Source organism: Dromiciops gliroides, chromosome 3 (assembly GCF_019393635.1).
Source record: "Dromiciops gliroides isolate mDroGli1 chromosome 3, mDroGli1.pri, whole genome shotgun sequence".
Classification (NCBI taxonomy): domain Eukaryota; kingdom Metazoa; phylum Chordata; class Mammalia; order Microbiotheria; family Microbiotheriidae; genus Dromiciops; species Dromiciops gliroides.
In genome coordinates this window covers 179,990,053-181,021,327 of record NC_057863.1, presented here as the reverse complement: position 1 = coordinate 181,021,327, position 1,031,275 = coordinate 179,990,053, and the positions used below count along the sequence as shown (strand labels likewise).

At 39.2% G+C, this 1,031,275-nt stretch overlaps 3 protein-coding genes across 5 annotated transcripts; 2 read left to right on the top strand and 1 right to left on the bottom strand.

Annotated features, from left to right (window-relative positions):
• The first annotated feature begins 215,478 nt into the window (after positions 1-215,478).
• SH3RF3 (SH3 domain containing ring finger 3) lies at positions 215,479-786,097 on the top strand. Of its 3 annotated transcripts, XM_043997996.1 has the most exons (10): positions 215,479-216,211; positions 525,077-525,352; positions 550,090-550,185; positions 615,224-615,577; positions 653,526-653,626; positions 676,517-676,687; positions 687,774-688,027; positions 697,212-697,546; positions 769,109-769,449; positions 782,273-786,097. In XM_043997996.1, exons 1-10 carry the CDS (start codon positions 215,597-215,599, stop codon positions 782,439-782,441), a joined length of 2,712 nt encoding a protein of 903 aa, XP_043853931.1. In that variant the 5' UTR covers positions 215,479-215,596; the 3' UTR covers positions 782,442-786,097. The 3 variants fall into 3 exon arrangements, with proteins under 3 accessions (XP_043853931.1, XP_043853932.1, XP_043853933.1); XM_043997997.1 differs by lacking the exon at positions 525,077-525,352; XM_043997998.1 differs by lacking the exon at positions 615,224-615,577.
• Positions 786,098-886,318: 100,221 nt separating this feature from the next.
• Positions 886,319-963,128, bottom strand: SEPTIN10 (septin 10). The gene is made up of 11 exons (XM_043990494.1): positions 962,895-963,128; positions 927,136-927,204; positions 922,811-922,925; positions 921,791-921,986; positions 919,673-919,859; positions 917,771-917,932; positions 914,476-914,572; positions 912,634-912,802; positions 896,278-896,410; positions 889,234-889,421; positions 886,319-887,285 (listed from the first exon to the last, which is right to left on the bottom strand). Exons 1-11 carry the CDS (start codon positions 962,922-962,924, stop codon positions 887,270-887,272), a joined length of 1,362 nt encoding a protein of 453 aa, XP_043846429.1. The 5' UTR covers positions 962,925-963,128; the 3' UTR covers positions 886,319-887,269.
• A 750-nt stretch (positions 963,129-963,878) lies between these two features.
• On the top strand, positions 963,879-968,937 carry SOWAHC (sosondowah ankyrin repeat domain family member C). Its single transcript, XM_043997785.1, has one exon. It carries the CDS (start codon positions 964,147-964,149, stop codon positions 965,992-965,994), a length of 1,848 nt encoding a protein of 615 aa, XP_043853720.1. The 5' UTR covers positions 963,879-964,146; the 3' UTR covers positions 965,995-968,937.
• Positions 968,938-1,031,275: the final 62,338 nt, after the last annotated feature.

The following is a 1,031,275-nucleotide window of genomic DNA, read 5'->3' as shown; positions in this document are numbered from 1 at the left end:
TTCCTGGAAAAAATAGGGATGATGTCTTTTCCATATTTGGTGAGGAATCAGCACCATCATTTACTAGTTGGTGCTGAAACACATTTTGGAAGTAAAATCAATTTCTGCTAGCAAAATGAGGAGGAAGATGGGGGTAGAAACTGTTGCATATTAATTGCTGGGAATGTTTCCATGATTATGTCCTTTAATATTATAGAAATTTAACATTTTTGTTGTTGTTCAGTTGTTTTCAGGAGTGACTGACTCTTCTTGACCCCAGTTGGTGTTTTCTTGGCAGAGATACTGGAGTGCTTTGCCATTTCCTTTTCCAGCTCATTTTTCTTTTTATAGATGAAGAAACTGAGGCAAACAGAGTTGAGAGACTTTCCTAGGGTTACACAGCTAGTAAGCATCTGAGGCCAAATTGGAACTTAGGAAGATGAGTCTTCCTGACTCCAGGCCTGGCACTCTATCCACTGAGCCACTAGCAGCCCCCAGAAACTTAACACAGTGAAGTAAAAATGACACTTCAGTGAAGCTTTAACATATATACCAAATCAATCTAAACTAAAGCATAAAACAAGGGAAGGGGAGGGCGTTGTTTCTAGTTCATAGATAGGTATAGTAAATGCATGAGCATTATAGCTCTTCATTTCATTATCTCCTTCCCCTTCCCCATACTTTGCATTTATCTAAGTAGCAAAACTCTCTTTTACACGCACTTCAAGGAAATTTTGTCCCAGATGCCAAAATATTAAACAACAACAACAACTTATACTCCATGAAAATCAGACCCCTCAAAAGACAATGGACTAAGCTTGGGATGGCATAAAAATAATCTTCTGTGCCCAAATGAGGAACAATTCCGATAATGTTTGATTCAGCATTTATTTGGATACAGGGAACTATTTAAAAAAAATAACAATAAATAGGTTTGTTGACAAGTTTTTTCTCAATACTTGGCCTTTGTGGGGGGAAAAAAAACTTTGTTTATAATGGCCTGAAAATTGTTCCACTTTGTTCAAATATGTATTTGTAAAGGTTATTTTTAAGAGGAGAAAGCAAGGTCTGGCCAGTTTTAGGATTAAAAGCTTGCCTCTGTCAGAGTCTAGGTTATAAAACCTATAAAGAAACTTGCCTTGGAGTTCAGTAGTAGTACTAGCTAACATTTGTACAGCACTTTAAGGTTTGTGAAGCACTTTACATGTATCACCTCATTAGGTTTGATACAACAAGCCTGTGCTATTATTATCTCCATTTTGCAGATGAGGAAATCGAGGCTGAGTGTGGGTAGGAACTTGCACAGTATCACGGAACTAGTTAATGAATGAGGAAGTATAAAAAAAGTTCAATGCAAATTAGCCTTTATTCAAAATCATAATTGTTCCGGAAAGGCAGGAGGGTGAGAATCTGATTCTGTCAGTGAGTTCAAGGCATTCCCCTACTGCCTCCCACTCTTATTTCTAGTTTCTTATTCTTTATTGGATGAAATGTATTCATGTGGAAGAGGAAATGAAAAGTGTCATGGGGATCTGAAAGCAATTTTCCCTGGGGGTAAAAAAAAAGAGGCAAAGAAAAAAGAGAGAATAAATAGTCTGAGAGTTAATCGGGAGTATTCCTTTTCTATAAGAGGTAGGTAGTTAAAGACTCTGCCCAAGCTTCTGGAATCTTGTCGCTGTTGTTCAGTTGCATCTGACTCTTTGTGACTCCATGGACCAGAGTGTCCGTGGGGTTTTCTTGGCAAAGATGCTGGAGTGATTTGCCATTTGTTTCTCCAGTGGATTAAGGCAAACAGAGGCTAAATGAGAACTCAGGTCTTATTGACCAGCAGTCTATCCACTAAGCAATCTAGCTGCCTTCCCTGGAATCTTAAGAGTCCTGGAATAAGAGCAGAGGCTGTTGGCCTCTTCCACGGAGACAAGTCAGTGGAAGAAAGATGTCAAAGCAGAGTCTGGGAACAAAAGGAGGACACAAGATATGAGGCATAGTATCAATAGCTAGGTGGTGAAATGAATACAGCACCAGGCCCAGAGTCAGGAAGACCTGAGTTCAAATGTGATCTCAGACACTTACTAGCTGTGTGACCCTGGGCAAGTCATTTAACCCTGTTTGCCTCAGTTTCTTCCTCTGTAAAATGAGCTGGAGAAGGAAATGACAAACCACTCCAGGATATCTACCAAGAAAACCCCAGATTGGGTCATGAAGGTTGGACATGACTGGACAACAGTGAGGAAAGAGGAGATAGCAATGTGGTCCTCAGTAGAGAAGCGGAGGTAGCTGAGATCGAGAAAGAAGCAAGAATCTAGGGCCTAAAGTAGGCATTAGATCAAAGGAACAAGCTGAGCTCCAACAAGGAGCTTCCAGCAATTTGTCACACCCAGTGAACTGAGAGTACTGGCAAGCCTTTAAGCCCTCCCTAACCACCTAATGCATCTGATGGGCTGCCTCTGCAGGCCGCCACAGCTCATCTCCAAATCTTCCCAGATGTGAGGTAGCGGGGCAACGCATCAGTAACAATATGCATCACCAAACTATATAGCATAGGAACAAAAATCTTAAGTATAAATAGTATACTGCTTTTTCTAACAACTTAGAATAAATTCACTTTGATCTGCTTTAGCTCAAAACCCCTATTTACAGCTGTTTTTTAAAAAAAATTAGAATCAATGAAATTGATATCATTCTAAGCTAATATGGCTTGTGAGGGTTAAGTGACTTGCCCAGGGTCACACAGCTAGTAAACATCAAATGTCTGAGGTCGGATTTGAACTCAGTGTTCTCCTGAACATTGCCACCTAGTTGCCCCTGATAATATGACTTTTAAACTTTGTTGACTCAAAATGTTGGATTTGGCAACAGAACTCCTGGGTTTAATCTCATTTTGCTCTTAAGTACCAGTGACTTGGGCAAGTCACTTGATTCCTCTTAGCATCCTCATTTGTAAAATGAAAGTGAACTAGATGGCTCCCCAAATATACTTTACAACTCTAAATCTATGATCCACTCATGTGATGGCAGATACCTCGACTGCGGATATCTTTCTTAGAAGGAAATTACCTTTCCACATTGTGGGGATTAGGGTCCCTGCACCCCCATTATCTGGAAAATCCATGTAAAATTTTTTGGTCCTTCATACCAGAGAAGTCTGATTTTTTCTTTTCCTTTTATGGGGTATTTATAGTGTCTTATTGTAAAATATGGGGTAAGTATTTGGTCATAGGCTCTGTGTCACCTGTTGCCCTTCCTCCATGTGTCATCTTTGGCTTCCGCAAAACTCCCCCCAAATGCCCATTTAATTTCTTATGCCAAACCATGATTTTTCCAAACCTGTGTTAGTAAAAGTTGTGATGTGGAAGGAATAATTGAACTGGCTTCTGAAGGTCTGGATCTGCCTCCCCAAACCGGTAAAATGATGACAGGTATCCAGGTCTGCTGACCCATCCACCCACATGGGGAGGTTGGTAGACGGTTGATAGATTTCTCCTGTTCTCTTCATTGCAAATTCAACAGCATTTGAGTGCCTACTCTGTGCAAATCCTTCAGCTAGGTAATTATTTCTCTATCAGAGTTTAAGCCCCAGAATCCCAATTTTCCCCCTTACTGGCTACTCCATCAGTGTTTCTTTTTCTCTGCTATCTAATACATGTACAACCGGGGGGAAAAAGTACAATCAAATTATGCTACCATCTGACACTTGGAGAAAATACTATAAGGAGACACACATTCATCCAGTAATCCTTTCCCCTTCCCCTTCTCCCTTTTGGAGTCCAGAAACTTACGGCAAAGGGAAAGGAGGCTTTGCTTTTTCAGTCAAGGAGCCATTAGATTAGCCCTGATTAGAAACCTCATAAAAGCCCATGCTCCAGAAACAACTTCTAAATTATCTTTCTTCAATCCTTATCAAATAGCTGGTTCTTCATCCATGTCCTGCCCACTAACCACATGTGCATCCAAAGGCTCTATCATGATTTAGCTTTGCACTATATACCATTGTACTTGATATTCTCATCATTCTTCATGCTTCAATTATTCTCTCTGAGGATGATTTCCAGGTCTATAAGCAGCCCTAGTCTCTCTTTGGATATCTCAAACTGGGTACCTCCAACTCATCACATCCGAAATGGAACTCGCACCTTCTCCTCTTTCCAAAGTTGTTTTTTTTTTTTTTTAATTTTTATTACTGTTGAGTGTATCACCAGTCTCCCAGCTACCCAGGCTTACAACTTTAGTGTTATCAACACTTCACCCTCACTCATTTCAAATATTCAGTCCATTAACAAATCTTGTCATTTCTATTTTCACATTTCTTGTAAAAATTCAAATGAGACAGTATTTGTAAAGTACTCAACAGAGTACCTGACACATAGTAGGTACTATATTAAATGCTAGTAGCTATCACCACCACCACCATCATCATCGACACCTTAGTTCAGGTCTACATCTCCTTTGACCCTGATCACTGCAATAGTATTATAATTGGTCTTCCTGCCTTGAGTCTCTTTCCACTTCAATTCATCCTTCACTCAGCTGCCAATGTGATTTTCCTAAAGCCCAGGTTTGCCCATGTCATCTCATCCTCAATAATATCTATTGGCTCCCTATCATCACCATTATCAAACAAAGTCTTCTATTTGACATTTAAAAGTCTTCACCATATGGCCTTTCTTACTTTTTCTGTTACTCTTGTGTGTTTGGTTTTTTTTTTTTTTTTTGGTGAGGCAATTGGGGTTAAAGTCCAGAGTCACATAGCTAGTAAGTGTCAAGGGTCTGAGGCCGGATTTTAACTCAAGTCCTCCTGAATCCAGGGCTGGTGCTCTATCCACTGCGCTATCTAGCTGCCCCACTTTTTCTGTTACTCTTAAACCTTTTCCCCTTCTACACATTTCATGATCCAGCAGCTCAGGTTTCCTTGCTGTTGCTCATTTCCTGCCTCCAGCCTTTGCACTGGGTGTCCCCCAAGGCCAGAACATTCTTCATACCCACCTTTACCTCTTCATTTCCATGGTTCAAGGTTCAGGTCAAGTCCCATCTTCAGCAGGAGACTTTTCAGTCCCCTCACCTCCACCACAGGTTGTTGGTTCTTTTCCTTCATAGACTATTGTTCAATCATGTCTGACTCTTTGTGACCCCTTTTGGGGTTTTCTTAGCAACCATATTGGAATGGCTTGCCATTTCCTTCTCCAGCTCATTTAAAAAAATGATGAGGAAACTGAGGGAAACAGGGTTAAGTGACTTGCCCAAGGTTGCACAGCTAGTAAGTGTCTAAGGCCAGATATGAGCTCATGAAGATGTCTTCCTGACTCTGGGTCCAGTCCTCTATCCACTATGCCCAACCCCCCTGAGATTACCTTCCATGTAGGCTGTTTATACCTTGTATGTATAAATACAAGTTTTTAACAGGTCTCCCTAATTAAAATGTGAGTTCCTTGAAGGTTTTTACATTTCCTTATATCCACAGTGCTTAGTACTACCTGGCACATAGTACGGTATTAATAAATACTTATCCTGATGATATAAAGTATAATCATCATGCCAACACCTCTGCCTTTAAATCCACCCATCTCTTTCAACCATTCTTTCTTTCTCTATTGCCATTCTAACCCAGGTGTGCTGTTGTTCTTCAGTTATGTCTGATTTGTTGAGACCTCATTTGGGGTTTTCTTGGTGTGAGATTAAAATTGGATATTAGATCATAAATCTACCCTACTTAACCTTTCCCTTAATTTATCTCCCAGACTAGTAAATGGAAGAAGCTTCTGGTTTTCTAGATAGAGCTTTTATTGTATGGTAGTCACAAGGTGATGTTGATTAGAAGGATAGGAAAGTAGAAATACTATATACAAATCGTCTTAAGTCTAGGCTTAGTCTATATTCTGTATAAAACTCACCAAAACCCAAGGCCACCTTTGGGGAGAGAGACCGAATCAAGCGTGTGCTGTTAACCGAGAGCCGGGCTGAGTCAAACTCCAGTCCGCGTCTGTCTGTGCAGCGCAGCCAGGAGACCAGCGGAGCAGGAAAAAAGGCCCCACTTCCGTTCTCTCCTTGCCTTTTAAACTCATACTCCAGAAGTCGAGTGCTCAGCAGGCAATCTGGCGTGCATCGCAGGCGGACTGGTGTGCGTAGCTCATGCTGTTGGTCTCCTCCCCAAAAGGGTGGTCCTAAAAAAAACTGGCGTCTCTCCATTATCTAACCGACTGTTAAAACTTTTTACCACATTGGCAACCATACTGGAGTGGTTTTCCATTTTCTTCTCCAGCTCATTTTATAGATGAGGACACTGAAGCAAACAGGGTTAAGTGACTTACCCAGGGTCACACAGCTAGTAAGTGTATAAGGTCAGATTTGAACTCAGGTCTTTCTGACTCCAGATCTGATGGCTCTATCCACTGTGCCACCTAACTTTACACTTCATAAATGATCAAATGACAATTTATTATTTTGTTGATTGTCTAGACTTAAGAAAGTGAGGGTGAAAATTTTAATAATAAGAATAAACTTAGGGGGCAGCTAGGTGGCACAGTGGATAAAGCACTGGCCCTGGATTCAGGAGGACTTGAGTTCAAATCTGGCCTTAGACACTTGATACTTATTAGCTGGGACCTTGGGCAAGTCACTTAACCCTCATTTCCCTACCAAAAAAAAATACAAAAAAAAAGAATAAACTTAAAAATATGTCCCATGTAACAATCTCCCCGCCCCAGAGCTGGTTGTTCAACACTTACCAGGACACCACCCCTGGCTATAGCTGGTCTTGACCTCATTTCTGAGTCCCAGACCCACATATACGAATGCCTATAGATAATTCCTAATTGGAAGTTTTACTGTCACATTAAGCTGCTCTTCCTTCCAACTTCACTATTTCTAGTTGTTGCAAAACCAACTATCTTTCTCATTTTTGGAAGCTTGGTGGGTGCCTTTGACTCTTCTTCTTTATCACCTCATATCCACCTCCCATAAATTCCAGTGTTACAGGAGCTTCTTTCTCTCTCTTTCCACTGCACCACCTAGCTGCCCCTCTCCACTCCTTCTTTATCCTTTATTCTCTATTCCCCTTGCTACCATCTTTATGTCATTATTACATGCTGATACCAAGACCATTGAGAAAGTAATCACGTCTTCCCACCTCTAGTCTTGCCCTTTCCTGTGTCTCATACTCTCCTTATATCCATCCTTCATTCCATAATGATCTTTCTTATATATAGTTCTGGTCTTGTCACTTTTCCGTGGCTATTATCCCCTAAGTAAATGTTGGTCTCCAATGCCTTCTGTCATACTAATGCTTTTTCACATGGCTCTTTTCCACATATTCTCAGCCAAACTGCACAATTCTCTGCCCTGTTTCTCAGAATTCCTATTTAGGATATTCTCTCTCCTCATCTTTGCCTTTTGGACTCCTAACCATCCTTTAAGGTCCAACTCATTGAAACTATCACTCCCCTCTCAACCCATCAATACTAACCTTCCTCCAGCTCTCACCTACTATTTTCTTTTGCAAATTTCTAATACAATTATCATCTAAAGTTGTATATTATAGCCACCTCTCCTGGTGTTTTATTCATCCTTCTCCCCACTAGTCTGTAAGTCCTGGAGGACAGGGACTATATTCAAACTTCTCTAGTACAGGGTTCTGAATACAGTAGGTGCTTAATAAATGCTATAGATTGATGAAAGGATGAGGGGATTTGTGGATTCAAGGTAGACCTTGTTGAGGTAAATTACAGGTACAGTCTCATGATCCTCAGCTTGGCTCGGGATTAAAGCTTTAAACAATCCCTTCCAGGTGCTTCTTGTCAACACTCCCCTTGAGTTGGTGGACTCTTCCTTTAGGGTAGGGCCTTTTAACCTTGGGTTTATGGCTCTTCTTGCTAGTTCTTACTATGTTAGTTTAAGTTATGTCTTTTACACCTCCTCCCCACTTTTATGTCTTTGAAGAATTAGGTTTCTTTGCTCTTTGGGCCTTAGGCATACTCTTTCTGGCTCTAGTTTGAGTTACCAGGATTTCTTAAAGACCAAATGAATTCTGAAAACATTTATCTGGTGCCCCAGATACCATGCAAAGCTGGAAATGTCAGGACAAAAAAAAAAAAAGAACCAGTCTCCATCTTCAAGGACATCAGGTGGAGGTGTAGAGGGTGGGCAAGGTGATAGGATCATTGATCTAGCTCTAGCTGGATGGGATAAAAAGGGTTCTCAGAGAGAAACCTGTTTGTTTGCTATTATTTCCCTGGTAAAAGCTGAAATTAAATAAGAGTACATATATTTGATGCCCTTTTCAGTTAGTAGTGAGAGTGGCTCAGTGGAAAGAGGGCTAGATTTGGAGTTAAAAGACCTTGGTTCAAATGCTGCCTTTACTACCTATATGACCTTGGGCAAATTGCTTAATTTCTCTGGGCCTCAGTTTCCTCATTTTTAAAATTAGAGGGTTTCAAAGGTACTTTTTAAGTTTAAATTTATAATCAAGATTCAGGTGCCTTTCAGTAAATCAATCCATACAAAGTTCTTTCTTGTGAGTGAGGAAGCTGGGACCCAGATGAGGGAAGGTTCTAGATCACGTGCTGAATCCAAATGACACCTTGGAGACCCGCACTTCCAGGCCCCAGTTAGTCCATTTATTCATCCTGGCTGTGGCTGCCTCCCCAACCCCCAAACTATGTAAGTAGCAGAATTATAATTGAAATTGATCCTAGCTTAGAAAGGCTTCTGGAACTCGAATAGTTCAATGGTTCAAATACTAAATCTCCTTTATGACCTGTAATATTGTCATTTAGCTGAACGGTACAGATCACTACATTTTTCTAATAAAGGAAATCTCAGGAGTACATTAATAACCGTACCAGAGAAACAGACAGACAGACAGAGATAAATGACAGACAGACATACAGAGAGAAATGAGGGGGTGGGAGAGGGAAAGAAAGGGGGGAGGAAGAGAGAGCGTGAGAGAGAGAGAATGCATATATGGCATATTTATGTTCCCATTTAAATATCAACAGACTCATTCTTTCAGTAGGAAAGTTCATATTTGTTTAGAACATTAATAATTTCTACCCTGTGTGTCTTTGGGGTAATGGGGTTAGCATTTATTGCTATTCATCAGTCTGTTCTCAGTGGAGGTTCATTAACAGGGGCATATTAGCCTACAGTGTGGCTACAGATGGAAACATCTGTTCAGTAGGGTGCACTCCGTCAATATTGATTGATTGATTGAGTCTTTCTCATGTCCCAGGGTGTTTTGCAGTTAAGTTGTTAGGGTAAGAAAAAACTATGATTTCATAATTGCTGATGTGTCACAGTATAAGTGTTTAGTGCACTTAATGCATCTGGTGCTTCCAAACTCTTTATCAACCCCCAAATAGAAAGCCATTGGTCCAAGATCTAGAAGGAAATTAAGGTGGAGAAAAAAAAAATCAGAATGGACTAGAAATAATTTTTATGAACCTTTTAGTTTGTCAAGCGGGTAAATTATGATATAGCCAGTGGAGTTCAATACAACTATATAGATGAACTTAAAGAAAACCCCATGTCTGGAGGTTTGTACAGTGGAAAGATTTTGAGTAAAAAAATCTGAATTTAAATCCTTACTTTGTTACTTGCTAGCTGTGTGGCCTCAGGTAACCAATTTGACCTCCCTGTGCATCAGTTTCCTCATCTGTAAAATGAGGGGATTGGATTACCTCTGAGGTCCCTTCTGACTCTTAAAAAACAAGAAATTTGCATTCTTCTCCTCCTTCTCCTTCTCCTCCTCCTCCTCCTCCTCCTTCTCCTTCTCCTTCTCCTTCTCCTTCTCCTTCTCCTTCTCCTTCTCCTTCTCCTTCTCCTTCTCCTTCTCCTCCTCCTTCTCCTTCTCCTCCTCCTTCTCCTTCTCCTTCTCCTTCTCCTTCTCCTTCTCCTCCTCCTCCTCCTCCTCCTCCTCCTCCTCCTCCTCCTCCTCCTTCTCCTTCTTCTCCTTCTTCTCCTTCTTTTCCTTCTCCTCCTTCTCCTTCTCCTTCTCCTTCTCCTTCTCCTTCTCCTTCTCCTTCTCCTTCTCCTCCTTCTCCTTCTCCTTCTCCTTCTTCTCCTTCTCCTTCTCCTTCTTCTCCTTCTCCTTCTTCTCCTTCTCCTTCTCCTTCTTCTTCTTTTTCTTCTTCTCCTTCTTCTTCTTCTTCTTCTTCTTCTTCTTCTTCTTCTTCTTCTTCTTCTTCTTCTTCTTCTTCTTCTTCTTCTTCTCCTTCTCCTCCTCCTCCTCCTCCTCCTCCTTCTTCTTCTTCACTGTCACCTTCTCCTCCTTCTTCTCCTTTTTCTCCTTCTCCTATGCCTCCTCCTTCTTTTTCTTCATCCCAATGGTATTTGTAATACAAAAGTATCTTTTAGCCTTTTAAAAAAATCTCTTTTTAAAAATTCTTAAAAGGTTTCTTTAAATTTTGAGCATCTGAGAACATTGAAAATGCAGGGTCTGGGCACACGCACAACTCTGAGGATGCCTTCTTTAGGGGTGCAGCTTACACAGGTCCCAGGTACTTTGTGGGTCTCCAATTGGGGTGTGCAGGAGCCAACTTAGACAAGCTGCTGATTGTTAGTGAGCATTTACACCTTGGAAATTGGCAGATGCTACAAATGCAGGACCTGTGTGTTTTATATTGGAAAGAGTCAAAAAAGTCCCATCTATACACACTTTGCTTGAATTGAAGGTGTTTAGAGCCTACAATGAACTAAATGATAAGGATAGTGACTGGGCCTATGATTTCAATGGTATAGCCTACATCCAGATGAAGAAACTCCCTCTACCCATGCTGGGCAGCCTCTTCTCTATAATTTATTGTCCTACATATTTGCTCTCTCTCTCTCTCTCTCCACACACACGTATACATGTGTGTATATATGCATACATACACACATAATTACACATGTGTATAATACATATATATGTACACATATAATTAAATAAATTATAAGACTGTATAATTTCTTTAATTTCCTAAAGCAGAAGTTAACTGATTTACCCATGCTGGCACTGAGGCGGATTTACCCAGGGTCACATAGTCAGTATGTGTCAGATCTATGACATAAACTCAGGTCTTTCTGATTTTGAGGCTGGTTCTTTATCCACTGCACCATGCTGTTTTTTAGAGCTATATCCTAAATCTATGGAACCTGGTTCTTATATCCATCCTTTGCAGCCCCATGGTACCTTCAGGGTTTGGAGATGGGCCAGGTACAGAAAAATGTATGCGCCACAAATATGCATAGGATCAGTGGGAAGAGTGAACTCACAGAGGGAACAAATATGAAAAAGAATACACACAGGGAACATGTATGGACAGGAAGCATATGTGTGGGCTCACATGTAGGGGACATATATGGATAGGACAGATAGTAGAGAGGAAACTCATACCTTGCAGGGTTGTCGATATCATTTAGCAATGTTAATATGCTGCCCCAGCTGTTCTCTTGCTGGGCCCTGTTAGGCACAGTCCATGATTATGTGGTGGCAAAGCTTCTGTTTCCACCTTCTGACTCAATTGAAATCCTTAGCTCTTCCTTATGAGAAGAGTGGGGATGTCTGTGCTCTTCTAGTTCAAAGCTAGAAGCCAAAAAGTTTTTCCTGGTTTGATCTTTTCCAAATCTCAGATGTTTCACCTCTAACATGAGAGTCTTCTCCTGAGGCACCAAACTCTTTAGGGCCTTCAGGATTAGTCTTTTCTTTTTGGATTAAGCTTCCTTGTTACTTGACTTTAAGGTCACTGCGGGCAACTCCACTTCAGTGTGTTAGTTTGTTTAGTTGTTTAGTTAGTTCCTTCAGATTTTCATCTCTGAAGACTAGACTGTAAGTTTTGAAAGGGCTATTTATCCAATGTCTAACAAACATCTCTGGAGTGTGGGGCCTTAGTTTTCCAGTCTTAAGTTTCTTCTGTTCTACCATATAAGATGAGAGACTGAGGAAAAGGCAGAGACAAAGCTAAGTTTATGAGGGTAGATTGTTGTCTTTTCTACCTGCTGGGTCATATTTCTGGTCTTTCATATGTAGATTTAACCAGTTAAAGCTTGAAGGGTTTTGAGATCACCCTTATAAATGTTTTGATGTTCAAGATTTTGATTTACATTGAACTTTTTGAGGAACATACCTTCTGTGCTAGGCCTTGAGGGTGATGCAAAATGTAAATGAGACACAGTCTTTGGTCCTGAGAGTAGGAATTTGCTATACCATTAAAATCTTAGGGGGCAGCTAGGTGGCACAGTGGATAAAGCACGGGGGCGTGGATTCATTAGGACCTGAATTCAAATCTAACCTCAAACACTTGACACTTACTAGCTGTGTGACCCTGGGCAAGTCACTTAACCCTCATTGCCCTGCCCCCCCCCCCCCAAATCTTAGCTCCAGTTCCTATCCCTTTGATAGAGCTTAAGTGTCACTTGGTTCTTTACATCTCTGTTTCAAGTAGGGTTGTGGAGATGGGACCAGTATCTCCCAACTCCTTCTGGGGTAAGAGGAGCATAGGGGAGTTTTGAACATGTGACTTGGTGCTGCCCCAAGCACTAGGAAGCACCCATATGGGAGTAAGCTGTTATTTAGGGTGATAGTATCTTGGAAGGTATCCATTAATTATCTACTTGGCTTGCATTGTAGTGCTGCTAGGTATGATAAAAGCCAGTGTATGTATGCATGTGCATGCATGTGTATGTACATGTGTTTATATGTATGCACATATCTGTATACATACATATAAGGTTTTATTTATGTGTATATGTTTTTATTTATTTATTTTTTGCCATGGGAGATATTTTTTTCTTCTTTTGAAATTATTTGTGAGGAATCTCAAGGGCTAGACCTAGGCATCATTGTCTTTGGAGGTTTCTTTTTCTCTCTGGTTATCATTATCTCTGTTCTGGTTATCAAATGTTTTATTGCTATTCCTCTACTATCCAAGCCATTGATAGTAGCTCTTCATCCCAAGCCCCCTTATTCCAAGTGGTGTCCTACCTTTCCTTATGCCTCAGGCTATCAAAACTTGCCTGTCCTGTGTATTATTCCTTCTCTTGCCTAGATGCCAGATGTCTTATCTGATAAGCTAATTTATGCTAACATGATAATGGAGGCTAATGAATTAATGGGTTACCACTTCCTGATTTTTTCATTGTAAATAAAAGGCCTTGCAGAAAGAAAGCTTTAGCCCCCCAAAATAGAGTTAGGGTGTGAATTTCAGATGTTATATTGGAGAGATATTTTTGGCAAGAGGGTCTCTTAGAGACCCTAAAAAGACTTCTTGTAGGTATGTCCTCTCCACAAGTATTCAAAGGCATCCTCAGAAGTGAGCCCCTTGTTTGGGAATGTGTAGTATGTATCGACATGACTGTGAAGCCTTTGAATCTGAGGAATCTCCATCCTTCTGTAAAGAATTAATTATTATTTGAGGTTTTTATGCCTCGGCGAGCACTGGCCTGGGGTTCCGCAAACCGCACGGTGCTCCACCCACTGGTTGTAGCCATTGCCAGGGCTCTGGGACCTCACGTCATCACCACTCGCCGACGCCTACATGGGCCTGGCAATATTATAATGATTGGAAGCCTAGTGAGGGCAGTCATGTGACTGTCAGAGCGGCCATCTCATTGGCTGGGGCTGTGTGGGGTGTTTCTAGGTTTGGGGGAGGAGAGTTGGGCATTCTAGGGGGAAGCTGGAAAGTGACTGCGTATTTTCAGCTGATTCCTGGGCAGTGGTATTTTTTCAGGTATTATAATTTCCGTTTCCCCATTTTATTTCCTTTCCCTTGATCGTACTGATCCTGTTTGTGGTTTTTTTAAAGTTCGTTTTTGTTAAAATAAATCTTCTTCTGTTTTGAGGGAGGCTGCCGGTCTCCTTACTTGCCCCAATATTGCAGCGAGCCACTTAGCTAACACTCCACAATTAAAAATTGGTCCCCACAGTTTTCTTCCATCGCTAACTCTCACTTAAATTCAATTCATCCACAAGTCAAGACATCACCTCATGATGTCATTGATTCTTTTTGAAAACAATAACAACTAACAGTGCTTTAGTATACCCGGGATCCGATTACCCAACTTGGGCTGGGTATAGTTGGAGAAAACATAAAATCTTGTCATTTGGGATTCCAATCAGAAATGGAATTGGAATTGAATGGGATTTTAGAGATGACAATACAATCACCTATCCAATGCTGTAATTCCATCTACAATAACCCTAACAGATATCTAGCTTGAATACTTCCAGTGATAGGGAACTCACAACTTCATAATCTGTGATTAGACACCTGTAATTGTTAGAAAATTCTTCCTCATTTTGATACTAAATCCATCTGGTTCTGTCCTCTGAAGCTATGCCATATAAACCTAATCCCTCATGAAATCATAGCCTTTTATGAGTGGGGTGGGGGAAGGGAATGAGTATTTATTAAGCACCTTCCATGCGCTAAGTGCTTCACAAATGTTATCTCATTTTATCCTCATAACAACTCTTGGAATAGGTGCTATTATTACCCACATTTTACAGTTGAGGAGAGGCAGATAGAGGTTAAGTGTCTTGCCCAGGGTAACATAGCTAGTAAGTATCTGAGGCCAAATTTGAACTCAAGTCTTCTTGACTCCAGGTCCAGCATTCTAAACACTATGGGGAAAAGAAAGTGACCTTGTAGAAGTCTCTTTGCCTCTTGGTTTTTCCTTCAGAAAATGAGGGCACTTGAACTAATGTCCCTTGAGGCTTTAGAATTCTATTATTCTATGATTCTATTCCCCAAAGATACCCTGCCTTATGCCTGAGATATAAGGACAGTCTCTCATAGAACACATAATTCTTGGATGTTGGGTTTATCAAGAGCCATCTTCACAACAATTTGTTGAGACAGGTACTTTTTCTCCATTTTGCAGATGAAGATACTGAGATTCAAAAAGGTCAAGTAATTTCCTCCTTGTCACATAGCTGGCACTATCAATGTCAGTTGCCCTGGAAAACAGGGCATCAAAATACAAGTCTAATGTTCTTTTTAGTATACTGATAGATGCAGTTCTGCTGGACCCCTGACACTACCCAGTAGGTTACATGAGTTAGAGAAAAGGATGATTCCCAAGGCACAGTGATGATGGGAGAGGTGAGTATCAGGTAAGGGACGTGGGGAAGCTTGTTTCTCTCTTGGGTACAAAGGCAGGTGTCTAATCCAGAAGAAGAGAGTATATAACTATTGGCCTAGATCATGCATCAGCATTAGATTTCAGCATACCTTCCTTCCTGGTATCTTTAATTAGCAAATGTCATTAATTACAGTTTACAAACAGATAATGTGTGGAGATTACTAGAGAAATGGAAAAGATTTCACATTATCTCTTAGAAAACCACTTTTTTTTTACCTTAAAGAATCTTAATTTTAAAGTCTTCCCTTTCCATTTTCCCATATAATTAAAAAAAATTATTACCACATCTGATGCTACCAAGGTAGTTTATACATCAGTGTGTTTCTTTATATATAAATTACTATCAATCTAATTAAGAAAATAAAGGGTTCTCTTTGATAAATGACCAGTTGTATTTCCCCCAATATAATTTTATTTTTTAAAAAATTGGTAACTAAGGTTTCTTTTTTTTCCCTCCTGAATTCAACTACATGTTCTCCTAATCCTCTCAACCTCTTTCAAACTACATTTTTTTCATAAATACACCAATATTTTATTCCCATTTCCATGCCCAACCACTCTGTGTACCCAGTAAACTGGACAACTGGGAAACTGGCAATGTATATACTTCTCAGTACTAAAAGTGTCTGGTTAAGAAGCAGTGGATTTAAGTAGTCCATTTTTAGCTGGATTATCAGAGTAATTACTTTCCTTCTTAAAATTATAAATGTATTAACCATAAAATTCAAAACAATTTTTAAAAAATCAATTAAAATGCATGTAAGTATTCAAAATAAGCAACAAAATCATACATGAAATTAAAGTGATTCCTTCTCCACGAATCTTACTGAGCAAGGTGACCCTTCCCTGATCTTGGAATTAAGGATTTATTTTAGGTCTGACCCAGGCTAATGCATATTACTTTAATCATTCTGAACAAAGGTAGTGAGATAATATTTGTCAAGTGGTTTGCAAACTTTAAAGTGATATATAAATGCTATCTATTAGTAGTATTGGGGAAGATAATTGACATTTATGTAACACTTTAAGGATTATAGATAGAGGGTTGGAAGAGACCTAAGAAATCACTGAATATAATGATTAGATATGACAATATTTGAGGGAGAGAAAAAACAAGATGGAGTGTATTATCTGGACTTGATGGCTTTTAGGAAGTATTGGCAATAAATATATACTCTAGGAGAGCAGCTTGGTGGTGCAGGTGGATAGAGTGATGGGCCTGAAGTTTGGAGGACCTGAGTTCAAATATGGCCTCAGACACTGGGTGACTCTGGACAAGTCACTTAACCCTTTTTGCCTCAGTTTTCTCATCTGTAAAATGAGATGGAGAAGAAAATGGCAAACCACTCCAGTATCTTTGCCAAGAAAATCCTAGATGGGATCATGAAGAGTCAGACATGACAGAAATGACTAAACAATAACAACTATGCTCCAGGGAAGAATGGGGTCCATTTTGCCAGTTGAATCCCAGAACATTGTTCTGTGAGCATTTCTTTACCCTTTTACTGGCCTGTATGTGTTGGCAAACTTTAGCCCTTAGAGAGTAAAGAAATTTTCCCAGCAGGAGTCAACAAACATTTATTAAGTACCTACTATGTGCTAGGTACTGACTAAGTACAGAGGATACAAAGACAAAAATACAAATGGTCCCTGCATTCAAGGAGCTTACATTATAATGGGGGAAATAACATACACAAACACACATGTATAGGTCTGTATTATATGTGTGTATGTATGTATAAATAAACACACAAAACAAATGTAGCTTTTATAAGCTCTGAGAATGCTTATCATGGCTCCCATTTTCACTGAGTTGGGTCCTTAGACCAAAGCTGGCTCTCTACTTCAGAGTTCTAGGGATACTCCTGAGATACTCTGGGTCTTTTCTATAATGTCATCAACCTGAGATGGCATTCTAATGTATTTTAACAGCTCCATTTTATTTCTCTGAACTCCTCCTGATCATCGTTTCTTACAGCACAATAGTATTCCATTACATTCATATACCACAATTTGTTTAGCCATTCCCCTATTGATGGGCATTCCCTTGATTTCCAATTCTTTGCCACCACAAAGAGAGCTGCTATAAATATTTTTGTATACGTGGGTCCTTTTCCCTTTTCTATGGAAAGAGATACAGACCTAGCAGTGGTACCACTGGGTCAAAGGGCATAGTTCCAAATTGCTCTCCAGAATGTCAACCAATATTTATTAAGCTCCTATCTTGTGCACTGTGCTAAGTGTTTAACCATTTATTATCAATTAGTTTTTACAAAGAAATATTTACTGAGAAACAATAGTAAGAACAGAAGTGCAAATATTTTCTCCTAACATGGTATAGGGCATACTTTTCCTTCTATTATTTCAGTTCCTGAGGAGGGTAAGCCCACACTTAAAGCAGTTTCTTTTCCCCCACCAAGTTTGTTTTGCTCCCTTTGATCCACTTCTAAGCTGGTCTTTCAGGACCCCCTCCTCAGTAGGCTTGAATGAGGCCTGCATGGACTCTGGATACCTTTCTGTTGGCTCACTCTCCTGAGCTTTCAAAGTCTATGGGGTTGCAGACTAGAGAGGTCCTTCTTCTCTTAGGGGCAGGAAAAGCAAAGGCAGAGTGCTATATTCACAAGTTTTCTCCCTCTGCCCAGAGGCTTACAGCATGCCTTTCCTATTGCAGCCAGGGAGGAAATAGGGTCCCATGCAGTCAGTACTTTTTATAAGCATGATCCATTCCAAACGAGTAGCCAGCTGAAAAGCTTTTCTTCACTAGGTTAGCCAACTGGAAACAGTACCTGCTCATCTCCAAAGGCCTTGTGGGGCTTGGATCAGGCTGAGCAAGATAACCTTGGGCAGAGGGGGGCACTAGCGGGTGAAGGAGAACCAGAAAATGCCTCCTTCCTAGTTTTGACAGAAGCCAGGGATTGCAAGAGGTCCTGTAAAGAAGAAATACAGTACAGAAATGCAAAGGCCCTGGGGCAGGAGCTGGATGATGGAGATGTTCTCCCTCCTCACCTCTGCCTCCCAACTTCCTTGATTTCCTTCCAGGCTCAGTTCAAATTCCCCCTTCTTCTGGAGCTCTTCCTCTTCCCTTTCCCCAACTCTCAGTGTGTTGCCTTCTATTTTTGCACTGCATATATCCTTATTTCCATGATGTCACTTGTTGGAATGCAAACTCCTTGAATGGATGGACTTTTTGTCTCTCTCTCTTTTTTTTTTGTGAGGCAATTGGGGTTAAGTGACTTGCTAAGGGCCACACAGCTAGTAAGTGTTAAGTGTCTGAGGCCAGATTTGAACTCAGGTCCTTCTGACTCCAGGGAGGGTGCTCTATCCACTGCGCCACCTAGCGGCCCCTTTTCATCTCTTTAAAAATTTTTATCTTTCTTGTATCAGTGTCAGACACATAGCAAGCCCTTAATAAATGTTTGTTGACTGCATGACTGATGGGGAGACAGTAAAAAGGCAAATTTGTCTGAATAGTGGAGTGAATTGAGAGGAATAACATATAGTATGACTGGAAAAAGCAGTTGGGGTCAGGTCATGAAGACCCTTACGAACCAAGTAGAGAACTTTATGTTTTGGAAGCAGCTGGGTGGTACAATGGATAAAGCACTGGCCCTGGATTCAGGAAGACCTGAGTTCAAATCTGACCTCAGATACTTGACACTAGCTGTGTGACCCTGGGCAAGTCACTTAACCCTTATTGCTCTGTGCCCCCCCCCAAAGAACTCTATGTTTTATTCTAGAGATGGCAGGAAGCCTCTAGAGTTTACTGAGTAGGGGGATGACATGATCAGAGCTGTGCTTTAGGAAAATCACTTTGGCAGCTGAGTGTGTAGGATGGATTGGAAGGAGGACAGACATGAGTTGGGAAGATGAGTTAGGAGGCTATTATAATAGGAGAAAGGTGAAGGGGACCTAAACTTGGGTGGTTGCACTGTTTGAGTGGAGAGAAGGAGGAAGGGGAAAGAAAACGAAATTCAATAAATTTAGCAAAGAGATATTAAGCACCTACTATATACCCAGCCCTGAACCACATTTTTGGTTCTATATGTCATATGCCCCTCCTATATTTCAGACTCAACATGTCTAAAACACCTTATTTTTCCTTATGTTTCCTGTTTTTGTTTGTGGCACCCTCTTTTAGTTCATTTCAGTGATATTTTTAACTCTTCCTTCTTAGTCATCTCTTGGAACAGCTGTTCTGTACCAAGTCCTATCATGGACTCAACCTCTATGATATCTCATAGTACTGGCCTTTGTTACCATCCATATGGATGATTACAATAGTCTTCTCTCTCCCCCTATACCCTCCAAATCACATTTGATAATTTTGATGGAACTTGTGATCTCATTGATGTGGGTAAATGGGCTAACAATCCAGACTGTGATACATCTCTTGTTCTCCCAACATGAAATACCTATCTTCTTTTCAGATCATACATCTCTAATGATATCCCTTCCGCTGCTTATCCAGTACAATTCTTCACTGGTAACATGTTTCAAGGTACACGAGGGCAGGAAAAATGTCTCATATAAATGATGCATTTCCTTAGTATCTAGAACCACAATTCACATTGTATGCACTTAAGAAAGGTTTGCTGAATGCCTTGTCCTCCTACTCATAACATTGCCCTCTCTGACTCCTTTTTTGCCTTATAATCCATCAGGAAAGAGCTTATAAAGTGCGACAGAGGCTTACAAAACCTCTGATTTATAACAGGCCTGACAGGCTCACCAAAGGTCATGTTCCATTGTATCAGCTGCAAGGGGACTACTGGCTCCCAGTAACAAACCCTTCATTGTGGCTTCATTTATTTGATTCATTTTCAGCTTGAATTTGATCACTTGTTCATTATCAGGAAATGTCCTTCACAATTTCAGTTACAGATGAGTCATGAAGACACCCAGAAAGGACAAGAGTGACCTGGCAATAGAACCATCTGGGTAAAAATGCCCAGAGTAAGCTGAAATGCCACCAGAGGATTGCATTTGACTCTGTGGAGAGCCAGGGGGAATGGAACAGATTTGGGCTTTTCCTCAAGGAACTTACAATCTAACTCCCTCCTTCCTGGAGGCTCCATGATGAGGACTGAGGCTAAAAGAGGAGGGCTCCAGGTGGTTCACACCAGGTAGCATGGAGGAGAATTACAGGGTAAATCTCCCACCAAGGGGGAACCTTGGGAAGGGTAGTTTTGGCCTATCTTGTGGGTAGAAAGTTAAACACCTGAAATAGGTGTCTCCTCTTGGTGGGGAAAGTAAAAAGGAGAGGGGGCAGGGAGTAGCTGAATGGAAAGAGGGAGACTTCTCTTTGTCTGATGTAGTGGCGAAATTGGTGAATAGCCTCGTAGTTGCCACTGATTTGTGTTTTGTCTTATGCCACCCTTGCCGCACTGAGGTGCCATTGCATCTTGGAAAAGGCCTGGCCTAAGTAAGCACTTGGCTTTAGAACTTTTTGTTTGTTTGTTTGTTTGTTTTTTGGTGAGGCAATTGGGGTTAAGTGACTTGCCCAGGGTCACACAGCTAGTAAGTGTTAAGTGTCTGAGGCTGGCTTTGAACTCAGGTCCTCCTGAATCCAGGACCGGGGCTCCATCCACTGTGCCCCCTAGCTGCCCCTAGGACTTTTTTTTTAAAGGGAGGATTCCTCAAGTGAAGGAGCAGGATTTTGTAGGTACCTGCAAAGGAAGCTGCTAGCAGTGCCAGGAAAGCATTTGCCCTTCCAAGGATGGGGAAGTGCCAGGTTTCATTTTCTCTCACTATATGTCCTGGGGGGCAGGTAGATCATACACCCCTGTCTGGCACATTATATGCTCACAGGTGATGTGCATAAGAGTCCAAAACCTGCAAAGGCTGGGATTCTGCAGGAGAGCTTCCACATTGGCAGCAGATAAGAATCTGATTTACCAGGGTTGATAATAACAGCAGGCAGCATTTAGAGCATGCTTTAAGGTTTGCAAAGTACTTTACATGTATTATCTCATTTGAGTTCCACAATAAGCCTCTGGGGTAGGTGCTATTATTTATTTCAGTTGTGTAGATGAAGAAACTGAGTCCGAGAGAGGTTAAGTGACTTGCCTGGTGTCACACAGCTACTAAGTATCTGAGTTAGGTTTTGAACTCAGGTCTTCCTGGTTCCAAGTCCAACACAAGCTGCTGGGCCACCTTACCAGCCTTAATGAAGATGAAGATACAGGACTCCAATCATGAATTCTTCCTATTGCCAGTTTGTCCCTAATTTGATCTTAAATTTCAGATTTGGGGATATTTTCTTCTTCTTCTTTTTCTTCTTCTTCTTCTTCTTCTTCTTCTTCTTCTTCTTCTTCTTCCTCCTCCTCCTCCTCCTCCTCCTCTTCCTCTTCCTCCCCCTCTCCCTCCTCCTTTTTTTTTTTTTTTAGCAAGGAATGCTTTATCTATACTTGAGACCTTTTTTTTGGCCTTTTTTTTGTATTCCCAGTGCTTAGCACAGTGCCTGACACATAGCAATTATTTAATATCTGCTTATAGAGTGATTACTAATGACTTGGATTTTGGCTCTCCTGCTACCTGTGTGACTGCGCAAATTACTTAAATACTCTGGGACTCCATTAACTTTTTGTTAAAAATGAGAGGGTTGATTAAATGGGAATTTAAGGGCTCTTAATCACATGATAAGAAAAGGTGCTAATGGATGGCAGTTCACAATTTTTCCTTTTAATTGGGCACATAGGCCATGCATACGTGTTCCTTCAGTTCTAGAATCAAACACACAACAGTATATGGGCACAAAAATGTTCTAACAAAGGATATTGGGAGATAGGCCTCTAAGTGAGATGGCAGAGTTACATGAGGAAGGGGGAGAGGGCAGACAGAACTATTTATTTAGCTCTTTGTTGGCTGAGCTGGAATGAATTTTCATTACTGCCTTGCAGAACAAGGTTTCCCTGGTCCGTGGAGCTTAAAGCTAGACTCTTTGGAACCATTTTTGTCTTGGCTGGTTTATATGAAGATAGATTGTGGACATCCATAAACATCTGATGGAGCAGACTGAGGATAAATATCAAATAAAAGATAAACTTCCAATATATAAAAATTTTTTTCTAAACACAATTTTAGCATTTGCACATTTTTTTTGTTTACTAAAGAGAAAATGATTTTCTATTATAAGGTTGCCAGCCCAGGGAATTGATTCTTTTATTGAACTCTGTGGGCATCAACTTTGGAAGCCAAGTCTGCCAAGTCACATGTGAATATCTTTTTTTTGGTGGAAAATAAAAGGTGTCTTCTTTGAGGCTTCCCAGAAAAATCTCTGCTCAGGTGCAGGTGGATTGCAGGTTTGGTTAGCCTTCTGCTCTGATCTCTCTCAAACTGATCTTCCCCAAAACATTCATATTCTCCCATAGTTTTATTTAATTTAATTTTTTAAAAGTCTGAACTTAAATACCAACTGAAAGGAGGACTTCTATATGCACAACAAAAAGAGAGGATTATCATTAAACTGTCAATCTCTGCTATAAAAGCTTTTCTTTTTAAGTATATAATAAATGCAATATATAACTTTCAAAGCTGTCCTGCTTGTCTGTGATTCCTTTTGGCTTTCTTCCTGTTCTTTTATGTGCATTAGAGAAATGCACTGAAGATCCTTTTTCCTTCCTTCCTTCCTTCCTTCCTTCCTTCCTTCCTTCCTTCCTTCCTTCCTTCCTTCCTTCCTTCCTTCCTTCCTTCCTTCCTTCCTTCCTTCCTTCCTTCCTTCCTTCCTTCCTTCCTTCCTTCCTCTCCCTCCCTCCCTCTCTCTCTCTCTCTCTCTCTCTCTCTCTCTGTCTCCTTTGTCTTCTTTTTTCATCATCCCTATCCCAACCCCAACACCTCTCCCCCCTTACCTGGCACACAATGGGTGCTTATTAGATACTTGTTGATGGATTGATTGGTCTCACTGAAGCATACAACTTCAAAGGGTTATAAGACCCTTGTGTGATAATTTACAAATGAGATAATTTACAAAGTGTTTTGCAGAGTATTAGCTGCCATTATCATTATCATCATTGTTATTATTGACTATAATTGCTATATTTCTCTCCATGTTCCCATGATCATGACCAGTCCCAGGCCAGGATCTCAACCTCCAAACTGGCAAACACAAGCCCTGAGGCTATTTTCTACTCTTCTTAATAGACTGGGAGAATTGTAGACACCTGTTTCCCCACATAGCTTCTGGGAACAGTAGTTTCTCCCAACTCTGGAGGAGAGTAAGGCTGATGACTTCGAAGAGCTCTGCCTCACTTAAATCCAATGCACTTGCAAGTCAAGATATCACCCTCCTGATGTCATTGGTCCTTTTCAAGAACGAAGGATGAACAACAACAACAATAACAAACTTGGTCTTAAAGCTTCACAGTCTCTTGACACTTTGCTTCATACCTTTCCCTATCCAAGTTTGTGCACATCCCCTCTCTTTACCCAAAATTCCATTATGACAGCATTATTTCCCAAGGGGGAAATGTAAAAAAGAAAACTTCCCCTTTGTGAAAACCAAGGAAAACAAAACTTTTATTCTATTTTTGGGGGGTGGGGCTCTATCTATCTATCTATTATTTATCATCTATCTATCTAGAGACACTTGTGGAGAAATGACCCTGGGAAATGAGGGACTGCTTATGTAAACAGGTGGCATAGTGGATAGAGTGTTAGAACTGGAGTTAGGAAGAACTGAGTTCAAATTCTGCCCTATATAGTTGTTAGCTGTGTGACCACAGGCAAGTTATTTAACCTGAGAATAGGCTCTGGACTCCTCTCAGAAAGGAAAGCAAGAAGTTTAAGTTTAGAGACTCAAGCTTGGGTAAAGTGTAATTTCCCTGAGATGATGTCAATACATGGTGATATGAGACAATCTGAGAGGAGGAGGACTTAGAGGTAAGGAGGATATGCAAAACCAATGGATTGAGAAATACTCTAAAATGATTGGATATTAAGACATTGAATAATTATGTAAACAGGTTTTCTAATTGTGCCCTTTGGGGGCAGCTAGGTGGCGCAGTGGGTAGAGTACCAGCCCTGGATTCAGGAGGACCTGAGTTCAAATGTGGCCTCAGACACTTAACACTTCCTAGCTGTGTGACTCTGGGCAGGTCACTTAACCCCAATTGCCTCACCAAAAACAAACAAATAAATAAATGTGCCCTTTGATTAGCTAGATTTGTGTGTGTGTGTGTGGGGGGGGTGGTGTCAGATTGTAACTCTCTAGTAACTGACCAATAGCAAATGAGGGAGGGACTTAACATGCATTAGGGGAATAAGATAAAAAGAGCCTGTGTACTCTTGCTCTTGCTTTCTGCAACACTGAATCCCTGCTCGAGGTGGGTGTTCTCATGAGAAAGAAACAAAAGAGCCTTTAACACTCTGCTGCTGAGTTCTGGAAAATTATTGAGTAGGGGTTGTTTTCCTTTCACTTAACATTGCTCAGCCTCAGTTTCTTCATCTGTATAATGTGCATGATAATAGGACCCACTCCACAGGATTATTGTGAAGCATTGTGGTACAGAGGAATGAGTACAGTCTCTATTATTTGCTTCTTGCATAATCTTGAGCAAATCACTTAAACCTCTTGGACCTTGTAGTAGCAGCCTGATAGGCCTGGCTCCAGTTAGGGATGCTCTGGCCCTGAGGGGGACACTATGACCATGGAGAAATATGGCTGATCAGCTCGTTGGGGTCAGTTAGAGATGACTCTTTCCTTAGAGAAGCAAAGTATTTGATTAACCAGGTAGGGGGTGGTCAAACAGATCATAAAGCAGCCACCCAGAAATCTGGGCTCCCTGAATTTACAACATGAGCTTAGTTGGGAGCCATCGTGCTTGCTATGTGATTAGGACAATAGTGATAATGATAGTGACAATGATCTCAAGTTAGAAATGTGGAATTTTTATTATTCATATATCCAAATAGCTAACATCATCATTTTCAAACTGCTGTAACTTTTCAGTCTTAGGTCTCTCCCCCCACCCCCTTCTCGCCTCTATAAAATTGTCATCTCTTTTATTCAGGGAGTTGAAGTTAGACTTCTTCTCCCAAGCATACCTCTATGGCTGTCTGACTAAGGAGCATGCCATAAACCTGCTCCCTGGGAGTTGAAGTTAGACTTCTCCTGGCCATATCTCTGTGTGCCAAATAAAAACTTTTACTTAAATTTTGATTGGATTGTGTGGGTGAGTAATTCTTTGAAAGAGGAATGTTTTCAAAAACACATTTTGGGGTAATAGACCTCATCTGTAAAGTGAAACGATTGGACTAGGTGATCTCAATGGAGTCTCTTCCAGCTCTAGGGCAATGTTCTGATGATATCCTATGATATGAGTCAATATATGTAAATTAGCTATTATCATCATCATCAATAATTACTATTCTATAGCTGAATTCCTGAGTTGTTTACCAAAGTTTTTTCCCTTCTCTTTCAACTATATACAGCTTCCATAGGTTTGTTGTGCGTGATAGTACATGAATCATATCAATCCTAGAACATATCAGGGCTTCCTTAATGAAATTCATCATTATTTAAAAGACATCAGCCTACCAACCCACAATGAAAAACTAAATAGATGAAAAAAGCTTACTGACAGGTTATGAGAAACCATTTGGTAGTCAGTCTATTGACTAGGCTTCTCAGTGGAAATATCTGAGACAGATGCTACAGCTGGATGTTGGGCCCAGAATTAAAAAGGAGGAAGAGAGTAGCCCAGATTGCATTTGGGGAATTGTGAAGTGCTTTTAATGATTCAGGGTTACTTTCTGGTGTCAAAAACAAACAAACAAAAATGAACAAATAAAATATTTCCATGTTTTAAACACCAATGTAATCCCTATAATCATGGATCTCATTTAGGAGGCTCTGCAATATTCTGGGCTTGATGCAGTGAGTGCAATGACATCCACAAAGAAGAGCACCGGGGAGATTTCACCATCTCCAGCAAGTCTCTCCTTGACTTCTGTCTGTCTTCCTCCTTTGGCTGTGGGAAATACCCTCAGTGACCAACATACATCACCTTGTTTTATGCCTAGCTTGATATTAATGATCAGAGGGTTGTTGAACAAGGTTATGTCTGGTTTTATACCTTTTGAGGAATCTTGTATAATTTTTACCTGTGTACCTTGTTGGAGAAGAGCTTTTGAAGTGGCCATTTTGTTCTGCTAAATCGAATGCAATTTTGTGGTTGACAGAGTTAAGTATAGAGGAACCTTTTCTTGTCTTCATCTTTTAATTGTGTGATGGTTAAAAACGTGCTGCTCTGTGGAACATCATTTGAAGAAAACTATCCATTTCCTTTAAATATCTTCATCAAAGACGCCCTTGATGTATGTAGAAACAACATCTACCAGAGTTTCCCTTCACCTCAAATATGGGTTAAGAAGAGAAAAGGTGACAAAGCCAAGACTCAGTTGGTCTGGGGGTCCGGAAAGGCTCAAGCTGTACCTCCCTTGATTTAGCTTTCAAGAGGCCTTTAGCTGTGTTAATGTGGTTTCCTGGTCTTCTAGGGGCAGAAGAATTCCCACACATATAGGGTAGGGGCCCCTCTGACTTGGTGGCTGTCTGAAGACTTATGCTACCCTGCTGAACAGACTTTTTCCCCTGTGGAGATAAGAGGAGTCACATTTATAGAAGCTAAGTGCCACTGTACACTTGTTGTACATTCTTGCTCCGTAATTATCAAGTAAATTTTTTTTTGGTCACAACATTGAACTAATAGGGTACCTGTGTCAATTCTATACATAATATATGTGTTCTAGGGCCTCCAAATTGAGATTCATGATCATTCAAAAGAGTAAGGTCTATCAGTTCAGGGAAACCAAGTGGATGAAGAGAGCCTATTGTCTAGATTGTAATATATAGTTGAATGGGCAGCCCACTGAGCTTGTCAATCAATATGTCTTGGTCATACACTACAAATAGCACGTGAATTAGGCTGAGAATTGAAAAAAAGAGGAAGCGAGTAGAATGGATAACCTCTGAGATAACCTTCATTTAATGATCTTGAGGTTTTTCCCAAAACAAAGGCCCATCTTTTTAATACAAATATTCTTTTTTTAATACAAATATATTGTTGAATGGATGTTAGTCTTAGAACACTGAAATCTCTGAAGAATTGAAATGAAGGATCATCTGGAGAGGGACGTGTTATGAGTCTGCAACATATTGCAAATCAGGAATTATATAGGAAAAACAATGTAGGGGATTTTGTTTGTTTGTTTTGTTTTTGTTGAGGCAATTGGGGTTAAGTGACTTGCCCAGGGTCACACAGCTGGTACGTGTCAAGTGTCTGAGGTTGGATTTGAACTCAGGTCCTCCTGACTCCAGGGCCAGTGCTCTATCCACTGCGCCACCTAGCTGCCCGAATGTAGAGGATTTTATCAAAGAAAATCGTGATTGAAAAATAAGATGTGCTGGTCATTTGGTAAGACTAAGGGACAAACTGACAGCTTTAACATGTTCCATTGGTATCTATGTAATGTCAAGAGACATCACCCCCAGCATTTTAAGTGGAACTCTTATGGCATACTATGGGAAAATATAGACATGAATTGCATAGAGAGACATACGTATGCTGTATTCTCATCACTGAAGGTGTTTGCCACTGTCATGGGAGAGATACAGGCAGAATTCAAGTTATGGAGAGACTAGCTAGAGATGGTGAGGTTTCCCCAGGTGTTCCTCTTTGTGGATGTCATTGTGCTCACTGTATCAAGCCCAGAACATTGCAGAGCCTCCTAAATGAGATCCATAATTATAGGGTTTACATCGGTGTTAAAAAACATGGGGATACTTTGTTTGTTTGTTTTTGATAACAGCAAGTAACCCTGGATCATTAAAAGCATTTCACAATTTACCAAATGCAATCTGGGCTACTCTCTTTCTCCTTTTAAATTCTGGGCCCAATATCCAGTTGTAGCATCTGTTGTAGATATTTCTGTTGAGAAGCTAAGCCAGGAGATTCACTATCAAATGACATCTCATAATCTGGCAGTAAATATTTTTCATTGATTTAGTTTTTTGTTATGGGTTGTTGGGCTGCTGTCTTAAATAATGATGAATTTCATTAAGAAGGCCCTGATGTGTTCTAAGATTGATAAAATTCTTCTACTATCATGCACAAACCAGTAGAAGCTGCATATAGTTGAGGGAAAAGGGAGAAAACTTTTGGTAAAGAACTAGGGACTCAGATATAGAATAGTAACAAACAATAACAATAATAACAACAGCTAAAATTTATATAGGGGGCAGCTAGGTGGTACAGTGGATAGAGCACTGGACTTGGAATCAGAAAAACTCCATCTGTCAGGATGGCCCCCTACTCTCACTGATGAATTCTTTCCAGGGCCTCCTTTTTGGAGAGGGGCCCAGATTGACCAACTTTCATTCCTCTCTTAGATGTGCTTATGACATTCTGGACTTTAACACCACAAGTGGGAACTTTCCCCTTCCTCCTTCTCTTTTCAGTACCCTTTTTTTTTTCTTTGATTATTAAAATGTCTTCCATTATTAAAACTCCTTGAGAGGAGAGATTGTCTTTCTTTTTGCTTGTATTTGTATTTCCAGTTCTTATCACAGTTCCTGGTGCACAATAAGTGCTTGATAAATGTTTGTTATAAAACAGAAGTGATCCCTACTTCCTCAAAGCTCAAAGAATTTAACATACCTTTCTTAGGACTTTTATCACGTATTTCCTAGTGTTATAGTGTCTGATATATATTAGATTATATGCTTCATGAAGGCAGGTGCTATGGCTTACTCTTTCTCACCCTTGTCTCTCACAGTTCTAGGCAGATAGTAGATGCTCAGTAGTCAATGAATGAGTGATGATAATGAGATAGGGAGGAAGGAATGAAAAGAACTGGCTTCATCAATTTCCAATTTTACTTGCCAGATATAGCATTACATTTGATCTACGACCTAAATCAAAACAATGTAGTTGCTCATCCTCCAAACATGCTCCAAGGATAGCTAGATCTCTAGCAGAAGGAATGTGTTGAGATATTCCTGATCCCATCACCCTCCAACATTCCATCACAGAGACCCCTTCTATTCCCTTCTTCCCACTTCCCCCAAGGCTAAATCCAGTGCTGATTGATAGCTACAGTAGTCTTTTTTTTTTTAAGTGAGGCAATTGGGGTTAAGTGACTTGCCTAGGGTCACACAGCTAGTAAGCGTTAAGTGTCTGAGGCCGGATTTGAACTCAGGTACTCCTGACTCCAGGGCCGGTGCTCTATCCACTGCGCCACCTAGGTGCCCCCTACAGTAGTCTTTTGACAAATAAAAAATTATATATTAATATTCACAATTTTTACACATTGCAGTGCTAATTTTATGACCACTAGTAATATAGGCTCTGAGTCAAGTGAAAAGAATACTGTAGTAGGATGTAGGACACCTGGGTTCTAGTCTTCCCTCCTTCCTACCACTTAGTTGTCTGACTTAGGGGCAAACAACCTTAGTTGCTTCATCTATAAAATGGATAATAATGCCTTATATCACTCAATATAATAAGCTAATAATACCTTATATGGCTCCATAGAGACCAGAGATAATCTTTGGAAGTTCTTTCCACCTATGATTCATAATTCTTCTTATAATAAAATATTAGATTATTTTTTTACTACAAATTAAAGTTTGATTTATTTGCCCAATAAATCAGACCTTTTTAAAAGACTGATTTATTTTACTAAATGGTACTGGGATGAACCAATTTTTCTTAACCATCAATTCATGAATAAGAGTTAAATATAACATGCTTGCTATTCTAGTCTATAAAGATGCTATTGCTTGACCCATTGTCAGTTGGAATGTCTTTTTTTGTTGTTGTTGTTCGTTTGTTTGTTTGGTTTTTTTGTGTGTGGGGGGGCAATGGAGGTTAAGTGACTTGCCCAGGGTCACACAGCTAGTAAGTGTCAGGTGTCTGAGGCCGGATTTGAACTCAGGTACTCCTGAATCCAGGGCCGGTGCTTTATCCACTGCGGTAGTGTGAGTAAGATTTTTCCCTACCCCTTAGATTTAAATGATTTAACTAAGATAACAATCAGTATATTAATGAAAATTGTGATTTAATATATCTAGATATTTTATTTTATTAGTAGATTAAATCCATAATAAGATAGATGTCAGTAAAGCTACACACATACTACATTGAAGTAGTTTTGCAACCACATAACTATTAGCTAAATTTACACATAACTATCAGTCAAATCCACAGTTTTTAAGGTCAGCTATCAAGAACAGTAACTCCTGAGCTAGATAGACCAATCAGGAATGGTCATCCACTATGACCCACCTTCTTCAGTTTTTAAAAATATGCACTAATATGCATCACTTTGTGTATGTTTGTCTTGCCCAAATGCCCCATTTTGATTATATTGTATACTTAAAAATAGTATTGATTAAATACCCTTAAGCCTTGTTTGTATATAAAACCTCTTGAGACCTGTGGCTTGGAGCCTTTTTGGTCATAGACCTGAGGTTGGCTTTATTGTGAGACAGGTACCCTCTCTCAAGAAACCTCTTTCCCTATGGCTTGGAGACTTTGCTGTTTCTTTTATTCGTCAGACCGATAAATTTTCCCAACAGTAGTGGTAGGGACTGGACATGTAAAGTGAAGTATATTCACATCTCTCTTGTTTTAACCCAGCTTCACTCAGCCACAGACAAACCTTTGGATACTTGACAACAACCCTCCAATCTGTATCCTTTAAAAGACAGATTAGAATGGAAGGGGTAAGCCCCATTAAAAAAATTAACTTAACCACCAGAAATGCTTAAATCAGCCATGAACCTGATCTTGTACAACATAAGAAAAAAGATACCCGACAGTTCTCATACTCTTGTGGTTGTGTGTTCTGCCTCCAAACCAGAGGGAGCTCTGGGGAAATAACTAGCTCGGGTTCTCAAGACAGAAGGTAATCTTCTAACTCCTAACTCTTCCCCGCTTTAGGTTGCAGGTGTTCCTCTTGTTTAAGATTTAAAAAAATCATAATAGCCCATAAACCTCCATTTTGCAAGAAAAACTCTCTGAGCTTTAGTCAGGTACACAGGAAGTGATGGAGTAAGTTGTGTAAATAAGAAGTCATATTATGACATAGTGTTTATAATTAACAAATAGTATAAAACCAATATATAATAGAAAGACTGCAATGTTGTTACATTTATAGCTTGTCCCTTTATAGGTTCATAGCTTTAGGAGAGACATATGTCTGGGTTGGGGTGTTGGTTTTTTTGTACTGTTAGCACTGTCCTGCTCCTCCAATCCCAGAGTGATCAATTAGTAAACCTTAGTTCCCCAAGGCTGTTGCACTCACTTCTTCTAGCAGGGTAACAATTAAGTTAGGTGAGACCCATGAACTCTAGGCAACCTTGCTCCCCCTCATTGTAGGGTGACATGAACCTGGGAGAACATTGGCACAAAAAAGAAGCTTCTCCAGGTATTTTTTCTGCTTGCCAACTGCCCTACTTGGGCCATATCCTTAAGCTCTCCTGCCATACCACTTGCTTTAGGAACCTGTTCTTGTCCAAAGGCATCTTGTCTCAAAAGGGGAAACTGGCAGCAGATCTAAAATACACTTTTCCCCTGAAGGTCACCATCATATCTCCTCTCACCTTTCATTTCCTCTGCCTTTCTGTGTTCTAAAACCCCCCATAACACCTTCCTCTTGGGAAGTGTTAGCATTGTCTCTTTGTAGAGTCACCCTGGCTTTTAAAATCGGTGCTTTGGCAACATCGGCATGCCCACAGAGACTTTTCTGAGACTGGTCTTTCTTTCCTGCCCATATGGTCTTAGCAAAAGGAAGGGGTTGAATGAGAATGAGTACATTTGTTGTAAAGAAGCCAACGTCCTCTGACATATAATCCTGCATTTACCCTTCAGCTATTGTGTTCCCTATCCCATTCCCTGCAGGTCTTTGACCATCTATAAAAGGGATTTTCGAGATCATCTAGTCCAATGTCCAATGTCATTTTATAGATGAGGCACCTAAGGCAAAGAAGTGAAGTGCTTTGCCCAGTCACACAGCTAGTTAATAATAAAACAGGTTGAGAATCCATGTATTCCCAATCCCAATCCAGTAATCTGAAGGAGTCAGCTGCTATCTGATGGGCACAGTGGATGGAATATTAGAACTGGGGTTAGGAAGGCCTGAGTTCAGATCATGCCTTAGATAATGACTTAACTGTGTGACCTTAGACAAATAACTTAACCTCTTTTAGCCTTGACTTTTTCATGAGTAAAATGGGGGTAATAATCACACCTCCCTCACAGGGTTGTCGTGAGCATCAAATGAGTTACTATACATGAAACAAACCTCAAAGCACTATATAAATGCTAGCTATTATTATTAACTATTATTTGCACTGCACTATGCTTATGGGAGAGTTTTTGAGGGCAAGGAAAACATTTGGAAGTCTGTTCTTTTTTTTTCTTTTTTTCTTTTTTCTTTTTTTTTTTTGCTGAGGCAATTGGGGTTAAGTGACTTGCCCAGGGTCACACAGCTAGTAAGTGTCAAGTGTCTGAGGCTGGATTTGAACTCAGGTCCTCCTGAATCCAGGGCTGGTGCTCTATTCACTGTGTCACCTAGCTGCCCCTGGAAGTCTGTTCTTGATATTTTTAAGGTTCAATTGCTGACACCTTTCTGAGCTATATCATTTATCAACATTTGATCTGATTAGGTCCTGGCTCCTTTCTTGGACCAATAATTTAATGGTTAAACCATTTTCTAGCTCTACTTGACATCAGGATGAAGCAAGACCCTGCTGATAAGCTCTCCAGAGATAGCTTATCAATAATCAAGTTAATATGGTTTAGAAGGAGAGGCCAAATTCATAAATTTAAAAAATCATTTCTCTATTCTTATGGTCAACATCAGATGCAACTTTCTAACAAATAATTATTCATTTAAAAGCACACCTGGACCCTGTGAAAAGTTCACAGTACATAGCAGGGGACTTGGGTTACAATTTAATAATGCAGAAAATCCATCATTAGAAAAACAGGAGGGTGTATGCTCTCTGGGAACCTGGTGGTAAGTAATCCCTTGACATATATAGATGTCTATTTAAACATGTTTGTATTGCAAAGTGTAGAATAATCTCTTTCCAATCATTCTTAATAGCTTTTCCCCTTCTTCCCTCCTCCCCCCTTTCTTTTTCTGGCTTTGTCCTGCTTAAAGTTTGAAATTCAGCAAGTAAGTTACAGCCAATTTTTTTCTTTACTCTTTTGAATGATGGTGGACCCAGTCCAGCTCCCCCGGATGCATCTTACATATAGCGTCCTATCCCAAAGCAACAAATTAAATACAGTACAGCATTAGGAGGACAAAAAAACCCCAGAATGTATTATTTCCTGAAGCCAAGCCTTTTAGTTCTATAATAAGTTTCTATTTTTAAAAAATAATCTATCAGGCCAGTGGACAAAAAAGACTCCTCACACAATGTAAGGGAGACTGGGTATTTTTCCCCCTTTGGAGGGGAGATAAGATGGAACAATACCTGAAATTTCATTGATATTGGAAACTCCCATTGAAGCCTTCCCTCTATCAATGTGGATTAGGGCCTTCTTTGTAATTTATAGTTTTTTAACAGGGGTGCCTTCATCTGAGGTTTGTGAACTTGTTTCCTTAAGAAAAAAAATGCTAACTTCATTTCAGTGTAACTGGTTTCCTTTGTAATCCAATATAGTTTATTTTATACATTTAAACACATTATTTCTAGGGGCAGCTACGTAGCGTAGTGGATAAAGCACCAACCCTGGATTCAGGAGTAGCTGAGTTCAAATCCAGTCTCAGACGCTTGACACTTACTAGCTGTGTGACCCTGGGCACATCACTTAACCTTCATTGCTCCACCAAAAAAAAAAAAAAAACAAACCAAACCAAACCAAACCAAAACAAAAAACCATTATTTCTAGAAGGGGTCCATAGGCTATATCAGACTGCCAAAGGGTTCCATGACACAGAAAAGATGAAGAACTTGTCTTAGACAGTTGCCTAAGGGAACTAAAAGGTTAATTATTTTCCCAGGGTCACACAGGAGGCAGGACTAACTAAACCCTAGACTAGTAGGCCATCTCTCAATCCAAAATACCATATTGCCTCTTGGTTTTAACATTCTTTCTGAAATAACCTGATTCTTACAAAATGGTGATTAGGAGCTACAGAAATTTCCAATAAACACATGGCTATGCCTCTGTGTGTGTGTGTGTGTGTGTGTGTGTGTGTGTGTGTGAGAGAGAGAGAGAGAGAGAGAGAGACAGAGAGACAGAGAGACAGAGAGAGACAGAGACAGAGACAGAGAGACAGAGAGAAGATTCATGACAACCTATAGGATTATGGGTATATGAAAAGTAGTCCTCAGAATTGAACCCACATTCCCATGTTAATAATATTTATAATATATAGCTTTTCTACCTCCCCCCCCCAACTCAAAGCTCTTCTACTATAATCTTAATTCCTCTTAATAAGAAATGTAATTGTTGGGGGTGTCAGTTCATTCTGAGAGAATTTATTCATGACACCTGAAATCCTGAAGTACAGAGAAGTTGTAGCAGCTCAGTAGTTTGATTCCAAGTTCTGTTATTTCCACCTCACTATTCTATGTGCGATGGGGATTGACCACCAAAAAGCCATCATACCTGTCAGAGGAAGTAGGTAATGAGATCCCATGCCCAGCACCCACTGGAAGTGTGAAGGACAATTCAAAGATTCTTGATACCCTGACAAGCTTGACAGATAACTCTCTTTCCTTAAAGCCTCCTCACTGGGCAAGTCTTCTGCTAGGTGGCTGATCTTTGGCATGGCTAACCAACCTCCTCTCATCCCGTATCATAGGGACCAAGTGGCTGATCCTGTCTTTGTTCAGATATGCCCTTCAAGACACATGGGTCACCAGAAGTGTCCCAGTCATGAGGCCAGTGGAAATGGACTTTACTCCACAGCAAGTTCCCCAGCCAGAACACATGCCCAGCTCCATTAGAAGTGCCATCCAGATTATGTGGATCGGGGTTCTCTAATTACCTCCTTATACTTGGGTTCTGAACCTGGCCAGAGATTGGATGATAATAATAACAACAATAATAATCATCATTGAAAAAAGTCCAATCGTGCTCCTCCCTAGACCAGTTACAATCCTGTTTTCCTGCTGTTTTTTTCTTTTCTTGTTGTTCAGTTGTGCCCAACTCTTTGTGACTCCATTTGGGGTTTTCTTGGCAAAGATAATGGAGTGGTTTGCCATTTCCTGCTCCAGCTCATTGTACAGATGAGGAAACTGAGGTAAATAGGGTGAAGTGACTTGCCCAGGATCATATTAGTAAGTGTCTGAGGCCAGATTTGAACTCAGGGGATGAATTTTACTGACTCTAGGCCTGACATCTAGCCATCATATCACCTAGCTGCTTTTTCTTATCCTCAACTAAAAAGAGTTACCACACCCGGAACCCTTTAAGATCTCACTTGACTCATGACACACCTCCCCTGAGCTGCCATGGCCTCTACTACAAATGACAGATTTAAAAATGAAATCCTTTAAGCACTAGAACTCCCTGTTCATGCCCGGTATGTGTCACTATTTTCTCTAAAGTAGCCGAGGAGGCTTAGCAACTTAAACCCCTCCGTAGGAATCTTGAGACTCTGTGGGACCACAGGTTTAGCATTTTGGCAGTCTTGATCTCAGCCCTGGGCTTCTGAGGTAGGGAGAGAGAAAGAGAGAGAGAGAGAGAGAGAGAGAGAGAGAGAGAGAGAGAGAGAGAGAGAGAGAGAGAGAGAGAGAGAGAGCACAAGCCATGGAAGAAACCAGGGGAAAGAAACCTTCCTGGTCTCTTCCATTGCTTGTTGGCTGATTGGCACGGATCTTACTTTGGATACTCTTTAGCTAAAAAGCAATGTTGAAAAAATGAAGGAAAGCCTTGGAGATGTTATTGTACCTTTTTGCCTTTGCAGCATTTGTCGATGCTGTTTTCTGATTTTTCTCTTTGTTTAGAGTGCCAGTGTTGGTAGTTTATTTGCTTTAGTGAACATGGACGGCTTGTGAATTTGATGAATATTTTAGAGCGCTGTCATGTCAGCTGTAATGTATGGGTTGGGTATATTAACCTCCACAATGCATAATGCATTTGACCTGTCAGTGCGGTACAAGAACAAACCCAAATCCACATGAATAATTTCTTAGGAACATATACATACTTAAAGCTGGAAGGAGGGTAAGAAGCCCATCTAAATTCAGCTTCTTTTAAAGGAAAGAAATTGCAGCTCCTATTACTTTATTTTCAAACTACTCATCTTATCTACCAAATAAATTCAAAAGAATTTTACCCAGGGTGGCAAATGTAGCACAAATGGTCCATTAAATAAGCGTTTTTTGACGTTGAGCATGACCTATTAAAGATGGTGTGCTATGACCCATCTTCACTTATCTCCTTTGCACATGGCCATACCCTATTAGCTAAATTTTAGGATCATCTATTTAGAGCTAGAAAGATCATCAGAGGTCATATAGTAAGAAGGCCTCATTTTATAGGTGAGAAAACTGAGGCCCAGAGAGAAGCTTCCCTGAGGTCACACAAGCCCTTTGGTTTCAAATCCAATATTACTTCTACTGCCTTTCAAAATAATGATGGTTATCACTTAGGAAAAAAAAACAAAAACTAAAACCTTTATTAGTATCCATTTTTTCCAAAATCAAAGGGATACGTCAACAAAGGAACCAATTGACCAGTTACTGACATAGTTGATAAGAATATGAAATCAAACTTTACCAAAGAAAAGTCATAATGTGGAGTATTATAAGCCAAAATCTGCAGATAATAGGGAATTCACGCTATGTACAAAGTCATATTTATAAATTAGAAAGTGGCTTCTCCTGGCAAACTTCCTCATAATTTTAGATAGCCTTGGAGTAGGATGGAAGGAAACACACACATGATTGGCTTCAAAGTAGAATTCATAGAATCAGAGACCTGGAAATGATTTTAAAAACCATACGATTGCAATCTGGAGGGGACCTTGGTGAGCATTCTGACTTTACAGATAAAAAATCAAGGGACCAGAAAAGGACAGAGAGGCACAAACTCTTTTGTCTAATTAGAGATGGATATCTTTGGAGAGAAATGAGACATGGGAAGTTTTGAGCAATGGAGATGAGCAGATACTGGAATTGACATGATTGGGCATGAGTAGTAGCAGTAAAAGAGCAAGGTGACCAGGGGCCAGACGACTAGGAACAGGGAGCACACTGCTGATTATTTACCATCTTCCATAAGAGAATGAATTATCTTGCCTCTTCATGTGTCAGGGAGATGAGATTAAATTGGAGTTGGTGAACCTGTCCATGCCCCTTTCCTGTTTTATACAGGAGAAAAGTGGAAATGAATGGATTCACACACCTCTTGTGCCTGAAAGTCTGAAAGGAATGGTCATTAGAGTGCCAGATGCCTTTCTTAATTACTTGTTATTTACCTTGCATTCCATTTTAAGTCAATTTTTTTCACATGGTCATGGTGTCATGTGATTGACTCTGACTGATATTCAGAGGAAGATAGGGGCTTATGAGCAGGGCTTTTTTTTTTTGCAGGGTAATAAAGGTTAAGTGACTTGCCCAGGGTCACACAGCTAGTAAGTGTCAAGTGTCTGAGGCCGGAATTGAACTCAAGTCCTCCTGAATCCAGGGCCAATGCTTTATCCACTGCGCCACCTAGCTGCCCCCAGTGGATTTTGAATAGATGCTGGACCCAAACAAGTTCTAGGAAACTGAGTATGATTTGGGCTACTACAGTACCCCTATAATCAAGATTTTAATCCAGAGCCACCGGTTCCAAATCAAATGCCTTTTTTTTACAGCATGTTTTCTGTTACATAGTTCAGTCCCTTAAGGTCCAACAAGGCAAGTGACCAGCCCCAAGTTAGGCATCTTGTTGGAAGAAGAACTGAGAATAGAATCTAGGTTTCTTAACTCCCAAGTTGAAGACTTTTTCATGATAACCAGCCATCTTACTGATATACCTTGGATCTATCCAAGTTAAATCAGTCAAACCAATGGCATGTTGACATATAACTCAACTTTCCAACTCAGATCAAATGAAATCAACAAATACTGAACTTGTGTAACTTGGGGTACATTGAAGAGCCAAAAAAATCATAACCACAGGTGACTCAAAGGGCAACGAAGAAATGTATGATGGATATTAGTAGGTTCAAACGCATTAACAAAAGATATATTATTAAAGGCATTATCAATTATGTGCACGACCAGAAAAACAAATGGGCTAATCACATATTCAGTGTGAAGGTTAGTAAGCACATGGGCAGACTGGGTGTTGCACTGGCATTCATGAAATATTACCATCTTATTGAGTAGGTAGTCATTGGAAGACTGATGGAAGGACATGGGCACGACACATATAGGATGAGAAGCCATGAATAGGTTACCTTCTGTCCTCAAGGAGGGAAAGGACCAAGATGAGACCATAGCTCTGAGCTGCATGAAAATACTTCCTGTTTACGTGGACTATGTTCAATGAGTCTGGTGTAGTAGAAAGAATGCTGGATCTGGAATCAGAAGACCAGAGTTTGAATCCTGCATTTGATCCTTACAAATTGTGTGCTCTTACACAAGCACTATATCTCTCTGGGTCACAGTTTTCCTATCTATAAAAGAAAGGAATTAATAGTAATAATAATAGCGAGCATTTATAGAGTGCTTCAAAGTTGGAAAAGTTCATTTACAAATATAATTTCATTGATCTTCACAGCATCCCTGGGAGGACAGTATTATTATTATCCCAATTTAAGAGATGAGGAAACTGAGTTCTAGTCTTCTGGTGCCTGTGCCAAACCTTTGAAGTAAGTCAGGTGCTTATAAAAGTCATGTGTAACGTAAGGCCACTAAATATAAGGAAAGGCAGGGGCTATGTCTTTTCCATTCCTAGATAATCTCAAGTCTGGAACACTGTTCTGTACATGGGAGGTATTAGAATATTGGTAATGCATTATTAGCTATTAATACTATTGGTTAATGATTGACCTACAGTTGGCTACCTCAGTCTTTCAGGAACCCGAAAAAGGACGTTAGGTTCCAAAAAGTATGAATTGGAGAACCTCCCCCAAACAGACTGGTGAAGTCCCCAGTATGCCAAACACCTAGGCAGAGTTGCTAAGGCTTTGACTGCTATTCTTCTTTCCTTTCCCCAGGTGAGGGCAAAAAGTTCATGTTGCCCCACAAACACCCAATTGCTTTTTATTCTAGTAGGATTCCTGAAGATGCTCCATTTATAACCAGGAATTCAGGTCAAATCAAATACTATGTCAATTCAGGTTTGGATTGGAAATTAATTTGATCTGGTTTTGTTCAAGTTCATTTGGTCCTCTTCTGGTTCAAATAGATTTAATATAGAAAGGGATGAGAGAGGGTTTTTGTTTTTGTTTTTATTTTGGGAGGGTCTGGACCTGTGGTTTCATCACAGAGAGCTTCCTAATGAAGAAATTCCCTTGACCAATGTCTACCTGTAAGTTTCCTGTACCTCATAGTCTTAGAGTTGCCTGGGGGCACTGAATATATAAGTGACTTGTCTGGGGTCACATAGTCAGTATTTATCAGAGGCAGGACTTAAATCCAGGCCATTCTGACTCTTAGGCAAACTCTCTATTCACTAAACCATTTTGTCTCTCTGATAAAGATACTGCTATAGATAGAGATATAGCTGGACCGGTGATTTCTTCCTTCCTTCCTTCCTTCCTTCCTTCCTTCCTTCCTTCCTTCCTTCCTTCCTTCCTTCCTTCCTTCCTTCCTTCCTTCCTTCCTTCCTTCCTTCCTTCCTTCCTTCCTTCCTTCCTTCCTTCCTTCCTTCCTTCCTTCCTTCCTTCCTTCCTTCCTTCCTTCCTTCCTCTCCCACCCTTCTTTTCTCCCTTTTTATCACACCCAGACTGGAAGTGCAGTGGCTACTCACTAACCTGATCCCAATACTGATTGGCAGAGAAATTTTCTGACCTATCCTGGTTCATCCCTCCTTAGGCATCCTGGTGGTCCTCCTGCGGGCTTCTCACCATATTGGTACTGGATTTAGTGTCATTGAATGATCAGTTTTAGTCCTATTATGACTTAGAACTCCTGAACTCAAACAATCCACTAGCCTCACTTCCCAGCCCCAGAGTCTACTACAGGCATATACCACTACACCCAGGTTGGACCTGTGATTTTAAAAAATATAAGGAACTCTTGCCATGGAAACTCTCTTAACTGATGCAGATTTGAAATAAGAGAATCAGGCTTATTGTGGATATGTCTGCCATGTTTAATTAGCACTTACTTATTGAGAACTGGCTGCTCTACTGGAGTTCAGTGTGGTATTAGAAGCTGTGATGTTCTAGGGTACAGATTGCACTGGCTGGTGAAAAATCAAAGTATCATGGTTCAGTGTTTGTGGTAGTGGAATTCAATGGAAAGTTTTCATTGTGCATAAAACCTGTTGGGGATATTTGTAACTGTTTTCTGCTGATTTGTTAATTTTCTCTCCTGTTGCCTTTGCCTTTTAATGCTGAGCGATGAGTGGGGTCAGAGAGGAAACATGACATACAGTAAAGGTTTGAAAACAGAGAGAGCACTGTTTGCAAGAACAACAAAGAGAGTCGTGAGCAGTGAACACAGAGAAAGTAAACACATGCCGGTGCTGTTCAAAGGAATATTGCCACAAATAAAAGACAAGTGCCAACAAGAATCTCTGATAACCCTTCACCCAATTGGAGAGATTGAGGGATTTCAAATAAAGGAGAGCCAGGTTATAGTGACCCCTAGTAACCGCTTGAATTTTGTTTTGATAAAGGTAGTCAAACAGCTTTTATGTGGCTGTTTGTGGCAGATGAGAAGAAGAATTCTCAAAAGTCACGGATTCCAGTTTAAATGAGACATTTATTAGATGAACCCAGCTACAAATGGCAGATAACACCACACTTAACATTATCAGTCCCAGATGGAAACAACTAGAGGAATATTAGCAGTAAATCTAATAATGAGGAACAGTGGGTTTATAAATTACAACTCTCATAATATGAAAATGTTAGGAAGGCTGATAGAGCATAGAGCTTCATATGAGGTGCAGATTTCCTTTTGTTTAGTGATGATCACTGCTATTATTAATTAAATTACAATTATGAAGTTGTCATGGATTATTTTTTTTCTTGCAATTTTTTTCTATCCTGATAAGCTAAAAAACAAAAGAAAGCCTTGGGTAGAAGGTATGTATTTCAAAAGTGGGAAACTGAGGCACAAGAAGAGTTGTTGACTCTTGATTCTGCTATGATCCTTCCTCACCCTCCCCCACCCCATTTCTTACTTAAGAAGTCATATTTATTCATTCATTCAGTAATGTCAAACTCTTTGTGACCCCATGGACTTGTTCATGGGGTTTTCTTGGCAAAAATACTGGAGTGGGGGCAGCTAGGTGGCACAGTGGATAAAGCACTGGCCTTGGATTCAGGAGGATCTGAGTTCAAATTCGGCCTCAGACACTTGACACGTACTAGCTGTGTGACCCTGGGCAAATCACTTAACTCTCATTGCCCACAAAAACAAAACAAAACAAAACAAAAATACCGGAGTGGTTTACCATTTCTGTCTCCAGTTTGTCCCCATTTTTACAGATGAGCAACTGAGGCAAATGGGATTAAATACTTGCCCAGGATCACACAGATAGTGTCTGAGGGTAGATTTGAACTAAGTGTTCTATCTACTGTGCCATCTAACTGCCCAAGAAGTCACATCAGTCAACTGCAAATTTTTCTAGGGAGCATCACAGGTCCCTTTAAAAACATCAATAGAGCAGGCTTTTTTTTTTTTTTTTTGGTAGTAGTGAGCTCCCCATCAGTAACTATGTTCATGCAGAATCTGGATGGACTCATATCAGGGATATTATTGAAGGGATTTTGGCATTGGTTGGAAGTTGGACTATGTATGTATGTATGTATATATAAATACATATATGTACAAATACATAATATACACACATTAATATGTGTGTTTGTATATGTGTTGCAAAGCCTCTCATGTTTTGAGGACTGTCCCTCTACATGTATCATGGGAGTGTCATTGTATGACTCAAAGAGAGGCAGAATAGATATCTCTACCCTCATTGTTTCTACCCTTCTCTAGGAGTGGAAGCAGGAAGTTGGGACCAGAACCCACTCTATTCTCCTGAGAGAGATGAATTATTGGACTAGAATTACACACACACATATACACATATACATATGTCTGTCTCTATCTATCTATCTATCTATCTATCTATCTATCTATCTATCTATCTATCTATCTATCTATCTATCTACCTACCTACCTACCTACCTACCTATCTAGCTGTTCCCTTAATTATTGTTGTTCTATTGGATGAGGTTTTCAGGTTCAAGCTAACTTCTGATCACTGATTTTGTGTGTGTGTGCGTGTGTGCGTGTGTGCGTGTGTGTGTGCGTGTGTGTGTGCGTGTGTGTGTGTGTGTGTGTCCCAAGCTTAATATCCAAGACTTGACTCTTTTTTCCCCAAATCCCAATTATACAATGAACCACATAACATTTAGCCAAGGATATCCATTTATCCAAATTGTAGCAAAACAGAAAACAGAGAAGTTATACATAGAATAATATATATCAGACAGTACAGAGGTGAAGGAGCTCTCCCATTGGGAACCACATAACTCAGTTCAAACAACAGAGACAGCTGTGGATCTCACCCAAGGGGAAGTTCCCAAAACTTAGTCTCTGGTATAACAAGCTGGGAAAGGGGACATAATAGAGATTGCTGGCTTCTCTTGTTTCTTTCTAGAATATTTTCCTTGAGCAAACTGAGGTAGCGTTGGCCTCCTCTATCTTCCCTCTTGAAAGTGGAAGCCAGAGGAAGATTGAAGAAAACTGAAACTATCTCATGCTCTCACCCTCTCTGTCTGGCCTCTTCAGCAGAGCAGGCATTCATCTCCCCCAATGAGGAGAGAGTCCCATACCAATAGACTTTGGGACTGGCTTACCACACATACATATGTACACATATATACATGTGTATCCATAGATGTATACGACTATATAAGAATATATACATTACATTGACAGACAAATGGTTGCGTATATATACATACACACATATGCAGCTAGGCGTTGCATTCTACCTGGCCTGGAGTCAGGAAGAATTATCTTCCTGAGTTCAAATCCAGCCTCAGACACTAGCTTGTGACACTGGGCAAGTCACTTAATCCTGCTTGCCTCAGTTTCCTCATATGTAAAATGAGCAGGAAATGGCAAACCACTCCAGTATCTGTGACAAGAAAACCTCAAATGGGGTCATGAAAAGTTGGATATGACTGAACAACTCTCTCTCTTTCTCTCTCTCTCTCCACAAAATATACATATTCTTCCCTAAAATTATATAAGCTTCTTGAGGACAAGGCCTTTCATTTTCGCCTTTGAATCTCCAGTGCCAGCACCTAGTGGGCACTAAACAAATGCGTGTTGATTGGTCTCTAATAGAGGTCCCTTAGATTGCTACGGTCTTACAATTTTAACAATATCACTCCAGCAACCAAACTTGCAAGGGTGCAAACTGCCTTTCTTCTGTGAGCTGAAATCATTTCAAGCACATGTTTGGGCAACTTTTCAGCAAAGGAAAAAAAAGAAACTAGTGGAAACTTGTCTTGAAAGAGAGGTCAGAGCTGAGCTATTAGCAGCTGTGAACCCTGGTTTAGGTGACATAAATGGGTTCCAGATAGGTTGTTTATGTTTTTCACAATGCCAGCAACTCAGTAAGCACCCAATAAATGGCAAGCAATGCCAAGCCCGAATATTTCTTCCTAAGTGAACATTTGAATCTGAACATCTGGCAAAATATGAATCCATGTGCTGAATGACTCCTGGAAGAAGAAGTCTTGTAAAAAGGATGGAGGAATGAGAATGAACAGATTCAGATTTTCAGGTGACTTTGTTATAGAGAATGCATGATATAGAGGAAAGAGAATCATGGCCTTGGAATGAAAAGCCCTGAGTTCAAGTCCAGGCTTCATCATTAAGCAAATTGCTTTCTCTGAATCTGTTTCCTCATCTGCAAAATGGGGATAATAACATTTACACCAAAGTGCTCATAGGGTTGTGAGACTCAAATGAGCTTTAAAGTGGGATACGAACATTAGCCACTGCAATTATAACACAAAATTATAGCAAACTGAACTTCACGAAGCAGGAATATGATCCTAAAGTTTGTCAAGTTGGAAGAAGGGTCAGGGAGGTATAGTGGAAAGAACCTGAGTTCTGGATTCTAAAGACTTGGGTTCAAATGATATTGACTATGATGCTAATTATGTGACCTTGGGAAAATCACTTCATCTCCCTCAACCTCAGTTTCCACAGGGCAACAAAATGAGTGGGGGCTGATTAGCTAATGTCTAAGGTCCCTGCTAGCCTAAATCCTCTGATTTAGCACAGTATACCCACCTGAAAGAGGCATAGGTTGTATTACATTGGCTCAGCCATCAAGCATTGTAGAGCTAAGGCTACATAGCAGCCAACTCATTGATTAACAATTACACTGAGAAAAGAGCCTTTGGAAGCAGTCCAGGATGTGATAATGGAGGTGGGAAACCAACTCAGGGACAGAAGTGCAGTAGAGAATTTAAAGTAGGGGCCGTCTTACTTTCCTATTTGTATCTCAGGTGCTTAGTATAGTGCTTGACAATCTAAGTATTTAATGAATGATTTTTCATTCATTCACTCACTCACTCATTCATTCATTCAGTCACTCAATATAATCACAGAATGAATGTTAGAGCCTAAGGGATCTTAGAAAATGAATGAGTGAATGAAAAAGCATTTATTAAGTGCTTATGATGTGTAAAACACTGTGCTAAGTGCTGAGGGTACAAATAGAAAAGAGAATCCCTCTTCTCAAGGAGCTCACATTCTAATGGAGTTCACATATGGAAGGTCTCAACTGCAAGGCAGATAGAAAGGTCCCCTTTGTCCTCGGATGTGAAGGTCAGTCACTGCAAACCCGGATCATCATTAGTCGTCCTGATTTTTGTCTTGCCGTTGGACTTTTTTTTTTTTTTTAAGTGAGGCAATTGGGGTTAAGTGACTTGCTCAGGGTCACACAGCTAGTTAAGTATTAAGTGTCTGAGGCCGGATTTGAACTCAGGTCCTCCTGAATCCAGGGCTGGTGCTCTATCCACTTCACCACCTAGCTGCCCCAGCCGATGGACTTTGATGACAATTGAAGAGAGAGTGAAGCTCATAACTTTGCCTCCCTTAAGTCTAGTTCACTCATGACTAAAGGCATCACCTGTGATATCATCGATCCTCTTTGAAAATGAAGGATCACCATCATCACCAACAACAATAACAACAACCAAACAATGGTGCAGAAGCAAAACCTGTAGTAATACATACTGTTTAATGTCATTTCCACTGGAAAAAACTCATATCAGTTTCTGATGTTGAACCAAGGACTTTGGTGACAAAGACCTTTGTATTCTAGTTCTCCAGTAGCTGCGGGATCAGTTACCAAGCTTTTATCTCCATAGGAGTTCCTTCCCAGGATGATGACTGTGGGCCCTGGGATCTTTAAGTCCTATTCTTTCTTTTTGCAGTAGAGGAAACTGAGGCTTAGAGGTAAAATGCCTTGTTCAAAGAAATCCCAGATTTAGCCAGTTAAGGAGAACAAAAATGCCGGACTCTTTGGTCTCTAGTAATCTAAACAAACAGTGTAATCAATTGCTGCTCTTCCCAATGAAGAGAGGTGTAGCTGAATGGATAACATTATTTTTGGCTTTGTATCTTTAGTTAAAAAATGAGAATCAGGAAGATGAAGTGAGGCAAATGATCAGTCTTTTCAAATGATCAAGGCCTGTGGAATTTAGCAGAGTGCCCCTTTGACCTTGCAAAGGGGCCACAAACCCTGTTTGCCTTGGCCTGTTTGTAATGCCTGGCATGAATGAGGTGTCAAGTTGTAGCGCTGCCCAGGCTTTTATGTGAGTGCGTGCCCTGTATCTTCTGCTAATGCCAGGTTTGTGTCAGGAGCACATTTTTTGCAATGATACCCTCAAGTTTTATCTTTAGCCTCCAGATGACAGGAAAAAAATCTCCCACATAAAGATCCTTTTGCATAGTAACCTCCTTGGTGGAGACCCCCAGCCAAGGTCATTGGGATGACTGGGATGGTTCAAAACCATGAAGGTAGTGAACAAGAGCAGAGAAACTTGTGACTGGTTATGAAGAGGCAAAGATTATGACTAAATCACAGCAATAAATTTTTTGGGGGAAGTAAAAAATTGTGATTGAGCTTCTTGTTTCTTCCTTCTTGTTGTTTAGTCATTCCAGACTCTTTGTGACCCCATTTGGGGTTTTCCTGGCAAAGATACTGGAGTGATTTGCCATTTTGTTCTCCATCTTATTTTACAGAAGAGGAAACTGAGGCAAACAGGGTTAAATGACTTAGCTAGTAAGTGGCTAGGCCAGATTTGAACTCAGGGAGATGAGTCTTCCTGACTCCAGGAGTAGCAACTCTATCCACTGTGCCATCAAGCTGCCCATTAGGCACTAGAGACACAAAGAAAGGCAAAAACAGTCCTTGCCCTTGAGGATCTCATATTCTAATGGGATTTGCAACATGTTAGATATACAGATTAATTTGGAGGGAAAGTTACTCTCTTGGGTGCCAAAATGTGGGGTTTTTTGGATAGGTCCCATCCCCTTCCTTCCTAAAGCAGAGTATGGGAAATGAATAGGGACTGGGATCTGTTATTTCATTGGTGTGATGAACTACTGGATGAGGACGCTTATTCTACAGATGCAAGTCAGCACTTTCTCTGCAATTTATAGTCTTAGAAAGCTGCCTACTGTACTAAGAAGTTAAATTACTTGTCTTGGGTTGCACAGCCAGTATACAACAGGCTTAGAGGTCAGCTTTCTATGAAACAATATGTAGAATGTTTATAAATAAACTCTATCTATCTATCTATCTATCTATCTATCTATCTATCTATCTATCTATCTATCTATCTATCTATCTATCTATCTATCTATATCTATCTATCATTCACCCATCTATCCATCCATCCACCCACCTATCCATCTATCACCTGTCTGTGTTTCTGTGTTTCTGTCTGTCTGTCCATCTATCCACCTATCCACCTGCCCATCCACCCACCCATCTATCCACCCATCATTTATCTGTCTATAGATCTGGAAAAGTAAGTTCTTAGCACCAAAATAATTGGTACTGTCAAACAGTTCCGCGTCAGAAATTGATATGATTTAACAGTGGAAAAGACATTAAAGAAACATGGTCATTTGCTTGGCTGCTGCACCCTAAGGACCACAGGACTTTGACATCTCACTTGCAGCTGAAACCTCCTCCATGTGTTGCTTCTCCCATTAGAATATAAGCTGCCTGAGAGTAGAAACTGTCTTTGCTTTCTTATTTGTACATCCCAGTGCTTAACACAGTTTTGCATATAGTAGGCACCCAATACATATTTTTTTCATTCATTCATTCATTCATTCATTCATTCATTCATTCATTCATTCATTCAACATAATTTGACCTTTTCCTGATGGCTCAGGCTCATCATTGGAAACATCCACTATTGGACCGGGCTGTAATGCAATGAGGCTCCTGGGAGGTGTGGTGGTGAGGAGGGCTTTTTTGCCTCACTCTGGCTAAATGACCCCAGACTGAGTGTTACAGAGCTAACAAGCAGACAGAAGTCCCAGTCTGCCTTTTATGTTCCTCTGTCTCCTCCATGTACCATCATCTGTCACTTCTTATTGCTCTGTGTCTCCTGACACCAAGAACTGTTACCTTATTTTCTACACAAATTGTCTGTGCTTTTCCTGTGGTGGAAAACATGCAATGATTCAGTGCACAAAGGATGGGTTTTTTTGCTTATTTCAGGTCGAGCTGTGTTTTATTAGATGGCTAATGTTGCTAGAAATCTGACTTCTGGATAAATGGAATCTTACTTCCATTATATACATATGCACACATTATATATACATATCTGTCACATTTTAACAATTTACACATAGAAAGGTGTTTATATTTCTACATGTCAATCCCATGTAGCTATAAATTATTATATATTTTTGCATGTAAGTACCCAAAAGTACAATAATAATATGGTTTCTAAGAAATATATTACCAATAATAAAATGTTGAAATACAACTATTTATTAAAAACAAGCTTTCTAAGGGCCTACTATGTAGTGCTATGATTAGCCACTGGGGTAAATACAAAGATAAAGAAGAGACGATTCCTGTCCTTGAATCAATTCAATGTATAAACATCTGAATGAATGAATGGGAAAAAAGTATTTATGAAGCCTTTACTATGAAGCAGGCATTGTGCTAAACACTGGGGTTACAAATATAAGCATGCAAAACAGTCCTTGCTCTCAAGGGTGTTCCATTCTAATTGGTGAAGAGAACACCTGAAAGAGACCTTGAAAGGGAAGGTTGGGGAGAGGGTAGGTTCATTCCTGGGAAGACAGACCAAAACCTTATCTATCAGAATACTGAATCCTAGGGAGAAAAGACCACATTCTGGTGGAAACTGAATGAGTAGCATGACCAGAGTGCAGGCAGTATTCTTTGGAAAAGGCTGGGAATATTTCTTGAATGCCCATCATGCAAAAGGCATTAGGGATACAAATAAAACTGTCCTTTTTCTCAGGGAGCATACAACTCAATCAGAGAAGAGGGAAATAGGTGTGATTAAACAAATGTAGAGCACATACAGAATTATACAAACCAATTTCAAAAGGAAGAGAACAACTGAAAAACTCGGGAAAAGGCCTCTAGTAACAGGTTAGCACCTAGCTTTGAAGGAAGCCAGAGATTCCAAGGACAACTGGGTGGCACATTGGATGGAGCACCAGGCCTGGAGTGAGGAAGATCTGAGTTCAAATCTGACTTCAGACATTTACTATCTGTGTCTCTGGGCAAGTCACTTAAAACTGTTTGCCTCAGTTTCCTCATCTGTAAAATGAGCTGGAGAAGAAAATGGCAAACCACTTTAGTATCTTTGCCAAGAAAATCCCAAATGGAGTCTTGAGGGGCTGAACATTACTGAATGACCAGAGATTCCAAGAGATGGATCTGAGAAGAGAATACATTCCAGACCCTGCAAATGCTTGGAGGCAGGAGATAGAAGGTTGTGAATGGAGAATAGCTAACAGGTTGGTATGACTGGAACAGACTGACTTAAGAGGAAAATGATGAAATAAGAACCGAGAGGTAGATGGGAGCCAAATTGTGGACAGCTTTAAATGGCATGCTGAGGCTGTTATCCTTTATCCTAGAAACAACAGTAAACCAGAGATGATTTTTGAGATGAGACATGACACGGTCAGAGCTGAGTTTCTAAGCAATATCAAAAGGTGTGGGGATGATGGATCAGAGAGGGAAGAAACTGTAGGTAGAAAGACAACTCCTATAATAGGCCAAGTAAGAGGTGATGACAGCCTTACAGTTAAGTAGGGAAAATGACATGTATGACAATGACTATAATACATGACAGAATGTGACACAGACATGAGGATAAATAAAATGTGATGAGCATTCAGAGGAGGGAGAGAATACCTCTTGGCTTTATGTGACAGGCATTTTAGAACTGGCAGGATTTCAGTGATGAGAGATAGGGGAAAGTGCATTTGAAGCAGAAAAGCAAGGGGTTAGCCAATTGATCAGGGAGTTTGGCATTCATGGGGTTAGTCATGTGAGAAAAGTAACACAGGTCTGCTGGCCACCACAGCTTATCACTTCTCAGAGGAGTGAACCTTAGTCAGGAGGTTTCAGATCTCCGTACCTGCCTATCATTCTCATAATCCTTTACTCCTCCACTTCTGGTATGGATGATGTTTGGGCTCTGGAGCAGCATGAAGCTCAGCCCCAGATGAACAGAAACCCGGGAAGGTGCTCACTCACCATGATGATGTTATCAGGGGAGGCAGAAACAGTTCTATATTGAGCCTTCCTATACTTTCTTGTTCCACTCACTCATTGCATACTCTGATTACCACTGTGTATCAGTTAGTCTGATCCAAGACACAACAATCTCTTTCCCTACTAACTCCCCTAACTACTTTTACCTACTCTACTGACAGAAAGATAAATTGGAGCCAGATTGTGGATGACCTTGAATGTTAGACTGGTGTGTTTGGACTTTATTTGGAAGCTATAGAAAGTTGTTTTTTTGTTTGTTTGTTTGTTTTGCGGGGCCAATGAGGGTTAAGTGACTTGGTCACACAGCTAGTTAAGTGTCAAGTGTCTGAAGCTGGATTTGAACTCAGGTCCTCCTGAATCTATAGAAAGGTTTTGATCAGGAAAGTGACATGATTAAAACTATGTATCAAGACAATTAATCTGCTAATATTAGAATAGATGTAGAGGGGGCAGCTAGGTGGCACAGTGGATAAAGCACTGGTCCTGGATTCAGAAAGACCTGAGTTCAAAGCCAGCCTCAGGCACTTGACACTAGCTATGTGACCTTGGGCAAGTCACTTAATCCCCATTGCCCCGACAAAAAACAAAAAACAAAACAAAAAAACAAAACAAAACAAAAAAGAATAGATGTAGAACAAGAAGGGAGGAAGAATGAAGTCAGAGAAGCTAGCTAAGGAGGTCAGTTAGTCAACAATTATTTATTAAGTATTAAGCCCTGGAGATACAAAGAAAGGTGAAAACCCCAACAATATCCAAAACCAAAACACCCTTACCCCAAATGTCCCTCCTCTCAAGAAGCTCACAGTCTAATAGTCTAGGTGAGAGCTAAAGAAAAGCCTCTTAGAAGATGGTGGCAATGTGAGTAGAGTAGGACAGGACTAATGCTAGAGATTTTACAGAGATAGAATTCAAATCACCCAATATTTATTAAGTGCATAGTTGTCACAGTGGATAGAGTGCTGGCCCTGGAGTCAGGAGGACCTCAATTCAAATCTGGCCTCAGACACTTACTAGCTGTGTGGCCCTGGGACTGTCACTTAACCCTCTTTGCCTCAGTTTCCTCCTCTGTAAAATGAGCTGGAGAAGGAAATGGCAAACCCCTCCAGTATCTTTGCCAAGAAAACCCCAAATGGGGTCATGAAGTGTTGGACACGACTGAAACAACTGAACAAGTACAACTGCCCACAGAAGAAAAAAACAGAGAAGGTTTACATTCTTCTGGCAACAGCTCCTGATGATTGACCCAGGGGGAGGCTGAAAGTGAGGAACTAAAAATAGCTTCAGGATTCTGAATGAGTAATGAGATAGTGGTGCCATTACCCGAAGTGGATTATTTGAGAGTAGGAGCAGATGGTATGGAAAGATGATGAGCCGAATTTTTAGATGTATTGATTTGGAGGTTCTGGGTGGGAATCATTTAACTAGAGATGGAGAGATGGTTGGAGTTGTGTATTTGGAGTTAGGGGAAAAAAGTTGGGGCTGGGAAGTTTGCACTTTATTTGAACAGAGTTCACATAGTTTGACTATGGGAGAAGATGAAGTCACCAAAAGAAAGGAGTATAGAGAAGAAAGTGAGGCTAGAAACAACATTCATTCCTCATTTAAAAATATTCAACAAAATGATAGAAAGCCCATCAATAGTTTTCAATCAGTTTTATAGAGGCCATAGACTCAGATGATGGATTAAGATCATAGACCAACCTCTTCAAAAATAAAGATGAAGAGGGGCAGCTAGGTGGCGCAGTGGATAGAGCACTGGCCCTGGAGTCAGGAGTACCTGAGTTCAAATCCGGCCTCAGACACTTAACACTTACTAGCTGTGTGACCCTGGGCAAGTCACTTAACCCCAATTGCCTCACTAAAAAAAAATTAATAAAATAAAATAAAATAAAATAAAGATGAAGAAACTAAGACCCAGGGTCACCAAGCTAGGTAATGTCTGAAGTGAGATTCAAACCTACATCTTCCTGATTCCAAGTCCAGAGCTCGATCCACTAAACCTCACTATCAATAAAATATTCCAGGTAGAGTCTGTAATTGAAAGGTGTCAAGAAAACTTCTAGAGTTGACCCTAGGTCTAACCCACTCCAGCTCACAGAGATCTATAGATACTTTATCCTTCATCAGAGAGATAGGAGCCAGGAAAAATCTCATTTGTTTATTCAAGGTGGAGGTAGGGGTGGTAAATATATGCAAAAACACCCAGCAATAAACCAACCAACCAGATTAAAAGGAAGAAAATGTTACACAGACATAGATGAAAACGCAGACACAGACATGGACATGAAGGCAGAGCAAAGGCTTGTTAAAGGCCAACCTGAAGCACTCTACTGAATAAGAGCCAGTTTGGGAGTGAGGAAACCATCTCATTTTTTTCTCTTCTCTTCTTTTCTTTTCTTTCTTCCTTCCTTTCTTTCTTCCTTCCTTCCTTTTTCTTTCTTTCCCTTCCTTCCTTCCTTTCTTTTTTTTTCAGGGCAATGAAGGTTAAGTGACTTGCCCAGGGTCACACAGCTAGTATCAAATGTCTGAGGCTGGATTTGAATTCAGGTTCTTCTGAATCCACGGCCGGTACTTTATCCACTGTGCCACCAAATGCCCCCCCCCCCATCTCATTTCTAATTAAGTGGTAGAGCAGTTTATTTTGTTAAAGCACCATATCCAGGGTCACATGTTCAATCTTCAGAAAGTCCTATTGAGTTGCTGTAGAGAAAAGAAATTCTACAGGCATAGACTGTACCTTCTGGGCCTAGCCACTTGGTTTGTAAATGTAATCTATAGCTTCTGTTAACCCTAATCCACCCCTTCTCCCATGTTAAAAAAAAATTGAGGCAATTAGGTGGCATAGTGAATAGAGTGCTGGGCCTGGAGTCAGGAAGACCTGAGTTCAAATCATGTCTCAGTCACTCACTGGCTGTGTGATGCTGGGCAAGTCATATAACCTGTCTGCCTTACCTTCCTCAACTGTAAAATTGGGATAATAATAGGACCTACCTTCTAGGGTTGTTGTGAGGATCAAATGAGGTATTTGTAAAGCACTTAGCCTAGTGCCTGGCATATAGTAGGTGCTTAACAAATGTTTATTCCCTTCCCTTCTTATCTTATAGCCAGTCTTCTAGCAAAGCAATATTCCTTATATGGATCCTCTCTTCTTTATTCCCATTATGATTACCCTAATTCACGTTCCCATTACAAACCAGTTGGACTAGGCCTCCTTCCAGACCTTTCTATCTCTGTTCTCTTCCTGCTCCAAATCTCCTATCACGATGCTGTGAATCTTATTTTCCTTATATAGGTTTTTCCAAAGTCTTAGTGCAATTCTGAGCTTTGATAGCTTGGAACTGCACTAAGAATTTTGCAGCACCCTTTACATTCATCTGTTCAAAACACTTCAACTGTTTCCTGCTGCCTATGGAAGAAAGTTGAAATTTCTTAGTCTGGCATCCAAGAACAATCTGTTGTTGCTCAGTCTTTTCAGCTCTTTCATCTCATCCTGAATGTCTTGCCATATGCCTTGTCCACATTTTCCCTCCCACCCCCTACTTTTTCCTACCTGGACTGGACAGTTACCATGCCTGCTCCCTGGGGGAGGTAATCCACTCAGTTTTGGAATTCCAATGCAGCTCCAGCTGTACTGATTGGTGAGTGCAAACACTGAATCTAGCTGGTCCCAGACCGTGCTTGTCCATCTCTTGTGCTAGATAATAATCTCAAACCAATACTACCACTGCTTCTGGAAAGTGGGCCCGGTGTGCTGGCATACCCCATTCCCAATGGCTGGTATTACCCGTGGATCTTTCCTTTCTCCGTGGGGGAACCAGATGAGTGAGGATGATAAAAATGATATGAAACAGAGTATATTATTTTTCCTCTGAAACCTGCTTTTCCTTCTTTAATATTTTTGTCTGTGGCACTGAAAGGCAAAAAGTGTTTTAAAAGAGCTTACTATGTTCCAGGTACTATGCTAAACATAAGCAAAAAACTCCAACAAAATCCTACTTTTGGGACAGCTAGGTGGCGCAGTGGATAGAGTACTGGCCCTGGATTCAGGAAGACCTGAGTTCAAATCCAGTCTGACACTTGACACTTACTAGCTGTGTGACCCTGGGCAAGTCACTTAACCCCAATTGCCTCACCAAAAAAACCAAAACCAAAACAAACAAAACAAAACAAAAAAACCTTGCTTTCAAGTAGTTTATATTCTAATGGGAAAAAATAATCAATAAAAATTAAGTGCCTACTGATTACTACTATGTACAAGGCACTGTGCTAAGCACTGGGGATACAAAAAGAGTCAAAAGACCGTCTCTGCCACCACTTATTAATAGATGTTGTTACAATATTACAATATAATCTGATCATATCATCATGGTTTAGTATATAGGCTGCTGGACTTGTAATCAATCAGGAAGACTTGGGTTCAAATCCTACCTCAGACAATTAGTCACTTAACCTTTTTATACCTTTGTTTTCTCATCCATAAAATAAGGGGGTTGGACTTAATGCCTCTAAGCTTCATTTTAGCTCTAAATCTAATACCCTATTATTTGTTAAATTCATAATACTTCTTCATTCACCCATTAATTCTTGCATTCATACTGTTCCTCTTCATGTACTCTATGCTTCATAGTCTTACTCACATCCTTCATACACACCCCATGCCTTCCCACTTCTGTACTTTGGCTCATGATCTTCCCTGTGTCTGGAATACCCTTTCCTTTACCCCATCCTGCTAAAATTCTGCTTGTCTTTTAGAGTGCTGCTCACAAAGCGCTTCCCTCAAGAAGTCTTTTCTAAACATTCCAATCCAGAACAATCTCGAATATGGTGATCCGAGGATGGGTTGTAGATATTTCTCCCCTGGACTCCAGAGAATTAAGGTCTGTTTCTTATAGAAATGTTTTATCTCCCCCTTCCAGCACTTAGTATAGTGATTTGCATCTAGTAGGGGTGACTGTTGAATTGAATTTTATCATTATTACTGTGAAACACTTCAAAGGATACATCTTATCGAAAGGAAATAATTAGCATAACTTTCGTCTATGAATAATTTCAAATGGGAAGTTGTGCAGGGCTTGGAATGATTTCAAGCTGTCCTCTTTCATAAAAGCCATTTTTTAACATCAGTATTCTCCCCATGGTGCCGTATGAATCACTAACTCCACAATCACAGAAGAATTAAAACTGTGGATGGTCCAAAAGGTCACAGTGGACATTGTGTTAAGACCTATTGTAACCCCAGGCAATTATCTGCCAGTCCATTTCAAACTAGTAGGAAAAAAGACAACTGACTGATTTACCTTTGGTATGCTTTAGAGTAGAGGCTTATATATAATTCTATTCCAGTATAATTGGTTTCCTTTACAATCCTATGTGTTTTATCTTATATGTTTAAAAACATTATTCTGACAAGGGATCCGTGGGCTTCACAAGACTCCCTAAGCAGTCCATGGCACCAAAAAATAATAAAAAAAAAAGGTTAAGAATTCCTTTTCTAGAGGTGGGAGACTGGCTTAGGATAGTCCAAAATTAAATCATAAATTCAGACCCTGAAGGAACTTTGGCACCTTTATTTTTTGGTATGAGCTCATGACCAGCTGTGCTGGGGAGAGTTTCTCAGAAGTCCAGCCAAAGCCATGAAGACCAAGGCTCCTATCTCTATGAGAACAGGCCCGAAGTCAGCCATGGGATGAACCACAGACTCTCTCTCTCTCCCACTCTTTCCCTTTCTTCTTCCATAGATCTCTCAACCAATGACAATACTAAAAGAAATCACAAAACATAGATTTAGGACCAGATGTAAGCAACACATCAATAATGCCTTGCTTCCCCAATCAATCACCACTCTGGAACTTCTAAAAAGCAAAAGAGCATCCTGACACATGTCAAATACGGGAGTTTTCCTGTACAAAAGGGGAAAGTTAGGAAACTGTTTTGGGCGCGGAGCTGCCACACCACCACTTCCCTCTGAATACAGACTTGGAGTATTCCAGTCCCTCCCATCTTCAGGGTATTCTTTAATAACTCCCCCTCTGACATATAATCTTTGTGCATGGGTTTTCTCTTCTTCCCTTTCCTTATGTAGACATCGACAGTACCATTCATTTGATGAGGCCTTGCTGTAAAATGTAGGAAGTGAAACGGGTGAGAGTAACTCATCATGTCTTCTTTGAAAACTAAAGTTCACAGAATTAGCCCTCATTTAAAAGGCTGCAATGAATATAGCCCTAAATTAATTGGGCATAAAGTGGGGTTTTTTAGTTAGGGTAACTTAATTAGCCTAAGGACAGGGGTTCCTTAAGTGGGACTAATTCAGGCACGAGTATGCTGCTGTGAATGGACAGTAACGATGTGTGTAGGAAATATGGCATTAAAGATATTATCAAGGGCATGTATGAACAGAAAATGAGGTGGTTCAGTCAGGTAGTGAGAATGAAAACTACCAGTGGCTGGGCACCAGTACCCAAGAAATGGTAAAAGACCTAGATCAGAGTTCTTACCTTTTTTTGTGTCATGGATCCCTTTTGCAATCTGGTGAAGACTATGGATGCCATCTCATAACAGTATTTTTAAATGCATGAAACAAAATACATAGGGTTACAAAGGAAACCAATTATATTGAAATACATTTATCAAAATACATGAAAAGAACAAAATCACATGCCTTGGGTTAAGAACCCTTGACCTCCAATATATTGAGTAAATCTTTTTAAGTGGCATGGATTCCTTTGGCAGTCTGGTGAAGCTTATGGACCCCTTTCCAGATTTCAGTTAGGGCAGCTAAGTGGCACAGTGGATAGAGTGCTGGGCCTGGAGTCAGGAGGACCTGAGTTCAAATGTGACTTCAGATGCTTACTAGCTGTGTGACTCTGGGCAAGTCACTTAACCTTGTTTGCCTCAGTTTCCTCATATATAAAATGAACCGGAGAAAGAAATGGCAAACCACTGCAGTATCTTTGCCAAGAAAACCTCACATGGGATCATGAAGAGTCAGACACCACTGAAACAATTGAACAACAAAATTTCAGTTAAATATTAGTAAAAGTAAACAATGGACACCACCCACTCCCCTAGATCCCTTTGTGATCATCAGGTTAGGAAGCCATTGGGGTAGATTTTCTGTGAAGGATCTGATGGAAGGACATGGACAAGAGTTGCACAGCCTGTGAAGACATAGATAGATGGGCTATAGGCAAAAGAATTTCTACATCGAAGTCTAGAAATATGACTCATTACTCAAGTTTGCCTTCAATTTGTCAAAAATGTTTTCAGGATTATTTTGTTTGCTAAGGACCCACTTAATATCTTTCAGAGAGATAACTATAAGGTATAAGATCTTCAGGCTAGCATGTGGTTTAGTGGTGGGGAGCCCAGGTCCTGTGTCATACAAAGGAGTAAATAGTACTAAAGTTACTAATTCTCTGGTGCTGCAGAGAAAGGAAGGCTGGACTTGGAAGAAGAAAGAGATGTTTGTAGATTTTCTTTTTCATTGGGAAGAAGAAGAAGAAGGGCCCAGTTACCTACAGGATGGTGGTAAGTCAAGACTGATGATAGGGGGTGGGCCAGGGAGGGCAGAATGAAGTGAAGGAAGAGGAAGATTCTGCTCTCGACTCCCAGAGTGGGTGTCTCCCAGGCAATCTGGGGTGAAGCCCAGAGGAGGATCAGGCCTACACCAGAAACAAAGCCTGGATCTAGTAAGAGCATTTTTGAGAAGCACTGGCATGATGACTAGGAGTGTGATGGGAAGCCAATGCTAGGTACAGCCCTATGGGATGGGGAAGTCGCGCATTATTTCCATTTTACGGATAAGTAAACTGATGTGTAGGGAAGTTAAGTAACTTACCCAATCATGTAGCTACCATGTAATATTACAGCTGGGATAAAAATCCAGGTCTAGCATAGCACACTTACAAATATGGACAATTTGCTAAAAAGTCCCGCTACTTACTATATTCTTTTGGGCTCCCTCACTTATGACATTCTCCTCTTCCCAGCAATTCAATTCTTCTTGATTCAATTCACTATTTATTAAATGCCTATTATATGAAAGGAAGGCATCCCCCTTCCTCTAACGTACTCTTCTTCCTCTTTTGCTCTCACTGTCACTCATGTTCCCAACCTTCTCCACTGTCTAGTTCTCTCCTTCACCTCTATCTTTGCTGCACTTTTTCTGCCCATTTCTCTAACATTTTTCCACCTAAAATTCCATTTTAGATTCTCTTGGCTTATTTATTGTGCCTAAGTAGTAGCATTTTAGTGAAAACAATTCAAAATACACAGGGAAAAAAGGGAAAGGGGCATTGAGCTATAGTTTTTGCTATACCATATGCTTTGAGTAAGTGAAAGTTTTAAAAATTAAACCAAAGGTGAAGATTTAAAAAGAAATATTTTCTCCTCCCCTTAAACCCCGTGTGTTTTCTTTCGTGTCTTAGGTAGGGAGGTGGCTAGGCTAAGGGGAATGTGCCCAGGGTATGATAACCAGACTGAGAGTGACCAGGTAAGCATAAAACAAATTTCACTCTTTGGTTCTGGGCCAATTCTTCTAGCAAAGCCTCAGTTCCGCTCTTTACAATGATTGTTAACATCCCTCGCTTTTACTCAAATGAAACTGTAGCTATGGGCTGTGTTCTTGGCAGATCAAAGCTAGCTCTCCTGCTGATGAAAGGGGCAAAAACCCCCCACAAAACTCCTTAGCTCAGGGCTTTGCAGGTGACATTTTTTAATATTTATGGCTGAATTTTGATTTATAAAGTTGTGAGAGCTGCCTAGGACGCTTGGCTAACATAAAGCATGAAGCCACTGTTCATTGACAATCAAGAGCATGTCAGCTTGATGCTATTAAGTTAGGGACAGGCCTGTCTTTGCTTTGTGGCACTAAGTTAGGGTTCCCCCACCCCTCACTATTTGTCTCCCCTACCTCTCATTATCTGTTACCTTCTTTAAACTTAAAAACCAGTTTTGCAAGGACTTGTGTTCCTACCTCTGAGCAGGAGAAAGTAGTTGAGGGGTGAATTAGGGAATCTGTTTCATGGTTGTCTGATCAGTACTGGGGCATATATTAAATAGACTTAAGCTCATGACTGTAACAATGTAGTGCACTTGAGCCCAGAGTCAAGAAGACCTGAGTTCAAGTCTAATCTCAAATGCTTCCTGGATGCCCTGCCCAAGTCACTTAACATTGTCTGCCTCAGTTTCTTTGACTGTAAAGTGATGATAATAATAGCATCTATTTTCCAGGGTTGTTGTGAGGATCAAATGAATTCTTATCTGTAAAGCACTTAGCACAGTGCCAGGCATTCAAACGCTAGATGAATTAAGTTTGGAGAGGCCAACAATATAAGGCTGATTACTAGGTGATGGAGTTTGTCATATTGGACAACATGAACTCTTGGATTGCCTTCATAGCATGGTTCTGAAGATCAGATAATATACTCTATATAAAAGCACTTCGGTATTATTATTATTATCAATCAACATCATCATTCTTATTATTATTACAGTGGCTCTCATTCAAACACTAACCTGATTAAATGTAGAGAGGCCCATCAGTAGAAGACTGATTGCCAGGTGATGGAGTGACCCCAAATGGGGTCATGAAAAGTTGGACATGCCTGGAAGAACAACTGATCAACAAAAAAGACTCTTTTAGCCACAGCAACTCATGAAGACCATATGCCAAGATTCCAAAGGGAAACAATTTTTATCTAATGTATTTCATGACTAATGAAGCATGGAAGTAAGCAAAATTATTACCACTGGTATGTCAGCTGTACCCTCACACATCAATGTTGGATCTTCTGAAACATGCACATGCACACATGCACATGTACATCCCTGCACAATTACCTGTGTTTCATGTAAACTTGGTGGTCTTATATGTTATCCATTTGTTGTCCTCCAAACATTCCTGTTCCTCCACTTTCCCTCAACCTTCCTTCTGCCCCTCTCAGTATGGGAAATCAGAGAAATATTCAGTAAATAAACAATTTCCATATTATAAAATGGCAGAAATTGATCATTAGAGAGCAATAAAGATAAAAAAGAACCCCAATGTGATGCTGCTTCACTGTTTTTTTGTGTTTTGGTTTTGGTTTTTTGTGTGTATGTGTGTTTTGAAGGGCAATGAGGGTTAAGTGACTTGCCCAGGGTCACACAGCTAGCAAGTATCAAGTGTCTGAGGCCGGATCCAAACTCAGGTCCTCCTGAATCCAGGGCTGGTGCTTTATCCACTGTGCCACCTAGCTGCCCCTTCACTGTGGAATAGTGAAAAGCACGTTGGCTTTAGAGTCAGAAGATCTGGGTTCAGATCACAACTTTGATGCTTAACTACCTAGGTAAACTTGGGCAAGACAAGTCATCTTTCTGGGCCTTAATTTCCTCTCCTCTATAGTAAGGCAATTGGACTAGGTAGCATCAAAGGTCTCTTCAGCTCTAGATCTAGAGAGAGTATTATAAGGGAATAAGAGCTCCTGGGGTGTGTGTGTGGGGGAAGGGGTAAACAGCACATTCCCACTTGGGGTTGATTAAGCTCTTTTCCACTAAAGGCTATCAAAGTGAATCCTCCTAATATTCTCTTAAGGGAGATTCTGTAGCTTGTTATCTTCATTATCCTATTGGAAAAACCAGTTTCAAAATGAATGAAATGGCAACGCATGCACCCAGACTGTCTATCTATCTCAATAGTATCCTCTTCAAAAAACAAAGACAGGGCTGGTCCTGAGAAGAATATGGAGAAGCTTGGTTTCAGTGCCCCCAAAGGCCCCTTCTGTTCATTTTCCTTTCTCTGTGGAGCTTTTTTCCTTTATTATACTTCAAGTGCCCTGTGACCCCATGTTTCCTCTTCTTTCCTCCCCAATCTGAAAATCTACCCTCAGGAAAAGCATTCATATCAGTCATTTATACTTTTTTATTACATAAGTCAGTATTCATAAGTAAACTCCTCAAGGGAAAGGTTAATTTGATTTTAGTGTTTGTAGCACTGATGTCTCACACAGTACCTTAAAAAATAGTAGATACTTAATACTAATGGAATTGAATGTTTTACTCAGAGTATTTGCATTTTAAATTATCTCTCTTAACTGTTAAACATGTCTTTTTAAATTTAAAATTATATTGATATTTTTGTTTTTATAGCACATTAATTTCAAATATAATTTTCTCTTTCCTCCCCCTAGAGAACCATCCTTTATAACAAAGAATAAAAGAGGGGAAAAACAGTTAAGCAAAACTAACCAACAACAATCAAGTCAAAAATCATATAAAGTATTCCACACTCATAATTCCCCTATAAGGATGAGAGGGAGGTTGTTTTTTTTCCCTTCCCTTCCCTTCCCTTCCCTTCCCTTCCCTTCCCTTCCCTTCCCTTCCCTTCCCTTCCCTTCCCTTCCCTTCCCTTCCCTTCCCTTCCCTTCCCTTCCCTTCCCTTCCCTTCCCTTCCCTTCCCTTCCCTTCCCTTCCCTTCCCTTCCCTTCCCTTCCCTTCCCTTCCCTTCCCTTCCCTTCCCTTCCCTTCCCTTCCCTTCCCTTCCCTTCCCTTCCCTTCCCTTCCCTTCCCTTCCCTTCCCTTCCCTTCCCTTCCCTTCCCTTCCCTTCCCTTCCCTTCCCTTCCCTTCCCTTCCCTTCCCTTCCCTTCCCTTCCCTTCCCTTCCCTTCCCTTCCCTTCCCTTCCCTTCCCTTCCCTTCCCTTCCCTTCCCTTCCCTTCCCTTCCCTTCCCTTCCCTTCCCTTCCCTTCCCTTCCCTTCCCTTTTTTTTTAAGGCAATGGGGTTAAGTGACTTGCCCAGAGTCACACAGCTATTAAGTATCTGAGGTCAAATTTGAACTCAAGTCCTCCTGACTCCAGGGCCGGTGATATCCATTGTACCACCTATTGGCCCCTGAGAGGTTCATTGTTATAGATATTCTTTGGAGACAAGCTTGGCCAATATAATTTCATAGCATTTTGAATTTTTTCTTTCTATTTACATTGCTGTAGTCATTGTGTATATTTATTTTTGTTTCTGCTTCCTTCCTCTTTAGCAATTCCTATGAGTCCTCTGATGTTTTGCTGTAGCCTAAATATTTATTATTTCTTATAGTTAGGTAATATCCTATTGAATCTAAGTACCCCATATTTGGGGTTTCCAAAAACATGTCCTTCCTATGCAGCCACATCAATTTCTTTAGACAGCACTTCCATTTTAATGTATCCATAATGTTTATATGTATTCCATAATGCTCCTTCAACCTCCTTCTGCCATGCTTGCTATGTAAAATCAGTGAAATATTCAGCAAATAAAATAATTTACATAGTACAAAGTGGCAGAAGTTTCCCAGTTGACTAAGGAACCAGCCAACTGTGACAATTCCCTTCCCTGGAGACAATTGCTTGATTCTATAACTAGGTTACCCCTCTTTCAGGCAACCAAAGAACAGGTAGGAAAGATTTTTTTAGAAGTAGGGAGCCTGCCTTTCACCAAATAGATAGCTTCAAAGGAAGTACTACTCATGTTTTCTATAAGTTCAAGGATATCTATGAGGCCATAAACAAAATGAACTAGATATGTTAGCACAAGGAGAGTTATATTCAGCCTCTTAAGTACCACTGAAACTTGTGTGTGATTCATGAATAGACTGTTTATGGAAGGGCATACTTTATTCAAATGGCATGAATTACATAAAAAGGATAGAATTACATTGAAGGATAGTAACACATTTTTATGAAGAAGATATTCTTTGATGAAATCCACAAACTGGAAGGGGTAAAGGCCAATGGAGAGAGAAACAAAAATAATATTAGGATAGGGATTATGTTATGGATCACTTGGACAGAGGGAAGAAATGGATGAGTTCTAGAAGGGTAATAAAAGTGGCACAAAGTCATGGAACTGTGACGGGAACTCTTCAATTATCTGGACATCGGCTGGATTTTTTGCTCAGTTAAAAGCAGAGCAGGTGACAAATACTTGACTTCATTTTATGTAAAAAGTAAATTAATAGATGAGGAAAATTGCCACACGTGATTTGATTCTTATTACTAATAAGAAGGAATTGGTTGCCAAAGTAGAAATTATAGGAACCTTGAGAGAGGGAGTGGCCATGGCATTGGAAACCATGATAAAAAGAGGAAATCTGGTGGGCACATATGATGTATATCAAAGACATGCAAACTAAAGAAATCGATGTGGCTGCAATGGGAACTCAGTCAGATTTAGAAAGATATGGAAAGATGAGAAGGTAGAAAATTGAAAATGAGCACAAAAGTGTGGTGCGGAGGATCTCCAAATCCAAGAAAAAAAAAGAAAGAAAGAACTGTGGAGTATAGATGCTGATTGAACCATATTATTTCTTTTGTTTTGGGTGCTGTTGTGTTTTTTTTTCTATTTTGAAGTTTTGCATCACTGCTCTGATTCTTTCTCTTGTAACAGGATTAATGCAGAAATAGGATTAATGTTATTATGTATATATATATCTATCTATATGTATATGTATAGAGATATATAGATATAACCTATATCAGATTACCTGCTGTCTAAGGGAGAGGGGAGGGAGGGGAGGGAGGGAGAAAAATCTGAAATTGTAAAGCATGTATAAACAAAAGTTGAAAACTATCTTTACATGTAACGGAAAAAATAAAATACCTCATACATTAAAAAAATAAATAAAAAACAAACAAACAAACAAAAAAGTGTGGTGCGGTGCTTTAAGAATGTCAAGACTGCTAAAGATCAAAGTGAATGGAAAGTTATAAAGGCTGAGAACAACAAAATGAGGTTTTGAATCCATTTTTGGGAGGGGCAAAGGCAAAATAGAGGAAACAATAGGAATGGATGGGAGAATTATGTTGCAAAATGGAGAGAAGGGAAAATGACTTTATTTCTTTTTCTCTAGCAACGAGAATTTTAAACTGGGGGAAAAGAACATGGCTGGTTAACATAGAGTTTAAACCTGAGATAAATAAAAATGATATTGAGAAAGTACTTCCCTTCCCTTAATGATGAATTTAAGGCCCCAGATACAGAGAAAGAATTGATGGTGCTTCGCTCCAGGTCTCACCAGAGATGTGAGAATAAGCCCTGATTTTCAAAAGGTGAAGATAATGTATTCTCCACACTCTACACTGCCATGCTTGACTTGACTTCCTAGAAAAATTCTAGATGTGTTATTAAAAGGGATGGTTTGTGAGAAAGGGAAGCAGTAATCATTTGGGACCAGCATGGGTTCATCAAAAACAAGTCATGGCAGACATTTGTTTGCAGCATAAAACTATCCTTGGAAAAATACCTGGATTTCAGTAAGGCATTTGACAGTCTTCTTGCAATATAACTGTGGACTCTGGGGAACTGTGTGCTATATAGTACTATAGTGAAATGTATTTAGAATGAATTGAATGATTAGACCCAAATTCTGATCATTATGATTCAAAATCAACTTAGTCTCTGGTGGAGTATTGTAGGGCTGTTCTTTTGAGCCTTTTTTTGTCCACTATTTAGCATAGAATTGGATTAATACATAGATGTCATGCTTTTCAAATTTGTTCACTATTTTTAGCATCTTATTTTGGATGAATGTATAGATGGAATGCTTTTCAAATTGATAAATGACCTGAAGCTGGGAAGCAAGCTTGTACATTGGATGATGAAATCAGAATTCAAAAATATTTTTATAAGCTAGAACTAATCTAAAAACATGAATTTTAGTAGGGATAAATATAAAATGAACTTAGGTTCAGAAAATCAGTTAAAGAAATACTGGTTACTGGAGACATGCTAGATAATGATTAATGTGAAAAAGTCCTTGGGATTTTAAATGGTAAATTCAATGAGTTAATAATAATGAGTGCCTCCCAAAAAGCAAATGTGAACTTGGGAAGCCCTCATAGAAGCATAATATGCAGAATGAGGGAGTTTATGATCCCACTTGTCCCTCCTGCTCTGATCAAATCCCATCACCCAGTCTTGGGTTCAGTTCTGGATGTCACATTTTAGGAAGGACCACTGACAAACTGGATCTTATCCAGAGGCAGGGAATCAGGATGATGAAGAGACCCAAAACTTGCCATATAAGGTTCAATGGGAGGAAATGAGGATGGTTAGCCTGGAGAAAAGAAGACTTAAGGGGGACATGATAGCTGAATTAAAGTATTTGAAGGCCTGTCATGAGGAAGAGGGATTATACATGTTCTGTTTGTCCCAGAGGGTATAACAAGAAGAAGCAGTGGGTGGAAGTTGCCGAGACAGATATTGGTTGGATACGAGGAACAACTTGAACAAATTGAGCTTTTTGAAAATGCCTTGGGAAGGAAGTGGTTTCCCTCTTACTGGGGGTTGAATAATCACTTCTTGGGGATATTATAGAGTAGACTCTTGATCATATGTGAGTTGGAGTACATTGTAATGACCAATACAGAGCACTTTAACATTTGCAGTTTTTTTCATTTGAAACTCACAGCAACACCATGAGGTATGTACTTATTATAGGTATTATTACCCCCATTTTACACATGAGGAAACTGAGTCTCCAAAAGAGGTTAAATGATAGTCATGATCCCATAGCAAGTAAATGGCCAAGGTGAGTTTGGACACAGGTCTTTCTACCACACCACCTCTTTGGTGACCTTCAAGGTCCTTTCTAACTCTGGGATTTTATGATTCTTTGATATGAGCCCTATAACTTTGGGAGAGCCAATCTTCCAAGCTTTATTTGCTTTACACAGGGTTAGGGGCTTTAGGAGCTTAGGATGAGGTCCTTTTGTTATGCTTGTCTCTGGGTATATAAGATGTCATTGTGAAGCCCCTCTTTGGCTCTATGTGGTGTTAGGGCTTGGTGGTTCTTGGAGGGTGGTCTTATATTGGCAGAATTACCCGGAGATCAGTGAGTCTTAGCTCCCTGAGATCTGAAAATCTGAGATGCCTCAGATGGAAGCTGGAGAACCAGCCAATTATGATAATTCTCCTTTTTTGGCCTCTATTTCTAAATATTTTTAAAAATGAGAATACTGGACTGCCATAGCAGATAAAGTACTGGACTTAGCATCAAGAATACCTGGATTCAAATTCCACATCTATGAGACCTTGAGGGAGTAACAACTTCTCTGGGCCTCAGTTTCCTGTTCTGTAAAATTAAGGGATTGGTCTAGATGGCTTCTGAGGTTTCTTCCAGTTCTCAATCTGTGATTGAATGATCTCTAAGGCAGGTATTCTTAACTTTTTTTGTGTCATGGACCATACCAGCAGTCTAGTAAGCCGTATGGACTCTTTCTTGAGATATTTTTAAAAGCATCAAATAAAATACACATGATTACAACAGAAACCAATTATATTAAAATTGCAAAATATTAAAAAATTCATAGACCCCAGAGTAAGGAACCCTTCTCTAGAGTCTCTTCCAACTCTAATATTCCATGATTCTATGAGTAGTCTGAAAACTACATAAGGGTGGAGATTATTTCATATCTCTATTTCCCCTTTCAGTGCATAAGACAATGTCTTGCACAGAGTGAGTGGGCACCTATAAAGATTCTTTGCCTACATTTGGTTTAGAATACTACAAGCATCCAGCCACTCTTGGCAGCTGGGCTTCCATCACAGGTGTTCCTTGTTAGTCCCTCAGTGACTCTTGGGGAGTTGTATCATTCCAGCCTGCTCCACAGATGCCACTTGGCTTTTCTGCAATCTTCCCTTCCTGCTCACACCTAGCTCTGGGGAGCTCAGCACTTTGTCTTCAGAAACTTCTTCTAAAGAGTTCTTTTTCATCATTTCAATGTAACAATGGGTTTGTAGGCAACACTGATGAAATTAGGAAATGATACTCGTGGCAAGATCAAGTTTGCTCAGACTATTGCCCACACAACCATCCCAGACAAAAGGATCCTTTTCTCCTTTTTATATATATTTTCTCTAGATTCCAATTGCATTAAAAAATTCTTTACTTCTTTTTAACATAAAAGCTGCACCTCCCCCATCCTCAGTCTCCCTTCCTCTCTCCCTTCCCCCCTTTCTGTTCTTCTCTTTGACCTCTTGCCAAAAACTATATTTCTTAACATTCAGCCCCCACGCCATTTCATTTCCCTTCTATGTTTCAGGGACCGTCAGTTCTCCTTGTTCAAATCCCCTAAGGTTACATCAACAGCTCTTTGAATTCATCTTCTTTTCTTCTCTTTCTTCAGGGCTTTGTTTTCAGGTTCACTAAAGAACTTCCTCTGGGTGTAATTATGATCATTTCATTTGAGTGCTGCCCACCTACTCCTACTATCTCTCAGGTTTGTGTGTGTGTGTGTGTGTATGTGTGTGTGTGTGTGTGTGTGTGTAAGACTGTTTTTAATCCATGTTTTTTCTGTGGGTTCTTTCCCAGCTTAAAGTTGTATTGCCTGTCTGCTTATCAATCTTGTTGATTCTGACTATTTTAAAGTATTTTCCTGTATATTGTTTTTTTCTTATAGTAATCTTTCTTTCTTCTTTTTTGTCCTTTTCTGAACAAATCCCATCCACTTTTTCCTCTTGTGAAATATGGCCCAAAGAAGGAATATGACCTAAGACCATAATGTCTTCAAGCCAATAGCATGCCCCCTTCTCTTTCTCTTGCCTTGTAAAATGGTTATTTGTGGTGAAATCAATTGCATATATGTAGGTTTCCAGAGATGTCATAGCATTAGTTACACTATAAAAAAGACACTCATTTCTTTCTCCATTTCACTAATGGACTCTGCATTAATGACTTTCCCCTTCCCCCATGCTCCTTCACAGTTCCCCTAGTTGAGTGGAAGGCCATATTTTCCTAGAGCCTTGATAAATCAAATCTGGTCTCGTCACACTTAGACCTTCTCTACCCTCTGGCTCAAATAGGTAGTTTAAATGAAACTCACATTGAGACTCAGAGATAGTCTGATTAAAGCTAACATTGATTGGATTCTCAGGTCAGAGTGGAAAATTAATTTCCCTAGAGTTGTAGGTGTAGCTGTTAATGAGCAATCACCTGATCTCACAATAGAGTTTGCTGATTCTGAAGGCTTATATGGGAACTCCTCTTGGACCATTATGAGCCAACAGTTGTGCCATATGTTAGAGGAAGCTAATTTTCCCTCGATGTGTAGGAAGGTCTCAAGTTTGACCTGGACCCTGGAATGATCTGATGTAAATCCCCTCTAAGCTATTAAAAGTTGGAAGTTGTGACATCTGTCTTAGGAAATATAATTTCTTCAGATTTGAAATAAGGTTTCTGTTCTGACCTGTGACTTCAGCGCGGCAATAATGTGATGCGCTTGGACGGCCATCCCATCTCTGCTAGGCACCTCCCCAGGAGCCGGAAGGTTGGGGGATAACCCAGATGTTCCAGTAATTGTTTGGAATAATTGTACAAATGCAATTTGGTTTTTCCGCTTAGACTGTTTCTGATTACTTCAGCTCTGAGATTTGGAGTTTCCAGACTTTTTAATACCCTTGGAGCTGCTCTGAATCTCAATAGCAAAACTGACCAAGATTCAAGACAGTTGAGTTGATTTGTCCTATCCCCAAAGCATTCTTCCAACTTCATTCTTAATAGTCCATTCCAAGTCTTAGAGTCCCTCTGGGTCTCACTGATGCTGTTCTTTCTTTGGCTATATCCTTTTTCTTTATCCATTTCAGAAGTTGAGGAGACTTCCTTTGTCACAGAAAGAGTCTAATTTAAACCTATACTCTATATTTTAGTTCAACTCAACAAACATTTGTACTATGACTATGTAGAGGCAGCTAGGTAGTTTAGTGAAGTAGACCTGGAGTCAGAGGACTTGAGTTTAAATCCTACCCCAGATACTTGCTAGCTGTGTGAACTCGGGCAAGTCACTTAGCCTGTCTGCCTCAGTTTCCTCAGTTGTAAAATGGGGATAATAACAGCACCTTTGTCCCAAGGTTGTTATAAAGATCAACTAAGTTAATATTTTTAAAGTGCCATAGAAGTGCTTGCTATCTATTTTGAAATATACTTAAATATGTTCCTGTTGCCTCTTCTGCCTTGGTTTTAAGCTCCTGGAGGGCAAGAGGCTACTTCATTTTGTCTTTGTATCCTCGGTATCTAGCTTGGTGCTTGGCACACAAAAGGTGTTTAATAAATGCTATTGATTGATCAATATTCAATGCACTGTGGGGCATACACTCACACATCAGTTAAGCATAGCCTTTAACCTTGAAAAGCTTGTATTGAAATTGAAATCAATGGGGGTAAGAAAACACAAAAAGAAGCTGAAAAGGGGAGAGAGATACCCAAGAGGGGGTAGAGTTGAAAAGCAGTTGGAGTAATCATGGCTGTCATGAGTGCTCCCTTACGTGGAAGGTCTGGGGGATGAAATAAATCATCAATCAGAAAAGGAGCCTGGAGAGGTGGAGGCATTGTTAATTTTAGAGGGCTGCTGGTCCTTCGTGGAGAAGTGGAGAGGATTCTGTGGAGTCTTACGCTAAGCTGGGTTCAGTATGGGTGCTTTCTCAAATAGGTTTTTTGGGGACAAAGTCACCAATAAAAGGATTGAGTGCTCAATAAATATTGCCCTTAACAACAAGGTGCCCTGGGCCTATACCCCAATGAAATGTGCTATGTATGCCTATGTTTATGATAGAGGGGACAGTCACATTGTCCACAGCTGAGTCTGTGGTTAAAACTTAACCAGTTTGGGAAGGTCTAGAAGAACCTATTCTGTGCTGAAATAGCCCACACCAAGATTTGGCATTAGAATAGAATTTTTGTGTATATATGACATAGAAAGAAATGCTTTGGGGATTCAAAGCAGGGAGGTATCCCATGCATTTGGGGGGGGGGGTATAAGGAAAAGCTTCATGAAGGAGGTGGCATTTGATTAAATTTTTTTTTTATTTGTGGAAAACCTTTTCAATTTTATACAATAAAAATGATCTACTTTACATTGTGTAATGCTCTCTATATCTTGTTTAGTCCTAGATTCTTCCTTTATCCATAGATCTGACAGGTAAACTATGTCATGCTCTCCTGATTTGCTTATGGTATCACCAAATTTAAATACCAAATAAAATGGGCTTGTCTATCATCAGAGTAAAATAGAAAAAAGGATTGAGCATGAAAGTACAAATTTCTATTATGTATGTTATCACTTTTTAATTTAAAGGTATAATAAATTCAACATGTAACTTTCAAAGCTGTCCTGATTATCTATGGTTCTTTCTGTCCTACTTTTCTGTGTATTAAGGGAAGTGGCATTTGAGAGGGGGGCTTGAAGGACAGGTTTCAACCGGTTGACTATGGTGAGAGTTTTCCAAGCTGAGGAAGAACATGAACAGAAGCTCATAGAAAGGAAAGTCATCTCTGCTTAGGGCAGCAGGATGGAGTACTGTTTGGCTGAAGTATAGGGTATGAAGAAAAGAACCTAAAATAAGGTCAAGGGGTCTAGACCCAATTCACCAGGTAAGTAGGGAGCCATTGAAGACTCTTAAGCAGAGAAATGAACAACACTTCTCCCCTTGTCCCTCTCCACCCCCCAAGAAATTCTTATAAAAGAAATTTTAAGCAGATGCACACAGTATATAGCCTGGAGGTGAGAAGAGACTGGAAGTGGAAAGATTAGGAGGTTATTTTGATTGTTTTTGCAAGATATGAAGAGTAGGGGCAGCTAATTGGTGCAGTGGATAAAGCACCAGCTCTGGAATCAGGAGGACTGAGTTCAAATCTGGCCTCAGATACTTATTAGCTTTGTGACCCTGGGCAAGTCACAACCCTCTTTGCCTCAGTTTTCTCAACTGTAAAATGAACTGAACAAGGAAACGGCAAACCATTCCAGTATCTTTGCCAAGAAAACCTCAAATGAGGTCATGAAGAGTCTGAAATGACTAAATAACAACAAAAGCAGGAGAAAATGAGAAAGGGGCTTCCTGAGGATAAGCTAAGATCCTGAGGAGACTTACCTCCTATTTATTAACAGTTAGCACATTAAAATGTATAATCAAACATCAATAATTTGAAGTAGAGAAAAATTCATTATGAATTAGTGAAAAACCTATCCTAGTTAGAACGTGAAAGTTTTGTTACTTGAAAGAACACTATAACTTGAAGTAGGTGAGCAAAATACTGCTGAGTAGAGGATTTTGGGGGACCTGCTTTAATGAAAAGGTAATGATAATTTGTAATTAGTGTGTCATACATTTTTATGTAAATGGGTGCTTCCAAAGTACTTGAAAATAATTTGTTCTCAAGCAAATTAAGCACATCCCTTGAAATTTCATTTCCATTTTTAATTTTCTTAGCAAATCCCTCCTTAATAAGTAGTACAGAGGTAAGCTTCAGCATAGTCCATGTCTGACTTAAAGAAAAATCTCATTTTTAAAAACATAATTGTGTTTTAATAGAAAAACTGGTCTTAGGAGATTAAAATGATCAGTAAAGATTTTAATTATGCCTTGTGTGTAATTTTAAATTGAATTTTTGTGTGAACTGTAATTCATTAATGGGGGAAAGAAAGCATATTTTGCCTCCCATCATTATTCAATTAACATAGTGTTGGCTGAAATATAAACACAGAAATTTCTTTTATAAGAATTTCTTGGGGGAGAGGGGTGGAGAGGGACAAGGGGAGAAGTACTGTCCATGACTAAAACTGCATCAGCACCACCATAGGGTAGGAGTAAGACCATCAGGGAAGGCAGTTAGCTCACAATCCTATGGCTTTAAAGAAGATTACCATCACTCCACTAAGCAAGGCAACCGAGACTGTAGTTCATTATATGAGCTCTAACCTATTAGGAGATTCTTGCCATATTTTTCTATTTTGCCCTTTGGATCCTGTATTAACATGCATTTCTAGATTTAAAAAAACCTTTAAAATATATTTTTAATGATCAAACATTCATTTTTTCCTTCCTACCTTCTTCTACTTACTGAAAAGGAAGGAAGGAAGGAAAGAAGGGAGGAAGGAAAGAAAGGAAAGGAAAGAAGAAAGGAGAGAGGAAGAAAAGCAAGCAAGCAAAAACAAAACAAAACAAATGAACAACCACAAAAACAACAGACAGTTGTATAACACACAAAACATTCCACATTGGTCACATCCCAAAATGCATTTCTATTCAGCAATTATTCCATCATCTCTGTCATGAGGTGGGAATCATTCTTCTTTATCAGCTTTCTATAGTTGTTTGATCAGAGTTCTTAAGTCTTGCAAAAGTGTGCATTTTGATCATTCTGATATTATGGTATAAATTGTTCTTCCAGGTCTGCTTACTTCGCTCTGGATCAGTTCATACAAGTCTTTCCAAGTCTGTTTGAAATGCTCTTTTTCTTCCTTTCTTATAGCACTATTGTATTTCATTATCTTCATAACCTACTATTTGCTTACCTTCTGCCTCTCCTCCCAGTTTGCTTGCTTCCTTTATGCTAGCAACTGTAACTGAGTTTTTGGCTTGGGATAATCCACCTTTTGTAACAGATAAGGGTAATGTGCTAGAATTGCAGCAAGTACCATGGCAGAGGAACAGTACCATTAGGATTTTAAAAAATGAATTTATATGGTAAATAGCCAATTTCAATTACCCATAAAAACTGGTTTTCCATAATAACATTTCTTAAAAAAAAAAAAGGATTTCAAAGTATCTCCAAAACTGAAGAAATGAATGTAGTTTTGTGTTATACCATTTATCTCTAGTTTCATTGTGTGTGTGTGTGTGTGTGTGTGTGTGTATGTGTAGGGGAGGCATTGGGAGGAAAAGGAAAGGAGTGGCTTGACTCCATTAAACTTGGCTTATTTTTGGGAAACATTAGAACAATGAGAGCTGATTGTTCCTTTGAAAGATAGGGCTTTGTACTGGAATGAAATGCACCCCCACAATTTTTTTTCTATTGCAGAAAAAAATGGTTTCTATTATACAGATAATTATGCACTACTTAATGTCTTCAAAGTATAACATTTTATGCAGGTTATCTATAAATAATATATGGGTATTATTGTATTAGACATTTTTATTGGAGGCAACTTCCTCGGTCTTTTAACCAGCTTAACTTTCTGAGAGCTTAGTGAGGATGAGGTCAAGGGGTAAAGCTGGAGGAATATTTGAATGAAGCTGTGGAATCTAGTATACTACAAGCTCAGGAATATGTAGTGATGCTTTAAGAAAGAATGAGCTGGGGGCAGCTAGGTGGTGCAGTGGATAGAGCACCGGCCCTGGATTCAGGAGTACCTGAGCTCAAATCTGGCCTCAGACACTTAACACTTACTAGCTGTGTGACCCTGGGCAAGTCACTTAACCCCAACTGCCTAACTAAAAAAAAGAAAGAAAGAAAGAAAGAATGAGCTGGAGAATTGTATTGGGGTGTGATGGAATGACACTATCCAATTACCGGGAGTACAAGGGCAGGAGAAGTTGCTAGTGTTCCCAGGCATTTTTTTCATTAATGTGTAGTCTTTAGGATTCATGCCAAGGAGGAGGAACCAAGGCATGATTCAAAGGAAATGTCCAATGAACGATCATTTCAGTTTATTATTTCTAACAGTACCAACCCCCGCCCCCCCCCCCCCTCCGCCCAAATAAGCCAAGCTCCTTGAGCTGGAGAGGTTGCTTTTTTTTTTTTTTTTTTGCGGGGCAATGGGGGTTAAGTGACTTGCCCAGGGTCACACAGCTAGTAAGTGTCAAGTGTCTGAGGCCGGATTTGAACTCAGGTACTCCTGACTCCAGGGCCAGTGCTTTATCCACTGCGCCATCTAGCTGCCCCAAGGTTGCATTTTTAGGTGAGGACAGCAAGAGGTTTCTGGTTTCTAGTGGTTCTTGGATATTTCTGTCAGCTCAGTTCCCAAGTGGCAGGGAGCTTAGGAGTATATATTCAGAACCAGAGGGCAAATGAGAAGTTGTATGGTGAGGAGTATGGAGACCCAGTTTGAGAGGGGCCTGGAATGGTCATGAGACTAGCACTGGTTCATGTCACCTGCATGGCAAAGGCACAAGAAATAACTTGGCCATCAGGGTTCAAAGTGACCAAAAAGATTCACCTTGTGCTACTGATTTTAGGGAATCAGCCAGAAAATGGAAGAAGACACCGAAGGAGAGAAGGGGAGAGGAAGGGCAGAAGAGAGGGGGAGAGGAGAAGAGAAAAGAGGAGAGGAGAGGAGAAATACTCATTACTTTTGTTTTTTGTTGTTTTTTTGGTTTTTTGGCAGGGCAATGGGGATTAAGTGACTTGCCCAGGGTCACACAGCTAGTCAGTGTCAAGTGTCTGAGGCCGGATTTGAACTCAGGTACTCCTGAATCCAGGGCCGGTGCTTATCCACTGCACCATCTAGCCGCCCCCTCATTACTTTTGAAATCTCAATATCATGGGATCAATCATTCAGTCAATCAGCAACCATTTAATAAGTGCTTATTATGTCCCAAGAATAAATTTAGAGCTTAAAAATTCCAGGGATGAGGAAGATACTAAGGCCTGAAACCTGAGGGGTGTGAAAATATTTTAAATGACTAGGCCTAATTTTCGGGGGCTAAAGTTGACTGGAGGACTAATTTGGGGACCTTTGACTAGCTGACTATCTGACTGCTATTAACTTAGCATGGGCCATTTATAAAGTTCCACCACACTGCTCCACTCCCAAATTGATAAGCAAAATATTAAGAAGCCTCTTAACCAAATAATCAAAGCAGAGTTTATTTATGAGATACTATTGAAAATTAAGAATACAGGGAAATTAAATGTACAACCTGACTGCTTTCCTGCAGTCTCTTTCCACTGAGTCTCTTTCCTACCTGCTGAGCTTAGAACTTCTTGAATACAATAAGGGCCTTAGCCACCTCTGGCCTCAGGGCACGTTACACTTTCTCTGCTCAGTTACTTTCTTCTAACTCCTCTTAACCTTCACTTTCTCCAATCTGTACCCTGTGCTGACCGCTTCTGTGCTCTCTGCTGCCTCCTGTTTAGTCTGTCTTCTGCCGCCTTTGCTCCTAGTCCTGCGTTGCTGTTCATCTCGTCCCCCGTCTCTCCTTTCTAATCTCGTCAGCCGCCCTCTTGACCTCTTCTCAGCCCCCTGTCTCCTTGTCTGCACATCTTCTCAGCCTCTCTTGTCCGTCCTTCTCCGCCCGAACCCCCCTTGCTATCTAACTCCCAGGTCTATATATACCTTTTCTTCTCTCCACTCAAATCTCGGGGTTTCTTGCGCCCCCACAGACCAAGCTAATCCGCTAGCCAGTGCTGCGGCTGGTGTGTGTGTGGGGGGGGGGGGTGCACTCCCACTTCACGTGCTTCAGCACAGGCTACTCCAGAGCCCAGCATCTCTCAGATACCTCCACTCAGGTCGGAGGGAGCTGGGGGCTTTTTCCCCTCAGCTATCTGACCTGGCATCTTGTACAGCCCATGGGGCTTTTTGACTCAGCTGAAGCTGAGGAGGAGGGGAAGAGACCCTGAAGGCCTAAGGCTTTCTAATCTTAGCCTAAAGGTAGGGTCCCCAAATCAAAATAAATTTCCACAAGGGATATAGCTTTGGGCCTGTGATTGAAGCACCTTTGGAGTCTGGGGAGGAGGGAAAGGTCATTAGCCAGGCTGTAAAGTGTACCCAAGTGACCAAAGAAGTTGGTGGTATTTATAGGGGAACTTGCTTAAGGCTTCTAACTGAGAAAAAGAGAGGTAGATTGTTGTTGTTCAGTCATTTTAGTTGTGTCTGACTCTTTGTGATCCCATTTTGGGTTTTTCTTGGCAAAGATAATGGAGTAGTTTGCCATTTCCTTCCCCAGCTCATTTTATAGAAGAGGAAACTGAGGCAAACAGGGTTAAATGACTTGTCCAGGGTCACACGGCTAGTAAGCATCTGAGGCCAGATTTGAACTTAAGGAGATGAGTCTTCTTGACTCCTGGCCCGACAGTCTATCCACTGCACTACCTAGCTGCCTGAGAGGTAGATTACAGAGGAATAAAACAGTCACCTGGACAGCCAAATTCACAGTGTGGGTATTAAGTAAATATGAAGGCTAAGAACAGGGAGAAAGAAGTGAGGCATTTGAGAAATCAAGCGGGACAGGCTTAGACTCTGTGGTCAATGGTTAGGGCTGGGACTAAGTAATAAAAATCTTTAAAATTTTGGTCTTCATCCCCTCACCCTGTGAGTCCGAGCTAGAAGAGACTGCAGAGTACAGAGTCTAACTCCCACCTAACAAGAATCCCCGAGAATCGAATATTCTTGACAAACGGTCTTCTAGCCTTTGCATCTACCTCCCAGACGATTTCACTTTTGGGTAACTCTTATTGGATTGATGTGAGCTGTAAGTACACCTGTTGGCGGGTGTCCTAGGACACATTTCATGTATTGCAGCAGCCCATGCTGCTTTCTGGAAGCCTAGAGAAAAGCAGGCTGTCACTTTCCTTCCTAATTTATCAATTAACCAAAATTGGGGCATAATATGTACCCCATCTACCAAGTATTGCTCTGCTACAGCCACCAGCCAAGGTAGGTGAAGGAAGGGCGATCCTTAGACAAAGGTCTCTCCAGTGCTTATGTAAGACATCCCTTCTCTCCATCATGACCTGGTTGGATGGGTTTATTTATCCAACTAGTCCAATTCAGAATGAATTTTGAAGAAAAAGAAAATGGAATATTCTCTGAATTGTGAGAATTATGGAAATCTCTCTATGGTTCTGTCCCACTCTCTGTCTGGAAAATTCCTTTAACCTGGCTGATCCTTTCTATTTATATTACATAGGCAGCCTAGACTGCAGTCACACACATTTTATTGTATCAAGATAATGAATAAGATGCTCACTAAGAGGTAGTCTTTAGAGCAGTTAGTTCCAAATATTTCAATTTTCCTGTCTGCCCTCACTGATTCTAGGGGATTCTGGGAGACATTCCGAATTAACCTAGCATTTTAATGTTATGAAAGAATGAAAAAGAATGTTATGTTTCTGGGACCTGATTTCAGGGGGATACAACTGCCCTAAGGCAGCTAGGTGGCACAGTTAATAAAGTGCTGGGCTTGGAATCAGGAAGACCCGAATTCAAATCTGGCCTTAGACACTTAGAAGCTATGGGCAAGTCATTTAACTCTGTCTCCCTTAGTTTCTAATTTGTCAAATGAGCTAGAGAAGAACATGGCAAACCACTCCAGTATCTTTGCTAAGAAAACCCCAAATGGGGTCACAAAGAATAACTGACAACAACTTGTGTTTTAGGAAGATCACTTTAGCAACTGAATGGGTGTTGGACTGGAGTGGGGAGACTTGTGGCAGAGAGATCATCCAGTAGGCTATTGCAATAGACCAGGCATCAAGTAATAAAGGTCCAGCCCACAATGACAGTTGTGTGAGTGGAGAGAAACAGACTTAAGGGATGGATGTTGTGAAGGTAGAAATTACAATACTTGGCAATGGATTGCAGAGTCAAGGATGACACTGAGGTTGCAGTAATTGGGAAGATAGTGGTGTATCTGACAGTATTAAAGGAGTTTCAAAGAGGGTAGGGTTTTGAGGGAAAGATAATGAGTTTTGGAAATGTAGAGTTTGAGCTTTGTGTGGAACATTCAATTCAAAATGTTTAAAAGGCAGCTGGTAATTCTAGAGCAGGTGTTAAAAAAGAGGTTAGGTCCAGATCTAGAGAACTGAGATTCATCTGCATAGCAAAGATAATTGAAATCATGGGAGCTGATGAGATCATCAAGCAAGATGGTTCCATGGATGGATTTCACTAGGGTCTGTGAACGTGGATGGGGCAGGGGGATTACATATTTAATTTACTAACATCTAACTGAAATTTAGCATTTCCTTCAATGACTTAAAAACATTCTAAGAAGGGGGCCAGTGGTTTCACTAGACTGCCAAAGGGTTTCATGATACAAAAAGGGGTAAGAGTAGTTAACATTTATATATAGAAGCAGGGGTAGAGTAGTGGATGTCTAAAAACCAGGAGGACCTGGGTCCAGGTTTTACCTCTGACACACACTAGTTGCTTGAAACTGGATGAGTCAGTTAGCCTGTTAGTGTACACAGACTACAGTTGTAGTAGACAACTCTTAGTAAGAGTTTAAGTTACAGTGAAGGTACAACCTCCACTACCTCCATTGGTAGAAGGAATTGATTCAGCAAAGAAATATCTATACCTATGGAATCATAGTTTTTTCTAGTCCTGAACATTCATATACCACCTGAAGTTTTGCAAGCACTTCTAATGCATGGTGCGTAAAACCAATTTAATCTTATGTGTTCTTACTAGACTGATGGCACACTAATAAGACTTATACTCATTAATACATGCAATCAAACTTTATGGACTATTCAACAATATAAATATAAGTCCCTCCAGGAACAAACCAACAACTTGATTTCTAAGGTTCCCAGTAAATATACCTCATGGTCAAGACAGGGTTCCCTCTCTGCCTAGACAGAGGCTTTGTGTCTCCCTCTGAGGTGGCAATTCTCTGTCAATTAGAGCTGTTTTTGAGCAAACACCAGATGCTGAATTTTTCATGTATGGGAAATGTAGGGATCTATTCCGTTGCAGAAAGTAGCAGGCTGAAGGCTGGGGCTTCTTGTGGTTTTTTATGATTCTAGTAAGGGTGTTTGGGGGCAGCTAGGTGGCACACAGTAGATAGAGTACAGGGCCTGGAGTCAGGAAGACTCATCTTCCTGAGTTCAAATCTGGCCCTAGCCACTTACTAGCTGTGTGACCCTGGGCAATTCACTTAGCCCTTGCCTTGGTATCCTCGTCTGTAAAATGAGCTGGATAAGGAAATGGTAAACCACTCCACTATCTTTGCCAAGAAAACCCCAAATGGGATCACGAAGAGTCAGCCCTGACTGAAACAGCTCAACATCAAACTACTAGTCAGAAGTAGACATAAAATAGTACTTGCCTTTTGGGAGTGATATGAGGAGAGCATAGAGAAAACACTTTTTAGACGTTGGCTAAGGAAATACTGACCTTTCAATCCCATTTCTGACACAGATATGACTGAACCAACCAAACAACAACAACAAGGGTGTTTACAAATTACATCTAAGTTCTGATTGGTGATCAATTACCTAAGCTTATGATGGAAGGAAGCTATCAATCAAAGCTAACATCATTAGCAAATGTTTATCTGATGTTTAGCAAATTTAGAACACATCATTAGTAGGTTTTTTTCTTTAAATTTAAGAGACATGGGCAGCTAGGTGGCGCAGTGGATAGATCACCGGCCCTGAAGTCAGGAGTACCTGAGTTCAAATCCGGCCTCAGACACTTAACACTTACTAGCTGTGTGACCCTGGGCAAGTCACTTAACCCCAATTGCCTCACTAAAAAAAATAAATAAATTTAAGAGACATACTTTATTAGTAGTTCTTTACCAGAGTTGACAGACACACGTGTTGTTGACAAACTATATCACTTACATGCTTACCTTGTTACAGAAAAAATAGCTTACATAACACATAAAATAGAGGCTTAAAACAAACTGGAATTATTCACGTTAACATATTCCCACTGCATTTTACTCTCTGGATGCTTTGTGTAGCTAATGATCATCAAAACTATCCATATAGAAATTCCAAACTTGCAACACTTAATATTGTTTAGGATTAGAACAAAGATTACATACACAAATTAATATCACATTAAGCATGAAAACATCTTTAAATAAGTCCTTGATAAATCAAGGGAGTCTCCATTTTGAGTTTTTTCTATTGTCCTGTAGTTTCTTATGCCTCAGAAATAGGGAATCCCTTCTTTATGGAAATTAATACAATGTCTGTATCTATCTGTGAGATAGAATTCTGTTAAAGCAATGCCCATAGAAGAAATGAAATCTTATGCTTAGTCCAGGTTAATATTGTCAAGTAGTAATAGAAAATATTTAAAGAGACCCATCTTAATTGGTACCTCAGCAGCAGCTATAGCAGTAGACAATTTCAGATGTGGGAGGTGGTCCAAGAGGCATGGGTGACAAAGATAAGTATACTGGACTGGAGGTCAGAGGCTTCACGACTTTGATGAAGTCAAAACTGTTGGAACAAAATTTTAAAATGTCCTTTTTTAAGATGATAAGTATTTCCTACTTAAGAAATTAGGAGAAAAGAATAGACCTGATTTATAGGAAAAGGGGATTTCTCTTTACTGAAATAGAAAATAAGCTAAGAAATTGCAAAAACAATGAATAGATGCTTTGGATTTTAGTAAAAAGGCATTATGCCAAATAGCCTTTAGGAATAGGGAAACCAGAACAGAAACTGCAAGGCAAAGAAGGAATCCATTTGGTAGTAGAACAAGTCATCCACAGCAAGGGGCATATGAGGATATGGATGGATCCTGGTGGGTCTCACAGCCTTTACTAACCCATAAGATTTTTTTTTTTTGGTAGGGCAATGAGGGTTAATTGACTTGCCCAGGGCCACACAGCTAGCATCAAGTGTTTGAGGCTGAATTTGAACTCAGGTCCTCCTGAATCCAGGGCCACTGAGCCACCTAGCTGCCCCCAACCCATAATATTTTTAAGGAAAGAAAAGAAATAGTCACTAAATCAACAACTAGAGCTTACTGAAAAACTGAGTTAGATAAAATTTATAAAGACTTTGATCAAAGGCCAGAAGAAACAGATACCACCTGGCTATCAAACAGGTATTGAGCCCATAAGACTAGAATGCATTGAGGTTAATAGTTTAGGGATGTTAGGAAGGAGAAAAGGCTGGCTCAAACTATTAAAATAGAGCTGTTTATCCTACATCAATATACTTATTTCCACTATAGCATTTTAAAATATGTAATACATTGGATCCTCACAACAATCTTGTTGAACTAGGTCATGCAGAAATGATTACTTTCATTTTGCAGATGAAGAACCTGAGGTTGCAAGGGGATGAAGCCGTTCGTTCAGGAATACAAGGTTCATAAGCATCAGAAGTGGGATTCAAAGGTAGGTATTTCCTTATCCTGCATCTAGAAGTCTTTTGCCTATACTATCTATCCTCAGAACACTCCCAGTTGGCAAGTACTATTTTATGTCTACTTCTGCCCAAAAGTTTGTTGTTGTTCAGTTGTGCCCAATTCTTCATGACCCCACTTGGAGTTTTCTTGGCGAAGATACTGGAGTGGTTTGCCATTTTCTTCTCCAGCTCATTTTACAGATGAGGAAACTGAGACAAACAGCATTAAGTGACCTGCTCAGGGTCATATAGCTAGTAAGTGTCTGAGACCACTGTGCCACCTACCTCCCCCCTCCCATTAGGATAGGTCAAAAATACATATCTAAATATACCCACTTACTTCCCTAATTCATTAGATGACATCATTTTCACCTTCATCAATTAATTTCAACTGAGATTCATAGCACTTCATGTCAAGTGTAACTGAATATTTGATAACTCACACTGAAAAAAAGCTAAATTGATAAAAGGCTTACACATTTGGTGTAATCAAATTTTTCTAGGCATAGGGACCATTCATTTAGATCATCCATGTCCTAGCTACAGCTACATTTCTCTTACTCTTTCTTGCTTGGTATGATTTATTTATTTACTTTCTCAGGGACTAATCATATCACTGGTATTAAATATTGGGCTCAAGCTGTCTCCCCAAAGATACAACCTGTAATATCAGGGGATGCTAAACTTAATAATCTGTAGTAATTATAGGATGGTATCCTGGAAAATTAGCTTAGAGCGGCTACAAACACATGGAGTAATGAGACTTTATCTACATTATATTCATGATGAAATAATGTGGAGACCCTATAATACAGTTTATTGACCTTCTCTGGGGTATAATAACAATACATCCTATCCTAGATCTCCATCATTGTAATTGAATTCTGGGGGATTCACGTGAGGGCTCTAAAAATCTATCCCTCAGTGTCTTCCCTTTTGAGACCATTCAAATTATTTTTTCATTTCTCCTTTTAATTACTGTAAAAAGTGATATCAATCTTTGGGGAAAGCAAACCCTCATTTGCTGTTGTTCATTATTTCACAGTCATCCATAAAGCATCTCCCCCCACCTTTCCCTTTCCTTTTTGCCCCAAAGATAGCCTAGCATGGCTTCTCTGAGGGAAATAATTAAATATCTTTTAGAACTCAAAGTCTCATAGAATGTTAGAGCTAGAAGGCACTTTAGAAATCATTTAGTTTAGTGCATTCATTTTACAAATGAGGAAGCTGTCCAAGTGGCAAGTAGCTGAGTAAGGATGTTCAACTAAGGGTCTTCTGATTCAAAAAATCATAGAGTCCCAGAATTGAAGGAAAAAAATACCAGAGGCCAGCTAATCCAACTCAGAGCTGGACAGGAATGTCCTCTACAAACTATCCAATAAGGAACCATGATGTACTTCATTTACTTTCCCTTCCTATTCTCATTTTCTCCCTCTAAAAGATCCCAATAAATCCTTTGTATTTACTTAAAACAACAATAACCAAGTTTAATCATGGCCTTTATGAATGAAGAAAGGAAAAAGGGGTGGGTTCCTGACACCACCAATTTTTGATAAAAGAAGGTTGGACTACAGTTGCCATCCTATAAGACCAGTGAAAAAAGATTTCTTCTTACTGAGCTAATGATGGAATTGTTTTATAAGAGAGCAAAGGTGTCTCCATGGACCCCGCACTGGGTCATTAACTTAAGAAAAAACAATACAACATATTGTAGTCCGGAGTAAAGAGATGATTCCTTTCCTCTTTATGGCTAAAAACTTTCTCCCCACTTCTTCACTCTTTCCTTTCCTTCTTTCCTCCTTCCCTCTTTCCTTCCTTTTCTCTGTCTTACTGGAGAAGCATTCCAGAGGGAAAATTGTATTTTTCCATGTACTTTTTGTCGTTTAACTGCCAGTTGTCTCACTGGGTCACAGAACGTTTTAAAAAAACAAAACAAAACTTCCTTTCTGTACTCTTCATCTATAGTAAAATCTTTCAAGGAGAATTCTTCCCTTCCTCTTTCAGTTGGAAATCCCCCTAATGTGGAATTTCACAGTAGAATGAATGTTGACCAAGTTTAAATTAAACAAAAATTTCTCTTCATAACTGAGGACTCTGGGGAAACAGAAGGATTAGGTCCTTGATTATGATAAGCAGTATGTGATATGATTAGATTTCCTAACCCACCCGACCCCCCCCTCACTAGTTCCTTCTTATCTAGGCATGCAAATCAACTTCTTGCTGCCCAGTGGCATCTTCATAAATTGGAGAGATACCCCCATTATCTGTGAAACTTTGATGGAGCATTAGAATTTATGAAGATTTCAAAGGATATCCTTAGCTCACATTGCCTTTTAAAACACTGACAGAGGAGCGAGACTATTACTTTAACTTTTTCAATTCTCAAGTGGTTCTTAATGTAAGGGTAGGATCCCCAAAACTGCTCAGAAGATTGGGTCAACTATGAAAAAAAGGCCATAACTGTGCTTAGGTTGATAGAAGAGATATGACCTTGGCCCCAGGCTTAGCTTTTATCTGAGTCTTTCCCCCCATTTGCTCATCTTCATGGGAGAATAGAAATGGCTTAGAGTTTAAAAATTGGGGACACTTTGAACTTCATAGTAGTTATTGGGCAAAAAACCCATTACCTGATTCAGAGTCCAGTTTTCAGGGATGGAGAATTGGGAGATGAAGTTTCTGACATAGGGATGAAAGGCCTTGAATCAAGAAAATGAGTCTAGAGAAAGGATGAAGCTAGAGGGTATCAGCTAGTTGGTAGGACCCTGCTCTTTACTTTATTTGGTTTTTTGTGGGGGGCAATGAGGGCTAAGTGACTTGCCCAGGGTCACACGGCTAGTAAGTGTTAAGTGTCTGAGACTGGATTTGAACTCAGGTCCTCCTAAATCCAGGGCTGGTGCTTTATGCACTGCACCACCTAGCTGCCCTCTCCCTGCTCTTTATTTTAAAGAGGTTGGCGCCTGAAGCTGAAATGGGAGATGGGAGGGGTTTGTGGCCAAGGCTCTGCAGAAAAGGTGGTTTGTTGTTCTTCTTAGGGTGAGGCTTTCCAGTGCTTAGCATGGTGCCTGGCACATAATAGGGGCTAAATAGGTGCTTGATGATTTCTGCCTTTTCTAAAAGAGCTAGAAAAGCCTATGGCCTTGTTTAAGCTAGGAAAACATGTCAGCACCTGAACTTGCTTGAAGAAAGATGTCAGTTAAATTAGAAGCTTCAGGTATAGAAACTCCAGCTGAACCATATCTTATAGAGAGTACCTGACTAGCCAAGTGGCATCTGAAGGAGATTACTAGCAATGTACACTCAAGTAGTGTCCAGGACTCAGTGGCATAGTGTCTGTAGAAGACTAGGGGTAGGGGCAGCTGGGTGGCGCAGTGGATAAAGCACCAGCCTTGGATTCAGGAGGACCTGAGTTCAAATCCGGCCTCAGATACTTGACTTACTAGCTGTGTGACCTTGGGCAAGTTGCTTGACCCTCGTTGTTCTGCCAAAAAGAAAGAAGAAGAAGAAGAAGACGAAGACTAGGGGTGAGCAGAGTCAGTCAATAGTCAGTCAATAGTCAGTCAGTCAATAAACATTTATTAAGCACCTACTGTGTGCCAGTCACTGGGGAAACAAAGTAAGAAAAGGCAGTCCTTGCTCTCAAGAATCTCCCAATGTAGTGGGGGAGACAACATGTAAATAATCCTGTCCACTTACTGGCAGTGTGATCCTTTCTAAGTCTGCCTTCATTTCCTCAAATGTAAAATGGAGATAATAATTGCACCTACCTCCCAAGGTTGTTGTGAGGATCAAATGAGATTATAATTGTAAAGTGCTTAGCACAGTGCAAGGCACATAGTGAGTGCTATATAAATGTTAGCTATTAGTTTCTATCTCTCTCTAATCATCTATATCTGTAGATAGTTTATATATATAGCTAAATATGCATAGCTAGATATTTAACTATAGTTATATATAATACATAGTTATATATATTAGTTATATAAATAAATGTTTATGTAAATATAGCTGCCCCAGTATTTGTTGACTTCAATGCAAAGGTAGGTCTAGGAGAAAAAAGCAAAAAGAATATTGGAGGATAAGGCTCAAAATCAAGAAATTAGAGTACCAAGGTTTGTAAGTTATACATAAACTTCACACTTATGTTCTGAGTGGTTTTTCAGTCATTTTCAGTTGTGTCCAACTCTTTGTGACCCTATTTGGTTGGTTGGTTGTTGTTGTTTGTTGTTTTTTAGCAAAGACACTGGAGTGGTTTGCCATTTCCTTTTCCAGCTCATTTTACAGACGAGGAAACTGAGGAAAACAAGGTGAAGTGACGTGTCCAGGGGTCATACAGCTAGTGTCTGAGACCAGATTTGAACTCTGGAAGATGAGTCTTCCTGACTTCAGGTTGTGTCACCTAGGTCTGTATATTATGAGTATTTTTTTTTGGTGAGGGTCACATGTTTTTAATTTATATGTTATTATATAGTTAAATTTGTATATGCTATATATGTATATATGTGCACATATACTATATATATATATATTTTTTTGAGATATTTAACTCCCTTGGTATAGGAAACTCCCAATGAGAAATTTCCCTCTATCAATGCAAATTAAAAATCTTTCTGCAACTTACAGTCTTAGGGAGTTGTCTGGGACACTGAAAGGTTAAGTAACCTGTCCAGGGTCAAACACCCATTACATCAGAGGCTGTTCTTGAACTCAGGTTGTTCTTAGCCTGAGGCTGGCTTTCTAGTCCAAGAAGGCAACTGAGAAAACATCAATAACTCTGTCGGGGAAATTTCAAAGTCTGACAGAGGAACAGAAACAGCAGTCTCCAAGCCATAAACATAGGTTTATTGAGAGAGGGCCTATCTCACAACAAAGCCGGTCAGTCAGGGGTTGGGCCTGAAAGACCTTGAGTTACAGAATCAATGGGTTTTTATGCCCCTACAGAGCTTGAATGCTTTTATACCATATTAATTAAAAGTATTCAAAATTAAAGCATCTTCTTAAGAAATATTGAAACTGGGACGGCTAGGTGGCGCAGTGGATAAAGCACTGGCCCTGGATTCAGGAGTATCTGAGTTCAAATCCGGCCTCAGACACTTGACACTTACTAGCTGTGTGACCCTAGGCAAGTCACTTAACCCCCATTGCCCCACAAAAAAAAAAGAAAAAAAGAAAAAAAAAGAAATATTGAAACTGCCTACGTGACAAATATCAACATTTTCCAATACTCTTATCAGTCTTCTTGTGGCAACAGGGTCATAATTCTGCTGCATGACCCCTTCTAGTCAAGCATATCACTAGTGAGCTTGCATGACCCCCTTGAGTCAAACATAACACTCGTGGTTTCTAAAATATAGTATTGCTGACTATTGTATCTTCTGATATTAATTAATGCTTGATATTGGAAAGTATCATCTGACATTATGAAGTAGTAAGAAGAGAGACTTAATCTATTAATATAATTAAAATAAGATATCTAAATATAATAAATCACAATTTTAGTTAATATGCTGATTATTATAATAATTAAATCACTTATAACTATATTAAATTTCTTATAACTAAGGGGTGGGGGAAATCTCACTCACAACTCCCCACCCAGATGCTTAACTTCCTCATGTCTACAAGATCCAGGAAAATAACTTAACATGTATTAGTGTATCTTTGGCAAATTAATCAAATTAAATTATTAATCAAATTAAAATATTTTCACAAATTATAATTTATATCAGATCATATCTTGACAGTGACACAATTGTTTGAAACGTATATAAGATTCCACCATGTTTAATTCTTTATTTTTTATTATTTGGTTTGATAGAACAAAATGCCACCTTGAAAGTATTTCTCTAACAAAATGTCTTCTGTCAGTGTATAAATCACACTAAGATTTCTTGAGAGATGCAATAACAGAGATAACTTTGCTCAATGACCTTCTAATTATAAATATCAAGCAAGGTATAAAACAGGGAGATGTATGCAGTGTTTTAATGACCATACTTCTCACTGGAACAAAAGCCTATCTTTTTAATACCAATATTAATCCCAAGGTTCTATATGGTTTCAAAGAATGTAATACCATGGTCTCTGAAGAATTAAAACTGTGGGTCACCCAAAGGACAATGGAAGAATGCATGATGGATGTGAGTAGGCTGAAGCATATTACCAGTAAAGAATTGTGCAGGAGAGGTGGCATGAAAGAGATTGTCAGATAAATGCATGGAAGTGACATGAAAGCTGAAGGAAAAGAGAAATGGATGATTGGAAAAGGAGGGGGGCCAGTCGTGTATTGAGAGTGAGGGACAGCTGTGAAATGACAATGTCTAGGTTATTTCAGGAAATTCTCAATTCAAATTTAATTTTGGTTCACTTTAATTAGGAACCCCTCCCCCCAATAACTCAGTAATAAACAGCACTTGTAGAAGAGGCAGCTGTGGAATGAGTGAAAAGAACCCTACAGTTGGCATGGGAAGACCAGAATTTAAATCCTATTCTTGAACCCAGTCTTGCTTCTATCTAGCTTTGTGATCTTGAACAAAGCATTTTATTTCTCTGGGTCTCAATTTCTTTTTCTGTAAAGTGGTTCTGTCTCATAGGATTGTTGTGAAGATAAAAAAGATAATATTTGTAATGCACTTTGTAAAATGGAGAATGCTGGATGAAGATGCTGGTAGAGAGCCTTTTAAGCAACACCTGCAAATCAAATGCTTGTTTATATTCAACAAATAGTAAGCATAGTGTGATTTGTATTCTCCATATTTTTTAGCCAATTGTGTGATGGTAAAGATGTGGTTTAGTGTGGAATATTGCTTGTGAAGTCTGCCTATTCCCTAATGCCCTCATTGAAGATGTTTTCAATGTATGTATATTATTCTCATAAAATTTTTATATTGATGGAAGGAAGGAAACACCTACTGTGTGCCAGGCACTGTGATAAGCATTTTATAAATATTGCCTCATTTGAGCTTTACAACAGCCTTGTGAGATAGATGTTATTATCCCCATTTTATGGTTGAAGAAACTGAGGCAGACAGATGTTAAGTGACTTACCCTGGGGGTGGGGTGTCACACAGCTAGTGTCTGAGGCCATATTTGAACTGAGTTCTTCTTGTTGGCAAAGTAGGCAGATAAACCATAAGTTGTTGAAGTTCGACTTGGCACTTTTTGCTATTGTTATTAGGGAGGGGGAAGGAAGGAACATGCATTTATTAAGTACCTACTGTGTTGCCTGGCATTGTGCTAAACACTTTATAAATATTATCAAATTTGATACTCAAAACAGCCCTTAGAGGTAAGTGTTATTACCACCCCCATTTTATAGATGAGGAAATGGAGGCAGACAAAAAAATTGACTTGTTCAGGGTCATACTTCTAGTGTCTGAGTCCAGATTTGAACTCAGGTCTTGCTGACTCTAAGCCCTGTGCTCTATCCACTGTGCCACATAGCTGCCTTTTAGTAATATCTGAAATATTTTCCATTGCTTTGTCATGGAAAGAGATTTTGTGAATTGATCCCCCAGTGCCAGTTTTTCCTCTAGAAATACATCTGGGACTGTGGTATTAGAAACCAAGTACAGTTACTCCATTGTATTCAATGAAAAGAGTTTACTCTAAAACTCTTAATAATTTTCCCCATCTTCCTTTTCTTCTTGTATCTTTCTCCATGAAATTTTATCAATGAGATTATATTCTACATCAGTGTTGCTCTTGGCTGTGACACATTTCCATTTGGCAAGTAAGTCAAGGGGTTGCTGACTAAGGCATTTTTAGGCTCAGTGGAGCTCATTATGGCTTTTGATTGACACCAGCTTAACTTCTACATGAATTATTATAATCAGTCTCTATATCCTTTCTCACTTTTTTTTATCAATAACATTTTAAAAAATAGGTCAGGTTGGTGTTGTTTTAATTGTATGATAGCCATATCTTTCTAAGAGAGAGCTAGTGGCTCAGTCACTAGAATGCTAAGCCTGAATTCAATCTAAACTCAGACACTTACTAGCTACATGACCTAAGGCAAGTCACTTAACCTTTCTTTGCTTCAGTTTTCTTAACTGTAAAATGGAATAGAATGTACCTTGTAGGAAATAAGAAAATATTTGTAAATAGTGCTTAGGAAATGATGCCTGGGACAGAGGAAGTGTGCCTGTTCTCTTTGTCTCGTTTTATATTTTTTCTTCCACCTTTGTACAACTTTTAGGATTTACTCTAACAAGTTGGCCCAAGAGACGGCTGAATTGGGACTGATTTCCACATCCCTTTTTGTTAAAAGAGAATCACTTCATTATTTTTGGTGACAGTAGTCGGGACATGGGATATTTAGCACCTTCTGATTCTTGTTTGAAGAAAGTATGTATATGGGAATCAGGTTTCTGTGTAGTTTCCAAGTTTTTTGGCCTCTCATTCATTATTTCTGATCCACATCTTCCAATATATTTTTTCACCGTCCCCACCTCTTTTCTCTTTGCCTAGAACTTACCAAAGATGAAAGTATGTGCTGATTTCATTTGGAGTGTCTTACTGAATTATTATCAGAAATTTTCTACCTTTTCATCCTTTGCTACAGGTAGTGGTATATAAGCTATAATTATTTTCACGGTGGTCTTTTAGTAAATAATTATATGAGCATTGCAAGATGACCATGAAATGATTTTTTTAAAATTGCCTTTAGATGAATAATAAAACTGACAGCTTAATTTGACTTTCCAAGGAGAATCTGTGGGTTCTTTCTCCAATTGGCTTTACCTTCCTTCTGTTTTCTAATTTTGTTTTATTTGAGAATACATACAATCAATACAAGTTAGCTTATATCCACTTGCTGATCACTGGATAAGGATTGTACATTAAGAGAATATATAAAGAGAGAATATCTAGGGACAGCTAGGTGGCACAATGGATAAAGCACCAGCCTTGGATTCAGGAAGACCTGAGTTCAAATCCAGCCTCAGACACTTGACACTTATTAGCTGTGTCACTCTGGGCAAATCACTTAACCCTCATTGCCACATGAAAAAGAATATCAGCGGCTTAGTTAAAGATTATAAATGGTCTTAAAAACTGCGTGTTAAAATCCTCTGCTCCTGCACCCCTTTTGCCAATTTGCCACTGTCATTGCAGATATAGAAAGGGACTCCATGGAACTGAGGGCCATTTTCCTGGGCTGCCAGCATCAAAGAATTCACTACATCATGGCCACATTGTTCATAACAAGATTGTTTGTGCTTATGTAATAACAGTAACAGCTGCGCAGAAGGCCAGGGCACTATACCCACTCCATTTGCACTGAGGTACGATCTTCTCTTGGACCCGAGGGCATGGTTCCAACCAGGTTCAATCCTGAGAAGCCTGCCCATTTCTCACACCCTTTTAGCTTGTTACACTCTTACCTTGATGGCCAAATGAAGTATTTCTTTCTTTCTTTTTTTTTTGTGGGACAATGAGGGTTAAGTGACTTGCCCAAGGTCACACAGCTAGTAAGTGTCTAGTGTCTGAGGCTGGATTTGAACTCAGGTCCTCCTGAATCCAAGGCCAGTGCTTTATCCACTGCATGAAGAATTTCTTAAACGTTACATTTTGGCTCATGTCAGGGTCTCCTTTAAAGGAAAATACTCAGGTATGTGACAGGTATGCATTTCCCACACTCAAGATTAAAATGAACAAAGAGTTGGTGCAGCCCCTGAGGTGGAGATGCAACAAAGTATGGATCTATTCTCTGCTGTTTGTGCTAATTTGCGTCTAACAATTAACTCCAAGAAAACAGAGGTTCTCTAAGAGCCAGCACCATGCTATCCATATGGGAATATAGCAAATGGAGATATTTGGAATGCTGTGGATAAGTTCACTTACCTTGGCAGTGTACTTTCCAAGGATATGCACAATGGTGATGAGGTCGATGCATGATTTGCCAGAGCTAGCTTGGTATTTGGGAAGCTCCAAAGGAAAGTGTGGGAGAGAAGAGGGATTAGACTACCTACCAAACTAAAGGTCTACTGAGCTGTTGTGCTGATCTTATTGTTGTGTGCCTGTAAAACCTGGACAGTATACTAAGGCCATGCCAGGAAACGGAATCACTTCCATTTGGTTGGTCTTATATTGAAGTTCACCTGATAAGGTACTGGACACTGAGGCCCTTTCTAGAGCTAAACTGCCAAGCATTCACACTCTCCTGCAGAGAGCACGACTCTAATGGGCTGGTTACATTGTTGAAATGTCAAACATACATTTGTCTAAAAGACTGTTTTACAGAGAACTCACACAAGGCAAGTGCTCACGTGGTGGTCAGAAGAAGCGATATAAGGATACACTCAAGGTCCCTCTGAAGAACTTTGGAATTGATAGTGTGACATGGGAGCCACTGGCATAGGCATGCCTGTATCAAAGAAGATGCCATGCTTTATGACAAAGCAGAATTGCAGTAGCTCAAAAGAAACAGGATATGTGCAAATATAGAAACAGCTCCACTCCAAATGTTCATGTGGACTATTTGTGCCTGACCTGGGCTAGCACCTTCCAAGTTTGTATTGGTCTGATCAACCTCAGTCAGATACACTGTACCTTGACCCCCAAATAGTGATGCCATTTTGGTCCTCCTTGAGAACAAAGGATGACAACCAACCACTTCTTACACATTGAAGAAATGCTCAGTACAAAACCCTCATAAGTATGTATGGGAAAAAGGACTTAAAACAAGATTCAGTAACAATTTATAACTACAGACATGTTCTCTTGGAAAGTTGACCCTTAAAACATCCTCTGAACATAAAGCAGTCTGTGGGACTATTAAATAGGCATTCCATAGTTCACCTTGACCCTAGACTATTCCTTTGATAGCAGATGTTTATGTCAAGTCAGGTCAGGCATTGAGTTCATCTTTATGCACGCAGCCATCCTCTTCAACAAGTGTAAGAGCAGTCATTAAGTACTCCTTCCTCAGGTGCCAGTTGGATCCAACCAAAGGACTCAAGACATTCATATCTCCTGAACAATCTCTTGAACTTGCCAGGAAGCCTGGACATGTCCATCTCCATACCAACACTTATTTGCATAAGAACAAGTGAAAACAAACATGAAAGAGGCAGCCAAAAACCTGGGCTCAGGCTTGCCTAGGCAGGACATGGGCTTTATTTACCATGTGCTTATAGCTATATGGATGCCCAGGTAGATGATAGAGCAAGATGCCTTACCGACCACCATCCATTCCCAGGAAGTCTTGAGAGTAAGCACGACTTACCACACAAAGAATGGATGGAAGAGAAGCCTGGGACAAAATCATTTTTTTTTTTAAGGTCCACTGTGTCATAATTAGCTTTTCATGCTCAGTCCCCAGGAGGGGGCTTGTCTTATCTCACATGTGCTGAGTCGCCACATGGTCTTCTGGGAATCAGGAAGGGCAGGCTCTATTCAGCCCTTTGTTATACTTGGCTAGTCTTAGTTTTGGAAAGCAGGCTCTGCCTATTTCTGGGACTGTACTTGAAGCCTTTCCAAGTTAGTAGGATCTTCCAGATCATGTTCCACTCTTTTTGCCTCAGAGAAGTTAGGGTTACCTCCATATTCTGATGAAACAGCAGAATAGGACTTTATGGAGGAGCTTGACACAATCTCAACAGTTAGACTAAAATAAAACAAAAATGCCTTTGTGAAACAATAATTGTCTGTCTGGAATTGGCTTCAATTCTATATAGTATGTATTTCTGAAGTAAAAGCAATCAATTCTCATTTTTCAGTGTCATCAGAATTTCTAACCTCTGTGATTTCATCAGTGTGGGTACTTTCTGGATATAGAACAACAGATCCAGAGCTGGAAAGGACCACAGAAGATATGTAGGTCAATCTCCACCCTCTCCCACCATCCTCCTACCCCTGATTTTTATTTTTTAAATAGATGAGACCCAGGGTGGTTAAGTGGCTTATTCAAAGTCATCCAGGTAGTTAGTGGCAGAGTTAGGATGTGGATTTATGTCCTCTCACTCAAAAACCATCATGCACTCCCATGTACCTCACTACCTTCATAGATCAAACCATTGGTACACCTTCATCTTTATGAGTTGGTGTGCCTGAAAAAAACAATTCCCATCTTCTGGCCATTCTTCTGGGTAGGGGCCTCCCTGAAATACCCAGGTTGGTCCACGGATAGCAGCCACACAGTCCTTTATTGGAACCATTTTGGAAGCCTTTCCAACCTGGTAGAGGCAGCTAGATGGCACAGTGGATAAAGCGCTAGACCTAGAGTCAGTTCAAATTTGGCCTTACTAGCTATGTGATCCTGGGCAAATCATTTAACCCCTGTTTGTTGACCTCAGTTTCTTCAACTATAAAATGGGGATAAGAACAGCACCTATCTCACAGGGTTGTTGTGAGGATCAAAGAATTGATATTTGTATTTGTGCTTAGCACAGTTCTGGCTACATAGTAGGCACTATATAAATGCTTATTCACTCCCTCTTCAGAATTTGTATGGTACTGACTTATTATTTGTGAATGCTAGTGCATCACTTAAGGTTCATATCAATAGAAAAAATGTGCCACTAGTCACACTTAAAATAAATAAGGGGCAAGCTGTAAGGACAAGCTGGAGAAACTATAAGCTATGGATAATTGAGAAACTAGATGGCTTGTCCCTGAATAATGGAGAGATGCATCGTTCTGTCTTTAGATACACTAATGAACCCTTGGGACTCTTCACCTGCCAGCTAATGACCCTGCAAAAGTTTGCCTCTGGCCTCCAGGCTTTGGAGTGGCCAATGCCTCCTTTGTGAGTTGTTTCATTTCATGCCCCCTCTAAACACTGGAAGTCTAATTGATATTGGCTTGTTGGCATTTTCTCAGTCAGAGAAGGCTGTTAGTTAAGGCTCTGTTAACGTCTCCCCTGTAGCCTTTCATCTTCAGTGGAGCAGAAACCTCACCCCCTCTGACAGAGTCTAAAACTCACAGTGATCAGCTCCAGGGCAAATCAATATGTGTCTTGAAAGGCAGATGTGGCCTCTGTTGTCTTTTTCTAGTTGTATAGTGTCCCAAAAGGACCACAGGCAGAGCTCCAGCATCTTTACCCTCAGTATTGCTGTCAGTCGTTTGGACCAGAAGTGGTTGCTCTCAGACCATGATCTGTTAAAAGCTTGAAGGTAAGCTGCTTGATCCTTGTAAGCAGATCTGGGCAACTCCAGGGACTCAAATCTCCCCTGTAGCATGTTACCACAGCCATGACAGACCTTGATTCACCAGACAGCATTCATGACATGTACCATTTTCCCAATTTCCAGCAAACTCCTCTTTTCTTTCTCAGAATATCTGTGATTTTTATGATTCTATTTAGTGGAAAAAATCAAGCACAATTCTTGTCCTTTTTCCCCCTGCCCCCTCCCCATCATTTCTTCTGAAATATATCATACTTCACTTTCAATGCTCGTAGCATACTCTTAAATCTTGGGCATACAAATTACTGTAAAAACATCTCTTAGCATTGTCTCCAGGGGCTTATCCATTCTAGCCCTGATGTAGACTACAGTTATGAGCTGAGTAGGTTACTCAACTAGGTCCAGTCTGGCCCCTCTTCCATGCAACTTAACCAATGGAATGAACTTCCATTCACCAACTTAACCACCTCATTTCAGGGCAGTATGGAAACCAACCAGGATATGAGGTAGTTTGATACCAGATAGCACCATAGTACAGTGAGGTTGACCATTTGGCATAGTGGAATGAGTGCTCGATTTGGTGTCAAAAAGACAAGGGATTCAAAGACATCCACCAAAAGAGAAAAAGACCTATTTGTACAAAAATATTTATGGCAGCTCTTTTTGTGGTGGCTAAGAATTGGAAATCAAAGGAATTCCCATCAATTGGGGAATGGCTAAACAAGCTGTGGTTTATGATGGTAATTGAATATTATTGTGCTATAAGGAATGACAAGCAGGATGATTTCAGAAACACCTGCAAAGACTTGTATGAACTGATGTATCATGAAGTGCACAGAACCAAGAGAATATTGTGCACAGAGACAGCAATATTGTTTGATGAAGAATTGTGAATGACTTAACTATTCTCAACAATCCAATGATCCAAGACAATCCCAAAGGACTATTGATGAACCATACTATCCAGCTCCAAAGAAAGAAACAATATTGATTGAACACAGACTGAAGCATGCTATTTTACTTCTTTCATTTTTTCTTTTATTCAAGTTTTCTTGTACAAAATGACTAATATAGTAATGTTTTATGTAATTGCACATGTATAAACCATATCTGATTGTTTGCCACTTCAGGGAGGGGGGAGGGGAGGGAGAGAAGGAGGGATAAAAATTGGAACTCAAAACTATAAATACAAATATTTATTATTAAAAAAAGACAGGTTTAAAACCTGTCTCTGCTACTTTCTATTGCCTCTGAAACTTGGAGAAGTCCCAACACCTTCCTCTTTGGACTAGAAAATCCCCAATTCCCGCTAAATTCTATGGCCCCCTAAAGCAAATATTTCTTAGCAGCACAGAAATGGAGGCACCTAAGAAATCAGGGGCATTGTGGTATAGTGTATGAAAATGGGCCTTGGAATCAGGAAGACCTGGGTTCAGTTTTCACTTCCAGCTCATACTGATGTGTGATTTTGGGCAAGACAGTTAAGCTCTCAGTACCCCAGGTAACTCTCTAAAATTATAAATTGCAGAGTAGGTGGTAATCTGTCTTGGTATAGGGCACATCCTCAGTGGGAATACCCTATATGAATGGAATTATCATAAATCCCAGAGGGGGCGGGGGGGGGGGGGAGGGGGGGGGAAGAAGAGCAATTACAAGTGTCTTGTTCCAGGGGAAAAGTCAGGTTGATTTGGGGAATTGTATATAAGTAGTGATCTTGGACACATTATTGATCTTAGCCTTAGTTTCCTTATCTGGAAAAATACCTGCCCTACCTCCCTGAGCAAGTTGTTTTGAGTATGATCCAAGCAGACTGAGCCTAGGAAAGCACTTTGTAACTTGTAAAACTTGAAGCAAATGTCAAGTATTATCTTATCTTCTCAAACACCCCAACATAAGAAAGAATTAAGCCCAAGGTGAGTTAAAAGTGAATTGAACCTAGAGTTTTCAAGTCTCCAAGGTTGGTTCTCCATTCAGAGTTGGTAAAGCAAGTGTGACATCATACTCTAAGCATTCTGATTGGCTATATGCCACAGAAGTATATGCAATTATGTGTGTGTGAGAAAATAATTATTAATAATGGATTTCTTGGGGGGACCCAGAGACCCAATTTTAGCCTTTCTACCCCTCCACTTCTAGAAAGCCCAGTGCTTTAGAAAGTTCTAATCTCTTTTAGGCTTAATCCTTTTCAGGGTGGATTCAAGGAATGGAGATAGACTCTTTGAGTCTAGTTCAGTGAATTGAGGGGATTAAGCCACACCTATCTGAATGCTCTTTTGCCCTTCAAGGGGTCTCCCCTATTAGGCCCTGATGTCCTTAAGGCACAGCTTATTTTAATATGGACCACTCTCAAGTCCTGCCAACCAATGGAATTGAATGATACTAGCCAATTAGCTTTGATCAGTGTGTAATGACACACCTCTACCAAAATTGGATAAAAGGAAAGAACACATGAGGCTCCTGACCAATGCCATTTTGGAACACACTTGGTCTGGACCCACTGTCAGTTGGTGAGCTCTCCCCTCTTAGGACAGGGTAGGCTGTTAGGACATGTGCTCTCTCTCTTAAGAAATATGACATGGGTTTTTTTTGGCTTGTGTTAACTGCCACATTGTCAATACTCTTCTAACATTTAACATACTTTAATAATAAATACTTACTGCCTAAACTGGTGCAATAATCATTATTATATTACACATATTATAATATATACACATTATATAAATAGCAGTTAATATGTAAGTAGCAATATTTTAATATTGCCCCCAATAATTTAGCTAACATGATTAGCTGAACCACAAAAAACAGTTGGCAACCAATAATTTAAATAAAACATATATGTGAGTGTGTGTATCAATCAAATTTATAAGACCATATGTATAACACATATACAAAGATAACATGTGACTATATACACATGTGTATATGCATTTGTGTCTGTGTGCATATATCTCTTAGATTTAAAAGAACATATAAATATCATACACACACACACACACACACACATATATATATATATACACACAGAGAGACTTTTAAACCTCTGCTTTCTATTTCCTACTAGCTCTTTCGCATGTTCCCTAATTAGGAACACCTCATGTTATCCTCAAGGGTTTAAGGCTTGTTGCTGTTGTTATTTTAAATAAGACTCTAAAATGACTCCCTAGGACTGACATTTCTGGATTTTGCAGCAGACCTCTGGCACCATGGCAAGCACAGGCAATTTCTCTTCCAGCTCATACTCCCCCAACCTGGGGTTTCCTTTGGAAACATCAGAATGGAGCTCACACCCGGGTCTCCTCACCAAAGAGGAAACAGCCCTCATTTCCCAGGCAAACACTCGATTAACAATACTTCCAATAGAGAACAAGCTTTATTTCATCCATCAGAAAATGTAGAACACAAAGCACAGTTCTAGGTCCATGGTAAATGCTTAATACGTGTTCGTTGATTGATTGACTAGTTGATATAAAAGCGAACCACCCCTCCAGTGAGCTCTCTCTTATAAATGAAATAATTTTTATAAATTTGTGCTTAGCACAGTGTCTGGCACATGGTTGGCACTTAATGTGTGCCTGTTCCCTTTCCTTTCCCCTTCCCCAACAATTTATTCTGTTCCCTAGACCAGACTACCCTAGGATTAAGGCTCCTCTAAAACCCTGAGTTGCTCCTCCACTTTCCTGGACTTCTCAGTCTACTTGCCTTACGTCACCTGTGAAAGACAAGATCCACATTTTTTTCTTGCACATGTGCTTTGCTGCTCCCTAGTCCAGAAATTCCTACACTTGCTCCTGGGATTCCTGGGTCAGGTTTTGGCCGTGTACTCGTACTCCTGCCTTGATTTGCTATGGCTATCTCTGTGCTGCCCTTCCTGAGTGGTTCCTTCCTTCAGTCAGGAAATATAGGCTCCCCCTCTCCCAGGACCCTGTGTCTGTTCTTGAGATGTCGTCCTTCTCGCCCTTGCTTTTCTTTCCATAGCTCCCTCTTCTCTGTACTCTCCAGTTATCCTTCAAAAGACCAAGCACAAGTGTACAGTTCAGGGATTAATTTCGCAGCAGTGAGGTGTCCATTGGATAAGGAATACCAGTGAACTTCAGCACTGAGACAGGGTCTCAGTCAATCCAGTGATACCAAGAACAAGTGACTTTATCCCTTTGTATAACCTTTGTTAGAGACATCAGTTCCAGAAAAAAAAAGTCTTCATCAGTTGGCATCAAGAACTCTCCTACCTCCCATAAGGGATTTTCCACATGAACCCAAGGCGAGGTCTCCCAGGTGCCCACTCTCTACCTGTATATTGTGGTATAAAATTGAAAATGAGTTACCTTTATCATACATACACATGTACAAATCTAGTTTGGAAAATCCTACAGTGCAGGAAGTGTCTTTTCATTCTCTGTGCTTAATCAATTCTTTAACTTTTATTAGAAATCTGGAATTTCTGATCATAGGATCATAGATGTAGAGCTGGGAGAGACCTTAAAGGCTATCTAGTTTACCCCATTTCCTTTTTACAGATGGGGAAACTGAGGCCCTAAGTGACTTATTCAAAGTCACATAAGTCATAAGCGACAAAGGTGGGCATCACTCAAGACTTCTGAAAATTTCTGTCTTAAGTAACTCAGGTTTCAGGAGTTTTAGTCAAGATAATTTCAGGTCTTAATTTCTGTTCCAACAGGTCTTCATTTGTGAGGACTTCATTATGCATAATATGATCTAATTAGTCTTCTTAAATAAATCCTCAATGTCTCTCATAAATCCAGCAGCTTCAACATTCATTTTCAAGAAAGGAGTCAGCGTGTTTATTAATTTGATCTTTAGGATTGTATGAGCGATATGAAGAGAAACTCAATTTCCATATCCTCAGTTACTTAATTGATGATATGAGACCATCTCTGACTATTTTAAAGGGGTTCAGTGATAGGTGATAGCTCTGTCCTTGACTATGATTGACATTTACAGCAGGTTAATGGCTGAATAATAAATATTATGTACATGAGAGCCACCAGTGGATTGTTGAGCCGAAGGGTAAAGCAATCTTCATGTTCTTAGAGGGTTTATCCTTTTCATCTGAACTTTATTTGTTAAGGTCACTTTCAGTAGTGAAACTTAAAATTTTAATTTTTTTTTAGTCAATCAACCTGGAAAAAGAATTAAAGAGAAATCTAAGTTGGGTAAATTCAGTTTTATTTTCAAAGTGAAATGACTTTGGATGTTTGAAACAAGCCTGGTGTACTGGAAAGATCATTTATTCTAGAGTCAAAGGATCTTAATCCAAATTCTGCTTCTAATATTTATTACCTCTGTGACCTTGGACAAGTCACTTATTTTCCTCACTTGTAAAATGAGGTTGGACTAGATGGTCTCCCATGTCCCTTTCAGCTCTAGATCCTATGAGCCATGGCTCAAAGAGTCCCCAGTCCTGTATGATTTTGGACAAGTTATTCTGAGACTCACTTGTAAATTGAGGGGGTTGGACTAGATGGCTCTCCCCCATGTTCTTCTAACTTCCCCTCTTAGAATTCCTGGCTTCCTTGAAGACTTAGGTCAAGCCACATTTCCTGCGGGAGACCTTTCCCTGTCCATACAATTGCTAGTGCCATCCCTTCAAAGCTACTCTGTATATGTCGGGTGGTGTTATTGTTTGTCCTTCATTTTCAAAGAGGGCCAATGACATCACACAGTGATCTCTTGACTTGTGGGTGAATTGGATTTAAGTGAGGCAGAATTACCCAAAGCCATTGGCCTTACTCTCTCTTCCATAGTCATTAAGGTCCAGTGGCAAGCCAAGAGTCAGGATAACTGGTGATGATCCAGGATGCAGTGGATGACCTTGCTTCTTTAATGTAGCACTTGCGTGACTATTGGAAGAAATTGTTCTCATCTACCCATTCCACCTAGGGAGGCCTTCACATGCTTGGGATAGACACCCCTCTAATTCCCCAATGGTTTTGAGACCCATCAGTTATCCTCAACCTTCTTTAGCCCATCTGCCAAGACCTGTATGGCTGCTGTGTATGCTACAGCCTCTTGGAGCCACAGGTGAGAGTTGAGTGCCAGGTAAACACCAAAGGTGGATGAACAGCCCTGAAAAGGGCTCAGCAGCCCTCACACCAGATGTGCTAGTCCACTTTGAATACCCCATAGATCTGCTATTCACATATATTGCTGTTGTCCCTCCATATAAATGTAAACTCCTTGGGAGCAGACACTGGTTTTGTTTTTTCTTTGCATCCTCCTCTTAGCACAGTGTGTGACACATAATAAGTGAACACAATGATAATAATTATAATTAAACAAATATATATAAATATAAAATAGCTAGTACTTAAGAGCTGCAGAGCACTTTATATGTGTTATCTCAATTGAGCTTCACAACAACCCTCTGAGAGGTAGGTGCTACAAACGGCTGCATTTTACAGATGAAGACACTGAGGCTGAGAGGGCTTAAGTGGAATTCTTGAGAATGGATAGATTGATTGATAAACCCGTGATCCTCTGACTTCCCAGATGGTTCTTTGGTAATAAGAATAGCCCACCTCAAAACTCCACTGAGTCCAGTGAATAGTTGAAATTGATACTTGAAGATCTAGTTAGGTTTCAAGCCTTTGCATTCACTTCATCATGTGGACATCATTGACCAGCTTATCAGGCTCAGAACTGTCTTTCTCTAAGGGCAAGAACTCCTGTCTATGTAGCTCTTTGTAGAGCGCCTACTGTGGTTCCACATCTAAATGGGCACTTAATAAGTAGCTTTTTGAGGAGGATGATAATGATCGGCTTTAGTAGTTAGTCATTATGTTTATTAAATGTTTATATGGGAAGGAGGGGCCCATGCAGCTGTGGAAGGGGTTATGCTGTGCCAAGAAGAGCATCTTGCCTGTCCTGGCACAGAGTGTGGATGTCTCGGGGCTACACTAGTTAGGGGGCACCTGTGATGGTGTTGACAACCCCCTGCTACAGAATCATGGGGTGCCACACCAGGGACAGTGGGGAAAGTTCTCCCCCCCACCTCCTCAATTATCTACATCTTTACCTTTGGTGTCCCAAACAGAAAGGACAGAATTCCGGATGGAATGAGGTAACATGACTGCGGAGAGCCTTCATTATTATCATTTGAATGGTGGAGCATTTTTCAATGTCAGCCATTCTTGCTGCTGTCATTTTTCATGCCTTGACTCATTTATCATTAGACTCATTTCAGTTAGCAGTGGTCAGAGGAGGGTGGGAAGCTAATGAACAGCTGTAACTGAGTTGTTGGCACTGGCTATAAGCCAGGTTCAAAATATCCCTTGCTCTTGTTTATGGTTTGCAGTTTCTGCCAAAATATTCTGGTTTTGTTTTTGCTTTTAAGAAAAAAAAATGGATTTGATGCCTAGCCACCCTTTGTAGGTCAGTGAACCTCTTCCCATACTAAGTGGTGCATTATGGAACATTAGCATTTATTAACATACTGAAGTCCATGTAGACAGGACAGTCTGGAAAAGCTCTGCCCAATTGTCTCCCTCTCTTATGCCCAGGGATATTTATAGTCACTTTGAACCAGAGACAGTGGTAAGGCCAGCCTGAAGTATTTGCATAAATATAGAGCTCCCTTAATTATTTCATAACAAGCTGGTAATCTCTCCAGCACTCTCACCGAGGTCCCCCATTATTCTGCACTTATCTCACAATTTTTGTGATGTGGTTCATTAAGCAAGAACAATCCCAGCCCATGGTACATCACCAGATGTTGCTGCTGTAGCTGACCTGTCAGAACACAAGACTCTGTGACTATTTGGAAAAGATGATTTTTATAGACAGGGTAATTATGATAAATACTTTGGACTGCTGCAGAGGCAGAAGAGTGTAATTGATTGGTAGTGGGGGTGGAGAAGTAGTTGGAACTTGGAGAAGGAATATGAAATCTTTAACAAGCTGCTGTCCTCTCTGGCAGGGTGGAAGAGACTTAGGATGAATCAGAAGAAAATAGGAGATTTCATTGAGGCGAGGCCCCTCAGAGAACAGAAGATCTCATTCGGAGTTACCTCTCTCTCCATCATGGCTGTAGTGAGCCCCAGGGAACTGGAGAAATAAATGCAATGAGCTCAGAGTCTAGGATGTGAATGGGGAGTGGAGGGATGAGTCTAAGCAGAAAAAAAAATCACTAGAGGAGAAAGCATGGTATACAGAGGAAGGAGTACTGGATTCGGGTGCTGGTCCTGACTTTGCCAAGGTTGTGTCACCTTGGGTAAGTCAGAGTCTCTGAATATCTTAACTGTAAAGTAAGGGGAATTGAACTAGATAATAAGAATTTAAATCTGGAAGGGACTGTTGTTATTGTTCAGTCATTTCAGTTGCCTGACTCTTTGTGATACCATTTGGGGTTTTCTTGGCAGAGATCTTGGAGTGGTTTGCCATTTCCTCCTTCCGCTCATTTTACAGAAGAGGAAACTGAGGCAGATGGGGTTAAGTGACTAGCCCAGGGTCACACAGCTAAAGGTATCTGAGGTGGATTTGAATTCAGGAAGAGTAGTCTTCATAACTCTGGACCCAGAACTTTATGCACTGTGCTACTTAGGTGCCCTCATCTAGACCAACCCTCCTTAATTTACAGAATTACATGAGTTACAGAATTTACATGAAGCCCTCACATAAAATGAATTTATATAATCGATCAATTATTGTCAGAGCTAGGATTAAAACACAGGTCTATCAATTCCTAGTCTAGTTTCTCTTTCTATGCTCTTCCTCTAATGAGCTTTTTAAGATTTGATCTCTAATTTCCCCCATTCCTATCTTTCCTTTCTCCCTTTCCTGTGACTATTCTATTTACTGTAGCTGTGATGAAGGCATAAATGGTGCCTAGAGGGTGCCTTATTCTTTGAGGAGTCTTTACTCTCTCTAACTTGATCTTTTTTCCCCCCTCTCAGAATCAGGATTAGAACCTAAGCCTTCCAGTTCCCAAACCAGGGCTTTTCCCCCACTATATACATGACTGATCTCTAAAGTTTCTTCTATGATGATACCCCTATTCTGGTTAAATGAAGTGTGATTCAATTGAAAGTACATTGGTTGGGGGGCAGCTAGGTGGCACAGTGGATAAAGCACCGTCTCTGGATTTAGGAGGACCTGAGTTCAAATCCAACGTCAGACACTTGACACTAGTTGTGTGACCCTGGGCAAGTCACTTAGCCCTCATTGCCACGCAAAACAAAACAAAACAAAACAAAAACCAAAAAAGTACATTGGTCTTAGGGTTTAGAAGAACTGGGTTTGGGTCCTGCCTCCATTACTTAATGATGTAACCCTGAGCAGCCCTTATCAGTCCTCTGAATTTCAGTTTCTTTATCTGCAAAATGAAGATAATGATACTTAAATGGTCCATCTCAAAGGGTTACAGTGAAGAAAGTGGCTTATAAAATGCTACATATGTACATTTGTCAAGAGTTGTGATTTCTTTATTATACAGTAGGGAATTTCATTTAGCAACACGGATGAGTAACCGTTCTGAGACAAACTCCCCCATTAGAGGCTTAGTTTTGGAAGGCAGGGACTGTCTTTGGCCTTTCTTTGTAGCCCCACTGATTAGGACAGTGGCTGGAACATAGTAGGTGTTTAATAAATGCGTATTAAAGGACTGAGTCTTAGAGAGCCACCATGGCTGCTTAGATGTTCAGTGACTTGCCTAGGGTCACACAGTCACACATATCAGGAGCAATGCTTGAACCCAGAACTTCCTGACACCGAGGCCAACTCTTTCTGTCAGACTGCAGAGTCCCATACCTATGTTTTGTTCTGGGATCTGTGATTACAATGGTGTAGGGAGTTCCCTGGTAAAGAGGCTTCCTCTACCAATGAAGGTTGGCAACTGTTCTGAAACTTTTATTTCTAGAGAGTTTGCTTGGCATATGGCGAGTACTTAAAAATGTTTGTTGAATTAAATTCATATCAGGAATCTTAAAGGTGATAGAAAAGCTATCTTCAAGTAGTTCAAGGATTGTCTTGGGGAGGAGGGATTACATTTGTTTGGCTGGATGCCAGAGGATAGAACCAGCCCCTATGGGTAGAAGCCAATGAGATTCATGATCCTTCCTGCCACTTGAATTAGCTAACTAGCAAATTATCAGAGCAAAAAAAAAAAAAAAGAGCTCAGATACAATTTCACTCTACGTGATGCTCATCTTAACTTATAATTGGCTTCAGGAAAAGTTTTCTGTGTGCTGTTTGTGTCCAAAATCTTCAAAAGGCATATTCAAAGGAAACATGAAAAAAAGAAGGAAAAAAAAACCCAAACCCTAACAACCCCAGAATGCACACCCATCTTTAAACACAAGGCTATGTGAACCAATCATGGCTAATTGTCAGTGCTAAGTTCTCTCATAGATAAAAAGTCTTAACTGATCAAATGAGCAAGATATACTAGTCTAGCCTTGCAGACAATTTAGAAAACAAACGGACAAAGCCACATAGCTATTATGATGTCAATACTTCAAAAGCTCTATGATTTCATCAGCAGGGGATATTTTATCCACCAACACAGATCTCAGCCCCTTGACAACTGAGTAAGATGGTTTCATGAGTTGCTTTGGCCACAGTCTCCTGGTAGCCAGCTCTCTGATTATGAACATTTCACTAAAGCAAGGCAGGTCCACAATCCATTTCTGGGCCCATACTTGAAGCCTTTCCAGCATAGTGCAACCTATAAGCTTTGGCATATCCCTCAATTGATCTACAAGCACTTACATAGTATCTACTATGTGCCAGGCACTGAACTAGTACTTGGGATACAAAATCAAAAATAAAACTATTCCTGTCCTCAAGTAACTTACATTTTATTTTTTAAATTCTTTTTTCTTTTTTTAAAATAGTATTTAATTTTTCTCCCAATTACATGTAAAGATTGTTTTCAACATTGATTTTTGTAAGATTTTGAGTTCCAAAGTTTTCTTCCTTCCTCCCCATCCTAAGACAGCAAGCAATCTGATATTGGTTATTTAGTACAATCATGTTAAACATATTTCCACATGAGTCATGTTGTGAGAGAAGAATCAGAACAAAAGAGAAAAACACAAGAAAGAAGAAACAAACAAAAAACCAACAAAAAAGTAAATATAGTATGCCTCAATCTATATTCAGACTCCATATTTCTTTCTCTGAATGTGGATAGCATCTTCAGTCATGAGTCTTTTGGCATTGTCTTGGATCATTGTATTGCTGAGAAGAGCTAAGTCTATCACAGTTGATCATCACACAATGTTGCTGTTACTGTGTATAACGTTTTCTTGGTTCTGCTCATTTCACTCAGCATCAATCCACTTAAGTCTTTGCAGGTTTTTCTGAAGTCGGCCTGCTCATCATTTCTTTCTTTCTTTCTTTTTTTTTTAGTGACTTGTCCAGGGTCACACAGCTAGTAAGTGTCAAGTGTCTGAGGCCAGATTTGAACTCAGGTACTCCTGACTCCAGGGCTGGTGCTCTATCCACTGCCCCATCTAGCTGCCCCCTGCTCATCATTTCTTAAAGCACAATAATATTCCATTACATTCATATACCACAACTTGTTCAGCCATTCTCCAGTTGATGGACATCCCCTCAGTTTCTAATTCTTTTCCACCACAAAAAGAGTTGCCATAAATATTTTTGTACATGTGGGTCCTTTTCCCTTTTTTATGATCTTTTTGGGATATAGACCTAGTAGTGGTATTGCTGCGTTAAAGGGTATACGCAGTTTTGTAGCCCTTTGAGCACAGTTCCAAATTGCTCTCCAGAATGGTTGGATCAGTTCAAAACTCCACTAACAATGCATTAATGCTCCAATTTTCCCATATCTTTTCCAACATTTACCATTTTCCTTTTTTGATATGTTAGCCAATCTGATGGGTATGAGGTGGTACCTCATATGTTTTAATTTGCATTTCTCTAATCAATAGTGATATAGAACATTTTTTCATATAACTACAGGTAGCTTTAATTTCTTTATCTGAAAATTGCCTGTGCATAACCTTTGAGCATTTCTCAATTGGGAAATGACTTGCATTCTTATAAATTTGATTTAGTTCTCTATATATTTGTGAAATGAAGCCTTTATCAGAAACACTGGCTGTAAAAACTGTTTCCTAGATTTCTGCTTTCTTTCTAATCTTGGTTGCATTGGTTTTGTTTGTGCAACCTCTTTTTCATTTAGCAAATGCAAAATGACCCATTTTGTTTTTCCTAATGTTCTTCATATTTTCTTTGGTCATAAATTCTTTCCTTCTCCATAGATCTGACAGGTAAACTATTCCTTTCTCTCCTAATTTGCCTATGGTGTCACCTTTTATGTCTAAATCATGTACCCATTTTGATCTTATTTTGGTATAAGGTGTAAGATGTTGGTCTATGCCTGGTTTTTGCCATAGTATTCTCTAATTTTTCCAGCAGTTTTTGTCAAATAGTGAGTTCTTTTCCCAGAAGCTAGAGGCTTTGGGTTTATCAAACAGTACATTGCTATAGTAATTTACTACTGTGTCTTGTGTGCCTAACCTATTCCACTGATCCACTATTTCTTAGCAAGTACCAAATAGCTTTGATATTTCCTGCTTTATAATATAGTTTTAGATCTGGTACAGCTAGGCCACCTTCCTTTGAATTTTTATCCATTAATTCCCTTGATATTCTTGACCTTTTGTTCTTCTAGATGAATTTTATTATGATTTTTTTCTAGTTTTATAAATATTTTTTAGAAGTTCGATGGTATGGCACTGAATAAGTAAATTAATTTAGGTAGAATTGCCATTTTTATTATATTAGCTCTGCCTACACATGAGCAATTAATATTTTAGAACTTACATTTTAATGGCAAAAGACAAGTCTTAGAGAGCTGCCATGACCACTCTGATGTTCAGTGACTTGCCCAGGGTCATACAGTTAATGTGCATCAGAAACAAAACTTGAACCCAGAAGTTTCTGACACTGAGACCAGCTTTATCCATCAGACCACAATGGCTCACACCTTACATATGTTTTGGTCTGGACTTGTGATTGCACTGGTATAGGGAGCTTAAAAAAAGAGGGGAGGATTTAAAGTACTCAGAGCAGGGTGATGGTATTGGAGTCCATAAAGTTAGGAACAGGGCAAAGGATGGAATGAAGGCAGTCCAGCCTAGGACCCTCCACAAAATTGAGGCTCCAGGAGAAATTCAGCAATGGGAGAGAGTAGATAGACCTTGAGGAGTAATATTCCAGGGTGAGGAGGGGTATTGGCATGTTCCAACAGAAGGAGGCCCCAGATGACAAGGAAAGTTCTGGGATGAGACAGCAATAAGTGGTTCCGAAGTCTAGAAAGTCAGAAAGAGGACTGGGAGGGGATGGGAGATATGGAGAATCATGTTTGGTAAAAAGGCCAAACTGCTACATAAGGCTTTAGAGAAGTGAGGACTATTTTTCTCATTAATAGCAATACTCAGTAGGTTGAGGACACATTAAATGCTTGTCAAAACCAAAATAAAATCTTATCTACTAGGTCCCTAAGCAGGAATGGGAAACCATCAACATTACTGGGAGGCTAAATAATCATTTCAAGTATGCTACAGGAAAATGGATTCCTGTTTTCCTATTCCAGGGATATGATCACCCTGTCAACACTGAGACCCTATTATTCTTTGACATTTCATTAAGGGACATTATAGCTGGTCAACTAGGTGGCACAGTGGGTAGAGTGCAGAACCTGAAATCAGGAAGACTCATCTTCCTGAATTCAAATCTGGCCTCAGACACTTACTAGCTGTGTGACCCTGGGCAAGTCATTTAACCCTGTTTGCCTCAGTTTCCTCATCTGTCGAATGAGCTGGAGAAGGAAATAGCAAAGCACTTCAGTATCTTTGCCAAGAAAACCCTAAATGGGGTCACAGAGTTGGACATGACTGAAAAACGACTGAACAACTACAACAATAGACAAAAACTTCCTAAAGATTGGAGCTATTCCTGTGAAAAGGGTTGCCTTGGGAGATAATGTTACTAGAAGTTTTCAAGTGGAAGTTGGCTCACCAGTTGTTGGGAATGTTATAGAGGAGATTCCTGGTTTGGAAAGGAGGTGCCCTTCATGAACCTTGAGGTCTCTTTCAGAGATTGTTATTCTGATTGGCTCTAGAATCATGGAAGCTAATAAGCACCAGATTTCTACTGGTGAATAAAGCATTCTGATAACACACACTTGAGCATCACGCTGGACAAAGCCCTAGAATGTTTTGCAGTCACAGATGATTAAAAATGGAGAATGCAATAAGATTATTTATGAACAAAAAATGTAGCGGCTTAAAGAACTGAGTTGCTAGTAACTAAACACATATGTTTACCTAGGCCCTTTAAAATAAAATCACTCATCTCATTCAATATAGGACAATAAAAGATTACGGTTGATCTTTATTTATTAGATGGCTTACACTAGGCCAGGGCTGCATGATTTATTTATTTTCAACAGAACATAAATCATTAAAGTTACTATTACACGATTGACAAAGCTCAAATTTTACTTTTTGCCCTGTTTGCTTAACGCTGGCTTGAAAATCAATCCAACACAAGTATTTATTAAGCACCTACTACGGATAAGGCATTATGGGATAGAAAGACAGAAATAAAACACAGTATGTACCTTCAAGGAATTTATATTCTACTGGAGAATACAATATGTAAACCGAGAAGTAAATGCAAGGCAATTTGAGAAGCAAGAATCTACTAACCTCTACTGGGTGGGGGTGGCTGGATGAGGGCAGGCTTCCTGTAGGAGGTGGCATCTCAACTGATCCTGGACAGTAACTAGGAATTCTAAAAGGCAGAGGGGAGGGCATGCATGTATTCCAAGGGGGGAAAGGTGTTGTTTAAAGGTGGCCATGGTGGGAGATCGTCGTCATCGTCATCATATCATTTATATAGGACTTTTTTTTTTCTTTTTTGCAGGGCAATGAGGGTTAAGTGACTTGCCCAGGGTTACGCAGCTAGTAAGTGTAAAGTGTCTGAGGCCAGATTCAAACTCAGGTCTTCCTGAATCCAAGACTGGTGCTTTATCCACTGAGCCACCTAGCTGCCTCATTTATATAGCACTTTAAACTTTGTAAAACACTTGACAAATGTAATCTCTTTTGATTTTCAAAACAATCATAGGAGATAGGTGCCGTTTATCCCCATTTTACAGATGAGGAAACTGAGGTACATGGAGGTTAAGTGACTTGCTTGAGGTCACATAGCTAGCTACTAAGTGTCTGGAGCATGAGTTTCAGCTCAGGTCTCCCTAAATCCAGAACCAATGTTCCAGGGAAGTAGCATCAGGTGAACAGGAGAAGTGGGAAATCATTCTAGAAAGGTAGTCCAGAGCTAGTAGTGATTGATGCAAAATACAAAGGTCAGAATAAAACTTATTTTAAAAAAACAATAGTCACTTTATATGAACTCTCCAAAGTTTCCTTCTGACTTTTTTGACACCACTCCTAGGAGGGGGAAAAGAAATCTTCTCCTCACAACCTTTTGGTATAGTCTTCCCCTGGTAGCGTGGACGCTCCCTTTTCTTTTATGTATAGCCCCGGTGTAAGTGCTTAATGAGAACAGAAAAAAGAAAAAGGGAAGGCTCTTTGTACTCATAGTATCAGTAACTTCTTATTCTCTTTGTTGTTTGGAACCACACTCAAAGGACTGGAGGCTCTATTTTTCTTCCATAGAGTAGTATTCTCTACAAACATGTGCAGCTTGCCCAGGTGAGGAAGGAACTGATTGGGTTCCTCCCACACTAAAGTGATCCTTCTCAACTCACACCACCTTTTGTTTGTGCCATTTTAATGTATTTTTCTACTTTTCTTTGTATTGTCTTTGTCTATATCTTATTTCCCTTCCTTAAACCACATTCTCCTTGACAGAGACCTAGAAGGAGGGGAATTTTAAAAAATACAATATTTAGGGGACTCTTTGGATAGACTAAGTTAGGGCTTAAACTTTTCTCACTCTTGACCCCTTTTCACCTGAGAAATTTTTATGGGACCCTAGGCATATAGGTATAGAAAATAGGTATACATAACTTTTTACTGTTGTCAAATTTTGTAACCCTCACATTGTCACATGACCCCATATGGGGTCTTGACCCACCTTTTGAGAAACTAGGGACTAAGTGACTAGTTGTTATTCAGTCATTGACAGTCATGTGCAACACTTGGTGACTCCATTTGGGGTTTTCTTGGAGTGCTTTGCCATTTCCTTTTCTAGTTTCTTTTACAGATAAGGAAGCTGAGGCAAACAGGATTAAGTGACTTGCCCAGGGTCACACAGCTAATAAGTGTCTGAGGTCAGATTTGAGTTCAGAAAGATGAGTCTTCCTGACTCTAATCATCCACCAGACCACTTAGCTGTTTGAAAATATTAGTCAGCAATAAGCATCTATTGGATTTAATTAACTCATTAAGATGTTGTTTTTCTTCCCGTGTAAGTGGTACAATGTGAGGGACATGAGAAAATTGGTGGTGGTGAAGACTTTGAAGGACATCTGTGGTGCAGTGTGAACAGCATGAACCTTAGAATGCTGAGTTTACAATTGTGTACATGAATTCTAATTCTGACTCTGCTATTTACTAGCTTCATGACCTTGGGCTTCAGTTTTCTGATCACTAAAGTGAGGGGGATGAACTAGATGACTTCTAGGGTACCTCCTGAGGGAAGAGAATCTGTCTTAAATTCTTGTTTTATTCTCAAAAGTCACTAGACCCACAAAGATGTTCAACATCTTGAAAACTTGTCCATGTTTGCTCAGCCTGCCCAAGCCCTTTAATAAAATCAACAAATTACTTTTGCAATCAGACAGAAATCAAATAAGTAAAGGCAAATTGCAGTCAAATCTTAGTAGACTTATTACTTGATTTTCCTTCTTAGGGCTTCTTGAAATTGAATGATAAGTAAATGACTTATGGCTTATTGTCTTGGATGCTTTACTATACCAAACAATTCTTTAAAAATTAGTCCTTTATGTAAGTTTTCCCTATGTGTTTTTGATGGTCTTTTTGATTTCACAAATGATAACCTTTTGTGTGCTTTACATGTTGTTTATCTGCAGAATTTAAAATCACCCCGGTTACACCCATTCATCATTCCATACACCACCTTGGGATGTCTAATGTTTTCGTTTAGTCTTATTGAATTGTATGACTCTAGATGATTCTGTGTGTGATTTTTAGGCTGAATTCCTCCTCAGCATGACATTTCCAGGGAAGTCCAGGTGTATTTGTGAAAATCTGCTCAAAGTGAAAGCCAATTGTTTCATTAAATCAGTAAAGATTTACTTTACTTTTATGCCAACTGGAAAAGAGTCTCATTTATCACTTATGTCTTTTCCTCTAAAATTTTGTTTCTCATTCTTTTTAGATTCTGATTCAGGTAGTTGGAGGGTGAGTGTCTTGCCAGCTCTTCATCCTATGTAGTCTATAGCAGTGATATGAAACCCATATAGAAAAGAAGACCAATAAACCCTATATAAGGATCCTTAGGGCTGCATATAGACTTTAAAAAACTGCTTATTAACATCTATGCATTATTGTATTTTTATTTATTTTATGAAATATTTCCTAATTACATTTTATGCTTTTTTGGTTTTGGGGTTTTTTTTTGTCTTTTCGGTGAGGCAATTGGGGGTCAAGTGACTTGCCCAAGATCATACAGCTGGTAAGTGTCAAGTGTCTGAGGCCAAATTTGAACTCAGGTTCTCCAGACTCCAGGGCTGGTGCTCTATCCACTGTACCACCTAGCTGCCCCAATTGATTTTTGTTTTTGGTCTTTTGTTTGCCTAATTACATTTTAATCTGGTCCCTTAGTCAGAAGTATTGGTGACCCAACCACATGTTTGACTCCTCTGGTATACATCACTAAGCACCAAAGTGAATTCCAGTAAATTTTAATTATAATATGTTGAAAATTAAATATGGTTTTCACCTGTCTCCTGCAAAAAAATAATAAACAGATCAGAGAAATTAATTTTATAATATCTCCTACAAAAATGAAACCACCCCACCCCTGCCCAGATCAGAGAATATATCTCCTACAGGACAAAACCAGATCAAATCAGAGAAATTATTCTTCATAATTTCTCCTACAGGAAAAACCAGATCAAAGATAGACAGAAAAAACAATACCAATTTATTTGTCCCAAGAAGAAAGAAACATGATCATGTAGAGACCCCCCCCCCCCCTCCTAAGAAGGGAGCTCAAAGACTCCCTCTTCCTAAGGGTATTTAAGGTTTCTTTGCTCACTGGTTACAGGTTAACTTCATTAGCATGATACAAATCAACCCAAAGCAAATTCAGTTTAACAATTTCATTTTTAACAAATATGGAGGAAATACAGAAGCATCATGATAAGATTACAGGATTCCAAAAAAAGCATTTGGCAAGGATGAGGATGCCCAGATGTCTCCATAAGATAGGACTTATTATGCTGAGGAAAGAAGTCACCAGGTAGGGACTTTTATCTACCAGCTATCTGAGTTCAGTTTGGAGTTCAGTTGAAGGACATTTTGCTCCTATTAATCCAGGGCTTCATTAAAAAAATACTTTTGGATAAAAAGGCACCTCCATCAAATCCAGGTGATCCATACATTCATTTAACAAATAATATATTAATATTTTAAAATTATAATAATAAGAAGTCTGATAGCTTGGGTTTTTGTAGAGTTGGTTCCTTGACCTTCTAAGGTGAACGTGGATGAAACTTTATGTTATAATTGATATGATTGCACCTGGAGCATTCCTCTTTCACATTAGGGAATACCAGAATAACTTCTCCAGATTCAAGATATTTTCTGGGTCCACATCCATTAGAGACCACAATTCTTGAGTCCCTACTGATGTGTTAACTTCTTTTCTCTAGACTTAGAGGACACAGTTCAAAGTGAAGGTATTAAATGAAATGGCATAGTAAGAAAAAGTCACAATATAACATTTCCCCCTAACTCTGGGGTACATTATCTCACAAATGTACACACCATTAATGGGAAGAGTGTATACACATGGGATTATGCATGAGGGGTTCAAACATATAGGGAACACATGTAGCCAGGGCATACACATAGAAAATTAACTCAATTCTTTTATCCTTTGAATCCAGAGATGTTTTCTGATAACGTCATTGTTCTGCTCTCCAGTGACCCTGATCCCTTGGCTGTCCATGAACAAGACATTCCATCTCATGGCTCTGGACATTTTCTCTGGTTCTCCTCCATGTCTACAATGCTCTTCCTCTTCAACTCCACCTGATGAATTCTCCCAAATAAAATCCCGTCTTCTATAGGAAGCCTTTCCCAACCCTTCTTAATTCTAGTGCCTTCTCTCTGTTAATTATTTCCTATTTATCCTATATGTAGCTTAATTTGGATATATTTGTTTGCCTGTTGTCTCCCACCCATTAGGTTATAAACTCCTTGAGGGCAGGGACTGTCTTTTGTTTCTTTTTTGTATCTTCAGTGATTAGCACAATGCCAGGCACATTTTAGACACAAATATTTATTGATTGATAGTTAGACTTTCTCAGTGTCAAGAGAAAGGAGCTCTTTAGTCACAACCATCAAACCCACCTAACAAAAGCCTGGCAAGATTTGTCCCCAGGCTAAGATTAAGTCTTTTCTTTTCAGCTTCCTGCCTTGGGTGGAGATCATAAATCTCTATTCCTGATAACTATCTCACTGAGAGTTAGGTAGTCCTAGGATAGTTTCTGGTTTAGCAAGCAAAAGAAATTGAGCCAGGAAAAAAGTAAACTGTGAAGACAAGGTCCATGTTTTCCACCCATTTAGCCTGAATTCTGTCTGAAGTAAAATCCCGTTCCTCTGAGGCTTTTTGGGAGTCAGCAAAACCCTTTTCGTTTCCTTATGTTATTATACTAGAGTGTAAATTCCTTAGAGCTATTGGTTATATCTTACAGATCCCTGCATTCTATGTGTTAAATAAATGTTTGAATGAACAAATCGTTATGGGGGAAAATAGGGTAGGGGGGTGGTTAGGGGTTGGGGTTCTTAGGAATTTCTCTTTAAAGAATTACACCCTCTTGCACACGAAAGCAGTTAGAATAAGGTAGTAGTTTATTTCGGGGCAAGGGAAGGGAAGAGGGAGGGGAAGGGAAACCATGAAAGAAATCCTTGGACTTCTCATGGGGAGATAGGTATGGAACAAAGCGTGTGGCTCTGAGGTACCAATCTCTTCGAGCAATAGGCTGGTAGGTACTTTTATAGAGGACTGAAGGGGTGGGGAGTGACCATTTGGAAAGTTCCTTTAGTGAGGGAGGACTATCCCCCACTGGTGGTGGCTAGGGGAATTGGATGAGGGGTGGCTTGGGATCTCTCAAGCCATCTCTCTCTTCAGGACACAAAGGCCGAAGCCACACCCAAATTTATCTCCCCAGGAGTAAGGGAGATCAGAATGAAGGGTGGAGGTCCCGAAGCTAGCTTAGTCCTTATCTCTCTAGGTGTATCTGTCCTTTGGTTTAGTTTCTCAAGGACAAGATTCCTTGATGTGCCCCAGAGAACTTCTGGGGCACTTTGGGCCCACAACAAAATGAATTGAAACACCATTAGACAGTTAATCCTTTGGGTCAAGATCATATCTTCTGTTTATGCCCCCGGAGGGGTAGTGCATTGTTTTATTAATAGTGATTTATACTTTGGTTAGACTTCATGGTCCCACCAAACAGTCTTAAGAGTATAATTTTGCTATAATTCATTTTTGGGAAGCAATGTGGTACAGTGGAAATACCAATAGATTTGGAATGAAAGGATCCGGGTTCAAATGACACCTTTGACTCTACCTATGAAACCTTTGACAAGCCACTTAAGTTCTGTAAAACAGAGATGATCAATGGAGGAAAGTACTTTGTGAACCTTTAAGTACTGTAGAAGTGAGAGGGACCTTTCCCTCCCTCAGATCACACCCCTTTGTCGTTCTCTTTTCCACCTTTCTGTCCAATAACCTCTCTCCAACATAAGGGAGGGAGAGGGAGCTGCTTAGTCTCGAGCTTGATTTTCCATACACTGAAACCACACAGAGGCCTGCTCAGTATAACTAGGACCAGAACAAGGATTTCCCCTACTCTCTCTGGAATAAAATAACAATGATCCAATAGAAATAAGTGGAGCCCTGGAGGCAAGGAAAATGTGGAGGAGGAACTGGGCGCCCCTTTCATTCTTCTGCCGTAGGGCAGCCACCTGTGAACCTCTGTTCTTCTTGGGTCTTGCTGTAGCCTATGTGCAAAAAGATTCAGAGCTTTTAAGCTAGGACCAAAGTCTTAGGAGGAATCTGAGTATTCGTAGCATCTGAATGGAGCATTCTTGTTGGAGCCCAGATGGGGATTCATCCAAATTTCTAGGCCCTGGAGTCATGGAGATCTAGCCTGGTATCTCATGACAGGATGTGAGGCCCTCCGGGTCCCTTCACATGCCTCTGTGTCCCTCCATCTCCCCCATACACAGACCCATATTCCTGGAGACTTCTCTTTCCTCTTCTTCCTCTACAGAGCTGGGCAGCTCCAAACTCACCTTTGGATTATGCCTGCCTGGTCCCAGGCAGCCTCTGAGTTATATCTGGAGACTTTCCAGCATTGCTTGTATATCCCCAGGGTTAGGGAAGAGAGAGCCTGCCACTCGCTGGCCTATCTTTTGATCTTGCATCAAATTACTAGTTGAACCTTTTTTTTAAAATTTGGGAGTTTTCTTTATCTTGTTGGCTATCCCTTGGTTGAGGTTGGTTTTCTTCTCCAGACTAGCCCCTGGAGGCCCTAATGCTGGGCGGTTGCACTAGGAAAGGAAGGACCACAAGTTGCTGTCACCACTGACCTTGAGCCAGACCAGAAGCTGCATCTCTTCCTGGGAAATTTTTTTTCCCCAATGTTAATAAAGGCACAGAAAGAGCTGCCAGATATTGGATCTAAAACACCTGTTCCTTGCTTCCATTCATACAATCATCCACCCCAATAGTTACCTATAGAAAGTTGGCTATCGAACAAACATCTGCTTTCCTGCTGGTAATTATAGGTATGTACACACATAGACAGACATGCACACCCACCTCCAATGAGAAGACAGCAGAAGAGGCCCAATCGATCGGCTACCCAGCCACAAGTTTTCATTCTTCACTTAGACAGTGGGTTACCTGTACCACCCACCTAGTGTGGGCGTGGCTGACACTGGGTGGAACCTCAGAACTTCCTTGCATACATGTTACCTCATTGCTCTCTAGTGGCTAGATTCTTTTCCACAGAAGACAAAGATACTGATGGTTGTCCAGACAATCAAATAGAAATTCATCTTGACTGTAAGTAGTAGCCAATAAATTTGTGAGTAAGCAATTCCATTCTGACGAATACTAGAGTGCCATCATGAAATCCATGCAGAAATAGGAGGCACTGTTTGCAAAAAGGGTCCAAGGGAAATCTACATCAGAGGTGTCAGGCTAGTTGGGGGGGCTCAGCCAGAACCAGATGAAAATGTAATTGGGAGGGGCAGCTAGGTGGCGCAGTGGATAAAACACTGGCCCTGGATTCAGGAGGACCTGAGTTCAAATTCGACCTCAGACACTTAACAATTACTAGCTGTATGACCCTAGGCAAGTCACTTAACCCCAATTGCCTCACCCCCCCAAAAAAGAAAAGAAAATGTAATTGGGAAATATTTAATAAAATAAATAACACAATGGGACATAGATAATGTTAATTTGTGGTTTCCTAACACAATATACTTCATCAGAGATTGGTTTCTATTTGAATAGATCGCATGAAGGAATGCAGAATAAGGTGAACAGAACAAGGAGAATCATTTGTAAAAGGATAACAACATTGTAAAGAAAACCAACTTTGAAAGACTTAGGAACTCAAATCAATGCAGTGGCCAAACATGTCTCCAGGACACTTATAATGATGTGTTACCCACCCCCTAAAGGGAGAAGTGAGGGATTCAAGGGGTGCAATGAGAAAATCATTTGCTAATGCATGGTGTGGATTTATTTGATTATATTTATTTGTTACAGGTTCTGTTTTTCTCTTTCAGTTTTTAATTAGGGGTGGCGTAGAGGAAGGGAGGTTAGTAAAAGAGATGCCAGAAAACAATGGGCCATTGAAATATGTTTTGAGGGTAGCTAGATGGTGCAGTGGATAGAGCACTGGCCCTGGATTCAGGAGTACCTGAGTTCAAATCCGGCCTCAGACACTTAACACTTACTAGCTGTGTGACCCTGGACAAGTCACTTAACCCCAATTGCCTCGCCAAAAAAAAAAATTAATTAAAAAAAAAAGAAAGAAAGAAAGAAAGAAATATGTTTTGAAAATCACAAGAACATCCAGAAGGAAACACAGACAAGCAGAACAGTCTTGAAAGTAATGTGTGCATATACACACATGTGCACATACATGAATATATTATGTGTTATATACATACATATAGTTATACACACATGTGCATATATGTATATTAACACTATATATACATATCTACTACAGACATGTACATATATAGTATATAGACACATATAATGGTGGCTCCAAGAAGCTGTTGCATGCACAATAGCCACACTGCAGTAAAACCATCTTGACAGATGAGCCAAATCAGGCTGAGGATAACTGATGGGCTTCAAACCTATTAGTGAATTAGGGGATGTCTACCCCATGAAGACTTCCCCTGGAAGAATGGGTGGATGAGAAGAATTTGTTCCAACAGTCATGAAGGTGGCTGAAACAGGTACACTTAGAGCTTGGTCAAACATTGAAGATGCCAAGGAAATACACTGTATCCTGGACCATTGCCTGTTGTCTTGACTTTTGTCTTCCCACTGGACTTCAATGGCTCTGTTTTTGTTGTTGTTGTTGTTTTGTTTTTGGTGAGGCAATTGGGGTTAAGTGACTTGCCCAGGGTCACACAGCTAGTACGTGTCAAGTGTCTGAGCCCAAATTCGAACTCAGGTCCTCCTGAATCCAGGGCCGGTGCTTTATCCACTGTGCCACCTAGCTGCCCCCGACTTCAATGACTCTGGAAGAGAGAGTGAGGTCTTGACTTTTGTCTTCCCACTGGATTTTAATAACTCAGGAAGAGAGAGTGAGACTGATGACTTTTGAGCAACTCTGCCTCAAATCTAATTCACTCACAAGTCAGCACATCACCCCATGATGTCACTGGTCCTCTTTGAAAATGAAGAATGAACAACAATAGGATGAAGTAGAAATTTATGAAGGACAAAGTTACCTAGAGATCAGAGGCTCATAGATCTAGAGCTGATTTTCTTGGAGGTAATCTAACCTCAAACCCCTCATTTTACAGATGAAGAAACCAAGACCCAGAGAAGTGACTTGACTTGTTTGAGGACTCATAGTTACCAAATGCCAAAGGCAAAATTAAAACCCATGTTCTCTGATATGAAATATTACATTCTTTCCACTGCACTCTGATGCCTCCCCAAGAAAATGAGGCTTTGAGAGGTTAAAAGTATCATACCAGGGCAGCTAAGTGGCACAGTGGATAAAACACCAGCCCTGAATTCAGGACGACCTGAGTTCAAATCTGGCCTTAGACACTTGACACTTACTAGCCGTGTGACCTTGGGCAAGTCACTTAACCCTCATTGCCCCACAAAAAACAAACAAAAGTATCATACCCATGTTCTTGCAGCCCGTAAGAGAGGATTTGAACCCAGGTCTCCTAATTCCAAGTTCTGTGCTCTACTAGTCTACATTATAAATAAGATAATGCAGTCAGGCTCTGTAGTTACTGAAATACTAAACATAATGTGTCAATTAAAAATTTATGGGGTGCCCTATCTATGTCCCAAGTATTAGGGAACTTATCTGGGATTTCTGATATATTGCTACTTAGAAATTAGAGGCTAAAGCACCAGTTTGGGGCATTAAGCATGTATTAAAGATAGAGCACATGGCTCAGAAAGTTAGGAAGGCCTATCTAGGATAGAGAGCAAGTAAAAGCACCTCTGCTCCCTCCATTGTTCCAGGGCCAAGAGACTGGCCAGTGTAAGCTTGCTGAGGTCAGGAGGAGAGCTGGCCCTTCCAAACTGCTCAAAGCTAATTAGCTAGCATCCTTCAAATCTGTTGACTTACTGGACTTGAGGGTGGTCTGGCTCAGTACGTGATGATGTCAGAGTACGGAGGGCAGACCCTCTGAGGGAAAAAGGTTTTGAATAAGGTAACTTCCTGTAGGTAGTCAGCAAGGTCAATCTACATTTTCCTTGGAATTCTCCTGACTCTGGGCTGGCCTTAAGAAATGTCATGCAAGGCTCTCTGGCTTAGGCCCTCAAGCTGGGGCCTCTGGGAGTCTCCAAACCCCATTATTTTCTCACAACATCTTTTATAGACCATAGGTATAGGAACTGGACCTGAGATTTCTCTGGCATAAGGAATTCCTTGGGTAAAGAAGCCTACCTACCAGTGCCTATCACTCACTGGCATCTTTTCTGTAATTTATTGTCTTAGAGACAGTACTTAAAACACTGAGAGATTCAATAATTTGTCCAGAGTCTTGGACCCCAATCTTTCTTGTTCCGAGACTGACTTTGCCTACTGAGAAACTCTATCTCACTGACAGAGCATAATGTAATAAAAACCAATAATTAATATAGGGAGTACAAACAAAAGATACATACTTAAATGGTGACTTAATGACATCTTGAATAATGAGTCAAAGAACAAATCATATAAATAATTAATAACTATATGAAAGAGAATGATAGTGAGGAGACAACATAACAAAATGTCTGGGATGTAACTAAATCAATCTTCAAAGGATAAATTATGACTCTGATATAATATGTTAACAAAAGAGAAAAAGAGAAGATTAATGAACCAGATATGTAATAAAAAACGAGAAAATCAGCAACTAGCTCAAAACAAACATAAAAGAGGGAATCTTGATAATTAGAAAAGAAATAGATAATTGGAAAACAAAAAGCCTATTAGAATTAATAAATAAAACTAAAAGTGGGTTCTTTGGAAAGAGTAACAAAACTGAAAAGCCTGATTAGAAAGAAGAGAGAATTATCAAATTACCAGTTTTTAAAATAAAACAGGTGAAATTTCAACAGAGAAGAAATTTTCTTTAAAAAAATCACAATCTATGATATATAATCATGTGCCAGCAAAACTTAAAATTTGTAAGAGATGGAGAATTATCCATAAAAATATAAAATATGGGGCAGCTAGGTGGCGCAGTGGATAGAGCACCGGCCCTGGAGTCAGGAATACCTGAGTTCAAATCTGGCCTCAGACACTTAATACTTTCTAGTCGTGTGACTTAACCCCAATTGCCTCACCAAAAAAAAAAAAAAAATATATATATATATATATATATATATATATATATATATAATATGCAGATTAACAGAACACCAATCTCAAACAATCCAATTTCAGAAAAGGGAGCTAAACTAGATATAAAGGAACTACCAAAGTGGGGAAAAACCTCTAGGCCAGATGGATTCACAATTGTCTTTTTTTTTTGTTTGTTTGTTTTTGGTTTTTGCAGGGCAGTGGGGGTTAAGTGACTTGCCCAGGGTCACACAGCTAGTAAGTGTCAAATGTCTGAGGCCAGATTTGAACTCAGGTACTCCTGAATCCAGGGCCGGTGCTTTATCCACTGCTCCACCTAGCCGCCCCCTCACAATTGTCTTTTGTAGGAGACTTTAGTCATTAATCTCTCTTATAATCAACAATTTCTTCCTTTTGGCCAAAGCAATGCTTCTTAAAACATGGTACATGGACTAAAATCTTTCCAGTGGTTTTTTGAATGGTTCCAAGGACAAATTTATTTTAAAAAATAATCCAAAGAACACTTCTGTTTTTGTTTTTACAACACATATTTCCACTGCAGATATGAATCTACATTAAAAACTGCAAAGTGAATAGAAATTTCATAATAAGCATATTATGATTACTTTAAAATGCAGGCTTAATGATTGTTATTTTACCCCTATATAAAACCCCACAAGCTTGATTTTTTTTGGAGTGGCCAACAGGAGGCACTGTTCTAGATGGGATTTGGTTTGGTCAAAGCTATCCTGTTACTCAGCTCTACCCCCAGGTAGTCAACCATATTAGGACAATCCTCTTGATTTCAGGGAAGACTGCCGGGTTTGACTACTAGAACTGTTCTCAGTGGTAAGTTCAGATGCTTGGGGGAATCTTACACAATAAGATTTTATTCACCTTTCCCTATAGTTTGCACTGTGTTTTATTTCCCTTTATGATATGATAAATACTGAAAAACTTTTTAAGATGGTGGCATTTATTTTTTTTTAACTAATGAAGACACTACTAATCACTTTCTGAATCTGTTCTATGAAAAGGACCAGACTATCAAGGGTATGTTTACCCCAGGGATGTACCTTCTACCTAATATAAAAGGATGCTTTGGCATTGAGCTAAACTCTGTGGCTTGGAGAGAGGTGGCTATTTCTATCTTCTAGCTCCATCCTTTTAATGTCCTTCCCCACTGGAGGGAAATTGCCCTTTTCCTTTTTCTCTGAGTCTTTCACTAGATTCAGTTACACAAGCATGGCACAACAGTATACAGAGCTTTCCTTATGACTATAGAAAAATAGAAATAAAACCAAATATAATCAACCACCATGGGAAACCATGGCTCCTCTGAGCCCAATAAAATTGTTGTTTGTTTTCTTATCTACAGGTTTTTTTAAAAATGTAACAGATATTTTAGGATTGAAATACAAGAAGAAGCTAGAGATACTGCTCAATTTTTCCCATTCTCCTAGAGCATAACAAGGACTTGTCAAATGCAAAAGAAAAATTGGATTCAGAAAATATACAATTTTACTTCTATTCTTTGGTGGTGTTATGATCTTATCAACGTGGATGCTCACTCCATTAGTTCAGACCAGAAACCATTCATCCATACCTTCTCATACTGTGTAATTCTTGCCTACATCCTCCCATAAATACACCTTGCAGAGACTCAGCAAACGTGGTGAGATTTCCTTCTAGATATCATGTAGGTATCAATAACCAGCTGTTATCCTTCATTCTTGCAATATGACCACTATTGATCAGAGAAATGCAAATTAAACAACTCTGAGGTGTCACCTTACACCTATCAGAGTGGCAAATATAACAAAAAAAGGAAAATATTGGATGTTGGAAGAGATGTGGGAAAGCTGGGACGCTAATACACTGTTGGTGCAGTTGTGAAAAGATCCAACCATTCTGGAGAGCAATTTGGAACTATGCCCAAAAGGCAATAGAACTGTGCATACCCTTTGATCCAGCAATACCACAGCTAGGCTTATATCTCACAGACATCCCCCAAAAGAGAAAAATCCCTATTTGTACAAAAAATATTTATCACAGCTCTTTTTGTGGTGGCTAAGAATTAGAAATCAAAGGAATGTCCATCAATTAGGGAATGGCTAAACACTCTGTGGGATATGATGGTGATGGAATGTTATTGTGCTATAAGGAATGACAAGCAGGATGATTTCAGAAACACCTGCAAAGACTTGTATGAACTTATGTATAATGAAGTGAGCAGAACCAAGAGAACATTGTGCACAGAGATAGCAATATTGTTTGATGAATAACTGTGAATGACAACTATTTTCAATAATACAATGATCCAAGACAATCCCAAAGGACTAATGATGAAGCATTTATCCACCTCCTTTTATTTTGTTTCTTTTATTCAAGTTTTCTTGTACAAAATGACTAATATGGTAATGTTTTACATAAAACCCATATCTGATTGCTTGCTGCCTCAGGGAGGGGGGAGGAGGGGGGGAAGGAGGGATAAAAATTGGAACTCAAAACTATAAATAAAAATATTTATTACTTCAAAAATTAATTAATTTAAAAAATGACCAACTCATATCATTTTCCAGTCATATATCTTTTGTGATATCTTTTAGGCCACTTTAAACACATAATTCATCCGTGGTAATATGCTGAAATTTATGTCTCTGTTTATGCCACATATCTCTTCATTGAGTGTTGTATGATCCACATTCTTGATTTTTGCACAACTGAATTAATTATGGTATTAAGAATAGGGATTTTGTTTCATGAGAAATTTAGGGATTAATGAATGTGGTAAGTAATTTCCTAAGTGCAGTCTAGCCCAGCCACTTCTTCATTTTGGGGCCTAGCTAAATTTATATATCATATTTCTTCAAGATATATATCATATCAGAGCCTGGACAATAGGCACTCTTTATCCACTTGGTCTTTCCTATATGGATAGTTAGGTTGTACCCTTTGCAAGAGACCCTCCAATGCAAAGGTCTGGAGGTAATTAGCATAAGTCATCTGCAGAGAAGAGCATTTGAAGAATCTCACATTTATGGGGCATTCTTCTTCCATTTGAACTCTGTACTGGATTTCTAACAAATACTTTTGGTGAGCATGTTTCCATGTTTTATTCCTCACTTTCTATTACTAATGAAAAGATTGTTAAAGTTATCTGTGTTGGTATATCTATCAAGAAATTTTGATCATGACATGAATGGGAAAGGAAATGTCTTATTGGAGGAGAGGCTTTAAGGCCATATTTTACCCTACTGAATCAAATGCTTTTTTAAAAAGTCAGCAAACAATGAGCACAATGGAATCTTGCATTCTCAGTACTTTACAGTTAATAACGTGACCGTAAATCTGTGTTCTGCTATAAAATATTTGCCAAAGTTAGCCTGTTCCCTCCGTATACTTTCATTAAGGATGGCTTTGATGACTGTGTGTATTATTCCAATACTTTGTAGAGATGACAACATAGACATGAGAATTAGTAGTTATTGATATTCTCTTAATGGCTTCTTTATTTGTGTAGTAATAATGTCCTTGATTATTTCTAGCTGTGGGCTATTTTATCTTCTTTCACACATTTTGAGAATGGTTGCTCAACAGAGAGAGAGAGAGTGTTGTATAGTGAGTCAAGACCTGGCCTCCAAAGCAGGAAGATATAGATTGAAGTTCCATCTCTACCACATACTAGCTATGGGACTCTAGACAAATCTCTTAATTTCTTAATGATTTAGGAAGCTCTCTAAGACTTAATGTTGGCCTCTACCTCTGTGACCTGATTAATGGTGAGTGATGAATATCTTAAAGTGGTTCCATGTATTCAAATTCACACTATTTGAAGTTATAATTATGTAAAACAGGGTAATTGGTTCTAGCCCAATGGAAATATGCCTTATGAATTCTAATAATGCTACTACTTTAGGGGATTCATTATTTGTACTAATAAATACTTAGCTATTGGGAGTGGGAGTTTTCGCATTCAGGGATTTCCCTATGGTATCACTGGTCCAGTCCTTAGGCTCAATATCATTAAAATAGTGCAAAGGGTCAGTCCCAAAGGATGAGTCAAAAAGGAACAATGTGAAATATATTGATTTTAATGACCTATACCTTTCTTGGGGAGGGAAACAAAGGGGATTGGTGGGTTAATTATAAATTTGTTGGGGATTGTGCTTTTTCAATAGATTGATTTAAAATGACTCTATAAAGGATGTAAAAGCCTCCTTTTATATAATAATCTAAAGGTTTTTACTCTGAAAGAAAACCAAACTTTTTTTTTCTATTGACAATTTTGTCTTAACTTTATCTCCCCCATATTGAACAAAAGATATAAGAAAGCCTCACAACAAATATGTATAGTTGAGTGAAGAAAATTCCAACATTGGCCATATTCAAAAATGTAGGTGTCATTCTGCAACTTGAGTCCATTACCTCTCGATTAGGAGGTGGGTAGCATGTTTCATATTCAGACCTCTGGCATTGTGGTTATTGTGTTGATCAGAGCTCTCAAGTCTTTCAAAGTTGTTTTGCTTTATAATGCTATTGTTCTTGTATAATTTGTTTTGTCTCAGATTACTTCATTCTACCTTAGTTCATATATATCCTCCCAGTCTTCTCTGAAACCATCTATTTTGTCATTTCTTATGGTACAATGATATTCCATTATGTTGATATATCATTTTTTTTAGTCATTCCTCAATAGATGAGTGCCCTCTTTAATTTCCAGTTCTTTTTACTATTATCAAAAGACCTGCAATAAGTAGTTTTGTACATGAGACCTTCTCTTCTTTGTTTGATTTCTTTGGGGACATAACCCTATTAAACAGATCAAATAGTATTACCAGTTTAAATTGCTTTTGTGAAATTGAAAATTGGTACCCCACTTTATTTTGTATTATTTATTAATTGAGAATTCGTATTTAACCAGTGTATCAATACTTATGGATCAATTTGGACTTGATTGTATAGGCCTTAGTGGTAGAGTTTGTGAGAGTTTAACTTCCCTCTTTTTCGGGGTTACAGCCTTACTACAAAGCTTCAAAATCAGTAAGTTTTTGGAAGGGAGGAGGAGGAAAAGGAAAATGAATCAACCTGGACATAGGATGTTTGCCCACCATGAGACTTTTCAGGGGATGTGAGTCAACTCTGTGTTTTTTCCTTTTGTCCTGGGATTTGGAAAGCCACCCTCTGAGTCAAGCCAAGTCAAGCCCACCCTTTATTTGTTTGTGACCAATCATAGTCTTTGTTTAGTTTGCATCATTGGACCACTTCTGGTACCATATGTAATCAACTTTAAAAGAACTGATTTGTCAGATAAGTTCTTGGCTATTGAGGGGCCTTGGATCCACTTTATTGGAAATTACTAGCCCTGCTAATAAATTGACCATGGTCAAATCTTTGTGCCTCAGTTTCCTTATCTTAACCCTTTCAAGTTCCTAGATTATTTCAGAGCTCCAAAACAGTCCATTTATTTGCCTGCTTTCTTTCAGCTCCTCTAACAACTGTCATTTTGCTTTTTTTAATCATGCTTGCCAATTTGATGGGCATGATGAAGAAACTCAGATTGCTTTAATTTGCATTTCTCTAATTAATGATGGTTCAGAGAATTTTTATCATGTTTGTTGATAGCTTGGATTCCTTCCTTTGAAAACTGCCTTTGGCTATTTATGATCTGAAATTGAATAAAGAAATAAGTATATATAAACAAGGATTTGCTCATATATTTTAGAGAGTGTGCCCCATACACAGAATGTGTCTAATATACATTAAGGGAGAGTGGAGGGGGCTAAGTGCTAGGATAAATTATACAAGTTGGCTGTGGAATGTCATTTTCTGAAGAGAAGGTCCTTAAAAATAGATTCTTATTTTTTTGGTACAATTTATATTTGGCTTTCTCCTGAGATCAGGGAAATAGTTTTAGATAACCATGACCCTATAAGAAATGTGTCAGAAAGGGAAAAAAAAAACAACCAACCCTAAAGCCTAGAAAAAGCTGAGGTTTTAAAAAAACTGATAAGGATAATACAAAAGGCTTTTTAAAAGTATATTCAGAGCAAGAAGAAGGAGGGAGTTCTGCCACATGGGGCACATGCAAGGCGTGAGTACAGGGCACAGAGACACAGAAGGGGTGGTTAAATGCTTTCTGAATTGAAATGAACCAGAGAAGTTTTCTAGTTTGCCTCCAACCTTCTCTGCTAGTGAATATAGTTCTCCTACTGCTTAACTTAATATATTAACTGAGAAGAAACTAAAGACCAGGGTATTTGAAAAAAAATTCACAAAAAAGCACTTAGCTCTTTTACAGGAGCTTAAGTCTCCAAGTACAGACAAATTATAGCTGAGGGTCCTGGAGGAACTAGCAGATATGCTCATCTTTGAGGAACTGGACTAGTATGCAGGACTGGAGATAAGAAAATGTATTAACTTTTTTTTTGGTGTATTAACTTTCAAAAAGGGAAAAGGATGCATTCCAGAACCTTTTAGATGAGTGGACTCAGTGTTGATCACCAATAAATAAATAAGTAAATAAATCTGAATAAGGTATTAATCAAAGGGTCTATTTTGTTGATGTTCAGTCATTTTCAGTTGTGTCTGACTTTTTGTGACCCCATTTGGAGTTTCCTCGGCAAAGATACTGGAGTGGGTTGCCACTTCCATCTCCAGTTCATTTTACAGATGAGGAAACTGAGTCAAACAGGGTTAAGTGACTTGCTTAAGGTCACATGCCTGCTAAGTTTCTTAGACTGACTTTAAATTCAAGTCTTCCTGACTCCAGGACCAATACTCTCTCCACTGTGCCACTTATCTACCTTCAAAGGGACTATAAACACTTAGAAAAAGTGAGGAGAGAAAATTTGAGATAGTGAAAAGAGAATTGGCCTTGGAGCTAGAAAATTTTGTAACCAGTGCTGACAATTAGCTGAGTGTTCCTGGGCAAATCACAAAATCTCTCTGATCCTCAGTTTTCCCATCTATAAATTGGGATTAACACTTGCAGTAAGTACCCCAGAGGTTTATTGTGAGGAAAATGTTTTTGCAATCTTTAAGGCACTGGAAAACTCTATGTGGTAATTATTAATAAAGTGCTAATCACTAAGGGGCATGGATTCACTAGAACCAACTACACTAAATTAACTTACTTTCCTTTTTTGACAGTCACTAAGAAGGTGCGTAGGTTGGGGGAGTGTCATTGGTATAGTATGTATTGGATTCTGCAAGGCATTTAGCAAAGTTTCTCATTCCTTCTCTGAAGAAAGCATGGAGACAATTGTGCTGTATTATAATACAAGAATCATACCTGACCAACAATACCTATGGAATGTGGGTCGATTAATAAATTGGTTCTTGTATGTAAGATGAGCTCCAGAAGACTGGCAAAGGGCTCTTTCCTTGGCCCTCTCCTGTTCCGTATTTTTATCAAGCATTTAAATGAAGGGGGCAACTAGGTGGTGCAGTGGATAAAGTACCAGCCCTGGATTCAGGAGTACCTGAGTTCAAATTCGGCCTCAGATACTTGACACTTACTAGCTGTGTGACCCTGGGCAAGTCACTTAACCCCCTCATTGCTCTGCCAAAAAAAAAAAAAAGGAATTTAAATGAAGATGTACAAGTTGGGGCAGAAAGACTGCCCTCAAACAAGTCATTTTTTTCAAGGCCTCAGTTTCCTCATGACTCTGCAAAGATACTACCCTAAGCACTTCTGGTATAAATAGAAAAGTATGGCAGTCCCTGTTCTTGAGTTCACATTCTGATGGGGAGACAACATACACGGAAACTTCATCTATGAATCAAACAGAAAAGTCCCATGGTCTTTAGAGCATAGCAGCAAAGCAGATGACAATGAAGATGGCAAGGAGAGAAAATGTGGGCTAGTGAAAAGAGAACTGGTCTTGGAGCCAGAAAATTTCAATTTGCAACTATTGGTAAAATCATAGCACTTTCTGCTGTTGAATTATTTGAAAGTTCTGGGAACTTTGGTCTCCAAAGGATGTGACTGTCCTATCTGCAGGAGTAGGAGAAAACACCCAAGTCATGTCTTCACCAGGGTTGCTTCCCAGAATGATGTCTGAGGACACTGAGCTGGAAGCAGGATTATACCGAAGGCTCTTTGGGTTCAGGGACTCGGGCTGTCTCCATCAGGGTCTGACGGGAGATGGTGGTCAAGGTGATGGTAGTGCTTTGATTTGCCTGGTCTATGTTGCCTCCTCTCCCTCAGGGTACCTTGCTGCTTCAGCTAGGTTACTGTGCCTGACCCTAGGCATGATTTTATATCTATAAAAAGTAGCTGTGATTGGATGATCTCTAAGGTCCCTTGCAGTTTTAAACATCATGTGATATATTGTAGGGCAGCTAGGAGATGCAGTGGATGTAGTGCTGGACCTGAAGTCAGGAAGACTCATCATGAGTTCAAATCTGGTCTCAGACACTAACTGTGATTCTGGGCAAATCAGTTAAGCCTGGTTATCTCATTTTCCTCATGTGCCAAATGAGCTGGAGAAGGAAATGTCAAAGAACTCTGTAGCATCATGAAGAGTTGGACATGACTGAAATGACTGAACAATATATTTTATTTAAGTCAGAACCAAGATTCTCAAGAACAAGAGAACTGGATGGTAGTCTTGCCTTGCCCACCAAGCAGCTGTGGGATCACATTGCTTAACCTCTCTGGGTCTTGGGTTCCTCCTCTGTAAAATTAAGGGACTGGTCTAGATCAAATCTAGGTGACTGCTAGGTTTAACTTGATTACAAGCTCAGTATAAGGCAATACTGTGACGAGGTTGCCAAAAGGAAAAAAAAATAACAATAAAGCTTCTATAGCCTTAGGCTGCATTGATAGAAGCAGAGTATTGAGATCAAGGGCCAGTTATGTTTAACTCTGTGTTGGTCCATGTACACTTGGACTTGGGTTCTCAGCAGCCTACTTTAAGAAGGACACTGACAATTGTGTATCCAGAGGAGAGCCTCCAGAATGGTAACTAGTCTGGAGGCTATGTCATAGGAGAGGTGCTTGAAGGAAGTTGTAGATGGTTAGTGTAAAAGAAGAGGAGTTACAAGGGATATGGTTGCTGTTTGGACCATTCTATGGAAGAGAAAAGAAACTTACTCTGTGATGAATCCAAGAGACAGAACTAGGGTCAGGGGGAGAACCCCTAAGGGTAAAGAATTTGGTTCAATAGAAGGGAAAAATTTTTCAAAGACTAAAGATATGTAAAAAAATGGAACTGGATCATTTGTGAGGTCGCCAGTCACTGGAAGTGTTTAAGAAAAGGTGAGGTGATGATTCTATAATCATTTTATAGAGGGGAATTGCTTTATGGGTTGGAAAGTTGGGCACAACTTTCCAGCTACCTTTTTACATTAAGGTTCTAGGTTTCTACTACTCTGTTGTTTACTTTCTTTAATTGGGGTTACAGGTTGTCTTCATATCCCAACCCTGATCGCTTTGACATTAGCCCTGCCACCCCCTTGATGATCCTGGAAAAACACCTTCAGATCAGACCTCCAATAACCATGGAAGTTCATCCACTTAGCTTTCAAACTCAGACTAGATCATACTCCATGTCCCATTTAGCTATCTACCTCCCCTATTTTGGCTTTTGTTGGGCCACCTTTCACATACTGTCTGCCTTCTCCCCAACACACACACACATATATACATACACACACAGATACATACACACCCCACGCTTTTACCTCCTGCTTTGGGCATTGTAATCAAAATAATATCAATCAATAAACATTTATTAGGTACCTACTATGTGCCAGGCACTGTGCTAAGCATTGGAGATAACAAAAAGAGAAAAAAAATAGTACCTGTCCTCAATGAGCTTATAATTTAATTGAGGAGACAACATGCAAACAAATATCTAAGAAGCAAGCTATGTACAAACTAAATAGGAAATAATTAAGAGAGGGAAGGAACTAGAATTAAGAAGGGTTGGGGAAAGCTTCCAGTAAAAGATTTCAGGTAAGATTTAAAGGAAGCCAGGGGGTCAGTGGGTAGAGCAGAGGAACATTCCAGGCATAGGGGACAGTCATTGCTTCTGGAAAGAGTGTGTCAGTCTATTGCACTTTGTATCAATTTACCATCCCTGTGACTTCCCAGGCCTGAACTTCATTTCCCTGGCCAGCATTCCCTTGTCTACATTGTCCACCATCCCATCCAAGCTTCTTGAGGTCAGGGACTGTCTCATTTTTGTATTTGTATCCCTGGCACTTAGCACAGTTCTTGGCACATAGTAAGCACTTAATGCTTTTTCATTCATTCATTCATTTATTCATTTGTACTACTTTCAGAAGACCATTTTTTCATGTTATTTCATGTTAGAGTCTTGCTGGGCTGTATTAATTACTAGAGTATAAAGTTATGGCTATAAACAATGAGACTATTTTCCCCAAGACACAGGAAAATGGGTCTTGTTACTGGGAAGGACAACTGGCTCTTGCTGACAGATTTCAGGGAGGGGTGGGCTAGCATTTAAAGGGGAGGGTCTCAAGGGAGCTCTTGCAAAGAATAAGATGATGAACCTGGCATTTGGGGCCCTAAAAGCTTCTCAGAAGCACATACTATTGCAGGTCACCACGGGAGCTTTTCTTTTTCACAGATGTGGATCATCCTCATTTCCCCCCTAAAGTCACAAAACTCCTGAGAACATCTCAAATACATCAAACTCTTTTCTTAATTGGTAAAATCTGCCTGGGGTGCTTTGATAATTGCAGCATACAGCACGGAGTTGCTTTTATTATCATTCATTTATTTGCTTCATTTTTATTGCTCTTTTCCTGAGAAATGCTTAAGGTGTTCTATAGGAGATTCTTTGCAGTGAATATCCTTTGAACATTCCAACAGCCCAAAGCAACAGAGGGCAAGGACAATGTGTGTTATGTATGTAGAAAGGGGGCCCACAGAGATGAAAGGCAGTGAGGTAGCATGGTAGAGCCCTGGCCCTGGAGTCAGGAAGATCTAAATTCTAATCTAGCCTCAGATAGTGCCTAGCTGTGTGACCCTGGGCAAGTCACTAAAGCTCCGTCTACCTTAATTTCCTCAACTGTAAAATGGGAATAATTATAGCTCCTACCATCTTGGGTCAAATGTGCCTGACATATGGCAGGTGCTATAGAAATGCTAGCTATGATGATAATTAATATTGATTATTAATAATTATCATTATATGATATAATTATTTGTAAAACAGCACAGTTCCTGGCACATGCAAGTGCTATATAAATGCTAGCTTATCATGATCATTATCACCACCACTACCATCATCATAGATTTATATTTGTAAAGCATTTATCACAGTGCCTGCACATAATAGGTACTTAATAAGTGGTTGTGTCATTCATTCAGAAACATAAGATTCGGAAAAAAGGAACAAGAAATGATAAATTCAGTTGAAACCAGGCAGATTTCACTGGTAACAACAATTACGATACAAGATTTCCATGCCACAAGGATAGTATTCATTCACAAATTTATTTGTTTATGAAAAGTTCTAAAATAATAGTTGGAAAAAGCACTGGTTCTGGAATCAGGTTCTAGGTTCAAATCCTGCCTCTGACACATCATTTAGGACTCATCCCCTTGGGACTCAGTTTTCTCATCTGTAAAGTGAACCCCGAGGCCCCTTCTAATCTTAGTTTGATGATCCTATGAATGAAGGGACACAGCAGGGTGTGGCACAGTGGAATGAGCCAGCAGTTAAGATCCTTGGTTTGGGATTTGGGGCTCTGACACTAACCATCTGTGTGGCCATTGGAATATCATTTAACTTCTCTGAACCTCGGATTGCTTAGAAATAATACTTAGACTGCCTGTTGTGGGGAAAGTCTGTGTAAACCTTAAAGCCTTATAGAGGTTGAAGTTTTTTATTACTCAGTGAACAAACATTTATTGAAGGTCTATAGGAAGCACTGTTAGTCACAGTGGGGATTGAGGACATCCTGATTACACTAGTTCTTAGGAAAGCAGAATTATAATTAGAAAAAGTCATCCAATTTTTTCCTTATTCATAATCCCCTTTACCTTTAAGGGAGGGACTAAGTGTTTATTTAGTGCCTACTGTGTGCCAGGCTATGTGCTAAGTGCTTTAGAAATATTATCTCATTGATCCTCACAACAACCCTGGGAGGCAGATACTTTTATTATCCCCATTTTGCAACTGAGGAAACTGGGGCAAACAGAGGTTGAGTGACTTGTCCAGGGTCACACAGCTAGTCAGTGTCTGAGGCTGCATTTGAACTCAGATCTTCCTAACTCTAGGTCCAGCACTCAGTGCACTATGGTGCCATAAAGTTACTGTTCAACCTATGTGGCTTTAAGGATTTGGAGTTAATGTGGTAGAAAGAAAAGAATATTGAGTTTTAGTTATTGGACTTTGGGTTTAAATCTGCTCTGTCACTTAGTATGTCCTTGGACAAGTCACCTAGGAAAGTTTCCCTAGGTCTTAGCTTCTTCATCTGTAAAATCAGAGGACTGGACATAAGTATATCATGCTTCCTAACAGATTCCTTATTAATATAAAAAAATATCATAAACAGATCCCTCCATCCTATATGTTAGAAGCTAGACTTCATTGGCTGAGAAAATAAATGATGACAATCAGCTCCTGTGAATTCAAAAGTACCTTTAAATAAATTTGTGTTTTATTAAGCATGATGACATCTATATGCATTTGAAAAAATGATAAAACATACATGTAGGTGGCGCTGTGGATAGAGCACCCGCCCTAGATTTGGGAGGACCTGAGTTCAAATCTGGCCTCAAACACAACACTTACTAACTGTGTGACCCTGGGCAAGTCATTTAACCCTCATTGCCATGCCAAAAAAATCCACCAAAAACATACATGTAAGGCATTATTTATTCAGCCTATACAGCACGGGTTTGCTTATTTATTATACTGAGTAAGGCTTTATGTTTTGTTGGGGCTAAATAAAGATCAGAATAGCAATGCAGGGTATGCATATAGTTTAAAGGACCCTTTGCAATGACTTTGCAGTCCCCCTGAGGTCTTCAGCCCACATACCAGTGGGGATACCACGAAAGTAAACAATCTTGAAACACTGCTATAGCTCCAAATCTTATAATCCAATTATTTTTCTTAGAAGAAGGGCATCAAGGTGGCACAGTGGATAGAGCACTGGGCTTGGAATCAGAAAGATTCATTCTTCATAAGTTCAAATCCAGGCTCAGGCACTTATTAGCTGTGTGACCCTGGGAAAGTCACCTAACCCTGTTTGCTTCAGTTTCTCATCTGTAAAATGAGCTGGAGAAGAAAATAGTGAACTACTCCAGTATTTTTGCCAAGAAAACCCCAAATGGGGTGACAGCAAGTCAGTAGCAACTGAAAAGACTGAGTAACATTAGCAACAAAATATTCCACCACATATGCAATTTAGCTTTTCATATTTCTTCATTACTTTTCACATTGCTCTATATGGAGAGATGCTTAATTTTGTAATGTTCTTTCCAAATATTACCCTAATGGAAATTTATTTTTACATAGTAAATATAACTGATTTAGAAGTAGGGTTACCAAAGACATCCCCAAAAAGAGAAAAAAGCCTGTTTGTACAAAAATATTTATATCAACTCTTTGTGGTGGCTAAGAATTGGAAATCAAAGGAATGTCCATCAATTGGGGAATGGCTAAACAAGCTACGGTTATGATGGTGATGGAATATTATTGTGCTATAAGAAATGAAAAGCAGAATGATTTCAGAAAGACTTATATGAACTGATGTATAGTGAAATGAGCAGAACCAGGAGAACGTTGTGTACACTAGCAACAAAGTTGTTTGATGAAGAACTGTGAATGACAACTATTCTCAGCAATACAATGATTCAAGACAATCCCAAAGGACTAATGATAAATCTATTTCTAAAGAGAACTGATATTGATTGGACACAGACTGAAACATGTTATTTTTCACTTTCTTTCATTTTTTCTTTTAAGTTTTCTTATACAAAATGACCAATGTAGTAATGTTTTGCGTAATTGCATGTGTATGACCTCTATTTGATTTTTTACTACCTCAGGGAGGGGAGAGGGAAGGGAGAGAAGGAGGGATAGAATTTGGAACTCTGAACTTTAAATAAAAATGCTTATTATTAAAATCAATCAATAAACAGAAGTAGGATTACATAATGGATAGCATACATATTAGGTTTGAAGCAAAAAACAACATGGTTTTCAAATCCTGCCTTTGATGTTCAGTAGCCTGGGCAAGTTGCAAAACTTATATGTGCTTTAGGCAACTCCCTTGGACTTTTTCATTGTCATAGTATTATCGAGTTAGAGCTATGGGGACCACAGACTGTCTAATCCCATCTCCTCATTTTACACATTAATAAACCGAGACTCTGGAAGGTTAAGCAACTTGCCCAGGAACACATAGATACTAAGTAGCTGAACCAGGATTTGAACCCAGGTCCTTGGCCTCTGGAACCAATGCATGTCCCATCCTGAATTTGCATTGCTAGGTGAAGAGATTTCCCACACTGGGAGTTCACTATGCTGATGAAATTACAGATAATAAATGCTTTAGAAACAACTGTGTTCAATTGTCCTCTGACTTTTGATATCAAGGAAGACATAAAACAAGATGTCAAAAGTGTTCACATTTGTTTTATGACCTGTGAAGCCCTGCACACAGTTAAAAGAGAAGAGGGACTTCCTATAAATTGTGTGATCCTCTATGAGTTGATACATATGGCACTGAACTGATTTGATCAAATCTCGGAATACTACAGTTTGCCTCAATAACATTTGTAACCACTAGAAAGAGATTGGACTAAGAATTCATTTAAAAAAAATAAATGGATAACAAATAGTATTAACTAGACTAATATACTGCTGAATGGGCTCAGTTGGCCCAACAGTCCAGTTATGATGGGTAAGCACTGTAGATGGAAAAAGAGATAGGTTTAGAATTGGCTAAGAGGAAAAGAACTAGCTAGGCTGCATTTGGGAAATTTTAAAGTGCTTTTAACAGTTCCAACTGTTTCTCCAATATAAAAGCCCATCTTAAAAAAAATACCAATATTCTTGTTTATGCCATATCATTCTCAATCATGGAACACCACAACACCAGAAGAGTCAAGACGATCAGTGACCCGGAGGGAGCATGATGAGCATGAGTAAAACACAATTTGACTTGTATGACCCCAGCCCCTCATTTTGATACTCTTGCTGGAAGGGCACCATTATGATTAATTTTCTACTTCCCTATTCGTCATTCTTACTCTGTATTACAACCTTCTTATTTGGTAATTTAGAAAATTCTTTCATTTTAATGGTCCTATAGATAACAAGACAATCTCCCAGTAACTGTCTGAAATGAAACAGAAGGTTAAACCCAGACTGGCATGAATGTGATTACTAGCTTTTTTCTCTCCCCTGTGCTGCCCATGGTGGATCCTTTAAGATTGTTCCTGCTAGCAGCTGTTTTCCTCCTTTCCTTGTGAATAGCAACAAAGTTTGTTAAAACTGTCTCTATGTGAGACGATGCTTTCAATTGAACTCACCTATGCTCCGATAAGCATTTATTATCTGTGATGACTTGTACAGAAGAGCTAGGGCATAGGCACCAGGACTGTGATTTCATTGTTAAAATCACATCAGAACTCCCCAGTGAAGTTACTCCCTTTAATAACTCAGTCCAGAAACTTCTATGCAACTCAAAGCCTTAGAGATGTGGTCCTATCTCTCCAGATAAGATGACAGAGAGTTGCCTAGAGCTTTGAGTTGCATAGAAGGGGCAGCTAGGTGGCGCAGTGGATAGAGCACTGGCCCTGGAGTCAGGAGGACCTGAGTTCAAAGCCAACCTCAGACACTTAACACTTACTAGCTGTGTGACCTTGGGCAAATCACTTAACCCCAATTGCCTCAGCAAAAAAAAAAAAAAAAAAAAAAAGAGGGTATATGACCTAATTAGGGTCATACAGCTAGTATGTTTTAGGCAGAACTTGAACTGAGGCATCTGGGTAGTACAGTCGATAGGATACTAGATCTGTAGTGAGGACAACCTAAATTCTAATCCAGCCTCAGACACTTACTAGCCGTGTGACCCTGGGCAAGTCACTTAATTTTTATTTGCCTCAGTTCCCTCATCTGTAAAATGGGGGCAATAATAGCACTTACCTCACAGGGTTGCTGTAAGGATCAAATATTTGTAAAGTGTTTTGCAAACTTTAAAGCACTATATAAATGCTATCCACATCATCACCACCACCAGCACCACCATCATATTCTTTATTCTGATTCTAGTTTGTTATCCACCATGCCATGCCTCAAAATAAGATCAGTATAAGATATATCAACTGGGAAATGTATGATGAGAATAGAAGGTGGGTCAGTCACATAGGGAGAGCAAATGATGACATATGGGCATCCAGGGCTACAGTGGTACCCAATGAGTGTTCATAAACCTAGAGGCCTCTATTGCATTGGGGACATTCTTAATGGAAGGTTTATGGGAAAACATGGACAAGAATGAGGTGTAAGAGGGCTTTAATTGTTACCAGTGGAGTAGGATATAGCGATGAGATAAATCTACTGAAAAACTGAAGAATAAATCAATGTGTGGCCATTCCCATGGATTTATTTTAGGGAGTCAATGTCACATGTTCTGTTTATGATCATCTGTTTATGAGGCTTTTGCTTTTTACGATCTTTCCCCACTTTAAGCTGCATCCCAGTAGTTTAAAAACTACTCATTCTCTTTTTGATGTCTTATTCCAAAGTGCTAGATAATATTACTGAATGTCAGAACTTCCATAGGGACAACAGGGTTCCATCTAGTCCAGCCCCATCATTTTACAGATGAGGAAACTGACATCTAGAGAAGCTAAGTGACAAGTGTAAGGCAGCACAACTAGAAAGGGGCAGAGCCGGATCTTTCTTTCTTTCAAGGCAATGAGGGTTAAGTGACTTGCCCAGGGTCACACAGCTAGTAAGTGTCAAGTGTCTGAGGCTGGATTTGAACTCAGGTCCTCCTGAATGCAGGGCTGATGCTTTATCCACTGAGCCACCTAGCTGCCCCTAGAGCCAGATTTTGAAACCAGTTCTTCTAATACTTTCCATGACATGTAGTCTTCAATCCAGCCTGTTCCAGGAATAAAATGCTCTGGGCATTTTCTTTGGCTATCCCTTATGTCTGGAATGTTTTCCTTCCTTAACTCTGCTTACTAACTTCCCTGGCTTCCTTTAAATCCAGACTAAAATTCTATCTTTTATGAGATGGCTTTCCCAAATGCTTTTACTTTGAGTACCTTCCTTCTGTTCATTTTTCCTATTTATCTTATAATTAGCTCGCTTTGCATCATTTACCTGTTGTGTCTCCCATTTGATTATAAGCTCCTTGAGGGCAGGGATTGTCTTTTGACTTTTTTTTTTGTATCCCTAGCACTTAGCACAGTGCCTGGCACATAGGCACTTAATAAATGTTTAATGATTGATTGACACCACTCTATCTTCCTAAAGCTATCATGAGGCTCTTATAATTCTAGATCCATTTCTCATAGTTTGAGGGGAACCTTTTCATTCCTGCCAATACCAATACCCATACCAATACCCATACCAATACCCATACCAATACCAATACCAATACCAATACCAATACCAATACCAATACCATTACCAATATTGTGACAATTGGAGTGACACCCCCTGTTGGAGAGATACTGTAGGAAAGCTCTCTTTTCATTCCCTTTACTTAGTCATAAGCATTTGTAATGTTATTGCTTCATGGGAGGAAACCATGTTTCTTCACTTGAGGCACAGGGGGGATTGTGACAATTGGAGTGATGCCCCCTGTTGGAGAGATATTGTAGGAAAGCTCTGCCATGAGGAGAATGCATCTGAGGGCAAGCCATGTGGTTTGGAAGGTCAGTTCCTTGGCATCAGGAAGTGACATTTGCTCGTGGGTACTGTCTATCAAAGCTACCAGCCAACTAGCTTGGAGCTGTGTGTGTGTGTGTGTGTGTGTGTGTGTGTGTGTGTGTGTGTGTGTGTGGTGGGGGGATGGGCTGTTTCGGTTTTCGAGGAGAGGCTTCTGGGAAGAAGAAGGAAGTGTTGGGTCCTTTTTTGCTCTTGACCTTGCTATGGCAGGTCAGATGATGGGGTCTCTTAGAAATAGTTAGATTTTTACCTTTCTCTCTCATCATTAGATCCTAATGCTCTTTAATAAATACTTAAAAGTCTAAACTCTTGCTAAAGCTTCTAATTTATTGACAATCACTCATTAGATTTTTTAGACAGTATAGCTAGATAGCAACTTTTCAAAACCCTACCATTACCAATACCAATACCAATACCAGTTACAATACCAATACTAATACCATTACCAATACCATTACTAATACCAATACCAATACCAATACCAATGCCATTACCAATATCAATACAAATACCAATACCAATACCAATACCATTACCAATACCATTACCAATACCATTACCAATACCAATACCAATACCAATAATAATACCATTACCAATACCAATACCAATACCAATACCAATACCAATACCAATACCATTACCAATACCAATATCAATACCATTAACAATACCAATACCATTACCAATACCATTACTAATACCAATACCAATACCAATACCAATACCAATACCAATACCAATGGCATTACCAATATCAATACAAATACCAATACCAAAACCATTACCAATACCAATACCAATACCAATACCAATACCAATACCATTACCAATACTAATATCATTACCAATATCAATACCAATACCAATACCAATACCAATACCAAAACCATTACCAATACCAATACCAATACCAATACCATTACCAATACCAATACCATTACCAATACCAATATCATTACCAATATCAATACCAATACCAATACCATTACCAATACCAATACCAATACCATTACCAATACCATTACCAATACCAATACCAATACTCATACCAAACCTTAACAATTGTATAGTATTATACAGTTCATAAGAACTTTTACATCAGACACAGTCCCTGTTCTCAAAGCCCTTAGGGTCCCTCTAGGCTTTACTACATATTGCATCACTAGGTAGCACAGTGACAGGCCTGGAGTCAGGAAGAGGTCTTCCTGAGTTCAAATTCAGCCTCAGACACTTACTAGCTGTGTGACCCTGGGCAAGTCACTTAACCCCTTTTGCCTCAGTTTCCGAACTTGTAAAATGAACTTGTAAAATGAAGAAAATGGCAAACCACTACAGTGCCTTTGCCAAGAAAATCCCAAATCGGGTCACAAAGAGTTGGATAAAACTGAACAGCAACAAGGATCATAGAATTAGAGCTGGATAAGAAAACTGAGACCTATAGAAGTTAAAACACTTGCCAAAGATCACACAGGTACTAAGTGACAAAAGCCAGGTTTGAACCAAAGTCTTCTGACTCCAAAGCTAATGGTCTTTCCATTGTCCCACACTGCCTTTCTTTGACCAGATGTCTTGGAGAGGTTGGGAAAGGAGAATTACTTCTTCAAACATTACATGTCAGAAAACATACCGAAATTTGTACTGATAAATTTTACATCTGCAACAACACTTTTGAGAATGAGAATATTCTGAAAAAGTGATTAAGAAACTAATAAAGAAGAGAATGTAAATCATGACCCTTGAATCTTAGCCATTATCATAGGTCCCTCTGAGTGTAAGGCTACCAGATGTCTTGATTTGGACACAGAAATTCTTGCAACATGCCTCAGTTCTTCTTATGAATGAAACATCAAAGGCCACATGGCTGTGGAACACATCAGACTGTAACCCTGGCAAACACGTACCTCTTAGAGCAGAAATCGCCAACATAAATCTTCATTCATCATTCATGAAAACATTAGAAGCACCGCTGAAGGAAGTCTATTCTGCATGAGTGGTGAGGCATACACACTCCCTGTGGCAGACAAACCTAAAGGCATTTGCCTAATAATTCAGAACATCAAAGGGGTGAGTGGAACCGTCTGGCTAACCAACTGTAACCCTGGACCTCATTCCAAAAGGGCACAGTATAGCTTTATCCCTTGGATACTAGGAAAGCCAGGGACAGAAAATATTTTTTCTCAAGTTCAAAGAGAAATTTGCATGGAATAAAGACAAACAGGTTCATACGCTCACAGAATGTAGAGACAAGGGACCTTGGAGATGATACTGTGTATCTCCCTTATAAGGGCAGCTAGGTGGTATCGTGGATGGATTGAGTGCTGGGCCTGGAGTCAGGAAGACACATCTTCCTGAATTCAAATCTGACCTCAGACACTTATTAACAGCATGACCCTAAGCATATCACTTAACCCTGTTTACCTCAGGTCCTCATTTGTAAAGTGAGCTGGAGAAGGAAATGGCAAATCACTCCAGTATTTTTGCCAAGAAAACCCCAAATGGGTCATGAAGAGTTGGATACAACTGAACAACAACATCTCCCTTACTCCTCAGAGTTTTAGTGATTAATCCAAAGGTAAGTGGCAAAGTTAAGGTTCAAATTCAGGTCTTTTATTTCCAAATTCAATGCTCTATTCCCATAGCAATTTCCTTCTCAATTGCGTGTCTTGGAACAACAGACTGTTGCCTCTGTGTCACTCAACAAGTCTATCAACAATCATTTTTAAGCACTGATTACATGCCAGGCACTATACTAAACATTGGGAATATAGATACAAGCAAAAAGAAAAAGTCTGAAGGAGCATATGTTCTAACGGAGAAGCTGAAGGGGGTGAGATGGAGAATGATGGTACCTGAAGGAGCGTGATGGAGAAGTCCAATTTATAGCCTAGTGAGAAATGAAGAGAGGATGAGCCTGAACACTCTCCTTGAATGAAGTTTTTAGAAGGAGCCAATGAAAGGGAAAAGTCACAAGGCCTGAAGATACTTGGGAGGTATAAATTCCAGGGCTGAAGGGTTCAGTGTGAGCAAAAGGGGAAACTACTCCCCTTCTTCCACCTACAATGTTTTACTTTCATACCGTTTAGGTTAACTAGTGTCCTCTTTGATATGCAAATAATAAAACAAGATAATATATAAACATGTAATATATAAGAATAAAATTAGAATGGTGGCTAGTGTATCTCCATAAGAATTAAGGTGGTTATGAGATGAGGGATTCATTAACTATTTAATTTTTTAATTAAAAACTTTTTTTTTCAGGTCAATGAGGGTTAAGTGACTTGCCCAGGGTAACACAGCTAGGAAGTGTCAAGTGTCTGAGGCCAGATTTGAACTCAGGTCCTACTCAATCCAGGGTGGGTGCTTTATCCACTGTGCCACCTAGCTGCCCCCATTCATTAACTATTGAGTATGACTTAGTTTGGGCTCTTTTTTTAAACATTTAGCTTAGAACACAAGAATTTTATGGGCGAGGGAAGTGGTGACAGGAGAGAGAATTTTGGGACCCTGAAGAGAAGGCTAGCCTGGGTGGGATGTCATAATAGGGGGATTCAGGCAGCCAAAGTTCAGCATGAGATCACTGAATCCCCAGGGTAAGAGAAACAGAAAAGGAAATAGAAAAAGAAGTAAGAAGGGACCAATGATATTTTTGCTGCTTCTCATACTTTTCTCCTTACTATTCTGATAAGTAACTCTCAAAGACCAGAAATTGCATTGGTAGAGGGAGTTCAGACTGCAAATATACTTCTTTTTTCTTCTTTTTTTCCCCTGGGGCAATGAGGGTTAAGTGACTTACCCAGGGTCATACAGCTAGTGTCAAGTGTCTGAGGCAGGATTTGAATTCAGGTCTGCCTGAATCCAGGGTCAGTGCTTTATCCATTGTGCCACCTAGCTGCCCTTGCAAATACACTTCTTTTTTCTTTTTCTTTTTCTTTTTTTGCAGGTCAATGAGGGTTAAGTGACTTGCCCACGGTCACACAGCTAGGAAATGTCAAGTGTCTGAGGTCAAATTTGAACTCAGGTCCTCCTGAATCCAGGGCTGGTGCTTTATCCACTGCGCCACCTAGCTGTCCCCTGCAAAATACACTTCTGATGGTTTCTGTCCATATTACTGATACCTAGTGCCAGAATGGAGTAATTTTTGTGACATTTCAAACAAAGTAACAGAACTTTTTAATCTGTGTTAGAGTGCATCTTCTTGCATCCAACATTTGGGGAGGCACCATGAGTAGCCTTTAAAAATTCATGTTCCATCTTCCCACTGCAAAACACTCCAATTTTAAAGAGTTAGTCTTTCAGCAAGTAATGAGCATATGGAATGTATTTAAGTAATCTTATTCACACTTCAAGAAAATTGTTAAATTATATGGAGAGGCTGTTATTAGTGCTGGAAAGGGAAGGGCCAGGTTTCCATGGCAGAATGCCTTAGTTTGTCACCCTTCTGAGAGCAAATGAACCATGGAATCGTAAGATCTGAAAGGAGACCTTTGAGATCATCTAGTTTAGGTGTCTCTTGATATTTCGGTCTCTGGTAACTCGGTTTTTCATTAAGCCTTCCTCTACTGCCTTTTCAGTATGGAAAAAAATCCCAGAGTTTACCATGCATATACACATAAGAAATTAAATAGATTAATTTTTCTTCTCCAGGGGTATACCTCTAATTTTATAATACCATTGACTGGAAAGCAATTTGGAATTATCAGTAGGATAATATGGTCATTTGTCATATATTCCCTGTAACCCCTCGATAAGCTTTTCCTATCTATCCCTGGACATCCATATACTCTAGGTTAGGAACCTATGATCTAGTTCAAACCCCTCATTATTCAAGAGAGGAAACAGAGAACCACAGATACTGTGTCTTGTCCAAAAGTCATTGAACAAGTTAGGAACTAGCTGTTCAGTGCTCTTTTTTGATATGCCACACAGAAACCCATGTCCCATGTGTCCTCTAAATTCGTGGAAGATACAAAAGGAGACAGAGGCCACATGAGGTTTTTTTGTTTGTTTGTTTTTGGATGAGTCCTTGTATGAAGATTCGTGATTTTGTATGCAACTGCTTCTAAGGTGTCCTTAGAAACAAATGAGGTAGACCAGAGTTATTGGTCAAAACCTGGGTGATATTGTGGTCACTTCATGCTCCTACATGGGTCTAATTTTTTCCTGTATGCCTTTATGGGGCCCATCCTACATGAGGCATTCATCTTTTGGGTCTGAGCTATACAGCTGGGGAATGACTATCCAGGGCTATTACTACTACTGTGTGGAACATATGAGCCCACAGGCAGTGGGAAAAAATGATGCTGCAGCATTTCTACTGCATAAGATTTACAGCATTTACAACATTTACACCAGAGAAATGGGCAGTTCCTACAAATCAGGGTTTGATTTATTGTTTTGTTGATTTCTAGACTTAGGAAAATGTTAATAGTGCATTTAAGTAAATATACATACATATATGTCTGTCTATCTATCTATCTATCTATCTATCTATCTATCTATCTGTCTGTCTGTCTGTCTGTCTGTCTGTCTGTCTGTCTGTCTGTCTGTCTGTCTGTCTGTCTGTCTATCTTTCTATCTATCTATCTATCTATCTATCTATCTATCTATCTATCTGTCTGTCTGTCTGTCTGTCTGTCTGTCTATCTATCTATCTTTCTATCTGTCTGTCTGTCTGTCTATCTATCTATCTTTCTATCTATCTATCTGTCTGTCTGTCTACCTATCTATCTCCCAGACTGGTTGTTACATATTTATCTGCACACTACTGTATCACTCTATAAACATTGCTTGAGCTTAGCAGGAGTACAGTGGAAGGTTCAGGAAATGAAGTCATCGGAGGACTAGTTACTGGAAGATAATCAACAACAACAAGAATAACGATAGGGATATATACGGCACTCTAAGATTTGTAAAGTGCTTCATATCCATTATCTCTTTAAACCTCACAACACCTTGCTTCCAACTCTAAATATTATGACTTGAGGTGGCAGCTTTTAATGCTCTGTTGAAGCTCTATGATGCCATCATCCTACCTCTTCCTTGGCCCTTCTCAATCTTCACCCTTGCTGGTTACCAAGCCTAAGATACAGAAAAATCTAAACCAAACACCTTTTCCTCTAGAAATCTTAAACCTAAGTTGATGTCAGTCAAAATCATTTAGGGTATTGGGTTTTTTGAGAGAGAGGGGAAAGACCCACAATGGGGATAATGAGGGTTAAGGATTTTGGAAGTTTGAAGAACTAAAGAAATTTAATCTTCAGTGCTGGAGGCAGGGAGAAGAGGTCTTCTTTCATTTTGCTCCTCAGCCAGTTGCTACCAACTTCACACAGATTATATAGGATCATAAATTTAGAGTCAAAAGAGACCTTAAAAGTCATGAAATCTCTCATTTGACATATGAAGAAACTGAGGCTTAGAAAGGTTAGGTGACTTACCCAGGGTTATATAGTTAGTAAGTGTCCGAAGTAGGATGTCAGGATTTTACCCAGGTCTTTGTGATTCTAAGTCCAGCACTCTATCCAAAATAGTTCTTTGTAGCAGCCATGAAGTCAATGATTGTTCATATAAACAGGAGGTCAGAACTGTTGCTCATGTCAAAACAGTAGATTTCATACCACCTACTCTTCTACCCTCCCTCAGTGATACAGAAAGATGGTCATACCTTTGATCTTGTGATCACCCACAAGGCTCTACTTCCATGTTTTTGAATTTTAAAATTCCTTTATCTGATCATAATCAGTTGTAGTTTCATCTCTCTCTCTGCTTTGTAACTCCATTACCCACATCCTCCAATGTCTACACCATGACTTCCAATCCCTCAGCCCCTCCTATGAGGTTATCACCTCTACACTAACCACATTCTTCTTCCTTCCTCATGTGGACCTTTTAGTGAATAAGTTCAACTTTGCAGCTTTCTTCTCTTGGGTCCTTTGCCCCCTTATCATATTGCTGACCTTGCCCTGCCAAGCCTCAGCCTTGGATCACTCCCACAACCCTCTGCCTTTGCTTTTACACATGTGCTTCTGGATGAAGCTAGAGAAAATCATGAAACTGTGCTAAATCCACTATAAATACATATTATATAATCTCAATTGGGCCCTCATTGCTGCAAGGCAATCCTTTTACACTTCCCTAATTAACTCATTATCCCACAAGTTTTTCCAAATCCTTTGATCCCTCTTCAGATCTCCTATAGTTCCCCCTTTCCCCACCTCCCCAGCTGAGAATGCTGTCTCATATTTTATTGCAAAAAATGAGGCTATTCACCTAGAGCTCTCTTCTCCCTACCCCTTTATCTCACATCACCTAAGTGTCTTCTGCCACCATGTCCTTTGCCCCCTTAGATAATGAAGTGATCCTTCCTCTTGTCAGGGCAAATCTCTCTCCATATACAAGTGATTCCCATTCTATTCAATCTCCTCTCCTCCCCACTCTTACACTTATTTTCAATTTCTCCCTCTCTACTAATTGCTTTCCTACAGCCTACAAATACACCCATATCTCTTCCATCCCCCAAACCACTCACTTAATCCTTTCACCCCCTACTAACCTCCTTTTTGTGCCTAAAATCCTAGAAACCATCTAGCTATAATAGATGCCTCCACTTCCTTTTTCTCATTCTTTTCTTATACACTGACTGGCTTCTGAGTTCATCATTCAACCAAAATTACTCTCTCCAAAGTAATCCTTCCCCCCCACCTTTTATTTTATTTTTAAGTGGCATTGTATTTTTTCCAATTACATGTCTAATAATCTCTTAATTTCCAAACCTGATGGCCTTTTCTCAGTCCTCATCCTCCTTGCATTCTCTACTGCCTTTGACCCTAAACCTTGATACACTCTTCTCTCTAGGTTTTTGTGGCACTATTCTTTCCTGTTTTTCCTTTTACCTGACTGCTTCTCAGTCTCCTTTGCTAGATCTCCATCCAAGTAATACCAACAAACCACAACCCTCTCTCTTCTTTTCTCCCTCTCAACTATTTCACTTAGTCATCAGCTCCCAAAGATTCAATTATCATCTCTGTGCTGATGATTCTCAACTATATCTAACTCTTAGTTTCCAGTTTTTTATCTCCAGCTATCTATTGGACATTTCAGACTTGATGTACAATAGTCCCCTTAAACTCAGTATGTCTAAAATTGAACTCGGCTTTCTACACATACTATTCCCTCTTCCCAACTTCTCTATTACTGTTGTGGGTACAACCATCCTTCCAGTCACTTAGGTTTACAACTTGGGTCATTCTTGACCTTCCATGTCCAATCTGTCGCCAAAGCCTGTTGATTTTAACTTTGTAATGTTTTTTTACACACTCCTTCTCTCCTCTTACACAGCCACAACTTTGGTGCAGGCCCTTATCACCTCATACTTGGACTATTCCATCAATCTGCTGGTGGGACTATCTGCTATGTCTCTTTCTGTTCTAGTACATCTTCCACTCAATAGCCGAAGTGATTTTTCTAAAGCACAGGTCCAACCATGTTAATCCCCTGCTCAATAAATTGTAGTGGCTTCCTATCACCTGCAGGAACAAATACAAACTTCTCTGGTGTTCCATTCCCTTCTTCTAAATTTCTAGTCTTCTTATACCTTAGACTCTACCGTATATTTACTCTTTCATTCAATGACACTGGTATCCTTCTTGTTCCTTGAATAAGACACTCTATCTCCTGACCCCAGGCATTTTCACTGACTCTCCTCCATTCCTGGAATATTTTTCTTCCTTGTCTCTGCTTTCCCTAGTTTTTTAAAGCCCCAGCTAAAGGCCCACCTTCTACAGGTAGCCTTTTAAAAAAATAAACATTTTTATTTATAGTTTTGAGTTCCAATTTTTATTTCTCCTTCCGTCCCTCCCCTCCCCCTTTCCTGAGGCAGCAAGCAATCAGATATGGGTTATACATGTGCAATTATGTAAAACATTACCATATTAGTAATTTTATACAAGAAAACATGAATAAAAGAAAAAAATGAAAAAGTGAAAAATAGCATGCTTTAGTCTGTGTTCAATCAATATCAGTTCTTTCTTTGGAGGTGGACAGTATGTTTCATCAGTAGTCCTTTGGGATTGTCTTAGATCATTGTATTGCTGAGAATAGTTAAGTCATTCGTAGTTCTTCAACAAACGATATTGCTATCTTTATGCACAATGTTCTCTTGGTTCTGCTCACTTCACTATACATCAATTCACAGAAGTTTTTTTCAGGCCTTTCTGAAATCATACTGGCAGCCTTTTTTGATCCCCCTTGATTCTTTGGTTATTATTTTCAATCTATTGTGGGGGCCAAATTTAATATATGAAGAGTTAATTGGGTGGCTCACCTAAATATTAGGGTCCTGGAGATAATGAGGGTCTAGGTTTAAAGCTCCCTCCCCTCAGCAACTGCCTTTTTAGATATTTCTCCCAGGCCAATAAGAAAGGAGCCTTACAGCCTCTGTTCCACAGTTCTTTTATTAGGGAGAATAAAATAAACAGCAAAGGTGAAATTAATAAAATCAGAGACAAGGAAATAGGGAAAAGGAAATATGGTTAATCCTTCTAGCTCTAACCTAAGTCTATTCAAAAGAGCAGAGTACCTTACCACCTGGAGCTTGTAGCTTCAATGGAAAGCTCAACTTACAGCCAGGCTTGAGTGACTCAGCTACTGCTGCTCTTGCTCGCACCACTGCCAGGGAGGAAGAAAGAAGAAGAGAGCGAGCTCTGGAAGAGACTCAGTCTCCCCCTCTGCAAGCGTCCAATTTTCCTCCCCCAAAAGGGAGGTCCTTCAAAAACTGCCTATGGAGAGAGGCTTCTCCTTCTGACCTCATTAGCATACGTAACTTCAGGGCAGGCCAGGTGTGGCCCCTCCCAAATGACTCAGCCAAATTCTAATAATTTTACCACATTCCCCCCTTTGTTTCCTCAAGGAACACAGGGTGTTTCCTTGACGAACAAGTCAAAAATAACAGAATATAATACCCTATGCTAACAAACAATGTGTTAATAACAATATAGAAAAGGGAGAAAAGGAAAGTTTGTCCAGAAGGGCGGTTCCTCATGAAACGGCGCTTTGACACTGCCTGCAGAGGGAAGGCCTCTGCAGAGAATACATGTTACAAATGGTGTATATGATAACAGAAGGTAAAAAGAAAAACAACAAAATAAAACTGTTCATTTAAAGTCTTTGAGATCTTGTCTTCTTGGAGTGGTGAGATGTCACCAGGAGAACCGGACTCTGGTCTGGAGTCATCAAAAAAACTGGACTTTTGTCTGGACTCTGGTTGTCCCTGGACTCACTTCTTTAGCTGTTGAACTGTTGGATTTTCACTAATCCTTATCATATCATTGTCAATGATCAAATTAAACAGTGAGAGTTCTTCAAAATATAAATCATACTTAAACTTGAGATATATATATATATATATATATATATATATATATATATATATATATATATATATTACATTCCCCTACTTTATATAATACAGAGTTGAGGCAGTTATGCAATCTATAACACTTCTTACCACCATGTGTCTGGATTAAGGCCAACTTTAGTAATGTGTCCATGATGACACCTGAAAATGTTATGGAGTGAAAGAAAAAGAAAACAAGTTAAATTAAACTAGTTGCATGTGTTAGAGCTTCCATGACACTAGGCTATTTTAGGAAGGAGAGAGGAAGAAACTAGATCATGTCCAGCAATTGTGGTCTACAGAGTTGCCATCAGAAGCAAACCATAGACTCTTATGTGTACCGTGTCTCTCCTGTTGTACACATATTCTCTCTAGGGCCTGCATTAAGCTCATTGTAAGAGCAATTAGTCTCTGAAATGATAAGTTTCCATAATTCATAAATCTCATAATAATTTCACCAAAGACAACATGGTGGTAAAAATGCATGTTATGCTGCATAACTGAGGATATACTTGTAATATATACAATAATTCCAAACCATACTCAGAGTATACACAGTCACAATGACATATAAATGATAAATGCATGTAAATGGCTAATAATATTAAACATTATTACATAATCTTCTTTGAGCAAGTAAACCACATCACCTTGTACATGAATTCTCTTTGTAGTATGACAATAACAGATACTTAAAGTGATAATTTATCAAAAAGAAATAAAACTTCAATCTGCAAGACCCAATATTCAATATGTTCATTGATCAATTAAGCAATAGGTTTCAATAACTCTTTTTTAAAATACACTATTCTATATATACCTTGGCCATACCTGGCTGTTTACATGTTGTTTCCTATGATTAGTCTCTGAGCTCCTTTAGAGGAAGGATTATCTTTTGTTTTTCTCCAGTACTTAGCACATTGTGTCACACATAGTAGATGCTTAAAAGATGTTTATTGCCTTTTCATTGATTGACCTACTGCTTCACTCTAGCTCCTCTTTCCCCATGTTGTCTATTTTTTGGACTTTGCAACCCTAATCTAGAGAGTATTGAATGAACATTCAAGCTTAGAGATCAGAGGATTTGGACTTGAAAGAAGCTTATAGACCATACAATCCATTCCCCTCTTTTTGAATATGAAAATACTCACATAGGAAGTAAATAGCAGTACTGGGATTTGAACCTGACCCTTTGACTCCAAATCCTGGTCTGTGAAAAGATAGCAGTTAAGAATGATGGGTTGTTAAGCAAATACACTCATAGGCTGCTGCCATTCAAGATTTTGAGAGTTTCCTAGAATTTTAAGAAACAGTCGCATATGTTTAAGTTTCAGGGACAGAAATCTGGTTTTCCAAAGTCTTCTTTCTTATGCCATCCCTAACTGCATTTTCAGGATCTCAAAATTTCTGAGTTGGAAGGACCTCAGAGGATATGTAACCCAATCCAAACCTAAAAAGTGATCATCTAGCCTTTATCTGAAGACCTCAAATGACAAAGGACCCATTTTGTCTAAGACAATTTGTTCCACTTTTGGAGAGCTCTTATTGTTTGGAAGTTTCCCCTTTATATCAAGTGAAAATATGTATCCCTGCAACTTCTGCTTATTTATTGTTCCTTGTTCTTCCATCCATCCAGGACCAAGTTGAACAAGTCAGATTTCCTATACCACATGACGGACTTTCAAATACATTAACACATAATCCTGTCCACTCAACTCTGCTCCCACTATCAAATCTTCTTTCCTCCAGGCTAAACATCCAGTTTTCTCAACCAGTTCTCACATGGCATGAAATACAGGCATGTCACCATGTTGGTTGTTCTGTGAGATTCTACCTATTCTTTCTCTACATCAAATGAAATCTGATTGCTCTCCTCTGGATGCTTTCCAGATTATCATTGTCCTTCCTAAAATATGACACCCTAAAATGAATGCAATAACACAGCTGTGGTCAGACCAGCCCAGAAAATAGATGGAATTTTCATCCTCTCTCCCCCCAATCCTGTACATGACATTTCCCTTAATGCAGCCTAAGATTATAATAGCTTTCTTGTCTGTGACATCATACTGTTCACTCACATTGATCTTGCAGTCTCCTAAAACCCTCAGATACCTTTCAGATAAACTTGTGTCTTACCACATGCCCCCCATTAACTTGTGAAATTGATCTTTTTAATCCAACTTTAACCCTTTACATTTATTTGTACTAAATTTCAGATTACAAGTCTGTCCTGCCTTTAGGACAACTGGTTATTAAAAATTTACCAGTACACTGTTGGTTAGCTCCACTCATAGATAGATCTACATTTTGGGATCTTTGCTTATTGTTATTTGAGGAGAGAAGGAAGGAAAGAAAGAGGAGAGTGTCTGACTCACCTCCATGGTGAGTTTGCACTTTTCACTTTTTTCTCACTGAGTTTGTCCATCAATAACCTTTTATTAAATACCTACTGTGTTCCGGGAACTGTGCTAAGTACTAGGGATACAAAGGAAGGGAGAAACAACTCCTACTCTCAAGGAGTTCACATTCCAACAGAAACTTTCTCAAAGCTCAAGAGTTAATTTCTTCCCCAGGTGGTCATGCAGCAGGGCAAAGCAAAGGAAAAAGGAGCCAAAACTTATCTGTGGCTTGGATTTTTGACTTAACACAATTGTCCTGAGTGAATCTTTAGAATCTAAAGCATGCTACAGTCATAATAAGTAATTTAAACATTCACTCCAGCTCTTTTGTTCAGTATATTACATATTGGGGCGTCTGTCACCAATGACCTAGGACAACAGGCAGTTGCTGGGAAGCTCTAATGTATACAGCAAGGAGAGAATCTAGGGTGGAAGAACCATTTGTTTTTCTGGCTATATGGCCTGAGAATCAGAAGCTGTGAATCTAACATTTAGTCTATCACTCACCTTTTTTGCTACTGTTACTGCCAAACCTGAATGAAGAGACTTGTCTTTATTCCATTAACTCAGTACTGATGCCAGGGCCCTCAGCCCAAAGCTCTGAATTCTTTATCAGATAAAGGAAGAATTAGCATGTGCTTAGTTGAAAATAATTTCTTGAACTTTTTTTTAAACAACCTGCATTTTAGTCATCAAAACTATTTGGTGATGGCTAAGAAATAGAGTGGTGAATCAGTAAAATAAGTTAGGCACACAAGCCACAGTAGTAGATGACTATACTAATCTACTGCTTGATAAACCCAAAGACTCCAGAAGAAGACCTCATTAGTTGGCAAAAACTGCTTAGAAAACAGGAAAATAGTATGGAAGAAACTAGGCATAGATCAACATCCTACACCACATACCAAAATAAGGTCAAAATGGGTACATGATTTAAATATAAAGGGTGATACCATAGGCAAATTAGAAGAGGAAGAAATAGTTTATCTGTCAGATCTATGGAGAGGGGAAGAATTTATGACCAAACAAGAGATAGAGAATATTATGAAATGCAAAATGGATCATTTTGATTACATTAAATTTAAAAAGTTTTGTACAAACAAAACCAATTCAGTCAAGATTAGAATGAAAGCAGAAAACTTAGAAATAATTTTTACTGTCAGTGTTTCTGAAATTTCTCAAATATAAAGAGAACTGAATCAAATTTATAAGAATACAAGTCATTCCTCAATTGAAAAATGGTCAAAGGATATGAGCAGACAGTTTTCAGATAAAGAAATTAAAGCTACCTATAGCCATATGAAAAAAAGAGTTCTTATCATTATTGATTAGAAAAATACAAATTGAAAGTACTCTGAGGTATCACCTCACACTTATTAAATTGGCTAATATGACAAAAAAAGGAAAATGATAAATGTTGGAGAACATTTGGGAAAATTGGGACAGAAATGCATTGTTGGTGGAGTTGTGAACTAATCCAACCATTCTGGGGAACAATTTGGAACTATGCCCAAAGGTCTATAAAACTGTGCATACCCTTTAACCCAGCAATACCACTACTAGGTCTATATCCCACAGAGATCATAAAAAAGGGAAAAGGACTCACATGTAGAAAAATATTTATGGCAGCTCTTTTTGTGGTAGAAAAGAATTGGAAATTGAAGGGATGCCCATCAATTGGGGAATGACTGAGCAAGTTGTGGTATATGAATATAAGGGAATACTATTATGCTATAAGAAATGATGAGCAGACAGATTTCAGAAAAACCTGGAAAGACTTAAGTGGATTGATGCTGAATGAAATGAGCAGAACCAAGAGAACATTGTACACGGTAACAGCAACATCATGTGATGATCAATTGTGATAGACTTATTAGCTCTTCTCAGACATACAATGATCCATGACAATTCCCAAGGACTCATGAAGGAAAATGCTCTCCACATCCAGAAAAAGAGCTATGGAGTTTGAATGCAGATCAAAACATACTATTTTCACTTTTTAATTTTTTTTGTTTCTTCTCTCTGGTGATTTTCCCTTTTGTTCTGATTCTTCTTTCACAACATGACTAATGTGGAAATATGTTTAACATGATTGTACTGAATAACCTATATCAGATTGGTTGCTGTCTTGTGGAGAGGGGAAGAGGAAAAATTTGGAACTCAAAATCTTATAAAAATGCAGGTTGAAAACTATTTTTATATGTAATTGTAAAAAAAATGCTATTAAGATTAAAAAAATAAAATAACCTGCATTTTTAGGGAATAAGCTGGTATGACCCACTTCCAGAAGTTAGCATGTATATATACTGAAAGAATTTTGAATACCTTTTTTGGACTTCAATGAACTACTAATTTTCTTAACTCTGATGCTTGCAATAGGGACTTTGGCTACATTTATACTGTAGCCTACATAAGCTCTGAGGAGCTTAAGCCAACTCCCACTCTCACAAAGGAGTCTCAGTATGTGGAAAAAGATTACAGACATACTTAGTTTTATTGCTCTTCATTTTATTACACTTCACAGATATCACTTTTTTTTTTACTCAAATTGAAGGTTTGTGGCAAACCTGCATTGACCAAATCTATTGGTGCCATTTTTCCAGCAACACGTGCTCACTTTGCATATTTGTGTCACATTTTGGTAATTCTCACAATATTTCATACCTTGTCACTATTATTATATCTATTATGGTGATCTGTAATGTTATTATTGTAATTATTTTTAGGGCACCACGAACCACCTCCATATAAGATGCAATCTTAATTAATAAATGCTATGTGTTTTCTGACTGCTCTAATAACTATCAGTTCCCTGGTCTGTCTTATCTGTCTGTCTGTCTTCCCCCACCCTGGGGCTTCCTATTCCCTGAGACACAACAATACTGAAATTAGCCAATTAATAATCCTACAATGGCCTCTACGTGTTCAAGTGAAAGGAAGGCTGAAGATGGAGCAAACTAGATTGCTGTCTTATTTTAAGAAATTGCCACAAGCCACCCCAAACTTCAGAAACCACTACCCTGATCAGTCAGCAGCCATCAACATGGAGACAAGATCCTTCACCAGCAAAAAAGATGACAAGTGGCTGAAGGCTCAGGTGACAGTTAACATTTTTTTTTAGCAAGAAAATATATTTTAATTAAAGTATGTACATTTTTAGACATAATACTATTGCACACTTAATAGACTACAGAATAGTGTAAACATAACTTTTACATGTATTGGGAAGTCAAATTATTCATGTGATTCACTGTATTGTGATATTTGCTTTATTTAAGTGGTCTGGAACTGAACCTGAAATTTCTCTGAGGTATGCCTATACATCTCCTTGCTCAGGACTCTGAAGCATTGCAATAATTTTCTAATGCCATTGACCTAAGCCCCCACCAGGGTGCTTCCCCATTGATTATCAGTTGAGAATCACTTTAGTTATCCAGCCTTAAGTAGTTTTTAGAAAGTGACACTTACTAAGATGGTAGAGTATGAAAATTGTTATAAGCTATTCCCACAAAAGTCTGTGAAATATTCTCTTATAAGTATATCCAAGTGCCTAGGTTAAAGTGGGCTCAAGAGAGAGTACATGTAGCAAAGAAATAATTCACAATTCTTGGCTCCCATTTGTGGGGATCTGAAGAAATTCTCCTTAAGCATGATGTAGTTTTTTGTTGGGCTCCTTTGTGGAGCTGTGAATCTATTTCCAGTCTGTCCTTGGCTCTCAATGCAGACATGTCATCAACTTATCTAGGAATATGGCTAAGACATGGAAAGGAAGATGGGAGGTGCAGCATTCTCCTGACCATTCAAAGGTCTCAAGGTCTTCCTCCTGGCCAAAGAGTAGAGAGAAACTAGAGCTGAAGCTTCTCTTCCACTCAGAGCGGTTCTTTCCTAGGGGAGTTAGTTGGAACTAACAGCTGCTTTCTTGAATTTTTGGAATGACTTCCTTTTGAACTCACTTGGTGATTTATAGATGTCCCCTGTATTATGACAAAGTTTATAGGCCCAGTTCATCATTTATCTATACTCCTTATACAACCTATAACTGCATGCCATGATTTGGAAAAAATAATTTTAAAATTCATTTTCCTTTTCCGGCATGATAGTTAAAACAATCTTTCATATAACTATAGCTTTGTAGTATTCTTGGGTTCAATATAATTGGTTCATTATGATTTGCAAAAAAGAGCATTTGGAGAACTTCACTATCAATAAGAAATCCTTATTTTATTTGAACCTTACATCTTCCACGACAATGGCTCATCTTTGATTAACAACATCTCTGCTTAACTCCTTATTTTCTGTGACTTTCTATCGGATTGTATGAATAAAGGGATCTCTAGAATCACTGTCATGGGAGTCTTAAAGGATTTTTTAAAAAATAGGATAGCTATTTCCTCCACTACAAAGAAAAGTTTAAAACACAAAAGACTTATAAACGCACATTGAAACATACTTAAAATATGTAACAGTAACCCATTACTTATAATATACTTTCCCGGGAGGTTGATACTTAAAGTATGAAACACTTTGTGGGACTGCAGAATAAGTATTTCATTTGCATTTCAGAGCCCTGTTGTCTGAGCACTCATTTAAGGTCCATATATTCTGGTCAGCCAGCAATGAGTGGCCCATTCAATGAGTGGTCAGTGGTCAGCTATCTTCATTTCTGAGAAGGAATGTAGTTGTAGGAAGTACCCCCAGCTTCCAGAACATGTACTTGTTAATGACTTCCGAACACATGAGCTCATGATGAAGCCATAAAGGTTGGAAACATCCATCTCATGACAACTGTTTGGGAGCCTGTGCTCAGGAAACGAGGAGACAAAAAGCAGAAGAGACAACTGGGGATTTGAGATCAAGACAAAAGCAAGCTCATATAGTTACTGATACATGCATACAACTATCATATCAGCAATAGAGAGGGGTTAGAGGAGAGAACTCCCCTCTCTCTAATTGATGGAAGTCCAAGGGAGAGTGGGCAGTTCCAACATACTTGATAGAGGAAAAACATCTTATCAGATTTTGATGGATATACATGAAAGATACTTTGAGGAAAACCTTTATGACTCTATTTCTCCTTTGCCAGCTGGGGAAAAGAAGGATGAAATAAAACTGAAACAAGAGGAGAATGGGGTTAATTACTTGCTGAATACATTTCATTCAGAGACAGAGAAAGGTTATAGTTGGTTCAGGAAAAAGCCAAAGACATGCTCTAGATTTGGCTTAGGAAATCATCTGAATATAATGTTCCATCAGAGAAAGTGTTTAAGGCATGGAAAACAAGGGCACAGCAGTGACTGCTAGAAAAAGATTATTACTGTGTGCAACCTTTGGCATGAAAAGGGCCCAGAATGAAAGGGGGAAAAGAAGAACTGAGCCAGTAACATCTAGCCAAATGAATGCAGAAAGGTTCCCTGCCGCCATGAGAAAAAAAGAGAAGGCAGCAAGAGGGGGTTGCAGAAAGAGAAGAAAGAAGATAAAAAGGTGGATTTCAGATTTGTGGGGGTGGAGGGGGTGAAGAAGGAAATAGATAAAGTAATCAGTGATGGACAAGAGATATAGCCAGAAAAAAACACAACATTCTTACAGAGGGAATGAAACAAAGAACACATATGAGAAGAAATAGCTTTGTCTGAAATCTATAATGGGGGAAAGGGAGGAGGAAAGGGGTATGCATCTAGAGTCATTAATAGAGAAAAAGACAAAAGGAATTTCAATTTCACATTTATTAGGTGCTACTTATTTATAGTAATTGGGGGCAGCTAGGTGGTGAAGTGGATAGAGAGTGCCAGGCCTGGAGCCAAGAAGTTCAAATCAGGCCTCTGACACTAACTAGCCATGTGACTCTAGGCAAGTCACTTAACCCTGTTTGCCTCAGTTTCCTCATCTGTAAAATGAGCTGGAGAAGGAAATGGTAAACCATTCCAGGATATTTGCCAAGAAAACCTCAAAATGAAATCACAAAAAGTTGAAAGTGACTGAAATGACTGAACAATAATGTATATTAATTATATATAATGAAGGCAGCTAGGTGGTTCAGTGGATAGAGCCCTAGGCTTGGAGCCAGGAAGACCTGAGTTCAAATCCAGTCTCAGACACTCACTAACTGTATTTGCCTTAATCCACTGCAGAAGGAAATGGCAAACCTCTCCTGCATCTTCAAGAAAATCCTACAGGAGATTATGAAGAGCTGGACACAACTGAAAGACTTAACAAAATCATAATAATAATAATTATTTCACTCAACGGTTACAATCAATCAATCAACAAGCATTTATTTCTTAATCAGCTACCATTTTCCAGGCAATGTGTTAGGTGCTAAGAATACAAGGACTAAAGTGAAACTATTTGCCTTCAAGTAGCTTATAGTCTGTCTGGGAGAGATAACATGTACATATATGGGCATGTATAAAATAGATATAAGGTGGCTTGGGGAAGGGGAAGTACTAGCATCTGGGGGATAAGAAAAATCCTCATATAGAAAATGAGCCTTGAAGTGAATTAATGGTTTTGAGAGACAATAGTGAAAAGTGAGTGCATTTCAGGCATTGGGTACAGCTAGTGCAAAGGCTTGGAGATGGGATATGGATTATCCTGTGTACCAAATAGTAAGAAGGACAGTTTTGATGGATTATAGTGTGTGTAGAGGGAAGTTATAAGACAGGCAAGGTAGGTTGGAATCATGTTGTGAAAGGTTTTAAATGACAAATGGAAAAGCTTATATTTGATCCGAGTTAATAGGAAACCAATAGAGTTTACTCACCAGGAGAGAAATGTAGTGAGAAATTTAAGAAATGAGAGGAGTAAAGTTGAGGTAGAGAAATCAATTAGGAAGCTGTTATAACAATGTAGGTGAGAAGTGGGTGATAAGAGCCAAACTAGGATGCTGGATGGGTGAGTTTAGAGAAAAGGTCAGAGGGAGATCTGATAAAGAGAGGAAGAACAAGATGTGACAACTGATTGGATATGTGAGGTGAGAGGGAGGATTTGAGGATGATGACTTTGAGCTTGCCAGCTTCGAAGAGGCTGGAAGAGAGTGGTATTGTGGGAAACTGGACATTTCTGGAAACACTGAGCTTGAATTTGAGATATAATCAGGACAGCCAGTTCAAAATATTCAGTAGGCCAGTAGTAGTGTGTGAATGAAGTTCAGGAGAGAGAGTAGGGTTAGAGATCTGTGAGATCTGTGAGATCTGTGAGTGATGAAGATAGAGATAATAATTAAACCCATAGGAGATGCTAATATCACCAAGCTAAGAAGTATAATGAGAGAAGAGAAGCGGATCCAGGGCAGAGCCTTGGCATCCACAGATATAGATGATCAGCAAAGAATACCAAGTAGTCAAGTAAAAAGAGAACCAAGAAAGAGAAGGGTCACAAAAACCCAGAGAACAGAAGACACACAGGAGGAGAGAGTAGTCAATGGTGCAAAATACTTTGGAGGTCAAGAATGAAGAAGACTGAGAAAATACCATCACATCTGGCAATTATGGCAACCCTGGTAGGTTTGGAGAGAGTAGTTTCAGATGAGTTTGGAAACCACATTACAAATGGTTGATAAATGAAAGAAGAGACAGTAGAGACAAGGAGAATAAATGACTTCTTCTAGAAGTTAGGCTGGGAAAGGGAGTAGAGATGTAGAATAATAGTTTGAGGGGGTGGTAGGGTTGAGTGCTAGCTGTTTTGCTAGGCAGTAGGTGGTGTAGTAGATAGAGCACTGGGCCTGGAGTCAGGAAGACTCTTCTTCCTGAGTTCAAATCTGGCCTCAGATACTTATGAGCTGTGTGACCCTAGGTAAGTCACTTAACCCTGTTTGCCTTAGTTTCCTCTCCTCTAAAATTAGATGGAAAAGGAAACGGCTAATCATTTGGATATCTTTTATGAAAAAAAAAACCCAAATGGGATCATGAAGAGTTGGACGTGATGAAACAACAACTTTTGAGGATGTGAAAAACTCGGGTATTTTTTAGGCACCTGGGAAGAAGCCAGCAATTAGGGAGAGATAGAAGAGAAAGAAAGGGGAATGATTGTTTGCATAATAACTAGAATTTTTACACATATAAATCTCATTTGATCCTCATAACAACAGTGAGAGGTAGGGAGTACAAACATTATTCTTCTTTTTATCCCTGAGGACACTGAGACATTAAACATTAAAGAACTTACCTAAGGTCACACAGAGTCATAATTTGTATCCAAGTTTTTCTGATCTTAAGTCCAGAGCCTTTTAAAAAAATTACTATGTAACTTATCTTTTTTTTTTTTTTTTGCAGGGCAATGAGGGTTAAGTGACTTGCTCAGGGTCACACAGCTAGTAAGTGTCAAGTGTCTCATGGCAGATTTGAACTCAGGTTCTCCTGAATCCAGGGCCGGTGCTTTATCCACTATGCCACCTAGCTGCCCCGCTATGTTACTTATCATAAACATGCTTGTTACACATAGAACAAATAACTGCAAGAAGAAAGAATATATTTATTTGGGTTTAGAAGTAGTGGGGAGAGTAATATAGAACTTAAGGGAAGGGGAATATGTGTGACTCCTCCTGTTACGTACTTTTACATATAACACAAATATCATAGAAACACAGGAGGTCAGAGATGTTGTCTATGAGCCTCTGGTTGTATCTGAGAGAGAAGGAAGTCAGTATAATTTTAGAACAAGAAACAAAGCTGAATATTTTTATCAGAGATCTGCAATTTCATAATTATGATACTTTGGATATCATAAAAGTGGGGAAATGAAACCACTCAGTTTTGATATTTCCCAGGAGCTGCTGGGTCCAAGGGTGGAATAAGGCCATCCTCATCTTGGCCCCTCTATGTGTAGCCAACACCAGACTGTATTTTTTTGTTTTGTTTTGTTTTGGTTTGTTTTTTGGTGAGGCAATTGGGGTTAAGTGACTTGCCTAGGGTCACACAGCTAGTAAGTGTTAAGTGTCTGAGGTCGGATTTGAACTCAGGTCCTCCTGACTCCAGGGCCAGTGCTCTATCCACTGCTCCATCTAGCTGCCCCAGACTATGCTTTATCCTATCTGGCCATTCACCCCACCAGTGTCTTGTCATCATGGTGCATCTTGCTTTGCAGGCAGCTTTCTGTCTATAGTGAATTTGCTCTGGCTCATTGCCTAGAACCAAGGAGACTACATTCCTACCCACCCCCAGGGTCCTAGGGTGGTGCTACTGAGATGGGGGGGGATGTTTCTTTCCTAATCCTATCACCTCAAGTCCCCATTATTGTATTCTCCCACTGTCAGAGCTAGTGAGCAGTGCTCCAGCTCAATTTAACCAATGAACATCAAATAGCTGTTATGAAGAGATACCTGGAAGATATAGCAATAGCAAAAGTACAACATTCCCCAATACCACCATCTCTATCTCTAGAAACAGTTGACCCTATCCCACATTCGTTTCTTAGAAGAGTGGGTTCACTCTTATTATAGTTCCTACACAAATCAGTTCCTCCAAGTCCCTGTGCAGAAGTATCCTGACTACCAGATGAGTCCTTAAGGTCATTCTCAAAAGTCATTGATACTAAGCAGAGCTATAAAACATGGATGCCAGGGTACAGGGATGCAAAACCAAAAGTTAATGCAGGCAAAGAACCCAATCCTGTATATAGAGGGCCACATGGTGGCCTTATTGGGGAGGGCCTGACTTCTTCCCTCATAATACAGCCTTTTTTTTTTTTTTTTTTTGATGGGGCAGTGAGGGTTAAGTGACTTGCCCAGGGTCACACAGCTAGTAAGAATCAAGTGTCTGATGCTTGATTTGAACTCAAGTTCTCCTCAATCCAGGGCCGGTGCTTTATCCACTGTGCCACCTAGCTGTCCCCCATAGTATTGCCTTTCACCAGATGTTGTCAGGGAAGGAATCCAAAAAACCCACTAAGTGCACAGTCACTCCATTTTGATAGAACCTGTCACAGGTCACTGCTAAAAACATGGAGGGAATCTTATTACAAGTATAAGCAGTGATTTGGGGGACATTTCACAATGATCAATAAAGAAAGAACATGAGACTGGCACAAGATCTATGTTTATTTAATACAGAATGCAGATGTTTGAAAGCTATATGAACTCTGAGTAGGAAGATGATCATGGTTGTGAACTATGGATGAGAAAATATCAAATTTGCTAATGTAGAAGCTTGTGTCCAATGCCCCCTGCCCCCAAAAAAGGACTGTGGAAAGGAAAATTTGTTTAAGGCTATGGCTCCACCAAAGTCCTGATCACAACATGGAGAGAAGGTTACCATGGTTTCAAGTTCTAGCAAGATCAAAGGGTCTGAATTTGGCCCTTGTGGTGAACTAGTGCTGTCAATGCTTTCTCAATTTTGATGTCCTAGGGTAAAGCCCTGTGGTTGATCCACCTTTGTTGTGGTTATGGACTCAAAATTCCACACGTTACAGTTGTATAGATACTCCCATCCTTAATCAGTTTTTCTCCTATATTTACTCAAGTCTCACAACAGGTTCTTATTGATGTCATATATGGACAGCTTTGGTTCCAAATACATTAGTCCCCTTTCCTATTATTTAGCTCCCTTTAATGTCCTTTTAGAAGTGTTAAGGCCATTAATTGCCACTAACTTTTAGTTGTTGATAGGAACTTCAATATGACCTGAGCATCACGAGGATAAAGCACAATTAATTAAATCAACAAGCATTTCTTAACTACCTATTCTGCATTAGGCATTGTGCTAAGCATTAGATAAAAGTAAAACAGCTCCTGCTTCTAAGGAGCTTATGTTCTAAAAGAGAATATAAGTGCCTTGCAAGAAGACACTGCCTTCCCCGGGGGTGATCTTCCTCCTTTGTGCCCTGCCCGTGCTCTCTGTTATGTTCCTAAAGTAATGAATATAGCATGGGACAGTAAAATCAATCAGATATGCAAAAGAAATACAAGAGCATGTGAAATCTGAAGTACAAGACAGTTTTTTTTATATTAATCTGTAGTGATAGCCTACATTAATTTCTCAAAATCTGTTTGAGTTGGCAGAGGTTTCTGGAAGATGAGCAAGTTCCTTTTTAGAATAGGAAATTTAAAACACAATAAAAGGAATAATCAAGGATGTGAGTCAGCTTAGTGCAACAGAAATAACACTGGATTTGGGGTCAGAGAAAAACGTTCAAATCCCAGCTCTATCCCTTGCTACCTATGTGTCCTTGAGCAAATCAGTGACCTCAGTTTTCCCATTTGTTAAATTAGAGAGTTGGACTAAAAAGAGAAACTAAGGTCTCTTCCAGGTCTAAATTTATGATCCTATGATCACGTCTTTCAACATGGCAGATTGGTATTAGGTAAGGGTGTATTAGAACCAGCTCATACAGGCTGACAAGAGCCATTTATTAAATTTTCAGGATGAGCATTTATGCTTTAGAAATTGGCACATGCTACAAATAAAGGTTTCATTTTTTCATTGTTGATTATCTACACTTCGGAAAGTGATGGAGAAAGAGTTGATAATGTAGATTACACTTAAAAGTGTACTGTGAGAGTCAGTTGTTAAATATTTACCAATATGGCACTGGCTGCCATAATTCAGTATGTGAAGAGATTGTGATTTTGTCAGTGGATTAAGACAGACTTCTGTTCATCTAAGGCTTATTAGACAGTATTAGAAAGTTACATGATAATTTTATAGGTTAAGTGAGACCCATGATCACCAGCTAAAACATTTCAGAGGTAGATTTAGAACCCAAGTATTCCTCATTCTAAGTGCATCACTCTAGCTACTAGGTGATATTACTCCCTCTCCCTCATCTATTTTTTTTTTACTTTCCTGTATTTAAAAGCAACCCAAACCCCCCATGTCTCAATAGGAATGTAGGAAAAAGACTTAGAAGATGAAAATAGATATTTCAGAGAGTGGAAAAGCATTTAATGGAGCTCACACCTTAGATAACAAAGGCAAAGGTGAAGAGACTTAGAAAACAGTGAAAATCAAAGGAGAAATGAAGAGAAGTTTGTATAAACAGAGTGAAGATTACAAAAGGATCAAGAAAATGCCAAACAAAAATAAAGACTTTCCCTATAGACCCTTTAAATTATGCATAAAGAAGAGAAGAAAGGATAGTGGTGAGCTGAAGAGAGGATAAAGATTAAGAAGGCAGGAAGAGAGAAACTGTGGCTAATTGAGGATTTCACTGTGGAACTCCTTTAAGAGCAAAAAGAGGTATAAAGGGGGGAATGGTACGAACCAGATCTGGGTTGCTAGGGGCAACGAAAAGATAAAGAAACAAGTGATTTCCCAGTAGACAAATAGCTCAAGAAGTGGGCAGTGTAATCTACTTGCTGAAGAAGAGAAGGGCTTCTGGGCTTCCTGGCTTTCTTGTGGTCTACAAGCTTTTTGATGACCACTAGAGCAGACCTTTGGTTGTTTTCAGTGACATGAGGAAGAAAGGTGAAAGACCAGTATAATGAAACAAGGATTATTAACGATAGCTTGTAAACAGTGAGAGGGATGATATGAGAAACTGGAGGCCACAAAGGAGACCAAACACAGAATTTTCAATTCTGAATGCACCAATTCCACCTCAGCTACTCAGTGAACCATCTCTTTTAACAAATAATTTCTTTAAAAGAGGGAAACAGATCAATTCTGTGAAACTAAAACTAGCATGTTAACTGAGTCTGTATGTATATGCAAAGGAATATGTGAGCTATGAATATAACCAGAACCCTCAGTTGGAGAGAGAGAAACTGAACTGACAAACAGCAGGACTATTGCCCTAAATCTGTTAAGAATAGCTGAGATGCAGTGGTTTGTATTGGAAAGGAAGGAGTGGGAATTCACTCGATCTTTGATGAACATAAGAGAAATCATGGAAGATATCAAAGACAAATGTGGAAAGGATTTTTGTTATATTTAGATTAAGAAAAAATCTTTTGGTCAGATGAACAATAACTTTTTAGAGGCAAGGTTGCATGGTGGTATGATGGATAGAGTATGAGACTTGGCATCAGGAAGACTTAAGTTTGAATCTTCTCCCTGATATTTATTAAGTGTGTGACTGGGTAAGACATATAACCTCTCCAAGCCTCAGTTCTCTCTTGAATGAGTTAATGGGTAAATAAAGTAATCATTAAGCACCAACTATGTGCAAAGCAAGGCAGTTCCTACTCTCAAGGAGCTTATATTCTAATGGGGAAGACAACATACATGGGAGGTTTCAGTTGCAAGTCAGATTGAAAAGTCCCATGATCCTTAGGGATGTAGCTAGAAAGCAATATTTCTTTTTAAATGCCATTTCCACTAAAATCATGCCACTTTCTGATTTTGAACTATTTGATACTGCCAAAGATTTTGGGGGACAAAAAATTTCTTTATAGTTGCTGTAGCTATAGTACCAATAGGAGGGGTTGCTAGACTACATCTTCATGAGGGTTGCTTCCCAGGATGATGTTGGATGGCACTGGAGTAGAAGGAACACTGTTCTAAGGGCTCTTTGCTTCAGGGTTCTGGGCAGTCTCCATCAGGGTCTTGCATGGTGGTAATGGTTTGAATTGCTTGGTACATGATGCCTCCGGTCTCTCCCTTGGGGTCCTTAGTGCTTCAGCTAGACTAGCTTGCTTGTCTTGTGTATGGCAGTTGGTTGACAGCTGTTGGGGATTCTGGTTCCTTCCTCACCAGCTTTGTTTTCCTGGAGGATGGCCATGAGGACTAGGCTGGAAGAGAAGAACCGGTGGTTTCAGGGATGCTGATGGTCTGTTAGCAATTGTTGCTGGTGGTAGGGATGAGGAAGGTGGGACCCCTTCCCCCAATGATTTCTCCCCTTCATACGGCTAGGTCTCAATTAGTCCAAATACAGAATCCTCTATAGTGGTCATGTGTATTTGAATTTTTATGATTTGAAGTTATAATTATGTAAAATATGTATTTTAATTACAGTGATATAAATGTGTAGTTTTATGTAAAAATAGATGTAAAATATGTAAAACGTAATTGGTTCCAGTCCAATGGAAATATGCAATGCAAATTCAAGTAATATGGTCATTTCAGGGGATTTATATTCACACCGCAGTATTGTTGTTCAGTCATTTCAGTTGTGACAGCTCTTTGTGATTCCATTTGGGGTTTTCTTGGCAAAGATACTGGAGTGGTTAGCCATTTTCTTCTCCAGCTCATTTTACAGATGAAGAAACTGAGGCAAAGAAGCTTGCCCAGGGTAACACAACTAGTGTCTCAGGCCAGATTTGAACTCAGGAAGAGGAGTCTTCCTGATTCCAGGCAGGTCACTCTATCTACTACACCACTGAGCTGCCCCCACAATTCTGGGACTTATCCGTAATTGCCCTGGGGGCTGGGCTTTAAGCAGATTTGGTGGTTTGGGGGACATTGCTATCCCAAGACTATTGTGTTCTCTCTCCATCAGAGTCTGAAGTGAGATGGTATTCGAGGTGATGGTGCTGATGGTTTGACTTGCCTGATACATGCTGCCTCCTTTCTCTTGCTCAAGGTACCTTAATGCTTTTGCTAGGCTGACTTGCACAACCTATGTGTGGCAGTCAGTTTTTCACTTTTTAAAAGAGCCTCTTCTTTTAAAAAGGGATAATAGTAGCTTCTTCCTCACAAGGTTGTTCTCATAACAATGAGATAACATGTAAAGTTGCTTCATCAACCTTAAAGCACCATGTTAGTTATTATTATTTATCTTTAAATTTTAATTTTTATTGATATCTTTTACTTTTGTATCATCTTCAATTCTTAATGCACCAATTCCACCTCAGATACTCAGTGAACCATGTCTTCTTTTTTTTTATATATTTTGGTGAGGCAGTAGGGGTTAAGTGACTTACCCAGGGTCACACAGCTAGTAAGTGTTAAGTGTCTGTGGCTGAATTTGAACTCAGGTCCTCCTGACTCCAGGACTGGTGCTCTATCCACTGTGCCACCTAGCTGCCCCTAACCATCTCTTCTAACAAGTAATTTCTTTAAAAGAAGGAAACAGAACAATTCTGCAAAACTAAAACTGAGTCTGTATGTATATGCAAAGGAATATGTGAGCTATGAATATAACCAGAACCCTAAATTGGAGAGAGAGAAACTGAAATGACAAAGAAGTCAATGCTTTAAAGTTTCCAAAGCACTTTCTCGATCTTGATCCTTTGATGTAGGTAATACATCTTTTTTTTTTCTATCTCCATTGTGATCTGAGTATCAGGACAGTGAAGTGACTTAACCCAGGGCCAGAGAGCTGGCAGATAGCAGGTCCAGGATTCCAATCCAGGCCTCCTGGGTCATGACCAGTGCTTTTTCTGGTACACTGCAATGCCATGATGCTTCTCATCAAAAAGACTAATCAAAATGTAGGGAAGTGGAGTACAAAGATAAAACTGAGACAGTGATATAAAAGCCGAGTCCAGTTAAGTCTTATACCAATGACATCATTCTGGCAACAACAGAAGAGGAACAAGCATTTAAATGCAGTCATTATATCAGAGAAGCCAGGGCAAGAGTCAACAAAGAAAATGGGATGCTGTAAACATGGGAGATAAGAGAAATACCATACTATTGAAGATGTCAAGTGGGCAAGAAGCCTGTGGGAATTCTTGGTGTCTACTTTTGTAGGGGAAAAGGATGCAAAAATATACAGGGAGGTGAAAACAAAGGCAGTGGAAAAGAGAAAACATGGAAGAAAGTCAAAAGTTATTGGAGAATCAATTCAAATTTATTATGAGCCTGTTATATGCCAGGCACTGGGGACACAAAGAAAGGCAAAAACAAGTCTCTGTTTTCAAGGAGTTCACAGTCTAATAGGGAAGACAATGTCCAAACAGCTATGTGCAAATGAGATAGAGATGGGATAAATTGGGGGTAGTCAGAGAAGGACTGGGAAAGGTTACTTACTGAAAGTGTAACTTTGTCTGAGCCTTGAAGGAAGCCACAGAGATTAGGAGAGTGAGGTGAAGAAGTTGAAGGTTCCTGGCACAGGGGCTAGCTAGTGAAAATGCTCAAAGCTGGGAGGTGGAGTGTCTTCTTTGAGGAACAGTAAGGATGCTAGTATCACTGGGTCAAAGAGTACTTGGAGGAGAGTAAGGTGTAAGAAGACTGTAACGCTAGGTAAGGACCAGGTTATGAAGGGCTTTAAAAGCTGAACAGTTGATTTATGTTTGATGATAGGGGCAAGAGGAAATCAATGGAATTTATTGAATAAGGGGATAATTTATTGAATAGGCATTTAGGTGGAACAGTGGAGTGAGCACCAGGGCTTGAATGAGGAAGATCTAAGTTCATATCTGGTCTCACACACACTTACTAGCTGTGTGACCCCAGACAAGTTCCTTAACCCTGTTTTCTTCAGTTTCCTCATCTGTAAAATGATTTGGAGAAAGAAATGAAAACCATCTCAGTATCTTTGCCAAGAAAACCCCAGATGGGGTCATCAAGAGTTAGACATGACTGAAGTGATCAAACAACAACAACAAAACCCCCAGGTAAGTAATTTAAACACTATTCGCCTCAGTTTCCTCATTTGTAAAATGGGGATATATATGTCTACATATGCATATATATAGACATACATCCATATATACATATATATAGATATATAGCACCTACCTCCCAGTGTTGTGACATTCAAATAAGATAACAATCATAAAGTGCTTTGCAAAGTTCCTTGCACATAGTAAGGACTATATACATGTTGACTATTGTTGTTGTTTGTCCTTGGTTCTCAAAGAGGACCATGACATCAGGAGGTGATGTCATGACTTGCAGTGAATTGGATTTAAGTGAGGCAGGACTGTGCAAAGTCACCAACCTCACTCTCTCCTTGAGAGCCATCTGGGTTCAGTGGCAAGATATATTTGAAGACGACTGGAGATGGCTTTGGATGTTTAAGGCAAGTGGGGTTAAGTGACTTGCCCAGGATCACATAGCTAGTAAGTGTCTAAAGTGAGATTTGAACTCAGGTCCTCCCAATTTCAGGGCAAGTACTCCACTGCACCACTTAGCTGCCTCTATTATTGTTATAACATGATTGTTATGCCCATTAGGAAAATCGATTTGACAGATGAATGGAGGATGGATTAGAGTGGAAAGAGACTTGAGTCAGGGAGACAAACCTACTGGTTATTTGCAAAAAGTTAGGTGGGAGGGCATGTACTAGGGTGGTAGAGTGTTAGAAGAGAGAAGGGAGTGGATTTGACAGATGTTACAAGGTTAGAAATGACAAGACTTGACAACTGTTTGAATTGGGAATGGCAAGAGAGAGTAATAGATGACACCTAGGTTGTGATCCCAGGTGACTGGGAAGATGTTGGTATCCTCAATAGTAATAAGGAAGTTAGGCAGAGGGAAAGGTGTGGGATGATCAGCACTGTCAAAGGATGCAGAGATAAGGGTGAGTATTGAGGGGAAAAAAAGGCCATTAGATGTGGCCAGTGAGAAGATAGAACAAGGTCTTTGATCAGATTTTTTTTTTGTGCCAATTTTGTATGTTAGGTAGCTCTCCTCCAACTAGCTTTATAGTCCTAACAGTGGATGGAGATCTTCTTTATATGTATAAAATACTAAGGACAACTTCGCATCTGCCACTGGAGGAAGAAGAACTGGTTACAATCAGTGCAGATTTGTTTATAATCCATTGTATTGGAACATGATAGATTTAGAACTGGGGAAGAATTTAGATACAAGCCATTTTACAGGTGAGGAAACTAAGTCACAGAGAGGTGAAATGACTTGCCCAGGTCACACAGCTAATGTGGGAAATAGGTTTGCACCCAGATATTCCTGACTTCATTTCCTGAACTCTGATCATAGTGTCTCTAATATTTTTGGGTTCCAACTTTAAAAGAGAAAAAAGGCAAACTTTTCATTATATCTGCCCCATTCAAATATCAATGAGAAGGAACAGTCCATTGAAGAGAAAAACTATTATAATATCAATTCTTCCTTAAGTAGCTTTTGGGTGTAGAAAATTGTACAAGATACTGGAATGAAGCAAAAGCTTAGAGAAGGCCCCATTCCCTTACCTCAAGCCCTTTGTTGTTTTGTCCTTTGTTCTCACAGAGGACCAAGATGTCAGGAGTTGATGTCATTATTTGCAGATTTAAATGAGGAAGGGCTGTGCAAAGTCACCAACCTCACTCTCTCCTCCAGAGCCATCTGGGTCCAGTAGAAAGATATACATCAGGATGACTGGAGACAACCACAGATGTTCAAGGCAACTGGGGTTAAGTGACTTGCCTAAGATGATACAGCTAGTATCATCTTTAGTATCATTGTTAAGTGTCTGATGCAGATTTGAACTCAGTTCCTCCTGACTCCAGGACCAGTGCTCTATCCACTGTTCCACCTAGGTGCCCTAACCTCAGGAACTTTACAATCTAGTAGGATTAGACATCAACACAGATAGCTATAATACAGGTTACATAATATCTACATTAGGGAGTTATAAAATCAAGTGCTATATGAGGTCTGAGGGTGAAAATGATCACTGATGGAATAAAGGAAGTCCTCATGGAGATAGTGGCATTTGAGTTGGTCTTTAAAGGGAATAGAAATTTATCAGGCAAGGAAAGGAAGTAAAGACAGTACAGGTATAGGGAACTGTGTGAGCAAAGACACAGAGGTGGGAAGCATAGGACATTTTTCAGGTAGCAGAGCTTCATCCTATTTAGCTAAAGCAGGGAGTGTGTGGAAAAGAGTATATGAATTTATTGTAGTATGAAACATTTATTGAGTCCTACTATGTGTCAGATGCTATACGAGGCACTGGGGATACAAAGACAAAAAAATGAAATGATCTGGGGGAGATTACATTTAATTGGGGGTGATAATATGTATTCCCAGAGTATAGACCAGAAATTAATACAAGGTAGCTGAGGGAGGAAGGCACTGGTACCTGGGGGTACCCAGAAGTGCTTCATGTATAATGTGGTGTGAGAACTGATTCTTGAGGAATCTCTGAGAGAGGTGATCTGAAGTAGAGGTGAAGGAGTGAATTCCAGATATGGGGTCAACCAGTGGAAAAGTAAGGAGACTGGGGTCTAATGAGAGAAATAATATTAAAACAACTCCCCCATTAGACTGTAAGGTCAATAAGAGTGGGGACTCTCATTTGCCCTTCTTTGTACCCTTACATTTAAGCATATTACCTGACACATAGGTATTTAATAAATGCTTATTGACTAACTGAGAACTCTATTCACTCCACCAAGCTGGCTTTCATATATGTGCCTTAGGATTGCAGATTCAGAGCTGGATTCAGAGATCATCTGGTTTAACATCTTCACTTTACAGTTGTGGAAACTGAGGCCCAAAGAGGTTAAATCCCCTGTCTAAGATTATACAAGTAGGAAGTGACAAGGCCAGGCTTTGAATCCAACTCTCCTAACTCCAGAATACTTTCAATTATATGATGCTGTCTCCCATACTAGACATAGTAATCAGTAGCATGCTTAACAAATGTGGATTGGATTGGATTGTTAGAGTAGTGTGAATGCACTACTTGCCCCTTGAAGTAATAAGAAGGGATGAGTAGAATTAAGGAACAGGTGCAATAGGAAGTATATTGCTAAGACAAACTCCAGGGATAGGATTTAACCTATAGTGGATTTGCAGAGTCAGTCCTTTGTAGTGGGGAAATAGAATTAAAATATTTGCCGTTTTCTACAACAGAAAAGATCAATTGACCAAAAGGTTATGGTAAAGAAGATGGCAGCATGATGGTGTGTGTATGTGTGTGTGTGTGTGTGTATGTGTGTGTGTGTGTGTGTGTGTGAAAAGGAAGCTTAGGAAACTATTACACAAAAAATATCAAGGAAGATCTATAATTATTAAATAGAAATTGAGGATGGAGACATAAGAAAATAATTTCAAGAAGCTGTGGGAAATTGAATGAATATAAAGCAAGGATGTGGTATGGACCATCCTAAACAATAGTGATAGGACACATTCTATAGAAGCATGTGGAGAGGAAACAAGATACCAGAGCTTTGACTTTGAATGAGTCACAGGAAAAGGCCTTTGCGGTCATATAGGCAGGACTGTGAGGCAGAAAAGATAGATGGTGGATAGGTAGATAGATAGAACTTTTATTCAGCACTTACTACGTGCCAAGCACTGAACTAAGTGCTGGGGGTAAAAATACAAACAAGGCGGACAGTCCTGGCTTTCAAATAGCCTGCATAGGGGAAAGCAACGCAAGACATGAAGCTGAGAAAGGAGAGACAAAGTTATGAGGAAGGATGGGGTGTAATATGTATGAAGGCATGGTATAGAGATGGTAAAAACTACAATATTTGAGATAAAAGACTCTGTGGATTGGCAGAGATACTGAAGTATATAAAAAATGAACTACCTAGAAGGCATTGGGGAAAGGAGGAAAATTAATTAGATAAAGGAAAAACAATAAGAACTTGAGATTATTGAGTTTACAAGAAATTGACGTGTGGGAATACTGTTCTGGTTTGGTGTTTTTTTTTTTTGGTGACAGGGGAATTATAACTATTGAAAATCTATAAATACCTTTTGCACGTAACCTATAAGAACTGAATGAGATGAGATAGAATAGCACTTTGAAAATTACAAAGCTTTATATAAGAAAAATTGTATTAATGATGATGATTCTGTTATTAAAATGAATAAAGAGCCATCGTTTATTGCTGAACAGTTGAACTGTTGTCTGTTCTGTGAAACCTGGAAAGAATGCTGTCTTGTAAAAGATTAGATTTGGAGCTTAATGCTCCTTGGAGGACATCTGTCTCAGGATCAATAGCATTCTGCTTCACAAATATCAATGAGTGATTGTCCAACCTGGTAGATATCTCCATTACTTCCACAGCTACACCTAGAATTTTATATTAAACAGCATGCATCCTTGAGTGATATTGTCCTGGAAGTTATTTCTAGAAACTCTTGTGGAAATCATCATATCATTCCTGTAGTGATTAGAGCAGAGTCCTTAATTGTTGAGAAATTCGCGATCCATTTATTTGTTTGTTTGTTTATTTGTTTGTTTATTTAGGCAGGGCAATGAGGGTTAAGTAACTTGCCCAGGGTCACACAGCTAGTAAATGTCAAATGTCTGAGGTCAGATTTGAACTCAGGTCCTCCTGAATCCAAGGCCAGTGCTTTATCCACTGTGCCACCTAGCTGCCCCCTCATGATCCATTTATTAGCAAGACTAGCAATTACAAATAAATGAGGTCAATGAGATCTCAGTGTCCAAAGACACCAAAGTGAGGGCTGACAGAATCTTTTATAGTGATTAACAGAATGGCAGAGCAAATTTCCAGTAGCATAGACATGCCTTCTTCTGATTGGCTAGAAAGTAAAAAACCTCTGACATCAGCTCAACATTACATCATTTGACTTCCCCTTCTCAAAGTCCCTTAACCATAAACAAGACATATTATTTGGGGAATTTGGGTGTGGCTACAATAGCTTTGGGCAGCTAAGAGGTTAAATCAGGAAGATTCATCTTCCTGAGTTCAAATCTGGCCTCAGACACTAGTTGTTCCTGGGCAAGTCAGTTTACTCTGTTTGCCTCAGTTTCCTCATCTGTAAAATGGGCTGGAGAGGGAAGTGGCAAGCCACTCCAGTATCTCTGCCAAGTAAACCCCAAATAGGGTCATGAAGAGTCAGACATGGCTGAACAATAACACAAAAGCTTTGATTGAATGAACTTTACCTTTAGGTTAAAGTTTTTTACTGGAATCTGGGTGGCAGGTGAAGTTACAAAGGTGAAGGTACAAGTAACAAGACTGGGGGGAAAATTATGACCCAAATGACCTGAAGTTACATGAATCACAAGATTAGACTTGTGACCCCCAGTGACCTGAGATTACTTGAGTAGACTTGCAAGGGTAAGGAATAGCTAGGGGGAATATTAAATCTAGCTTTATTGGGGCAGCTAGGTGGCACAGTGGATAAAGCACCGGCCCTGGATTCAGGAGTACCTGCGTTCAAATCTGGCCTCAGACACTTAACACTTACTAGCTGTGTGACCCTGGGCAAGTCACTTAACCCCCATTGCCCTGCAAAAAAAAATCTAGCTTGATTAAGTCTTAGCAAAGTAGAATTAAAAATCAGTTTTAAACTCATAATTCTCCCTGTTGATTCTTGGGAAGCCATGCCTCCCATGAATTGCTTAAACTGATTAAAATTACAAATGAAAGTATAGTAAAAATAATTTATGTCTATTGCTTCATAATGTTTAGTAAAGCTGAAGTTATGATTTCAGAAGCAAAAATGCCACAAATAAGAAATCTGAATCATTGGGAACTATCATTAAATGTTTCTTAGGAATCATTTTATCAAAGCCAAAAGACAATTATGAAGCCTAGGGCTAGGAGAGCCCTATGACATGCCATAGGCCCTTGACAAACTTCAGTATAGTTTAGGCTTATAGCTATGCTTGTTCTAATGAAGTAACCCCAAAATATGGGAATAAGGACTAAAGAAACTTTATCCCAGATAGTCTACTTTAATGGAACTAATTTGAGAGGGCATGGTCCCCAAACTATCAGGCTTAATTTTATAACAATTAACCCCTTGGTCTTTGAGACCAAGTTGATAAACTCTGTCAAAGGTAAGTCCTCACTAAGTAGGCTTTACAAAGGCAGTGGTGCATGGGGAAGGAAGAAAAAATTAGGAAGGGTGAATATTAGGTCTCCTTCCTAATAACCCATTCCCAGTGTTCATTTCATCAGCATATGCTATCTTAGGGCTCAGAGGTCTCATGCTGTCACCTGGTTTCTGAAAATATCTCCTCTTAGGCATTCTGGAATAGGCCTGTCCTCAGAGCAGCTCTGAAGAGAGGAGCTTCTCCTAAAAGATCTGCTTCTTTGGTTCAGGTTACTTGCAGAGATTCTTAGATGTTTCTGCTACAATCTTTCATAAATACAGACCTCAATACAATTTAGTATACTCTCCTAAATTTGGTTTTCCAATAACCATCAGGAACTCGTGATTTACCCAAAGCTTCAGAGAATTGAAGGTTTTACATCTTACTTGCTGTAACCCAAACACTGGACACTCCAAGCTAAAAGAAGAATGCTAAAAAGAAATCCATCCATGAAGATCTGATTTGGAAGATGAGCCCTTCTGGGTAAAGATGAATATTTATCAAAGTAGACATGTAAGATGGGGTGCATAAAAGGAAAACCTTGATTTTCCTACTTATCACCACCCTGTGATATGTTAGCAAACTGTTATGGTGTTAGGAAATAAAAAGCTCAACATTTTAAAATATCACAGAAGACAGGGTTCTGAAACTCTTTAAGTTAAACTTTAAAGATAAATCTTCCATTCCACTCAGTTTTGAAAATGTTTACATCATATCTTTGTTATACATTCTTATCTAAATCTAATTCCCTCCTTAGGAGGATATTATCATAATATCAGCTTGAAAGAATGAGATATTTTAAAAACCTATTTTCATACAAGAACACATGATTCTTAAGACAAGCTAAAAAAAAACCACTCTTATTTAGTTGGTTAGGATATGGTATTTATATTACCTACTAGCATCTTAGTGTTTTTAATATGAGCCAGCAGTAACTCAGATGTCTTCATGTTTAATACTTAATAAAAGTTTATCCCAAATGACCAACTAATTTTAAGGGCAATGATTCCCCGCTTAGGAGGAAATTATTCTTATATTATCAAAAATAGTGGGATCAATTAGCGAAGTATAAGTTAAAGAGTGACCATTGGGGCGGCTAGGTGGCACAGTGGATAAAGCACCGGCCCTGGAGTCAGGAGTACCTGAGTTCAAATCCGGCCTCAGACACATAACACTTACTAGCTGTGTGACCCTGGGCAAGTCACTTAACCCCAATTGCCTCACTAAAAAAAAAAAAAAAGAGTGACCATCAAAGGCAACAATTTGGAAGGCATGTTAGTTAAATGCCCAATAGGTGTTACTTGGTGATAGAAATCCCTGGGAAGGGTTGGCTACCTGTAGAACTTCCCAGACCCCAGAGGCATTTTTTTCCAGAGGCATTTTAGACAAGAGAAAAAGAATCCTCAGAAATCTCCAGTGACAAAGAGGCATCAGGGAACCATGAAATAGTGGTAAAATAACAGGAGATTTTGGCATAAGGAGAAAAGAGTGCTTTACTGAGAGAGGGTCAACAGTGACCCTAATATAAGTATATGGCAAGCAGAAGAATTTATAATATTCAGATGTTTCCATTTTAATCAATATGTTAATACATTTAGTACTGGTACAAATGGGTGCTATTGGTCACTTGCCTTGAACATAGACATTTCCTATGAAAGGAAAAAGAAGGGACACAGTTATGACAATATCAACACTGTCCACTCAAGGGCATAGATTGACTTGATATAAGCCACCACAGAGAAAACTCCTTTAGTTCTGTTATATTTAACAGTCAATCATGTAGCAAAGTTACATGTTTATCCCCATGGTATCATAACCAAGCTCAGAATTAACGAGGTAGGAAATTTTTCTATTTAGAAAGGAAATAGTACAATGGGGAAACTGAGTTAAGAGGATCTTACCTTTGCCCATGTCAAGGTCATCTCCTTAACTTTCCCCAGGGACAAATATCTACCTGTAGCAGTTCACAGACAGCAGCACAGAGTATGTCCCTTGAATGGTGGCTTATTGGTTTAATAAAACTTCAGACAACCATACCTGAAATCAAAATCAGAATTATATCAAACTGTAGTCCCAAGAGATTTTACTTCAAATAACAAAATTTCACTAATGAGAGCTTAGGGCTAGGATATCATTGTACTAATGGTTAACAATGTGCATATATAAAGACATTTAATTTGTCCATATATAAATTAAGAAAAATCACATTCTGAACAATAATAGTAATAGTGATAGTTGACTCAAAACCCCAGAAAAATGTTCACTAGTGTAAATCTACAGACTGACAGATATCCATATTATCTATTAACTTCTAAGGCAAAATAAAATATCTGAATCTAAAGTCTATTTTTATTAAGTTGATTCAGAGATGTTACTTCAATACATGCTATTTTTATTAACATGTACAATTTCATAATTTTCATGACAAAATAATGTATCTGATAAAACGTATTCTTTATTATAAGAGAACCTAGTAGGTTTTCTCCCTCTGAAAGTGGTCCTAGCTTTTCAAATTCTATAATTAGTGAGCAGTGCTGATAACATCTTATGACCCAAACCAAGCAGAAAGCCCCAAGGAACCCAAAGATGAGGATAACTTAAATAGGACTTTGTCACTTTCTTCTTCCAACAGTAAGTTATTATTATCCACTTTAGAGCAAAATATATCCAATTAGATATTTAACAATTTTAAATATTTGACCACATTTTAAACAGCTCAATTTATAATCTAAAAACATCTAGATTAAAAAAGGTTACTTTACTAACAGAATTTCCAATGTAAATGTTTATCAAATTTTACAATGTAAAAAAAAGTTTAGAAACACAATAATAGTAATAGTAATATACATGATAGTATATATTTAAAACATGAAATGAAACTTACAATTGGTCAAAGGACATCAGTTCATTGGAATGCATTTCCAACTTATCTTACATAGAAACTCATTCATCTAATCGGTTTTGGTGTTTTGTACTAATCGCATATAAAATCAAGTATCAAGTAATTGCATTCAATTAAATAAATAAACAAAAATAATAACATTAATGACAGTAGTTAACATTTACATACCACATGCCAGGCACTGTGTTAAACACTATACAATTTCATGATCCTTACAACAACCCTGGGAGGTGGGTGCTTTTGTTATTCCCTTTATAGATTAGCAAACTGAAGTATGTAGAAGTGAAGTAACTTGCTTTAAGGTCATACAGCTAATAAATTTTTGAGACTGGATTTTAACTCAGGTTTTCTCATCCATATACTTTCCAGCTCAAGCCTTAATATCAAATAGAAAATAAGATTTGCATTAGGTTCTGGTTTACTACAATTACCCTAATAGGAGAACATATCTCACTGTGAGACCACAGTATGATTTAGTTTCAGAACAAATTTTGACCAAATCATATCTGGATTTATAACCACTAATGGTAACATTTAAAATCTCAATTTTCACAAGGGCCCACTGTTTTCAGTTAGCTCAGTTTCAAAATTTTTGTGTTGGCACTTTTTCCTTTTCTTTTTTCTTTAAAAACATTTGAAGAGCCAAATCTCTTCAAGCTAACCCCGTCCAGATACCTTAAGAAATTGGATAAAAGGCACATTTCCCTTTTCTGGGACACTTTTCCATTGTAACCTTGGGAAGGTCAAAGAGAAAAGAGGTTGGGAAAAGCTATTTTTAAAGAAAAAATATGCTTAATTTTTTTACAAAGACCTTTAGCATAACTAGTTATACTAAACCAAAGGAAACAATATCTTCTTTACCAGTCAGTTAATTAATTAGCATTTGTTAGGCTCTAAGTGTCTTTGGAAGCTTGGTGGTACAGTGGATAGATTCATCTTCTTGAGTTGAAATCTGGCATCAGACACTTACTAGCTGTGTGTTCCTGGTAAATCTTTTAATCCTGTTTGCCTCAGTTTTCTCATATGTAAATGAGTTGAAGAAGGAAATGATAAACTACTCCTGTATCTCTGCAAAGAAAACCCTAAAGAATTGAATACAACTGAAGTGTCATATTAACTACGATAAAGAGAAAAGGGTGAGTTCTGGGACCTATTCAAAGTCTCAGGAGTTTCCTTTTGTAATCTTAGACTGATGGTGGGGGGAAGGGAGGTACTGAAGAATATATTCAGTACTTGTCCAAGAGACATTTCTAAAAATTTAATCAAACTTTCTGAAACTTCTCTCCCAACTCCAAATCCTTCCCTTCACATTTACCCCAACTCACATGACTCTACCATTCTTGAGCATTCTACCTTTTCTCATCCCTACTTATTTAAACCTTTTTTTCCTCTTATAAAGTCCTTTGAAATTACTACTACTAGTATAATACATCCCTCATTTTCCAAGAAGGAGAGAAACTTGTTTGTTCTTAATCATTCAGTTATAATAAAGACCTTCACATATGCACCTTCCTTATTTCTTCCATACCCATCACTTCTCTGACCTTCCTCTACTTGATGAATTCCCTTAGCCCTGACTCCCTTCATTCTCACTATGTCAGACTACAGCCGTCTTACTTATAATGATCTTTTGACTTAGGCGGCCTTTATTTTACAGTTCTGTGGCCATGTAGGTATAGGCGAGTGATGTACAACTGCAATTCCAGTTTGATGTCATAAATATTTGCAGGAGAGTTCCAAGTTCATGAGAATTTTAAAACTCTCATATATTTTTCTTCCAGATTTATCCACAGAGGTCCCACTCTTTAAAACTCAGTTTTATAGAGTGATGCTTTGCTTAGATAACACTCTTTTCCTTGGGCTGAGAAAGCCACAGAGAAAAGTTAGCAAAAAGAAAAACAAATATGATAAACTAGATATGAACTTGCTGGCAAGGTTTTTCCCTTTTTTTAAGCGCACACAATTTTCTAAAAGCCTGAAGACAAAAGAGAAATGTTCTCTGAAAAAGTTATTTATTGTATCTGGACCACAGTAAAAAGAAGTTAGTTTAATTTACCAGGATACACTAAACACATAGGTGATGCTTGTTTGCCAGTAGACTTGCTGGCTGATTTTAAATTAGATGGACAAGACAGGTGAAGTGTTTTATGACAGTTCTCCAGTATGAGGGAATCCCTCCTGGGAAGACATAGGGTTCCCCTATTGACCCTTGCTTTCTATGACTAAGCTCACACCACCATATTCCTCCAGCATAGATGTGTCTGTCAATAGGTTAAATCCTTTATGTCTAAGGAAAAGCCTGTAGGCTAACCAGAGATGTCAGGAAAAATAACCCCATGATATTTTACAGACTTTGCACAGAAATAGTCTCTGAGATTGTTCTGTGGCTCAAAAAGCAGAACTAACTGCTCTTGCTGTCCTGCAGTTGGGCAAGCAGAACTCACTGTAAAAGTAGACTTAGACTTCTAATTTTACACTAAGGGTTTCTATCTTAGGGGTCATGTTGTTTGACTCCCCAGTCAACCTGGCCAAGCGGGGATGTCCTCAGTTGATGCATCTAAATGAAACCCAGGAAGATGTTAACAGGGAGTCCCTACTAGTGGTCCATGGTGTTCCAATGAAGAGCCCTTGTTATCAAGACTGCTGTCACAGTGCCATGCTCAATACAGTTTTAGGGTAGCTGCTGCTAATTGCAGTACCAAGACAGTTGGCCAATTTATGGACAAGGATGTTGGTACAAGGGCAGGATCAGAGACTGACAAACTGAAACTGAACACAAGGTAGATAGACAGATGAACACTAACTGATGAGACACAAAACACAGATGGCTATACAGAAGAATTTGTTGGCAAAGTCCTCCTCCTTAACCCCGAAACTATCAGATTGAGTCTGTCTCTTTTTAATTGATCCTATTTACAGTTAATTTTTTTGTCTTCTTACTGCCTAAGTCATGGTTCTTTGTCTCTGAACTTAGTTCAGACATTCAACTGGCCCATAATGAGGTAAGTTTAGAAATCCAGTTCTCTTGCTAATCACTGTTCTATTTTTGCCTCAAGGAAATCTGTTATCCTTGAGGGATGCAGATGGACACCAGGGATTCTGGACTAGTATCTTTACGCCACCAAGCTTTTCTTCAAGGATTTCTGGTTTGCTATCCAAAGAAGCCTGGTCCATTATCTCTGTCCTTGCAGATGCAACTAGGCTCAAACAATGAATATTTCTCAGTCACAGGAGGGAAGGAGGGGTTGTTCCTAGCTCTCATTCCCAAATTTCCATACAATCATATTCTCTTCTATCTATGATGTTGGCTCTTTTATTTTCTGTACTCCCCAAAAGTATAAAAGAGAGCCTTGACATGACCTTATTTGGGGTCTTAGCTCTGCTGAGAAAGCCAATATCCTATTTATTGGTAAATTCATTCTTTACTAATAAATTGAGCTTGCTCAGAATTTTGTGCTTCAATCTACCTTAATTTTAACTTTTATAACCCTCAGCAATGTAAGAGTTAAATTAGGAAGAGCTATTTGGCAAACTCACGCCTCCAGATGCACTCATGGAAACAATACTAAAGACTTTAATTTGGGATAATTGAGTCATTTTCTCAGGCCAAATTTGGAATCTTTTAGTAGTTATGCTCTCATTAAGTTAAGTTCTAGATTTGACTTTCACTTTGTGCATGATCTCTGGATCTTAAGATTCTCTTATAAACTGGTCTTTCCCTAGGTTCTACTGGCTCTCTTATTATGCAGGGGGAGGTCTACTTATTATTTAACCCTCATAGATACTTTCTGGGACTTATACTCAGGTCTAGCCAGCTTCCAGACAAAGAAATGAGAGAACCTACCTTGAAGTGAATTTCCCAGGCTCACCTGTTGGTGTCTTACTTTGTCTTGGAAGAATTTGGATCAGATTTGAGAGAAAGTCCAACTACCAAAGACGGTTCCCCAAAAGAGAAGATCCTTAGTGAAATCAACTGTAGCATGCTGTGGGGAATTCTTCTGAAGGACCATTTAGAGAGATTGGAGTCCCACACTTTAAATCCATTCATGGTTGCCAACTGTTGTGAGTGAAATTCTGGAAGACAAATTTCTGAGCATGATTCATTTATTAGCTAGGCTGGCAATTGCCAATAAATGGGGTCAATGGAATCTCAGTGACTAAAGACCCCAAGTGAGGGCTGACAGGATCTTTTATAGTGATTAACAGGATGATAGAGCAAATTTTCAAAGTAACCTAGTGTGCCTTCTTCTGATTAACTAGAAAATAAAAACCTCTGACATCAGCTTGACATTATATCATTTGGACCTCCCTTTCTGAAACTTCCTTAACTACAAATAAGACACATGATTGGGGAATTTGAGAGTGACTACAACAGTGTTAATTGAATAGCTTGATTTTTAAATTAAATAAGTATTCTCTAGAATGTAGGTGGTAGGGTAGTTACAAAAGTAGAAGTGCAAGTCTCAACATAAGCTTAGAGGTACAAGTTATAAGAGTAGAAACGTGACCCAAATAACCTGAAGTTACCTGAATCACAAAAATAGAATCATGACTCAAGTGACCTGAGACCTGAGTAGAATTGCAAGGGTAAGAAACAGTGAAGGCAAATATTAAATCTAGCATAAGCCTTAAGAAAATAAAATTGAAAATCAATATTGGATATTATATGACCTTTTGTGTATGTATCCTGGAGCCCTTTGGCAGATTGGATGAAGCCTGTGTATCACATCTTAGAACAGTGTTTCAAATAATTGAAGGGAATGCTAAATTTCAGTTAGAAGTTATTGAAAACAAGGATATAATTCATTTCCTATCCAAGTCCACAAACCACTTTAAATCTATCCATACACACCTTTTAGGTCCATAGACTTCAAGTTAAGAATCCCTAGATTGGAGAAAAACTGTGAGTTATCCTGGATCTGGTCTGACCTTGGAATATACCTACCATTTATGATACAGCATTGATTATGCAAGAGAATGCTTGGAGGTGGTGGCATGACAGCTCTCTTCAATTGTCTTCTGTTGTGACTTCTTATTTTCTTAATTTTGTGTGTCTCTTTGTATCACATCTGGAAAGGCACTTTTCTGAGACACAAACATATTATATAAATACTTTGCTAATCAGTCAGCAAAATTTATTAAGTGACCTATTTCCTAATTTTTAATAGGCCATGAGATCTTGGCTACAAGAAAACTTAGTAATAGTTTAATTCTACCAGTCCCCCTTCCCCTTTTTATTTTGTTTTACATATGAGGAAACCAAGGCACAGAGAGGTTTAGTAACACAGTAAGTGGGCTATCTGTATTTGAAACCAGGATCTCTTACTCTAAATACAGCACACATTCCATAATATCCATGTGGCCACAGTTATTTTCTATTCTTTCAGCATTTGAATATCCATCTGATTGTTCTTTTTATGTTGTGTGTCTTCTAGCACATATCAAGCAAGTATCACACAATCTTAATGGTGGATGGGACCTCAGACACCATTTAGTGCCTGTTTCTGAAAAAGATTCTTCTTGATAACATCCCCAGCAAGTGATCATCAAACTAATTTCGAAATTTTTTAAGGTAGTCTACTCCAGTTTTGGACAGCTCCAATTACTAAGAAGTTGTACTTTCTATTGGACTAAAACCTGACTCATTGCAGCTTCCAACCTGTGATTTCTAATTCTCAAGTAAAACAAGTCAAATCCTTCCCCCTTTTCTCTTCCCCTCCATAAGCTTTTTCTTGTTTCTTTTATGCGAGCTATTTTCCCCAGTCTACCTCTCCCTCTCCCTTTCTTCCAGTGCATTCCTCTTACCCCTTAACTTTATTTTGTTTTTTTTTGTTTGTTTGTTTTTGTGGGTTTTTTTGCAGAGCAATGAGGGTTAAGTGACTTTCCCAGGGTCACACAACTAGTAAGTGTCAAGTATCTGAGGTCAAATTTGAACTCAGGTCCTCCTGAATCCAGGGTCGGTGCTTTATCCACTGCACCACCTAGCTGCCCCCCTGCTTAATTTTATTTTAAAGATGTCATCATGGGTTAGCTAGGTGGCACAGTGGACAAAGCACCAGCCCTGGATCCAGGAGGCCCTGAGCCCAAATCCGGCCCCAGACATGACACCCCACCCTGTTTGCCCCACAAAAAACAAGGATAAACAAAAAATAAATGCTTTACAGATATCATCTCTTCATATTCAGTTCAGACTTGTTTCCTCTAAGTGTATTAATTTCAGCTGCCCTAATACTGAAAAAGTTCTTATGAGAATTATTATCTTCCCATGTAGGAATGCAAACAGTTTAATCTTTTAATATCCCTCATGATTTCTTTTTCCTGTTTACCTTTTTATGCTTCTCTAGGGTCTTGTATTTGAAAGTCGAATTTTCTATTTAGTTCAGGTCTTTTCATCACAAACACCTGAAAGTCCTCTTTTTCATTGAAATCCCATTTTTCCTCTGAAAGATTATATTCAGTTTTGCTGGGTAGGTGATTCTTGTCTGTGGTTCCAGTTCCTTTGCCATCCAGAATATCATATTCGATGTCCTCCAATCCTTTAATGTAGATTCTGCTAGATCTTGTTTTATCCTTATCATAGATCCACAGTATTTGAATTCCTTTTTTTCTAGCTGCTTGCAATATTTTCTCCTTGACCTCGGAGTTCTGGAATTTGGCTATCATATTCCTGGAGGTTTTCCTTTTGGGATCTCTTTCAGGAGATGATTAGTGGATTCTTTCAATTTCTATTTTGCCTTCTGCTTCTAGAATAACGGCAATTTTCCCTGACAATTTCTTGGAAGATGTTGTCTAAACTCTTATTTTGGTTATGGTTTTCAGGTAGTCCAATGATTTTCAAATTGTCTCTCCTGGATCTATTCTCCAGGTCAGCTGTTTTTCCAAGGAGATATTTCATATTGCCCTCTATTTTTTTATTCATTGCTTTATTGTGTCTTGGTTTCTCATAAAGTAACTAGCTTCCATTTGTTCAATCCTAATTCTTAGGCAATAATTTTCTTCAGAGAGCCTTTTTATCTCCTTTTCCATTTGGCTTTTCAAGCTGTTGACTGTTTTCTCATGACTCTCCTACATTACTCTCATTTCTCTTTCCATTCTTTCCTACACCTCTCTAAATCTTCCTTCTATTTCTCCTTTCTCTTCAAAGTACTTTCTGAGCACTTCCATGGCCTGAGACTAATTCATATTTTTCTTGGAAATTTTGGATGTAGAAGTCCTGAGGTTGCTATGCTTTTCTGACGGTGCTCCTCAATCTTCCTTGTCACTAAAAAACTTTTGATAGTTCTCAATTTTCTTTGCTTGCTCATCTTGCTGTCTTTTATTTGACTTTTAACTCCCTCTTACAGTGGGGCCCTACTTCCAAGCTACACTGTCCCAAGCTTCAGAGGGTCCTGGGTGTTTTGGTTTGAGGGAGGGCAGGTTTTTCTCCCACCTGGCCTGTTCTCTGGTTCGAAGATAACTTCAAGGCAACTTGCTAATTAACCATCCGGCAGAACTTTGCGTGCTGTGGTTCTTATCTTTAAAGAGCCTGTGCCCCTCCCCAACCTGGGTCTCCCACTGCTCAAGATTTCTTCCTGGTTCCCTGCTGGGGTGGGACAGCCAAATTCCTCCTTAGGTCCCGCAGACACCCCTGTATTTTCCCCCCTGGCCAGCCACTCAGCCCTCTCACCTGACCATATGCTTAGTTCTAGAAGATGCTGGTGCTGCAGCTGATTCAGAGGCTCAGGGGTAAGTTTCTCTGGTGCAGCCCGCCTGGGGACTGTGTTGGCATGATCGTGAGGTTAGACTCTTCTAGCAGCCCTGCATAGCCCCCTCTAAGCTGTCTTTGACTGGAAAATAATTTCAGTCCCTCTTTTAGTGGGTTTTGCTGCTCCAGGGGTTGTTTTATTGCTGTTTTGGGGATAGTTGTGTCAGGAGCTCTGTTTAATGTCTTTCCTCTGCCATCTTGGCTCTGCCCCCGGAAGAGCCCCAAGTTATCTTGATTATGTCTAGTGCCCTATAACAGACTGCAACCATGGTAATAAAGAATTTACATACCTATATCAAGTGTTATAGGTAAACAACATCTGGAAAATTCATTTAAAGTAACTGGTTGATCCTCATGTAGTCACAAAATTCCAACAATAATTTTTTTAATTACTCATATATTGCTTTAGAGAGGGCTTCACAAAGGTTGTTGACTCATTTGACCCTTACAACCAACCTAGAGGTAGGTGGTACAATTATTATTATTCCCTTTTTTAATGATAAGAAAACTACTGAAGTTTCCATCACAGATGGAAGGAATACTGGAACCCAAGGATCCTCTTCCTAATACAGTGTTATATTCCTTATCCTGTTTTCATTGCTTTAAGTCAGGGGTCCTTGACCCGGGGGTCCAGAATTTACTTTCTAAAAAGTATTTTGATAACTGTTTTTCAATATAATTTGTCTTCTTTGTAATCTTATGTATTGTATTTTATATATTTTAAAACATTATTCTATATACACAGAGCTAAAAATAAAGGGCCGGAGCAGAATCTAACAGCTTAAGTAAAAAAGGGAGGGGTAGCAATCATGATCTCAGATAAAGCAAAAGCAAAAATAGACCTAATTAAGAGAAATAATCAGGGGGACCACATTTTGCTAAAAAGTACCATAAACAATGAAGTAATATCCAAAAACTTTACAGCAAGTTTCTCTGATAAAGACCTCATTTCTCGAATATATAGTGAATTGAGTCCAACTTATAAAAATAAGAGCCATTCCCTAATTGATAAATGTTCAAAATATATGAACAGGAAGTTTTTAGAAGAAGAAATCAAAGCTACCAATAATTATATGAAAAAATGCTCTAAATTAGATAAAGGCAAAGTAAAACATCTTATACATATCAGAAATGACAAATGCTGAAGGCGGTGAGAGAAAATAGGTATACTAATAAATAAACTGTTGATGGAGTATTAAATTGGTCCAACCATTCTGGAGAACAATTTGGAACTATGGCTAAAGGGTTATAAAGCTGTATCAGCGGAGGGAGGGAAAACCGTCCATAGATCCATTAGAGTATCAATATGTTACATATAATATGTACACATATATGTTTATACTTTAATTACCTCATAACCTGAGATGAAAAAGGTTAAGGAAAATGGACTGGAGAGTAGAGCAAGAAGTGTCCTTCCTATCAAAGCTACATGTGGAATGGTCAATCCCACATTTGTAATAATACATTGATAGCTTCTGGGATCTTTTCCATTACCTGGCGGCTTCCCCAATATATGCTTATCTGAATCTTTTCATTCTCCTTTGCCCTCTCTTTCCCTCTTCCCTCTCCCACTCTCACTCCCTTTCCCTTCCACCTTTTTCCCCTCTCATCTTCTAAGTAATAGAAAATGTCACAGGTGATATGTTTATCAATGAAACAGGATTTGGAATTTACCTAAACTCTAACTGTTGAGACATTTCTGATGCATAAATTAAGAGAATACAAGGTTTCTTGGAAGTTGCAGTTAGGGATAACTTTAAAAATTACTCTATGGATCTCATTCAAGATTTATCCCCAAGTTTTCTTTCCAAGTTCATCTTCTGTTTCACACACAATATACTTCTGAGTGTTCCTGTCTCCATACTCTTATTTCCCTCCTCCTGGAATGGTAGCTCTATATCAGGGTTCAGCTCAAATATCTCTTCCACAAAACTGTCTATGTTCAAACCTAGCAGAAAAGTGATATCCTACCCTTAAAACTCCTATACTCTTTCATTGTATGTGTTACCTTTGTGAAGCATATTATGCATCTCCAAAGAAAGAACTGATATTGATTGAACACAAACTGAAAAATGCTATTTTTCACTCTTTTGTTCATTTTTTTTCTTTTATTTGAGTCTTCTTATACAAAATGACTAATATGGTAATGTTTTACACAATTGCACATGTTTAAACTATATCTGATTCCTTACCACCTTACAGAGGGGGAAGGAGGGAAAGATAGAATTTGGGATTCAAAACTTTAAATAAAAATGTCTATAAAGGGGGCAGCTAGGTGGCACAGTGGATAAAGCACTGGCCCTGGATTCAGGAGGACCTGAGTTCAAATCTGACCGCAGACACTTGACACTTACTAGCTGTGTGACCCTGGGCAAGTCACTTAACCCTCATTACCCCACAAATTTTTTTTTAATGTCTATAAAAAAGAATAAATAGTCCTGTTTGGAACAGATGTTCAACACTGTATGAACTCCTTTGCTGTTATAGAAAATAGTGGAAATGGTGGAAGGGGCAACTCTCCAGCTGAGGTGGTTTGGGGGCAGGCTAAATTACCCATAAGCTGCAAGTTGGAATCAAACCCATTTTCTGCTTCAATTCCTTGTCATTTTCCTATTGCCAATCCCCTTGAACCCAAACCGTGGACCTTGCTTCTCACTAGCCCCACATCAGATCTTGCTATGATTCCTGGTTTAAATCATCCTTCTACTTGAATCCACTTATTGCCTCTGGTCCTTCACTCTAAGTTGGCCTGATTTCTGACCTTGAAACTGGTGCTTACCTGGACAGAACCTCCTAAAATGCCCTCCCATCATCCTCCAGCTCTCCAGTTGAAGGATTCAGTGAATACTATGGACTGCTCCATCTCAGTCCTTGCTGGGGGAATAGTGCAGGCAGTTCTCACATTACATAAATTTACATTATGCAAATTCAGATTTATGTAAAAAATTCTACTGAGGGAGAGGTACAGGAAGGAGAGCCTACCTAAGGGTGGGAGATGGGGAAACAGCTCAGGGGTTTCCATTTCCTAAAGCCCAAGAGGATTTAAAGAGAAAGTTGCTTTAAAAAAAGATGTAGCAGATGTAACAGAAACATGTATGGAGAGAGTCTGAAAAAAATGTGCCTGCAGTTTGTTCCTGACAACGATGAAACATTTGAAGAAGTGAGTAACAAGATTGTAAAATTAGCACAAGAATTGGAGCTAGAAGTAGAGGAGAATGACGTAGAGGAGTTCATTGAATCTCATGGAGAAGAACTGTCGAATGAGGATCTAATTGAACTACTAGCTACAAAGATTGCAGAAGAAGAAAGGGAAAAGTTTTGAAACCCAAGGTCGAACCAAAAAGCTTCACAAGTGAAACAGTTGGCAGAAGCATTTCATCATCTGAGTGAATTTTTTTTCTTGTATTGTAAAGATGGATCCAAAAGCTTCAAGATTTTTAAAAGTTCAAAGACTAGTTAAGGATATGACTGTTTGCTATCGTTAGATATATGAGATTAAAAAAAAGAGAGAGAGCCAGTGTCCAAACATCTGATAGCTTCATAAAAAATGTTGTGCAGGGGCAGCTAGGTGGCACAGTGGATAGGGCACTGGCCCTGGATTCAGGAGGACCTGAGTTCAAATCCAGTCTCAGACACTTGGCACTTACTAGCTGTATGACCCTGGGCAAGTCACTTAACCCCAATTGCTTCACCAAAAAAAAAATGTTGTGCAGCCAACCAGCAGTGATAAAGGCTAGATGCAGTGGCTAAGGAAGGGGTAGCATATGCACACCTATGTGAACTTTATTGTATAGTATTGTGCATACTTTATCATTAACTTTACTTTTTATTCCATAATTCTGTTTATTATTATGGTACAGTATTTAATATGTCTGCATTTTAGTACATTGTATGACTTGAGGAAAGGTATCATTTTGTGTATGCCTTTGTTATATAGGCTAAATGAAAGGGGTGGGGAAGGGCAAATTCATGTTATGTAAAAATCACTTTATGTAGAGGCCTGTGAAAAGACCCACTTATGTAAAGCAAGAACTGTGTGTACTATAGCGATGCTATCTGAAATTTGTTATAGCCCTAGGTATAGTACTGTGTGCCAGAAGAAAGGGTTAAATAAATGTTTGAGGGTATTAAGACGCCTGAATTTATAGGATCATAGTATTTAAAGATGGAAAAAACCTGAGAAATAATTTAATCTAGTGACCTCATTTTAAAGACGAGGAACCTGTGGCCTGAGAGTTGGTGACTTACACAAGTGTACTTCAGTAGTAAATAGCAGGGCTAGGATTCAAACCCAGTTCTAATCAGGCCCATCTTCCATGGATGACTGCTTTCTCTCCAAGTCACATAAAGCTTCCTTAACAGGACTGCAAGACCTAAGTTTGAATCTTGCTTTTGATACTTACCAGCTGTGTGACCCTGAGCAATTCACTTGACCTTTTTGGGCCCCAATTTCTTTATCTTTAAAGTGGAGGTAACAATAGCATCTACCTCACTGGGTTGTTGTATCATGAGATTATATCTTTTTTCCATAGACAGCTATCTCTATTTCTATCTCTATAGAGGCAGATCTCTTATCTCTAGATTTAAAGATAGATATTATATAGGACCTACCTCACTAGGTATATCTACATAACTATATATCTCTATAGATAGATATAGATATAGCATTGCAAATCTCAAAGCACTTAATAAATGCTGCCTATTATTACTGACCTAATCAAAATTTGATAGTAAAGTCTTAGAGACTGTAACAAAAACCTAGGGCATAGTAGTCCAAATATGGTAACATAAAAGGTTGAAGAATAGCTCAATATGCATTTATATTAAAAAATGTAAATCAACAACAATGATTCCCTCGAAAAACTAAAAGAACCTGATAGAATGCAAGGATAGGAAAAGCTGTTCTGGGTCACTTTTTGTTTGTTGGTTTGTTTTGTTTTGCAGGGCAATGAGGGTTAAGTGACTTGCCCAGGGTCACACCGCTGTGTCACTCTTAACTCTCTTCCCTGGCCCCCCCCTCCCCACCCCCAACACACAGAATTTGATGAAAGGAGAACAGAACTGAAACAGTTTTTTCCTCCCCTGACATAGCTGTTTTGTAGCTAGAAAGTCTTATGAAACTGGAGCTATTTTCACAAACGTCCATTCCCTGTCAGGAGGCTTCTGGTGGGGTTGTGGGGAGAAGTTAACTTACAGAAAGAGGGGGTCTCTTCTTCTGTCAACTCAATAAATCCAAGGTGCTCTTCTCTTCCTTTCATGGTTCAAAGAATTGCACATTTCTGACAGCTTGCTAAATCACAAAGAATAATGTTATTTCCTAAGTACTTGCTGAGAGAACAATGGATTCCAGTAATTTTTTTTTAATGAATTAGATTATTTTGAGAAAAAAGATTTGGGGGAAGGGAAGGTTGGGTGGAAAAAAAAGAAGCTGCAAAGTATGTTACAATGGAAATAGAACTGGTTCTAGCATGAGGGGACTTGGGTTCAGTTTTCGTCTCTGGTATTCATTACCTGGGTGACCTCGGGGAAGTGTCTGGGCCTCAGATTCAACGTTTATAACCGAAATAGAAGGTGTTGCCCTGGAAGGCCTCTGAGGTCCCTTCTAACTCTAAACCTATGATCCTATGGACATTTTTTAGCAATGTGTACAGTTTTATTTGATGGGAAAAAGAAAATTTCATGATAAAGAGGTGGTAGGAAGTGAATGTGTTTCCTGTTTTCAATGGTTTTGATGGAGGATCCTAACTTATATTACATCAAAAAGGAAATAAAAACTTTGATGAACATAAACTTCTTGAGGGTAAATACTGTCAGAAAGCTCTCCACATATGTTTATGTCCAATGGCGTTCATTCACAAGTGCAGTTCAAAAGATGCAGTGGAATATGAAGTTAATCTGGAGTCAGAGGATGTGGGTTCAAGTCTCATCTCTCCTATTTATTTCCTGGCTAAATTTTTTAAAATAATATTTTATTTTTCCCAATTACATGTAAAACAATTTTTTCCTTTTTTTTTTAAACTTTGAGTTCTAAATTCTCTCCCTCCCTCTCCTCTTCCTCCCTAAGACAGTAAGCAATTTTATTTAGATTATACATGTGTAATTATGCAAAACATATTTCTATAGTAGTCATGTTTTGAAAGAAAACACAGATGCAACTCCCCCCCACACACACACACACAAAATAAAGAAAGTGAAAAATAGTATTCTTCAATCTGCATTCAGACTACATCAGTTCTTTCTCTGGAATTGGATAGCATTTTTCATTACGAGTCTTTTGGAAGCATCTTAGATCATTGTATTGCTGAGAATAGGTCATTCGCAGTTGATCATTGTACAATATCATTGTTACTGTGTACAATGTTCTCTTGGTTCTGCTCACTTAAATTTGTATTAGTTCATATAAGTCCTTCCCGGTTTTTCTGAGAGCATCCTGCTCATTTCTTATAGCACAATAGTATTCCCTTATAATCATATACCACAATTTGTTCAGCCATTCCCCAATGAATGGACTTCCCCTCAATTTCCAGTTCTTTGCTTCCTGGCCAAATATGCTTGTCACTTTACCTCCATGAACCTCAGTTTCTTTATCTGTAAAACAAGGGACTCAGATTACATCATCTCTAAGTCTTCCCAACTTTAAATCCTATAAAGTAAAGCCTAAAAAGAAATAAAACAAATAACTTAATTCCCCTTTCATATTTCTTTTCTGTATATATTCTGTTATTCCCAAAGGGGCTCAGAACACAACAGTTTCAAATTCAGCATGGCCAAGATTGTCAGGCCTGCAAGGATTACATTTGGCATAACAAAACACTTGTTGCCAGTGTCCCCATTTGCTAGGGTCTACCCTACAAAACAATATTCACCATCTTCCTAGTGTTCTCCCATACCAAAAGAGAACACAAGGATATGTTTATAGTAGGCACATTCCAACTTCCCCTACAGTTACAGATACCACCCCCCATACTCCCAATGAAAGAAGAGCTGAGATGTGGGCAGCTCTTTTATTTTGTTTTTGTTTTTTTCTTTCTTTTTCAGGGCAATGAGGGTTAAGTGACTTGCCCAGGGTCACACAGCTAGTAAGTGTCAAGTGTCTGAGGCTGAATTTGAACTCAGGTCCTCCTAAATCCAAGACCAGTGCTTTATCCACTGTGCCACCTAGCTGCCCCTGTGGGCAGCTCTTTTAATTCTATTACTCTCTTCAAACTAGAATTATCATAACCGTAAGGGCAGGGCAATTAAGTTCTAAGAGCAGGAGACAGCAGCTGTTGACTTTTTCATTAATGAGGATACAGGCCTTTCTCCCACCCTGACCCAGATTACCAAAATAATCCTGGTCTCTCAGTTGGTATTCCATAAACTATTTTTCTTATTGTCCTGGTAGAGCTGACTATATTGGCTGAACGTGCAGCAAGAGAGCCAAGATGCTAAGAAAGTACCATGAGATAGCTGGAGGATGGCAAAAAGAAGAAACAAGATGAGTTTTGCTTTTTTTTTTTGAGTGGAGGTTGACTTATTTGGTGTGGTGGGGCAGATTATAAATGAATGGACAAATAAATTCATTGAAACAACAAAAAGATATTGTAGAGCTTCTGGGGGGCAGCTAGGTGATGCAGTGTATAGAGCACCAGTTCTGGAGTTAGGAGCACCTGAGTTCAAATGCGGCCTCAGACACTTGATACTTACTAGCTGTGTGACCCTGGGCAAGTCACTTAACCCCAATTGCCTCACCAAAAAAAAAAAAGAAAAGAAAAGATATTATAGAGCTTCAAATTGGAGTATTTGCAATACTCTTTGTCATAACCATTCTCTTATCAGCTCTTGCATTATTAGTGGGGCTTGGAAAGAGACTCCACCTCTATTGAAGATCTGCTTACTTTGCAGTTAACAAAAGATAATTTTTTCCCATCCTGAAACTATTGTAGATAGTCACAGAGTTTAATTCATGCCACTGGTGACACTCTATCATGGCTAATGCAAAGCAAGCTCTGGCAGACTGAGAGGAGCTAGGCTGAAATGTAGACTTTAACTCCAAATTTCTTTGCTAATATGAATTTAATTCAGGGACTTAATGGCATTTTAAAATGGCTTTTGTATTTAATTATAGATAACATAGGTAAGTATAGGCAAGTGATTACTTAAAGCCAGGCAGACACAGGAAATGCAAGAACACTAATAGGTTTTTAATGACCAGTTATTTATTGTATTCCAAGTTTAATTAAATTGCCTCTTTCAAATGCAGCTCATTGCTGATTAATAAAAATATGTTCTCCATTTGTGTGATGTGAATAGTTATGAAATGATTGTACCTTTTAGGTTGGGAAGGCAATGAAATGTGAGTGAAAATTATTTTTAGCTTTTTTCAGTAGATTAGAAATGATTTTGTTGCAACTTAGTGGTTTTGAAAAGACATTGAGTCAGTTTTCCTTTTTTTTTCCTGAGACACCAATATTGGAATACAGCTTACATTTTTTAATGGCCTTTAGGTTCTTAGATTACATAAGATAACCTTTCTCAGTAAATTCTACTATTGAAAGATGAAGAGACATGTTTCTCTTTTACAGTAGAGAGGTGGGGAGTCTACAATTGCAGAATGTAGCATATACTATCAAAAACTATCAAAAGTGGTCACTGTCAGTTTTGTTTAATTTTTCTTATTGTTACAAGGAAAAACTCTTGGTGCTGGGTAAATATATGGAAATTAATGTCAAAATGAAGGACATGAATATAATTTATACAACTTAAAAATATAAAAAAAATTATACTATGGAAAAGAAACTACTGCAAAATAAGGCCCAAAGGCTATTTAGACTCCTTTGAATACATTTTCAGTTCTAGCTTAGCAGTCAATCAATAACCTTTTAAAACCTTTAAAAAAATTTTTTAAATTTTATTTTTCATATATTTTTTAGATTTATGAAATAAAGGTAGCTTGAGAGGGAGGACACTAACACTTGAGGGGAACAGAAAAGGCTTCCTGTGGAAGGGGGTGTTTGATTTGCATCTTGAAGAGAAAGGATTCTATGAGGTAGAAGTGGGGACAATGAGCATTCCAATCATGGGGGCCATCTATACAAGATATGGAGGCAGAAGAGAGCACAATGTTCAAAGAACAGAGAGAAAGCTGGTTTTGATGGATCTCAGAGTGTGGGAGGCCAGAAGTACAGACTGGGCATGTTCTCAAAAGGTTCTGAAAGTTAAACAGAGGAGTCTCGGCAGGTACTGCATATGGTATATATAGATGAACTCTTCTTTGCCAATTTTATTCACTCCCACAGATTTAAAAAAACATCATACCTGAAAATATACTCCATCCACCCTCTAGTTCAATCTTCTACCCATCTTTTATAGGCCAATTTTGTAAAGTATGTTAATAGAAAATGCATGATGGAGCTGATTGCATGGTGAAAGCAAGGGATGACCAATGGAAAAACCTATGTGATCAGTTGATAAAATTGAAATTCTTTTTTTTTTATAGTTCTATTTTATTTATTTATTTTTCAGTGCAACAAACATTTATTTTATTTTTTTCCAGTTATGTGTAAGGGTAGTTTTCAACATTCATTTTCATAAGATTTAGAGCTCCAAATTTTTCTCCCTCCCTCCCTTTCCTCTCCCCTCCACAAGACAGCAACCAATCTAATATAGGTTATATATATATATATATATATAGTATTGCTTAGAGTAGTTGTCATTCACAATTGCTCATCAAACAATACTGCTGTCACTATGTACAATGTCCTCCCAGTTCTGCTCACTTCATTATGCATCAGTTCATGAGTCTTTCCAGATTTTTCTAGTATCATCCTGTTTTGTCATTTCCTATAGCACAATACCATTCCACTACAAACATATACGACCACAGCTTCTTCAGTTATTCCTCAATTGATGAACATTCCCTTGATTCCCAATTCTTAACCACCACAAAGAGTTGCTATAAATATTTTTTTACAATCCCCCCCCCCTTTTCTCTTTTTCAGGATTACTATTGTTAACTGTTCCCCTCCATCCTATTCCCTTCCCCATGGTATTTACTCTGTTATCTATCTTCTTTCATCTGCCCTCTTCAAAAGGGATTTGCTTCTGTCTGTCCCCTCCCCCAATCTGCCCTCCCTTTATCTCTCTTTATCCCCTTCCCCTCCTAGTTTCCTGCAGGGTTAGAGAGATTACTCCACCCAATTGAGTGTGTATGTTATTCCCTCTTTGAGCCAATTCTGATGAGATTGAGGTCTTTGAGCCAAATCTGATGAATGTTAGGCTCATTTACTGCCCAGATTAAATAGATTACTCCACTCAATTGGGGGTGTGTGTTAATCCCTCTTTGAGGCAACTCTAATGAAGTTAAGGTCTTTGTGCCTATTCTGATGAGTGTAAAATTCATTTACCACCCTGCTCCTCTCCTATCTCTTCCCCCACTCCATATGCCCTTTCCTGTTTCTTTCATGTGGGATTTTACCCCATGCTACCTCTGTCCTTCCTCCTCTCCCAGTGTATTCTCCTCACCCCTCAATTTTACCCTAAAAATGTCATCATGGGGCAGCTAGGTGACACAGTGGACAAAGCATCCACCCTGGACTCAGGGGGATCCCAGCCAAAACCCAGCCTCAGATAAAAGACAGTCACCCACTGCATGACCCCAGGTATATCCCCCAACTCCAATTTTTTATGGTTCTCTATGGTCTTGTATTTGAAAGTCAAATTTGCCATTCAGTTCATAACTTTTCATCACAAATACCTGAAAGTCCTCTTTTTCATTAAAGTCCCATTTTTTCCTCTGAAAGATAATGATGAGTTTTGCTGGATATGTGATTCTTGGTTGTAATACCAATTCCTTTGCCCTCTGGAATATCATATTCCATGCCCTCCTGTCCTTTAATGTAGAAGCTGTTAGATCTTGTGCTATCCTGACTGGGGCTCCACAGTACTTGAATTATTTTTTTTGGCAGCTTGAAATATTTTCTCCTTGACCTGAGAGCTCTGGAATTTGGCTATAATATTCCTAGGAGTTTCCCTTTTCGTATCTCTTTCAGGAGGTGATTGGTGGATTCTCTCAATTTCTATTTTGCCTTCTGCTTCTAGAATATGAGGGCAATTTTCCCTGACAATTTCTTGAAAGATGATGTCTAAGCTCTTCCTTGATCATGGTTTTCAGGTAGACCAATAATTTTCAAATTATCTCTCCTGGACCTATTTTCCAGGTTGGCAGTTTTCCCCAGAAGATATTTCACATTGCCCTCTATTTTTTTTTATTCATTTGGATTTGCTTTATTGTGTCTTGGTTTCTCATAAAGTCACTAGCTTCCATTTGTTCAATCTTAATTCTTAGGAAATTATTTTCATCAGAGAGCTTTTGTACCTCCTTTTCCATTTGGCCAATTTGGCTTTTCAAGCTGTTGACTTTTTTCTCATCTTTCCTGCATCACCCTCATTTCTCTTTCCATTTCCCCCTCTACCTCTCTAACTTTATCTTCAAAGGCCTTTTTGAGCACCTCTATGGCCTGAGACTAATATTTTTCTTGGAAGCTTTAGATATAGGAGCCCTGATGTTGACATCTTCCTCTGAGGGTGTTCTTCAATCTTCCTTGTCACTAAAGAAACTTTCTATGGTCCTCACCTTCCTCTATCTCCCATATTGCCTTTCCTTTACTTGACTTTTAGCTCCTTAAAGTGGGGCACTGTTTCCAGGCTGCAGTATCCCAAGCTTCAGAAGGGCCCAGGTGGTATGATTTAAGGAAGATCAGGTTCTTCACTCACCTGGCCTGTACCCTTGTTCATAAATGATCCCAGACCAACTTGCTAATCAACCAGCTTTGTGTGTTGTGGTTGTCAGCTCTGATGAGCCTGTGCCCCTCCCCCACCTGGGCCACTGCTACTCAAGCCTATCTCCTGGTTCCCAGCAGGGGTGAAAAAGCCAAGTTATGCCTCAGCACCATCATAGACCCCTGTAGTCTCCCCCCTGCCAAGGGCTCAGCCCTCTCACCAGACTGTGAGCTTAGTTCCAAATGACACTGGTGCTGATTCAGAAACTCTTGGGGACTCTTTGTCTGGTGAGGCCTTCCTAGGACTGGATCTGTGTCAGGGTGACTGTGGAGTTGAGCTCCATTCCTGTCTCAGCATAGTAGCTCCCTCCTTCCGACCTTCCAAGCTGTTCTTGGTTGGAAGATTAATTCAGCACATTCTTCTGTGGATTTTGCTGCTCCATGAATTGTTCTATGGCGTTATTTGGATGTTTTTTGGAGTGATCGTGTCATGAGTTCGAGAGCTCACTGCCTTTCCTCTGCCCTTGTATTTGCTCTTTGGATAAAACTGAAATTCTAAGAAAAAGTATATAAAGCCCCCAGAATATTGGGTGGATCCCTTGTGGTGAACTTGTGGGACACTGACAAGAATTACAAAGAACATGCAAGCATGGATAGGGTGAAATCTGTAGAAAATGCAGTCATCAATGCAATCTCAGGTCCATTACATGTATTGGGAGTATATTAAATGTAATGGAATATATTGCACTATAGAAAATGACAAATACGAAGACTACAAAGAAATATGAAAAGAATGGGAAAACCCATTGACTATGACATAATACTACTAATAACAATCATTTTAAATTTTAAAATCAATTTTAAATTTTAAATTTTAAAAAATTTCAGTTTCAGATTCTTTTCCTCCTTTCTCCCCCGTCCATTGAAAAGGCAACCCCCCAAGCCCCAGAAAGGAGAAAGGAAAGGAAAGAAAAGAAGAGAAGAGGAGAGGAGAGGAGAAGAGAGGAGAAGAAAGGAAAGGAGAGAAAAGGAGAGCAGAGGAGAGAAAAGGAGAGGAGAGCAGAAGAGAGGAGAGGAAAGGAAAAATAGTTCAATCTATACTCTTGAGTCTATTACTTATCTATCTAAAGGTAGATAGCCTTAGTTTTTTGCAATTGTGGTTAGTCATCATGTTGTTCAGAGTTCCCAAGTATTTCAAAATTGATTATTTGTACATTATTGTTATAATTGACTAAATTGTTCTCCTAGTTTTGCTCACTTCACTTTGCATCAATCATAAAATCTTCTCAGGTTTCTTTTATTTTTTTTAAACTACCCCTTTCATAATTTCTTATAGCATAATTATATAGCATCACATTCATATACCATAACTTGGTCAGCTCTTTACCCAGTTGATGAGCATCTCTTCAGTTTCCAATATTTTGCTACCTCAAAAAGATCTGTTATAAATTTTTATAAATATGGGCCCTCTTCTTTATTTAATCTCTTTGGGGTATAGACCTAGAAGTGGTAACAAAGGCTATGCATATTTTAATGGCTTTAGCAAGCAACTTTTATAAGTACACAGAGAGAAAAGAGATGAGAAGGGGCAGAGCAAACAAATTATTTTTAGTTTCTTTTTTATTTTATCAAAATATAAATACATTGTATTTTCAAAGCTTTTGTTAGGATCTTATTGTTCATTTTGCTTATCTAGTTGTCGATATTCTATAATACGATTTATTTTAAAAATTCACTAGAATTCTATCATCTGGATCAAACTGTGGTCATTTTGGGGCATCACCTCTTAAAAGTGATTCAAGAATCATTTATTAAATACCTATTGTGTGCAAGGCACTGTTACTGATAAAGGGGGACATGCGTAGCTTAGAAAACATGTGACTCCTGCCTTCTTAGCACTTAACAATCTAAATCTAATACGTGAAAGTATATCTAAAAGGGAGTAACCAGGAAGGTGAGAAGTCTTGGGACCTCATATGTGGTAGAGAACACTTAGAATGTTTAGCTTAGAAAATGAAAGGCATAGGAAAGATGTGATAGCTGTCTGTAAGAATTTGAAAAATTAAGATTAGACTTGGCGGCAGCTAGGTGGCACAGTGGATAAAGCACCGGTCCTGGATTCAGGAGGACCTGAGTTCAAATCCGACCTCAGACACTTGACACTTACAGCTGTGTGACCCTGGGCAAGTCACTTAACCCTCATTGCCCTGCCCCCCCCCCCAAATTAGACTTATTCTGAGGTTACTTAGTAATCAAAATGAGGCTATGATAGTAACAGTCACAGAGAGGCACATAGACATTTTTATGAATCAAGATTATCATTGATTGAGAGGCTTTTAGTACAATCTGAGGTGAAGTGACTTTTCAGTTTAAGTAACAGAACTGGGATTTGAACCCAGGTCTTCTGATTTCAGATCTAGTGCTCTCTCCACTGCCTTCAAACCCATACAAAAATAGAATCGACTTCTTGGTTTGGATGTAGGTTCCCCTCCACTGTAAGTGTTCACAAAGAAGCTGGATGGCCACCTGTTAGGGATATTTTAGAAGATATATTCCTTTGTGTGGAATGTTGGATTAGAGGCACTTTCAGTTGTGTCTGAGATTATTTGATTGAATCAACGTTGCCATCTGTGTGAGGCTTTGGCCGTGTGTGGCAGGGTATTGTGTCTTCCAGGTAGATAAGATTCAGGTTTGCCTTTTCTGGAACTGACATTGGTAGCTTTGGAGTCACATAAGAAACATGCCCTCTGTAGAGAAACCCATAGGTCCGGTATGCATCGTCTCAGGAATATCTGAAGACAGAAAATAACTTTGTGAGCAATAACATGTATCATAAGAACAATATTATACATCAAGGTACAGGGTACAAGAGCTCTGGTCTGAGAATAAGATGACCTGTGATCCAGTATTGGCTCACTCACTAGTTATGTGACCTTGGGAAAATGACTTAATCACTCTTAACTTTTTTATTTATAAAATGGAAATAACACTACTTGTCCAACCTGCTTCACAATAATTTTGAGGAAAATGTTCTATTTTGAATCTCAGAAATCTACTTAATTATGAGTTATTTGTATTACATACACACCCCAAACATTATATGAACTAAAAAAGACTTACTGATTTGGAGAGAACTCGGAAAGAAAACAATTCTTGACATATATTCTCAGTTCTAGTTTTCACTCTGAAATAGACAAATATTCTATTATTCCTCAAAGAGCTTCATTACTCTAGCCTGAGATTGATTATTTTCCTTAAAACCTATATCCTGCATGATCCATTCCACATATTTCTAGGGATGCATCAATATTATTTATAATTGACTACTTTTCCTTGGATGATTTAGAATCTCTTTCTGCTAGAAGTTCAGATATTAAATATTAGTCAACTGAATATTATCATTTGATTATTCTAGTGGCTTTCTCATATTTAACTCATATTCATTCTGACTGTGTTGGACTTTTTTTCCCAAACAAAGGCTTTCTTCATTACATGAAATTTCATTAGCCATGTGGAGGCTTTAACTTTCATAAGAAACCAAATAAAAATCGCCTTAAGAGCTTAAAAATGAAACTAAATGAAAATAAATTTTGGTGTGTTTCCATAATGGAGGAAAGCACTTATTGTAATGCTGGAGTATTTTAAGAGACCCATGATCTTACTGACACAGTCTTTTCTTCAGAAGTCGCCTGTTGGGATTATTATGTATATCTCTCGAAGTCTGATTTTGGAAAGTATTTTGCTAAATTGAGTATCTGTTTAATGTTGAAACATGACACTGTTAGATCACTCAAATCAATCATAATAGGCACAAAATTGCTTTCAATGTGCATATGTGTACATATATACATGCATAAATTTTATGCATGTATATGTCCATAAATAGGTGTTACATGTATGTGAATGTTATATGTACATGTTTATATGTATATACATGCAGGTTATATGTATTAATGTGCATTATATACATGTACCTTTGTATTAGTGTGCATGTGCAAGTGCACAATGTGTACATTAATGTGAGTGTATTTTTGTGAAATTGTTATATAGATACTTTTAGTAAGTGGTAATTATCCTTTAGTTTCCTTCATGTCTACAGAAACTTGAAAAAAGTATCTATAAATACACAAACACATACACATATACATTATATATTTATATGTATTATGTATACATACACATATGCATGCATGTATAACACCAGGCCACATCAATGAAGTGACTTGTACTAAACCTCATTTAATTCAATTAAAATTCAATAAACATTTATTTAATGTACCCTGTGCAAGGTCAAGAGACAGTACAAGAAGGAGGGCTGGCTTCCAATCATGAAGGAAGACATGGATTCAAGTTCTTCCTCTGATACCTTCTGGATATGAAACCCTGGGAAAGTCACTCAATGTCCTCAGCAAACTCCTTTCCTGAATAGGAGTTCAAGTATACAGAGATAAAAACTGACACAGTCCCTGCCTTCAAGGTGCTTAATGATACAGAAATCCAGGGAATAAAAGCCATTCCCTTCTACACTCTACCTCCAAGCCTTTACAGAGGCTGTCTTTCATGCAGGGGCATGGGTAACTTTTATTTTTAAGGTTAACTTCTCTCTTGATATTCAAATGATTACTTATATACTTTTTCATTTGCATTTTGCATCTCCCTAGTGGAATGAAGCTTCTTCTTTTTTTTGTTTTGTTTTGTTTTGGTTTTTTGCAGGGCAATGAGGGTTAAGTGACTTGCCCAGGGTCACACAGCTAGTAAGTGTCAAATGTCTGAGGCTGGATTTGAACTCAGGTCCTCCTGAATCCAGGGCCGGTGCTTTATCCATTGTGCCATCTAGCTGCCCCAGGAATGAAGCTTCTTAAAGACAGAGCTGTTTTGTGGTTTATCTTTGTACCCCTGAATCAATCAGTATCTTGCATATATGGATTTACGTATATGTGTGTTGTGTGTATATACATATACATATGTTTATATACAACACACACATATATATATATACAGAGCTACATGTTTGTATGTACATGAACACATTAATATACACAATTCAAATATACATATATACATATGCACATCAATATTGATATACATTCAAATACAATCAATATATACATACATTTATATATAAACATATACACATGATATTTATACATATGTGTACAATAAAATTTATGCATACACACATAATAGTTATCCACATTTATACATAAATACACATATAGACATATACATATCTATCTGTATGTATCGCATACTTAATATTTTCAGACTAGAGACCCTAGGGGCCATCTTTGATATTTCCTTCTTTCTCTTCCCACAGCTCCAATTAATTACCAAGGCTACAAGCAATATTAATCTTAGTCTTAGTTGTCTGTCCCTTTCTTTAAATTCTCTGTTGCTCATTGTGCAAAGATCAACTATGATTGACGTAGCTCTTCTCAGCAATACAATGATCCAAGACAATTCCAAAAGACTCATGATGGAAAATGCTACCCACCTCCACAGAAAAAACTGATGGAGTCTGAATGCAGATCAAAGCATACTGTTTTCACTTTTTTTTTTCGTGGTTTTTCCCTTTTGGTCTGTTTCTTCTTTTACAGCATGACTAATATGGAAATATGTGTTATATGATTGTGCATATATATATATGTGTGTGTGTGTGTGTGTGTGTGTGTGTGTGTGTGTGTATAACCTATATCAGACTGCTTATTATCTTAGGGAGGAAGAAGGGAGGAAGGGAGAAAATTTGGAACTCAAAATTTTATAAAAACTGAGTCTTAAAAATTGTCTTCACATGAAATTGGAAAAAATAAAATACTATTTAAAAGAAAAAATACATTCCTTGTTGCTGTTACCCTTCATCACCTAAGATTAGATTATTGTAACCAGCCTCTAATTGATCTGTTAACCTCGTGCCTTCATTCGATTTTAATTCATTTTCCACGTTGCAAGAATCTTAGTCTTTGGAAAACAATTCTACATTAACAATAACATATTTCTATAGTGTGCTTTCCTCTTAACACTTTCCTATGAGTTAGTTAAGGCAAGTAATATGTCCATTTTATGGATGAGGAAAGTGGGGTTCAGAAAAACGAAGTAACTTGGCAAATGCCACATTGCTGGTCAATGGCAGAGCGAGAGCTAGAATTCAAGTCCAGTGTTCTTCCTTCCACACCACATTCCTTTTCTGTGAAGACTCACAACAGAACTTTCAATGGCTCCCCATTATCTGTAGTATCAAGTTCAAATGACTCAGCCAACTTTCCAGGCCTTTTGTTGTCTGCCTCTCTTTTGTCTGTCTGTCTGTCTCTCTGTTTCTCTCTGTCTGTCTCTCCAGTTTCTGTCCAAAATATATGGTTCTTGTGGACAAACTTTATAGGCTGATGTATAACTGATGTAATCTGAAAAAATAGGCATTTTAACTCACTTGGTTATTCATGTGTGGTTGGTTAGACTAAACTCTTTTGAACAGTCATGGATCTTATTCAGGAGGTTCAGTAATGTTCCAAGCTTTAATACGATTAGCAATGTGATACCCACAAACAGTAGCATCTGGATGACCTCACCATTTGTGAGGAATCCTTCTTTGTCAGATAAACATAAAACAAATGGAAACTTGATAGGTACATATGTGAAGTACTAAAGGCTATAGGATTTTTATTTGAGGGGGTAGATCAAGGAAGACTTCATAGAGAAGGTAGCATTTAATCTGGGGCCTTGAAGGATGGATTAAATGACAATTTGAAAAAAGAGAAGTCCATCTTGTCACAGAGAACAGCATGAGTAAGAGGCAAGGAGGTGGCAAAGATGTTATGAGAGCTGGTATATATTTGAAAGATGATGAGTATTTTTATCTGATTACAGTATAGAGTATGAAATGAATATTGATAAGATTAGAAAAGTAAGTTGGAGTTAGACTGCAGAAGGCCTTCAATGCTAGGTGAAGGAGTATAGTAGGCAGGGTAGTAAAGTCATTGTAGGTTTTTAAACAGTGGAATGACAGGATCATATTTGTGTACTAGGAAGATTCATTGACCACTGGGTGTAAGATGAATTGAAGGAAGAAAGACTAATGGGGCAGCTTGATGGCGCAGTGGTTAAAGCACTGGCCCTGGATTCAGGACTACCTGAGTTCAAATCTGGCCTCTCAGACACTTGACACTTACTAGCTGTGTGACCCTGGGCAAGTCACTTAACCCCCATTGCCTACAAAAAAACAAACAAAAACAAAAGAAAGACTAATGGCAGAGACACCCCAAAGATTCATATTTTCAAGTGTTACAGAGAATCTGAATGTCTCTTAGTTTACAACTTTATATTCTTCCAACAATTGTTCTCCCATAAATCATGTGGCATCTAGAAGATAAATTCATATTTTGCCTTTCAGGACATTGGTAGATTTCACTCCATTGCCATTCTTTTTTTTTTTTTCCCAAGGCAATGAGGCTTAAGTGACTTGCCCAAGGTCACACAGCTAGTAAGTGTCAAGTGTCTGAGGCCGGACTTGAACTCAGGTCCTCCTGAATCCAGGGCTAGTTCTCTATCCACTGCACCACCTAGCTGCCCTCTCCATGGCCATTCTTATGAATTTCTAGACTTCCTGGCTAAACTAATATTTTGTCCCACAGCTACCCCAACATTGGCTTCTGTACCACCATCTGATAAACCAGCAAAAGACTTCTCACCACATTTTTCTCCTATTACTGACTTTCTGACTCCCTCCCCTAAGGTGACCTACCTGCAAATCTGAGTTTAACAATACATGAGGGATGTGTGTGTGTGTGTTCAAACACATGCATTCATGTGAGTGCTATAGATATGTTGCATGTACTTTCAGATGATATTTTTATGCTATTAGTTTTACTTAACTGTTTTATTTTGTTACAAGAGATCACTCAGGAAGTGTGAGTAATATGTAAATGTGAGTAATGTAAAAATAAAACACCTCAATAAAATTTTTTTAAAATTGTAAATAAAGGAATCAGATGTCAGAGGTCTCTTCCACTGATAATAGCCTGTGATTTTTCATAACCAAAATACATGGCAGAATATAGCAGTACAATAATGAAAGAAGTACAAATTGAGAACTTTGGGAGTTTAGGAGAGAGAGGGGAGAGAGAGAATGAATGAAAAAGTTTCAACTTGAGATACAAGAGGAAGAATTAGGGTAGGCTTTGTGGAGAAGATAGAATTGAGCTTGGCCTTGAAAAAATTGGTAGTGCTTTGATAGTGTGAAGAAGTAGAAGAGAGAGAATATGTTATTACATACACATTCAACAATTTGGGTAAAGGTATGAATGTGGTAATGTGTGGGGTACATTCGGAAAATAATTAGTAGTCTAACACCATGGAACATAGGATGAAGAACAATAGGAGATAAAGCTGAAACAGTCGTTTGAACCAAACCATGGAAAACCCTGAATGTGAGGCAAAGGAGTTTAGACTTTAGTTTATAGACATTGAGGAATGATCCTCAGTTTTCTTTTTTGAATGTGTAAAATGAGGGGATTGATGATCTTTTAGGGTCCCTTCAAGTCTATGATCAGAGCTATATTTTAGGAACATGTCTGGCATTTTTTTGTGCAAGATGTAGTAGAAAGAGAAAGCCAGGAAGCATAGAATCCAGGAAAGAGGTAAAAAAAAATCTCCCAAATTAAGGTAGGGAGACAAGAGAATAGAATTAATGATGGTGCTGAAGTAAAATTGACAGTACCTTGGCAACCGATTGGATATGAAAGGCAAGGGCAAAGAATGGAAAAGGACACTGAGATTTTAAGCAGCTGAGTAGCAGGATAATGGTGCCATTAACATCAGGGAGTCAAGGGCAGGGGCAGTACCATTTTTTTTCCAGGAGCAGGGAGGAGGGCGATGAGTTGGGCTTTTTACATTTTAAGTTTGAGGTAGCTGGAAAATTGTTTGACATATAGTCATGAAGCTTGGGAGAGAGATCAAGGTTAGAAATACAGATTTGGGAATGATTCATAAAGAAATAGTAATTAAAGAAGTAGATGAGCTCACCATAAGAGAAAATATAGAGAAGGGAGGAAGGAAGGAAGGATCGAAGGAACATTTATTAGATGCCTACTATAAGCCAAGCATTCACTTTAAAATTATTATATCATTTGATGTTAATAACCACCTTGGGAGGTACTGCTATTATTATCCCTATCTTGCAAATGAGGAAACTGAGACAGAGGTTAAGTGACTTGTCTAGGGTTACACAGCCAGTAAGTGTCCAAGGGTGGAGTTAAACTCAGGTCTTCCTGACTCCAGGACCAGCATTCTATTCTACTGTGCTATATGGTTGCCCCTAAAAGAGTCTTGGAGAGCTGATGTAATGCTTTGTTTTTGCCTCTGTTGCCCTAGCCCAAGGTTTGTACATAGTATTTGCGGGATTGAATTGAATCCCAATATTTAGTGGGAAGGAAAAGAAAGAAGAGTCAGCAAAAGATATGGGACAAATAGAAAGAGGAAAAGTACAGTGATAAGGAAACCAAGGAAGATGAGAACATCAAGGTGTAAGTGGTAGTCAATAACACCAATGATCTTTGTGGGGGGAGGTGTCACATAGTGAGAAGATGTTGAGGAGGTGAAAGCTTTATCCTTTGGCCTTGATGAAGAAAAATGTTGGTGCATTCGCTGCCTTTGATCACAGGTCTTTCTCCTTTACTTTCAAATTTCACTGATCTTTAACCATTAGCTCAAGGCACCAAGCTCCCTTGACCTTCCTGGTCCTTGATTCAGCTTGGTTTGCAAGTTCTTTTGTACCTGGTCTTTTTTACACCTCCCATATTCCTGCTGATGTTTATTTTAGCATCCTTTCTCTCCCTCTTATCACACCTGAGTCAGCCTGGGTTTAAGCAAATATATTTATTAAGAAAGGAAAAGTGACTATTAATCCAAAAATAATGCACCAGGGTAAAGTATTTAGAAGCAAGTGTACAAGATTCCATCCAGCACAGACTAAAAGTTATTTAAGTTTCCAAGGTATTCATCTAGCTATTGTGCTTAGGGCCTAGCTTGGCATTCATAATCACCTCTAAGACTGGAGCCCACCCTATGATGTTCCACTTCCTCATTGTCTGCCAAGAGAATGACTTCTTCCTCCTTGCTCCTGATGATTTAGGGTTTGCATGCCTGGGCTATGGACTGAACTCTTTCACCTGTTCCACAGATTTAGTCAGTCAAGAACTTTTCCGATGGTCAGTGAGCTTTGGTAATTTACCGGCTTATCTCCTAAGCACATTTTCTTCCCTTCCTCTGCCTCAAGGGGGTAGGGAAGTGGACAAAAAGCACTATGACATACTTAAATTTTTTTTCTCCCATCTTTCAAATATAAAAACAACTAAAATCCATGCCTATTCACAATATTTCTAGAGGAAGTCATATAGCAGTACTAACTGAATCCACTATGCGTGCTTTATCTCCTCTCAGCCAGGCCCTCACTGCAGCAAGGCATCTTTTCACTCTTAAATGACTCTCTAGAAAACTCACAGAAGCTCTTCCAAATCTTCTTCTCTCCTCATGCCCCCCACACTATCCTCTCAGCTGAGGATCTTCCTTATATTTCACCGAGAAATGAGAGATCATTCAAAGTGAACTCCCTCTTCTCCTTTATTCAACATCTCCTCAACATCTTTCCCTGTTCTCTTCCTTTACCTAAGATTTTGGTGAAGATAGGATTCTTTTCATAACCAAGACCGACTCCTTTACTTGTACCTCTCATCCTATGCCTGCCCTTATGTTTTTTCTTCTGGCAGATTATCACAAGATTCCTCCCACCCCCTGCAATCTTGAATTTCTTTCTATCTATTAGCTCATCCCTTTCTGCCTCTACACTCATCTAGGTTTCTCCCAAGTGTAAAAACAAAACAAAAATAAGAGACAAAACCCTTCTTTGATCCCCCTCAAAGTTTTGTGATGTATGTATATATGCATGTGTATATGTAGTATGTATACATGTATGTAGTGTGTATACACATATGTGTGTCCTCCCTTTTATAGCCAGATTCTTAGGGTGAAAATAAAACCTTCATGTGGTATCTCCATTTCCTTTCTTCTCATTTGCTTCTAAGCCCTGTGTAGTCTAGCTTCCAACTCCATCATTCAGCTGAAATTGCTCTCATCAGAGCTACCTGTAATCTCTTAATTGCCAAATCCAATAGCCTTTCCTTCATCCTCATTCTTTATCTTACAGCATTTGGTACCATTGATTACCCTATCTTCTTGGACATCATTTCGTCTCTGGGTTATTTTTGTGTGACATATCTCTCCTGACTGACCACTTCTCAGTCTCATTTATTGGATCATCGTCCATTATGCTAGTGTGCCATAAGACTATGTCCTAAACCTTCTGCTCTCTCAGTAATCTGGTCAGCTTCTATAGGTTCAATTATTTCCATGGAGATGACTGCTAGGTCAACATTTCTACTCTCTTTGCTTCTTCTAGTTCCATATCACCCACTACCTAATGGACACTTTGAACTGGATTTCCCACAGGCAGGTCAAATGCAACATTTATAAAACAAAACTCATTATGTTCTTTCACCCCAACCACACCTATTCTGAAATTCCCTACATGTTTCAAGGGCATCACCAATCTTCTAATTATCCAGATTCTGGGGCAGCTGGGGGCACAGTAGAGGACCTGAGTTCAAAACCAACCTCAGACACTTGACACTTACTAGCTGTGTGACCCTGGGCAAGTCACTTAACCCCAATTGCCTCACCAAAAAAAAAGTAAATCACAGGCCAATATCTCTAATGAAAATTGACACAAAAACCCAGATTCACAACCTCAGTTATTGTCAACTCCTCATGTTCCCTTACCCCACATATTTAAGATATTGCCAAGTTTTATTGATTTTACCCCCTTACCTTGGTCTACTAGCTCAGGGCCTTATCATCTCTTGCCTAATTATTGCAATAGCTTCCTAATTGGTCTCCCTGCCTCAAATCACTTTCATTTTCAATGTAACCCAACTCACTCTCAAGTCAAGACACCACCTTCATGATGTCATTGGTCATCCTCAAGAATGAAGGAGGAAAAACAACAACAATCCCTCACATACCTGCTAAGTGATTGTCTTAAAGATCAGAGGGAGAAATGACAGCATCACTTCCATGCTCGTGAGGGCCAAGTGGCTTAGAACCAAAAATAAACTCCTCCATTTGTCACTTAAAAAGGTCCATGATGGGACTACAATCTACCTTTTCCAAGCTTCTGCATATTTCCCTTTCGCAGATTCTTCCATCCAGAAAAGCTGATCTTCTTTCCAGTCTTCATAAATGAGTCATGAAGTGAATGAATTATTAAGCCCTTATAATGTGCTACACCCTGGGGACATAAAGGTACTAGTTCCTGCTCTCAAAGAGCTCACATTCTAATTCATGCCAGTTCACCTCCTGTCTCAGTGTCTTTCAGAAAGGTGAAGAAAAGGAGGGAATTTAGGGAATAGTTTCTGAGAATGCACAAAGCTAGAGATGGAGTATTAAATTCATAAAAGTTAGTGGCAATATGGTAATGTTTTTTGTACATGTATAACCTATATCTGATTGCTTACCACCTCAGGGAGGTGGGGAGGAGGAAGGGAGAGAGGGAAGGAGAGATAGAATTTAGAACTCAAAATTTTAAACAAAAATGTTTATTATTAAAATTTTTTTAAATAAAAAGAAGAGTTAGTGGCCCAGTGTGGCTGGAAAAGAGAGTTTGTGAAGGGTATTCATTAAAGATGGAAAGGGAGGAGCCAGTTTGTGGAGGGCCCCAAAGGTTATGCTGAGTTAGGGTTTTATCCTAGAGAAATGGGGAGCCACCAAACTTTTTTTTGAGCAGGGGATTAGCATGGTGAGAGGACAAGGAGGGTCAGAGTTTATCAAGAAGTCATAAATAATTTGCCACACTCAGTGTCTTGTGGGCTCATGAGTATTTTTGTGCATGGAACTAACCCTCCTCCTCCTGTTGTAGATTCTCCTACATGAACTTTGACAGCTTTCTAACATGGTAGCTTTAGTCTTTGGGGAATCAGCTAGTTTTAAGGATGGTGGAATGAAGGAAAGGTAAGAAAGGATAACTGAAAACTTTGAGCTGGAGAGGAGAGAAATTGAGGAAGCTTACTAGATTGTCAGAGGCAGCCAGGTGGGTCAGTGGATAGAACACTGAGACTGGCATCAGAAAGACCCGAGTTCAAATGTGGCCTCAGATCCTTACTAGCTTTGTGACCCTGGGCAAGTTACTTCACTCTTTTTGAAATGGCAACTCTAGTATCTTTGCCAACACCCTCCCTCCCCCCAGACAGCATTGGTGTGCTATGGTGGTGTGAATTGATGTGCTATGAAGAGTGGGAAAGGACTGAACAACAATAAACACTAGATTTTCTCAGTCTTTTCAGGAAAATGCTGGAATTAATCTGTCAAAAGTGTAAAAGGTTGGGATTAGAGGCTTGAGGAAAATAAAAGAAGTTTGTATTAGTCATTTGGGGAATGTGTTCGGGAATTAGAATTTTTTTTTTTTTGCAGGGCAGTGGGGGTTAAGTGACTTGCCCAAGGTCACACAGCTAGTAAGTGTCAAGTGTCTGAGGCCGGATTTGAACTCAAGAACTCCTGAATCCAGGGCCGGTGCTTTATCCATTGTGCCACCTAGCCGCCCCCAGAAATTTTTTAAATTACAAGTAGATGGCCAAGATAGTATGAATTTGTAATAAAACTAATATACTTAATATTCTTACTTTTGGGGGAAAAGTTGAACAGATTGGGAGCTGGAATAGAGAAGGCAGATGGTGAGATTTATCAGGGAGTGGTAATAGAGGTGTTACAAAAGGGTTGAGGGTGAGGAGAATGGGAATTTTAGATCAGTCAAGAGAAAGTCCTTCACTAAAGTAGACGGGAATATGGTATAGTGGAAAGAGTTATGGACTTGGTTGGAGTCAGGAGAGACTGGTTCAAACCCTGCTTTCTTTGTCTTTCAGCAGTGTGACCACTGAGTCTTCTGTAAACCTTAGAGGGTCATATAAAGTTCAGGTATTATTAATGTCCTAGTCTGGTGCCATATTTATGTCACGGGAGTGACCCTGGATCTGCAAAGCCCATGCCTACATGTTGGATGGTTCTACTGAGCCATAAACACTTAGAATGTAGGGCCAGAGAAGGACTTTGTCTTCCAAAGATCAGTCCATTATAATACTTCAGTGAAAAAGGGATATTTAATGAAATAGAGGACTTTCAAGTATTCCTGATGAAATAGCACTAAATAGAAAAGTCGACATTCAAACACAAGACTCAAGAGAAGCATAAAAAGGAAACATGAGGGGCAGCTAGGTGGTGCAGTAGATAGAGCACCAGCCCTGGAGTCATGAGGACCTGAGTTAAAATCCGGCCTCAGACACTTAGCACTTACTAGCTGTGTGACCCTGGGCAAGTCACTTAACCCCAATTGCCTCACAAAAAAGAAAGAAAGAAAGAAACATGAAAGTAATCATAAGGGACTCAACAAAGTTAAGTTGTTTACATTTCTACATTGGAAGATGATAGATGTAACACCTAAGAACTTTATCATTATTAGGGTAGTTAGGAGTCTACACAGACAGAAGACATGAATATGAGTTGATTATGTTTGGATAATTAAAAAAATGGAGTAAGAGGAATGCATTGGGAGAAAGGGGAAAGGAGAGGTAGAATGGGGAAAATTTTCTCACATAAAAAAGGTACACAAGGAAGAGCTTTTTCAGAGGAAGGGAAAATGGGGGCTCATGGCAGGCAATGCTTGAACTCTAATCTCATCAGAATTGGTTCAAAGAGGGAAAAATACATATATGTTCATGTACATATACACACACTAAGTTGTATATAGAAATGTAACTTACCCAATGGGGAAATAGGAGGGGAAGGGGTGATAAAAATTTATTGAGAATTAAGAGAGGCAGTGATCAGAAACAAAATGGACTTTTGAGGAGGGCCAAGATGAAAAGAGGATAAACAGAAGAAAATAGCATAGAGGGGAATAGATAGTAATCACAACTGTGAATGTGATGAGCTCACCCATAAAACAGAAGCAGACAGTAGAATGTATTAGAAACCAGAATCCAAAAATATGTTTTTTTATGAGAGACACACTTAAAACAAAAAGACACATACAAAGGATAAAGGGCAGGAGCAGAATATATTAAACTTCAGCTGAAGTAAAAAAAAAAAGGTAGGGATAACAATCATGATCTGAAAGAAAAAGAAAAATGCACCTAATTAAAAGAGACAAAAAGAGAAATCTGGGAAAGCACATTTTGCTAAAAGATACCACAGACAAAAAAAAATAAAAGATACCAGAGACGATGAAATAATATAAAAACTTTTTTTCCTATTTTTCTTTTATTTTCTTTTTTAAATTTTCTTTTAAAAATTTGTTCCAGTTACATGTATAGTTTTCAACATTTGTTTTTACAAGATTTCTAGCTTCAAATTTTTCTCCCTCCCTCCCTCCTCTCTCCCCAATATAATAAAAACTTTTATAGCAAGTTTCTCTAATAAAGGCCTCAATTCTTAAGCAGATAGGGAACCAAATCAAATTTATAAAAATAAGAGCCATTCTCCAATTGATAAATGGTCAAAGGATATGAACAGGCAGTTTTCCGATGAAGTACTCAAAGCTATCTATAGTGATATGAAAAAAATTTTCTAAATCAGTATCGATTAAGGAAATATAAATCAAAACAACTAACCTCACACCTAATAAACTGTTGGTAGAGTTTTTACCTGGTCCAATCTTTCTGGAGAACAGTTTGGCACTATGCCCAAAAGTCAATAAAACTGTACATATCCTTTGACCCCAGCAATATCACTATTAGGTCTATACCCCGCAGTGAGCAAAGAAAAAGTAAAATGTTAAAAAAATGTTTACAGCAGTTTTTATGGTGGCAAACAATTGGAAATTTAGGGGATGCTCATCAATCAGGGAAGAACTGAACAAGTCGTGACATATGATTATGATGCAGTACTATTGTGCTATAAGAAATGAGGGAGGATGGGTTCAGAAAAATACATGGCAAGACCTATATGAACTGATGAAAATGAAGTGAGAACTGGGAGATCATTGTGCACAGTAATAGCAATGATTATCAACCATGAAAGCCTTGGCTTCTCTGATCAATACAAATGATCCAAGACAATTCCAGAGGATTTATGATGAAAAACATACTACCCACTTCCAGAGAGAAAACTGATGAATTCTGAATGCAGATTGAAGTATAATCTTCTCACATTTTTGGGAGCGATGTGGCTAATATGGAAATATGGTTGCATGATTTCACATGTATATTTGATATTTTGCTTGCCTTCTCAGTAGATGGGGAAGGGTGAGAGGAAGGAAGAGAATTTTGAATTCAACATCTAAAAAGAAAAGAATGCTAAAAATAAATAATAATTAAAAAAAAAAGAACAGGGAAGGACATCATTGAAATGAGGAAAGTGGGAAAAGATTGGGAGATGAATAGAGCATAATGAAGCATGTTCAGTGGGAGTGAGAGACTGTAAAAGTAAAGAAGGCTGTGAATGGAGGTGAATTTGACTTTGGAATGGATCAAACAAGATAAGGGCACCATGAAAGTTGGTATATGTAGGGGACTGCAACAAGGAACAGGAGTTGCTATGAATGAATGAAGGGAAAATAAATATCATTAAACTTGTATTAGGTGCCAGGTTGGGAATCCCACACAATCATCAAGATAAGCCAGTCCCTTCATTCAAAGAGCTTATTCTGTTTTGTTTTGTTTTTTGCAGGCAATGAGGGTTAAGTGACTTGCCCAGGGTCACACAGCTAGTAAGTGTCAAGTGTCTGAGGCCGAATTTGAACTCAGGTACTCCTGAATTCAGGGCCGGTGCTTTAGCCACTGCGCCATCTAGCTGCCCCTCAAAGAGCTTATTCTAATGGAGGCAGACAATTTATACATGAGTGCTGGCCAGGGAAGAGAGCACCTTGGGAATTACAGGGATGCTGAGTTGATGTTTACAGAAGTCAATTGACAGATTCTTTCCAGGAAAGATGATAATATAATAGTATCGATTTGATTATTGATGACAGAGAAAGAGGTGGAAAGCTAAGGAGGCGGGGTTAAGTAGACAGCTGAAGATGGCTGGGGTGCATTTGAAGTATCTTTGGGTTAATCGTATAATGGGTTAAGTTGTTTGTCCACTTTAGGTTAGCTGGTAGCATAAGGTGATGATATGGGCTTCAAAATAGGAGAGATTGTGTAGTGATGGTCAGAATGATTTGTATACTTTTAGTATCAAAATGGGAATTATAAAATCTTTGTGTGACCTTAGATTAATTTTCACAATCTCCCTAAGCCTCAGGTCCACCCCCCATCTGTAAAATGAGAGAGCAGGGATGTAATCTCCAAGGTCCTTTTCTAGTTTGAATGTCTTTTGTTCTATACGAAAATCCCTCTTATACACAAAGAGAGGGTGACCTTCATGATCCAGGGTCATAATTTCCAGGGTGTGGTAGGTCCTGGATTGCCCCTCCCCCTTCTTGAAAAGTCCTGGGAATGAAGGTCCCTGAGATAATCTGACCTTGTGAAGATGCTTGACCACTGAATAAGAGGTAGATGTTCATCCTGCAAGCCAAGAAGCCAACGAACCACTCAGTGAAGACAAATTCTAACAAAATCTGAATTTGGGACAGGAAACCACCACGAGGGGGCAGCGCGCTGCAGGGAATAGCTTCACTCCAGTTGGCAAGCAAACCTACCAAACTCCCCTGGCTTCTCCAGTTCCTCCCGTACGTATTTCCGTTGCTCTGACGCTCTCCCGAGCCAGGGGGTCGGGCAGGAGAAATCGAATTGTTCCCTCCCCCTATCCATCCCTCTTCTCTTACCCAAAGGGAAATTCGAGTAGGAGTGAAGAAGTGTTGCAGCAGGAGACAGAAAGCTCTCAAGACATCTCAATCACTAGCATTGCGTTCTCTTGGACAGGGGAGAGTGCAGCGAGTTTCTCTGGTGATCGTTTTGGGCCAGAGGAGGGGCAGTGTGTCCCCGCTGGGCGCTAAGAGGGCAGCAAGAGGGCACAGAGCCTTGAAAGATCTGCAGTTCTGCCGGAGGCCTTGCTCCAGCAGCTGCTGAGAAAGGTCAGGAGCCCCGAGGTCAAGTGCGTAAACTGTCCTGGAGATCAGAGGCGAATTGAATTGCGCAGCCAGTTCGAACTTTAGGAACCTCTCCCTTTCAGAGTTTAGCACCAAGCTTAGCGGGAGCAGCTGTGGGACGGCTGCAGCAGCATCCCGGGGCGTCGATGTAGCTGTCATTCCTCCCGAGGAGCAGAGGGGGAAAGGCTTATGAAGCTGGAGGGAGTTAGCGGTCTGGAATGATGCATCCTGTGCTCAACCCGAGTCTCTCCTAAAAAACCAACCAACCAATCAATCAATCACCCCCCCCCCCATCCCAACCGACACCAGCGATGAAGATGAGGATTCTGACAACACAGACCAAACTTTAGGACCTCTTCCGTTTCAGATCGGATTGACTGAACCTCTGAGTTCTGCGGTAAATCTCTTTCTCCTTGGGGTGAGAAGATGGTGATAATCGATGGGAGAAAGAGAGTCTATCAGTGATGAGCAAAGAGACTTGGAGGCTTCTCCCCCCACTTCTTTTTTCACCACTCCGGGAGGATTATATAAGGCTGCCACCAGCCAGCTAGAGGGAGAAACGAATCACTGTATTGAGAGGTGGATTTTTGCCCTTTCCCTTAACCTCCAGCCGCCTCGTGTCCCCAGCATCCCGCAGTGAAGGTGACTGACTCCCTGCCAGTTTGTTTCAGTCCTAGCTTGCAGCACACTTTTTTTCCCCGGAGGAAGAGGAAAGGTTCAGTTAACGGCAGGAGCTCCCGGGAGGGAGGCGACGGGGACCTGCGATCAGGTGGTGGGGAGCCCCATGGAGAAGCCGCGGAGGCGGTGCAGTTTGGCAGGGCTGCGGCGGGGAAGCTCTGACAAAGCTCCCGAGACTCATTTGGTCCTGCTGGTCCAGCTGCTGCTGCGTGGACTTTTTCACTTTCCTCGCTCTGAAGGCTACATCTCTGGCGCCCTGGGCCACCACTGAACCTTTGGAGCCCACTAAGTCACGTCCTGCCCCGCTTGACTGATTTTATCCTCTGCGCCCCACCCACCCGTGGACACGCGTGGGAGAGACAGGTGTAGCTCATCCTATCCTGATGCCTGCCTGCCCCCTGCGGGGCGGACAGCTGATTTGCTTGGGAGGCCCTAGGACTCGGCGTGGGGGGCGGTCTGGAGATCTAGCCGCAAGGCAGGGTGAGGTTTTGGCTCGGAGCTGGGTAGGAGTTGGTTCCCGGGAGAGCGCGTAACTCCCGAAGCCCGTCCGAAGGGCCGTTTCTGCGCCACTTTTTCATTGCTGCTCCCGTAGCCTTCGGGACCCAACGCATTTAGGAAGAGGGGAGGTGGTGACATCACGTCCAGAGATCGAGGGAGGGAGCTGGAAAACTCCCCCTTCCCCATCGCTCTTCCTTCCTAGCGTTCCCTGGCTACACCCGCTGTTCATCTGTGGATGAAGTTGGCTCGGCCCCTTCTTCCGCGTCTCCCCTGGAGGGTGGCTGCCCCGATGCCTCCTGCCAGCGGCAGGCCCACAGTACCCGGGACTTAGGGCTGCTGCGTTCCCTGCAGCCGCCACCACCGGACTCCATGCTCCTAGGAGCGTCTTGGTTGTGCGCTTCCAAAGCCGCTGCAGCCCAGAGCGAAGGAGAAGAGGAAAGGCAAGGCGAGAGGCGGCGGCGGCGAGCAGCGGCAGCAGCAGCAGCAGCGGCGGCGGGAGGAGGAGGAGAAGAGATGGACGAGTCCTCCTTGCTGGATTTGCTGGAGTGCTCGGTGTGCTTGGAACGTCTGGACACTACTGCCAAGGTGCTCCCGTGCCAACACACCTTCTGCCGCCGCTGTTTGGAGAGTATTGTCTGCTCTCGCCACGAGCTGCGCTGCCCCGAGTGTCGCATCCTGGTGGGCTGTGGGGTGGACGAACTGCCCGCCAACATCCTGCTCGTCAGGCTTCTGGACGGCATACGCCAGAGACCCCGGGGCAGCGGCGGGGGAGGTGGGAGCAGCAGCTGCAGCAGCAACGGGAATAGCCCCACAGCCCGGGGGCATGGTGCTACCCCAGCTGGAGGGGGTGGAAGCAATGCCCTGGGGTCCCCATCCTATCACCCAGCCGCTGCCGCCGCGGCCGCCACCATCTCCGGGGGCACCAGCGCCGCCGCCAGTCTGCGGGAGCTGGCTGCAGCGAGCAGGAGCGCCCTCCTGGGAAAGGTGGGTACCTACCGCCACCGAACAACGTAGTGCCTCGGGTTGGGAGGAGTAAAGAAGGACTCAAGAAACGCTAACCGCGTCTAGCGTGGGCCCTTTCACGTGTTCTCACACTACTCCTTCCCCGCCTCCCGCCACTTTACTCTCTGTAGTTTGCTTTTCCTGGGAGTTTTCTAAACATTTCTCTCTTCTACCCCCACGTCTTAACTCCTGGACCATGTCATTTATTAGCTTCTGAAATTTTTGCACCTGCGTTTTTTGCCCTCCCTCAGCCCCCCCAGGCCGGTTCTGCTGCCCTTCCACCCGCAACCACCTGTGCTTAGAAGTATCTCTGCAGGGACACAGACTGACAACCCACCTCTTCCCTGTGGCTCTTCTTTCACCTGTCCTCGATACTCCAGCATCCCACTTTCCCCGGTTTCTAGTTCTCTGTCCAGCTACATTCCCATTAATCTTGTGCACTCCCTTCCCCCCTCCCCCTTTCATGGGTTCTGTCAACACCTCAGCCCTTTGGGAATCACCCCCTCACTTCATATGCTCACTACTGTAACCTTCAGTAGGCAGATTAAACAAGTGCATTGTTCTTTTATATGGTGGGTGAATCAAGTTTTTCAGTACGTTTTTCGCCCCCCCCCCGGGGGGGGGGCTTTGCTTCAGCTGTTTGTCTTTAGTAGATGGAGAGAAAGTCACTGTCTGTGACAGTTGGTTTGGTTGAAACAAAGTAAATCAAAATCCTCTTTGGAAGGAAGGGAAAGAGTTAACCGTCAAGTGACCAAAGGAGCCCTTTTGGCTGAGTCCTTGACTGGTCTTGGCAGCATCTGTCAGGAAGCGATTGTCTTTTTCATAGCTCTTAGCAGGGCAAGGTTTGCATTCCCACATGGGTCGTTAGTCTGGGCTTGTGCGCTTTCAGTGCCTCTAGTTTTTAGCCAATGGGGCCATCTCTTTCAAGGCTTCTGTGATTTGGTTTCAAAATCTTTTAGATCCAGTGGTTGTTTAGCCTCATCCTTTTTAACACTGGCACCCCTTTGGGGGTCCTTCTGTGAAGGGCAAGATTGAGTCAAGCTGATTAAGTGAGAGAAACCTGTACAAGATATTTTAAATGGGGAGAATAACTCTATAATCCATTTTTAAGATAAAAAAGGCTCAACACCAAGAGGTTGGAGACATGGTATCATTTTACATATATAAACTAATTCTTCCCCTCTCCTCGGGAATTGATATGTAAAGAAGATTTTGATTTAAATAACTCGTAAACATGTTGTAACATTGTTGATGTGTTATGAAATCATAAAATACAATGAAATTACTGAAATAAGAAACCTTTACCCTTTCATTCCAATTGAATTGATGTATGGTGTTCAAAACAGCTGGCCACATTTTAGAGCATGTTTAGAAACGCCATTCTCTTCATACTGCCAATTATAGCTCTTTCTAGTAGACCTAGTTAAGAAATAGTTGCTTGGGACTATTGTCTGAAGCAGAATCAAGACAATGTTCAGTTTTGTACAAAATGATAAATTCAGCTCCAAACTCACTCCACATGGGCATAGAGCCATAGTGTATTAAGTTTAAGACTTTCCTCTTCCTTACTATTGTTTGACCTAATACTTAAATTACAATACTTAAAGGACTATTCTTGGAGAAAATAGGCATGCAGCTTGCTTCTCTAAGGAAGCACTTATCATTAAGCAGCATCTCCAAAATGACAAAACTTCTGGAAACACATTTTATTCCATTTTCAAGCCTTTTGGGACACTGAATCTGGAGCAGTTTTTTGTTGTTGTTGGGTTTTTTTAAGGAAAAAGATGCATCTTTTCCACTGTGATACTTTGGTAAATATTTACAGTGACTTTCCATGAATTCTCTTCTCATGGACAAAACTTTTCCTATATGGCCTCTGAACTATGGAAGGCCACTGCCATGGAGGTTCACATTGTGATTTTATGGTTTTGTATCCTTTAAGTTTCATTCTGGGTAACTTTCGAAGTTGTCAGTAGAGTCAGGATGATTGGAATGGGATTTTTATTAACTGGACTTGTAAGCTTTTTTATAAGGGCACACATAATTTAAATCTTGCATAGAACTTTTTGTAGTTCATAAAGTTATTTCCCATCTGTTCTCTCTTTAAGATTTTCAGAGCAAAATTATGAGATAGCCATGGCAGACATCATTCCCCTTTTACAGGGAAAATCAAGGCCTGGAAGTCAAATGACTTACTTAAGGTCAAGTAGTTAGTTAATAGAAGAGCTGGGATTACAGCCAGGTCTTCTGATCCTTTAGCTGAGTGCTGCTCTCTAATACATGGTTTTTACTTGTTAAATATGCTGACGTATTAAACAACAATAAAAAATACTCCATCACTCACCAGTTCTTTCTCCTCAGGCCCACTTCAGGTACCATAGCCGAATTCTATTGAAAGCTTGACTTTAGGATTAATTGCTCAGGAATTTATGTGGTATTTTCCCCATATCTAGATGTTAACAGACAAAAGGGGTAGGAATGGGGATGGGGGCAAGAGTTGATATTTTGTCCCTATTTGTCCAGAAGAATGATCTTCACAGTGAAAAGGATGAAACATACCTTTTAAACTTGGGGATGACATAAACTTGGGAGGATTGGCTCATTTGTTGACAGTTCCAGGATCTTCACAGTTTTCAAAGACCCATCCTGATAGCCTAATGTAACATGAATTTATTCTAAGTAAAGGCCAGTACCCAAAGTGGAAAAAGGCAAAGATAAGCAAGAAATAAGTGACTAAATAGCAATTCATATGAAAAAGAGGGAATTTGTTTTGACTATAAATTTGAATATAAAGAATGACCCCCCCCCCCTCCCAGGGGCAGCTAGATAGTGCCGTGGAGAAAGCAGCAGCCCTGGGTTCAGGAGGAACTGAGTTTAAATTTGCCCTCAGACACTTGACACTAGCTGTGTGACCATGGGCAAATCACTTAACCCTCACTGCCCTGCAAAAAAGAAAAATGAGTCCCCTCCGAAAAGTTACTATAATTTTAGACTATGTTAATAAAATACACCATTAAGATCAAGGTTATGACTTTCACTAGTCCTAGTCTGTATGGGTTAGATTACATCTGGTTAGCGAACCATATTTTAAGAGGGATATCAACCAATTGGAAGATAAGCAGTATGATAAGGGATATGGAAAAGATGCTGAATAAGAAACCAAAATGCAGGAACCATGTAAAAGATGGCTTGGATGGATCATGATAGCTATCTTCACATTCTTCAAGGGTTATTATGGGCAAGTGAGATTAGAATTTTTTGCATAATGCCAGAGGACAAAGCCTGGACTAATGGATGGAAATTATAAGGAGGTAGATTTTAGCTCAATACCAGGAAGAATTTTGCAATAATTAAAGCTGTGTAGCAGTGGAATTGGCTGTTGAGTGAGGTACTGAGTTCACAATCCTTGGAGATGTTTAAGTGGTAGCTAAATGGTCACTCACTGGGACACTGAATATAAAATTCATGTTTTGGTTAATGAGTTGGAAGGGACCATAAAGGTCACCTATTCTAACTCCAAGATTCTATGACTAACCTGTTTTACTAGTCAGAGTTTTATCCAAAATTTTAAAAATGTAAATAAACCTGTTTATTCAAAGCTTGAGTTTGGGTACTCAGCAATAACCTGTGGAATTATAGAAACACATTATCTTTGTTAGCTATGTCAATTTGTGTGCTGTGGGAAATCTGCAAACATAAAGGGTTATTATTTATTAAGCAGTCCTGTAAATTTGGCAGGTAAAGGGACTTGAGCTGGAAGTCACTTTTGCATTCGAATCAACAAATATTTGAGTACTTCCTATGTGTAAGGCCCTTTAAGCAGGCCTCCTTGTACTTTATTGTACATAAAATCACATGGAATCCTTGTGGCAAAACTAAATGGAGCCTCATGTTGTTGAACAGGCCCGTCATTGTGAGATTGAAAGCCATCCTAATAATTTGTTCCTTGATAATCTTCATATTGGTCTCAAAAGGATACTGTGGGTGGGGCAGCTAGGTGGAGTCAGAAGGACCTGAGTTAAAATCTGGCCTCTGACACTTAACACTTACTAGCTATGTGACCTTGGGCAAGTCACTTAACCCTCATTGCCCAACAAAAACAAACAAAAAAAGGATACTGTGGGTCCTAGATTAAGTGTCAATTCCAAACCATGGCTGGTTTTCTAATCAAAAGAGTCATCAGAGTGGGGAAATATTCACAGTTGAAATAGTATAATAAGCATAAACACTACTTTTTATGATGTCAAGCTGACTTTGCTCTAGTTATTTTATATATATATATGTGTGTATATATATATACACACACATGTGTATAATTATACAGATCTCACTGTAGATAAGAAATGTTATATTTCAAGTATGAGAGTTCTATTTAAATGGATCCATTTGAAAAAGCTAGATTCCTTCTCTGAACCTGGAAGGGAATCATCTCATTGTTTTGTCATCATGAACTAAAGCACAAATAGCTTAATTAAGATCTGAGTTGAGGGGGAGGATAATGGCTAGGAAGGCCCAACACAAATTTGCCATAGGAAGTCGGAATCCCTAATCTCAGAGGATTTCCAAGGCAAGTGATTCCATAGTCTTTGAAAATCCAATATTAGTTGCTTTGACCACCATGGGCAACAACATACTCAGTGTTAGCCCTGGGCATATTCCTTAACTTTTCTGGGCTCTTATTTCCTCCTACATAGCTAGGAGTAAGATTCTAGACCTAGGCAGAAATTAGTTTGGAATTTCCACAATCTCTTCAAGTTCAAAAGTTCTAGTATTTCACAACATAGATTTTTAGAAGGTATTGCTTGAAACCAGATTCCCCCCCTTTTTTGAGGCAATTGGGGTGAAGTGACTTGCCCAGGGTCACACAGCTAGTAAGCGTCAAGTGTCTGAGGCAAGATTTGAACTCAGGTCCCCCCGAATCCAGGGCTGGTGCTTTATCCACTGTGCCACCTAGCTGCCCCTGTAGAGTAATTTTTTTTAATATACAAAGCACCCCCTTTATACATCATGTTGGAAGCTTTTAGGTGAGCTCCAAAGCTTTGTAATATCTTATCTTGCTTTTGGATTCAAAGTCTGGCCATGATTAGTAATTTTGGATTAGTTTAGACTAAAGAGAATCCATATAGAGTACTTCCCTGGACCTGTTGCTTTCCCCTTTTTCTTATCTTTGAAATTGGCCCAAGGTTCTAGATCCCTATAAGGTTCATTAAAGTGAAAGAAGTCTAAACTAATTTGCTTAAGAAAAAAGCTAGAGAGAAAATAGTCCTGCCCAGGGTTGCTGATACAGTTGGTTGGCAAGCCCCCAGGACGAAACAAAATACTGCACCTTTAATCTGTATGAGACAATAAGTAGTCCACAAGGGCATAGAATTAGATTTTTTTCATGGTGTGATTGTGCAGAGTAGAATTATATGCTAATTGTTCTTACATTCTAGCTATTCACAGTAACCCTGCTGGCTTTGTGGAACATGATAAAATTGCGTCTAAATTATGCACTTACTTCAAAAGCATGTTATATCAATTCAATCTGTACTTTATCTTTTTCTGATAATATCATGATGGGGTGGGGGTGGAATGCAGTATTTGAAATAAAACATCAGTAAGATTTTGGTTGTGGGGGGAATTTTTTTTTTTCTGTAGTTTCTGTTGCCAACTAGAGGTCAGTTTTATCAGATTTTCTGTTGCTTGGAAGAACATCAGTTACTGAATTAGAAATGCTTGCTTGATGTTTATCCTATTGGAATTTTAATTAACCTTAAAAGAAAAGGCTAACAGGGAAGGTGTTGGTAGCAGAGTAGGCTTTAAAAATATATACATTCTCATGCCATGTTTGTGGAGCTTCCTTAACTGATCGAGTTTAGTCACAGTTGGAAAGAAAATTGTTGGCACAGTTTGAATTTTATACAGAAATGGTTGCTTTATCCTTTTGAGCAAAAATCTTATACCCTAATGTTTTCTGAATATTTAATAGTAGAATAGCCCTCTTAAGTAAGCTAAAACTAGTCCAAAAGAGAATTGTTTCAGTTAGTTCTTTCACTTAGCAGCTGATGCGGTGGTCATCTGTTTGAATAGGACATTTTAGTTTTGTCTAATGGATGTGTGTGTGTGTGTGTGTGTGTGTGTGTGTGAGCTCATATAAACACTTAGATGAAGTATAGCTAGATGTAAGAAAGTGGGGAAGAGGGATTATAGGAGAATAGAAATATTTGAAAAAAACGTGAAAGAGACTTAAATGACTTTTTTTTAACCAAAAGAGCATTAGAAGTAGGAAATGAACACTGTGTACATATCAGAATTCAAGTTCAAAATGCATTTTCAAAGTAACTCATACTTGCTCTCTTGCACCTCCTTTATGTAATAGAATAAGGAGAAGATTGGGTCCTTCTATATCACTAAAGATAAAAAGAATTATTAGAAAGGTGTTTATTCTTTGAAATTTTCTGGCCACACCCACTATATTGATATATGTGTATATCTCTGTTTTAAGAATTGTTATATTTACCTTTTAGGAATTTTGTGTCTCTGGTGAAAACTCATATTGGATTGGTTTAGCCCTGTGTATGAACAAGCAGCAATAGTGGGTTTTTATTATCTTTTTAAAAAATGTTGTTGTTTCTTCAGTATTTAAAAGACATTCACGATTTTTTTAAACCTAGATCATTTTATATTACATAAAGCTTGATAGGAGTTGTGTTGGAAATGAAGTATAAATTGTCTTTTTTGATATTTGAGTACTTTCAAAGAACCTGATGTTGATTCCATTACTTAGTGCTTGTGAGGCATGGAAGGAATGATATCAAACTCCCTTGTAGGTGTTCACAGCTTCTTTTGTGTGTGTGTGTGTGTATTCTTTTGTATATTATACATATTTGTATATTAATCTGATTTCACTTAAGGGTTTTCCCAAGGTATAGCCCCCCACATGCCATTTTTTAAGGAAACACAAGAATTTTAAGCAGCATGCACACAGAAACAATTAAATTCAAATATACGGAGAATCTCTTCTTCAGTATTCTAAGATCTGAGGAATGTCAACAACAATTCTTAGGATTTGTCATTTGGTATCTGTCTGAGTTGCAGGGAAGAAGCTTTATTGCTGTTCTCAAAAAAAAGGCAGGGTTCTGATAGAAAGCAAGCATGTTGATGTGGATGGAGGTGAAATGTTATGATCACAGACTGGATTAGCTATTGACAATTATTGCTTTTTCCTACTGAGACTAATGATCATTCTTGTGTGGCCACTCTTTCAAATATTCCTTTTTATTCAAAGAGTAGAATAATCATTGAACCAGATTATGGGAAGGTTGATGTTTTACACTTCTTATCTTGCTGGCACTTCAATTTGTGTTCAGTACTTATAGTGTCTTGAATTTATGTAGCACCTACCTTAAGTACAAAGTACATTCATATATGTTATTATATATGTTTTTAGTAGCTAGGAGCAGGTTGTTGCATTCACATTTTGTACATGGAGACATTAGAGTTTAAATCACTTGCATCAAGTCACTATTGTCATTGGGAGACCCAGGGTTAGAATTCAGGCTTTTGGGTTCTTAGTTTATTTTTTCATCCACTGCATAATATTGCTTGGAAAAAAACTTTTAGCTTCTCAATGTTGATTTAGGAATTAAAATTATTTCATATTAATCTTTACTTTGAGATCCTCAGAGAGATTACCGAATGATGACTGGTTATTAAATCTTTGGAAAGAAGAACTTTGGTTCACACAAAAAATTCATGTGCTCCTCAGGTTCCATTGGCTGTGCATGTCCAGATGCATAAGCACTGGAACACTTCAGCACAATGGACAGTAGCAGTAATTTGTAGAATGAAAGATGGCCCAAGGAGTATTGGACATGTGTCATGATATCTCTATACCTAACTTCTTTGTATAGTTCTCATACACATCCCATGTTTACAATGGTTTTAAAGTTAGTTTTGACTTTGGCTAAAGTTGGCACATATTATTTTTACAACTTACCTAGATATTTGATTTTGGTACAGTGGAAAGAACACTGAAGTTGAAATCAGAGGATATTAATTCAAATCTTGATTCCACTACTTACTGTGTGACTTCAAGAAAGCCACTTCATTTTTCTGGGTGACAGTTTCCTCCATCTGTACATTAAGCAGATTTGAATAGATGACTTAGAAGGTTCCTCCCTGCTCTAAAAATGCTGTGATCCTACTCTTTTGTATTCTTAGAGATCACACTCCAAGATCTTTCTAAATCTCTAATGTTTAAAACAAACAGTCACACACTGTGAATGTACACTGAAATATGAAAGCAAACTGTCAAGCTAAAATTTCAGTTCAGCTGCTTTCTCATATGATTCTTGGTCTCTGTGGCTCATATATTAGTAATGCCAACTTTAATGGTTGGTTTGGACACTGAGCTTAATTTGCCTTTCCACTTGAATGTGTTTTCAATTCCAATAATACTTAATAATATATGACTTAAGTAGGCATATGATTATCTATTCTGGAACTTACTGGATGAGTGACCTTTTACAAGTCACTTAATCTCTTTAAGCCTGAGTTTCCTCATCTGTAAAAAGTGGACATTGATTGTAATATTTGCCCTGTAGGGTTGTTGTGATGATCCAATAAAATAATATAAAGTGATTTATAAACCTATAAGCCTTACATAAATACCTTTTGGAACGTGTAGTAATGTTTTCTTTGTAGCTTATTTTATGTTGCTATTCTTTATGTAGCCAAGAACACAAATAGGAAAATTACATAAGCATTTTTGGTGTTCTCTTAGAGCTCAGTTAATTACTTCTTTTCAAACTCCATGATATCATTAAAAGAAGCTATAATATATTCTTGGATTCAATTAAATTTGGGATTCCATTATTGATGCTGTAAGATATAGATGCCAAACATAAATTTACAAGAACATAAGTTTGTTCCATATTGCTTTAAATCTACTAACCAAGCAAGTATTTTGTGGGGAATGTTTATACTACCTAAAATATTGTTTTGGTGGTCTTGGATAGACATAAACCAGAATCTCTGAAAACATAGTAAGGAAACCTAATAAATTACATCAGAAGTGTAATATACTACTTTGGCATTTATATGGTGCCATTTTCCTCAGAGACCAAACTGTCACTCTTAAAACTTCTGTTACAAAATTTCCCTTCTTTCCTCAAGCCTCCCATTGAATTCCTCCCTCCTCTCTCTCTTTCTCAATTGCAGGTCTTACTTAATAATTTATTAATAAAACTGCAACCATTTGTTGGGGGCTTCCTTTTCTTCTCATCTTGCAATTCTTTGACACATCATCCTACACTATTATATCCTTTAGGTGTGAAGACATGGCCTTTTTCCTGATTGAAGCCACTCCTCCAGATTTGGTCATCACACCCCTTATTCCTTTTTTCTCCAGTAGATTGCCCTACTATCATCTCCTTTTTCTAATTTTCATTCTCTCCCTATCCATTGGTTCCTTTCTTGCTGCCTACAAACATACCAGTGTCCCTTGTCTATAAAAAACACCACTAGATCCTACCATACTTAGCTACCCTTTATTAGCCAAACTTTTTGAGAAAGTCATTTACTTTATATACTATCATCTCCTCTCTTCTCACAATCTCCTAAATCCTCTGCAGTCTGGATTATGATATCCTCACTCAAGTAAAACTATTCCCTCTAAAGATATCAATGATCCATTAATTGTCAAACTGGGGATGGCCTTTGCTCAGTCATCATCCTTCTTGACCTCTCTGCCATATTTGACAATGTTGACCAGTTTTTCCTCCAGGATATTTTCTACTCTCTGGGTTCCTCATGACTTTCTTCTGATTCTCTTACTTGTCTGACTATTCCTTCTCAGTCATCTTGGTTGGAATGTCCTCCATGTTATGACCACTCCCTAGAGTCATGACCCCAAGATTCTTTTAATTAGTGTCATCAATTCTCATGGATACAGTTATAATCTCCATGCAGATGACTCCCAGATCTATATATCTAGCCCTATACTGTCTCTTAAGTTGTAGCTTTGCATCATTATTTGAGTAGTAGACCTTTCAGATTGGGTGTCTTGTAAGCATCTCAACTCAACATATCCAAAACAGAACTCCTATCTTACTTTTTTCTGCTAAGCTACCCCTATTCTGTACTTCCTAATTACTACCAAAGGCAACACCTTCCTTTTGGTAACAGTAATTCCCAACTTTTGTGTCATTCTTGGTTCCTCCTTCCCACTCACCTCACATATCCAAACCAATACCAAATCTTGCTGATATCTCTCACATCTTTCCCTTTCTATTCATATGCCATCACCCTAGTTGAGACATTCATTGTTTCTCACTTAGACTATTGCAACAGCCTCCTCGTTGATCTCCCTGCCACAAGTCTCTCCCCACTCCAATCCATCCTCTACACAACTGCCAAAGTGATTTTCCTAGACTTACATGAACTAATTCTGAGTAAATTGAGCAGAACCAGAACATTGTACACAGTAAGAGCAACATTGTGTGATGGTCAACTGTGATATACTTAGCTCTTCTCAGCAATACAATGATCCAAGACAATGCCAAAACACTCATGATGGAAAATGCTCTCCACATCCAGAAAAAGAATTATGGAGTCTGAATGCAGATTGATGCACACCTTTTTTGTTTTTTCTTCTTCCTTGTGGTTTTTCCCATTTGTTCTGATTCTTCTCTCACAACACAATTAATGTGGAAATATGTTTAACATGATTGTAATGTATAACCTATATCAGATTGCTTGCTGGCATGGGCGGGGAGGAAGAGGGAGGGGAAAAATTTGGAACTCAAAATCTTACAAAAATGAATGTTGAAAACTTTCTTCACATGTAATTGGAAAAAATTAAATTACCATTGAAAATAACAACAACAACAAAGGTGCTTTTCCTAAAACACAGTTGTAATCATGTCACACTAGTTCCTCCCAGCTTCTCCTTTCCCCCAGAACTCAATAAATTACATTGGCTCCCTATTACATGAGAATCAAATACAAATATGAACTCCTTCTTAAGGTATTTACAACCTATCCTTTTCCTACTTTTCACATTAATCCCATTCACATACTTTATGGTCCAGCTATGGTCCAGGGAACTTGCTGTTCTCTATACATGATGCCTCATCTCTTATTTCTGTTCCTGTGCAGGGCATTGACTGCCCTCCATGACTGGAATCAGTTTCATTTTCACCTCCTTGTCTTAAATTCATTGGTTTCCCTTGAAATTCAGCTCAAGCTCTCCCTTCTACATTAGCCTGGCTTAATTTTCTCTTTAGTTTCTAGGGACCATCTTCCCTAGAGTACCTTGTATTCATTTTGTATATATTCTAGGTATACTTATTTATGTGCATGTTAGAATATAAGCTCCTTGAGGGCAAGGACTGTTTTGTTTTTGTCTTTGTATCCTTGGCAGTTAGCACATTCTCTGGCACATAGTCGATGATTAATAAGTGCCTCAAGGTAAACTACTCTGAGATTGCTGTCGGTAAAAATTTTTACCAGAATACTGACTAGTAGATCAAAAGGGTGTTTCACAAGTTTACATTTGCATTCCCAGGTTGGTCGAAACTAAGAATTGTTCTGTGACTAAAAATCCATGCAGTTTATTGACCATAGATGGTTTCTCATAAAATATTAAAACTGTTGATGCCTTTCCCAAATAATAAGGCCCAGGTGGTAAGACCTTAGTCAATAGGATATTTTCTCTTTAAACCCAAGACTACTTGTTGTTTTTTTTTTCATTTCCCAGTTCAATTAAATATCAAATTAAAAAACAAAAACAAAAAAACAAAACTTGTGAGTTGATATAAGCAGTAGTACTTCTATCACTGATATCAGTGGGTGTTCAGACATTCACTCCATATTTCAATGTCCTTTGTGCTTAGATTTTTGCTTAGACAGCCTTTATGTAGTCACGTTCTTTTCCCAATCTTCAGCAATTTCTTACCTTTTGATTTAGGAGTTGTCTGAATTTTCTTTTCTTCTTTCCAAGGAATTGTACATGATCCTTACATGGTCACTGTGAAGGCTGTTAATATTAATTGCAACTCATTACCTTTATATCCCCAACTAGGCATTGCGTCATTTCTTTTTGATATTTTCTATTGGTCTTAAGCTGTGTAGTATCTAGAGAAGTTCTATTACTTACTTAGCAGATCCCAGGACTTATGACAACTTTCTCACTGTAATTAAGGTGTTAAAGGGAAAGAAGAAGTCCTTTGTGCATAAAGGAAGAAGAGGAGACTACATGTACAATGGACAGAGCAAGGATCTTAAAGTGCTCCCCCCCCCCCTCAGGGTCACACAGCTAGTAAGTGTCAAGTGTCTGAATCTGGATTTGAACTCGGGTCCTTTTGAATCCAGGGCTGGTGCTTTATCCCCTGTGCCACTTAGCTGCCCCCTTAAAGTCTAAAGAGGACCTGAATTCAAATTTTGTCTCAGACACTTGTTAGCTGTGTGATCACCTGGACAGGTCATTTAACCTCCATCTGCTTCAGTTTTCTCATTTATAAAATAGAACTTACCATTTAGGGATGTTATGAGGATAAAAGGAGACAGTACTTGTAGAGCACTTTGCAAACCTTAAAGCATTATATAAATATTTATGATAATTATGATAATGATAATAATTGTAATATTATCTAATAATACTGTGATGATAATAATGATCAGTATCACCCTACTTTTTTTCATTATTCTCTAGTCTAATCAGATATAGATCCCAGTGGAATGAAAAATACCTTGGTCACCACTGATTAAGTATGCTTTGCCTGTAGAGCAGCTAGAAGAAAAGGGGTTTTATAAATACATAATAAATTTACTTAAGAACTCCTCCTTAGTGAATGATAGAACAGGGCAGCTTTCCAAATAAGTGATGGGGAGGTAGAGCTATCCACACTGAAGTATAGACTTCCTGTAGAAAAGGAATTCTTAATGCCTAGCTGTGTGACTGTGGGCAAGTGATTTAACATCTCCCACCCTCAGTGTCCTCATCTGCAAAATATGGATGATGATATGTATGGTGCTTATCTTTCCTCTCAGATGAGATGATGGTAACATCGGAGTGCTGTGTACATGATGAGGATGATCTTCATGATTTACAGCATTAGCAGTAGACCAGGGATCAATGTTTATCTCCTTGGTACCAGCTCACCAATGAAAATTCATCCTTCACAACAAAAGCAACCTCACAACCCATCCAAACTGGCATCTTTCAGCTCCTTCAGTTGCCTCTGTTCTGCTCCGTGTCTGTATCCGTTTTTGTTTCTCCAAGCTGTTCCCAGTGCTCTTTCTTCAGTATTCCCTTCTGTGGGCTGTGTGTTTTCTTGACAATTGCTGGTTTGTTGGCCCTTCGAGGTTTTGATCAGCTGGCTTTGTGTTTCACAACAGCCACAGTTAGTCATCATCTCTGTCCTACTTCCCAGTGGTCTTAGTTTAGGGATGGAAGGCGTTCGAATTTATTATGCATATACATGCTTAATAAAACAACAACATCAGTCCTGGGGTTGGGGGTGGCGGGAACCTCTATTGAAAAAACTCTGGATATCATTTACCTTTAGAAATAGTTTCTAGGTGGTCTACAGATAGTCAGGTTGCTGGCTACCTTTTTGGTAGATCTCTTTATGTAGCCTATAGATTTGAGGGGCAAGCTCATTGGTTTTCAAATGAAGTCAGGAATTTAGGTAAGTACTTTAATTCAGAGTCCCATGCTTTATAGATTCACCCCCTTTAAAAGTTCCCACTGTGTCTCTCAAACCTGAATAGTTTTGATGGAAAAAATAATTGATGCCCCTGATTCTTGCTTTATCTCCCAGTCCCTTCTCCATCACTTAGGACCCAGCATCTAGTGAGTGACTCTTCTCTTTCTGTTCTAAGGACTCTAGCATCTGGCAATGCCTTCCTGATTCTAGCACTGGGAGCTGACACATATGAGCCCTCTCTCTTTAAGGTAAATTTAGCAACTGAAAGGAGGCTTTTAAATGAGATGCTCATTAGTGGATTAGGCCCATCATCAAGACATTTTGGGTTTAGAACTGCAGATTTGGTTACATCTGAATGGTGTTTTAATTTAGCATTGATCCAAAAGCCTGGTTAGTGAACACCTGACTTGTCTCCCTGAAGTTTTCCTGTCTGAGTTTTGCTTGGTTTGCCTAGTAAATAATTGAGGCTTGTGCTCTGAATATTCACTTGTGTGTATATGTGGATCAGTTCAATAAATCAGAAAAGGTTGCTTATCAAGGCATACTGGAGTTGAAGGATCTTCTAGGTAGTTGATCAGCAAAATGGAAGCTGTAATATTGACAGAGAAAAAATTTTTGGTAATATTAGATACCAAAAATTTCTGGCTGGGTGTGTGAACTTTCTGCTCATAGCACAGGTAATAAATATCTTCCCACTCCCTCAGGTTCTCAATGTAGGTGTTCTGTCTGTGCCATCCCCTCCCCACCCCCATTTGTTGCCAAGGCTTGTCAATTTCCCTGTTATATCTCTGGAATACTGCCCCACCCCACCCCCACTTCTGATGTTGCCCCTGCTCTGGTGCAAACCCTCATCATCCTTTATCTGGAATATTACAATAGACTCCTGGTAGTTTTGCCTAGCGTCTCTCCCCACTCCAAACCATCTTCCATTTAGCTAACAAGGGGATTTTCCTAAAGTGAAAATTCAACCAAGTCGCCCTCCATTTAATAAGTTCTAGAGGTTCCCTACTGTCTCCAGGATCAAATGCCAAATTGTGTTCAAAGCCCTTCATAACCCCCTCCTACTTTTCCGTTCTTCTTTACACCTTACTCCCCACTCTGTACTCTTCCATGGCCTCCTGCTTGGTCCACAAACAAGACACTCCATCTCTTAGCTCTGGACATTTTTCCTGGCTGTTCCCCATCCCTGGAATGTTCTCCTCCCTCATCTCTACCTACTGGGTTCCTTTAAGTCCTAACTAAAATCCCATCCACCTGTGGCTTTTCCCAACCCTTCTTGGATTGTTTGTACATATTTATTTGAGGTCTCCCCCATTAGATTGTAAACTCCTTGAGGGCAGGGACTATCTTTTGCCATTTTTTTTTTGTTTCCCTAGTGCTTAGCACAGTGACTGGTACATGTTTGGTCATTTCAGTCGTGTCAGACCCTTTGTGACCTCATTTTGGGGTTTTCTTGGCAAAGATACTGAGTTGTTTGCCTTTTCCTTCTCTAGCTCATTTTTACAGATGAGGAATTGAAGTAAACAGGGTTAAGTGACATGTCCAGGGTTGTACAGCAAAAGTATCTAAGGTCGGATTGGAACTCGAAGATGAGTCTTCCTGATTTCAAGTCCAGTGCTCTATCCACTGTGCCACCTATTGTACCAAAGCAGCCTCATGCTTTAATTAACGAATTTAATTAATGGCGATTAATGGATGTTTATTGACTGACTGAGTGAGTGAATGAATGAATAAAGCATTTATAAGTGCTTACTATGTGCAAAGCACTGTTCTAAGCACTAGGAGTATGAATAGAAAAATCAGATAGTTTGAGGAATTTGTAATACTCAAGAGAGTTATGGGCTGAAAACATAAGTAGGTTTTAGAAGGTTTTGATTAATATCTACTAGATCTCTGACAGGTCATTGGAAAGAAGTATGTTGTCATAGAACGAGCATTGGAACCAGAAGATCTGGGTTACATCCTGGCTCTAACCCTTAAAAATTAGCTGCAACTTCGGGGGAGGCGGCTTATGGTCCAACGGAGATGAAATCTGCACCATATTTCATGGGGTTATTGTGAAGAAAGCAGTTTGTGATCAATTGCCAAGCATTTGTTGCCTAACACCTACTATGTGCCAGACACTGTGTAAAGTGCTGGGGACACAAAGAAAAAAGCAAAACAAACATTCCCTCACCCAAAGGATCTTACATTCTATTGCAGGAAACAAATATCGTGTATAGATACAAATGAAAGAGGAAGTCATTAGGAAGAGCCCATCTGGATGAGGAAAGGCTATGTGTAGGAGGGAGCTTGGGCTATGTCTTGAAGGAAATGAGGGGTTTTATGGAGCAGATGTGAGAAAGAAGGGCATTGCAGGCAAAGGAGTGTCCTATGTTGGGGAAATAGGAACTGGTGGTTTCTTGAGATGGAGTCTTAGCCTTATGAAGAATAACCATGTCCAGAATGACAAAAAGGCAACTATGACATAGTGGGTCGAGTGCTCTACTTGTAGTGAGAAAACATGAATTCAAATAAAGAATGCCAACTTTTTCAGATTTAATAGCTGATGGCTGTGGGCAAATCATGCAACCATCTCTGAGCACCAGTCTCATCTGTAAAAGGGAAATGGTAATGGCACCTTCCTCACAGCATTGCTTTGAGAATCAAATGAGATGAACCCTAAGGTTTGTATAAATGTGATCTTTTATTAACATGTCCTCTGATGCTATTAGGATACCATCAAACCCCATTGAAAAATTACCATTAGGATGTAAGCTCTCAGTGGTCATTAGACTTTCCTTTTTGTCTTTGCTTAGCACAGTGCCTAGTAGACCTCCATCTCTAGGGACTTAATACGTGTTTATTGATCCTCCTTTATTACATACCTATCTATTTAGCTTATTCATGACTTCTCCTTCTCTCCTTTTTTTTCATCTTTGCTACAGTCTCCCCTGCATGTAGCCATACCACAGGTAGAGGAGGAAATGGATTGTTTTACACCTGAAGAATGGACCACTGAAAACCTTTCTCTGTTCATAGCCATGAAGGCTACAGAGTTGGTGTTGATGCAGTAGGGGACAGGAAGGTTAAAGGAGAAATTGGTGTTATCTGAAGACCTTTAAAAAATGAAACAGCAAGCATTTATTTGCTAACTACCAAATTCCCTTGGTAGAGTTTTGTTGCTTAGACTTTCTTCTCCTAATGGTCTTGGAGGGAATTGAAGGGGAAAGTCTTCTCTTGTTTATGGGAGAGAATTATAAAAGCAACCTATCCAAATATGAACAGTCCTGCCCTCATTTCTTTCCCTCAGAGATTTTTGTTTTATGAACACCATTATACACTTCCAATTTGATCATGTAATGCTGCATAAAAGAGGCTGTGTGGCAGTGTGGTGTCAGGTCAACAAGGGTATTTATTAAGCACCTACTATGTGCCAGAGAGTGTTTTAATGAATAGAAGCCTAAGGAAAGGCAAAACCAACAACAAATGTACTGTAATTGGACCCAGACCACCTGAGATCAAATCCTAGCTCTTCTGAGGAATACTAGTGTATATGAATGGGCTTTGGCAAGTCTTCACCTTTCTGCTTCTCTTTCATCAGTTGTGAAATGAGGGAGTTGGGTTTGTTTGTCATTAAGGTTTCTTTTTAGCCATAAACTCTATTAAAATTCTGCATTATTGTTTAAATAATTGGGTCTGTGACAGCTTTTATGTTGTGAGGGAATGGCTTCTACCAACAATGTTAACATTACTTGTGCCAAGCAAAGCTGTTGTTACTGAATAGTAAATTTATTGCACTGTTTGTGCCATATTGTGGCCCAAAAGATATATATATATATATATATATATATATATATATATATATATATATATATATATCCATCTGCTGCCTGGTCAACAGATTTGGTGATAAGTCAACACTTCAGTGAATTATTTTGGAGTACTAAACATAGTATTGTATATGGTCCAAAGGAAAAATGCCTATAAATGATGCAGGATGGATAGTTGGAATGAATCATGATCAGTCCTAGTTTTGTTTGGTTTTTCAAAGCAAAAAACCTAAACAACATGAAAGTAGTTACTGCCAATCAAGGGCTATTTTAAATTCTGTCTTATTTGTAAGTCCAGTGACAGGGTAATTTAGTCATTCTTTGGATTGTGAATTTAAGAAAGGGAGGAAAGAGGAAGGGAAGAATAGTAAAGTCAAGAGAGGTCTAGAAACTGAGAGACAGGGAAAGAGGTCAAGAGACAGAGAGAGTTCTAGAGGGGGGCGGGGTATCTAGAGACAGAGAGTTCTAGAGGCACAGAGTGTGGCCTAGAGAAACAAACAGGTTGGACAGATGGAGAGAGGCCTGGAGAGGGAGAGAGATGATAGAGACAGAAAGAAACTTGTACTGAGAGAAAGAGAGAGAGAGACAGAGAGGGGTACTGCTGGAGACAGAAGAGTGACATACTGGTTATTTAAAACCTATAGTTGTAATAGGGATGGGATATCACTCACCTAGTCAGATTCATCTTTCACTAAACATAAATGGCATTTCTTGCTCTTAGATATCAATATGCTCATATATTATTAACTAGCCTGGCAATTTTCCCTTTTGCATGAAGGTTTGGGAGAATAACTGACAAATGGACATTAATGTTAGCATTCACACTATTTTTCAAAAGCAAAAATGGCAAACTTGTTTAGACTGCTGGGCAAGGTTTGTGTATGGTGGTGGGGGATGGGAATGGGGAAAGAATGACCCGTGCTATTAAATCACTAAGCTAGAAAGGGAACTTGGCAGGTCTGATGGTTGAGTCTGTAACGATTAGAATGACGCCACCTGCTGGAGACTTATTGTAGCAAAGCTCCGCCATGAGGAGAATGCGTCTGAAGGCAAGACATGCAGTTCTTTGGCATCAGGAAGTGACGTTTGCCTGTGGGAGGAAGAGGGGGCGAGGCTGGCACTCTCGGGCTCTCTTTCCTCAGGATTCAGGTGGAGAAGGGAGCTAGAAATGCGCTCCCCCTTTAATAGATAAATGAATCTAGGCCTTTCTCTTTCTCTTCACCAAATTCTTATTTTCCTTAATAAATGCTGAAAAGTCTAACAGTTGCTAAAGCTTATAATTTATTGGCGACCACTCGTTAGATATTTTAGACAGACTAGCTAGAATTTTAGCCCCTTACAAGTCCCTTGGATAGTTAAACCAGTTGTGAGAGAGAGGGATAAATTCTGTTTCTAAAGGACTTATCGGACTGAGATTCCGTGATCTTACATTATGTCCTGGTCTTTTCAAGTCTTTGCCCTTTCATGAAAGAAGTTTGTTAGAGCAAAAGAAAACTTTCTCCCTGTGATTTAAACCTTGTTTGGGCCTAGGAGGTGGAGAAAGGGCTAGGATCCTTTTAATCATGACCAGTCCTTTTTTAGGAAAAAAAAAAATGGTTTCTAGTCATCTATTAAATTAATGTCACCTACTAATTTATGACCAAAGAGAGGTTAACTTTCAAAATCTTCAAGTAAATCACTGGCATGGCAATATGTACAGAGAGGATATGCTGTAGCTCGAATTTCACACTAGCACCTGCACACACCAACAGGTATCCCTTGATGAATGAAAGCTAAGTAATTGATGACTGTGGGGAATATTACTGTTGACTGGTTCCATTTTGGTGAGTAATAGGCCCCATTAGATCATAGCAAAATGCTCAATTATGTATAATTGAAGATGCCATTAGTCAGAAACCACAGCGTTAAAAAATGCTAAAAGGATGGTTTTCTAGTGTGGAAAGGTGCACTTGTAATTTACAAACCAAAAAAAATTTTTAAAGGCTGTTTGAACCAAATGATTACAAAGGCCTGGATTAAAGGCATAACCTGAATGTGACAGCTGTTGCCCTTTCAGTCTCAGACAATTTCAGTGCTATCCGCCACTATGGCATTTACTCATCTTAAAGTAAATTGGTGGGCTGCGAATGGTTTTCGGTTGGTTATTTGATCAAAAGAGAAGTTTAGACCTCTGGAGGACCATTGGCAGCCGGGCTGCTGGCTAGAAGGAGAAGAAGCACCCTCTTAGGCGTGCCTCTCTTCTGATGCCAACTGAATGTGGTGCTGGAGGGACATGGGAGTGCACTTCTTCTTGGATTTGGATTGAGATCACAGACAAGCAGTTCTACAACATTTACTGGTCATGCTTTAGGACAGAACTGGACCCCTGGCAGGGCTCGCTCCCACTTCGGTCTTTCAGCACTAAACCATTAGCTTCCAAGTCTTTTGGCATCAATTCCTTAAGTCCTTCCCGAGTCACTCCACTCCTTATAATCAAGAGTCAAGTGCCTAGAGGAAATAACTTAAAGCTATTAATAACATTGCTATTAATACTCATTCTGACAATCATTTGCACTAATAAACTCACGTCCATCATGAAGGTTCCCACAAAATTTCATAAATCACATATGAATGAACAGTTTCCCAGGAGGCTCTGAGTCTCTTCTGGAGGGAGAGGACAGTAGCCAGTTGGAGGACGGGATGGACTGCAAAGCAAGGGGAGGAAAGCATGCTCCCCACAGTCTCAGGGAATGAATGACTTCCTTACTTAGTGGCAAATATTCCCATTCAAGTTTTTAATACTTTTTTTTTGTCCTAGGATTCAAAGCAGTCAGTGTAAAGGAGGTTACTAGGCAGATCTGAAATATCTTTTGAGGATCAAATGGTAACTTATCATTTTATTACAACAACTTTCTAGAAAATTAATACATAGGAGCTCTTCTCTGAAGATGAGTGTGCCCTCCTTTCTCTCCCTCCCTTTAGTACCCTTGTCCAATAGAATGTAAGCTCCTCTAGGGAAGGGCCAGTTTTTACTCTGCCCTCAGCACCTAGGATTGTGCCTTGAATATGGTAGGTGCTTAATAAATGTGGGTTGAATTAAATTGGCTTGTTGTTTAAAAACTAAACTAAACTTAACACTATAATTTTAGTGGTGAGGTCTGACCCTGATTAAGAGAGAAGAAAATGCATCTTCTTTTTCTTTTTGCAGAAGTGGGGGCTATGACATATACTGTCAGTCTTGGCTGATGTGTTGGTTAGTTTTGCTTGACTGATTTTTTTCTTTTCTTTTTTTGTTACAAGGGGTGACTCTTCAGGGTGGATGGAAGGGATATGTTTAGAAATGCAGATGATGGAAAAACAAAAGATAGCAATAAAAATTTCATTTGTCATGTCTCTAACTATCCATCCCATTTTTCTATGAACATAGTTGTTTTGCATGTTATCTCCCCCATCAGAATATGAGCTTCTTTCTCTTTCTTTGTATTTCCTATGCCTGGGAAGGAGGAGAAGGAACAAAAATTTATTAATCACCTGTTGTGTGCTAGGCACTATGCTAAATGCCTTACAAATACTACCTCATTTGACTCTCACAACAACCCTGTGAGGTAGGTGCTATTATTATCCTTATTTTCCTGTTAAGGAAACTGAGGGAATACAGAGGGTAAGTGACTTAACCAAGGTCATACAACCATTACCCGTCCAAGACTGGATTTGAACTCAGGTCTTCCTGACTGCAGGCCTGGTCCATTTAATAAATGTGTTGGTTGAATGAAAAAAGAAGTTTGTTTTTAAAGGACAACATTACTCAGATGGTATTTGGCCTTCAATGCTAGAAAGGGGGAGAAAAAGGACAGCGGCTGTCAACAGTTATAGGAAAGAAGTAGGTACTGGTCTGGTGGTAGGTAGGGAGAGTCTTTACCTCTTTGGGGTGTTACCTAAGTAATTTTTACTCTTTTTTTTTCTTTTGTCACCTTGGAGCCTAAAGAAATGAGGAATTATGAAGATAAGATTCAATAGCTAGTTGTCAGAGCTGTCCAGAAAGAAAATGTGTAGGAGCTAATCCTCGTGAGGAATAGTGTTCCATCCTTGGAGCTGACAGGAAAGGGCAGGGAATCAATTCTTCTTTCAGTTGAGAGGTTCTACAATAGTATCTACTGGTACCATATGTTGAAACATTCAGTGCCTTAGATTAGAGGTGTTAAACACCTCATGTGGGCTCCGTGTGGCCCACAATACTCCCGAGTGTGGCCTGGTCTGGATTAAAATGTAATTGGGAAATTTCTAACAATATATAAAAATACAACAAAACATAAAAGAATATTAGGTCTTAAAACTAAGTCAGTATGCAGCCTGAGGTGAACTTTATATATGGATTAGAAGCCTCCTTTTCTATTTGAGTTTGACACCATTGCCTCAGGTAACTGCTAAGATTGGTTGCATTTTCCCTTTGTGGTCTTCCTTTCTCATGTTATGGATGTTGTTTTACATTTATATAGTATCATGGTTATACTGCAGTGATTCACAAACTTTCTGGTCTCAGGAGCCCTTTAAATTCTTAAAGTATTGTTGCTGTTCAGTCATTTCAGTTGTGCTAACTCTTTATGACCCCATTTGGGTTTTTTTTTTTGCAAAGATACTGGAGTGGTGTGCTATTTCCTTCTCCAGCTCATTTTACAGATGAGGAAACTGAGGCAAACAGTTAAGTGACTTCACCAGGGCCACACAGCTAGCGAGTGTCTGAGGTCAAATTTGAACTTGGGAAGAAGAGTCTTCCTGACTCCTGGCTCAGCACTCTATTTACTATACCACCCAAAAGTTCTATATAAATGCTATTTTTATCATCATCATGGGATGAGACAATCCCTACTTTCAGTGAGCTTACATGATAAGAATTTGAACTTCAGGTCATTGTGATCACACTGCCTCCTATTCAATAAGAAGGCTGTTTGTTATGTATGGCCTTCTATGACTTAGTGGATCTATGGAACATGTTTACTAACACAGGAAAACCTAATGTCAGTGACTTATTGATCCAGGGTCTTCTATTGATGGATCCCCCCCCCCTCAATTTACAACACTGACTTCTCCACATCTGGAACTGATTACTCACACAAAATTGACTCCTGAGAGGCTCAGTAGGATTGTAGACTGGGGGAACTGGTAGCAGATTGGGGGTAAATTGCTTATTGACTAAGTATAAAACAACCAGCAAAGAGAGCCAGTGTACCTCCCAGTAGGGGCTTTTATCTTTATGCACAAAACTAGGTAAATGACTAGGTCTGTGCTGATCAAGCAGTCATGGGGTCTAGATTTTATGTATTTCTGCAGAGATATTAATTTCTTTCACAGAAATATTTACCAAAACTCCTCTATAAATTATTAGGAAAATAATCACTTTCAAATATATCTCTTGAAGTTGGGTTTTTTTTTTGGTGGAGGGATTATATGATTTTATACCCTCCCTAATGGATCAGATCACTTCAGATGCCATGATAGAAATAGCTCTTAATAATAAAACAGTTTCTCTAATTGACAATAAGGAATTTGTAAGTGAGTGATGTATTTTAAGTAGGTTTATCATTCTCACAGTTTGGTGAAACTTCCAAATTGTCATTATAATAGTGAACACCTATAAGCCCATGCAGGAATTCTGTTCTGAGCTGAATATAGGATAGCCCTGGGGAATTATAAGAAGATACAGAAAATTTTATCTAAAACCCAGAACAAACATGATCAGATTTCTGAAAAGATATTAGAAAAAAAAGATCTTACCCCCTTGGACTGGCTCCTCATCAGCGCACTATTTTCAGTGATCTTGGTGTTCCTGGTTATATTTTTTCCCTAATCATTTTTTGGGGAATGGCAAAAATAAAATTTGTATTGCATCCTTAGATTAGTACTCAGCATCATGATATTCTCTGCTGAAAAAACTTCTCCTCTATCAGATTATCTTCTCCCCATTCTCCCCACCCCCAATGGGTGACAGGCAGTTCCTTTAATCAAAAGTGAATACTACTTTCCTTGCTTGTGGTTCTGTCATAGATTTATAGGTTGTTGTTTTTTTGGTGGTATTGGGGGAGGGGGAGGAGTTGTGCTCTTCTTGCAGTAGCTTCTTCTTTTTTTGGAAAATTCTTTGTTAGTTGACTGTAAAATGAACCAAGTAAATGATTTCATGCTCATATCTCAGGTTAAGAACTGGGGTACAATAACCACGTTACAAGGTAGCTGATGTGCCTGGAGTGACATTATAGTATTCAGAATAAAAGCTAATTTAATGCAAACAACAGAGTGTTTGAAAGTTCACTGCATGAAAATTGGATTTTTGCTTTTTATTATTTACATTGTGCATTATCAGATTTGTATTTAAGACTGTGGGGATTATCATTCCCTTTAAATGGTATTATTTAATAAAGAGTTTGCATTTCATAGTTTTGACTCCGGTGTGGACTCCAGCTCATCGTTAGAAATTCAATTAACTGGTTCTAGCTGGAGTGTGTACAGGGCGAAAAGGGATATGCATGTGTAAGCTCATGTTTTCCTCTGGTGCTGGCAGGATTTAATGGAAGCTTTCAAATGGTTACATCTTGAAGGCTGCATTATTTATTGCAAATATTGCTTTATCTTTCAAACTTGTCTAAACCTGATATCTATGAACAGACATCTCCCCTTCACTCCCCGATAGCCCCTTCCCCCCATTTCTAGATAGTATTGCTTATAATTCCACTGTGGAAACCTTGTTCCTTTATTTGAATGATCCCTGTTTAAATGAAAAACCCCCTTGGAAGAGGCAACTTTGATGCTCTTATCAGGCATTTGTACTTTAGTGTGACTGAGTTTCATGTCTTTTATCAAGGGTACATTTTGAAGGGGGAGAACCTGAAAACAAGCACCAGGTATGTGAGAAGTACTGTTGGACATGGGTTTGATAATCCCACTTCTGCTTCCCACACCCTTCCATCTTCCTCTCAGTGACTATGACTTGAATTCAAAGCACTTAGGATCTGGGGTTTCTCACTTGTAAAATGAGGGAATTGGATGGAGATGTAAGGTCCCTTCCCACCCTAAATCCATGAAAGGGCTTCCACTTCACCTAGTAGAAAGAGATGAAGTACTAGAAACTTCGAAGATACTAAGGTTAGGTGGTACAGAGCATAGTACTTAGAATCAGGAAGAATTGAGTTGTGTCACTTAACCTCTGTCTGCCTCAGTTACTTCATTTGTAAAATGAGGCTAATAACAATACCCACTTTCCAGGATTGTTGTGAGCATAAAACGAGATACTGTTTGTACCATAGTATCTGGTGCATAGAAGCACTTAAAAATGCCCTGTTCCTTCCTTCCATAGACTTCTTATTGATATGCAGAAAGGAATAGTACTAAAAGGGAGAAATCTGACGAAACCCACTGATAACTAATAAGGAAAGTTTTTCTTAAAATCTTCTCTTGGCTTTTGAGAGCACCTTTTAGAAGCAAAGATTTGCTAGAGCAGCACTGGTTTCCATGATAAATAGCTAATGTCCGATTTTATATGTATGGGCTAATCCATTATTAAAACTATTTCCACGTGTGGTATGTCTGTTTCTACAGGTAAGCATCTTTTCCCAGGTGATTAAAAGGAGAATGCACTTGTGACTTTTATAGAAACTGGTGTTGAAAACATTTTAAATGTGTTAAAAGTAGTAAAGTCTACTAGATATCATATACTATAATAAGATTTAAATAGATATATGAAATAAACATCATCTTATCATAAATTAGAAGAGAAGAGAGGGAGAAGGTCTTTACAACTATGGATAAAGGAGGAAAAGCTCAATTAAATAAGGGAAACAAGACAAAATGGGTAGTTTTGATTACATAAACTTGAAAAGCTTTTGCATAAGCTAAGTAATTGAGTTAGAATTAAAAAACAAGTGGTTAACTGGGAAAAATCCTTGAAGCAAATTTCTTTGATAAAGGTCTGATATGTAAGATATATAGGGAATTGATAAAAATATATAAGGAAAAGAAACATTCCTTGATAAATTAATGGTCATAGGTTATAAACAGGAAATTCTCAGAAAAGAAAGAAAAGCTATTAATGACCATTTAAAAGTGTTCTAAACCACTAATTAATTATAAGACAATTGCAAATTAAAACAACTCTGAGGTTCCATCTCACACCTATCAGATTATCAGAGATAATTAGAGAGGAAAGAAAATTGTTGGAGGGGCTGTGGAAAGACAGGCACACAAATGTACTAATGTTGGAGGTATGAATTGGTTCAGTGATCATGGAAAGTGCTATAGAACTATATCCAAACAATAATGAAATTAGACCCAGTGATACCATTACAAAACATATATCCCCAAAGAAGTCACAGACAGAGGGAAAGGACCCATAAGTACAAAAATATCTGTAGCAAAATTTTGTTGTAGTGAAGATCTGGAATCCAAAAGGGAGTCTGTCAGTTGCCAAAAAGCTGATCAAATTATGGTTACATGAAAGTAATGAAATATCAGTGTGCCATAAGAAATAACTGATAAATACAGAGAAACTTGGGAAGACTTGTATAACCTAGTATAGATGGAAGTGGGGAGAATTAGGAGAACAATGTAAACAATGATCACTATAACATGAAGGAAAAGAATTTTGAAAGTCTTCAGAGTACTAATCAGTACAGTAACCAATCGTGACATTACAAGACAGACAATGAAACATGCTTCTCACCTCTTGGCATGGGCAGTCTTGATAGACTAGAGGTAAAGAAAATGGACATATTTTTAGATATAGTCAATATGTTGATTTGGATTTGCTTGATAATGCTTATTTGTAATAAGGGAAGAATTTTATTTTGGAGTGGGGGAAAGGTGGTATGACAGCAATGTAATTTTTTTGAAATAGAATCAAGAAAACATTTAAAAATGCATAGAAGAGGGCAGAAGGCGGACAGAGACAAACAGGGTAGTTTTGTTATCTTTTGTTAATTTAAAAACATTTTCACAGATTTATATGTAGTCATCCTTTTTGCCCTTTTTATATTGAAATATTCATGTTTGATGTTTAAGTTCACAATAAAAGATAAAATTTATACAAAAATTCTACTAAAAAGAAAATGTCCTACCTTCCCCCCTCATTCTTTGTGACACTTCTGCAAAGACAAATATACTTCATTTTAGTAGATATTTGGACAGGTTGGACTTCTTGAGAAGGAAACTGATGATAAGGTTGAAAGGGCCAAAAGGATAGCTGTGATTTGCCATGAGAAGTTTAAAAGGGGCACATGCAGCATGGTTCTTTTGATAATGACTGAATGAATAGAGCAGTAGGTTAAAAGACAAAAAATAAAGAGTCAATCTTCTTTAATAACTACTCGGATAATCTTTTGTTCTGTTGCCTGGTCTAGTAGACAGCAATTCTATCTGTGTGCAAATGGGTGCAATAAAAGATCAGTCATTGTCTTGCAAAAACATTAACCTAATTACTCCATTTCCAGCACCCACTGGGGAATTAATCTGTTCACTAGGGATTACTTCTCAAGGACTTGTATATGCTTATTTTCCGAGTTACTGATGTTTTCAAAATGATCCTTTAGCCTTCCTACTTTTACAATTACTCCTTCCATATCATGGAGGGAAAGGGAGCCCCTCAGCCCACCCCCACCTTTGAAAATTCGAGTACAATTTTTTGTCTTTCCCTTCATACCAGAGAAATCGTCTGATTTTTTTCCTTTCTTTTATGGGGTGTTTACAGTAACCTCTGTAAGGGGCTAAAATTCTAGCTATACTATCTAAAAATCTAATGAGTGGTCGCCAATAAATTATAAGCTTTAGCAAGAGTATTTAAATGTTTAAGTATTTATTAAAGAGCATTAGGATCAGAGAGAAAGGTAAAAATCTAACTATTTCTAAGAGAACCCTGACTCACCATGGCAAGGTCAGGAACCAAAAAGAGACAGAACCCCTCTGCTAGCGTCTGCTTCCTACTTCGTGTCCTCTTCCCAGAAATGGGAGGCTCCTCAAGTTGATTGGCTGGTAGCCTTGATATACAGTACCCACGAGCAAATGTCACTTCCTGACTCCAAGGACTTTGACCCGGTGGCTTGCCCTCAGAGGCCTTCTCCTCATGGCAGAGCTTTTCTACAGTAAGTCTCCAGCAGGTGGCATCATTCCAATCATTACACCTTATTATAAAATTTGGATCAAGTATTTGGTCATAGGCTCTGCATTGTCTACTGGCCTTCATGTGTCATCTGCAGCTGCCTCAAAACTCCCCCCAAATTCCTATTTAATTTCTTATGCTAACCCATGATATGTCAAAACTGAGATGGGAAAAGTCCCAATGTGGGAAGGGATAACGGTACTACGTTTGTGTTTAGTTCCTTACTGCATTTCTTCTGTTATTCTTGATTAACTCATAGCTCAATATGCCCAGGAATCCAAATTGGAAAGGGGCCTTCAAATCCATTTGGTCCAAACCATGTATCAGTGAGGGCTGTTTGGTTAAAAAAATTCCTAAAAGCTTGAAATCATGAGGGTTTGTGTCATAGATATTGGCAACTAAAGTATATTCTTAATTCTGATTAGTTTTAGAGAAACAGTGTGTGTGTGTGTGTGTGTGTGTGTGTGTGTGTGTGTGTGTGTGTGTGTGTTTCTGTCCCTTTCACTACATTGAGGTCAAGTCTAATTATCCTCATTTTTGCCAAGGTTTCCTTGACATCGGGTGACTAAATTGGTTAAGCTTAAGATACCTGTTGGTTCAGGGACCTTCTCGGATCAGTTGGGTATTTCTTTTTCTTTTTCTTTTCTTTTTTTTTTTTTGGTGAGGCAATTGGGGTTAAGTGACTTGCCCAGGGTCACACAGCTAGTAAGTGTCAAGTGTCTGAGGCCGGATTTGAACTCAGGTACTCCTGAATCCAGGGCCGGTGCTTTACCACTGCTCCATCTAGCTGCCCCTGGGTATTTCTTTATACCTGAGGCAAACATGTTATGTGTACATTACTTGCATAATTCACTAACAAGTCAAGATATTACCCTCCTGATGTCAAGAATGAAGGAGGATCAGCATCAACAATGGTTGGGTTGGAATGGACAGAACAGGGAAGAAAAGGTGATAGGGTAGGGGTTGCATTCACCCTTTCTTCCTAATAAGTGTATTCATGTGGAATTAGTGTTTGATACAGAATCATATATATACACATATACATATACACATACACATACACATACACATGCCAGCTAGAGTTGCTGAGGAGAGTTAGGTTACCTGATCCTTAGGAAGAAAGGGAAGAGGAATCTGGAAAAGCAGATCAGTGTGTAGGCTTGCAAGGCTATCTCTTTCTGAGAAGAGTTGTTGATTCTTTACAATGCATATTGTTTTTAATCAAAGATAACTATCAAATGTCAAAATCTGTAAAGTGCTTTGCATTATAAAAATGCTAGCTATAATTTACTCTAGGGTCATCATATTTAGAGCTATCAGGGGTTTTTAGAGGTCATCTAGTGCACAGAGATCAAACTCACAGGCCCATGCCAGCAAGGGTATGTAAAACTTCCCAGTCTAGCTTTAACCACATTAAAATGTAATTGGGGAGGGGCAGCTAGGTGGCGAAGTGGATAGAGCACTGCCCCTGGATTCAGGAGGACCAGAGTTCAAATCCGACCTCAGACACTTGACACTTACTAGCTGTGTGACCCTGGGCAAGTCACTTAACCCCAATTGCCTCACCAAAAAAAATTGTAATTGGGAAATATTTAACAGATTAAAAATACAGTGCAACATAGATAATGTTAATTTGTGGTTTTCTATGTCAAGTTTCTGGGTTCAAATCCAGCCTGAAACATTTACTAGCTTTGTGACCCTGGACAACTCAGTTAACCTCCATTTTCCTTGGTTTCCTTATTTGCAAAACAGGGATAATAATAGTACCTACTTCCCAGGGTTCTTGTGAACATCAGATAGGATAATAATTGTAAAGAGCTTAGCATGGTGTCTGGCATATTGTAAGTGTCTTGTAAATGTTGGCTAATTATTGTCATTACTATAAATATGTGGCCCCACAGGGATCCATTTCTATTTTCCTTTGACACCACAATTCTGTTCTGATTCCTTCTGACAAACGAGGAAACTGAAACCCAGAGAAAGAATATAACTTGCCTAACTACGGTCACCTAAGTGCGAAGTAATCAAGAGCACGATTTGAATTCCAGTTCTCTAACTCCTAGATCGTGTGTTCTTTCCATTATGCTATATTGTCTTGAACTGGGGCAGGACAGTATATTTCATGGCACCCATGGAGAATGGATTAGGCTTTTAGATGATCAATTACATGTAATTTATGCTCATATAGTGGAACTGACTAAATCTTAGAATTCCTCAACTGATAAAGTAACAAGTAAGCTTGGATAATTTGATAGAATATGTAAGGTGGTGGGAGATAAGTGTAGAAAGTATGAGCTTGGTGCTCCCTCTGGGAACTGCATCGACAGAAACTGGTCCATAGATTTAGTAAGTGATGATGCTGCCTCACTACAGCATTACTGGTTAAGGAATGGAAAGGTCTGCTGATTAGATGAATACTCAAACCTCATGGTCTGGAAGGTGTTATTTCTCTAAGCAGAGGCACTAAAGCCTCAACCTGAAATACACTGCTTTTTGGCATGACTGAAGAGTATTGTAGAGACAGTTATTGATTCCTATCCAGATGGAGGAAACCTTCTGCTGGTGCCTCTAACAAGAAGTATTAGCATTTGAATAGTCTTGAGCATTGGTGTCAAACTCAAATAGAAACAGAGGACTCTAAAGCATATGTGAGGACCCCTGTGGGCAGCATATAGACTGAAGAAACCATTCTCTGAGGAACATTATCTATGTTATATTGCATTTTTTGGTGGGGTGAGGCAATTGGGGTTAAGTGACTTGCCCAGGGTCACACAGCTAGTAAGTATCAAGTGTCTGAGGCCATATTTGAACTCGGGTCCTCCTGATTCCGGGGCTGGTGCTCTACCCACTGCACAATCTAGCTGCCCCTGTTACATTGCAGTTTAATTTATTTTATTAAATATTTCCCAGTTACATTTTAATCTGGTTCAGGCTGCACTTGGGAGTGTTACTGGGAGGTATTTGAAACCTCTGGTCTAGAGATAGATCTTATTATTGTCACCATTCTAGACACTCTCCAGTTCCTTCATCCTAGCCCAAATGTCACACATTGAGAGATCTCTGTCACAGGTTTTTAAACTGAATACAGTCAAAATGTGCCTATTGAGAATTTTGGGTGATGATGTTATCATATACTGAGCTTGCACACAGGCTTCTGGGGAATATAATTCCTGAAGAGACCTTAGCATTCAAGTTTTCTGGATATGCCCGCTTACATGGAAAAGCCATAGAATTCCTACCTTTTGCAGAATTTTAACTACTATTTCATTTGTTATTTTATTATTGATACAGACCTACTATTTAATTGCTGAAGGAAAGTACAGGCTATTATTTCAAATTGAGCTAAAAAAAAAACCCCAACACTGTGATTTTTAATACTTTTGCCTGAATGTTGTCCTCAATAGCCTTTTGAGATTAACTAGGGCACCCAGAATTATTCCAGAAAAGCCTATTGTGGATTCTAAAAAATAGAAATCAAGTAAAATTACTGAATATTTGATGTTTGCTAAAGACAGTATTGGTTTTAGGTTACATTTCTTTGGTTGCATTTTTTTGTTTGTTTGTTTTTTGTTTTTTTGCGGGGCAATGGGGGTTAAGTGACTTGCCCAGGGTCACACAGCTAGTAAGTGTCAAGTGTCTGAGGCCGGATTTGAACTCAGGTACTCCTGAATCCAGGGCCGGTACTTTATCCACTGCGCCACCTAGCCGCCCCTGGTTGCATTTTTATATCTGGAAGCTTGTGCCTAATCAGTATAAAGCACATTTTATGTCCATTTTCTAAGTCTTGGTGCAGAGGATTCCCAAATCCTGCCTGCTTTTGTAGGGCTGGAGAACTAAGAATGGTTTTTACACTTTTTTTTTTTTTTTTTTTAGTGAGACAATTGGGGTTAAGTGACTTGCCCAAGGTCACACAGCTAGTAAGTGTTAAGTGTCTGAGGCCGGATTTGAACTCAGGTACTCCTGACTCTACAGCCAGTGCTCTATCTACTGCGCCATCTAGCTGCCCCGGTTTTTACACTTTTTAATGAGGTTTTATTGTATTTAAAAACATGGACCCTGTCGAAGTAGACAAGATTCTGGATTATACAAAAGCAGGCAATATGCCAAATTTGGCCAGTATCCTGATGGATCCTAGCTTTAGACCTGGATTGGATTTCCCTCTTCCCCTCTAATCTTAGGGTTGAAGAATCTGACGCTCAGAGAGAGGATGTGATTTACCTAGGATAATAACATACATATTAAGTAGCAGAATTTGAAACCAAATCCTCTGACTTCAAACCCACCATTCTTCCCACGGTACCACATTGCCTCCCCAGTTATATGTATTATGAATATTATTGTTATATTTATGATTTTATACTGTCATTGGTCAAAAACATCACCAATATCCTAATATTGTTTCCATAGGAAAAATAAGATTCATTTTTTTTTGATTATAGACTTTTTTTGTGGGGCAATTGGGGTTAAGTGACTTGCCCAGGGTCACACAGCTAGTAAGTGTCAAGTGTCTGAGGCCAGATTTGAACTCAGGTCCTCCTGAATCTAGGGCTGGTGCTCTATCCACTGCGCCACTTAGATGCCCCGATTATAGACTTTTCAAAAGTTGTTGTTCAGTCATTTCTGTTGTGTCTGACTGTCACCCCATTTGGGGTATTCTTGGCAGAGATATTGGAGTGGTTTGACATTTCCTTCTCCAGCTCATTTTACAGGTGAGAAAACTGAGACAAACAGGGTGAAGTGACTTGCCCAGTGTATTAGAGATAGTAAGTGCCTGAGAGAGTCTCAAGAATATGGGTCTTCCTGACTCCATCACTGCCATTTTATGGCAAAAAAGAGAAAAATCAGGGTGTATTAATTTATGATTATATTGCTTCATTATCTGATGCCATTGGGAAATGAGATGTTCAGCAATCTGGAAAAATTCACTTACGTTGAGTAAAGTTTGTCTTTTTAAGTGGTAATTTTCACCATTTGTGATTAAAATTCCAAGTGTATTGCACATTCTTCTATTTCCTAAGAGGACAACACTGAGCATAATTTAATCCTTTCTTGATTCCGTGTCATCATTATAAATGTGAATTATTGACCCATGTTGTAAATCAGTGATGTCCTCAGGGACCATGGAGGTATTATGGGGGTTGTTGACCTCTGTACTCCAATGACCCCAAGTTACCCTATGCTTATGACTCTTTTTTCTTAACTGCTCCTTTAGTGTCATTTCATAGCTGGGTTATCTTTCAACCACTTCCTAATCAAAGCATGTTTAATGAGTGAACTTAATTACATGCATATTACATGGAGGAGGAGGTCTTGAGCTACTTTCTCTTCAGTTTGTCACCTTAACTTAGTCATTTATTTAACCTTATTTCCCTGTATAGGCTCAGTGCTTTTTAAATTTGCCTGAATGTCCTTTTTCCTTATCAGCACTATTTGCCTTAGAGCTTAAGTTCCCAGAGGGCAAGGGTACTTTTTTCTAACCCAGGCCTTTTTATTTAAAGAAGCTTTTTGATGACTCTAGCTTGGAGAAGAAAATGCTGAGGCATGACTTCTTCCATCTTAAGTATGAAAAGAGTCATCAGAAGCTTTAAATTAAAATACAGTGGGTGCTCTCCTGGTTGAAAGAGAGAGAGTTTAAGATCAGCTTGGCCTAGAACCAAAGGGAGAAAATGATGTAATCTTTGCCTTTCAGAACCGTTTGTGGAGAAAAGTAAGTAAATTCTTCCTTCTAACTTGGATGACAGTTAAAAAATATTCTGCCTATATCAGCCTACCCAAAATTCTGTTTAGATTTTGGGTTTCCTTCCTGGTGTTTTTGTTTTATTGATTATATCAGGCGTCAATTAGGACATCACTCCATAATGTCATTGGTCCTCTTTGAAAATGAAGGATAAACAATAATGACAACAATATTTTCAGAGAGAACTATTGGGGGGGGGCAATATTCTTAGATGTACCTTATTGGTGATTATAGCATAAAATGAACAGATCAAGTTTACTCCTCCCTCTTTATTTTGCAGATGAGGAAATAGATTAGAAAAGGGAATTATTTTTTTGCCTTTGTTTCCCTAGTACTTAGCATAGTGCTTAGCACATAATAAACACTTAATAAATGCTTGCTGACTGACTGAATGACTTGCCAGATGCTACACAAGTAATAAATAACTGAACAGGAAATTGAACTCAGGTCTTAACAGTTCTTTCCCATCATATTAAGAAGTTGTATTTATATTGTATGTACATATATTTTAAATTTGAGGTCTAAGATATTTGACATCAACCACATATGTAAAGGTTTGTACATCTTAATGTGATTATTTCATTTATATATTGTTATTTTATCTATTGGTCCTGAGAGGCTCTTGTTATAGGACCTAGGAATGGAAAGGAGGGCTTCTTTAGGTGCACCAGTAGCTATCTTCTAGTTTAGAAGGAAAGTGATTTTTTTTATCTCAATAGGTAATTGTCATGGGTTGTCATGCTAGTGTGATAAGAAGAGAAGATGGATGGTCATGTGGGGGAGAACAAAGGACAATAGATGGACAACCAGAGTGTTCCACTGGTACTTTCGTGATGTAAAGAGAAATAGAGGAAGGTTTCTAGCACATTGGGTTGCTAACTCCCTTAGGTTGCTTATGGGAAGACATGAACAAGTCATTGAGGATGGACAGGTATGAATATATTGTAATTTGCTTTGTTGGAGGAAACTCCCAAAGCAATGAGATCACAGATCCAGTTGAGGCTTGAGTACTTGAGCTAATTATCACCTTGAAAGGCAGGGAAAGATTGATCTTTAGTGCTCCAGGCATTGTCCTATGGCATTATTTGGATTTTTTGGGAGCGATTGTGTCATGAGTTCGATAGCTCACTGCCTTTCCTCCGCCATCTTCGATCTTTAAGAGATAAATATAGGACAAGAAAGGGTGAAGGTAGAAGGGAGAGGGAAGCATTGTAAGAGCATGCTTTGGGAGTGGGGATGGTTGTAGAGGGCAGTCAGGGTGAGGGTTCATCACTCACTGTCAGTCTAAATTGTAATAGATAGATAGGACAAGGCTTAATAGTCATTTAGGGGGTGGCTTAAAGATGTGTGAAGTTTTATCTTTAGAATCACTCTTTGTTAATTAAGGCATAGGTCCCTATTCCTTTGTGAGGATAAGGTTTTTTACTTGAAACTCTGATCAATAGGTAAGATTATTGTAGTAGGGAAAGGGAAATGTGAGTCCGGGAAAGTAATTCGTGACAGGACAGTATTGCCAGCAAATGCTAATAGCTACCATCTCCTCCATTCTGGAACTTCATAGCAACCTTCTTATAACTCTTTTCTCTCTTGCTAGAAATACCTGACGTCCACCAGCAGCTTTCAGTTCTATCCTTTCATGTATCTTTCATGTACTAGTGTTCAAAATGAAGTCAAGCTGTTGTCTTAATCCTGCCACTAAGGACATTTCACCTGCTAGTTGCCTTTCGAGAGAAAGGTCTACTGGCCCCGCTCTAGGTATCATTTCAGTCTAATATTTCAAATGTGGAGACATGAGATTGACTAATAAACCTTGACCTATCCATTCAACTCCTGGGTTGTTACTAACTCTAAAATTCTTCTGATGAAATGGAAAAGTTACCTGGGAGTGATATCATTTAAACTCTTGTCATGGGTTAATTTATCACATTAGCTGGAAAGGGAAAAAGGGTAAGAAGATGCTAATTGAAATAGAAGAAGTTTTAAAAGCATGGACTACTAGGGAAGGCAGACCATCATAGTAGGGACTCTGGGAGGTAATTAGATGACATTTGAGCATTGACACCTAGGCTTGAGTTGAAGAGCCATTCAAAGGGAAAGCCAGGAGGATCTAAAGACAAACTTATTATCTACCTCAATTTCCCATCACCCCCTTCAAATCACACTTCCTGCCAAAGATCTGTATTTAACCTCAGAGAATCAATGCTGCATTCAGTTTAAAACGTGGCCTTTATTTTGTTAAATGTAAAAACTCTTTGGGCATATCGAAAAATTCCTGTGGAGGTGTTAACATAAGTATAAACACTAAGAGAAGGTTTCTGAAGAGTAAATGACAGATTTTTTCAAAGCCTCAGCTCCCTTTATATTTCTTTTTATTTTCTTTTCTCCCTACTCCCTTTCATTTCCTTCCCCATGGATGCCTTAAACTTATATACTAGTCCTCTGATAAGGGTCTTGTTTTAATCTTGACATCACAAGGCCAGAGATGGTAGATCATAACTGGAAAACAGTCTCTTCATCCCACCTTGGTCCCAAAAGCCATTTAACCTTCATCTTTTAAAATGGTTGAATTTTTCACCTGTCTTGAAGATTTATGGTCTCTGTTTTGAAGGCTATTCTGATTTTAAAACCCCTAAAAACCAGGAGTAGTTATAGCTGTTGCAAGGGCTTGACAAACAGGTTCAGCCAAATAAGAGACTGAAGTTGAGTAGATTAATCAGAGCGAGCCCTCTATTTAACTTGGCAGGGTTCAACCTGCAACATCAGGGCAATGGCTCTGACAGTAGTGTTGGAGGAATGAATAACAGGAACAGGGAGAAGGTCACAAAGACACTGAAAGTTGAGCTTAGCCTGGAAACAAATAAAAACTTGTTGAATGGCTTAAACTGTTCAACAACTCAAATAACAATCTTTTTTCCCCTCTTGGTATTTCATTATCTGTAGAGTTATGACTTAATTTTTTCTATAATGGAATGGAACAGAAAAGGGTTGGGTTAAGACTAACTGTGAATATGTTCTTAAATGCCACCCAAGCAATGTCCCTAATCCTGAAGTTTTGATTTTTAAAATAAGAATTAATATTTTTTAAAGTTACGTTTTATTAGAACCATAGGCTTAATAATGATGGATCATTCACAACTGAGAGTGCCTTCCTAGTTTTCCCAGTGTTGTTAGTAAACTTTGAGTGGGCCCCATTGGAATAGGATGAGAACAGAGTTTTGGACAAGAATTTATCATTGCAGTGGCCCTGGGGAAAATGGGGAATTAATTTGGATGGCTCAGTGTAACCTATCTCCATTGTTGGAAAGAAATTTTAAAGCCATAAAGCACACTTTTTGATGACATTTTTTGGACAGAAAATGAACTGAACAAGAACTAAAAATGGACTTTTAAAGTTCACTAGGACCTATTTTGAGATATTTAAGGGAAATTGTCACTACACTGAGTAGACCCTGCTTAACCAGCTAATGGGCCCAACTACTTCTGATCAAAATTTTAATTTCCTGGGTTTGTGATAAACAATGGATATATACCTTTGAACCTCTTTTAGCCTAGATTTTGGCATGTACAGACATTTATTTGAGTACATTTTAAATAGCCTGTGATTCAATTTATGGGCTAAATGATTTACTATACATACTTAAGAAGATCCCTGCTTATTGGGCTACAGGGAAACTTGCTTGTCAAAACAAACTTTCTTTTTTGTGAATCTTGCTTCCCTAACTCTGTTTTCTATTTTGTTTAGGCACACTCTTCTTTTCCTTTTTTTCTTTATAGCTTTCATCAACTTTCCTCTTTTCCTGGAGCCTTAGTAAGTAGATAAGCAAAACGTAGAATCATAAGAGACCCAGTTGGAGAGCCAATGTAAGAGTACAGATTCAAATGTCACAGGACTTGGGTTCAAATCCCACCTCTGACATTACTTGCATGTCTTTGGGTGAAGTCATATCATTTCCTTGGGCCTCAGTTTCCTCATCTATAAAATGAGGTGGTTAGATTGACTATGTGGCCTCTGAAATTCTTACAATTCAGAAACTTTGATCTGGTTAATTTTTTGGTGTAAAAACAGGTGCTTTAAGAAGTATGTCTTTTGGTGTCTCTATAGCAGGTATAGAGGTTTTTAAAAAAAAATGTTTAAGACTTAAAGAAGCTGCTGGGTTCTTCCTCCTCCTAAGCTCCTGTTTTTTGGGGGTTTTTTTTGCAGGGCAATGGGGGTTAAGTGACTTGCCCAGGGTCACACAGCTAGTAAGTGTCAAGTGTCTGAGGCCAGACTTGAATCTGAGGCCAGACTCCTGAATCCAGGGCCGGTGCTTTATCCACTGCGCCACCTAGCTACCCCTAAGCTCCTGTTTTTAAAGATAACATATTATTATGATCAGTGTAAGTGTATAGCCCTGTAGTCATCACCCTTTACTGAAAGAGCCAGTTAGCTACTGGAAAGTATAGGGAATAAGTTTTTTTTAAAGCAGTTGTCTTTGGATCCATTCCCCACCCTCCCTGCCCAAAAATAACACCAAAACCCTGAGTAGTAGTATATTGAGATTAAGTATCCACCCTTCTTGTATCTTACTACATCATAGGGTTCCTAGAACTCAATTTTTCAGTACATCATATGTATTGAGTGTTAATATTTTATTATTAGTTTATTTTAAAAATTGTGACTTTTCCAAAGGTTCTCTGGGTTCTGCAGTATAAAAGTATAAAAACAGTATAAATTTTCCCCCCTCCAAATGTTGGGTCTTATAAAGGATGTCTTCTCAGGAATGTTTCTATGTTATTGTTTTTTGTTATTGTTATTGTTTTAGGGGGGTGGGTGGGGCAATGAGGGTTAAGTGACTTGCCCAAGGTCACACAGCTAGTAAATGTCAAGTGTCTGAGGTTAGATGTGAACTCAGGTCCTCTTGAATCCAGGGTTGGTGCCCTGGCGCCACCTAGCTGCCCCTTGTTGTTAATTTTTGTTGTTATTGGTGAGGCAATTGGGGTTAAGTGACTTGCCCAGGGTCACACAGCTAGTATTAAGTGTCTGAGGCTGGATTTGAACTCAGGTCCTCCTGAATCCAGGGCTGGTGCTCTATCCACTTCACCACCTAGCTGCCCCCCCCCCCCGCTCCCCCGCTATTAATTTTTAACAAAAAATGGTGGGAATGGTGATTTCACAGTAAAGAATGGTAACTTAAGGGAGGGGGATAGTTTTTTTGTGCATTGATGAAGCTCTGGGGACTTCATGAATTCCTTTGGTGATAGGTACCATTTTAGGGGTTTCCTTCTTTTCTGGCCCCATTTCTGGCCAGTCTTGCTATAATAGGAACATAGCATCTTAGCTAGAGTTGGAAGAGACCTCAGTGATCACTTGGTCAATATTATCTTCACTTATGAATTACTAGACATTATTAATTTTTTAAATGTTCTCTTGTTTTATTGGCATCTTTTTAATGAACATAACATTAACTTTGGATTATATTATTTCCCATCCAGCAAGCCATCCTTTATGACAAAGGTTACAAAAAGAAAAAGAGAGAAAAGTTAAGCAAGACTGACCAACACGTGAGATGGCAAAGCCATGGTCAGGAATGAGGGAAGTCAGAGGCTAACAAGTTGGAGCAAAGATTAAAGGGGAGTGCAAATGGAGTTTAAGTCTGGGTAATATCTTTTGTACCAGACTTGGACTTGGATTAATCCTTGTGTTTCCCACCTGACACTCACAGTGTCCTTATAATTGTGATGCAGGTATTGTGTACTTAACAATTTCAGAAAGAAACCCAACCTAGTAATCTCATAACTCTGAGTCCCCTTTGGAGTTTAACTGCATTGCATATACTGAGTATGTGCAGCTAGATGACTCAGTGGATAGATTACTGGGCTTGGAACCTGCAAGACTCATCTTCATGAGTTCAAATCCAGCCTCAGACCCTTCTTAGCTGTGTGACCCTGGGAAAGTTGCTTAACCCTTTTTACCTCAGTTTCTCTTCTGTCAAATGAGCTGGAGGAAGAAATGGCAAACCAATCCAGTATCTGTGCCAAGAACACCCCAAATAGGGTCATGGAGAGTCAGACGCAACTGAAAAATGACTTAACAAAGTTATCTACATCGATAGAGGAGCTCTCTTTACCTTGAGTTCCCTATAACAATTAAATTATCAGTCTCATTCATATGGACCTTATAGTTTATGGGGGGCACTATGTATGTCTGCATACTCCATATGCAAATGGCATATGCATAGCTATCATACAGAAATGCACGAAAGAGGTACAAAGACAGTGTTAAGTGGGGTTGAGGTGTGTAAATGTTGATCATAACTGACAGGAAATCAGGGAAATCCTCATGGAAGAGGTGGCATTTAAGTTGAGCTATAAAGTGTAAGTAGCATTTCAAAAGGGAGTTCTTGGCTTGGGGATAATGTAAGCAAAAGTATGGAAGCTAGAAAGCATGGAACTCATTGGGGAGGATAAGGAGTAGTTGAATGTGGCTGGAGTTTAGAATACAGTGGGGAGTAGTATGAGCGAAATCTGGAAAGATAAAGTGATTCCAGATTGGAAATGGCCATAAACGTCAGGCTGAGGAATTTGAATTTTATTTGAAATTTATTTGGTAGGCACCAGGGGAGCCACTGATGAGTTTTGAGTGAAAGAGAGACATGAAGAATATTAATTTGACAGCAGTAGAGTGGAGACCATAGGAGTTATTATGAGGCTACTGGCAATAGAGAAGGGAATGAATGTAAGAGAGACTGCAGAGCCAGAAATGGCCAAAATTGGCAACCGCATGGATGTAGCTTGTGATGAAGAAGGAAGAGTCAAAGGTAGCACTAAGGTACCAGACATGCAAAATGGAAATAGTGAAGCCAGGGACAGACTTATTGAAGGGTCAAGTCAACAAGCATTTATTAAGCACCTATTGTGTAACCCACTAAAAAACAAACAAAAAGGGGGCAGCTAGGTGCTGCAGTGGATAAAGCACTGCCTCTGAATTCAGAAGGACCTGAGTTCAAATCCGGCCTCAGATACTTGACGCTGGCTGTGTGACCCTGGGCAAGTCACTTAACCCTCATTGCCCCGCAAAAAACCAACAACAACAAAAAACAAACAAACCAAACAAACAAAAAATCTGTTCCTGCTCTCAAGGACCTTACAGTCTAATGGGTAAAAAGCAGGCAAAAGACTATATACAAACAAAACAGAGGCAGGGTAAATTGTTGATAATCTCAGAGGGAAGGCACTAAGACTAAGGAGGACTTGGGAAGGCTTCTTGAAGGTTGGCCTTTAGATGACTCTTGAAGGAGGTCAGGGAAGCTGGGAGTCTGAGCTGGGAAGGAGAGAGTTTGAGGAATGGGGGGCAGCCAGTGAAAATGCTAGAGTTGGGAAATGGAGTGATCTGTGCTAGGAGCAGTAAAGGAGGCCAGAGACAGCAAGAGAAAATCCAGCATGGTGGAGAGTGAAAGTGAGGAAACACTGGGACAGGCAAGCTTAGTCAGGCAAGACCAGCTTGCACACAGTTGAAAACAAAAGCTGCTGCTTGCTGTGGAGGGCTAGTTAATGGATTATGACTTCCACTTGGGGAACAGAGAGGGAAACATCATTACCAAAGAGTTTGCTGAGAAGCATTCATCCTCAGCCAGTATTGGGAGGAGGAAAACAGTACCTAAAGGGATTGTGCTGTTTTAGAATTCATAATAGATAAAGTGGGGCCTACACTTTAACCTTTAATAGAGCAGTGGCATAGTGGAGAGAATTCTGGCCCTGGAGTCAGCAAGATTCCTTTTCCCGAGTTCAAATCCTGCCTAAGACACTTATTAGCTGTGTTATCCTGGGCAAGTCACTTAACCCTGTTTGCTTTAGTTTCCTCATCTGTCAAATTAGCTGGAGAAAGAAATGGCCAACCACTCCAATATCTTTGCCAAGAAAACCCCAAGTGGGGTCACAAAGAGTCAGACATGACTGAAAAAACGACTAAACCACAAGTGACTTAGAACTAGAAAGGACAATAGAGGTAGAGGTGATGTCATCCAACCCCTTCATTTTCTTTTCTTTTTTTTTTAAATTAATAAAGTATTTTTTTTCCCGCTACATGTAAAGATAGTTCTCAACCTTTGTTTATACAAGCTTTACAATTTCAGATATTTCTCCCTCCCTCCCCTCCCTCCCCCCCTCCCCTAGACAGCAGGTAATCTGATATAGGTATATATATATATATACACACATACATACACAACCCCTTCATTTTATAAATGAGAAACTGATACTCAGGTTAAGTGAATTGCTGAGGTCCACAGAGCCAATGTACCTCTGTGGCAAGATGTTCTATCAGGAGATGGCCCCGGATGTGACTTGCCCAGGGTCACACAGCTAGTAAATGTCTACCGCGAGATTTGAACTCGGGTCCTCCTGACTTCAGGGCCAGTGCTCTATCCACTTCACCACCTAGCTGCCCTGGTATCTAATTCAGAGAAATGATAAAGAAGATCCCTTGCCTAGAGACTGAAGGTCCAGGAGCATTTGATTTGCAAAAGTGAGGTCGATATGCAAACCAGAATGAGGCAGGTCAGTCCTCATGGTCTTCTCTTTGTTGTACTCACTACACTGTTGGGTTAGAAACAGAAGATTTTCAACAGAGTTTCAGAAAGTCAAGAGAGTGATTAACTCAGACAGGTACAGCCTTTCAGCCCAGGGTCACCAATCCAGAGCCAAACCTAGGGGAGTCGTAACAGAATAGCTTTCCCTCCTGCTGACTATTTGGCTGGTGCGAAATGACTTTCATGCTCTGGGTTCATTTCTAGACATTTGGCAATTCCCCTCCCTAGTGCAGTGTCCCAGCAGGAGATTAAAGGGAGCTCGGCTGACTCTGTCTGGGATTGTACTAGTGGTTAAAAAAAGAAGAAGGGGTGGGGGGAAGCAAGGCGGATATAGTCCTAGCCGACTCCTTCCTTCAGGGACAAAGGTCTTGGACATGCAGGAGATATTCCTAGGGTGAAAAGGGTGCAGTTTCTGAGAAGGGACAGCTTGAAGATGCCTTGCTTTATGACCAAGAACCCATCAACATTGAAATTTTCAGGTTCAGGTGCAATACACAGTTGGAGAAGAGCCTAACGGGATCGGAAAGAACTCTGCATTGTTAAGGTTTGCTTTAGACTAGATTATAGTCACTGGAATTGACATAGTGCTTTAAGTCTTTTTTTTTTTTTTTTTTTTAGGGCAATGAGGGTTAAGTGACTTGCCCAGGATCACACAGCTAGTAAGTGTCAAATGTCTGAGGCTGGATTTGAACTCAGGTCCTCCTGAATCCAGGGTCAGTGCTTTATCCACTGCGCCACCTAGCTGCCCACTGCTTTAAAGTCTTACAAAGGGAACTCTGGTGTAAGTGTCTTGTCCATGGTCACACAGCTAGGACCATAAATTTAGAATAGAAGGGGATCTTAGAGGCCATCTAGCCTGGCCCTCCTGATTTTACAGATGAGGAAACTGAGGCTCTTAGAGGTAAGCTCAGTTACCTGAGGTCACATAGGTAATAAGTAGCAGGACCAGGGGCCGAACGCAGGTCTTTAGACCTCAGATAAATACAATTTCCTTTCCACTATACTGGGCTTCCTTCTCTAAGGTAGTGTGTCAGAGGTAGAATTTAACCATGTCTGACTCCTAAACTGTATCAGTTATGTTGGTAGTACAGTGATGAAGCACTAGAGTCAGGAAGTTCCTAGAGTCAGGAAGACTTGAGTTCAAATCCCACCTCAGAAACTTATTAGCTGTGTGACCCTGGGCAAGTCACTTAATCCTGTTTCAGTTTCCTCATCTGTCAAATGAGCTGCACTAGGAAGTGGCAAAACCACTCTAGTATCTTTTCCAAGAAAGTCAACACAACCAAAATGAATGAACAACAGCAATACACATACATATATACACATTTATATTCATTGCACACAAGTATGCTTACATAGCCACATGCACACACACACCTGTACATATATACACATTCATATACATGCTCACATAATATACATATGTACCATATAAACTTATTATACAGAGTATTCCAAAAGTCTTTGGTGCTTAAAATTGCAATAAAATATGCATGTGTATATAGTCCCTGAAGCATGGCATATTTAGTAGGTGTGTTTACAACATAATAAAATTTAATGTTGCATATACTTTTCTTAAAATCTCACTTGGTTGGTATTGCCCTTGTGAATCCATGATTGTGTGGTCAGTCAATGACATTCACTGAGCTCATAGTCTGTGCAGAGACCCAGTTAAATTCTGTGTGAAGTGACAAAAATAGGGAGGCAATAATGTACAATGGAAAAATCATAGTGTTGATTTAGAATTGGAGATTCTGAATTAAAATCCTACCTCTCACATGTATTATTTGGGTGATCTTGGGTAAATCACTTCCTCATCTGTCATAATATCACCTCCCAATGTCAAAGTCTTCTTTGAGAACGAAGGACAAACAACAACTTCCTCACCTGCAATAATAGTAATAATAACAGTAGTTAACATTTATATAGAGCTTTAAAGTTTTCAAAGTGCAAGCTTCATTATCTCCTTTTATTCTTGCACTAACTCCAGAGGGGAAATGCTATTATTATCTTTATTTTATAGATGAGAAAACTGAGGCAGATAGACTTTAAGTGACTCGTCCAGGGTCATACAGCTAGTAAATATTTGAGGCTGGATTTGAATTCAGGTCTTCCTGACTCTCAGTCCAATGCTCTATTCATTTGTAAAATAAAACAGATGGATTAGATTTTCTTCAAGGTTTCTTTCATCTTTAAATCTATGATTCTTTGATCCTATTGGTTTAAGGATTTTTACTTGACTAGGAGTTCTGAAATAAACAAAAATGTCCAAGTGAGAAGAACAGAAATATTTATGTAACTGATTGCAGCTGTACAGATATCTACACAGAATCTCAGAATTTCAGGGTTGGTTTCTCCCTCCATCTCTCCCCTCCTTCTATTCCTCCCTCCCACCCTTTTGTCCTCTCTCCCTTCCCTACTTCCTCCCCTTCTATGCTCCTGCCTTCCCTTGCTCCATCCATACTTTCCTTCCCTTCCTCCTTCCTTCCTTCCTCTTTTCCTTTATTCCTCCCCCCTCCCATTATTTCTTTGGAAGAAAAGGTGGTATATTTTCATTCTGTAGAAAAAAAATGTGTTTGTGTTCAATAAATACTGTGTTCTATACTAAACATTCTTTTTTCCAATTTCATTTGAAAGCTTATTGTTTCATGAATAAACTCTCTCCTTTTCCATTTGGGCCCACTTAGCAAGGGGTAATCTGTGCAGTAGGCCTCTCATAACTGTACTCATCGTAATATAAATTAAGTCAAGAATATACATCTAGAGCTTCCCCAATGGGCAAGATTTCCTTGTTTTTCTTATTTTTCTTTAAATATCTATAAAAGGGATCTGTCTTTTAGAAGTTACAATAACAGCTTATATTTTAATATTAGCTAACAATGTATTTAAATTTATTGTTAATTAAAATTATGATTATGAAAAGAGTTTCTAACATTAAAAATAAATAACACAGCATTATTATTACACATAGTCAATATTTATAAAGCTAATTAAGCTTTGCAAACTGCTTTACATATGTTATTTGATCCTCACAGCAACCCTATGAAATAGGTACTATTACTATCTCCATTTTGTAGAAGAGGAGACTGGTTCAAAGAGGTTGGAAGGTTGAGTGACTGACTTAGAGACAGAATTAGAACATATTTGAGGGAGGATTTGAACTTGGGTCTTCCTAACTACAAGTCCAGTACTCTATCCACTGCTGTTTAGATGTGGCTTGCATGGAGGTGTGAATATATAACTGTAGAGTCTTCTTTTCCTCCCTTTCTCCATGATTTTGATTATTTACTTTTGATTTTTGATTTTTACTGTCAGGAAAGAAGCAGGGTACTAGACTAAAATGATATCTACCTGCTTTCCTAAATATTGCTAGTCTAAGGGGAATAGTTGTTAATTTCCTGTTTCTGGTAGCTCTCCCTTTACAGGGTAAGGAGTTCCCCAAGCTATATATTCAAAAGCTTGACTCCCTTTCCATCAAATGCCATTTACACAAAGATCATCAAACACAGTTTATAGCAAATAAATCCACTTATCCAAGCCAATAGCAAACAGAAATCAGAGAAGCTATGCAGATTAGGATATACCACTGAAAGTGAAATATCATAGCTCAAACCTTAAGAGGATGTCTCTGATCTCACCCAAGAGGAAATTTTCCCAAAGTTTCCAGTATGGTAGGCTGCAAACAGAGACATACTTGAGTTACCAGCTCCTCAACATCATGACTTCTTGGATCTCTCTCTGCAGGGACTTCTCCCTGAAGAGTAACTTGGAACCACACGTGTCTTCTCTTGAAGCTGGAAGTCAGAAGAATTACTATCTCTCCTCTCCCAAGTTCTCAGCAACTCTACTCTACAGAGTTATTTTCCTTTGAACTATGAGGAAAGTCTTATATAAATGAACCTTGAGCCCCAGGGTACACTTAAACTCATACCTTTCCCAGACTTGGCACTCAGATAGTGGTTGTGTGAGTAGAGATAAGAGGTTAGATATGAAACAGGTTTTAGAGGTTAGAAATGGCAAAATATAGCAACTGGTCTAATATATGGGGTAAGGGGAATGAGAAATTGAGGACAATAATAGGGTTGTGACACTCTGAGTCTGGAGGAATGGAAGTACTTTGGACAGAAACAGGAAAATGTTAATAAATTCTACCTGGGCATGTTGCGTTTTTGAGGTGTCTGGCCATCTAGGCCTATAGTAAGGGTTAAAAGCATCAAGATTAAGACTAGGTAATAACAGTTTTGTTTTCCGTTCTCAATTTCCTTTTTCACATTTTCTTGATAGTCAAGAGTTCTCTTAGTACTTAACCTTCAATAAGTAAGTTGAGTGACCCAGAAGCTAGTTCAATGAATGAAAATGGGTTCTGTCTGTAAATCCAGTTAGGATTCCTTTTTGTAAAGTTTCACCCAATTGCCTCTGATAACTTTCTGTGATAACCTGTGTTGAACTAGCAGAATCTTTGGCTATTATGGCTTGTTGGTTGGTCATCAGTGCCCATCTTGCCCATATTTTGCAGGGTGCACTTACAGGTATACAACTAGCTGACACAGTGGATAGAGTGCCTGACCTAGAGTGTTCAATCTGGCCTCAGACACTACTTATATGACCCTGAGCAAGACACTTAAGCTTGTTTGCCTCACTTTCCTCATCTGTAAAATGAGGAAATGGCAAACCACTCTTGTATCTCTGCCACGAAAACCCCAAATGGGGTCACAGAGTCAGACATGACTGAAAAAATGACTAAAGCACTTACAGGGCAGTCATTACACGTAAGTTAAAATCACTGTAATAAAGCCAATATGAAGGACTGATTGATGAGGATGACAACTGAATTGTCTGGCCTCCACCCCTCAGTAGTCAGTCCTCTTATTCCTTCCTCCTTCCCCCTTCCCATTCCCTGCAGAAGAATACTTTGGTCTGAGAGGTGAGCCTAAGAATCATTGTAACACCATCATGCTGTGTTGAGATATGTTTGTTTTTCCCTACAGTCCTCTGGGTTAGGGGAGGTAATTGAGTGTTAAAAGACCCCCTGCCAGGAGCCAGTTTGCATGAGGAAGTAAAAGTAAGCCAGAGATAGTTAATTGCATTAACACATGACTCTATGGAACTAGCTCTGTGTAATTGTATAACTAGAATGTGAAAGCAAGATATGCTGCTATTAACCGAGTGCAGGTATACCCCAGAGGTTGCTGCTGATGAGAAATATGCAGTACCCCATGTTGTGAAACTACTTTAAATCACTGCTTAAAGATCTTGTTAGATGCCATTTAAAATGTTTTCCTTTTTTTGTTCTGAAAGTGATGCAAATTATTTTATCAAGGAGCTCAGCTATAGAAGTATGAGAGAATGGGAGCAGCTAAATGCAGTGGATAAAGCACTGGCCCTAGATTCAGTAGAACCTGAGTTCAAATCCAGCCTTAGACAGTTGACACTTACTAGCTGTGTGACCCTGGACAAGTCACTTAATCCTCATTGCCCCTCAAAAAAAAAAGAAGTATGAGAGAAGCTGCCACCATTACTAGGGAGATGCTACAAATGCTAGAAACACATGGGCAGAGAGTTCTCTTTTCTCTAACTCTTGTGTGGACTAGGGCTACTATATTCTTCTACTAAATCTTGGAGACTTCTTAGTAAATGGTTCTGCCTCTTGGAAAAACTTTGGGATCATCCTAAATTTGACTTCTTTCTAGTTTTTCCCTATGGATAGTCAACCCTCTAAGAGAAATAGGACGCCAACAAGCATTTGAATATAGAGAAAAGTTATTTCTTCTTGCCTTTATTTAGTACTTTAAGGTTTCTAAAATACTTATGTTGTCTCATTTGATCCTCACAACAGTTTTGTGAGGTAGGTGCTGATATCCCATCTTACAGATGAGTAAACTGAGGCAGAGAGAGCTTATTTAAATAAAAGAAAATAAAAAAATAAAAACAAGCAGCTAGATAGAGCATTGACCCTGGAGTGAAAAAGGCATGAGTTCAAATCCAATCTCAGATGCTCACATGTGACCTTGAGGAAGCCAGATGACTTCCTCTGTGGGGATAATAACAGCACTTATCTCCCAGGGTTATAAAATGGGAGGATAAAATGAAATAGTATTTGTAAATAGCCTTCAACACAGTGCCTGGCACATAAGTGCTGTATACATATTTATGCCCTTGCCCTTGCCTCTGCCCTTCTTCTCCTTCTCCTTCTCCTTTTCCTCCTCCTCCTTCCTCCTTCTACAATTGGGGTTAAGTGACTTGCCCAGGGTCGCACAGCTAGTAACTTCCCTTTCTTCTTAAATGACTTGCAAAAAAAGGTCACTCAGTCAAAATGTTTAAGAAGCAGGATTTGCTCTCAGGTCTTTCAACTCCAAATTTAGCACTGTGATCACTATGCTACCTGCCTAAATAAGTTCATCATAAACAATGTAATGATTGTAAAAAGTGACTCAAATTTGAAGGCAGGTAGCAAGGGAAGGTCTCTCTCCCCCTTCCCCCCATAAGACCAATTTTAATAGCTGCGAATCAAAGTCACTTCTGTAAAGGCAGAGTATGTATATCCCATGGAGCATTTCCTTCCCTTAGAGAGTTTGCTCCCTTGCTTCTGCTGCTCTCCATAGACTAGTCCACTCCCAAGTCTTAGCTTCTGGGTCTTACAGCCCTGTATCCCTGCACAGCCCTGTTCTTCATCCTCATTTCCTTCAATTTCTTAATTTCCCCAGCTCCCTTCAAGACTCAGATTAAACTCCACCTTCTGTTGGGTCTCCTAATTGCTGTCACCTTCCTTCTGTACTTATCTTTCATGGACTCTATATGCATCCTGTATGTACCTAGTTTTTTATACTCACCTCTCCCATTAGAATGTAAGATCCTTGAGAAGGACTGTTTTTGCTTTTTTAATTTTTTTGAATCCCCCGACAGGGCTTAGCTCAGTGCCTGGCAGACAGCAAGTGCTTAATAAATGCTTCTTAACTCACAGTTGACTAAAATGCAAATGAAAACAACTGACGGATTTCAAGGCACATCTGCCAAATTGGCAAAGATGATAAAAGATGTAAGTGATGTTGAAGGAACTGTATGCCACTCTACCATTGGTAGAGCTCTGAATTACTCCAATTGGACTGGAAATCTGGAGGAAAAAATTGGAATTACTTATTAAAAGTCACTAAACTCAGCAAACCCTTTTATCTAGGGATCTTATTATGAGGCATAACCTCAGAGGAAGTAAAAAAATCAGAAGTAAAGTTCCCATATATGCTAAATATTCACAGCAGCACCTTTTGTGATAGGAAAAAACTGGAAATAAAATGAGTTCTCATTAATTGGAGAATCGCTAAACAAACTGTTACATTAACACAATGACCAACATAAGGAATTTCAAGAAACACAAGATTGCTTGTATAAATTGAAATGAACAGATTATACATAATGCCAACATATGTATGCAGGCAACAAAGCTGCCAGTTGGCACACATCCCCATCCCAATGCACCGTCTGGGGGTGGCCTGATACGGATCTGGCACCTCCTCTTGCCATAGTGCACATCCCCTCTCAGGATTTATGCTTTAGCACTACCAGTAGGCTAGCAAAAAAGACTTAGACTTTCGATAGCATTAGTCTGGGGAAATCCCGGATGAGGAAATTTCCTTTACCAATTCAGGTTGGCACTTGTTCTGCAATTCATTGATTTAGAGAGGAGCCTGGGGGCATGGAGATGTTACGTGATGAATAATAACTTGGAAATTCTGGTAGTGATATGGTGCCAGAAATTATATTTCTGGAGCAATACAAGTTTATCTAGACAGGCCTTAATATATTTTTTTCCTATTATATTGCTAGGGAGGTAATGTGATAATGGTTAAAAGATCACTGGACACAATGAAAAGGGAGTTAGGGCTAGGCTGTATTCCTAGCTCTGTTACTAACTAGCTATGTGACCTTTGTATAATTGACATAACTGCTTTTACTTGGTTTAAAAAAAACATTTTAAGGTGAAGGAGGTGGCCAAGTGCCAAAGTCTAGACCAGACCCTCTCTATAATCAGGAAAGCATACAGAAGCACCCTCCTAAACTCAAGGGGTTTGGGGGGTGGGGGAGGAATTGAATGCAGTATACATTATCTGATCCCCTTCAGTTCGGATTTTATGTAGCATGTCTAACACCAAACTTGGGTAAAGAATTGCTGCCCTCAAAAAATGTAATTACTCAGTAAAAAATTTCTCTTACTTGCATAATCTGTGACCTTTATCTACTAGCTATTTTTATTTATAGCCGACATTCTGTTAAATTCCAATTCATTTCTCGTCTTTACACAAAATGATGGCATTTTGCTATTAAAATGCATGGTCTGAGAAAATTAGATGATGCATATTGATCCAAAAGATAAGAATCATCACAAGGCCTCTCTTTTCCCTTCTCTCTCTCCCCCTCCCTTCTTCCACCACCTCCCCCACTTCCTATCCTTGTTACTTTTCACAAAGGACACTGAAAAGGGGCAGGCACTTGGGTATGCTGGAGCCGTAGAAATGTTATGCCCCATTGTTTTACAGTAAAACATATCAGAACACATGGGTGTCATTTATTTCTTGCCATCTATTATCTGTGCAGAACTGTATCTGAATCATTTCCTGTTAGGGAATAAAATCAAGGACCGAGCAGGCTTGTTTAGTCTGGGCATTGGGGAGTTTGGTATAGCTAATGTGTTCCAGAAGGTTAACCACTGTGAACTCCCTTGCCTGAGCTATTTCCTTGGGTGACTAGGATGCAGCCCTCAGCGTTTCCATTCAGGTAACAGGTCATTGCTCTTGCTCAGCTCAGTAGGAAAGAGGTCTGTCCATCCTCAGGTGAGAGATTTCAAGGGCATATGAACTTTCCAAACAGACCCCCAGGAGGGGAGAGGGAAAAGGGAACTGGTTTGTTTACTTCATACCGATGACTTCTCTTTGAAGAATAAAGATGTTGTCTTCATGTTTTATGTGGGTTCATTTTCAGAAACCTCATTTTTGTGTCCCCATAAAATACATAAATGGGCACTGAATGGATTCATAACTCACTCTCTTCTCTGTGGCAAAATGCTTTGTTTTCAGCATGTCGTTTTAGCTGCACTGCCTCCGTTTCCCAATGAAAGCAAGTAATAATTTGTTGATGCTGTTTGTTGGTTGGCTTGGTGTTTCCTGGCAAGATGTGAACTTTATTTTATGACTGTTAGGAAGCACCCCTACATAAGAGTCGAATAGAACTCTTTGTTGTGGCCATCTGAAATTCTCTGATTCGTAAGGTCACATATATTTCTGAGTGGCAGGATTCTTGAAACATAGTTTCTTTTAACAGCTTTTCTATGGGCCATTAGGTGGTGCAGTGGATAAAGTGCTGGGCTGCAAGTTAAGAAGACCTGAGTTCAAATCCAGCCTCAGACACATAGTAGCTATGTGCCCCTGGGCAAGTCAGTTTCCTCATCTATAAAAGGAGCCGGAGAAGGAAAAGACAAACCACTACGTTATTTCTACCAGAAGACTCCAAATGGGGTTGGACACGACTGAAAACAACTAAAAACAAAAAAAGACCCCACAGCTTTTCTGTTGCCCTGAGTCACTTATCAATATCTTCTGTAAGGCGCATTCCTGCCTTCTTAAGCATTTGACCTTCATGTTTCTGAACAGTGCCTTTCTTTTTAGAAAAAAAAAGTCCTCATCTGCATCTTTTCCCCTACCCTCAACTCCTTTTCTTTTGAAGGACAGGATGGTGTTGTAATTTCAGGATATAGCACATAAAAAATCCTTTGTAGAAATTTGAAGCTGCTTCAAGTTAGGAGCCCTTGTCCTTTGCAAATATCCAGAAGTAATTGTATTAATGGAGAGAAAAAAGTAACCACTTAATGGAATTTCCCTTTTATTTAAGATGTCTTTTATTTTTTTATTTTTAACATTTTTAAATTAAAATTTAATTTTTTTATTTAATTTTTTTAAGCTGTGTCTTTTTGAAGCAGGTGAACTGAACTGCAGAATGACCTCATCTTTCATTATGGTAGTCTTCAAGGCTGGCACCAATCACTGCAGCCTAATTGATCTTGTGACCATCTGCATCAATTATTAGGACGGCTTACATGAACATATTGCAATAGCCAAAGACTGTTCATTTACTTTATTTAGGGGACAATGGAACTGTTTCCTGGAGCTAATTCTTCATCAGTTTTATGCACCTATCCCAGGTATTTTTTAGCTAGTTATCTGAAACAACAAAAGTAATGCACCTGATTTTTGTTTGTGTCTTGTAGAAGCAGAATTTCTACCTGTTCTTCTTTTGGTCTCTCTTCCTGTGTTATAGGTACACCATCTAAGTTTACTTGATAAAGTTGTAGAAAAGCATATACATTTTCTGGAGGAAAATGGGCTTAGAGTGATTTCTTGATTTTGGGAAATCAATAATTCACCTAGGAAGAATTGAATGCAGGATAAAGCCTGGACAACCAGGATGTTTCTCATTTATATAATGAAAAATAGTATAACTAAACCCCACTATGGTATCAACTATCTGAATATAAGGTATATTTTTTTTTTGGAGGAGGATGGAGGAAGAGAGAGGACTGTTTTCATCTAGATAATTGACTCAATGTTCTCAGCTGATTATATCCATAAACATGAGGGACAAGTTAAGATACCATGAAATATAAATATCTAGTTTTTGCTTATGAAGAGTTGAAATATTTGGGTTTTTTATTGTGGAAACTTGGTTGGAGGTCTTTTGGGGAGAAGGGAGAAGCTAAAAAATTTTCAGTGGTCTATGAATGGGAGGTCATTTGTTAAAGAATGTATTGGGAATTGGAAGTAGTGCAAAGGCCATTAAAATGAATTTGAAGTGAGAAAACCTGGATTTGGCTGAAGCCTGGTTTTGACTTTTAATTCTTGAGTGACCTTGGGAAAATTCTTTCTCTCTGAGTTTGTTTCTGGAAAATAAGAGGATTGGACTAGTTGACCTTGGACGTCTCTTCCAAGCTCTGATCTTATGATTATTTGATCAATACAAAGATTTTGTGGTTATCTATGGAGTATTTCTTTCCTTGAAAACACAAATGAGACAGTTTTTAAATGTATAATTTTTTTTTTTTTGGTGGGGCAATGAGGGTTGAGCTACTTGCTCAGGGTCACACAACTAGTAAGTGTCAAGTGTCTGAGGTCATATTTGAACTCAGGTCCTCCTGAATCCAGGGCTAGTGCTCTATCCACTGCACCACCTAGCTGCCCTAAAGGTACAATTTTAAAGCAAAATCCAATATTTTTTTACCATGTAGGTGCCTCTAGAATGTCGGTATTAGAGATTCAGGGTTCAGTGTTCTGCTGATTTTTTTTTTTTTTTTAGTGAGGCAATTGGGGTTAATGACTTGCCCAGGGTCACACAGTAAGTGTCAAGTGTCTGAGGCCAAATTTGAACTCAGGTACTCCTGACTCCAGGGCCTGTGCTCTATCCACTGCACCACCTAGCTGCCTCTGCTGATATTCTTAGAGTGGACTTAACAGTTCAGGTTTAGGGTATCTAGAATGCGAAACTGCCTGCCATTGGAAATAATGCTACCTTGGCTTGGTTTTTATCAGGTGTTGGAACAAAACTGTTCAACCATCTCTCATATTCTTTCTGTACCTCAAGATTGTAAAAACTTTGTTCATGTGGTACTCACCATCTGGTAGTGAAATTTTGCCAAAGTAAGGGAGGAGTTGATCTGATAGAACAAATACCAGCTCATTTTATTCTAGTAATCCCTTTTGGGGGAAAAAACAAAGCTATTGGAGTATTTTTCCAGTAATATCTTACTTATTTCAAGTGCTCTTATCCTGCAACCTCATTTATGCAGAACATAGCTAAGAACCATGAATTGAGTAGAAAAAAAGGCCTTGAGAGCTGAAATTGATGTCACAAAGCCAATGCTTCAAAACTCATACTTCACTTGTAAAACAGGGCCTCACTCAAAACCTATTATTCTTTCTTTACACACTATTCATAACCAAGCTCAATTATCTCGTTTCCTAGCCCACAAAAGATTGAAAAAGGACACTGCCATTCTAATTTAGTAGCAGAATAATTTAAAAGATGACCTCAAGAGGAAAACCATAAAAAGGAAACACAAACATGGTCATTCAATATAGAAACAGACTAACATTTTTGAGTTATCAATAAAAGTTAAATTTTGTTCAGTGCCCTGTCTCTATAAAAATCTGTTTGGATTCAAATTTCATAGAAACCATACCTTGGTCAATTTCTATGCTGTTTCCTAACACAGTGCCTGACACATAGTACATGCTTAATTAATGCTTGCTGGTGGATTGGTTGATTCCGAAATCACCTGACAAATCAGTGATAGAGTTTATAGCATTTTGAGCTTGACTCTTGCTCTATTATAAGTGATTATCATTATAAGTTTGCTTTCCATTCCCCTCCTTCGTTTTTCCTGGAGTACCCTTTGCTTAATCAGCTTGTGTTGCCGATTTAGAGCTAATTAACATGTTAAGTCAGTGTGTTGTGTGCTTCTGGAAGTTACTTATTACATTACATAGGTGTCCCTGGCCACATGAGATGTTTAATAAGAGTAATAATCATATTACAGTGAAATACAGATGTATCTTTTCAATGAGTTAATAAGTGAATTAAATGATGAAGACATGAGACCTTGAGCAAAGTGGCTATGGAATATCTTTAGTACATTCTCAAAGTAAGAACTGAAACTTTCTTTCTGTGTACATCATATTTTCTTGAAAGAAAGTTTTCCTCTTCTAGATTTTACCACAACAGCCATCTATGTGTTTTGTGACAATACAGGCACTGCTCAGTAAAGTTTGCTTAAAGTCTTCTGATTGATTCCCAGAAGTCTCCAAAAGGCTGTGGAAAGTGAAAGAAAAAGTTATGTTTAAGGTATTAAAAAAAAACAACCTAGGGCCACTATACACGAACTGGTAAACAATAAAAATTAGTTTATGCTTCCTGTTTATATAGAACCTTTTCCTCATGATGCCATAGACGAGGGTCAAGGATATAATGAAGTAGTGAAGTCAAAGCAAGAGAGAGAGAGAGATGGGGGAGAGAGAGAGAGATGGAGAGAGACGGAAAGAGAGAGATGGACACACAGAGACACAGATCAAGACAGCACACATAGTCTTAGAGTTGGAAGGGAAAATTTCGAGGCACATTTTCATTTTACAGATTTGGATATTTGAGAGAGATTAAATGATATTTAAAGTCATCCAGTTACTGAGATACCACCTCACACCCACCAGATTGGCTAATATGACATAAAAGGAAAATGACATTCTGGAGGGGATGTAGAAAAAATGTTACACAAATGGAGTTGTGTTTGGTGTTGTGATCTGATCCAGCCACACTGGAGAGCAATTTGGAACTATGCCCAAAGGATTGTAAAACTGTTCATACTCTTTGACTTAGCAATACCACTACTAGGTCTGTATTCTAAAGAGATCAAAGAAAAAGGAAAAGGACCTATGGGTATAAAAATATTTGTGGCAGCTCTTTTTGTGGTGATAAAGAATTGGAAACCAAGAGAATGACCATTAATTGGGGAATGGATGAACAAGTTGTAGTATATGATTGTGATGGAATATCATTGTGCTACAAAAAATTTATGAACAGGATGCTTTCAGAAAATCCTGGGAAGACTTACATGAACTGATGAATAGTGAAATAAGCAGAAGTAGGAAAACACTGCACACGGTAACATCAATATTGTGTGATGATCATCTGTGAATGACTTAGTTATTTTCATCAATAATATGAAGGGTTTATAATAAACATGCTACCAACCTCCAGAGAAAGAACTGATAAAGTCTGAATGCAGATTGAAGCATACTTTTTCATTTCTTTTTTTTCTTTTTGGGGGGCAATGAGGGTTAAGTGACTTGCCCAGGGTCACACAGCTAGTATATATCAGGTGTCTGAGGCCAGATTTGAACTTGGGTCCTCCTGAATCCAGGCCTGGGGACCAGTGCCTTATCCACTGCGCCACCTAGCTGCCCCATTGAAGCATACTTTTAAACAACCTTTATTATTCTTTTTTAGGGGTGGGGGTGGGGGGTGAGGAGGGGATGTGTTTTCTTTTGCAGCATCACTACTATGGAAATATTCTGACTGCATATGTATGATATATATATATATATATATATATATATATATATATATATATATATAAAATTGCTTGCCTTTTCAAGCAGGGGGGAGGTAGAAAATTTGAAACTCAAAATTTTTCACAACAAATATTAAAATTCTTTACATGTGATTGAGAAAAATAAAAATAAGTAACATTTAAAAAGTCATCCAGTTAGTGACAGTTGGTTGTAGATGTTCCCAGGTGTTGGTACTTTTAAGTAATGTGTTCTTTCCATTATACATAGAACTAGAGCTGGAAGGGACCTCAGAGACCACCTGATGTAATCTAATTTTAGGCCCAGGGAGGTCAAGTGTGTTGTCTAAGGACCCATAGCATTACCATAGCCTACTTGTCTATCACTCAGTATTACAAAAGCTACAGACCAACAGACGTTAAGAAGAAACATGAGGGGGCAGCTAGGTGGCTCAGTGGATAAAGCACCAGCCCTCGATTCAGGAGGACCTGAGTTCAAATCTGGCCTCAGACACTTGACACTTACTAGCTGTGTGACCCTGGGCAAGTCACTTAACCCTCATTGCCCTGCCCCCCCCCAAAAAAAAGAGGAGGCGGAGAAGGAAAGAAAGAAACATGAAAAACCACAGCAATAGAAGGCTCAGCTAGGACTAATACCTGATATGGTGAAGTAGAAAGAACGTTGACTCTGGACTCAAAAGAGCTGGATTCAAATTCTGGCTCTGCCATTTAAACTCTCTCAGCCTCAGTTTCCTCACCACCAATCTTGGATTCTCTAATTCCTAGCCAAATTCTTCCAGTGACATCAGGTTAGGAGGTGAGCTCCTTGTGAAAAACCTTCATTCATTGTACCCCGAGTGCCTGGCACATTGATGGAATTTAAGAGATACTTTTTGGTAGATTCTTAATTGTTGTGCAGAGACACCTGAAAAACTTCTTTGCACCTGGGAAAGAAAAAAAGGACCTTGAAACAATGGTTGGAAGATTGAATGAGTCAGCAGGTTTAAATAGATGCTCACAGAGAGCTGGTTTTTATGACTGAGTTTCTGAAGAGAAAGTATATTTTGTTTTTAATTGAAGGTGAACATATATTGGGAATTAGAGAGAACTTGAAATACTTGCCTTTGGTTTCCATGGACAAGGGCAGTTGGACAGTGATTTAGTTTTGAATGTGTTCATGGGTTATCTACAGGGAAGTATTTCTTGTCAAGAAGCAGAAGTGACAGAGGGTGTCACTTCTATATATATGTCAGGGGTGGGGTGTGGAAATCTAGGGGAACTGTAAATCCAATTAGGTTTGCCACCCAGCTGGTCCAGCCACTCTTCTTTCCAGTAGTGCTCACCTTTAACTGCTGGGTCTGTTTTTTGTCTGTTTTATAGTGATAACTCATACTTACAAAGTGCATTTAAGCTTACCAAGCATTTCCTCACACTGACCCCTATTTTACAGATGAGGCTATAGGTGTTGTGTCTTTGTTCCATTTTGTTCTATACTCTGTAATCCAACTCCACCTCACATTTGAAGTTAGGTTTTATGGTAGCCCCACAGAAAAAAAGTTAGACTTATTTTTGAGATCGTATACACAGTACTGAGCAGGATGGAAATTAGGATGGGCTGACTAGATTGCCAACAGCTAGAGGATGTGTCATGTTTGGCTTTTGGTCCCAGAGCCTTATGGTCATCTGTCAGTTTGTGCCCTGTAAGCAGAACCACCTCTGCACCCTTACCTGGTCTAGAATTCCGTTGCTGTGGTGTTTCTTTCCCAGGAGCTATTGCCCCATCCCTCTGCCTCTTGCCTGGGTCTCAGAGGACACAGGTTAGGCTTTCAGTGGCATGTACCTCCCTTTCTTCCTCACCAGGGCAGTTGTACCCAGTGGGAGTAGATTTTGTTCCACACTGGTCCGCTCTTCCTCAACTTTGCAATAGTTGTAAGAATTCCTAGTTGCAGCCTTAGTATAAGATATACAGAATGCCATATTATAGTCATTGAATGTTAGAACTGAAAGGGGCCATAGAAAATTGTCTGAGGTCACATCCATTAGTGTACAGTGAGATGACCCAAAGCTGGGAGGAACAGCTAATGCACTGCATGCCTGTCAGGCTTCAGAAAGCTATTATTAGGCTAGAATATTGGGTCAAATATATTAAAAAAGAAATATGGGTTAGGGTTAGGAACTTTAAGAAATTTCATGTGTAAGCTAAAAACAATCAATTTCACAGGTACACGTTTCCAGAAGAGTGATTAGGCACCAGATGATGAGTGTTTAGAAGAGGTAGAGATGTTTATCCCCAAAGATGTGGGTTGGGGGTGGGGAGAATAAATATCTTTAGGCATTTGAGGGGCTGCCATTTGAGAGAGTTCTGCTTAGGCTCAGAGGGCTGAATTTTGGACAACGAGGAAAAGTTTCAAAGAAGCAAATTTAGGCTCAATATAAGAAAAAACCTTCCAAACAATTGGAGCTATTGAAAAGTGGAATGGACCACCCTCCATTGCCATGGGTTATTCTCTGCCTGGAGATCTTCCAGCAATTCTGGACAAGCTCTGAGAAGTCTTCTTTAGGCACAGCTTAAACTAGCTGGCCTCTGAGGTCTGTTCTAAATCTGGGACTCTCTGACCTGGCCCAACCCATCCTATTTGTGAAGCTCGGGATCTCCAAGTACAAATGGACAATTTTACTTCTGTCCCATTTTATTGAGTGAAGAGAACCACGGTGTAAGATACGTGGGGCATTTTTCTGTTGTTGTTGTTTTTTTTTTTTAGAGAATGGTACCTTATGATTTCTGGATCTAGCATCTATTCTGTATGTTTAGCCCCTCCTTGTCTGACACTTGGATTATTGTAAGTGCCTTCTTAGCAGATCTCCATCTCTTTAGTGTCTCTTCTCTCTAATTCATGTTTCACATCCAGATAAATCTCAGTAAAACAGTGCTTCCTCCATATGGTGGGTCACTAAATCTCTATTGTCTTCTAGATCCTAGTTGTCCTCAAATTGGCATTCAAGGTCATTCATTAACTGAGCCCATCTTACCTACCTAAGTTTTTTTTTTTTCCCAATTTTTCCCAAACATACACCTTTTGTTCTAGCCAGACTGGTGTTTATTCATACAAAGCCCAGTCCCTTTTCCTTGCCTTTGCTTTTGCTGTTCTCTCTTTCCTACCCTAATCCAAATATTTTTGTTTCAAGCCTCAGACATAAAAATGACATGTCATCTCTTGGCATAGAATTGTGTCCATGGTGTTTGTACAATAAAGATCTTGTTGAACAAAAGAGAATGAATGATCCTTGACCTGATACTACTTACAGTGACTTTAGGCAAGTATTCTAGCCTCATTGAATTTCAGCTTTTTCATTTATAAAATGAGGGGAAGGGGCTGAACTGGATATGACCTCTGAGGACTCTTCTAGCTCTCAAATCATTGAACTTATGAAACAGCTAAGTTGTCATCTCCATTATTAATTGAGCTTTCTAAGAGAGGCTGAAGTAGCAAGGTTTAGTGGAAAGAGCACTGGAGGGTTTGGAGCCAAAGCACTTGGGATTAATAATAACATATATACAGTTCTTTTCAAATGAAAGACATTAGTAGTGTTGTCGGGGCAGTTAGGTGGCACAGTGGATAGAGCACTGGGCTTGGAATCAGAAAGACTTATTTTCCTCAGTTCAAATCCAAATGATGCTTACTAGCTGTTTGACCCTGGGCAAGTCACCTAACCCTGTTTGCCTCAGTTCCTGATCTATAAAATGAACTGGGAGAAGAAAATAGCAAGATACTTCTATGGTATCTTTGCCAAGAAAACCCCACATAGGATCAGGAAGAGTCTGATACGAATGAAAGGACTAGCCTATTAGTTTTGTTTTCACTATTTGACAACATGTGTAATCTTGGTTAAGTCTAGGGGCCTGTTTCTTCTTTTCATCAGGAAGGTCGATATCTAGATGAGGATATTTCCAGCTTCAGATCTTGTGATTTATCCATACGAAGAGGAGGATATTTGAGTATTCCCCTGATAACTAGTATTCTTAGCATTAATAGTATCAACAGTAGTAGCCTGTTAGCTACTGACATAATGAACATAAAAATAATTTAATGATAATAGTGAATAGCTGATACATATACATATGTATATATTTCTATATGTGAATATGTATGTGTATATATACACACATAGTGTGTGTGTACATATATATAATTTTAAAGCTTGAAAAACAGTGTACAGTGTTATCTCATTTGATCCTCACAAGGACCTTAGGAGGTATATGCTATTATTGTCCTCCTTTTTATAAATAAGGAAACTGGGGTTGCCAAGGTCCTACAGCCAACACATGTCTGAGGGGGAATTTGAACTCGTTTCCCTGATTCCAAGTCCATTTGTCTAATCCATGGGGCCACCGAACTGCCTCCTCCCAAATTACCAAAGTACTCCCTTTCACCCACCAATTAAGGCTGCTCAGAACTGAAGAGGGTATTTTCTTTTTTTTTTCTTTTTTGGGTCCCCCTCAGAGCATTTGGCTAATTGCCTCAGCAGTCTACAACACATTAGCAGAGGAGGCTTGGCCGTGGCATGCTGAGTATTGCCCAGAGCCTAGGGAAGAAAACTTCGACTTTGCCCACCCAGTCAGACAAGGAGCACATTAAAAATCATCCAGAGATGATGGGTAATAAAGTAGTTGTCTAGACTCCTGGGAGGGGAAAAAAACCTCCTGGTATTTGTTGCTTAGAAAATAGCTTCAAGTCTCAAGTAAGAGTGGCCTCCTCAGATAAGTGTGTGGGGAATGTTCCAACTTTGCCATTTCTATCTCTGAGGAATTAATGACTTTGAGTTGGGGTAGCCATGACAGATGTGCCATTGCTCCCATATTGTCACTATGCCACCTTTTATTTATTATGGTGTACAGTGTGCTCCCCTAATATTGCACGTGCAGTGGTTTTCTTTTTATAGTGACCGAAGAATATCATGTGAGATAAGAGAAAGTGCTCAGTTCTTAGCCAGTGAGTCTGCAGAAAGGTTAGGTTTCCTTGTGATATTTCTCCCCTTATTTTGTGCATTCTGTTTCCACTGAGAATTGAAGGGAAGCGCATTTTTCCATGTATCTCTTGGGTTACAAAATAACTCGACGGGGATATTTTGTAAGCTAACAGTTCTTCCCAGATTGATGGAAACAGTTGACTGGTGCTGAAGGAGTTAAATAAAGGTGTGTAATAAAGGGAGGAGTGAGGACAGCTGTGTTTATTTTCTTCTGGAATCCTAAACAAATATGATCTTGATCTCAATCCCCAAGTTGGAGAGGCAAATGGGTATTAAAAAAGAAAGCAAAACAAATAAACCCTTAGCATATCATATTTACCCCAGTGGGAGAAATGTTTAAGAAATACAGATGTTGTCTGCTAAATGCATACTTTGTTGGATCTAGAATCTTAACTAGCCTTTATCTTTGATAGCCTTCATCAAAGATCTCTAGCTGGAAGAAAACTCAGAGATTATCTGGTCCAACTCCATCATTTTACGGATCAAGAAACTGACCACTAAGAGAGTGAAGTGACCTGCCCCAAGTCACAGCAAGTACATGTTAGAAGCAGGATTTGAACTAAGTTTCTCTGATTCCAGAGACTTTTTCCATGGTACCATACTATCTCCTTCTATAAATTCTGATTTCTATCCCCATGGGCAGTAAATGAGACCCATGTAGCATTCTGGGGATTGCCCTGGATTCTCCTGCTTCTTGGTGCAGCCATTTTGTCACCACCTTTGGTGAGGTGGCTATAACTGGAAACTGACTATTCATAGGGCAAAATAAGAAACTTGGGATAAATTAAGTCGATCCAGTGTTTTATTGAGAATTTAGATTATGAAATATATTAAACTACATCTAAATGTGGACATTGACACAATAATAACATGAGCAATTAACCTTCTCTGCCAGAGTTTCCGAAATGTCTACCATGTCTGGTAATTTAAGAGCTATTCTTGAACTGCTGAAGCTACAAAGTCAGTCAGTAATATAGCCAGAGTCTATTTTGCTATTAGTCATTACTCCCACCCCTGACACCAGGGGACATGTTAATGCCTGACTCTATTCCCTTCTTTGGTATATCTGGGCAGCCATAGGTCTTCCTTAGTTGGCCTGAGTACATTTAATATCTTTCTGTATGACATTTTTATTGCTTTAACTATTGTAATTACTGTTTTCTATTCTTAGTCTACTGTATTCTCTGTTCCAGCTTCCTAGTGTGATTTTTTACCCAGGGAAGCAATGACCTCATCTTCCTCTATCCTGGTATAATACCTTTTTTGTATGTAATGTAACAGTGTTAGAAAGAGCACTGATTTTGGAGTTAGAGCACTTGGGTACAAATCCTGTCACTGATAGTATTTGTGTGACCTTGGACAAGTCACGTCACCTCTCTAAGCCTCAATTTCCTCGTATGTTGAAGGGGATCTCTAAGGTGCTTTTCAGCTCTAAATCTATAATGATTTGTCTAGTCTCCTGGGCCATTGCCAATTGCCTTGACTTTTGTCTTGCCACTGTACTTCAGTGACTAGAGGAGAAAGTGAGGCTGACAACTTTGTGCAACTCTGTCTTTCTTAAATCCAGTTTACATGCAGGTCAAGATATCACCCTCACTAAATCCAATTCACAAGAAAGTCAAGAAGACATCACCCTGTGATATCATTGGTCCTCTTTGAGAGGGAAGGATGAACAACAACAACAATAACAATAACAAAAGCCTGTCTGTGTGAACTTTACCACCTACTGTGTACTTCCTGTTTCAAAAAACAGTAAGAAACATTAAGGTAGAGTTGTACAGCTTAAACCTCCAAGAGATTATTAGTGTGAACACCCCCTCCACAACTCATGGTATAAGTTCATGAATTACTTTGGCCAGAAAAATTCATCACCTAGTAGCCGGCCTGCAGGAAATCTTCTCCAATCATTCATCAGGCTGATAATCAGATGACAGATTTACAATCCATCTCGAACCTCATATTCTTCAGTCTTCCCAACTTGGTAGGACCTGTTAAATTGTGTGTTCTCCCACCATAGCCTCAAGTACCAAAAGTCTCAGGCAGCTAGGCGCAGTGGGTACAGCATGGAGTCTGAAGTCAGGAGGATGCATCTAGCCTCAGATACTTACTATCTCTCGAGACCTGGGCAAGTTACTTCACCCTGTTTGCCTCAGTTTCTTCATCTGTCAAATGATCAGGAGAAGAAAATAGCAAACCACTCTAGTATCTTTGCCAAGAAAACCCCAAATGGGGTCGTAAAGACTCAGACATAACCGAAAGGACTGAACAACAACCAAAGGCCTCAGTTTGGAACTATGCCCCACATTGCTTAATTATACATAAGTACTCTTACTTAGAGATGACACTATTAGGTCTATACCCCAGAGAGATCAAAGATGGAGAAGATGGATTCATAGGCACAAAAATATTTATAGTGGCTCTTTTTGTAGGGGTAAAACAAAACAAAAAACCCAGAGTGGCTATCAGTTAAAAAATGGCTGGAGAAATTATGGCATATGAATATAATGAGATAGTATTATGCTTTAAGAAATGATGAAAGGAATGGTTTCAGAGAAATCTTGAAAGACTTGTCTGAACTGATGCTGAGTAAGCAGAACCAGAAAGAAAATTTTTTCATTAATAACAATTCTATGAAGATAGACAACTTAAAAAGACAACACTGATCTGACCAACCATGATTTTAGAGAACCGATGAAAAAGCATGCTATCCACCTCCTGATGGAGAGGAGATAAAATGAGGCATAATATTTTTTTGGACATGGAAAGTATGGGAATTTGTTTTACTTGATAATGCATATTTATTATAATATTTTTCCCACTGTGGTGGGATTGGGTGGGTATGAAAACAGATTTTTGTTAATTGAAAAAAATTAACTAAAAAAAAATCAGACTCTACTTGCCACTAAAAGGCATCACAGGAGGACTTTAGAAGTTAAAAATAATTGTGAAGGGGCGGCTAGGTGGCGCAGTGGATAAAGCACGGGCCCTGGATTCAGGAATACCTGAGTTCAAGTCCGGCCTCAGACACTTGACACTTACTAACTGTGTGACCCTGCGCAAGTCACTTAACCCCCATTGCCCCGCAAAAAAAAAAAAAAAAAAAAAAAAGTGAAAATATAGAATTCTGGAAGTATTTAAATACACACACATAAAACTACTAAAATAAAAATAAAACTTTAAAAAGCTTCTAAATTGAGATCTGCAACTTTAAATTGGTCAAGAGAATCTTCCTCCTTCATTCGGTATCTTTGAAGGAAATAGTTTCCCTACTTTCCATTAAAAAAAAAAATAGAAGTTTTAAAGAAGATGAAAAATGTTTTGTTACTGTCTTCTGATGTAAAGACTGGTTTTTGTTCCATATTTCAGGTTAATATTTCATTGAAGACAGATTTTCCTCCTCTTTGCTAATGTAGCAAAAACTTGCCATTCTAGCATGCTCTAAATTGAAATTTATATTTGGACAGAGACTGAGCTGAAGTTCACTTTCATTTTACAAACTCTTGCTGTATAAATTGTCCAAGTTCATAGAATAAAAATGATAGCATAGCAATGTTTGAATTCCTTAAGAGAATAAACTTTTCAAAAAATGTTGGAACTTTTCTGAAGCATCTAGTTACATCATTTGTTGGAGCTGGAAGACCTGTTAGGGTATTGATGCCAAAGGCTTCATTTTACAGGTGGAGGAAAAATGGAAGCTTAAGAGAAGTTGAGTGAGTCTTCAAAACTGTACAGATAATTAGATAGCTAATGGGAGAGGTGGGGATGGAACACACGTCTCCTGTTTCCTGGTGCAATGCTTTTATCATTCATTGGGGCATCTTGCTAAACAATTGCTGTCCAATTACATTATCACCCACCTAAGTCACTGAAACAAATGCCTGAAGGTAACAGTCTGCCTTTGTTAGCCTCTGGAATCACTGAATCTTTTTGAAAGTCACTTGGATTACTTTTAAAAAACCAACCAAAATCCAAAAACAAACAAACAAAACCCAACCCAACACAATCCAAACTTTTCATTAGTGCTGATTAGCCCTCCTAAAATCAATGAAACAATAATGTTTTATTCTCCTTTATGTATCTATCCTAATCTTTTTTATGTAGAAAACCTCAGGGTGAATATTTGGAGAAGTGAATCTCCAAAAACAGGAAAACTTCAAAAAATAACCTGGTGAGCTTGACATACGGTTTTCATAAAATCCTAGAATGGAATATTATAGGAATGTGATTTTTGAATTCTTGGGAAACAGTGACTCTAGATGTGAGCACACAAATTCAATAAAACAAGTCATGCTAAACTAAATTCCTACCCCCACTTCTCCCCCCCCCCCCCGAGTGAATAGGACCTGGATTTCTAGTTTCATAAATAGAGAGCTATGAAAAAAAAAATCTGTAGATTTTAGTAAAAGATTTAACAGTGGGTCTGGATATCCTGGTCCACCAGAAATAAATTAGATGATAGTATAGTTAAGTGGCCCTGGAAATCATTGACAGACCAGAACCAAAGAATAGCGATATCAATAGAAGTCAACCTAGAATCCACATTTGTTTTTGTTTTTTTTGGGTTTTTTTGGTTTTTTTTAGGCAATTGGTGGCCCACAGTCACACAGCTAGTAAGTGTTAAGTGTCTGAGGCTGGATTTGAACTCGGGTACTTCTGACTCCAGGGCCAGTGCTCTATCCACTGCGCCACCTAGCTGCCCCTAGAATCCACATTTGTAGTGTCATGGGGTCCTTTCCTTGGTTCTGGTGTTTTGATGGAATGAAAGCATGAATCAACAGTATAATGTTATAGGCAGCAAAGCGGTCTTTCATGCTTCAAAAGATGTTGATTTCACCAATATAAGTACCCCCTACAATGCTGGTAGATTACAATCCCTGATTTCTTTAATAGGTGGTTTCATGAATTGCCTTGGGCAAAGAGGTGGTTGTTGTTGTTTGTGCTTCATTCTCAAAGAGGACCATGACATCAGGGTGATGTCATGACTTTCAGTGAATTGGATTTAAGTGAGGCAGGACTGTGCAAGGTCACCAACTTCACTGTCTCCTCCAGAACCATCTGAATCCAGTGGCAAGATATATATCAAGATGACTGGAGATGTCCCCAAGAGTTTTTTTTTTGGGGGGGGGGGTCGTTTTGCAGGGCCAAGGGGGTTAAGTGACTTGCCCAGGGTCACACAGCTAGTAAGTGTCAAGTGTCTGAGGCCAGATTTGAACTCAGGTACTCCTGAATCCAGGGCCGGTGCTTTATCCACTGTGCCACCTAGCCACCCCTGGCCCCAAGAGTTTTAAGGCAATTGGGGTTAAGTGACTTATCCATGGTCACACAGCTACTAGTAAGTGTCTGAGGTGAAATTTGAACTCAGGTTCTCATGACTTTAGGGTCAGTGCTCTATGCACTGTGCTAAGAAGTTGTCTTTTGGTTGCTATTCTTTTTATTTACTCTGGAATTATTGAGATTAGTTCTCAGGTGAGTGTGTTGTGATTTTTTTAAAAAGGCTTCATTTATAAAAAATGTTATTTCCAAGGCCAGGGACATAATAGTCCAATTGTACTGTTGTAGTGAGACTGCATCTGGACTACTCTATTCAGGTCCATGTTTTTATGGCTAGTATTAATAGGGAGCTCAAAGCCTTAAAGATCATTTGAAGGAATTGTAAAGTCTAGAGAAGATGGCATCTTAGGATGACAGTACAGTTACCAGAACTCTAATATAACTACTAGTTTATGAAACAAAATGAGTGCCACAAAGGTTGTGTGGCATAGTAGAAAGAGAATTGGGTTCAAGATTGGATGTCCTTGTATTTCATGTCAGATACATCCTAGCTTTGTGACTGTGTGGAAGTCACTTAACTTCCTAAGCCACAACTTCCTGGCCTGTCAAATTGGGATAATAATTTCCACCATTTCCCTCGGAGTTGTAAGGAAATTGCTTTGTAAACCTCAATTTGTAAGGTAAATGTTAGCCCCTATTTATTACTGGCAAGACCATTCAAGCATCATTACTATTGTTTTATCAAAGAGATGATAAGAAATATTACTTTTCATGCTCGAAGAGCATTGCCTTATAGAATTATATGGAGTGAAGATATGGTCTTTCTTTATCACTGAAAGGACAAGATGATGATGCAACTTATCAACCTTTCTAGGCCTGATTTGTGGGCATAATAAGGAGCCTGGAATTGTTGCAACCCTGTATGTGCATGCAGGAGGTTTTTATGGAAAATGTTTTTTTGCTTGGCTACATTTAACAGTGATTGCTGTCAGTGGCAGCTTTTTATGAGTCTTGCCAAACAACAGTTTCTTACTAGTGAAATGTGGCAATTTTGTTATAATTAATTGTTATCCATAAATAGAATAAAATACTACCCACTTTTCAAACCTCTTCAAATGTAGTGTTAAATTATAAAAAAGGTGTTTTTCCAGGTGCATCCTTATAGCACCTGACATTTATTCTAGCACTTGTCATTGGGAAGAATCTGAAAACGTTTTCTAAGTGCTCCTCACATAAGGCTAACATAAGGAAGGAGGCAGCTACATTGGAGGGGGAACAAAGAGACAGTATGAAAAGTATTCATGGGACATGGAAGGCTGCTGTAGTGGTAGATAAAGTAACGGTTTCAGGGTCAAGGTATTATCTAGTATTATCTCTAAAAGTACCTAATATTTATGAAGCAAGGCTTCCTTAGACATCAGCATTCTTACTGTTACTTAACACCCCTCTGATGGGGGTGGTAGTTGTTCAGTCATTTCAGTTGTGTCCCACTCATCATGACCCCATTTGGAGTTTCTTGGCAAAGATACTGGAGTGGTTTGCCATTTTCTTCTCCAGCTCATTTTACAGATGAGGAAACTGAGGCAAACAGGGTTAAGTGACTTGGTCAGAGTCACACAGCTAGTCAGTGTCTGAAGTCAGATTCGAACTCAGTTTTTCCTGATTCCAGGCTGTGCACTCCATCCACAGTGCTATGCTACCCAGTTGTCTTCTTGGGGTACCAAAGGTCTGAAGAGGAGGATATATCCTTCTGGATCCAATAGAATCATCTATCACCCTACTGTATTGTGAGCTTTTTTGTGTGTAAACTACATCTGAAACACCTAAATTCCATTCAGTAAATATTTACTAAACATCTCCTATGCACAAAGTTCTCTTCTAAGACCAAGGAAGAGGCAAAAATGAATGACAGAATTCCTGTCTTCAGGAATTCTATTAAGTATCTATTCTGCCTAACATCTGACCAACTGCTTTATTTTGGATAGGCTATGACTTTTCATGCTACAAAATAGGTTGGCAGTGTGGCCATTGGGATTAAGAGTGGGTCTAGAAGTCAGAGATGAGTTCAAGTGTGACCTCTGACACTTAATGACTGGGTAACCCTGAGCACCTCTTAATATTATAGGTAACACTTTAAGACTAAAAGTTGTAGGGCAGGTGCTGACGATTGATAGAGGGGGCTTCCTCACCTGAGAGTTCTCTATGGCAATGAAATTGTAGGGTCAGTCCTTAGCCCTATAAATGCTGGCAGTCAGAAAGGCTAGTCAGAATTAGGTTTTTCCATTTTTCAACACAGTTTTATATAGCTTTTGGCATGGAACTGAATAAGAAACTAAAGCTCTGCTTTATTTGGATTAAGGTGCTCCATTTTCCCCTAATCTTTTGTGAAAAATGATTTTGCAACTTCTTATATAGACATACCTAGGAAACAGCTCATTTTAACATTGCAAAATGATCAGAGCTGAAATTAAAAGCTCAATAAAATAGATTTTATGTTTGTTTCACCAGTGGCTACTTTTCTAGAGCTTCTAGCTCAAATGGAGACCTTTATTAATTCTTCATAAGCAACACCCACCTCCCAACACCCAACAAAGCCCCCAAGCAGTCAACGACAAAAGATTATTGTGCTAGATCTTGGCCCCTTTCAGGGTTTGACTAGAGGCTAGAAATTGTACTTCTTGTACATAATATAGTTCCACAGGCTTTTGTGGTATGAAACTAAAAATGTGATTGATGGAAATAGTTCTGTAGTGTTTACTCAGTGAATCTGTTAGCTTATTATTAAGGAAGTCTGCAGAACTAGACGAAGAAAAGCTTAAATAGCTTTACTGTTCAGTGTAAAAGCTATAGAGGATATTTTTAACTTTTATAGAAAATATTTAGGTTAAGTGTTTTTTTTTGTATGCAGGGGAAAGTTTTTTCCCCTCTCTATAAATACATATGTGTGTATAGGATATATATATGTGTGTGTGTGTATGTGTATATATGTATGTGTGTATGTCTCTCTCTCCCTATCTGGAGAGGGAGAGGGAAAGAGAGAAGTAGGAGAGAGGCAGATTGAGAGAGAAAGAAAGAGAAAGAGGAGGAGAGAGGGAGAGAGAGTAGGAGAGGGAAGAAGGGAAGAAAGAGGGGGAAAAGGGAGAGGGAGAGAGAATTGTGTGTGTGTGTGTGTGTGTGTGTGTGTGTGTGTGTGTGTGTAGTTCTTAATTTTCCTGATGAAACCTCATAGAGCAATCCATTTTCACTAGTCAGAGCTGATTATGTTATAAATTCTCCAGAGGATGAATGTTGTCTTTTTGTGTAAAATTATAGCTTCCATGAGCAAAGTTCTTACAATGGACAGTCTTTTATCTCAAGATATTTGTCTCATAAGTTCTAGTCATTGTTTTTCTTCCAAGGCTTAGTTATCAACCAAGATGCTTTTATTAAATGCCTACTGTGTGACAGGAACTCTGCTATCTTCTGGAAATAGAAATATATATGTGAGGCAAGCCTTACCTTCAAGCAGCTTACATTCTACTAAGGAGGAAGCCACATGTATACAGATGAGTACATATGGGATGTACAGAGTGTTCCGTATGACTTAAGCTTTAATAGCTTAAAACTGCCCTAATATATGTGGGATACCTTGTATTCAAATGAAATACACAGCAATGGCGGGGGTGGGGGGAGAGGGAGAATCAGGAAAGGCTATTAAAAGGGTTTGGTTCTTGAACTGAACCTTAAAGGGATACATAAGATGGAGGGAAAACATTCTAGGCATAGGAGACAATCTATGCAAAGGCACACAGGCAGGAAAACCAAGTAGACCAATGGATTGGTGCAGAGAATGTGTGAGACTGACTGGGGCCAGATTTTGAGGGGTTTTACGTGCCAAACAGAGCAGTTTGCATTTTATCTTTAAGACACTGGGGAGCCACTAAACACAAGATTTAGAGTCAGATGACCTGGGTTCAAATCCTGGTGCTCTCCTTTGCTAGCTTTTTGACCTTGGCGAAGGTACCTAAACTCTGGGCTTTTGTTCCCTCACCTGTATAATTATATACAGATATTATAATACTGGGATAATAAAACTTGCTCGGAATACCTGCTTCACCCACAAGTACTATATAAAGGTGGGCTGCTATTATTCTTACGTAAGTAAAAAAAATGTGCATTCAATTAGTTCACATCAATGCAAATAAATGCTTGTTGCACACCTGCTATTTTTGTCCTGATTTTTATAAATTTTATAATCATGAACTTATGCATGTTGAGTCACCATGTAATATTTAATAACTCTGGTGAGAGAGTCCATTGAAAAGCAATATGTTATTTAAAAGAAGATAAATTTATGGTCAACGATTCGAGGGCCTGTGAATATGTATCTTGGGGAAAACCATAGCAGGTCTATTGACTTCTAAAATATGACTCTATGGAAAGGAATTACTTAGCATGGTTCAAAGGTGAGTAGCTAGATGTAATGAAATGAAATTAGGAGAAGACAAATTTCTTAACATTTATAACTATTGGATTTTCTTTCCCAAAGGAAGTGTTCCAGTCCTTGTTCTTTGGGAGAGACAAAATCTTATTAAGTGAATTATATGTCTTCAGTGACATATGATGGAGGAGTTGGGGGTGGGGGAAGGAGATTACTGTTTGAAAATTTGGCCCTAGTTTTTATGATTATATGGAGAGAGAGGTCTGGAGCTGCCAAGACTACAAACCATTCTACCTGCTCAGAATTTCTAATTAAAATGTATGCAAAATGAATTTCCTTTGCTTGACTCTACTGAATAATGAAGAAGGAGGGCTTTTATTTTTTCTTCAGGGATAGTTAGATGGGACAGTGGATAGAGTACTGAGCCTGAAGTCAGGAAGAAAGACCTTAGTTCAAATCTGGCCTCAGATACTTATTAGCTGTGTGATCCTGGCCAAATGTCTTTACTTTGTTTGCCTCACTTTTCTCTTCTGTAAAGTGACCTGGAGAAGGAAATGGTAAACCACTCTAGTGTCTTTGCCAAGAAGACTTCAAATAGGATCATGAAGAGTTAAACTGGACTGAAATGACTGAACAACAAATACCAAGCATTATGATAAATGATGGAGATAAAAATACAAAAAATAAAACAAATGATGGGAAGGTTGATGATACCTTGCCAGAAATATGGAAGTCTGGGAGATGGGAGTGTTTTGGTTTGCTTTGGTTTAGAGGGGAGGGGTGTAGATGAATTCATTTTTGTTCGTGATGAATTTGGATATAATGTTTCTGGGACTTACAATTGGAAATGTCCAATAAACAATTGTTGATGTGCATCCAAAGGTCAGAAGAGACTAGGGCTAGATTTTTATAGCTACGTCTGTCAGTCCTCTATAGAGTGATGGGAGATAAACCCATGAGAGCTACTGAGGCTAGTGGGGGTAGAGAGGGGAGGAAGGCCCAGGATAAAACCTTGGATGACACTCAAAGTTAGGAAGTGTGCTATGCATCATGAGCCTGCCAAGGAAACTGAGGAGTGGTCAGACAGGTATGAGGAGACAAAGGAGAAAGTAGTCACAAAAACCCACAGAGAAGAGGCTAGCTAGGCGAGTATGGTCAAAATTGTTTTGCAATAGATAGGTGCAAACCATAGGTTGAGAGCTAAGAGCCTTTAAAAGGAGGTTGGAGAGTAGTAAAGACAAACTTTATCTCAGAATTTTGCCCAAGTTCAACCTAACACTAGGAAAAAGAGAAAAACCCTTAACTTCCTTCTCCTTTTTATTCTTGCTTTGCCTACTGCATGGCCTCCAGCTTTCAGAACTCAGTAGGGTACCATTAGCATTATAGTTCAGCTATATTATGAATTAAATAGGCTTGGGGACTGGCCTGGGAGTCTGACCACCATTTATAATTTAATAACCTTCCAAATTGGGAATGTATCTTCTCATATATACATGGAAGTTACAAATGGGTTCTTGAAATACTATCCATTCATAAACTGGAGAAGAAGGAAGAGGGAGGGAAGAAGAGAGGGAGTGGGAGGAGAGAAAATATATAAGGCTTTTTGGGTTTGTAATAAGTTATTGAAGTTAAGCAAAGAACATCAGGTATTTACATGATGAACTCCCTTGCAGCACCATATGCTCTATGTGCCACGTGGAGAACTTCTGATTTACGAGGGAGTCTTGAAAGACAAAGCAAAATGATAGAGGCCAAGAGAAATGAGGAAGAAAACAGAGGTTGAGATCCATGGGATAAAAACTAAGGGATAATATACTAGTTGTGGACATCTGTCTGTCTTTGGGGTTCATAAATGTAACAAAACTTTATAGAAGCCAGGAAAAACCCAAAGAGGAAAATTTTAAAAATCGAACTTTTGGCAACATCACTAAAAAATTACTGCATTTTACAAATGTATTTGTAGTTGCCAGATGGTTCAAAAGGACACTTTGGTACTCCATGAAATGAGATAAGCTAATTGGAGATGGACTAGGTAAATAACAGATGTCCTAATTAGCTAATTTACTTCTCTTTTTATGAAATAAGAATGTCATGGAGAACTTCTTTTTGCTTGTATTAACTGTCCCCAAATGAATGCTTTGCATAATTCTTTTATAGATCAGGAACAAGGAAAAAAAAGACCAACTTCTTGCAGGTGGGAGTGGGCATAGTGAGGGGTCATAGGAAAAACCAGTAGAACTCTATGAGGGAGAGGGAAAAACTCCTCTCCTCCCCCCTCCAGACCTTTCTCTCCTTCCTACTTTATGGAAGTTCTCTTCCTTTTATCCTAAATTATATAGATACCATCTAGTCCCAAGAATACTGACTTCACTATTTTTTAAAATATATTTTTATTTCTTCCATTAAATATTTCCCAATTACAATAATTTACAATTACAATAATTTAAAACATCATAATATTCATTTAAGAAATTGAGTTCCAAATTCTCTCCCTCTCATCTGCTTTTCTCCCACCCCTTCAGAAAGCAGGCAATATGATATCTATTATAAATGATGAATTCACTGTTAGAGTATTCAAATAACTATTTGTTTTAGAATTGCTTATTTGGTTTTTCTTATTCTTTAAAAAATAAATCCTCTCCCCTCTCTTCACCCTTGCTTGTTGAATTTCTAGTTTGTTTACGTGGGGAAGGAGGGTAGAGAAGTCTTTTTTTGTTCTCACTTCATCTGTATTTTCCATCTTTTTCCTTTCTTTCTAAATTTCCCTTTGCTACCTTCCCATTGTGAGCTTTGTTGTCCTCCCCCCATGCTTTGTCTGAGAGTTTGATATTTTCAATCCTTGGAAATCATTGATCTCAGACTCCCAGTAGTGGTACATTTAATCTCCAGACATCCTGTGGATTAGTATTATTCTCTCCTCTCTTCTCTTCCCCCCCCACCTCTCTCTCTCTCTCTCTCTCTCTTATCCTAACAAATGCCTGCAGTTTATCATGATTCCTATCATAAAAACAGTAGCTACAAAGCACCCCCCCCCAAAAAAAAAAAACCTGCCTGCTCTCTTCTACTGATATAGCCTGTGTAGGGAAGGGAAAGATGGTGCCAGTGTCCTGATTCCCTCAGTTCCCTCAGTAATGAGGCACACACACAGGGAGAACATGTGTTTACCTAGTGGAGTCCTTGGAAAAACCCTGCCGGGTATAGTGTCTTTTCTGGGGTGGCTGCTCATCTTGGCTCCAGGTTCTTCTCCTGTCTCAAGTTTGAATCTTGATTGCCAGAACCTAACTGTCTCTTGAGTCCATAGTTGGCCTATGGACTTTTCTTTGCTCAGTTCTATTCAGAACTCATGTTTGCCGTTCAATCTTTGAAGCAATTTTCAGACTCGAGTGAGTCTGTGTATCTCTATGTATCAGTGTTTGGCTAGAATGTATGTCTCTACTCTCTCTACTGTGCCTTTTACTCACTGGAATTGACTCCGCAGCTGTTGGATGATTACTTTTTCCTGGCAAGTAACCACTACTGCTAGATGTCCTTGTTGATTGTTTTTTTTTTTTAAAGAGGGGGAGTAGGGGAGAAGAAAGCTTCTCTGACCTCCTCCACACCCCCACCAAGCTGCCCCCTGGTATGAACATATGGATCATATTCCACAAATGGCTTGATTCAGACTAACTGGACTCTGAAGAGTCACCCATCATTGCTTGTTCAGTGACATTGCTGACTTCTGACTCAGAGAGACAAATATGTTCGCGATTAGCACCTTGTTACTGTATTAGCACCACATCATCTGTTATTACATCTTGTTCTTTGTACATTTCTTGTCTTTTGTGACTGAAGTATCATTACTAAAAATAAACCTCAGGACCAGAAAATGACCACTCTAGTCCTCGAGGTCATTCTGTACCAAAGGTTGTGGGTTATGGAAATTGAGCACTAGAGTAGTCTGATGTGTCAATTACGGTTATTTCCTATTCCTCTCAGAGAACTGAATGAAGACACTTGTCAGTAAGAGTAACAATCTGGTTGTCTTCCCTCCCTCCTCCCTTCCCTCCTCCTCCCTTCCCTCCTCCTCCCTTCCTCCCTTCCTCCCTTTCTTCCTTTCTTCCTTTCTTCCTTCCCTTGCCTTCCTCCCTCCTTCTTTCCCTCCTTCCCTCCTAACTTCTCACCCTTCTTTCCTTCACAAAAAGAGATGTTTGCAGTGAGGTTGTTCCCTTGGGTTTCTTTTATCATAAAAAACTGGTTAGCCCATTTCTTTTTTGCTTTGTTATATAGTCCAGGGGTCCTTGACCTGGTGTACACAGATTTCCTAGGGAGCCCTACAATAGATTTTTAGAAGGTCTATGACTTTCAATGAGAAAAAAATTTACACTTTTATTTTTATTGACTGAACTGAAAGGTAGAGCTTCCTCTAAGTATTAAAAAAACAAACAAACCACATTATACTGAATATGGGTTGGGTCTGTGCACTTTACTATACCGCCAAAGGCCGTCCATGCTCCAAAATGGTGAAGAAGCCCTGCTCTAATGGATATGTGACCAGATCCTTTTAATGGCCATCCTTTTTCTGGAGAAGAAGTCACACATTTGTTTAGATCCATGGTGTCCAAAAAAAGAGGGGCCATTAAGCCATACATAAAGAACCCTGTGGGCCACATATTGACTTAGTTTTTAAAATATTGTATTATCTTTTTTTATTTTATTTTTATTTATTTTGTTAACTACTTCTAAGTTATATCTTAGTCTGGTTTGGACTGCACTCAAGAGAGTTGTGGGCTGCATGCTGTCTGTGGCTGCATATTTGACACCTCTGGTTTAGATCATTGGGGTACCATACAATGCAGTAGTCAATGACAAGTTACTTGGTAAAACTAAGAAATACCCCCCACACACACACACACACACACATTCTTCCTCTTGGGGTTGGGTTATGGGTATGGAATGTTGTATATTCTGTCAATTATGGTTTCTTAGTCAGCTAGCTTTGCTGAACTCTCCTGATTTATCACAGGATAGCACACAACTCAAGGACTATTGAACTGTGGGATTGGGAAAAGGCTGTGATGTTAAAATAAAAACCCATCACAGTTCCTCAGTGACCTGAATAGACAATTTCCAAGACAGCATCCTGTATAACAGGATTAAGTTAAATTCAGAAAGATTCTGGAACAGTGGCTATAGATGTTATAATTCAGAAAATGAATCCTGACAGCTAGAGAGTTTCACATAGGAGTTATTTATTTTAATATTTTAAAAGAAGATCCTCAGGAAACTGAGGTGCTGTATGGTAAAGTTACTCCTGGATCTGGTATGGGAGGACTTGTCTTCAAATCCCAGTTTTCTCTGTCACGGAATAAATCACTGTTCTCTAGGCCTCAGTTTTGTTGCCTCTAAGATGGAGGCTGGAATACTTTTTCTCTCTTTGTATATTTTTCATGTATGTGTATATTTTTGTATTTGCCTGCTATATTTCGTATTTTTTTCTATTTATGGATTACTTATTTTCTATTTCTTTCATTCCCCTCCCCCCCCATTCAAGGTCAAAGATCTAAAGACCTATCATAGAATTCCTTAGGGAATCTCTGGACACCTCAATAAGAACCCCTGAACCATACACCAAAACAAAAAACCAGGCTGACGAATGTTTTTTTTTTGTTTGTTTGTTTTGTTTGTTTTTGTGGGGGTTTTTTTGTGAGGCAATTGGGGTTAAGTGACTTGCCCAAAGTTAAGTTAAGTTAAAAGTTAAGTGTCTGAGGTTGGATTTGAACTCAGGTCCGCCTGGATCCAGGGTCGGTGCTCTATCCACTGTGCCACCTATGACCAATGTTTATGATAAAAGGTTAACTTTTGCTCAAAGGAACAACCTCACTGAAAATATCTCTTTTGCCAACTATTTTCCTCCAACTCTACAGATTACAACCTTTCCTCTCTTTAGTTGATGATAGTCATGAGTAGTTGCATTACCCCCCACACACACACACTGATCCTGTTTTCTGGTGATAAGCCTCTCCAAACCTAGCCAGGTTGGTTCCCCAAGTATCAACTCAGAGTCTGTCATTTAAATCTTTCCATCTTGGTAGAACACATCAGACCTTGACTTCTGCTATTCTAGACTTCAAGAACCTGGGGCCACATTGGTCCTATGATGGAACACTGATGAAGGATTTTAATATTATGTAAATTAAATTCAAGAAGTTTTAGGATGGCCCATCTTACATGCATTTGGAATGTCAGCCTAATAACAGGACAGTCTTCAGACTTCAAATAGCACTTTGTGACAGACTTTTATGTAGCAGATTTTCTTGGTAAAGATATTGGAGTGATTCACCACTTCCTTCTCCAGCTCATTTTACACATGAGGAAACTGAGGCAAATAGGGTTAAGTGACTTACTTGCTCAGGGTCACATCACTAATATGTGTCTGAGGTAGGATTTGAACTTGTGAAGATGAGCCTTTCTGACCCCAGGTCCTCTACTCTACCCACTGGGCAACCTGGCTACTCTTCTCTCTTTAGACTATAAACTCTCTAAGGGCAGGGGCTATGTCTTACTTAAGGCAATCTCTAGCACAGTCTGCCTATTGTCTCTTTTTCTCAATACATGATTAATACCCTTTCCTTTTCTGGTCATGCTTATTCTTTTTTTTATTGCTAGAATTTTATTTGGTTGTTAGAGATCTCACGGGGACAGGTGTATCAAATCATCACAAGCCTGGCCAGGACAGTGGTCTCAGTGGACCCGGAGGGCCTGTGAACAGCAGACAAAGTCCTCCTGCCAGGCAATGGCTCGCTGCACCCAGAGGGTATTCAGGGAGAGAAACCTGTGTGATGGGGATTAGATATAGTGAGTGAGGGAGGGAGGGAGGGAGTGAGAGAGAGAGAGAGAGAGAGAGAGAGAGAGAGAGAGAGAGAGAGAGAGAGAGAGAGAGAGTGAGTGTGTGTGTGTGTAGGTTAGCCTGATCTTCACACCTGACAAGGTTTTTGTGAATCAAGTTTAAGTTCAGGGCCACGGTCATGCTTATTCTTTTTTCCCCCTTAGGACAACGAGGGTTAAGTGACTTGCTCAAGGTTACATAGCTAGTAAGTGTCATGTGTCTGAAGCTGGATTTGAGCTTGGGTCCTCCTGAATCCAGGGCCAGTGCATTATCCACTGCACCACCTAGCTGCCCCCATGCTTATTCTTAATCATAAACCCTTTTATGTTTCATCTTGCATGCAGATTCTACAAGATGAACTCTGAGGGTACGCTGTTAAAATTGCATTTGAGGGGGAAGAGCTTGTACTGGGTATGAAATGAATAGCCTTTATAGGAACCTCTTCTTTTAAATGGAAGTGGGGAGGTAACTTATTCAAGTGTAGATAATTAACAAAGGTTTGACACTTAGTCATATCTTCCTTGGGTTTCCAATAATGGCTGCTAAAATCGGCCCAGGATTAGACCAAGGGGAAATGTGTTCCTGGCATTTTGAGATTGAACTCGGGATGCATTTCCCCAAAGAATGCTAGTTGTGGCTCAAGTACACTACCAAATAGCTTTATCTTTCAATTCAACAAGCATTTATTAAAAGCCTTCTGTATGCAAGGTACTGTGTTAATTGCTGGGGATACAAAGAAAAAAATACACCCTTAGACCCTGATGTCAAAGATTTTTACATTGTAACTTTAATTCCATTGTGAGTTAAAGAGGATTCTTGTGAGCTCACCTGGGAACTTTCTTACCCTTGGTAACTGTCTTTATGGAAAATTTAATTCTATAGACTTACAAATTGAAACTGTTATAGTGCAATCTATTCATAAATTGTGGATTACTTGTATTGACAAATTCAAAAGCCAAGAACTAAAGATAGATATAAAGAAATTGTAACTGAGTGTATAAAAGCTATTTCTTTTTTCTTTATCTAACTTTGAAAAACAGTGGTTTGTGCTCATGACCTCTATTTCTCATTCCCAGCTACCTGTTGGATATTTCTATCGAAATATTCTTCTAGCACTTCAAATTCTTCATGTACCAAACCAAGCACCTCCTACTGACTTTCACATTTTTGTAAACTGTAATATAATTATACTTGTCACCCAGGCTTTAGATTAATCTTTGACTCTTCTGTCCCCTTGTTTTGATATATCTGGTTACTAAATCCTGTTGATTTCCAAATTGCTTTTTTCTATTTGTTGTTGTTTAGTCATTTCAGTCACTTCCGACTTTTTGTGACCCCATTTTGAGGTTTTCCTGGCAAAGATACTGAAGTGATTTGCCATTTCCTTCTCCAGCTTATTTTACAGATGAGGAAACTGAGGCAAATAGGGTTAGATGACTTGCCCAGGGTCCCACAGTTAGGAAGTGTCTGAGGCCAAATTTGAACCCATGAAGATGACTGCAAGCCCAGTGCACTATCCGCTATGTCACCTAGCTGCCCTTATCTATCACTGCCATCTTATTTCAAGTCCTTATTTAATACCTAGACTCTTGTCCCTGCCCCTCCCCCCCCCCATGGAAATGAATACTTCTTGAGTAAAGGGATTATTTATTTATTTATCTATTTATTCATTCATTCATTTATTTTGCAGAGCAATGAGGCTTAAGTGACTTGCCCAGGGTCATACAGCTAGTAAGTGTCAAGTGTCTGCAGATTTGAATTCAGGTCTTCCTGAAACCAGGATCAGTGCTTTATCCACTGTGCCACCTAGATGCCCCCCCCCCATTTTTTAAATTTGTGTAGCACCCTCTCTAGGTTTACTCCTTCAATTAACACTTCCATTGGCACTTGAGGTTTTCCTATAGACCACTACTTCCTTCAGGATTCCTGAGGTAACTGCAGGGGAAGGAGTTCCTAGCATGGTTGCTGAGGAGCCCTCCCTGGTATGTTTCCCACTGAGTATGAACTTGACTTTATTAGCTTTATGAAGGATATTTACCAAGCAGATATAGCAAGGACAGTTCTAACAACAAAAAAAAAAACTCTCTCCCCTCAACCAGGGGATGTTTTCCCCTTGCACACAGTTCCCGGGTGTTAAGGGGTAAAATTCTAGCTAGTCTGTCTAAAATATCTAATGAGTGGTCGCCAATAAATTATAAGCTTTAGCAAGAGTTAGGCTTTTAAGCATTTATTAAGGAAAATAAGAATTTGGTAAAGAGAGAGAGAAAGGCCTAGATTCCTATCTATTAAAGGGAGAGCACATTTCTAGCTCCGCTCTCCACCAGAGTCCAGAGGAAAAGGGAGTGAGACTGAGCGCCAGTCTCTTCCTTCCTCCTCCCACTAGTCCGCGTCACTTCCTGAAGCCTGGTCTTGCCCTCAAAGACCTTTGCTTCATGGGCAGAACTCTTCTACAGTAAGTATCCAGCAGGTGGCGTCATTCCAATCGTTACACGGGGAAAGTGGACTCAAACACACTAAGATTATAGTGAGGCACATGTGTAGGTTCTCTATGTGGTAGAAGGCTAAGTCTCAGTTATAGAAATAGTTTTTTCCTTTTGTGGTGTCTTGATGAAGTTATGTGTCCATCTTTGATGGGCACTGAGGATTGGTGCCCTTGTAGAACCTTGAATGTGTCATCCTTCATTGTCCAGTTTGTTCTTTGTGTTTATCTTGGCTTCCAATACAGATGCTATAATCAGCCACAGCTGCTCTAGCCACACACTGCTTCTGATATCATGGACGACTACAGATCTCCTCATCTTTCAAAACTCAAGGTCCTCCCTTGGTCTATGGCTGAGGGAAGGGGTGAGGTGGAGAGAAACTCATTCCTCTACTTCTATCCCTCTGCAAAATCAGACACATTCCACTCAGGAGTCCTCCACTGTTGGATTTTTATACCACCACTCACTGGCTCCAAACCCACAGTTGTGCTACATTCTTCCAGCCAATTACAAGATTCATCCATTGTGGTACCATCTGTCTTTATCCAAGGATCAAAGTACTTTATTTCTGTCAAATTGATTAAGTACTTGTTCATACCTAGTTTAAACTTTTGATTGATTTAACCCAGATGTCTGGGCCTTCTGTGATTAATTGGTGTGGGACTTAGACCCCACTCATACTTGTATATATACAGTGCTTAGCAGGTGTCTGGCATGTGATAAGTGCTCAATAAACACTTTTTGATTGATTAGTCTTCTAAGTGGTCACCTTGCCATTCTCTTCTCCCTTTCTAGTCTAGCCTGCTGACCACTGCCAGGATAATCTTTCTATTTCTTCTCCTCCTCCCTCCTCCTCCTCCCTTTTCCTCCCTCCCCCTTCCTCCTCCTTCCTTCTTCTTTTTTCTTCTTTGGTGAGGCAATTGGGGTTAAGTGATTTGCCCAGGGTCACATAGCTAGTAGGTGTTAAGTGTCTGAGGCCGGATTTGAACTCAGGTCCTCCTGACTCCAGGGCCAGTGCTCTATCCACTGTGCCACCTAGCTGCCCCAGGATAATCTTTCTAATGTACCCTTTTGATTTTGTCCTTCCCTACTCAGAAACCTTCCATTGTACCCCACTGCTTATAGTATAAAATCTAAACTACTTAACCTGACATTCAAGGCCCATTACATTTTGCCTATAGTCTACTTTTCCATCGCAATCTCCCAGAGCTTCATCCAAAAGGGCTATGCTTTATGGTTTCCTCACTTCATGGCTTTGCTCACAGTCATTCATAAGCACTTATTAAATACCATGATGTATCAGAAGCTGTGCTAGATGCAAAATATACAAAAACCAAAGGACAACACTCCCTGCCCTCAGGGAGCTTACAGTCTATCAGAGGAGACAAAATACAGGCAAAATAGTTCTAAGAGTTGTTTTTTGGGGGGAGGGGGTAGAAATGCTAGCAGCTGGGGAGGGAGTCAGGAAAGGTTTCATGTAGAAGGTGGCATTTAAACTAAACTTTGAAGGGAATTGGGCATTCTAAGAGAGGGTTCAAGGAAGTGCCTTCTTGGCATGGAAGACTGCCAATTTAAAGACGTAGAGATTAGAAGAGGTTGTATGAGAAGTACTAAGAAGACCAGTTCGACTGAACCCTGGAGTCATTGAGGAATTATAATGTGTAATAAAGCTGGAAAGATGGGTTGGAACCAGGCTACAAAGGGCTTTAAGTGTCTACTAGGAGTTTATTTTTGTCCCCAAACCACCCCCTCAAAATTTTTTGCATTTCAAAATACTAACTTTTTTCCAAGGACAAACTCAACTCTCTTCTCTTCCATGAAGTTTTCCCTGATTACTGTAAGCTGGAAATAATTTCTCCCTCTTCTGAAGTATTCTAGCTTTCTGTATGCCATGGTACTTGAACTATGATAGAAGGCATTATGCCCTATGCATTTTATTTTCCTGCTAGATTGTAAGTCCCTTAAGAGCAGAGCCTCTTATACACCCCCACCCCACCCCAAAATTCCTTGAATGTAATAAAATGCTCAGATCCTTCTTAAATGAGTGAATGTTACGTTCTCCTCATATGTATGAAATAAGGAGGCACACCGATAGATCCAACAGGTATAGCTTAAGTCTTGAAAGGCCTAACAATCAGTATAAAGTAGTGTTTTGGGAAACAGAAACATAAGTACTGTACAATGGATGTCTTTATAGTCTTTAAATGGGAAATAATACACTCATAAGAGAGTTATGTCCTGTGTTGCGAAGCCAGCCAGCATCACACAAGCTTTATATCTAACATATTGGAAATCCGTATTATGGTACATGATTAAAAAAAAAATCTTTCAAGAAGAAAAGGTTTTAATGAAAAACAGCCTAGAAAAGTGGTGCTAGTAAAGAGGAACAGGGTGGGGGGGGGGAGAGAATGAATGAATTTTGGCTGCATTTGAATTTTCCTTGAAGCTTGTCCTAATGTCTTTTAGAAAACCTCACAACCCAGACAGTGTACATGTTTCAGGACAACATGATCTGTGTTGCATCAGCCTGAATTCGGTGAATTTAAATGGGACCATTCCTTTATTTTACTCAAGCACAAAATAAATATAACATGTGTAGTCTTGAAGATCACCTTTAAAAATAGCCAGCCCACAAAAATAAATCTGCTTTTCTCCATCCCCTCCTCCCACCCCCTAACCTTCCCATTTTACTTTGCTCTGAGGGCTCTGTGATTTCTTCAATGTGGATAGCTCTTCCCCTGGTGTAAATCACAACCTCTCTACACCTTTTCAACCCTCATGATTCTCGTTCATGTCTTTCCATCAGTCCTTCAACAGAAAAGCTGACTTATCTGCTAGAGGTTGTGCTCTGCTTTTGTCACTATCCTACAGTTAGCAGTGTAGTACTTGGCCTGACTTCATTCTCTCTCCGAGACTCTCACCTTCCAATTCTCATCATTCATATCTTGGATGTCTTTTGATGTTTCTTAAGGTCTGTACATCTTCCTAAAGTTGAACCATTCCAGGAAACTGTTGAGATAACTATTGTGTATGTTTGTGTGGGGGTATGTAACTGCATGTTTGGGCACATGGTGGGGGAGGAGGAGGAGAGAGAGAGAGAGAGAGAGAGAGAGAGAGAGAGAGAGAGAGAGAGAGAGAAGACAGACACTGCTCTAGCATAGCTCGTTAGTGGCCCTTGGTAAGTGATCTTCTCTGAGGGAGGTTTGTGCTAGTTTTTCATCTGTTTTCCCCAGGAAATCCTTATTTCATTTCTTTTTCTCTCCCCTCCCTCTTTTTCGTGGTTCAGTAACTACTCTGATTTCTCTACAAATGAAAGATGCTGATAATAAATTCCACTATTATTGTGTTTCAGCAGCTCCAGGGGCTTTCCATTGTCTGTTGAAGATTTCCTGATGTGGAACCTTAATTGACTGGATTTAGTTTTTTTTTTTTTACTTGTATCTCAGCATCACTAGGACTGTTGTACTTTTTAAAAAATCGCTCTATTTAGTCAACAGATGCAGAATGAGTTCAATTTTCCTGTTTTTGTAGTTCAAGAGTGTGTTGGTGTGAGCATTTTCCCATTTTGGGCATAGATACTCTCCAGTGTTTTCCTCTTTTCTCTCCAACAACCTACTTGGCTGTGAGCTTTGAAATCATCTTTGTTGTTGGTCAGTTGTTATTCAGTTGGCAAGGCACATCTTTATGTAACCTATAACATGTCTTCTTAAACTTTTTCTCCTTGTGAACTCTTTTTGTCTGAGACATTTTTACTCAACCCTGGGTGTATAGGTATATAAAATAGGTATAGAGATCAGACATTTGGTGCTTAATTTTTCTCAACCCCCACATTGTTACCCACAGTTTAAGAAGTTTTGGCCTAAAAGGCTGTTGATCCTTTGCTTCACACGGAAGAGAGAATCATGCCGCTGTTATCATGTTTCATAAATGAACCAAAAGAATGTCTGTGATATACTTGTGCTTTCTATGACAATTAAAGGCAATGACTTAAACAAGGGGGGATCTAACAGATCACTGAGGTCTTTTGGATTTTTCCACTGCTCAACTGAAAAGAGACATCACTCATCTCCTTTGCTTATGTTCTGTGGCTGTGCCATTAACAATTTGCATCTGAAACCTCACAGTCCCAACAAATACATCCCAAGTGAGGAAAAACCTGAATAAACTTCAAGAAAACCATATAATCAGCATCATGTACATTAAAAAGATTGTATACCTTAATAAAAAAACAGCAATAGTTAATTTCCCCAGTCACTTTCCAATCTCCCCATTTACATAGTTTTTGTTAGTCAAAGCTTGATGATGATTTTCTTTTCTTTCTTTCTTTCTTTCTTTCTTTCTTTCTTTCTTTCTTTCTTTCTTTTTTTTGGTAGAGTTTGGACAGTGGAAGAAATTATGATATCTGGTCTTCTGTTCCTGTTTAACTTTTCATTATTTACCCCTTTCAGCAGCTGACATCCATATAAACTCCAGCTTTAGCACTACCAATTTGGATTTGTCTATATCGCAGCTTTTTAAATGTCTTCCACAAATCCATGTTAATTGGCAGAACTTATTTTGCTTATATGGCTTTCATTTTGTCTTGCTGTCATTTGCCAATGCCCCTCTCTTCTGCCTTGATCATCTTACCTCTTCTGTCAACCAAGAGAGCACAGGTATCTTCGGCAAATAACCCTAGAGTTCTACAGATCATGTTGCTTGTGAAGATCAAACAGAATAGTCGACCAACATGTGTTGTTACATCTTCATTAGGTCTGTTTAGCCAGTTTTCTTTTGAGTCCACTCTGATTTCTTTGGAAAGATGGGAATGATTCTGATTTTCAATTTATACCATGACTTGGCTAAAGCCCAACTTCTGAACCAAGGTGTTGACAGGTAGGATTGTATTGGCTCTTTGGGCAAGGGTATGTTACTTCATTTGATAACTTTTATGAACTTATGGAGTATTGTATTCAAGAGTTATTTGTGTTTTATATCTTATCCAGTCACTGTAAGCTCCATGAGAGTAGGGACCACATCTTGTCCAAAATTTGTTTGCCTTCCTCCCTCCCAGCAAAACATTGTACCATGTGCATGAGAAGTGCTTAGAATATGTTTAATAAACCAATGCCCTCTATAAGCCATTTTTGTAAGTATGGGCTATTTTTTGGGAGGAAATGTAATCATTGTATATTAGAGCATTCATTTAACAAAAATATATAGGCACTAAGATACAATGTTCGGCTATCTTTATGAAATTTACAATTTAGTAGGGTGATGAGTACAACGTACAGTATTCCAAAAGTGTATTAGTGATTTCAAAAACAAAGGATTATATAAAGTCCAAAGTAGGAATCTGTTATGAACAGAGAGGCAAAGGAAGAAGTGAGATTTGAACTGGTCTTTCAAAGGGGGACAAAAATTCAACAGGCACAGGACGAAAACATTCGAAGCCCAGGAAGCAGTATGGACAACATCACAGAAGTGGGAGAACATATGAAATATTTGGCAGACAGAAAAAGTGCCTGCTTTGACTGAAGAGAAGGATGCATAGAGGTGGATAATTTGATATAGGGCTTAAAAAGCAGGGTGGCAGATTGTGAACTGTTCTGACAGACAAATGGGCTTAGACTTTCCCCATGAGTGCATTAGGGAGTCACTAAAGAGTTTGGAGCAGAGGAGGGATATAACTAGTTCTTTTTAAGGGATTTTCCTCCTTTCACTGGCCTTTTTCTAATTCTGACATTTCTCTAGTTCATATGTTGATTTATTCATTCAACAAATATTTTATTAACTGTGATACAAAGAATGGATTGAAAGAGTACAGGAGATAAACCTATAAGGCTGTTGTGATAATACAAGTAGGTGGTAATGAAAACCTATGTTTAGGGCAGAGGAAGGGACAGGTGCTAGCTAGAGATGCACAGGTGATAGTGACTTTTTAACTGACAATATGAAAGGTCAAGGATCAGAACAGAGAGATTAGAAATATCACCTTTTTATCCTCGACAATGAAATAGATAGACACAAGATGGAGGAAATGGTTGGGGAAAGAAGGGATGCAAATAATCTCGCTTTTTGCACATGTTGATATTGAGTTGGTCATGAAATAGCTAGGAAGCACAGGGAAAAGAGTGCTGGATCTGGTGTCTGGAAGACCTGAGTTCAAATCTACCTTTAGACAATTATTGGCTGTGCGACCCCAGGCAGGGCACTTAATGTCTGCCTGCCTCAGTTTATACAACTGTAAAGTGGGGGTAATAATTGCCTCACCTCCTAGGGTTTTTTAAGTATCAAATGATATAACATTCGTCAAGTGCTTAGCACAATTCTTGGCACATAAGTGCTTATTAATATTTGTTCTTCTTCCCTCCCCGTGGAGGATTCAGGTAAAGATGACCTTTGGATCCTTGGAAATTTGAGTCTAGAGCTCCGAAGAGAAGTCAGGACTAGAGATTTTGGAGTTATCCTCATAGAGAGGGGATAGAAGATTGCCAAGGGAGAGAATATAATGAAGAAGGGAGGGAAGCAGCTCTACCAAGAGGTCAAGAAATTGGAAAGTTGCTATAACTTGGCCAGATCAGAATGAATTGCTGGGTTAAAGTCTGGGCATCATGCTTTAGCAAGGATGTTGACCAACTAGAACAGTGTGTGGTTTGGCAGCCTAGTGAAGCCTATGAAATCCTTTGCAGAATAAGGTTTTTATGTATTTGAAGGAAATGCCAAATTTCAGTTAGTGGTTAATGAAAATAAAGGTGAAGGTTTTTTCCCCACCTATTCATATTTACAGACCTCATGAAATCTGACTGGAGTGTGGTCAGGGGACCAGACACCATGACATAAAAGAATTAGTTGAAGGAAATGAGTATCTCTAGTCTAGAAGAGAGAAGACTTAGGGAAATGGTAGCTATCTTTGAGTATTTTAAGAGTCCTTGTGTAGAAGGAAGGACTAGATTTAGAACCAGAGGACTGTGTAGTTAAAATACTGGAGATCACAATAGTCATAATTATAAAAATAGCTAGCATTTATATAGCATTTTAAGGTTTGCAAAGCAACTTACAAATATTAATCTCATTTTCCCCTCACAACAACCCTGGGAGGTAGGTACCATTATCTCCATTTTACAGTTGAAGAAACTGAGGTAGGCAGAGGTTAAGTGATTTGCCCAAGGTCACACTGCAAGGAAGTATCTAAGGCCAGGTTTGAATTTAGATCTTCCTGACTCTGGGTCTGCTGCTATCTCTAATATCTTATAGACAAAGAAATTAAAACCCAGAGAAGTTCATTTACTTGGTTTTTTTTTAGATTCTAGAGGTAATTGGTGGAATTTAGAGAGGTGAGTTTTGTCTTGAGGTAAGGAATAATTTTCAAATAGTTCCTGAAAGTGTAATGGACTGTCTCAGGAGAAACAATACCCCCCTATCAATAGAGGTCTTGAAAATTAGGCCCCACTTATGGGAGATGTATTGGAAGGGATTCTTTTTCAGGCATGGATTGCACTAGGGTAGTCATAAAGATCCCTTCTTATGCTGAAATTCTGTGAAACTCAGATTTCCACAATTGCAAGATGGCAAGACAACCTGTTCATTAACAGACTTTTCTGTTTTCATCTGATTTCTGTGGCATAATGTAGACATGACTGCAGGGCATAGCATGGGGACACCCACTTATCACGTCATAAATCATTTTCTCCTCATTTGGGATGTTAAATTTGGGCCCTGGCCTATAAGCAGGAAATAGCTACTAGTGAATTCATTAACTCTGGTCACGTTCATATGGCCTCTGTCAACTGTAATTATTTGTTTTTTGAAATAAGAACTTTTCAGTTCATTACTGTAATTATTGCATCTCAGAAATAATGTTTTAATTTCCTAAATGTGCATGAAATACATGGGCCTTGTCCTTCTCTATTGAGATCTAGCTGTAGCATTTTCTTAAGATGACAATGAACACAGAGGCAAAGTCTACTTTAAGTTGTCATGAAGGAATGTATGGAGGTAGGAGATTCAGACTTCACTCATAGCTTTGCTTCTCACTAGCTTTAAGATTTTTTAACAAATAAAAAAATATATAAAACACAGTAAGCAAAAATAAACAAATAAATGAATTAATTAATGAATAAATGAATAGATAAATAAAATTTTGAAAAAAGCTGTTTAATAAAAAAAAGCTTTATGCTTGTTAATAAATTCAGTAGAATTTTATTATACCTGTTATGTGTAGACCAACAATCTTTCCAAGCCTTGTTTTCCTCGTATGTAAAATGAAGGATTTGAAATAGATGATCTCTGAAGTATCTTTACGTTTTTGACATTGTATGATACTTTTTTTTTTTGTGGGGAATGTGTCTTGTACTTATAATTGCATCAGTTCTGGGGAACTCCCAGTGTGGAAGCTTCTTCTACAATGCAGATTGGTAACCCTTTGTAACCTTATAGCTCTAGCCAGTTGCTGGCTATGCTAAGAGGTTAAGTGATTAGCCCATGGCCTCATCATTAATCTGTGTTACAGGCAATACTTAAACCCATGTCTTTCTTACTCCAAGGTTATAATTCTTTTTTGATTCTTAAGCTACCAAACAATTGCCCTGTATATGATCATTATAAATATCTCAACAGTTGTTCCTTGTTGAATAGTACTGTCCCAAGTAAATTTTTGCCATGATAGGGGATCATAGATTTAAAACTGGAAGGAACTTCACAGGTCAAGCTGCTGAACCTTTTCATTTTATAGATAAGAAAACTGAAGTCTAGAGAGGTGTGATCGTGACTTGGCCAAAAATCACATAGAGGATGGAGGAATAGGTTGGATTCAAACCCAGGTCCTCTGACTTCAAATCTGGTAGTCTTTCCATTACACCATACCGATTCCTTACGAAATAATCTATAAAGACTGATCTTCTTGGTCATGCAGATCTGTTTTCCAGGAAACAATCACTTTGGAGAGGAAGGTAGCTAAAATGAGGTAGCATTTCTTGTTCTCACATATTTCCATCCAATCAAAAGGAAAGCCATTACTAAATAGATGCAAAATGGTGCTGCTAGCACTTCTATACATTGGGCTGTCTAGGAATTCCAAAGCTGTGCATGGGATGAGTTTTGAAATCTATTATCAGCTCAAAAAGCTTATGTAATATATACTATTATATGCTACTGAAGCAAATGCATAAAAGACATTTTAAAAAATACAGACAGCATGGTGTAGTGGATAGAGAACGAGTCTAAGTCAGAAAGTCCTGGGTTCGATTCATGCCTCTGACACACAGGGGTTGTCTGACCCTAGAAAAGCCACTCAACAGTGACTCTACAGTGACACAGTGTTCTAGGTAGCTCTCTACAACTGTCATTTGCAGAGAAGGTCTGTTAGTATAGGGAGTTTGCTCATTCAGGAGTTCCTTATAGTAATGAAACTATCCCTTCCCTTGATTTCAAAAAGGGGAGATGCAAATGAAAGCTTTCTTACCATGTTGGCTTGACAAGGAGAGAGCATCTATAGGATATTGGAAATAGAAAGAAATTTGAATCATCTAGTACATCATCCCTTCATTTTGCATATGAGAAAAGGGACCCCTCCTCCCCCAGAGGAAGTGACTCACCCAGGCCCACACAGTGAGCCAGTGTCAGAGCATAGACTTGACTCAAGGATTGTTGGCTCCTCTTTCCTCTACACAGCACATGAATGTATAACTAGAATATATTCTACTCCAGTGGGTGAAGATGTTGGAAGTTTTATCCATCCCTGCCAAGAAAAGCATACATTTGCACAAAGAGAAATTGTACAGAGCATTTGATCTGACCTGGAAGATTTGTATCAATCTTTGTGAAGCAAGGGTGTGTGTGTGTGTGTGTGTGTGTGTGTGTGTGTGTGTAGACACTACATTTGAGTTATTTAGAGTAGCCAATTTCATTGCAGAATTTACTGTTACAGAAGTCATGTCTTTTTAAATTCTGGCCGGTCTGTTATTACTCTGGGGTGACACCTTGTGATTCAGTGAAAGCATCTCTTCCTGAGACTCCTTTCAGGAGGGCCTGAGTTCAAATCTGGCCTCAGATACTTAGCACTTACTAGCTGTGTGACCCTGGGCAAGTCACTTAACCCCAATTGCCTTACCAAAAAAAAAAAAAAACCAACAACAAAAAAACCTGATAAAATGGGAAACTCCTTGTTCTATTTTAATACCTGAGTATTCATCTCAACACTCTGTGTTAGCAAAGCACCAAATGGCCATTGATTGGGGAAAATCTAAACAAACTGTGGTATATGCATATGATGGAACTTTATTCTGCGATAAGAAATTATTAACTAGAGGATGCAGGAAGGCTTGAATGAACTGAATCAAAATGAAGAAAAGATCAGAAAGTAGATTGTATCCCATGATAAACCTTGCTGTGTAATACTCTTCCCTCCTTTCTGTAGTAGGTAGTAGATTATGGGTATAGAATATTGTATCCACTGTTCAACTTTTAGTTGTTGCTTAACTGTCCTTTATTGTGAGGATAGAGTGTTGGTTGTGAAGTCCTGGATGCCTGGCACTCAGTAACTGGTCCTGTGATTTCAATGATGTAATGATAAGGAAACTCTCTTTATCAAAGTGTATGGGCTTAAAGAGTTGCCCAGAACATGGAAGAGTTTGTTGTTGTCCTTCAGTCGTACCTGACTCTTCATGACCCCATTTGGAGTTTTCTTGGCAAAGATACTGAATTGATTTGCCATTTCCTTTTCAAGCTCATTTTACAGATGAGGAAACTGAACCAAATGATTTGTCCAGGGTCATACAGACATCGTCTATCAGTCAGGATTTGGACCAAGATCTTCCTGGCTCCTAGGTCGTGTCTTTATCAAATACTCAATATTGCCTCTCATGGCACATAGTAAGCATTTATAAGTGTTTGTTGATTGACTAACCTGGGTTCAAATTTGTCTTTTGACAACATGTATGTTACTGTGGGGTAAGTCACTTCTCTAGTAATTCTCTACCAAGTAACTGACAGTTTCCTGGGACAAAATCATGGATCTTTACCTAGGAAGTGTGTGTATATATATATATATATATATATATATATATATATATATATATATATATATATGGAGGGGATGAAGGAAGTAATCATCAATCATTTTTTTTTTTGCGGGGCAATGGGGGTGAAGTGACTTGCCCAGGGTCACACAGCTAGTAAGTGTCAAGTGTCTGAGGCCAGATTTGAACTCAGGTACTCCTGAATCCAGGGCCGGTGCTTAATCCACTGAGCCACCCAGCCACCCCGCATCAATCATTTTTTAAAAATAAAAACTTTCAGACCTCAATTTTAAACTTCTTTACCTACCTATTCACCTAGGGAAATAGACTGCGGTGTTATGATTTACCTTATAACCAAGATGGCTGGTGTGGGGAGAGGTTTCTCCCCCCCCCCCCCAGCTTTGTGTAGCATGAAGATTTATTACATTTCGTTTCTGAAAGTTGTTCAAGGTAAGGAGAAATAGACTGGAGCCTCACTCTAGTGCTATTCCTCATGTCAACAGATTGACTTATGGGTGAAATAATCTTATGTGCTTCTTATCAACCATCTCATAAAAGCAAAAGAGTATTAAGGCCTGGAACGACCCTTCTTAGAGGTGCTCTAGACCAGTCCTTTTATTTTCTACCCACTAACTAAACACCTTCAAATGAGATCCAGAGTGGGTAGAGTGTCACAGTAATTCTGCCACAGAGCAAACAGTGTGATGATAGTTTCTGTATACATTAAAGGATGGTTGAGAATTGCAAGGTTTATGTTGCTAGTGTCCAAGATTGACCATCATGTACTGTCTTCCATTATCTGCTACCTTTGGTTTCTCTTTAGACACCTATAGATATGGAAATCATTGATACAGTTTGCCCCACCCACCTACCTACCCCCAACTACTGTGTCTGGTTTGTTACATCATCCTGTTAAGTGTTTGAGTTAATTGCTCTAATGAATATAGACAACTTTTTCTTGACTTTATTTGGATTATCTCTGGATTAGGTAAGAATGGTGAAGTTTTGTTATAGTTAGTAAAAAGTAGTTCAGAGTTTTGTGTATACCTTATGATCCTCACAACACATCTTTGAGGTAAGTGTTACTATCCCCACTTTATAGACAAAGAAATTGAGTTTCAGAAAGATTGAGTGACATGCCTGTGGTCACAGAGGCCTGTGGCTAGACTTGTATTTGTGTCTTCCTGACTCCAAGTTCGGTGTGCTGTCTAGTATCCCAGCTGCTACCTCATGGAATCTATTGGCTTTGAGAAGGGATGAAAAAATACACAGAGTAGAAAGCAATGATATGATTGAGGCCAATAGTCAGGGATGTGTTGGGAAATGTCTAACAACTGACTAAGAAAAAAATGTATATACCACACACTTGTGAGTTTTGTTGTTCAGTCATTTTTCAGTCATGTTCAACTCTTTGTGACCCCATTTGGGGTTTTCTTGGCAAAGGGTTTGCCATTTCCTTCTCCAGCTCATTTTACACATAAGGAAGCTGAAGCAAATAGGCTAAGTGACTTGCCCAGAGTCACACAGCTAGTTAATGTCTGAGACCAGATTTGAACTCACGAACGTGAGCCTTCCTGAAGATTCTCAGCATTGTACCATCTAGCTGCCCCGTTTTAGTTTTACCTACATTATTTACATTTTCTCCATCACTTTCTGGGCAAATTGATAAAAAAAAATCAAGCCTTTTCATATAATTTGATGATTTCCAAGGTATAAATACTTACACTGAAAATTCAACAACAGATACTCAGAAAACAAAGTTGTCTTCAGCACACTCCTATGTACATGTTAATAATTGATATTCCACAGCACTTTAAGATTTGGCAAAGGATACCCCCACAACAGCCTTGAGAGGCAGTTAATGTGGATTAGTAATTACTCCCATTTTACAGATAAGGAAACTAAGGCTTGGAAAGCTTCAGTGACTGTTGCAAGGAGCTGAGTCTGTAATTAAACTCTAGTTTTGTGATGACAAATTGAATGGGTTTTTTTGGTTATAACATATTGCCGCTTATAATGATAGACTAAGTATGTAGGATTGAATAAAGGCAAAGGGTTGAGTTAGTCTTTATAATTATGTCATCAGAAGAAACAGAGGGCTTTGTTTATAGGAGTTTATCTTTTATTAGCAGCAATTATTATTTTCAGTTAATTTTGGCTAGTGGTGATCATTAATATAAGTGGTATGTTTGAGTAAATAAAGAATTCATGCCTAATTTATTCCAATTTGAAGATGTCTTCTGTGTTTTCTTTGTCCCTTGAAAGGGGGTAGCGGTAAAAATGACAGGTTGCTATGGAGACAGTGTAAGAAAAGGTACCAGGCAAGAAGGCTTACCAGTTTTCAATTTTGAAAATATTTGTGATGTCAGTATTTAAATATGTAACAAAGCCCTCCATTTTTTGAAAAGGTGTGTCAGGGAATTTTAAGACAAAACAGTATTTCATCATCCTTTTAAAGCACACAATGCTACTTATGTGTGAGGAAACGGAAATAATGAGTGATACCAGTTCAACAGAGATTTACCCCCTCTCCCTCTTTTATAAAATGCACAAATGTGAGTTGTTTCCAAAGGAGGTGCTGTTCTGCAACATAAAATAATAGTGTTTAGAAAGCAACTTGTACATGAAATGTCTATTTTTAGGTAAATCTGGAGAGTTCCGTTATCAGATGTTAACTCTAGGGTAGCGATCTAAAATGTGTGTTCACCTTTAGTAATGTATAAACAGTGGAATTGGGAGTGAGCTGGACTAGACCAAGCTTGGATCGGACCGAGACCAATTCAATAAATATTTATTTTGTACCTACTTTGGGCAAGACACTCTGCTTGTTCCTGAGAAAATAAAGACGTGGGCAGGGGCTATGTCTTCTTCAGGTAGCCTGATGATGAGATGTATACAAATAAGTGCAGTCAAAGGTATTATATACGTGACATTAAGGAAGCTTTATGGTAGAAATGGCATCTGAGTAGGACTGTTAAGGATTTGCATAGGTGGGCATTTGTTTCAGCTTCATGGAACAAGATGCTCCCTGGTTCCCACCCCCTTTCCTGCCTCTTTTTGTGTGTTGTCTCCCACTATTAGCTTGTAAGCTTCTTCTTCTTTTTTTTTTTTTTTTTTACACGGGGCAACGGGGTTAAGTGACTTGCCCAGGGTCACACAGCTAGTAAGTGTTAAGTGTCTGAGGCCGGATTTGAACTCAGGAACTCCTGAATCCAGGGCTGGTGCTCTATCCACTGCGCCATCTAGCCGCCCCAGCTTGTAAGCTTCTTGAGGGCAGGGACTTCATTTTTATTAGTTGTATCCCCCCAGTGCTTAACACTGAGGGAACTTCAAATATAGTAGGCACCTAATAAATGTTTATTGGTTTGGACTGGAAATGCAGGATGATACAAGGTTTTCTAGGAGAAAGAAGGTAAATACTGGGGGGGGGGGGAGGTTCAATAGTGATTGCATATAGACAGGCAGGGAGTGTAAGAGTGTGACAGAGTGGGGAAAAGATTAGCTTTAGAGTTAGGACCTATGTTCAAATCCTAGGGCTTCCACTTAATGTCCGTGAGACCTTAGGCAAGTTGTTTAGCCTCTCTAGGCCTCAGTTTCCTTAGACTAAATGCCATCTATGATTCCTTACAGCTATACATTTATGATCACCCAATTTGTATAAGAGAGGTTTTGTGTCTATGTAGTAGAAGCCTTATTCTGTAGTCAGTGGACAGCCTTGTAAGGTTTATGGAAGGTAATGCCCTTTTCTATCCTTGCTTAAAAATAAATGAATTTTCTAAAACCCCTAAAATTAATTTGATATTTCAAAAGATCACCAGAGTGGATACTTTATCAGTGTATGATCCTCCATGATCCAGCAAATGGTTTAGTGAATTGTGATAGCCCAAAACCTCCTCTAAACATGACCTTGTGTCTTTTTTTTTTTTTTTAGTGAGGCAATTAGGGTTAAGTGACTTGCCCAGGGTCACATAGCTAGTAAGTGTTAAGTGTCTGAGGCCGGATTTGAACTCAGGTACTCCTAACTCCAGGGCTGGTGCTCTATCCACTGCGCCACCTAGCTGCCCCTACCTTGTGTCTTAATTTGAATAGTTTGGGGATAATAGTCCACCCTAATATTTATATAAGCCTTTTTTCAGCTAGGTTAGGCCTGATAGAGCTTACTGCTCTAGCCTTTGAGAGCACAAAGTTACTTCCGTGTCATGATGAGGCTTTGGAGTCGGTCTTTAGTGAAAGACTAAATTTAGTATTCCTCATTTTTAGAATCTTTTAAAATAGATGTAGATAGATTACTCTTTTTCCTTCTTTCTTTGTTTTGCCTCTCTGAGGTTTTGCTATAGGTTGGGGTTTCTATTTATTTCCTATAACCTTTTCAATTATAATACTTAAGGGTTTTTTGGGGGGAAATTTTGGGTTTGAATTATGTGGCTTAATAGAAAAATAGAAGGGCAGCTAGGTGGTGCAGTGGATAGAGCACCGGTCCTAGAGTCAGGAGGACCTGAGTTCAAATGCGGCCTCAGACACTTAACTAGCTGTGTGACCCTAGGCAAGTCACTTGACCCCAATTGCCTCACCAAAAAAAAAAAGAAGAAGAAGAAAAAAAGACTTAATACTTATTGCTTCTCGTCATGGAAGTCTTTTGTTGTTCTTGACAGGCACAACCAAAGCTGAAGCTTTGGTTCAGGTTCTCAGTCTTTTTTTTTTTTTAATAACTGCTATTAGAACAAGTATGGCAATGTGAAACTTAGAATGTCTTTGTTAAATCGATATTTTATAAGTTTTGGAACTGAGGGAAGAGCCTCTATCCCAAATTCAGATGTGAAAAGAAGCTCAGAGGTTACCAGGAGGAAGTCATACATACTCTGAATAATTCTTTTGGGGGGTTGGGCAGGACAATGAGGGTTAAGTGACTTGGCCAAGGTCACACAGCTAGTATCAAGTGTCTGAGGTCAAATTTGAACTCAGGTCCTCCTGAATCCAGGGCCAGTGCTCTATCTATTGCGCCACCTAGCTGCCCCTCTGAATAATTCCTAAGAGTTCTGGATTTATGTCTCTTCAAAAAAGAACTGTCTATCCTAACACACCTGACTCTTGAAGAAGATGTGTATTATATAAGGAAGACATTTGGGGGGCATGGGAGATCTTTGTTATCTAGGCATTCATTGTCAAAGGCCTGAAGTTATTGAGCTGTGCTTTATTTGGGTCTGGAATTAAAATTTAATTGGTTTAGGGCACATTCCCCCCTACCAATGCAGAGGGAACCCTTCTGCAAATTATAGAAAGTTGCCTCTGTTGCTGAGAGATGGAAGTGAGGTTGCTAGGCTCATATGGACAGTATATGTCAGATATGGGACTTGAACCCAGGTTTTCTCAACTCTGATTCCACTCTCCATATGTTTTGCTGCTGCTTCCAAATGTAGAGAAACAAAAATGGTTATAAGATGAAAATATTCACTAATAAACAGAACCTTTTAAATTAATCTCCACTCAGATGTTTCTCCAACTTACAAGACAAATCTCTATCCCTGCCTATCTTGCCAATATATCTTTGTTGGTCAGCATCTCCTCATTGGTGGTTGGTACCTTAAAGGAAAATGATTTGAATTTCAGAGTTCTAATAGAGGCCTTTAGGAAAATTGAGTGTAACATTCAGTATTTTGTAACAAAAACTTTCTTTACGTTAGTGAGATGAAAATCAAATCTGAAGTGAAGCATGTTAATGAAGATTGTTATACTTTCATACAATTTGTGGAATTCAAAAACCCACCCAACACTTGATTCATTCTCTTTTTCCTTTTAAGAATTAGCACACGGGGGCAGCTAGGTGGCACAGTGGATAGAGCACTGGCCTTGGATTCAGGAGTACCCGAGTTCAAATCCGGTCTCAGACACTTGACACTTACTAGCTGTGTGACCCTGGGCAAGTCACTTAACCTCCATTGCCCAGTAAAAAAAAAAAAAAAAAAAGAATTAGCACACCACACTCTAAGAATTACAACCATCATTTTGTTAAATGTAAGATAAAGCAAACTCAATTTGGCCATTTCAATTTCATTTCTCCAGATAAAGTCCCAATTTGCCCATCCCTCCTTTTTTCCTTTATTATTTACCATGAAATTTTGGTCCCCAGTTTAAGTGGATTCCCTTTAGGTGACCATTTATCCTTGACTAACAAAGGGCATCCTGAACTATGTCTGTTTTCCAGTGTCAAAGCAGACTTTAAAAGAAAATACTCCATCAAGCAAGGGGCTGGTTGACTGTACCTATGTGTCAGCTATGCTGTTTTCCATGTAATCTGTCATCTGTGAGGCCTGGGAAGGGATGGGATTTTAGATGCCTGTTATTCCACATCCATTTTTATTCATTGCAAATATCAAATTTTGTCTTTTTATGCCCCTTGTTACATAGATACTTAAGAAATGTTTGTTAGATTGGAGTTTTTTCCTTCTTGTCCCCCAAAATGCTTCAGTTGGAGGGCTTTTCAGATTTAGCCAGAGTTCTTAAGATTTTGAGAGACAAGGATGCCCTTTAGATTGGCTGTCTTAATGATCAGTTAGGATTGCTGCCTGTCCCTTTTTTTTTTTTTTTTTGGCATATATTTAGCACATACCAAGAGATTAAAGGGGCAGATCAAATTTTCTGATTGCCTGATGTAGAATTTATGTACAGTGGTTGTATAGCCATGTTCTGGAGCTCAGACTGCTAATAAGAGGCACTACACTATAGTGGTTAGAGTGTTGAACTTAGACCTGGGCTTGAATTCCACCTTTGGCAGTTACTAGCAGAATGACACAGGGCAGATTGAAGGTGCACTGACCCTGAAGTTGGGAGGGTCTGGGTTCAAATATGACCTCAGACACTAGCTGTGTGACCCTGGACAAGTCATTTAACCCCAATTGCCTTAAACATCCAGGGCCATCTCCAGTCAGAGAGAGAGAGAGAGAGAGAGAGAGAGAGAGAGAGAGAGAGAGAGAGCAAGAGCGCAAACACATGAGTGAGTGCACAGCTCTCCCTCACTTAAATCCAGTTCACTGCAAGTCATGGTATCACCCTGATGTCACAATATTCTAGAACAAAAGACAAACACCAAGAAGAAGTTCAGTGACTCTCAAGTTACTTAACCTCTCAAAACCTCAGTTTCCTTAGCTGAAAAGTGACAGAATTGAACTAGATGGCCTTGAAGGTATCTTGTAGCTCTACAATGTGTGATCCTATAATCTCTCATCTGATAAGTATAATGGACTTGGGTTCATTAGGGTATGGTAGGACAATATGAACTGAAAAATGAGATATGGACACCTGAGGTTACACAGAGCTTAAAAAGTTAGACAAGCTTTGGGGGATTTATGGCTGGGCCTTCCATGACTCCTTCCACCATGAGCAGGAAGAAAAGGTCTCCGTGGAGCCATGAGATCATTTGCAAATTCCCTGGCTCAGTGGTTCTGAAGACTTTTACAGAATGGTGCCTTGGAGAAAGGGTGTGGAGAGAGATTGGCAGGCTACATGAGTGTGATTTTTACAGTGTAGAAGTTTTGTTTTCCTAAAGCATGCCTTGGGTTTCTCTTGGTGTTTAGACAGGGAGAATTGCTGGGAGTGAATGAAATTGCTGTTCCTCTGGTAAAAAGTAGCCATTTCTTAAGCATGAACCACAACATATAAAAGGCCTTTTAAAAAAAAGCCTAAGACAGGGTACCATAAAAAAATCAGAGTTGGAGAATAAGCTACTGTTTCATTCCCCCCCCCCCCATGCACAACATTTATTTTTGAAGGAAGATTTTTTGGAGTTATTTGTGCTGACTGATAACATAACTTCTATTGTTCTGATCCCCTATAGAGAATGCCTCATTCTCCTCTGATTAACATAGCTAGTCCATTCTATTTTCTGGGGCCTCAGGAGGAAACATTCTTTGAATGATTCTCAAATGGATGGGAAGGTGAGCCCTATCATGTGAATTGAAAACTGGCTGAAGAGCTGTAAGTGGTGATGATAAATGACAGGATATCATGGAGAGGGGGGGGGGGTGTCCAGCAGTTTGCCGCAGGGATCAGTTTCCAAGCCTTGGTTTTGTTTAATATCTTTATTAATGATGCTGTAAGACACAGTAAACAGTAATTTAATGAAATTCACAGATGATGCTAAATTGGGAGGTGTTATAAACACCAGTGAAGGCAGGAAAAAAAACCCTGGAGAGGTTAGAAATATGGGCAGGAAATAGCATGAGATTCATCTAGGAAAAATGTGAAATTGATTATGGCTAGAGTGGAAAGGAGGAACAGTCTAATGCAATTATTTATTGTGAGGAAGGCTATTAGGAAAGAAACCTAGGGTAATCATGGATAATAAGTGAGAGATGAGCTTGGAATACTTTGTGGCACAATGAGAAACAAAAACAACCATGCCAAAAACCAAGGACTGTGTTTCTCCTCTCTTTCCCACCCTGTCTCCACCCCTTTGCAGGCATACTCCTCAAAGGTTCACATCAGCTTCTGAAGTCCAGAGATGCTGACAAATTAGAAGGAATTTTGGGGAAGGCAACCAGAATGACTCAGTGTTATGAAAAGCTGATTTATTCATGTCCTCCCACCCTGGCCCCCATTCAGCAAACAAAAATGTTGGCATAATTTGACTAGGTGACAATTCAGAATAATATGTGTGCACTGATGTTAGTGGATTTGGTGATCTGTGGAGTTCGGTAGGATTTCAGTTTGCTTGTCTCTATTGATTGCTAAGTTTGCAATCCTTATTCCCCAACTCTCTTCTGAAAATGAATGTCTAGTGGGAACAGACTGAAGGAGTTGTATATGCATAGGCTGATAGATGAGGAGATGGGGGGCAGGGAGTCTCAATTAGAATCAGATGCAAATGCCCCAGAAAAGGACTTTGAATAAGCATTAGTGCCTTTGGGGGATAGAAGATTTTAAATTCTAGTTGGACAGCATTTCATTTTGAGCCTTGACAAGGAAAAACAAAACCTGAACAGCCCCCAAGTGAATTTCTTAATAACCAGGGTATGAGACTCTTGGGGTTTAAACCATAATATTAAGGAGGGAGTGGAACTGATTAGGTTGGCCCAACAAAAAGGGAAAAAAGGGAATAAAATTGGAGACATTAAAATATAGGGCCATCATTCAGAAAACTTTCCTAAGGAGATCTGTTGGCTGTTAAACTATTTCCCCCAAGAATTATGGGCCTCACACTGTGGTTTGAATCACCTGCAATGTATGGTAATGAAAAGGGCCCTTAATTAGGAATCAAGAATCCTGGGTTCTAGTTCCTTCCCCGTAACTTAGTTACTAGTTATGTGGTCTTGGGTAAGTAACTTCACTTGCTTGTGCCAGCGTCATCTAGCTGGAAGTTAGATGATTTTCTTTTTAACATCAGACACAATTTTAACTTGGGTGACCAAAATTATACAGGAAAAATCGGACCAGAAAGGATAGAAAACTCTCAAGAATGGTATTCAGAAAGGACAAAGATAAACAATTTGAGTGAAGGGGGAAAATAGGATTTGTCTGTAGAGACATATGTGGATGCATGGGGAACTCCCTAACCAACTTAGAATTTTAATAGATGTGTACAGAAGATGGAAGGCAGGTAACAGAGGGTGAATAAAAAGGCATGGCAAGATAGAGTTGAAAAGGTGTCAGGAGTGCTAAAGTTCAAGATTATCCAAGGCTAACAAGGAAAGCTAACAACAAAGGTATTTTGTTTTTAAGTTATGTTGGAGAAAATGGAGATCAGAAAAGTGATGAGACTTCTGCTGGAGGTGAATGAGTGGATGTTCCTGTTATTACTGACAGCTTAAAGAAGGCAAAACTGTTAAACACTGATTTTTCTTGTTTATTTTGTCACAGAGAATGACTTTTTAGGATTAGGAAGAACAAAGGTGACTGATACCTAAAATAAGTGAGGAGATATGAAAATAGCACCTTTTGGTCCTTGATGAATTTCAGTTCACCCGGGTGTAGAAAAAACAGGAAGTTGTAATTGTTGAGCCACTGTCAATGACATCAGGAAGGTCAAGAAGAATGACAGAGAGACTTCAGGATTGAAGAAGAGTAATTGCTGTTCTACCTTTCAAAAAAAGGGAAGAGGTTGGAGTCTGCAAACTATGGGCCAACCAGAGTGACTTCAATTCTGGGCAAAATTCTAGAACATGATTTGAAATGTATGATTAGTGGATATCTAAAAAAGGGAAGCAATGGGATCACAAAGAACCAATATGGCTTCATTAAGAATGGGTCAAATCAGGTCAACCTTGTTGTCTTTTCTTTATTTTTTCCAGTCAGGGTTATTTAGCTGGTAAACTGAAGGAAAACTGAAGATATAGTTTGCCTAGATTTTTGGCAAAAATGTTTAATAAAATGTATCATGCTTTTCTGGTGGAAAAGATAGTTGCAGGCTAGATGATCACATAGAATATTCAGAACTGGTTGAATAGTTGAACTCAGAGTAGTAATTTAAAATTCCTTGTCTTTGACGGAGTGACCTAAAAATCTATGAGTGGCTCTGTTTTACTCAAATTATCAATTATTTGGATAAAAGTATAGATGAAAAATTTCAGTTGCCAGATGACCAGTCTTAGAGGAACTGGATAGCTGGATCAGGATCCAAAAGAATCTTCTTAGACTAAGGCATAGGGCTATCAAATAAGGTGAAATTTAATAAGGAAAAAATCAGGTCACATATTTAGTTTAGAAAAGATTTACTTCCAAGTACAAAATGGGAGGCATAATTAAATGATAGCTCCTGTGAAAAAGATCTGGTAGTTTTTTGTTTTGTTTTGTTTTGTTTTTGTTTGTTTGTTTTGTGGGGCAATGGGGGTTAAGTGACTTGCCCAGGGTCACACAGCTACTAAGTGTCAAGTGTCTGAAGCTAGATTTGAATTCAGGTACTCCTGAATCCAGGGCCGGTGCTTTATCCACTGCACCACCTAGCTGCCCCAAGATCAGGGAGTTTTAGTTTTAACATACAAAAAATTGTGTGATATGGCATCAAAAAAGCTAATGTGATTTTGGTCTGTTAAGAGAGGCTTAACCTTCAGAAATTAGGAAGTTATAATCCTTCTGTAACAGTCACGGTTAGACTATGGATAGTGTATTATGTTTAGTTCTGGGAATCAGTTTAGGAAGGGCATTGATGACCAAATGAACACAATCAAAATGGTGACGAGTTTTGAACTCCTGCTTTATGAGATCCACTTGGAGGGAGTAGAGATATTTAGCCTAAGTAAGAAAAAATTATCTAAAGACATGACACCTAACTTCAGGCACTTGGAAGATCATCATGTGGAAGAAGGATGAAATTTATTCTATTTGGCCCTTCAGATAAAAACTAGGATCATAGGGCAGAATTTATTAAGCTGGAGATTTAGACTTGATTTAAGGAAAATCTTTGTAAGTATATTGACTAAATTGGAGTTTCTGTAATTGGAGGTATCCAAAGACTGGATGACCTCTAGTTAGGTGTGTTATTTTTTCAATTATAGGTTGAATAAACAATTGTCAAGGTCTCTTCCATCTTTGAAACTCTATTGTTATGTGAAAATATATGTAAAATACTTTGAAAAGCATTAAAACTACCTTTGAGTAAGTAGCTCTCAAATGACAAAAATGGTCCAGATATTATTGAGGGGATTTTAAAATTTATTTGCTTCATTACCTCTTCCCAAACAAATTTGGAATTTGATGATCTGATACTATGCAATGTGTGGTCACCAGCTCTCCTTGCAAGAACACAGTTCTCAAGGCTAAACGAACAAATAAAAAAACCCCAAAAGCAGTTTTACTTGTAGGTCAAAGAGAAAAACAGGGCATGCAACAGAGATTAGGGAGAATATTACCTTCTTCTGGGAAATTCTTAGAAGTTTTTTTTTTTTTTTGCTTCAATTACTGCTTCTATCTTCTATCAGGTTTTACCCTGAATGTGCCTCCTCAGAACATGTCCATCACTGGGGCTTTCATCCCCAGAGTGGGCACCTGAGGTAATTAACCCCTTGTCATCCTCTGGCTATCTTGGTTCTGCCTCTATCTTCCTACAGCTCCTCAAAGTCCTTCATTTTGGTCAGAGACACTTGTTCTCCCTGCTTTCAGCTTTAACACAGTTTCAAACAAGGAACTCTAATCTTGCAATCTCCTTCATGCCATAGTTCCTGATGATTTCTGCCCCATGGAATCCTACTCATCAAAGAGATATGCATAGTGTCCTCATTGAATAAGATAATACAACTAAAGTACATTGCACACTTTAAAGCAACATATAAGGAAGTGGTGGTGATTGTGATTAATTTCTAGGTAACTCCTAATAGGTTGAATCAGGGTGATTTTCACAGTCTTCTGCTTTCTCTACAGAACCCAAATGATGTGCTTCTTCATTTGCATCATCACCATCCATGGGTCCAAAGACCCATTCTTTCAGTTGGTCTTCTCTTCCCATGTTCTCTTTCTTCCTTGCCTCATTTTAGGGTCAATTGTGTGGATCTTTTGAAATTACCTACTTTTGAAATTACTCTCCATGACTTCCAATATTAGGGGGATAAGACTGGGGCTGGGCCGTGCACCGGGAAAATTTAACAGTCATATAATGGACAGTAATAGCATCCTTAGCTATTTGGAGGAGTATAAAGCAGTTACTCTGGAGTAACTAGTAGAATTTGGGTCCTAAAGCATCAAAAAATTTAAAGTTAGAAAGGACTATAGAGGGGAGGAAATAGTAGATCAGGGAGGTAAACCTATGGTTATCCAAGTAGTGAGTAGTAGAATCAGGATTGGTTCAACCCACATTGAATGTAAAATCTTTACTGACATGTCTCTGTTCTGGTTTTAGTAATCATTTAAATCCCCCCCCCAACTCAATATAAAAACAATACTCTAACACTATTAAATTTTCAGTTAATACTATTAAATTCCTTTTGTCATTAAAGATTAAAATATGATGGGTATTTAGGAGTTACTTCTTATCTTGCATCTTTCAAATTAGACAATTATTTCCTTTTCTTGGCACTTCACACCTAACCCATCATTTCTTCCTAAGTGTTTTTGGAACTTGGAGCATAGGCACATTAAGAGAATGGATTGGATTTTGGTAACTGAGAGAAAAACAATAGGCACCTCCTTCTCTGAAGGAAACAGCAATGATAAAAATCAGGAGAGGCAATTTAATCCAAGAGAAGGGATGTTGCTGTATCAAGCAAGAATGTTCTGACAAAGATCAATGAAACTAGATGATCTATAAAATATGCAGCTTAGCAAAGAAGCCCTCAAACTGTAAACCTTCAGAACAACAACAGACGGGAAAGGAATCTTGTGACTTAAACATTATATTTACTTGAGTTGCACTAATGGGTTTTGTGTACATTGCTTCCATATAGAGGCCACCTGTTTTTATGTTGTTGTTCCTTGACTCTTGATAAATATGTTGTTATATTAAATTCTCCATCATCAGTCCCTTGGTTCCAGAAAACTCTGCTTATAATGTGAAGCAGTTCATTTGGCCAGTCTTGGAGGATCTTATTTTGTCCCACATGCTGCTTTAGGCTAGCTATCATCCATTGCGGGTTACTTCTAAGAGCAAATAGCATATGCAATTTCCAAGAATTCCCATACTGTACCAACTGTGCTTGCAAACCTTCTGTTTTCCTCTTTTAACTGGCTAGTCACCTGGTGAGACTTCTAGGAAAATGTGCCTGGAAAGCTCTATCAGACTCTTACCAGCAGAGTCCATGATATTGATTCAGTGACTAAACACTTCAGGGGAGGAGGGGTTGGGTTTTCTTTCACTTCTCACATCTTTTACAACCAGTCTGAACTTTTCAAATAAGACCCCATCTTACTGAAGATTTTAGCAGATAGCTCCACAAATTGAGCTTCAAAAATAAGTTAGTTGACAGTTTGCTGTTTTTTTTTTTAAAAACAGGCTGTTGGAGTTGAGAGGGCTTAGAATCAGGAAGATTCATCTAAGTTCAAATCTTGCCTCAGATACTTACTGGCTGTGTGACCCTGGACAAGTCACTTCACCCTGTTTGCCTCAGTTTCCTCATCTGTAAAATGAGCTGGAGAATGAAATGGCAAACCACTCTAGTATATTTGCCAAGAAAATCCCAAATGGGGTCACAAAGAGTCAAACACAACTGAACAACAAACAGCATTGGGTCCGAGAACAGCATCTCTTTTACTTACCAAGATTACCTTTCAAAGCAGAACTTAAGGTGAATTTTTAGTATGTGAAGTTGCATTCATAAACATTTGGAAATAAACTATTAGGCCTAAGATTAATGACTTGTGAATGGAGTGACAACTAGTTAGGCATTCCACAAAATTCTCATGTTAACAGTTCCTATGTTCAGTTTAACAGCAAACCCTTACTAGGTTCAGAGCTCAGTTCTAATTGCTAGGGGAGATTTAAAGATTAAATGAAACATGGTTTCTGCCTACATGGATTTAACTTTGTAATGGATCTCTCTCCCCTATTTTTTGGTTTTACTTAATTTGTCCAATTCATAATCACACAATCTATTCTTATTTAACTTACAGGTTAGGAATCTGTTTTGGTATGAGTGAATTTGTTGACATTTTATCAAGTCCCAAAGTTGCTTCCATTTAACAGCACTTATTCGTTGCCTGCTGTATTCAAGGTGCCCTGCTAGTTTCTGGGGATACAAAGATAGAAAGCAGGCCTTGTATTCCAGGAGTTTACTTTTGGGGCAGGTTTTGGGGATAGGGAGAGAACATATGGATGTGGACATATTGCTAAGTAAGGCTAATTTTGAAGAAGGAGAGAACACTAACAAAAGGGAAGCGGAGAAGGGAAAAAGGAGGGATATGAGGAAAGGATCAAGGCGGTATCTGAGGTGAGCCTATGAGCCTCTGCCACGTGGACTGAAATGATTTGCTGATCAGTTCTATACCATTTATATATACCAGTTATATAGACTATTGCTCAGTTGTTTCTACAAAGTGGATGGGTGGGTGGGTGGGTGGGAGGAAGCAAGCATTTATTTAATACCTACTATCTGCCAGGAACTGTGCTAAGTGCTTCAAAACGTTGTCACATTTGATCCTCACAAGCTCCTTTGTGATCCATATTTTGTAGTTAAGGAAACTGAGGCAGACAGAAGTTGAGTGAAAATGGGGGAGTAGAGAAGGAAATGAAATATTTAATTGTTAGATAATCTGTAGTTATAGCTGTATAATAAAAATACATTCCCAATAGCTGTCTGGTCTCATCTAGGATAAGATATCTTCCTCCCCACCATTCATACTTATCTAGCTCTCCCCACTGGGTGTGCTTTCCAAGCCTATATCACCCAACAACAATTAAAAGCATAGAACATCCATGGGTGGTATAACATGGCTAATGGCTTGATCTCTATAGTGTCACATGTAAGGGGCCTTGTTTCTAGGGTATTCTTTTTTTTTTAATTTTTTTTTTTTTTTAGTGAGGCAATTGGGGTTAAGTGACTTGCCCAGGGTCACACAGCTAGTAAATGTTAAGTGGGGGCAGCTAGATGGCGCAGTGGATAGAGCACTGGCCCTGGAGTCAGGAGTACCTGAGTTCAAATCCGGCCTCAGACACTTAATACTTAACTAGCTGTGTGACCCTGGGCAAGTCACTTAACCCCAATTGCCTCACTAAAAAAAAAAAAAGAATGTAATAGTAAATGTTAAGTGCCTGAGGCCAGATTTGAACTCAGGTACTCCTGACTCCAGGGCTGGTGCTCTATCCACTGAGCCATCTAGCTGTCCCTCTAGGGTATTCTTTATCCCTCACTGCATTTTTGAATCTCTCTCTCTGTCTCTCTCTTTGTCTTTCTGTCTCTCTCCCTCTGTCTCTATCTCTGTCTCTTAGGGAGGGAGGAACAGAGGGAGAGTAGTGGTGAATGTCCAGGTCATACCCTTGGTAGACATTCACACTTGGGAGTAAAAAGACGGATGATGAGGCAGCAAATGGAATAGGGGGAGGGATGAAAGGTTATGATCAAAATCAAAGAGTGTTTATGACTAGGGCTTGAAAAAACAAACATAAATAGCAACATGCTCAGAGCTATAACTAGGAATTTTTGTACTTGGGTAAGTTGGTAGAATACTTCCCTTTGAGTAGGGAGAGGTTGGGCACAATATCAGCTCATGATTGGGTGACAGTTTGAGACACCGATACAAGGCCTCTTCAAGGGAGGGCATGTGGAAAAGGGCCTTGCATAGTTAGGTTTGGGGACTTTTCCATCCAGCAATTTCCTGTTTTTACTCATATTTTAGCAAGTTCATGAGTTAGCTCGTATTAAATGCTAAGCCCTATTATTTTTACATGTATGAAGCATCGTAAGTCCTGTCAGTGCTGTCAAAATCTGGTACCCTGGGACAAAGCTCTGGAGACTCAACCATAGTTATGGCTCTTATACGAATAAGGAAAAAAATCATTGTTCTTTAATTTTTCATGTTTTGAATGCTTGGCATATTAATTCTTGGAGTCAGGAACTACTCTCTTTCTATGCTTTGTCCATTACCTGTATCATTTTTTGGGTATTCAATAAATAAAATGAATTTATCAGAAGAGAGGAGGAACCCTCTCCACCCACCCTTTCCCCGCAGGTGCCTGAGGGTAGAATGAAATGATTATAGAAGTTCTTCAAGGTGATAATTCACTGAGGAGTCAGCTGGATGTTCTAAGGCCTTTTTATAACTTTCACTGAAAAACCAAGGCACAACAGTGAATATGAATGTTTTTCCCCAGGCTGTTATGACCCTGCTGATGCTATACTGATCATGGTGGCATTGAAGGTTATTTGTTTAAATCAATGAGAGCCAGAATCATGTTGACTCACATATTTTTGAAAGTTGCCTAAAATATTTGGTCTTCTGGGCCTGTAGCCTTGGCACAATGGAAAGGGTACTATGTTTGGAGCCAGAGGACCTGAGTTCAAATCCTACCCCTGTCGCTACTTATGTGACCTTACACAAGTCACTTAATCTCTCTTGTCCTCAGTTTCCTCATCTGTGAAATTGGGGGAGGGGTAAAAGTGGATGACCTTTGAGGTCCCCTTCCAGTTGTATCTGATTCAATGTCCATTCAGTGCTTGTTTTTTGTTAGTTGATATGCAGACATTTGAGATATATAGAAATCTTTCTGTTCTGGAAGAAAATGAATAATGAAGTTCAGTTGAGACATTGGAATCTCATAGACCAGGGGAGATGATCTTTGCTTAACACAGTGACTTAGATGAGGCATTTTTCTCCCCCTCCTGCCTCTCCCACCTGCCCCCAGTACATTACCAGTGATTCTGAGGTCCTGCCTTGCTCAAGACAAGTTCCTCTGTTCTCAACCTATACACTCCAGGCTCCCTTTGTGAGGGTCCCCTATTGTTCCACCACAGAGGAACCCCTGTCTAGTGAATTATTCAGGCATAATACATCAATAATCTCCTTGACATTTGGAATAAGAGCTCCAACAGGTGCACATTTCTGTATCTGACTAAAACAGCCCCTCAGATTCACATTTTGTGTTTCTGCTGGCATTTAGAGAAGTCAAAGAATTCTTCCCAAGCCATCCCCTACACTGGCTGCCATTACTTTAATGGATCCCATGGTTTCTCAACATGCTGGAATACTTTACATGAAAACAAAACAATAACAACAAAACCTACTCATATCAGAGAGCCAAAGGCCTTTTAGTAGAGTTTAGAAACAACTGGCTGAGCTACCAAGAGCATGTTTTAAATGTGTGTGTGTGTGTGTGTGTGTGTGTGTGTGTGTGTGTATTTGCCAGCATTGAACTGCTTGAATTGTTGGAAAATTGGCTTCTGGGTGCTTCCTTCATTCTTTTTTTTCCTTTTTTTTTCCTTTAGTGAGGCAATTGGGGTTAAGTGACTTGCCCAGGGTCACACAGCTAGTAAATGTTAAGTGTCTGAGGCCGGATTTGAACTCAGGTACTCCTGACTCCAGGGCCGGTGCTCCATCCACTGTGCCATCTAGCTGCCCCGCTTCCTTCATTCTTACCCCCTCATATACTTCTCTTCCCTTCCCATCCCCCAGTCCATCCCCAGTTGAAACAGAGATGTTGGTTTTCTCTTTCTCCTCACTTGTTTTCGTTTCCATCGCCTTGGCCCCTTGTTTTGTCCACTGGCCAAGTCTGTGTGGTTCTTGGCAGGCAGCTTCTAGCTTCATTCCTATTGAGCCTTTATCACCCTGTCTGAGCATCAGTTCTACATGACACAGATGAGTGAAATTCTCTAAATCGGGGGCTGCCCCAAACCCTTGCCTGCTATACAAATGATTAATGAGAGGAGCTAGGGGGGAATCTGGGGACTGTGATGTGGGTATGGGTGGGTGGAGGGAAGGAGGGGGCTAGAGCCGCGTGTGAGGGAGGGAGGGAGTGGGGGGGAAAGTTCGTGCCAGAACCTCTTGCTGGGAGACTGTGCTTTCCTCTGACTTGTTAGCAATTTCCCTGTCGGTTTGGTTCAAGCATGCAAGGCACACTTTCAGACCTAATTGTTTTTAGTGTTCCCTATTCCTCTGGGTTGTCTTCCCTGGTTCATTTAAGGTGCTCTTCAGTTATGAGCTCAAATGAAGCCCATCTACAAGTACCCTAAAGGAAAAGATTTCTCAAGGCAGAATATTATGTAAAGAACTGAATATATTCTTATAGAAGTTACATGATTAAAAAAAATTTTGTTCTTTTAAATGTAAGCTCTGGATACTTTTTTAAAGGGCCAATTCTACATTGCTACATAGTGTTAATCTACCTTTAGTGGAAGGTCATTCATTAACCCTATCTGTACATTTAGCCCTTCCATATTGTTGTGGGTAGGGGTGTGATGCCCCTTCTGTCCAGAAAATCTTCAGGTAAATTTTTGACCCTTCATACCAGAGAATAAGACTGATTTTTTTTCTTTTTCTTTTATGGGGTGTTCACAGTACCTTTTTGTAAAATTTGGGTTGATATTATATAATACTATACATATATCTTATTCATTTCTGAGTTTCGAAACTTCCTCTGTCATCTGTAGCTTCCACAAAACTCCAAAAAAATCCTATTTAATTTCTTATGCCAACTCATGATATATCAAAACTGTCATAGGGAAAGTTGTGATGTGGAAGGGATAACCATATATATTTTGTTTAAATTTTGCTGTGTGTATGTGGTACTTTTTGAATATAAGTTCCTTGAGGACAAGGAATGTTTAATTTTTGTTTCTATGTTGACAGCACCAGCACATATTTAGTGCTTAATAAATAAATGTTGATTAATCAATTGGGACTACAGTATGTACTTTTTTTTGGGGGGGGTGAGGCAATTGAGGTTAAGTGACTTGCCCAGGGTCGCACAGCTAGTAAGTGTCAAGTGTCTGACTTTGGATTTGAACTCAGGTCCTCTTGACTCTAGGGTGCCACCTAGCTACCCCCTACAGTATGTACTTTTTTAGGATGAAGGGCAAAGGAGATGGTCCTGGGGCCACCCATGGGAATGAAATAGGACATTTTTTACCACTGAGCTTCCTTGACTTGCTTTGTGGATCTCACCTAGCCCTGCCTTACTGTTCCATGGATTGTGTAGGTGAATATGCACCCCAGGAGACACTACAGAAAAAAATCAACAGGTGCTTACGATGATGCTAAGTACTGAGGATGCAAAGAAAAACAAAGAAACCTAGGAGTCAGGAAAAACTTGGAAGAAGCATTTCCCCCAAGAATTCCTTTATTTTTTTTTCTGGTGTCTGTTTCACCTGCTTTTACTGAAAAAAAGAAATGTGAGTATAAAGCTTCTGCCTGAGTTTGATGCTTTGGTTATACCTGATGCAGCTGCATTTATTTCCTTAGAGACTAAGCAGGTGAGTGGGAGATGGCTTATGGAAACAGATGAAGCAGGTAGAATGTTTGTTGTTCTCTTTTCTTGCAAAGAATGATAGATGTAGAATCAGAAGATTCCTGTTCAAATTCCCTCTATTGTGCTAACCAGCCTTGTGACTGTGGACAAGTCAGTGCACCTCCCTAGGACACTGTTCCCTTATCTATATGAGGGCATCGACCTCTGAAAGCTGAATTTGGTGTCACTGTCTCCATCAGCTTTGTAAATTTATAAAGTTCAGGCTGTTTGTGTCTAAGTATTTGCCAAACTTACAAGTCATCCTAGGCATGCAGTTCTAAGCAAATTATTCATGCTATGCATTCACACAAAGGGGAAATTCAGGTTCTCTCAACTTGGTCAGATCTCCTGTTTTGATTCTATAAATCTTAACTGCCCTCATTTTTGCTACTTAGAAGGTGTTGATTTCTCCCACTTCTCTAGAAATGGATTTTCATTTGGTTTGAAATATGGACTTTGGGTTGAAGGATGTATTGTTATGGAAACAGTCTTCAAAAGAAAAATGTTATACTTAGCTCAAAATGAGCATGGCTTTCCACTTCCTCCCCCTGCTATAGGAACACATTCAAATGCTGCCCATTAAGCAGAAATATAAGAACAGATGAATGGATGTGTGTTACTGGTCACCTATAACTACAAAGCCAAACAATAGGTCTTTTCATCCCCATGCCAAAATAAAACCTCTTCACCCTTCTAGCCTTAGTATTATGTTATTAAATATTCACCCTTTTGGGTAAGAGAATCAGCACCAAAAGGTCACTGTCAAAGCTTTGTGTTTTTGCTTTTTTTTCCTAAAAAAACATTTTTTCAATTAACAAGCATGTGTCGTCCCCCCCCCCCCCCCCTTCCAACCACCTGCCTATTCCCTACGTTGGAAAAAGGAGAAAAAAAAAAAAACCCTTGTAACAAATATATCTAGTCGAGCAAAATAAATTCCTAGACCGGTCATGTTCCAAACTACATTCTACAGTTTCATTCTACATCTTGAATCTGTCACCTCTAGATAGGAAGTATATAGGAGCATGTGACCTCAGTCTCCTGGAACTGATGTGGGTCGTTGCAATGGTCAAAGTTCTTAAGCCTTTCAAGCAAATAAGCTGGGACCAGCAGGATCCCAGCATGCTAGCTTTAGAGCTGGATAGAACTTTAGTGTTGGGCTTGTTCTTTTAGTGGTAATAATGACCAGTGATTGGGGCTTTAGCTTTCTAGCTTGCACATAAGCCTATAATAACATGTTTAAAGCTGTTCTGAAGAAGACAAAGTGCTTTAAGAACGTAAGGAACAGCTTAATCCTCCCAACAACACTGAAGTAGTTGAGATAAGTATGTCCTTCATAGGTGAAGAGACTGAAATATATGGAGGGCAGTTAAGCAATTTTACCCAGCGTCAGACAGTTAACTTTTAACAGAGCTGGGACCAGAATCTAAATATCCTGACTCCTAGGGTGTGCCCTTTATAATAACCTGTCATTAGAATTTCCACTAGAAGTATAGTATTTGTCATTTTGAATGGGTTTTATCTTATTACTCCTTTCAACACATAGAGGAGATGAAGTATACTTAAAATGAACACTCCAATCCATGGCCTCAGCTTTGTGACTTTTGCCAGTCTTCAGCTTGGGGGGATGGGGGGGGTGCCTAGGTGGTTCAGTGGGCTTGGAATCAGGAAGACTCGTTCATGAATTCAAATCCCACCTCAGACACTTACTAGCTGTGTGACCCTGAGAAAGTCACTTTAACCTTGTTTGCTTCAGTTTCCTTATTTGTAAAATGAGCTGGAGAAGGAAATGGCAAACCACTTCAGTACTCTGCCAAGAAAACCCCAAATGGGGTCACAAAGACTCAACAACAATTTTCTCCAACTTGTGACCACTGCTCTTTCCTCAATTCTTCATTCAGAATATTATTTTATCTCTTTCTTTTCTGTGTCATGGACCCTTTGACAGTCTGGTGAAGTCTATGGACCCCTTCTCAGAACAATATTTTTTTTCAAGCATTACAGACTTGATGGCTGAACCACTGTGTATTTACTCTGAGACATCATGGCAAAGAGAAGTGCCATTAGGGAGGAAATAGAGTTTATTGGAGAGTTGGAGTCAGAAGACCTGCATCTAAATGCTAACTCTGCCTGAGTCACCTATGTGACCTTGAGCAATCACTTAACCTCTCTGGGCCTAAATTTCCTCATCTATAAAATAAGGACATTAGATTGATTTGTTGTTGTCAAGGCAATTGGAATTAAATGACTTTCCCACATTCACATGTTCACTTGTCCATGTGTCTGAGGCCTGTTTTGAACTCGGATCCTACTGACTCCAGGGCCACTGCTCTATCTACTGTACCACCTAGCTGTTCTGATTAGATTATTTCTAAGATGCCCTCCTAGTTCATAATACTATGAATGGAAACAAGCAAATGTCTTTTTTTTTTAAATGGGCAATGATTGGAAGGTGGATATTTCAACTTAGGCCTTGATCTTCATTTCTATTAAAATTATAGGACAGCTTATGAGAGGTATGTTTTGTAAACTCTTAGAAAGGAGGTGATTACTAAGTGATTAATGTGTTCATTAAGTCAAATATTGCCAAGAGAACCTAATTTCCATTGCTGAGATGTCATCCAGTAGTGGAGAACAGTACCCTCTTTCCTTGATCTCTTCTAGTTATTGCTTTTATCAGTGGTTTTGAGTAGAACACAGACACGTGTTTCTCATTCTATAATGATTCCAATGATTCTGAAAGGGATAATTATTCTAAGAGTGTAAATTAGAGAATAGATTACATACCTACATTGGTAGAGAAAGTTTCTTCATGGTAAATTCCATATACCATTGAAGTCACAGGTCTGATCCAATAACAAGGACAATTCTAGTGCAAATATTATTTTGTGTTTTATAAGTGAGGAAATGGAAGCTTAGCTTGGCTAATTCCTTTCCCTAAGGCCTCTCAGTCACAATTGGGATTCATACTCATGCCTTTGTTGGGGATAGTCAGATTGAAGGGTGAATGGTTGTTGATAACAAATCACATTTAGATAGTGCTTAAATGTCTAAAGCAACTTGTCTCCATTTTACAAATAAGGAAACAGAATTAGAGAGGGGACATGTCAGAGACCATTTTCAGGCCTAGGACTCATGACTCCAAAACCAGTGTTCTTTACACGCTACTGCATTTGTGTGTGTGTGTGAAATGGTATATTCTCACACCTACAGATACCCCATGGTGACCAGATAGGCCAAATGAACAGAGCTATAGTCTCTAATTTGGGGTTAGAGGTCCCTGGCCTACCTGCTGTCTTAATTCCAATTTCCAAATTATAACTACCATGGCACGGTCATTTTATGTTTGTATTTGCCAGAACTAGATGAAAGGACCTAAATTTTATGAACTGAGATAGTTTTTAAAACTCCTTTTCCATTTCTGAAATTATATCAGTTTTGAAATTAGTGTTTTTCCTTTTGCTTATTTCTTGATGATCTTTCTGTTTGAACTCTGATTTAACCTAGGTGCTCAGATAACTGGAGCTTAATTTGCATGGTACCTGATACACATTACTTTCCTATTTAATTTTCTCTCTAGCATTCAATTGACAAACATTTATTAAATACGTACTGTTCACCAAGTACTTCTGCTAGGCATTAGGGATACAAAGATGAAATAGTTCTTCCCCTCAAAGACCTTACCTTCTGTTTTGGGGAAAAGAATTTGAATTTAGGTTAAGTACATATAAAATATATACAAAATAAATGTTAAATAATTGGCGGGGGCAGCCACTAGCCAACTAGTCACTAGCCAATCCCCCCCCCCCCACACACACACACACAATTGGGTGAAAGGGTGGATCAAGATAGATCTCCTGCAGGAAGTGGCAAAGAGCTAGAATTTGAAGAATACTAAGGAATCCTAGAGGCCAAGATGAGAAAGGAGTTGACAGTGGTCGTGTAGTGAATGGCAGTGCTGGATTTGGAATGAAGGTACCTCTTCTCCTTCCTTTTTTATGTGTGATCCAAAAGATGCTAGAAGACACAGTCTCTGCTTTGGAATACTTGAACGCCAGGGAAATCTTAGTCCATAAAACCAGGCAGGGAGAATTACTGTTCCCATTCCTAAATGTAAAGAATTAATTGTTATTTGAGATTTTTATGCCTCAGCGCACACTGGCCTGGGGCTCCGCAAATCACAGGGTGCTCCACCCACTGGTTGTAGCCGTTGCCAGGGCTCTGGCACCCCACGTCATCACCACTCGCAGACGCCTGGCAAAATTATAATGATTGGAAGCCTAGTGAGGGCAGTCATGTGACTGTCAGAGCGGCCATCCCATTGGCTGGGGCTGTGTGGGGTGTTTCTAGGTTTGGGGGAGGAGAATTGTGTATTCTAGGGGGAAGCTGGAAAGTGACAGGTGTTCTGCTGCGTATTTTCAGCTGATTCCTGGGCGGTGGTATTTTTTCAGGTATTATAATTTCCCTTTCCCCATTTATTTTCTTTCCCTTGATCCTACTGATCCTGTTTGTGGTTTTTTTTTTTTAAGTTCTTGTTAAAATAAATCTTGTTCTGTTTTGAGGGAGGCTGCCAGTCTCCTTCCTTGTCCCAATATTGCAGCGAGCCGCTTAGCTAGCACTCCCTAATTAAAAATTGGTCCCCACATAACCAATCATCAAGTACCTACTATCTGCCAGGCACTGTGCTAAGTGTTGGGGATACAAATATAAGGAATGAACCAATCTCTCCTTGCAAAAAGATGTGGAGAAAGGACTCAAAGGGGAGGGTAATTGGTATATTGATCTAAATATGATTCTGGGCAAAATATCTTCTTTAATCATTTAAAGTCCATGACCAACACAACTGTTCCACCACCACCCATTTCCCCAAGTACCCCCAAAGAAAATACAGGGAGTTTCTATTAATGAATAATAGCATTAAATAGTCCTGGCAATTGCCCTGCAGCAGGGGAACAGGTCTTAGGAACCCGAGGGGTTGGGATCTCTAAAGACAAGCACATGTGGTCTTATAGGGGGAAAAAATCCAAACAGAATAAAACAAGTTGGAACACAGATATTGTCTGCAGAGCCCCTTCTAGGAAATATAGCCTTTGGCAGATATTATGTGAATCAGCTGGTGATGACTTGGGAAAAGCAATTGCTGTGTCTCAGGTGGATTGCTTGCTTGATGCTTTGTAGGGCAATTTTCATCCGAGGAGGCTCTAAGTAAGTTATTGATCCCTTGTGGGGAGGTGGATGACAAGATTACCCTCTGGGGGTATATCATTGAGCTTCATATTCATTCACTGAGTACACATTCATCTAGCCTTACTACAGGTGAGGCACTCGGGAATCTCACACCTGATTTAGTCATGAAACTGAAGCTTCTAGGGAGAGGAAAGGAAAAATAGTATATGTGTTCAAAACACAATTGTTTACTGGCCTGCAAAGGAATATTTAGGCTCCAGAACCAAGGTCCAGTGAATTTCTTCCTTTACGACTGATTTTAGCTGTATTTATTAGTAAAATTTATTAGCAACTTCACTAAAAAAGACAGAAGGTGAAGCTCAAGTCTTTTATTCTATCTTCCTTTCAGCTCTCAAAGTGATCTTCCTGAAGCAAAATGGCTGACCATTTCACTCCCCCATCCCCATTCAATAAATTCCATTGGCTCCCCATGGCCTTCAGAATCCAATAAAAGTTCCTCTATTTGTCTTTTAAAACCTTTCATAACCTGGTTCCCTCCTACCTTTCCAGCCTTCTTATATCTTACTCTCCTCCAGGTACACTTATGATCCAATGACATCATTCTCCTTGCTGTTCCTTGAACAAGACACTTCATCTCCCCACTTCAAGCATTTCCACTGGCTATCTATCCTCCATGCCTGCAACTCTCTCCTCTCTTGTTTCTGCCTCCTGGTTCTTTCAGGTCTCTGCTAACATCCCACTATCTTCAAGAAGTCTTTTCCCAGTTCTCCTTAATTTTAGTGCCTTCCATCTGAGACTACCCCCCCCAATTTAACCTACATATATCTTATTTCCACATAATTTTTGTATGCTGTCTCCCCCATTGTTCTTTGAGCTCCTTGAGACCAGGGTCTATTTTTTTTACCTTTCTTTGTATTTGTAGTGCTTGGCTTAGCACATAGTAGGTACTTAATCAATGCTAGTTGATTGATTTCAGTTTAGGTTCTGTCCTGGTGTTTATAGGTGATGGTTTAAAGAAAGAATTTGAAACCATTGAGTAAAGGCAATTTTGACCTCAGGAGATCCATGTTGATACATATAATAAATATGCCATTGCAGTTACATTTTAGTATGATGGTTATGATACTGTGCTTAGGGACACCTAAAAAATAAAACCTTTCTGTCTGGCCTATCAATTATGAATACTAACAAAAGAATGGCTGCATGGGTAGGAGGATTATAGAGGTTTATTATGGATTATGGAGGTCAGCAGATCCAATTCCTTCTTCTTCTTTTTTAAGATCATTTAGGCATAGAGAAGTGTCTTGTCCTAAGTCATATTGGAAATTAGTATAAGAGTCTGGACTAGAACTCAGGCCTTCTGATATGTACAACAGGGAACCAAGGAATCACCTGCCCTTGCTCCTTGGCAATGTGCCTTGCTAAGCTTTGTCCAGTGCAATGGCAGAGATAAATCTGGGAGCCTCCCCCTATACCTTCATGGCCATGACAAACATTCTCAGGGCCAAGATTACCCCCCATCTCCATCCAATGGTCTGTCATTTTTGGTACTGGGAAAAATCCTCTTACAGTCTTCACTCAATTCAAGGCTTAGTTCCAAGCCACGTGACTTCAGGATATTTCCCTATCAAGATTCTATTTGCAAATATGGAAGGGTTTGGCCATTCCCAAGGCACTCTACTCTGGAATGGGGGCTTTTCATGTGCCTCTGGAGCAGTTCAGCAACCCACCCCTTCAGGGAACTATTTTCAGAGACCTGTGTAGCTGTCAACTTATTTTTGAAGACTCTCCAGTCTTACCTCTAAGAGATGGGACAGGGCAGACACAAATGTAATAAGTATACTACTGATCTACTTATGGGTTTCCCTATACCATTTTGAGTCCAACTCTTTTTTTTTTTTTTTTTTTTTTGGTGAGGCAATTGTGGTTAAGTGACTTGCCCAGGGTCACACAGCTACTAAGTGTTAAGTGTCTGAGGCCAGAACTCAGGTCCTCTTGAATCCAGGGCCCATGCTCTATCCACTGTGCCACCTAGCTGCCCCAAGTCTAACTCTTTTAATCTGTTAGCTTCATGTTTGCAGTTGATGGTGAAACAGGAAATTGAAAGCTATTTGTAGGATCCTGTGCTTCTAACATAAACAAAATTCTGTAGCCATGTCTGTCTTCTCTACACAGGGCTTATTTGTGGGAGGATTGAAGGGAAAATTGAAGGGAGCATTGAAGAAAGATGTTGGAAAGGTCGATTAGGAGTAAAGAGACTTAGGCGCTCAAGTCAGCTACTTGTGCCAACAAGGCACAAGGATCTTGGTTTTCTGGTCTATTGAATGAAAGGATTGATCTGGCTAAAAATGTTGAACTTGGGTCCTGGGTTGCATCAGCTGGAAAAACTCTCTAGTGACACCTGAACCATATTAAAATGTAATGGGGGGGGGGCAGCTAGGTGGTGCAGTGGATAAAGTACTGGCCCTGGATTCAGGAGGACCTGAGTTCAAATGTGACCTCAGATTTGATACTTATTGTCTGTGTGACCCTGGGCAACTCACTCTTTGCCCTACAAAAAAAAGTGTAATTGGGGACTTAAGTAGTTAACAAAATAAATAAAAATACAATACAACATAGATAATGTTAATTTGTGGTTTTCTAAGTCTATTGACTTATGCAGCCAACAAGGGGCAGCTAGGTGGCACACCGACATGAGTTCAAATCCGGCCTCAGACACTTAACACTTAACTAGCTGTGTGACCCTGGGCAAGTCACTTAACCCCAATTGCCTCACTAAAAAAAAAATGCAGCCAACAGGGATCCATTTCTATCTGAATTTTACAGCACTGGTAGCTCATAGACATATATCAAGAGCTAGAAGAGACCTCAGAGATATTTAATCTAGTCCCTTATTTTACAGATGAGGAAACTGAAGCCCAGAGACGTTTGATGACTTAAAGTCAAAGAGATTGTGTCAAAGGTGGGATTTGAATCCAGATCCTTTGACAGATAATGTCTAAGTTCTAAAAAAGAATCTTTTCTCATCTGTGGCTGCTGGCAAATCAATTACATTTAGTTAGTTAATCAATGAATACTTATTGAACATATACTATGAGTTAGCCACTGAGGTAGGTCATGTAGTCTAGATACACTCAAAAGGGCATGAGGGCCGTTTCAAAGCAAAGGTACAAAACTATATGTAGTATAGCCAATGAAATAGGAGATGTTTAAGGGACATGGAGTAAGTAGTCAAACCACGATGGATGTTGATGAGAATCTTAGATTTGTTTTTCAGAGTGTATTCCATGAGGGGAAGGATGGGATGAGCAGGTCAAAAAGGTGTGCATCAGTAAGACCTTGTGGGAAGGAAGAAGAATCTGGTTGATTGCCCTCACTGGAGCAGAGAGTCCAAGTTAAATGGCATGGGATATGAGACTAGAGAGCTATGGAGGACCTACTTTATCTATATAGCCAAGACCTTTTGCTTAAATTGTGGCCTTTTATAGTCCCTACTGACAAGCTACCTAGTTTATTTTTTTTTTAAATCACCTAGTCTAGAACATCTGAAATTAAATAGGCACCATTGCCCAATTCATATTCTTTAGGGGACATTAAGAAAAGACTCTCTCTCTCTCTCTCTCTCTCTCTCTCTCTCTCTGTAAAATGTGTGTGTGTATCTTGGATATCAGATCCTTTTTAGATAATTGATACAAATATTTTCCCCCAATTGACTCCTTTTGTCTTTATCCTAATTGCATTGATTTTGTTCATGTAAAAAGCATAATTAATTGTAACGACATTTATATATTTTATCTTTTTGTGATCACCTTTATTGCTTGTTTAGTTAAACCTCCTCCCTTGTCTATTGCTTTGAAAGGTTCTTAATTTGATTCTCTCCTAATTCTCTTGTAGCATAACCTTTAATAGTCAAGTTTCAAGTCCATTTAAAGTTACTAGTTTCTGTATCTATTATGGTTTTTCTTTTTTGTTTTTGATCTGGACATATGATTTTATAATTGTAGAGAGCTCTTAGTGTAGAAACTCTACTCGAGACCAACTTGCCCCATACTGCTTTTCAAGTGTTGTATGATAACATGCTTAAATGATATAAATGTGTCTTTCAAAAACTAATCAGTGCTCTATAAAGGATCAGAGATATGTCTTTGTGTCTGTATTAAACATTTTGACGTAGATCTGTGTAAAGCTGGTTTTAGAGCTGGTCTTCATTCCATTATCAGAGAAAAATCTGAGTTAATCATACTGAATGCCCCCATGACTTTTACTACTCAAGTTGTTATCTTTATGACTAAAGAAATCTCCTCTGACCAGCTTGAATATAGAGCAGGAGCCCTGTCCCCATTTTTTACATCTTACCATTCTATCTCAGCAGTCTTAAAATGGGAAGGTAAGAGCTTCTGTATCTTGCACAGTTCACAGAAGAAACCTGCAAGCTTAAAAAAAAATTAAAAAGACAGTTCTTGTCAGCATTTGTAGAAGGAACCTAGGGTAAGATTAGCTCCTTTTAAATTCCATTGGAATTGTTAACGTGAGCACAGCCATGTAAACAGATTATTAAGCTTGTTTTACATGTAGCCCTGCCAGCTGTTTCAAAACCAAGGTCAACCTTTGGTTACCAGTAAGAGCTGCTTGTTTGGTATGCTGTCTTTAGGGGCCATCAGTATCCAGAGCAGTACTGAGGCAAAGCTTTATATGAGCAGCGGGCCATTTATAAGGCTGCTGACCTTTGGAATACTACATAAAAATACAAAAAATCAACTGCAATGTCGTTCTGAAAACCTCTTGAAAAGTTCACTATTGTACCCTCTGGCAATCTTAAGAAGCGATAATTCTCATTTGTGACCTATTTCCCCATCTCTACTTGAAACATTGCCCTAAACTTGGTTCTTTATATATTTAACAATATTTATTAGGCGCTATGCTCACACTCCTAAGCTAGGTGCTAGAAGTACCAAGATGCAGGTAACAACCATTTATTAAATTACTTTATTGTAAAAATCACTGTAAGGCATTTAGGGATTATAAATATTGTTTGATTAAGAATAATCAGAATGGGGGCAGCTAGGTGGTGCAGTGGATAGAGCACCTGCCCTGGAGTCAGGAGTACCTGAGTTCAAATTTGACCTCAGACACTTAACACTTACTAGCTGTGTGACCCTGGGCAAGTCACTTAACCCCAATTGCCTCACTAAAAAAAAAAAAAGAAGAAGAATCAGAATAAAGAAAGATAATTTTAGAGAAAGCTGGGAAAGAGTGCATAAACTTAAGCAGAATGAAAAAAGCAGAACCAGAAAAATTTATACTGCTGCTAATAACTAACATTTATATAGCACTTAGTATGTGCTGGACACTGTATTAAACACTTTATAATTATTATCTTATTTTTTATTATTATTATTGGGGTTTTTTTAAGTGAGACAATTGGAGTTAAATGACTTGCCCAGGGTCACACAGCTAGTAAGTGTTAAGTGTCTGAGGCCGGATTTGAACTCAGGTACTCCTGACTCCAGGGCCGGTGCTCTATCCACTGTGCCACCTAGCTGCCCCGTATTATTATTATTGTTATTATTTTTTGGCGAGGCAATGAGGGTTAAGTGACTTGCCCAGGGTCACACAGGTAGTAAAGTGTCAAGTGTCTGAGACTGGATTTGAACTCAGGTCCTCCTGAATCCAGGGCCGGTGCTTTATCCACTGTGCCACCTAGCTGCCCCCAATTATTATCTTATTTAATCTGTACAACAAACCTGGGAGGTAGATACTATTGTTATCCTCATTTTACAGATGAGAAAACCAAGGCAGGCAGAAGTCATACAGCTTGTAAATGTTTGTGGCTGGATTTGAACTCAGGTCTTCTTAACATCAGGTTTGGGGCTCTATCCATGTACTGTCTAGCTGCCAACATTATAAAGATAACAATTATGAAAAAAACGAGAAATCTGATTAACACAACAATCGACCACAATTCTAGAGGATCTAGAAGATGGGTGATGAAGAGTGAGGAGTAATTGACTAACGTGTCACACATTTTTGGATGAGGCTAATGTGGGAATTTGTTTTGCTTGACTATGCTCATTCATTCATTCATTCATTCATTTTGTTGAAGCCAAGGTATTACATTCCTCTTCTCCCTTCCCACTTCATTCCCTGAGACTGAGGGAGCATGAAGATGGGAAGCAAACAAACAAATCATTGATAATTGAAAATAAATTAAGATGCATAGATTTGGAACTGTGAGGGACCTTAAAGATCATCTAGTCTGATCTCATGATTTTATAGATAAGGAAACTGAGGGCCAAAGGCATACGAAGTAGTGTCATATTCCAAGGTCACACTGGTAGAAAGTGATTGAAGTAGCATTCAAAATGAAGCCCTCTGATCCCAAATCCTGTGCTTTTGTCCCTTCTACCCCAAATCTATGATCCCATAATTAGAATGATAAGGAACTAGAGATAATTCCAGTCCAACTGGGTTATAAGGAGAGATATACTTTGGTAATTACAATGGGAATAGAAAGAATGCCTCTTTAAACAAAGACCAGGTAATCTCTTTTTGGAGTGCTATAGATAAGATTCATGATTAGGTTGGGGGTAAAAGGTATGTAGGATACTTTCCACATCTAAGACCTTACGATGATATGGATGTAAGAAATATCCTGGAGGTAGAAGGGGCAGGGTTTAGTAACTAATTCTTTCCATTTCTCACATCTAAAGAAGCTAGCACTGAGGTTCTGAACATGGGTGACTCCGGGTATTTAGTAGCACCACAAATAGAAGTTAGTTTTCAGAAGAAGTTGTTCTTTTCATATATTTTGAAGCTTAGGTAACCATTAGGCAGTTTGACATATAGACTGGAGTTCAAGAGATGCCTGGGAAGATCTACAGATGATTTACACACCATCCACGAAAAGTCAATAGCTGAAGTTATGGAAGGCATGAGATAACCTAATGAGAAATTCCAGAGAGAGCAGAGAAGGGATGAAAACAGTCTTAGGAGAGCAATCACCTTAAAGAGTGAAGAAAAGGAATCATAGAAAGAAATAATGAAAGGGAGGAAGGGAAATGAGTGCAGATTTAGAGAAGTCAAGGGAGATGAAATTTTTAATGAATGCTAAAGGAAGATGAGGATCATCCATGATATTTGTCTATAAAAGAAATCAATAGTGACCTTTCTGAAGAGTGATGGGCTCAAACACTAAATTTCAAGAAGTTGAGGAGAGTGATTAGAGAGAGTGGAGGCATCTAGTGTGGATAACTTTTTTTGTTTGTTTGTTTTTTGTTTTGCTTTTTTTAGTGAGGCAATTGGGGTTAAGTGACTTGCCCAGGGTCACACAGCTAGTAAGTGTTAAGTGTCTGAGGCTGGATTTGAACTCAGGTCCTCCTGAATCCAGGGCCAGTGCTCTATCCACTGCGCCACCTAGCTGCCCCTGTGGATAACTTTTAAGAAAGTATGTGACAGAAGCAAGGAGAAAATGGGAAAATAGTTCATTGGGCTAATAGAGTAAAGGAAATACTTTAAAAAACTTTTAGGATTATAGGTACTTGACTATTTTTATGGGTATATGCAATAAAACCAGTAGAGGTGAAAAAGAAGATGATAATGATTAATAATAATAAAAACAACAATAATAATAATAATACTTACATAGTACCAACATGCCAGGCCCTATACTGTGTTTTACAAAATTATCTTTCTATGAGGTAACATTTGAGAATTTATAACATATATTTAAGAAAGGGGAAATGAAGGACAGCTAGGTGGTGCAGTGGAATAAGCACTGGCCTTGGATTCAGGAGGACCTGAGTTCAAATTCAGCCTCAGATACTTGACACTTACTAGCTGTGTGACCCTGGGCAAGAGATTTAATCCCCATTGCCCCACAAAATAAAACAAAACAAAAAAAGAAAAAGAAAGGGGAAATGATTGATGGAACAAAGTTCTGTAGGAAATAGGAATGGCGTCAAAGGTTTAATTTGAGCAATTATGTGGTACAGTGGATACAGTGCTGGACCTGGAGTCACGAAGACATGTTCAGATTTAGCCTCAGATACTTCGTAGGTGTGTGGCCCTGGGAAAGTCACTTAACTTCAGTTTGCCTCCCTTTACTCATATGTAAAGAGGGATTAATAACAGTATCTGCCTCCCGGGGTTGTTGTGAAGATCAAATAAGATAATAATTCTAAAGTGATTAACACCGTGCCTGACACGTTGAACACAATGTAAATGTTAGGTTTCATTATTAAGAAGGAGGAAGATTACCTCTTAGAAAAAAATAGAGGAAAGATTGACTAGAGATGACATAAAATTTTGTTGAATGGAGGTAGAGAGCTGAGAAAACAGTTTTGATCTCAATAAACTAGAGAAAACAATGGGTTGAGGTTGTAAATAATAGAGGAGGATGTTGGAAATGGAAAGGAAAAAGGAAGAAGATTTGGAATAGTTTTGCGGGGATGGGATAGGGCAATAATTAGAATAGCATTACATAGAATATTTTAAAAATAGGCTTTCTGAGCATCTGTGAAGGACAAATTGAGGTTAAGTAGCATGACTACCTCATTCAGAAAAAGTGGGAAACAGCTCTCCCGACCAAAAGCAATCTAAACCTAAAGGAATGGTGAATGAATGAATGAAAAACACTCAATGATTATTATATGCCAAGAACTTTGGTGAGCATAAAAGAAAAAAAAGACAGTTCCCTTGCCATCAAAGATCTTACATTTTAATGAGGGGCAACAACATGCATAAGGGAGTGGTGACAACAGAGGGACACTTGGATCCTGATCATTACTGGGGCAGCAAATGGAGACATAGGGAAGTAGAGTGACACACTATATTCAGGAACAATGCCAGAGTTTAGTCGATTATGATTCATGGTTTTAGAACTGTAGGAGTTGAAAGTAAGGTTGATTAAAGGGTTGTGAAGTAGGTGTTTGTAGAGGAGGAAGACATGTGAAACGTGGTTGGAACTTTCCAGAAATAGTGTTACTATCTTCCTCTGAACCTTCATCAACCCATATTTGTACTATTTCAACAATTTTCTAACTGGTCTTTCGGTATCCAGTTCTTTGTCTTTCCCATTTTATACTTTACTTGGCCACCTTCTACTTTTAACACTTGTAAATACTTGATGTAAATACTTCCTACACTGATGGAGATGGTGACCTTTCTACAATTTAGTGGATGGTTTTGTAGTCACTTGTACTGAAAAATTCTTTATATCTCCCAGCTTAACTTTCTCCATCCTCAGAAGAAAGATTGCATCAATCACCAGTCCCACAATCAAAGCCTATATAACTTAGTAAGACCTATGAGCGTCACTTCCATACCCCTCCAAGTAATCAGAAGAGGAATTTAGCAGAGGACTTGAGCCATCTTATTATTAGTCTTTCTAGAATTTAAGTCATTGATCTTGCTTCTTATTCCTCAGAACCTTCAATGACTCCCCATCATCCAGAGGATGAGTTCTCCCTTTTCTCTGGTGTGATGAAAGAATGGTTGGCCCACTCACTCCTCTTCCTCAAACCATACCTTGTGTATTCCTACCTTGGTGCTTATGTTAGAATCACAGATTTAGGGCTGGAAGGGAAATCAGAACTCATCTCATCTAATTTTATTGATGAAGAAACTGAATCCTAGACATATTAAGTGATTTGCCCAAGGTCCCAGAGGTAGTTAGGAACAGGACTGGAACTAGAATGCAGGTTCTTTGACTCTACATCCAGAACGTGGCCTTGCATTCATATCAACACTTAACTCAAGTGCTGTATAGATAACAATATACCAAAAACAATAAGTAATTTGTTGTTCCGTTATGTTCACTTTCTTGTGACCCCATTTGGGATTTTCTTGGCAAAGATACTGGAGTGGTTTGCCATTTCTCTTCTCCAGCCCATTTTGCAGATGAAGAAACTGAGGCAGATAGGTTAAGTGATTTGTCCAGGGTCACACAGCTAGTAAGCATTTGAGGCCAGATTTGAATTTAGAACTTCCTGACTCCAGGTCCAGTAGCCTATCCAGTGCACCACCTAACTCATAATAACTTGGGTGGTGTTAATTTGAACTGAGTGTAAGATTGGTTATAGGAGTGGTTGGAGGAGGGGAGGCAATTTGTAGTCTCCTCTTTCTAGTAAACATGTTGATATTTAATGAGTCCATTTTCTGGAGAAATGGTGTGCCTGGATACATCCATCTGTTGGTTTATATCTGATCTGTTACTGTGGTTGCTTTCTAATGTACACACAGGGTATCTAATGGTTAAATTTCCATGTTGCTGAATACATACTTGCACTGTTTGGCAAACACACCGACACTTCCATATAATGCTGCTAGAAATTCAATCAGCAGCCTTTATAGTGGCCAGTAATATGCTTTTGTTGCAGGTGTTACACTGTGCATGCCGATTCCCCAAAGGTTTTTATTGTCTCATTAATGTGCAGTTGCAATAAATTGTGTTGTCAGCAACCCATTCTATTAGTCTGTGGCCTGCCAGGCATTACCTTTTTAAATATGTTTGGAAAAGTGGGCTCCCATCTTATCTGTGCCACCCTTGCCCCTTCCCGTTTTATTTTTTTTTCAATTCCTTTTCAGTTTAGATTCTCTTTGAATTAGCTGGCTGGTAGGACTCTTTTTTTTTTTTTTTTTGGAGGGGGGAATAGGAGAGAGGGAGGTCTAAGCTTCTCCCCAGCCTAGTCGAAGACATTCCAGAGTGTGGAAGGCAAAGAAAGGTCAAAGCCATTTGTAGTGGGGAGTTGGGCTTAACTGTGCAAGGCAAAAGTAGGCTTCATTAGGTATAATTAATCCTCAAGGTTCCTGAATGTCAGCTTTTGCAGTTGGTTCTTTCTGGAATGTAACTATTTGTCATAACAGTCTTGTAAGAGGCCTTAGAAAGCTGTTGACAAACCTCTGTACGGTGCCACCTCTCTTTCTTGTTGGGTGGGTGGGGGGGCTGGGAAGGAGCTTCTGTGTATTCTGTGTAGAAGAGTTGCTTGGAAATTCCCTGATTAAATCGTCAGGGTTGAAACGCTTATTTGTCTCTTCTTCCTGTGGCTGTTTTCCTAGTCTAATTATTGCTCTTTCTTTTACAGCTGAGCCGTATTGGTGGGTGGATGTGGGAGAGGCAAGCTAATACTATGACATTTTGACAAGTGTGTTACAATAAAAAATAACTCCCAAGGGAAAAGGTTAATGTAGTTATCAAGCACGTTAACAGTGGCATTCACAGATTTTTGCCTTGTTGCAAGATATTTTTGTTTCTTAAAAAAAAAAAAAACAAACCAGCATGGACCATATAACATTTATTTTCACATGTGCATAGTGCCTGAGAATGTTTTTTTTTTTAAAGCATGTACAGTAAACTCAATTATCTGAGCACAGGTTTTGCACTTTGGGTGTATCTACAGGAGTTTTTTTACTTCCTGGCTGCCTTCCCTTTTCCACTTATCAAAGGAAGGAGGGTTGCTTCCCCGACCAACAGCTGATAGGAGGCTAAGCTACAGATGCTAATTTTAACATTAGTCTAAACAAAATAAAACTAGGAAGGTAAACCTGCTGCCAAAATAAATCATATGTTACATTCACCAGGCAAACAGCAATGATTTGGGAATTATTTATTAGGAATTTTCTGCTTCCTCTCCCCTTTTTGTTAATACAGATAATAGAGCATTGTATATGGAATTGAAGCTAGGACAACATACATTTTCAGAGCTCCCTGTACTTTCTTCTATCTCCACTCTGTAGGCTCGTCTTTTTTTTTTTTTTTTTGGTGCAGGGGTATGTTAACACATACTGTATGTTTTAGGGAAATGCAGAGTCACCCTCTGTTGTGTATTGCTAGTAAGGCAAAGGTCTTGGAGCATTCGGACAGTGGACATCAAGAAAATGTGGTGGGGCAGCACAGTGGATGGAGCACCGGCCCTGGAGTCAGGAGTACCTGAGTTCAAATCCGGCCTCAGACACTTAACACTTACTAGCTGCGTGACCCTGGGCACGTCACTTAACCCCAACTGCCTCACTAAAAAAAAAAAAAAAAAGTGGCCATGAATTTGTTCCTGGCTCATTTTATTGGATATTTGTCTTCTTTGTGCCTTAGTTTTTTTTTCCATAAGCAAAATGTAAATTAATGAATTTTATAAAATACTAAGATCCCGGAATACCTGAATTTGTGAACTACTAAGTTTTTTTTGTTTGTTTTTTAGTATAGGTATGGTTTTCCCCCCCTTGGTGTGAACTCTCAGTGAAGAAACCCACACTCCCACAGCACATCAGCATCTGCTTTGTAAATTGTAATTTTCGATTTGCCTGGGGCTCTGAGAGATTTATTGACTTGCCCAAGAGTCACCCAACAAGGATGTTTCAGAAGCCACACTTGAACCAAGGTCTTCCTGTCCATACATGAAGCCACAATGCTTTTTGGACCAACTCAGAATATACCCATATTCTATTTCCTTCAAGAGCATGAATAGGAGAGAAAGAAATAGTTTGTTTTGATGATTGGCATGAAATGGTTATGGTTTTGTTTTTTTCTTGCTTTCTCTGAAGTAAGTCTAAAGAGCTCAAGGCAAAATGAGTTGGTTCTATTTGATCTTTTCAAATTTTCTTTTTGGAATTGGGGGGAAGAAGGACTGTCCACCCACCCCCTGCAATGTCAGCTTCTCCCTGGATGTGGGCTAGTGAGTGAGTACCCTTTGCATGCTACAGGGATTGTTTTAGGGATTGCTAATGAATCCTGCAAAGATATTGAGGGGACCTTGTGCTTCAACTTCCTGAATTAGCTCATCCAGCGACTTTCTTAAAAACTCCTGATTTTACAGAGGAGGGGATGGGAAGGACATAACACCAGCTGCACTGTCCTCCCTGCATTTTTATCTGGTAAGTAGCTTGGGCTCTGGCAGAATATGCCACAACATGCGTGGTATTCAATATGCAGGTTTAGAAGAATTCAAAGATTAATGACATTTATCTGAGAGACCTCTGTGGGACACTCAGCACTTAACCAAAAGGGGGAAAAAAAAAGGTATTTCTCACATCTTTACTAGGGGGTTCTTAATCTGGATTGTAGGAACTTTAAAAAATATTTTTTTATGATTGTCTTTGAATATAATTGGTTTCTTTGGTAATTCTATGTGTTTTATTTTACACATTTTAAAACATTATTGTGAAATGGGCCCATAGACTTCATCAAGAAGCTAAAGAGTTCTATAATCCCCCAAAAGGTTATTAATCCCTGCTTTAAATTAACTTCATTTGCGAGGGGTATCTTGGAGCTTTTAGTGTGCTTTCCACTATGGGCAATGAGGATGGGTCCATGGGCACCTAGGTGTCAGAACAAATTCCTGGGTGCGGGTTCTGGGCACCTCACTAATGCCTCCAAGGACCTTCTTTCTTTCTCTATCCTACCACATAACCCTAACACTTTCCCATTCCAAAAGATTCATTCAAGCAGTGCCACATTCTTCATTTCCCCACTTAACACTTCTCTGATCAAACCTCAAGCACTGAACGACCTTGCTATATTTTTTCATGTATTAGAGAATAAATGAAAGTTCTGCTTGAGCCTGTGCATTATGGGAAAAAGATTGCACTTGTGATTGTTTGGTCTTATGTTCAATGTTTCTGGTGAAGAATGATCTCACAAAAGAGGATTTCAGTTACAAATGAGGACGGCAATGCTCAACTCTTTGAGTTATAATAATAGCATTTTTATGGTTTGCAAAACACTCTACTTAATAATAAAATATTATCCCATTTAACCCTCACAACAACTCTCAGAAGGTAGGTACTATTATTATTCCCATTTTATGGATGAGGAAAGTGAGACAGCTAGAGGTGAAGTGACTCACCCAGGGTCATTAGGTAGTTAAGTGTCTGAGGCTAAATTTGAACTCAGATCATCCTGACTCCAGGTCCAGGGCTATGTCCACTGCCCTACACAGCTGTACAAAGAAGCTAGTCAGATCTGTGCTCATTAGGAAAGTTCAGAATGTTGAAGACCTTAATGTCACAGGAGAGGAGAGAAGAAGAGAGGAAATCCTGTGCTGTTACTCCCAGCCACCACAATTTTATTTTATTTTTGTTTCCTGGCACACATGGAACTGTTTCCTGTGTCCAGACTTATGCTTCAGTTGATATGTGACATGGGTCAGACTCATTAGCTTTGTTTTATGGATCAGGAAACAAACACATGGAGGTGAAATGAATTTTTGCTGACGATAAGAGAGTTATAAAAGAGTTCTAGAATCCCCATACTTTCTCTATTAATAATAGTGAATATTAATACATTAATAGTCATAAATAGTAAAGTCTTCAGATCAAAATGTTATTAACTAAATGAGGCAACTAGGTGGCCCAGTGGATAGTGTTAGACCTTGAGTCAGGAAAACTTGAGTTCATTATCTGTCTTTATATCCTTATTAAAGTTGTGTGAATCCTGGAAAAATTACTTAATTTATGTCTGCTTTAGTTTCCCCATCTATAAAACAGGGATTCATTTTTTGGAAAAGTAAAAAGAAGTCTCAGAATGCAAAATGTAACTTGTACTTGGCCCTACAAATTACTTCCATCAGCTGAACAGGTAAGTAGTATAAAGGGGAAGTTGGAACCAGCTGTGGTATGATGAAAAGGGCCTTGGATTCAGTCAGAAGATCTGGATTCCAATCTTTTTCTTAAAAATTTTGTATTGAATTTTAATTTTTCTCAATTACATGTAAAGATGTTTTTTGAGTTCCAAATTTTTCTCCCACCCTCTGTACCCTCTCCCTTCCTGACATCAGCAAGCAATTTGATATGGGTTATACATTACTATCATGTTAAACATGCTTCCACATTAATCAGAAGAAAAGGAAAAAAACACAAGAATAAACAAAAACAGTAATAAAAAATCAACAACAAAAGTGAAAATAGTATGTTTGATCTGCATTCAGATGCCATAGTTCTTTTTCTGAGTGTAGAGAGCATTTTCCACCATAAGGCTTTTGGCATTGCCTTGGATCGTTGTATTGCTGAGAAGAGTTAAGTCTATCACAATTGATCATCACTCAGTGTTGCTGATACTGCATAAAATGTTCTCTTGGTTCTGCTCATTTCACTCATCATCAATTCATGCAAGTCTTTCCAGGTTTTTCTGAAATCTATCTGCTTACCATTTCTTACAACACAATAGTATTCATTTTCATGATTTTAAATCCAGCCTCAGATACTTACTAGCTGTGTGACCCTGGGCAAGTCACTTAACCCTGTTTGCCTCAGTTCCTTAGCTGTAAAATGAGTTTGAGAAGGAAATGATAAACCATTTCATTATTTTTGCCAAGAAAACCCCCAAAATAAATGGGGCCATGAAGAGTTTGATATGACTGAAATAACTGAATAACTATAGATACAAATATACACACATATGTTATAGATGGCTAGATTACTAGTATAATTTATAGTAGTTTAATTTATCTGGCAGGATAGTTGTGAATGTTACTAGAGATTATGTAGGTGTGAAGTGTTATATAAATGCTAACAGTTGCAATGATTACTATTTTGATTGTTACTATTAGTACCATTCCATTGAACTATAATAGCCATTATAATGCATCCTTTCTATGTCCTCTCCTTCACCTCTTGATGAGTTTTGGGTAAAGAAGCTGACTAGTGAAGGGGAGAAGAGATTCAGTTCCTGTGGGTGGTTTGACCTTGGAGTCAGCAACTATCACATTCATCTAGTTATCTCTTAGGTGACCTAATGCAAAAATCTATATCTTTCTGCCATAACAGGGAAAATAATTTCATAGTCAAATGCTGCAGACCTGTTGTGGAGGAATTCTACAACTAGTTTGTTCAGGGCTTGACACAATCTAGAAATAGAGAGGGGAGAGTTGTGGCAGAAATATTTTCAGCTTTACAAGAACCTTTGTCTGAGAGAGTTAAATATTTGGGCTGTGACTTGAGATATCTGATACAGTTTAACTTGAAGATGAACCTCTTTGCCAGGAGAGGGCCCAGGGCCTCCAGTTGCTCTAATAGCACTTAGAGAGAGGCTCTCCATTGAGTGGAACAATATGGTGACCACTGGTTACCGCAAGATGATTTAATGACAGGAGACAATAATTCCTGAATTTTTTGTGAAGGAACAAAAAACAAAGCTGAGTGGTGGTCTGCCTCTGTGATTTATTTTTATACCCATTTCAAACTCAGCTTTGAATACTAGTAAGTTAGAGGAAGTTAAATACATGGAGTGTGCAGATGTGAAATACCTCTGATTACAATTATTTTTTCTGCTTACTGTATCCTGTACCATTGAAAGATAAAAAACAATACATATATAGAGAGAATTAAGCTTAAGTTGTAAAAGAAAATAAACTTACCATTTATGGCTTTCTTTCCCTCTGCGGAGACCAGATTTTAAAATGGAAATGGACTCATTATATGGAAGCCTTCCCTAACATCTCTTAATTCTAGTTCTTTCCTGCTTTTGATTATTTCCTATTCTCTCTGTGTGCTTATATGTGTATATACATACATACAATATATGTATATATGTTTGCATATACATGTATGTGTGTAGGTAGGGATATATGCATACATATATACAAACCTCTATGTGTGTATATATATGTTTGTGTGTGTGTATATATATGTATACACACACACATATGTTTGCATGTTGTCTCCTGAATTAGATTGTAAGCTCCTTGAAGTCAGGGATGGCCTTTTTCCTCTTTTTGTATCCCTGGAGCTTAACACAATGCCTGGCACATTGTAGGTATTTCACAAATGTTTATTTAATTTATTAAAACTTGACAAAAGAGGGTAGGATCTCTTTTCAAGTGTCATTAAGTTGGTTGACACATTGATCTGTTCTCATAACAGTAAAGGAAGTTTTTGTGAGTTTTTTTGGTCGTTCAGAATCTTACTACTTTGTGTGACTGCTTCAGTGAATTGTTTCCATAGTAGCCATTTTCCCCTCTCAAGCACAAATAAACTGAATAAGGATTCATTTTGTCCATGAATGCATGAGAAGCAGAATGTTTCCCAATAAGGAAAAGGCCACCTGCTCTGATCCAAAGGATTTTAAAGCTACACTTTTATATTTGACTTTGAAAGTTAGATGAGGCAAAAGGGTTAAAAGGGAGTTATATGGCTGCTGTTGAACAACAATCTGGAAACAAAGCAAAGGTTTGATTTTGACCAGTGGAATAGGAAAGAAGTACACCCAAGACAAAGTCGTGTTTTTCAAGTGCTCTTAGCTCCTTACTAGGTCGAAGCAAAAGGGGGGTAAATTATACCTGTTAGTACAGGACCTCCCTAACTTAACCCGAACCACCTGTGGAGAAGAATGGGTGGTTTAGAGCTAGTAGTTAGCTGATGGGAGGCAGAGAGATAGCTGTTTTATTTTTAAATGTCTTTGGGAGAAGAATTTCCATGACAACCTGTCTCTCTGTATCAGTGGTATGGAAGAGAAATATCTGTTTTGAATGACTTCTTCCTGAATCTTATGACCTTCCTTTGGCGCCTAGGAAAGTGTGCATTGCTAATAGTCAGAAAGATGCAAATTGAAGCAGCTGCATTTTGTAGAGGTAGCATTTTATTCCTCTCACATTGGCAAGAGGGGCAACCTGACACAGTGGGTAGAGAACAGACCTCATAGCTAGGAATATGAGTTCAGTTCTGCTTCGGACACATACTGGAATAGGACCCTGGGTGCCTGAGTGCCCTAGGCAATTCAGCAAGGCTATATGTGTCAGAGAATGTTGAGAGAGTTTTCTCTCCTTTGAGTTCCCTACACCCATACAATCAAAGGCCCAGCCTCTATCCTTATCACACTGGCAAAGATGGGAAAATTCAGTGTTGGATGGTCTGTGGGAAGACAAGCATGTTAATTTGCTGTTTGTGTATCTGGGATTTGGTCTAACCATCCTGGAAAAAAATAGAATCACACCATAAACATCACTAAATTATTTATGCCTCTAGATGTTAAAGGGGGAGAAGTTTGGAGGGAAAGATGAGGTAAATTTTAGCTGTGATGGGTTTGAGGTAGCGACCAAAACTCTGGAGAGGGGGCTAGATCTGTGAGTCATTTGCAGAGACATAATAATTTAAATCCTGAATGTAGAATGTAAAGCCCCCAAGGAACCAGATTAAAATGCAATTGGGAAATGGGTAACAAAAGGAATTAAAATAAAATATAGATAATGCTAATGTGTGGTTTTCTAAGTCAGTATGCAGCTTGCAGGGATCCTTAGCTATAGTTTTGTGGCCTCTGTGGATCCTACTGTTCTTCAAAGAACATGCAGAGCGCCCATAGTTTATAAAGTATTTATTTAGGCAGGAAAGATGAAAGGAATCGGACTACAAGTATGTGTTAAGCATTTATTATGTGATGAAAACTGGGAATACAAATACAGAGAGTGATCTCAGAGTTCACGTTCCAATGGAGTAGAACATGAATGTGTTGCTCTTTCACTTTATAGAATTGCATAGATCATGGATTTGGAATTAAAAGGGACCATAGAGGCCATCTATTTCAACCTCATTTTATGAAGAAGTTAGTTGACTCGCCCAAGGTCACACTGCTAGTTAATGTCAAGAATCAATATTTTAACTCAGGTCTTAACTCAGGATCTAGCAGTCTAGCCATAACACCATCCTGAATTGTATATGTTGAAAACTCTGTTTCCTGGTGTTGTCCTCAGTATCCTTCCTGGAAAGAGGGACGTTTTGACAGAGTTATAACTGACTGGGATAGCAATTTCAAGGGTGAGGCAAATATAAACAGTGCCTTAAATGAACCTTCCTACTTTTAACTTGGTGTGCTTGACATTACCTCATTCTCAATTATTGTGACCAGGTAGGGTGAGATAGTATCAAACTCTTAGAACTCTTGCATGTAGTTAGCAGCAACTGTTACGTAGTCTTTCCCTAATTGTTCCTAAGTAGGCAAAAGTTTCAAGGTAGGGTGTGTGTGTGTGTGTGTGTGTGTGTGTGTGTGTGTGTGTGTGTGTGTGTGTGTGTGTGTGTGTGTGTGTGTAGAGAGAGAGGTGGGGGGAGGGAAGAAGAAGGGGGGAAGGAGGGGTTGAGATGAATGCCTAATAAATAAAGTAGTGGGTAGTGGTAGGGAAGTTACTTTTAATTAATTTTAACCAATACTTTTCTTTATCTTCTTTAAATTTAACTGCCTATTATTCTAGGGAAGAAAATGATTTTGAGGCTGATTTTTTTGGTGTGTGTGTTTTTGTGGGGTTTTCTTGTTAGAATCTCTGATTTTCTTGGTATAGGGGACTTAATGTTAAGGAGGAACCCCGCCCCCCCTTCCCAATCCCTAAGTGGATCAGTCACTGTTCTGCAATTTAGAGTTCTAGCCTAGTTGTTTAGGGCACTGAGAGCTAAAGGACTTGCCCAGGGTTTCATAGACACCACATGTCAAAAAACAGGAGCTGATTCCAGGTCTTGGAGTTTTCTCCCTTACTGCCCCCCTTAATGCATGTATCTCTGCAGTGATTTTTTTTTGTTGTTGTGGTTGGTTTTTCTTTTTTTTTTTTTCTTTCCTTTTACTGTACTCAGGTTCTAAAGATATACTATTTATGAACTGATAAAACTCAGTGGATTCTGATCTTAGCTAGAAATGCCAAAAGTCTGAGGGGGAGTATCAAACATTTAAGAAGCAAATATAAACTGAAACCAGACATTAAGGAAAATCATTTTCCAGGAAAATAGACATACATCAGGTTTGGGAGTAGTTTCACAAATCTTTCTCCAGCTGATTTTTCATCATGCACAGGCCTTTTTACAAAGATAAATACTGTATTAAGTCTTTAGACAAATCCATTGGTTTTCACCTACTACTGCAGTTCTATGGTCCTGAGGCTTCGGCTCTCTGGTGAAACAAATGCGAAACAAGAGATTGAAAATTAAATTTATGACCTGCCAGGCTGCGTGAAACCTTGTCTTTGAGATGGAATCCATTCAGCTTAATATTTGATAAAGGACTAAGCTGGTGGAATAAGGAAAATCCATATGTACAAGTGAGTGAAACAAGATGTTATCATTAGCCCTGTTAAGTAAACAGAGAGAGCCCTCCTATGAATTAAAGTTAGTCAGTCTGGACTAGGGTACAATATTTCCTGAACAAATACTGTAGATATCAGCATCAGATTAGATACTGATGCTGCCGTCCTTCCAAGCTGATCGTGTAAGTTTGGACAGGATGCTACCATTTAATTCAGAAAGCATTTATTAAACACTATGTGTAAGGCACTGTTAGGTACTGGGCAAATAAAAGTTTTAAAAAATTACATAGTTCCTGCCCTCAAGGAGGAAGGTTTTGTGTGGGTGAGAGTAGGGAATATGAACTATATAGAGATAATACAATACAAAGTAAAATGTTACAAGGACAAAAGAGAGATATGACTTCCGGGCAGAATGCTGAAGTTCAGTGCAGGGAATATTTATTAAGTACCTACTCTGAATAAGACCTTGTTAGACACTTGTTAGACAGTTTTTAAAAAATCAGATAGTTCCTACCTTCAAGGAAGAAGATCTTGTATAGATGAGAGAAGGGGATACAAGGCAGCTAGGTGGCAAAGGGAATAGAACGCTGGGCTTGGAATCAAGAACTCAGCTTCCTGAGTCCGATTCTGGCCTCAGACACCTTTTCTTTTCTTTTCTTTTTAAAAATTATTATTATTGTTATTGTTATTTTGGTGGGGCAGTGAGGGTTAAGTGACTTGCCCAGGGTCACACAGCTAGTAAGTGTCAAGTGTCTGAGGTCAGATTTGATCTCAGGTCCTCCTGAATCCAGGGCCAGTGCTTTATTCACTGCACCACCTAGCTGCCCCCTCAGACACTTTTTCTAGCTTTGTGACCCTGGGCAAGTCATTTAACTCTATTTGCCTTAGTTTCCTTGTCTGTAAAATTAATTGGAGAAGCAAATAGAAAACCACTCTAGTGTCTTTGCCAGATGGGATCATAGTCAGATATGACTAAACAACTGAACAACAATGGGATACAAAACACGTAGAGATAATATAATGTGAAGTTGAATATCATAAGGACAAAAGAGGTTTAAAGAACTCTAGGGAGAAAAGGAAGGATAGAGAACCCTTTAAACTGGATACATGGATGGGGTGGAGAGAATAAATCGGAAGGTTTCTTGGAGGAGATGGAACTTCCACTTAGAAGGAAGAGGATTCTGAAAAGTACAGATGAGAGGATCGACTTCAGGAAGATGGTTTGTGGGATTGACTGTCTGAAAGTGTGATGAGATTTGGCAACCCATACTAGTCCAATTTGGATGAAACATAGTCATTGTGAAGTGAAATAACATAAAAACAAGCTAAAATAAAGTCTTTGGGCCTCAGTTTCCTCATTTGCAAAGTGAAAATAGATCATCTCCAAGACCCCTTCCAATTCACGTTGTCCTGTAGTTAAATAAAAGAGTTTTATGGCCTGTGGCTTGTCCTGCTTTTCTTTTGACTCTGTCTGGTCTGACTTAAGCATTCCTCCCTGCATTTTTAGTAGCTCAGGGAATTGTCTGGAATCTTGGGAGAAGGTAAACACAGTTCTTGCTTGCCCTTTGTTATCAGACAGCATTCAGGGCGAAGAAAAGGCCAGAATCCACTTTTAATTTATGTAAACTACATTTTTAATTCGGTTGTTCTGGGAGGCCTTCTGGTGTGAGACTACATGCCAACATACGCTTCTGTACCCATTCATCACAGATGGGGAAGAGGAGATCACTGGCTTATCTAGCCAGAAGGGCTCAATGCCAAGGCATAATTGTCCTGGTTCAGGGATAGCATTCCAAACCCATGCTTGATATACAGCCTGTATCTTTTTGGAGAGTTGAAATTTTGGCTCTGTTGGTAGTTACAAGACTCTGTTCGGCCATATTGCATTGGGTTGTCAGAATAATCGATGTTAGGACAGGTAACTATTTGAGTTTGAGTGTCTCCTGGACTCAAAGCCATTGTCTGTCTCCCTCTGCATTAGAACTTTTCAGAGCCTTACTGTGGCCTTATTTCCTTGTGATCATCTTCAATTTCAGCCATAGAAATTCTGCACATTAGTTCCACCACTGTGAATTGATAGCTTTTCTTTCTGCGTGTAAATTAGAAAACAAAAAAGAAATGCCTCTTAAGACCAGCATCTCTGCTTTGTCCCTCTCTGCTGTGTCATGTACCCCTCAATCTTAGGACCTTGAGTTAAATGATCTTTAATGACCCATCATTCTCTTTTGACTCATTAACTCTGAGACTTGAGCAGGTTCAAATACCAGAGTTAGGCCATGGCTGCTTGATTTATCATATTTGCTATTTCTGCTCCCTAATTCCGAAGAACATATTCGTTAAAGGCTGAAGTGATAATTGCACTAGTTAAGTTGACTCTAGAATGTAAGTATGCCTCTTGAAGGCAAGACCTTTTTTTTCCTTCATTTTTGTCCTTTCCTTAGATACTGCTTGTTGATGGATTGTGTCATCGACTCAGTGACTTCCTGAAAGACTTGCCATTTTAGACCCTCTAGACTATGATCATAGATTATAAACTGAATTGTGGGGAAGGGACCTCCCCTCCATCTCTCGCATCTCCTATGATAGCTAGCTTTGTGCTAGAAGGGCATCTAGTTTTGCACAGTGGGTAAAGCACTGGGCCTGGAGTCAGGAAGACTCATCTTCCTGGGATAAATCTGGCCTCAGACACTTCCTAGCTGTGTGACCCTGGGCAAATCACTTAACCTTGTTTGCCTCAATTTCTTCATCTGTAAAATGAACTGGAGAAGGAAATGGCAAAACCACTCCAATATCTTTCCCAAGACAACCCCAAATGGGGTCATGGAGAATCAGACAGTACTGAAATGCTTGAACAACAACAACAAACAGCACTAGAATTATCTGTTGACTGACTTGATGGTGCAATGAGGCGTTTCACTTCCCTCATGGTCTTTAATCATTTCTTCCATGCTAAAGAATGTATGAACTAATGTGATTGATCATCTTTAAGAATAGGTGATCTCCACTGGAAAATCTTTGTTCTCAGAATAAACTAGGAACAAGGGTGGTGGGTGTAGCTTACACTTATAAAATACTTTAAGGTTGTACAATAGGAGTTCTTAACCTTTTTTTGAGTCATGGACTCTGTTGGCAGTCAGTGAAATTCTATTGGACACCTTAGAATATTTTTTGAATGTATAAAATAAAGAGGATTACAAACGAAACCAATTACATTGAAATACAGTTATCAAAATGTTCAAAAAGCCAAGTTTGTGGACCCCAGGTTGAATCTTTGACTTCGAAGGAAGTCTACAAGTATTGTGCAAGTAATAATGCCATTTTTAGAGGAGGAAGCTAAAGTTTCTAGAGGTGAGGTGACTTGACTACTGTCACATCGCTGGTAAAGTTCCACAGGTGGGATTTGAAACCAAGTCTCACCTGACTCTTTGTGGAGGGCTCTTTGCCCTTAGACTATGCTGTCTTTTCAAGTTTTAGGCCTCGTTTTAGTTGAAGTAGGCAGTGAAAGAAATGATAGAAGGCTAAAGGAACAGTGATGATGCATTTGCGTTGTTACACCAAGAAAATGCACCATTTCAGCAACACGGCTATAAACATTGACCCGGTAGCTCATGTTTATTTATTTGAATTTTAATATTTGAGGAGGATTTTTGTGGGGATGTTTTCATTATTCTGTCTAATAGATATTTGAAAGAAGAACATAAAGGTAGTAAAATGTGCATAGCACTGAGGTTGGCACTTTTGACTTATGCCATCTATAAATATGCCTTTTAGGTTGAAAAGTAGTGAAGGTTTTGAAAAAGCCTTTACTGTATACTAAGGGACACCAATTGCAAAACATTTCTCTTGAGTCTTACCATTGCTTAAAGTAATGTTAAAAAAAACAAAAACAAAAACAAAAACAAGACATATCTTGAGTGTATTGAGAACAATAAGAGACACAAGGCAATAGTGGATGGAGGCTGTGGAATCAGAAATAACCTGAGCTCAAATTCCACTTTTGCCATCAATTATGTGAGACCTTAGGTAGATCTTTTAATGTTTCTGAACCTGACATTGATGATTTATAGAATGAGGAATGTGAATAAGATGACCTTTATAAGCAAGCATTGATGAAGCACTTTCTATGTCCAGAGAGCTAAGGATATAAAGAAAGCCACAAATTTACACAAACATGTAAATAACTCACTACATGTATGAAACCTACAGAATTCATGGAAGGAAATATCAAAGAGAAGGAACTAACAACTGGAATTGGGAAAAATCATCGGCAGAAAGTGGGATATGGGTAGAGGCAAGGAGGATGGAGGGTGTTTTAGGCATGGGGTACAGCTTGTGAAAAGGCACAGAATTGGGAAGTGGAATGTCATCTGTGAGGATCAGCAGAAAGGCTAGGGTACCTGGATTATAGACAATGGAGTCAGGGGAATGTGAGGTATAAGAAGCCTGGAAAAGTAGGAAGGGACAAGGGAGAAGCTAAGAGTCACAGTGGATAAGAAGTCCTGAGTTCAAATCAAGCCTCAGACACTTATTGGCTGTGTGAACCTAGGAAAGTCACCTAACCTCTGTTTGCCTCAGTTTCCTCATCTGTAAAATGAGGATAATAATAGCACCTACTTCTCAGGGTTGTTGTGAGTTTGAAGTGAGATCATGATTTTTACAATGCCTGGCACATAGTAAGCAAGTAAGATTTTTGAAAAAATCACTTTGTGGATAGAGTGGAGGATGGATTGGAGTAGGGAAAAACTTGAGTCAGGAAGGTCATCCAGAAGACTTGGAATAGTTCAGGGGAGAAAGAGAGACAGAACTAGGATGATAACTGTATGAGTACAGAAAAGGAATGTTATGAAGGTAAGATAAGATTTGACTACAGAGGAGATAAACCCCCACCCAGGTCTTGATCTATGATCCTGTGATCCTGATCTCCATCACTGGAATAATAATTCCTATTGTGTAAACACAGAGTACATTTTTGTGGTGCTTTAAGGTTGTATAGCAATCCTTACGCAGGGGTTCTTAACCATTTTTAGTGTCATGGATCCTTTTGTTGATCAATAGTCAATAAAGGATATGACTAAACAATTTTCAGAGGAAGAAGTCAAAGCTATCCAGTCATATGAAATAATCCTCTAAGAATTAGAGAAATACGAGTTAAAACAACTCTCAGGCACTACTTCATATCCATCCGGTTGGCTGAGATAACAAAAAATGAAAATGACAAATGTGGGAAGGAATGTGGGTGGAGTTGTGAACTATTCTAACCATTCTGGAGAACAATTTGGAACTGTACCCAAAAAGCTATAAAACCGTATGTACCTTTTGACCCAACAAGAGGTGGGCTTTGAACTCAGGTCCTATTGCTCCAGAGGCAGTGTTCCTTCTACTATGTTGCCTCTGCAGTTTTTTCATATCTTTACCTAAGATGGTTCAGATAGAGTAAGCTTCTCAATAGCCTTGAAATTGGCAACCCTAGAATTTATTTCCTCTGTATATACTTGGTCAAGTTTCTTAAGCACCATTTCCAATTCCTCCTAGAACATGTTGGAGTCTGTGATGTTAGAATCCAAGTGTGGTGAGCACTCTTTGCCGATATTTTCCGTTTTTCTTCTTTATGTTGTCCTAAGTCATTAAACCTCTTTGTGTTGGGGCAGCTAGGTGGTACAGTGGATAAAGCACTGGCCCTGGAGTCAGGAGTACCTGAGTTCAAATCCGGCCTCAGACACTCAACACTTAGTAGCTATGTGACCCTGGGCAAGTCACTTAACCCCATTTGCCTCACCAAAAAAACAAAAAAAAAAAGAAAAAACCTCTTTGTGTCTGTTTCCTCACCTGCAAAATAAGGCCTAGATGACACTGAAACTCTTTTTCAGCAGTAAGTCAATGATCTCATGATTGCCTTCCAGTTTCAACCTTAAATGTCATTAGTATAACTTTGCTTGGTTAAGTCTCTCATCAAGCTTTACCTTCTACTTGTTTTTTCCTCTACTGATTCTCAATGTTTTATGAGGCAATACTGCTCATAATCTCCCATTCTTCCTTCTCCATGAGACCCAACAGATACATTTATATTTTGATAGAGTGTTTCTCCTGTGCTCTTATCTCTCGGCTTGGCAAGGAAATCAGGTGCTTCGTTGTCTGTGGCAGATTTTTTAGCCTCCTTTGGTTTCCTCATTACTGCAACTTATGCACATTGGTTAGATTTATTTATGAAATGGTTACAATTTGTGTCAGTGTTCATTTTTCCATCCACTTGTTATTTTTGGCATTACTTTGTGTAAATAGATCATGTCAGAGTTGTCTTAAATTACAGGCCATATTTCGTTTCCCATTTTTATTTTTTGTTCTAGTTTTATATCATCCATGATGCTCCTTCTTTATTTCTTGTTTCTGTATTCTCAGTACTGAACAGAGTGCCCGGCACAGTGCAGATGCTGAGTAAATGATTGTCTTTGTATAAATGGATTGTCTTTGTATAAATTTTTGGTGTAGCAGCTCTGAAGCTGTTTTCCCAAATCCCACTCATGTTAATGGGTCAGGTCCCCAGAGAGTGGCTACTAGTACTACTTGTAAGGCATAATTTTAATTTCATGAGCACCTGTAGATTTGTTCCATCCATTAACAACTGCTTGGTCAGACTTCAAGTATCTTTGAGAAAAAGAGTATTTACTAAGATTAGGGCAGATAGGTGGCTCAGTGGATAGATCACTGGGCTCTATTTTCATGACTTCAAATCTAGCCTTAGACACTTACTGTATGACCCTGGGCAAGTCACTTAATCCTGTTTGCCTCAGTTTCCTTATCTGTAAAATGACTTGGAGAAGGAAATGGCAAACCACTCTAGTATCTTTGCCAAGAAAACCCCAAAATAGGATCATGAAGAGTCAGACGTATCTAAAAACGAATGAACAATAGAATTTACTGAGATGGTAATGTAGACTAAGACCAGTCAGTATAAAGCATCCCCTCAAACATCTGCAATGCACTTTCTCACAAATGAACATAGATTAAAAAAGAGGATTGGACTTAAATTTAGAGTACAATGGTAATAAGGCATGCATATAGGGTGCATGTGTGACAAAGAGGTAACTCGAATCTTCTGGTGTTTGGAATAATGCATTTCTTGAGTCCATAGATAGCATTATTCTCTGTTACATGGGATCATTCTCCTTGAAACTACTTTTCCAGTGGCTTTCTCCCTGTATACATTTGGGTCTATTAGTGTTTGTTGTGTCCTCTGAATACATTGTATGCTATTCGTCCAGTCTTTCTGATAGCATGGTTACTGAGGGGATGGGGATAAACAGGGAAACTCTTTGCTCTTTCTCTCCCCTAGAATGAAAGAACTCCTGGCCTAGATTACTTTTCATACATAACTTCATGGGGGCATGACTGATTCTCTTCAATCAGTCACAAAATATTTCCTTCCTGGTGTCATCTGCTTTTATCTATGATGCAGGGCATCTCTACACCTTTCACATTGATTAAGGGCTTATTCACATCTAGTTTGTTTTGATTGATTCAATCCAGATGTCTGGACTTTTAGTGATGATTTGTGCTGGAAGTAGACTCATACCCTCTCATTGGTCTTTAATAAATTGGTGTTTGCCTCTTTATTTATTACTGATTTGAGGATGATTTCCACATTGGTAACCAGTCATTTCCTCTGATAACAGCAAGAATAAACAAGGAAACAAACAAAAATCAAACCATGAAAACCCTTAATATATTAGATTGTGTATTTGTCATTTACATAACTTCATCAATCTTTTCTCAAAAAGTTCTTGCCATAGACCTCTTCATTTGGCAAAAATTGCTCAGGAAACTGGAAAGTGGTTTGGCAAAAACTAGGGATAGACCGACATCTCATACCAAAATAAATTCAAAATGGATAAATGATCTATATATAAAGGGGGATATCATAAGTGAATTAATGGAGCATGGAAACATTTTCCTGTTAGATCTATGGATAAGGGAAAAGTTTATGACCAAACAAGAGACAGAAAGGATTACTGGAGGTAAAATGGATACTTTTGATTACATGAAATATAAGAGGTTTTGCACAAATAAAACCAATGCAGCCAAAATTATAAGGAAAGCAGTAAACTGGGGGAATTTTTTTTATAGCTAAGGTCTTTGATAAAGGCCTCATTTTTCAAATATATATGGAACTGGGCCACATTTATAAAAATAGGAGTCATCACGCAATTGATAATCAAAAGATATGAATAGGCAGTTTTCAGAAGGGGTTGTTTTTACAATGCCAGTCAAACTAAGTGTTCACTGAATTCCCTTTCAATTATGAAAAAGTGTGATTTAATGATTTCATCTAACCTATAGATCAAGAATCCATGTGCAGGATTCCCAAGTGGTTTGAGACAGGGGCACTTTTTGTGTGTGTGTGTGTGGGGCAATTGGGGTTAAGTGACTTGCCTAGGGTCACACAGCTAGTAAGTGTCAAGTGTCCAAGGCCAGATTTGAACTCAGGTCTTCCTGAATCCAGGGCCGGTGCTCTATCCACTGCGCCACCTAGCTGCCCCAAAAGGGGCACTTTCAATATAGGTGTGGCCTACTTCTGCAGGTATACAATTTGAGCAGAGTTTAAATAAGATAAAAAGATGCCTGATACTTCCTTTTATATTCTACTTTTTATAGGAATTTATCAAACAATGATCTTATGTGATTATCACAAATAAAGATGTAGAAGTTCTAGTAACTTGGAAACCATAGGAAAGGAACCTTGAAGACGACCTCTCATTTTACAAAGTAGAAAACAGAGGCTCAGAAAGAAGAAGTGACTTTTTTCATATACCATTAAAAGGCAGCCAACTTGTTTGTCATCTGTAATGGTCCAAACCGTAAGAGACCTAGAGAGGTGAAATTATTTATCCAAAGCTGCACAGTAATTGGGTCAAAATTCGAACCTAGATTCTCTAACACATTATTTTCACTATAGCATAAAGCCAATGAAAGTAAGAAAAGTTATGTATGGGGTAGAGAGCTAAGAACTTTCAAATTTATCCAGTCTGTATTAATAGATCTTCCCATCTTTATACCTAACTTGAGATTATCTCTTTGTATGGCTTGAATGTTAAACTTATTCCTGACAATTACTGTTGGCCTTTTATTTGTACATTAAATTAATATCAGAAGAGAAGTTCAGCTAAGATATAAGTACTTGCTGTCACCACAGAGAGCTGCATCTGCATACTGGTTGGGAGAGAGCAAGCAAAGGGAAATAACTCAAATCATTTTCTGTCACACTCCAGGGTTGGAAATGTCTTGATTCATGCTTTGGGTTGCTTGAAAATTCCAATACTAGAATTTTCATTTTTCATTTTTTGGTCTTGGATTATGAAGGCTTGTTTTTCAAGGATAAGGGGGGCTTTAGGTATGACAGTATCATTGAAGCCCTGGGAATAGGTGCCTGGGAGCACTGTGGCCTTACCTCCATGTTTATGTCTCTGTAATTTGTAGAATATGTTAAGGAATTGGTTTGTATTTAGTCCTTTTGTTTACTGAAGAGATTAGCACATTGCTTAGTCTACTATTTTATTTTTTCTGCTCTGTTATAATTATGTGTTTCTTTTTTGGTCCAGAACTGTGATTTATCAGTGAAGTCAACTCCTATGGAGGAGCTTCCTCTATTAAAGCAGAAATCAAAACCTTGTGGGTGTTGATACCTTATAGCATTAGAGGTTTGCCTGGGTACGCTAAGAGGTTATTAAGTGTTTTGCCCAGAGTCATACAACTATTATATATCAAAGGCATTTCTTGAACCCCAGTCTTTTCAGATCCTTTGTTTACCAAGACAGACCGTCTCAGTAATGGATAGTAATAATCATGATGATGCTAATTATTCACATTTTGGTAATTCATCTGTAATCAAATTGCAAAGTGCTTTACATGCTTCTAAATAATATTTAAAATTCTGAAGTTAACATCAATAATCATGAACATTTAAGTATACAAAGGACAAAACCCAGAATTATACATAAATATGAATTTGTTACATATAGTTTGTTTTTTAAAAAGGTATACATTTGTCTAATTTTATTCTCACAATCGCCCTTTAAGGTTAGTGTAAACATGATTATCTCCACTTTAGAGATGAAGAAATCAGTGCCTAGATTGCCACTTGTTGAAAACCAAATGAATTGTTCATTTCATTTATCTGACAGTTTCTGCCAATGATACATATCGCACCCATCGATGCCTAACCATCCTGTGGTCTTCTTGTCTATGTCCTTCCATAGGTTTTCCATAGGGTGAGTCCATCCAACAAGCTGGAGACTTTCCTTGCTTTTTTCTAAGCTTGTGAGAATATCATTGGATGAATGTCACTGTACAGTCATCATCTTTTGTGTTCACTGTGTGACCAGCCCACCATCTCTTTCTTTTTGTCCAAATAGCTAGCAGCCGTTGGAGCTGGGGTCCCAAACCCATGATTCCATGAAGGTAAACAGAGCAAGTCAAGCTGATGGCAAGTTCCACCTACATGTTTTCTTCCACTTACAAGGAAGTAGCATTTGAATCAGGAAAGTAAAATGGTAAGACGTAGGCTAGTTTCCCAATTGAGAGCAGAACCAGATCATCAAGTAAGGGTCATGAGAGAGATGATGGCACACTGGATAGTCTGCTGGACTTAGGGTAAGGAAGATCTGAATTTGAATAGTGCTTCAGATCCTTGTGACCCTGAGTATGTACTTTCACTCCTTCTGCTTCCTTATGTCTAAAATGGAGGAGTTGGACTCAATAGACTCTAAGGGTCTGCATCTGGATCTAAGATGTATGGTCCTATAATTAAAAGGGCATTTGCTCCTTGGTTTTCTTCAGTAGAAATATAAACCCCCTCTCCCACCTTTTAGTCCTATTTAGAGAAAATGAATATGACCACCTATCAACCTATCAAAATGTAGATCTGGATAAACATAGGAAAAGTGTGTGTCTGCCCTCAGTATGATACACAAGTATGTGATTTTTATTGGCACTGGTATTTTATCCACCAACCCAGGTTGCAATTCATTACAAGTTTAGTAGCTGGCTTTTGAGCATTGCTTCAACTGAAACATTCATCACCCTGTGGCTAGCCCAGTGACAAGCCTCTCCAAACTTATCAACGTAGGCCTTTCAGTCATAGTCAGGCAAGCTATCACTGGTCAATACTCAAAACCTTTGCCTCTTGGTAGCACCTGCTAAGGTGCTACATCCTTGAAGAACCCAGGGTTACCACTGCATCACAATGTGACATCAGAGGAGGACTTTGCAACACGATGCAAAATAATGTGATGCTCTATTTTAGTTTTTAATGTTTGTTAGTATTTAGGTTAGTTTGATACTGTAGTTAATAAGTGGTTTTAAAATGATGAGTTTGGATTAGATGTTCCTTAATCACACTTGAAGTCCTAAAATCTTATGATGTGGGAGAAATCAAAGACCATTAGAAAACTAAGGACCCCCTCTCCTTTACTGGTATCTGAGACTATGCACTGGGTGAATTCTGGCCTTAGAAGTGGGCACAAGCTTTGTTGCCACCAAAAAAAGAAAGGGAGAGGAAATAATATTGCAAACTCCTGTGTATCCAGGTCCTGTTCGGCATGATGCCTGTGAATTATACTAATCCTAGGGTAAGTTCAGAATGGATTTTTGATTGTGCTGGTATAAAATAATTTTAATCTTGTTAGGTGCAGAGACAGCAATTTGATGTGGTCTACAGGCAGAATTTAAAGATGCCAAACCTGTGATTAACTTAAAAGCACATGCAAATGCATTCACATCCAGAGGAGATTCAAAGAATCCCATGCTGATTTTAACATTCTGTTTTGATGTGTGTGGGGTGGGAGAGGGGAGGAGGTGGAAGATGACACTTGTAGGGAAGATGATCGCAGAGTTGCCATGATTTACTCTTGCCTACTCCCTCCCTTAGCACTTTCAGAGGATTTGCCACTGTGATTGTGCCACATTTGTCAATGTTGCTTTTTTTTCTCTTCTTTATGGCCTGCATTTCATTTCCTAAATCTTTCTTTTCTCATTTTTTCCCTGTGAGAAGTTGAGGTTTATGTAGTGAAAGGGAAAACATTGAGCTATTGATGGATGAACCACTGGAGAAAACTGCAAAGGAGGATTTTATTTCAAGGTATCTTAGGTGTCAGCACTAGATGACAGACTAAGGCATCTTTTGTATTTCATTGCCCTAGAGACTACATATCACCACCCAATCTGATGAGATGGTATTTTTTTTATATATTCTTTATCAAGGAAGATATATGGTACCTATGTGAATGGGCTAATAGCTCATCCTTGCTGGATGTATGTAGAATCCCATGTGAGTGTGTATTTGCCTCTCCCCTTCAGATGAGAGTTAGTGGTAATAACAAATTATTACTGTTCAGTGGCACATTTTTGATTTCATCTGAATGCCGTTGGGAATGGAGCCAGAACTCTTTAGTGATGGCCAACACCAGAGTCAAGGCTGCCAGGAAGTTCCTGTTATCTCTATTGACCACTTCCTAGTTTTTATTCACTGTTTTCTGGAAGAACATCCTTTGAGGCTAAAACTTTCCATGCTTCATGCTAGCGTGAAGCTAAGTGTTTAGAGAGGAGTCTGAATAAAATCATTCAGATGCCTTTAGTTATGGGATGAGGAAATTATACATCAACTATTTCTGCTTTTATAAGGGGAAAAAAAAGTCCCTGAGCTGCTTTTTTAAAGCTTTACCGTAAAGTCAACACTCCTTTGTGTCCCGTTGAAATGTGGGCAATAGGGAATAGAAGCCTAAAAAGAAAGGTTTTAAGTCAAGGAGCTCTGAATAATCGTGTGGTTGGTAAGGAGGGAAGAGCAGGATGCTTTTGGTAGCCAAGTTAATATTTGCTCTCTCCAGTTGACCATTCTGTGCGGCCCTGGGGCTCTGCATTCCATTGGGATTACAAATAAGGTTTGTCCCTTTTCTGATGCTATAGTCTCTGCTTTATAAAACCTTCTGGTACATTTCCCCATTTCCTGAATTACACAGCTAGGACTTCCCCCATCTCTGTTTCCAAAAAAAGCAAGGAACTTGAACAAGGGAGGAAATCTAAGCGAAGAATGTATGTCTTGTGTACAGGAGACAAAGAACTGTTTCTAAACTAAGACCAAGCACGGCAACCTCTCCTCGAAGGAGTCACTTTAAGTGATAAATGTGTTGGTTTTCTTACTTGGAATGGGAGTAAGAAATCTTAGGCAGAATTTTTGCAGTGAGTGAACTGTGTCTTTGGTGCCATCTTCCTGACTTCATTCCCTCATTCTCTTTCCCAATTAGACCCGGTGCTTCCTAGGGTCCCAATTCTCTTTCTGCTACCCAGAAACCCCCACAGCCTTGCCCTACTCAGCTCTACCTTTTCTGACCAATGCGATGGACCTGCCTTTTCCCAGACTTCTTCAATACCTGCTTATGGAATGCTTCCTTCTATAGGGTCCTGCTCTCAGAGAAATGTCATATAGTGTTAATTAGTTTATCAGATTTTCTCTTCAGGTGCTAATTGTGCTGAGGCAGCTTAATGTGTTTCTCACAGGAGGTGTATCTGTATTACTTTAATAGCATAAAAGAATTCCTTAAGTTAGAACGCCAGCTATGGAAAGCTGGGGCAGGGGGAGGGGGGGGAAGGAGAACCTTCTTAGAGTTCTCCAGATTACCTAATGGAGGGGACTTTCTCGGTCCAGTGAGGTGAACCAGTCTCAACAATGCTTTCTAATGCACAACTCTGATTGGGTTATTTCTTTTTTTCTTTTTTCTTTTTTTATTTTGTGAGGCAATTGAGGTTAAGTGACTTGCCTAGGGTCACACAGCCAGTAAGTGTTAACTGTCTGAGGCCGGATTTGAACTCAGGTCCTTCTGAATCCAGGGCCGGTGCTCTATCCACTGCACCATCTAGCTGCCCCAGATTGGGTTATTTGAAAGCAGAAACCTTCTAATGGCATATTTCTTGGCTCAGCATTTGAGGATGCAGCTCAACTTTCCAACCTTATCTCACATGACTGCTCTTCTTCTTCAGATAAATGAGGCATTCAATTGTTGCAGTGGATAATGTTGATTTGGGAATGAGGAAGACCTGAATGAAAATCCCACTTCAGATACTAGCTGTGGTGATGATGATTCTGGGCAATCTTTGTGCTTCTGTAGCTGTAGGCAACTTGGTAGCACAGTGGATAGAGTGCCGGGCTTGGAGTCAGGAAGATCTGAGTTTAAATCAGGCTCAGACCCTAGCTCTGACCTTGAGCAAGTCACTTGACTTCTGTCTGCCTCAGTTTCCTCAGTAGTAAACTCCACAAATGATTGTAACTATGTGTTTACTCTGTTGATATAGTCTTTTTTTTTTAATTTTTTTTTTTTTTTAGTGAGGCAATTGGGGTTAAGTGACTTGCCCAGGGTCACACAGCTAGTAAGTGTTAAGTGTCTGAGGCCGGATTTGAACTCAGGTACTCCTGACTTCAGGGCCGGCGCTCTATCCACTGTGCCACCTAGCTGCCCCTGATATAGTCTTAAGAGAGTTCCCTATGGGCATTAAGAGGTTTAATGACTTACGCAGGGTCACATGGATCTTAAGTGTCAATGTTGGAATTTGAACTTAGGTCTTTCTCTAAAGTCATTTCTCTATCCCTCTCATACAATATGTATACAAGTTAATTTCATGAGGGAGAGAGGATAACTGGGTGGGGTTATAGGCCATCAAGAATAGCCTTGAGTAGGAGGTAGCATCTGAGCTAAGATTTGAAGCAAGCTAGGGATAGTATGGGGCAGATGGGAGCAGGGAGTACATTCCAGACTGCATCAAAGACGCACAGACTGGAGTTGGAAAGTAGTCTATGGGGAACAGCTAGCAGTACAGTTGACTAGATCAGTAAGTAATAGAAGAGGAATAATCTAAAATAAGACCAGAAATATAGATGAGAGTTATATTGTGAAGGGTTTTAAATGCCAGGCTGAGAATTTTGTATTTTATCCTAAAAACAATGGAGAACTATTGAAGATTTTTGCAGAGGGGTGTGTGAGATGGTTTGATCTGTGCTTTATGCTTATCCATTCATCAGCTTGTGTTGGAGGGATTAGAGAAAGAAGGACCCAGAGGTAGGAAGAACAATTAGGAAGCTATTACAATAGTTCAGATAAAGGTGATGGGCAATAAGAACTCAAATCTGATTGGATAAGGGCACCGAGGGATACTTTGACACCAAGACTGCAAACCTGGGTGACTGAAGGGTGGTACACCATTAACAGATATTCACAAGTTTAGAGGGTGATGGATTGGGTGGGGGTAAGGGAGGTTGGCATATATACATTCTCTTTTTGGACAAGTTGAGTTTGAGATGCTAGACAGAGGTGTCCAGTTAGTAATATAGAAGTAGAGTTCAGAAGATTAGTTCAGGACTGAATCGATAAATCTCAGACTTAACTGCCAAGAGTTTGTAATTGAACTCATGGGAACTACTGAGATCACTAAGGGAGATAGTATTTAGAGAGAAGAGAGCTCAGGACAGAGCCTTGGCGAATTAATAACACTGCTTTATTTTCCTGCAATAACATAGGATACTGTTAGGTGCTAAAAATTAGTAAACTGTTGGGAAAAGCATGATAGGTGGGGAGTATGGAGTGGGGGAAGAAATGAAAATTTCTGAGACTGTTTCCTAACACAGAAATAGAATTGGAAATTAGGATTTTGCTATGGGCAATACTCTGTGTGTGTGTGTGTGTGTGTGTGTGTGTGTGTGTGTGTATAGATAGAATTTCTATGGACAATCTATATATACATACATGCCTAGGACTTTGCTATGGGCAATATTATATGTATGTGTATATGTAGACATAAATAGTATTGTCATGGCAAAGTCGAAGGAGTGTGTATGTATGTGTGTACATGTATGCATGTACGTATATTCATATGCGTACACTATCTACTATATATCTACACAATACAGTATTGCCCATAGCAAAGTTCTAGGCATGTATACATCTACATATATATGCATGCCTATATTTGTGTGTGTATGTATAGATTATTGTCCATAACAAAGTCCTAGGGCCATATATGTTTATGTATACATATATGTATGTGTGTGTATACTCACACTTTTTAATCTATCTGTCATCTAATACAGTATTGCCACAGCAAAGTCATGGGCATGTATATATATCTGTGTGTGTGTGTGTGTGTATGTATAATTACCCATAGCAAAGTCCTAGGCATACACACATGCGCACTATACATATATACAAAAACATATATCTTGTGTAATATAGGTGTGTGTATATATGCATTCACATGTATATATGTATGCACACATATGCATGTATAGATACGGCTATGGTTATTGTCCAAACAACCACCTCTTTGTGAATTAACTGGTCTTTTTAAGTCTTTGGCATTTCACTACACCCTACACCATCATGGTGGCAAAGGGCAAACATAGAACTCTGTCTGAGGAAATCACCACTCCTCCTTCCCTGGCCTTCAGTTCCAGACTGACTGGGATCACCATGTATTCCATTTCTTCACTCCTTGCCTACCTGTCCCTCCTGCTCACGAAGAGCAGATCCATATGTGGCTTGTATCCTCCACTGTACTGGCTTTCTATACATAGTAAACCTACTATATCAAGGATTTTGTGAGGAAAACACTCAGTAAGCTAAGTTCTACAGAATCATATATCCAGAGCTGAAAGGGACCTCAGAGCTGATATAGTCCAACTCCCTCCATTTTATAGATGAAGAAACTGAGGCTGAGGGAGGATAAGTGATGTGTCTAAGGCATCACACAAGGTAAGTGCTTACTATGTGTCAGGCACTGTTCTAACTGCTAGGAATACAAAGAAAGGCACAGTCCCTGCCCTCAAAGAGTTGCTCATCAAATGAGGGAGATGACATGCAAACAACTATGTAGGAGCAAGTTATATACAGGATAAATTGAAGATAATTACAGAGAGAAGGCAAGAGCTTAAGAGCAATTGGGAGTAGCCTCTTGTAGAAGGTTGAATTTTAGGTGGAACTGAAGGCCCTCAGGAGGGAGAAAGAGGATTCCAGGTATAAAGAAAGCCAGTCAGGAGATGTCTTGATCAAGAAACAGCAATGAGGCCAGGGGAATAAGGTGTAAGAATATTGGAAAGTAGGGGGAAACTAGGTGGTACAGTGGATAAAGCACCCCCCTGGATTCAGGAGGACCTGAATTCAAATCCAACCTCAGACACTTGACACTTACTAGCTTCGTGACCCTGGGCAAGTCACTTAACCCTCATTGCCCCACAAAAAAAAAGAATATTGGAAAATAGAAAGGAGCCCGGTTATGAAAGGCTTTAAAAGTCAAGTAGAAGGTTTTATTTTTGGTTGTGGAGATAATAGGGAGCCACTAGAAGTTGTTGAATGGGGGCAGAGGCAGGAGAGTGATATGGTTAGACCTGTGCTTTAGGAATATCTCTGATAACCAAATGAAGGATGGATTGGAATAGGAAGAGACTTGAGGTAGGGAGACCATTCAGAAGGCTAATTCCAGGGGTGAGTTGATGAAGGCCAGCACCAGGGTGGAGTCAGTGTCAGAGGAGAGAAGGGGAATTAAAGAAGAGATGGCTTTTGGATCTAGGTCTGCTAATTCAGAGCCAGTGATCTTTCCATTGTATGTAAGAGATCCAGCCTAGGCTGGAAGTCCTAGTCGAGAGGCTTCCTGGGAATCGGCTTCTTTCCTGAACTGACCCTGGGAACCTTTGCCCTTGGCCCAGTACTCCCCTCATGCTGAAATCTAAACAAAATGACTAATTTCTGGCTCCTTGCAGCTGAGCCAACTGAATCTCGATCTTCTGTTTGTGCTATTAACTGTGGTCCCTGAACCCCCCACCAAAGGAACTTTTGGCCTGGATCTGATGCCCAATCTCTTCTTCATCCTTTACTTCATGTTCCACACCACAAATGTGGTTTTATTTGGGCATTTATGTACAAGGGAAGTTGTACTTTAGAAAAATAGCAATAATAAAATACAGAATAGCAGAAGGGTATCTTCCTTTCCCAGATTCTACTTAGCTCAGAGTTGGAGCCTTCTAAGCTTCCTGAAATGTCCTACCTAACATTTTCCCAAGGTCCTACTAGCACAGCAGAATTCCCCTGGGACTGAAGAACATCCTGTTCTTGGGATATAGTAGCCAAGACATGTAATGAGACCTTAGAGGGCATTAAGAGAAGCATATCATCTGTCAGTCAGCAAATATTTATTAAATGCTCACTATGTGCCAAGCATTGTACTAAGTAATGGGGATACAAAAAAGGGCAAAAGACAATCAATCCCTTGCTTTCCAGGAGTTCACCATAGTACAATAGGGGAGACAACATGCAAACAAATATGTACAAACAAGCTACCTACAGGATCAATTGAAGAAAATTAACAGTGAAGGCACCAGGATTAAGGGGTACATGGAAAGATTTCCTGTAGGAAGTGGAATTTAGCTGGTATTTAAAGGAAGCCATAGAAGGCAGGAGACAAAGGAGGAGGGAAAATACCCAGAGTCAAGAGACAGAGTATCTTGTTTGTTGTTGTTGTTTGTCCTTTGTTCTTGGAGAGGACCATGACATTGGGAGGTGAATTAGATTTAAGTGAGGGAAGGCTTTGCATAGTCACCAGCTTCACTCTCTCCTCCAGAACCATCTGGGTCCAGAGGCAAGATAGAGATCGGAATGATTGGAGATGGCCCCAGATGTTTAATGCAGTTGGGGTTAAACAACTTGTCCAGAGTCACACAGCTAGTAAGTGTCTAGCATGAAGGCCAATGTCTCTAGACTGAAGATTATATGGAGGACTATAAGTTGTTAGAAGACTGGAAAGGTAGGGGGAACAGATTATGAAGGGCACAGCATTTCTATTTGATCCTGGAAGCATTAGGGAGCCACTGGAATTTATCAAGTAGGGGAGTGCCATGGTCAGACCAGGCTTTAGGAAAAATCACTGGATTGGGGTGGAGAGAGACTTTGGATAGGGAGACCAACCAGCAGATTATTGTAATATTGCAGGTATGAGGTGATGGGGGTCTGCTGTATTTTGTTTCATTAAGGCCACATCTGGGGGGCAGCTAGGTGACACAGTGGATAAAGCACCGGCCCTGGATTCAAGAGGACCTGAGTTCAAATCAGGCCTCAGACACTTGACACTTACTAGCTGTGTGACCTTGGGCAAGTCACTTAACCCTCATTGCCCCGCCAAAAAAAAAAATAGAATAATTAAGACCACATCTGGTGGGCTCTGGTCCCTTTTGGGCTCCACAATTTAAGGACGTTGGCAAACACTGAAGATTATTCAGAAGATGGTGACCAGGATAGTGGCCAGCCTTGAGATCATGTCATGCAAAGACTTAATGAAGAAACTAGGGATTCCTTTGCCAGGCAAAACAACTTGGCTGTCAGGGGTTGGAATGGGAGTGGGGGAGGAAGTATTTGAATGGGGAGAGTGGAGAGACATGGAGGAGCTGGTTTCACGCGTCTTAAAGGCTGTCATGTGGAAATGGGGTTAGATTTATTCTGCCTGACTTCAGAGGGCAGAGCTAGAACTAGTGCTTGGAAGTTACTAAGAAGCCAATGGAATTCAAACACAAAAATTTCCTAATAAGAAAACTAAGGCTTATGTAGCACTTTAAGGTTTGCCAGACATTTTTCAACTATTAACTCATTTGATCCATGCTATAACTCTGGGAGGTAGATGCTCTTATCATCCCCATTTTATAGATGAGGAAACTGAGATGGTGATTAAGTTACTTGCTTGGGGTCACACAGTAAGCATATGAAACAGGATTTGTACTTGGTCTTCTTGATTCCAGGGCCAGCCCTCTGTAACATTGCACCACCTTGCTGGCAAGTGATGAGGTGTAGAAGGTTATCACTCACTCTGGAGATAAAGGTGATATGGCCACTTTTGTCCATATTTTAGAGTTTTTTCTTGATCAAGTATGAGGTGGATTAGATGGCATTTAAGCTTCCTTCTATCTTCTCTATTCTGTGAATCCCCAAAGAATGGCCTCTTTGTTCTCCTTGTCTCTTTAGGATTATCTTAGCCAAGCTCACCCTGTGAAGTTCATAGCTATTGTGGAACATAGCATTTGAGTTAGAAGGGGACCTCTTAGGTCATTTTGTCTAAACCATACCTAAAAACAAGTTATCATCAGGTTTTTTATTGAATAACTTTAGTGTACAGGGACAGAGAGACTGAGAGTTACCTTGGGCAGTCAATTCTCCTTTCAAATAGCTGTAATTGGCTTCTCCCTACGTCACCCAGGCTAGAAATTAATTGAGCATTCACAGGCCAGTCCTCTCCTTACATAGGCTGGCGGCAACATATGAATGCTAAATCACTTTTAGTTCTACTGCAGCTCAGAACTCTTGAGCTCAAGCAGTCCACTAGGCTCAGCTCTCCAATAGTGGGGATTACAGACATGTGCCACCATGCCCGGAAGATAGCTCTAATTATTAGGTACCTTCTTCTCTGCAATTGCTATTTATAATTTCTAGTCCTACCCACCAGGATCAATAAAAAACAATTATAAGTACTTTTTACATTCCCACCTTTAAAAAACTTGAACACAGTCTTCCTTCCCAGATGCTAAAAGTCATCTCTTCTCCAAATATCTTCTCTAAAGATTCTCAGTTAATTAAAGTGATCTTCATCTGGTATAGTCTAGAGATTCCTTATTGCTCTCCTTTGGACACTTATTAGCTTGTCAAGGTTCTTGGTGCCACCTAGGACTGTCCTGGTTTAAATCCCAAACACTTTCAATCAATCGAGAATTTTATTGATCAATAAACTGATAGCTCCTAAATCACTTATTCTCACATATAAACTCTGTAAGTAATCACCACTCAATTGTGCCTAACTGAACACAAGGTGGGCAGCTAGGTGGTGGATTGGGATAGATCACTAGGCCTGAAGTCAGGAAGACTTCTCTTCCTTCGTTCAAATATGGTCTCAGCCACTCCTAGCTGACCCTACCAAGTGACCCTTGGTAAGTCACTTAATCCTGTTTGCCTCAATTTCCTCATCTGTCAAAGGAGCTGGAGAAGGAAATAGCAAATTACTTCAGTAATTTTGCCAAGAAAACCCAAAATGGGGTCATGAAAAATTGGGCATGACTGAAAACAACTGAACAAAAACAAGAGCACAGGTTGATTAGTAGGCTGTTGATCCCTCCCCTTGGGGAAAGCATCAAATACCCCTAGTCGATTGAGCTTCAAAGGACAGATAAGCCACTAAAAAGTTACAAAGAAACCCCCTTTTCATCATAACAGGTACTTTATTGAATTGAATTTTGGCAGTAATAGGAGTAATGGAAGGATTGCTGTGCTTGGATTCAAAGAACTGAATCCTGGCTTTGTCAGTGTGGATATGATCTCTGAGTCTCAGTTTACTCATCTGTAAATTAAAGAGGTTGAACTAGATGAATTCTCAACTCCATTTCAACTCTAAGTCTGTGATCTTATGTCATAATACAATGTTATTATCAACAGGAAAAAAGTACACATATTATTAAAACAAGTCACTGGCTTAATTTGGTTACTTTTTATAACTGAAAAAATTGATGAGGAAGCCTTCCCTGATTTCTTTAATATTTAATTTCACATCACTTTGTGTTCCTATGCTTTTATTTAATTATACTTCTTTCTTTTTATCTTGTTGTTCAGCCATTTTCAATTGCATTCAACCCTTTGTGACCCCATTTGGAGTTTTCTTGGCAAAGGTACTGGAGTAGTTTTCCATTTCCTTCTCCAGGACATTTTACAGATGAGGAAACTGAGGCAAATAGGGTTAAGTGACTTGCTCAGAGTCACACAGCCAGGAAGTGTCTGAGTCCAGGTTTGAACTCCAGAAGATGAGTCTTCCTGACTTCAGGCCAGGTGCTCTATCTACTGCCCCACTCAGCTTCCCCTATCATCTGTATTTAAGTTTTATTTCTGCCTACTAGATAGAAAGTTCCCTAAGAGCAGGAATTGGCTTATTTATCTTTGTATCTCTCCCAGTCCCTAGCATAGTCCATTCCAAACAGTCAGTGCATAACAGATGTTTGAAATAAATGCATAATGTTCTGGTTCCGAACAAATTCTTTCTTTTCTAAATTTCTAAAACGGAATCTAATACGATGACAATGGTTAAAAGAAGGAGAATCAACAAGAAAAGGAAGTCTGGCATGATATAGGTCAAGACTTCAGGTGCCACTTTAAAAGCAGCTGCTGTTCATTACCCTTAACATATGTTTTCTTCCTCCTCTCTCTGAGTCAGTGGTGGCCTGGCTCTAGCCACAGTTTTCTGAGCTTGAGCCCCTGAGGTGTGAGGTTTCAGCCTTTCTGGCTGTCAGGTTGGGAGCTGGCCTAATAAAGCTAATTGGTGGTGATTCCAAAATCCAGGGCATTCTGTGATCAGGGATTTTGCCTTTGAACAAGGACTTCAAAGAGACTATCTCTCCCATGCTGTGTTCGAGCTACTTACCTCGATGCGTCAAAGCATAGCCACCAGTCAGATGCTGTCTGTGCCCTCTCTACCCTGATGACAGGAAGGTTGTTGTACATCACCCTGCCATTGAAAGCCTGTCTTTTAAAAAGGGAACGATGGGATCTGCAACACACAGGATCTCTCGTTTTCATATGGCTTCATCAAAGGGGTTCATGAAAAACCTGCTGACAGGTCATAAATAATGGCAGCAACACATTGAAGCAACTCCAGAGTTAAATTATTTACCATCACTGGGTCTCAGGGATTCAGGGAGGGCATAGCTTTGAAACAGAGATGCACTTGTAGGTTTGCAACTTCCCTAGCTTCCCACGGGTCTCATACAGGCACATTGTTGAACTCTGGGGACGGCTTGTCTTTGGCAGGTGATGAGAAAGAGATGCAGTAGGTGACTGAACCTTTGGTTCTTGCTCGTTGCTCCAAACAGAGCTGTTTCTCAGCTGAGAAGGCTGGACTCTTATGGTGAAGAAATTGTTCTCTCTGATCCCGAGACAGCTTTTTAGCTGTTATCTTTACACGTCAATACATGACTGCATTAAAAGAGGACAGACATTCAGAGAACAGTTATTGCATTCTCTGTTCAGAGCACTCTACTGGACGGGGAGGGAGATGCAAAGTCTGGAAGTACAAGGTCTTCAGATCATTGATGCATCTACCATGGTTCCTGGCACATAGTAGGGATTTAATAAGTGTTTGTTGATAGATAAGGCAGGCGATTAAGCTAGCTGACCCAGGAGATAAGGGCTTTGAGTCAGTAAACCTTGAGTTCCAATTTTGCCTTAAATGCTTACTAGATGAGTGACCCTGGACACATCACTTAATTTTTCTGTTTCTTCATCTGCAAAATGGGAGTGATAGCAACTATTTCACAGGCTTGTTGTGAGGATCACATGAGATAATATAGTATGTAACACATTTTACAAACCTAAATGTGCTCTATGTCAGTTATCATTATTATTAATTATTACTATTATTATTATATCTGGACTTTTTTGTTCTCAGAAGCACAGAGAGTTAAAAGGCAGGCTAGAATTCTCCTATCTTCCAAGTTACTCATTACCTGATCCTCCTTTCATACCTGTTTGACGGAGGACACTTTTCAGGAAATGTGGGATTTATTCTGAGTTTACTTGGGATAACTTGTAGAGGGAGGGAGGGAGAGAGGAAGGGGAGAAAGCAGGTTTCAGCACCAATTTTTTTTTTTCTTTTTGTGGTGAGGTGCAAAGCAAGGATTAAGTGCCAAGACTTGTCAAGAGATGTGTTTGTTACACAGCTAGCAAGTGTCTGAGGCCAGACTTGAACTTGTCTTCTTGACTGTAAGTCCAGTGCTCTATCCATAGTGCCACTTAGCTGCCCTAGGCTTGGCAAATTCCTCCAGGTTGTAGCTGGAGCTTTGGAAAAGTTGCCCAAATGTTCCTTGGAGAGGTTCACCAGACTGTTAAATTTAAAGCTGGAAAGGAACTTAAGAGATCATTTAGTCAGGAACTAAGGCACAGAGAAAGGGTAATTCACTTCCCACGGTCACCAAAGCAGTGAATGGTAAAGTCAGTATTCAAGGCCAGGTGATCTAGTTTCAAATCAAGGGCTCTTCCAGCCCCTCACGTGTGCACTTGCATGTGAGTCCATGTAAGTTCGTTTTGTATGTTCATCATAAAAGTCACAAATTTAGAGCTAGGAGAACCTCAAGGATCATCTAGTCCAACCTCATTTTACAAATGAGGAAACAGAGGCCCAGTGCAATTAAATGTCCAGGGTCTCTGCCAAGATTTAGTCTTCAGATTCCCAGACTAACTCTTTTCATGCAGAACTATGGTGGTTTTGTGTGTGTGTGTGTGTGTGTGTTCTGTGAATACATGTCTGTGTTAATATATGCTAATATGAATGTATGCCTGTCACGGCATTTGTATGCTGACAGAATAAACATTTGTACCTTAGTTTAAAAAAAAAGAGAGAAAGAGAGAGATGTGTTTCCTTGGTGCTAACAAATTTACCAGTCTCCAGTTGCCCCCCAATATTTTGATTGTCCACATGACTACAGATACAGCGGGAGATGCTACCAAATGTAGTGTTTTTGATGTGAAGTCGGAAATTGATTGATGGCATCCATGTACTTATATGCCCAGGGAAGTCTCTCATCTTTTCTGTCCTCTCATGGACAAACAGATCCCTTTCAAAGAAGTAATTATAAAGGTTTTTGATTGAGAAAGGTTATTGTGATATATATATATCCCAGATCTGTCCTTTAGAGATATGGGAGTCTCTCCCTGATCTCTTCATTTAGATCATCATTTATCAGGGGGAAGAGGTGGCATTAAAATTCCTGGGACAATCTTCTGATTACTTTTAAAGATCCACCAACCTTCACCAAATAGATCTGGCAACCCTACTTTGCTTCAAGAAATCTATGCAAAAGGATGCACAAAATAAACAAAACAAAACTCCAAGGATTTATATAATCTCTAAGCCCAACATGCTGATTCTTAATGCTAAATTAGAGAAGTTAGGTGACTTGAATCCTTCCCTCACTTTACCCCACCACCAGTAAGGATTTCTTATGTGCCACATTGGCAGATATAGGTATAGGGAGTTGTGGAAGCAAGTGGACCTAAATAATGAATCACTGTTGTGCCTTGAGACTTTTGGATATGAATGTGAGTAGAAAAATAAATGTGTGTGTGTGTGTGTGTGTGTGTGTGTGTGTGTGTGTGTGTGTGTGTGTGTGTGAGAGAGAGAGAGAGAGAGAGAGAGAGAGAACACACACGCTAGCTGTGGCCTTTCAGAAAACCATTCTTTTATTTTTAGCCCTGTAATAAATCATACAGTTAGGTGGACCCAGGTAGTAATAAGGTAAATCCAGATAGTGTGGGCCTTTAAATCACTAGTGTGGAAATGGAAATGGAAATACCAGGGGGTGGGGTGGGATGAATTACTTGCAAGGAGAAACAATTTGAAGGGAGTGTTTATTTCACTAGCTGGTCTAAAGAAGAAAGAAAAGCACAAGGTGGGTTCCTGGTTCTTTGCGGAAACCTAAAAATTAACCTGATGATTCATTTTCTAATTCAATTCAATAATTGCTTATTAAATGCCTACTAAAGCACTATGTCCTGGGATGTCAGCAAATGATATGAAAGGGCTTGCTTTATATATTTTTTATCAATTTGCTAGACTTCAGAAAGTGATAAAAAATGTAAATAATTTAGATAAAACTTAAAGTGGGGCAGCTAGGTGGTACAGTGGATAGAGCACTGGGCTTGGAATCAGGAAGACTCGTGTTCATGAGTTCAGATCCTTCCTCAGACACTAGCTGTGTGACCCTGGAAAGGTTGTTTAACCCTGTTTGCCTCAGTTTCCTCATCTGTAAAATAAGGTGAAGAAGAAAATATCAAAGCACACCGGTATCTTTACCAAGAAAACCCCAAATGGAGTTGCAAAGAGTTAGACACAACTGAAAAATGACTGAACAAAGACAGGTAGAATGAACAGGATATGGAAGCTGATGAGATGTAAATGATGAGGAAGAGGGAAGAGCAAAAGATGACTTTGAGGTCTCTACCTGGATAATTAAAAATTCTGTGATTACCATAAATAGGAAAGTGGGGAAGATTTGGGGGTCAGATTGTCAGTTTGTGGTGCTAAATATATGTGTAGGTGGGAGATCTCTAGTTACCTGTGGGAAATGTAAAACTAGATACATGTAAGATTAGATAGCCAATAATAAAAATAGTAATAATCGCTAACGCATCTTGTGCTTTAAAGGTTTGCAAAGCATGTCACAAATATATCATTTGAGGAGTGATTATTATCCTATTTTTTCAGAAGAAGAAACTGAGGCAGTTGGAAGTTAAGTGACTTGCTTAAGGTCACACAACTAGTAAGTACCCTAAAGTGTCTGAGGCCATATTTGAACTTGGGTCTTCCTGACTCCAGGTTCAGTATTCTATCTACTCCACCACCTAACTGGCCAAGGGATAAAACGTAGAGAGAAAAGGGGAAAGAGTGAAGGACAGTGTCTTGGGAACTACACCAAAAGGAGAGAAGAAGAATGTGAAACAATGAAGGAGTTAGGAGTATTCTTTAGAGCAGAAGTAATGGGTGGTAATGGCACTGAAACCAAGGGAAGGGAGTCAGCAATGTAAAATACTGGATAAATTTGAGAGGGAGAGAGGCCTTTGTAATAGCCATGGTGTCATGGGTAAATCTGGTGAAATGTGGGGACAGAAGCCAGGTTATAAGGTATTAATAATCTCATATTTTAGCAGAGGTAGTAAATTATTTATGTTTCCTGAATTTATAGGCTCAGAGAGAAAATGGGTTAGAGGCTTTCTTGAGAATTCAAGGACTCTGGGAGCAAAATTGAATAGAAAAGACAGAAGCATTCTAGGAAAGATGATAAAGTTAGCTTGTTGGTCCTGGTAAACCAGGAAGCCAACAATTAATAGATATCTCAATGGTGGGTTTTTGAGCTTGAATTCCAGTCAGTGGGATAGCTAATTAAACACACACACAAAATTATATAGACAAGATGTCTAGCCACTGGATTATATATTGGCTATGGGTGAAAATTTTGATTCTGTATGTGGGGTAAAACAGACTTGCTTACATGAAATCACTGGACAGCCAGATATGAATCACCAGATAGCCAGACCAATGAAAAATGTTAAACTTCCAGTCACACAGTTGTGTGCTTATGTAGAGGATTAAGACTGCAATTTCAGAAGTCTGGATGGGCTTCTTCTCTATGGAAAACATTTTGAGAAAGATGAACTTGTGTATCTTCTTAGGGAAAGGGAATTGGCCCCATCATCCTGCCTTGATTTTCATATCATTGCCTCCCTTTGCATGGTATTTGTTTGGAGGGAAGAGGATCAATGGTGTGCTTTGAAATAGCAACCTTTTTCTCCTAGAAGATTAAAGTATGGTTCATTGCCTTGTCTATGACTCCAATATTTCAGCTGTGGCAGTCTTGGAGTAATTTTACTACCCACTTATACAGGTATGGTTAATTAAATCCATATAATGACCTCCTGCTTATAGGAGGTGTAGATTAAAAGAGAAACATGAAGGCTGATGGGTTTTCTTGCATCCTCGAAAGAAGCAAAGATGAGAAATCATGCAGATAACATCCTTTTCCCAGAGTGAGAGAAATTCCAATCTTTTCCACTATTCTAAACTATGTACCTCACTGCAATAGTGCTAATTAATCATGAAGATTGTTGGTTGTTTGTTTTTATTGTCATGACAGCAGTGTAGTAAAAGGTTGTGCCAGAAGAATTAAACAGACAGAATGCAAACATGAGCCATGATTGATGGTGATTAAGATAGATGTCAAGAAAGGGACACTTAATGTCTTTAGAAATATAATACATGATAAAAGTGGCACTTCTAAGATGTCTGCAGTTAAAAAAAATACAAAAACCCACCTTACTTACCACCATGACAAAGCCTCACTAGACTGTGTACATTCCCTCTCTGCTTTTTGGCAGTAGTGTACAAGTGGAAGATCATAAAACATAAATGGCCATATTCAAAAGGAATGGAGGATACTTAGATGGAAATGAGGTTGGACTATAGGAAGTGTTTATTAGGTCTTGGATAATTTTATATTTGGGTGACGGTGACATTATGTCTGATATTAAGTAAAACATCTTGACTAAGCAGTTAAAAATTAAGACTTTGATGATGTTGATATATTACATAGAATTTAAGCTGGCCTTTCCACTTCCCTTTGCCTATCTCATCACAACTTTACTACAACTTCACCCTTTCTTTTCTTTTTTTTTTAAATAATAAACATTTTTATTTCTAGTTTTGAGTTCCAAATTTTATCCCTCTTTCCCTCCCTTCCCTCCCTGAGGTAGCAAGCAATCATATGCAGGTCATACATGTGTAATTTTGTAAAACATTACCATATTAGTCATTTTGTATACTTTCTTTTCTTTTTAGTGCACAAAGTCCAGGATGGTTATTCAGGGAAGGTGGAGACAACATAGTGGAAAAAAAGAAGGGATCTGCTTGCCCTCTGAAAAACATTAAAATAATGCCTCAAAATAAATTCTGGAGTGTCAGAACCAAAAAAAGGATGGGGTAAAACAATTGTCCAGCCCAAGACAACTTAGGTCTGTAGGAAAGGTCTGTTGCACTGAGATGAGAGTGGAGCACAATCCAGCACCCTTAGGCGTGACTGAATTAGGGGTAGCTTCCAGAGCCCTTACCCCACAGATGGTAAGGGGGTTGGATGACTGCTCAGAAGGGCACTTTGTGGGCACTGGGAACAGGACTCTGTTGCATTGCCCATACATGGTTCCAGGTTACAATTTTAGGATGAAGACAAGCACCACTAGCAGGAGTGGGGATCCTGAATACAGTTTCATGGTGGAAAAGAGTGCTTGTGGTCACTCACTACATCTCCTTAGATCATACCACTTTGGAAGAATTGAAAACTTATAGAACCTCAGAACTAACTCTGAAAATAGCAGCACAAAACCCCTAAAGCTTGGGACAGTGCCCCCTCTGCCCCAGGAGCAGAGTACCTTTTAACATAAATGTAAAAGACAAGAAATAGGCTGGGAAAATGGGCAAACAACAAAAATAGAACCTGACCATAGGTTACTATGGTGATAGGGAAAATCAAAACAAACTCAAAAGAAGACAACAAAATCAAAACAGCTACATACAGAGGCAGCTAGATGGCACAGTGGATAGAGCACCGGCCCTGGAGTCAGGAGTACCTGAGTTCAAATCCGGCCTCAGACACTTAACACTTACTAGCTGTGTGACCCTGGGCAAGTCACTTAACCCCAATTGCCTCGCAAAAAAAAAAAAAAAAACCACAAAAAAAACCCACCACAAAAAACAAAAAACAGCTATATACAAAGCCTCAAAGAAAAAATTTGAATTTGTCTCAGGCCCTAGGAGAGCTTAAAAAAAAAAATTTAAAACCAAATAAGACAAGTAGGAGTAAAGTGGGAAAATAAATGAGAGTGATGCAAGAAAATCATAAAAAAAGAGTCAACAGCTTGGTAAAGGAGGCATGAAAAATACTGAAGAAAGTAATACCTCAAAAAACCAGAATAAGCCAAATGGTAAAGGAGAAGAACTTAAAAAGCAGAATTGATCAAATGCAAAAACTAAGTACAAAAAGTCACTGAGGAAAATAACTCCTTAATAATTAGAATTGGACAAGTAGAAGCTAATGACTCCTTTAGACATCAAAAGATCATAAAACAATCAAACGAATGAAAATAATAGAAGAAAATTTGAAATATCTCATTGGAAAAAACAATTGACCTGGAAAATAAATTGAGGGGAGATAATTTAAGAATTAAAGCCATGGGGGAAGCTAGGTGGTGCAGTGGATAAAACACTGGCCTTGGATTCAGGAGGAACTGAGTTCAAATCCAGCCTCAGACACTTGACACTTAACTAGCTGTGTGACCCTGGGCAAGTCACTTAACCCTCATTTCCCTGCAAAAACCCCAAAAAACCAAAAACAAACCCATACCCACAAAGCAAACAAACAAACAAAAAGCCATGATCAAAAAAAGAACCTAGACATGTTTTAAGAAATTATCAAGGAAAATTGTCCTGATATTCTAGAATCAGGGGGTAAAATAGAAATTTAAACAATCCACTGACTATCTCCTGAAAGAGAACTCAAAATGAAAACTTCCAGGAATATTTTAGCCCTGTTCCAGAGCACCCAGGTCAAGGAGAAAAAAATTGCAAGCAGCAAAAAATAAATATTTCAAATATAATAGAACCACAGTAAGGAAATCAAAAGATTTAACAGCTTCTACATAAAAGGATAAGAGCACTTTGAATATGATATTCCAGGGGCAGCTAGGTGGTGCAGTGGATAGAGCACCGGCCCTGGAGTCAGGAGTACCTGAGTTCAAATCCGGCCTCAGACACTTAACATTTACTAGCTGTGTGACCCTGGGCAAGTCACTTAACCCCAATAGCCTCACTAAAAAAAAAAAAAAAAGAATATGATATTCCAGAAGGCAAAGGAGTTAGGACTGCAACCAAGTATCACCTACTGAAATAGAGAATTTTCAAGTATTCCTGATGAAAAGACCAGAGTAGGATAGAAAATTGTAGAAAAGTATAAAAAGGTAAACAGGAAAGAGAAATCATAAGGGATTTAATAAGGTTAAATTTTTATATTCCTATATGGTGAGATGATACTTAAAACTCCCAAGAATTTTTATCTTTATTAGGGCAGTTGGAAGGAGTCTATTGACATAGACAGAGGTCATGGGTCTGAGTTGTATATGATGGGATGATATCCCCAAAAAAGAAAATGAAAGGGTGAGGAAGAACCATGTACTGGGAGAAGGGGAAAGGGAGAGGTAGAATGGGGAAAATTATTCCACATAAAAGAGTTATAAAAGAACTTTTACAACGGAAGGGACAATGGAGGTGGGGTGGCAGGTAGTGTTTGAACCTTGCTCTCATCAGAATTGGCTCAAAGAGGGAATAACACTCTTGCTTCAAGCTTTTTCTACTTCACTGTAAGCATAATAGATTCTGCTCCAGCGCCTTACTTTTACGCTGTGTGTGTCTCAGCTTCATGTGTGTTTCTTGTAAATAACATATTGTAGGATTCTGGTTTTTAATTCACTATGCTATCCACTTCTGTTTGATGGGTGATTTGATCCCATTCTCTTAGGATTACTAATTGTTTATTTCCTGTTCCTTCTCAAGAGTGTTTTGCTTCTGACCACTGCCTTCCCTTCTGTCAACACCACCCCCTTAGCTTATCTCCCTTCCCTAAGGCAACCATATTAGTTTAGTACCTTAAGTACATGTCCTGTGAAAAGTTTGAAAGAACTTGGGATACTTAATTTTGAGAGGAGAACACAGGAGTGGGGAACAAGTATGGTTATGGTAACTGTCTTCAGGTATTTGAAAGGATGTTATACAGTGAAGGGATTAGAATTCTTCTTTCTGAACCCAGAGGATAGAGGCTAGAGCACTTGATAATCATTGGAATTGTATAAAAATGAAATGTGGTGTGTTCCCCCTCCTTGAATGCTTGTAAGCATAGACTGGATGACCAATTGTCAGGCGTTATAGTTTGGATTCCTTTTGTTTGTGGGATAGACTAGATGACCACTGATGTCCTGGTACTAAATAGTAGCAATTATATAGTGATTAATTGTATGTTGATAGGCAATAAATATAATTAATATTGAGGCAGCTAAGTGGTGCAGTGGATAAAGCATAGGCTTGGAGTCAGGAAGACTCAACTCCAGGAGTTCAAATCTGACCTCAGATACTTCCTAGCTGTGTGACCCTCGACAAGTCACTTTACTGTGTTTGCCTCAGTTTCCTCAAATCTGTCAAGTGAGCTGGAGAAGGAAATAGAAGACCACTTGACTATCTTTGCCAAGAAAACCCCAAATGAGGTCATGAAGAGTCAGATATGACTGAAAAATGACTGAACAAAAACAATTAATTTTGAGTCCTAATAAATTATCCAAGGATACAATACCTTGAAAAGTAGAAGTGGCAGATGGATAAGTGAGATGCTGATAATAATGATTCCTAGGCGAGTACTTTTTCCAGTATGGTAATTTAATGGAAAGAAAAAGGCAAGACAAAATTAGTTGCATAACGTGTTAAGCATGACACTTCCCTCACTCTAATCAAACACCAGATCCCTGTTGGGTCGTCTTTCTCAATCCGTTTAGCATTATTTGTTTGCCTTCCTAATGCCATCACTGTTCAGGATTTTATTAACTGCCATGTTTATCATTAAGTAACCTACTCATAAATAGTGTATTCAAAGGTGCTTCAGTCTTCTGATTCTAGACTAAGTGCATCTATATAAGTCTTCAGGTTCCTTTATCCTTCTGGATATGAAATAATGCTAAGCATGTCTGCTAGGTTTTGAAATCCAGCCCACAGTTCTGGGCAGGGTTAGTGTCTTGGAACTCACCCGCCACTTCAACTCTCAACTAGACCAACTGAGACCTGGGGTGGTGGTGAGATGAGGAAGGCATACTATCAATAAGCCCCCTGGTTAGAATCAATTGAGAGTGAGACTCTGCATTTGTTCCTTTCTATAGCTTCCTAGACTTGCTGCTTCCAGTCTCTTCTCCATTAAATTCATGCACTTTAATACAATATTTCTGCCCTATACCTCACTTTCATCCTATCATCCTTCTGCATGGGAAATCTTCATTAACCCCCCCCCCCCCATTACCTGTATGATAAAGACCAAACTTCTTACACTCACCACTCACCTCCTAACTCTTTTCTAGGAATCCAGTTCAATCAGCATTCCTGAATCTACCTTACATTCATGCCTGCATGATTTTGTTGCCACTGTTTCCCTTACTTAAAATAGCCTTCTTCCCATTTCTTTAAAATCTTACCAATGCTAAAAGACTCAAACAAATGCCCAAACTTTCATTTTGCTGATTGTCCTGCCGGAAAAGCTTTCTTTCTCCCATGAGCTCCTGTAGTGGCCACCTAGACCATTCAGCTAACTGTAGATGCCTTCTCTCCTACATCTTCAATTGAAGTTTAATTGTTCTGCTAGCAATCTTTGGGGAGTTGTGACAAACTGCTGGAGGGCAGGAACTACATATTCTACAACATTACATCCTCCATAGCACTTAAAGAAGTTTCCTTTTTTGTAGGAGATGCTTGAAAACTAAGTGCTTTGATTTGGAAAAGGGGCCTTTGGAAAAGATGACCTTTGTGATGTTGTGGCACTGAGAATGGGAAATTTAGATGTTAGGCTGCACAAAAAGAAATAAGATTCTGTTGTCATAAATTCTTCTTCTTTTTTTTTTTTTTGCAGGGCAATGGGGGTTAAATGACTTGCCCAGGGTCACACAGCTAGTAAGTGTTAAGTGTCTGAGGCGGGATTTGAACTCAGGTACTCCTGACTCCAGGGCCGGTGCGCTATCCACTGCGCCACCTAGCTGCCCCCTGTTTTTATTTATTTTTTTATTTTTTGGGTTTTTTTGTGTCATAAATTCTTAACCTGGGTCCAGCAGATTTTGGTGGTGTGTGATTTTGGATGGGGAAAAAAAAATAGATCTCTGTTTCCTCTGAAAAGGAGTCCATAAGTTTCACCAGACTGCCAAAGGCAGTCAGAAGAGGTTAAGAATTTCGATTCTGTGTAAATCCAGGGTTGGGGTTCTTGAATTCAGTGCTGAAGAAGCTCATAGTACATGGAACCCCTGAAGAGGCTTCTAGAAAGGTCCAGTATCATAAGAAGGGTCAGGAAGAGGATTTGCAGATTGGTGTGTATGATGGTTTGAAGAGGAACTGTGCCGCAGTCAGAAGTATGTTGTTGTCAGCCTAGACCAGAGATGAACTGGACTAAGGATTAAACAGTTTTTATGTTGGAATAGAGTTGAAAGAAAGACCCTAAAAGTGATTTCAGTTCCTCTTATGATTTATTTTCCTATCTCCCCCTGGGCTTAGCACACACCCCATGATTTAATAAATGTTTGAATGAATGAATGCTGTGAAGGAAAAAGTGAAAGCCTTTAGCCAAATACTTAATTGAAACAGCATAAGAGTGAGAAGCTAAACTCTGCTTTCAGGAGAATAGAATAGCATCTTTTCCTGGGATTGGGAGGGGTCAGTTTGTTTATGTAGGCATTTGTATATTGGGGGAAAAACTGAATGTGGCTCTGGGGACAGTTGAGGGCTTTCTACTTGTACTGCTGGCATCAGGGGAGGAGGACAACACCTGCTTTATAGACATTCTGTATTATAGGAGGAGAAACATGTCTATTATCTTGCATACAAAGTGGAAAAACAAGGACCAGCTCCCACATAGGGACATATGCGCCTTTTGCCATTTTAGAAAGGAAATAAGGAAATTTCTTTTCAAATTACATTTATTAGTTGTTAACCATATGTAAGGGGCACTTTGGTAATTTGCTCTTCAGGAATCACAGCAAATGAACGATTTCTCCTGGGCCTTTGTCATGTGACCAGTTAGTTGTGACTCCCTTCACTTTCACTAATTATGCTGATCGTGGTGGTGATGATGATTTCTCATAGTTCTATAATGGTTTTCTCTTTGCATAGCACCTGTCTCCTAACAGCCCTGACAAATAGGAAGAGACATTGTATGTACTTAAAGGATGCAAGCATATTAATGTTCTACCTTGGGTATGTGGCATTTTATCTGGTTGGGGGAAAGACCATACATAAGACTATATACAGGAGAGAGACATACAGAGAGAGAGAGACAGAGACAGAGACAGAGACAGAGACAGACAGAGAGAGACAGACAGACAGAGACAGAGAGAGAGAGAGAGACAGACAGAGACAGACAGAGAGAGAGAGAGAGACACAGACAGAGACAGACAGACAGACAGAGACAGACACAGAGACAGACAGAGACAGACAGACACACAGACACACACGTAGAACCAGAGAGATAGAGACACAGAGAGAGACACAGACACACACACACACACACACAGAGACAGAGAGAGAAAGAGACACACAGAGACAGAACAGAGAGAGACAGAGACACATAGAGAGGCACACAGAGAGCCAGAGACAGAGAGAAAATGGTACAGAGGGTTCATTAGCAAGAAAGACTGTGAAGAAAGTAGAAAGGGAGAGCTGGATTTGACAGCGGGTGAAGCTAAGATTTTATAAATGGAGTCATCATACTGGCTGCCCAAAGGCTCTTCTTAGCATATCACAAGAGGTTAATGCCTTGGTAATATTGTTATAATGCTGGCATCTTTCTCATTACTGTTACAGTTGTACTTTTTTTTTTCATTACAAAGTCTTATTGTGAGAAGAGCATCATTAAGATTCTGCATTTAGATATCCAGTGCTTGAAAGTCTGGAGGAGAATCATTTGGTTAATTGGTTTTGTAAATGGTGGAGATAAATGTTTACAGGTGAATATAACTCAAAAGCCCCAGTAAAGGACTGCTAATATGGGAATTCTCCTACAATGAAAATAAGATGTCTCTAGTGTCACAACAGAAATATAACCCATGAGTAAATTGATAATCTTCCAGTCCTTTTCTTCCATTCATGCTATGATACCACAGCTTACTAATATCAGTTCAATTCAACGAGCATTTATTAAGTGCCTTCTATTTGTGTCAGACTCTGTCTAGGTACTAAGAATATGGAGATGCAAATTAAAAAATCTGTGTGTGTGTGTGTGTGTGTGTGTGTGTGTGTGTGTGTGTGTGTGTGAATGAGTGAGTGAGTGAGAGAGGAGAAGGGAAGTAGGGGGTGATTCCAGGCAGTACAAGATAAAATACTTTTTGAAGAAAGTTTGTGTTTTTTACTCTTCTTTTCCTCTCTCATAGCTTATACAATCTTTAAAAACACTCCCTCATCCAAATAAACAAATAAACCCCATGTCCACACCTGAATTTTGCCTTTCTTTTAATTCCCACAACTTAGCAGGGTTCCCAGCACATGGTAAGCATTTAATAAATGATTGTTGATTAATTCTCTTCCTCATAATTATTAACAGAGTAAAGGAAAAAGGATTTAAATAAATAAGCCATGGAAGATAGGAGAAGATATTTTATTTTTTCTCTTGTCATGCAGCTGAAAACTTGATAAGATTGATGCTTTTTCTCTGGGCTTATAGAATTGTGTTCTTTGGTTGGGGGTTGTATCTGCATTGGTCTTTCAATAATAAAAGCTCTGAGTGAAGTTTCATTATAAAGAAACTTTGGGTAAGGGTAATAGCTGTGGTTTATTTCTTCATACTTGAGCAGAAAGTACAAAGAGACACATAACTGAGTTTCATGATTTTCTCTCTAAGCTTGCTTGCTCCACCTTCATCAGGATTGTCCTTCCGTTTTTTTAGGTGAGATAAGGCCAGCAGGAATGAATGGAAAGATGGAAAACCCATCCTTGGGTGGTTTTGCTGCCTGTCCCTTTTTTATTCACTCCCTACCCCTATGCGTTTTCCATGTGTCCTAGTGTACTTATTTTGGTACATATATTTCTATATGATGTGGCATTTTGATAGAGCAGTTGTGAAATCTTTCCTGTGGCGATGCCACACTGTGACTGCTTTGTTGCAGACTCAAATTTAATACATGAACTAGCTTATTGTAAAAGTTCAGACCCTGTCTCGGGGTGGGAGTAGCTAGGGGAAAAAAATGACAAATGCCCCACAAGGTAGGAAAAAGAGCTAAAGTTGGCTAGCCCAGCATTCTTTGAAACACTAGGAAATTTCTTTTCAACCCTAATGTGGCGAGAACAGCTTACCAAGAATATTCCACTCCTGACCAAGATGACTGCCTTTCTTGCTGATCCCCACACTTAGCTCAGGTCTGACCATGTTGAGTGAAGTCCAGCCTGAAAGGAGAGAACAGACTCCACAGAGAAGGGAGTGCTTGTGGCCTGCCCTCCTTCCTGTCTTGGGGTGGGGTGGCCTCTCTGGCACATTGCAGAGACCTCGGGACATAACTAAAATATTAGTGACTCTGTCTGGGCAGCTCAAACCACTTAATTTCCTTTCTAGTTCAGCCATAACCCAGAAGGTACAGTTTCATTATAATGTCTCATGGGACAGTATGAGAAGTATATGCAGTTGATAGGAAGAAATTTACTGTGTCAAAGACTATGTCTACACCACTCAGATGAATACTTTCACCCCACATTATCCAGATTGACCAAGAGGTGGATTCACATGAGCCTTAGAATTTGTACCTGAAAGGAACAGAGTTCAACACCTCTGTTTTCCAGGTACAGAAACTGAAACCTGGGGCGGCTAGATAGCACAGTGGATAAAGCACCGGCCCTGGATTCAGGAGTACCTGAGTTCAAATCCGGCCTCAGACACTTGACACTTACTAGCTGTGTGACCCTGGGCAAGTCACTTAACCCCCGTTGCCCCGCAAAAAAACAAACAAACAAACAAACAAACAAAAAAAACTGAAACCTAAAGCAATTAAGTAATTTGCTCCAAAATCACACAGGTAATGAAAGAGATAGGATTAAAACACAGCTCCTTTACTCCAAATATGGTGCATTTAACACTATTCTAGCCACTTCAGTTCTGTTATTACTTTTTTGTTCATTTTTCTCTTTGATCATGGACTTAGGAAAATAGCATTATTGAGGTACAGTATGTTATATTGAGGTATGAGAAAGAATGCTGGTCCTACCACTGCGTTACCTGTTACTGTCAGATTAACCTTCCTGGCTACCTTATGCTCTCTATAATTCAGTGACACTGACTTTGCTGGTCCCGCAGCAGGACTCATCTTCTGACTCCCTGTATTTTCACTAGCAGTGCCCCAGGCCTGGAATATTCTCTCTTGTCTCCAACTCCTGGGTTCCCTGGTCTTTAAATCTCCACTAAAATTCCTCCTTCTGCAAGAGGTCTTTCTAAGTCCACCTTAACGCTAGTCCCTTCTGAGATGATCTCCAATTTCTCTTCTCTATATCTTGTTTGTGTTATGGGGAAAATAGGGTAGGGGATTTGGGGTTAGGGTCCTTAGGAATTCCTCTTTAAAGAATCTGACCCTCTTGCACACAAATCCAATAGAATAAGATAATAGTTTATTTAGGGGCTGGGGAAAGGGAACCAAGAGAGAAATCCTAGGACTTCTTCTCATGGGGAGAAGGCATGGCACAGAGCGTGGCTCTGAGATACCAATCTCCTCAAGCAGGAGACAGGCAGATACTTTTATAGAGGTCCGATGGTGGTCTGATGAGGTGATCGTCTGACTGTGGAAAGTTCCCCTATTGAGGGAGGACCATCACCCACTGATGGTGGCTGGGGGAATTGGTTGAGGGGTGGCTCTGGATCTCTCAAGCCATCTCTCTCCTCCTTCTGCCACAAAGGCAGCAGCCACACCTACTCTTATCTCCCCAGGGGTAGGGGAGACTGGAATGAAGGGTGGTGGTCCGGAGCTAGCTCAGTCCTGATCCAGTTCCACTTATCTCTTTAGGTGCGTCTGTCCTTTGGTTTAGTTTCCCATGGAGAAGGTTCCTTGTTCTCCCCAGACAACTTCTGGGGTGGCCTGGTCCCATAACATTTGTATATGGTAGCATACATTAGACCATGAGCTTACTGAGGGAAGTTTTGTTTTTGTTTTTGAACTTTCTTTGTATCCGGTGCCCTTAGCCCAGTGCCTGCTATATAGTAAGTGCTTGTTGCCTTAGATTCCTAATGAGGGTATTGGACTAGATGACTAAAAGTCCTGTCCATTTAAAAAATCTGTGATCATACTACTTTCTCCTTCAATAGTTCCCAGTCATTGAATATCTCTTGCTATTCTTGAAGCATAACTTGACTGTTAGAGAACTATTGACCTGTAGTAATGAGAGTCCAGACATTTTCTGAGGATATTAATATTCCCCTTGAGTCTTTACTAAATCCAAATAACTTTTCCTTATTCTTTAGAAATCAGAATATCAAGGTATCTGCAACGGGACCAGATGACTTTAGAACCGGAGCTGGAAGGGACCTAAGAGATCATTTAATTCAACTCTTTCATTTTGCAGATGAGGAAACTGAGTTAAGGGTCCTGTCCTATCTAGGATGTTTTGCTGAGCACACCAATTGCAAGTCGCCAACTCTATCTCTTCCAATAAACCTTACCATTTATTTACCTGCCATTGTGTACCACCCAGTCCTCTGGACCTTATCATCAACACTGCAGACTCTGACAGGAACAGTCTTCTTATCTACTGATGCAATCTAAGGATCCCTAGGTGTTGCTATCTGCTCACTTAGGATTTCTGGAACTTTCTATCTATCCTAGAGCTGAAGTTTGATTTATATATTATCATCTCCTTCAGGGTGTTAGCTCTTTTGGGGAAAAATAAGCATTTATTAAGCACCTACTCTTGTCAGTAATGTACTGAATGCTTTACAAAATTATCTCATTTGATCTTCACAATTGTGGGACATATATGCTATTATTATCCTCATTTTGCAGAGAAAAAAAAAACAACAACAAGGCAGAAACCAAGGCAGAGGTTAAGTGACTTGACCAGGTAATTATGCTCAGAGGTGAGATTTGAACTCCAATCTTCCAATTCCAGACAGTTATCTTTTCACTGTGCCTTCTCACTAAAAGATCCCCTAGTTTAGACAGGGAGAACTGTTTCTCTACACAGTAATCCTTCCCTAATTTTGCTCTGTAGTTTTGAGCTAACATCCTTTTCCTACTGTTTTAAATATCAATATGTATTATTGGCATAAGCTTTAAAGAAAGAGGAAACAAATAATTAAGCAGATATTTGCATATGGAAAGTATTGCTGAAGGGTTCATGAAGGAAGGTCAGGAACCCCCTTGTGGAGCCTTGGAGGGAAGCTTAACTTTAATTGGCCCTAGGTGCCTTTTGGCCTTGAGAGAGACTCCTTAGCCTCTCCCCTCTTCACCTAACCTTTCTAAGCACCCATAGGCATGGGAAGTAGCCCCTAGCATCAATCTTCTGAGTCATCAAACCCCTAGTTCCTCTGGATGGATAAGACTGTTATATTGTCATCTGGATCTCTGTACTTTTATTGTTATTATTATATTTATCATTTCTTCCCAAAGAGTGAGTTCCAATCCCATGGGCATTTGGTACCATGTGGAATAGAGAATTGTTAGGCCTGGGTCTCTGCCTAATTGGACCCCAGAGAGGTAAATAAAACACCATAGTAAGGAATGGGGATTGCGTGAGGTTACAACATAGGAACAAAGGCCAACACAGAGATTGCTCTGTTTTCATTGAGCTGTCCAGGCAGAAGGATGGGAAGCCTACATACATAAGCTAGAGGAGCTCATATCTACGCATGGGTTTATGCTCACATCTTCTCTCATGACACAAGTGATAATGGACTTGGTGGTTTCACTGGCTGCCCAACTGCTGCTAAAGAAATATCAGAGACCTGAGAAGTGCAGACCGCTCTGTTATTGGAATTGATTTGCATTGGCAGAACTGTTAGGGAAAATGTAAAGAGGACTTGTAAACATCTGGAATTTGACACAGTCACTTGTTCCTTTGATTATATGAGGACCAAAATAATGTCATATTGATTCTTCTCAGGCAGGTAGCTTGGTGTAGTGAAAAGAACTTTGGTTAAGAGTCAAAGATCTGGGTTCAAAGACTGTCTCATTCTCTACAGATCGTATTCTTGATCTCATTTCAAGTCTCCACTTTTCTCCCCATTTCAACTGAGGATCTTTCCCCTTATTTTGCTGAAAAATAATTGAGGCTATTTTCTCTGAGCTACCTATTTGCCTCTTCCTCATCTCATAACCCCTTGCCATCATCCCCCACTGTTGTCTTGCTTTATTTGTTTTTGTTATCTCATCAGCACTCAACACAGTGCCTGGAAGATAGTAGGCACTTAATGAATGCTTCTTTGATAGATTGAGAACAGTCCTTTCCATTAAGGAAATTATGCTTTAAAAAGAGGAGGTATTCTAGAGAGGATTTGTGGCAAGGAATGGGTGTTTTGGTCTGGGGAATCACTGGGATGGTATGTAGAGTCATGGAGGAGTCAATGACAGACCTTTCATTTGCACTTCTCAAATATCCTGATACTATAGTTACTTGTGAATATCCTAACATGTTTCCCTTGCCCTTATTAAATCCCAAGTCCCTTGAGAGTAGGGGTCTGAGCCTTATGTATCTATGTGTTTACAGTGTCTAAGAGTGCAAAATGAAGCTCTTCAAACCTGGGGCAGCTGTCCCTGTTGCATCGCTCTCCTTCTGGGATGAATTATGAGTCCTAAGAACTCTCATCTCAGACTTGCCCTTTGTAAGCATAGGCTATGTTCTCCCATATACTTCCATTGTACCTCACCATTGCTGCTTCCTTACCCTACTTCTTGCTGCCCAGTGGGGAAAAGGAAAAATAAATTCCCAACTCACTTTTAAGCTATTCTTTAATTGGTTATCAGTAACCAATCACCTTCAAGACAATGCCATTCACTGTGGACCAATCAGAGAAGTTCATATGTCCTCTAAGACAGGAGCTAAGGCACTAGTCTCTCAACAAGAAGCTAGAGTACCTACCTATCTCCATGACAGGTGTCCCCTTATAACAAAAGTTCATAAGCCCTAAATCCAATCAAGTTGGTTAGGAGAGTCATTACATTGATCAAGAGTCCCTTTATCACACCATGCTGCACTTACATTTAGGGAGATGGGCCTTTGCATGAGACATGAACTATTATTTTAGATGCCCAAGGTATCATAAAAATAAAGGTTAAACCTGAAATATGGTATTGCTTCTTGTGGTGCTCAATTCATTATTCCCCTAAGGATCACAGACACCATAGAATCTTACTCCTAAAGATTTTTTTAAATGACACTTTTTATTACCTGAAAAGAACATTTTAATAAAGCCAGAAGGATTGAGTTGTTAGTGGAAAGTGGGACATAGAAGCCCCTACACAATGAGATCCTAGAAAACCACCCAACAACAATAAAGAGATAATGCAATTAGATTGGATGCTGTTTTGCCAACCACTGATAACACTAAAAAATTAAATCACCTACCCGCCCAACAAAAAATGAAAAACCATATATTGTAGAAGGAAGCTCATTAAGTAGAAGAAAAATCCTAACACCTATCACAATACTCCCACCATTTCTCTTCCCTTAATGAAAATCTCTAAAAATCCAGTTGTTGAAAGAAGATAAGTTCTCCCATATACAGACATTAAAATTCACCTGTAAAAAGCATTCCTCAATGCATGGTGGAAAGAACCGTTGGACTGAGAGTCCAAAGACCCGACTTACACTAACTACTAAGTAACTTTATTGGCTCACCTGTAAAATGGGTGGTTTAGACATCAATAGATCCCTAAATCCCTTCCAGATCCAAAAGCATATGGAATGCTTAGAGGGACTGAACAACAAAGTAGCAGCAAAATCAACAATAAGAAGTAACTGATAAAATTCTTACTAAGGTCTGTGGCAGCTTGGCTTGCCTGTGTGACAAGAAATCCATGAAGCACATCTGATTAGATGCCTATGGCCAAAGTGTACTTCCGATTTGATGAAACACGCTCCAATCTAGAGGAAATGTCAGGGGACAACTAAATTTGGAAATGCTTCCTTAAAGGCATCCTTAATTTGTGCTTCCTTGCTGCCTCTGGATCTCATCATTCACTAAAAATAGTATGAAATCTTTAACCCATTAAAGAGAAGTGTATGCTAAATGTATACTAAATGATCTAGCCCATAAATATTAGTTTCGAATGATTTCTCTCTCACTTTCTCTCCCCCCTCATTTCTCTTTTCCTTTCCTCCCTCTTTTTACTGTGTCTCTCTGTATAGCAAAATTAGCGCTCTCTCTCTCTCTCTCTCTCTCTCTCTCTCTCTCATACATATGGAGGGGGGAAGGGGAAGATGGAAAAATGGGAGAAGGAACATGTGTACCCAGAATATCTCATCACATACTAGATCATGAAGCCTGGTGCTCTAGCCCAGACAGCAACAACAGCTGAACAGAAGACCTAGTAAATCCCAGGCTGAAGCCAGATGGGATTTAAACTTGTGACTGTATTACATGTGATTGTTTCCCAAAACCAAGACAACCTATAAAAATCCTGATAGCCTAGTAAAATGTATTATATAAAATATATAAAAATATGTATATGGAGATGTGTATATATTGTATAGACATGTTTATATGGAGAAAGAGAGAAGGAGGGAGGGAGGAGGAGGAGAGGAGATTGTTGGGCAAGTTCTACATGCCAGAATGTATACAGTCTGGCAGGTCTGTCACCCAACACATGATTCCAAGTCGTGGATTCACGGTGGAGTGTAGCAGTGACCCTCATCTGGAACAAGTTCTATGAAGTAAATGGTAGTTATAGATGTCTCTGATACCTGAAGCAGAGCACAGTTTCCTAGACTGAAGGGGATTCAGTAGTCCAGTCATTCTCAACTAACAGAGCATCCCAGCAGGTGTGTGATTCAGACAACAATCTGCTGAAACTCCCAGCCAGAAACAAAGTGATGGACCCAAACTTGCATAGAGTAAAAATAGAGGAAAGAATGGGGAAAGAGGCAAGAGCTAGGGAAGAAAGATATGAGTGTGACCCACTGATTACTGAATGGAGCATGAACTAAGCCTGCCCATCAGTATCTCACAGTCTGCCATCTTAGCTCTCTAGCTTGCTCACACTCCTTCTTTCCAAGTAGTTTATGCTATAGCTAGATCCTACTTATCCTTGCCCAAGTATGTTCTTTACTTTCCTGTTCTTCTAGTTTGCTACCCTCTCTTATCTCCACTTGTTAAAAATTCTCCCCAACCCAAATGTCTCCTCACCATCATGATTTTCCCTTTTTCTTCAGAACAATGTAAATTATTTTAGACCCCAGATAACACATTGTAATTTGGTGCAATGGAAGTTGCTACATAGGAAATTAGAACCCCTGGGTTTGCAGCCTGGCTTTACCATTTGCTATCTAGGTGACCTTGGACATGACTTCTCTAGACCTCTATAAAATGTATGATTTAGGTCATATTCCAGATCTGACATTGTGAAAACTGTGACCTCTTGGTTATTTAATGTTCTGTTTGGGTTAAACTTGCTGTGTCATTTTAGATAAGTTGCCCTACCTTTATGAGACTCAGTTTTCTCATGTATGAATTGAGTATAATGATACCTATATTATATACTAACTTCAAAGGGTTGTTGTGAAGTTCAAATAAAATAATGTGCAAAATATTCTGCAAACCTTAAAGCATCATATGAAATCATTGTCAGTAGCATTGTATATGTGTTGCAACCTTCTGACTATTTTATAAATTCAGTGATAAAGCACTGGCCCTGGATTCAGGAAGACCTGAGTTCAAATCCGGCCTCAGACACTTGACACTTACTAGCTGTGTGACCCTGGGCAAGTCACTTAACCCCCATTGCCTTGCAAAAAAAATAATAATAATGAATTCAGAGAGGACAGGGAACTGCCCCTGGGACTCTGGGCTCTAATAGATGGCTTGTTTTCAGGCAAAATTAGTGAAAAGCTCATCTCCATATCCTCACTCACCCTTCGATGAACATCTCTAAATTATGCTACCTGAACTCACCACCACTTCTTCCCCTCCAACTCTAGCTCATATACACACGTATGTGTGCACACACACACATGTATGCATGCATGTGCCTGTGAATACATACATGTGTCTATTTGTGTATATGCCTGCATGTATAAATATGTTTATAGATACAGAGATAGAGATAGCTATGGGCAGACAGTCTTCCCTTATTAGAATGTAAGCCCCTTAAGCACAGGGGCTATCTCTTTTCTTTTGTATTTGTATCCCTAGCATTTAGCACAGTGCTTGGTACATAGTAAGTGGTTAGTAAACATTCATTTACATATTTATTTCTAGGCTCTTGCACCATGCTCTGTGCATATTGTACATCAGCAGCAATAACTATTTGAATGGAAGCATTGCCACATCTTTACAAGGGCTATCTCTAAGCAACATATTTCACAAATGTGGGGTTCACCTTTTCTTACATCTTGACCTGAGGAATGTTCAGATTTGGGTGGGCAGGGGATACATGGCAGAAAAGGTGAGGAAAAGAAGCAGAGTGAGTGGTGCATAATCTTATATATTAAATAAGCAGGCTCACCTTACCTAAGAATTCAAGAGCAACCTTGCAAATAGCTTTTTAAGCCAGAGCTAATGTGGCATATGTTGACTTCATAGTAAAAAATGTTACCTAAGGGGGCAGTTAGGATTCAGGAGGACCTGAGTTCAAATCCGGCCTCAGATACTTTGACACTTACTAGCTGTGTGACCCTGGGCGAGTCACTTAACCCTCATTGCCCCACCAAAAAAAATGTTACCAAAGGGAGGATAAACTGTAAAAATAAAACAATAGTAAAATATTATCATAATTTTATCTTCTTTTTCTGGTTCTTACAGTCTCATGCAAAGAAATAAAGACACAACTATCCATAGACAAACATATAAATTAGAATTTTGTTAATATTCAAATACAACTTTAATTATCATTTTAATTCTGGTCCTTAGAAGCCCTGTCTTCCCAATTTGTTAACAATAATCAGCACAGCAGTTTGGTGAATGACTGATCACACCTTCTGATTAAAAATTATTTTCCCTGTACTGTAGATTTCAAACACCTTTTTATAGGAGTCTACCTCCCACCCAATAAGAAACGAAAGTCAAAGCAAATGATAAAACCAACCAGATGGATGTTCCTGTTTAAAATTGTATGAGAGTGTTACCAGTTGGGGAGGAGAAGGGTAATACCAGAGTGTCCAAGGGTCATCTATTCAAAGCCAGCCCAAACAGCAGAAATATAAGAGGCACTATTAGGAAAAATGTTGATTGTAACCAATGGAAAGTACTGAGTGACAAAAAGAATTGACTGATATTGCTCTTCCCCACCCCAACTCCAAATAATCTCAATCATGTTTTCCCTACTTGTTATCAGTATCCTTGAGTCTCAGGTTAAATATATATAATGTTTGTATATTATGTATGCATACATATATACGTGTATATATGTATCTTCATATACATATATATGGAAATGCTTTTAACTACTTAATGTAGGTGGATCCTTTTATCTAATAACAAAGTCTAGGGAGTAAGGTGGGGGATCATTTTGCTTGGGGGGAGGTCCATAAGTAGATCAAGAGTCTGGAATTGACAAAGATTGGTTTAGCCCCAGGCAATTCATTGGCCTGGGAAGGGGATCAGTCAGTTCTCAGCAAATTTGTGGTTATCACTTCTTGTTTGTTTGTTTGTTTTTGTTTTGTTTTGGGGGGGGGGGATGAGGGTTAAGTGACTTGCCCAGGGTCACACAGCTAGTAAATGTCAAGTGTCTGAGGTGGGATTTGAACTCGGGTCCTCCTGAATCCAGGGCCAGTGCTTTATCCACTGTGCCACCTCACTGCCCCGGTTATCACTTCTAATGAGGGTCACTGAAAGAGAGAATTGCTTTTAGTGTAATCAGTTGACCAGGTAGCAAGGGAACAGTGGGTTCTGCACTTGAATGTCAGAAGATCCTGGTTTGGGTTCTTTTAATCACCCTTTGTCACATCTGACTGGAGCTCCAATGTGGTCCAGCTCTTCTCCATGAAGAAGAGTAGACATCTATCTGGCATCTCGTTCCTGTTCAGCTCCCCTGCCTCAAGCAAATACTATTGAAAAAGGATGTCATCGGGGCAGCTAGATGGCGCAGTGGTTAAAGCACCGGCCCTGGATTCAGGAGGACCTGAGTTCAAATCCGGCCTCAGACACTTGACACTTACTAGCTGTGTGACTCTGGGCAAGTCACTTAACCCCCATTGCCTAAAAAAAAAAAAAAAAAGAAAGAAAGAAAAAGGATGTCATCCCCTGATGCAGATAACTAAAAAAGAAATTGTTTCATGACCGTGATTAATTTCTTCCTAGTTCTTTTGGCTTGATTAATCAGGGATCCCATCAAGGGGTCCTCTTGCCTCACCCCACACACACCCCTTTTCATTCTGTAGCTTGTCCCATCTTGTCAGCGTGTGTGATATTAAAAGGATGGTAAAATAGAAACCCTAAAAAACCCACTCTTGCCATCGAGTTAAGTTTAAACAGCAGGGATAAGGATAGAGATTAGACTGGTGATTTCATCTAAACTCTCCCTGAGAAAAATCCCTCTCCTTTTGTCTCAGTGTCTGGAACATAGTGGGTGCTAAATCAGTGTTCACTGATACCAGTGCAGGTCAACACCTTCTCTGCACCATTGTCTTAGAAAATTGTCAAAATGGGCTGTTAAAATCCAGTAAAAATGGGTCACTAAACCATACATAAAGATCTGTGCAGGCACATATTGACTTAGAAAGTCCTACATTAACATTACCTATGTATTACTGTATTTTTGTTTATCTTGTTGAATATTTTAATTGGCAGCCTCTGGAGGGCTGTGGGCTACCAGCAGCCAGCAGCCCAAATGTTGGACACCTTTGGTTTAGAACACATTAAGTTAATTAAGTGCCTTGCCTGGGGTCATGCAGCCATTATGTGTTAGAGGCAAGGCTTGAACTCGGGTATTTCTGATTTTGAGTTTGGCTCTTTATTCTCTACTCCCCGCTGCTTCTCTTTAACAGACTAAGATAAATCCCTCATCTTCTCCAAGTGATTATTATTTATAATGGAGGAAAATGAATTCTGATTGAGGCTGGGGTGGGGTGGTGTTTAACTTCCCAACTTTTGATTTATAAAATAAATTAACAACAGCTACTGATGTTTGTTACAGATAACAAAGCAGATGGAGAGACATGAAATGACAGCTGAGCCAAGGCTAGGCATTGGCCTGCTCCAGGCAGTGTTTGAAAATCACACCCTTGTGTGTGTGTGCAAGCTTTTAGTCTTCTCTATAGCACATGAAACTTGACTTACACAAAATAAGTACCTATGTGCCACAGAGACTAGAATGTCTTGGCATTCAAAATATGTGCATTTCCCTTTGAGTCAGAGATTCTATTGCTAGGCATATACCCCAAGGAGGTCTGTGACAAAAAGAATGGCCCCATATCCACTAAAATATTTATAACTGTAAGTTTTGTAATAGCAAAGAACCGGAAACAAAGTAGATGCCCATTGATTGGGAAATGGCTAAATAAATGGTAGTATATCAATAAAATTCAGTGTCCCTTTGCTATTAGAAATACCTATGATGAATACAGGGAAGGCTGGGAAGAATTATATGAATAGATGCAAAGTGAACTAGGAAAAAGAATATGTGTAATGACTCTAACAATGGAAATGGAGAGAACAGCAGAGAAGATATAAGAAGGTCCCTCCATGTTTCTTTGTAGAGATGAGGAATTACAATTGTGGAATACTGCGTGGTCATTTTAGACTTTTTAGATATGCTCTTTATTTTGCTGAACTTTTGAATCCTTTGGTAAAATGTTCAGCACTCTGAGAGAGATGCATTGGAAAATGTACCTGATTTAAGAAGAAAGTGTATCAATTTTTTTTATTTTAAAAATCTGTATTTGTGAAGAAAAATGTTCTACCTTATACCAAATTGGCTGCCTATTTTGCCTGACCCCTAAACCTACTAATGAGTTACAGTTCCCTGCTACTTACAGCATGTTAACACCTTGTATATGTATGTGTATGTATGTATAAGTGTGCATAGACATACATGTATATGTTGTGGTCCTTGAGTCTTTTCAATTGTGACCAATTCTTCATGACCTCATTTGGGATTTTCTTGGTAAAGATTCTGAAGGTTTGCTATTTCCTTCTCCAGCTCGTTTTCCAGATGAGGAACTGAAACAAGCAGGGTTAAGTGTCTTGCCCAGGGTCATACAGCTGGGAAGTGTCTGATGCAGGATTTGAACTCATGAAGATGTGATTCCAAATCCAGTACTCTATCTACACACATATATAATTCCTGGAGCAGGTATTTGGGGCCTTTGTATATGAATAGGTTTTATTGGTTGTTTACTGATTATTTTGGTGGGTGACTGGAGGAAAGGAGACCAGTTCTCCCTTAATTTTTTTCTTGGGAGATGAAGTTCTAGAAAGAGTAAAAAAACTATACTCTTCATTTGTTATTGTTGTTGTTGTTTTTGACAGGGATGTATTATGACCACAAAGTAAACAAACAATGTTGTAAATTCAAAGAAGCCTGAAACTGACTTCAGAACAGCTGAAGGGTTACCAGGCAAATAGGCTTATTACCAGAGCACACACATATATATGTGTATGACGTGTATATATGGATATTTGTATATATACACATATAAATGTATACATGTATATGTGTGTGTATATATTCTCCCTGTAGTACTGACTGCTATCATTCTGTGGTTTTATGTTCAGATTACTAAACATTTGCCAGAAATTCCCCTTTTCCCCCCCTTAAACTCTTTCAAGAAGCCAATTTTTTATTATGGTCTTAGGCACCAAAGAAAGGTGTATCCCATGCCAAATACTAACAGATTTTAGGTATCAGGAGACAAGTCTCAGGAAATAACTCATTTGTTCAGTCATTTGGAGCAAATATTTATTAGTTACGTCAGAAATAATTCCCACTCACTGATGCCAAGAAAACAAAACACAACTAGTAGTAATGGACTGTTCTTGATTATACAGATAATTAATGAAGCATTATAGGAGGAATAGGCTAGAAATGCTCACTGAATCAGAAATGGAAACTGTTTCTGGCTCTGGATCTGGGGATCTGACATTTAGTCAAGTCAGATGTCATGAGGCATCTTTTGAGCAGCCATTTCTGTGTGTATGTGGGAAAACACAGCTTCCCTCACTCAGCTGGGGGATTGTGGACTCTACTTTCTGACTTTAGAGGTCTGCTTACTTTACTCTTAATCTTCTGCTCCACCCATAGATTCCTAAGGCTTTGGCTGGTTTGGATTTTAAACAAATAGATTAAACTCAACCCATCTTCCACCTACAGCACCCAGTTTGTTGGGGGAGGATAAGGTACCAAATATGTGCATGGCTTAGTGTTTCTAAAGCAAAGCTGGAAAAATAAAAATGCTTGGGTCAGTCCTGACTCTTTGTATGCAAAGGATAGAACACTTCAATATATAGAAGCACGTTTCCAATAATGGGAAGAATGGCAACTTGCCTGGATTTAGAAAGCAATTTATCTTGGAAATGCTTGCTTCTCCATTTGTTCTCCGCCCCCAACACCCACCAGTTCACTTTACTCCCACTCTTCAGAGAAGGTGCTGAAATTCCCCCAGGAAGTATAACAGAAAGAACACTGGGGAAAAAAACGGCAATCAGATTTAAAATCCCAACTCTGCTCCTTACTTCCTCAGTAAGATCTTGGACAAGTTACTCAAACTTTCTGGACTTTTTTTCTTTTTAATAAACATTTTTATAAAACATTTTAAAGTTTTCAGTTCCAAATTCAATCCTTTCTTCCTTTCCTTCTCCTCCCTTTTCTCCTCCTTCCCTCTCTGAGGGGGTAAGCAATCAGATGTAGGTTATACATGTGCAATTATGTAAAACATTACCATATTAGTCCTTTTGTATTAAAAAACATGAATAAAAAAATGAAAGTGAAAAATAGTATGCTTCAGTCTGTGTTCAATCAATATCAGTTCTTTCTTTGGAGTTGGATAGTGTGCTTCATCATTATTCCTTTGGGATTGTCTTGGATCATTATATTGCTGAGAATAGTTAAATATGCTGTCTCTGTGTACAACATTCTCCTGGTTCTGCTTACTTCACTATTCATCAGTTCATATAAGTCTTTCCAGCCTTTCCAAAATCATGCTACTTGTCATTTTTTTATAGCACAATAATATTCCGTTACAATCATGTACTAGTTTTTTTTTTTTTAGCCATTCCCAATTGATGGGCATTCCTTTGATTTCCCATTCTTAGCCACCACAAAAAGAGCTTACATATATATATGTATGTATATGAATGTATGTATGCATGTATATGTATGTATGTATATATACGTATATACATATACGTATATATACATACACACACACACACACACACACACACACACACACACACACATATATATATATATATATATATATATATATATATATTTTTACAAATAGGTCTTTTGCTCTTTTGGGGATGTCTTTGGGATCTGAACCTAGCAGTGGTATTGCTGGATCAAATGGTATCATTAGTTTTATAGCCCTTTGGGCATCATTATAAATTGTTCTCCAGAATGGTTGGATCAGTTCACACCTCCACCAGCATTGGATTAGTGTCCCAGTTTTCCCACAACACCTCCAACATCCAACATCTTCCTCTTTTGTTATATTTGCAACTCTGATAGGTATGAGATGGTAACTCAAAGTTGTTTTAATTTGCATTTATTTCATCAATAGTGATTTAGAGTATTTTTTATGTGACTATGGATAGCTTTGATTTCTTTTTCTGAAAACTGCCTGTTTATATCCTTTGACCATTTATCAATTTGGGAATGACTTGCATTTTTATAAATTTGACTCAGTTCTGGACTTTTTTTTTTATCTGCGATAGCTGGATAATACAGAAGATAGAGGTCTGGTATCAGTTCAAATTCTGCTTCAGACACTTATTCCTGTGCAACCCTGGGCAAGACACTTTGTCTGTTTTCTCATCTGGAAAGTGGGGATAATAATAGCACCTACCCTCCAAGGATATTATGAAGAGCAAATGAGATAATATTTGTAAAGTGCTCAGCGCAATGTTTGGCACATTGTTGTAGTTGATGTTTTTTCAGTCATGTCTGACACTTCCTAGCCTCATTTGGGGTTTTCTTGGCAAAGATACTAGAGTGGTTTACCATTTCCTTCTTCAGTTCATTTTACAGATGAGGAAACTGAGGCAAACAGGGTGAAGTGACTTGCTCACTGTCGCACAGCTAATAAGTGTCTGAGGCCAGATTTGAACTCCAGAAGATGAGTCTGCCTGACTCTAGGCCCAACACTTTATCCATTGTGTCACCTAGCTGCCTGGCAATACTGTGATATAAATGTTAGCTATTCTTATTATTTATTCTTATTCTTACTCTTGATGAAATAGTCTTTATTCTTTTTCTTTTTTTTGCGGGGCAATGGGGGTTAAGTGACTTGCCCAGGGTCACACAGCTAGTAAGTGTCAAGTATCTGAAGATGGATTTGAACTCAGGTCCTCCTGAATCCAGGACCAGTGCTTTATCCACTGCGCCACCTAGCTGCCACAATAGTCTTTATTCTTAGTGAAATTTTATCATTATTATTGGTGGTGGTGGTAGTGAAATATCGCAGTTGGACTAGATCACCTTTAAGGCCCTTTAACTGCTTTGATTCCTTTGTTCCTGGGAAGCGCTCGCTCGCTCGCTCTCTCTCTCTCTCTCTCTCTCTCTCTCTGTATTCTGAATGTTTAGCATCCACAGGCTGGCAGAGGCCTGAGTCACAGTTACTAGCTTGGAAGTTTAAAGGACCTCAGAAGTACTTCCTGAGAGGGGACCTTTCCTTTGCTGCCTTCTTTCCTCCCCAATTTGATGTGGGAATTAAAGGAAAGTTTTCTGGACAATGACCAAGGTATTTCTCTTATGGGCATGAAGGATGCAAGAGTTCACCTTCTCTGACTTAATCTTTAGTTGAGAGCCTAGAGAAAAACAATAGGGAATCTTTTAATTCAGTAGAAGTGACAGGTCAGAGTCTGATTAATCCAAAGTAGAATTTAATATGTACAAGAGCTCCGGGGGCCCATTAACAGAGGAGGATATTAGGCTGTTGATTAAAGGGCATTTCTTCCACTCATTGGTGTTATACTCCTTTCAGAATTGTAGATAATAATCGACATCTTAGGATCCTGAGATCAAGAGCCAAAAGGTGCTTCAGAGACCACTTAACTTGATCCTCTCATTTTACAGATGAAGAAACTGAGGTCCTGGCAGTGTAAGGGGCTAAAATTCTAGCTATACTGTCTAAAAATGAATGAGTGGTCACCAATAAATTATAAGCTTTAGCAAGAGTATTTAAGTGTTTAAGTATTTATTAAAGAGCATTAGGATCTAATGATCAGAGAGAAAGGTAAAAAATCTAACTATTTCTAAGAGACCCCATCATCTGACCTGCCATGGCAAGGTCAGGAACAAAAAGGACCAACACTTCCTCCTTCCTTCCAGAAGCCACATGTGAAACTGGGAATATCCCGTCCACACACACATACACACACACACACACACACACACACACACACACACACACACACAGCTCCAAGCTAATTGGCTGGTAACTTTGATAGACAGTATCCACGAGCAAACGTCACTTCCTGACACTAAGGAAAAGTAGCATGGCTTGCCCTCAGACGCCTTTTCCTCATGGCGGAGCTTTCCTACAGTAACTCTCCAGTAGGTGGCGTCATTGCAGTTGTTTACAGGAGGTTGTTACTAGTCCAAGTTTACACAATCCATCAACAAGCATTTATTAAGCACTTACTGTATGCCAGAGATTATGGGAGGTCTTAGAGATACAAATAGAAATAATGAAAAAATCCTTGCTCTCAGATAATGAACATCAGAGGGAGGAGGATTTGAACCCAAATCCTTTGCCTCCAAAGCTAGTGCTTTCCCTCTTGTACCATAGTGTAGTGAACACTGTAGCAAGTGTCAATAGACCAGAGTCCTGGCCATGAGTTAGTTATTTAATAGAGCCTGACTTCAGTTTCTTCATCTGTAAAATGGGGCTAGTAACCTCTGCTCTACTTAGTTCATAGGATGGTAGTTGTAAAAATTGAATGGGGTGGGGTAGCTAGTTGGTGCAGTGGATAAAGCACCAGCCCTGGATTCAGGAGTTCCTGAGTTCAAATCCAGCCTCAGACACTTGACACTTACTAGCTGTGTGACCCTGGGCAAGTCACTTAACCCCCACTGCCCCGCAAAAAAAAAAAAAAAAAATTGAATGGGGTAATGTTTTTTAAAAGGTTGAAATGTTAAATGGATGTGAAAGATATGCCTGGGTAAATAACAGACTATTCTTTGAAACTAATTATAATCATCCAGGGATACTTTCTATGATGCTCTTTTTTCCCAATTTCTTTGATCCTTTGATCTTTGACCCTTGTCTTGTTGAAGATGATATGCTTGGAAGTTCATCTTCCAAAGATGTATTCTCAAGTTTTTGTTTTAATATTTATCAAGAAGTGATGCTGTGGCCTTGGGTTCATGTGGAGCATCCACACCTGGATAAAATTCTATTGTCAAAGATGCCATTACAAAGAAGGACTCTGTGGGAAAGGTTTATGAGATTATAGATAGACTAGATCAGTTCCAAGGTCCCCTCCAGCTGCCTATTCTAACACCAGTGCCACCCCTCCCCCTTATCTTAAACATGAGGCCTTACCTGAGGTATTGCATAACTTCCCCAAGGTCAAACTGGTAATATGTAGTAGAACTAGGATTTTTAACTCATGCTTTCTTACTCCAGTTGCATCATTTCAGATGGCCTTTCTTGGAGTTACCCAAGGAAATGATGCTTCATTGATCTTTTCATTTTGAATGGCAGAGTGAATGCCTCACTAAAAAAAAAAAAAATTTGTTGAGGCAATTGGGGTGAAGTGACTTGCCCAGGGTCACACAGCTAGTAAGTGTCAAGTGTCTGAGGCCGGATTTGAACTCAGGTACTCCTGACTCCAGGGCCGGTGCTCTATCCACTGTGCCACCTAGCTGCCCCTTCCAATTTGATTTTAATGTGTTCGTGTATTAACAAAATATATTTATATAAACATATAACATACATTATGTATAATTTGTATTATACATGTATACATACATATTTTATACACCCATGTGTTATATAAACATGTGGTTTTTCAAGTCAATATTTGGCCTGCAAGGGTCTTTATGTACAGTTTAGTGGCCCCTCTTTCCAGTTGAGTTTGACACCACTGGCTGGCATCTACTTGGACAGAGGTCTCAAATACAGTATTTGAGGGAATTGTGCTTGGGCTCTGTCTTTTTAACGGTTCAGAGAAAAACACAGATTAGTGGCATAAGGCTGAGTGGATTAGTTGGCATGTCAAATCAGGAGCTATAAAAATTTAGAAAGGCAGAACTCTGAGCTGGATCTAGTATGAATACATTCAATAGAGATAAATGTAAAGTGTTATACTTGGGTTCAAAAAATCAGCTTCAAATAACAGATGGGAAAAGTATAGCCAAATTAGTGGTAGATCTCAAAGTTTTAGTGCACTTGGAGCTCTACGTAAGTCTACAGTGTGATCTGGCTACTAAAAACAATTAATGTGAACCAAGATGGTGGTGAGAGGTTTTAGTGTACAAGACTAACAAGGTGTGTATGCTGTTTTACTCCAGACCCTCCTCATCTGTGGTGCTGTGTGTGGTTCTTTATGCTAGTCCATACTGGGTAGAAACTATATAAATGCAGTTAATGTTGTGTGGCCTTTCAGTGCCAAAAATTTATAAAAGAGAAGTCATGCTGGAAGGAAAGCCTTAAGTTAGGGAAGGCCTTCCTAAATAGCAGAGTGCTTACTCATTATCAGTAGATTGAAACCAGATAAAACTATTTGGATATGGGGCAGCTAGGTGGCACAGTGAATAGAGTACTGGCCCTGCATTCAGGAGGACCTGAGTTCAAATCCAGCCTCAGATACTTGATACTTACTAGATGTGTGACCCTGGGCAAGTAACTTAACCCCAATTGCCTCACTAAAACAAACAAAAAAAACCACACACACACACACACACACACACACACACACATACACATACACACAAACCTGTTTGGATATAATGAATTTGAAAAGGTATTCCTTGAGACCAAACCTAGGATTCATACTGGAAAGGTGTGTAGTGGATATAATACCTTAAAAAGATTAAGGTATTATAACAGCTGGGCCTGGAGTCAGGAAAACACTTCTTTTGAGTTCAAATCTGGCCTCAGATACTTCCTAGCTATGTGACCCTGGGAAAGTCACTTAACTCTATTTGCTTCATTTCCTCATCTGTGTAAAATGAGCTGGAGAAGGAAATGGCAAATCATCCCAGTACTCTTGCCAAGAAAACCCCCAATGGAATCACAAAGAGTCAGATACAACTGAAAAATGACTGAACGACAACAAATCCCACCTGATATGGAGGTAGTTTCATATGACTCCCTTTACTCTTTCAGAGCCTCATCTGTCTAGCCTCTACCTTTGGCAAGCTTGCCCAGATAGGTGGAGACAACCATCTCTAGGGTAAAGAGTAAAGATCTCTCCATTAGTTAAGAGCCACCAGAGATGTCTCTGAGTTGATTGCCTGACAACATTTTTTTCCAATGAAACAGCTGCCTGATTTTCTGGTCCAAACCTCGAGCAATTGCTGGACTCAAAAACAGCCTCTTGGAGTCCGGGGTTCTACATCATTTGTAAAGAATGCCACCTCTGAAAAGCCACAAGACTGCTGAAGAATGGAGCACAGAGGAATAAGAACAGAAATGACATTGTGCCTCAGCACCTAAAGATGAAAATAAAATTAGACAGACCTTTTTAAAATAGGCTTTTGGTTCCCAAATCACAGTGTATTTCAATAGATGATTCACCTCCCCAGTAATCTGCTGCTTCCCACCTATATTATGTGGTCTGTGTGGCATGGGAGGGGTATTCCATCCATAGACTCCAAATCCCAACACCTAATGTGTATGCTTCTTACTGAGAGCCTGTGTTGTACATTTTACGATTGCTTCTGATGAAAGTAAAAGGCATGTATCTTTGGAAACACTGCATAGCATGTATGTATGTGTGTGTGTGTGTGTGTGTGTGTGTGTGTGTGTGTTTGTGTGTGTGTATATATACATGCTCTATATACATAGATTTAGACTGTAAATATACACGTGTGTATATGTATATTAGAGAGAGAGAGAGAACAAAACACAGGCCATATGATCTATATTAAAAGGATTAAAAGACATGGAATGTAGATATGACTTTCCTAGCCAAGAGTTTCATACCTTGAATGTCAACCCACTGTATCCAGGAAAGTAATACCATTCAATTGCTATGCAGGCTACACTGGGTGGAATATGTGCCAGCCAGCCCCAGTCATAAAGCTCTCCTATGAAAAAAAAGATGGAGAGAGGGTGTGGCTCAGTGGAAGGATCACAACTCTGATTGAAGTCCACTTGGATGAGTATCAACTAGCTCAATCTCCTCCAAATTGTATGGCAAATAACATGACGTCAAGTTTTGTTTTCATTATTTTTCTGACTTTTCATTGGCATTTATTCTCTGGTATGCTCAGAGCCAGTGCTTGTAGACCATTCCAGAAACCAGAGTACATTGATGGTGCCATGCCAAGAAAATTACATAACCTCCTCAGCTATGTGAAGAATCATAACCAGCCCATTTTTCCTCTTAAGCTGGTAGGCTACTAGAAGAAAGAAAAAAAATGGGGGGAGGGGAAGAAAGTGAGGTCGACAGTTGGATTTTTAAAAAGTCATCTTTATATAGGTGTATTATTAGCTAACAGATCAATGTGTAAAGGGCCTAGGATTTCGTTGATAAGGAGATTTTCCATGTGGAACATACTACCAATTCAGATCACAACCTGTTGGGTTAGAGAAGTTGTTACTTATCCAAAGTCACACAGGTAGCGTCACAGAAAGGATTTGAACCCAGATCATTCTTATTACAAGTCTAACTGTATTCAGTATGCAATTCTGCCTCCCTTTTAACTAAAATTCCCACTTTGATTTCTCTCCCCTGGTATAGAGATGATCCTGGTTTCTTAAAGAATTCAAGCTCTGCCCTGTCCTATTAAGTAGGAAATTCTTTGACCATCCAGTTGGTAACAGATTAATTCATCTGACAACAAGCCTAGCTAAGTTTGGAGAGGCCTATGACCATGGGTTGTCCTCTAAGTGATGAATTCTTTTTGGCTATTGCAACTCATGAAATGATCTGCTAAAATAAGGAAGAGCTTTGATCTGCATTGAAAGAAGGCACCCACACCAAAAAAAAAGTAAATACCTTTTGATGTATTTTAACTAAAAAGCTAATGTACTCTAGGGACAGATATAGTGTTTCATATAGAAACTTATTCAGTTCTGTTTACTTGTGAAACTTCACACAAGGTAATCAATTAATAAGCATTCATTAAGCCTCTGTTCTATGTTTCGGCTTCTTCTAGTCACAGGAGACACAAAGACAAAAATGATGCAGTCCCTGTGCTCAAAGAGTTGATGTTCTATGAACATCTCTATACCTTCTCTAGCTGGAAGCATTTCCTGCTATCTTTCTCATGGGAACACAATGTAGGTTAATGAATACCTCTCAAAAACAAAAACAATAATCCTGACTTTGCATAAATACTAAATGATATAATTATATTAAAAAAAAGCACTTTTGGGTGGTGTATTGAGAAGGCTTAGTATTGACGACTGTGTCCTTAAGTAGGGAATTGGGATCTAGTGTGAATCAGGAATTTAAGAAATTGATTTGTTGAAATGGGAAGATGTTACTCTGAAATATCAATTGAAGAAACTGGAAATGTTTAGCCTGGAGAAGAGAAGACTCAGGTGGGTGTGATAGCTATATTCAGGTATATGAAGGGTTGCCATATGAGGGAGAGATTAGACATGTTCTTTTTAACTCAGGAGGCTGACTAATGTATAATAGGTACAGAGAGGCTAATTTTGGCTCAGTATTAGGGGTGAAAAACAATTAGAACTCTCCAAAAGGGGAGTGAGCTGCCTGCCTTGAGAAATGGTGGCTTCCCCCATCAATGGAGGTCTTCAGACAGGGGCTGGCTGACCACTTCTTAGGTATGTCATTATGGGGATTCCTTTAGTGTATAGTTTACACTAGATGACCATTGAGATTCCTTTCAATTCTCAAATTTTGTTGTCTGTGCTGGTTGTGATTCTATGAAATTTGTTGATTTGTACAATACCATTGTAAGATAAGTATGGTAGAAGTTTTTTTTAAACTACCATTCTTGGGACCAACCAGTTTGTAAATTTGGAATACCTATTGTATATATTTCAACTATTTAGGATGCAGATGATTAATCAAACAAGTAGCTGTGTGCCAAGCACTATACAATGTGTTAGGAATAAAAAGAAAACAATTAGGCAATCCCTGCCCAGAAGGAACCTAAATTCTGTTATGATCTGAATATCATTGCAACTTAGAGGGTTTTAGATGGGGATAAAATCTCAACTTTCATTAGTTTATGGTTTTGTGGAGTATTACCACAACACCTCATTTTATGACATTGTTTAGAAACAAATGAAATTTCCAGTCTATTAAGGTTTTCCCTTTAGTGTTCAATTAAAAACAGAACAAAAAAGACCCCCAAACTCTCTTTTTGAAACGAACTATGTACTGTCTTGCCAGCTTTACTGGGGATAATTTAATCTTAATGATTCAGCACTGTTATTATGAATATTTGTTATATTACTATATGGTAATAAAGAGATGCCTTCAGGGAATATTTAAGTATATATGCCTACGACCGCTCACCTCCTACCTTCTAATCTTCTGTCTCTTGTAAACTAGGGTTGAATTGAAAGTTATGAGAGAACACTGGAGAACCAAGCTGAGTAAATGGCAACATCATAGATTTAGAGTTGGAATGACCTTATTTTGCACTGGGTCCAACTTCCTGTAACGATTGGAATGACGCCACCTACTGGAGACTTACTATAAGAAAGTTCTGCCATGAAGCGAAGGTCTTTGAGGGCAAGACCATGCGTCTTTTCTTTGGCGTCAGGAAGTGACGTTTGCTGGTGGGAGGAGGAAGGGGGACCCGGGCGCTCTGTCTCTCGGGCTCTTTCCTTTGGACTGGTGGAGAACGGAGCTAGAAATGTGCTCTCCTTATTCTTATTCCTTATTCTTCTTATTCTCCTTAATAAATGCTTAAAAGTCTAACTCTTGCTAAAGCTTATAATTTATTGGTGACCACTCATTAGATATTTTAGACAAACTAGCTAGAATTTTAGCCTTTAACAGGACCTGAGTTCAAATCCAACATGAGACACTTAACACTTACTAGCTATGTGAGCCTGGGCAAGTCACTTAACCCTCATGGCCCTGCAAAAAAAAAAAAAAAGCAATTGGGTGGAAGTTGGAAAACCTTCCTAGCAACTAGAGATGTTCAAAAGTTGAACGCGCACTGCCTTGAGAGATGATGAATTTTCCCTACTTGAAGATTCTCAGTAGAGGTTGGATGACCACTCGTTGGCTATGTTACAGTGGAGATTTTTTCATGTACAGTTTTTGTTTATTTTTGTTTTTTGTTTTTGTTTTTAGTGAGGCAATTGGGGTTAAGTGACTTGCCCAGGGTCACACAGCTAGTAAGTGTTAAGTGTCTGAGGCCGGATTTGAACTCAGGTACTCCTGACTCCAGGGCCGGTGCTCTATCCACTGCGCCACCTAGCTGCCCTGCAGTTTTTATTTATTTTTTACGTTTCATTTATATTGTTTTTAATTTGGGGAATAAAAGAAACATTTCCATAGCATAATATAATAAAAAAGATGATTGCACATGAAACTGTAGATCTTTTTTACATGCAACTTGTGATTCCCTTTAAATATATAATCACGTAAATTTCTTCCCTCCCCCCCCTTTTTTCCCTCTCCCACCACTGCCTTAGAGATGGTTACCATTAGACATAAATATGTGTGTGTATACATATATCATATATACTATAAATTTCTATTTATCAGTTCTTTCTCTGGATGCAGATAGCTTCTTCCTTCATAAGTCCATTGTAGTTAATTTGGATATTTATAACAGTCAAAATAACTTAGTTGCTCAAAGTTGTTCTTAAACCAATATTGCTGTTCTGCTTATTTCATTCTTCATTATCTCATGCAAGTCTATCCATGGTTTTCTAAGATGATCAAGCTCATCAAGTATAATTTAGACTACATAGTTGTTGAGATCCCTTTCAACTCCCGTATTATAAGACTCTATTTGAATTTATACCAAAAGATTCAAAGTACTCACATTATTCACATAAAGTGGACAAGTCTAGCCAATATCATCCCATTTTATATTTGAGGAAAATGAGGCACAGAGTGGCTTAATTAACTGAATCTCATCATGAAGCAATGATGTGTTTACCTTGGGGAAGCAAGGAAAAGTGGAAAGAGAAGTTGATCAGAAACTAGAGCAGAAGCTTGATTTGGGCTTACTCTTTTCAAAAAAGCAAATGTATGAAGAGTAACTATTTAAAATGCCTAGGTCTAATAGTTGCACGTGTCCATAATCCACAAACAATTTGGGAATAAAAAAGATGGATAGATTCTAAATACTAGGCAAATTGGTTAGTATTATAATTTTTACTATTATTTATAAGGAAGAAGTTTCCACTCCTTATATAGTTAGATTTCTGGCAACAAGAAAAATATGAAAGAAAGCCTGGAACCTGAAAGGTTTTTGATTTTTAAATTCCTCTTAAAAGTGAGAAAAATAGTTGTCACAATGCCTGTGCATTTAATTACAAGAGGAATAACAACTTCTCTCAGGTCAAAGCTTATTCATGTTGTACAGAATAGAAATTTGCATCCTCTCTGAGCCTCAGTTTCCCCATCTATAAAATTAGGAATGTTAAGGGCTAAAATTCTAGCTATTCTGTCTAAAATATCTAATGAGTGGTCGCCAATAAGTTATAAGCTTTAGCAAGAGTTAGGCTTTTTAGCATTTATTAAGGAGAATAAGAATTTGGTAAAGAGAGAAGAAAAGGCCTAGATTCATTTATCTATTAAAGGGAGAGCACATTTCTAGCTCCCTTCTCCACCAGCATCCTCCGGAAAAGAGAAAGAGGCAGAGCGCCCAGCTCCCCCTTCCTCCTCCCACCAGCAAACGTCACTTCTGGTCACCAAAGAAAAGATGCATGGTTCTGCCCTCAAAGACCTTCCTTCATGGCGGAGCTTTCCTATAGTAAGTCTCCAGTAGGTGGCGTTATTCCAATCATTACAGTCCTCCTGAATCCAGGGCCAGTGCTTTATCCACTGTGCCACTTAGCTGCCCCACACCCAATTGCTTTTGATTTTGTTTTTTCTCTGTGGCCAAGTGGAACAAGTCTTACCTCTCCTCCACATGATAGCCTTTCAAATACTTGAGCGTAGGTGTCTTGACTCCCTGAGTATTGTATTTTCCATACTGAGTTCCTTCAACCATTCCTCACATGCCATGAACTCAAAGACTTTAATATTAACACATTAATATTCCATTATATTCAGTTTGCACTCCCAACTGCTAATACTCTCAAGTTTTTCGATGTCCTTTAATAGTGGTGCCTAGAATTAAAAACACTTCTCCAAATGGTGTCTAATGAGGGTAGAGTACAATGGGATAATCACCTCCCTGTTACTGGAAGTTATGCCTGTTCTAATGCAGTTCAAGATTACATTAACTTTTTTTAAAGTTTCTAATTAATGTCTTTCATTTCTTAACATTACCACAACTTCCCCCAGTATCCCTTCCCTTCCTCTTCTCAGAGGGCAACCTCATAAAATGAATAGAATTTTTAAAGACAAAAAGAAAAGTAAAAAAGGTCAGCAAAACTGATGTCCATAAAAAGAGTCTAGATGTGTAAAATACACTTATGGACCTACCATCTTATCAAATAAGTGGAGTAGGGTTGTCTTCCTCTACCCCTCCTTTAGAAGCATGCTTATTCTCTGTAATTTTGCAACATCATTTATTTTTGATGTAGTTCTTTCTTTTTACATTGTTATAGTATGCATACATTGTTTTTCTGTCTTTGCTTCATTCTTCATCAGTTTATGTAAATATTTCCATGCTTTTCTGTATTCATCTCATTGATCATTCCTTACAATACATTAATATTCATTATATTCATGTACTGTAACGAATATATACTCTGTTTCTATTTCTTTGCTGTTGCAGAAAGTGCTGTTTAAATTTTTGGATGTGTATGGGGTCTCCTTGGAGTATAAGCCTAATAATGGAATCTCTGGGTCAAAGGGTATGGACATTTTAGTCCTTTTATTTGAATGATTCCAAATTGCTTTCTAAAATGATTGTATTTGATTCATAGTTCCACCAACAATGCACTATTGTGGCTATCTTCCAACAAGCTGTCCATTATTAACTATCTCCATCTTTTGTCATCCTTCCCATTTTTCAGAATGTGAGGTGAATCCTTAGCATTGTTTTGATTTGCATTTATCTTTATTATTAATCATTTGAAGCATTTTATATGGTTGCTAATAGTTTGTAATTCTTTTGAGAACTGTTTATTTTCATCCTTTGATCACATATTATTCAATAACTTTATATATGTTGGATATCAAGTCCTTATCAGAGAAATTTGATTTTAAAATTCCTCTTTCCTGCTTTGGAACACTTCCTTTCTTATCCTAGGTGCATTATTTTTGTATGTGCAGAAGCTTTTCAGTTTCTTATAATCAAAGTTATCTGTTTTATTTTCTGAAATTGCCTTTATCCCCTGTTTGATGAAGATTGCATCTTCTCCTCATAGCTGTGTGTGAGAGAGGATCTGTTTCTCTTATAATTTTTAAAAACACATGAATTTTAATACTAAGGTCACATATCCATTTAGAATGTATTTAGGAATATGGTGTAAGATTTTGGTCAAAGTGAAATTTTGCCAGACTGCTTTCCAAGTTTTTCCAGCAATTTTCATCAAAAATGAGTTCTTTCTAAAGTAATATGTGTTTTCCCATTTTATCAAACACTGGGTTATTGAGTTCTACTATTTCTGATACTAGAATCTGAAACTAATTCTATTCCATTGATCTACCTCTCTATTTTTAAATCAGTAGCAAATGATTTTGATGATTGTTGCTTTGTTATATTTTGAAGACTGAAAGTGCTATTCCCCCTTCATCTCTACATATTTTCATTCTTTCTCTTGATATTTTAAATCTTTAATTTTCCAAATGGGTTTTGTTATTATCTTACTGAGTTTTGTAAAGTATCCCTTTCATAATATGGAATAGCATTCAAATTGTAAATTAAATTTGATAATATTGTCATTTTGCATTAACTTTTTTGGCTTACCAGATCATACTGCTGTCTTATACTGAGCTTGTGGTCCACTAAACTGCATTCCCCCAACATCAGATTTTTTTCACAACAACTAATATGACTTAATTCTATAATAATTCATGCCTCTCCCATATTATGTTTGTAGGGTTAATTTTTTTTTACCCAAGTACAAGACATTTATCTTATTGAATTTCATTTTATTATATTCAGCCTGATGCTACTATCCTTTTGGATCCTAAATTAACTATTCCTCCCAGCTTTGTGCTGTCTGTAGATTTGATGACCATACTTTAATCACCTTTATCCAAGTCATTGAAGAAACTATTAAATAGCACAATTCCAAGTACACATCCCCTGGAGTACTCCATTTGAGATTTCCTTCCACCTTTACATAACCATTAACACATGTGCTGTAAGTCCATCTAACCCAGTCCTGAATCCATCTTCTCTATGTGATACTTTATCAAAAGCTTTGCTGAAATCTAGGGACACTGGATTCACCCAACTTCTACTAGTTTAGCCATTTTGTCAAGCTAGGAAGTAAGATTATTTGGGCATGACTGTGCATGATGAAGCTGTGCTGGCTCTTTGTAAACTACCATTTTCTTTTCTTTTTCTCTTCTCTTCTCTTCTCTTCTCTTCTCTTCTCTTCTCTTCTCTTCTCTTCTCTTCTCTTCTCTTCTCTTCTCTTCTCTTCTCTTCTCTTCTCTTCCTTTCCTCTCCTCCTTCCTTCCTTCCTTTCTTTTTTTGAGATATCCACCAACAACACTCTCTATATGATACTTCATTCTTGCAGAATTGTCTAAATCAATAGCACCCAGGTTTTGTGTTGGAGCTTTGCTTGCATCCTAACTCCCTTCACTTAGTTTAAATTTGGAAAAAAGGTACTGAAACATAAATGCTTTGACTTTCCTAACTAAAGTGTAGATTAAAAAAAAAGATGACTTGCAACCAACTTCAGTGAGATTTTATTTCTGTTAAGGAGAGGTAAATGGGAAGCCTTGAGATAAATCAAGGCTTCCCAAACATAGCTTTGTTGTTTTATTTGAAGTGAAATTCCTTAGAATCTCAGACATACTCGCGTTTGATGTAACTCCACAAACATTTGTTAAGCTTTTTACTATGTGCAATCACTATGCTAGATGCTAGGGTTATAAGGATGAAAATTTACAGTCCCTGCTCTCCAGGAACATAATGAAATGTATACATACACACATACATGTACATACATACATACACACATACAGAGAGCAAGAGAGGGGATCTGTGATTTTATTGCAACAGGGCTCAAGTGAGGAAATTCCCTCTACCAATACAGGTAAAAAATTTCTCTGCAACAATCAGTAGACATGTATCAAGCACCTACTGTCTGGCAGGCACTGTATTAGGTGCTGAGAATACAAGTACAATAAGTGAGAAAGTCTTTATTCCAAAAGATCTTATAACATGATATCATAGAAGATCATGAAATTTAAACTGAAAACTTCCATAGCCAAGGTTCTTCATCTTTAGCGTGACATAGATTCCTTTGGCAGTCTAGTAAAGCCTATGGATCCTTTCTCAGAAGGTTATTATTTTTTTAAATCATAATTGAATAAAATGTTAAATAGAAGATGTTAGTAAAAATAAAGATGTGATTTATTTTTCCACTCAAGTTCATGGACCCTCTAAAATCTATTCCCAGACTTGGGAATCTCTATTCTTATTCTGGAGTTCTGTATCTAGAATTTGGGGATTATTGACCACTTGGGAAGATGTATTCTTCTATTACCTCTGATTTATGAAAATAATTGAGAGTTAATTATATTTTAGTTATTATACTCATCCTTGTCTAATGCCACTGATCTGTGTTCTCAATTTTGTCTTTCTAAATACCCTCGCAATCATCCATAGCTTTCTCTGCTGTGGGACATGGTTATGGAAATCTCTTCCACAGTCATGATTCCACACACTATAGCTATGTCATTTCATAAAATTTAATATCTTTTATGAAGAGTACCATTTCTATTAAGGCATTTAATAGCTGACTGCATCATTGAGCAGGCTGTAGACTATTGGGGCCAAGTTCTTTCTATAACAAGCATTTATGCCTCCTAGTTACTTATTACTTACTTTGTTATTATTTATTGTAGTAGTCTCATTTTATGCTGTCTCGCCTAAAATTAACTGAATTAAATAGGCATCATTTGACATGGTACTATGTTTCTTCCATTCTGTACAGTTATAGGTTCTCTAAAAATTGCAGCATGTTTCTCGTGTATGTTCAATCAGCAATCAATAAGATCATTTATCCCAAGTACAGAAGTAAAATTGCGTGGTGGGGGTTGCTGGGTAGATTTTTAAAAGACCTATAAAGAATAAATAACTCTCTAATGTTTTGAGAATGGAGAAATAATTGGCAAAATAGCTCTGACTGTTGGGAGTCTGTTAAGAGGGCATTTGTTTGGCTAGAAAACCACTTGACTCAATTCTCTTAGCCATTTACCTGTGTTCATTTTGGGGCAGTATTTTTAGATGAGCATAAGACAGACATTCCATTGGCAAGGACTGCAGCCTCAGCTGTTCCCTCAGTGGCACATGTACAGGGCAGATTGTTACCTAACCCAGGTGCAGCACTGAGGCACAGTGGATTATTATGGCTTGTCAGTTTGTTCATGTTAATGATACTTCTGAGGGGAAGCATGACCTGCCATTCTTTTTCCCTGTTTACTATTCAGTGTTCAACGCTCTCTACTTAACTCAAACAAATGGGATAACTGAGGTTCATGATTGAAAATGAGACAAAGGGGATTTGACAGTGAAGAATAACCCAAAGTGACTGTGTCAGGCCTTGGAATCCAAGCACAAGTATTTGCAGGAGTCCTGAGTACCCAGCTAATTGTAGATTGATTAATAAAGAAAAGGTGTTCATTTCTTTTGGCATGTGTTGATACAAGGTGATTTTCTCTGCATATATTTAGAGCATAACAGAAATTGAATTTAGGAGACCAGCTCAATCCATAAATTACATAGTAAATTTGGGATTTTGGTTGGGGGAGAGAATAGAACTTATGATTTTTGATGTGTGGAACTCCCAGAATGAAAATTCCCATATTCTATGCAGATTGGCTCATCTACAATTCATTGTCCTAGACAATTGCTTACAGCACTGAAAGGTTATATAATTTGCCTGGTGGTTACAGAGCTACTATGCAGGATTTAAACCCAGCACTTACTGACTACTTTCTAACCACTTGACTACAATGCCTCTCTAGAAAGTGCCTAAGTGGGAAGTCATTTACACCTTGCTGTGTTGCACACTGAGTGTCAGCCTATATTTTGTGAGAGAGAGCACTTATGTAAGTACACAAGTTTTTTGTTGTTGTTTTTAATTTGGCCTCAAGGCTTGGGTTAAAGCATAGACTTAGGAAAATGGTACTTGGGAAGCTCGTACAAACAAAAGTTTTATTATTATTCCGTGCAGTAAGTTAGCAAAAATCAAGCATATACACATGCTTGGCAATGTATATGGCAATATAGACAGAAGGGTTCATCCCCATGGATGCCAGAAACTAATCCAGTGGGAGGAAGAGGGAGATGTGTCAGGGAGGAAACACACTCAAGGTTTAGGGTCGAAGGAGTGGAGTCAGAGACTCTAAAAACAAGGCTTGATGAAAACAGGTCATCTGTGCCAGATGTGGGAAGGGACATCACACCCAATTTGGTGGAGAAGTTATTGGGCTTGCCAGGTTGTGGTGGGACTCAAGTGGAGGAGTTTCTTCTTGCTACTTGTCCTTTATCTTTGAAGAGGAGCAGTGACATCATGGGGTGAGGTTTTGAATTTTGCAAGTGACATGGATTTAAGTGAGGCAGAATTGCACAAAGTCCTCAGCTTCACTCTCTCTTCCTGAGTCACTGAAGTCCAGTGTCAGGAGAAGAGTCAGGATGACTGGCAATGGCCCCGGATGCAGTGAATTGGCTTGGTGTCTTCAGTGTTCAATCAAACACTAAATGCTCTACAGCATCTGCTTCAGCTGCCTTCGTGGCATGGGAACAAATTGTTCTCATCTGCCTGTTCTGCTGGGGGATGTCCCCCTAACTCATCAACAGGCTTGAGACTTTTCAATTACCTTCATCCTGGTTTAGCGTCCTGCCAAGACAGTTTACCAGGATGTGCCTGCCGGACATGCTATAGCGTCTTGGAGCCACAGGAGAGAGTTGGGTGAAAGGTGGAATCAAAAGGTAGATGAGCAGCCCTGAAATGGGCTCAGCAAACAGTCTACCGTATTCTACTGGGAAACTGGGAGAGAGAGAGTCTGAGTTGACTATCTGAGGCAGCAGGAGGAGAATGACTTGAAGACTAATGTATTCAGTCAGGAGTTTTATCCAAACAGAAGTTGTGAGCATTAGATATCTAATACATGGTTATCATAGGTCAGAACAATGGAAAAATGCAACCTTGTCTGTCTTTGCTTTATGGGCATTGGGGTCACTTAGCCTAAATGACTCCATGTTGGACTCCCATCCTTATAACTGTGACATCAAAAAATATAAGAATTACAATGATTACAAGTCAAAGTTGTAAGCTCTCACTTCACTGTAATACTAAAATGTACTGGAAACTGGGCTATTTGCATACTTTCTGAAAGATATGATTTGAATCCTATCATTTCACACCTTCCCAAGCTTGGTATAAAAGGGCTAATGTAAGTAGCCATTTTTGCTACTCCCCATACTTCAACTTGCAGGTTGGATCCCTAAAGGCTGCTTCCTGTATGTAGTTCTATGGTTAACTCTTTATGTCTACATTCCAACAAGAAATTCCTAGAGAGACCACTACATGCCTAAAATCATAAGTGTCATCTGAAAGAAGGGATGGGAAATCTATACTTACATTGTACATATATATATATATATGTAATACACATATATGTAATAAATAAATATTTCTATTTATAATTAAAGTTTTGTCTAGATTGATGATTTCATTTTGTGTAGGGGACTCTTAAAAAACAACAACATTTTAATTTAAAGTATTGAGTTTCAAATTCTATCCCCCTCTCCATTCCCTTCTCCCTCCCTGAGGTAAGCAGTCAGATATAGGTTATACATGTGTAATTATGTAAAACATCTCCATATTGATAATTTTGCATAAGACTTGACTAAAAGGAAAAAATGAAAGAAAGTGAAAATAGCATGCTTCAGTCTGTGTTCAGTCAATTTCAGTTCTTTCTCTGGAGGTGGATAGTATCATTAGTCCTTTAGGGTTGTCTTGATAATGATCAATTTATTACTGAGAATAGCTAAGTCATTCACATTTCTTCATCGAACAATATTGCTGTTACTGTGTACAAAGCTCTCTTGGTTCTGCTCACTTCAGTATACATCAGTTCATGTAAGTCCTTCCAGATTTTTCTGAAGTCATCCTGCTTATCATTTCTTATAGCACAATAATATTCCATTACAATCATATACAATCATATATATAGCTTGTTTAGCCATTCCCCAGTTGGTGGGCATCCCTTTGATTTCCACTTCTTAGTCACCATAAAAAAAAAGTTGCTACAAAAATTTTTTCTGTGTAGGGGACTCTTGTGAGAGAGAGAACTTTCTATTCAGATCAGTACCAGTTCTGTAGCTTACAGCCTTACACATCTAGAGCACTAAGTGGGTAAGTACCTTACCTAAGGTTACACAGTACTTGTCAGAGGTGAGACTTGAACACAGGTCATCCTGACTCTGAAGCCAGCTCTCTTCATGACTGTAGGATGCCCTGTGTACACACAGACACATGTTAAAGAAAGGGGAAAGCATTTGTTTTTATCGTTTCTCCTATCAGAAAATCTATTCCCATAAAAGAGGGAAATAATTCAGAACAAGATTTTGCTCTCCAGAATTTTCTTTCTTGAGTAAACAAACTGGAGATATGAAGCAAACCCAATTCTTTTGAATATTAACAGCAAAGTCCAACTTTTTTGGCAGCAATAACACTTGGATGGGAATGATTTTTTATTACTCTAGAATTTAGGGATGGGAATGTTTTTACTAAGTTTTGGATCTCATCATTTGGAAGGGATGGCACTTAATTTGGCCCTTCCTTTTCACAGAGGTGGCCAGCTGTTGAATTTTCCATTGCACTTTGCATTTGGGCCAAGGTAAAGCAACAGTGATGGTCTTTGCTGTCCGTGATAGTAGAGATGGCCACAAATTTAATAATAAACATGCACAGCGATTCAATAATAATTTTTATGTTCATTGCCAATGAGAAAAAAGAACCCAGGTTCAGGCCATAATGAGAACAAGACAGCATAGCTTGCTGATTTTGAACATGTCTTAATTTATAGCAGATATCTTTTCAGCAGGGGCCATGATGAAAATGTTGTATAATGGCTAAATGGGGTGACCCAGTAATTCAGTTTATTTTTGTTGCTTAGTTTCAGACCGATGAGGTTTCACTCAGTGTCACTGTGAATGCCAAAAGGCCATGGTGATGCCAGTAGGTTCCCAGAATACTTGTGTCTCATTGTAGTATACCATCATGAGGCATTTTTTAACCTTTCTCTGCCTCTTCTATACACACACACATCATACATACATGCATACATACATAAAGAGTGAGGTACTCTGTGCTATTGTCAGATATTTCTATTAGGGAAACAATAGAATGAATTTAATTCACAGGCCTGACCATGTCAATTGCTATGCTCAAAAGCTGTCAGTGGTTCCCAGCAGTGATTGGATAAAATGAATACAAAGCTTGAAATTTAAGGGTTTTTGAAGTCTGTCTTCAAGCTTCCTTTTCAGCTGACTCCACATTACTCTATTTTAGTTATTCAAATTCAGACAAATTGGCCTAATAAGGGTTCTCCTATCTTGCTCTCTTCCACACAAGAGTGTTTGTGGGGGTTATTCCCCACTCCCTCGACATCTCTGTCAGATGACATTCCTCTTGTCCTTTAAAGCAGTCCCATGTGTCCACAACACTCTGGAGCGTGGTCAGAACCAGATTAAAATGGAATTGAGAAATAATAATTAACAAAATACATAAAAATACAATAAAACACAGGTAATGTTAATATGTAGTTTTCTGAGTAATCTTTATGTATAGCACGGTAGTTTCTCGTTTCTGTTTGACTTTGGCACCATTGCTTTAAAGTAAGACTCTGGTACTAACATCCCTGAGAAAACCTTCCCTGATGTTCTTGTAGCTTTTTTATGAGATTCTTTTCTTTGGTATTTCTCCCATTCTATCTCCTTTGCAGCTGAGTGTGATAGGAGATCTGACCTTGGAGTCAAGAAGACATGGGCTTAAATCCCACTTCCTTCACATCCTGCCTTTGGAACCCTGGACAGGTCACTTACCTCCTGGCTCCTCAGGCAAGGCAGATACTGACTAGGGAGCAGCTAGATGGTACAATGGATAGAGAGCTGGATCTAGTGTCAAGAATATCTGAGTTCAAATATAGAGACTCAAGACATTTATAGGCTGTGTCACCTTGGCCAGTCACTTAGCTTTTCTCAGACTCAGTTTCCTTATCTGTAAAGTGGGCATAATAATAGCACCCCCCCCTCCCAGAGTTGTTGTGGAAAAAAAAAATAAGACAATATTTGAAAAGCGCTTTGCTCACTTAAAGCACTTTATAAATGCTAGTTATTATTTACAATGGTAGATTGCCAGACAAGATGTAGGCTGACTTGCTAGGCAGTTAGGATAGGAACAACTTATACCATTGGAATCATGGGTCTGTTAAAAAACAAATACAAAATTTAAACACAACAGAAATAGTTATTAGATATATTCATGTGTATGTCAGACTCTATTTAAATAATAATATGTTGTTCAGTTGTGTCTGATTCTTTGTAACCCCATTTGGGGGTGTTTCTTGGCAAAGATACTGGAGTGGTTTGCAATTTCCTTCTCCAGTTCATTTTACAGATGAGGAAACTGAGGCAAACAGGGTTAAGTGACATAACCAGGGTCACACAGCTAGTAAGTGTCCGAAACTAGATTTGACAATAACATTTTTTTTTTTTTGGTGAGGCAATTGGGGTTAAGTGACTTGCCCAGGGTCACACAGCTAGTTAAGTGTCTGAGTCCAGATTTGAACTCAGGTACTCCTGAATCCAGGGCCGGTGCTCTATCCACTGTGCCACCTAGTTGCCAAAATAGAGCTCATTGCTTCCCCCAAATCTGTTCCTTTTTCCTAACTTCCCTATTACCATCATCTATCCAGTTATCTGGAATCACAACCCCAGAATCACCTTTCACTCTCCTCTTACTGACCTCTCATATGCAACTACTTACAAGTCTTTTCTAGTCTCCCTTCCCAATATATCACATATGTGCCCTTCTCTTTCCTCATACCACAACCACCCTATTTCAGTCCCTTACCACCTTGCACCTTGTTGTTAAATCATTTCAGTCATGTCTAACTCTTCATGACCGATTTTTGGAGTTTCCTTGGCAAAGCCACTGGAGTGGTTTGCCATTTCCTTCTCCAGCTCATTTTACCATTGAGGAGAGTGAGGCAAACGGGGTCACTTGACCAGGGTCACACAGCTAGTAAGTACCTGAGACCAGATTTAATCTCAAGAAGATGAGACTTCTTGACTCAAAGCACCTCTAGACACAGTGTCACCTAGCTGCCCCAATAATCCTCTACTTATTCTTCACTGACATTAATTGCTTTTAGGTAATCACAACTTCAGCTGGAGCAGCATTTCCCATTCTAAATGGGTCATAGTGGAGTTTCCTGATTTTGTGGTGCAGTTTGGTTAGAATATATCATAAGGCTATTGGGAAACAACATTGATCAGAATAACCATTACTGAGTTATGCCTGTCTGCTTGGTCTCATCACTAAGCTCTTTGGTCTGGCTTTGGGGAGAGATGGACCTATGAATTTTTTGGTTTGTTTTTTGTTTTGGCAAGGGAGACTTTTCAGGCATTTTTTTTTTTTGGTCATAGGACACAGGACACAGGGAACAGTGACAGATATGTGTTTAACTCACAGGAAGGGAAAGGTTTACAGATTTGGGAGAGGCCACATTTAGCCCCTTTTGTGGGCTAAGTAAAGTTTTTGAGGCCCCCATACCTTTTTTTTTAAAAACTCCTTTTCAAATCTGGTTTAGACTGATTCAGAGATTTGCCATGATCTGCTTGAGATCAAATTACATGCTGTGATGAGATGAATAGTGGAAAAATTTAAAAATTTTATTCTTGTAAAAAATGTAAATGTTTTTAGGAAAAAAGAAAGCACATTGTGCTCATCTTCTGCTTACCTGATAGGGTTTGTGAAGCTAATGAAAGACATTTTAGGCTTTGCAGCATGAAAAATGAACACAGCCTAGGAAGTTGCTGCCTCTTTCAGTGCCCATTGTTCACTTACCAGGCTACAAGTGGCATTGGGCTGCATTTAGATCACACTTATCTCCTAATTATAGATAGATAAGAGTCTGCCACAGAAGTAATTCATTCCTGAGCTATGGAAGGATCCAAAGGGAGTGAGAAGAGGTGGGGGCTAGGATGGGGGAAAGATGGAGTAGTTAATGGAGTCTTTTTCATGGAAAACTTTAAAAGAAAGCAAGAGTAGTCCTAGGAATTGTGATCCAAATCAGCTTGTCATTCTGATCTAGCCTGGGGAGCATTGTCAGGTATGGAAGCAGATGATAGCTTTTCTTCTTTTCACAACTTCCTCCTGAGCGTAACCAGGGAAGGTTGCTGAAATAGTGTTAATAACTGGATTAAGCTGCCCTCAAAATCAATATAAAAAGAAATCCTACAAAACGCTTTGTCTTAATTAGGATTAAGACACAGAACTGTTGCTAGGGCCTGTTGATTTTCTACTTTTAGGAAGAAAAAAAAAGGGAAGGTAGGTATGTTATCAGCTAATGCAGGGACAGGTAGGAATTTGATTCTAACTAAGAGCCTGGGGGTGGAAGAAGAGTGGGTGAGGTGATAATCCATGCTTTATTCATGCTTCTGGAGTGAGTTCATACCATAAGTGGAGCCCAGAACTATCCCTATCTTTTTTCCCCTTCTCTGAAAGCAATGCATGACATAGACATGCTATGACTTATAAAGTTTCATTATGGGATCTGTCAGGGAAGAGCCGTCCATTTCAAAGCAGACAAACCCATTTGAATTCAGTAGTCCAGCCATGGCAGACACATCTCCTTATTCCTCAGTCTGGCCTCTTTTGTTTGATGTTTAATAACAGAGATGTAGCAGTACAAATTGGATCCATGATTGGCTGCTTACTTTTCCACCCAAGGGCCTCGGTCTTACTTGATGTATTTCCCTCTAGGCTTTATTTCATGAAAGAGAATCTCTCTTTATCCATGTGGACTGTGGATCCATTTGACCTTTGTTTACAGTTTTGGGCTTCCACTTGTGGGCTTTGTGACCTTAGAGATGACTAGCCAAACACAAGCCACAATCAAGGCAAGCAGTTAAAAAAAATCATCAGGTATCTTTCAGATGAAATGATTTTGTCACACTATGACAAAAGATCTTATTGCAACAATCATTTATGTTTGTGTTTCAATGAAGTAAATATAGAGGATATGTGTGTGGTGCCTTTTATCTGTGATTTTTAGTTTACTTATATCCCTAGAAGATATTACTATTTTCTGAGACCTTTCACATATATGATCTCTTTTAAGCCTCATAACAGCTTTGGGAGAGAGAAAAAAGCAAGTGATGATCTTCCCATTTTATAGATGGGGAAAGTAAGCCAAAGCTTAAGTAAACTTTAGGAAATAGCAGCCTACTTTTACTAGAGATTATTTTGTTAGATCAGGCATTCTTAACCTGGGTTCTATGGGATCCCAAAAGGGTCCATAGATAGATTTCAGGGAGAGGGGTCTGTGAACTTATATGGAAAAATACATCTTTAATTTCACTAACCCATCTCATTCTGAGACGGGTTACATAGGTTTCATTGGGACATCTAGGTGGCTCAGTGGATAAAGCACTGGCCCTGGAGTCAACTCTCACCTCAAACAGTTACTAGTTGCATGACCCTAGGTAAGTCACAACCCCAATTGTCTTGAATATCCAGGGCCATCTCCAGTTGTCCTGATGTATATCTGGCCACTGGACCCAGATGGCTGTGGAGGAGAGAGTGAGGTTGGTGGTCTTGCATAGCCCTCCCTCATTTAAACCCAATTCATTCCAAGTCATGACTTCACCTCCCAATGTAATGGGTCCTCTTCAAGAATGAAGGACAGGGGGCAGCTAGATGGCGCAGTGGTTAAAGCACCGGCCCTGGATTCAGGAGTACCTGAGTTCAAATCCGGCCTCAGACACTTGACACTTACTAGCTGTGTGACTCTGGGCAAGTCACTTAACCCCCATTGACTAAAAAAAAAAAAAAAAAAAAAAAAAAGAATGAAGGACAGACAATAACAACAATGGCTTCATTAGATTGCTAATGGGGGTTCATGACACACACAAAAGGTTCAGAACCCATGCCTTAGAGACTACATGATCCCTTGTTTCATATATTCTAACAGTGATTCCTGGTCAGGCAAGAATTGGACTAATGACTGCTAAGGGCCCTTCCAGTCCACATTCTTAGATTATGAGGTTTCATTTAGAAGAAAATAATAGTCATTTCTGCTGGCTAGTGGCCAATTCTAAGGTTTAATTTCAGATGTAACTTGACTTGTCAATAAACAGTTTTGCTTCCTGGCAAACTCCCTCTAAATTAGATTCTTCAAGCATGTCTTTAAAGTACCTGGAATACACAAGCTGTGCTAGACTCAGGGTACAAAGATAGAAAATGTAGAGTACTTGTTCTAAATGAGATTCACAATCTAATTGGGAGGAGGAAGACTAAGATAAGCACACAGATAAGTGTGAGACAGGGTAGAAAATTACAGGGGGAAAGAAATTTGAGGATCACAAGATTATAGATTTAATTATAGGGAACCTTAAAGGCCATCCGAGTCAACCACCTCATTTTACAGAGGAGGCAACTGAGGCCTATGAGGCTTATGACTTGCCCCAAGTCGTATAACTAATAAGTACAAAGGTGGAATTTGAACTCAGATCTTCCTGGTTTGAAGCCAACATATCTACAATGTCAAATTCGTCGGGGTGGCTCAGGGAAGACTTTGTGGAAGAGATAGCCCTTGGACTGAGTCTGAGAAGAAGAGATGGATTTAAACAGATGAAGAAGTAGTGGGAGTTTCTTCCAGGGATACAGGATGCATTGAGGTAGAAGAAGTTAGGATTGTCAGAAAATACCCAATTGGCCAGTTTGGCTGGAAATATATAAATAAAGATAATAAGGTAGGAGAACTAGACAATGGAGGACCATAGACGAAAGCCAAAGAGTTTGTATTTTGTGGAATGTGTATGCAAAAGGATATTATTGTACCATAAGAAATGATGAAATGGAAACATTTAGAGGAAGTGAGAAGACCTCTATGAATTGATACAAAGTACTATCAGCAGAACTGGGAGAAAAAGATAACATTATGGAGGAAAAAACAACTTGTAAAGACTTTCAAACTCCATCAATGCTTGGATTAATCATGAGTCCTGAGGACTGAAAATGAAACAAACCACCCACCTCCTTTCAGGGAGATTAAAGACTTAAAATGCAGAATGAGACAAGCATTTTTGGACAGAGTCACTGAGGGAATTTATTTTGCTGAAATATGTAGATCTCTTATGAGAGTTTTATTTCTTGTTCTTGCTTGTGTTTTTTTTTTTTAACTTTTTCAGTGGGGGTGGAAATGAAGAGATAATAAATGCTAACAAAAATAAAATAATGAAAGATTTTGCATTTCATCTTGGAGGCAATGCAGAGCTAATGCATTTTAAGCAGGGTTAGATCTGTGCCTTATAAAATTAGATTGATGGATGAGTTGGAGAAGGAAGAGACCAAGAAGCTGGAAGGCCAATGAAAAATAACATTATCATCCAGGTAAGAGGTAGCAAAGACCTGCATTAAGATAGTGGTACTGTGAGTGGAGAGGAAAGGAAAGGAAGGGTTCAAGAGGTATGGAAAATTTGGTAATTGATAAGCTCAAATTTCTCTACTGATGTACATTTTAGGAAGCTCTGTCCTCATAATAACCCTATTCTGTTGGGATAAATAGATTCCCCATTTTAGGGATGAGGAAACTAAAGCTCAAATAAGTTTGTTCACCCATAATCCCAAAGATAATAAGTAGGTGCTGGAACCGGGAGTCTAACCCAGGTTTCTTGACTCTAGGTCCAGCATTATGACTCTTATGCCATACTGCCTTTGGATGAGAGGTTAAATTACTCTGAGGATATGTGTCCTTATGATGGGATATTAGTACTGTCTCCAAAAATGGGGGGAATTGGAACAAGGAGTTTCAGGAAGTAGATAAATTTGATTGGGTATATATTGAATTTCAGGTGCAAGAGATTTTCAGACGAAAGGATGGGGCTGTATTGATGCTAAGAAATTATCCACATAAAGGACATATGTACATCCATGGGAGTATATGAGATCTCCAAAAGAGATGGGGGACAGAGAGAGAGAGAGGGGAGGGGGGGGGGGAGAGAGGGAGGGGGAGAGAAGGAGAGAGAAGAAGGGAGGGAGGGAGGGAGAGAGGAGAGGGGGAGGGGAAAACGGAGAGAGGGAGAGTGAGTGAAGGAGGGGGAGAGTGAAGGAGGGAGGTCAGAAACATCTGAGATAATGATAATAGTGGGATGTAAACTATGAATCAATAGAGAGTTAGAGAAAGAATAGCATACTGCTTGGAGAAGCAGCAAGAGAGAACAGTGTCTTGGAAGATAGGAGAGAAGAAAATATGTTGAGAATTCAGGGATGGGTCAGCATTGTCAAAGGATCCAAAAAATGTTAGGAATGATGAAGACTAAGAAGAGATGCCATGTAACCTGGAAATTAAGAAGTCATTGGTGACTTGGAAAGAGAAGTTTCAATTGAGTGATTTTGATGGAACATACAGAGATGAGGAATAAGAAAGTAACAAGTAAGTGAGGGCAGCAATCATAGACCATACTTTCCAGAAGTTTTTATCTTTTACCAAAGGAAGACCAAAGTTCCAGAGTTAGTCTACCAAATTACTATTAAATAGAAAAATGAGTCAACATTATGAATTGACTTGGTTTGGGGGTAAGTAGGGAAGAAACCAAAAAAAGGTGCAATAACTATTATTAGTTTTAATTAACTTGTACATAATGGATAGGAACTGATGGTACAATTTCATCTTCAAGTCAGATGACCTCCACAGGATAACATATTGAGTAATATTAAGGCACACATCATTTTCCCTAAAAAACAGTTCACAGAGAAGGCATTTTTGTATTGGTCTAGGCTAGCTATTAAATTCACAGGAAGTCAGATAGCTTGGTATAATACAAAGGCAGTATTAAACAATCCTATTTCCTTGGGACATTTTTTTTTTGAGATACCAGATAACCTCTAGAACTTTTGGAAGATCAAGGGAAAGAAAGGTCTAGGTACTGAATTGTCACTGAAAAGTTCTATTTTATTTCTGCCATTTGCTAACGTGTCTTTTTGCATGAAGGGAAAACAATAAGACACCTGGAGAATTTTTGACTCATATCCTTGATTATATGAACAGGATAAAAAGGGGGGGGGAGTGGTTTTCCTAAAGGGGGATTCGTGGAATATAGGCTACCAGATGGCTAGAAAGCTACTACAGGAGGAATGTAATATCTTTCTTATTTAGAAGGTTTCTGGAAATCTTCATGCTAGTGTGTGAAAAACAGATGGTGGCACCATACAGGAAATTGTACTAGTGTGTGCAGACAGTAAGAGATTGCATCTTGACTCCAAACCATAGCTATGAATAAACCGACAAATTTATTTGCGGGCCCATCAAGTACATAAAAGAAATCATTCTAGCTGGCAAATGAAAATTGCATTGTATTGTGATTTAACATTGGTTTGTCAACAGTTCTTGGACTTATACACTTTAAATGAATGGGTAACTCACATTATAAAGCTACACTGAGATTTTCCAAACCTGAAAACGAGGTCAAAATGGTTAAATTCCGCCCCCCCCCCACAACAACAACAACAACAACAACAACAAAAAACCTTAACATTTTTTCATCGTCATTTCAATTAGAGACCACCTTGTGTGTACACCAAGCTGTTTTAAAGAATACTGCCTAATCACTAAGATGGATAGAAAGCAGAGACAGAGAAAGACACTTTTTTTTTCTTTTCTATCTCCCACAGGTAAAGAATTTCATGTCTTTGCTTCTATATGAGACATTCTTTAAGGAAGAATATAATCAGTGTTTTCTCTTTGACAACTTGATTGTTATTTATTTAACTGAAGGATGTTTGGGGTTTGCAGGGTTTTTTGTTGTTGTTTGCTTTTGGTCTAGACGTGTGATTTCTTTGGTATCTCTAACTCCTAGTATGGAAACTTCTGTCATATACAGACCCACAAAACATCTACAATTTGTATATAGTCTTTGAGAGTTACCTCAGGGCACAGAGTGAGTAATTTGTCCAAGATTGCAACACCCAGGTCTTTCTGACACTGAAGCTAGTTTTCTGTTCCCAATGGCACACTTAGAGGGTTTGGATCATTTCACTTAATCCCTCAATTAAGCAATTAAAGTTTATTAATGTCTACTTTGTATGAGATACTGTGAATATGAAGACAAAGCAAAAACAAGACTTCTCAAGAAGCTTACATTCTACCTAGTATAGCTGCTATTATTATTCAGACATCTTATTCATTAAGCAAATATAGATCAAGTGTTATCTAAGAATGCAGTACATTATGCTAGCCACTGGGAATACAAAAGTGAATAAAGACAAAATCCTCACCCTAAGAGGGTCCTTGCCTGGTAGGCAAGGCAAGACACAATTCTTATATACAAGTGAGAATGTACTGAGTATATAGAAGTACCAAGAAAATGCTTTGAGAGATTTAAGTGGGTGAGAGATGATTTTCAGCTAAAGGAGAAACGAGGAAGTTTATGGAGAAGGTATAACTTGAACTGGACTTTGAAAGGAGAAGAGGGAAGGAGAAGGGAAGGAAATAAGTATTTCTATAGTGCCTACTATGTGGCAGGCTCTGCATTAAGTACTTTACAGATTCTATCTCATTTAATTCTCACAACAACCCTGGGAAGTAGGTGCTATTATGATACTTATTTTACAGTTGAGGAAATTGAAGCAAATTCAAGTTAAGTGACTTGCCCAGGGTAACACAACTAGGATGTGTCTGAGTCTGGATCTGAACTCAGGTCTTCCTCACTCCAAGTCTGGTGCTCTATGCGCTGAGCCACCACCTAGGTGCTTAAAAGAAAGGAAAGATTTCAGCTGTCACAGTTGACTGAGCCGTCTCTTCTTGACACAAGGACTCAAATCAGCCATGCTTGGAGACAAGAAGGAGTGATATGAAACTGAGTAATTGTGAATAATCCAGCCTGGCTCATACATAAAGTATCAGGGCAAAGTGGAGCCAAGATAGGGTGAACCAAGATGACAAGAAGAAGCAAAATGATGCTATGTGAAGATCAGTCCCTGGTAAGGTTTAGGCCAGAGGACAAAAGGCAGGAAGAGAAGAGGATAAATATGTATATATTGCCTACTATGTGCCAGGCATTATACTAAGCACATTTTAAAAATTATCTCATTTGATCCTCCCAACAGTCCTATTTCACAGATGAGGAAACTTGGGTAAAGATGATAAATGGCTTACTCAAGGTCACATAGCTAGTAAATGTGTGAGGCTGAATTTGAACTTGGTTCTTCCTAACTCCAGGTCTGGCACTGTATCACTGAGCTCCCTAGCTGTCCCATAGTATTTAGTATGATCATAGTATTTAAATCCAAAAGAGGCCTTAAAGAACCCCCATTCCAACTCCCTTCTTTTATAGATAAGGAAGGCAAATAAACAGTCAAATGATTTACACAAGGTCGCATAGGTAGTGAATGGCAGAACCATGAGTCAAGCCCAAGTCCCCTGATGTCAAACACAGGGAGTGTTCTTAACCTCAGACACTACAAAGTATCAACTTATATTTTACTTAATAACAAAAGTTTTAGATTTTTTTTTCTTCATGTGCTTTTTTTTTTGGTGGGGCAGTGAGGGTTAAGTGCCTTGCCCAGGGTAATACAGCTAGTGAATGTCAAGTGGCTGAGGCTGGATTTGAACTTGGGTCCTCCTGAAACCAGGGCTGGTGCTTTATCCACCCTTTATGTGCTTTTGCTGGAGCAAGCTGTTTGATGTAAAGCTGTCATTGGTTTGATGTATCAATAAAAACCATCTCTGTAATGTAACAGATTGCAACCCAGCCTATGGATGCAGAATTAGAAGGCAATTCTGTCAATGAAATTATGGATCCATTGAAACGTAATGTAACAGTTTTGACATGGTGCCTTCTGTTAGTATGGTTTCTTTCTCAAAGGAGTTCAGCAAGCCCTGCACATGTTTTCATTAACTTCACATCTTCTGGTTTAGCTATAGGACAGATGTTAAAATATCCATTTTACAAATTGGAAGACTAAGGCATCATGAGCACCATGAGCACTCAGCTCTTTTCTTATAGAAGATCTTATAAGGAATTTCAAAGAGTGGGTGCCATTTAATAGCTCTTGTCCAGATAAACATAGATGTTGAATAACTAGGAAATGAAAATTTACTGAAAAATTGAGACTATATTCCCCAAACCAGGATAACAAAATGGATGCATTTTTTAAAAGCTAGATAAAGTCATATAGAATCAGAATCTTAACTGGAAAGGAATTCTGTGTATTGTTCTTGAGCCCAGAAAGTTGTGATGTGCTTTTGGCTGTAGATTAAGTATTAATCCCAAAAGCCATTCCCCAGTAATAAATGGTCAAAGAATTAAAAAAATATATTATTCATAAAGGAATTATGGACTATCGATAACCCCATGAAAGGATTCTTTAAGTCACTAATAATAAGAAAAACAAACCAAAACAACCCTGAGGTTTTACTTCACCTCCAGCAAAGAAGACAGAAGATGATAATGCTCAATGTTGGAGGGGTTGTGGAAAGAGACACATCAATGAATTGTTGGTGGAACTATGAATGGGCGTAACCATTTTGGAAAGCAATTAGGAATACTGTGAAGAGAATGACAAAAATGCATCTACCTTGTGATCTAATTGCTAAGTATATACCCTAATGAGGTAAAAGAAATGGCCCACAAATAGCAGCACTCTTATTGGTAGCAAAGAACTGGCAACAAAATAGATGTTCAACAAATGGGGAATATCTTAAATTGTGGAACAGGAATCTCATGGCATATTCTAGTGGTATAAGAAGTGATGACTATAATAAATACAAAGCAGCATTTGAAAACATTTGAACTGAGGCAAAATGAAATAAGCAGAATAAAGAAAATAATATATATAATAACAAACAGAACTCAATACTGTGAAATTAGAATGATCAAAGTTGGCCCCAAATAAGAGATATGAGAAGATAACTAACCAACTCCTTTGCACAGGTGAGGGAAAACCATAGGTGTTTAACAACACATAAAAACATCGGACTTATTTTTTTTAAATGTTGGTGAATGTTTCTAAACATTTTTTCTTTTTTTTTCTTTATTGTAAGATAACTCTCTGGGAGGGAAGAGGGTATTAAAGTATACAGTGAGAAACATAGGTAATATGAAAACAAAAGTTATCAATAAAGAATTCCTTTTTTAAAAAAGAATCATAAGTCCCCTCAATTATTTGGCCCAAGCTACCTAAGTATATTTCCCATTATTCATCCCAATGTACTCTCTGTAATACTCAAGAGAGTGGTTCTCACTTCTTCCACATAGGTTGTGTTCATTCATGACTTCATGCTGTTCCCATTGCCTGGAATGCCTTCACTAGTCCAAAGTCTTAAGTCCAGCTCAGATCTCCCCTCTTCTATGAAGTCTTCCTGACTATTCTGCTCATCCTGAATGTTATTTTGTCTGGATTCTAATAGCAGTTATCCTTTATCTTAGGGTTCAGCAAATTAATTGGTCTTTTCCTTGAGCTATAATTTTGTTTCTCTGGGTAAATTTTGAGCTACACTGAGAGCAAGAGACTGCGCTTGATAATGGTTTACTCCCCAGTGTCTGGATGGGAGAGGCAGCATGGTGTGGTGAAAGGAGAGAGTGCTCAGGAAAATCAAGGATCAAGTTTTTCCTTGGACACATAGTAGTTGAATGATCAGGAGAAAGTCACTCTCAGTGCTGGCAGACAACTCTTGAAAACAGGGCTTCTTCACCTTTCTGGTGTCATGAACCACTTGGGCAGTCTGGTGAAGCTATAGAACCTTTCCCTGAAGAATGGTTTTAAATAATTGAAGGAAATGCTAAATTTTAATTAGAGGTCAGTGAAAGTAAAGATGTATTTTTCCCCATCCAAGTTCATGGATCCCCTGAAATCTATGTGAATATGGACCCCAGGTTAAGAACCTCAGTTGTAAGACAAGGCAAGGCAACTTAAAGGCATTTACTAACCACTTACTATTATGTGCCAGTCACTGTGCTAAGTGCTAAGGATACAAATACAAGCAAAAAGAAAAAGTACTTGCCCTCAAAGAGCTTACATTCCAACGGGAGGAGACAATACATAAAGGGGAGCTGAAGGTGAGAGAGACTCATGTAAGGGCATTGTAGTGGAGCCCAGAGAGTCAGAAGTATAGACAGGAGTGGAATTAAGCCTGCTTAGCCTGGGCTGGCCCCCCAAATGGAGACCTCATAGAAAAAATTCACCAATGGGAGAAGGGGAGGAAAGGTCACAGGGAAGAGATATTTCAGGGTGTGAAGTTCCCAGGTATTAAGGGAAGTTGCAGGGAGAAAAGATCACTAAGTAATGGAGGTGAGATCTAGAGAGTCAGATGCACAGCCAGTCCCTTCCCCATAGTGGAGGCTGTATGTTAGAAATGTTTCCCCCCTGAAAGTTTCCTAGAACAGTGAAATAGTAGCAGCAGTGTTCTCTGTCTCTCCCCCTTTCTCTCCCCCTCTCCCTCCCCCTCTCCCTCCCTGTCCACACACACATATTTACATACACACACATACATATACCCATACATGCATGTATACATACATATTACCATATAACTTTTCATTGTTGTTCAGTTGTGGCCAACTCTTTGTGACCCCTTGTGGGTTTTTCTTTTTGGTTAAGAACCAGCATGGTTTGCCATTTCCTTTCTCAGCTCATTATACAAATGAGGAATTGAGGCGAACAGGGTGAAGTGACTTGGCCAGGGTCACACAACTAGTATTTGTCTGTGGCTCAATTTGAACTCAGGTCTTATTGACTCCTTGCCCAACACACTATCCATCATGCCATCTAGCTGCCCTTATCATATGCTATATATGCTGTATTGTGTGTTTATACACACACACACACACACACACACACACAAAATAGTAAGCACATGGAGAGAATGGCACCATAGTTTATATTTGAATCTTTCACAATGCTTGAAAATGAGAGTCAGTATTGCATAGCAAATAGAGAACTGACCTTGGATTAAGGAAGTCCTGGGTTCAAGTCCTGCCTTCAACACCCTATGGCTCTGTGGCCTAGGACTAGTTACTTCTCAGTGTCCTGTAGTGACTGTCTTAATATTATAAGTTGCATGATTGCATCGATAAAAATTTCCTAACCAAAAGCATTTTCCATACCAATGAAATCAGTTATAAATTTGAATAAATAAATTTATAATCATTCACAAATGCTTGTTGATTTGATTGTTAACCTATTATGATCCAGAGGCACCCTGTCATTTCTTTCATTTGGGGGTGTGACTGATGGAACCAGCAAGTCATCATATCAATGTAGCCAAGACTGGGTGCCGATTGAGCTGAGAAACAAATGCATAGTTTACATACTGTTTATGGTTGTTGGTCAGAGAAAAAAAGAAAATAATAACATTTTCCACAGTTTTTGCTTAAAGCACAGTCAAGATAATGCGGAAAAATGCCAGGAAATCAGCAGCAGAAGGTTGTCAGAAAAGAAATAAACTGAGAAATTTCAGGTTTCTCTGCGTTATTGGGAGGGGAGGGAAGAAAGGGGTTGTTTTGATTTTAACGGCATACAGCTGCCTTTATCGGTCTTGGATGGATAAGACCCATCTGTCCAAAAAGTATAGTGGAGATTATGTTTTTCTATATCCCCAATATTTGGGACTCCTAGTAACTGTGGCAGACTGTTGAAGGGCATGGATTTGAAGGCAGGATGCTGATCAAATCTGGTTTCAGTACAGTCGTTTTGGGTAAAGTGACTGCTGAGAATAGCTGAAGTTGTTGCTGGGGGTGGTATTTTGGTATTAGGTGCCTATATTGCTACCCTGATTCCATTCTGTGTTCAACACACACATAATAGCAGCTTTGTTGTTTTATGAAGGTAGTGCCCAAGGCCATCTATGGGATTTTTATTACAAACGGGACCCTAGAAATCATCATAGAACACAGAAAAAACTGGAAAAGGATCTTAAAGATAGGGACTGGGTATCCCCAAATATCCCTAAATATGATTCATTTAGATTGAACACATTAAGTTTAGAGAGCACTATTCTAGGTTCAAGGGGTGGGGGAGGGAATAAGCATTTATATAGCACCCACTGTATTTCAGGTGCTGTGCTAATAAGTGCTTTACAAATATTATCCCCTTTGATTCTCACAGCCTTAGGAGTTAGGTGCTGTTATTATCCCCATTTTGTGGTTGAAGAAACTAAGGCAAAGAAGTGAAGTGACCAGGCCAGAGTTATATAAGTAGTAAGTGTCTGAGGCTGCATTTGAACTTGGGTCTTCCCGACTCCAAGCCCCTCTCTCTATCCACTGTCCCACCTAGCTGCCACTAGGGGATAGGTGTATAGCTAAGACAAACTTTGTGTTGGGCATTACAGGAGCTTAAATTCTATAGGAGGAGAGAGGTATATAGCACAAGTACGCAGGAGAGGTAGAATCAGTCAGGGAATGATGAGAATTCCACCTAGGGAAATGGGAATCAGAGGGTAAGAATGAAAAAGATATTCCAGATATGGAATTGGAAGGACTTGGTAACTGGGAATGAGAGCCGACGGAAAGGGGAGAAAAAATGATTTTAAACATGGGAGGCTTAAATGAATGGTGGTGACACAGATTTTTTAAAAAATCAAAAGTTGTTTGTTTGGAGGGGAAGAATTCAGTTTTTGACATATTGTGGTTAAAGTGACAAGGAATATGCAGGTCGTGGCATCTTCTAGGCAATGTGAGATGCAAATCTGTAGCTCTGAAAAGATGTCAAAGCTCAGATTTTTCTATGTACTCTCATGGGGTCTCTTTCCATTGGTATTTAATTACTGTTTCTTCTTTTTTTTTTTTTCCATCTTGCTTACTGGGGACTGAAACAGGGAGATTAAAAAGGGTGACATAGTGAGAAAACTGTTGGATTTGTAGATGGAGACCTGGATTCCAATCTTGTCTCCTGCATTGTAGATAGGATATTTTAGTCCTTTAAGCTTCAATTTTATAATCCATAAAATCAGAATAAGAATACCTACCCCCACTGCCTCACAGGATTATTAGGAGGAAAGCACTGTTGTAAATCTCCAAGAGTTATATAAATGGGAGTTAGTAATAAGTGATTAATTTTAATAGTGACAGTATTGCCTACCATCCCGAGTTTGGAACGCCTGTTGTATCATTAATCTGAGCCTTGTTAGGAAGGAAATGAATAGTTGAGCAGCAGTGTTACTGTCTAGAGAATGTCTATTCCCTGGGGCAGTGTCTCCAAAGCAGAAAAAACCTATTCTCCTATGCACAACAATCAGCATTTCAGGTTTTTTGGGAGTTTTTTTTTTTTAGATATGACGGAACAACTCTACAATTTAAATAAATTGCCCTTTTAAGCCAGAAGGTTTACCTGAAAGCCCCTTGCAAATAATAGCTATAGGTGTGTGATTGCAGGAACAAAGGAATTTGGGTCTGTGCTGACTTTATAAAAGGGTGTTAGAAAAGCCATCCCAGCTTTATGGAATGGCTTGATCAATAAACAGATCTTATTCTTTGGGAGTTGTTAAATGCCATTAGGTTTGGCTGAGGCTTACAGTGGCCTGTGGTTTGCACTAATGTACAGGAGGGACAGTTTGGAAAGTCCCATTTCTAAAAGATCAGATTGAAAATGAGACATTTCATTTTGTATAGACAGGTCAGTATGGCTTTCATCCATGAGGACATCATGTGTTTGATTTTGTTCCAAAAAAGACAGGGAGTTGAAGAGTCTGCCTATTGTCCAGCCAGGATTCTACCAAGTCTGGGAACGTGGCCATAACTGTCACTTCCCCATCTCTGGTGCCCTATTCCTGGCCCACCCAGGCCTGTACAGAAATGTTAGTGGCAACTGTTGTTAGTTATTACCCCCTGGGGCTGCTATTTGGGGTCAGTATAGGAATGCATCAATCAATTAACAAGCATTTATTAAGTGCCCGCTATGTGTCATGTGCCGAGGATACAAAATAAGGAATGGTGCCAACCTTTTCCCTCCTCAATAAAAAATTTGTCAGGGGACGAGTGCCTTCCTATTTTTCTTCCTTGCCTTCATCTTGGCATGCATTCTAACTGCCCAGCTGTCAAAAAGCAGATGTATGTACTTCTTTTCATCTGAAAATCTTCTTTAGGAAACTTCAGTATATCCCAAGTAAGCAGGTGAGTAAAAGAGTAAGGGAGAGGTCTGTTTTTCACATGGGAGGTAGAATTTGCTTGGCTGGGAAAAAGAGGAATCCCTTCCATAACTAGTCTTATTTTTTTTAAAGAGATGATTTAGCTTCTGTCTCCCCCATCCTCGGAAACAGAGTGAGCCATGCCAAAATTTGAGACACTTTCAAGCATCCCCATTTAACCTCCCTTAGCCTTTTGTCATTGCCAGGCTCAGCATCACACTTAATCTTTCTGAGTGCTTCCTTTACTAGGAAACCTATGTTTTCAAGATTGCTACCATTTCCCAGCCTGTGAATGAAAGCTTTGCCTTTCAACTGAAGTGGACAACTTGACCTGTGGGTGCTGGTAGTGGTGATCCTATTCTTTCCTTTGCTTAACTGAACTAGCAAAGGAGTCTTATCTTTGCATTAACTATTAGCCCCAATTGTTCAGCAACTGGTTAACCTCACTGGAATATATTTTTGTGAATGAAGGGAGATGGCCAGTTGAGTTTGGGTGGACAAGGATGTGATCTTACTGGTATAGAAGGTTCCTGACTCCCTACACCAAAGCATAGCAGCAACTGTTCAGAAAGTCAAGTGTTAGGGAGTTAGCTGCCTGGGATTGGTTATATGGTTAAGTGACTTGTCCAGGGTCACCTAGCCCATGTGACACTGGGCAAGTTACTTAGAATATTCAGTGCATTAGACAACTCTTTTAGATCTTAACTGGCAGAGGAAGTACCAATTTGTACCAGTGGAGGCAGTTACCAATGCAATTACAGACCCAATGTGTGATCCATATTGACACGCATTATCTAATTTGATCCCTACAACAACCCTAAAAGAGGGACAGGTCCCATTTTGCAAAGAGTAAGCTAAGACCTGAAGTGGTGAAAGTCCTGGCTAAGGCTAATAAGTAATGAAACCAAGGATTGGAACCCAGGCTGGCCCATTCACTACTACTAGTTCACAATTTACCACAACACCTCTTAATGCCACAGTAATACCCTATATTTTAATAGAGCTTTAGAGATTTCAAAATGCTTTTACATATTGTATCCAACTTAACCCTCACAACAACCTCTGAAAGATAGACAGATTAGGGGGTGGTATTCCCAATTTGCAGATAGAAAATTTAGGCCTAGACAAGTTAAATGACTTGCCAAGTCTAATGAGCAATGAAACCAGGACTGAAGGCTGGGTCTTTGGACTCTTACCTTACAGCTGTTCCCCCTACGCTCCCTTTCTCTCCTGCTGCTAACGGCCTGGGGAGGATTAAGACCAGAAATGGTTGTTTTTGGCTATGCCTCTATTGTATGAATTCTGTTAAGTAACTTCCATTCTTTAGGTAATTTTATTTTTTAATGTCTAGAAAATGAGAATGTAGAGGCTTTCTTCTATCTTGAAAGGGAATATTGAGTTATGTGACAGGACAATTTTTTCTCCTTTAGATTCAATGCTGGAACGTCCTGTGTCAAGTAAGACTCCTTGGTTGGGAGAATTTGATCTTCTAGTGTTTGAAGACCATCTTGAATGAAAGATTCTGGGTTGACACAAAGAATTTTGTTGGAAGCCGATGTTAAAAAGACCAAATTGTGGGACTAGTATTTATATCTATAAAATCCCATCCTATGTAAAATTTGAAATTGTTAGCAGTGTGGTTTTAACCAGCCTAAATTCATGGTAGCCTTGAATATTTTCCAAAGGCCTCTGTTATCACTGGAATAACTGACTGTAAGCTGGTTTACTTTGTTGTTGTTATGGTTTTGTAGCTGAGAAAGAGAAAGAAGACCAATAGATCCTGGGAAGTGTTTCATTCAGTATTCAGTTCTTTTCAAGTAAATACAATGACAGGACCTTAAGAAGGTCCTATTGACACACTCATCAGCCCTTCATCTTTTGGCTCTGTTAACTATTATGAAAGAAGTGTCAACAAACAGTCGAGGCTAACATTTACCCATAACATAAGTCCTTAGTGGGAAAACAGAGTAGAGGAAGGCCCTGTTAGAAAAAGGCAGGCAAAAGTCATCTTAGATCTCCTTGGAGAATCTAAGTTGAAAGGGGCTTGGGACCTACTTTACTGAACACATGTTGTCAGAAGCGTTTCTGTGCCCAGCATGCCCTTATCTTTGAGATTGACTGTTGTAGTAAGTCTTCATAAAATATCCTTTACTCTGCAATGAATTTGAAGCCAGGTAAGACAATAAACAATTTGGAGATTATTTTTCATTTTTCCTTTTTTTTATTATCATAAACTTGAAAAACATAAATATACAGAAAGAAAATTATCTGAGACACCATGAGTCTCTATTACGTACAGTTTTTTTTAAAAGGAAATTATATATTAGATTTAACTTGGTAAGTTAGAACACTAACCTGCTTGTCTATTAACTTCAGATCTTCTCTATGTATTTTTTTGTTTTTGTTTTTGTTTTTTTAGTGAGGCAATTGGGGTTAAGTGACTTGCCCAAGGTCACACAGCTAGTAAGTATTAAGTGTCTGAGGCCGGATTTGAACTCAGGTACTCCTGACTTCAGGGCTGGTGCTTTATCCACTGCGCCACCTAGCCGCCCCTTCTCTATGTATTTTTAAAAATCCTTCACTGACACTTTTTCCTTCCCTTCTTTCCTTTTTCCTGACTCCTATCACTACTACCAGCCACCTCTCAGAATAAAAGCCCTCCTCTGTAGCTCTTAAGTACAATCAAGTCAAATAGCTCCACACATTGGCCATGTTTGAAAATATTTGTCTCATTCTGAACCTTGAGTCCAGCCTTTCACAAAATGTGTGGTCTGAGGGCCCCTGGGGAGTCTCTGAGACTCTTTCAGGTGGTCTCTGAGATCAAAACTATTTTTGTAATAATTTGTTGTTCAGTCATTTTTTAGCCATTTCTGACCCTTTGTGACCCCATTTTGGGGTTTTCTTGGCAAAAAATACGGGAGTAGTTTGCCATTTTCTTCTCCAGCTCATTTTACAGATGAGGAACTGAGGCATACTAAGATGTTATTTGCCTATTAAAATACTCCTCCCTTTTTCAACTATATATCTGTATGGGACTGGATTTTTTTCTTACACATGCACCAGAACAACATATACCGACAGATTGAATGCAGAACCAGATAGGAGAATCCAGCTGTCTTCTGTCAAGCCAGACATTAAAGAAATTTTTTTAAATATGTAAAACAAGGCCACTCTTTTCACTTTTTTTTGTTTGGGAGAGATTATTTTTCATAAAATTTGTTGACACATAATGGTTTATTCTAATTTTTAAATTAGTAAACAATTATTTTTAAAATTTATTGATTATAATTCCTAATATTGTTGTTTGTCCTTCATTCTCAAAGAGGACCATGACATTGGAGTGATGTCATGACTTGCACTGAATTGGATTTAAGTAAGGGAGGGCTATGCAGGTCACTGACCTCACTCTTTACGACAGAGTCATCTGGTTCCTGTGGCAAGATATACATCAGGACAACTGGAGATGGCCCCAGATATTTAAGGCAGTGGGGGTTAAGTGACTTGCCCAGGGTCACACAGCTAGTAAGTGTTCGAGGTGAGGTTTGAATGCATGTCCTCCCAACTTTAGGGCCAGTGCTCTATCTACTGCGCCACCTAAACAAAAACTCTTTTAAAGTCCTTAATAATTAAAGTTTGACAACCTTTAGCCCTTTACCTCTCTACCAAGAAAGGATTCCTGGAGTGTATATCTTAATTCAGGAATGAATGAACTAACTTATCTTATTCCTTACAGGAGTATGTATTCAAAGGATTACAGATTTAGAGTTGAGAAAATTCTTAGTTTGTTTTGTCTAGCCCCTCCCTTCCCTTTCATTTTATAGATAAGGAAACTGAGGTCCAGGAAGGTTAACTGACTAGTTAAATATCACACAAATATTCAGTTGGTAGTCATCATATCCACTGATTCTGAATCTAATACACTTGGGCACCAAACCATACTGCCTGAGCTGGGCAAAAGGCTAGGATTTACGTTCTTGCCAGGTACTTTCAAAGGGCAATGTACATTGAACTCCCAGTGACCAAGTTCTATCCAGTAGAATTCTTCCCTCATTGTGCAGTGGGAAGAGCATGAAAATGAGGTCCTGGTTTTATCATCAACTTAATCTATGTCCCTGGGCCAGGATGAAGAAGCCTTTCCCTCTGGGTGTCACTTGCCTTTTATGTAAGGTGAGCACATTGGATTTAGAAACTTTGAGTCCATCTAAACTTCCCCTTCCCCCATTTTGTTTACCTAACTTGCCTACAGGAACACACAGGTGGTAAGGAACACATTCAGTATTCAAAATTAATCCCACTGACTCCAAATCTGGTAAAATTTACCTTGTATCCCACTGCCTCCAATAGGCCTCATTTCTTTCTCCTCCAATTTTAAGAATGGCATGAGATTTTTTTTTTTTTTTTGTGGGGCAGTGAGGGTTAAGTGACTTGCCCAGGGTCACACAGTTAGTCAGTGTCAAATGTCTGAGGCTGGATTTGAACTCAGGTCCTCCTGAATCCAGGGCTGGTGGTTTATCCACTGCACCACCTAGCTGCCCCATGAGATTTCTTAAAAGTAAAAAGAGATAGTTGAACTTTTTTAGTACTGTCTTGGCACCACCATCTTTCTCAGGGTTGAAACTTCACTGTCATCCTCAACCCTTCACTCACCTACATAGGCAAGTGGTTGACAAATCTTGTATCTGTTTTTGAGGTACCTCTTATATGTGTTCCCTTCTGTCCACTCCGAATAACCACCTCCTAGTTAAAGCTCCTATCACTTATCACTTGGATTATGGCTATAGCCTTTTAACTGGTCTCCCTGCCTCAAATTCAACCCACTCTCCACGGGGCTATCACAAAAGTGGTTTTGTTGTTGTTATTGTTTGTTTCCTTTTGTTTTGTTTTTGCCTAAAGTACAGCTGTGACCATATCACCTTACCACCTTCAAACTCCAGGGAACTCTTTACTACCTCTTAGATCAACCATAAAATCCTCTGTGTGGCATTTGAAGCTCTTCACAATCCAACCCCTTCTTATATTTCCAGTCTTCTTACACATTATTTCACTCAATGTATGCTACACTCAAGTCATAGTTGTCTGCTCAGAGTTCCTCATATGTGATGCTCCATTTCCCATTTCTATGCCTCTGCACTAGCTGTTCTGGGTACCTGGTATGCCTTCCCTCCTCACCTCAACCCCTTAGAATACATGTCTTCCTTCATTGCTCTGTTCAAGCATCCCTCTCTAAAGGAGACTTGCTAGATCTTGGTTCACCCCTCAACTGCTGGTGCCTTCCCCTCTACAGTTACCTTGGGGCAGCTAGGTGGTACAGTGGATAGAGCACTGTCCCTGGAATCAAGAGGACCTGAGTTCAAATCTCAAGTCAGACACTTATTAGCTGTGTGACCCTAGGCAAGTCACCTCACCCTAATTGCCTTAAACATCCAGGAACATCTCCAGTCATCCTTATGATGTATCTTGCCATTGGACCCAGATAACTCTAGAGGAGAGGGTGAGGTGGTGACCTTGCACAGCCCTCCCTTACTTAATTCCAATTTAGTGCAAGTCATAACATCACCTCCCAATGTCATGGTCTTCTTCAAGAATGAAGAATAAAACACCTTGGTACTGTGTTGTGTCTTGCATTGTCTTTATATACAGAACTGTAGTCCCTTAAGAGCAAGGATTGTTTTCATGGTTTTTGTGTATCTCCAGTGCCTAGTATAGTCCTGAGTCAACTCTTTTTTTTTTTTTTTGGGTGAGGCAATTGGGGTTAAGTGACTTGCCCAGGGTCACACAGCTAGTAGGTGTCAAGTGTCTGAGGCCATGTTTGAACTCAGGTCCTCTTGAATCCAGGTCAGATGCTCTATCCACTGCGCCATCTAGCTGCCTCCCTGGGTCAACTCTTAATAAGTCCTCATTTCATCAATGTGAATCTTAAAATACTGTGATTTTGTGATTGTGGATGTGTCCCACACAACCACAGCCATTTTTATTAGAAAGAAAACTAAATTCTGACAGCAGCAGCAGAGCTCTCTAAAGTGCCACTGGTGATATGTTGTCATATAGCTCGTGTTTTTCTTTTGAGAGTGAAGGTATGATATCTAAATGTCATATCAATAAAATCAGAATGAAGGCCTTGGACCACCATTACATCATTAGCATAAGGGAAGCCTCTGGAGTAGCTGGTCGCCCATAAAATAAATTGAGCTCCTAAATTCTGTAGAGATTGCATTTTTAGGTTACTCTCACATAGACTTCTTAGGGGCTAGAGATTGTCTCCTTTTCCAATATCTCCCCCCGTTCCCCAAATCGGGTCCTATCCAGCACAGAGTGGCTCATAATAAATGTTTAAATGAATTGAAATTGAGGAGAAACTTTTTTTTTTTTTTTGGTGAGGCAATTGGGGTTAAGTGACTTGCCAGGGTCACACAGCTAGTAAGTGTCAAGGGTCTGAGACCGGATTTGAACTCAGGTCCTTCTGAATTCAGGGCCAGTGCTCTATCCACTGTGCCACCTAGCTGCCCAGAGGAGAAACTTTTACCATGTTTTTTCTTGAATATAGTGAGGCTTGGAATCTGATTTTTATACCATCCATCATTTTAAACTTGTCAGACTTAACACAGGCTAAGTTCCTCTGGACCCTGTGATTTGGGGAAGTAAGAGATCATGTTGTTCAGGAGCCTCTTGAAGGATTCCCACAATGTCCTTCCAGGGTTTATCTTCCTGCTGGTCTTGAGGCAATTCTGGAGAAATGACTCATAGGTGGTAGGACCATCTCACCATAGCATCAGAAGCTGCTACCCTCCCTCCTTCCATCACTCCTAAGCCTTTTTGCTCTTAAGGGTCCCATCACCAGATAGAAGGATTTCTGGAAAGGCAGAGGCAGGCAACCCGTACAAAGGATAGATGAGGCAACCTTTTCACCACTCTTTCCCCTCCGTTTTCACTACTTGGGGTTACCCTAAAGCGCACACTCTTGAGGGAACTTCTTTTGTCACACACCTCACACTTCTAAAACCTGGTCTTGGTGGAAACAGTCTAAATAATTAGAAGAATGAAAACGTGGTGCAGAGATTTTCCTTTGCTCACTCCTTTCTATCTGTTATTAGCCTCCACTGTTATATCAGAAGCACCAGATGGAGGATGTGGCTGCAGTGCAGGCTAATTTATTTATTGATTAAAATGCTTACAAAATGTAGCATGTACTGCCATGCTGAACATTCAATTAAAAAGTCAGAAATGAAAATTTAAAACTATTGAATGACAAATAGGATCTGCATAGGCAGCTAAGCATAGGTACAGGGTGATAAAATGGAAAACAGGCCAGTGTTGGGAATTCAATAGGTGGGTTAGAGATAGCCCACAGAGTATTTAAAATGATTGTCCATTTCAAGGAACAAGAAACAGAGGAACTGGAGGGAGAGCAGGAAATGAGATGTTGGACACCCCAAGCCAGATAGCCGTTCACATATAGCCGCTCAGAGATTTACAAAGCACTTTCTACGTGTCACCTCATCTGACCCTGAAGACAACCTTGGGCAGGAGGTACTATTTTTATCCTCATTTTATAAATAAGGAAACTGAGGTAGACAGAGGTTAAGTGACTTGAGTGAATGATGCAACTAATCGGTAGAGGCAGGATTTGAATTGGGGTCTTCTTGACCCCTAGATCCCTTACTTTATCTGTTTTGCCACCTAGTTGCCCTGATAGATAAGGATGAATAGGACCATGGTATGATCTGACTGGAGAAAGCAGTAACCTGCCTTTTTATATCAACTAATTCTTGGGCAGCTAAGTGGCCTAGCGGATAGAGCACCCAGCCTGAAGTCAGGAAAACCTGAGTGCAAATGTGGCCTCAGACACTTAGTAGCCTCGTGTTCCCAGGCAAGTCACTTACCCCTGTTTGCCTCAGTTTCCTTATCTGTAAAATGAGCTGGAGAAGGAAATGGCAAACCACTCCAGTATCTTTGCTAAGAAAACTCCAAATGGGATCATGAAGAGTCAGGCATGAATAAAACAACTGAGCAACAACAGCAACAACCTTGAATAAGGAGAAGGTGAAAATGTATTCTAAAGTTCCCATGTAAACACTAGTCTGTGGCAGATGCCAACACTGCTGTTGTTAGTGATATACACACATATGTGTATTATACATATATGTGCACCAGCTTTACAAATATTATTTCATTTGAGCTTTACAACAACTCTGGAAGTTATTACCCCTATTATACAGATGAGGAAACTGAGGCAGAGAGTGGTTAAATGTGGTATAATTGCCTAGGATCCCATAGTAAATATCTGAAGCTGAATTTGAATTCGGGTCTTCCTGACTCCAGGTCCAGCACCTAGTTGCTTCAGGTATGCCTCTTATCTATCTATCTATACACACACATATGTGTGTGTATATGTATATATATATATATATACATACATACATACATATACATAATTTTGTACATACATATCTTATAGATAGATTTTCACGTATGGGAGGGTAAACGCTTCTTAGAGACCAGTCAGCAATGAGTTATATTTATCCTGGCCCTGGTTCTATCTGATTCACTGAATAGTCATAATCAATTCACCTGTCTTCACCAAGGCTACTTATTTTTTTTTTGTGAGGCAATTGGGGTTAAGTGACTTGCCCAGGGTCACACAGCTAGTAAGTGTTAATTAAGTATCTGAGGTCGGATTTGAACTCAGGTACTCCTGAATCCAGGGCTGGTGCTTTATCCCACCAAGGCTACTTATAAAGCCTATAGATAAGGTATCAGCTATGCCCTGCCTCCCAATGATATGCATAGATAGTATTACCCCACAGAAGGAACACAGAGAGTCATACAAAGGGTTAATCAAGGGAAAACTGGACACTACCCTCGGCTAACAGTTGCAAAGCTGCTTCCGAGGCTGCTCTGACTTCCTCCTACCACAGAGAGGTTTGGGATCGTGGCATAATACAGAGGTAGAGACTTTTAAAAAATTCATTCAGAGAGCTCTATTTTATATTACTTGGCTTGTTCATGGGAGTAAGAAATGCCATATTCTCACAGCCCAAATCCCATTTCGAGAGATCACACAAGCCCTTCCGTATGATAAATGCAGGGATCATCCCTTTTGTATACTCTCATTTGACCATACCCTTAAAATCCTATATCCTTTAACCTTGTACCATAATGCAGGGACAATCCCTTTACCACATGGCCACATTTAATTTTAAGATTAGTATAACACATGACCTCTTATATGCCCCTTCCCTGTGATACATGTAGACATCTTCCCTCTCCTACACCATCATTCCATCGCATCCTTAAAATCCCATGCCAAATTTAATTGTAGGCTTAGTATAACACATTTTGAAGGGAGTCTCTTCCTCTTCTGATTTGAACTTTCCTTCATATCTTAGCAATAGACATTCATTGTTCTGTTTTTCCTTCCTCTCCAAGTGCCCTCAAGTTCCCACGTTGCCACTCATTAGAATGTTCCTACATCTGTTATCCTGTAAAGATTGGGGATGGAAGAACAACCTTCACAGCTTCTCTTAAGCTACCAGGTGCATTATCGGACTTTGTGTTCTTGAACCTGAGCCAGTTCTTATGCAGGCCTGCTTTGCAGATTGTACTCCTTGACCAGTCTGACCTCATGCCCCCCAATAACGTGGACCAGGTCTCAAGGCACTGTATCTAAATGGAATGAGGCTTTTTATGCATTCTGCCTCAGCAGAACTAAACCAGCCAATCTACTCACTAGCATTTTTGGGATTCTCTGCCTTAGACATTAACCTCTCTATATAATTGCTTACAGAAGGTAATGTTACTGGCAGCCCATCCCAAACGCGTAGCTTATGTTTCCTGTGACTACATAGTGGCTTTCTGGAAGAACCACATACTAACAAATGGGCATGGCTACCTCAACTCCATGTTGTCTTGTTTATTCTAGTTCATAAGCCAACACAATGAGCATGACTTCCATAGTTCCCTGCCACTCCTGATTACAGACATGTGTAATTTTGGTTTCTCCATAGTGGTAAGGCATTTCCTTACTCTTTCTTCTTCCCTCTGCCATCCTCAGCCCCACAAGGAAGCAATGAAACACAAAACTGCTTCAGGAACTTGAGAGGCACTATGCTACAGTGGGGAAAAGCACTGAATTTGGAGTCAGAGAACCCGACTTCACATCTTGGTTGGTAATTACACCCCCTGTGATCATGGATAAATCACTTCAATAATCTGAGCCACACTTTTCTCATATGTAAAATAAGAGAGTTGAATATATGACCTCTGATTTAGAGCTCTTCTAACTAACTATGGTCATATGGCTTTGGATTCTATATACAGCATACAGTTGGGCTATGTAGAGCCTAACCCCTAGAAATGAGATTCATGAAGGCTTGAGCCTACAGCTCTCCCCTTGTGCAAGAAACACTAGGAAAATAACCCAGGAACTTGAGAATGAGGCCGGGCTACAATGCACTGTTCATTAAGTCTCAGAGCTCATGAGGAAGTCAACATCCTTTGTTCAGAAAGTGGGGGCTGAGATGGGAAGTATCCTAGTACTTGTGAAGTGGGTCTTTGAAGCATCATTGAAGCTGGAAGGTATTAGAGTATAGAGCATGTCTTTATGGAATCAAGGACCAGCCTAACAAAATTCAAGGCTACCCAAGTAGGTTGACTGAGCAGTGATGAAATTTTCAGACAGCACTTCTGCGAATTGACTAAGTTATAGCCCACCCATTTTCCTGTAACCCATCTTCTTGACAGACTAAAGGAGTTAGTTTCCCTTTATTGTTTACCATTGATTCAATTAGGTTACATCACACATTTATTTCCCTCTATTTTCTTTCTTCCCTTTTGTCCTTTATCTACTCTCCCTCCTGTTCTGCACTTTAGTGCCCCCCCATCCCTAAGCACACATAAATTGATTCACCAGTAGGTGAGATGTCATGTGGGTAGTGGTTGGTATTTCATGCCTATCCTTCCACCATCACTTCCTCTTTTTTTTGCAGGGCAATGGGGGTTAAGTGACTTGCCCAGAGTCACACAGCTAGGAAGTGTCAAGCATCTGAGGCCAGATTTGAACTCAGGTCCTCCTGAATCCAGGGCTGGTGCTTTATCCACTGAACCACCTAGCTGCCCCTTTTCTTTTTTTTTAAGTGAGGCAATTGGGGTTAAGTGACTTGCACAGGGTCACACAGCTAGTAAGTGTTAAGTGTCTGAGGCCAGATTTGAACTCAGGTACTCCTGACTCCAGGGCGGGTGCTCTATCCACTGTGCCACCTACCTGCCCCCCCACTTCCTCTTTTTAAGTTACTCTTTCACTTATTCCTTGTTCATTTTAAAGAAAGAATTCTCTTAATGACCTCTCTGTTATTATTTTGTCATGGTGGTGTTATCAATTTTAACCCCATTGGTATCTTTCTATTTATAGTCCTCCCCACCTTTTACCCATTCTGGAGTAATTAATTATTTGTACCTTCCTTCTGTTGTCTAGGATGTTTGCAAAGCAAATAATCTTCTCACTTCTGATTTTTTTTAAGAAATGCTTCAGACACTTCACTTTTATTGAATGCTCATCTTTTTTTTTTTTTCATCAATGATTAGGTTTGCGGAGTTGGTTACTTTGGGTTGTATCCTGAGCTCCTTTGATCTTTGGAACATATTATTCCATTTCCTTCTGCACTTTTTAGTGGATGAAAAACTGTCTTGTGTTATTCAAATTTCCTTTCTTTGATATTTGAAGGTTTCTTCACTTAACAGAATTTGTTTTCTGTGATTGAAATTGTTAAATCTAGTTACTCTGTTTCTTGGAGTTTGTAGCACAGGGCTTTTCCCCTGATATGGGAAATCTGTGGATTCTTTCAATCAACAATTTGTCTCTGTGTTCAGAGGTTCAGGGGCAGTTTTATTGTTATTTATTGCATTATGGCATTCGGGATTTTTGACTTGTCATGTTCTTCTGAGAGACCTATGATCTTTAAGTTGTCTTTATACAGCTTGCCTTTGAGATCAATATTTTACTTGTGAGACTGTATTTTAATGTTATTGTTCTTTGCTTCTTTTCTTCCAGATTGTCCTTCACTTCTGAGTATTTGTATTCCCAATCAGGTGGCTCTATTTGTTTCCTTGGAGAAACGCAATTCAAGTTTTTCTATTCTGCCAATTATTTCTGCTATTCAGGCCAAAACTTCTGCATTCATGATTCTTACTTCTCTCTTGAACCATGTGGGAACATCTTGTTGTGGCTCTATGCTATCTTGGGGATCCACAGGGTCTTCTGCTTCAGCAAATGTTGATTCATTTCACTTTGTTTTACAATCTATGTATTCAGAGATATTTAGATGTCCTGGAGACCATATTCCTTTCTGTTATAAAGTTTCCTTGTTGACCTATCTCCTTGTATACCAGGTTGACTGAGTTTTCTTTTCCTAACATCTTTGATAATTTCAATCCCTCCCCTTTATGTTCCCCTCTCACTTTCTGACTTTCTGTTTTGATGGGAACTTCCCAAAGAGCTGCCTCAAAGCTGTCACCGCTTCCTACTATGCTGAAGAATTCATTTTTTTTTCAAGAGTCTTAGTCCCTCAGCTTTAAGAGCCTGTTAAGGGGATGTGGGGAGGGACAGAACAGGCTTCAGATGCAAACCAGTTCGCTTTCCTTCAGACCTAGTGGGACCCTGCTAACCTCCTCCCTCCTCTCAAACATACACACACATATTGGCATCTTTCCCCAGTTCCCTTTGTGTTTTAGTTTGCTGGCTAATGCTACCTGCTCTGCAGTGGTGGAAATAGGGAGGGGCAGTTCAGTTCTATTGCTTGTTGTCACAGAATGGTGGGTAAGGCCAAGGGCAGGGAGGGTGCATTGGCAAAGATTGCAACAACAACAAAGGAATTGAGTGGATCCAAGAGTACAACCCTTTGGATCTTTTTGTGTTTTCCTGTCAGAGTGTGGGGACTGGTAACCTAGGAGGTGTGGAGTGAGTGTGTTAGTGATTAAAAACTATCCTTCTGGGGCGGCTAGGTGGCACAGTGGATAAAGCACTGGCCCTGGATTCAGGAGTACCTGAGTTCAAATCCGACCTCAGACACTTGATACTTACTAGCTGTGTGACCCTGGGCAAGTCACTTAACCCCCATTGCTCCGTATAAAAAAACAAAAACAAAAACAAAAAAACTATCCTTCTCTTCTGTTAATTCATCAGGTTGTTACCTCCTTGGGACTTTTAATGTCTTAGACTGTGATGACAGCTAAAATTAATTTTCTTCTTTTTTATTTTTTTAATTAATTCATTTACTTCTTGTGCATAATTCTTATTTTGGAGCATTTTGAGATGTCATAAGGAACAGAGAAAATGTCTAGCCTGCCATCTTGGTGGTCATATGACCTACATACAGCCTTGTTTTAGGAGACTTGCATCTAAGTTTCTGGTAGGAGTGCCTATAACATTACAGTTATAAATCCTTATAGAATTGAAGTTTATAAATACATTGATTCTTCATATACTTTTTTTGTGGAGCAATGAGGGTTAAGTGACTTGCCCAGGGTCACACAGCTAGTAAGTGTCAAGTGTCTGAGGCCGGATTTGAACTCAGGTGCTCCTGAATCCAGGGCCGGTGCTTTATCCACTGTGTCACCTAGCTGCCCCCCCAATTCTTTATTTACTTAAGTAGAACTGCTTCTGTTATTTGTCTCCTTCCTTCTGTCTTCCTTTTATTACCAGGCATTCATTGCATGATGTTTCACTGAGGAAGAGGACTGGAGCCTGTGACCAATAGCACAAAGACACATTTGGACAGCTGGCCTACCCAAAGCAAATAAACAAAGAGATTCCAATACCCTATATTTTCACTTTTATCATTCCCAGGTGCTACTTAGTGTGGACCTTAAAGACTTATACTGACTCAGGCAAGATTAAAACAAACCAACAGCTTTGGCTAGAAATTCTTTCCAACCCCTAACCAAAGTGTTTTGGGGAGTCTGGAAATGTTTGGCTGACTTATTTGTAGGACTGCCTTTGCACACTTCCCTTTTTCCTGCTTCCAGTGAAAGGCTGGTCCTCAAGGGATCTCCATCCTTATGACATCTCTGCCCCAACTTGGCTTTGTGGGATTTTTGACGAGTTTTATACTAAACTAAAGAAAATCCAGCCTCATAGTTATTTCTCCAAACTTGGCCTCTGGAGCCCTGAAAAAAAAAATGCTATTCCTTATTCACCTCTTTCCACCTCACCATCATTACTTCCTGAAGCTGGGTCATTTTCAGTATTTTTATTTCTTCCATGTGATTAAGTTACTGCTAGACAGCACACAAGCGTGGGCAGATCTTACTAGGTGTTCTCTTTCAGTTGCTTTTCTTTGGAGGGCTGGTTTGTTTTTTGAAGCCCTCCCCACCCCCACCCTCCCTGCAGTTCTCTGTTTTTAAATGCTTAGTTTTCTCCCCTCCCCCATCTCCCTGTGTTTGAAGGCAACAAAATGCTTTCCTCTCTTCACTCCTTGCAAATTAAATGAAAGTACACATGTTCTCTATGCTCAAAGTGCTGCCAGATCAAGCAAGTTTCCATTCCATGAAGTGTGAAGCATTTCATTTGCGACTCATATGTCTGTGCACTCGTGTACTGGTTCATGATGTGTAGTATGTCCAAAGGCTTTAGCATTTTTTCATTTTAGTTGGTTAAAGCATACTAGAGTTCTTTGATGTGTGTGTAGGTGCATTCACGCATATATGTGAGCATTCGCTTTCTTAATATGGAAGTCACAGAAGATTAGAGTTTGTCATTATAGGTGATGTGATGTGAGTTCCTAGAAACAACCTGAGATCTTCTGAGTGGAAGAAGTTGTATGTGACTATTGATAGATTTCCCCTTTCTTGGTTGTGCCTTTTGGCACACGTAGAGAATAGAGCAGTTCATAGGATCATAGAGCCCATCTTTTCTAATGGAGGATCAGAGAAAGGTCACAGATTTGGAGATGAAAAAGAGCCTTGATGCCATGGAGTCCAACTCCTAGATGGAGAAACTGAGACCCAGAGATGTTCAATTACTTACCCAATGTAGGAAGAGAACAGAGATAGCATTTGAGCCTAGGTCCTCAGACTCCAAATTCAACGCTCTTTCTGCCGATGTCCTCTGCACCTGGGTAAAGGCTAACTTTGTCCACACATAGAGTTTCATCAGTATTAAGATGGTCATTTACTGAAAAACTACTGCTGCTCAGTAGCGCATTGGCTGAGGATGCCTTGATTTACCAGGCCATTAAAACCAAATCAGAATGGTGAGGCTCTTCTTTAGTAGGCTAGCAAGTCAGCATGGTGGAACTGGCCACTAAACTCCATACCCAACTTCAGTTTTCTTTTTTGACTAGTAGACTGACTACTGCAGATAGTCTAGGATTTTTGAGTCCTCTGTGTACCAGTCAGCCTCATCTAATTGTTAAACAACAAGGTAGGCCCGCTGACTTTAAGGTCATGGAAAATAGTCGAGTTGTCAACATTGTGGCAGTGTCTGCTGAAAGAGGAACGGGCAGGTTTGGAGGATGCATGGCAGCAGGATACTCTGGCAGCTGCTATGTGGTAAGCTGAAAGTGCATGTTCTGCTAATGTGTCAAAGAAATGCTGTAAGGATATAGTGGAATTCGACTCTAAATGTTGACTGGAGGAGGTCATAAAATGACCAAGACAGACATACCCATCTGATTTGCAGAAATCAAAATCTTGGGGAAATAGCGGGATCCCACCCCAAAAAGGTACAAAGGCAGAAGCTATATTTAGGCAGAGGAGATATGAATTGTAGCTGCATTTTCATTTCTATATGGAACTCTACCCATTTAGTGAGGAAACTTTCCCCTACCGATGCAGGTCCCCCTTCTCTGTGCCTTTGTAGTATTAGGGAGTCTCCTGGAGCAGAGAGCTTTGTCCAGCAAAACTGCTTAGTGCTGCCCCAACCAGTTTAAAAATGTAATTGGGAAATATTTAACAAAGTAACTAAGATACAATATAACATAGGTAATGTTAATTTGTGGTTTTCTAATTCAATATGATGCTTTCAGGGATCTTTTTTTTTTCTTTTTTTAAGTTTGGTATCACTGCTCTTTAACACCCAGAGGTTGTGATTTTCCCAGGGTCACATAGCCAGTCTCTGTTAGAGGAGGGTCATAAGCTCAGGTCTTCTTGGCTTTACATATATACAGTGAAAAAAGAACCTGAGGCTCACATTTATAACATAGTCTGTGAAACTGATAATATACCCTTTTGAATGTGAAATTAAATTTGCAATGTGCCTAAGTATAACAAACTTTGATCAAAAGTCCTTTACCAAAAAAAAAAAAGTCTGTTACCTTTAGTAACTTTTAAATTTACATTGAAATCTTGAGATAAAATTATTCCTGGTGTTTCATGGCTTGGAATTTCCCTATATATGAAACTCTTGAATATTCCAGTTACTGAATCACATTGAATGGGATCCAAAGTAGATGTGTTTCACGTATTCTGTGCTTGAATGAATAATACTATTATTCATTCATTCATTCATTTATCTATTTATTTATCTATCTATCCATCCATCTGTCTGTTTATTTGTTTATTTATTGTGGGACAATGAGGGTTAAGTGACTTGCCCAGGGTCACACAGCTGGTAAGTAACAAGTGTCTGAGTTGGATTTGAACTCAGGTCCTCCTGAATCCAGGGCCAGTGCTTTATCCCCTGTACCACCTAGCTGCCCCCATGAATAATACTATTATGAATTTATCATTCACTTTTTTATACTTTATTTTACTGAGACCTGTTCATTATATTCAGGTCTTTTTAATGACTAATATTTATATAATTTATTTAATGTTTTACACAGGATTGTTGTTCTTACATTATATTATTTATATAAACCCTCAACTGCTTTGTAACTTCATCAATATGAATATTCTTTCTAGTAAAGTCAATGCATTTATGCCTGCACAATTTTTACAAGTCTTTTCCATGTACTCTCATAAGATAGTTATAGGAGGTCTAGCCAAAGGGCTTGAGTCTTCTTTATTTTCTTCTGACATTGTGATAATACCACTGAAGCCTATGGTTTGCTTGTCAGTTATCTTTTGTTCTTACTGTGGGAACAGCCCATCTTTTTCAGTCATACATTTCTTCATTACATTCATTTTCAAATGTATGTCTACCCAGAAAGCCTTCCCACATAACAAAAATCAGACGAAAATATAGTTCAAGAAAAATATGGGACTTTATGTGATAGCATATCCAGTGTTATGCGAGCATTGGCTTTCTTAATATGGTAGTCACAGAAGATTAGAGCTTGTCATTATATGTGATGTGAAATCCTAGAAACAACCTGAGACCTTCTGAGATCTCCCTAGTCTACTGCTTCTCCAATGAAAGGAGGGATATGCACGTCTCATCTTTTCTCTGAGACCAAACCTCACCACTGTAATTAAACATCATTCAGTTTCATATGGTTCTTTCCATTTAAGATATGGTAGTCACTATGTATATATTCTTGCTTCTGCTTATTTGATCCGGAATCAGTTCATATAAGTCTTCCAATATTTCTTTGAATTCTTGCTTGTACACTGATATTCCATTATTTTCAAGCATCACCATTGGTTTTTACATTCCCCAATAGATATGCACTATTTTGTTATAAGTTCTTTGCTATGGTTTTCATTGTTAAACCCATTTTCCATACTTGAAGCCTCTGGGTAAAAATGCTTACCCTTCTAAGTGTTACAAAGTCTCTTTATAGCTATGAAAAGTGGTCTACAAGGAGCCACTTTTTGAGAAATAACATACGACAGAAGACCAAATACTACTGTTTAATAACTTCTTAGGAAGAGGATTGTTTCTCTTTCCCCTTGTGTTTTCCCATCTCCCATTTCTGCCAGATAAAACAAGGGATGTCTTCATTATTTATGGGCCACACAAGTGCAGATATTGCTTTTCAAAGCATAAAACACCCCAGACAAGGTCCCCTGCCCTGAGATGCTTGTCTAAGTAAGATATAAACCAAATGCTTGATAATCAGGGGCATTTTGGCTGAGTGCCACGAATCACAAGGCAGATGTGCTGAACAATAAGAAGACGCAGGAAGGACTTAAAAAAGAACATCTGGGCTCCAAGAAGTAGAACATGGTCCGTGCACAGGGAATATTGTGAAAAATAAAAATAAAACAAAACTACACACATTAATTTAGGAATGGGAACAGAATGAGAAGAGATTTGGAAGTAGAATTAAAAGCCAAAAGGTAAACATCAAACAGGTCTGGGGATTACAGAAAGTGAGTTGAAATTTCAGGGGAAAAAAGAGAGAGTGGCAAAATATGGAACAAAGTCACTCACATTGTGGTCGGTAGCAAGAGAGAAAGGTCATATTGTCTGTGATATTTTGAATGGATTGAGGGGATGGGATATGGCAACTGGGAATTACACACTTTGTTATAATTCAGTTTAGTAAACATTTATTGAATAGCTATCATCTGCATGCTAGGGATTGAGGTAGTTAGAAAGAGAAATTAAACCTTGGTGTAGTCCTTCCCTCAGTGAGCTTATGACAGTTGCCAAAGCTAGCAAATAGGAGGAATTGGGAACAGGAAAGAAATAGTTTTTACCTTTACCTTTTATTCTAGGGGTGTTGTTTCTCTGCCTTCCTGGAGAGGATGTAGGGGATGATGGGCTTGGAGATGGGTGAGGGGTTGACTGGGAGGACCCTTGAAGTAATAGATCAAAATAAAGCAAGAGTGACAGCAAGATCCTTCTAAATGCTGTAGGCTGTAAGGCAACATCCTTGGTATATTTATTTGAGAGTGGTTGACTTGCTAGAACTAAAAGATATGCAGAATCAGCACTTGTCTTAGTAGAAAAAAATCATATGTCAAGTATATCTTTATAACCTCGTGCTTGTCTAATGATTGTCTAAGCCCTTCCTGACCCTTTGCCCTCAGAGTTGCTTTCAATCAAATGAATAGCTTTGAAAAGTGTTGTCATGCTGTGCTTTAAAAGCAGGTCTCATCTTAAATAATAGCATTGGGGCAAAAATAATTACCATATTTATTCGCATGTTTTCCTTCTCTCATGTTACATACACACATTTTTTTTTTAGAAGGGAAAAAAATCCCTGCATTCTTTTCCTTCTCACTTGGAAACAGCAGCTACAGCTGCCCAAAGCTGATCCTTGGAGGCTTTAAGGGCATCAATTAATTTCACAGCTGATTCCTTCATTAGGGACTGCACTTTACAGGGGCCACTTTGTCTTCACCAAGACAAAACGCAAGCAGCCCTCGGTTGTTTTCCACTGAGCAGTACTGGAAAAGGGGAAAAGCAAGAAGGAATTCCTTTTTCTCATCCACGCTTTCTCCCCTTTCGATTCTTCTTTTCCACATTCTTGTCCCTTTTTAAAGCTATTTGTGTTGCACCAAGCAAGCAGAGATGACACAGTTGTTGGGCACACCACTATGTTCCCTCCCTTGCAAGAAGCAACCTGGAGTACTTCCTGGGACTGCCAAACAGCTTAGTCCTGCCTTCCTTGGATAGAGTATTGTCTTAAACCTGAAACTGAGAAAGTGACAGAAAGACTTAGGAAAGAGGCAAAGCAAAGCAATTAAAAATGGTTTTGTATTTAGGATTTGTTTTCTAAACCCAGTCATAAACATCCTGTAATTCCTTGCCTAAACATGTTTTGCTTGAAGCCAAGGGTGGTAAAAGACCACAAGGCAGATGCTTGCATAATTCTCTCCCACATCTTTCTTACCTTCCAGGAAAAGCCTCATGGCTTATGCAAACAAATACAGGGTATCAGATGGTATATCTAATTATATGCTATTTATATATGATTTTATTATTTCATAACACTGGGACACAGTGGTAGGCTAGGTGTTCCTTAGACCACAGTTGCCTATTTTGTTGCTCTCCATATTTTGACTCCACTGAAATGCTGGCTTTCTTGTTGACTTCAATTAAGATTCTTCAAGTCTGGAGTTCCGGAGTGGTATTATTGAGGGTAACTGAGAAGCCTCTGTTTTCCATCAGTCTATCTGAGTGGGTCCATGGCTGCTATGTTTGGCACAGGCCTGCTCGCTCCATACCAAAGGCAACGAGCAGTTATTTTGTCCCCTGACCTGCTTGACAAAATCAGTTGGCTGAAGTCATGTCGGCAGACAGCCCTAAAGGAGTATAAGTACAGATGGATGTCTGATGGTGGTCGGTTCTCTAAGATGGCTTGGTTGATCTCATTGTATTTCTTTATGACCATTATGCAGAAATTTTGTTTCAAGTGCAAGTCTGAAATTAAATGGAGGAATCAAGTCCCATGGAGGTTAAGGTCAGAGGAAAACTTGAAATGCTGGTGCAGTAAGGCTGGCCACTCTAGATAATGGGGCTCATTTGTATGCAGGGAATTTCTTCTATTCAAATGGGCACCCATCACTTGAATATTCCTTCCTGCTCCCGGGTCTCTGAGTGACAATCTCCTAAAAGAGCAGCGTGTAGCAGATGATTAAAAAGGACAAATATTCCAGGCAGAGATATAAATTGCCTCCTGAGCAGCAGTGAAGCTTGCTGGAGGTGGTCTCTAACGCCTCGGGGACGTCTCAATGAGCTCTAATTGAAACAAATATGTGTAAGGGGAAGAAAAAAACCCACACTTTGTTGATTCCATCAGCGTTGGAAGCTATATCTGAACTTGGTTCCTGTTGGGTTTTCCCTTCAGGCGCTATAGAAACCCATGGTGACTTCAGAAGTGCTTTGCTTTATCCTCATGAATTAGACATCTGGGGAGGTGGGGCTGGCAGGAGACAGGACAAGTTAAAAGCTGCTCTTCCTGTGTATTTTGTTCTATGGATCACTTTTTCAAGGACCAAGGAGAGACCGATTTCTTATCAATTACATTGGACTCCTCAAGAAAGAAGAGAGTTACCTGACGATATTCATTAAAACCAATGGACCATTTTTTCCTCTCTGGGAAATAATGATGCCTCAGTAAAATGTTTTCCTTCAGGCAACAGGGAAAAACAATTTAAAAAAAAGGATAGAGAAAAGAAAAAAAAATCTATTATGTAATGTCTTGCCCAAATGTGTGTCTGTGATTTTCACAGAATTGTGCTTTATTCCTGTTGGGAGTAAATGAGGCAGCTAGTAGTACAGCAGACAGGGTACTTGCCTTGAGTTTGAATCTTTCTTCAGATACTAGCGATGTGACTTGGGGCCAGTTATTTGAGGTTTCTCAGTTTTAGTTTCCTTATTTGTGAAGTAGGAATGATTATGGCACCTATTCCACAGGGTTATTAGGAGGATCAACACAAGTAAAGCATTTTCCTACCTTGATTTTGTCTATCATGTTTTCTTCTATTTTCCCCAAACTTTTTATTTTCTTTTAATATTTCCTGTTATTTCTGTAGTCATTTGTTTTCTTTTTGGCCCATTCTAATTTTCAGAGTTCAATCCTTAGGCAAATCTAACCACTGTCTGTTCTGAGATATTGTTCTCCTTCCCATTTTTTTTTCTCCCTGGTTATTCTTTTTTTTGGGGGGGGGGTAGCATTTCATTTCTTTAAGGATTCTTATGACCAGAGCATCCTTTTCTCTAAACGTTTCTTTAACTTTTTTTGTATTTACTTTCTTCTAATGGGTTTACTCATTGGGCTGCTCTCTGTCCCATATGTTTCTTGATTGTGCTCAGCATTTATTTGTATTTACTCATATCTTGTGCTTCTGTCAAATTCTGCTTCTATGTTCCTCAATGGTGTGGATAGGCCTTGTTGGTCCTGAGAATACAACTAAGCATTTCCTTTTGCAGGTATTGTCTGGCTTTGCCTCATATTGTAGTTTAGGACCACGCTGGCTGCCTGGAAGCTTCTCTGTCCCTATCTCCTGAAAAGGATGAAGATGAGGCCTATGGCTGGCCTCTTGGCCATGCTGGGGATTAGTCTGGCTCTGCGTGTTGTGGAACTGGGTTTCTTTGCATATTGCCTCCCACCTACCCAATCTTATCTCTACTCTGAGCTTCTGCAGGATACTGATAGTCTTTGTGTAGTCCTAGACTGGGTGGAGGAACTTATAACTGATTCTCTAGTGTTCATCACCATCACCATCACCATCACCATCATAGCTAATATTTATATAGCACTTATTATGTGGCAAGCATTGTGCTAATCACTTTACAAACATCTCATTTGATCCTCACACAATCCTGGGTGGTGGGTGCTATTCTTATCTCCATTTAACAAATGAGGAAACTGAGGCAAACTGAGATTAATTGATTTGCCCGGGATCATACAACTAAGTAAGTACATGAAGTATAATTTGAACTTGGGTCTTTGGCCCAGCACTCTACTACTGCACCACCTCACTGGTATTCTTTTCTTTTCTTTTGTCTTTTTTCGGGGCAATGAGGGTTAAGTGACTTGCCCAGGGTCACACAGCTAGTAAGTGTGAAGTGTCTGAGGCCAAATTTGAATTCAGGTGCTCCTGAATCCAGGGCCAGTTCTTTATCCACTATGCCACCTAGCTACCCCCTCACTAGTATTCTTTATCCTTGTTCCTTCCAGTAAATTTTTAGAGCTTTACTGGGGTGTTTATGAGATATTTGAACTCCTCTAGGTCCTAACACACTGCCATCTTCCCAAACCTTAAAGTGCTTATGTAAATGCCAACTGTTTGTACGCACCTGATAGCCTGGGATAGAAGCAGAGATTTCTTTCCCTCTTATGCAAAGTGTATGTTTGAACTATACTTCTCACACACAATTTTTTTAGTTTTTCAAAGTGACTTCCTGAGGAAGCATTTCCATCCTTTCCGGCATAACTTTATCTAGCTACTGCTGTGGCTCATAGGCCTTTAAAAGAGGATGGAAGTATATAGCAACAAGCAACAGCCAGGGGCAGTAGTAGCCAGTGGATTTTATACAGAAGGAAAAGAGAAAAGGTATGGAAAGAGATGGTGTTTATGTCCCCTCCTGTCAGGACCTAGAAAGAAGCATCTTCCTTTAATTTCTTCTCAGGAAATCGAGTAGCTCACTTGTCCTTCCCTCCTCCTCACCTCCCAGGATCCTCTCTTGTCATCCTGGTGAATGAATTTATCACTAAGGAAATCAAACATCTGGTTTAAACAACCGAAGCCATCCATGATACGAGGTACCTGCTGAAAAAGCTCTGGCCCAGTTCACACTGCCTCCTGAAACACCTTCCTATAACCTATAACTCCCTATAACTCATCCCCCAGGCCAGGACCAGGACCTCTCACAATGATAACTTCCCTACTGCTGGGACCATGTCAGGACTTTGCCAAGGCAGAGAGACAGTAACAGGCAGGCTCATTTGTCACTGGTAACCCACAGCAGGCTGTGGACTGCTGTCTCTGGAGACAGAGCTTTGGTGGCTTTCCCTTTGTTCTGTGTATTTGATATGCCCTTGTCCGTGTGGCAACTGTGATTTTGTATCGCGCTTGACAGATTTCTCCAAGCAAGAAAGTACATGCTGTGCATGCTAGCCACGGTAATGTGGGTGCTTGGAGGGAAATCCATTGGAGCTAACTGTCAGGAAATAGGAATACCTACTGATTGGGTCCAGAAGCTGTTATCAGCCTAGAAAGTTATTTAATGTCAAGACAATCACAACCTGAAATATTGGGATTGCATTTTATATTGTTTGGCAAGCCTATTCTGTGAGATGAAATTGTTTGATTCTAGGGTAAAATTGAAAAATGCATGCTGCTCGATAACAAATTAGTCCATTAAATGTTCACCTGGAATTCCTAGGCTAATGTGTGTTTTGAATAGGATATGCAGCTAGTTATAGCCTATGGTTTGCAGATATGTGGAAAGGAAATGAGGATCATGGACTATGGTAAAATGAAATAATTTATTTTGTGTTTTTAGATAACAAAGACATAACTTTCCCAGCCTATATCTCCTTCTCTTAGGCATTGCCCAAGTGATTTCACTGAAGAATTGATATTCATGCAGTTCGTTCTCTCTTTCTCTCTCTTTCTCTCTCTTTCTCTCTCTTTCTCTCTTTCTCTCTCTCTTTCTCTCTCTTTCTCTCTCTTTCTCTCTCTCTCTCTTTCTCTCTCTCTTCCTCTCTCTTTCTCTCTCTCTCTCTCTCTCTCTTTCTCTCTCTTTCTCTCTCTTTCTCTTTCTCTTTCTCTCTCTCTCTAATACACCTTTGTATATATGTATATTGTTAATATGAATATATGGATCACCTAGATTTGATGGATGTACCTTATTATCCAAAAGGAGTTTTATGAAATCCTGGATTAATAGGAGCAAAATGTTCTTCAACTGAAATCCAAATTTTTTTTGGGGGGGCGGGTGGGACAATGGGGGTTAAGTGACTTGCTCAGAGTCACACAGCTAGCAAGTGTCAAGTGTCTGAGTTCGAATTTGAACTCAGGTCCTCCTGAATCCAAGGCTGGTGCTTTATCCACTGCGCCACCTAGCTGCCTCTGAAATCCAAATTTAACTCAGATAGCTAGTAGATAAAAGACCCTACCTAGTGACTTCTTTTTCCTCAGGATAGTAAGTCCCTGTCTTATGGTAGCATCTGTGTGTCCTCATCCTTGCCAAACCCTTTTTTGGAATCCTGTAGTCTTATCACTATGCTTCTGTATTTCCTCCATACTTGTTATAACTGAAATTGTTAAACTACTTTTTGCTTCTGGGTTGATTTATGTATCATAATATTGAAACTGACAACGCCCTGTAATCAGTGAACTAAAACCTTATATACCCTCAGAGATGGGGAGTACTCTGAGCTCCCCTCTTAGGAGGGGAGTCTCCACATGATCATGTGTTATGTTATCTTTCTTCTTGGGACAATAAAATATTAAATTGATATTATGTTTTTTCTACCTGTCTCTGATCTGTTTTTATAGGAGGCCAGGTATGTTTTTTCTGTCTGTCTCTGATTTGTAGGAGAAATTAAACATTATTTCTCTGATCTGTTTGTAGGAGACAGGCAGATATATCATGTCCTCTGATCTGGTTCATTGTAGGAGATATAAGATGTTGTAATTCCTCTGATCTGTTTATTAATTTGTAGGAGAGATTAAGCATTATTTCTCTGATCTGTTTGTAGGAGATGGGCAGATACAAAAGCTATATCTTAATATTCGATAATATGTATGTATTGCGTCTGTCTATACATATATAAATATGCATATATTTTAGTTAATAAATATAAATCTCTGTGAGGAGAGTATTGCTTCGTTGTCTTTGTAATAGAAGTTTCTTATTTCTGTGTTGTAGGAGTTTTTCTTGTTGCTGTTCAGTAGTTTTTAGTCATGCCTGACTCTTTGTGACTCCATTGGCTATATGTGAAATATTTAGCCTCTCATAGTATTCACCATGTAGTAGTCACATTAGCTTCTCTCAAATTGGAATTTTTCTCATTCTTTGTATTTGTTTCCACAGTACTTCATACAACACAAGGCACATAGTGGGTTGAATATAAATATTTGTTGATTGATTAGTTTCAATGGGAGGAACATAAGGGAAATGCACTCATGTTAGCACCTTTTCACAAAATGAAGATTTGTATTTCCATGTTTATTATATTCTTAAATTCCTTCTTTAACAAGTTACATTGAAAACACCATTGCATGAATCTGATTAGAAGAACTTTTGTTAGGAAATGCTAAGGCTTAATAATTAGTGGGACAAGCCTGATGTCACTTCAGCCTAACTTCTGCCTTTTACACCAAGATGCCAATAGTTGCTTTTTTATTCTAGAATATGTACTTCTACCGAAGGATGATTTACTGCTTGATTAGAGTTCAAGACTATGGAAATAACCCTTTTGATGGACATATTCCAAGAGAAGAATTTTTAAAGTGAATGATGGCTATAAATAATATTTATTTCATGTGAATTCTAACCAATTCCATTGAATAAGACTAATCTTAAACTTCATTCAATGAAGGCTACTGAAAATATTCCCCAGGACCCTTCTTTTTCTTTCCTACCAAGGTGAAGCTTTGTTTTTCTTTTCAATTTGTTCCTCTCCCCCCACCCCTGCCATTCTACCCAAAGCTGTAGTACTTTACAGTCAACTGGACAGTGTTTTATAGATTGCAAGGTTGCTTATAAGTTCGTGGATATTCAAGCTACCATCGATGGACAGTTTAGCTTTTAAAAAATTGTCCATTTGAGTGTTTTCCCTCTTCTTCTTAAACCTGATTAAGGAAGACCTGAGTTCAAATCCCACTTTACTTTTTTGCCTAATTTTTCTCATCTATGAAATGTGCGGAGATAGGTTGGACTTAATGGACTTTAAGGTGTCTTCCAACTTTAAATCCCTGATCCAGTGAATCTCCCATCAACCTGGTAGTGACAGTGACAAAGCCAATGCTTCCTCATCTTCTCTTACTCTGAGCATCCAGAGCAACACCTCACCCTTCTGAAATGCTGAGACAAAGAGAGAGCCTTCATTTCTAGGCTTTTGGGTCTGTTATCCTATCATGTATGGAGAACTATGTCTGAACCTAACTGAATCCTGAAAGTAATAAAAAATACATTGTGAAGAACAAAAATTCCATGAAGTCCTTACATTAAAGTATTTGGATATTTTACTTATAGTCACAAATGGGGTCTCTCGCATCCTAAGCCCAAAGCGTAATAGTAGCTTGGTGGATTTTGTTATGGGCGATGTATTGATAGGTAGAAGGAATGAATGACAAGGAATAAGCCTCCAACATATAAGATTCTGTGCCAGGATCCAGGGATATATTTTTAAAAAAAACATTTCTGTTTAAAAACCTTTTACAAAAAAGGCTTCTAGGGGCAGCTAGGTGGCGCAATGGACAAAGCACTGGCCCTGGAATCAGGAGGACCTGAGTTCATATGCGGCCTCAGACACTTGACACTTACTAGCTGTGTGACCCTGGGGAAGTCACTTAACCCTCACTGCCCTGCAAAAACAAACACACACAAAAAGATTTCTGTCCTCATATCAACTGTATTCTGTGGACAAGATGGGAAGAAAGGCGCACAAATTCCTCTAGGAAAAATCAAGGTGATTTTTGTGTTGTTGATTCTGATAGAATACAAGCTTCTTGAGGGCAGGAGCTATTTTGTTTCAGTCTTTGTCTTCGTTATATCTTCCACATTAGTAGGAGGTGACTGGTGGCACAAAGGTTAGAGCACTGAGCCTGGAGTCAGGAAGACCTTGGTGCAAATCTGGCCTCGGACCCTTACTAGCTGGCAAATCATTCATTCATTCATTCATTCATTCATTCATTCATTCATTCATTCATTCATTCATTTATGTATTTATCTATGTATTTATTTATTTATCTACTTATTTATCTATTTATTTATTTATCTATCTATCTATCTATCTATTTATTTATTTATTTATTTTTGCGGAGCAATGAGGGTTAAGTGACTTGCCCAGGGTCACACAGCTAGTAAGTGTCAAGCGTCTGAGGTCAGATTTGAACTCAGGTCCTCCAGAATCCAGGGCAGGTGCTTTATCCACTGTGCCACCTAGCTGTCCCCTGACAATCATTTAACAGACATTTGCCTCAGTTTACAGCATCTGCCTTGCAAAGTTATTATGAGGATGAAATGAGATAATATTGTAAAAAGTGCATAATTCCTGGCACATAATATCTGTTCTAGGATTTTAACATTTTTTTTTAATGGATTAAGAGAACACTTTCAGTTGAGGGATCCAAAGAACATTTTTGGAGGAGATGGAACCTGAGCTGAACCTTGAAGGAGTAGAAAGATTGTGAAGTGCAGAGATGAGGAGGGAAAGTTCATCTCCAGGCATGCCAGTCACACTGCAGGAGACACTATAGAGAGATGAGTACAAGGAACAGATAGTTTTCCAGCTTATCTGGAACAGATATAAAATGAGGCAGGAGAGTTAGATTGAATTCACATTCTAGTGACATCCACAAAATTAAAGAAGGTAGAATGAGGAGCTGCTTGGTTTGGGGGAAGATGATTTTGGTTTTCTATATGTTGAATTTGAGGGGCTGATAGGACAGCCAGGCAGAGATGTGTGACAGACAATGAGAAATGAGGGCCTGGATTTCATGTGAGAGATTAGAACTGGGTCTATTGATCTGAGGATCATGACTAGAAGTGATCCCTGAAGCCTTGGGAACAGAAGTAATCACCAAGAGGAGAGGGGAAAGAAAGAAAGATGACAAGAGAGCCTAGCATTGGGGACCAACCATGCATAGGAAGTTTAAGATGAAGAACCATCAAATGAAATAGAGAAAGAACAAGGAGAGAGAGAGATGTCGTGAAATCCAAGAGAAGAGAACATTTGAGAAAGAAAGGATTGTAAAATGGTGTTGAAAGGTCAGGAAGAATAAGAGAATAATTACAAAAAAGGATGTCCCCTTTTGTGTATTTTTTAAATCATTGATGCTTTTAAAATTTTGCATGATTATCACTTCCCTCCAGTTATTCCCTATTCTTCCCCATTTCCCAAATAAAAGTCCTCTCTTATAACAAAAATAAGAGACCAGCTTATTTAACAAGTAAGGGGTCAAATATGGCCTTTGATAGAGAAAGGGAAGAGATGGAAAAATCATAAGAATTATACATGAACTAAAAAAAATGTTTTGTAGTATTATGAAATATCTCTATATACCTCACTTGACCTTGGTATAATAATAATTATTCTTCATGTAAGCTGCTTATAAGTGTTAATTGTTTGATTCTTTGTATTTTTATCCCTAGTGCTTAGAACAGTTCCTGGTAAATAATAGCCACCTAATAAATACTTGATTGATTAATTAATGGTAACTACATGAAGATTAAAAACCTCCTATTTTTATCTGTACTAAAATGGCAGTAGAGTATAGAACACATTTCGGATGTGTTTGTTAACATGCAAAAGGTTTAAAATTTAAAAGAAAAAAATTTGGTGTTGAAGAAAGTAAACCCTCAGCTGAAGAAAACTTAACTATCCAGAATGATACCTTTGGCAGGCTGAAGCTTATGGACCCCTTCTAAGAATATTGCTTTTAAATACATAAAATGAAATATGGACTATTACAAAAGGAATCAATTTTATTGAAATATAGTCATCAAAATCCACTTTTAAAAGTTCACAGATCCCAGGTTATTTGAGAATACTTAATCATAAGAAAGCCCTCTTCCATTTATATTCTGTACTAGGTATCTTTGATGACCATGAAAAACCACTTTTGTTGAACATAGGTCTCTCTGGTTTAAGCTTTATTTAATATGTTTAGCTAGAAGGTCATCAAACAATGTTGTCTCTGTTGTTGTAACTCTGAGTCTTGTATCATTTTTAACATGGGTGAGAGACACATTGCAAAACATCTGAGATTGTATTTTGCCATTATAAAACAAAAAAAAGTTATCATTGGGCAATAAGCATGATAGAAGCTTGTCTACTCTGAAACTTTCAGTCACTTATGTGACTGAAAAAAATGGAATCTACAATAGAATATAGTGTGAGAAAGCTTGCCCTTCTCATACCTTCATCAAAGATGCTTTTAATACTGATGTAAATTATTCTCATCAAGATTTTGCGGCAATGAAAAAGTAAGTATATAGATTCACAATCATTGTTATTTTCTCAATTGCCTTTTTGGGGTAGTGATTGATTTTTTTTGATTGCCCTTGATTTTGTTTTCCAAGTGTTATTATCTCCCCCTTTTTCAGATAGCTTGAGAATTGATCCACTTCCCTCAAAATTGTCTTAGCCAGCACCAACCCTCCTACATGTATAATTGAACTAGCTCAGCTTTTCTTTGCATCTTTTTTTTCCCTATAGGGCCGTTTCTCCTTCCTGATATGGTATTGGACTATGATTCTAGACTCAAGTGCCATGGCTGTTGTCACTGCTGAAGAAAATAATTTGGTGTTAGCAATCTTTACAGACCTTATCCATTTTTCATCCATCACCTTCCTAGTTTCCTTATTCAAATACACTTAGGACAATATAGTTTAGCTGTGCCTCTCACTAGTCTTCTGTAGACTTGTTTTTCCCATATTGCTGTTCACTGTTTATAAGTTAATACTACTCAGGATATTCTGCCATATCTCTCTGAGATTTTTCAAACACATTTGGATTCTAAACCAGTATTGCCCTTGTCCGCCAAATTTCTCTACTTGGTAAGGAGGTGGCAATTTATAGTCTCTTTAATGTTTCTGTTGTGGCAATTGATTTATAGTACTTAACATTCCTTTGAAATGGTGGTGGTCTATGTCAGTGTCTATTCTCAGTTTCATTTTTCATCTTGGTGTATTAACTACTCTTTTGAATAGGTCAAGTTGAAGTAGTTTTAATTGCATATCATTTTCTCATTTGTATTTTGTTTTGTTCTTCGCTTAACAAGTTGGTGCTCTGACCATAGATAGATAGCTGATTTAAAAATGACTCCTACATTGGGAATCTGTATTTTCTAATTTCTTCAAAATATAATCAAATATATACAGATTGACTCAGTTTGTTTCTATAAAATAGCTAACCAATGGAATATTATAATCTGGAAAACTGTCATTCCTTGTCCATTTTTTTCTTATATGAATTGTTAGGTCAATCTCTTGAATAATCATAGATGCCACTGAGGAGATTTGAAGGTATGATGGGACCTGGTACAATCATCGTGATAACATCCTCACACTTACCCCCTCTAAGGAATTCTTCATACTTTTAGACACTTTGTAAGACATATGCCATGATATTGGCAAAGCAAGCACATGTCCTTCTGTATTATGCCTCAATTGATATCAGTATCAGAATGTCATCAAGCTATCTCTGTGATTTCATTTTTCAGGGAATCTTATGTGACCTTACCATGTATGTGACACTCTTTGTTGGAGAAGGGCCTTAAGGCTGTGTTTTGTTTTGCTGTGTCAAATGCTTTCATTAGATGTTGTTCTGTAATTAACAAACAATCAACTCAGCTGGATATGTACTCCCAGTGCCTGTTAGTCTTCTAGAAAAATCATTTCCTTTTTCATATTTCCTTAAGGATACCCTTGGTGTGTGGCTTGATCATACTCGTAAAAGCTTTATTGTGATGAGGGTACGTATAATATACGTAATTTTTGTGATGGTATTTTCTCCTTACCATCCTTACTATCTCCTGAGTCTCTTCCTGAAAAAAAAAAAGTATTCATGTTATATCACTGTAAAATTTCTGTATAGTTGGTCTATGTGCCTTTAGGGCACTTGCTCCTGAGTCATATTTTCCAATACATTTTGGGAGGGTTGTTGTTTTCTTAAATAAACATTTTTATTTAAAGGTTTGAGTTCCAATTTTCTATCCCTCCTTCCCTCTCTCCCCTCCCCACCTCCCTGAAATGGTAAGCAGGCAGATATAGATTATACTCCACTACATTTTCCACTTTCCTCCCTTATGCTCACCTTTTGCACTGAAGTAACTAATTTAATTTAAAGGGTCATAATAGAATTTCTCTACTTATTCATCTAGGGCAGCTAGGTGGCATAGTGAGTAGAGTGGATAGAATGCTGAGCCTGGAGTCAGGAAGACCTGAGTTCAAATCCAGTCTTAGACACTTACTAGTTGTGTGATCCTGGGCAAGTCACTTAACCCTGTTTGCCTCAGTTTCCTCATCTGTAAAATGAGGTGGAGAAGGAAATGGCAAACCACTCCAGTATCTTTGCCAAGAAAACTCCAAATGTGGTCATGAAGCTTAGGATGCAACTGAAACAACTGAACAACAAGCTATTAATCTTCTACAAAAGATTTTGGCACAAGAGCTACAATTGTCTTCATGTTGTCTTTTTGGGTACTTTAATACAAGAGGACTAATGATGATGTTTCTTATTGTCTATAGATATGTGATAAATCCACATTCCATACTCTTTTGTTTGCCACTTCAAGGAAAACCTGTATGTTATCTTCCCATTCAACTACAACTCCATTTTATCTCATTTATCAGTTTGATTTATAGTGAGAATGTCAAGATGGATCTAATTCAGTTCTTCCATTCAGATGATCACTCCCTGATGCAACCCCTTGTCATCTCATGCCTTCGACCATTGGACCATTTGCTTGATCTCATTCCTCGTCACCCCCTAACTCAGTAACCCTCCTGAACTCAGTTGTCAAATTAATCTTCCTAAAGCTCAGGTCTGACCATGTCACTCCATTATTCAAAAGACTCCAATGGTTCTTTATCACCTCTAGGATCAAATGCAAAATCTTCTAATTGGCTTTTAAAACTCTTCACAATCTTACCCATTCTTACCTTTTCAATCTTTTTAGACTTTCATCCCTTCCACAGACTCTTCAATCCAGTGACACTGGTCCTCTTACTGTTGCTTGCACATGATGCTCCACCTCCTGACTCTGTTTGGCTTTTTATTCCCTATCTCCTATGCCTCCTGGCTTTCCCCAGCTTTCTTCAAGTCTAAATTCAAACCCCACCTTTGGCAAAAACCCTTCCCAGTTTCCTCTAGTTTTTATGGGTTTTCCTATGAGATCACTTCCATATATGTATTTATGTATGTATGTATGCATAATATATATATATACACACACACACGAACACACACACACATATGTGTATATACACAAAACTGGCAAAAGACAGTCTCTGCTCTCAAGGAGATTACAATCTATTATCACCAGGATGGATCCTATTAAGTTTTATAATCTTTGAAGTTTATCATGGGTGTCCTCAGTCTCTCTATTCTTTTTTCCTATTCTTTTTACCTAGGTTTTTGATAACCTCCAATTGGTTTTCCTCTCCTTATTAGAATCTACTCTTGTTCTGAAACTCATTCACCCCCAAGCTATTTTCCATTATATTGGGTTTTTTTTTCATTTTTTCCCATTATATTTTCAGACATTATTATCACCCTTTCTAGGAGGTATTGAAACTCCATTGTTCTATAACTGTAGCCTGTGAAGGTATAGATGGAGTGGTGAAAAATACACTAGATCCAAATTGGGCAACCTGCATTGGACTGCAACTCTTCCCCTGCTGGAATTGTGAATTACTATTAAGGTTTATAAATTGACTTTTTCACAACAAACCCATACTTGGTAATGTAAAGCAATATTATCCCCATTTTACAGATGAAAGTAAATGACTAAATTGCCCATGGTCTCAAGACAAGTACTGGAAGTTGGGACTTGCATTGAAGTCTTCTGACTCTAAATGCAGCTTTTTAAGTTATCTTGGACAAGTGACAACCTCTTGAGACTGAAATAAAAGGTTGAGAGTGGTGAATCCCATGTCTTTTCAAACTCTAAAGTGGTTTTTTTTTTAGCATATAGAAGTTATAGGCTTTATATAATGACTTTCCCTCCTTGCACAACTTTTCATCCCCAAAGATGCCTCAACTTATACATCCCAGGAAAAAGAGCACTTTTTTAGACCTTGTTGTATATTTTCTGGCATAAATAGCCACATGCTTATAAGTTCATAATCATATTTTATTGCCATTGTAACCCTAAGGGGGAAGATTTCTAGTGTTTCAGAGTTTTAATGTCATCAGAAATATCTCATTTCCTGATTTCTTTTCAGTCAAATCCCCAAACAGAAGAAAATGACAAAGCATCCAAAGAAAAAGAAAGGGAAACTGGATTCTTTGAACTTTTGGTGCTTTTGAAAAGACATAGGTTACATCTGGGTTTCCAGTAAATAATCAGTTCATTGCTTCCAGGCCCACAGCTAACTCACTGTTCTCCTTCCCCACCCCCCAGATCCCACCCAAAGCTAATCAGCATAGTTCTAAAGTGGGTTGTCAATGCCATCCCAGCCTTGCTGAGTGAGTACAATGAAGGATTACTGCTGGAGAGCTGTAAAGTTCACATCTTAGTTTCAGAATGCAAAAATCAATGCTAATGTCAATGAAATCATCATGTAATTGCAGTCGTCCCTGTTTGGCTTCAGCTGAATGGAGATGGCGCTGATGAATGTGACATTTCTTCTTCATATCCTTTGCTTCGGGTCTATCATGGACAATCGATAGCCTGTAGAAACCCCTGCCTGGCGTATGTGAGAATGAACATGATCATTACCATTTAGGCGGTCTTTAAAACCGTAGTCCATAAAATTCTAAGAGAAATAATTGTCCAGCTTAGAAATTCCCTCCATCTTTTATAATGATGAAGGGGATGTGATACATTTTTGTATGGTGCAGTCAGTCAAGAAATATGTATTAAGTATCTATTATGTGCCAAGCACAGTGCTAAGTGCTGGGTATTCAAAGAAAGGCAAAAGATAGTTTCTGCTTTCAAGAAGCTCATAATCTAACACCGGAGCCAAAATACAAAAACAACTCTGTACGAACAAGAGATAGGTAACATAAATTGGGGGTAATCAATACAGGTAAGGCACTAGCAGTAAGGGGAATCCGGAAAGGCTGCATGTAGAAAGTGGGTTTTTAGCTGGGATTTTAAGGAAACCTGAAAGCAGAGTTGATGAGGAGGGAGAACATTCCAGGCACTGAGAGAAAGCCAGTGAGAATCCCCAGAGCTGGGAGATGAAGCATTTTGTGCAAGAAACAGCAAAGAGGCCAGTGTCAGTGAATGACAGATTGCAGGGTTAGCATGGGCTATAAAGGCTGGAAAGGTGTGGGGAGGGCAGGTTGGCTTGCCAAACATGATTTTCTATTTGATCCTGGGGATAATCGGGAACCACTGGAGTTTTTTGCATTTAGGAATCCCTTTTCAGTCTTAAAGTTCCTAAATGGGACTTCCCCTAATTACTAGGAACATGGCTGGCACTAGGTGTATAAAAGCTAATCTTGCTGCTCGCTTGGGATATGAACTGTGGGGAGATTCTTGGTATTTAATAGTCTCCTTTATATGTGCTGCAATCCAGACAGACTGGGCTTCTTGCTGTCCCTAAAATCTAGCACTCTGTCTTTGGGCACTTTGAACAGATGTGGATGGAATGATCATCTTGGCCTGAGCATCCCTGGCTTCTTCCAAAGCTCAGGGCAAGTGGCAGCTCCATCCTGATGATTGCCTCCTAAATTCCTTTGTGTTTCTTTTGCATAGACCTGTATAAGTATATGTAGTCTCTGTCTATAGAATACAAATTCTTTGTATTTGAATCCCCGGTGCCTGGCACAGTGCCTGGCAGACAGTAGGCACATACTGAATCTTTTTCTGTTTGAGTGGGGAGAAGGTGCTAGAGAGAAAAGTGTTCCAGGGACTCTTTTCCCTTTTACCTCTTTGTTCCCCTTCTCAGATACTCCAGTATTGGCCATACACTTACTATTTTCCTTTGCCACCACCCCAAGTCCTGCCTTGGTTTGCCTGTTCTCATGCCTGCCTTGGATTCTCTCACCTCCTGAGGATCAACAGTTCTCAGATATATCTATATTTTGTATTATATAAGAATTAATAAATTTTATGAATTTTAATAAAAATCTACAAAATTCATAAGTTATAATTAATTATAAATTATAAAATATTATAAAAATAAATAATGTAAAATATAAATAATTATAAAATATAAATAATTATAAATAAAAAGAGTATAAAGGAATGTATATTTCAGTGAAATTTGTTTTCTTTATAATCTTATTTTTTTATGCATTGAAAACCATTGTTATGAAAAGGGACCCATAGGCCTCACCAAACTGACAGTATGGTCCATAAAACAAAAAAAGTAAAGGACCTCTGACACAGAACTTCTTTTCCCTAGATACCCTCTGAAAAGTCCTGAGTTTTTCTCAGCCCTATGCCTTGGGCCACACTAAATACCTACCATCCCTCCACCATTACCAGGCATAAATTTTCCATTTGCAATCTTGTTTTAACAAGATATAAATATAGACAGTCACAGAGACAGACAGACACAGAGTTCTTTGATGTTTATAAATTATATTTGATCCTCATGACAACACTAGGAAGTAGGTGATGTTATGATCCTCTTTTCACAGAAGAAGAAACTGAGGCAGACAGAGATTTACCCAGAGTCACTCAGCTAGTGAAAGTCTGAGGTGGGATTTGAACTCAGGTCTTTCTGATTCTAAGTCCAGCATTCTGTGCACTTCATCACCTCTCAGTGTTTGTGTGGTGCTCATTGAGAACTGTCACATTCCTTTGCTTAAAGCCCAATTTTCTGAGGCTAGTTAATAATCTTAAAAGAAATACATCTTAACTCAGTACCAGACCTAGTTTTTAAAAGCTATGTAGTAAGTATCAACACAGGGAAGCAATAACAGTGACAATAAACAACACCTTTGGAATCAGAGACCAAATCCACTTTTGCCAGCCCTAGGGTCTGATGTCTAATGTGGTCACAGACCATGCTGATAGTAAGGTGTTTCCCTGTCCATTACAGCACCTCTAGCTTGCGTTTCATGCCTGAGTCCAGCTCTGTGACCTGTGTTCTTGGATTAAGAATTATTATGTGCCTTGCTCTGAACTTCTTTGAATTTCAGGGAGTGAACTGAATTCCCTGAGAGACAGAACCTGTAGGTAAATTATCATCAATTTAGGGCTGGAAGGGACCTTAGAGATGATTGAATCCACCCCTCCTCTTTTGTAGTTGAGGAAACTGAGGCACACAGAGGTATAGTAACTTACCCAGGATCACATGAATACTAAGCGTCAGAGGGGGGATTTGAACTTGAGTCTTCCTGAGTTTAAGCCTCAGCTCCTTTTCCACTACACCACTCCGAGTTGCTCTGAAGGTTTTCTTTTTCAAAAGCATCACAGGAGAGATAATAAGTTATATCTTTAAAGAAAATGATACTGGTTCTCTTAACTTAATAATGTCAAATGCATAAATGTTAATTACATTTATTTATATATCCTAGTTCTAAAATAAAATGAGGGCAGAATAAGAGGGATGTCTCCTAGCAGAAAGAAAATTTTCAGCTGATAATGAGCTTGAATCTAGACTAAAGTACACTTATGTGCACTTATAAAAGTGCAGTGGGTAATGAGTTGTACATAAGACTTTAAAATAAACCCATCTTATGTTGGAGAGGATGGTGATGATTATCCTGACTATTAATAAATAAGCAGTGTGGCATAGTGGGTAGAGAACTGACTTCAGAGTCTGAAAGATAATAGGTTTAAGTGTAATTTCTAAAAACTTACTGGCTTTGTGACTGTCTATAAGTCTATAAGACAGCAGCTAGATGGTGCAGTGAATAGAAACATGGACCTGGAGAGTCAAGAAGAATGGAGTTCAAATCTGGCCCTAGGCAAGTCACTTAACTTCTGATTGTCTGTTTCCTTATCTATAAAATGGGTTTAGTAATAGCACCTGGGGCAAGCAGGTGGCACAGTGGATAGAGTGCAGGGACTGGAGTCAGGAAGATGAGTCTTCCTGAGTTCAAATATGACCTCAGACACTTACTAGCTGTGTGACCCTGGGCAAGTCACTTCACCCTGTTTACCTCAGTTTCCTCCTCTGTAAAATGAGCTAGAGAAGGAAATGGCAAACCACTCCAGAATCTTTCCCAAGAAAACCTCAAACAGGATCATGAAAAGTCAGTCACAAATGAAACAACTGAATGAGCTGCTCTGGGGGGGATAGTGGTCCTCTTTTCTGGAAGTCTTCAAATTGTATTTGTTTGACTACCTGTTAAAGATGCTATACAAGGGAATTATATTCAGCAGTGGTTTGATTAGATTCATGATAATGATTTCAACTCTGTATATTATTGGTCAAACTGGTCTTTGACAATCAAAATTGTACTTGTTAAAGGATTTGGAACTGGTGTAATGGATTTTAGAGATCAGTCAGCCTGATCTCTTTATTTTAGGAAGTAAGAAAGGAAGGAGGGAGGAAAAGGAAGGAAGGAAGGAAGGGAGAAAGGGAAAAAGAGAAAGTGAGGAAGGTAAAAATGAAGGAAAGGAGAAAGAGAGGTAACAAGAATTTATTAAGTGCCTACTCTGTGCTAGGCATTGTGCTAAGTGCTTTACCAATATGATTTCATTTGATGCTGATAAACACTTTGGTAGATAGATGCTATTATTATTTTCACCATAAGGAAGTAAAAAGATCTAACCAACTTTCAGAGTCACATAGCTATCAATTGCCTAAGGCTAGTTTCAAACTCATGTCTTTCTGACTAGGCCTAACTCTCTATCTACAATGCTGAGTAGCTACCCATAAATTAGAAAACTGAAGCCTGGAGAAATTCACTCACTTGACATAGATCACTCAAGTAGTAGTAGTAGCTGAACTGGAATTTAAACAGAAGTCAACTGATTCCAAATCTGGTATTCTTTCTATTACAAATAATCAGATGGCTTAAAGATTCCCCATCATCTTGACCTCCCTCCTTCAAATATACTCATTTTTCATTGACCTTATTAAAGTATGGCACTTAGAATTGACCCCATCCTTTATGGTGTGGATTGAGCAGGGTTGAACAGTTAGACTCCTCATTCCCTGTATGTGGACAAGCCTAACATATAATCTTTGGGCAGCTGCATTGTATCAATGACTCATACTGAGCTTGAAGTCAACTAGAATCCTTAAATCTTGTTTGACATGAGCTGCCGTCTACTCTATTGTGTACTTGTGTGGTTTATTTTTTTTAATCTAAGTTCTGGGGCTTTACTTTTATCCCCATTAAATTTCATCTTGTTAGATTCAGCTCATTGTTCCAAAGCTGTTGAGATCTTTTTGGATCCTAATTCTCACATTTAGAGCAGCTGTCCCTCCCAGCTTCATGTCTTCCACAGATTTGACAGGTATTCATCTGTCATCTATGTCTTTATCTTAGTTATTGATTAAAATAAGGAGCAGAAGAGGGCCCAATGGTCACTTCCTGGGGCATGCCATCAGATGCTGTCTTCTTTCAGGTTCAAATTGGTTTGTTAATAGGTCTCACCATTCAACCTGTTACAAATCCACTTTCCTGTGCTCTTCTTTAACCTATATCTCTTTTAACTTGTCATTGAAAAATGAAAGAGGAGGACAGTGATCTATAATCTATCTATGGGGCTAAACCACAGGAAGACTGAACATCTATGGATCATATGCAGAGACCTCTCCCTCCCTGCCCCCCCCCCCAAGCAGAAAAGTCATTCCGGGCGATTGGTGGTGAAGTTTGAAATCCTTGTCTAATTTCAGATTAAGTAAAACATAAGCTCTTGGTAAATGCCAAGATTATAAAGTTGTGCAAGCAAAATAATTGCTTTGAAATCTGAAGCAGAGCCACAGATGTTACAGAGTATTTTCCATTCAATGGTTCCTCATGGCATAGTTGCATACCTCCCAGATACTAAAACTCCATTGTGGGAGTCTTTCTGCTGTATGATGGGAGGAGTCATATGAGAAGGAGAATATGTCAAGAAACTCTGATTTGAGAGAGAAACAAATAAGGAAATGAAAGCGAGCTTTGGATCCCCCCCTCTCCCATTATCATTTGTCAGTGTGAATTCTTATAGCACAATGGGAAGGGAGGAAAAGTTGGCCTGGCCCTGTAGGGTAAAGAATCACTGAAAAGTATTATTTGCAACATACTCCAATGATGAATCTATTCTTGTGTCATCATGGGTATTCCTTCCAACTATGTGGATTCTATTTCATTTATGCTTGCCCATCTTGGGTTACTCTTGTTCCATCTCCTCCTATAAATCTGCTCTAGAGGGTCCACCCAACATGCTGTCTCAGCTGGAAATGTCTTATTTTCTGAGCTGAACCAATGATGGCATCAGTAAAGATCCTGAAATTGCACAGTAACTTTTGGTTAGCTGGTGTGGTTAGAGGAGAATGCTCAAAATGTGTTTGATTATTGTTCAGGACAATTCTTTTCCATGGCCACCAACTATGAACCTAGTCTCAGATCAGTCTTTAAAGTCCCATTATGGGAAGGACTTACATGAACTGATGTAGGATGAGAAGAGCAGAACTAGGAGAACATTGTACACAGTAAGAGCAACATTGTTTGATGATCAACTGTGATAGATTTGGCTCTTCTCAGCAGTGTAATGATACAAGACAATTCCAAAGAACTCATGATAGAAAATGTTCTCAACATCCAGAAAAAAGAACTGTGAATTCTGAATGCAGATTGGACCATACTGTTTCTACTTTGGGGCTGTTTTTTCCCTTCTTTTTTGAGGTTTTTCCCTTGTGCTCTTATTCTTCTTTTACAATATGACTAATGTAGAAATATGTTTAATGCGATTGTACTTAAATAACCTATATCAGATTGCTTTCCTTCTTGGAGAGGAGGGAGAAAAGAGAGTGTGGGAAAAAATTTTGGAACTAAAAATCATATGAAAACAAATGTTGAAATCTATCCTTACATGTAACTGGAAAATAATAAAATACTTTTATTAAAAAAGTCCCATTATGTCCCCAGATATTCATAGCAGTACCTTTTATGATAGAAAAGAACTCTGAAAGGGGAATGACTAAACAAATTATAGTACATGAATATAATGAAAAGAATAGTAACGATGCTATAAGAAATGACAAGTATGATAAATTCAGAGAAGTGTGGGAAGATTTATATGAACTGATATAGGGTAAAAAAAGCAGAACCAGGAAAATAATATATACAATAACTCTAACATTGTAAGTACAAAGAAAAGAAAATGAGAGTATATACTTCGTAATTAAAATGACCAAGCATGACCCTGGAGAAAATATGAGAAAACATCCTTCCCTCTTTGCAAAATTTAGGAACTATGGGTGTGGAATATAACATGTTCTGCCAAGAACAATTGGTGTTTTGGTAGTATTGCTGAATTGCGCTTTCCCCCCACTTTCTTTTTAAATCTTTATTACATGTGATGGCTCTCTGGGTAATGAAATATATTGGAAAATAAAAGTGATATTACAATCACCCTTAAATAATAAATGAAATGATAAATATATTTATAAGATGAATATATTAATAAATACATGTGTTTATATAATAAATATAGCCATAAACATGTATATTTAGATATTAATAAAATAATTTTTTTTTTAGAAAATGAAAAAAGATCAGTCTTTAAAAGGTCAGAGTGTAAAAAACTGGCCTTTCCTTACATACTATCATACCATGGGGATGACCTTGGCTTCTCAAAGAAAATGCCAAAAGATCACAATTTCCACTAGGTCCTATCTGTCTGTAAGGCTCTGGCAACCCCAATATGTATCTGTGCTTAGCGTGCCACTACAAGCCAAGATGAGACAAATCATAATCTTGGCCATGTTTGCTGATGTAAAAGTTCTTAAATTGGGGTCTGTGGATTTAAACAATAAACTATTTTGATAACTATTTCAGTATAATTGGTTTCCTTTATGATCCAAGGTATTTCATTTCCATGTATTTAAAAACATTTCTCAGAAGAGTCCCCAGGCTTCCCCCACCTGCCAGACTGATCTGTGACATACAAATAGGTTAAGAACGCTTATTCTCATGCGATTTCTCTGATTCTTTGCCAATCAATTCTCAGAATTCCTTTCTCATCCTCCTTCCTTTCCCATGAACTTGAATTACCTATGAACCCTGGCTTGACTATGTTGATCATCTCCCAGATCCCTACATAGGCAATGGCCCTTTTTACTTATGAGGGTTCTTTTATTTGGAGTCTGATTTAAAAGCCCATGATTACACTGGCATTGGGCCTCACACCCTGCCTAAGCAGTAGGCTTGCCACTTAGCTAGAAAGACATTGGTAGAAATACAGAATAGTAAGAAACCTTAGAGATCTTCTAATCCACTTTTCATTATTGATACCACCACCCCTCTATCTCCCCACAACATACACACTTCTTTTACAAATGCGAAAACAGGCCTGGAGAAGTTGAGTGATTTTTTTCCTCCCAAGGTCATTTAAGGATTAAGGAGCAGAAGTAGGGTCTGAAACCATGTCCTCTAATTCTAAATTTGGTGTTCCTTCCATGCCACCACACTTGCTTCAAATATAGCCCTAATCTTAAACTCTGTATTTACCATCTAACAAATGGTTAAATTATGTTTGAAATGGTTCCTCATCAGAAGGTTAATTTCTAGGCATCTCATGAAGCATATAGGATAAAGTCTGGAAGGTCCATGTGTAAGCATCAGGATAAGAGATGTTCACAATGAAGAAATCACAGACATTTTGAAATGGTGAAAAAGTAGAAACTATAAACCACAATTAATTCTGTCATGGAACCACACCTTCCCATCTAGTGAGGTCTTTTATGTGAGGGGGAAAAAAGGGAAAATGTTTCAAGCCAAACAATACAAACACAGTTGAACATACTTCATGTAGACAGGCCTAAGTGAAATTCAAGTTATATGCATAATAACTTTTTTTCCAGAAAAATTCTTAGTTGACATTTATATGGGTGAAAAAGTATAGAGTCCCCAAGAGAAATAAGATGTAGAAAATGCAGACCTGAAAATAAAATACAATATAATTAAAAAAAATTAAAAAAACATGTAAATGAAAAACAAAAAAGAAAAAGCAAGGAAACATTTTTTTCTAAGTTTAGAGTTTCCTTTTAAGAAAGAATGTTAAAAATTGTTTTTTCTATACTGAATTACTTACTATCTCAGGGAGGGGTGGAATTTGGAACTCACAACTCTTTTTAAAAATTTAAAAATTGTTTTAATATGTAATGGGGAAAAATAAAATATTATAAAATTATTTTTACATGTAATTGGGGGAAAATGGAAGGAAGGAAGGAAGAAAGAAAAGTTTAGGGTCCCAGATAAAGGAAGTTTGATGACCTTGATGGGGTCCACCTTTGTCAGAGCTCAAATGGAGCACTGTGTCCAGTTATGGGTATCACCACAAGTTAAGAGGATGGTGATTGGAATATTCAAAAAGAAATGAGGATGTTTATTCTGAAGAAGAGAAGATTCATACAAGCTGTCTAAATATTTGAAGGTTTGGTTTTGGAGGAAGGATTGGACTGAAGGCAGAACTATGATAAGTGATGAGGAATTACAGGAAGAGACAAAGTTGTCCAAAAAATGGAATGGACTTCCTTGTGACAGCTGGGTGATATAGTCAAGAGAGTACTGGCCCTGGAGTCAGGAAGACCTCAGATCAAATTTGACCTTAGACACTCAATAGCTGTGTGATCCTGGCCAACTCACTAAATTCACTTCGGTCTTCTTCAGTTTCCTCATCTATAAAATGAGGATAATAATATCACGTACCTTGCAAGGTTGTTGTGAGGATGATATAATATTTGTAAAGTGCTTTGCAAACCTTAAAACCCTATATAAATGCTTTTATTATTATTAACATTATTATTTATCATTGCTGTTGTGAAATCATTAGAGAGGGAGCAAGTTCCCTGTCACTGAAAGTATTCCAGTGAAAGATAGTTGGCCATTCACAACGAAAGTTAGAAACAGCATAATGATTAGATAGGTTCTAAGTCCTTCCCAACACCAAGATTTCTACAATTCACATCCCCCTCTGAATGCCTATTGTAGTATCCCCTGCACAGTGATCAGGTGGAAAAATGTTGATGTGTGTTTGATTCTCCTCTAAGGGTCCTATTTTGATTATTGATACTCAGTTCAAGAAACCTGCCTCAATATTATAACAAGACATCTAATTCTTGTTGGCAGCCAATAGCTTAAAGTTAACAGTGATATGATTTTCCAGTTTAAGGGTGAAAATGCTCTCAGTAATTGGAATTTAGAAAGAATTGATCACTAAGGCATCTTGTGGACTCGGGTCCCTTTTTTCGTATCCTCTGGACCAGTGAAGAAGGTTCTTAGGCTAAAAGCAGACTAATGTGCCTATGGGCAGGCTTTCCTGCAGGCTTGCTGAGTGAACTCTAAGGGAGCCTTGATGTCTCTTGGAGCCCTTTTCTTCAAGCGCCTTCTGCCTAGAGGTTCAATTGAGAAACCGCTTGTGAAATACTGAGCTGATTATGTTGCCTCTTCCCACTCTTATAGCTTTACCAGGGAGGTAGCTGGCCAAATGAAATTCAAGTTGGCATGAAAACATCCTTCCCATGTCAGTGTCTTGATTCCATCACCCAAGTGAAATGTCGTTTGCACAGCCGAAAATAACTTCATGGAGTTCATTCCATAAACAGAGGTTCCCCATCTTCCCTTTTATCATCTTTTGTTTTAAAATATTAAACATAGTGTTATCTTTCCCCTTAATTTTTTAAAAAAACGTTTCCTTAACATTTATAACAGCATGAGATTCCAGGTGGGAGCCAGATAGGGTGGGCAGGTGGCAGATCAGCTTCTTCCCCACTTATGCTCATGTGCCAGCATCATTCCTGGCAATGTCCTCATTCTCTGATATTCTAGTCCAGAGTCTTTCCCCACCAAAGAATAACATATCTGTGTACTTGAAGACAGGAGGCCAATTAATGTTGGCCTCTGCCCCTTGTAATAAGGGCTGAGAAACCCACCAAGTTCATTTTTATGTGGGATCCAAGAAGGAAGATACATGAATGACTTTGAAATGGGAATGGATTGCTGATGGCAGTTTAATAAATTTCCTCTTTCTCAAGGTCTCAATCGATGAAAGTTTATCAAGGGCCTACTATATGCATACTACACTGTGGATACAAAAAAATCAAACACACTCTCACCTCAAGGAGTATAGATTCTATAGAAGAAACTTCCAAGTGGGACCACTGAGGTGGGCATGATGGTAAACTGAATGACATTTCTTGTATCCTTTTTGGCCCAAGATTTTGTGATTCCCAATGAGTCATTTCCAGAAATAATTGTCCTTAGCAATGCCTGAGTTTCAGAATGTTGTTCTCTCGCTCTCACTGTCTCACTCCCCTCTCTCCTCTTCTATTTCTCCTTTCTTTCCTCTCTCCCCTCTTTCTTCTATCCTCTTCCCTCCATTGATGTGTCTTGGTTTTGTTTTTTGTTTTTGTTTGTTTTTTTGTGGGGCAATGGGGGTTAAGTGACTTGCCCAGGGTCACCTAGCTAGTATCAAGTGTCTGAGGTCGGATTTGAACTCAGGTCCTCCTGAATCCAGAGCCAGTGCTTTATCTACTGCGCCACCTAGCTGCCCCCTATCTATGTCTCTTAAAGAGTAGACTGAACTATTTCTTTTTTTTTTAAAGTATTTTATTTTTTTCCCATTATACGTAAAGATCGTTCTCAACTTTTGTTTATACAAGCTTTCCAATTTCAGATTTTTCTCCCTCCGTCCCCCCTCCCCTAGACAGCAGGTAATCTGATATAGGTTATTTTTATATATATATATATATATATATATATATATATATACACACACACACACACACACACACACAATAACATTAAACATATTTCTGCATTAGTCATGTTATAAGAGAAAAATCAGAGCAATGACGAAAAGCCTCAAAATAGAAAAACAACAGCACCAAAAACAAAAGAAATAGTATGGTTCATTCAGCATCTATACTCCACAGTTCTTTTTTTTTCCCTGGATTTGGAGATCCTCTTCTATCATGACAAACTTTTTCTTCACCATCATCTTTTAGTTTCTGTACTATTATTAAACTCTGTCCAACTTTCCTAGTTGTAAATCGCATTTTCTTTGGCAATTGGCCAAATCTTGTTAATGATTCCTTTTTCTTTGGTGGGGGAGGGGGGTGGTAGAGGATGAGGCAGAGATGAAAATGAGTGGGAAACAGTTCCTTTCTTCCCCTGCTCTTAGCACAATAGTCCATTTTCCTGGGGAAGGCAACTGACAGTCTCCATCTTTCCAGAGATCATCTTCTAAGATAACAGACAACATACCAATTCTTACCACCCTTAGCGTAGTGCTTTTCTTCCTCTACTAATAGAACAACCCTAGATCTCCTAATGCAGTGTTACTCATGTCCTGCATGATGAATCACCGCTTCCTCTTAGCATTGTCTAATTCAAGGCTAGTTACACCCTTCCATTGCTAAATGGGAAATTGTTCTACCTGCCAGATACGGGTGTGCTGCATAAGTGGCTGCCTCAGCCATATTCCAACACAATGGGGAGGGCCAGCTCCTAAATGATTATATGAATGTTCTTGATTTCATATGGCCTTACTGTATGTAATGATTGCTTTCTTAAATTGTTGGGATATTTCTTCTGTAAAAAAGCATCGGAGGGGCAACTAGGTGGCTCAGTGGATAAAGTGCCTGCCTGGATTCAGGAGGACCTGAGTTCAAATCCGGCCTCAGACACTTGACACTTACTAGCTGTGTGACCCTGGGCAAGTCACTTAACCCTCATTGTCCGCCTCACCCCCAAAAAAGGCCTTGGAATGGTGTGGTGAGGTGAACAGGGCAAGGAGAAACTCATGAATAATGGGGAAATGAGCACCATGGGTCATACTAACACATTTCCTAGACAAGGACAAAATTCCCTAGTCTCTGCCATGAGAACTTTAATAGGTATATTATATAAAAGGAGAGGAGAGAAAATGGAGAAAGAAACGGGGGCTGAGATGAAGAATGAGTTCTTTTGTCTACACTGCTTTCCTTCTAATTCTTTCCTGAGAACCACATTCGGTCTTGACATGTGCAAAGCACTATGCTAGGCACATACTGTGCTAGGACCTAAACAGGGCATTCCTGGATTTACTCTTATTTAGACTATCCTCATCAAAAGCAGCCTTTTCTATCTTGCCACTTAATTTAGTAAATTGTTAGAGCAAATGTGGCATGCAAATTGCCTTTTTCTCACTCCAGAATGTCATACATTGCCAAGGACTGACAGGGATTACAGACATTTGAAGTGGAAATTAGTTGAGTAGGGGCATGCAGTTATCTAATTTTGATTGTCTGCTTTTAATATTTTGAAAATTAGATTATGCTTTGTTTTCGTCTTGCAAAAGTGGGAAAGTGGTGTTTTTGATAGAAATTTTTAAAGTCCCTCACAAAGCAAGGGTAAATTAATTATAGGCAATGAGATTAGTCATCTTGGAGATTGAATTTATTGTGCCAATTTAGGAGTCTTGTCTGTATAATAGTCTCTCAAATTGTGATAACTCCACTAACTATGAATATACATGTAGTATGTGCCAACTGTCTGCCCTCAAAAAACCCGCCTTCTATTGAATTGCATCTTAATAGCTTCTGTTATTGTTATATCTTTTATGTGAAATGCATGGGGAAGGGCTTGGCCTAAACTTTAAGGAAAGTTGAAAATCTCCAAATCCTTCTTTGGCCAGGCTTAAATAACAGAGTACAGGTTGAAAAATTACTTGGCGAATCTTCATTGTGAAAATGACCAATCCTGATGATTTAGAGACAAAACTAAATATCGAAGCATATGGGCTATGATTCTTTATCAGTCTGACAAAGGAAAGAATGGTGATTCCCACCCTGCCCCCCCTGCTCTTGTGTGTCTTGGTAACTAGTTTGGTTCTCAAGAGCCTAAATTCATGGTCTAATTGCAAAGCCTTCTGCTTTCCCCCCTGAACTTTCTGTGTTTTGCATTTCCTGTCAGATTTAGAAATCCAGGTCCTGTCTTGTAAATCCACCAAGTCAGGCCTAGCAAAAGGCAGACGGGAAGAAGTAGTTTAACAGTGTCTACCTTAGGAAGCAAAGACAGGAAGACAGAACCGAGTCATGTAAAATCACTGATTACCTTCAAGCCTAGCGTTGGAACAAGCCAATAATATCACCAGTCTTTAAGGAAGCTTGGATTTCTAAATAAGGCTATAAATAATTTCACAAATGGTGCCCTGTGCTGATTTTGAGCGGTGCTGCAAGAATAAATTTGCTGAATGAATAAATCTCCTGTGCCCTGCCAGTTGGCTGTGATAGAACAACCCAATGCAGTAATAACCTTTTTTAAAAGAATACATTAGCAGAGCACAAAGGGTACACACACACACACGTAAATGATTTCTAATTCATTAAGAAGCAGCCAGATCGCTTCATTCTTTTTTTTTTCCTGCACCATTGTGCTGATAAGAATTCAAATGAATTTTCTGCCCAACCTCCGAATTCAAGTTTCTGGCATGGATGTATCTTTGGGCACTAGGCTCTGGGCCTCTGGTCCTATTAATACCAATTAAAGTTCTGTGCACAAATCCCCAAACAGGAAGATGAAAATAAGATGTATCTTTCCACTGGTTAGATTGGAATTTTTTGTTTGTTTGTTTTGCAGGGCAATGGGGGTTAAGTAACTTGCCTAGGGTCACACAGCTAGTAAGTGTCAAGTGTCTGAGGCTAGATTTGAACTCAGGGCCTCCTGAATCCAGGGCCTCCTGAATCCAGGGCCGGTGCTTTATCCACTGTGCCACCTAGCTGCCCCTAGATTGGAATTTAATGAGACTCAACAGATATAATATAGAAAGATAAGTAGGTAGTGTGGGCAGAGTGGCTAAACTGCACAGCACAGATTTTCTTGGAGAATGTAACCGACTTAATATCATTTGATCCCAGGAGTGGTTTCATTAAATGTGTAGTATTAGTGACAGATATGAACTTGGGAGAGATTCAATTCTCATTCCTGCCCATCTCCCCAGCCTTACACGGGATCATTGCTTGGATTTGAACCGCTTTTAGAATCCAGAGATGGAGATGGAATTAGTCTGCTTAGCAAATGAGGAAAGCAAGTAGGGGAAGTACCTTCCTTTTGCAATGGAGATAGAGTGCTGCCTGGTATTCTTCAGACACCATCAAGACCCTCTTTGCTCCTCACTTCATGAATAATCATCAGACTCAAACTGACTGAGGTCAGATATTTAACTCGGGACATCTCACTGACAAGTGCCCATCAAGCAGGTAATACTGAGAATGATGAAATGAGTTGTTGGATATTATTAAAGTAGGAGATAAACTTATATTTCCTCCATAAATGGAGAGTCTTGCCATATAAACAGCAACAACAAACAACAACAACACCCAAATTTGTGTTTGTGTAGGTTTGTATTTTGGATGGCTAGGTGGTGCACTGGGCTTGGAATCGGGAAGACTCAGCTTCATGAATTCAAATCTCTCCTCAGACACTTACTAGCTGTGTGTGCCTGGGCAAATCACTTAACCTTGTTTGCCTCAGTTTCCACATCTATAAAATGAGCTAGAGAAGGAAATGGCAAACCATTCTAGTATCTTTGCCAAGAAAATTCCAAACGGGGTCCTAGTCAGACATGACTGAGAAATGACTCAACAACAAATGTTTGTACATTCCAGCAACCTCAAGAGAAGGTGGTGCTGTTTTAATCATAGCCTTGAGCATGAGAAGAATAGTTTGTATTATTTCTAGCTAGCATCGTATAGTGGTTAGTGTTCTGAACTTGGAGTCAGGAAGACCTAGGTTCAAATCCAACCTCTATCACATACTAGTTGTGTGACGGGAGAGATCATTTCATCTGTCTGAGCCTAGGGCTCTGATCTGCAAACAGAGAGGGCCAGAGTAGATTGTCCTCAAGGTTCCTCCCTGCTTTAAATCTGGGATCCTACAAGATTCTCTTTCTCCAAGTTATTCTGGATCTAAACTATAATGAAGACCATCAATTATTTGTATTTCACTTGTTGAGAAAACTTAAGAGTTGTGCTGGTCAATGTTTAACAACTGACTCTCCAGGAAAAAAAATACACTTCTGAATTTACCTGAATTATTAACATTTTTTCTACTGTTTTCTAAGGTTTAGTTAAGCACCAAAATAATGAGTTAAGCCATGATTGAAGTGTTGGTGGATTCCTGAGATCCAAATGATCGAGCTGAAAATTTAGTAATTGGCTCTCAGGAGGCTATGCAAGCTGACTCCAGTCTACCCCTGTATATAATCTATTTCAGGATAATAGCCTGGTGGGGGTGAACAGGCCAGGAGCCAGAGATGTAGATTTTGGGTCTCAGCCCTGCCACAGGCTAGTCCTAAAATATTTCAGTGTCTCCTGTTTCCTCAACTATGACCTTTATTGCTATTTTTTGAGCTGCCACTCACCCCAGGATGGTTGGCTTGAGAATCTTGGAAGTGATATTTGCAAAGTGCTTTGAACTCCTCAGAATGAAAGTTTTTGTGCAAAGCTAAAGCTGTTTCTTTGTCTCTGGGGGTTTGTCAGTCATGTCACCTCACTTCACTGTGTGAGGTGTGTGTGGCTACTTAGTATACTAAAACACAAATATGGGAAAATGTAAAAAGTACAGTGTAAACACTGAGTTATTTTATTAAGCAAAGTAGGGTAGAAAAATGCAGTGGGAGATGCAGACTATAAATCCAATGGTAATTCCTAAGGAGAAGGTTTTTTTCCTCCCTCAGTATACAAAGGCTTTTTTCCCCTTTAGCTAGAATCTGTACCAGAGGATTTTTTGTTTTTTATTTAATACAATCTACTGGAAGGAACAGTTTAGACATTGCTTCCAAAAGCCCTCTCTTCTTCCCAATTCTAAATAAATCACTCTCCTGGTAATGACTAATACAGAAAAATGCAATCAGAAGATGTTGGCAAGGAGAAGCTCATCTTGGGACAGAATTTTTGGCTTAGGTTAGAAAAGTTGATTTTTTTTTTTCTGGAGGATAGAAGAGGATGTAATGACCCCAGCCAAGTCAGAGGGGACAATCTCCCTCTGGACAGATGTTCAAGTTGGGTTGCAGGATGCACTTCTTTGTGTAAATGGTGGGAGGCGAGGGGTGGGAAAGATAAGAACTAAAAGTTGGAGCAGTCAGCATTGAACTATCTCTGGAGAGCGGGCAGGGCTGATATTTATGATGCCAGACCAATTAGCCATGTCCAGAGATGGCAAACTACTGCTGCTTTCTCTCATGGTTACCCTTGTACATAATAAGACATAGTTAATCTTATTTGTCATAAATATTTATCTGTTATTCATTTAGAGGCTCTGCATATCACTCTTTCTGTTCAATTCAATAAACTCCTAAGTCCTTGATGACTATTCAAGAAGCTGTGCTAGGCTCAGAAGATACAAAGACTATCCCCAAATTTCCCTATCCTCAGTAGGCTTACATTCTACTGTTACACACCCATAAATAAATGCAAAGTATTTAGTGGCAAAAGATAGCATATTTGTTTGGGGGACTGAGAGAAAAGCATTGGAAGCAGGGTCAGGGAAAGATTCATAGAGGATATATCTGATGTGAATCATAAAGGACAGTCAGGGATAAGGTGGTAGAGAATTACAGTTTTGCAGGGGCTGGCTTATGTCTTTGGGGTCACCTGACATAATGACCAGAACATTAGACTTTAAGTACTGGGTTTGAATCCTGCCCCAGACATTTACTAGTCATGTGACCTTGGGCATGTTATTTAACTTTGCTGAAGCTCAGTTTCCTCATCTATAAGGCAGGAATAATAATGATGGGACCTACCTCACGGAGTTGTTGTGAGGAGGAAATGAAATAATATATGTGTAGCCAAAGAGCTACATAAATAAACTATAATTATTAGAGAATAAACCCTTTCAGGATGAGGAATATGCTGCCTCTGACCAATGTCTCAACATCCATATATGCAGATTAGTTCAGAAGTACTTTTTTTTTTTTAAATGATGATGGTACTATCCATGTCAGGTTCCTTACAGTTATGCTTCTCCTGGGATCTGGCAATATCTGTGGAAAAGCTGTCTTATTTCCCCCTTAACCCACTTATAGACACATGAGAACCTATCTACCAAGCTAGGATCACCTTGGTGATATGCTACATGGAAGAGTGTGTGGCACGGGCCAAAAGTTGGAGCGGCATCCTGAGCATGGTACAGTGATATTCCACCTGGCACCTCTGGTGTCTGTGGGGGTATTTGATGAGTCAGCTTCTCATTGTTTTTCCCAGAATATGAACCAAGAAATACAAGCCCAAGTTTCAACAATTCCCTTAGAAGCTGTTAGCTTGTCATTCTGTCCTCTTCTGTCTACCTCAAAGAGTCCCCCCCCCCCACCCTCCAGAGGTCTCTCTTGTTTTTTCTGGTTATAGGTAATATAAAGTTCAGCTTAGTCTATTTAATGCTAGTTCTAGGACCTAACACCTAGAATCTCTTTCTTGGCTCCCATTTTCTTCACTTCTACTGACAGCCCTCAGGTTGTTTTCAAAACAAGCCAGCTCCCCCCACCCCACCCCACCCCGCCATTAACCGTAAAGTCATTCCTTTGTCTTCTCAAACAGAATCTTTCCCTGACTGGGTTCTTTTCTCTTCCCTCTCTGTCCCCCCACCCCCCATTAATAATAATGCAGTTAGGTCTCCTGAAAATCAAAAAGGAAGAATTTCCACACAAGACCCTTCCTGGACCCCTGGCTTCCAGTTCAGCAGGTGCCTAGGCCCAACCAACCATCCTTTTTTTTTTTTTTTAAAGGGCAGTCTCTTTTGAGAATCATCAGTAGAATTCCAAAGAAAACACCACCTCCAGGAAGGGCAACAGGAGAGGGCTCTCGTAGTTAAGACTTTTAGAAATAGAGGAAATCCTGGAGACACAAAGAAATAGGGTGTGTGTTTTTTTTTTTCCAGTTAGGAATGCAGACTCATAGACTTCCAGGATTCAGATCTGGATGAGACCTTAGAGATTATTTAGTACAACCCCTTCATTTAAAGATAAGGAAGCTGAAGCCCAGAGAGGGAAGTCACTTACTCAATGTCACACAGAGGTTTGAGTATCCGATTGAGCCAGAATTGAAATCCCAGATTCTCTGACTCTAAAACCCAAACTGCACTCAGGCCTCAGCACAGTGCCTGGCACATAACAGGGACTTAGCAAATGTTTATTAATCTACTGACTGATTGATTCATGAAGACTTTGTACTTGGCTGTGAGTCCTGAGGTTCCTTGTCTGAAAAATGAAGGCTTCAAAGCCTGTGGCTAGCTAGACCCAGTGCCCATTCTTTCAGCGGCTGGGCCAAAGACAAGGAAAGATGAGACAGCCTCCTTAAAATCTTGGTGTATTCCTTCTGGCATGTTTTTGAGATCGATGACAGATTTCAGTGAGGTCTACTCTGGCAGGCCTCCTTCAGCGGTGGAATATGTGAGCAGACAGGTTTGTGCATTTCCAAGGACTCCATGAGAACAGAACTGGGCTTGATTTAGAGGTATCAGGAAAAGGAAGGCAAAATAAATTCCAGTATCCTGACACTAAGCAGGCAGTAGACACTCTTTCCTTAGCTCCTGACCTCTATCAGCTTTCCACTACCACCTTTAACCAGTTTTGGGAATCTTTTTTTAAAATATTTTTTTGGGGGGGTAATCTTTAAAAATGTTTTAAATCTTTAAAAAAGCCAAATTCAGGTTAATGATTTCCAGATGTGTTCTGTGGCAAATCCAATAACTTTGGTCACAGATAAATTCATCTTTCCTATTTTATTTACCCTAAAATCCATGGGGTACCTGGCATTATACTAGACATAGAGAGGACACTTCTCCAGATCAGATGATAAATTCCTTCCTTCAAGAGACTTCTAATTTCGTTGAGAAACAGAGAAGAGCTATCTTTATAGTTAAATGCATGTGCATAAATAACACACACACACACACACACACACACACACACACACACACACACACACACACAGTATGTGCGTATTGTCTGTTATCTCCTGCTTTGGGGTAGTTCTGGAGGTAGTGTGAAGTAATAAAAAATAAAAAAAATAAAAACTAGAAAGAAAGAGAGTTTTGCCCAGTTTCTGTCAAACTGGAATGTGTGTGGTGAATTTGCTTAACTTTGTGGCCTTCAGAAAAGCGAATACTGCCTTTCCCTTAAATTTGGCCTGCATTTCAAATGCTGCTGCATATGAAAACCAAAGGAAAATGCTGACGCTCCACTGCTTTGTATTTTTTCATTAAATTCAACAATTTAACAAACATTTATTATGAGTCCACTATGTGGACCAGCGCTTTGCACAGTGCCTGGCATATAGTAGGTGCTTCATAAATGTTTATGGATTGATTGACTATATGTAAGACAAAATGCTAACTTCTGGAGATGGTTGTTTTTCTGTTGTTTCTCAGTCATATCCGACTCTTCATGACCTCATTTGGAGTATTCTTGGCAAAGTTACTGGAGTGGTTTACCATTTCCTTCTCCAGCTCATTTTACAGATGAGAAAATTGAGGCAAGCAGGGTTAATTGACTCACCCAGGGTCACACAGCTTGTAAGTATCGAGGCCAGATTTGGACTTCTTTATGTCCTTTGAAGATTCAAGGACATAAAGAAAGCATTACCTGCCCTCAAAGAACATACCTCTAGTGAGGCAGGATAGGTAAATACAATATCATTTCAGTTGGGAATAATCAATAAAGAATGAAAGCAATCAGGAAAGGCTTTGTGTAGGAGGAGGGTCCTTAGCTCTCCTTTAAAGGAATCTAGGACTTCTTTGAGTCAGAGGTGAGTTAGGAAAACATTTTTTTAAAAATAAGTTTTTATTGGTCTTTTGTTTTTTACATCATCATCATTTTCTCCGCTATTTCTCTCCTTCTTCCTCCCAAAGAGTCATCTCATATAACACAAAGCTGAACCCAAATGAAAGATTTGTGGGAAAAGTACAGTTTTTTAAAAGCTTTAATTCAATTTTATTTTTTTTTCAGAAAAGTACAGGGTTATTTTTCCCCTTAAATATTTGGGATTTATTTCAAAGGCAAGTCAAAAGTTGATAACACTGCCTCTGGATATAACCCAACAGAATAAGTAGTCATAACTGAAGTTCTCAGTAGCCCTTATGGATGCTTTCAGACCAGTTCAGCTCCTGAAACCAAGTATCATCAAAATCCCATGAACTTACCCCTTTCTGTTTCATTCAGCCAGGTTTCTAGGCTCGAAATCCTGATCCAAGCCTCTGGTTACTAGAGACACCGAAAAATTACTGCAGTAGCAATGCTTCTGATATCCTCTGTTCTTTTGCAAGATTATTTTGTTAGTCCACAGGTTGGACACTTGGAATGACAGTGTCATAGGAATCCTGAAGGTGGATCTGAAGAAGTATTAAGGGCTGACAAAATATTTAAGGGGAAAAATGTAAACTCTTACTCTTGGGCTCAAAAAGGCACCTGAATAAGTATAAGTTAGGGGAGATGTGGCTAAATAGCAGCAGGTCTTGGGGATTTCAGTGGACTGCAAGCTGAAAGAATCCATAAGGTATCACACCAACCCCACAAATTAATATGATTCTAAGCTTCTTTAATAGAGACATTGTGTTTTGAAGGAGCAATGTAATGGTCCCACTAATTAGTCCATACTGGGAGTACTGAGTTCTGGAGGTCACATTTTAGGAAGAACCTTGAGAAATGCAAGCAAATTTAAAAGAGAACTAAGAGTAATTTAAAAGAACTAAGAGTAATGGGTAAGGGATAACCAAGGAAGCTGATTTCAGCTCAACAAAAGTAAACACTTCCCAACTATTGGAAACATCAATTGTTTAGTTGTGTCTAAATCTTTCTGACCCCATTTGAGGGTTTTCTTAGCAAAGATACTGGAAGGATTTGTCATTTCCTTCTGCAGCTCATTTTACAGATGAGGAAATGGAGACAAACAAGATGAAGTAACTTGCCCAGGGTCACACAGTAAGTATCTGAGACCAGATTTGAACTCAGGTCTTCCTGACTCCAGGCCTAGCACTCTATCCACTGTGCCATCTACTTGCCCTCCCAACAGTTACAGTTGTCCAAACTTGAAATGGACTGACTTAAGAGGTAGTGAGTTGCCCATCACTTGCAGATCATCAAGCAGAGGCTAATCAGGGAAAAGAATTTTCTATTCAGGTATGCTTTATCAACCTCTAAAGTCCTTTCCAAGTCTGAGATTTGCAATTCAGCTATCTGTTACTCACTGTGTTATAGACATGAGAATGATAGTAGATTTAAAAGTTATAGGATCTTTGGGGAAGTGGGGGTGGGGAGGAGAGATCTTTGGATGAGTAGTATAGTTTAGTTGTAAATATCATTTTTGTATTATTTCAATTGATTAAGCATTGACTAAGCACCTTTTATCTTCTTAGCACGGGGAATGCAAAGGCACAAATGAAGAAAAAAAAAGTCCTTTCCTCAAGTAGCTTACATTCTATTAGAGGAAGCTTGTCTACCATAAGCAAATAAAAATATATACAAAGCCATAAAACATATACCTACACTTGCATGTAGGTATAATTATTACATGTACGTGGAGGGTATCACATATATGCATAGATGTATAATTATATGCATGTAGGAGGTAGAATATATGAAGACCTTTCTCAAACTTAAAGCACGATATAAATGTTAGCTTTTATTATTATGTTGTTTGTTTTTTTCTTTTGTTTTGTTTTTGCAGGGCAATGGGGGTTAAGTGACTTGCCCAGGGTCACACGGCTAGTAAGTGTCAAGTGTCTGAGGTCGGATTTGAACTCAGGTCCTCCTGAATCCAGGGCCGGTGCTTTATCCACTGCTCCACCTAGCTGCCCCGTTTTATTATTATGTACTTACCCCTTGTATGTATATGGGTGGGGATGTATACTCACCCATGTACACACCCACAAACATGTACAAAGATGAATTTGTTCTAGATTGACCATAGAAGCTGTATCCTCCTGTAACCATCAAAGAGGGTGATCTAGTATAGGCACCACCTTGGGCAAGTCGAGCAGAGGCCAAACTGTAGTTGCCCTAAGATCCCTTCTTGTTCCTATCAATTGTTTCATGAGGGATAGCTAGATGGTGCAGTTCGCCTGGAATCAAGAACACCTGAGTTCAAATCTGATCTCTGACACTTACTTGCTGTGTGACCCTGGGCAAATCACTTCTTGTTTGTCTCCACCAGGGAAACTACTCCAGCATCTCTACCAAGAAAACCCCAAATAAAGTAGCTTACAGATACAACTAAAACCAGTCAACGACAACAGCAACAAAACCCTGCTGAGAGCCCAAGGCAGCATTTAGTGCTAGGGATCTGTGGCTTCTGCTACAATGGAAATACTTTACCACTTTGACAAATCTTGTCTGCAGTTTTTGTTAGCCAGAGAATCTCTCTCCCAATGAAGCTGTTTCATGGTGTCATTTATAGTTGCTATTTGCCAACAGGAAGGTTTGCTGTATGAGAGATAGAGAACAGCAGTCACTTTAAACCCTTCCTTCCTTCCCTTTCTCCCCTGCTACCTGTATCTGAAATAGATCTGTCCTTTACTCAGGAGGTTCAAGGGCAAAGGTAATTTTATATTCTTCCATTCCTTCTATCACCTCCATCTCTCTCCTCTATGAGCTTATTCTCCTGATTCTATCTGTAGGCAAAGTATTAACTGACATTGAGAATTCCTGCCCAGAAGAGCTTGTCTGAAACTTCTTGACTTCTTTCCTGTTGTAGTTCCTTTATTAGGGATAAGGATAGCTCACATTTACATAGTTCTTTATCATTTACAAAGTGTTGCATGTATATGTATGTGAATATATATATATATATACACATATGCATATATAAACATATATGTGTGTATACACACACATATATATCTACTCTCTATCTGTATCTATATCTGTATCTGTATCTGTATCTGTATATAGGATGTCCCAAAAGACTTACTGTAATTTTAAACCTCAGTACTTTGAAATTGCAGTAAGGCTATTGGGGTGCTCAAAATATGAGAGAGGCAGATTGGTGTAGTGGACAGAAAGAGATCCAACATTTTGATCCAGGAAGATTTGTGTTCAGGTCCTGCCTTTGATACATTTGGGCTTTGTGACCCCGGACAAGTCACTTAACATCACAAAGATGCCAAGGTCATCAGTCATCCTGACTTTTGCCTTGCCACTGGACTTTGTTGATGCTGGAGGAGAAAGTAAGACTGACAACTTTGTGCAGCTCTGCCTCACTTAAATATAATTCACTGGCAAGTGAAGACATCGCCCCATGATGTAATTAGTCCTCTTTGAAAAAGAAGGTCCACCACTACCACCAACATTATCACAGGACCTCTAAGACTTGCAGAGAAGTTGCCTATGGACATTGGTAGAGAATGTTTCCTCATTCAATGAGATCTTAGTTCTATTCTCTATCCATCTGTATCTCTATGTCATTTGGGGGGGGGGTGAGGCAATTGGGGTTAAGTGACTTGCCCAGGGTCACACAGCTAGTAAGTGTTAAGTGTCTGAGGTTGGATTTGAACTCAGGTCCTCCTGACTCCAGGGCTGGTGCTCTATCCACTGCGCCACCTAGCTTCCCCATCTCTATGTCATATTAACATTGCTGCAGCACCTCTGCCTAAATTATATGTTCCTCTATGCAACCTTGTGAGAGTTGGATAGTACAAGGGTTATTCCCATTTTATAGATGAGGAAATTGAGGCTTGCAGAGCCTAGTAAGGGTAAGTACGTAAGTAAGGCAAAGCCATACAACAACTCAGGTTTTGTGATTCTAAACCCAGTCTTCTTCCCATTATAGAATCTAGCATCTGAGCCAGAAGCCAAAGTGGTGGAAAGAAAGAGCCTTCAAAAGGGGTCAGTCACCTTCCTGGCTCCCACTCAGAGACATACATTTGTGTACACACACCTATAAAGTTTTGCATCCTAAATCCCAGTTCCTCCCTAACATTATTAGATGCTTGTCTGCCTTAAGACATGGGTCTCTCAATGGGTCTTTTAATTTCCCCTTAACTGGCCTAGCCTCCTTTTCATTTTCGTTACTGAAACATGACTCAGAATATCAGCCAAGTGTTTCTTGGTCTGCAGATGAGGAGGATGTGACTGTAGGAAATACCATACCTTGAGTGAAGGGATTTCAGCAGACAGAACACCTACTACATTTTCACAAGCTGGGGGTGGGGGACAGGCTGCCTCCTCTGTGGAATTCTCAGGAATAATTCCCATAGAGTGCTTCTGGAAACACAGGCCCCCATAGGTTAACATGGAACGATACTGCTGCTGCTGTTCACCCATTAGATGAAGAATGGGACTGGGGATAATTCTTGTGGATTTACATGAGATGTTAATGAGTCGCACACATGTACTAAAGCACTCCTCTCTGTGCAGGATAAATGATAAGAAACTGTGATGAATTCCTTTGAGATATTTTGATAGTGTGGTAATAAACTGTGAAAGCAAAACCCTGGCAGGTTCTGACATCAGCAGGATACAGGATGCATTTACAGGCTGGTTGGAGATTTATTTATATTAATAGGTTAGGTGTAAGGCTACTCCCATAGGCAAAGTTCCTGTTGAATTCAGCTGGAATTGGGCCTGGCTGAAGATTGTAGGATTTACTCCTGATTAATGGTGCCCTTTCCATTCTACTATTGGTATATAGCATGCATAGCATGGAAATGTTTTCTGCCTTGAATGTGAGTTTGATTTTGTTTCTACCCCAAGTGGATTTTCTAGACTAGGTTATAAGCCTCACAATCATCTCTGAAATCTAATGTTCACCACGTGTTCAGCCAGGCCTCTTTGGTCCCCAAAGCTGAGGGGGATGGGGGAAATGTAAATACATTTTAGAAAATTCGATTTTGTTATTATTCAGACACTCTCATATATCTTGTAGAGAATCCAAATATGTTTTTCTGTGACTCTTTTTGGTGGGATTTGTTGGACCTTTGATTTCATGGACTTGGAGAATTGTCTCCACTGATGAAAACGGTTAAGTCAGCAACTCATATGGAACTTAAAATCATTGAGAAGGACTAAGCATGTTACAGAAAATATGGGCCAAAGGCAAAACTCTCCTTTTCTGTTGTTTACTTCCCTGATACCTACATATTTAACATACCTAAAGTCTCCCCCATCTTCCAAAAAATTTTACTTGATTCTACCATGCCCACCAATTATTGTTCTATAACTCTCCTCCCGTCTCAGCCACATTCCTTGAGAAAGCCATCTAGGTTATAAAACATCACCTCCTCTTTTCCCACTCTTTTAAAAATTCTTTGTAAGCTGTCTTCTGACATCATGGGGTTGAAATGACTATCTCTAAAAGTTACTAGTGGTGCCTTTCCTGACACATCTAATGGCCTCTTCTCAGTCTGAATCTTCTTATACCTCTCTGCCACATTTAACATTATTGTCAACATTATGCTTCTGGAACACTGCTTTTTCTTGTTTTGTTTCCTATCTTAGGCGCTTCTGTTTTTTTACAATCCATGCCATATCTATTAACTATGGCCATCTACCCTAAAGACTTTCTCCCGGGCCCCTTTCTCTCTACAGCCTCTTTCTTGGCGACTTTATCACCTCCCATGGATTCAATGATCATTTCTATGTGACATGGCCACTTTTAAGAACACAGAATAGATTTTCATGCACTTCTGTATGTCTTCTTTGCCTGTGAAGATGGCTTAGATTGATTGGTTGGAAGGAGAGTTGAGGCTAGGGCTGTAAGAATTGCACTGAGAATCTCTTGTCGCATAATTTTGCATGATTGCAAGGGCTTTGGAATTACAGTAGTCATGGTTTCAATTGTGCTTTGCTTTATGTGAGAAAGAAAATCTGGCAGATGATGGTGGCATAGCAACAAGAGGGCATTGGTTTTAAATGGCAGGAATAAGAAAATGAGGGGAAAAGGGGAGAAAATACATGTGTTCTAAGAAAAGCAAAATAAGGCCCAAAATATTTTACTTTAAATTGTTGGAACAGTATGTTATGGGTTATGCTATGCTCATAAATAAGTATAGTCATAGATCTATATTCTTTTTTATTCTAGCTGAAACATCCTTACATCTTCCATCAACCTGTTATTCTACACTCGGCTGCTTGGCAAATTGTTTAAAAAGTAAGCAATAGTTGACTACTGTCTCTTAAAAGTGAAGATGACATGCAATATCCCAATCACTTTCAGAAAAACCTGTTTAGTTAACTCTTTCGTATGGAATAGTGCTAGCATAGAATATAAATACCAGAGTTGGTGGCTTGAAAATTATTTCCTGAATCACTGAGAAAATATTTATCACACCTGCCATTGGTTTCAGAACTACATGGTGGGGGTGGCTAGGTGGCGCAGTGGATAAAGCACTGGCCCTGGATTCAGGAGTACCTGAGTTCAAATCCGGCCTCAGACACTTGACACTTACTAGCTGCGTGACCCTGGGCAAGTCACTTAACCCCCATTGCCCCGCAAAAAAAAAAAAAAAAGAACTACATGGCATCCATAGCTCAAAACTGCACCAAGACTTTTGGGACACGCTATAGAATATAAATATTAGTACTAATTTTAGAATTCTGCAGGTGGAAATGTTGAGATCATGGGGTCCATGCCTCTACTTCCCTGAAATGTTTTGCTCTTCCTTCTTAGTTAGAATCCTAGACCACTAAAGGCTTATAGGAATGGCCTGTGGTTAAAAAAAGAAAGAAAAAAAGCCATCTGGCACAACTGTCTGATTGCTAACTTAAAAACCACTAATAATTTAAGGAGTCATCTAGTCATAAGATTTAGAGCTAGAAGGGGCCTTTACAGATTTTACAGATGAAGAAACTGAGGCCTAGGGGAGTTAAATGTTCTTGCAGGATTTGACTCCAGATTCAATACTCTTCCCTCTCTCTTTTTTTAATACTCCTTTCTCTTAAAACACCCTCTTTTCCTTAACAAAAGAAAGGAGTGGTGGTACACACCTGTAATCCTCACTATTAGAAGACTCTAAGGTTAGTGGATTGTTTGAGCTCAGGAGTTTTGAGCTGTATTAAGCCCTATTGCTTAAGGTGATCAGGTGATCTCTCTATATCCTGCACCAATAAGGTGAGCCCTGGGGTTAGGAGGTTAAGGGGTAGAGAGAGAAATGGACAGCAGGTGGCTTAAGGAGGAGTAATCATGCCCAGAACAGAAATGGTCAGGTCATGAGTGGCCATTGCACTTCCAGCCTGGATGAGATAGGGAGACACAATCTCAAACAAACAAACAAAATAATGAGTAACCACAATTGAGAAAATTCTGAAGATATTATATTTATTTTTTAAATGATTATTTTTTAAGGAATGACTTCATAAAAGCCACAAGTATGGTTGAAATTTGATCAAATGAGCCCAATTTAGAAAGATTAAAGGATGTGGGGTTAATTTCATCACATATTTTTAGAGGTGTAGGCATACTTGTTGCTTAGTTAAGCACCACAACATAAACAATTAATTAACAATGAATCAGGGGGCATCTAGGTGGTTCAGTGGATAAAGCACCGGCCCTGCATTCAGGAGTACCTGAATTCAAATCCAGCCTCAGACACTTGACACTTACTAGCTGTGTGACCCTGGGCAAGTCACTTAACCCCCATTGCCCTGCAATTAATCAATAAATCAATAAATAAAAAATAACAATGAATCAAAAGAAACAAGCAAGGTATAGTGGAAAGAACACTGGAGTTGGATCCTTAAGACATGAGTTCAAATTCAGACTGCAATTTGTTGTTCAGCCATGTTCAGCTCTTCATGACCCCATATGGGGTTTCCTTGATAAAGATACTGGAGTAGTTTGCCATTTCCTTCTCCAGCTCACTTTACAGATGGGAAAACTGATGCAAATAGGGTTGAGTGACTTGCCCAGGGCCATATAGCTAGTAAGTGTCTGAAGCCAAATTTGAACTCAGGAACATGAGTCTTCCTCCCCACTTCAGGCCCGGCCACCTGGCTGCCCTTATACTATTTATTACTTGGATAAGTAGCAACCTCAGCTACTTCATTTGTAAAAATGAATCAGTTGGAGTTTTTATTATTGGTGTTTGTCCTTTTGAAGAGGACCAGTGACATTACAGGGTGATATCTTGACATGGATTGGATTTAAGTGAAGCAGAGATGCTCAAAGTCATCAGCCTCAATGTCTCTTCCAGAGGCATCAAAGTCATTTACAGCTCCATTCCATCTCTAACTCCATGATTCCATTACTCTCCTTTAAGAAAAAGAAGAAAAACCTTAAGCTTAGAAGCTGCCTTGTTTGGAAGTTAGAATAAAGGAAATATGTTTCCTTTATTTTTATTTTAAATGACTTTATGTTCATTTTAATAAAGCATGAAGGCTTGAAGCTGGTATACCTCATAAATTATTAGGGATTAATTGGATTGACTGATCCACCAAAATTCATTTTAAGGTAAAAAAAAAAATTGCCACTGGTAAATTTTCCCCTTGAGTACAAATGAATTTAGACTCAGAAAACAAGCATTAACTGAGATACCTATGGAAAATAAATGCTGATTGCACAATATAACTTTTCCTTCCTAGCATTTTAGCTGGTATTGGGGAAAAAATGAATCGTTGAGTTGAGCTATGATGATAATATGAGATAATAGATCCCAAATTAATGCAGAAGCTCTGTAAGCTAATAGTCTGTTAGGTTGTTTTTCTGCTGTTGCTAAAGCAAACTTTATTTACAGGGACAAACATTTTTTCCCCTCTGTATTTGGGTATTTTCAGCTCTTAGCACTGTCTTGACTATAATAGGCACTTAATGCACTTGGTTGAATAGAACTGAATTTTTGCATTTAAAACCCTTATGAGACTCACCTTAAGTCCATAAAAGCTTCCAAGACAGTCAATTTTTTAGTGCAGGGTTAACAAAAATTTTTGTAACTAAGAATCTGGAATTAATACTTTCTCTAAGTTAAACATAAAAATGAATTACCAAATGATATCTTGCTCTTTTTCTTTTTTATTAAACATTTTTATTTAAAGTTTTGAGTTCCAAATTCTATCCCTTCCTCCCCTCCCCCCCCTCCCTAAGGCAGTAAGCAGTTATAGGTTATACATGTGCAATTATGTACAACATTACCATGTTGGTCATTTTTTATAAGAAGAGTTGAATAAAAGAAAAAAAATGAAAGAATGAAAGTGAAAAATATTATGCTTCAGTCTGTATTCAATGAATACCAGTTCTTTCTCTGGAAGTGGATCAAATGATATCTCATAATGATGTGAGTTGGGCTCTAATCTGTAGTTTAATAAGAACTGAGGCCCTAATTTGCATATTTTGACGGGAGAGGGCAGCTTTTGTTTCAATTTCTTTTTTTGTTTGTTTTGTTTTGTTTTTGTTTGTTTCAATTTCTTGTCTCTCTTAAGTCAAATTATATTTGGGGCCTACTTCTCCAGATAATTGTATGCAGCAGTTATAGATATAAATATTAGAACTAATACAATAATAAAGTACATAATTAAATAGCATGGGATAGAGTTAAATAGGAGGAAAATAACTAGCTGTATTATGTTTGCAAAATTTTAAAGTGCTTTCATTGATCCCAACCTTTTTGTGGTTCAGTCATTTTAGTCATATCCAAGTCTTTGTGACTTTGTTTGGAGTTTTCTTGGCAAAGACACCAGAGTGGTTCGTCATTTCTTTCTCCAGCTCATTTTATAGATGAGGAAACTGAGAAAAAGAGGGTTAAGTGACTTGCCCAGGGTCACACAGCCCATAAGTGTCTGAGGCTGGAGTTGAGTTTAGGTTTTCCTGACTCCAGGCCTGGCTTTCTCTAGTATACCCCCTAACTGCCCATGATTCCAAACTACTTTCTGACTGAAGTACAATGACATATTTCCAGCATGGGTATTTTCCTAGTGACCCTATATTTTGAGAGACAGCATCATGCAGTGGATAGACTTCAAGATTTATGAGTCCGGGGGCAGCTAGGTGGTGCAGTGCATAGACCACCAGCCCTGGATTCAGGAGGACCTGAGTTCAGATCCGGCCTCAGACACTTAAGACTTACTAGCAGTGTGACCCTGGGCAAGTCACTTAACCCCAATTGCCTCACCCCCCCCCAAAAAAAAGACTTATGAGTCCAGGACAAGCTGGATTCAAGTCTAGCCTCAGACTTGTACCAACCATGTAACTCTGGAAAAGTCACTTAACCTTTATGTGCCTCAATTTTCTTATGCATAAAATGAGAAAGGTGAATGCAATGACCTGCAATGTCTCTTCTAGCTCTAAATCTATGATTCTGTAATCCTTTGTCTAGAAATCATAACTATACAGTCTCTGAAGAATTACAGTTGTGAGTAACCCAAAGAGAGAGATGCATGCTGGGTGCAAGTAGACAGCCATATATCACCTATGAGGACTTGTAAACAAGAAATAGTATAAGGTTTATCATCTGAGAGGTGTGTGAACTGAAAGGGAGATTGTCATAGGAATGATTGGGACTGAATGCTCTGTTATTATCAGTAAAATATATTTTTTAAAACCCAAAAGAAAACAAGAGGAAGTCTTTCAGCACTCAGCCGATCCTCTCTGGAGGTTTAATGAGAGGATTTGGATCAACCAATCAATTAACTCTAGAGGGGCCGGGGATTTAACAGTATCTTGAAGGACAGTCTATGTCAGTTGACAGTAAAATAAAAGTTTTTATTTCAAAGTAAAATTATAACATCTTCTTGTAATTATTTGTATTTGAATCACTCTTGTATAGATAGGAGGGAGAAGATAGCTATTATCAAATGTATTTTCTTGTCATTTGATGCACCTCATTTTTTTCTGATAAAAGTATTTTATTTTTTCCAGTTACATATAAAGATAGTTTTCAACATTTGTTTATATAAGATTTCCAATTTCAAATTTTTCTCCTTCCCTCCCCACCCTCCCCCCTCCCCTAGACAGCAGGTAATCAGATATAGGTTTTATATATATGTATATATATATGTATATATATGTGTGTATATATATATAGTAACATTAAACCTATTTCTGCATTAGTCATGTTATAAGAGAAGAATCAGAGCAATAAGGAAAACATCAAAATAGAAAAACAGCAGCCCCCCAAACAAAGAAATAGTATTGTTCAATCAGTCATGTATACTCCACAGTTTTGTTTTTTTCTGGATTTGGAGATCCCCTTCCATCATGAGTCCCCTGGAACTCTCCTGTACCATTGCATTGGTGAGAAGAATCTAGTCCATCACAGTTGATCAACACACAATGTTGATGATACTGTGATGCACCTCATTTTGGTAAAATTTTTAAGTGTCTACTTACTCTATTCTAGGCACTAGATAATAATGTCATTGAATGAGAAGGCAGGGGTGGGTTGCCACCTTCTCAAGTGGATAGAAAGCTCTAAAACTATGGTCCTTTGAATATTTACAACAAGGAGATTGTGGATCCATCTGTCAGCAATCTGGAAATCAGGAGATATTGAGTCCGTGTCTGCTTCTGCCAACAACTCACTTGACCTCTCTGGACTTCAGTTTCTAATAGATAAAACATAGGGAGGAGTTGGATTCATTGATCTCTATGAGCCCCCTAAAGTTATAGACCATAGAATGCCAAGATTCCTCTGGACTTCATTAAAACCTACCCTAATAATTCTCGATGGACAAACCCTAGGTTGGGTTTTTTTTTGGGGGGGAGGGGGGCAATGAGGGTTAAGTGACTTGCCCAGGGTCACACAGCTAGTAAATATCAACTGTCTAATGCCAGATTTGAACTCAGGTCCTCCTGAATCCAGGGCCAGTGCTTTATCCACTATACCACCTAGCTGCCCCTAACCCTGGGTTCTTAATAAAGGACTGGAATTTTAAAATACCTCAGAAGATCCCAAGTTGTAGCAATTGATGCATTTTTAAATCTATGAGGCAAAGAGAATAGAGATAAGAGGATGAGAAATTTTATTTCAAAGTAAAATTGTAATACCTGCTTATAAGTATTTGTACTTAAAGTATGTTTATACAGATAGGAGAAATGATAGTAAATTATAATAAAAGTATTGTTAAAAGTTTAATTCAATTGACACACTAGGTTCTTCTAGTGTTAAAGGTCAGGATGGTAGTGAACAAGCTGTGGAAGTCCTCCTAGTGTGGCAGGATATAAAAGTATAGGTAGTGACCCATGAAGTGTGATCAGCAGTCTGAGAACTGGCCTAGTTGAAATCAGCCAAGTTCATCATTGGATTGGCCTCTGGGTATTGGATTTCTTTTCTTTCATAACAATTGAAGTCCATTGAAACTTACTACCTATGTAACCTTGGGCAAGTCACAACTTACCTGTGCCTCAGTTTACTCATCTGTAGAATAAAGGCATTGGACTAGATCAGGTCCTTTCCTGCTCTCTCTCTCTTTGATACTGTGTTCCTACTAAGTTACAGAGGCCATAAATTAGAAATTAGAAATTGAATCTAACCCTCTAATTTTAAGGATGAGGTAACTAAGGTCAATGAGATTGAATGAGTTGTCCAGGGTCACAGAATTAGTAATTATTTGAAGCAGAATTCAAGCCCTGCTCTTTCCCATTCCAAGTCCAGTGCACCATCCATTATAGCATGTGGAAGGAGTAACCACATAAATGAAAGCTCCGCATTGCTCCTCCTGCCTTCCTATATTCATTCTATTAGTTCAGTTCAGTCATTTTTTCTGTCCTGTCTGACTCTTCATGACCCCATTTGGAGATTTCTTGGCAAAGATACTGGAGTTGTTTGCCATTTCCTTCTCCAGTTCATTTTACAGATGAGGAAACTGAGGCAAACAGGGTAAAGTGATTTGCCCAGAGTCACACAGCTAATAAGTATCTAAGGCCAAATTTGAACTTAGGAACATGAGTCTTCCTGACTTTAGGCCTGGCACTCTATCCACCTAGCTGCCCTTATTCATTCTATTAGCTGCAGGACAAAGTTTACCTTCTTATCTGGCACCCATTTATCATTTGTCAGAGACTCTAAAAATAAAAATAGATCTTTTGCATTTTCAGTCTATTTGTCTCAACCTTAACTAAATGTTCCTTTAAATGCTGTTTATAAAAGCAGCTATGGTGCCCTGAAACTAGAATGGAACCTGCATTCTTTTCTCTGTTCTGCCATTACTAAGCTGTGTGACCTCAGGCAAATCACTGAACCTTTCTGGGCCTCAGTTTCCTTATCTGCAAAATGGAGAGGGGCAGCTAGGTGGTGCAGTGGATGAAGCACCGGCCCTGGATTCAGGAGGACCTGAGTTCAAATCTAGCCTCAGACACTTGACACGTACTAGCTGTGTGACCCTGGGCAAGTCACTTAACCCCCATTGACCCACCAAAAAAAAGAAATGGATAAAAGACCATCCTTCCTGCTTCACAGGATTGTTGTAAAAACTGATTGGGAACACATGTGAAGGACTTTGGGACAATGAATTGTATTTTTCTTAAAGGAAAGCAGTAAAATGCTAGCCTTATTCCTTGGCTATGTGATCATCTGTTTCTCCTATGTCAATTATCTCACTCCCCTTGCTTTGCTGCATAAAAAAATAGGATAACTTTAACTGAAGTGAGGGAAACATAAAATAATTCCTAATGGCAATTGCTCACTTTAAATTCTCCCTGTTGGAAGAGAGAGATTGGAATTGAAGCCTGTGATTTATTCCTTTGACCCCTTCAGTATTGTGAGTGTGCTGGAGGGGTGGGTCACTCAGCAACACAGCTGACCTGCTGAACACTTATCAAATGTGGATCTGATTAATGTCTCTTCTGGCTGGAGGCAGAGCAAGATATCTATGAAAGGAAACACCAACTAGTACTGTGGTGGTTAATTGTTGCTGTCATTGAGTGTTTCTGAGTAAATTGTAAAAAATAAATTCCACATGATAGAGCACTATGAAATGGTAGCAGAGCTGGGCATTAAAGGTATTGGCTTCTCCAGATAGAAAGTGTGGAGCCATCTTGGATCAGGAGACCCTTCCAGGTTCCATTTCCTGCTTTTTCTAGAACCCACATTCCATTCTGGAATCAGTTGAAAAGCTTCCCAATTCAGTCATTTCAGGACTCTGGGATAATGTCTAAAAGAGGAAAGTGAAATGAATAATTAAACAATTCTTGTCTAGTTTTGATTCATGTCACCTGCTAAATAGGTGGCCTGTAAGTGTTCAGGTATCCCCCACCCCTCAAAATAGAAGCCTATGTCCTCATTCTCTTTGGAATTATGTCAATGATTTTAGTACTTAACCTTTGCTGATACAGAGTTGGCTGGCAAACTTTGAGTAGCCATAGGTATAAGAGATTATAGCTCCACTACACTTGTTTGACATTTCCTATGGTAAATGATATGCTCTGTGATTCCTTTTGGCCTTTGCTTTGGAATGTGTGTAATGACCAAAGTCATGTTAAGGAAGAAGAAATCTGTCTTCTATCAGTAATTTGTAATGAAGTGGTTTTGAAACGGCCACTGGAAGTTGGTGAAAGAGTAATTAAAGTATGCTACTGTCTTGTCCAACAAAAAGTTTTTCTGTCTGTCGTTCAGTCGTATCTGACTCTTTATGGTCATGGACCACAGCATTCCAATACGGTCTATGCATTTTTCTTTGACAAAGGTACTGGAGTGGTTTGCAATTTCCTTCTCCCATGGATTAAGGCAAGCAAAGGTTAAATGACTTGCCCAGGCTCACACAGCTATAGTGAGTATCTGAAGCCAGATTTGAATTCAGGTCCTTTTTTTACTCTGGGCCCTGTCTTCTATCAACTGAACCACTTAGCTAGCTGCTTTTTAGGTAGAGGTTAAGTGACTTGCCCAGGTTGGCACTTACTAATTTTTATTATCTGCTTAGTAACTGAATTCATATGGGTGTTTTGCTACCAATCAGATTGGATCGTTGAATGAACAAATATTCCACCCATGTTTGGAGAAAGCTAATTATTTACCATAGTATAAAATGAACCAAAAAGAATAAAGCCTTCAGTTAGATAAGGCTGGCTCCATAGGATTATCCCAGTTTTGCTGTGGAGTTGGGAGTTTGCCAGAAGTCATGGAATCACAGAATGTTAGCACTAAAAGGGACCTTAGAGCTCATCTCGTCTAATCTCCTTATTTTTTAGATGATCCTGAGGTTCAGGACCATTCTATTATCAGCCTAAAATCACAGAATCTTTGTCAAATCCAAGATTTGGACACTTGTCTCCTGACTTGTAATCCAGAGCTTTTATTGCTAGAACATACTGGTCTTTAACACATACACCCTGTACTCTCATAATTTCTCCCTCTCCTATTCTTGTGTAAAAGTGAGAGGCTGGGAAATTACCCAAGTATCAAGTTCTGGTCCACTGCCATTCCTGTCAACACTAATTAATCCTTGATGGTTCTGTCTCCATTTATTGTAGAATGGTTTCTCACCCAGTTACAAATCAATCACAGATTAAAATGAATTAGGCTCCAGATCCCCTAACGTGTCTCCTAGCCTTCAAAGGCTTCTTTCTGCTTAGAGCAAAAGAGGGTTTTAGACAAAGCTACAGTGACATGTGTATTTGAAAGAATCAGAGAGAAGATGTTTTTGCAAGCGATTAAAAAGTTTCATTTTTTAAAGATTTCCTTTTCTTCCAAGTTTTAGAGTTTGGAGTTAAATACTTTTGGTCCAAAGGAAGAGCCACCAGTATGCACAGTCTAGGGCAGGAGATTATAGCACGTACCTGGAAATTTTTGGCATGTGTCCATAAGAGCCTTTCCAGTAGTCGATGGTAGAACAGAATCCCATAAGGAGATATTCTGAATGGATTTTGAGGAATGAGTCCTTAAATTCAGTTTTGTGAATAGATAGGAGTCTCGGTTGGGTGCTTGGAGTAAGGGTTAGACTAGGGATGGGGAGAGAAAGCGGGGAATGGTTCATAAATGGGAATCAGTGGTGTATGTTGTTGTTCAGTCATGTCTGATTCTTCATGACCCCTTTTGGGGTTTTCTTGGCAAAGATACTCGAGTAGCTTGCCATTTCCTTCTCCAGCTCATTTTACAGATAAGGAAACTGAGGTAAGTAGAGTTAAATGACTTGCCCATGGTTACACAGCTAGGAAGTATCTGAGGCCAGATTTTAACTCAGGAAAATGAGTCTTCCTGACTCCAGTCCCAGCTCTCTATCTACTACTGCACCACCTAGCTGCCCTGTGGTGTACATATAGTAAAATAGAAAAGTAAATAGTTATTGGAATCCGGACTACAAAAGCTTGGAGGGTGGTAAGGCAGAGGCTAGCAAATGAAGGGGCATCTGGCTGTCAAGTATTGCTTTTTTGCAGGTGACTCAGTTCTGAGGAGCTACTTTTATGGGAGGAGAAGGGAATTCCTCCCAACTTAAAAGGAGTCATGTAGTTCAAATGAGACGGTGATTTTTGTCATCTTTGGTTCCCCCAAACCTCCAAACCAAACATGGGAAACAGTGCTATGTCTTCTTCAGGGGCAGATGAACAATTATGCTCAGGTTCGTTGTCTGATTTATCCCTGTTGGGCTGGAGACATCAGCTAGTAGATGACATGTAGATGCCATAGGTACCAAGTCCCTCTGACAGCCTCCGGCAGCTCCCCCCCCCCAAAGCTAACTGTTATCTCTGTTATCTCTCTTCTCAGAGCCAAAGGTGTTCTGGGAGATGGAAGGGGAGAATCAACCAGAGATTTTGTGAAAGAATCAAATGACATTTGTGTGTTCTTATACACATATACCCATGCATTTAAATATACATATATGCATACTTATATGTGTAAGTTAGGGCAGGTAGATGGTACGGTGAATAGAGCTGAGGGCCTGGAGTCAGGAAGACCTGAGTTCAAATGTGGCCTCAGACACTTGTTAGCTGTGTGACCCTGGGCAAGTCATTTAACCCTGTCTGCCTCAGTTTCCTCATCTGTAAAGTGAGCTGGAGAAGGAAATGGCAAACCACTCCAGTTTCTTTGCCAAGAAAACTTGAATTGGAGTCACAAAGAGTCAGTCATGACTGAAAATGACAAACAGAAAGAAAACAACAAAACAAGCAGCATGTTTAATATATGTGTTATTTATAATTAGAAATTACAATCATATGATGTATTATATGTGATACTTGTACTGAGAAAACCATCTATGTAGATTGCTAACTTATCACAGTATAATTGGTTTTCTTTGTATTTTATACATTTTAAAACATTATTTTGAGAAGGCATACATAGGCTTTGCCTGACTGTTCATGGGGTCTGTGGCATAAAAAAAGGAGACAGACAGACCAACTATATTTAGGGCATTGATGGGCAACACTGCTTTTGTGATAAGGCAGGGTATTTTCTAGTTACCTCAGGGGATGTCCCAAGCCTCTGAGCAAAATGAATGTAACTCACTTGACATAGCATATACCATCTGGCCATCTTAGGGGGTAGGGTGTAGAGACATGATGGAATGTCAAGGTTCTCCCAAAGGAAGAAAGGAATGGCCCAAAGAAAGGCTCCATCTGGTACTCTAAGATGGCTCAGAGGCAGATGGTGAGAGAGAAGAGAAAGCGTCCTTGGCCATTTTCTTATAGCATGGTGGTGTTCTTCTCAAAACCCAGGTGTGGGGAACAAGAATAATCAGGTAACAGGAGACCCTCTGGATCTTGTGATGATGTCTTACAAAACCCAAGCTAAAACTACAGCACTTCTGCCAGAGGCAGACATTCCCTAGGCCAAATGAAAGGATTTTCTAATTTGGTTAATCAGATGCTTGACTGGGCCAGCATCGCCAAAGCATAGCAAAACCTGTGCATAGTGCTAAGGCAGGTCATTGTTAGCGTTTGATTCACAGAGAACCAGGGTGCCGTATTTTAATTTAAGGGAAAAGATTCAATTCCATGGTGTTCTCTCGTTCCTTTGAGGGCAGTCCTTTTTGTCCAACAGGCTGCTTCATTTGTGGTTGCTATAATTCTTCCTGGCTTCACTCTGAATTAAGGGCACATAAAGAATTTATAACAAGAGGGCTTGGTTTTTAGCTCCTTTCCCTCTATTAAGTCAAATTCTATCTAATTCATAGAAGGTATTCGTTGCATCTTTTTCACTTCTGATTTTTTTGACCGATCATTGATAACTCTACCACAAAAGGTGATAATAGGAGAGTTAGGAGGTAGAACATCAAGCTGATCAGGGTAATGGCTCCTTAATTGGTCTGGTATAAGTTCTGGTAGGTGGAAAGGTGGCATTTCATCATTAAAATTGGATTTCATAACTTTCTTTAGATTTTAATTATCTTTTCTCTTTCTCCAGTCTCAATCTATTTATTGTGCCTTTTATTTTTCAATTAATAGAAAAACTATTTTATCTCTCTCCCCTCCCCTCCCCAAATTAAAAGAAAAAGGAAAGAACAATAAAACCCCTCTAGCAAATACACAGTCAAGCCAAACAAATTCTCTCATTAGCCATTTCCAAAAATATATGTCTCAATCTCAATCATCTTGTGGAATGTTTCATCATGGAAACTCTAGAATTGTGATTGGTCGTGACATCAATGAGAGTCCTTAAGTCTTTCGGAGTTATTTATCATTACTATATTTTTAATTTATCATCATGCATTTATTAAGCACTTACTGTTTCAGGCACTGGGCAAAGCAGTGAGGATGCAAAGATAAAAGCAAAACAGCTCCCTGCCATCAAGGAGCTTAGATTCTAGTGGAAGAGACAACATATATACATATATGTGTGGGTGTATGCATATGTGTATACACACATATATATGTATGTATGTGTATATATAAATGTATATATATGTATATGGGTGTATATATATGTGTGTGTGTGTATATATATATATATATATATATATATTTATTTATTTATTATTTACAAAGTGAATGCAGGGTAGTTTGGGGAGCAGAGGCACTAACAGCAGGGTGGAGAGGATATCAGGAAAGGTTTTGTGTAGAAGTTGGCACTTGAGCTGAGCCTTGAAAGAAATCATGGATTACAAAAGGAATGAGCCACATTCCAGGCATGTGGAACAGCCATTGCAAGGATACAGAGATAGAACATTGAATAGTATGTGAAGAGAGGAACCAGTGTAGTTGGATAGTACAGTGCACAGAGGGGAATAATGTATTAAGATTGGAAAGGATGGAAAAGGATGAAATTGTTTGTTTTTTTAATTGAGATGTCACATGGTTGTTTATATTCATCCTTGGGGTAATAGGGAGCCAGTAGAGCCTATTGAGAAGAGAAGAAAATCAATTTGGTGGCTGTGTTGAATATGAATTTCTTCATGGACAGGCTCAAGGACAGGAGACCAAATAAGAGGCTAATGGAAGAAGCGAAAAGACCGGGGGCGGGGGGGGGGGGCGGCGGGGGGGGGGGGGGGCCGGGAAATAGGTGATGAAGTGGATTGGAATGATTGGAATGATACCACCTACTGGAGACTTGCTGTGGGAAAGCTCCGCCATGAGGAAAGTGCCTCAGAGGGCAAGGCCATGTGGCTTTTCCTTGGCGTCAGGAAGTGACATTTGCTCATGGGTGCTGTCTATCAAGGCTACCAGCCAATCAACTTGAGGAGCTTCCTATTTTCTGGGAGGAGACAGGAAGGAGGAAAGAGGGCCTGTGCGGAGAGCTCTCGCTTTTTTGGGTTCCTGACTTGATGGTGGTGGTGGCAGCAGAGGATTTCACAGGAAATTTGAGGAAGGATAGGAATGCCAGGCTGTTGGAATTCTGTTCTCAATCTTTTTCTTTCTATTTTTCAATAAACCCTTAAAAACCTAAACTCGTTTTATCAGTGATTTTAGTCAGTTTTCCCCAAAACTGGGGGAACAGATTAGAATCCACATTTAGAATCTTAAATTACACAGGATAAAGCACCAGCCCTGGATTCAGGAGGACCTGAGTTCAAATCTGGCTTCAGACACTTGATACTTACTAGCTGTGTGGCCCTGGGCAAGTCACTTAAGCCTCATTGCCCCCTGGGGGCGGGGCAGTAAAAAGGCCTGAAACGGTGTGGTGGCTGTTGTGATTGGAGAGAAGGGAACATAAAGGAGAGGAGGTATTGAGGTAGAAATGACAAGATTTGGCATCTGAAAAAGTGGGTTAAGTAAACAGTTGAGGGAGATACTGAGTTTGGGATTCAGACAAGGAAAGATTTTAGTGCCCTCAAAAGTAATAGAGATGTTAAAAATGAGGTAGATTTGGAGTGTGGGGAGGGAGATAGTGAACCTCAACAATATGGAAAACCAAAAGCTGAATGCCTCAGAAATGTCTTCCAGGGAAGAATTTTTATCATGTATATAGACCAGAATATGAGTAAATAAGCAGAGACATAGATGGAAATAGGTAGCGAGAGATGAGGAAAGGGGGGACAGGAAGGGGCAACAGGGAAAAGGAGAGGGGGGAGGGAAGAGAGAAGAGGAGGAGAGTGAGGGAGAGGGCAGAGGGAGAGGGAGGCAGAGGTGGAGAGGTGCCCCAGAGAGGAGCCAGAGAATGGGGCAAAGAGAGGAAGATAGGAAAAAAGAGGTGGAGAAGCACAGTGAATCACAGAGAGAAAAAAGGGAGGCTCAGAGAGGTTGGGAAATAGAGAAGCAGAGAGGCTCAGAGAAACAGACAGACCTTAGAAGAATTTGGCTCAGAAAGCTTTCATTGTTTTCTGATAGGCAATTTGGCACTTCAAATAGAATATAAACATCTAGTAGCAAACATCTAGCAGTCCTCTACACCCAGATGCTGGCTGATTTGCTGTTACAAGTCTAGCCCAACCTCATGCAAGTATACGTAGTGTGAAGGGGCCCCAAAACTTTTAAAAATGTATGTGAATGACTGGGAGAAACTCAACATAGAAACCTGGATCCCCAAAGTTCTGTTGATTTCACGAACAGGCATCATCACAAAGGCTCAGGTGAGTCCAAGATGTGAAACCACTCAGGTTGTGATTTCTTAGACTGGAATGTCAGCGCTGATAGCATCCTCAGTTCAGGTTTTCAAGGTTCTTAAGTCAGACAGAGCTTTTCATTGTTTGGCAGAGCCACAGATATCCAGTATCTCTCTATGTGCCAGGTAATGAAGGTTGGGCTTCTAGCCATGTCAGACTGAAAGAGGTTTGGAGCCAGAACTTGCCATTGCCAAACAAATGAGAACTGTTCGAGGCTGTTTGTGTCCTCCAGGTGAACACAGGTCTCGGTGTGTTCAGCACAGGAGAGGGGGAGGATTTCTGGAAGGTCTGATCGTCATAAATTATAGCCAGCCTTTGATTTTTTTTTTAAATGTGACCATCTACAGTAACCTGAATTCTGTGCTGTGCTGTGTCTTAGGGCCAAGCCAAGAGGGTATTGAGAGGTCAGACAAAGGGGAGTCGTGTGTGGATGGAGAAATTGATTTTCTACATAGTGAGGCCAATTGTCAGTGGTTCTGGGTTAATCTATAGTCTTCTGCCCACCCTTAATGCTGATAATTGAATGTCCTTCATATATTATACTCACATAATGCCTCCACATTGAGAGCATATGTGGTAAAGTGAGCAGATTACTGAATTTAGAGTCAAAAAGACCCCACTTCATTTTTTTTTTGTTTTTTGTTTTCTGGGGTGAGGCAATTGGGGTTAAGTGACTTGCCCAAGGTCACACAGCTAGTTAAGTGTCAAGTGTCTGAGGCCAGATTTGAACTCAGGTCCTCCTGAATCCAGGGCTGGTGCTCTATCCACTGCGCCACCTAGCTGCCCCTAAGACCCCACTTCAAATCCTACCTCTGATGTTTGCTCATAGAAAAATCACAAACTCTCTAAATGTAAATCGCCTCGTTTATAAAATGAAGGAGTAGGACTAGATCAGATATGTGTGTGTGCATGTATGTATTCTGTTTGATACCTCTGATCTACTACATATATATGAATATGTATATAACATCATTAATATGTATTGTATATTATATATATACATATTTAGAGAGAAACGATAATTACTAAGAAGAGCTTTTTTCCTGTTTATTAAATAATATTTAATAAACTAGAGTGAGAGCTCAGAGCTGAGTGATTAATTAATGAGAAAGATTATAATTTTAATAATTAATAAATACCCCCCTGGATAACCTTAGAATTTAAAATTATGAGAATGAATGTAGTAACAAGTCAACTAGCCAGTTAAGGGGTGACCGTTCCATGTGGGATACACATGAAGGTGGCCCATCATTCAAATTCTGCTATGTAATGTGCATGTGTTTCTTAAAAACTGGCTTCATTACCCCAGAAGAGTCTATTAAATGTCATATAAACTCCTTATAAGTGGGAAATATTTCTGTCATGTTATTTGAATCCTCAGAGCCTAGCATAGTACCTGGTACATAATGAGAACCTAATAAATATTTGTTGATTGATATAACTTGAAGCATTCTAGATTAAGAATCAGGAGCTGGCTTCAAATCCCAGTGTGACCTTGGGCAAATCCCATAACCTCTCTGGCTCTATTTCCTCAGCTGTAAAATCAAGAAGTTAAACTGGCTAATCTCCAAAGCCATTCTGCAATCTCATTTTCTTAAGCCCGAGTCCTTTGAGGAGAAAGGAAAGAGATTTGCCTTGGAAAAAGAAGTTAATTCTTTTTTATGGCATGCTAGTTTTATTATAAAATTCTATATTCAACTTGAGAAAAGATTTAAAGGACCAGGGTCCTTCTATGACACCATTCACCTGGAGAAATTGAAAGTGCTTTTTAAGCTCTCTTCATACAGTTGACTTCATCTGTCCTTGAAACACGGTGATCTCTAAGGTTAAATGCAGTTATCATTCATTGCTATCACTACATACAATATAAGATCAGAAGTGTGGGCAGTCAGTACCCTATTCTGTTATTATAACTACTAGGTAACTATGCAATAGAACTAGTAACATAAAAGAATCAATTACGACCTGATAAACATTCTGGGAGGCTAGGATATTGTATCTATACTATGACCTTGAAGCTTGAAAGATACATATGCATCCACTTGTGTATGTGGCATGAACAGGGCATTTTCATCACTGTACACACAGAGGCAGTGTGGGAGAGTCGTTAGGGAGCTGTTTTTAGAATCAGGTGCCAGGCTCACCTGTGACACATGCTGGCTGTATAACCCTGGGAAGATCATGCAACCTCTGAGCATTCTAGGGAATGTACTAGGGCTGCAAGTTGCCCAAAGGGTGAGGATCTGAATTGGTGAAAGAAGTTTCCTCATTTGGGAATTCCCTATATGAAAGAATTCCCAGGAGGAGTCCTTATCCATCTCCTGACCACTCTGTCTCTCTGAGAAAGTAGTTACATTGCTACCTTACGGGTATGGATAGCAATCCCTCACAGATACAGCTGTGACTTTTAGGGGCATCACCCCTACCCAAACAGCTCCCACTTGTTTTCTATTTAGATATACAATACCCAAGAAGCCATATTTATAAGTGTAAAAAGAAAAAAAGTTATGTGGAGTTGTTATTTGAAATGCAAATTAATCCCTCCAGGGTTGGGGGTGGGGAGGGAAGATATATAATCTGTGAAGCCATGAAGGGGCTATTTTAAAGGGACAAGCTGACCAACTAGGTAGTCCAACCAGGTGCAAATGGATGCTAGGTGGAGTAAGAGTACTAAAGTAATACAGGGCCTTTAGAAAATGAGAAAGGAACTTCTTGGATTTAGAGAGGGACCAGTCCCAAGTCACCAAAAAAGCTAACTGAAAGAAGGGCCTTGTTCTCAGGCTAAAAAGAAGCCTGGGACTCTTTGTATCCCAAGTGCTTAGCACAATACCTGGCATATAGTAAGCTCTTAATTGATGATTGTTGATTGGCTGGTTTGGAGGGAAGCTGTTCAGTACTTTTAAATATGAAGTAACAGGAATATTGGAAGGAGCTTTTATTTCATCAGCATCATGGAGAAGGACTTCTGAGAACTATAAGCAATATAAAAACAACTTTAAAATCTATTAAAAACAACAAAGAAGAAAATACATCTCTTATGTAGGAAGGTGCAGTGTTAGACACTTAGACACCTTCCAATTTGGCAGTTTCTTTCCCAAAGGTTGGAATTTGGGGATGTTTAATAAAGGAGCCCTTCTAAGGTTTAGCAAAAACTATGGAAAGTGTTGTCATAGTGGGTAGAGAGCCCCCTTTACAGATTTCATAAATAACACTCCATCACAGTGAAAAGCCAGACCCCAGAATGCCATTCCAGCAGGGTTTTCAATCCCCTGGTTCCACACTGCTTGTGGCTTAGATAGCAGCTCTTTCTATCTAGCAGATCTGGCATAGTTTGGAATACTGTGTGCTGTTTGGAATAATGAAAAAGCATTTATCATAGGGCTGCTGCCTGGCTTGGGAAACGTAGGGCATTTCACCAATCAGAGAGTAGGAAGGGAGCTGCTGTGTATTATCACCCTTCTCTCAAAGGGAGAGAACATTAAGCATAGAGTAGGATTTGTGTGATACATCTGAGTAATGAGGCATGAAATTGACATTATAAGTTTTAATTATTATTAATGCCTTGCAGTTGTTGGTGGTGTTTAATTATGCAGTGGCCATCCCAGATGTACTTTCCCCCTCTTTTTTTCCTCCTTTTTCCTCTCTCTCTTTGTTGGCTCAAATCTTGATGTAATGGATGCTTCATGGTGACACTTGAAAATAGAGAGTTCAACAGAAAAAAATCAGGATATGTGTAAAGTTTACTTTTATAATATTATTTCACTGGCATTTTTCTCCTCCAGGTTCATTGTATCACAGTCAAACTGCCCAGTATGACTTATATTTATTTTCCCACTTTGTGCCTTCCTTCCCATTGTTGCCTAGCCTGATGTTTTCATGAAAAATTGGCATTTAAGGGGTACAGAATTAATATTTCAACCTATTATTTAGAGAGAGTATTCTAGAGAACAACTCATGTTCAGCATGACATAGTTAGTTTTAGATTTCTCCTACTTGGAGGGGAGTAGTCTGGGGAGATCTGGGCCAGTGATATCATTTGTATAGAGAACTAGTAGTTGGGAAACCCTTTACCAAAATTGATCTTCATCTGGTCTGTAAATTTATAGTCATAGAAACCCTTGTTGAGTCTCTGTTGCAGCCAAGTTGTAACTTGGCCAACGTTTAGGTGGAAATGAAGGCAGAACTATTTCTAGTTTTCAATGTAGTAAACTGTAGAGATCTCTTTGTTGAACATCCAAGGTGCCCTACAAAGTAGAACCTAGAGTTTAGGGCATTTTGTAATGTCCTAGTTCATACTCAATCTGTGCTCTAACTCAGAACCACACAGTCAGTATGTGTCAAGGGTGAGTGGGACTTGGACCCAGGTCCTTGTGACTCTGAAACTGACTCTCTACTGACTAGGCTGACTCTCCTTTCTACATTCTAAGGCTTTATTCACCTGTCTTAAGGTCTAGTTGATATAGGAACAGTTAGTTAATAATTGCAAAATACTTTGACAATGACTTGGTAAAAGCATAAGTGTTACACTGCCTTTCAAGGCTTAACAGTACCAAAGTACAAAGCACCACATGTTTGGAAGAGAAACTCTTTGAGGCTATGTGTGTGGGTATATGTTGTCATTTATTTGGGATTTTTAACATATGTAACAGTTTCTTCCTTGGTATCTCTCTGGGCCCTGGGTAAAGGCTGCTCCCTGATTTAGTCTTAGATTTTTAAAAGTTTCTTTTCTCCAGAAACATCTTGAAAGTTTCTCTGTTGAGTCACTTATTCTGGATACCTTGCCTGAGATGATACATCTTCTGTAGCTTCCATTGATGTCTCATCTCTTTTCTTCTCCCTCATCTCCTCTATAAATATCCTTTATTTCCCCTTCCTTTCCTTGCTCTCCCCTTTGTTCCCCCCCCACAACTGGATCCCTCTCTAACCTCTTTCTGTCGTCTCTAGCCTCTAAGTAAATAACAGAAGATGAATACTTGGCAAACTTGTCATTGGGGCCAGTGATGGTGTTGCTGGATTTGGCTCACAAGCTGCATACCAACAGACACGACTTGCCTGTCTTTTGAAGGCTTCCAGTACTAACTTCAGCCACAAGTTCAGGCTATTGTTTGTGCAGATGCTTAATGTGTTCCTGCTGGAAATGAGCAGCTGACTATGTGTTGGTGGTCATGCAGCCCTGGCTTTTGTCTGGTCAGAGGGAGTTCTGGTCCCTTCTCACAGTGACTCTCCCTCCTAAGTCAGCCAGCACCAGCATCATCCCTAGAACAGGGCTTGCCTTACCTCTCTGGCCTGTGCTTACAGCATCCATGTAAAGCATTGCCTCCACACAGAGCATTCTCCATATTGGAATGTTTCCTTCCACATCATGCTTGTCCTCATAACATCCAAAGCAGGAAGCTGCAGGGGAATCTGGTGTTGTATTACAAGAAGGGAATGACTTCTGGCAACTGCCTATTGAATAGGGAGATCAGGGGTCGGAAAGAAGATGATTATTTCAATTTCCCCTCAGGTTCCTGCCAGTGGCAGTGATGGAAATTTGTGTGACTTTCAGTGTGAATAAAGGTGTTGGTAACCATTTCCACTGTTCAGTGTAGAAAACCATGGAGGGGGCAGCTAGATGGCGCAGTGGATAGAGCACCAACCCTGGAGTCAGGAGGACCTGAGTTCAAATCCGGCCTCAGACACTTAACACTTATTAGCTGTGTGACCCTGGGCAAGTCACTTAACCCCAATTGCCTCACTAAAAAAAAAAAAAAAGAAAAGAAAACCATGGAGGTCTCTTTTCTGAGCAGCCCAGGGGCCCTACAAAGTAGAAGCCAAAGCTCAGGGCATTTTGTAATGTCCAGATGGTCAAGTTGTTCATATTCAACGTCTACCATAATCCAGTCACCACCAGCTGTCTCACATCATGTAATCCATTCATTCTGCTTAGACTTACCAAATACTCTCTGTGGAAGGCACTATGCTATTGTAGTGTGAGATACAAAGATGTCTAAGACTGTCTTTACCCTTGAAGAATCTGCAATTTAGCAGATGAGATAAAATGACTAGGCTATAAAATAATGGGGAGGTGGGGGGGCAGGGAAAAGAATATGCATTTAATGAGTACCTACTATGTGTCAGTCATTGTATTAAGCACATTCCAAATATGATCTCATTTGAGCCTCATGACAATCCTGTGAAACTCTGAGGAAACTGAGGCAGACAGAGGCTAAGTGACTTATCCAGAATCACAAAGCTAATTATTATCTGAGGCTAAATTTGAACTTAGATCTGCCTGACTTCATAGTCTATTAGCTGTGCCATCTGGATGTCTCAGATAATATAGAGAGGGGACAACTAGGTGGTACAGTGGATAAAGCACTGGCCCTGGATTCAGGAGGGTCTGAGTTCAAATCCAGTCCCAGACACTTGACACTAGCTGTATGACCTTGGGCAAGTCGCTTAACCCTCATTGCCCTGCCCCCCCAAAATAATATAGAGAAGTATAACCCAAGGTTGTGAAAATTCCTAGGAGAGTGGAGTGGGATCAGGTAAGGCCTTCTGGAGGAAAAGCCATACAAATGAGAGACTCGTATCTGCAAGAAACCTCCACTGTTAAGGAGTCAGTCAAAAACGTTTTATTAAATACCTACTATGTGCCCCACACTGGCTAAGCACTGGAGATACCCCCTTAACCTCCCTCCCTTACAAAAACATCCCCTGCTATCAAGGAGCTCACAGTCTACTTAGGGAGATAACATACAAACAACTAGACTCAAGAAAGATATAAATAGGATGAATTGGGAATAACCTCGGAGGAAAGGCATTAGGATTAAGGAAAAGTGGGAAAGGTACAAAAAGGTGAGATTTTAATCGAAGCTTGAAGGAAGCCAGGAAGGATGCAGTGAGTCTGGATAGAGTTCTAGGCATGAGAGACCCTCATTAATCATGGGAGGAACAGAATAAAGAAAAATATTCACATTTTGATACCACTTCATAGATACCAAAAATATTACATTGTTATTATATATAATCACATATTATATATATATGTCATTGTATATAGGTATATATTACATATTTACAAGGATGGCCATATAGAAATGTAAAAAAAACATATAAAGGAAAATGTAACACAAGTAGGCAAAAAAGGATTTAGTGAAACTTAAAACTGTATTGTTGAGACAATGTTGCTACAAATTTATACATATATGTGGTGCAGATGCCATACCTGCTTTTGAGCATGTGTCCTGGTCATTTGGAAGACAAAGATGTTTGTATATAACAGAAGCAATTAGATTTTACCCACATTCAAGGGAAGCCTTAAAGAACCACTCTTTGGAATTGTTCTTGTAGTCTCATGTCTCTTGAAGTGCCTCAGGAATTGTTGAATTAATCAATCAACAAGCATTCATTCATTGATTAATGGATATATGGGGTGTTCAGGGAGGATTGGCACTTCCCGTATGAACCCTCTTCAGGGCTGCTCATCCACTTTTGGTATCCAGCTTCCACCCAAGTTTCACCTGTGGCTCTAAGAAGCTGGAACAGTGGCCACACTCCAGTAAAACTGTCTCAGCAGACAGACTAAACCAGTTTGAGGATAACCAACAGGCCTCAAACCCACTGGTGAGTTAGGGGGATTCTACCCCAAACATGTGAAGACTTCCCCTGGCAGAATTGACAAATGAGAAAAATTTGCTCCAATGGCCATGAAGGTGGCTAAAGTAGGCACTGTGGGGAGAGCTTAGTGCTTGGTCAGGCATCAAAGACACCAAAGTCATCCAGTGAATCCCAGGCCATTACCAGTCATTTGGATCTTTGTCCTGCCATTGGATTTTAATTATTCTGGAACAGAGAGTAGGGGCTGTCAATTTGAGCAACTCTGCCTCACTTAAATCCAGTTCATGCACAAGTCAAGCACTCACCCCGAATGTCATCGGTCCTCTTCAAAAACAAAAGAACAACTGTGTACTCGGCACTAGAGACATAGACAGAGTTAAGACAGTCTGCCCTCAGGGAGTTTTCATTCTAAAGGGAAGAAGGGGAGTGGGACAAAAATGTACATATATAAGTGTATAAATAATATGTACAAAATGAAGGGAAGAAGGAGAGCGAGACATGTACATATTTAAGTATATAAATAATACATACAAAATGAATCCAAGATAGAAAATTTCCTTAATCACTCCCTGTGATCTGTAGTTAAATCACCTTTACCATATGATGTTAACTTTCTCTTCTTAGATGGCATGTGATTTTATAGAAGTAAGAAGCCTGGCTTCTGCTAGCTATAAAGATTTTTTTTTCTTTTTTCCTTTCCTTTCCTTTTGCACAGCTCCAGCTTATTAATAAGAGAGGTTGAATGGCTCTTATTGGTGACAGTGGAATCTCTTTGATGCTCTGAAGCTAATAACTTCATATCCTTTCCAGACATGTCTTAGTTATCTGAATGGATAAAATATCCCTCACTCTAGCTCTCGAGAACTTTGGCCTATTTTTTTTTTTAATGTGCAGTACTTACAATACAAAGCTTTCCAGGGTGAGGATTATTGGAAACAAACTGTTTCTTATTGTATTTTTCCCTTTTGCGTCCTGTAATGAAAAATCCTCCGGTGTTACTATTTAATTGCTTAGTGGTGGCTGTTTGTCAATTTGCCAGCAGGTTCCATCTTAACTGCTGTCGTTTGACTCCACTGCAGCATAAATGTCGAGTAATTGAATTGCCAACATATCATTAAGCCCTCTACAAAGAGTTTTTCAGTGTGTAAGTGCTTCAGGCTTTTGTGTCAGTATTGATTGATTCAGATACTAAAGAAATCTTTGGCAAAAGCGGACCCAGTGAGAAAATGTGGCTTCAGCTGGGACAAATTGTTGGGCATTGACCCTGTGGAAGCAAGTTAGTCTGCTTTTGTTTAGTTTTCCTTAGAGGAATGGACTTGACCTTTGGAAAGTGTTTAGGTGAGTGGATGTTAATTTTAGCAGTAGAAAGAGAAAGTAACATGACTTAATCTGCTTCCAGGAAAAAAAATAACTTTAGAGAGACTTTGATTAGGAAATGAATATGAGATTTGGGAATAGAAAGAAGAGAGAGTTACACATCACAGAGCCAAGAGAATGGCAAAAGGTTGGGGCAGTACAGTGGAAAGAACTTTGTATTTGGAGTTAGAGGACCTGCATTGATTTTTCACTTCTTTTACTTACCAGCTTTGTGACCCTGAATTTCATTTCTTCATAAAATGAAAAGGTTGAATTGAATGGCCTCTAGGCATCTTTCAGCTCTAAAAAAATGATCCTCAACAAATCTTCTCTCTGTTTTGTAAAGTTTTTAGCTGAGGGCAGCTAGGTGGTACAGTGGAAAGAGCTCTGGGCAATCAGTAGGAGCTGATGAGATCTCCAAAAAAACTGCTTGTTTCCTACCCCTTTCTTTCAGTTCTAAATCTGTTTCCTCTGATCTTGTAGTCCAACCCTCTCATTTTAAAGATAAGGAAACTGAGCCCTCAGGACACAAGGTTACAGAGATAATGAGCAGCAAAGGAAGAATTTGAAGCATAATCCTTGGACTCTAAATCCCATGCTGAGTTTGTTATGCCATGCTGCTTTTCATTTGAACATTAGATGGCACAGTAGATAAATCACTGGCCGTGAAGCTGGGAGGACCTGAGTTCAGATCTCACCTAAGACACTTACTAACTCTGTGACTCTGAGCAAGTCACTTAATCCCAATTGCCTTAAGCATCCGGGGCCATCTCCAGTTGTCTCAATATAAATCTTGCCACTGGACCCAGATTGCTCTGGGGAAAGTGAGGTTGGTGACTTTGCACAGCCCTCCCTAACTTAAAGCCAGTTCACTGCAAGTCATGACATCACCCTGGTGTCAAGGTCCTCTTCAAGAATGAAGGACAAACAACAATACCACTTTCAGAATATTATGTCCTATTGCAGCTGACCTTTCACACTCTGTGCTTTGATGACGAATCACCACAAGGGGTGCTAATAATTCACTCTTTGCTTTCTTTTGGTTTTAGAATATTTCCCAACTTCCTTGTGGCAAAGCCCTCTATAGCTATGAGGGGAAAGAACCCGGTGATCTCAAGTTTAACAAGGGAGACATCATCATCCTGCGTCGAAAGGTGGATGAGAACTGGTACCATGGGGAGCTGAATGGAAATCATGGCTTCTTCCCTGCCAGCTATATTCAGTGCATCAAGCCCTTGCCACAAGCCCCGCCCCAGGGCAAAGCACTTTATGACTTTGAGATAAAGGATAAAGATCAGGACAAGGACTGTTTAACTTTCACCAAGGTAAAGTGAAACAATCGCATGTCTTAAGTCATTCTCCTTTGAGGTTTTTGTGAACGAGCCAATTTGTCCTTACTGTCTCCCCCATTCCAGCTTCCCTCTAATATCTCGATTCTCTTTTAGACTAAGATGAAAGAGAAAGCTTCATCACTCAAGGTGGGCACACAGGAAAAAGTCAATATACTCTTCTAAAGTATCACTGGGGCTGCTAGGTGGTGCAATGGAAAGAGCAGTGGGCCTGGAGTTAGGAAGATCTGAGTTCAGTTGTGACCTCAGACATTTAATAGATATGTAACCCCAGGCAAGTCACTTAACCCCTGATTACCTTAGTTCCTATCTATAAAATGGGAACATACTGGAAAAGGGAATGGCAAACCACTTCAGTATTTTTGCCAAGAATACCCAATGGACAAAGTCCATGGGTTTATGTGGGATATGATTCAACAACAACAACAACAAAGTATCATCTAATCTTCCAAAATAGGGGATTTGTTAAAGGCAGATTTACTGTCCCGAAAAAGCTCATTTAGCTCTCAGGGAATGAGGTTTGTTGTGTGTTTTTTCAAACTGTAGTCTGAGAGCCTAAAATCAGTCTTGCCCTGGATACTATTAACCCAAAGACAAAAGGCAAAATTCAAAAACATATAACAGGAGCCATTTGAACTGCTTAAGAAACTATTCTTGGCCTGAGGAATGAGCAGCATTTAAAAAGAAGGGAGAGGGATAGGGATATGGACATGGACTGGACCTACGATTTGACCAAAATAGGCAGTGCTCTTGGTGGAAATTTCCTTAGCCAGTACAGATTATTACCTTCTCGGTGAGTCTTTGAGAGTTTCTTAGACCACCAAGAACTTAATTGACTTGCTCATGTCTTCCAGTAGTCAGGACTAGCTGTCTATAATTTTCACCATCTCACAAGAAGAAACTAGATTTTTTTTATCAGTTCATAAGACCTTTGACTTAGGGAAAAAAAAATGATCTTAAGGGTCATCTAGTTGAACCTTTCCATTTTACAGATGAGGAAACTGAATCCCAGAGAAATGAAATGACCTGCCAAAGAAACCAGGTCCTCTGATTCCAAATTTTGTTCTTTTTTAATACATGACTGTTTTTTGTGAGCCCCATCTTTTGGAGAACTAAAGAAAATGGTTAACTTGATAAAATTGGAGTGCCAGGGTGGTGGTACAGTGGATAAAGCACCGGCCCTGGATTCAAGAGAACCTGAGTTCAAATCTGGCCTCACACACTTCACACTTGCTAGCTGTGTGACCCTGAGCAAGTCACTTAACTCTCATTGTCCGGCAAAAAAAAAAAAAATTGGAGTGTCATTTTTAACCCTTCCCCCATTAATGGTAGTAAAGGTTTCTTTTTACTGTTTTCCACGCTCTTTCCCTATTGGCTCTCTTCTTCCTCATTGTTCTCAAAGTCTTATGGCCTTCTCTAGCTCTTGGTCTAAGATCCCATTTCATACACTTACTTTGTTGTTACCCCATATGTTGTAAACTGGCCATTTTTTTCTCTCATATAGAACGTGCAAGAACTCAATGCCGCTATGCTCTTAGACCAATCAAAGGAAATGGTTCCTATTCTTTCCTGATACGCTTTTACTTTTCAGGTACTGGTAGGCAATGGTTAGACCTTCTTTTTCTCTTAGCTAAGCCAATCTATTCTTCTGGTACAGACCTTGTCTAAGCTATAGAGGTAGTTCCTTTGGACTATCCATGAGATTTCAGGGGTGCCATTTTATCCCGCCCTTGAACAAGGGTCCCAGTTTAGGTCAGGTTTCATCTGTAGTTACTCTTAGATCAAATAAGAACATTAGCTGACTTCAAACATTGAGAATATATAGGGCTATTTTAAGGCAGAAGGAAATGGTCTCATCATCATCATTCCCTTCCTCTCCCTCCATTAATCTAGCTTTAAAATTCCCCTTCGTGTTTACATTGTTCTCGACCCTGTCTCCCATTTGCTTCTTTCCTAGTTCCCAAGAGGTCATCACTCAGCTGTTTTAACTCCCCTCGTTCTGTCATGACTAACCCATCCTCTCCTGACTGCTATTTATGTCTTGTTCTATTGTTCAATGTGACAGTGAATAATCTATTTTCCACAGGGGATTCAATTCTGTATTTTCTTATTTCTTTCATCAAGGTGTTCTGATGCTAATTTTAACTGTCACCTGCTTGATGAAGCTTCCTAGGAAGCTAGGATCTGGGCTCCTCTGCTACTGCTTTGTCCAGTGACCAGAGGGGCAGGCTGCCAGATATGTGATTTGTTGGGCAGACAGAGCACCAGCCTTGTTTGTTTCTTTGCCAAATGAAGTTTGACCTTTCTCTCTGGAGAAAAACCTCTTGGAGACTCATGGCCTCTGTTCTTTGATTTGTGACAAAACTCAATGCCTTTAATACTCCTTTCACACCTCCTGTTGACTTCATGCCCAGATGTGAAACTGCACAAGCCTTTTGTCCAATGCTACTTGACATTCCTCTAACTTTAAAGAGCTCCAGAGAAGTATACAAGATCATCTTTACTGAGCCGTTTGTCTTGGCCAATGTTTGCCTCCTCCTTGAGGTTGGAGTGACCTCAACAATCCATACCAATGGATCCTAGGATATAGGGCTTGAAAATCTGTTACAGGTCAAATCCAGGAGTCCATCTCCCTCATCTCATAGCTGAGGAAGCTGAGACCCAAAGAAATGAAATTACTTGCTCAAGGTCACATAACAAATCAGTAATAAGAATGAATTAAAAACCCACTTGTTCTGGCTCACTATCCTTCCTTGTTTAACAATACCATTAGGCACCTCGATAAAGTGTCTCTCTTCTCTACAGCCTTTGGATCCTCTCAAGGTAAAATGCATCAGCAGCATCCTACCATCCTAGTGTTTAGGGCTAAAATTCTAGCTAAACTGTCTAAAATATCTAATGAGTGGTTGCCAATAAATTATAAGCTTTAGCAAGAGTTAGGCTTTTAAGCATTTATTAAGGAGAATAAGAATTTGTTAAAGAGAGAGAGAAAGGCCTAGATTCCTATCTATTAAAGGGAGAGCACATTTTTAGCTCCCTTCTCTGCCAGAGTCCCCAGGAAAGAGCGCAAGACTGAGTGCCAGTCTCTTCCTTCCTCCTCCCACTAGCCCGCGTCACTTCCTTTTCCAAAGAAAAGACTCCTGGTCTTGCCCTCAAAGACCTTCGCTTCATGGGTGGAACTCTTCTACAGTAAGTCTCCAGCAGGTGGCGTCATTCCAATCATTACACTAGGAAATGTTACCTTATCATTTAGTATCATGTGAATTTGCTTGGCCCATTTTGTGAAAGTAATCTGACCTTTTTTGACCTTTTAAAGAAAAATTTTCCAGGATAGTGGGGGGAAAAGAGCCTTTTAAGTTTTCTGAGCTTCTTTTGGGTCAGTCACGACCACTAGAGGACAGTTTCACTGTTTAAAGCTTTGATTATCCAACTATTATAATACCCTCTTGTTCTTTACCTCATGTCTTCCCAAACATATCAAACTGTAAGCTGAGGGATTTCCTAGTAACTGAATATGTCCCAGTTAGACTCTTCTCCCAACCCACTTTCCACCATCTTGTTCAGTCTCTTTATGAACTTCAGGCTTTAGCTAAGTTAGAATAGTATTGCTGCAATACTAGTCATCAATTTATTCAAGAAACATTACATGAATACTCTGTGCAGAGCACTGTGCCATGTGCTGGAGGAAATGAAATGTTTAAATAAAACATGTTACTTGCCTTCAGGAAGTTTACAGTTTAGTTAGAAAATGAGTCATACTGTGTCATATAAGGTATCCCAAAAGCAGTGTAGTTTTTAGGTTATTAAAGCTTATTAAAGGTATTAAAGCTTAAATTAATCAATCTTTATTAAATCCTCTTGGTATTAGCCAAATACTATGTTGCATAAGTGCATTAGAGAGTTCAAAAATAAAGGAAGGGGGGGTTGTTACTAACCATGCTCATTCTGTAATATCACCCCTGCTCACACTAATTAAGCAAACATAATATAAATAGCTAACATTTTTGTAGTATTTACCTATGTGCCAGACACTTGGTTAAGCACTTCACAATTACTATCCTGTGATCCTCACAACAACCCTAGGAAGTAGTTGCTATTATTATCTCCACTTTAACAGATGAGAAAACTGAAGCAAATAGCAGTTAAGTGATTTGCCCAGGGTCACATAACTAGTAAGTGTCTGATGCTGGATTTGAACTCAGGTCTTCTTGACTCCAATTCCAGCACTCTATCCACTGCCCCACCTAGCTTCCTCTAAACTTATATTAAACACCTACCATGTGGAGAGTAGTGCAGTAGACCCTCGGGGAGATGCAAAATTGAGATAAGACATGAGTCTTGCCCTCCAAAAGGCTATAGTATAATAGGAGAATAAATTGAAACAAGTAATTATACTATACAATTTGATATGATTAGTACATTAGAAAGTTACAAAAGAAAGTAATAGATGAAATATCATAGGCAGAGGGAGGACATTACCAAGTGAAAGGTTCAGGGAGGGTACCATGGTCTCTCCACACGTGTACCTCTCATTCCCTCTTAAAAGAGACTAAAAGTGACACCACCACCACTGTCATAATTAATATTTATATAGCACTTCAGGATTTACAAAGTGCTTTATCTGTATTATCTTAGTTGGGCCGTGAGGTAGAACCTATTATTATTCCCATTTCACAGATGAGGAAACCGAGGTTTACAGGGGTGCATATTTGCTCTTACCCAAGTAACCTGAAGTTACACAGCTAAGGAAGGGTTTTCAGGTGGAAATTAAACTCAAGTCTTCCATACTATAAGTCCAGCACCCTGTCCATTGTGCTACCTAGCTGCTTTAATAACCACCACTAAGATAAATTGTCTGTTTTATAATCTTCACTACGCACAAGTTTCATCTTTTTCTCCCTTCTGATTTTTCTTTCCTATTTGTCCAGAGATGAAGTTTCCCCAGTAGCTTGAATTAAGTTGCAAATGACTTGTCTCCTAGCAAAAATAATGGTAATAATAACTGACATTTATATAGCACTTTAGGTTTGCAAAATGTATTACATATATTATTTGATTTGAGCCTCATAGCAATCCTATGATATAGGTATTACCACCAGGATTATTCCCAACCATGGAAACTAAGGCTCAGAATTATTTTTTTTTTTGGTTTTATTGACCCTGTATCCACTAAAACCCTGAGATCTTTTTTTAGATAGCCTGTCATTCAGCTATTACTCCTTCATCTCCCATTTGTGAGATTAAATTCTTGAGCCCACATTCATGAAATCATACATTTAGATAAGAGCAATTCACTTATTTCACATTTGAAGAAACTCAGAGTTTCACTGTTACAACCAAGCAAGTTTTAAAGGTGAACTTGGGTCTTTGTGACTCCAAGTCCCATTCACTAGACACTGCACTGCTATACTTCTTCCCTATTTATGCTTGATGATTTTGATTTGCTATCAGGTCATCTGACCAATTTTTTTTTTTGGTAGTGTGGCATTATCCCAGCTCTTGGGGGTGGTTTCTTGCTGTTTTGGAGCCAAAAGGCAGGTGTTTAGTTCATGGAGGCTGAAGCAGAAATAAGGAGGGTTTTAATTAAAATTGCTTATAGGATTACTGGTTAACAAAAATCTTCGTGATTTTTCAATTATCTTAATTCCTATCCAGACCACAATTTATTTTCTCTCTCTCTCTCTCTCTCTCTCTGATATTCATTTCTGTCACATGGCCACATCACAGAATCTCAGAATGAGAAGGGATCTCAACAGCCATCTGGTTTAATATGTACGTGAACAAGAGTGCCCTCCAGAGCATCCCCAACAAATGATGATCTGCTTGCTTGAGGAATTTTAGTGAGGGGAAATCCACTAATCCCAGGCATCCCACTCCTCCATTGGAAAACTCTAATTGTGAGGAAGGTGTGGGAGTTTCAATGCAGACATCCAACATAATTTACTTCTTGGCAGTGGGACTCAAAACTCTGGCTAGACCAGAAGAATAGTCATTGATGGTTCAGTGTGAACTTGGGAGGTCTCTCTCTGGTAGAGTGCTCCAGAGATTTCTACCCATTGCCTCCTGGGGCCAGATAAATAAAGTGTAATATCATTTTCATATGACTATTTTTCAGATTTTTGTAAGACCGCCTACCATATCCACATATCTCCTCACCTCCACGCTTATTTTCAGTAGGCTAAGGGGGTTGTGGTTGTTGTGGTTGTTGTTGTCTTTCATCCTCAGATATCACACAGCAATGTCTTGATTTGCATTTGAATTGGACTTAAGTGAGACAGAGCTTTGCAAAGCCTTACTCTCTCCTCCAGAGTCATCTCCAAGGTGGCACAGTGCATAGAGTGCTGGACCTAGAGTCAAGAAGACATTTCCCTGAGTTCAAATCTGGCCTCAGACACATACTAGCTGTGTGATCCTGGGAAAGTCACTTTACCCTGTTTGCCTCAATTTGCTCATCTGTATAATGAGCTGGAGAAGACAGTGACAAAGCATTCCAGTATCTTTGCCAAGAAAATCCCAAATACGGTCAGGAAAAGTCAGGCACACCTGAACAATTGAACAACAATCATCCCTACTTCCCTCACTCCATATTCATAGACTGATATCAATATTCTTCACCGTCGTGATTTCTTTCCTCTTGACACTCTTCTGTTTCATTGTCTTTCTTAAAATTTCCCCTTTGGACAAGTCTAATTATCAGGAATTCTTTTCTAACATCTAGCTAGCCTAAATCTGCCTTTCTGAAACTTTTGAAATTGTTTTATTAATTTTATTTTTAATTTATGGAATAAAACAAACATTTCCATAATTTAGTATAATAAAAACTGAAACTTTCACAACTGGCTCCTTGTTCTACCATTTAAGACGAAGCATAACAGGTCTAATCCATCTTGTATGTGGCAGCCTTTCAAATTCTTAAAAACAGCTATCAGGTTTTCTCTAAGTCTGCACATCCTGTGTTTCTTCACTTGATCTTCATGTGGCCTGGTCTACACATCCCTAACTAATGTAGTCACACTCCAGCTTGTCAATGTCCTTCCTAAAGTGTATTACCCAGAGCTGAACATGATACTACTCCAGATGTTGTCTGAACAGGGCAGAGTCTGGGTTAATTGGAAATTATCTTGTGTGCCCTGTAGGGATTACTAGTTTTCAAAGAATTCGAATAAGCAAATAAGATACACCGAGCTTGCTTGAGTTTCATCTCAAACATCCTGGCATTCCTCAGGGGCCACTGGAATTCCCTACCCATTATGACTAATCACATAGTTGCTTTCACATGAGACTTTAACGGATGACAAATGGTATACTGTATTTCCCGCAGCTTATGTCATGTGGTAAAACAACAGGGCTATTTAAGCAGCTGCTGGGACTGTGCCCAGATGCTATTCCTCACCTGGACCACTATACATTCCCCAGGGTTATCACCTTAGGTCCAGTCCCTTAGGGGCTGCTCAGTAAGAGAGCAGTGGTTTGTTAAAGACTCATGCTTGAGCTATGTCAGGATACCTTGGTCCCAACATGTGACTGGAGCTGGTTGAAAATATCTGCTCACTCCCAATTTATGAATCAGCATGTTGGAATATGCTCAGCTTTGGAAAGCAGGCAACTGGGGCGCATCTTCATGCTGATTCTATTTTCTTGAACTAAAGTGAAATTAAACGAGGAAAACTAGTGTAATTACTGTAGTCCCAGGGCAAAGTCTCTATCCCTCATTCTCAACTCTAAAGTTGTCCATTCTGTTTAGACTATTTCACTTTGGAAAAAAAAAAAAGTTCTGCAATTGGTTAGGAGACGGATCTAAATCCTAATTCCAGATTTTAATAATTGTAGAACCTCAAGTAAGTCATTTTTCCTCATCTGTAAATATGGATAATACTTGTACTCTCTTCCCCCTCAAGTTGTTGTGAGGAAAAAAAAAATAAAACCTTGAGAACTATATGGTTGGTTGGTTATTGTCCTTTGTTCTTAAAGAAGACCAAAATGACACCACTATGTGGGGGTCAAGGCACAGTGTGCCCAACCATGATCGAGAACTATATACATCTAAACTAAACATAGCCTAGCTTCTTAAACTGTGGGTTGTGACCCCATATGGGGTCACAAAAAATTGGCAACAGTAAAAGGTTGTGTATACCTATTTTATATACCTATATTTCCGGGGCCATGTAAAAATTTATTGGGCAAAAAGGAGTTGTAAGTGGGACAAGTTTAAGAAGCCCTGGTCTAGTGTATAGAGAAGGCCTCAGTCAGAAGCTCTGGGTTCAAGTGTTGCTAGCAACATATACTTTGTTACCCATGCCAAGTACTTAATTGCTCAGTGCTCCCAGGAAACCCCCTAAAACAGAATTTTTTACCTTTTTTGTGTCAAGGATCCCACCGGCAATCTGACAAAGCCTATAAACCCCCTTTCAGAATAATGTTTTTCAGTGCATAAAATACATTCCTAGGATTACAAAGAAATCTAATTATATTGAAATACCATTATGAAAATACTTTAAAAAATTCACTGACCCTCCTGAAATTTTTAGATTCCATGAATCCCATGTTAAGAATCCCTGCTCTGCTTATGGTTCACAAAGCATTATTTAATCTGCATTATTAGAGGGTTTCCTCACTGAGAGTTGCTCATAGCAAAGTGACTAAGGGCCATGTCTTAGGGAGATAGAAAAGCTGTCTTCAAGGATTTGAAGAGGTGTCATGGGTTTTCTTTTCTTTTTTTTTCTTTTTCTTTTTTTTTTGCGGGGCAATGGGGGTTAAGTGACTTGCCCAGAGTCAAGTGTCTGAGGCCAGATTTGAACTCAGGTACCCCTGAATCCAGGGCCGGTGCTTTATCCACTGTGCCACCTAGCTGCCCCATGGGTTTTCTAAAATTGTAATGGGCAGCCTAGAAAATAGCATTTTGCCTTCCCCCACACACATACTCATTGAGGGGCTTTAAGCAAAAGATGGATAATTGCTTATTAGGTGTGGTCTAGAGGGGATTTTTTAAAAAGATATTTTGGGTTTTTCCCAATTGCATGTAAAAACAACTTTTTAACATTTGTTTTGTAAAACTTTGAGTTCCAGATTCTCTCCCTCTCCAAATCCTCTACCCCATCCTTGGAAAGGCAAGCAATTTTATATTGGTTATGCTTCTATCTGCATTCAGACTCCATCAGTTCTTTCTCTGGAGGTAGATAACATTTTTTATAAGTCCTTTGGAATTGTCTTGCATGTGTTCCTGAGAACAACAGTCATTCACAGTTCTTCATTGAACAATATTGCTGTTATTGTGTACAATTTTCTCCTGGTTCTGCCCACTTCACTTTGCATCAGTTCATGTATGTCGTTCCAGGTTTTTCTGGAACTATCCTGCTCGTCATTTCTTATAGCACAATAGCATTTCATCACAATCATATACCACAATTTATTTAGCCATTCCCCAATTGATGGGCTTGCTCTCTAGAGAGGATTCTTATTCATGTAAAGGTTGGACTCAGTACTGCCTGAGGTTTCTTCTAATTCTGAGATACTGTAATTATAATTGTCCTAATTATGGGAAGAAAAATAAGGAGGAAGAAAGGAATTTTGCCAAGCATTAAAGTCTTTCATGTCCTCCTTGGGGATGAAATGGAGAAATGTGAGCAGATAGGATAGTAAAATCAAATGGATTCAGGACTTATTGATGGACCCAAAGAGTTGTACAGGGAAGGAGGAAAGAATAGTCATGGGTGAGTAATTAAGACCCTCAGGAAGGTTATGTGCTCTGGAGCCATGAAGAATAATTTTTAGAGTTGGGAAAGGGAAAGACAAAGAGAGGGAGAACATGAGGGAGACCTGGAGAAGTAGAACAAGTTTCTTGGTTCAAAAGAGAAGAAAAGGTAGTTCAAAGTTAAGTTCCAAATTCCGTTTACAGAGCTTAGTGATGCTATCAAGACAGGACTTGTGTAGTTACTTTAAAAGAGTAATTTTAATTTAAAAAGAAGTGTTTCTTGAGGTCTATTGGCCCATGGAGCTGAGAAAAATAACAGCAGTCTTATACTACCGGTGGAAATAAAGGTAAACCTGGGCTGGGGCGGGGGAAGGATCATCAAATGAGTCAGCCAATTTGCAGGATGGAATAGTGTCGGAGAGAGACTTCAGTTGTGCTTTAAGCCTGTGCCAAGCTGTATTGAGTAACATGAAACTGAATGCCTGTAACTTACCTAATTTGTATATAGTTTGTACCCCCCCAAGACTCCCTTTCACTGTCATAAAATTTGCCTGTACTTGTAGCAGCTGACCAGACGTGCATATTCTGAGGGCAAAGACTGTCTCTTACAGTTATTATATATATCTTCCTCGGGGCCTAGAAGTGGGTTTTACACGTACTAGACACTCAATAAATATTTGTTGAATTACTGTTCAAGAGTGATTCCTCTGGTGGAGGTGTAACTTGAGAGAAAGGAAAGGATGAGAATTCCAGAAGTATAGTCTTTGGGAGAGAAATTCCTCTGATCCCCTGGGTGTTTATAGCAGAAAGTTACCTAAGCAACATTAAAACAAAAAATCACCAGCAGAGTTTTGTCTTTGGCGCTGCCTTTTATTGTCATACAAATACCTGCCTGAAATCCTTCGTTCTCCAGGAAATCATCTCAAATCCAAGGGAGCCACTTTCTTCTTAATGTATTCCCCTCAGCAAATGATCATGTAGCACATCTCTTGTTTATTAAAGATATATGAACAAAGCCTTGTGAGGGCAGAGGAAAAAAGAGTGTTCACCTGAAATGTAGCCAAGGTCCAAGGTAACATGAGTTTGATGTGTCACTTGGACATGTATAAATGAAAATGCCAGCAAGCAGAGATGAGGGAGTTGACCTTTTGGACAAAGGTCAGAGTTAGAGATGTCAATTTGGGAATTACCTGTTTAGAGGTGACAGCTGAAGTTCTCTGAGAGTAAGAGATTGTAAAAGGACAAAAAGTATAAAATAACAAAAGACCAGGGCCTAAACTCTGTTTCACATTTAGAAGGCAAGAGGAGAGAATTGACTCAGCAAAGAGTAAGGAGTCATTAGAAATAACAGATGCCATTTACACAACACTTTACAGTATGCTAAGTACATCCTATTATATCAGTACTTTCCAGATATTATTTTACAAATGAGGAAACTGAGGCATAATGCAATCCAACACTTAGCACCTACTATGTGCGTGCAAAGCACAAAGGAAAAAATCCCATTGTATCTACCTTCAGAAAATGTAAATTCTTCTGGGAAAACTGATGAGGGGAAGAATGTAGGGGGAGATCTGGAAGGATGGCTCTCTTCATAGAAGAGATGAGACCTAGGCTGAACCATAAGGGATGACAAGAATTTTAAGAGATAAAGAAAAAGAAGAGAGCGTATGGGGTAGCCCAGAGTGGCTGGTAATTTGGTTTAACTGAAAAGAAGTTACATAAAATCAAACTGTAATTGATGGGACAAAAGGAAATGGCAGATTATAGTATGCTTTGCCAGGACAAAAGTTCATATTTTATCTTAGAGGCAATGGAAAATGTACATAGGAAAATGATACAGTCAGACCTTTGCTTTAGGAATAACTGACAGGTTAGCCTTATAAAATCAAGGCAACCAAGGCCCAGAACAATGAAAAACAGGTAGTCCAGGGAAGAGACAGCTGGGAATAGAATAAGAGCTTCTGTGAAAAGAGGAGGAAAAAGGAAATTTATATTATGACTCAGCAGAGTAACTAAACCTTTTTTAAAATCTTGAAATCTTATAGCATGCCCTACAAAGTATTAAGTTCATCCCATTCACTCAGGATTTTTTAAAAAATCAAAGCAAAGAAAATAAAAATGTTATTCTAAGTATTATGGAATAATATTGTTGTAGGATTTTTTTTGTCCATATCTGTGATATTTTATCAGTGGGGAACACCCAGTTTGAAACCTCCCTTTGCCTGGCCCAGTTGTTGTCTATATCTGACATTCTTCTAGAATTGCCCGGGATTACTGAGAGGCTAGTACTATCTCATAGGTACTACCTAGTACCTATCTGAGACAGCTTGAACACAGCTCTTCCAGAATCTAAGGCTGGTCCTCTGTCTCATGTGCTACATTTTCTCTAGGACTTGATTCAAAAGCATGACACCTTTGCTGAGCCTCTAAGGTCCCACAAAACATTCGTGAAAAATCAGTCTTGTCACTTTATAGATGTGTTGTTGTTGTTTAGTCATTTCAGTAGTGTCTCACTCATGGGGCAGCTAGGTGGCGCAGTGGATGGAGCACAGGCCCTGGACTCAGGAGTACCTGAGTTCAAATCCGGCCTCAGACACTTGACACTTACTAGCTGTGTGGCCCTGGGCAAGTCACTTAACCCCAACTGCCTCACTTTAAAAAAAATTAAAAATAAAAATAAAAATAGTGTCTGACTCTTCATGATTCCATTTGGAATTCCTTGGCAGAGATACTGGAGTGGTTTGCCATTTCCTTCTCCAACTCATTTTATAGATGAAGAAATTGAGGCAAAGAGGGTAAGGTGACTTGCCCAAGGTCACATAGCTAGTAAGTGTCTCAAACCATATTTGAACTCAGGAAGATGAATCTTCCTGATTTCAGGCCCAGTGCTCTATCCACTGGACCACCTAGCTGCCCCTTTATAGATTGTACCTCATATAATAATTATAGTTGATATTCATATGGTGCTTTAAAATTTATGATAATGTTTTCATTTGTTATTTCCGTTGAGCCTCACAACAATCCTGTAAGGTATACAGTGTGATTTGCACGAGGCCAAAAAACTAGGGCATGTGGGAGCAGACAGTTCCATGGAATCCACACTTCCTCATTCTGAGTCTAATTCTTCATCTTCTATGACACCCCTCTTCCAGGGCAGTAAGAATCTACTCTCTCAGAGTAATGATCAAATTCATTTTTCTTCTATTGTCCCTAATCTGGGGTAATCACTTGATGTCTCGGGAGTTGATTCTGTATAGGCGCCAAACAACATGTCATTAGCTGTCTCTTTAAACAGCCTGTACTTCCCCACCCTTCCTCCACCCCCAGGAAGCTTCTATTCTTGAGTACCTAAAAGCTTGAGCCTCTCCTCTATCCCCCCAAGGACCTAGTCAGGGCTAATGTATTACCATCCTTGAATACCTGAGGCATACAGGCCCCTAACCTCTACAAATTGCCCCTCAGTTTTGGATCAGATTTTCAGATATCTCTGATTAGAAGGAAAACATGCCAGCTAGATTAGGGCAATTCTAACGACCTCTTATATTCATAGGTGGCTTAGATCAAGCATCCCTATTATGTCCACCTATCTTTTGCTGTCCTTTTCCATTGTGTGAGCCATATTTCAAAGTTTCTTGGGTCTACTGCCATGCTTGAACTTGAGACTGTCTTTGATTTTCTTTAAGGTATATTTATTTTTCATTAAGATGAGCTTTTCCTTACAAAGCCAAGAGTTTGAAAGAGAAACTGTATACCTAAATACATGCATATGAGTGTCTATACACACATAAATGTATATATGTGTGTGTTTGTATACACACACATACACACACACACACACACACACACCCCTTAGGTGGACTCAGAAGGGGAGGGAAGAGAGGATTTGCAATTACAGGTGAGCCTCTAAAAGAAGAAAGACAATAAACAGATGCAGAAAGATCTGACTGCTTGTGCCCTTCCTCCCAAACTACTTTGTATATATTTGTATTTATTCACTCTATATTTTTGCTGTACATATTTATATATGTACTTGTTGTCTCCCCAATTAGAATATAAGCTCCTTAAGCATATGGATTGTTGAATTCTTTCACTCATACCCCCAAGGTATTAATGCTCGTTGATTGAATGAACATACTCACTTATGTCTCTACATGGGCTTGGGGTATGTGTATGTTTACGTGTGTGTGCTCACACATGTGCACAAAACCTTCCTGTGCAAATAATTTAGATGCTATTAAAGAAAGTTTACCAAATCTTGACATCATTTAAAGGTACAACTTGATGCCATCTCTCCCAGACTGAATGTCTTAGGGCACAAATGAAATATCCCACTTCAGAGACTTCCCAGTGCATTACCAGTTCTGGTAACACTGTGGATAAATCAAGTTTTATGTGTCTAATATTTTACTGACTTAAATGATCAGAATGGTAATATCACATATGAAAATGGTCATGCATAGTAAAAAAAAATCCACAGATATACCCAAGCGCCACTTCCTCATTCTATACTTTGCTCTTTCACATTCAGTCAGTTGATTTCGAGGAAACATAAATGAATCAGAGATTAAAAATGACAACTTCAGAAGCCATCTGCACAGAGAGGAGTTCCTCCCCTCCCCCCCAAACTCGTGCCCTCTTTTGTTTAAAGTCAGCTGAGTTACTGCCTGCAAGCCTCCTCCACACTCCCATATTGCTACAGGACCTGCACTCCTGTTATAGATGCTTCACTGTCAGAACCCAAGTCAAAAGCAGGTAGTTCAAAAGCACTTTGCCTCTAAAGAGAAAAAAAAAAGACATTTCTCCCTCCACAATCCCACGCCTGCCCTTTGTTGAGAAAATAACATAAAATTGTTCCTCTGATCACCCCCTACCATTCATGGCAAGGTATTTAATGGAGTCATTAACTGCTATTAATCCACCAATACAAAGCAGGCTTAGCTCAGGAGTCAAGGCATCCTGTGCAGAAGACTGGAGGGAAGAGGGATATGGTTGAGGAAGCACAGAGGGTGCTCAGCTAAGTTTGGTTTCACCCTCCCCATCTGGACTCTGTAGGCTGCCAGCTGGCAAGGGGACTTGGAGAGAGAGAAGGGGGGGGGAGAGGGGGAGAGAGGGGGAGAGAGGAGGAGAGAGGGGGAGAGGGGCAAACATCATTCCACATCAATGGCTTGGAATCCTGGCTCTTGAGGGATAGGATCTGCCCCTGGTCCTATGGCATTAAGGCTGGCTTCTTGGAATGTCCCCAGTAGAAATGGAAGACAGAAACCTGGATACACAATGGATATTAACATCAAAGGAAAAGGAAACATGGGGACCAGCAAAGAATAAAAATTACATGCTGAACAGCAAGAGCAGGCTTATTCTGTGGGCACATCTTTGCTTGTTTTTTTAAGACATCATTTGCTGGAGCTAACTGGCTGATCTGAGACAGGTGTGGGCTAGAAGAGATAGGTGGGTAACAATGACAAAGAACCCTTGGCTTAAAGTCAGAAAGATGTGCATTCAAATCCTGCCTCAAACACTTGCTAACTGGGTAATCCTGGATAAAAAAAAAACTTAACCTCTCTGTGCCTCAGTTTCTCCATCTATAAAATGAGGATTTGGGGCTCAGTGATCACTAGCACAGTGCCTGGCACATAGTAAGTCTCTAATAAATGCCTTTTGACTGGATTTTACTTCTGGCTCTAACTCCATGAAGAATGAACACATAGCACTGGACCTGGATTCAGGAGGACCTGAGTTCAAATCCAGCCTCAGACCCTTGACACTTACTAGCTGCATGACCCTGGGCAAGTCACTTAACCCCAATTGCCTCACCAAAAAAAAAAATGAACACATGAAAAATTTGTGATTTGGGCTCTCTGTATGAACTCCCAGTGTGGGGACTCCTCCTATCAACACAGACCAATATGATTTATTAGGCAAGTCCCAGGGAGTTCCACACTCTATCCGTTGTGCTACACTAGGGAATCACTACCACTGCTACAGTACTTTTCTTCTCATAGCATAGGTAATTTGGGGAGATTTTGTCCTCAAAGGCTTTTCAGAGGAAAGACCATCTTATTGAAAAATAAATATACCAGGTAGAAAATATTAAGAGTCTCAGATTCCAATACTGCAATAGACCCAAAGACATAAAGAACATTGTTCATACAGTGGAAAAGGACAGAACAGAATAGGTGGACCCTACAGGGATGCTCATTCTAAGCCATCTATGAGAATTAGAGGTTATTAGAATCACCCCAATCTATCTGCCATATTTTCCTTCTATCAGAGATACCCGATACTCTGGTCCAAGACTTGTATTAGTTAGGAGACTGTATGCTTCAGGTGTTCAGGGCTAGTGACATAGGAACCCTAACTAGGTCCTTGGTGGGATAGGGGGAACTCATGGTTTTAGTTACAATAGAAGCTTGCTGGGGGTTGGGAAAGCACAAGCTGTTTAAAGAGACACAGATAATGAATTTAGGGACATATTGTTTGGTGCCTCTATGAAATTGGCTCCTGAGCCATCAGGTAAGTAGTCCAGATTTCAGGACAGGAGAAGAAAAATGAAGTTTATAATTACTCCTCTGAGAGGCACATTATAGGGAATGGGTAACCAGACTTGGAGTCACCCCTCCCTATCCTCACCCCCGCCCCGAAATATATACTGCAAGCTTTATGTTCATTTTACAGATGAGGAAACTGAGATTCAGGTTAACTGAATAACCTATAGTCATATAACTAGTGGGTGGAGGGAATAGACTTCAACCTACATGTCGATGCTCACTCAGATACCTTAAATTCTCAGTTCTGTCATCTACCCAGTTCCCATCATTTATCCCTCCAATCTTGCCATTACCCCCAAATGTTCTACTTCCATGTTCTTTATCTCCAAAATTCCCTTATCTGATCGTACTTTAAAATTGTTCTTTCTTGACCAGTGCCTTATTATAGCTGACCTTGTTCTTCATCCTCACTCTCACTTCTGTTCTTTCTACCCCATAGTTCTTTCCCAGTCTGTCACCCATATACTGACGCTACCCTCTTCCCTCCCCTGACTCAACCCATTGATGAATCAATTCAACTCTACGGGATCCTTAACACTTGAGTGTCTCATCCTATTACAATCATTTCTTGTCCTATCATAACCCTGGGTTTCTCCCACCATCCACTTCTTTCTAGTTCCATTGGAGTTAGAGAAGAGCATTAAATGTGGCAATTAGATTCACACCACATAATCTCACTGGGGCCTTCACCATAGCAAGATAATCCTTTTTTGAACCTTCTTAATTGATTCAACTGTCCTGATTCACACAACTGATTTATGGAAGAACTATTACAAACCCTTTCATTCCTCTTCAAGCCTCCCATGACACTCCCTCCCTTCACCTTCCTGACTGAGGTTGTGATTCAGTCATTTCAGTCTTGTCTTACTCTTCATGGCACCTTTGGCAAAAATATTGGAATAGTTTGCCATTTTCTTCTCCAGTTCATTTTATAGATGAGGAATTAAGGCAAACAGGGATAAGTGACTTGCCTAGAGTCACACAGCTAGAAAGTATCTGAGGCCAGATTTGAACTCATGAAAATGAGTCTGACTCCAGGCCCAGTGCTCTATCCACTGTACCACCTAGCTCGGGACCTTGCCTCAAACTTCAGTGAAAATATCAAGGACCTTCTCTGAGAGTTCCTTCTCCTTTTCCTATTTTTCTGAAACATCTTTCCCTACTATGTCTTACTTCAACTCTATTGCTTATTTTTATAAGGAATACCTTTTTATACCTTTTTTTAAAGGTGTTCCTTCTCCCTTCCAAGACCAACTTCTCTACATGCTCCCTCATCCCTCCCCCTCAAGTCTCCTCCAACAGGCTGCATACTCGATTATCTTCAGTCTCTTCCTATCTATTCACTCTCCCTCTGCTGTTTACACATATAATTATGGTAGTGGATACAGTGCTGGGCCTGGAATCAGAAAGACGTAAGTTCAAATGTGGCATCAGAAATTTACTAGGGGGGGCAGCTAGGTGGCACAGTGGATAAAGCACATAAAGATTCAGGAGGACCTGAGTTCAAATTTGACCTCAGACACTTGACACTTACTAGCTGTGTGACCCTTGGAAAGTCACTTAACCCTCATTGCCCCACCAACAAAACAAAAAGAAAGAAAGAAAGAAAGGAGGGAGGGAGGAAGGAAGGAAGGAAGGAAGGAAGGAAGGAAGGAAGGAAGGAAGGAAGGAAGGAAGGAAAGAGAAAGAGAAAGAAAGAGAAAGAAAGAAAGAAAGAAAGAAAGAAAGAAAGAAAGAAAGAAAGAAAGAAAGAAAGAAAAGAAATTTACTAGCTGTGTGACTTGGGCAAGTCACTTAACCCCTGTCAATTTCAGTTTCATCATCTGTTAAATCAGGATCATAGTACCATCTACTTCGTGAGACATTTGTCTTAGTATAGTGCCTACCACACAGTGGGTACTCAATAAATGCTTATTCAATTCCTCCCTACCTATCCTTTAAACTCTCAGTATATCTGATCATTCTCACTATCTGTTATCATAAGAGTCTTATCCCTTTCTTGGCTGAATTCCTTGAGAAAGCCATTTATACTAGAGGCTTCCAATTCCTTTGTTCTCTCTGCCTTCAAAACCCTCTGTAAGCTGGCTTATTACCTCATCAATTCATCTTAAACTGTTCTCTTCAGAGTAATCAATGATCTTTTTAATTGCCAATTCTAATTGCCTTTTCTCAGTCATCTTTTTTTTTTTTTTTGACCTGTATCTTCTCTAGGTTTTTGTAACACTGGTTTCAATCTGATTCTTCTCCTATCTGGGTGATGGTCCTTTCTCAATGTCCTTTGTTTGAACTTCATCCAATTCGTGCCTACTAACCATAAGTATCCAACAAGGCTCTGTCCTAAGCCCTCTTTTCTTCTCCTATAATATTTTATTTGGAGATTTCAACAGCTTCCATAGTTTAATTATCATCTCTACTCAGCTACTAAGGAGTGCCGACCCTGGATTTGGGAGGATTTGAGTTTGAATGTGACCTCAGATGCTTACTAGCTGTGTGGCTCTGGGCAAGTAATTTAACCCTGTTTGCCTTAGTTTTCTCATCTGTAAAATGAGCTGGAGAAGGCAATGGCAAACTACTCCACTTTCTTCACCAAGAAAATCCCAAATGGGGTCACAAGAGTTGGACACAACTAAAACGACTCAGCAACAATAACTAATTACTCTCTTGGTCTATAGTTCCACGTCAACAATTTTGTTTCAGAGATATTAAACTAGATGGCCCATAAGTATCTCAAATTCAAATGTCAATAGAAAAAAATCACTTTTTGATTTTAATTTTTTTTCCAGTGAGGAAATTGGGGTTAAGTGACTTGCCCAGGGTCACACAGCTAGTAAGTGTTAAGTGTCTGAGGTCAGATTTGAACTCAGGTCCTCCTGACTTCAGGGCCAGTGCTCTATCTACTGCACCACCAAGCTACCCTGAAAAAAAAATCACTTTTTTTTCCCCTCAAAGTACTCCCATTTCCCAACTTTCTTTATATTTTCAAAGATACTGCCAACATCTCAGTCACCCAAGCTTGCAAGCTTGGTACTCTCTTCAATTTGCCTCCTTGCCCTAGTGACTATAGATTATCTACCATTAATTAATATGTAGAGTACATAACTATTTACATGTGAGCTCCCATTCAATTGTAATGTCCCTGGGGGCAAGGACTATGTATTTTCTCTTTCTTTGTACCCTCCTAGTGTCTGGCACATAGGGATTACTTGATAAATGCTTGTTGACTAGTGAATTCTTTAACAATTTTTGTGTTTGTGTCAGTAGGGTAAGTTCTATTCTATTCATGCTGGACCCTTAAGCCTTCCTCACTAGTTGGAAAATGTCCATTCTTCATCTTTAAAATGATGGGGCGGGACAGCTAGATGGCACAGTGGATAGATCACTGGCCCTGGAGTCAGGAGGACCTGAGTTCAAATTTGACCTCAGACACTTAATACTTACTGGCTGTGTGACCCTGGGCAAGTCACTTAACCCCAATTTCCTCACAAAAAAAACCCTGAGTAGGCAGGGGCAGCTAGGTGGCGCAGTGGATAGAGCACTGGCCTTGGAGTCAGGAGTACCTGAGTTCAAATCCAGCCTCAGACACTTAACACTTACTAGCTGTGTGACCCTGGGCAAGTCACTTAACCCCAATTGCCTCACTAAAAAAACAAAACAAAAAAAAACCCAAAAAATGAGCGGGCAAGGGGTTCTACTTGTAGCCTCAGAGGTCACTTCTAGATTTGGATCTCTACCCCTATAATATAGTTATTGCTTATCATATTACTACTATAAGGCAGTAATCAAGGTGCTATAAGTAAAAAGAAGAAAATAAAAACTTCTCTGCCCTCAAAGAGCTTACGGTCAGAGTTGGGATGAGGAAAAGTGCTAATGATGTTACTAATAAAATAATAATAACTAGCACTTATAGATTTACTTGGAGCAGCTAGGTGGAGTACTAAATAGAGAATGCTGGCCCGAGAGTCAGGAAGACTTATCTTCCTGAGTTCAAATTAGATACTTATTAGCTATGTGACATCAGACAAGTTGACTCAAGTTTACCCTGTTTGTCTCAGTTTCTTCATCTGCAAAATGAGCTGGAGAAGGAAATGACAAACCACTCCATTATCTCTGCCAAGAAAACCCCAAATGGAGTTAGGAAGAGTCACACACAACTGAACAACATCTATTTAGTAGCATTTTAAGGTTCTCAGAGGGGTTTACATTTATTATCTCATTTGCTTCTTGCAACAACCCTGCGATGTAGGTGCTATTATCATCCTCATTTCACAGATAAAGAAGGATGACAAAGAAGTCATATGCACAAGATAATAATACATCTTTAAGTGTTTCAGACAGGATGCAAACTTCTGCCATCCTATCTCCAAGCCTGACATTCTAGTCACCATGCCATGATGATGAAAGTGAATTGACATATTTGTCATACTGCCACAAATAAGAATGATTTATTTTGCATAGTTCCACAAGATAGAATTAGAATCAGTGAATGAAATAATAAAATTACAGATGCTCTGTTGATGACTTCCAACTTATCCTACATATAGCTTGTTCACACATAATTCTTTCTGTGTTGTCCCTTCCATTAGACTGTGATCCCCTTGAAAGCCCACACCATCTTTGGCTTTTCTTTATATCTCCAGTGCTGCCAGGCACATAGTAGGCACTTAATAAATGTTTATTGACTGACTCATTGAGGGAGGCTGATTTTGCATCAACATTTATTATGCCATTGTCCTAGGTATTGTGTTTTCCATCTACAATTCTTTTATTCTCTACATTAAATATCCCTGTTTCCTTAAGATGTGTTGTCCAAAATAGTAAAATACTCCCTTAAAATATGGTACTCAAAAAGGAATATAATACAATAGTTGTAGTGTGAGTAGTACAGCGTTCAATGAGAATATTAATCTTCCTTGGTTTGAATAATGTATAGTAATAGATAATTGATGCCATCTAATAATGCATTCATTTAAAAAATAAACGGCATCAAAATGTTTGCTCATATTAAATATGTAGTAAATCATAAATCCCAGTTCTTTTTCATATGAGCTGCTCCCAAGTCTTCCAAGTCCCCTATTTATGCAATTGATTATTTGAACCAACATATAAGACTTTCTATCAGTTCTTGTTAAATTTCATGTTAAGCTTAGCCTATCAATATCTTTTAAAAGCCTGACTCTTAGTGTATTAACTATTTCTCCCAACTTTGTGCTATCAACAAATTTATTAAGCTTTAATTTTAATAATCTATTTCTTTGTCTACATTGTCGACAAAGACATGGAATGGGCCAGAGCCAGAACCCATTCCTCAATATCTCCTACCACATTAATTATCAATAAAAGTACGTTTGCTTATATGAGATGAAGAATCCTTTAGTCTTGTCTTTCTTCCAAAAGGAAAAAAAAAGTCGCAATTCAGTCTTATCAGTTCACAAAGGAGGTTCAAAGCTAAAAAAACCATAGACTTTTATGCTGGAAGGCAATTAAGTTCTTCTTTCCTTTTTAATTTTCTCCTTATATCAAAGCTAAATTTTCTTCCCATAATGGCCTGCTAAAGGTCTGATCTATAAAAGAGTCTTAAAGATTAAATAATGTCTGCCTATGTTAGCATTCTTACTAGGGTCTCTGTGCCTCCCTTTGGGTGTAATCAAGAGCAAAAGGCCATGGTTACCAAAGGTTTTCAATGTCTTTGTGTTATGGGCTTAGTGAGGTAAATGAATAAAAGAAAATCACTGGACCTGCTTCAGTGATTTTCTGTAACTTTGGCCATTCTACTTGTTTCTGTTCTGATGTTTACCAACACCAAAACCATTCCTAGTAATGGGGACTGTGCTCTTCCTTGTGTGTTTTTTCGGCCTCAGTATGTGTCTGCCCCTCCATCTCTGTCCTTTTTCTCTGTCTCTTCCTGTTTTTTCTATCCCCCTGCCACCTCTTTCCTTCTCTCCTCCTCTGCCTCTCTATCCTCTTTCTCCCTTCCCTTTCCCCCATTCCCTCTCTCCCTCTGTCTCCTCTTTTCTTCTGTCCCCTTTCTTTTTTCCTCCTCTCAGCTCTATGTTTCTATTCTTCCTGTCTCCCTGTCCCAACGAAAGAGACAGAAATAGTCTCTATCTTTTTGTCTCTCTCTTACTCCTCTCCCCAAGGGAAAAAAAATTAAATCATTGGCATCCATCTTACAAGAAAATGCCATTTGATAAACATTGCTCTTTGATCAGAGAGCTAACAGTGTATAAGAAGATAAAAGATATATTCTTTATAGAGTCCTACTATAGACCATTTTAGGGCCTGTAACATCCATTAAAGGGCGGAAGCATACTAAAATCAAGACCTCATTTCAGTGTGTTTTTCAAGCAGGGAGAGTTGAGATGGAAGAATAGAAGAACATTATGATACTTCCTTCTCTACTGACTTCCACTTGCCTCTTAGGAGAGGTAAAGCAGAAACAAGAGGATTTTAAAATGATAAACCACGGCCTGATCTCCATTATCCCCACAGCAATGCATAGGCATGCTTTTCCTCCTCTTTCCTTTCCTGACAGGCATGTCGAGGTGTTCAAACAGTTCCTCTTGCATCTCTGATTGTTTTGCCAGGCCCTGGATGACTGCCCAAGAGTTTTGAACCCTGGAGATCAACTCCAGTGGAGACAGCCCCTCTGGCATTACACTTGTCCTCTGCTGCAGATATCTCTGACTAATGGTGTGTAGTTCTGGCCTTCTGTGCAGACAGCTGTTGATGTGCTCTTCGTGGGGGTGGGGAGGGGAGGTGATGAAAGGGCCTTCTGCCAAATAATTTATCTCCCAATGGCCCTGCCACAGGAGTGTCTGAAATCCTTGCTTTACTCACTCCTCTGAGTTACTTAAAGTATTGAGATAATGATAGTTTCCCATTGGCATAGATATTAGAACGTTAAAATTGAGCTGGCATTGAAATGCAAGCATTATTCTGGAAGGTCCATCAGCTGCTGACGTGTTAGCTCTTTTTAGTTTATCAGAGAGGCCGATGATATATTTAGCAAATTATATGAGAGTGGCCTATAGGATGGGGTAGGTTTTGAAAAGAGAGAAAGCTTATTACATGACTTCTATGTTTGCCTGATTTAGGTGACACAATGGGGTGATGGGTAGTTAGGAAGAGGTGCTTAAGGAAAGGGAGATGGCAACATGACAAAGATAAACTGCCTACTTGGCCATTGTTGTCTAAATCTGGCTCTTGGCTTTGTTAACCCATCAACAAATATTTTTAGGCATCTACTATAGACCAAGCACTTTGTTAGGTGCAGGAGATACGAAGGGAGGGAGGAAGGAAGGAAGGAAGGAAGGAAGGAAGGAAAGAAAGAAAGCAAGAAAGCAAGAAAGGGAGAGAGGAGGAAGGGGAAAGGAAAGAAGGAAGGAAGGGAGGGAGCTCCCTGCTTTTAAGAAGCCTACATTTCATTGAAGCAGGAAACATGTACATATCACTCAATCAACAAACATTTATTAAGTGCCTATAATGTAGCAAAGACTGTGCTTTGTTTGGGGGATACAAGTACATAGACTAAATACAAAGTATTTAGATGAGGGCAGTAGCATCTAGAGAATCAAGAAAGGCTTCGTGTATCTGCTTGTCCTTGCATAGGTTCCTATTCCGCTTTTGTACATTCTTTTTTTACATTCTCTTTATCTTTCTGTCTCCTTCAACTCCTTTCTTCCCCTCCACTCATTTAACACCTGCTTCCCATCTGCCCCTTCACATGACCTAGCCTCTGCTGTCATGAAAGCCCTCTCCTTTTCCAAACGAAATCTTGAATATGTGATATAGGTGGCAGTCCTTCTGTTCCTCTCCTCCTCTGTAACTCTGTTTTCCAGTCTCCCATGAAAAACTCATGGGCTCATCTTTCCTCCTTGTCTCATACCTCTTAATTTTTCTCCCCATCTGTTTCCACTTTGCTCATTTCAAACTTGGTTTTGTTCCTTTCTCTAAAGAACTTGAGGGTTATTCAATGCATTTTGTACTAGTGACTCTAAACAAAGGGTGTTGAACCAGATTGTTTTCTTCTTTGTTTGTAGCTAGAAACTTAAAATGCTTTATGTTTAGCTGATTACTTTTTTTTCAGAGTGGAAAAAAACCCTTTTCAATTCATTGAATATAAACAGAGGCCTGATTTTAAACACTGACTTGCCAGCACCATGATACAAACTGATATATGCTTTCCTGTTTGAAAAAAACAACAACAACAACACCTCAGAACAATGAACATATGGAGGAAAGAATTGGTCAGCACTTAGATGGGCATGCAAAAGTAAAGATACTAAGGGGTTTTTCTTCCAAGTATCATAAAATTGAATGTATAATCACTGAATCATAGTGCAAAGTCTGATTTCAGATTGAGTAAAACTAACCTATCCCTTTCTTTTTTTCTTGTATTTCTGTGTCTGTCTGTCTCTCTGTCTGTGTTTCCTTATGAATATGTATACCTGTTTGGATCCTTTGTGTCTTAGGATGAAATCTTGACTGTAATCAGGAGAGTCGATGATAACTGGGCAGAAGGAATGCTGGGAGATAAGATTGGAATTTTCCCTCTCCTCTACGTGGAGGTAAGGTCGTACCTCTGAGTAGGGCTTCCTCTTTTGCCAATGTTATTTGTCTAACTAGAAGTAGGGGCAACTTGACCTTGATGTTCCATTTCTTAAGAGAGAAACAGGTTTTTTGGGAACAGCATAAAGCCTGATAACTGCTTCACATGGGTTTGATCCAAGGCTCCTTGGTAATCCTTGGGATGTCCCCTCTGCCAGCTTAAATTGAATTTGGAGCAGCTCTGGCTACAAATCATCCTCTGACATGTGGGAAATGAGTATGGGATGCTCAGGTTGAATGTGCAGTATAGTTTCCAGTGAAGTTCAGTTGATTCAAATGAATTTATGCCCTTTTTCCTAAGGTTCTCACTGATGTTGCCATACTTCTCCAGGTCAGGGAGGACAATCTTGACAGTATTTTTTAAAATGTAAAGTCACTACTTTCCATTGATTTCTTCAAACAGATATGAATCTCTTTTTGCTGAGCTCAAGGGGAGTATTTCCTGTGCTGTCTGTAAATCTTACCCAGTTCTCTGAATTTGGGGGCTCCCTGGGAGAATCTGAGGTTTATGAAAGTGATTAGCAGATTGGCAGTTACTGAGGTGACCTCTCATATAATTTCCGGTCTGTTCCGTGGGAATGTGTCCCAAACCTCCAGCTTCCTAGTGGATAAATTGGTTCAGTGTTGTTGAATGGGAAATAGATTGGAAGCTGTGGCCATGTTCTATAAATAGTTACAGTTCAGGTCATGTTTAAAAAAGAAAAACTATACCTTTGCTCACCTATAGATTCATACCATTCTGGTCCAATAGTGTTCGTTCGTTCTCTCTCTCTCTCATCTTGTAATCAAATGAGGGAATATTATGTTACCCCACATTGTCTCTCAAATATAAGCCCTCATTCTGTTTCAGTTATCTCCACCATCAGAGCCATTTAGAAGTGTCCACAGGTATATGCATCTGTCTCCTTACCCTTTTGTCTCATTTCCTGACCCCACCCCCACCCCTATACATCCTTTTTATTTTTCCTTTCAGCATTAAGGTACTGGCCATTTTTTTTACCTAGCATTTCTATAATGCCTTAAGGTTTTGCAAAACACTTTGTGTATGCTATTTCATTTGTGCCTCTTAACAACCTTGTGATGTAGGGTGCTATTATTATCCCCATTTTACAGATGAGGAAATGGAGGTGGGCAGAGGTTGAATGACTTGCCCAGGGTCACAAAGGTAGAAAATGTCTGAGGCAGGATTTGACCTCTATTCGTCTTGGCTCCATACCCAATACATTATCACTTGCACCATTGATCTAGTACTGATCATTCTTAAAATCTTTGAAGTGATACTGGAGGGACAGCTAGGGGGTGCAGTAGATAAAGCACTGGTCCTGGATTCAGGAGGACCTGAGTTCAATTCTGGCCCCAGACACTTGACACTTACTAGCTATGTGACCCTGGGCAAGTCACTTAACCCTCATTGCCCCACCAAAAAAACAAAAGTGATACTGGAGGAAACCTTAAGAGGCAGACATTAAACATTTCAGTTTCCTCAGATCTCACATCCCTGCATTGTGTCTTTCCTTCCTTTGCTGAAGAAGAGTTTGGAGCTGTACTCCTCTGGCTCCTCCATTCCCTCACAATCTGCTGCACTTCAGGGTCCTAACCCCACTACTTCAGAAGCACAGCTCCCTTTCATTTGTCTGTTGACTTGGAGGCACAGCCCAGAAGTTAGGAAGTCTGGGTTCTCCACAAACATGCTGTGAGGTTTCTGCATGTGCACAAGGAGCAGAAGCCTTCTGAGACTTACCCTCCTCTAACTAAGCTGTCGTTCCAATGTCACAATTATTTTAGGTTGTTTTGATCTCCCAGACCATGACAATGACCTAAAGTGCAAGTCACTATTTCTCTTGTAGTTCCTTCACTCCTCTTTCTAATAAGGAATGTCATACAGAGGATTCTATGAAGGTCTGGGTTGGACTCGGTAATCCTTAAAGTCATTCTCAGTTCTGTGATTCGCAGGGCATTCAGCTTTAAACAATTATTCTCTCTGCAAGAGACATTAAGGAAAGCCTTCTTTGTCCTTTTTTTAAAATACAGCTTCTCACCTAGTATCCCATGAATCCATTCATAAGATCTTGTCACTATTCCAAGCACCAGACTGTGATGAGTTTTCTTTCCCCCCTGTCTATGAGAGCTTCCTCGGTGTGATGGGAGGGTGTGATGCTACACATACAAGTTCAGCCAGAGTTCCCCTTGTCTTCAGAAGCAGCTAATGTGTGCAGCTCAGAGTCATTCTGTAGAAGCACCGAGCTGTTTTTCTGGCCTTTCTCTCAATTTTAATCTCCATCCATTTCTTTAGTAACTTTCTCTTATGTTGTATTGGAAGGATGCTTGGCTTCTCGTGTTGCTTTGTGGTATAGGGATATGCCTTGTATTGGCTTTTCTAAGTAGCCTTCTGTGTGGATAACCAAGATCGTGGGTGGAGATGGCATAGCTACTTGATCAGCACGTGGTGCCACACTGCCACATACTTTATTTACAGGCACTTTTGAAGACAAGGGGACTAAAATGGACCCTTCCTCTACATCTGCATTCTGGAATTGTTGAGATAGACTGATGGATGGATAGATAGATAGATAGATGTACATAGATATAGATATAGATGTGTGGATATGGCATGGTATATACATGTACATATGTGTTTGTGTACACATATGTTATCATCAGTGTTACCATTATTGTCATCACCATCATCTTTTCACCAGGACAAAAATTAGAACTTACATGTAATAGAAATATAATATAATAAATATATAATTTTAATAATATAACAACATATGTTGATCAATTATGATTAACATATTAATATGAAATGTTGATAGATTTTAATTAATATAACATGTTGAACATGTTAATATAATACATTAATAACATTCTATAGTATGATACATGTATGTACATATAGACATGCATATATAGGTTCAATATCTATTATATACATATGCCATCTTAAATGTAGACATACATATAAACACATGCATACATGCATATATACATATTATATAGTGGTTTGTGTGTGTATATGCACATATATGTGTGTCTGTGTTTATTTTTTTATTGTCTCCCCTCTTTGAGGTGATTAAGGTACTGTGCAAAATGCAATCGATTATTTTCACCATTCCTTTCTGTGGTTTGCTTAATGCATTGCAAATGAAAAAGTAAATGGACATCTCCTTTCCTGAACATAGGGTTGGATGTCTTCTGGTAAAGGGGTTATTGTCAGCCTTGGAAGCCCCATCTTTTCCAGTGTTTCCACTGGATGATAGATTGGCAGGTTCCAGTAAGAATCTTGTGATGACTTACATTTTCCTTACACTGTTTACATTGGGATATGGCAACATGAATTTTGTTAAATTATTACATGGGAGTTCAGATTTTTGCCCTGCTGATGGTGGTGATGACAATAATGGTAACACTGATGGTGATAGCAGACCGTTATATATGCCTTTAAGGTTTATGAAATGTTTTGCAAACCCTATCTCACTGAACCTCACAAAAGCTCTGTGAGGTGAGGACTATAGGTATAGTCATTCACATATTATAGATAAGAAAATCAAAGCCCTCCTCCTTAAAAAAGTTATCTTACTGGGTCATGGTCATGGTCACCCAGCCATGAAGTAATGAGATTTGGATCCATCTCTAGAACAAAATGAAACAAGAACATGACGATTGCAGATTGAGACATGTATTATCACTTCACGGGCTGTATTTAGCACCTGAATCATATGTAAGGGAGTCTCCATAAGAGAGATCCAGTGACTCTTCTGCAGAGCATTGTCTTTCATGGACAAGGGAGACAAGAAATCTTGAGGAAATAAGACTGGGTAGGCTGCTTGCTTCAGGACCCGTTTCCAAGAGACGAATTCTTGTGCTTAAAGATGTTTACAGTATTGTCATGTCATGAAACTCCATAGAAATAATTTCTTATAGATATCTGAGTGCTTAGGAAAAATAGCCAAGCCAATGAATACCAGATCAGCCTTTGCTTTAAATGCGAATTGTCATAGTAACATCTGTCTCTTCTCCCTTGGACCTTTTTTCCCACTAATCCTGATGAGTCATTGATTCTCCCCATTGATTCTCCTCTTGATACTTCCATATTCCTTTTCTCTTCCTAGTTCTTGGTATTTCTTATTTCACAAACTTTTTTCTTGTTTTTGCTTACCTTTGCCTTTTCTCCCCCTGCTGGTGATTCATAAATCCTCATCCACAAATGGCTATGATTATGCCCCCAACTTATGTCAAACCTAATTAATCCTTACTATTTTCTATCTGAGAATTTGTCAACTTTTGAGATAATTTTCCTTGATTTTTCTTTTCTAACCTTTTTGGTAGTGGACTGTTCTGTAATCATTTTTATTTGTTTCAGAATATATTTATTTTAGTGGGAATAGAACTTAAAGTATCAAAATGACAAAAGTGGCGATTTAAAATCATGCCCCTCTAATAATTCCAGGACTGACATTGCTCTTTAAAGCATAAAAACATGATGTTTTTTAACATTTCATCAGCCAATAATACATTAAGCCTCTTCATCCATAGGTTGATGTGATGGGTCCCCAAACAAAGAGAGTTAAGCAGACATCATCACTGTATCCTAGCAACTTATATTCTAAAACTGATGATTTTAACATAAAGGTAAAGGGCATGCAAACTCATTTCATTTCCTTTTTGGATAGGAATAATGTTTTTTTTTCTTAATCCTATCCAAAAAGGAAATTATATGAATTTACATTAACGTAGTTGAAGGAAAGGCAGTGCGGAGTAATGGTTAGAGGACCATTGTAGACCAGACCTGATGGAAGCTGGTCTGATACTTCAGGTTTGGGATTAAAGCAGAAAGGACAACTCATAGACTATGTAGCATTTAAGAAGAGTTTTACTTAGCCTTACCATGGAAAGGATATTAAGCATGCAAATAGCATTGATTCAACTAAATATAGCTTTGCTGCCTCTTGTGTTGTCTTGCTGGCTTACTGGTCAGAAGCAACCCCTGACTCTTCATGGGATAACTCTTGTACTTAATCCAACAGGAAGCTATAATAGGAGTCTTAGTCCTCTCAGCTAGTTGAATCTAAAGAATGATTTATTTATGTCTTGTATGAAATTTATCCAAAAAAGGTAAACTGAGGTAAGTTTCTCTGAGGAAGATATCATGACAAAGGCCATGAATTGAAGACAGAACTAATTTTTATAAGGAGCAAAGAACAGAACAGAAAATGTATCATTGTTTATGGGACTGGCAACAACATGTGTTGGGGAATCATGATTGATTACATCAAAGAAAGTGGGCATATCCCACATATGTGAAAACTACCTCTCTCAATCTTTAAGGAAGGCTTTTGTGAATTTATGGGTCCCAGCTGCATCCCACAGTCACTGATAGGAAGTCAGGTATGTAGACAAACTGGCACCCATAGGATTAGATAAGACCATCTTTTTAATTGCTAAAGATAGGAGGTCAGTTAGTCCACCTTCTCAAGGATAACACACAACTTTTGTGGGAAATACTGAGATAATGTTTTATGAGAGTATTGAGAACAGAGTTGTTCTTGAACTAACTGAATATGAGGGAACTTAACTCTTTGGTGTCTAACTTCACAGAGAGAGGAGGCTGAACTTTTACACACATGAGCTTCTTAACTTAAAGACAGAAAAGAGGCTTTACGCTTGTTACATAGGATACAGAATATGGCTACAAAATAAAATCACTTATAGAGTAAAATAAAATATAAAATACAGAATCAAGAATTAACTTTCCCACTTATCTTTTAAAAACTATCCTAGTCCTATGTAACAAATGCATTTTTTTAAACCACAAGGGCCAGGCTTGGTATCAAGAAGAGCTGAGTTCAAATCCTCTCTTTCATACATATTGGCTGTGTGATCATAAGCAAGTCACTTAATCCATAAATACAAAAAATATTTATAGCAGTTCTTTTTGTGGTGGTAAAGAATTGAAAATTGAAGAGATACCCACAAATTTTGAAGCGGCTGGACAAGTTGTGGTATATGATTGTGATAGAATACTATTATGTTATAAGAAATGACAAGCAGAATGCTTTCTGAAAAATACTAAGAATATACGAACTCATAGAAAATGAAAGGAACAGAACAATGAGAAAACTATACAGCAAAAGCAATATTATAACAATGGTTGACTATGAAAGACTTAACTACTCTGATCATGACAAAAATGATCCAAGACAGTTCCAAAGGACTCATGAACAAAAATGCTGTCTACATCCAAAGAGAGAGAGAATTGATGACCTCTTGAATAAAGATTGAAGTATAAATTTTGGCTGATTTTATTTTTCTTGTTTTTTTTGGGAACATGGCTAATATGGAAATAAGTATTGCATGGCTTCATATGTATAATTAATATAATATCATTTACTTTCTCAATGGGTTGAAGAGGGGCAGCAGGGAGGGAGAGAATTTAGAATTCAAAGTTTAAAAAATAAATGTTAAAGTTTTTATGTTTTTATTTAATCATAAAAGTATTTTATTATTTTCCAGTTACATGTAAAGATAATTTTCAACATTTGTTTTCATAGGATTTTTAGTTCCAAATTTTTCTCCCAACCTCCCTTCCCTCCCCTCTCCCCAAGATGGAAAGTAATCTGATATAGGTTATATATGTACAATTAATCACATTAAACATATTTCTGCATTAGTCATATTGTGAAAGAAGAATCAAAACACAAGAGGAAAACTTCAAAAAAGAAAAAAAAAACAGCCAAAAAGTAGAAACAGTATGGTTCAATCTGCATTCATAATCCACAGTTCTTTTTTCTGAATGTGGAGAACATTTTCTATCATGAGTTCTTTGAAGTTGTTTTGGATCAATGCACTGCTGAGAGGAGCCAAGTCTATTGCCATTGTTCATCACACGATGTTGCTGTTACTGTGTACAATGTTCTCCTGATTCTGCTTCTCTCAGTTAGCATCAATTCGTGTAAGTCCTTCCAGGTTTCTCTGAAATCCTCCTGCTCATCATTTCTTACAGCAAAATAGTATTGCATTACATTCATATACCACAACTTATTTAGCCGTTCCCCAATTGATGGGTATTCCCTTGATTTCCAATTCTTTGCCACCACAAAGAGAGCTGCTGTAATATTTTTGTACATATGGGTCCTTTTTCCTCCTCTATGATCTCATTGGGATACAGACCTAGTAGTGGTACCACTGGGTCAAAGGGTATGAACAGTCCCATAGCCCTTTGGGCATAGTTCCAAATTGCTCTCCAGAATGGTTGGATCAGTTCACAACTCCACCAACAATGCATTAGTGTTCCATTTTTTTCCACAGCTTCTCCAACATTTATTATTTTCCTTTTTTGTCATATTAGCTAATCTGATAGGTGTGAGGTGGTACCTCAGAGTTGTTTTAATTTGCATTTCTCTAATCAATAGTGATTTAGAGAATTTTTTCATGTGGCAAAAGATAGCTTGGATTTCTTCATCAGAAAATTGCCTGTTCATATCCTTTCACCATTTTTCAATTGGGGAATGAGGTACATTCTTATAAATTTGGTTTCATTCCCTATATATTTTAGAAATGAGGCTGTATCAGAAATACTGGCTGTAAAAATTGTTTCCCAGTTTTCTGCCTCCCTTCTAATTTTGGATGCATTGCTTCTGTTTGTACAAAACCTTTTAAATTTAATGTAATCAAAGTCATGCATCTTGCATTTCATAATATTTTCTATCTCTTGTTTGGAGATAAATTGTTTTCCTCTCCATAGATCTGAGAGGTAAACTACTCCTTCCTCTACTAATTTATCTATGGTATCACCCTTTATGTCTAAATCTTGTACCCATTTTAACCTTATTTTTGTATGAGGTGTAAGGTGTTTGTCTATGCCTAGTTTCTGCCATACTATCTTCCAGTTTTCCCAGAAGTTTTTGTCAAATACTGAGTTCCTATCCCAGAAGCTGGAGTCTTTGGGTTTATCAAACAGTATATTAATATAGTTATTTACTATTGTGTCTCCTTTGCTTAACCTATTCCATTGATCCACAACTCTATTTCTTAACCAGTACCAAATAGTTTTGATGACTTCTGCTTCATAGTAAAGTTTCAGATTTGGTACAGCTAGCCCAACTTCCTGTGAATTTTTTTTATTAGTTCACTTGATATTCTTGACTTTTTGTTCTTCCAAATGAATTTCATCCCCATGTGGTGAAATAATCATATATATGTATGCATATACAATATTTTATATATATGTACATATATAAGTATGTACACATACAAATATTTATATAGGTATATATATACATTTGTGTACACAAGTACATGCATAGATAGGTAGACAGATATTTGGAAGAATGTCATATACTGCACTTGAATTACTACAAAGTGTTTGACAATATTTCATATATATAGTAGAGAAATATGGAGTGGATGATAGTTTTAGCAAACTTGAAGCAGACTGAAACAATGGAGGGGGAAGATTGAATTAATAAAAATAGGGGGCTGCTGGTGAATGTTTAACAACCAACTCTCCAGAAAATAAAATGTTCCTATGACACACTTTTAATTTTAATCTTCACTGTTAACATTTCCCCATCACTTTATTAAGTCTAGACAATCAACAAAACAACAACAAAATGGAGCCCTGATTTGTAGCATTTGTTGATTTCCCACTTTCACTCATTATTCCAAATCCTTCCTCCTAAGACCAAGCTAAACAAGTATAATTTTTCTTCTACATAATAATTTTTCAATACTTGATGATAAGTTGTGCTCCCTACCTCTTCTTTACATATCACATCCTGCAGGGCAGCTAGGTGGCTCAGTGGATAAAACACCAGCCCTGGATTCAGGAGGACCTGAGTTCAAATCCGGCCTCAGACACTTGAAATTTACTAGCTGATTGACCCTGGGCAAATCACTTAACCCTCATTGCCCCACAGAAAAAACAAACAACCCCCTCCCACAACACACACACACACACACACACACACACACAAACAACAACAACAACAAAACTATATCACATCCTGCTTGGTCTTTTTTTCTTCAGTCTACATGCCCCCTTCCCCATCCCTCCACAGTTCCTTCAGTAGTTAGGGAATAATTTTGAGTCCCTTCACCAGCCTGATTGACCCTCTATTTGACATACCCCAGCGTGTCTACTATCCTTATAATTTCGTTGAGAAAGTGAAGACTATTTCATTTCTGTCTTCATATCGCCAGAGTTTAGCACTTGTAGGTGCTTGAAAAATAAAAATAAAAATGTTTGATTAATAAGATGTGGCCAGATTTGGGCATAGTACTCCAGATGTCTGATAAGGGCATAATACCTCACATTTTTCTGGACACTGTATTTCTATTTCTATAATCTAAGACCTCATTAGCCTTTGGGGGTATGTGTGAAAGGAAGGCAATGCCCACCTCACCCTTTAACAAACATACATATACACACATCTAATTTTTTATTTATAAGAACCATCTTCTAAGCCTACTTTCTTCCCATCTTCTATTACACATTTGAGTTTTTAAAACCAAGGATAGTATTTTATATTTATCCCTATTGAATCTCATTAAGTTTGCCTCATCATTCTTGCCATCCAGTTATGTCTGGATAGTTATTATGTTGTCAGACAAGTTAGCTACTCTTCCCAGCTTCAAGCCATCCCAAAGCCTGATAAACATGCCACCTATGCTTTCAACTAAGACCTTAATAAAAATATTGAGAAGTTGAGAGCCAAGAATAAAACCTTTGGGGCACTCCACTAGAGATCTTCTTCCAAGCTGACAGTAATCTTTCCTTTAAGGATTTGCTTTTCCAACCACTTAGTTTCAAATGTCCATAATCGTACTATCATTTAGTCCATATTTCTTCATTTTGTCTGGAAGAATATTTTGCTAGACTTTGTCAAATGCCTTGTTGAAATAACAGCAATAGTAATGATCACTTAGATGTATATAACACTTGAAGTGTTTTCTTCCTGGCATGTTGTATCTGTAGCTTCTTATCTGCCAATCTTGTAATGCTATCAAAAAAGAATTTCAGTTCTTTAAGAATTCATGCTGGCTGTTAGTGAACAAGCTTTCTAATTGCTCAGAAACCATCCCTTTAATTATACATCTAAGAATTTTGTCAAAATTGAAGTCATGCTCATCAGCCTATAGTTCAAAGGATCCACTTTATTCCTTTTAAAAAAAAAGAATTGGCACATTTTCTCATTTATAGACTCAAGATACCTCATCTATCCTACATAATATTTCAGTGGTCACTGATAACAGTGAAGTAATCATATCCACAAACTAACAGTCTCCTCTCTCTGTGTCTCTGTCTCTGTGTCTCTGTCTCTGTCTCCATCTTCCTATCTCACATAGGCTGAACATGTAGCGACCATTCATGGGTACAATCCCACTACTGATCATGTTTGGAACTTCGATCTCTTCTGCTTCTTGCCTGGGCTAATTCATCCTTTATTTGACAGCCTCGTGGGCCTCTGCTCCCCAGAAGCTTACTATGTTGGTGCTAGACTTTAATTCAGTCTGTCAATTGCCTTAATCTGCTGTAAACCAGAAATCCTTAATTTAAGACATCCACCAACTTTAGCATCCCCAGTTGCAGAAGATTATGTGGACCACCATATCTGCCTATATGAATTCTTTTAGGATGATGGAATGTGATTCTTCCAGGTTGAGGGCAATTAAGTACTTTATTATTAACACTGTTATTTATCTTAACCATTTTGACTCATTCCTTCCCAATCTGAAGATTATTTTTCTTGGGATGCTTAGAAGAGTACCTGGTGCACAGTAGGACTTGATGAATACTAGTTGACTTTTTAAGGGAGGAAAAAAGGCAAAAATAATCATTGAGCAGTTCTGCCTCCTCTCTCTTTTCCATTAACTTCATGCAATCTATCCACCTTGGGCAAGGATCCTATTCCTTTTTTTGATCTTTTTGTATGCCCACTGTATCTTTAAAACTCTTTTGATTGTCCTTCATTTTCATTGTAAGCTTCACCTTTCTCATAGCTTTGGGATTACAAAGATTAGTCTTATGGTACCATACTACTTTTTTTGGCATTTGTCTTCATTTACCTGTGCTTACTTCCATCTACTGTGCATATTTTCTTCAAGTCTGAGTAGTTCACAGTATTCCCTGTGTGTCGACATCAGTTCTTTTTCTCCTTTAGTCCTCCTTCAAATGCCCTGCATTATGCTTCTCCCAAGACATGGAGTATATCATCTGGATGTGCACTATTACTCCATCATCTTTCTTTTGTAGTTTGCACAGCCAAGCAGAAAAGTTCTCCCATCTTATTTCTCATGATGCTTTGCTCACTGGGAGGAATTCCTTAGATTACTTTGCTCTATAACACTGTGTGTTTGACTACAGAGCAGTAACATTAACCTAGTGATGACTCTGTTGGATGGGAAATCTTCAGGAGCTGCTGGAACCATAGGTGTATGAGCAGAGATGGAAAATGGATGGAATGGAAAGATAGAAAAAAAAAAGAATATTGTAGTGAAATGGCCACAGTATTCTTCCACCCAGTGCTCACCATTAGATTTCACATTAAGCTCCTTAATTTACTCTGTTGCCCTACTTTGTGTTATTTGTGTTTGGACTTCTAATATCAGGAGTATTCTCATTCCTCTTCTTGAATACTTGTTCCTGTGGTTTCTAGAGTTTATCTCACCCTTAGGACACTGCATCATATCTGGCTTAATGGATGTATGTGGGTGTTCTTCTCCCTCCTCTTCCTTTGTCAGTTTAAAATTTCCCTCATCAGATCTGCACACCTCTGATTCACTGAACACACCCTTTTAAGAACCTTATATATGCAAGCTCTGTGCCAAAAACAGAAAGGAAACAGACCCGGCCTTCAAGGAACTTAGGTTTAACTGGGAGAGAGAGGACATAAGATGTACACTAATAAGTAAAACACAATGGGGGCAGCTATATGGTGCAGTGGATAGAGCACTGGCCCTGGAGTCAGGAGGACCTGAGTTCAAATCTGACCTCAGACACTTAACACTTACTAGCCATGTGACCCTGGGCAAGTCACTTAACCTCAGTTGCCTCACCCCCCCCCAAAAAAAGTAAAACACAAAGTATGTACAAAAAGCAATTTCAAGAGGGAGGGAAAGCTAATAATCAGGGCTAGGATGGGGAGAGGGATCATAAAAGGACTTCCTTATGTAGAAGATGGGGTCTAAGTGTGCCATAAAAGACAGGAAGAAGTGTGTGGACCAGAAGGGATGAGGGGGTGAATTCCAAATTCCAAGCAAATATATTTTTACTTTCCTGTTTTAGATAGACTCCATCCCTGGAAAAGAATCTGCTCTTCCTGTATCTCAAGCCCTGACCCAAAATATTAAATTCTTTTCTCTAACATAGTCTTTTTTTAAAGCACTTACTCACTTTTGTTCTCTACAATCTTAGTATCAACTAACATAGTGGTGTAGCTTCTTTGGGGGGAAAAATCTAGTTAAATCTTAGTTTGCATTACTAGAAACAAAAACGATAGGATAAGGGGAAGTAATAATACCATCATAACTCTGTATTAGATCACATCCAGATAATTATGTATTTAGGACCACTTTTTAGGAATTGCATTTGACAAGTAGAGTGTATGAGGTAGAGAAAAATCAGAATGGTGAAGTGTCTGGAAACCAGTGTACTGTGAAGAATGATTTAGCCTGAAAAAGAGAAACTTTGGGAGGTTATTACTATCTTCATATATAAGAAAGGTTTGCATCTGAAAATTGGAGTAGATTCATTCTAAATATGGTACAAACAGAAGACCAGTGTGGGCAAAAGTTCTAAGGAAGCAAGTTAATTTCAATATAAATAGTTTTTTTGTGTGGGGCAATGAGGGTTAAGTAACTCGCCCAGGGTCACACAGCTAGTAAGTGTCAAGTGTCTGAGGCTACATTTGAACTCAGGTCCTCCTGAATCCAGGGCCAATGCTTTATCCACTGTGCCACCTAGCTGCCCCAACTCAAAACTTTAAGAAAACCTAAATGTTTACAAAATCATTTCAACATGTAATTGAGAGAAAAATTAAAAAATATATATTAAAAAAAAAGAATATTGACTTGGGAACATTGTGGTAAAATAGAGAGAACCTAAGCTTTGGAGTCAGAAAACCTAGTTCAGCTTCTCCTTTAATGCTTCCTACTTACATGACCTTGGGCAAATCACTTAACCTCCCTTGGTTCTGGTTTCCCCATCTGTAAAATAAGAGAGTTGGATTAGATGGCTTCTTAAATCACCAGAATCCTACAGCATATAATTCTATGGTCTGTGAGAGATTTTAAAGAGACAATTTCTGTACTGAGTGGGAGGTAGTACAATGTGGTTTGCAATAACTCTTCCATTGTCCAAACTCTAAATGTGTGTGTGTGTGTGTGTGTGTGTGTGTGTGATTCAAGCTTCCCCTTCCTCTGGCCATATCTAGCTTTGCTCTGGCCATAGCTGAACGTCTGTGGCCTCCACTTAGGACTCATTAGTTGGCTTCTGACCTGAGTTAGACCCCACCAATACAGTCTTATAGAAACATGCTGGCAGGGCCCTACCTGAATGGCCATCTTGTCTTTGTTATTTCTTCTCTTCTCCAAGCTCAGGGTCAGGTCATGTCCTTCATCATCTCCACCCTATTCTGTAAATTCATTCCCTTGACAGCCACAGGTTGGTGGGCCCGTCTACTCTTTTTTTTCCCTCCAACCTTTCCATTCCCACCTGCTGGCTTTGGGTGAATTCTTGTTCCATTGGTCATGACCAAAAGGTGAGTAATGGAGGGATGGTAATATACATGCATGTCTACTTTTACTTCTAACACCTTTGTTATACCTCGTGCACTAGTTAATAAATACTTACATCATGTGCAAATCCTATTGATGGGGGAGAGGTGTTTGAGTGAATTATACTTTAAATATGAGCATCTTAATGAAATGGGGACAGGTATGTGATAATTGATGACATGACCACTTAGTGAGGAAAAATTTCAAGTGATAATAATACCTTCTATTTGGATAGTAATTTAACGTTTCACAATGTTGTCACATCTTTTAGCTCATTTGACCAGCACGTCCATCCTCTCAGGCAAGTAGGAAAAGTCATATTATCCCTATTTGACAGTTAAGGAAACCAAAGCTTATAGATTTTAAATAATATACCTAAACTCACAGAGGTAGATAATAGCACAGACAGATTTATAGCCCAGATTTCCTGTTTCCCAGCTCTGCTTTTTCTCTAGCTTGAGCATTCAGGAGATCTTTAAAGAAAGGAATAAAGTTTACTTGAGGCAGAATGAAGTACATTAATGTCTAGATTTCAGTGTGGGAGGACACCTTTGCCATTGGATGTAGCTTTTTTTAGAAACAGTGACGCTGAGAGTTCCATTTTCCCTTTCAATGTTATATCTATGTGAAAAAGAATACAGAGCAGAGCATAAGATGAACACAGTATAACATGCTTTTATATAAACTCATTGCTTCATTCAAGAAATGAATGGGGGATATGATAATTGGAGAAGGTAATGTTCTAAGAGTCTGTTAATTTATAGCTGCAAAGTCTCAATGGATTTCAGAAGATAACCCTATGAGTCTATTCAAAAGCCAGAGAAATATACTTTTCTTATCTCCGTTGCAATAGTAGCTGTGTGAATAATAATGGCCCTTCCTTAATAATAGCAAACTCACTATAGATGTCACATAATTCCATTGTCTTTCTCCCCCACCATTTTGATTTGGAAAAAAGTGGCAACCATAGGGAGAATCTTGGTAATCTACCAATTTCTTTTGTGTCTGTCAGTTCACTTGCAGTATATAGGAAGAAAAGAGTAGGCTTGGGACTTAAGCTTTGACCAAGGATAATTTGGCTATTATCTTGCCCCACAGTGAGGAGGTGAGGAATTTATCTGTTGGTACTCAATAGGAGATCCTTGTCCAATGACCTCACTTCCCTGGGTTCCCAAAATTGTCATCATAACGGGTTCTTCAAACATTAGTGAAAGTCAAGGCTGCCCCCATTCAAAATTGACCTGCATGGTCCCGAAATCCAGTAATATTGTAGGTAGATACATGTGGACGTGAAAAAGCCACCACTGTATTCTGCTGTTTGGGAGATTAATTGGGTGAGATTTGAGCAGCACTAGAAGAAAGAACTATCCAAATTATGAATGTTCTGGGCTTATTTCCCTTTAAAGCTATGCACAATTCCTTTGCCATCTTCTTGAGTAGAGCATCCTTAGGTACAATTAGGGTACAGATTCCTGGGAGAAATGCAGAGTAAGTAAATTGAGATACCACTAGGGTGTTTGGGGTTTGTTTGCTTTAAGAAACAATTTCCCAAGCAAGAATATTCAGCTTGAAGGAGGGGTGAACAGCTCAAGAATAAATGCTCAGGGAAACATGATGTAGAAATATGTCTGTGGTATAGAAAATGGAGGGTAGTCATCCGAGGCTTCATGTCATAGGGGAATCTTGAGCAGTAACTTGGAAAATAGGGACCTGGAGCTGGAAAGGAGGAGACAGGGCATCAGGAGCAAAGGGGACAGGCTGGCTGCTTTTTAAAAACAAGGTTGCTTTTAGTCATATCTATTTATAGACTGAAACAAAGGTGAAATTTGATGGTATTAATAACATTTTTAGATGGTAACCACAAGTAGAAGAAGGAGATTAATAGCAATATCATCTCCATGGCAAGGGAAGGGGGAAATCCTACCATATTCCATAGTACAGTGTCTCTGGAGTATTGGGTGAGCCCTGGGTTCTGTATTTTAAGAGATACATTTATAGACTATAATGTATAAGAAAACATATCTCAGGAATACTTAAGGGAGGCTTTCCTGCCAATTCCAGGATGCATATCATTTATTTTTTGTGACATCTTTTGAGGCTGCTTTGAGGATGCATTCATTTGGCATTCATTTTAATAAGAATTGGCTAAAATTCTGGAATCAAGAGGAAAAGATCATCATCTGATAGACTTGTCCAGTAGCATTGGACTTGAATTTCTAAGCCTACCCTGCTATCCAGAGAGTTGTATTTGGAGTCAGAAAGCCTAGGCTTGAATCATTACTTATGTGATCTTGGTCAAGTCACTTTCTGGGCCTCCATTTCTTCTTTTATAAAAAGAGGAGTCCCTATACAGTTCTAAAATTTCGTATCCCTAAAAATTCTTTCCAGCCCTAACACTAAAATTTTAGGGAGCTATTCATGGGTTTTCCCTAGGGTCCCAAGGCATAATGACCTTAGTTTCCCAGGCATGTACTTTTTGAGTTGGTGGATAATGCAAGAATGAAGCAAGATGTAATAGATGGACACAAGTCTTTATTGAAAACCTATTTCCATGCTATTTTGAAGATTAACAATAAACAAAAATATGAGTTGTGTGTGCTGACAGATTGAAGCTAGAAGGTGAATAAAGATGTCATTAATGAAGGATAAATGATGCTATGCCTTTATCACACCCTCCCAAATAGTTAGGTTACATTGTAAAAAAGAAAGCAGGACATGGAGGTGAGAAGACCTGAGTTTGAACATGCCCTCGGACACTTAGTGGCATTGTGACTCTGGAGAAGTCATTTAATATTTCTCAGCCTCAGTTTTCTCATCTGATCAAATGAGATAATATATGCGAAGCACTTCCCAGACCTTAGAGTGCTATATTAATGCTAGCTATCAGCATATAAGTGATGCCATGAAAATTGCTTTTTGTTTTCCTTGGACTTGGGCAGGATATGTTTCTGCAAGGTGGTAATATAGGTTTCCTTCCGTGCTTTGGATGGTCTATTTCAGCTTTCATTTAACTGAACTCTGTGACTTATATGTAAGTTTCCTTGTTTTGTGTAAAACACTGCTGAGGAAACTGAACCTCAGGATCTTTTTGAGAAATGGTAGTGAGACAATTAAATCATAGTCACTGCTGGCATTCCCTCTGAGTTACATGTATGTGGCCATTCAGGACAAAAATACCTCTGACTATGCCTGAGTAATGAAAGCAGCTGGCAGAGATAAGTAGGTCACGATGGCCAGAATTGTTCAGTAAATGAAATCTTCTTTTGGTATCTGGAGTATCATTCCCTAGACTTTTCTACTTTTTCTACTGTCCCTCCCCAGTCATCACCTGGAAGTAGAAGTAAGCAGGTAACGGCAGCCCTTTAGACTGATAATAGGACCCAAAGCAATCTGCCTTGGGTCCTCCAAGCCACATCTGCAAAATTTGGGGGGATGAGGAGAGGAGAATCTCTGAGAGAAATGTACTAGCTGGAAAGTATGCAGCCTTCCAAACAGAAGTAAATCTGACGATTGAGATTGTATGTATATTTTGATGTGTTTGCACTCAAATGCATATGCTAGCAATGTACCTGTTGACATGCAGAGAGAAGAGAAGGAAATGTCTTTTTAACAGAGATTTTCCTCCAAGATCAGAGGGCTAAGGAATATTTATAGGAAGAAGATTTATAGTCCCAGTTCTTCTAGCTCAGCTTTTCAGACATGGAGGCCAATAGTAGTGTGCCCTTCAAGGTAAGAGGATCCTCTGGTTAGTCCTATGCCTTAGGAAAAGCAATAGAAGTCATTTATTCAGATGTAGCCCAGAAGAGTTGCTGAAGCTGCATCATTTGGCTGCTATCCTATACTGCCCTGATGCCTTGGACTAGGGATATATTGATAAGCTGGTGGGTTTTATCCAGTTTGGAAAACTGGTGTGAAACCTTTCTGTTCATCTACTATGGATTATACTCAGCAGCTACAACCCCCATTATTGAGAGGACAGTATTGGAAGAAAATGAAAAAGGCTTAAATGAACAATATCAACAAGAGAAAGCAATAGGAGTAGAATGGGAAAATGCTGCAGTATGGGTAAGACTGTAGTCCTCCCATGCCCACTTCCTTTTAGGCATCGAGTGTCCTTACTCCTATTCTTCCAGTCAAATGAAATGTTTATCTCATAGTGGTCATTTTATATTTTAGGCAACTATGCAACTTCCATTCTGAGCACAGGTCTTTTCACCAGACTGGTTCCATCTCACTCCTTCTCCAACCCTAGTTCTAAAGTTTTCTCTGTGAATTTTGTTCTGATACATTCCAACGAAGACAGCTCTGTCGTTAATTGTTTTTCTACCTTAAAATATCTTTTAATTTATCTCTACATCTACTTTCTATCATAGGACACCATGTTTTTCAAGGAAATTAAATGAATTTCCCACGATATAATTCCATGACGTAGCCACCTTAGACCCCTGGAATTGTCATAAATTTTCTTTCATCAGTCCATAAAATAGTGGCAAGGTTCTTACCACTTGGTAAGATTCATTGTTAGTTGAAAAAGGTACTTTTTACTTAAGGCAGTCATTTCTTCCCTTGAGGAGCAGCTGTCAGTGAACTTTGGCTATCTAAAGAATTGTATCTTATGTCCACCATATTCTCTACAGGAAAATTTTGGTTGTATCTAATGAAGCCTAGTGAGAAAAGCTGATAAAGAGATCTGGCTTCCTACTTCTGATTTTTCTTTCCCCTCACTTTCTAAAATTAATAATTCCAAGAACACAGCAATCATTGACCACATTATTAGGAGAGGGGTGGGAACGTCATTCTGGGAATGTGAAAAGAAGCTGATGCTTCCAATAGATATTGCTGTATTTTAACACATGAAAGAACATTTACTAAGTGTTTGTGCATACCTTGTGCTAAATCTACTTTGGTTGTCAAAGTGCCTCTGTGAAGAAACCTGATGGTCATAGAACCAGTTCAATTCAATAATTCAGTAATTGCCCACTACGTGCTAAACATTGAAGATACAAAGATCCCATCTCCCCCCAAAAGTCCCTGCCTTCAAGAAGCATACATTCCATGGGGGAATATTGCTTCCTTTGTGTTTATTAGCTGTACAACTGTGGTGGAGTGAATGCGAGTCCTGTGATTTTGAGTGAGCCCTGTGTATTTTTTACCACCATTATAGAAATAGCAGACTCTTCTCTAGTGTTGACCAAATGAAGTATATGAACTATGTTGTTTTTTTTTAATCTTCCAAGTTTTCTTGAGGCCGTATTCTTCACACCAGTTGCTGTTAGTCTGAGGAACATGAGTAAATAACTTGGCATCTGGAAATGGTATCACCAGTTTTGATATCCTCTAATAAAATTTCATTGTGCTTCTGTTTATAATGAGGAAAAAGGAAGGGAAGAAAAGATGCTCTGGTTAAGTAGGAAAAGCAAATGATAACTAAGGATAACCAGAGAAGAAAACAGTAAACCATTCCAGCATCTTTGCCAAGAAAACCCCAAATAGGGTCAATGAAGAGTCAGACGTGACTGATACCGAACAACAACAAACCAAAAATAGTGGGGACTGTGAAATCATAGGAAAAGAATTGTCTATGAAATGTTCCATTGAAATCCATACAATGTCCAGAGATCTAGAGGGAGGCCTCCAGTGTATTGGAGGGACTCTACATGTAGGATTTATGGGAGGATGCAGACCTGAGTCACACAAAGTGGGCAGGCAGGAATGGGTTTCATGTACCATCCTGAGAGGCTGTACCTACATCAATGCCATCACAGATTGACCAAAGTAACATTAGGCTATGACTCAACATCCTAAAGCCAAGGAATGTGATCATTATTATATCCTGTATCACTTGAGTTTGCATCCCTCACTGTCTGAGCATCATTAAACAAGAGATCATTTCCTTTCCCAGAATGGATTGTTGGCTCTGTGGTCTGATGGAGTTGCAGCTTCCTTCTGTTAAGCACTCCTGAGGTCAGAGAATCATTAAATCTCAGAGGTGATCGAGTATAACCCACATCTAACCCAAAGTCCCCTCATGACATCCTGCTAAGTGGTCAGCCCCATCGATATGAATAAATCCTAATATAGCAAATATCATCATGCATTAAAATTCTTTCCCTTACAGTGGATGTTTGTTCTGTGTACATTTGCTTTAAAAATTCTGGTTTTCTCAGTCTGCAAGAATCAGAGGTGAAACAGAGCCTTTTTTCAAATGAATTAGCAAGGAGATGAAAAGTGATCTTAATACCAGTGAAAGAAAGGAAAGACATCATATTTGTATGCTCAGGCACTCCTACTATGTTTTGTGCATTGTGCTGTTTTGTTTTGCTGGGTTGCTGGGTTGCTCAGCTGAGTTTTTCTGCCAAGGTGGTTGGCATGTTTGAAATAAGGACAGGGGTTACTCTTAGCAGAACCAAAGAACTGAATTTCAGCAGAAACTTCCTCCCCCCCCCCCCAGCCAGGATCCCACCTACAATGCAAACTGTAAGCATACAATCAGGTACTTTTCATTAGAAACAGTAACCTAAACAGGAATTAGAGAGAACATGTGTCCTGAATTATTCATTAGAGAGAATTGCTTATTTCTGTATACTGCTCTGGATCATAACTTGTAACAAAAGCTATTTCTTTTCTCCAGTGGTACCTGGGAGACCTCCTTGCCCTCTGATGTTATTTCTTTCCAAACCACCTTTACTTCACCCAAATTGGAAATTTCAATAAACCTTGAACCAGAATAAAATGGGAGTACGTCTTGGCAGGTGCTGGCGCTGAGTAGCAAAGGAGACAGGCAGATGTGAAACAGAATGAGAAGGAGACAGGCTGAAAATCCCTTGGGGGAATTTCTTCCACAGACTTATAGAAAATGTGATTTTTCTCTTTGAAAGCTCAACTTTATTTTTCTTTTTGACCATCCTGCCTTTAAAAAAACTCTCTACGACAGAAGGCAGTTTGTGTCATGCTGTATTTTTTTTTTTCCTTTGACCTGTTGGTGCTCCTGTGGCAGGTGTGAACTTGACTCCCTGGGAAAACCTAATGGATCCATATGGTGTTGATGCTCTGGGAAGATATCAGTAAATAAAATAGCAGAGAAGTATCTGTGAGATGTGGGTCAGAGGGAAAATGACGGCTGAAAAAGAGGAAACTTGGATCGTTCTGGACCTTTATCTTGTGGCATTTTGTCCAAAGGGTCCACATGATTAAGTGAGTTTATCTGGAAATCAAAATTGTGAACTTAGGAAGGAACAATAGATTTTATTACTCATTCCCAATTACAACCCCCTCCTTATGTCGCATTTGACTTATAAAGTAATAAAACCAGTTTCCATAACCCGCACATGAAAATCCATTCCATTACTTTATAGCTGTATCTAAGAGTTCAAGGCATTTCTCAAGGGCTAGCCTAAAAAAGGTTTTCTTAATAGGATAAACAGATGATTTCAAACACCGATAGCACGGGTAGAATTTTTACTTTTTGAATGTACTCATAATGGACATTTCTATTTTTCTGGACCTGAGTTCGAATTATAACTCTGGTACTTTACCTGGGTGATCTTGTGTAAGTCTCTCCTAGCCTCAGTTTCCTCTACTGTAAAATGAGTCCATTGGATGAAACCAGGCGTTCTTAGCCCCTTTTAGGGCATGGACCCTTTTGACACTTTGGTGAAGCCTATGTGACTCTTCTCACAATAAAAATTTTAAATGAATAAAATTAAATACATAGATATGTAAGATACCAATGGAACCAATTATATTGAAATACAATCATCAAAATAATAATAATCTTAAAAAACAAGTTATCAGATTACAGGCTAAGATTCCTGGATTAGATGATTTCTAAAGTGTTTTTTTCCCAAACTCTAAAACCCGAACCCTATGATGCCACCAAATTATTATATCTGATTTGATAATCATCTCTATCAATGAACTAATTTGGTTATTTTGTCATTTTTAGCCCAAGCAACCCTAATTGTTGACCTGATATAAACTAGAGGTCTAATGTCTTCCTGCAGCATATATGTGGGACACTACAGAAGAACCATCTGAATCTTGTCAAACCTTGATGTTTCATGTGGAGACAAATGATACTGCCAGAAGTAATCTAGAAAACATTCCGAAGACTGTAAAATCCCAGGCAAGGAATTGAAGACCTCAGGGTCACAGGTGGTGTTTTCATTGCTGCTGCCAATTGGAGGTTAGGGATTCAAAAGAAAGAGAGGCAGATTTGGGAAATGAACAGCTGGCTAAGAAGATGATGTCTGAAAACAGGATCTGGATGGCTTAAAATAGAGGGATGATGAGATTCTTGGCCAGGGATAGAATGTGCCTAACAAGGGCCAGTAAAAATATATTTGCTTGGAATCTAGTCAAGACAGATTTCAACTGAAAATATGAGTGGAGTAAGAAAATTGCCAACATATATGTACCTGATGAGCTGGGCATCGCAGAGAATAGCAGGTATAAGACAGAAGAAAAGCTACAAGATGACTAGTAATTCCCTGGAGACAGTATCCAAGATGAGAACCAAGGTTTTGTGGCCTTAGATGGCTATATACGAATGTACCAAGAGGGGATATAATAAACGAAAGACTAGCTAATGATCCTAATTTAAGGAGGCAAATTTGACCTCTTAGATGATGCTTTATGAAACTTGGTGTGGTGGGACTCATGATTGCAGTGGGCTATGGAAGAATATGTTTTATTCCAAAAGAGCAGGATGGATTTAAAAAAAGGATTGTGTAGTAATGTAGTATCTAAAGCAATACCCAAATGAGGAAATGCAGGAGCCAAATGCAGAAACCTTGGAGAAAAAATTTGGGGTAAAGTTCAAAAGAGGCAGGAATAAAGGCATTGTTCTTATTTTGGAGTATAATACCAAAGAGGTGGGTAGGTAGGTGGGTCAGTGGAAAGAATGCCAGGCCTGGAGTAAGGAGGACCTGAGTTCAAATCCCATCTCACATTCTAGCTGTGTGACCCTGGGTAAGTTACTTTACCCTGTTTGCCTCAGTTTACTCATCTGTAAAATGATCTGGAAAAGGAAATGGCAAATCACTTCAGTGTCTTTGCCAAGGAAACACCAAATAGGGTCAACAAAAAGTCAGACATGACTAAAACGACTGAATAGAGGTGTGGGGAAGGGAAACATCACAAATATGGCATAGGTACATGATCTAGCAGTTATGGGGAAGGCTTCAACTACCTGGAAATTTGCTGGAACTCTCTCTCTGATGATTAATCCTAACCTCCTTCTAGAGAGGTAATGGAATAAAAATACAGAATTGGACATGCTTTTTTTTTTTTTTTTTGGTAAGGCAATCGGGGTTAAGTGACTTGCCCAGGGTCACACAGCTAGTGTTAAGTGTCTGAGGCCGGATTTGAACTCAGGTACTCCTGAATCCAGGGCCGGTGCTTTATCCACTGCGCCACCTAGCTGCCCATGGACATGCATTTTTGAACTTGAGCAATGTGGGATTTTTTTTTTTTGGTCAGACTATGAAAGTTGTGAAGTTTTGGGGGGTGGGAGAAGGATTCAGTCAGATGAGGACAATAAGAAGGAGAGATAATAGATGATTATGAAAATATTTTATTTATTTGTTTGTCTATTTATTTATTTATTTATTTAGGTGAGGCAATTGGGGTTAAGTGACTTGCCCAGGGTCACACAGCTAGTAAGTGTCTGAGGCCGGATTTGAACTCAGGTACTCCTGAATCCAGGGCTGGTGCTTATCCACTGCGCCATCTAGCTGCCCCGAAAATATTTTTTAAAAAGGAAGATGTATGTGAGATGCTTGAGTAAGTTCAAGCACTTGGATACATGCGGAGAACTTATCATTTTATTGTCCTGCTTTATCCACAATCTTTCAGTTGTTTCTCAGGGATAAAATAGGATTATCCACATTCATTTGCCTTTTGAAAAGTAAGACAAATCTAAGAGAAATGAAACAACTAGGGAATAATTAAGTGTCAAGTGGGTGGTACTGACTGTAAGCAAGGGAGCAGAAAGGAAAGATCTGTGTGAAACAGACTATCACATTAAACATGCAGTCTCCCACTTTGTAATCCTGCTGTGGAGGTAGACCTGTTCCCAAATAAAGTTATAATAAACAAGAGTATTCATTTAAGTAGTATTATTCTATGGATGTTATAGTGTAATAGGAGTGCTGGATTTAGAAGCAGGAAGGTTTGGGTTCAACAGTAGTGAGGCATGCATATAGGCAACACATGTGGTCAATAACCCCTCACCCCTCCAGCCTTCAGGCCCCAAGCAGTGTGACCCTGGGCAAGTCACTTTATTTATTTTTGAATAATAAACATTTTTATTTCAAGTTTTCAGTTCCAAATTCTATCCCTCCTTCACTCCTTCCTATCTCCCTTCCTGAGGTGATAAACAATCAGATATAGATTATATGTGTAGAGTTATGCAAAAATTATCATATTAGTCATTTTGTATAAGAAAACTTGAATAAAAGAAAAAATAAAGAAAATGAAAATAGCATGTTTCAGTCTGTGTTCCATCAATATCAGTTCTTTTTTTGGAGGTGGATAGTATGCTTCATCATTAGTCCTTTGGGATTGTCTTGGATCATTGTATTGCTGAGAATAGTTGTCATTCACAGATCTTTATCAAACAATACTGCTGTCACTGTGCACAGCGTTCTCCTGGTTCTGCTCACTTCACTGTACATCAATTTATGAAAGTCTTTCTAGGCATTTCTGAAATCATCCTGCTTGTCATTTCTTATAGCATAATAATATTCCATCACCATTATACACCACAGCTTGTTTAGCCATTCCCCAATTGATGGGCATTCCTTTGATTTCCAAATTTTAGCCACCACAAAAAGAGCTGCTAGAAATATTTTTTTTTAACAAATTGATCTTTTTCTCTTTTGGGGGATGTTTTTGGGATGTAAAGGGTATGCACAGTTTTATGGCTCTTTGGGCATAGTTCCAAATTGCTCTCCAGAATGATTAGATTTGTTCACAATTCCACCAACAGTAGATTAGTGTCCAAGTTTTCGCACATCCCCTCCAACATCCAATATTTTCCTTTTTTGTTCTATTTGCCACTCTGATAGGTGTGAGGTAGTATCTGAGTTGTTTTAATTTGCATTTCTCTGATCAATAGTGATTTAGAGCATTTTTTCATATGACTATGGCTAGCTTTGATTTCTTTGTCTGAAAACTGTCCATATCTTTTGACCATTTATCAATTGGGGAAAGACTTGCATTTTTATAAACTTGACTCATTTCTCTATATATTTGGGAAATTAGGCCTTTATCAGAGATACTTGTTTCAAAAATTCTTTCCCAGTTTTCTACTTTCTTTATAATCTTGGTTGCTATTAGTTTTGTTTGTGCAAAAACTTTAAAAATTTTACATAAGCAAAAGTATCTATTTTACATTTTGTATTGCTCTCTATATCTTCTTTGGTCCTATATTCTTCCTCTGCTCATAAATCTGACAGTTAAGCAAATTAAGAGAGCATGGAATAGTTTATGGTATCACCCTTTATGTGTAAATCTTGTACCCACTTTGACTGTATTTTAGTATACAGTATGAGATGTTGTTCTATACCCAGTTTCTACTGTACTATTTTCCAGTTTTCCCAGCAGTTTTTGTCAAATAATGAGTTTTTGTCCCAAAACCTTGGATCTTTGGGTTTATCATATACTAGATTACTATAGTCATTTACTATAGTGTAATTCATACCTATTCTATTCCACTGATCCACCTCTCTATTTCTTAGTCAGTACCAGATTGTTTTGATCATTACTGTTTTATAATACAGTTTGAGATCTGGTACTGCTAGACAACCTTTCATATTTTTCCTTCATGGGCAAGTCACTTTACACTGTTTGCCTCTGTTTAACTTTGTAGTCCTCCCTACAGCTCAACTCTTTATTGTCAGGACTAATTCTCCCCTCAATCCATGGCTGACTCTCCTCATTGCTGCTAGGAATCATGCTTTTTGAAGATGCTTTCTTCCTCAAGGCCCTGCCTCTCTGTGTCTGTCTCATTGGATTGTGTGTGTCTGTTCTTTTAACCATGTCTCAAATTCTCTCTAAATGACAAATAGAGGCCAGGGAATTTTTTCACTAAATAGCTCTGTAACTAGATACCTCCTCAATTGTCTTCTGGTATAAGCTTAGGGGTCACAAAGTTGCCCAGAATCTAGACATGCTCAAACTAATGAGCTTCAGCCTTTAAGGGGCAATCAGGAGTATGGCCCATTATCACCTAGCCTTTCCAGTTGTCACTGTCTTTTCCAGTTCAGTCAAGGAGAAACCTGTTCATTCTTACTAAAGGAATGATTTGCTAAAACCACATCTTTACAGCTGATCTGACACCTTGTTATTTTCCCTTTACTTTCTGTGAGGACATCAACTGTGTGGGAAGGGGGTAGAATATGGACAATCCATTGATTGGAGGACCTTCCCCGCGGCCCCCTCCCCACCCCAACTTAAGATGTACAACAATTAGTTTACAGCAAGGGTGAGGGAAGTGTATCAAAGGACCTTTTAATATTACCTTTTATAAATGAACCTTTTTAATGACAGAAAACTCCACTGTTAATGGCACCTATATAAAGAGTGATACATTAAATGTAAATGGTTAAGCTGATCTTTTTCAAACAATTATGAATTTCACCAAGAAAGCTTTTTAGTATTCTGAGATCCAATGCAAGTAGAACAATGGTATCTGCAAATTAGAACATTTGGAAAATCTCTCTTCCTTGAAAGGAAATTCCTTTTGGGTTTAGATTCTCTACTGAATATCTTTGGAGACTCTGGCAAACACTAATTGAGAACATGTCTCCCTATTCTGGGCTTGTCTTGACAATAAGGCTCAGTGGGTTGTTCTAGAATTTGTCATGGAATCTTATATGATTTTAACATATGCATGGGGGACACATAGTTTGCAGAGAGCCTTTTAGGGTTGCATATAGTTCTGTTGGGTCATGATTTTTTTTTCTTAATAAATCAACAAATAACATATCCTTGTTTTCTTAACAAACTGAAGTAGGGGTTCCAATGAGATTGTATTTTGGAAATTACTCAGTCCTTTTAGTCACAAAATTCCTAGCTACAAAATAGACCTGCAAATCAAAAGACCACTATCTCTGAATAACATAGAGTCAGAGATCTGTAGCAAGAACAGATCTGAAAGGCCACATAGTCCAACTCTCTCATTTTACAGATGAAGAGACCAAAGGCCAGGAAGGTCAAGTAATGCAAAATTGTGCTCTAACGGGCAATGGAAGGATGCATATGGTCAATATAAGTAGACCATAGCATGTGGTGCAGTGGAAACTACACTGAATATGTAATCATAAAACTGGTTTCAAATTTGATCTCTGCTATTCATTACCTGTGTGACCTTGAGCAAATTATTTCACATCTTTTAGACTTCACCAATTAGCCTCTTTTACTTGCTTACTAACTGTATGGTCATGGCCAGGTTATTTCACCTCTGAGAGTCTTAGTTTTTTCATTTTTACTCCATATTAAGTGTACCTGTGATCTCATAAATTTGGAACCATGAAGATCACAATCCAAACATGCCAGCCCATAACGTATGACCTGTTGGCATGTCTTCCCATGCATTTGCCACAGAAGGGTCTACCCAACATGCCAGAGGCCTTCCTTGTCTTCTCAAGGTATGGCGAGATTCAACATGGAATATTCGGTCTATCTTTTATTCTTCATCTTGTTATATAATCAGTCCATTTTCTCTCATCATGTGATTCTTTGAGGACATCTTCTTACTCTTAATTATATGTTGTAGCCAGCTCATAATCACCATGTACCACTTTGTTTTTTTACCATGTGCTATTTATTTTTAATTCTTCAGAGTTTATTTTTCTTGTTTTTGTTCCATAAAATAACACCAGCACAATGTTGATATTAAAAAAGATGGGCTTTTGCTTTCTTAGGAAACTTGGGATTGTTAAAAGAGCTTTGTAATTTCCCAAAGACAATCTAGTCTCATTTCTCCTATTCTTCTCTGGGACCAATTTGTTTTCCATCTGTACTGTTGATCCTATATATGCATATGATGGGCAAGTTCTATATGTTGTCTATCTAAATGCATATTACAATCTGGGCAGTAAACGTTCTTCATCCACTTGGGCTTGCCTATATGAATGGTCAGGCCAAACTTCTTCAGTGCTTATACATTTCTTCAAGGAGGACTCTGCAGTTTTCCAGAGCCTGATGTCATCAGTACAATCCTATTGGCAAACTGGAACGTCTGGAGGCACCTCCCCATCCATAGGGATCCCTTTTCAACTTGGACTATGGACTGGATCTTCTCCATGAATGTTGCAGACACCTTTGTTGAACATACATCTTTTATGCTTTTTTTACGTTTTACACTTTGCCTAATGTTTGTGACCAGAGAGTTGTTGAATAGGATAATATGTTATTATATCAGTTTTTATTTTTATGGATGGGAGACTCCTTGTTGTAAAAGAGTCTATTAATTGGGATTTTGCTCTACCAAATCAAATGCTTTTTAATAATCAACAAATGATGAGCACAGTGGGAATTTACATACTTTAAACCTTTCAGTTAATGATGAAGTGATAGAATTGCACACCTTCCTTTCTTCTTTGCAGAGGTGGGGAACATTGAAAATAAGGTTCAGACTTTGATGTATTAGTTGTGCTGAACTGTTTTCCTCTTTATTATTTGTTATAAGATAGCATTCTGGAAGGGGGAGAGAGAGAGATATTAAGAAATGTAGTGTAGGCATGTGTTGGAGCCAGCTCAGACTGATAATAGCAGTTGTCAAATTTTCAGTGTAAGCTTTTGCACCTCAGAAATTGATTAAGCCTCGAATTACTGTTTTGTTGATTGTCTAGGCTTAAGAAAGTGATGGATAAAATGGTAAGCATGCAGATTAAACTTAATAGTGTTAAGTCTTAGGTAGTCCTATGTACATAATACTTCTTTGGGTGGGGGGAGCCAGTTGTTAAATTTTTACCATCACACTCATGAATATAGATGATATAAAAGATATCCAAAAATTATCTTTAAAACTCTTCTGTGTAACCAGTAAGTTCTTATTTAACAATGTCCTCAGCACTTATAAATTGAAGAAACATAGCTCCTTTACAGAAAGGGCCTTCCCTGGGAAATGTGTGGGCACTATTTTAACAAAAGAGTGGGGCAGGATCCAGTCACAGTAATGATTGCCTAAAGTGGGCAGGAGAAGGAAAAGACCAGCTAGGGAAGGAGGTTTTGTATTTAATTTATATCTTGAGGTAAAAATGTGACTCATGTTAATAATGAGTAGCCCTTGCCAGAAGTATTCCATGACTAATTTTCTGCTAATTCTCCAATACAGACCAACCCCTCTCTAATAAGAGTTCACTTTCCTCTCCATGCCCTGAAAAGAGTATGCCAGTTTTTATTTCTGCTTCTTTCCTCATACTGTTGTCAGGGCATAGCATCCATGCTCCAGATTGATCTCCCCATTTGCCCATCTTAATCCTAGACATCTTTCAAATACTAGCTCTATCTTGCAAGTTCTACCTTCCCAATGAAATATTCCTCAATAATGTCACCAATACTCCTCCTTCCCCTGTCTGCCTATAACACTACAATCTGCATCATAAATCAAATAAAATTTAGTGCCTCCAAATACTCTATCACTTGGCTATATGAAACCTCTGTTTCAAGTGTATAAGTCTTCTTTCCCTACCTTGATGGTAAGCTATTTGAGGATTAGGATCAGAAGATGTCATGAAACCCACTTGCTTCTCCTTATGAGAACCCTCTGATGTAAGTCATAGAAGTATTATTATCATCATTTTAAAAAAAAATAGATGAAGTACCGATGAATCTGTGTCTTATTGATAAATAACACCACAAAATGTAATAGATTATGATCTTGCTGCTGTTGTTTGTCCTTCATTCTCAAAGAGGACCAATGGCATCATGAGGGTGATGACTTACACATGAATTGGATTTAAGTGAAGCGAAGCTGCACAAAATTATCAGACTCACTCTGTCTTCCATCTAACTGACAGGGAAAGACCTATTGTTGATGTGGGAGTTATCCCTGAATCAGCTACATTTTCTATTAGTTGCTAATATATCTTGGATAGCAGGCCCTTTTCAGAGATATTTGGTACAAAGATTTTTCCCCTAGTCTACCACTTCTCTCCTTATCCCAGTTGAATTTATGTGAAAGGTTTTTCATTTCATGTAATCAAAATTTCCAATTTTATCCTTTTCCATTTTCTATATCACTTATTTTGCTCATTCACTTTCCACTTCCAACTAAAGACTCTCTGCCCATCTTCATCCTAGACATCCTTCAAATTCCAGGTCATGTTCTATCTTCCCTAGGAAATATTCCCCCCAAACACCAACCAGTACTCAATTTTATTGGGAGGGAGGGAAGAAAGGAAGGAAGGAGGAAGGGAGGGAGGGCAAAAAGGAGAGAAGGAAGGAGGGAGGGAGAGAAATGAGAGAATGAGCATGTGTTATAAGAGAGCCTATAAGTTGGCATTTTGCTCTACCAAATCAAATGCTTTTTCATCATCAAGAAGCAATGAGCACAGTGGCATCTTCTGTCCTCTGAACCTGAATATCAGTTAATGATAAAATTATATAATTGTATAATTCCCTTCTTTGCAGAGGTGGGGTACACTGCAGATAATGTCAGTCTTTATTTGTTCATTGGTTAGTGTACAGGCACAGCTGTGTCATTCTCCTAATTTTGTTTTATAGAATGACCTTTAATATTCATGTCCTATATTCCTTTTGAGTTGACTGTGGCACATGGTGTAAGATTCTGGCAGAAAAAAAAAATCCTTTCAAAACCTCACATTTGCAGAGAGGAAGAAGAAAGACTGTGGTGTCAGGATCTGTCCAGCAAATGAGGAAGTTGCTTTGCCTTCTGATGGGAACATTGGCTAATAGTAGTTTCCTTAGAGGAGACATGCCCAATTCTGAATTTGCCTTTCTTCTTCTTGAAAGCCACTTAACTGTTTCTCCATTTCTCAGATGTGAAGGCAAAACTGGATTTTAGCTGGAGAAAAGCTTGGGGTTTATAACACAATCAACATGATCGTGGCACGTTTCCCCAGGTGGCCCCAGAGAGTAAATGCAGTGCCCCAAAAGGTGATGCTCTTCTCATTTGCAGCCTAAACCAAGCTGATCTGCTTGTAGTCACTGCAGAAACTGTGAGAGTCCTTTCACAGTAGATAAACTCTTCTGAGGAAGATCCATTATGCAGTTTGGGGTCCCCTGCCTTGCCATTACTTCTAACAGAAAATAATGAATTGTTACAGAGATTAATGCTGGGCCATTGGAAAATGCTTTGTGTTGCATTATGTCCCTCTTTTGTTGTTACATTTTATTAATGTTTCCTGTTTGGAAAGAAGGGAATGTAAATTCGCAGTTGCCCAGAGACTTTTTAAATTCAGGTAATGCATTCAAACTGTTCCTGAACATATTGGGAAACATTCTATAAACACATTAAATCAAGAGATTATATGTTTAATGGGAGAATCTAGCTAATTTTGGCATTGTCTTGTTGCTTACCCACCTACTGGGAAAGACTTAAAGCTGTTCTTTGTTCCTTTTACTTCTTCCACCTTTCTTAAAAGTGGGATTAATTAAGAATTACAGTTTCCAGCAATTACTGACTCAGAACAATAAACAAACAAAAATAAGTCCTGGCATATTTGTAATACTTTGTCATGTATCTGTATTATCAATAACCTTTCTAAGTCGAAACCTTCATCATGGAATCACTTTACCGTGGTTCAGAGCCTAAATAGGGGATCTTCCCTAATAATTTCTACAATTTGTTTTTTAATAGAGAAGGGGACAAGCATTTATTAAATACTCTGTGTCAGATACTGTGCTAAATGCTTTACAAATATTTCATTTGATATTCACAACGACCATATCCCCATTTTGCAGTTGAGGAAACTGAGACAGATAGCAGTTAAGTGACTTGCCCCATATCATACAACTAATAAATTTCTGAGGTCATATTTGAACTCAGATCTCCCTGCCTCTAGGCTCAGCCTTCTATCTATTGTACTACCTAGCTTTCTCTAATATGTTTTCATAGCTGTATTTTAATTTAATTAGCTTCTTAATAATCCTTATATACTTATTTTATGTATTTAATAGTATGAATGGTAAATAACTAAGAATATACATTATTCTGAGGAGGGTTTATAGGCATTACTGAACCATCAAAGGTGTCCATGATACAACACAAGTTTAAAAACTCCTGAACTAAATCATGTTTTTGTTAGTTTTTTTTTTCTTTCTGGGAAAACTTTTAATGAATGTTTAGAAACTCTACATCTGCTCTAAACACCTATACTCTGACACCAAGACAGTTGTAAATGAAGGTGGCCTGTTATTTTAGCCACCAAATTGGTGATGGAAGTCTCCAGGGAAAGCTGGATGGCAGTGTGTTCAATCTTCTTGATATTGGCCATAAAATAGACATAAAATTTCTGGTGGTAGAACGGTTTTAATCAGCTTGGAGGTTTACTGTAAAGTATGCTCCTTCTGATTTGTTTTTGTTTGAAACTTTCCTACTTATGGTACTTGCTTAAAAAAGAGCAGGTTCTCTCTTCTCTAAGCTATGCTTCATAGGTCATTAGTAGACCATTAAAATCTTTTGTCAGCCTTTGTCCCATCTTTCCCTGAAAAAAAAAAAAACACAGATGGACAGGGATTGACCAACTATCCCTGATTACCTACATTTAGCCACCTTTTCTCAGATGTCTCTTCATTCTGCTCCTGTAGGCCTCTTATTCCATTGGTGGGTTCATCCAGAAAACTCCATCTTGGAGAGGTGCCCAGAGCAGTCCTCCTGCCTTCTCTCCTCTGCCACCATGTTGTACAGGCTCTCATCACCTAATGAGCAGACTATTGCAATAGCCTTCTGGTTAGTCTCCCTACATTGTTTCTCCTCACTCCAGTCCATCTCCAATTAATCTTCCTAAAATACAGATCTGAAGATCTCTCTTTCCCCCTCCCCCTTCCCTCCCTCCCTCCCCACCTCGACATTGTTTAAACACCAGTGACTCCCTATCACCTCTAGGATCAAATATAAAATCCTCCATTTGCCATTCAAAGCTCTCTACAACCTGTTCCCATTCTACCTTTGTCCATGTCCCCCCACTCCCACTGGCCTCTTTGCTATTCCTCTCATAATACACTCCCATTCCCTAACTCCAAGCATTTTCACTTGCTGATCCCTCATGCCTGCAACTCCCTGCCTCCTAACTTTTCTGGCTTCCTTCAAATCTTAGTTAAAATCCCACTTTCTTCTATAGTGAGCCTTTTCTGATCTCCCAAAACATTAATGCTTTCACTCAATTGATTATCTCCAATTTATCCTGTACGGAGCTTGTTTGGGCATAATTGTTTGCATATTGTCTCCCCCATTAGTCTATGAGCTTCTCGCGGTCAGTGGCTATCATTTACCTTGCTTGGTATTCCAACCCCTTAGTACAGTACCTGGCACATAGTTGGTAATTAATAAATATGCCTGACAACTAACTGACTGATTGATTCTCCAGACATAGCCACCATTTCCTTTGCAGGTATATTATCTTTCCTTCACCCCCACTATTTATCTCTCCCTTTATATACTGTCTTTCCCCCTTAGGATATAAGCTTCAGAAGGGCAGGAACTATCTTTTTGCTTATATTTATATCCCTACTACTTACTGGAATACAGTAAACACTTAATAAATGCTTGCTGATCTACTGAAATTGATGATGTCCAAGGCCACTTACAGCCCTGAGAGCCCATGATTCTGCCTTGACAAAAGCTGGACAATTATACTTGAACAATTTTCAAATGAATATGTTTATTATTGTACTGTGATGTTGGAGGATCTAGGAAGCACTCATGAATATATTTGTTTGAAAACAGAACAAGTATTGGTATAGAATCATAGAACCTCAGAGTTGGAAGGTTGCCTTTTTCAACCTTCTCCCTACCTAAGTATGAATCCCTATCTACAACCTTCCCATAAGTAATTATGTATATAAATTATGTTCCCAAGATCATGGGATTTATGGATGGAAGGTACCTTTTGGATAAGCTAATCCAGTTCCCTCATTTTATAAATCAGGAACCTGAATCCCAAAGAGGCTAAAGAGCTTGTCCAAAGATATCAAGAAACAAAGTTGAAAATTGAACCCAGGTACTCTGCAGACTACAGATCAAGAGATCTCTTTCCTACGCTGCACTAAGATATATGAAAATTTAAATGTGGTCTTTTATTATACTTTGGGAAACAAAATATTAGAAATTATTGAAATATTAGAAGAGACCATGTTTTGTCCAGTGTTTAGACCCTCGTCAACTTCATGTCTGTTCTAATTCATCTCCCTACCTCCAGTTTCACCAATCTATCTTCTGCACAGCTACAAAATTGATATTTATAAATAACAGGTCTATCGCTGTTGTTCAGTCATTTTTCAGTCTTGTCTGATTCATTGTGACCACATCTGGGGATTTCTTGGCAAAGATACTAGAGTTATTTGCCACCTCTTTTTCCAGCTTGAGGAAACTGAGGCAAAGAAGGTTAATTGACTTGCCCAGGGTCATACAACTAGTAAGTGTCTGAGGTCAGATTTGAACTCATGACAATGAGTCTTTCTGCCATCAGGCTTGGCACTCTGTCCACTGTATCACCTGGCATTTCCCATCTTAAGATGCTTCAGTGTCTTGCCTCTAAGATAAAACACAAACATTTTGGCATGGTATTTAAAGCAATTCACAATTTCACCCTAAGCTATTATCTTTCCAAAGTCATCTCATTACTGCCCATTGCATAATCTTTTTTGTTTTTTTTTAGTGAGGCAATTGGGGTTAAGTGACTTGCCCAGGGTCACACAGCTAGTAAGTGTTAAGTGTCTGAAGCCGGATTTGAACTCAGGTACTCCTGACTCCAGGGCTTTATCCACTGCGCCACCTAGCTGCCCCCAATTGCATAATCTTAATGTAAACCAAACTGACCTATTTGCTGTTCTCTGTAAATACCATTCATCTCCTGTTTCTAGGAGAAGTTAGTTCCTGCACAGACTATATACCATACCTATAGCATTCCACCTCCTAACTTATGCCTTATGAAATCTCTAGCTTCCTTCAATCAGAATTTGTGCCACCATCTATAAGAGTCCTTTTTCAGGAGGCAGTTGTGGTTAAGTGACTTGCCCAGAGTCACAAAATTAGTAAGTGCCTGAGACTGGATATGAACTCGGGTCCTTCTGATTTCAGGTCCAGTGCTCTATCCACTACAAGAGGCCTTCCTTGCTTCCTTCCCTCTCCATCCCTCTATCCTATCACCACTACCAAAAAAAAATTACTATTTTATAGTTACTTATCTGTACTCACGTTGTTTCCTCTACTAGAATGCAAGCTTCTTGAGGGCAAAGACTGGTTTTACTTTTCTCTTTGTATCCCCTGTACCTAAGAGAGTGTCCAACACATAACAGATGCTCATCATATGATTATAGAGTTATAGAGTTACCTGTGACCTTAGAACCACCAACATTAAAGTACCAAGTTCTATGCTTTGCAATCACAATGCTAGGGTTTATTATATTAAGCACAAAAAGAATCATCTCTGGCACCTGAATAATTTTATGAAGTGGGTAAAAGAAACTCTTAAGACTCAGTAGCAAAACAGATAGCTTCTATAGCCATTCCTAAGGTAAGCTGTCTATGTGTATACCAGAGAACAAACCAACACTTCATTAAGCCTGGTGAGGGCCACTCACTTCTGGTGATTTGTGGAGGCAAATAATTCCTGTTCAGGAAATGGAAGCTCTTGGGGTTACAGAAAGTCTACTCTTCACTTTCATTCATTTGAAAATTGAGATTTTGAAAAAGAAAGAACAATATAGAAAGTAAACAACGAACTGTATAATTAGTGTCAAAAATGGAACTTGGTTTTCTGAATCATGCCTTAACTGGGATTTCCTTGGTAGACTTTGCAGGAGCAATTTCAATAGAATGATTGGGGTCGAAATCAGATTATATGGGACAGAGAAAATGCTGAATGATAATATAGATGAATAAAGTATAGACAACATGAAGACTAGTGGGAAAAATGTTTTTTGCTTCTTCGCTCCCCACCCCCAAATCTACAAATATGCATTTAGGGCGTTCTTAATGAAGGTAATCATAGGGAACAGACAGACATTCACAAATAGTATTTCACAGTATACATCTTTATCATAACACAATTGACTGAAAAAAATGTAGAATGTATAGGAACTCAATGTGTTTATTATTTGTTGATTATTTTTAAATGTATTTCATTTTATAGAGCAAAGTGATACCTTAAACAATTTCTTCCAAAAAGATGTCTCACATGTATACCTCAAAATAACACAAGATTCCTAGAAAGATACAACAAGATATAGAGACTCATGTTTCCTCTTGTTAATATTAGAAAAGGCATGAACAAAGAGATGCATGCTTACCAGAGGTGCTCACCATTATTGTGGAGGAAGTCTAATGCAGTTGTTGCTGTTGAGATCTTCATGGCTCCATTTGAGTTTTCTTGGCAAAGATGCTAGAGTGGTTCACCATTTCCTACTCCAGTTAATTTTATAGATGGGGAAACTGAGGCAAACAGGCTTAAATGACTTATCTAGGGTCACACAGCTTGGAAGTATCTGAGGCTGGATTTGAACTCAGGTCTTTCTGACTCCAAATCCAGTGCTCTATATACTACACCAGCAAGCTGCCCACTCTAATGCAGAGTTCGAGTTAAATACAAATTTCCTATAGATGGTGAATCTCTGTGGATGTTTCTATTTGTGTGCAACATTAGATTGGTTTTGTCAGGTCCTGAAACATCGCAGAGGCAGGGGCAGAGCCAAGATGGTGGAGGAAAGACAGTGACTTCCCAGACCTCTCCCCCATAATCCCAAATAATGCCATAAGACAATTCCTAGAGCAGCAGAATCCACAAAAGGTTGGGGTGAGAGCATTTTTCAGCCAGAGATGGCTTAGAAGGTTGGCAGGAAAGTTCTGTTGTTCTCGGGTGAGAGAAGAGTACAGACCTGGTCCATGCCAGCACATATCCAGCCCCAGGCAGGCTGCCCCAGAGAAACAGGTGTTGGGAGCCTCAAATCACCTGTGGAGGCGGCTGCTTCTGGAACTCAGCTCACAAACCAGTGAGGGGGTTGAGCAGTTGGCTGGGGGGAGATTACAGGGGTCTCTGCTGGTGCTGAGGTGGGACTATGTTGTTTTGCCTGCACTCAATACAGGTCGCAGTTGTGTGACAGCACAGGAGTGGGAGGGGCACAGGCTGGAGCTTGGAGCCACAGTGAAACAGGATTCTGTTCCTGGGTTAAAGGGCAAGTGGGCCTGTGGTTGCTTGCAGACCAGAGCACAGGCCAGGAAGAGTGGGAAATGCTCCTCTTTTTAAATCATACCACCTTGGACCCCCTGAAGCTTGGGATAGTGCATCCTGGAAGCAGTACCCCACTTTAAGAAGGTCTTAAAAGTCAAGAAATAGGCTAGGAAAATGAGCAGACAGAAAAAAATGCAGACCTTAGAAAGTTTCTTTGGTGACAGGGAAGATCAAAATATACCATCAGAAGAAGATAATGTCAAAACTCCTACATCCAAAGTTTCCAAGAAAAATATGAATTGTTCTCAGGCCATAGAAGTGCCCAGAAAGGACTTGGAAAATAAAGTAAGAGAGGTAGAGGAAAAAATGGAAAGAGAAATGAGAGAGATGCAGGAAAGTCATGAAAAAAGTCAACAGCTTGAAAAAACAAATGGAAAAGGAGGTACAAAAGCTCTCTGAAGAAAATCATTCCTTAAAAATTAGAATTGAGCAAATGAAAGCTAATGACTTTATGAGAAATCAAAACATAATAAAGCAAAACCAAAAGAACAAAAAATAAAAGGCAATGTGAAATATATCCTTGGAAAAATAGCTGACCTAGAAAATATAACCAGGAGAGATAATTTGAAAATTATTGGACTGTTTGAAAACCATGATCTAAAAAAGAGCTTAGACATCCTCCTCTAAGAAATAGTCAAGGAGGGGTGCAGTAGATAAAGCACCAGCCCTGGATTCAGGAGGACCTGAGTTCAAATCTGACCTCAGGCACTTGACACTTACTAGCTGTATGACCTTGGACAAGTCACTTAACCCTCTTTGCCCTGCAAAAAAGAAAAGAAAAGAAATCCCTGAAAACCATGATAAAAAAAAAGCTTAGACCTCATCTTCCAAGAGATTGTCAGGGAAAATTGCCCTGATATTCTAGAAGCAGAAGATAAAATAGAAAGTGAAAGAATCCACCAATCACCTCCTGAAAGAGATCCCAAAATGAAAACCTCCAAGAATATTATAGCCAAATTTCATAGCTCCCAGGTCAAGGAGAAAATATTGAAAGCAGTCAAAAAGAAACAATTCAAGTACTGTGGAGCCACAGTCAGGATAGCACAACATCTAGCAGCTTCTACATTAAAGGACTGGAAGGCAAAGGGACTGGGATTACAACCAAGAATCACCTACCTAGCAAAACTGACTATAATTTTTCAGGGGGAAAAATGTCAATTCAGGGGGCAGCTAGGTGGCACAGTGGATAGAGCACTGATCCTGAATTCAGGAGTACCTGAGTTCAAATCCGATCTCAGACACTTTACACTTACTAGCTGTGTGACCCTGATCAAATTACTTAACCCTCATTGACCCGCCCTCCCCCCCAAAAAAAAGAAAAGAAAAAAGAAAAAGAAAAATGGCAATTCAATGAAAGAGAGGACTTTCAGGCATTCATGATGAAAAGATCTGAGCTGAATAGAAAATTTGACTTCAAATATAAGAACTTAGAGAAGCATAAAAAGGTAAACAGGAAAAAGAAACCATGAGGGATATTAAAAGGTTAAATTGTTTACATTGCTACATAAGAAGATGATACTTCTAACTCATAAGAACTTTCTTGTTATTAGTGTAGCTGAATGGAGTATACTTAGAGGGCACAGGTGTGAGTTGAATATGAAGGAATTATATATTTAAAGCATTTTTTTATCATTTATTTTGTGGGGCAGTTGGGGTTGGGTGGCTTGCCCAGGGTCGTATAGCTGGTGAGTGTCGGGTGTCTGGGGCCAAATTTGGGCTTGGGTCCTCCTGGGTCCAGGGCTGGTGCTTTATCCACTGTGCCACCTAATTGTCCTATGATGATGTCCTTAAAAATAAAATTAAGGGGTGAGAGGAATACACTGGAAGAAAGGGAAAGGGAGAGATGGAATGGAGTTAAGTATCTCACATAAAAGAAGCAAGAAAAAGCTTATGGAGCAGAGGAGAAGATAGGGGAGGTACGGGGAGTATGTGAGCCTTACTTTCATCAGAATTGGCTCAAAGAGGGAATAACATACACACTCAATTGGATATAGTAATATATCTTGCCATGTGGGAAAGTGGGAGGGGAAGGGGGTAAGGGGGGAGGGGTGAAGGAAGGGAGGGCAGATTGGAGAGGGGGCAGTAAGAAGCAAAACACTTTTGAGGAGGGACAGGGTGAAAGAAGATAGAAAATAGAGTAAATATCATGGAGAGGTAATAGCATGGAGGGAAATACAGTTAGCAGTATTAACTGGGGAAAAAATTTGAAACAGATTAGGATGGAACACTATTGTACTGTAAGAAATGAGGAGCAGGATGACATCAGAAGGACTTATGAAAAATATAGTCCATCTACAGAGAAAGAACTGATGGTATCTGAATATGGATTGAAGCATCATTTTTTGTTATTTCCTCTTTCTAAAGTTTTTTGGCTGTTATGTTTTGTATAACTGCATATATATGTATCCATCCATACACACACACACACACATACACACATATAAATCTTGAATTGCTTGGGTTCTTAAGAGGCCTAGGGGGGGAAAGAATTTGGAACACAGTTTTAAAAATTGATGTGAAAATTTGTTTTTACTTGTAACTTGGGGAAATAAAAGAATTTTTAAAAAACCACAACATCATTGCAGAGCCAAGATCTGTAACCATTCAAAAGAATTTAGCCTAACCGTCCACATGGCAGACATCATGAAGCAGCCTATAAAACTCATGCATCAGCATATACCTGTATGTATGTATGAATGCATATGTGTGCATGTATTGTGCATGTATATGTGTATACATATACATATGCCCAGAATGCATGATGGGAAGGTGCAGATGGGTTATGACCTGCCTCATTGTACTACAATACCCCCATCAGTGAGATTATAAATTTTTTGGAATATAGAGGAAAATGCTGACAACAGGGTTATCAAATTGGCAGAAAATGTAGTCAGAAGATATAGCCAATAATAACATAAGATCTTAGGATCATAGAAATAAACCTATAAAGGACATTAGTGGTCATCTAGTCCAGTCATCTCATTTTACAGTGAAGAAACTGAGGCCTAGAACGTGTAAGTGATATATCCAAGGTTGTACAGGTAGTAAATGAGAAAATCAGGATTTGAATCCAGCTCCTCTGATCCCATAGGGAGCATTCTTTCTGCTACATCAGGCTGCCCCTTTTTATGTTGGAAAGTGGGATCATACTTCAACAAGTTCTCAAAAGGCTGGAAACAGACAAATATAATAAGATGAAATTAAATAGGAATAAATATCAAATCTTGAACAGGGGTTAAAAAAAAACCCTAGAATGACAGGAAAGGTGTGACTAGACAACAATTCACGTGGAAAAAAAAAAGACTTTTGGTTTGTAGTTGCTTGTAAGCGCAGTATGACTCAGTGTGATGTCGCTGCTAAAAATTAAATTATCTCATCTGAGGTTTATCCATTAAGTTAAAATAACTAGAACAGCCCTGAAGATAGCCTCACATTGGTCTGGTCTCTGCAGTCTCTATATGAAGGAGGGTTCATTTCTAGATGTCAATTTTAGGAGGGCTATTTACAAGCTGGAACTTATCCAGAAGAGGGTGATCAGGATGGTGAGTGGATCTGAGCAATGTCTTATAAGAGACCAGCAGCGAAACTGAAGATGTTTAGCCTGAAGAAGAATGTAAAGATTGCCTATTTGATAGTCATTTGAGAGACTGGGATATATGAAAGAAATTATTATAACAAGATTTAAACATACTGATCAAGGACCTGTGTGTAGCTACTTGGGGTCAGACAAAGGATGTGTGTGTGTGAGAGAGACAGAGAGACAGAGAGACAGAGAGACAGAGGAAGGGGTAGAGTTCAGGTCAACATGAAGGAGAATGCTAGACATAGCTTCCTAAAAATTGGAATTGCCTCATGAGGTGGTAAATTCCCCATCACTGAAGATATTGGAATCTAGGCATAAAGGAGTTTAATCAGAGGAAGTCCCATGTCAAATTGGGTATTTTTCACTAAGCAGCCTGAAGCATGAGGTCATTATTAGCTACTAGAAAGGAAAGAAGATTCTCAACCAACCTGATGGAATAATAGTGGAAGACATAAAAAAGTTCCTGATGACTGGCCAAGAGGTTCAGCCACACTTCTTTGAAGCCTAGATAAAAAGCATTCTGAATCAATCAAGAAAACAGTGAATTCAACTATGCCTCTTGCAAAGTGCTTCAAGTAGGGAAAGGTTTTTCTCTTTACTTTCCTCTGTGTTGCCAAGAACATCTTATGTCGGAAACACGTGACCATAAGAGGCATGTTTGCACGGAGCCTGAGAAAGCTATTCAAAGGCATTGCTTCCTGAGCCCTAGCTTTTTGTTGAGAAAGGGAGCTCAAACAAGGAGATAGTTTGATTTTACTGCTCAGGGATGGCAGCCCTCAGTCAAGTTTCTGAGGAAACAGATTTGGCATGGCTTGCTGATTGTCTTAGGGTACTAATCTGGTTCTTTCTGAAGGAACCAAGCAGTATGTGAACCAGAAGCTGGAGGCAAACAGAGACTACAGCCACCTAGCAGAGCAATGTGCCCAAAACAGAAGAGTCCCATTAGGCCCAGCAGAAAATAAACCTAGCAAACAATGCCTTGCCTAGCAAAAAGCACTGCAGAAAATATCATGTAGGAGTACATCAGGGGCACTCCAATGTTGGAGATGTGAGTTGTCCATCAACAAGGATTCCTATCCAAAAACAAAATTAAAGGGTGAGAAAGAGGATTGCACTGACAGAAGAGGGAAGGAAGAGGTAGAATGGGATAAATTATCTTACATATAGAGGTAAAAAAGATATTATGGTAGAGGGAAAGATTGGGGAATAGGGTGGATAATGTAATGTAAAAACCTTACTCATGGGAATTGGCTCAAAGAGGAGGAAAATATATATATATATATATATATACACACACACACAGGTATTCTCCACCTGTGATCAAATTTAATTTCTGTGCTTGTATGTGATCAAGTTTGATTTCTGTGCTTGCACAGTCTCCTAGTCTGTGGTATATAGGCTTTCATCAGAGTGGACCCTAAATTTACTGGGATAGGTAGGAATGTCCTATTGTAAATTTTTACTTTGTTATTCCAATAAATGCCTTTGCTTTGAGCTAGTTGTGCCCTATGACTATTAAAAAAATATATGCATCAGTAGGGGTCAGTGAACTATACTTTTAAGCATGCAGATCCCCAGAGAATCTTAAATGTAGGAGAGTACTCCTCTCTGGTATTCAACCTGCAAGTCTGAGTTAGCACAAGGGGCCCTGTACCTGTACCTGTATGTGAAGGCTCATCCAGTATCTCTAATTTGGATGCTTTATAGCTATCCATTGAATAAAAGTGAATATTTTTCCTTCTTTCTTTTTAAGACCATAATTACATAATCAAATTTTTAATGTTTCCTTTAGAAGTCTGAGGAATGCTTTCAGAAAACTTTTGCATGATTAAATGCTTAAGGACTAATCTGTTGCATTGCTGTGTCTGTTATAATGGTAAAAATGTAAATGAGTAGTTGCAAGATGGTTCAGTGGATAGAATACTGATCCTAAAGTCAGGAAGACTTATCTTTTTGAGTTCAGATCTGGCCTCTGACACGTACTAACTGTATGACCCTGGGCAAGTCACTTAACCCTGTTTTCCTCATTTTCTTTATCTGTAAAATAAGATGGAGAAAGAAATAGCAAACCATTCCTTTTCAAGAAAACAACAAAAGTGGTCATGAAGAGTCAGAATCAACTGAAATGACTGAATGTTGCTGGGATTCATTGGAGAAATGTCAAGTCCTCTTTGTGTGATAGGGATTTGTTCAAGAAATTATCTAGACATTTGTTATGCCCTGTGGTTTTGATGAGATCCAGTGGAGAAATGTATGGGTTGCCCATGTATTAAAGATGTCCAAGAGAGGGATTTTTCCCCAAGAAAGTTTGGATTTTCACCTGAAGAGGAGGTAACAACTTGAGTCTACCTCAGGACCCCAGTATTTAATGAGAAAGCCACATGTGTTTGGGGAGGTCATTAGCAACTTTCCATTTGAAAGGAGCAACTCAGTCCACCACCAGTCAGGCAAAATTTTCAGACTCTTAACATTTGGGAGATAATTTCTGAGACCTTGAATTATTGGATTAGTTTGTAAAACATCGAAATATGCATCATTTATGTTGGTTAAGGCATAAAAAGTAATTTAATCTTTTGAGAATACCTGTCTTTGGGATACTGGAAACACTCATTTTCCTAGCATGATTGATAGCCCTTGCTAGCTAGGTTCTCTCTTTAACTCCATTCTAATAGCATCTCTAAAACCTGGAGTGTACCTGGAGATTTATACTGTGTTCCCTTCCATGGACAAGTCCCCTGGCTTCCTCTCAATGCCCACATGTAGACACAGACTCCTTACTCAGAATAACAGAGATGGTAGCTCCAGTTACTCTCCCCTAGGAAGGCCACAAGGACATTAATCAACCAGAGTGCATACAAAGGGGGGGATCACAAAAAGGGGGACAGAGGGGTCTACCACAATAACTAAGGAGTCTCGGGGCAGCTAGGTGGTACAGTGGATAAATCACTAGCCCTGAATTCAGGAGGACCTGAGTTCAAATCCAGCCTCAGACACTTGACACTTACTAGCTGTGTGGCCCTGGGCAAGTCACTTAACCCTCATTGCCCCGGAAAAAAAAATAATAACTAAGGAGTCTTTAGTGTCAAATTAAATAGAGGTTTCCTACTTCTTCAGGCCTTAAATATGGGATAATGAACTCAGAGAATGAGAGGAACATTTCCTATATTCCTACATCCTCCATTCCTGAAGAATGGAGGGAGGTCAGTTGTTCAGGATAAGTATTATTAAAGGGCTGAGGAGGACACTTCTAAAAAAAGCTCCTAGAGAGCATATCCTATGGGGATTAGTTGAAAGGACTAGGAATACTAAGACTGGAATAGAAAAGACTGGGAGTCAGAGTGAAAGCTATCTCCAGTGGAAGTGGGGTTTGCTTTGCTCTAATTGGCCCCAAAGGGCAGAACTCAGAGCAGTGGGTGGAAGCTGCAGATAGAAGGAAAAATTTCCTTCATTTTTAGAAGTTGAAAGGGGAATAGGGTGTCCTGGAAGGCAGTAGAGTGTTCTTTATTGGAACTTACTTGTCAAGAACGTTGCAAATATAATTCCTGTTCATGTCCAGAGTGGACTGGATGGCTTCCAAGGTCCCTCTCCACTCAGGGCTCCTCTAAAACATCTTGTATCTTGGCCTCCAGGATTTAGTTTATTCAATTCAAGAAAAATGAATTAAATACCAGTACTAGGTACTGGAGAAGATGCAAAATGTAGATAACATGGATGATCCATGAAGTCATCTCACTTCTATAGCCTAGTATAGGTGCATGACACCAAAATAACTGTAACAAAACATTTTGCCTCTCTAGGCATAGAATAACATGTATGGTAAGTGCATGTTAGAGGTGCAGACAAAATGCTTTGGGAATTTGCCTTCATCGGACAGCTAGGCAGTTCAGGGGATAGAACCCTGTACTTCAGATCATGGGGAAAAAGGCTCTGAAGCAAGGAAGAACAGTGAAAAGAACACAGATCCTGGAGTAAAAAGAACCTTTAGACCTTGCCTATTTCACTTACTATTCGTGTAGTATTAGGCAAGTCATTTAATATCATTGGGTCTCATTTTCCTCTTCTGTAAAATGAAAAGTGTAGTTCAAGATGAACTCTAAGGGAGCAGCTAGGTGGCACAGTGGATAGAGCACCGGCCCTGGAGTCAGGAGTACCTGAGTTCAAATCCGGCTTCAGACACTTAACACTTACTAGCTGTGTGACCCTGTGCAAGTCACTTAACCCCAATTGCCTCACTTAAAAAAAAAAAAAAAAGATGAACTCTAAGGTCCCTTTAAGCTCTAAATGAGAGGTTTGGGTCCATAAACTTTTTTTCATATTTTGATAACTATTTTAGTACAATTAGTATCCTTTGTAATCCTGTGTGCTTTATTTTATATATCTAAAAATTATTCTGAGAAGGGTCCATAGGCTTCACCAAATTTTCAAAGGGGTCTATGACACAAAAAGATTAAGAACACTTGTTCTAGGTCTTTGAGTCTATGAGTATGAAGAAGGAGAAGGTTGTTGTTAACAGATTTAGATGCTATAGAGAGAGCAAAGAGGAAGAACATTGCTATTTATTATAGCTGACTTTGCAGACATCAGTGGTGACGTTTTGAGAAGGCAATTTAGACAGAATCGTGAGAAGTCACATTTCAAAGATTTGAGTAGTTAATAGTTAAGAAACATTGTTTCCTTAATGAAGAACAAGGGGAATGTGAGAAAATAATGGGATTTGGCAGATACCACAGGAAGATATTGGAATCAGATATAGACAACTTTTTCAAGAAGTGTAGCTGTGAATTAGAAAAGAGATGGAATGAGATAAAGAATCAAGGCAAGAGTTGTGAAGCAATGTGAACATGTTTGGAGAAGAATGAGTAGCCAGTGGAAAGGGAGAGGCTGAAGATGCATGGGAAGGGCAGGAATGGCTGCTGGAACCAGGTCCTAAAAGGAAAGAAAAAGGAAGCTAGGATTCATCTTCCCCAAAGAGGAGAGAAAAGGATGTAAGAATGAATGAGAATGCCAAGAGTGGAGGAATACACACCGGATTTATGGCCCTCGTCTTAATGAGTCAGGAAGCCACATGCTCTACTATAAATGTTGGATTGGGGTTTTGAGAAAATTTGGGGCAAAAAAATATATAAATACATGTGTATATGCATGTATACACACAAGCATACACATGTATATATATGTGCATATACATACATATATACACTTGTATCTATGTGGGCATCTATGTATATGTATACACATCCATATGCATATACATACACACATATACATACATGTACATGTACATGCACATATACACATATACAGAGAGAGAGGGAAAAGAAGCTAAAAAGGCAATAAGAGTATCTTTTTCTTAGTGATCAGACTGTCTGCATGATGGAATACTCCTAATCAATCAGAACAATGTTCCCAAGCCTTGCTGTTAGGCTTACCCTAATTCCAGCCTCTACTCAACTCTACCACACCTCCAAAAACAAATAAACAAAAACTAACTTCCAATTTTTCTGAAATTCTTGTCTTAAGGAACTTCTACCTTCTCCAAAGTGACCTGATTCCTGAGACTGGATGATGTTTCTCTATCGTGTCAGCAGGCATGCTTTTGTTCAGCTTAAAGTCATTGGAGATGAGGGTTCCAAATACTTTGTGGCATGGATTGCAAACAGAGAAAAGCCCACAGAAATCCCCTGTATAAGCCAGTAATAAAACCTCAAGTTCAGTGCCATTAAACAGCCTTGTCTATTTTTTCTGCCATTGATTTGCCCAAGCCCCCATCAATGTGTTAGCCCATTTTAGGGATCCAAACACTTCAGTTTCACTTGACCACTTAACAAATAGATTAACTTTATAAAATAATATTTACCTCAAAAGTATGACAAGAGAAAACGATTCTACCCAACATCTCAGAGACATAATTCCTCCTGTGCCACTTCAGTCTTTGGGGAAAGAGAGGAGAATTAGGTTCATAGCTTAACTCAGTTGCTGGTATAGTATTAATCCCACCAAGTTTTAAGTCCTATCCTCACCCACACACACCCACCCACACACACACACACACACACACACTCTCTCTCTCTCTCTCTCTCTCTCTCTCTCTCTCTCTTCATCACTATCTCCCTCTTGCCTTCTGGCACCCTGGCTTCTCAAGATCTTCTGCTGATCTAACCTGGCCTGGAATCCTTGATTCCTATGTCCCTATGTCTCCAGCGCCCAGGTCTAGGACTCCAGTACCTTCTGCACCTAAAACTGCAAAGGACAAACTAAACAAGACCCAAACCATAAACCTATTTCTTGGGGACACAGGACCTTAAAGGGAAGATGGTCCTTCCTTAACCAGCTTACTGTGTTGTGCGCTTTCTTTGAGTGAATGAGTCCTCAGCCCCTGTATAGAGAGAGCAATTGTGCCTCAGGCAGATCTAAAAATACAACCTCTGGCTCTGCAGCTAAAAGAGGCTATAACAATTGCATCAATCAGTCAATCAATAAACAGCTACATGGCATAGTGGATAGAGTGCCAGGCCAGAAGTCAAGAAGACTGGAATTCAAATCTGGCCTCAGACACCTACAAACTGTGTAACCCTGGGCAAATCACTTAGTCTCATTTGCCTCAGTTTCCTCATCTACAAAATGAGCTGTAAAAGGATTCTATCAATGAGAAGTAGAAAGAGATTGAGTTGTTGGAAATTTCAAATACCAAAGAATACAGCAATGACTTGGCAGAATAACTTTGATCAAGAGAAAATGTACAGCATCTGTCGGCTACAGATGTGACTGCTCCCTTGTCTCTGTGGTAAGTGGAGCTGAGAGTTGAGAGGGTAGCAGGAAGAAGGCATTCTACCCCCAATAGAAATTAATTTTCTGCTATCTGTCTGCTGTTCCCTTAGTGCTATAAGTAATGAACTCTTAGGTAAGCAATTGGTATTTATCAATGCAAGTCATGTCTGCTTTTACCTGTCTATCTCCTTCAATGGAGGAGCTCCTGAGGTTTTATCTGGGCAAAAGTTACATGCAGGTAAAAGCCATTTAATTCAAGCCTATGGACTCATGAAACTACAGGGGATACCTGACTGACTACCAGGCATGATGACCTATACAGTACTTAGCCCTTTGGGGAGATAATAGATTAAAAGTAAATGTCAAAGACCAATCTAAGCAAGGAACTAAATATCTTGAGCTCATTTAGTTACTTCTTTAAGAAAATTTCAATTATGTTTTTTAAAAATGGTTTTCCCAGAATGAATTCATAATACACTAAGTAGATTTGATTGTATTCCTGCTTATTAGAAACCCATGCAGTCATTTGCCCCATCTCTTCTATACTTGCCTCATGTCCCAGAAAGGACTGGTATTTCAGAATGATCTTAGACTAATTAGGCTCACCCAGGATGCCTTCTTGATGCCAAACCATATGTAAACATGTTCAATAACATTGTGGGATGGAGGAGAATCCTTCTGTTACTCTCTTTCTTAGTGCTATTTAAGAGTTGCCATTTACATAGTCCTTTAAGGTTTGCAAAGCACTTTACAGATATTTTCTCATTTTTTAATGATTTTATAATGTTGCCTCACCATATCCAGAAAAAAAAGAAGAGAGGAGTGTAGATAATTACAAGTACCAAGAAAAACTTGGGACAGCTATGTGACACAGTAGATAGAGTACCAGACATTAAGTCAGGAAGACCTGAGTTCAAATCTAGCCTCAAACACTGACTAGCTGTTTGGCTAAGTTTCTTCATCTGCAAAGTGAGCTGGAGAAGGAAATGGCAAACCACTCCAGCATCTTTGCCAAGAAAACCCCAAAAGAGGTAATGAATAATTGGACAGGACTGAAAACCCCAAGAAAACTTAGGAAGTAGGGAAATGTGGGTAATTCAACAAACAAATTAGAATTAGAGAATTTAATGAGGAGTACAAATAAAAGAAAGCCATCTAATCTGTGATAAGTTCTAAGTTCTGTAACTTCTGTAGCCACTGGGATTGATCGATCACTAAGTGTTATACCTTTGGTAAACTTTGCCAGCTTCTTGTAGTAGCAATACCTCCTCTGAGAACCTTTAGCCTTTACCTTTCACTGACTTCTGAACTCCCTGGTCATGGGAACAACAACAAATTGAAGACCTAAGGTCTGTGGACATACCCGACTGGTTTCCAAGTCTGCTTGGCTCCTTGTTATGTTCCATCCCTAATTACATTCTCCTCTGCCATCCTAACTCGATGTTATCTCATGACATCTACTTATTCTTTCTTACTCTATTTGCATATTATGCCTACTTTCCTTATAACCTTGAAGAGATGAAGGGTTGCTAGGAGAGTGTTGTGTTTTTTTCTAATGGGGGAAAACCATAAAATGTCTAAAACTGTATGAAAAGTTGAGGCTATTCAGGAAAGGCACTGTGGTAAAGTGAAATGGATGAGAATAATATAGTGGGCACACACACACACATATATGTAGGTATATATTTGTCCTTCGTTCTCAAAGAGGACCATGACATCTGGATGATGTCATAACTTGCAATGAATTGGATTTAAGTGAGGGAGGACTGTGCAAGGTCTCCAGCCTCAGTCTCTCCCCCAGAGCCATCTGGGTCCAGTAGCAGGCTATACATCAGGGTGACTGGAGATGGCTTTGGAGGTTTAAGGCAGTTGGGATTGTGACTTGCCATGGGTCATGCAGCTGGTTAGTGTCTGAGGTGAGATCTGAACTCAGGTTCTCCTTATTCCAGGGACAATGCTTTATTCACTGTGCAACCTAGCTGCCCCTATACATAGAACCTACTATATGTCAAACCACTCCAGTACTTTGCCAAGAAAACCCCAAATAGGGTCATAAAGAGTTGGATGTGACTGAAAAACAACTGAACACCAACAACTGTTCTGGCACTATGCTGTTTTTGTTTTGTTTTGTTTTTTTAAAACCAAATATTAACTCATTTGATTCTCAGAACAACCATAGGAGAAAGGTACTTGAATCAGATAGAGGTTAAATAACTTGTCCAAGGTTGCACAGCTAAGTATCTGAAGTTGTATTTGAATTCGGGTCTTCCTGGCTCCAGGCCCAGTGTTCCATCCACTGCTCCACTAGCTGCCTCAGCTGTTATTAAATGGTGCAATAAGTAGAGGTGCCAACCTCAAAAGCAGAACAACCTGGGTTCAAATCTCATTTCTGATACTTTATCTGTTGTCCTCAGCAAGTGATTTAACCTCTCAGTGTACTTTAGGCCACTAAGTTTCGGAGCAGGTTTGAACCTGCATGGATAGAGGGAGTTTCCTTACTAGGAATTAGACAAGTGAAATCATAGGTCAAGGTTCTGCCAAAAATAACCCAAAAGAAACAACTTCCCTAGATCAGTGATTAAGTACAAATAAAAGAAAGCAAGTCAAAAATTAGGCAGTGCTTAATTTATAAGCTACTTTATCTAGCTATGGCTCCTCAGATCTAGCCTGACCCATGACCCATTCTTGACTATGTACCCCATATCCTTTGGCTACTGCCTGATCCTCTTGTGACATCAAGAGAAAAATGCTTCTTTTTTTGTAGCAGAATACCACCTGGCCAATTTAGGGTTTGGCCACCTAGGAGTACTGAATGAAGCTTATTCATCCATTCTGCAGTCCCAGGTTTCCTCTCAGCCAATTAGGAAACCTCTTGATTACATGACAGTTTTCTGGCATTCTATCCATCTTCCACATAATCGCTTAGCTAACTAGCTACCTCCTTCCCCTCCTCCCAAAGTAAATGGCTATAAAGAGTGATTAATCACAATTGATATTTATTCCATCACTTCAAAAATAGAATATCACCCTACTGAGTAAGAACCCCAGGACCCATCCATCACAGCCCCCACGGTGGGCCCATAGAATAGAAACAAGTGTTTTAACACATCCCCAGCTTCGTTACATAACTGAATCAACTATACATGGTACTGGAGGCAAGCCTAGTTTGTAGGCAAGAGTTTGTCATCCTCCATTCTGTCCTCTGTGATGAATGTCCCTCCTCCATAGCCCCTGTATCTATAGAGTGTTTTAGAAAGAATTCTTGGTCAATTCTTTTCAATGACTACTTGTTCATAGATCATAATCATCATTGGTAGCACTATCCTTGGATTCATAACAGCAGCATAAGTAAAAAAAAAAATCTGAAATACACATCTCATTCCTGCACAGACATCAAGCTGGCTTGTGGTGAGCAGGGAGGGGTCTTCATGAAAATTACAGACATCTGAATGTACCTTGTTCCATTCAATAGGGCCCCAAAATGCAGTTGCCAAGGACAGCTTTACAAACTATACTTCATGAGGCCTTCCTCTTTGACTTCTAAGAGAAAGACAGTAATGTCCCAGTTGCAACATCAATGATTTTGGTACCAACACAAGTGCCTGTATGTATTTTTGTAAGCATGCTTTGGTTCCTATGTTGTGCAGAATTTGGAAATGCCCTTAGCTTCCATTGAAATGGTTCTATTGGTATTATACTGAATCTATAGATAATTGAGTTGTTGGTATTAAGAGGGTGTTTTCTGGGAAAGAAAACACAGCAGATTTTGTTGTGTTGGAGGGTCCCACTTGAGAAAGCAAATTAGGTTACCACCCACAGGACTTATAAACATTGTCTTGTGAGATTAATCATATTTTAGATGCCAGCAGCTGGAGTACTTTCTTCTCCAGATGGAATACCCATGAAAAAAAAAAAAACTGCCCTAAGACGGTGTCCCAGGAAATGCTCATTAAATGCACTACAGGTCTCCCTCTGACAGTCAGGACAGACTTTTAATATGTTTCAGCAGGTTCTGCTATGGAGAAAAAATTAGAAGTGTGTTAGAAGCATCCCTCTTCTTCCTCCCTTCCCTTAACAACTTGAGCTAATTCAGCTAGGATTTCCCCTGTTGACTGGCAAAGCAGAACTGTAACACCTACTTAAGTGAGGAGGGAACCATCTGTTTTCCCTGAAACCTGGAGCCTGTGAGTAAGTATGAAACTGAACCAATTTAGAATATGATGAAGTGGGAAATTGTGGCTGCTCTTGAAGGATCTGAAACGGGATCAGCTGTTACCGGCAAACACCAGCAGGTGCAGGGTGCTTCACTTCACAGGGAATAGTCCAGGATTGAGAGTACAGCTGGTGAAATGGTCTTCTAATTGAAAGTGCCTTAGCAGTAGCCGGTAGCCACTTCCCCCGCTGTGTGTTGGCCTATATGACAAATTGGAGCTTATTGGTAGGATGGACAAGGCTTCCTAACACAATGGGATCGTCACCAGACAAGGCATTGTATACATTCTAATGCTGAGTTCTTTTATTCTAGTATGTCTGCATGTGCTTTCCTCGCTCCGGCTCACTTAAGCCTACTAAGATGCCAGTTGCCCAGCAGTTTGAGTTCCAAGGGATGATTTGTCATTGCATTACATATCGGTGAAGTGCTGAGTTTGCTACTAATGTGTTCACATTAGGAAACCATCATGGTTCATGAGCAAAGATGATATAGCCTCTGTCAGAGAATTTTGCTTTGATGAAAAGCAAAACAGAACTGCTACCAAAAGCCAAGTAGCCCTCTATTCAGATTTTTTTCAATTAATAGCACAATATAGGATAATAGTGGCATTACTAGGCAGCAGTTCCTGTAATCAGTCAACAAGCATTTATTCAGTGCCTACTGTATGCCAGGTATTGTGCTAAGAGCTAGGTGTTGTTTCATCAAGGAAACACTCTTGTTCCTCTAAGAAACAAAGGGGGGAATGTGTTAAGATAATGGAATGTGGTATGTGGTAGACGCCCAGGGGTCCGACTTGATTGACTCAGTAGTGTTTGAATTGGGTGTGAATGAGGAACTATTAAGTACCCACTTAAAGGTGATTAGATTTTAGCCACTAGCCAGCCCTGAGGAGAGTGTGCCCCAGACTGCTCTTAGCTAATCAACTTGAAGAACCTCCCATTTCTGGGAGGAGGACATGAAGGAGGAAGTGAACGCTGGCTGAGGGTTTACTTCCTCTTTTTGGTTCGAGATATTGGCTTGGTGGCAGGACTTCACGTGGGAGGTTAGGAAGGCTAGGATTTCCATGCTATAAGAAATCTGTTCTCAATATTTCTCTCTCTTTGCTATCTTATATCTTTTAATAAACTCTTAAAAGCCTAAACTCTTGGTGAATTTATCAGTGATTTTAGCCAGTTTCCCCCCCAAAACTGGGGGGAACAGATTAGACTCCACATTTAGATTTTTAAACAACAGTGTACAAAGACAAAAGACAGTGTCTGCCCTCAAGGAGCTCACAGTCTAATAGGGGAGATAGTTGTGTAAATTGTGTAAACAACAATTATTTAAAAACAAGATGTATGCAGAATAAATTGAAGATAATCAATGGAGGGAATGCATTAGCGTTAAGGGGAAAAAGGAAAAGCCTTTGGTATTTAAATGACACTAGGAAAACCAGGAGGTAGAGATAAGAAGTGATTGTGTCTTTTAAACACCCCCCCCACAAAAGTTCCATTTTAGTTTTAATTACACTAACACTCTTAAGCAACAGAATGCTGAGTGCCAAAATGACATTCAATCCTAGCCTTTTTTTTTTTTTTGGTGAGCAATTGGGGTCAAGTGACTTGCCCAGGGTCACACAGCTAGTAAGTGTTAAGTGTCTGAGGTCAGATTTGAACTCAAGTCCTCTTGACTTCAGGGCCGGTGCTCTATCCACTGCGCCACCTAGCTGCCCCAATCCTAGCCTTTTTAATAGAAATACAGCGTCCAATATGAGGTACAATGGCAGTCTCACTATACTCTAGTTAGAGCATATTTTGAATGGTGTATTCAGTTGTGAGTACCATGTTTTAGGAGGGACATCTACAAATATTTATGCACGTCCAGGGGAGGGTGACCCCCAGATGATGAGGGGACTTGAAACCACATCACATAAAAAATGGTTGATTGAACTGGGAATATTTCATCTTGAGTTAATGGTCTTTTTTTGAGGGGGGGGGGGGGACAATGAGGGTTAAGTGACTTGCCCGGGTTCACATAGCTAGTAAGTGTCAAGTGTCTGAGGTCAGATTTGAACTCGGGTCCTCCCTGAATCCAGGGCTAGTGCTTTATCCACTGTGCCACCTAGCTGCCCCAGGAATATTTCATCTCATTAGGAAAATATAGCTACCTTCAAATGGAAAAGGCATCAGGCTCGTTCTGCATTACTCCAGAGGAAAGCACTAGGACTAAAGGATGGGAATTACAAGAGAGAGATTTGGTTCAGTTTAAAAATAAACCTTTGAAATGGGGCTGTTCTGTGAAGTGATGAATTCTAAGGTATTGGAAATGTTCAAGCAGTGGCTGATTGATTATCCATCAGTAAATTGTAGAGAAGATCCTTGATTTGAGTGGGAGGCAAATTCAGTAATCCTCTATAGCTCTGAAATTCCAGGATTCTGTGATGCAGAGGGGTTAGTAAATATAGTAAAATGGAGATGTGTTCATCTTCAGAAGGGATGGTTGACTACATGGCAATTTCCAAGTCTCTTCATTTGATTAGTTACTCAACATAAAACTGTTGATTACAACCAATGGGAATTTGGTATTTTGAAATTTAAGTTTTCCCTGTGATTCAGTAAGAGCACTCATTTTTAATTGGTGCTCACTTTATCTTGCTGTATTTTGACCTTGGGCATGCAGATCGAGTACTTCCTTTGCAGCTATGGGTCCCCATTCATGCTACTGTCTTAAACTTAGGTAAGTTCAACTAATCAATCAATATTTATTAAGCACCTACTATGTGCTAGACACTGTGCTGAGCCCTGAGGATACAAAAAGAGGCAAAAGAGAGTCATCAAGGAGCTTACAACATAATGAGGAAGACAACATGCAAACAAATATATACAAAACAAACTATATACAGGATAATTAGGAAATGATTAAAAGAGGAAAGGCACTAAAATTAAGAAGGGTTTGGGAAGATTTTAGTTGAAACTTAAAGGAAGCTAGGGAGATCAGGAGTTGAGTTGTTGGAGTTGAGGAGGCAGGGCACTGCAGGCATGGGGGACAGCCAAAGAAAATGCCTAGACTAGGAGGGGAAACTAGGTGGCGCAGTGGATAAAGCACCAGCCCTGGATTCAGGAGGACCTGAGTTCAAATCTGGACTCAGACACTTGACACTTACTAGCTGTGTGACCTTGGGCAAGTCACTTAACCCCCATTGCCTTGCAAAACCAAACCAAACCAAACCAAAAAAAGATGCCTAGACTCAAGAGATGAAATGGGAGGCCATTGTCACTGGATCAAAGAGTACATATTGAGGAATAAGGTGTAAGAAGACTGGAAAGGTAGGAAGGAGCTAGGCTATGAAGGGCTTTGAATGCCAAACAGAATATTTTATATTTTCACCTAGAGGAAATAGGAAGTCAATGAAAGTTTGTTTGTTTGTTTGTTTTGGGGGGTGGGTGATGGGGGGGGGAGAGACCAACTTGATCAGACATGCATTTTAGAAAAGTAACTTCATTTCAGTATCTTAGTTCTCCATCAAGAAAATGAGCAGCCTCCTTATTTCTCAGTAACCTCCCTAGTTATTATTCTGACAACCAGCAAGTTATCACTGGCAATCTAATACTTGGATATTTTTAGAATGAGAATAACTGATACTACCTATATAGCTCTTCTAAGTTTGCAAAGCACTTCACAGACATGATCTCATATGAGCATCCCAACAGTTTTGTGGAGTAGGTATTGCATTCCCCATATTATAATTCAGAATACTGAGGCTCAGTGAAATTTAGAGACTTGCCCAATGTTTCACAACTAGTAAGTATAAAAGGCAGGGTTTGAATCCAGATCTTTATCTTAGAGGGCTTGATTTGAAGTCAGAAGACCAGGTTTCAATTCCTGACTCTGATACTTAATGTTTGTGTGACTTCAATCAAGGTCATTTATGAACCTCGGGTTCTTCATCTGTGAAATGGGAGATTGGGATTAGATGACCTTTGAAAGTCCTTTTAGCTATGTCTCTGCTCCTATAATGTATAATCTACGTACTATATCATGTTGTTTCATCTTTCAGTCTATCAACAAGTATTTCTTATGTACCTGCTATGATTCAGACCCTGGACTAGGCAAATGAGATACAAATATTGAGTGAGTGAGTGAGTAAGTGAATGAATGCATGAATGAATGAATCATTGAATGAAATAATAAATGAATCAATGATTCAATGGTTCCATCTCTATCCACAAGGAGCTCACATTTTGTCCATGAGCATTGCTTCCACAGGACAAAGTAAATACATTGTTTTTGGTAATTCATGTCTAAGTTTCTGGATCAGCCCAGCATATAAAAAGCTGTGAAACTGGTTCCCATTGTGACACCACGGCTTGGCATGTTTCTGAGGTGCCTTTGTACTAGCTGACCCCATGGCCTGGGATGCTATTCCTCATCAAGTCCATCTCCTGGAATGCTTGACTCCCTTCATGGCTCAGCTTCTGTGCCACCTTGCATGATTCCCCCAGTTGTTAGTGGGGGAAAACCCACTTTTTATTTAATTTGGATGTATTTTGTATTTACTTTTTTTGTATTTGTTTCATCCAAAAGAATTTGTAAGCTCCTTGAAGGCAAGGACTGTTTGATTTCTGGCTTTGGATCCCCCATATTTAGCAGGGAGCCAGCACATGTTGTTTGTTCATTCTTTGTGACCCTGCTTGGGTTTTTTTTGGGCAAAGAAACTACAGTGGTTTGCCATTTCCTTCTTCAACTAGTTTTACAGGTGAGGAAACTGAGGCAAACAGGGTTAAGTGACTTGCGTAGGGTCACACAGCTAGTAAGTGTCTGGGGTCAGATTTGAACTCAGAAAGATGCGTCTTCCTCACTCCAGGCCTGGCTTTCTATGTACTGTACTAGCTAGCGGCCAGGCACACTCAATAAATGCTTCTTTAATTGAATCAAATCCCTCTGTGCCTTCATTTCCCCATCTGCGAAATGGAAGAATTAATAGCAACTTCACAGAGCCTTTGAGAAGATGAATAAGACTTTATATGTTTATTTCTACTTGGAAGAAATAAATCATTTAAAGCCAACACAGAGGCATTCTTCCTCTCATGTTTATGTAACAGAACTCCCAAAGAATAGTAAGCTGTTTTTATAAAATCCTTTGAAGTCCTGGCATAAAAGGTGATGTGCGAGTTGTTTCCTCCTTGTTTATTTTTCCACTTGGTCTTGGCAGTTGCCATGCCCAGAGGGCTGGAGAACTGCTCTTCCACTTGGGCCAAGCCCTCAGGTGCTGTGATCCTGTCCCCATGAATTGCTCTTGGGAAACAAAGAACTGGGTTGTGTTTTTTCAAACCGGACAGTTTTACGAAAGCAAATGAATAGAACCATAAAGTAGAGCAAAACAAAGCAGCCTGGCCGGGTTGGAAGCAACATTTCAAAAGAAGTAATCCTGGATTTAGATCACACATTTCAGTGCCTGGAGTGAGTTGTGGGGTTTGGGTTTTTTTGTTTTTTTTTTATAAGCACCCTCTGAAAAATAGGTATTTGTAATGGAAATGCTGACAGCCCTTTTGCCTTGGCAGTGTCGTTGAATGCTGCTCTAACATCTACCTAGTACTTCGTGTGTAATCTGCTTGGTTTTACAAAGAGCAACCATGGCCCTGGGATGAATTGATGGTTTTCTCACGCTGCTTAAATGGAGCAGATTTAAAACAAAACAAATTTATCAAGGTGGCCACCAGCTGCAAATACAGTGGAGAGCATTTGACATTTTTGCTTAACAGGATTAAATGGAATTTACAAAACGAAGCCCAATGTTAAAATCTGTCTCCTGATGAAATCAGAGCCCAGTACTCAGAGAGGATCAACAGAGTGTGTTGGTGATGTGTGTGCTCATAGAATTTATCTTTGACTTGCAAAAAGGGAGCTCTGATATATATATATATATATATATATATATATATATATATATATATATATATATATATATTGAGCAACACATAGAGTAGAATGTTGCTATTAGCATGACCCCTTGATCAAGTGGCAGCTAGGTGGCGCTATAGTGGATAGATTGCTAAACCTGAAGTCAGGAAGACTCATCTTTCCTGAGTTCAAATCTGGTCTCAGACACTTATTAGTTGTATGACCCCGGGCAAGTCACTTAACTCTGTCCCAGTTTCTCATCTGTAAAATGAGCTAGAGAAGGAAATGGCAAACCACTTTAGTATCTTTGCCAAAAAAACAAAACAAAACACACAGAGTCATAGAGAATTGGAACAACTAAACAATAATGACCAGGTGGGCATTTTTCACAAATATCATGATAGACTCTTCCTCTTGTTATACCTTCATTGGAATGTTCAAATGTAAGAATTGAAAGGACATTAGTCACCATCTAGTACAACTCAGGCCTTAAAGTAATCTTCATTATAGCACTTTGGACAAAGAGTAATCCATCCTCTGCCCAAAGACTTCCAAACAGAGGGAGCCCAATAGCTTTAGCCCATTCTAATATTGGATGACTCTAATCGAGATGAAGTTTGTGTTGATATCAGGCCTATGTTTATTTCTGTAACATCCACCCACTGCTCCTGGTTCTGCTCCCGGTAGCAAAACAAAGCAAATCCAGTCCCTTCTCTTATGACAATTCTTTATGCACCCCCTCCTGGCTGTTCAAATACCACCCATCCTTCAAGGACCATAAGGTATCCTCCATAAAGCCTGACCACTCAGACCTTCATCATCTTGCCCTTTTCAAAGCTGTGATTGTACTTATGTATCTAACAGGGTATTGCTTAATGACATGCTGGCTTATCTCTCCAAAGATCAGAGGCAGTATCTCTAACTTCTGTATCTCTCAAGTACCTAATGCAATGCTGTAGTAAATTATCTGCATGTCTTTGAGTGAAGTGGGACAAATCAGAGCCCTCCAGGAAGAAGCTGCAGATTCTGTGAAAAGGCTCCAAGTTAGGTATACCAGTTGGAAATAAAGTGTCATCACTCTCCATTATTTGATGAAGCCTGAGAAGTCTGGATGGCATCTCTTGCAGAACAGCCAGTATCCATAGTGATTTGAATGAGAATTTAGGAGAAAGTATAGGGTTTTTTGAAAATTCAAGTAATGGTTATTGGGATGCCATGAAAGGAAGGTGGCAGTTATAGATTAATATAGAAAGTAACTTGCTGGTCCATACGTTTATGGTACTATATAATTAGAGCCATAAGAGATAGTAAAGGTCATCAAATCCTTATTTTATATATAAGGAAACTAAGGCCCAAAGAGTTTAAAAGATTTGTCCAAGATCACATAGGTGGCAATTCTATTAATTCAAACCCAGAACTCTGTGTACTATTTCTGATGCTATTTCCCTTTGAGAAAAAAACGGAAGGAAGGAAGGAAGGAAGGAAGGAAGGAAGGAAGGAAGGAAGGAAGGAAGGAAGGAAGGAAGGAAGGAAGGAAGGAAGGAAGGAAGGAAGGAAGGAAGGAAAACTCTTGGGTCCAAAATCTTCTGGCCCAATAAGGAGGAAGTACAAGGTTGAATAGATTGCTAGTTCACCTGCTAACCTATCAACCCATGGGAAATCAGCCTTCTCTTGTAAAGGTATTGCATTGATTTTACCTCTCAAACTTGCTGGCTCTCACTCACTGAGAGTTCTCTTCCTAAAGGGAAAAAACAGCATATTATCACAGAGAATGTGCTAGACTTGTCAGAAAAATCCATACTCAAATCTTGCCTCAGCTACTTAATATCTTGGTGACCTCAGGTAAGCCACTTATGAGGATCAAATGAAATTACCTATGTAAAGTAACTACATTGTACTTTAAAGTATGTGTCCACTAGCATTATAATTATTGCCATGGATTGGAGTTAGAATAAAATTAGAGAGGGCCCAGGAAAGAATAAGACAAATGCAAGACCAGGTTTGCTTGTTACTCCATAATGATTTTTGTCAAACTTAGGGACTATGGATTGTCGATGTACAATTGTAGATGCCTAGTGCCTCAGTTGTAGCCCAAACCTTACATGGGATTATGGGAAAAAAGACTTGTAAATCCATATATTTCATTCAGAAGATGAGGAAATTGAGGTTCAGAGAGGCAGAATCTTTAGGCAGAATCATGAAGTAGTCTATTTTTGATGCTTTTTCTTCTGTTATTCTCTCCTTCTTCTGGTGGATCCCCTCCCTTAAGGGCCCCAGTGCCCTCATGTTGATTCCTATCCAGTCCTCTCTTCCCTATTTCTTCCATACTCTTTGGTCATCAGCCCAAGCTACAGATTTTTCTTGATCCTCTCCCTAATAACAAAACCTCCTAAACTTGTGTCTTATTCTCCCAAAGCCTTCCAAATTGGTTCCCATGGAACCAATTAACTTTGTAGTTTAACATAAATCATAGAATCTTACAACTAGAAGGAAGCTCAGAGATCATGTGACCTTTCCTTTCATTCTAAAAATGAAGATACCAAGAATCAAAGGTGGTCAGTGATTTGCACAAGGTCCTATAGCTAGTCCATAGCAGGGTTAAGACTAGATGCCCCTTTTCCTGACTCTTTCTATAATACCACCATGCCTCCTTGGGGGGGGGGCAGAGCAGGAAGAGAAGAAAATCTCTAACATGGGGAATGCCAGGTACTATGGCCTGTCAGTGCAGAGAGACTACAAGGCAGAAATATATAAGTTCTTGATACTGTGTCTTTTCACTGATACCATATAGGCACTGTGTGTGAGCTTGATCTGTCTCTGTTTGGAAGTCTGATTTAAGCCAGAGCTTTAGCTGTAGGATGGGGTTAAACACAAGGCAAGTTGGTTCACATCAGGCAACCAGCTGCCCTTGTGGGAGGAGGAAACTCCATCTTTTATATCCTTCCCATGCTTAGAGTTCATCTCTCTAAAAAAGCAAGAATAAAAGTTAAAAATAGAGAGTGTGCCTTGGTGATTGTGACCCTTAATGGTTACCACGAAGACTTTGGTCCTAGTAGATAATTCCAGGACCACTTCGATCAGTGAACATTTCTTTCTCCCTTAAAGACCACCTTCTTCTGTCATTTGCCCCTTTCTTTTAGCTTCACAATTAAAAAGGGACCCTTTCAGGTAGTAGATAAGGTAGGACTCAAATACCAGCCCATAGAGAGACTCTCCTTGATGTAGTGGGCATTTTTATACTCATTCTTTGTTCTTCTCCTCCTCCAACCCACCACCACCACCAACAACAACAACACACACAAAAAAATCACAATTAAGTAATGAGTTTACCCTCAATAAATGGCTTCTAAATGAAATTAGAGAGGGTCCAGGAAAGAATAAGACAGATGCAAGACTAGGTTTGCATGTTTCTCCATAATGCCTGCTGACTCAGTTGGAGCCCAAGCCTTACATGGGATTATGGAGAAAAGCACCTGGAAATCCATACCTCTCATTTATAAATGAGGAAACTGAAGCTGAGAGAGACAGGGTAGGCACTCAGGTGGAATTAACAGAGCCAGGGTAAGGACCCAGGTCTTCCGACTCCAAATTCAGTGTTTCTTCCTCCATATTATGTCAGCCATTAGGTAGCTGTTTTTGAGATGTACTTGCTTTGCTAATAGAATTCACTTGCAAAGAAAAACAATGGCTTTAGGAATTGTTTATTACTATATATTTACATTTCATTAAAATATAAGCTCCTTGGCGGGCAGCTAGGTGGCACAGCGGATAAAGCACTGGCCCTGGATTCAAGAGGACCTGAGTTCAAATCTGGCCTCAGACACTTGACACGTACTAGCTGTGTGACCCTGGGCAAGTCACTTAGCCCTCATTGCCCCGCCCCCCCCCCAATATATATATATACCCTCCTTGAGGGTAGGGACTATTTTGTCTTTGTCAGTATCCTTGGTGTGTAATAAATTTTTGTTGATTGATATTTTAAACTGGATATTCAATAGGCTTTTCAAACTTAACATGTCTAAAACAGAACTCATTATCTTCTCTCCCAAAGCCTATTCTTCTGAACTTCCCTGTTTCTAACAAGAGTGCCACTATTTGTCTAGCCATCTAGGTTCAAAACTTTGGCATGATCCCTGACCCATCACTCTTATTCATCCCACATACCCATTGTTGTTTAATTATTTTCAGTCATGTCTGACTCTTCATAACCCCTTTTGAGATTTTCTTGGCAAAGATACTGAAGGGATTTGCCATTTCCTTCTCCAGCTCACTTTGTAGATGAAGAAACTGAGGCAAACAGGGTTAAGTGACTTGCCCACGGTCACACAGCTAGTAACTGCCTGAAGCCATATTTGAACTTAGGTTTTCTTGACTCTAAGCCTAGTGCTGTATCCACTGTGCCACCTAACTGCTCCACATATCCAATCACTTGTCAAATCTTGGCATGATTGTTCCATGTGTCTTCTTCTGCCTACTCATACAATCCTTATAGTCCTCTATCCCCTGGTAGAGCCATATCTCCTTTCCTAAAGTGTAATAATGACTAACCTCCCATATAAATAACTCCCCCATCATAAAAAATAAAGGGCAAAGCATTAGAGATAGTTAGAATGTTAAGCCCCACTGAGCCATGTCTCCCCTAAGATCTATATAGTTACTCCTTAGACTTGAACACGCCACCCATGGGGGAAGGACCCAGACGTTTCCAGAGGGCCAACTCTCTTCTTCCGGACCTACACAATCTACATAACTCACAGCATTAATAAAGTCCAAAATCAAGAATTCCATACATTGTAACCCTGGCCCTTGGTGTTCCTCATATCTGCCTCCTACTTGGTCCTAGGATTACTCCAATTGGCCCAGGAACTCAGAATTGTTCAAGGATTCCTCCTTTTCTCTCATGGAAATTTAGTCCAAGAACTGAATATTGTCCCATATCCTCCATTTATATCTACACAATAAAGAGATTTTTGTGTTTTATTTCATCTTTTTATGACAATTGTGCTTTATGGTTATAACCTTGGGATGAGCCATGTTGAAACATCAGGAATAAAAGACTCATGGTTTATTTGATAATCAGTATATATTTATTAACCATCTGCTGTGTGCCAGGCATTATGCTAAGTACTGGAAAAACAACTGGGGAGACTAAATGCCAGTACCTATGTACCAACAAGTTATATACTGGATAAATTGGGAGTAATTAACAGAGGGGAGGCACTAGAATTAAGAGTGACTGGGAAAGGCTAGAGGGGGAACAGGTGGAATTTTAGTTGGGGCTTGAAAGAAGCCAAGGAAACCTGGAGGCAGAGATGAGAAGGGATAGTGCTCTAAGCATGAAAAACAGCCAGTGAAAATGCCTGAAGCCAGAAGATAGAAAGCTTTGTAGGAAGAATAGCAAGAAGGCCACTATCATAGTATCAAAAAGTACATGGTGGGGGGTGTAAGAACACTGGAAAGTTTGGTGGAGGGAGAGCCAGAGCCAGAGCCAGAGCCAGAGCCAGAGCCAGAGCCAGTTATGAAGGGCTTTGAACCCAGAGGATTTTATTTTAAAGGGACTTTTCCAAGTTACAAGATACCATTTATGCTCCACAAAATACTCATTTGTATTCACTTGTTGTTCAGTCATTTTTCATTAGCGTCCAACTCTTTGTGACCCTATTTGCAGTTTTCTTGGCAAAAACACTGAAGTGGTTTACAATTTCCTCCTCCAGTTCATTTTTCAGATGAGGAAACTGAAGCAAACAAGGTTAAGTGACTTGCCCAGACTCACACAGCTAGTAAGTGTCTGAGGCCATATTTGAACTCTGGAAGATGACAACCCCTCCATGCCTAGCACTCTATCTGCTTACTATTCCACCTATCTGCCACAGTCCCATTTAGTATGCATACATAATTTATTCTTTAGAAATCACATGACAAAGAACAGGTAGATTCTTTGTGCCATATGTTAACCTGAAGGCTGCTGAGCATGAATCCCTTTACCTGAGGTCTATGTATAAGCTGTAACTCCTGGTACACTGAGGTTGTCATGTCTTATCTTCCTCTAAAGTATAGCTACTATCTATGATAGATACCAAGCATTCTTTGCAAAAAGTGTAGCTCTCTAACTTAAGGAATGCTCACTGAGTTTGTTGGAATGAAATACTAACAGTTACCATGTTGGAATTTGATCATGGAATTTCCATTGAGTCTTCTGATGGTTTATATTTTAATTATTATTCATATACTATTATTTAATTGCTATTATGGATCAGAGTCTCTTCTGAAAGGTATCTGCCTTGAAAATATTACTTCTTAATGAGTAGAATAATGCAAAAAAAAGATACCCCAGCTCTTGGCCATCTTCCCCAGGAATTTTTTTAGTCTTGGTCATATGACCATTAGGCACTGGACTAGGAATCAAAAGAAGATAGTCCAGGTTCTAGTCCAGCTGAATAATTGTGAGACATTGGAGAAGTCACTTGATCTCTTATGACCCTTAGTTTTATCATCTGGAAAATGAGGGAGTTAAATTAGCTAATTCCCAAGCTCTCATCTAGACTCAGATGCTTGATCATGTGACCAGAAAGACCATTTTGGGGGCAGATAGGAGCAGAGGCTCTTGTAATTACCCCATCTTGGTTTACTACTAAAAGTCAAAACTTCTTACTCCTAAAATCATAACATTCAGATGGAAACTCATTGACTCTCAGCAATGAAGAACAAATTAGAAATTTAGCACTCTGGTCATGATTATCAGATTTTCTGAAAGTGATCCAAGACTATAAAGGGAAGTCCTAAAAGCCAGTCATAATGTTAAATCTAGGCTAGAGAAATAAGACCACAGTTCACTGAAGCATACCTTCAAACATTCAGAATGTGTCTGACAACTTTCACTGTTTGGCTAGCTGTTGGATTTTTCCTGGAAAAAATGGTATCTTGTCCCTCACTGTCCTTGCTCATCTCTTGAGCTTAGTACACCAGAATTGTAGATCACAGTAAAAGATTTGAACAAAACCTAGTAGGCTTAGCTTTAAAAAGAAAGAGAGGAAATCTCATGTGTTCTTTAAGTCTCCTGCTTTCCGTCACAGATCCATGAACCTTTCTGGGAGTGCAGCTCCTCTAGAAAACTTTTCAATAAAACCTACAGATTTCACTCCATCTCTTAAAAAAAAAAAGTTTGGGGTTTTTTCTTTTTTAATGTAGCATTTGTGCTAGATCAGGGTACTAGAAAGAACCGACCCATTTGGAGACTTTGCCAGTATCTATTTAAAAAGTGCTAATAGAGAAAGGGAGAGAGTACAAAGAGCTGGAAATAGCATGTGACAATTATTTAATGTTCCCCCTCCCCCCTTTTTTTCCCCTCTTGCACTCAGCTCAACGAATCCGCCAAACAGCTTATTGAGATGGACAAGACATGCTTAGCTGCTGCATCTGGCTGTGATGTCTCCCTGCCATCTGACACCAGCATGTCAGGCAGTCTGGCCCAGTGTTCTACCTTAAGCAGCTCGGGAGCAGTCAGTGCCATTCAGCGGCGTATCGATGGCAAGAAGAATGCCAAGAAACGCCACTCCTTCACTGCCCTCAGTATGACGCACAAATCCTCCCAGGCTATGAGCAATAGGCATTCCATGGAAATTAGTGCTCCTGTTTTGATCAGCTCTAGTGATCCCCGGGCTGCTACCAGAATTGGAGAGTTGACTCACCTTTCATCCAGTGCTCCAGCCCAGGTAACAACACAAGATCATGCTAATACTGAGCTGGGGTAGTGATAAGGTCAGATCAATGGCTCCCCTCACTGGAGCTATGCAGAGGTGCTAAGGGGACACAGGTCTTACAGAACATGGTTTTATGCATGCCTTCATTTGGGGGGCTTACTCCTCATCTTGATTCCCAGCCACCGACCCTGCTGACGAGTGATAAAAATAGGCTATTATAAAGTGGTGGAGGATAAAGTGATAGAATCTGACCCCCAAAAGAATGGTTTCTGGCAAGACAGAATGAATTTCCAGAGGGATAGTGTTCATTTTAGTTGGGTTGTCATGATATAACCTAATGGAAAGAACAATCTTCTTTATGCTGGATTCTAGGTTCGTAGATACTCAGTGGATGTTGAATATGATTCTGTTGGTTCTGAGCCCATCACAGACTCTTCTTTGAATCCCATTCTGAGGCAAATGGCCCCCTTGTACCTTGATAATTTGTTTTGGGTTGAAAGGCAATAGACAGGATCCATCCCATGATGTAGTCCTTCCTTCTTCTGGTTTACTTATTATTGTGGCCAATGGGCTCACACACTAAGATTTTGGGTTCCGGTTACCATTTTAAAAACTATTCTTGGTCAATGAAAATGAAAGCTTTTGCCTGCATTGCCGTCTCCCTGGTCCCATTCCCTCCAACGAGTTGTCTTCCTGACCCTCTGCTGTCACACAGACAGAATACAGGTAGTTTGGTGGCTCTTCATTCCAACCTCTCCTTAACTGTGTCATTCTAAGCTACATGGACAGTTTCAGAGAAGAAAGTCTCAAGCCCTTATTATTTGGAAATGGGTAACAATTAACAGGCAGGGAAAGAATAGTGTGTTTGGGTCTGGTCTGTGAGAGGGAGTGAGTGGGGAAGGAGAGGGAGGGAAGAGGAGGGAAAGAAAATGCAAAAGAGGAAGGGAGGAAGCAAGAAGACCAGAAAGATGGGAGAGACACTTGTCTCTTCCCAGATTTTCATATGAAATGTGAACCCTTTTTAGAGCCTGAGTAAATAATTTGGAACGAGAGAGGATCCCTTTCATGTCTGCCTAATTGTTGGTCATATTGGAAGATGTTTACTGGACCACAGACTTAGAGCTAGAAGCATCCTTTGAAGTCTTCTAGTCCACCTTGCTGACATATTTCTGCCTTTACGTGATGGTTGAACTGGGAAGACCAATGTCCTTCCAACCTAGAGGGAACTCAGATAAGTGGAATCTCTCATCTAGTTTTCCCATTATTCCCAAAGGGGGAATGGGGGAAAGTGAGAGGAGTCTGGGACTAAAATAGAGAAATTTCTGTGTCCTGTGCTTTTGAAATGCAACTCTCTCCTTCCTCTTTGGCTAGTCACTTGCTTTTCTCATATTCTTTCACCTTCAATAGCTTGCTAAATTCTGATTGTGAGTTAATGTTCCTCAAGCATCTTGAAATAGCCAGAGCTGAAAGTCACCGGAACAAATGCAATGTGTGGTTTCCATTTGATGGTAGAAAATAAATTGGTGGTATTTGATCCCCATTCTCCCCCCCCCCCCCCCCGCAAGAATGGCTTCTGTCAGAATCCACTGAATTTCCAGATGTTAATTTCAGTTGGGCTGGCATGTTATAGCCTAGTGGAAAGAAACATCAGGCAACCAATAAGATACAGACAGGATAAACTGGAGACCATCTTAGAGGGAAGTTGAATTCAAGTGAGTTAATCACCTGCCTAGTAGGAATAGAGCCAAGCCAAGGCTTTTAACTCCAAGGGAAAAGGTAGGCAGAGGAGAGGATAACAATTTAGAAGTACTAAAAACATGGAAAACCTAAAATTGATCCATCTCTAACCACAGATCCAACCTCTTACAAGTTGTACAACTCAAAGCTCTGATACTTTTGACTCCTATCCTGTGAAATTAACTGAGGGCAAAAGGATTTTTTTCTTAGGGTTAATGTATGTTATCTTGAGCATTCTATAAATGGAAATTAAAGCCAGGTATTTAACATTCATGAGCTTAGAGTATATACCCAATGCAAATACAGATAAATACATACAAAATATAAAACGATGTCACTTTCCAAGGGATTTGGGGAAGACCGTAGTTACTGGACAATCAGGATTGTTCTGAAGAAGGCAGCACTTGAACTGAGCCATGAAAAGGGTGAGGAAGGCATTTCAGGCATGTGGGATGGTCTGAGTAAAGGCAAGGGAGATGGGAAATGAATCCTCATGTACAGTAGGCCAATTTGAATGGATCTAGACTTCCTGAAGGACAGTAGTGTTCAGTAAGACTGGAAAAGTAGTGTGTGTGTATGTGTATACGTGTGTGTTCAGTCATTTTTGATTCTTGTCTGACTCATTGTGACCACATTTAGGGTTTTCTTGGCAAAGATACTGGAGTGGTTTGTCATTTCCTTCTCCAGTTCATGTTATGGATAAGGAAGCTACGGCAAACAGGGTTAAGTGACTGTCCCAGAGTCACACAGCTAGTAAATGTCTGAAGTCAGATTTGAACTCACAAAGATGAGTCTTCCTGATTCCAGCCCCAGCACTCTATCCACTGTGCTACCTAGGGCTTAAAGTCAAACAGAAGGGCTTGTATTTTTTTATATTTAAGGTCATCAAGAGCCACCTGAACTTCATAGGCAGGAGAGCTTTAGGAATATCAATTTGGCTGGTGGGTTGAAGATGGATTGGTGTGAGAGAAAGAGTGAAATTAAATTTGTTGGGATAAGATGAAGCCATGGGGATTTCCTACCACTACAAAATACTGAAGAGGGGGCCACCTCAGAGTTCTTTTGCTCCCAACCCCTTTCACTTTTAAATGATGTTCCTTGCTTGGGACATAAATTCAAAACCAGTCATCTTTTCATTTTTCCTTAGGGTTCTCAGAAAAGGAAGAAAGCAGGGACTTTTTTGCATATCTTTTCAGATATTTCCCATTATTTTATAGAACAGGAAGGCAGAAATCATGCTGGGACAACCCCTGCCTCCCTCCCTGCCATGAGCCTTTTGTCTAGGTATTTTCCTCAGTGACATTCTCCTTTGCAATCCTGATGTGTCATGACTCTATGTACACTGAGATGAAGGCTTATTCCTCCCTCTTCACCACTATCTTCCCATTCTCCCAATCATGGTTACAGAACATTTGTTTTTCCCTAAGAAAAATGGTTCTTTTCACAGCAGTCATAATGTAGTAAGCATAATGGGCAGAGTGATAGATTTGGAATCCTGAAGACCTAGACTCTTGGCCTGACTCAGACATTTAATAGCTCTATGACCTTGGGCAAGTCACAAGACTTTGAGCCTCCATTTCTTTGTCCAGGTATCTACCTCCCAGGGTTGTTGTGAGGATATAATGTACAGTGTTGTGCAAACCTTACCACACTATATGGATGTTTGCTGTCATAATAATTATTATTGTGTGCATGTCCTAAACCAAAAAAAGGCACTTATTCACAAAATGCCTGAGGACCTCCCTGTCCCTTCCCCACCTGCAATACTGCCCTTGACAGCCCTGTGCCACTAATTGTACTAGATCACCATTGCAGCTGTGTACTTGAAGTAAAAATCCCATTTTGTCAGGACTATGGATTTTCATTTAGATTGCTTGCGGTACGTGTGTATATTTCTCATATAAAAACAGTTTCCATTTCCTCCTCTTTCCCTTTTTCCCTTAATTATTCACTTGATGTGAAAAACAGGGTTGGGAGTGTGCTGTGAGGCTCACTTGGGTGATTCTGTTGCCCATTTTTCCTCCTTTGCACTCATGCCAGCAGTGATGCCCTCCCTTTGTGAGAGGTGCCAGGGGCTTCAGAGACCAGCCCTTCATGTTGTAATCCTTCCCCTTTGCCAAAATTAGTCAGCAAGGGAAAATCCAGGTCGTCTGAAGGCATGTCGTCTTTGGTGGGTGCCAAATAGCAGATAACCATGGCAACCAAGCCAGTTCTCTCTTCATCCTGGGCCAGTTGCTTTTTGGAAAAGGAGAAGCTGCAGACTACAGGTGCAGAATAAGGCATGTCCGTCAGATGTGGTCAGTGTGTCCATTCGTTTTGTTTAATTGTACTCCTTTGTAACAGGATAAGGATAGGGACCAGGCTGCACCTCTGGTAGAGAACCGCTAAGTGGGGACGCTCTGTTTTCCAATGCAGGTTTGTAACTTAGAGCACCCAGCAGTTAAATGACTTGTCCAGGATCACAGAACCAGTAGGTTTCAGAGATAGGACTTGAACTCAGGACTTCCTATCTTCACTACACCTTACTGCCCTTCTCTTTGTTATAAGGGAGAGTTAGATGAAGGAGAAGATTAAGAAATGAAAGTTGTCTTTCTAAAAAATGATTAATAAAAATTAAAATTAATAAAATATTTTTAACGTATAAGGGGATGAGAGAGCCTCCTCTTGATCATGATAAGCCAAATGGCAGTCAAGATCTATACCGTGTGGGACTCTAATCAGGTTGTGTTGGTTGGTTGGAGAAGAGAAGCCAAAATTATCTGCAGATAAGTTGTTTAATGTGGCCAAAGTTGACCATGATCTTGCTGGCTGAGTAAAAATCCAATAAAGTTAAGCTTCCTTGAGAATCCACCTGGTCACATTACTCCTACTTCGAAAACCTGTCAATGGCTCCCCATTGCCGGCTCAGGAAAGTTAGACTCCCTTTGCCTGATATTCTGGACTCTCCCCAATCTGGTACCATAATACCTCATGTTCTGGACCTCCACATACTCTGTATTCATATGCTTTAACCAAGCTAAGGAATTTGTCATTCCCATCTCCGAACTGGACTTCCCACTCTCCCACACCCTCTCCCTTTTGACATCCTCTCCATCAAGAGGTAGTCAAATGCCACCTCTTCCAGCAAGTTTTCCCAGACCCCTGATCTATAATTAACTTCCCCTGACCCAACTTGCATACCTCCCACAGCCTTTATTTGCCCCTCTCTTGACACTTACATATCATTTCACATTATAGTAATATGTGTATATATCCTTTCCTCTACCAGACATGAAACTGCTTGAGAATAAAGGTCATGTCTTATTTGAAGCTAGCATCTCCCTCACAATGGTACACATCGAGAAAGCCCTTGATAAGGATTAGCCAAGAGCTCACAAGTTTTCCTTTCTCCTCCTTCCTTTATGCTGGTTCAGCTGCTATTTCCCTAAGCCCCAGAGAGTTGATATAGTTAGTGAGCCACACTCAGGATTTTTAGTCATTTAACCAGAGAAAAACCAGCATTGATAGACACATGATGATTGCTAGGCTCTGCACAAATCCTTTTCAAGATCAAAAAGGCCCAGCTGTCATCTAATTGTTCATGCCAAGGCCTCACACCATTTCAGGCACCGTACCCCGAGGCTGCTTCATCAGGATCCATTGAATAGGACAATGATGATGTTGGCTCCTGGCCTAGAATTCCCTTACAGAAATCCTACCCGCATTTCCATGTGTTCATGTAGTTATAAATCTTTGGGTCTCCTTAATGAACTCTCTCTTTTCTCAGTCAGATCGACGTCTCAATGGTAGACCTGCACTCTATCTCCTTACCTATTCATGGGGCAGGATTCTCAAAGCCTTTCTGCTCTGTATGGAAAATTACCACAGGACTAGATTTTCATTCTCTGGTATATCAGGCTTGAGTTTCCTGAGTTCACATACGTGCCCTTTAAGATTCCTTTCAGCCCTAGATCCAGTGAGCTCATGCTTAATAGTTCTACAACTATGGACAAATTGTTTAAATTTTCTGACCTCTCCGTTATCTGATCTGCAAATATGGAGGTGATGCTTGTCCCTACATCCCTTTCAGGGTTGTGGTGAGACAATCATTTTATTATCTGAAGAAGCCTTTTATGGAGTTGGTGTTATTGTTAGTCAATCATTTCAGGCACTTTGCACATATACAAATGTATCTTTCTCTAGGCATGCCACCATAAAGGTGTGCTGGAGCCAACTCCTTCAGACTCAAGAGAAGCAACTGGTCACTTTTCAGTATGAACATTTTTACTCCAGAAATCTGCAAATGCTATAAATCAGGACTTAATCTGTTGCTTTGTTGATTTCTAGCCGGCTTTCCAGAGACCTGGTTGTTGAACATTGACCCAGCACACCTCTGGTAAAATGTCATCTATAGGGGCAGCTAGGTGGCACAGTGGATAAAGCACCAGCCCTGGATTCAGGAGGACCTGAGTTCAAATCCAGCTTCAAACATTTGACACTTACTAGCTGTGTGATCCTGGGCAAGTCACTTAACCCTCATTGTCCCGCAAAAAACGAAATACAAAAACAAAACAAACAAAACAAAACAAAACAAAAAACCAAAACCCAAACGGATCTCAGACCAGTTAATCCAGCCTGATTATTCTGTAATCCATGGAGGATTAATTGATTTGAGCACAATCACATAGTGAGTAAGCTACAGGGGTAAGATTTGGACCCTCCCTCCTTCTAACTCCCTTCTCAAAAAGAGGCAATGTTTTCAAATGTGAGGACACACAGAAAACTCACATATAAGTTACAGGTTAAAGTAAATAAAGGCTGAGACAGGTTATCCAAAACTCAGAAGGAAACCTATATTACCACTTTCTGAAGATACATCCTGCCCAACTTGCAGTGAAACAGAGCTTTTTTATGATAGCACTTAATGTGATACCATTTATACAGCACTTGAAAGTTTGCAAAATCGTTAATATCCATTACCTTACTTGATTCTAACATCAACAAACAGTAACAGCAAACAGCTAGCATTTATATAGTGCTTTTTATATGCCAGGAATTTGGGGGGTAGGTGTGGTTATTGTTCCCATTTTGCAGTTGAGGAAACTGAGGCTGAGCTAGTTTAAGTGATTTGCCCACAGTCACACAGATAGTAAGTGACTGAGGCAGGGCTTGATTTCAGGTCTCCCTGACCCTAAATCCAGCCCTCCACCCAGAACAAAGTGTCTGAAGCTTTCTGATTCTTTTGTTATTCCTAATCTCACTGCTACCAGGGCTTTTGATGTTCTTTTTGGCCTACTCTCCCTATTTTCCCCTTAGAATCACAATACCATAGACTGGTAATTGAAAGGGACCTTGTTGTTGTTGTTCAGTCATTTTCCAGTTGTCTCACTCTTCGTGACCCCATTTAGAGTTTTCTTGGCAAAAATACTGGATTGGTTTGCCATTTCCTTCTCCAGCAAGGTTAAGTGATTTGCCCAGGATCACACAACTAGTACATAGCTCATAAGTATCAGAGGCCAGATTTGAACTCATGAAGATGAGTTCCTGACTGCAGACCCAACACTCTATCCACTGTATCACTTAGCTGTCCCAATCACCTTAGAGCAGGTGTAATTTTTCATATCTCTGAATCCTGATAATTGCTTTTCTGTTCTCTGGTCAAACATTTCTTTTCTCTACCAAAGGTACTCCCTTTTCCTTTTTCCCCCTCTCTTTTTCCTTATAATTAAAATGAGAGGGTTTAACTAAATGTTCTCTAAGGTCCCCTTCCAGCTTTAAATCCCACAGTCGTATTATTTTAACCTTTCATTTCAATGACATCAAATATCTCTTCCATTTTACTTTTTCCAAAGAAATAGTAGCAAGCTATTGCTAATATGGGAGCCTAGGGTTCCTGGACTCAAGCTCCCTGCTCCATCAATAGGTATATGATCCACTAAGAGTAGTGTTTGGTGTTTTTTTGTTTTTGTTTTTTGCATTAAGAAGACATTTGTCTTATGGTGACATAGGTGGGGAAAATATTGGCTTAGAAGGACCAAAGGGAAAAGTTGACAGTTGTTGCTGCTGATAGTCAGTGGTGAGGAGGTGGGGAGGAAAAACTAGAAGAAAAAGGAGGAAGAGAGTGATTCTTTCAGGCAAAGAATTCAAAGGTACTCATTTCACACTGGTCTAGTAACCAGCGGTGTACTGGTGAGTCTGACACTATAGCCTCTCTGGGAATTCTGGCAATAGAAATTCCTTCTGGCATAGCTTGTTAAGCATCAGATCCAGGCAGCTACAAGTCTGTTATGCATCACAAAACTCCAAGTCTGAAAATTCCTTAGGAGCTGAAGAATAGTTTCTGCTTTTCAACCTGAAGAGAGCAAAAGGATAGAGACTGGAGAAACAGAAAGTGAAGGCGATGTTTACAGATTCTTAACCTAGATCCTGTGGGAATTTATTTTGATTTGGGGACCCTGCCTTTGGGCTGAGATTAAAAAGCCTTAAGCTCTCAGGGGTTTTTTCTGTGTGAGGGGCTGGTGCCCCTCCCCCTCCACTTCAGCTGAGCCAAAAAAGCCCCATGGGCTTTTCAGGACGCCAGGTCAGACTGCTGGGGGGGGGGGGGGAAAGCCCCAGCTCCCTACACCCTGAGGGGAGCTGCCCGGAGATCCCAAGCTTGTCCTGCCATTCCCTAGCATAGCCTGTGTGGAGGTCCTAGATGCACAGCAAGGGGCATGGGCCCCTTGAGCTCCGCTGGGCACAGCCCTAGTGCGGCAGGCAGATTAGCTTGGCATGTGCGGGGGTGCAGAGAGCCCGAGGTTTGAGGGGACAGAAGGAAAAAATAAAAAATATATACACACACACACACACACACACACACACACACAGGGGGAGGTAGCGAGACAGGGAAGGGGGGACACCAGAGGACTAGGAGGATGCAGGGAGGCCAGAAGTTTAAAAGGACGGACAAAAGGAGGGCTGCTATAAGGACACTAAGGAGACTGAGGCTGTGTAAAGAGAGAGGCTGACAGAGACAGAGAAAAAGCTAAGAGCAAGGAAGAAGAATGCCAGAAGGCTAGAGTTGCGGAGAAGTTGGTGAGAAAGGGACTCTAGAGATGCCAGGGGGTTGGCAACAGAGGTGAGGACACTAAGAGGCTTTTCAGGGGGGTCAACAAAATGAAAGGGGCTTGGAGTTAGAAGTGAAAGTGAAGCAAGGAAGCTGGAGTAAAGGAGAAAAAGAGTGAAAGTTAGAGAAAGCTGGAGCATACCCTAAGGCAGGAGGTAGCAAAGGCCCCTATTTCATTAAAAGCAGACAGGTAGTATAATTTGCATTTCTTAACCCTTATCATTTACATTGATTTTTATAGATAAACTCTGCTTTGGTTATTTAATTAAGAGGTTTCTTAATCTTTTGCTTATCAATTTGGGAGCAGTGTGGAGAAATTTTGTAAAGGGCCCATATTAAATTAATAGCAGTCAGATAGCCAGCCAGTCAAAAGTCCCCAGATTAATCACACAGATAGCTTAGTCCTCCAGTCAGTTTTGCCCCCCCCCCCAAATTAGGCCTAAGCTATTTAAAAATATTTCCACAATCCTGCTCTCCAATTTGTGAAGGGAAAATTCAGCAAAATTGGGGATGTACCCAAGACTTCCTCTCCCACTTTAAAACACATTTTTCTCCCCATTCTTGGTCCCCAATAAATAGAGTTGTCAGAACATCTGTCCCAGCAGTTCTGCATTTTCCTAGCAAGATAGATTGTCCTGTTCCTTTGAGAAAGAAGGATAGAAAGGATCCACGTTCTGGTTTGATCTGTCCTATTTCAGGACTTTAGAATCTTGCTGAGATGCTAAATGTCATAAATGGCAGGGTCGATATTCACATCTATCCATATCTCAGTTTTAAACATATCCAAAATGGGAAAGGGAGGACAAGGGGAAGGAAATCAGTACTCTAAGAAAATGAATTGTCTTCTGCGAACACCAAGGAGACAAACATCTTCTATAGATTTGGGTATTAAAGCTTCATAAAAGTGCTGATATCCAAAGGCAGATTCCCTATTAAAATCCACAAATGGGATTTACCAAGAACAATTTGTATAAGACAATACCCCCCCCCAAATTGGGACCTACTCGTCCCGTGGGAGAGTTAGGTCAAATTTGAAATAAAAAGGTAGTCAAACACACATGTAGAGAACATGGAGGACTAAGGGATATCTCAAAACTCCTGGCCTTGAGAGTTTTTCTCCCCTCTTCATTCATAGTCCTCTGGAGGCCCTGAGGATTAATACCTTTCTGGAATCCACAGTGTGTGCTTCTGCCTTCAAAGATCATGCCTCCTGAATCCACCATCATCCTCAGAAAAATGCCTTTCCACAGGCACTTTCCTGTCTTCATCTACTACCACTCCAGCAGCCACTGCTAACACCTTTGATGGACTCTGCTACCTACTTTTGTTGCCAAGTAAAACCTTGGATGATGGCTAATGGAGATCAAAAACTTGCTTGAGCACTCCTAGACAGCCAGTTGGGAGATAGAGCAGTTGTTCTTCCTTCCATTTGGCAAAAATGTAGCATTTCTGCCTCACTGATTCTTCCCTACCCCCTATCCCTTGGAAGGAAAAGAGAGACCACCAGGTCATATTTTTGTAGGTAAACTCAGTTTCAGCTTAGCACTTCACACAATACCTCCCCCGTGGGCATGCATGGCTGCAAACAGGCTTCCAAAACTCTGTGGGTTGGATTGGAACCAGTCAGGAAATAATCCAGATAACCCACCATGCAAATCCAAACATACTTTCAGCACTGGGACATTGTTGGCCAATCCCCCTCCCCTCAACCAGTACTTAAGAAATGTTTTCTTCTAGGGAATAGGGACTCCCTGCTACTTAGAGAGTATCACAGTCACTGATCCAACCATTCTGGAGAGCAATTTGGAATTATGCCCAAAGGGCTATAAAGCTGTGCATACCCTTTGACCCAGCAATATCACTTTTGGGTCTTTTTTCCCAAAGAGATCATAAAAAAGGGAAAAGGACCTACATGTACAAAAATATTTATAGCTGCTCTTTTTGTGGTGGCAAGGAATTGGCAATTGAGGGGATGTCCATCAATTGGGGAATGGCTGAACAAGTTGTGGTATATGAATGTAATGGAATTCTATTGTGCTGTAAGAAAGGATGAGCAGGAGAAGTTCAGAGAAACCTGGAAGGACTTGCATAAATTGATGATGAGTGAGATGAGCAGAACCAGAAGAACATTATACACAGTATCATCAACATTATGTGTTGATCAACTGTGATAGACTAGATTCTTCTCACCAATCCAACAGAACAAGAAAGTTCCAAAGGACTCATGATGGAAAAGGCCCTCAAAATCAAGAAGAAAAAAAAAAGAACTGTGGAATATGGATGCTGATTGGACCATACTATTTCTTTTGTTTTTGGTGCTGTTGTTTTTCTTTTTTGAGGTTTTTCCTTTTTGCTCTGATTCTTCTCTTATAACATGGCTGATGCAGAAATATCTTTAATGTTATTGTATATATATATATGTATATGTGTGTGTGTGTGTATATATATAATGTATATATGTATGTATATATGTGTGTGTGTGTGTGTGTGTGTGTATATATATATATATATATATATATATATATATATATATATATATATAACCTATATCAGATTGCCTGCTGTCTGGGGGAGGAGGGGAAGGAGGATAGGGAGAGAGAAAAATTTTAAATTGGAAATCTTACATAAATAAATGTTGAAAACTATCTCTACATGTAACTGGAAAATAATAAAATACTTTTATTTTTAAAAAAAGAAAGAAAAAACCCCAAAAAAGGTCATGAAAAATTGGACAGAACTAAAAATGACTAAAAAGCAACTAAAAAAAGAATTACACGGAGTTCTGGTGAAAACCAGTAGTTGAGGAAAAAAACCAGCTTGACCCGAGAGGAAACTACTCTTCAAAGATGAAGGGAGAAGTTCTTTCTCCTCCCTGCCCTAATGTCCATGAAATCCATCAGCAGAGCTATGCAACTAGTAGGAGATTCCCCATCCAGTGGTTGGAAAGACAGTTCAAGATTGTTCAAGGCTGCTGAGGGAACAGAGACACACATACTCCATGCAGACATAGATATACAAAGATAGTCACTCAAGTCTAGAAGAAGCCTTCAGGAGTGTAACTTCCAACAACAGCAACAACAAAGAAGAGAGAGCCAGCTGTGAAGTTAATAGAGAAATAACCCATGCAATTGAAAATTGCTCAACAGACAGGAACAGATCTTAGGGTCCCTACTTAGCACCCCACCAAGCAGAGATACTTCACATAAGAAGGACTTCATAAAGAAAGACAGGACATTGAAGCCCTGCTGTTCCAGAATTAAATTGCCTTGGCAACATGTATTCCTTATGTTTGTGCCTCATGTCCACTATCCTTGTATACACTGTTTGGCCCCACTCTTCCCATGGACTCTATTAGTATTTGAGGGAGAATGTGACTGAGTTCTTGTTTTTTGGTGGGTGGAAGGGGAGGTATGGATTTAATAGGTATTTTTCTTACTCTGCCAAGAGAAAATTGTGTCTACTGACTGGCTATTAATAAGTAGTGTACCAGTGAGGGCTCAGAAGGTATAATTGAAGGAATCCAAACCCATAGGACACATTAGAACTTGAAATATTAGCCACAATCTTAGAACCTGACCCTAAAGTTGGAAAAGTAATCCAGGGGAGTGTTATACACACTTTTATTTCATACTTTAGTGAAAGACACATGGTTTGCACATAGTAGAAATGCGATAAAAGTTTGCCTGCTTGATCACTTGATTGATCTCTATTCTCGACAAGTTCTCTTAAATCCTCTCTTCTTCAGCTCTACTGTGTATTTCCTTGTTTATTTTGTTTTTGTTTTTGTTTTTTTGTGGGGCAATTGGGGTTAAGTGACTTGCCCAGGGTCACACAGCTAGTAAGTGTTAAGTGACTAAGGCTGGATTTGAACTCAGGTCCTCCTGAATCCAGGGATGGTGCTCTATCCACTGTGCCACCTAGCTGCCCCTCCTTGTTTATTTTTTAATTGGCAATAGAATGTATTCCTGAACTACATTTAATGTATTAGAAAGTAATTACAAAATAAAATATCTCATAAAAAAAAACTATCTTTACATGTAACGGAAAAAATAAAATATCTCATAAAAAAAAGAAAGTAATTACAATAGTTAAATCCTTCTGATTTCTTAATAGCCATTCTGATAAAAATTTAAGGCTAAAACAAAGCAATGTTGGTATAGTTGATTCAAAAAAATGGACATTTCCCCACAATCTGAGTGAATAATCAAAAGAACCCATTTTTAAGAGGAAAATGTAGCTTGCAATTTACATCAATATTTGATTAATAGTGTGCTATTAAGAAAGTTATAAAATAACTGAGTCCCCAAATTAAATGCAAATTTCAAGTACTTTCATAAAATATTATTGAATTTTTATATTTATTCAATAGTGTTCTCCAACCATCATTCTGGGGATATCTGACAACTCCATAAACACAAGCTACCTTCTCACTCAAATTTTAAAATCTAACTGGATTAAGTGTCAAAGTAACCAAGGAAGACATTTAACAAAGAAAAGCTTGGTCTCTCTAATTCCCCCAAATGATGCATAAAAACTAGCAATTATTTGGAGACTAAAATGTAGCTCTTTATAGTAACATTTGAACAGACTTTTTTCTTTATCCTGTTGTGTGAGTTTTTTTAAATTGTAACTGGGTATCAGATAAGAGGACTAAATTTTCCCTGGTTAACTAGATGTCAGAAAAGAAGTGTGAGAATACTACTCTCCAGGGCCCTGTGCCGAGAAAGCATGAGGTGACCTTTCTGAGGTTTCTAAGGTCGAATTGGCATCCCAGAAGTTGTCTCACAGTTCATGGACCACGTTCAAGTCATGTCAATCAATGGACTTGAATACTGCCAGCCAATTAGCTTGGAGCTGTGTGTGGGGACCACCCCTCTTCCAGTCCCACAGGGAGCTTCTGATCTAACTGAGTCAGGCTCATTCTCTTTTGGAAGTGTGACCTGCTAGGTGAAGGTGGTTCTCTCTCTCTCTCTCTCTCTCTCTCTCTCTCTCTCTCTCTCTCTCTCTCTCTCTCTCTCTCTCTCTCATAGATCTAAGCTAGGTTTTTCTATTCTTTCAGAGACATGTGCTCTCTCTTTACTAACTTCTAATACACTTTAATAAATGTTTAGTTCCTAAACTGTTGCTGAAGCTCCTAATTTATAAGTAATTCCTAGCTAGTTTACACACACACACACACACACACACACACACACACACACACACACACACACACTGGGGGGAGGGGGGGCAGGTAAGGTGATTTAGTTTTACCACCATCATGAAAGGAAAGTGAGAATGGAAGGAAGGAGAACAATAGATCAGGTTGAGAAGCCACATTCTAAATCTACTACATCAGGGTTTCTTAACCTGAGGGCCATGGAGTCTAAAGGTATCTGTGAATAAATTTCAGGACATCCTTAAACTTCAATGGTGGAGGGAGATGGGGATAATTGCATCTTAGTTTAATTATAATCCATTTCCTTTGTAATACTATGTATTTTATTTTATATATTTAAAATCATTATTCTGAGAAGGCATCTATAGGCTTCAAGAGAGTGTCAAAGTAGTTCCTAATATCCCAAAAAAGTTAGGAACCCCTTTACTCTATTGAGAGGTAAGATCCCTTTGGATGGGTACTAGGAAGAGAGCTAGAATGCCTGAGAAGATGAGATGTACAAGATTAAAGTTTTCAAACTAGAACTTTCACCAGCACATCACTTCTTTTCTTTTTTTTAACATCAATTTTTTAAAACTTTGTGTTCTAATTTCTCTTCCTCCCTCCATTCCCACCCCCCACCCACAAGAAATCAAGCAATTCAAAATAAGTTATACATGAGTAGTCATGGAAAAATTCCCATATTAGCTAGTTGTGAGAGAAAATAGCTTAGATTCTTAGGTAATCAGATAGGGATACAGAAATGACTTGTATCTTTCTTTAATCCCCCCAAATGGGTGTTTAGAGATTGGAATATTAGGGCAGTAGCTCTGAGGTAGTCCACTTCCAAAGAGCTCCCTGAACCGATTCAATAGGTGATGGAATAAAACCATCCACCTCCTCTTGCTATCTCCAGACTGGAGGATCCCACTCAGCTCTCAGGCTGGTTTTCAGGAGAATTGACATGATGCTCTTGATGGTCAGCATGACTCACTGCCAAAGCATCCATCCCTAAGCCATCTCATACACGCATGTGGAAGGAGTGGCATGGTTCCCAAGATGCAAGTGCTCTTAAAATCCTATGGCAAAGTCGTGTAGGCACTCTAGACAAAGCTGCGTGCCCTTCTTAGGAATGCCGGGGGAATCCCAATAGCGTGTCCATCTTGCCAAGGCCTCAGATGGCTCATCTGGCTTCCATTTTCATCCTTCATGAATTATTTCTCCCCACTATTTAGAAGGGTCATAGGGTTAGTTCTGCCTCCAATCATTCAGTTTATTCCAGAAAAAAAAAAGTATCTCGTGAATAATGAAATAGCTCTCAGTCATATGTCATCTTGCTGCCTGAGAGGAATGTGGGAGGCAGAGGACAGCAGAGGCAAAGGCTGGGAAGGAAGCTATTCAGGCTTGCCTCCTAAATTTACAAACCATGTCAAATTAGGGCATGATTATTGGTGCTTTGGAAGGTTTCCCCTGAAGTCAAAGTTTTTTTTAAATCAAAAAGCTGATTAAATAAGCCTACATTTCTGGAGGAACTTTTAAATATGGAACTCTCCTAGTACATTTAAGTGTTTGTTAACAGATCATTAATTGCATAACAAGGAGTCTTGGGAGCCAGGGAAACTTTTAAGTGTTGGGAACTTCTGCCAATTGAAGAGAATCCAAAATGCAGGTTAATGGAGAAATTAGAATTGGTTTATAAAAATTCAGTGTTAAGCCCAAGCCTGTGTAAACACATCTGTCTTAAGAGAGGTGAGCCTAAATTTTCAGATTTAGACCACTTTGTTTAGAGGACCTCACGTAATTTTTCATATGAAAGAACCCTGGATTTCAAGTCAAAAAACCTGTGTTCAAATCTGGGATTTACTCTGTATCACCTGTGTGACCTTGGGCAAGTCATTTAATCACCTTGGTCCTTGTTTCCTTATCTATAAAATGTTTGAACTAGATCTATTAGGTCCTTTTCAGCAATAGATCTATGAGGTGGCACAGTAGATAAAGTACTTGATATGAATTTAGGAAGTTGTTGTTGTTGTTCGGTTGTTTCATTCTGTCCAATTTTCTGGGACCGCATTTGAAATTTTCTTGGCAAAGATGCTGGAGTGTTTGCCATTTCTTTCTCCAGGTCATTTTACAGATGATGAAACTGATGCAAACAGGGTTAAGGGTCTCGCCCAGGGTCACACAGCTAGTAAGTATCTAGTAAGTATCTGAACTCATATTCCTGACTCCAGGCTGGGTCCTCTATCCACTGTGCTACTTAGCTGCCAGATTTAGGAAGAACTGAGTTAAAATCCTGCCTCAGATATGTACTAACTTGTGTGACCCTGGCCAAGTCACTTCACTGCAGTCTGCCTTGGTTTCATCATCTGTAAAATAAGGATAATGAGGTAGTTGTGAGGATAAAATGAGACAATATTTGTGAAGCACTTTGCAAACTTTAAAATCACTCTATAGGGGCAGCTAGGTGGTGAAGTGGATAAAACACCTGACTTGGATTCAGGAGGACCTGAGTTCAAATCCAGACTCAGACACTTGACACTTACTAGCTGTGTGATCTTGGGCAAGTCACTTAACCCCCATTGCCCCACCAAAAAAAAAAAATCACTATATAAATGATGGCTGGGATGGTGGTGATGGTGGTGGTGGTGATAAACCCCTCATCTTGCAAGGCTCCTTGCAAGGTTAGCTTTCTGTCCACACACAGACAAACCTGGTTCCTTTACTTAAATTGACAGAACATCTAAACAGGAAGATGGTTTACAGAGCAACTTCAAATAAACAGAGACCCTTAAGATTACAAAAATGCCCTTTCAAATCAATAAGGGAAAAGTGTTTGCTATTCATGGGGGAGAACATCAAAAGAGAACGTTTCTCAAACGCATTCATTGTGTCTGAGAAGTAAATTAGAAGAAGCCAAACCAGGAAGCATTCGGGGCATCTTTAAAATTCATCATCATAAAACCCTAAGATGTGGCACTGCCATTTTCTATTTTTAAGTGGTGCTCTCTTTGTTTATGCTGCTATCTGTACCTCAGTCAGGGTGCTAAAGGCTGGAGAAAATGCTGGGAAAAAGATTGAAGTAACTGAAATATGACTACATTTCTCAGGGCTCTGGCAGTTAAAAGACTCATTTAGTCAGCTGCTTATCAGCTTTCAGGCCCACTGGGTCTCAGTATAAAGGCCGCCAACTCCATGGAAGAGCAGAGAGCACTAACCTACCAAGGAGAAGCTTCATGTAGCCTGAGCACGTGAGCTTTATTTTTAGCATTTTCAGCAAGGCAGAAATTTAATTGCTTGTTAAACGTTGCATGGGGGGAAAAAAGAATCAGTGATGCTTTAAAGAAAAAAAAAATCGTTTCCAGGTTTGGGAGCAAGAGGAAAACTTCTTCCCCAAAGCAGTGATGAATGAAGAAATGGCAATATCATCTGTGACTCATTACAACTAAGCAGCTAGAGTTCAAATCTGGTCTCAGACACTTATTAGTTGTGTTGACCCTGGGCAACTCACTTCGCCTCAGTTTGCCTCAGTTTTCTCATCTCTAAAATGAGGTGGAGAAGGAAATTGGTGAACCACTCTAGTTAGTAACTTTGCCAAGAAAACCCCAAATAGAATCACAGAGAATCGAACACAACTGAAATGACTGAAGAACCATGAGAGTTCCTCTGTATTCAGAGAAACTGGGTTCAACTCTGATACAATCTCTCTGAATTTAAGTTTTCTCATCTGTAAAAGGAGAGGGTTGAACTAGGTGATATCTGTGGTCCCTTCCAGCTCCAGAAGTATAGTCTTTGTATTGGGGGAAGCATATGGGCAGTCCTTCTTGATGGACCTAATTATGACCACCCTGCCCTCAAGCCTCCTCCTTGTGCTGCTATAATCCATATTTGGGGGGGAGGTGAGACAATTGGGGTTAAGTGACTTGCCCAGGGTCACACAGCTAGTAAGTGTCAAGGGTCTGAGGCCGGATTTGAACTCGGGTCCTCCTGAATCTAAGGCTGGTGCTCTATCCACTGCGCCACCTAGCTGCCCCTTGGCTCTGTTATAAGAAATAGATTGGGGCAGCTAGGTGGCGCAGTGGATAGAGCACCAGCCTTAGATTCAGGAGGACCCGAGTTCAAATCCGGCCTCAGACCCTTGACACTTACTAGCTGTGTGACCCTGGGCAAGTCACTTAACCCTCATTGCCCTGCCAAAAAAAAAAAACCAACAACAAAAAAAAACCTTTTAAAAAAAAGCATAGGGGGGCAGCTAGGTGGCGCAGTGGATAGAGCACCAGCCCTGGAGTCAGGAGTACCTGAGTTCAAATCCGGCCTCAGACACTTAACACTTACTAGCTGTGTGACCCTGGGCAAGTCACTTAACCCCAACTGCCTCACTTAAAAAAAAAAAAGCCTAACATTTAAGCAAGGAGAACAGGTTTAAATAGAAAAGAGATTCTTAAGGTTCTGTACAAGGGACATGTTCTGTTTGAAGGTGGAATGAGTGGTGCAAGCAGGTGTAAGCAGTATTGTGTAGTTGAGAGAGCTCTGGAGAATCCGGAAATCTGAGTCTGAATCCTTTCTCTGCTATTGATTGGCTTTGGAGCCCAGGTCAAAATGAGCCAATATTGCTATCTGTAAAATGGGGTTACTACTTGAGCTGTCAAAAGCATGGCTTTGTTACAAATATACAAACAAGGATTTTAGGAGAATTTGAGGCAACACCCCCTTGTTTTTACTTCTAAGAACTGAAATTGGACCTGGATTCAGATCACTCTGCATTGTCTCATTTTGCCAATGACCTCTGGCAACCCGTTAACCTCTTATTAAATCCAGCCACTGTTAAAACTAATCACCTAACATTTTTTGCCATAGTAAAGAATAAGAACAATTTACTTGAAAATAGTGAACATTGTACCAAGGCAACATGTCACTATCAAGCAATCCCCAACCCCTGTGGTTCTAAGCAAACCACCTTCAGCCTTCCCCATCCATCCACCAAGAGATGGAAGGTTGTAAGTCAAGCCCAGTCAAATAAAATAAGATAGATACACTGGGGCAGCAACCTGTGTGCTACTGGAAGAACACAGAGTTTTCAGAATCAGGAAGCCTCTATTCTTTGACATAGGAATTCAGCTGTGATGTAGACAGATGAATCCATGCACATTCTGCAAGAGCATCAGGAACAGGGCAACTGAAAAGCAGGCACCGTGAGGAGTGAGTATGTACCACCTCTGTTCAGTTATATCAGTATCCAATGTCTGACCTCAGCAGGCAAGGACAAGAGATCTCAGTCCCAAACCCAGGAGGACCTGGCGTGCCACACCATTTTTCTCCCCAGTCTCCACCACTTTGTCATTTCCCTCCTTCTTGTCTTCTACCTAGTAAGCATTTAGAAAATCTTACCTGTGAAGGAATAGTAACCCAGCCCAAAAGCACAGTTAGGACTGAGGATATCCAGGGAAAAAAGGGGAAGATAAATAAGAACACAATAAGGAAAAGAAAAAAAGTAAGGAAAAGAGTCAATCTGAATAAAATTTCAAGAATGGGGTTGAGAAGAAAATTCCAGAGAAGAAATTTTGGCTGTTTTTTAGATTGAACAGGTTAGAGAAGAAATTTATGCAAAATGACAGAAGAACTCTTTAGAGGAGAATACCATGCTTGCCTGCGTGGTTCAGTGGAAAGAACATTGATTTTAGAGTCAGAGGATCTGGAGTATACTACAACTATGCATACACACACACAAACAAATAAATTTGTACGTGTATATATGTATATGTTTATGTGTGTACATATGTGCTTTTATATGTGTATGTATGTGTATATGTGTGTGCGCGTGTGTATATATGTTTGTGTGTGTGTCCTTCAAGAAATTACTTCACACCAGTTCCTTATCAGTCAAATAAAAAGGTTGAATTCGATAGCATCTAGGGTATTCTTCCCAATTCTAAATCTACGATTCCATGATGCTTCTTGGTGGTAGAGTCTCCCTTTCCACAACTACCTTCTAGGTCATGTGTATTCTCATTGTTGAGGCATCTGAAGACTATTAGGACTGGAAGGGATCTTATCCATCATAACCCATTCATTTCTTTTTTTTTTTTTCTTTTCTTTTTTTTTTTTTTTAGTGAGGCAATTGGGGTTAAGTGACTTGCCCAGGGTCACACAGCTAGTAAGTGTTAAGTGTCTGAGGCCAGATTTGAACTCAGGTACTCCTGACTCCAGGGCCGGTGCTCTATCCACTGCGCCACCTAGCTGCCCCTTAACCCATTCATTTCAAAGATGAGGAGTCTGAAGTTCAAATAAGGGAAGGAATTTGCCCCATCACACCAAGAATGGAAGAACCAGCATGAACTTGGAGGGGAAGAGCAGTGGTCCCTATGTGTGCCCATTCTCCCTTTCCTGAACACATTTTAGGCATGAAGGAAAGTGTCAGAATCAGCAGCTGGCGCCAATTCAGCAAATCTCTGCTTATAGGAGTCATGAGCATTGGTCTAGTGTCCAGCAAACAATAAGGAAGGGTTTCAACTCTTCTTCAAAGAGCCAGGAAAGGAAGAATTGGTCTGTATAAATGTTTTATTGTAAAGTTTTCTTGGGGAAGACAGATTGTAAGAGTCCAACTTACACTGTTGTGTAATATTGTAGGAGCTTGTAATGAATAAAACATGTATTTTTCACTGTTCCTTGGGGGTGATTACAGCCTTTTCTGGACACATTAAAAATTAAAAGGAGGAGACGATACTTTTTAAGGTCTCTCTATAGCAGAGAAAGGGATTTGAACTTTGCTATCTAATTCATCTGCCCTATATTTGTCATCCCACTCTCATCTTCCCTGCTATTAATCTCGGCCATATCATAACATGTCTCATTCTTCTCTGCTGGTCTCATGATATTAACATTTAACATATAACATAACTCCCTCAAGTGTCTAAGTGATAATTTTCCCTTTTAAAATCCAGGAAATTATAACAAAGCAGGACCTTAGTTACCCACACACAAAAAAAATAGGCCAAAGAACAATGAAGTGTGGGCATATATCACTGGGGGAAAAAAAAATCTCAGTCTAATTGAATAGTAATTCAAAAAGTTTTCCATATCACTCGCCCATTAATTTTCACAATAGTGGGAGACAGATAATATCCATTTTATGGAGAAAATAATGCTTCCAGAAAAGAAAGGCATTTGCCCCAGGTCTCTCAGTGAATTGATGGTAAAGCCAAGATTTATATCTAGGGTTTTTTTGTCTCTCCTTTAGCCTGAAAATCACTTTGTCTATATAGCATGTCCCAAAATTCTTAGACTAGTTTTAAGCTGTAGTAGTTTAAAACTGGACTAAGACTTTTGGGACACCCCGTATTTTATATTCAATTTTCTATGTCCATGCCATTTCCTCCTAATAGAATGTAAGTTCCCTGAGGGCAGGGAATTGCTTTGAGGGAGGCAGTAAGTGGAGTAGTGGATAGAATGCAAGAACTGAGTTTGAGAAGACCTGAGTTCATATTCTGCCTTAAATCCTTTCCAGCTGTGGAACCCTGGGCAATTCACTTAACCTATCTGGGCCTCAAATGTGGATCATTAAACTTCTCAGACAGTTGTTGCTAAGATCAAATGAGATGATCCATGTTACAGTGCTTTGAATACCTCAAAGTACTCAAGAAATCTGAGCTATATATAGATGTAAGTAATTATTTGCTTCTGCTTTGGTATCCTCTGAGTCTGTTATAGTGACTGGTTACACAGAAGGCACTCAGTAAATGCTTGTTTCATGGATCCAGTATGGAACAATGGGAAGAGCACTGGTTCTGGATTTAGAAGCCCTGGGTTCAAATTCTGCCTCTGACACTACCTGTGTGACCCTAGGCAAGTCACATCTCATACCTGGGCCTCAGTTTACTCATCTGTAAAATGAGGAGTCTGGGCTTCTTAAACTTTTTCCACTCATGACCCCTTTTCACCCAAGAATTTTTTATGCAACCCCAGGTATACAGGTATCTAAAATAGGTATATGTGACCCTTTACTGTTGCCAAATTTGGGGGGACCCCATATGGGATTGCAACACACAATTTAAGGAGCTTTGGGCTAGATGGTCCCTCAAGTCTCTTCCAGCTCTAGCACTCTGATCCTTTGAGTGCATGAGTGAGTAAAGGAATGAATGAGGACTGTGTCCATTATGTTGACATAAGGAATAAACTCAGTAGTATTGACATTTCACTTTTTATTTACTCTTTGCTGAGGAAAACTTCTGACTTTAATTATCATTTACTTTGAATTATATATACTTTTTTTTTAAGATGAGACAGACTTGAGAGCTTGTTTGGAAGAAGGAAAACCCTTTTTAGATCCTGCTTTGGCAATTAACATTTGATGAGGACATTCCATCTTGCCCATAACACAGTTTGTCGATAGTGGGCTGCCTTGGCGGGTGCTAAATGCTTATGCGTTATTTCTTGGAACATTAAGGCCCAAAGTGATTGCTGGAGTCATTGTTTTATGGAGTCAGTGAATTACAGAAATGAGTCTCTTGAATCTCAAGGGCCATTAGCTGGGTTTTCCAACTCAGATGTTTCCAGTCAGTGGTGTGTTAATCTGAGGATGCCCAACCTTCTGAACAATTTTTTTTTGCCCTTTTTGTACTAGGTTCAAAAAGAAATTATTGAAAATAAGATGTAAATATGAATCCTATACATTAAAAAGCATCTTCCTTTGAATTTGTTAATGTGGCAGGGGCCCACGGTGAAGCTTGAATGGGGCTTGGCTTTGAAGTTGGGGTAAAGATTTCAGGCTGCTGCCGATGGTAGTGGTGATAAGAACATTTGTCTGATAGCAGCAATTATTTCTCTCCAAAGCAGCTGGAATTGGAAATAGGACTGTGCCTTCTCTTTCCACGGTTTTATCACTGTATTTCTGACTCCCTTGTTCCTGCCATGCCTTTGCCAATCCCTTAAGGCATAGAATCCTTTCAAATTAAACCTCCATAGTAACACAAGCGGTATCAGAGATCTGTCTCAAACTTATGAAAGCAAAAAGAGGCTGAGTTCCAGTCAGGCCTCACGTAGCTTGTTGCCGGCAAAGGGAAGAGGTATAGAGGAAACAGCAGGCACTCTGCTGTGAAATTATACATTTCAAGCCGAGTTGTGCCTCTTGCTTTTTCCTTGTCTTGTTAGGTGCTTTTTCTTTTTTTTTTTTTTGCTTTAATACCACCTATATTGTTATAATAAATACTGGTGGACACAAAAGGAAGTGTTAAAGATGCAAAGGATGTCAGGTATGGACAAGACATAATCTCCAAATGTTTCTCTACATGCCGTTCATTTATGAAACGTGGGCAGAGTACCATGTTTGTAATCATTCTCTTGGACCAAAGGGACGATTCCATTGATACAGGAAACTCCCTAATGAAATAACTCCCACTGCTAAGACAGATCTCAGTCTGCTGTACAACTTAGTCTTAGAGAGTTGTCTGGGGGCTAAGGGACTCTCCTAAGGTCACACAGCTATTATCAATCAGAGGCATTTCTCAGACGCAGATCTTCTTGACTAGAAGATCTTAATCCACTCATTAGAGGCATCAAATAGACCTTGTGGCATATAGCCCACAATATTCCTCTCAAATGTGACCAGAACCAAAGTAAAATGAAATTGGAAAATACAAAGCTACTCTGCTGTGATGTTTAAAATCTAAATGTGGGTCCTTATCTGCCCCCCCCCTTTGGGAGGGAAGCTGGCTAAAATCACTGATAAATTCAGCAAGAGTTTAGGCTTTTAAGGATTTATTAAAGTGTATTAGAAGTTAGTGAAGAGAAAGTCAGTATAGCCAGAGAGAAACCCTCACTTTTCCTAGCAGTCCATGTGAAGTTCCTCACCACTCCAAAGTCCTGGACAGAAAGGGGGGAGGGGCCTCCTGTTCTCCATCTCTGCCGCCACCAAGCCAGTTCCTGAACAAAAAAAGGAAGCTCCAGCAAGTCAGCCTCAATTTCCTACTTCCTGTCTCCCTCCCCAAAAGGGGACGTCCTTCAAGCTGATTGGTTGAGAGTAGTCTCTTGCTGATGTCAGTAGTACACTGCCTCTGAGAACAACACCCCATTCAGGGTCAGCCAGGTGTGGTCTCGATTTTGATGGTCTTGGGGGGGGGGGAGCCTGGGTGTCTGCCAAATCCCATTATTTTATCACACTACCCTGTTCCTTCAACTGACTGAGTTCAAATCGAGCCTCAAACATTTACTAGCTGTGTCACCCTGAGCAAGTCACTTAAATGTTTGTTTCAGTTTCCTCATTTGAAAAAAAAAAATGAACTGGAGAAGGAAATGGCAAACTATTCCAGTAGCTTTGCCAAGAAAACCTTGATTGGGTTTACTAACAATCAGACACGAATGAAAAATGACTGGAAAGAAAAAAGAAAAGTGTGTGGAGATAACAGGTTGGTTATCCATTGACTATAAATACAAGGAAGACAGTAGCATGAAGACTGTTCTTGTTATAAGCACAGATGTCCCTGACTTCTCCACATAGTAAGTGAGCACAGCTTGCTTATTTTGACCAGACTCTAGTCTTTTGACATAGTCTACCAGGCCAACTTGTTCAGTCCCCAGAGATTCTATCTGAGGGTCATGTGGGATTATACTGAGCTATTTAACACAATAAAAGCTTATTTATATTTTTTTCTTCCATGAAGGCTTTATGGCCTCAACTGTGATTCCAGGAACTTCATAAATGCTTAACATTTAAAAAAATTTATGCCATCTCCCCAGAAGACAGCCTTGGTAGAGTTAAAAGCACATAGGATTTGGAGACCTAGGATTTGGGTTCCAATCCCAGCACTGCTGCTTAATACTTAGGTGATTTTGGGCAATTCCCTTAAACTCTCTGGGCCTCAGTTTCCTTATCCATAAAATGTGGATGTTGAACTAATTGAACCCTAAGGTCCCTTTTAGTTCTTAATCAGCTTACTCAATGCTGGCATTGTAGGAGGCAAGAAAGTCCCCAGCCATAAGGAGGTTATAAATCAGAGATGCATGTATGTCATTACCCTTTTCATAAATATGTACTATAGTTTTGGTTATATGTATGAAAAAAGTCTCTGATTTATATTTATAATATGTGTTAGGTTAACTTTATTTGACATATATTGATTACATTGAAAAATAGTTAGGCTTCTTTTAAGAAGGTTTAGTCATTCACCCAGAGGAAATAATGAGTGAATTAATTAGAATCACCTGGAGCAGACAGTGACCTCACTACTTCCTCCATTATAAAAAATATTGGAGAGCCATCCAATAGGGCTGGTCCAAGAAGGGAGGCAATCCCCAGCTGGAAGACAGGCTAGGATTGAGAAGATGTTTTCTATATCAGGAAACAAAAAATAATCCAAGTACATAAAATCAGGAAAGCCAGTTGAGATGCTGTGGATACTTTAAGTAGCAATGTAATATTAATGTGGGGTTTGGATATAGAAATGGTACCACTTCTCAGCTGAGATCAGATAAATGATCAAAGGGGAGGGGAAAGAGAGATAAGCATTTACATAATACCTGCTATGTGCCAAGCGCTGTGCTAAGCACCTTAAAAACATGTATTTGTGGGGCAGCTAGGTGGCACTGGCCCTGGATTCAGGAGGACCTGAGTTCAAATCCAGCCTCAGATACTTGACACTTAATAGCTGTGTGACCTTGGGCAAGTCACTTAACCCTCATTGCCCCCCACAAAACAGACAAACAAAAAAACCCATATATTTGCAAATGTATAAACGTACAAGTACATCATATTTATAAATTACAAATATATTTATAAAGTTCTTAGCACAGTGCCTGGCATATAGATGCTATATAAATGCTAGCCTACATTATCATTGTTATTATTATCAATATAAATATTATCTCAATCCTTACAACAACTCTGAGAGGTAGCTGCTGCTATTATCTCCATTTTACAATTGAGGAAACTGAGGCAAACAGGTTAAGTGACATATCCAGGGTCATATAGTATCTAAGGCTTGATCTGAACCCATGGCTTCCTGACTTCAGGCCCAGCATCCTATCCACTATGCCACCTTAGCTGTTCCTAAAAACAGTGGAAAGACTAGAAAGAAGCTATAAATGGAAGCATTGATAGTCGAGGGTAATATCCAGGTTTGTAACTTAAAGTCATCCTAAACTCTCCCATCTTCTTCACTCTCCATATCCAATCTGCCCCCACAGTATCTCCACATCCATCGTCTTCTTTCCATCCATGGGGCTCCTACTTTAGTTTAATTCCTTCATCACCTTTTGTTTTTACTATTCCAATGTCTATCTACTTTCAGTCTTTCCCCTCTCCACTCCAAAAATGCCAAAATAATCGTTTTGAACCACAGATTTTGTGTCACTCCTCTGCTCAAGGACCTATAGTGGTTCCCTAGTTCCTCTAGGATAAAAAACAAACTCCTGTCCTTGGCATTTAGATCCCTTCACATTTAGGGATTCCTGGTGTCATTTACAATTCTCTTTTTATATTCTTCTTTGTATAAGGAAGAGATTCATGGTTGTAGAAGTTTGTCAAGTACATAATAATTAAGAGGAATTTTATTAAATATTATAACCAGAAAGAAGAAAAGAAAAAATAATAAATAATTCACAACCTGGCTGCAATTTGCTTTTCCAGACTTAACTTCCTATTCCTCTTCCACATGTACTCTGCATTCTAGTCAGAGAAACTCTGAGGGTCTTCCCCTCACGGAGTGGTTCTTATGTGAAGGCAAAGTAGGGCATCTTCTACCCCCATTCTTACCTCCCTTTAACTACTGAATGGGTGTTGCCTCACAGGAACTGAAACCTAAAAATAATAAACATTTTTATTTACAGTTTTGAGTTCCAATTTTTATCCCTCCTTCCCTCCCTCCTTTCCCCCCTCTCTGAGGCAGTAAGAAATCAGGTATGGGTTATGCATGTACATTTATGTAAAACATTATGATATTAGTCATTTTATACTAGAAAACTTGAATAAAGGAAAAAAATGAAAGAAAGTGAAAAGTAGCATTCTTCATTTTGTGTTCCATCAATATCAGTTCTTTCTTTTGAGGTGGATAGTATGTTTCATCAATAGTCCTTTGGGATTGTCTTGGATCATTGTTGCTGAGAGTAGTTAAGTCATTCACATTTCTTCATCAAACAATATTGCTGTCTCTGTGCACAATGTTCTCTTGGTTCTGCTCACTTCACTATACATCAGTTCATTCAAGTCTTTCCAGGCCTTTCTGAAATCATCCTGCTTGTCATTTCTTATAGCACAATAATATTCCATCACTATCACATACCACAACATGTTTAGCCATTCCCAAATGAATGAGCATTCCTTGATTTATTTGATACACTTTTAAGTTTAATTTGCCTTATTGTTGATTCTGTCTGCCTGTAGCACACTCCTGCATATGTAACCAGCAAGCAACACATCCAGGCACGGTTTGAAGGTTTAAAGTAAGGAAGAAGAGTTTCTTCTTTGGGATTCTAGCCCAAAGGCCTTTCTACTCAGACGCTCCTCCCTTAACCTATCCTGGAGTGTAACTTTCCCTTCAAGGTTATTACCTTCACTCCATTGGGCATGTGTAGAGGGAATGTGGGACATGGCTGTCCAATCCCTACCCACCCCCAACTAGGCCAGCATACCCACTTGACCTTTACTTTCAACCTAAGGGGCAGAATAAATCAGATCCAATTTTAATTCTGCTTTTAGGAAGTTTAACACATAAAAATAATTTAATTTAATTATTTGATGATGTAATAGGTAATATATTACAGCATACTATTATAATATAATATAGTATGATAATTATATTATACAGACTAATTTAATTATTTCATCAAAGCAATAAAATTCTGTTATCAAAACTCATAGCTCCCAAGCTTGGATCAAACACCAGCTATTTTAAATAGACAAATCAGACTTCAGTCTTCCTGTCTTTACTGATCCTAGCCAACATTTTAATCCCCACATTTGCAATTAAAAACATATGCAAATCACAAAGTGGCTATGACCAGCCATTGTTTCATATGAAGCCATCAATAATTAAAAACAGCTTAAAGAAATAGAGAAATAGTGTAGAAAAATCCCTGTCAGCTGCAGGCATAGGAGAAGGGGGAGAGGAAGGTTAGGAGTTAAACCTCCATTGTCCTTTCACTGATGGTCCTAGCTTTAATCTATTCCAGCCACACTTATCAGAGTTTTTCTAATAAGTGGAGGCTGTGGTTATTGGAACTAAGCCTGTAACTCTTTGTAACTCTGAACTTTCGAGGCAAAATGTCTTTAGAAGCTTCTCTCTTTCCTACCCCAACTGCCAATTCACTGCATCAGGGACCTTGCTCCTGCTATGTGAAAACCACTCTTGTGCTCAGACCTCTCTCTGTGCTTCACTTCTGGGGTCCTGGTACTTATTCTCATGATTGCAATCACAGAGGTTTCATTCTGACCCATAAAACGCCGACTCCCATCATGCAGTTCACTGTGTCCCAGAGGCACTTGGGCTACATTCATATAAAATATAGAGAGAATAAGTAGAAGGTTTTGGGGAAGGGCATTAACTCCCTGCTGGGGTTGGCGGGGGAAGAGGGAATCAAGAGAAGATTCATATAGTGGGTGGTGCTTGAGCTGAATTTGGAAAGAAACAAGGGATTCAGAATTAGAGGTGAGAAGGAAGAGTATTCCAGGAATAGGATGGGTTGCAAAAGCATGGTGCATGAGAAACACCAGAAAGGCTGAACTGTGGCAGGAATGAAATGGGAGTAATCTATCATGAGCCTGAAAAAGGTGGGTTAGAGCCAACCTGTGAAGGGTCTTTAATGCCAAACAGAGAAATTTCTATTTGACCCTAGAGGAAATGAGGAACCACTGGAATTTATGGAGTGACATGGTCAGACCTGTGCTTTGGGGAAAGTGCATTTAAACTATCCCTTTCTTGATTTAAAAAAAAAATAAAGTAAAATAAACACTGGTGATTTCAAAATGGCCTTTCTCTGAGCTTCTTGGTTTCCTGTGCCCTGAGATTTCACACCAAAGCACCACCTACTGTGTTACCCATAACACAAAATATTAGCAGTAAAGGTCTAATCCACAGAGAAGCTAGCACCCCAAAAACTAAAAATGCAATGTTTCACAACGTTTATTCTTTCTATCATTAAGTCTCAAACAATCGTGCCTCTCTCCCTCATTGGACTTTAAGATCTGAGAATAGGGATGATGCCTGAGTACCTTGTCCTTCCTTTAGAGGTCCAACAACTCAAGGGTTTCCACACAGGGGAGACTCTGTAAATGTCATTAGCACACCCTGCGGACATGAGCTCAAGAATCTGCCAATGAAGTCAGTGGGGAGCATTTCACTCAAATATGTCAGTCTGCAACATTGATCAGGCACCCCCGGCATTAAACTAATCTCCATGACTGGGAGTATAAAAGACAATCATTCCATGCTCAGGGCAAGCATTCAGAGATATTGGAACTCTATTCCACCTTTCTCCAACATCAATTTTTAGAAGGTATTATGAAAAAATGTTGTCTTCCTTTCTTCTCAATCCCTAACCCCAACTCGAAGAAATGTTTGTTATTGTTGTTTCAGTTGTATCTGATTCTTTGTGACCCTATTTGGGATTTTCTTAGTGAAGATACTGGAGTGGTTTGCCATTTCCTTCTCCAGCTCATTTTACAGATGAGAAGACTGAGGCAACCAGGGTTAAATACCTTGTCCAGGGTCACCCAGCTAGTGTCTGAGGCCAGATTTGAACTCAAGGAGATGAATCTTTCTGACTCAAAGCCAGGTGCTCTATCCACTGTACCAAATGGCTCCCCTAAGAAATACTTGATTTTAAAACAGCAAATACTACTAGTCATTTTTATGAATAAAATAAAAATTGTCTTGTTTGTCATTTCTTTTTTTTTTCTTTTTTTTTGCAGGGCAATAAGGGTTAAGTGACTTGCCCAGGGTCACACAGCTAGTAAATGTCAAGTGTCTGAGGCTGGATTTGAACTCAGGTCCTCCTGAATCCAGGGCTGGTGCTTTATCCTGTGCCACCTAACTGCCCCTTGATTGGTATTTCTGACCCTAACCTAATTTTCTAAACCTTTTGCCCACCATCCCATTGCTTCCTTTGTACTCTTCATCCCAACTAACTGGCTTACTTACTGTTTCCTGGAAATGGTCTCTCCTACTTATGTGCCTTTATATAACCTGCTTCTTATGGATGAGATGCTCTCCTTCCTCACCTCCAACACTTTACAGTCCCTAGCTTCTTTCAAGGCTCAGGTCAAGTATTACCTTGTACATGAAAAATTCCTTGAGGCCACTAAGTGTTAGTGTTTCTTTTTTTTTTTTTTCCTTTTGCAGGCAATGAGGGTTAAGTGACTTGCCCAGGGTCACACAGCTAGTGTCAAGTGTCTGAGGCCGGATTTGAACTCGGGTCCTCCTGAATCCAGGGCTGGTGCTTTATCCACTGCGCCACCTAGCTGCCCCCAGTGTTAGTGTTTCTTAAAAGTAAAAATAAAAATTAGATGGATTTGTATTTTTGTATTACCTTTGTATGTCTTTATTTACTTTTCACCACCCCTCACACCCCAAATCAATATAAAGTCTTTGAGGGCTGGGGCTGTTTTCATATTTGTTATTGTTGTGAGTTTCTGAAGAACAACAGTTTGGGGTTTTGGGAAGGGTTTGCCTTTTTTCCTATCCTCCAGTGCCAAGCACCAAGTAAATAATTAATAAATACGTGTTCCGGGCAGCTGGGTGGCTCAGTGGATAAAGCACCAGCCCTGGATTCAGGAGGACCTGTGTTCAAATCCAGCCTCAGACACTTGACACTTACTAGCTGTGTGACCCTGGGCAAGTCACTTAACCCCAATTGCCCCACATTAAAAAAGGAATAAATACATGTTCCCTTGTATTTCTCCTTAGCACCTAATACAATGCCTGGCACCATAAACACTTAATAAATGTTTGTTGAATTGAATCAAATTTAGAATAAGGAGCTGTTTTCCAGCGGAGGGATCAATCCCTCCTAGACCTGCTGTTGTACATGGGGATCAGTCCCCTAACTTCCCTTAAAATGGGGAATTTGGGCTGATCTCATCTTTTGAATCTCTGGATACCCTCAGGCTGATATGGATTGTTGGCTGAATCCTCCCTGAGCCCTGTAAAACCCCACCATATGGAGTGTTTTATGTTCACTTCACCCAAGGGAGTAGGAGGATGTGAGAAAAGATGGGGTCTTGAGCCTTTAATGCCATGGTACTCGACTGACTTACCTCACAAAGTCCACAGTCTAACCTGGGCTCTTCAACCTCTCCCTGACAGAAGGAAATCACTCTTACCCCTCTCTCCTGGCCATAATGGACTGTTTTTGTTTGTTGGGTGGCCGAAGGACATCGGAACTGTCATGAAAATTCATATGCACCTGCAGTTTGCAAGAAGTCTGCTTCTCACATCTGGAGCCCTACCTCTGCCTGCCTCAGTTTACTCCACTATAAAATGGAGATAATAGCACCTGCCTCTCAGGATTGCTGTGTGAAGATCAAATCAAATAATGTTTGTATTTATAATAGTCAAATACAAATATGTGTTAGCCTATTAGTATGTTTTATCTATTAGTCTATTTATTAATCTATTAGCATAAATATTAAATAGTTGAATACAAATATAATAGTCAAATGCAAATATTATTTCATTTGATCCTCATATTAGCAACTCTGAGAAGTAGGTGCTATTATTATCCCCTTTACCAATGACAGGAGGGCATTTGCTCTATTTATCACATGTTCTCATCCTGGCTACCATTTGACTTCATCCCATGACCTTTCCATCTGAGAACCTTCATGCCAGGTCTGAGCTGCCATCCTTATTCTCCACATTTCTCTCCCCACCCTGTCCCTCTTCCCTAGGGCTCTATATATGCTCACCTCTCAATGCTCTTAGGCAATCCTCTAAGACTAGACTTTTCAGAGAAGATGCCAACCTATATTAGTAGAGGGAGTTTTCTCATCTTTATATGAATGAAATCACAGATCAAGTCCCCTGTGTATCATAGTCTGTGACCAGCTGTGATGGATGCATCTGGTGAGACAATAGATCAGAGATCATAGGATCTTAGATTTAGGTCTCAAAGGACCTCAGGATATCTAGTTCAACCCCTCCTTGAATGAATGAATGAATGAATGAATGAATGAATGAATGAATGAAACAACAACATACACACATGTATAAATAAATAAATAAATAAATAAATAAATAAATAAATAAATAAATAAATAAATAAATGAGAAGCCTGCAGCTCAGAGAGGCTAAGTGATTTGCCCAGCTAGATTCACACAACTTCATGAGAATCTTGAGCCTAGATCTTCCTGACTCCAAGTCCATCATGCTATCCATTTGACCATGCTGTGTCTCAGATATTTTAGGGGAATGTTTCCCAATCTTTGGCCTTAATTGAGAACAAGTGCAAGTCCATTTAGCACAGCCGCTGTCCTCTGTCTCAATGTAATTGAACAGCAAATGAAAAACATCCTAAGGTGTGTGTGTGTGTGTGTGTGTGTGTGTGTGTGTGTGTGTGTGTGTGTGTGAGAGAGAGAGAGAGAGAGAGAGAGAGAGAGAGAAAGAGAGAAAGAGAGAAAGAGAGAAAGAGAGAAAGAAAGAAAGAAAGAAAGAAAGAAAGAAAGAAAGAAAGAAAGAAAGAAAGAAAGAAAGAAAGAAAGAAAGAAAGAAAGAAAGAAAGAAAGAAGAAAAGAAAGACAGACGGATGGGGCTCCAGGCCTTCTCCTTCAGCCTCGGCTCCCACGTGGTCCTCTTCATCTCTTCTGACATGTGGAAATTGGGCTTCTGTGTATTTGTGCTAAAAGGACAAGACCGAAAAGGGGACTATTGCAACTCGAAAATTGGATCTTTGCAGTTTTTGGAAATCTAAGGTTTCTCTCCTAAGTGTCAGTGTTTGAAATGTTAAGTCCTTTGAGACTTGAAGTTACCTTGGAGACATGAATGAGGCTGAGTTTTACTATTGCTATAGTATTTTTTCATCCTGCCAGACACCCTGTGCTCTTCAAAAATGTATAGTTTCTTGATTCTTATAGATTACAGATGTTCTGGGGTGTATAGCATGAGATATTTTGAGCATCTTTATTAGTCCCCAGTCATCATGGGATGTTAACTACAAGGTATGGAATCAATAGGTTGCCTGCAGCTCTACCTTGTTAGACCTCATCAACTATTCAGGGTCAGCACTGGCCAGAATACAGATGAGAAATCACCCAGCCAAAAGGAAGCGATACAGATGAGCAGAAATCTTCTGAGGAAACGTTCCTGTCCGGAGCTTGTTCAAATCCACTGCCCATCCTATGTCTTCAGCTCCCCAGCTGTCTCAGACTTGGCGGCTTGGTGTAGTCAAAGGGGGCAGTGGACATTGACCCAGGTACACTGTATTCAGTCCCGATTCTCCTCCTACCTATCTGATCATGCCTTCTAAGTGGATCTTACCTGGATCTTCATCTGGGTCACGCCTTTTAACCGTGGGTGTTTCCTGAGACTGTCCTGGGCTCTTTTCTCTTCTTCCATATTGTTTTTAACTTGTTGGCCTTATTGGCTTCCATGATTTCAATTATCATCTTGGTGTGGATGATATTCAGATTTATTTGTCTGGTCTTGACTTCTTTCTTGACCTCCTGTCTGGCAACTCCAACTATTTATTGGAAATTTCAGAAATTCATCATGTCCAACACTCCCCCCTTCTAAACTTCTCTATTTCCTACTGTTGAAGGTTGTTGTTGTTTGTCCTTCACTCTCAAAGTGGAGCATGACTTCGAAAGATGATGTCATGAATTGCAAAGTCACCAGCCCCACTCTCTCCTCCCAGGCTATCTGGGTCCAGTGGCAAGATATACATCAGGATGACTGGAGATGGCTCTGAATGTCTGAGGCAATCAGGGTTGTGACTTGCCTATGGTCACACAGCTAGTAAGTGTCTGAGGTCAGATTTGAACTCAGGTCCTCCTGACTCCAGGGCCAGTGCTCTGTCCACTGTGCCACTTAGCTGCCCCATCACCCCCCTGGCCTGTATTATTGCAACAACGCTACTGGTTGGCATTTCTGCCTTAAGTCTCACCTGTCAAATAGATCTTCCTAAAGCACAAGTTTGGCCAAGTTGATTCCTACTCAGTCAGCCCTATTACCTCCAGGGACAAATGTGAAATCCTCTGTTTGACTTTTAAAGCCCTCTGTAACTTGCACCCTTCCTACCTTTCCAGTTTTTTTTTTTAACTCTTTACCCTACCATGTACCCTGTGATGCAGGGACACTGACCTTCTTGGTAGTCTTCAGATCAAACATTCCATCTCCTGACTCCAAGCTTTTTAACTGCCTCTCCCTCATGCCTGGAATTCCCTTCCTCCTCATCTCCACCTTCTGGCTTCCTTCAAGTCCCATCTAAAATTCCACCTTCTGCCAGAAGCATTTCTCCATTCCTCTTGAATGCTCATGACTTTCCTTTGTTGATTATCTCAAATTTATCTTGTCTATATCTTCTTTTCATGTTATATCCCCCATTACATTGTGAGCTCATTGACAGCAGGGATTGTCTTTTCTTTGTCTTTGTATCCATACCACTTAGTATGGTGCCTGGTACATAGTAGGTGCTTCATAAGTATTTATTAACTGACTGACTTACAAGCCTTAACTCCCTAATTTATTACCTAATCAGAGAGGCAGGGATGCTCATAAGAAAGGGCACTGACTTCAGAGTCAGAGGACCTAGATTCAGATCTTGACTATGATGCTCATTTTCCTGTGTGACATTTAGCAAATCACAGGTTCCATTTTTCACATTTGTGAAATAAGTGGATTGTACTAGCTGAGCTCTGAATTCCTCAGCCTCTATATTGATGATCCTATGTGAACTTCACATTTGAGTCAGAGCTTTGGGCAGCTCCCCTGTAGCCTCATCCATCTCTTCTTGTCCTCTGTTAGAGCATCCAGCCACTGATTGGGGTAGGGAAGACGATGGTTCCCACTGTCATTGAGGCAAAAAACAATGCTGAATGCTACAACATACTGAAAACTAAGAGTATGGGACATTCACACCAGGAGAGGATCCTTCCTTCTTCTTCTCTCCCCATCATTTACTCTAGACCATAACTTTGGAATGGTCTGGTGATAGGGAGCAGCAGAGGGGACAGCAAGAGGTGATGGGAGGCCTGAGCTTGAAGAAAGGAGCCGTACACACTTAGGGCCTCTCACTCCTTGAACACTAGCCACCTTACAGGCTGTACCCTTGGCATGACTAATAATTGTGATTTGGGGTTTCTATGACCTCATCTTTGGCTAAAATTAGAAACCCCAGCGCATGCCTGTGCATGCTGACCTTACACCAGACACCTGCACGCCTACATGTGCCTGGCAAAATTATACTGTATGGAAGCCCCGCCATGACAAGAAGCCTGGTGAGGACTAGTCAGGTGGTCTACGGTGTCTAGAAGCTGGCTGGCTTGCATTTGTAGAGCCACTTGTTAGTTCTGTCAATAAGGGCTGCCAGCCAATCAGCTTGGGCTGAGTGTGTGGATGGCCCTGTTTCCTGTGGGAAAGGGGGCTTCTGGGAGAGAGAAGGGAGGAGAGGACTCACTCCTGCGTATGGGAGAGGGGGAGAGAGAGACGCTGGTGTGGTGGTGTTTGTCTATCCCCCTTTTCATTGTTCCTAGCTCTATTAACTTCACCTGTGTTGTAGATTTGTTCCCATTAATAAAACCTGTTTTGTTTTTTGTTTGTTTGTTTGTTTGTTTGTTTGTGGGGCAATGGGGGTTAAGTGACTTGCCCAGGGTCACACAGCTAGTAAACGTCAAGTGTCTGAGGCTAGATTTGAACTCAGGTCCTCCTGAATCCAGGGCCGGTGCTTTATCCACTGCGCCACCTAGCTGCCCCTTGTTTTGTTTTTAAAAGAGGCTGTTAATCTCCTTTCTTACCCCAATACTACAGTGAGCCGCCCAATTAACTCTCCTAATACTAAATTTGGCCCTTACACTAATTATATAATTCAGATTTCCCTGCGCCTTCTTATCATCAGGTAGAGCCCTATGCTTCTTAAATTGGGGTGTGTGTATGTGTGTGTGTGTATATGCAACTAGGTGACACTAATAGTGCATAGAATGTCCAGCTTAATGTTAGGAAGACTCATGTTCCTGACTTCAAGTCTGGCCTTAGATATTTACTAGCTATGCAACCCTGGGCAAGGCACTCAACTCTGTTTGCCTCAGTTTCCTTATCCACAAAATAAGCTAGAGAAGGAAATGTCAAACCATATCAGTATCTTTACCAAGAAAACCCAAATGGGGTCCTGAATGCACAAGTGAAAGACTGAACAATATCTCTGTTGTTGAGTGTATATCTGTGTGTTTGTGTATGTATGTGTGTATGCATGCATGTATGTGTATATATATGTATATGTGTATATTTGTGTAGTGTGTATGAATTATATATTTAAAATATTAAGATTTATTTATATATTTTAAAGTTTAAAATGTACTTTTCAATTATTCAAGTATTCTTTCAATTAATATAGCAGCTCCTAATGAGAAAAATCTCCCACAATGCAAATAGTCAACTTCTCTGCAATTTACAGTTTTAAAAAGGAGCCGGAGGCACTGAAGGGGTAAGAGATGTGTCCAGAGTCACTCAGCCAAGAATTATCAGAGCCAGAGCTTGAATCATGGGACTTCCTAATTCTGAAGTCAGATCTCTAGTCCACCTAAATCATCCTGTTTCTCAATTGTGTTGTATATTTGATTTTTAAAAAAAAAATTTTTTTAAACCCACTATTTCAGCAGTGGGTTAAATGTTCTCCCTATATAATACCAGCTCTTAAAGTTGTTAAGTATTGCAGGATAAATATACACATATATAATATACACAAACATATATGCATACATATACATATGTTCATTCATTCAATAAATATTTATTAAGCACTGATATGTGCCAAGTACTGTGCTAAGTACTGGGAATACAAAAAGAGGCAAAAGACAGTCTCTGCTCTCAAGAAGCTTAAAATCTAATGGATTGTATGTGTATGCATACATGTATATAGACACATGCATGTGCATGTATGTGTTGTATGTATACATGTGTGTATGTACAAATCCTTTTTCTATGTGTGTGTGTGAGAGAGAGAGCAAGAGAGAGAGAGAGAGAGAGAGAGAGAGAGAGAGAGAGAGAGAGAGAGAGAGAGAGAGAGAGAGAGATGCTATATAAACCTTATATATAAAACTTGGTTATTTTTCTTTTTTTTTGTTTGTTTGTTTGGTTTTTTTTAGTGAGGCAATTAGGGTTAAGTGACTTGCCCAGGGTCACACAGCTAGTAAGTATTAAGTGTCTGAGGCCGGATTTCAACCCAGGTACTCCTGACTCCAGGGCCGGTGCTCTATCCACTGCGCCACCTAGCTGCCCCTAAAACTTGGTTATTTTTCAATACCTGTTTCTTGCACAAGTACTAGGGTTGTCATTTTCTTTAAAGACGTTACTCTTTTAATCCCCTTTAATGTAATTTAAGTGAACTCAAAAGTCTAATTAACGTGAACATTTTTGTTTTGGTTTGGGTAGAATTTTCTCCTGTGCTCTGCTTTTTAAGAAACAACAATAAACCCAGAAATTTAACCCAAAATTTAGTAGAATAAGACTCCAAACAAACCACCTTGCTATCCTATTTGAAAACAGAGTTGTGTTAATCAAATTGGATGCCACCCAAATTTGTTAATGGGCAAATGGCTTTCCATGCTAGTCAGGTAGGTTCTCTCTTCAAAGTCATTTGAGGACTAGTGTGCAAGTCTCAGTTGAGTGATTTTGACAGGGCTAGAGCAACATGGTTAATTTGCTGGTGTCCCCTGCACCAGGGGTGTATTCTTGGGATTCTCAAGGCCAAAAGTTCCCTGACAACACCAGAAGGATGCCTAGCCTTTGATCATTGTCCTTTGGGAAAGCTCACACTCTGAACTCAAGAATTCTCACTTTTTTTCTTCTTCTTTCCTTCTCGAATTCTAGGACTCTTCTTCAGCTGGATCTGCTACAGTGGCTGGGCCCCGGACAAGTGCAGTTGTTGGAGAACAGGGAACATCCCCAAAGGTCCAGCTGCCCCTCAATATGTAAGCTGCTCTTTTGTGTGGATTCTCAGCCCACTCCCCGACCCTGTGCTTATTTGTGAAGTGCTTTTGTGATTCGTACTTATCATTATGTCTTGGAATGTAGTTTTCTCTACCTATCAAGCAACCCAGGGTTAGCTGGACAGAAAACATGAACAACGAGAGGCCAGGGCAAGAGCCACACAGGAGGGTTCAGAATTACAAATTAATGAGATAACAACTTTATATTTTATTTTATTATATAAAATTATATATTTTATTATTTTATTATATTATTTATATATTTATTGTATTTTATATTTACATGTTTTATATTTTCTATTTTAAGGTTTGCACAGAACATACATATGTCTTACTTTATTTGATCATCAATCTATCTCAATATTTAAGTATGAAGCAGAATGTGATAGTGAAAAGCACCCTAGACTTGGAAATTAAAGAGACCTGGATTCACAGCATCATAGATCTATCAGTCAGTAAACATTTATTAAGTGCCTCCTATGTGTCAGGCACTGTGTTAAACACTGGGATATAAAGGTTAAGGGCCTCATGGTCCTCTGAGGGAGACAACATGAAAACAGCTATGTAAAAACAAGCTATATATAAGATAAATTGGAAATAACAGAGGGAAGGCACTAGAATAAAGAGAGATCAGGAGAGGGTCACCTTCTGGTAGAAGGTGGGATTCCAAGGAACTTGAAGGAAGCCAAGGATGCCATGATGTGAAGATGAAGGCATGAGGGACAATAAGTGAAATCTAGATTTAAAGCTGGAAGGGGACCTCAAAGGTCATCTAGTCCAATTCCCTCATTTTATGAATGAGGAAACCTAGGCCCAGAGAGATTGTGACTTGATCATGGTCACATAGGTAGCAACAAGATTTGAACTCAGGGCCTCTGACTTTGTATCTCTGTCCTGCCATTAAGTAGCTATGAAGGTTACTAAATTTCTCTGGTCTTCCATGTCTTCATCTGTAAGATGGTTGTTGCTGTTGTTCATCCTCTAAGAGAACCATGAAATCGGCATGATGTCATGACTTGCACGGAATTAGATTTAAGTAAGAGAGGGCTGTGCAAGATCACCAATCTCACACTCTCCTCCAGAGCCATCTGGGTCCAGTGGCAAGATATACATCACAGCCCCGGATGTTTTGAAGGCAAGTGGGGTTAAATGGTTTGCCCAGGGTCACACAGCTAGTAAGTGTCTGAGATAAGATTTGAACTCAGGTCCTCCCAACTTCGGGGCCAGTATTCTATGTACTGTGCCACCTAGCTGCCCCCTGTAAAATGGTAAAACCAAGGACCACTCCAAGGGTCCCTTGCATTTCTGAGATTTCTAAGATACTTGAGAATACTTATAACCAGATGAATCATTGCCAGGAAGTGAAGGTGGCAGAGGTGTTTGTCTTACTTAGGAAAATCTGTTCTCAATTACAATTCTTATGAAGGTGCCCACAGTTTAAAAAGCTCATTCTTTAAAAGGGAATGTTCTCACGCCTTGGATTATCTTGTTGCCCTTTTCTTTGAGAAATAACTGGGTTTCCGAATGAATGCTTAAGACCATGCATTTGCTAGAAGTGGCTGGCAACAGCAGAAAGCAAAACAGAGCTGGAGGAGGCACTAAATGAGGTTCTCATTAGAGATATGAAGGACCCATATCATTACAAAACCCAGCTTGTATAAACAAAAAAAAATCTCCTAGGTTATCTCCACATTTTTATACATTCACTAATTTCACAAGGCTTTCTAGAAATGGTTCAACTAATTTCATCCACGTGTATAACCACATCCCTTTAAGACTTATGTGGTGAAATATTTGGCTTAAATCAATGGCTCATCTGTTTCAATTATCTGTTACCACAACCAATAAAACTAAGAAAACAGAAAAAAAGATTATTTATTATCTGAGATTCCCTGAGTATAGTGATAACATAAGAGATCTGTAGGAATAATTCCAAATTTTAGGTTAAAAATTGAGAATAAGATTCAAATGTAGGGCTGACCAAAGAGCAGTCACATTTAATTTTGATCTCCCAGGTCAACCTTGAGCAATTGTTCGATACAATTTGGTTCATTTGACCTTAATTGTGGGTTCATAGTGGACATGTCATAGGATTGGGAGATAGAGTAATAAGAGATGTTTTGCTTTCAGAGAGTTTGTGGGTTCTTTTCCCCATATCTTTCAATCTGATGGACATCCATAGGAAGTAATTAATCATTTGCCACCTTTTCCTATATGTGGGCAAGAATAAGTGTCCAGGAGGTTAGGAGTTTCCTAAAATTTAATACCTCTTTTCTTCAGTCCAGAACTATTCCAGGTCTGGATTGGGGAAGAATATGAAGGTCTTTGTCCCTGGCCCTTGGCCTAGGTGTTGCAGCAAAAGCCCCAAACTATAAGAGATCACTTCTGTGCATGCTCAGTCCAAATCTCCTAAGTTATCTCCATATTTCCTGCCTCCTGGGACTCTTTCCAGTTCCCAGGACTAAGTAGACTCCCCTTCTCATCCCCTCCCATCCTCTGTTTTCCTGTCCCATAGTACTGCAGACAAAAGCAGGTCTCCTAAGCCATGTGAAGTCCAGATCCACATGAAAAGGAAGCCAGTGTGGCTAACTGAAGCCTACTGTTTATCCTCTGAGCTTTTATTTATTGTCTCTTATATGCCAGGTGCAATACTGGGCATCAAGGATACAAAAAACAAAAATGAAACTAATCCGTATCTTCAAAGAGTTTAAAATTCTTCTGGACATAGGGGCAGCTAGGTGGCACAGTGGATAAAGCACTGGCCCTCAATTCAGGAGGATCTGAGTTCAAATTTGACCTCAGACACTTGACACTTATTAGCGGTGTGACCCCGGTCAAGTCACTTAACCCTCATTGCCCTGCAAAAAAAAAAAATTCTTTTGGATGAGACAGATGGGCAATAGCTAAGTCATTTCAATTTGGGGTAACCCATCAACCTGTCACTACCCAAGATATAAACTGCAACACAGGTTTGAATGTTCAGCGCTCTATACCTGTGTTATTGGCCTTTGGAACCATGGCATCATAGAGCCCAGTCAGATTTTTCTACCTTTGTTCTTAGAACCATCTGGCCACTGGTGTGTGTGTGTGTGTGTGTGTGTGTGTGTGTGTGTGTGTGTGAGAGAGAGAGAGAGAGAGAGAGAGAGAGAGAGAGAGAGAGAGAGAGAGAGAGAGAAACTAATGTTTCCCCTTGTTGAATTTGATTGATTTCTATACTGGTAAAAGGAAACTCATGGGTCAAATTCTGTCCCCCAAAACAAAACATATGCTCCAGTGGAAATTTTTTCCCCAAACTGTTAAGTATCTGGCCAAGGAGCTAAAAGGGAGGAAACATTGCTTTCTGTCCAGCCCTATATCTGAGTTGTTCTCCTAATACTGACTGCATGTATCACATCATTTTGTTTATACCAACCACCATCCAGTGGGTGGTAGGTGAGTGGTCGATAGCAATATTGATGATCCTCCTCTAAAACATGACCTTTGAAATCACATTTTTATTTCATTCCTTGGAGGACAAAATGATAACTTTGACCTTGTCAACTTATCAAGTGAGAATTAACCAGTTCTCTGCAGTACTTGGATTCACTCCATAGCCCTTAGAATTTATAAGCCCTGTGCCCACTCTATGAGATGTATACAAGTACTTTGTGTCTTATGGTCCTCCCTAAAATAGTGTCTAATAAAGACTAGGAATATAGCCTTTTAATGAACAAACTTAAAAGCATAGTGGAAAGAACAGTGTCTACATATCAGTCTCCAATACCCTGATCACCAAAATGGCTCTTTGGTTTATATTTCACATCTCAAGTGGAAAGAATGCTGAACATTTTAGTCAGGCAGCTGGTTTTGTATCCTGGACTCTGATCCTTCTGTGCTGTGTGACCAGGGGAAAGGTCCTTAACCTTCTCAAGCCTTAATATGCACATCTGGAAAATGGAGATGATAATACTTAGAGTAGGTAGTGGGGAGGAACTCATTTTGTAATCTTTAAAAGTATTCTGTAAATATGAGCTACTGGTATTATTATTTCACTTCAAGGTCAATATTTGTCTAGGACTAACCTCCCTACCTGCCTTACACTGGTATAGTCCTTGGTAGTTAATGAGGTGCTTGTATAGATATTATCTCATGTGATTCCCCACAAAGAATGTGTGAATTATCTAGAAAAATTAATATTTACACATGAGAATTTAAGTGACTTGCCCAAAGCAGTCACTCCAAGTGACTGTTGTTTCTACTAACTGTTCTGATTAAATATAATTGACCTAGTCTGTGTTTTCTTTAGTCGAGTAAGTGAACTTCCAAGTGCCCAAGTGAGGAAACTCCACCACTACAGACTGCAAATGACAGCTTGAGGAACTTGCCTGGGGCCATTGAAAGGTTAAGTGACTTACCCAGGAACATACAGACAGCATTTGTCTATGTGGACCACTGGATCATTGATCATATGGATCTTATAATTATTCTATTACCTATGGAACTTGCTTAAATTTGCCCAGAGAGTCTCCACAAGAAGTCTAAATGACATCTTAGCAGATTCTCCATGTCTGAATTAAGTTAAACATCAAATGTCTAGCTCAGAATATCCAAGATGAATAAATTAAATACTAAAGATTAAAGTTAATATAACCCATGTCCTAAAGCCCATTGGTACAAGATTATTTTTTCATTGGTAGAAATCAATTTCACCCCTTTCACATGGAAAGGGCATTGATCTCCATCAATGAAGACAGAATTCCATCCCAGTGGGCTTTGGCCAAGACTTAGGGACTCCGATGCATTAATAATAACTATAAGTCAACAGTCCATCAATAGCCATGTGGTTTAGTGATGCCTCAACTCCATGAATTGCTATGGTACTAACGGTATATGATAGTGGTATAATAGAATTAAAGAGAAATGTGGCCATGGTTTGGATCCTTGTGGTTTGTGATGAGAAATGTCTGAGAAAGGATATAGCTAAACCTACCAGAGATGTCCCATCTTCTAAGGAAGCTAATATGGTTCAATAAAAAGAGTACTACCTCTGAAATCAAAGGACCTAGGTTCAAATCTTACCTCTTACCTTGTCACCTGGAGTACCTTAACCTTTCTAGGCTTCAGTTTCCTCTGTAAGATGAGATGGGGATGAGACAGTGCTACATGGCCTCAGCAGTATCTGAGGTCATCTCTAGATGGATGTTCTTGAATGGTTTCATCTTTGTCATTTGTTAACACTGCTGAAAAACCCATGACTCCATAAGGTCCCCGCTCATAAACGCCTATTTTTCACAATACAGTGAGTTTGAACTAGTCACATATGTATATAGAATGATGAACAAAGCAGGACACCCATGCAGCTATTGCCAAGAGTGCTAGAACTGAGGCCATAGCAAAGGAGGAAGAAGAAACACCACCTGCCACCACCCCTTGGAAAGAATACTGAATTTGGAGTCAGAGTCTCTGGGTTCAAATCCCAGCTCTGTCCCTTTTGTGACCTTGAATGAATCGTTTTAGTTTTTTCAGCTGAATAAATAAGGAGATTATATTAGATAGCTTTGAAGGTCTCTTCCAACTCTAAATACACAATGCTATCATGATAAAAAAAATTACTTTGAGAATTCATGGAATTTCAAGCAATTCGATTTCAAGAAAATCCCTTTCATTCCCTTCCACACTTAGAAAAAAAATTATGTTACCCTCATAAGCAACTTAGTACAATGTGGCCAGATGCCCTCTGAGCCAGTCTGACCCTGACTCTCCTAAAGAGAGAGGCAAAATCCTTTGAAGGAGCCTCTATGGAGAAGAAGGAGAAAGACTATTACTTAAAGAGACAGAAAAGAGTATAATTATCTCATCGTAGAGAAGTGGTATGAAATTAATGAAGACCCTAAAAGAGTTGAACTAATTTTTAAAGGATAAAAATGTTTAAAATATAAAAGTTAAAATAATTAAAAATTAAAAATTAAAAATTTTTTTAAATTAAAAAATAAATAAATAAAAACTAGATGCTAAAAAATTTGAAGATGAAAAATAAAAATAAAGGGTGGATCTTTGGGAAGTAATGAAGACCTTGCTCTAGCAAATAACATGGACGAGTACTACAAAAGAATGTCAGCAGACTCTTAAGTGCAGAAGGTATAGGGCATAATCTCATGAGGGCACTAAAGCAAATAGAGAAGCATGCTTACTGAACCAAATGCCAGTATTTTAAAAGAAATGTTATGGAGACCCGAGGGAAGTACCAGGGATGCTTAGGGGATCAACAGAAGGAATCAGGAATAAACTCATCACAGTCTATCTCAGAATGATTGGGCAAGGGATCCCAGAAGTTGGAACAAACAAGTATTAAAGGTGCCTACTGGCTGAGAGGCCAGAGAGCTGACCTTAGATTCAGGAAGACCCGAGTTCAAGTCTCACTTCTGACATATACCTACTATGTGACCGAGGGCAAATCACCAATATCCCAGTGCCCCAGACAGCTCTCTAAAGGGGCAGAGAAAGTGCCAATTGACCTGCATTAGGAGAATTTTCTGGGCAGGAGTTCCCTACATCACTGAAGTCACAGATACAGACCAAAACAAACAAAAATCTCAAATATCCTCATGAATGTTTTTCTCCTTGTCTCTATAATACTCATCTTTTGTCTTCTTCCTATGGGTATGAGCTCATGTTATTCAAGCAGGTAAGTTTTTGGTTGCAGAAGTTTCGTGCAGAAGTTAATTTCATTCAGAAGTTAATATATTTGTATGTGCATCTATGGAATATTGGGACTCTTGGGGTGGAGGAAATGACAGGGGGATTGATCCCTTATATGTTTATTAATTTAATTCCTGAGATCTAGGCAGCTAGGTGGTGCCATGGATAGAGTGCTGGTCCTGAAGTCAGGAGGACCAGAGTTCCAATGAGGCCTCAGATGGTTGTTAGCTATGTGGCCCTGCTTGCCTCAGTTTCCTCATCTGTAAAACTGGAAAAGGAAATAGCAAACCACTCCAGTATCTTTTCCAAGAAAACCCCAAATGGGGTCACAAAGTGTCGGTCACAACTGAAAGAACTAAAAAAAAACTAGGCAACTAGGTGGCACGGTGAATAGAGCACTGGCCTTGGAGTCAGGAAGACCCTAGTTTAAATCCAGCCTTTGTGACCTTGGGCAAATCATCTAAACTGCTTACCAATGGAGAAGGAAGTGACAAACCACTCCAGCATCTTTGTCAAGAAAACCCCATGGACATGTGTCTATAAGGTCACAAAGAATCTGACACACCTGAAAAAACAACTCAACAACAACAACAACAACAATCCTGAAATCTGTCAGGTAGAAACAGCATGATAGCTGAAAAGGAAAAAAGTGTCAGCCTTGCAGTACAAACAATGGAACTATGAAAACTATGGAAACCTTCTGTCTACACATATCCCTTCCTTTGACAACATTCTCCTCTACCCTACAACACCAAGAGTTGTCCTTGCAAAGATCCAGCCCCCCCCAGTACAGCCTCCATTTCTTAGCTCCATTTCTTAGCTCCATGGAATCCTGTCCAATTTTGCCAGGAAATTGTTTGTCCAAAAAGCTAACACTCCTGGCAGAGTTTAAACCAAACAGAAAGGTTGGTTGGCACAGCCCTAAGACTAAAAATGCCCCTGTTAGTGACACTTATTTGGGACTCCAGAATGTGCTGGGGTTGAATAAAGTGGGCCCCAGGGAGAAAGAGAAAGCCTGAGGCCATTCGGTTGAGAGGAAGGCTGATCCATTCCTTGTGATATAAATCACTCTTCAAGTGTGGTCCATCTGGTGCCTTTTTTTCTGAGTCATTTTTGAAAGAAAAACAGACCCAGAATGACATATTCATCTACACTAGGCCAGTGTCTTACTCCACCATTAGTCACATGCATGATATGCAGATACTATGCGTAGAAGAGTGTCATGCAAGGAAAAGAAATGATCCAGCAAATCCATCTGCTTTTTGTTTCTCCTCTGAGGAGCTCAAAGAAAAGAAATCATGAGGGGGAGAGATTTTTCAAGGTGAAGTCACACTTATTGACATTCTAGTTCCCCCAGCAACGTACACCTAGACACTGAACTTGAAATATGTAAACTAGGGGACGAATTACTCACTGGATAGTCGCTGAGCAAATGTAAAATAAAGAAGAAAATACCAAGCATATTAGGGCCATGTTAAACAATCGGTGCCATTTGCTCTTCTTTCCACAATTATCCCCACTGAGAGCTGAACTCAAAGGAAATGAAAAAATTACGTGGCTCTCCTCCAACCAACCTTCCATATAACCGCTATAAATGCCACTCCTAGGGAGAACATGGTGCCACTTTCTGACCCATGCCCAGAGAGGTTTCATTGCTTTGTTTAACTTCCCTTAGGTATGTTACTAACTTTGTCTTCTGTTTTATGAAGTCCCATCATACATTCTGGCTTTGCTGGCTTCTTCCTCTTCTCTGAGCGATAGAACTTCCTCCTGGTGGTAGGAGAGCCATAGGGATTTAATAGTCACCTAAGGACCAAAGCTTCAAAAATGGCCTGAAAGAAGTAGGATCCACATAATCAATGTCAGACCACAGTACCTGAAGTAGATTGGAATGATCACCAGAAATGCGGGACAACCTGGGGTCATAGAATGATAGATTTAGAAGTGGAAGGCGGGGTAGAGGTGATCTACTCTTATCCCCCCTATTTTGAGGCTCAAACTGAGGCTCGTGGGATCACTTGTTCAAGGCCACATCATTGGCAAGTTACAAATTTGGGATTTATACCTAGATCTGACATTAGAGCCAGCACTCTTTCCACTTTAATGTTACGCCTTTGACTAGTTTTAGTGTTAATAAGGAAGCATTTGTGTTTGTATGTTCTGTTAAATTTAATGAAGCATTTCCCAAACAAACATAACTGGAGTTTATGAGAATATGAAATAAACGAGAGTCAGGGGAATTTAGGGCAAAAAAAGAAAAAGGATATCAATTCTATTTTCACACTGAAAAATGAATAATATAGTTGATGACTTTAGTATTTAATATTTTAGAATGAAACAGTCAGTAGCAGCAGCAGCAGTAGTAGTAGTAGTAGTAGTATTATCCCCACTTTATAGATGAAGAAACTGAGACTCAGAGACGCTCCAGTGACTTGCACATAGTGATATAGCTGGTAAGTGACAAAGCCATATATTGATAAACACATAGCCTGTTTGAGTTAGAAGCAAGAATGTACGGGAGCCAGCTCAGACCAGCTCGTGAGAGCCAATTACAAATTTTTCAGTATGAGCATTGAAAATGCTTTGAAAATTGGCAAAGATTAAAATCAGCGTTTAATATTTTTATCATTATTTGTACTTTAGAAAGTGATGGAGAAAATGTTCATAAATGCAGATTAAAATTAAAAGTGGACAAGTGTTTTCAGAGAGTTGGTTGTTAAACACTTATCAGCACACCATTTGTTACAAGGGGCCTTTAAGGTCAACTAGTCCAATCCTTTCATTATAAAAAGGAAGAAACTAAAGGCCCTAAAGGTAAATGACTTGCTCAAAGTCACACAGATAGTGTATGGCAGAGATTTCTCTGTCTTATTCAAGCTGGTTGATACCTATGTTGAAATCAATAACTCCAAGGACAAAACTCTGGATCATGTACCCCCAAACTTCCCAGTTGACATAGAGCAGGGGTTCTTAACCTGGAATCCATCAATTTGTGTTTTTAAAAAATATTTCAATAACCATATTTCAATATAATTGATTTCCTATGTAATCCTATCTTATTATTTTAAAATCATTATTCTGAGAAGGGGTACATAGACTTTACCAAATTGTCAGAGTGGTTTGTGACATTAAAAAGATTGAGAACCCCTGACATAGACACATTAATCAGAACATTTTTGATGTGATTGTTCAATAAGAGTTGTATTCTCCTGACTATGTAGTTAGCCAATTCACCTTTCTTTATTCTGTTTACCAGGATATCATGAGAACTTTTGAAATTTCCATGATCAACTAGTCTAATGACCTTATCAAAAATGAAAACTAAGTTAGTCTTGCACAACTTTTTCATAGTGAACCTAGACTAGCTCCTACAGTAGTTAACACTGTTTCTCTTTCTAAAGAATTACAAGCTTTCCATTTAATAATGAGTTCCATAATATCTCTGTCCGTCTCACTATTTGTAGTTTTCATCAACTGCTGTTTTATAAATTTTGGAAATTGATGTATATTTACATGTTGTCAGTCTTCACTGACTTCCTCAACTTCCATTATGTCCAACCACCCACAGAAATGCCTTACTGGATTTTTATGACCGAGTCACTTGAGGCTTGCTGTGACCCCAACAATTCCCTTTCCCAAATCCTCAACTTTCAAATTATTTTTGAGCATAATTTCATACCCTTCCATCTGTACCTCTCTACTCTTCCTGAGTCTAAATTTTTATGCTCATCATGAACTGTAGTATCTTCATCTTGTTATATCCCAATCCTCCCTTCTATCATGGAAACTGGAAGCAGGAATAACAAAGTCTGGATTAATCAAAGTGCTTTAAAAAACTATGGGAATAAGGTCATTGCATGTGCATAAGTTGCATTTACCTCCCCTCTGGATAACTAACAGTACCTCATCCTCAGTAATCCTACTCTCCTCCCAAACCCGTGATGTTTAGAGGCATCACCCTTGTCTTACTGATCTCAAATATCACATATGTCAGCCCCAGATGCCTTTTTGTCATTTCTCTTGTTATAATACCATTGGTATGTCTTAGCATGATCTTAGATATACATTGTTGAATTAGGGTCAATCAAAAAGCATTTATATCACTTACCATGTGCCAGGAACTATGCTAAACACTGGGGGAAGGTTAAAAAACAACAGTCACTGTTGTCAAGGAGATAGCATAAATAATTAGATAAGAGATGTCTACAGAGTACATGAGGGTTAACTGAAATAAGAAGGCATTAGCTGCTGAGGGGACCAGGAAAGACCTCTTGAAGAAGGTGAGATTCATGCTAAATCTTGGAGGAAGCCAAAAGATCAAGGTGAGGGAGCAGAGCCTTCCAGGCATGAGGGACAGTCAATGCAAAGGGATGGATATAGGAGACAGGAGACAGCATTGTGTTCAAGGAACTGCAAGTTAGCTGTACCTGGATCATAGAGTGTATAAAGGGAGAATAAGATATAAGAAGGGTAGAAAGTAAGTAGCCTGGTTGAGAAGAGCTTTAAATGCCAAACAGAGGAATTTATATTTGATCTTGGTTGATAATGGGAAGCCACTGGAGTCCCTTGAGCAGGGGCCTGAGATGGTCAGACCTACTACTTTAGAAAAATGATCTTAGCAGCTGGGTAGAAGAAATGGAAGGAGTTGAATCAGGGATTATAGTTAGAAGGTTATTGAAATATGCCAGACAAGAGATGATGAGGGTCTAATTGAGGGTTGTGGTTAAAGGAGTGAAGAGGACTTAGAGATTTTGTGAAGATAGAAAAGACAAAATTTGAAGATGGATTATTGTATGGAATCAATGAGATTGAAGAGTTAAGGATGCCACTAAGGTGGCAGGTCTGGGGGACTGAAGATGATGGTGACTTCATAACTGATAGGGAGGTTTTGAGTGGAGGAAAGTTGAAGGGAAAGAGAAGGAGTTCTGATCAATTTTTGTTGAGTTTGAGCTGAGTATGGAGTTCTTCCTTTTTCCTGAATGTATAGTAGTTCTTCTTATTCTACCTTCACATTAGTGATTCAATCCATGATCCAGCTATCTTGATTTAGTCTCTGCTGGTTCTACATTGGCAAATTCTGAGTCTCAGCTACAAGGATGAAGGATCCTCATTTTCTCCTTTCCATATAGTTTTCCCATACCCTTGAGATAGCATATTTACGATAATAAAGTCTTAATATAACGTCAGTGAGGGTAGCTGTGTGGTACAGTAGTTAGAACAGCAGGCCTGAAATCAGGAAGACTCCTCTTCCTGTATTCAAATCTGGCCTCAGACACTTACCAACTGTGTGACCCTGAGCAAGTCGCTCCTGTTTGCCTCAATTTCCACATCTGTAGAATGAGCTGAAGAAGGAAATGGCAAACTACTCTAGTATCTTTGCCAGGAAAACCCCAAACAGGGTCCTGAAGAGTCAGACATCACCAAAACGACTGTAAGCCACTAGAGTTATTACCAATATGGAGCAACCTCTGCTGTTTACCCTAATGTCATCTTTTAGCTAACCATGAGAATAATTCCTGTTCTGCCAAACTCTCAGCATTGTGTTTGCTTCATCTTCCACTTTTCACTTTAAAGTCAGTCATTTCAGTCATGTCATGCCCTCCATGCTTGAATCCCTTGTCTCTTGAATTCCTTAGATAGTTCCCACCATGATAATCCCCATGCCTGAGTTATTTCTGTCATCTTCTTTCTCTTTTCCTACTCCTAAGACATGAAGTATGCTGTTGGGGAAAATGATGAATCCCCATCTGGGTCTACTTGGTTTGCTATAGATTCATGCCATCTAAGCTCAGCTGGGCATTCGCTGACACTTCCCAAATCCTTCTATTCTACTGTGATTGACTCCCTATCATATTCCCCACAACAGCTTTTACAAATATTCTCTCTTCTCAAATCCTCAATTCCACTTCCATGTCTCACTCAGCAGATGGCCTAGTCTCCCATTTTATTGAGAAGGTTAAGTTCATCAGTCATGAGCTTCCATCACACATCAAAACCTCTCTGTCTTCCCCCATTCTCTCTTTCCCTCCAGACTTAGAGAATAAGGTATTCTCCCTACCAAAGCCAATCACTTCATATGGGCCCTTGGTCTTCCTCTCCCAAACCTTGGTCTTTCAATCATCCCTCTCATAATTTTTTTTTTCTCTTCTATATACATGGTCCCTGGTCCTTAAAATACCTCCCCGAATTATGTTATCCACCATTCTCCCCACCCTCACCCAAGCTATGTTCTCTCATTGACTTCACATAGCCAGCCTGGGCTGCCTCCTTAAAATGGAGGTTCTGGGGGACCCAGTCAATCATAGGGAAAGGTCAAAAGAGCAATTTGTGAAGTATAGTGGTGGAGTGAGCTTCCAGGGTAAAGAGGTTTCTGGGCATTGTAGAGAAAAACCAGTACTACAGCCTGTAAATGATAGATCTTGTTTGAATGTACTTGTTTGCATGTTGTCTCCCCCATTAGAATGTGACCTCCTTGAGAGGAAGGATCATTTTTATCCCTATTTATATCCTCATCACCTTAGGACAGTGCCTAGCACAAATAGGCATTCAATAAGTGCTTATTGACCAAGTGGTTTTCTTCCAAAATATCTAAACCTTCTTCAGTCTCTTTTGTTGGTTTATCTTCCCTCTCATGCTTTCAAGGGGTGAATGGCCTCAAAGGCTATGACCTCTGCTTCTTCTTTCTCAATGCTCTGGCCTTGGTGATCTCATCTACTCCTATGATTTGTCCCACCCTGAAACAGATGATTTCTAAATTGATATATTCAATTCAGCAATTTTTACAGGGTAGTGAGGGTTAAGTGACTCACCCAGGGTCACACACAGCTTGTAGGTGTCAAGTGTCTGAAGCCAGATTTGAACTCAAGTCCTCCTGAATCCAGGGCCGGTGCTTTATCCACTGTGCCACCTAGCTGCCCTTGCAACAAGCATTTATTAAATGCCTACTCATTGTAAGGCATTGTGCTAAGCACAAGAGATACAAGAATGAAAATGAAACAATAAACATGGTATATTGGGAAGGAAGAGCATGTACACAGAAAAATGAATACAAAATCATTAGAGTAAAAGGAACCCTAAAAATTGAGGGAATCCATGAAGGCCCCTTATAGAGCTTCGTTCCAAGAAGGAGAGATAAGAAGGAAGAATATGGTACAGGTGTATCTATGAGAAACAACAAGAGGCCATTTTGGTCTGAAGGTAGAGTGCATGAATGGAAGCCAAGAGTAGTCAGCTCCCTCCCCCCAAAAAATGGAGCCAAATTGTGAAGAGCTTTAAGTTCCAGAGAGGATTTTATTTTAACCTAGAGACACTAGGGAGCCTCTAAAGCTTCCTGAGAAAGGAAATCCCAGGATCAGTTCTTTAGGAATATCAGTTTGGCAGCTACGCTGAAAACAGATTGGAGAAGGGAGAGGCTAAATACAAGGAAAACAATTAGGAGATCTTTGTGATAGATGAGAAGTTTTGAGGGACTGAATAAGGTCAGTTGTAGTTTGAGTGGAGAAAAGGGGATTGAAGCAAGAGATGCTGTGAAAATAAAAGCAACAACATTTGGCAATTGATTGGTTATGGTTTTCCCCCACCTTTTTGAAATTATTGTTGTGATGATGGTGAGTGTAAAGTGTCAGGAGAGACTCCTAGGTTTTTGGCCTTGGGTAACTGGAACAATGATGGTGCCCCTCACCAGAAATGAGGAAGTAAGAAGGAGGGGTTGGTTTAGGAAAGAAATAAGGAGTTTCAGTTTGGTCATGTTAAGTTTTGAGATGCCTGGGAAGCATCAGGATGGAAGTGAGCAGGGGGCAGTTAGATGGCGCAGTGGATAAGCACCGGCCCTGGATTCAGGAGGGCCTGAGTTCAAATCTGACCTCAGACACTTGACACTTACTAACTGTGTGACCCTGGGCAAGTCACTTAACCCTCATTGTCCTACAAAGAGAAAAGAGGAGGAGGAGGAGAGATGGAAGTGAGCAGGAGAAAGTTGGAGATGTAGGACTGATGCTCAGGAGAGAAATGGAGGCTGGATATGTATTTTTGTTAGTTATCTGCACAGAGATAATCATTGAACCTATAGGAACTAATGAAATCATAAAGAAATTGTAAAAAGAAAGCCTAAAACTGAGACTTAGGGTGCATCCATACATAGGGAGTAGAAATGGATGATAATTCTTCTTTTTTAAGTAATAAACATTTTTATTTATAGTTTTGGGTTCCAATTTTTATCCCTCCTTCCCTCTTTCCCCTCCCCCTTACCTGAGGTGGTAAGCAATCAGATATAGGTTATACATGTATGATGATGTAAAACATTACCATATTAGTCATTTTGTACAGGAAAAATTGAAGGAAAAAACGAAAGAAAGTGAAAAATAGCATATACTTCAGTCTGTGTTCCATCAATATCAGTTCTTTCTTTGGAGGTGGACAGTATGTTTCATCGATAGTTCTTTGAAATTGTCTTAGATCATTTGTATTGTTGAGAATAGTGAAGTCTTTCACAATTCTTCAGGATGGTAATTTTTCAAAGGAAGCTAAGGAACAATTAGGTGCAAAGAAAGGCAGGAAAGAGTATTGTCATAAGAAAAACAGGAGTGAAAGGGTATAATTTACAGTACTAAGTACTGCAGAGAGATAAGGATGATGAATGAAAAACATCGTATTTAATAATAAATATATTTCAAAACATTTTGCATTTTCAGGTAAGTGATGGGAATGGAAACCACATTGCAAAGGTGTTGAGAAGTAAGTGGGAGGTGAGATTGTGGAGGCAATGAATGTAGACAGCTTTTTCATTGGCTGTGAAATGGTGATAAGATATAGGAAGAAGACTGAGGAAGATCTGGGCACATTTATAGGTATCAGAGGAAGAGCCTTTGGATATGGAGAGACTGAAAATTAGGAGATGAGAGGGGACTATTGAAGTGGGAAAGCTCCTTGATAAAACAAAGGGAATCAGATTAAAGGCAGAAGTATGGGGCTTGGCCTTGGCAAGCACATTTCCTTATAAGAGCCCAGAGCAAAGAGAATGAAAGAATATTGAAATGATTCGATGAGAAGAATTTGGGAGAAGAGGAAAGTTTGGAATGGATAGCCTTAGTTATCTTTTAGAAGAATACAAAAGGTACATCCTCTGCTGAGAGATAGAGAGGAGGAATGATGCAACAGGGACTACATAGCAACATCAGTCTATTATGATAGCCTAAATTGAAAAGTTGCAAAAGAAAACATAGTAATCTCGTTATATCCTTGGATCTTAGTGCCTTAGATATACTTAGGAATCTTATGAGAATCACACAAATGGGGCAGAGGATATCATAGAACTTTCGTCTGCTTGTGGCTAGATTTTGTTATTTCTTCTAAAATAGAATGTGTGTATGTTTATTTTAAACAAAAGAAGCAATTTTAAATTAATAAAAAGGATTTTTATGAAGATAAAGTCTTTAGCCTCAGCATGGTTCAATGGCAAGAGCCCTGGCTTTGGAGTCAGAGGACCTGGGTTCAAGTCTCACTTTAGAGGTTTTACTAGCTTTGCAACCTGGGACAAATCGCTTATTCTCCCTTGGCCTCAGTTCCCTTGTTTATAAAATGAAGGGGTTGAATTAAATGACATCTGTTAGTCCCTTTCAGCTCTAGATCTGTTTTCCTATGAATATAAAGATTTTAATTTCTTAAATGAAATGTGTTTTGCCATTTCCTTCTCCAGCTCATTTTACAAATGAGAAGACTAAAGCAAACAGGGTTAAGTGACTTGCCCAGAGTCACAGAGCTTGTGTCTGAGGGCAGATTTGAACTAAGGAGGATGAGTCTTCCTGACTTTAGGACCCTCAATCTATCCACTGTGCTACCTAGATACCCAGAAGTCAGTGGCACAGTGAGATATGAAGCTTGTAAAAGATCAAGAAAACATTAACTTGCCACCCAAAGTTAATGAACTTAATTGTTTTTACAAAGAGTTTTCCCTTAGGTGCATAAAATTTTATAACTATTAATCATACTTGATTGTCAAGCAAGCTGACTTTTATGATTTCACATTTCTTTTTTTCTTAAAAAAGTGACTAACACCCTGCTTTATTTTTGAATTTTGGGTGTGAGTTTGATGGCTGTGAAAGTGAGATGCTAAGATCCCTGACTAAGCATAGTGTGGGCAGTTGCTTTTTCTACATTCTTAACAGAGTTCTCCCAAGGCGACCTGGGCCAGCTGGCCCTCCCAGATATCATTTCAGGTTTTACAGTCTCCTCTTTGGACAGCCAGCTATTTGGCTAATGTAGTCAGTGGACATAAGGCGCAAGATGCTCCCACATTGGGAAAGGAAGAGAAATAAGAAAATGGAGCTCATTTGGCAATAGTTTGTTCAATTACCATTTGCTGCCCCCTCTTCTCTCATTTTCCTGTTCTGCTCCAGCTGTTTTATGGTATCAATGACATAAGTTGAAAGGTGGAGGTAGGGGGAGGAGTAGTCCAGGCAGCAGCTGGGAGGCATCCTTGAATCCATGGAGTAGCCTGTGCTGCATATTCTGGGTAGAAAGAGCACGGAATTCTCATAAGTGATGAGAAGCATCTTGACTTCCTCAACTGGAACCAAACAAGAGACCACTGATGTTTCCCCTTCTTTTTAAAATGTAAGCTCTTTGGGAATAGTATTAATTTATCCACTGTATTTATAGCTCCAATGCCTAACACATTTATGTTGTTGTTGTTGTTGTTGTTGTTCAATTGTTTCATGCCTGAGTCTTCATGACCCTTGGCAAAGATACTGAAATGATTGCTATTTCCTGTTCCAGTTCATTTTACAGATGAGGAAACTGAAGCAAAGAGGGTAACGTGACTCGCCAAGGGTCATAAATCTGAGCTCAGGTCTTTTTGACTCCAGGCCCAGGGCTCTTTCTACTGTACCACCACTGTACCTGCCTCCAAAGTGTAGGAGCTGTGTTAATCCTAGGTGGCCAGAGGCTCATGCCATGATCCTAAGGTTCTATTCCATCTTCCCAATAGTCAACTGTTGGCATATCTTCAACACAACTCTATGACTCTATTCACTCATCAATCAACATTTGTACCTTACCTGGTCCCTGTTGCTTCACTGGGCTCTGGACCCACAGTGCTCCTTCCTAATTGCTGCAGGTACCTAATCACGTAGACAAAATTTGCCACATGGTCTCTCAGTGTCATTACACCCTACCCTCCAAGGGATGACATCATGTCTGTGGTAGGTGCTACTCAGTGGCACTCTTGAATGGTAGCTATTGAGTAAGGGCCATTTGGTTTTCAGAGGCACAGGATAAGCTGTCCAAGATGGGTAGGTATATACAAGCTTTGATCTGCATCACAAATCTCTACCCTTCCCATGCCATATCTCCCTCCTTTCCAACTTTCCTATCCCAAGAAGTCACCCTCATCCCTCTAGTCACCCAGGCCCAAAAATCTTGGCATCATCCTCATCTCCTCCTTGTCACCCGACAGTCAGTTGACAAATCTTATTGCTATAACAGATGTGCCCTTCTTTCTACTCACACAGCTACCATCTTGTCTCAGTCCCTCATCACATCTCACCTAGACTATCGCAGTACCCTCCTAATTGGTCTCCCCACTTCAAATCTCCACCTAATCCATTCCCTCCTCCATACAACTTCCAAGGTGACCTTCCTAAAGTGGTACTCCCCTATTTAATAAACTCCAGAGTCTCCCAATTGATTCTAGAATCCTACGCTCACATATTGCTTTATCATTATTTCATCCTTTTCAAATTTCTATTTTTGTGTAAATTTTACAGTTAATATAATTATTATTATAGTAGTACCTGCTACAACTTGTAAGTAAGTAATTACATACCTAGAGGGCAACTAGGTGCCTCAATGGACAGAACAGTAGGCCTAGAGTCAAGAAGACTTGAGTTTAAATCTGACCTCATATACTTACTGGCTGTGTGATCCTGGGAAAGTCACTTAACCCTAGGTTGTAAGCTAGTATAGCTAGTTAGTGTCTGAGGCTGGATTTGAACTCATAAAGATGAGTCTTCCTCACTCAATACCCAGCACTCTATGCACTGCACCACCTAGCTGCCCAAATACATACATGCGTATATACAAACAAACTTGTGTGTACATACACAGACAAAGTTAAATACAAGGCAATTAGGAAAGGGAATCTAGCTGGGGCCATGGGGCAAGGCTTCTTGCAGAAGATGCTACCTTAACTAGAACTTAAGGGAAATAGGCACTCTGTGAGTCAGAGGTAAGGGAAGGAGTACATCCCAAGCATACCCGATAGCTAAATTTTATCTTAGGCCTTGTGTTTTCCAACAGAGAGGGGCCTCATCCACATTCTATAGGAGTTCACCTTGACGGGGAATCCAATAGGCTCCATTTGGTCAGAATTCCCCCAGCAGACCTCAGATGTCACAGGATAACACAGCTGCGGAAGAAAGTACACGTTTTGTACATGAGAGAAATAGAGTTAGCTGGGGAGGTGAATAAGAGAAGAGGATACCAACTTGGAGTATGATATTAGAACCAGTCAAAATATCCTGCTTAGAGAGGATACCGTTTTCTTTCCACCTTGAAACTTATGTGGTAACAAGTTGAGAAAAGACTTCTCAAGTGAAGGAAAACTTACCAGAGAAGTAAAAACAGAAACTTGAGGGGTGGGAGGCACTCTGCATATGATTTCAATGAAACCAAAGACTTTTCTTATTAAAGTGTTTTATGATCTGCGGCACACATGTACATGACACCATACAGGCTAGCTGTGAATAAGGCTTAGGGCTCGTGCCAGGGCTCTGATCAAACAAAAGAAACCCTTTGAGGGTGACTCTTGGGTACCAGAGCAGGAGGGTCCAGATCCTATGTCCCTTTCATCTGAAAATGTTTACCAAACTTGCCAACAGCATCACCCCATATGGAAAATGAGGAAGGGGGAGGCTTCCCAGTGTTTGTGGCAGGCACTGAGTCAGACAGCAGATCAATAGCCTGGAAGCCTCGGCAGTTTTTTTTTTCCTCCTTCTCGCCACAGCTCATAAATGTAAACACATCCCTTTCCGTGTGAGACTACTTACTTTTGTTGTTCTACATAGTATGGTACAGATAAGATAATTATTGTCCTAAGTGAAGCCAGTGGTACCGTATGGTGGCTTGACCTGACCATTATATTCCAGCAGACCCATAGGGCAGGGCTGGACAGCCACTGGAATAAGAAGATTTCAAATCAGGAGGTTTTATTTTAACGTGCTTGGGGATGTATGGAATCTCTTGTTTTCTGTCAGGCAGTTAATGAGACCTCTTTTTTGCTACCTGATTATGCAAACTGCACAAAGACTATACACAATGGTTTCTCCCATCTGGTGAATAATGCAATATAATTATTTAATTAGGGCCTCATACCACGTGCACAAGAAAAATGGAGCCAGGCACATCAACCTAAGCACACCCTGAGGAACCGTTACCCAACACTTGGTATTCTGCTCATTACTTCTGTTTATTTACTGTCCACAGAATCAAAAAGATTTTTCTGACATCATAAAGAGGCAGAATGAGGCAAACTTAAGCAGGATTTATTCTTCAATTATACTTCCTTGAAAGCAGAAATAAAAAAGCTGTGTATCATTTTTATTGGTTTACAAGCCTCCAGTCATGGCAGGGACCTTCTCTCTCTGCCCTCCTCCCCCATATATTCTTTGTCTCAACTCAGCGGTATGCTGCAGCCCCCTCCTCCTTGCCATAGGAAACTATCCCCATTTTAAGGTCACACTGGCTTTTGTTGTGTAAATTCTGTTTTCATATGACTTTTCTATTTCTAGTCATCCTTCAGTATTACTGGCAAACAGCGCTCAAAATTGAGCAAACATGAAAAGGGGATCCAGATACCTTGGATTTATTTTTCCTCACCTGGGGATAGCAGCAGAAATTTGAATATTTATGCTCATGAAGATCTGGATGGAATTTTTTTTTATAATAGGTTTACTTATTCTCCCCAAAGCAGAAAAGTCATTCTTAATTTTGAATGTTTATCTTTACATTTCCTTCACTGTTTTAAAAGATTTGTCATTATTTCATCATACAAGGTATGTCCCTAAAGGAAGGGGACAAGAAGAAGTGAGAGAGGAAATAGAGGAGAGGGAGGGATGGAGAGAGAGTAAGAGGAAGGAAGGAAGGAAGGAAGGAAGGAAGGAAGGAAGGAAGGAAGGAAGAAGGGAGAGAAAGAAAGGGAAACAAAGAAACAAAAAACAAACACCTGTAACTGACTGTAGGAAGAAAGCATTTGGGGTATATAGGATTAGGAATTTTGAAATATGTGAAAAGTTTCTGTTTCCTTTTTTTTTTAATCCAAGAAATCTCCAGAGATCTCCTGTGTTATTGCTCCACCCTTACACACTGATAGAAACTCATTAGCTTATCATAAAAGATTGCTTTTCTTGCTTTGTGAACCTTATTCCTTGTTCTTGGTTTCATCATCTCTAAAATAGAGACATAATCATACCTGTGATCTCTACCCCATGTGGTTGTTATGAGAATCAAATTAAATAATGTATGATAAGTTCTTTGTAGACCTTGAAGCACTATAAAAATATCAGCTATTATTATTAACTTTATTATCATTAGGGATAGGGACTACACCTGTGATTGATTTCATTAGAATACGTAACGCTCAATTGAGGAAACTCACTTCACTAATGCAGATCTATGCAACTTTTAATCTTAGTTGCATCTCTGATGTATTACCTCACACCTATCAGAGTGGTAAATATAACAAAGAAAGGAAAATGTTGGATTTGGAGAGGATGTGGAAAAACTGGGATGCTAATCCTCTGTTGATAGAGTTGTGAACTTATCCAACCTTCTAGAGAGCAATTTGGAAGTATGCCCAAAGGGCCATAAAATTGCACATACCTTTTAATCTGGCAATACCAGTGCTAGGCTTATATCCCAAAGACATCCCCAAAAAGAGAAAAAGACCTATTTGTACAAAAATATTCAGCAGCTCTTTTTGTAGTGGCTAAGAATGGGACATCAAGAAGATGCCCATCAATTGGGCTGTGGCATATGATGGTGATGGTGCTATAAGAAATAACAAACAGGATGACTTCAGAAAGGCCTGGAAAGACTTGTATGAAATGATGTCTAGTGAAGTGAGCAGAACCAGGAGAACATTGTGCTCAGAGACAGTGATATTGTTTGATGAAGAACTATGAATGACTTAACTATTCTCAGCAATACAATAATCCAAGGTAATCCCAAAAGACTAATGATGAAGCATACTATCCACCTCCAAAGAAATAACTGATATTAAACACAGACTGAAGCAGGCTACTTTTCACTTTATTTTTTCCTTTTTTTCTTTTGAGTTTTCTTGTACAAAATGAATGATATGGAAATGTTTTACATAATTGCACATGTATAGCCTATATCTGATTGCTTACCACCTCAGAGAGGGGAGAAGGGAGCAAGGGAACAAGGGACTTGGAGTCAGAAAGGCCTGGGTTCAATTTCTGCCTCAGATACTTAATAGCTGTGTGACCCTGGGCCAGTCTCTTTTACATTCTATTTATACGATCTTCCATCTTACAGGGTGGTTGGGAGGATCAAAGGAGATAATATATGAAAGCCACTTTGTATGCCTTAAAGCATACAATAAATAAATGAATGAATGAATGAATGAATTGCTTGATGGATGGATGGATGAATGAATGAATGAATGGATAAATAAATAAATAGATAAATAAATGAATAAATATATATAGACAATACATATATGTTAACTATTACTATTACTAGCTCCTTGGTTCATACCTGACTTTCCCCAAAATAGATGTCATATTTCAAGAATATATTCATATGGAAGCAGCTAGCTGGCACAGTAGATAGCACACTAGTCTTGGAGTCAGGAAGACCTGAGTTCAAATCCAGTTACTTATTAGCTGTGTGACCCTGGGCAAGTCACTTAATCCTGATTGCCTCTCTCTCTGTCTCTATCCACATATATACATATGCATATACATGTGTGTGTATGTATATATATATATATATATATACACACACACACATATATATTATTCAGTTGGCAAGATGTATAGATATATTTAGATCTTAAGATGGTTCACTGAAGGTCATCCCATGGGTATGGGACATAAGGGAATTCCAGTAACCTTATTCTTCCCTCTTTAATTAAGCATCTTGACTTACCCTTTCATATGTGGCTTCCTTCCACAGATACCTAGCACTTTATGCATACAAGCCCCAGAAGAATGATGAGCTGGAACTGCGCAAGGGGGAGATGTACCGAGTCATTGAGAAGTGTCAAGATGGTTGGTTCAAGGGAACATCCCTGAGAACGGGGATCTCTGGAGTCTTCCCAGGAAACTATGTGACTCCTGTCTCCAGGTGAGAAGAATAGAGCCAGTAGTCATGCTTGTTGAAATACAGAAGTCCCTTCCACACTTCTCTTCAAAGCTCAAAAGATCACAGAAAATGCAGCATTATACCATAATCTTAATCATCTAGATGTCATCTTTACTTGTCTTTAGGAAGAATGACAAATTTATTTTTAGAGGGAAGCAACAGAGTTATTTCACTTGCACATTTTAGCTAATATAAGATGAAATTTCCCTTCTACATCTGGGAATATATGAATAAGCCTTGCCTTCCTAACTTAGTTTTGGCATGAAAACACTTCAGAGGAATGTACCTAGGAAAATGCCTGGTTTTAATACAATCCACAACTCAACAACCCAGACTCTAAAACTGAGAAAATGCTTCCAGTACCAGTCTCTCATTCCAATCTATTTGCATGAGGGTAGGGAAAGAAGAGGGGGCTCATGATTATTCATCAGAAAGAGCACTGAATGCAGAATCAGGAGAAATGAGTTCAAATCCTATTTCTCATAATTATATCTTTCTGAGCTTCAGTTTCCCCGTCTATGAAATTGAGGGCAGTGACGGGGGGAAGGCTTGACTAGATAGCTTTTAAGGTTCCTTCTAGTTCTAAATATATTTCAATGATCTCCCCTTCTAATTATATTTTACTTAGTATTCAGTGAGTTAACTTCAAAGGAGCTGACCTGGTTGAGTTTTAAGGTCATTTCCATCTGTGAAATTCTCCGAACTATATCAGAGACAGTAGTTGTTAATAGAGGAAAAGAGCATTAACACATTTTGCATTGAAAATCCACAACAGGTAAGACTACAGGGATGCCCTCACTTAATAAAACAAATTAATTTCACAAAAGCAGGGTATTCGCTGAAACATTAGAGTTCCAGGGGCATGATGTTATAAATCATTGGCCAAACTGTTCCTGTACAGTTTCCTAAAATTATCAAGAGACTTTAATGTAATGTATTCATTACGATCTTTTTAAATATGTGGGTACTGAATGTGCACAAAAGCAAATTAACACAAAGCAGAGAGCCAAGAGTAGACTTTGCATGCTTCCTGAATTAGGGAAAAGAGGATACCTTAGGCTTAAGGTCACTGAGTTCCTATGTCACTGAGATACTTCATTTCATTTATGTATTGTCAGTCATTTATATTTATGTATGTGTGTATGTATATATGTGTATGCCTATATATACATATATACACGCATTAGGTTACCTGGTGATCTACACCCCCAACTACATCTACACCCTCCTAGGGGTGCACAAGAGTGATGCTGAACCTAGTACGGACACCCAATCATCTTAGTCCACTGTAGCTCACAACTCTTGAGCTACCCACCAGCCAACATCAGGCTCTCCAGGACCTGGGATTACAGTTGTGTACCACCTGTATTTAGTACCTTCTCTTTACAAGGTTTGGGCTCATCAGTAGGGAAGCCAAGGTAAATATGACCCACTTCCTGATCTCAAGGAACTCATAGCCAAATAAATTAAATTTAACCCAGCATCCTGCACATACAACTAAGGGCAAAGGACAGAGGCAGACAAAGTATTTTGAGAAATTGGAAAATGAAAGATCACTTTCATATGGGAGGTTGCTCTACAGGGATGCAGGATGTCAAAAGGTTGCAAACAGTACTACTAAACCAGTACATGTAGTAACTACTTATATTTTGTCATATTTTATAGCTCATTAGACTTACATAGAAGTTAATGAACCCTGTTTCAGTTAGGAGATTGGAGAGATAACTAAGTGATTTATCTCAAATTGTTGAATTTCCCCATCTATATTCCTTAGCCAGTGGTTCTTACACTGTGTGATCTCTAAATCAATCAATCAACTAATCAACCAACTAATGTTTATTAAGTACCTACTATGTGTCAGGTGCTATGCTAGGTGCTAGAGATACGAGGAACAATCCTTATTCACTGGGACCTAACATCCTCATGGAATTCTAAAGGACTTGTTTCTTTGAATAATCGTTTGGGCCACCCTGGACCAAACTTCATATACAGAATTCCATCTTTAGTGCCCATACATTTACCCTCACTGTCCCCTGTGCCTGGAACGCAGTCTCTTCAGCTCTCCCTTTTAGAATCCTTGACTACCTTCAAGATGAAACTTATGCATTACCTTCTATGTGTTGCCCTTCTTTATCCTCCTGCTAGTCATTAGTCCGCTTCAAGAACGAAGGATGAACAACAACAACCCCTAGTGTCCTTCCTTTCCAATTACTTGGTATTTAATTATCTTTTATTTATTCTCTGTTTATGTAAATGTGTGTGTGTGTGTGTGTGTATAAATGGAGATATAAAGGCAAAAATGAAGCAGTCCCTGGCCTAACAGCTTACATTTGATTGTGAAAGAGAATATTTATATATCTGTGTATGATGCATTCTCTCTCACAATAGAATGTAAGCTTCCTTAGGCAAGGAAGCTTCCTTGTTTCATTTTTGTCCTTATATCTCTGTTTGCCAGCACAATACCAGGCATATTTGTTGTTGAATCATTTTTAAGGTGTCCAACTTCTTCATGATATCCATTTGTTTGGGGTTTTTTTGGCAGAGATACTGGAGTGGTTTGCCATTTCCTCCTCCAGCTCATTTTACAAATGAGGAAACTGAGGCAAACAGGATCCAATGACTTGCCCAGAGTCACACAGCTAGTAAGTGTCAGAGACTGGATTTGAGCTCAAGAAGATGAGTCTTCCTGACTCCAGGCCTGGCACTCTATTCACAGTGCCACCATGCTGCCCTGTGCCTGTCACAAAGTAGATTCTTAATAAACCTTTCTTGATTGACCCTAGGAACAAGAACTTGAAAATTCAGATATCCAGGGAGGTAATGTCAGGTCAGTCATACCCTTCACATCACCTACAATACGGACATGTTAGAAATAGACAACAAAAACATGTGTGGCAGGTGGATATTTCCCATGCCTCGTTGTCAAACAACAGGCAAAAAGAAGCCTGTTTGGGTTCTAAATTCTCCCCCCACAGCTTTGTTAGTGCTTTTAATTGTTGTGGAATAACTTTCCCAGCTGTTAGCATTCCAGTGCTAGATTTTAAAGAAGGAAGCTCTGGGTATTGGTTTCAGATGCTAGTGTTTGCTGGCTATATATTTTAGCGCTCACCATTTTCTCCTCTCCCCAAAAAAGGGATTTCTCCCAATTCCCTGCAGTCCTTAGGCAAAATAACCTTGAAAGTTCACCTGCAGCTGAGAAGTGTCCAGTGATGGGGGATGTAGCAACAATGTCACCAGTGTATGTATTTTTTGTTTCCCCTTTGGAAGCCACTTGAGTCGGTGAAATAATTGGCTCTGGCAGGTCTAGAGTTGCATTTCAGTCAATGAAGATTAACACTAGTCCCTCTTAATGCTGAAACTGCTCATTAACCAACATTCCTCCACCTGGATTTGACAAAATAGCATGGCTAAGAAATAAATGAGCAGTATGTGGCAGAGTAGTGTCATTCTGGGAGTCTGAGAGCTGACCGTGTCATTGAATAGATCTGAGACTGGGCACGAAGAATCTTCAGAAGGGAAAAATATCAGCATTTGTTACTAGAAGATCTGGTCTATATACCAGGTCAGTCATAGCTCATTTTGAGGGTCCATAGTGTCATAGGATTTTGCATTTAATGGCACCTTAGATATTACAGAGTCTGAGGGTTGGAAGGAACCTCCTTGGCTATCTAGTTTAACCAATGCGCAGAAGGAACCCCCATTGTACCATAACAAGTGTTACTGCTAAGTCATCCTTTGTCCTCCATTTGAGGACCTTCAAGGTTGGGGAACCTACCATCTCTTCATGCAATCCCACTCTCCTTTCATCCAGCTCTCATGCTTAGGAATTATCAATACTAAATTTGTCTTTTTTCATCTTCTACGCAGTGTGGAAGCTATATGGTTCAGTGGATAGAGTCCTGGATTCAAATATAGCCTTAGACACTAACTATGTAACTCTGGGCAAGTTACTTAATTCTGTTTGACTCAGTTTCCTTATCTGTAAAATGAGCTGGAAAAAGAACTGACAAACCACTGCAGTATCTTTGCCAAGAAAAAACCAAACGGGATCAAGGAGAGTCAGACATGACTAAAAAATGACTCAACAACAAGAACCTATTGCTACTGGTCTTGCCCTTTAATATTTGAAGACAGCTATCTTGCATGAGTCTCCTCCATCTTCTCCAGACAAGATAGGCCCAGTTCTTTCAACTAAACCTCATATAAAATGAGCTCAAGGCCCTTGACTTCCTCTAGACATACTTCAACTCATCAATGTCCTTCAAATGTGCCCAGGACAGGGCACAGTCTCCAGATGAGGTCTGATGAAGGCAGAGAATAATAGTAGGATTATCTATTTCTGAATACAATGCCACTCACTGTACCCATTCTCCTCAACCCACTCCCACCAGAAACCATTTGGACTCTGCTAGGGAGTCTTTGAAGTCAAATAGTTATTGTTCCACCTTATCTTGTGTGGACACTTCCAGACCATGCTACCTTCACTCTGTCCATCCTTTCCAATACTCACCACTAGAACCACCTGGACTCTTCTAGGTGATTTTTTTCCCCCCTTATCTTGTTATGGATTGCTCCTGTGTCACTTCCCAGCCATCACCAAACCATGCTGCCTCTCCTTTCTCCTCTCCTCTTTGTAACTTCCCTTTATGTGTTTTTTTTTTTCATTAGCAAGTAAGCTCCTTGAGGACAGGCACTGCCTTACTTGCTTGTGTTTATATCCCTAGCACTTAATATAGATCCTAACACAAAGTAAATACTTAAGAAATGCTTTATTATTCATTCATTCATCATAGAATCCCATTAGCTTTATTGACTACTACATCTTCCTACTAATTCACACTGAGTTTTCATTCTACTAAAACAGCCCAGATCTTTCTCAGAACAGCTGCATTCTGACTATGCCTCCCTTCTCTTGTATTTGTGAAGCTGATTTTTGGTACCAAATGTAGAGTTTTATGCTTATCCCAATTGAATTTCATCTTATAGGTTCAGCCCAGTGCTCTAACCTGTCAAGATCATTTTGGATCCTGACTCTTGTCTGCTGTGTTAGCTCCCAGCTTTGTGTCATTTGCAGATTTGATGACTATGCCACCTATGTCTTTTCCAAGTCATTGATTAAAAATGTTACAGAGCCCACTGCCAAGCATAAATCCCTGGGGTGTTCTACTGGAAATCTCCTGCCACATGGACATCATACCATTAACAGCACTTCAGTCTGGTCAGTTTTGAACCTCTCTATTGTTAGCTTGTCCAAATCTTTCCGTCTTATCCAAAAGAATAGATGCTTAAATCAGAAGTCTTGTCAAAGTTTACATAAACCATTGGGCAGCTGGGTGGGGCAGTGGAGAGGGCTAGGTTTGGAATCAGGAAGATTCATCTTCCTGGATTCAAATCTGGCCTCAAACACTTGCTAGCTTTGTGCCCCTGGACAAGTCACTTAACCCTGTTTGCCTCAGTTTCCTTATCTGTAAAATGAGCTACAGAAGGAAATGGCAAATCACTCCAATATCTCTGCCAAGAAAACCCCAAATGGGGTCACAAAGAGTCAGACACACTGAAACGACCTAACAACAACAACAAAGCTAAACCACATGCACAAAATTCCTCTCATCTCCTAGTTTACTAACCCTCTCCAAAAAGGAAATTAAAAAGGAATCAAAGTCAAGCTTGCTAGTTTATAGTTTGTAGTCTCTGTTCTCCTCCCTTTTTTGGTGATTATCCGATTCAATGCTCTCATTCCTAGATGAGGAAACTGGAATGCAGGGTGTTTGTGATTCCTCTAAGATTCCATAGACTTGAAGTAACAGGTCTAGGATGTGACCTTAGACCTCTAAGAACCTAGCAATATCCCTCCATATCACACTGTCTTCTGTTGTACATAGAGATAAAGTTAATTATTTTCAGCTGTAAAATACATCACTAGATTGCATTTGTCCTCCCTGAAGAGCTAAATCCAAGTTCCACATACTATCTCTTGATATAGGACTCACATGCCCTTAACCTTAGGTAGGGATTAGTCTGTAGGATCCTGTCCTACTAAGATTTTTGGAGGGAAAAACCTCAAAAAAGAAGGTCAGTCTCCCAGCTTTTTAGTCAGTCAACTTTTAGACTGTAAGCTACATCTTCATTTCCTCCATTTGTCCTTTTTATTTTTTTCTTTTTTCTTTTAGAAGGGCAGGGTTGGGGGCAGCTAGATGGTGCAGTGGTTAAAGTGCTAGCCCTGGATTCAGGAGTACCTGAGTTCAAATCCAGCCTCAGACACTTAACACTTACTAGCTGTGTGACTCTGGGCAAGTCACTTAACCCCCATTACTCTGCAAAAAAAAAAAAAAAAAAAAAAAGAAGAGCAGGGTTTTCTCATATTCTTGGAGTGAATCATTCATTAACACTTAAGAAAAATGCCACCCCCACTTCCACCCCAAATACCACCTTCAAATCTTAAAACATTCTCATTTATTTAGGGGATATTTTAACTCCTGACTGATTAGGATAAGCTTTGTTTTAGGTAGCACCACTGGAGCCAGGAAGACTTCAGTTGAAATCCAGCCTCAGATGCTTACTATCTGTATGATCCTGGGCAAATTTCCTCATCTGTAAAATGGGGGTAATAATAGCACCCCTCTTCCAGGGTTGTTATGAAGATCGAATGAGATAATGCTTACAAAATGCTTATTTACCATAGAACCCGGCTCATAGTAAGCACTTCGTAAAAATTAGCTATTATATTATTATTATTATTATTGATTATAATCAGAATCGGTGCAGCAGAGATTAGTGGATATTTTGCTAGAAGGAGTTAAGCTCGGCATTCAGATCTCATGTCTTTCATTTCCTAGCTATGTAACTCTGAACAATTTGTAAGTGCCCCCAACGATCTCCTAGTATTTCAATACTAAGTCTTCATTTAAAGGGGTCGTGATCTGAGTTGGTGGAATGAGTTCTTACATCAAGCATTCCACAAACTGATGAAATAACTGTTCCTAAAGAAAATAGTTGAAGCTACAAGTAATGCCATTGAGGCCATTTTTTATATGATAAGAAATATGTCATCTAAAACCAAAAGCTAGCATTATTTGCAGTAAGGGTGCACTAGAAGCTTAGGCAGTCCATACAAAAGTAAAGTAAAGATGTCCTCTTTCCCCATTTTTATTCAATATAATTTTAGATATGTTAATGATAGCAAATTGGGCAGCTAGTTGGCACAGTAGATAGAGTCCCAGGCCTAGAGTCAGGAAGACTTGCCTTCTTGTCATCAAATCTGACCTCAGACATTTATGAGCTATGTGACCTTGGGCAAGTCATGTCACCCTGTTTGCCTCAGTTTCCTCATCTGTTAAATGATCTAGAGAAGGAAATGGCAAACCACTCCAGTATCTTTGCCAAGAAAACCCCAAATGAGATCACAAATAGGCATATTCAACTGAAAACAACAGAACAACAAGTGACAACAACTAAACAAGGAAAAGAAATTAAAGATATAAACAGACAAAAAGGAGACAAAATGTCTTTCTTTGCAGATTACAAATAGTAATATACTTAGAAAACCCAAAGAATCAGCAAAGAAATTAATAGAGAAAATAACTTTAGGAAAGTATCAAAATACAAAATAAATCCATGGAAATTACCAACATTTATTTTCAAAGCTTCATCCATAAACTCTAGAGGGTGCCCCAAACCCTTTCATGGGGACCACAAGGTCAAAACTATTTTCATAATAATACTGACATGATTTACTTATTAAAATATTCCCTCCTTTTCCAACCACATGTCTGTGTGAAGCCAGATTGTCTTCATATAATTCAACCAAAATACCCTATCACAACAAATTGAATTCAGAAGCAGATACGAAAATCCAGCTATCTATTAGTAAACCAGACATTAACAAGACCACTCTTCTTACTATTTTTTTCTTTTAACCAATAGTTATTTTTCTATAAACATATGTTACTTATGTTCATAAGTAATGGGTTTATTATCTTAAATTATTTAATAAACAAATATTTTTAAATGTATCAGTTTTAATTTCTGATGTGGTAAACAGACATGGATATGTTATATAAATAAAAGCTCTTTGGAGTCCTCAATAATTTTAAAGAATGTTAAGTAGTCCTGATACCCAAAAGTTCAAGAACCACTGCTATATAGTAATAACAAAATCCAGTAGGAAATAACAGAAATGGAACTCCTATTCAAAATAATTACAAAATGGACGTGGGAGTCAGTCCACCAAGGCACATGTAAGACATTACAATTATAAAACTCTCCTTACACAAAACCAAGTGCTGTGAAATTATAATGACCACAATTGGCCCCTAGCAGAGAAATAAGAATATGCATTTCCTTGGAGAGGCAGGTCAATATGGATATAGAGTATTGCATATACTTTCCAACTTGGTTTACTTGTTGATTAGTTTTGCTTAAACTGCCTTTTTTCTCTCTTTTTAATTCTCAATTACAAGGAATGGTTCACTGGATAGGGAATCAGGAGGGATATTTTCAGAAATGAAAATTATATAAAACCAAAAAATATCAATAAACAATTTTTGAAAAGAAATAAAATTATATCCTTTTCAAAAAGCTGAGAGTCAAGGGATGGGAATGGGGTAGAAATATTTGTATATGTACCATTAGTCAAATAGTGCCCATTGTCCCAAAAGCTATTCCACATTTTACAGGCTTCCTACCCTCCAATAACCTTTGAGCCCAGCTGGTAGAATTTAAGATCCTTGGAGGAATGTGCCATTTTTTTCTTTTTTCTTTTTTTGTCTCTACATCCCTAGTGCTGATCACAGTCCCCACCACATAGAAAGTACTTAATGAATCCATGTTCAATTGAATTGGGAGGCTTAGAAAAAATGAAGGAGCAAGAATGGTGAATTACTAGAAGATACATGAAAACTTCTCACAATAAGGAAAATTTCGAAGGTTCCTTAGCTGAACCATTCTTAAAGAACCTAATGAAAAACAGATTCACTGCTATCAGATGAGTTTCATGGCTCATGGGAAAACCATTTCATCTCTCTTTATTCAATTTCTTCATCTGTACAATGGAAATAACATCTATATTACCTATCTCACAGAGTTGAGGTTCAAATGAGATTAAGTATGTGAAGTGCTTTGTAAACTGTAAAATACTGTATCAATATCACCTATTATTATTATAGGTTTCTCTCTCTGTTGGTGTCTCACTGAAGTCTAGTCAATGCCGATAGAATAAATAGTAGGTTTTAAGTTTCCTTCAAATGTGCTGTTTTAGCAAAGCTTTCAAGCACTTTTGCTATGGTCTTGCAGATAAGTAACTAAAATGCACCTGCCCACTTTATTTTTTTTTTGTCTTTATTACTTCTTGGCATGAAAGCAAGTTCACCAGGTAGCAGTTGCGATAAAATCAGCATTCCTTGCTAGTTTTCTGACAAAGTTCCTCATAAGTAGCTATTTTCAGGCTGTTAAAATGGTTTAAGAAAAGCCCCATCCTCTTTTGATAGCTGAATGCTTGTTGATAAGACCTTTTTCCCCTATATCCACTAAACAGAAGTATTGCATTCAGGCTCAAGGGACTTTCTCTCTGACTGAAGCCCTGACCCCATGTTACAAAGACATCACTTGTGAATATGTCACTGCCATGGCACAAGACAGCCCTTTTCCAATTTGTCTCCATTCTGTATAGAGAGTGAACATTATGCAAAAGTTTCCCCAACTGCTGGTTGTCATCTCAGTGTCCTTAGGACCAGATATAGATATCGATATCGATGTAAATGTAGATGTAGATGTAGATATAGATATATAAAGTTTGTGTTTCCCCTAGCTACTTCTCTTAGAAAACCCAGGAATTCACTACACTTTGGCAATGAAGTGTACAGAAATAATGTAAGGAATTAGCACAGGGAGGAATAATTGAAAGTAGTTCTACCTACTTCTCCTTTTTGCATTTCCTAAACACTTTCAACTAAATTTCATGTTAAAACTTTGATAAAAAATATATCAATTTCTGGCCTTGAACTTCAACAGCCCTTGGAATTCTTGATTAAGGCACAGAAATGTCCTCTGTTCCATTTCCCAGAAGTTTGGGTCAGAGGCCTTTGGAAATGGAATGAAGGATGCGTCCAGACTGAATCAACTAATTGTTGGATTGTCCCATCCCTTCCATAAAACATCCTGGTCAGATGTAGCTGAGTCATTAGTTTCATCTAGATGTGGTCAGAGTTTTTTGTTTTTGTTTTGTTTTAAGAAGAATTAAAGGGGCAGCTAGGTGGCTCAGTGGATAAATCACCAGCCCTGGATTCAGGAGGACCTGAGTTCAAATCTGACCTCAGACACTTGACACTTACTAGCTGAGTGACCCTAGGCAAGTCACTTAACCCTTATTGCCCCGCAAAAACAACAACCAAAAAAACAAAAAAAAAAAAAAAAAGGTGTGAATGAAGAAGAATTAATTAGGATCATAGAGCTGGAAGGAACTTTAGAGCCCATGTAATCTAAACTTCTTCAGCATATAGATAAGGAAATGGAAACCTAGAAAAGTAAATTGATTTGTCTACAGTCCCAGGTAGTAAGTGGTACAACTTGGAATTTAAACATTAGCCCTCCAACTCCAAACCCAACATTCTTTTGACTATGATTTATTTTTGGTAAGGATTACTTTCTCTATTATGTTCTCTAGAGCATTCATATTGAGAACAGGTTCATCATAAAGTTGTCCTCTAAGAATGGGTACTGGGCATTCATTGTTCAAGTGTGACAATTTCTCTTCAAATGTTTTCAGAACCAGACCTTCAAGGACCATTTATGGGACCTTCTACTTTTTTGGGGGGGGGAGGGGCAATGAGGGTTAAGTGACTTGCCCAGGGTAACACAGCTAGTCTGTGTCAAGTGTCTGAAGCCAAATTTGAACTCAGGTCCTCCTGAATCCAGGGCTGGTGTTTTATCCACTGCGCCACTTAGCTGCCACCAGGGACCTTCTACTTTTAGGTCCTACAAATAGGTTATGGCATTTCTCTCTATAGATGACCTGCCAGGTAAGTCTGCATCAAAATCCCTTCACTTTTTTCCCTTCTGCTTTATTACTCAGGGTTCCTATAGGAGGAGCTGGGCAGCCCCGCAATAATATTCCTGGAGGGTCTCCACTGGCTAAAGGGATGGCAGGAACTGCCCTTCCAGGAGGTGGGAGCCTGACCAACCCGGCCACTACCGTCAGACCCATTGTTCCACTGACTGCACCTCCGACCCATACCCAGCACCAGGCAGCTTCTCCACCAATGAGCAATTGTTTGAGGCATTCAACTCAACAGGCAGCCAGCCAGGCTCGAAGTGCCATGCAGATAGGTATGTATGCTGATTAACTCGTACCTGTTATTTTCTATTCTATAATCTATAAAGAAGGATTGTCAGGGTTTGACATGCAGGAGTTCCTGGTGCATAAGCCTTCTGAAAAAAAAAATTGACCTACCTCTCAGCCAACCCACCATAGGGGGAAGTCTTATTTGCTTATCACAGTGATAAACTTTTGTTAATCTTGGGGAAGTTTGCTTGGTTTTATCAAATTATTCTATTGCAGCAGCTGAAACAGATTAGAGAATTTACAAATATTTACCCTTTTATTGTAGCCAGAAAACAGAATCAACTAATAAGATTAACACTGGCGCCTACAGTCAACCCATGGATGAGGCAACAGTTCTTCAATCACATAGCACTTTCCATATGCCTTCCCGTTCAGAATCTCCCAGTTAGGCAAAATATCCTAGAACAGGTGATAAGGAAGCCCTAGATCTCAGAGGGATGTGTCTAAAAACATGTCTTAGGAAATTAAGGAAGGTGGGTATCACTGATGCTCTTTGTTTATGTTCTAGCCTCACCCACAGCCAAACTGACACTTTTAAAAGGACTAGTTTGTCTCAGGATGGCATGAGATGAAAAGAAATCATGGGGTGGATCTTGGAGGCCAAAAAAAAAAAATAATAAACACAGCTTGTGTTGAAAGCCAAGTGTTGTGCTAGTGTGGACCATGGAAGGCTGGACTCCTCTGAAGATGCTAAGGGCTGAAGTTGCCTAATGATCTTAAGATGCTATGCTAAGTAGCGTGTCACTGTCAGAATAATCAAAAACACATGGATGTAACTTTGTCCCTTTTAAATGAAGCAGATTTTCCCTTTCATTCTCCTTCCTGCCCCAGCCTTATTGTCTATGAAATGGTTAGTTGGCTTGCATTGAAATGATAGCTATTTTAAAGCACATGAACAACCATTATGTGGAAGAAGTGATTCGATTTGGCCCCTTTGGCCTGAGAAACCAGACTGGCTTCCCCATTTGAAGAATAAAGGCAGCTCTGCAGTGTGGTGAGTCTTAAGGTAAAGAACAACAACAACAACAACAACAAAAAAAAAACAAGAAGGCGTCGTGCTAGATGCTAGGGATTCAAATAAAAAAGAATGAAATGATCCCTACTTACAAGGAGTTTACATTGTTTTCCTCTTTTATTGGCAACCATAGCTTCTCATTCCAGTGAGGAGAGAGACACAGTGAAGGGCACTTAGTAGAGGAAGAGTGTTGGGCATATTTTTAAGGCAGGTACCCAGTGGTATTCTCCTGGTTCTTCATAATTCCTGCCTTCGACTTACTCCCAATCAGGGATTTTAAGACATGTTTTAGCAATATATCTGAGGATTTTTTTCTTGCTTACCGTTGCTATGGATACAGCTGTTTTGATGATTGAATGATTTTTTTAGGGTAACTATTACCAAGCAATGAACTCAAGGGGATCTAAGTGTGCTATATAAAAAAGTTTGAGAGGCATACTTTCTAGATAATTAATCATTTTATTAATCATCCTAGCATAGAATTAAGAAAAAGGGTCAGTGACACTCTCAAATACCAAAGACCCCTCATGGAACCCACTCAATCCTTATAATAGGAGGTGGACTTATTCTAATGAGGGGCTAGACTACTCTGATCTTTCAGTTCTGGTCTAAAAGACTTACCTATAGGCATATCACCTGTCTGACAAAAGGGAGAATCCACATTTTCCCAGACCTGTCTGAGTAAAACACAATGGATTAGAATGCATGAATTCACCTAAACTCAAAGTTCTTTACCTTTTGAACAGATCTGAGTTTTCCTTCTCCCTGCACTTTTCAAAGACCGCCTGAAAAACCTGCAGGGTCTGATTTCTGAATGAGGGAGTAGAAAAGGGGAAAAACTTTGGTCCTTATTCAATAATTAGTTATTAATACAAGAAAGAAATAACCATTTCTCTGATAAGTTTAAATCTTAGCTCTGACATTTCATGGTTTTATATATGCATGTGTACTTATAATTTATATATTATTGCAGCCATTTAACTTTTCTGAGCCTCAGTTTACCCACCTACAATTGGGATTTATGATACTTAATATTTTATAACACTGCCTCACAAAATTATTAGAAAAGTATATTGCAAACCTCAAAGTACCATAGGAACATAAGTTAGGTTTTGACCAGGGAGCCACAGAGAATGAGAGGGGAGAAAAGTCATGGGAAGTACCTTTCACTCCGTGCTAAATGTACGTTGCTAAATCACTTTCAGACCCCAACAAGGGAGAAGAGGCCACCATATTGCCATTATGTACCACAAGGTAAATATTAGCATCAAAGGTTCTAGAAATGATCAGTGATAATGTAGCTGTACATATTACCATGGTAACTAGGTGCTTTGCCAAGCATTCCATTTTAAAAATGGGAAAACCAAGATAGGTTAAAATGAGTCCTAAGCATGTCCACACAGCAAAGCTTAGTTCCCTTTGCTGCTGTTGCCTCAAATTACATGTACTGTCACCTTAGTGAAATAAGCTAGCCTCAGACACCTACAAGCTATGTGACCTTGGACAAATCATTTAACCTCTGTTTGCCTCAGTTTCCTCAACTGCAAAATGGGGATAATAATAGCACCTACCTCCCAGGGCTGTTGTGAGGATTAAATGAGACATTTAAATGAGATATGTAAGCACTTAGCATAGTGCTTGGCACATAGTAGGTACAATATAAATTATTATTTTTGTTATTGGGCAGCTAGGTGGTGCAGTGGATAGAGCATTGTACCTAGAGTCAGGAGCAGCTGAGTTCGAATCTCACTTCAGACACTTACTAGCTGTGTGAACCTAGGTGGCACTTAACCCCAATTGCCTCAAACGTCTGGGACCATCTCCAGTTGTCCTGATACATATCTTGCCACTGGACCCAGATGGCTCTGTAGTAAAGAGTGAAGTCAGTGACTTTGTACAGTCCTCCCTCACTTAAATCCAATTCACTGCAAGTCATGACATCACCCAGATGTCATGGTCCTCTTCAAGAATTAAGAACAGGGGCAGCTAAGTGGCACAGTAGATAAAGCGCTGGCCCTGGATTCAGGAGGACCTGAGTTCAAATTCAGCCTCAGACCCTTGACACTTACTAGCTGTGTGACCCTGGGCAAGTCACTTAACCCTCATTGCCTGTCCCTCTCCCCCCAAAAAAAACTAAGGGAAAAATGTGTTGACAGTACAACTAATGGATTGTTCTCTATCATAGCCTATTTCAACTAGCACAGACTCTGGTGATAAGGAGAAATTAAATCAACATTCTCATCTCAAGGCAAAGTCAATGAATTTTAGCAAAAAGGCTGAGTCATAGAACAGAACTGAAAAAGAACCTTAAAAAGTACTTTCCAATGATTCTTAATTTCAGATCTATTAATGTGTGTATTTGTATAGTTTTATATAAAAATGTTATTTATATATATGTATGTGTGTGTGTGTATGTGTATTTGTAACTGTTGTTGTTGATTTGTTTCCATCGTGTCTGACTCTTTGTGACTCCATTTAGGGTTTTCTTGACAGAGATATTGGAGTGTTTTGCCATTTCCATCTCCTGCTCATTTTACAGTTGAGGAAATTGAGGCAAACAGGGTTAAATGACTTGCTCAAGGTCACATAGCAAGTAAATGTCTGAGGCCAAATTTAAACTCAGGAAGATGAGTTTTCCTGACTCCAACCCTTGTGCTCTATCCACTGCCCCACCTAGATGCTTTTTTGTTGTTGTTGTTGAGTCATTTCAGTCATGTCTTACTCTCCATGAACGCCTTTAGGGGTTTTCTTGGAAAAGAGAATGGAGTGATTTACCATTTCCTTCCCCAGCTCATTTTACTGATCAGGAACCTAGATAAGCAGGGTTAAGTGACCTGCCCAGGGTCACACAGCTAATAAGTGTCTGAGGCTGGATTTGAAGTCAGGTCCTCCTGATTGCAGGGCTGGCTCCATATCCCTATACCACCTACCACCTAATACCTTTTTTGTACTTCAATATAATTGGTTTCCTTTGTTATCTATTATGTTTTGTTCAGTGCATTTAGAGATATTAGGAGTCCATGGGCTTCACCAACTGTTAAAGAGGTCTATGACACAAAACAAGGCTAATAACTCTTGCCCTAGGCCAGCAATTAAAAAACTATGGTGTTTGGACCAAATACAGCTGTCAGTCTGTTTGTGTATGGTCTATGAGCTAACAATGGTTTTTACATTTTTAAATACAGTTTTACTGTATTTTAAATGAAAAAACATTGTTGGTTCACAGGGCTGTACAGAAGCAGGCAGCAGACTAGATTTGACCCAAACATCATAGCTTCCTAATCTCTGCCCTGGTCTGACCCTCCTCGTTTATAGATGAAGAAACCAAGGAGTCTAAGCACACATAGCATGCCTGTGGTCAAACCCAGGGGTTTGGTTCCCAGTCCAGCACTTTTCATTGTAGCAGACAATTGTGATTTCTTCAAATGGATTACTCTCATTCTTTCTTCCAAAAGTAGTCTGGCTTCTATAAAAATGTAGTCTTCCACTCCATCATAGTGGCAGTAGAACTATGGAGACGACAAGATCCTTACAAATTGAAAGGGCTCTTGGTTTGGAGGAGTTCTGTATTCACTGAAGGTAACCAAGATAGCCATAGGGATGAGACCTTGGTAAGCCTCTTCCAATATCCTCTCTCTGTCAGTAATCTGTTGCTTCAAAGGAAAATAAAAGTTCTCAATGTGTTTCTGACCAGGAGGAAGGCTCTTCAGGTCAACACAAGGTTGGGAAATTAAGGGTAAAAGTAGAGAGAAAGGAAAGCACATCTGACCCCAGCTATTAAAAATGTTAAGCTGACATGAACTATATAGAATAACAGGTTTGCGTATTTTTGGGTAGTTTTTAAAATCCATCCAGAGAATTGGGTTATGCTTCTTTTTAGTTTGTGATTTCCACACTATCTTGGAAAGAATGATTCCCAATAATATCCAGGTAGCTGAGGGTCCCCAAGCATGCCTTTCCTATACACAGACAAGGCACTTAATAGTGAGTGAATGAATGAATGAATGTTCTTTACGTACAGGTCATATTTGATGCAGAAACAAAAGAATAGCCTAGTAGAACACAGCCAGAAGATGGGGGTAGACTACAGTTAGACCCCTTTGACTGTTAAAATTCCTTGAATCTTTGGGGATAAGGTTTCTGTGAACCCTCATATCTCTATACTTCCCTGGCTGATCAGTACGGTTCTCTCCTATCTGGGTGATAATCAGCTTAGGTGAAGAAGAGTTCAATCATCTAGAGAGGCAAGTCAATTAGGCCCAAAAGAGCTACCCATGCAGGTCACAAAATTGTCTCTGAAGGGATTAAATGTCCCAAGTCGTTTAATTTCTATTGATCTGCATAGTCATCTGCCCCTCTTTTTAAATTAAGGAGCTAAATTCTGCTAGAGTTCACAATGCTATAAGGTCCTATTGCAATCCAAAACCCCGAGTCATTTTTGAAGACATAAATCAACCTTTCTCTTTCATTCCCCTTGAGCACCAAGAACTCAGTGCTCCAGCAAGTCCCAGAGAATTCGTGATCACATAATTAGATCTAGCAAGCTATTCCCACACAGCTCTGTGAGAAGGCAAAGAGGCAGAATTCACAGATTGAGTAGGCTTTGTTTGTTTTGTGAAGTTATTTAACATCCCCAGCAAATGCTGTTAAGATTTATGAGCACATTATATATTCAAGGCTTATTCAGGGGTTGAGAAGAGTGTTTTTATTGTGTGTGGTTTTTTTCATGTTGTTGAAACCATGAATGCCACAATTTCTGGTGGTACAAAATAATTACAGTGTGGTATGTAATTTTTTCCTCTGGCACAACAATACAATAATGCTCAAGTTTAAATTGTATAATGTTAGATTGAGTACTTAATATGAAATAACATCTGTTGTTACAACCTGGGCTGTGACACCTGTGTCAGACTGGGATCAAGTTAAAACAGTTATTATCCTGGGGTTTATTCTCTTTCCCCTTTTTGTTTAGTTGGTTTTGAGTAAGAAGATTCTCTGAAATGTTCCCTGTCTTGTACAGTAAAGGGATTAACTTTTGGCAGGGCACTAGAGCGGATTTAATCCATTCAAATAGGAGATTATTGTAACTTTTGGTCCTTTGGGATTCCTGTTATCTTTAAGGAGCATCAGGGAGGTGGATCTGCAACTCTGTTATCTCTGTCTTATATATAGCTCAGAAAACAGAGACCCTTAAAGGGCCAGGTTTAGCAGAGGCCTAAAGATATAAAGCTACCTTTCTTTTTCATTTGATTTAAAAAACAAAAATTTCTGAAGCCCTTTTTCTATGAATTGGGAGTAGGGAGAAGAGAGAAGAGGCCCAGTATAACATGTTTGTTTGTTTGTTTTTAGTGAGGCAATTGGGGTTAAGTGACTTGCCCAGGGTCACACAGCTAGTAAGTGTTAAGTGTCTGAGGCCGCATTTGAACTCAGGTACTCCTGACTCCAGGGCCGGTGCTCTATCCACTGCGCCACCTAGCTGCCCCCCAGTATCACATGTTAAACACAACAGGATAAAGGGACCCTGCTCCCACCATGAGTCCCTTCACAGCAATCAAATACTCAGTAGAAAGCTGTTGATAATTTTGTTTTGCAAAAAGAAAGAATCAAAATATAATTCCCCCCAGATAACATAATATATAAAGGCAACTGCAAGCAATTGTACATACAATCATCTATTACTGTTATATACCACTTGTCAAAAGACACACAGTTCTGGTGTTTGACCTTTTGCAAGGTTTTTTGTTGTTCAGTTGTTTCAGTCATATCTGAGTCTTTGTGACCCCATTTGGGGTGTTGGCGAAATGCTGGAGTGGTTTGCCATTTCCTTCTCCATTTGCAAGGTGGTAATGGTGTATCTAACTCAGGTTCTGTTGCCAGTTATTATCATTTCCATTTGCAGAGCTGAAGTCAGTGTGTACACAGTTGTTTTGAGTCAGCCTTCTCCTTCTGTCATTGTATTACAATGCAAAGTAATGGAAAGACTTAGAGCCAAGTAGGCATAGTAATGTGGTATGGTACAATGGAGTCAAAGGACTTCATTCAGGTACTTCTACCTCTTACTATCTGCGTGACCTTAGGCAGGTCACTTCTAACTGGACCTCAATTTCTTCATGTGTAAGATAAGGGGGTTGAACTAAAGGAGCTCCCTTCTAGCTCCAAATTTGGAATACTATGATTTTTTTTTTTTTTTGCAGGCAATGGGGGTTAAGTGACTTGCCCAGAGTCACTCAGCTAGTAAGTGTCAAGTGTCTGAGGCCAGATTTGAACTCAGGTACTCCTGAATTCAGGGCCGGTGCTTTAACCACTGCGCCATCTAGCTGCCCCCGGAATACTATGATTTTATAACTCCCTCCACCAACATTAACTAGCTGTGACCAAGTCATTTAATCTCTTTAAACCTCAGTTTTCTCATCTGTTAAGTGGGAATAACAATATTTATGCCTACCATCAAAGGGTTACTGAGAGACTCAAATTAGAAAGTGAATATAAAGCACTTTACACATTTTAAAACAGCTGTCAGTTATTATCATTTTCTTCAAATTCATTTCTTTAAATGAATGAATGAATATAGAATGTATTAAGCTCTCCATACATGGAAAGCACTGCGCTAAGTGCAAGGAATGCAAATAGAAATAAATGACAGTCCTGGCTCACAGGGAGCTAGTCCATGCTCTAATGCAGGAGATAACATACATGGAAGGTTTTTGCTCTGAATTAGATGGAAAAGTCCCATGGTCTTTAGGGTACAGCAACAAAGCAGATGTTAATGCCTCTTATTTAGTGACATTTTTACTGATAAAATCACATCAGATCCTGGACCAAAGGATATGAATAGCTTCGTAACTTTCACTGATAATTTTCTATTTCTTTCCAAAATGGTTAGACCATTTCACAGTAGTGCCCCTTGCAATGAATCATTGTATTTCGTTCCTAACACTCTGCCAATATTAAATTTTCTCATCTTCTGCCATCTTTACTAATAATAAACAATAGAGTGATACCTCTGAGGTATCAGATAGTAACCTCAAAGTTGTTTAAATTTGCATTAACTGATTATTAGATTTTGAATACTTTTTCAAGTGATAGTAATTAATGGATGTTTGTTAATGTTTTTCTTCCCTAAAACTGACTCATTTTACCTTTGGGATGTTTATCTTTGTAGGGAGAGGGGAGAAGTTCATAGAAAGTGATGTCAAATGCTCTTAGCTTTATTGAGGGTGGGCATGGTTGTGGGGTGGGGGGGATGGCAAAATGAGTAGGTTAAGAAGAAACAATTAAATATTACCTAGATTAGTCCTGGACCCAGTTCTGTGCCTGTTGGTGGTGCTTGATATTCCCCAACCTTAAATCATGCCTATTGTAGTATAGAATCATCTTATGTCTTCTCTAAGAGTCTTCAGCATACTTTGTATGAACATTTTAGCAATAGCATTTTCCAAAGTCTTCTGCTTTGTGTTGGCCCATCTTCACCCCAGGGACCAGAGTTTCAAAATGGACTATGATGTCCAGTTCTTTCAAAGGGCATTTAGGTCTCTTTCTACATAATTGAGGGGAAAAAATATTTCGAGTTCCTACTGGTATTTCTTAAGCTTCAGATAATATCCGCCCAATAATTTACCAACAGAAGTACATATGTCTCCTACGAGCCAAATCAATCAAGATTTAGGTCATTATGCTTCTGCTCTTGCTTCTCAGTCAGGCACTAAGATACAGACTACTGGCCAAATGACCCCCAGAAATAGCTTCACTATGAATCTTCAACTCACTAGCTATACAGATGCTACTAAAGAAATGTTTTATGTGATGATACACAATATTCTTACATCTTGGTTTCTCAGTCTGTGAGATGGAGTGGAGGTAATATGTGAGAGTTCTTTGAAGAAGGCAAGTACGTTCCATTCTTGTTTTTTGTTTTTTGTTTTTTTTGTGGGGCAATGAGGGTTAATAGTTCCATTCTTGAAAACAGGGACTTACTTGAGTTTTCTGTTTGTATCTCCACTATTTATCACAGTGCCTTGCATATACTAAGTACTTAATAAATGCTTTTTTACTCATTTGTTGATTTAAAAAAAAAACAGTAGCATTGCTATGGGTTGAAATTTTCAAGCTAATCATTCATCTGTTTTGTTCTCTCCAACACCATTTGTATTCAGCTGCCCACCCTTCTGCCCAGTCTCAAGACCGGCCCACTGCGACAGTTTCACCTCTACGTACCCAAAGCTCTCCATCCCGCCTGCCAGCTACAGGGATCAGGCCGCACACCGTTGTATCTCCACAGCACCTCCATCAATCCCCAATTCAGGTCGTCTCTGGAGCCCAGTGCCCCAGGCCTGTCATCCCTCTCACTTCAGCAGCCTCGGCCATCACTCCTCCCAATGTCAGTGCGGCCAACCTGAATGGAGACATGGGCAGTGGGCCCATTAGTGGCTTAATGACTTCCAGCCCAACCAACACAGCCTGCAAAACAGAGGAGAAAAAGAATGAAAAGGTAATCAGCCCTCTGGGCAAGCCCTGTGTGTCTAATGCCTCACCTGTCTAGGGAATGTAGCTTGTTAGCATCTAGAACTGATGCTACATTAGATGATGTACAAGAAGAATAAGGAATGGTCTCAAAGCTTCTTTCTGTTCTCAGCAGGGACACAGGTACATCTCAGAAAAAGAAACTGAAACCAAGAAAATTTGTTGATGTTTGGGATAAAATGGGCAGATTTTTCCAGATGTTAATAGGTGGATATTATATGAAGGTTAAGAAATACCAGCAGGAACTTGAAACAGATGTTAATAGAGGAAATATAGAGGGAGCAGCCAAATGCTGCTATTCTCCTGAAAATGAAGTTGGACCTCTTTTAGAGACAGAAAACCTGAGACAGAATGGCTACGAGACTTAAAGCAGTAACTGGCAAAGCTAAGATTAAAATCCTCAGCTTTTGAACCCCCAGCCTGGAGCTGACTTGCCTATCTGCCTAACCTGTGCAAGTGGTTCAGCATTTTTTTTTTTATAAAAAATGAACATCTTCCAACTCATGTCCTTTACAGATATAGAGCTCTAACTACAACTAATGAGACTCCCCCAAAACAAGTTAGGCAGATTCCCATGTGAAAACATACCACTCACAAGGTTTCTAGAGAGCAGAATAATGCTACTGCCTTCCCCATCCCTTTGAGTAACCCTGGGAAGTTGCTTAACCTCAGTTTCCTCCCCTGTAATATGGAGGGTGTCCAATGATCTCTAAGGTCTAAACTCTAAAGCTATAATCTCATGACCCAGAGCCTGGCACAATGCTTTTTAGACGATTGGTACTTACTGTTTGTCAAAGTTAATTAAAATATCAGTTCAGCATGAATTTAAATTAATTCACGTTTTGGACATCCATGAGTGTAGTTGGTGTTTAGAGCAGTGCTCTAAACTCTCTATACTCCAGCAAAAAATAAATCCTTTGATGTTACTATCAGAGACGAGAATGAATCTGGTCCACTGTGGCAATTTTATGTTCTTGTAGATCCTGTTTTACATTGATATATCAAAAAAAATCTCATTCTTTTAATTTATCTTTATCTTCAGAAAAGCAAGCTGTCTTCAAAAAAGAGAAGGCTTATGGCTAAGAAAGGGGGCTAGAGGGAAAAAACATTCCATTTCTCTTGATGACTCCAGGGTGCCACTCATGTCACTCACAACTAACAGTTCTAAATCCCCTGGAGAAGACATTTGCATTTGTCTACATTTCCACTAGATTTTTTAAAAAAAGACCTCTATGTACAACAGTGTGGGAATAAAAGAATGAGTATAGGGGCAGCACATAGAAGGAGAGTTTGAGATGATAGTGAGTTGGTATTGATTGTTTAGCCCCAAAATATTAATTTTGCCCCATATTATCTGGATAATCAGGGAGAAAGGAGCATGTTTGGACCTGAATTATCTTGAAGATCATGAATCTGTAGACCTGGACTCTGACATCTTTGGTTCTTTCCCAGTTGTCCCAAAGCCCTTTTCTTTTAAAATTATATGGTAGTGTCGATTGATCATAACCCAAAAGCTTCTGTTGAGGACTTGACAGGGGAACCATATCTAAGAATAAATAACTGTTCATTTGAGATTGGGCAGTGTAACAGCTTATAACAGAGCCCATGTATAGAGATGTAAAGGTACGTTCTACCAAGTTTATAGAGACATCTCAAGGGGGAGGGGCATGTGAACATTCCTTCTCAGCAATGCACCATGGGTAGGATGCTCTCCTCATGTCTCCACCTATTGGAAGCCTAACCATCCTTCAAAGCCATTTCCCTTGCTCTCTCCTTCATGAAGCATTACTTGATTCTTCCTCATCTGCACCCATAGCACTTTCTACTATGAATATACCTACTTCAAACTGACATTTCAGAGCTAAAATCTTATAATATTTGGAGAAAGTATTCAAAGATGGATTTTACCCAGTGGCCTCCTAAAAGTAGTCCAAGAGCCTTAGCTTACTTGTTTATTTTTTTAATATACCACAAGCTATTTTTCTTCCTCCTACCTCACCAGCTCTGTCCCCCATTGTGGGAACAAAAGGACAGAAAAACAAAAATCCCTGTAACTAATATGCATAGTCAAGTAAAACAAATTCCAATACTTGTCAACTCCAAAAAAATACATTTCAATCTGTACTCTGAATCTCTCACCTTTTAGGAGGTAAGTAGCACATTTCATAATTGTTCTGGAATCATGATTAGTCGTTGCTTTGATTAGAGTTTGTAAGCATTTCAAAGTGGTTTGCCTTTAAAATGTTATTATTGCATAAATTGGTTTCCTGCTTCTGCATTAATGTCTTGTCAGGTGTCTCTGGAACCATCCCCTTCAAAATTTCTTATAGCACAATAGTATTCCATTACATTCATATAGCATAACTTGTTCATCCATTCCCCAGTTGATAGGCATACACTTAGTTTCCAGTTCTTTGCCATCCCCTCCATCATATTTTACACCACAGTAATATTCCATGACACTATTATATCATAACTTGTTCATTCAGTCAGCAATTGATGGGCATCCCCTCAGTTCCTTGTGGTGTTAAAACTGCTCTAAACATTTTTGTATATATTGGACCTTTGCCAAGAACCTTTATTTACCTAGGATATATCACTTAGTTTCTTTAGGTCTCATTTCCCTCATCTATCAAATGAGGGACTTGGATTAAGGAAACTCTGAAATCCCTTCCAGCTTCAAAACTGTGAGCCTGGGCCTCACTTTCCCTATCTCTAAGATAAGAGAGTTGCATTAGATAATATAATCCAATCAGTCTCTTAGAACTTTATGATACTTCTTCCCTTGGTGCTCTATCACCACCTAGGCATAAGATCGTAGCTCTATAGCTGGAAGAGATCTCAGAGGACATCTAGACCAACCCCCATCATTTTACAGACAAGGGGGGGGGCAGCTAGGTGGCGCAGGGGGCAGCTAGGTGGCACAGCGGATAAAGCACCAGCACTGGAGTTAGGAGGACCTGAGTTCAAATTTGACCTTAGACACTTGACACTTACTAGCTGTGTGACCCTGGGCAAGTCACTTAACCCTCATTGCTCCACCAAAAAAAAAAAAAATACAGACAAGGGGGGCCATCGCTAGTCATCTTGAATCTCCTGACTCCGGAGGAGAGAGTGAGGCTGCTGACTGCACAGCTCTGCCTCGCTTAAATCCAATTCACTTGCAAGTCAGGACGTCACCCTCCTGTTATCACTGGTCCTCTTTGAGAACTAAGGATGAACAACAACAAACATCTTTTAGCCACCTTAAGTTTCACATACCAATTGTGCTGTTTGCATATGATAGGACAATAAAGTCCATTAATATTCTTCACTAATGGTGGTGGAGAAAGAATGTTTGAACCTTCCTTATTGCCACTGCTACATCATCCCTTCCCTGAGAAGCCAAACCCTAGGGCCATGGATCCAAACTAAAATGATAACTTGAACACTGTACAGTCAACACATCCCACAGGTACTTGGTTTAATAGTAACTGCCCAATTTTTTGTCCATATCTGTTCATTTGGAGTGTGGCTGATTTGCAGTTGAAAAATCAGTTTAGCTTTTAATCCATTCATTTCTATCTAATAGCAGTTTGTATGAGATACAGCCAAATCTTATAAATAGCAATGATGGTGGATAGATCTTAGAGCACACTCTTAGTTTCCTATTTGACCGTCTGGCCCTGAAGCCTATTTGCCTCATTAGATGGAAAATGGGATATCTCAGTGGCCTTTAGGGCTGGTGAGAAGGAAGGAGCATAATAAACCAGACTTGTACATGGCGGGAGGTGTTTAACAGTTCTGTAAACATTTCCATTTCTTTCAGAAAATTGTATTGCCACGGTTCAGTGAAACAGAGAGGGCTGGCTTAAATATGACTCCTTGCTGTCTGTGACTGATCCATTGTAGATTCAAGCTCTCAGGAATCAACAGTGGAAGTGATATTTCAATGTCTGTGCCCTCCTAAGTGTGTTACTAATGAAAACCAGGGCTAGGGCTGCTTTCAGCATTCTCAGCCTGTTAGACACTTAACAAATATTTTGCTTTCACCCAGGGTTTACACTCTGCTAACAGTTCTCATACATCAGCAGTGAGGGTTTAGCCCAATAGACGCCATCACCCCGTGCCTTTTGATTAAATTTGGCTTGGAAGGAAATCACAACCCACATTTGAAAAACAAGAGAGTTGACAACTTTGCATCCTCCACCCCTGGCAAAATATACAACATTCGCAAGTTCCCTGGGATGTTTCTTAGTGACTGATGTGCCTGGGACAAAAACTGGCCCAATACCCACCCAAGCTGTGGTTTAGGAACGTGCCATGTATATGCAGAATGAGAAGCTTATTCTTTCCTCCTTCATGGTCAATTGGAATTATTATGAGATTATGGGAGCATTCAGATACCACAGAAATAGACGTTGTCTGAATACCCAAGAGAATGTGATGCAAGATCCTTCTCCATTTGCTGTGATTAATGTGTACAGTTCACATTCTTGCATCTAAAATAATAACTGTTACTCTTAAGGACAAGCACCCTACTTTTTCACTGATGGTTTTTTCTCTTCTGAATTTCTCAATCTGATCAATTGATTTCTCTTAATTTATAAAAAAAGTACGGAGCAGCTGGGTGGCAGAGTAGATAAAGCACTGGCCCTGGATTCAGGAGGACCTGAGTTCAAATCTGGCCTCAGACATTTGATGCTAGCTGTGCGACCCTGGGCAAGTCACTTAACCCTCATTGTCCCACAAAAAAAAAATTATAAAAAAGTGCAAAGCATTCTACTTGTTTCTAGAAGCTTGAGTGTAACAACCGATCAGTACTTTTTGTATACAGCTAGAGGTATTTCCAGATCCCTACACATACACATGAGAAGTGTATCAGCATTATTATTGTTAGCATAAATATTGTCAGGATGTTAGCTAGGCTGTAGAAGAGCTTTGTATCATTTCAAAAAATGTTTTCTTCTTCAGTACAATTGAAAAGACTTTACTAACAACTAGGAGGAAGAAACCATTCCTTTTCACAATGGTATAGTGGAAAGAGAGCAAAACTTGGAGTCATAAAACCTGAGTTCAATTCTCATTTCTATTCTTGTTATCTGGGTGACTTTGGGCAAGTCATTTAATTTCCCTGGGTATTCATTTCCTCATCTGTGAAATGAGAAGGTTGGACTAGAATGCCTTGAAGGTCCCTTCCAGCTCTAATCCCTGGGATCCTTAAACAAAACAATTCCATGCATTTCAGGCCAATCCTGACTTAAATGGCATGTCTGGTTGTGGAACAAGAGCATATTTCTTAAGTATTTGGCACTAAGCTCCAGGTCTATGACATTAGAGAGGTTTCCTTAGGGGGAAAAAAAGACAATGAACTCTCACTGCTTCCTTCATTCTCTCTCCATTGAGACCCAAACTTTTCTTCACTGTATATTTTAGTAGTGTAGAGCTTGGCTGGAATTTAATACAGTCACATTCAAATGTGTAGGAGAAAAGAAGCCATGATTAATGGGCCTTCGGGGCACTTTGGGAGAAGCAAAGGTGGTAATTTTGTTGTTGGAGGACAGGAGATTCCTACAGAGATATCCCCTGGGCATGGAAAAGAAAACAGGTCGCAGTCCTTGCTTGAACTGCATTTCATTCTTATCATGGAAATGGCCAGGAGCATGCCATCATTCCTTTTCTACACAAGTGGCGATAGGGAGGAGGTTCATTCTGTTGACAGACTGCACTTCAGGTCCTGCTCCAAGCATTCTCACAAATTAAGCCTGACTGGGCCTGATGTGGGATGGAAGACCTCAAGGGAAGGGTCAGGTGCTGACAGGACTTGGGATTCTTCTTGTAGGCTGAGCTCTGAACCAGAGTGTCCTTCCTGCCCTGGGGCCTGGATGGTTTCAGTTGAACAGTCTATTCCTTCATTCACAGAATCTCAGTCAGAAGGGTCCTGGGAGACCATCCCATCCATCGTCTACCCCAGGAGGGAATATCCTTGGAAACATTTTGGACAAATAATCATTTAGCCTTTGCTGGAAGACCTCTAGTGAAGAGTAACCTACTTGTCCCCCAGGCAAGCCTTCTGTACTCTGGGGCAGCCCTAATTGTCAACACATTTTCCACAAGTCAAGCCTAAACCTGGCTCTTTGCTTCTTCGACCCTGTGTTGCTTGTTTTGTCCTCTGGAGATAAATGTAATTCATCTTAGGCATTACAGCCCTTTGAGTACGTGGAGACAGCTTTTATATTCCCCTCCTTGAGCCTTTCTTGTCTAGAAGGAACATCCTCAGTTGTTCATTCCTTCAACTTGTCATAGGATGATGACATGTGCTTAGGTCACTTCTGGAACATGAACCTTCTTATTGTTGTCTTTCTAAGATGTGGTCTGACTAGGGCAGAATACTGAGAGAAAAGATTATTTCTCTCTTTAATTTTTGAAGCAGGACCGAGGGTTTTCCCCTTTTCTACTTCTTCATCCAGAAACCAACCAGTGTGGGAAATCTCTCTCAAAGACTTACCCAGACTAAGATCTAATCAAAAACAGTAAAAGAAATTCTAAGTTTAGGCTAAGAGATGGACTCCCCCTGCTCATTGTGTTTACTCAGACAGGTAGGGAAAATGTAGATGCTCCCTTTCATCAGACAGGTGATATGGAAATTGATAAGCCTCTTTGACCAAGATTTGAGTGATCCTAGTCACATACCCCTAAGACTCTCATTAGATTGAGTCCCTCATTATAATATTCATTTTCTCATTAATTGTTAACCAGAGTTGATTGCCACCCTTAGGAACAGCTACTCTTTGAAGGACACTTAAACTGTGAGCCCATCACCATGAGGGATCTTTGGCATTCAAGAGTGCCACCGACCTAATTTTATTAATAAACATGCTAGCCTTATTAACGAAATTATTAAATTACCCAGCAACTATGTCTCTCAGACTTTTTAACTGTCAAAGTATGTAGGACCATGGCTTCCCAAGTTCTGGTCACTAAACCTCTCAAAACAGCCTGTGATATCATTGCCTTTTGCTCTATTCTCTTGCACCATTCACTCATTTGTATTGTGAAGCATTGCTTTCCACACGCATTGGGTTTGAATACACACAATATATTGGCATATTGGTATATGTGTGTGTGTGTGTGTGTGTATGTAATATGCATACATGTAGTATAAATATTATACATGGATGAAGAACTGTACCTACACTTGAATAGGAATGAGAAGGAGGGACTAGGTTGTGTTAAGGGATAACATTCTAGCTAGTCTATCCGAAATCTCTAATGAATGGCCGCCAATAAATTATAAGCTTTAGCAAGAGTTAGACTTTTAAGCATTTATTAAGGAGAATAAGAATTTGGTAAAGAGAGAGGAAAAGGCCTAGATTCATCTATCTATTAAAGGGAGAGTGCATTTCCAGCTCCCTTCTCCACCAGAGTCCTCAGGAAAGAGCATGAGTCAGAGCACCAGGCTCCCCCCTCTTCCTCCCATGAGCAAACGTCACTTCCTGATGCCAGAGAAAAGAAGCATGGTCTTGCCCTCAAAGACCTTCACTTCATGGTGGAGCTTTTCTACACTAAGTCTCCAGCAGGTGGCGTCATTCCAATCATTACAGTTGCATCTAATAAATTTCCAAAAATAATCATAATAATGATAAGGAAGATAACAAAAAGAAAGCTGGACATCTTCAAAGTTAATGAATTTATTATATACTTTTAAAATTTATATAATAGAGATTCACATTTTGATAAACAATCCTCTTTTTTTCTTTTTGTATTTTGTGTTTGGGGGGACATTTTTCAAGTTGAAAATCAGAGAAAATTAAACATTTTAAAAAGAATTTTTCTAACACTTTGAGAGACCCCAAGCTTTTCCCTAAAATATAAAACTATTTTTAGTCCCATTATTCTTCCATTGGTACATTAAAGCTGTGAATCATAGATTTTCACAATCTCTCAGGAATCAAAGGGGCAGATCACCCAAAGGGGACTAGAAATACTTTCTGTACAGTGGGCATAATGAGGCTGCAGCATGTTATTAACAATGAATTGTGTGCAAAAAGTAGCATAAAAGATACAAATTAAGAGATTTATGACTGGGAAAAGGAGGTTTGCCATTCATATGTCAAGAGTGAGGGATAATAGGCAGACTATGGCTATATGGGTACCCTTGTAACATAGAAGCTGAGAAGAAGACTGCTCTCCTCTAAGCATATTGGTTGTACTTTCAATAAAGGACTTATAAGAGGATATAGAAAAAGAATCACCCAGGACGAGGAGGCAGGTATTCATTGTGATCTCTGCTACTGACAAAAGCCCCTAGAGCAATGAGATCATGAATTCATTAAAGTACTAAAATATTAAACTATGTAAAAAAGTGATGTAACATTGAAAAGAAACTATTCCAAACCATTTCAGATCTTATCTTGGTTAATGTTGTGGCTGTTTAATTACCATAAACTTTTCCAGTAGGGGGAAAGAGAAAACTGTATTTGCCCTTCTTCACCACTAATTCATAACATGGTTGTCCTTTGATACCCTAATACTACTTAGAGACGGTGGGTGTTACAGTGCATAGAGTGCTGGACCTAGAATTAGTAAGACCTGAGTTCAAATGCAGCCTCAGATACTTAACTAGTTGTGTAACCCTGGGCAAGTCACTTAAACTGTTTGCCTCAATTTCCTATAAAATGAGAATAATAGCTTCTATTTCCCAGGATTGTTCTGTTAAGCCTAAAATCTAGCTAAACTGTCTAAAATATCTAATGAGTGGTCACCAATAAATTATAAGCTTTAGCAAGAGTTAGGCTTTTAAGCATTTATTAAGGAGAATAAGAATTTGGTAAAGAGAGAGAGAAAGGCCTACATTCATCTATCTATTAAAGGGAGAGCACATTTCTAGCTCCGCTCTCTGCCAGAGTCCCCAGGAAAAAAGCCCCAAAGCGCCAGGCTCCCCCTTCTTCCTCCCACAAGCAAACGTCACTTCCTGACACCAAAGAAAAGATGCCTGGTCTTGCCCTCAAAGACCTTCACCTCATGGGCAGAGCTCTTCTACAGTAAGTCTCCAGCAGGTGGCGTCATTCCAATCGTTACAGTTGTAAGGCTCAAATGAGAAAATACTTGTAAAACACTTTGCAAACCTTAATGCTCTACATAAAGCTAGTTATTATTCATATTGTTGTTGTTGTTATTATTACCTGTTCCATAAAAACTTCCTTGATCTGTCTAGGCTGAAGTGATCTCTTTGTCATCTGTGCTCCCATAGCAGTTACTGTGTGTAAAAATTATTTAATGATCAGCCTTTTGTACTACCTTGTGACATCCCCTTGTTGTCTTCATCCAATATTCTATCAACAAATATTTATTAAACGTCAAAAATTCAGTGTATTCTGCTACATGGTAAAGGATATAATAAATAATAATAAGAAGAAGACAAGGTTCCTCCCCTACAGGAATTTATAATTTAGAAAGAGTGATTAGGTATGTATGCAAAAAAATGCTATTATACAGTAGACTATGATGGATACTTAAGAGAAATTTAACATTCATGTAAAGTTGGAGGAGTTGAATAATCATTTCTGGATGGAAACATTCAAGGGAAAGATTCACAGAGGAAAAAGCTGATCCCTGAAGAATGGTGACATATACAAATGTCAAGGAGAGGATTTCAAGCCCTGGGAAAAAGCAGCAGATGAAGGATAGAGGAAGAGAGCATGACACAAGCACAAGAAACAATGAGTAGTTCATTTGGGTTATATTGTAAGAATGTCTTTCATGGGCGGGGGCGGGGGGGAGGGATAGGAATAATACAGAATAAGGTTTTAGAGAAAGAACATTTCTGGAAAGAAATCAGGGCTGGAGTTGAGAATCAGTGAGCTTTCTACTTAGAGGTGATCTCTTAAAGCTTTGAGAAGAGGGAAGATCATTAAGGAAACAATGATAAAGCAGGGGTTCTTAATTTTGTTTTTGTCATGGTCTCCCTTGGAAGTTTGATAAAGCCTTTGGACTCCTCCTCTCCTCAGAAAAGGGGAAGTTTTTAAAATACTTTTTCTTGTTGTTAATTTTTTGTTTTATTGTTTTTAAAGAATTTGAGGAAATGCTGAATTTCATTTAGGGGCTGGTGGAAGTGGTATAATTTTTTCCCTATCCAAGTTCATAGAACCCCTGAAAACAATCCACAGACATGGTTACCAGGCTAAGAACTTCTGTGGGAAAGAGAGAAAGAAAATAAAGCCAAAAAGAAAGCATTGCAGAGAGATAGGAAATGAAATTGAAGTCAGCAAAAGACAAAATGGAAGAGGAAAACTGAGAAAATTCGGTGTCACAGAAGCCCAAAGGAATTGAAAATATGAAGCCAAGGTGGGGATGGTCAAGAGTGTCATTTGGGTGGGGCAGCTGGGTGGCGTAGTGGATAGAGCACTGGCCCTGGAGTCAGGAGTGCCTGAGTTCAAGTCTGGCCTCAGACACTTAACACTTACTAGCTGTGTGAACCTGGGCAAGTCACTTAACCCCAATTGCCTCACTAAAAAAAAAAAAAATTAATAAAAAGAGTGTCATTGGGTACAGAGAAGTCAAGGAAAATAAAAACTAAGAAGATTAGAAATTAGGAAACCATTGATGAAATTGAGGAGAGGAATTTTAGGAGAATCACGAGTATAAGAGTCAGACTATGAGGAGTTGAGTCATAAATGGTGAAAAAAATGAAGACCACAAGTATCAACTACTTATTGAAAAAGTTGAAGAAGGAGGAAGAGGAAGAAGAGGAGGAAGGGGAACAAAGGACAATAAGATGAGAGGAAAGTTTAGGTTTGTTTTTTGGGTTTTTTTAGCATATGAGTGGGTTCATAGACAAAAGGAGAAGGAAGAGACAGAAATAGTAAAGATGTTACTAAAGAGAAAGGAAAAAGGATTGATTGAGGTTCATAAGTAAAAAGTTAGGGGACAAATGCCAAAGGTAGAGGGGTTAGCCTTTGCCATAGGAAATGTTTGGGGGGACTTGTGGCCTGTATCGGGGGCTAGCTCACCCAAAGAATTGGAGGTTCATCACGAATCTTGTAAAATAAAAATATATTTATTACTAGAAGAACACGTGGCCAGGGAACATATCACCTTGGTTACTCTCTGGATCCTTCAGAACTAACAAAGTCATCTTCAAATGGGCAGGAGACAGTGTGTGAGGAAGAGGAGATCCATCTAAGGCTAAAGATAAGATCTTTTCTTCTCTCCCAAGCAGTTCTTCCTCATTGGTTTTATTGGAAAGTCACACTCTAATTGCTTGAATTTCCCAGTTCCTGTCTAGCATCATTTCTCTTCATCAAATGTGTTTCAAAGACTTTTCACCCTTATTCTAAGGGCCATGAATCGATTGATTAGACATCTTATCACTTAAAGCAGAGAGAGATCATTCCCCACTCTTAAATCACTTTCTTGCCATGTTGTTAGTCCAGCTTCTCTTCCTATCCTATCCTTGAGAACATCTTATACTCTTGTTTTTAAAATTTCCTAGTTGGTTATATGTTGTAGCTTTCTCACAACCACCATATACTTCTTATGTGTGATAGGAGGCAGTTGCATGTCTTATTGCTGTGTTGGCAATATTTGTAGAATATTTATATTGTAAAGGTAGATCTTTGCTTTCATGGGAAGTTTGAAGTCAGTAAAGGAACTTTTGTAATTTTCCGATAGCTCTGTTCCCTACCATTGACCTCTGGACCTAGTTTGTTCATCTGAAGTGTTTGTCACACTTTGGGATAAATTCTGTAAAGTGTCTACCTAAATTCATGGTGAAAATTGACAAAAATTGATAAAAGTTTCATTTCTCAAATACATAAGGCACTGAGTCAAATTTAGTTTTTTAAAAAAGAGCCATTTGCCAATTTATAAATGGTCAAAGAATATGAAAAGGTAGTTTTCAGATGAAGAAATCAATAGTCATATAAAAATGCTCTCTATCACTAGAGATTAGATAAAAGCAAATTTTAAAAACTCTGAGGTACCACCTCACAAATGACAAATGCTGGAGATGATGAGGGACAATAAGTACACTAATAAACTATTGGTACAGTTGTGATCTGGTTCAACCACACTGGAGAACAATTTGGAACTATGATCAATAACACTAGTAGGTTTGTATGCTAAAGAGATAAAAGAAAAAGAAAAATGGACTATATGTACAAAAATATTTATAGCAGCTCTTTTTGTGGTAGCCAAGAATTAGAAATTGAGAAAATGCTTATCAATTGGGGAATGAATGAGCAAATCATGGCATATGATTTCAATGGAGTGTTATTGTACTGTAAGAAAGGATGAGGGGGTGGTTTCAGAAAAAAAAACATGGCAAGACCTATAGAAATTGATGCAAAGTGAAGTGAGAAGAACCAAGACATCATTGTGCACAGTAATAGCAATGTCGTAATGATGATCACCTGTGAGACTTGGCTACTCTAATCAATACAATGATCCAAGACAATTCCAAAGGACTCTTGGTGGGGAAAAAATTCTATCTACCTCCAGAGAAAGAACTGATGAACTCTGAATGCAAATTTGAAGTATAATTTTCTCACTTTTTCTTTTGCTCTTTTTTTGCAACATGGCTAATATGGAAATGTTTTGTGTGATTTCATGTGTATAATTGGTATAGTTTTGCATCCCTTCTTATTGGGTGGGAGAGGGAGAAAATTTGTAATCCAACTTAAAAAGAAAAGAATGCTAAAAAAATTAATAAATAATATATATTTTAATTGGGCACAAAATATTCTTCATCCACTTGGTTTTTCCTGTGTCTATAGACCATGATAAAAACAAAATTGAGAACCCCTGCTTTATAATCATTTCCTTAATGATCTTGTCTCTTCTCAAAGCTTTCATAGATCACCTCTAAGTAAAAAAGATGACTGATCCTCAACTTCAATTCTGCTTTCTTTCTGAAAATATTCTTTCTCTAAAACTTTATTTTGCATTATTGAAGCAATTAAAGATCACTTCCACAAGGTTCTGAAATGTCTTGGGGTCTGATACAATTAGTACAATACCATCTACACATTCTCACTTATAGTCTTAGAGAGCTGACAAAGCACTGAGAGCTTAAATGACTTGCCCAGAATCACACAACTTGCATGTATCGGGTCTTTATGGCTTCAAGGCTGTCTATCCACAATAGCATCCTTCCTGGCAAAAAGATTTTGCTTAAAATTTAAAAAATATTTTCCATGTTTCCCCTGTTTGTAGTCTGTCTTGCATTTTCATGCTGGTATGCCCTGCTGTTGACTTGCTTAGTTAGGTATCTTGCCAAACTTTGTTTAATTGGTTTTACCATTTATTGATCCTGCTTTATGAAATAATATTGCTCATAATCATCTATCATCTTTCTTCATAAGATTTCACAAATAAGTTCATATTCTAATTTGTTGCTACCCTTGGCAGCCATATCTTTCCTTTTGGTAAGTCCCATGTTTGTTGAGTGAGGTACTCTGTGGGCTCTTTTAATCTTCTGGAGACAAATTACATTCTTTAAACTTTTGAATAAATTTTTATAGTCAGTGTTGTCATTTCTCTTGCCCTTTTCCCATTTTTGCGTTCAATTACTTGTTTAAATTGTTCATAGTTAAATTCTCCTTTTCTCTTTATTACCATTTTCTTGATAAGTTATTGGTCTGACTGTAATATACATAGCTGACTTAGGGATAACTTCCACATCAATAACAAATATAATATATTTCATTTTTATGCTGTTACTTGGTGTTTGTCATGTATAGCCAACTACATATTTTTTAAGGGTTGATGATATGGAGCTCTAGAGCTTCTAATAAATCTACAAGTCTTTGACATCCATTATTCCTTCTTCCCAGACCTTGCTTCCCATATTCTCACTAAAGTTACCAAGTACCACCAGTGTATGTTGATTTGGTTTGGATGGTTTTACCTAGTTCTTTACCCCTTCCTCTTTAACAATCCAAATTGGTGCATGAGATGCAGTTATTTTTATGATGGTCTTTTTGTGAATACTTACCATTAGTATTGCAATATATCATGATCAACTGTCCTGTGAAATGTTTTTCCCTCTAAGCATATTATATAAAACTCATCTCTTTGCCACTTTGAAGAGTATCCATGAACCATCCTTTCATTCCAGTTACAATTTCCTTTTGTCTTATGGTTTCATTTATAGCCAGAATGTCAAGATTGATACAATTCATCTCTTCCTGTCCATTTGGTCATTGGATAAGAATCTCATATTTATACTTCTTATTCAGTTTTATCTAATTTTATTCACCCCCATCATTCTAGTCCTTTGAAATCTTTGGGGAAATTTAGTGTGATTTCATACTTTCCCAGCAGCACCCAGCATCTGGGGAAGAGAAGTAGAGAAAAAAGCTGATAAAGGTTGAACAGGGTTGGATATTAGCTGGACTAGGGGAAAGAAAGAGAAACCAGGATAGGAATTATAGGCTGGAACAATGAAAAGTGGTCGCAGGTAATGTTGAAGACAATAGGAGATGTGAGCAGGGAGGATTAATGGAAGTACTGAAAAATATAGACAGAAAGGAGAATTTAATTTCAAGATGGTGGTATAACAATGATGAATGATGTTATTGTCTAGTCTGGGACTATGTTTGTGATAACTGGAGGGAAGATATTTTCAGGATGTTGAGAGATTGGAGGTATAGTTGGACAGGGATGAGTTAAAGAAACTGAGGTACTTAATATGTATTAGGAAAAAAAACCCAAAGGGAAATGTGATTGCTGTCTTCAAGTATTTAAGGAAAAAATTAAGAAAGAAAATTTTGACTTGGCCTTTTTGTCTCCAGACAGCAGAATTAGGAGAAATGGAGAAAAGGGAGAACTTGTAAAAGAAAGTAAACAGATTTTAGATTCAATTTAACAGAAAAAATTCCTAACCGCTGTCTAAAGGTGTAGTGGGCAGCTTCATAAGGTACTTACATTGAGGATTGGCAGGGGTATTGTAGAAAAGGTTCCTGTTCAGGAAGAGGTTCAACTATATGATCTCAGAGTCTATGATTTTAAGTGACATGGAAATCATTGGATTTTGAGGGAATTAGAATGAGGTAGAAGAGGAGACGTAATACACAAGATAGTCTTTTCCCCTCATATGTCCAGAAAGGCAATTTTTTTCTTACACTTACCTAACCTAGAAAAAGAGAATCCAGCTCCATAACCTTTGCCAACAAAACCAGTTTGTGTAGTGCTAACAGGAATCTTTAGAGTAGTTTATGGATACAGAGATATTCATTAAAAAGTGACAGGCGGGGTTGGGGGGCAGCTAGGTGGCGTAGTGGATAAGGTACTGGCCCTGGATTCAGGAGGACCTGAGTTCAAATCCAGACTCAGACACTTGATGCTTACTGGTAGTGTGACCCTGGGCAAGTCACTTAACCCTCGTTGCCTTGAGAAGGGAAAAAAAAAGAATGAGCAGAGTCTCATACCTTCATATTTGGGGGCAGCTAGGGGGCACAATGGATAAGCACCAGCCCTGGATTCAGGAGGACCTGAGTTCAAATCCAACCTCAGACACTTCACACTTACTAGCAGTGTGATCCTGGACAAGTCACTTAACCCTCATTGCCCCGCCCCCCCCCCCAAAAAAAGTGACTGTCTAGTCAAAGAACTATAAGGACTCCAGGAGAACAATCAAAAATAGGATGGGAAGAAAGGCTGAGGTTCAGCTATTGATATTCTTATATATGTAACATGTCATCTTCCCCCATTAGATTGTAAGCTCCTTGAAGAGATGCACTGTTTTCCTTTCATCTGGGCATCTCCAGCCTTATTTAGCACAATGCCTGGCATATTTGTTGTTGTTCCGTAGTTTTCAGTCATGTCCGAATCTTAATTGGGGTTTTCTCGGCAAAGATACTGGCATGGTTTGTCATTCCCTTCTCCAGCTCATTTTGCAGATGAGGAAACTGAGGCAAACAGGGTGAAGTGACTCACCCAGGGGCACACAGCTAGTTGGTGTCTATGGCTAAATGAGAACTCAGGAGGATGAGTCTTCCTGCCTCTGGGGCACCTGGCAACCTAGAACCAAGCTAGCTTTGTGCTATTCCAAAGTTCTATAATATATAACTGACTAAAAGTGGGTTCCCCAGCCCACATGAGGGTGGAGAGCTTAGAATCATAAAGTAGGAACCATGAGATACAGAGGGTTCATTGGCCTGGAGAGAGCAGACAAATACTCTTTTGTTGCACTCAATCACTGGGTATTCATTAAGCTCTTTCTATGTGTTGAGGATACAAAGAAAACATAAAACATCCAAGGAGCTTCCTTTCTAATGGGGGGATTAAATATGCAAATACCTGTGTCTACAGAAGATCTCTACTGAGCAAATGGAAGGTGATCCGAGAGGGGTGGGCAGTAGCAGATGGACTAGGGGGTGGGCACTTTAATCAAATTAAATCATTTAGGATGGTATGCCCCTTACCATTAGGAAACTGATATAGATGTGACATAAGCACACTGAAAATAGGTGTGACAAAACACTAAAGAAACTTCTGGCAGCTTGGAGCTGGGACAGTTGAAAGGCAATGACAAATGGATCTCCAATGACATAATGAATGGCTCTCAGGAAAATGATTTATCAATCGAGTTTTTATTAGTCCAGTTATGTTGTAAGTGAGCCAGGGGAAGTTGCTGCTTCAAGGGGCTTCTGGGCCAATCTTTTGGTGATGCAGAGAATAATTCCCATTGGTGAGTTCAGAATGAAGAAATCAGGGTACCCCTCTAATCCCAGCGATCAACTCCATTGCTTGTATCATCATTTCCTTCCCTCTCAAAAAGCAAGAATGTGAAGGAAATTGCTTTTAAGCTCAGTAACTTTGACTCCCCATTTGCTGCAAGCATGTTTCCAATTTTAAAACAGGCAAATGCATTCCTGTAATCACACACTAGCTGCATAAGCCCATTAAACACAACCAGTGATGGGGAAAGATGTCACAGGGCTATTTATTGATTCACAGATATGAAAATCAGAGTCAGCAATGGGCTGAGTGTGTGACATAGCACAGAACCAAATATCTCAGTGAAGAGTCTCTGTGCAGAGTTGCTCACAGGGAGTGGGACAACCCTCATCCTTTCAAGAATATGGATTCCAAATGTCAGAAAACAGTCCTCTGCCAAGACTGTATAAATGGTAAAAAAAAAAAAAAGAAAGAAAGAAAGCACTACTATAGCATTAAATTGGAAGGCCAAAAAATAGTCCTCAAAGAGTCACCAGCATCAATTATTCCATACCAAGAAATACTCAACTTTGAAAATCTCTGAGTTTAATCCCCAAGGTAAATCCTGGTTGAGTAAATCAGTCAGGGGCAGTGAAAACACACTTCCTGCTGGCTGAATTGGGAGGATCCTACTGATTTCATGAGACATAGCTCTCTCTGCTCCAGACAGGGCCGACATTGGCCCTGCCTCAAAGGGGCTCTTAACCCTGTAGAGCACTGGCTTCAGAACACTTGGGTTCAAATCCCACCTGTGATCACTACCTGTGTGACCATAAGCCAGTCACTTAACCACCCCTCACCTCAATTACCTAACCCACAAAAAAGGGAGGGTTTGGACTTGGAGTCTCAGGTTCCTTCCAGCTCTCTATCAGGAATCATATCATGAGAAAGACAATATAAAATGAGGTTTGATGAGGGACAAAAGGATCCTAAGCACATCTATAACAATTTCTATCTAACCATAAAATTTTAGAATTCGTTGTGACCTTAGGAAGAATCTAATATTTTCTCTTTATTTGCATATGAGGAAAGTGAGGCCCAGTGATGTTAGATGATTTATTCAAGGACACATTGCCTGTTAGCTAGCAAAGCTAGGACTAGAACCATTGATTTCCCTATTCTCTTATACTTCAGTGTGATCAACTCCTTAACCTACTGTGTATGTTGAGAAATTTTCTCTGCCTACATGGTAGTACAGTGGATACAGTCCCTGGCCTGGAGTCAGGAAGACTCCTCTTCCTGAGTTCAAATCTGGCCTCAGACACTTCCTAACTGTGTGACCCTGGGCAAGTCACTTTACCCCGTTTGCTTCAGTTTTCCTCATCTATAAAATGAGGTGGAGAAGGAAATGGCAAACCACTCCAGTATCTTTGCCAAGAATATTCCAAATGGGGTCATGAAGAGTCAGACATAACTGAGAAACAACTCAACAACAATAATAACAACACATGCCACTTGAGGGTTAAGCAGACCCTACTTGTGGAGATACACAGTTGATGGAAAGAGAAGCAAAAATCCTACTGACAGTGAGTAAAACTCAAATGTAATTGAAGAAAGCCATAGATAAATAGATCCCCATATGACCAAACTCCACATTGGGAAAAAGATAAGTACAAAATTTGGAATTGCACCACTGGAAAAAATAATCATATTGATGGAAATTCCATAGAAAAGCAAGTACATCCTGATTTCCTTGACAGCTAGATGATTCAGTGGATAGAATACTGAACTTGAAATCAGTAAGATTGATCGAGTTCACATCCTATCTCAGATACTTACTAGCTATGTGACCCTAGAAAGTTCATTTAACCTCTCAGGGCCTCAGTTTCTGTGCCTGTAAAATGGGGGGGGGAGTGGTATATTCTCTGAGCTTTAAGAAGTCTGGATCTAAATCCATGACCCTATGATCCCTTTTCCAGGAAAGAAAATATATGGCAAGCCAGTATAGATAACAAATCAAAGCATAGAGAGGGATCCAAAGGTAGAGGATTTCATTCTGAACCCTAAACCAGGCTAATTGGTTCAATCTGGAAACTACTGTTTCTTCAGCCAGAAGTGATGAACTCAGGCTCTCAGCTAATCCTGATTCAGCTGCTCCATGGGTTTTAAAATTCTGACAGAAACACTAGTAACATTGACATCTCCTTATCATCATCTTAGCCTGGGAGAGCCCTTTGTCTCAGTCTCATCTCCCCATGCCCACCCAAAGGAACTGATTTAAAATGATTTTTAAAAGGTATTAGGCCTAAGGCCCTGAGAAATGCTGCCTTCCCAGCCCTGACACTTCACCAGTGATGGATACAAGAAAAAATATTTTAGCTGAAAGAATTTCAGCTGTGTTAAAACACTAAAGAGAATTTCACAAATTTTAAAGAAAAAAAAAAGAGAGAAGACCTGAAAATGGAAAATGATTTGTGAATCACTTGGAGCAGTGGTACGTCTCTTGTAACCCCCTCCTGCATGTAGGGCTTGCCAGAACTAATTAGGATTGTCAGGTGTTCTGAGGTTTTTTTTCACTCTAATAATCCTAATAGCACATGAACCAGAGCTGTTGGACAACCAAGAGATTTAACAATGCAGTCGTTGATGTGGAACGTAGATACTGCGGCTGCCATGAACCGCTGGACACACTTCATTTCCGATGTCAAGTTAAGATCTTGCTCTATTGTCGCGAAATTCAGCTGCTATTACAGCTCTCTATTGACGTATTCCACACCCGGCTCATGAAGAAATGTGATCGTTTTTTCCAGCCCTCTGTGCCCAGAGATGATGGTTTTAGTACAAAAGAAAAACACACAGACCCCATAAACCATACCAGAAGGCAATACATACAGATGGTACTAAAAATGCATACCATGTCAGTATCCTAACCTCTGTATCATCACACAAACACACACAGGCACAGGCACAAGCACACGCACACGCGCACACACACACACACACACACACACATTTTGTAACTCTTCCATGTTTGTCCATCTTAATCACGGAACCAAGAGCAATCACCAAAGATGAACTAAGAGAGAGTTAGTATTACATTTGTTGATTTTGGTGATGGTGGGAGGGTAATGTGTGTCTGTAGGGTTTCTTTGGAGTTTTTTTCAGGGGGCACAGAGATGGTGCATAACCACAAAAGGGTAAGAGAGCCCCAAGCTATCCTTTCACCATATGGCCAAGTCTCTCTGGGGGCACACTTGATATTTTTCTTTGCCTGGCATGTTGTATACTTAGTAATTCCTTCCAGGCCACATCTTACAAAGTAACATGGAACATTTGCATATAGCAAGAGAATAAAACTCATTAATCTTCTCCAGGATTGCATACCCTCCTATAATCCTGTTTAGAAGCAGAAACCATTCAAGTCGAATGAAAACTACTCTATCTAAATAACTTTTTTTTGAAAGACTATAATGAATAAATCTCTGGCCAAAGAGATTTTAGATTCTATCTCCAATTTTCTCCTGTCTTTCGTGTATCATATCATATAATCAAACATCAGTTTCCTTAATTGTTCATTCACATACCATCTTCTACCTATCCATATCAAAGGAGTGTTTGAGTAATAGAGTAATAGAGTTGCATCTGATGATGCAACCCTAAGCAATTAAAAAAAAATGCAGAGCACATTCCCAAATAGAGGTTTTTACTTATTTATGAAGTTATATACACATTACATTATAATACACAAAAATAGAAATTGAAAGGGATAAGCTAAAGATGAAATCATTTCTGAATCTGGAGTCAATAGGGAACTTCTGTAGTTTGTTGAATAGGGATAGGGAGATGATGTATTCAGACCTGTCTTTTAAGAGAATAATTTTGGGAGTTGTGTAGAGAATAAATTGGAAAGGAGAGAGAATTGAGGAAAGGAGGCAATTAGGAGACCACTATAGCAGTCCAGATTAAAGAAGATGATGGCTGAAGTTGTGTCATTTAAAGCAAATGGACAGTTAGGAGACCACTGCTTTAGAGAGCCGGCCTCAGGGTCAGAATGTTCTGAGTTCAAATCCCATCTCTGACACATAATGGTTAGCTATATGACCCTGGAAAACTTATTCAACCTCTCCATGTCCCAGACAGCTTTCTAAAGTTAAACTTTACAAAAGAGTTGGTAACATATAATATATGAATATATATTGTAATCTTATTATAATACACATTATATATATATATATATATATATATATATAAAATAGATAGAGGATCTTTATAAGTAGTTCCTCACACCAGGCACCATTTTATATTCTGCCTTTTACTTCTACATCTCCCTACTCCCCCCACCCACCTTATTAGTTAAACTCAATAGAAAACTTTAAACTCTTTTAGAAAAACAGCTGAACAAAAAAATGAAGCATTATTGAAATTAGTACCAGTGACAACACCAAGGCCATAGTATGCTTTCTCCTCTATGATTTCATGAATCAAGATGAATCAGATGAATAATATGATGTTAGCAATTTCTTATTGATAATATCATAGCAATTCTCTATAAATGAGTGCATAGTGTCATCAATGGGGTGGTTTGGGTACTTGATTCTCATTTAGTTTAAGGTAAAAATTAAGTTCTTCCTGTTGGGGAGTAAGGAATATAAATATCAACAATGGTTTCCAGGTTCCATGTAATCCGTAGTTTGGAATCAATCTAGACCAACCCTTGTATCTCCAGAGGTTGGGGGCAGGGGAAGAGGGGAAGTATCATTTCCTTAAAAAAATTTCAGCTCCCACAATTCCAAATATTTTTCTTGGGAAAATATTAGTACTCCTTATTGAGCAGTGTACCAATAACCATAGTTAAAATACTGATCAAAGCACTTATCCATTTCTCATAGGTGCAGGTTATCGTCATTAATAAGTACTCATAACTTATTGCTGTAGGTACCAGTTAAATGTCTGAGCTGTTTCACAAAATGACTTGAAATGGGGGGGGGGGGAGAGGGAGAGGGAGAGGGAGAAAGAGAAGTAGGAAAGGATCAGAAATGGAATCTGACAAGGGTGTGTGTGTGTGTGTGTGTGTGTGTGTGTGTGTGGTAAGAGGTCAACAAAATAAAATATAGGGTATCTCATTGACACGAGAGGCATAGTGGCATGGTGCAGAGCTGACCTCAGCCCCAGGTTCTAAATCTTGTCTCTAACACATACTGGTTTTGTGACTTTGGACACATCACTTAACCTTTTATGCTCTAGGCAACTCTTTTACAACTATAAGTTGTGACAGGGCATGGTAGCAATATGTCTATGATCTCCACTACTAGGGAGACTGAAACTGGTGATCACTTGCATTCCGAAATTCTGAGTTGTAGAAGGGCTACAGTGCATCTTGTATTTAATGGTAAGTCCTACATCAATATGGGGAGCCCTAGGAGCGAGAGACCAGTGGATTGCTTATAGCAGGACAAATGAGGCCAGGCTGGAAACAACAGATCAAAGCTGATTAGCAGTGGTCATCAGTGGCCATGGTACGTCCACCCTTGGCAAGATAGGAAGAGGGAAGAGGAGGAGAAGGAGATAATGACAACACTGGAATAGGTCCTGATATAGATGGTGTTTCCTCATCTGGCCATATTTTACTGAAATCAGGTACAGACCATATCCCTATCTATTTACCCACCACCCCAACTAATTGTGTTCCAGAATTGGAAAGTGCCTTAAAGATTATCCAGTCCATTTCCTATACTAGGGAATCCCACTGTATTTTATTCATCACTTTAATCAACAACTTGGATGAAGGCAGATATTATACATACACATGTATACATGCATGCACACATACACAGTGCATATATGTACATGCACATGCACATAAATACATATGCATGCATGGGTATATACATATACACACATGTACATATATATACACACATATATAAATCCAAGGTGACACAAAACTAGAAGAAATAAATGATTCATTAGATGACAATATTGAGATTGCCTCCATATGTGTGTATATGTATATATGTATGTATATATATATACGTGTGTGTGTGTATAAACAGTTTGAAACAGTGAGCCAAATCTAATAAGAAAAAGATAGAATTTCACTGAGATGAAAGTAAAATCCTGCACTTACATTTTTAAAAAAGTCATGTGCACAAGCACTGGACAGGGGAGACATGTCTAGACAGCAGGGCATGTGAATAAGCCCTGAGAGTTTGAGTAGACAGCAAGCTCAGTAGGATTCCAAAGTATGATCTAGCCGCCAAAAAAGCTAATTTGATGTTGGGTCGCAGTCAAAGAAGCTGGGTTTCCAGAGCAATGTATGGGAGAACCTGGCCCACGTGAAGGCCGGCTAATTGAGACTGGTTGGTCAGATTGTGTTTATCACCTTGTATTGCACTGGTTCTGGGCCCCACCGTTTAGCAAAGGCAGAATTAAGCTGAAGGATTGCCAATTGAGGTTGACCAGGAGGGTAAGGACATAGGAGACAATGCCACATCAAAGGAACTGGGATTGTCTGGTCTGGAGCTGAAGAGGAAGAAAGATCAGATATTTTGCCAGGGACCCATCAATAATCAGGCTCAGTGGGCTTTGGTTTCTGAAATTGGGCCTGAAGTAAGGAAAACTTGAGTTCCAATCCAGCCTCAGACACTAGAACTGCTACCCTGGGCAAATCACTTAACCTCATTCTCCATCTATTTCCTTAACAGTAGAATGGGGAAAATAAAAGCCCTTACATTCCCAAGGTGGTTGTGAGAGTCAAATCGGGAACATAGGAGAGGGAGGCCTCCTCCTTTCCTGTCTCCCTTCTTTTCTTTTTTTAAATTTCATTTTTAATCTGTAAAATAATACAAGCATTTCCATAACATAGTAGGGTTTTGTTTTTTGGTTTTGGGGGTTTTTTGCGGGGCAATGGGGGTTAAGTGACTTGCCCAGGGTCACACAGCTAGTAAGTGTCAAGTGTCTGAGGCCGGATTTGAACCCAGGTACTCCTGAATCCAGGGTCAGTGCTCTATCCACTGCACCACCTAGCTGCCCCCTGCAATAAAGTTTTAATGTAACTTTCGTTTTTCATTTTCCTTTTTTTTTTCTTTCCCTCCTCCCCTGGAAATGGCTACCTTTAGTCTCTCCTTCCCTTCCTCCTTCTTTCTTCTTCTCTCCCTTCCTTCCTCCCTTCTTTCTTTCCTTCCTTTCTTCTTCCCTCTCTATCCTTCCCACCTCCTTCCTCCCTCCTTCCTTTACAGAAAAGGAGGGTGGTGTTTGGTTGTCTTCAATTGGCTGGCACTTCTCCCATTTGATTTCTCAGACTCAGGGGAGCCAGTGACACGAGGTCTTTCAGAACATTGGAAAGAAATACACATGGACCTAGGAACTGACACTCCTCGCTTATTCTGGACTTTAATTCCCTCTCTGTGTGATAATGGTTCTGCCCTTTTCTCTGTGAACACTATTCTCCCTTCTGCAGTAGCTCTTACTTCTTACTTTCTATCATTATGCCATCTTCCCTTAGGCACTGGTCCTCTCCCTTGGCCATTCTTGTTCTATTTACTCTATTTTGTATCAGCTCCTTATTACTTTAATAACCTCTAAGTATAGCATCGGAGTGCAAAAGGTATATAGATGCCTTTTACAGGATACACACCTCCTGGTGATTGAAGTTTGTGCCTTCTTTTTTTGTTTGTTTTTTTGTTTGTTTGTTTTTGTGGGGCAATGAGGTTTAAGTGACTTTCCCAGGGTCACACAGCTAGTAAGTGTCACGTGTCTGAGGTCAGATTTGAACTCAGGTCCTCCTGAATCCAAGGCCAGTGCTTTATCCACTGTGCCACCTAGCTGCCCCCTGTGCCTTCTTTTTATATTCATCCTCAGCCATGTCACACGAACTCAAACGAGGGACAACTGAAGTTTCAAACTTGAGGGATAGTTTTAGGACAAGTTAAAGGTGGTACTGTCTTAATAATACATTTTATATTTATATAAAGCCTTGTACTTTGCAAAACGCTTTCTTAGTCTACAGCACAGTGCATTACCAGTTTCCTTTCACCCCAGAGGGAAGGAAGAAGGAAGGGAGGGAGGGAGGGAGAGGGAAGGGGATGGGAAAAGGGTAGATGGAGGAAGGGGAAAGAGTAAGTGAGAGAGACAGACAGAAACAGGTGAGTGGGGAGGGAGGAAGGTATGGACACACATGCATGTGCTATATTGAAAGACCCTAAGTTAAAATCCTGCCTCAAACTTAGTTATTTGACCTTAGAAAAATCAGTTAATGTCTTTTTACCTCAGTTTCCTCATATGTAAATTCAGGGGGTTGGACTTGATGGTTTTTAAGGTCCTTTCGAGTTCTCAATCTATGATCTTATGATCCCAGAGTGTAACTCAGTGCCACAAACATAGGAAGTGCTTCATTTTTGTTGAATTAACATGTCAGTTCAGGCTGGGTTTCAATTAATTCAGGGATTAGAGAGCCAGAGGAAGCTTTTTAAGTATATCTGGTGTCCACATCAATGCCCTGACTTTTGTATATCACAGCAAAAAGCCATTCCTTTGGTGTTACTATCAGAGAGAAGACTTGAGTCTGGCCCACTATGGTATTTTTATGTTCTAATAGACCCTGAGTTTTACATTGGCATATGAAAAATCTAGTTGTTTCAACTTAGATGTAATATCCTTTATCTTCAGAGGAGCAAGCTGTTCCCCAAAAAGGAATAGGCTCATGATTAAGAAAGGAGAAAAAACATCATTTCTCTTAATGACTGCAGGGTGCCACTCATGTCACCTGAATAAATTCCTTAAAAAATAAATTTACCATCTTCTAAATCTCCACTAGATTTTTTTAACTAAACCTATAACAATGCAGGAATAAGTTAATAAATAGAGGGATGGCCAATAGATGGAGAGTTTGAAATGATAGTTAATTGGTTCAATTCAAAAATACTATTTTTGCCCTGCATTATCTAGATAATTCAGGAGAAAAGAATATAGTTGGACCTGAATTATCTCAATGATATTGGATTTGTAAACCTGTACTTTCAACATCTTTGATTCTTTCCTTCATTGAATTGAAGCACTATTCTTCTAAAATTATGATAATATTGATCAGAACCCACAAACCTCTGTTGGGGACTTGATAAGGGAATTGTGTCTAAGAATAACTGTAAGTTTGCACCTGGACAGTGGAACCGGTTGCAGAAAAGTCCATATATAGAGATGTGAAGATTTTCTCTGCCAGTTCTATAGAGCCTTCCCCAGAGAAGTGAGCAGTGCACTATGGATAGGATGCTCTTTCCATATTTCCAAACCTACCCCATCCTTCAGGGCTATTTCCCATGTTCCCTTCTTTGTGACAGTTAGTTTAATTCTTCCTCCTGTGGATTCTCAGCCCTTTGTACTAGGAAGATACCTATTCAAATTTTAATTATAATTATTTCTAAACCCATTGTATCTTTCCAACTCAATTCTATGCTGCCTTTTGGCAGGATGTGTATATTTTTTTATCTCTACCGCCTCTGCAACCAGTCTGTTTCTCCCCTTTCCCATCAGAGAGGGATTTACTTTTTGTGGGGAGGGAAACATCTGTTTTAATCAGCATGGGAGAACTCCTGATGTGGAGACCCCTCCCTTCACTAAAACAGAACAGCGTCTCCTCTTAGAAAGCTGCCTGGAGGTACTAAGAGAATGATTTACTTTTTATCACATAGTTATTGTTGTTTGTCCTTCATTGCTGCCATCTGGGTCCAGTGGCAAGATATATATCAGGAGGACTGGAGATGGCCACTGGAGGAAGGGGCCTTGACCTTTTTAAGCTAAGGTCTTTCCCCAAGTCTCAGTTTGTCTGAGGTAACACCCATTCAGTGATTAAGGCTAGGTAAGAAATGAAACAAAGAATAGCCTCTGTTACTTAGTCAAAACAAATAAATAAATGGCTTTGGAGGACAGAGTGAGGTTGGTGACTTTGCACAGCCCTCCCTCACTTAAATCCAATTAATTCACTTCAAGTTGCAACATCACCCTGATGTCATGCTCCTCTTATCACACAGTATTTATCAGAAAAAGGACTTCAACTCAGGTCTCCAGACCCTGTAGACTTCCTGAATCTACCCACTACTAGACCACCATACTGTCACAGTACTCATAATAGACACTTGGTAAATGTCAATGACAATTAATATATGAGTGCCATGTTTAATGGCTGCTTCCATTAAGAATTTTGTTGTTGCTGTTCATTTGTTTCAGTCACTGTGGCTCTTTGTGACCCTATTTGGGGTTTTCTTACGAAAGACACTGGAAGGGGCAGCTAGGTGGCACAGTGGATAAAGCACTGACTCTGGATTCAGGAGGACCTGAGTTCAAATACGGCTTTAGACACTTGACATTTACTAGCTATATGAACCTGGGCAAGTCACTTAACACCCCAGAAAAAAAAAGACACTGGAGTGGCTTGCCATTTCCTTCTCCACCTCATTTTACCGATGATGAAACTGAGGTAAACAGTTAAGTGACTTGACCAGGGTCACATAGCTAGTAAGTGTTTGAAGCTGAATTTGAACTCAGGTCTTCCTGACTCTGGGAAGGTCCTCTATTCATTGAGTCACCTAGCTGCCCCTCATTAGGAATAGGAAGCATTCAAATCATGGCTAGAAGCTTCTAGTGTGCCTGACTTCTGGCCCATCCTGTTTTGTTGGGAATGCAAAGAATCATGAGATCTTGTTGAAATGTGCAGGAATTGGAGGCATATTAAAGTCACAGCTTGCCACATTTGTTGTCTCCAGTAATAGTCAATGCTTAGGTTCTCACCGAGTGTGGGGAGTGGTATTTGGCGTGTGGTGCTTTGGTCAATTACTTACATCTAAAGACAAAATAATGCAGAGGAATGAAAGTGTGAAAAACATGTGCTGTAAGAAAGTGACTGATAATAATTTTGCATTTACATGACATCTGCTACAGACGGGGAACTTCAAGGCCCTTAGTTCTAATAACATATTCGTGGGAGAGGCAATATTTATAATAAATATAATTTGCCATTTAGGAGAACCTTAAGTGCTTATTTAAAGTCAACTTGCAGGAAATTGCTTCACAAGAGTTAAATTTATTTACAGCTTTCCTGATATTGAGAACTAAGGGGTAGGAAGCAGGATGTTTATTTTCTATAAAGGAAATTCTAAAATCATAAGTCCATAGAAGACCTTAAAATCCAACACCCTCATTTTTAAATGAAGAAAATGAGATCTTTCTTAGAGGTTCCTTTTTATTATTTGATAAAGCCTCATTTTATCCAGAGCAAGGTTATGGCCAGGGGATCTGACAAAGTGAAGATTTTGCGGTGGCAGGTATTGCCCTGGACAGTGTGAGTTGAGGAGTTGAGGAGGGAGAATGTTGGGAAGAGGGTTGGACACAAGACATAACAACTCAAAGGGTGGGAGGAACTTCATGTGTGTACAGATTACTCATCTTATCCTGCCTGCCTATTCAATGATTCAGAGCTCCATTTGGTGCTTCAAGCCTCTCTGATGAAAAGGGAAAGACATAGCCTCTTCTACTCCTTTCCTATACCTTCTGCTGGTGGGAAAACAATCTTTTGTTTTTGTTTCTGCAACCACTAGGCAGCTTTTATGTGAAAGACACAGAGCTAGGCTAGAGAGATGCAAAGATATGACTTCTCAGGTACTTAAAATGTAATGGGGATAGGATAGATATAGTTTGATATAGAATATATTATATGTAATATACCATGTAGGCTATATAAACCTGTATTATATTATATCTAATGTAATGATTGGAATGATGCCACCTACTGGAGACTTGCTGTGCAAAAGCTCCACAATGAGGAAAATGCCTCAGAGACATTGTGGCTTTTCCTTGGCGTCAGGAAATGACGTTTGCTCAAGGCTACCAGCCAATCAACTTGAGGAGCCTCCTATTTTCTGGGAGGAGACAGGAAGGAGGAGAGGGAGCCTGCATGGAGAGCTCTTGGGCTTTTTGGGTTCCTGACTTGATGGTGGTGGCAGCAGAGGACTTCACAGGAAATTTGAGGAAAGATAGGAATGCCAGGCTGTTGGAATTCTGTTCTCAATCTTTTTCTTTCTATTTTCCAATAAACCCTTAAAAACCTAAACTTGTTTTATCAGTGATTTTAGTCGGTTTCCCCCAAAACTGGGAGAACAGATTAGAATCCACATTTAGAATCTTAAATTACACAGTTTGGCGACCACGAAGGGACAAACCGAATGTTCATCTTCTGATCTTCTGATTGGGTAAGATTTCCCCTCCCCTGTCCCCTTAAATTGGAAATAACTACCAAGTATAGGCAGTGATTTTAGTCAGTTTCCCCCAAAACTGGGGGAACAGATTAGAATCCACATTTAGAATCTTAAATTACACAGTTTGGCAACCACAAAGGGACAAACTGAATGTTAATCTTCTGATCTTCTGATTGGGTAAGATTTTCCCTCCCCTGTCCCCTTAAATTGGAAATAACTACCAAGTATAGGCAGTGATTTTAGTCAGTTTCCCCCAAAACTGGGGGAACAGATTAGAATCCACATTTAGAATCTTAAATTACACACTAATATATTGCACTAATACATTCACATATTATATGACACTATGTTATATATTATATATAATATAAGAATATTATATATATATATATATATATATATATCCCTTCCCCATTACAAGACCTCTGTCTTGTGCTTCTCACATATTCTCCCTTGTATCTTAGTTCTGTCTTGTATCTTAGTTATTTGTGTATAGGCAGAGAAAGTATGTGTGTGTGTATATATATATATATATATATATATATACTCACATGTGTATAGATATGTATATAGACATATATAGTGTTGTTGGTGTTGTTTGTCCTTCATTCTCGAAGAGGACCATGACATCAGGAGGTGATGTCACAACTTGCAGTGAATTGAATTTAAGTGAGGGGGCGCTGTGCAAAGTCACCAACCTCACTCTCTCCCTCCAGAGCCATCTTAGTCCAGCAGCAAGATATATGTGTGTGCGTGTGTGTGTGTGCGTGTGTGTGTGTGCATGTATATATACACACATACACATACACACATAAATATATATACATACATATGTGTGTGTATATCAAGACGACTGGTAATGACCCCAAATGTTTAAAACATTTGGGTTTAGGTGACCTGTCCAGGGTCACACAGCTAGTAAGTGTCTGAGGTGAGATTTGAACTCGGGTCCTCCCAGCTTCAGGGCCATATACACACACAAATAACTAAAATGCAAAGGAGAATGTGTGAGGAGCACAAAGCAGAGGTCTGGGCAAAGGGTCATGAGAAATTTGAGGAGGGGGAGAATATTTTTATCTGGAATGCAGCAGAAGCCTTCATTCCGGCTTTGCTACTTATTGCCTGTGTATGTGACCTAGGTGTGTCACTTAACCTTTCTGGGACCCATTTGCCATACCTGTAAAATGAAAGGGTTGGATATTTGAATTGTAAGGTTCCTTCTAGCTCAAAACCCAATACTGTGATTCTTCATGGAGCTCCTAGTCTGGCCCTTGGACAGTTAGGTGACACAGTGGAAAGAATGCCCAGAAACTTAGTAGTTGTGTGACCCTGGGCCAGTCACTTCACCCTGATTGCCTCAGTTTCCTCATCTGTAAAATGAGCTGGAGAAGGAAATGGCAAACTTCTCTAGTATCTTTGGCAAGAAAACCCCAAAAGGGGTCGTAAAGAGCTGAACGTGACTGAAAAATGAATAAATAACCACTTCACTCCAGCTAAATGGCAACATCCAAATGATGTTTTAACAGCCAGCTTTCCCTATTGGGGTGGGCAGACTGGGAATCACTGTCTTTCTGTATACTTAGACTTAGAATTTCTCTAATCTCAAGTTTGAAGAGCTTAGGTTTCCTGAGCCTACAAACATGAGCTAATCAGGAGTGTTTGCTTGTCAGTGTTATTTCCTGAATTGATTTCCTTAATTAAGTTTTGAATTACATGAGGAAGAACAGCACCTGACACTATTCATGATGCTGATAACCTGTCCTGTGCCATCTACACTCATCATCGACATCCCGTGGAGGGTGAGATAGCCCAGAGCAAGCCCGCCCTGCTCTGCTCTGACATAGATGTCTAGGGGGAGGAGGAAACGTAGCATTAGGGTGAAATATCTTTCACTGGCTCCTAGAATTGTGCCCACAAGAACACCTGGTTTGAATTGAAGTCTTGAGTGTTTCCACCTGTTGGTCTGAGGAACTATCAGGTAAAAGTTATAATTTGGACTCCAGGGATTCTGGTCACAAAAGTGTTTTAATGAACCAAAGAAAGAGTGAAAAATATCAAGCCATATGTTTGTGTGTGCTTTGAATTTTTTTGATTTGTCAGGTGTTTTTTTTTTTTTATGTTATCTCCCTAGTATGGTTCTCCAGGTGTGTGTGTGAGATAATTGAAAGAAGACCAGACATTATTTCAGGAAGCCCTGGCCTCATCTCCTACCTCACATACTTAGTAGCTGAATGAAGATAGGAAACTTATTTAATGTCTTTTCAGCCACAGTTTCCTCAGTTATAAAATGAGGGTGGTAATATCACCTCCATCATAGGGTTGTTGAGATGATAGATGTAAATTGTTTTATGTAATCTTTAAAGAACTTTAAAGTGTTAGCTTATTTTTATTTTTTTCCCTGTGTTTCCTACCAGGGAAAAAATGAGGATGTGAAGATAGACAAAATAAGTGGTTCCCAATCTTTCAATTATGAGCCCTCCTTTTTTAAAAGTAATTTTTATTGATATCTTGGTTTTCATATTACATACATTTCCCAAAGTGTTCCTCCTCTCCCCCTTCCAGAGAATAATCCCATACAACAAAAGGGAAAAAAATTCAAAGTTCATCAACATATTTTGAAAGTCTGATGTTATATGTAGTATTCCACATTCACATTATCTAGATTATCTCAATGGTCATTTCATGTTCTAATCATCTATGGATCTACAAGAGAACAGGGTCTGAAGTAAGATAGTTGTAGTATGCATAGATAGGTGAGGGAAAGATTTGTGAGATCTTTGTGAATGGAAAGGAGGATCAAAATGACTGGGCAACGGGATCAATTCACTGCTCTAACACTTTAACTCTTCTTTCTTTCTCTTTAACTCTCCACATCTAAAGATGACTGAATTTATGAGCCTTGGTGACTGGAAGGATCATGGCTCTTTCAATAAATGTAAAGAAGTTAAGAATAGGGACAGATCTGGGAGAGGAGAAAAGATGAATTTGTTGTGAACTTGTCATGTTCAAGATGCAAGTGAGGCATCCAGCCTCAGTAGAGAAGTAGGGGCAAGACCTCTTCTCATATCTTTTTGTTAGGTCCAAGCTTTGTTAAAATGTAGTCAACTCTTTTGTTACTATTGTTTCCATTTACCTTGTTGAATGGCTACCTTGTATATATTGTTCTCTTGATTCTGCTTACTTCACTTTGCATCAGTCCATATTAGTCTTCCCATGCTTTTGTGTATTCATCATTTATAATAAAAGTAATATTCTATTGTGTTTATATACCACAATTTGTTTAACTATTCCCCAGTCAACGAATATCTACTTTATTTCCAGTTCTTTGCTACTACAAAAAAAAAAAAAGAAGTGTTGCTATAGTTTGGCATACATGTCTTTTTTAAGTCATCAGGATAGATGCTTGGAAGTAGAATTCCTGAACCAAAGAATATGGATATTTTTGTCACTTTCTTTGTTTTGTTTTTTGTTTGTTTGTTTGTTTGTTTGTTTTGGTGAGGCAATTGGGTTAAGTGAATTGCCCAGGGTCACACAGCTAGGAAGTGTTAAGTGTCTGAGGCTGGATTTGAACTCAGGTCCTCCTGACTCCAGGGCCAGTACTCTATCTACTGTGCCACCTAACTGCCCCATTTTTGTCACTTTCTTAGGAGAATTTTCAAAATGCTTTCTAGAATGTTTGGACCCATTGTTGGAACCAATTCTCAGATCCATCAACATTGCATTGGTGTGCTCATGAGGACCAATTTTTTAATGGCAAAAAATACTTTGCCACCCACCACTTGATAGTATCTGTTGATGTAGAAAATATATAGTGACAAAAAGCTATTATGGATTCAATTAACATATGTAAATTAATTTCTGTTTTATTAATCATAATAAAATCTATATACATTTGGAAAAGAGCAATACACATGGGATTGAGATATTATTATTCCATTTCCAGAAGACATTTTGCTTATTTAATCATTCATGAGTCCATTTCAATAATTCTGTAGCACCCCATTTCCCTAGGGATACCCATAGGTTGTTAAGTACTGATGTAATTATTACCTTAGTATTCAGAAAGTTACCTGTCTAGATGAACATATTATACATTCTCAGGAAGTAATGGTGCTGTTTTTAAAAATAGCTTTTTAAAAGATCCAGTAGGAAGCAGTGTAGTTCAGTGGCTATATTGCTGAGTTTGGAGTCAGGAAGCCTGGATTCAGTCTTAACCCAGAAACTTCTTGTGATCATGGAAAAGTCACTTTTTGGACATGGTTCTTCATCTCCAAAATGGGGATAGTAAAGCACATAATACCTACCTCACTAGATTGTTGTGAGGATCAAATAAGACAATGTATAAAAAGTACTTTACAAAACTTAAAGGAATATATTTAAGCTTTGATGGCTGATTTTTGTGATACTTTGAATAAATGTCAGTTATTAATGAGGAATGTTAACTGTGGAGGACCTTGAAAGCTAGGGAGAGAATTTGAGTTGGCATGATAGGCAAGGGTTGCCATTTTGGGTTCTTGATATACAAAAAGCAGTGTTTCAGGAAGATTAGTTCTATAAAGGCATCTTGACAGGATATTATAATATCAGAGCTAAAAGCAGTGGCGTGCTCATAAATGTTTAACAACCAGCTTTTAAAGGGGGAAAATGTATGGTTTTTCATCACTTTCTTAGGGCTAGAAAAGCAACAAAACAATAAATCACTACCTGATTTTTAGTATTTGCCAGTTTCCAAGGTGTAAATGCTCATTTAACAATTGGTTTGAGCTGGGTCCTGCACACTGCTGACTGAAAGGGATCTCAAAGACTTATTTTATAGATGTGCATAGAGGGTGGGTGTGAATGGCCTAAGGTCACATGCTGAATTAATGAGTCAAAACTAGAACCCAGGTCTAGTGGCATCCAGTCAGGTATTTTGAAGGGCTGGTATATGGAAGGGTAGGAATCAGACCTGTTCAGCTTATCTACCAGAGGGCAGCACTATGGATAGAAGGCTTAGTATAAGAGAAAACTTACAATGATAGTAGAAGAGGCCAACTTGGGAGATGTTGGGTCCCTCATCCCTTGAGATCTTTAAGAGTCCAAGTAATCATTGTCAAGTCGATGTTTTGGAGGGCTGGCTTTTTCAGGTGTGGTCCTGGAGATTCCTTCCAGTTTAGGAAGTCTGTGATTCTATGTATGTGTCACTTCCCCCCTCCCCATTCTAGCCCATGGAAGAGTTATCCTCATACATCTGTTTCATTTAAAAGCAAGCCTGGAGAGTGCAGTGAGCTTGGCATACCTGACTAAATAATAATGTATTTAATCTTTGTTCCATTCCAGAAATCCTTCAGAAGGATGCCAGATTTTACAGCGATTTCATTTGAATGCCACTTCACTTAATCTAATAATTTATGGCAGCATTATATTTGTGCTAAAGAAAAAATGCCAAAGGCCTGTTGGAAATCCAAATGGAAGATGAAGTTATTACAACAGGATGAAGCTGTAACACACATCATAGAAGAGAACAAGCCAAGTTGTTTGATTGTCTTATCTCCATCCATTCCTCCTTTCCCTTTTTTCTAATTGCTTTTGTGTCTGTTTTTAAAGGCATGAATGTTGTGCTGTAAGTTCTGCTGGGTTCCAGGGGGTTTTCTTGCTTTAGTGAGAAGATAAGAGCATGGGGGAGAACAGGCAAGAAGACAAGGATAGCATATTGCCTCCTGGGTCCAGAAGCTGAGTCCAGAAGAATTTGTAAAGGAGAATTCAAATCTCAGCATTTTAATCTTATCTCATTTAACAGTAATATTCAACCACCCGGACACACACAGATACATACACATACAGTTAACTCATCCAAGTCTTTTTCTTTTTAGGAGTGAGTACTCCTTTTACTCTTTTTATTTATTTACTTTTTGCAGGGCAATGGGGGTTAAGTGACTTGCCCAGGGTCACACAGCTAGTAAGTGTCAAGTGTCTGAGGCCAGATTTGAACTCAGGTACTCTTGAATCCAGGGCCAGTGCTTTATCCACTATGCCACCTAGCTGCCCCATCATCCAAGTCTTAATAAAGTGCTCACCCAGGAGAAATGGCTCCTGATCAGATTACTTGAATTTTCATCTTAAATTCAAGCTAGTCTATTCCCATGTCACAAACAACCCCTCACAGGACCATTCCAGGGTCACCCTGAGGGTTTAGAATTAAAAACCTAGAAGACCTTGTAATTGACATTGTTGTTGTATATATCCCAGAAAACCATCTCTTGGGAAACCAAGCATTTTACTGTATTTCCATGTCTGTTTATCAGAAGTCAACAAACATTCCACTATGACCTCTAAGAGCAGCAGAAGAAAGAGCATATTTCCCTAGGCCTCCAAGCTTTCCTGATGCTTCCCCAAGCCAGCTGATTTAGACCCATACCCACTATGAGTACTTGACACCATGAGCAAGGGAGAAGGTGTACCAGGGGGAATGTATTGGCCCAGAATCTATACATGTGTGTGTGTGTTTCTGATTTTTCATCCAACCCTTCTGCCTTCTGTAGGGACCAATTTTTAATTGGGGAGTGTTAGCTAGGCAGCTCACCGCAATATTGGGGCAAGGAAGGAGATCGACAGCCTCCCTCAAAACAGAGCAGAATTTATTTAGCAAGAACAAACTTAAAAAACACAAACAGGATCAGTTAGATCAAGGGAAAGGAAATAAAATGGGGAAAGGGAAATTATACAACCTGAACAACACTACTGCCCAGGAATCGGCTAAGAATACACAGCAGCGTCCTGACGCCTTCCAGCTTTAAGCTAGAATGGCGAAAAACCTCCCTTCTTCCCAGCAGACCCCAGGCTGACCACATATAGCCCCCAGCCAATTGGCTGGCTGCTCTGACAGTCACATGACTGCCCTCACTGGGCTTCCAATCATTATAATTTTGCCAGGCCCATGTAGCCGTTGGCGAGTGGTGATGACCTGAGGTACCAGCGCCATGGCAATGGCTACAACCAGTGGGTGGAGCACCATGCAGTTTGCGGAGCCCCAGGCCAGTGCCCACACCGAGGTTTTCTCTTTTTTAATTCTAGCCAAAAGATGGGGTCATAAAAACCTCAAATAACAATTAATTCTTTACACTTCCATAGCTTCATCACAGACAGCAGACATACTGACATACTCATATTCTTCTTCCCTCCTACCTATCTGTTTTCCCCTGTCTGTTTCACCTGTCCAAAGAGCCCTCATCACTCCAAATCAGTGGAGTTAACAGATGAGGCAGTGATTTCACAAAAACCTATGTGTTCTGGATTCTATCTCACCACTCTGGTTTCCAAAAGGCTTTGAGAAGAAGGAACAAATCTTTCTGAAACACAAAGGGGCAATATCTGACTACTCTGAAAAGCTGCAAGGCCAGAGAATTTAGATGTGCACATGAGGATACACACACACACACACACACACACACACGTACACACCTTAGAGCAGCCCCCTCCCAAATCCCTTTTCTTCCCCACAAGCACACTGCTATGATTTACTGAAGACTGTTGGGTTTTGTGTATGGTGGTGGTGGTGGTGGTGGTGGTGGTATGTGTGTGTGTGTGTGTGTGTGTGTGTGTGTGTGTGTGTGTGTGTGTGTGAGAGAGAGAGAGAGAGATTTCCTATAAAAGATCTACTTCAGCTGCTGCTGCTGCAATTTTTTTAGGAGGAGGGAGAAGAACAGAGGAGAACAGAGAGATGTGTCCTAAGAAAAAGATTTGGTTATATATAGATCCTGATAGTAATGTGTCTGATAGTAATGGGCTGAGGAAAAGGAAACACTGAGGTTCTGAGTCAGATTAGCCTCCAAATACAAGCTAATCAAGAGTGTTTGCTTGCCAAAGTCATAATACAGGTTGTGTGTGTGTAAACCCTGAATTCACTATCAGATACAACTTGATTGATTGAAAACATGGATTCAATCAAGAACAGTGAATGTATTCCACTAGGGAAATGTGGCAACAATGTGTGAGGCCTCAAGTTGGCTTGCAGCCTGGATTGTAGTCTAACAGTGTGGGTGAACAGGCTACAAACATGGGGAGTATCAGAAATACAAGACTGAACCAGAATGTATTATGATGGTAACATGTCCAAGGCTAAACAGCAATAGTGTGACTTCCTATGGACTGAGCAAGAAGACCATAGCTTAAGCGTGCTCTATCTAGAAATGTAGCATCCCATTATGGTGACCATCTACATGGACTGTACTTTCTTTGGGGTTTGCAGGGTGTGAACTGATCTTTCCCACTTGTCACAAGAAACAGTGGGGCATGGTTTCAGTAATTCCTTTAACTGTGGGATGATGAGCACAAACATAAACTGGAATTTCCAGGCCGGGAGTAAGGTCATTCTGTTTCTTCCTGGGCTTTCCTCACTAACTGCTCCCCAAAGAACTTAATATCTGTCTGTGAAACAGATTCCTCTCTGAAAAGAAGCAAAGCAGCCAGATTCAGCCTCAGGGAATCCGCTGCTTTCTAGGTTGCAAGGGAGAAGGTAGGAAAGAAGGAATAGTTCTTGAGCTCCATGTACAAATTCCCAGGATTTCTGCAACATTGTCATGACCCATATCACCTCCCCACCAGAGAGAAAAAGCTTTGATATCTCTCTCTCTCTCTCTCTCTCTCTCTCTCTCTCTCTCTCTCTCTCTCTCTCTCTCTCTCTCTCTCTCTCTCTCCCCCTCCCTCCCTCCCTCCCTCTCTCTCTCTCTCTCTCTCTCTCTCTCTCTCTCTCTCTCTCACTCTCCCTCCCTCTCTCTCTCTCTCTCTCTCTCTCTCTCTCTCTCTCTCTCTCTCTCTCTCCCCCCCTCTCTCCCCCTCTCCCCTCTCCCCTCTCCCTCTCCCTCTCCCCCCCTCTCTCACTCACTCTCTCTCTCTCTCACACACACACACACACACACACACACACACACACACACACACACACACACACACACAATCCAGCACTTCTAGACAGTGATTCAAACTCAATATCTCTGGTTTCCCTCCTGAAATGGGTATTAACCCTTGGGAAAGAAACAGTAAGGTGACACAGTTGCTGATGGAGGAATCCAACTCAGCCAATTTCCTTAGTCCATAATTAGTCTCTACCACCATGAAACAATTGTAGTGGAATCCTGATAGGGGCCTAACACCCACCCCTCCAGTCTTAATAGGCCAACCTTGTGGATAGTGGGAGAGTGCACCATATGAGGTGTTAGAATCCCTGTATTTTAATTCCTGTTCCACTCCCTAGAAGTCTTTTGTGTTTTTAACCTAGAGTAGCTTCTCTGAACATCATTTTCCTCATTGAAAGTGTTGATAATGCATATTGTGATCATTTCTTAAGGTTATGAAGATGAAATGATAAAATATATCATGAAACGCTTAGCAAACTTGAAGACTACAGAAAGGTGGTTATTGCTTTGTAAAGCTATTACGGTATGAAGTTACTGAAATTTAGATAGTAAGCTGTTTTGTAGCAGAGTTCTGCAATATAGTTCCAAATAAATCCAAATTTTACTTAACTCTCCTCCGGCCCCTTGAGGCTTTTTCTCTCAGAAAGAGATTGATCTATACCATGATGGAATTTTGGAAAACTTGAAAACATTAAGGTCAATTCTCTCTCCCTCCCCCAAGAGACAAAGCATCTTGTGATTCCACATTGGTGTGGCTATCTTAGGTTCGTGCAGAAAGGATCACTTCCCACTCCTCCACAGATAAAGAGCTCCCCCACACCCCACCCCCTGCAAAAAAACGGTTTCTCTACTCTTGGACAACCTCAAAAAAAATGTAGATGGGTCAGGCACACATTATTGGTCATTCTCTTGTGGTTTCTGTTCTACTTCCTGTGAAGGCTTTCTCTATCCCCACCTCTCTCATGCTACTACTCCCTATCATTGCCTAGTTTGCCTAAAAGAATGACATAAAGCTTTCTGCAAGCTCCTAAGTAGGCTGCCAGCTGCTCAGCCGGTCTCTCTTTCAGCCAGGCATAAGCCTGAGGCGATTGAAAGCTTTCTCTCTCTCCTGCTTGAGGAATACATTCCCCAGCAGGAAGAGGAGAATTGAACTAATTATGATCAAAGTGTGACTAGTACCAAATCCTCTTGGAACAGATATATACAGGGGAAATTTTTCCCAACTGCTGGTTGAAATTTCCCCACATATGTTTCCCTCCCCCACCCCCCACAACTATTACTTCTAATGAAATATCACTTGAATATTCATGGAGATTTGTGATAATGGTTGGGAAAATATGATAATGAGTGTCAGGTTTACTGACAGGACTAAAAAGGACTCATCAAGTGTTTGATCCTTCGATGGTAGTCAAGACTGTGTAGATAGATGGATGAGCTCCCAGATTGGAAGCAGCTTCTTGGGCAAGCAATTTGAATGCTTTTTATGACCTCTAATGGCCTCTTTAAGCTTCCTACTTCCATCTCCATAGCTAGCTCTCACTGTATTTTTCAATTCCTTCTCTTTCTCTAAGTTCCCATAAAACTGTCTAGCTGTCTCTTTGACACATTCAGGCTTCTACGGCTTTAGATTCAGAGAACTTTCTGAGAAATTTGTCCTTTGAGTAAAAACCCCAATTCCCAGTTATGCCTTAAAACCTAGATTGAACCTCCCAGACTTTAAATGCCCCATCAATGTGAAATGTTATCTCATTGTATTTTATGAGACTGCTATTTGGGTTGATTGTATTAGTTTATCTAGAAGTCGTAGTTCCAGTAAAAAATAAATTCAAGTTCAATTTTTAGCATCCTTCTTCACAACAGGCAGTCTTTGATCTATTATTTGGAAGTCTCATGTACATATAGCCTATTGTGCATGGTACTGGTGTTTTTGTAAGCTCTTAGAAAGGAAGTCTGTTGGAATTCATGCCATCCTTGCTTCCCAGTGTAGTGTAGGTGTGATGTGTGTGTGTGTGTGTGTGCGTGTGTGTGTGTGTGTGCGTGTGCGTGTGTGTGTGTGTGTGTGTGTGTGTGTGTGTGCATGGATGTCATATCCCAAAAATCATCACGCTGATACTTTTGCTAGCTACAGTCTATTCTACCACCATAAAATCCAAAGTGAGGCTCAGCCAAATTTCTAAGATTAACTTCTTCAGGTTCTGTGTTTCTTAGACCATATGACTTGAAAGCCCTTTTCAGTGAAAATATGGGCTTCTTTTTCTGTGAGAATTTTACCTGTTTGAGACCAGTACCTTTTAATTCATCAATTGCAAATAGAAATTAAATTAAATCCATTATCCCTTGCAAATCTGGCTTTCAGGTTCTTACTGAAATAACTAAGCAAAGTAATTGCTAAAATCCTTCCATAAGGACATTCAGTATATTGTATTTACTTTTAGTCGCTCATTCATATGGTAGGGGGACCTTTATAACACAATGCTTAATTAGTATAACAGGAAGGTATAAAATACAAATACTGAAGGTTTAGAAATTTTTGCCTCAGTCTTAAAGGTGATGCTTTTTTGTCTCCAGTATATTTCATGGAAAATAGAAAAAGATTCAAAATAAATATTCAATTATTATAGCCTATTGGAAAGAGAGAGCCTCAGAACAGTGTGTGATCTGAATCTATGTAGCCTGTTCATTGATTAGCCACTATTGCTTCCAGCAGTCAATAGCCATGTTGATTTAAGACCTTTATAGCATTTCTATTTTCCTTCAACATATATATGTGTGTGTGTACACACACACATACATACAGTCATCCCTCTACATTTGTGGGTTTCACATTTGAGGTTTTGGTTATTTGTGGGTTGTCCATCTATAAGTAAAGGGGAGTTTTTAGAAATTTGCTAACTATTGCAGAAAATTACAGACAATACACGTTTGTAAAGAAAACTTATTCATCCATTTTATATTTACTACTGTGAATCTACATACATAAATTTGTTATAAATAGTTTTCTTTTTAAGTTTCAGTGCTCTGAAGAACTACAGGTTACTGATTCTCCTTGGGAATGCCTCTTCTTTGTCTCTGTACCATCCAGATTCAGTCATGTGATTTTCCCTGATCTTTCTATCTTGCACTTTATATAGGAGAAGGAAATTCATGAAGCAATTGCTGTATCAATAGCTACACCTACACCTGTGGCTGCAAAGACTCTGCATAATGTGTGAGATACTAATCTCTAGCAAAAAAAAAAAAAAACAACCCTGCAGATTTCTCATGAGTGCAAGTGTATTGTTCTGTTTGTTTTCTGTGTTAAATAAATATGATCAGAATTATTAAGAATATAGATTTGGGGGGCAGCTAGGTGGCACAGTGGATAGAGCACTGGCCCTGGATTCAAGAGGACCTGAGTTCAAATCCAGCCTCAGACACTTGACACTTACTAGCTGTGTGACCCTGGGCAAGTCACTTAACCCCCATTGCCTCACCCCCCCCCCCCAAAAAAAAGAATATAGGTTTGAGAAGGGCCTGGAGATAGTCATGATTTTTCGCATTCATGGGGTCCTGTGCCCCTAACTCCCATGAAAGTCAAGGGACAACTATCCATATTTATATCTATCTGGATATATCTATAAATATATAGATATATAGATAAATCTATACATACACACATACATACTTACAAATATACCTGTATACATACACACATTGTATTCTAAGCCTGCATCCACACATATCTGGGTTGGAAAGTCAAGGGTTAGTTGCAATCAACACAGATGCTTTCACAGGTCGCTCTTTGGTATTTAATTGTCTGCTATCTCCTTGGAGGTGGAGAAGGCTGTGTCTCTCTCATCCCCATAAAACTGGGTGTGTGGCCCCTAGCAGCTTCATTGTATGTCTAGTTACTCAGAACAAAGAGGAAAGGAAGAAAGAAAGGTGCTGGAGGAGAGGAATGAAGGAAAGTACCTGTTTGCCATTCTCTGAGAACTTCGTTCATGTCATCCTCACCAACATTTGAATGCCTACTGTTTTCGAGGCACTGTACTTGATGCTGTTAATATAACTCAGGGAGAAGGGTTAATATATGTATTACCTGTTCTCAAGTAACTTAATTATGGCTTCATGGCCTATTTCCCCTACTAGGTTGACAAGGAGATGCAATATATACACACATGTGCACACATGCATGTATATAGTATGTGTGTATGCATACATTATGCTATGTATATGTACCACATAGTCTATATATGATGATAATGCATATGTATATACCAGATGTCAGAGAGTGGTATAGACAGTAACTGCTATAAGGCTTTGAAGAAGAGAACACTGGTCTGGGATACCTAGAAAGATCATTTACAGAGCAGCTGGGACTTCTAGGAGGGTATGATTTAGGTAAAGGAAGGGGGAAAGTGCATTCCAGCCCCAAGGAATAGCATATAAACAGAAAGAGGGTCAGGAATATGTTTATTGTTTTCAGAGTATAATAAATAGACTACTCTGACTGCTCTAGAGGGGATTGTATGGTCACAGGTAAGTGGTCCAGTGGATAGAATGCTAGGCCTGAAGATCAGGAAGACCTGAGTTCAAATTTGACTTCCAACACATATTAGCTGTGTGACCCTGAGCAAGTCACTTAATCTCTGTATATGCCTCCATTTCCTCCCAGGGTTATTGTGAGAATCAAATAAGATAATGTTTATAAAAGGCTTAGAATAGTGCCTGGCACACAGTAGGTACTATATAAATGTTGTTGTTGTTGTTGTTGTTGTTATTATTATTATTATTTTGAGAAACATCTGAAAAGTTATGATGGCAGATGACCTTGAATAGAACTGTAGACTGTGAAATTGTTTCTCCTGGCAAGGAGGAAGCAGTTGGAGGGCTTTGTTTTAGCAGTGGAGGGGCATGATCAGCGCAATGCTTTAGCTGATTAATCTGGCAGTGGTGTGTGTGATAGATTGGAGACTGAAGAGATGGGAAGCAGGGGGCATAAATTAAGAGACTATCACTATAGCAAAGTGATGTGAAAAGAAGCAGCATGATATGATTTTCGGTCAAGGAATCAAATATCCTATATGTGCAGCAATGGGAGATCTCAAAGGCCTTTTACTTCTTACCAAACCATTTAATTTTACAAATGAGGAAACTGAGGCATAGGGAGGTAAAGTGATTCTGACCAAGTTTCCAGATGCAGTTAAATATCAGAAAGGACTTTAGAGGCCATTTTGTCTGTTCATTTTACAAATGAGAAATTTGAACCTAAAAGAGGCTAATGACTAATCCAAGGCCACAAAACTAATAAGGTCTGAGCGGAAATTTGAATCCAGGTTTTTCTGACTCCAAGTCTGGCGCTGTCCCTTCTGACATGTTACTTCTCAGGTCTGTGATGGGTGAAAAATTAAATGACTGAGGAAACAAGGGTTCACACTTCTGAGCATATTGATCTATTAAGCACTGGATGCCAATTGCCTAACAAACTGGGACCAGTCCCTTTCCTCAGCTGAGGACTGGACGCCAAATACAGGGGGAGACAGACTTTTATACATTAAAAACAATCAAATAAGACCTATTAATTAAAAGAAAACAAGTAGCCAGGAAAATCCTAATTGGAGGAAAGATTAGGGACTTTGCAAGTTGGGAAAGGGAGAGCAAACAGGTGCTATTCCCTGAATTCAGAAAAAAAGATGCCCCACTCCCCTCAATGTCTGTATACAATCAAGGAAACAGAAACGATAACCGATTGACCTGTATGGGGCCAGTTTTCAGATAAGATGTATGGGTTGCTTGAGACATATGATGGTGAGAAAACTCTGCATGATTCTTTGGATCTGACCAGGTTTCTGGTCAGCATAACCTAAGTCCTTAGTTAAGGGTCTCTAAGCAGCAGGGAAAAGTGGTCCAGCCTCCCAGCCATGCAGGGCTAGGTTCAAACAATGCAATAAAGTTTTCTCCCAATTCGCACAATTAAATAAATGTTTCTCACAAAACAGAAGTCAGACTAGACCCATAGAATAGAAAGGGAAAAGAGCTAGCTCCAGAACTGAGTCACAAGATGGAGTCAGTGTGGTTCACTGGTTCCCACAATTAACCACTTATTTCCTAACCCCTCAATTCCCTCAGGTCTTCTGACTCCCAGCCAAGGAGGACCTGTGTTCACATTTCAGTTCTGTCACTCAGTACCTGAGTGACCACAGGCAGAGTCACTTTGAGCTCTTTTGTGACCCAGCTTCAGTTTCTTTCTCTGCATGATGGAAATTTTTGACTAGCTGGTCTCTGACATCCTTTCCACCTCTAAATATGTGTCCCTGGATTTACAGTAGTGGCAATAAGGAGCAAAAAAGGTGGGGAAGTAATTACATAAGGGCCAGTTGAAACCTTTTCATGCTGGGAAGGTTGAGCTGTTTTGTACTGTCTGCTAACTCAGGAGCACTGGTATTGGGCACTGGCTCTACCTCTTGCTGGTAGTGAGGGGGGTGGCACAGCGGCAGCAGCCACTATCTCTGGCATGTGATCCAGGGATGGGCAGCTAAGCACAAATCTCTGCTAGTGCATTCTGAATCCCACAACTGGGTTTTGGCCACACTTTCTCTGGAAATTTCCCAGAGCCTATGCTGGTCTTTTAAAAATTCAGTTTTCTATTTCTTTGCCCTGTGGTATAGCATTTGGAACTACACTATGACAGTAGTCAGCACCAGGGACAGTTTTCGACTCTTTTCCTAACAAACCTGGTTGGATATGTGTTGGATTTCCCAGGCACATGTTGGCACCAGGCGTGAGTCTTTTTTGTGTGTGTGTGAGGCAATTGGGGTTAAGTGACTTGCCCAGGATCACACAGCTAGTAAGTGTTAAGTGTCTGAGGCCGGATTTGAACTCAGGTACTCCTGACTCCGGGGCGGTGCTCTATCCACTGCACCACCTAGCTGCCCCAGGTGTGAGTCTTTATAGGGTTGTTGTTCCATTGCACACCACTGATTGCAGAGTGCTTCAGAATCCCTATAAGCCAGTAACATGCGTTTCCTTGACATCATTCTCAGTATTTTATTGGAACTAGTCTGTTCCAGGGGCCAGCTGTCTCTAGGACATTTCATCTGTATGTCCCATTGCTACCTTAAACTTACACATGCCTAAAACCAATCTGCTTATCTCCCCCAACCCCCACCCCCCCAAAAAATCTGTTCTTCCTTACTCAATGTTTCTTTCAGTGGTACCACCAGAGTCTACCATTTCTGAAATCATGAAGTTGTCTCTGACCCTTCCCTGCCTTTGCCTCTCCAGTTCAATCAATTACCAGTTCCTCTTAATTCAATGTTGTCCTCATGCATATTTCCTAATCCCTTATCCAAATGCCATGAATTTATTACAATGTCCTCATTACAACCTGCTTAGTTGATGGCAAGATTCTCTTAACAGATCTTCCCACCTTAACACTCCACCTGCTCCAATTCATCTCTCCTATAGCTGCTAGATTTTTCTTCATTTATAGACAGACCTGGTCATATCATTCCTCTGATCAAAACTCAGAAATGGTTGGTTCCCTGTTGCCACATGAGGAAAATTGGAACTCCTCATCCTGTTGGACCAAGCCTTCCTCAATCAAATACCACTGGCCTTTCTCATTCAGCTCTCCTTTTTGTACTATCAGCCCAAATTTTCTTGCTTCTTTATCTTTGCTCCTGCTATTCCCTGTAGTATGAATTCATTCCCCTTCGCTAATTACCCTCTTCCCCATTCATGTGTTGAAGTTCTACCCATCCTTTAAAGGCTAACTTAGATGCCACCTCCACCAGGAAGCCTGCTCTGATCTCTCCTCCCAACACCCAATTGGTAATGGCTTTTTCCTTCTCATAGCACTTCATAGATCTCTTATACCCCTACCACATATTATATTATTTTACATTATAGCTCTTTGTTTGTACTTATGCCTCCTGTGATTGCAAAAAACTGTCTTAGCCACCACTTTATATTGCATCCTGAAACTACCACAATGCTTGGTCCACAGTACACACTTAACGCTCCTGTCATAGCACAAATGCAACTTAATGTATAGTTGTTGACTCGGGATTTATTCAGAGACTTTAGACAACATGTATAGTCTTCTCAAGAACCCGGTAATTCTGGTTTCCAGATTTCACATCATGTCCTCCTATGTGGCACAGTCAGTCAAATATAATTACTGTTTGCATCCTTCCTTTGGTGACGAATAAATGCTTTTGTTGGATCAACAGCTCCAACATACTATCATTAATTCTATTTTTACTTATTTTTTATTTTAAGTGAGGCAATTGGGGTTGAGTGACTTGCCCAGGGTCACACAGCTAGGAAGTGTTAAGTGTCTGAGGCTGGATTTGAACTCAGGTACTCCTGACTCCAGGACTGGTGCTCTATCCACTATGCCATCTAGCTGCCCCCTATCATTAATTCTAATCCAACTCATCATCTCATACCTTTAGATTCCAGAGTCATAAAAATAAGTTACCTCAGTGATCAGATGGTCTGGACCACCTGCCTTCAAGGCAAGTGCATTTCTAAGCTATCTACTCATGATAGTTGTCCATTCTGTCTTTTCCTATCTCTACAGAACTCTGAGATTCTCCAATTCCCCTTGGGATTGTAAAATGTGACAATGAATTACTATCTGTCAAGAGATCCTTCCTTAATTTCTCAGGTTGTCCCAAATTACTTGTCAAGGCCCAGTTCTCCCAAAGATATTGAGCATTGTTCTAACAGATAACAGTTACAAGAGTCTTTGTGTTATTTCTTGCTCTTCTGTTGTGTCTGATAAACTGGGACCATCATCTCCACTGCCTGCATTGCAGTCCAAAGCTCCATCTCAATCCTAAAATCTAATCTTACGCACCCTAATGCAAGGCCATGGACAAGTTGATGATTTTGTGACTGATAATTCTTTTTCAAATTAGGACAAGAAGAGTGTTAAGAAATGACAAACATCTCTTCCTTATCTTCCTTTTCCTTGAAAAACTCAATCTGAAAAAAAACAACCTCAAAATGCCATCTCCTCTGATTCCTGTTCCCCATTATTTTTAGGGAACCAATTTTCTTTATCTTCTGTAGCTCACAAGGGCAGTATTTTTAAGAAATGTTTTAGTGCTTAAAATACCCAATGGTCCAAAGCCCAATTTTTCTGTCTCTTCTAATTAGCTTTCTAACTTGTTTGTGCTTTTTTTAAATGGGGTAGAGAAAATAAAAGATCTATCTCAAAGTATATTTTCAGGCTATTTATATTGTTATAAACCTTCTGCTTATTGCTTACAGTAACTGTGTGTATCTGTGCATAGCCAGCTGTATGCCCTTTCCCCCATCAAAATTTTAACAGGGCGCAGATTTTAATTGCTTGTTCTCTGTCTCCTCTAGGAGGGTTCCTGAACATAAAATTCCAATCAGAATGCTTCCGAGTGTGTCATTCTGCCTTGGAGTCAGACTCCATAAACCTAAGGGGGATGTTGTTTCCCTTAGTTGTTTTAATTTTTTTCCCCATTTTGAATATCTGAGAGCTTGTTAAATCCCTCAGCCTAATTTTTCTGACTGAACTCATATCCTTAGATAAGGATTAGGTCCCCAGCAGTGTTCCATTCCTCAATTTTGCAATTGCCCCTATTCCTTCTTCAGTTTTACAAATGAATGTTATATCAATCAATGCTTAAGTAATTAGAAATCCTCCACTCTCTGAGCTCTGACCTTCCTTGAGGCCCTTGTTATCTGTAACCTGTTTTCCCTCTAAGAATTATTTGACTGCTTTCTTTTGCTTCTTTCAAAATTGTGCTGTGTTGGCCAAAACTATTGATGTCATTCCTCAAATCATCAAAAGGGTAAGGTAGAAGAGAAGAATTAATGCAGAACATTCCATGCTCTGAAAGGAGGAATGAATGAATGAGTAATTGAATGAATAAAAAAGACCTAGGGTCACACAAGCAAAGAAATTGGTTCTTTACAGCCACTGTCCAGTGGAACAGCTCAGTGACCTAGAGAATAGAACAAGCACAGTGCTTGTGTTTTTTCCAGGCTTTGTTGTTCTCTAGCTTTCATTTCTTTATAAAATTTAATTTAATATTTTCAGTGAACAAAAATCTATTTTTCTCTCTATCCTACCTCTCATCCCTTTGAAAAAAATAAAAAAAAAACCCTTGTAAGAAATATGCATATTCAAGAACAAAACCAATCCCCATAATAACCAAGTCTGGAGGAAAAAAATCTGTGTCTCATTCTGCCACTTGATTCCACCATAGCTATTATGGAAAGCAGTTTAAAACTGTGCCCCAAAAGTTGTTAAATTGCACATACGCTTTGACTCTGCAGGACCACTGTTCAGCCTATACCTCTAAAAAGATCAAATACAGAGGAAAAGGACTCATATGTGCAAAAATATTTATAGCAGCTCTTTTTGTAGTGGCAACAAACTGGAAGCTAAGGAGGTACTTATTGGGGAATGGTGAACAAATTATGATACATATAAATATAATAAAACACTATTGGAACGTAAAAGCATTACTAAGATAATGGCTTCAGAGAATCCTGAGAAGACTTGTATGACCTGATGCAGAGGAAAGTGAATAGTAACAAGAGAATAATTTATTTCATTTCTAAGGGCAAACAATTTTGAGTAACCTAATAACTCCAGCTTTCATTTCAGTTGAAGGGAGTTGTCAGTACCTTTGTGCCAATTTTAATTAGACAGAACATTGCTTTGGTATCTGCCCATCACTTGTGTAATAGGAAGATTGAAATCAGAGCCAGACAACTTGGTTTTGATTCCTTGTTCTTCCACTTACTACCTGTGGGACCTTCAACAAGCTATATAAACTCCTTGGGCCTCCATTTCCTCATCTGTAAAATGAAAATGTTGGAGTAGCTAATCTCTGAGGGTTCTTCAGAGCCCTTTGTAAGTCTTGGGGTTGTGGGATTAACAAAAGTGCTGACTGGTGTACACAATGATCACATACTTTTATCCTTTTTGTGAATTGCCCTCTGTGGGTTTTTTTATATCAGGCAAGCTTCCATTTTAAGTTTCTAACTTCCAAATTTCCTCATAGTTAGCACATGCTCAGAGAATGCAAACCAATTATGATATTAGCCAGAAAACTGTAATTAGAAAAGAAAATCTGCTAGGGAGGGAACCACGAGTCACAGCGACCCTCCATTAGCATGTGGCATTTTCTAACCTCACACATGCCAGGGGGCCACATGTTGTAGAGCAAATTGTATTCCTGAAAAGTTTTATACAAATCTAACCTTTTACAATTAAATTATTTTTCCTACAGGGTTACTTTTTAAAAATTCTTTTAAATTAACAATCTATTTTCTCTCCCTCCTAGCTTCCCCCACCCCTTACCAATGGAAAACAATAGAAAAAGAAAACTATTGTACCAAATAGGTGTAGTCAAACAATACAGATTTCTAGTTGGCAGTGTCCAAAAATATTTATCTCATTCTTTATCTAATAGCTAGTATGTTTATAGGACTTTAAGTTTTGCAGACTTTATCTCATTTAGCCTTCATAACAACTCTATGAGGTATTATTACCTCTTGGTATTATTGTTGCTATTATTATCCCCATTTTACAGATAAGGCAACTGAGGCAGACAGAAGTTAAATGCCTTGCCTGGGAACAAATAAGATGTGTCTGGATTTGAACTCAGGTCTTCCTGACTGCAAGTCTAGTACTCTACCCACTGAGTCAATAAGCTGAGTCTATTTTAATTTCATACATATTTTATCATAATTTCTGTTTGACTTTCAGTTAGCAGTAACTGCAGATGTTGGAAATGGGATTCTTTTCCATGTGCAGATTGAGCTAGACCCAGTGGAGTGCTAAAGCCAGCTACAATGAGAACTGATTGTTAAATATTCAGTGTGAGCATTTCCATCTCTTAAATAAGCAAACATTACAAATCAGGACTTGATTTATTATTTTATTAATCATCTAGACTTAAGAAAATTACAAAGAAAGTGTTAATAAAGCACATTAAACTTAGAAGTGTGTAATGTGTACATGTAATTTTCTGGAGAGTTATTAAGTATTTACTAACACATCTTGACTAGACCTCTTAGATTTCTTCTAGCTCTCAGATTCTGTGACTCCCAAAACTTTAACTATAATTTCTTTTGTTTTGTTTTGTTTTGTTTTTGAGACAGTCAGGGTTAAGTGACTTGGCCAGGATCATACAGCTAGTAAGTGTTGTTGGATTTGAATTGGTGTCCTCCTGACTATAGAGCCAGTACTCTATCCACTGTACCACTTATCTGCCCCTATACCTTCTTTTCACTAGCCAATCTGTGATATTGATAATGAGCTACAAAATGCCCTAGGGAAACTGCTATTTAAGGAAATCATATGGTGAAACATTTTGAATTGTGAATAACTATGCTCTAAATCACATGCTGTATACATTGTCATTTCAAGGGCAGCAAGCCTTTACATGACTCTCTCTAAGTAACAGAAAGAGTCAATGGACAGAGGAGCACTGGACAAGTAGGATAACCTGGGTTTAAATAAATGGCCAGATATAATAAAAACAATCAATGAATAAATAAATAAATAAGTGAATGAATGAATGAATAAATAATAAATGAATAGATAGATAGATAGATAGATAGATAGATAGATAGATAGATAGATAGATAGATAGATAGAGGGATGGCCAGTTCCTCATCTAAAAAATACTTCCCCCACCTTCCTCAAAATATTCTTAGAAGAATCATATGAGAGAATTGAGAACTATATTAGTGTTTGTCCTTCATTCTGGAAGAGGATCAATGACATCAGGAGGATGTCTTGACTTGTAAGTAAATTGAATTTAAGTGAGGCAGAGCTGTGCAAAGTCACCAGCCTCACTCTCTCCTCCAGAGTCATTGAAGTCCACTGGCAAGACAATTAAAGATGACCCCAGATATAGTAGAAGACCTTGGCCTTTTTAAGCTAGGGTCTTTCCCAGGTCTCAGTTTTTCTGAGACAACAGTCATTGTGTAATTAAAAGCTAGGTATGAATTGAGGAAAAAGATGACCTAGTTTGCCTTCACAAAAAAGTCAGTCTGAGAGAAGACCAATGCCCTATAAATGGAAGAAACTGACAATTTTCTAGGTTTTTATTTTTCTGGATATAATTCATAAGCTCTTCTTTGTTACAAAAAGACATTCTATAAGCATTTATTAAACACCTACTATATGCCAGAAACCATGTTAGGCTAAGTTGTCCTTTTGTGCTCAAGGAATTTCCCTTCTATTGGGAGATGACATAGATGCATATATTGATATATAGAAAAGGAATACACGGAATGCAAGGTGGGGATTGGAGTGCTCTAGCAAGTAGTGGGATCAGCAAAGATTTCATGGAGGGGATAGTGACTGAGCTAAGACAAAGAAGGCTAGAGATTTTAAGAAGCACAAGTGAGGAGGGAGATCATTCCAGGCATGGAAGACAAAGGTATAGAGAGAAGAGATATCATATATGAGCAACAGTAAGAACAGCTTGACTAAGCTACAGAATGCATGAAGGGGAGTGATAAGTAATGAGACTAGAAAAATAAATTGGGACCAAGTTATGAAGAACTTTGAATGCCATACTGAGGAGGAAGGCAATGAGTAAGATACATAGTAGATGCAGATGGGAATCAATTTATTATTTTGGGGGGGGGGGCAGGCAATGAAAGTTAAGTGACTTGCCAGGGTCACACAACTAGTAATTGTCAAGCATCTGAGGCTGGATTTGAACTTAGGTCCTCCTGAATCCAGGGATGGTGCTTTATACACTGTGCCACCTAGCTGCCCCAATTTTTCATATTGACCTGCACAAGAGGTAGTGTAAAAGATCTGAGAAAGTATTTTATTATTTATTTAAACAAGCATTTATTAAGCACTTTATCTCATTTACTCATCACAACAACTCTGGGAGAACTAGGTACGTTATTTTCCTCTATTTTCAGTTGAGGAAACCAAGGCAGAAGCTAAATGACTTGCTCTGGCTCATACAGCTGGTAAGCATCTGAGGCTGAATTTGAACTCAGGTCTTCCTAGCTCCGGGCCCAGAGTTCTTTCCACTGAGCCACCTTCCTCCCTCTAAAAGATGTATATGACCAAAATTGGAGGAAGGCTGCTAGCATAGCAGATGAAGCACATAAACTGAATAATAGAATTTCTTTGTTATGAGGAATCTCCATGGCCATGTAATCCAACACACCCCCAAAAAGAATTTGATCTATAAAGTACAACCTCTGTATGGTGCCCTGCAGGTGTCAAACTCAAATAGAAATCAGGGTCATGAAATGTTACATAAGGATCCTTGTGGGCCATATAGTGACTTAGAAAACCACATTAATTTGTGACTTTATTATATTAATTAATGACTTAGAAAACCACAATTAATTAGTTCTATTGTTTTTTATTCATTTTGTTAAATGTTTCTCAATTACATTTTAATCTGGTTGCGACTTCACTAGGAACTGTGGTGAGGCGATCCTGTGCTTGATACCACTGTAGACAATTCAGTAACCGCTGTTCAAGGACCTTTTTTTTTTTTAGTGAGGCAATTGGGGTTAAGTGACTTGCCCAGGGTCACACAGCTAGTAAGTGTTAAGTGTCTGAGGTCGGATTTGAACTCAGGTACTCCTGACTCCAGGGCTGGTGCTTTATCCACTGCACCACCTAGCTGCCCCCATGTTCAAAGACTTCTAATGGAGGTCTGCCCACTACCTCTCCATAGACTCTTTTGTTGCCATTGAGTCATTTCAGTCACGTCCAACTCTACATGACCCCATTCAAGGTTTTCTTAAAGACACTGGAGTGGTTGGCCATTTCCTTCTCCAGTAACTCACAAAGATGGGTCTTCCTGACTCCAGGCTGGGTGCTCTATGCACTGCACTACCTAGCTACCAGAGACTTGAGGCTACTGCTGATTGATAGTAAGCTTTTCCTTACATCAAGCCTATTTGTTTCTCTGAAAGTTTATTCACTGTACTAATTCTGACCTTCTGGTCTAAATAGAAATAATGCCAAACACAGAAAAAATATTGCTAAGAATAACTCAGGATGAGAGGGCATGGGATTGTTGCAAGATCCTACAGCATGAGGACTGCTTTATTTTTGTGCCAGTACCTGGCACAGTTGGTCCCTTTCATAAATTCTGATTGATTAATTGTCTGCAAAAGATGTGGGTATTTTTCGTCAACTATGAGCTCACAGATCCATCTAAGACACAGAGTGACACAGAGTTCAGTTTCCTGGGTCCTTACTCACTCTACTCTGTCTTCCACTCCATTGTCAAATTGTTCTTCCTAAAGCACAGGTCTGACCATGTCACATTACACTTATTCAATAGCCACTTCAGTGACTCCCTACTACGTTCAGGTAGTAACTTTAAAATTTAAATCCTGTTTGGCTTTTAAAGACCTTGAAACCTTGCCCCTTCTTACCTTTCTAATCTTTTTACATCTAACTCCCCTCCATCTATAATCCAATGACCCTGCCCTTCTGGTTGGTCCTTGCACATGACACTTTATCTTGTGATTTGGGGCATTTTCTTTGAGCCCCGATGCCCAGAACTCTCTCTTTCCTCATCTCACCTTCTTAGCTCCCTTCAGGTTTAACCTTCTACAAGAAGCCTTTCCTACTCCTCCTCAGTCTTAATGCCTGCCATTTGAAATTCTTCCCAATTTATCCTGTATCTCTCTTGTTTGAATTTAGTTGTCGATTTCCTTCTCCTCATTAGACTGTGAGATCTTTTAGGGTTTTTTCCCTTTCTTTGTATCCTCAATCCTTAGCATGATGCCTGACACATAGTAGGCCCTTAATAGATGCTGACTCATTGATTTAAGCATCTCCTACCCTTGTCCTTTTATGACCTTGGTAGTTAGTGTTGAGAATAACAATCATAAGAGCCATATACTTTGGAATGTCTTCATTTCTCATCTTATTGTTCAGTTACTCAAAAAACCTAGAATTTGACTCTTCCTTGAAGAGGGGGAAGGTATGTTGCCTGCCTCAGAGATCCTGTCAATTCCTGTAATAGAATAGAGCCCAATTATAACATTGTATTTGAAATCTGTGCTAAAAGATCACCTCATAATGAGGTCCTTCAAGTATGCCACTAACAAAGAAGTTGTAGCGTGTATAGTAGCCACACCCTGATAAAATTGTCTTGGCAGAGAGGCTAAACCAAGTTGAGCGTAACTGAAAGGCTCAGACCCATTGTTGAGTTAGGGAGGTGTCTACCCCAAGCATGTGAAGATGTCTCCCCACCCAGTGGAACACTGGTCCTCTTCAAAAATGAAGGATCAACAACAGAAGCAAACACATCCTAGGGTGGGGTCCAGGCTGCCATTTTGATATAGCATCACAGTGAGGTGTCTATGTACTGGGCTTTAAAAGATGAACCTTGGTTTGTAAATCAGACTAAGTTCCCCCAAGTCTTATGTTGATCCAGGAGCAGGATCCCAATCCTCCCATATTTCAGTCTGGGATATGAGTGGCTTGCCTTTAAATATGATCAATTGGTCCTTCTCAAATTAGACTTTTGCAAGCCAAATGGACTAGACATGGCTGGGAGAGATCCTTGGCCTCTCAGAAAGTATGGCAGAATCAAAAGTAATCATCCTCCCTCAAGAATAAAACAATTAAGGGGCAGCTAGGTGGCGCAGTGGATAAAGCACTAGCGCTGGATTCAGAAGGACCTGAGTTCAAATCCGGCCTCAGACACTTGACACTTACTAGCTATGTGGCCCTGGGCAAGTCACTTAACCCCCATTGCCCTGCAAAAAAAAAAAAAAAAAAGAAGAAGAAGAAGAAGAAGAAAACAATTGAAACTAAACGCTACAAATATATAATGATAAACCATGGCTCCTGGAGCAGAGATAGAAGGGGGCACTTCTCTGCCTCCAGAACAATGCATATTATGTCAGATCTTTTCAATATGCTAGTTTTGCTGAACTATGTTTTCCTCTTTTTTTATTCTTCATTATAAGGGATTATTCTCTAGGATGGGGAGAGGGAAAGAGAGAAATTGGGAAATGTCAGTGATGTAAAACTGAAAATACCATAAAATATTATTTTTTAGAAGTAGTCCTTCACAAGAGAAAAAAGACAGAGGTAGCTGAAAGCTTAGAGGAGGGCTAGAATAGTGATCTCCTATCTAATGGAACAGCAAAGTGGCTTCCTCTATGCCTCTGGGTTCTTGACAAATATTAATATAGCCCACATCCCATGTGGAAAGCTAGAAAATCCATTTTTTCCTTAACATAAGAAAACTTTTAGCTTAGACTGACCATAAATTGTGTCCTCTTAAAAAATCTTTTGTCCTTATGCGAGATTGGTCCTATAATCAATTTTTTTCTCTGCAGTGCTTAAAGTGTCCATTAACTAATGCTTAACTGAATTACAATGGAACAGCTACAAAAGGAAGTGCGTGGGCTCATCTCCATAAATATTAAATGAATTCCTCATGAGCGATGACTGCAATTACACTGAATTCCAAATGAATTTGTAATAATTGGATGCTTAAGATGTTAAAGAAGATTCCATTTTGGAAGGCAAAACTTTTGGAGAGTGTTCACCAACCACCCTATCAGTCATTGCTAAAGCCAGATAAAGAAGCCAATCAGTCATGTTTAATTAGGGGTGACTGATTCAGAAATATTAGCTGTCAGACTTTTAAAATGGGTTTACTCAAAAAAATATATATATACACATATATATATATATATAGTACTGATTATGATGCTTTTCTGAAAATGCTCTTAGTGTATTGAAAAGATTATTCAAACAACTAAAACAATTAAGAATTGTTGCTATTGATATCAATTTATATGACTTATCCCCTCATCTAGATTGTCATATCTCCATAAGGATAGGGACTATAGATTTAGATCTGTATGTAACTTGGAAATCATGGAGTTTAACCTTCTTATTTGCAACTTTGGGGCAGACAGGTAGCACACTGAGCCTAGAGTCAGGAAGACACAAATTCAGATCTGGGCTCAGGCACTTACTAGCTTTGTGACCCTGGACGAATCACTTAACCTCAGTTTGCTTGTTTCCTCATCTGTAAAATGAAAATAATGATACCACCTACCCCACAGGACTATTTTGAGGATCAATAGAGATTGCACAGTGCCTAGCACTTAGTAAGTACAATATAAATGTTAATTATTATTGTTATTATCATTATTATTATTGCAAACGAGTAACTAAGATTCAGAGTCTTGGGCTTCTTTTTATCTCCTACAGAATCCAGTGCAACAATGCTTCCTTGGCATATTAGTAGGAACTTAGCTATCTCCTAACTGATTTTTTATCACTGGTGATGAAAGCAGGCAGGTTACTCAATTTAGCACACCCAACCTCAATGCTATTAAATTAACATCCTTAATGCTCAGCTGTGATTACATCATCCCCTTATTCAAAGCCCTTCAATCAGTCAATAAACATTTAAGAGCCTGCTATGTGACAGACAGAGGGGTTGGGGGGCAAAACTGTGGAATGTCTGAGAGTGATGAAAAGGTTTGGAGGAGCCACTGTGCTGAATGAATTAATTATGGATTTACAAAAAGATTGCCTTGCAGCATTGAGAGCCCATTTGAGGTTATATGTAAGATAAATTTGTAGTGCACCCAGTTATAACAGTTTCACGATTTTCTCCAGCTTTGTTCCACCGTGTATGCAAAGGAACAGAAATAGCAGGTGGCAGGAGTGATCCAAGTCTGAGGCTTGGCAGGCCAAGATCAGTGACATGATAATGGAACAAGAGAAAATAGTGTAGAATTGAAATGATTCCCTGAGGGGTCAAGATGGGGAGGGTGTAACTACTGCAGGAGTGATAGCTTGGGAAACATCCAAGGGGTTGAGTGACAGGAGGTCATGGGGTGAATAAAGAATAGAGTTTGGGTTTGAAAGGCAGAGAGAGAGGTGAATGAAAAGAGAGGATGATCAGAATAGGGAAATTTCAGAGTTCATGAACATGGAAGTGGTGTAATTGTGTGTGATGGCCAAACACATCTTTGTGTGTGTTTGAAATGGGGTAAAGGCATAGATAATATAAAGTAAGTTGAAGAATTGTGAATTTGGGTGTTTAAGGGAGTATCCTCCATTATATATGTTGAAGTCCTCTAATATGAGGGCAGGAGTTGGAGAAGAAAAGATTCTGAGAAAGGCACTGAACTCATTGAGGAAAGAAGGGGAGGTTCTTGGAGGTTGACAGACAACAGCTACCAGAATTTTAATTGGGTGGTATATATGAATTTAAACCTCAGTGGAGGGGGGCAGCTACGTGGTGAAGTGGATAAAGCACTGGCCCTGGATTCAGGAGGATCTAAGTTCAAATCCAGCTTCAGAAACTTGACAATTACTAACTGTATGACCTTGAGCAAGTCACTTAACCCTCATTGCCTTGCCAAAAAAATTTAAAAAGGAAAAAAAAGAGTAGGGAACTTCAATGGAGATGAGGTTACTGGGTGATGAGTGGGTTTCCAATAAACTCACTCAGCATTTTGACCTCACCACAAATGTGACCCCAATAAACTTTTCCAGCTTTATTTCATAGCCTTTTAGACATCTGGAGCATCTTCACCGCTTACCTCTCCCTCAGGAAATCCAGTAGCTTTCTGTCCTTTAAGGCAAAACAGATGCCATCTTTTTCTGACATTCCCCAACAGGGAATGATTTCTCTATCCTCTCTGAATTCCCCTGGTCTCACAACAACCCTGTTGGGTGAGTGCTTCTATAGAAAAGGAAACTGACTTGCATGTGGAACATTCTGTTTTGAACTCCCTTGTCTGTGTCCCCTTTTGAACTGTGGGGAAGCTGGGTGGTACAGTGGATAGAGCATCTGGACAGGAGTCAGGAAATCAGGAAGACCTGAGTTCAAATCTGGCCTCAGAAATTTACTAGCAGTGTGACCCTTGGCAAGTCACTTTACCCTGTTTGCTTCAGCTTCCTCATCTGTAAAATGAGGTGGAGAAGGAAATGGCCAACCCAGTATCTTTGCCAAGAAAACCCCAAATGGGATCACAAAGAGTCATATACGACTGGAAAAAAAACAATGACAAAAATTATTTCTTTGCGTACCTAATTTTTGATACAAGAGGGGAAAAAATTCTCTAATGTGACCTTTCAATATAAATATAAAGATATTATTAGCACGCCAAGACCTCCAGACTCTAGGGTTTGAAACTTAAAATCATCTTTGATTCCATCTTCTTTTTCATCTCCTATACCATTCCACCACCAAATCCTGTTTTTCCTTATTCAAAATTCACATTTGGTAACCGTGCCATCTATGGCTTCATTTAAGTCACTACTTAAGATGTTGGATAACATTGAGTCAAGATAGATTCCTGGAGCATCCCAGAAACATCTGCCTTCACATGACTATAAACCCAGTAATGATGACTCTTGGAGTCCATTGGTTCAACCAACTCCAAATATACCTAATGGGACCATCTTATAGTACAACAATTTTCCAAATGTAATCTGGGGACCCCTGGCCGTAACCAAGACCCTTTTCTTTCATGGGGTCTGCAGGGTTAAAACGATTTTTAATAGTAATAGCAGGATGTTTTAAAGACTAATATGGCCAATAGTGATAGATATAACTTATATAAACAAAAGTTATTGGGGGAAATCCTGAACAAGTTTAAGGACCATTGGTCTGGCACACCTTCTCCAAAAAGATAGAGCCTTTGTCAAAATCCAAGTTAACTACACTGCAGCATTGCCCTAATCTAGTAACCCTGACCAAAAGAGAAAAGAAAAAAAAAAAAAGATTACTCAGGTATGACCTTGCTTCCCTTTCTAAATGCTCACCAACCATTTCTAATCTCACTCCCACTGGTTCATTCATTTATTGTGACTATTTAGGAACAAAACAGGTGCTAGGAGTTGAGGGAGATAAAAAGCCAAGTAAAAACAGAGTCCCTCCCCTCAAAAAGCTTATGATATCCATCATTCAATGGGCAGGCATTGTGCTAGACACTAGAGACACAAATGAAGATCTAATAGCTTGCATTCTTACAGCACTTTAAGGTTTACAAAGTGCTGCAGATGAATAAATGGAAAAAATTGTGTATTCATAAGGCTCAAGATTCTAATGGGGAAAGCAATGAGAGAGGGTGGAGAGACACAGACAGACAGAGACCGAGAGAGACAGACACAGAGAGACAATATTCACTAAGCACTCCTATAGTCCAGAAACTGTGCTGCTAAGCAGCAGGGATGCAAATATAAGAAAGCAACCTGCCCTCAAGGAGCTTAGAGTCCAATGGAGAAAGACAATATATAAAATGAATTCTGGAAATCGGGGGTGGGGTGGAGGTGGGGTGGTGGCAGTGACAGGAAGCCAAATATCAAACCTGGGAGTGCTGGAGAATGGAGTCCAGGTTTCTGATAGGGTGAAGAGGGTCAGAGAGCAGGGCCATGGAGAGGAGACTGCCAGAAGTTTATTCTCTACATGCAGAATAAATGTGAAGCAAATAAATACGAAGTCATTCAGTACAAGGTTGTCAGGGGAAAGGACACTTAGCAGTTGAGGGGGTTAGGAATGAGTGGCTTTGTGTAGAAGGTGGTGCCGGCGTTGCAGCTTCCAGGAAGAATAGAAAAGATAAGAAATGAACACAATAGGTTTAATTCCAAATGAAACATGAGATTTATGAAGTGCTCAGAATTCTGAGGAGATAAAAGGAACTTTCCATTCAGAATTAGGATAAAGATTTGGGTGGGGGAAGATTGTTGAATTTGACAATTAGGAGAACATTGGTGACTTTAGAGAGTAGTTCCGGTGTAGGTTTTATTAAGTACTCTTCTGATCTATCTATATTAGTCTCTCAGGAGTTCCTTGAGACCAGACATAGTGTCTTTTTTTTTAATCCCCCAAAATGCCCAGCACAGCTCTGGGCATATTTAATAAATACTTGTTGGTTCCTTGGTTTTTAGTAGTAATTAATCTGTGCCATTGCACATACTCTCAGCAGGTCCACCTTGTTTCCAAAGGCTTGTGTTTAAAAGAGAGCTAATTAGGTTTAGGGTCTGGGACAGTAACTGGAAAGTAAGGGAAAGCTAACTGGCCCATATGGAGGTCAAATCCCAAGGCACTAGTTTTATTGGGGGATTGGCCCCATGGAAATTTAAGTGTTTTGTCCAAGGATATCTATCTCGTAGGTGTCAGAAGAGATATATGACACCTATATGCTCCAACAAGACCCAGAAAACCCCAGGATTCAAAGGGTGGCACCTCATTGCAGAAAAAGCCAAACACAAGAGTAAGGGTTAGGGTTAGCAAGAAGCAACGTTGAGGAAGCACGAGGCATTTTTCCTTCTGCAGCAAAATTTCACTAACTTATGTTAGAGAACCATAGGTAGCACAAAGAATTCAAGTATACACATAATTATCTAATCTTATTTTAACTAAATGTTAAAGTCTCTTTAATCAACCTTTTTCCTTTTTCTACCCAATAGCTATGCTGTCTGGGCTAATTAATATCTCCTCCCTCTTCCTTGCTCCCTCTTCCTCCTCTTCCCCCCCAACTTCTGGTAGAGGCACCACTGAGCTAAGCTATAATAAATCAATAAACATTTATTAATCATGTATATGTGTCAGGCACTGTGCTAAGCACTGGGGTACAAAAAGAGATAAAAGGGGGCATCTAGGTGTTGCAGTGGATACAGCACAGGCCCTGGATTCAGGAGGACCTGAGTTCAAATCCAGCCTCAGACACTTGACACTTATTAGCTGTGTGACCCTGGGCAAGTCATTTATATCTCATTGCTCCGCCAAGGGTGAGGGGAGGTAAAAGACAGTCCCTGCCTACAAGGAGCTTTCAATCTAAGGGGGTAGATGACATGCACACAAATATGTAAAAAGCAAGCTATATACAGGATAAATAGAAAATAATTAAAGGAGGGAAAACACTGGAATTAAGAAGGGTGGCTCAGCAGATAAAGCATAAGGCTTGGAGTGAGGAAGACCCAAGTTCAAATCCAACCTCAGTCACTTACTAGATATGTAACCCTGTGCAAGTCACCTAACTTCTCAACGGCTAGGCAGTTCTTTAATACTGTAAGTTACATGACTATTGTGGAAATACGTTTAATATGATTGTACATATATTGATTGCTGTCTTGGGGGAGAAAAGGGAGGAAGGTAGAAAAATTTGGAACTCAAAATCTTACAAAAATGAATGTTGAAAACTATCTTTACCTGTAATTGGGAAAAATAAAATACTATTGGGGAGGGGGCAGGGGGAAGACTGTAAGCTAGAAAGAAGGTATCAACCTTCATTGGTAGGGGGAGTATATTCATCCAGGATAACCCTCCACCATTGAAATCATCACATCCAGTCCTTATCCTTATCTCATTAAAAGCTCTCTGCTACTAATTAGGATAAGGTTATTCCTAGATAATATTTTAATTACATTATCCTACAATTTGCCAAAGTCCATTTTCCTCTGGTTGTAAGAGCACCTAGACAGCTGGTATAGACATACTCTAAAGGTGGTGCAAAAAAAAATATTTTACACACACACACACACACACACACACGTGGCTGATTGAAGCCCTGCTCTAGGTAGCCTCAGAATGGAACAGAAGTATATGCTGCCCAGCCACATGTATATTTCATTCATTGCTATGCTAAAAGCCTTATACTGTTACAGAGAAAACATGGTATAATGGATATAGTAATCAATTTAAAGTTAGGAGAGACCTAGGTTCATATATCTCTTCTGACACCTACGAGATAGGTATCCTTGGACAAAACACTTATATTTCCGTGGGGCCAGTCCCCAATAAAACCAGTGCCTTCCTCTGGTGATTATCTCCAGTTTATCTTAGATTGATAGATGGATAAATGGATGGATGGATGGATGGATGGATGGATGGATGGATGGATGGATGGATGGATGGATGGATGGATGGATGAATGGATGGATGGATGGATGGATCGATCTTGTTTGTACATAGTTGTTTTCACAATGTTTCCCCCCATTAGACTGTGATCTTCTTGAGAGTGATCTTTTTGAGAGTAGGGACTATCTTTTGATTTTCTTTCTATCCTGGGACTTAGCCCAGTGCCTGGCAAATACTAGGTCCTAAATAGATGCTTGTTGATTATTGACTGACTAAAGCAATTTCCTCATCTGTAAAAGAGGGTAATACTCATTGTGCTTACCTCACAGAATTTGCATGAGAATTAAATGAGATAGCATATGTAAAGTACTTTAAAATGCTATGTTAATGGACATATGGCCAGAGGATTCCTATAAACAAATTTAATGGTGATGGGAAATATAAAAATAAGTACAAAAACATAGCTCATGTGAAATGGCCAGTGTTTCTTCATTAGACCATTCTTCATCTGGTCAAATATATCCCAAGATCTACAAAGCTTGCAGAAGTTTGCTGAAGTAGCAGTTCTATGCTATCACAACCAAATGTGCCAATCAGTCAATCAATCCACAAGCTATTAAGGCCCCCCTCGTTGCCAGGCACTGGCTAGTAGCTGGAGAAACAAAGACAAGAAATTAAACCATCCCTGCCTTCCAGGATCTTTCCATTCTATCAGGGTTGTTGAAACATATCAGCTGGACACCAGGAGCAAGTAGTCAGCTGGAAGAGGGCCCCATAGAAATGGAATACATTCCATTTATCATTCGCCACTGGCCAAGAAAATTTTTTCATTCAGCCCCCCAAAACTTAGAATTTCCCTTCAACTACCCTGAAGCTCTAAATAAAGTCAAAGATTGCCCTATGGATTGGTTCAAAACACAGGCCCAGCATTAAGGGGGAGTCCCAAACAGGTAATTCCAGGGGACCATAAGAAATTCCAACTATTTCTAGATTGAGTTTACTAGATATCTGGCAAGACCATCCATGTGCTGCATGTTTCTGCTTAAGTCTTCCACTTGACTGGCTTTAAATACACTTATGCCATTCAAATTTTCACTTGGGATTGGGCTTCAACATGAAGTTTCCTATTAAATTGTTTTGAATTCACAGTGCTCAATTTCCTAATTAATTCTCTTTTTGGACAATTTCTTGCTCTTTTTACGACCACTTTAATTGACTTACTTTTGGCTTGGCATTATGTCACATTCATCAACTCTAATAAACCTTCAGGTAACACTTAGAAGACAATATTAGTACTAGCAACATCATTCTATCCCACTAGCCAAAGAATCTGTTGTAAATTCATTCTCTTCCATCTTCCATTGGCATTCTGGAGGTCTTGTTTTGAATTCTATTTCATCTGCTGACCACACTCTCAGGAGACAGGAACCAGTGTTGCATCCCCTTACTTCATGCACATCCCAAGGGGAACCTAGAGCATCGAGAGCCCCCAGCATTTGGTTGAGGGTGGGTGGGGTGGAGCGTGGCTATGGTACACACTGCCAAGCCTTTGACAACTTGGGGTGGCTGTTCTTAAAGGAAGAGACAGCTACACTGTGCCCTCCAGTGGCCTAAACGTAGTTCGTCTTTTGCTAAATCAGGCTTATAACTCCAGAACTGGCAGAAAGGAAGAAAACAAACATTTATTATGCTCCCGCACTAGGAACTGTGCTAAGTATGTTACAAATATTTGATCCTCCCAACAATCTCAGAGGCAGGTGTTATTATTAACCCCATTTTATAATAGAGGAAAATGAAGTAGTGTTAGATGACTTAGCCAGGGTCATGCAGCTAGTGAATGTCTGAGATTAGATTTGAACTCAAGTCTTCCTGACTCCAGATCCAGCACTCTTATCCACTGTGCTATCTAGCTATCTCTAGGTGGACTGGAGGGGACCTCGACAACAGTCTGGCCCAAACCCAGCACTTTAGAGCTTAAGGAAACTGAAGTTCAGAGAAGTTAAGTGATTTGCCAAAGGTCACACAGATATTAACTACCAGAGGCAAGATTTGAACCCTCCAACTCCAGAACCAGTGCCTTTTCCCCACTAGCAGCTGTTAGGTAGAAATGATAGGCCCACTCTAGCCTATCTAACAGTTACTACAAATTAACACTCTTGTCAATAAAAGCTAACAGTCCTTTGGCACTTTAGAATTTACAAGGTGTTTTCTTCACAACTCTGTGATGTTGGTGGTAGCCTTAGCCCCACTTTACAGATAAGGAAATGAAGGCTCATAAAGGTAGAAATAAATCTGCCAGTCATGCCGGCTGGTAGTAGTTTTGACAAGGTCACACAGCTTTATAGCAAGGTCTCTTGACTTCAAGTCCCACATTTCTTCCACCTTATCTATCCAAGGTGCCCAATACTCTCATGTCTATGGTAGTCACAGCTCCTAAACACAGAACCAGGACAGCTGGTCAGCCAGCTTTGCCTTAATGACATCAGCACATGAGCTCTGACGTCAGTACCAGTGCAACTCAGGGTTTGGGGAGACTGCAACTATAACTGGCAGAGCCCTCCATTCTATATCCAGTATACATCACACATGTGGGGGCCATCGCCCGTCATCCTGACCTATGTCTTGCCAATGGACTCTGATGACTGTAGAGGAGAGAGTAAGGCTGGTGACTTTGCACAGCCCTGCCTCACTTAAATCCAGTTCACTTGCAAGTCAAGATATCACCCTCATGATGTCATTGGTCCTCTTCAAGAATTAAGTATCGGGGCAGTTAGGTGGCACAGTGAATAGAGCACCGGCCCTGGAGTCAGGAGGACCTGAGTTCAAATCCGGATTCAGACACTTATCACTTATGGTGTGACCCTGGGCAAGTCACTTAACCCCAATTGCCTCACCAAAAAAAAAATAATAATAAGTGTCAACAACAACGTACACATATACTCAAAACATATATAATATGTGCTAATCTCTATTATGTGTGTGTATTTTCATGTGTAATTGCAGTGTTTCTTTAATCTGTAATTTATCATTTTTTGTGACTGTCAACCTTCTGGGCATTTTTTTACCATAACCCTTAGCGACTTAATTCATTCCCACTCTATCTGCTATTGAAATTTCTGGAACACATTAGCTTATAACAGAGCAGAATTATATTTGATAAAAGGACTGCCCCCTTTAAGTTGCTGTGTTTATGCTGACCCCTGGCTTTTCGACATCTCCCCTCCTTAAGAAGTGAATAATGAAATGGATCCCAGAGGTCTAATTGAACTCATAACTAAATGAGAATTCCCCTTACAGTATACCCTCCAAGTGGATATGCAGCCTTTTCTTAAAGACTTCTAATGAAAGGAACCCAGCTCCTCACAACAGAGACAATCCATCTCGTTTTTAGAGGTTTTAGCCATTAAATTTTTCCTTATATTAAACCTAAAAATGCCATTTTGTAACATCCACCCCTGGTTTCTACTTCAGCCTTTGGAAATGAAGAAGAACATGACTTGCTTCCCTTTTCATGGGGCATCCCTTCAATTACTTCAAGATAACCTTCATGAGGAAAAACATGCCTATTTCCATCTGTTTATCCTCACAATGGCATGTTTTATCAAGGCTCTTTATTGCCCTGAACACCTTCATTTGGATGCTTTTCAGCCTATCATGTCTTTTGTCAGCTTGGTGGTACAATAGATAAAACACTGGGCCTGGGATGAAGAAGACCTGAGGTCATTTCTAACTTCAGACACTTAACTCGCTGTATGACCTTAGGCAAGCTGCTCACTTAACCTCTGTTTGTCTCAGTTTTCTCTTCCATAAAATGGGAATGATAATAATAGCATCTATCTCTCAGGGTTGTTGTTAGGATCAAGTGATATAATATTGGTAAGTTGGTATATACTGTTGATTTTAGACTGCCTAGGAATCTCCTCCATTAGAACATTAGTTTATTATGAGTAAGAATGGTTTCATTCATTCTATTTGTATCCCTGGCACAATGAAGGGAAAATAGTAAGTGTTTGATAAATGCTCTTTGATTGACTGATTGCTCCTATATAGTCTAAAATCAAATGAACTCGGGACAACTAGGTGGCACAGTGGATAGAGCACAGGCCCTGGAGTCAGGAGGACCTGAGTTCAAATGTGACCTCAGACACTTGACACTTGCTAGCTGTGTGACCCTGGGCAAGTCACTTAACCCCAATTGCCTCACCAAAAAAAAAAAAAAATCAAATGAACTCTTTTGGCCACTAATGAGTGATCAGATACCCCTCGACTTTTCAAAGAAATTGTTTTCTAACCAGGCCTCCTCCATCTTATACTGGTAAAATATTCTGAACTTCCACTATCAAAATCTCTCTCCCAACTCTTAATTATGTTCTGATGAACTATTCCATCCTAAAACATTAATGACTTAGACCAGTTTCATGTGTTACCCCCCAGGAAGCATTTACATTTTAAGAGGGGACAAGCCAGTGACTCTAATAAAGGAAACTCTAACAATAGAATTCTAGGAAATAGTGAAAGCTTTAGGAGGTGGAAAAGAGAGGAGTCTTCCAGATGCCCTAAAAGTTACACCACCAGCAGCTCCCCATTATGCCCATATGGTAGCCTATGGTAACAGTGACTGAAATTCTAGAATGTTGTATATTATCACTTCTCACATCTTACTGAGCTTGCTCATCCCTTCCATTAGATGATAGTATTTGACAGATTTAGTATATTAACATAGGGAGATAAGGGATAGAGACTGGACCTGTGAATTCATTGGCTTAGTAAACTCCCAGATAAGAAAATTCCCCCCTACCAATTCAGATGTAAACCTTCTCTAAACTTGTCTTAGAGATTGGCCTATGGTACTGGGATCTTAGGTGACTCGCTAAGGATCACACAGCCAGTATGTGTCAGAGATATGCCTACCTGGCTTCCAGGCCACTACCTCCAACACTGAGCCTTATCACTGTACAACTGTGATAGATAAAGGTGAAAATAATATGTAGTCTCTGCTCTTAAGAAACTTATTACTGGGGAGATAAGATATTTGTGTAAATAAATATAATGTATACTAAAGAGTCTAAAATGGGCAAAGGTGAGGTAATGTATGAATAGAGTAATTTAAGAGTTCAGAGGAAAGATCACATTTAACTAGGAGGATCAGGAAAGGCTTCGTGAAGCATTAGAGTCTGGGCCAGGATTTTAAGAGGCAGAAGTGAGACCCATTCTAGGTTTATGGAGGAGCCGGAGTCTATGATTCTGATATAATCAGAATCAAAAACACCCAGAAATCTCAGAAGTCACCCAATCCAAATTAAAGCGTAGCAGGAATCTACCATACACTGCCCCCCCCCCCAGCAATCCCCCACAAAGTCGTGATCCATTCTCTGCTTCAAGACTTCCAATGATATTAAACTCTGCCTCCAGAAGGAATTCATTCATTCCACTTTTTCACAGTGTTAATTAGTTCCTCCCCCACCAACCGTGTCATATGTAAATCTGTCTCTGTGGAACCTTCTCATAGCACCCTGTTCCATCCTCTGAGAACAAGTAGAATAATCAGTTATTCAGTAAGCATTTATTAATTACCTAATGTGTGATAGGAACTAGGGACATGTAAAGACAAAAATAAAACCATCCCTACTCTTAAAGAGCTAAATAAGTATTCTAAACCAAAGTTTATTAAACATGCGTGGTGACCCCGTATAGGGTCACATAACTGAATGTGGAGAGTCGTGAAAAATTTGGCAACAGTAAAAGATTATGTATACCTATTTTATTTATATCTATATACCCAGGGTCAAGTAAAAAATTTCTCAGGCAAAAAGGGGTCACCGGTGAAAAAAGTATAAGAAGTCCTGTTCTAAACAGGTATAACTCCTTCCACAGCCTAACTATCATGACCTTCCCGTGGAATCTCTTTTCCCTAATAAATATCCCACATCTCTGAATGATGTAGTGTCCAGTGTTCTCACCATCTAGCCAAGAGGCTTAAAAACCACTTCCATCCTCCCCAGCTTACTCCAGATATGCAGATAGTTAGATCATGCATCAGGTAGATGTGGAAATTTCTCAGTACAGTACATTGGAAAATAGCACTTGGGTTCAAATCCTCTGATATGTATTACCTCTGTGACCTTGGACAAGTCACTTGCCCTCTTCAAGCCTCACTTCCACTTCTCTAAAATTGAGCAGAATTTGCTGTCCTAAGAGGTGCCTGTTCTCTCTAGATCTCTAATCTCATTCAGAATGTTTATTTTGGATTCCCAGTAGACAAGCAACATTTACCCATAAACTCAAATAGACCTACAGTCTCCTCAGTTCTGGAGTTCCATCCATCAGTGCAGATCAAAATCTGTCTATGGTGGTTAATGTAGATATATGTTTTGTATGACTTTATTTACATATATGTGTGTGTGTAGAGAGAGAGAAATGGATATAATATTTCTTGCCCTCTCAATGGGTAGGGGAAGGGGTAGAAGAAGAGAAGAAGGGACAGAATTTGGAACTGGAAATAAAATTTTTTTAAAAGTCTATGGCCAGGGCAGCTAGGTGGCGCAGTGGATAGAGCACCGGCCCTGGAGTCAGGAGTACCTGAGTTCAAATCCGGCCTCAGACACTTAACACACACTTATTAGCTGTGTGACCCTGGGCAAGTCACTTAACCCCAATCGCCTCACTAAAACAAAAAACAAACAAACAAACAAACAAAAAAAACAAAACAAAAGTCTGTGGCCATCCTAGGAAATTTTTGCCCTGTTCTCCTAGAAGTTCGCCAGAAAGGATTGACCCAATCTGTTTAACAAAGCCACATGCATTAAGCATAAAGTGTATGCTGAAGTGGATGCTTTTGTAGGATGTCAGATATAGAAAGAAGTATCAGGGTCCATTCTCAAATCACCTGAAGTCCAGTTGGAGTGACAGAGTATGTACTTTGGGACTCATCAATTATTAACACATAGACATGCAAGAGTCTATGGCCAATTAGCCCAGTTATTTAGAGTATGGTATTAATGAAGCCATGTGCTTCCCATCCACAGTCTACCTCATAGAATTCTTTCCTTCCTTTAAGACCCAGTGCAAGTACTAGCTTCTCCAAGAAGCCTTTCTTAATTCCCACAAGTGCTACCTTGTATTTAACTACTTTGTATATATTTAGATCTGTTCATTTTATATTTACCAGATAGACAGAAAGACTCTCATGTTGTCTCACCCATTAGAATATATGTTTCTTGGGAGCAGGAACCATTTTATTTTTCTCTTTGTATCTCAAGGCTTAGCAGAGTACCTAGAACATAATAGGTGACTAATTTTCAATACTTGCTGATTGATTTATTCAATTCCATAGCCATACCACATGCCTAAACTTCTCGGGTCGCATGGGTTTGGTAAAGGCTCAGTGGAAATCCATCATCTCAATTGAAAAACAATTCAAGACCTGCTGACTACTGGTCCAATTTCATTTTTTCAAGGAAGTGTCCCAACAATACACATAAAATGATTGTTGAAGCAGTATATTGTAAATAAAGGAGCCCCATGGGACTGTGAGTTTAATCAGAGAAGGCTTTCTCTGGAGTAGCTATTGTATCATGTAAATGACCTGAAGGTCACCAGTCTCTGAATATGTATTTGACAAACACAGATGTTCTCATTTGGGACAGACGGGTGGGACTTTATGGAATGGGAATGTTTCACATACTTGGAGAATTGTTAGAGCTTCCTAGTGGGAGGATGTTGAGAGGAGAGCCTCATAATTTTAAGGTTAGATAAATGTCCCAATTACTTCAGTCTTCGTTCTTCGTGACTATGCAGTGTTGGCCAGAGTACTATGACAGCCCCTTGAATCTCTTTACTTTAAATTAGAATATGTGAGTGTGTGCATGTGTGGATGTGTGTGTGTCTGTGTGTGTGTATGTGGTGGGGGGAAAGGAGGGGTTGGGGGTTGGGAGTAGAGTGGCTCAACTAGAGTATTTCCTCAGCAGCAAAGTGAGCCAAAAATTGATTGTTTCCAAGTACTCACCCTCTTTTTTGTTGTTAGTGCAAGAAGAATTAACGTGCCCATTTTTATCTCTGTCCTCAGATAGCGAAAGGGCAAAACCCAAGGGAAAACCCTGGAAGCAGACTCAGCAGGCCCACAAAACACTGCAGATGAGCTAGAGCAGATTCCAGTATTTTTACTAAACATTGATCTTGACTTTCCAGGACAAATGAATATGCACGTGACTACAGAATTTCATGTCTCATAAGACACTTTGTGTAGAAGAGATAGTATAAGTAAAATTATGCTCAATGTTTGTTTTCAAATGTTGCCTGTGGGTGGAAAATATATGGGGCTTTAGGTATTGCTGGGAACTTTTCCCAAGGAGCCTATCATAGAATAATTAGCCAACATAGCTTAACCCCATGTCCCTGAAGTTCTTAGTATAGGCTCTAAATAATGTTTGAATATAACATGATGTAATAAAGAGACTGCTTAAACAATCTAAATAGGGAAGGGCAGCTAGGTGACACAGTGGATAAAGCACCGACCCTGGATTCAGGAGGACCTGAGTTCAAATCCAGCCTCAGACACTTGACACCTACTAGCTGTGTGACCCTGGGCAGGTCACTTAAACATCATTGCCCCGCAAGAAAAAAAAGAAAAAGAAACAATCTAAATAGGGAATCAGATATATATTAAAATACTAACAGTGCGGGGGGAGGGGGGGAAGAGGAAGGACTCATACATCATGGAAACTCACAAACCAAAGTGGAGAAACCAGAAGAAATTGAAATATCTGGGTCAGAGTTTGAGGTTAAGAGAATGAATGGATCTCAACTGCCATGCAACCAATCTTTATGAATTTTAAGGCAGAGTTCAAACTGTAAGCTTCTCAGAATAAAAGTGGGTTAGAGACATAGCCCTGTGAATTGTGTTATAGTTTGGGTAAATATAATCTTGAGGAGATTACTGAAACTGCTTAAGTAATATATTGCCATTTGAACTTCAAAGCTAACTTGCAAAAATTGGGTGAAGAGAAGTCAGCTGACATTTATCCAATGGCCCACTATGGGCCTTTTGAAGTATTAATAAAGAGTGTATTGCATATTACTATAAAATAAGTATTTTCATGCATTTCTCCTTTTATAGTTTATAAACCTGAGGGTAGGGATGGGAATTAGAAGTCTTTGCTAAAATCCGTGAGAGCAGTTCTTTCTACTGGCCTTTGGACCTTCATTATATTTTCACATAAAATAGAGAAAACATATGAGAGGCATCACTATGCACTGAATGGAATAATAGAAGACCTAGGTTCAGATTTCACCTCTGACACTGTGACCATGGACAAAGCACATGAGCTCAGGCAACCGAGTCACGTGTTATACTGTAGATGGCTCCAATCTGTGTCAATGAAAGGAATTTCCACACCAATGAAATCCCATAAGGAAATTATCGTTGGGGGCAGCTAGGTGGTGCAGTGGATAAAACACTGGCCCTGGATTCAGAAGGACTTGAGTTCAAATCCTGCCTCAGACACTTGACACTTAACTAGCTGTGTGGCCCTGGGCAAGTCACTTAACCCTTATTGCCTCTCCCCCCCCCCAAAAAAAAAAGAAAGAAAGAAAAAATTAAAATATCTTTGACCTGTTGAAATGTAAAAAAGAGAAGCATCCATTCATTAGACAGTACAGAGAGAGAGAGAGAGAGCGAGTATCCCTTCTGAACAATTTCCCCAAATGTGTTGGCCATGTTTATGTTTTGTGTACTTCTTACTGGCTTTAGAAATAGAAAGGAAAACAAGAGTTATAAACAGCTTGTTTTCTTCTTTCTAGCTTAATAACTCTGTTTTTTAAGTTTAGAATAGAATTAGGCTGACCTTCTCGTGCTAGCAACATGGGAATTTGAAAGAATTAACACATTTGGTTTCTATTTTGTGTGTGTGTGTTTTTCCAGAAAGAGAAGAAAAGTGGGCTGTTGAAACTTCTAGCAGGAGCATCTACCAAAAAGAAGTCCCGCTCACCCCCATCTGTGTCCCCAACTCATGACCCCCAGGCAGCAGCTGCTGAGGGAGCTCTCCAGGGTGCTGTGGGACCTGAAGTGTCACTGCTGTCCAGCCATGGAAGGGCTGGCTCCTGCCCAATCGAGAGTGAGATGCAGGGAGCCATAGGGATGGAACCACTGCACCGGAAGACCGGCTCCTTGGATCTGAACTTCTCCATCTCATCCCCGATCAGGCAGCCTCCTCCTTCAATGGCGGCCATCCGTCCAGAACCCAAGCCATTGCCCCGAGAAAGGTAATGTGGATAAAGGAAATAGATGTTGTGTCCTTCCCTGTCCTTTTTGTTCAGTCTCAACATGGGAGATGCAGTGGAAAGAACACCAAACTTGAAATCATGACTTATTACTTAGCCGCTCTGGGCCTCAGCTTCTTGTTTAAAATGAAGGGGTTCTGCTAGATGACATTTAAGACCCATTCCAGTTCTAGATCTATGATTCTATGTAGGCCACCTTCCACAATAGGGAGAGGAAGATAACAAGCTATTCTTGCCAACCAAGTGGTGTATTAGTATACTCCAACAACCTTGAGGTGGGTGCCATGGATTGGGATATCTGCCTCCATCAGGAACAGAGACTCTTAACCTGGAGGCAGCTAAGTGGTACAGTGGATAAAGCACTGATCCTGGATTCAGGAGGACCTGAGTTCAAATCTAACCTCAGACACTTGACACTTACTAGCTGTGTGGCCCTGGGCAAGTCACTTAACCCTCATTGCCTCGCAAAAAAAAAAAAAAGAGTCCCTTATCCCGAGCCTTCCCTGGTATCTTGAGAAGCACCAACCATGCTGTGACAAAAGCATATTCTCTCCAGATAGCCAATTAGTCTGTGCATAAATTCTGCTTTGACCTTCCAAGTCATGTAGTTGCTCAGATTCTTATATATCTCCCAAGGAGATGCCATAGCTTCTTTCAGAAAGCCTTTCCCAGTTTTCATCATTGGAAAGTTCTGTGTATTTCGAAGAAACCTCTTGTGTTGAAATTTAAATCTACCATGTCAAATGTCAACTTTCTCCTGAAAAGACCAACCAGGACCTTACATTTTTACTGAGTCCTTGGTTCAGGAGATAGAAATAAAAGATCTGCATCTCCTCTTTAAGGGTCAGTTCAGAGAGATCCTTAATTCTCTGAGCCATATGTATTGGATGAAGTTGAAATTCTGGACCAGCAAGGAGAAACTTCAGAAAGGGCTACCTCCATTCTATTAAATAGAAAAAAAGCATATCTCCAGGAGAGGAAACGCCTCCTCCCACTTCCCTGCAAAAAAAAAAAAAAAAGAAAAAAGAAAAAGAGGGTAAATTTGCACTTAGAAAGTCATACTTTCAAGGAATAGGAAGGAAAGGACTGTTACAGACTGTAGAAAAGGGGGTGGCAAATCAAGTTTTGTTCACCCAATTTGTAAAACATTACAGAAGATGCCATCTTAAACACAGGCTGATTATTATACTTGTATTTGGAGCCGTTTTTAGGTCTATTAAAAAGAACTACATCATCTCTCTAATTCATAGCTATGTTATAAACTTAAGCCTGATACAGGCAGTTAAAGTAAAAATGTGTAATAACCAGAACCCAATTCACTGCAACAATCAATTAATTAGTTAATTATTTTTTCTCCTCACTATCTACTTTTTTTTTTTTTTAGTGAGGCAATTGGGGTTAAGTGACTTGCCCAGGGTTACACAGCTAGTAAGTGTTAAGTGTCTGAGGTCGGATTTGAACCCAGGTACTCCTGACTCCAGGGCCGGTGCTCTATCCACTGCGCCACCTAGCTGCCCCCTCACTATCTACTTTCAAGAGAGAGAAGCAAATCACAACAAAATGAGCACATATGAGGTATTTTGGTTTAGGAGTTTTGTGTTTAGAAGTCACCAACAAAACTTTTTGGGATATTTCCTGGGCAAAAGACATAGCTAATTTTTGCTCTACCTTGCAGGAATGAAATCAACATTCAGAATGCCATGCCCACTAAGATCACCAGATATCGAAGGATTAATTTTTTATTGACTTTGCCAGTTTGTTTGTCCTGTCCTATCCCCAGACAGGAAACTGGGGTCTTTTTTTTTTTTTAGTGAGGCAATTGGGGTTAACTGACTTGCCCAGGGTTACACAGCTAGTAAGTGTGTGTTAAGTGTCTGAGGCCGGATTTGAACTCAGTTACTCCTGACTCCAGGGCCGGTGCTCTATTCACTGCGCCACCTTGCTGCCCCTGGGGTCTTTTTTTAATGATGGTGGTGGTGGTGGGAGTGGTGATGATGATACATTTTAAAATGAGCATAACTGATGCATTTTAGAAGGTTTTCAATAGGAAAATTAAAGCACAAGTTAAACCACTTAATATTTATTCCTCCATTTCCTCATCTGTAAAGCGCTACCTCCTTGTAGGCAAGGACTGTGTTTTGCCTTTCTTTGTCACTCCCGTGCTTAGCACAGTGCCTGTCACATAGTTAGTACTTCTTTACTAACTGTAAAATGAGGGCATTAAAATCATGAAATCTTGGAGGAAGAAGGGGCGTTAGGAGGCATCTAAGTCTGGTCTTTCACCCATGTAGGAATAGATTTGTCTTTTGTTGCTCTGTAGAGAATGGAAAAAGGATCAGTGAATGTGTAATGAAAAGAGCCAGAAGCAATAATGATGATCATGGTGGTGGTGGTGAGATGATGATAGTATTTACAGAGCACTTTAAGGTTTATATAAACTATAAGTACTGTAAAGGTCAAGCACTTTACAAATATTATTTAATTTTATCCTTACAACAACTCTGTAAAGTAGATGCTATTATTATCCCCCTTTTACAGAGAAGGGAACTGCCCTCAAGAAGCTGCAAATCTATAGAAATCACCCAGGCAATTGCTGGAGGTAAAGTAGTCCTTTATTATCAAGGTAAAGGCAGGTGGCTGGTGCTGTGGATAGAGTCTGGAGTCAGGATGACCCATCTTTGTGAGTTCAAATATGACCTCAGACACTCACTAGCTGTGTCACTCTGGGAAAGTCACTTAAAACCATTTGCCTCAGTTTCCTCATCTGTAAAATGATCTGGAGAAGAAAATGGCAAACCACTCCACTTTCTTTACCAAGAAAACCCAAATGGGATCACACAAAGAGATGGACATGACTGAAAAACAACACAACAACAATCAAGGCATAGAACTAGCCTGGGAAGGAACCTCATAGGTCATTTAATCCAACTCCCTCTCCTTTTCAAATAAAGAAACTTGAGGCCCAGGGACTATTCAATTCTCAGGAGGGAGTCATACCAGAGGACAGTGGGGCATTTTTCCCAGGAACCCATGAAATTAGTTTCCCCCTCCAGTTAGAAAGGAAGGGATCAGGGGCAGCTAGGTGGCACAGTGGATTAAGCACCGGCCTTGGATTCAGGAAGACCTGAGTTCAAATCTGGCCTCAGATACTTACTAGCTGTGTGACTCTGGGCAAGTCACTTAACCCCTGTTGCCCTGCAAAAAAAACAAAAACAAAAACAAAAAAATAAAGGAAGGGAGCAGCTAGCTCTGCCCAGGGATTTGGGGCATTTACCTACCTTGTTCAACAGAGCTTATGGGAGGAAGTGGAACATGATATAGAAGACATTGAACAAGGATTTAGTCCTGGTCGTACAGCTAGCTCAGTGTTAGCTTTAACAGGCTCCCTCCCCTGCCTGAGACTTAGTTTATTCATCTGCAAAATGAGAGGTTAGACTACTACTAATAATCACAGTTTCTGGTTTTAAGGGTCACAGAGTATGTCACCTCCCTGTTGTGTTCTGCACACCAGCCTTATAAGTCTGGTTCTACTGATATCTTCAGTACCAGAGGAGGAATCTAAGTAGAGTGACTTGACCAAAGTCATGGAGGTAACAAGTGCTGGGATCAGTATTGAAACCCAGGTCTTCCTGATGAGGATGAATTCAGGTTTTATTCCGCTTTGATCACTCTGCCTTAGATTATCTCTAAAGATCCCTTTCAAATGACCTCAAAATACTTCAAAACATTAATCTGACCCTATTTGTCAACTATCTCTTTCAACCATTTGACAAATGTTGAATGAGCACCTGCTGAGTTTAGGGGGACTTTTTTATGGTTAGAGAGTTGGGAAACATGGCTGAAAGGGGAAAATTAAGACTAGCAGCTGTGTGTATGTACTATATATACATATATACTCTAGGGAGGGGGGATGGAAGAAGTGAAGGGAGAGAGAGTTCCACCAAAGTCCCAGTTGGAATACCAATTTTTTTTCCATTTTATAACATTCACTTAAGTGTCTATTTGTTGTCTCACCTTCATTGAGAACTTATTGTGCCACGTTCAGGCTCTCCTAGGTCTCAAATCTACTGCTTCTCCTTAAGAAGGAGGAAGTTGGAAATGTCCTCACCACCCACCCATCCACACAGCTGCAAATAGGGGAATGGAGTGCCTGTGCCCTGGCAGTGGGTAAACCCAGTGCCACTCAAACCCATCATCTCCAGATGAGTCCACTTTGAACTCCTATTATTGCAGAACGGATCAGATGGTCACCATGATACAAATAAAACTAATTGCAATATGCTGTGATAAGAATTTATTTTGATTTTCACCATTTTGATTTTTGAAGTCTTGCGTCTGAAAATAAGCTGTAATTGAGATAACCTTAATTAAACACAGCAGGACAGCTTCTCTAATTGATTTATGATTTAACTCACATGGCAGTGGTGTAGCCTCGATCCTTAACTGATCTTGTGGCTCTTCATGCCCATAACGTGGAATATTAATTACCTCTATACAACAGAAAGAATAGTGCATGGTCTTAGAATAATCTGAACCGAAACGTTAAACACTTGTCTCTTATAAATTCTTTCCACATCCATCTGTGCTCATTAAATCACTGAATTGCTCAGAAGCACCAAATTACTTTTTTCTAACAAATTACATTTTGGAAACTGCTTGTTTGTGTCACATCTGGCAGCTGAGGCAAAAGCCAGAACTGAGCTGCTTGGTCGCTGAGAAATCTCATCTTTTGCATTTTTTCCCCTTAAGAATGGGGGAGTAGGGAGAGTAGGTGGAAAAAGAGTTGAAGCAAACATAATAGAAACAAGGGTTCTTTTCTTTTCTCCCATCTAGTTGCTTCTCAGTGGCATGGTAGTTACACACACACACACAGACGCAGCTTCATAGAGCGGTGGATGTGCAAAAGGAGGGAGGGAGAGAGGGAGGGAGAAAAGAACTACCTCTGTGTAGTCTCCATTGTAGCTGGGCTGTTCCTTACCTCCCAGCAGCCATCTGTTCACATTTGTGCTGCCCTAAACAGAGCAATCCCAGGAACCGCTTGTTCTTCCTGGCATTCCTGAAGAGACTCATGCAGATGCCAGAGCAAACAGAGCCACCATGCCAGGAGTTTGGCTTACTGTCTTTATGACCACTGGCAATGGCTAGAAATGGATTTGTTCCCTTCATTGGATGAAGGTATTTTTGTGGAAGTTACAGTCTGTGTTTATAAAATGCCCCGGTGCTATCCTGAGACGAAAGGTGAATCAACAGCTGGAATCCTGGATCAGATCGCTGTCTCCAGGAACATTAACCCTTCACTGACCCAGCAATATAGATCTACACACAGATGTGTACAGACACGGCACCTTTAATTTGCTATTTGTGATTGCAGAGAAACCAATTTCCCTTTCCCAAACGGTGGCCTCTTTCTCCTGACCCCTTTGACCTCCTCTCACCCCTGGGAAGGTGTTTCCCATACAAGGAAGCTAGGTAGCATGAATAAGAAATTTTTGTTTTCCTAGCTTAGAGTTTTCCACCAGGCTTTCCAGTATTTGATTGAATTTGGTGACTGCTTCCAAATAATCCCAGGTTTCTGGAGGCTGTGGGGATTGTAGATCAAGTCCAGCTGTATTAGCCCCGCAGGGCTCCACAGGACGCTGACTTTGGGAAACCCTACTGTTGGAAGTCTCTGATCTTTTCCTCTTGGGGCCACTTCCCTTGCTAGAACTTCTATAGGAAGTCGGGAACAAAATTTTGCCTCTTAGAAGTATGTAACACAGACTTTGGAGGGGAGGGGAAGGCAGATGCCAGAGCGGCTGCTTCCCACTGCTGGAAATTTGGAAGACTCCAAAGGAGGACCAGCCAGGAGTGGAGAGCCCCTTGGTTAGCTTTCTGTATCAGACTGATGCAGAAGCTTTACTCAGAATGTCTGTCCTCAGGGCAGCTGTGTTTTTACCTCAAGAATCTACCTCTTAGTTTCTAAAGTCTAATCCCCCCTAGATCTAGAAAAGCCTCAGGGACTAAGCCCTTCATTTTGCAGATGAGGAAACTGAGGCTCATGGAGGTTAGTGACTTGTTCAAGGTCACACAGATAGTAAATAGCAGCATCAGGATTTGAACCCAGGTCCTCTGACTAGCTAGCCAGTGAAATGCTCAATAGGAAAAGAGAATGAAAGTCACAAAGGAGCCACGGAGAGGTGTAATGGAGAGGGAGGGTGGAAAAAGAAGCAGTTGACAAGATTTTTTCCCCTCTTTTTGGAAGGGATCTATGATTTCATCAGAATAGGGAACTCTGTATGAAAAAATGCCCGCTACCAAAGCAAATTGGCACCTGCTCTGCAACTTAAATTCCTAGAGCAGTAGTTCTTAACTTTTTTAATTCATAGACCCCTTGGTGAAATCTATAGACTCTTTGTCAGAATAATATTATCAAAAACATAAAATAAAATACTTAGGATCTTAAAGAAAACCAATTATATTGAAATATTGTTATAAAAATTTAAAAAAAACCAAGTTCATACACCTAAAAGTTAAAGACTTCCTGTCTTAGATGCTTGAAGCATTGATTTGACAGAAGTCACAAAGAAAGTGTTATCAAAGGGTGAACTTGAATTCAGGGCTTCCTGCCTCCAAGGTCAACTCTACATCCAATATTCCATATTTCCTCTTTTTAACAAGAATATAATTAAATAATATGGAAGGGGGAGAGGATGTGAAAAGGATTCTGATACTACTTTGAAATCTCAGCCCTGAACCCTTGATGCAGGCCCTCACTAGAGTCCCTTCATTCCAAACTGATCACATAATAGATTCACCAGCAATGATAGCCCAGAGACACCAGTCAGGCCTGGTGTTTGGCAATGACTTAGCCAAGCCTGGTTTACAGTTGGATCTTCTCATGTATCACCTTGGATGTTGTGGTTTGAGGAGTTTCTGCATTCCTTTCTCCACACTGCCTATAATTGGGGTGTCCTTATTCTACAAGCAGAGTGAGGCCACAAGGTTACAGTGGGTGATAGACTGCTTCCCCCTCCTCAGCTAGCCAAGCACATTTCAACTCCTATTATTTGCCTTTGCACACAGAAAGGGAGTGACAGCCAGATTTATTATCCAAGGAAAAAGATGACCAATTGATTTTTCCAGATTTGGAGCACTAGTGTATATGCCAGGGCCACTGGCTCTTGAGAAGCAACTGTTAATTAGGAGGTTAATGGCAGAGATGCTGAATTCAGCTGAACCCACTTCCACAGGGGTAGGAGCTTTGACCACAGGAGGCCCTCCATGTCCCTTGTCTCAGCGAAGCTTTGTCTTCCCCAGCTGGCATGGGAAGCTGGGCCCACACAAAGATGTTCACAGCCGGCCCTGCCTTCCACAAGATGTGCCTGCTCTCTTCCCCCATCAGCAGCAATCAGCTCTGCTGATTCAAGACAATGCTAGAAATTAAGGCCCTGGAACATGAGCTTAATTGTCAATCTGGGGAGATGATGATTTTAAGCAAATACTGGATTATCCCCAAAAACATTAACTGAGGTACAGCAGTTGTTTAACTACATCACTTCCATTCCTCCACAAATATAGTTTGCAGAATCACTGGGAGATGGTTCAGCTGTCTTCAGTCCAAGGATTTGCATGGAGCAAGACAGCTATTGATCTTCAAATAATCCACTAGCCCACTACTAAATCCTCACACCTGCTGAGGCATCAGACCATATACCAGAGGTGCCCTGGGTCACCTCATACAGATAACAATGTGGTTGTAGCTCTTTTAGTTGAGTTGTTTTTGTTTGTTTCTTTAGTTGTGTCCCACCCTTCCTGACCCCATTTGGGGTTTTCTTGGGAAGGAGTGGTTAGCCATGTCCTTCTCCAGCTCTTTTTACAGATAAGGAAACTGAGACAAACAAGGTTAAGGGTCACACAGCTAGTAAGTATCTGAGGCTGGATTTGAATTCAGGAAGAGGAGTCCCCAGGTCCAGTGCTTTATCCACTGCACCACCTAGCTGCCCAGTTCTTCTAGTAGAAATGCCCTAATACAGCTGTTAATTCACTCAGGACTACCTCTAAAATTCTAGGTGGAAAGCAGTTTTACTATAGTGCAGGGCTTCTTAAACTATTTCCACTCTCGCCCCTTTTCACCCAAGAAATTTTTAATATAGGTTTTTATTTTGTATTTTACATTTATATAAATATATTTTATATATTTCATTTATATATACATAAGTATATAAAATAGATATACATAACCTTTTACTATTGCCAAATTTTTCTCAACCCCTACATTCAGTTAGGAGATACCATATGAGGTCTCAATCTACAGTTTAAGATGCTTTGCTATAATGGACTTCGATGACTCTGGAAGAGAGATCCAGACTGACAACTTTGTGCAACTCACTTGAATCACTTCATAAACGAGTCAAGACACCACCCCGTGACATCATTGGTCCTCTTGGAAATGATGGACAAATTATAACAATAAGTTTAAGGAGGGTCCAGGATCCAGGAAAGATACCTAACAGTTTTTACGCAAAAGGACAAAAGAGCAGGAACTCAGACAAAGGTAATGGAAACAAGGATGCAAGAACAGAGCTTGATACTAAGTCAACAGGGTTGACTGAGTAGTTCTCCCTATACAGGGGGTCCCCAAAGTCTTAGTGCACTTTTAAGCTGCTGTGACTTGAGAAGTATAAATGCTTTTTAAAAATATCAAGAATTTGAAAGGTTAATTAATCAAAATTTTAAAATATCAATGTTTTTATTAAAATTCATCATAACCACCAATCTTATGCTATATAATATGACAGTTGATTTTTAGAACTTTGTTAAAACTTTTAGATTTTGGAACTTTTTAAAAATCAGCTTATGCTTAGTGACTGAAAATCCTAGCCTTAAAATCATTCAAAGAACTAGATAGAGTCTGATGCACACATGAGAGTTGTTCTGTGACCCTACAAGAAAAAAAAGTCTAATGGAAATAAATCAAGTGACCAAAGTGGCCAACCAAGAGGACCTCCTCTACCGATCTGAGGAAATATCATCTAGAAAATTAAATTTAAAATTAAAATTTATCATTCAATTTTTACAAAAATAAATTTAAAAGAAATACAAATAATGGTACTTTCAAATGATGTTTTTGTATGTTTAGAGTGCTCATTCTTCTGAAGTTATTAAAGCTTAACAGGGCACTAAGACTTTTGAGACACCATGTAGTAAACTTCCTGCTCAAATCCAAAATGGGTCTCAAAATAGGGGCAGCCTCAGCCCTTCAGGTGGAAACAATTATGTACACACCTGGTGGGAAAGAGAGGAGAGGTGCAGAAAATCAGCGACTGGGGGTGAGTACAAAGGAAATCCTTGTTTGGCCCTATTTGTGTAGCTGCTTAAAACAAGGTTTAATCTTCTGAGATTAGTTCCCTGGCTGAAAACTAAAGGTCAGGTGAAGAGCTTGAGGCAGGTTCTTTCAGGCCCAGCCTTCATCAGCAACCTGCTTTGGTCCTTTGCTCTCCATCCCCTGAAGGTTTATAGATCCTGGGTAAGAGTATAGAAGAGAGAGATGGGGACTTTGATCAAAGTGTGCTGAGTGCTACCTATATTCCCTTCTATCTGCGTTTCTGAGACCTGCATTTGTTGGTCCTCTACACTCTAGCACTTGTCTAACACCTTCCACATGCTGATTGCAATGGGTGCTATTGTTAGCAATTATGCAAATAAGTGCAAAGCATATGTCTAGACTACTGAGTCATATTGAGTGGAAAAGGCATTCATGGATGACCTTCTTCCAAGAGAACCCAAGATGATGTTTTTAGACAACCACTAACAGTGTTGACACAGCCTCATGTGAAATCTTGATGAGTAGATTTATGGCCCAGCAAGGCTATAGTTTCAGACAGGATCACATATTTAGAGCTAGAAAGGGATTTTAGGTGTCATCCAATTCAAACCCCCCCCCCATTCTAAAGAGAAAGAAACTGATAACTATGGCATGTATAGAATATTTTCGTGAAGTACCTAATCCCAGGCTTTAGGACTCACTGACCTGTGAGATTCTAGGTGGTTCATTCTTCTGGTTGTAGATGGTTCACCTTTGGCCCAAGGTCTTTACAGTGTCCTTCTTTTCCAATAGGGCAGCTAGGTGGTGAAGTGGATAGAGTGCTGGGCCTAGAGTCAGGAAGACTTGAGTTCAAATTTGACCTTGGACACTCATTAGCTGTGTGACTCTGAGCAAATCATTTAACACTATTTGCCTCAGTTTCCTCTGAAGATTCTCCAAATCTTAACAATCCTTGGGCCCCCAACTCAAGGCACTGAGTTCCTTGACTTTGCAACATATGCCACCTTGCAGCTTTAACATTATTCTTGGCTCTTCAGTGTGCTCATAAATGTTTAACAACCAGCTCTCCACCCAAAAAAGTTTACAACATTTCTCCAGTTATTAGCATTAGCTCCATTATTTTCTTAATTTTAGAAATCAATAAAACAATAAACCAAGCCTTGATTTGTAGTGTTTTCTTGTCACTCACACTGAACATTCCCAGAGGAGCTGGCTCCAGCACGCTCCTGGCCTCTCCCCACATATGCAATCAAGAACCAAATCTTGTCACTTATCCTGCCTTGACATGTCTTGCATCTATCCCCTTCTTACTACTTACACAACACTATTTTATTTCAGGCCCTCATCACCTCTCACCTAGACTATGCATGGTCTCCTAATTTAGCTACCTGCCACTCTAATCCATCCAACACATGGCTGGCAAAGTGATTTTCCTTAAGCCCAGGTCTAACCATGCCACTCGACTACCAAATAAACTCCAGTGACTAAAGTATAATTTTTTTTGTTTGGCTTTTAAAGCTTTTCAAAAGCTGGACTCTACCATTAAGCATTATACATTAGTCTCCTTCCTGTGATCTACAACCAAATTGACCTTCTTTCTGTGTTTCACATACAGCATTCCCTCTGCTGTTTCCTACCCCTTCCCAACTCCCTTCTCACCCCTATTTTGTATCATCCCTTACTTTCTTCAAGACTCAACTCAAGGACCATTTCTACATAAAACTTTTCTTGACCCTTCCCCCCCCCAACCACAAGTTCTTCTTCCCTAAATTCCTCTGATTTAGTTTTTATTTGTTCTTTATATACACACAGCCATACATGTTGACTTCCCCACTAGAAAGTAAGCTTCTTAGATGAGGGCCCTTTTCACATTTGTTTTTGTATTCCTAACACTTAGCACAGGACCTGGCACATTGCCAACATTAATAAAGGCTTGTGGATTAATTGATTGATCTTCTATGTCCCATGAGCCAGCTTAACTCCTTCAGATATCTCCTGAACTCCAACCTTCCTGCCTTTTATTCATTTTCACCCTATCTTGGTGTCCAGTTCTAGAACTCATTTCCTTCTTTCCCTTCTAGTCCCTTTCTCAACAAACTCCAGACCACAATTAACCAATAAACATGTATTAAGTGCCTACTATATGCTAAGCACTGGGATACAAAAAGACGGTCCTTGCCTTTAAGGAGCTAATAGTCTAATGGGGGAGGCAATGTGCAAAGAAATAAATACAAAGCAAGCTATTTATATGATATCTATATCTATACTATATCTCGATCTATCTCTATCTCTGTCTCTATTTCTATCTCTGTCTCTATCTCTATCTCTATATGATACATAGGAAATAATTAACTGAAGGAAAGCACTGGTATTAAGAGCAGTTAGGAAAGGCTTTGGGTAGAAAGTGGAATTTTAGTTGAGACTAAAGTCAGGGAGGTCAGTAGTCAGAGCCCGCAAGAGGGTGTTTTCTAGGATTTGTTTATAAATGAGAAGATGACACACATTCAGAAATGATATGACAAGTTAAGGTCATTGGAAGTGAACATAAAAGAAATACACTCTTCAAATCTGGCCTCAGATACTTGACACTAGCTGTGTGACCCTGGGCAAGTCACTCAACCCTCATTGCCTCACAAAAAAACAAACAAAAAAAAAGATGACAAGTAGAAGAGTTGTCTTTAAGGGGCAGCTAGGTGGCACAATGGATAAAGCACTGGCCTTGGATTCAGGAGGACCCAAATTGAAATCCAGCCTCAGACACTTCCCACTTACTAGCTGTGTGACCCTGGGCAAGTCATTGCCCCACAAAAAAAAAAAACAACACAAAAGAAATACACTCACTCTCAAGCTGGATGAACTTTCATAACTAAGCCTCAACTAAAGTTTTTCAGGCCTTTGTTAGTCAATATTGATTTTTTTTATCCAAAACATCTTGCTTTTCAAAGCCACTCAGATCAACTGGACAGATCTTTTACCTGAAACTACCCTGGGGCCAATTTGAAGTTGCCTATCCTCCCTCTGACACTTAATAGCTGTATGACCCTGGAAAAGTCACTTTACCCTGTTTGCCTCAATTTCCTCATCTCTAAAATAAACTGGAGAAGGAAATGGCAAATCGTTCCAGTATCTTTGCCAAAAAGACCCCAAAGAGTTGGACGGAACTGAAAAACAACTGATTAAAACCAAAGGTTTAGATTTAGAGCTTCATAGGGACTTAGAGATCATCTAATCCAACCCTCATTTCACAAATAATGAAACTGAGTCTGAGGGAGGTGAAATAGTTTTTTCTAAGGTCAAATAAGTTGGCAAGGCCAGGTTTCATACCCAAGGGTCTTCTGCCAGGAAATCTCATACCCCTCCCATTTTAATCATGGTGCTTTTTTCTTCCTTTCTTAATAATATTGACCCTTTGAGAACACACTTGTCAATGATGAGGTCCTTATTGGTGCTTTTTTGGTATCCCAGTACCCAGATGACCCATTCTGATGTTTTATTTCCAAGGTACCGAGTTGTGGTCTCCTACCCTCCTCAGAGCGAGGCTGAGATTGAGCTGAAAGAAGGAGACATTGTGTTTGTGCACAAGAAGAGAGAGGATGGCTGGTACAAAGGCACACTGCAGAGGAACGGGAGGACGGGCCTCTTCCCTGGAAGCTTTGTTGAAAGTTTCTGATGAGGACTTGCTGGCGCGTTCTCCCCCTAGCATCCACCACCGTTCTCCAAACCAAAAGACCTTCCAGAGGAAATTTCCATAGCACAAGAAAAGAAAACAAAGGGAAGGCTTCACTGTTCTCCACTGTCACCATCTCTTCCAAAGACACTCCCAGGCCTTTCTGCTCCCAAGGCCCAGGGCTGCATTGCTGTGTTTCTGTAACCAGAGGGATGCTGTGGACCTGGAGGTGGGGAAGGGGCCAGGGCTAGACACTAACCAAGAGAACACAGCTTTGGATTGTATCTCAACTTAAATGCCAACTCCCTTTGTGTAAATTATAGAGAGAAAATATCTTTTAAAGAGAAAATAAGAAGAAAGTTGATTTATTGCTGTAACTTATTTTGTCTGAGCTGCAGTGCTCTTGTTTCCTGCCTATGCAAGATGGATTTGAGAGGTCCAGGAGGGCTGCTGGGAAGCATTGAAAACAGGCCACATTGGTTTGATGCTTCTTTGGGGAAGAAGTGACAGGAGGTGGAGAAGCATTTAGGGAGAATTCCCCTTCAGGCATTGCCCTAGAGGATCCAATGGGGAATCCAAATTGTTACAGTCACCCTTTCTATATACCTCAGTAATCTGCTGCCTAATCATTTCAGCAAGGGTGCTCAGAGAAGGGGAGATGTTTTTCATCTGGAGAGGGGAAGGGGAGGAGAATTGCAGAACTGCCTTGGGCAGGGCCTCCCCAAAGCTAGAGATCCCCCATGTGGCTTTAGGTTGTTGGGGGGGGGGGCGGGGGGGCGGGGAATCCTTTTCTGTGTGTCTCCTCTCAGTAGTATATGCAGCAATTTTTGTTTTTACCCTCCAGTATCACCTTTTTTTCTTATGACATACCTTTTTATGTAAAAGCTATTAGACTTTATATATTTCTAATAGGTCATACATTTCCTATTTTTTCATACATCTGGTGCTGCCTTTTGGTAAAACTATGAATGACTTGGTTTTGCTTAAAAGAGAGAATGTCAGTGGAGAGAAAGAACGAGAGGGAAAAAGAGAGAGAGAGATCAAACATGTAGATGTTTTTATATTTACCATATGAACTTTGGAGCATACCAAGAAGTCCATGCCCTGTAGATCAAAACCTTGGCTGATGTTTCATGGAGTAAGTGAGAGAATCCATTTGGGTGGTAGGGGGAGAGGACTTGAAAAAAGCCAATTTCCTTAAACCCTTACTAAAACCCCATGCTCTGTCTAGACAGTGACAATTATTCAAGAATTGGGAGCATTTCCAGGAGAAGGGAACCATTTTAACTGACTTTTACGTGGCAATAAAAAGAACACTGCAGGTCCACACTGGCCCAAGATGGTGGAATTTTCCTCTCACTCCATCAGAGGGAAACGTCAATGGCTGTAATTAGCATTCTCCAAATGTGGTTTCTTACTGTTAAAAATGTAGTTTTCAACCATTGTGCAGATTCACAGCTTGGTTAAAATTTCATTGGAAATGAACAATATCATTCTCTACTAGGCGGTTCAGACTTCCATCTACCAGGGACTAAAAGGTGCAATAAAGGCAAGCAAGTAGATTCAATTTTGTGTCACAAACATGGAAAAGAAAATCTAATAGTGTTGCTCTGCAGGACTCGGGGGCAGGGGGTGGGGGAAGGGATGGAAGAAGAGGAAGATGACAGGAGGCTTTGACTGCATTAGGTCTTAAAAACAAGTGGCTTTTAAGAGAATAATAGTTATGAAGAAATACTTGATTTTCTGTATATCACAGAAGCACTGGTTATATAGATCAGCCATTTGAGACCACCTGAGTGGTCACATCTAGAAAGTGGTCTTGTTCTAAAGAGATTTGTTTCCCAAATGATATGTTTTCATCTATAGAAGGGTAAAAATCCATATGTTCCCCATCCTTAAAAACAAACACTCTGACTTAGGTTGAACTGCATAAATTTGTCCTTAGGAACGTAGGGTTTCCTTGGCTTTCATGGATGTGACAAACAAATTCCAGACAGTCAGCCTCCCGCCAGACATGGTGCCTTTGAAATACTGAGCTGTTATTTTCAGATCTCATATTTTTGGATGGTTCAGTGGCTATTTATTACTGTTGGGTGGTAACCAACACCAAAAGGATCCTGTTATTGTCAGGAGGAAAAGGACTTCTTTCCCTCTTTCCAGCTGATAGCAGACTTAAAAAATTTTTTCCTTTAAAAAAAAAAAGGGGGGGGAGCACTGGTCTAAAAATAGAGAGCACTGTCTGTGGAATTGATCAAAACCAGCACATCTCCATCAGGGATGATAAATTAGTTGACTAGCAAGCAAAAATTGCCAAAAAGGCATATGTGTGTATATAAAAATCATATCACTATACAAAATGTGTATTGATTGATAGAGACACCCAAATGATAAACACAGGCAACTCTCCTCTCTAGTGAAAGCTCAGATAATCAATATCTTCAGATAATTCAAAAACCTTACTTTCACCCTTCTCAAATATTCTATGAGAAGAGTGGCTAACAAGTAAAGGAAGAATCTAGTGTGAGTTTCATTTTCTCTCTCTGCTCCTGCTCACATGATGCTAAAAAAAAAAAAACAGAAATATGGCCATAAGACTCCAAGCCAGAAAAGAAACCTGGATGATTTACATAATGGATACTCAACTGGTCCATGAAATAACAATTAAGAGAGATGTTTATGCCCAACACCATCAAATGAGATACTTTATTGGGTAGGGAGGAAGGAAAGGAAGAGGACAATGACAATTGATTGCTATGTTAATTTTTTTAAACGAAGAAAGAAGATAATTTTGGTCCCTTGCAGAACTCGTAGTAGTCAACCTCACCTCCAAGAGTCTGAGACTGCAAACTCTAGAAGGCTCTTAATCTCACGGGACCAAAGCCAGAGCATTTGGGGAAGAAGGAAATACACAACCAGCATCAGTGTTTTACTTACAATCAGTGTTTTGAGCACATTTGTGGCAGTTCTAGTTAATGGCAACTTAAACCACAAAAACAAAACAAAACAAAAAATTTTTAAAAAACAGGAGAAAAGTGTCACCTTTTGGGGGGTGGGGGGAGTGGGGGTTACCTTGCCTTGAAGAATCTGTAATGGTATGTCTTGGTGTTTGATATATTGAACCCGTACACCTTATTTGAAGCCCTTGTTTCTGGTTTGACTGAATGGTTCATTTGTTTTAACTGTTGAGTAATTTTTCGTTGTTGTTGCCGTTGTTGGCCAAACTGATACCATTTGAGCAGCAGCAGAGTCTGGAATGTATAACCAACCAGCAAATGATGTAAATGGAGTCCCGGGCTGCCAAGGACATCCTGCACCTCCAGCAGGGATGAGCTGCACCCTAGGCCCATTGAGTAAAGTGAATGCAAGAAAAGGAAGATATGCAAAGTAGAAAATGTGCATGCACTTCCTACCTTCAAAGCAAAAAGCATTCTTCTGGCAAACATCAACGTCATTTTTTAAAATGCCAAGTTTGCGCTACTCCAAATGGTCTCAGCTAACTGACTCTGAACAAATTCCTTTGTACTTTGCACAGCTCAGAAAACGTTTTTTTGTTATACCCGAGTGTCAGCGTGTGATTTAAGAAACATTGACAGTGATGGTTACAAATGAACTATGATGACTGTGTTCTGAGTCTTTAAATAAAAACAAATATGGAAAAATCTTGAGTCAAGTGGGCTTCTTTACTCCAGTGGCTTATTATGCCTTGAAGCAAATGGGCAGACCACAGGCGTAAGACTTTGGGCTCTGCCTTTTACTAACCAATATGAAATCACTTAACCTCTCTGTGCCTCAGTTTCTACACCTGAAAAAAACGGAGGCCTTACCTCCAATTTTTAATAATACCTGAAAAACATCCACAGAGCTCTCAGGGAACCACAAAGTGTCATGTAAACAGAAGCTAACATTACAAGAAGAATATCTATTTAAAGGGAAGTGATGCCAGTTACCAGGGCAAATAGAGCATTGTTCTCCCAGAGAGGGAGCTCTATGAAAGGTACCATGGACTTGTTTTCATCCTTTTTTCACTTTAATGAAGAAAGGTTTCCTCGGCTTTCCTGCCAACTCTAATTGGCCCCACCATGTGTGTGGGAGACTTTGTGTTTCTGTCAGCAGAAATGTGTTGTGCAGAAGCTTTACAAAGTCATGGAATTAAGGCAAACAGGTGATGTCAAACTGCTTTCCGGATCATACCCAGAGAGAAGTTATAAAAGTTGAGTGCCTGGCCAAGGGTTTTTTTAAATTCACAGCTTAATGGAAAGAGCACCGGTTTGAGACTCAGACAATCTGTGTTTACAGGCTCCCTCTTCCACTTTTACTACCTATGGGAGACTTGGTAAGACGCTTAATTTCTCTGGGCCTCAGTATCCTTATCTGTAAATGAAAGTTTTGGATATTGAATGGAATACTAGGTTCCTTCCCACTTGAAATTCTAGAACTCCCTAGAGTGTTCTCTTGTATTTGCTGGAAGGGACAAAGAAAGGATCTGGTTGGGGGAGGGGCAATGATAGAAAGTGGGGAAGGAAGAATATGTCTTATCCTGGACTGTACCTTCTCCTTGGGGGAGGCATTGGCAGGACAGATGGGGATGTCAGGGGGCTTCTCTGCCAAGCTGGACCAAGGGGGTGGCTCCTAATTGGGAAGTTCTAAGACATCAAGACTCCCTGGGACAGTTTGGGAAGTTTTGTGCTCCATTGAGCTCCTCCAGAAAAGTCAAGCCTTTGCACTCGAAACTCTTGGGGAAAGTGCTATGTTAACATAGCAATAAGTCCGAGTGCTGCCAACATAGTCTCTCTGGGGAAAAGCAAAGCACGTTTTTGTCTCCAGAAACCTAAGGATGACGTACAGGCCTATCAACATTTGTCTAAGGACAAGATATTCCACATACATCTGCCCTTTCTCCCTCCTCCTTGTTCTCTCCCTCTTCCAATCAGCTTTGAGTATCCATGTTGCTGACCTTGAAATTTGAAGATGTTGATTGCTATCCTCAAGGGCAGGTATGATTGAAAAACCAGAGCAGGCTAAGAAGTCCTTCCCCCCACAGCTAACAAGTAAAGGTTTGCTTAGGTTTCCTCGTCTGTAATTATTATTTACTGAATTATTTATTTGTGACCCTTTCTCTCCTTTCCACTGGTCTTTCCAGAGAGTTTGTTCCCACCTTCCCCTGGGTAAAAACAAACAACTGTGGGAAGAAAACACTGTGTGCTCTGGGATTTAGTCATGAGCCTTTGGATTTTATGCTTTCCCGATGCATACAGTGGATTAACACAGCTTGCCTTGGCTTTACCTCTTTCATTCTCCTTTTCTCTAAAGGATGAAGGGAAAAGTCAAACTCAACACGGTCAAAACTAGACATATTATAGTATCTCATCTCTGCCCCTTCCTAATGTAGCCCCCTACAAAGCTGACTCTTTGCATAAGACTCTATTCAAACCCATAGTTCATGAGCCCCTATCTAATGTTTAGGGTTTTTTTTATCAGACTAGAGAAAGAGTTCTTAACTTGAGGTCCATGAGCTATAGATAAATTTCAGGGGATCCATTAATTTGCATGGCGAATGTATGTGTGTGTGTGTGTGTGTGTGTGTGTGTGTGTGTGTGTGTGTGTGTGTGTGTGTGTAAAACTGAAATTTAGCATTTCCTTCAACTAATTTTTTTTTGGTGAGGCAATTGGGGTTGTGACTTGTCCAGGATCACACAGCTAGTAAGTGTCAAGTGTCTGAGGCCGGATTTGAACTCAGGTTCTCCTGACTCCAGGGCCAGTGCTCTATCCACTGCTCCATTTTAAAACATTATTCTGAGAAAAAGTTCAGAAGCATCATCAGATACACACACACACACACACACACACACACACACATATACACATATACACATATACATTTAGAGTCCCTGGAATAGAAAACACATTAATTCAAAGCAAAGGATTTAATCAAAGGAAATAGTTTGGTAAATAGCAAGGGGAAAAAATTCTCTAATTCACACAAGGGCCGATTCTCAGATTATCACACCAGTAGTTGAAGATGAAACATTCATCTCCCAAATAACTCATATTTCTATCGTTGCATTCCAGCTCAAACACCTCTCTATCTTTCAAGCTAACACTCACTGCTTCCCTGCATAGCAGCTGTCATCTGCTGCTTCTCCACTGAGCTACTACTGCCATCTGCTGCTTCTCCACTGAATTACTAGTAGTCTGTTTTTTCAATGAGGACACTGCATATTACTCTGGAGGCTTGTGTAATTAAATACTTGGAGGAGGGTGGTGGTGGGAAACTAGGGAACTGCCAACCTTTGTCCTGCATTCCTCAAGCTGCACTCAAATCACTATTTGTCCTGCACCAGCAAATACTAGAGTTATTGAAATAGTGAAGTAATGAAATGACTTTCAAGCAATACATTTTGTGAGCTAACCTCAAGAACCCTCTTTTGCATGTATTACCTGCAGAAAGGGAACTAGACATGAGTTATTGACCTGCCTCCACCACTCTACTACTCCATGACCTTGGGAAATCACCCCCACTGAAGTTTTTGAACTTTACTTTCATGAACTATGAAATGGGGATGATAAATGGGCCCTACCTATTTTGCAGGGTCATCATGAAGTTGATGTGAAAAAAATAAGTGAGAATGACTTTGAAAGCTCTGAATTATAACCCCAGGCTCTCCTAGTTCTATCACTCTCTTGTTTACCTGGAACATATGATTTTCTCTGGACCTCAGTATCTCTATCTATGAAATATATAGGTTTGCGCTAGTTAATTTCTGAAAGTCCTGAAGCTATGACCCTACGACTATTTTGCAACCTGCCTTCTGAATCAAATGATAGCCAAGAGAATTGGACCTATGCGGATTATGGATTTTCATAAGATTTAGATATGAAAGGGACCTTAGAGATTATTGGTTCAAATCCATCTTTTCTGGCAGAGACAAGAAGATGCCAGATGAGAATGACCATGGAGAAAATGATTCTCAACATGTCCAGAACAGAACTCATACTCATTTATCATTCCTCCTAAGCTCTCACCTCCCAAATTTTTCTATTTCTTTGGAGAATACCACCATTCTTTCTGCCTCCTAAATTCTCCTCTGTTCTTTTGCACTGGGCATCTCCTATGACTGTAAATGCACTTCCTTCTCACCTTTGCCTCATCTAATCCCTTACTTTTTTCATGATGTAGGCCAACACTTCCTTCTGCAGGATGCTTTTCCTGCCCCACCCCCAACTGCTAGTGCCTAAATACCTTGTACTCATTTTCTACTTATTCTAGATAAACTTTTTATGTTTGTGTCTTCCCTGATAGAATTTAAGCTACTTGAGAGTAGAAATCATTCTTCTTCCTCCTTCTCCTTCTCCTCTTCCTTCATCATCTTCATCTTCATTGTCTTTGTCTTCTTCATCTTTATGGTTCCAGCACCTAGCCCACTGTCTGGCACATGGCAAGTATTTAATATGTTTCTTGATTGATTAATCACAACAGGAAGCAGGCAGCCAGATGTGAGTCATGGTGGGGAAGGATCATCAATGTCCCCATGGGGAACTCCTGCTGAAAGACATCTCTTATCAGAAGTCAACTCCCCCCACCTTCACAGGGATGGGGAAGGGGATAGTCTTCATTGGGAAGCAACACATATATTTTCAGATTTTACCCATATATTGATTGGTTTTGCTGAATTCATTTTATCTTCTCATTTTCTTTTTAAAAAATTCTTCTTTCAGGGGCAGCTAAGTGGTGCAGTGGATTCCTGGATTCAGGAAGACCTGAGTTCAAATCTGGCCTCAGACACTTGATACTTACTAGCTGTGTGACCCTGGGCAAATCACTTAACCCTAATTGCCTCATCAAAAAAAATCTTTATTCAAAAGGATAACTCTGGGGCAGCTAGGTGGCACAGTGGATAAAGCACTGACCCTGGATTCAGGAGGACCTGAGTTCAATTTAGACCTCAGACACTTGATACGTACTAGCTGTGTGACCCTGGGCAATTCACTTAACTCTCATTGCCTCGCCAAAAAAAAAAAATCTTAGGAAAGGATAGCTCTGAGGAAGGGGTGAAGAAAGGTATAGAGGAGGGGCAGCTAGGTGGCACAGTGGATAGAGCACCGGCCCTGGAGTCAGGAGTACCTGAGTTCAAATCCAGCCTCAGACACTTAACACTTACTAGCTGTGTGACCCTGGGCAAGTCACTTAACCCCAATTGCCTCACTTTAAAAAAAGAAAAAAAGAAAAAGAAAGGTATAGAGGAAATTCAGGTTATATAAAAATTAAAATGTCTTTTTTAAAATATCGGAAGCCCACAAAGGGAAGTCAAGGCTAGCTTGTTCTTGTCTCAGTGGAAGTCACCATCACCATCTTGCTCCCAAGCAGTTTGACTCATTCCTGTTCTCCAGGAAGAGAAGAAGTCCTTCAACTCCATCTGGGATAATCTCCTGGTGCTTTCAGCCCTCCACAGCCTCTTCTCCAGCTGGCAAGCCTGGCACCAATGTGGAATGAGGAGAAGCCAAACCAAACTGATGAGTAGGGCCCGGGTGAAAGGGGAACTGGGGCGTGCAGAGAGAGGCAAGTTGTACTTGGGAAAGGCTCTGTCCATGTGTCCCAGACTTGCATGCCCCCAAAATAGCTCTTGCAGATTTGACACATTTATTCCCAATTATAACATTGTAAAGGAAAAGGAGGAGGGAGGCAGTAGAAATAGCAAACCAGCTGCTCCTGGTTTGCAGTCTTCAGCAGCCCCTTCCAACCCAAGCGCGTCTCTCAGACCTCATTCCAGAACAATGAATTGTTTAACGCTGATGGAGCGCTGCCCAGCCTGCTAGGCTGTCTACTGAGCATACATTGGATTGGACCATCTGAAACACTCCACACTAAAAGAGGCCTCCTTCTTAGGCAGGAACTTGAGAGCACAGCTCTTAGAGCTGAAGAGGTGTGTGTTAGAGGTAACACTTCAACTTTCTTATTTAATCCATAAGGAAAGTGAGACCTAGAGGGCTCTTATATAGTTAGCAAATAAATTCATCCCAGATCTTGTAACTCCCCAAACCAGAACTTTTCCCCATTATACCATGTTATCTAATCACTAATCTATTTTTTATCGATTCATTGATCATGGTAGGAGCAGGCAGCCAGGTGTGAGTCAACGTGGGAAAGGATGTCCCATGGCCCCATGCTGAAAGGCCACATCTCTTATCAGCAGATACTTCCCACTACTCCTTTGTAGAGCTGGGGGTGGAGGGAGGTGCAACAATGCATATATTGTCCAGGTTTTTTTAATATAATTTTCAATATAGGAAAAGTAGGAAGAGTACAGGGTTGGGTCAGTAACCCTAGGTTTTAATTCAAGTTCTATCTTTAATTAATGTGGGGAAAGTAACTTTTTTTCCCCCTCTAAGCCTCATTTTCCTTATTTGAAAAAATGAAGGGGTTGAACTTGACCCTCTAAGATCGCCTCAGTCCTCTGTTGCTAGATTGCACTAAGTGAAGCCTTAGATTAGAACGCACTCTTTTAGAGTGTGTGGCTACTGCTTCCTCCCCACCCCTTTTTCCTCCTCTCCTGTCCCTCCTCCCATGCCACACATCTCAAGTAGGGAGGAAAGTCCCAACAAGCCCAGATCTGAGAGATGTTGGAGGAGACTGAAAAGATTATTTGACGACGCCACAAGAAAGAAAAAAAGAAAACGTTAATAGTGAGGAAAAGTTGCCGAGTGATACATTCCAGGAAGTCCTTTCTTGATTCCTCCAGTTGATAATCATCCCCCCCCCAAATAACTTTGCATTTATTACTTTGTTATTTTATTATATTTATTCATAATTATTTCCTCACCTGAGACAATTTTGCCTTTATTGTGAACATATTGTGTTTTTATCCCTAGTATCTTTCTCCTCGCACCCTGGCAATAGGTGAAACAGATAGAGAGCCAGCCCTGAAATCAGTGAAGACCTGGCTTCAAGTCCGAATTCTGACATATTCTGGCTGTGTGACCTGGGCAAATTGTTAAACCTCAAAATACCTCAGGTAAATCTAAGACTACAAATTATCAGTCTGCTTACTATATACAGGCATTGTCTGAAGTACTTTTCAATTAGATTTTCACAATGACCTCGGGAAGTAAGTGGTAGTAATAGTAGTGGTAGTGGTAGTAGTGGTGGTGATGGTAGTAGTGGTCGTGGTAGTAGTAGTAGTAGTGGTAGTAGCAGTGGTGATGGTGGTCGTGGTAGTAGCAGTGGTAGTGGTAGTAGTAATAGTGGTAGTGGTAATAGTAATAGTAGTAGTGGTGGTGGTGATGGTAGTGGTAGTTGTAGTAGTGGTAGTGGCAGTAGTGGTGACAGCAGTGGTGGTAGTGGTAGTTGGTTGTGGTGGTGGTGGTGGTGGTGGTAGTAGTAGTAGTGGTAGTGGTAGTAGTAGTAGTAGTAGTAGTAGTAGTAGTAGTAGTAGTAGTAGTAGTAGTAGCAGTAGTAGTAATAGTTCTTCCAGATCCTGTCCCATAGGGGAGCAACTATAATTTCTGTGTAGTATAGCAGTTGTTCCCAGATCCTGAAGATACAATGTTCCTATATCATAGAATTTTAGAGCTGGGAGGGACCTCAGAGTCCTATCAAGTCCATACATGAAAGGAATCCCTACCTCAGAAAGCTTAGTGATACAGTGATAATGAATGCTTGGCCTGGAGTCAGGAAGACCTGAGTTCAAATTCAGCCTCAGGCATTTACTAGCTGTGTGACCCTAGACAAGTCACAACTCTTCTGCCTCAGTTTCCTCAACTGTAAAATGGAGATAATAATAGCACCTGCTTCACAGGATTGCTTTAAGTCTCAAGGTAGTTATTGTAAAGCACTTAGCACAGCATGTGGCATGCAGTAGGTGCTATATAAATGTTGGCTATTGTTATTAAGTTTACACATACTTTTATTACAATGGTCCTGAGAAGCATTGTATTATTATCTTCAGGTTGTTCCTGAGGACACAGAGGGACTGACTTGCCCAAAGCAATAAGTAAAATGTTTTTGTAAACCTGAAATTGCTATGGAAATGTGAGTGATTATGATTATGACAACCAAGTCAGAGCAGAGGGTCACCTCCACAGCTGCTGGCCTAGAACAAGCAGCCTCACCATGCATTCGTGTAAAATCTCCTCTAGATCCGTAGAGTCCTCTGTCCCTCTTCCCCAGCCGGCAGCCCTGCAGCTGCTTCACTTCTCCTAAAATGTGGTTTGAGAGAGACACCTTGACCAGTCTTCATTTTCCCATCGGCCCTGTTTCTCTGTCTTCTATCCATGTGCTGGTTTTGAGATTCATTTAAAATTGTGACTGCTCCAGTTTTCCTCAGGCCAGATTCTGATCTTATGTAACTCCCTGGGAATTCCCATGTGTTGGACTGGCTGTTCCTAGAATCTTGTTATGATTCATAACTTGGTAAGCAGACCCGAAGCCTCTGCTGAGCTCTGGACTATTCAGTATAGCGCTTCAGACTCCACACAGATGAAGTAAAAATACCACCTTGAGTATAGGACATTCCCTCAATCCACCTCTCCCTCCTCAGTCTCTGGCCTTCTTCCCCAGCGTCCTCATCTCACATAGACTAAGGATTCCAGCCTGGAGCCCTCTGGCCCACTTGATTGTCCTTGGGCCAGAGGTGCTCAACAAACATGAAGCATGGTAATCGCTGGATTAAAGACCAATGTCTATCGGTGTGTTTCCAAATGGTGTTTTAAGTAGCAACCAGTGCACCAGCCAGTCAGGCTTGGTGTTGTTCACAGCTGTGTGTGAGGAGCTGGGGCCTAAATGCCTTATTTCTTGGAGGGAAATGCTTCTTTTTTTATTCTTCTCTCTCTAATCAGTTGGGACCTAGGGTTAATGCACTGACATGCACAGGTTTCCCTAAACAGGGCTTAGAAGTTGCAGCCTGCCTGTGTAAGCAATGCACCAGGAATGCAGAGGCCCATGCTCTCCTGATCATTCCCCTAGGGATGCTCTGGGCCAGGATATTTTTCTACCCAATTTTCCACTCTCCAAGGCAGTGTGATTGATTGGCTTCTGGAACTCTTCTTCTATCTTTCAACTTTATTGTATCGTGTGAAATAGACAGCAAGATTTCCTTCGGGTAATGGGGGGGAGGGGGAGGGGGAGGGGGAGAGAAAAGCAACTCGAGCAGCTTGTCTCAATTTCATTCACACTATACACGTTCCAAGTCAGTCAGACTCTCTTGCTTCCAAATGCTCCCTTTTTTCATGTTCTTTCTCTCGCTCCATCTCTCTCCTCCCTTGTGTTGCTCTCATGTGCCGTTTCTCCGTCACCCACACACTCCTCCTTACACACAAACATTCTTCCCCATGTACTTGGCTTAAATTGGCTAGAAACTCTTGGGACCAGAAGGCAATGCAATTGTTAACATTTTTCCATTCCAAGGCTGGCCCTCCCTGGGCAGGGGAGGAGGAAGTAGAAAAGGAAATCTGCTGCTTTTTACTTTAACTCTCGTATAGCAGCCCACTAGGTAATTCTTTCTGTCACACAATGAAGAGTGATTGGCCTGTTCTTGACTGAGAGCCAACCCCAATCCCTTTGCTAAGTATGGCAGGCTCAGGGGAATGAAGATTGGTTAAGTGTCCAGGACTCACCTGAATGACTCATAGAATCTTTTATAATTTTCCTTTTCATTAATGACTATGTTTTTAGGCAGCTAGATGAAACAATAGATAGCAAGCAGGAAGACCTAAATCTGAATCATAGGCAAGTCACTTAATCTCACTAAGCCTAAGAGTAGTGCCTACCTCTCAGGGTTGTTGTAAGGATTAAATAAGATACTTTATGCAACACATTTTGTAAACTTTAATGTGCAATATAGGGCTAGTAGGGGGGCAGCATAGTGCACAGAGTGCTGGACTTGGAATCAGCAAGACACATCTTACTGAGTTCAAATCAGACACTTACTAACTGTGTGACCCTGGGCCAGTCATTTCACCCTGTTTGCCTCAGTTTCCTCAGCTGGAAAAGGAAATGCAAACCAACCCAATATCTTTGCTAAGAAAACCCCAAAATGGGGTCATGAAGAGTCAGACATGACTGAAACAACTCAACAACAAATGTGCTGTATAAATGTGAGTTGTCATAGTCATCATTGTTATCATTGTAAACATTATCTCAGCATAAGAAGGCTCCTAGGGGCAGCTAGGTGGCACAGTGGATGGAGCACCAGCCCTGGATTCAGGAGGACCTTAGTTCAAATCCAGCCTCAGACACTTGACACTTACTAGCAAGTCACTTAACCACAATTACCTCACCAAAAAGAAGAAGAAGGCTCCTAGCTATCAGAGTTGCTCCAATATGAAAGGGGCTTCCCTTGGGAGGTAGTGAGCTCCCCATCCCTGCAATTCTTCAAAGGCTGGATAACCACTTGTTAGCTTTAATTGATAGACTTCTCCTTCCTATGCTAAGATGATGATTACAATGATCATGCTGACAACTCATATTGATATAACGCTTTAAAATTTGTAAAATGCTTTACATAAATTATCTCATTTTATCCTCATGACAAACAACTCTTTGAGCTAAGTGCTATTTTTATCCTCAGCTTATATACAAATAAGGAAATTGAGGTTTAAAAGACTTCCCTAGTGTCACACAATGAAATCTGTATCCACGTAGCTCCCCTCTTCTCTCTTCCCCTGCCCCCACTGGCCTTAGCTTTTCCCTCTGAAACTAGACAGAGTATATCTTATCTCTCTTCTCCCTGTCAGCCCTTCAAATACCCCCAAACAGGGAGCTGGAAGGTATATCCCCCTTCTCTCCTTCATGTTAAGCATCTCCAGTCCCTCCACCAGCCTTTAATCACCCTAGTCACTCTTTCCTAAGTTCATTCCAATTTCTCAATGTCCTTCCAGAAATGTGGCTGAACACAATACTGTAGCTGTGCTCTGACAAGGGCAGAATACAAGGCTCTCATTTCCCCTACACCGGACACTCTGCCTCTATAAAGATCTAAGATTGCTGCCTAGGAAGGAAACTGACACAGGGGCACTAACCTGAAAGTCATATCTGCCAAGTGTCTGATTTGAAACCACAGGCTTTGAACTATCTAAATGTAAATGAAGGAGAGTTGGGAGGCAGCAAGGAGACTGGGGCTTCTGCAAAAGTGATAGGACAATACAGCTAAGGGAAGGGAGGGGAAAGAGTAGATTTCTACTTCCCAGGGCCTCAGAATAGCCACCACTTCTTCCTCCAGCACTTTAATGCACTAGAGGCCTGCCCACCTTGGCTCAGCTTTTTAACCAGTCATAAGACAACACATCTCCAGCCTCCAGTTTGGAGTTGAGTGATTCTCTGGGAAGCAGAAGCAATTGGAAAATGACATGGCCACTTAAATTCTGCCACTTAGTTTCCTCCACCCGGCCAGTCCCGTCCCCTTCTGTCAAAATCCATCTTTAGGTTGGGGAGTAAGAAAAGTACAGCTCCTTATGGGATCATAATTCAGACCAGCAAGGGTGGAAAGGGAGGGGAAGGGTTGTCAAGGTATGAAGCAGGCCTGGCTGTCTCTGCTCTCTCCATCATCAAGGAGAGGATCCCCTTTTTCTCAAGGGAATTGTCATTTGACCTAATCATACAAATAATACTTAGCAATTATGCTCAGCCTCAAGAATGCTAACTGGATGGAATGCATGCACTTTGGCTGATCTCCCCTTGTGCCAAGGAACGTGGAAACAATTCCCTGAATCATATGGCCCTGTGGCCTGGACAGATGGACACCAGCATAAGGCCCCAAAAGCTCCTTGGAAGGTGCTTTGCTCTCACGTGCTCTTGACTGTGATGCCCACACTGCTCCAGCTTTGTCTGTTTCCTGTGTAGCACCCCTTTCAATGGGAAGGTAGAGTCTATGGACGTTTAACATCCAGCTCAACTTCAGGGCCTAATCATTCAAGGACCAGAAACAGTAAAATCAAGGTTGTCAAGCTGACCTTGACCACGAGACTTACACTTACAGCCTCTCATATGGTTATAGTTAGAGATCTTGACTATATTCAGTGTAGCACTTTGCCTATATTCTGTCATGTAGTATTAGCTAATTCCCTCATATGCCTTAAGTAGATCATAGAAATCCTATATTTAAAGCTGGAGGGGACCTCAGAGATCATCTCCTCCAACCCTTACACCTTTCAGATAAGGAAACTGAGTCTCTTGAGGACAGGATTTGTATAACTGGCTGCTTCTATTGACTGCCTATATGAGAGGTAGCATAGTACAATGGATAGGGTACTGGCCTAATAGCCAGAAAGATCTGGATTCAAATCTTACACACTTCACACACACACACACACACACACACACACATTACCTAGCTACATGTTATAAATCATTTAACCTCAGGGGCAGCTAGATGGCTCAGAGCACTGGGCTTGGAATCAGGAAGACATGACTTCAAATCTTGCTCAGACACCTACTAGCTGTGTGACCCTGGGCAAGTCACTTCACCCAATTGGCCTTCATTTCCTCATCTGTCAAATGAGCTGGAGAAGGAAATGGCAAACCACTTCAGTATCTTTGTCAAGAAAATCCCAAATGGGGTCATGAAAAATCAGACCCAACACCACCAACAAAGTCTCTTCCAGCTCTAACTCTATGGTCCTAGGGTTTTCTTGTTCTCCTGTCTTAATTTTTTCTTTCCAGCTGAAGTTTCTGCTTCCCAAGAGTTAGGATCTCTCAGTTCCTCTACAGCCTCTTCCCAGAGATGGGAATAGTCACAAGTTTCTTCCAGCCCCCTTCTCTCAAAGTGATTTGCATAAGACTCTCCCATTGGTGCAGATTGATTAATGTTTCATGACTGTGTGAAGACAGCCCCAGAGTCTTTCCATCCCTCAAGGACTTCAGTATAACTGACTTGTTTCTCAAAGTTGCAAGCCTGAGGCCCAGGATCTGTTTTCTCAGAAGTTCTTGCCAACACTGCCCCTCACACAGGTGTGAAGCATGAATAATCAATCGCCACCAAGGAGGAATCTTATACAACTATTCACATAAGACTTTGGGCCAAAGATCATATAAAGCATCTTGCATGAAGCTGTCTAAAGAAATGACAGCAATCAGGAGGTTCCTGCTGGTGTTTTTCTATTCCCTCTTTTCTATCCCTCCTTTGAGACATTAAAAAACAGTAACAACAGGGGGCAGCTAGGTGGCACAGTGGATGGAGCACCAGCCCTGGATTCAGGAGTACCTGAGTTCAAATATGGCCTCAGACACTTGATACTTACTAGCTGTGTGACCCTGGGCAAGTCACTTAACCCCCATTGCCCCGCAAAAACAAAACAAACAAACAAACAAACAAAACCAGTAACAACAACAACAAAAAAAACCCCTTAGCTTCAGAGGAGGGTGGGTTTTGACTCAGCACAGGGCCAATAGACAATATCTTGATTATTGTCCTACACATTTGATTAGTGAGGCCCAAAGTGCACCCCAGAAGATAGGAATGGGGGCTCAGCCCGTGTGCTAAATGAGGCTGCTACTTCAAGGATGCTATAGTTGGAAGGAATCTTGCAGCTGCTGATTTCCACCTGATCCTTGTATGTTTCAATAAATATCCTCAGGTGAGTCACTTACTACACTTGGTAATTCAAACCTAAGCATTGGTCTTTGTGGTTAACGTGATTTGTACGAGAAGTCAGTTGGCAAAGCAAATTTCTCAGTTTATTAGCCCTGGCCGGAAGGGATTTGCCCATCATGGATTGGAAGATTGAATTCAAAAGAAGTAAGCCATGGACTAGACTAACTTCTTTTACAGGAGAAGAAGAAGCCTTAAATCCACTGTGAGAAACTAGTTTACCTTCTACATGCAGAGGAGAGATATAGAGGGAAGAGCTAAAGGCAAGGCAACAGAGGGAGGAGGCAGAGAAGTTGCAGAAGAAGAAAAATCTCTCTCCCAACCACTGCTTATATGGGGTGTGAAGAGAAATGGAAGGGTACTCAGGTAAGCAAAATAAAACTTTCTAGAAAACCTACTTTAGATCTGAGAAAGTTAGCTCAATCACTTTGTCATCTGGAGGATCCACCACTGTCCTATAGGCAGTTAGGTATTTTAAAGGTTTTTCTTTTACATTGTTATATTGCACCTGGCTTTTATGCGCCCGAGGCTATGCAAACTTGTGGTCATCGTTGTTAATTTGATTTAGAAAGTGATGTCTCTTTTTCTAACTACATTCCAAGTACAGGAGAATTTAGGAAATGGAGTGTGGGATTCTTTAAATTCGGTACTAGACATTTACGGAATTATTATTAGAGTATTAAAGTATGGAATTATTATAGTATTAGATAGTATTAGCTGACCTAAGGTCATAGTCCTAGAGCTGAAAGGGGACTCAGAAACTGCCAAATAATCCAAACCTTTCATTTTAGAGGTGAAGAGGGCGGCTAGGTGGCGCAGTGGATAGAGCACCGGCCCTGGAGTCAGGAGGACCTGAGTTCAAATCCGGCCTCAGACACTTAACACTTACTAGCTGTGTGACCGTGGGCAAGTCACTTAACCCCAATTGCCTCGCAAAAAAATAAAATAAAATAAAAATAAAAATGAATGTTAGAGGTGAAGAAACTGAGTCCTAGGGAAATTAGGTGATTTACCCAAGGTTATAAAGGTAGTAAATGTTAACCATTGTTCATAAACTTAGGCAAGTCACCTAATTTCCCTAGGACTCAGTTTCCTCATATGAGTGAGCAACAATAAATGGCTAACACAGGAAGATATTTCAGCATAGGATTTATTGAGGAGAGTTATGATTATTAACTATTTTGTAAACTCATCAATACATAAATTTTGTGTGAAGAATTTCTTTTCACAAAGGGACTCAAGAGATAGCTAAAGTCCTGTTTCTTTTTAACATGAAAGTGGTATTGTTTGCTTTTTTTTATTCTATTCATTAGAATTCATTCAGACAGTCTGATGAATTGCAAATTGTGCTCAACTCAAATGGATTTGTGATCTCATAGATAAAAATACTCCCCTCAACAGAGGGTCTACCTACTCTATCTCTCTTGTCTCTATCTCCTAAGGACGACACAGTAAGGAGATTCACCCCATGTGCTCAGGGCCTTCCTTCAGCTCTACTGAAATCTTAAGGAGACCAAAGAAGTTCTTACCACATGGCCCACCATTTTATTTCATCAATTATAAAGACTTTTGATGATATCCTTTGCGCTGTTCCTACTTTGTAATTCCTTTTAGTACAATGTAACGGCCCCTCATTTGCCTCTGCATTGTCTTTTGGACGATCCTCATCTTTAAGTCTTTGGAGACTGAAGTTAGTATGCCATGTGACTGGGGACATGTGTCATGACATACTAACTATGGCACAGGAGTATATGCTATACAACATCATTGAAAGCATATTAATACTGAAAAGGTGGGCCTTTGTTTCAGGTACACACTTGAGGTCATTAAAAGAACTTTGCAATTTCCCAAAGCAATCCAGCCCTCTCTCCTCCCCCTCCTAAACTCTAGATGCAGTTCATGGTCTATTTGCAGCATATATACTGATAGATAAGTTCTATGAGTTGTCTGTCCAACTGTGTGTCATAGTCTGGACGATAGACATCCTTCATCGTTTGTTTTCCCTGTGTGGATAGGCAGAATAAACTTCAAACTATAATAGGGTTGAAATTGAATGTTGATATGATCCAAACATGACATTTTCTAACTGATGAAATTAAAATTTCTCTCCATCATAATTGGATGAGTTATTGTTGATAGAATAAAGTTAATGGTTCTTATATATTCAAGAAAAGTTGACATTGAATTTTATATTTTCTGTGGTAAAATCATGGATTCATCTGCCACAGAGTAGGAATATTAGGAGAATCACAGAAACATTGTGTGAATGATTTGGGTCATGGTATTGAAATTGTCACTGAACTTTCAAAATATATTATAGGAGGGAGAAACTGTACACATTTTAGAGGGATTAGATTTTGTTTTTTAAAAGTTTTTTAAACCCCATGCTGAGGGGTAGGCACGACTGGAATACATATACATGCATACATGTACATGTACATGTACATGTATATGGTTATGTAATCAAGAAAAATAGTAACCTAGGAGAGATTTATCACAAACACACTCAGAATTATTAAGCAGCAGTTTTATTTTGCCATACAAATTAAAAATAGTAGTTTTAAATATTATTTGTAATGAAACCTCTTTCATAGAGTAGTAACCACCTCCTTTATAAAGGAGCATTTGGTTATATTTGAGATGTCAATTTTAATTTGCAATCTAAAAGTTTCCAAACTAATTTAAGGAATCTTAAAAGACTTTCTTGGGGGGCATCTAGGTGGCACAGTGGATAAAGCACAGGCCCTGAATTCAGGAGGACCTGAGTTCAAATACGACCTTAGATGCTGAACACTTACTAGCTGTGTAACCCTGGGCAAATCACTTAATCCTCATTGCCCCACCAAAAATAAATAAATAAATATTTTTTAAAAGACTTATTTATGAAGTCTCTAAGAAAAATGAGCAATTGAGCATAATATTCCAAGGTGCATTATTACTAAAGCTAAAAGATTCTAAATTCATGTGACTCTTGGGAAAGATGTAAGAGGGACATATACTCATACATTTCCATAAAAAGTACCAGCCAAATGCTGGGTAATGTATGTTTTTTCAGCCTCCATAGACATGGCAATCAAACTATATTCTGGCCAAGATTTGACATAACTTTTTGTTTGTCAGGGCACTCATGCAATATTCGTGGGTAAAATGAGAAAGAACTATGAATACTACATTTGCAATGTTTTTGAAATGTGCTCCTAGAATTATAGGAGTGCTTACAACTACTGTGAAGTTATAAGCTGAAACTAGATATTCTGAGATTTGTAGCTTTGGTCTTGGGATCCCTGGTGTAAATAAAACAGAGCTAAGATTTGAAAGTATTATTATAGCTAGTCTCTGATGAATAGACTAGAAGATTTTAGAGTTTGGGTTTTATGATATCCCACAATAGCTAGCCATCCCGACAGTTTTCTATTTGCATCTTCTACTCTAGCTTTCTGAGGTTTATTTTGAACTATGTTCACTTTACACCTAGCAATTTGGCAAAGATGACAAAAGACAGAAATAGTCAAGTGTGGAAAAGCTAAAGTAATACAAATACACTGATAAAATAGCAGTGGAATGGTGCGATTGGTCCAACCATTGGCAGGGTCGGGAGGGAATGGAATTACATTTTTTAAAAGTGACTAAAATGACCCAAAGAGGTCAAAGAAATAAAGAAAGTTCCTATATGTACAAAAATAGTCATAGCAACACTTTTTTGTAGCAACAAAGGACAACAGGAACTGGTATACTTGTTGAGCAAATAAAGTAGAATGGATGGGCATGCCACATCAGATTCATATGATCTGTTGCAACCTTGTCCCTAGACTGATTGTGATTATGCACTGATTTCTACATTACTCTTCTAGCTTCCTCAATTTAGCACCTTGGTTATGGTTTTCTTCTCTACCCTATCCCTTGCTCTCATCCTTAAAGCCTTCAGTTTAAAAAAAAATAAATTCTCATTGTTATTTTCTGCTTTTACATTTCCTATAGTTATCAGTGTCTCCTCCCCTTACCAGAAAGCAATCTCTTATAACAAAAAACAAAATAGTTCAGCAAAACTATCCACATATGGAACAAACCTAACATTATCTGTACTATTTCAGACCCAAAGTTCGCTACCTCCAACAAGAAAGGAGTGAGGTATCTTCTTTTCTCTTTTTTTGGGGCCAAGCTTAATCATAATTTCATAGCATGCAGCTTCTCTGGATGCAGATAGTGTGTTCCTTCATTGTATCTTTTGTAGTTAATTTGGGTATTTATAATAGTCAAAATGACTTATTCATTCAAAGTTGTTCTTAAAATAATATTGATGTTACTGTATACAACAGTCTCTTGGTTATGTTCATTTCACTCTTCATTATTTCATGCAAGTCTATCTTTTTTTCCTAAGATTGAGGGCATCATCTTATAGCACAGTATTCCACCATAATCATAGACCACAACTTGTTTCAATTGTTCTATTTTTAGTTTTCTTTCCATTTGTATTTTTGTCATTGTGTATGCTGTTTGCCTGGTTCTGCTTACTTCATTTTGCACCATTTAAATTATCTTCCTATACCTCTCTGTCTTCATCCTATTCATTGTTTCTTATAGCAAAGTATTATCCATCACATTCATGTACCACAGTTTATCTAGCCATTCTTCAATCAATGGACTTCTATTTTGACACCTGTCCTTTACTACTACAAAAAGTGTCTCTATAAATCCTCAAAGGATATGAGTCTTTTATTTTCATCATTGGCCTTCTTATAGTATATGTCTGGGAGTGGAATTGCTGGTTAAATAGGCATGGACATTTTAATCCCTTTCTTCACACAATTTCAAATTGCTTTCCAAAATGGTTGGACCAATTCACAATTCTACCAACAATTAGTATACCCATCTTTCCATTAGTCCCTCCAACATTGACTATGTTCCTCTTTTAGCATTCTTGCCAGTCTGCTGGATGTGAGGCAAAACCTTAGAGTTATTTGATATGCATTTTTCATGTTATTAAGGATTTGGAGCATTCTTTGATATAGCTGTTAGTAGTTTACAATTGTTTTTTAGAGAATTGTTTATTAATAATCTTTGAACACATCTATTGGGGGATGGCTTCTGGTCTTATATATTTCTGTTTGTTGCCTATATATCTTGGATATTATACCCTTATCAGAGAGATTTGATGTAAAGATTTTCCCCAGTTGATCATCTCCCTTCTTGTCCTAGTTGCATTAATTTTGTTTATGGAATATCCTAATTAGGACAATATCAATCAGTCAGCAAAAACTTCAGTTTCTTATGATTGAAATTATATGTTTTATCTTTGGAAATTACCTCTATCCCTTGTTTGGTTAGGTCACTCCCTAGAGTAAAATGAATGATGTGGTCATCTTTATTTTATGGTATGACCTTTAATAATGAGGTTGTGCAGAGTACTTTAATATTCATGTTAATGACTCTTCTAATGAATGCTCTCACCATAAATTTAAGATCTTCAATTCCATCAATCTCTTCTTCAAGCCTAATGCATCCATACCTTAGGATGGTAACATCCCAATGGCACCATATCACAAAATGCTCCCAACTCCAAGATTCTGAACTCTGAAATTCTACTATCTGACCACAACTACTGTCCTGTCATATTTCCCATTAACTATGCTCCTTACCCTTATCATGACCTCTGATCTTTGACCCTTTCTTATTTTTCTGGTCTATCTCCCCTACTTTAATTTCACTCTTTACCCTAAGCCACTAACCACCCTTTCTAGAATATTTCACTTTACTTCGTACTACTCACATATCTTTCATCATGCCCAACTTGCTCATCCCCCCAACTGTAGACCTACCATCTGATTTCTTTACTCTTCCTTCTGGGCTGTTGAGTATCACTGGGAAGAAGACAAAATCAAGTTCATTTCATTTCCTGTTAGTGTATGGTATCTAAATTCATCTGAGCCTTGACTTTTTTTTGTTCAGTCATTTTTCAGTCATGTCTGACTCTTCGTTGATGTGTCCCAGTTGATGTGACCCCAGTTGATGTGTCCTTGGCAAAGATATTGCAGTATTTTGCTATTTCCTTCTTCAGCTCCTTTTACAGATGAGTAAACTGAGGCAAACAGGGTTAAGTGACTTGTCCAGGGTAACACAGCTAATAAGTGTCTGAGGCTAGATTTTAATTCAAGAAGATGAGTCTTCCTGACCCAGTCCTGGTGCTCTATCCACTTTACCACCTTGCTGCCCAAGCCTTGACTATTGCTTGACAATACTCCACTAACAACAACAACTTATTAACTTCATTTCTCATTCCCCACAGCAAATATTCTGAACCTTTTCATATATTCCCAGACCTATAATGTACTCTTATTGCCCACACTTAAAGCAGACAGCTTGGTCTCTTGCTTAACTGAAGGAGGTTGCGGCTATCCAGTGAGAGTTCTTCCAGCTTTGCTTCTCCATTCTTAAAAATTTCTCCTTGTCATCACTTACTCTCTCCTCCTCCTTCCCTGCTGTCTCTAAAGAAGTTATCTATACTCTTTGCTAAGAGAAATTATTCCATTTGTGCTCTTGATCAAACCATCTACCTTTACCAGGACTTTGCTTTAGTCTTCATCCCCATCCTTTGAATCTTTACTCTGTCCTTCTTTACTGCCTCCTTTCCATCTGCTTACCAACATGCACAAATTCCTCCAACCCTAAAGACAAAAAGAAAAATTATTAACCCTTCTGTCATATCTACTTACCATCCCATTGTTCTTCTTCCCTTTAGTACCTTTACACTTCCTGAAAAAATGTATACCCAAGGTGGCTACTTCTTCACTACTCATTCTCTTCTCAACCTTTCGCAAACTCACTTTCACTTCTATTACTCTACTAAAAGTGCTCTCTCAAAAGTTGCTTCACCAATTGCTGAAACCTATGGCCACAGTTTAAGAAACTTTGTTCTAAAGGAAGTAGGGCCATATCAGGGAAGATGCTGTGTAGACAGGTCAATGGAAGAATGACTTTACATTTAAGAGGAGTTGTTCATTTAAGCCCTTTGAAGTTAAGGAAAGAGCAGGCAATCCCATACGTGCTTGTATGTGGCAGCCTTTGACCCCTAGCCTTCCCTCCCATCCTCTGATCTTCCATGCTCATACAGAGAAGTTGTTCCTACTATAGATGCCTCTAGCCAGTCAAGCACCTCTCCCTCCCCCACACCTTTTCCCAAGCTACAACAATTCCTGAGCTAAGCATTCCTCCCTTCTACTTTGTACATATTGTGTGTGTACCTATTTATACACATAAAACAGGCTGCTACACATTGTATTCATTTACATGTTATTTCCCCCCAATAGAATGCAAGCTCCTTGTGGACAGGGACTATTTTTCTATTTTTGCCTTACTTTGTATCGCCACAGCTTAGCATGATGCCTGGAACATAGTAACTATTGAATAAATGCTTGTTGATTTTATAATGCACCAGCCTACTTTTATTGCTTGATCTTATTACTACTTCTACATCCTCTGTTCTCCAACCAAAATACTAATTCCTATAGTACATACAAACTTGGAACTCCCTTTTCTTCCATGCATTTCTTTACCAAGTCCCCTTTGCCTGGAATGCCTGTCCCACCCCTCCATCTGTTGAATTCTTACCCATCTTCTAAAGCCCAATTAAAAGGAAGCTTTCCTTAATCTCCCAGGATCTAAGTGCCCTAGACTTCATATAATGCTCTATTTCTACCTCTCTAGCGCAGTTATCATGTCTTATTTTGTATCATAAGGTGAATGTCATGTCTCCCTACCTTAACTGAGTGTCATAGAGTAATAGATTTAGAGCTAGAAGGGACTTTAATTCCCTCATTTTACATGTGAGGAAATTGAAGCCAAGAGAGATTAAGTGAATCACCAATGGTCACACCGCAGAGCCAACATTCAAACCTAGATTGTCTGTCTCCAAATGGAGTGATCTTTTCCCTATACCATGCTGACCTTCTTGGCAGTGTCCCAGGAGGACAGAGACCACATTCTTTCCGAACTTTGTAATCCTGCCCCCAAAGCCTACCCCCGAAGTAAATGCTTTGATTTACTTAGATTGAGTTGAGGACTAAGGAAGCAGATTCCTGAAAAGATCTTTAGTGTACGAATCCAAATAACAGGATCACACAGAACCACAGATTTGGGGGTCAAGCCCTTCACTTTATAGCTGGGAAACTGCGGTCAGAAAGATTATGTGACTTGTCCAATGTCCGTCACGTAGGTGGTAAGTGGCAGACCCAGTATTCGAGCCTATTTCCTTTAAATAAAAACCCGCCATTCTTCCCCTGCACGATTCCAACATTTAACCCAGGCAAGATCCAGTTAAGTAACTCTAAAAAAACAAGATCTTATCAAAGTAAGGAGTCAGGCAAAAGAAGGAGAAACAAAGAAAGAGCTAAAACCATATTTCCTCTAACGCAGCTTAGAAAACTGAGATTGACTGAAAATACTCCCTGTGGAACAGTATTTCTTAGGGCCCTGCCATGTAGACTAGGATAGCTTTTCTTAGTGCCCTGCTCCACACAAACTAGGGCAGATTTTTTTTTTCTTTAAAAGGGTATTGAAAGCATCCTTGAGATTTATTTGTCCCAAGGGTCTCAGGCTTGAGTCATTGACCCAGCTTACCTAAGGGCATAAAAGCCTGTGAGGAGTCAGTATTCCTGAGACTTGATGCATATCCTTCTGCCAGGGGAGTCACTATACCCTCACCTGCTGAGCACATGAGTTTCTCTGTGGAGAAGCAACACTGTATCCCTGCAGAATATCCTTTCCCTTTCAGAGACATGATTATTTTTCTCTTGTATTAATAACTAATTATTGAATCAAGACCAAGGTTTTTCCTCTTTTCTACTTCCTCATCCAGAAATCAAGCATTGTGGGAAATCTTTCTCAAAGACTATTCCTGCTCATTGTGTTTACTCAGGTCTGGGAGAATGTGGGATTCTTCCATTTGCCAGACAGGTGATAAGGAAATTGGTAAATCTCTTTGACCAAGAATTGGGTGATCCAAGTCATGTACCTCTGAGACTCTCTTAGAATAAGGCCACATCTCATAATATTAATTCTCTCATTACTCCTTGACCAGAGTTGATTATCTCCCCCCCCCCCCCGCCCCTTGCAGGAACACCCACTCTTCCAAGAGCATATAAACAGTAAACCTATGTGCCATGAGGAGTCTTTGGCATTCAAGAGTGCCACAGACCTCTTTTTATTAATAAACATGATAGCCTTTTTAATAAAATGATTAAATTATCCAGAAACTATGTCTCTTGAACTTTTCAAATGTCACACCTTCTATGGCTAAGGAAACCTCATTTCAAAATGTTTAATCTAGTCCATGAGTGTCTCATTTCATTCCAGCATCAAACCTGAGCTACTGGCTTGGCCTATAACACCTCTGTAACAGCTTATGACTTTCATCTTTGATTTGATATTGTTATCCTCTTTTATGTTTCCCTGTAGTGCTTAAAAATAAAATCTCTTAAAATATCTAAAAGCAAGGGGTTTGTATTGTTATCAGTTACTGGCAAAGGTGTTCTCTCCTATAAACCTAGCCGAGGTGACAAAGGCTAGAGAAGAAAAATTATGGCAGCCAACTAGAGATAAGGAGAGGGCATTTATTCATTCATTTGACAAATATTTATTTTAAACACCTACCTTGTGCAGAATACCAAGCTGAAGCTTAAATAAGATATTGAGAGAAATGATTATTTCTCTTTTATGTTATTAATCAAGTATTGAATTAAGACCAGAATTTTTTCCCTTCCTATTTCAGAAATCAGAAACCTGTAGGTTGTTAAGTCTCTGAAGGACATTGGTTTTTGTTTGTTTGGTTGGTTTTTTTGTGGGGCAATGGGGGTTAAGTGACTTGCCCAGGGTCACACCGCTAGTAAGTGTCAAGTGTCTGAGGTCGAATTTTAACTCAGATCCTCCTGAATCCAGGGCTGGTGCTTTATCCACTGCACCACCTAGCTGCCCAGGACATTGTTGATAGATGAAATTGCCCAAATCCCCAGGTCACATGCTTTTTGATCCTAGGTGGGAGACCCCACGCAGCAGGAGAATCTTACAAAGAATTTACTGTAAGGTTGAAGGAGATAGTCTCTCTTTTTTTGTTTGTTTGTTTTTCAAGGCAATGAGGGTTAAGTGACTTGCCCAGGGTCACACAGTTAGTGTCATGTCTGAAGCCACATTTGAACTCAGGTCCTCCTGAATCCAGAGCTGGTGCTTTATCCACTATGCTACCTAGCTGCCCCTAGATAGTCTCTCTTTGTCCATGAATGACATAGTCAAAGTTATATCCCCCCCAGCTCCTCATTAGAATAGGTCTGCCTCTCATTATAATATTCATTCTCATTAATTGTTAGACAGTCAGACTTGATTGCCACCTGTTGGGAACACCCACTCTTCCAAGGGCATGTAAGTATCAAGAAGCTGCCATACTCCATCTTTGGTTCATGAGAGATGGCCAAATGACAAATCTTTTTATTAATTATCTGTGAGCAATAATGAATAAAATGATTAATTAGCCAGAAATTATGTCTCAAACTTTTTATATATCACAATACTGAGTCTGCCCACATGGAGCTTATAAATTAGTTCTGAGACTTGCAGGTAAAAGTCAAGTTATAGTGAGGAAGGGTCCATGGGTTCCCAAGAGGCACTAGTCTCTAAACACAGATTCTGCCTCTGTTCTTCCCACCCAGTAACTTCCTACTTTTCTAGTGATTCCCCTAGGATGTGGGAAGGCCTAGGGATATAAATACTAGGATTTGTCTGTGGTGTAGGGATAGGGACTGAAGCTGTGATTTCAGACGCGGAAACTTCCTCTACCAGTGTAGTTTGGGACCTTCTTTGCAATTTATAATCTTGTCTATGAGCACCAAGAGGTTGTGACTTGCCCAGAATCACACAACCATTATGTCAGAAACAAGACACAAAACCAGGTTACTGACTTGTAGGACAATACTCTATCCTCCAGGGCCTAGCTTCTTAAACTATAGTCACAACCCCATATGGGGTCCCATAATTGAATGTGAGAATTGCAAAAAATTTGGCAACAGTAAAAGGTTATTTATATATATATATATATATATATATATATGTGTGTGTGTGTGTGTATGTATGTGTATATATATATATGTGTATATATATATACATATATATATGTGTATATGTATATATGTATGTGTATATGTGTGTATGTGTATATATATATATGTATGTATGTATATATATATATATGTATTTTATATACCTATATACCCAGGGTCATGTAAAAATTTCTCAGGCAAAAAGGGGCCACAAGTGAAAAAAATTTAAGAAGCCCTGCTCTAGGCCATGTTCCCTTTCATCTTGGGTTTAAATGTACGTAAACAGTACCCCCACCAGAAGGAATCTCAATGTAAATGCAGATAGCATAGCATCTAAAGTTGCCCTCATTAGCCCTGGAGACAGAAATAACTAACTGGATGTCATTGTGGTTATCATTTACAGGAAGCATTCCTTCCGTCAATCCCTCATTTGGGTTCGCTGCTCGGAAACCTGCATTCAACCCTCCTTCGAACAATACAGGGTTCTGGCAAAAATGCACTGGGTTTTCTAAACACGGCTTCTTCACCCCCCAGATGCTGAGTGCTGAGGGTGGCTAGCTCATTTACATATTTCCCCTAGAATCAGGCTGCCCAGTAATGTGTCACATGGATACTTGTTCATTTTAGGGAACAAAACCTATTTGTTAAAAACAAATAGATTCTTTGGGATATCACTTGGCACAACTCTGAAATGTGAAATTTTGGGAGACGCACAAAAGGAACTTGCTTGACTTGAAAGCTCCAACCATTCTTGAGGCAACCTCAGGAGCCGTATGGTAACTTCTGGGGTGGATCTTGTATACTTGGGGTTTGATACAGTGGTTTGCTGCTCATAAGAAAAGATACTTATATTATCGTTTGAGGTTTGTAGGGGAGACAGAAGGCTGAGGTTACGTCTACTGAGGGAATTCTGGGAAGATAGAATTAGAGGTCAAGGGGCCAGAGAGCTCAGGAATCTGAATCACTCATTTGGTAATGGCAGGAACCCTGGAAGGACAACTGGGCGATTTGAATTTAATAACGACTTGATGATTTGAATTTAATAAAGTAACAAAAAGAACGCTGAACTTGGAAGTCAGAAGACCTAGATTTGAGTCCTGCTTCTGTCTAATATTAGACATAGAGTGCTCTCATAAAAGCCCCGTTAGTCAAATGGATAATCAATAATATGAGCTTTGCATAATGATTAAAAGCAAAGCTAATTTGAAATAGACCACATTGCTAATCACTACTATAAATTCTCTCTGATTCGAGGTTCCTTGAGGTGAATAGGCCAAAACAAGTGGGGAAAGAAGTCGAGTGGAATATTTTGTCATACCGTGATCAAGAGCATCATCGGCAATTACTGTGTTAGCTGAAAGAGGCTGGGTCTGATAGCTAATAGGTCTTACTTAATGCTAACTGAAAACACTGCTGGTAAAAGGTAACTTCCTTCAGAGGCCCCACCTAACTAGGAGCCCTGGAATACTGGTAGGTAGTTTGATAATTGATAAGTGTTTACTGAATTAAGTTCAATTATAAACTACTTTTTCTAGAATTAAAGGAAGACTTACATTATTTGAGAAATAATAAATGTCTGTGCCAACATAGTAAAAATGACTGTAGTACCTAAATTGATTTATAGATTTAGTGCCATACAAGTTAAGATACCAAGGCGGTACTTTACAGAAAACCACAAAAGAATAACAAAATTTAGCTTAAAAACAAAAGATTATACATACTCAATTGGGTATAGAAATCTATCTTACACAAAAGTAGGAGGGTAACTGGATTAGACAAGGGAAGGGCTGATAGAAGGGAGGGCAGATTGGGGGAGGTAAAAGTCAGAAGCAAAACACTTTTGAGAATAAACAGAGTGAAAGAGACAGAGTAGGATAAATGGGGGAAATAGGACAGAGGAAAATGCATAGTAATCATAACTGTAAAAAAAATTTACAGTAAGTTTCTTTGATAAAGACCATATTTCTCAGATATATAGAGAACTGAGTCAAATTCATAGAAATAAGAGCCATTCCTTAAATGATAAATCATCAAAAAGTATGACTAGGCAGTTTTCAGATGAAATAATCAAAGTTATCTGTAATCATATGAAAAAATTCTCTAAATCACTTTTGATTAGAGAAATGCAAATTAAAATGGCTCTGAGCTACCACCCAACACCTATCAGATTGGCTAATAGGACACACACAAAAAAGAAGATAATTTCAATTCTATAAAATGTTAAAACTTTTGTAGGAAGAAAAATCAGTACTATTAGAATAAGAGGAGAAACCATCAAGTAGGGAAAACATTGCATCATATTTATAAATATATGGTATCCAAGAGTTGTGGACAGCTAACAAAAATGTAACACCCTCCTCAAAGCATAAGTATCTAAAGAATTTGAACAAACTTTTACCTTTGATCACCATCATTATTTTCATTCCTACTTTGCTTTGTGTGTCAATAACTTGGTAAATTTGATACCACCCTTTCATTTTGAAATTGGTTAGGTCTTCCTAGAATAAATGTGTTTTCTACAGGTGGGGTAGTGGATTGAGTGCTGAGCTTGAAGTCAGGAAGATTCATCTTCCTAAGTCAAATCTGGCCTCAGACACTTAGTAGCTGTGTGACCTGGACAAGTCACTTAACCCTGTTTGCCTCAGTTTCCTCATCCGTAAAATGAGCTAGAGAAGGAAATGGCAAACCACTCCAGTATCTTTGCCAAGAGAACCCCAAATGGGATTATGAAGAGTTGGATACAATTCAATAACATATATATTATGTAATAAATGTTAAATATATTATATATGTATGTAATTCAACATATATTATAACATGTGTATATAGTCTTTTTCCTTAGTTATTATATCAGAAGGAAATGTGCTTTTAATCTCATTTCTATCATTAATCCAAACTTAATAGAATCACTCTAAGCAAAATTGCTCTGTCTTGTATGAATAGCTGTTTAGGAAGCTTTAATTTGGAGTTCCCTTTTATCAGAGATAGAACATTTACTTCCTCTTTCCCTGACCTCCTTCTTGAGTTTACCCTCAAAAAATGAGTTGGTAGGTGAGGTCTTCTGATCTTCTGAAATACCTATTTGAAAATTTAGTGTTTTCATCAATGAAATTTTTTAGGTTCTTAGAATATTTCTCTTATAGCTGGAAGGCTTACTTGAGAATGAAAACCTCCCTTGAAGTGGGCATGTCCTGCTTTCACTAAGCATGCTAGATTTTTCTGGGTAGATAATTCATATACCTAACAATCATCATGCAAGAAATTAATTTCTTAAGTCTAATTTCTACAATCTGCCCTCATTCTTCTTGAAAAGCTTGTTTTGATCTTAATTATATTTCTTGGTAGTGATTTTTGCACTTTTTCTAGATTGTGGCATTTTTTGTTATCATTATAATGTTGGAGTTTAACTGTGATGCATGTGGGTTCTTTCTTATTAACCTTCTACAGAGTCTTAATCATTAAGCATTTATTTAGGGCTTACTGTGTTCCAAGTACTATGGTAAATGATCAGGAAACAACAAAAAAAAGGCAAAACTACAGTTCCTGAACTCTAGAAGCTTACATTCTACTCCATATATATGTGTGTGTGTGTGTGTGTGTGTGTGTGTGTGTGTGTGTGTGTACACACACATTTATCTATTTATTTGTTTCTTTTCTTTTCTTTTTTTTTAGTGAGGCAATTGGGGTTAAGTGACTTGCCCAGGGTCACACAGCTAGTAAGTGTTAAGTGTCTGAGGTTGGATTTGAACCCAGGTACTCCTGAATCCAGGGCCAGTGCTCTATCCACTGCGCCACCTAGCTGCCCCTGTTTGTTTCTTTTCAAAGTTGTCTTCACCAATTTCCAGGGAATTTCCTTCACTAATTTCCTTAAATATAGCATCCAGATTATTTTATCTTTATAAATTCTTTGAGATATCAGTAATCCTAAAACTGCTGCCTCACAATCTGACTTCCAAGTCTGTCATTTGGGTCTGCATGTTTTCTCATTTGTCTTTGTTGCGCCTTTGACACTACATTGATGTTGATTGATTTATTTGCCTGAGTATATCTTTAAGTTTAGCCTTTAAATATATCTAGCAGTAGGCTACAAGAGAATAGAGAGGGAATAGAGAGGAGCTGGTCACATACTTAGTTCCCTGGAATTCCCACATGATGCTTCCAGGGACCCATTTGCATCAGGAAACAATAAAAGCCCAGGAGCAGTAATGGAATAGTGAGAAATTTCTGGGCCAATCCAGGATCTATACAGACATGAGTAGAGTGGTGCAACATTGGCAGACTAGCAGAATCATTTCTGGACCAACAAAATAGTAAGCAGCTAGGTCCCTGGAATATGAGACTCATCAGATAGGTTACTTCTGTCTCTAGCAAAACTGACTTCCAATCCTCTTAATCCTTATGTCTAGAGAAGAGAGCTGGCTCACTAAAGAAGAAACAACACTTGTTGTCTTGACCCTTTATAAGCTTAGATGTGAGTCATTTGGCTCTGTGTGTGCTTCTGTTGGGTTAAATTAAGTTTCTCCTATTATTAAGATTTTGTAAGCCTGAGTACTTTTTTCAAGCTCTTCTTTTATTTAGCCTTGTGATTTTCTTAACTTTACCAATTCTTGCTTAATTTGAATATATCTTTTATACATTAGAGGACATAACTCAAAGAATCATGTATGTGTATACGAGTATGTATGCTTTCTGTCTCCATTGTTCAAATATTTTAGCTGCTGAAATTCCTTTCTTCAAAATTCCACTGCTCAGTTTCTCTGATAAAGGTCTCATTTCAAAGACATATAAGGAACTGGTTCCAATTTATAAGAATAAGAACCATTCTTCATTTGATAAATGGTCAAAGGACATGAATATGCAGTTCTGAAAAGAACTGCATCAATACCATATAAAAATCATCTAAAACACTAATTATTAGAGAAAATACATTAAAGTAACTCTAAGTTTCCTCCTCACTGTGAGATTTAAAATTGGATATTAGATCATAAATCTCCCCTACTTAACCCTTCCCTTAATTCATCTCCCAGACTAGTAAATGGAAGAAGCTTCTGGTTTTCTAGATAGAGCCTTTATTGTATATAAGGTGTTGTTGATTAGAAGGATAGGAAAACAGAAATACAGTACAAATCGTCTTAAATCTAGGCTTAGTCTATATTCCTTATAAAAACTCACCAAACCGATTTAGGCCACCTTTGGAGTGAGTCAGACCGTCTGTGCCGCGCCGCCCGGAGTCCCGCCAAGCCGGCAAAAAAGGCTACTCTCCTCTTCTCCACCCCGGAAGTCAAAAAAAACCCGGCAGGCAGTCTGACATGCGCAGCAGGCGCACTGTACCTGGCAGGCAGTCTGACATGCGCAGCAGGCGGACTGTACCCGGCAGGCAGTCTGACATGCGCAGCAGGCGGACTGTTCATCTCCTCCCCAAAAGGGTGGTCCTTGAAAAACTGGCGTCTTTCAGTTATCCTAACCGACTGTTAAAAACTTTCATATTTTACCACATTTCCCCCCTTTGCTTCCTCAAGAAACGGAATGTTTCCTTGATGGAACAGTAAAAAGAATATAATAACTTTTGCTGACTAATAATATGCGAACAACAATACAGAAAAGGAAGAGAGGAAAGTTTTGTCCAGAGGGGCGATTTTTTTTTTTCCTCATGAACCGACGCTTTGACATTAGTCTTGCAAAGGGAGAGCCTCTGCAGAGAGTACATGTTACAGATAGTATATAACAGAAAGGAGATAGTAAAAGCTAATAAAGCAAAACAGTTCATATAAAGTCTCTGAGTTCTCTTGTCTTCTTGAAGTGGTAAGATGTCATCAGGAGGAAACTGGATTCTGGTCTGGAAAACTGGATTCTGGACTCTGGTCTGGAAAGCTGGATTATCTTCTTTAACTGTTTGAATTGCTGTATTTTTAAAACCTTAGCATAGCATTGTCAATGATCAAATTAATAAATTCCATTACATTCCCTCCTTTATATGGTTAGACTTGTAATAGAGGGTTGAGGTAGTTATGCAATGTGTAACACTTTTTACCACCATGTGTCTGGATCAAAGCCAAATTTAGTATGTGTTCATGACACCTGAAAATGTTATGGAAAGGTTATCATACCATATCTCATGGTTCTGAGACAGCCAGTGATTGTGCTAGGCCACAGGTGAATTCAACTGAGTGAGATAAAAAGATAAATAAGTTCAGTTAAATTAGGTTAAATTAGGAGGGAGAGAGGATGAATACTGGACTGTGCCTAGTAATTGTGCTCTACATAGTCACCATCATAAGCAAACCATGGACTTACGTATACCTGTCTCTCCTTTTGTTGCACATATATTCTCTCCAGGGCCTGCGTCAGAGTTCACAGCAAGTTAGTCTCTGAAATGATAAGTTTCCATATTTCTGAAATCTCATTAATTTCACCAAAGACAATATGATGGTAAAAATGTGTGCTATGCTGCATAACTGAGAATATATTAGTGATATATACAATAATTCCAAACCATACCCAGAGTATAATGACATATAAATAATAAACGAATGTAAATAGCTGATTATATTAGACATTGTTACATAATCTTCTTTTAGACATTATTACATAATCTTCTTTTAGCAAGTAGACCACATCATCTTATACATGAATTCTCTGGTATAACAGTAGCAGATACTTAAAGTGGTGATTAATTCATCAAAAAGAAATAAGACTTCAATTAGCAAGATTCAATATTCAATGTTTTCAGTGAGGTATCAAGCAATTTCTGGTACTTTTTAGTTAAACAGAATAACATACAAGAGAAAGGAGAAAAATAAATAAATAAAACAAAACTCATTAGAACTCATGGTTCTCTCAAAAAGAAAGAGTAAATAAAAAAAAAAGAAGAATTCTGGTAGCTTCTGAGGCCCGATAGCCTCACCCACAGCATATACTTAAAATGTCTTTGAATAATCACTTAGTTTACAAAATTTAGTTTTAAAGAAAAGCAAAAGAAACAAAAGTAAAAAAAAAACCAAAGCAAAACCAAAAATAAAAAATAAAAAGCAAAAGATTCGCTAAGCACCCTTTTGTGCTCTTAAAGAACTTAAAGGTGCAGTCAATTCCAGGTCTTTTCAGTGCCTTTCAAAAGTCAAAACAAAAACAAAAAAACCCAAAAATTAATAAAAAAAAAAAATAGTTGAGGTAGGCCAGAAAACTAGGCCATGTACTTCAGTGCTTTTGCCTGTAGAAGGAAATGCTTGTTAAATTATAAGGTATTTAAGCTGCTAGAGTTTGGGGTATGCCACATTGTTTTAACTGGTTCCCCAATTCTCTGCATGCCAAAATGGCAGGGGTTTCTGAATTGTCATTGATCTTTCTAATGCTGTCATAATGTTCTTTATGGTAGAAAATGTGGAGTTCTGTAGCATCAGTTTTGTCTGTGCCACTGATTTTCAATAAAGGCTGATTTAATTGATGAACCACAACATTCAGCTGATGCTGCTTAGCAAATGCTACAATTGTATCATTTCCTCCCCACTTTCCAAATTTCTTTAATTCATCAACATATTCTTCAAAAGGGGAGTCATTTACTATAAAAGACTCAAACTCTTGTCTATGGTTAATCATATAAGAAGCAGCTTCTTGTCTGTGTCTGAGATGATTTCTACAGTGACCTTCTAGCTGGTCTGCTAAAGCCCTAAAAAGGCAATTTCCGTCTCCTGATACTTTACGAAGACTGAGTCCCAAAGCATTTAACTGATCAGTGGGATTCTTAAATGGGAACTTCCTGTTTCCTCTGAACTTTCTTTGCTCTTTAACAGTTGCTATCGTTAGGGTTTTTACCTCTTTAGCGTCTACCTCAGGTCTATCTGAAATCTCTTCACCTATGAATGGTGCAGGCTTTATATGAGAGCAATGAATCCATGAGTCTTTTTCACCAATTTTAATGGCGGTAGGAGTTGTCAATAATACCTGAAAAGGTCCTTCCCAGGCAGGTTGAGTTCCACTGGTTCTCTGAAAATTCTTTACATATATTTTATCTCCTGGGTTGAAGTTATGCAATGAAAAGTCTAATGGTCCTGCCTGGACCACAGCTCCTGCCTCATGGAGTTCACGTAGCCTGGTCTGTAATTCCTGTATATAGGAAGCAACAGAAGTATCACCTCCCACCAGTGATGTATAAACTGGGGAAAAAGTTTTAGCTTGGATAGGAGGGTGACCAAAAAGCATTTCATAAGGAGATATATGAAGTTCTCCTCTTGGTCTACTTCGTAGATAGAATAATGCCAATGGTAGAACATCAGGCCATTTCAAATGGGTTTCAGTACATAATTTGCCAATCATACTCTTAAGCTCTTTATTCATACGTTCGACTTGGCCTGAACTTTGTGGATGGTAGGGCGTGTGGAATTTTGGAGTCACTCCCAAGAAAGAGTAGATTTGGGATAAAATCGAATCAGTGAAATGTGTGCCTTTGTCAGAATCGATGCGGGCTGGTGGGCCAAAACGAGGTACTATCTCTTTAAGAAGAATTTTGGCAACAAAGGCAGCTGTGGCTCGGGGGCTGGGAAAGGCCTCCACCCACCGAGTGAGCTGATCAACTATAACAAGGCAAAATTTATAATGTCCTGCTTTTGGCATAGTAATATAATCAATTTGTAAGTGCTCAAAAGGTGTATATGCTAGAGGACGCCCTCCATAAGCTTTGGCCTTAAAAGCATACTGATTATAAGACTGACATGTGGAGCAGCCCGAGCAGATTCGAGATGCTGTATTAGTCACACCTGGTGCTATCCAGGTTCTCTTAATAGAGTCTACAATGCCTTGTGTACCAAAATGGCCTTTTCTGTGAACAGAGAGGCATACCTGGTGGTAGAATTTCCGGGGAAGAAATGGCTTACCTTCCGGAGACACCCAGATGCCATTGATCTGTTTCGCCTTAAATTTCTTTTTCCACTTTTCTACTTCAGAATCGTCATAGGTTAGGTTGGAAGGAATATCCTCAGAAGGTGAAAGGTTAAATACATGTTCAGGAGCTTCTAATGCAGCAAGCTTGGCTGCAGAATCGGCTCGTGCATTTCCCTTTGAAACAGGGTCACTATTCCCTGTGTGGGCAGGGCAATGTACAACGGCTAGGGAAGAAGGCAGTTTTAGGGCATCTAAGAGGTCCTTGATAAGGTCCCCATTGGCAATAGCCTTGCCCGAGGATGTTAGAAAGCCTCGTTGACGCCAAATCATACCAATAAAGTGGCATATGCCAAAGCCATATTTCGAGTCAGTAAAAATGGTGGCACTCTTATCTTTAGCTATATTACAGGCCTGTGTAAGAGCCACAAGTTCAGCAGCCTGTGCACTAAAATGGGAAGGCAGAGAAGCTGCCCAGAGGGTGTCATAATCAGAAACTACAGCAGCTCCAGTAAAACGGGTTCCCTCTCTCATAAATGAGGAACCATCTGTATAGAGGACAAGATCAGGATTTTCTAAAGGTGTATCAAAAAGATCATCACGGGGTTTTTCAGCCATATCAACTAAAGAAGCACAGTCATGCAACGGTTCCCCCGAGAATGGTAAATTAGGGAGTAGTGTTGCTGGATTAAGAACTGTGCAGCGTTTTAAAGTGATATTCTCATTACCTAACAGGGTTATTTCATACTTAGCCAGCCTTTGATCTGAAAAGGCTTGTGTCCTGTGACGTAGTAAGAGAGCCTCCACTTCGTGAGGGCATTGCACAGTTAGAGGGTTACCTAGGACCAAATCAGAGGCTTTTTCTACCAAAAGCGCTGTGGCCGCCACTGCTCTAAGGCAAGGTGGCACTCCAGCCGCTACAGGGTCCAGCTGAATTGAATAGTAGGCTATAGGACGCTGGTTAGGCCCCAGTGACTGAGTCAGGACTCCAGAAGCCACCCCCCTTTGTTCATGCACAAAGAGAGTGAAAGGCTTACTATAATCTGGCAGTCCTAGGGCAGGTGCTGATAACAAGGCCCGTTTTAATTCTTTTATGGCTGAGAGATGCTGGGGATCCAACTGTAAAATGTCTGGAACAGAACTTTTTGTAAGAGCTATGAGGGGTTTAGTAATTTCACCAAAAGAGGGTATCCATTGTCTACAGTACCCAGCTGCTCCCAGAATGGCTCTCAACTGCCTCTTAGTAGTGGGGGCAGAGAGTTGTTGAATGGCCTGGACTCGCTTAGAAGAGACAGAGCGAGTTCCAGCAGCCAAAATAAATCCTAAATATTCTACCTGGGGCAAACACCATTGTACCTTTGTCTTAGAAACCTTGTGTCCTCTCTTGTGCAGCTCCAGCAGTAAGTGACGGCTATCTTCCTGACAAATTTCAGCATTAGGAGAGGCCAAAAGTAAGTCATCAACATATTGTACTAGTGTGGAGGCTTTAAAGGTAATAGAGGCCAGATCCTGCTGTAAAATTTGGGAAAATAATGTGGGACTGTCTACAAATCCCTGTGGGAGTCTAGTCCAGGTCCACTGTCTATTTTTCCAGGTAAAAGCAAATAAATATTGGAAGTCCTCATGTACTGGTATGGAGAAAAAGGCAGAGCAAAGGTCTACCACTGTGAAACATGTAGATTCATAGGGAATTGAGGAAATTATCATAGCCGGATTTGCGACTATAGAATGTCTAGGAATAACATAATTATTAATCGCTCTAAGATCTTGCACAAAGCGATAAACAGGTTTACCATCTGGCCCAGGCTTGGGTTTTTTAACTGGCAAAATGGGAGTATTGCATGGAGAGTGATGACATGGAATAATAATACCCTGGCTTTTCAAAGCCTCAATTATAGGGGTGATCCCTTCTATTGCTTCCCTAGACAATGGATACTGTGGAATGGAGGGGGGTGGTCCCCCCTTAACTTTAAAGGTAACAGGCATGGCAGACTTAAGGAGCCCCACCTCATTAGGGGATGAGGCCCATAAAGACTCAGGAATGTCAGAGGGGATTTTGGATACCTCCCCTGCTGTTCCTTGAGCTTCTGTAAGTAAAATTGGTAATAAATGAACAGTATCCTCTGGCAATTGTAAGGAGACAGCCCCATCTGGAGCACAAGATATGGTTGCTCTAAGCTTGCAAAGGAGATCACGACCTAATAAATTTACAGGGGCATCAGGCATGAGTAAAAATGAATGTTCTACTGTTAAGGGCCCCATAGATACCATGCGAGGATTCAATTTTGCCACTCTCTGGCTCTTTCCTGAGACTCCCACTACATTCAAATATCCTACAGGTCTACACCCAGCATCTGGTTTGCTTACTAATACTGATTTAGAGGCTCCTGTGTCTAGCAGACAATCATAATAAGTCTCCCCCACTTTTAAGGTGACATGTGGTTCATTACTCTGGGGAGGTGAATGGACTGGCACAAGTGCATTCAAAAAATCCGGATCTGGGAATATATGGCTTTCATTATCTATGTTCCATTCCTCCCCAAGACACCATCATTCCTGTGTCCTCTTCTGAGGGGGGTCTTGGTTACCATTATTCTGGTACTGCCTTTCTGTATTCCTCCAAAAAGATCTATTTCTATTTTGATTTCGCCTGTAATTAGAATTAGAATTTCTTCTCCAAGTCCTACATTCTCTCAATTCATGCCCCTCCTTACGACAGTAACAACACACCTTAGTGTCCTTGTTCCGGTGTCCACATGGCTGACTAGGAATCGCTGGTGCCAGAATGCTCTGTTTAGGGTGATCTGGATCTTCCTCACGTGAGTCAAAGACATAATTTGCAAGTTCCTTAATTCTATCTACTGAGAGATTTCTCCAGTCTGGACATTGTTTCAGAAAGTATCTGCGTATTTCTGGCAGTGAATTATAAACAAATGTGTTGAGAATGATACAGGAATCTCTTAAATCTACTGGATCCAATCTGGTGTACTGTCTAGCGGCCTCACAAAGTCTATCATAAAATCTGTTTGGTCTTTCATTAGCCTCCTGAGGTAGGCTTAAAAATTTCTGCCAGTTTTCCGGTTTTCTAGAGCAAGATTCCATTCCCTTCAGAAGTGTTTCTCTAGCATCTTTTAATCTTTGGAAATCCCTATCATCATTATAATTCCACTCTGGATCCTTTAGAGGCCATTCCACATCGGCCTTACCTTTCGCAACAAGGGCATTTCCTGCTGAGATAATATCTGTAATCTCAGTTGGGGACAGTAAAGTTTCCAAAAGGCAAGTAACATCAGCCCAACTGGGTTGATATGCATTAAATATAGTCCTTAACTGTGAAATTACAGTGTTTGGATTTTTCTCAAAACTAGGGATGATTGATTTCCATGCGCTCAAGTCACTTGGTCTAAAGGGGCTATATTTTCTGACTTGAATTGGCACTCCCTTCTTACTATGTTCTATAGCTTCCTGCAGAGGGAGTAGTTTCTGCTGATCTGATTCTGAATTTGGATCATCTCTAGTAGAAACAGCCATTTTGAGGTCTCTCTCCATATGTGAGAGTTTCCCCCACATCATAACAATGATAATAACAAAAACAATGATAATAACAAAAACAAAAAAAAAACAACAAAAAAAAATAAAATCCTTAGTCGTATGAACTATGGATGTGGTATTAAAAGGTATTTCAATTGCAGGCATAAAATTTCTACTTATATTAAATGTATTTTCCCAAAGATTCTCACGTATACTATTATACAAAAAACTTTTTGCTGCCTGAATGAGGAAAAAACCAATAATGTTATGAAGGACCATTGAGTAAACTATTCCTCTAAGTCGGGATGTTATGCTGTCCCAATACATTCCGATGAGAAAAATCAAAGGGATGGTAGAATATTCGAGCATCTTGCCCTTTAAACTGGGCTGGCTTTTCTGTTTAAAGCAAGACTTTTAGAGGCTTAAAGTCTTTAAGGGAGACTAGACAAAGGGAAAGTCCGCGGGGGGGGGGGGGGGGGGTATTTTGAAAATCCACCGAATTAGCCGGCTTATGGCCAAAATAGGGAGGGTGGGAGGGTCCTTAAGGTCCCTTCGGGGTCGCCAAACTGTGAGATTTAAAATTGGATATTAGATCATAAATCTCCCCTACTTAACCCTTCCCTTAATTCATCTCCCAGACTAGTAAATGGAAGAAGCTTCTGGTTTTCTAGATAGAGCCTTTATTGTATATAAGGTGTTGTTGATTAGAAGGATAGGAAAACAGAAATACAGTACAAATCGTCTTAAATCTAGGCTTAGTCTATATTCCTTATAAAAACTCACCAAACCGATTTAGGCCACCTTTGGAGTGAGTCAGACCGTCTGTGCCGCGCCGCCCGGAGTCCCGCCAAGCCGGCAAAAAAGGCTACTCTCCTCTTCTCCACCCCGGAAGTCAAAAAAAACCCGGCAGGCAGTCTGACATGCGCAGCAGGCGCACTGTACCTGGCAGGCAGTCTGACATGCGCAGCAGGCGGACTGTACCCGGCAGGCAGTCTGACATGCGCAGCAGGCGGACTGTTCATCTCCTCCCCAAAAGGGTGGTCCTTGAAAAACTGGCGTCTTTCAGTTATCCTAACCGACTGTTAAAAACTTTCATATTTTACCACATCACATCAATCAGATTGGCAAAGATGACAAAAAAATGAAAAATCATAAATATAGAGAAGCTATATAAAAACAGACACATTAATAATCGGAGCTGTGAATTGATAGGACCTTTCTGGGAAGCAATGTAGAACTCTAGCCAAAAAGTCGCTTAATTGTACATACCTTTTAAGACAGCAATACCTCCAATAGGCTTCTACCCTGAAGAGAGAGAAGAAAGAAGGAAAAGGATACATATGTACATATGTACCAAAATGTACATAATATCTCTTTTTTTATAATAGCAAAGAGCTGGAAACTAAGGATTTGTCCAGCAATTGAGGAATGACTGAACAAATTATTTAATGTAAAAGTAATGCAGTATTATTGTGCCATAAGAGATGATGAGAGAGATGGGTTCATAAAAACTGGGAGGATCTCTATGAAGTGATACAGAGAAGTAAGAATTAAGAGAGTAATTTCATCTCTACAATCATAACAACATAGAAAGTCCCCCCAACACGCAAGAGCCCTACCTTGCTCTCTCTTGCCATGGAAAGGGTACCTACAGGACACTCTGACAATCACTTGCCACCCCCTGTTCTCATCATCTTCTCTTCCTGTTGTAACAGTATTTAGAGCTGGTCATTCCACGTATAGCTATTCAGCATTATCACCCTTCTCTGTGCCAGTTACTGTCTTGTTTTCCTTATTTATTCTTATACAGGATTCTTCAACAAGAGACATGTTTGATCTGTCTCTCACATGGTACATTGCAAATGATTATTTGTGTCTGGTTATTTTGGCTGGTTATATTACTAATAAATCCCATAGAAGAGAGAGATAAAGAAAGGGAAGAGAGGAAGAGGGAGAGGAAGAGGAGATAGAAATGAACATAAGCTTAGGAGAAGTTTCTAAAGTCTAGCTAATAAATAATATTTAATAAACTGAATAGGGATACAGAGCTAATTACTTAAGTTGCACATGGGTCTCATTAATTATCTGAGTCCCACCTCAGTTTACTAAATATTATTTATTAAATAAACTTCTATTCCCTTAAGTTCTTGCTTCTCTCTTTCCCTCCCTCCTCTCTCTTCTCCCTCCCTTTCTCTCTCCTCTCTTTCTCTCCCTACTCTCTCCTCCCTTCCTCTTCTCTCTCCTCCCTTCTTTTCTCTCTCTTCCCTCCCTTTCTCTTTATTTCCTCCTTCTCTCTCCTTCCTTCCTCTCTCTTTTTCTCTCCTCTTCTCTCCCTTCCACTCCTCTTCTCCCCCCTCTCCCTTTCCCTTTCTCCATCTCCCTCTCTTCCTCTCTCTCCCCTCCCATACTCTCTCCCCCCTTGCCCTCCCTCTTTGTCTCCCCTGCTCCTTTTACTCTCCCTTTCCATGTTATATGATTTATTAACAATTTTTAAACACTGTAACCAAAAATAAAACATAGCACTTTGCAAAATAACAGCTGAAAGATCACAGATAAAAGTCATCTTTAGCCACCACTACAATCTCCCAGTTCTGGAAATGGTCTTTACCATACAGCTTTGTGTTTGGGGTGGGGGGGGATGAGGGTTAAGTGACTTGCCCAAGGTCACACAGCTAGCAAGTGTCAAGTGTCTGAGCTCAGATCCTCCTGAATCCAGGGCCAGTGCTCTATCCACTGTGCCACCTAGCTGCCCCCACCATTCAGCTCTTTTTTTTATTAGTAAGGAATAATTTTTTATTGTTTTAGATAAAAATAAATAGAAATGGTTCCACAAATTTTATTCCTGCATCTCAAAGGACCATCTTGAGTGTTCCATGGGTTGTAAGCACCACACTTTGGAAATTACTGGTCAATAGAATTAATACATTCATACCTTTCACAATCTGGCTTTAGCTTACCTTTATAGCCTTATTTTATAATCCTTCCCCCTGAAATATTCTAAATAGTCAAAATGGACAGAGCCAGCTCCCTCCCTCTAGTTCAGGCTCTTGCTCCTGCCTAAACTCCTCAGAAGCTCATCCATTGAACTGAAACTGGATCACAGAGGTCATTCTCTCATTTGCTATATGAGGAAACTAAGGCACGTAGAGGCAAAATTACATGTCCATTTTTTTTTGTAGGGCAATGAGGGTTAAGTGACTTGCCCAAGGTCACACAGCTAGTTAGTGTCAAATGTCTGAGGCCAGATTTGAACTCAGGTCCTCCAGAATCCAGAGCCAGTGCTTTATCCACTGTGTCACCTAGCTGCCCCCAAAATTGCATATCCAAAGGTCACACAGTAAGTGATGGAGGCTGGATCAGATCTAGGCCCTCTGACTTCAAATGCAGCTTCTCGGCTATATGCTTAAAATCATTCTCACTCCCCAAACTCAAGTGTTAACTCTTTCCTGAAGCCTCCTCCATGCTAAATGAACATGTTTCCTCCCTCCTTCTGTTTTATGTTATTTTACATAACACTTGTCTGGATGCAGCTCTTATCCTCCCATGTAACCTCTAAGATCCTTGCAGGCAGAGAGCAAGTCATTTTTTTTTTCAGCAACAAACATTTATATTTTTTTTTTCCAGTTACATGTAAGGGTAGTCTTCAACATTCATTTCCATAAGATTTAGAGTTCCAAATTTTTCTCCCTCCCTCCCTCCCTCACTTTCCTCCCCCCTCCACAAGATCACAATCAGGTTATATATGTACAATCCACAAGTGTTCTTTTTATCAGTTCTTTCTATAGGGGTGCATAGTAAGCTTCCTCATTAGTTCCTTGGGATTGTCTTGGATCATTGCACTGCTGAGAGTAGTTAAGTCATTCACAATTGCTCATTGAATAATACTGCTGTCACTACTCACAATGTCCTCCCAGCTCTGCTCACTTCACTACACATCGATGTTCATTGGTCTTTCCAGGTTTTTCGGGGATCATCCTGTTTGTCATTTCCTTAGAACAAGACCATTCCACTACAATCATATAACACAGCTTTTCCCATCATTCCTCAATTGATGGACATTCCCTTGATTCTCAATTCTTAGCCTCCACCAAGAGTTGCTATAAATATTTTTTGTACAATTTTCCCCACTTTTCTCTTTTTCATGATTACTATTGTTAATTGTTTCCCTTCCATCCTATTCCCTTCCCCATTATATTTATTCTATTATCCATCTTCTTTCATCCTATCACTCTTCAAAAGGAATTTGCTTCTATCTGTCTCCTCCCCCACTCCACTTCTTCTTTTGCCCCTCTCTCTTTATCCCCTTCCCCTCCTATTTTCCTTCAGGGTTAGAGAGATTACTCTGCCCAATTGAGTGTGTACATTATTTCCTCCTTTAGACAATTCTAATGAGATTGAGGTCTTTGAGCCAATTCTGATGAGTGTTAGGCTCATTTACTGTCCAGATTAAACAGATTACTCCACCCAGTTGGGTGTGTCTGTTAGTCCCTCCTTGAGGCAGCTCTGAGGAGTTTGTCATTGAGCTTTTTCTGATAAGTGTAAAATACATTTACTGCCCTGCTCCTCTCCCATCTCTTCCCCTACTCCATAAGCCTTTTCCTGTTACTTTCATGTAGGATTTCACTTCTGCCCTTCCCCTTCCCCCAGTGAATTCCCTTCACCCCTCAATTTAACCCTAAAGATGTCATCACCTAGCTAAGTGACACAGGGACAAAGCATCACCCCTGGACCCAGGGGGATCCCAGCCAAAACCCAGCTTCAGACACAAGACAGTCGCCCACTGTACGACCCCAGGTATGTCCCCCAGCTCCAATTTTTTATGGTTCTCTAGGGTCTTGTATTTGAAAGTCAAATTTGCCATTCGATTCAGGTCTTTTCATCACAAATATCTGAAAATTTTCTTTTTCATTAAAGTCCCATTTTTTCTGCTGAAAGATAATGCTGAGTTTTGCTGGGTAGGTGATTCTTGGTTGTAATCCCATTTCCTTTGCCCTTTGGAATATCATATTCCATGCCCTCCTGTCCTTTAATGTAGAAGCTGCTAGTTCTTGTGTTATCCTGATTGGGGCCCCACAGTACTTGAATTCTTTCTTTTTGGCAGCTTGCAATATTTTCTCCTTGACCTGAGAGCTCTGGAATTTGGCTATAATATTCCTAGGAGTTTTCCTTTTGGGATCTCTTTCTGGAGGTGATAGGTGGATTCTTTCAATTTCTATTTTAGCTTCTTCTTCTAGAATTTCAGGGCAATTTTCCCTGAGAATATATTGGAAGATGGTGTCTAAGCTCTTTCCTTGATTATGGTTTTCAGGTAGACCAATAATTTTCAAATGATCTCTCCTGGACCTATTTTCCAGGTCAGCAGTTTTTCCCAGAAGATATTTCATATTGCCCTCTATTTTTTTATTCATTTGGATTTGCTTTATTGTGTCTTGGTTTCGCATAAGTCACTGGCTTCCATTTGTTCAATCCTAATTCTTAGGCAATTATTTTCATCAGAGAGCTTTTGTACTTCCTTTTCCATTTGGCCAATTTGACTTTTCAAGTTGTTGACTTTTTTCTCATGTCTTTCCTGCATCACCCTCATTTCTCTTTCCATTTTTCCTCTACCTCTCTAACTTGATCTTCAAAGTCCTTTTTGAGCACCTCTATGGCCTGACACCAATTCATATTTTTCTTGGAAGCTTTAGATATAGGGGCCCTGGTGTTGACATCTTCCTCTGAGGGTGCCCCTTGGTCTTCCTTGTTACTGAAGAAACTTTCTATGGTCCTCACCTTTCTCTGTCTGCTCATCTTGCCTTTCTTTTACTAGACTTTTAGCTCCTTAAAGTGGGGCACTGTTTCCAGGCTGCAGTATCCCAAGCTTAAGAAGTACCAGGTGGTATGATTTAAGGAGAATCAGGTTCTTCCCTTGCCTGGCCTGTTCCCTGGTCCTTAGATGACCCCAGACCAACTTGCTAATCAACCAGCTTTGTGTGTTGTGGTTGTTAGCTCCGACAAGCCTGTGCCCCTCCCCAACCTGGGCCACTGCTACTTAAGCCTACCTCCTGGTTCTCAGCAGGGGTATAAAATCCAAGTTCTGCCTTAGCACCAGCATAGACCTCTGTAGTCTCCCCCTGCCCAGGGCTCAGCCCAGTCACCAGACTGTAAGCTTAGTTCCAGACAACACTGGCGCTTCAACTGATTCAGAGGCTCTGGGGGTTTGCTTCTCTGGTGAGGCCTTCCTGGGACTGGATCTGTGTCAGGGTGACTGTGGGGTTGGGCTCGACTCCTGTATCAGCACAGCAGCTCCCTCCTTCTGACCTTCCAAGCCGCTTTTGGTTAGAAGATGATTTCAGCACATTCTTCTGTGAGTTTTGCTGCTCCAGGCATTTTCCTATGGCTTTATTTGGATGTTTTTCAGAGCGATCGTGTCATGAGTTCGGGAGCTCACTGCCTTTCCTCTGCCATCTTGGCGCCACCCCAGAAGTCTCCCCATTCAGCTCTTTTAAGAATTCTTTTTATAATGTTTCTCGGCATGATTAGACTTAAAACAATTCTATTTCAGTTCTCTTCATCAGATTTCTCGCCCTCACTTAGTCTCTCTTCAACCATGATAGGTACATCTCCTAGTTAAGCTCTCAGTCTCCTCAGAGATTCCTCAAAGAACAGTAGTTAAAATTGTGACTGTCCAAGATTCCAGTGTCTCACAAAGAAATAGTAACAGTATTTATGCTCTCTGTGGGAGAGGCTATTGAAATTGCTGTTGCCCTCTCATAAAATTCCTTGATCACATGTTTTACTCCTCTTCTTCAGAGTTCTACTTTGATGTTATATTATATTTCACATACTCTGCTGTGGCCAGATCAGAATTAGATAGAACTCAGCCTCCTGAACATATCCTGTGTCCTGAACACAAGCTATGTGTTTATTGTTCCTAGTGCCTGAAATATCCTACCTCCTCTCTCTGCTTATTTAATTCTTTGTTGTTGTTATTCACTCCTTTCAGTCATGTCCAACTCTTTGTTGCCCCATTTGGGGTTTTCTTGGCAAAGATACTAGAATGGTTTGCCATTTCCTTCTCAGCTCATTTTACAGATGAAGAAACTGAGGCAAACAAGGTTAAGTGACTTGCCCAGAGTCACACAGCTAGTAAGTGTCTGAGGTCAGATTTGAACTCGGGAAGATGAGTCTTCCCTGACTCTAGGACCTCTTAGCTACTCATATTTAATTCTACCCATCTTTTAAAACCAAACTCAAATCTCACCTCCTTCATGAAAGATTCCCTCATTCCCCCAGTTGGTAACAACCTTCTCCCTCAGACCTTACATAATGCTTTGTTTTATAGCTTCCTAATGGACATTTATCATATAACTTAGAAATTGATATAAATCATGAGAGACAAAATAGAAGGATTAGAGCTAAAATCAAATGTTTAGACAACAAAAAGCAATGTTTCCAAACTAAAAAGAAGAAAATATTGAAGGGAAAAAAATCTTTGCAGTAAATATATCAGACAAAAATCAAACATCCAGAAGGAACTGATATAAATTTACAAGAGTCATAACCATTCTCAGTTGTCAAAATATATGAACAGACAACTTTTGAAAACAGAAACATACTTCAAGGATCTGTCATTTCTCTACTATAGAAGTTTCTTTGACCAATATGTCACAACCCCTCTATAACTTAATAGACAGTCTTTGAGAGTTGGTATGACAGAAAAATTTATCACTCCATAAGCAACCTGATGATGAATCTCTGCAGATTTCACTAAACTGATCCTGAGATGATAGACATAAGTCCTACTCAAATTCTTTTCAGTTTGCTAAGAAAAACTGATAGGAATTTGTGTACTGCCTGTGAAAACACAGGGCCATCTTCACACCACAAAGAGGCATCCAAAAAAGACTATGGTGGAGGGAAAACAAGTTGCTTATAATCCAAGAAATGTAAGTTAGGGGGACAGCTAGGTGGCACAGTGGATAAAGCACCAGCCCTGGATTCAGGAGGACCTGAGTTCAAATCCAGCCTCAGACACTTGACACTAGCTGTGTGACCCTAGTCAAGTCACTTAACACTCATTGTCCCCCCAAAAATGCAAATTACAACAAGTTTGAGGTATGTCATTATTTATCAAATTGGCTTAAACACTTAAAAATATTTTTAAAAGGAAACAGTAGGGATGTGATAAAGCAAGTGCTATATTAAATTGCTCATGGAGATATGAAATATGATATACTCTTTTTTAGAGAGAGATCTGACAACAGCTTAAATTACAAAAGCAGCTATGCCCTTTGACCTATTGATGCCATTACTAGGAGTATATCCTAAAAAGAGGCATCCTGGTATTGTGAAAGAGGCTAGGCACTTCATTCATATCTGCAGTTTCCTGGCTATGGGAGCAAAGACAAGTCACTCACTCAATCTTCCTTCATTTCATTTTCTTTATCTGAAGTATAACCCTGACCAGAGCCCTCACAAGCCTTCATCTGTCATCTTGTACAATCCCGGACTGGATTGGGGAAATTACTCATGCTGCCTTTTGGTTTTATTGTCCATTGCTTCATCTGACACCCTTTGAGATCTTTGAGGGGTTTCTTAGGGAATCTGGACAAGGCTGTAATCTTCCACATTACCATTTTTATCAGAAGTCTTATCAAATGAAGAAAAGAAAAAGTAATATGTATCTAGGAAAAAAAGAGGAGCCTTAAGTATGGAAGAAACAGCCTGGTGATCTGCCAATAACTGATGGGTTGTCAGGCAGAAGATGATATAAACTGAGTCTTTGCTATTCCACAAAGAAGAATTGGACACATAGGTGGATGTAGTTACAGAGAGACAGACACTGGTTCAGTATAAGACAGAATATTCTAGGAAGTAGAACTGTCAGGAAAAAAATAGAATAAGCTGCTTTGTGAGGTAGTGAAGTCCTTGCTCAGGAAGGCATAGCTGTTCCTGTGGATGGTGAGTCTAGGTGACATATAAGGCACCTTCAATGTCTTAGAAAGAACCTCTATTTTTCTATTGCTTCCAGCTTGAAGGTTTAACCAGCTTCACTGTTCATGTCATTGTTCTTAATAGTCATTATGATTCACCAGCTGCAAAAGTCATTGGAAAATACCTTTCCAGGCCAAGTGACAGCAAGAATGTTAGCTTAATTATGTTACTTAAAAGTTTTTCAAAGCACTTTATGTGTATTCTTTTATTTACTCCTCATAATAGCGATGCAAAAGGTAATATGATTATTCTCATTTTTTGGATAGAGAAACTGAGTTAGATATTTATTTTGTGTAATATGAACAACAACAAAAGTAACACGCGCCCCCCAAATGATTGTGGGGGGAACCTTTGCATTTGTATTTGAAAAATATTGTCTTTTCATTGTGAATATATTGTCCCTTTTACAGAATCAGAAAACAAGGTTTAGAGAGGTTCATTGACTGGTCTGTGCTCAGAGTGCTATTCAGTTCCAAAGATAGGGTTTGAACTATAATTGCTTTTCTTTAGGTCTACCCATTTTTTTTTTCGTACTTTACCAGTACAGACCACAACTGACTTGTCATTAAGATGCTACTGGTCATTTAACAGATGCAGGCTGTGTTTCCTGTCCCCTTTAGGGCCCTCTGCTGTTGACATTTTAAATACCACTTTAATCAACTTATTAGCTAAGTACTTCCTACTAGTACCTGTCATAAGTAGGTGTTAATTGAAGTTAGAGCCTTTAAAGATTACTCAAACACACACACACACACACACACACACACCACCCCCCATCCTCCCAAACAGTGAAACAATACAAGCAGCTGCCACTTCAGCTATTGCTTAAACAAGGGTATTGCCATGGAGGCAAATCCAGGTGGTGACTGCAAGGGCCAGGACCAGGGCAGGTCTGGGCTGGCCTGATGAAGAAGTAATATTAGGGTATAGTTGAATGTGGCTGGGTTTGGAGTCAGAGGACCTAGGTTTAAATCCTTGCTCATGCACTTAATGGGAGACCAAGAATGAAACCGTGCATCTATGAATGAAGAAAGTTGAGGAAATCCTTCCTGGGCCCCCAGCCCCTCTCATTAGCACAACACTCAGTCACATACACAAAGATATTTGTCTTGGTTCATCCTGCCCCTACCCCCATTCCTCTCGATTCAGGTAGCAATCATGCATTGTCTCCAGACAACTCTTTGCTGTCTCTTGGCCCTCAACACAGCAAATCATGTTTTCCACTTGTCTTATTTCCTTTGTTTTGTTTTTGTTCATTTGGGGGGGGGGGATCGGGGTTGTCGGGTAATGAGGGTTAAGTGACTTGCCCAAGCTCATACAGCTAGTAAGTGTCTCAAGTGTCTGAAGCTGGATTTGAACTCAGGTTCTCCTGAATCCAGGGCTGGTGCTTTATCCACTGTGCCACCTAGCTGCCCCCCCATATGGCTCCCCCACAAAGCTGCCCCCTGCCACTTGTCTTATTTCATGACATTCTTGCCTCTTTATTCACCTCAGCCCCTCAGACTTCCTCACATCCCATGGGAAATGCTCCAACCAGTCCCATTGAACCTTGGGAGACCTATCCCAAGAGCAGGTCTGAGACACTAACACCAGGGCTCCTAATATGCAAACCTAAAACCTGCGGCCACCCATGAGCAAACACTTAGTAATTGTGAGTTGTGAGGTCTGACTTTTTGTTTGAAAGTTTAAAAGGAATTAAAAGCTTTGAAATCTGCCTCATTACATTGTTTTCCTCTCAAGCCCACCCTTCTTCCAAATTTCCCTATTTCTTTTGAGGGCACTGCAATCCTTTGGGTCTCTCAGGTTTGAAACCTAGTTACCATCTTACCTCACAAATTCAAGCAGTTGCCAGCTCTTGTAGTTGTTGTTTTTTTCTTTAAATCTCTGCAACACCTGCCCCATTCTGTCTTCTCTCTACTTTCACAATCTCCCTGGTTCAAGCCCTCATCATCTCTCATCTGGGCTATTGCAGTAGCCTACTAATTGACTCAAGTTTCTCCTCTCTTCACTCCATTCTTCACACAGCTGCCAAAGTTGTTTTCCTAAATGGCAGGTCTAACCATGTCACAGGGCAGGTAGGTAGCACAATGTAAGACCCGAAGTCAGGAAGGTGAAGTCATTGTCATGAGTTCAAATCCAGCCTCAGACACTTACTACATGTGTGACCCTAGGCAAGTCATTTAACCCTGTTTGCCTCAGTCTTCTCATATGTAAAGTGAACTGGAGAAGGAAATGGCAAACCACTCTTGTATCTTTGCCAAGAAAACCCCAAGTGGGGTCACAAAAAATCTGACATGACTGAAACAGTACAACAACAAGCATGTGACCCCCTACCACACACACACACTCAATAAATTCCAGTGTCTCCCTATTGACTTAAGGATTAAAACTTATTTTATCTTTATCTTTTAAAAGTTTCTATACTTTGTAGAGTTATTCCTTCCACATCTTGATTTTCCCCATCACAGTTTTAATATATTGCGGGTTGGCATAAGATATTAAATGGAAATTTGGGAGGAGTTTTTGGGAAGGTGCAGACAACACGCAAAGACCAGCAGATGACACAGAAAAGGTTTAGAAGCTCAGAAATGCATAAAATATATGTATATACCATAATAATTCAGACTTCTTCTCTGATCGAAGGACCAAAAAATTTTACACAAATTTTCCAGATTGTGGGGGCACCAGGCCTCTAATCCCTGAGATATAAAAAAGGATAACTATTTAAGTTTTATAATTATATAATCTTAATGTAATAATACAATTATAGTTAAGTAGATCATGATGTAATTAATTCTCTTATAGCATTATCATCTAATCTAACTAATTACAAATTTTGTCATTATAATTTATAAATAAAAGAATATACAAATCTAAGGGCTGTGTGCTCCAGAATCCAGTGACTCCCGTTTAACTCTAGGATCAGGTATAAACCCTTCTGTTTGACTTTTAAGTCCTTGACAACTTGGCTCCAGCCTCTCTTTCCAACTTTATTATTTCTGCAGCCAATTAATTGGTCTTTTCAGTATTTCTGATACCCATACAGAGACACAACTAAAATATCCAAATATAATCTCCAAATCAGCTTTGACATCATCCATTAAACAGAACATAAAGGAAGAGCAATCTATTTTTTTTTTTTTTTTTGGTGAGGCAATTGGGATTAAGTGACTTGCCCAGGGTCACACGGCTAGTAAGTGTTAAGTGTCTGAGGTCGGATTTGAACTCAGGTCCTCCTGAATCCAGGGCCGGTGCTCTATCCACTGCACCACCTAGCTGCCCCGAGAGCAATCTATTTTTATTGAAAACTTTCTGCCAAGCTGAACCTAAAGACTGCTGCCATTTATTAGCAAATGTTTTTGTTCCTCTTTGCATCGTGCATGGAAACTGTTGACAACCCAGAGAAATGTGTCTCCTGCTAGAAAGTGGTTGTGTACTCTGACCATTGTGATTTACCATTTGATTATTCCATTGTGTATCTCTCAGTTAAAAATTATCTTCAACAACAAAATCACCTGCTTGGCTAGCTAGTTACATTGATCAATTAAGTGAATAATTAATTACTAACACTACTTCTAGAGCCACCCTATTCCCCCAGGACATATGCAGCAATTTTTTATTCAAAGACAATGAACCTTATTCAATCACATTGCTCTCACTAAAAATAGAATAACTAATCAATAAAAAGTATGTACCTTTAATAACATTGAAGTTTTAATAAACATTATTTCATCTTTAATCCTTTAAAAATTTTTATCTTTATAATTTTTGTAATTTATATATGTATGTATATGTTTTTGTATGTATGTGTGTGTGTGTATCATAATACAGTAAGATGTGGCCCAAACAAGATTTAATGGAATAAATTAAAAAATAGTGTATGGTTTTTATAAGTCAAGATATGGCCAGTAGGGAACTTCATTACGGTTTAGTGACCCTTATTTCTATTTGACACCACTGCTCTAAAGCCTAGCAAAATTCTATGATCCTCCTCTGGGCTGCACCAAAGATGTAGCCAATATGGATTAGGCTACAGGTTAGGTCCTTTAGTAATGGGTGATTAGTGGGAGAAAAGTGGAGGTTTATGGAAGTATGTGGTGGGTTGGATTGACAGGAGTTAAAAAGGAGACTCGGAAATACAGACCTGCTCTGGAACAAAGCTTCCTAAACTGTGGGTCACGATCCCATATAGGGTTGTATAACTAAAAGTGGAGGTTATAAAAAATTTGACAATAGTAAAAGGTTATGTAAACCTATTTTATTTACCTATAGACCAGGGTTGCATTAAAATTTCTTGGACAAAAAGGGGTTGTGAGTGGAAAAAGTTTAAGAAGCTCTGGTCTAAGGTTCGATATTTTCATCTCTGGAAGTTTCTACCAGGTGGTACCCATGTAAGGTAGCAGAGACAGAGCAACTGGCAGTGGACTTGGCTAGGGTCATGAAGCTAGTAAGTACCTAAGGCAGGATTTGAGCTCAAATATTCCAGATTTAAAGTCCAGTACTCTGTCCACTGTGGCAGAATTAGGCAGAATAACCTGATATCCAATATGAGAAAAACACACAATGGAAATTAAAAGTGACTCTGGAAAATACCTAGTGTGGGAAGTGTGAATGTGGTTAGTCACTTGGAGGATACACAGTGTTCTTTGATTCTTGTTTCCATGTTAATAAAAGCTTCCTTTTAAATAAAAAATGACCAGCTTGCCTGCAATGGTGTAATTGGTACCAATATAAGGAGCTGTCCAGTTAAGAGATTTTTTTCCCTAGGTTTCTAGAGGGGAGCTTGTGCCAAGAGCAGCCTGACCTCTCGCCCCCAATTAACCCAGGCCCTTCCTTCAGTGGGCATCTCTCTAGCCCATTTCCTGTGTTTGCAGCATTTCCACCTAGACTATGCCTTGTTGTGTTAGAAAGGTTTACATGACTCACTGACCTTTGAGGTCATCTTGCCAAGGCCCCTGGAAGGCTCTCCCATTGGCAAACAGACCTCAGAGGAAGATTCAGTTGAAAACACTTTCAAGTTTAACCTGGCAAAGAGGTTTGCCAGCAGGAAAATCCAGTATAGAATCCATGAGCCTATGGGTGACTGTAGCTAACTTGGTTAAAGAGTACCTCTGCTAGGGGTTACAATAGCAATAGCTACCAAACTGGCCTTTGTGTGGTGTTTGAACAACTGAAAAATGCTTTATGTGAGGCTGCTAGGTGGCTCAGTAGATAGAGAACTGACACTGGAGTCAAGAGGACCTGAGTTCAAATCCAGCCACAGACACTTGACACTTACTAGCTGTGTGACCCTGGGCAAGTCACTTAACCCCAATTGCCTCCCCCCACCAAAAAAAAAAAGCTGTAAAATGTAGGCCTTGCCAGAAAGGAGATGATGATGGTGGTGGTGGTGGTGGTGGTGGTGGTGGTGGTGGTGGTGGTGGTGGTGGTAGTTATATAGTTTTTACTATGTACCAGGCACTGTTCTAAGCATTTTATAATTATTGTCTTATTTATTTGATTCTCACAATAACCCTGGGTGGTAGGAGCTATTATTATGCCCATTTTATAGATGGGGAAACAGGCAGGCAGTGATTAAGTGACTTGCTGGGGGTCACACAGCTAGTAAGAATCTAAGATATAATTTGAACTCAGAGCTTCCTGACCCGAGGTCCAGTGCTCTATCCATTGAGCCACCTAGCTGCCTTTTTTTCTCTGATAAGTTTTTTATATAATTAATTGACTAATTGTCTATCAACTACTCTCAAAAGACAGGTATTAATGAACAAAAAGGGGATGGCCTGGCTTGTCTATTACCAATTAAGACCTAATTTGAGAATTCACTGCTTTACATCTTTTGTTGTGGTTGTTGTTGTTGTGCATAATTCTGAAAAAACAGATCCCTTTCTCCCCAGTCTAATACCAGGGATGAGTATTGTGAATTTCTAAGAAGGCCTCTGAATTATGTCTTAGCTCCTGCATGACTGTGATATGATAATATTATTTTTATTTTTTTTTTTGCGGGGCAATGGGGGTTAAGTGACTTGCCCAGGGTCACACAGCTAGCAAGTGTTAAGTGTCTGAGGCCGGATTTGAACTCGGGTCCTCCTGAATCCAGGGCCAGTGCTTTATCCACTGTGCCACCTAGCTGCCCCCGATATCATAATATTCTTATAGTTGCAGCCATGATTATGGTGATGATGGTGATGATAGTGGTGGTAGTGATATTTCAACAAAGGAATAGACTGTATGGAAAGACAGTGGTGCAGGGGGGAAAAAAATCTTACTAGGCTGAAAATCGGGAAACCTGGGCTCTAGTTGTGACTCTGCTGCAAATCTCACTTTGTGCCTTTGAGCAAATCATTTCCCTTCTCTGGGTCTCAGTTTCCCCATTTGTAAACAGAGTGGCAGAATGGACAGAAGGTCAGCCTCATAGTCAGGAAAATCTGAGTTCCAGCCCTGTTTCTGACACATACCAGTGTGAAGCTTTGGATAAAACATTTAGCCTCAGAATTAACTCTTTCTTGGGCTATAACCTGTGAAGGAAATGCCAATCCTCATGTATGGACAGTCTTGATGGAATTTTAGGTCTGCCATTCCTCTCCAAGGGAATCTTACTTCCTGCTCTAATCATATTTTGTGTGTCTACAAAAATTATTCTATAAAGTTCTGTTGCTGTTCAGTCTTTTTCAGTTGCGTCCAACTCTTTGTGATCCCATTTGGTTTTTTCTTAACTGAAATACTGCACTAACTTACCAGTTCCTTCTCCAGTTCATTTTACAGATGAGGAAACTGAGGCAAACAGGGTTAATTGACTTGCCCAGGGTCACACAGCTAGCAAATGTCAAAGGCTAGATTTGAACTCAAGAAGATGAGTCTTCCTGACTTCAGGCCTTGCATTCTATCCACTGTGCCAACAAGCTATCCTCTATAAAGCTAGGCATGTGTTTAAAAAAAAAAAAGCACTATACTGTCTCAGGGAGGGAGAGAAAATTTGGAAGTCAGAACTTTTTAAAATGATGTTTAAAATTGTTTTTACATGTAACTGGGGAAAAATAAACATTTTTAAATGTAGAGAGCTTGCAAAAAGAAAAAAAAGCACCACAAGATGGACTAGGTTAATGTTGTAAATAAGCTCAAAAATCCTGGCAGACATAATGGCAGTTTTACTCCAGGCAGCTAGGTGGTGCATTGGCTAGAGTTGGGGACTTGGAGTCACCAAGACCTGAGTTCAAATGATGCTTCAGACATTAATAACTGTGTAACCCTGGACAAGTCACTTAACATCTCAGTCTTAGTTTCCTCATTGGTAAAATGCTGATAATAACACAGGGTTGTTTTGAGATATTTGTAAAGATTTGCAAGCCTTAAAACACTATATAAGTGCTATTATTTTTTTTCATTTTATCTCATCATTCTTTATTATCAATTTGAATTTCTTTAATAGAAGCATTACAGACACCCATCCTGAAGGGGAAAAAAAACTAATTAAAGTTAGAGCTCTAGCATAAGGACAAAATTTGTATAGGACTGGATCTAGAGTTGGAGAGCCTGAGTTCAAATCATGACTCACCTGCTTTCTATTTCTTGAGCCTATCATTTGCTGGGCCTCAGCTTTCTAATTTGAAAATGAGAGATGAGGTCACTTCTAAATCTCCCTTTGCTCTACATTTATCATCCAAATGTGGAAACAGATGTACGGCCAATAAATCTGGCTAGTATCTCCGTAATGGAGATGGTGTCTCAGGATACTCATTTCCTGGAACTACAGCTCTCATATATGGTACAGTTTAGGGGATAGCATCTTCTCCCTCCTGTATCCTCCATGAGGTATGTTCTGTCCCAGTGTTCAGTTACTGGGGTGTGTCCGGTGACATCCTATCCAGTCACAGGGAGAGAAGAGTTTAATATGCTAGTTTCCGTTATCGCTGCTACTGCTATATGCCATCACTGGAATGGTAATGAAGACCCAGGAGGGAGAGGGTCAGTCCTCCAGCCCTGACGTCAGGTCAGCAGCTGTATTGAAAATAGAAACATTTAGTGGGACTTTCTGCTGTTGTTTACAGGAACTGGCACAATTAGATGAGACAGGAGACAAAATCTTATGGGGATTCCAAGAGCTAAGGGCATGATAAAGTGGACTGATAGATATTTTTGGATACCTGAGAAGCCTGTGTGTGTGTGTGTGTGTGTGTGTGTGTGTGTGTGTGTGTGTGTGTGTGTGTGTAGAAGGAGGGAAGGGAAGGAGGGGAAATGGTGACTCAAGCGCTTTCCCGGTACCTAGAAGTGCTTGGCTTTGTTCATATAGGAATAACATAATAAAAGCTAATAGCTAATATTTATATAACTCTTTAGGGTTTGCAGAATGTTTTACATATATTATCTCATTTTATCCTCAAACCAACCCTGGGAGATAGTTACAATTATTAATTACATTTTGCAGATGAGCAAAACTGAGGCAGACAGAGGCTAAGTGACTTGCCTAGGGTTGCACAGCAGGATTTGAACTCAGATTTTAGTGATTCCAAATCTAGTGCTCTAAACATTATGCCAATCTAGCTTCCCCCTGGTCAGTGTCCACCCTCCTTCTCCAAGGATGTTTACAGATGAAGGTGAGTACTATTGACTTTTCCTCCTCTCACACTCACCCAAAGTAGTTAGTTTCTATTCCAATCACTAGGGTCCCTCTTTTCCACCACCCAATCTTTTGGTCAGTTTAGACAGTGCAATAGAAATAGCCAGCAGTGGGCAGCTAGGTGGCGCAGCGGATAAAGCACTGACCTTGGATTCAGGAGGACCTGAGTTCAAATCCAGCCTCAGACACAACACTAGCTGTGTGACCCTGGGCAAATCACTTAACCCTAATTGCCCCGCAAAGAAGAAGAGGAAGGAAGCGGGAAGGAGGAAGCGGGAAGGAGGAAGCGGGAAGGAGGAAGCGGGAAGGAGGAAGCGGGAAGGAGGAAGCGGGAAGGAGGAAGCGGGAAGGAGGAAGCGGGAAGGAGCCAGCAGCTGGATGGTACAGTAGCTAGAGTACCAAGCCTAGAGTCAGAAAGACTCATCTTCCTAAATTCAAATCTGGACTCAGTCACTTACAAATTCTGTGACCTTGGGCAAGTCACTCCACTCTGTCTGCCTCATTTCCTCATCTGCAGAAATGAGCTTGAGAAGGAAATGGCAAACCACTAGCTTTGCCAAAAAAAAAAGAGTCATGATGCATAGAAGTAGCTCACATTTCTGGAGCACATTCCTCCAAATAGGGAGCTTCTGAGAAGCTGGTACTGCAAGTGTAAACATCCCCTTTACAAACAAAAGCACTGAGAGCTTTAGAAATGTGTGATTTGGCCATGGTTATGTAAGTGTATAATGGGGGTTGTTAATAAGTTAGGTGCTTTCCAAACCTCAAAATGCTGTGGAAATGTTATTGTTGTTATCATTATCATCATCATTGTTATTTAGAGAACCAAAAGGGGAAAGGAAAGAAGAAAGTAAGAAAAATAAATACAGTGCTTGGAGGTAAGATGATGCTTCTAGGAATGGTATATGGCTCTCTATTAAGGTAGATTGTTCCAGACAAAATGTACATATTCTCATCTGACTGGGATATAGCTGCTAATGCTACTGTTTTTTTTGGGGGGGGGAATTCCCTTTTATTAAAAAAATTGCATTAATGCCCTTTGTTTTTAGATCAGTCATTTCTGAATATATACCCTACACCTACTCCTCAGCCAGCATCTCTTATAGTATAATAGGGACTGGGCCTGTGAATTCTTTCCTCAAGAGTAGTGCTCTCAAACATTTTGGTCTCCCTTTACCATACTCTACTCAGTATCTATCAGTATTTACCATATTTGAAATTAAAATGTCTTATTATTATTATGAAAATAATTTTGACTTCATGGATTTCCTGGGTCTAAAGGACCGTCAAAGGTGCCTGGATTACACTTTGAGAACTGCTGGTCTAGAAAACTCCCCAATGAAGAAACTCCTTCTGACAATGCAGAGCTGCATTTTCTCTGCAATTTACAGGCCTTGAGAATTTCCCAGAGCCTCGGGCTCACAATCTGTGTTATCCTCAACTTCCCAGTATCTCTCCCCAACCCCATATTCTTATATTTTTAATTTAAATAATGTTTCTAATTACATATAAAAACAATTTTTAACATTTTTTGGTTTGTTTTTTTTTTATTCTGAGTTCCAAATTCTTTCCCTCTCTCCCTTCTTTCCCCCTCCCTGACAGCAAGCAATTTAATCCAGCCAATCCCATATTCAATTAGCCACCAAGTCCTGTCATGTCTACTTTCTTTCCTCTGACCCTGCTGCCAACCTGGCCCAGGCCCTCATCACCTCACTCCTGTAATAGTCTGTTGGTGAGGTCTCCCAGCCTTAAATCTCTTCCCCATGTTGGGCCATCCCCCACTCAGCTGTCAAACTAGTCTTCCTAAAATATAGACTTAACCATGCAGTGGCTCTCTAGCACCTCCAAGATCACATATAAAATTCCGTGTGGCTATCCAGTGTTCCTACGATTTACACCCCATCGTGTAATCTATGACTCAGTGACACTGGCCTCTTTGCTCTTCACTAGACCAAACACTCCATCTCCTGCCTCTGGGCATTCCCCATCTTCTGAAATCTCTCTTTTCTCATTTTTTCTTTATTTTGGGGGGGCAATGAGGGTTAAGCGACTTGCCCAGGGTCACACAGCTCGTAAGTGTCAAGTGTCCGAGGTCAGATTTGAACTAGGGTTCTCCTGAATCCAGGACTGATGCTTTATCCACTGCGCCATCTAGCTGCCCCACCTTTCTCATTTCTGCCTCCAAACTTCTTTGGCTTCCTTCAAGTCTCAGCTAAAAAAAAAACCTACCCTCTATAAGAAACATTTCCCAATGACCCTTAAAGGTAACACCTTCCCTTTGAGATTATCTCCAATTTACCCAGTATATATTGTACAAAGACGTTGGCATATTGTCTTCCACCATTAGACTGTGAGTTCCTTGAGATCAGGGATTATCTTTTACCTATTTTTGTATCTTCTTTGCTTAGCACAGTAACTAGAATAGATAGGAGCTTCATAAATGCTTGTTGACTGACTTACCAAAAGGTTAAACAAAAGAGTTAAACAAGCCAGTGTGTGTCAAAGGTGGGACTTGAACCCAGGTGTACCAATGCTACCTCTCCTTTCCTTGAAACAAGACCTGCAAAACCCACGGACCCATTGCTTCCGCCTGACATGACATGCAACATTCCATTCCCACCATCCCCTACTCCTCTAGTGCAAGAAGGGATTTTTTTTCTCTCTTCTCAAGGAAATTCTTATAGGTTCTTATAATTCATTAAAACTAATTACAATTAATGTAACTGATTACAATTAATTCTTAATTACAAAAATACAATTATTTTTTGTTTTGTTTTATTGTTCATTCTGTTTACATTGCTTTAGGTATTGTGGATATTGTTATCATAGTTCAGTTGACTTCTCCCTGATTCAGTTCATAAAAGTCTTTCTTTTTCTTTCTTTCTTTTTTTTTTTTTAGCGAGGCAATTGGGGTTAAGTGACTTGCCCAGGGTCACACAGCTAGTAAGTGTTAAGTGTGTGAAGCTGGATTTGAACTCAGGTACTCCTGACTCCAGGGCCGGTGCTCTATCCACTGCACCGCCTAGCTGCCCCTGAAATCTTTCTTTTTCCAAAAAAAAAAAAAATATTATTTTATTTTTTCCTCCAATTACATGTAAAAAAACAATTCTTTACATTCTTTTTTTATATTCTGAGTTTCAAATTCTCTCCTTCTCTCCACCCACTCATTGAGAAGGCAAGCAATTTAACATAGATTATACATGTGTAGTCATGTGAAACACACCATAAAAGTCCTTTTCTACAAAAGTTATGGGCTAAGACCTGCTCTTGGTAAATTCTAAATTTGTCTTTGAGGCTGCCCTCAGCCCACTTCCTCTGATTTCAGCACTGTCCCCCTCTCCCACCCACTGGATCTTTCTGGATCTCAGATTTAGAGTCAGAAAGAAATCTCAAAGTCTTATTTGATGGGAGTGGCCTCTTCAGCTCTGAAGGAAAGTGACTTGGAAAAATTCATTCACTGGAAGTTCATTCTGAAATGTGTTAGTCACCCTTGGAAGCTGAGGGTCATCTCCAGCCCCTCTGATCATATCGTCTAGGCAATAGCCTGCATCATTTTAGAAAGCCAAGGTCCTGTTGATGAAGCAAGGGGACACATATTTATTCACAAGAATAATCCTCACATAGTCCCATAGCCCCCTTTACTTTGATGCTGGATGGATCTATGACCTCATTGGTATTAAGGCCCTCTTCCCTAAGAGTCTTGGTTTTGAAGGTAAAGGACCTGGGTTCAAATCCTGCCTTGAATATCAGTGTGACCTTGGCAAACCACTCATTAAACCTCTCAGCTTCAATGTCCACCTCTATAAAATGAGGTTGGTCAAACTAAGTAACTTTTAGTTAGTTATCTTTCAGTGTTCTAAATATATGATCCTAGAATCCCTTCACATATTTTCATCCCATATTCATAGGCCTAACTAGAAAGGTAAATTCTTTCACTTGCATATCCTGCTGTGGATATTGCCATTGGTCCTCTGATTAGAGAGTTAGTTACTCCTCAGAGCTTCCATATGAGGAAGTATCCACCCCAGCCAAGCTCACCCCTAGATTGCTCAGTTCTGGACTATCTATACTACTCTTCTGCTTCTTCTCCCCTCTCCAGATAACAACTGCCCTCCCCCACCCCTTTTCTGTGTAGTTTTTCTCATTAAAATGTAAGCTTCCTAAAAAAAAAATTTTTTTTAAATGTAAGCTACCTGAGGGCAGGGACTGCCTGGCACATAGTAAACATTTAATAAAAGCTTTATCCGGGGCAGCTAGGTGGCACAGTGGATAGAGTACTGGCCCTGGATTCAGGAGGACCTGAGTTCAAATCCAGCCTCAGATACTTGACACTTACTAGCCATGTGACCCTGGGCAAGTCACTTAACCCCAATTGCCTCACCAAAAAATAATAATAATAATAATAATAAGAGCTTTATCCAATCTAATCTAATCTAACCTTCCTTCCTTCAACCCTGGCATGTGGGGGAAAGAAGCAGTGAGTCACTTAGTAGCTATTAGCAATCATTCAGGGTGACCTTATTTAGGACTTTCAAAGAACTCTCCACAGAGGAGCCAACTGATACTCCAGAAGTCTTTTCTAAGATTGTTTTTTTTATAAATAGTGCTCTTATAATCAGAGAGAAAACTCCGATTTGGGATGAATCAGTTGCTAATTGAAGAAAAAGCAGCCTGTTTCCCAGGGTCTTAGCCTGCGATCATTACCTGCTGAGTTCCGTAACTTAGCTGGAGCTCCAGGTCTCAGGAGTGTCTAACTCACCCCTTTTCATACACACTCAATTCCTTCTGGAGACAAAACCCAGCAGGAATCACAGAGAACCCTGTGACCTCTGAGCCACATGCTTATTGTCATTAGTGAGTTTGGATATTACCATCCTGGCTTCCCAACTATTTCTCTAGGAAAGCTTCTTTAAGTCTATGTATATTTGAGGCAAGTCTCTCCTCTCCCCAGAGGACTTTTCAAATCTGGAGAATTTCCCGACTCTTTAACCTCCTCGAAATGCCTGTAGATATTTCTCAGGGATTATTTAAAGAGTGCGCACCTCAGGCCCCTTGTATGCAACAGGCAAGTTCAAATTCCTCTTTGGATCAGTATCTACTCAAACCTATTATTCACAAACTCATGTGTGTTATTCTCTTTTACCAGATCCATCCAGAATCCACATTAATTCAAAACAAATTGTTTAATTAGACAGAGTAGCAATGTAACCTGCAAGGAGAAATGCCCCATATGTGGGCATAATGCCCCGCCCCCATTCTGATTCCACTAGTCAGAAAGGGAATGCCCTTAGTCTTGCATCCCATCTGGAACACCTCTCTGCTTCTGGTGCTACTTCCCTGTGGATGTGCTAATGTCATCTACTGCCATGCTCCTTCTCCATCGCGCTGATTCTGCCACCTGCTGCTTCTCCACTGAACAGCTGTCATCTGCTGCTTCTCTGATTCCCCTATTTCTACTGAGAGTGTGCTGGTCTTTTGGGAAAGAGTCCATGCCCTTGGGCTTTTAGCTCTTCTGTGAGCCACAGTTCACAGGGGCAGGAATAAGTCCCTTAAGTCAATTCTCTCTCCTTGACCACTTCACTCTTCCTCAGGATTCATTCCTCCTAGAGGCAACTCCCCAAAACCTACTACATGTCTAGATCAAGGTGAAGAAACACCTTTCAACTCCCATTGCACCCCTTGACTAATAGCACCATGGTCAGCAAATTACCCTGGAGCATCACCTAGCACCAGGGTACTCCTCACTGGAGGTGAAATTGATGTGGGACCTTGGCTTTTATGCTGCTTTAAGTTGCCAGCCTAGGATAGAGATCTATTTTCCTTTGTCCAGGAGCATACACATTAATGTTTTGGACAAACAGATGCAGCTCTGAGACCTGAAGCTTTGTCCCAATTCACTAACTGTCCCCCATGAATGTAATTTTCCTTATTCTTGCCTCCTAGCTTCCCTGTCTTCCATAAAGTTACCACCAAACTCTTATCTTCTGCAAAAGTATTTCCTGATTCCCTCTTAACACAAATGTCTTTCCCCTGTTGATTATTTCCCAATTATCTTCTATATATCTTGTTTGTACCTGTCACCAACCCTGTTAGATTGTGAGCTCCTTGAGGGACTATCTTTCTGTGAATCCCAATCACTTAGCACAGTTCCTGGTACATAGTAAGCAATTAATATATGCTTATTGACTTGATGTGAACCCAACTGGGATCTCGTAGTAGAGAAATTGGATGAAATCCTATACATTTAAACTTTTCTTATTGTCATTCAGTCGTTTAGGTTGTGTCCAACTTCATGACCCCATTTGGGCTTTTCTTGGCAAAGATACCGGAGAGGTTTGCCCATTCCTTCTCCAGCTCATTTTACAGATGAGGAAACTGAGTCACACAGCTAGTAAGAATCTGAACTCAGGGAAATGAGTCTTCCTGACTTTCAGTGCATTACTCTATTCACTCTGCCACCTGGCTGAACTAGAAAACAACAAAGGCAAATGCCACAAAAATTGTGAGTCTTTTTTGGTGGGAACAAGGGACCCTAATCTCAAAAGGACCTCTGATCGTTGTATCAAGCCTCTCATCCACCAGATGACGAAGCTGAGGCCCAGAGATGTCCTAAACAACAAGTTAAGAACAAATCTGGGACTAGGACCAAGCTCTCCTGACTTTTCATTTCATTAGGCAGATTTTCATGAACTGAGGGTGGTTGATGAAGTGGCCAGAGGAGAAAGACTCTTGCTAGAGAAATCAACCACACACTTGGGTTCAGGGTGTCAGCTGGAGTCAGATTAAAAGCGATTGTTAAATCTTCAGTTACACCTCAGAAATTGGCAAACTACAAATCAGGGCTTGATTTACTATTTTGTTGACTGTCTAGATTTAAAGTGATGAAGAGAATGTCAATAATGTGGATTAAAGGGCAGAATACCTGCCCTGGATTCAGGAGGACCTGAATTCAAATCTAGCCTCAGACACTTGACACTAGCTGTGTGACCCTGGTTAAGTCACTTAACCCTGACTGCCTCCCAAAAAAGAAAATAGTGCAGATTAAACTTAAGTGTGTTGTGTATCTGTTCATACATACAGATAGATGCTAAACATTTACCAGAACACCCCTGCTTAGAACCATACTTAAAGCCTATTTGCCCCTTAGTAGTCAAATGGTTGGCCTCACCCTGACCAAAAAAATAAAAAATAAGCTCTTGATCACTCGCTGACAGTCTGGATGTTAACTTCATCATGTTTAGGTTTAAACAAAAATAAATAGAAAACAGGGTCCCATCTTTGGACTAATAAACTTTGGAGTTTGTTATCTAGTATGACAGAGCAAAATGTATCCCCGTGAATCAACCCAATGATTACCAAAAAGGTAGCGTAGTGAGGTAGAAAGGATGCTGGGTTTGGCTCAAGCAGCCTGGGTTCAGATCCCAACTGTTTCATTTACTTATTCTATGACTTTGGCAGTCCCTTGGCCTCTCTAAAGATGTTTCCTCATCTATTACCTGGGAATAATGATATTTTTCACTACCTACCTCATAGAGTTACTATGAAGAAATCACTCCTTAAAGCACTGAAGAAATTTGGGCTATAATTATTACAAAGCATAGTATGAGCAAGTGGAAGACAGTCCAATACTGCTGAGGTCACAGTCAGTCAATGAAATTATATTAAGCATTTGCTCTGTGGCAGGCACTGGGCCAAAGAGAGATGCTGTGGCAGTGGTGTGGGTTTAATTAGAGAAGTCTGGGTTTAAATGGAGTCTTAAAGAATGTTATTTAAAGAACGTCTGATTCAAGCAACAAGTATTCCTTTTTTTAAAAAAAAATGTTAGTAATTCTTTATTTTACATTACTGTCATTTCCAAATATATCTTCTCTCTTACTCCCCTCCCCAGAGAACCCAAATAACCAAAAATAAAGGACCACAAAAGAGCAGTTCAGGAAACCTGATACATCAATTGAGTCTGGGGGGCAGCTAGGTGACACAGTGGATAAAGCACCAGCCCTGGATTCAGGAGAACCTGAGTTCAAATTTGGACTCAGACACCTGACACTTACTAGCTGTGTGACCCTGGGCAAGTCACTTAACCCTCATTGCCCCACAAAAACAAAAACACAAAAAAAATCAATTGAGTCTGACAATAAATATAATGTTACATTCCTATATTTTCCCGCTGATACAAATAAGGGAAAGGTGTGTTTTCTCATATATTTTCTCTGAGGCCAAGTATTTTTAAAGCACCTATAATGCACCAGGTTCTGTGCTAGGCACTGGCACAAAGATAAAAAATTAAAACAGTCCTTACCCTCAAGAAGCTTACACTCTACTGGGGCAAAACAATATGCACATAGATAAGTATGTGCAAAATAACTATGAAGTAATTTCCCCAGGGATGATGGGGGCATAGAGAGAGAGAGAGATGGAGAGGGGAGGGGAGGGAGGGAGGGACTGGGTAGGTTAAGAAAGACCTCCTCTGGAAAGTAGTACTTTAACTGAAATTTGAATGGAGGTAGAGATTCCAAAAGGCAGAGGTGAGAAAGAAGATAATTGGGATACAGGGAAACTCAAATATCTCAATTTATTTTATAAATTGTGACTTGCACAAGATCACATGGTTCGTAAGTAGTACAGCTGAGACTAGAACCTAAGACTCTTGGACCTATCTCCTCTTTAAAATCATTTATTTTATTTTTAATTTATGGAATAAAATGAACATTTCTATTACATAATTTAAAAAGATGATTGCACATGAAACTACCAATCTATTATGTACAAATTGTTATTCCTTTTAAATAGATAACAAAGTTATATAAATTTCTTTTTTCTTTTTTTTTCCTTTTTTCTTTCCTCGCCCTTAAAAGTAACTACCATTAGACAAAAATAAGTATGTGTGTATATGTTTGTGTAAATCTATATGTGTATATATGTACTGTGGGAATTTATTTTGATTTGGGGACCCTGCCTTTGGGCTGAGATTAAAAAGCCTTAGGCCCTCAGGGGTTTTTTCTGTGTAAGAGGGGCTGGTGTCCCTCCCCCTCTGCTTTAGCTGAGCCAAAAGCCCCACGGGCTTTACGGGACACCAGGTCAGATGGCTGGGAGAAAAAGCCCCAGCTCCCTCTGCCCTGAGGGGATCTATCCCAGAGATCCTGGGCTCATATCCCATGCAGAGGTCCCAGGTGCGCAGCAGGGGGCGCAGGCCCCTGGAGCCCTGGGTATGGTACACACGGGACACTCCATCCCCTGCCCGGCCGCAGCACTAGCACTGCACCTGGCAGATTAACTTAGTGTTGTGGGGGCACAGGGAGCCTGAAGTTTGAGGAGAGAGAAGGAAGATAGATATATATGGGGGTGGGGGGCTCAGCACAGGGAGGATGGAGAAAGTGAAGTTGGAGAAAGAGAGGTTGGAGAAAGGGAGGAAGGGCTATGATACAGAGACCCTAGAGATGCCAGGGGAGTGGCAATGCTAAGGGGCTTTTCAGGAGGGTTGACAAAGTGAAAGGGGCTTGGAGTTAGAAGAAAGGAGAGGAGTGGTAAAAGCAAAGCAGGGGAGCTGGAGTGAAGGAGAAAGAGTGAAAGTTGGAGAAAGCTGGAACAATACCCTAAGGCGGCAAAGACCCTTATTAAAAGCAGACAGGTAGTATAATTTGCATTTCTTTACTCTTATCTCTTACATTTATTTTTATAAATAAACCCTACTTTGATTATTTAATTAAGAGGCTTCTTAATCTTTTGCTTATCAATTTGAGCAGTGTGGAGAAATTTTTAAGCGGCCCATACTAAGTTAATAGCAGTCAGATAGCCAGTCAGTCAAAAGTCCCCATATTAGTCCTCCAGTAAGATTAGGCCCCCCCCAATCAGATTAGTGCCCCCTAGTTAGTAAAAATAATTCTTACATTTGAATGGTGACCATAGCAGGACTTACAGACCAATTATAATTTCTCTAAAGTTATAATTTTCATATAGATATAATTTTTCATACAGCCCACAGTTATAAATTTTTTCAGATAGTATTAGATTAAATTATTAATATTTTATAGTATACGTGTGTCCATATATGTATATATGTTTTAAAATATTCTATACATACTTATATTTATCAGTTCTTTTCTCTGGATGCAGATAATGTCTTTCTTTATATGTCTTTTGTAGTGAATTTGGGTATTTATAGTAGTCAAAATTACTTATTCACTCAAAGTTCTTAGAACAATATTGCTATTACCATACACAATATTCTCTTGGTTCTGTTCATTTTTCTCTTCATTATTTCATGCAAGTCTTTCCAGATTTTTCTAAAAACATTGAGCTCATCATTTCATCAGCACAGTAGTATTAAATCATAATTATATATCACAACTTGTTTCAACCATTCCCCAATTGATGGGCATCCTTGTAATTTCCAGTTCTTTGCAACTTTGTAGTTGTTTAGTCATTTTGGTCATGTTTAACTCTTCATGCCTCCATTGGGGTTTTCTTGGCAAAGATACTGGAGTTGTTTGTCATTTCTTTATCCAGTTCATTTTACAGAGGAGGAAACTGAGGCAAACGGGGTTAAATGATTTGCTTAGGGTCATTCAACTTGTAAATGTCTGAGGCTGGGTTTGAACTTGGATCCTCCTCACTCCAGGCCAAGCACTCTATCCACTTCACCACCCACCAGCCTTTCTGCTATCCCAAAGCTAACACTAAAGGAGCTTTCATTGTCTCCTCCAACATTCTAAAGGGTTTTTTGAGAGGAAAATCAATGATTCTTTAGTCACCTGGGCCATGCAGTGAAGGACACTCTGCCCAGAAGTCATTAGTCATAAAAAAAAAAAAGTGAAAAGAGTTATGGTGATTTATTTGGTCATTAGGCTTATCCTACTACATAAAACTGACTCCATTTCTAAAATATATTGGCCCTTTCCTCTTCATCAATCTCACTGCTTTGTGCCCTTCAAGTGAATGGCTAGGCAGATAAAAGCATCATTTGGGGAGTTGGAGTTATTTTTTGGCTCCCTATTTCTGGGTAATTATTTGGGGGTCTCTTATTCTCCAACCCGCCCTCCAAAGCAGATGGAAGGATCATTTCTTTTCTGCTGCCACTGCAGGTTCTCACGCTGAAGTTGTTTCTGCTTAATCAGAATCCTCAGCATTATTAGCCTCTAAAATGAGCTGTACTCGGCAGCTGAGTGTGCAGGAGACTACAAAATCCACAACATGTGACCGTCCCCTCGATCCTAGAAAAACTGTAGCCTTTTTCAAGACCCCATTCAGTGGTAACTCAGGTTTGTGAGGGCATGGGCAATGCAAACCTGCCACATGCTGCCCGTATCCCTACAGGGGACTCATTTTCAATTAAGAACTAAGCCGCTGAAATTAAGAATGAACTCTGAAAAGGCACAGCAGAAAAATGGGGCACAGTTAGTAAAGAATTTAGTTTCATTATGTCTCTGCCCAGATTAGATTCATCTGCACACTTTTCACACTGGGACTTCATCTGTCATTGTCTGCCTTCCACAGTGAGTCATAGGTTCCCTTTCTCCACGTTGAAAACCCCACTTGCACAGACACAAAGCTTCTACATACACACACATTCACACTTAACAATTCCTCATGGGGGGCAGCTAGGTGGAGCAGTGGATAAAGCACCAGCCCTGGATTCAGGAGGACCTGAGTTCAAACCTGGCCTCAGACGCTTGACACTTGCTAGCTGTGTGACCCTGGGCAAGTCACTTAATCCCCATTGCCCCACAAAAAAAAAAAAAAACAATTCCTCATGTATACCCACCCACATCTATCCCTCGTATACACACTGATACTAATCTGTAGCCCTGCACCTTCGCCCACCCCTGCATAACACTACACTTGTGAGAGCACAAGCACATACACACATCCTTATACCACTTCCCACACTCATCCACAGGTTTTCAAATCTACTTCACTTCCCCCCCTTTTTTTACGGGTGCAATGAGGGTTAAGTAACTTGTCCAGAGTCACACAGCTAGTAAGTGCCAAGTATCTGAGGATGGATTTGAACTCGGGTCCTCCTGAATCCAGGGCCAGTGCTTTATCCACTGTGTCACCTAGCTGCCACATCCCCTTTTCTTACACATTTAGCCCCATATTCCTTCACAATCATATGCTTTCCCATTACCACTCCTCATGCATTCGGAACATACACCATCAGTCTCCACACATTTACCTAATAGTCATAGTTCATATTTTCTCCTTCACTTAAATCTATACATTCAACAAACCAATAATTCAAGCCCAGCTTTATAGTTTTTTTCTAATTCCTGAAATGTAAATGTTCATGATAAAAATTTAACAATCAGCTCTCATTCTGAGCCAGTATGAACTGGCTCTCCAATGCTCCAGCTTCTTATACACCCTCATAACCCTTTGTATACACTCATCAACAATCCTTCCTTGCATAATCTCCAATGTACATACAGGTTTACTCACTCTCCCATTACACAAGTCAACTACACTCTGAAACAATTCCACAGGCTCACTTAAAAAAAGAAAGAAAGAATCAAAAGCTGCTTTGAACAGGGCCATGTCATATGAGATTTGGTTGAAGACTTTGGAGATGTTTAGCCTAGGGTAGAGAAGGCTCAAGGGGCATATAAATAGCTGTCTTCAAGTATGAGATGGCCTGTCATGTGGAGAAGAGTTAAAACATGTTTTGTTTGGCCCCAGAGGATGGAACTAGAAGCAGTAGATGAAGGTTGTAAAGAGGCTTGCTGTTCTTCCTAACAATTTGTCATTCAGTTGTCCAGTCACGTCAGACTCTTTATGACCTCATAAGCCATGGCATGCCTCCTCTATCTCTCAAAGTCTGTCCAAGATCATGTTTATTGTCTCCATGCCACTATCTCTCCATCTCATCCTCTGTCATCCCCTTTTCCTTTTGCCTTTAATCTTTCCCAACATCAGAATCTTTTCCAATGAGTTCCATCTTCTCATGTGGGCAAAGGATTTAAGTATCAGCTTCAGTATTTGACCTTCCAGTGGAGAGCTTGAATTCCTTTCTTTAACTATTGACTGACTTGATCTCCTTTCTGTCCAAGAGACTCTCAAGTCTTCTCCAACACCACAATTTGAAAGTATTGATTCTGTGGTACTCAGCTTTCCTCATGGTCCAACTCTCACAGCCATACGTTACTACTGGAAAATCCTAACAACTAAATCTGTCAAAAAATGGAATGAGTGGGCAGCTAGGTGGTGAAGTGGATAAAGCACTGGCTCTGGATTCAAGAGGACCTGAGTTCAAATCTGGCCTGACACTTGATACTTACTAGCTGTGTGACTCTGGGCAAGTCCCTTAACCCTCCTTGCCCTGCAAAAAAAAAATAACAATATAATATATATTTTTTTAAATTGAATGATCTCCCATGAGAGGTAATGGCCTCCCCACTCCTTCAAGCAGAGAATGGAAGACCCCTTGCTTTGTAAATTGTAGTAGGGATTCTTGGATTGGACTAGACAGGCACTGAAGCTCACTCAGATTCTATGATTCCATGATTCTGTGTGGTCCCAGAGCTAATCATATCGATAATATGAGGTTTGGGGGTTTTTTAATGTTCAAAGCCATCCTATGAGTCTCAATTTCTCATGGAAGAACAATTCCCTCTTTCTTAGATTGCCTCCTTGATTGAGATTAGCCCTTTTCAGCCTTGGGCATGTGCTCTTTGGAACAGCAGACATGTAGTCAAAGGCTCTCTTCTGTCTGCCTGACACTATGCACTTGTACATGGAGGGCAGGCGCAGAGCCAGGGGCATATCTGAGTTATTAAAATGATGGCCAATTCAATATGTTACTCTGAACTCGTCTGTTTAATATAGCATTTCAAAATCCATCATGGCCTAATAAATGTAATTCAGTTTGTTGAATGTGCTTCATCTGTTAATCTGAAGCCTTACTGATTTATCTTTTTGAAACTAATTCTGTGAATGACTTCTATTGAATTAGAAAACTTCAGAATGTTCTTAAGGGGCCTGGAGGTACACAGTCTTTATTTTTCTCTGACAATGAAGGTAACCAGGTCAGACTAACTTTAACCTGAAGGAAAATCTTAAGTGGTGTATTATAGACATCTATCAAATGATCTTATGACTTACAACTGGAAGAGATGTATGTATGAAATGAATGAATGAATGAATGAATGAATATGTTGAGTGAGTGAGTGAATAAGTGAATGGGGTAGAAAACTACCCTATTCAAAGGGCAGGGACTTTTTTTGCCTTTCTTTGTATAGCCCATGCTTAGCATAGTATCTGGCACATAGTGCTTAATAAATGCTTGTTCACTGACTGAACAAATGAATTTTAAATCATTTATTAAGTACTGTCTATGTGCCAGGAGGACAGCTGGGTGGCACAGTGAATAGGGCACCCAGCCTAGAGTCAGGAAGACCTGAGTTCAAATTTGGCCTCATACACTTACCAACTGTGTGACCCTGGGCAGGTCACTTAACTTATTTACCTCAGTTTCCTCATCTGTAAAATGAGCTGGAGAAGGAAATGGCAAACCACTCTAATATATTTGCCAAGAAAACCCAAAATGGAGTCACAAAGAGTTGGGCAGGACCAAAAAGTGACTGAACAACATGTGCCAGGCACTGAGTTAAGAACTCATGATTCAAATACTAAAAAAAGAGAAAGTTCCTGTCCTCAAAGAGATTACATTCAAATAGGGAGAGAGATCACTTGTAAACTAGCAGAAGCATTTTAGTTTAGGAAGTGATGAGATAATCTCAGGTATCATCTAACTGGGAAGATCCCTAATGGACTTGATAAGCTTACTGGGTGGTAGGCCTTTCCAGAAGCAGGTCCACTAACAATCTCAGTAAGAGACATTAAGACAAGGTTGGAAGTGGTCTAACTTCTAGCTATTAGGAAGTTGTCTAACTTCTAGCTATTAGGAAGGATTTGGTGCACTCTGGATATAGTGGGTCAGAGGTCAGTCACCCTTTGTAAAGGAAGTCTTCATTGCAGAATTGGCTCACTTGCCATTTTTCCCTAGAGAGATCATAGGAACATCAATCTGGAGCTAAAAGAGACTAAATCCATCTAGTCCAATCCCAGTGTCATACGAAGGAATAAGTGGAAGAGAGAAAGTTTAAGTATAGGCCATCCAGCTCCAAAGTCAGCACTTTTCCCAATGTACCACTGCCTTAATACAGACTCGGTAAGGTTTGGGGAATACCAGAGTGCAGTACAAGGAAACCTGGATCTTGCACCAAGACAGTAAAGCAAGCCAGCTTCACTGTAGGGAGATATCACAAAATGGAAGATAGGGAGATTAACAGAATTAAGTCTACTGGTACCCTAAGTGGAATTGGGAACCTTGTTGGAGCTACAGGTGGAATTGGGCATCTTTTGGGGGACACAGAAGAACTAGTACCCTCCCCGATCCAGTAAAGTCTGGTAAGTTTTTAGAGTTCTTATCTGGGCCTAAGGGAAGGGGCATTGGAAGAAGGGAATGAGAAACCCATATCTGGAGGCAGGTGTTGATTCATGTTAATGGGGAATGGAAGACTCCTGGGGCATTGGTAGCCAATTGATATCACCAGTTAATTCTGACAGGGTGGTTCCATTTTCCTGTCAGAGAAACACACAAAATTGGAGCCACTAATGGATGTCTTAGGACAGAAGCATATGGCAGTTGCAATGCAGTCTGGGGAGATCCAAGTCATTGAGAGGCATTGGTAAAATCTCTCACTCCAAGTGTTTGCAGCTGTGGGAAAGGGAACCATGTAGCAGAATGATGGGAGTTCCCAAATTCTAGCCTCCTGAAGAGATAAAAGGGCATTTCCTATCCAGTGACAAGTTTTAAAGAGTTCCAGAATCCAGTGTCTTTTAAAAAAATAATAAACTTTTTATTTAGTTTTGAGTTCTAAATTTTATCCCTCCTTCCCTCCTTTCCCCTCCCCACTCCCTGAGGTGGCAAGCAATCAGACATGGGTTATGCATGTGCAATTGTGTAAAACATTGCCATATTAATCATTTTGTACAAGAAAACTTGAATAAAAGAAAAAAGTGAAAAATAGCATGCTTCAGTATGTGTTCCATCAATATCAGTTCTTTCTTTGAGGGTTGATAGCATGCTTCATCATTAGTCCTTTGGGATTGTCCTGGATCATTGTATTGCTGAGAATAGTTAAGTCATTCACAGTTCTTCATCAAACAACATTGCTGTCTCTGTATACAATGTTCTCTTAGTTATGGTCACTTCACTATACATCAGTTCATAGAAGTCTTCCCAAACCTTTCTGAAATCATCATGCTTGCCATTTCCTATAGCATAATAATATTCTATCACCATTGTGTACAACAGTTTGTTTAGCCATTCCCCAGTTGATGGGCATTCCTTTGATTTCCAATTCTTAGCCACCACAAAAAGAGCTGCTATAAATATTTTTGTACAAATTTTTCTCTTTTTTGGGATGTCTTTTGGATATAAACCCAGCAGTGGTATTGCTGGATCAAAGGGTATGCACAGTTCTATAGTCCTTTGGGTATACAGAAGCCAATGTCTTGAGTGGAGAGAGAAAAAAGGGATAATTTCCCAGACAATGCCAAGTTCAGGGAGAGTTCATGGAAAGAGGGGGGGGAAAGGGGAGTTCCTTGACTATGCTGGCCACTTGGGGGAAAGGAAGATTATCTTTGTGGTCCCTTTGATAGAGAAATAGCAAGGTTGTGAGCCATGATGTTAAGTATTGTAGCTAGAGCAACAAGCTTGGAGTTGGGAAGACCTGAGTTCAAATCCTATCTCAGATACTTATTAGCTCTGTAACCCTGAGCAAGTAACTTATATTCTTTAAGCCTCAGTTTCCTTATATGTAGAATGGGTGTGATAATAACACCAACCTCACAATGATATTTTATTTTTAAAGTGTTTTGCAAATGTTTAAATAGTATGTACATGCTAACTATTATAATGGTAATGTGAACCAAAAAACAACCACCTGACTCTTCTCTATTTTTACTGTGAGTTGCTCAGATGGTGCAGCTCCACTAGGAGTGGAATTGTTTTTCTAGAAATTTCAAGTTCATTTCCCTTCTGAATGGAGATAATACAACAGGGTAATGCAGTGAATCTAAGGGACAGTAAAGGATTCTGGGGGGAAGGGAGATAAGATTCACTGGAGAATAAAGAGGGCCTACATTAAAAAAATCACACTGAAGTTTTGAATTATAGGTACAACACCAGAGGCACCTCCTCTCATGTGTGGGGACCCTTGAATAACTACCTCAAATCCAAGACACTGTGTGGGTCTACATCCTCCCCAAAGAGCCCCCACCGGTGGGGTTTTTTTCTAGTCAACCAGACAGCAGATTTAGTTCAAAATAAAAACCCTTAATGTGAAACGGCCTAGTAAGACAAGTAGCAATGAAACATTCCCCTTCTATAAACCCAGAGCATACTCCCCCCAAAACACACGTTCAGTAGGAAGTATGCACATACATAGGGATCATATATGAGGGTCTGCCATGTAGAGGAGATATGCCTAAAGCAAATGATGTTAGAGCAACTCAAACCCCCGAAGCTACAGGGCCGCAAATGTCTTCTGGTGAGGTTATTTCACTACTTCCTTTGGTACTACTAGGTACTTTTTTTTTCTTTAAATTTTATTAATATGCTTTGTTCTCTATTACAAACATTTATGGTTTACCCCCCACTTTTGGAAAGGTCTCATAACAAAGTAAAACAGTTAAGTAAAAATAATAACAGTGACCTCATCTGAAAGTACATGCTACATTTCATATCTGTAGCACCCCACACACCTTTCTATTAAGAAAAATTAACAAATCTATTTTCTATCCTCTCACTGAAGGAAGGGAAGAAGGAAGGAAGGAAGGAAGGAGGGAAGGAGGGAAGGAAGGAAGGAAAGGAGGGTGGGAGGGAGGAAGAATTTGAGTGCTACTGTCTGCTGGTCTGGATATGGGTATCACATTATGTCTCATTTATTCCCTGCTACATGTCACATGTCACATTTTCCTCCCTGGTTTGGCTCTCTCCTGGGTTTTTCTGCTTGACCCTGAATATTTCACTCTGCTGGTGTCTACTAGGTGATGTTCCCTTATACCAGTTCCTGGGTGGTCCTTAGGACCATCTAAGAAATATCACAGTCCAGTCTACTATGTAAGTGGTGACCCTAAAAGGGAAAGCCTTTCCCTAATAAAGGCAGGCTGACAGCTATTTAGTTATAGCCAGACTACACCCAGCTAACAAAAGTCAGGCAGTATGCTCCCAAGATTAGATTAAGTTTTTATTGATGTAAACATTTATGGCAGAGTTCATAATAGTCTGTACCATGCAACTCTCTGACTTACAGTTAGCAAATCCCAAGATCCTCTGCAAATAAATTTGAGTCAGAACAAAAAAGAAGCAAGGTCACTGTTGTCTATCCACCTATCCAGCCTCTGTCAAGTCAACCAGTTTACAAACATTTATTTCAGCACCTACTATGTGTCAGGCATTGTTTGTTATCTCATTTGATTTTCACAACAACCCTAGGAGGTAGGTACTGTTATCATCTGCATTTTACAGTTAAGGAAATTGAGGTAAATAGAGGTTAAATGACTTGTCCAAGGTTACACAGCCAAGTATCTACAGCCATATTTGAATTCAGGTCTTCCTGACTCTAAGCCTAGCACTCTATCTACTGTACCACCTTCCTCAAATACAAAATATAATAAAGGCCAAAAAAAATCCCCTTTTTCAAGAAGTTCACAGTCTAAAGGAAGGACAACATGCAAATAACTTAGTATAAGCAAGAATAAATTGGTTTCTTCATCAGAAAACTGCCTGTTCATATCCTTTGACCATTTCTCAATTGGGGAATGACTTGGATTCTTATAAATTTGATTTAGTTCCCTATATATTTTAGAAATGAGGCCTTTATCAGAAGTACTGGCCATAAAAATTGTTGCCCAGCTTTCTGCCTCCCTTCTAATTTTGGATGCATTGCTTCTGTTTGTATAAAAATTTTTAAATTTAATGTAATCAAAATGATCCATTTTGCATTTTATAATATTCTCTATCTCTTTTTTGGTCATAAACTGTTTTCCTTTCCAAAGCTATCTATTCCCATATGAAAAAATGCTCTAGATCTCTAATGATTAGAGAGATGCAAATTAAAACAACTCTGAGGTACCACCTGACACCTATCAGATTGGCTAAAATGACAAAAAAAGGAAAATAATAAATGTTGGAGAAGCTGTGGAAAAAATTGGAACACTAACGCATTGTTGGTGGAGCTGTGAACTGATTCAACGATTCTGGAGAGCAATTTGGAATTATGCCCAAAGGGCTATAAAGCTGTGCATACCCTTTGGCCCAGCAATATCACTTTTGGGTCTTTTTCCCAAAGAGATCATGGAAAGGGGAGAGGGACCCACATGTACAAAAATATTTATAGCTGCTCTTTATGTGGTGGCAAGGAATTGGAAGTTGAGGGGATGCCCATCAATTGGGGAATGGCTGGACAAGTTGTGGTATATGAATGCAATGGAATACTATTGTGCTGTAAGAAACAATGAGCAGGAGGAGTTCAGAGAAACCTGGAGGGTCTTGCGTGGGCTGATGATGAGTAAGATGAGCAGAACCAGAAGAACATTGTACACAGTATCATCAACATTGTGTGTTTATCTACTAGTGATGGACTATATTCTTCTCACCAATGCAATGGTACAGCAGAGTTCCAGGGAACTCATGATAGAAGAGGATCTCCAAATCCAGGGGGAAAAAAAGAACTATGGAGTATAGATGCTGAATGAACCATACTATTTCTTTTGTTTTGGGTGCTGTTGTTTTTCTATTTTGAGGTTTTTCATCATTGCTCTGATTTTTCTCATAACATGACTAATTCAGAAATATGTTTAATGTTAGTGTGTGTGTGTGTGTGTGTGTGTGTGTGTGTGTGTATCCTATATCAGATTACCTGCTGTCTAGGGGAGGGGGGAGGGAGGGGAGGGAGGTAGAAAAATCTGAAATTGGAAAGCTTGTATAAACAAAAATTGAGAACTATCTTTACATGTAACGGGAAAAAATATACTTTATTAAAAAAAGAAGAAGAAGAAGAAGAAATTGGAGATACTCGACAGAAGGAAGATGCTAATGTCAAGGTAGATCAGAAAGAGTTTATTAAAGGTGGAATTTTTAGCTAAAACTTGAAGGAATCCAGAAGACGGGTGAGGAAGAAGAGAATTCTGGGCACTGGAAACAACCAGTGAAATTAAATATGTGTTCTTTATATAAGCAGCAAACCCCATAGCTTTGGGGTTAGACTTCAGCCAACAGAAAACCTTGATGTCTCCCTACATACTTACTCTGGGTAGATGGTAGGAGAGGTAATAAGTGACTAAGTATAGGAATTATACTAATATTGAAAAATAGAATCCCTGCCCTCAGAGAATTTACAATTTATGATCCTGATGAAACAGTGAGGACAAACCATCCAGATAAAATGGAAAAGGAATAAATACAGAATCCTGAATTTGGGTTTTAAAAATTGCTTTCCAAAGCTAGAGGCAGCTAGGTGGCGCAGTGGATAAAGCACTGGCCCTGGATTTAGGAGGACCTGAGTTCAAATCTAGCCTCAGACACTTGACACTTACTAACTGTGTGACCCTGGGCAAGTCACTTAACCCCAATTGCCTCACCAAAAAAAAAAAATGCTTCTATAAACTCAAATAGCAAAGTCTTATCTTATAATAGTTCATGTAGAAAGAGAACTATAAGTTTTACATTATTATAGACTTAATATCAACCTTTTGTCTAATGTGACTGATAAAAATCTAATGCAGTCTGGCACTGTGTTAATAAAATTATAGTGTCTACATCAAAGAATATAATCTGCCACTGTACTCTACACTGGTCAGACCATATCTGGAATATTGTATTCAACTGTATGTCATCCAAGATGACATTTTATGAGGGATACTGGCAAACTTTTGTGTAACTAAAGAAGGACCACAAATATGTTAAAGGTTAAAGGGTCTGGAAACCATTACATAGAAGAAAGATATTTAACCTTCAAAAGAGAAGGCAGGAGAAATGTGCTATGTTCCAGTATTTAAACAATTGTCATGTGAACAAGGGAGTAGACTTATTCTTTGTAATACCAGAGGACAGAACTAAGATAATAAAAAGTAGACATTATAAGGCAACAGATTTATCTAAATGTAAGGAAGATTTAAAATAAATAAATAAAAGCTACTATGGTTATCCCTTCCACATTGTGGGAGTTAGGGGTGCAGCGCCCCCACGATCTGGAAAATCCATGTAAAAATTTTTGGCTCTTCCTTCATACTGGAGAAGTCTGAATTTTTTCTTTTTCTCTTATGGGGGGTTTACAATACCATATTGTAAGGTTTATATTAAGTATTTGGTCATAGTCTCTGTGTTATCTGATGGCCTTCACATGTCTCTGTGGCTTCCACAAAACTCCCCAGAAATTCTCATTTAATTTCTTATGCCGAATCATGATATATTGAAACCTCAATAGGGAAAGTTGCAATGTGGAAAGGATAAATGTATTCAATTGGACTGAACTATAAGATATTGAGTGTCCATCCAGAAGAATACAAGCAGAAGCTGGATGACCACCTATGATGTTATGAAAAAGTTGACCTAGATCCTAGCTTCTTAAACTGAGGGTTGCAACTCCATATGGGGTCACATAACTCAATGTTGGTGTTGTGAAAATTTTGGCAAGAGTAAAAGGTCAATGGGCAGTTAGGTGGTGAAGTGGATAAAGCACTAGCCCTGGATTCAGGAGGGCCTGAGTTCAAATCTGGCCTCAGACACTTGACACTTACTAGCTGTGGGACCCTAGGCAAGTAACTTAACCCTCATTGCCCTGAAAAAGAAAGAAAGAAAGAAAGAGAGAGAGAAAGAAAGAAAGAGAGAAAGAGAGAAAGAAAGAGAAGAGTAAAAGGTCACATATACTTATATTATATACCCATATACCCGGGGTCATATAAACATTTCTTGGGTGAAAAGGGGTCATGAGTAGAAAAAAGCTTAAGATGACCAAGATGACTACTAATTTCCTTCAAAATATGTGATTCTGGGGTGGCTAGGTGGCACAGTGGATAAAGCACCGGCCCTGGATTCAGGAGTACCTGAGTTCAAATCCGGCCTCAGACACTTGACACTTACTAGCTGTGTGACCCTGGGCAAGTCACTTAACCCCCATTTCCCCACAAAAACAAACAAACAAACAAAATATGTTATTCCAATTCTGTAAACATTCTCCTGAGAGATGATGTGGAATTTCTATTCTTTTACCATAGAATATGGAATGGTTTAATGATAAATCGGGTTTCCTGAACATAAAAACACCAGTAGGAATGTATTGCTGTAGGAGCCAGATTCATGCTCCATATTGGCAAATACTGAGAAACTAATAGAGGTCCATCCCAAGGGATGTGCTATTAGAAGATCCATGGCCAAAACCAAGGGATGGAACGTGGTAGACTTTAAACAGACCTAATTACAATCCCCACCAAGTCCCAATTGCTGTACATAGAAATAAAGTTAGGTACCCCCAAACCAGTAGGCATAGTAAGAATTTCACTGGGTGGGAACAGAACAAATATGGCTAAAGAGCATTAGCAAAAAGCCCAATAAAATAAGATTGTAAAATAAGGGAGTTGTAAGGTCTACACACATGGACCTATAAATCACATAGACCCTCTTAAACAATTGTCAGTGTGAATCACAGGATGAAATGATGTGAAGTATTTGGACAATTAAAGTAGTCATAGTAGTAAAAATAGTCCCTGGTCACAAAGGTCCCTTTTTCACCTTGGGAAAACATTCATCATCCATGCAGCTATTGTCATTGGGACCTAGGTTGAGAGAGAGGCATGGGGACCTGACACTGTATCTGGTTATAACTACTATCGGGACTGATTTTTCATCATGTATCTTTGATTATTCTCAGTAAAGCAACAAAGTATAGTTAACAAACATTATTGTAGTCTCAGGGGAGCAACTAGGTGATGCAGTGGATAGAGTATCAGGCTAAGAGTCAGGAAAACTCATCTTCCTGAGTTCAAATGTGGCCTCAGACATTTACTAGCTGTGTGACACTGGGCAAGTCACTTCACCCTGTTTGCCTCAGTTTCCTCATGTGTAAAATGAGCTGGAGAAAGAAATGGAAAACCACTGTGGTGTCTTTACCAAAAAAAACCTCAATTGGAGTCACAAAGACAGTGAACAACAAAAATTGTAGTCTGAGAATGTTCATTCTTTTCCAGATCTAGAATCAGAGACTCCTCAGAATGAATTCAAGAGATCCAATGTTGGTCTGAAAGATTAATAATGTCCCAGCTCTTCTTTGCAGCCACTCATGACTCTGTCATTCACAATTTCCTCCAAACCTGTTGAATCTCTTCATTTTGCTCCCTCAAACTATAATTTAGAGGATGGTAACACCTTCCTCTTTTTCTCTTACCCTTTCCTGAGGGCAGGATGCTATAGTAGAAAGGCACCTGTGCATTAACATAGTACAACCACTAGAGTCATCTGGGCCTTGATTTCTTTGTAAAATGAGAGGGCTGGGATTATATGATCATTGCAATTCACTTTATCTCTCTGGACCTCTCTAAATCTATGATTGGTCATTGGTTTAGGGCCGAAAGGGTTTATTTAGAGTTGACCTTGTCCAACCTCCTCATTTTAAACATGAAGAAACTAAGCCCCAGAGAGATGAAGTAACTTGCCCAAGGTTATATCCATAGCAAATGTCATATCTGGGATTTAAACTCGGGTCCTCTGACTCCAACTTCAGTACTCTTTCTACCATGCAGGGTGTTGACTTCTAGTTGTAGCCTTCTAAGTCCATTAACCTCTGATCTCTTGTTCAGTTGTTTCCAGTCATGTTCCAATTCTTTTTGACCCCATTTAGGGTTTTCTTGGCAGATATTGGAGTGGTTTGCCATTTCCTTCTCCAGCTCATTTTACAGATGAGGAAACTGAGGCAAACGGGTGAAGTTACTTGCCCAGGGTCACACAACTAGTAAGTGTCTGAGGCCAGATTTGAATTCAAGAAGATGAGTCTTCCTGACCACTTTATTCACCTAGCTGCCCAGCAGATCACTAGTTTATCATATTTGTGAAGGAGCCTCATAGAAAATTCAATTCTAACCAATATGTATTAGCATCCATTGTATGTAAAGTACTATGCAGCAAAGATTGAGGAAAGCCAATATCCCTGGACTTACAGAGTTCTTTTTTTATCATATTCCACTGTCTTTGTCTTTCTATACACAAAGGACCACATCCTTCAAGTGTTCCTTGGTGTTTTATCCAGGGGAGAGGAGGAGTCTGAGGAGAGCTGTTCCTAGGAAGAATTGTAAAGGGAATGAGACCAACCGCAGAGTGGCTACTGTTTGAGTAATAGCCTGAATCAGCGGGGTTCAGCAGCAGGAAACACTTTTAACTAACAGCACAGCTTGTCCCTCTGGCCGGAGGGTGCCACTGCTACAGTATTTAGAACCAACGCACCAATTACCAGGGGAACAGGAGGAAAAAAGAAAGGATAAAAACACTAAGAGGGTTATTTTTCCCCTTTTAAAAATAAAGCCAAGTTAAAACAAAGATTAAACATGGCCTTTATTTTTTTTAAAAATGAACTAAAAGTGCCTAGTGCCAATAATCATCTTTTTGTAGGTAACAAGGTCCACTTTATGGTACAAATTAGGATGGAGAAAGAATAACTGTAGACTCAAATCATCAATGGAAATTCTCAAGTATGACCAATATGGGATCAAATGAGATTCATTAAAGTCCTCAAGTAAAGGATAATAATTTGGGGTGTGCATAATGAATAATGGTCCCTGGAAGTAACTCTTATTTTTTGATAATTAGCATTTTATTTTTTCTAATTATATATAAAGATAGTTTTCAAGATTCCTTTTTTCTTTTTTTTTTCAAGGCAATGAAGGATTAAGTAACTTGCCCAAGGTCATACAGCTAGTAAATGTCAAGTGTCTGAGTACAGATTTGAACTCAGGTCCTCATGAATCCAAGGCCGGTTCTTTATTCACTGCACCACCTAGCTGCCCCCTAGATTCCTTTTTTTTTTAAAGATTGTTTCCAAAAAACCACCAAAAACAATTGTTTGACATTTTTCTCCCTCTCACCACCCCTTCCCAAGACAAAGCAATTTTTTGTAGGTTGTGCATGTGCAATCATTTAAATGTATTTCCATATTTGTCATGTTGTAAAAGAAGAAATAGAAAAAAGGGGAAAAACCACAAACAAAAAACAAACAAAAAAGTGAAAATAGCATGTGTTGATCTGCATTCAGACTCTTATCAGTTTTTTCTCTGGATGTGGATAGTAGGGGCAGCTAGGTGGTGCAGTGGATAGAGCATCGGCCCTGGATTCAGGAGTACCTGAGTTCAAATCCGGCCTCAGACACTTGACACTTACTAGCTGTGTGACCCTGGGCAAGTCACTTAACCCCAATTGCCTCACCAAAAAAAAAAAAAGCAAATGGATATGGATAGCATTTTCCATCATGTCTTTTAGAATTGTCTTAGATCATTGTATGTGCTGAGTCAATCATAACTGATCATCACACAATGTTACTATTACCATGTACAATGTTCTCCCAGTTCTGCTCACTTTAAGCAACTTTTTCACACCCGTGATTTCATCCTATACCAGGGCAGATCACCAGTTTCTCTGCAACTAACTCATTGCCTTAGTTAGAGAATTGTCTGAGAGTACTGAGGGTTTATGTGGCTTGTCCAGAGTCACATGACCACTTTGTATAAGAGGTTGTATTTGAACCCAGGACTTACTGACTCCAAGGTCATATATTATGTCAAGCTATCTTTACCTGGAAGCAATATTGCCTTGTCCTTTCTATCTAACTGCCCATTCCCACCATTCATGCCTACAAGGGCCTCATGTTGTTGTTGTTGTTTGTCCTTTATTCTTGAAGAGGACCAGGAAGGCAGTACAAAGTCTCCAACTTCACACTTTCCTCCAGAGCCATCTGGGTCTAGTATCAAGATATCTATCAGGATGACTGGAGATGGGCCTGGATGTTTTTAAGGCAATTGGGGTTAAGTGATTTGCCCAGGGTCAAAAAGCTAGTGTCTGAGGTGAGATTTGAACTCACATCCTCCTGATTCTAGGGCCAGTGCTCTACCCACAGTGTCACATACCTACCTCATGGGGGCCTCATAAATCAGACTGGTGATGGACAAGACATGATGGGGAAGTTTTCATGGACAGGGTCTTAGAACCTGGGCAAAGGCCCTCACATGGTTAATACCTACCTAGTTAAGGTGCTACTGCCAAGTTATTGAGCAACTCAATAATTGATTTTAATAACACCATAAGGATTGAAAGATTTCGTATAGAAGCCAAAAACAAATGATTCTGAGACTCAGAGGGGCTTTATGCAACCACCCCTCTCTTCTTTGAACCCATCCATGTGGTTGTATACTGGGTCCATTGCTGGGGAAGTCTGTCTTCTCAACAGGAGAAATCTATTCTCATTGTTAGTCAGTTAAACATCCCCACTTTGCTATTTTTGACCCTAGTATAAGGTTTCCCCAAAAGATAAATAAGTAAAAGTTCCCAGTGTATGAACATGAATCAGGTTTGGGACAGATCCTTTATTTCCATATAGAAAAGGAAATGAGAAACACAAAAAGAATCAGAGTGTGCATTAAGGATTGAATAGAACAGAATTCAGTAACATCACTGCTAGCATAATCAGTTGAGAGGCCAGAATTCCAGCTTGGTTGGGACATGGAACTGTTTTTGCAAGGTTACTAATAAGTCATTTTATATTTCATTTCTATTGTGTACAATCTGATCAAATGCCAACTTTGGGCTTCTTGATGGTAGTCACTTTCTCTCTGATGCTGACTCTTCCCTTTGTGTCAGTCCATTCCAGCTATTGCTTGAGCACTCTCTCCTGGTAGTGCTCAAATTGATTGATGTAGTTTGCCATCACTTTCTCTAGGCATTTTCTCTGGCTGTTCCAGGCTGAACCTTCCTTCTTATCTCTTCCTACTGGCTTCCTTTAAGTCCCAACTAAAATCCTATCTTCCACAGGAAGCTTCCCCTAACCTCTCTTAATTCTAGTACCTTCTCTCTGTTCATTATTTCCTATTTATTCTGTATATAGTTTTTCTCTGTACATATTTGTTGCCTCCCCCATCATGTTGTGAATTCTGTGAGGGCAGGGATTGTTTTTTTCTTCTTTTTGCATCCCCAGCAAATTGGCATAGGGCCTGGCACATAGTAGGTATTTTAATTTCTTGATTGATCAGTCACTGCTGCTCCAGGGAATAGCTTTGCTGTTGCCTTCACTGTAGGAGATACTAGTGCTGTGACATATAGGCCTTTCAAATTCTCACAAGGTCCTGTATCAAAGGAAAGAGGACATAAAAGAGAAGTGGCTTCATACCAAGCATTTGCTTGCCTTGGCAAGACATGTGTTCATCCATGGCTGGACAGTTTAAAATTTCATCCTCATTTCTTTGAAACCAGAAGGAAGAGAGCCAGACAAGGGGCACATTGTTCCTTTAGTATATCCATGGAGTTCAGCCTCAGCTACTAATTGGGAGACTTCACACAGCACTGGTTGGAAGCCTGCCCCACCTCCAACTTCATCATAATCTCCAGGAATGGCAACTGACCAAGTTCCAAAAGGAATGGAGGGAGGGTGCCCATTATACAGAAAATAATTCCATATCCTCTATCCTAGAGCGATGTTTTCTAACAGCAAATTCTACTTTGAAAAAAAATTGTACCTTGTGCTTTAGGGTACTTTTTTTAGGGTACTTTTTAAACATGGCTATGACTTCTTTGTTTCTGTTTTAACTTTTGTTCATCTTTTTGTTTTCAAATTGCCTTCATTTCTGAATATATTTCTTCCCCCTCCCTTTCCCAAGTAAGCAAGCAGTTATTAAGTGCTTACTATATGTTAAGCACTCTGCTAAGTATTGGTAATACAAAGACAAGCAAAAAGACAATCCCTTGCCTTAACGAGCTTACATTCTAATAAAGGATGGCAACACTTGGGGGATATGGTCAAGAAAGAAGTCCAGAGAGGAATGAAAGAGTGAACATTGCTGGTCTGGGTGCTTTCCTTAAAATGGAGACTCCAGGAGGAACTAACCAATCAAAGGAAGGAAACTCAGGAATAGAGTGATTCTTCCAAACCAAGAATGAAGTAATGAAGTACCAGGCATCCCTTACAACAAAGTATAAAAAGCAAGAGCATTTCTAGGCATCCTTTATATAGAATCATTAAAAAAAATAGATCCAAGAAAAGCAGTTCAGCAAAATTAAAGCACTCTGACGTTATATCCAATGTTATACGTCCACCTCTGCAAAGAAAAGAGGTACGTTTTCTTATCTCTTTTTCTAGGCCATCATTAAGTATACAACATTTAGTTTCAGATTTGTGTTCTTTACATTTATAGTAAGGTCATTGTAGGTCAGTGTGTTTTCCTGGTTTTACTTACTTCACTCCACATAAGTTATAGGTCTTTAAATTATTCTCTGGATTCTTCATAGTTAGCAAATCATACAGCACAACGATATTCCATTATATATTCATGTATTACATTTTGATTAGCCATTCCCCAATCATTGAGACATACTGCAACTTCTTTTTAAAAATGATTTTTTAAAAATCAATTTTATTTTATGTTCAGGTCCTAATTCTCTCCTTTCTTCTCCCCTTCCTCTACTCACTGAGAAGGCAAGAAAAACAAAACCTATTACATATATGTATAGTCATTCAAAACAAATTCCTGTACTAGCCAGGCTCTCCCACCAAATGAGAGAGGGGGGGGGAGAGAGAGAGAGAGGGGGAGAGACAGAGACAGACAATAGAGAATGGAAAATATACTTCAGTCTGCACTCTGAGTCCATTAGCTTTCTATCTGGAGGTGGATAGCATTTTTCATCATTAGTCCTTTGAAACTGGTCCAGTTCTTTGGTCATTATGTTGATCAGAGTTACTGTCTTCCAAAGTTGATTTTTTTTTTACAACATTGTTACTTTATAAATTGCTCTCCTGGTTCTGCTTACTTCACTGTTCATTGGTTCATACAAGTCTTCCTAGGTTTTTTTGAAACTACCCCCTTTGTCATTTCTTATAGCACAATAGTATTTCAGCACATTCATATACCATAACTTGTACAGCCATTCCCCAGTTGATAGGCATCCCCTCAGTTTCCAATACTTTGCCACCACAAAAAAAAAGATCTGCTATAAATATTTTTGTGCAGATGAATATTTTTCTTTTTTCTTTGATCTCCTTAGTGGTATCTATGGCTCAAAGAATATGCTTGTTGGGTATAGTTCCAAATTGCTTTCCAGCATTAAATTACCTATTTTCCCACAGCCATGCTTTCATTTTTATTTTCTTTTTTTAGTCAGCTTAATTAATTTGATGAGTGTGAAGTGATACCTGAGTTCTTTTAATTTGCATTCTTTAATTATTAGTGATTTAGAGCATTTTTTCATATGAGTATTGATAGTTTGGATTTCTTCCCCTAAAAACTGCATGTTCCTATTCATTGACCATTTGTCAATTGGGGAATGGCTTTAATTCTTATACATTTTACTCATTTCCCCTTCTTAGAAATGAATCATTTTTTTTCTGAGAAACTTGATGCAAAGATTTTTCCCACTCTCCCACTTCTCTTCTAATTTTAGATGCATTAGTTTTGTCTGTGCAAAAACTTTTAAAATTTATGAAATCAAAATTGTCCGTTCTACCACTAGTGAACCTCTTAACCTTTGTTTGGTCATACCCTCTTCCCCTATTTATAGATCTGACAAGTAATTTCTTCCATGCTCCACTAATTTGCTTATGATAACAACCTTTGTGTAGAAATCATGTACTCATTTTGAGCTTATATTTGTGTGTGTGTGTGTGTGTGTGTGTGTGTGTGTGTGTGTGTGGTGTAAGATATTGTTCTATGCCAGACTACTTTCCAGTTTTCCCAAGATTTTTTGTCAAATGGTGAACTTTGGTCACAATAGTTGGAATCTTTGGATTTATCAAACATTAGGTTATTATGCTCATTTGTTTCTGAATAGAATGTACCTGATTTTTTCCCATAGATCAGCCTCTCTATTTTGTAACGATTGGAATGATGCCACCTGCTGGAGACTTATTGTAGGAAAGCTCTGCCATGAGGAGAAGGCTTCTGAGGGCAAGGCATGTGACTTTTCTTTGGCGTCAGGAAGTTTGCTTGTGGGAAGAAGAGGGGGTGAGGCTGGAATGGAAGGAATGGAAGTCTCAAAGGGAGAGTGCATTTTTGGCTCCACTCTCCAACAGAGTCCTCACGAAAAAGAGCGAAAGAGCCAGTCTCGCCCCCTCTTTCTCCCACAAGAAAAACGTCACTTCCTGACACCAAAGAAATGCCACATGTCTTGCCCTCAGAAGTCTTCTCCTCATGGCAGAGCTTTCCTACAGTAAGTCTCCAGCAGTTGGCATCATTCCGAGCGTTACAATTTCTTACCCAGTACCTAGTTGTTTTTGACAAGTACAGCTTTATAGCATAGTTTGAGATCTGGTATTGCTAAGCTCTCTTCCTACCCTTTTTTCTCATTGATTCCATCAATATTCTTAAACGTTTGTTTTTCCAGATGTTTTAACTTTTTCTAGCTCTATAAAATAATCCTTTAGTAATTTTGTTGATATGTCAGGGGATAAGTTAATTTCAATAGTATTGTTATTTTTGTTATATTGACTCAGCCTACCCATGAGCAATTAGTATTTCTCTTACCATTTAGAGCTGTCTTTATTTATGTGGAGTGTTATGTAATTATGTTCATATAGTTCCTGTGTATACTTTGACAGGTAGACTCTCAAGTATTTTATACTGTTTGTAGTTATTTTAAATGCAATTTCTCTTTCTTATCTCTTCCTGATAAAATTTGTGATAATATACTGGAATTCTGGTGAATTGTATGGGCTTATTTTTTATCCTACAAAACTATATATGGGGCAGACGCTCACCCCCTGCTATGCCTTGTCAAAGGAACATTTGTCAAAGGAACAATAGGTCTTGGAGGGATGATGGATCCTTCAAATGCATTGTGCAGGAAAACCTTAAGATCAAATGCCTACCTTGAGACATAGCTGACTTTGTTTTTATAATTAGTATGTCATCTTATGAGCTCAGGAGCACCAGTGTGGTTCTTGGGTAAACAGCAAAATAATCATGTCTATTATTCTTATTTGGGCAATAAATTAATTATGCTCATTGTGCAGTTTTCTGTATCTCAATCTTCCCTGGAAACATTCAATGCTTACAAACATTCATCAAATCCTACCCACAATCATGCCATCCCTGGATTTCCTAGGTAGTTTTGATCAATTTAACAAAATACCACTGGCTCCCCATTGGTTTGAGATGTCTCTTTGCTTCTGGATAAACCTCATATTAAAATCAATTAATATGCCCCTGCAGGATGTCAGGAAGACAGTTATGGGTGTCCCTCAGTCTGTAGCTACACCCTGGATCCAAAGTGACTATTTAGCAACATCTGCTGGCCAAAGTCATAAACACGCTGAATTTGCAAAGGAAAGGATTGTGTTTACCAAAAAAACCCCATATCTATATATTTTTGTTGAAGACATCCAAATGTCATAGGCAGGTCTTCTCGTTAGGATAACCAGAGTGACAATTGTGTACATTTCAGCAGCCAGTTTTTAGTAGCTAAATCTTGTTTTTAAAAGGGACACTAAGGGGGCAGCTAGATGGCACAGTGGATAAAGCACCGGCCCTGAATTCAGGAGGACCTGAGTTCAAATCCGGTCTCAGACACTTGACACTTGCTAGCTGTGTGACCCTGGGCAAGTCACTTAACCCTCATTGTCCTGCAAAAAAAAAAAATAGAATTAGAAAAGACCTCAGAGGTCATTTAAACCAACCTTGTCATATTACAGATGCAGGAATTGACCAAAGTCACACAGGTCATGAATAATCAGTGTAGGGTTTGATTGCAGGTCCTCTGCTTCTAAATTCGGCTCTCTTCCCATTATCCGGGCCAAGGGAGACATGCTACAGAGACTTCCAAGATCTCCTGCTCTCATTGCTATAGGAACGCATGGCAGGAAGCAACTAAACTAAGTACTGAGGAATTGATTTATCCTTTTTGATATCCTGCTGTCTCCATCCTCATAAGAAATTAAATTAGATTTTTTTTCTGTTGGGAAACACAGTTAAGTTTTATTTGCATCTGCAGGACAAGGACAAGGGAACATCCATTTTCTAGGGCAGAGATTTCTATTTCAACCTTCTTGGGAAATACTGATGAAGCTATAACTTGAGGTGGCTTCCTGTTAGGGAAAGAAGCAGGGCCTCAATAATATGGGGGAGATAATGCCTTTATTTATATCAGAGGCTTCACTCAGATCTATATTCTTCCCTAGTCACAGTCTGCACAAAGTTATCTAAAATTTACTAGCAGTGAGGAAAGAAGCTAGCAGCCATTCTGGTTGTCTTATGTGTTCACTTAAAACTTAACACACAGTAGGAAAGAGATGCAGAGTCAATCAAACAAGGAGACAGTTATTAGGTACCCACTGGGTGCTAGAAATACAAGGAGAATTCCTTCCCTCATTCTAATAGTCAGACCTGTACATATAAAAGGTATATCCAAGACACATAAGTACATACAAAGCACATTGAAAGCAAATACAGTGCCATCTTGAAGAAAAAAGCACTAGCACCTGAGGATTGCCTGGAAAGGCATCTTGTACCAGAGATGCAAGCTGAGTGTTAAGACACCAGGAATTCTAAGAGGGAATAAGAAGGGAAAAGGAGGGAAAGCTTTCCAGGAATAGGATACAGGCAGAGCAAAGGCATATGAGTAATATAGTATGATTAGACTATAGAGCAAAGCTTCTTAAACTATGGGACACAACCCCATATGGGCTCATGTAACTGAATATGGGGGTCCTGAAAAATGGGTATGCATACCTGTTTATATACATGCATGCATATACATACACACATGGGGTCAGATAAAAAGCTGAGAGAGCTAGAGAAGGAAATGGCAAACCATTCCTATATCTTTGCCAAGGAAACCCCAAATGGAGTCACAAAGGGTCCAACACAACTGAAAAATGATTGAACAACAACATAATAGGGAACCACTGGAGTTTTTTTGAATAAGGGAGTGACACAGAACTGTATTTTAGGAAAATCATTTTGGTAGTTGGTGGAGTATGGATTCAAATGAAACAAGCATTTGTTAAGCACCTACTATGTGCAAGGCACTATACTAAGCACTTAACTGATATTAGTTCAGTAGGTCCTCACAACAACTCTGAAAGCATCTTCTAAACCACCTAGCTACTTCCTAATATGGAGGGAAGAGGGATTTGAGGTGAAACCAATTAAAAGACTATTACAGGGGCAGCTAGGTGGCGCAGTGGATAGAGCACCAGCCCTGGAGTCAGGAGGACCTGAGTTCAAATCCAACCTCAGACACTTGACACTTACTAGCTGTGTGACCCTGGGCAAGTCACTTAACCCTCATTGACTGACAAGAAAAGAAAAGAAAAGGAAAGAAAAGAAAAGGTTATTAGATTGGTCATTTAAAAGATGACTGGGCAACTAAGTGACACAGTGGGTAGAGTGCTGAGCCAGGAGTCAGGAAATTCTTCCTGAGTTCAAATCTGGCCTTAGATACTTATCAACTGTGTGACCCTGGGCAAGTCATGTTACCTCAGTTTCCTCATCTGTAAAATGAGTTGGAGAAGGAAATGGCAAACCACTCCACTATCTTTGCCAAGAAAACCCTAAATAGGGTCACAAAGAGGCATGAACTTTCAGACTGGTTATTTTCAAGAGAGCAGTTGAATAATGAGATCAGAGGGTTTAGAAAAAAGAGTGAGAGAAGAGGTAACAGAGTCAATGAAACAGCTTTTTCAGAGTCTGGCTGATAGAGACCTGGCTCCCTATTAATGATACAGATTCTCTGGATTCCCTTTCCAGAACAGGTTGTACTTTGACTTATACTGGCCCCCACAGACACTCATGGTCTGGGGAGGGGGGTTGGATTTGACATGGAGCTTAGGATATATCAAAGCATTAAGGGACTATTAAAGTTTAACTTCGACAACTAAATATCAGGATGGACATACCTAAGAAGTAAGGGGAGGGGCAGCTAGGTGGTGCTATGGATAGAGCACCGGCCCTGGAGTCAGGAGTACCTGAGTTCAAATTCGGTCTCAGACACTTGATACTTACTAGCTGTGTGACCTTGGGCAAGTCACTTAACCCCAATTGCCTAAAAAAAAAAAAAGAATTAAGGGGAGATAGGTTCTCCCTTTATCACAATCACTCATTACCACCCAATCAAGCCCCGGCCTCCAGACCAGTCAAACTCTTTGTTTCCTTCCTTCTTCAACAAATTCAGAGCCTGGTTCACAGTCTTTCTGTCCTCCTCAATTCCTTTCCTCACATTAAAGGATTTCAACACACATATGGATACTCCTTCAAACACTCCAACCTCCCAGGTTTTCAACTTACTCATTTCCAATGACCTACTCCTTTACATTTGATCTTTGTCATCATCCCAAATGTTCCACAAGAACTCTGGAAATTCCTTTATCTTATCATATGTTATCATTCCACTTCTCCCTCTATTTACAACTTTGAACCCTGTTCTTCCCCCACACTTAGACCTCCAATCTCTCTGTCCTTCAGTTCTTCCCCAGGCCATTACCCATACACTGGCTATACTTTATTAATTTCCCCATCTTGACCCCTCAATGAACCAGTTCATTTCTACATGGTCTTATTCTCTCCAGTCACTTGCCCATTTATCCAAATCTCAGCCCTGGATTATGACTACTATTCACTGCTTTCACTCCTACTCTAGTACCACTAAACAAAACTAGAGGAAAAACGTTATGCTGAGTCCACAACAAATTTATATTATATAAATCTCAAATGGTCCCTCACTGCAGCAAGGCAATCCTTCTACAGGTCATTAATAAATTCACTACCCCACTTATCATTGCTACTTTTCCAGATCTTTTCATTCCTCTTCAAACCTCCATCTTCTCAGATGAGAACCTTGTCTCATATTTCACTAAAGAAACTGAAACAAGTCACAAGAGCTCTATCTCTTCCACTCACCCTCCTCTCATATCATTCAAATGCCTTCTACTAACATTTCCATCATCCTGTTTCACATGAAGAGATGGACCTTCTTGTTGCCCAGGCGAGCCCCTCTAAATTCCCAAATGATCCCATCCCATCCTAGCTTCTCTATAAGGCACCCCTACTTTCTCACTTATTTTCAATCTCTTCCTATCTACTGACCACTTCCTTAATTCCTACAAAAATGCCCATGTCTCCCACAACTTCAAAAAATCCCCACTTGACCTATCCTGTTCTTGGCTATTTTCCTGTAACTCTCCTCCTTTTTGTAGCTAAACTCCTTAAGAAGGCTTTCTATATTAAGTGCCTCCATTTCCTTTCCTGTCACTGTCCTTACTCTGCAATCTGGCTTCCAATTTTTAATCAATTGAAATTGCTCTTTCCAAAGTTACCAAGTAGCCTCTTAGTTGCTAAATCGAATGATCTTTTCTCTATCCTTATGCTTCTTGATCTCTCTGCAATCTTTGAAATTATTGCTCATCTTCTTTTTGACACTCTCTTCTCTCAAGGTTTTTGTGACATTGTTCTCTCCTGGTTCTATCTTTCTGATTACTCCTCTTCAGGTTCCTTTTCTGGATCTTTATCCGGGTCATGCGTGATAATGATGGATGTCCTCAAAGTTTCTGTCTTGGCCGTCTTCTCTTCTTCCTTTATACTATTATGCTTGGTCATCTCATCAACTCCCATGGAATCAACGATTATTTTAACGCTGATGATTCTTAGACCCACCTATCCAGCCCTCACCTCTCCAGACCTCCTGTCTAGCATTTTCAACTGCCCAGTGGACATTTTTAACTGGATGTCTAATAGACATCTTCAGCTCAACATTTGCAAAACTGTATTCGTGTGCAGGTAGGTGGCACAGTGGATAAAACACTGGTACTGGATTCAGAAGGACCTGAGTTCAAATCCAGCCTCAGACACTTGACACTTACTAGCTGTGTGACCCTGGGCAAGTCACTTAACCTTCATTGCCCTGAAAAAAAACAACAACAACAACAAAACAACCCTCCCCTCTTCTTTACTTCTCTATTACTGTTGAGGGTACCACCATTCTCCCAGTAACCCAAACTCACTTTGACTCCTTATTTTCATGTTCCATAGCCAATAATTAGCCAGTATTGTCATTTCTACTTTCTTAACATCTTTTGTATATGTCCCCTTCTCTTCTCTTACACTGCTACCACCCTGATGCAGACCTTCAACACATGATATCTGGACCATTTCAAAACCCATCCCCTGGTTGGGCTCCCTGCTTCAAGTTCCTCCCCCTTCTAGTCCATCCTGCACTCATCCGTCAGATTAATCTTCCTAAAGCACAGGCATGACTATAGCACCTGACTTTCATGCAGTAAACCACGATGATCCCGTTGCCTCCAGGATCAAATGTAAGATTCTGTGCTCAGTTTTAGAGACTCAATAATTCAAGCCCTTTCTGTGTTTCTAGTCTTCTGATAGCTTCTCCCCTTCACATACTCTGTAATCAAGTCACACTGGCCTGCTCTGCTGTTCTTTGAATAAGACACTCTACCATCTGACTCTGAACATTTTCATTGGTTGTCTCCTGTGCCTGTAGCTTTCTCCCTCCTCATTTCTGCCTCCAGGCTTCTTTGAATAGTTACCTAAAATCCAAGCCCTTTGCTAGGAAGCATTCCTGGTCATCCTTAATCTTACTGCTTTCCCTCTAAAATTATCCCCAATTTATCCTGGCTTTATCTTGTTTATAGATAGTTGTTTACATTTTATCTCCCCCATGGGCTCCTTAACAATAGAAACTATATATTTTTTTTTGCCCTTTCTTATATCCTTGGCCTTGAGCAGTACTTCATAAATACGCATTGACTGACTAGCAACAAGACAAAAAGCATTTGTTAAGAATTTGCTGTGTGGCAGACTCTGTGCTAAGTACCCGGGATACAAATACAAACAAAAATAAAGGCAATTCCTGCCTTCAATAAGCTTACATTCTAATGGTGGAGGATAATAGGAACCCAGAGAGGTAGGAATAGATAATATATGTAGGGATTTGGTGGCAAGGTTTAGAGAGTCAGAAGCAGAATTGGTTGACCCTCTAGGGTTTTCCATATAAACAATCATTTGTAAAAATTTTATTTCTTCTTTGCCCATGTTTATTTCCTCAATTTCTTTTTGTCTTATTGCTAATAGTCTATTTACTATATTAACCTTACACCTGATGCTATTGGAAAGACCAAATGTCATCTCTATTAAAAATAATGTGTTTTTTTTTAAATTTTAGATAGATGCTATTTATGACATTAAGGAAAGCTCCATTTATTCCTATGTTTTCTAATGTTTTTAACAGGAATAGATATTGTATTATGTCAAAAAATTTTTCCATTTTTGTTAAGATAATTGTATTATTTTTGTTATTGATATGGTCTGTTACATGCAGTTTTCCTAATACTGAACCAGCCCTGCATGCCTGGTTTACAGCCTGATAAGATTCAAAGCCATAAATAAACTAAGAGTGTATAATGTTTATGATATGTTACTATAGTATCCTTGCTAAAGTTTTACATTAATATACATTAGGGATATTGCTCTATATTTTTTCTCTGTTTTGATTCTCCCTGATTCCAGTACCTAGACCATATTTGTGACATTAAAGGAATTTGGTAGGACTCTTTCTTTCCTATTTTTCCCCAAAGTTTATGTAGTATTGTTTGCGGGGCAATGGGGGTTAAGTGACTTGCCTAGGGTCACACAGCTAGTTATGTGTCAAGTGTCTGAGGCTGGATTTGAACTCGGGTCCTCCTGAATCCAGGGCTGGTGCTTTATCCACTGTGCCACCTAGCTGCCCCTATAATTAATTTTTAAAAAAATGTTCAATATAATTGACTTGTAAATCCATCTGATCCTGAAGTTTATTCATTAGGAGTTCATTTACAGCATCTTCAATTTTTCTTTTTTCTTTTTTTTTTTTTTTTTTTTTAGTGAGGCAGTTGAGGTTAACTGACTTGCCCAGGGTCACACAGCTAGTAAGTGTCTGAGGCTGGATTTGAACTCAGGTACTCCTGACTCTAGGGCCGGTGCTCTATCCACTGTGCCACCTAGCTGCCCCTTCAATTTCTTTCTAATTGTTCTCTATTTCTTTCTTTGTTGATCTGGGCAATTTGCATTTTGGGGGAAAATCTTCATGTTTCATTTAGATTGATAGTTTTATGGACATATTCGGTAAAATAGCTCCTACTTTCTTTGATTTCTTCTTCATTGGTTATAAATTTTCCTTTTCATTTTTGATGCTAGCAATTTAGTTTTCTTCTTTTTCTAAATCAAATTAGTTAATGACCTCTATTTTATTTTTTCAAAAAAATAGTTTCTAGGTGTTGTTGGTTTTTTTGTAATTTGATAATTTTCTTTTCCTTTCAGTTTTGTCCATCTCATTTTCATAATATTTATTTTGGTATTTAATTAGAATTTTTTGTTTTGCTTTTAGTTGAATGCACAATTCACTGATCCACCCTTTCTTGCTTCTATCAATGAAATTATAAAATTTCTAATTTGTAACATATAAAATTTATTTTAAAATATATTTTCTAGTGTAGAAATTTCCCTGGGTACTGCTTTGGCTGTATTCCCCCAAAATTGGTGTGTTATTCCATTGTTGTTGTCTCCAATGAAATTATTGTTTCTGATTTGTTCTTTGTTTCACATATTCTTTGGGATTGAGTTATTCATTTTGGGAGTTTTCATTTTAGAGTTTCTTTCAGGACGTGACTAGTGAATTCTATTTCTACTTTACCCTTCTGGTTCTACTAGATTTGGGCAGTTTTCTTTTAATTAATGATTTGATGATTTCTTAAAATACAATATCTAGGCCTCCTTTTTGGGTTATAGCTTTCAGATAGTCTAATGATTATTTTAAAAATGTCTCCTTAGATCTGTTTCCCAGGTCAATTATTTTTGTTGAGATTCCTTATATTTTCTTCTATTTTGCTTTTTGTCTTTTGACTTTGAGATTTTGTGATTCCTCATAGTTTTCTGTCTGGTCAATGCTAATGTTCAGGGGGATGTTTTCTTAGGTATAGTCTTATACTTCTTGTTCCAAGCAGTTAATTCCCTTTCCAATTCTTTCTTCTGTGTTTCATTTCTTTTCCCATTTCTCCCCTTGCATCATTCTCAATTTCTTTTAAAAATAATTTTAGCTCTTTAAAAACAAAGAAACCCTTTCAGGAATTTACCCTGTTCCCAAGCTACATTTTTCTCTGAGCCTTTGCTTATAGATATTTTAGAGTCATTTTTCTCTTCTGGGTTTGTGTCTTGATCTTACCTGTCATCATAATGGCTTTTATGGTGGGGTTCTTTTTTTGTTTCTTCATTCTTCCAATCTAATTGACTTTGAACTTTTTGTCAGGCCTGTGTTCTGTGTACTTCAGGAGTTAAGATCTGCACTTTACTGTTGTTCACATGTCATTCTGCTGTTTTCTTGGGTTACTGAGTGCTATTATTCCAAGATCTAAGGGACAGTTCAGGCCTGGGACCTGTAAGCTTTCAGTGCTCCCAAAGGGACATGATCCAAAGTCCACTAATTATCCTCCAGATCTGAGTTCTGCAGTGTCCTGACCCTAGTTTGGTAGACAGCAAGACTGCTGTCTACTTGTTCCTGTTCATAAATCTTATTATACATATGCTGGGAAGCTCTAAAGGTTCAGTGACCAAACTGTAGGCTCTCCTTTAGTTTAAGATTCCCGTCCTGATTATTCCACTGCAGGCTTCAGACCTGAGTCCCTGCTCTGTTCCCAGGTGAAAACTGCACTACTACTTTTTGCTTCTGTACTTGTTCTTTACTCAGTACACAGCTAGGGCCAATGATCACTTCTCCCTCATCCCTAGGTACAAATCCCCTTTTCAGTCTACCCTGGACTATGACCCAAAACTGGGTAATAAAAGAGCAGCTAGATGATACCCATTTCCAACCCTGCACTAGTTCAGAGACCCCTGGGAATCTTACCTAGAGTATCCTCCCCTACAGCATATCTTCTTTTAGTCCCTGTATGCTGAATGCCCCATGTAGCACACTCCTGGCTGCTTCAGACAGACCTGTCTATGCCAAACTAGGCTGGAAAAAAATGATTCACTGATTTTTTTTTTCCTTTGGGTTTCTCCAACAGGATCCAGTGTGGTGCTTGTGGTAGCTCTTTGTGGAGAAGGTATGGTGGGGGAACTGGGCCATATCTTTTCCTGCTACTTCACCATCTTGACTCTGCCTCTGAGAAGTAGAGTCAGGAAAAGAGTGAAGGCTTTGGTCTTTCCTCAAAATGAAGATTCTGGGATGTTCTACTTAGTAATGGGAGAAGAGGGCAACAAGAAAGGAATATCCCAGGGTAAGGAGACCTTCCTCACTGATGCCAGGGTAACTTCTAGACTGAGATATGGCAAAGCTCAAAGGCAGAGCTGGGAGAAGAGCTAGGGAGCATATTTTAAGAATGGGAAAGATTTCTGTGTTTGTAGGTAGCAAGTAAGGAGGCAGTCACTCAGGGATTGGCTTTTCTTTCTGTGCCTTGCCCTTTGCCAACTTTATGAAGATTAGGCTGTGGAAATGTAAATTACCAAATCCTGTTTCTGGACTTCAAATATACTCTTGATGGAATTATCATAATACAGCTATTCTATCCCCTTTCAATGATCCCCTTTGAAGTACACTCTTCCTGATATAATCTCCCTTGGTTCTAGAGCCACCCCCTGGGCAGGCCAATAGCAAACCTACTGCCCAGGAGACTGTCCCTAGATAGGACAGTTTGCCAGAATAATCCATTTATATGTGTTCTTAATGTCACTCATACAATCCATTAAAATGGAATGTTAGAAGGGTCATGATCATTTTTCGAATAACACCCATCTTGAGTGAACCTACACTTCAGACACTATTTTACTAGGGTATCTTGCTATATGCTGCTAAGCCAATTCCCTCAGGAGTAGGTGTGCCCTTCTACTAGGTTAATAGGACTAATCATACATTATCACTACTGCATTTGTAGGTCTTGAGCCTTCTTGGTTAGTACGGCACTTCTGTGGCTATTTTCCAAACCACTAAGAATGTTTCTCTCCTATGTTTGGGGAGAATTCACAACTATCCCCATCTTAGACACATAGTATCTTTTTCTTTTTTTTTTTTTTTTTTTTTGGTGAGGCAATTGGGGTTAAGTGACAAGTGTCTGAGGTCGGATTTGAACTCAGGTCCTCCTGACTCCAGGGCCGGTGCTCTATCCACTGCGCCACCTAGCTGCCCCCACAGAGTATTTCTTTGGTAGATCTCTTCTGCGATATGAGGGAAAAGCCAGGCTAGAGGTTGTGGCCCTAGCATGCAAGTTTGATAAGACCACCAATGTTACTGTGACCTGCATTGCACTTAGACACCAATAAAATACAAACCTGCCTGTAATCTAGACTCCACAAGTAGAATATTTACCTTTACTGGGTATGTGAGTGGTACCTTAATTCCAGATGCTTCAAATAACATCTGCTAGGGATTTTAACTTACCTGTAGTGTTCTCCTGAAAACTGATGGTCCAGAGCAGCGTGAAGGCTCTTTGATCAGTTGGCTAATATTTTTGGCCTTGGCCTCCTGGATGCCACAATTAGGGTTTGATATCCTTTGCACTAAATATACTTGGAGTAGGCTGATGTCGTTCTCTGGCACTTCAACACTTAGCAACTTTTTCTCAGCCACATAGAATGAGGAAGACCTTATTGTCCTAGATGTCAAAAAGCATCACTCATCCCTAACTGGAGATGTGAACCACTCCTAGTTCATAGATGAAGCTGTGCCTTATACTCTCTCCTACATCACAAAATCCCTCTTTTCCTTCAAGAAAATTCAGTCACCACCTTCTGCAGGAAGCCTTTTCTCATCCTCCCTCCTCCAATTGATAGTTAACCATTTATCCCAAACTACTATTTATTTGGTATAGACTTAAATATTTGTTGTCTCTCCCATTAGAATGAAAAATCCTTGAGTAGTGATAGTTTATTCTTTGTATTTGTATCCACAGTTATTAAACTATCCACAGTTTAATAAATATATAATAAATGCTTGTTGATTGAATGAATGATTAAAGTCTCTTTTAGGGGGCAGCTAGGTGGCACAGTGGATAAAGCACCAGTCCTGAATTCAGGAGGACTTGAGTTCAAATCTGGCCTCAGACACTTGACACTTACTAGCTGTGTGACCCTGGGCAAGTCACTTAACCCTCACTGCCCTAGCCCCCCCCAAAAAAAGTCTCTTTTGCTCTAGAAATAGTGGCCTCCAAACATTTTTGGTTGTCTACCCACATCAACAAAAAATTCAGTAGCTGAGGTTTATGTATGTAAACTGTATATGTGAACTATTGTTCTAATACTCAGTCCAATTGCAATCCAATAAATCAGCATTTAACTTTCATGACTTTGAGCATTTGCGTGATTTTATTAGGAGCATTTTCACTTTCACCTTGGCAACCGCACATATTCCTGGTGCTGCTGGTAACCTATCAGGTGCTTTATCTTGTTCACCATACAGCAGTAAGGAGGTCCCAGTGAATTTGGAGTGTCAAGTGGTGATGTTGACACCTTACCAGTCTCTGTACCTTCTGACAGGAGCAACTAAAGTTCTAGGATCCTCTCCCTTCATTTTCTTTTCTTTCTTTTTTTTTTTTTTTTTAGTGAGGCAATTGGGGTTAAGTGACTTGCCCAGGGTCACAAAGCTAGTAAGTGTTAAGTGTCTGAGGCCGGATTTGAACTCAGGTACTCCTGACTCCAGGGCCGGTGCTCTATCCACTGCACCATATAGCAGCCCCCCCTCTCCCTTCATTTTCAGAGGATAGCCAGGGTAGAGGTTTACAGCTTTACAGTACTGTCTGAAATTAATGTTGTTTAGGGTTGTTTTTTTTTTTAATTGAAATTATACAGAAAAGGCCACAGAATTCTAGGGAATTGCTAGTGAGAAAAAATGTTTTGTATGTTGCCTATTTTATTTTGTTGTACTGCATTTTATGGGTCATTTCATGGTTACTGTGTTAGAAAAAGTGCACATTATCAGAAGTGATGTTTTGTTATAAAGAATTATATGCAGAAAAATTCTTTTCAGCAGTCTCTAGTGAAAGATTAGTTTTTTGTGGTCTTGGGAATCTTAATCTCCCCCCATTTCAATTTATCAACATAAACATTTTTTTACTTTTGCACCAATTTCTAGTAACATTAGCCCTACAAAAGTTGAGGATTGACTTTCACTTTATTTACTTTATAAAACATACATTAAAAATTTTATTTTTAAGTGATAAAATGAAATAAACATTTAAAATTTTTATTTATAATTTTATTATACAAAAGACCATTTGATTGAATAGTTCATTATTTTAAAAATCACTGCATATTTTCAGGGGAGTAGGGCATATCTGTACATAATAACTCTGTTGGTAATTGTTGTCAATTTCATGTATGAAGCTAATTAAAAAGGTATTGAGAGGGGCAGCTAGGTGGTACAGTGGATAGAGCACCAGCCCTGGAGTCAGGAGGACCCGAGTTCAAATCCGACCTCATTTACTAGCTGTGACCCTAGGCAAGTCACTTAACCCCAGTTGCCTCAAAAAAAAAAGGTATGGAGAGATACAACCACATTAAAATAAGGTAACTGATCACTGCAGTAGGTAAACATAATAGCTTTTCAACAGAAGTCGTTTTTCTCTTCATATAGATTTTCATCTTCTCCAAAAATCAGCAAAAGTAATTTTTCTTTGATTTTCCACTCAGCATTAAATCCTCAGTATAAAATCATTCTTCTTTCTTTACATGGGTCTATGTGATGGATGGTTTCAGACCTTAATTTCCTGTTCATGTCTGGCTATTTTAGTTGTGCTGTCTTATTAGTGAGGACCAGCAAGAAGGCCATTTTGGCTGAACTGTTGAGTTTGAGGAGGGAAGTAATGTACAATAAGGCTGGAAGTAGGTTAGAACAAGGTTATAATGGGTAATAGGGAGCCAATGATATCTGTTGAGTAAGAGGTGAAATGGTCAAATTTGCACTCTAAGAAAACTATTTTAGTGGCTGAATGGAAGATACGGATATCATGGAAGTAGAACCTAAAGACTCCCATCCATGGAGCACCTAGTATAGAAGCAGGATGTGAACAAAAGGGCAAAGATGGAGCAGTTTTCTCAACAGTATCTAAACCAATGTTGGTTTAAGTGGTGGTGGAGTGGGGGGAATGTTTTGCTGTTAGAGATCTACAAGGTGAAGGATTGGAGATAAATCCCAGAATAGCATGGGAAGGGGGAATGATGGTACAAAGTATTATTCAATTTTATACATTAATTAAATGGACCAAAAAAATGTACATGTGGGAGGCTCAGGAAAAGAGCTGGATAAAATTAAGGAGAGTGTGTGATCTGTACCTGGGAAAGAGAGGAAGGGACAAAGAATTCTGGAAGGAGAGCGTTTAACTTGGAATTTGTATTATGGAGTTGCAGACTTCTAGTCTTAGCAAAATCAGTGATTGAGTACACATTTCTCTGTCTTAGCAATTCCTCTTAGTAATAGACCTTTACCAGCCCATTCTCCTTGGGTCATCTTCTTTCCTTCTCAATAGCTGCTCACCAGTAAATTATATCTCTAATTTAAATAGTAGGTGTTTCCACAAATAAAGGCAGAAAATACTTAAGATGCAAATACTAGTTGAGCTAATATCTTGAATCAGAAATTCATTCCAATTCAAGGTAGCCAGTCATTCAACTAATCTGCTCAAATGACTAATACTGATTCCTTCCCTGATTTTGAAAAAGGGAGTTGACAAAGAGAACAGAATGCTCTGGCCACCAATAGTGGCCAGGAGGAAAATAATTTAGAGAGAATAGGCTGGGTTTCACAACATCAAGGTGAAAGAGAGCTTATTGAAGATATAGACTTTAAGGTTTTGCTAAATGTTGGTAACCAGCCAGAACAAATAGAAGCTGTGCACTGAGGCATTTTTTTCCTATAACTGTAAATGTAGGTAGTGTCTCTGGTTGTTATGCAAACTGTTTTTAAATCTGAATTGTTCCTATTAAAAACAAAACAAAAACTTCATTCAATTGACTCACGTCAATTGAGGTGATGCTTTGATTGTAACTGAAAAAGTATCTAAGTTGGGGGTGGCTAGGTGGCGCAGTGGATAAAGTACCGGCCCTGGATTCAGGAGTACCTGAGTTCAAATCCGGCCTCAGACGCTTGACACTTACTAGCTGTGTGACCCTGGGCAAGTAAGTCACTTAACCCCCATTGCCCTGCAAAAAACCAAAAAAAAAAAAGTATCTAAGTTAAGTTTTGAAGGGATCTGGTGATGTATTGAAAGGAGAAATGGTAAATGCCTTATTCTAGCCAAAGTTCCTTCACTAATTCAAATAACCACCTCCCAATGCATTTGATGCAGGAATTTAACTTTTTTAATAGTCCTTGTGACTTTTTAAATGCTAAAAATTTAGGCTCGGGGCGCTAGGTGGCGCAGTGGCTAGAGCACCGGCCCTAGAGTCAGGAGTACCTGAGTTCAGATCTGGCCTCAGACACTTAACACTCACTAGCTGTGTGACCCTCAGCAAGTCACTTAACCCCAATTGCCTCACTAAAAAAAAATAAAATAAAATGAAAAAATTTAGGCTTGTCATTGTGATCAAGAGACGTTTACCTTCCTGTCTAACAGAACTGGGATCTGTATTGAGCTGTGAAAAGAAGTCATTGCTTTGTTTCTATCATACCTACAAGCCATGTTTAAGAACATGAGAAGTACACCATGCCTTAGGATACATATGAAGTGACCGTATGAAACCGGGGCATGTGACAATACTTATCTTACTCACCTCACCAGGTTGTGAAGAAGATTCCAAGTTATGATGAGATCAATTTTGTGCTATGCATATGTTAAAGGTGTTCTTTGAAATAGACACAGATCTTTAAAGTGAAGTAAAGGCTGCTGCTTACACTTGAGACCAGGTTGAAGAAATCAGGAAGACTTATGTTCAAAGGTTTCTCAAAGATGATAGGTTTTAAGTGATTTAGACACATTTTGCAAATATATCATTTTATTTGTCAAGAGTTAAGTGTCAGTTTTATTAAGAGATATTCAAATACAAAAAAAGAATAATATTAACCAAAAACTATTACTGTTAACTAATGGTTAGAAATCATGTCATTTTTCTTAGGCATGATACTAAGGCACTTTGAATTCAAACATTCACTGTAGGTGGAGAGGATAGAGATACTATTCAAGATGTATACAGATTTTTTAGGTAAGGTGTTTGTGATATTGTCTAAGCATTAACTTCTATCTCTGTACTTACCACCTTTTTTTTCTCCCTAACATACCAAAAAATCAGGTGATATGAATCAATGATATACAAGTAAATATCATAAAAATGCCCAGGGCAGCAATCATTAGAAAAGAGGCTGCCAAACTTGGGTGTTTTTGCTCATGTACTCATCCATAAGTATGGCAAGTCAAGATAGAAAAGTTTACAATCATATTACATAATTGGATACTGCAGCTATAAAAAGTCCTTACCAATTACACATAACTAGTAAGTGGTTAAACAGTCTCAGGTATTCCTTTAAAGGTCTAAAAATTAAATGGAGTTTAGTATGTTAAAATAATCAAAATGATTGAATGATCTTGTACATATTCACGTGAATATAAATGCAATACAGCCTTTTTACTGTGACAGAGTGCTGTATTTTAATGGCATTGAGTTTTATCTTTGGTACAATGCATTGGCAAGGGTCAATAACTTGGCAAAGAAACAGCTTAAGTGCATTTCAAAGTAGCAGCAATAAAGACTAATATTATCAGTAACTTATGGCATATGTGGCCTATTTCAAAATATCTTTACATAACTGCTAGTTGCTATGGTCATCTAACACATGTCCTTAGTAAAAAGTTACAGCGCAAAAAACAACCACCAAAAATACTAAATAAGAGAAAATCAAAGCATACTTCTAAACGGTTGCTTATGTAATAATCTTTGATACATAAATCTGGAACTTCTGTATTACATGAAGCTGGAGCTGAAAGAAGAAAAAAAAAAGAATGCTGATTAGCCCATGAGAAAAGAGAACAGAAAACAAATGCCCAGAGCTGTGTTTGGCCTGACCTCTGTTAAAACCCACTATTTGTTTAATAATGCTAGAAAAAAAATCAAGATATAGAAAATGCTTTTCCAAAAATTATTACATTTTAATAAGGGTAAGGAAAAATAGTAATTTTGAATTTTCAGACAAGAGTATGAGGAGGGGGCAGCTAGGTGGTGCAGTGGATAAGGCCTTGGATTCAGGAGGACCTGAGTTCAAACCCAGCCTCAGACACTTACTAGTCTCACACACACACACACACACACACACACACACACAGTATGAAGAGTTTGACTCCGTTTAACTTTGAAAACAATGCTGTGTTTCAAGATCAATGTTCTGTAGCCCTCGGAGAGATTACAACTCGTGATTCCATTGATGAGAACATTAAAAAAATTTACTCAAAGAAACCAAAAATAGTGAAAAGGAAAAAGCTCCCCATCATTGTAAGACAAACATACTAAAAAGCAGTAACAAAGTAATTGTTAAGCAGCTGTTGTTAAATAGCCCAGTGTTGCAGAACCGGATGGTCATCTAGTCTAACCCCTTCATTTTGCAGGTGAGTAAACTGAGGTCTAGAGAGATTAAGTGACTTGCCCAACGTCACAAAGATAGTTAAGTGGCAGAGTCACAACTTTAATTGAGTCCTGACTTCAAATCTAGCAGTCTTTCTACTGTCAGTCTTAATATTTAAGCATTTGAAATAACATTGTAATGAAAAAGAACTTGAATCAATTACAGGTACTAAAAACTAGCATTATATTCATTACAATTGGTATTATGTTAACACTTGTTCTTCCTTTTGACTTTTTTTTTTTTTGAGTGAGGCAACTGGGGTTAAATGACTTACCTAGGGTCACACAGTTAGTAAGTGTCAAGTGTCTGAGGCTGGATTTGAACTCAGGTCCCCCTGAATCCAGGGCCAGTGCTCTATCCACTGTGCCACCTAGCTGCTCCTCTTTTGACATTTTTAAAAAAGAAACTGCTCCTTCCCCATGTTGGTCATCTCCTCATGGCTATGAAAGCCATAGACTGGTGTAACCTAAAAACCTCCAAAAAACTCCCCCAAAACCTGATTTCTTTTCTTTTGGTGGGTATGAAAAATCTCTTCCAAAAGATAATATGCGCACCAAGGTTAAATTTTCAGGAATATTTTTTCCCCCTAAGATTTAATTCTAATTTCTGAAAATGTTGAGTTTGTAATGGACAGTGCCAGAATAACAATTAAGAAAATTATTTGGCAATCTTCCACTGACCCAAAAGATAGTTAGGTTAGACAAAGACACAGATTCCTACATTCTACACAGACAGACACAGACTCCCTACATGCTATATAAATAGGAATTATTTTGAATTCCAACAACAGCCATAAAGGTGAACAGAGATAATATGCAGAGGGGAATCTTTACTCTCAAAAGAAAAGATGCCAAAGTTATGTTGAACATAAGTTATCTTTTGTTTGGACACATACCCATAACCCTCAATATAATCCAAATGCTACTCTTGGCCACCCACTTTTTATTGGTTTAGCCCCCTCTGTCTCTATGTTAGCTCATCACCCTTTTTACAAATTTGGCATCATGGCACCAGAATTCGAAGTCAGGAAATAAAAATTTTCATTGAGTTGATATCAGCAAAATCTGACAAGAAAAACTATTCTAAGAATAAAGGCCTTTTTGATCTTGCATTTTTAAAAATATCTTTAGACTGCCTATAGTTCCACTTTCAGTTTGAGCTTGTACAGAGGTAACAGGACTCAATTTATCAAAGATATGCTCTAGACACAGGTAAGACTTGGAGAAATGTTCTTTTCTTCTGGCTCACATCCCTTTTCAGTGTAATTGTTTTTTCTACATTGATTGTCTAGGTTTTGGAGAATACTTACTTCTTACGATCCTTTTCTTTCTTCACACTAGTACCAGATGCATTTAAAGGCTGGTTTTGGAGTAGCTCAGATGCAGCTTTCTTCTTAGCAAAAGCACTTATTTCATCTTCCAAATATCTTCTCTTTTCTTCAAGTTTCATTCTTTCTTCCTGATGAAGTCTTTTAAGATGTTCAAATTTGGCCTGCAGCTAAGAAGCAAGTATGTAGTTCTAATTACCATACATGTGGTGGCAGCATAACTCCAAGAATCAGTTCAGCAGAAATGTTCACGAGTGCTTAACACAATTTAAGTAGAAGAAACTCAAACTTTCCCCACTGTCTTATCATCATTTTAAATGCTTGATTACAAAGTAAATCAAAATGCTAATATTCAGCACTGTGTTCTTTTCAAATTATTTTCTAGCATTGACATTAGAGGTTTGTAAAGCATTTTATAAATATTACTTTCTTTGCTCTTCACTACAACTCTTGTAAGGTAGGTGCTATTATTATTTACATATAAGGATAAGAGGCTAAGTGATTTGCTCTGTGATGACACAACTAGTAAGTGTCAAGGACAGATCTGAACCTAGGTCTTCCTGACTCCAAGACCAGTGCGCCTTCCCTATACCAATGGTGTCAAACTCAAAACCAAATAGATCCCTGTGGGCCTCATATTAACTTAGAAAGTTAATTAACAATGTTAATTAAGAATGTTAACAAATTAACAATGGTGTATTAAAAAAAATTTCCTAATTATATTTTAATCTGGTTCAGTATACTTAGGAGTCTAAAAGAGCCACTTTAAAGATTGTTTTTCAGAGGAGGTGGATTCTCACCCAGAGAGGGTCCTCAAGCAGATCCTAGATGACCACTTCAAGTATTTAAAGTCGATATTCCTTTACGGATAAGGGTAGAATTACCTGGCTACTACTAAAGTTTGTTCCAAACATAAAATTCTAGGAATTCTTTGATTGTGATTCTAAACAATGCTTGGCTTTTTCTTTCCCCTATCTTTTTTAGTATTTAATATATGTCCGTCTTAAGATTAACTCTTCACTCTCTCTACAACCATGAAAGTTATAAAAAATGTAATTTTATATTATCCAGTTTACCAATGCTATATTTCTTTGAACCACTGATATGTACTATTATTAAATTGTGGACATATTAGAAAATGTTGGAATAGCTGCTGAAAATATTTGGTTTGGTCAAAAAATAAATAAATTACATTCTTCCATAAGGATGGCATGTAGTAGATACCTCATATACCAGTAAGCTTAGTTTGTTAGTACTAAATGTGTATCAGAAATACCTTTCTAAGGGGCAGCTAGGTGGCACAGTAGATAGAGCACCGGCCCTGGATTCAGGAGGACCTGAGTTCAAATCCGGCCTCAGACACTTAACACTTACTAGCTGTGTGACCCTGGGCAAGTCACTTAACCCCAACTGCCTCCCCAAAAAAAGATTATATGTTCTCTTTCTATGAAATTATGATCCTTTTTTCTATCTCCCTCCAAGCTACTGGACTGTCATAGATCCCTCTTATTCAAAATCTCTGCTCCAGGTCACCTAAATGTCACCAATTTCAGATTTGGCCTTTCTCTGAGAGCACAAAAAATAATTAAGAGTTAAATGAGAACTTTATTATAAGAGATTTGAGGGGGAGAAGGAAAAATAAAGATGAGGTTAAAAAAAAGATTAATACTTTTTTTTTTTTTAGTTAAATCAGCATCCCTCTCTTACCTGGTACATCAACTAACCATATACCAAGATTCCTGAATTCTTCCTAGCCTTCATTATATAAGGCATTAAACAGTTGAAAAAATTAGGAAATCTCTCTTTTTCCCTGACTAGGACATCAACTGGGTGAGAAAACCTGAGTCAATCCTACTGAACCCACCAGCCCATTTAACTTTTTCCCCATGGTAGTGGTAAACGAGAGGGTTAGTTGAGTAATTCAACCTAAATGTTCTACTACCTCCACCCCATACAAAAGTGGGGAAAGGAGGCAGTAAAGCAGGGGCTTAATTTCAGGCAGAACTAGCTTTTTGAGGGAAGGTAAAGAAGTCAATATTTGCCTCAAGCCAATAGAAAAGGAGGGAATTTCAGGGGGAAAGAACATATCTACTTATATTCAAATACCATTCAAGAAGAAAACAAAATAACTTCTTTAAAAAGTTATCTTCGGGGCAGCTAGGTGGCGCAGTGGATAGAGCACCGGCCCTGGATTCAGGAGGACCCGAGTTCAAATCTGACCTCAGACACTTGACACTTACTAGCTGTGTGACCCTGGGCAAGTCACTTAACCCCAATTGCCTCACCAAAAAAAAAAAAAAAGGTATTTGTTTTTCTGCCTTTTCCAAATATTAGTGTTACAACAGTAGATATACAATGTATTTGAAATACACTGTGTGGGTTTTTATAGGCTGGCTTTGGAAGCTAATAATCATTTGTGATTGTTTCCACGGGAAAGTATTTTCACGATTCTATTTACAAGTTTGAAACAATTTATAATCTAGGTGTTGCCTATACTTAAAAATCATAGCACTTTAGAGATGAAAAGGATCTCAGAGACCATATAGTCTAAACCCCTCATAGGTTCAAGTTAAGAAAACCATCACGAAGAAAACTGAAGAGACTTTCCTACTCATTTATATGACAAAAGCCAGAACTAGATCTGGGCTCTTGATTCCCCTAATACATGAAACTGCTTCTGAGAGAAACATATTTCCAAACTCTTCCCTAGTGAGCTTTAAAAAGTTTAAAAGTAATTTTCTTATATGGAAAATATTTGTACTAGCCAACTCCCAGATGATTTTTTGGAAAACACAATAAGGTGCTATGGAAAGGTAAACTGTTAAGTGCATGTTATATGGGTGAAATATAGGTAGCTTAAGGCAATGTGGTGCTAGTAAAGTATGAGTATTCGAATGAATTGGAATTATCTATTTCTCCCCTCTCATGACAGTGATTCATTAATGACAGTAATTAATAGTGTCCACTAGTCCATCACAGGTTGCCAATGCTATGTTTGCACAAAGTCACTGTACGATAAATCTGAATGTGTGAATTAAATGTATAAACAAAAATCCCAATTTAAACAAACTAGAAAATTATTCATTTTCTCAAATTAATCATAAGAGAAGTCTGTTCAACAGCAAGCTCCTTTACTTGTATACCATTTTTCAGGACTATATAAAATTGTGAAAAAGAGGTTGGTTCCTCAAGGAACAATGACCCTCAATTTAGGTTCATTAATTCATTCAACTACCATTGATTAAGCATCTACTTTATGTGAAAAATGGGCATCTACATGGCATAGTGGATAGAGCACTGGCCCTGGAAGGAAGACCTGAGGTAAAATCTGACTTCAGATATTTACTAGCTGTGTGACCCTGGGCAAGTCACTTAACCTTCTTTGCCTGAGTTTCTTCATCTGTAAAATAAGCTGGAAAAAGAAATGGGAAACCGCCCATTATCTTTGCCAAGAAATTCCCAAATGGTAGCACAAGAAGCCGGACGTGACTGAAAAACAACTGAACAGTAACTTATGTGAAACACTAACAGGGTGATGAAAAGGTAGACATTTACATAGCCTGGTCCACCTAATAATATTGATGATAAACAGTTGCTTCATGTGGCTTTTAAAGTTTACAAAGTGCTTTATTGCCTAACAGGAACCTCACAAGAAGCCGAGAACTAGGTAAAATGCCTCACAGTAAGTGATGCCTCACAATAAGTGACTCGTCACACAGTCAATAGTGTCAGGAGTGAATTCAAACCCAGATCTCCTCTCCTTACTCAAGCATTCTTTCAACAATAATATATTTTGCATAAAATAGATCTTTTAAGTTATTATTCCTGAAAGAAATGATTTAAAGGACTAGGCTAAGGCAATGTAATAAAAATGCCAATACTACCTCTAGTAATTTACTCATACAGTGTCAGTGAAAAGGACTGTTTTGTATAAAGTTAAAAAAAATTCTTCTAAAGGAAAAACAGATCAAGAATCTTAAGGGAAATAATGGGGAGAAAAGTAGAAAGGAAGCAGATCTAGCAATTCCACATCTCAAACTGTCTACAAAGCAGTAATCAGGATGTTTGATATTGATTAAAAACACCAACAAACCAACATAGGTTGAGCAGTAGAACATAATCGGTTCAGAATATGCAGAATCAAATGACCCTAGTAGTCTAGTGTTTCATAAATCCCAACATTCCAGCCACTAGGGAAAGGACTCACACTTCAACAAAAACTGTTGGCACAACTAGAAAGCAGTCTGGCAAAAATTAGGTATAGACTAATAACTCCTGTACCAAGATGAGCTCAAAGAAGATATGACATATTTAAAAAATTACTCCATATCAAATTAGAAAAGAAATTATCTTGCAGATCTCTAGATAGATGAATAAATAGTTCATGACCAAATGAGAGAAATCACAGAAGATAAAATGGGCAATCTCATTTTTATACAAACAAAACTAAGGCAGTTAAAATCAGAAAGGAAATGGATAACTGAGGGGGAAAAATCCTAGTAGTAAGTTTCTGTGATGAAGGGTCAAAAGAAGAAATCTATGCTCCAACACTTAGTGAAATGTTCTAGTCATTCTGGAAAGGCAGTCGGAACTATGCCCCAAAGTTATTAAAGTATGCATTTTCTTTGATGCATCCATACAGATATATTTATAGCTATTCTTTTTGTAGTGGCAAAGAACTATAATCTAAGAGGATATTCATCAGTTGGGGAATGGTTAAACTTAGGGTATATGAATATAATGAAATATTACTGTGCCATAAGAAATGAGGAAGGGGATCATTTCAGAGAAGCTTGGTTATTAGGCAGTATGAACATATAGAAAAACAGGAAGAACCAGTAAAACAAACTGTGATCAATGATTCTAGAAGACTGATGATGAAGCACAATATTCACCTCCTAAGAGAAGTGAAGGCTTCAAGATTGCAGTAAGATACACATTTTGAGACAGAGAAGATGTGGGGGTTAGTTTTATTGACTGTGCATGTGGTTTTTTTTCCCCCAGTGCTTCCAAAAATGGAAGAGAAAGCCAGAAGGACTTACTTAAATAAGCAGGACAAGTAGGAAAGTTACATGTTGAATTTATCACATACTAAAAAGAAAAGCTCCACAGAAACTATTTACAGTTTCACATACAAAACTCTCCTCTTGTCTAAAATGTGTTGGGAACTGCTCATTTTATTTTTTGTTAAGTTTAGAATAAAAAGAGGTTTTTAAAAATAAGAAAAAGATCTGTTAATGAAGTCCAGAAATTTTTACAAGGAGAAAAAAAAATAAAAGTAGCTTAGCAATGTTTTTTTGACCTACTCAGTGTCAAAGGATCAGACTCCCACATTAATAACATTTTTTTCAAAAGGCCCTTCCTTGTTCTAGAGAACCTGGCTATAGTTACAGGGCCCATTTCCTTCATCTCTACCTGGTCATGTAAAGTAGGCCTTCTCAAAGAGTTGGCCAGCTTCTCTTTCACATGACAATTGTATTGTAAAATCATAAATCACAGCAAGGGAACCTCAAATTCTCTGACTCAAAATCCAGAATTCTTTCCATTGTACCCTATGTCTTGGGATCTATTACCCATATCTTCAACTACCACCTCTACTCAGATAATTCTTTTGTCGTTCCATTACTTTCAGTCATGTCCAACTCTTCATGACCCAGTTTGGCATTTTCTTGGCAAGGATACTCGAGAGGTTTGCCATTTCCTCCTCTAGCTCATAGGAAACTGAAGCAAACAGGGTTAAGTGTCTTGCCCAGGGTCACACAGTTACTAAATGTCTGAGGCCACATTTGAACTCAGGAAGACAAGTCTTCCTGACTTGAGGCCTGGTGGTCTATGCAGATAACTCACATAGCTACAAATGCAAACTGACTCTCTTTTGAGTTCCAGACTCACATTTATTTCCAATTTGCCTATAATAAATACATCTCCATTTGGATGTCTCATAGGCATCCCAAGATCAATGTGTAAAACCAAGTTCAGCTTTCCTCCTAAACCTGCTCCTCATTCTGCTAACTATTTCTCCAAGACTCAAAAACTTACTGTTACCTTTGAATTTCCTTTCCTCCCACTAATGGCAAAATCCAAGTGATTCTACCTATTCTATTACCACCATACTCAATCCAATAGTTTTCTTTTCTTTCTTTTTTTTTTTTTGGTGGGGCAATGAGTGACATACCCAGGGTACACAGCTAGTAAGTGTCAAGTGTCTGAGGCTGGATTTGAACTCAGGTCCTTCTGAACCCAAGGCCAATGCTTTATCCACTGTGCCACCTAGCTGCCCCCAATCCAACAGTTTTCTAACAAGTGTTCTGACCACTCCTTTCTTTTCTCCAATTGATTCTCCTAGACTTCCAGACCTACTTTTAAAAATTTGGATAGATTGGGGGCAGCTAGATGGCGCAGTGGATAGAGCACCGGCCCTGGAGTCAGGAGTACCTGAGTTCAAATCCGGCCTCAGACACTTAACACTTACTAGCTGTGTGACCCTGGGCAAGTCACTTAACCCCAATTGCCTCACTAAAAAAAAACAAAAACAAAACAAAAAAAAAACAAAGAAAAAAAAATTTGGATAGATTTGATCAATGTTATTATCTTCAAAAAATGTATGGTTCCCAGTGAATGACATGCTAGCACAATCATATTTAGACAAATGGACCTGTCTGTTGAAAAAGTATTCCCCTAAAAAGGCCCAATTTTTGTAAGCCAAATTTCTCATTTCAAATGTAAAATATTTATTTAAAATAAGCTTGCCAGCAAGAGCAATAGCAGGTGGACTCCTTTTCTTTCTTTTTTTGTGGGGGCAATGAGGGTTAAGTGACTTGTCCAGGGCCACACAGCTAGTACATGTCAAGTGTCTGAGGATGGATTTGAACTCAGATCTCCTGAATCCAGGGCCAGTGCTTTATCCTCTGTGCCACCTAGCTGCCCCCAGCAGGTGGACTCCTAAAGTATAGTAAATAAACTTTTTCAAATGAAATAAACAGGATACATAAAAACCCAACAAAACCCCAAACCAGCAACACTTACCTCTCTTTCTGCTTCTTTCAAAATTGCTTCTTTCTCCTTTACTCGCTGCACAAACATCTGTTTCATCTCCTCTTCTTTCCTTTGACGTTCACCATAAAATTCATGTCTTTTGATTTCATAGGCCTCCTGAAGACTAAAAGTGATGTCATAAAATACATTCTTAGGTAGAAATGAAAATGCAAGCACGTAGGCAAGCTCTATAATCAATCTACTGTATTTTACACCCTTTCATCAGAGCAACCCAACACACAGAATTTCCCTTCGTATGAAACTGGTGAAGCAGAATGCTTGCTAATTAACAGCAGGATTCACATAACCCATTCATTTAACACAATTTGAAATTCCCTGAGGCACAATTCTACTGAAATTCTTAGAGTAAGAAGGAGCCTAAGGATTCTCCATATGAGGCAGATTTTCTCATTTGCAGAGGTTCAGTGCTATTGGATTCTCGTCAATATTTCAAAAATAAAATAATTTCTTTCAAGTTAATTCTTGACTTCCACTTGTCAAAATAGCAACTTGTATTTAAATTATTCCTATAACGTGGCATATTAGGGTATTTTACATTTAAAACATGAATTATTTGAGGTAGTATAATAATTACAAAGAAAAAATACTTTTTTCAACACTTACAAGATGGCTCTATCAACAGAAAATTCTTTGTTTCTAGTAAATTTTTAAAAAATATTAGGTATGAAATAATCATACATTTAATTGTGGCAGGTGCTAAGGGACAATATATAGCATAAGAATATACAGTATAAGAATAATATCAGACTTTGTGATAGCAACTTGGAGTTTTCAAATAACTTTCACATAAAGCATCTCCTGACAATGCCCAGGGAGCACAAGGTTCACAGCTGACTTAATTAACTGAGGTTCATCATGGCTAAGTGACTTGCCCAAGATTATACTCATAAATGATAAGTAGGTCAAGAAAAGTTCAAGAGAAGATGAAATCTTAAAACTGATGAGAACAATTTTTCCTCAAGTGTAAAGACTTTGTTGTTACTATTGAGTCATTTTGGTCTTGTCCCACTCTCTATGATCCATTTGGTGTTTTTTTTGGCAAAGATACTGAAATAGTTTGCCATTTCCTTTTCCAGCTCATTTTACAGTTGAGGAAACTGAGGCAAATCACAAGCAACTTGTCCACGGTCACATAACTCATGTCTGAAGCCAGATTTGAACTTGGGCCTTCCTGATTCCAGGGCCAGCACGCTATCCACCACACCACCGAGCTGCCCTAAGAGCTCAAACTATATATGTCCAAAACAGAAGTCACTATCATTCTTCTCAAAATGTCCTCTTCTCCCTATCATCTTGTAAATTCTATTTCTGAAACATATCTCTCATCTGTCCTTTTTCCTCCACTCAGACACCAAAATGATTCAGGTCCTTACCTCTTCTCATCTGCCCTACTGCAATAACTAACTTCTCTCACTCCTTTTCAAGTCTCTCCAATCATCCTCTGCACAGCTGACAAATGATAGTCCTAAAGCACAGATCTAAACATATCCTCCCTGTTCAAGAGGTTCTAGTGGCTGGAAGTAGTTTCTAGGATAAAACAAACTCTTCTAATGGTCCCTAAAGCCCTTTACATTTGGGTTCCAGACAACTTTCCCAGGTTTATTGTACATTCTTCTCTTTATGCATTCTTTTTTTTCCGGCCAACTTAGCCCATCCATATGGAATGCTATCACATATTTATAATACTTCTTTAGCTGAAATAATAGTACTTCTTTAGCTGAAAATCAAAATGAGCATTGTAAGATAGTAAAAGGAGGATTTTCAGGTAATGGGAACAACAAAATGGAGGACTAGACATTTTCTGATTCCCCCATCTCTCAAACTACTCCAAAACATAAATTATGCACCAAAAATAAAGCGACTTCGGTTGCCTCTATGGTCTAAGACATCCAGAAGCCAAAAGAATGTTTAAAAAAAAAATCCCATGAACTAACGCTCAATGACCCGGAGCTCACCCAGCACCCCTCCCCTACCTCCTAGTATCATCTATCAAGGCTGCAAGAGCAAGCTCAAGGAACTCAGCACAAGCTTACGACAAAACCAACCCCAAGTTTTGGTCCCTCCCTCCTTTGAGTGCTGTGGAAACCCTGACTCTAGGCTGCAGAACTTTACCAGAACACAACAGCCAGTAGCTGCAACCTCATAACCCCAGCACTGCTAGTGATGGGGCAGATAACCCTATTGCACCAGCAAGGCAGCTATCTGAATTGCCAGGCTAGAGAATTAAAGAACAAAGGGAATGGAACAAGGAAATGGGGGGGGGGGGGCAGGCTCAATTTGTAACTCTCCACCAAGTCTGAGTGAGAGAGCACAACATCTCACTGGAGCCAGTTCTGATCACCCAAAGGTCTCTTGAGGCAGAAACCTGGGCTGGTAAACAGTGTCCAGTATGGGAGGAGGCTGAAACTCTGAGATCCAACCCCCAAAGAAACCACCATCTCAAGGGACAAAGTCAGAAAGTGAATAGGGGGATTATCAGTGGGGAAAAAAAATGACCAAAGATCCCTGGAAAAAGCAAACTCAAAAACATTTAATAGGTAAATTAACTGGGACAATTGTATAACAAGAGAAGAAAATATGGCCTTCAGGTCCAGTAAACAAGTTCAGGCATCTATGAATAAATATTAGAAAACAAAGAAAAATGATCCAATACTTGATGATACAGAGGATCTTGTGGAATATGAGAACACAGAACAACTGCTGTTCCTGAGTATTCAAAGGAGAAATGAGAATTATGAGAGCAGAATAGAAAAACTGGAATCTCTGATGGCAAGTCTCACCAAAGAAATAGAAGAGAACATAAGATATAGAGAGAAGGGCAGCTACGTGGCACAGTGGATAAAGCACCAGCCCTGGATTCAGGAAGACCTGAGTTCAAATCTGGCCTCAGACACTTGACACTTACTAGCTGTGTGACCCTGGGCAAGTCACTTAACCTTCATTGTCCTGAAAAAAAAATAAATAATTACACACACACACACACACACACACACACACACACACACATATATATATATATATATATATATATATATAAAAATGAAGGAAAAAACATTAAAGGAAAATATGCTCACTAAGGAAGCAAAACATTTATCTCAAGACAACATAATGATCATGGTCTTTCAGAAGAACAGGAAAAGACAAAAAACCTTAACACCACAATGTGGGAAGTAATAGAATTGCTCCAAATTTCTGAATGTAGAAAATGAAATACCAATTGAAAGAATTCACAAGTCACCTCCAGGAAAAAAAAAAAAGTCCAAAGCTCCAAGCTCCAAGACAGTGGTTAAAACTTCATGATTTGATTTAGAAACAAGTTCTATATGTGATCAGGAGACTTTCAAATAAAAAGGAAAGAAAATTTAAATAACACCTGACTATTCTGCACCCACCAGAAAAATGCAGGGAGGAATGAAAAGAGTAGCAAAGCTCAGGGTGACCTACCTTGCAAATCTGAGCTTAACTATATGTGGAAAAAAGATGAATGTTCAATAGTAAAGAGGCATTTGAAATATTCTTAGATAGAAAATTGGAACTGACAAGATTTTGTTTTTCAAATGTCCCAAATAACAAAAAGGCAGAAGGAGTCAATCGATGTATGTAGTAGCCAACAACAGCAATGTCAAGAGTGACAACAAAATGACCAGTAAGAAATTCCCTATTAAATGTACAGAAGGAGATAGGAAAGGGATGTTCTGTGAAGGAAGACAGGGACTTCACACTGGGTGTAGCCTGGGAGATTTGGTGCTTGAGAAGTCTACCTCCAGATGGAGGGAGTTGGAGTTTCTGGGGGCAGCTGGCACCTGGGGAAGTGGGAGGACATGGACCCAGGGAGGAGATTATAAGGCAAATGGAGAGAAAAGGTAACAGTGAGTAAGTTATGGGCTGAGCAATCAGGGATGTGGTGGGGGAGGTACCTACCATAAGGTAGTGGCATCTCTGACACCTACAATAATTGGCAAAATGGCAAGGGAACAAGCTCTATAAGGCAGTGGAAGAAACCACTCAAGAGGTGAGAGAATAGATACCTTGGAAGTTGTAACTGCATGAGGAATACAGAGAAAAGAGAAAGATTAGATAATCACAGGGGTGATGAATCAACAAGTGAGGAATAAATGAAGAGAGTGAGAGAAATCCTTTTTGGACAGGGGATTGAAAAAATAAAATTCAGAAAATTAATAAACAGGACAATTTGAAATGGGTAGGGGGAAAAAGGGGGAATCTACTTGACTAACAAGAAGAAAAAAGGTAGGGAAAGATTATTTGACAAAATAATGGAACACCTTCAATAATTTAAAACACCAAACTAAAAGAAGACCACTTAACCCAATCCCAGAAAAGGAACTAGATCTATCTATAAAGAATTTACCAAAAAACAAAAAAAACCAAAAAACCACCTGGTCCTAATGGACCCACAGGGAGAATTCAAATTTTTAAAGAACAGTTAGTAGACGCCCATCATTTAGGAAACGGCTAAACAAATTATGGTATATAAATGTAATAGAATAGTACTGTCCTATAAGGAATGATGTGTGCTCACATCCATCAAATTGGCTAACATGTCAGAAGTGGAAAATGACAAATAAGGGAGAGGCTATGGGAAAATAGGCACACAAATGCACTATTGGTAGAGCAGTAAACTAGTCCACTTCATTCTGGAAAGCAATTTGGAGTTATGGCCAAAAAACTATTGAACTGTGTTTGTCCTTTGACCCAACAAATACAGCTACTAGGTCTATACTCCTAAAGGGATTAAAAGAAAAAGATTGAAGTATAATTTTATTTTAGTTCCTCTTCCTAAAGTTATTGTCTATTCTTTTACAACCTAATGTGAAGATGTTTTGCATGACTGCACATGTATGACATATTGAATTGCTTGATTTCTTAGGGAGAGTTGAGGAGGAAGAAAATTTAGAACACAAAATTTTAAAAAAATCAATGTGAAAAAGTTTGTTGTTTTTTTTTTACATATAACTTGGGGAAAATTCTAAATTTTAAAAAAATTATGTGTGATGAATACAGAGAAGCATGGAAATACCTCTATGAACTGATGAAGAGTAAGAAATAAATATACATAGCAACTCCAAGAATGCAAAGGGAAGAACTACATATCAAAAAATCAGAAAGTAAATGTAATAAAATTATAAAGATCAAGCAAGATTCAAATGAAAAGATGAGAGGACATGCCCAACCCACTCCTTCACGGAGGCAGGATGTCTTTGCATATTTTCAGACTTTTTCAATGCATTGATCATTTTATGCTAATTTTTTTCTCTCTAAAAAGAGGCACAAAAATTCAGAATAACATTTGAGGCATTAACAGCAGGGAAACTGTTTAAATAGCTTTATAATCTAGCTCAAGCCTACCTTTCCACTTATTATACATAACCACCTTTTTACAGTCTGTGACACAGACAAACTAGCATGCTTGCTATCTCTCCCACAAGATATTTTATTTCCCATCTCTACCTTTTATAGGCTGCCCACTACACTTGGAATGCACTTCCTACTCAAGTCCACTTCTTAGAAGAACACCTAGTTTACTAGGTTAAGCATCTTAAACTCAGCTGATATATCAACATGAAGACCAACATGAGGCCTTTCCTGATCTAGAGGCTGTTTTTGATCTTCCTCTCCTCCAAAGAGGAAATGTGGTGGATAGGGCACAGTTGACCTAAGACATATGGAAACAAGTCATTCGACCTCTCTGTGCTTCAGTATTCTCATTTGCAAAATTAGGGGGTTGGATTCAATAGTTTCTAAAGTCTCTTCCAGCTCTAAATGAATGACCCTCTGAAACCACCTTGTGTATGTGTGTATGTATACATTTGTGTGTGTGTGTGTGTGTATAGTATATGTATGTATGTATATGTATACACACACACACACACACACAGAATATACATTTTGTTCTTCCTTATGGGAACAAAATCCTATATGTGGATTTCCCTGACAGAATCAATCAATCCATAAACATTTATTAAGCATCTAAGAGGCTTAGTACAGTGCCTGGCACCTATTAAGAGACATATACCTGACATACATTAGGTGACTAATAAATGCTTGTCAAATTGCATATACTGTCAGACTTATCAAATGCACTGGTTATTTTTGCTGAACTGAAAAAATTCTCTGGTATACGTCACTAAATTCAGAAATGTAGGTGATATAAAAACAAAAGATAAAATATTTTAAATTAAATGCCAATTGATTTATTCTTGCAAAGCATAACAACTGGTCTTTGAAGTGACAAATCTGAGCCAACACTGCAAAATAGAGAGATGGCCTTAAAGTCAGAAAGATCTAGGTTCAAGTCCTGACACTATAATACATCCTAACTCTGTGACTGTGTCCTAAACAATTCTCACACTATGAGTTGTATAGAGTTGCTGGTTTGAGTTAGTAGCTGGAGCTTCCTCACCAGAAGTTCCTAACATTGATGCTATCAGATGCTTAATAAGAAAGATACTCTAAGATCTAAAATATACTCTCAGGAAAAAAAAAGGGTATTGGTACTTTTGTTTTGTTTTGTTTTATTGAAAATGATTAATTTAGGGGGCAGCTAGGTGGTGCAGTGGATAAAGCACCGGCCCTGGATTCAGGAGTACCTGAGTTCAAATCTGACCTCAGACACTTACTAGCTGTGTGACCCTGGGCAAGTCACTTAACCCCCATTGCCCCGCAAAAAAAAAAAAAAAAAGAAAGAAAATGATTAATTTATTTAAAAGGCTTTTTGATAAAACAAAAACTCTGGGGGCAGCTAGGTGGCGCAGTGGATAAAGCATTGGCCCTGGATTCAAGGGGACCTGAGTTCAAATCCAGCCTCAGACACTTGACACATAATAGCTGTGTGACCCTGGACAAGTCACTTAACTCTCATTGCCCCACCAAAAAAACCTCCAAAACTCTTAGGTCCCTGGAAAACTTAGCTACTTACAGTGATTGATTCCCCCAAAGAATAACCACATCTCACAGGCTGATTGTCATGATTATGCCAGGATTTTAAAAGACTACAATTCTCACTATAGGAAAACACTCTAGCACTTTAGAAAGTGCCTGCTTTTCAAACCTGAGCATTAAAGATTCCAAAACTTCATCAGGCAAGAATTCTAAAGTATAAATTATAATGACTAGAGTGTAATAGCAAAACTATTAGTTAGCCATCCAGGATGGCAGTTGTTTTTAAGGATTTAGTAGAGACTTTGGCTTCAATCTGAAATAATTAAACACGTGCAACCTAGGCATTTCTTATACTTAATATAAATAAGATTATGCTCAATTAATTTTAATAATTACTTTTTTGTTTTGAGGCAATTGGGGTTAAGCGACTTGCCCAGGGTCACACAGCTAGTAAGTGTGTCTTGAGGCCAAATTTGAACTCAGGTCCTCCTGAATCCAGGGCCGGTGCTCTATCTACTGTGCCACCTAGCTGTGCCCCTTAATAATTACATTCTAATGCCATTTATTTAGATCTCATGACCTGTACATGATATATGCTAGAAGATTAAGATATGAAATTTGAACTAGCCCAACAATTCAATAATGAATTAATGTAGGTTCATACTGTTACTAATGAACTATGAAAACTTGTATAAATGAATGTGCTGGGGCAGCTAGGTGGTACAGTGGATAGAGCGCCAGCCCTGGAGTCAGGAGTACCTGAGTTCAAATCCAGCCTGAGACACTTAATACTTACTAGCTGTGTGACCCTGGGCAAGTCACTTAACCCCAATTGCCTCACTAAAAAAAAACAACCCAAAAAATAAATGAATGTGCTTCATCTGTAAGGTTCAATTCAATGAAATTCAGTTAACATTTATTAAGTACCTACTAGGTGCTAGGGAAACAGCATAGCCAATGAGCTTATTTGTAGTCCACCACAATAATAAATGTCACATTTACTTAGGTTTAAATGTTTTTTAAAAACTTCCAAACATATATTACTTCAGTTGGTCTCCACAACAACCTTTTGATTATTTTGAAATTTTATTTTGATTATTTTGATAATTATTATTATTTCCTTTTTACGGATGAGGAATTTGAGGCTGAGAGTTAAATTATTTGTCCAGAGTCACAGGACTGGTGAGTTATCAGTGGTCTCTCTGACTCCCAAGTTTATTTCTCTATCATCTCAACAATCCTACCATTCCATAATTTATATTTACACATACATCATACACCTTTGTATACATGTTAATGCAAGCTCCTTTGTAAAACTCCAAGGGCTCTGTGAATGTCAGATATTATTATTATTCTGAAAAATACCACATGATCTGAAAATACTAAGAGATTGGAAATATGTTGGAAATCAAAGACAAGAAAGCTACCCAACCATTATTTAATTTTTTAAATTGTAAAATACAAAACAGTACTATAATTTAATAATGTCCCTCATTATGCCACAGGCAGATGGATTAGCTTTTCTACATTCAAGCCAAACTCTAGAAAAGGGCTCATTATTTTAGTCTTTCTTTTTACATTTACACCACTGCTATTTACTGCAGTCTCTTCAACATGGTCCCAAACTCTTTATGTGTTTTACCTTCTCCATTAGACATAGAGTGTCTTAAGTGCTTTTTTGTCTTTCTTTCCCTTTCCTTCTCTCCCTCACCTCTATGAGAAAGGCAGGAACTGAGAGGAACACAAGAGCATATAGCCATCAAACCAACTCCAAAAGAACTCAGTTTTAAATAGTTTAATAATCATGGAATTGAATGGCTTGAAAGACTGCAGAGGTCATCTGGTGATCATAGTACTCTCTCAAATCAGACAAACAATTCCAGATTAAAACAGAATAAATTTGATCAAAACCCTTCAAGGAAAGACTTCATGTAATTTTGGGTATTATTCAGAAACATATTTACAAAGAATTTATCCTATGATTTTACATTTTTTCCAAATATAGATTCACTTTCTAGACTAAAAGTATTTATAAATACCATTTTCTTGCCATTATTTCTTTCCTTTTAAAACATAAATTTATTATCAAATTCAAATTTCCAATCACAGTTCTTTGCTTCTGTAATATTCACGTATTTTAAAAACATATTGATTGAGCTTATCTTCAAATGATGTCAGGAAAAAAGAGGTGAGACAAACTGAAAAAAAAAAAAAGGACATAGTAGATACTAAATGTCTGCTGAATTGCATTCTTATTACTATAGTGCCTATCAAATTCACTAGATAGTTGACAATTTATACTTTTGCACTTTTCATTTTTCATATCTGTGCCACTCGGCAACTTCCATTTAATCTTTTGCAATAATAATTTTCTAATTTTTTCATCCACATTCTTCATCCCTTATAATCATAAATGTTAACCTCGAATGATCTTAATTCTTCTCTTTTTCACTCAAGCAAACTATTTTTGAAATTTTTTTCTAAATTTCGTATTGCGTTTAACCATTATGCTATTGCATTACATGTTATTTTTATTCTTCCGATCTTTTTTATCTCATAGAATACATTAAAGATCTTAATGTATTTTTCCTCTAGTCCTTCAAATGTCTATTTTATATTCTTATTTCTCATAATATTCAATTAACATTGACTAAGCATACACACCTACTATGTCCTGGGCAAGATGATGCTAAATGAAAAAAATTACTAGTTTTATACTTATTTTTCAAAAATGCCGCCTTATCAAATATGAGTCAAGAGAAGCATAACAAGGTAAACAGGAAAGGGAAATCAAAGGGACTTAATAAGCTTAAACTGTTTACATTCCTACATGGAAGGATGATACTTGTAACTCCTAAAAACTTTCATTATTGGGACAGTAGGAAGAAATATATATAGACAGAGGGCAAAGGTATGAGTTGAATATGAAGAGATGATATATATTAAAAAAAAAAAAAGGGGTGAGAGGAATGCATTGGGAGAAAGGAAAAGGTATAATGGCATAAATTATCTCACATTAAAGAGGCAAGAAAAAGCTTTTACAGTGGAGGGGAAGATAGGGGCGGGCTGAGGGGGGAGTGAGTGAACCTTATTATCATCAGAATTGGCTCAAAGAGGGAATAACTCAGTTGGGTATAGAAATCTTTCTTACTCTGCAGGAAAGTAGGAGGAAAAGGGGATAAGAGAAGGAGAGAGTGATAGAAAGGAGGGCAGATTGGGGAAAGGGGTGGTAAGAAACAAAACACTTGAGGAGGGTCAGGGTAAAAGAAGACAGAAATAAAATAAATGGGAGGGGTGGGAGAGGAAAGGATAAAGGGAAATAGCAGTAGTAACTGTGAAAAAAATTAAAGCAAGTTTCTCTAAATACAAGTCATTCCCCAATTGATAAATGAACAAAAGATATTAACAGTTTTCAAATGAAATAATCAAAGTTATTTATAGCCATATAGGAAAAAAAATGCTCTAATTCACTACTGATTGGAGGGATACAAATCAAAACAATTCTGCACTACTACATCATACCTATTAGATTGGCCAATAGGACAGAAGAAGAAAATGACAAATATCGGAGGTCATGTGGAGGAAATGAAACATTAATGCACTGTTGGTGGAATTGTAAACTGATTCAACCATTCTGTAGAGCAATTTGTAACTATGCCCAAAGATACAGACTCTCTGACCTAGCAAAACCACTACTAGGTCTGTATCCAAAAAAGATTTAAAAAAAAAAAAAGGAAAAGGACCTATATGTACAAAAATATAGCAACTCTTTTCTGGTGGCAAAGAATTAGAAGTTATGGGGATGCCTATAACTTGGGGAAAGGTTGAATAAATTGCAGTATGTGGTTATAATAGAATACTACTGTGCTATAAAAGAGAGCAGAATGTTCTCAGAAAAACCTGGAAAGACTTACATGAGCTGATGCAAAGTGAAATGTACTATGTACAGAGTAACAGCAATATTGTAAGATGATCAGCTGTGAATGACTTAATTATTCTCAGCAATACACTGAGCCAAGACAACTCTGAAGGACTTATGATGAAAAATGCTACCCATCCCCAGAGAAGGTATCTAAATACAGATTTGAAGCATAACTTTATTTTTCTTCAGTTTTTTTGTTTTCTTTTACAACATAACTAATATGGAAACGTTCTGCATGACCACTGTGAGATTCAAAATTGGATATACAAGCATTAAACTCCCCCTTTTAACTTTTCCCATATGTGTGTGTGTGTATGTATATATGTGTATGTATATATGTGTATGTATATATATATGTGTGTGTGTATATGTGTGTATATATGTGTATGTGTATGTATATATATATATATATCCCAGACCACTAAGAAAAAAGAAGCCTCTGAGCTTTAATCTGTGAGGGATTAGTTTTTATTGCTTGGGAATTAGACAACAAAAGGTGATACCAATTAGGGAAAATAGGGAAGTAGAAATACAAATGACTAATCTTAGACCTAAGCTTAGTCTATTTTCCTTTATAAAACTCACCAAATCCCAAACTGCCTGCCAGGCCAAGAACCAGCACACCCAAAGCCAAACACCAACCATGTGTTTCCTCTCACCCGCGCGCACCACCATGGCTAAATTTAAAAGCCAGAGAGCGAACTTCCGAACTTCCATTCCTCCCTCACTTAAGCTGGAGTCCCAGAAGTTCGTCATGGTCTCCTCCCCAAAAGGGAGGTCCTTCAAAAGCCACTTCAGTTCCATGTGAAATCTCTCAAATGATTCAGCTAAAACTTCCAATATGTATCTTTACCACAAATAATTTTTTACCATACTACACATGTATAACTTATATTGAATTGCTTGCTTTCTCAATGTGGGGGGAGGGAGGAAAGAAGGGAGATAATTTGGAACTCAAAAGTTTTAAAATTGAAAGTTTAAAATTGTTTTTAAATGTAATTAGGGAAAAATAAAATACTAAATAAAAAATGCTTCCTTATACATCATTTCTACCTTTTTTAATCTTTTGCTTTCACCATCTTTCCACATTTTTTTCTATAAGTCTTTTACTTGGGAAAGTGGAAATGTAAATAATTCATATTCTTTTGATAGTTACCACACTAAAGCTACATGATACTAAGCAACAATTCCACATTTATCCTATCTAAATGGCCTTCTTCCAGAGGCAGCTCAACAATCTTTTGAGATAGCTTACGCTCCTATATAGCATTATATGTTAGAAAAGATCCATTCAGGGGCAGCTAGGTGGCGCAGTGGATAGAGCACCGGCCCTGGATTCAGGAGTACCTGAGTTCAAATCCGACCTCAGACACTTAACACTTACTAGCTTTGTGACCCTGGGCAAGTCACTTAACCCCAATTGCCTCACTAAAAAAAAAAAAAAAATTAGAAAAGATCCATTCACATAAAGGAGACTAAGCATCTTGCTGGTAGAAATTATGTATATCTGATGTTAAGAAATGGCAAACAGAGAACCATTCTCTGGTTCTAGTAGTTTAGAATCATCCATTTAGATCCAGAAAGAATTCTAGAAGCCATCTAATATAATCCCCTCCTTTTAAAAACTAGGAGATGGTTCCAGAAGGCTTACATCATTTGTCCAAGGTCAAAGAGATAGTAAGTAAAAGACCTGGGCACCAAACCTATTGGTTCCAAATCCAATGCCCTTTCCATTGTATAATACAGCCTCTGGTTTATATAAGTAATCTATCTTATAAATCTTCTATTAGTAAACCTTTTCTTCTAATCTTCCCACCCTACTTTCCTGTCTGTACATTTCTTGTTTTGTTTGTTTGTTTGTTTTTGCAGGACAATGAGGGTTAAGTGACTTGCCCAGGGTCACACAGCTAGTAAGTGTCAATAACCTGAGGCTGGATTTGAACTCGGGTCCTCCTGAATACAGGGCCGGTGCTTTATCCACTGTGCCACCTAGCTACCCTGTATGTTTCTTAATATTCTATGTGGAGACAGTTTGTAAAGTGAAAAGAATACTGAACTTGGAGCTCTAGTCTAGACTTAGGTTCAATTCTCACATTTCTCATTCACCAGATAAATAACTTACTCAAAATGTCTCTGGATTTTACTTTCCTTGTATATAAAATGAGAAAGTTGAACTATTATGTTTTCAAGGTGCAGTAACATTGTGAATTTCTGTGATTTCTTTCACCTTCTCTCTTCCTCTAGTGTATGAGTATCAGACAGGCTTTCTTCACCCTCTATTTTTTCTGTTTTGCTTTATTTAACATAACTGTTAACATTCATATTTCATTTCACATTTCATTCATATTTACATGCTGATTTATTTTATTTTCAAATGGTGACAGGGGGAGACCTACTAGTAGAAGTGAGACCAACTGAAAAAGGGACAAAAACCAAAAAAAAATACCAAAAATGAGGTAGGTGCTTGAGAAGAAAGTAGGGAGAAGAGAAGCTGCTCTGTGTATAAGAAATTATAAGACTGAAATACCCCTTGGTTCCTTTTTCTCTCTCTCTTTTTTTTTTTTTGTGAGGCAATTTGGGTTAAGTGACTTGCCCAGCGTCACACAGCTAGTAAGTGTTAAGTGTCTGAGGCTGGATTTGAACTCAAGTACTTCTGAATCCAGGGCTGGTGCTCTATCCACTGCACCACCTAGCCGCCCCCCTTTTTCTCTAAAAAAAAAAATGTTTCTTTAATTTCAAAGGCCATAATTTTTTTTAATATTCTTACTTAAGCTATGTGCTAAGTATAAAAATCTGCCGAGGAAAGTCTAAATCAGGACAATAATCCTTATAAAAATTGTCAACCTTATGGGCAGCTAGGTGGCGCAGTGGATAGAGTACCGGCCCTGGAGTCAGGAGGACCTGAGTTCAAATCCAACCTCAGACACTTAACACTTACTGGCTGTGTGACCCTGGGCAAGTCACTTAACCCCAATTGCCTCACCAAAACAAAAAACAAAAACACAAAGCAAATAAAAATTGTCAACCTAAAAAATACATCAAGTTGCATTATACTCTAAGCCTATTCAATTAATCACATCTGTGACTAAGCAAATTTTTTGTAAACCTAATTTTGGATTAAAAGTCTAAAGCATATGATATGATAAGTCTAAAGCAAATTGATATGTACAGAGTGCATAGTCTTGTAGATAAAAATTTTAATTAATCAAATGATACACACATATCAACCAACAGCCAATCTCAAATTATACCCATGTGTTTTTGTTGTTGTTTTAAACTCCACTGCAACCAAAGGATTTTCATTTAAGAAACTGTATTATATAATTCTTATCATACTTGCCACATGTCAGGATATTTCCAAGAGAAAACACATCTGAAGTTCCATTTCTGGATTCCAGGAATGTCACATTTAGCTCAGGGACTGGCAGCAGAACCCAGGACTCCTCATCTCTCCCTTTCCATTGTGACCCTCTATATAGCTTCTGACTAGGTTTCTAGCCTCTGCTAGTCTACTGCAGATCAAGCCTCAGCTTCATTGTTCTTCCTGTCCTGAAAACAATCCCACAAATCTCTAGATGCTTTCTAAGAGCACTGATGTTCTTAGAAAGCAAAGGGAAAATAGGCGATTTTAAAAATCCATTAACCTATTACTTTTTTAAAGTTTTAAAAAGTGTTTTACTTACACTGGTCTTGTACGCAGGTAGTGAAAGTACTATTATTACTGTCATTATTATTATTATTTCTATTTTACAGATCATAATAGTGGCCGAACCATGGTAAGAAACTTGCTTGAGATCTCTCAGCAAAGAAGCATCAGAATTAAGACTTGGAATCTACGCCTCATACCTCAATTCTGGTGCACCACTGTTGGCTTTGAGTGTTCTCAAAATAAGACATCTAGCATTCAAGTGAATGTAAGCAGAAATAAACCTCATCTTTCTAACTTCTTCCACTGTAACTTAACCTTCACTTTTGTTCTTGAAAACCTTATCCAGTCCCTATATTAATCTGCAGCTTGCACTCCTGGCTCCTCTCTGACAAAGATGGCTGCTAACCAATTAGCTTGGGCGGGGGGTGCTTAGCCCCAGGTTCTCAATGAGAGAGGCCTTTTTTATATACCGGGGAAGTTAGACAATTGGGGAGAGAAGCTACAGAGACACTACAGAGAAAGGAGACAGCTAGGAAGTGAAAAAGAGGACCAAGATGGGGTCGGTCTGTATGGAGAGCAGGCACCACTGACAGTGAAAGGGAGTTACTGGAGGAGTGAGGTGTGGCTGCAGAGGCAGCATCGGCCAGCATACCCTCAGAAGAGAGAGATATGTAGGTGGCAGGAGAAAACGTTAAAATGCAGTCAGGTCGTATATTTCTTCCTTTTATTTCTAAGTTTGTTTCACCTAAATAAACCCTGTGTTTGAGTTAAATTGAAAGAGGCTTCTTAATCTTTTTTTTTTTTTAAATCAGTCTGGGAGAGGCAGTGGGCGAGTGAGAGCCCAATTGGCTCTTCCCATATTAAAAACTAAAAGCAGTCAGATAGCCAGCTAATTTGAGTTACAAAAGTTCACAGATTATGACTAACAGGCCAGTTATAATTTTTCAGCTAGATATAATTTTACAGATGCTAACAGTTATTAATTTTAGAGATTAGCAGTTATAGTTAATTTTTTGACAATATTGTTAAAAGGAATTTGCTTGCCCTTATACTGCCCTATACTCGTGAAAGAAAAAGTCCAGTCTCTCTCACCTTTATACAAATATGTATGTAGGAAAACAGAGAAAGCTCATTTTTTAAAATGCACAAAAACTGAGTACCAAGTATGTGATGCCACACATTTCTAACATTTTATTTGTGGAAATAATTTTAACTTTAAACCCTAACATTTCAGGATTTATATATTATATATAACATACAACATACCTAATATTATATATACAATATAGTAATATGAATCTAAATTTTATAGTTAACAAAGGTACTTAACTAAACCAATAGTACTATAATTGCTTTTTAATAGGTGACTTAGGCACAAACTATCTATCTCCTTGTTTGAAAGGGCTACTTAAGTGTGAGCTCATATTGTTTTCAATAAATATTGCTGCCTCTATGGAAAGATAAAGAAACAAATGTTTTGAACCAGACCTACAATTTCATTAACATAAGGAGCTCCCAATAAGGAAACTTTTGTAATTCTGTCTACCGATGCATATAAGCAACATCTCTGTAGCTTATAGTCTTTATAAGACTTGTATAGAGTACACTGAGAGTTTAAAAGACCTATCCACCCAGTATGCATCAAAGGTAGACTTTAAACCTAAGTCAACTGTGACTTCAAAGCTAGCTCTCTATCCGGTAAGCAATACTGAAAATTGCTTTTCCCTATATATAAAGTTATCTCTCTATAAAATCTGTTGAATCTCTCCTTTAGGTGGTCTCCTTTCCAGTATATTAAAAAGTGTTACAATGTGACATCTGCTCTCTCTCATACGAGAAAGAAAGTCCAACTTACCTAACTGGTTTGTTCTCTGGGCTTACGTCTTTAAAACCCATTTCCTCCAGTTTGCATCGCCTATAAAGTTCATAATGTCGAGTATGGGTTTGTTCTCTCAGGTCCTCCATATTTGTGCAAATAAGCATTTCACGGAGCTTTACAAAGTCACAGTGATTTTCATTTTCAACTAGTCAGAAAAAGGACAATAGGAAAAGTTGTATATAATGTAAACATTTGAAATAACTTATAAATTACAAATTTAATAAGTAAGCTGTGGTCTATTACAGGTATTCTTAAGGGCAAAAGAGCTATATTGTACTTAAAATATAAGCAAAAATAATTAAGAAATCAGGAAAATGTTAAAATTTAATATCTAGTGGGTAGATAGCATCTTATGCTATTTTCTTTTTCTTTCTTGCCCAGGGTCATACACCTAGTAAGTGTGAAGTGTCTGAGGCTGGATTTGAACTCAGGTCCTCCTGAATCTAAGGCCAGTGCTTTATCTACTGTGCCACCTAGCTGCCCCCCATCTTATGCTATTTTAAAATCATCTGCTGGCATATTCTATATGCATATATAACACAGATATAGTTATATCATTCTATACTAGGTACTCTATTAAGAGTCCATAAATGTCATCAAGCCATTTTATCTAGTGCTGATTAAGTGATTTAACAATTGCTATTCTCAAAGTAGTAAAAGTCTAATGATAGTCCCAAAATTCTGAGCAATCTTAGTCAAATGGTGCCCATAGAGTCATATTACTATATTACACATGACACAAAGTATATTTTCCCTATAGCTTAAATGTGTTTTGTCCAAATTAGTATAAATACAATATAATATGTTACAATGACCAATATTTTTAAACATTTCTTACATTAAGAAAATACATAGTTTGGGGGCAGCTAGGTGGCACAGTGGATAAAGCACTGGTCTTAGATTCAGGAGGACCTGAGTTCAAATTCGACCTCAGACACCTGACACTTAACTAGCTGTGTGACCCTGGGCAAGTCACTTAACCCTCATTGCCCTGCAAAATAATAATAATAATAATAAGTTTGATATCCAACAGTGAAATACATATTGTATATAGCATACACATGTGTATATAATAACTCAGTTATATTTAGGATCCAGAAGAAGTGCCAAGTCTGACAGGCACTTGGAAAGGTTTGTTCTATGGTCCCAAGAACAGACCGTCCTCTTAGGACCAACTGAGCAAAGAGGCTTAACACCAAAAGATTTGTCCCCACAACAAATCAATCAACAAGCATTTAGTAGGTTCCTAATATGTGCTGGCCCAGATAACTTGGGGTGGGGGAGGAAGGAGACAAGGCATAACACTTCAAAAAATAGAAATTATGATCTCAAAAGAAATAGCCACACCAATGAAAACACCAATCCTTTGGTTGTGGTGAAGTTTAAAACAACAACATCAACAAAAACACATGGGTATAATTTAAGATTGGCTGTTGGCTGATTAAGCATGTGTGTATCATTTGATCGATTAAAACTTTTACCCACAAGACACTGTTCACTATACACTCTGTACATATCAATTTGTATAGAAATCTGTATACATTCAAATTGTTTAGTTTTACTTTTTGAAGATTTTAGATCCATCTCTCCCCAAAAAAATTTAAACCTTTTTGTATAATTAATTATCTATAATAATCACTACTTTGATCAAAAAACTAGATGCAAATTCCATTTTACTTAGATTTCTAAATAAATAAATAAAATAGCTACTAATAATGATTAGAATAATGCATCTTATTGAAAATTATAATTGTTATACTATGACAAACTATGCTCAAAACAATCATACAAATACTTGTTCATATTCATCATATCTACCTTGAACAATGCCCCATGGGTACTGACGAGCTTTAACCATCTTATTCCCAAGTTTGACCTCTTCCATACTGCCCACAACAGCAAATGGCAAATGTCCCTGAAAAAGATCTCATTTTCAGTTTCACATTCTCATATCCATGTGAAAACAGATACACCAATGTCTCCAAGTATTTGGATGAAAAGAATATCATAATGAAATTATGACTTAAATTTGTAAAATTAATTTCACAGCTCATGAATTTATCCTTATTAATAAAAATTTACATAAACTATAATTTATGTTTTATACATTATAAATTATCACAATTATATTTTTCTAACATTATATTATTTATATAATTATATGACAGTAAATCTTTTATAAATACCCAAATTAAATATAAAGGATGTATGAAGAAAGACACTATCTGCATCCAAAGAAATAACTGAAAAATAGACGTATAGAATATTTTTACATATATATACACACCTATTTGTGTCTATTGGTAGTAATCTCTAGGACCCAGGAGGATGGAGTGGGGGGGGGGGAGCTGATATGATAATGTATATTTGAAATTGTGCATAGTAGATTTGTTTTTTATTTTACTATATTGTGGAAATGCTTGTTTTATTCTGTAAATTAAAACTAAACATTTAAAAATATTAATTTTCTATATATATACCAAATTCAAATTCATCAAACATTTATTAAATGCTTACTTTGGTCAAGGCACTGAGCATGACACTGAAGATAAAATGTAGCCCTTATCCTCAAGAAGCTTTCTAAATTTTACTTCCAGCTTATATTAACTTAAAGCTGACTGTATAGCAGCCCCTAAAACAAATTGGGCTTTAGATCTTGACAGGTAGATGATTTAAAAAAAAAAAAGATAAGTAAATTACTTTTCCACTATGTAAATGTCAGTTATTATTAACTTTTGCATTGCTTCTAGTCTAATTGACATACCCAGAAACTCAAAAAACTGCTTTAGATCAAAGTAGATACATAACTGGCTAAATGAATATTCTGAAAGAATAGATAATAATGAATCATCATAGGGGTTGTAGAAGGAAAAGCACAGTGAATACTGTATATACTAGTTGAGTTCTATAAGAGTTTACCCTAAATTTTGTAACCAAAGTAATCAATTAAAAATGCATTTCTGGGATACCTACTGGACATAAAGGTCTCATGTGGAATTCAATGAGTGAAAAAAAATTTTTTTCCTTATTGGAAAATATACTTAACTCATTAAGAAGATATGGCCTATAAACAGGAATGTTCTGGTAAATGTTTAATGACCAGCTCTCTGAGAGGAAAAAAAAAAAGATCCGTGTACACAGAACAGATTTTAAAATTTAACCTGGATTATGAACATTTTCTCCATCACCTTAAGTACAGGCAGTCAACAAAACAATAAAACAAGCCCTGATTTTTAGTCGGACAACTTCTGAGGTGTAAATTCAAACATATTTAATAATTAGTTCGAGCTAGCTCCAGCACACTTGTCTATAAACTAGAAAGATGATTAATAACTTAAACTAGCATATTATAAAGGACCAAATAAGTAATAGACAATAAGTGCTATAGAAAAGAGGACAACAGAGAGGAAGAAATGAAGTAATCAAGTTTTGTAGGTTGGGATGTTAAGACTTGGACTAGGATTTGAAGAATATATAGGATTTCCACTGGAGGGCAGAGAAATACCAAGCAGAGACACGAACAAAGGCTGAAAGACAAAACTGCAGAAGGACGTGTTTGGCTATCATTAGCGAGTCATAAAACATGTCTTTGAGGCAAAGCTGTGTTGGTAAAAGAGACCATTTAGTTTGAAGGAAAAAAATGCCAATAAAGAATTTATATGCTTCTCAAGTTGTGAATAGAGAGCCCCAGAAGTGCTCCCCAGAGAAGATGCTGGCTATCTCAGTGTGCCAGGCTCCAGTCAGCAGTTTCTCTTTTGAGAACTGCCACAGAAATGTAGCCCTTGAAGCCAAATTTGCAACAACAACAAAAAAAGGGGTTTGGTGATGGTGGTATAAGTTTCTAACAGCTGGCAAAGCAGACATAACCATCATGGGAATAGTATAAAACGACTGCTTATAGCTCTTGGGGTAGATAGAGGAACAACAGAAAGAATGGTTGATGCTCATCAGAGCTATTCAGAAATACTTTGTATTTCTGAAAATCTATTGCTGTGCTGCTGTGACCTAAGTGGACAATGACATGAACCCAGGTGATTTCTAACTTGAAAATCTACTCCCTTTCCAAAGGATTGTTACTTATAATCAAATGTTTAAACAGATGCTTTTTGGGTATCATGGCTGCATGGAGACAGCCTTGGTTTTAGGTAGAAAAGATGTGACTGGATGGACTTCACCTCTACAAATATCTGTCCTAATGGATAAAATTGCCTCATGTCACCATGGGTTCTGGGTCCTCATCAGCTGTAATTGAAGACAAGTTTAAACCAGACATAAAGAAAGAAGAAGCCAAGAAGAGATCATTTCAACTGATTATCTCTATTGTCTTGGGGCCTGAGAGCAATGGAGATCTTTGTTATCATCAAGACCAAGTTGGACTTCCTTTACCCATTTGATATAACCAATAAGAGGAGCAGGTTTGGCAGATACAACTGTGAGAGAAAGGGATATACAGTTTCACCAAGAAAGTGATTTCCCTGGAAAATGAAGCATTGGATGAAACAGTAAAGGCAATGGAGACTTCCTTGAAAGGGCTTGTTCATCAACCAAACTACTGAACCAGAAGTTTGTGGGGGGGTCACTGTCAAAAATTATGTTAAAAAAGTAAAAATATACACATGTATTTATAATATTTATTATATCGTGTATACACACACACACACACACACATATCCATGTGTATACACAGATATTCTGTTTTCATTGAAGACAGTAAAAGAACCAAATCAACTCAAAGGTTCCTTCCATTTTTAATTTATGATGGAATCAGTTTAAATTTTCCTTAGACATCAGGATGCTCACCTTGACGTCAAATAATTAAAGCATTCTAGAATGCTTCGACAAAGAAAGTCGTAACCACACTCCCCTTTTTTTAAAGGCAAACCATACTTATGGAAATGTAAACTAGTTTAGAAGTTCCTTCCAGCCCTGAAGGGGCTTGAAGAATAAGGACAGGAAGAAATAATTCTTAAGAACTTAAAAACATCCATATCATATGTTCAAAGTTTTTTAGCTGAAGGAAAGTAAAGTCAGAGCACATTAGTAGCTGATAATAGTAGCTATAAATTGTGTTTCTATTTGATTTATAAAATATATTCAAATATTAAGCTCTTACATTCATTGAGGAGTTAATTTGAGAAATTGTTTCATCATCCGTTGGAAACTGGTATATCTGGACTCCGTTGCTGACCAATTCACTCATCAGTTTGATCTTAAACTTCTGTAATTCGGTTTTAGAAATTGTATCTGCTTTGGCAATCACAGGAATGATATTTACCTAATAACATTCATTTAAAAAAAAAATCAGACAACCAAAGATTTTTTTTTAATTTTTATATAAAATCTATCCCAGTCAAAATGAAGTCTGATTATAAATGTTTTTTACCTTAATAATCATGAGGATCTTATGTTTGCAGCATATAATTTATGTACCACACAAACTATAGGTGCTTATCTTGCAAACAGTGTCCAAAAAAAAGATCTATAAGATTAATTTTTCATTTTGTATCAATCTACCTAGGTATAGAAATCTAGGTTTTTCTTCCCAAACTTCTACTCCAAAAAGTTCAGGTAATAATAATGTAAGTGACTATTTAAATCTTGTGGTTTAATCCACAAGATAGTTCTACTTTTCTTTTAATTTAGATGCTGAGAGATAAGGGTCAATCCTATGTTAGAAGCTATCCCAATATCTTCAAATATTTTTGATATCACAGTAAAGACATTAAGGGATATTAAAATATCCAAAAATATTTTAAAATATCCCAATCATTGAATAAATGAAAAAGAGGGATAGCTATTAACTGAGTTGTATTTTGCATCTGGTCCCCTCCCCTCACACCATCAAAGTAGTTATATCTATGAGACATGCCCCATTCCCCCATGTCCCTTTTTCCAATGAGGTGTTAGTTTATTTGCTATGCCTCCCAAGAGCATCTGAGTTTTTAAACATTAAAAGCCTCTGACTGTGTGACCCTGGGCACTTAACCCTCATTGCCCCAGAAAAGAAAAAAAATCCTGAGACTCGAATGAATAAATGTATACTAGTACAATTTCAGACCCTCTGATAGGCTAGTAATAGGAGAGATCTTTTGAGGAAGAAGGAAAAAACAAGTTTTGCTTATTATTATTATTATTTTATTATTGTTATTATTCATTCAACTGCACAGCAATTTTGGCTGTTCACTTTTACAGGCGAGAGCTTAAGGTTGTTACAGTAAAGTGTCAAAGTCTACAGTACAAAGCACTAACACAGTACTTAGAATCTATTTTTTCCTTCCCTTATTCCCTCTCCACCAATTTCCAATAAATCACCATGTGATTTTTGTTTAATTAACATCTATTTGTCCTACTAATGATAAATTGCCTATCAAATGAATGTAAAAAATCTAACAGCCAAGTCATTTGACTATAGAAATAACTTTCAAAGAAAATGTCACTGCTACATGTACCTTTGAAAATTTAACAGCATTCCACAATAAAAAGGAAAATACAACTCAGTTAATAGTTTTATAGCCCATTAAATGGAACATTATAATACTTTTTCCAGTCTTAGTCAATAAAATTACAGAAATCTGTGATGTGATTTGACCTTTGTGATTTGTCACCAAAAACTACAAGGAGTTTTTCCTTTTGGGACTGTGTCAAATATTTCTTGAGGTAAATAAGCAATCAAGGAGGGCTTGAAAGTCTTTTTTACTTTGTCAAGATTGTTATCTTACTCATGTTTGTGTCATAGAATTTGGCTTCCTATATTCTCTTATCTCTCACAGCTATCCCAATATCTTCAAATATTTTTGATATCACAGTAAAGACATTAAGGGATATTAAAATATCCAAAAATATTTTAAAATATCCCAATCATTGAATAAATGAAAAAGAGGGATATACACTCACATAGTAACTATGATTTAAATATGTATAAGTGCATTTTTAAATATATATTATTAGCCCCCACATAAATAAAAAAGAATAAGAAATGAGAAAATTAATAAATTAGCTGCTTTCTAAATCTTACCTTACTATCAAGGCTCTTCATAGTTAACAAATCAAGTGTCTTAAGGGAATGTCCCGTAGGTGAAATAAAGTAAAGGCAGGCATGGATGCGAGAATCATGGTAGTTAAAGAGAGACCTTTTTATCTTCAATTCTTCTTGGAGATAGGCCTCGAATTGAGCATCTATGTAATCAACTATCGGTTGATAGCTGGAGAAAAAGAATACAATTAGAATATTTTATACCATATAGTCATGTTCTAGTAAGATATTTCAGTTATACTATAGCAAAGAAGTGTGCTACATCAACAATTTTTGCAACATAATATAGTGTGCTTTCCTTTATATACAGAGTTAATGTAGCTGACGACCCATCAGGAAAGCATGCATTTCCAGAGGTGGTTATGGATTGTCCTCATTCATACATTCTTTCAGCAAGACCTCAGTGTGATGAAGGTTCATATCTGCCAGATCATTGGTTCGTTATATTTGGATATTAACCAAAGTAAAATAGTTGGCATGTCATTGATGTGTCTGGAACAATGCTTGGGCACAAGGAACTTAAAATGTATCACAATACCTAGAGTGGTGTATTAGGAAGAAAGTACCCTCAACTAGAAGTATTTGCTCAGGCATATTGATATTTAATTTTCAATTTTGAGTTTTGTACAAGGAAAAGTATTAGACCTTTTCCATTCTTGCCCTTTTGCCTGTACTTATTACTCTCCCACTCACCCCTGCCTGAAATGAACATCAAATGATTTTCAGGTTTTGGTTTTTTGTTTTTTTTTTTAAACAAGTCTGAATAAAAAAAAAAAACTTAAAGCAATTTTCACTATAAATGTAAATACCTACTATCATCAGAGAAGGTTCTGGTTAATCATTCAACTGCTTCCTGAGCAGTTGAATTAATGTGAATTACTCATTTACAAATAAAATAACTATTAAAAAATAAGTTACTAATTCATTTGCAAAGAAATTAAAACAGAATCCTAATCAGACCATTTATCATGACATTCGTCCATAATAACAGAATTACATAAAAGTGGACCACAGTAAAAAAAAATTTGTTTGTTTATAGTATATGTATATATACACAAACCTGAAATATAAAGACCACAAATTCAAAAAAAAAAAAAAAGGAAGAAAGAAAGAAAAAGAAATTATGACAGGACTATTCACTTTTCAAAAAAAAAATTTTTTATTCCACAAAACAGGAATTCTTTAAGTCCCCATTTCAATTATTATAAAATTCAACTTCCTAAAAAGCTGTAAATATAAGCTTAAAAAATAACTGTTATATGAAGAAAGGTATACTTATGTCTACTTCAGGAATTTACTCCACAGTAGAAAATTATTTATTTACATGATTCTGATATAGTCACACCCTGTTTAAACTTTTTTCAAAAATTTTCAGGGAGCTCCTAATTTCTAGGAAGAAGTGAACCTAAAAGTTTAAAAATTTGCCATCTTTGGTTGTAATCATTGTACTAACATTGAGTATCTGTCTCTAACTTCCACAAAGTCCACACAGACAATTTCTTAAACACTTAAGGTAAAATTATAAAATAATTATAATCTTACATGTAGCGACTTGTCAACATTTTCACATAAGTGGAAGATCTTTTCCTTCATTCAAACATTTTATTAAGCATTTCCAGGTTAGAGGACATCTGGCACAGTAGATAGAGTGCCAAGGCCTGGAGTCAGAAAGACTTATATTCTTGAATTCAAACATGGCCTCAGGCACTTGCTAGCTGTGTGACCCTGGTTAAGTCACTTAACCCTGTTTGCCTCAGTTTCCTCATCTGTAAAATGAGCTGGAGAAGGAAATGGCAATCCACTCTAGTATCTTTGCCAAGAAAACCCCAGATGGGGTCAACAAAAAGTTGGGAATGACTAAAATACGTTTAACTACTGTTCTAATCAATGGAAATAATATAAACAATATGATCCTTACCCCTAAAGTCCTTAAAACAGGAGGGGAGATAAGATTTGGGACAAAAATAACAAAATACAAAAGAGGTAATAAAAGCATAACTGGGAAGTAACTGCCATAGCAGAAAGACAAAATTGCAGTTCCATGAAAACAGTCTTTTTTTTTAAACCCAACAAATGTTATGTCGACAAGGAAAAACTAACCTCTCTTCTTTATTTATCTGGTCACCAAATCCCACTGTATTGACAATTGTGAGTTTCAACCGAACACTGCTTTCTTGGAGTTCATAAGTCTGTGCTTTTAGTCTTACATTTGGGTGAAAGTGTGAAGATTCAAGATCCTCAAAATTTGTGTTAAACAATGTGTCAATCAGAGTTGATTTTCCAATTCCAGTTTCCCCTGAAATGCAAAGTAACTTCATAAATATATCTGAGCACCACAGTGAGGGAAGAAACAACAAACATCCAATGATAGCTTCAGGCCTCCCAAACACTTGAAAGGATAGGGTTTAATAGTAGTAATCGGTAATAATAGCGCCCACTATGTGTCAGCTGTGCTAAGCACTTTCCATGTATGACCTTGTTTGATCCTCACAACAGCCTGAAGGGAAGGTACTATTATTTATCCCTGTTTTGTAGTCCATCGGATTCCCAGGAACCACCAAAACAAACATACATAGAACATACCAGAACTCTGGAAAAGTAGTAAAATGCTTAAAGAAATTAGGGGACTAAAGAAGTATTTCAATAATTCAAGTGTTATTTTGATTCATTTAAAAACTATAGGTCACTGTCTCAAATAGGAATTGTCACCATAAATCTATGGATTTGAATAGTGGTTCTAAATGGCTTTGAGTATGAGGACCTCTTTATAAAGTCAAAAAAGTTAAGCAAACATGAGAGTACCTGCACAAAAAGTACATGTTGACTGAGGAAAACAAATGCTAACAAAAAGCTATTATCAATTTGTAGTATTTTAGCAGTCACATATGTACACTCCAAAAGCATTTATTCTGTCAACAGCAGGTACATTTGTTTGCTGAATTAAAAATACATTTTTGTTGAAACTAAATAAAGATCAAAATTACAATACTCTGTGCATATATGGGCAACTTCTCTGCTTCCTAGGTGTCCCATTGCCTTTGGCATTCATGATTTTTTAAAAAGACTTTATGTTGTATGTTTCAGGAATGTTAAGAAATGTCTAGAAAGTCTGGCACTTACCCACACAAAGAATGTTGAAGCAAAACCCTTGTTGAATGGACCTGTTGACTAACTGATCAGGTAAACTTTCAAAACCAACATGGCCAGTAATATTTAAACAACGAGGACTATCATCCTGAGTATAAAAAGAAACCTTTAATTAATATAGAATGATAATTTTTTAAAGAATGTATATTATTAATAGAAAAATTAGTTTCCCTCATTACTACCTGTATGATTATGAGCCTGTTACTTAACTAACCCCTCTCGATCTGTTTCCTAATTTGTAAAATGAGGGCTTTGGAATAGATGACTTTTTTAAAAGTAAAGGTTATTTTATTTTTAAAAACTGACATAGGATTCTGCTGCTGAGGGGTTTTGCCCAAATAGCTGCCCCAAGCACATACGTGACCAGTCCTAGTCAGTTACAAGCTAGCAAGATGAGGAGAAAGACCTTCAAGTCTTTTGTCTGAGCCTGGCCTGAAGAACAGGATTTCTGTGTTCTCACCCAGCCTCTGTTAGTGGGCTGAGGAGGTCGAATAGATGACTTCTAAAGTCCTATTCCCTCTCTAAAATCCTATGACCATTCTGTCCTGAGATTCAAATGGATTAAATAAATCAATAAAAAAAGAAAAAGCTTTATCTACAGAATATGTCAAAAGAGCCAACTGTACAAATTCTCCTCTTTCACACATACTTTCCATACTTTAATTTCAAATAACATAATGAAATCTTGTTCTAACTGATAATGGAAGAAATTCCTTAGAAAGTGAATCTAACCTGGATCCTATCCAGGAAAATTTATTTTCTAGACTATCAAAAACACTTCAGTCATGGCTGAGGTGGGATAATTTTTGAGATAGTATTCATTATTAACTTCCAGATATATAAGAGCTATTACTACATACACTAGATAGGGATTCTATAAGCCTAGGTAAGGGATGTGAGCTAAGTCTCATCAATCAGACTATAAAATCAGTAGAACAACAATCAGAGCCAGGAAAAGGTATGATATGAGCTATTCATTAGATTTACTGTGCTGCTTCCTTGTGCCAAAGAACTTCAATTAGAGGTTGTGTTTCAAACACTAGTAAAAACCCTGATAACAAATGTTATATGCTCCCTGGAAGCTAATGTTGTTAATAATAATAATAACCTTCTAAAATTACATAAGGAAAAGTAATCAATGAACCACAGAAAATGTGAATAAAGCATAGTTCAAAGAATCTTTGCTCACTGAAATGAAGAAAAATATAAGCTAAATTAGAATCTATTTTAAAACTAAAAAAAATATCACTGGCATAGGAAGTTAGAACAAGGACCAGTTTTAGAGAACACGTGATCTTGGTATTATACATATTTTCATTTGAAGCTGACGATAGAAATATCAAAAAGGCAATTCATGAGATGGAATTAGAACATGGGGGAGAAGGGAAGTCAGAAACAGGGTATTTGGTACTGACAAACTTTGGTACTGGTTTAATTAAGTTTTAATAGAGAGGAGCTCTTCAAGAAAAAGAAGAAAAAGACAGCCAAAAATTGAGGACTGACAGAATGCCCAGTTAAGGGAATGGAAAAGCCAAAAGAGATGAAGAAGAGGTAATTCAGAGAAGTAGAAAAAAGACAAGGACATGTATAGTGCCATGAAGACCAAGGAAAGATAAGTATAAAGAAGGAATAGGTAATTCCTGAGGAAAAATTGGATAGGATGAAAAAAAACCATAAAGCAACAGAATTTGGAATTAGGAAACCACTGACAACCTTATAAGAAGCTGCTAACAGTGATGAGGTCAGAAGCCAGATATCTAGGTATTAAGCAAATAAAATGTAGCCCCCCCGAATTCGGCATTTATTATCAACTGCTGTGTGCAGAATACTGTAGTAAGCTACAGGGGGAGATATCCAACTTAGTTAAAAGACGAACCCTGCACTCATGGAGTTTATATTCTTATTATGAGGAAAACACATGAAAAGAGAAACAAAATATGAGTGCATTGCAGCAGTTTATAAAATATGTAAGGTCTAAGGGAAAATTATATTTAAAGGATAATATACAATTATCAACAAAAGGAAAGGATTCAAGCAGGCGATGGCATGTAGCTAGGTTTTAGATGATGAATAGGACTACTCAACAAGTGAAATGAGGGGGAGAAAACATAGGTATAAGGTATGAAGAAAGCCAAAGGAGGGAGAGGCAGTCAAGTTCTAAGGGCAGGGAACAGCTATTTTGTTTAAAGCACAGAATCTATAGAAAGTAATATGAGAATGTTATAAAGACAGGCATAAATGGTAAAGAAGTTTGACCTTGACTGGAAATCAGTAATAGAGACAATGAAAAGAGGAAGGAAATGACTATCTATACATAAGGATGATTTACCCAGCCGCAATATAGAAAATCAGTTAGCAAAGGAACAAAGTGGAAGGGAGAAGACTTGCTAAGAAGATATCGCATGTCTCTAGGAGGATGGTAATGAAGGTAAGTGTTATAATGATGGCAATGGGAAGAGGCAATGAATGAGAGAAATACAGAAATTGAACAGATAGAACTGGCTAATGACTAGATATGAGAAACAGTGGAAAATAAGTTATATATAACATCAATGTTTCAAACATGAAGAACTAGGTAAATGGTAGTGGTGGTTTAGGAAGATTAGCATTATAAGAGGAAGAGAGAAAGTTAAAGGAAAAAAGTGTTAGAGGTGGGGTGGTTTTTTTTTTTTGGGGGGGTGTTTCAAAAGAATGCCCAACTTATGCAGAGGAGGTAGAAGTCAATGGGCAATAAGGCAATAAGGAAGCATTGTTACAATGCCACGCCAATCAAACTACCAAAAAATTATTTAATAGAGTTAGAAAAAAAAGGCCAAGAATACCAAGGAAATCAATGGGGAAAAAAAGTGAAGGAAGGTGGGGCGGCTAGATGGTGCAGTGGATAAAGCACCGGCCCTAGATTCAGGAGTACCGGAGTTCAAATCCGGCCTCAGACACTTGACAACTTACTAGCTGTGTGACACTGGGCAAGTCACTTAAACCCCATTGCCCCGCCAAAAAAAGAAAAAAAGAAAAAGTGAAGGAAGGTAGCCTTGCCATACCATATTTCAAACTATATTATAAAGCAATAATTATCAAAACACTGGCTAAGTGGTGGATCAGTGGAATAGATTAGGTACACAAAACATTATGGTAAATCATCATAATTTATTCTTTGATAAATTTTAAAATGCAAGCTTTTGGGACAAAAACTTCATTATTTGACGAAAATTGAAAACAGCACAGCAGAAACTAAACAATATCTCATGCTATATACTATGATAAGGTCAAAATGAGTACATGATATAGAAATAAAAAGTGATGTCATACACAAATTAAGAGAGCATGGAATATTTACCTGTAAGCTTTCTATGGATAAAAGAAGAATTTAGGACCAAACAAGATATAAAGAGCATTACAAAATGTAAAATGGATAATTTTGATTACATCAAATCAAAAAGGGTTTTGCACAAACAAAATTAGAAGGAAAGGAGAAAACTGGAAAAATGTTTGCAGCAAACATTTTCTCTGATAAAGGCCTCATTGCTCAAATATACAGAGAACTGAGTCAAATAAGAATATGTCACTCATCAATTGATAGTCAAAGGATATGAACAGGCAGTTTTCAGATGAAATCAAAAGGTTTCTATAGTCATATGGAAAAATGCTCTATATATTGATTAGAGAAATGCAAATTAAAACTACTCTGAGATACCACCTCACACCTATCGGATCAACTAATATGACAGAAAAGGAATGGCAAATGTTGCAGGGAATGTGGGAAAACAGGGACATTAATGCACAGTTGGTGGAGCTGTGAACCCATCCAACCATTCTCAAGAGGAATTTGGGACAATGTCCAAAGGGCTATAAAACTGCATACCCTTTGAGGCAGCAATACCACTACTCGGTCTGTATCCCAAATAGATTTTCTTTTTAAAAAAGGGAAAAGAAACTATTTGTCCAAAAATATTTCACACACACACACACACACACACACACACACACACACACACACACACACACACCCCTCTCTGATCTTTTTTGGTGGCTAAGAATTGGAAATTGAGAAGGTTACCTATCATCTGGAAAATGGCTGAACAAGTTGTAGTATATGATTGTGATGGAATACTTCATCGATTATTAAATTCATCATTTTGGCTTTAAGTCAAGAACATATTACTGGATAAGTTAAAGCCAAGCATGTCTCTATAACTTAAGTAATAAAGTTATTTACCAGGCCTCCTGGTTAAAAATCAAATCATGGCATCATATTTAAAGGATGAGTCACATGATCATATAATAAAATATATACTCACTATTTTTTCTTCTTTGCCTGGTTGTGAGGTGGAATATGTTGTTTTTATCCCCCCAAGAGACTGAAAGACCTGAAAACAGAAAATTAAAAATTTCTTTTAAAAACCCACAAAAATACAAAAACAAGTAAAAAATAATTATGCCCAGAAAACCAAAGAACCACCAATTTTTAGATAACATTATCTCTAAGGAAGAGGAAGAAAGAGGAGGAAGGGGACTAAACTTGTGATTTCGTCAGAGTAAGGGACTCCTGGCAAAGAAACTTTACCAAAGCAAATCAGCAAGCAACTCAATTTACCACTTATAACTGTGAAAAATCAGATTAAAATATAATTGGGAGAATAGGATTCTGGTAAAAATGGTGGAGTAGGTCAGAAAACTTTTGGCTCTCCAAATTTCCTCAACAACAACAACAACAACAACAACAACAACAAAGCTGTCCTCCTAAGAGGACTTGAGAAGACCCCAAGAAAGACTTGGCCTCCAGGGGCAGAAGTTTGGCTTGAGCGAAGTGCAAACACTTCCAGCCTGAAAGTGAGGAATCAATAAACAGCAAGCCCTGTAGGCAGCTGGGGTTGGGAAGCAGCCTCAGCCTCATGAACTGTCACCTCACAGAAAGTTTGTCTGCTGAGGAGGCGGGGTTTGCACAGTTGAATAAGAGATGAGTGAAGGACCTTCCACTGTCTAGAAATACTATGCATAGTTGTGCTGACCTGACATGGTTCCAGGCTCCAGGGGAAGGGGGAGGGAGGTGCTAGGATATGCTTGGTAAGTGCAATAGCAGAGGGGCAAGGACCCTGCTGGCTGTGGCCAATTGCAAGAGATCATAGTCCCTGGTTTCATTCAGTTCCAGGGTAGAGAGGACAGCTATAGCTTACAACCACTGGAAGGACCACAAAGAGGAAAAGGACAGGGTGGCTAGGGTGGCCCTAGCTGTGGCCTAGAGATGGAAAAGAGTGATCAAGGCTGGGCCCAGGGACAAAGACCAGAAAATAACAGTCCTACATTTTAGGACTAGAATTTGATTATATTAATAGCTACTAAAAACAAAATAAATAAATAAAATGAATAATAAATAAAATAAAAATAGAATAAAAATGAGTAATCAAAGGAGAAAGAACCTAACCATTGATAGCTACTATGGGGATAGAGAAGAATGTGAATTTTGAGGAAGAGCTTTGAAAAAGGAGTGACTTTTTTTTTTAATGAGAGCAGTCAAATGGTCCCAGGCCTCAAAAGAATTTTTAGAAGAACTTAAAAAGGACTTTAAAATCAAATGAAAATTCTTTTTAACTTTATTTTTCTTGAGTTTTGTTCTGTTTTCTTTCACAACCTGACTAATATGAAAATGTTTTGGATGATTACACATGTATAACTTATAGTGAGCTGCTTGCCTTCTTAAAGGGAGGAGGGAGAGAGGATGTTAAAAACTGAAAAAAAAAGTCAAATGAGACAGATCAAGGAAAAAATAAATGCAATCCAAGAAAATCAAGAAAACCAACTGGAAACAGAGAATTTAAAACTTAAGGAAGAAATAATTTCTTGAAATCCAGAACTGGGCAAGGGAAATCTAATGATGTTATAAGACACCAAAAAATAATGAAGACAAAATCAAAAGAATGAAAAAACAGACAAGAATGTGAAACATCCTATCAGAAGAATAGCAGAGCTGGAGAACAGATTGAGGAGACACAATATAAGAATTGTCGGACTACCTGAAAGATATGATAATTTTAAAAGGGGGGCGGGGGCAGCTAGGTGCCGCAGTGGATCCGGCCCTGGATTCAGGAGGACCTGAGTTCAAATCAGGCCTCAGACACTTAACACTTACCAGCTGTGTGACCCTGGGCAAGTCACTTAACCCCAATTGCCCAGGAAAAAAAAAAAAGAATCTTGATACAAATATTACAAGAAACTATCAAGGAAACTTGCCCTGAAGTTCTAGAACAAGGAAGCAAAGCGGAAATAGAAAAAAAAAATCCATCCAACACCAACCTGAAAGAGATCCAGGCAAAAAACTTGCAGGAATATCATAGCCAAGTTTCAAAGCTCCCAGGTTAAAGAGAAAATATTGCAAGCAACAACAAAAAAAAAAACCCACAATTTAAATAAAATGGAGCTACAATAATGATTACATAAGACCTAGCAGCTACTTTGTTAAAGCATATGTCTTAGAATACTATATTTTCATAGAGCAAAAGCTCTGGGGTTAAATATTTTATTTCTTCTTCTGTTAACCTAGATAATTTATATTTTGTAGTTATTCAACCATTTCATTTAGATTGTCAAATTTATTGGCATATAATTGGGCAAAATAGTTCCTAACAATTGCCTTAATTTCCTCTTCATTGGTGGTGAGTTCACCCCTTTCATTTTTGATACTAGTAATTTGGTTTTCTTCTTTCCTTTTTTTTTTGATCAAATTAACCAATGGTTTATCTAATTTTGTTGGTTTTTTCATAAAACCAGCTTCTAGTTTTATTAATTTAATGGTTTTCTTACTTTCGGTTTTATTGATCTCTCCTTTGATTTTCAAGATTTCCAATTTGGTGTTTAAAACAGGATTTTTAATTTGTTTATTTTCTAGGTTTTTTTTTTTTATTTCCATGCCCAATTCATTGGTCTGCTTTTTTTCCTCTATTTTGTGGATGTAAGCAAAGTACCGCTTTGGTTGCATCCCATAAGTTTTGAAATCTTGTCTCATCATTGTCATTTTCCTTGATGAAATCACCGATTGTTTCTATGATGTGTTCTTTGACCCACTTGTTTTTTAGGATCAGATTATTTAATTTCCAATTGATTTTTAATCTTTCAATTGTCCATTATTGAATGTAATTTTATTGCATTGTGATCTGAAAAGAATGTGTTTATTATTTCCACTTTTCTGCATCTGGTTGTGGTTTTTATGCCCTGATAAATGGTCAATTTTTCTGTATGTCCCATGTACTTCTGAGAAAAAGGCATATTCCTTTCAATTCCCATTGATTTTCCTCCAGAGATCTATCATATCTAACTTTTCCAGAATTTTATTCATTTCCTTAACTTCTTTCTTGATTATTCTTTTATTAGATTTATCCAGTTGTGAGAGGAGAAGGTTAAGGTACCCCACTAGTATAGTTTTATTGTCTATTTCCTCCTGTAACTCATTCAACCTCTCCTTCAAAAATGTAGATGCTATACCACTTGGTGCATATATGTTAAGTATTAATATGACTTCATTGTATATGGCACCTTCAAGTAAGATATGGTTTCCTTTTTTATTTCTTTAAATTAGATCTATTTTTGCTTTTGCTTTGCCTGAAATCATGATTGCTACCCCTACTTTCTTTGTTTCAGCTGAAGCATAATAGATATATCTCTCTGCTTCAAATGTATTTCTTGTAAACATATTGTAGGATTTTGGTTTTTAATCCATTCTGCTATTCACTTCTGTTCAATGAGTGAGTTTACCCCATTCACATTTATAGTTATAACTTTATTTCCCTCCATGCTATTTCTTTGCCTGTTTAGTCCCCCATCCCTTTCCCTCCTCACAAGTGTTTTACTTTTGATCACCACCTTACCCAATATCCCCTCCCTTGTACTAGTCCCCCCTCACTTTTCTATTATCCCTATCCCTTTTTTACTTCATTATAGGGTAAAACAGATTTCTATATCCAACTGAGTATGTATGTTATTCTCTCTTTGAGCCAACTTTGATGGTTTAATTTTTACCCACCCCCAATCCTTCCCTACATTATAATAGTTCTTTCCTGCCTCTTTTTTGTGAATGGGATAAATTTACCCATAAAATGGAAATATCAAAAATTTGAATTTAAGAATATGTTGCTTTCAGAAAATACAATAAAAATGAGATATACACAAGGATAAAATAAAGGACTGGAGTAGAATTTATTATGTAAAATTAAGTGAGAGTAGTAATCATGATCTCAGACAAAGTTAAAGCTAAAACAGACACAATTAAAAGAAAAAAACTGGGAAACTACACTATGTGTCACCAATATTGTTCAATATTATTTTAGACCATTTAAAATAACCAGATACGGGCAGCTAGGTGGCGCAGTGGATAGAGCACTGGCACTGGATTCAGGAGGACCCGAGTTCAAATTCGACCTCAGACACTTAACACTTACTAGCTGTGTGACCCTGGGCAAGTCACTTAATCCCAACTGCCTCACCAAAAAAAATAAAATAAAATAAAATAAAATGAAATAACCAGACAGTATAAAATACCTGTGAGTATGTATACCTGCCAAAAACAGATACAGGAACTACATGAGCATAAACATAAAACATTTTTTGTAAAAATAAAGTCAGATTTAAATAATCGCAGTAACATTTATTGTTCCTGGGTAGGTAAAGCCAACAATAAAAAATGCCAAATTTGCCCATTTATTCAATGACATCCCAATTAAATTACTAAAAAATTATCTGAGAAAAGAAATGACAAAGTTCATTTGGAAGAACAAAGGTTCAGAAATTTCAAAGAAACCAGGGGGAAAAGATGAAAAAGAAGGAGGTTTCAGCAGTATCAGACCATATACTATATTATGCGGTAAGAGCATTACTGAAGTTTTACAATTATTTTAAATTAAAATTTTCTTGTATTAATAAATAAAATTATTGTGACCAAGAATAGAGGAAATACAGAAAATTGGGAAGAAACTTTCACAATCTCTCAGCTAGGATGTGATTGTGTTGGAAGACTGCTATGGTGTAGGAAATGAGGTAGTTGATTTAGAAAAACATGCAGACTTGAACCTATGAAGAAAGAAGCTATCTACCTCCAGAGAAAGAGATGACAAGTAGAAATACACGTAATACAGTTTTACATATATGTATACGAGTATATTGTGTATGTTTATAGATATCTATGTATATGTGAGTGTGTTTAATTATAGCTTTCTTTAGGGCAAGGTAGTAGGGAGGGGAAGAAATAAAGTAAAAAAGGAACAAAAAACCTAGAATGAAGCAAAGAAAAGCTGGGTAGCTTTGAAAACAATATGTAGTATTTATTACATAGCTTTTATATGGTTACACATACTTACATATTTATTTTATGTATTTATGTTGTGCTTATTATATGTATTTTATGGTATTTTTTTAATAGAAATGTATTGTTTTATATTGAATCCTCTCCTGTTTTCTCATTTTGTATTTAAGTTTAAAATGAATAAACAATTTACAAAAAATATATATAATTGGGAAATGTTTAACAAGATAACTGTAAATACAATTAAAATGGATCATTAATAATTTGTGGTTTCCTGAGTCAATCTGCAGCCCACGCTGATCTGTTTCTATTTTGAATTTTACCACTCAAACACTGAGAGTTTAAGTGACTTGTCCATGGTCATATTGCTACTATGTGTCAGAAGCAGGGCTTAGATCCAGCTCCTCAATGAAAAGCCAGCCTTCTATGCACTCACTATACACTATAAAATATTTGTAGAGTACATAAATACATAAAAACCAACATTCCACAAGGCTGTCAAATTGATATTCACATCACCACTATCCCACTCAAAAATCTTCAATGGTTGGCTACTGTCTTTCAGATAAAATATAAAACCTTCAGTCTGACATTTTATAAAATTTATAAAATTTTAGTCTCCCTATAATCTGGCTCCCACTTATCTTTCTGGTTTTATTTCATATTACTCTTTCACACAATCTTCCTAGGACCTACCTTGTAGAGTTGTGACAATTAAATGAGATATGACTTGAAAAAAATCACTTGGCATTATTCCTGGCACATAGTAAGTGCTATATATATTCCCTTTCCTTCTAGTGAAATTTGCCTACCTGCTTCCCCAGACATTGCCTGGCTGTGTTTTTACACATTTTCTGGAATGTACACTCTTTTCACCAACAACTCACAAAACCCCAAGCTTCCTACTAAGTGCAATTCAGATACAACCTCATACAAAAAGCCTTCCCTGACCCTCTTGCCTTGGGTTTTTAGTGTTCTCTCTCCCTTAGAACTACTTGGCATAAATGTATATATTCATGCAATAATAGCACCTACTCCTCAAAGTTGTTCTCAAGATAAAATGATACTATTTGTAAGGCATTTTACAAACCATACGGCACTATCTACATGCTAGCTATGATCTTACTGGGCAGCTAGATGGCACAGTGGATAGAGTCTTAGGCCTAAAGTCAAAAAACTCATCTTCCTGAGTTCAAATCTGGCCTCAGACACTTAATAGCAGTGTGACTCTGGGCAAGTCACTTAACAAACAGTTAAGTTTCTTCATCTGTAAAATGAGCTAGAGAAGGAACGGCAAAACACTCCAGGATCTTTGCCAAGAAGATTCAGATACAACTGAACAACAAAAACCATCTTACTATTATTACATATTGTATCTCTCCAGAAGGACTGAAGTTCCTTGAGAGCAGGAAATGTTTCATTGTGTCTTTGTACCTACAGTGCTTTCATATAGTAGGCACTAAACAAACATTTGTTCAAAGTGTTTTCTGTAAAAGGTAAAATGAGCAATTTACCCTAAAATAAAAGGAAAGAGAAGGAAGAAACTCAGGGATGCTTAAGTTTATATTACAATATTACTGGGGGCTGGGTGTCCTTCTCCTTGGCTTCGGTGAAACTGCTCTTTCCTGGTTCTCTTCCTCCTTGCCTGGCTGTTCCTTCAGTCACCTATCATAGGCGGCTCCTCATCCATCTCTCACCACCTGTGAGTTCTATTCAAGGCCTTCTTTCCTTCCATCTCACCACTCTTAGTAATCTTACCGGTTTCCATTAGTTTAATTAATTCTAAGCAGATGACTACCAAATAGATTTTTTTCAACCCTAATCTCTCTCATGAATTCCAATCCTATAATGGACATCTTCACCTAGATCAGTCAGTTTAAAAACATTTATTAAACACTTACTATGTGTTTGACCAGCACTAAGCACTAGAAATTCAAAGAAGAGTCATGATCCTTCCCATCAAAGAATTAACATTCTAATGGTGATGCAACAAGTAAACCAGATTAAAGGAAGGAGAGAAAGAAAAAAAACAACCAGGTATATTTATATATATATATATATATATGTATGTATATGTATATGTATATATGTATGTATATGTATATATATATGTATGTATGTATGTATATACACACGTATATAGTTATATATCGACAATGTGTATACCTGATTGATAGACAGATGTAATCAGAAGATAAATCTTAGAGGGAAGGAAAGGAGGAGCACAATGGTGGAAAGTCCTCTTTTCAAAAGGTGATGCTTGAGCTGAATCTTGAAGGAAGCTATGGTAGCCACAAGGCAGAGATAAGAAGAGAACATTATAGCAATGGGGAACAGCTAGTAGAAAGGAGTCAGAAAACAAAATCTCATGTGCAAGAAGTATCAAAAATGCCAGTGTCACTGGATCACAGAGTGTATGCAAGGCATTTTCACCTCACAAACTTTCATCTATCCAATAGTATAAGTATCAGATGACTGAAAAAAGGAAAAGTGAAGGACTCTCATCATTTCCAGATGCCAGGCCTAGGGATGCTGATGCTGTTCAGAAAGGATCCCAGCCTGCACTATGGGTGAGGAAAAGATCACATGCCTGATTGAGTGTAGTACCCATACCATAGGAAGTAAGAACATTTTCAAGATAGGGTGGCTGGGGGACCTAACTGTGGCTTAGGGGAGGAGACCCAATTACAATAATAAACAGAATAAGAAAAATTAGTAAGAAAAGGAAAAAGAACCCTATTATAGATAGCTACTATGGTGTAAAAAAAAATCTGGCAGGACAGCTAGGTGGCACAGTGGATAAAGCACTGGCCCTGAATTCAGGAGGACCTGAGTTCAAATCTGGATTCAGACACTTTGACACTAGCTGTGTGACCCTGGGCAAGTCACTTAACCCTCATTGCCCTGCAAAAAAAAAAGGCAAAAAAAAACCCAACCCAACAATTTATAGTCATATGAAAAAAGCTCTAAATAATTATTGATTAGAGAAATGAAAATGAAAAACAATCTTGAGATATTTTATACCTATAATATTGGCTAAAATGATTGAAGGGGAAAGCGACAAATATTTCAGGGGATGTGGAAAAATTGGGACACTTATTTACTGCTGGTGTAATTGTGAACTGGTCCAACCATTTTGGAGAGCAATCTGAAATTATGGCCAAAGAATTATTAAACTAACTATACCCTTTGACCCAGCAACACTATTAGTAGGTCTGTTTCCCATATTATTATGGGAAGAGGAGAAGGAGCTATATGTTCTAAAATATTTATAGCCACCCTTTGTGGTGGCAAAGAATGGGAAATTGTGGTGGTGCCCATCAATTAGGGAATGGCTAAGCAAGTTGTGGTATATGATTGTAATGGATTAATACTGTTCTATAAGAAATGATGAGCTAGATGATCTTTAAAAAAAAAAAAAAAACATGGATAGGGGCAGCTAGGTGGTGCAGTGGATAAAGCACCAGCCCTGGATTCAGGAGGACCTGAGTTCAAATCCAGCCTCAAACACTTGACACTTACTAGCTGTGTGACCCTGGGCAAGTCACTGAACCCTCATTGCCCCCCAAAAAAAAAGAAAAAAAGAAAAAACACATGGATAGTCTTGCACAAAATAGTAGTGAAATGAGCAGAACCAAGAAAATGTATATAGTAACAACAATGTTGTTTTAAGAACAACTGAGTGAATAAGTCATGTTGATTATTATAAATATCCAAATTAACTATAAAAGATATATGAATGAAGCTACTATCTGTATCCAGAGAAAGTTTGTATAGAATGATTTTACACACACACACACACACACACACACACACACACACACACACACACACACACACACACACACTTGTGCTCAATGGTAACTATCTCTAGGGTGGGGGTGGGGGGAAGAGGGAGAAGGGAGCAAGGGGGAAGATGATAAAAAGTTACATGATAACTTTATTATTTATTTAAAAGGAATAGCAAGTTGTACATAACAGATCTGCAGTTCATGTACAATCATCTTTATTTCTATTCTACTGTTTTTAAAATGCGTATTTTATTTCTTAAGTTCAGAATAAAATAAAACTTTCTTTTAAAAGAAGATTGGAAATGTAGGTTATGAAAGGATTTAAACATCAGATTTTATATTTGATCCTGGAGGTAATAGGGAGCCACTGGAGTTTGCTAAATATGATAGTGACGTGGTTAGACCTGTTGCCTAAAGAAAATTACTTTGTCCGCTCAGCTGATGGGAGTGGGAAGAGACTCAAGGCAGAGAAACCAACCAGAAGTCTACTTCAATATCCAGGCATGAGGGGATGAGCACCTGAACTACAGTGGTGGCTGTGTGAGTGGAGAGAAGGGAACAAAAGAGAAATATCATAAAGATATAAACAAGAATGGCAAAAGAATGGATATATGGGTTATGTCTGGGTGAAGTCTCCTTCCTGTCAAACATTATGGGCTATATTGTCAAGAGTTAAAATAACTTTAGAACAGAAAGCCGTAGCTCTAAATCCTGATTCTGTGAGACTTTAGACAAGTCACTTCCGTTTTCTGGGCTTCAATTTCCTACTTTATTAAAGAAGTGTACTAGAAAGTGATGCCTCAAGTTACCTTCAAATTTTTTCAGGACAACATTCTCTCTTGGTTCTCTTCCTACACATCTGACTGCTCTGTCTTGTTTGCTGTATCCTCATCTAGATCAGGGCTTCTTCAACTTTTTCCACTCATGACCCCAAGAAATTTTTACATGATCCCAAGTATATAGGCATATAAAATAGGTATACATAACCTTTTACTGTTGCCAATTCTTTCAGGACTCCCACATTAAGCTACACAACCCCATATGGGGTCATGACCCACAATTTAAGAAGCTTTGGTCTAGATCATACCCTTTTATAGTAGGTATATAAGAGCTCTGTCCTGTGCCCTTTTCTCTTTCCCTACTATTCTACTTCATGGGATGATCTAATCAGCTCCCATGGATTTAATTACCATCTTTATGCTAATGATTCTCAAATCTTGCCCCAATCTCTCTGCTGACCTCAAATCTTCTATCTCTAGCTGCCCTTCAGACATCTCAAACTCAGTATGTCCACAACAGAACTCATTATTTTACCCCTAAACCTTCTCACACTCCCATCTTCCTTATTACTATAAAGGGTAACATCATCCTCCCAATCCCTCAAGGTCACCACCTAGGAGTCAACTTGGATTCCTCACTATTTCTCAAACACCGCCCCGCCCCCCCCAACCCATATCCAAGCTTTTGCCAAGGCCTATCAATTTCACTTTCACAACATCTCTCTGATATGCCCCCCTTCTCTCCTCAGACACTGCCACCATTCTATAGTAAGCCTTCATCACCTCACACCTGCTCATGGATCTGCCCACCTCAAATTTCTCCCTATTCCAATCCATTCTCCACTCAGCCAACTAAAGTGATTTTTCCTAAAAAACAGGTTTAAGGGGCAGCTAGGTGGCACAGTGGATAGAGCACCAGCCCTGGAGTCAGGAGGACCTGAGTTCAAATCTGGCCTCAGACACTTAATACTTACTACCTGTGTGACCCTGGGCAAGTCACTTAACCCCAATTGCCTCACCAAAAAAAAACAAACAAACAACAAACAACAACAAAAAAGAGAGGTTTAATCATGTTACCCCAACCCCCTTCAATAAACTCCAGTAGGTCCCTATTGCCTCCTGGAGCAAGATCAAAATGCTCTTTTTGGCACACAAAGCTCTTCATAACCTAGGTCCCTTCTACATTTCCAGTCTTCCTATATATTACTCCCCAATATGTACTCTTCAATCCAAGGACATTGGCCTCTTAGCTGTTCCCTCAAACAAAATACTCCATCTCTCAACTCTGGGCTTCTCCTCCAGACTAATTTCTGACCTAACTGACTTTCTTTAGATTCCACCTAAAATCCCACCTTCTACAAGAAACCTTTCCTAAAAACTTTTAATTCTAATGTTTTGCCTTTTTAAATCATTTCTTACTTATCCTGCATATATATATATATATATATATAAAAAACTTGTTTTGTTTGCATATTGTCCACCCCTGTTAGAGTGTAACCTCTTTGAGGGCAGATTGGTTTTTATCCTCTTTTTGTAACCCTAGTGCCTAGCATAGTGCCTGGCACATAGTAGGCACTTAATAAATGTTTACTGAATGAATAATGTGAATCCTTTTCTCCCCTGTTGTTCCTGGGAAAATAAAATTTAAATTAAAAAAAAAAAAGCAGAACTAGGGGCAGGAAGAGAGGAAGAGAGGAGTTAGATAAAAAAAAATCTATAATTGACAAAGGTCCAAAATTTAGAATGTGCATGGTATAGTGAGAATAGCGGGAGAAGGAGTAAAGCAGCTTGGGCAGGGAGAAATTTCATGTAAGAGCAGAAGAGTGAATGCATGTATTTATGTATACATATAAAGATAGATCTATCTATAGATTAGTAGATCCAAAGAGGCAGACCTCCACAAGATTATGAAAACAAGATTAAGGAGTTTGGACTTTAATTGGTAGACAAAGGGAGCCTTTAGAAGTTTAGATGGGGAAGCAACATCTGTCTCAGACCAGAGAAAAACTATTTTCGGTCATAAAATCACCACTACAATTAGCTGCCTTCTTAGGCTATCAAGTTCAGAGGCATTAGAAAGTACTAAAACCTAATAATGACTACAACAATGGTAATTAGAGAACACATTATTTGAAGTAATCAATCTAATTAGAGACTTCACATTACCAAACAAATCCTGGCTGAAATTTGTTTTCAGCTTTACTTACATCATACTTAATAGCATACATAGCTTATTTTTCTAGTCTCCTCACTGTTTGATAAAGCAACTTGATTGATAAGCAAATTTTGTTTTCAAGACAATGAATATATGACAACAGGATATGTTTTGCAGTTTTTTATAGTAAAATTCCATGTAATCTTCATTAAGTTTTTCTATTCAAAGTTCATATCAAATATCCCCCTTTGTTTATCCATTTCCTGAGCTTCTGAAGACTGCCCAAAACCTCTCTTATAATCTCTTTGTGGGCAAGTATTTTGATCAGGAAGCCTGAGTCACCTAGAAGGACTATAAATAGCTTTGTTAAGTTGCTGTTTTCCAGACATCACTTTTGGTAGTTATTTTTTTTTTAATTGGAGATTAAAATGCTTTTTTCTTATAGAAATTACAGTACCAAATATGTGCTGATGACAATCAGAAGTGATTATTCTCTTGACCCTTGTATCAAAAAAGTGTTCATTGTAAGGTCAAGAAATTTTCACCTTTTTGGGGGGTGGGGGGGGAATGAGGCAATGGGGGTTAAGTGACTTGCCCAGGGTCACACAGCTAGTGTCAAGTATCTGAGGCCGAATTTGAACTCAGGTCCTCCTAACTCCAGGACCAGTACTCTATCCACTGCACCACCTAGCTGCCCCTCAATCTTTTATCTAAAAGGAGAATTAGAGGGAAAATAACCAGTCCACAAGATGAAATCATAATGTCAGTCGACAAACATTTACTGAGCACTCACTTAATGTGTGACATTTAAGCCCTAATGATACAGATACAAGCCAAAAGAAAGATAGTACCTGTCCCCAAAAAGCTGACAGTCTAGTGGAAGAAGCTAACATATAAAAGGAGAAAGAGGGGAAAGTAAAACATGGGAAAATCTGAAAATTACCACTATCCACCCCCATTAATTGTTCCCTCAATACTTCAAACTTTGTAAAAAGATATGAAGTATCCAAGAAGTGGTATTATTTAATGTACACATGAATGAATGAAAAAAGCATTAAATGCTTATTATATGTAAAGCACTGCACAAAGTACTTAGGACCCAAAGAGAAAAGTAAGAAAGCCCTTGCTCTCAAGTTTACATTCTTATTGGGGAGATATCTTATCTGGAAGGTTTTATAGCTCCAGGTGGGAAGGTACCATGGTCTTTCAGGTGTATGGTCCTGGCAAGAGAGATATCAATACCATTTTCACTGATAAAGTCACATCACTTTGTGATGTCAGTCTGTTTGATGGGGCCAAGGGCTTTGGCAGCAAAAAAACCCAAAACCTCTTTTCTGGATCTTCAGTACCTTTGGATATGGCCCCCTGCAGGAGCAGCCGCCAGGCTTCATCTCCATAAGGGTTTCTTCCCAAGATGATGGCTAAGGGTACCAGTCTGAAAGTACTGCCACTCCCATGGCTCTAGGATCCAGGGTCCTAGTCTTTCTCCATCCAGTTATGGGAGAAGGTGGTGATGGTTGTTGCCTAGCACATACTGCCTCTATGTCCCAAGGAGTGCTTTGTTGTTTTAGCTAGGTTGGCTTGGCTGCTCTATGTATGGCAACTGCATGGGTTACCTGGCCCCTTCTCTACAAGAGTTGCATTCCTGAATAATGTCTATAAAAGCCAAGATGGAAGTAGGACTGGTGATCTAACAGAGATGTCAAAAGTGCTGCTGAACCAGATTAAAACACAATTGGGAGGGGCAGCTAGGTGGCGCAGTGGATAAAGCACCGGCCCTGGATTCAGGAGTACCCGAGTTCAAATCCGGCCTCAGACACTTAACACTTACTAGCTGTGTGACCCTGGGCAAGTCACTTAACCCCAATTGCCTTACCGAAAAAAAAAACAACAAAAAAAAAACCCAAAAACAAAACACAATTGGGAAATGTTTTAAACGACAACAAAAAAGCCATACAATATAGATAAATGTTCATTTGAGGTTTGCTAAGTTGATATGTGGTCCTCAGGGATCCATTTCTATTTGAGTTTGACATCACAGGTCTACAGAGTGCTGCCACTCCCAGGACTCCTATGCCTTTTTGCCTGTTGATGGCAACTGGTCCTCCCCCATCTCTCACCTTTTTATGTCTGGGATATGATGATATTGGATTAGAGGGTGTGGACAGTTTTTTGGCCCTTTTGGCATGGTTCCAAATTTCTCTGCTAAATGGTTAGATCAGTTCACAACTCCACCAATAATGCATTAATGTCCCAGTTTTCCCACATCCCTTCTAACAGTTATCATATTAGCCAGATAGGTCTGATGTGTTATCTCAGAGTTGTTTTAATTTGCATTTCTCTAATAGTGACCTAGAGCATTTTTTTATATGACTACAGGTAGTTTTCAAAGAAAGAAATCAAAGCTACCTGTTTATATCTTTTGCCCATTTATCAATTGGGGAATGACTTGTATTTTTATAAATTTGACTCCATTCTCGATATATTTGAGAAATGAGACCTTTAGCAAAGATATATGTTGAAAAAAAAATCTTTCCCAGCTTTCTGCTTTCATTCTAATTTTGGTTACATTGGTTTTGTTTGTGCAAAAAAACTTTCTGACTTTATGTAATCAAAATGATCTTTCACATTTCAAAATGTTCTCTATATATTCTTTGGTGCAATAGCCTAGGTGTCCGGATTTTCTAGTGCTCATTTTACATGCCATGGTGCAGTCTTTACAAGTCAGGGCTCAGGAAGCTAAATTTATGCAGTCTCATATTTTAGTGGTGTTACAATTTCCAAGATAGTTGTTGTTTGTCCTTCATTCTTGAAGATGATCATGACAGATGTCACGACTTGCAATGAACTGAATTCAAGTGAGAGGAAGAGCTGTGCAAAGTCACCAGACTCATTCTCTTCCAGAGCCATCTGGGTACATTGGCAAGATATGTATCAGGACAACTGAAGATGGCCCTGGATATTTAAGGCAATTGGGGTTAAATAACAGAGGAAACTGGAACCTCCTTACTGTAAGACTATGAAAAATAGGCATGGGGAGGAAGAGATTTCAGGGGTCATTGTTTATTCAAATGTAATCTTCTTCAAGGATCACAGAGAACAATCAGGCACATTAGCAATTTTTCATGTCTAAGGCATAGGGATCAAGAACAGGAGTCAGCAGTGTCATTTTGGCCCCAGAGTTCCAAGGGGCCTGTGGTTGTATATCAGGGCAAGGAAGCTTTTCAAATCCAGCTTGTACTTATGATGAAGCTGTGTTCAGGGCAACTTTTGTGCCTCTGACCTCAAATCACACACAGTTGAACTGGGATCTACTGCACAGTAACCAGGACATGGAGCTCAGGCCAAGGATGAGCCTGCAGTTCTGACACTCAGAATCTGTAGTGCTTTCCAACTAGCTGATAGGGGATTGGGGCCAGCAGCAGTCTACTCAAGTTCCAAAGCAGGAGTAAGTATCCAATCATATTACCCAGACCATACCCAAACCCTGACTGAAGGCAATAGATCCTAGATCAATCTTAAAATACTTTATTTAAATTTACTATTAACTTTGTCATCTAAATGGCTTTTTCCATCAATGAAAGTATTCCTCTGAAATTAATTCTGGGGAGGTAGAGCCAAGATGGTGGAGTGAAGCCAAAAAGTTGTCTGAGCTCTCCCAAATTTCCCTCAAACAATGTTAAATTAAGCTTCTAAAGAGATTCTGTAGTTGGAGAACCTACAAAAAGACAGAGTGAAACAATATTCCAGCTTAAGATAACCTAGAAGGTCTATCTCACCTGGGTAAAAGAGGAGCACAGCTCAGCACAAAGGGTGTCTGGGCAAGCCAGCAAAAGGCTCTTAGCCACAGCACAGATCAGTAGCCAAGAACCCTCAGCAAGCTAGTGGCACAGCAGACCAGTTGTGAAGGCCCCAGCCCCAACACAGAAGGCAATTTGCCAGCCGGGTTATCTGATACCCAACAAGCCCAATAGACTGGGCCACTCCAGTGCCATAAGCAAACTACAAGCAAAGAAGGCCTCGGAGCAGAAAGCCAGTAACTGAGCCCCTGACGCCCATCAAAAGAAGCTTGGGACAGTGCATGTTGTATCCCAGAAGTAAAACTCAACTTTAAAAGGGACAAAAGAAGCTAAAATATGAATAAGAAACGGGGGAAAAACCCTCAGCAGAGAAAACTACTATTGGCAACAGGAGGACCAAAACCAACTCAAGGAGGACAACAATCTCAAAATGCCTACACATGAAGCCTTAAAGAGGAAGAGGTCTCAAGACTAAAAAGCCCTCTTGGAAGAGCTCAAAGGGTTTTATAAACCAAATAAGAGAGGGAGAAGAAAAATTGGGGAAAAGAAATGAGTTAGAGGAAGCTAGGTGGTGCGGTAGAAAAAGCACTGGCCCTGGATTCAGGAGGATTGGATTTCAAATCTGACCTCAAACACTTGACTAGCTGTGTGACCCTAGGCAAGTCACTTAACCCTCATTGCCCCGAAAAAGAAAAGATAAAAAAGAATCAGAATCAGAATTGGACAGATGTAAGCCAATGACCCAGACAACAGGAAGAAGTAAAGTAGAATCAAAAGAATGTAAAAGTGGCGGAGCCAAGACGGCGGAGAGGAAGCAGCAAGCTGCCTGAACTCTCCTTCTGTTCCCTCAAAACGAACATTAAATCAAGCCTCTGGACGGATTCTGAAACTATAGAACCTGCAAAGAGACAGAGAGACACAGTCCTCCAACCAGAGATAATTTAGAAGACTTCAGGAAAAGGTCGGTCTGACTCAGGCAAAAGGGAGGCCCAGCGCAGGGCAGCAACCCAGCGCCAAGGGGGTCGGGGCAAGTCAGCAGGAGCTGCGGGCCACAGCCAAACAACTAAGGCCCCTAGAACCTGATTCAAAAATCTGGTGGCCAAGAAGGACAGTGGAAAAACCTACCTGCACTGGCCGACAGGGCCACGAACGGGTCAGGCGGGATCAGACGCCGGGTCCAGCGCCTGACTGGCCGAGCACAATCAGACAGGAAGTGCAGGGCAGGGGATCTCCACACACCATAAAGGCCTCAGAGTAAAAACCCGGTCACACAGCACCTATACCCCTGCACAAGAAGCCCAAAACAGGGACCCTGGTGCCCCCAGAGCAGACCTCAACTTAAAGAATAAATAAATAAGCTGCAATAATGAGTAAGAAGAGGGGGCAGCTAGGTGGCGCAGTGGATAAAGCACTGGCCCTGGATTCAGGAGGACCTGAGTTCAAAGCCGGCCTCAGACACTTAACACTTACTAGCTGTGTGACCCTGGGCAAGTCACTTAACCCCCATTGCCTCTCAAAAAAATAAATAAATAAATAAATAATGAGTAAGAAGCAAAAAAGAGCCCTCTCCATTGAGAGCTTCTGTATCAATAGGGAAGAAGCCAACACAAACTCAGATGAGGACAATAGCCTCAAATTGCCTACATCTGAAGCCTCACATTGGTGGCAAGAACAAAAAGCCTTCCTGGAAGAGCTCAAAGAGGATTTTAAAAATGAATTGCAAGAGGTAGAAGAAAAAATGGGGAGAGAAATGAAAGCAAAACAAGAAAACTATGAAAAAAGAATCAGCAGCTTGGAAAAGGAAGCACATAATTTCACTGAAGAAAACAAAGCCTTAAAAAATTCATTTGGCCAAATGGAAAAAAAAGTGCATAATCTCACTGAAAAAAACAATGCCTTAAAAATTAAAGTGGGACAGTTGGAAGATAAGGAATCCATGAGACACCAGGAATCAGTCAAGCAGAATAAAAAAAATGAAAAAATAGAAGAAAATGTGAAATACCTCATTGGAAAGACAACTGATCTGGAAAACAGATCGAGGAGAGACAATTTGAGAATCATTGGACTGCCTGAAAGCCATGACCAGAAAAAGAATCTAGACACCATATTCCAGGAAATTATTAAGGAGAACTGCCCTGATATCACAGAATCAGAGGATAAAATCATCATTGAAAGAATCCACCGATCACCTCCTGAAAGAGACCCCAAAAGAAAAACTCCAAGGAATATTGTGGCCAAATTCCAGAATTATCAGGTGAAGGAGAAAATACTCCAAGCAGCCAGAAAGAAGCAATTTAAATATCATGGAGCCACAGTCAGGATTGCTCAGGACCTGGCAGCTTCAACATTAAAGGACCGCAAGGCTTGGAATATGATATTCCAGAAGGCAAAGGAGCTTGGATTGCAGCCGAGAATCTATTACCCAGCAAAAATGTGCATTTTCTTTCAAGGGAAAAGATGGACATTTAATGACATTGGGGACTTTCAATCTTTCCTGGTGAAAAGACCAGAACTGAATAGAAAATTCGATCTCAACATACAAGACTCAAGAAAAGTTTAAAAAGGTAAACAGAGGGGAAAAAAAAAGGTTACCCTATTAGGTTAAACTGTTTATATCCCTACACAGGAAAATAATACTCATAACTCTTAAGAACTGTAAATGTATTTGGGCAGAGAGAAGGACTTTACATAGAGGGTATAAATATAAATTGTCTTTGATGTGATGATACAAAAGAATTAAGGGGTTAAAAAGGGAGTCTATGGGGAGGAAAGGAAAGGGGAGGTGGAATGGGATGAATTATATCATATGAAGAGGTGGAAAAAAACTTATTACAATAGAGGGAAAGAAAGGAGGGGGGAACATTGTTTCAACCCTATTATCATTAGATTTGACTCAAAGAGGGAATAACATATACGTTCATTGGGATAAAGAAACTTAACTCATTCTTTAGGGAAACAAAAGGGGAAGGGAAAGGGGGGAACTGATAGAAGGGAGGACAAAAGCAAGGGAGAAAAGGGTAAAGAAAAGAGAGGGGGCGTGATAAAAAGGGAGGGCAGATGGGGGAGGCAGGGGTAAGAAGTAAAACGTTGGTGAGGAGGAACAGGGTGAAAGAAGGGGGGAAAAGTACAAAGGGGGGTAAATAGGATGGAGGGGAATAGACAGTCAGTAATAATAACTGTGAATGTGAATGGGATGAACTCTGCTATAAAACAGAAGCGAATTGCAGAGTGGATTAAAAACCAGAACCCTACAATATGCTGTTTACAAGAAACACATTTGAAGCAGAGAGATACACACAGAGTAAAGGTAAAAGGCTGGAGCAGAATATATTATGCCTCAGCTAAAGTAAAAAAGGCAGGGGTAGCAATCCTTATCTCAGACAAAGTGCAGGCAAAAATAGATCTCATTAAAAGAGATAAGGAAGGAAATTACATCTTACTTAAAGGTACTATAGATAATGAAGTAATATCAATATTAAATATGTATGCGCCAAGTGGTATAGCATCCAAGTTCTTAGAGGAGAAGTTAAATGAGTTACAAGAGGAATTAGACAGTAATACTATACTAGTGGGGGATCTGAATCTCCCCCTCTCAGAATTAGATAACTAGCCAAAAAATAAAATAAGAAGTGAAAGAGGTGAATAGATTACTAGAAAAGTTAGACATGACAGATGTCTGGAGAAAATTGAATGGGGATAGAAAGGAATATACCTTTTTCTCAGCAGTACATTTTCAAAAATTGACCATGTATTAGGGCACAAAAACATCATAGTCAAATGTAGAAAGGCAGAAATAGTAAATGCATCCTTCTCAGATCATGATGCAATAAAAATTACATGTAAGAAAGAGCCAGGGAAAAGTAGAATGAAAATCAATTGGAAACTAAATAATTTCATTCTAAAGAATGAATGGGCCAAACAAGAAATCATAGAAACAATCAATAACTTTATCCAAGAGAATGACAATAATGAGACAACATACCAAAATCTATGGGATGCAGCCAAAGCAGTGCTTAGGGGAAAATTTATAGCTCTAAATGCTTACATGAATAAAAAAGAGAAAGAGGAGATTAATGAATTGGGCATGCAACTTAAAAAGCTAGAAAAAGAACAAATTAGAAATCCCCAATTAGACACTAAATTAGAGATCCTGAAAATTAAAGGAGAAATTAATAAGACTGAAAGCAAAAAAACTATAGAATTAATCAATAAAACTAAGAGCTGGTTTTATGAAAAAACCAATAAAATAGATAAAATATTGGTTAATTTGATTAAAAAAAAGAAAGAAGAAAACCAAATTACCAGTATCAAAAATAAAAAGAGTGATGTTACCACCAATGAAGTGGAAATTAAATCAATAATTAGGAATTATTTTGCCCAACTGTATGCCAATAAATTTGACAATCTAAATGAAATGGATGAATATTTACAAAAATACAAACTGCCCAGGTTAACTGAAGAAGAAATAAAATCCTTAAATAAACCCATATTAGAAAAAGAAATTGAACAAGCCATTAATGAACTCCCTAAGAAAAAATCCCCAGGGCCAGATGGGTTTACAGGTGAATTTTACCAAACATTTAAAGAACAATTAATTCCAATATTATACAAATTATTTGGAAAAATAGGTGAAGAAGGAGTTCTACCAAATGACACAAATATGGTGGTGATACCAAAACCAGGCAAAGCAAAAACAGAGAAAGAAAATTATAGACCAATTTCCCTAATGAATATTGATGCTAAAATCTTAAATAAGATATTAGCAAGGAGATTACAGCAAGTGATCACCAGGATAATACACTATGACCAGGTGGGATTTATACCAGGAATGCAGGGCTGGTTCAACATTAGAAAAACTATTAACATAATCAACCACATCAATAAGAAAGCCAACCAAAATCATATGATTATCTCAATAGATGCAGAGAAAGCTTTTGACAAAGTACAATACCCATTCCTAATAAAAACACTAGAGAGTTTAGGAATAGGTGGAGCTTTCCTTAGAATAATAAACAGTATCTACCTAAAGCCATCAGCAAGTATTATATGCAATGGAGATAAGTTAGAGGCCTTCCCAATAAGATCAGGGGTGAAACAGGGATGTCTATTATCACCCCTATTATTTAATATTGTCCTAGAAATGTTAGCTTTAGCAATCAGAAGAGAAAGGAATTAAAGGAATTAGAATAGGCAAGGAGGAAACAAAACTATCACTCTTTGCAGATGATATGATGGTATACTTAAAGAATCCTCGAGAATCAAGTCAAAAATTACTTGAAACAATCAACAACTTTAGCAAAGTAGCAGGATATAAAATAAATCCACATAAATCATCAGCATTTCTATACATGACCAACAAAGTCCAGCAGCAAGAGATAGAAAGAGAAATTCCATTTAAAGTAATGGTAGATAATATAAAATACTTGGGAGTCTACTTGCCAAGACAAACCCAGGAACTCTATGAACACAACTACCAAACACTCTTCACACAAATCAAATTAGATCTAAACAACTGGAAAGATATCAATTGCTCATGGATAGGCAGAGCTAATATAGTAAAAATGACAATACTACCTAAATTAATTTACTTATTCAGTGCCATACCAATCAGACTACCTAAAAATTATTTTATACAGCTAGAAAAAATAATAACAAAATTCATCTGGAAAAACAAAAATTCAAGAATATCCAGGGAAATAATGAAAAAAAAATTCACAGGAAGGTGGGTTAGCGGTACCAAACCTGGAGCTTTACTATAAAGCAGCAGTCATCAAAACTATCTGGTAGTGGCTAAAAAATAGAATGGTAGATCAATGGAATAGGCTAGGCACAGGAAATGCAGTAGTAAATGACTCTAGTAATGTAGTGTTTGATAAACCCAAAGACTCCGGCTTCTGGCATAGGAACTCAGTATTTGACAAAAACTGCTGGGAAAACTGGAAGATAGTATGGCAGAAATTAGGCATAGACCAACATCTTACACCTTATACTTCAATAAGGTCAAAATGGATACACGATTTAGACATAAGAGGTGATACCATAGGTAAATTAGGAGAGAAAGGAATAGTCTACCTATCAGATCTTTGGAAAGGAAAACAGTTTTTGACCAAACAAGAGATAGAGTATATTATAAAATGCAAAATGGATGATTTTGATTATATTAAATTAAAAAATTTCTGTACAAACAGAAGCAATGTATCCAAAATTAGAAGGGAGGCAGAAAGCTGGGAAACAATTTTTGAGGCCAGTACTTCTGATAAAGGCCTCATCTCTAAAATATATAGGGAGCTAAATCAAATTTATAAGAATCCAAGTCATTCCCCAATTGAGAAATGGTCAAAGGATATGAACAGGCAGTTTTCTGATGAAGAAACCAAAGCTATCTATTCCCATATGAAAAAATGCTCTAAATCTCTAATGATTAGAGAGATGCAAATTAAAACAACTCTGAGGTACCACCTGACACCTATCAGATTGGCTAAAATGACAAAAAAAAGAAGATAATAAATGTTGGAGAAGCTGTGGGAAGATTGGAACACTAATTCATTGTTGGTGGAACTGTGAACTGATCCAACCATTCTGGAGAGCAATTTGGAATTATGCCCAAAGGGCTATAAAGCTGTGCATACTACTGTGATGGACTATGTTCTTCTCACCAGTGCAATGGTACAGAAGAGTTCCAGGGAACTCATGATAGAAGAGGATCTCCAAATCCAAGGAAAAAAAAAAAAAGAACTGTGGAGTATAGATGCTGATTGAACCATACTATTTCTTTTGTTTTGGGTGCTGTTGTTTTTGTTTTTTTCTATTTTGAGGTTTTGCATTACTGCGCTGATTTTTTCTCTTATAACAGGATTAATGCAGAAATAGGATTAATGTTATTATGGATATATATGTGTGTGTATAGATATATATATATGTATATGTATATAGATATATAGATATAACCTATATCAGATTACCTGCTGTCTAGGGGAGGGGGGAGGGAGGGGAGGGAGGGAGAAAAATCTGAAATTGTAAAGCTTGTATAAACAAAAGTTGAGAACTATCTTTACATGTAATGGAAAAAATAAAATAGCTTATATGTAAAAAAAAAAAAAAAAGAATGTAAAAGTAGAAGAAAATGCAAAATACCTCTTCAGAAAAACAACAGACCTGGAAAATAGATCCAGGAGGGACAGACAATTTAAGAATAACTGGGGGGCACCTAGGTGGCACAGTGGATAAAGCACCACCCCTGGATTCAGGAGGACCCGAGTTTAAATCCAGCCTCAGACACAATACTTACTAGCTGTGTGACCCTGGGCAAGTCACTTAACCCCAATTGCCTCAAAATAAATAAATAAATAAATGACTGGACAACCTGAGGACCATGATTAAAAAAGCAAAAAATAGCCTGGACAGCACATTTCATGACATAATCAAGGAGATCTGCCCCAATGTCTTAGAACCAGAGGAAAATGTAGTCACTGAAAGAATACACTGATCACCTCCTAAAAGAGACCCCAAAAAGAAAATTCCAAGGAATATCATAGCCAAATTCCGGAATTATCAAGTAAAGGAGAAAATACTGCAAGCAGCCAGAAAGAAACAATTTAAATATCAAGGAGCAACAATCATGATTACACAGGCCCTGGCAACTTCAACATTAAAGGTTAAGAGGGCTTTGGAATATGATATTCTGGAGGGCAAAGAAACTTGGATTACAACCAAGAATGTAGTACCCTGCAAAATTAAGTATAATCTTTCAGGGGAAAAGATGGGCATTCAACAAAATAGGAGACTTTAAAACTTTCCTAATGAAAAGCCCGAAACTGAACAGAAAATTCAATCTATAAGTACAAGACTCAAGAGAAGCATAAAAAGGTAAAACAAGGGGGGAAAACATGTTATTCAATAAAGTTTAAATGTTTACATCCCTACACAGGAAGAAGATACTTGTAATGCTTGAGAACAGAACAGTATCTTTATTTAGACAGATAGGGAGGGGGCAGCTAGGTGGCGCAGTGGATAAAGCACTGGCCCTGGATTCAGGAGGACCCAGTTCAAATGTGGCCTCAGACACATGATACTTACTAGCTGTGTGGCCCAAGGCAAGTCACTTAACCCTCACTGCCCCCCCCAAAAAAAAGACAGATAGAAGTGCACATAGAGGGTGTGGGTATAAGTTGATTTTGATTTGATGATATTAAAAAAAAACATTAAGGGGTGACAAAAAGGATTATTCTGGGAGAAGAGGAAAGAGAAAGCAGAATGGTGTAAATCACATCACATGAAGAGGCACAAAAGACCTATTACAATAGGGGGGAAAAAGGGAAGGGTGAGCATTGTTTTGACCTTACTTTCATCTGATTTGGCTCAAAGAGGGAATAACATACACACTCATTTGGGTATAGAATTTTATCTTTTACCCTATTGGGAAGAGGGGAGAGGGGAAAGAAAAGGGTGGAGTGCTGATAAAAGGGAGGGTAAAAGTATGAGGCAAAAGGGGAAAGAAAAGAGAATTGAGACTGATAGAATGGAGGGCAAAACTAGGAGGCAAAAGGGGAAAGGGCAAAAGAGAGGTGGGTGGGTCTGACTGAGGGAGATGGTGGTCAGAAGCAAAACACTAGTGAAAGGGACAGAAAAATATTAAAAAAGAGGGAAAACTAGGATACATAGCTAGTAATCACAACTGTGAGTATGAACTCTCCCATAAAACAGAAGAAAAGAACAGAATGGATTGAAACCCAGAATACTATAATATGTTGTTTATAAGAAACACATTTGAAGCAGAGAGTAAGGTAAAAAGCTAGAGCAGAATATATTCTGCTTCAGCTGGTTTAAAAAAAAAAAAAAGGTATAGCATACCTTATCTCAGACAAAGCAAAAGTAAAAATAGACCTAATTAGAAGAGATAAGGAAAGAAACAACATCTTGCTAAAAAGGTACCATAAACAATGAAGTAATCTCTCAATACTAAACATATATGCACCAATTGGTACAACATCCAAATTCTTAGAAGTTAAGTTGAGTTACAGGAAGAAATAGAAAGCAAAAATATATTAGTGAAGGACCTCAACCTTCCCCTCTCCTAACTAAATAAGTCTAACTACAAAATAAATAAGAAAGAAGTTAAGGAGACAAATAGAATTTTAGAAAAATTAAATAATGATAGACCTCTGGAGAAAATTGAATGGGGATAAAAAATAATAAACCTTTTTCCTCAGTGATACATGGCACTGACACAAAAATTGACCATGTATTAGGGCATAAAAACCACACAGTCAACTGCATAAAACCTCAGTCAAATGCAGAAAGGAAGAAACAGTAAATAGATCATTTCCAGATCATGCTGCAATAAAAATTATGCATAATAAAGGGCCATAGAAAGATAGGCCAAAAATTAACTGGAAACTAAATAATCTCATCCCAAAGAACGAGTGGGTCAAACAACAAATCATAGAAACAATCAATAATTTCATCAAAGAGAATGATGATAATGAATTAACATACCAAAACTTATGGAATGCAGCCAAAGAAGTTGTTAGGGGAAAATTTTATATCTCTAAATGCCTACATAAATAAAATGGAGAAAAGAGAAATCAATGAATTGGGCATGCAACTAAAAAAAGCTAGAAAAAGAACAAATTTTAAAAACCCAATTAAATACCAAATTAGAAATTCTGAAAATTAAAGGAGAGATACAATTGAAAGAAAACTATAGAATTAATAAATAAAACTAAGAGCTGGATCTATGAAAACCCTAATAAAATAGATTAAACCTTTGGTTAATTTGATTTAAAAAAAAAAGAAAGAAAACCAAATTACCAGTATCAAAAAGGAAAAGGGTGAATTTACCACCAATGAAAAGGAAATTAAAGTGATAATTAAGAATTATTTTGCCCAACTGTATGCCAATAAATTTGATAATCTAAATGAAATGGATGAATATTTACAAAAATATAAACTGCCCAGATTAACAGGAGAGGAAATGCAAAAATTCTAAATAGAATATTAGAAAGAGATTACAGTAATTTATCACCAGGATAATATACTATGAATACGTGAGGTTTATACCAGGAATGCAGGGCTGGTTCAATATATTAGGAAAATTATCAACATAATTGATTACATCAATAACAAAATCATATTATTATCTCAATGGATGCAGAAAGTTTTTGAAAAAATACAGCACCCATTCCTATTAAAAACACTAGACAGCATAGGAATAAATGGAGCTTATTTTAAGATAATAAAGAGTATCTGAAACCAAAAACAAGCATTATATGTAATAGGGATTAAGTTAGAAGCATTCCCATTAAGATTAGGGGTGAAACAAGGATGTCCATTATCACCACTATTGCTCAATATTGTACTAGAAATGTTAGCCTTAGCAATAAGACAAAAAACAAAGAAAGAAAGAAAGAAAGAAATTGAAGGAATTAGAATAGGCAAGAAACCAAAACTATCACTCTTTGCAGATATGTTGGTATTCTTAGAGAATCCTAAAGAATCAACTAAAAAACTACTTGAAACAATAGCAACTTTAGCAAACTTGCAGGATATAAAATAAATCCACATAAATCATCAGTCTTTGTATATATGACCAACAGAGGGCAGCAGCAAGCGATTGAAAGAGAAATTCCACTTAAAATAACTGTAGACAATATAAAATAATTGGGAGTCTACCTTCCAAGGCAAGCCCAGGAACTATATGATCACAATTATAAAACACTTTTCACACAATTAAAATGAGATCTAAAAAAATGAAAAAAAAAAACCAATTTTTCATGGGTAGAACATGCTAACATAAAATGACAATTCTACCTAAATTAATTTTTTTATTCAGTGCCATACCAATCAAACGACCAAAAAATTATTTCATAGATGTAGAAAAAATAAAATTCATTTAGAAGAACAAAAGGTCAAGAATATCAAGGGAATTCATGAAAAAAAATGTAAAGGAAGGTGGCCTAGCTGTACCAGGTCTAAAACTATATTATAAAGCAACAACCATCAAACTATGTGGTACTGGCTAAGAAATAGCATGGCGGGGGCAGCTAGGTGGCAACAGTGGATAGAGCAACGGCCCTGAAGTCACTAGGACCTGAATTCAAATCCAGCCTCAGACACTTGACACTTACTAGCTGTGTAACTTTGGGCAAGTCACTTAACCCCAATTGCTTCAGCAATAAAATAAAATAAGAAATAAAATGGCAGATCACTGGAATAGGTCAGGCACACAAAACACAGCAGTAAATAAACATGGCAATCTCCTATTTGATAAACACAAAGACTCTAGCCTCCAGGAAAAAGAACTCACTATTTGACAAAAACTGCTGGGAAAACTGGAAAATAGTATGGCAGAAACTAGGCACAGACCAACATCTTACACCATACACCAAAGTAAAATCAAAATGCGCATGTGATCTAGACATAAAAGGCGATACCATAGGCAAATTAGAAAAGGAAGTAATAGTTTACTTGTCAGATCTACGGAGAGGGGAAGAATTTATGACCAAAGATGAGATAGAGAACATTATGAAATACAAAATGGATCGTTTTTATTAGATTAAATTTAAAAGGGTTTGCACAAACAAAACCAATGTAAATAAAATTAGAAGGAAAGCAGAAAGCTGGGAAGCTATTTTTACAATCCATGTTTCTGATAAAGGCCTCATATCTAAAATATATAGAGAACTGAATCAAATATGTAAGAATACAAGTCATTCCCCACTTGAGAAGTGGTCAAAGGATATGAAAAAGCAATTTTCAGATGAATAAATTGAAGCTATCTACAACCATATGAAAAAAATGTTCTCAGTTACTACTAATTAGAGAAATGCAAATTAAAACTACTCTGGGGTACCCAATTGGCTAATATGACAAAAAAGGAAAATGATAAATGTTGGAGAAGATGTGGGAAAATTTGGAATACTAATGCACTGTTGGTGGAGTTGTGAACTGATCCAATCATTCTGAAGAGCAATTTTGAACCACGCCCAAAAGGCTATTAAAAAAGGCAATGCCCTGGGCAAGTCACTTAACCCTCATTGGCAGGCCAAAAAGGAAAAAAACGGCAATGCCACTACTAGATCTATAATCAAAGAGATCAAATGTACAAAAATATTTCTAGCTACTCTTTTTGTAGTAGAAAAGAACTGGAAATTGTGGGGATGCCCATCAATTGTGGAATGGCTAAACAAGCTGTGGTATATGAATGTAATGCATATTGCATTGTGTACTATTGTACTGAAAGAAATGAGCAGGAAGATTTAAGAAAAACCTGGAAAATTTAATTAATTAAGTTGAATTAATTAAAAAATTAATCTAATTGATGCTGAATAAAATGAACAAAGCCAAGAGAACGTTATAGTACATTGTGTGATGATCAACTGTGATAGACATAGCTTTTCTCAGCCATACAATAATCCAAGGTAATTCCAAAAGACATGATGGAAAATGTTCTCCACATTCAGAAAAAAGAATGATGGCATCTGAATAAAGAACAAAGCATACTGGTTTCATTTTATTGTTATTTTGTTTGTTTCTTCTTTCTTATGGTTTTTCCCTTTTGTTCTGATTCTTCTCTCACAACAAGACTAATATGGAAATATGTTTAACATGATTGTAATGTATAACCTATATCACATTGCTTTCTGGCTTTGGGAGGGGGGAAGAGAAGGGAGGATGGAAGAAAAATTTGGAACCCAAAATCTTACAAAAGTGAATGTTGAAAACTATCTTTACATGTAATTGGTGGAAAAAGAGAAAGGGCTGGAAAATATACCCAAAAGAAAGAAAGAAAGAAATTAATCCTGTTTTTTAAAGTCCTTACTATAATTATTAAATCTTACCCAGAGTATTCCATTTCTCCCAGTGTGAAAATTTCTCCCCACCTCTAGAGTCTGGCTCTCTAAGCTCCTAGGAGTATCAGTCATTTGCTTGGATTCATCATATCATAAATGAGTTTTACCTCAAGCCTTCTATCTCTAATGAAGGAACTTATCCAGAGTTAAAAAAAAAAATTCTCTGATGCAGACATATTGGGATGAAGGGGAGAGATGGAAATATATCAGTGGTAAGACTGTCTCTAAAAAAAAAAAGTTAAGAAATTAGAATAGGCTATAAGAAAACAAAACTCACTCTGCAGACGATATGATGGTATACTTGGAGGGTTTTCTCAGCAAAGATACTGGAATGTTTTTCCACTTCCTTCTCCAGCTCATTTTACAGATAAGGAAAATAGATAAATACTATGTATATGTGCATGTTATATCCTCCAGTTGACCACTTCTCTTATCCTAGTTATATTCATCCTGTTATATTCAAAGGCATTTACATTTCATGTAATTGAAATTATTTCTTACCTTTTATGATCACAGCTATACCTTATTTAAGAAGGTATCCCCTACTGATGTTCTAAAAGATATTTGATCTGGTTCTCTTTTTTTGTTTGTTTTTTTAATTTTTGCGAGGCAATGAGGGTTAAGTGACTTGCCCAGGGTCACACAGCTAATAAGTGTCAAGTGTCTGAGGCCAGATTTGAACTCAGGTCCTCCTGAATCCAGGGCCGGTGCTTTATCTGCTGCGCCACATAGCTGCCCTGGTTCTCTCTTTTAAAAAATGATATGACAAATCTCTTCATATATAAAAATGAGAAATTTGGACTCATGCTTCTAAGTTCTCTTCCAACTCAAAATTCATGATCCTTATGTAATTTTTAAAACCTTGTTTTTTATCTAAAAACTTTTTTAAAAAGCAATATGGAAATGTAGCATGTTTTCATAAATCTATTTTTAGAAAGCTTTTACTTATTATATTATGAAATTGAAAAGCATAGTGCAGTACTGGAGGCAGGGTCTGTCCAAAAGGATGGACAACTACTAGAGGAAATTAGGTAGTATAAAGTGGATAGAGCGCTAACCTAGAGTCAGGAAAACTGGAGCACTAATCAGCATTAAGACACTAGTTGTATGACCCTAGGCAAATCACATAATCTCTGCCTGCCTTGTTTTCTTCAACTATAAAATGGGGGTAACACTTCCTACAGTTATGAGGATAAGATCTGATCATACTTGTAAAGCACTTTGCAAACCTTAAAGCACTATATAAAAGCTAGTTATTATTAATAGCTATCCTTACTAGTCTAAATATGTACAGGACTATTATTATGTACTTCACCTATAAAATAAGATGGGAGATCAAAGACATTTCCAGTCAAAGGCTGATGAGAACAGGGCTCTTTGGTCTGGAGAGAACACTATCACCATAAAATAACTAATTAAAATTACATTTGTCTTAAGAAACAGCTTCCAAAAATAGGCTTTGTATTTGGACCCCAGTGAAATTGTAAATAAATGTTTTGTTTTAAAGAAAGGAATACTGAAATTACTATGTTTCTAAAGCTAAGACAATGAGCCTTTACTCTTTCTGCTGCTTCCTCCACTGCTCATCTGAGCATATCAGCTCTCTCCTTTCTAACTTTAAAGTTACTCTGCCCAAGATTTCAGAAACATACTATTTTGGAGAGACATATTTCTTGTATCTGTTATTTTCTAACTACAATGCCCCCTGCCCTTTTCTGTCATCTTAGTAATGTATTCTTTTCTATACTTCATATAATTTTTCTGAAAACAGTGTGCCAACATAATAGGTGTTTGTTTAAAAGTATCATTACTGTACAGCATGTACTACTATAACAGATGTTACCTTAAAATTGTTACCTTGTTTCAAACAAATATCTCACATTCCCCAATCAGAATAGGAATTCAGAAACTGTTACCATGTTTTTCTATTTATTTTATATTTCCCATTCTTCGAGGATCCAAACTTCCATCCTGACAATATTAAAGTCTCTGTGGATTGCTAGATAGGATTAGCCTGCCCCACCTAGTATTTGTCTTCTTTTGCAAAATGATAATCAAAAGCAGTTAATTTCATTTAAGTCAAGAGCTCTTAACTTTTTTGATGTCATGGACTTCTTTGGAAGCCTATGGACCTCTTTTTAAGATTTTTAAATAATTGAGGGGAAATGCTCAATTTCAGCTAGAGGTTGGTGAAAAGAAAGATGTGATTTTTTTTTCTCATCAAATTTCAAAGAACTTCTGAAATCTATCCATGAACTTTGAATACTCCTGATCTAAATCATTCAATGTGTGTGAAAACAAGGAAGACAGTGTCACTGGATTGCAGAGTTCATTTCATGGAGGTAAAGGAAGTAAACTGTAGGAATACTCTAAAGATCCGAGTGGGCCATATTCTGAAGGACTTTGGACATCAAACAGGATTTTATAGTTGATCCTGGAGGTGACAGCAAGCCTGGGGTTTACTGGCTGATGAAATTGGGGAGTAATCATGGTCAGATCTTCAGGTAGGGAAATCGATTTGACACCTGAGTGGAAGTTAAACTGGAGTGGGGAAGTTCTTGAGGCATGGAGACCAACTAGAAGGCTATTGCATAAACACCACAGCCTAAGACCTTTGAAAGCTGTGTGAGGAGGGAGAGAGAAGCTGCAGACTTGATCCAATAGACACTGAAAAAGTGGCCTCTATCAGACTTAAATCATAGTGGGAGACTGGATTGGCCCAAGCCAGTATTTTCTTCTCATGACTCTCCCAGAATTTGAGACTACTGTCTAAGTAGACTACTATATAAGTTGCTGTGGTCAAAACAATTCATCACCTCATAATAAACCCTGATTATAAGTCTCTCCCACCCTACCTAGGTAGTCCCCCCCAAGGGGAACCATTGCCAGCCCTTGCTCAAAAGGTCTCCGACTTGATAGGACGACCTGCCAGTTTCCATTCCACTGGCAAACATTCAAAAACTCAGAGCTACACTGCACAATAAAGGCATCAGAGTAAGACTTTTTGTGAGGATTATTCCATTAAATCTCTCCCTATTAGTTGAAAAATTATAAACTACATTCTACAGAGGAAAACTGAAGCACTAATAGATTTGGTAACTTGTCTAGGATCACACAGATAGTAAGGATGCTAGGAACAGAATTGTCCAATGCTCACCACCACCACTCCACATCCCACCCCCATTCATTCTGCCAAATTTCTTGTTACAAGTTAAATTGAATTCACAATATAATATAAAGCCCAAAACCACTGTGCAAAAATTTCAAATCTTGTATTTCTTATATGATGGCCATAGAAAAATGACATAAGTACACGTGTTTTAAGTTGTTTCGATTGCTGTGATGGGTCGAACCATTCACTTTTCCAGTTCTCCTTTATGAATAGCAACATATAACTGCAAGTTATCTTACTGGGATTAAAAGGCGTTCCACGATCCTGGAAATTTTTTTTAACTTATTTAGAAGGTAAAGGAGATTGAACAATATGTCTTATGCTCTGAACAACAAACACAATTTCATTAACAGAATGCCCTAGCCAACTCAATTAAACACCACAACCTGCTACAACATATCAGGTTCCTATGCAAAGATAGGCTACTGGGCACTATGAAGATCCTCTACATTTGAAAATTTAGGTTATATTCTCAGTGCCCTATATGCCAACACACTCTGCCTCAACAAAGATGCGCATTTTTGTGCCTACTTATTTACATGTTGAACTCTCCTTTAGGGGAAAAAAAAGCTAGACTGTAATAAAGAATTAGAAAAAAACTAGAAAATATAGATAGAAACAGCACACAATGAGGGTTTGAAGAACAGAGACAAACTAAAGCTCCTGGATGCCTGTAAGGAATTAATACTTCATTCATTCAGTGATTACCACCCAAGAGTAAGGTGCTATCTGCAACACAAAACTAATAGCTTTTCATGCCCCCAAGTTGTTTACAAATTTACTGGGGAGAAAAACCATGTACACATAAAAGATGTCATAAAGGAGTATGCTAGATAAGAGGTTAAGAATCATCAATTGTTGTGAGTTCGTAGGCAGGAGACAGTACTATGATCATTGCTGGCTGAAGTGGTAAAGGAAGCTTCATGGAGAAGAGGTGAGATCTAAGTTAGATGGATAGGAATTGGATGAGTGGGTGTGGAGGTGGTGACAGAATAGCTAAAATGGTCTGAAAATATCCAAAACAAAGGGTGGTGATGCAGGAATTTATATGAATTCTATAATTTAAAAAAGTATTGGGGGGGACAAAAAATTAAGAAAATGATTATGAAAGCTTATCTTTAATTAAGCAGATACTTATTAAACTAAAAAGGAAATGAAAGGATGAGAGAATCCAAGGCTTAGAACTGAAATAGAGATTTCTATGATACCTATTCAGAAGTAGTCAATAGACACAGAGCTGTCCTTTGATGGAAAATTACGATTAGGTCTCCAAAGATAGGAAAATGAAATCAAAAGCACTTGCATTCACGATTTAAAAAAAAAAAACACAAAATCCAGCTGCTATCACAGAGGTTAGCAATAAATATGAGAGATAGTATAGCATATTGGATAGAAAGCACCATCACTGGTGTCAAGAAAACTTGGATTTTGGTCCCAACTCTGATGTCTTTTACAAGTTAGGGGTTAAGTCAAACAAAGGACCAGACCCTAAAATACCCTAAAATACCCCAATACCTTAAAACAAAACCTTCCAAACCTTACCTTCAGTAGTAACCAGGTAAAGGAATATTATCTGGATAACAAAACAAAAACTACATTTAAATTACAGATAGCGATATTAAGTTGATTTTTTAAATAAGACTCAAAGGAGTGATATACAACAATTCAATTGGACTAAGTTTTGACTTGATTCAGGTATGAAGGGTTCCAGATCAAGCTGTTTTCTGAAGCTTAATGATCAAAGAAGGCAACAGGTTGAACAAGGTGCTGATGCTATAGAGCAGAAGATTTTTATAACTTGTGGAAGTAATAGTGGAAACTGAATTAGACAGTGATAGATCCAAATTCACTACAAATTAAACCTCTCTGACTCTTCCTTCATTTGTTAATCAGCATTTAGTTGTATACTGCTCTGAATATCCAACGATAATAACTAACATATTTGTATAGACATAAGAATATAACATATCTAGAGTATCACAAAAAGCCTATGAGGTGGATATTAAAAATCATCCCCATTTTACTAATGAGGAAAGTGAAGTCAAGTGACTTGAGCATAATCATCTGACTAATAAATTAAAAAGGAACTGAATCCACATTTCAACTAACTTCATGTCCAAGGGCTCTCTTTCCAATATACCATGCTTATATGCATGTTTTCAAATTAAAAGTGAGAGAACTCTACTTTTAGGGTGGTGAGTCAATTAGCATTTATTAAGCATTTGCCAGAGTGATGAACAGCTGCTTAGCTCCATCAGGATACAGAGAAAGGCAAAACAAAAAACAGTCCTTGCTCTCAAGGATCTCATAATCTTAGGGGAACTCAGAAAAATGCTATTTTAAAAAGCACAATTTTTTAAAACTACTACAATATAAGAAATTTCAACTTTTTTTTGAATGAAGGGGAAGAAATGCAAAATTAAGTTAAAATGGCATTACAGATAACAGCCTTTGCAAACCCTGGGGTGATATATAAATGTAAGCTATGTAATATCTAGTTTAGTTTGCAATACAGTTCTGAGTAATACAAGGAATAGTGGAGAGTGTGCTGGAAAGAGCCAAGACTTGGGGAAGTCAAATTCAAACGCACCTCCAATCTCAGCTTCCTGCCCCTCTGACTTTTGGCAAATTACTTGACCTCTCCTAAAACTCAGTCTCCTCATCTCTTAAATGAGAGGAGGTCACACTAGATGACCTCTATGATCCTAAATCACAGTTACTTAATTTCTGGGTTTTAAATTTCTTCATATTTAAAATGGGGAAACCTCCTTCAGGAACTACCTCACAGTGCTACTGTTAGAATAAAAAAAGATTCACCTATGTTGAAGTGTTTTATGAAATTTAGAGCTCTAAATTTTAAATCACTGCATTGGCCTTGCCCCTTTGTCCGGTATTGTTTTTATAGGTTCTATCCTATACCTGTGATGGGAGAGAGAGAGACAGACTAATCAAGAAATGGGCTTGTGTTCTTGTTTTCTACTTTCGTATTCCTAATACCTAATACAATGCCCTGCCTGTGTCGGATGATTAATGCACTATTTACTTAAGTAAGATACAATATAATAAGATCCCAGCCTTAAAGGATGGCCCAGATTTGCAGAGGAGAAGATGCCGGGCATGGGAAGAAGGCAAAGGCACCAAAAAGGAAACGATCTAAGAGTAGCCCAGGAGGTCCCAAAAGGGAGACTGTTAGAACTGAAAAGGCCAAAGGTTAAGTTGGACCCTGAATGCCAGGATAACAGGTTTGCGCTTTACACTACAAAGCAATGAGAGAAACCGAAGTTCATGCAAAAAATGTTATTATTTCTATTAAATTGGCACGTTATGCTTTCCACACTCACAAACTGCAGGTTATATTTTCCATCCTCATAAAATTTTAAGCAAATGCTTGATAGCACAAGATCACAGGTCTTAATTTTTCCAGAGAGAACAGGCTACTATCCAACATAAACGTGGGCAAATTTCCATTCCATTCTTTCCTAAAAGCCCTAACACGCAGAATACAAAAGCACCCTCCTAATTCCAGCTCTCAAGCCTGCCTTCTTAATTACAACTTGCACCAGGTAGTCAGAGGTCTGTCCTAATAAAAATGCACAGTGGCAGGAAGAAGAGAGTTTGGACATCTTATATGAACGAGTCCCTGCACCGCTTTCTCCAAAGGCCCGCAAGCTAATCAACACCAACTGCTCCCACCCTTTTCTGCAAAAGAAAAAAAAAGTTTCCTGCTCCCGGACTGGGGAGGCTTCCCCGCCCCCCGATCGTAGGGCTTTGTCTGCAGGCACGCGCCTAGATAGGGAGACCCCCGACTGAGCTTGCAAGAGAGGGGACGGCCGGGGCCGAGGAAGGGGGTAGGGGGTTGTAGGGGGCGGGGGGTAAGAGGTTCGGGTGACAATAAGCAGAGCTGATGGAGTGGAGAGGAAGCAAGAGGAGCAGGCTGAGTGGGCGAGCCGGAGGGCGGGCAGGGAGTAGAGAAGGCTGAGGTTCTCGGGAGGAGAGCCCGGTGGGCGAGGCTCTAAGTCCAGGGGGACTCCGGGGAGAGGGGGGTTGGGGGTCTCCGAGGTTGACAACTGCAAAAGATAAGGAGCGAAGGACTGAAGTCTCCCCCCTTCTGGGCACGAGGCAATCGCCGCCGCCACGCTAACCCCCTCACTTCTGGGGGGCCCCCCGCACGGAGGCATGGGCAGCACTCCCGGGAGGATGCCCCGGGTGGCGACACTTACCGTGTGCCGCGCTACATCGGAGGAAGTCATGGTCTCCGGGGATGTCCTGCAGCTGGCCGGGATACGGATACGGGATACGGGATAAGGAAAAGCGGGAGCCGCAGTTTCTGCGCCCTCTAGCCTCCAAGGGTGCAGGAGAAGGATCGGAGCCAAGAGTAAAGAGGAGGAGGTGAAATGGGAGGAACTGAAGTCGTCTCGACTACAGCCTGGGGGCTCCCAGCGGCTGGAATTTAACTGGTGCCGCAAAGGAGTCTGGAGCGAACCTCCCGGGGAGGGTGGGGCTAAAAGAGCGGGATCCCGGGGGGTGAAATGGGGTGGAGCCAGAGCCTCGAGGAACGCGGGAGACCCGGGCGGAGTTCATTGAGGGCGGTAGCCCGAGGGAGGGAGGAGGCGGGGCCTTAGCGGAAAGGCCTCCACGAGGAGATGGAAACAGGGCGGGGCCAAGTCGGGAGACTCCGAAGAGGGAAGGTCCTCGTGTGCGAAGACTGTCCAGCTGGGGGCGCTAGCGTGACGCGGCTGACAACCCGGAGCTGGGCGGGAGCCCAGATGAGGACGGCGGAGGGGTATGTGCTGGGAGGGGAGCGATCGGCGCCCTTCGCCATCCTTCTTGGTTTAGGCCGCGAACTTCCTTTCGAGGCCGGGGACCCCATGATGTTTCGGGGAGAGGAAGGATGATAAAAGAGAGTCTGGAAAGGTTGTGGGAGAGGTGTCTGTTTTCTGAAAGCGGAGAGAAAGTCGAGAGTAAAAAGAATGACAGGAACGTAAGGAGAATGTGTGCGCCCCCTCCCCCCACTCCCCTAGGCAACCACAGTTAGTAGGGACTGAGATTGAGCGACGAACGGGCGGGACCGGAAGTGTGGCGGAGCCCGCGGGGAGGGGCCGGCCGGGGAGGGAGGCAGGGGAAGGGGCGGGGCGGTGGAGCAGGAGGCGGGGTCTGCGGCGGCTGCTGCTGCTTTTGCTGCTAGTTGAGGGGCTGGCGAGGCAGCCGCAGACATCGCGGCGTCCGTCTGTCCGACCGGGGGCCAGCCTCGCCGAACGCAGGAGCGGACTTTCGTGATCTCTCGGCGCCGACCGGCGGGCGAGGGGCCGCCGTCCATCTCCGCCAGCTCCTGCAGGATCTGAGCCACCGCCCCCTTTTCTCCAGGAGGTTCCCCTCGCCAAGCCGCCCTTCCCGCCTGCGATGGGGCCGGGCTGAGCCGCCTCCCGCCCCACTGTCCCTTTGCAAGGGAGAAAGGAGGAGGGGAGGAGAGGGATGGAAGAGCTCGGGCAGGAGGCGGTACTGCTCTTCCTCACCCAAAGAGGGGGCCGAGCCCGCAACGCGGAGCTAGTGGAGCATTTCAGGGGAGCCCTGGGCGGCGAGCCCGAGCAGCGAGCCCGGGCCCGGGAGCGCTTCAAGCAGCTGGTGAACGCTGTGGCCACGGTCCGAACCGATCCCGCTGACGGGACCAAGTACGTGTACCTGAAGAAGAAGTTCAGCGGTGGCGGTCCGCCTCCCGCGGTCCCCATAGGGGCCTCGGCCGTCCGGGTCCCCGAGGGCGGCGAGCCCGGGGCGGGCAGTGAGCATCATCCCGCACCTCCGGCCGAGCCGGCGGACTTGGGAAACGAGGATGCGCGGAGCCCCCCAGCCTCCCCCGGAAGTAGGGAGCCCGACTCCGTGTTGCAGGAAGAACCACCCCGGTTCCCACCACCGACGGCTATCCAGATAGTGCCCAGCATCTCGGTGACCGAAGCACCCGAGCTCGAGAAGGCCCCGGGCCCTTTGGACAGCGCTAACTCGGCTACCTCCAATGGGCCTGAGTCACCGGAGGGAAGCGCTCCTCCCTCCACCGGGGACCACCCGCTCGCAGAGAGCACCCCTGAGGAGAGTGGACAGTCTGCGGACCAGGAATCGCTTCCGCAGCTCATCTCCGGTGAAAGCAGCAGGAATGAATTGCCGAGATTGGGACAGGTGCAGCCCCTGGGCATCGGGGCGCGGAGGAAGAACTCCAGACGCAACGTACCTCTGCTCCGGGGGCTGCCGCAGGCTTCCTGCGGTGGGGAGGAGTCCGAGCCTCTCCCCAGAAGCTGCGAGGAGGGCGACGTCTGCGGCTCCCCAGGAGGAGTCAGTACTCCGAGACCTGGCCGCAAGAACCTGCTGGACATGATGATAGGTAGCTCCCCGCAGCTTAAGAGGAGCTTCTTTGTTGGGGGAAACAGTCCTGGGGGCTCTTCGGGAGGGGGTCGTGCCACCAGAGGTGGCGGAGACTCGGACACCGCTTCTCTGGCTTCGTCCTCTACCGAGGAGGAAGGAAGCGCAGCCGGGTCGGTGGCCTTGGACCCTCTGGAACATGCCTGGATGCTTTCTGCCTCGGACGGTAAATGGGACAGCTTGGAGGGACTGCTCACTTGCGAACCCGGTTTACTGGCCAAGCGTGATTTCATTACCGGCTTCACCTGCCTTCACTGGGCCGCCAAGCACGGAAAGCAGGAACTCCTGGCCATGCTGGTCAACTTTGCCAACAAGCACCAGTTACCGGTGAACATCAACGCCAGGACCAGCGCGGGCTATACAGCTCTGCACCTAGCAGCGATGCACGGACATGTGGAGGTGGTAAAGTTGTTGGTGGGGGCCTACGACGCAGACGTAGACATTAGAGATTACAGCGGGAAAAAGGCCTCGCAGTACCTGAGCCAGAGCATCGCAGAAGAGATCAAGAACTTGGTGGGGGCCCTGGAAGATGATGGAGAGAGCACTTCGGAAAGTGGGGGTGGTCGCTGGAAGCTCTCTAAAGTGCTCCCTTCACATCTTATCACATATAAACTTTCTCACGTACTGGAGGATATGGGCGATCACCAACACCACCACCACTCCTTGGCTGATGGGTCAGCTGGGGGCAAGTCAGTGAGTCGCAAAGCAGCAGGTGGCAGCGGCAGCAGCAACAACAGCAGCAGCAGAATGAGACCCAGACTCAACAAAATCCGGTTCCGAACACAGATCATTCACAGCACTCCCTCTTTCAGGGACCCCGAACGACCACTATCAGAGGAGGAAAGGCCCCTTAAAACCAGCTCCTCCACATCCTCCTTCAAACTGAGACCGAAGTCCAATGTATTTGGGTAAAATTTATTTTGGGCACAATTTATAGTATGTGCCCTCTGGCATAGGAATTTGGGGTGTCAAACAGAATTAGGAATACGCATAGGAAGGGGGAGGGGAAAGATTAAGGAAAATAAACTCCACGTTCTGTACTTGGGAAAGGAAGGAGAGGGAAAGAGGTCATGCGTTCCTTTTGGTAAACCCATGTATAAACAAACTACCGGGTTAGACTTTTAAATCTCTCCGTAAATGGCTGATTCTCTACAAACACTGGCTTATTTTGGGCGAGGTGTATCAAGGCCAACAGATTCCTTCCCCTTAGAATTCTTTTTTTTCTAGATCTCGGATTTTCAGGATCTAGACAGGAATTTAAAGTGGGATGGACAACTTTTTTATGTTACCTTTTACTGTTACTGGGCTGTATGCATAAATACATCGTTTTTCATACATCAGTTTAAATATCGCTGCTTTCATAGGAACAAGATATGCCGTTTGTAATGAAACTTGTATGTGCTGTAATGTGTGTTCTGTAAATGTATTTGCTGTTGGGGTACTATTACTACTGAATGTATAGTCAGCAGAATGCAAAAGCACTGATAAGGAATGTGAGTGAAAATGGGAGTCTTCAGTAGCAGTTTAACTATTTTAAAAATAATTTCAGTTTATAGTCACTGTGAACTCAAATGTTAAGTAACATTTATTTTTGAGTTATTAATCTGTGGTACATTCCATCTAACTATACAACAGCACTGCACTTAGCACGAGGGTACATCATTAGTAACTTCATCCAGCAGACCTAGAACACTCTTAGCACCCAATCATGCTGTAAATTAATAGTTCTTTAGTCAGACCTAAATCAGTTTAAGTATTAAATATTCCTAGTCATTACTTTTTAAATTGGTTAATAATCTAGGGGTCATTTAACCATTGGCCTTGCTTTTTTTGAACCTATTTCATGGTGCTTGGAGCAGAAATGCTTAAAGAAATAATTTCCAATTTTAGATGCTTAACTAGAATTGGCAATCCACTAGCATGAGGCTGTGAAGTAACTACTAATTTAGACTACTAAATTATTATTAAATAATTCCCACTTAAGGTACAATTCATTTTTTTACAATTAGAACTATCTTATATTTGTGCTCTGAAGTAATGTTCTGCACATTTTAAGATCTTAGTCTAAACCTAAGCCCATTGGCTAACCTTAACAGCTTTCTTGAAGTTAATAGATATGTATACTAAAGGAAGATGTCAATTAAAAGCCAGGTGGTGAATCTTCCAAGTTTAAAAATGGCACTTTCCCTTCAAGAAGTAAGATTCAAGGCTGGTCCTATATCTTGAATGCTGCTGGTTGTCCAGTCCCTTTGTACATAAAATTAAAATAATGCCAATAAAAATCCAAGACTTTAAAGTGTGGTTCCCAATTACATTTCATATGTATATATAGATATAGATAAAAGTGAATGGCTTTATATTTCATTTTAAAATCTAGCTCAAAAGCATATCAAGGCCTCTCACACTGAATTAGAACAAATTCTAAGAGCTAGTCCAAGCAGATCTGCTCTATCAATTCTCATATACATACCATTTCTGGTACTCTGTTGCAAAGTTACAAAGCACCTACCTACACTGGTAGAGATAATGAGGGTAAGGGAACTTCCCCTTAAATTACCGGTTTAACCACTGCATAGTTTGCACAGAGCCACTGCATTTAGATTTCTATATTTCAACATACAGAAATTAGCAACAACTTGATGTCATGTCTTTCATTAGATGAGGAATGTTACTTGCATAAAGACATATGAAAAATTACCCTTTAAAAAATGTAAGCTATATTCCTTGGTGCCTTTACTTTTTTTTTTTGTTTGCTGTTATAAAAATGGGGCATATCAATGCTTAAAAAGCACTTTTTATTCACACGGATGGGTCAAGAGCTGATCTGTAATCTTGTGCAAGGAAAAAAATTGATTTCTTATTCCAAGAAAACTCATTTGTTCTATACCATCTGTATAACTTTTAAGGAAAACATCAGTTAAGCGAAGCTTAACACAAAATAAAGTATAAATTCCTAGCTCTCAAGTTGCATTAAAACTATAAGCTATGGAACAAGATTTATCTTGACTGAAACTTTTAACCTTCTAATTACTAATGTAAAGATTGGCATAGTCTAAGCATTCCTATTTTGAAATAATAAATATAATTCAATAATATTTTGATTAGAATACAAATAGTTGAATGTACTATTGAACAATCAAAATACTAAACTATTAAATAGGAGTGGTACCTAGTTGAACAGAATATTTTTTTGAAGAATTTTGTGAGTTTAATATTCCAATTCTTTGTAGATCTAATAGTTTGTATATATCTTGCTTTTACCTCCCTCTCCCACCAAAGTATTTGTTTTGGTATACACATCAACATATATTAGTACATTTTCAAAAATCATTCCACTTAGGAGCTACTTTACAATCTACCTAATCATAATGTGCTTGTGTACTATGAAATTTTTAGCATATATTTCATTTTTGACACTTTACATTTCCTCTTGGTTATTTTTAAAATTCCAAATCAAGAGAATATGAAAGCAAATTATTTGTATTCACCTGAAATTCATAAAGTTTTGCCTATTAATGGATATGTATATTGGATACTTCAAAAGATGTTTATTCAAAAACTGTGAAAGAAAAAAACTGAATTCGTGTTTATGTGTCATAGGTACACTTGAAACTATTGAATGTGTATTAATTCTGTTAACTTTTGATGGTATGTGTACTGCAGCTAGCCTGTATAACTTGAAAATTTGATACCATTTTATTGTGTCTTATGCCTAAAAACTTGGGGGCCAGGATGCCTTGTCTTTTTATATGTATATATATATATATATATATAGTAAAGGTTTGGGAGTCTGAGAGTTTAATTTGTGTGTAAGAACTTGCCAAAATAAAAATTCCCCTCTAGAGTTTTGCTCAATTTTCTTTGAGTTGTTAGTGTTGTCAGTCTTTTGGTAGCAGATTGTCATATCTATCAGAAACTTTTAGCCTTCCTCCCCATCCACTGATGCAGTAGGGTTAGGAAGTGACTCATTTAGGGAGCTTGTTGACTGGAGGATGCTTTATAAAACAACAATAACAACAAAAACAGTAGATCAGGTCCAAATGACAGTCAACCGTAAACCCTCCTAAAACTAAAAATCCCTTATGCTGTCAGTGTGTCGCTTTTGTGATTTTCATCTTAGAGTTTACCTCTATTAAAATGAAGTTGGGAAAAGAACATGGAGTTGCACAATTTAAATATAATCCTCCCCTCCCTCTAATAGCACTTGAGCTTGCTAGGTATTATTTTAAAACCTCGAAGAATTGGTCAATTTTTTTACCTCCAAAAAGTAATACTCTTTTTCCTTAGAATTGTCTATCTTAGGGGCAAGCTAGATGGTGCAATGGATAAAGCACCAGCCCTGGAGTCAGGAAGACCTGAGTTCAAATCTGGTCTCAGACACTTGACACTAGCTAAGTGACCCTGGGTAGGTCACTTAACCCTCTTTGCCTTGCCAAAAAAAGTGTATATCTTACAGAGGGTACCCTAAACAATTCATTTGGAAGCACATCCTAGAAAGCATGTACCCATTTGAAAGAACAAAGTTCTTTGTTTTATAAAGTAAACATTTAAAGTTTAACAACAATAGTGAATACCCTAATTAAGTCATTGGCACAAGTTCCCTAAATGTATCTTCTATAAGAAAATATAAATAAGTTAGAAATGACTTGACTTTAAGGAACTACAAATGTGCCGATCCCTGTAGGATATAACAGTATTGCTTCAATGCCACTTTTGAATTCTTTTGCATTTTAATATTATCTTTTTTGTTTTGTTTTGTTTTGTTTTTTTTAGTGAGGCAATTGGGGTTAAGTGACTTGCCCAGGGTCACACAGCTAGTAAGTGTTAAGTGTCTGAGGCCGGATTTGAACTCAGGTACTCCTGACTCCAGGGCCGGTGCTCTATCCACTGCGCCATCTAGCTGCCCCTGCATTTTAATATTATCTTGATATATTACCTATGGGTTTTAAATATCAAGTTCAGGCTTCTCAAGTTTCTCTAAATGTAAACTGGCTTTGTGAATTTGCTTACTTTCATTTGTGTTTGTAAATCATATCACTGGTTTTCTTCTAGATAAGTACCATATATGCTAATATAGATATGCATATAGCATGTGTGTGTATATGTGAGAGCATACCTTTTTCTTAGATGGGAAATATTAAGACAAAATAGGTGACTTCATATACTTGAAGGACTTTGGTAAGAGAGATGTTCTGTCTGGCTTCAGAATTTTATGGAGAGGCAGATGTTATCAACAAAGTCAAACTTGTTAATAAGTAGAGCTGCTTGCAAATGGAAATGGAGATTAGCAAGTGATGGTTTAGTGCATAGAGAATTTGAGTCAAGAAGACCTGGTTTCACAGATTTCTGCCTCTTAATAGCTGTATTGACCCTGGGCTAGTCATTTAACCTTTCTGTTCCCCTGGCAGCTCTCTAAGATTGTAAATTGAAGAGCAAGTTCAGAGGGAGTTTCTTCACTGGCATTTCTTTAATGAAATCACAAGAATGGGGATGGGGGCTGAAATGGAATATACTACTGGAGGATGTGGTGATTCATCACTGAGAGTGTTGTAAAAAAAAAAGATTAATTGTTAGGGATATTGTAAAAAGGCTATATGGGGTAGGAGATTTACTAGGTGACCCTTAAAATCTTTTCCATCTCTTCTGATGCTATGATTCCATAATATATAACAACATCAACAATTCATTTTTAGGCTATTTTGTGTAATAAAGGATCGTTTGAAGCAGAGATCTTTCCATGGTATGAATATAGTATGGTACCTAGCTTCTTAAACTGTGGGTTGTGATCCCATATGGGGTCACATAAAAATGTGCCAACAGTAAGAGGTTATGCATACCTATTTTATATCCCTATATACCTGGGGTCACATAAAAATTTCTTGGGCAAAAAGGGGTCACAGTGGAAAAAGTTTAAGTATAGTATATTTGGTATAGTAAATTTGCTCCAATCTGAGGAATTCAGTGATGTGTGATTAGTTTAATTCTGACTAAATCCAATGAGATTGTTTGATTTGGTTGGGTTCCCAAGGAGAATGTGTACTTGTTAGCAGTGACCCCTTGATTCTATACCAGGCCTATATCATAGAAACAGAACAAAACTGGATGTGACCTCAGAGACCATATAGCCCAATGCCCTTATTTTACAGATGAGGAGCTGAGTCCTGGGGGTAGTAAGTGACTTTGCCTAATATCATATAGGTAGCAAGTATCAGAGCTGAAATCTGAACTTCTTTCTGCTGTACCACCCTGTCATTCTAAGGGACCCTAAAAAAAAAGGGACCACTTTGAGGACCTACCTACCAGGCCCAAAATGAATGCAAAGGAAACTGAACTGAATCTCTGTCTCATTTGACAATTAAATGGGCTTTAGAGGGAATCCCCAGAATTCCCAAATGTCCTTGGCACCAGAGACCTGGTTATCCTAGGAGTACTCCTGTTAGAACAGCACCCAAAGATCTACCATATCATTTGACATGTTTACAATCTTTAGTGACAAACTGAAATTCCCCCATGACTTAGTGATCTTCAAGTTTGGGTTGGCCAAAAGAAATCATCAAGTTTCAAACCTTCCAAGTGATGAGACTCTTGATTTATCTAGTCTAGTTCTCAGAGAAAAATCACAGTCTGTCAGCAGAGTTGGTAATTAGAAATTGGAACTTGGTAGAACCTACCATAACTTCTGTTACCCTGGAGTTACATTCAGGAACCCTGAGTCACCTCCATGAGGAATCACAGTAAGACTTTGGTGGAAGAGACCATACAACAATCTACTCAAAGAGTTTGGTCAAAATTGGACCAGTTGTGGAATGCAGCAAATTAAACAGCATTCAACATTTTTGCATGATAAAAATCTCATTTTCCCCAGATTATTTTATGCAGCCATGAAGAAATCAGCAATAAGCCTAGAAATCAGCATAGGGAACTATTTTTGACCTTCCCAGAAACTCCCTTAGCCTAAGCATGCTGTTTATAAAAATCTTGGCACTTAGAGATATGTTAAGGATCATCTAGTCCAACTTCTCATTTACACATAAAGAAACTGCTTGCTTGGAAGGACTGAACAATTTATCCAAAGTCATACAGCTAATTGGTGGTAGAGACATCTTTGAGACTCATCCAGAATTTTTTGTAAGCTAGTCATGGGATCATAAAACTGGGAAGGACCTAAAGTCAGAGAGACTCAAAAAGGTCCCACATGAGAGATCCATTGACTCCAAATCTAAAGATGTTTCCACTTTAACATTCATGATGATGGAGCAGTCACACACACACACACACACACAAATTTAAAAAGGAATTATCCTAGAACATCTTAATCACTTATGAAAAAGACTAAGGCCATTTATGAATCTGTATTGGGGAAACCTTCCTGAGGATTTTCACTGGCAATATAAGCAGTCACTGAATTCTGCTACCCAGGCAGCATTACATTCCCTTTATGGTGTCTCATTATCCCTTCAACACTGATGAACATAAGTATGGTGTCAACATAGCAGATCAGACTTTAAGTGGAATTAGTCAGTGTGCAGAGTACAAATGACTGGCCCAGTTTTCCCATTTGGTTCCATGAGTGGTTTTAATAATGTTTCCCCGACTGAAAATGAAGTGAGGCATCTGTGTGCCATAAACACATTGGGACTGATTTTGCCTTTCTTTGTATTCCCAGTGCTTAGCCTGGTGGCTGGCACAAAGTAAGTGCTTCAAAACACTTACTGATTTTCCAGTCTCCCTTAGTCTAGGTTAGTCCCTCATCTAGGTTACTGCACAGTGGAGTCTTTGACCTATCATTATAAATATATTGTTGTAAGGGCAGCTAGGTAGCACAGTGGATAAAGCACTGGCCCTATATTCAGGAGGACCTGAGTTCAAATATGGCCTCAGACACTTGACACTAGCTGTGTGACCTTGGGCAAGTCACTTAACCCTAATTGCCCCACCAAAAAAAATTTAATTAATTAAAAAAATAATAAATATATTGTTGTTCAGTTGTGTCCAGCTCTTTGTGACCCAATTTGGGATTTTCTTGGCATAGACACTGGAGTGGTTTGTCATTTCCTTTTCCAGCTCATTTTAGAGGTGAGGAACTGAGGCAGACAGGGTTAAATGACTTGCCCAGGGTCACACAGCTAGTGAGTATCTAAGGCTGAATTTGAACTCAGGTCTTCCTGACTCCAGGCCTGCCACTCTATCCACTGTTCCACATATAATAAAACAATAAACATATTAGGCTTTCTTTATTTCGGTGCTTCAAGGAGGGAACTCTTTCTACCTCTGAGGATTGTAAATCCTTCATGCCCTCTTAGACAATCCTACTGAGTTGCTATGGCTGAAAAAAAAGAAAATCTGTTACCAGGTAGCGAACCTTTTGGAAATTAATCTCTCCCAGCTTAGACAGGCTGGCCCGCTATCATCAGAAATATGGTTTGCTTCATATTTTAAATCTTCTTATCGTGTTATAGGACCTGCCAAAATTTGTATAATACTTGGCATAGCTTTAGAAAACCCCAGGTCACCTCTGGGCCATGATGATGCATTGGAGTCAGATGTTCATTCATCTTGTCTTATCCCCAAATTAGTATTTTCCAGAATGCCCTAATTTCTTGGCATTACAAATATACATTCTTTAAAAAGTAATATTGAAAAGTATCCCTCATGGTGCTCTTCTATGTCTTATACTCTAAGCAACTATTATTTCTTACTACATCTAGTCCTAGGTCAGCCAGTAAATTATATGTAGCGTAAAAAGTTGCATGAAGTCACCATGAGCAATTCTGGAATGCTACCAGTCTAGAAATAATGAAGCAGTTTTTGTCACAAAATAATTTGTTACAGGATGTGTATCAAGGATAATGGACAGGGGCAGCTAGGGGGCACAGTGGATATAGCACTGACCCTGGAGTCAGGAGGACCTGAGTTCAAATCCAGCTTCAGACACTTAACACTTACTAGCTGTGTGACCCTAGGCAAGTCACTTAACCCCAATTGCCTCACCAAAAAAAAAAAAAAAGGATAATGGACAGATGATAGCTGGATGTTGTAGCAGCAGCAATATGCTGAGTTATAATCAAGACCAACTCATAGAAAAAGTTTAAACATGCTACCAAGACAATATACCATAGTAGTATCATCCGTGAATGGCTAGTCAAAAAGAGTAACAAGATAGTGCAATATGGGGTTATTAGAAAATGAGATGGTTCATTCTGAATAAAGGCCTTGGATAACCTATGAGTCAAAGAGGGAGCAAAAGTGCCCAAAGTCACAATAATCTCTGAACAATCTTCAAAACCATAGTGGTACAATGGGGGGAAAGAATTGGAGTAAGATGACCTAGGTCCAGATCCCAGCTTTGTTATGTACTGTGTGACTTTGAACAAGTCAAATAATATGCCAGTGCCTCAGTTTCCTCAACTGTAAAATGGGGAACTTAGACTAGATGGTCTCTGAGGTCCCTTCCAGCTCTAAATCTATGACACAGTGGATAAAGTACTGGTCCTGGAGTCAGGAAGGTTCATCTTCCTGAGTTCAAATCTAGCTTCAGACACTTACTAGCTGTGTGACCTTGGGCAAGTCACTTAACCCTGTTTGCCTCAGTTCCTCATCTGTAAAATGAGCTGGAGAAGAAAATGACAAACCACTCCAGTATTTTCACCAAGAAAACCCTAAATGGCATCACAAAGAGTTGGACATGACTGAAAAACTACTGAACAATTACAAATGAATCAATAAGTATCTGCAATTCCTATGAAATAGGAACTATCTCTATGAAAGCAGATCAATACCCCTCAATAACTTAGCAGATGATGTCACCAAAAATTCATCACCTTCCACTTAATTTCAAGATTAGTCTTTCTGAATTTAGCTAAATTGATCTTCACTTAATAGACATATAGTCAAAGACTGAGATCCATATTAAAGGACTTTTCCGTTTTAGGAGCACCTGGTAGAATTTGTATTCCAATGGCCATTGAGAAGCCCTTGAATTTAAGGACCCAAGGTAACTTCCACAACAAAACATGAGTAAATTTATAGTATATGTCATATATGAATATAATATAAAAGAGCAACAACACAAGTTGCACTATGATGTTCTGTGTGTATACATATATATATATATATATATATATATATATATATATATATATATATATATATATATATATATATATATATATATATATATATATATATATATATATATATATATATGTCTAGCTTACTTGTACCCTCAGTTTTCCCAGTTGGAAAGAAACTTAACTATATCCCTACTTGTCAAATATAAAAAATTGAAGGGTGAAGTTAACTAGGAAACCATTGCAGTCTTTTTTTTTTTAATCTAGCAATATGTGAAATTATGACAAGTTTCCATAATGATGAAAATAAACACTTCCTTAAACATGTTGAACTGTCTTCAAGAGGCTTTTTCCCAGGTTATTAATGCTATCATCACCATGTATTTATTTTTTACATAACTTACACTTATTTAACTGCAAACCAGTTATATTCCCCAATAGAATGTAAGCTTCTTGAAAGCAGGAACTGACTCACTTTTGTCTTGGTTTCTCTCCTGCTTAGCTCAGCTCCTGGCACACAGTAGGTATTTAATAAATGCTGGTTGATGATTGAGATATTGGTGGCAATCCAATTGTCATATTTTCCTAAAACAATCTGCAGCCTGATTAACTGGCTGCTTATGAGCATGCACAATATAACTGTTGGCTTCATAGAGAATCAAAGAAAAGCTTCATGTAATAAATCATAGTCTCTTTAATTCCCCTCGCTTAGATAATAACATGAATGTTTCTTCCTCCAGAGGCCTAGGACAAACATTGGAGAGAATATACCAATATTACCACTGACTAGAAACAATCAGACCTGGATTTTTAATTATTTTGGGTTTAAAAGTATCACAGAGGCTTAAATTAATTTTCATTGGGTAGGAATAGTCTTCAGGGCATATTATGGGAGGTGTTCAGCTGTGTAAGCACTGGTATCAAGCTCAAATGGAAATAGAAGCCACAAAAGTGTACAATAGAATCCCTACTGGCCATATACTGACTTAGAAAACCACATAGTGTCATCTATGCTCTATTGTATTTTTATTTATTTTGTTAAATATTTCTCAATTACATTTTAACTTGGTTGAGGCAGCTGGCATCTTCCTCATAGAGTTTCTTAAAGGATTAAATGGGATATGTAAAGTGATTTGCAAACCTCCAAGCACAATTTAAATGCTTACTGTTATTTTTATTATCAAATGATTATTAGCTTTTACCTGGGAAAGTAGGGTTCTATAGCAAGTTTAGATGAGGAGTTAAGGGGACAAAGATGACAGGTGCAGAGGTAGAGGAAGTGACATCACTGGGTTACTTTAAACTTCCCTAATTTAGTTTTGAATCTCCCTAGTCTAAATTACCGCTGCGTTATTCTTTGGTAACTTATGTGGAGCTAGACCAGGATCGTGGATTTAGAACTGGAAGGGATCTTAGAGAGCATTTGATTTAACCTCCTCATTTTACATATGAGGAAACTGAGACTCTCAAAGCCTAAGTGGCAAAACCAAAATTCAAGTGAAGACCCAGATCTCCCAACTGTGATCCATTGCTCTTTGCACAGAACTACTCATTTCTTTAGCTTCTTAGCTAAACCACATGTTAATCTCCAAATGGAAGAGGAGCAAGAGAGGTGAGATTTATTAATCCATTTGACACTAAGCCTTCCTGTTTCATCTTAGTTCTGGTCAGTGCTTGCCTACTGATTCAGATCTAGAGAAAATGACCCTAGCTCAGCATTTGAACTGATTATTTTCAACAGTCAGGAGGGAGAGAAGAGAATGAAAAGAAAGTGCTTCTTTTCTTATTATATCCATTTAAAGATATTTCGATTTGTGGGACAATTACTAGAGATTCAATTTCTTAGTGGTTCAGCCTCCATTTCAAGACTGACCAAAAATCAAATTAGAGTACACGGTAAAAAAAAAATAATAAAAAGAATAACTTTATAACATTTCAATAAAAGACCCAACTACTTATTATTTTAAGGGACACCACTTGCAAAAACAAATTTGTGTGCTATTTTAAATTTTTTTAATTGTCAGAAATCTTAGAAAATGTAGATGTTTGGGGGTGGGGCTGGCCAATGGGAACTCAGTCCAAAAATAAATTCTAAGACAGAATATAGATTTGTTTCTGAAAGGACTCAACAATCTCCTGTTGATGTGTGATTTGGCAGAGATAAGCCAAACCATAAAACCTTTTAAGCAGGAAACACTCTAGCCTGTATTGTCAGGCTTCTTCATCCTGCCTTCTGTTCTGCCACACCATTGCAATTACCTTCCCTCTGAAAGCTACTAACCTTCTCTCCCAGTCGATTAAAGCTGGGTCTTTGCTCCCAAACTTCTCCATTGCCTGTGATTTGCTCTGCAGTTTTGATCCTACAAAAACAATGGCATCCTTAGAGACTCTTTCTTGAGTTTTTTCTTGAGTCTTCCTGCAGTCCCTGAGTCAGTGGGCCAAGCAGAGCCAGCTTTCCCTGAAAGTGGAAGTAGTAGCTCCCTACATAGGTTGTGGGCAGCTAGGTGGCACAGTGGATAGAGTACCAGGTCTGGAATCAGAAAGGTTCATGTTCCTGAGTTCAAATTTGGCCTCAGACTAGCTGTATGACCCTGGGCAAGTCACTTAACCCTGTTTGCCTCAGTTTTCCTTATCTATAAATAAAATGGCAAACCACTCCAGTATCTTTGCCAAGAAAACCCTAAATGAGGCCACGAAGAATTGAACACGACTAAAAAACAATTGAAACATGTAGGGTTGTAAGGGTTGTTCTGCCCCAAGTTCATCCCAATCTTGAGTCTGTCACAATGCCTGAAATTTCCATTAAAATTCCATATTATAGGTTAAGATTTCATGGGTGGCTAGGTGGCGCAGTGGATAAAGCACCAGCCCTGGATTCAGGAGTTCCTGAGTTCAAATCCGGCCTCAGACACTTGACACTTACTAGTTGTATGACCCTGGGCAAGTCATTTAAAAAAGATTTCATGTTCACTAAAACAGGGCTTCTTAAACTTTTCCCAACCACAACCCCTTTTCTCCTGAGAAATTTTTATAAAACAGGTTTACATAACCTTTTGCTGTTGCCAAATTTTTCACAACCCCCACATTCAGTTATATGACCCCATATAGGGTCACAACCCACAGTTTAAGAAGCTTTTCACTAGAGTCCTCTGTTAAAGTAAAAGTACCTCACATGGGATCCCCCTTGAGCAGCTACTAAAGCTCCTAACTAGTTTGTTTTTTGTTTGTTTGTTTGTTTGTTTGTTTGTTTGCAGGGCAATGAGGGTTAAGTGACTTGCCCAGGATCACACAGCTAGTAAAGTGTTAAGTGTCTGAGGCTGGATTTGAACTCGGGTCTTCCTGAATCCAGGGCTGGTGCTTTATCCACTTCACCACCTAACTAGTTTATAACCCCGGGTATAGCGTTTAACTTCGCTCAGCCTCAGTTTCCTCATCTGTAAAATGGAGTGGAGAAGATGATAATAGCAGCTGCCCATGATTGTTGTGAGGATCAAATGCGATAATATTTGTAAAATGATTTGTAAACCTTAGAGTGCTACTTACCATCATCATCATCCTCAAATAACTGTTAGCTGTCATCTGGGAAAGTAGAGAGGCCACAGGCCACTGAGGATCGGGGAGTGAGGTACAGAGGGAGAGACGTATTATGGGAAGTCAGGAGGTGCCAAAGGGAGGGAAAATGCTATAAGAGAGGAAGCAAATAGGCATTTAGAGCCACTTGACAATTTTACCCTGGGTCCTCCCTTCCATCTGTATTTCCTTTGTTCCATCTTTCACTCAGATGCTCAACAGCCTGGAGTTCCATTGAGACCTTCCAAGTCTCACTTAGTCTTTCCACTTCAAAACTTTGAAAGCCTAAATTGTCAAGTTAAACTCATTTAGTTTTCCTAATTGACTCTAGCTTTTGCCTAACAAATGCTTTCTTCACTCTTCTGCTGGTCTTCTGTGAATCTTCTTGCTCTGTATCAAGTTCTGGTATAGACTAGGGCAAATTACTAAAAATCACCAACATCTCTTCCTTTCTCCAGGGCTGACCCTGGGGAAAATGTTGACTCCATGAAGTTTGTCTTCCATTCGCCCAGTCCCCCTTTTCTGTCCTGTTTTATACCCTCAATACAATTGCTTACTGCTCTGCCCAGTAGAATATATTCTCTGCAAAGTCTTAAGAAACTCATTCACAGTAAGGTGTAAATGACAAATAACTGCTAAACTATACTCTTATTAAAGTCATTTATATTTTAACAGGCTGGCTGGACTAAGAGCTAAAGGAATAATGCTACAAATGTTAAATTTCAAAATTTTGTTAATTTTTAAAGTTCAGGCACTTAGCTAGGAAATGTTTCAGGAGACAACCTGTCTCTTTTTCATGGCTCCATCCTTGGTCCAAACCTACATCATCTGCAGCCTCTTTCCTCTTCCAGACTTCCTTTTCTGCCAAAACTATCTTCCCCAACACTTCAGTACCAAAATGAGCTATCAGAGAAGACTTTAGGGGAGATGAGTTACAGACAAATTCATAAATTAAGTCACGTTATATATTATATGAGTATGTTCATATATGTCACAAATATGTACATGTATACATATTCATATTTGTATATATTTAAACACACATATTATCAGAACTGTAATTTCATCAGTTTAGGGAACTCCCAGTGAGGAATTTCTCCTACCAATATAGACCAGCCTGTTCTCTGCAAGGTATAATCTGATCAAGTTGCCTAGAGTCTTGAGGGGATATATCTTGTCCAGGATCACACAGCCAGTATGTGTCCAAGGTAGACTTTGAACCCAGGTATTCTTGACTCCAAGACTGGTTCCTATATCTACTATACCAGGGTACATTACATCTCTAACTATAAATATTATGCTGCATTCAATTGAAGTATGTCTTAATGTGAAAATTTACATTTGCACATGAGAATCTTTGTGAATGCATCTACCCTATACTAGCACAGGTTCCATTCATTCATTCATTCAACAAATATTTCTTGAGTACTTACTCGGTGGGATATAGAGAACAGAAAATGTGACCTTCAAAGAGACTGTGGCCTAATTACATAATGGGCAGAAATAACTTCAATGTAAAGCACCATGTGATAAATGTTATGTGAGTGGTACAAAGAAGGAGGCAATGGAAAGAGCATGACACCTAGAATCAGGAGAGCCTTGGAGTCAAGTCAGCAGCATTTGAGTCGAGGCACTTAACATCTCTAGGCCATATTAGTGCTGGTGCCTTTCCCCTGGTGACTCAATGGATAGAGCACGTAGCCTGACTCAGGTCAGGAAGACCTGAGTTTAAATATGACCTCAGATGCCTGGGATGCTGTCTGACCTTGGGCAAGTCACTTAACTGCCTTGGTTTTTTCATCTATAAAATGATAATAATAACACCTAACCCCAGGATTGTTGTGAGGATCAAATGAGATCATAATTGTGAAGAACTTATCACAGTGCCTGGGACATATAAATAGTTATTGTTGTCGTTATTGTTGTTAGGGTTTGACATAGTTGTTTACATGTCACCTCCCCTGTTTGACTGTGAGTTCCTGGAGGGAAAGGACTGTTTTTGCCTTTCTTTGTATCCCTAGCACTTGACACAGTGCCAGGCACATAGTGAAGAGGCAGCTAGGTGGATAGAGTATACCAGACCTGTAGTTAGGAAGATTCATCTTCCTGAGTTCAAATCTGGCCTCAGTCACTTAACCTTGTTTTACCTCAGTTTCCTCATCTGTAAAATGAGCTGGAGAAGGTAATGGCAAACCACTCCAGTATCTTTACCAAGAAAACCCCAAATTGGGGGGGGGGCAGCTAGGTAGCACAATGGATAAAGCACCAGCCCTTGATTCAGGAGGATCTGAGTTCAGATCCAACCTCAGACACTTGACACTTACTAGCTGTGTGACCCTGGGCAAGTCACTTAACCCTTATGCCCCACAAAAAACCCCAAAAGAATAAAAAATAAACAAAAAATAAATAAAATAACTAGGAATAGTGTTTCAGGCCCATAATCCCTGCTTACAAGGAAAGAGTGAAGATGGTGGATCTCTTGAACTCAGAAGCTCTGAGCTGCAGTAGGCTGAGTTAATTGAGTGTCCACATTAAGTTTGACATTAGTCAGTTAGCTACCATGTTGCCAAACTTTCAAATTTTATTGCAGAGAGCACAACTCTGATGGGCTGGTCCTATGTTTGAATACCAAAAGTATGTTTGCCTAAAAGACTATTTTATGGCAAACTCCCACAAAGCAAGAGTTCACATGGAGGCCAGAAGAAACAATACAAGTATAGTCTCAAGGTCTCTCTGAAGAACTTTGGAATCAATTGTGAGATTAGGAGACACTGGCTCAGGACCACTCAGCATGACATGCGCAAAGCAGCAGTTCTGTAGCTCAAAAGAAACATATCTCCAAATTTAGAACTATCTCCACTTCAAATGTTCATGTGGACTATTTGTGCCCAACCTCTGGTAGAGCCTTCCAAGGTTGTATTGGTCTGATCAGCCACAGTCAGACACTCTGTACCTTGACCCCAACATAGTGATATCATTTTGGGCTTCTTTGAGAACAAAGGACAACAAACAACTAACTAAGCAGGATGCCTGTGGAGGGGTGAACTGGTCCAGCTCTGAATCAGAGCAGGTCAAAGCTTCTGTGCTGATCAGAGTGGGACAGGCTCACGAACAGCCCCTGCACTTCTACCATGAACAAGATAAGAAGACCCAGCCTATTTAAAAAAGAGTCTAATACATCCCCCCAAAGAGAAAAAGACCTATTTGTACAAAAAATATTTATAGCAGCTTTTTGTGGTGGCAAAGAATTGGAAATCAAAGGAATGCCAATCAATTGGGGAATGCCTAAACAAACTGTGGTATATGATGCTGATGGAATATTATTGTGCTCTAAGAAATGACAAGCAGGATGACTTCAGAATTTGCCTGGAAAGACTTGCATGAACTGATGTATAGTGAAGTGAGCAGAACCAAAAGAACACTGTACACAGGGAGAGCAATATTGTTTGATGAAGAACTGTGAATGACTTAACTATTCTCAACAATACAATGATCCCAAAGGACTATCTGTGAAACATACTATCCACCTCCAAAGAAAGAACTGATATCGATGAAACACAGACTGAAGCATGCTATTTTTCACTTTCTTTTATTTTTTTCTTTTCTTCAAGTTTTCTTGTACAAAATGACTAATATGGTAATGTTTTACATAATTACACATGTATAACCCATATCTGATTGCTTACTGCTTCAGTGAGGGGGGAGAAGAAGGAGGGAAGGAAGAATAAAAATTGGACCTCAAAACTATAAATAAAAATGCTTATTGCTTTAAAAAATAGTCTAATCCCCTCATTTTATAGATGAGCAAACTGAATGCCAGGGAGTTTAAGTGACTTGCCCAACATAATATGCCAGTCTTGTATATGTAGCACTGAGCAAATAACTATTTTTCTTAGATTAATTATTTTACTTGTTCAACTTTGTATTTTCTGAAAGAATAGTTTTGTAGCATATGCAAAAAAACAAATTTAGGACAAGATGAACATTCATACAGCAACTCGTAGGGTGATGCCAGTTTTTAAAAGCCCATATGCTAATACGTGTAATATTTGATGAAAATAGCACAGGGCACTAAGAGGTACATTGTGCTATGGTATACTTTAAACTAGTGCCTATATATTGCTAATACAAAGGTGGACCATTGAATGCTGTTCCTTGAGGATGGCAGTTAAGATTAAGAGGTTGATTTAGGCAATTCTGTAAGACTATAAGTTGTAGAGAAGGTGTTGGTAGGATACCTGTGTTGGTAGGAGAAGTTTTCTCCCCTAGCAGTTCCTTATACCAAGGAAATAATAGGAATAGTCTCTACTTATTTATATAGAATTGCAAATTTAGTCTTCCTTCTCTTTATCACAAATTCATTTTGGTCTTAATTTGTCCTATTTTGCTATTTTTGAAAAAGCAATGTGGTTTGGGGATTAATTTTAGGACTCAAAACAAGAATCTATGTTAAATACTAGTCTATCAAAGGAGGCAAGGTGGTATGGTGGAAAAAAGGTGACCTGAGTACAAATTCCAAATCTAGCATTAACTATATAATCTTGAGTAAGTCTTGTAATTTCTCTGAGCCTCAGTTTCTTCATATGAAATGTAAGAGAGTTCCACTAGACGATCTAGGCCAACCTAGTCCTTCATGTACTAAAATTCATTTGTGCTCTTCATAGAATCATAGGCTTGCAAATTTGGAAGGGACCTCAGAGATCAGGAATTCCCTTGAGAACATTCCCCAGAGTAGCCATCCAGCCATCCAGCCTCAGTGAAGCCCTCCAATCATAGAGGATGACTCAATAACTCATTCCACTTCTTGATATTTCTGATCATTAAAACATTTTTCCTCATAGAGAGATGAAAGATGTTCCTCTGAATGCTTCCACCTACCTGCTGTCTAGAGTCAAACAAAACAAGACAAACATCATTTCCACAAAACAGAACTATCCCACTCTCTCCACCCTCCCAAAGTCTTTTCATTTTCGGGCTAAACATTTCCTGGTCCTTAATTCTCTTCTCAGATAGCAAGACTTTTTAAAATGTCAATGACTTTTTCCTTCCTTGTTTGGCATAAGGGATGATGGCATTCACCCCCTTCCTAGGGATGTTTTTGGTCTTACTGATATAATAATACTGGTGCACAAGAAGAATTTGGATGGAATGAAGATGCTTCTTATTTCTGTTCATTGGGATATACATATTGTATTCATTGACCCATATTTCATATTGTTTTGACACCTCTAAATATCATAAGATCTGACTGGTTAGAATAAGAAACTTAACTAATATAAATAGGCTGCTCTTCGTGGGTTTGAATAACATGTTTCTTTCTGTAACCTTTAGCATTGAATTTCAGACTGATGGGCATCTGTTTACTGTGCTATTCTTTGCCAAGTATAAATCAACCACTCAAACTTTCTGTGTAATATCCTTTGTGTGCATTAGGATATTTTTCTTATTGTGCAAATACATATATAGAATCAGCCATGGAAATATTATATTCTCCCCATGTGTGGTAAATGAAGCTGGGTTGCTTGTAATATGGAGCTGTGACACCTAGAAGTAGCATTAACTGACAGGTTTTTAAGCCTAGATTAAAACAAAATAGGGTTTATATGTAGTCATAAACTTTTCTTCAGTTTATAATTGAACTTATTTCCTACAAGATCCTACAAATAATGATTTTATCATTTAAAAAGTTAAACCTTGGGGCAGCTAGGTGGCTAGGTGGTGATAAAGCACCGGCCCTGGATTCAGGAGTACCTGAGTTCAAATTCGGCCTCAGACACTAGCTGTGTGACCCTGGGCAAGTCACTTAACCCTCATTGCCCCGCCCCCCCCCAAATTAAACCTCCCCTTAGTTGTATGTCTTTTTTTTTCCAGTTATCATTTTCATTTATAGTTAACTTTTTATATATTTTAATATAAAAATCTATTTTTAATTTTAATATAAAATTTTATATAACATATAAAATCGATATAAAATATAAGTTTTAATATAAAATATATTTTTATATATTTATAAGATTATCTAAATCCTATCAGTAATGTCTTATTTGCTTTGATATAGCTTAGAACTGTGCCTGGCCCACAGTAGGCTCTTAATAAGTGCTAATTAACTTGAGTTCATTTGACTTGAGTGTAATATTCAAAAATAGTACCAAGCACACTATTCTCCACTTACTGCCTGTGTGACAATAGGCCAAAGTTAGTTAACCTTCATAAACATTACTTTCCTTATCTGTATAATGAGGATAATGATTCTTACCCTGCTACTTCTTGGCTTATAAAAATGCTGTACACACTGCAAAGCACCATGTATTTGTAAACAACATAGACGAGTGAGTGTCCAAAGTGGGCCCAAGATTTCTTTATGTTTTAACTATACACCTGGAGCTTGTCCTTTGGGTTGTGGCTGTTGGACAAATACAGAGCTTCCCAAGGTGATAATGTTAATGCAATCCCAGACCCAAAGACCATGTAAAGACCATAACAATTTAGTTTGGTTTGAAGGGGCCATAGGCTCTTCTAGACTCCCAAAAGCTATGCTAAACTTCTTTGTTTATGTGTGTGTGTATGTGTGTGTGTGTGTGTGTGTGTGTATTGGTGTGTATGTATGTACATATGTACGTATGTGTGTGCCAAAACCTGAGCCATGATCTATGGTTACAAAGGCAGAAAACAAGGTCCCTCACATTCTATGGGAGAGAAGACATGCAAATAACTATAGTATGTGTAAGGTATATGCAGTATTAATAGTAATTTCAGCAGGAGAGCACTAGGGGAAATGAGTCAAGTTTGTTTTTTTTTAAGTGCTAAGTCTTGAAGGAGACCCAAGGATTCCAAGCAGTGAGATGGGAAGGGAATTCATTCCAGACATGGAAGAGAGCCAGTACAAAGGCTAGGTGGTACAGCAAATTAAGTGCTAGACCTGGAGTCAGGAAGACCTAGGTGGCCTCAGACACTTATTAGCTGTGTGACCTTGGACAAGTCACTTAACCTCCATCTGCCTCAGTGTCCTCATCTATTAATAGACACTCTCAAGGTCCCTCTGAAGAACTTTGGAATTGATTGTGAGACATGGGAGACTCTGGCACAGAGATGCCCAGTATGCCCAGTATGAATCAAAGAAGGTTTTGTGCTCTATGAGCAAAGCAGCCTTGTAGCAGCTCAAAAGAAACATGAGGTGCACAGATTAGAGACATCTCCACTCCAAATGTTCATATGGACTATTTGTGCCCAACCTGTGGTAGAGTCTTCCGAGCTTGTAATGGTCTGCTCAGCCTTCCAAGTTCATATTGATCTGATCAGCCACAGTGGGACACACTGTACCTTGACTCCAACGTAGTGATGTCATTTTTGGTCCTCTTCAAGAAGGAAGGACAACAACCAACCAACCTCCCAGGGTTGTTGTGAGGATCAAACGACAAAATATTTGTGAAGCACTTTGCAAACCTTTAAAGCACTATATAAATACTAGGTCACATTCTAGATACTGCTGTATATAGGAAAAATATTTTTAAGGAAGGATTAACAGGACTTAATGTCTTATGTAGATAGGATTAAAGCAGTTTATTTAGTTTTTGTTTATTTATTTAATTATTTATTTTTGCTGTCAAGAAATATTTTTTGAGTTATCTAGGAGAGCAGAGGTATAAAACATATTGAGGGCTACCTGTGGTTGCTACATTCCTGAATGCTGCCAGAAACAGATTAAAATGTAACTGGGAAATATTTAACAAAATAAATAAAAATTCAGTAGACCATAGATAATATGAATATGTGGTTTTCTAAATCAATTTGAAGCCTGCAGAGATTCTTGTCTAAAGTTCAGTGGCCCCCATTTGTACTTGAGTTTGATATCACATTTCTAGAGTCTTTAGTAGGTATTCTACCAGTTGTTATTCATATTTAATTTCTATGGGGGGGCAGCTAAGTGGTGCAGTGGATAAAGCACTGGCCCTGGAGTCAGGAAGACCTGAGTTCAAATCCAGTCTCAAACACTTGACACTTACTAGCTGTGTGACCCTGGACAAGTCACTTAACCCTCATTGCCCCCCCCCAAAAAAAAAGAAAGAAAATTTTAAAAATTTAATTTCTATGGGAATTTGGAGATGTCTGAATTCATAAAGAGCATTCCCCCCCCACCCAATTTTTTTTCCATTCAATTCCATTCAACAAACATTTGTTAAGCACATGTTGTATGCCAGGCACTGTGCTAAATGCTGGGGACAAAATCCAAATAATCCCAGCCTTCAAGGAGCTTACATTCTTGGGAAAGGGTGGAGATAATATATATTCATGTAAACAGTTACAAATAATAAAGTAATCTCAAAAGGTAGAGAGTGCTAATAATGGGGGGGGGTGGAAGGATATCAGGAAATGCCTCATGTATGTGATGGGATCTGAACAGAACTTTAAAGGAAGCTAAGGGTAAGAGGTAACGGGAAATGCATTCTAAACATGGAGGACCAGACCATCCATAGGCATAAAGGTAAAAGATGCATGTGAAATAGCCAGTAGGCCAGTTTGATGAGAAGGAGGAGCCCTTGAAGAGAGAGTAACAGAAAAGGTAGGTAGGTAGGTAAGTAGGTAGGTGGGTGGGTGGCAGCCATATTGTGGAGGGCTTTAAAGACCACAAAGAGTTTTTGTATTTTATCTTGAAGGCATTAGGTAGCCACTGAAGATTTTTGAGTAGAGAAGGAACACAGTCAGATCTGTATTTGGAGATTATCAATTTGACAGCTATGCAGAGCATTGGCATCAAACTAATAGCAACTGGGGCCACTAAACCAAACATAAGGATTCCTGAAGTTGCATATTGAATTAGAAAATCACATGTTAACATTATCTATGTTCTATTGTATTCTTATTTATTTTGTTAAATATTTCCCAATTACATTTTAATCTGGTTCTGGCCCCATTTATGATTGTTGTGGGCTGTGTGTTTGACATATCTGAGGACAGATTGGAAAAGGGAGAGATCCAATCTTGGGAGACCACTTAGGAGGTTCTAGTCCAAGCAAGAGGTGATATGGGCCTGAACTCGAGTATAAACAGTGTGAATGGAGAAGAGTGGGCAGATGCAAGTTTCCCCCCCTTAATATCATAGTGACATTGAAAAGACCCAATAAAGAAGTGAGCAATAATATGGGGCAGCTGGGTGTTGCACCAGGCCTGGGGTCAGAAATATCTGAGTTCAAATCTAGCCTCCGCTACATACTAGCTGTGACACCCTGGGCAAGTCACTTAACCACTATTTGCCTTGGTTCCTCATCTGTAAAATGGGGACACACTGGAGAAGGAAATGACAAACCACTCCAGTATCTTTGCCAAGAAAATCCCATTGACAAGAGTCAGACATGATTGAACAAAAACAACAATCAATAATGTATAACAATATGTCATGTCAATTCCAAATAAGGACTTTGTGCTCCATAGGCACTAAGAATTATTTGAAGTTTATTTAATATAAATATACAAGCAATAATTCCCCCATGTCTGGAACATAGAATTCTCAGTGTTTTTAAGAGTAGGTTTTTTTTCTTAAACACATGTGGAGTTTTTTCCTTAAGCATCAGTTTTTATTCCATAAAAGGAAGCTTCCCACAAGGTTTGGAAATGTGTGTTTGAGCTGATATCCTTTATCTAACTTGGCTTTAAAGATGACATCCAGATTGTGACCATGTCACCAACAAAAGGATCATCACATCCAGTTTTCAGCCAACTGCATGACCTCTAGCCACTTAATAATGTGAAAATTCAGTTCTTCATATTTTACAGCCTTCCAACTTAATGCCTGATTCATTACAGAAAAATGTGAAACATTTCCAAAGATGTAGGTGTGCACAGGGACCCAGGATTGTGAACAGCTGTTAACAACATCCCCTCCCTCCCTCCCTCCACATAACACAACCACCCCTTATTGACATTTTTAATGGAACTGCAGCAGCAGCAGGCTCACTGCTCCTTTTAAAAATTTAATTCTCTCATAATAGTTCTTGTTCCACCATGGTACTTTGATGTGAGTTAACTGGATGAGATTTTTAAAAATTATTTTTTAAAACAAACCAGGAGGGTGAACTGGTTCTTGTGCTGAACTGCCCATTTCCTTTATTCACTCCTGAAGACAATGTTTCTGTCTTCGTATTCAATATCTACAGAAGATTCTTCACTATGGCTAAGCTATTCTCCAAGCTAAAGTCTCTGTGCTTTGAAGAACCTAGGCAAAATTCTATAGCAGTGAATGTCAAGGGCATCTTGTTCTGGAATTCTGTTTGAGTTTTTTTATTGAGTTATTGTTGTTTTATATAGTAATTTCTACTATGGAGGTGTTTGTTGGGATAGAGCTGAATGTGTCACATCTTTCCACACCAAGAGAAGAAAATAGAGTACAAGATTTAAAAAATACTTTTATTCCCCTCTGCCTGTGTCTTTCAAGTTGATATTTTGATAGTTATTGAGGGTAGATGTGTTAGTAGACCATCAACTGTTAGGTCAGGTCTGCTGATTAATTCTAAGTCATGTAAGTTGGAAACACAAAAATGGTACCCTGTTTGATACCAGGATGACATTCTTCAAGCAGATCTCACAGTCTTTCATTCAATAGTTCTTTGATTATACAAAGAAGAGTCAATGAAATAAAATGGGAAGAGAAGTAGCTCTCAAGGCATAGGACCTGAGTTCAGCTCCCACTTCTGACACATAATGATGATGTCAACTAATATAGACATTATATATATATATATATACACTATATATATACATATAAAACACATATATATGTATTGCACATATGTATAAATTTGCTTACATGTGTCTATACTTATGTGTGGCCTACTAATTGCCAGGCACTGTGCTAAGTGCTTTATAAATATCCCATTTGATCCTCACCCTGACCCTGGGAGGTAGGTGTTATTATTATCTCCATTTTACAGTTGAGGAAACCGAGGCAAATCAAAGTTAATTGACTTGTGCAAGGTCATACAACTAGTAACTGTCTAAGACTGGATTTGACCTCAGGTCTTCCTGACTCCAGGCCCAGCACTCTAGCCATTGCTCAACTTTCGCTTTCTGGTACCTTAAATTCCCTGGGTCTCTGTTTCTTCATCTGTAAAATGAAGGAATAGGACTGGATGGCCTCTTTGGCCCTTGCTTGAGGCCCTGAAGCAAATTATTTACCATATTTCAATTCTACTGTTTAATTTTTCTTATTGTTGTTACTTAGTTATTTTTTCAGTTGTGTCTGATTCTCCGTGATCCCATTTGGAGTTTTTTTGGCAAAGATCCTGGAGTGGTTGGCCATTTCCTTCTCTAGCTCATTTTACAGATGAGGAAACTGAGGCAAAGAGAGTTATACAGGGTCACACAGCTGGTCAGTGTCTGAGGTCACATTTGAACTCAGGTCTTTCTGACTCCAGGCTCAAGCTCTATCCACTGCACCACCTAGCAGTTTTGTAGTTTTATTACTATACAATATTAGTTGAAAAGAATAAATCATTTTCTCTCAGTACTAAATTAGGAGACAGAATCCTGGCAAAGGTCCTGGCTTGAGGACATTGGATCTCCCTTCTTAGCTTCACCCCTGTTTGTGAGAAAGCTTTGAGCACAGTGGAAGATTCACACTGATCATTATAAATTATATGGTGCTATTTTGTTCCCAAACCCCCCTTAATGTTTGGCATTCCTTCCCTGCCTGTTAAATTGGCAGCATAACATTCCTTTTCATTAAACAGGCAACCTGAACAGAGATGGGCTTAATGTGAACTCAGAGAGTCCTGTGTGACCTGAGCACCTGCCTAACCCCAGGATTTTCTGGCATCCAGTCAGATTCCCAAGTCACCTTCATGCTTACTTCTTCTTAATGGGGAGTCCAGGTCTCTCTCAAGGTCCATTTTCAAACTGGTAGTAGTTGATTGCTCCATGATTCTAGACCTCTAGACCTGGGATTTGGAACCAATCAGGCTCAAGCAGGACAGGAAAACCTGAAATATCAGATCACTGTATGTATACCCACCAACAGTCCCTTATTGTTTTTATGGAGCCTGCAAGGGGACTGAAAGCTGAGCATATGTTTCTGCCAATAACTTAAAAAGATCGTGCTGGAAAAAGAAGGGTTGGTGTCAGGCTGCCCCAGGAACATAAGGGGTAGCAGCAACTTCTGAATAAAAGGCTGGAAGAACAAAAGGACCACATGTCAAACAGCCTTTAGGAGCAGTAGAGGGCTGACATGTGGCAGGGACAGGCTTTTCTTTCTCCTGATGATCATTTGCCCATGAAACCAATGAAGAAAGAATTAGGATTAATAGAGAGGATCCAGTAATGGCCACTTAACATGCTGCACAGGCTATTTGAACCAGATGGTCTCCTCTTGAAAGCTAAACACTGAAGGCAGGCAAAAAAGGCCCCACAGAGGGAGATAAAAGATGCTTGAGCTTTATTTCATACTCCATGTACTAAACCCCACTAATATCACTTGTCTTGTCACTAGATCTTACCCTTCCCCTCTGAAGCCCAAGGAATTCAAAACCCTAATACCAGGTATGGTCTCATCTCAGTCAGTTAGCCTACTTTCATTTGCCTTTTGCATTGGCTTCCCTTCCAGATATGACTGTGTTTTCTTTTTTGCTTCCTAAAGATTGTAAAGTTATCAACAAGTGTTTTTGTTTTTGTTTTTGTTTTTTTACCTGGCTCACTTCCCCCAGCCCAGCCATGGCCACTGGGTCAAGGCCAGCTCAGGTGACACTTCTGCCACTATGGCTTTCTTTGATACCTGCCCCTCCCCTCCCCCAAAGTGATCCCTTCCTTGAATCTCTCAAGCCACTTTTTTGACATCCTCTGAGCTTAATCATTCTATACCAATTATTTGTTTGCCTTCCTTTCTCTCATTAGACTGTCAATTCTTTAATCAGGTCATTTTTCATTTTTATAACCCAAGCATATACCTTGATGCCATGCAAATAGCACATGCTTAGTAAATGGTAGTTGAATTGAATTAATGTGATAAAGAGAAAATAAGGACATTGTTGAAAAGTGAAGGAGCATAAACAGAAGTGAGGACTGAGTATAGAATAAGGGGGGGCAGAGGTAAATACTGTCCATTTAAAAGTGTGGGTGACTAGTTCATTCGCACAAGATAATCCATTCTGTTTCTGTGCCTAATTCATTTCCTTCATCTAATCTTTGGTCTCTTCTCCTAGCAAAGTGACACTTTAGGCGTATTTTTACCAACTAGAATTCTTAGTGTACTAGCTCTTTAAATTGTATTCAAATAGGGTGAAACCTCACTAATTTGGGCTCATAAGGGAGAAGTCCAGTCTAAAATAATGATAAGGCTAAATTACGGAATATTATACATGAAATGTGGTTTTATTGTTTCTAAAGAAAATCAGTGAGCATTTATGAAGCATCTACTATATGGTGGTGATCCAACAATGAAAATGAAACAGTCGTTGCCTTCAAGGAACTTAGGTTCTATCAAAGGAGACAACACAAACATAAGATATATGCCAAATAAAAGCAAAAGCAGAAGCATTTCTCTAATAAATACCCTGCTTTCATGGATAGAAAAGATTGTCCATTTTAAGTCTCAGTTCTCTCATTTGTAAAATACAGAGGAATCTGTACTATGTGATATCTAAAGTCATACCCAAACTCTGCAATTCTAGGATTATAATAAATGTTATCAATTGTATGTGAATTAGTGCTTTTGGAGAAAGGTGTTTAAAAAATGAGTTTTCTCTTTTATGTTGCTTATGAAGGAAACCTTTTGACATAGTTTCAAAGGTAAACTACCAGCTTCAAACTTTACCGAATTAAAAGATAGTAGATCTTTTAATTAGATTTTAGGTTTATTTAATTAGATTAATTAGATTTCATTTCCTTTGCTTAGCATTTAGCCCTTATTGGCCTTGATTAATTGATTCAACTGAATTAACTGAAAGAGATCTGGATTTGGGGTCAAGAGGAAGGTCCTCCAAAGAATTAGAAATTGAGGGGATGCCCATCAACTGGGGAATGGCTGAACAAATTATGGTCTGGGATTATGATGGAATACTATTGTGCTATAGGAAATGATGAGCAGGATACTCTCAGAAAAACCCAGAAAGACTTACATGTACTGTGTACAAAGTAACAGCAATGTTGTAAGATTTGAATGACTTAATTATTCTCAGCAATACAATTATCCAAGACAACTCTGAAGGACTTATGATGAAAAATGCTATTGATCCCCAGAGAAAGAACTGATAGTATTTGAATACAGATTGAAAGATATTTTTTAAACTTTCTTTATTTTTCTTGAGGTTTTTTTGTCTCTTTTCTTTCACAACATGACTAATATGGAAATGTTTTGCATGACTACACATGTATAACCTATATTGAATTGCTTGCCTCCTCAAAGGGTGGGGGGAGGAAGAGAGAGAATTTTGAACTCAACATTTTTTAAATTGATGTTAAAATTTGTTTTTACATATAATTGGGGGGAAATGAAATACTAAATAAAACAATTTAAAAAGAGAAAGTTCCTCTGTTCCTAGACCTGCCACTTGCTTGCCTATATGATGTTGGACAAGTCACTAAATTTCTGAGCCTGTGTCCCCATCTATAAGACAAGGAGATTGGGCTAAATGATCTCTGAGATTGCTTCTAACTGAATATATGATCTTATGACATTTGACCAACCAAAAAATGTCTAACTACAACTTAATTTCAGTGTGGTTTATGCACCATTTTGAAATAAAATCTATAATTTTTACTAAAATGGTACTAAAAAGTTTCAAATGACCAATTTGTAATTTTAGTGTGCTTCAGTGGAATCTGGATAGAGAAATATGTGATTATCATTTTCAATTTGCTTATAATTGATGCAATTTTCACAGTCTTGAAACTTGAAATTGAACTATGCATGTCAGTGTAGTATAATAGAGAAACACTGGATTTATAAAGTCAGAAGACCAAAATTATCATCCAAGCTTTGCTAATTCCTACTGCATGACCCTGGGCAAATCATTTAACTTCTATGACCCTCAGGAGACTCCCTATGACTTATCTACTGAGTCCTGAATAGAAAGGTGGTGGGATCAGAGAGGAGGAGTTGCCCATACTGAAAAAATCACAAATCCTTGGATATTTTGTGACATTAGGTAATTTAACTTCTTCAAACTCCATTTTTCTCATCTATAAAATGAAAGAGTTGGACAAAATGTCTGAGATTTCTTCCAAACTTTAATCCTACAAATAAATTTTATTTTAAATATGTAATAATCATAATTGTTCCATCTCTTAGAGTCTGCTGATTTTCAATTGAAAAAAGTCCCTGTCTTAACTAGATAGAAAATTTAGTTTAAGCTATGTCATGGAGGCTTTAGGTTTAAAAATAAAGATGAAATTCTTTTGTTAAATGGTGGTTATTCATTAGAAAGTGGCTTTATAGCAGCTCTTTTTGTGGTGGCTAAGAATTGGAAATCAAAGGAATGCCCATCAGTTGGGGAATGGCTAAACAAACTGTGGTATATGATGGTGATGGAATATTATTGTGCTATAAGAAATGACAAGCAGAATGATTTCAGGAAGTCCTGGAAAGACTTGTATGAACTAATGTATAGTGAAGAGAACAAAACCAAGAGAACATTGTGCACAAAGATAACAATATTGTTTGATGAAGAACTATGAAAGACTTAACTATTCTCAACAATAAAATGATCCAAGACAATCCCAAAGGACTATCTATGAAATATACTATTTGCCTCCAAAGAAAGAACTGATATTGTTGGAACACAGACTGAAGCATGCTATTTTTCACTTTCATTTTTTTTCTTTTCTTCAAGTTTTCTTTTACAAAATGACTAATACGAGGGGGGGAGCTAGGTGGTGCAGTGGATAAAGCACCAGTCCTAGATTCAGGAGGACCTGAGTTAAAATGTGGCCTCAGGCACTTGACACTTACTAGCTGTGTGACCCTGGGCAAGCCACTTAACCCTCATTGCCCCACAAAAAACAAAAACAAAACCAAAACAAAACAAAATGACTAATATGGTAATGTTTTACATAATCATACATGTATAACCCATATCTGATTGCTTACCACCTCAGGGAGGGGAAAGGGGAGGGAGGGAAGAAGAGATAAAAATTAGAAGCCAAAACTATAAATAAAAATATTCATTACTCAGAAAGAAAGAAAGAGGCTAATGACAAGTTGAATTTCTCAGAAAATTGAATTCCAACTATAGTCAGTTGGGGACTAAATGATGTACTATGATCTCTTCTAGATCTACTTCTAATCTTATTTCCTTATTTTTTTGGTTAATGATATTTAAATGGGGACCAGTCATACAGTTAAGACTGACCAACTTCAAAAAATTTGAAAAGGGTTAAAAGTAATCATTTATACTTGGTCTTTTTCTCTTGTGTTTGGAGAATACAGTGTTCTGCTTATTTTGGAAGTGAATGAAGGTTCTGGAAGTCCCAGAATTGCAATAGAACAAATAATACTTCTTTAGAATGAGTGTTATGCCATATTTATCAAACTAATCTAACTCAAGTAGAAAATCTTAAGATAAGTTATTCAAGAGTCATTGAATTGACATGTCTATTTTAAAGCGCCCCCTAAATAAATCTGTTGAACAATAAATGAGTTTAAGCCATATCATGAAGGCTTTAGGTTTAAAAATAAAGGTCAGATTCCTTCCCACAGAAGGTGGTTATTCATTAGAAAGAGATAGTTAAAAAGAATCTATAAACATCTTCCCCATTGAAGAAGTGGCTAATGACAAGGTAAATTCTCACAAAGTTAGATTCCAACTACAGGAGGTTGGGAACTAAATGATATCCCAAGATCCCTTCTATACCTAATTCCAATCTTATTTCCTTAGGTTTTAGATTTCTATATATATATGTGTGTGGGTAGCTGGACAGATAGGTAGATAGGTAGATGGGTGGATGGATGGATGGATGGATAGATAGATAACATGGAGAACTACTCTCAATTTTATCAGTAACAGTATTTGTTCAGTGGTTTTTTAGTAGTTTCCGACTCTTAGTGACCCCATTTTGGAGTTTTTTTGGCAGAGATACTGGAGTGGTTTGCCATTTCCTTCTCCAGCTCATTTTACAGACAAGGAAATGAGGCAAATGGTTCAAATATTTGCCCAGAGTCACATGGCTAGTGAGGCCAAGTCAGATTTGAACTCAGGAAGATGTCTTCCTAATAACAGGCCCAATGCTCTATTCACTGTGCCCATATCAGTAACAATACTCTTCCCCTTATAAGTTATGTTGGATTTTTTTAGGATTTTTCCAGAACCTAGATCAGGTACTCATGCTTGAATGCTAAATCAAGAGATAAAAGGCACCCTGGAATTTTAGTCCAGATATTTGATTCTAGTCCCAGCCTCAGTATTTATTAGATTTGTGTTTTTGTAAAAATTAGTCAACCTATATGAGCCTCAATTTCCTCACCTATGAAATGAAGATAATGCTTTCAGTGACCATTTCATAAAGATCAAACAAGACACTGTACATACTTAGTGCTTTTTTTTTTAACCATGATCTTCTGAATGGATATAAATATAAGCTGTCACTACAGGTGGAAATTATCAGCCAGGCTGGAACAACATCCAATATCAAATATGACGTGGCCAACAACACTGTCATTTTAGATCCTGCAAACTTAAAAAAAAAAAAATCTGTCGCAATCCTTGGGAGAGTTCAGCTTTTCACTCAGGAAGTATGTGTAGCCCTGGCTACATGGAAATTTAACCTTTTCCCTGAGGAAGTAGGGCCAAAGACCAAGCTTGCATTTCAGACTGGACCTTGTTATCTGCCCTCTTTTCCCCCAGGAACCATGTCAATATTTGATTTAGAGATCACATTGGCCAAAACTTGTGCCAGGCCCTTGGGCCCATCACTTAAAACAAACAGAAGGAAATCAAACAAAAACTGCCCTTGTGAAACTTTCTACTTTCAGAGGCTTTTCTGTATTTGGTGGATTTCTGCTTGTTGCCACCCCCAGGAATAATAATGCCGGCCTGTCTCTGGGTGTCTTTTGTCTGGGTTACTCCACCGAGGGGCCCACAGTGACAATGTGACGATTCACAAATCAGTAGGTCCCTAAATGTCAATGTAGAGACCAGCAACAAGATCCCTCTTTAATATGCTGGTGAACCGCCTCCTAGTGCAGATGACATTTCTATTTTAAATGCTTTGCTTTCATCACAAAGTATGCTTAATTTCTCATCTGACTCTATGATCCTGGAAAGCGAGTAGACTGGAGAATTAATTTTAAAATGCAAATTAGCATGCAGAGAGATGAGGTTAAGAGGGAAAGAAAGGTTGTTCATTGTTCATCAGAGGATTTTTCAGAACCTCAGGTAGTCACACATTTCTCTTGATTCTATAATGTGTAGCATAAGGGGTCAGTGTGCTCTGGTGAAAGAAAAACTGGGTCTTAAGTCAGAAAACAATACAAACAACCACCTACATTTCTTATAGGGCTCTATGGTGTTTTGTACACTTTTCTCCTCTCATCCTGGGAGAGATATAATACAAATATGACTCCATTTTACTGATAGGGAAAGGAAAAGTGACTTGGCCCAAGGTCAAACACCTAGAGGGAGTCAGGATTCAAACCCAGGTCTTTCCTGACTCCAAGCTCTTTCTACTCTAACTTCTCCTCTGATTGTCAGAATCAAATTGATAATGAAAGTATGGTATAGAAGAAGCTCTAGATATGTAGTCAAAGATTGTTGTTGAGTTGTTTGAGGAGCAGCTAGGTGGCACAGTGGATAGAGTACCAGGCTTGGAGTCAGGAAGGCTCATCCTCCTGAGTTCAAATCTGGCCTCAGGTTCTTATTAGCTGTGTGACTCTGGGCAAGTCACTTTATCCTGTTTGTCTCAGTTTCTCCATTTGTCAAATGAACTGGAGAAAGAAATGGCAAACCACCCTAGTATCTTTGCCAAGAAAACCCCAAAGGGGTCACAAAAAGTCAGACACAACTGAGTCAAAGGACCTGGCTTCAAATCCTGGCTCATTTACTACTTATATAATAATCTTGACCATGCTACTTACTCTCTCTGGGTTGTCTCATCTGTAAAATGACAGGATGAAAGTAGGTGGCTTTTGAGGTCGCTTCTGGCACCATATCTAAAGTCCTATGACTAGAGCTAAGGTCCTTTCTAGCTCTGATTCTATGATCCTATATAAACCACATTTATGTAAGTTATCTTGATTGTCATGAAATGTTTCCCACCTAAACAATGAACAAATCTACATAATTCTATAGCAAGTAAAAAGGGCATCATATAGGTTGACAGAAGAAAGCCCCCCCCATTCTACCTGATCTCTAAATGATGAGCACAATTTCACTTTTAGAGTTGCTTTCATTTAGCTTAAAGGTTAATACCTGCTTTAAAAATCTCCCTCTAAAAACTAACATTTTAGTTATCAGTCATTTATGACTTACTGTGAATGAAATGTAGACAGAAGACTTTGATGGGTTTGGGGCAGGGCTCAGTGAGAGGGCATTGAACCTCTCAGAGAAAGGGTGATGAAAGGAAGCTAAAAGCGGTGGAGGGTAGGAGAGGAAGAGAACAAGACAACCGCCCAGTTTTACAATTCTAAAACATTGCTAACCCATTAAGCTGCTTGTCTCCATTTGCCTTCTTCTTTTAAAGCAGAGCTTCTTAAACCTTTTCCACTTGCCATCCCTTTTCGACTGAGAAATTTTTACATACCCCCAGGTATATAAGTATATTATACATATATATATATATATATAAAACCTTTTACTGTTGCCAAATTTTTCTCAACCCCCATATTCAGTTATGTGACCCCATATGGGGTCACGACCCACAGTTTAAGAAGCTAGGCTCTAGATTCTTTGCATTAGCCTCTTGCTCTAGAATGCCAATGTCATTCACACCAAGAACAATGAAGAAAACAGTTCATGATCTGTAGAGAAAGACCCAATTGTCAGATATCCTAACAGCAGTGGGGGTTCCTTGTAGCTGTCCAAAATGTAGTATTTACAAAGAAAAATATACTTGAAGACTGTCAAGCTTGGCATATGAGTATTTGGCAAATATAAGAATAAACCTGGATAGTCTAGATTTCCCATTTGTAAGACTTATCATAGGGGCAGCTAGGTGGCGCAGTGGATAGAGCACCGGCCCTGGAGTCAGGAGTACCTGAGTTCAAATCTGGCCTCAGACACTTAACACTTACTAGCTGTGTGACCCTGGGCAAGTCACTTAACCCCAATTGCCTCACTAAAAAAAAAAAAAAGACTTATCAGGGACAGGTCTACTATTGAGCTAAGCTTGGCTCAATGAGTTTAGGGACTGCACCTGAGATTTTACTGCTTTGGGGACTCTCATGAGGAAATTCCCTCCACCTGCTGTGTCAGCCTTTTTTCTGCAACTAGAAGTCATGAAGAGTTGCCTAGAGCAGAATTGTCAAGCATATGACCTGCAGGCATCATGAACCAAATTAAAATGGAATTGGGAAATATTTAATAAAATAAATAACAATATAATAAAACATAGCATTACCTTTTAAAATTAAGTCAATATACAACCAGAAGAGATCCTTATGAATTCATTAGTGGGCCCCCCCACTTTGACCTGAGTTTGACCTCACTGGCTTAGGTGAGTGAGAGGTTAAGGGACTTTCCCAGAGTCTTATAGGCAGTATGTGTCAGAAGGATTTGAATCCAGATCATCCTGACCCCAAAGCCAGGTCTCCATCTACTATGTGATACTTTTTCCCAATTTAACTTTGCTTAGATGAGAAAAAAAAAAATCACATGGCAGAAAGAATACTACAATTTGAGATGGAAGACCTTCAATCAAGTATTGGCCTTGCTTCTTCCTCTCCCAGCAAGCACTTAAACTGCTTTTGATCTCAGTTTCCTGCTCTGAAAAATGAGGGAGTTGGAGATTTTCTAAAGTTCATCCCAGCTCTAACATCCTAGATTTCTGTGTGTTCTGCCTTGTTCCCCACTGTGACTTGCTTTCAGTTCCAACTTGACCAGTCAGTTATTCAACAAGCATTTTTTTTAACCTCCTACTCTGTGCTGGGTACAAGGCACGGGCCCAGGTTTAAGAGTAGTACTACTTGTCTTCTTTGCCGTAGGTTTAAGGAGGCACATAAAGAGTTAATGCTCTTCATTCTGTCAATCAGCGTGTTCCAAAAGGTTGCCTCCTGGGTACCTTACTCTCCCTACTCCCGATCATTTATCCAGCTGTGAATAACAGACCCCCCACGGCTCTTTTACCTCACTCCAGTACTTCTCTTAGTGAAGTGTTAGAATCAGCAACTGGGGAGGCTGCCAGCTCATAAACTGGATTTTTTCCACTGAACTCCAGCCCAGAGGAGGTTCCTAGAGTCTGAGTAAACACCTTCCACCTTCCTAGTTAGAGAATACCAATGGAGGGTGGGGGGGTGGAAGTTGGAGCTGTGATTGTGGAGGGGGTAGAGAATCCAGGCATTTACAATTGATAAAAGCTGCCCTTCAGAGCAATTAGAGAAAAGCAGGACAGTCCCCATGTCTAAACTTTTTAGTTGCCGTGGATGTCTTTCTCTTATAGTAAACTGGGTGTAATCAAACTTACTCATTTCCTCATCATGCTGAATAAGCAATCTACTGCCCTCAGGAGAATATGCCTACAATTCTCTGTTTGGGGAACTTCCAGATTAAAGGAGAAATCACAGTTCCAACTTCCAGTGGCTTCCTGAGGGGCTGCAAGCCACAGAGCACCCCAGTTAAGCAGAGCCCCAAGTAGACTTATTCTCTTATAATTTCATTCAGTTCATGTTTCACCTTTATAGCTTGAAACAGGAGACCAGCCCCTGGCCATAGATTTATTAAGTGTTTTTGCTCATAAAAAGTTGTTAAATGTGGCTTTGTTTGCAGACTTATAGTAGGGAGAAATAAAGAATTTGTGAACTAAAGAGAAAAAAGAGAGGGTCAAGGAGATTTTAAATACATATGGTTTTCCATACAAAATATTACATCAGCCATAGCTAAAAATCTTCTATTTCTCATGGGCCAGTAAAGGCAACACCAATCAAAGAGACTTGGCCCTAATGATCTATAAATCTTTAAGATAAAGTCTGAAACAGAATCTTAGGGATCATCTGGTCCAACCTTCCCTCACTTTATTATGAGGAAAGCTAAGGAGAGAAGGGAATTGCCCAGGGTCATAGAGATACTTGTGAATGGCCTGCAGTGTTATCTAGTTCCTGACAGAGAATGCTCAAATTGCAGAATGAGACAGATATTTTCAAACACTAACAATATAGGAATTTATTTTGCTTAATTATGCATGTATGCCATTTATTAAAAGGTGTTGGGTTGGTCGGTGGGTTGTTTTTTCTTTTTCAGTTTATGGTAGGGGAGTTGGGAGGGAGAGCAGGGCTATCTATATAAAAAAGGAACAGAAAGGAAGGGAGATTGGAGAAAGGAGAAAAAGGAAAAGGAAGGAGAAGAGAAGGAAAGAAAAAGGGAGAAAAAAACAAAAAAGGAAAAAAGAAAGAGGAATAAAGGATAGAAATAAGAGAGAAAAGTCATGAAAGCATTTTAAAATATGCACAGAAAAGAGAAAGAACGCAGAGAAGCAGGACAATTTTGAAAGTTACATGTTAAATTTATTATATGCTTAAAAAGTAAAAGCTAGCTGTACCTAATAGATTTGTGTTTTCATGTATGACTGATGTGGGATTTCTCATATCTTCCTATTAGTGATCATGAACTTCCAGAGAGAAGAAACAGGTGAATGGGCTCCCTGAAGAAAAATGAATTACATTTTTTTCTCACCTTTCAGCTTTCTATTAAAATGTCAATATCTCATAGGGGAAGACAGGAAGAGCAAAATACCTTAAAATATTCATAGTTTTAAGGGGGCAGCTAGGTGGTGCAGTGGATAAAGCACCGGCCCTGGATTCAGGAGTACCTGAGTTCAAATCCAGCCTCAGACATTTGACACTTACTAGCTGTGTGACCCTGGGCAAGTCACTTAACCCCCATTGCCCCACAAAAACAAAATATTCATTCATACTCTGAACAGCTTGGTCTCTTTCTCTTCTCTAATTCACCCTAATAACTTTACAATGGAATTGAGTATTTTGGGATGATGAGTTCCAGAGAACTGTCCTGCTTTTCTTTACCAGAAAACCACAAGAGAGACAGGGGTCCTAGAATGGCTCTAAAGGTTCCAGAATAGATATGGAAATGATAACAACTCCTGCTACCTCTCAACAAATTGCTAATATAGCAATTCCAGGTTGGTCTGAGAGGTCAATAGAGTAAATCAGGATTTGACTGGAAGAATCAACTTGCTTCTAAAACTTCTCTCCCACTGACCAACTCTGAAAGTCCACTCTCAGGGATCATTTCCTTTGAGTTAAACATTCCCCTTTTCTTGAGGTTCTCTATTAAAATGTAAATATCCAGGTGTCAAAGAGTAACACATTATGCCGTTAACATCATAATGTGAATTAGTTTTACCAAAAAACATCCTTCCTTTGATGAAAAAGATGGCTTGTCAGTACTATCACCTGGTGGGGAAGAGAAAAGAGTCTAAAGTAAGGTATAAAGAGCCCTGAAAGGGGGAAATGAGAAATAGCAAGGACAAACATTGAATTTATTTGTAAATAAGTTTTGGATTTATTTGTAGAAAGATACTTAAAAGCAATGCAGTAAGAAACAATATAGGTATAAATAATTGACCCAATAGGATAACATTAACTAACTCTGTAGTCACAATTTGAATTGGGGAAAAAAATGTTCCTTTATAAAATGTCCATCATTTATACACTGCAATAGGAAAATCAATTCCTACCTTTCTCTACCAGCCTCCAAATTATAATGTTATTCATTCATTCAACATTCATTCACCCCTCATATATAGCATTTTTGTTTTTATTTCTGTTTTAGAAAATCAATTTTTAACTATGGTCATAATTAATCTTTTATTGCCTTTCCTTCTTCCAGTGATCCACTGTGGCACAACTGTTAACAACAAAATCATTTAAAAAAAGGAAGGGAAAAGAATAAACAGCAATCCCCCTTTTATTCCAAATATCCTTTTAAATAAGGAAATCACTTAACACTCAGAGGAGAACTCTAATTAAAGGCCAGAACTGCCAGACTGAAGACTGAAGGTATTTTTAGAAGACCTATACTGAATGTACTTTAATATTTTGATGGATTTGTCTTTTCATCTCTGCAGGTACTCACTCCATCACTTCAGAGTGCAATGCATCCATGCATTGTTATCTGTGTGATTCTTGTTCAAATCCTCCTATAAATCTTCCATGGGGTCCCACCCAATGTAACGGGGACTTTTCTAAATCACTGTGACATTACAGGTGATGTCCATCATTTATCTTCAAGTCTCACATCATGACCTGTCGGCATCCTTTTCTGGTCATACATCATTCTGTTAATATCCTATATGCTACTTTTCTTGTACAATTATTGATTGATAATATGTTTCCATCTACTCATGCTTATTTGCCTCTTCATTGCCTATTGAGTAACCTTCAAATTTAACTTTTTGGACACAGACACACAGCCATCATTGACAAAATATTGATGTTAAAAAGACAGGATTATATTTGTGGTCTTTAAAAGCATTATGATATTTCCCATAGGCAATCTAGCCCGCTCTACTTCTGCTTAGTTCTGAACTCAACTCTATCCATTTGCAGTCTGTTTAAACTATATGTTCTGATGAACCAGTTCTATGAGTTATCCTTCCAACCGTATATTCAATAGGCTTTATCCATCCACTTATGTTTTTTTTTAAGATTTTTTCCATTTTTTTTGTATATCCATTGTCCTCCTTTCATTTTTACCTTTAAATGCTCTTGAAATGATCTGCTTAAGTAGGGTCTTTCACCAAGTTTTCTGTGAACTTGTTTTCTCTGGTCTCTTTATTTTCTTATCCATTATCTATGTTTTCCAACATGTTTTTCCACCATCTTCTGCTACACCCACTTTTGCATTGAAATCACTGACCATTTAAACAATTCTCTATATCTTCACCCTTTTCAACCTATACTTGATATAGATATAATAAATCTATAATCATCAGAACAATATCTAAAAATGACCTACTTGTAGGTAAGGATCAAGCAGACATTCAACATGTCAGTCTTTTGTTTTTCCCCCCAAAATGACTCAACAAATCCCCACCCCAGAATCTCTACCATATTCAACTCTAGTAACCCGAAAAGAACAAAGCACAAATAGAAACCCAAATGGAATAAAAAAGCTATAAGACAAGAGTAGGCCATGACTTCTCCTTTCCCACCTACAAAATACCTCTTCATTCAAAATTAGCTAGAAACCATTTGTCCTATAAGAAAGCACTATTTTGTGAGACCATCTCTTGTTATGTTAGTATCTGTAGAAAAATTAGTGAGTCCACTTCATCACTTAAAGTAATCAGAGAAGAATTATTATTGTTAGTTCTTTGTGACACCAGTGAGCCTGGTGAGGTAGAATTGAAAAATTACCAACAAATGTTGGTTTTAAATTAGATACTTCTAATTATTCTGCTGTTTTCAAATTATGCTATAAAATCCCAGATGCACTTTGGACCTTATAATAATAATTAATAATAATAATAGCTAACATTTATATAGCACTTACCATGTGCCAGGTACTATGTTTATTACTTTACAAGTATCATCCCATTTGATCCTCACAATAACCCTGGGAGGTGGGTACTATTATTATCCCCATTTTACAGATGAGTAAACAGAGGTAAGTGAGTCACCAAGGTGACACATCTAGACAGTAACTAAAATTGGATTTGAACTCAGGTCTTCATAACTCCAGGCCCAGCACTCTATCCACTGTACCACCAGCTGCCCCAAAATTTAAGTTATGAAGGCCTGACAACTCATTAACTTAAGTTATGAAGACATGGTCAAGTGGGTATAGACATAGCAAGCCCCATGAAATGTTCATCATCTTATAAAAAGCCTTGATGAAGACCAGCAAGGTAAATCTTAAAATGTCAGCCCATTAGTAATTTGGTACTACTAGAGTTGAATATAAAGGAACATATAAGAAACCTGGAAAATCTTTTTGGCTAATTTCCTCTAGTAATCAGTATCAGGACATCCTTACATGTCCACACTAACCTAACCTTTTATGTAAGACAAATGAAGGCTGATGGGACCAGCTGAGATAACATTACCTATACAAATTCCTTACATTCATTTTCAGTAAATGCAGAACCATCGTAAGAAACAATAGTGTCAGTCAAGCCACAAACTGTAAACGATGTACATAAATGTAAATGAATTAGCACATTTGTAGCAGAGTGTAAATATATATATATGGATATCTACTGGCTATTTCCCTACTACCTAAATACATGTCTATGTCCCACCCATCCTCAAAAAACTCTCACTTGATTCATCTATTCCTGTAAACTATCATCCCTTCTCTAATTTATGTCTAGACTCCCTGAGAAGGCTATCTACAATCAAAGCCTCCCCTTCTCTTCTAAACTCTAGCTTCTGATTTTGTCATTCAATGGAAACTTCCCTCTCCAAAGCTGCCAGTGATCTCTTAATTGCCAAATCTAATGGCCTTTTCTCAATCCTCATCCTTGTGACCTCTTTGTAGCCTCTGACACTGTTGATCACCCTCTTCTCCTTGATACTCTCTTCTCCCTAGGTTTTCATAATACTATTTCTCTTACTTCTCCTATGTATCTGGTCACTTCCTCAGTCTCCTTTGTTGGATCTTCATCCAAGTCACATCCACTAAAGGTGGGTGTCCCTTAGGGCTCCTGTTCTCTTCTATAATACTTCACTTGGTGATCTCATCAGGTACCATGGGATCAATTATAATTTCTATGTTGATGATTCTCAAATCTACTTATCCATTCCTAACTTTTCTATTGACCCCAAGCCTTGCATCTCCACATATCTATTGAACATCTCAAACCAGATATCTTGTAGATACCTCAAACTCAACTTGTCCCAAACTAAACTCATTGTCTTTTCCCCAAACCCTCTCCTCCTCTTAACTTTTCTCCTTCTGTTTAAGGGTAGCACTGTCTTCCCAGGGATATAGGCTCACAACCTAGGTGTCATCCTCAATTTTTCACTATCTCTCACCCCTCATATCAATGTTACCTTCATAATATCTCTTGCATACATCTCCTTCTCTCCTCTGATACTGCCACCACCCTAATGCTGGTCCTTATCACCTCTCATCTGAACTACCGTAGTTTGTTGGTTGGTCTCCCAGTCACAAGTTTCTTCCCATCCCAGTCTGTTCTCTGCTCAGCTGTTGGAAGTGCTCTTCCTAAAGTTCAATTCTCCAGTGGTTCCTGTACCTCCAGGATCTAATATAAAATCCTCAATTTGGCATTCAAAGCCTTTTATAATATGGTGCTTTTTAATATTTCCAGTCTTCTCACACCTTACTCCCCAATGCCATGGCCTCAGACTCTCTGATCCAGTGACACTGGCCTCCTTGCTGTTCATCAAATAAGATGCTTCCTCCTCCAACTCTTGGCATTGTCTTCAATAGGCTTTCTTCAAGTTCCAGCTAATGCCTTCTACAGGAAGTCTTTCCCAAAACCCTTAATTCTACTGTTTCCCTTTATTAAAAATTTCCAATTTATCCTACATATACCTTGTTTGTATGCAGTAGTTTACATGCTGTCTCCTCTAGACTGTGAGCTCTTTGAGGGCAGGGATTACCTTTTGCCATTCTTTCTATGCTCAGTGCTTAGCACATGCCTGGCCTGTACTAGGTGTTTTATAAGTGTTTGTTGACTAAATGAGATCCTAGAAAAAGGAATTTCCCAAGTAGCCTTTTAGATCTTCCCTTGCTCTTTTACATATAGCACTTACCTCAGAGGGTTGTTGTGATCAAATGAGATGCTATTTGTAAAGCTCTTAGCACAGTGCCTGGCACATAGTAAGTGCTATAGAAATGCTTATTCCCCCCCACTTCAGGCTCCTTCATGATCTTGTTTCAGCATTTTCTCTTTTCTCCCATTGCACTGGCTCTTTCCCATCTACCTATAGACATTCTCAGGCCTCCCTGATCTAAAAATAATAACGAAACCCCCAAACCACCTCCCTTTCCTTGAACCTTTTATCCCAACCAGCTACTATCCTCTCTCTCTTCCTCTTCACTGACAAACTTCTATAAAGTTGTCTACACTCCCTGCTTCCATTTCCTCACCAACCAACTTGCTTTTGCAACCTGGCTTCTGACCCTACTATTCTACCAATGACCTTCTAATGAGCAACCTCAGCATTTTTTCTCAGTGTCATCCTTCATTTGACACAGGTAATTGACCAAACTTTTTTTTTTTTTTTTGACCAAACTTTTAGGATACTCTCCTCCCTTGCTTCAGAGAAATGATCCTTCTGATTTTTCTCATGCCTCTTCAAACTGCTTATTTTCTGTCTCACAAGATTCTCTTTTACTCAGCCCTTTAAATAGTCACCAAAGTCCTCTCTCTCTCTCTCTCTCTCTCTCTCTTTCTCCCCCTCTCTCTCTCCCTCTCCCTCTCTCTCTTTCTCTCTCTCTGTGTCTCTGTCTCTGTCTGTCTTTCTGTGTCTCTCTATCTCTGTCTCTCTCTGTCTGTCTCTCTGTCTCTCTCTCCTTCCCTCCTTCCCTCCCTCTTGCATTTTCTCTCTCCCCATCTCCACTGGCACTCTACACTTTCAACTGCCACTTGTATCCTGACAAGTCTCTAATAATACATCTTTTCTGAGTTCAGACTGATACCTTCAATTGCCTAAAGGACAACATGTCAAATTCAACATGTCCAAGGTACAGCATTTTCTATCCCCCAATCCCCCTAACCCTGATCTTCTTCCTTCTAACTTGACTATTCCTCTAAGCATTCACAAAAGGTGTTCAAAGGAAAAGTGAATACACTGGCTACATGTCCTATAGTCCTGAATCCCAGCTTAATTCAATTAGAGATATATTTCACTTTATTCAAGAGAGAGGTTATGGAAAATGTTGTAGTAGCTCTCATTCCTAAAAGTTAAATTACCCTCTTAAATGAACTAAGGTTAGCTTACTATTTTTTTAAAGCCCTGCAATGGATCCTTCACACACTTAAGGATCTTTTTGTAAAGCAAATCATCATCCTTTTTGTTCTATTTTATGCTCATATTTTTCATTTATTTTTATTTTAAAATTTTTTGAAGTTTATTATTTTTTATTTTTTAAAATGCATCAACACTTGCATTCCCTTCTAAGGTGTGCAAATATTTTAAATTATTTTTCAAGAAGAGTTATGTTTCCCCTTAACTGTTCAAGAAGATAAAATTTCACAGATTACTCTATCACAACCATGCTGTAATAATACCAAAAAGAGGACCCGATAAATTTTTTTGACTCTAGAATCCCATTCTCAAAATCTGGAATCAAATATAATTTTCAATTTTTTAAAAAGAATTTTCCATTTTCAACAAAGAAATGGGGGGGATGGAGATGAGGGGGGTATGTTTTAGTGTGGCTTTGGCTACCCATCTAAGCCAAAGGCAGATCTTCACCTAAGACAAAATATGCAGGAAGTACAACACAGGATACTTTTCAACATTAATTTGAATTCATTTGCATTTTGTATTCTGTTGTTGTTGGTGGTGGTGGTTGTTATTTTGAGGCAACTGGGGCTAAGCAACTTGTCCAGGATCACACAGCTAGTAAGTGTCTGAGGCTGGATTTGAACTCAGGTTCTCCTGACTCCGGGGCTGGTGCTCTATCCACTGTGATACCTCACTGCCCATATTATATATTTCGAATGCCAGAATTCCATTCTCTGTGGCACATAAATATGTCATGGAATCATCAAGCAGCAGTATGACATAGGGGATAGAAGGGGATCCCTAGAGTTATGGGACCTGTGTTCAAACCTTCCTTCAGCTATTTACTGACTGTGTGAGAATAGGCAAGTAATGAAAATTCTCACAACCTCAGTATTCTAATCTATAAAATGGGGACAGGAATACTTGGATTATTAGGCAAGCTTAGAATAATAGAGAACTGGACTTAGAGTCAGGATGACCTGAGTTCAAGCTCTGCCTCTGAAACATATTGGTTATCTAACCCTGAGCAAATCACTTAACCTCTTTGTACCCCTAGGCAACTCTCTAAGACTGTACTTGTTCATCCTTCTTGAAGAGGACCAATGACATCATTAGAGTGATGTCTTGATCTGTGTGTGAACTGTGTGATTGTAACATGATTTATGTGAGGCAGAGCTGTGCAAAGTCATCAGCCTCACTCCTCACTCCAGAGTCATGGAAGTCCAGTGGCAAGACAAAAGTCAAGATGACTGGTGATGGCCCAAGACACAGTAGATTTCCTTAACCTTTCTAAATTAAGGTCTTTCCCAGGCCTCAGTTTGTCTGAGGTAACACCCATTCAAATTCTCGCAAGACTGAGCTTCTTACCAAGGAACTCCCTGAAACCACAGGTATGGGCAATAATAAGGTAATAATAATAAATAATACCTATACTTGCAACATCTACTTCATAGTGCTATGAGGTCATTATTATGCAAATCTTAGAACATTACATAAATGAGTTGTTATTATATAATCAAGAGTTGGAAGGGACCCCAGAGATAATCTAGTTTAACCTTACCTTGAAGTCTGAATTCTTTGTGTATTACTCTGATGAGTAATCTTTTTGACACCAATAATGATGGCTAATTCACTTCCTCCTGAGATCGTTTATTTCATTTCCAGATGATTCTAAATGCTCAGAAAGTTTCCCTTAAATTAAACCCAAAACTCCCTCTGCAACTTCTACCAATTGTTTCTAGTTCTGTCTATAGGCCCCAAGTAAAACAAATCTAATCCTTCTTGATTTATATTTTGTGATAAGTCAAATCATGTGATAAACCAAAGGAGATACAGTAAAGTTTTATAGCCTCTAGTTAATGGTTGAATAAATGAAAAGGCATTTATTAAGTACCTCCCATGTGCCTGGCCCTGTGATGAGAGCTGGGAATGCAAATACAAGCAAATATAATAAAGAGCGGCCATCCTGATAAGGAGAGACAAGTTATAAAGAGGAGAACTAGAGTTAGAAAGGTGGGGGAGATATGGTTTGGAAATGACTGGGAAGTGGGTCTGGTTCTGGGGAAAATAAGTTCGCCTATCTACTATCTCCTTTGTTCTCTTACCCAGTTCTGTTCTACTTGGAAATAGTATCTAAGCCCAAACTAGGGCAAGATGTAGAGGAGACTAATAAGCCCACTGAGCCACAGGAGCCCTGCCTGGACCACATGGTGGTATTGTATGGACCAGATTTCATTTTTTCAAGGTATCTTTTAATACTTCAGAAATCTATTATTACATTAGTGTGGGCATGACTTCCAATGATGAATCGTCAGCACTACAACTTGGCTGACAATCTCTGAGAATTTTTGCAGCTGAAAATCTTATCACTCTGCAGCCAACCTGGCCTCTCTGAACTTAGTTTGACTGGTCCTCAGACAAGTCAAAAAGCCTATAACCAAGCCCTTCTTTGAAGTCTAAACCCTGTACTCTGCTTAGAAAGCCCAGGTTTACCTATGAACCAGTAAGACATATTAGAGTAAGACTCAGAGGAAGTTTAAAGATATCACACTAATAAATGCACTTGGATCCTTTGACCTAGTAATACCACTACTAGGTCTGTATCCCAAAGAGATCATAGGAAAGTGAAAAGGTCCCACATGTACAAAAATATTTATATAGCAGCTCTCTTTGTGGTGGCAAAGAACTGGAAATTGAGGGATGCCCATCAATTGGAGAATGGCTACACAAGTTGTGGTATATGAATGTAATGGAATACTATTGTGCTGTAAGAAACGCTGAGCAGGAAGATTTCAGAAAACCCTGGAAAGACTTAAGTGGACTGATGCTGAGTGAAGTGAGCAGAACCAGGAGAACATTGTACACAGTAACAGCAACATCATGTGATGATCAGCTATGATAGACTTAGCTCTTCTCAGCAATTCAATGATCCAGGACAATTCCAAAGAAAAAAGAAAATGCTCTCCACATCCAGAAAAAAGAACTGTGGAATCTGAATGCAGATTGAACCATACTGTTTCTATTTTGTTGTTGTTGTTGTTGTTTTTTCTTTTTTAAGGTTTTTCCCTTCTGTTCTGATTCTTCTTTCACAACATGACTAATGCAGAAATATGTTTAATGTGATTGTACATATATAACCTATATCAGATTGCTTTCTGTCTTGCGGAGGGGAGAGGAAAGGGAGGGAGGGAGAAAAATTTGGAACTAAAAATCTTATGAAAACAAATATTTAAAACTATCTTTACATGTAACTGGAAAATAAAATACTTTTATGCTTTAAAAAGTGGGGGAAAATAAATGATAAGCAGGCATGTTTCAGAAAAAACTGTAAGAACTTACATGAACTGATGCTAAGTGAAGTGAGCAGAACCAGGAGAACATTGTATGCAGTAATAAAAACATTGTGGGATGATTATTTGTGATAGACTTAGATCTTCCCAACAATATAATGATCCAAGACAATTCCAAAAGATTTATGATGGAAAATGCTCTCCACATCTAGAAAAAGAACTATGGAGTCTGAATGTATATTGAAGTATACTATTTTTCACTTTTGTTTTTTGTTTCTTTCTTGGGGTTTTCCCTTTTGCTCTGATTCTTCTTTCACAACATGACTAATGTGAAAATATGTTTAACATGATTGAACAATATATAACCTATATCAGATTGCTTGCTGTCTCTTGAAGGAGGAAAGGAAGGGAGGGAAGGAAAAAAAATTGGAAATCAAAATCTTATGAAAACAAATGTTGAAAACTATTTTTACATGTAACTGGAAAGTAATAAAATACTTTTATGATTAAAAAATAAATGCAGGGGCAGCTAGATGGCGCAGTGGTTAAAGCACCAGCCCTGGATTCAGGAGTACCTGAGTTCAAATCCAGCCTCAGACACTTGACACTTACTAGCTGTGTGACCCTGGGCAAGTCACTTAACCCCCATTGCCTAAAAAAAAATAACCAAAAAAACAAAAACCAAAAATAAATAAATGCACTTGGGAAGAATGAAGTGCTTGCTCTCTTACATGTAATTTTGCATAACTGTTAGGCATGGTACTGATTCTGGGGTAGGACAATCAGAACTTTGTCCTAGATCACTGAATTTGAAGTATGCCACATTTGTAGGGTTTTGATAACTCTTTAGTCCTCCAGCAACACAGAAATAACAGAATTTAAAAGCCAGTTAGCAATAGGAAGCTACCCAGCAGGCAAGAAGGAATAAGACCCTCCCCCATCCTACTTCCCCACCTGCCTCTTGCCTCAGGAGTAGTTTGTCATACTTGCTCCAGGTATAAAAATTCCTAGTTGTAGTTCTGATGGGCATGTAGTGGTAGTATTGATTAAACTCTGAAGTATGGTAAACAATGTCATGTAGCAAAAGAATTGTTGTCTTATCTCAGCATGAAACAACAGCCTTGAATATATTTGTGATCTTAGCTCTTGAAGTTACTTTCAGGGTCATCAAGGTATTGTTTTCGTAATGGTTCAGACAGATCTATTCTCATTGAGATTCATGAGAAAGATATCGAGTTGATGGAATCTCACTTGATTCATGACATAGTAGCATCCATCATTAGGAAGTAAAGACCAGGGGCAGCTAGGTGGCACAGTGGATAGAGCACTGGCCCTGGATTCAGGAGGACCTGAGTTAAAATCCGGCCTCAGACACTTGACACTTAATAGCTATGTGACCCTGGGCAAGTCACTTAGCCCCAATTGCCTCACCAAAAAGAAAAAAGAAAAAAGAAAAGGAAGTAAAGACTTTTCTCTTCTGAGAAAATAAATAGCATAATTTTAGTTTCTTTTGGAAACACTTATTAAACCACTGTCTAGGAGTGCTTGTCATATAGAATCACAAACTAACCTAAAGGTAGGGTCAGATGGGTAAAGTCTTGTTGTGGTTTTTTTTGGTGAGGCAATTGGGGTTAAGTGACTTGTCCAGGGTCACACAGCTAGTAAGTGTTAAGTGTCTGAGGCTGGATTTGAACTCAGGTCCTCCTGAATCCAGGGCTGGTGCTTTATCCACTGTGCCACTTAGCTGCCCCCAGATGGGTAAAGTCTTAACCTTTAATTATATAAGGCTCTCAGATTGACCATTCTATTAAATGACCAAGTCCTTCCTTTTTTTTTATTTTTAATTTTAAAAATCTTATTTCTTTCCTTTTCACTTCCAGTGGAAAAAGAAAAACAAAACATTTGTGTCAAATATGCAGTCAAGCAAAACAAATTCCCACATTGACCATATCCAAAAAACATGTCTTATTCAGCACCTTGATTCCATGACTTCTCTTTCAGGAGGTGGACAGCATATTCAATGATAGGGCCTCAGGAATCATGGTTGGTCATTGTGTTGATCAGAATTCTCAAGTCTTGAGTCCTTCCTGGGCCCCTCCCACTACTCCCACCCTTGGGAATTATGGTAAGAGGCCAGAAGCTTAGCACCATCTTTCTGGCAAAGAGAGTAATGAAGGGAAATTGGAATGGGAAACCCACCTATTACTATTTTTATGTCTTCTGTTCAGGGGGCTATAACTGAGGAGATTTAATATCTGCTCATCTTTTGTCTAGGAAACACTTTTCACAGGCTAAAGCAAACATTTAAAAAATAAGGGTTGAGAAAAATTCCTCCTTGACAGCTCTCTCTATATGACCAAGTAAGCAATCAACTTAATTGGTTAAATCCCACAAATAGCTCTTCAAAAGACCATAGAATTGTTACAGAGCCCTAGCTTGGGTATAGATGGGACTTCAAAAGAGCATCCACAAAAAAAGGAAATTAGATAGTCATTTGCCTGAACTGACTCTCATTTTCAGGCTTCATTCCGTAGCCAATAAGAGTTAGTCCTGCCTTTTCTGCCTTTCCTGACTTGTCATCCACTCCTCCTCTAGTGGAACTTCATGTTTCAATCAAGTTTGGCAATGCTCCCCATTCCCTGAACATATCCCATGGGTTCTTACCTTTCTGCACCTTTTCTCTCTTTTAAGGGCAGAGGACTGAGAGGAAGAGGTGAGAGGAAGAAGTATAAACACACCACCACCATTGCAAATGCCCTATCTCCTCCAAAATTTGCATGTCAAAATCCTATTCAGGCCAAATGTTATGTACTGCATAAAGTCTTCCCTAGTTGGTTCACAATCTAAAGAATATTCTCTCCTGCCACATAACTCCCATACTTCCCTCTTTTTTTCAACCTCGCCATTATTTGATTAATGTTTCCATTTTTATATTCCAATTATTTTAAAAATAGCTCTCCTACCTTTCCTTACCCAGTGAAATTTAGCTTATAAGAAATATTTTTAAAGTTTTAAAAAATTGACTGTTCACCAAGCTTATTAATACATTGCCCATGCAGACATGGGCTACATACAAACATATAAGTATATATACATACACATACATATGTACATATATACATATGCATATATGACATTCCACATCCATAATCCCCTGAACCTCTCCAATGAAAGTAAGGAGGTATGTTTTTAAAATTTTTTTATTATATTTTCTAATTAATGATAATTTATTCTTTCCCTCTCACTCCCCCCCGCCAAACACCCCAAATGGAACAATAAAAAAGAAAGTCTTTATAATAAATATGTATTGTTAAGCAAAGCTAAATACAAAAATTTGTCTTTTATGGCACAACAAGTTCTATCTTATATCAGCAGTCTGGAGTCATAGAAAGAGCACTGAATGTGGAGTTAGAATACCTGAGTTCTAATCCCAGCTCTTATTCTTCCTGGCTCTAAAACCTAGGGATAATAATTTCCCCATCTATAAAATGGGTATAAAGATACTTGCATTGTCTATATTGTAGATTGTTGTAAAAAAAAAAAGGTTATTTATGAACTTAAAAACTCTCTATAAGTTTGAGTGACTTGTGTCTATGTTCCATTTCTTTGACTAGATACTAAGCTTCTTGAGGGTAAGGACTCTCTTTGTGTCCCCTGAAGGGACAACTATGGAACCTTGAATAGAGCAGGGTCTCAATACAACTTTAATCAATGAATGAAAAAGGGCTGTCTATCCTACCCTGTATTTTTTGCAGGAAAAATCCAAAGAATTAGAGGCATCATTTCTTCAGGCATTTGTTTCATGGCATTATTTAAATATGTCTCTGTTAACAATTAGTTGGAATTATTAGTTTGTTTCATTAGCGACTTAGCCTACATTATTGCATTTTGAATGTATTTAATTTTCCTTGACTGGAAAGCTAATGAGAACAGTATAAGACTAGGGAGAAGGAGATGAAATGTGATCCGATTTGTTGTCATTGTTGTTGTGTCCAACTCTTTGTGATCCAGTTTTGGTTTTCTTGGCAAATATATTGAAGTGGTTTGCCGTTTCCTTCTCCAGCTCATTTTGGTTTTTTTGGTTTTGTTTTTTTTTTTGGTTTTTGCAGGGCAATGGGGGTTAAGTGACTTGCCCAAGGTCACACAGCTAGTAAGTGTCAAGTGTCTGAGGCCAGATTTGAACTCAGGTCTTCCTCAATCCAGGGCCAGTGCTTTATCCACTGTGCCACCTAGCCGCCCCTCTCCAGCTCATTTTACAAATGGGGAAACTGGGGCAAACAGAGTTAAGCAACTTGCCCAGGGTCATACAGCTTGTAGGTACCTGAGAACAGATTTGAACTCAGACCTTCCTGACTCCAGGCCCAGCACTCTATCCACTTCACCACCTAGCTGCCCATGGTGGAGTTTATGACTGTCAAGGACATGGGTCAAGGTTTTGCAAACTGGTATGTCCTGACAGAGAGGGAATAGCTCAGAAGAACCGTTGAAGATGCTGGTTTTTCTCATCTTATAACAAAGATACATCACTGACATTTACTTTTGGTACCCTTGGTGCTTAAAACCAAAACATAACAGACTAAAACACTTACAGGACAAGGGAACGCTAACAGACACACAAGGAAAGTCAATTGAGAACAACACCAGAACCTCGTATCCACATTTTCATACCCTTCCTGGTTTTCTCTTTCTCATTTCTCACAGGGCAACAAACATTGTAAGGGCAGATAATGTGGCCCATCCTTCAAAAACCTATGCAGGAAAATGCTACTTCTTGCTGGTGAACTCCTTAGGGCTATTGGCAGTAGGTGCTGCCTTCCCACCCCGTTACCTTAACGATCCTGTCTTCCTTGTTGTGGTAACAGCATGGAGAAATTCCGGAAATAGGGAAATTCATAGGTAAAATTAGGGTGGGAACTCTTTCCTCTGATAAGCTTTGAATTTACAGTGTTAGAGAGTGGCTTGAGGGTCAGATCACACAGCAGATAAATATCAAAAGTAGGATCCTCACCTAGGTCTTTCTGATTCCAAACCCAGGTTTGTATCCACTATGTCCTGATGCCTTTCCATGGAGATAATACTTGGCCATAGTCTTTCCACAATGGGACCAGGAAAATATACAGCATGCCTCAAATAACTAGATCATTCCAGGTAATTAGAAACAAACACTGGATTCCTTCCTTTAATGTGTGGCCCAAGCCTAGACATTACCTAACAACTAAATCTTGAATATTCAGACAACACGGAGAACTGTATAATCATTCTTGAGTTTGGATGTGCTAAAAATAGTTGTTTGCTAAGCAGATGCAGGCAACTCCCTGCACCTTATTCCAGTAGCTCTGTGTGTGTGTATCCTATGTTCTGGGAAGTCCAACCAGATTTTAAAATATCATTTTCTCTTGGGTGGCATTAAATTATAAAAGGCGAACAAGGATACTCCAAACAGTATATGTGGTAGGTGAAGGGGGAAACCAATCAACAGTGGAGGAAAGTAGAGTTCATTAAAAAGACCAAAAGGAAGGAAGATGTGCTTGGCAACCAGCATTGTGATATATGTAGCTTTCACCTCTGGTCCCTTCTTGGGATTCAGATCTGAACAGAGCTCAGGGGATATAAGACAAGAGTCATTCTTTGGTTCTGTGAAATGATTTAATAGTATTAATATGATGAATGATGGATGATGAATCTCTATCAAACAGAATATTCTCTTCTCATCCAAACAGACCACCCTCCTATCTGGAGATCAGCTCCCATAGGAACAGAGTTGAGTCATATTGACAAGCTCTCACAGAAGCAATTCAAAGATTGGCAAATGATATTAGAAGACGGAAATTAGATAAGAAAGTCAAATAAGATTCAAACACATGCTCCAGTGGCTTGGCTAGAGTTCAAGAACAGATCCTGGCAAAATACCAATCAAAGCTTTCCTTGCCTTGTAAGAGGGTAAAGAAGCCAGAGAGAATTGTTATGGAGAGAGGCGATGGGGTCTAGGTAAAAGAGATCTAGAACCTACCTCAAGAGTTGTCGTGAGGATCAAATGAGATAAGACTTGTAAAGCATTTAGCTCAGTTCCTGGCACATAGTGAGCACTATATAGTTAGCTATTATTATTGTTATCATTAGCTAAGATTTGTCCACTATGTTATAGAGGGGATTCCTGTTAGGAATGGGTTGAACTAGGTGTCCTTTGGAGTCTCAAATGATTTTGGTTCTAGTTCTACCAAAACTTTGTTCCCTAAAGCAAATCATTGAACTCCTCTATGCCTTAGTTTTCTCTTCTGGGAAATAATAATACTAGCTAACTAGTTACTGACCAGACTACTATCTGAATAGCATTTTTGGTTAACAAAGTATATTTACTTATTTTATCTAACCCTCACAACAACCCTATAACATAGGCAGTATGAAGCATTATTACACCCAATTTAGTGATAAAGAAACTGAGGCAAAGGAAAGGTTAAGTGACTCATCCAAGGTCATACAACTGGTTAATTGACAAAGCCACTCTTTCCATTCTCACATTAGAGTAGATCTGCCTCTACCCTATCTACTTAACAGGGCAACATTTTTGTTTTGTTTTGTTTTTGCGGGGCAATGAGGGTTAAGTGACTTGCCCAGGGTCACACAGCTAGTAAGTGTCAAGTGTCTGAGGCCGGATTTGAACTCAGGTCCTCCTGAATCCAGGGCCGGTGCTTTATCCACTGTGCCACCTAGCTGCCCCCAACAGGGTAACATTTTTGAAGAGGAGAAATGCAGCACAGAATTCAAATAGAAGAGGAATTCCATATAGATGGCAACGTCCTCTAGACATACCTCTTTCCAGAGGAAATTCTTCTGATTTCCTCATATCCCAAAATACTGAAGAGAGATTTCTAAATAAGATCCATGTTCATTGAAAAGTGTTAAATTTATCTACATAGGAAAAACCAAGTTGGATAAAGAATGTGTATTATCAAGGCTGGTTTATCCAGTTGGTTGAGTGGCCCATAAAATTGTTTTATCAGCACTGGCCCTGAATTCAGGAGGACCTGAGTTCAAGTCCAGCCTCAGACACTTGACACTTACTAGCTGTGTAACCCTGGGCAAGTCACTTAACCCTAATTGCCCCACCAAAAAAAAAAAAATTGTTCCATCAGAACATATATTTTCTACAGAAATGGCAGATGGACAGTGAGGACTGGGTGTGGAACTAAATAGTAGGAGAGCAGACTGGTTTGCCTTTGGGAAATGAATTACTGCCTTTAATGACCTCGTTTTTCTCTCTGAAGCAAAGGCCCATATTTTTAATATCAATATTTTCTGGTGATGCTGTCTGGCCATGAGGCATTGAATATCTCCAAAGTCTCCAAGGAATTAAGTTGTGGTTCACTGTAAGGGCAATGGAAACATGCATGGTGGGAATGCATAGGCTATTGCATATTGCTAAAAATGCAATCGTGAAGGATGTTATTTCACTTCACAGAGCAGTGTATGTCTAGAGAAAAAAGGTGGGCCAGTCATGTAGAGAGAGTCAGAGATAAAACAACGGGCACCCTGTGTATTCCATTAGTATCCACACAACAATGTCAAGAGATTTAAATGCCAGATGTGGTGGCACACACCTCTAATTCCTGTAGCCTAGGAGGCTAGAGAAGCTCTTAAGCTTGGGAATTCTAACTTGGGCTACACAAATCACGTGTCCACACTAAGTTTGGCATTAATATGGTGAGGGAAATGGGGATAAATGAGGGGAATGGGGGGTGAACCAGCCCAGGTCAGAAAATGGAACAGGTTAAGGCTTCTGGGCCAATCAGAGTAGCCCTTACACTTCCATCCTGAATGAGACAGTCTGAGCAAGAAAGAGGAGAGAGCAGAGGTTCTTAACCTTCTTTTTGTCATGGATGGATCAAATACTTGAAGGAAATGAAGCTATAAGTTAGTGAATACACTTATAAGCTATATTAAATTGCTTTTTGTCTCAGGGAAGGGGGAGATAGAGTTTGGAACTCAAATTGTTTTAACATGTAATTGGGGAAAAATAAAATATATATTAAAAAAATAGTGAATAGAAAACATGCATTTTCCCCATCCAAGTTCATGGACTCCCCTAAAATCCATCTACAGATCCCTTTTGGGGTCCATGGACCCCAGATTAGCAACCCCTGATCTAGAGTACGGCTCTTACCCAGAGTGGAGCCCCTGTGGAGGATTGTGAGTGCCTAAGAACAGGAGTTCTGCTATAGAATAATAAAGTGCCAATGGGTTGCAATCTGAAGTCTACCCACCTGGATGAAATAAATGCCAGATCCATCCAAAGTACTAAGGAACTTACCTTCTAAAAGAAAGTGCCCTTTGAGGATTCTTGTGCCCAATACTTAGCCCACTTCAAATATTTATTGTATGATTAGTGCATTTCAGTTCCCCCAGGGACAAATAGCCAGATGAACAGACGGACTGGAGAAGACAAACGTACAAAGCCGAAGGCTGGAACACAGAGCTAGAAACTTTAGCAATCAGGAAAGCAGTTTAAAGAGTTCGGCATTTTTTACATATCTCACCTAAGGAAGGGGGGGCTATGATCCAATGCTATGAAATCATACAAACACTGACAGCTACAAGTCTTGGTAGGCTTGTGGTGAGTGAGGTGTGGACTTTCTCTACCGGTCTTGTGAAACTACTCACCAGGAAGTAGTTGTTTAAATTCTGACCAGGCAAAAGGAAATCATTGCTTTCGGTAGAAACTGATAAAGGATGGGGTGGCTTAATTTAATGGAATTTCTAAGGCCCATTAAAAATGGTAGAATCCATTTATCCAAAAGAATACCTCCTCTTTGATATGTTCCGATAACAGGTCAGGGTCACCTTTTAGGTCTGAGCAGGGCAAGGTGTTTTCCATATGTAAAAGAGTTCCTGGTTCATCTTGGACATACTGGGTGGTGAGCCTTTGTAACACTGATTGTATCTTACCAAGGAGCAGACACACCCATTGTTGCTTCCTGAAGGATGGCAGTTTTCACTGGTCATATGGACCGCCCCCAAGATGAACTGGTTGGCTCTATCTGCTGTGGGCTGTCAGAAGCACAGCCCCAGGGCAGCTAGGTGGCACAGTGGATAGAGCACTGGCCCTGGATTCAGGAGTACCTGAGTTCAAATCCGGCCTCAGACACTTAACACTTACTAGCTGGGCAAGTCACTTAACCCCAATTGCCTCATTAAAAAAAAAAAAGAAGAAGAAGAAGCATAGCCCCTTTGTACTGGCCTCTAAAAGGGAGGCCTGGCTTCTGGAAAGAACCTGGGACAGCACCAGCATTGGATAGATTAAATGTAAATCCTGGAAGGAGGAATCTCTTCCCCCACCCCCACCCCCACCCCCACCCATAGCCTTGGAAGCATTCATGGGTGACTTCTGACAAATGGCCCATGAGAATTCCTGGATGATGCTGAGCTCCTGGTCCCAGCCTTGAAGAGTATGCAGCATAAATTCTCCCACTCCTAACCACCATTGTAAGGGAAATCACATAGTCCAAATAGCAAATAGGATTTCCTGGGCAGTACATTCCCAGAACCTAAGCTCCTAGTAAAAAGGGAGGGCCAGTTTTGGGGGATATTTCACAAACAAGCCTAATTTGAGCACTTAGAGATTCAGCTTTCTATTGAAAGAGTAGGAATTTCCTGAACAGTGTTATCTCTTGGCAAGAAAAGACTGGCCACCAAAGCTTGAACAACTGCTAGTGACAAACGCCATGATGTGGGAGAGTAAGGAACATGGATTTGCTCTTGGCCATCAATAAGTCATTGGAAAGTCCTTGGCTGTGAGTTAGCATGGAGGTGAACCTGAAAGGGGAATGGCCAATTCATCATAGTGATTCAACACATTTATTGTCTTGTCTACCTGCTCCTCCTTTTCCCTGACCTATGATGAGAATATCATATTTAAAACTATAAGTTGAGTTGCATGCATTTTCTCACTGTATCCTCGAAACATTTCTGGAAGGTAAGTATCAATCAATATTATTTTCTTCTTCTTATGGATGGAATTGAGGCTATGGGAAATTAAAGGATGTGCCATTGCTAGTAAGTGGCACAATTGGAACTGGAACCCAGACCTTCTGATTCCAAGTCCAGTATTCTTGCCTCCAGACTCCCTCTCTTTAGGGGAGAAAGGAAACTGTGTGACTAAAGTTAGCCCTTCCACATTGTGGGGATTAGGAATGCAGTGATCTCTCAATATGAAAAATCCATGTAAAATGTTTTGGCCTTCCCTTCATAGCAGAGAAAAAATCTTGAATTATTATGGCACTAAAAGATAAAATATGTTGATGTCATATTGACATTTTGTACTATATTATACTTTATATAGTTATAGGTATTATATATTACATAATATGTTTATATATGATACTATATTTTATACCATAGAGATATTTTATGCATTTCTGAGTTTCTAAACTTCTCTGTCATCTGCTGGCCTTTACATGTTGTCTGTGGCTTCTTAAAAACTCCTCCAAAATTTCCATTTAATTTCTTATGTTGACCCTCAATACATTGAAACTGAGATGGGGAAAGTCACAATGTGGAAGGGATAACTGTACAGTAATCTATTATATGACCCCATTGGGCTAAACAAAATGGAGGGTGCTCAACATCATAAATCCAACCAGGACATTTCTTGTCACAGTGTACCTGTGTGTTCTACCTCAGGACAATCTTCTACACTAAAGAGCTGTACTTTAAGGAAGGAATACTTGGATTCAAATGTTGCCTCAAATACTAGCTGAGTGTTAGTGGACAAGTCATTTAACCTCTTGGCTTCATTTTCTTTAAGGAGGGAGTTGGACTGGATGGTCCCTGAGGTCCCTTGCCAAATCTTTCTATGTAGGTTCAAACCTAGCATTAGGATGCTGATTTTTGTTTTCCTAAAATGTCTATGAAAAGAAAATCTTACTCAGATCCTGAAAAATCCTCTAAATGCATTATCCTATGATTGTTACAGTGAGAGGGTCAGACTAGATGGCCTCTGAAATCCCTTCAACCTACAAGCCTCTCTGGACCTTGATGTCCTCATGTACAATGGCAGCCTAGATTCCATTACCTTCAAAGGTTCCTTATAGTTTTCCTCATGGATTTATGTAGGAAGGAAGGAGGGAAGGAAGGAAGGAAGGAAGGAAGGAAGGAAGGAAGGAAGGAAGGAAGGAAGGAAGGAAGGAAGGAAGGAAGGAAGGAAGGAAGGAGGGAAGGAAGGAAGGAAGGAAGGAAGGAAGGAAGGAAGGAAGGAAGGAAGGAAGGAAGGAAGGAAGGAAGGAAGGAAGGAAGGAAGGAAGGAAGGAAGGAAGGAAAGAGGGAAGGAAGGAGGGAAGGAAGAAGGGAGGGAGGGAGGGAGGGAATGGAAGCAAAGAAACAAGGGACTGGAGTCAGAAGGACCTAAGTTCAAATCCAGCCTTGGACACTTACTAACTGTGTGACCCAGGGCAAGTCCCTTAACCCCAATTGCCAAGGAAAGAAGGAAGGAAGGAAGGAAGGAAGGAAGGAAGGAAGGAAGGAAGGAAGGAAGGAAGGAAGGAAGGAAGGAAGGAAGGAAGGAAGGAAGGAAGGAAGGAAGGAAGGAAGGAAGGGAGGAAGGAAAGAAGGAAGGAAAAAGGAAAGGGGGGGAAAAGAGCTTACATAACTAAATACAACTTTTTTGCCTCCCTTGCAAAAAGAAGCAAGGAATTCTGTCTCACACACACAAGTGTGAACATATATCTATCCCTTTGGGAGTGGGCCTTTCTGAATCACTGGGCAAATTTATCTCCTATTCAACATTGCCAGTATGGAAAAGTCAGCTTTGCTCTAAGCTTCAGGATTACCTATTTCATAGGCAGTACAGCTGACATGTTACCACAAGCACTGGGGATTCCAGCAAAAGAAGGGTATCTTTCATCATTTTGTGAAATAAAAAAATGCAAGATTTTGTTTGTTTGTTTCCCAACAGGATAGAATGTCAGAAAGGATTTTTTAAAAAAAATTTTTTAAAGAAACAAAAAGCCTTTAAACATTCCTGTAGGCAAGTGATCATTCAGAAAATTCAGTCACTTTTGAGCCCACTGAATACATCCCAATGGAGAATTACATTTCCCTGTGACACATATTGGCTGAGTGACCCTGGGCAGTTTCCTTAACCTCTCCACGCACCGAACAATTCTCCAAAACTACATCTTGCAGAGAAGGTACCTGAATTAGTATAGGGACTTTTCTCATCTAGGAATTCCCTATAGCAAGGAAATTGCATGTCCAGTCTCTATCCTCATCCAAATTTCTCATACAGCTTTCTTTGTGCCTTCTTTTTGCCCTTCCAACTCTCTTCCTTTTCATCATAGTTATCTGTGGAAATATCTCATTCCCCCTTTTAGATTAGGAGTGCCCTGACCGAGTAGGATCTGTGTCTTTCCCCTTTTTATATCCCTAGGTCCTACTTTGTGTCTTGTGCATGACAGCCTCTTTTTTTTTTTTTTTTTTGTGAGGCAATTGGGGTTAAGTGACTTGCCCAGGATCACACAGCCAGTAAGTGTTAAGTATCTGAGGTCATATTTGAACTCAGGTCCTCCTGACTCCAGGGCCGGTACTCTATCCACTGTGCCATCTAGCTGCCCCTCCATGACAGCCTCTTAATAAATGTTTTTTGGACTGTATTCCCCACAGAGCACTATTCTGTAGATAATTAAAACCCCTAGTTTCTCTTTCTTTTACGTACTGGTGGTGCTCATTATCACCTCCACCAGATTGCTTCCTGGAAGTAAGGCTAGGAAGAAGAGCATACATAATGAGCAGGAAATGGGGATTGGAGCTGGGCAACTACCTCAGCATGCTTTCTGAATTTCAGTGATAGAATCCAGACAGTGCAGACATGTTGCTAGGCAATGAAGGGAACCAGGAGTTCTCAAGGGAGATGTGAAGTATTGCTTAGCAACCTTCATCACTATCCTATCACTTCCACTGAGACTGGACATAACAAGAAAATTCTGACATCTGTACTCACATTTTTTTTTTTTACCTTTGCTGGCAAGACTTTGGATTCTTCTCTGTTCAGAATCTCAATAAGTAGCTGATTACAAGATCACAGAACATGACTACAAATTCCAAACGCATATACCAAAATATCTACTTTGGTAGAAAGGGAGCCAATAAGTTGGAAGGGCTTTGAAAGAATTTCCAGGAAATCATAAAACCTAGTTTTTTAAAAAATTATTTTATTTATTTTATTCTGAATTTAAGAAATAAAACAAGCATTTCCATAAAAAAGTGGGAGAGAAAAACAGAGCACTGCCCTGAGATTGCCAGTCTATTATGTACAACTCACTATTCCTTTCAAATATACCACACAGTTATCTTGCAACTTTCTTTCTCCCCCCTCTTCCCCTCCTCATCCCCAATCTTTGAGATGGTTACCATTAAGCATAAATCCGTACATGTGCATGTGTGTGTATATATATATACACACAGTGTACATATATGTATGCATGTCTCTGTGTATATATATATATATATATATATATATGTTGGGGTTTTTTCCCAGTATTTGAGTAGCTTCTTCATTCATAGAATCTTTGCAGTAAATTTGGGTATCTGTAGTAATTAGAATAACGTGGTTGCTCAACCTTGTTCTTAAAATAATACTGATGTCAGAATATAGAATTCTCTTGGTTCTGCTCATTGTCTCTCCATGCTTTTCTAAAATCATCAAGCTCATTCTTTCTTATAGCAGAGTAATGTCCCATCATGAGCGTGTACCACAATTGGTTCAGCCATTCCCCAATTGATGGGCATCCCCATATATAACCTGTATTTTCATAATAGAAGGGAAAAATTCACTGAGGTTAGGATGATGCCAGATTCTGAGTACAGCTCCCTGCAGGGTTTGAAGGAAATAGCCACTCATTTGAGTAGAAGAGCCAGGGAATTCCATATGTATATGGTCACAATTGGATGCTCTGAAGAATGTGTGATTTCATGAGTGTGGGTGCTCCTGCACCAATGAAAGCTATGACCTCTTTGTGCTTTTAAAAAAAATTTTTAGTAATAAACATTTTTATTTATAGTTTTGGGTTCCGTTTTTTATCTCTCCTTCCTTCCCCGACCTCCCTGCTCCCTGAGGCAGCAAGCAGATATAGGTTATACATGTACGATTACGTAAAACATCATCATATTAGTGATTAAAAACAATTTGTGTGTGTGTGTGAGGCAATTGGGGTTAAGTGACTTGCCCAAGGTCACACAGCTAGTAAGTGTTAAATGTCTGAAGCCAAATTTGAACTCAGGTCCTCCTGAATCCAGGGCTGGTGCTTTATCCACTACACCACCTAGCTGCCCCTTCATATTAGTAATTTTGTACAAGAAAACTTGAAGAAAAGAAAAAATGAAACAAAGTGAAAAATTGTGTTCCATTAATATCAGTTCTTTCTTTGGAGGTGGATTGTATGTTTCATCAGTAGTCCTTTGGGATTGTCTTGGATCATTGTATTGCTGAGAACAGTTGAGTCATTTACAATTCTTCATCAAACTATCTCTGTGCAGTGTTCTCTTCTTCATGCCTTTGTGTGTGTGTGTGTGTGTGTGTGTGTGTGTGTGTGTGTGTGTGTGTGTGTGAGAGAGAGAGAGAGAGAGAGAGAGACAGACAGACAGACAGAAAGAGGCGATTGGGGTTAAGTGACTTGCCCAGGGTCACACAGCTAGTAAGTGTTAAGTGTCTGAGGCTGGATTTGAACTCAGGTCCTCCTGAATCCAGGGCTGGTGCTTTATCCACTACACCACCTATCTGCCCCTCTTCATGCCTTTTTAATGCTTACTGGGCAGAGAGGGATTTCACTAGCGAGATTAGCTCTGGAAAATGAACCATAGATTTCTAATTCATTCTAATTCATCCATTCTGTAACCTCTAATATCATGAGGTAAATCAGGCAAATTTGAGATCTTTGAAGAAAAAGAAACTACACAAATTGAAATATAGTGATTATAAGCAGCAGATGCTCCACTTTGGGCCAACAACTTTGTGCAGGTATGAAAAGAAAGGGCCTTCCCTACCTCCCCCTATCTTTCTCCCACCATTAGTCTAAGAAAAGGAAACATGCTTTTCAAGGAAATGTGCTCCTAGCTGCAGTGACAAGAATTTTTTACTTTTTTTTCACTCATGCAGAAAAATCCCTAAGGCCATAAAAAGACATTAAAAAAAATAGTGTGTTCTCCAGACCCTTCTTCACCCCACCCCCAATCCCTCCAGCTTTGGGCTGAGCATGCCTGAACAGACCACAAGTGAGGTAAGCCCTCGGATGGGGCTGTGTACTGCTATGTTTTACAGTGCAGAGAAGGATTCGTACTCTCCGTCTTCCAAGTAAGCCTTCAGAATGTTGCTGGGATGGCAATTCTGTCAGAGCATGAGTCTTGAAATTCTGCTTAGCCATTTCCATGACTCATGACATCTTTATCTTGAGTGACTTCCTGTTCTAGGTCCCCTTGCCACCTCACATTACTCATGGACAACTGGGCACAGGATGCTGTTACTGAACATGGGGCGCTGACACCAGCACTGAACCGCACCTGCCAATTCCAGAGAAGCAGCCACCTCTGTAGCAGGCGGCCACTGCCCAGGAGGAACTCTGCAACCACAAAGAGAAGCCAGGTGTGCAGCAGGCAGCAATGTGCCCCAGCTCCCTACTCCCTGACCCACTAGAATTCACTCACTCTTCTCCAAAACAAAACAAACAAAAAACCCTATCAAAAGTGAACAGAATGGGGCAGCTACATGGTGCAGTGGATAGAGTACCGGCCCTGCATTCAGGAGGACCTGAGTTCAAATCCAGCCTCAGATACTTGACACTTACTAGCTGTGTGACCCTGGGCAAGTCACTTAACCCCAATTGCCTCACCCAAAAGAAAAAAAAGTTAAACAAAAAAAAGTGAAAGTCATAGAATCTTAGAATATTAGAGGTGAAAGCAGGGCTGTACTGGAGCTATCTCAAACAGCCAATTGGTAGATTTTACGTGTAGTTTTTGTTATTCAGTCATTTCAGTTTTGTCTGACCCTTGGTGACTCCATTTGGGGTCTCTTGGCAAAGGCATTGGAGTGGTTTGCCATTTCCTTCTCCAGGTCATTTTACAGATGAGGAAACTGAGGCAAACAGGGTTAAGTGACTTGCACAGGGTCACATAGTTAGTAAGAGTCTGAAGCCAGATCTGAATTCAGGAAGATGAGCCTTCCTGACTCCAAGCCAGGCTCTATCCACTGAGCCACCTACCTGCCCTTATGTGACCATTTACAATTCTCAAACTGGCAAATGCCAGAGAACAAGGCTTGATTTATTGATTTGTGAATTGTCTAGACTTGAAAATGTTCATAAACACAGACTGAACTTTAAAATGTATCATGTGTTCATTCCTTCCTCACACCCTAGAGCTGCTTGTTAAACATTTACCAGGACTTCCCTGGCAGTTCTGTGGCTTCAGAAAGCTTCTCATGACTTCCTTCCCTTCCCAGCACTTAGCAATATTTGACATCTGAGCCAGTGCTGAGAGAGCCATGTCACTGAAATCCCAGGTACTAGAAATGATGAGATAGCTCTTTGCTTAGCATATATTGGAAGCTGAGACAGATAGACTGGATGGGAATGTGGACAAGCTTTTTATTTAGCTTGGGGAGGGGAATAAGAAAAGCCATGAACATTTCCTCCAGCAACTTCCTTTCCAGAATCTTCTACCTGCCCCTTCTTCCTGCTATGCTCACCTGTCTTCCTCATCTATCTGCTAATTCTGCCTATGCTCTTCTTTGTCTTTCCCTTCAGGCTCATACTGTTGGTTGTTAAAGGCACTGGACTTGTGATTTATTGGTATAGGGAAGTGTACCAGGAACCAATACAAGACAGAACTTTCTCTTCAATTTATAGTCTCATATGTTTGCCTGGGGGCGAATTAAACAATTAAATAATATGCCTAGGATCACTCAGCTAGTCTGTGTAAAAGGTAAGCCAGGAATGCAGACCTTGTTAACCTAACCCCAAGGCTAGCTCTCTATCCATCAAGCAACACTTTCCCTTTAAAGTTTTCAGTTCAGTCAATTTTCAATTGTGTCTGACTCTCCATGACCCCATTTGGGGTTTTCTTGGCAAAAATACCGGAGAGGTTTGCCATTGCCTTCTCCAGCTCATTTTATGGATGAGGAAACTGAGAATAACAGGATCAAGTGACCTATCCAGCTGGCAAGTGTCTGAGGTTAGATTTGAACTCAGAACTTCCTGACTCTCAGCCTAGTACTCTATCCATGAGCCATCTAGCCACCCCCTTTAAGGTTTACAAGAGTACTTCCCTTACCTAGCCCTGTGAAGTAAGTCAGAGAATCACAGATCCAGAGCCATAAGGGATCTCAGAGGCTAAATAAATAGGCACAATGTAAATGGTAGCTCTTATTATCATTATTATTAACATCAGACCAGGGTGAGATGCAAAATCTGCTCTCTGCCTTTTGGAAGAATCATCGGGGTGTAAGGTGGGGCACTTCTGGTGTTCCAGGTACAAGGCTTTGAGTCAGCCTCATTCCTGGATAAAGGCAGGAGGGAAAATGCTGGTTTAAGAAGGAGAGTGTGAGCTGTTTGGTTTTGGTTTGGGGCAAGGGAGGTCAGGGAGGCATTGACGTTTGTCAGATTAGGCCCATCCCTGCTGCAGCTCATGACACCCATACCATAAACCTGGGACTTTGTGCAAAGGTTAGACCAGCCTTTCTTTGTGGTGAGTCTCTTCCCACAGTTCCTTCAAGAGTGGGGAAAGGGTCCTTACATGTCACATACCTTTGAACAGACATCCAACTATATGCTATAGTAGAAAGAATGCTGGGGGCAGCTAGATGGTGCAGTGGATAGAGAACCAGCCCTGGATTCAGGAGGACCTGAGTTCAAATCCAGCCTCAGACATTTAACACTTACTAGCTGTGTGACCCTGGGCAAATCACTTAACCCCAATTGCCCCGCAAAAAAAAAAGAAAAGAAAAGAAAGGAAGGAAGAAAGAAAGAAAAGGAAGAATGCTGGCTCTAGAGTCAGAGGGGCCCACTTGGCATGCTTACTACCTGTTTGTGAGAAATGGGTAGTTGTTTCCTTTCAATGTGGATAAAACAGTCAGTCATACTCCCCCTGACCTGTTTGTAGGACAAAGGTCTCAGATCCCTTCCTCCCCCTCAGGTTAGTAAAGTCACATGGTTCAAGGAGCCCTGGTCTCAATAAGGTCGCTCCAGAGTTGTGTCCATATAAGGAAGTATAAGATCCACTCCTGAGTCATGCCCATACAAGGAAGAGGGGTGGGAATACTGCATTCCGATTAGCTAGTTTTTGCACGTAGATTGTAACCCCACCAGTGATGAAAAAGGGGAAGGTCCATTCGAGTTAGGGACTAGGGTATAAAACAGGGCCTGCGAGCCCCCTTTGGGGGCACCCACTAGCTGCACACTAGGGTGCCTCCTTTTCATGAGAAGAAAATAAAGACTTTGTCACTTTCTGCTGAGTTCCTGAGAATTATTGAGAAGAGGATGGATTTTTCCTTCACACCTTGACCTTGAGCCACTTCTCCCTGGGCTTCAGTTTCCCCATCTATAAATTAAGAGGGTTGGATTAGATGAGTCTAAGAGATGAAGACCATAGCTCTATAGCTGGAAGAGACCTCAAAGGCCATCTAGACCAACCCCCATCATTTTACAGAGGAGGAAACTAAGGCCCAGGGAGGTAAAATAACTTGCCTAAGCTCATACAGCTAGAACATGTGAGAAGTGAAATCTGAACCCTGATTCTCTGACTCCGGGGTCAGTGTCCTTTCTACTGTGCCAATATTTGTGGCTGAATTTCATTTACTTATTTTTACTGTGTAACCTGTAACTTGGGGATTTAAACACCATTCCCCTGCTTTTTATTCTATGAAAGTCCCCCTATTCTGGTTTATGGTGGCATCGAGTGACCAACATGACAGAGTGGACAGAATTTTGGACTTAGAATCAAGAAGCAAGACCTGGGTTTAAATTCTACACCTACCACTTACTGGTTGAATGACCCTGGTCAAACTGCTTGGTATCTTTGAGCCTCGGTTTTCTTACCGGTAAAATGGAGATAACCATACTTGAAGGACTTATCTCTTGGAAGTGTTGTGAGGCTCAAATGAGATAACATATGCAAATTAAAGCACTGAGTAAACTTCAAAATGCTATGTTAATCCAACTATTATAATTATGGAAGGAAGTCTCCTGTAACAGAGACCAACTGGCAGAACCTACCAAGATGGAAAAGCTTTGAGTACTTATCTACCAATGGACTGAGAACCAACCTAGATAAGTTCAAGAAAGGCTCATCACCTGAGGGTTGACTATCAGGGGATGAATGTGAGAGGTAATTGTAACTCACAAAGATCCTCTATTAAGTTACAAAAGAGGTGTGGGCTGTTAGTAGCCTAGTACACTGACCAACTCACAGATGCCAAAAGTGTTGAAGGAAGTCCTCTGGTTTTTATAATATAGGTAAATATCATTTAGGACATACTACAGGTAAGAAGCCCATTTATCCAATGGGAGAGCAGCTAGCCACCTGATCAGTGCTCTGCACAATAAAAGTGAATTCATAAAAAGAAAAATTTTAAAGAAAAGCTTTAATTATAGAGAAAGGCCCAAGAGGCAGAAGGGAGTGGGGAGGTAAACAGAGGAATAAACTACTCAAATATGAATTGGCCATGTGTTTTAAGATGACAATCTTGCCCGAACAATTCAGGAAATCATGGGGTTCTCTCAACACCCAAGTTACCTTTGTCCCAGAAATCCTGCCCTGATTCATCAGAGCTATAATAAGCACCTTTATCAATGTGAAGTCTTTCATGGACTATGCCCCCCACCCCCACCCCTGTTATGTACTGTGAAAGGTGGAGGGCAGGGGAGAGAAGAGAGGGATAGGAAACCCTTAGGAATCAGTTGTGGTATGTTATTTCCTCTGATAGAATGTAAGCTCTTTTTTGTTTGTTTTTGTGGGGCAATGAGGGTTAAGTGACTTGCCCAGGGTCACACAGCTAGTAAGTGTCAAGTGTCTGAGGCGGGATTTGAACTCGGGTCTCCTGAATCCAGGGTCGGTGCTTTATCCACTGCGCCACGAGAATGCAAGCTCTTTAAGAGCAGGTCTGTTTCATTTTTCAGTTTGTATCACCAGTAGCTGGAGCATAATCCGGGCTT

Excerpts from the sequence above, each read along its gene's own strand:
- SH3RF3 (XM_043997996.1), top strand. The coding sequence starts at position 215,597 with ATGCTCCTAGGAGCGTCTTGGTTGTGCGCTTCCAAAGCCGCTGCAGCC. Across the intron at positions 653,627-676,516 it reads GTCCAGCTGCCCCTCAATAT|ATACCTAGCACTTTATGCAT; the intron begins GTAAGCTGCTCT and ends TTCCTTCCACAG. Across the intron at positions 769,450-782,272 it reads AAGCCATTGCCCCGAGAAAG|GTACCGAGTTGTGGTCTCCT; the intron begins GTAATGTGGATA and ends TTTATTTCCAAG.
- SEPTIN10 (XM_043990494.1), bottom strand. The coding sequence starts at position 962,924 with ATGACTTCCTCCGATGTAGCGCGGCACACG. Across the intron at positions 919,860-921,790 it reads CAGATAAATAAAGAAGAGAG|CTATCAACCGATAGTTGATT; the intron begins GTTAGTTTTTCC and ends CTTTTTCTCCAG. Across the intron at positions 914,573-917,770 it reads AAATTAACTCCTCAATGAAT|GGACATTTGCCATTTGCTGT; the intron begins GTAAGAGCTTAA and ends GATCTTTTTCAG.
- SOWAHC (XM_043997785.1), top strand. The coding sequence starts at position 964,147 with ATGGAAGAGCTCGGGCAGGAGGCGGTACTGCTCTTCCTCACCCAAAGA.